General features: G+C 41.1%; 6 protein-coding genes and 5 long non-coding RNA genes across 39 annotated transcripts; 6 read left to right on the top strand and 5 right to left on the bottom strand.

Annotated features, from left to right (window-relative positions):
• Window positions 1-11,881: 11,881 nt before the first annotated feature.
• On the bottom strand, window positions 11,882-233,747 carry PTPRE (protein tyrosine phosphatase receptor type E). Of its 10 annotated transcripts, none has more exons than XM_039547441.1 (21): window positions 233,485-233,743; window positions 175,888-175,910; window positions 98,552-98,658; window positions 78,970-79,072; window positions 78,607-78,680; window positions 75,992-76,128; window positions 63,824-63,914; window positions 62,836-62,912; window positions 62,668-62,704; window positions 61,716-61,813; window positions 58,864-58,983; window positions 55,110-55,270; window positions 49,294-49,429; window positions 48,682-48,831; window positions 45,029-45,122; window positions 43,240-43,316; window positions 34,997-35,131; window positions 30,775-30,900; window positions 27,199-27,350; window positions 18,364-18,499; window positions 11,882-15,308 (listed from the first exon to the last, which is right to left on the bottom strand). In XM_039547441.1, the coding sequence occupies exons 1-21, from the start codon at window positions 233,584-233,586 to the stop codon at window positions 15,234-15,236; spliced, it is 2,211 nt and encodes a 736-aa protein (XP_039403375.1). In that variant the 5' UTR covers window positions 233,587-233,743; the 3' UTR covers window positions 11,882-15,233. The 10 variants fall into 10 exon arrangements, with proteins under 10 accessions (XP_039403375.1, XP_039403374.1, XP_039403376.1 ...); XM_039547440.1 differs by having other exon boundaries at window positions 55,110-55,273; window positions 233,485-233,741; XM_039547442.1 differs by lacking the exon at window positions 233,485-233,743 and adding an exon at window positions 233,150-233,179 and having other exon boundaries at window positions 55,110-55,273.
• On the top strand, window positions 86,620-89,144 carry LOC120409406. Its single transcript, XR_005601289.1, has 2 exons — window positions 86,620-86,896; window positions 88,214-89,144. It is a non-coding gene; the product is annotated as an uncharacterized LOC120409406 (long non-coding RNA).
• Window positions 233,748-247,641: 13,894 nt separating the features above from the next.
• CLRN3 (clarin 3) lies at window positions 247,642-264,293 on the top strand. Its single transcript, XM_039547451.1, has 3 exons — window positions 247,642-247,982; window positions 256,595-256,774; window positions 263,252-264,293. Exons 1-3 carry the CDS (start codon window positions 247,754-247,756, stop codon window positions 263,524-263,526), a joined length of 684 nt encoding a protein of 227 aa, XP_039403385.1. The 5' UTR covers window positions 247,642-247,753; the 3' UTR covers window positions 263,527-264,293.
• A 99,415-nt stretch (window positions 264,294-363,708) lies between these two features.
• Window positions 363,709-375,875, top strand: LOC120408997. Its single transcript, XR_005601043.1, has 3 exons — window positions 363,709-363,840; window positions 373,688-373,752; window positions 375,760-375,875. It is a non-coding gene; the product is annotated as an uncharacterized LOC120408997 (long non-coding RNA).
• On the bottom strand, window positions 372,021-375,208 carry LOC120408996. Of its 2 annotated transcripts, none has more exons than XR_005601041.1 (3): window positions 374,933-375,208; window positions 373,599-373,711; window positions 372,021-372,607 (listed from the first exon to the last, which is right to left on the bottom strand). It is a non-coding gene; the product is annotated as an uncharacterized LOC120408996 (long non-coding RNA). The 2 variants fall into 2 exon arrangements; XR_005601042.1 differs by lacking the exon at window positions 374,933-375,208 and adding an exon at window positions 374,639-374,681.
• An 811-nt stretch (window positions 375,876-376,686) lies between the features above and the next one.
• FOXI2 (forkhead box I2) lies at window positions 376,687-378,578 on the bottom strand. The gene is made up of 2 exons (XM_039546271.1): window positions 377,927-378,578; window positions 376,687-377,465 (listed from the first exon to the last, which is right to left on the bottom strand). The coding sequence occupies exons 1-2, from the start codon at window positions 378,525-378,527 to the stop codon at window positions 376,915-376,917; spliced, it is 1,152 nt and encodes a 383-aa protein (XP_039402205.1). The 5' UTR covers window positions 378,528-378,578; the 3' UTR covers window positions 376,687-376,914.
• A 91,271-nt stretch (window positions 378,579-469,849) lies between these two features.
• Window positions 469,850-529,854, bottom strand: NPS (neuropeptide S). 5 transcript variants are annotated; one of them, XM_039546422.1, is made up of 7 exons: window positions 529,716-529,854; window positions 525,793-525,886; window positions 524,099-524,158; window positions 521,740-521,896; window positions 514,958-515,097; window positions 479,452-479,533; window positions 475,748-476,993 (listed from the first exon to the last, which is right to left on the bottom strand). In XM_039546422.1, the coding sequence occupies exons 5-7, from the start codon at window positions 515,005-515,007 to the stop codon at window positions 476,817-476,819; spliced, it is 309 nt and encodes a 102-aa protein (XP_039402356.1). In that variant the 5' UTR covers window positions 515,008-515,097; window positions 521,740-521,896; window positions 524,099-524,158; window positions 525,793-525,886; window positions 529,716-529,854; the 3' UTR covers window positions 475,748-476,816. The 5 variants fall into 5 exon arrangements, with proteins under 5 accessions (XP_039402352.1, XP_039402353.1, XP_039402354.1 ...); XM_039546418.1 differs by lacking the exons at window positions 475,748-476,993; window positions 521,740-521,896; window positions 524,099-524,158 and adding exons at window positions 469,850-469,957; window positions 471,122-471,326; XM_039546419.1 differs by lacking the exons at window positions 475,748-476,993; window positions 524,099-524,158; window positions 525,793-525,886 and adding exons at window positions 469,850-469,957; window positions 471,122-471,326 and having other exon boundaries at window positions 529,716-529,847.
• LOC120409059 lies at window positions 506,007-510,975 on the top strand. 2 transcript variants are annotated; one of them, XR_005601083.1, is made up of 5 exons: window positions 506,063-506,111; window positions 506,608-506,660; window positions 507,790-507,938; window positions 508,295-508,363; window positions 508,759-510,975. It is a non-coding gene; the product is annotated as an uncharacterized LOC120409059 (long non-coding RNA). The 2 variants fall into 2 exon arrangements; XR_005601084.1 differs by lacking the exon at window positions 506,608-506,660 and having other exon boundaries at window positions 506,007-506,097.
• A 24,668-nt stretch (window positions 529,855-554,522) lies between the features above and the next one.
• On the bottom strand, window positions 554,523-1,076,467 carry DOCK1 (dedicator of cytokinesis 1). 4 transcript variants are annotated; one of them, XM_039480741.1, is made up of 52 exons: window positions 1,076,270-1,076,467; window positions 1,027,588-1,027,671; window positions 1,017,347-1,017,387; window positions 1,014,401-1,014,456; window positions 1,012,078-1,012,174; window positions 1,005,924-1,006,072; window positions 1,000,559-1,000,694; window positions 999,165-999,322; window positions 997,877-997,958; window positions 997,328-997,463; window positions 994,287-994,359; window positions 991,401-991,543; window positions 987,608-987,733; window positions 985,858-985,982; window positions 985,204-985,302; window positions 982,660-982,732; window positions 979,165-979,268; window positions 978,326-978,509; window positions 972,268-972,365; window positions 968,808-968,897; window positions 968,486-968,586; window positions 966,989-967,123; window positions 960,028-960,136; window positions 930,206-930,276; window positions 928,395-928,501; window positions 911,497-911,624; window positions 908,414-908,509; window positions 779,431-779,532; window positions 759,144-759,238; window positions 685,976-686,054; window positions 678,276-678,376; window positions 670,921-670,979; window positions 660,155-660,303; window positions 647,013-647,098; window positions 646,685-646,841; window positions 643,238-643,278; window positions 641,513-641,603; window positions 635,335-635,454; window positions 623,897-623,986; window positions 619,366-619,470; window positions 616,489-616,630; window positions 616,193-616,271; window positions 613,923-614,007; window positions 611,926-612,012; window positions 606,987-607,163; window positions 605,599-605,682; window positions 598,369-598,506; window positions 592,628-592,773; window positions 585,615-585,813; window positions 573,367-573,520; window positions 567,511-567,656; window positions 554,523-556,199 (listed from the first exon to the last, which is right to left on the bottom strand). In XM_039480741.1, exons 1-52 carry the CDS (start codon window positions 1,076,313-1,076,315, stop codon window positions 556,104-556,106), a joined length of 5,655 nt encoding a protein of 1,884 aa, XP_039336675.1. In that variant the 5' UTR covers window positions 1,076,316-1,076,467; the 3' UTR covers window positions 554,523-556,103. The 4 variants fall into 4 exon arrangements, with proteins under 4 accessions (XP_039336675.1, XP_039336676.1, XP_039336678.1 ...); XM_039480742.1 differs by having other exon boundaries at window positions 556,104-556,199; window positions 991,401-991,480; XM_039480744.1 differs by lacking the exons at window positions 554,523-556,199; window positions 567,511-567,656; window positions 573,367-573,520; ... (18 more) ...; window positions 678,276-678,376; window positions 685,976-686,054 and adding an exon at window positions 744,946-745,074 and having other exon boundaries at window positions 1,076,270-1,076,466.
• On the top strand, window positions 696,244-702,061 carry LOC120368570. The gene is made up of 4 exons (XR_005582648.1): window positions 696,244-696,349; window positions 697,177-697,260; window positions 700,389-700,563; window positions 701,736-702,061. It is a non-coding gene; the product is annotated as an uncharacterized LOC120368570 (long non-coding RNA).
• INSYN2A (inhibitory synaptic factor 2A) lies at window positions 827,877-902,218 on the top strand. 11 transcript variants are annotated; one of them, XM_039480750.1, is made up of 6 exons: window positions 827,877-828,471; window positions 849,189-850,386; window positions 872,994-873,027; window positions 877,101-877,154; window positions 878,923-878,994; window positions 900,411-900,537. In XM_039480750.1, exons 2-5 carry the CDS (start codon window positions 849,194-849,196, stop codon window positions 878,953-878,955), a joined length of 1,314 nt encoding a protein of 437 aa, XP_039336684.1. In that variant the 5' UTR covers window positions 827,877-828,471; window positions 849,189-849,193; the 3' UTR covers window positions 878,956-878,994; window positions 900,411-900,537. The 11 variants fall into 11 exon arrangements, with proteins under 11 accessions (XP_039336684.1, XP_039336685.1, XP_039336686.1 ...); XM_039480751.1 differs by lacking the exon at window positions 900,411-900,537 and adding an exon at window positions 890,918-891,050; XM_039480752.1 differs by lacking the exon at window positions 900,411-900,537 and adding an exon at window positions 883,186-883,252.
• Window positions 1,076,468-1,146,588: the final 70,121 nt, after the last annotated feature.

Below are 1,146,588 nucleotides of genomic sequence, written 5' to 3'. Positions count from 1 at the left end.
TATTAACATTTAGGAAAATACTTGAGTGAAATAGTATTATTGTCTATATGTCTCTTTGAGGGTTGTGGTAACCTGTATCTGAACTGCTTAATGGATAAATTACCCTGTGCTAATTGCCAGGATGTTTGAGAGAAGGAGAGTTAAGCCTATTGTTTTCTCAGGCCAAAAGGCTGATGGAAATGTATAAAAACCCTGGGACACGATCCTACTTCATCTCAGATCTGCTCTGGGTTTGAAGAAGGGGAAACCTTAAGCCATAATGATTGAGATCCTCAGTCACTGACTGGAGTCACCCTGAATATGGACATTAGACTATAACCTATAGACTAGCGGCCCCCAACCTTTTCGTCTGGCATCTGGTCGAGCAGCCACCGAAATGCCGCTGAATTTCGGCGGCAACGCCTCTCGACCGCCGGCCAGGACGCGGGCGCATTTAGATGCCCCCGTGGGCACCGCGTTGGGGACTGCTGCTATCTATTTATTCTTTCTTTTTCAACTTTTGGCAACTCTCCTCTATCTCTACTATATACCAATGAAATTCAATTCAGTCTATATGTATATTGTATATTTTTTTTTTTTTTTTTTTTTAATTATTTTTTTTTTTTTTTAATTAATTTTAGTTAATAAGAATATTGTGTAATGTTGTTAAGATCTAAGTTATAATTGACCTTACCTATGATGTGGCTGATCTTTTGGGACTGAAGAACCTTTTTTTTTTTTATATTGATTTATATTTTTCATCATCATATCATTATATGTGTGTCTGTGTGGAGTGAGGGCCTGGGGCTTTTAGGGGACTGTGGTGTTTGTGGTGCAGTGAGGTATGGTAGAAGCTGTTCTGTGCTGGCTTGGTAAAATCTAGTATTTGAATAACCACCAGCTTCTGGGGGTTATCTGCCCCCATTTTGTTTGCAGTTCACCCTAATTGAGTGACCTCAGCTGGCTCCCACGGGCAGCACTGTCACAGTAACCACCTTTTCTGCCAGGGTGACAAAGCCTGGCCTAGTCTGTTTGACTCAGCCCTGAGAAAGTGGGGTGTAACAAATGATATAGCACTGACATTTTGCTGCTGAAAGAGACCTGCTTGGGACAAACCAGAAAATAAATGGGGGTCCATGCAGGGGCATATATGCACATCAGACTGGGGCCCATATTTTTTTTAATGGTTTATATAGTTTGGCAAGTTTACTTCTGATAAGCTTTTTTTAAAAAAATATAAAATTGTGTTTCCATTCATAAATACGTATGACTGATTTTTGTGTGTGTTCTGTATGATTTTTAAGTGTAGGTTTTATCTTGCGTGTTTTTGGTTTAATGTGGTGTGTTATTTAAGGTATGTGTGACAAGTGACCTCTGTACCTGTATAAGTGCCAAAATGCCGTGCAAATTGACACAGCCATGTTTTTAAACCCAGAGAGCTAAAATTCATAACAGTAAATGTTGAATAAATTTCAGAAGACTTGACCATTCTGTCAAAACATGTAGTAAAGCCAGTCAGCTGAATGAGAGGACAATTTAGCATTATATTTTTAAAACCTATACCCACTCCTGTTAGAGTGGGAGGCCCCATTTTGGAAATATACCAAGGACAATATGGTGGTCTTGAGAGCTCCACACAGCTGAAATATTTTTACAGTGGAAAGCTTCTTAATCCTAGCCCTTCCCAGTTAGAGGAATTTCACAGGGTACTTGTAACAATAGTAGGTAAAAATGTTCAAACAGAATTGTGATTTTAACTTGATGGTGTGGCTTTATATAGAAATGGTTACTTGCTGTAACTGTGGGTTCTTCAAAATGTGATGCAGATGTGTATTCCACTTAGGTGTGTGTGTGCCCAGTGCAGTGTAGTCAGAGACTTTTGCTAGCAGTACCCACAGAGGGGCAGCACTTCCACCTTGTGGCTGTGGCCCCTTCCCTGGCTACATGAGGTGGTGCCGCCCTAACCCCTTCATTTCCTTTGCACAGAAAGCCCATGAGAGGAGACTCCGATGCAGAGGGAACGGAGAGTGGGTCATGGAATACTCGTCTGCATCACATCTCGAAGAATCACAGTCAGGGTTGATAAAAATCAGTGACTAGTCTTCCTGACTAGTGATTTAAATCATGATTTAAATCAAATTGATTTAAATAAAATCCACCCTGATCACAGTTACAGTAAATAGCAGTTTCTTCTTCTTTGAGTAGATGCAGATGTGTATTCCACTAAGGGACTCACAAGCCATACTCCATCCAGGGAGGTGGAGCTAGGAGTCTATTGAAATAAGAATTGCAGAACTGCTGTTCCCATGCCTGTGTCCGCTCTGGAAGTAAATTTTAGGTGATCATAAGGGATAGCAAACAGAACAAAGCAGATTACTGAGCAAATAAAACAAAACATGCGACCTAAGCTTAATTCACTAAAGAAACAGGTTACTAATAGTAATGTCACACCCTAAATGTTGTTTTAGGCAGGTTGCAGAGTTTCTGCAGCTTAGAGTTCCAGTTATTTCTCTTCATAGGCTAGACTCATGTCTCAGCCTGGACTCAGCCCTTGCTTTTCCCCAGCTTAGTTCCTTTGTTTCTTCAGATGCTTTTGTTACCCGGGGTTCTTTCAACCCAGAGCTCTTGGTAACTTTACTCTGTGCAAGGAGGTGTCAGGACATAAATCAGGGGAGACACGGCCATCTGACCGATAGATGGCTGGCACAAACAGGACAACACAAGAGTGCTTTCACTTAAAGCTAAACTTTACTAGTCTCAAGCACTTACACACGTCCGCAACAAGATTAGTAAGACACACCTAACCCTTGATAATTACCAAAGCTGAATGTGGCTTTCGAGTGATACAGCGGCAGCCCGTCTGCCTCTGGGGAACACAAGATGCATCCAGAGGTAGAGACCAGTCCCAAAGAGGCCCCAAACGAGTCCCCTTATTTATACATTAGTAACAGAATGACATGTCCCGTAAAGAAACCTTGTTAAGTAAGCAGTTTCAATGATCAAGCAAGAGGCTCCTTCTGATTATTGAATGACCAGGTTTGGGATTTTCCAGAACTTGCAGCCTTAAGACCTCAATAGACATTCCTGGGGCATATCCTACTCTTTTAAAATGCATGTATCAGCAACTTCAACATAATTCTTATCAGGGAGGACGCGGGGTCAAGCTGCCCTTTCGGTGGCACCCTAAACCCCCCTCCCCTCCTGCCTTGGTCAAGCTGAGACTTGCTTTTTACATCTTGCTGACTAGGCTGTCTTTAACAATAAGACATAGTGGTTTCAGGCACTTTACTGGTTTGCCAAAGTCTCCCCGTACACTTTCAGCAATCTTCCTTCTTAGGTGGGGAGGCAATGGAGAAAAGCCTTGATTGACTCACTTCCCAGACTTAAATAGGATTTACATAAGGCAGGAATCCTTTGTTTCCAGTGGAAAAATACCAGCAGTGTCCAAGGTGGGACGCCGTACCAGGTGACATCATCACATGATCTTGCAGTGTTAAAGCAACCATGAGACAAGGTTTATTTGTAACATCCACTGGAAAGAACTCCAGGAAGATGAGACATCAGCATCTTCAAAGACCCATTGTCTTTCCTCATGGCTCATCCAGGCTGATTGCTTACTGTCTGGTGAGCGTTTCCCAGATGTAACCACAGGTGTAATTGTTACATAGTCAATATTCCTAACTATCGATACAGAAATGATAATGTATACAACTAGGATAATCATATTTGGTAATTCATAACCTTTCCAATGATACCTCACATGACCCATCTTGCAGAAAACATACCTTATTTATGCCATATTCATATTATAACAATATGTTTATAAAGAATATGGGGTGCAGCATCACAATTATGTAGTCTATCGGTGTATATTTAAAATGCAAATATATACTTCGTTGCCCATTATATTCTAGTTGAGGGGAATCAGGCTCTGAATTTTTCTATGTGTAGATTACAAACTTGCAAAATCTTTTAAATTTGTTACTGATCATAAATGTAAACTTTTACATGTGACTCTTGCTCACTAAAGGTATAATACCAACAACCCTGAAAACAAAAATCCTTTAAGCATGTAACACGTTGCAGCAGTGAAAGCTTCTCCACACTCTGGGTGAAATCCTGAGGTCAATGGGAGTTTTGCCATTAACTTCATTGGAACCAGGATTTTGCCGTATGTATTTTAACAGTGACCTGAAGGCAGAGCCTGTAAGAGCGAGGAATATAGTTTCTGTGGCCCAATGAGCCCCTTTGCAAATCTGCCATTTGTGCTGGATTTAGCGATGTGGAGACTTGTACACTGGGAATGGGACTGAGACTACCAGACCAGTGAGCATTCATCGAAACGTCTAAACTTTCAGACCAAGTCTACGCTACAAAGTTTTGCTGGTGTACCCTCCATAATATTTGTGAAGGGAAGGGTGAAACATTCAGTGAGGCATGGACCACCGAGGTTCAAGTCCTGTAGAGAGGCAGCACAGGGCTTCAAGGATTTAGATGCCCTTGAGGGAAGAATTTGAGGCTGAAAAGCCACAATAATGTTTGCTGCCTGGCATGGGTGGCACATAATAATAATATGATTTGCAGTGCCTCTTTCTTTACTGGGTGTCTTCTGTCTTTCACTATCTGCTATAATAAAGACTTTTCAAGCCAAGAATTGTTTTATTGAAAAAAAAAAAACTTGACAGACAGACAGACACACACACATTTCATTAACACAGAGGAGGGCAGTGTGGGGTGGGGTGAACTGTACAGTCACAAGTTTGCTATGCCCATGTCTGGATTGTTGTTTAATAAATCTTGCTGCAGGGTGTGCATATACTGCATGGTGGGGGGGAATGCAGCAGGGGGGTGTGGTGGTGTGTAGGTCAGGGCTGGTTGGGGAAGGTGGTGGTGTGGTGCTGAGGTGGGGTGGGTGGAACAGGAAAGGTTGCACTCCACACCTGGCTGCAGCAAACAGGAAGGAGATTTTTAAATTTCCCGGGCATTTAAAGGGCGGGTCACCTGAGGCAAGAGCAGTAGAGTGCAAACGATGTGCAGAGTGGCTGAACAGGAATTCTGGGGGATGGCCTTTATTCCTGAGGACAGGGTAAGTGTCCATGGAGTCGCTGAGCAGCTGAGCAGCTGTGTCACCAGCACTCACTCACTCCCCCAACCCAACCGGATGGGTTTTCAGCGCCAGCACCAGGAGTGCAGCGAGTTGGCGCCCTGCAAGTGTGGTGTTGTGGGTGTGTAATGCAGTGTGCTGCTCCACCAGCGCTGCAACAAACTGTAAAGTGTAAGCCCTATGTCAGGTAGGAGTGTGAAAAATCATGCCCCGAACCAACATAGCTATTTCCACAACCCCCTATGTGTAGCTGCAGCTTAGACCAGTAACAGGGTCCTATCGCCTGTATAGTTTGTCATGTCAGGAAGTGGTTTAACTGTATCAGCAAAAGAGCTCCTTTTGCCCTCTATGCTGCAGCTTTACTGGGCAGTTTTGCAGGTATAACTATACTGGCAAAGCCTTTGTAGTGTAGACTAGACCTCAGTCATTACAAAGGTGGGCTGGATTCCAACTAGCAACACAAAGATGCAAAAAGGCTTTATATCCCATTACCTCCCCCCTGAGTCACCTAGTTCCCCAGAAAGCTAACCATCATAAAGCAAAGCTTGACATGAAAATAGGGAATGCAGTGACACCATAAAACTGAATTAACTGTATACTTCACTATGATCTTTAAGAATACTTTTACAAAAAACAAGTCTTTTCTTTTAAGGACTAGCTAGTGCTGGTATTCCTGGTGTAAGGAAAGCACAAGAAATTTTCTACATCTTACTCCCTCTTTGTGCAGCCCATGTAAGGGCCAGACAATTGCAGTCCCTGAGTGCTCACTCTACTCCCTGGGGAGCAGATAAGAGGTGGGACCACAGCCCTGCTCCCCTCCACACATGTCCATGGAGTGGGACTAGCAGAGGGAATAAACTGAACCCAATGAAGAGGTGTAACTACAGGTGTGCTAAAGTATTCCTCCCCAAGCTCCCATAGGTGAGAGAGATGCCACTCTGCCCCTTAGTAGCTGCTGTGTCTATATGGCATAATTTGTAAATTTCACACTTTTCTTCAACATATATAAATAGTTTGAAAGCTATATTCAAAACAGCAATGGCATAATAGTTGCTAATGCAATGTAAGTAATTCTAAAATTAACAATCAAGCAATATTTTATTATTTTTGAAAAGAACTTAGGCAAAGCTTTAATCTGCCTGAAAGTTGAATTGTTAATTCTCATGCTTTTTATAAAATGGCCCAGAAAATGCATAAAAATTGTCAAAAGAAAGCACTTATTAAAATGTCTAGAATTAAAACATAATCCTCTAGTATGTAAGGTGAAGAGCAGACACAGTGAACCTTAATTGCTTGGAAAAAAAAACTGCATTAAGCTGTTCTTGTATTAAGGAAGGTCTTACTTGGATTTGATATATATAATCACTTAGATATATACAGAATAAAGTTAACTTAAATTTACCATACTTTGCATTAAAGTAACAGCCTATTTTAATAGTTAATTTAAGAGCAATTGCATAATTAAGATTTGTACTTATTTCTGAATCAAGCTTCATATAGAATAAAAGCTACAGCACTCCCAACATTGGATAGAGAGATCAGCCCTAAACAAATGTAGGTACTGTATGTCATGCAATCTTTGTTCAGTTTATAATGTTCAGAAGTTGAATAATGTGCTTAAGTTTTCATGTTGCAAGCTTATGAAAAAATAACTTGTGCAAGACTATACTATATATGACAACATGAGATATTCTAGTATTTACTTGAAGAAGGATCTGCAAAAATAAACATAAGAATGGCCATACTGGGCCAGACCAATAGTCCATATAGCCCAGTGTCCTGTCTTCCAACAGTGGCCAATACCAGTTGCTTCAGAGAGAATGAACAGAAGATGGCAACTATTGAGTGAGCCATCTCATCATGCAGTCCCAACAACTGGCAGTCAGAAGCTGAGGGACACCCAGAGGAGTGGTTTTCAAACTGCAGTACATACTCTTAGGGGTATGTGAGCTCTCATCGTGGGTATGTGAGAAAAATCCTATAATGGCGGACAGCACATTTTATTTAGCAAGACTTGGCAATCTAATAGGCATATTATGACCCTATCTCAGATGGGGGCACATGGTAGACTATGTTATTTGGAAAGGGGTACACAGCCTAAAAAGTTGGAAAACCACTGACCCAGAGAATGAGATTGCATCCCTGACTATGTTAGCTAATAGCCATTTGATGCATATGACTGAACACCAACTCATGGAATTGCCTTTGCAGGTTCGGTACTCCTCTATCAGGTTCCCTGCATTAGTTAGCATTCTCTTTGAACTCCAGCAGAGACATAAGAAGTTTTTTTAAAGTAGTTTCTTTACTCACACCCCCCCCCCCCATGCTTCGGCAAGGGTGAAGTTATTTGGTATATGGCTGCTAGGGGATTAAAAAGTAATGTGTTAATATGTGAATTGCTGGAAATCTGGGGGGCATCTGGTGTGAGTCAGACAATATAGCTTATATTTTGCTTCCACTCGCCTAGAACCCGATTATACAAGGTGCTGAGCACACTCTTACTGAAGTCAGTGACAGCTGAGAATGCTTGGGACCTTGCAGAGTGAAACCCTTTTCAAAATATGAAAGAAAGGAAAGAAGCCTTGAGTTGAAGACCATCTCCAAGCACCTCCATATTGGTTAGTTTAAGAGGACAGAGATGAGGTGATCTCAAGTCTTTCTAGGCTGTGTGCAGCAGTCAGGGCTGGCTTCAGGCACTAGCTTATCAAGCAGGTGCTTGGGGCGGCCACTCCGGAGCGGGGCGGCACTTTCAAGTATTCGGTGGCAATTCGGCGGAGGGTCCCTCACTCCCGCTTGGAGCGAAGGACCTCCAGTTGAATTGCCGCAGATCACGATTGCGGCTTTTTTTTTTTTTTTTGTCTGCTTGGGGCAGCAAAACCCCTGGAGCCGGCCCTGGCAGCAGTATGAATGCTGGTTTTGGCAGGAATACCACAAATGGTAAGCAGGGTGTAGTGTTTAGCATCACATACTACAAACATATAGTAAGCATGATTCACTGCCCCCAAAGAGCTTCCTGCCTCTTCAAGAACCCACACAAAAAAGGAACCTGTCTATTCTTCCACAAATCTGTTTATCTTTGGATTCATGAAAATTGGCATCCTGACACATGCCAAAGGAATATGATCCAATTGCACAATATTTTTATTAGCTGAACCATAAATACTCAACATTGATAGCTTTAGTTTTAATATCATGTGAAAAAACAATATTAGTTTTGTACCTTGTAATATCACAACAGGAAATAGTAATATTTTCCAGAGGACCTTGTTCATGGATTTAATAAATGGTTGGACCAGATAAGTGTTTTCTTTTCTAGTCAAATTGTTGACCAGTGAACATATCTATTTAAATAAGCAGAGGCACCACTTCGCTCTCTCAACTTTTTGGTAGCACCTGTTCAGAAAATTAAGTGCTGACAGACATTTTGTTACAGTACTCTTTGAAAAAGTTCAATTGCTTTTCAAAATGTTCATTTTACAAAATTTTGTAATTCTAGTTTTAGAAAAGTTGGATAGTTCACTCAATTATATACCAGAGTGAATAAAATGAAGTATGCACATTTTGATTTCATTATTGATAGTGAGGGCAATTAGCAGTCAGAAAACAGATGAAAAAACGGAAAGAAAAAATTGTAACAATTTCATCTGTAGTGTACATGAAGGATGTGCACAAACAAAGTATTATTTGGAACTTAGTTCTGGAAGAATCAGAAAATTATCCCATATACAAGAGACCTTGCAAATATCCAGTGTGGCTGATCATTAGAGGTTAGTGTGGTTAAGCCCTGCAAATAATGCTGCACCAAGTCATCCTCTGCTTACCTTATTCTCCTCCTCTCATTTTAAACCAGAATAACTATTAATTACAGTGAAATTACTCCTGGTTTACACCAGTGTAAGTGGGAAAAGAATCAAACTCATTGGGTCAAGTCCAAAGAGAACTTTGATATGTTGAATGCTATAGTTCTGATTTCTGATAGCAAACTTCTGCTGGGGCTGATGCTTCTCCAGACCTTGTGAGATCCTGCCTCATGTGGGCTGCAAGAATAGAATCATAGAATCTCAGGGTTGGAAGCGATCTCAGGAGGTCATCTAGTCCAACCCCCTGCTCAAAGCAGGACCAATCCCCAACTAAATCATCCCAGCCAGGGCTTTATCAAGCCTGACCTTAAAAACCAATAAGGAAGGAGACTCCACCACCTCCCTAGGCAACTCATTCCACTGCTTCACCACCCTCCTAGTGAAAAAGTTTTTCCTAATATTCAACCTAAACCTTTCCCACTGCAACTTGAGACCATTACTCCTTGTTTTGTCATCCACTGAGAACAGCCTAGATCCATCCTCTTTGGAACCCCCTTTCAGGTTGTTGAAAGCAGCTATCAAATCCCCCCTCATTCTTCTCTTCTGCACACTAAATAATCCCAGTTCTCTCAGCCTCTCCTCAGAAGTCATGTGCTCCAGCCCCCTAATATTTTTTGTTGCCCTCCACTGGACTTTTTCCAATTTTTCCACATCCTTCTTGTAGTGTGGGCCCAAAACTGGACACAGAACTCCAGATGAGGCCTCACCAAGGCTGAATAGAGGGGAATGATCACATTCCTCGATCTGCTGGCAATGCTCCTACTTATACAGCCCAAAATGCTGTTAATCTTCTTGGCAACAAGGGCACACTCATATCCAGCTTCTCGTACACTGTAACTCCTAAGTCCTTTTCTGCAGAACTGCTACCTAGCCACTCGGTCCCTAGTCTTTAGCAGTGCATATGATTCTTTTATCTGCACTTGTCCTTGTTGAACCTCATCAGATTTCTTTTGGCCCAATCCTCTAATTTGTCTAGGTCCCTCTGTATCCTATCCCTACCCTCCAGTGTATCTACCACTCCCCGTCCGCAAACTTGCTGAGGGTGCAATCCACGCCATCCTCCAGACCATTAAAGAAGATATTGAACAAAACCGACTCTTGGGGCACTCCGCTTGATGCCAGCTGCCAACTAGACATGGAGTCATTGATCACTACCCCTTGAGCCCGATGATCTAGCCAGCTTTCTATCCACCGTATAGTCCATAGTTCTATCCACCTTATCGCCCTAATAGTGACAAGACAGCCTGCACTTTATTTACTTTCTTACATTTATACAATGTACTAATTATATAATGAATGATCCAGATTTTAGACCAATACCTAATTGCAACATTTAACAAGAAATCTTGTTTGTTAAGTCCCCTAAAATGTTTATCAGAATACCAACACTGTCCGAGCCCTGCAGGAAGAAAGACAAGGAATATGATTTTATTAGGCCACAACTTCAGCTCATCTGGGAACTATCCAGCAATAAGTCATACAGGTCAGGTCATCGTTCTTTCCTTAATCATTTCCACCTCTTTGGAGGAGCTCCCCCTCAACATCTGCAAAACAAAATCATTATTCTCCTTCAAAACCTTCCTCTTCTGTGATGTCTGCAAAAAAGTTGACTACAGCTAGGCTATTGGTGTTCTGAGACAGCAGCCTATCATGCTGACCTGTATTGTTTCATTGTTTCCTTGTGCTTTCCCTTGTGTCTGTATCCATCTGTTGTTCCTTGTCTTATACTTAGTTTGTAAGCTCCTTGGCGCAGGGAGTGTATTTTTGTTTTGTGTTTGTACAGTGTCTAGCACAATGGGGTCCTGGTCCCTGACTAGGAACCTAGGCACGATGGTAATAACAACTGGATGCTACAGAAATCTAACCTTAAGTATTAGCTAAATTTGGTGCTTTCAGTTGCAGTCCCATTGTGGTGTTTGAGCAACAGCTTTGAGAGTCTGCAGGAGGTTGGAAGGTTGGGCTTTCTCCTGGGAGAAACTAACAGGTTAAACAATTTGGTTGTACTCACTTTCAGCAAAAATACATGAAAATGTTAGTTTCAGCAGATACTGAAGGTTTCATGATCCTCAAGCCTCATAAGGAAAATTGTTTTTATTACTATTAAGAGTGATAATAAAATTATCATTATTTACAGAGATGTAGGGTCTAAAGAAGAGTAGTGGGGAAGTTTAGTGTTTCTGTGACATGGGTGAAGGTGGCTGTCCACATATCATGACCAAAGGGTATCTGGCATGTAAGTGGTTTTATATTTATAATTTTTCATATTCTGTGAGGTCATTGACTTAATCTGGCTGATGTTAAGTAGCATCCTTTCAGGTTAAGGCATAGGTTGGATATAAGGAAATATATTTTAAATTGTGCCAGATTAGTTTCCAAGTTTCCTCCTCCTGTGAGGTACCAAATTTTTCATTCCTTTTAACTACTGGTAATATTGGCTGAGAAGTGTGGGCATCCATCCACTTTGTAGATACATTTGTTGAGTAGGAGTTGGTATATTCAGGGGTCTACCTGAACATGGTTATAAGTGGAATAGAATTCTTTAGTCAAGAATATTGAGTGTAATCCTGGACTGACAAAAGTCAATCAGGCCAGGATTTTAGTCATTGAGATTATTTTGGGGGAGGACTATAATGGGACTATTCATATCAGTAAGAGCGACTTCACGGGACTATGCACAGTAGTAGAGGTTTGCAGGACTGGGCTCTAAATTGCAATACCAAGTTACTGAACTTTGTATGCATAGTACTTACTTTAGTCAGAATATTACTCTGAGTCTGCAAGAACTACATATTAAAAGTAATGGAAAATAATTCATCTAGGTAATGGATTTCTAACTCCTTTAGAATACTTAATATAAATGAGCACATAGCACAGGAATTAAATAAAGAGATTTAAAGAAAGAAAAACAGTCTGAAAATAAAAATGAAGCTTTGTTCTTGCATCAGAATGTATTAGATCTTGCAATTTGCATATACAAATAATTCAGCAACATTCACTGGCATTATAAACACAGCAAGATCAAATTATAAATGTAATAAAAGAAAATATCAATGATAGCTGAAACTGTACAATACGTACATACATTATAAAGATTTGACAAATTAAATACAATTTGTTACACAGAAAAGTTTCAGTAACTTTACTTTAAAAATGATACCAGGGAAATGAAAACATTTCAAAACATTGAAAACACAGGTGGTTAGGCTCATTTTAAAAGTTTAAAAAACTGATACATAAAAATACTTTAAAAAACACTGGTAATTACAGTATGCATTCTTTATTAAGGCCCCAATTCAGCAAAGCACTTAAGTGCATGTTTCAGCAGCACAAAAGCCAATGGTACTTCAGCACATGCTTAAGTGATTTGCTGAGTAGAGATAGACTTAAAGTATATATTTAAATACTTTAATGAATTGGGGCCTAATGTAACACATGAAAATAGACAGTAAAGTAAGTCACATAGTGACCAATAACGCATACGGACCAGAATTTACATTTTCTGATCCCTATTTGGCATTTTAATTCAATTACATGCAATACAAAAAAATTATAAAGAGATAATCCTATATATTTATTAGACTGTTGTATTAAGTACAACAAGCTTATTTGGCTAAAAAGAATTGGAAAACAAGCTTTCTAAATTATAATAAGAACATGTAATTGCTTAGCCATATTTCTCACTTCTGAAATATTTTTATGGGTACTTCTGTTACACCTTAGATGTCTTTATATTAAAGACAACAGGAATTTCTTGGCATTTTGGTTAATATTAATCATAGTTTTTGTTTAGTATCTGATACTTCCTGCATCAGGAGGCTAACTTGCTGCCTTGTCTTGCAGTCATTAATCAGACAGAGAGCTGAGTCCTAAACCTGCAAAAGGATCTGTTAGAGTGGACCCTTCTGAACACACGGAAGTCAATGTAACTGTGCTGGCATATAGGTCTGAATTGGCAGATCTCACTTCAGGATAATTTAAATTATCTAACAAGGTTGTCTCCCTCTCTAACGTGAGTTCTACTCCAGGAGGCAATTGTTAGGTAATATCAAGACAAATCTACCAAACATCTGAACACAGCCAGATCTTAAGGGCTGTCCAAGGAGCACTACAGAATAATGGGAAAATGTGAAACAAAATATGTAGGCTGATTACTAGGGGAAAAAAATCTCAACAGTGAAATCTACTTAGATCGTAGAATATATTCCCAAGAGAAACAGTGGAAGCATAACTGTTTGTATTTAAAACTAGACTGAGCCATCATTTGAGATTTATTGTTGGGAATAATTCTGTAATTACTGAGGGATGAAATTATTAAGCGTATCATCATCAAATTTAGTATCTTACTTACATGCTCCCTATGCTACAAATATTTATATTGACCACCTTAGTGTATTGGCTTTTTGTACCTGCATGTATTTGATGCCTTTTATTTTAATATATTTTCCATTTTCACACCATGCCAGAATTGAAAGCTTATTTAACATTCTTTTCTTTAGTCAAATACAGATTTTTGCATTTTGAATTAATCCATTAACCTCAAACTGTTTAGTCTTGCAACAAATTGTTTTAGTTGTTAAGTGCATAATTACTGTACAAATAAATATACAGCAGTGCAGTACTGGGAAGACAATAAGCAGTAAATGGCAGTGTTCAAAACTGTGCTTAAAGACTTTTAACCTGAACCATTTTCAGTTCACTATGTAATAAAAGGAGAGGTGTGAACACCTTTGTTACTCTTTGCATTAGTAAAAGAATAACTAATTTTTGTTTATTTCCAGATATCATAAAGGAACATGGGATAAATAGTGCAAGAACTAGAATGTTCTTGCTTATTTTTAAATAAGGCTTTTATGCTTGCATTCAAAAATCAACCAATTAAACAAGACAGAACTATTGCATATTAGATATTAATATACATTAAATATTTTCATATTTATTTGTGCTCATTAATTTATATAAGCTTTTTAAAGGATGAGAAAGATATTTTTTAAAATAGTCAACATTCAGAAGCCTCGTGTCTTTTGTACTTTCTGTCCCCCAAATCCTGTTTAGGTCTATGAAATATTTCATTATATATACACATGCAAACACATAGATACCCCTTTTTTATTAGGGAAAGATCTGCTTTTTAACTATGGAGACATTATTTTAAGAATATACATTTTAAAAGAGCTCTTTCCTATCAACAGTCTTTACTGTTGATACCAGTGGGATTTCAATATTAAAATGCTTTTTCAAAAAATTTAAGAAGTTTTTATATTCTAGTCAAGCAGAAAGTCTCAGTCTCTCTCTCTCTATTATACATATTATATCAAGCTCTGTGTCTGTTTGTGGCAACAGGAATAAAATCTCTTGCAATAGTTGACAGAAGCTCAGGTGCAGCAAAAATATTCTCAGCAGAATTTAATCTTCTGACATGCAAAAGATCTTCAAAACAGTGAAACTCACTCAAATTACAAAACTGTATTTCAGTAAGGAACACTTAAAATACATTAGATTTAATAAAAAAACAAAGTAAAATGAACTTTCAAGACTACATTTAAATCAAATAATTTATTAAACTCTGTATTTACACTGAATTATTTCTAACTGACAACTTATCTTGAAATAAAGCTGTACAATATACTGACTTTAAAAATCGTGGCTGTTAATGTTTGTTTTTAAGCTGTAGTTGGAGCATATGTTATTACACTCTGAGGGCCAGATTCTGACACCCTTACTCACACTAAATAGCACCTTATCTCATTGCCTTCAATGGGACTATTTGTAGAGTAAGGTGCTATTGAAGATGAGTAAGGGTATCAGAATCTGGCTCCTAATAAACATTACTACTCATGAAATCAATTGTGTGTTATTGACTTCAGTGAAAGAAAGGTCAGAGGCAAAATAATTTAGCTTTAAACATATTCGCTATGTATAATTATTTAATATAAAATAAAAAATAGCTTTGTAAAATGTAGGGGCTGCTAAACTTGGGAAATAAAATTAATATTGATAAATATTTTAATGTACTGGAAAATGCAAAGAGAGAAATGAAACCAAGATTTGGTAAAAAATGTATATAACATTCAACAACATATATAGTGATATTTTGTATATGAACATTTATTACAATTAAAAGATATTTCTATTTGAGTAATTTATAATTTTATACAGCAAAAGTGACTTTTAAAGCAAAACAGACAATATCATTTACAGTAGGAATTATCATAATGGAAAATATGGTATAAATTAACATGATTTACAAATATTTATACAGACTATTAAATTAAAAAATAAGGCAGGAAGTTTTATTTGAAATTAGCATAATCAGAATATATATCAATGAAATCTTGTACCACTCTGTAGCAGAATTCATACTGTTCCTAAAAAAATTAAAAAAAAGAGAAATTCAGATTTACTTTGATTGTACATTATGATTAAATTGGAATAATCAGATTTAGGTAAATCCATAAAGTGCAACATATTCTAAATTGGACAACAGCAAGTTTATGACAAAACAAATAATCTACCCCGTTGATGCTAATTTTTGTAGTTCTGCTCTTTGCACAAAAGGTTTTTATGCTCAATTTTATTAACTTGCAAGTTTCGTGGTCTTTATTAACTGATGCTATTTGTATGTAACTGAGCCTGATAGTAGCTTCAGGGAGGATGATGGAACTGGAACTGGGAGGTTGAAATAGAGGAGGTCCACAAGAGGCTCTCTCTCAAAACTTAGTAGACATCTATAATATGAAAGAACTTGCAAACTACTGAGCCCAATCCTGCTAAGTGCAAAGTACATTTTGGGAGGTGCAAAGCATCCTCAAGTCCCATTGATGTCAATATGAGCTCAATATGAACTCTGGGGTGATCAACATCTTCCAGAACTGGGTTCACAATGCCTTTCAAACAACCTCAAAGCACCTTACAAACTCTCTATGCATAGATATTATGATTATTAAACAATTATGTTGTAGTAGCACACAGAGGCCAAGTGCGGCCCTGTTGAATTCCTGCCCTAAAGAACTAAAAATAAGAATATTCTCTCTCATATTTATACTTACACACACACAGAAACCCATCCCAGTTACAAATGAAATGCACACCTCCCAATCGTAAATAAACGAGCCATACTGGGTCAGACCAAAGGTCCATCTAGCCCAGTATCCTGTCTTCCGACAGTGGCCAATGCCAGGTGCCCCAGAGGGAATGAACAGAACAGGTAATCATCAAGTGATCCCTCCCATCGCCCATTCCCAGCTTCTGGCAAACAAAATGAAATGCAGTCACTTCTGGGTAACAGTTATTTAACAGCATACAGCAACACTATATATTTTCTCCTTGCTCTCCCCAGTGATAACACTGACCTCACCTTCTTCCAAGGTCATAGACCCATAATACAGTGTTTCCCAAATTTTTGAAAGCTGAGTCCCACTCCAGAAAAATGAAACCAATCCTGCCTTGAAATGCTGCCATTTGTCACTAAAGACCTATCCATCTTATATTTATATATCTTCCACTATCCCCTATACTCAAAAACAAAACAGTGTAAAACTTTAGACCCTACAAGTCCATTCAGTCCTACTTCTTTTTCAGCTAATTGCTAAGAGAAACAAGTTTGTTTACATTTACAGGAGATACTGATGACCACTTCTTATTTACAGAGTCACCTGAAACTGAGAACAGGCATTCACATGGCACTTTTGTAGCCAGCTTTGCAAGGTATTTATGTGCCAGATATGCTAAACATTTATATGCCCCTTCATGCTTCGGCCACCATTCCAGATGACATGTTTCCATGCTGATGATGCTTGTTAAAAAAATAATGGGTTAATTAAATTTGTGACTGAACTCCTTGGGAGGAGAATTTTATGCCTCCTGTTCTGTTTTACCTGCATTCTGCCATATATATCATGTTATACAGTCTCAGATGATGACCCAGCACATATTCGTTTTAAGAACACTTTCACAGCAGATTTGACAAAACGCAAAGAAGGTACTAATGTGAGATTTCTATGGATAGATACAACTTTCAACCCAAGGTTTAAGAATCTGAAATGCCTTTCAAAATCTGAGAGTGACGAGGTGTGGAGAATGCTTTCAGATGTCTTAAAGAAGCAACACTCCAATGCGGAAACTACAGAACCTGAACCACCAAAAAAAGAAAATCAACCTTCTGCTGGTGGCATCTGACTCAGATGATAAAAATGAACATGTGTCGGTCCGCTCTGCTTTGGATCGTTATTGAGCAGAACCTGTCATCAGCATGAACGCATGTCTTCTTGAATGGTGGTTGAAGAATGAAGGGACATATGAATCTTTAGCGCATCTGGCACATTAATATCTTGCAATGACGGCTACAGCAGTGCCATGTGAACGCCTGTTCTCACTTTCAGGTAACGTTGTAAACAAGACGTGGGCAGCATTATCTCCTGCAAATTGTAACCAAACTTGATTGGCTGAACAAGAAGTAGGACTGAGTGGACTTCTAGGTTCTAAAGTTTTACGTTGTTTTATTTTTGAAAGCAGTTATTTTTTGTACATAATTCTACATTTGTAAGTTCAACTTTCATTATAAAGAGATTGCACTACAATACTTGTATTAGGTGCATTGAAATATACTATTTCTTTTGTTTTATACAGCGCAAATATTTGTAATAAAAAGTAAATATAAATATGTACACTTTGTATTCTGTGTTGTAATTGAAATCAATATTTGAAAATCTGGAAAACATCCACAAATATTTATATAAATGGTATTCTATTATTGTTTAATCATGATTATTTTTTTTAATTGCTGACAGCCCTAGTTTTGAGATTACTGTTTGTAAGGCACTTTGAGACTGTTGAATGGAAAGTGCTAGAAATGCAAGGTATTGCTATTATTTATTAAAGTTTGTAGCTCTCCAGGATTCTGTGCTTGATGTTTGTTGAAAAACTTTGTTAAATAAATATTCATAACTTTGTTAAATAAATATAACCTAAATTCTTCTAATGTTCCAAAGGCACTTCTCTGTGAAAACTAACTGCAAGTCAGTTAGATGTGTTTAAGCCATTTTTTAGATAAAATTATCAACATTTTATTTAAAAAAGAACTAATGTATGTCTTTTTTCCATGATCACAACTCAAGAATGTCCCCATGGATTAAAAAAAAAAAAATTTCATAATTCCCCTCCCCCAAACAAACAAACCAAAATCAGCAGTTCGCTAACAACCAACAGCAACTTTTACCCCAAAATTATTTTTTAGAAAGCCTATTACAAAATAAAATAGAAGTTTATAATGAAACACCTCTTTCAACATAAGTATATAGTTGTTAAAAGTAGTCCCATAATATATTTATTGCAGCTAGTAAAATGAGCCTTTGTTCTCTTCCCACCAGAACATTTAGAAAACTTAAATCATTAGACAAAGATTCTTATTGTTAAATATCATACCAGTGTTTGCACCATATGTGGCCTTTGCATTCTTAAGCTCTTCACAGCTTGAAATACATCTAAGAGCCCTTCAGCCTTTACTCGTTCCAGAACATTGCTGAGTGCTATGAATGTACCTGTTCTTCCAGCTCCAGCACTGCAAGACAAACATATTTCTTTTGCTTAACAAAATGTCAGGACATACCCATCCAAATTACAATAAAGAGCAACAAAGATACTTTACATAATAATTAATGCAGAATATTCAAGTACTGTTATTAGCAGACTAAAAGTCTCTTGCTTACTAAGTTTATTGCTGTCATATGCATGGCATAACTTTCCATGTTATAATCAAGAATTAATAAAAATTAATTCTCAACCAGGCCAGTTCTGATAAAGTCCTGAGGTCTCCTGCGAACACTTACATGCTTATTTATACAAGTGAAAAATTCCATAGAAATCAAATGCACTACGTGTGCATAAAATTAAGCACATGTATATAGTATGATTGTAGAACTGGGGCCATAGTCCTGTAGACTTGAAACATTTCTAATCTGTATTTGTCTCCAAACCAATTGAAATTTATGGTACTATCACTGTTATCTTTAAAGACTTGGGCAAATTCTTTGTTGCTTATGAAAGGGAAGACTTGTCAGTAACTGAATCATACTACATAGTACACCATCCCCAAACATTCCTGTCAATGAAACTAATTCCTGACCTACACTTTATTATCCTAGCTATGTGTCTCTCTTGATCAGTGATGGCTCATTGTTCCAAATTATGTGATATGATGGAATTGATCTGTATTGGTATTTTTTTCCTTCTTAACCACTTTTCTGTAAGCAGGTAAGACTTCATATTTGATTGTCCAACAAGAAAATGTGGTTGTCCCAGTTGTCAGGCTCTGGCCTTATTGCTGCTGCTGCTGTGACTGTCTAAAGGCTTTTCCCTACATTGTTTGTTTTGTTCTGGACTCCTTTACCAGGTTTCTCATTTTTATTTTCTTATTTTTAGTGTGTTTGACTCTCATTTCGTCTAATAGATTTAGCTTTATCCTCAATTTAATACAGACTAAAATGTTATGGCTGCTACCAAGTCTGTAGCTAAGAATCAGAACTGATACTCCATATTATATATTCAAATAAAAAGTACAATTCCTAAATCCTATTATGGATAAAATCCATCTAATTTGAAATCTAGCCCTGATCATGCAGAATAGCAATAGGTTAATATCTGCTGTTGCTGTTGAATGCACAAAGTGACTGTGTCCACTTTCTACCTTTACACTCGCATTTCCCTTGTTTTTCAAATTTCAGCAGCTGGTTAGATGTTTGCTGCCATTATTAGTGAAAATAAAATAGAGCGGAGCTCCTTTCACTGCCATTTGACTAATGACCATTTGACCAATGTCAAAAATGACTTTATATTTTGTCTCCTAATTTCACTATGGTTCAAAGTAACCAGTCACAACTAGTAGAGGCCAAGTAACAGTGATTAGGAACTGTGAAGCACACAGCCACAATGCGGGAATAGTCATAAAAACCTGGATGATTCTGGGAATCTGTGATGGAGCTAAATGAAAGACAGAAACATTTAATTCATGTCCCTAAACCAAGGATAACTACAAAATAATTCATTATGTTTGAATTTTTAACATATCTTAATCATTTATAAGCAAGATGAATTGTAATCACCATCAACGGTCATTGCTTTTACTTTATTTCCATCAAATAAGAAATCTTTCTGATAAGCAGGTCCTTTTGAAAAGATTAAGTACAAATGCATGTATCCTCAACTGGATACATTAAAGTTTAGTGGGAGGCAAAAGTGAACAGGTAAAATGTATTAGTTGTGCAATTCCCTATAGAAAACTACTTTTATCAGATTAAAAGCAGCTGCAAAATCTAAAAAGGTTCAGATTTATATGTAATTAGCCAATCCCTAGAGAAACTGTCTAAAAGGTTGGTGAATGACTCATTCTGGAATAGGTCCATAGCTGCAGGAAGATGAAAAAATGCTGCAAGAATATAATAACATGAAATACTTTGTAACAAGGCTTTGGAGCGGAGCCTGGAGCTGGAGTGCGGAGCAGCTCCGGAGCAGTGGAGCTGCAGGTTTTTGCCTGGAGCTGGAGCGGAGCCGGAGCACAGCTCCAAAGCCCTGCTTTGTAAACATGTACACAGAAATAGTTAAATATGCTACTCATTCCCTTATGTCTAAATGGGCAAAAAAAAAAAGAAGAATCCCCTTTTATTCTTCCCCATACCATCTGTCCTCCCACCCCCAACTTGAGAAACACTTTGGGCAAAACTCCACCACACCCACACATTTATCTCTAAAAAATAATTTAAGTGTGATTGCATGTAGGTTCAACTTCCCTTAGAAATGCAAGATAAAATATATATGTTGTATGGTTTACAGTACAGTACTCTCCCCTTCATATTTGTTCTTCCCTCTTTTCCTCAACAACGCTTTACTGAATCTAAAGAGGTTTAAAAGAAAAAATCTTTTAGGATGATGGCCTCTTTTAATTTGTTTCTTGAAGGATGGAAGAATCAAAGACAAATGAAAATCTGATGGGGCAAACTGATGTGGCTACAGAAATAATCCATTGCGGGGTGGGGGGGGGTCCTTAGACTCCACTACAGCCTAGAAGAGAATGGAGAACGCCACTGCAGGTGAGAAGAAATAAAGAAGAGAAAAACTCAGGCACCTATAGAGAGGAAGAGACTGAGAACAGAGGGCAGCTACAAAGACACTATGGAGGACAAAGAATTATAAAAACTGTCTCTAGGCAACACTCTTAGTAAAACCCTTAAATATTAAGTAGTTTGATATTTTTATGATCTGTTATAATTGTTGTGGTCAGCCCTTGACACTCTTAAATCTTCTGTAAATAGAAAGAGGAAAATAAATAGAAACCTGTGTTCTGAAAACTGGTAATATTTAATCTAGATAGAAACATGCAAATAATACAATTTCATTTGTTTTATTACATTATTGTTTTATTTAAATGTGGAGAGACACATTCATCCATACCTAACTCCATTAATTCACTGGGCTGGTAATGTATTTGGCCCAGTACGTTGGACATTGTATCCGAGGCAATGGGGAAGTTCCTTAACTTGCACTTCTTAGTTTAACGTGTGACATATTTAAACAGCTCAGCTGGATGTACATGAAGAAACATTTCACCTGATTACAGAATATTATACAAAATATACAGTAAGATTTTAAAAGTAATGGACATGTCCCTGTAACTGTTAGCCAGTGGCCAATACAGCAGTATTTCACTTTCTTGTTGGTATGATATGGACTATAAACAAAAAGCAACTAACAGAGTTTTTCAAAATAATCATGGCTTAAATTCTAAGATTCACACAGAGACAGAGTGAATGTGAATGCTGGAAATTCATGGTATATCTGAACAAGACACAACGGGCCAAATCCCGCACACCTCACTCTAGCAAAACACCCATTAACTTCAATGGGACTTGTACCTGAGCAAGGAGTGAAGGAACAGGCACCTCAATTCTCACTCAAGCAAAACTCCAAGGATATGGTCCAGGGATATGAGCAAATTCCAGCAGGAAATCTGGAATAATCTAGTAAAATGATGATACATTATTTGGATTTGTTTTAGATTTTCCAATGTTAATTGCAGTATCTTATAAGTGTGTGTGTTGCTATGTGTCTATTTGTGCCAGCTAAAGTCATTAAGCCCTTCTTCAAATACACATTTCAGCCCAAGGAGATTTAAGTGTATCAATGTTATTATTTTTTTTTAAATGTTATTTATAATTCTTGTCAAAGGAAAAATGTAATCATTCCAGATACATATAATACATTCATTTATGAGCTGTAGATAACAACAGGCCTTATTGTCCCCTATATGGGCTATTTGCCAAAAGATGTTTGATTCCCAAACTCAGAAGATCTGGAATACACACACACGCATGAACACACACACAACCATTTGCTCAACAGCCCTGTGAATCTGGACTAAGTTCTGACCCCTCTTCCAGTGTCCCTGGCAGTGACGCTGTGCTCTCAGAGGTTCTGCTACCATATCCATCCTTTGGAAGAGGCGTGTTCAATATTGTGGAAGGGAAAAGCAGGTGAATTAATGCTGATAAGATCTGCATTAACTTAGTTGCAAAAATCCCAAGGTATGAGAGAGCTTTCAACCACTGGTCTTGCTCCCTATGCAGCCATTTGAAGGAGCGTCTAGTAGGTCAGGGCTAAAAAAGGGAAATGATACTGTATGAGGTGGCACTAGATTTCGTCATGTTGATCTCTACGGCATTAATATTACCATGTAAGAAAATATATTCCAGTTTTTCCACAATTCTCACATTTCAAGTAGGATGTATTATTTTTTTAAAAGTAGGAATAAATGCTAATTAGTACAACCTCTTTACCCACATATATACACATACTAGAGATTGAAAAACAATTCACAGACTGCATCAAAAAAGAGGGGAAAAATCTGGGTTACGTTAAACTTCCTTACACAAAATTCTGAGATAAACAAAGTAACAAAACCATATCACGCCCTCCTCATTGTCAGGTTTCATATCATCAGAGCTCTCGAGAAATATTTTATTTAAGAGGATTCTGCCTCATCATACTCAGTGAAAATGTCTGTTTTTTTCCTTCTAAGATAATACATATTTTGGCCAGGGAAAGAATTGCTCCTGTGCACTGTGAGATGTTTCCTCCGTTGATAAGTTATTTATGAAATTGCAGAGAATATCATAACCTTGCCTCTCCTCACCTTTTAAACCATCGCTTCTTCCTCATCTGAGAGGCATTTTAAAACTGCAGATAAGGTAGGAAACATGACTTGGGGCCAAGGATTTTAGGTTTTCATTTTTTACTCCAGTCTAAACTTTAGACATTTCCCAGTAAATCTCCAGTTACTGCATCCCTCCCTTGTAACCAGAGATGCTGCTCTCAAGAACCAAAGTAGACAGTCAGCATTTGGGAGTTCCTCTTTTGCCCTTTTTGGAGGCACAACTAAAAAAGAAAAATCACTGTCTCATGTATGAACCACCAGCACCTTTCAGCTCTTCACTACTTTTCATTGCCCAGTTCTGTTTTTAAGAACTTGATTGTAATGTTTAATAAGTCATAGGCATGTTAAACAGATTTGCTCTAAGCAGTTTTTGTTTTAATTTGCAAGTACTCTAAATGACAAAATGATTTTGGTGATATATGAACCAGTAATGTGCCTATATTTTAAGGGATAAGGAAAGCCTATGTTTGTTGATAATAATTTGCATACAAATACAAACAGCTCACCCATGATTATTAGTGTCATGTTTCTCTGTCAGAAAAACGCATCACAGTGGATAGCCAAAACTTGCTTTAACAGTTGCTACATTAGACATTTAATTTTCTGTACGCAATATGATTTAAACAAAAAAATTAAACCAAATACTTGACTAAATGTATGCTACTGCAGGTCGCAGAGATTATAATCAAAAGTACACAGCTCAAAAATTAAATGAGAGTGCATTCTGCTTTACAGACATAACATTCATGGATAATAATGGCTAAATTAGATCCTTCTACTTAGAAGGTGAAAGCTGAACTTCCCACAAATAAAGACACTAAAATACATACTTAAGAGGGAAATCAAGCCAGGGGGCAGGTCTTCAGCTGGTATAAATTGGCATAGTTCCATTGACTTCAGTAGACAATTTATACCATCTGAGGATCTGCCCCATTGGCTTCCTTCCCCTACCTTAAGCATGTGGAAATCACTGCATACCTTGGGCAAGGAGCTTCTGCAATTGCAAGCTCATACTTGCACAGAAAATTCCTAAATTCCTAAAGGCTTAGCATTTAATCCTCAAAATATATGGGCTCACATTAACATACATCTTGGAAAATCAGCTGCTGGACTTGAAATGCACTAGGTGGTTTTTCAAGATTTGAATCTATGTGTATTTGAGAGAAGGTTCTAGTCATAAGTCTTAAGAATGTGGATGTGAGAATTTTCAAGTATAGCAGCTGATTTTCCAAAATATACTCTCATATGACTCTATGTAACTGAGAAGAGTAGAGAGTTCTAAGTCTTAAGGATTTTGGAATACTGTTTTTATTATTTTAGTGGTGTTTTGAAATAAACATATGTTAAAATTCAGGGAGAAATGTGGCCTACAACATTAACCTAATTCTTCAAAGCTTTTGTGGATCTGAGAGGATGGAAATATTAGATGTAATATGTGGTTCTAGTTCTTTGATTTCCAACATGTTGCATTAACCAAAGGAATACAGTTAGGCAAAAAGAGCTTTTCTCCCTTACTGATTGGCTAAAACTGTCCCATATTTTACCCGCTTTAAATAGCATTCAATGTCCTGACTTACTAACAGATTTCAAAAAGTAGTTGCTGGAATCCACTGTGAAACTGCAGAATCAGGCACTAAAACTGTTAGTGTCCATGAGTTCAGTTGGTACAGAGAAAATAAGCCTTTAGGGAAAATATGTGAAAATAACAAAGAACAAAACAAATCAGAAGCAAAAAGTAGGAGAGAGGAATTGCTTATTCTGTTAATTAATGTGCATAATCTTAGACCATGGCCTGAATGTCGACAGACTCAAGCTCCAAGACATTCAAATAAAGGGACTGTTAGCAAAAGTGTCACCACAGCTGTTTGTTCCAACGGTGCATGAGAACACAGATCTGTCAAGTAACCCAAACCCAAATCATAGGCTTCATGGATCAAGACCAGTACCTTTAATTGTTCCCAGAGCAAACTGAAAGTCAGTGCACACTTGAGAGAATAGGTGTAATATGCTCTCCATCACTAACTCATAGCTGATAAGTGGGCAGCTGCATTCTGCATTAGCTGTAGTTTCCAAATGGTCTTTGAGGGTAATTCCCTGTAGAGCACATTGCAACAACCAATTTGGAGGTCACAAGAGCTGAGATAACATTTCTGCAGAGAGGGAAATAATCAATTGCTTATTATCCAAAGGCAAATGGTTGCTGCCAAAATCCAAAGGCACTTCCAGTTTGCAGACCTCACTGAAAAAATAAAGACTGGCGTACCTCTACAAATAACAGTCACTGTCACCATCATACTGCAGATGCTAAGTGTCTCCCCTGCTGGAGACCACAGAGCGGTGCTGAAAACCTCAGGGTCAATACTATAAAAGGCTACAGTTAGATCTAAAAGAATCAGCATGGGAACTTGACCTCTGTCCATTTCTAAGGGATAATCAACCAATGAAATTAGTGCAGTTTGTGCACCACACCCAAGTCAACAGCCAGATTAAAAGGGGGTAATCTGAGGACTCCAGATGTCACCAGAGTTGTCCTCCCACAAACTGCTGAATAATCTTCCCCCAAAAGCAACAAAGAATCCTGTGGCACCTTATAGACTAACAGACGTTCTGCAGCATGAGCTTTCGTGGGTGAATACAAGATGTCTTGCATCTCTGAAAGTGGGTATTTCACCACTGCTCTCATGCTACGCTGTCTGTCTGTCTATAAGGGCCACAGATTCTTTTTTTTGATTTATTTACAGAGACACGGCTACCCCTCTGATACTTCCCCCAAAAGGGGAAATTAGAGACAGGTGATATTTATTATTTGTATCAAGGTAATGCCGGGGAGCACCAGTCACAGAGCAGACACAGAATAAAGACATGCCCTAAAGAGCTTACGTGCTAATTACAAACTGTTAAATTTCCTTCAACAGGTTTTAGAATAATGCCAAGTAATCAATAGTTGGTAAAGTCACCAGTGTCAAGAGATGTCAATGTTAAGCATGAGCTTAATAACCCCTCACTTGAGGAATATGGCAACTTCCCCTTCAGTGCCTCAGGAGCTCCAGTGATATCATCGTTTGTTAACAGTGGGCTTCAGTTTGTCTTGTTAAAGAGTACTTGACTCTTTGTGGGGGAGACGGCAGTAACCTTGGTAAGGACATGGACATAGAAAAGGGTTATCAGGGGAACTGAGTGTATTGTTATTTTGATTTTAAAAAAATATCTAAAATAGATAAAGGATTAAAAAAAATAATTTTTATTCTATTGGAATGAGGAACCCAAACAATAAAAAAAACACCCAAAACTAAAAACTGGCAAAAGTGAAAGTTTAAAACAAAAAAGAAACAGACTTTAAAACCCCCTGAAAAAGGACAGGGGTTTGAAGAAAATAAAATATCCAGGCAAAGGCAAATAATTTTTTTTAAATGAACTGGGCAGAAATTAAAGGGGAAGCAAATAAATGAAATGGAAAATGTCTGAGGACAAAAATACCTTTTAATTGCATCACATTCATTAAGCTGTACGCTAGCAATGTAAGAGTGTGATCTTATCACTGTTCTCCTTGTTCCTCCAACTCCTTCTCCTTCCTATTTGTTAAACTCACTTGTGTGCCTTAAAATTAGACTTCATGCAGGGACCACATTTTACTATATGTCTTGACAATGTATAGCACAATGGGATTCTGATCCTGATTGGGAGCTCTGGGTGCTATTGAAATATACATTGTTTTTAAATTTCACTGCAGTTGTACTTTCCCAATCACAAGACTAAATGAAGTTAAGGTGCAAGTGTGTATTCAAATGTTTTATTCCTCACATCGACACATATCTTCTCACCACTAGGGGAGCAAGGCTTGGGCTAATGGTTTGCATTGTTTACTAACTAATCCAGGAAGAAACAGAATTTTGGTTTTGTTTTGTTTTAAAAAGTACTGTCCAGTCCCTTGGAATAGAACATTGCCATGATAATCATCAAACCAGAAGAAAGGGCAGATGGAGAATGTTATGCAGATCATAAATAATAGGAATGATTACAAAATTTAAAAAAAGCAGAGAAGAAATAAGTCTTACCTGCAATGCACAGTAATTGGATGGTTTCCTGTCTGCTGCTGCTGTTTTTGGACAGCTGCAATGAGGTCAATCATTCCTTTTCCTTCAGCAGGAATTCCAATTTCAGGCCATCCATGAAAATGAAATTGTCGGACAAGTCTGCTCTGCTTCTCCTGATAATTCAAAAGTGCGGCAGGAACAGATTTAATATAGTTGTCAGTTTAAAATACAAGGACAGTTTTTTTTTCTTTTTTACTTTTAACATTTCTTATACAAAAATTTGTAACGTGATGATATAGGGGCCATTTTCAACCTGGTGCATGACAAATTAATCGTGCAGCTCAGGTAGTTCTATCTCTTAATGCCCTGTGTGGTATACTGAAAATTGACCCTATAATTTCCCCTTTGATTTCCACAACTGTTTCATCTAGCTATTTCTAAGGGCATATTGTAGAGACTATTAATTTCAAATATGAAAATCAATGGCTTAGGGTTTTCATCACTCTCAAGGCTGTATCCAAAATGTCAGTGAAAACATCAAGCTCACAAACTGAGGACCTTTTTGTAGTCTAAACCCTTTTATTCAGTTTTGTCCAACTTTATTTGTTATCTGAAAAATTAACCACCTTTGCCCCTAGAGATGTTGATTATTTAAGCATTCTTACAGAAAGGGCATAGATGGGTATTTATTTCATTACAGTTTTCTATTATGACTTCTCACCATTGCATGATTATTCCAAATATAATTACTATGAGCCAGGTCTGATGGAGTGCAACAAGGGCGCACAAGAAGGGGGAGCACGCAAAGTGCTGTCACAACTGCACACTCATAGATCTTGGTGTGAAAGAAGCAAGATAATGTAGGAAAAATACAGGGCAGTCAAAAACTGATAGTTCTGTAGAATTTTATAACCTCCTTGAGAATATTTGAACAATACACAGAGAAATATTATTCCATTACTCCAGAAATCACTATGAGAAGAATGAGTTCAGTATCTGCTGACTAAAATTTAGGGCTAGATTGTGCTTGGCTCCTGTCTGGATAGACTGTGTTGGCACATATGGAGAAGTTGGAAAGAGCTTCTTGCCTCTTTGACGCAGAGGCCAAACTCCATTGTTGTGCTTATGTTCCCCTGGGCACAAGGGCTATTCCTGGCTAACCAACAAGCCACCTCAAAAGATGGGGTTAGAACTGGCCAGGCTTGGGAAAATGTGGCCTCTGCACCCTCTTAGACCTTAACTACACTGAGATTTTTTATATATATATATATATATATATATATTTTTAACATTTCCCGCTGTTGCACTATTACTGGTATTACTCCATTGCTTGGGGGGAGGGATAGCTCAGTGGTTTGAGCATTGGCCTGCTAAACCCAGGGTTGTGAGTTCAATCCTTGAGGGGGCCACTGAAGGATCTGGGGCAAAAATTGGTCCTGCTAGTGAAGGCAGGGGGCTGGACTCAATGACCTTTCAAGGTCCCTTCCAGTTCTAGGAGATTGGCATATCTCCAATTATTAAACAATGGTGGGAGCTCAAATCATCCAACCTTCCTCAAAAGCAAATGTAGATGACTTATAGGTAAAAACAGCAACTCCTTCTCCATACTAGAATTTCCAAGGTTGCCACCACAGGTAGGTAGCAGTGCACCAGAGGGACATTTTGAGAAAAAGCTCAGTGCAGGCAAACCCGCCCTATTTGGCACACTGTTTTGTGCTATGAAGACTAGACCACTTAATCATATTTGTGCAAATGGTTTGTCCTGTCCTCCTTCTCAGCTGTGTGTGCAGTAGGATATTCTAGAATGCACTGCCTCAAATGTTGCTGCTGCTGCTTTGTGTGTTTGTTCTCTGGGTTCTCTATCCTCTGCACAGGCTTTATAGGATACTCATCCAGATGTACCCAGATTGCACTGACATTAACACTGTTAGGCAGCATGGTAGGTGGGGATGCAGAGCATGATAGTGATGGTGAAAGAGCTGCTGTGTGAACACAAACTGAATTGTGTTATTTGTGCTTCTAATGGTTTACAATATCACAGTCAGAAGTCAAAGCATGCCAGGAATGGATGTCTGTGTAGCAGGATACCTATAACAATCCCTTACTATACTTCATAAACTCATTGCTTTAGCTTAGTTCCTTCCGTCTCGTGCATGTGTGCGCACACATAAACTTTAGTCATAGTCAGATTCTAAACTTTTACTGCAGGAAAACTAAGAGTTTTCAAAAAACAACAATGCAGTCATTTGCCAAACAAATTATGACATTTCTAGTGATATTTATAACACTGTGATTTCCTAGGTCTTGAACCAAGGCCTGGGAGTCCCCAGACAGCCACTCAATGTCTGCTGAAATCTGGTGGGCTGAGAAGCTGGTACGACAATAGCCTCAGCCCAGGCACTATCCATGGGGACCCTGACTGGAGGATCACACTGCTCCACTGATTAGTTCAACTATGTTATTTAAGCCAGAAGCGGGCACAGGAAGAATGTCTGAGCAACAAGGTGATTTCCTGTTGTAGCTGCATAGGACCCTGCTTGCGCCTGCCTCTTGCACCAACCCTGTTCCTGATTCCTACTCTGCTTCTGGCTCCTGCCTCATCCCGTCTTTGCTCCTGTTCCCACCATACTCCTGCTCTGTGCTTGATCCTGGGGGGGGAAAGCTCAGTGGTTTGAGCACTGGCCTGCTAAATCCAGGGTTGTGAGTTCAATCCTTGAGGGGGCCACTTAGGGATCTGGGGAAAAAAATCAGTACTTGGTCCTGCTAGTGAAGGCAGGGGGCTGGACCTTTTAGGGTCCCTTCCAGTTCTATGAGATAAGTTTATCTCCGTATATTATCCTTGCCTCTCCTCCAGTTTCTGCCCTTGTGCCTTGCCTCCAATCATCAGTTAGCAGTCATGGCTCTCACCCAGCCTTCAACTTCTGACTCTGGTTTGACCTTTGGCTCAGGCATTTGATCTCTGACCCTCATCATCAATTCCTGGTTCTGACTCTGGCAACTAGCAGTTGACTCTTGTGCTGACCCTTGGCTTGTTCCCCAGTCTGGATTCCTGGTCTGACTACTAGGCCAGACCACCTACATCCTGGTCCATAACAACCACACAAGGTTCAAGAATGGCCCTGAGGGTATCACTCATTCGACTACAGGATCCTACTTGTCTGGAAATAGTTGATGGTGGGCAGAAGTATTTGTGTTATAAAGAGATTTCATTATAATTTAAAACATTTGGGCATATTTTCAGCAACATGTATGTGCATTTATTTTACTACAACTCTCAACAACTATAAAAAGAACTGCATTTTTGTTTAGCACAAAATAAAACCACTAGATTAAAAGAGGGAATGCTGAATTGGCCAGAATTTCCATTTGATTAATGTGATATGACTCCTTAAACAAACTGTTTTATAGATGTACTTTCTCTTAATTAATAAAAGGCTAGCTGACAGTTAGCTGATATAAAACACGCCTTATTTCTCACAAAACCTATGTAATGTATTGTCTTGGCTTACCACACAGACACAAATGCACAAGTTCATAAATCTATTATGGTTATAAATAATTAAAAGTGTAGAAAACACTATACTTTCAAGACAATACCTGATTGAATGTGATTATGAAGTCCCTTACGCTTATGGCATCCAAAAGACTGTCATTCTTTAGCTCTATATTTATCTCTCCATGAGTTACAGAGCCCTCTGATGGCCAGTACTGAAAACATTTTTCCTGCAAAATTGAAACAGAATAGTAAATGTTCCTTGCAACATTCTTCTGCTAAGCTCTAAGCTGTTGTGCACATCTTAGAAGGTCATGACCAGCATTTTAAACTTGTTCTTCAGAAGTTCTGCAGTTAAACGCCTAATCAGTGTCTAGCCTAGACCAGCTATTTTGTAAACTCCTTGCACTATTTAAGACAGTAGTAGTAAGTTAATTAGCACTTCAGGCTGTTAGAAAACAAGCCAATATACAAAATATAGGTGATAACTATGCTGGATTTGGGACAAAGGAAAAAGTAAAACAATTATTAGTGATGCTAATATATGAAGTACTGGTGGAAGTAAAAATGGGGGATTAATTCCCTCCCCCCAAAACTAAAGACAAACAAACCTGGGACTAAGTCCAAAAACCAATTCTTCAGATCAGTCATGCCATTGTGTGAGATACTATACAAAGGTTGCTTGTGCAACCATAATTCATCCCCCTTGTGCACATGCATTATGATAGTCTTTAACTACATTATCCCTTACTATTTTTTTCCATGGGACCTTTGCCTCATTCAATGCACAGGATGGATAGTGCTCAGGGAATAAAAGTTATTCAGTTTTTCTTTTTATCCTTATCATTCAGTGGGACCTCCTGCCTTATTAACTGCATGCTATCCAAACCCAAAACTGAATACATAATTATTCATTTCTTCTGTCTTCTCTAGGGCACTCATCACCACAATATCCAAGTGGCTCACTAAAATTAATGAATTTTATACCACATCTCCCCTGTGAGATAACAAAACATTATTTGCCTCATTTTACAGATGGAGAAAACTGAGACAAAAAAACCTTGCCAGTGGCACTCAGAGTTAGGATGGCTCCCAGCCCTGTACAGATTCCTCCAGACCACACTGCCTTATTACAAGAAATTTTGAGCATCCACATCAAGCATATACTTCATGTGCAGTTGTAAGTGTTCCACACTTTTGCAAAACAGGCCCATGTATGTCAAGTTCGACAACCAGAAAACGAACACACAACTAGTAGCCACCTGCCAAAATTGTGGCTTAAAATACTTGCTCGGCATTGCATTGGAAAACTATGGCAGAGGCAGGGATAGCAGTGAGTTCTCCTCTGTGGCAGTCACCTGCCTTAACTACAAGAGCATCCTTTTTCTTCCTGCAGTCTCCTGCCTTGTTTGCTACACACCTTCCAGTTTTGTACAGCAAACAAGGTAGAGATCCTACAAACAGCCTCATTCACTACATAACCCTGATTCATCCCCTGAGCACCGTTGTCCTGAAACAGGCAGGAGTCCATTTGAAACTACATGGTTTTACTATATGATCATGTAATTAAATGCATATGTACAAGAGGACCAAATTAAAAGCTTGCACAGACAATTGTAATTCTTGCATTACCTAACTTTGTTCTTGACTTTCCAAACTAAATAACATTCTTTTAATTTTTTGTATGTAGTTTCCTAGGCTTTTTTAAAAAGTAAAAAGGTAAAACCAAATTTCATTATGTACTACTGTAAAAGAAGGCTCCATCATGCACCATCCTCAGGGTTTGAACCCTGAACTTTCAGCACTGCAGCACAGCTTGTACTACAGGACTCCCTTCATTAGCTGATCAAAAGAAAAAAGAGTGTTATCCTAGAGGGGGAAGAGCCACTAGAGCGAGGGTTCAGGGTTACTAGGTGGAACCTGGCTCAGTTCTCGTCTCCCTCAATGAGGTGGGGGGAGCTGCTGTCCACATGGTCTCCAACAGGGATGGGTGGATAAGCCTTTGGGTCCATTTACTGGTGGGATGGGGAGAGGATTTGTCAGGGAAGCCTGGCCCAACTTTCCCCACAATCCACTACAGCTGTATAGCAGCAGCCAGAATGTTTACTTCTGGAGTTCCTATTATAGTGTCTATCTTGACTTTAGTAAGGCTTTTGATACTATCTCGCATGACCCTCTCAACAAACTAGGGAAATACAACCTAGATGGAGCTACTATAATGTGGATACATAACTGGTTGGAAAACTGTTCCCAGAAAGTAGTTATCAGTGGTTCACAGTCAAGCTGGAAGGGCATAATGAGTGGGGTCCCACAGGGATCAGTTCTGGGTCTGGTTCTAATCTATATCTTCATCAATGATTTAGATAATGGCATAGAGAGTACACTTATAAAGTTTGCGGATAATATCAAGCTAGGAAGAGTTGCAAGTGCTTTGGAGGATAGGATTAAAATGGAAAATTATCTGGACAAACTGGAGAAATGGTCTGAAGTAAATAGTCTGAAATTCAGTAAGGACAAATGCAGTGTACTCCACTTAAGAAGGAACAGTCAGTTGCATACATACAAAATGGGAAATGACTGCCTAGGAAAGAGTACTGCAGAAAAGGATCTGGGGATTATAGTGGATCACAACCTAAATATGAGTTAACAGTGTAACAGTGTTGCAAAAAAAGCACACATCACTCTGGGATATATTAGCAGGAGTGTTGTAAGCAAGACATGAGAATTCTTTCACTCAACTCCACGCTGATTAGACCTCAACTGGAGTATTGTGTCCAGTTCTGGGTGCCACATTTCAGGAAAGATGTGGACAATTGGAGAAAGTCCAGAGAAGAGCAACACAAATGATTAAAGGTCTAGAAAAAATGACCTATCAGGGAAGATTGAAAAAACTGGGTTTGTTTAGTCTGGAGAAGAGAAGACAGAGGAGATATGATAACAGTTTTCAAGCACATAAAAGGTTGTCACAAGGAGGAGGGAGAAAAATTGTTCTCCTAGACCTTTAAGGATAGGATAAGAAGCAATGGACTTAAATTGCAGAAAGGGTGGTTTAGGTTGAACATTAGATCAAACTTCCTGTCAGGGTAGTTAAGCACTGGAATAAATTGCCTAGGGAGGTTGTGAAATCTCTATCACTGGAGATTTTTAAGAGCAGGTTAGACAAACACCTGTCACGGATGGTCTAGATAATACTTAGTCCTGCCATGAGTGCAGGGGACTGGACTAGAGGACTTCTCTAGGCCCCTTCCAGTCCTACAATTCTGTGATTCTATGACGGTTTTGAATTTTGCTGAAATTTTGCTGACAATTCAAGCAACAGAAGTGGCAATGTTCCAAAGCATATATATCTCATCTAAACCTGAGTGGAATTTCATGAGACAAAGAAAAGGCACTTCTGTAGCCCAAGGTCTTCCCCCCTGCCATATATTAAATACCTGCTGCAAACAGTGGAAGAGTTAGCACTTCTCTAAAAGAGGCAGCCAGAATATTTTATAAGGAAGTGTTATGCAACCTAAATATAAGGGTGTGACGAAGTAGGGAATTTTCTTAAAGTTTTGTATGAATATTACGCGTGCCTCAGTTTCCCCTATGTGCTGCATGTTTAATCAGGTGGTGGGGAAGAGTGTTTATTGTTGCAGATGAGCAGGTGTGACACTGCCTAGCAGCCTGGACCCCTGACAACAGCCTGGACACTTTGGAACTTAGCAACTGGTGATCCAAAGGCCCTCCTCAACTTGGAAGCCAGCTGGTTTTGGCCAGTGGGAGAACAAAGGGCTGAAGAGAGCGAGCTCAGGTGATCTGTTTGCCCAGGAAAGAAGACAAAGGAGGGGCTTCTGGGAAGGTGATATAGTGTGGTCAGCAGAAAGGAGGATCGATTCTGGACTGGGGACAAAGAGAGGTCTGAGCCGACTTGGACTGGGGACAGACCCAGCTGGACTATGCTGTAACTTTCTATTCTTGAGGCTATCACAGAATCACCAGGGACATACAGAGCCAAGAAAGAGCACCAGACCGGTGATTCCATGGCATAGGATCACTACCGGCACTACATATAACAACAACAATAGTTTGTGCAATTCATTTTCATGAATTTTTAGTCCCCTGAATAAGACATTATATTACACTTGATGTCTATGAATGTAGCTGTAAGTTAAATGGACAAAATTTAGTGTGCACAAGCCCTTTGCTTGTAGGATGGTGAGCCCAGTGGGGCAAAGGGCACAGAATAATCAATGCAGGGAGATTCAAGGCAGGAAAGGAAAAAGGATGTATTAACAGAAAGAACTTGGACCTTATAATTACAAACTTTGCACAACTGAATTATACCTGCTCCCTTTCTTGAACTTCTGTAAGCATAACAATCGTGTGACATTTCCACTCCCACACCATTCGCCAGAAGTCTTCCACTGTATGAGGAAGTGGTCCTTGGGTTGCAATGAAATAATCCTTCTGGCGATAGCCCTTCACAGAAAGATAGAAGATAACTCATCACTGATACAGTTTTGAATACAGCAACTTTTCTTTTTCATATTTTAAATTCTGACCCACTCTTATCAGTATCTCCTAGTTATCTAGAAATACTGCATCATCATTTGTTCTGAAGCCTGAGTAACATTTATTAATACTTAGGGCCGGATTCTGTCACCTTCACTCATGTTAGTACTCCACAACTAGTCACACTGATTTCAGTGGGGCCACTTTCAGAGTAAGATAGTATTCACCATGAGTAAATGTGACAGAATCAAGCCCTAAATCACTGGTTTTCAAACGTTTGTACTGGTGACCCCTTTCATGCAGCAAGCCTCTGAGCGTGACCTCCCCCTTATAAATTAAAAATGGGGGAGTTTAATTTAATGGAAGCTTGGGGCTGTCAGCCCCACGGAACTGACAGCTCGCTACCCCCATGTAACCACCTTGTGACCCCCTAAGGGTTCCTGCCCTAAATAATTTGCTTTTCTAAAGATAATATAAAAACAATTTTAGTTAAACTGTATGCAACAAAACAAACCATTCTGTCAGCAAGAGAATTATATGCTATTTTGTCAAACAGAAACTCTCTGCATGGGCAAATATAGATTACATGGTACACAGAAACACATGTTCCAGTTTTCTTGTTGGAGTTTTCTAAATGCAATACATTGTTTAGTTTGGTTGTAAAAAATTGTTTTCACAGTTGAAAAGCACTCAGGTTAAAACAGTCTTGAAGAAAATTCCAAAACCTGAATGCAGAAGCAAATATACAAATGTGAAAAAGCCTTAGAAGACCGTTGATTGCTTTGTTATGCATATTTGCATATTATTACTGTATTTTAAGTAGTGATGACAGAACCCTATTATGGTACTTTATGTTCATTTCATTTTAAGCTGATCTTGTACAGTTATAGCCAAAATCTCAAAGGGGCTTCAAAACAGCTCCAAATTTGTGCCTGTGATCTCACACAATCATTATTGCCAGCAAAAACCCAAATTAAGGTATTATTAAAATTAATAATCACACATTTGATATAAATAAATAGACATTGTAGTTACTTTCTTCATGATCCCTGGAAAGTGGGAAACCTTAGAATCCATTTTTAAATATGAGTGAAAAAATATAAAAAGATCTTAAAATATGTTGAAATTACACAACTTTGAAAAACTATGCTTAAAATAGTTTAAACTAATACTGCATAAGCATTATGACAAAAACTTTCTGAAATCATTAAATGGCTTTTTGCCATGGCAAGTTAACATTGCTAGCACTGCAGAATGACTTGCCAGATTTGTAGTAACATCTGGAAAGCAATATCTTAAGACAGGCGGTTAGTACCCCTGGGTAGGATAACTTTTTTACCTCACTGTACATACTACTCATGACAAATTTGGAAGCTAACTATATATGAACTATATTAAAATGTATAAGGAAATAAAAACTCCCTTCAATTCTAAGACCACACTCACCTCTCCCTTCCTCTACCCCCTCCTCCAAAAGACCCTACTGCTTTCTTAATAAATGCTCATTTGCTTTTATTTCAGAAGAAGAACATCTGTGTTTGAAAAAGAAAGTAGAGGAAGCAAATTTAAATTAGGAATGTGATCAGCTACCTAAGTCGGCATTACACAGCCCCACCAGTTAGTTTAAATGTACCACTATTTCTGACTCAATTTTAATCATCTTACAACATTACTTTAAGAAATACACCATTAGAAAAAATATTGAGAGGAATAGCGAAGTCAAAGATTAATGAGGATGGAGACTTAATTCCCCTTGTCACTAGAGATGAATTCCTCCAAGTTAGGGTGGGTGCACATTGGTGGACAGAGTGGGGAATCTTGCATTTGAGTTGCAATGTGGGAAATCACTTGCTGCCTGTACTACACTGGTTATGTGGATGAATGGAGGACCTAAATCTCTAGAGCTGTCAGTTTGACACCTTTCAAGAGCATTAAATTAGCTAAAAATGTAATTGTGGAAAATTGTCAAAAATGTTTCAAATGTTTCATGTGCTTCTGTTGCATTAGTGTTTTAATAGAATTCTCTACATAGCTGGAAGGCAGAGAGAGTCTGCAAAGTAGAATAATCCCGTTAGAATGCCAAGTTAACATAGGCTGTTTCATGCTGCTAGTGAATATATCTAAAAGGTGGTAAAATAAAGCAGATATTGATATTCAGGAAGGACTATGATTAAATTTCACTATGAACTCTGTTTAAACCAGCAAGTTGAAATATTCTGTTTCATTATGTGAAGTCTATCTAAAAATGTTCTCATACTATTGCCAGGTGATACTGATTAAATAACATATTTGGGCCTCACCAAAAATATGGAAAAAGCAAATACTCATACTCATGAATATCTAAATGAAAAGCAATTTTTTTCATTATTGCTTTTATAGAACCATGTAACTATGAGGTCACATTTTCAGGATTGGTTTTTTTTTTTTCATATAGAGTATAGGGATAATCATGTTTAAAGCAATGTTAAATTGAGTGTTGTTCAAAGATAAAGTTAAAATGGGAGAGCACAGTTCCAAACTGGGCCACCAGGGAAGCTGTTCATTGTAGCTCCCATCCTGAAGACTAGCAGCGCCATTTTGGGAAAAACATGTTAAGTGGGAACAGGGAAGTTGGCTCTTGAAGGAAAAGTGAGGGAGCAATGAGCAGTGGCTGGGTACAGCTGGGACATTGGAGGGCAGAGCTTTACCCTTTACTGGATCAACTCTTGGAAAAGTCGGAGAAGCCCAATCCAAAAAGGACCAGGACAAAATAAGATAGGGGATAGTTCTGTATAGAGAAGACAGCCCTGCATAGGGAAGGTAAAGATGCAAGAGAAGTGGCTGTGAATGTTTCATTCATACTGCAGCAAAGTTTAGTTCAGCTTCTGAAACGAGTATTTATGTTCCGGTATATTCCTCCCATCTGTCCAGAGTGCAACACTTCCTTCATTTTAAATCACCGAGGACAAGTTTTAACAGGATGTAGCCAAAATGGCTTCAGGGCAAGTGAAGGCTTTAGATTTCCAAATAGACATTATTATATTTATTTCTATTTTTAAACACTTCGGAGGTGCTCAGGTACTATGCAGATAGGGGCCTTGTAAGTACCAGCTGGACAGACAAACTGACCTTCATAATGTAAATTGTAGCTTCTTTTTTTTTTTTTTTGCTAGTTTTCAACTCATTATAGTCATTTATATAAAACAAAGCACAAAAATATATTATTCTCCTTCTTAAACTGTATAACATAGGAAAACAAGGTACAGATGGTAAGTAAACAGTATAAGCCACAGCAGATGAGCCGTTACTTCCCTCAGACTGCCAGGCAGGACCAAAGGAGGAGAAGGAGCAGGGGAAGGAGGAGAAGGAGCCCCAATCTTCCTCATCAGGCCCTACGCAGTCAGCTCCCTGGCACCCCAGGTCATCAAATCACTCATTTTGACAAGACACTTGAGGTTGACATCGCAATCCCCTCTGCATTGGATCCAGCTGCCCCTTGTTCTCCAACCGTCTTTCCTATTTCCTGGATGCCTGGACCCATATCACCTTAGACCGCTGGGTTCTCAGTACGACAGAGCTAGGTTACACCAACTAATTCCTGTCCACACCAGCTTCTCATTCCCCCTTCTCACAAGTTCCTGTTGGAGCAAGATGGCCAATTCCTCCTTCGCGTGGGAGACACGGAAGAGGTTCACTTTCACGTTAGAGGAAAGGGGTTCTATTTCCACAACTTCCTAATTCTGAAAGCCAAAGGGAGTCTCACACCCATTCTAGACCTGCAACGTCACAACTGATATCTCAAGAACCTGACGTTCTGCATGGTTTCCTTGGCGTCCATCATTCTTTCACTGGATCCCAAGAATTGGTATGCTACCCTTGAGCTAAAGGGTGCTTACTTCACATTTCGATCTTTCCTAAGGTTTGTAGTGAACCCAAGGTCACTACCAGTTCATGGTTCTCCCATTCAGCCTGTCAGTCATCCTGTGGATTTTCACAAAGTGCATGTCAGTAGTAGTGGCCTTCCTCAGAAAAAAGGGATACCACGTATTCCCATACCTTGATGACTGGCAGGTCAAGGGCCGGTCTAGAGCTCAAGTGGAAGCGAACACCTGTCTCATTCAATCAACCTTCAATGCATTGGGCCTTCTGTTAAATGTCCAGAACTCCATCTTGATCCTGGTTCAAGGGATAGAGTTCACCTGGGCAGTGCTCAACTTGGTGTAAGCAAGGGCACTACTTCCAAACGACCGGTTCCTCTTGATTGCATCCCTGATAAGATCTCTCCAAGGTCATCGGATCAGGATTGCGAGAAAGTGCCTGAGTTTCCTGGTCACATGGTATCATGCACATACATAGTGCAACATGTGAGGCTACTACTCAGACCTCTGCAAGCCTAGCTAGCTACGGTCTACTCCCCATCTCGCCATCACCTGGACTCAGTGGTCATGGTTCTGGCCCAGGTGCTCAACTCACTCACATGGTATGCGGAGGGGTAACCTTCTCAAAACCCCAGCCATCCTTATCTCTGGTATGCAATGCATCGACCCTCAGAAGGGGAACCCACCTAGGGTCCATCAGAACTCAAGGTCTTTGGACTCAAGAAGAGCTTCCCCTGCACATCAATGTCAGGGAGTTCAGGGCAGTAGGTCTAATTTGCCAGGTCAAATCCATTTTTGATCCTCAAGGACAATATGACAGCTATGTTCTACATAAACAGACAGGGCAGGGCACATTCTCTCCCCATGTCAGGAAGCAATCTGCCTGTGGGAGCTCTGCATTGATCACTCCATCAATCTAGAGGCATCTTGCCTTCCTGGAACTCAGAACCAGTTAGCAGACCATCTCAGCATGTCTTTCTCCTTTCACCATGAGTGGTTTCTCTGTCCAGACATTGTGAGGGACATCTTCCAATAGTGGGGGATTCACCTCATAGACCTGTTTGCCACCCAAACCAACAGGAAATGCCACCAGTTCTGCTCCCTGAGAAGTCACAGTCACAGATGCGTTCCTGTTACTGTGGATAAGGCACCCGTACTATACATTTCCTCCTTTGCTGCTTATTCACAAGCTTATGATGAAGGTCAAATGGGACCAAGCATAGGTCATCGTCATAGCCTCAGCATGGCCCAGGCAACATTGGTTCTCCACCCCCCAGGCATGTTGGTGGAGACACCACTGCAGCTTCCCTTGCACCCAAACTTGATATTCCAGGATCCCAGTTGGCTGCTGCACCCAAACCATGTGTCTCTGACATGCTGGAAGCTCCATGGCTGAATCCGGAGGAGCAAGTTTGCTTGGAGCAAGTCTGTGAGGTCCTAATGGGCAGTAAAAAGCCATCCACCAGAGCTACCTACCTTGCAAAAATGGTTCTCCATCTGGTGTTTCCAACGACAAGTCCTGCCCCTGTAGTCATCCCTACAATTCATTCTAGACTACCTGCTTCTAAGACAACAAGGTCTAGCCCTTTCCTCAGTCAAGGTCCATTTAACAGCTATCCTGGCCTTCCATCTCAAGATCAATAATCGTTCTGTCTTTTCACACAACATGGTTGTCCAGTTTATCAAAGGTCTAGAAATGGTGTACATCCAGGTAAGGGATTCCACCCCTACATGGGACCTAAACCTTGTCCTGTCAAAACTCACCGGACCCTTGCTGTTACTCCTCTCCTGAAAAGTAGCCTTCCTGGTTGCCATCACTTTAGCCAGGTAGGTTTCTTAGATCCGAGCCCTCACTTTGAAATGCCCATACACAATCTTTTTCAAGGAGAAGGTCCAGTTGCAACCACACTCGTTCCTTTCAAAATCAGTCTCTTAATTCAATTGCAGTCAAGCAAGTTTTCTGCCAGTGTCCTACCCTAAGCCACATGCCAATAGAGAGGGACAACGCCTCCACTCGGACATTCGGTGTGGCTTGGCTTTCTACATACAATAATTAAACCATTCTGCAGATCCACTCAGCTGGCCATAGCAATAGCAGAAAGAATGAAAGATCTCTCCCCATTTTTGCACAGAGAATCTTGTCATGGATTATTTCATGTATCAGGGCATGTTATGATCTCCTGAACATCTCACCCCTGGCTAACCTAACAGCTCACTCTATGAGGTCTCAAGCCTTTTCTGCTGCATTTTTGGCACAAGTTTCAATTCAGGACACCTACAGTGCGGTAACTTGGTCATCAGTTCACCCATTCACAACACACTATGCCATTACACAATAGGCCAGCTTTGGCTGGGCTGTGTTATAGTCAGCCAGTCCTTAATTTCCGAACCCACCTCCAGTGCAACTGCTTGTGAGTCATATACATTGGAATGGACATATACAAGCATGGGTACTAACCTTTCTGTAATTGTTGTTCTTCGAGATGAGTTGCACATGTCCATTCCAAAACCCACCCTCAAGCCCCTCTCTCAGAGGTGGTTGCCAAGAAGAAACTGAAGGGGAGAGGGGTTGACAAGGCCCTTTATACTGGCACTATGAGTGTGCGACACCAGGGGGTGCTACAGTTGACCCAATGGATACCACTAGGGGAAAAAATTCTGGCCACTGTGCTCGAGTCCATTGGAATGGACATGTGCAACATATCTTGAAGAACAGTTACAGAAAGATTAACCGTTTTTTCTTGGGAATGGCACTGAAATGGTACGGTCATCCATTTCCTTAGTGCCCTGGACAAAGGCCAAATTCTCTTGGTGATTTATTTATATCTGTAAACTATCTTCAGTACTGCTGATATGACTGCAAGCCACAGTAGGAGTAGATAGAATTGCTTTAGAGAGATTCCACTCACTCCTTTCAGAGCATTCCCAGAATTTGATGCTGAATGGCTGCTCCTTCTTCCCTGAGGTTCTCAGTTATGGAGTCCTGCTGGGCTCATTCCGTCACCTCTTTTGTCTATGTGAAGCATGACCGTGCAGCAATATGGCTATAGTGCCATCAATATTCCAACAACAATCAACATTTTTTAAATTTGGGTACCTAAAGTTAGGCACTCAAGTCTAAGTATAGGCAACTAATTAAAAGTTGGCCTGGACTTGTAAAGGTGCTATGTATCTGCAGTTCACAATGGAGTGAGAAAGGGGGAAGCATTCTGAGGATTTGTCAGAGCCTAAGTGACCAATTCTATGTAACTTACACTGGTGAAAATCAGGAGGGGCTCCACTGATTTCAGTGGAGTTAAGCCAGTGTAAAAACAATGCAGGAGAAGAATCAGGTTCTATAACTGCTCCTTTCACTGAGGTTATCTGTCCACTTATTCCCAAGGTGATCCCTCATGGGCTCCTAAACATAGGTTGCATCCATGGCGAGAAACGCTGATGTACATCTGTGAGCAGGCAAAGGATGGTGCTCTTTTTCTCAGATGCTAGCTTTATTTTGGTCATCCACATCTTTGTAACCTGTAGGCTGGATTATTATAACACGCTCTACCTAGGTGGAACTAACCACTTGGATGTTGAAGACCACTTGGATGTTTCTGTTAGTGAAGAATTTGCTGGGGTGGGTCTTTGCTCATGGTTTGGTCTATGAACTCTCGTTGTGGTGTTTTCCCAATGTAATGCTGGTGTCATTTACCTCATGTTATTAAACATTTTCTGCTACACCGAGACTCTGTGCTTGCGAGAGGGGAAGTATTTCCTCTTTGAGGCACCCAGGGGTGTGTGTAAGACTTTCCCAGGTCACTGGGTGGGGGCTCAAGCTGATTTTGCGTTACCTTGTTGGGAGGGGACCCCTATGTACTGAACCCGGCCCTTGCTGCTATCAACTCAGCCTGGCAGAAGGGTTACAAAAATGTAAGTCAATAAGTTTTACTTCTGTTGTGAGTCTGTTTCACTGTTTGGCTCTTAGGCACTACAGTATTGTTGTATTTTGGGTTTCAGAGCATAAGAGAATGTTTAAATTACAAAAAACTGTTTTCTCAAATTGAAAACACCAAAGGAAAAAACAACTATCCCTATTTGCTCTTACAAGTCATCCCCTGAACACACACATCTTTTGTTTTTTGACAAAACATAAATGTTGCTCCTAAAGTCCCTTTAAAAACACTTCTATACCATAATAGTCAAATGTAAACAATTTAAGTATATAAAATATGTACTTACATCTATGAAGGAGGCATTGATGTAGTCTGTATATTCCTGACCTCTTTTCATTGAAAGAATCACTCTATTAAAGTCATCTAAAAACAAAAAAACCCTCCACATTATTAGTTTTCTTTTGCTGATCATAGATTAATTGCTTCCTTGTACTTTCACATATATAACAACAAAATTCCCTGTCTGAAAGAAAACAAGTGGCATGAGGCTTGGTCCTGTAAGTCAGTGGGACTGTTTAAATGAGTAAGAGTATGTGGAATCAGGTCTTACATTTAAATTGAATTCAGTGAATGAACTGAAAAGCACAGTCAGTATTCAGTAACATGATTTTTGTTTGCCAAACAGTAATTCCAAGCAAAATCTGAGAATTATATTTTCACATACAGATATTAGTTTTCATATACAAATTACATGGGTCTTATTGATGTACAGCGTCTAAGAAGTTATATAGCTAAATTATTTCAGTCAGTCCTGAATGATGTATGAATTTCACATATTTTAACCTGAAACTAAAACAGCAAAAAGCACAACTAACTGCAAGCAGACATACTAAATGTACAAACTATATGTCACTTCATAAGGCAGATCAAGAGGAGGAAAGGATCCCCCTCAGAAATGAAGGCCCCAACGAGAGGGGGAGGGGGCATTCCCCCCTCCCAGCACATAGGGACCAATTATAGAATCATAAAATATCAGGGTTGAAAGGGACTTCAGAAGATCATCTAGTCCAACCCCCTGCTCAAAGCAGGACCAATACCCAGACAGATTTTTACCTCAGTTCCCTAAATGGGCCCCTCAAGGATTGAACTCACAACCCTAGGTTTAGCAAGCCAATGCTCAAACCACTGAGCTATCCAGATAGGGTGCTCCCCCTCAGGGCTCCTACGGGTGCCATGGGGGGTGACGGGAACCCTTTTACCCTAAGTGAGTAGCTAGGGCAAACCCTGCCAGTGCGGGGCAACTAGCATTAAGGATTGGGGAGGCACACCAAGAATTAATTGAAGTTATGCATGCTGTTGCAGTAGAAGCTGTTTCAGCTGCAATGCAAGGGTTAAAGGTTGCTATAGGACAAGTGGAGCCAGACCAGGGGGATGAGTGACCTCTAGGACCCAGCAGGCAGAGCATGAGAATGGCAAGAAACACAATCACTGCTGGTGAGTGATGAGTCGGAGGGGTGAGTTGGAACTACACCAAGGGGTGGCTGAGGGGCAGGAGAATTCAAGGGAGAGAAGGTAATAGACATGGCTGGAGAGCACAGTGCTGCACACAGGGGAGAGCCTTGTAGCGAGGCTGGGGGAGGGGGAGGATGGTGGCTATGGGAACAGTGATTTTAACCACCTCTCTGTTAATGCTGCAGTTTGGGGATCTTGGCGCGGAAAGTGACATGACATGGGGGGAAAATGGCCTACTACTCTGGATAGAAGCAGGTATAACAGGGTTGGATGGGTCTGTGCTTTACAGTGCAAGGGTTTTCTTTTTCTTCTGAATAGGAATTTGTTTCTTTAATGTTTTATATATTTGCACACATCTATAGTGATACCTTAAAAATCAATAAATAGCCTGTAACTCTATACACGGTAAGTTCCACAGTCTTTTCTAAGAGTTAAATTCACAAATTAGTTTATTCAAATTGCAGCCCTAGCAGGGGCACCGACTGGTGAGCTCACTACAACACTGTTGTCTTCTTCTGGTAATGGTGTTTACTCATTAAGAAATCATTACAGCAGTGAAACAATTTGTCATATTTATAACTTTAAATACATATAAAAGATCTGTAAAAGATAGCTTGTCTTACATGGAATTATCTGGATGACTCTGGCTTTCTTCATATTCGCTGGCAGATTGCCAGTTCTCATGTTTTCCTTCATTATTCGAACATTTGTTAATTTCTACAGTGAACAACAACAAAACAACAGTTAGGATTTGATGTATTGCTGGATTAAACTGAAATACAATTGAGGGCATATGCTTTGTAGTTGGGTGTGAGAATACTGAATATCCCTCTGTTGATGGAAGGTCGCTACAGCCCTAGGATAGTCTTGACTTCTTGAGAATCAATATATAGTCCAAGACCATTAGGACAGTGGCAGCGAGGTGGCAAAGTTTGCAGATGACACTAAACTGCTCAAGATAGTTAACACCAAAGCAGACTGTGAAGAACTTAAAAAGATCTCACAAAACTAAGTGATTGGGCAACAAAATTGTAAATGAAATTTAATGTGGATAAATGTAAAGTAATGCGCATTGGAAAAAATAACCCCAACTATACACACACAATATGATGGGGGCTAATTTAGCTACAACTAATCAGGAATGAGATCTTGGAGTCATCATGGATAATTCTCTGAAGATGTCCACACAGTGTGCAGCGGCAGTCAAAAAAGCAAACTGGATGTTAGGAATCATTAAAAAAGGGATAGAGAATAAGACAGAGAATATTTTATTGCCTTTATATAAATCCATAGTACACCCACATCTTGAATACTGCATACAGATGTGATCTCCTCATCTCAAAAAAGATATACTGGCATTAGAAAAGGTTCAGAGAAGGGCAACTAAAATGATTAGGAGTTTGGGACGGGTCCCATATGAGGAGAAATTAAAGAGGCTAGGACTTTTCAGCTTGGAAAAGAGGAAACTAAGGGGGGATATGATAGAGGTATATAAAATCATGAGTGGTGTGGAGAAAGTGAATAAGGAAAAGTTATTTACTTGTTCCCATAATATAAGAACTAGGGGCCACCAAATTAAATTAATGGGCAGCAGGTTTAAAACAAATAACAGGAAGTTCTTCTTCACACAGCACACAGTCAACTTGTTGAACTCCTTGCCTCAGGAGGTTGTGAAGGCTAGGACTATAACAGCATTTAAAAGAGAACTAGATAAATTCATGGAGATTAAGTCCATTAATGGCTATTAGCCAGGATGGGTAAGGAATGGTGTCCCTAGCCTCTGTTTATCAGAGGGTGGAGATGGATGGCAGGAGAGAGATCACTTGATCATTACCTGTTAGGTTCACTCCCTCTGGGGCACCTGGCATTGGCCACTGTCAGAAGACAGGTTCCTGGGCTGGATGGACCTTTGGTCTGACCCAGAATAGCCATTCTTATGTTCTTATGAGAGTAGCAGATGTTGGGGTAATTTGCCTGGAATTACCCCAAATCTGAAATCTGGTTTACTTTTGCAAGTAAGTGTGACACATAGCCGATTTCTTACTGTGTAGTAACACTTTCTGTACCTCCTTGGAGCAGAATCTATGTGTTGGAACCATGAAGAAGCCAGGCCTTGAACTGGAGTATCCATAGGTTGGGGTGGACAGCGCGTCTTTCATTCTGTGAGAGGAGGTACGGGGTGGATTGCAGAGGGATCATTGGACATGTTGCCAGCAATGACAGGTAAGGGTACTATGTCTGTCTCGCCCAGGTGGGAGCAATCAGTATGACGTTTGCTCTCTCTCTCTCTTTTTATTTTTAAGAGGACTTTTCATAATAGAGGGAATGGGGGAAGGACATTGTGCCACAAAAGAAGGAGGGCATCCCCTGAAGAGTGTTGTCTAGGGCCTGCCCTGGAGCAGTAGCATGGACATTTCTTGGTTCAGGTAAGTGGTGAATAAGTCTATAGTCAGTGTCCCCCACTGTCTGAATATGTCGTATAGTACTGCTGGGTTCATCTCCCCTTCATGGTCGTGTGGGAATTTCCAGCTGACACTGTTCGCTGTCATGTTCTGTGCTCCTGGAAGGCAGGCTGCTGATATTGTAACATTGTGGGTAATGCACCAATTCCACAGCTTTAGCTCTTCTGCACAGAGGGAGGGAGCTCTGTCGGTGGTTGGACATACTGTGGTGGTTGAGGAACAGACAAAGGATATGAATGAAGGGGCCCGGGTTGGTAACGGGCACTATAAGGATCACGGGAGGAGTGATGGGAGATATCTTCTCCTGTTCACTATCCAATTCTTTACTAGAGAATGGAAGTATTTGACCAGTGGAGATTCCCATGTTCGAGATTTATTCTGCTCTTGGGCCCCGATACCGAGCAGGGGAGACTCTGGTATTTCAGATACCACAAGGTTTGAGTATCTGAACCTTTGCCGTGCTGTCATAGTCATTAACATTGGCAGTTGTCATTGCTGGATCGATGGCACTGAAGGGATCAGCAATCCAGGCCATACCAGGCACTCTAAGGCTGGATGGCATGCCACTGACAATGCCGAGACTAATGCCCACACTGGCAGCGTCTTCCTGGAGGCAGTGCGGTCCCTGTCCTCACCTTTCCCTGCGAGTACTATTGCTTTGATGCCTGTGCCCATCAGGTCTTTAGGCACATCAATAGTACCTGCCACACTGGATCCTCATGAGCTATGGGTACTGTGGCTCTATGGCTTTGGTGCCATTGGTACCGACGATTCTAAACGTGCCGGAAATCTTTTTCAGCTAGTCTGGGGCTCACTCTGGGAACTCATGGTTCTCTTTTTTGAAGCCTTACGTGAGGGGTCCACAGTTGTCTCCTCAACTCACAGTCCTGAGATGTCAAGGGCTATGGGGAAGATTCATGCTGCCAGGGTGACTCCTGGCACAGGTCCAGGGATGGTTGGAGAGCGGCCTCCATGAGGAGGAGTTTTAGTCTTAGTTTTCGGTCCTTCCAAGATCAGGACTTTACTTGCTGGCAAATTAAATTGCAGGGGAAATGTGACTTTCCCTGAGGCAACAGATACAGCAGGAATGTCCATCAGCTACTGGGAGGGCCTCTTTGCACAAGAGGCACCTCTTAAAACCTGGTGAACTAGGCATATCCCATGCAATCCCCAGACAAAGAGAAAAGTTTTCTTTTATTTTCTTTTTGTTTAGGGAAATAAAAAGAACTAGAGGCACTTTAAGACTAAGAAAAGGACTAACTAGATATTTGAATTCTAATAGAATTAATGATCTGATGAATGGACTGCTAACAGCTCCGTCTCTAGCCAGGGGCATTTGAGAAGGAACTAAGGGGGGTTTGTCCACACAACACTGGTTAGTCTTGTTGCAGAGCAGGATGGGGAACAGCGTGTGTGCGGACACTGATACCAAAGTTCTCCAATCAGCAGAGCAGGGACGCAAGCGCACCTACAGTGGAGTACCCATAGGGACACTACTCGAAGAAGTAGTAAACATTATTCAAGACCCACAGGGAGTAGGTCTGCTGACTAAGAAGGTGTCATTTTTAGAGGTCACTTTTCAGAGGAGAAACTCACTTTAAAGATGAGGGCACCACCACATTATAATATTCTCACTCCTGAGAATTCATACATGAAAAGCCTCCCTCATCTTTCCCATTACTGGAATAAAACAGAAATAACTGAGCTGCTTAGTTTTGACACTTTTTCAACCATGTCATACTTTTCTCTACAAACCATGTTGTCTGGTTGGCCTGATCCCTAAAATCTTGAAGCAAGCCCTCTTCTTTACTTACTTTAAATTCTTCCTCTACCCCTGTTTTGACAAGATGTGGTGTTGTGGTGTTCGATGCTTGAAGATGCTTTTCTAAGGAGGACACATCTAGTTCCGTGTCACCGTAGAGGTAGTATTCAAGTAAGGCTTGATAAATGAATGAATACTGCATCTGGAATGAATAAGCAACAAGCACACTAAACATAAAGCAATTAAATACAATTTGACAAAATCTGGCACATGCATTTTGCTATCGTGGTTTCCTATGTTTTAGGTTATTTTACTGATTAACAGAGTAAGACTGTGGCTGTAACAATGGCTTCCTATTAGATCATGCACATTCTGAACTACAGGGGGAACATGAATGGGAGGAGCACAGCAGTAGTCCCTCAAAATTTGATTTGGAAACTAGTCAGAAAGGACTGCATTGTCACAACCTTCCTTACCACCTATTCCCCCCCCACCCCCTCCCCCCATTACTCTCCAGCTTGCCCTACTCTCGCTGTGATTCCTGCTGTGGACGAATGAGGGGAGGAAGTTCTGGGACATTCACCAGTGTTTGAGAAACAAATGTATTCTTTGTTTCAAACATGATAAATGAACAAAATATCACAACAGATTTATGCTTACTTACATCAGTCTGAACCATCTGTGGGCGCTGATTACGGATTCTTGTAACAAACTCAAAAACATCAACTTTCTGTTCAGCATGCATCATATCTAGTATGGCATCAATCACTATAAATGTGCCTGTTCGACCCACGCCAGCGCTTAAAAAGAAGAGAGACGCATAAGTGAGCTATGAAGTCCAGATAGATTGCTGCAGTAAACCACAGCTGGCCCAAATTTTGTTTACATTTGACTGAAATCCACACTGGTGTTACATTTTGTAACAATTCACTTTTGATTTTAATAGTGATATTAGTAGAGCAGGTTGAAAAATTTTGAATTTCAATTTTTTTCAGAAAGCTTTCACAAAAACATATCCTTTTTTTGAGGAGCAGCAGAGCTGGTCGAAAAAATTATGATTTTTTAATTTCTTTTAAAAGGAAAAAAGGTACAATCTTTTTTCCAAAACGTTTCCCATTTTTCAACTAGATCTAGATATTAGATGTAAGATAAAGCATAACACATGCTAAATCTGATTATTGAATCTTTTTGGTTTACTAATACTGAAGTAACATGTTTTATGTCATACATCAGTTGGCAAATGTTAAGCCTTTTTTAAGTGCTAAGGTTTTCAACATGTACACGCAAAAATATTATTGTTTTTAACATGTCTTCCAGTTGCCACCAGAGGGAGCAAGATAATTACAAATGATACAATCATAGATGATTTTGAGCTCTTCCTTTCAAAGGAAAAGGGCATGGCATCCTGTGTTCGGCATTAACAACTTTCCTCTAATCCTCTGTTTGCTTATTTTACCCTGTGGCTATTAAAATGTCATAGTATCACCTTCTAAAAATGTAAAAATATTTCCCCCCCAACATACTCACAGATTCAATCCGACTTTCATCAAAGAAAAATTTAGTTTTAAAATAAAGTCAGAAATATAGACTTCATGAAATGAATGTTTAGTTCATAAGACACTGATGTGCAATTACGAGGAATCTAAAATATTCTTTGAGAATTTATGAACCATCCATGGCTCTCTTGAGAACTAGAAACTATATTTTGCTATTAATTATAGTATTTTCCACAGAAGTCATGTCACCATATTGCAAACACGCAAAGTTTTCTCACAGACATACTGAGCAAAGAGAACATAATTATTACCATGTATATGGTATGTGCACTTATATGTATATTTTTTTCTGTTGTCTGGTTCCTGAGTATTACAGTATATGGTAAGGGGTTGGAGTTCCTTTGATTTATTGTATTTTTAATTATGCCACATATAGTGTTCAAATAAGCACCTCTTATTATTTTCAAATCGGTTATATAATTTATTATATAAATTATATGGTTGATTATATATATTTTTAGACACACTCCTGCACATGCACACACGGAGTCCTTTTTTGTCTGAATAGAAATTCATGCTGCCCGAAAATCTTAATCCCTTAGCATGGTCTGATGTAAGTAAAGTAGAATGATTCACTTAATACTAATCGCAACCAATTCCACTTGTGGGAATGCTGAAATGACAAATTAAAACCAGCTGAGTTCCTCATTGATAATGACGTGTCACAAAACACATCCTTATAATAGAGAGACCAGTGCCCATAACCACCTTATGTCTGAAAGATTCCTCCACAAATAACATTTAATTTTCTGATTGGTATGGCCTTTCTTACTTGCCTTTTCATCACTTACCCTAGTTTGAAGGCTCTGATAGCTGCACCACACTGATCCTCTCTCCTTCATCGGTCCTTTCTCTTTCCCCTCCTACTCCTCTCCCACCCATCTCCTATCACCTTTACAGCGGTGAAAGTAACGTGGTACAGGCCAGTACTGGCCTGTACAGCTGACTTTAAAGCGCTGCCGTGGCAAAGGACCCTGCTTAAAGCACTGCCATGGCAGCGCTTTAATGTTGTTTCCCCACCCCCGCAGAGCCGCCAATTTTACTTTCACTCCTGTACCTTTACCACCAAATGGTTATTTACTGACAGAGCAGCTTCCACATTTATGACTAAGTTTACCTCTCCTACACCTCTGACTTCCTTCTATTAATATTTCAGCTCCACCTTTGGGCTCCCTCCACTTCTCACTCTCTCCTACTTCCTTGACTCAGAATTTACCAGACATTTTCTTGTTCTGACCTGTCTCAGAATTCCCCCTCTCTGAATATGGCTTGTTCATTTACAGTTTGCCTTTCCTCCATCCTGTCCATCAATCTTTGCTGTCAGCCCTCTGATTCCCTTGCTCCCTGATCTCTCTCCCCTCCGCAGACTCCATGAGCTCTATTTTCAGTGCTACCTTCTTTCTCTAATAATATTAACTCCTTCACTGCCCTCTCTCATAGAATCACAGAATATCAGGGTTGGAAGGGACCTCAGGAGGTCATCTAGTCCAACCCCCTGCTCAAAGCAGCACCAATTCCCAGACAGATTTTTGTCCCAGATCCCTAAATGGCCTCCTCAGAGATTGAACTCACAACCCTGGGTTTAGCAGGCCAATGCTCAAATCACTGAGCTATCCCTCTCTGCCCCAAGACTACTCCACTCTCTTTCCTCAGCTCTGTCATCTGTCTCTTTCAACATCTCCTCTCTGACTGACTTGTGTGTCAAACTCCTGCTGATTCTTGGACTCTTTCTGAAAGCTTTTTCTCAGCCCTTCCTCCTTAACTTCCTTCCCTGATTAGGAGAGTGGCATTTTAAAAAAATGCATGATATAATTTGTCAGAAACATTCCTTTTTTCCTCCCTTCTCCTTGTTCTGCCTGCTTCTCCTTCATTTCCTCTAAATGCTGATTTAGCTTAAAACTTTTTCAATATCATGTTTGTTCTGGTCAAGCACTTTGTGTTCAGCACTGTATGTTGTTTTTATAAAAGCCCACCGAGAAATACCGTGTTACTCATTATGGATGAGTTTCCCTTTCCTTTTTCCAACAATTCAATGGCATCATATCCTGGACTGAAAAGGAAATTAGATGCCATGATTTTCAGTCTACATTTTTCAAGCAGTATGAAAGTACCAAATTAGTCCAAAACACTGTGACTCATAATAGAGCTATTGCGGTGCACTTTGGATTTGGCCATTACATTTAGATATCTGCTTTTTTTTTTTAATTACTCTCAGTGCCTTGTGTGCATTTTGGTGCCAATTAGATTAAGAACAGAATTTCCTGCTGGTGAAGAATGAAGCATGGCCCTAATATTACTCTGTATAGAACATCTGGGCAAAGGAATATAAAAAATATGGCTCTCTCAAAAGGGGAAAATCATGAGAGACTACTAAAATCTTTTTCCTTCTAAATCTTAAAAAAAATTGTAATGTACATACAGTCGAGAACAGGATTTCTTACTAAGGGTATGACTACACTACGAAATTAGGTCGAATTTATAGAAGTCGGTTTTTTAGAAATCGGTTTTATACAGTCGATTGTGTGTGTCCCCACACAAAATGCTCTAAGCACATTAAGTCACAGTACCGAGGCTAGCGTCGACTTCCGGAGCGTTGCACTGTGGGTAGCTGTGAGTAGGTATCCCACAGTTCCCACAGTCTCCACTACCCATTGGGATTCTGGGTTGAGATCCCAATGCCTGATGGGGCAAAAACAGTGTCGCAGGTGGTTCTGGGTACATGTCATCAGGCCCCCCTCTCTCTCCCTCCCTCTGTGAAAGCAACAGCAGACAATCGTTTTGCGCCTTTTTTCCTGGGTTACCTGAGCAGATGTCATACCACAGCAAGCATGGAGCCCGCTCAGCTCAGCATCACCATATGTCTCCTGGGTGCTGGCAGACATGGAACTGCATTGCTACACAGCAGCAGCTCATTGCCTTTTGGCAGCAGATGGTGCATTATGATTGGTAGCCATCGTCGTCATATTCCTGGGTGCTCTTTTAGCTGACCTCGGTGAGATCGGTCAGGAGTGCCTGGGCAGACATGGGAGTGACTCAGCCAGGTCATTCCCATCTTCTGCCAAGCATCCAGGAGATGACGATGGCTAGCAGTCCTAGCAGATGGCTAGCAGTCCTACCGTCTTCTGGCAAGCAGCCAGGAGATGATGATGGCTTTCAGTTGTACTGCACCGTCTGCTGCCAGCCTAAGATGTAAAAGATAGATGGATCAAAACAAAAAATTGACCCAATTTGTTTTGTGAAATCAATGGCCTGCTAAACCCAGGGTTTTGAGTTCTCCTTGATGCAAAGCCACCCCTTTTGTTGATTTTAATTCCCTGCAAGCCATGTCGTCAGTCGCCTCTCCCTCCGTCAGAGCAATGGCAGACAATTGTTTCACGCAAAACCAGGCGAGGAGGCGATGGCAGTGTGGTGACAAGAGGGACATGGTCATAGACTTCTCACAAAGTACGGGCCGGGCAACGTGCCCCGGCAATGTGCACATCATGCTGATGCGCTCTGCATGAGCTCTGCAAACACGCTGGCCAAACAGGAAATGAAATTCAGAAGTTCGCGGGCCTTTTCCTGTCTACCTGGCCAGTGCATCTGAATTGAGAGCGCTGTCCAGAGCCGTCACAATGGAGTACTCTGGGATAGCTCTTGGAGGCCAATACCGTTGAACTGCGTCCACACTATCCCAAATTCGACCTGGCAAGGCTAATTTCAGTGCTAATCCCCTCATCAGAGGTGGCGTAAAGAAATCGATTTAAAGAGCCCTTTAAGTCAAAAAAAGGGCTTCGTTGTGTGGACAGGTCCAGGGTTAAATCGAGGTAATGCTGCTAAATTCAACCTAAAATCGTAATGTAGACCAGGCCTAAAACAGGTGTTTGTCTGATGAACAATGAACAAAAGGACGGCTGATGCCTGATAAAGGAATACATGCTGCCCCACATTGAAGAGTATGTTTTAAAGCCCATTGAGAATATTCATAAATGTCAAACATAAGCAACTGAAAACAAATCAACAGACCAAAAATAAAAAAAGTGATTTCCTTAAAAAAAAAAAAACCCACAAAGCCACTTATTTTATTCTTTTTATTCTAATCTTACGTAGATATATTGTTCCTGAGAAAAGACTATTTCTTGCTTGATGTCTAAAATACAGCAGTTCTGAATGTAAAAGTTGTAACATTTGTTTTGAACTTCTACAAAAACCTGATCTCTTTTTGTTCATTTTTATAACACATTTTCAACGGTTTATCATTAACCCCTTACTGGCAAGAGGCTCAAATGTTTGTACATGAATTGGAACACACTCTGTACATGTAGTAATGGGACATCTAGACTGCCAACATCATAGTGTTAAACAAATTATCTCAAGTACAAGTCTACAGGACAGCATATGGGCAAACTATAAGAGCAAACAACATTTCTACTGTGAGAAAACTGGGGGGATGTATTCTCTGAGGAGCATTCAATGGCAGAGTAAGCCCATTTGTTACAAATCTGGTTTTCTGACAGGGACTATGCTGATGTCACAGATTGCCTATCACTCTGGGAACAACAAACTGAAGTTTCAATATTAAAATGAGAGAAAAGACAGAATTTTTTTATTCATTCCTCTCCCTGGCTATGATGGAGCCTAAAATACTTTTAAAAGCAGCAAAGAGTCCTGTGGCACCTTATAGACTAACAGAAGTTTTGGAGCATGAGCTTTCGTGGGTGAATACCCACTTCGTCGGATGCATGCCACAGGACTCTTTGCTGCTTTTACAGATCCAGACTAACACGGCTACCCCTCTGATACTAAAATACCTTTGCAAGTTCTGACTTTTATGCAAACTATGGCATTTTCAATGAAGAGACAGAAAGGTAGTTTTGACCTACACAAAGCACTTTGCAAACCGTTCAAGCTCAAGAAGACAGAATAGTTTAGAGTGCGTACATACCTACAGTGAACCACAATTGGTCCAGCATGTGAAGGATTCAATGTTTTGACTTTTTTCAGAAACTTCAGCATCCCAATGGGTGTGAAAGGCACGCCAAAATCAGGCCAGCTGGTAAAATGGAGCTGTGTTACAAGCCTTGGAACTTTACAGCCATCATGAAGCTGCTAGAAACACACAAACAGACTGTGAGTGTGACATTTTATGTCCTATGTTAAGATTTGCAAACAGATTAGTTACCATAGGCTGACTAACCCATATCCTTGCCATTTAAATTTGAGTGGCACCAGGGTACTGTTCATGAGAAATGAGATTCACAATCTCTATTAACCCTGGGCCAAATCCTGAAGTCCTTCTTCACTTTTTACTCCATCCTGACTCTGACAAAAAACTCTCACTGGAGTTAGTCTCAGTAAGAACTTCAGGATTTATACCAGCAGGGGCAGCTCTAGGAATCCCGCCGCCCCAAGCAGGGTGGCGCGCTGCGGGGCGCGCTCTGGCAGTCGCCGGTCCCGCGGCTCCAGGGGACCTCTTGCAGACGTGCCTGCAGAGGTTCCGCTGGTCCCGCGGCTCCGGTGGAACATCTGCTGGCACGTCTGCGGGAGGTCCACCCGAGCCGCGGACCAGCGAACCCTCCGCAGTCATGCCTGCGGGAGGTCCACCCGAGCCGCGGGACCAGCGAACCTACCGCAGTCATGCCTGCGGGAGGTCCGCCGGAGCCGCCTGCCGCCCTGCCGGCAAAATGCCGCCCCAAGCGCGCGCTTGGCGTGCTGGGGTCTGGAGCCAGCCCTGTATACCACTGAGAGATGCAAGATGCCAAATTATCTATGAACTGCCTCATAACAACATATATAAGGATGGTCCATCATCAGACTCAGGATACCACACCACATGAAGCTGAGACTGCTCTAATACAATGAATCCTGTAAGTTTATATTTTATCTTTTCTCCTTTTATTTTTAATTTACATTTTCAGTGCTAACTATTAAAGGTACAGCCTTACCAGCCTCAGAGACCCACGTATTCTGTTTAAGCACAGAACAGGAGCAGCACAGGCAATGGCAATGAAAGCTCCACCAATGTTTTCCAATCATGATCTGGAGGAACCTCCTCTTGGGCTAAGACAGTAAATTCAGTCTCCATGCTCTGTCAGTCCTTGACCTCTTTCTCAGACCCCCAAGAAGGCTGCTAATTAGCACCAATTAATACAGGAAGACTTTTCTACTTTGAATTGGACAAAGACCACCAGTTTGTTTCATAAAGGCCACTCAGTCTCCATCACCTGGTGACCAAATGTTATCACCACTAATATGTTCCATAGTAAAATTGGAGATATGAATCTACACATGAAAGACACCAAATACCACTAGCCATCTAGACTCCCAGCTATTTCTAATCCAGATTAATTTTATAACTTTTTTTTTGCTATATTTTTCATACAGCTTCCTGCCGAGAGTTCTTTTTAAATAAGAGTCTTAGCAGCCTCTCTCATATGGCCCTTGTTACACTTAGACATGCCTGAATGGTATTCAGATTAGATTACTCCAGTGTACTTTATACAGGGACTGCTCAGAAGCTACAACTAGCGGTGAATGCAGCTGCCCATCTGATTAGCCATGAAAGCTGCCAGGAACATATTACATTATCAGTTTTCTGAAAGCTTCACTGACTCCCTATGCTCTTCCAAGTGACTCTGCTCTATTCAGCTGTCTGTAGTTTGGGTCCTGGCTACTACTACTAGTAGTAATAAATACATCTATGGTAGAACCCAAAGAGCTGCGTTCTGTACAAACATGCAAGAGAAACAATCCCTGTTCAGAAGGGTTTAGACCACCTGAGAAATTGCCCCTCTCCCCATGTGGCAACACACCAACTGCCATTAGCTGGGGAACTTCTGTTCACAGTCCTTAGAGCTGAATATCTGGCAGCTGCTGGTAGGGTACCCAGATACCCTACTTGCCCTCAAGAACCTTAACTGTTAGCTTTCAAGGCACAGTTAATACCAAACCACCTCTTTACTCAGGTTTTTAGGGTGATTATGGGCTTGGTAAATGATGTAATGGTGGATGAGAGTCTCCCACAGCTAATATTTTTCAGCAAGTTATGTATATTATTGTGACAGAGTGTGTGTGTCTCCTCCCTGTTTGACCCAGGAAGGTGATTAAACCCCTTCAATGGGCAGAAAGGAGGAAGCTAGTTTTGAAAAACTGCTTGAGCAGTCAGATCTAGAGAGAAGAGCTGGCAATTGTTCCCCGGTAAACATCCAGGATGTGGAACTGACAACTGCGGACAAGGTGGAAGGAAGTTGCCCTTTGTTTTGTTTTACTTGGATTTGTGGACAAGCTGCCACAGGACTTATTTTCCTCTGCCTGAGACTAAAATTTTTTTCTCCTTTTTTGAGACTTAATTTCAAGGGATTGTGACCTTCCTGCAGGGACGGCTGGTGGTCTGTTGCAGTTGCTTTTAATACTGTTTGATGGCCAGAGATGACGTGAAGGTGCTTTATAAATACATAAATAGTCCACTCAGTTCATTTTTGTTTTGCTGGGAAGCAAAAAGTCCCAATGAGAATGAGAACTGGAATGTAACAGGTAGAAGAGGAGAAGAATAAAACAATACTTAACATGGTAATTTTAAAAGATGCAACCTTGCTGCAATTCTAAGGCCTAGTCTAAATATTAATGTTTCACTGATTAAATTAAACTGGGTTTTTCACCATTTTAACTAAATCAGTTTTTTAAAACTGATCTTAAATTAGACAGGTGAAAATTCTTGCACAGACAAGGCCTTAATCCCTCTGAAAGCATGCTAAGCAAGCCACTAGTGCATTTAATGTATATAGTGAAGGTTATTCTTGGCAAAAGAAAAGATTACACAATTAGAATCTTTAAAAAAAATAAACTTAGTAAAACAGCAGTGTAGGACCAGAAGGAGGTGTGGGCAATTCAGGCCAGATTTTCTGGCCTGCACAGGCAGCGCAAAAGGAGGGAAGACTGACCACAACTCTGCAATTGAGGGTGCCTCACAGCATCAATGGAGAAGTCAATTTATGTGTTTCCCTTCACTGCACTCCCTGGTGCACGGGGCATGTCAAGAGAGGGAAGGAGGGGTGGCCAGAACACAATGTACTTCAGCTATCCCCAGATGATGTACAGTCCCCAACCAATGCTGGGGCCAAGCTATGGCAGAAAATCAGGGAGCTGTAACTCCCCCTCTCCTCTTTGCCTGGTTTGGCCCTTCATGTGGGCTGTGATAAGACCTCTTCCATCTCTAGATAATTTTAATATCTTTTACATTTTTAATTATTTGAAAACTTTCCCTAACTTCAAAAATATTTTTGCACAAAGGAGGGGAAACACACTCCCAAGTTCCTCCAAAATAACACATAATCAATCAGTGGAAAATACCTTCCAAGGGTGGTTACCTACTCAGAGGATCCAGTTTGACTGATCTCTCTTTAAACTTAAGTCCCATATAGCCCAAAAGCAGGCAAAGAAGGTTACAGATCCCACATTCTTCTATACAGCCATCAATATTTGCATAATTAATTCTCTTTTACTCCAACAACTCAAGTGGAAACTGATTCCATGAACTTACTGCTCCCTTAGTCTACATATATGTTTCAACTCAATTTTAGTTAAAAACTAAATTTCCAGTTAAATTCATTTTAAACAAAAGCCTGAACTTCTGTTATACTTCGCTTTAAAAAATAAAATAAAAACCAATCTTAAGGAATAGCAAGAGTGCTATTACTTACTGACTGTATACAAAACTTGCGAATGGTGTAGTCCACGAGAACGATAGTATCTTCCACAGAAACTCTGATATTTCCATAAGTCCAGCATCCTTGATCTGGCCAGTATTGATAACATTTATCCTATGCAAACATGCAGTAGATACATTTAGTATTTTTAAATATTGTGTGCCTACTTCCATTACTGATGGCATATAGCTATAAAATTATTTTAAAGTAATAAAATTAAACCTCTATGAATATTTAGAGTAAGGCTGTTGGTTAATCGCAGTTAACTCGCATGATTAACTTTATTATAATTAATCACGATTAATAGCAGTTTTAATCACACTGTTAAACAACAGAATGCCAATTGGAATGTATTAAATATTTTGGATGTTTTTCTACATTTGATACAAAATGATAAAAGAAATAGTATTTTTCAATTCACCTCATACAAGTACTGTAGTGCAATCTCTTTTTCGTAAAAGTGCAACTTACAAATGTAGATTTTTTTGTTACATAACTGCACTCAAAAACAAAACAATGTCAAACTTTAGAGCTTACAAGTCCACTCAGTCCTACTTCTTGTTCAGCCAATCACTTAGACAAACAAGTTTGTTTACATGTGCAGAAGACAATGCTGCCCGGTACAATGTCACCTGAAAGTGAGAACAGACATTCACATAGCACTGTTGTAGCTGATGTTGCAAGATATACGTGCCAGATGAGCTAAAGATTCATATGTCCCTTTATGCTTCAACCACCATTCCAGGAGACATGCGGACTTGTAGGCTCTAAAATTTGACATTGTTTTATTTTTGAATGCAATTTTTTGTGTGTGCATAATTTTACATTTGTAAATTCAACTTTCATGATAAAGAGATGATAAAGAGCACTACAGTACTTGTATAAAGTGAACTGAAAAATACTTTTTATTTTTACAGTGCATTTATAATAAAAAATAAATATAAATATGTACACTTTGTATTCTGTGTTGAAATTGAAATCAATATATATGAAAATGTGGAAAACATCCAAAAATATTTAAATAAATGGTATTCTATTACTGTTTAACAGCATGATTAATCGCATGATTAATCATGATTTAAAAAAATTAATCGCTTGACAGCCCTAATTTAGAGGATGTTTTGTTTTTAATCTAAACTAGGACATGATTTTAAAGTTTTGTGCTATGCTCTCAATGTTAGTTATCTGCATTATTACACAATTACACAACAAGAAATATATGGTTTGGATGGAGTCTTCACATGCTCCTTTGGAAGCCAGATCATGAGGAAGGAGGCTTTTGGTTTTTTTGTTTGTTTGTTTTGTTTCAATGACTGTTCCATCCTTTTATTTTGTTTATTTTTCTGATAGCATGCATTTACCTGACAGCTTTAACCCCCAACTCCAGATATAGGGCTGGTTAATAGATGAGAAAAGTCAGGTAACCTTGGGTGAGAGTCATCTGTTGCTCTCTAGCAGTAGGATAAAAGATAGCAATATGTCTCCTTCTGTGGAATAAGCATTTTACCAACCATTATGGCCTGATGAGTCTCCAATCTGTTCAAATGAGATCTGGTGACATTTGTGGGCACTAGCATTAGTATGTCAGGCCTTGGTATGAGTATGCTGTTTGACCATGCAGGAAGGCTGGTAATGTTAAGATTGCAGGAAAGGGAGAGGGCCTTGTATATGCAAACAGGGAGTACCTCCTTCATAGCTGTTAGGCGCAATCAGACTTAAATAGCTTTTCCTTATTCTGATAAAAATATATAACTGTAAAGAGCTGCTGTGAAAATTAATTAACACCACTAATGCACATTAACTATCTCAATGCTTATGATGTGTACCCTCACCCTCTAGAATAATTATCCTTTGATCTTAAGGAGGAATTGTTGGGAGTTATTTTGGAGTTTATCGACACTACTCTTTACCTGGCAGGAGAGGTCACTCTTCAGCAGAACACGGTACATTGTTCTCAGTAACTTGGCATATTGCTTTCACTGCACCCCCAGTTCACATTGCCTGAGGAATCCAAGCTCCAAACGTGCACTTTTGAGTGTTTGGAATGTTTAACTAACTAGCCCATGAGGATAAATAGGCATTTAAAAGAAAATTGCCCAAGAGCAAAATTTGTGATGGTGCATTGGTAGGGTTTTTTTTGTTTTTTTATCAGGCTTCTTATCATTTTTTTAAATCACTTCTGGTGAGTCAGCAGGGAAGTTAATTATGTAACAATCTTGAGGTCTTAAGTGTTACTCTACATAATTTCATTAAATTTTACTGTTCAACTTATACATAAGGAAGGATACATATGAAATAGGAACAGAGGGGAGGGGAGGAACAATCCAGAATGAGGGGATGGATGTGAGAACAGCAAACCACAGAGTTGTAATGCAGCCTTTCACAATAAAATAGGTTGTTTTCAGATTCGCCATATCCAACTGTAGTGATCACACTATGAATGTAATCATTCTTTTAACTGAAACCTTTTAAAAGAGAGTAATATCGATTCAACATTCATTCTTATTCTCAATCCAACCTATAAGGCCAGTCTCACATACATTGCAGCAGAAGCAAAAAAGGCCCTCATTTCAATTTGCCTTTGACTTAAAGTCTGACAGTGAGGCAGTGTAGCACATGATAAAAGATTCGTTATGAGGAAATTAGTCACCAGGGAATATTTATAAGCTTGAAATTTTGTAAGTTACAACTACATTTTTAGCAGAGACTTAAAACCTCAGAAAGGACTGGAAAAGGAAGTGGTGACAGCCATTAACAGTCAGATGCTAAGCAGTGCATTGCAGCCAGAGGCTACTTAATGTGGGGATTATTTCAGGCGGATCAAAACTGAAATAAAAGTTACTTACCTCTTTTCTTTCTTTCAAGTTTGTTAACATAACAATAATTGAAGATTTCTGCTCCCATATCATCCTCCAGAAATCATTAACTGTTTCTTGTTTAGGTCCTGCACATAGAATACAGTTCTATACTCAAGAGACATAAAGAAAACAAGCAATATCACAGTACACAAGAACATTTTTCTCTTCCACTCATGAGTTACCAGCTCATATCTCATGAAAATATACTGATTGTAAATGCCTCAGTTTTACAAATGCACTATATGTACATTGAAAATCACTTCTTTGAAGCACAGCTATATGAACTCTATCAATTTACAGAAAACATTTACTATGTTATACAATCACTGTAATCACTAAGTACTTCTTGAAACAATGGGGATTTTTGTATTTACTCTAGGATTGCTTGCAAGACCCAGCATGATAGCTCCAACTGGCATGACTGGAAGTTTGACCAGTTGTAATATATCATCATCAAATAGGCCTGCCCCAGTAGAGGCAGAAACTGAGTTGGGTGTATCTAGCTTCCGGATTGATTGGGTGGGGTTTGTGGACTCAGACTATTTCCAGCAGTAGGCTGGCATTTCAAACACAGTCCATGCTCCACAGCTCTTGGAGACATAAATGCATAATTAACTTCTCTGCTTGGGGAGCAGGCTTGTCCCACCTTTCTATGAGCAGCAGCTATCCCCCGCTCCCTCTAGATACACTATGTGCAGTAGGTCAGGCAATGGGCTCAGTTTAGTGTGTCTAACTTACAACTCTCACTTCAATGACCATGATTTAGCAGACCAACTTATTTATGCTTAGGAAGGAATTTTTGATCTTGTAACATATTAACCTTGATGTGGGCTGTGAGTTATTTTTAGAGTGTGTGTGGGGGGAGGGAGTGGGGGGATGAGTGGGAGGGTTGCATTCTGGTGCATGTAAGTACAAAAATGGAGACAGGAAAATACATTACCTTGAGCAGCTATAAATTTATTCTTTTCTTTGTAACCCTACAGAAATAAAATTTATGGCTAGTTAAAGAATGAAATGCCAAGATGTGCTGTAAGACAAATGTCTATTTGACATTTAGTTTACAATTAAAATTAGCAATCTGAATGAAAGTGAAAAACTATTAGCTTACATCTATGTATGAAGCGTTAATATAGTCTGAAGACTGAACTCCATCTATTTGGGTCAGAATGACTCTGGAATGATCATCTGAGAAGAAAGAAATTGTTATTAGAGGCTGTATGGTAGATAAAATTATATTATTAACATCAATCAGAAATTTTCCTCAAAATACAATGCCCTTTAACCAGTGATAGATCTGCACTTTTATGAACCATAGTATTTGCATTATTATTCCACCATCATTAAATACCATAAAAGACTGACTAATACAGTGTATATAACAGATATGTCATATGGGCCATATCATCCTGACCTTGCTGATGTAAAACTTATGGAAGATTTTGGTCCCTTACAGTCTTGTTTCACCAGAGCCTGCAAACAGTGACCTTGAAGACATGCTGCAAGGCTCATCTGTTTCAAAGGGAGTTTTAGGTGAATAGACAGGGAATAATTTGTTTAAGGTAGTTGTGAAGAGGTCTCTTTGAATTGTATTGTAATTGTACAGTGCACAGAGCTTTTGGATAGCAGGTTAACAAGCCTTCACTATAAAAACCCTGCTCCACCTCCATACTTATACTGGGTTACTGAGAATGCAATACTTTTTGCATAGTGTGCAAAGCATTTGTAATAGATAAGGTTTGTTAGATACTTCAGGCTTGGCCCATATACTCAAAGCTCTTTTCTTTTTTATTGCACAAATCTGAACTGAGTTTCAAGAGAACCGTCTTACATTTTGGGGTGATTCTAAGGATTCATATCAAACCCTCTGAAATTAAAGACAAATTTAATGGAAGGCAATTATTATCCAAAGAGACACCACTCCAAAAGAAGCTTACTTTGCAGCTGTGCGATTGGTAACATATAAATAGCATTTTTTTGGGTCAATTAATCAGCTTTACTCAGGTATACTCAGTGAATGCAGACATTACAGGCATGATGGGTGTAAGAGGCATCCAGACATTTGACTGATATTTAGAAAATAAACTGTAAAGTCTTACAAGGAAGGATGTTGGGATATCTGTTTTTCTCTCTGTTTTCTTCTTTATTTGCCATTTCAAATGTTCCTTGCATGCATCGGGCTGGCAATGACTACAACGAAAATGTGTAAAGTCAAGGAAATGCAAGAACATCCTGTAATAAATGTTAGCTGCACAGGACTTAAGAAAAGATGCGATAACACACAATGGCCTACATCTAAGATAAGTTATTTCTCAGTACACTGTAATACTTGAAAAAAAGCGATTTTTCCTCATCTTTCTAAAATAGCTCATAACCTTTCGATAACTCAGAACTTCAACACTACTTTTTAAATTATAGCTTTGAAGAACACTGTGACTTTTGCTATTTAAGAGAGCAAATAAATTATTGAAATTTAGGCTGCCACTGGAAAACACCATATCACATGATGACTCATTATGCTGTGACCCAGTCAGAAAGATGTGGGGCACCAGGGCTCTGACTTAGAAATTTGGTTGTATGGATCAAATTTGATCTTAATACATGAATACATTTGAATATTAGCAAAGAAGGTTAAAAAATGTTAAGAAAACTGAATTTCAAACATCCACTCCATTCAGTTCAGGGCCTGGGCAAGGGGGGATCCAAAGGTGAGTTTGTATCGCCTTTATGCCCTAAGCCTAGGGATGGCCTTGGGGGCTGCTGGCCCATTAGGTATCCAAAGTTTAACCAACCTGGTAGTAATCAGAAAAACCTGGGATTGTGAATAAACTCTTAGTCACATACTAAGTACCTGAAAATAAATGCTTTTGTCAGGACAATCAAAATGAGATTAATTAACAGGAAATTAACAGGAAAATATTATTATGTGAAGAAAAAAGGATAGGGAGAAGAGGAAGGAGACAGCAATAACTCCCTGACTAGAGAGAATGAGATGGAACCTGCTGGACTGCCTCCAAAACTGTGGAAGGGCATGTGAAAACACTCCCACCCCGCATGAACACCTGTGGGATTCGGGGGCGGAGGGGACGGAGAAAGGGATATTTGGATGTGGAGTTTTCATTCCAAATTTTTGTTTATTTGAGAGATTTTGCTGCTAGTCTGGACAGAGCCCAAGTGGGAGTAATTTAAAGGGCCAGCTGGGAGAAGCTGATTCAGGGTCACTGCCTGCTACAGGGCCCCTTTATGCTACCAGAATAGTATAAAATGGACTTAGTGTAAATGAGAATCAGGTTCACGATCTTTGCCTATGTCACAATCCTGACAATTTTTATGCCCTCTCACCACAGTCGCAGTAGTTCTACATTTCAGAACCACAGTCACTAATTCTGCTTTTTCCCACCCTTTTTTCAAGCTTTTTTTTTTTTTTCAGGAACTTGATCAAACGGAACATAATGTGAATCACTTAAGAGAAAGATGACAGAGTATCTATTTCAAGAAACATTCAATGCAGCACTCCCTGCCTGATTCTGGCAATGCATTATGTGGAATTCCCCCTTAAAAACACCGATGAAGCAGAGTTCTCAGGACTGAACAATGAATGAATTTAACGATGAATATAAATTGCTTTGGTGTTAATTTTCATCATGGAATAGCAGCATGTTTTTGTGTTTGGTTTCTGTACACTACTCACAAACTTATGAACATTTTATTTAAAAGGTCAAGAAAAAGTTAACTAGAACATTTTAAACATAAATAAAAGTAATTTATTTTGTTTTTGCATATAAACTTATTCCCTTATTTCCCTCTACAAATAAAGTCCACAAATTTTGAAGTCCCTAATTAACTGTTATGAAAATCATTCAAGAAGAACTTAAAATGTACAACAATAAAAAAGGACTTGCATTAATAAACACCAGAACATCTAACTTAATTACCAGTAAATATTTTCAATAAAGCACAAAATACTTACTTCCTCTTTAAACAGTGCTTTTCAACTTGAAAAGTGAGTCAAAATATTCTTGGACATCCTGTCCCACAATGCTGCATTTTCACTAAAAGAGCACATAAAAACAGTGCAATGGGCTGGATTGCCTCTTCCCACAGTAACCCCTTCTTTCCTCCCCCAGCCACACGGAAAATAGCGAAAGGAGAGAAAACCTCTGCAATGACTTCTTAAAGAATTCTTCTCTTATGAGACAAGATTTGGTCCTTCAGAACAAGGATCCCCCAGGATCGAAGGATGACAAGACCATGCGTGGGTATGTCTTCACTCAAATTATCTACACTCAAGTAACTCCTCTCAAGTTAGCCTACCTCAAGTGGGAGCAGCCATACTGAGAAACCACATTCAAGTTGCTGTGTCCATACTGGTACTGAACTGGTTTTTGTGTGGTGCTAAGACTTTTGGAGAACATATCCCATGGTTCTTAGTGCTGCAATAAGCTAAGCTGCTCTATGAATTCTTTCCCAATAAATTATGGGAAAACTTGTCTGTCCTTTTTGGGCAAACAGGGGGAACTTGGGAAGGCACTGGAGAACCAGTGGCAATTGAGTAGCACTAGACTGTATCCACATGAGAGAGTATTAGTTGTTGATGAGTTATGCTCATTCAAGCTTTAAGTTTAGCCTATATCCCCTCTTGAGTCAAATCAAGTTAAAAGCACCACCAGACACGAGTTAAGGGTTTGTATGTGTGGACAGGACTCAAATTAGGAGCAACACTCAAGTTATAATTTAAGTTAACATTGCATTTAAGACAACTCCTATGATGAGACCAAATGCTTTGTGTCTGCTCATTACTCCTGACAGCCCCTGTCTGCCTGGTAACATGTCTCCATTGGAACCATACTTCCAGAGTTTCCTGTGACCATAGGTGCCTTGCTATGTTGCCTAAAGGGGGGTGGGGGATTGAACTGTGAAGGAGCATTAATCTTTTCTACCTATCTCCACAAGGGGACACGGCGCATCTGTCCCCATTCAACATGCATGCCCCATGGTGCCTCTGTCCTGCCTAGTCCCCACACCCTTTTCCAATTCAGATCCTGAGGACTTAGAGGAATCCTGGAGAAGGCGGTTCTACCATGAAGACAGCTGAGTCCCCTCCCGCCATGCACTCACTCTCATATGAGATCCATCTGGAGGCCATGATCTCGCCCAACATGTTTACATTGTTTAAAAAGTCATTCTTTCTTCTCTTTGAGTTTGAATGGCACCTGAACCAAACCACAGTGAAATGTTTTACAGGAACTCCTCACTTAATGTTGTAGTTATGTTCCTGAAAAATGCGACTTTAAGTGAAACAATGTTAAGTGAATCCAATTTCCCCATAAGAATTAATGTAAATGAGGGGGTTAGGTTCCAGGGAAATTTTTTTCACCAGAAAAAATACTATATTTTATAATACAAATACATATATACACACACACATATCTCTATCTCGATATAACGCCGTCCTCAGGAGCCAAAAATTCTTACCATGTTTTAGGTGAAACTGCATTATATCAAACTTGCTTTGATCCGCCAGAGTGCGCAGTCCCCCGCCCCCACCAGAGCGCTGCTTTACCGTGTTATATCCGAATTCGCGTTATATCGTGTGGCATTATATCAGGGTAGAGGGGTGTGTGTGTGTGTGTGTGTGTATATATATACACACACACACACACACATACACACACACGGAGTATAAGTTTTAAACAAACAATTTAATACTGGTACACAGTGATGATGATTGTGAAGCTTGGTTGAGGTGGAGGAGTCAGAGGGTGGGATATTTCCCAGGGAATGCCTTCCTGCTAAGTGAACTAGCAATTGACGGAGCTCTCAAGGGTTAACTCTCACAACACTCTACAAGGCAGCAGGAAAGGCGGGAGGGAAGACAGAGACACACATCCTGTGCGTGAGAGAAAAAAAATGCGCATTTCCCCTTTAAGTAGCTGACCCCAGGCTTAAGTACACTGCTTTGTTAATTAAATCAGCTTGCTGAGACCTGAGATGGCAGCTACTGCCTAGAAGCTCCCTTCCTCCTTCGTGTCCCCCCCCCGCTCTATGGAAGATGGGGTAAGTGGGGTGCAGGAGCAGGGGGGAGGGAGAGACACCCTGACATTAGCCCCCCTTTTCTCCCCCTCCCCCCATACAGCAAGCAGGAGTCTCTGGGAGCAGCTCCAAGGCAGAGGACAGGAGCAGCACATGGCAGTGGGGGAAGGGACAGCTGCTGCATAGGGAACTTAGGGGAGTGGGGAGCTGATAGGGGGAGCTGATAGAGGGGCTGCTGGTCCACCCTGGTTCCAACCACCCACCAGCTAGCTGCAACGGGCTGCTCTTCCTGCAAGCAGTGGACAAAACAGGCAACGTTAGAAGGGAGCATTTCACAACTTTAAATGAGCATGTTCCCTAATTGATCAGCAACTTAACATCGAAATAACGTTAACCGGGACGACTTTAAGTGAGGAGTTCCTGTATAACTTTCAGAAAAGAATGCTTATACACTATAATGTTCAACATCTCCACTTTAATTATAACTGTATTTTTAGTGAGGCCTGATCCTGCCAACATTTATGCATGTGGCAAATCGCATTGAGTGTGCTTAGAAAAATAAAATGGGATAAAGAATACACATGCCAAACATATCTGCTCAGTCACTGCCCTCATGTCATACTCCTTCTCTCGTGCTCCATTTGTATTTTTGTCTGACTGTCATGTATTTACATGAGGAATCTCATTGGCTCCAATGGGACTACGGATATGCTTCAAATTAATCAGGGCCTTAAATCATAAATTCTCTGAGGCAGTAACCTGGTCCTCATACATGTCTGCAAAGCACCAAGCGCACTTTCTGCTATGTAAATAAATAAGGCACACTGGGGGCGGAGGTGTGTGTGCAAAAACCCAAGCAAACTAAATAACATATTTGTATTTGTATTTAATTATTTGCTGTGAAGAAAGGCGGCAGATGAATGCTGTTTTTTTCCACGTACAAACTGAAAAATGAAACACCTATAGGGCAGAATTCTGTTACTCACTTTCAAGATCCTACTTTCATTTCATTTATCTAGATTTACATTGAACATTAAAAAAAGGCCTATCAAAGGCTCCAGGTGCCTTTGCCGTGCCATCCTCATCCACTTCCTGCTCCCGATGACCAGTTTGCAACCCAGATCCACCAGACCCTGAACAATGTGGTTAGTTAAAACTACAGAATGGCCTCCCCTATCTCAAGGACTGTATTTATGTTCTGGAGGGACAACCTAAGCTTCAGATATTGAACCTATTGCAGGCCATTTTGGACAATTCAAGACCTGCAATCTGGGCTTGCGGAGCTTCTGGTGGACAGGCCTACAAGCTTACATGAAGAATTATATAAGGTCCTGCAACTGTACCCAGAAACCATGATCATCTCCTTCAGCCTCTAACCATGCCTCCGCAACCTTCATCTACTATATTAGTTGACTTTATTGTAGAACTGCCATGCTCCCAGGGACACACTGTAATCCTGGTTGTTGTCGTCCTCCTAACAACAATGGCACTCTTTAACCCGTACAATACTATTCCTATCACACGGGACATGGCTCAGCTCTTCTTGCAAAATGTCTTCTGCTACCATGGGTTAACAACAGGCATTGTTATCAGACTGGGGGTCTCAGTTTATCGCCTGACTCTAGCTGGAATTTCTCAGACTCTTTGGCATCGAATCCCTCTTCTCATCCACTTATCACTGGCATACTAATGGGCAAACAGAAAAGGCCAATCAAATCTTGAAGCAGTATCTTTACTGCCTTCTTTTGAGTTTCCACCAGGATGACTGGCTTCCCTTGCTACGCTATGCTGAATTCGCATGTAACAATGCAATCCACACCTTAAGACAACATATCCCATTGTTTGTAAACAATGGCTTTCAGACCCACTTCCAGCTAGACTTGCCCATGAGATCTCCAGTACTGACCACTGCGGATTCAGCTGCCCACCTATACCGGGTGCACTGGGAGCGCACAGAACACCTGCAGTCTGCCAAAAAAGCCTACAATCATCATATAGACCGGGCCAAATCTGGCTGTAGGAGATAAGGTCTGGCTCTCTGCCCAGAACCTTAAATCAAGCTGCCCATCTGCCAAACTAGACTGTTAATACCTGAATCCTTTCAAGATTATATAACAGGTGAACCCAGTGGCCTTCTGGTTACAGCTCCACAAATCCTTGAAGATCACCCATCTTTCACATCTCACTTTTAAAGCCCTATACTGAGAACTCATACCCAAACTGCTCCAATCCTCCACTGCCACCCATAACAGTCCATGGACAGGAGGAGTACTTGGTCCTCTGAGTCCTCAACTCTTGGAAAATTAAGGGAAGATTCTGGTACATGGTGGACTCGGAAGGATGCAGTCCGGATGAGTGGTCTTGGGAACCAGTACAGAATATCCACACCCTGGACCTGTTCTGAAAGTTTTGCTGGAGGTACCCCCTAGAAACCGGGCCCCGAGGCCACTAAGAGTTGTCCTTGAGGGCTTGCAGCAGAGTCAATTTGAAAGCGGGGCCTGCAGCAGAACCAGTCTCCAGGCAACCAAATTAGCATAACTGGCCTGTAGTAGGCTGCCTGATTGGGTATGCCACCTGATTGGTTGGAAAAATCAACAGACCGGCTCTTAATCCCAGCAGCAGTTCAGCGACTGTTTGAAGCATTCACCCATGGCTGCGACTGCTTCTGCTTATTCCCAGTCTTGCTCCCGCCTTGTTCCAACCCTACCCCGGCCTTGCCTCATTGCAGCCTCAGATTTGAAGCTTGGCTCTGACCAATGACTTCAACTCTGCTCCTACTCTGACCCTTGGCCTCTAATTCCAGCTCTGATCCTTAGCAGTTGGAACAGGAGCCAGGAATAGGAGCTAAGTATGACTCCTGCTCCAACCTCTAGGGACAACTGCTCACATCCTGGTCTCTGACAATACCAAGTGTAGAGCAAACAACTGATAGAATGTAATCCGCCTCTTCCATGCAAGCAGCTGCAAGCAGCAGTGTGGTTATTATAATGCTAAAAAGCCATCAAGAATACCTCATTGACCATTCTCCTCCATGTTTTAATATATTTCTTTGCATGTGAACCTACATAAATAGATCTCTGACCATGATGGTCAGACTCATTCAGTTTGCAAGCAGAAGTTCACATATTTAGAGAACACTGTAGAATACGAGCAAAGCAACACACATTTTAAAACAAAAATAGATTGCCAGGTTTCACCACTGACTATACCGGGGTTTTTAATTAGGAGAGTCAAAATTCACAAAAGTGCTAGTGCACTGGGATACAACTCTTCTTAAATTAACATTTAAAAAAAATGTTACTCAGGTAACCCTGTCATTTGATAGTGACTACATTGCACATGCAGCAGCAGTACAAACACATGTCAAACATAATCAAATCACCAACATAAAAAAAGTGCTGCCAATTCTGAAGCTCACTTAATACTGTTTTTCACTCCTAAGGGCACCACCTTATGCTATCTAAGGGCATGTCTACACTTGCCATTTAAAGTGGAAAAAGTCTCTTTTTTGGACAAAACCCGTGGGAACATCTACACTTATCAATGACTTTTTGCGGTGAAACTGAACCACATCCCTGAGAGTCATACTGCTCTTACTGGTGATGCTTTTGCAGTGATGTGCAAGTGAAGACATGTTCTTCTTGTTTACAGAGCTTTTAGCCTCCTGAGGATATCCCACAGTGCCTAGGTGACCACTCTGGCCAGCAGCTCTACTGCTCTGATGCCAGGTAAACAGATATCCACCCCCCACCCTGTATAGCCCCGGGAACTTTGAAATTCGCCTTCCTGTTTTCTTGGCAAGTGCTCACTGATCATCTGGCCAGGTGACAATGCCTGCTCCATGGAGCAAACGATCCCCTGCTTGGAGCAATGCAGAGCTACCGGAGCTGATCAGTGTTTGGGGAGAGGAGGCTGTGCAGGGACCCAAGATGCCCCAGGATCCCCCTCCCCCCGTGCCAAGGCCCATCGTCAAAATGGAGAGAGCCGCACTGTGGGATAGCTGCCCTCAGTGCACTGCTCTTATCAGCGATGGAAGTGCTGCTAATGTAAACACTCTCTGATGCCTGAGGAATTAAGTGAGTACACAAACCAGCTCTTTTCTTTTGCGGGTTCCCTATCACCGGTGAAACTTACAGTGGAAAAACTCTGCAAGTGTAGACATACCCTAATAATAGTTGCGTATTGGCCCAGTTGAGTCTGCATTTAATATACTATATACGGTTCTAAGCTGCTCAGTTCTGCCATGTGGTGTTGAGGGAAGTGAAAATGAATAATAAGTGGGTGTGGAATGGCCCCTGAAATTGCAGAAGCTTGGGAGTGGACCCAACATGGAATTCAGTAACTCCTCACTTCACGAAGTTCCTGAAAAATGCAACTAAATGAAACGATGTTAAGCAAATCCAATTTCCCCATAAAAATTAATGTAAATAGGGGGGTTAGGTTCCAGGGAATTTTTTTTTGGCAGACAAAAAGCATTATATACGTTTTAAACAATTTTTAAACAAGCAATTTAATACTACGCTGGGGGGAGTAGTGTGCATGTGCTGTGTGCTTACAAACATACTGTACATACAATACAGTACTGTAGTTGGGAGGTGCCCCTGCCTTACCCCACACAGGCACAGCCCATTGGCACTGCAGACAATGAGGCAGGCAAGGAGGCTGAAGGTGCTGCAGGTTCGGAAAAGCACATTACGCAGCAGCAGCAGCTTCCCCTACTCTGCAAGCACCAGGGGCTGGTGGGGGGCTCCTCAACCCTCAGCCTGCCCACTCCCTCCCTCCCCCCAGGCTCCCGTTCTTGACCTACCTCTTCTCCCCCCGCTACCTCCTCCCCCTTTACTTCCCACGCTGCATCCTCGATCCTCCCTACCCTCCCTTCTAAATGCCTCGCTCCTCCCCCCTCCCTCCTACCTGGGGCAGTCAGCTGGCTTGCGGTGTTTAGGGGACAGGAGGGAGTGGGGAGAAGAGAGGACTCGGAGTGCAGGCTCCCTCTCCCTCACCCCCGCCTCCTGCCTAGGGCAATCAGCTGGCTTGTGGCATTCAGGAGGCAGGGGAGGGAGGGGCAGACTGCACGCTGAGTCCTCGCTCCTCCCCTCTCCCTTCTGCCCCCAAAATGCCGCAAGCCAGCTGATTGCAGCAGTGGGGAGGGGAGGCGCTGATCTATGGGGTCTGCCGGCGGGCGGGAGGCACTGTGGGGAGGGAGGCTGCCAGCTGTGGAGAAAGCAGGCAGCCAAACAACGTAAGAGTGGAGCATTGCACAACTTTAAATGAGCATGTTCCCTAACTGATCAGCAACATAACAATGAAACAACGTTAACCGGGACGACTTAAAGTGAGGAGTTACTGGACTTCCCCCTACCTCCACAAAACCCATCTATACAGCCACCATACACCATACAACTGTCAATCTGGGGTAATGGGGAGTAAACACGCTGTCTTTCTGACAAAGCGAAATATTTCAGGAAAGCCTTCTTGCTCAGGCATCCAATTGAACCAGGGCTCCTCTGCCAATAATGCTGCTGAGAAGTGGGTTTACTGGAGAACTGCTGTTTGTAAGGAGGCACTCACACTCCTTACAAATGCCACGTAGATCTGAGCAGAACCCCAAAGAGCGGAGTTTCCCAAAGATCACTGAGCTATACTGGTTTAAAAGGCCTTGGCTCTCTTGTCCCCTGTGCCATAAGCTTCTCCCTACAGAGGGGAGACTGTCATTCTCAGAGGCTTGAATGCTGCGGAGCTTTCTATCTTCCTTCCCCTTCCTCTGGGGGAGGAGGGCATCAAGACCGAAGAGTTTAAGATCCCAGACTCTGATAAAATAAAACAGTTCAGTTTTTCCAAATGTGGTGCCTCGGTATCACAACACTAATTAGAATTTATAACTTTTTCAGTAAAACGGGTGCCTGTACTCTTTAGCATCAAGGAAGGGAGAGAAAGAGAGAGAGACACAGCTCAGTGGATTAGAGTTCTACTTTGAGACACTTCTGTGTTCAAACTCAGGAGAGAGCACAAATGAGAATCAATTTAGTTCTCCACCATAAGCTCTACTGGACATTTGTCCCCATGGCTGTACAATCCAACACATGTAGCAGTATCTCTAAGGACCAGAACTGAAATAACTGGGTGTTAAACATGAGTAATGAAGATCATTGGCAAGCTGTGTGGAGAAGCTTATGCTGTACTTGTGTAACACCGACAGATCCTGGTTGTCAGCAGACGGGACTGAACCTGAGCCTCTCCTTCATGAACTAAAAGCCAACTGGCTCTTAGCTAAGACTGTAGAGCAGACTCATTAATTGCTAAGTGGTCTCAGCGGTTTACAATGGCTCTGGTGTTGCCATGGTGCCAGGCCCACACTTGGAAGGGAGTTGTGGTTTGCACGCTGCTGTGTTCCGCTGGGGCCCTGGGACCTCCGCAGACAGCTGCACTACTAGTCCCAGAATGCTCTGCGCCATGTTGCCAGCTGCCCCAGCTGAAGTGGGTGGAGTGGACCAAAAAGAAAGCCCAAGCAAGGAAATGGTCTGGTGCAGGGAGAGGATTCCTGGCGCTAATCCCGCTGCACCCTCCCCTCCCCCTTGGGGCACGGGGTGGGAGCTCCTGGCTCCCCCAATCCGCAAATCTCCCCCATTTTCCTGGGCAGTGGGGAGCTGAAGGCAGCTGCGGTACTGTGACTCCTGGGTGGTGTGCAGCCCCCCAGCGACTGTGATGCCTGGAGGCTCCTGGGCACTGTCTCGACCCTGCAACTTCAGGGTGGCGGGTGGTTGTCTGTGTTCCCTGGGAGCAAGGGGGGGAGTGACAGCGGAGCTTGTCAGTGCTGGCTGCTGCGCCCCCTGCCAATGGGAATGCCCAGAAACTGCCCCCTGCAATCCAGGGAGGGGAGGGGGAGCAGCACGGTTTGGGGGGAAAGGGGCAGATGTGCGGCAATCAGGGAGCTGGTAATGACTCTGTGTGAGGGGTGTAGGAGAAGCAGGGGGGAGGGATAGCTCAGTGGTTTGAGCACTGGCCTGCTAAACCCAGGGTTGTGAGTTTAATCCTTGAGGGGGCCACTTAGGGATCTGGGGCAAAAATTGGTCCTGCTAGTATAAGCAGGGGGCTGGACTCGATGACCTTTCAAGGTCCCTTCCAGTTCTAGGAGATTGGTATTTCTCCAATTTTAAAAAAAAAAAAAGGTGTTAAGGTGGGGGTTGGTGTGGCCGGGGGCAGAGGAAGGGAGAGGAAAGTCTGAGTTGAAGGTGGGGGTTGGCTCATTGGGAGATAGTAGAAGGGAGGGAAGTGACAGCCCTGGGGGGGGAGTGTGGGGCAGTGGGCAGTAGCAGGGAGATTGAGGAGAGCCTTTCTTTGGGGGCTAGTTGTGTGGGGTGGGAACAGTAGGAGGGACGGGAAGGGGGGAGGAGAGACGAGGTGTGAAGGTTGGGGTAGGAGCTTGAGGCTGGATTGTGGTAGCATTTGTGGTAAAGTGTGTGTGTGTCTCCCAGTAGCCTTTCCTCCTTGCAAAAGATGGGAACCAGCAATTTTCCTCCCCACACTCTGCCCCAAAGTTTTGTAAACCTTGTACCAAAGTAGAAAATGCAGCTTTCAAAAAATGTATTTACGAAACATAACTCTGGGTAGAGGAGGCAGTGGTGAGAAGATGCAGGTGTGATATCACTGACTGCTACATCCGGGCTTAATATGGCTCATAAGTGTGCTAATTAAGCACTTGTGTTCAGGGCCCCAAGCAGGCCCTGAGTGTTTAAACAAAAAAGACAAAACTAACAAACAACTCCCCTCCACACAAACCAAATTCAGTGGTATTCTGGGTTCACTGATGTTAGTCCAGTTTGTTCTCTATGGGCTGAGTGGAGGTCTCTATCAAGTGTGGCTTCAAATATCTTATTTTGCTTTTGAATAAATGTTTTCATCCCCATCCTGGCAATACCACATTTACTATGTCATGCCAGGCCCACAATTGGAAGGGGGTCATCACAACCACATGGGGGCCCACAAATATGTTTGGCACCAGGCCCACAAAAGGTCAATCCTGCCCTGGACCGTCTCAGTGCCACTAGAGGGGAGAGAACATCACACTCAGAAGGTGTGTGGGTTACACTTGCGCAGCATTCCCCATGCTATAAGTGCCAATGTCACACACATTTAATTACAAAAACCCAACAACATTTTTTGGGTTCATATCCATTCTTGATTTCCTATGTCTCTTCCCTGTGATAAAAAATGACACAGAAAACAAGCAGACTTACATTAAATTCTTCCCGAAACCTTTTCCCATCATCTGCTGACCTTATCCGTATTTCTTCCTCCAGATGCTCCACTGGAATAGGAAAGTACTTCTTTGGGCCAGAGGGAGACCTGCTGAGCAGCATCACCCTTTGCTGTTCTGTCAAACCAGAGAAAATAAATGTCAAATGTATATTCAGAATGAGGGACAACTAGTTACATCTTTACCCCGATATAATGCGGTCCTCGGGAGCCAAAAAATCTCACCGCCTTATAGGTGAGACCGTGTTATATCAGGTTTGGGCCGGTACGCCGGACTGGACCGTCTTCTCTGGCGGTGATTTAAAGGGCCCGGTGCTCCAGCCACTGTGGGGAGCCCCGGGCCCTTTACATCACTGCCGGAGCTCCGGCAGTGGGGCTTGGGCGGGGAATTAAAGGGCCCGGGGCTCCCCGCAGCGGCCAGAGCCCCGGGCCCTTTAAATTACCACCTGAGCCTGGCTGCCAGAGCCCCGTTACGGATTTAAAGGGCCTGGTGCTCCAGCCGCTGTGGGGAGTCCTGGTCCCTTTAAATCACCGCCGGAGCTCTGGCAGCGGGACTCAGGTAGGGATTTAAAGGGCCCAGGGAGCCACATGAATTCAGTAATAATGCAGTAAAGCAGTGGGCTCAGGTGGAACTTTAAAGGGCCCGGGGCTTCCCGCTGCTTTACCACGTTATATCCGAATTCGTGTTATATCGGATCGCGTTCTATCGGGGTAGAGGTGTTTTCCATTAATCAAATGATGAGCCAATTAGTTTTGTGAAACATCTTGGAAAAAGGAACAGAATGCCTCTTACGAAATGTGAATCAAACTAGTGAGACAAGGTGGGTGAGGTAATATCTCTGACTGAGCCAACATCCTAAGACTGACACGGCTACAATTATACTACAGTCAAACTAATGACAGAGTTGATTTCCATAACAATATAGTAAAAAGCCGAGAGATTTCTCTGAACACCCCCTTGATTAAAACAATGCCCAGAAACTTATGCCTAGGTCCTAATGTTAATAATTAGAGTTTCTGACTTTACTTTGTAACAGAATAAAAATGTGATGAAACATCATATGGGGAGGCAATAGGATCTATCAGTTCCTCACACTCACTGGGAGATGTAGGGATTGAAGGGGAAATTTGTTTAAGATACTCAATTTAAGGAAAATAATTTGTAAATCTATTTTACAAATGGTTTTATTTCTCCAAAATAAGCCACACTTTGCCAGACACCAGAAATGCTGTAATATTTACAATAACTACAATTAGGTAAGTGTTTTGGTCTCAATAAACTGCTTTAAGAAGGTGGTAAATTCATGAGACTTGTTTGAAGCATTCCTATTGCATCTTTAACCAAAAGTATAGGAAGCATCAGTACTTTAAGGTGCTCCAGCATGTTTCTTTTACAGCAATTACCTCCCTATGGAATGATTTTGTGTAGCACCTGACACCCAGGAATTCCCTTGCACCAGCCAGCTAGATCTGCTAGCTTTATGACAATTGTGCACAGGTAGACTGGTTAGAAAATTAGATCCAGTATGCAAACATATTGCATTTTAAAACAACAGTGAAGTTGAAGAGTTTTGAAATCATGGTAGAGGAAGTTTCTGTGAGATTAGAAACTTTGTTTAAAAGAAAAACAAAACACTTCCCTAGAAACAGACAGTGACAACGCTACTTTCAACAATCATGCTGCCTAATACTTCATGTAGTAGCCATTCTACAGAGTAACAGCGTTCTGCTTGATGGCTAGTATATCTCAATACATTGGAAACATCAATGCTCTTTTAACTGATGTTAGGAAATTTAACACTGAACAGGAAGTTACACTCATTTGGTTTATATTTAGAACTGTGAAGTTTTTCAGTTTGCACGTAGTAACATGAAAGCCACAGAAAATGCAGGTAATTCTCCCTTGTGATTACTTTTTTTTTAAATTGTTTACTCCCTTGTCATTATGGCAAGAGTAATATATGGATGACCTATAATTCCCCAACAACTTTGCCATCTTTTAATCTTTATTGTGCTTGATGATCCAAATCTAAGTCTAATTTGCTATGCTCTTAATAAAAACATCTGAAAATCTATTGGTGAATATTTTCAATTTCTGGACTTCATCTTTTTTTAAAAATGCTATTCTCTTACAGTACCTTCCCACTCATCCACCTTTTACTTTTTAATCTAGTCACAGAGTTACAAAGTAGTTCTTCATACATATGTCTTTTTTCTTTTTTTAAACACAAATGTTTCTATCCTTTTTTCCTTCAGATGAAAACTGGTGCAGATAACTCAGCTGTCATGAGGAATCCTTCACTAACAAACCAGTTATGAGAATTGCCATGGAAAAACAAAATCTGGTAAAGTTACAACTTTAAGCTGCAAATTATTAAACAGAAAGGAGAAGGAAGAGAGAGGGAAGTTTTCTTCTTTGTTTTCTTTTAAATAAATAAAGCCAGCACTAAAATGATACAATAAAAAGATACAAGTACTCCTCAAAGTTTAAAGAATTGAATTCTTAACTTTCAAAATTAAAGTGTACACACACACACACACACACACACACACAGAGTAAAATCCATTCTAAAAAACAAAGCCAACATTTCATTACCTTGCTCTTCTAAGATTCCATTTGGCATCTTTTTGTCACTGGAGGTCACAACAGCTTTCCTATGTTTTCTGAACCTTAAATTGCACAAAACCAAATTAAATTTGAATAATTGCATTTAAAAGGTAACAAATACTCTTCCAGATTAACTTGTACAAACCATGTAATTCTGGAGAAACTCTTTCTGTTCATCTTCAGATGGTAATGATTAATGATAAAATACAACATGCGGCATCCTCCGCTACTCTAAACTGTGGTCTGAGACTTCAGTTACCGCATATATGTAGAACCGCTTTCATTTCCTTATTAGATCATATCAAAACATGACCAATCTAGTTTTGAGTGCAGCACTTAACAGCTCCCTACCTGAAAAAATAGCCAGCCAGAAGAATGAAAATGATGAACACAAGAAGCAGGATCAACATTGAAGTCAGTAGCTGCTGGTGTGAATTGTTCACTTCTGGAGGCTCTATAAATTAAAAATAATACCAAGAGTGACAGATTGTTGTGATGGAATTCTCAGTGTAGCAAAGATAAAATTGGACAAACATACCTAATACTTTCAAAAACGGATTTAAATACACTGTACAGTTTCCAAAAGGCCTACCTCTAGGGCCAAAGTTCCCATGGAACATAGATTTGGTGGCTGTGTGTGGTGTTTTGACTGTATCAATTTGTAAAAAATATCAACAATGCTTTTTAGTGAATAAATACAAAGCTGAAACCCACAATTAAGGGAACATGTTTTTAAAATCTGTGCTACCAACTGTCAGCTCTTGAATATGGTGAGCAAGATAATATCTTTTACTGGACCAGCTTCTGTTGGTGAGAGAGAGACAAGCTTTCAAGATATACAAAGCTCTTCGTCAGTTCTTGGACAGGTATTCTGAGTGTCACAGCTAAACAGAAGATCAAAAAGGTAGTTTAGCATATTTAGTTAGCACATATTCTAAAGAACCATTCAAGTTGAACTGGCCTGTTAAACACCCCTGTAGTCATAGGACAAAAATGGGGTTAGAGTGGTTACAGATTGTTGTAATGAGCTATAAATCCAGTATCTTAATTAAGGTCATGATTTTTATTATCAAGAGAAGTCATGAATTTTAGCTTCCAAGCTCATCTTCTGAAAATGTTGTGCAGGTTTCCATTGAGGATGAGGACTGGTAGGTCAGATATAGAGCGATCGCTTCATGAAAAGTGTTCTCCCACAGGTGATGTGATGTTTTTCGTCTTTTATCATTTTCCCGTGTGAGTTCATTCAAGAGCATAGCAACTGTTTGGTTTCACCCACATAACTGTTACTGGGGCACTTAGTGCACTGGATGAGGTATAACACATGTTGCGATAGGCATGTGTAGGATCTTGAAAGGCATGTTCTGGGGGGTGTTGATCATTGTAGCAGTGGAGATATGTCTGTAGGTTTTGCATGTTTCTTCATTACATTATACTTGGTGAGTATTTTCCTGAAGGGATATTAGAAAATTTTTATCTGATTAATGGACCTGTAAGAATATTATTACTTATGCTAAACTATCTGTTTGACCTTGTATTTAGTTGTGACATTCCAAGTACCTTTCCCAGACCTGAGGAAGAGCTCTATGTAGCTCAAAAGTCTCTCTCACCAGTAGAAGTTGGTCCAATAAAAGATATTACCTGACTCACCTTCTCTAATATCCTTACAACAACATTGCATAAGCTCTTTAATATGTCATTTATATTTGTGGGAGCAACTGAGAGAATTGCAAAGTTAATTACAAGAAGTGTGAAGACCTGGTGAACGAGAAAGCATAATCTCCCCTCCCGCCCTCCCCAGTATAAATTTACAAGGCTAAGATATTTGATGCAAGATTTTAGAATTATATTCAAAGGTTCCAGGCATTAGACTGACATATAATTTCTTGTTTGGCTGTTTTTGCAGGTGACTAGTTGCTGGTTTGTAATGCACCTAATGTGCAATGTACAGAGCACCAGATACAGGCGGAGGGGTGAGAATTCTAGTGAAGTCAATGAAGTTATGCCGATTTATACTAGTTGAGGATCTGGTCAAGAATATTTACTTTGCTCAACAGATGTAATACAGCACACGAGGTGCTCTTTTGGTACATATCTGGTACAAGCTACAATAGAACCTCAGAGTTATGAACACCAGGGTTACAAACTGATCAGTCAACCGTACACCTCGTTTGGAATTGGAGGTATGCAATCAGGCATCAGCAGAGACCAAAAAAAAAAAGGCAAATACTGTACAGTAGTAGTAAACTACTAGAAAAATAAGATAGTTAAGGGTTAATGTCTCTTTTACCTGTAAAGGGTTAAAAAGCTCAGTAAACCTGGCTGACACCTGACCAGAGGACCCATAAGGGGACAAGATACTTTCAAATCTTGGTGAAGGGAAGTCTTTTGTTTGTGCTCTTTGTTTGGGGGGTTGGTCCCTCTTAGTCCCAAGAGCGAACAGACATCAATCCAGGCTCTCCAAATCTTTCTGAATCACTCTCTCATGTTTCAAACTTGTAAGTAATAGCCAGGCAAGGCGTGTTAGTCTTATTTTTGTTTTCTCAACTTGTAAATGTTCCTTTTTTGCTGAGAGGATTTTACCTCTGTTTGCTGTAACTTTGAACCTAAGGCTAGAGGGGGTTCCTCTGGGCTATATGAATCTGATTACCCTGTAAAGTATTTTCCATCCTGATTTTACAGAGATAATTTTTACCTTTCTTTCTTTAATTAAAAGCTTTCTTTTTAAGAACCTGATTGATTCTTTCCCTTGTGTTAAGATCCAAGGGGATTGGATCTGGACTCTCCAGGAATTGGTGGGGAAAATTCTCCTTGTGTTAAGATCCAAGGGGATTGGATCTAGACTCACCAGGAATTGGTGGGGGAAGGGAGGGGGGATGGTTAAATTCTCCTTGTGTTAAGATCCAAGGGGTTGGATCGGTGTTCACCAGGAACTTGGTGAAAAAGCCTCTCAAGGCTGCCCAGGGAGGGGAAGGTTTTGGGGGCGGGGGACAGAAAGTGATCCAGACACTAAAATTTCTGGATGGTGGCAATGTTACCAGATCTAAGCTAGTAATTAAGCTTAGAAGTGTCCATGCAGGTCCCCACATCTGTACCCTAAAGTTCAGAGTGGGGGAGGAACCTTGACAAAAGGGAAAGCAGCATTTTTCTTCTGCATGGTCAAGTTTCAAAACTGCATTAAGTCAATGTGCAGTTGTAAACTTTTGAAAGAACCACCATAATGTTTTGTTCAGCGTTACAAACAACCTCCATTCCTGAGGTGTTGGTAACTCTGAGGTTCTACTGTACCTGGCATCAATTACACATATAGTTTTAGGGCTTATGCTGCTACTTGCCAATACTGAATACTGCAAAATGAAAGTTGATTTTAATATTGAATTTTTATTTCCTCTATTTCTTTGTGCTAGTAGTAACTTTTAATAGTAGTCCACAGTTTGACTTACAGTATCTCATGCTCTAGACAACCACGCGGTTCAAACAAAACCAAAAACTCCACCAGCCCTAGGCTTTAGCTGTGCTGCTTCCCCCCAGGGGGTAGAAAGTGAGGAGAATCCTATCCAACTCTCCTAATCCCACACAGCCAAAACCTCCTGAGGTCCCCGCAGTGGGGAGAAAAGAGAAACCATGTTCTAAAGGTAGAATTCTTCTCTTTTTGCAGGTACATCCTGTGCATACATGCACAGAGAAGAGCATAAGCCCCATGAGCCTTACTCCCAGTTTCCTGCTCTAAGTACTTCACAGTACTGCTTCACAGTACAAGCTGACTATGTTAGAGTGAGGATTATATAAAATGGAAGAGAAAAGAATAGACTGGGATAAGAAGAAAAGAAAATACAATATGGATGTAGAGAGAGGCTACATCACTGGGTAGATAAGGAATTGGGACAGAAAATAAGATTTAGGCATATATAATTTGAGGTAGAAAGCTATTCTAGGAAGGAATGACTCCATCAACATAATATTACAGAGAAACTGGTAGGCTAATGTGATATGGGAAATAAAGCATAAAAACGACATGTAAGATGAAAGAACAAGAAATGATAGGCAAGAAAAAAAAACATAAAACGTTTATTTTGTTAGGTTTCACGATCTCTATGTTGCAGCACGACCCAGATGGAGCATGCATCAGTCAGCCACTAATTCATAGCAACAATAGTGTTTTCTGCACAGTAATTAAGGCTTAGCAGAGAACAAACAAAACAATGAAATAACCAACTCTAGTTATGGAGGCCATCATATGCTTCCCCTCTTCAGACACTGGGAAATTCAGCTGGAGAGTACCGTGGAGGATGTCCCAACATGTGATATTTTATTTATAGGAGCACAAAAAGGACTGTCTACCCAAAGCACGATATGTACTGACACAAGTTACAAGAACAAAAAAATAAAAAATAGCAGCTTACCACCTCCCACAGCAAAAAAACAAACAAACAAAAAAAAACCTCCTCAAGGAATTCTCCCCCTGCCCCCAAGCAAAAAACTCCCCTCCCTGACACAGACATAACCCTTTCTTCTGGCACCACCCAACCCAATGGATGTGCCTTGCAGTATGCCTTCTTGGGCTAATTTGGACCACATCAGATAGCTGGTTTCAGAACTGAAGACCCTCATGGAGAGCCCTCTAGAGTCATCCCCCTTTTAAACTGAGGGGGATCCAACTCAAACCCCTCTGCTGTAGCAGTGTGACATGAGGAAAGAGGTGGTCTCTCAAGCAGCAGTGTCCCACACTATTTAGGGCTTTACAGCTCAAAAACACCATCTCAAATTCAGCCTGGAAATCATTAGGCAGCCAGAGCAGATCTCAGAGCTCAAGTGTCATGCACTGTCACCAGGAAGCACTGCTTAATAAGTAGGTTGCATTCTGCTCCACCTCAAGGTTCTGCATTGACTTAAGATGTAGTCCCATGTAGCAATATTAGGAAATACCACTGCTGAGAGATTTTCTGCCACAGGATGGTGATTGGTATATGTCAACCCTGCTTACATATCCTGATTTCAAGGGACAGAGCATGGCAAGGATGGCTTAAGCAGCTCTATGAGTGCCACATCACAGTCTTGTTTCTCTCCTGGCAACCTGATGTCAAAGAAGTTAGCTTGGAAACACAGAAGGCCCCTTCCTCTGTCCTCCATGACAGTCCCATGAATTTAAACAAAACAGTGATGTCAGACCAGCAGCCTTACAATATGTATGGGAGCTGCATGCAGGTATCACATGCTTTTTAAATGTTGATCACATTTATTATTTTGTATTTTCCCCAAAGTTTGGGCTGCTAATTTACTAAAAACATTCTGAAATTAAAGAGCAAGATTACTTTGCCCCAGACCTTTTATAAATTCAGAGGCCTGACAGTGGCCTTTAACCAGACAGCCATCTATATAGTAAGAGAAATTAAACACTTCAAGGGCAGACTGAATGATTGTAGCACCAAAGCTGCTACTTTAATCAGTGCTGCTGCAGGGAACTGAGACAGACAAGTACATGCAGAGGAAGCAAATTACTTTGACTGTAGATCCTCATTCTGGTCATTGCCATGGAAAGTTTTCAACCATTACACCACAAACAGATATAATAAACAGTGGTCCAGTAACCATGTAACTCTCTGCTTGGAATGGCAGCTTTAAAATCATAAACCCAGGGATTTTCCAGAAATGTGTTGAAATACCCAGTGTTCCACTTTGAGAAGAAATTAGGGCCATGACACTGGTTTTCCCCAAAGTTTGGGCCATGTGATTTTGCATCGCTTTGTCACTATTGCCACGTTTCCAGATGCCTGATTTGCTTTTTCTGGTGCTAGTGCTCCTTATCTTGTAATGTTCCCCCGGCTTCGTTCTGTTCCTAATTACAGTATGCTAATTAAAATCAAAACCAAACCAAACTAGGAACCAAAAGCAGCATACGTAACAATAAGTGTATCCTGGTGATCTTTCTTCCTCCTCCTCTGCCACACCTTGTCGTCATCCCTACCTGTTTTATGTTGAATGTAGAGCCTAGCAGGTGCAAGGGCTTGGTCCCGAAGATTCAGGCCCTTAGATTATAAACTCCTTGGGCAAGGATGTAATTCTGGCCAATGCAGCCCCTTCAGACCCAAGTAACCAGTATAAAAGGGCTAGAAAGCTGGTAGAATCAGCCCCAGGATAAGGAGATTCCCTGAGTGTCATGGACCTGGAAGAATGGTTCTACGGGGACTCCCTTGCAGTATAGGGCACAGCTGGGCTGTTACTGCACTCTGATTATTTTCAGCTTCTACAACAGCCCCACAGCGAGTGCTGTGAGCTTCCATGGTAATGGAGGCAGGTTAGTGTTGAGGAGGGTGCACCTTCCGATGGCCTTGTCTACACTGCCACTTTACAGCGCTGCAACGTTCTTGCTCAGGGATGTGAAAAACACCTCCCTCAGCACTGCAAGTTTCAGCGCTGTAAAGTGGCAGTGTAGACAGTGCACCAGCGCTGGGAGCTACTCCCCTCGCGAGGGTGGTTTTTTTTACAGCGCTGGGAGAGCTCTCTCCCAACACTGGTGCACACGAGTGCAGCACTGGTGCACACAAGTGCAGCAGCACTTTAACATTGCTAGTGTAGCTATACCCTCAGTGATACCAACCCAGTACTTGTTAAATAGAACTATTATGGGTTGGGTTAAATCTTTTTGAAACTCGGGGGTGGGTGGATATAAATCATTCTAAAGAGGCATTAAGCTCCTTTATGGAACCAGGCAGCTGAAACAACAGGGGACTCCAACTAGAACACAGGCACATGTCACAGCCCAAAACGAAAAGGCACGAGGCCTCTCAGCAACTTGAACCAGGTGGCAGAGGGGCTTCACTAGGTATTTTAGTAGAGAGCGGGTTGAGGAGGGGTGAGACAGGTGGGGAAAAGCACAAGCAGGAAAATCACCAGAAGGTTAGGAAACAGAAGGCAGCCACAAAAGCACTGGTAGTGTGACCCAGTGGTGAGCTGGAGCAGGTTCCCACAAGAACCGGTTTAGCAAGAACCGGTTGCTAAAATTAGACCTCCGTGGAGAACCGGTTGTTAAAGGGCCAGGGGCTCCGTGGCCGGACCGTCCTGTTGCTCCCAGGATTCCCAGCTGGGGAGGCTGAGGCTCCCCCAGCCCTTCCCCCGCTTCCCCCCAGCTGCAGCGTGCCCAGCCACCAGCACCAACTGGGCAGCTCTGCTGAGCTCTGGAGTCGTCCTGCTGCTTTGAGCTGCCGGCACGGTAAAGGGGGAGGGGGCTGCAAGCTCTAGGGCTGCCGGGGGGGGGCAAGTGGGGCAATTTGCCCCAGGCCCTGCAGGGGCCCCCAGCCCCACAAGTATGTGTCCCCCTGCCTGGGCCCCTCTCCCGTTCCCCCCCTTAAATCAGAACTTTTTATAGGGAACTGGTTGTTAAGATTTTGGCAGCTCATCACTGGTGTGACCCTAAGAAAAAGATAAGAGAGAAAGTTTTTGAGTTAAGTGTTGGCTGAAAGAAGCTGGGAGCTGGGAGCAAAGAAGCTGTCTCCTTTTGTTTGATTGTTACTGTGTTTTGAGAAAAAGGACTTTATACATTTTTTGTAAATAAACAGGATTGCATTATAGATACCAGACTCCGGCATCAATTTCTCCTGCTAGTGAACAACTCGCAGGACCCTGATATTTGGCTGATCACTCGGGTCAAAAAGGAGCAACAGTATTTTTCCCCTAACACACATTTATAAAACATACTATTTGTTTTAAATCCAAACACTGTAAATGACTTCTAACACAGGACAAAAATATAGAAAAGTCCTAAAATGAAATATTTGTGTTTTTTTAAGACCCAAATTTGTCTGTCTGCTGATATTAGCATTTTATTATTATACTGGTTTTTATCATGCCAGGAATTGGATAGTTTGTATAAGTATTACAGTTCAGTGCACTATTGTTTGTTATATTCATATTTTCTGTGACAGAATCAGGCCAGATGGCTACAGGAGAGTGATAGAAGGTAGATACATTAGCCCCAGATTATGCAGGTCCCTTTTCCCTGTGTAAAATAATAGGCTGTTCCAGAATAATCAGGATGTTGCTGGAACCAATTATGGCAGGCAGGCTAATTAGGACGCCTGGAGCCAATTAAAAAGCTACTAGAATCAATTAGGACAGGCAAGCTAATCAGGTCATCTGGTTTAAAAAGGATCTCACTTCAGTTAGTGAGGTGCATGTGAGGAGCTGGGAGCAAGAGGCCCACAAGGAGCTGAGAGTGAGAAGGTGTACTGCTGGAGGACTGAGGAGTGGAAGCATCATCAGATATCAGGAGGAAGGTCCTGTGGTAAGAATAAAGAAGGTGTTGGGCAGAGGCCATGGGGAAGTAGCCAGGGAGTTGTAGCTGTCACGCAGCTGTTACAGGAAACACTGTAGACAGCTGCGATCTACAGGGCCCTGGGCTGGAACCCAGAGTAGTGGGCGGGCCCGGGTTCCCTCCCATCCCCCCAACTCCCTATTTGATACAAGAGGAGTTGACCGGGACCATGGGTCCCACCAGAGGGGAAGGTCCCTGGCCCAGAGGCGGCTCCAGGCACCAGCGCAGCAAGCGTGTGCCTGGGGCGGCCTGCCGGTCGCTGTGAGGGTGACAATCAGGCAGCCTTCTGCGGGTGATCTGCCAGTCCCGTAGCTTCGGCGGCAGGTACAACGAAGGCGCGGGACCGGCAGATCACCCGCAGAAATGTCGCCGAATCCACGTGACCAGCGGACTGCCCACAGGCGTACTGCTGAAGGCCGCCTGACTGCCATGCTTGGGGCGGCAAAATACATAGAGCCGTCCCTGCCTTGGCCTGTCCCCCTGACCCACTAGGTGGGTCAGCAAAGACTGGGGGGGATCATTCTCCTCCCTTTCCCATGCTGACTAGTGCTGAGGTTAGCTGAGTGAACAGCAGGTTGGAGCCACTAGCAAAAGTGACCAAACTGAGGGCTGCTGTGAACCTCTGAGGCGAGCAAATGTGCCAATAAGCACAGGACCCACCAAGGCAGAGGAGGAACCGTGTCACATTTCCTGTAAACAAAAATATATAAGATGAGATCAATTAGATAGTATAATGTTGGCTGCTAACTGAGCTTGATAATTAAGTTAAAAGCTAATTCAAAAGCGAAGTTAAAAGCTAGTTCAAGCCAATTTCCTGTGTGTTGTAAAAAGCACTACAGATGCTTCCCTTCTGCTTGAATCCACTGTGTGACCACAATGAATGATTCAATAGGATGGACTCCTCCATGCATTAGCTCTGTTTTAGTGTGCTTATGTTTAAAAATGTATGATAGCTCAATAAAAATAGATCTTCAGCCCATATTCTGAGAATCACCTTGAGTGTAATGGAGACAGGCAAGCATGGTCAATGTGTACCTATGCTGCACACTGGAGCTCATTTACTTCATTCTCACACAGCAAGCTCTTCTTGTTTAAAAGCCATACAGCTACTCTATCTACTTGAGGTATGAGTGAACTTGTGAAGTAATAATTGTGACTATTGTGTGGAAAAAATATATGCCAATGGTGCAATCCGCAATGGCCCGAAATAACCCCTCTCAACCTACATTTGGCGGGGCAGGGGAATCAACAGTGTCATGGAAGTAACTTGTTTCTGCTTTTTTGCAGTGACTGACAGTAATGAGCAACACGCACACATATACATGAAACAAGTAGTCAAGCAGACTGAAAAATACTAAAATGAAAGGAAAAAACAGAGAAGGGACAAAGAAGAAGGAACAAGGAAAGAAACTGCAGCGAATTAAGATATCAAAACCCACTGAAGGATAACACAACAATATATGAAGTCTGTAGTAACTGAGGAAGAATGAAGAAACAAAAGAGACTTGTTCTGTGTTTGTAAAATGTCTAACAAAATGGGGTGCTGGTCTGTGGCTGGGCTCCTTGGCGCTGCTGCAATACAACTAAATAATATATTTGTTTAAAAACCTGGGTTTTAAAGAAGTATAAGTCTGAACGTGTGTTTCAGCAAGGAGTCCAAGACTCTCCTGCACTGTCTTGATAAATATTCAAGAACTTGTCTCAGCACCTCCTTTAATGATGCTGAATTTCTGACTGTGCCTCATTTTATTACATGAAAAGAGCAGGGTAGTAACTCAATGTAACTCAATCCATAGATGATGCCTAGATTGGTGTATTAGCACTGGAGAGAACTGATGGATAATTGTTGACTGCTTTAATATGAAAGACTGACCAGTGAAAAGGGCTTTGAAACCTATTCCATAGTGCATTTACATTACTTCCAACCTTCTATTTCTGTAGTAAGTGTCTACAGTACTGCACTTCAGAGGCGCAGCTGTAGCTGTGCTGCTGTAGAGTTTCTAGTGTAGACATACTCTTAAGACTGAGGAGCATTTCAATTATCATGGGTTACTGAGTTATTATTTCAATACTATAAACTATAAATATTGTATTTATTTGCTGAATTGTATTTGTTAGCATAAGTTTTAATCTACTGTGAAGGTGCCCAGAGCAATAGACAGACACTTATTAAATGTAATTCCAAATCAGTAAAATAAATAAAATATTAATTAGGTTAGTTTTGGCTTATTGGCATATTACTACATTTTTTGGGATGCTTTGTCTTCAGCAAATGAGAATGCTGACAGAACAGAATACCTATATTTTGTAAAATAGAGCACACACTTTAATATGGTTCTCTCTCTGACCAAGGACAAGAATGGCATTAGTCTTGTTGAGCAGTGGTTAATATAAATGTTATGTCTGCCTGTTTAACAAGTAGTCAGTGAACAATTTTTTTTTTTAATTACATCTCTGGAATACCGACATGCAGCAAAACTAGCACACACTTTTCATGGTGACTTTTGCATCCTTCATAAAATTTGAAAACATGCAGAAGGACAGTGGGATTAAATGGAATTGTTACTATCCTTCAGCTCCTTCTGTATGAATAATCTCTTCAAATGAAGAATATTTGGCACTGGAACAAGTAATCTTTATTTTTGGATTTAAAATGACTTATTGCACAGTTCAACGGCTATTGAAAGCCTGAGATAAGTGCATAATCCTATTAACTTGGGCTCTTTATACAGGAAAGCATTTTTGCCATATATGCATTTTTGTCTATCAGTCAATGTTCATTTTTTTCTATACATATGTACTTAATATATATTTAAATAATGAGGACTTTGGTACTTCTTAAAAATCCAATTTAGTTTCTACTACACATCTTGCTTGTATCATTTAAATTAAGATTTAATTAAAACACTGAATATGTGTTTTCTTTTATCCACATTTACTCAAAATTGGATTGAATTTAAGTGTGAAACTTTGAAGATGAACAGCGTCTCTTTGTACAAACTGACTTTTCCAATTTTATTAATATGTTTAAGAAGTGATACAAGTGTGTCAAGCCACTTCTCTTTCCCATTTTCCTTATTTAATTACTAGACTGTATTTCAGAAAGGCCGTTTGATTTCGCAGGTCTATGTTTGGATGCCCTAAAGCAAAAAGACCTGGTCCTAGAGCCCACATTTCCCCTATGATGGGGTGTGCCACTGGAGGGCAGGAATTAGCACAGGCAGGCATCTATCTTTTTTTTTCTGGAATCCACCCGGCTTTCATTTAAAACAAAAGACTAGTCACTAGCTGTTAAGATTGTGAAAAAAACCACTCAAAAATGTGATACAAGCAAAACCAATTGAATGATGTCTACCTGAGTTTTCAGACAGCCTGAAGGGACAGCGCTGAGACGTGAACTGCTGTATCCATTTCAGTGGGTACTAACATAGATACCAATAATAGTACTTTAAATGCCAACCTTGGTAACTTTTCACTCCTCATCAAAAGAGGTAAGATAGGAGAGGACAAATATCATGAAGATCTATGCCAGTATTCCTTAGAACTGGTAAAGTTTATAATCATCAGAGGAAGACTGATGTGGGGCTGGGACATGACAACCTCCCCTTCCTCTGCACATGCAGTGGGAACCCCAGGCAGGGCATGCCTGACTCTCAGCCTTTTCCACTTCACCGACCTGGAACCATAGGCATTCTTGATACTTGATTCTTAGCTTCCTCTGTGGGGGCTCTCTACTCTCATAGGAGAGTTGGACACCACAGCAGGACTGGCCTCTATACACATGAATGTACACTAGACTGGAGTAGGGAATTGGAGTGAAATCCTGGCCTCACTGAAATGAATGTATCAGAGGGGTAGCTGTGTTAGTCTGGATCTGTAAAAGCAGCAGAGTGTCCAGTGGCAGCTTATAGACTAACAGACATTTTGGAGCATGAGCTTTCGTGGGTGAATACCCACTTCGTCGTCATGCATCCGACAAAGTGGGTATTCACCCACAAAAGCTCATGCTCCAAAATGTCTGTTAGTCTATAAGGTGCCACAGGACACTCTGTTGCTTTTACTGAAATGAATGAGAGTTTTGCCACTGACTTCTATGAGGCTACGATTTCATCACAGGATTTTATATGTTCTGTAATGAGTCATGCGTACTTATAGAACTACATTAATAATAAATAACAGTAATCTGACAGGTCTTAATTAGTTTTGAAGACAGATCACTGGCAATAAATTAAAAGTTAATGTAACATTTGAAAGGTGTAATGTAACTGAGCAGATATCATTAAGCCAATGTGCTCTTTTGGTTTATACACCATGTTCTTAAGAAATAAAAGATTACTATTTTTATTTGTACAGTAACTCCTCACTTACCATTGTAGTTAGGTTCCTGAAAAAAGCAACTTTAAGTGAAACAATGTTAAGCGAATCCAATTTCCCCATAAAAATGAATGTAAATGGGGGAGGGTTAGGTTCCAGAGAAATTTTTTTTTTGCCATACAGTACAATACAGTACTATAGTTGGGAGATGCCCCTGCCTTACCCCACATAGGCACAGCCCATTGGCACTGCAGACAATGAGGCAGGCAAGGAGACTGAAGGTGCTGTAGGCTCGGAGAAGCACGTTGCGCAGCAGCAGTGGCAGCTTCCCCTACTCTGCAAGCACCAGGGGTGGGGGGGCTCAACCCTTGTGCCATGTCCTCACTCCTCTTCCCTCCCTCCTGCCTGTGGCAATCAGGTGGCTTGCAACATTCAGGGGGCAGGAGGGAGGGGGAGAAGTGAGGACTCGGCGCACAGGCTCCCCCCTCCCTCCCCTGCCTCCTGCCCGTGGCAATCAGCTGGCTTGCGGCATTCGGGAGGCAGGGGAGGGAGGGGGAGCCTGCGTGCCGAGTCCTCGCTCCGCCCCCCTCCCTCCTGAACGCCGCAAGCCAGCTGATTGCTGCGGGCGGGAGGAGGGGGAAGGCGCTGATCCGCGGGGTCAGCCGGCAGCTGGAGGCGCTGTGGGGAGAGGCATAGGAGAGCTGATGGGGGGCTGCCAGCTGTGGACAAAGCAGGCAGCCAAAAGATGTCATAGTGAAGCATTGTACAATTTTAAATGGAGCATGTTCTGTAACTGAGCAGGGATGTAAGATCAAAACAACGTTAAGCGAGAGGATGTTAAGTGGCTAGTTACTGTATTAGGGGCCCAATCAGATCTCAGTATCCCACTGTGCTACGATTGTAAACACTCATAATGAGAACACAGTCCCTGCTGCCAAGAGTTTCCAATCTAGCTACCTGATGAGGGACAGCAGATAGATACGACAAACTGATGTGGGGAGCACATGGTAACAGAGAGTCTATTATGATTTACTTATTTAAGCAATGGTAACAGAATGCAAACTGCCTGACAGACGTAACAGAATTAGTAATTAATGCTGGGGCAATATATATCGTTACAGTTGCACAAAAGGTCATTAGGTGCTTATAACTTTTTAATTCATTTACTTTTCTGGCTCAAATTTGTCATGCTTGTCCTCAGCCAAGGACAAAAGTTGAGACAAAATTGTTCAATGTTATGAAGAGATACTGAAAAAATGTTTCTTATTGCAGTAAAACTCACAGCTTTCCACATTTAACCTTGCTTCATCATTTTCCGACTTTTGAATGTTCCACTCTGCAAATGTAATTATTAATATAGTTTCTATATATGGAATGCTTTATTTTTCATGCAAATCGGTTACAATTTAATTAATTGCAGGTCAGGAAAGCAGAAAGCAAGCCAGAGTGCACCAGTGAAACTAGTCTCTTGTCTTGAAGTCCTTTTGAAATTACATCACCTAAGTACTTTCAATATCATTTCTGTATAGTTGTAGTACCAGAAGAAGCAGAATAGGAACTGAAAATAAACACTGGCGTGAGAGAATTTTTTAAAAAACCACCTTCCCTTATTTTCTCATCAAAAGATTCAAGATTTAGAGAGATTTCAACCTAATTTCATTTACAGCTTTGTTGCAATTACAAAATTACATCTAAGGTGAACTGGTTGTGAAACAAAGCTATGAGTTCATCTCACAGTGTGTTAGATTGTCACATTGTGAACCAATAACACAAGCTGAGATGCAACATCCTCATGTAATTCATTGTAATGTTGCAAAACCTCACATTTAAATAATGGAGAAGAAGAATCTCTAGTGTTCTGCAAACTGCTGGTGGAACACATGAAAGAAAACTGGGACAGATGTCAACATCAGAAGCTGGAGCAGGACTGATCTCACATACTTAATCCTACAGTGAATCTATCTAAGCATGTTTAAGCAAATGGAAAAGGAAAAATGTGTTCCTCTTTCAATCTAATCTTTGCTGCCTGGCATAACTGCAGCTTTTTGGTCTGTAAGATGATGTGCTGGTAGCGGAATAAATTTTTCTCCCCAAAAGGTCCACAATGTGCCAGGAAGGCCGTTGATGATGCTTGTGCCCTAGTTGATGCTTTCAGCCTCTATTTTTGGGAGCTGAGCTGGTGTGCCCCTGCTTGTCTTTTTTCATTGGCCGCAGAGACAACCAGCAAGCCCAGAGGTGGGTGGGTATGAGTCTTTGGCCGGGACAAAGTACTTCTTTTCAGCCCTTTGGGAGGTGGGAGGGATGGAAGATGGGGTTTGCCAGAGGGCCTTGGCAATTTTGAGGACCCGGTCATGCACTGGTAGTGCAACACGGGCTGGGTAGAGGCTGAGAGGATGCTGAACAAGGTGTCTGCCTGCTTGGCCGATTCCTCTACCTCTAGGCCCAAGTTCTTGGCCATTCGTCGAAGCAGGCCCTGTTGTTCTTTAAAGTCATGAGGCGGGCTGGCCCTCAAGGGTCCTGCAATGTTAGATGTTAGATGGGGTGGGATCTGAGTTACTACAGAGAATTCTTTCCTGGGTGTTTGGCTGGTGAGTCTTGCCCACATGCTCAGGGTTTAGCTGCTTGTCGTATTTGGGGTCGGGAAGGAATTTTCCTCCCGGGCAGATTGGCAGAGGCCCTGGGGTTTTTTTGCCTTCCTCTGTAGCGAGGGGCACGGGTTACTTGCTGGAGGATTTTCGTCACCTTGAAGTCTTTAAACCATGATTTGAGGACTTCAATAGCTCAGACATAGGTTAGGGGTTTATTACAGGAGTGGGTGGGTGAGATTCTGTGGCCTGCATTGTGCAGGAGGTCAGACTAGACTATCATAATGGTCCCTTCTGACCTTAAAGTCTATGACTCTATGACCGCCTCATCCAGGGATGAAGACGACGACTGTACCACCAGGAGAGGCCCCAGGGCATCGTCCCCTGTGAGGGAGGGAGGGAGGAAGGGTTTGGGGGTGGTTGCAGTCTCCTCTACCCTGACCTCCGAGCATGACTCATGCACCGTGCCCGGTGCCATCGGTGCTGCCACCTGTTGCTCCGAAGCAGCGGCAGATGAGAAGTGCGAAGGGAGCATCATCGTGACCAGCATGCCCCATGCACTCCAATAAAGCCTCTGCATTGGCCACTGGCCATGCTGCCAAGGCAGCACCATCAATGTCGATGCAGCCTCGGGAGTCCAATCGCGCTGGTGGAGTCTGGGCGAGGGGCTGAACTGTCCTTCCGAGATGGAGGCATCCCCTTCCGGTGACCATGGTGGGGCCATTGACGCTTGCATCTGCCTGCTGACTGTTGCCACCGGAGACCAGTTCCTGGAGTGAGAGGACTGGTGCTGGTATCGAGGGATCAGGCCCGGGGGAGGGAGAGAGGGGGACCGCAGTTGTGACAGGGAGCACTCCCACAGTGCAGGCGACTGAGATCTGTGCCAAGAGGATGACAGGTGGGAGGGCGAATGGTGCTAGCAATATAGAGACCGACGCCTCCCCTTAAGTGATCTGTGTCAAGATGGCCGAGACCACAATCATGGTGCCAGAGATCGAGGGCAAGCCCCAGAGGATCTGGGCTGCAATTCTGGAGATCTGCTGCATGGAGGAGAGCGCTGCCTTGTCTCGGGGGAACTCCACTTCCCTCTGAGGGATCTTAGTGGCTGGCTTGCCCTCGTGGGAAGCCTTTGCCGTTGCGGGTGGTGTGGGCAGAGGTCTCTGCTCTCTTGGCACTGGGGGAGCTTGGGAAGGAGTCAATGCCGCCATGAGTTTGGGTCTTCTACCGCTCCCGGGAGTCAGTGGTGAATTCTTTAAGGGGCTAAGGGCCCCGGCCAAGGAGGCACGTCCATGTGGCTCCGCAGTGGCGAGGCAGCCTGAACTGGGTCCTTTGCCTGATGTCTCATGGCCCTACTTGCTCAGTACCAGGGAGCCGTGCTTCTTTATTTTCTTTTTGGGCGATGGGGAGTGGTGCCGGGCAGAGTCCAGTGCTGGGGGTGCGCTGCGCACCAAGGCCGAGGTGCTAGGCGAGTCTTGGTGGCACAGATCGGAAGCCGGACGAAGGGAAGCCTCTCTGAGGAGAGCCCGCAAACAAATATCCCATTCTTCCTGAGTCCTGAATTCAAAATTTTTACAAATACACTTGTCCTTCACATGTGACTACCCCAAGCACTTGAGGCAGCTGCTGAGGGGGTCATTAACAGACATAGGCCTGTTACAGTCCACACAGATCTTAAAGCCGGGAGACCAGGGCATGCCCGGCCTGAGCGAAATCCCCTCTGGGACTCTAGCATTTCACTACTAACTACACTTAACAACTACTTAATGCTAACTACTATAAACAAAGTATTTACAAGACCCTAAGGCTCGAAGTCAGAAGAGATGAAGCCACTAGCCCTTGCTATTCAACAGGGGTGAAAGTACAGCAGTACGGGTCGGTACGGCATACTGGTACAAAGCACCCGCCAGTACCGGCCCATACCACTGACTTTAAAGAGCGGCTGCGGCAGCGCTTTAAGGACCCTGCTTAAAGTGCTGCCTCAGGAGTGCTTTAACATCGCTGTCCCTTTTGCGCCCCCCATCGGCGGCCCTGCCAGGTCCCTACTGGCAGGGCCGCCGACGGAGGGGAGCAAAAGGGGCAGCGACGACCTGGAAGGGCCACCGATGGAGGGGGCGCAAAAGGGGCAGCGACATTAAAGCAAAAGAAGTAGCTGCACCGGGGCTGCGATTTAAAAGAGCCCAGGGCTCTGGCTGCTGCAGTAGCGGCAGCTGGAGCCCCGGGCCGTTTAAATCACCACTGGAGCCGCAGGCAGCGCGGACCAAGCAGCGCAAATGAGCTGGCTGGGGGACGCTGACCCCAGCCCTGCCCCTTCTGCCCAAGGTCCCGCCCCGTCTGGGGGGTCCAGAGCTGGCCCCGTACCAGTAAGAGCTCCATTTAACTTTCACCCCTGCTATGCAAAGAAAGGCACTCTGACTAACCAACATGGGCGGTAAGAAGGGACTGAGAGGACGTAGGGCCTGATATACCGACACATGAGTGCGACACTCCAGGGGGTGCCACAGCTGGCCCTACAGATCACGTGCCAAAGGTTGCCGATCCCTGTTATAGAGTAATTCTGAAAATATCATGGATAGACAGCGTACCCAATGAAAAATACTAGAGATGGCTGTAACTCAGCAAACATTAGTTAGAGATCTTTTGAAAAGAAAGATTCAATTTGCAGGGCACATTTTATGAAGTTCAGCAAGGGCTGCATGTTTATAGGCACTGGAAGGAAAAGTTGATGGCAGGAGAACATGAAGCAGAAAAAGATGATCTTGGATGGATGATGTGGTATCCTGGGTCGAGCAAAAGGAGATTAGCAGAGGACTATATAGAATGGGCTACCATAGTTGTAAACCTCCAGTAATGGGGATTCCACATAAGAAGTAGTAATATATAATAAGCTATCTTGTTTTAAGACTGTCTAAAAATACAGCAGAGTAGACATTTTAAGTAAATAACTTGTGATCTTCTTAAATGGTGTGTACACAAAAACATCTTCACTCACTCATCACTTCCTTTTTTTTTTTTCATCAAAACGGATGAAGATCTATAAACCCCACCACCTCCAAATCTCAGCTGACACTTTGTTAATATAAGCAACCTTGTGTTGCTAATGCTGTCACCCTTGTCCTCTCTCCATTTATGTTCAACATCCATCTGTTGCATCTTCTTGCTATTTAGTACTCTGGGATCCAACAGAGTACTCTGAAATTTTAGGAATTAATATTTCTGAAAACATCAAAACAAACCGTTGTCAGCTACATAAACTAAAATGGATAAAGGAATCTTTAAAATATTTAGGAATAAGTATTGTAGACATTGCTTCTCAAACTTTTTTTTTTTTTTTTTTTTTTTTTTTACTGGCGACCCCTTTCACACAGCATACCCCTGGAGTGCTACCCCCTTGTTAATATCACTTTTCATAGCAGACTTACTAGCACAGACTTCACAGCAGACTTAGCTAGCTGGAAGGCATGTACTCACAACCCCATGTAATAACCTTTCCATCCTCTGAAGGGTCGTGACCCCCAGTTTAAGAACTGTATGTAGAGAAACAAAAACTTTTAAAGACAAATTATCTTCCACTGTGGAATAAGATAATAAAAGGCATGGAGAAATGGAATACATATGAAATTTCTTGGCTAGGTAGGGTAGCCTTGATAAAGATGAATTTCCTACCACAAGTACTATTTTTTTTCAGTGCATCTCTGTTGGTAACCCTGACATTACATTAACAACATGGCAGGATGCATATTAAAATACATATGGAAACATACAAGACAAAGGGTGAGTTCTCCAGTTTTGTAAAAGCCTGTTAAGTGGGATGGAGTAGCTTTTCCCTAATTCGGCTTATTATTAATTATTATTATTATTGTTATGCATCACAACTAAAATATGTGATCAATCGGGTTAACAAAGAATAGGCTTGGCAGAATTCAATTTTTTTTTATAATTTCAACAGATATCAACATTTATTTTAAAGTATATTTTAATTTTTATGCATTTAAATTTTCAGAGTTGTGCGAAATTATGAAGGGGTGACAGACAATGGGAGTGTCAGACAATAATTACTGAATGACAGCAGACATTGAGATTCAAAAGTTAAAGCTTTAACTGCTAAAACACAAATTGTCAAAATCACATGTCCAAATATATTTATTTTAGAAGGAAATTATTTAAGAGATTCATCTCATGACAAAATGCCAGCTTCTTAGAGCTCCCCAACCTGCTTACTTAATGCTCCAGTAAAGGATCTACATTTTAAACAGAATGACAAAATTAAGTTATTTTTTATTGTTAGCAGTATGACTTTGATTGCACATTATTGGAAAAATGTGACTTCTCTTCCTATGGAATTGTGGTATAGTAAAATATGGACTGTCCTTGTAATGGAAAAACTTTCATACCAAGTACATAATATACAAGAGAAGCTCCAGAAACAGGGTAGCTATTTAGTTTTTGGTCACCCTATTTAGTGTACACAGAGGAGCATGCCAACAAGCCAAAATATTTATCTCAGTTCTTTGAATATTAACCTGATCCTGAATAAGTAATCAGTAATGTACAATATACTATGTTGATATTTTATTGTAACTTTGTCTTAATAAAAAGTTACCAAACAAACAAACAAAAGTATGGGTGAGAGTGCATCAGTGGAGTTAGAGGGAACAGAGAAATATTCAGGATTTTGTGAGTATGAATCTTACCCGTTACTGACCCAAAGAATTAAATGCTTCCTTACTTGTTGTTGTGTTATTTGGTGGTGTGGTTCCATTGTGCGCTGAAGCTTCAACAAGTAGAAAACTAATACAAACAATCAAGAATGAATTGGACTGTTCCATCATGGATCTGTAAAGCAAAGAAAATATAGAAAAAAATTTAAAGGCAAATTATTAATTTTTTCCTCTTAAAACAGGGTAAAAAATCATTCATAATCTACAAAAGATTTAAAATATGTTTTATTCTCTCCTGCGTTCTTATTGTTTAATCTTAATCTACGATGGAAGAGAAAAAAGAAGCAAGCACATGTATTAATTAGAAATTCTTTAAAAATAATTCAACAAAAGATTTATTAGCTAGCATTCAGTATTACACAAGACCCTCGCTACCACAGAATCAGACGTGAAAAGCTACTGGAAAGTAATAAAAAACACATTTTGAGAACTGTAGTGGAGCGGTCACCCCACTTCGGTTAGGAAAGGTTAAAAGTAGCCAAGGGAGGCTGTTTGGGTAGTCAGCCACAGATGTGGTTGCACCCAATTAGGGCACAGCTGGCCCTGATAAAAGGACAGGCTGAGGGAGTGAGAGAAGACTCTTGCTCCAGCGGAGGAGCAGAGTGGACCAGTCTGCCTGGGAGAGCAAGCAGGATACCTGAGGCAGAGCAGAGCTGGGGAAAGGCAGGCAGAGCTGAGGAGCTCTGGCCTGGCAAGTCCCCAGCCTGAGGCCTTGCTAAAGGCCAGGGGAGGTACTAGGGCTGCAGGGAGGCAGCTGAGGCTGGAAAGGCAGCAGGTCCAAACCCCCTTGCCAATGACGAGTGGCCACTTCAGACTGCAGTCTGCCCCTGAGAGAAGGGGCAGCACCCCAAGGTAAGAGTGCCCACTGTGGTACAAGAACCTGTAAGCAAAGGATAGCAAAGATCTTCAGAATCTCAGCAGAGAAAAGCATAACAACAAGAACCAATGGCTGGCAGCTGAAGCTAGACTAACTAAAATAAGAAATAAAACACTCATTTTTAACAGTAGGGATGAATAACCCCTAGAACAAACTACGATGGAAACTGGTGGATTCTCCATCTCGTGATGGCTTCTAAACACTACTGGACATCTTTCTGGGTAGATATGCTTTAGTCAAAGAGCGATTGGACTCAATACATGGGTAACAGGCAAAAATTTAATAGTATGTGTTATACAAGAGGTCAAATTAGATGATCTAATGCAGTGGTTTTCAAACTTTTTTTCTGGCGACCCAGTTGAAGAAACTTGTTCATGCCCACGACCCAACAGAGCTGGGGATGAGGGATTTGGGTGTGGGAGGGGGCTCAGGGCTAGGGTACGGGGGTAAGGGCTGTGAGTTAGATCCGGGAATTTAAGGGTTCAGGCTGTGGGAGGGAGCTCTGGGCTGGGGAACGGGATTGGGCTGGAGGAGGGGGGTCAGGGCGGGGGGGTGCAGGCTCTGGGGTGGGGTCAAGGATGAGGAGTTTGGGGTAGAGCAGGGGGCTCCAGGGTTGGGGCATGGGCTTACTTCTGGCAGTTCCTGGTCAGTGGCGCAGCTGCGGTGCAGAGGCAGGTCCGGCTCCTAGGCGGAGGCACGCAAGCAGCTCCATGTGGCTCTTGCCCACAGGCACCATCCGCCCAGCCAGTGCTCGGGGCAGGGGCAACGCGCGGAGCCACGTGGCCCTCCTGCCTAGGAGCCGGACCTGCTGCTGCCCGCTTCCGGGGTGCAGCACACCCGGTAGAGACAGGTAGGGACTACGGTCCCTGGGTGCTGAGCAAGGTGACCCAGTGCCTTGCATTCTGCGACCCAGTACTCGGTTGTGACCCAAAGTTTGAAAACCACTGATCTAATGGTCCCTTCCGGCACTGATTCACAGAGTATAAACAACTGACCAAGCGTTACAATACCCCTACATTTTGTACTGGCCAGCTAAGCAAAGTGGTCAGTAAGTCAATGGATCTGTCTTCCCAAAGCCAATCTATCTGTCTAAGGATTTCCCCAATGTGGCAGAATCCTAGAGCAGTGCAGTGGGTACACCTCCTAACCCTTTATGTAAAGAGCATAGGCAGGAGTAAGGCAATGTGCCTGAGGCATCTCTGGTGCAGTGATTCACAGCTGCCAAATAGCCCTTTAGAGTTGTGGGTTGCTGGTACAACTCTGAGCAACCCAAAACAACCATCTTGGAACAGGTGGCTTCAGCTTCAAGTAACATCTTCTACAGGATGCAAACTTACACATACACTTTTACCCATAGTTATTTAAAATGGAGGCATTATCAAAGTGAAATGTTTTCTTGTCATTGTGAAGCCACAGGACTTTAAAAGAGTAAGAAGAACTACACTTGTACTGTTCAATTTACTGGTTATCTGCAAAACTGGTTGACATGTCTGTAAAAGTAATAGCTCCATTTGCTGAGACTTATGATATTAAGGTTCAAAATATTTTCCTTTTGAAGATGTACAGTTGTAAAATAACAGCTGAAATCTAGCAGCTTTAAAATAATTTAATTGAAGGCTTTCAAATAAAGAGAAGTTCAGATTTACTGGCTTCAGAAAAAAAAAATGTTTCCCAGTCAACTGGTGCATAAGAGATGGATAGGGATTAATGCTCCACTATCAGTTATGAAAACTTCCTGTCTCTCTGAAGATGAGAGACAAAGTCAGGAAAGGAACTTACTGGCGGAAGGGTATAAGTGCATAGCTCAGAGTCGAGGGCTATGACCCATAAATATTACATCAGCTGTGAGTGCTATCTGGACTTGGGAAAAAGCTTCAACCAAAACATTGTTAGAGTTAGGTAGAAGTTTTCTTACAGTTCCCTCTTCATTGATCATCTCAATAATTACAGGATAAAATGAAACTCCAGAATTATTCAATCATCAATCTTTCTTAAAATACATACTTAAAAAAGAACAACCCACACACAACTTCTCCCCTCCCTACAAACAGTAAAACATATATATTTACACAGGAAGATACGGCCCTATGGTGTATCTCTGCAACACGTCCTAAAGTTATTATGACAATAGTGAGGAATACTGCAAAACAACCACCCTGGAAGCCACATCATAATGATAATCACTAATGTCACAGAATTACAGAAAATACTATACAGTAGTGACTAAAATTTCAATAATCGGCAATGGAAAAATTCTAACAACTCTGTAATCGTTATAATTAATAACATGACATTAACCAACATCTGTGCTGAATGACCACTGTTGCAGTTCTCATGGCACCTAGAGACAAGCAATATTTACAACAATCCCATAAGCAGATAAATTCAGTATTCATGGCCGATTAGGAACAGCAGCTGATTCCCATTATCCCAGGAGTTTTTGTCATACTTTTCCTCTGACATTGCATTTGCAATGTGTTGCAATCAGCAATATTAGCAATGTTACTCAGCTGAGAAGAGGAATCAAAAGAGAAAAACATTTTGTTCCACTGAACTTTGAAGAAGACTTCAAGTGTAGCAACATTTTCATCAACTCGGGAAATACAAGTTGTCCATATACTTGTTCAGAAGAGGGCACTATATCTACAGTCTAGGACAAAGGTCTCAAATCACACACAAGCATACCAATATGCTCCAATATCATGTACACAGTGTTATGCTACATAGGCTCATTTTTATGAGTAATGCCTATTAAAAATTATGCAGTGATTCTCTGAAATGTTTAACTTCCAATGAAAGAGGTATAAAGAATTTTAGGTAAAGCCAATTAATTCAGTATTATGGCTTGTTACTTATTTAAATCAAAACACCATTCTGTTTTTTTTATTATGTGTTCAGTTTTGACACCTGTTTGTATTACTGCTTAGGATTTGCCAAAATAAATTGTAATTTCAAGATCGCCTTTCAGCAGCTCAGTGTGTCCACTGATATTATCTAACCTAAGATACCCAGATATCACTTCTCAGAATAGACTGAAAGATCTGTTTCTTTGCAACCTGCATGCTGCAATGTAAGTAGTCTGTTAGGGTAGGTCCATACTTACCGCATGGGTCGACGCGGAGAGTTCGACTTCTCGGAGTTCGAACTATTGCGTCTAATCAAGACGCGATAGTTCGAACTCCCCACGTGCTCCGGTCGACTCCGGAACTCCACCACCGCGAACGGCGGTGGCGGAGTTGACCTTGGAGCCGCGGAGTTCGACCCCGCAGCGTCTGGACAGGTAAGTCAGTCGAACTAAGGTAGTTCGACTTCAGCTACGCTATTCGCGTAGCTGAAGTCGCATACCTTAGTTCGACCCCCCCCCCCCGTAGTGTAGACCAGGCCTTACATACTATCTCTGCCAGCTCATACACTCTCCCCATGCAAAGGCAAAGGAGGGCCAAAATGTAGAAAACTGTGTGGCCCTGAAGCTGCTGGTTTCCTCTGCATTCCATGCCCTTCAGTGGGAATGATTTAGTAGCTCAGGGAAAAGACAGGTGGCAGGGCTTTCCTTTCTCCTGACATCCAGGGGAAAGTTTCACAGAGAACAACAGGGTTTATTAAGAGTTAATGCTGCCCTGACATCCCTGGTAGGACACAGTCAGCATTAACAACTCCCTTGGGAATTTTCCAGTGGATTTTCAGGGAGATGATACCACTGTCTTCATTCTAAACTTATGCAGAAGAGCATTCGGAGGTTATAGGAAGGGAGGCAGGACAATGAGTGGGATCAATTCCACTTCCTCTTGACAGATTTTTTGGGGTGTTTGATTCAGTTTTTTGTTCTTTCATTCCCTTCTATTGCTAAAATCAGGGAGTGGGATCCAACCTCCTCAAACCTTCGCTAATCATTAGAGGCCCCACCTAGCATCACTGGTGGGGGGGAGGAGAGGAATCAATCTAAGTTACGCAACTTCAGCTACGTGAATAACGTAGCTGAAATCGACGTACTTAGACCTACTCACCACGGTGTCGTCACTGCGGTCAGTCGACTGCTGCTGCTCCCCCGTCGATTCCGCCTGCACCTCCTGCGGCGGCGGAGTACAGGAGTTGACGGGAGAGCACTCAGGGATCGATTTATCGTGTCTAGATTAGACACAATAAATCAACCCCCGCTGGATCAATCGCTGCCCACCAATCTGGTAGGTAGTGTAGACATACCCTAGGGATCAACAGCAAAAACTCCAACTTCAGAGGAAAGACACACTGATTGTTATAATCATTACAAGTTCCTCTCTCCCAGTTATCACAAATTAGGTGCCAAAATTCTTAAACAACCAGCAGCGATATGAAATCTGCAAAGTTAAACTCCATCAAAACAACAATGAAGTGCTGCAGAAGAGTTCCTATATTGACAAGAAAAACATGCAACTGTGGTTACTAAAGAATGTTTTAATTAATGATTAATTCTTAGTTAGACAGAAGGATGGAAAAAATAACAGATGCTGCAAAAACAATCAATGCATTTCCACTATCTTATACAGAATTAAGGGAAAGATAAAACATGCATTGAATTTTGTCCTTGGGTATGAGACAGTAAGCCCACTGCACTATGATACAGTTTAAAACTTCATGTTTAAGAATAATCCAAGTTTATGCTTTTACAGTGTCAACATATAAAAAAATAATTACTAAACTTAGAAAAAACTCAATCAGCAAAAATACATTTTCTTCGTCTTGGGAATGAGAATTTAAGAAGGATAAATACAGTGAGATAACATGAGGCATAGAGGAAAGAAAAGGCTCAATCAGAAAGAAATCAGAACATGAGAAACATGGCAAATAAGCAAATAACAAAAATATATTTTTAAACCAAAGAATGTGAATGACTCCTTGATTAGAGCTATTGTATAAATGTGAATGCTAAAAAAACCTTTCCTTAGTCCTTGTATCCATTCCTAAAGGTTCTTGAGAACTTAATGGATTTGGTTGGAACAATAATTTTAAAAATAATAAAGCTATAAGTGTATGACAAAGCAGATAAAAAGGGTCATTAAGCATCATCTTACATTTTCTTTTCTCTCCTTCTACACGCTTGCTCATACCTCGTCTATAAATTCTTTGACTATGAGTATACTAAACATAGTGAGGATACATGCTTACTTTTTTGTGCCAATTTATCCTACAGTTTCAATACACTAACAGGTTCTTCATGAATACTGCTCTATTCTCTCATGGTCCATTCTTAGATTAGATCAGGGGTCCCCAACCTTTGTAGGTCCAGGGACCGGTTTCGTTTGCCGGACCCTCCGCAGGCATGCCTGCGGGAGGTCCAGGTGAGCCGCGGGACGAGCGCTCCCTCCGCAGTTGTGCCTGCGGGAGGTCCACTGGCTCCAGTGGAGCTTCCGCAGGCGTGCCTGCGGAAGCTCCAGCTGAGCCCCGGGAGCAGCGGACCTCCCGCAGGCACGACTGCGGAGGGAGCGCTCGTCCCGCGCCTCAGCTGGACCTCCCGCAGGCATGCCTGCGGAAGCTCCACTGGGTCGGTTCGCGGCCCGGTTTCTAAGAGGCCGCGGACCGGGGGTTGGGGACCCCTGGATTAGATAACTAATCACACAATGGCCTTTTACAAGATGGATAAGCATTACATTCACATGCTGCTTTCCTATGAGGACTCTGAATTAGATTTTGTCTTCTTTTGATCTGAAGGAGTAAGCAGCTGGTAGCACTGCTCTATATTATTTTGAAATATTCCTTTGACATTTAGCTTTCAGAAATTGGATTAACTAGGTCTAATTGGATGTCTACTTAAATTGAATCCTTTGATACCATCATACAATATATTCATCATGGTGAACATATTGCTGTTGATCATATGAAGATTTACATCCAGACTACATGAGGGCAAAACTTACATTGACTCAACTTGCCACACTTGCATCTTAATTTACCACTCCATATTGTCCTTTCTTGCTATGGAGATGAGTACTAGGATGAGGAGGACTTGCTGGAAGAAACAAGCAGTAACTACCCGATAAGGATATATATTAAGCCCATTGTTCTACACAGAAAAAACTTGGTAGATTATTGAAAATTCCTGCATTTAGTGCAATGAATACCCCAATGGAATTTGGTATTTATTTTGGATGTCATCCACTTCATAAAAAATAAATACATAAATAAAAATAAAAAATTAGGCTACATTACATTTATCATTACACATGGCCTACCCGAAATATAAATTTCAGCAGGTTAGCACTATAATGCAACATGATGCTAAAGTTAAAAACTCTACACATACAATAGGAGACATTAGCTTGGAAGAAGAACTTTCTGCAGTTCCTCAACTTGAAATGAAGCCAGGGATAAAGGTGGAGTCAGTAGGTAAGGGAGTCAGGGATAAAGGTGGAGTCATGCTGGAGCTTCCATGAGTGAATGGGATGAATTCTACAGTTGATAAACTTCTCTTTTACTTTACATGGTCAGTAAAGAAACCTTCTATCAATTGGAGCTTCAGCTGATCTGTTTTAGCACTTACAATGACTTCTCTTGAATACCTTTGAAAAGCAATTGACATCGGACACTGATAAAGGTGTTGGCAGGTTTTCAAAACATTTGATGAGAATAAGGAACAGCAAGAGTGCTTACATAAAGCATTGTATTTATAGCTGCACATGCCATGCCAAAGACCAGTTTGTACCCACTCTCCTGAGCACGATGGAAGGTAAAATTTCACTCTGTTAATCTTGGAGATTTCCGTTTCATAAAAGAAACCAAGAAATGGGGGAAAATAATTACACAGATTGTAGCAGACTTGGGAGGGCGGCAACTGAATTGTAGCAGACTTACTGTGAACTCAATGCTGTCTTAAAAGACACTTTTCATGGTAGGCTGGTGTACAAAGTGAGGCAATACAGAAATAGTGTGTATCTGAGCATGGTTTCACATGCCAGAAGCTGTGGAAATTAATGCAAGGAAATCCCAAGTGCTGAATTCATTTACAAAAAGTGCACAAGACAGCAGAATTTTCAAGATAAACCAAAGGTACTCAGGAATATTGCTCATGTGGCACGCTTGCTCAGTGAGAAGCAATGTATTGGTATAAAGGCCTGAAATGCTTTTTATTTATTTATTTGGAAACACAAAGATGAAGTCACCTGCAGGCAGAAGAACATGCCTGTAAGAGACTGGCACTGGCAAATGAGAAAAACAAGTAATGAAGGTATAGCAAGAAAAAAGGCTTTCCATTTCCTAAACTCAGAGCAAGACGACTAAAGAGAGAAGACACCTACCCTCATTATGTAATGGCTTTCCCATAGATCCAGGGGAAGGTGAGCTCCACTTTAAAGGACCTCCAGTTTGGCTGGAAGCAGATATAGGAAATGCATTAATGGTTGTATCAGGATGCAATACATTATAGTCTTTATAGAGCACATCAGGGTACACTCAGTCTTTTCCTGAATGTTGCAGAGTTGTTCTGTGGACATCCATAGGGTTCCTAGGGACTATGCTGGGGATTTGGGTGGTGTAGATTTAACGCCATGGAAAAAACAACATTCCCACTTTTTGTGCTGAAAAATGATTAGCCATCTCAACTGGGTCAGTGTCTTAAAAAGATTTAAAGTTTGCCAGCAATTGCCAGGAAAGCCACAGTTGAAAAGATCTAACTGGTGTGTTACTGAAACATACTTCTGTTTTCGATGAAGAACTGCATAGCAGGAAAAAATCACTGTGGAGCCAATCGTTACACAGTGTAGCCAACCAAAATCATGCAAGTGAAGCATAGCACGCAAAATCTTGATACAACCTAACAGAGGGTTAGTGTTAGAATTCACAAAGAGATGTGAAGTTTTTCAGAGCTCTGCTGAGTATTTGGCTCATGTGATTGTTCGCAATTGTCTTCACCTGGCACCAGCAAGCATCAAAGTGGATACTTCAGTTCCAAAAAACATGAGTCAGTTACATTATTTTCAAGGATTACTCATCAGGCTACAGAACTGAATGATCTTTGTGATCAGACAGATGAAGTATAAATACTGGGCTTGGGCACAGGCATGTTAAAGAGTTTTTTAAAAAGGCTAAGAATTCTTTGATAGCTGTTCTCATGCTGATCCTGATTTGGTATTTCAGTGGGCATGTGATGTGTCCCATAGGAAGGAAAAGACATAACTCACATTATACTGACAGAGGAGGAAAATCCAGTTGGCAAAGGGATACTAGACAAAGCAAAAATAAAAAATGAATAAATTGGATGGGAAGCAGTGGACATGAATATCTGACCTCCTGACAGATCAATCATCCACATCACCTTTGATGGCAACTGGGTGAAATCCTAGTCTTACTGAAGTTGTTAGGAATTTGGCCATTGATTTCCATGGTATAGAAAATTTCAACCTGTATCTGGTTTCCAGAAGAATATAAAAGTGAGATTCTATTTTTAACTGCCCTAGGATGGAGAGGTCACATTATATGGCAACACAGAGACTCGTATAGATTATTTTTGCCATTCAAGCATGGAAAGAATTTTCTAGCTAATATTTTTCGAGTTCAGTGAAGACTCGCCTGTGAAGGCTTCACAAGTAAGAAAAGAGGCAGATTAAATAGCTTTTCAATCTGGTACTGAATGTGAAAACAGCAGGAAAATGAGATTTTATGTAGTATTATTCCAGATGACTATAGCTATTGATTTCATAGAGCTGGCTGAAAATAATCCCAACACAAACAGCTCCCCACCCTGCACCCTTGCAGTATGTCAATGCATACTGGTAAACTTTCAGTGCACAGTAGCAAGGTCCACCTGACAGTTAGTGCACAGCACACTGGAGCACTGCAGATCTACACCCCAATTTGCCAGACTGCAGGTGTTTGTGTAGACATGGTCTGAATGTTTATTTGTCACACTCTGTCTTAGTGCATGTGATCATTATCCACCACAGAGACTGGCCCCAGATACTATGACAGATTACTACTAGTGAGCAGCCGAAGGACCTTTGCTGATGATCGTGGAGTATATGTAACCCACACACCTCCTAGGTAGGGTGTTCTGTCCCATGTACTGGCACTGAGACCACTTAGAGAGAGATATTAATGAGTGCTCTACAACCTTAGCCAACAGCCATATGGCTTTTAGCTCATGCAGTATAGGCTCATGCATTTAGTAGAGGCTCATGCATTTAGCTCCGGAGGTCCCAGGTTCAATCCTGCCCACTGACGACAAGGGTCTGTCAGCGTTACATATACATGACCATGGCTCAGCAAATATTACGGGGTCCTAGCTTTATTACTCATAACTTTTAAGATAACAGCTACTGATTTCATTTCCCACTGGGCAGTGCAAAGTAAGAGAGTATGATATAATTATTTATAAAATAGCATGGTTTTGGAAGGCCACCTCACTAATGCCAACACCGATTTTGGCTCCTCCACCGGCACCTGTTCCAGATGGAGACCCAATCCTGGATGCCTCTACTCAGGTCCGTTCGAAGTTCCCCGTGGCTGGGAACAGCAAACCGTGGCCACTGGGAGCTGCAGAGGGACGTGCAAATGTAAACAAATAGTCTGGCGAACCACCAGCAGATTAGCCTGATGGGCTGCAGGTTGCCCACCACTGGTCTAGATGAATTTACTATAAGGTGGGTGCACAACTAGTTGAGAAAGCATATTCAGAAAGTAGTTATCAATAGTTCACATTCAAGCTGGAAGGGCATATCAAATGGCATACCACAGGGATCTGTCCTGAGTCTGTGCATACCACCAAGCTTAGAGGGATTGCAAGTACTTTGGAGGACAAGATTACAATTCAAAATGTTCTTGACAAACTGGAGAAACTGTCTGAAATAAAGAGGGTGACATTCAATAAGGACAAATGCAAAGCACTACTTAGGAAAGAATGATCAATTGCACAAATACAAAATGGGAAATGACTGCCTAGGAAGGAGTACTGCAGAAAAAGATCTGGGGTTGTGGTGGGTCACAAATTAAATATAAATCAACAAGGTAATACAGTTGCAAAAAAAGTGACCATCAGTCAGGGATGTATTAGCAGGATTGTAGTAAGCAAGACATGAGAAGTAATTCTTCCACTCTTCTCAGCACTGATAAGGCCCCAACTGAAGTACTGTGTCCAATTCTGGGTGCCACACAAGGAAAGATTGAAAAATTGGATTTGTTTAATCTGCAGAAAAGGAGGCTGAGGGAAGGATATGATAACAGTCTTCAAGTACATAAACGGTTGTTATAAAGAGGAGGGTGATAAATTGTTCTCCTGAACCACTGATGACAGAAGAAGTAGGAATGGGCTTAAATTGCAGCAAGGGAGATTTAGGTTATACATTAGGAAAAACTTCATTGATGTAAGGGTAGTTAAGCAGAGGAACAAATTACATAAGGAGGTTGTTGAATCTGTTTTTGGAGGTTCTTAAGAACAGGTTAGACTAACACCTATCAGGGATGGTTCTAGATAATACTTAGTCCTGCCTTAGTGCAGGAGACTGGATTAGATGACCTGGTGAGGTCCCTTCCAGTGTTACACTTCTATGATTATATGTAAAGGAAAAATGCCAAAAGTTACTTTGTGGCCTGAGCTAGATTATATCATTGAAGAGAAAACAAAAGATTGTCCTTGGCATCAGAGTGCAAGAAATATGCCAGAACATACTCCTATACTTGTGGTCACATCTTGGCAATCCAAGGCAGCACATCCATGACAATATTGTTTGTCCTTTAAGAGGACATATTTCTTGGTAGTCACTGATTCTTACTCACTGGCCAGAGATTTATGTGATTACTTCTATCTACTATATGAAGTGCTAAATGGTTATGTTCTGCTGTAACAGCTAGTGATTCACAGGTGAATAGTCTATCTTAATAGTCCACCTTAAAAATTGTCTATGAAAGTAGCTGTCAAATCTGTAATTTCTGCAGAAAAACAAAGAAGGTATTGTTGCTCATCTGCAGCTGTTGCAGTTTTGTCTACATTTAAGTTCCAAACTGACCATCTGTAACATATCTGCTTTCCTACTCACAATTACCACATCAGTGGAGAGGAAAAGTCAAGAAATACCATCACTCTATGTGATGTTATCTGATAAAATATGACCATGCAGATCATTGTTGCTACCACTGTTATATAATTGCAACAAATCTTGTACAAAGTATGTCAAGTAAGGTTTCTATGGAAAGGTTATGATTTGCTGAATATGATTATGCATTTGCATGCATGTATCATTTTTGTATTTGAAGTTATGAGCATTGGGTCTATACCTATATTTCAAATATGTTTGCTCCTGGGGTAATGCCCACAAGGCATTTACCGTGCACATCCAGGAGAGACTATTCAAGTTAAGTGGCTCATCAAGGAACACTTAACTCACAGTGGACCACAGGAGACACCTATCGACACTTAATGGACTTTCCTGCTATGACTAAGCGAAATCATGCATGGACATATGACTGCCCACGTGACCCATCTTGCTACCTGTAATTTTCCACAGTGAGAACAATGGGTTTCCCTTCACTTGAGAGAAGTTATAAAAGGTGCTGAAAACATCTCCATTTTGCTTCTTTCCTGCTCAAATCTCTGGACTATGAACTTGTACTAACGGGAGCATTCTAACCAAAGGACTGAGGACCTCCCAATGGTTTGGAAGCAACCAGAGACTTAACAAGCCAACAGTTGATTCCATCACTGCTATAAGTGTAATCCAGGAAATCTGCCATTATTGTATGTATTTGATTCCTTTAACCAATTTTAACTCTCACCTTTCTTTCTTTCTTTTTATAAATAACCTTCAGATTTTAGATACTAAAGGATTGGCAACAGCGTGATTATTGGTTAAGATCTGAGTTACATAATGACCTGGGTAATGTGGCTGGTCCTTTGGGATCAGAAGAACCCTTTTGTTTGATTAAATTGGTTTTAAATAACCACTCATCTTTAAGTTTAGTGTCTGGGTGTTGAACTCAGGACTGGGATGCCCAAGAAAACTGCTTTTCTGACTTCTTGTTAGCGAGTGTGGTGAAACAGAAGTTTATTTTTGTTGCTGGTTTGGTATATCTTACGGGAGAATAAAGACCAGTTTTGGAGGGAGTCTGCCCTATTTCTCAGCAGTTTGTCTTGAATTTGGTATTCTCAGTTGTAACCCACAAAGGCACGGTGATACACTATAACAAATTTCACCTTAAAAGTGCATAGTATAATTATTAACAGAGCAATAAACAGTTTATCTACTTGCAAACTCTGTCACCTGTGCTCTTCCTATATTAGTGATCCCCCAAATTACAAGTGACAATTCAACAGTAATGAGTAATGACACCAAAATTCTATTACTAAATGAAATGACTATAACTCTATCAGACTAGTGATAAAATTAATCTCAATTATACATTTTTAATAGGTACCTCTCAGACAATTTTCACAAACACTTTTTAAAAAGTCCTGTTTTTAAATGTTGATAACTTATTAAGATATCAATATCCCACTTTTGATGCACAAATTAACAGTGCATAAAACAGACATGTTTGTTCTCAGGTGTGTAAGTGGATGCGTGCCCAAAACACAGGATGTAAGTTCCCAGTTTGAATCCCAAGACTGAAAACCGGGTCCACACTGTATACTGCCCTCTAGTGAAGGCTTCTTGGTCAAACCTATCCTAACAAATACACATGTGGAAACTATGTCTTCTGATAAATGGCATGAAGAAGGAGTAAAAAAGTTTGTCTCAAAGGTAATGAAAGTAAAGTGACCCAAAACCAGGGCTATCGGTAAGATAATTAAGCAAACAGACTCTGCTGTGCACTGTACTTAGTTCAAAGGAAGAAGTTAGACAAGATTTCTTTGCTACATAAACTATGAATTGAACCAAATGTTAGATAACAGACACATTTGTGATGATTGTGTGTTCAGAATGTCTTTACCTTCTGCATTTTAAAAAGCTATTATAAAAGTATGGTAGAGTGTAACATATCAAAAATAGTGTCTAGCTAAACCTCCTTGGGGAAGGAATAAAATTTTATTGCCTGCATTTTGACCTTTACCATTTGGCAATAAAGCCTGTGAAACAACTGTGCTTCATTAATTCTGTTGCCGGTAAAGGAAGTAAGGAGACACAAAATTTCAAAACCTAATAATGTAACACTTCATTGAGGTTTCAACATCCATTGTGAATTTTCTGGTGTCACTAAGTCTACTTCAGGGGAAAAAGGCAGAGCAAGCAAGCAACAGAAAGAAGCAAAATCTAAAGTAATGATTAACTCTGCTACCTAACATTTTCAGCATTAAAATGTTCAAAAATCATGAGTCAGGCCTCCAAAATCACAAGACCAGTTTAAAAATGAGCTTTTTAAAAAAAATATCATTTTTTATTTCTTCTCTTTAATTTCTGTTCTGTGACCCTTTGGGGACTACACTTGAATTATATTTTCCAGCTTTTCTCTGAAGCTATGTGGGCTAGAAACTTTCATTTAAAAAGAAAAAAGAAAAGAAAAGAGGCTTTAAGAAGACAGAAATATTAGGTAGGCACCATGACTTAACTGGCTAAAGCACCTGTCTAGTAAACAGGAGATCCTGGGTTCTACTCCCAGTGGTGCCTTGTTGTATGGCTCTTATTTGGGGGGAGGGAATAGCTCAGTGATTTGAGCATTGGCCTGTTAAAACCAGCATTGTGAGTTCAATCCCTCAGGGGGCCATTTGGAGAACTGGCATAAAAATCTGTCTGGAGATTGGTCCTGCTTGGAGCAGGGGGTTGGACTAGATGACCTCCTGAGGGCCCTTCCATCCCTAATATTCTATGATTACAACATTTGTGATAAACATCACAACAGTTCGGAAAACTCCATTTTTAAATTAAAGAGGCAAAATAATGTTAAAAATGTCAGGCAGACAGCCTCTTGCCCTGTCAAACTCAACACAATTTACAGAGCCAACAATGTAGAGGTGTTAGCAAAGAAATGAGAAAACGTGTGTCTGTGTGCGTGCGCACATTACAAAGTGGGTGAAAAAAACATGTGCCGTATGGATGTGAGAATTTTGCCAGGTCTTTGCCTTGCCAGTTGAAGGATCCCCAGGACATTTTATGAAGAGCAGTCAAATTAAGTGCCAACCACACACACTAAGCTCAATTCAAACACTGTCAGCATGCAACTGTGAGTGGGCAACACATCAAAAATGTGAGTAAACTGCTGCACCGCATGTGTAGTGCCAATAAACCAGGTAAGGAAAAGGGGCATTCCTTTATATATTAAAAGAAAATGTAAAGAGAGTTCTACGTTCAATAACAGTCTTCACTCAACAGTCATCTTTATGAGGCAAAAATCTCCAAAATCTAATAAAAACAATTAGGATATTGGGTTTTTTCACAAGGAGTAGGATTTCTCAGATGAAAAAAATGCAGTGATGTAGAATTAAGCTTTTGGTGAGTTCAGTATATGCTGAAGGAACATTTTTCTCATTTCTTTCTTCTAGGTGTCATAAAAAAGAAAAAAAAATGTCTGTTGAAAGAAACTAAAATTTATTACCCTGAGCTATTCAGAAGGACATTAATTTCTTCTTCAAGGAGCTTCATTTTACAACCCAACCCATTACAGAGATGTCAGACTTACTGTCGACTGATCCTCAAATTTAGCACTGTCCAAGTGACTTGCGTTGCAATAATTAGCTATGCATTTACTCAGCATAAGCAACCAGCAAACAAGCAACACTCTTTCAAGAGACCTCTTCATTTAAGAACTGTACCACAAATAAAAAGAAGTCAAGAGCTCAATTTGCTGCATGTGCATTCTTTGGAAGTCGATTGGAAATATTCTGGGGGCTGAATAATTTAATTCAGTCACAAAAGCATACATCGGTTTTAAAAAGACAGTGTGTACAACTGTCATTTTTTTCACATATAAACAAACAGTCTTGTTTTAAAAGTCCTCAGCAATACCGCAGGATAGGTTTAAAAAGGGATACATTGAAACAAAGGAAAAATCCATATTTAATGTAACTGTTCACTGAATTGCACCTAGCAGAAATGATTGCTTGATGTATGTAGCAACCTATGTAATAAAACGAGTTTCTGAAGGGTAGAAACAATATCAGATTAATTTTCACAAATTAGAGATAATCATTTTATATGTGAGGGATGAGTGAAGCAAAGCACCAAACTAAACTAATGAAAGGTGTTTTTTATTTGAGACCAGTCAAAGCTTAATGGGGTGTCTTTAAGGTACCACCGGAGTCCTTGTTCTTTTTGTGGATACAGACTAACAGGACTACCCCTGATACCTAATAATCCAGTTACCCTTTCCTTCACTGGAGGTTAGTCAAATGCTTAGCCTCACTTCTCTTTCTTTGCAAGGGGGCTAATGATGTAGGCAGAGTAATGCTTACTCTTCACAAATTAGGTAAATGCTACCCAGTTGGGGACTAATGGTTCCAGATTTGCCAGTGGCTACTTCTTGAGGTTATCATTTTCAGATATCAGTCATGGTACATGCGTTCAAGGATGGTGTACAGTACAGTAATAGGGCTATTTTTGAAATATGCACACTGTACTAAAAACACTGGTCTACAATTTTTGAGAAGTCGTCTGCTTCAGAGATAAAATGTGCTATTTATTATGTATTTTGATGTGCTGAATTCAAATATGACAATTAAAACAATTGATTGGCCACTGTTTCTAAGTTATTTAAGTTTTTACATTTTATGCCTATGTATATTGTGTAGATAGTAGAGTTTTAATCATAAATTGTAAACCTAGGTCTTTTCATGTGTTTATGGTTGCTTTACATGATAATATTTCACCTGTCCTGTTTATGTAACACTTTAAAAATCAGCAAAAGGGTTATATAACTGAAATTTATTATGAAACAAAAGGCAAAAAACTATTATGTACGTAGTAGTCCTATTCAGTGTCTACTCAGCGCTTCTTGGCTTGTCTCTTGTATTCATTAAATGGAGCATCTCTTGTCACTGTTCAGCAATAGTCTGCAAGCATTGATGAGCTCCATTTGCCCTGATAGCGTTTCTCCATTGTTGCAATGTCCTGGTGAAATTGCTCGCCATGCTCGTCACTCACTGCTCCATAGTTCGGTGGAAAAAAATCTAGATGAGAGTGCAAAAAATGTATCTTTAGTGACATGTTGCAACCAAGGCTTTTGTATGCCTTGAGGAGGTTTTCCACCAACAACCTGTAGTTGTCTGCCTTGTTGTTTCCGAGAAAATTTATTGCCACTAACTGGAAGGCTTTCCATGCCGTCTTTTCCTTGCCACGCAGCGCATGGTCAAATGCATCATCTCGAAGAAGTTCATGAATCTGAGGACCAACAAAGACACCTTCCTTTATCTTAGCTTCACTTAACCTTGGAAATTTTCCACGGAGGTACTTGAAAGCTGCTTGCATTTTGTCAATGGCCTTGACAAAGTTCTTCATCAGACCCAGCTTGATGTGTAAGGGTGGTAACAAAATCTTCCTTGATTCAACAAGTGGTGGATGCTGAACACTTTTCCTCCCAGGCTCCAATGACTGTCAGAGTGGCCAATCTTTCTTGATGTAGTGGGAATCTCTTGCACGACTATCTCATTCGCAGAGAAAACAGCAGTACTTTGTGTATCCAGTCTGCAGACCAAGCAAGAGAGCAACAACCTTCAAATCACCGCAAAGCTGCCACTGATGTTGGTCATAGTTTATGCACCTCAAAAGTTGTGTCATGTTGTCATAGGTTTCCTTCATATGGACTGCATGACCAACTGGAATTGATGGCAAAACATTGCCATTATGCAGTAAAACAAACAGCTTTAAGACTCGTCTTCGATGAATCAATGAACAGTCTCCACTCATCTGGATCGTGAACGATGTTGAGGGCTGCCATCACACCATCGATGTTGTTGCAGGCTACAAGATCACCTTCCATGAAGAAGAATGGGACAAGATCCTTTTGACGGTCACGGAACATAGAAACCCTATCACCACCTGCCAGGAGATTCCACTGCTGTAGTCTGGAGCCAACAGCTCTGCCTTACTCTTGAGTAGTTCCAAATCTCTGACAAGGTCATTCAGTTCACCTTGTGTTATGAGGTGTGGTTCAGAGGAGGAGGATGGGAGAAAATGTGGGTCCTGTGACACTGATGGTTCAGAATCAGAAGTTTCATCCTCTTCCTCTTCCTCGTCTGACTCAAGTGAGAATGATTCTGGTGCATCAGGAACCGGCAGTCCTTCTCCGTGGGGTACTGGGCGTATAGCTGATGGAATGTTTGGATAATGCACAGTCCACTTTTTCTTCTTTGACACACCTTTCCCAACTGGAGGCACCATGCAGAAGTAACAATTGCTGGTATGATCTGTTGGCTCTCTCCAAATCATTGGCACTGCAAAAGGCATAGATTTCCTTTTCCTGTTCAACCACTGGCGAAGATTTGTTGCACAAGTGTTGCAGCATATGTGTGGGGCCCACCTCTTGTCCTGATCTCCAATTTTGCAGCCAAAATAAAGGTGATAGGCTTTCTTAACCATAGTGGTTATACTGTGCTTTTGTGATGCAAAAGTCACTTCACCACAAACATAGCAGAAGTTATCTGCACTGTTCACACAAGTACGAGGCATCTCTGCTCACTTTGGCTAAATAGAAATGTGTTCCTTTGCAAAATCAAACACTGACAAATAAGAGAGCACGACACTGTATGATTTCTAGAGCTGATATAGGGCAATTTGTTCAGCAGAGTGATGTAAGCTTCGTTATGATTGCATCATCCATGACTTCTAGGAATAACATGATGCAATTCATATCATGTATGACGCAATACCAGCTTCAGATTGCATCATTCATTGTTTTGCCTAAAAAACAAGTATTGTCCAAACCCAGTCATAGATTTATTCATAGATCCAGTCAAAGATGTATTTTAGTCATTTCTGGTTTAAATTGAGATCCCTTCCCTTTATAACTCACTTATCCTCCGCTATTCCCAAGTCAAGGGTCGTATATACTGACCCAATAGCATAACTTGAAAACTAGAGCCAATCAACAATTTTAAGCATCATTTTTGTTCTCAGTGACCCAGAATTAGAAAAGTTTGACTACATTTATTTCAGAAGCATTTTTCCTGTAGAGCAGTGAAATAGGCATCAACTTGTTAGAGGGCTTTCCCTTCACCCTCCCACCCTCCCGCTGCCAAAAACAATGAGGAGTCCTTGTGGCACCTTAGAGACTAACAAAGACCAAACCATGCCTCACCCACATTTCTGTAATTCAACAAAAAACAGCATTGTTCCTGGGTTTCTTTTGATTGTACCCTGCTACTTTTAAAGATGATTTGGGCAAATAACAGAGTTGGAAAAAAATTAGATTGAGTCAAACAAAGTTTTGAAAAATCAGAATGTTTTGTTTTGATTTTGGACATTTTTAAATGTTTTTAAATTTAAAGAAATTTTGAAACAAAAAGTCATTTCAAACTAAAAAAATTAAAATGTTTTGTTTTAAAAAAAATTTCTAAACAATTTGACAAAATCAACATGAATTCACGAAACATTATGGTTTTCCCCAAATTTACATTTTTCACTGAAAAAAGTTTTATTCAAAAAAGTTTACCCAGTTCTACTTTTAAGGCCACCGCAGCTCTCATTTTGGAGCAATGAAATAGGGATTTAAAAAAATCTATCTATATATATCTATATCTATATCTATCTCCACGCAGTGAAGACCAAACCATGCATTAACAAGTTCATGTCACCAGCATGATATCCTGACTCAGTACATTTTGCTGTGTAGATGGGACTAACAACTCTAAAGCTATTTCCTTTTCCATGCCCATTTAAACCTGGGACTCTCTGCTAGGACTCCCAGTATGGGTGCTATTTGCAGCTGTATCTTATCTGAAGTATGCCTCTGAACTGAAGGAGTGAGATAAACAATTAGTGTTATGTGAGCCCTTGTCTACACTGTGGGGGGGAGATCGATCTAAGTTACACAACTTCAGCTAGGTGAATAACATAGCTGAAGTTGATACACTTAGATCTACTTACCGCGGTATGTCGACAGGAGACGCTCTCCCATCAACTCCCCTTGCGTTCTCGTTCAGGTGGAGTACAGGTATTGACGAGAGAGAGAGAGATCGGCAGTTGATTTAGCGGGTCTTCACTAGACCCGCTAAATCAACACCGATGCACCAATCACAGCACGTCAATCTCCCACTAAGTGTAGGTAAGCTCTAAGTCAACCCAAACAACCATACAATGATGACTACAGTAGGTACTGCTGACCTTAGGGCTTAGGCAGAATCAAACCAGTCAACAGAAGTGAAAGACTTCATATTCTATTACCAGTCTCATGAGCTAATCAGACACTTTTAAATAAGTATTCTTGGAAAGGTTAACAAATAGACTTTTTTCATGTAAGTTTCAACAAGAGAACATTACTTCCTCTTCAAGCTTCTACTAGTGCCTTTGGCACACATTTTAAGGGCTTCAGCTTTTGGATTGTACAATGAGATGAAAATCTGTTTGAAGGCAGTGAGGGAAAAAGAGCTTCATCATAAGCTTTTTGGCAGAACAGATATTTAAATTGCCTTAGCACAGCACTACTAACATCAAGGAGCTTCAGAATTTCATTTTTATCACACAACCTAGATATTTGGACATTCTAATTTACAGCCTGATTCCTCGGGGAATTTTTAAAGGTTGCGTGACAGGCACCTAGAGCAGAGGAAATTATATACAGATAATGAATTAAAACTTTAAGATGAAAGAAAAAGTTATAAATTATCACCTTCAACACTTACTGAACCAAGAACAAGTCACAGTAGTCTATAATAGCAACCAGTTACAACTCCTTTCCCCATTGTTAGTGATGGAAAATGAGCATCAGTGGGATTGCATAACCATGGACAAAGAAAGAATATAGCTAGCTCAGTATAAATGTTCCTCTGAAACTGAGGAAGTTGTTAGTAACTGCACCTGTATTCCCCCTCTGTGGTCCCCTAAGGACACTCACTTAAGGTCCCTGGCTCCCAGGTGTCATGTCTTTTGGGTAGAGATCCATCTCTCTCTCCTGCCAGACCAGGAGTTTTCAGGCTGCACAGCTCCCTGATTTACTCTGTGATATTCCCAGCAAGCCAGACTGCCTAAATGGACCAGCATCTGCACTTGGATTCCTCTCTAGAGGCTATGAACACAGTAATTGCCCACAGTTGCAAGTTACCTCACAGCTCCTTCCAACCGAGCACATTTATTTTTAAGATGAAAACATTACAGAGAAAATGTATTAAAAACGAGAAAAGAACCTACACACACGCGAAAAAGCTTACCAGAGGTTATCTCAACTACAACCTCAGGCTCTGGTAGGTGTCAGTCCTTCCAACCCTTCCACAAGGATTCTCTCTCTCACCCCCACCCTCTGCCCCCTCAACAAAAAGTCCTGACCATTTGTTGGTTCAGAAAAAAGGCCCCGAGTCAGTTTAGACTCAGACTATTTGTCCAGAAGTCCTTCCTTTGTCTACCGGTCTCTGGATACTCCAGTTTGAACTAGTATATATGAGCCTCGGTGGGGGTGAGGTGGAGGAGTTACAGCCTGGCTGAGTTGCCTTAATGACCACACACAGTTTTTAGTTCCTGAAGGAGCTTTGGTAGCCTTCTCCCATCAAGCAGAACACAATCATACACAAAACCATTCATTTAAAACAATGGACCCCAAAGACACCGCAATGCGTTGCAATCTCTGTCACATTTTACATACAATCCTGGCCCACAATAATACATAAACTTAATACAATAAGGTCTTCCAAGGAAATTGCAGGACATTGCCATATCTGCTAGCTGAGTATAAATGTCACCAATAACTGGTTAGTTTACCCCTTAGGGAAACAATATGCAATTTGTGATCCCACATGCACCTCTTGTGGAATTTCACACAGTTGATCAGGATTCATCTCACTCTGCCTGATGTCAAGCCCAGCAAGCAGAGCGTCAATAAGAGAAGCATAGCCCTGACTGCCCTAATACATCAGACAGCAGAGTGTTAGTATCCACATTGAGCAAACGGACCAGTGTCATCGGGATCCTTTCTTCACAACAGTAAGTACGGCAGAGAGACTGTATTGAACAGTGTTACATGGAGAAACAAAAACTTGTTCGTATTTTTGCACAACATTTCCCATTTTTATGCTGACTTTATTATTCTGATGTCTATGAAAGTAAAATGCCACTTTTGATTTAAAAATAAATATCAGCAGTGCAATACATTTTTGACCAGGACAGGAAAAATAGCCTTTTTAAAGGAGTGTGTGGATTTCCTGGAGGAGTTGAAGGACAGCTATAGGTGAAGTTTACTTCAGTGTTTGCCTTATTGAATGGTGGCAATCCTACTGCCACATATGTACCACACTGACCGTATGTCTGATGCCAAGGGCCCAGGAAGAGGGAGAACCTAGTCAATCACCCACTTAATCATCTTCCTAGTTTATCAAGTGACCTTTGAAAACTGCACGTGAACAGTGTGGAGCCAATGTGACTTAAGCTAATGAGAAAAAGGTGCTTTTATTCCTGAATAGGAGCGTCCACACGGGGGATTATACCAAAATAATTATTCTGGAAAGCTTGTTTCTCTCACCAGCAGAAGCTGGTTCAATAAACGATATTACCTTACTCCCTTCAGGGGTGAAAGTAACTTAAAGGACATACTGGTATGCTGGAGTCCTGAGTGGGGATGTGGCCTCAATTGGAAGAGGCAGGGCATTTCAAGATTTAAAGGCCCTGGGGCTCTGGCTGTGAGCTCCAGGGCCTTTAAATCACCCCGGTGCTTCTAGCTGCAGAGGCGGCTGGGAGTCCTGGGGCTCAGAGGCAAATTAAAGGGCTCCAGCTGCCGCAGAGCTCTGGGCCTGCATTGGCAGGAGCACTGGGCCCTTTAAATCCCCGCACGAGCCCAGCTGCAGGAGCCCCGGGAATCCGACAGCGATTTAAAGGGCCAGAGGCTCCTGCTGCTGCAGGGAGCCCTGGGCCCTTTAAAGCGCCGCTGGAACTCCAGCAGCCGGGCTTGGGTGACACTTTAAAGGGCCCGGGGCTCCGCGCAGGGGCTGGAGCACTGGGCCCTTTAAATCACCGCCCGAGCCTGGCTACCGGAACTCCAGCGGTGATTTAAAGGGCCTGAGGCTCCCCACAGCAGCTGGAGCCCTGGGCCCTTTAAATCACCGCGGGAGAAGCAGGTCCAGTCCGGCACGGCGTACCAGCTCTTGCCGGTACGCCATACCAGACAGTAGTGGCTTGCTTTCACATCTGTCTCCCTTGTCTCTCTATTCTGATAAACTTCCAAGTGTAGATAAATACTAAATTACCTTCCTTTAGGGTTTTAACTGGATATATTTAAAATTTTCACATTTTAAGTTAAATTGCTTTTCTTAAGCAATTAGCTTTATTATTAAGATCATATTTCATTTTTGTTGTCTCCATTGTTACAATGTCCATTTATTAAGAAAAATGCATCCCCTACAGAAACAGCCCACTAATAATATGCTGGATTTACCATCTGACAAAATCTGCTAAAAGCTGATTCTGGCTATGCAATTTTCACTCGTGTATATGCTATTATTATTGCTTGAAGAGCAAAAATATAAAACATTAAATCAAACCCTTGTTTCTTTCTTTGCTATTTAATAATTATTGGGTAAAGTCCGAATGAGTCAGTACTGAAAATAATTTATAGGAGATCACTAAAGAAGACTATGTCTATGAAAGTATGAAAGAGCATGTTTCACACAGTATCTTACCTGAACTCTTTTGTGTAACAAGTGCTAGGCCTTATTTTATGTCTACAATGACCGTCACTAAATCCAACTTTTATAAAGACGTATGATAGGATATTTTAAATGTACAGCACCTTATAGTGTTTGACAAAGTAATCGCATGCCACTCTACCATTCTGGACCCCAACCCTGCAATCATTTTCACACAGGTAGACCTTTGGTGCCAAGTGGAACCCCACTGACTTTAAATGAGTCTCCACGCAGGTGCAGGGGTCTGCCGATGAGGAGCTAACTTCAAATTAGGGCCTAAACAAAACTAATATTCATACTGCATCAGTGTACTGAAGTCTTCAAAGCTGTGACATCTCCCAAATCCTGAACTTTTCTGCCCTAATTTCTCTAACCAATCAAGCTTCAGGAACTTCTAATTCCATTGATTTATTGGTAAACTACAGAAAGCATCTTAGAACTAATTTGCTGAAGCAGATCATTTCCTAAAGACTGTAAACATGCTTGGCCTGCATCCAGTGCACTCTGAGTGATGTATAATTCCTAAAGTAGTTGCATTTTTATTCTGACCTTACAGCTTTTCCCATTCCTGCTTTAGATCTGAATTGCTGTGACAGACTATTCTAACTTCACCACCACTCTGTCTGTAACAAGGAAAAATTTCACAATGAGAGTCTGATTATCTACTTTTTTTTTCTTAAAGGAACAATTGACCAAAATCAAAATTTTTAATGATTTTGAGTGGCATTAACCCACTAACTGTAAATGCAGAATTTAAAGTCTGAAGGTTAAGTAGTTGAAATCTTAAGAAGCAGCTCATCATAACTGCAATGTTTCATCATTAAGCCCATTTGTATTTTTACTAAATTTTAAAACCATTACACTCCAACATGAGGTTTTCTACATCACCTCTATGCAATTCATACAATAGCCACTCTAAAGCTATGAACCCTTTGCTTTTTGCGTAATTATGCTTCCTTACCTTGTCAGATTTCATCAAAATACCATTTTTTCTTCTTAGTCTTGCTCTTGAGTGTAGAGTCTAGCTTATTTCCTTGGTGTAATGGCTGAGTGATAAAAATTCTCTCTCTCCATAGTCTGGATTCTGAGTATTGTGGATCAGCATTTTAATATGATATTTTTGAAGGGCTACCCAAATTCCACCTTTTTAGATATTCTTTTATTCCATGACAAGAACCCAGTTTCAAATTATAAAAAAAAATTGCAGTTATTTCCCATGTCTAATAGTTTTGATTTCAGAGTCTAAATCAGGCATGCAAGAACATGCATCCGTTTAAAAACTGAAATGGCCTACATGCAGGGGGAAAAAAAAAAAGAATTGTGAAACACCAAATTAGCACAGAATCTCTTAAAACAAATCTATACTCCTTTTCTCTCTTTAGTAGGGCCAATACCTAAATTTCAGTATCATAGTGAGTTATCAGCCATTGTAATAGAATACTTAGGGAAAAAATACGCATTGTAATATACTGTATCACTGAGATCTGCAAGCAAACATATAATCACACTTTAAATTTTGTGTGTGAATTTGGTAAAATCCCATAGCTCATTTTTGAGCACATAGAGCCCCCCTGAGTGAGTTAAGCAACATAATTTCAAATGAAAGCAAGTAAAAGCATTGGTTTTCTTTTTTAGCGTGGAATATTAAGTAAGATCTTCAAATCTTTTTTATACTTTCTGCCTTCTTATCATATGACTGTCACCTGTACTTACAAGAGCTGAATAAAATCCTAAATGTGAGCATGCTAATAAATAATACTTTGACCTTAATTTCTACCTTCCATCCGAAAATTTTAAAAAGCTATAGAAACAATGAATTCTAGATTTAACAAAACTGTGAACCAGAAAAACACGTTTTCCCCCATTTTATAAGTGAGTAGATTCAGTAACAACGAGATTGTGACTTGTCCAAAGTCACAAGGAAGTCTATGACTCAGTCAGTAATATAACTCAGTGGCTCTCAATCTTTCCAGACTACTGTACCCCCCTTCAGGAGTCTGATCTGTCTTGCGTACCCCCAAGTTTCACCTCACTTAAAAACCACTTGCTTACAAATCAGACATAAAAATAAAAAATTGTCACAGTACACTATTACTGAAAAATTGCTTACTTTCTCATTTTTACCATAAAATTATAAAATAAACCAAATAGAATATATATATTGTACTTAAATTTCAGTGTATAATATAGAGAGCAGTATAAAGAAGTCGAATTAAATTTTAGTTTGTGCTAATTTCACCACTGCATTTTATGTAGCCTTTTGTAAAACTAGGCAAATATCTAGATGAGTTGATGTACCCCTTGGAAGACATCTGTATACCCCCAAGGGTACTTGTACCCCTGGTTGAGAACCGGTGATGCATCTAATGGTTTATCACTCTGTTTTATGCCTTCACAACAGACCATGTTGTAATGCTGCAGACCTGTCATACTCAATGTTGTGAAAACACATTGAGTCAAAATGTACACAACTGGCTCCATCCTACTTAACTCATAAGAGTTATGTCTAGACACACTTATCCAAGAACAGAGTTTGACCCATTTTATTCTGAGTTGCGATTAATATATTTGGAAATTCATTATGGTGATGATGGAACAAAAAATGTGTACAACTCTAAATGTATTAGGTCTTGATTAGCTATTGACTGACACATGCTAGAGATACAATTTTTACATTCTGGTTTCACATCTAGTCATATACCGGGTTATTTTAATGAAGCTTTAAGTACACATTATCCTATACTCTTTAATCTAATTTTAGGTAAAGACCCCAACCCCGAGGAGCCTTAGGAGAGTCATCAGCGACCCCCACAGTGAGCCAACTAGGCCTGTCAGACTCAAATAGTCAAAGTAAAGTCTTCAGACAGCTAACTAGTCTATTGAACTTCAGAGACAGTCAGGAATGGTCCCCAAGGACTGGCCATCTAAGGCTAAGAGCTGGTGAAGAGTGTTCAGTGTGCATATAAGCTTGTGGGAATTGAGGGGGCATCCCAAACCTTACTGGAGATTCTCTGCTTCTGCAGACTTCAGGAAAAGGAGAATGGCTCCATCGTCTCCTCTTCCCTAAGCCCCCTTCACATCTACAACATGGAGGGAGAAGGGGGAAAGGGAGAGACAAAGAAATTTGTATTGGAGAAAAGTCAGCTTCTATTACATAAAGACAAAAGAAAAGAGGAACTAATGTTAGATAACAGTAAATATTCTTCAATGTGCCTTTTAAAAAGTGCTGTCTCCTGAAAACTTTTTTTTAAATCAGGCTTGATAAACACAACAGTTTCAAATTAATTTAGTTTTACAGTAGTTTTATTCCCATTTAACTATCACTTCTTCCCTCAGCTTTCTAGTAAAGCTAACGCAGCAGTAGAGGCTAGTACAAATACAGCTGTCTTCAGCACTGTATTCTATCAAGTATACCTCTCCTCCTTACACTAGCTAGTTTGCAACACTGACCGCACCGCGCCTAAAGTGGGGTGGATATGTTGTCCAGGCTTGCCGGAGGAAGGCAGCAGTGCTTTAAGATGGTAGGGGGGAACAAGGTCAGAAACTGCTGCAAGAAGTTGGTGTTGGTCAGCTTTGCAGCACTGACTCATCCCCCCTGTGAATGTAAGGGTGGAAAGCTTTAAAAGTGCAAGCTCTGGCATTGGACACCTCTTTCTCCACACAGCAAGCAAGGCAGCACCCACTCTCCATCCCCCTGAGGTGTGATTATCAGGTCGGGTTTGAACCTGCTGTGGGCATTGCACTAGTCAATCCTTTTAGGGAGGCAGGGAAGGTATTTTTACCTCACCACAATACTGGCTTTGGTGGAGTGGGGTTTTTTCCATCTTCCCCACAGCGGGTGTCAGGAAAGACCTATTATGGTAAGCACAAAAGGTGTGGTAGGCTATATGTCGCAACTTATTTGGTAAGTGTGGGGGCAGATGTCCAGTGCATAGGGAAGGCATCCAGTGACCAGATAAATGGCCTGGTAAAGACTTAAAAAGGAGGTGCTGGTTAAAGGAACAGAACAGGGGTGGGCTGGTTCAGGGCTCCCATGATTGGTATGGCAGGGAGCCAACCCCCCTTTCTTATAGCCCACCTTAACCCTCCTACAAGGGGGGTGGATGGTAAGGCCCCAGCAACAGATGTGCTAGAGGGACCTGGATGGAAAAAGAGGGGGAGTGGTGGAAGCCCCCCAGGTAATTATGGGATAAACATGGAGTTGCCTGCACTGTACACTTATCTGACAGGTAGTCTCAGACATCTAATAATAAAGTTGCAGCCTAATTAAATCCATATCAAGTGTCTCCTGTCCTCCTTTTGGTACAGCTAGACAACGGCTATAAAACAGCTAAACAAAGTCATGTCTCTGTTCATAATGGAGTAAGGAGATCACGAAAGAGCTCTTTTGTCACCTATTCTATGTCCTATATATGAATAGAGAAACTCACATCATAATGGTTCATTTTTCCTGCAGCTGAACTATATTGAACAAAATCTGATGTTCCTGAAGAATTAGAATTGATTTATTTCTAGCCAACAGAAGCAATTATTTTTACTGTCTTTTTTTATTTAAATGAGTTCTTAAAACTTCCACTCCCCTTCTATCCCTCCCCCACAGCCCACTATTATTCAGATGGCTACACCCAAAGAATTAATCTTGTGAGATGGCAATAAAGATTTTGAATATGATCTGGGTTATGCACAGATCTTAAAATGGCCTGAGTGAAATGCCTTTGCAGATCTACCCAAATTAAAGACTGTCCTCTAAGAAGGGTTACCAGGTGTCCAGTTTTCAACCAGAACACCCAGTTGAAAAGGGACCCCGGCGGCTCCAGTCAGCACTACTGACCTGCTGTGCCACCAGCTTTTAACTGCCTGGACTAGCAGGCTCCCTGCCCAGCTCCGTGCAGCTCCCGGGAAGCGGCCGACATGTCCCTCCAGCTCAGGGCACCACAGCCAATGGGAGCTTCAGGGGGCAGCACCTGCAGCCAGGGGCAGCGTGCGGAGCCCCCGTGGCCACCACTCCACCTCAGAGCTAGACATGCCAGCCACTTCCCGGGAGCCGCCTGATTTAAGCACCACCTGGAGCCCACACCCCAAACCCCATCCCGTGTCCCAACCCCCATCCCAACCCTGAGTCCCCCCCTGCACTCCAAACCCCCCCAGCCCAGGGCCTGCTTCTATACCCCAAACCCATCTCTGGCCCCACCCTAGAGCCCATACCCACAGCCAGAGCTCTCACACCCCCCACCCCTGCCCCAGCCCTGAGCCCCCTCCCACACCGAAACTCCCGCCCAGAGCCACATCTTCGCTCCTCCGCCTCCCTCCCCGAAAGTCCTAAGCGATGCTAAACAGCTGTTTGGCCAGGGGCACTTCCCAACCACAGTACAGTACTGTACAGTATATAATGTGTTTCGTCTGCCCCAAAAAATTTCCTTGGAACCTAACCCCCAGCATTTACATTAAATCTTATGGGAAATTTGGATTAGTTTAACATCGTTTCACTTAAAGTTGCATTTTTCAGGAACATAACTACAACTTTAAGTGAGGAGTTACTGTAATTGTGATGTGTTTTTAATTTCTCTTTAATTTCATTTTTCTTTTCATTTGTGACTGTTCAATCTTGAATAATGTTCATGTTTCAACACCAATCTAACATTGATACAAATGGTGGTAATAATAACTCTTTTAGTACATCATTTCATTGTGTTCTGCATTTTTATCAGCTAAAATAATTCAGTTAAGTAATTTGTTTTTGTAATGAAGCATAAATATCTAAAACTAACCCTATTTGAGAGTATAAGTATTACTTGTTTTTGTTTTAATAAATTAAAGCTTTAAAATATCTGACCATTCTGACATTATTTGACCAATATCTGACTAGTTAATTGACAGATTATTTTTGGACCAGTGAAATGTTGAACCTGATTCATGCTAACAGTCCATTAACTTCAATGGAACTACTCACAAGAGTAGTGATTTGTAGGATTTGGCCAGCCACCAAAAGAGATATTAATATTAATAATAAAATTCCTTTAGTGCTTTATTTTAAAATAATTTTTGATGCAGAGGTATTTAAATGCAAAAAACAGTCAAAATACATAGCTATATGCTGCTTCATATTAATTCTTCTGTATCCAGGTATATTAGCATTAGGAGTAATCAGAGACAGAAAATCAAATCCTATCAAAATATAAAAAGATACCACCGGATTATGGTCCTCAAATAAATGTTAATACTATATATGTACTGTTCCATGTTCTTTTTCAGTACTAGAACATTCACTTAACAGTGTACAGGTATTAGCATTCACTTATCAGCACTGTCCCGGGGTAGACAAGCCGCAGCCTGTGGACCAAATGTGGCTAACAGCATTCTATGATACATCCATAGACTGACCTCATATGTAATAGGGATGTGTGGCCCACAGACGGCATAGGTCTCAAAACACCTTACACTTGGACCTATAACAGATGACATCCACTCCATTTTATGTCAAGTATCTGTAGCTGTTTCTTGGCAAATTCACATTGTGGTCCCCATTTATGCAAAATGTGGACGTAGGTTTGCTTTACAGTTGAGAAATAGCATGGAAATACTATACAACTCTAGCCACTAGAAGAAAATCCAAAGTACTTATACTTAGGCTTGGCAGAATTTGATTTTTTAAAATATATAATTTTGACAGATATCAATGTTTATTTTGAAGCATTTTTTTCAATTTTTATCAATTTATTTTTTCACAATTACAGGAAATTATGGGAGTCAGACAATTATTTAATGACAGTAGATATTGAGATTCAAAAATTAAAGCTTTATGAATGGTTAAAACACAAAACATCACATCAAAATATACAAAATAAATAGCCTTAAAGCTGCAAATCATACCTGTTTTTACTATTCACCTCCTACTCCATTTATCACAAGCCTAATTTATTCACCAGATTTTGACTCAAGCTGTCAAGCAGCATTTTCCTTACTTTGCCTCTGTACATTTTTATTGTTATTGATGGAAATATATTTTCCTCAGTTGGTGTTTGTATGGTGAAATCAATGTTTACCAGCATTTACTTATACTTGACATACTGAAATATTTTCTTGAATCTCATATTCATATTGAAAGGCAGATGTACTAAATCAGACCATAAAGACATATATTTAATTTAATTAGCTATTTACTGAATCATGCATCTCCAAACAAAAAAACATCTATAACAAAGGCACTTTGAATTGGACAGAAATACCACCCGGTGAATTAAATATATAAGGAACAAACTGAAATTGATATACCAGATGTTGAACTTGATACATGGAATTGCCTGAAGGGCACCTGTTATGTGACTGGTGTTTTTATTACAATAAAGCAGCATTAATTACACAAGGACTGAAGAGTAACATCTGTTTCTGAATTTAGTCACCTATTGGGCATGCAGTAAGCATCAGATTCTCTCATTTATCTTTCTAAAAGACAAAGCTTTATTAGGGACAGAAAGAAGCTCTGGGACTTCCCTGTCACTAAAAAAATAAAACAGAAGTAAATACTATCAATGTGTATACACTGGCATGTTGTACCTTTTGTCATAGATTTTGATATTGCCCCATTTTACTAGACTTTTTTCACTGAGATGCTGTGGAATAATTCACCGAGTCAGGTGATGCATTTGCTTTTTGTAACTATATTTTTGATCCAAGAAGCAGCAACTTTAATAAATAAGAAGTTTTGATATCAGAAATTCAATTTTTTTTAGTCAGTGCATTGATCCCTGAGAGTGGATCTTTTTTCCCCCCACACAGATCCCCACTGACTTCAGTGGGAGTCAACCTGCATGGATCCAATTAGGCAACTGTTTCCAGGGGACCAACAATTCATTAGCTTTTCATACGAACAACATCACATCCTCAACGTATTATTTATCTGCACTGATCCCAAAATCAAATCTGCACTATATTAATTTATGCTAAACTATATGATATTAAACCAACAGATATGCCTCAGTCATAATAAATTATACTGAGGCCGATATGTACACTATGAGTCAATATTAAGCACAGTACTGGTTTATGCACATCACATCATCAGAATACTCCTGCATCACTTCCCAAAGTCCATAGTTAGGCCAGACTATAAATCATCATTAGAAAATAAGGGCCCAATCCTGCAACTTGTTTTGTGCAGGCAGCGCGCTTAGTCCAGGTGGAGCCGAACTGACAGTGAAGGCAAAGCATTCCCTCCAGTAACACCAAATTGCAGGGTCAGGGTCTAAAGCCACCATGTGAGTTTAGCTTGGTTACTCAAGACTCTGATCCTGCAGTTTGTGGCATGTGGGTAGACTGATGCGTCTGTGTGGGGCCTCATCAAAGTCAAAACTGAAATTATTCTGCTGTTCCTTCATGTTGGGGGTGAGGAAAGAGAGTGGCTGAAGTAAAATTTCTCTTGGAATCCCTACTTGACATTTAGTGGACCAGAGGCAGCTGCTCTCAAGGTTGCAGCTGGGCAGAGAACTGGAGTATTAACAGGCTAACAGTCCCCTGTTCTATTGTACTCAGTGGAATTTAGATGCAGCAGAGACTTTACCCCTCATATGCTATCTAGTGGCTGGAAGTTGAAGCTAGACAAATTCACACTAGAAATAAGGTACAAATTTTTAACAGTGAAGACAATTAACCACTAGAACAACTTACCTGAGAATGTGTGGTAAATTTTCCATCACTTGCAGGCTAAGTAAAGACAGTATTTTTTAAAAAAACAAAGATATATTATAGCTTGAAGATAAGCTATAGGTGTGATGCAGAAATTATTGGGTCAGATTCGTTGGCCTGCTTTATGCATGTCAGACCAAAGGATCATAACAGTCTCTTCTGGGCTTAAAGTTTATGAATCTATAAGCAAGCTCGAAAGCTCTGTTTTATAATATTCTTTTGCCTTTGGAAGTCTGAAGCAATTTCAAACCATCGAAAGGGAAAACTGAGAAGGTCTTTAAATTCACCTCGAATTTGGTGGGCTACAGCTAGGCTAAAATATCTGGTTTGCAACACCAAACTGATAGAAAACAGTCAGGTAGGAAACAAGTTATTTTACAGTCTTTGGAAGGCAGTCCTTTCTGAAACTCTTGCAATACACAAATTTACCAGTTCTGTGGTACTCTAAGGGATACTATTTGGGAGCTATTCCCACTCATTTTAGTAATCATCCTTCCAGAAACTTAAAACTCTTAAAGAATGGGGCACTTTTTGAGGAAGAGGGTTTGTTTTCTATGCGGTTCTATTTAAAATCTCTGCACAGCAGTCAGGATTATTAATGGTGGCTATAGGTCACAATGCCTTTTACCTAGTTGGGACAGTAATTTCCAAATTAGGATTGTTCCACAAAAAGAGTTTGTCAGCTATTTACTATTTTTCATAAACACTTAAGTGAAAAAGAAAGCAATAATAAAACCTATTCATACAGAAAATACTAAAAGGAAAAACAATTTACTTGAAAATCTTTGGAAGGCTACACTTTTATTAGTTTTTTAGCAAGTCATGCCAATTTGAATCATTTATAGCATTCAAAATGCAAAACACTGGATTTGTGTTTGTTTGTTCTTATGTATGTATAGCTCCAGAGAATTGCCTTAAAATTTTAAACACATTTATTGATCATTTTTAATAGAAAAAAAAGATCTGCCAGAAAACAGCCCTTAAATAATCTGTATGGATATCCAGTGGAAGCTGGAGAAGACATTTCCTCTAAGATGTTTGTCAGGAAGCCTAGATTTATCTTCTCATCTAGACCAACAATTTCTCTCTACTAATCTATAAAGTGTCCATGACAACTGCAGTTTTTAATACTGCCAATCACCAATTATGCTGACCTCAGCTAAAACCTACTGCAAACGATAACATTAATAGAGAAACAGTAGAGTTAAGTAAAGAAATGTTACAAAACTGTCTCATCTGTCTAATTCATGCCACCATATTGATTATATTTATTCATGTAGATTAATTCACAGGGATATATAATTTAAACACTCCAGACTGTTAGTAATTTTGTGTAAAACTACCAGTTTAAATGAGTAAAACAAGGAAAATTGCGAGTAAAGGAGGAAATGCTGATATAAATACACTGTTATTCCTGGATATTTGAGCTGAGATGGGGACAGCCACTCAAGGAGTGCAATGAGAGCAGGCACTGCCTATATTTCCCTAGCTGGCATAGAATACTGGAACTATTTCCTTGAATTTATTAATTTTGTTCAAACAGCCTTCGTTTTTGATAAGGGAAAGAACAAGTTATTAAAAAGGCTATTTTTTAAAAAAAATTCTCTCATGGAGATGTCAGCTGTGAGCATCGTTCTCTGATAGACTAGGATGAAATTCACTCATATGAGGGGGGCCCACAAAAGGGCTATGCAATACTTCAGTACCACTAAAGCCCTCAAAGTACAGTTTAAGTGGGACTTAAATAGTACACAGGCTTTTGTTTTTGCTCTTGGCACAGAGGCAAATTTCACCCAAACTGCATAAACAGCTTTTCTAGAGCATAGTTTATTTCTTTAAAGCCCTGATCCACCCTCTGTTGAAGTCAATGGAAGTCTTTCCATTAAGTTTGAAGGGATGCTGTCCAAGCTATACGTAAATCTAGTACTTATGAAAAGTTCTTGATTGATAACAGGACAGGAACAGAGAGGACATTGAGAACAGGAGGACCTCTTCTATTTAGCCTCAGAACAAAAGTGGCAACACAGTAGCAAACTTCCCCACCTTGCTGCAGCTAACGTGTTTGAACTTTGACCTATAATTGTCGATGGGTAGGAAGCAGTTCAGTCTTTATGTCCATTCAATCCTTTGCCTTCCTAGTGAGACTCGTAGACCCCATAGGTGCCAGCTATGTTTCTATGTGATGTGATCACTTGTCTGGTTTGGGCTGGATTGAGATCACCATACTCACATCACATACACCACTGAAGAGCAATCAGATAGTCTTATCAGCCTGGGCTTTCTTCAAACTAGTGACTGAAAGATGTATGGATTAGTAGAAGAAAACAAATCCATTAAACAGATCGCTGCTCCTCCTTTTCCACACAGTACAATATATGCTCATAGTGCACACAGAGACCAATATCGGCAACATTTTGTTGATTTACACATTTTCTCATATTTTAATGCTGATTAAAACAAAGCAACTCCTGAACTTACATACATTTAGTTTTTGACTATATCAGTAAAACCTGTGTGCAGTGGGACTGTGAAGTGGACAATCTAAAGGAAGTATGATACAGATATGAAAATAACTAACAAGAAAGAATTACAGTTTAGAAAAAATGCCATGTAGATGCACCCCATCTATTTTCCTCTGTCTGAATGCTATTAAAGGACACTGGCATTTATAACCATAAGCTGCCAGTATGTGATATACAGTAAACTGTAATGAATCTTCCATCAAGCTAAAAAAAGGAGAAAAGAGCTGTACACAATTTAGATGTACTTTTCTTTGCCTTGCTATGACTGTGCCAAGAGCATGTAATGGTTATACAAGACACAAAAGGTTTACATTAAAGACTACAATTTATGTTAAAAAAAATTACCACAGGTGGTACAAAGTACATTATTACCATTGACCATCTCAGAAATGCCTGAGTGCATTCACTCTTGAAAGAAAAAACCCTGATTACTTGAGCTAGTACATATTCATGGAGGTTAAGACAGGGATCCTTCAGTGGTTACAGTATTAGGTGTGCCTGCCTATGGTATCAATTGAGATATATTTCTACAGTGGATCTACTTTTTTACGTCAAATTCGAAATCACATTCATGCTCTATTTCAAGTAGCTGATTTAAGTATTGCTAGCGATCGCTTTCCAATAAGGATTTCATTGCCTGGAGGAACTAACATTCAGGGTCTCATAGGGTGAAACGGAGTATTAAGTAATTAGTCACTCTCTTCATTTTTAGTTGGAAAGAGTAGGATGCTGGATGTCGTCTACTCTTCTGAACTACCAACTGAGCTAAGGCTTGGTCTACACTAGGAATTTACATTGGTATAGCTACATCTCTCAGGGATTTGAAAAATACACCTTCCTGAAAGACAGAGCAGTACTGACCTAGCTCCCAGTGTATACAGCACTAGGTGGACAAAAGAATTGTTCTATCAACCTAACTACTGTCTCTTGGGGAGGTGGATTACCTATGTCGATGGGAGAAACCATTCCATCAGCATGGGTAGTGTCTACACTGAAGCACAACAGTGGCACAGCTGCAACAGTGTAGCTGTGCTGCTATAGCATTTTAAGTGTAGACACACCCTAACTGAGAAATTTTGGGGGTGAGTGAAGAGGAAGGAGAGAAATAGGTAATAATCCTGTTAATGTAATCATGCTGTCCACTTTCCTGATAACATTGTGCCCTTCCATGTAAGAAATCAGACTGAGCTCATCTGAAGATGCTCAGGTCAAAAAGTAAAATATACATTTGTAACAGTCTTCTGACACAGTTCTGCCCCACCCTCAACACATGATAGTACATCAAAAAGGCATGGAGCTAGGAGTGCTTATATTTCTGATTAATGATGTACCTGTTCCTCCTATAAGTGCTGACCTACCTGCTCCGATTTCTTTATCCTGCCTTGATCTCCTCCTGGTCTTTAATCAGGCCCACATCTCAAGTCTCCTACCTTTCTGAGCATGTTCTGTAGATCCAGTCTAAATTTTCTCTTCTGCACATCTCATCCAGTTACCTAATGGCTCTTCAGTTTCATTCTCTCGGTTTCCAGCGTTGTAAAGCATCTGTTTTCTGATGAACTATCCTTCCAGTTTTTCCTAGCGGCTGCCTCTGATACCGGAAGCTTCTCATTTCCTAATTTCCTGGTTTCATTCTCTTCTGACTAAATACTTCTGCTTTGACTTAGTAATTGATGTTGCCATATTATCAGGAAATAATAAAGCCACAAAAATACAGTTGGGCTGTAATCTTGCCAATATCCTTTCAGAGGTTGCTGTAAAAGTGTGCTGCTTATAGTAGGTCCAGACATTATACATATGTCCGGTCCATTTTCCAAGTGCAAGTAATTATTATACACAGAAGCAATAGGTGCAAAATCTACATGACAGTTAAATCTCTTCAAGTGTGGGAAATATATTATCATTTCTGCACGTGGCTGAATCTTATTCAGAAAAGTAGTGACATGTCTATCTTGGAATCATACGGATCCATGGGGTTAGAACCCAGGTCTGCCATGCAGAGCCACATCCAAGGAACACTGGGTAGAATAGGTGCTGCAGAAAATACCCACCCCAAGGACCAGAATGACAGACAGACTTCCTGCGAGTGTTTTCCACAATTTTTGATAACCCTCATCATGCTCGCTCAGCAGAAGCCGTGCTATGAAGGCTCCAGCAAGTGCAAGGTCCAGCTGTTTCATGTGCAGCCCAGTTCCTGCAACTCGCAGACGACGTTGAGTAGAACGAGGCAGCCCAACTGAACCAATTTCGGTGTGGACTTAGTGAGATAAAGGATGAACTAGCATGCATCAAGACCTTGAACAGCATGGATGCTTTTATTGACCTCTCTCTCTTTCCATATCAACAACTAGCTATGTGAGCAAAAGGAGGAGAGGAGTACCAACATGCTGCCACTTCGCCTACCCCCATGCCAAAAAACCTAGGACCCAGCCATGAACCAATGCAGGTTGATCTGGGCCACCAATGCTTAATCCTGGAGGAAGAGGAACAGCAACTGTGCAATAACGTATGCTTTTATTGCAGCGCGCCAGAACATGCCCTGACTTTTTGCCCCTCATGGACCTCAACAGCAAGGAATCAGGAAACAAGTGACCCCAGGCTATATGGATGGGGCACTCTGGGCACCACCAGGCCACTATCCTTTGGAACTAACCCCCAGAGCTTGAAGAAAACCTGATCCAGGACATACGGATCCTCCCCTTGCTTCCAAGTACAGATACAGTTATGTATCATATATGAGGCCCAAGCCGACAGCCCTCTCCCCCATTTAGCCCAGGCTCACAGTGGGCTGTGATCACTTCTGGGACTGCTGATAATTTCATAGATGCAGAAGCTGCTCAAGCACTACAAATCCTCCTCTGTTTAAAGCTACATCCGTTGTTGTAGAGACAATAGATGGGTCACTCCTGTCCTCGGGGCCAGTGCAACAGGAATCAGTACCCCAGAAGCCATATTCCAGGGTCATTGGCAATTGCTACAATTCAGTGTGATCCATTCTCCACACTTTTCCCTAATTCTCCATATCATCTGCCTGGAGCAAAACGACCTTGCATCTCTTGACAAGAGAAAAGGATCTGCTTCCCCTCTGAACACTGCTGAAAGATCCCAAACTCCTGCGACCAATCCAATAGCCTGAGTCTCCCTGATAAGTTTTGGGAATATGCAGGCATTTTTGAAGATTAAAATGCAGACATGCTACCGGTGCACCAGGACAGTGACTGCCCTATAGATCTGCAACCCAGGGCAAAGATCCCTCTCAGACAAATCTAGGCAGAAGTGGCAGCCCTTCTCATGTACATCCACGAAAACTTGGCCATAGGCTTAATCCAGCTTTCCACCTCCCCAGCTAGGACTCCAGTACTTTTGGTTAAGAAAAAGGATAGAATACTATGTTTCTGCATAGACTATCGGGCCCTAAACCAGGTGACAGTCTGAAACTGGTATCCCCTGCCCCAGTCATGGAGGTGCTAGATTGTGTCCAGTCCACCAGAATTTTCTCCAAACAGGACTTCCACAGGGCTTACAATCTAGTGTGCATTAGGGCAGAAGACAAATGGAAGATGTGCTGTAGGAACTTAGTAATGCCATTTGGTCTGATCAAAGCTCCTGTGACCTTTCAACACTTCATGAATGACATATTTAGAGACACCCTGGAACATTCTGTATCAAATGATTTCTTTGTATCAAAGACCAAAAAATATGTATTAATTCCATCTAGCAGTACTCAAAACCTAGTTATAATAGCTGTAATATAGTAAAACTCCTCTTTCAAATTCAAAACTAACCATTTCTATCCCTCCATCTCATAATGGCTGGTACCTGTTGCCTATCCCTAACACAAACAAATTAAACTATTCATGTAAAGTCTTGTTCTGACCCAAAAGGAGTTTCAGCAAATTATTCAGTGGCAAAAAAACAATATAAGGTGAGGAGGGTATCTGAAAGCTTTTCAAACAACAACAATTTCTGACTGAAGTTTAGACCTGGCACAGGATGACTGGCCATGAGATAATAAGATAGGATCAGTTCACCTGTGTCTGATCTGCACACCCTTCAAGTTAGGCCGGAGAGCAAGGGCATTTGGCATGAGTACCTTATGAGCAAAGGATCTTAATTGTGATGCTTAATCCCAGGTGTGGGGATAAAAGGACGATGAGAACTAGAAGCCCAGTAAGGGAATGGCAGACAAGCAAGGACATTCTTGTAGGAAGGGACCACAGGGAGCAGGCCACGCTCATGGGGGGAAGAGACCTCAGTACAAGCTAGAGACAAAGCCAGGGGCTGGGCTCCTGAAGGGGAAGCCCTGGAGCGAGGGTTAGGGAATTTTGTGGAGTTCTGCTGGAAGAAGGGGGCAGGCTGCTTAGTCTTATGAAAAATGGATCTGGAACAGCAGCCGAGACAACTGGACTTATTATTCACTAGATTTAGGGGCTGAGATGGCTGGACTTTGTGTTTTTTATTTTAATGCCCAACAGATGATGCATTATGATGGGAAAGAACTGAGTTTGTCCCCATAAAAAGAGAGAAAAGGAATAGTATTTTAATTTGTTATAGATTAATAAAACTTCATCATACTAACCTCATGTGTATGTTTTGAAATGCTTCTGGGAGAACAGGCACCACAGGTTAGGTGACTCCAGAGCCAATACTGCCCAGCAGAGGGTACTCCTGCACAGTTCTGGCCCCTGAAAAGACCCCAATCCTACTACTATGCACAGTGCTTCTATCTGCACAGACGCTGCTGCCTCCACAACTAGTGCTATACAAAAATGTGTAGAACCAGCCCTAGAAACAGGGCCGGCTCTGGCTTTTTTGCTGCCCAAGAAGAAAAAAAACCTGCAGGGCGGCCAGAGCCAGGGTGCAAACTTTCGGCTAGCGGGACTCCCTGCGCTGCAGACATGCCCTGGGCAGTGGAGTTCGCGCCCCAGCTAGCAGGGGGGAGGGGGAGGGAGAGAGAGAAGGAGGGCGGCCAGGGCTTCCTTCAGCCAGGGCGCTCACCACTCAGCCCCTACCGCTGCGCCGCCTGCCGAGAGGGCTCCGCGCCACTCCGGTCGACGGGGAGGGAAGGATGCGGGCTGTCGGGCTTGCTGCAGACCTGGCACCAGCTGGGGCAGACAGAGCGTGCAGCCGGCTCCCAGCAGAGCGCTCCCCTCCTCCCTGCCGCCGCCCCCTACAGGGCAGCCAAAGCAGTGAATAAGGAAAAAAAAAAAAAGGGCAGCCATGCCGCCCTAGGATTGGACGGAATGCCGCCCCTTAGAATCTGCCGCCCGAAGCACGAGCTTGCTTGGCTGGTGCCTGGAGCCAGCCCTGCCTAGAAAGGATGGAGACATCACAAGGCAGAAACTGCAGAGGCCCTAGCAGGGAGAGGCAGTTTACTGTCAAGCTAAAGGGAGAGGATTAAATATGAGGCTTATGGAAGAGGCAAAGTAAGTTGCTGGCAGACAAGACCAGGGAAGATAGTGAGTTTAAGTAGAAAAATACAGGCAAAATATATAAACATTCCCATTTAAATTGAAGTTAAAGTTGCATGCACATTTGTTAGTGTTTGGAATGTATAGTGCCTTTCAAAACATTACAGAAAGATTAAAAACAAGTTGGAAACCAAACCAACCCCGCCCTCCCCCCCACACACACACAACAAAAAAAACACAGTGGTAAGGTTGCAATTCACCAATGCTTGCAAAATCGAACATACTGCTGTGCATCTACATCTCTTCTACATAGGCCTTGGCTACACTGGCTCTGGTGAAAAAACACCGCCTTGAGCGCAGCAAGTTACAGCGCTGTAACGCGCCAGTGTAAACAGTGCCCCAGCACTGGAAGCGCGGCTCCCAGCGCTGTAAGCTAATCCTCACCGGGAGGTGGAGTACCTGCAGCGCTGGGAGAGCTCTCTCCCAGCGCTGGCGCCGTGACGACACTCGCACTTCAAAGCGCGGCAGCGCTGTACAGCTGCAAGTGTAGCCACACCCATAGTCTGAGGGCAACAAACTTGGCAGAATGTGTCTTCCCAGCCATGACAAATAGCGTGCCACACAAATTTTGTCCTCACATCTATGCAACCGCACTGACTTCAGAATTTGGCCCGTGTGATGCAAGCCAAGAAGTGTATTAGTAGGTTCAACTGTTTTGAAAGCATCCTTAGTCTTTCAGGGACAGTATTTATAAATTTTTTATAACCAGAAAGCCAGAAAACTAAGGCTTATGTTTTATTTTTTAAAAACCTCTCATCATTTTGTCTGAATTTCTCTTGAGTTTAGAAAAATATTTCATATATTCTCCTACTAAAAATGTTTCCCAGCCACTATCTGCCAAATCAAGTTATGCACCCAGCACCTCTTAGCCTTAACAGAAAAATTATATCTGAATTGTAACATCATAGAAAGACCCTCTTTGTATTACTGACTAAAGCTTGAACAACCAAAGTGAATTCTGTGCAACACCCAGTCCAATAGCATATTAGAATAGTACTTTAAACTAGCTCTTTACATTAATACTGATAATACTGATCCTGACTGATTCAAGGCATGTCAGAAATAATGGTACGGTTGTGACAAAATTCAGAAAATTCACAGTTAATACTGAATTTCATAATGAACTATGAAGAGTAAAGGAAGGAAGCTGAACAGGAAGGAAAGCTGTGTGAGTTAAGGACTTTTGTTGGTTTGTGTGACCTTAAATATTCTCTGAACACACACATGGCTTAGTACTAAAGCTTTCTATTATTTAACTTATTTATTACTATTATTTTAAAAAAACCTCCTTCATGGAACAGCTTGGCTCTCAGGTAAACACGTATTTAGGTCAATGATCTCTCCCTCTCCAAAATGGTATATGCCACCTACCCAAATAAAGGAACACTTCAAAATGGGAGGCTTTGGATCTCTTAGATAAATATGTAATTATGACAGACAACCAAAAATGTATTTATGTTGCTCTGGTTGCTTCACTAAATTTGTAGTTGATCAATTAGTTTCAAAAGTTAACCTAAGTTAATAAAAAAAAAATCCTGTAATCTAGGAATAGGCTTTCTGGTCAGCTGCGTACTTACATAAGATTTTCATGTCACTTGTGCTCATGAAATCTAATTCAGGAGTGAGAGAGGAAAGTGTTTTTGTGGCTTTGTGTACTGTAGAAGCCCAATCTATATATTATTTAACAAATTGTTAAGTGCAGAAAATATTTTTCATAAAATATACAAGGTTTGATAAGATTGCTGCAGGGTAATGTTCATAGCTACTGCCTGCTGAGGAGGCTTTGTGTTGTGAATACATACAATGCTGAAAATTCAGCTATACAACTCCTTCCTACAGCATGCTGATTTCTCTGTCATCTATTGCTTTCAAATACAGTTTCCTTACCTTAACTGTAGTCCTCCAATTCTTGCGTCATCCTCAATGACCTCTGAAAACAATCCCCCTCTGACCTCACTTCCTGTTAAGTTTCTCTGAGATATTTACTTCACATTGTAGTCGTCTTCTCTCTACATTGGTCAATCTCATTTCTAGACAAACGCGTCAATAAATTGGCTTTTTTCTCCTGTTTTCCTTTTCAAAATATCTAGCAACCAACCCATAACAGACTAATCAACTTTGGGGCCAAAAGCGGAGTTCCATGCTGTAAAGCCATATCCATTCAAGTACACTTATACAACAAGTCTTACTGCAGTTAAGTGCCAACCCTCGTGCTTACATAGGATTTGCCAATAGCTGACTCAGGCCAAATTGAGAATGAGGCCCATAACTGGTTTGTTCTAACAAAGTGCACAAAAAGTGCTGAAACGAGAAAACATCTACATTTAATTCCCATACAAGTGATTTCATATGTTGTAAAGCTTCAGCTTTATATAAAGTAAATACAAATAAACCTGATACTACTGCAATGTTAAGCTTGTTTTTGGTTATTTTAACCATGCAAGTGAAATAAAAATAAAAACCAGAAAGTGTTAATGTCAACATTCCCACAACATTACTGTAACTGAATTGCATATCTTGCATGCTCCACAGTACATTATTTCATGATATAAAAGAGTAAGCTATCAAGTTACATACTTATGGCAAAATTGAGACATTTAGACTTTGGCCCACATTGGGGTGGTGACCTTGGTGCAGAACTACACCAGCCAACAAGGAGTTCTAGGGAGGATTGTATCAGAAGGCATAATCTCTTCTTAACTTGTGTTCACAGGGCAGAAAGCAAGCTGCATCACTCCTGTGAATTACTACATCTTGCTCCCATCCCTTTCATCCCAGCCAGCTTTGCAAGCTAGTCTTCAGTGGGTAATGGGGTCATAGTCTTGCTTCCACCCCTTCTGACAATTTGCATACTTGTGGGTGCAAACAGGAAGCAGTCTCTCCCTGCACTTCCCAAGTGTAGAAATGATCTACCCCTTAAGAAGAAAGCCAGGAACAGAAATTAATAGAAGTGTGCCATGTAGCCAAGTTAATATTGCTGTTGAAACGTAAACATTTCTGTACCTTTTTTGTGATTTTAAATGTACAACACAACTGTGGCATTGAATCTTGTAACTGGTTTCAAAAAACCAAAGATTTGACTTGTGGAATTTATAAGATCCATGCTATAGAGCAGCAGCAGAGTTTATGGCTTATGAATGGCATAAATTTTACCCAGTGTGGGTTTCCAACCAGTAAAGGTTCAATTAAACACCTATGTACGCATGCACGGTACCTCTATTTTTAAGTGTGCTCCTGAAGATTTAAGGGATTTTCTATTACATGTGTTCAGTATGCAATTTCAAAGTCTTATATCTCAGAACAAATCAAATGCTACTTTTTCAAAACAAAGATATTAGATCACAATGAGGATTATTTAACCCATGCCAAATTTCCAATATTAGCCGTTTTTGCAATTGCCATGTTTAAATCTGTGGTTAAAATATGCTCTGGAGTTGAAATCAAGCCTGGAAAATTTTAACCTCAAAAGATTTTTTCTTATTGAAAGTCAGAAAGCTATAAAATAGAGCATTGTACTAGAAACTGTTTTGCAATCTTAACTGGAATAATAACTATAATGCAATTCCACTGTCAGATTTCTTTCCTTATGGCTTTCTCAACTTAATTCAACTAAATGCAATTTAGAAACATTTAAAGAGGTGCCTTTTTGACGATGTGTAAACCCATTAGGGTATGTCTATGCTGCAATTAAATACCTGCAGGTGGCCTGTTTCAGCTGACTCAAGTTCATACGGTTCAGGCTACAAGGCTGTTTAACTGAAGTGTAGACATTTGGGCTCAAGCTTGAGCCTGGGCTCTCGGACCCTCCCCCGTCATGGGGTCCGAATTGTTAATGAGAATCTGGCCCTTTGTATTCATAAGTTTTTGGCTTATCTCTGGTATAGTACAGGGGTCGGCAACCTTTCAGAAGTGATGTGCTGAGTCTTCATTTATTCACTCTAATTTAAGGTTTCGTGAGCCAGTCATACATTTTAATGTTTTTAGAAGGTCTCTTTCTATAAGTCTATAATATATAACTAAACTATTGTTGTATGTAAAGTAAATAAGATTTTTAAAATGTTTAAGAAGCTTCATTTAAAATTAAACTAAAATGCAGGGACCCGTGGCCAGGACCCGGGCAGAGAGAGTGCCACTGAAAATCAGCTTGCGTGCCGCCTTCGGCACTCATGCCATAGGTTGCCTACCCCTGTCCTAGGCACTAAAGTGCTAAAAAGCGATGGTCACATAATCATCACCCTATACCGGAAACCTACTGACTGCTATACTTACCTCCATGCCTCCAGCTTTCATCCAGTCCACATCACACAATCCATTGTCTACAGCCAAGCTCTAAGATACAACCGCATTTGCTCCAATCCCTCAGATGGAGACAAACACCTACAGAATCTCTATCAAGCATTCTTAAGATTGCAATACCAACCTGGTGAAGTGAAGAAACAGACTGACAGAGCCAGAAGGGTACTGAGAAGTCACCTAGTACAAGACAGGCCCAACAAAGAAAGTAACAGAATGCCACTAGCTGTCACCTACAGCCCCCAACTAAAACCTCTCTAGCGCATCACCAAAGATCTACAACCTATCCTGAAGGATGATCCCTCACTCTCACAGACCTTGGGAGACAGGCCAGTCCTTGCCTACAGACAGCCCCCCCCAACCTGAAGCAAATACTCACCAGCAACCACACACCATACAACAAAAACACTAACCCAGGAACCAAACCCTGCTACAAACCCCGGTGCCAACTCTGTCCACATATCTATTCAAAGGACACCATCATAGGACCTAACCACATCAGCCACACCATCTGGGGCTCGTTCACCTGCACATCAACCAATATGATATATGCCATCATGTGCCAGCAATGCCCCTCTGCCATGTACATTGGCCAAACTGGACAGTCTCTATGCAAAAGAATAAATGGACACAAATCTGACATCAGGAATAATAACATTCAAAAACCAGTAGGAGAACACTTCAATCTCTCTGGTCACTCAATAAACAAACCTCTAAGTGGAAATTCTTCAACAAAAAACCCTTCAAAAACAGACTCCAACGTGAAGCTGCAAACTGGAATTAATTTGCAAACTGGATACCATCAGATTAGGCCCGAATAAAGACTGGGAGTGGTTGGGTCATACAAAACCTAAACTTAATTTCCCCAATACTAATTTCTCTCTACTGGTACTCACACCTTCTTGTCAACTGTCTGAATGGGCCACCCTCTTACCACTTCAACATGGCCAGGGAGCAGAGCTATAGTTCCATATTAACACTTGGAAGCAGATCTAGCCTGTTAAAGGGGACAGTGTGACAGCAAGGCAATGTAATCTCTCTGCAGTGGCCAGCAGATCTAGTCAGACAGTGGGTCATACAGACTGCGCCCTTGCACAGGCCAGTAGTTCTGACATTACAACAAGAACTTTCCAAAAGCTCCAAGTAGAATTATTCACAATCCTATTTTTGCAAGTGCATTTGCAAAAACTACCTAAAAGCAAAGCTCAGTGGAAGGGAAGTTGATCTTTATCTGCAAATGAAGCAGTCTGAAAGTAACACTTAGCCATGGTGTGGAAACGAAATCTCTTTGACAATGATCATAGATCAATCTGTAGACTATACTAGTGGACCAAGTCTATTTGGTCAGACTTCCCCAGAAAAGTGATCTGAATATAAGGATACTTGAACATGTTTTTGCAAAGAATTAAAAAACAGGATATTTTCTTCATAACTATTTCGGCTAGACAGATACTTAAATCCTCACACAGTATAGTTTATATACATTCACAGATAAGTCATGAAGAAAATATCCTGATTATCAATTTTTTGGTAAACGTATGTCATAGGTTAATTGGATTCAGATAGTTTCTGAACACGTTAGTTCTTTTGAGGACAGAGCTGACAGCCTTACAGTAATGCCCAGTGCTCAATACTCACTTCTGGAAATGAGCATTTATACTTACAAATTTATTAATTATTTGTATTATGGTAGCATATGCCAGCCCCAGCTGAGATAAAGGCTCCATTGTGGTAGGCACTATGCAAACATATTGCAACAAACAACCCCCTACAAAAATCTAAATAGACAAGGCCGACAAAGAGTGGGAGAGAGGAATTATAGTCCCCACTTTACAGATGGGGAACTAAGGTACAGTGACATTAAGGGCCAGATTTGTAAAGGTATTTGAGATGTCTAAAGCAGATAGGTGCTTAGTGGGATTTTCAAAAGCGCCTAGGCACTTACACTCCCTAAGGCACCTTCTTTAGGCACCAACACACCTTTTAAAATCTGCCCTTAAGTGACTGAGGAGCCCAAGGTAACTCAGGAAGTGTGTGGCAGAGCCAGGAACTGAACCCAGATCTGAGTTGCTAGTCCAGAATCCCAACAAGACCATCCTTCCTCTCGACTTCCTGGAAGGTACCTGGGCTGAAAAAACAAACTGCTGAAAGGACTGACATACTAGTTATAAATTGAACAGTCCCAACAAAAGCTCTGCCTTGTTTAAAAATATATCTTAAAAGGGCTACATTCTCAAGCGTCCCTAAATTAAACACCACTAGCCATTACCAGTTGCATCCTATTGTGCTAACCTGTATGTCGTTTGCATTGCTGTTGTAGCTGGGTTGGTCCCAAGATATGAGACACACACAAGGTGGGTGAGGCAATATCTTTTATTGGACCAACTTCTGAGCTTCACAGAGCTCGAAAGACCTAAAGAAGAGCTCTGTGAAGCTTGCCTTTTCCACCAACAGAAGCTGGTCCAATAAAAGATATTACCTCGCCCACCTTGTCTCTCTACATAAGAAGTTTGGAATGTAAATTATAACTATTTCAATTAATAATGCAACATTTGCACTAAAAAGTTTTAGCTTTATTTCTTCATCTCTGATTCTAAAACAGACAAAATCCCGGACTTCTAACGTCTACTCATGTGTTACACTAACAGAATTAATGGAGATCTCTCTCTCTTTTACAAATCTAAAGTATATTTTTAATTTCAACAAAATATTGCAATAGTTATTTAAACTGGTCTGTACTTTACTTTCCCATTTCATTTACATTCTCTGCTCAATCTACAGCAACACTGTTCTCTCTCTCTCTCAGTTATTTGTAAGATATATTGTTTGAGAGTTTATTGTTTTCATTTTAAACCACAGATGTTTCTCTCATGATGAGTCTCTAAATGGCCAATTAAAAAGAACATGTCTCCCGAAGTATGGCTTGTGTTCAGCAAGACTTGATTTTTATTTTCTGTCAAGACATTTAGAAGGATTTAAAGATAAAGCAGTAATTAAAAAGAACAAAAAGGTAGTGTAAAGTCCATTGTTAACATTACATGACTATAGCTCACAACATCCCTCCCTTCATCTTCTTCACAAGGTTCTTTTTAATCTTTCAATCTATCAAAACTGTTCACAGGCTCATGCCACTTCACTCTTCTGGTCTCCATGACAGCCATGTGCCACTCATTCTGCTTCCTTCCCTGTCCCATCCAGAGCTCACTCCCTCTTCCCCTCGGCCACTGATCCACTGCTCTTCTAATTTCACCTTCAAACCTCTTTATACACTTTCCTGTAGTTTATGACTGTCTTTTTGAGAGCATGTACCATTAATGCTGTTCCAGTACAGTACCTTTCTATGAGAGAATTAATTGTTTAATCTTTACTTGTAATTCTCTCCCACAATGTAGTGTACTTCATCTTTCCAAGATGGAAGGATTTGGATACGTATAGCAGCAATTTTTCCCATTCATGAAACTGTCTGCATTTGGAGACATTTTATGATATGAGCACAGCATTGATTTTGCTTGTCCGGCAGGTTCATTATAGAACGCAGGGGCGGCTCTAGGCACCAGCAGCGCAGCACGCACTGCCTGGGGGCATTTTATTTTTTAGCCAGACGGTACTGCAGTCAGATGGGACCCCCTTACTCTTCTAGCATAGGACAAGTGTTACTATCAGAACCAGTATAGAGTCATAGCAGGAATAAGCAAACGTATGGGGAAAACTCAGTATAAAAGGATGGGTGCAGTTTTAGGATTCCACCTTTTTTCTATCATGGGGAAGTGACAATACTCTTGATTAATAGAAAATTCAGGTTGGACTAACTGGGGTAGCTCTGTTCCACAGTAGTAGTTGAATAGTTTAATCACAGTTGTTCTCAGTTTGTGGGTTGCAACACCAAAGGTGGCCATCAGCAGTTATTTGTTAAGGGGATGACAAGCCTAACTCAAAATCCTTTCTCCGATTTTGCAGAAACAGAATGAGCCATGCACATGTAACTGGACAGCCTGCAGCATCAAAGGTACTATTCCTGCTTGTGTCAACTGTAGCAATTGTGGTTGCATCTCCTGTGAAGAACACACAGGATTCTGGAGTGCATTTAAAGAGAGCTGTTGAGTGGTTGAACATGGGCTCCCGCAGAGAAAACTTGAGAACTCCCTGCTTTATCTTACAGCTTCCATTCATATCCTTAAAACTTTTGATGAAAAAAAATGGAGGAATTAAAAGAAATGTGGGAACATGAACTGTTTCAGCCTGAGTTCAAATGAAGTTAGTCACAGATAGTAGTTTTGTCAGCAAAACCCTAACCCAGATCTATATCTCCTGTATACTGCTGAATATGTACTTTCTTTATAAATAATCTTAGGATAGACAATTTCAAGCTCAACATAAAAATCTGTTACACATTCCTTATGGAAGAAAAGCTACATTTGAATCAATATCACGTTATATAATAGTATATAATACACAACTTTTCCGGATTGTATGCTGCTCTGGGGAAATTCGCTATATTATACACACATATATACGCCAATTACACATTAGTGGTCTATTTAATAAAGATCTCAAATACTGGCTAGCTAAATATATCATAAAAATTAAAAACAAACAAATATACATTTCTATTCATTAGGCAAGTTATGGCATTTATCTGCACAGACAACGTGTTTATGATACTTTTACAGTATATTTCTGGAAATACAGATGTATCTGACAGTCTAACTACTAATTGGATGCAAGTTTCAAGGGTTCATCAAATATCAAGTATCTTGATACTAAAAAAAACACATCATGATATTTACTTTAATGAAACTATAAATATATTGCCCAGATAGAAGTTCACAGTAACAACTTTTAATGAAACAAGGAGAAAAAACTCTAGTATCCCTTCTCATTTCAACCTTAATATTGTGCTATCAAATTCCAATTCAATGGCTAAGTCAGCTTTCATAAAATCAGATGTTTCACTGAAATGCTTCTTTTAATTTATAACAGCAAAACTGTTCAAACCAGCTGAATTATAGCATAGCATTTTACAAAATAAATCCTTCAATGTGTGAAAAATACAGAGTATCATAAAATAAAATGAAAGTATGTTTTACGTAAATCCATTAATATATACATGCCAAACGTTAATGTAAGTGTGGCACAAAGGCCAAATAAATAACAATGAAAGATGAAATGAAAGCCAGGAAAAATTGGTTTAATACCAAATAATAGTTTAAAATACACACAATGCTAATTATCCGAAATACTGAACAGCAAAATAGCCAGCACATTATTAAATCATTGCTGTAGGATACATTCATTCCCCTAGTATAAACATTACTTTAACTGATGGAATGTAACTGCAACCCTTTATCACTTGAATATTTTAAATCTTCATCTGTAAAGATACTCACATGGAAATGTAGCCTGATAAGTATTTAGATGATCAATTCATTCAAATCCATAACCACAGCATAAAATCTTAAAGCATCTGACCAGTCTATTGATGTGTGTTCAAAATATATATACAGATGTATCTCCTTCACAGTTTTCATTCTCTGGCTGTTGGCTCTCATGCTTTCTCATGCCTTCCCTCCCTCTCTCAACAGTAACCAAAGTTTAGTAGATAAAATTCAGCAGCAGGAAATAAAGTGAAAGAATCTCTTAATCTTCGATTGAACTAACTTAAAAAAAAAGACCTATCATTAACTGTGATTAAACAAAGTAAAGAAGAAATGAGATCAATAATAAATGCAGAGTAGAAATTAATGTAGCTAGTTATATCAATACAACCTTGTTGCTTGCAGACACAGTATGGAATCCCAGCTGTGTAATCAAACCCCTTCAGTATAATACAGGCTTGAAAAAAGAATCTTAGGGGAGCAGTACTGGAATTACTCTCAACCTCCTGAGATTCAAAGGCACAAATCAGTAAACTGAAGCAGCTGGAAGTAAGGTGATAAATGAATGACACAATATAAAAGTGGCATTATTCCTCTGAGTGCATAAACTTAGTTCCCACACCCCATACTTTTAAACAGTTATCTTTTGGCCAGGCTAGTTTCATTTTCAATTAATGTGAAGATTGCTTTAGAATGTTCACATTTCTTTACATTATTTTAAACCAGCAGGAACATGTAAAATAGAACTATTACTTTAAAGCACACTTGGGCTATTAAATGTGTTACCGTTTTCAGAAATATCGTGTAATTTCTTAACACCACAAAGTAAGGCATCAAATAATACATCTATGCAAAAGTAGGCATTGCTTCAGTTAGCACATCTCTTGTAATTACTTAAATGCATTTAAAACTTTTTTTAATTTTATAGTGAATAGTTTGAAAAAAGACAAAGTAAATCAGTTACCTAAGTAAATGACAAAAAACACCATATTCACTTTTTTGAATATAAAGATGCATATAGAGTAAACTGAAAACCAGAAAGCTAGCAAAAACAGCTCAAAATAAAATATAATAGCGTGGCTACATTTTCCAATATTTAAACAAACAAAATATAAATCCTACTTCCATATTTTAAATTAGGTACAGATTTTTTTAGTGGGGAGAGGAAGCATTATTATTATTTCATTTACTAAGGAATGCATCTTCCTCTAAAGAGCACAGCCAGAGAAGAACAGCACAGTATTTCTCTTGTCATTATTCAAGATATTTTCTATCTACGGCCTTGATCCTGTAAGCCTTCACACACAAGAAGTAGACCTTACTCACACAAGTACATCCATTAATTTCAATGGGACTACTCGAAGGATTCAGGACCCATAGCACAATCTGTTATTCAGCTTTCAGCCTTGCATCTAATAGCTCTGTAAATGTAGTTCACTCTATATTTGTCATTTATTTCTGGCATTTTTTAAAATTTATTTTTAACTGACCTACAACACAGTATTAGTTGCTTGTGAGTACCTTCCCAGAGGCTTTAGAAAAGTAGCAGCTCCAATTCATTTTTACTGATGAGGAATTTTGAAACAATCTAATAGTGCTATCATCACAGACTAATAATAATACTTGGCTGCAACAGAATTTGAGATCTCTAGTATTCCCAAAGGGTGCCATTATTTCCAATGGTTGCCATGGTGATGCTGCAGTATAGTTGCTGTGCGTGTTCTGCTGCTTCCCATTGCAGTCATATGAAAAACTTAAATCAACCCATTTGTTTCACATAGTACAGTTTCCTGAACAAATTGTATACACAACTATAATGTAAAACTTCATTAGTGAACCACACAATTCTGCCACATCACTGAGCTTAACATTACAGTATACTAATACATTATGCAAGTCCTTAAATTAGACATATTAAATGCCAGAGGCTATAATTCTAAACACAAGACAATTTAACCACCTCTCTGACCTTATGACCAACATTAATTAGAAATGTATCTCCACTATTGCTATGTGGTATATTAAAAACTATAGCTACATAGCTTTCCAAGGGCATCCCAGTTTAAACAGTGACTCTGAATTAGATTCTTCCATCTTTCAATTTCAAATCAGCAAGGCAAGGCAGCAGCTTGCCCCAAACTGCTTTCTAACAAGGCTCCTCTTTGCGGAACCATGTATCCTAGATATAACACAACCAAATACACAGATATGTCCTATTTGAGTATGTTGTCTATTTATTTTAGCAGTCACTACTGTAGAGTTTGAGGAGGAGGAGGAGGAGGAAGGAGAAAAACATTGGGTCTGCTGTGTTAAAACTCATTCAGTATTCTCTTTTTAAATGCTTTTAGCTTTGGGGCCCACACAGTTAGTTACAGGCTGCAAGTAGGACTACACACTCAAGCTTCTAAATTACTGAACTGTTACAAAGTCCTTTGCTAAAACATGCCCAACACAGACATCCAAAGAACAGCCTTTTAAATACTAACTTCTATATTTCTCTTCACTTCTAAAGGAATGAAAGATGGAAGAGAAATGAGTGGACATTAGTCTGATCTATTGACAAGTCTGTACACTTCTGAGTGGGAATATTAGATGGGAAAAGCAAACTGCATCTTATAAATCACAGATGCAGCAACATTTTCAGATCTTCATCAAAATAACTTTCTTCAAGTTACAGGAAGCAAATTCTTTCCTCAGACTGTGGGAAGACACTACTGTGCCTTTGCATTAACCCCTTCTCCAACACTCTCAAATACTTTGGACATAAATCACCTCTGTGATCACAGGGGATGGTGACATATTTCAAGGGACTTATTGTTTAACGTAAGTAGTTAACACATCTGTTCCATCTTGTATTTAGCAGGGACTCTATCAGTTAGTTTCCCAGACCTGAAGAAGAGTTGTGTGTAAACTTGAAAGCTTGTCGCTCTCATCAACTGAAGATAAACAGAAGGTCCAATAAAAGATATTACCTTTCTAATCCTTTAGTCATTCTCATGGCTCTTCTCTGAATCCTTATTTATCAACATCCTTCCTAAATTGGGCCCCAGATCTGGACATAACGTTGCAGCAGTAGTGGCACCGGTGCCAAATACAGAGGTAAAATAACCTCTCTACTCTTATTTAAGAATCCTCTATTTATGCATCCCAGGATTGCATTAGCTCTTTTGGCCACAGCATCACATTGGGAGCTCATATTCAACTGATTATTCACCAGGAACACCAAATCTTTTTCAAAGTCACTGCTTCCCAGTAAAGGGTACCCCATGGTGTAAGTATGGCCTACATTCTTTGTTCCCAGGTGTATACATTTACATGCAGCTATATTAAAATGTATATTGTTTACTTGTGCCCAGTTTACCAAGCGATATACAGATCATTCTGAACCAGTGACCTGTCCTCTTCATAATCTACCACTCCCTCAGTTTCTGTATCATCTGCAAACTTTATCAGTGATGCTTTTATATTTTCTTCCAGGTCACTGATAAAAATGTTCAATAGTGTAGGGCCTAGAACCAATCACTGTGGGACTCCACTGGGGAAACACCTGCTTCATGTTGACTCCCCATTCACAATTATATTTTGAGATTTATCAGTTAGCCAGTTTTTAATCCATTTAATGTGTTCTGTGTTAATTTTATATTGTTTTAGTTTTTTCAATCACGTTATGCAGTACCGGGTCAAATGACTTACAGTAGTTTACGTATATTAAGTCAACACTAAAACCTTTATCAAAAAAAATTGTAATCTCATCAAAAAAGATATCAAGTTAGGTTGACAGGCTCTATATTCCATAAACCCATGCTGATTTGCATTAGCTACATTACTCTCCTTTAGTTCTTTATTAATCAAGTTCCATATCAGCAATTCCATTATTTTGCCCAGGATCGATGTCAAGCTGACAGGCCTATAACTACCCAGGACATCCTGTTTATCTGTTTGAAAGAAAACTAATGTTGTAACAATATTTAAGTCTTCTCAAACTTCCCCAATGCTCGAAGACTTATTGAAAATCAACGTAAGATTCCAGTGAGTTTCTCAGTCAGTTCTTTTAAAAAACTCTTGGATTAGAGTTATCCAGACCTCCTGATTTCAAAGTGTCTTACTTTAATAGCATCTGTTTAACATCCTCCAAAGATACTAGTGGAATGGAAAGAGTGTTACCACCATATGATGAGACTATATCATCTGTTTTCCGCAAAAATATGGAACAGAAATATTTATTGAACATTTTTGCCTCTTCTGCATTATTATTGATAATGTTACTATTTCCATCTAGTAATGGACCAATACCTTTGTCAGGATTCTTTCTGTTCCTAACATTTTTAAAACACTCCTTCTTATTGTCCCTAATTCTACTGGCCATGGATTTCTCCTTATGTCTCTTTGCTTCCTTTATCTATTTTCTACAATTCATAACTTTTTGTTTATATTCATTACTATCAACTTTACCTTTCTTCTATTTGTTATATATATAGATTCCAGGGCTCTCTGCATAGTGCAGTCTCTGGGTGCCTTGGGCCATCAGCAGAAATCAGTTTGCTTGTGTTGAGGTTTTCAGTCAAAACCTCCACCCACCACAAACCAGGTGTCAACACAATTCACACCCTCTAAGCCATATCAACAACTTTGCAATTGCCTGGTTTCAGAAAAAGAGAAGCATTTTCACCTAGTACATTAGAAAAGACATTTTTGTCTTTCAAACAGTAGATGAGAACGAGATAAAGATTGTCTAAATTCCCCAAGTAAATAAATTGAATCATTTGTCCACTCAGAACCAGGTTAACTCATCACTGGGCCCCAAGGAAACACACAAATTTATAAGGGGAGGTTGCACTCATAGGTTTGCTGTATGAAAGGGGTCACCAATACAAAAGTTTGAGAAACACTGATGAAGTAGATTTGGGGGTCCCCTCTCTTTTCCAGGTGTTGTACCTTGTAATTGACAAGACGTATGCATCACAGCACCACGAATGGCCCTACCATCAGGCAAATAACTTACAGTCTGTGCTTTGCAACAGTAGTGGAATTCAATCCCCTGGCTTGAATACTCATAACCATGCTCCTCGGTTATATGCTTTTGCTTAGTGTTACTGGGCCCCCTACAGGTTCTTCCAGGCAAATGTCTACAACTTTTTAAGCCACTCACATAACAGGAGGACATATTGGATCAGGTTTTCTGCTCGAGGTCCATGGCTTTCCCAGGACTCCCACAGAGCACAGACAACATTCTGTTGTTGCTCCTATTGGCACATGGCTAATTCCCTTTTCATCTGCTGCTGTTGTTGCTGCTGGGCAGCGAGCTGTTACAGCAGCTGCTGCTGCAGGGTGGCTTGTTGCTGATGATTTTCAGTGACCCACTTTAACAGCCATTCTAAATCAATCTCTTGTGAGGGTCCTTACAACCCCAGAACCTCTCATGGTTTTTTCCCTTCTCAGGCTCCCTGTACGGTGACCCCTCCCCCACACCCAGAATCCCGCACACACCAAAACCCCCCAAACCCCACCCTGCTGAGCCTCACCCCATGCATCAAGAGCCCCCACCACACCTGGACCCCAAGTCCACTGAGCTCCAACCAGCTGCACCCTGACCTCCCCACAAAACCCCACTCCCCCAGGCTACCCCCCCAATGAGCCCTAACCACCTTCACCTGGACTCCCCTGCAAATTCCCATTCCCCATGCACCCAGAACCCTGCACTGAGACCCTGTGCATCCAGATTTCCACCTGCATCCAGACCCCTGCACCCAGATTGAGCCATACAGAACCCTAGTAATCTTGAGGGAATTCTGCCCCAAATTTTTTTTAAAAAATTTAATTTTGCAAAGTTTTGCATATTTTAATTGTCAAAATAACAGAGAAACACAGCAACAATATAATTACACCATTTTCAATTATTTTGGTAATTTATTTCAAAATACTTGTCAGTAAATAAAAAAATGGTATGAATATATTGTGTTATTTTGACAAAATATGCAGAATTTTAAAATATTGTGCACATAATATTTAATTTTTAGCGCAGAATTCCCTCATGAGTAAAAAGTGCCAAACTTATTATATTAGACATACAAGTCACCATTCCTCCCATCTCTTTGCCTCTTCCCTTTTTGCAATCCTGCTGGCCATGAAAGTACTTGTAAATATCAATACTCTACTTAGGAATAGGAAAAAACAAGTGGGCACTGTTGTAGTGCACCTGTATGCAGTTATACCACACCCTGCCCCAGGGTTCTAGGTTTGTTGCTGGAGGGATACCCAGCAGATGAGTTGGGAAATTTAAACAGTGTTGCAAATCTCATTTTTGAGAGATCAATAGCTTTATTTTTAGTTTCATCAGGAGCTTTGACATGAATTCTTCATTATATGCAAGTTTTTCCCCCCAATTATAAATATAAGCATGATTTCCTATTCCCTCAAGCTGCATTCTTTGTTCCTAGATGTATAACCTTGCATTTAGCTCAGGGATAGGCAAACTTTTTGGCCTGAGGCCCACATCTGGGTATGGAAATTGTATGGCGGGCCATGAATGCTCACGAAATTGGGGTTGGGTGTGGAAGGGGGCGTGGGCTCTGGGGTGGGGCCAGAAATGAGCAGTTCCGGGTGCAGGAGGGGGATCAGGGCTGGGGCAGCGGGTTGGAGTGTGGGGGGGAGATGAGGGCTGTACCTGGGGTGTGGGCTCTGGGGTACAGCCAGGGATGAGGGGTTTTGCATACAGGAGGGTGCTCCGGGCTGGGACCGAGGGATTAGGAGAGCAGGAGGGGGATCAGGCCTGGGTCAAGGGTTGGGCCGCGGAGGGGGGGGGTGAGGATTCTGGCTGGGGGGTGCAGACTCTGGGTTGGGGCTGGGGATGAGGGGTTTGGGTTGCAGAACGGGGCTCAGGGCTGGGGTGGGGGGTTGGAGCCCAGGAGGATTTCAGGGGTGCAGGCTCTGGGTGGTGCTTACCTCAAGCAGCTCTCAGATGCAGCAGCATGACACCCTCTAGCTTCTATGTCGAGGCACGGCTGGGCAGCTCTGTGTGCTGCCCCATCCGCAGACACCACACCAGCAGCTCCCATTGGCCAATGGGAGCTGCAGGGGCAGCATGCAGAGCCCCCAGCTGTCCCTACGTGTAGGCGCCAGAGGGGAGACATACCGCTGCTTCAGTGAGCCACGCAGACCGGGGCAAGCCCCCATCCCTGCTCCCCAGCTGGAGCGCTGGGGCATGGCAAGCCCCAGACCTCGCTATCCAGTGGGAGCTTCAGGGCTGGATTAAAACGGCTGATGGGCTGGATGTGGCCCACAGGCTGTAATCTGCCCACCCCTGATTTAGCTGTAGTCAAAGGCATCTTGTTCAAGTGAGCCCAGTTTAAAGAAATCCAGACCAGTCTATGCAACTGACCAATCCTTTAGATCAGAGGTTGGCAAACTACGGCCCTCGAGCTCCAGCCAGTATGCAAGGTTTGGGGCTTGCCCCGCTCCGGCACTCTAGCGGGGGAGCAGGGTCGGGGTCTTGCCCCACTCCCCATGGCTCCCGGAAGCAGCAGCAGCACTTCCCTACTCTGGCTCCTACCCATAGGGGCAGCCAGGGAACAGCAGCCAATGGGAGCTGCAGGGACAATGCCTGCACACAGGGCAGTGCGCAGAGCCGCCTGGCTGCACCTCCACATAGGACCTGGAGAGGGGACATGCCACTGTTTCTGGGAGCTGCTTGAAGTAAGCGCTGCCTGGAGCCTGACCCCCTCCTGTGCCCCAACCCCCTGCCCCAGCCCTGATCCCCCTCCCACCCTCCAAACACCTCGGTCCCAGCCCAGAGCACCCTCCTGCACCCCCCAACTCTTCATCCACAGCCCCACCCCAGATCCCACACCCGCAGCCGGAGCCCTCACACCCTCCTGCACGCCAACCCCCAATTTCATGAGCATTCATGGCCCGGCATACAATTTCCATACCGAGATGTGGCCCTCAGGACAAAAAGTTTGCTCACTCCTGCTTTAGATTTTACACAAATTGTTTCACATTTAGAGTGGGGACAAAAATCAAACTGAATTATAGCCTTGTATTCATCTTGGGGCCACACATTTTCAGGACAAATTTATTCTTTTCATTTATTAATAAAGGATACTAGATTGAACAAATCTTTCTTTAAAACTCCCCATCAACATTTCCTTAAGGATATGACACATACGTGTCTTAAGTTTGGCAAGATCTATTTAAAATCTTACAAGATACAAAGCAACAGAAAGACCCCTACAACCTCCATGCTTCATTTGAAACTCCTCCCCTTCATAATAATTACAAGTCATTCCACATTACCAGAACCATGCTGAGAATAAAATATTAGATTTTAAATCATTAGATTTTTAATGAAGCGCCTATCGTGTGCAGTTCCTTGCAGCAATATGTCAATGACATCAATTTGCCAGACAACAAACTGCACTACTTAAATGTAGCAGGCATACAAAGTGTAAGATGTAACACACAGCCTGAAAATTGTTGAAGAAAGCTACTCATTTCTGTCAAGTGCATTTTAAAAAACAGAGGTCGAATCAATTTAGCTCAAGGTGACTGCGAATGTACATATTGGTTATCGTCTGAATCCAGTACTGATGGGAGTGAACAGAATACAAACCAAGCATGATCAGGTTGTTGCATGGAAATATTTCTACTCTTACTGAGCTAACTACTACTTAATGTAATGCAACCTTTAAAACTGTGTATGACATCCAAAATTATTTAAACAGTATGCTTCACAAACAAGATAATATGGATGAACATTCATTACAGCATTATGTATGCTAGAGTGAGGAGTTTAAATGTTTATTAGTAGCAAAAGAATAGGAACTTAAGTTCATTTTGAGACCCTGGTATGACAGGTCTTAGGTAGTGTTTAAGGGTTCGATGGTAATGAACACTCCAAAGCAACATATTACTTCTGCTAGAGATGCAGCAAGGAAATCTCCTTGCATGGACTGTGTACTTCAAACTGTCCAGGGAGCCTCTCAAAACCCATTAGGGAATGGCTAAACTTTGCCTAGCTTCCTTCCCCTCGTATATCTTCCTCTGTCCCATGTGACAAAAACTGAAGGCTCACCTCAGGGAAGTGAGGTCCATCCAACTGTCTCCCCCATTTGTCTCCATTTCCCAAACTGATATTTCTACTACATTTTAATGTCTATTCTACACAAGAAGGAGAGTTATTTTAAAGGGCAAGAACTCAGGGGAAAGAGATCAGAATTCTACCTGAGATTTATATGCACTCACCATGAATAAAAGATAACAGGGGATAGTTTACAAAGGAAGCAAGTTAGTCAACCTAGAAATCAATGTACATGTAACCCTTCTGCCCCTCTGAATTGGCAGCAACACGTTCCAGGTTCAGTATCCAGGGGTTCTGTTTCAATAACGCAATGCAAAACCAGCTCGAGTCCCCACCCAGTGACCTGGGACAATTACATAGCACCCCACCGGGCACCTCTAGGAGGCAATACATCCCCTCTCGCAAGCACGGAATCAGAGTGTAGCAAAATCCTTTTAATAAAGGAGGGAAACAATGAGGCACTATGTTGGGGAAACATCACAAACAGGATTCATAACACAAACCATGAGCAAAAGACCCACCTCCAAGTAAGTTTGGCAATGTCCTTTTCCCCTCAGGGTCTTAAGTCCAAATCACCCCAAAGTCCAACAACCCAAAAGTCTCTGTCCCTGGTCAGTGCTGCCCCAGAGTTCAAAAGTTCATCTGCAGAGTTTTACCCCCCCAACCTGGGTGGAATTGGGGAGGGGGCACACACGGTGTTAAGGGGCACCTTACGTGGGCTGAGGCCGACTGCCCCGCCTCTCCGTGGAGGTCTGCTGCAGCCTTCACCACAAATGGCTCTGCTCCTCCAGCTGCTCCGCTCCTCCAGCTGTCCCCACAAACTGCTCTGCTCCACTCGCTGTTCCATGGGCCAGTCCAACTGTCCCACAAGCCGCTCCACTCCACCAGCTGCTCCGCTCCACCAGCCATCCCATGAATCACTCCAGCTGTCCCCGCAAACTGCTCAGCTCCACTCTGCTGGCCACTCCAACCGTACTGCAAACTGCTCTGCCAGCCACTTAGCAATATATCTTCAGGCTCCCCCACTAGTTAACACAGCACTCAGTGATCTCAGCTCAATAATTTTAGCTCTTTTAGTGGTTTCAGCTCTTAGCTATTTCAGCTTGTAGTAGGGGAGCCCCAGTGTCGGTACACCATTGGCCCAAAGTGAATTCAGCTCAGCAGCCTCTAGCTAGACTCCTAATGGAATCAAAATTAGCTCTGCTATTCAACAGTGGGGAGAGAGAAGGTGCAATTGGTGTGCCAGGTCCTCAAAAGGGGCCTATACCATCAGGTACACACACCTGTCCCCAACCTCTCTCAATTCACTGGGTTTTGGAACTCGTTCGTGTCCCTTGTCTAGCGAGTGCTACTTAGTTGATGGTGAGACCCTCTGTCATAAAAACAGTCTCATAGTCCTTTATTCACATAATCAGGGTAACACCACTTTATTCCTCCTACCGCAATAACTGATAAATTGGGGATCCCACAGCTGTCAAAGTGACCATTTGGGGCTGTCGTGGGCTCATGCTAGGCAGAGTGGGTGTGCCTATGCAAACAAGATCAGCCCCCTAAGTTCTTTTTCACACTCGCTATAATTCACCACCAGATGTCAGGGTAGAGTTCACCCTGACTCTGCTTACATACAGACAATAGAATGGATTGCACATACCAGTTGTGGGTTAGTATATTCTATATCATTGAATATAACCCCAAACACATACAATCTCAGGTCTAGTTGGCAAGCCTAGATAATGAGTTATTCATTCCCAAATGCTGAAGTTTGGCTTTTTCAAGACCATTTTCAAAATTTCTAGTATGGTGCCTCGCAATTGACATATATATACTCTTAGTTTGAGGCCAGGCTTTTTCAAAATCACAGCCTCACACTCCACAGGATCAGCAGAGATACAGATTCAATTGCTCACTGGGTGATATAACAATTAAACAGTTGTCTGTGGCTTATTACAAACACAGCATAGGTCCAAGCTCTTCCTTAAGACTGGAACAGGTGAAGCAAGGAAAACAGGTGAGGGGGCATAGAGTCCAGAGGCTGGACTGGGGAAAGATAAAGGAAGATAAGTGGAGGGGAGGTTCACGGAACTGTCATCCTTCTGAAAACTGACCAGCTTAACAACTGCACTATGTTCCTTGATAAGTTCCATCCTCCACTTTTTTTGGTTGTATTGCTCAGTTATACTGTGTTCCTTCTGTAATGTGTGGTAGTTTCATGTTGGGATTTATAAATACACAACCCAGGCTTGCTCCTCTCTATAGCTCAATTGAAGTGTTTGTATCAAAGCAACAGAAGCAAAAATGCATAAAGCTGTGCAACTTGTTTATCAGCTGCCAAGAGCATTATTTAACCCATGTTACTTAGTGACCCCTTTTGGAAATCCCTTATTTCTCAAGCCAACAAAACAAAAGCTACATGACAAATACTTGTTAGAAATTATGTAATTTCCCCCCACCTTTTACAATGCATTCAGCTGAGATGACATTTTAAATTTAGCATGCTAATTCTACATCCATAGCAAATGACTTTCTCAATTAGCTAATAATACTTTACAATATGTATTCAGTGACTACATGCAATTTAAAAAAAATTCCACTGGCACTAGAAATACACAAACAACTTTTTTTTTCTTTCAGGGGGCCAGAAGTGACCCAACAGGCAAAATACTCATTGCTGGACTTGAGAGACAGAAATTTTACTTTTGGCACTTGTGCGTTTAACTTACATTGAGTAAAAGTGAGCAAATCAGTCAGGAGGCCAGTGATGCAGCAACATGCTCAGAAGTGGGGGAGAAGAGAGAACTGCAAGCAAGTTTAAAATCAGAGATTAGGAATTCCCACTCCTTGCTTTCCATCCTTCTCCTAGCAAAAGTTCTTTCGATGGTAGCTGACAACAGTAAGAGAGCCTACAGCATTGGAGCATGCTAAGGAAACAGCATACTCCAAAATCCCTAGATTTAAAGAAAAAGAGAGCAGTACTTTGAAAGTCAGAGTGGTGGGTTTATTCAAGAGAACTGTCTCTTTTCTGTTTATTAGAAACAGGTATCTGGCTCTTCCCTGGCTGCTTTGCCCCATATATACTAGTCTCTTTCTCAGGACTCCACCCTCAGAGATGCTGCATAAGCTTCACTGACCTGCTGTACCTCTCTTTTCACAGACTGTGCTCCAGAAGCCTGAATCTCTATGGCCTCCATAAAGTAGTCATTGTATGCATTCTCAGCTCAGCTGGATTTCCTCTTTCCACTCCCAATGGCATTTTTAGCCTCTCTGCTTCATTTCCTGGCCTCACCCTTAGCTCCAACCGATCCTCACATCAAAAATGCTAATTAGGGCCCAATTTTCAAGATGTTGAGCAACTCCAAGTCAGCTCCTCTGAAGGTTAGGCCCTAAACTTTGAGAAAGGTTTGAAATTAAAGGTTCTCCTCCCACACCACTAAGTAGCAGTAGGAATTAACAGCTATATGAAGAGCATAAATCAATCTTATTTTGCACCAGAGTTCCCAGTATATGGAATGACCGACATGCCTGACACATTATTCTGTTTCTAAGTAGCTCAGTTTCTATTTTCCAACTCCACTTGCATTCTCAGCTCTAATGCTTGTTTTAGATTATCTATGGAGTCCACACAGTTGAGAAGACCTATTTATTGCAGCTGCCTGATGTTCAAAGTAATCTTAGGGCACGAAATTCAGTCTATAATAAAAATTAAGATTAAAATATGGCCAAGGAAACCTCTCAAGTGACTATTAAAGGGGGAGCCGGTAATAACTAACATTTTCCATTATTGTGATATATTCCCTGATAAACTCTCATTGTTATGACGTTTGGCAGGGAGAACACCTTCCAGTTACAGGAGTAATTCCATGAAATTATATCCTGCTTCTGCTGACAAAAATCACTACTGCTGTTAAAAATCACTATACCATCTTCTCTAGTTTGCTCAGGAATATTTTGGCAATATGGCAAAATAACACACAAACATTTAAAGTACTGCTCTCACACTGGTCAGAGTGGCAGGGGTCACGGGGTGACAGCAGAAGCTGCCATCACCGTGGTACTACGAACATGTGAGCACAGCCAGAAAAGCTTGGAGAGTGGCGGAGAGAGCTGGGCTCACGTGCTCCCCAGACACAGCACATGGCCCCAATGGGCCATTTCCTCCTCTGGCGGCTGCCTCCATGGATGACTCTGCCCAGCAACTAATGATGCTGTCTCCATGGCTGACTCTGCCTGCCGATTAGTGATGGTATCTCTGTCCCTCTCCCGCAGCAAAGGGGAGCTGCGGGGGGCAGCGCCTGCAGCAGACAGAGCTGGCAGCATGGTTCTCCTCTCCTCGGGTACTAATGGGGGAGGTTCTCCAGCTGCAGACGGCCCGCGGGCCGGGACTTTGAGACCCCTGATTTATATCATTGATATTACCACCAGGGGTGCCAGAAGAGGTGGGGGTCAGGAAGCCATGACACCATTACTTTTCACCAGCTGTAAGGGTGAGCAACAGGGGGAGAGGGTGGAGACAAGCGAGCAGGGTCGGGGGGCGGGAGGGAAGAGGCAATGCGGGAGCAGGGCCTCAGAGGAATGGGCAGAGCAGGGGCCGGGTCCAGAGGGAAGGGACAGGGCAGGGGCGTGGCCTCGGGGGGAAGGGGTGGATCCTTAGTTCCCCACTTTTAGGGTGCTTCCACAGCTCCTGATTTACCACTGTTATACAACTGCAACAAATCTTGTACAAAATATATCACATAAAATGTCAATGGAAAAGTTATAATTTGCTGAATATGATTATCCTCTTTATACGCATGTATCATCTTTGTATCTAAATATATGAATATAGGCCATGCATTAGTATCTTATATATGAGTTGTATTCCTGGGTAACACCCGCCAGATACAATTTACATTGGTGCCAGACAGCTGTGTATTGATGGCCCATCAAGGACACTTAACTTTCACAACGGGCCCTAGAAGAAACACATCCCACCCAGACAGCTCTTCCTGTGGACACCTCAGTTTCCAAGGGACCAGTGTCTGCCCCTGTAAGTCATCAAAACATGTAAGCACATGTGATATGCTCATGTGACCCTGGACTCCATCTTGGAACAGTAATTTTCCAGCTACCTGGTCTGAAAACTTTGTTCGAGACAGGCAAAGGATATTAAAAAAAGGCCCCTAAAACATCTCCATTTTGTCTTTATTTCCTGCTTAATTTCTCTGGACTTGCTTTCTAGCAAGGAAGCTTTGAACAAAGACTGATGACCCCCAATATGTTTGAGTAATTACAGGAAGAGGCTTTTGCAAGCTAACCGTTTATTCTATTACTGCTATGATCCTGATCTAGGCAGACTGAACACTTGTTTCTATATGATCTATTAACCATTTATAACTCTCTTCTTTTTAGTTACTAAAGGATTGGCAGTGGTGTGATTACTGAGGAGTATCTGATTTATATATTGACCTGGCTAAATGGCTGATCCCTTGGGATTAGAAGGACCCTATATTTGATTAAACTGGTTTTCAGTAACCACTCATCAGCGTCTAGTGTCTGGGTGGTGAGCCAAGGGCTGGGATGCCTAAGGAGACAGCATTTTTGGCTTCTTCTTAACCAGCGTGGTGAAAGAGAAGTTCACTTCTGTTACTGGTTTCGTGTAATCTAATGAGAGAATAACCACCAGTTTGGGGTGAGTCTGCCCTATTTCTCAGCAGTTTGTCCTGAATTTGGTATTCTCAGCTGTGACCTACTGAGACACGGTGACAAAAGGTTTATAATGAATTATAATTGTGGAATGGTCTACAATGTGCTGCTGCAAAAAGAGCTGTCACTGGCACTATCCAATTCAACCATAAACAGATTTTTTCTTTAATGCACATATACAACTGGATTTGTAATTTATGTACTAATTCACTTTGCAATCTTGTTTTACTTTGCCATGAAAATGAACATTGTAATTAGGAAATATTTGCCCAAACATGCACTGATTTAAAGCAACCTCATCGACGGGTTTGAGGATCATGTTGTTTGGCAAAGTACAGAGGATAACAAATATCTCATTTATTTTGTTTATTGTTTGGCTGATTGGGTTGAGTTTTGTTCTGTTCTTTATTATTTTTCAATGCTTTACAAGGACAAACTGGTGACAGTAAGGCTGAGTCTAGATTTATTTGTGTTACTTGTTCAGAGCAGCATGTGTGTTTTTAAACTCAGGGTATTTAATAGCCCCATTGTTTATTGCAGCTACAAAAATCAACAAATTCCATTGCAGAGAGAGATCCACAGCTAAATACAAGGTAGTACAGATTGTTTAGCATAAGCCGTTAATGCATATTTCAAGGGACCATTGGAGGTGAAGTGGCCTGTTAACACTCCTTCAGTCACATGAGTGAAAGGAAAGGGGGAGGGGGAAACAGCAATAGGAGGGTTGTTAGTGGGTTATAGATTGTTGTAATAAGTCATAACTCCAGTGTTTCTATGCAGTCCATTATTCTTAATCTCCAGCAAAGTTATGAAATTAAGCTCTCAGGCTCATTGTGCAGGTTTCCTTTGAGGATAAAGACTATGGGGACTTATCTGATAGGTCAGATACAGAGTGATTACTTGGTGAAAAGCATTCACCCACAGGTGATGTGGTGTTTTTGTCTTTAATCATTTTCCTGAGTGAGCTCATTCAAGAGCATTGTGACTGCATGGTTTCACCCACATAGTTATTGGGGCAGTGTCTGGATGAGGTACACCACATGTTGTGATAGGCACGTGTAAGATTCATGGATCTTGACAGGTGTGTTTGCGGGAGGTGTTGATCATTGTAACAGTGGAGATAATGTCTGCAGGGGTTGAAGCTGTTGGTCATTACATTATACTAAGTGAATATCTTCCTAAAGGGAAATTAGAAAAATTGTATCTGATTAATAGATCTGTAAGAATATAACAGAAACATGGGGGGGGGGGGATCTTGGCCACAAGCAGGTTTAACTAGTCTTAAAACCATCGTCTCTATGAAATCATTCACCAGCAGACTTTTCCATAACCCATAGAAATTCAATTTTGTAAAGGTTCTAAAAAAATAACGAATTTCCTTCTCCGAGCTCTGTCAAGTTGGGTTCCTAATTCAAAGAAAGCTTCCCTTTGCTAGGGGCTGGGGGGCAGGGAGAGAGAGAAAGAGAAAGAAAGATTAGTTCCAATCTATTCCAGGCATTCCCTAATATTATTTAAATAGGCTTTTCTGTAAAATGTAGCATGAAGAGAATACCTGATTCTCTGGTGTGGTGTCAAGGTTGATTGGCACCTGCTTGGGATGACCTACATGACAAACTTTTAGCTTATACATTCATGTGATGTAGCCAAACCCCTCCCCAAAATGAACAAAACAAACCCCTTGGTTTGACACTATGTCTACCCATAGTCTCTCTCGCCAAATGAAGTAGAACTGGCTGGGCTGGGGGTGAGGGGCTGCTGTGCACTACCAAGACAAGATAAGGAGAGTCATTTCTCATTGGCACTTCCCACCTTCTTGCATTTTGGTGCATTTGTCATCCTATTTTACTTCTTATTTGCTCCCTTTCATACCTTGCTCCAATGATGAGCAAAGGGGCCTAATTCTTAACAGCAACCTCTCAGATATGTTCAGTATTTTACAGAGCATTGCATCGATACCAATAATCATCAGTATCAAGAACTTCATTTTTATTTTTCCACAATTAAAAGTCTATACAAATATTTAACTCAAAAAAAGACTTCGGCGGTAAAGGGAGAATTTATCTATCTGAGTACCATCAAATACCACTACAGTCATTGGGAGAGGAGGGCGCTTAGCACATCATTGAGCCTTCTAGGAGTGATTTCCTGTTTCCTGGTGGGGTAACAAATTCAAAATACTTTTTAGATTTCCAGTTTGCTCTGTCTCAATGTGAATTATGGCACCAATTTACAAAGGAAGCTGACAAGAGATCTATTTCTGCCAGAGCCATCTGTTTCTACTTACTAAGCAACACAGACAAGAAAAACCTGTTTGTGTGCCACAACGCTCCCCAAAATACACACTTCAGTGAATTTAAGGCCTTGTCTACACTAAAGAGTTTGTTTGTTGACAAAAGGCTTTTGTCAGGGCCCGTGCAAGGATGTTTCGCGCCCTAGGCGAAACTTCCACCTTGCGCCTCCCCGCGGCAGCTCTCCGCCCTGAGGCACACCCTCCCACCCCCGCCTCAGCTCACCCCTGTGCCGTGCACGCCGTCGCTGCTTCACTTCTTCCGCCTCCCAGGCTTGCGGCACCAATCAGCTTAGGCGCCGCAAGCCTGGGAGGTGGGAGAAGTGAAGCAGCCATGGCGTGCTCAGGGAGGAGATGGGGTAGGGGTGAGCTGGGGCGGGGAATTCCCCTGCGTGCTGCCCCCTCCCCCCACTTGCTGCCCGCTGTGCTCCCCTGCCCCAGCTCCCTCCGCCTAAATGCCAGTGGCAACCAGGGCGGCCGAAGATCCAGCTGCTGCGGTCACTGCCGAAGAAAATGGTGCCCCCCAAATCCCAGCGCCCTAGGCGACCACCGAGGTCACCTAAATGGTTGCACCGGCCTCGGCTTTTGTCGAAAAAACTGTAACTGCATACACACTGCGATGCAACTTTCGGCAGCAAAAATGCCTTGTGGTTTTGTGTGTGTGTGTGTGTGTGTGTGTGTGTGTGTGTGTGTGTGTGTGTGTGTGTGTGTGTGTGTGTGTGTGTGTTTCTTGCGCAATAAAAGCAAAGTTTTTGAAGAGTAACTCATCTTTATTCATTTCCTACAAAACTGAGACAGCAAGCACTACCAATACATACACAGGCAGTTTAATCATTTGGTTACTGGAATGTAAGGCCCCAAATTTCACCATTGCTTCATGAAAACTACATGTAATGCAACACTGCAGCACCAATCACAGAGAATACATTACTGTACAGATTTCTGTGCAGCACAAGACAATCCCATTTTGGGTGTGCACTTGAGTACTGGGCAATCCCCCAGTTGAGTCTTCCACAAAGAGCTGATTTCAGTGCCTGTGTCCTTTTGCAGCTGGGTGTGGCCCTACCTGTGTGTGCGCGCTACAGGAGGCTTGAGGGCCGGGCACAACAGGACAGGGTGAGGGAGCCCAGGCTGGTAGAATGGGCGGGCTTAGTGGGACCCCATTATATCAAGTGGCACCCCGGAAAGTGAGGGGCAACTCTTCACACCATCCCTTCTCACAAAGATGCCAGAGTGCACAGCACACAAAGGCCATTTAAAAATGCCACGAAGGAAAGCTGGAAGCCCATGGAATGCTGGGACAGAACACATTTCATTGTGGGACATTGAGCCCGGTCCCAAGATACGCCGTGATCCACTCCGCCTTCCCACAAGACCTAGCGGCAGAAGGTGTTGAGGTGGACTGTGGGATAAGTACCCACAGTGCATTGCTCACACTGTCAAGGATAGTGCCCCAACTGTGGACACGGTCTGCTGACAAAGAGAGTGAGTGCGAAGATTCAATACCAATTTTTATTATAGCGCTTTTTGAGTGTCGACATGACTTTAGACAAAACTCTGTCTGTGTAGACAAGGCCTAAAACAAGTTTATCATCCAGACATTCAGTTATATTACATTTTGTTCTCTTGTCATTTCATATTTATGGATCAAGGGTGAAATTCATTCAGGTGTAGACAGCAACTGGAAGGCTCCTGATTACCACTTGAACCTCACTGTCTGAGTATATGGGGGAGGGGAACATGGACAGACCTGCTGTGCGGGTGAAGAGAGGAGGTCCTCTGGGCCCAGTTAGTGCTAAAGGAAATGTGGAGAGACCACTGGATCCATGACCGCATGATTTCAGTGTCTGAGAATCCCACACACAGTGTATGAAAGAGCTAAAGCTACTATTCCAATCCATGGGTCAGGGGACCACACACTGGGGCAGCAAGTTTTATCTTCACCAGTTTTTAATGCAGCTCGCCATGCAAAATTGAATTTCTCTGGCTTTGTACAGCCTAACTAGCAATAAACTGTAAAGGGGAATATTCATAATTTTTCATTAATAGAAAGATTTAGCAGTATCACTACAGATTTTCCCATATCAGAATGATTACATCTTCCTTTCACTTAGTCTGACATAACAAATGAGTCAGTAAGTATGAAGATCTAATTAAACAGTAATTTTTTAAAGAAAAAACGTAAAAGCTTCAGTTGAGCAGAGCTCCCCTAAGGCTGTTCTTTAGAGGACCATAAGCACTTCCTTTTAGATTTTTTCAGGTTCAGCAAAGCACTGCAACTTACATTAAATGATATTTTTAACTCCATTGCATGGGAAACTAAACAGTGGTCAAACTTGCTATATTTTCATAGTCTTTTCTGATGAAACAGATTAGCAATAGCATCAGGGAGCATCTTCAATATGAAAGTAATGTAATTTACATATGCATGGTTAGTAATATTGTAGGTAGAAAAAAGTTTTTTACATTTCATTTTATATTTCAAGCAGCAGGTTAGAGCAATACTTTGAACAACACAGCAGCAGCAATTCTCTAATACTGAGAATAATAATTAAAGCAATAAATATTTAAAATACCTTCTCAGGTCTCTATTTTCTTGTAGCACAAAACAAAACTACCTATTATCTGAAATCCTAGACCGTGATCCTACAAAGACTTATGCATATGATTAATAATAAGAAGGACTGGTCCCACTAACTTCAAAGGGACTAGTCGCGTGTTTAAAGTTATACATGTGTGTTAACCTTTGGAGGATAGGGCCTTAGAGAACCACTCTCTTGGATTTAGGTAATAGTTCCTTAAATTCTGAGATTTCTCACCCTTCCCTTCTCAATAGAATAATTCAAAAAATTTTAAATGGCACATAATTTGTAGTTTTACAATGAGTCCCCATTTTATATCTTCTATTGAGATCACTTCAGGGCTGTAGAAATACCTGACAGCTTAGTAAGTCATAGCAGTTTACTAAAAACATGCTTTGATGTAATAAAAAAAACCTAGGAAATAAGTTACTTCTATTACATATTAGAGACAGAATTTTATAAGTGTGTGCGTGCGCTTATGTATGTGCATATGTAGACACTTGGCTAAGTTAAACTAATGACTTCCTTTTTTCACTTATCTCTGCCATTCAGGATAGCAGTGATTGAGAACCAATGCAGCAGCATAGGACTCATTTTTTTCTATCAGCTGAAAGTAGTTTTCTGTCAAACTTATTTCAGAATACATTAGCCCAGTGCTGCTGACCAATTTTATAGAAGAAACTCAATGTCTTCCCACTCCCCACCACCCAATAAACTCATGGAACAGGTGCTGCTCCACCATCTGTCTGATATCATTGAAGACATCCTCCTAGTGGAGCAGGCAGGATTTCACCCAAAGAGGAACTGCTGTGACCAAGTAGCTTAGCTTACCAGCCACACTGAGGGACGATTCCAACATAAATTGAAGACAGGAACTGCCCTTGTTGATCTATCCTCAGCAACGACACTGCCTGGAGACAGGGCCTCCTCCTCAAGGTCTCCCGTGTTATTCACTGTCAGCAAACGATCTGCCTCCTGGTGGCAATGACTGGGGACCTCCGCTTTAAGGTACACCTTAATGGCCAGATCAGTAGACCAAAAACTCTTAACTCAGGCATCCCTGAGGGCTATGTCCTGGCCCCAGTACTTTTTAATCTATACACCGTAGATATATCAGCGATGGAGTCAAGGTAATTCATGTATGTGGATGATATTGCCCCGGCTGTTCAGCATACAAGCCTCCATACCATCAGCTGCACCCTAACTCAAGATCCTAGCACAATGGCTGATTATTTCCAATGCTGGAAACTTAGGCCTAATCCAAAAAAAACCCATGGTAACTGCTTCCCATCTGAATAAAATGGCTAATACCAAACATGATGTGCAGTTCTGTGGTGAGAGCATGAACCACAAAGCTAATCCAAAGTATCTTGGCGTAACACTGGACCAGAGTCTGACCTTTCGACAACATCTCGAGAACACCCATGATAAGGTCAGGTCTCATGTCACGCTTATCAGAAAATTGTCCGGAACATCATGGGGCTCCAGTCTACAGACTTTATGAACCGCAACAACTGCCTTGCTATATTCTGCAGCTGAATATTGTGCACCAGTATGGTCTCATAGCAGTCACACTAAACTTCTTGATGCTCAACTCAATGCTATGCACATAGTGTCAGGGACGCTCAAATCTACTCCAGTTGACTGGCTCCCAGTCCTCTCGCATCTAGCCTCTACAGATTAGAAGAACTGCTCAGATGGGCCTTTGGAAAGACATTCCTATCCAAGAGGTCTGAGACATTTCCTACAATTCACAAGCATGGAACTGAATTTCAAGGCTGATCCCCAATGTAAATATTCCTTATATCATTTAGGATCGTCTCCACTGAGATAAAAAACCCACAGCATGGAGTCTCAGAGCCCAGGTCAGCTGATTATACCACTCTGCTCATAGGGTCTCAGAGCTTGGGCTCTAACCCAAGCCCAAATATCTACACTTCAGTTTTATAGCCGGGAAGCCCACACCCTGTGAACCCAAGTCAGCTAACCTGGGCAAGCCATGGCTGCCGCCGTCGTTCTTTTATCACAGTGCAGATGTACCCTCAGTAAAATATATAGGGGAAGGGAAGAGTATGTTTTATACTTGAAAAGTTCCAGAAAATTTGTAACATTGTGCTAACAGAGTGTTTAAAAGCTTCCTTTTCTCTTCTGCACCTTCAGGAAAAATAAACCAGGAGCTCATCTCCAAGTTAGGGAAGTTACGATTCGATCTGGGGAAACAGATTTACTTTAAAGTGTCAGGATTGCTTTTGTAAACTGTTGCATATACTGAGAGAGTTAAAAGGCTTTCATACAGTGAGAAGACCAAATAAGCCCATCAGGTTTAAGAGAGCACAGAGGCAACTTAGTCATCTTCTGAATCATAAGCATGCCAGACTTTGAGGAGTTTCACATCTGGATTTGAATTTTGCATCTCAGGCTCATCAGTAATCCTGCTTCTTTGGAACTTTTTTGGAATATTTATCATATGGTTTGTCTAATGAAGGAGAACTTCCACTCTGTTTTAAGAGAGAGAGACACCACTCCAGAACATCTCTGGGTGGAACTGAAGTCAGCACATTTAGGAGAGTAAGGAAACAGCTTAGCAAGCAGCCATTGAAAAGGTGAAATTCTGGCCCTATTGAAGCTAATGGCAAAAATCCCATTGACTTTGATGAGGCCATGAAGATTTGTTTACGTGACAGTATGGATATGCTGAAACAAAAAAAAAACCCCAATAAATAAATAAAATTTGTTAGTCTCTAAGGTGCCACAAGGACTCCTTGTTGTTTTTGCTGATACAGACTAACACAGCTACCGCTCTGAAACCTGTCACCAATAAATTGTGCCTCTCCACTGTATATGTAGACACGATTTTCAGAGATGTCGTGAACCTGTACTTCCAACAGACTTCAAGAACACGCAGCACAGCAACATTCAGATAAAAAACAAACAATTACTTCAGTGGGAGTTATGAGTGCTCAGCACCTCTGGAAAAAAAAATACAGGTCAGACCCTGTATGTTTATAATGGACAGTTGTTTTTTAATTCTCCAAACCAGCTGAGTTTTCTTTGAGTGAATTGCCTTTGTGGTTTCCGTCTGAAAGCATCTCTCTTTTTTTATCCTGTGTGTCAGACAGTAGCTACCAGATCTGTCAAACTATCGTCTGTATATTTTGTATTTATGATTTTTTATGTGGTTTAAGTCATTCATCCAATGTTTAGTGAGAGTTATTTAGATACTAATATAGTCCTCATCACTATAGTTTCTGGGCAAATCAAGAGTTAAAGTAGTAACAAAAAGAAAAAAAAGGTATTCCTTCCCCCCCAATCCATGCGTTCTATTTGTACATTATTTAGACACATGCCTAGTCCAGATACAACTGTGCTGATATTCTATCCATTAGATCAGGGTTCAGCAACCTTTTAGAAGTGGTGTGCCAAGTCTTCATTTATTCACTCTGATTTAAGGTTTTGCGTGCCAGTCATACATTTTAACATTTTTAGAAGGTCTCTTTCTATAAGTCTATAATATATAACTAAACTATTGTATGTAAAGTAAATAAGGTTTTTAAAATGTTTAAGAAGCTTCATTTAAAATTACATTAAAATGCCAAGACCCCCAGACCAGTGGCCAGGACCTGGGCAGTGCGAGTGCCATTGAAAATCAGCTCACGTGCCGCCTTCGGCACGCATGCCATAGGTTGCCTACCCCTGCATTAGATTCATTTTACCACTGCTCACTAACTTTGCTATAGTTAACCTGTAGGCCAGTCTGTCTTTCATTGTATAGTGATTTCTCAGGCTTTTCACAGATATCACTAGTCGATTCTAGCTGAATTGAATAATTTCATACCAATATAAAAGTCATTTTTTCCTCGAGGCACTGGAAGAAAATTAAAATATTATTATCTAACATTATTATTTTAACAAATCCACAAAAGCAAGGCCAGTCAGTCAAGAAACTAGAGTAATGGATATGCATAGCCAGGTGCCATAACTATATGAGGTATGTTTTCAGCAGAACTCTTCTCTTTTTAGAGTTAAGTATTATCATCATAATCATCCTCAAGAACTACCATCAAGAACTACAATATTATGCTTGCTTATAATGCTAGAGTAAAAATAGTCTCCCTCTGTTAGTCAAGACTGCTTCCTGTCAAGGAGGTACTTGAAGAAGCATACAACTGCAACTGTCTTTGTTATCAGGCTATCAAATTCTGTCAAACTCAGAGCGTAAGACTGCTACTGGTAATGAAATGCAGTGTGAAAAAGTTGCCTAGCACAAGATTAAGACACAGCATGCAAGTGTGGTGGCAAAGGAGGGATTTAGGGATGGAGTATAAATTTATTTGGGAGGATGACTATTTAATGCTATCCACTTCCCTGCACCCAAAGAAAGTTATCTGGCAAAGTAAATAAGAAAAAAACTGGACTGCCAGCTTGATTTCAGTCTACTTCTATTTCTTCAATTTTCTTTGCCCACTTTGATTTATTTCATTGTCTTTTCAATTTTTGCTCTTCTAGTTCCAGAGCTGTAGTATATAGAGACTAATCTCAATCAAAATCAAAAGCCATTGCAGGCTATCAGATAGTACTATAACAACAAGTATGATCTAGATCAGTTGTTCCCAAACTTGGTTCATGGCTTGTTCAGGGTAAGCCCCTGGTGGGCCATGAGATGCTTTGTTTACCTGAGTGTCCGCAGGTATGGCCGCTCGCAGCAGCCAGTGGCCGCGGTTCACCATTCCCAGCTAACAGGAGCTGCGGGAAGCGGTGGCCCGGCCTGCACCGCGTCCTGCAGCTCCCATTCTCCTCCTCATCTCAAGGATAAGGGTTGAAAAGGCAAACATTGGTGAGAATTCTTTTTGTGGCGAGAAAAGTGTGCAAAGAAGGGTGGATAGATTTAAATCAAAGCAATTTAAATAATTTTAAATAATGATTTATATCAGCTAGCAGAAAAAATTAATTTAAATAATCATTTTAATTGGGTTTTGCATTTGTACTTTTCCTAAAGAAAAGTTGATTCTCATTGGTTGGTAACCATCAAAACATGATGATGTACAACTAAATATGGCCTTCACACAAAATTTGGTGCTTCTTTTTGCCAATCAGGAGGATACAATACATCAATGCACATTTATTGAAGAACTTACATAGCTTTACTTACATTTTTTTCAGATTTTTACATTTTTATTATATTAGGAAATGGTGACTGATGCATTTTGTATTTATATAGTTAATTTTTTTTACTTGCAATTTGTGTGAAGCTCTATTTGGATGGAAATTCAAATTCAATACACAAAAACAGCATTTTAAAGTTTATTTTATATTTATCATTACATAAACCATTTCCTTAAATGTGCTGGATACATAAGAAAAAAAGTTTATCAGAATATGTTCTTCATTTTTAATCGATTTATTAAACAAAGGAAGTATTGACTGTAGTTAGTGAATTGACTGGACTGTTTCCGGTCACCATGTCCTTCAAGATGTTAGAACTAGTAGATCTAGTCCTCTCAAACCTAGTTTTCATTCATAGATGGGAAGAGGAAAACAAGCTTTCCTACTTTTTCAATTACCAATTAGTTTCTTAACTTTGAATGAACTGATCATTGAACAAAACTATTTGAATAAACTGAAATAAAGAAAATGTTCCCTCTGCACCTGCAGAACAGACTACTGCTGTCAGAAGCTGGTTTAGCACATCAGCAAACTCTGGTTCCAGGTACTTCCACCAGTTCAGTGGTATGAATTTATTTAAAACTTGGCAGCTAACACATACTGTTTATATTAAATACAAACAATAATATTAAATGGTTATAAGTTCAGGCCTTAACATAGGCTGCCAAATTAAATTTTTAAAAAATAAACCTTTAATTTAAATAAAATAATCCAATTTAAATAAGAAAAAAACAGATTTTTTTTTAAAATCATCAATTTTTATCCAGCTTGGTGAAAAGCTACACTTCCACCCTGTCCCCTGATCCACTGGGAGAAGAGACAAACATTTGCAACATTCCCGCTTACGATTAGTAAAGAGTCAATTAGTAAGAAAAGAGTTGGTTGGAGACAAATGGTGCCCATCATGTTCAGACCATCTTTTGGAAGCCCACACAAAATATTAAAATACATATGTAGAAGTATGATGAGAAAGATTGCACACTTCAATTTTATGAAAGTACTAGAACAGGGGTTCATAGATTCATAGACTCTAGGACTGGAAGGGACCTCGAGAGGTCATCGAGTCCAGTCCCCTGCACTCATGGCAGGACCAAATACTGTCTAGACCATCCCTGATAGACATTTAAGAATTTATCTAATGTACTCTTAAATATCTCCAGAGATGGAGATTCCCTAGGCAGTTTATTCCAATGTTTAACCACCCTGACAGTTAGGAACTTTTTCTTAATATCCAACCTAAACCTCCCTTGCTGCAGTTTAAGCTCATTGCTTCTTGTTCTATCCTTAGAGGTTAAGATGAACAAGTTTTCTCCCACCTCCTTATGACACCCTTTTAGATACCTGAAAACTACTATCATGTCCCCTCTCAGTCTTCTCTTTTCCAAACTAAACAAACCCAATTCTTTCAGCCTTCCTTCATAGGGCATGTTCTCTAAACCTTTAATCATTCTTGTTGCTCTTCTCTGGACCCTCTCCAATTTCTCCACATCTTTCTTGAATTGGGGTGCCCAGAACTGGACACAATACTCCAGTTGAGGCCTAACCAGCGCAGAGTAGAGCGGAAGAATGACTTCTCGTGTCTGCTCACAACGCACCTGTTAATGCATCCCAGAATCACGTTTGCTTTTTTTGCAACAGCTTGTGGTCCACTATAACCCCTAGATCCCTTTCTGGGTTCGCAGACTTTTGTACTGGTGACCCCTTTCATATAGCAAGCCTCTGAGTGGAACCTCCCTTATACATTAAAACCGCTTTTTTATATATTTAACACCATTATAAATGCTGACGGCAAAGCAGGGTTTGGGTTGGAGGCTGACAGTTCATGAACCCCCCCTATGTAATAGCCCCTGAGGGGTCCCAACCCGCAGTTTGAGAACCCCTGTACTAGAACATGGCCAACAAGGGAATTGTGCTCACGCATTCTCTCACTCACTCTCTCTCTCTCTCACACACACACACAATTTAATTTTGACTTCCAAGTCTTTCAGAGAACAGGTCACACGTGAACTTGTCTCTCTCACCACAGAAGTTGATCCAATAAAAGATATTACCACACCCACCCTGTCAATCAAAAACCAAGTCAGTTATGATTAAAAGTCTCCTTTTCCGTAAGAATGAGACCATTTTTGCACAACACTATTATCAACTGACCCCTCCCAACAGGAATGCAATTACAATGAAGGCAGCACTGTTTTGCTGATATCAAGATCAAGAATACTTCATTTTCAGTAGTTTTCCCAACAGCAGCTCAATTTTAAGAAGCAATTACCATTAATGCAATTATCTGAGTGTGCTCCCTAATGGTTTTCAAATGTGTGTCACTGAGATAACGCAATACCTTCTTTAAAGTGACTACAAACTAATGAAAGTTAAGCATGCTGAAGATATGTTCTGAAGAATGCATTTAGTGAGTATTCAATAGTAAAGCAATAGTGGGCTCCGATATATAACTTAACAAAGAGTGTAACCCACATAGCAAAGTATAAGATTAAATATAACATGGGTGGCACTATAGCCTGGAGTTACTGATTTCATCCACAAGTTGAGTAATTTTTAATGCCAGTAGCATATGTGGTGTTCTCAGCCAGGTGTTGCAATATTAAATAAAGGAAAATAGAGTACTCACCTGAAGAAAGAAGCAGCTATACGCTGTAAGACAAGAAAACAAAGGGAGAGGTTAAAAAGTTGTCACTTGTTCTCCATTTTCAAAACTTTATTATTTTAGAATGACAGTAATGTAGAACTAGAAAGTTGTCCAACACAAGGCTCTATCTCTGATTTTAAAACTATGTCCCAAAACATCAGCTTATTTGTATTGTAGTAGTGTCAACAGCCAGCAATAGGGCCCCATTGTACAGAGCAATGAACAAACGTAGTAAAATACAGTCCCTGACCCACAGAGATTATAATATAAATTAAAAGAAGACTAACAAGTGGGTGTAGCAAACAGAGGGAAATGTGGGATGGAGGATGAGGATATCTGACTAGCTGTGTGTAAAAGGAGCAGAATCAATTATTTTTTATATATAAATAAGGAAAGAGATGAAACAATATCAGTAATACAGCCTACTTCATGCAAAATGCCTATTCTTAAAACATCTTTAGTTGCTAAAGAGCCAGTATCTGTCCTATGCATCCCCAGAGAAAACAAGTGTGTGCTGTATGGACATGGAGAGGAAGCTTCCAAATCTATGCCTCTGAATTATTTAGGTTTCTACATTACATATTTATACAGAGCAGGAACAAGATTTTGCCTGTAAATGTTTGTGACTTTCGCACACACAAATTCAGGATTAACTGGTTGCAGTCTGATTTCTCTGTATGCCAAGTAGTACCAATGAAGATGCCAAAAATGTCCATATAGTAAGAGGATTACATCTCTGACAGGCCCTTTTCTTCTTGTGAAGGAATGCTGAAAGGAGCAATTCATACAGCACCTGGCTCCAAGGGGTCTCAAACATACCCAGGGATCTCCTTTTTCATGTAACAGCAATACACAATCTAAAAGTTTCGTCTGTCTTCAATCAATTGAATACAGCTGGCACTGAACCCTCCTCTTCTCTGTAGCCTCTTTCAGTGCCTGGTTAAGGAGCTCTATGAAATACTTCTTGAACAACAGAGAAATTTGCCATAATCTAGTTCACATTCAAACTAACTGAGGTTAGAAAATAGAGCACAAAAAGGGGGCAGAAGGCAGAACAAAGAGGGAGATGAATCCGGAGCAACAGAAATGTTTGCCAGTTTATCAGAGCTACACTTTATCCATTCCTGGTGGGTGAATTAGAAGGTGCATAAGTAGTCTGCAGAATACTGCTTTATACAATCATTACTGTAGCTGATTTTATTGCACGTCAAAAAGAAATGGAAGTAACTACCGGTAATTCTATAATAATTCTGCATTATAAAGATTAACAGGCTACAAATCCTTCCAATAGCCCACTGAATTCAACAAACAATTATTTTTCCTGTACATTCTGCACAATACCATCCTGCCCTGTGCATTTGTCCTCCTTTCCTACTATGCTCTTAACTTCTGCCACCACACTAAACCCTTCAGCCATTATCCTCCAATTTGTGAATGTGACCTACCAGCATAAATAAGTTGGTTTTCCTACAGCAAAAAAGCTGTTATGCCTCATATGCATATAGTAGGTTTAACTATATATCTGGTCAAAATTTTTCAAATGAAATATTTGAATGCAATGTTGAAAATGGTCTTTATTCAAAAGCCAAAAATTTTAATTAAAGTTATGACTTCAGAAAAATAATTTTTTTTGCAAATAAACTTCCTTCCCCCAACTGTAATGATAGACAAGGTGGGTGAGGCAAAGTTTGATTGGGACACACTCTGTGTAACAGCTAAGTATTAATTAGTTTCATACAGGAAGTGGGTTAAGGCAAGTAAGTGTTTAAGACCTGCAGCATGTGTTTGCAAGCCTATAATACATTTAAATATTTATTAAAGAGAAACAAACTGAGCTAAAATAGGCCATGTACTGTACAGCACACTGTTTAGCAAAGGGTTACTAAGTACATGGATATGAAAGTCATGGTCCCATATTCTTCCCTTCTCTAAAGCAAGTGGGGGGGGGAAGAGTGGGAGGAATACCAGTAGCAACTAATCAGGAGAGCACAGGAGGAGCAGCAGCATGGTTTCCACGTCTCATCTCTTCAAAGAAGCCCCTCTGCCTACATCCCTGAAGTCACAGATTCTCAGAGGCACAGCGCAGAGCTTGAAGACCAGGGGCAAGGCTGGAGCAAAAAGGGTCCTTGAGCCATCTTTGCACCTTCCCAGTCCTGGGCTGCTCCGGGGACTGGAGAGCCCCAGAGTAAATTACACAACCCTGGGGTCCTGTCTAAATTAGAGCTGCCTTTTGGGCCACAGTGTTGCCGCTTTGTCTCATTCCCAAGACCCCTGCACTCAAGCCCTGTTCCCAGCACTCCCTATGCCAAGGCTGGTGAGGAGGCAGTATCACATGGGGGGGGGGGGTTGCATAGGCTGGGGGAGGCTTTGCCTCCCCATACAGCCAGATGTGGCCCTGCCCCCTATGCGCCTTCCCGTGCTCAGGAGGTGGGAAGGCTGGGGCCACGCCACCACCTGCCTTCTCCAGCTGGCGGTTCACACGTTGCCCATGTACAAGGGACCATTATGACAATTCTGTTTCACTTCCTACATAACACAGTTAATAGAACTTAACCCAGTTATTACTACATCACCAGTCCTCTACTTCCAGAGATTCCCCCCACCAAAGGTAATACAGTATTAAACTTGTCCACGTTATCTTCCATGGTTTCTTGCCTTCTATGGACATTCAAAGATCAGCAGTGAGTTTTCTAGGTATGTAAGGACATCTGGGGGCTTAGACACCCAGACTCCCCTCCACCCCCAATGCCCAGCAGGGATTTCCCTACACAGCCCCCCCGAATTTCTCCCAAACCCCCTCCCCCAGTTACATGCAGTGTTGCCAATTTAGTCAGCTGGAAATTTGAATTGAAACCGAAACATTAATACACACTTTAGAAACATATACAGTGTATGAGAAAATATTTGTACCTGAGAAAGCATAATGGGTTTGAAAAGTATGAACAAAGACTAGCTTCCTCATACAGTTGTTATTTATGACAATGTTGGCACATCTGTTTTGACTATATTGGCCTACCTAATCATTTCTAATTATTATTTGTAAGCAAGGTCTGAATGAGCTCTCCCCTGACAGGGGAGTGATGAGCCAAGGGTGGGTGAAAAGGCTTCAGGCCCAGACTGTATTTACATGAACACACCTACTCTGCCTAGGTATCCAGCAGACAAAGCTGTGCTACCCAATTTTGGCTGGTGTTGGGTTACAAATCACTTGAGTATTAAATGTGGGGGTCATGAAACGTTATCCTTATTGTATGAGTAAAAGGCAACAGAACTGTACTTAGTCTACCTGAATGAGGGTCTCTCCCTCAGTGCTTAATTTGTACTAGGGCTTGTCAATGCTGAGCCCGGGCACGTCTATGCTTGGCAGTTCGTAGCCCTGGGACCTCTGGGCTTGCCACATCAGTTATGAAAATAACAAGCTTGCTCGAGCCCCAGCACCTCTTTCATTACAGATTAAGCACTGGGCACCCTCAACTGAACTGCACTCCCTAAGCAGGAGGTTTGGCTGCCATATCCTAGTGAAACGAGAGGGGGTGGGGCACAGGTGATTTGCTTGGTGGAGTGGGCTCTGCCTAAGAGTCACAGGCACTATTTGACCTGCCCCTCTCTTCTGTTTAGAGATACTGCTGATTAGGCTCCATAGAGAGTCTTTTGGTTTGTTAAGTGACCTCTAGCGCTGAAATCACAGATAATCAGGTTTAAGTGCTTGGACATGCTGTGGGACAGTGTTTCTGTGGAAGAGACAGCCCAGACTGCACTAGCAGCGAGGTTCCCCCACTCAGAGCTGAAATAACTGAGAGCTGGATGACACCTCGAGAGACCAACTCACACAGGTCACAATGGCAGCAGAAGGTGATGGTGCATGGCCGTTGTGGACGGAGTAGTGGAATGAACAGTGGCACAACGAACAACAGTGGCCAGAGTATTTGTTTGTTGGACTATGTTTTAGTGACTTCACTCCAGAATACTGGATTTTTGACTGGGAAACAAATATATGTTTCCAAGTAGGCCAAGATTTTTAAAATGCATTATTTCCCAAGGTCGTTATCTCACATCATCATTATCTCAAGAGGTCATTATCTTGGGGAGTTTCTGTACTAAACTTTTTATTATAATTAATTTTTATGTAAGAATGGCCATATTGGGTCAGACCAATGGTCCATCTACCCCAGTGTCCTGTCTTCCAACAGTGGCCAATGCCAGGTGCTTCAGAGGGAATGAACAGAACAGAGAATCATCCAGTGAGCCATCCCATGTCGTTCACTCCCAGCTTCTGGCAAACAGAGGCTAGGACCACTCAGAGCATGGTGTTGTATCCCTACCCATCCTGGCTAATAGTCATTGATGGACCTAACCTCCATGAATTAACTTAGTTATTTTTTGAACCCTGTTATTATTTTGGCCTTCACAGCATCCCCGGCAAGATGTTCCACAAGTGACTGTGCATTGTGTGAAGAAATACTTCCTTTGGTTTGTTTTAAACTTGCTATCTATTAATTTCATTGGGTAACCCCATGTTCTTGTGTTAAGTGAACACTTCCTTATTCATTGCCTCCACACCAGTCAAGATTTTCTAGGCCTCTATCATATCATCTCTATCACATCACCTCTTAATCGTCTCTTTTCCAAGCTGAAAAGTCTTTTTAATTTTTCAGTCTTTTTAATTTCTTCTCCTAGGTAATCTGTACCATACCCCTAATCATTTTTGTTGCCCTTCTCTGTACCTTTCCCAATTCCAATATATCTTTCTTGAGATGGGGTGACCAGAACTGCATGCAGTATTCAAGATGTGAGCATATCATGGATTTATATAATAAAAGTGGCAGAGCTTGGTTTGCCAGACTGATCAGCCAAGCCAATACTGACAACCTACATGAAAAGGCTGCAAAATACCATGCCTCTGGACTGCATCAACATGCAGAAAAGCTTAAGCCAGTTGCTGTAAAATTCACTTTTAGAAGAACTTATTGAGGCTGTTAAGAATGCTGGAGACACAACTCAGTTTATGTGAACCAACATGGCTGTTGCATCATACTTTCTATTTAAGCAAGAGATGCCACACATTACAAACTGGAGGCCAGTGTTAAGTGCATTGTCACTTGTTCAGAACCAGTGTCCAACTTCAGGATAAACAAGACTGGCAAGTGCTTGCTATCTTTTGGCAAAAAAATTCAGCTGTCTGTCTAGAAGCATGCGGTGCAACAGTGAAAGACTCAGCAGCTGAAAAAGTGAAGAACTCTCTTACCACATTCAAAAAATGTGCATACATGGCTGATGAATGCACCAATGCAAATAGGCATCAAGTATTAAGTCATTGCGTATGTTATCTTGATGTCCGTGGTAGGCCAGTAGATGCATTCTAAATTGAGGTTATAGAAGACACATCAGCTGCATCTGTGACATCTTAGAAGAGTTAAATGCTTGTAAATTGAACCCCAAACAGATGGATGCTTGTGCATTTGATGGAGCTACAAACTTCTCTGGAAGACATAGTGGAGTACAAGCTTTGCTCACAGAAAAGTGTAATGCTAATCTCTCCTATACACACTACAGAGGCCATCTACTCTAGCCAGCGCTAGTACAAGCTACAGAATCTTCAAAAGACATTAAAAAGCCATAAATTTAATTGCTTTGTTATATTCTTTTTTCAGTAAGAGTCCAAAAGGACTGAACATCTTGGAAACAAATAGAAGATACACTGGGACTGAAGTTCAAATTAGTCCGCCCTGGGAAAACGTGCTGGCTTTCTCCTGAGCAGTTCTTGGCTGTTTAAAAATTACTGCAACAGTTACTACTGGCTTTGGAAAGTATCAGTTTTTACTATGGTGCCATACAGCCCACTTTCACCTTCATGGTCTCAACACTTGTCAGCCCTCAGCCCTCCTGTACAATCGAACTCTCCCTCTCCCCCCTCCCATCCCCATTTTCAATTCAATTTCAAGTGGGTAAAACACTGCTTCCCAGTATACAGAGATCAACCTTTCCCCCACTCATCTGAAAGATCTGAAGGAAACTATTAGCGTTTCCTGAGTCCTACACAGGTGTTTCCTGCTTGGGGATATGACATGACTTATGGTCAGTGAGATTACCATACTTTATAAGGGTGAAATTTATTCTAGTGCAAAGAACTAAAGGAGGCCCCATGCATCACTCCAACCCCAGTGAAGGCTTTAAGTGAAATTTAAGCCATACGCAAGTCTGTGTGGAGCCTCTTTCATTCTTAGCATTATTTAAGTTCCAATAAGAGATTTAGTATTTAAAGAGATAAATATTACCACCCTTAATGTTTTAATCTGCAAACACACAAACAAGACAACTATTTTGTATTTTAAAATCCAAAAATGTATAACAGGTAATTTCTTGAGATTAATACAAAAACTCTACTGACACACATTTCATTTTCTTCCCTAAAACATCTTACAAGAAACATTTATTAATTTAATGTATGATTAAAATTATTGAAGACTTAATCTTCTTTATTTTCTTACCACAAGACATTTTTAATGAATTAACATGTTAATTAGCACATTTCAAAAAAACTCCAAAAAAAAACAAAACAACCAGGTTTAGATATTCCTTAAGAGACAAACTGATCATCTTGGGTTATACTCACCAACTCTTGCCAACTTCAAAACTGACCACTCATTATACCAAAGCACTCTGTGAGCTTTGGGTCTTACATATCATGGTTTGACTGGTTAGGCACGTTGCCAGTAGAATGCTTTTTAAACAAAAACTAAGAAAATAAGAGTCAACCAGTTAAAAATATAATTATGAACATTTTGTGCCAAGCCAGTGGTCATTCACATATTTCAATCTGACCACTCGAATATGCACTAATTTTTCAATTTCTGAAAAAGTGATAATTATAAACTGTAATGATGATTTTGTGTATGATGATTTATCACTAAATATGGCATTTAATCTAATGTTTATACTCAGGCATTATTTTCCAACATTTCTTGAAAAATATGACATCAGTTTTTTCTAGCTGAAAATACACCATTAATTATTTTGTCATGTTTTCTTCTGATACTATTCAGTTACTGAAAATGACAAACATCTTTCTGGAAACAAATATATATACTGAGTTATGAGGCAAAAATTTTTTTTTAAAAGTTTAGGCCATGCATGAAGGTTTGAATCCTCTAAAGCTAAAATGAATGGCTAAGCAAAGCATATGAGGCATAACAGCTTTTTTGCTGTAGGAAAACCAACTTCTATCCCAACTCACTGAACAATTTCTAGTACAGTAAGTTTGCCTCAAAATGTTATTACATTATATAGAATTTATACATGCACAAAATATGTCTCAAAAATTATGAAATAGCCCATATGTACTGTTAAATAATGGAAACTTGTATTACATTTTAGCTATGAAAGTATTCTATCCTTACAAACTCAGACCATAAGAGATTTTGAAGGATTTCATGAGACTAAAACAATTACAAAGTATCAAAGAGCTATAACTTTTTCAAATGTTGTACCATAACTATAGTAACAGTGCATATTCAGCAATGCAGTCCGTATTAACTATGTAAGAAGTTCTCCTCTTAGTGTCCCTATTACACTCAGATGTTGATTCTCTTTGATAAATTATTCCAAGTATCACTATTTCCGTGTGGGTTTTTTTTGTTTTTTTTTTATTATTTTTTTTTATTCTGAGTTAATCATATCAAGTAGTATATACAAGTACAGTTTCCAGAAAAGTATTTTAGGTGAGCAGTAATACTGTATGGATGAATTATCATCAATGAGCAGAGAATGCAGAGCATTCAAAATACAATGAGGAATAGATCTCATGCAACATTGATTTCACTATTTACTGTTATAACACTCTACCAGCGGGCAATTCCATTTTGATTCCGGGTGGTTACAGAAATGATGAAAAAGAAATGTAATCAAATCGTATTTCTGAATGATCTCTTGGGACTCTGATCCTCTCTGATATACGCTGACCATGCTAAGTTTCACAGTTTCACTGTTTACCTCCCAGGCACTGGCAAAGCTGTTATTTTCTGTTAAGTCTAATAATCCATGACAGGATAAGAGTATGTCATGACCAATATTAAAGAGGAAAATAATCACCCTTTACCAAGGGCCCAAATCCACATTCCTTGTACAATTCACATTCTCACCAGGCTCAGTGGGTGGTTTGGGGTACGCAAAGAACACAACTGGGACCAAAACAACATCCAAACCTACCTCCACGTCCCTGGAAATCAGAAAAGAGAAATGCTCCAAGAGCCTCTGTCATGTTGGCAGGCCCTGCTTGTCTCTTACCTTTTGATCATTTGCTACTGATTCACAATAGAACAGATGCCGACAACTTAGATCAGATGCAGGCACATACCTGGTAATCAGCGCTGTGCCTGGAGTTAGTTTTATATGTTTGGGTACTGTTGACACTGCTTAACTCATTTACATATATCTTGATGACAGCTAATTTAAAGATTTTGGGACTGATTTTTTTTAAAATGTAGCCTAGACACAATTTTGGCTCATCCAAGCTTACATTTGTCCCTTCAAGGATACTGTCAAGCACTTTTTCCCCACCAGAAAGTTTATGATTTACATCTGCTGAGAAGGAATCGATGCCCAGTGTAAAGATTACAAGAAGCTGTTTGAAACCCTAAATATGCTTCAGACAAGTAATTATGGAGAATGAATTAGTTATCCACACAGTCATTAAGAAACCTCCACATTAGCATGAAATAAATGAAATCACTACCAGACAAAAAGGTCAGACTCCAAGGTCATAATAGAGGTAGCTGACTACCCTGTTAATTATCCTTAAACGATCCTCAAACGTTGGTTGCAAGCATCAGGGAATAGCTAGAGCTCCAGAATTCCAACTTGCATTCTCTTAGCTAGAAACTGAGACTTTCAAAATGAGTCATCCTGATCAAAATCATTAGTTTCACATTATAGCACTGAAACTACATTCTAATTTATTTAGCTTAACATCAAGGCAGAGTCACAAAGTGACTATTAAATTAGTATAATTTACGGGGGGGGGGGGGGACCTCCACAATTTCAGAGGAAAAAACCTGATCAACCACTTCACATCTAGGTACATTTCCCCCCTTTCATGTCTTCAAAGCATGATTTTAGCATCCTACCATCCAGAGGACAAAGTATTCTGCTCCTTGGAAAAACTTAAAACAAGGCATCATCTCTGTATGTGATGCAGCCACCTTTCCACTTCCATTTTGCCATGACTTCAAGGTTTGCCCATGTTACTACCGTTTACTGGATTCAGGAGATTTCCTACCACATAGCAATGACCCAAAGCATACATCTCCACTATACTGACGCACAGTGCTGTCCTATCACATGGCAGTATAAATCATTCTGTGTCATGCACAAATGCCGAGAACGATAGTTGATGTTGGTCTAGCAAGCTGATTTAATTTGGGCTCTTTGGAACTGGTGCAAGAAGCAACCACCTGAATCACAAAGACAACAACAATCTACACTGGCTTGTGAAAGAACTGGATTTGGTCATTGTAGCAGGTGGTCCCCTGCTCCTGCCCTGAAGGGGTTAAAACAGCCCAGGAGAGGGCTGTGGCTGGGGCAAGAAGCCTGGGCTGATTGGGGAAAGTAGGCTCATTGTGGCCATGCTCCAATCAGGCCCAGCTGGCCCCTATAAGAGGCTGTGAGCCAGAAGCCCAAAACAGTCTCTCTCTAGCTATAGAGGGAGATGGGTCTGGCTGCGGGGAGCTGGACATAAGGTACCTGAGTGAAGCAGGGCTGGGGAAAGGCAGAGGAGCTGGGGAGCTCTAGCCTGGAAAGCCCCAGGTTGCGGCCTAGCATTGGGCTAATAGGTACTGGGGGTTGCAGAGGCAGCCCAGGGGTAGGCCAAGGCAGCAGGTCCAAACCCTCCTTGCCAGTGATGAGTAGGCTGATACTGCAGTCTGCCCCAGAGTGTGGGGATAGACAATGACTGGCAGTAGCCATATACTGAGGCAAGGTGGGGACAGAGGGTGGGGGTTCCCCGGGGAGGGGAGACCCTGAGAGAATGGGGTTACTGCCAGGGGGCAGCACCCCATGTAAAAGGGCACCAGATCCAGGGAGGGACACGGGGGCCAGAGGACAGGTGGCTCACCAGCCTGCAGAGGGCGCTCCAGAGCTGGAACGAGCTAATTCCCAGGAGTCACAAGCAGGAGGTGCTGCAGGGGTGAGTCTGCTCGTCTACAGTCATTTTTCTAACATCTGTGCCTGAATGACACATACTGGATGCGGTACAGATGGCTAGCCAAGTCATCTGCAATATATAGTTGCTGTGGTTCTCACTTCAGATGCATAAACTGGAACACGAATTGTCATAACTAAAAAATTGCTCTCAGCATCCCTTCCTTTAGTTTTCTGGAACATCCTGCATAAAACAAAATCTCAGTCTAACATTTCATTCAGAGTCTCAGAGTGTTCTCTGGGAATAGGTAAGTTTTTGCTATAACGAATTTACAGAAGGATGGTGCCCACTATACACCATAAGAGGCTTGCAACTGGCTGTTTGGCTCAATCAAATGTCAGACAGCAGTAGATTGTAAGGCAAGAGTAGGTAAAAAGAATATATTAAAGGCTTTTTTGCTTTTAGGGATTTAAAACCTTACATAGCATGGGTGGGGCAACAAACCAGATCTGATATTTGTGACCTGTTAACACAGAACACTCTTAGTACCTATTCAGGGAAGGCTTCAGCCAGGGTCCATGGAACCTCACACAAGGGCCCCAATTTATTTCTCCTAGGACCCAGAAAGTTTAGATCCATGAAGGATGCCCAACAATCAGAGGGCTGTGCTCATCATAAGAGCTGGGAACCCCAAAAAACATAGCCAGAATAGGGATCCCGGAGAACCTGTGCACAGCTGCTTCTATGATATACCAATGCCTCAAAATGTTTTTCTCCTAGCTGAATCTGGTGTCCTTTGCTTTTAGATGTCCAGCTACAGTAGCTTTCTGTGAGGCTGACTGCCAGCACAGAGAAAATATTTGTACTCCACCCCATATGCCCATCTATTCAGCTCTATTGGCCAATCATGCTAGAAGAGGAAGGCGAGTTTGCCTGTGCTGGTGGGATTGGTACTCCTGCTCTGCCTGAGGACTTCTGATGGTGCCCAACATAAGGAGAAAGATTAGGGTTTAATTCACCTTAATGGCACCTTGGAAGAGGAGCGGGAGAACGCTCTACTGCCTGACTCACAGGCCTCGTGTTCCACTGCAACTTGAGGAATCAGGGTACCATGAGAGATGTCTAGACCATAAATTGGCCTGAGCAGATGTTAAGAAGGAAAACTAGGCAGAGAGAGTTTGGAATTGAAGTGGAGGGTCATTCGGTCCTCATTAGATAACTGAGCCATTCACTGACCCCATCTCCTTCCAAGCCAGACAGACTGACTTGGCTGATGTCTGCCCCAAAATGGTCACCTGGACAAGAAGGTCCTGCCACAGACTATACCAGGCATGATTCAAAGGAGCCACAGCACTTGGTCCACTCTCCTGGAGGTTGCTGCTGTAGCCCAGGGTGAAGCTACACTCCACTCAAGAGCTCTCTGAGCCATCATTAGTAACTGCATGCGAAATGGGAGACAGTATGGGCTGCAGGGGGGAAAAAAGGGCAGCACTGGGCATGAACATGAATTGTCTAGCAACAAGTAGGTGTGATGGGTTGGGTCACTGAAACCCCTTTGGGACTACCCCGAGCCTGTTTTCCCTGGCAGCTTGGGACTTCAGAACCCTGCCTAGTTGTGCCAGACACTCTAGTGTGCTACAAACAGAGACCCAGGTCTGAACCAGGTCCCCCAAAAGCTGCAGGCTTAACTGAAAACAGCTTAAGAAGTGTTCCTGTCTCCAGCTTCCATCCCGGGCACACCACATGATCCATTGTCTACAGCCAAGCACTGAGGTACAACCGTATCTGCTCTAACCCCTCAGACAGAGACCAACACCTACAAAATCTCCATCAAGCATTCTCAAAACTACAATATCCGCACAAGGAAATAAGGAAACAGATCAACAGAGCCAACGTGTACCCAGAAGCCTCCTACTGCAAGACAAACCCAAGAAAGAAACCAACAGGACTCCACTGGCCATCACATACAGTCCCCAGCTAAAACCCCTCCAACGCATCATCAGGGACCTACAACCCATCCTGGACAATGATCCCACACTTTCACAGGCCTTGGGTGGCAGGCCAGTCCTCGCCCACAGACAACCTGCCAACCTGAAGCATATTCTCACCAGTAACTGCACACTGCACCATAGTAACTCTAACTCAGGAACCAATCCATGCAACAAACCTCGATGCCAACTCTGCCCACATATCTACACCAGCGACACCATTACAGGACCTAACCAGATCAGCCACACCATCACCGGTTCATTCACCTGCACGTCCACCAATGTAATATACGCCATCATATGCCAGCAATGCCCCTCTGCTATGTACATCGGCCAAACTGGACAGTCTCTACGGAAAAGGATATATGGACACAAATTAGATATTAGGAATGGCAATATACAAAAACCTGTAGGAGAAGACTTCAACGTCCCTGGCCACACAATAGCAGATCTTAAGGTGGCCATCCTGCAGCAAAAAAACTTCAGGACCAGATTTCAAAGAGAAACTGCTGAGCTTCAGTTCATCTGCAAATTTGACACCATCAGCTCAGGATTAAACAAAGACTGTGAATGGCTTGCCAACTACAAAACCCGTTTCTCCTCTCTTGGTTTTCACACCTCAGCTGCTAGAAGAGAGCCTCATCCTCCCTGACTGAACTAACCTCGTTATCTCTAGCCTGCTTCTTGCTTGCTTATATATACCTGCCCCTGGAAATTTCCACTACATGCATCCAACGAAGTGGGTATTCACCCACGAAAGTTCATGCTCCAAAACGTCTGTTAGTCTATAAGTCCTCTTTGCTGCTTTTACAGATCCAGACTAACATAGCTACCCCTCTGATACTAGATACAAGAATGTTACATACATACAAATATGATGACCACACTCAGATTATAAGCTTTGTAATGATATCTTACAAGAGAACTTTTGCATGAAGCATATTCCAGTTACATTATATTCACACTCATTAACATTTTCATAAAATCATATAGAGTGCAACATCACAGTAGGGACAGAGCCTATCAGAGCAAAAGACAAAAGAAGCAGCAGACCAGTTTCAGGCTGAGGTATGATCCTCAGAGGAAGAGCTATGTATTTGGTGAAAGGCAAGGGAGTTGTGGGAATTGTAAGAAGCTAGCGTAAGCCAGTGTTGGGGCAGGGAACTGAGGTCAGTCCGTGAATGGTAGGCCAGGTCACTGTAACTGGCTGTTTCAGTCCATAAAAAGTTATGTCTAAGCCTAGCCTATGGGATAACCATCTAAATTCTAAACCAATACCGTGAATAGCTTTTATTAGTTACTCTATTATTATTAAGAACGTGCCTAGGGGCCCCTACTAGGGATAAGGGCCCTATTGGGCTATGCAGCGCACAGACACATAAAAAGATAGATTACAGATTCTTCGGGGAAGGGACTAAGTATAAAACAAGCGACAACAGACGTATACAGACAGACAGGGAAAGCACTAGGATTATTATGAAGTGTGCTCGGCACATCAGCCATTGTCAGATTTTGAGGCATCACGGCAGAGAGGAGTGTTAAGGAGGATGTAATGGGGTGGATATGAACTGCTGCTGAGCTGTCAAGTCAGGCCTGTGGACACAGTTTGAGCACCAATTTAACTAAGTCAAAATAGGGCACTCTTCATCCAAAATAAGAGTGTTCAAATCAGAAGGCGCGCCAAAAATGCAACCAATTTGGTTAAAATCAGCGCCCAAACAGCATGTAGACGTACCTGCAGTTTCAGAGCAAGAGGGGCTGGGGAAAGGAAAAGGGGCAAAGGATTTCTGTAAATCCAGGTTGGTCAGGATTTTTTCTTTGGCAAACTGACAAACCAAAACAGATTCGCATTGGAATCCCACTGTAATCTACCTCCCAAGTCAGCTGGGGTTTGGATATGTGCCCCCAGTTCTGTCATATTTACACTACAATCTCTATTCTTTCTTTAAAGCACCATTTTATATCTTGTACGCTAGTACTGTAGGCAATTTAATACTAGAAATTCTCATTAAAATTCAGATAGAAAGGATATTTTAATGTTATACATGAGGAAAAAAAATCTCAAATAATTCCAACTTTTTCCTCAAAGTCAACAAAATAATCTTATCTTCACTTGAACTGCTGAGCACAAGCACCTATTTTTCCCCAATTCACTGAGAAAGTTTTGTGAACTCATCATGAATACCTCCTCCACATAAATGAACACTGCTGTATTCATTTAGAAAACAAAAACAGTATTATAGGAAAATATGCTGCTCTCCATTCTGGTGCAATATCCTCCAACAAAAGTGTAATGTTAGAAATGGCATTCTGCTCAGCCTACCTAAAACAATCAAACTTTTTCCACTATAAAACAACAACTGTAATATATTAGTGTTTTGTTTTTTTCCCTTTTACACTGCAGCACTAAATTTTACAAGATATGATATGCTGTGCTATAAAATGAAGATATCTGAATAACTATTTTGTCTTTCTGTATTTTATTGTTCATTCCTTCACTGCCATGTACTAAAAATTATACATATACACAATTATATTTAAACAGAAAACACCTACCCCAAACAAGCCGTACTTTTATTACATCAGCCTGCATTATAGCTTCAAATAAAGACTATATAAAGATTTCAATTTAGGAGTGTCTGACCAGATGAACGTGAAAGGAAAGTTCATTTCAGGTCAACTTGATAGCTCAGCAGGTGGTACTTTATACTACCACAAAGAAATCAAAAAAAGAATCTGGGCATTGTAAAGATGCCTTTTCAGTATCCAGGATGAATCAGCATTCATTTTTCTTTTATCACCTTCTCCTGAATGTATGTCATGAAGATACGAAAGTCAACAAAGCATTGACATGTGTTTGAATTCATTTCTATTCTGCAAAATGCTTAAACAAATGTTTACAGTTCAGCATGTACTGACCTGGGCCTAGATGTGGAACTGAGAAATTCATAAAACTCCTTCTCCACTTTCTATAACCATACTTTTCAGTCCCTTCTTTGCGTTTGTACGAGAGGGGAAAAAAAAAAATCAATCAGTGTCTGGGATTACCCACTGCAAAAACTGAAATAATGAAAACTCTGTTTACATTGATTTTAAAATGCTAAGCTGTTAGATGCTAGGCAAAATTATCACTGCTTGATCTCCAACTAATCCTCAAAAATACACAGATGATTAACAGGATATCTGCTGTAACTGACAGCCTCAGATGTGATGATAATACAGGAGCAATGGCAGAAATGGGCCCTGGGAGGAATGAAAACCTATACAAAAGTAACATTCTTAGAGGCCAAAACTTTAAAAAGTTTAACTGGGTCATGTAAGGCAGTTGATGAATATAACACACCATTTCTTAGTACAAGGCTTCACTATGAACTGTCTGCAAACTGGATTTTTATAAAAAAATATGACTAACTTTAAAAACAGATCTTTTTACTCACTTATCTTAGTTCTTTCTTAGTTTAAGACTGTTTAGAGGGTGTTATTTTTTACAAGCCTTAAAGGCTTCCTTTTAAAAGATTTCCATTCTTACTTGGTATCTCCTGCTCTGCCTCTCACACTCAACATACAGTGAGAAAATAACGGGGGGGAAATGCAGTATAACTCTGATCTCTGAAGCACGGCTCAGGAAGCCTTAATCCAATATAAATGACAGGGAAAGTAAGTCTGGAGAAGAATAAAAGGACCACAGAGACCTGGAGGTCTATACGATAAAGGGGAAGGTGACAAACTGTATCACCTAAAATTGCATTAATTAGACAAGGCTGGGCAAAATCAATACTTGACTGGGAGACTTCCAAGGAAGTCGCAGTGCTGCTAGAAATGGAACTGAAAATTGAGTACATACCCCCACATATTCAGTATTGAATCAAATACCCCAGAATGGTGGCAAGTGGGCACTATGTTATCTTCCAGATGGGATGTAAAACTGAGCAATTTATGATATGCGGTTATTAAAAAACCCCATGGCACTGTTTGCCAGGTTAGGGGGCTCCAGGCCAATTGTCAGTTTGCATTATTTAAAACTTCTGCAACAAAATACAGTATTTTTCACCTTCTGTCAAGCTGGCCTAGCGTTGTAGTGTATTGTTAAAACATTTCAGTCCAGAGGTGGCTGCATATTCTGAATTTTAATATATGTACATCCTGAAAGTTCACACATGTAGCATTCCCTAGTCCTGATTTCCTTTCAAGTATAAATTTTACTGCAACGCTGATTATTAATGTATGTCATTAAACGTACAAGATGTGCAATGTGGTAGAGCTTCAAGACCAATTTTAATGTTATTGGCCTTGATTTCTCAACCTTCGCATTAAATTATGGCCAGCTTTTTTTTGTTTGTTTGTTTAAATGAATGCGATCACCTGCCAGAATTTTGGGTTGTAAAATCGTTTCCATTTTAACACACAGTTTTCACATGCTCAGAACTTTTAAAAATAGTCACCCTTTGGCCTGAAATTTTCTATGATTGGTTCCTGCCCAAAGATGAATTTTTAAATTTAAGTTCTTTTGTTAAGTTCTTTCTGCTGTCAGGAAGAATACAAAAATATACTTCCATTTAAGATCTGATTTGCAAGCACCATCTGAATATTAATGCATATAGATTTGGTGCATGCCTAACTTTGAAAATCTGGACAAAAATCTATGTGATAAGAGATTACTTTTCACACACACATGTAAGTAAGGTTGTTTAAAAACGCATTGTACGGGACTTGTAAAATACTATGGGATTACACTAGACTGTTCCAAAATATACACAAAAGCAGGCAAGAGCTGGGCTCATCCTTAACTTTCACATTTCCTGACTTAATTGTGAAACCTAAACACTGCATTAACATAGATTTCTGCATTACTTATATAATCAAACTGAGTTTGCAGAGTATCTTGGGAGCCTTCTGATGAAAGACTCTATATAAATGAGAGTCATTATAATTAAAAGTAAGTTAAAAGGCCTGCTAATCTGAGAAACAGTAGTAAAGCTAGAGGGACATGTTCATTTTTAAATGTAGATCCTTGACATTTTATCAGCAGTGGGGAGGGCTAGGAGGGATCTCCAATTATTATCTTTTTCCAGTGGAAGGTCAGAATCCTTGGATTTTCAGGCTTATTATGAACATTCAGTTCAGACACTGTGATCTAGTTTCTAAAAGGGGCCAATGCTCTTTTATCAGTAAATACTGAAGTTCAAATTAAACCCAACAGGGTTTATGCTGGATACTCATTGATTTCTAGGAATAAAACATTGGGTGAAATTACATATATTCACTAAAGGATAAGCACTATCAAAAATATGCAGGTCAGGAATATTTTTGTCTGAAAAAGCAATTTTCCTTTACATGTATTATTTATCTGTTTCATCTCTTGAATTCTCCCACATGGGGGAAGGAAGACTAAATTCTTAACCTTGAAAAAAAATCTCTAAAACTGAACAAAAGAGGGAGATGGCAAAATGCCTGTAGAACATTGCTTTGATTTTGACACACAGGAATAAAAGAAAAAAGGCAGCCAACTTTTTTAATCAAAACATCTTCCATCTCATGTGCAAATTGCAACAGCTGAGAAAGCATCCTACTCAATCTCCCAAAATTGGTATCAGCATGCTTTACGTAAATATTGGTTTACAAGGGATGTGTGTATACAGTAATCATCTTGGGGCTCTACTGGATTTACCACTTGTGTCACATGTTGGAGAAACAGCAATTCTGACATACATGCGGGGGGGGGAGAGTATAAAACAGGAATAGTTTTATGTCTCTAGTCACCTGAGACAGAAACATTTCTTTCTTTTTAAATAGACGTCAGAGTGATACAATTGTCATTAACAACCCACATTGTGCTCTGGAAGGGACAATATCTATTAAACAAGTTGACAGTGGAAGGTTTAATAGATGGTTCAATAAATTCTACATAAATTCTCATAGAATAGACATCTGGAGAATAACCCTGATTGCTCAATGAATTTCTGAAATGTTTAGGGCAATATTCTACATTCATTCTGAAAGGCTCACTGACTAACAATTTTTCCCCAAGCAATCAGATCAGTTTTTACATCTCAAACTAAAACAGCAAGACGTCTTTCAAAAATAAAGATGGGAAACCAAGAGATCAAAATGCTGTACCAAAAACAAGGTTGTCAGTGGGCAGCTATCAAATAATGTAGCTAAAGAAGCATGGATTGGGCAGTGCCACCATTCCATACGTTCTGTAAACACTGTCAGCTCTGGTACCTTGATACAACATAGATGTGTCCTTTCCTGTGCGCTTACAAAAACCACAAAAGCATAAATTTAGAACTCAAAACTGAGTTTCATGCTGAAAACCAATGCACTGTTACTATTCAATTCCTTTGGTTTACCTATGTGTTCTTCTTTCTTTTCAAATCAGTTTCCATGTTATTTTTAAGAAAATATCTCCAATTCTGATCTGACAATCTGAACAAAACTGCATAAAGTTATGGTGAACTTATTATTTTCAAAATTTTAATGAGAAGGAGCCACAGCCTAAGAAGACAGAAAAGGAAAACTTTATGCACTTAACAGTTTTTTTAAACATAGTTTCTCCTATGAAATGTATCACTCTGGGTGTTTATTACAGCTCTCTCTCTTTACAGGGACCTGATCAGAAAAATTGTCGAGGAAATAGTAACAGGGAATTTCTTTCTTCCTTCCTTGGGGAATGGTAAATAATGAAGAGGACAAGTCATCGATACAGAGTGATCTGGATTGCTTGATAAGCTATGCACAAGCAAATAATATGCATTTTAAAATAGTTAAATGTAAATGTGTGCATCTATGAACAAAGAGAGTAGACCATTCTTACACAGATCAGTATCTGGAAAACCAAAGAGACCCACCTTGGATGAGGCAGGGAGTCCTCCAGTGCCATGCTCAGCCAGCTGCAGAGGGGGTGCACCATGGAGTAGCTACACTCTTGTAATAGCATTGCTGTGTGAATGCATTGAACTGTTGTGAGTTCAATCCTTAAGGGATTATATCTTTAAGGGGCCATTTAGGGAACTGGGGTAAAAATCTGACTGGGGATTGGTCCTGCTTTGAGCAGGGGGTTGGACTAGATAACCTCCTGAGGTCCCTTCCAACCCTAATATTAAAAGGGGGAGGGATAGCTCAGTGGTTTGAGCATTGGCCTGCTAAACCCAGGGTTGTGAGTTCAATCCTTGAGGGGGCCATTTAGGGATCTGGGGCAAAATCAGTACTTGGTCCTGCTAGTGAAGGCAGGGGGCTGGACTTGATGACCTTTCAGGGTCCCTTCCAGTTCTATGAGATAGGTATATCTCCATATATTCATGCAACTGATCACCTTGCAACAGTAATACGGTCCAGTATGGACATTACCTAATTGTGAAGGCTTTATTTGGTTATGAACAAAATCTTAAAATTACCTCCAAAATTAGGTAATCAAGGGAAATTTAAAATCAAGAGAAATGAGTGGTACAATTGGCTTAATGCTGGCCTCCCACACTGATACTGATACTTATGATGCCTGAAAGCCTGTTGTCTTGTTAGATAGAAGACAAAAATATATTCAGAATGCTCACAGTAAGCAAGCTGGATAACCCAAAGGAAATGGACATACTACAGAAGAAAGCCTACTAATATCAGCAGCTAACAGTGTGAGGGTACACGCTGTTTCGTAGAGAAATAAAACAAAATCTAACACAGCAGAAATGTGAAGGAAGATATGTTCCAGCATTATACTGACACACCATAAAAAGAACATAAAAATAAGATAACTAGTATTTCTTTAAGATATCCATAATAAACATTTCAGTTGACAACACAAAAGGTGGAAAGAAGGCATGTCTGCCTGACACTGAAGGAAAGCACCTTTGTGCATAACCGAAAGGAAAGCCAATCAAGCACAACTCATCCATGCAAAATTATGACCTCTTAATGTTGCCAAGATCACTGAGATAGTAACCTGAGTTTGTATCCGAGGCAGCTTTACTTTTTGCACCCACAATTTAAAAGGTCAAAGTAAAGAATTTCAATAAACTTGCTGATTTCAGTCAACACTTTTCCCTTGATACAGTTTCTCTGCCTCATTTTCACCATATTCAATTCCACTTGCACAGTTATTGCCATTGAAATGTGCCAATAGTTATCTCACAGTGGCAGCTATTTCTTGTTCATATGACAAAGAAAATCTGAGGGTAACCGTTGGCAAAATTTCAGCTTTTAGTTACAGTTACTGTATTAAAATAAAACAAATTTCTCTGATATTTACATCATATTCTGCAAGACAGAAAATGTAACGTTTTTCCTTTTGAGCAAGTGAGCAGAATAGTTTGGGTATTTTGTTTTGTCCCTCCCCACCCCTTTTTTAAAATTTATTTAACCACAGCCAGTTAAAATCTGGTACAAAAGGTACATTTTGAGCTTTGTTTGAAAAGTACTAAAATATCTGAGAGAAAAAATATTGTAACAAAAAAAGAGTACCAAAAGCACAGACCGTTACTCAAACAGCAGTTGGCTAGTGTCATCTTAAGCTCTGCTCTGTTTCCAATAAAACAAATTTAGTACACGTGACATGGTATATTTTGTTGTAACAGCAAGGTATTAAATAATGTCCCTTCATTCAGTCAGGATTTTTGAAGAACGCCAGGATACATGTACAGGATTTTAGAAAGTATTACAGAATTAAATCTGAGCAACAAAAGAAGAGTTCTGGAGAATTTTTGTTTGCTTGTTTTAAAAACACTGGTAAATTAAGATCTTGGCACTGTACTGTGCATCACCAAGACCAATTAAAGTACATGTGGGCCCGGGGGATTTAAGAGGGGGATGTTAGCAATTAAATAAAGGTAAATGCAGGTCTAACATTGTATTTGAGAGGCTTAATTTCCTTTGCATGTTATGAATCCTTAATATATCTTCAGGAATTTGTACAGTCTTCAAAGGGAATGTCAGGTTAAATCATATTTTTAAATCTTACTTTCACTTTACCTTAGAGATGGACCAAATCATTCCCTTTCATACAAATTTGGAAGAGTGGCAGAAGGGAAGAGAGGAGAGAAATGTTCAGACTCAAATCGCTGGATTATAACCTGCTTTTATGGTTTTCGTTCTAGGTGAGATCCAGAACCAAGGGATCTATTCGCTATGTCCAGTTCAGCTGAAATGTGAACACAGATATTCCTGTTAAATTTGTCTCTGGATAGCAGAAAGCTCATGAGACTGCTGCCATTCAAGAGGGCATCACAGGTATGCCTACAATGCAGCTGGGAATATACCTCCCAGCCCAGGTAGATACACATGCATGCACTAGTTCTGCTTGAGCTAGCACACTAAAAATAGCAGTGCAGATGATGCAGCTCCGGCTCTCAAGCTCAAACCCCACCTGTATCCCCATCCCCCTGCCCGGTCTGAGCTCAGATGGCTAGCCCGAATCTCTGCCAGAGCCATTACATGCACAGTGCTATTTTTAGCATGCTAGCTTGAGTTTGAGTCAGGCTTGCTCCCAGCTGCAGCGAAGACATACCCAAAGAGAACAGCAAATCCTCACCTAAACCTCACTCAGATTTCAACACTGCCTCTTCATGCCATCTCTTATTTACTTTCTCTAAATATGTTATTTGCTAGTTTTTGCTTAACTTTTAGTTTGGACTATGAAAATAGTCAAGTCAATGTCATCTGCATTTAGATTCCATTTCTAGTGAACTTCATTTTCAGGTGCTCAGACACCAGCACAATGACCCTATGTTTGCAAAGTACAGGGTAAAAGTGTGTGGTTTTGTTTGATTTTAAGTCAGGTAAACATTTCTACTCTGTTTAGGTTTTGTAAATGTATGCGTCCAGGCTAATTCCCCACTCGGGCACTGCCAAAACAAATACACCAAATCTAAAAGGGACTTGGGTTACACAGACTCATCCCAACTGCCAAAGAGTTCATCAGAAACCTAGAGAGGATTAATAATTTCATCCATATTGGGGCAGTACCACAGTACACGTTAATCTTAAATTGATTTGAAATCAAATTCCTGAACACAGTTATCAGACTACCTGGGCAATATAGAGCATTCCAGTATGAAAATCATTTTTATTTGCATGCCAATAGCACCTACAGACCTCACACAAGTTTGGGGAACTGTATAAATAGATAATCCTTGCCCAAAGAGTTTCTAATCTAATTAGGCAAAAACAAGAAACAAATCAAGAATATAAAAGGAAAAGGTGCTGCAATTTTTTAAATAAAGCAACTGCCTCCCCATCAACTGCTGTCCATGTGCCCCAGCAATGAGTTTCACCTTACCTACCCCGATGTGACCTCATCCCATCCTCCCCACAAAACCAGAAACGAGGAGAAACAAAAAACAAAACATTTTAGTGCACATCTTACGTCTGATTATGTTGGTCCCAGGTCTAGCCCTGGTTAAACACTTTTTCATATGTTGAAAACTAACAGTTGAGTTGTAATTTAAGAAAAGTCCTTCAAATCTTGTGGATTCGAAACTAAACTTCTATTCAAAGAATGAACACACACTGCAAGTATTTACACATCACCATAGGGACCTAAAATCAATTTTAAAACACTTAAAAATAGTTAAAAAAAGGTTAAGCTTTATGGGTTGCCTGGGGAATTCTTAACTGAAGAACTTAACTGAAGTATACACTGCACACTTTACAACAGTGTGGCTGTGTCACTGCAGCCGTGCCCCTGTAAGATAAGCAGCGCACCTGCTCTGTGTCACTGGGAGAGATCTCCCGGCAACCAAATACAACTACATCCAATGAGTGGTGGCGGCTTCACCGACGGGGAGAGTGGCTCCCACGGACAAAGCGCTGACCACACCGGCGCTTTTCGCCATTACAACTTTTGTCATTCGGGAGGGTGGTTTTTTCACACCCCTTAGCGGAAAAGTTTTAGCGACAAAAGTTTAATGATCAAAGTGCAGGGTAGAAAAAGCCTAAATGATCATAATGGTCCCTTCTGGCCTTGAAATTTATCACACCCACTTTAAAAACAGAATGAAATGGCTAAGCAAGAAGGGGCTGTTATAGGAGTTAAAAGAAAGGGCACCCTCTACTGGCACATAGCAGTATGTAGCATTATTCATAAGTTAGTAGATTCAGTAAGTAGTAGAAGCAGTTGTAAGGCAACGCAAAGGTCTTTCTGATTGAAGAGCACTTAATATGGGCAAGGCTTTTTAACTAGCAAGCTAATCATATTTTCCTCCTTTACCTGTCTCTTACTTCTCCCTTCTGCACCAAGGATCACCCTGTGTGCAAGCAAACCCTTAATTCTGCAGTTGGTCCTCAGTCCAGCCAGTGATAGGAAACAGGAGGCCAACCGTTGGGTACAACTACCCGTGCAAAGGAGCCAGCATGCACAGCTACAAGAGCGGGGCACATTCTCCTGCTGCTGCTCCTCTTCCTCACCTCTTGAAATCCCATCTCTAATGTATGGGGAGAAGAAGGAAACCTGAGACTTTGATGTGGAACAACTCCTCCCTCTTATGCAGCACACAAAGATAATAGATTATACTACCTAATGCCTTTACATAACCATTAGTGAAAAAGCTATAGTAATGCATTTATTTAACCAACCCAAATAAGCTCATTAAACATTTATCAGCAAGTATTTTGAAACATTCACTTCTAATTGTGCATGTGTCACAGTTCAGGTCAACTGCACCTGTATTCCCCCTTATGGTCCAGCAAAGGCACCCACTCTAGGCTTCCAGCTCCTTGGACATTGCCTTTCTTGGGTGGAGATGTGTCTCTTTACATTCTGACCAGGATATTTCCAGGCTGAACAGTTCCTTGCCTTCACTGTGTTATTCCCAGCAAAGGACAGTCTGCCTAAGGCGGCCTGCTTCGCTTCTCTCCTCAGAGGCAGTTTACAATGTAATTGCCAAAGATTTAAGTTGCCACGCTGCTCTTTATAAGCAAGCACATTTTATTCTGAAGGTGGAAGCATTACAGAGAAAAAACATACTAAAAACAATAAAAGAATCTACACGAATGCTAATAAGCTTACCTGAAATCACCTCAACTGCAACCTGGGCTCTAGCAGGAGCAGAAGTCCTTGAACCTCCACCCAAGGGTTTTCCTGTGATTTCAAGTTTATCACACCCTTTGCTCCGAACAAGAGCCCTCATGAGTAAAAATATCACTCATTTATCCAGTTTGGCGCTTTGAAGAGACTGTGAATAGCTAAATCAGATAGAGAACAGGCCTCTGTGCAAAATGCAGTTTCAAAAGGACGGATTCAACGTGAGTCATTTGTATTCCCCTGAGTATTGTATTCCCCCACAAGTATTTCCTAGAAAATCCACTTTATGTGTATGGTCCCAAACAAATCCTTTGACGTTCCTAATATCTCCCAGAGATTGCATTAAATCCTACATTCCTTCTAACAAAGTTCTATACAATCCAACATTAGTACACACAAAAACATTTGCATTTTCAACACAATAGGCCCCAAAGATACTAAACTGTTTAATTTCATTCCAGTTTGTCCAGGATATTGTCATATCTGTTACAGCATATATTATTTATTTTTTTACTTTATTGCATTGTTCTAGTAACTATCTTCCTCCATATTTTTAGAATGCCTCTAAAGTCAAATTCCCTGGCAACAAAGATACTTATATTCACACTACTAATTTCATTTAAAAAAATAAGATATCATTACCTTGGATATAAGAACTATATTTCTATGGCACTGTGTTTGATTCATCAGCATTGGCAGGGCCAAAACAACAATTAAATCGTCTCATTTCAAAAAGTATACTACTACAAAGAACCTTGGGAAAAAATACTTCCAGATCATAACCCCCCACCCCCCTCTTTCAACTCATTTGTTTGTTAAAAACAGTCAATTTCCATGGAATCACAAATGAAGATAAAATAGGACTGCAAAACCAGGCAGCTGGAGGGGCTTGTACCACCACCTGCTTTTTGTATGACAGAAAGCATCTCCCCACACCTGCCCTGCTGTCGACAAAAATGGAGCAAATGGATGCTGAACGGTCATTTTTCTTAAGCTTTTTCTGCTTCTGACCGAGAGACGAATTCTAGTTTCTATGCAAAGTTAAAGATTGTTGTCAACCTCCTGAACCAGACAGTATGAATGGCTTCAGTGTCAAAGGCTATATTAGGAGAAAGCTGCAGGGCATCAAACAATGGTTATTTGTCATTTTTGCTGTCAGAGCCTGAGCAGTTAGCAAGCATCTACAAATGTGGTTTTAGCACCTGTGGTTTAAAAATATTGTCAAAATACAAACTCTCTTTTTCTATAAAACTCAAATCATTCAATTTTTGTTTTTAAAATATCTTATTAAGCCATCAGTTTCCAATAATACAGCTATTCAACAGAACTACACTGATTGGGAGAATCTCAGGGCATGATACAGAAAAAAAGTCGATGATTTTAAAATCATTTCACTCCAGCTTTATTTTTCTCTTAGTTTATGTCATCTCATCTGCAGAGCAGTTTATAACAGTAACACAACTACAATTTTGCTGGCATGCAAAGCAAGTTTGCATACATTGGTTCAGTGTATTATGCATTTATTTTCCATTGCTAGAAAGGAACATTATGAAAATGCATAAGGACCTCCCTTCAGCTGCAAAGATGTTACCATGGTGTTTCTAGCATGCTTTTTTTGGGTGGGAGGTGGGTGGGTGTGTTTTTAATTACCAAATTACATCTCAAAGCATCTTTCCTTATACAAGAATGTATATGTTAAGTTCCCTTTATTAATATGGACTTAATTAGAGTACTGCATAAATAATAGCACCACTTCAGAAAAGAATAATCCTTTCCCTCCTAACATCCAATTCTCTACTGCTAGGTTCGCAAAATGTTTTAATCTCCAAACTACTCGGAAGGTTTTATGAACTACAAGTGGTCCATAGACCACATTTTAGGTGCCATTGTCTCGTAGCAGGTTGTCTTCTCTTTGAGCTGTAGTACTTATATATATAAAAAAAGGTTCTCTTTAAGTTATCATTTGAGGACAGAAGTTCCTCCATATTTATCCCTTTGATACAATGTGATAGCCAATGAGAGCTGGTTACCAGCTGATGATGAAATATTGTGTTTCTAAATTCTAAAGCACCTGGGCCTACACTTCTGCCACCAAAATGCTCATTTGACATTGTTCTATTTTTATTCTAGTTTATGCTGTCAACACTTAAAGGTCTGCTTAACTTTCATCATGTGAGTAGTCCCACTGAGGACAAGCCCATAAGTGCTCAATCCCGGGTTCTCAGAGCTTCCAGGCTCCCTGCTGCAGAGCTGCAGAGCTGCAGAGCTGCAGAGCTGGGAGCTGAGCCGCAATTAGAGCCAGGGATCCCAGGTCTTTCTGGCTCTCACCTTAACCTGAAACCCCTACATCAAACCCAAGCTGTTACTGCAAAACATTTCGGCATCTTTGAATAGGCATTTTTGCCCATAGCAGAGTTTCACTGAAAAATTTCCAACCAGCTCTAGTTTTGACTACTATGCACTTTTAGGGCCAAATTCTGCCTGCAACCATAAGCATGTACGCAGTTATGCAGGTGTACTGTATTCTGGGGGAAGCATCTGGACTATTGTGTTGAAATAGGAAAACTTTCTACAATTACTTTTACCCTAAAACCCCATTAAATCTGCCTGATTTACTTTTACAATTATTTTTATTGGAACACCTGGTAAATTATTACCACAGTTGGACACACTGCTGATTTTCCATTGAAATATATTCGTGGTAGGAGTGATTCCCTAAGGCTTTCTACAGGAAAGCCTTCACTAACTTGTATTTGTTTTCAGGGTGGAAAATTTCTCTCCTGTAGTTATCTGCTGTATTCTGGGCCTCTACTGTGGCAGTGTATTAGCAGCTGTAACCTCTGTATCATCATGGCTGGCTACACGCCTAATTCAGAAGCTGATCAACTGCAATCAGGAGAACCTGCAATCAGTGGTGGATTAGCCACTGGGCCAACTGGGGGCCCCTGGAAAAACAGGTGCGCCCGACCAGCCTGGCACTCCTGCCACGGAGCAGGGTCAGGGCACGGCAGCGTCCCCTGCTCTGCCCTCCTGGCGCTCCAGCCGGGGAGCGGGGACTTCCCCCACTCTGCCTGCCCAGTGCTCCAGCCAGGGAGTGGGGTCAGGGGTTTGCCCCGCCCAGCGCTCCAGCTGGGGAGCAGGGGAAGTCCCTGCACCCTGACCCCACTCTCCTGCAGAAGCACCGGGGGGTGGGGGTTTGTGACTGCAAGTTGAAGGGGTAGGGAGGGGTCCCCACTTGCTCTGGCCCAAGGCCCCACAAACTCCTAATCCGCCTTCGTCTGCAATTGTATGTTCAAAGCACTTTTCAAACTCTGCTTAAAAAAACAAACAAAAAAAAGCCACTTGTTCACCTGCTGCTCACCACACCCATCCTTCTACTCCTTCGGCCCCTGGCCCTTACTATCTCTGTATCACTCACACACCATCTCTGAAAAGATCACAGCCTTCAATAACCCCTTCATATCTTGCTCCCTCCAGCTCTTTGCTCTCAGACAGACCAAACTAAAATCTCTGCCTGTCTCTCTGATATCTCCTTGTGCGTATCTAGCAGTCAGCTCCAGCTCATGGCAAAAACAGAGCTAAGTCTTCTCCCAAGCCTTCCCCACTATCTCCTTTCTCGATCACTGTGGCCAACACCACTATCCTGCACATGTCATTCAGGCTCATAACGTAGGTGTCATCTTCAGCTTGGACCACTCTCTAGGTCCTCACATCTGGGCAATGTCTACATCTTGCACATTCTTTCCACATCACACCTCTAAGATACAGCCTTTCCTATCCATCCACACAGTTAAAACTCACATCCAGGCTCTCATCATTTTGATTACTGCAACATCCTTCTTGCTTGCCTTGACAAATGCTAGTTTGCCCCATTCACATCCATTCAGGATGCTGCTGCAAAGATTCTGATCCTAGTCCATCGCTTTGACCATGTCATCCTCTGTTTGCATCCCACTACTAGCTCCCACTTCTCTATCACATCAAACATAGCTGCTTGTCTTCACTTTCATGAATCTTCATGGCTCTCATTCACCTGACTCTGACTGGCCCAGTATGCCAGCCTCTATTCACCCTCTTCTAAGTTTTCATACAAGCATCTTTGTGCTTTCTTCCATGCTGCCCCTGACGCTTGGGAGAAGCTCCCTAGAACATCTACAAAGCTACCTCGTTATTGTCCTTATAACTCTCCTTTTCCATGATGCGTACAAAAACAATTGTGAACAGCTGGGCTGCTGGAGTACTGAGACCATTGTCTATCACGCTGTCTCATTGTTTTCTTATATTCCACTGCCTATCTTGTCTGCATTCACCTGTTCCCTAGTCTTATACTTGGATTGTAAGCTCTTTCGGGCAGGGCAGCTTTTTATTCTATGTTTTTACAGCATCTAGCACAGTGGGGTCCTGCTCCAGGACCAGGGCTCCTAGGCACTATGGAAACACAAATAAATACTACTGGATGACCCAGAATCCCCCAAACACAATGAAAGAACATTTGTTTTAAAAAAAGTTTAATGTTGAGGATTTGAAACGGGTGGATACACATGTGCAAAGATATCATCTGTAACATTTCCCCCCATTTCTTATGAAAAAGATCATCAAGACCTCTGAAAGAGGGGTTGCAATAGTCTTAAAGTAAAATATTTATTCTGCAATACCTAAATATAACCTTCCTGAAACTCCCATTCTAGATTCAGAATACTATTCTGTTCCTTGAAGATATGTCTACACTGCAGTTAGACACCTGCTGCTAGCCCATGCCAGCTGACTCAGGCTCGTGGGGCCTTGTGCTGCAGGACTGTTTAATAGCAGTATAGGCTTCCAGTCCACACTGCAATTAAAAAGCCCCGCAGCCCCAGCCCAAGTCAACTGGTATGGGCCAGCCATGGGTTTTTAATTGCAGTGTAGACATACCTCTAGAGTCCCAAGTAAGCTGACCTTAGATCACAGAATATAAGAACACTTTACATTACACTAGAAAAAAGTATGAGGGACACTGTACACATTTCATGTACCCATCCGTTGTCAGAACTGGCACAATATTTTAAACTCATGAGAGTTGTGGTCTGATTTTCAGAGGTGCTGAACAACTGTGGGAGCTCAAGGTGCACAGCATGTTGGAAATTTAGGCCAATGGTATATGGCATCCAAAATCAACCTATGTGCTATACAGCCACAAACAATAGGATTCTGCTACAAAGAGCTTAATATATAAAGTAGTAGACAATCTATACACCAATGAGTGGGAAAGGATACAACCCAAATATATTTTCTTACAATTTTAGAACAACCTTTCCTAATTTTGTTCATTATTTTTATTCACACATTTAACGTACAATGCCTCACCTCCTGCTTATTTAATTCTTGTCTGTGTTCTAATTTTCGTTTTTAATTTAGCTCTGTTTTTCCCTATCATATAAATAAATAGCCCTTGCTTGTTGCCCCATATTTTCCTCTCTCCTGTCCTTTCTAATAATCACTGTCAGCAATAGAAAGATGAACTGGTTGGAGAGAACCAGTTCAAGAATTAATGATTCAATTTGTCCACATTAGCCATGGTGATTCAGTTTGACAACAGCTGCAGTCTCACCTGCAACCACACTGGGGCTGTTTTAAATTGTTTCAGCTGCAGTGCCCCCACTCTGAGAACATATCCCATATTTCCCAGCACAAATCCAAGAAGCATACATTAATCTTTCTTGTCCGAATATTTTAAATTACTATCACACTTATCTTCACCCTCCCTACCCATGCCCCAGGCTGAGTTCTGCGCACCATTGCTGTATCTTGTCACTATTTAGGGCAAGAACTGTTCTTATTTTATATCTATACTGCCTGTATAATGAGGCCCCAATCCTGAAAGGGGCCTTTGGACACAACTGCAATAGAAATAATAGCAACCTCAGAAGCCCACCGGAGAGAGCACTGGACTAGAACTGCAAAGACCTAGGTTCTATTCCCAGCTCTGCCGCTAGCCTAGACTTGCACAAGTCACTTTCCCTCTCTGCCTCAGTTTCCCCACCTGTCAAATAGGGATAATGATCCTTGCCTCCTTTGTAAAGGACTGAGATCTATAGATGAAAACCACTATGTAAGAGGTAGGTATTAATACTAGGGGCCCTGCTGGCCAAGCACATTGTATGTTTAACAACTTTACTTTGAGATGCATACACTAAAAATAATACATTAAAAAACTATTTTGGCCCTTATTTCAGAATATTTGGTTATAAATCAGAATTGATACTTTAGACTGGAGGATAGTGGGAAAGGGAGGGGAGAGTAGAACAAATGATTATTCTGGTGATTTTTTATAAGCGTGCCCTTAGTCATATAAAAGCTGTTTATAAAGTGGCCTTACTCCAAGATAACTTATTCCTATGAAGCTGGGAAACTCCAAGTCACTTAAATTACACTAATATTAAGATAGCAATACATCCATGCTCCTTGGAACTGGCTTTAATCATGTGAGATTATTCATAGAGAATTTGTTTCAGAGAAACAAATACAAGTGAATAAGTGAAATTAATATTGAAGTATGTAATAATAAGCCATGAACCTGATGAAAGCTAATGAACCTGTAAACCCAAGTATACTATATACACTTACATAATATAGTCTGAAAATAACCCCATAATCAGTTTTCCAGTCTGATTATAGCAAAAAAAATAAGCAGTTTGAATATGTATTTCATTTATATGTTAATTCAGCAGTGTTGTGTAAGAATACCTAATGAAACTGGGTGCAGAAAAAGTTCTAGGATCTGAATCTGCTCCCACTGAAGTCAGCAGCAATACTCCCCTTGATTTCAATAGGAGCCAGATCTGCCTCCAATGTAGAAAAGTAATATACTGCTATATTAAGAACACAACACACACACATTTCTCAGAAGAGATTGGTCATTTCAACTGTTGTATTTCTCCCACACATGCAAGAGTGATTTCTTTGTTGCCCCACAGAGAGAAGCAGAATGGTCAGGCCGCAGCGGTGGGAGCCAGGAATGTCTCAGTACCAATCTTGCGTCTAACACTTTCTCTGGGCTTGGCTACACTGGAGAGTTGCAGCGCTGGTGGTGGGTTTACAGCGCTGCAACTTACTCACCGTCCACACTTGCAAGGCACATACAGCGCTGCATCTCCCTGGCTGCAGTGCTGGCTGTACTCCTGCTCTGCCTCGGGTATAACTATTGCAGCGCTGGTGATGCAGCGCTGCTCCTCCAGTGTGGCCACCAAAAGCGCTGTAATTGGCCTCCAGAATTTTCCCATAATGCTTTTAACTAAAGAACTCTCTTTGCTTTGTTATGATGCCTCTCTGTTTTGTTGTGAACTCGGGGCTCCTGGAGCTGCTTATCTAAAAAACAAACACAGCTCCTGTTTGCTGTGAATGAGGCAGGCCGGGGGATGAATGTCTACAGCTAGTGTTTGCTTGAGGAGAGAAACAGCACGGCGGGGGGGGGGGGGGGGGGAGAAAGGGAGTCCCTCGGAGCAGCTGCTTATCTGGTCTGAAGGCTATTTGCATTTTTAAGAGTGAATGAGGGGTCGGGGAAATGGTCAGAATTTGCAAGGCAGGGAGTTGACACAGTGTCGGCTCCAAAAATCCACTCTCTCTCTCCCCCACGCTCCCTGTCACACTCCACCCCAACCCCCTCTTTTGAAAAGCACGTTGCAGCCACTTGAACGCTGGGATAGCTACCCATAATGCACCACTCCCAACACCGCTGCAAATGCTGCAAATGTGGCCACACTCCAGCGCTTTCCCTACACAGCTGTACGAAGACAGCTGTAACTCCCAGCACTGCACACCTGCAAGTGTAGCCAAGCCCTCAGTGGATGGGGGACCTTTGGAACTGGCACTTTACCTCTTTGAGGCTCAATTTCTCCCGTTGTTTAAATGGGGATATTTACTTAACAACTTTAGTGAGGAATCGCTAATCAGCAGGTGATCTATGCAGGATTTCCAGGATCAGGCTTGTTTGTAAAACACTTTGCAAGCGCAAACAGCTAGGCAAATATTATTGGCATCAAGAATATTGGAGTAGTAGCATTCTTTCAATGTTGCCAGGATAGCATGCAACTCAACAGCAGTTTTAGTGATACACATCCATTCAAAGCAACACAAAGATGTGGCACTATAGAAGACTAACAAACAGTTTTGCAGCATGAATATACACACCTTCTTCAGAGAGAAGAGATGCAACTTGCATCAATCGAAGAAGTGGGTATTCACCCACCACTGCTCATGCTGCAAAAATAGTCTTTAGTCTATAAGGTGCCACAGGATTCTTTTTTTACCAGACTAACAGCAGTTTTAGTGATACACATCCATTCAAATATCAGGTCATGGACAGATATTCTGCAACTAGCAGCAGACATTTTTTTTAACATACTCTAGTGCACCTGCTGTGTAGTGTAATTGAGGCTTCATTTAAAGACATAAGCATGACTAAACAAAAACCCTTGGAACTATGTCAGGCCTCTACTTATCATTCTGTAACTAGTGGTACAATGCTCCTTCTTCCATTTGTATCATTCGTGGGATCAGATCACCATCATTCATGGAGAACTATTCATATCTTTTATAATTAAACATGCAAGGCTGCAAAACGAGGAATTGAGTCCCCCAACTGATCAATATCAGGAACAGTCCATACACCCTGGGAAATACCGAATAGTATGTCTGAGTTACTGGCAGCTACAGAAAGACAGCTTAATAAGAGAATAAATAAGGTCTAATATGGATTGATCCAATCACTGACAAATGTATAGTTAGCAAGAGAAAGAAGCCAAGTCATATAAAAGTGGCTCAGCTAAATAAAATACTTCAGAGAAGTTGTGAGACAGGTAATACCAAAACAGGAATATTAAGAATGTTAACCAAGGAGTTGAGCAAGCATGTAATATCAGTGTTTAGAATCATAGAATAGAATCATAGAATATCAGGGTTGGAAGGGACCTCAGGAGATCATCTAGTCTAACCCGCTGCTCAAAAGCAGGACCAAACAAATAAAAATGGGTGAATATCAGTGCAGAAAATTAACTTTGCAGCCAAGGTAAATATTGGGATTAATATTGATGGGCGGGACCACAGGGAAAAAAAGCAACAAATCAAGAAAACTAAGAGAGTTTATGAAACCATTACATCTAATTCACATTACAAAAATAAAACTTTTCTTTTTTTAGAACAACTTCCTGTTGGTGTCTGATACTTCATGTAAAGGGCTTCAGTGTAAACAAGAAATGGAGCATAACTTCATCCTAAAAATCATAATCTCTCCTGTCACACAAGTGGCTGAAAGCCAGGAGAGAGCAAGGGAAAACAGGGCAAAGGGGAGAGGTAGAGCTAGAGGGTGGGAGATGTGCAGGGGAAGGATATGAACAAACAGGAAATAATCCTGCAATTGATACCCAACACTGCTCCATCAGATCCTAGACAATTAGACATAGATCTGCCAGCAGCAACCGCCAGTACCTCCTCCCTGCACATGTCACCTCTGCTCCCTGGGAATGCAGGGGGATGAAAGCAACCTGTTCCCAGCTCAGGTGCAGAAGAGCCGGGGTCAAAAGGAGACTCTGTCCAACAGAGGAAGCAGAGGAGGCTCTGTGCCCTGTCCAGGCGGTGCCCCTGTGCTCTGGGCTCCTGTCCAGGCGGTGCAGCATCTTTCTCTCCCAGCAGGAGAAGAAGTGGGATTATTACTTCATCTCCTCCCCTACCCTTTGGGGTAAGTTGTGCTCCCAAACACACAGTGGCTCTTCATGCCTTGCCTTTATGCACAGGGCCAAGGACAATCTAACTCTTCATAAAGCAAAGCAAAGCACGAGTGTCCTTCATTCAAAGAAGCTCGGAAGTCTTCTAGTACATAGTATGCAACATCAGCTCTTCCAGCAACTTCTCCCAACTTATTCAGCAATCAAATTACCTTTGGTTCTATTACGTATGACAACCCAATTTGTTCAAACTGAATTGGCTAATATAAACATATTCTTCCTCTCATGATTGCATTTCAAATCAACATTCCATAGGCAACTTACCTCTAAGTGAGAGTCTAATCAAAATTAAATGAAAGCACTCAGAGTAAAATATAGTTTGATAGAGCACCTTTCATACTGCAGGCATCTGAAAGTGCTTTCCATATTGTATTTATTATTTAAGCATTAGTACTGCAATGTATGCAGACAGAAGATGTTAAGCACCCAGCAATAGCTGACAGACAACACCTCACAGACAGAAAGAGAATGCTGGCCAAGCCACCAGGACTATTCTCTCTTTCTGAACACATCATATGGTCTTAACTTTACATCAAGACAGCCACCAGCAAGGAACAGAAGGGATCTTAAATTAACATTTTATCCAAAGGATGATATTTCTGGCAGTAAGAATCCCACTTACATACTGCCCCACTGGATTGTCAAAATTAGGTATGAATTCAAGTCCCAGTTTGGGATTTGAGTTCACAACCTTCTTGACCCTGGGACTAGAAAGCTTCAATTCAAGTCATTTGAAACTTAAACCCTGTCAAATGTTTATTTCTACTAAAAAATAAACCACATTTAGATAGCTGAAGTGGTTTTCAAAAAAGCATTTAATACTTTAATTATGTACAAGGCATAATGTTCACATGTGATTCGATTCACATATTAGATCGGTAAACAAGGATCCATTTGAAAGATCTGTCAACAACCACCTCTCCCAACTGAAAACTGAAGAACCCAGTTCATTTTTTCTACATTCTTTCATCATCTATAATTTGTAATACAAAGTTATTTTTCTGTAGCCTTTCTCGAAAAAGTTTAACACCCTCAGTTAATATCAGTGATGCACTTGCTCCTTTCATTTTTTATATTTTTCCCTGTGATTCAATTCTGCCTGTAATGACCCTAGAAGTCGTTTTTTTTTTAAATGGAATAAAGAGAACAATGTACTTTAGATCCTCATGTATGGCCAAAAGAACAGAGTGTAATTCAGGGGATGGTGCGCAGAGGTGGTGTAAAACTCTCCCTTCCATTGCTCTGATCCTGATGTTGCTCTGTGTTTGCCCTCCTCCCTGAGCTGGGCTAGAACAGCCTGAGGTCAACTCTAATTTACACCAACCTGTAACAGCCACAAGGGCCAACAACATTGCTTTAACCAATCCTCCTCTCCACAATGCTAGCTGCAGAGAGGAAGTGTAGTAGTCCAAGAATAGTCAATGCTAACATCCTGTCCTAATAGATTCGTGGCCATGGTTATGCACTGTTACATTAGATAGGATTTTTAAAATGTAGAGGGGCATAAACCTTCATGCTTCAAGGCATAAACTGATGGAGTTCTGCTTTCCCCATGGGCAGACTGTTCCATAAATGTCCACTCCAAGTTTTCTTGCAACTTCCTCTGAAGGATCTGGTAATACAGGCTGGACTGGATGGATCACTGATCTGATCTGACACACTATGGCAATTTCTGTGTCTTATCAGTGCAATGGGGCCAAAATACAACGTATACACACGCATTATCTAAGCAGGATCCAAGTGAGCCCTGAGTTTTCCTGCCCCAAACACTTAATGAAGTAAAAGTGAGGTAGACTGAGGGTTGAACAACAGAAGCTTCTTGCATATGACATCATTTGATGTCAAGGGAATGAGGATGAGAGGAGAGATAGGATGGAAGGAGCATGACAGTCTCCTTGAACATTAAAAATGTTACAAAAATCGGTCATATCAGCATTGAGTTTTGATAAAAAGTTATATACTACTTATAACTAAAAAAATAAACTCCATGTAATGCAATGGAAGTAAGTCCTCTCCTGGAAAGCTGATTCAAATGTTAACCACAATAACCTGTCATATATGCTGTTTCATCTTTGCATAAATTCTTAATTTAATGCTGACATTTAAAGTCACATCTACATTGTAATATGTATTGGGATAAGAGATCCTAACTGCAACAAGTAAATGTCCTGACAGAGTTAAAACATGGTTTGGTCTTCCAATCTAGAACCAACCTCAACTATATTCCTGAACCGTGTTATACCCAATACTATAGAAATTAGGATAGCTACAGCACTTGAAATTAGTTATATACATGCCGCTTACAAATGTTGACAATGCATTTTTAAGCGTTTGTATTTTATTTTTGTGACACAGATAAATTAGGCTGTTTAAACAGGTTAATAGACTCGGTCTCATTGCAGTAAAATGCACGTGTGCCTTGATTACTACTACTTTTGCAGCTACAGTAGACTATGAATACTTTGCATCCTAATATTTTATGTTAGGAAGTTCCAGTATGAAAAAATATGAAGAATTGGTCCCATAAAATTATTTTAAAACTACACCCGAGGTATAAGACATACTTCTCTGAAAAGCGTGGCAAAAAGCATGCATAGGTGCTAGAAAGCCCAAAAAAGGTTAGCAGGGATGAGGCAGAGCCACCACCACCCCCTTCTACACCAGCCCGGCCAGCAGGGCTGGAGCCTTTCAAAGTATGTTAAGCTCCCACCTTTACATGCTCTCTTCCAAAGAGATTTTAAGTTACCAAGAATCCACACGCCAACACATCCTATGGGGGTTCGGCCAGTAGATTAGTACCTGTCAGGGCTGGCTCTAGGTTTTTTGCCGCCCCAAACAAAACAAACAACAACAAAAAAGTTGGCTGCCCCCCAGCTCAGCCCTGGGCTCTCTCTCCCCCGCCACCCGCACCCCCTGTCACCCCAGCCCTGGGCTCTCTCTCCCCCTCCCCATCCACCGACCCTGAGGCCCCAGCGCTGGGCTCTCCACCCTACCCGCACCCTCTGCTGCCCCAGCCCTGGGCTTCCCCCACCAGTGATGACTCCGGCCGTTGTCCCCTCGCCTCCAGCCGGTCCAGCGCTGGCAGGGTCAGGGTAAGCAGCGGGGCTCCCGGGCCGCGCCTTGGCCCAGGGTCCCTCCAGCCAGGGCTCCTGCTTCCAGGTCCGGCCGGGACCCGGGAGGGCAGAACCAGGGGACCGGCCCAGCAGGGGGCTGAGGAGCCCCAGAGGGAGCGGAGCTCCGGAGAGCGGGACGCGGGCCCTGCACAGCTGCACCCTGCACTCTATAGCCCTGCTGCTGCTGCTGCTTCTGGCCGCCCTGCCGCAGTTCCTGGGCGGCTCAGGCCACTTCGCCCAGCCCCGGCTGTGGCGCTGGGGGGGCAGCCACCCTGCAGCACCTGCCGGAGGCTCCGTGCACCGTGTGGGGCGGCCCCCAGCCCAAGTGTCCCCCACTTGGAGCCTGCCCATTCCAGCCACAAGGTGCGGCACTGATTCCCCGCAGAGCGAACCGCAGCAGCCCCAGGGCGCCTCCTACGCAGACGCACTGCTGCTGCCAGGGCCGGCTCTAGGCTTTTGCCACCGGAAGCAAAAAAAAAGATGGCCAGAATGCTGCCCTTGAAAATGTGCGGCCCCACGCACGTGCTTCGTTTGCTGGTGCCTAGAGCCCGCCCTGGTAGCTGTGGTCTTGAGATGTGCCCTAGTTCAGGTTTTAATTTAGCTTTTCAAGACTGATCAGCACATGTGTAATTTAAAAGTAATTTGAAACAGCAAGCTAGGTAGTTTGACTTAAAATTAATGAGATTTTGACACTTGCAAACAAAATGGTAATGAAATCCATTTAAACTGATCTGCGATATTTAACAGGAAAAGCAAACCTAATTTTAGCATGGTTATACACAGCCTTTTCTTCTGCAGTATGAAAGCTGTTTTACCATGACCTTGCACTCGGTGACAATTCATAAACCAACTCAATAGTACAAGATTAGCAAAATGAAAGAGCATCAGAGAAATTCATGTTGCTCAGTAACAATTTAATATTTTAAGTGACAATATGCACGGTCATCACAAGAGCTAGATGCATCCTTTTGCTCTGTACAAACAGATGTTCAAAATGTAAATCTAGATTTAAAGAAACAGAAACATTTTAAATTTGTCCAGATGCTTGGAATTTGGATGCAGACAGTACTCATTGCTTGCTCAAATCAGAAGTATTCTAATAGCTGGAAAGAAGCTTGGCTTTGTAGCACAGGCAAATATATCAGATATATTATGGGCAGGGTTTAGGACTAGAAAGGCAAAGAAAGAAAGATGAACAGAGAGATAATGGGGAATGAAATTCAAACACTAGTAAAGAAATGAAAGGAAGTGAAGAAGATAGGATTTATTAAAAGGGAAAATAGTTTGGGGAAAAAGTAGGATGAGGCAGGAAATGATGGAACAATCAATACAGATGAAGTCTGTGGTGGAAGATTTTAAGGTTAAGTATTTATTTTTAAAAAACAGCTACAAGTTCTCAGGGTGAGTAATCTGGTTGAGAAAAAAATAAGTGTAAATTGTTAATAAAGAAATATGTAAAATAATAAATGTGTTAGGAAAGTTAGTGATATCCAAAACAATGGATACTAAATTCAAGCCTTTACCCCAAAAAATTTATATTAGAACACTGGAACTTGAAGATTTCAACTCAAGAAATTTAGGAATACAACAAAAACCTCAGCATTTAGCAGTAGCCTACAAATCAATATGATTTAAAGATTTTCAAAATAAATAAATTACCTAGTCATTTACTGCGACGATGAAGGATTGTTGTTTGTACTAAGTTTCTTTCTATGAATGTGAAGGAAGAATTAAAAATGTGCACTACCCTTCCAAGAAACAGATTAAAATGCACCTGGTGTAGTAAGAGAACTACAATGAAACCAAGAAAATACAGTTCTCTACACAAAGGCAAAAAATGACAAGAAAATGATTGATTTAAAACAACTCACTAGAAATAAGTCTTCAATTATGAACTCTCAAAATTGTCCAGACACTAGTTTTATCCTGATTCAACTCTTGAGTGCCATTCTAGTCATCCTATAGAATCACGAATGAGGCAATGTATTTTCAAAAGGAGATGAATGCCTTCTCCTATGGCAAACAAAACTAAGGGACCAGAGATCTGTGAAAACATGAGCGATAAACATCAGGAGCAAAGGAAAGCATTGTATGATACCATCTAATAAGCACCCAATGCCTAGATGAGAAGCACGTAGTGCAGATAAAATAACAAAAATATTGTTTGAGAGCATTTAGTAATAAACTTCTGGAGTGAAGTCACACTCACAGGACCATTTCTACACAAGATACCAACAGGCTTAGAAAAGTTGAGCCCTGTCCTCATGAAGATCCTTGGCTAGGACCACATGCTTATGAACAGATCTTGAGTCTCAAGGTCATCATTATCAGTACTTTGCTAGTTCAAAAGAACAGAAGAGGCAGGGAAAGGAGTGTGGAGAAGTGACATGACTTATGGTATGTGGGTCTGAGCTATAGCCCATTGAAGTCAGTGGAAACCTTTCCATTTTCCTAAGTGGGCTTTGGCTCAGACCCTGTATGACCACCCATAAAAACACACAATAATTTTCACCCTGGATTGATGCCCCAGGACTGCAATTCTAACACTGATAGATGTTCCCCATTTAGTCGGAGGAGGGGACTGTCCATATTTTTATACCACGTTCATCACCACAATGTCCAAGTATCCAAGCGACACTTTAAAAGAAGCATTTGTTAGAAGGGGGTTAGACTTTGGGCCTGTCAACTTTGACAGTATCCTGTTACAGGTAGGGGTGTGTGTGTGTGTGTGTGTGTGTGTGTGTGTGTGTGTGTGTGTGTGTGTGTGTGTGTGTGTGTGTGTGTGTGTGTGTGTGTGTGTGTCAGTCAAAGTCAGTGAGAGCAAGAGAGATTACTTTTTTATTTTTTACAAAAAACTGTTGACTAGTTTAGGTAACAAGGTGAAGAGCCATACTCTTTGCACACAAGTTTATACAATCTCTTTCATGCTCCAATCTGTATTCTGTTCCCACGGTCATCTAGACTCATTATTATTTCAGCACTCATTGAATAGGACACGTAATACACCTTATACACAATGTTAACCACTTAGATTATTTTCACAGTCCTTCAAATATAGTTTATTATAGTAGGTGTTTTATTGAATTACAATACATTTCTGTTTTTACCTCAGTTTTCTCTTTGGCCAGTGGCACCTGTAGTAAGAGGAGGCCCTGAGATATAAACCTTGGTATCAGAGGCCTGGTATGAGGCCTAAGGCCTGAACTAAAGTAATGGACAAGACTTTGCTAACATAAAGCAAAGTGAAGCTCTGAGCCAGAGGCAGGCCCTGCTCACAGAAGCTGCCAAGGAAAGGGCTGATGCTGCAAAAAGAGACATACTAAAAGGTACTGGACACCAGATATTAGAACATTCATATACTTGTACACTCCACACAGATAACAAGGAACAAGCTGACCCATCCCAATGACAGGGCCAAAAGGGTAATATGATGGTAGAGTTGTTTTGTTCGAACCAACATGTACAAGATGAGAGGCGGCACCTTACCACGTAGAGGGGTTGTACCTTGCTACGTAGAAGGGTTGCACCTCAATACATCAGGAGTGATGTGTAACTTGTTTGTACCTGTGTATAAGAATGCATCCCTGAGGCAGTGTCTTTGTCCAGCGTAGGGGGCAGTGGAAAGTCCCGCCACTGACTGAGCTGAGTCCATTCCAGGGAGCACACAAGTACTTGCTAGCTGCACCTTAGCAGCACCTTGGACTTCGTTTGCCAAGGAGCTGGAGACACTGTTTCTCTTCGACAATAAACCTGGCCGACGTGCCTTCGTACCTTACTAGAGTCCGTGGTCATTGGGGGTTCTCTCGGGGTCTGCTGTGTCAGCTATCTGTGCAGAGCTGGGGCAGCACACAGAGGGAACATACGCACGCAGCTGATTTATATCAACATTGAACAGAGCAGAGCACCACACCGGGAGCGTCTGACAACAGCATCTTGTAAAAAGGACAAATACCACAGAAATACAAGCACATCCCAGTTCTAAAAAAACAGAAAACCTGTAGTTTTGAGTTTTTGCCTGGAGAAATGAAGACCCTGCATGAGTGTGCAGATGCATATTTCATTCTGAAATATCCACTAGCATTTTCATACAATGACAGAAACTGAAGGTGGAAAAGACTTAGGGCTTCTCTACATGGAGCAGCAAGTGCTCTAGAGGATGTGATTTGTAAAGCACTAACACTTTGCCCTCTAACTGTCCCATGAAGACCTTGCTGGTGTGCTCTAAAAGGTACTTAGTTCACAGGACTATGGTAACGCAAACTATGTACATTTTAGACCAGCAGGAGCTATATGGGGCAGTCAGAGGGCAACACAGAGCACTCTACAAATCACGCCCCTCTAGAGTGCTTTGGCAGTGCCATGTAGACAAACCCCTATTAACTCACCCACTGTACTTTCCTGCCAAAGCAAGAGTCTCCTCAAAGGTATATATTTCAGTTTTGTCTGACAGTGTTAAATGTCACAAACAATGGAGTTTCCACCACTTGAAGACAATGCTAACAGACCCTTCTGTCAGGAAGTCTCCTGATATCTAGCTGATTTCCCCCATTATTAAATTTCATCCTTTTACCTCTACTTATACAAAGCTTCTTCTAAACAGCATTCTTCCCAGCAATGCTTGAGGTCTTCTTTTTCTGATCGCACTATCATCTGTTTTAGGACTTGAAAGGAGATGAGGTTAATCCATGACATTTGACATAGAAGGCCTTTTTTACTATGCTCTCTCTTTCTGCACACTGTCTGTAATAAAGAACAGTGCTACCAGTTAGTAACAGCCAAACCTGTACATCCTGATCAAGGTTTCTTAGTTTTAGGGATTCATGATTTTCCTATATAAAATAGTTATCTATTTCCAGACATGTTCAATATGCAAGCTGTTCTCATTTGTTTCTTTATGTAAGTTGTGCAAGAGATTTTCCATTGCTACCTTTTTACTTGCTAGTATCTCTCAATCCTACTGCTAACTTACAGTATTTATCAGAAATGCTTCCCAAGTTAAGTCTTTAGCACTAAAAGCATTAAAAGTGCTAGGTACTTTCCTTCTCCTAGGCAAGTCAGATTAGCATTAGGAACTTTTATCATAAGAAGAATCTGATCAGGAAGTTACAGATGATGGTACCAGCATATTTCCAAGAACCAATCATTGCAAGATGTGTGAACTGGAGACTTAGAGCCTGATTCTGTGAGGTGCGGAAGTTCCTCAACTCATATTAAGACCAAACAGTTGAGAACTCCGGAAGAACTTGGCCTCTCGTCAATCACTTGCTGAAGTTAATCACAGATTCTAGATCTGTTTCAAGGTGCTTCCAAAAATATGCCAGTATTGGCCAGATCATCAGCTCGTATAAATTGGCATAGCTCCACTGAAGTTAAGGATCAGGCCCGCTGCATTTTTTAAAGTATTTAAAAAGTTTAATTTTCCTTTTTTTTTCCTTCTTACATTCACTTACTGAAACTCCCCACAAAAATACTACTTCCTGTTCTAATGGGAGCTACACTACAGGTCCAAAAGCAGTATTAAGTTTAGGGCCCTACCAAATTCATAGTCCATTTTGGTAAATTTCATGGTCATAGGATTTTAAAAATCTTAAATTTCACAGTTTCAGATATTTAAATCTGAAATTTCATGGTGTTGTAACTGTGGGGGTCCTGACTCAAAAAGGGGTTGTAGGAGGAGTTGCTAGGCTATTGTGTGTGGGGGGGAAGGGTCACGGTATTGCTGTGCCTTCAGAGTGGCACAGCAATTGCCACTCTGAAGGCACAGCAACTGCTCACCATCAGCAGCAGTGCAGAAGTGAGAGTGACGTGGTATGGTATTGCCACCCTTACGTCTGTGCCACTGCCGCAGGTGGGTCAGACCCAGCCTCAGAAGAGGCCCATACAGAGGAAGAGGAAGTCCCATCCCTCCAAAGCCTGGCCAGGACTAGCAACTGGAGCCCAGTGAACAGGAGGAGCCCCAGCCAAGGCGCCCCCAGCCCTACTCCTTCCCAGTACTCAGAGGTTAAAGAGGCCCTGGGCTGGCTGTATGTGTGGGGCAGGTGGGGCGACCACAGTGCCCCCCGACTCCAGAGCCCACCCATATGGCTGGCCCTGCCCCGCCCCAAAAAGTGATGTCTCCCCATACCATGCCACCCTCACTTCTGTGCTTCTGCTGGATGCAGTGCTGCCTTCAGAGCTGGGTGCTGCCATTGCTCTCTGGCTGTCCAGCTCTGAAGGCAGCACTGCTGCCAGCAGCAGCACAGAAGTCAGGGTGGCAATACTGCGATCCTCCTACCAGGGGCGGCTCCAGGCTCCAGCACGTTAAGCGCGTGCTTGGGGCGGCATGCTGCGGGGGGCGCTCTGCCGGTCGCCTGGAGGGCGGCAGGCGGCTCCGGTGGACCTCTCGCAGCCGTGCCTGCAGAGGGTCCGCTGCTCCCGTGGCTCTGGTGGACCTGCCGCAGGCACGCCCTGCGGGAGGTCCACCAGAGCCGCGGGACCAGCAACCGGCAGAGCACCCCCCACGGTGTGCCACCGTGCTTGGGGCAGCGAAATAGCTAGAGCCGCCCCTGCCTCCAACAATAGCCAGCTTTTCCGGGGGGAAATCAGATTTCACTGTCCACAACGCATTTTTCACAGCCTTGAATTTGGTAAGGCCCTATTTATGTTGGTCAGATCTCATGCCTTTTTAAATCAACCAAAATGACACTAACTGGGTAACAACTTTAGTTGCTTTTGCTGTTTCCTATTTACTGTGTGTGGGGATTAACTGGTCCAGTGTGAATTTACTACACTCTGAAGGTCTGGAACGTTTTTGCACGGACAGGCCTGCCAAAGGAGTGGGGAGGGGGCAAAGAGTGCAATTGCCCAGGTGATTTTAAAAGGCCCAGGAGCCCCCGGCCACCACCACTGCTGCAATAGCGGCAGCTGGGAGCCCTGGGCCCTTTTAAATCTCCCAGGCAGGCCGCAGGGCTCCTAGGCAGGCACTGGGTGGCAGCCAGGCGGGCATGCAGAAGCCATGGCCGTGCCAGAAGTGTCCATTGACTGTTCTGCACTGGGGCCCGGAATTGCTGTCGGTTGGCCTGTGCATGGCAGGATTCAGAAGACTTAGTAGTGGCAAGTAGAACTGGGCTGGAGACTGAGGCCAACAAACAAAAAAGGGCACTAACCACACACAGAACCCAGTTCATCCCTGCACGGGTGCAAAGCCTGATTTGTGTGCTCCCATTCTGGGGGCTGCTGGAGGCTAGTTCAGCCATTGGTGCACATGGGCTGCCCTAGTTTACACCCCAAAGCCTATAGAGCAGGGGCGGCCAACCTGAGCCTGAGAAGGAGCCAGAATTTACCAATGTACATTACCAAAGAGCCACAGTAATACGTTAGCAGCCCCTCATCAGCCCCACCTCCCCCGCTTCCAGCGCCTCCCACGCACCAGCAGCCCTGCCGATCAGCACCTCCCCCTCTCTCCCCGCACCTCCCAGTCAGCTGTTTAGTGGTATGCAGGAGGTTCTGGGGGGAGAGGGAGAGGAGCAGGGGCATGGCAGGCTCAGGGGCAGGGCGCCGCCCGGAGAAGGGGGGGGGAAGTGGGGCAATTTGCCCCGGGGCCCTCACAAGTGTTTTTCGGGGCCCCTGGAGCGGGATCCTTCACTCGCTCCGGGGGCCCCGGAAAACTCTCGCGGGGCCTGGGCCCCCAGAGCTTCTTCCACTCCGGGTCTTCAGCAGCGGGGGGTCCTTCCCCGCCGCCGAATTACCACTGAAGCGGGACCTGCCGCCAAAGTGCCGGGTCTTTGGCGGTAATTCGGCGGCTAGGGTCTTCGGGGCACTTCGGCAGCGGGTCCTGGAGCGGAAGGACTCCCCGCCGCCAAAGACCCCAGGCCCCCTGAATCCTCTGGGCGGCCCTGCTCAGGGGAGGGGGCAGGGCCTGTGGCAGAGCCAGGGGTTGAGCAGTGAGGACCCCCTGGCACACTGGAAAGTTGGCACCTGTAGCTCCAGCCCCCGAATTGGTGTCTATACAAGGAGCCGCATATTAACTTCTGAAGAGTCCACGTGGCTCTGGAGCCACAGGTTGGCCACCCCTGCTATAGAGCAAAAGGTCAAGGCATAAGAACATCCTGGCTATAACATGCTTTGGAGTGTCCCCTACCCAAGGGACCCAGACAGTATGTCTATCCTGCAGCTGGAAGCAAGCCTGCCAGCCCAGGTAGACAAACGCATCAGTTCAGCTCAAGCCAGCATGCTAAAAACAGCAATGTGGCCATTGTGGCTCCGGCAGAGAGTTGAGCGAGCCATCCAAGCTCAGAGCCTGGGGTTCACCTCAGCTTGAGAACCCAAGCTGCGACCCTTGCCCCAACATCCACACAATTTTTATCATGCTGGCTCAAGCCAAGCTAGTGCAAGTCTGCTACTCTCAGATGCAGTGTAGCCATACTCCATGTCAGCAGGGCTGGCTGTGCACTTGGTGGAGAGGTCTCCTGCACCAAAGATATTTCCCAGGGTGGGGGCTTACAAATATTTTGCAACTCCTTAGCAGTGGCTCATTCATATGCAAAGGGATAGGTCACTGAAGAACTGGGCCTGCAGTTACTAGAGTTTTTAAAGTTCCACACACAACAATAATTCTTCCTGTGATTCATGATAATTGCTGTTACAAGCAGCTGAAAAACATTACTAGGTCAAATTTATCTCAGATTTTGGCTTTTCTTAATCTGCAAACATCTCTGAACATAAATACCTCATTAGGAGGTGGGGGACCAATAAATCTGTGGGACTAGGCCTGCTTTGTGTTTGGACAGTGCCAGCTCAGTGGTGCTCTGATCTTGATTGAGACCGTTGGGGCTACAGCAATGTAAATATAACAATTATTCTATGCCCCATTTACGCCCACTCCCAAATCAGAGATTGATTTTACACTTCTATACTAGGGTAACAGTCTCACTCACAACTGTTATTGGAGGGGGATAATCCATGTGCAGATGAGCACCAGAGAAGGCATGGAAAGGGGGAATGCTGGCTCCATGGCGTACTTTCCAATGTCCGGCAGAAGTTCCCCAATAAAGAATCTCAAAGATCCAGATCTGCTGGCTGAGACCCAGGGCTCAGGCAGGATACAATTAGTCTCTATGACATGCTACCCTGCCCCAAAGCACAGCATGCTGATGAACATTGATTGTGTCGCCCCATCAAGTGGAGTTCCGAGAGCAGCACAGTGCCTGCAGGTGTCATGCTCTAAAAGGCCCCGGACACGAACAAGAGTGACTGGTAGCAATAAAGCACATAGTGTCCACAGATGTCTTACACCTCTGACAGTTCCCCCAGACTTTTCAGTTAGGGCACTTTCTTATCCCTTCTGTAGAAGACAGAGAAGGTAAACTCAGAGACAGACACCCTGGCTTTTTTGCTCATGCTTGTTCAGACCACCAGCCTTTTGTAGTGCATTATCAATGGACTTATTCATTTATTAAAAGAAAAAACAAAAAAGGATAAGAAAACTGTACAATTGAAAGTCTGCAGCCAGTGTCAACCTCCTCTATTCTGCAAAAAGAAATCTCCAGAGACTCATTGTGCACTGAATACAAAGTATTTCGGTAGGCCAGATGATATCAACACTGAAATCATTACACCTTCGGGAAGTAAACTGAATTCAAAATAACACTGGATGTATGGCTTTAAAATACAGTCCAATACTGCAATAATAACCAAAAGGAAAAATAAATCCTGTTAAAGCGTATCTATTTTACAGCGGGTGAGCACACAATACTTCAATAAATTGCCTCTGCCAGCATTCTCCTAGTCCTCAGCCTGCACAGTATCATATTTTCACTCCAGTTTATACAAATATTAACATTTGTTACATATTCTCTAGAAGTATAGGTATAATTTTTTATCAACCAATGCCAGAAATGAAAATAGCCATATTTTTCAAACTATTGTTCCTTATTATACTATGGGGTGCACAATATACCTTGTGAATCAAACTGCACAGGGAATCCACAGCAACACACATTTCAGTAGGATTAGCATGCAGAAGGGCACAGGCAACAAGAGAGGGGGGAAAAGTGTAAAATAAGATTACATTTTTACACAAAGTATGCATGTAGCAAACGGGCCACTTCAGCCACATTTCAGTAAGCTTGAATTCTGCTGTGTCCAAGAGCACACAAGTTAAAACAATATTTGAACTATTATATAGGATGGCAAGTGATAGTTAGCAATTTGTAAAATTAGCATTCTATAAGTGATACCTATAGCTACACTCTACACAAAACACAAGATACAGTACTTTGTAATAACATATCCATTCAATTTATGATGCCTTGGATTATAGGGAACCAAACTGTATTTGAGTTTGTTTTCATTAGTGATGTTTCAAGAAATCGATAATAAAATGATTATCAAGAAACAAAGATCTGCTCACCACAAGCCACTAAAGTGAAAGCCTACACATTTAGCTACAATTGCCAATCAATCAAAAGATCCTCTGTACTCCAAGGCAATAACATGCAAGTGGATGCAATAGCCATATTCCCTGCAGGTCATATTTTACAATCTGTAGGGAGGCAATGTAGGCAAGCTGCATTGTACCAATATGCATTATATGTGAGCAGTAAATTAAAAAGTCTTCCAGCTTACATATGTTATATACCATGCCTGAGGACAAAGAATATTGCTTGGCATTGTTTTTGCTATATTATTCACAAATTAATTTGAAATATCTAATTTAAAATTATGTGCAATACTGCTCACATTTTAAAACTAAACACCACTTTAAAGAAACAATTCTGCTTATAAAGTACCACCCATTAAAAAGCAGCAGGATCTCTGAGGAATTTGTGGGATCTCCCGTATCTCCTAGTCCATCTTTAATAGGATACACACTGCATTCATGGTACTCCTGCAGATGTTCCTAGGATCTCCCCTCACATTTTAATGAATGCTACTATCTAATCATATTTTCTGTGCATCTCTTACCTGTGTTATTTCTTGTTAAAAGGATTTACATGAAAATTCCATCTTAGTTTCTCAAGTGTTCAGTTGCTCTTGCTGCTCACTCATTCTTTGGAGGTAATCCTTGCCCTCTGATGTGAATTAATTAAGGTCTCTTCAGCCTATCTATACTGATTTCCAGGTGGAAGTGCACATTGTCTGCCTACCTTGGGTGGAAAAAAGATGAGGCTGGGGTGTGGAAGAGTTATCAGTGCCTTATGCTCAGACCTATGTTCCCCTCAATCATTAAAATAATTTCATATCCAAGGACATGAGCAGCATTTGATTGCAACCGCATTCATTTTGTACAGTCATTTCACTGATAGCATCTGATTCATTTCTTTGTACAGCTTTTTTGGGATACCCTAAATTTTATTTAAATGCTGTCAACGCTGTTTAAGTTTTAAAATAGTTGCTGCAAAATAGATTACATCCTCACAAAGGATAACAAAAGAAACAGAGGAGTACTTTCAAAACAAAGATTCTGTTTTCAGGCAAAAATGTAGCAGTAGTACCTACAAACAAGTGGCGAAAATAAACAAGAGGATAAAATATAAAATATTTAGTGCATATGTGAAATCAAGCATCTCCCATAAAAGTTACTATTCTGTTTCGTCCCTTATATTTAAAAACAGCAATTATCTCTGGGATTTCCTAAAGAACTGTCCATCCTAATGCCGTGGTAACAAGGCCATAGGGTGGCCAGTTTCCTAGTCACATATATTGGCTATCAATATAAAGGGAAAAATAGGCATCCAATAGCATCTTTGAAGTGAAGTAAAGCAAAATCAACTTAAAAAAAAAATAGAAACCCCTTCCATAATAATAAACCCACAAATGGTAGTCAGTGTTCTACAGGCCATTTCTGAAAAACAGAACTAAAGACGCAAATCTGGTGCTGAAAGGAACAGTGGACTAATGCATTACTTAGCGTACCACCTCTGAAAACTTGAGTTAAAGTTTTCCTTTGTTCACTTGTCCTCAGTGACACTTTATTATACAGCTACAGTTAGATACAGCTACAGTTAGATACATACAATTATTTGTTAGGTATAACGGCCTGTCTACATTGGAAAGTTATATCAGTATAAAGGTAGGATGTGAATTTAAACCACTATAATTTTATCAGTGTAACTCTCCCGTATGGATACTCTTAGCGCAGTGCAAGAGTGCCTCTTTTCAGTTTACCTTATGTCACTTTGGAAGTGATTAAACTAAGCCAAAACACATTTTTATTCTGGAATAAGAGTCCCAAATGGGGGAATTATACCCATATAGCTAACCCTCAAGTGTAACAACAGTATAATTACACTGTTGTAACTGAACATTTTTCTAGTAGAAACAAGCCCTAAGATGCACCTATTGATGATCTCTACTACTCCTGACAACAAAATATGTAATTAAAAAGAGTTAAGCTTATGAATATTTCAATTAAGTCAAATTAAAACATTACTTTCTTTACAACAAAATCTAATGCTATTTTTTTTAAAATGTGTAGAATACCTGGAAACAAACAGTTCAGGGACCCAGCCTGTTCCTCACTATCACACAATCCATTTTCCACACTCAACAGCCTAAAATTTGCAATAAGAAACAAAATAGACACAAAGGTCAAAATAAATTACTAGATTATGAAGTGTGCCCCTTCAAGAGAAATATTAGGTTTGGTAATTTTTGAGTAATTTGTTACTTCATGTCTGTGTATATTTTTGAAAATTTTAGAAGACAACATTAATTTGGGGGAGAGTAGTGCAGCAGGGAACAGAATGGATTTCTTAATTGTTCATTTCCAGACATTCTAACATTTGTTTTTTCATGAGGATGTAAAATTTTTGTAAGGTGTTAGCTAGACTGAAACACATTTTCAACTTCCACTTCACAATGAGTTTTGTTTGTAAATCCGAGGACAGGAGTCCCCTGTGATTGCACCCAGCCACTGAATTTCATGTGTCCCTAAACCCCTTTTGGTCTGAGTAGCAACTGATCAATATTCTGATCTCAGTCTCTCAAGCACATTCCCAGGTATAGACCTCATGCCTGACACCCCTCTTGGGCAGCGGAGCCTTGCAGTCCAACCACCTAACCCCCATAATCAGTACCTCAGCTCTCCGAATGCTTCAATACGTCTCTCCTCCCAGACCCCTGCAACAGTCCACCTGGCAGTGGTTTTCTAACTGCACCTTTTAGGGACCACATGACAGAGAAGTGAGGAAACATGTATAGCAAAAGAATCTCTCTCACGCGCACGCGCACACACACACACACACACACCCTACCTTTAGACATACAAGAGAGTTAACATCAATGCAATCCCCTTCAGTCTGACCTCACCACCTCCTGACCTCTGGGTTTGGTCCAACTCCTTAGGCCAAGCAGCCCTTCTAGCCTTATTGATTCTGGAGATGGAATGGCCCTCCTCCACACAGAGAGCATTCCTCTTTGAAAAACAGCTTCTGTCCCCATTTCTGCCCATGGACTTTTACGGGGAAATTTTTCCAGACTCCAACCCCAACCCACCCTTCATCTACAGGGTAGAGATTGCTCAGGTCAACTGCCCTGCTGGCAGAAAACCCATTGTTGCACTAGAGTAGAACTATTTAATACTGATGGCCCTTGATTGCTCTGTCACAGCTTCCCACACTCTCCCTCCACTAGATGCCAAGTCCCTGCTACACAATGGATTCTTTTAAGCCAAGGGTTCCCAAACTTTTTTTTACCTGAGGCCCACCTGTGCAGCTGCAATAGACACTGCAGCCCACTGTTAACACTTCTTCAGGAAAATTATTAATTTGAATTATTACATATTAACTATATCACTGTAACTAAGCAATGTACCTTTCCTTTTCTTCATTTCAATGTAAACAATTATAATGACAGAAATCCCTAGCAATATGCACTGAAAGAAATGCTTCGAGAACTTTGAAACTAAACAGTTAATGGAGAATGCAGTTGCGCTGGCAGACCACCCATCACTGTCGCCGCCCACCTTTGGGCCATGGCCCACAATTTGGGAAGCCCTGCTCTAAGCCACAATGAAGGTTACGTTAAAAATAGAAGTTGAAATACAACATAGAGTTCACAAAACCAAAATGGAATTCATAATCTGACACAGACATCTCTCTCAGTACGTCATAAGGTGATCACATGCTATCTCCCCCCACACCCTTTGACTCATTCAGTGCACAAGATGGACTGGCCTCAGTGAATGAGGCAACTGTTAAATATTCCTTTTTATGTTCATTGTTCAATGTGTCTCATCTGCCACACACCATTCTACCTCTGTGCTGAATAAGAATTGTTTTTTCCCCCCACCCTTGGCCTGACCCTGGTTCTCATCACTGTAGCACGCCCATCTCAAAAATCTGAATGAATTTATTCTCTCAATACCCAGTCAGAGAGTACTACATCTGTACTACTGCTGATAGAACTAAGGAACAGAAAGACTGACAAGTCGAAGATCACACAGGAAGTCTGTGGCAGAGGCAGAAATAGAACCCAGATCTCCTAGGTACCAGACCTCTGCACTAATCACAGGACAATTCATCCTCCCCAGTAAATGCATAACTCATCCTCATCCACTGTTCACCATACACTTTGTGTTGCAAATGAGAAAAGCTTACCATTGACACTAGCATAATTTGGCACTACATAACTAGTGCAGTGAATAAGGCAGATAAGTATCAAATATCAGGGGGTAGTCGTGTTAGTCTGTATCCACAAAAACAACAAGGAGTCCAGTGGCACCTTAAAGACTAACAGATTTATTTGGGCATAAGCTTTTGCGGGTAAAAAAAAAAAACCCATCTGAAGAAGTGAGGTTTTTCACCCATGAAAGCTTGGGCATCTGAAGAAGTGAGGTTTTTTTACCCATGAAAGCTTGGGCATCTGAAGAAGTGAGGTTTTTTAACCCATGAAAGATTGTTGTTTTTGCAGATAAGTATGTGGTCCCTAAATCAATTTGCTGAACAAACTTGGCTCATTCACTGACGAACATGTGCATCATATGAGGCCAAGGTCCTACAGACCACAGGGCCAGAGTTTTATAGTTCAAACTGTTTCCAATTAATATTCATCCTCCTACAGGAAAAAAGAACAATAGCCACAAATCTCAGAATCCACACAAGCTGTTCCTCTGACACATCTAGGCCTGATTCTGCAATCAAATCTGCTGAGTACGAGGGTCAACCTTAGGGGCATCTGACTCCAAGATTACAGTTTAGTCATCAATCTACCGCAACACAGAAATATGGACTCAATTCAGGCCACATTTAGCATGGAAGAAAGGGAAGCAATAAAGACTACCAAACCCCATAGATTCCCTGAACAGAGTTGAGGGTTGTTTTTTTTCCTACTTCCAACAGCTTCAGCACCACTGCTGCAGCTCTGCACAAGAAGTTTCATGTTAGCAGCAGGTTCCACAATGTAAGCAGGAAGAGAAGAGGGGCAATAAAAAGGACACAGAGTAGGACAACTGCCAACTAAAATAGCAAGTAGGAAAACAAAGATGAACAGGAGTTCAAGCAGTTTTAACTGAGATCATAACTCAAGCCACACAGATGATGAAAGCCTTGACTTAAACAAACCAAAACCACACACTCACTGAAAATAAAAATAGTTGCCATCATCTTGCACCTGCACTTCACACGTTCAAGATAAATTACTGTAGTTCACTCATCTTAAAGTCATACTGAAGAAGATCTCTGTGTAGCTCAAAAGCTAGCCTCTCTCAACCACAGATGTTGTCCAATAAAAGATTTTACCTCACCCACCTTATCTCTCTAATATCCTGGAACCAACACACACAAAAAGAACACCGTAAACAACTAATATTTTCAGTTATATAAGGATCTGTTTTTAAAAAAGGTGTCCAGTGCATAGAAAATTAGAGAGAAAAAAGGACAATCTTTTTAATACATGAAGACCATTTAAAAGAGGATATGAAGTAGGTTCTCATACATGGGAGAACAACACTTTTACAGTTATAGAATAGAATGGGATACAGAGCTCAAAAGTCAATGGGGATATCACACAGGTGTGAAGTTAAGCACTTAATTAACTCCTTGGACCCTAACCAGATAACAGGATGATAAAGACAAAAGGAGGGAAGAGGATGCAGCAGGACTCTTACCCCTATTGCATTCCCCTCCCTTTTCATTTTGAAATCCTTTTCTATTTAATTCCCTCTCACCCATCCTTGTTTGGGACTCTCACGTTTCCCTTCCTATTCTGAACCATCTTAGCTCTGGCATCTTTGCTACTCCCCCACCGTGCCACTTCTTGCCCTACCTCACCTGTCATTCTTCTCCTGGCCCAAATGCCATTATGCTACTGTAGCATTACTCAGCAAAATGACAAAAACAACACTGGCTGCCCAGGAAGTCCTAAGAAAAATATCAACAGGAAAGAGGACTGTCCCACCCAGAATGGCCTTTCCACTGTTCAGTCTTTCCCACCATTGCTGGTCCAGCCCCTCCACTAGCAGAGGGAGGGAACAGGGGCTGCTGTACCTGGGAAGAAGTATATAAATGTCTTTCTTCCCCAATCTTAAAGTATCAGAACCTATAAGCTTTGATTTGTTATTCTTCCACCCAAACGTTAGAAAGACTTAATCAGTCACTTGTCAAAGAGAGCTCCCATCTATGCACATAAAAATGTACTGTGAAATGGCATTTCAATCTTCCAGCTGAACGTAATTAAACTAGCATCAGGAGTTAAGGTCAAGTTCCCCCATCTTAGTTTTGAGAAGCCACTAATTACAGTGCATATGGAAACTAAGATCTATTCAAATGATGTAGGGGTTTTTTATTACCCATTTTGTTCCCATTCTGTACTCCAGGTTTCCTCATAGCCTTAGAAATTATTTCTTAAAAACAGATTTGTCTCCTACATTAGTGCCATTTATTTAAGAACAGAACTTACATGAAAAAAATGTCCAAACTGTGGATCAGACAAAACAGAGAGTAACAACCTAAGGTCAAACCTATGCACGATGAACGACTAATCTATACAGTAAAGGAGCCAACACCTATTGGCATCTAAGAAATACATACTTTTTAAAAAGACACTTATCCAGATATATGACAAACAAAAATTACCATCCCACACCAGATTAGCTGTCCACTCTCGTGTAGTATCTTGTCTATTAAAGTCCAAAGAACCGGATAAAGTGTAAGAAACCCCATACTGGAAATTATTAGACGTGGTCAAAAATATTAGGTTTGGGGGGGAAAAGAAGATATTTATACACACAGAGAACATGAAAAGGTGCAAGTAGCCATACCAACTGTAATCAGGAGACGTGGACTGCTAAAACTGGATTTTTGGAGATGAAGAGCACTGTGTCAGTGTAACAGGCTGGCAGCCTTTGCCTGAAATCCCCATCCTGCTAGCAGAGGATGACCCTGCTGGAAAATGTGTGTTTTGCTGACTCTCTGTTGCAGGAAGCTCGGTTTACTCCAGCCACTTATAATGAGTGGAAGTGGCTCTCTTGAGAAAAAAGGAGTTGGGGTGTAGGCTGAGCAGTTTTTTAAGAGGAACACTGGGAGCAGCAATGTCTGGGAAATGGCTTGAGTTGCATTTTGGTAGTTTCATTTGGCATAAAATGAAAACTCAGGAAGGGGTTAAGTTTTGACCCACTACAAGTTGTGTGACCAAGGTATGGTGCAGGTTTGGGAAGCCACCTGCTTACAAGAAGTTGTTATGTTTTAAGCCTTGGAAGATTTCTTGAGCTCTGGATAAGCACAAGAAAAATCCAACTAAGTCAAATAAACATGAAAACAAAGCAAGATTGGGAACATATGAAAGAGAAAGAGGAAAAATGATTTTTTTAAAACCACGCTACCCCATCCAAGAAAGAACAGAAATTCGTATGCAGCAATTTTTACCACACACAGTGGGCTCAATACGCTGTTTAAAGACGGCATGTAACCCATGTGAGAAATCCTTTTCAGCAAAACCCTCATAAAAGCACAAAATAAATTAAAAATCCTCTTATCCTGTCTTTTCAAAGCAGAGACTTAGAAATGATCCCAAATAAAAGCCTCAGACCTAGTCAACTCTAAACTTTGGGGAAACTTGAAAACTGTATGTCAGTTTTGAAGCTCAGGCCTGTCACTACTGAAAAATACACATCAAAAGCTGTGGATTACCATAAACCTATCTAACAGGAGTGTTGTGACGCTTAATCAATGAATGTTTATTAAATGTTCTGAGATCCTTGAATGAAAGTTCCTATGTTGTTCATTCCCTGTGTACCTTAGAAACTCAGCTTGGCTAACAGTCCCCAGAATTGTACATCGGGGGCAGAGCTGGTGCTAAGCATAAGCAGACTAAGCAATTGCTTAGGGCCCCGAGCAGCTCAAAGGGGGCCCCGATTTGCTTTTATTAATTATGTGTTGGGGGGGGAGGGGAAATATTCCTACTTGGGGCTCCCACCTCTTAGCCTGAGCAGAGCATTCCCAGTAATGACTCCAGATACCACAATATCAGTTGCATTAGACTAGATGGACAGACAGCCTGTAGAATTTGCTGCCACATTGGTCTTGTGATTGTTCATCTTCAGGACACGCTTCAAAGACTGTTGATTCAACCAGGCTTTTTCTGAGGGAGAGGCATCAAGGCCGGCCTTTGGGGCAGGCCCAGGGCAGCATGGTCAGGGGGCACCATGCAGCAGCACAGAGGTGCACACTGCCGACTGGCAGGTGAGCGCCACACACTTGTAGAGCTGATGCATGGGGGGCGGAGGGGAAGCAGATTTCTCCCTGCTTCCTCCCAGCAGAAGAATGGGGGGGGGGGAGAAATGGTGACATTTCTCCCCTGCCCCCAATGTTCCTCACCACCCCTGTAGGGGGCTCTGATGGGGGAGCAAAGAGCAACACCAAGCGCTCCATGCATCCAAGTCACTTTCCAAACCTGGGTTGTGCTGTGAGGCGAGCATCAGGAACTGCTGCGCTGCTACCCTCCCCTTACGCAGCCCAGGGGTGCCAAAACACAAGGGTGCCATTTTCCCTAAAGTTGGTCCTGCGAGGCATTGTGGGAATTCAGGAAGCTCTTGATTTTCAACAGTCAGTACTTCCGTGGTATTTACTTCATTACAGATTTCAGTAACACACACACACACCACCACACAGACTAAAGAGCAGAAAGCATTCTACAGTGAATCATCTCTTCGCCCATCACTCCTACACCTTGAGTGTCTCAATTGCAGTAGCAAGTGCATTATTGTTCACCTGTGGAGAACAACACTGCAAAACAACCATTGTAAAAATAACAAACAACAAAATAATCTTATTTCATGAAGACCTAAGGCAAGAAATATGGTCAGAATGTACCTTACTGAGCAGTAATTTTATGATAGATTTTAGTGTTGCAGAGAGCCAGATACATAAGCCTTAGGGCAGAAGTGGCTGCATAAAAGATGCTCCTGATAAATATAAATCAAATCCATATTTTAAAACAGGGAGAGTTATTTACTCTCGTTCAGTTAAAACTGAGAGCATGGTTGGTAAGTGCTTATCAAACACCAATATTGAGTGCAGAAGGGAGCATAACGTGCATTTTATAAGTGACAACACATTTAGTTCTTATTTAAATGCCTGAAAGGCAACCAAATCATGCTAACCCTCATATTAGGACACACACCCCTAAATACTACACAGCACTCCCCACAAACACACATCTATTATGTATTATCTTCACAAAAGCCAGACTACTGCAAGAACAGGTAGCAGTATTGCACCACAAAGCTGCCTTCCATACATCACACCTATACCATTAAGCTAATGCCTGTGAAGTGCTTTATAAAATATTCACTATTTTACCTCAGAGCCAGCATCCAGGCTCTAAAAACTTACGGTGAAACCCTGGCTTCGCTTAACTGAAGTCCAGGGGAGTTTTGCCATGGATGTAAGCAGTGCCAGGATTTCACCCATAGGGTTTTAAACCTCCTTGGCCGGAGCAGGAACTTAAAAGGGAAAATGAAATGTATTCTTAAGGTACAATCGTTTGTCAGATGATGGCCCTTTTTCAGCTCTGGCCTCAGAACTGCAGATGAGCAGTAATGGCAATTTCCAATGGAAACAGCCGAGGCAGGGCGCTCGCTGGAGCACTCTGGGCGCAGGAGAACGCGGGGATTTCGGCGGAGCCTGCCGAAGGCTGAAGCAGGGCAAACACCCCGGCCGATTCCCTTGTTTCGGACTGGTCAAGCTGGCATCAGAGTTTCTCAAGGTTACTGCCAGGTAAGTGTCTCACTTCAGCTCACTGCCAGCATGTGTCTCTCTCACCTGCACCGGTCTCATTGGCTCCGCCACGGCACTGTTTGCCAGGGAACATGCAATCCCGCGCCGCACCCCGCGGGCAGCTGCGCCGAGCAAGCGGGCAGGGCAGCGCCAGCTCAGCCCGCTCTAGCACAGAGACCGTCTGCAGCACAGAGCTGGTGCTGCAGCCCCCAGTGGCCTGGGCGGCGGGTTCGGTGCCTGTGCCCCACCCCGGCTCCGGCTGGAGAAATGCACCACCAGGGCTGGCTCTGCCGAGGGTTGCAGCAGCAGCAGCAGCCCCATGCCCAGCTGGACGGGTGCGCCTCGCCCGGCCCCACTGCCTGGTACCCAGCTTCTCTTACCTCGGGGGGAATGCCCGGCTCGGCCCCGCCGCCGCCCGCAAGCAGAGGCAGCGGGCGCACGGCCGCCCCGGTCGGTGCAGCAGGCGGGGGACGCCCTGGCATTCACCCTGCCTGCCGGAGCAGCAAACCTCCGCCTCCGCCGTGCGCTCCGAAGCGGCAGCGGCAGCGTCAGCCGGGGAGCCGCCTGCTGCTCGCCCGAGGGATCGCAGCGCTGGCCGCCGGGGAATCCAGCCCTAGCGCTCCGGGAGAGGCTGCGCTGGGGCCAGCACCCGCGGGGACTGGAGCGGGCAGGGGGAAGGGAACAGCGGGGTGGCCTGGCTAATAAGGAAAAAAGCCGCCGGGGGCAGAGATTGGCGCGGAGGACAGCGCCGCTGGCAGGGGAGAGGGGGAATTAAGAGCTGGCAGGTGAGAGGGACTTGGGGTTAGGGACGAGCAGCCGGAAAGAAGTGAATTACACAGTCAGAATGATGGCAACAAAGGGCCGGATTTTAAAGCTGGCCTTCCCACTTGTGGGCAGAGTTTTGAACGGTTTGCACTAATGGTAGCATTTAGACACCTGGCTGCACCCACAGTCCAAATAGCTACACCATCATCCCCATATTGACTGGGAACATTTCACTTCAGGACGAAATGCAGAGATCAAATTTCTCAGTACTTTAAATGACTGCTTCATGGAGCAGCTGGTACGGGAACCCACAAGGGGAGAGGCAATTGTAGATTTGATCCTGAGTGGAGCGCAGGAGCTGGTCCAAGAGGTAACTATAACAGGCCTGCTTGGAAATAGTGGGTGGGAAGAACATCTCAACAGCCCAACACTGTGGCATTTAATTTCAAAAGGGGGAACTATACAAAAATGAGGGGGTTAGTTAGACAAAAGTTAAAAGGTACAGTGACTAAAGTGAAATCTCTGCAAGCTGCATGGGTGCTTTTTAAAGACACCATAATAGAGGCCCAACTTCAATGTATACCCCAAATTAAGAAACACAGTAAAAGAACTTAAAAAGAGCCACCGTGGCTTAACAACCATGTAAAAGAAGCAGTGAGAGATAAAAAGACTTCCTTTAAAAAGTGGAAGTCAAACACTACTGAGGCAAATAGAAAGGAGCATAAACACTGCCAAATTAAATGCAAGAGTGTAATAAGAAAAGCCAAAGAGGAGTTTGAAGAACGGCTAGCCAAAAACTCCAAAGGTAATAACAAAATGTTTTTTTAAGTACATCAGAAGCAGGAAGCCTGCTAAACAACCAGTGGGGCCCTTTGATGATCGGGATACAAAAGGAGCGCTTAAAGACAATAAAGTCATTGCAGAGAAACTAAATGGATTCTTTGCTTCAGTCTTCACGGCTGAGGATGTTAGGGAGATTCCCAAACCTGAGCCAGCTTTTGTAGGTGACAAATCTGAGGAACTGTCACAGATTGAAGTGTCACTAGAGGAGGTTTTGGAATTAATTGATAAACTCAACATTAACAAGTCACCAGGACCGGATGGCATTCACCCAAGTGTTCTGAAAGAACTCAAATGTGGAAGTTGCAGAACTATTAACTAAGGTTTGTTACCTGTCCTTTAAATCGGCTTCTGTACCCAATGACTGGAACTTAGCTAATGTAGCGCCAATATTTAAAAAGGGCTCTAGAGGTGATCCCGGCAATTACAGACCGGTAAGTCTAACGTCGGTACCAGGCAAATTAGTCAAAACGATAGTTAAGAATAAAATTGTCAGACCCATAGAAAAACATAAACTGTTGAGCAATAGTCAACATGGTTTCTGTAAAGGGAAATCGTGTCTTACTAATCTATTAGAGTTCTTTGAAGGGGTCAACAAACATGTGGACAAGGGAGATCCAGTGGACTTAGATTTCCAGAAAGCCTTTGACAAGGTCCCTCACCAAAGGCGCTTACGTAAATTAAGCTGTCATGGGATAAAAGGGAAGGTCCTTTCATGGATTGAGAACTGGTTAAAAGACAGGGAACAAAGGGTAGGAATTAATGGTAAATTCTCAGAATGGAGAGGGGTAACTAGTGGTGTTCCCCAAGGGTCAGTCCTCGGACCAATCCTGTTCAACTTATTCATAAATGGTCTGGAGAAAGGGGTAAACAGTGAGGTGGCAAAGTTTTCAGATGATACTAAACTGCTTAAGATAGTTAAGACCAAAGCAGACTGTGAAGAACTTCAAAAAGATCTCACAAAACTAAGTGATTGGGCAACAACATGGCAAATGAAATTTAATGTGGATAAATGTAAAGTAATGCACATTGGAAAAAATAACCCCAACTATACATACAATATGATGGGGGCTAATTTAGCTACGAGTCAGGAAAAAGATCTTGGAGTCATCATGGATAGTTCTCTGAAGATGTCCATGCAGTGTGCAGAGGTGGTCAAAAAAGCAAACAGGATGTTAGGAATCATTAAAAAGGGGATAGAGAATAAGACTGAGAATATATTATTGCCCTTATGTAAATCGATGGTACGCCCACATCTCAAATACTGCATACAGATGTGGTCTCCTCATCTCAAAAAAGATATACTGGCACTAGAAAAGGTTCAGAATAGGGCAACAAAAATGATTAGGGGTTTGGAGAGGGTCCCATATGAGGAAAGATTAAAGAGGCTAGGACTCGTCAGCTTGGAAAAGAGGAGTCTAAGGGGGGATATAATAGAGGCATATAAAATCATGATGTGATGTGGAGAAGGAAAAGTTATTTACTTATTCCCATAATACAAGAACTAGGGGTCACCAAATGAAATTAATAGGCAGAAGGTTTAAAACAAATAAAAGGAAGTTCTTCACGCAATGCACAGTCACTTTGTGAAACTCCTTACCTGAGGAGGTTGTGAAGGCTAGGACTATAACAGCATTTAAAAGAGAACTGGATAAATTCATGGTGGTGAAGTCCATAAATGGCTATTAGCCAGGATGGGTAAGGAATGGTGTCCCTAGCCTCTGTTTGTCAGAGGATGGAGATGGATGGCAGGAGAGAGATCACTTGATCATTGCCTGTTAGGTTCATTCCCTCTGGGGCACCTGGCATTGGTCACTATCGGTAGACAGGATACTGGGCTAGATGGACCTTTGGTCTGACCCGGTACGGCCGTTCTTATGTTCTTATTAAGCAGTTAGAATCAGGTTTAAAAAATTGTGTTCTAAGTCTTGCCTCCTAAAGTACCCTTGATTTGATGTATGGATTTACCCTTAGACCTGGCTACATTGCCCAGCCAGGAAGGTTTAGGCCTGATCCTACAGTTACAATAGGGTTGCCACTTCTGAGTTAAAAAAATAAAAACAGACATTCAGAACTGGGGTTAGCCCATACAACTGGACAACAGGCAGTGTGCAGAAGCCCCATACACATTTCCCCAGGACAACTATCTCAAAAAAGGAACAACCCTGCAAAGACCTGGACAGGTGGCAACCCTTGCAGGTATGTACTCTGTAGCTTAAAATCAAACCTTGAAACATGGGCAGGTTTAGTTTATGACAAGGTGACAAGAGGTTGGGAGGGAAAGTTCTTCACTTGAGGGGAGAAGAACACACATTTCTCTGGCAGGTTGATATTTTTTTCTGGCTTTGAAACTGTTCAGGTGTGTGGATTCTTAAAATAAGTCCTGGGCAGAGAAGGCAGGTGAGCTAACCAAAGATTCATTTATTATAACACATCTTCAAATGTAGGTGTCCAGTTATGTTTCTAGTCACCTATAATTTTAGGCAGCTAGATAATTGAATCACTTAATTCATATAACTTCCCTTTTGGTGTTATCTGCTTCCACTCTTGTGCTTGACTATATACTCTTCACAAGTATAGAATGTATCTTGGAACTACTGAGATATATATGCAATTAAACAAATCATGTTAGCAATACTTCTAACCCCAGTATTTTGCTCTCTGAGACCCTCCAGATGTACAGTTGATCTGGGGAAAAACAGCAGTGAGGCAGCCCTGAGAGGCTGAAGAAATCTAGAGTCAGCAATCAGAAAACCTAGAGAGGACTTCTAAATTAACTACTAAAGTATAGTAACATTCACAGTTTCTAGTCTGACATCCTACCAATGAAAGAAATCTTAGCTCTAGGGTATAGGACTGTGAAATAAATTTAGTTCTCCAGATAGCACTAATTTTCTTAATCATAAAGTAAAGGCTGAAGAAATAAAACTAACAGACTGAATTACTGATGCCACATCTGACGATATAAACTGAGAAGACTCCTTTTTACACTATGTGAGAAGATGTTTATAAATGTATTGTACATGCATACATAAATGCATTCAAAACCAAATTAGCAAAAAGCTATCAATATAATATTGTCCAATAAACTCAGAAAACTGAAAGGATGAAATGCTGTAGTAAAAATAAGATAAGCACCAATAGATGATCATATGATTAACCCAGTTCAGCACCAACATGCAGCCATTCTTTGTCCATCTCACAGTCCACTGGACATCTGTCTTTTCCTATCTGTCTATCACAAATCAAATGGATTCTCAGAATGTTGCCAAAGTGCTGACGTATCATCTTCCAATTTGCTTGAGGAACTACAAGACCACTGACAGATTTCTGTCGGGAACTGATATCTACATTTCTTGTTTCTCACTGTGGAAATAACATGAAAGGAGAAGTGGTGGAAACTTTCCCATGCATAATTGCAGCCTCTGCTTAAACGTTTTTATGAAAAATACTCTTGATTAGCTTTAAAATTATATAGAAACCCATAATAAGTAATAAAACGCAATGTTAAAGCACAGGTAACTTTTTGAAACAATTCAGCATGATAATTTATCCTTTCACATCTTAACAGCTAAAGTAAGATAGAATCCTATTTTTAACTGCTACACGGCCTGTTAGAACAAAAGAAAGCAATGCATGATTATAGCTTTGAGAAGAAAGGATTTTAAATAGGAGTGTCCATTGTCTCAATAGTGGACTTTAATAAGAATATTTATATAGCACCTTTCACTCAGAGAAAGCTCTCAAAGTACTTTACAAAGTTTACATACTTTTTCTGTTTTACTTAGAAATTAATATAATGTGTGATTTATGAGGTGGCACAAGGTATGGTGCACTTTACAGACATATTAGAAAACAAAGTGTAAACCTCGTGACAAATTTACAAAATCAGACATAGCACAATAGACAACAAAAACCTCACATGATTTGTTTAAGTGTACATGTATCTTAGTAGTTCCAAGATACCTTCTGTATTTTTAAAGAGTATATAGTCAAACACAAGAGCGGGAGCAAATAACACCAACATGGAAGTAATGTGAAATAAGTGATTTAGCTATATAGCTGGATGACAAATGTGTACCTAAAATTATAGGTGGCTAGAAACATAATTAGGCACCTACATATGAAGATATGTTGAGTCATGTCATAAATGAATCTTTGGTCAGCTCATCTGCCCTCTCTCTCCGGGGCTTATTCTAACACCCCAAAACCCCTGAACAACTTCAAAGCCATAACAAAATTAACTTGCCAGAGAATTGTGTGTCCTTCTCCCATCAAGTGAAGAACTCTCCCTCCCTACCTCTTATCACCTTGTCATAAACTAAACCTGACAATGTTTCAGGGCTAGCAAGATTCAATCCCTGGGTCCGTGCCAGCTTTCCTATACCTAAAAATCTGTAATTTTAATTTTAAATGATATTTTGGGGTAGAGAAAAGATACCTTTTTTAGAGGTTTTTATGGCTTGCTTTAAGATCTGTATAGTTGCATGCTGGTAACCAAGGCTTTCAAAGCTAAGGGATATGAAAAAAGTCCCAATATATTTTAAAAGTCAAAGGCATTCCCAAAATAGTGTTTCTAGTTAACTTATGTGGCATATACAGAATGCATGATGGTGTGGTTGTACTGTAAAGGTTTTAACAGCATTCTTATGGGATCACCTACATAAATCATTTGATACCATGCCAATAAAATCTTTGTAATCACACTAATGACATATATATACTATACCATGTATTCTCTAAATCCAAAACCCATATAAAACTATACACATATATGTACACATGCTGTAAATTCTCTTCCTTCAGATCCCTCCTTAAACAGTCGCTTCACCTGCCTCTAAAACGCAGCAATTTCAGAGCTATTCCTGCTAAACTTTGCAGGTATTACAGCATCTTTAACAATGGCTGATGATTAGGATCTCTGCTTAGGTCTCAATCTGCTTAGCTTGTGCCATGACTAGAACTAGGGCTATGATTTTGGCATGGAAATTTTTAGTAAATGTCATGGCAGAAGTTCAGGTAAAAACAGTAAGTCATAGAAAGGTCACCAAATAATATAGTTTTTGCTACATCAGTATACACAAGAGTATAGTAAGGGTGCTGAAAGTTGAGGCAGGCAGGGAGAGGAGTCTGAAGAGCAAGCCCACCCTGCAGTCACCCTTAGCTGCAGGGTCACAGCAGTGTGCCAGGTCGTAATGCCACTCTGCGTGGGGGCCTAATCAAATGTGTTTTTACAGCCATTTCCAAGATTGCTCAGAATTTATTCAAATTCACAATTTCTGTGATCACCATAATCTCCATGACAAAATCGTAGTCCTTACTAGAACGTATCTTGAGATCAAATATTATTGCAATACAACTTGGGAGAATATCAGTTCCCATCACAGGCTCTTTGAATGAGTTAACAGCAATATGTCTTCTGACTACCAATGGGCCAGGTCATTCTGTTATTCTTTTTTAAACATCTACCCATTTCAAAGTCTCATTAATAATGAGCATAATGTAATTCCCTTTTAGAAGTATGGTGATAAGTTGGACATTCAATTCCTTGTGACAGACATATGATAGATGTGCTGCTTCTTGTCCCCATATTTTCAGTTCTCAGAACTGTTCAAAGGTAGAAAGCATGAGACTTTTAGACAGAGTGGGGGGCGGCAATTTGCCCCAGGCCCTGGGCCCCACGAGCTCTGACCCGGCGGCGGTCTGGGTCTTCGGTGGTGGGGAGCCCTTCAGTGCTGCCGAAGACACGGAGCAACTGAAGGGCCCCCTGCTGCCGAAATGCCACCTAAGACCCAGACCGCCGCCAGGTGAGTACAAGCGCTGCAGCTCCCCTGCTTTGCCCCAGCCCCCCTGAATCCTCTGGGCAGCCCTCTTTTAGACTATGGAGCTAGTTTCATATCCTGTCTTATTCTGACAGATTTCACATGGGAACTAATAGCAGAAAAATTTGTTTCTCACCATGTAACTAATAAATCTTTTGAAACACTCATTAATGTCACTGCTGCCTCCTGTGTCACCTGGTTATTGGAGTAAACAAGCATCAATTTTCCTTTTTATCACAGTAGATAGCTTTTCCCCTTCCCTCCCTTGAATTAACTAGTGGTGCAAATAATGGGGCAAACTCATTCCTGATATAACTCCTTTAGATTCAGTGGACCAGAAATGAATTTAGCCCCGATAACTCCATGCTGGAGAGGTGAATCATCTAGCTACTGCCAATGACTTTATTGTGCTCACCACTTTTACGTATGTGTTTCAGTATATTCCAATAATTACAATGGCCGGTAATAGAAAAAATGTAATGTATTAAAATAATCCACAGGTGTCAGCTCTCATTTGTAAGACAGGAACTGAAAAGAGTGGATTTAAGAAGCATACACATTGGAGTTTATATTTTGCACTATATCAATTTCATCTTCAAGCATTCTCTTGTAGCTTCAAAAATTTGAAAGTTTTTTTTAAATGTACTCCTTCTAAAGAAATGATCCTCAGTGTGTGGCTCCTTGAGACGCTACATATAGCTCTCATGGAGTCCACATCTCATGCACAGGTCTGGTCTCAGGCAGACCAAGTGAAGATCACAAGGATGCTCCCCATGTCTCACACATAGGAGACAACTCAGGCAGCCTTGAGCAAACAAGCCAAAGCTGCTTGGAGCCTTTGAAGTCGCTTCACACAGAAACCAGAAAAAAATAAAAAAGAGATGAGAAACCTTGTTTTCCTCTCAGCAGTCAGGATGGGATTGGAAAATGGTATAAATGGTATTGTAGTGTAGTGTGTTGGCTTGAGGTTGCACTGTGATGATTTATTGGCATCAATATGATGAATTACCTCGCTATGATGCAAGGTCACAAAGCAAATATTTTAATGGTAGGTAAGGATTAGGGTTGTCAACTTTCTAATCACACAAAACCAAACACCCCCCAACCCCCACTCGCTCCAATCCCCCCACCCTCACTCACTTTCACCAGGCTAGGTCAAGGGGTTGGGTTGTGGGAGGGGGTGAGGGCTCTGGCTGAGGGTGCGGGCTCTGGTGAGGGGCCAGGTACTCAGGGCTAGGGCAGGGTATTAGGGCAGAGCGGGATGCAGGCTCTCGGAGGGGGAGGACTCCGGACTGGGGCTGTTGAGGTGCAGGAGAGGGTTCGGAGTGTGTGGTCCCAGCAGCGCTTACCGCAGCTCCTGGGAAGCAGCTGCAGGTCCCTGCAGTGCAGCCCCTAGGTGCATGGGCAGCCACGGAGGCTCCACAGACTGCCCTCGCACCCACAAGTGCTGCCCCTGCAGCTCCCATTCGTTGCAGTTCCCGGCCAACGGGAGCAGTGGAGCCAGTACTTGGGGCAGGGCAGTGCACGGAGCCTCCCTGGCCACCCATGAGTCTAGGGGCTGCAAGGACCTGGTGGCTGCTTCCGGGAGCCGCACAGAACTAGGGCAGGCAGGGGGCCTGCCTTAGCCCCAGGCACCCCTGCACCGCTGAATGGATCCCTTTTCGACTGGGCATTCCGGTCAAAAAACGGATGTCTGGCAACCCTAGTCAGGATGTCACTTCACCACATTGTGACTGTGTGTGACTCCAATCACTGACAAAGTGGCTCTACTGCTCTTTAAGGTCAAGGGTCAGTATACTAGACCCAGTGATGAGCTGCCAAAATCTTAACAACCGGTTCCCTATAAAAAGTTCTGATTTTAGGGGGGGAGCGGAGGAGGGTTTGGGGGCCCCTGCAGGGCCTGGGGCAAATTGCCCCACTTGCCCCCCCACTGCGGCCCCGGAGCTCACAGCCCCCTGCCCCCTTACCTTGCCGGCAGCCCAGAGCTCAGCTGAGCTGCCCAGCTGCTGGCCATGCTGCGGCTCTGCGGGGTGGGGCATGTGGGGGAGAGCCTGGGGGAGACATCCTCGTGGGGCCAGGGGCCCCTGCAGGGCCTGGGCCAATTGCCCCACTTCCCTTCCCTCCCCTCTGGCCAGCCCTGGAGCTTGCAGCAGCCCCTCCCCTTGCTGGGCTACTCAAAAAGTAGCAGCAGGAAGACTCCCGAGCTCAGCTGAGCTGCCCAGCTGGTGCCGGCGGCTGGCCACACTGCAGCTGGGGGGAAGCGGGGGAGGGGCCAGGGGAGCCTCAGCCTCCCCAGCTGGGAATCCTGGGAGCAACAGGATGGTCTGGCCCACAGACTGGAGTTCTTTGCCCACCCCCGGCCCTTTAACAACCGGTTCTCCACGGAGGTCTAATTTTAGCAACCGGTTCTTGGGAACCTGTGGGAACCGGCTCCAGCTCACCACTGACTAGACCCCTTCAGAATCCTTAGAGAGGAGATCAGTGTTGGAAAGCTAACTGAAAGAGGCAGGTATTAATGAGAAAGAGGGCTCTTCGTACATGGGGGAAAGGATGCTGTTCAAAATTCAAAAAGTAAACAAGTAATAAAGGGAATTCAGAAGATTTCACAAGTGACTGTCAAATCTGGGGCAGTGAGGGTCAAATTGGAGGCAATATTTTCTCCCCTAAGTATAGGAAGCTATTAAGACTCATCTGAAGTATTATATAGGTGTTCAGGTTGTACAGCTCTTTGCTTGTTATCTGGTAGTTTGCATTCTACAATGTAAGATTCTGGAAGAACTCCTAATATCTCTGGATAACATCCTAATAGGACATTATCATAGAATCATAGAAGATTAGGGTCGGAAGAGACCTCAGGAGGTTATCTAGTCCAATCCCCTGCTCAAAGCAGGACCAACACTAACTAAATCATCCCAGCCAAGGCCTTAAAAACCTCTAAGGATGAAGATACTACATAAGAACAGCCATACTGGGTCAGACCAAAGGTCCACCCAGCGCAGTATTCTGTCTACCAACAGCGGCCAATGCCAGGTGCCCCTGAGGGAGTGAACCTAATAGGTAATGATCAAGTGATCTCTCTCCTGCTGTCCATCTCCACCCTCTGACAAACAGAGGCTAGGGACACCATTCCTTACCCATCCTGGCTAATAGCCATTAATGGACTTAACCTCCATGAATTTGTCTAGTTCTCTTTTAAACCCTGTTATAGTCCTAGCCTTCACAACCTCCTCAGGTAAGGAGTTCCACAGGTTGACTCTGCACTGTGTGAAGAACTTCCTTTTATTTGTTTTAAACCTGCTGCCCATTAATTTCATTTGGTGGCCCCTAGTTCTTATGGGAACAAGTAAATACCTTCCTACGTAACCCATTCCAGTGCTTCACCACCCTCCTAGTGAAATAGTGTTTCCTAATATCCAACCTAGACCTCCCTCACTGCAATTTGAGACCATTGCTTCTTGTTCTGTCATCTGCTGAGAACAGTCTAGCTCCATCCTCTTTGGAACCCCGCTTCAGGTAACTGAAGGCTGCTATCAAATCCCCCCTCACTCTTCTCTTCTGCATAACCCCAGTTCCCACAGCCTCTCCTCATAAGTCATGTGCCCCAGCCCCGTAATCATTTTAGTTGCCCTTCGCTGGACTCTCTCCAATTTGTCTACATCCCTTCTGTAGTGGAGGGACCAAAACTGGACGCAATAGTCCAGGGGTGGCCTCACCACTGCCAAATAGAGGAGAATAATCACTTCCCTAGATCTGCTGGCAATTCTCTTATTAATAAAGCCCAATATGCCATTGGCCTTCTTGGCAACAATGGCACACTGCTGACTCATCTCTAGCTTCTCGTACAATGTAATCCCCAGGTCCTTTTCTGCACAACTGTTGCTTAGCCAGTCGGTCCCCAGCCTGTAGCGGTGCATAGGATTCTTCCTTCTTAAGTGCAGAACTTTTATGCACTGAACCTCTGGACCTGAAGACTCTCTGGTTGTCCTCCTCTGTAATCTAGAATTTAGTAGTGTTATTAACACCTTAAGAGTCTCTAAAGGTCAAGCCATTTTATTTCAATCAATATGTACTAACACACACAGAACTCTTATAGGAGTATAGCTTTATTGCAAGGTACATTTTGGATGAGGGCAGAGAATTCCTAATAATTTTCCAGTTTATTTTTCTCTGTCCCTGTCCCTACCAACTTACTTTTCTTTGCAAATCTAATAAGCTCATAAAGCCTGTGATGCTGAGTGAGCACATGCAGAAAACACAAAAATTCACCTCTCACGGGACAGCAGGGACATGAGAACCAATGTCCTCTAGCTGTTAAAACCAAAGCAGAATCCTGAGTACCAGATCTCATTCTTCCACTGAAAATCTGCTACCACATTCAGAATGTTGAAGCCAATTTGAAACTAGATTAGCCACTGAAATAGAGACACAGAAAGGAAGAAGTGATGCAGTTTGAACACCAAACAGAACTTTCAAATATTTGTTTTTTAAAAGCATCAGGAAAAATGAAAAAAGAGATAGGAGAAGGGAAGCATTGCGTGAAATACAAGCCAGCATTGTGAGTGATTATTTTTTGTGAAGAAAGGAAACCAATGTCTGAGCTAAACAATTGATAGAAATATGGAAACTCACACTGGGTTTTGACTGAAAAGATTCAAGGATGTTCTCTTGAAAGAAATTCATATAATATTTAAAATTATTTTTCCAATACTTGTTTGTTCTGTAAGAAAGATCAAAGCAATAGGAGGATAAAAATACCATAAATCCATTGCATATCAGCATAGGTATGAAGCTAATTGCATTATCACTGTCACCATATACAACCAGAGGAATTTCATTGTGCTCATTTCAAATCCCTCTCATAATGCCATTCTAAAAATAAAAACCCTCTGAATAAATTATTTCAGTAAATTTGAAGGTTTTACTGAGTTTAAAATTCTAATGTAATCTCCCAAATTGCTACAGAATTTACCAGCTTTTCTTTATCAGATTTTCCTCCCCCATTCTTAATATTTCTACCTTAGCCACAGACAGTCACTTCCTATAAGTGTATGTGGTATATTTTAGAATGAGTATGGTGCAATGTCAGTAATCCTGAGCCTTCAAGATTACAATTACATCCGGCGAGGTGCTGAGCCAACTCAGCTCCTATGGAAATCAATGGGAGTTCAGGGTTCTAGGCAATGTCACAGCCTGAATGATTAAATCATATGTATCCACCCAGAATAGACAAGACTTTCAGGAAGTCTTGCATTTGAAAATGAAGGAGCACAGAGGCCTTGAACCTGATGTATAGTACCTTAAGAATAGTGAATAAAGAAAACAGCAGTAAAGAAACCCAGCTAAACAACCTACCAACCAGAATGCTGAATCCTGTCAAACCAATATCAATAGTGAAATGTTTTGAAATAGTTTTTAACTATAATTGGCATTTCTGAAACTGCTAGTGTCACAGTTAGTCAACACTAAAACCCCCTCTTCTTCCGATTGTTAAAATAATATTACAAAGGGCAGGAATTGTTTTACAGTCACATGGCCTTGGGTTTATCCTCTCTTGAGTGCTCATGCTGCTGATAAACACAGATGATGTCATTTGTCTGGAAGACAGCTTTTACCAGTGTCATGATGCCTTGTGTGATATGGAGTAGAGTGGTAAATAAGTCCTCTATACTCTGGGTGCAACACACAGCATTTTTTATAAGGAGGAGAGGAAAATAAAACAGTAAATAGAGCAACAAATATACACGAAATAGTCTCACACACAAAATGGCTTTTGGATAAGCTAAAGAAAGCAGCCTAGAGTGTTCCTAACCCTTTCAGCATTGGTCCCATCTATAAGCTGAACTGTCCTTTGGTTTGGATAATTACCCAAAACAAAACAAACTCCAAGGGTGAAATCCTGATTCTATTGAAGTAAATTGTATTTTTGCTATTGACTTCATTGGGACCAGGATTTCAGCTCTAACACAGACACTAACCACAAACATTAGGTTTTAAATAAGAGAAATGGAACAAGAAAAGAAAAAACAGCTTCAGGGTGGCTACTCTTGGAACCTGTGCTGCACCATGTTAATCTTATTACTCAAAATTAAAAAGGAAAGTAGCAGGAGCATAGGGAAGAGTAAGGATAGAACACCTTTATTCCTTGGAGTGCTTTGGGGCATGAGGTATTTCAGGTTTTCCTGTGACAACCAGTAATAGGCTCAGAAATTTTATTTGCAAGTAAAAATGTTGTTTCATATTTGCCTATTTTACAGTAGATGTGGTTGTGCCCCAATTTGTGAATGAAAACTAATGTATTTAGTATCATATATTAGAAAATTAATGTATTTAAGACCTTCTCTCCCCCCACCACACACACACACATCCATAGTGAAAAAGTCTTACAGGACTTAACGGAGGAAACAAATAGGGTTCTTTAGTTGGAATTCTATTGATATTAATTTTAAAATGTTTTGAATTTAAGAGCTATAAATCTCTGCTGTAGAATTCTATAGATTCTCTTAAATTTTAAGACAAAGATTGTTATTCTTTATTAAATTCTGTAGGACTTTTCCATAAGGGACCTTTTTAACTCCAGATCAGGATAGTTGGGTTCTCTATAACCTACATCAAAATAAAATAGAGAAAAAAAGGATCTCCTTGTTAATATTTACTATTACAACATCAGGGTGTCAGAAGGTGTTTTGGATATGGACATAGGAGAACTATATTTCAAGATTACCGCTTCTCCTGTACCAGCTCAGAATGTTTTATGGGTTGAGTACAAATCTTCAAGAAAGCACTAATTTAAGATTTCTATGATCTCTTCATGAGCTAAAATATTTTACAGCCAGTATTTTTTAAGCTCTAGAAGATATCTGAGGAAATCTGATTTGAAAGACTAACTCTTGATTTGGTCTCATTTCACTTGGCAAAGCACAGCCAATAAGAAATCATTTGATGAAGAGACATAGTGGCAGATTCCTACTGTCCTTTGTTAGACTAGTATGGTTGTAACTATGGCAACATCTGTTCTCCAGACCAAAGTTCAGTTATTTTACAACTTTGTTACCACTGCTGTTAGTTCAAAGTTTACTGGCATAATTTTCTACCAGTACAAAACTAGGTCTACAATCTCTAACAGCAGGGAACAGTGTCTTTCAGCGTGGAGCTCTCATTAACAAGACTAAAGAAACAAGAAAAGTATAACCTGCACTACAAGAAAACACATCTGTCTGATAAAATGCCATCCAGAAGAAAAAAAATGATGTTTGCATCTGCCTGTTTTACTAGTATTTGGTCTTTTGTAATAGTCTGCCTTGTTCTTGCAAACAAAAACTGGGTCTCGAGTAATGTTAACTTTACCGAAGGAAATTCAAGTGCTATTATAACCGTCACATATGGGGTTTTTGAAGGTGTGTGTTCAAAGAAGGTGATTGGTGGACTTGAAACGCCAGCAAAAAATTTCCAAGGTAACTACTATAGTGAATATAAATAGATACTGTTATGTTTTCTTACCTTGATACATTTCATTTTAGCAGATACTATGAAGAGCAGTTCATGTCTTTTATTTGTTTATACTGTTTATACATATAATATTTTTATTGAAGACAAGAGTATTTACATACTAACATTATGGGACTTAGGAGAGTTGTAAAAACAAGAGAACAATAGTACAGCATATGATAGCAGCAACACATTTGCAAACAGAAAGCCGTTCACATTATCCAGGCTCTTGTTAGTTCATAGCTTTGTCTGTGGGAAGTATCAAGGTAAAAGGGAAACAGTTGTATTAAAAACAGCAAGTCTAAGTTTGAAAAAGCTTTTAGTCAATAGCAGAAAAGTAGTTACTGCTCATTTTATTATCATTTTTATTACAAATTATTTCAAACCTAAAAGATAATACAGTTGTTGCTGATTAGGAATGATATATTGTCTTTGTATTTATTGTGATTTATATAATGATTACCTATCCTAGCCTCTAGGTTTTTTCTTTTTTTCTCCAGATTATTAAGGTGAAATTCATGGTTTGCTATTTCAAAAAATTTATATAGAAAGTTTGTTACTTGCTCAACTCCCATTCACAAGATCACACCCTATGTGATTACTGACAGGGAAAAATCTAGAGCACTGGATATATACATACTAAATAAGTCTAGATAAATGAATACAAAAACTAAAGAGAGAAAAATGCCTGGAATAGACAATTATGTTTTACGTATTGTTTTTATATAAAACACGAAATACATACAGTGTTCTGACCAAAATGCTAGGTTTAAAACAGTAATTTTATTCTAAAACATGATTGTCACAAGTTTTATGTTAAATTGTTTAAATATTTTACAGCCTATCAATGCCAATATAAATATTTTGGCAAAATTTGTATAAATTGATTGTCATTTTAGTTAGGTATTGTGGGGGGAAATATTATTAATGGATAATATTCACGTGTAGCCTTTTCTTTTAAGGCTCCTTCCTTTTAACATGTAAATAATGGAGTCAGTCTGTTCAACATATAAACTAGTATTTTTAAAATCTTTTAAGTTTGCATGTTACTGTGGCTATCTAATGCTAGCAATTCCTTTTTGACTAACATCACACTATGGAATGTACCTGGCAATGTGAGCTTGACATACACACCTTTGATCGTGATGTTTCTTCATGAAACTACCAAAGGGTGCCTTTAAACATTCCACTTTGATAAACTATGACATGAGATTTCCAAAACAACTCAGGGAATTAGAATAAGTAGTGTTTTTCCACCCAGACACATATTAGACTTTACCACATCTAAAAATGTCCAATAGATGGGTCACAGCTGAACTCTACACTTATATACAAGTCTGATTTTTCTCTATCTTCAGTTCTTCATATTTATTCTCACTAGTAAATGTACCATAGGACAGGAGGAGGACAGGCAAAAGGCAGAAGAGAAAGCAGAAAAAGAGAGAGGTACCAAAAAAAAAAAAAAAAAAAAAAAGGAGAGAGAGAATACAGATAGGCTTGGCAGAATTCAATTTTTATGTTGTTATAATTTTGTTGGATAATTTGGATGTTTATTTTTAAGAATATTTTCAATGTTTGTCCATTATGTTTTCACAGTTGAGGGAAATTATTGGGGGTGTCAGGCAATTATTTAATTACAGTAGATGTTAAAATTCAAAAAGTTAAAGCTTTATACTGTTTGAACACATATTGTCAACATCACATGTCCAAATATACAAAGTAAATACCCTTAAATCAACCTCTAGCAAGTTCCTAACTAGTATTTTTCTTACTTTGCCTACATATATTTCAGTTATCGGTGGAAATATTTTTTCATCGGTTTGTGTATGTTTGGTAAATTGATGTTACTAAATTTACTGATAAAAATCTGATCCTTCCAAGTCTAGATATAGACAAGAAGAGGGGAAAATGAGGAAAGAGGGAAAAACAATGAAGGATGAAGTTTTACCTAGGGGAACCATGAAGAAAGATGCTATAAATATAAGACAAGCAAATATTAGACAAAATATGTTAGAAAAAGCAAAGTGGACATAGTAAAATGGAGCAGCATAAATAAGAGTCATAAGATCTCAGTTAGGCACCAATTCTGCTTAGGCTTACACACTTAACTTCATGCACTGTGAGTAGTTCTGTTGACATTGGTGGAAGCACTCTGCACAAAAGGTAGGCATGTAGGTAAGTGTTTGCAAGGATCAGGGCCTTACACTGGATTTTACACCAATGTTACTCCATTGACTTCAAATGAGCTATTGTGATGTACTTGTTTGAACAAGAGAAGAGAAGCAAGCCACAAAACCTATTAAAGTTGGGGAAGAATGGTTTAAAACAATTAGCGGACGATATATAGATTATAGATTATTCTATATATCATACTTTGTTCACGCATGAGTGATTTTTTTTGGTATTATTTTTCTGTTAGTTCATTTGAGAGTATAACAATGGTCTGGTTTCACCCACACCACATAGTTGTCAGTGCATTTGGTGCACTGGAGGCACACCATGTGTGATAGGCATGTGTAGAACCCGTGGATTTTGAAAGGTGTGTTGCAGGGAATGGGAGAAGAATACTGGTGATTGTAGAAGTGGAGATATGTCTGCAAATTTTGCATGTGTTGTTCTGGCAAGATCTGGTGCCGCTTTGAGGTCTATGGAGAAATTTCTTCTAATGATAAAGAGCTTGGGGAGATTGTGGTGGTGTTTGAAAGCAAGAAGAGATGGTTTGGGAAAGATTTTCTTTCAAGATGTGGTCCCCATCAAGTATGGATTGTAATTGCTTGATTATATCCCATATTGGTTCCAGTGTAGGGTGGCAGGTGAAGTTGTGGTGAAAAATCCATGAGGGAAGCTAGGTTGTCTGTCCAGAGGAAAAAAATATCATTAATGTATCTCAGTGTAATGGCGCCCGCCTAGCTCCTCCACAAAACTCAGTCAGAGACCACTCAAAGTGTATGTACCAGTGCTCTTTTAATCTTGTGCCAGTTCCCACCACCTGCTATATACACTGTCTTCAGGCCAACACCCTGGGGGACCGCTAGCTTCCCCAGCTAGCAGGGATCTAGAGCCACACGCTCCTCCCCTTCCTGTGTCCCCCCTTGCCAGCTTTATATGGCTGGCTGGCTGATTAGGCCCGCAGGTACCAATGCTCAAGTAATCAGAGCGTAGTCTCCGCTGCCAGCCTCAACTAATCTCCTTAATTGGAGCGGGGCTAACAGGGACCTGGCCAGGCTCCCCTGGCCAGCACCCTGTTACACTCAGGCATATAGTTGATTTCATAGTATATTTTTTTCAGAAATTCTTCCTCAAGGTGATCCAGGAAGAGACATTGGCATATTGAGGAGCCATCCTACTATCCAGGGCTGTTCCTATGGTTTGGACAAAGTCTTTATTGTTAAATGTGAAGTTGTTATGGGTGAAGATGAAATGGATGAGTTTGACAATGTGTTTGCCATGGATTTCTGAATGTTGTAAATTATCTTGTAGGTATTTGAGGCAGGCAGTGATTCCATCATGGTGCGGGATGTTGGTATATAAGAAGGTGACATCCATGGAGGCAAGGGTGGAGTTCTGGGGGAGGTTGTTAATGTTGCGGAGTTTCTGGAGGAAGTCAGTACTGTTTCAAAGGAAGCTGGCTCTTTGGGTGGTGAGTGGTTTGAGGATGAAGGAGAGTAACCAATGTGCAAACTAGTGCACATTGGAAAATATGATCCCAATTATGTGTACAAAACAATGAGGTCTAAATTAGTTATTACTACCCAAGAAAGAGATCTTGGAGTCATTGTGGATAGTTCTCTGAAAACATCTGCTCAATGTACAGCCGTAGTAAAAAAGCTAAAAAAATGTTAGGAACCACTAGGAAAGGGGTAGATAATAAGGCAAAAAGATTATAAAGCCACTGTGTAAATCCATTGGGAATACTGAATGCAGTGCTGGTCACTCCATCTGAAAAGAGATACATTAGAAATGTACAAGTTACAGAGAAGGGTAACAAAAATGATTCAGGGTATAAAACAGCTTCCATATGAGGAGAGATTAAAAAGACAGACTATTCAGCATGGAAGAGAGAAGACAGAGGGTGGGGGAGATATGATAGAAATCTGTGAAATCATGAATGGTGCAGAGACAGTGAATAAGGAAGTGTTATTGACCTCTTCATATAACACAAGAACTAGGTGATCACCTGACTAAACTAATAGGCATCTGGTTTAAAACAAACAAAAGGAAGTACTTCTTGACACAATGAACAGTCAACATGTGGAACTCATTGCCAGGGGATATTGTGAAGGCCAAAATTATAAATGGATCTAAAATAGACTTAGTAAATTCATGGAGAATAGGTCTATCAGTGACTATTAGCCAAAATGGTCAAGCAACCCAATGCTCTGGGTGTCCCTAGATCTCTGACTGCCAGTTGCTGGGACTGGACAACAAGATCTGGATCACTTGATGATTGCCCTATTCTGTTCATTCCCTTTGAAGTATCTGCCATCAGCCACTGTTGGAAGAAAGGATACTGGGCTATATGGGCATTTGGTCTGACCCTGTATGGCAATTCTTATGTTCTCTTGATTTCTAGGAGTCCTGATACTCCTTTGGTAAGAGTGGTGTAGCCAGATGTGATGGGTCTGCCTTGGTTTCCTTATCTGTGTATCTTGGGAAGCATGTAGAAGTTCCCTGGGATAAGTTCCGGAGGATGAGGTTGCAGACTTTTTCTTGGAGTTGTTTGGGGAAGGATTTGATGGTATCTTTAAATTCCTGTGTGGGATTTTCTTTGAATTCTTTATAGTAGGTGGTGTCAGAGAGTTGTCAATTGGCCTCGTTGATGTAGTCACTACGATTAAGGACTGCAATGGCTCCCCCTTTGCCTGATGGTTTGAGCACTATCTGGTTGGTTGGATTTTGGGGACTGTAGAGAGATTCTGGTGGATGAAATATTTGTTGGCAGTTTCACTGTTGATTTTTTTTCCTGAAGCAATTGGGGTAATGAGTCATTGTGCGGTTTTGTCCACTGGGAGGTGTCCAGTCAGATGATTCTTTTTTCTTATGACTGTAGATGGAGATGTGGTTCGTGTCACCTCTGTTGTGAAATAATTCCTTGAGGCAGAGTCGGCAGAAGAATTCTTCTGGTTCTCCACATGCTCAAATTCTGTGGTGGGGCAGAAGTTCAGTCCCTTGGAGAGCACAGACACTTCACTTCCGATAGGTTGATGATGTTGGGTGTCATAGAGAGTCCATATGCTGGCCCTGGTGTCATGGTTTTCCTAGAGGTAGTGGTCTGCTGGTTGAGGGGTTGTAGTTGGTTCCACTTTTTGTCTGTGTGTTGAATGAAAGTCATCAGGGGTTTTATTTGTTAGTTTTGGGTTTCCTCCAGGTAGGTTTACTGATTTTTTTCTTCCAGCGTGTGGGAGCATGGAATGATTGCTTGTTTGAGATGGCACCCTTGTGGAGTATATAAGGTGCAGGAGATGGCTCCTCAGTTTTTCTAAGGTCCTTTCGCAAAGCAGGTCAGCATATTTGGGGAAATAGATGTTGTTGTTCAGCTTGGCTTCCTTCTTCTTCATATTGTGAAGTTTTTATTTTAAATGGCAGAATTTGATATCTTCCATAGTTGTTTGCATTGTTGTAGTAGCTGAATTTGCATGGTTGTTGTGTTGAATTTCCAGCAACCATTTAAAATCTTTCCAAGCAAAGATTCCAACAACTTTAACGTGTCATTGATTTTATTATGTGCATCTTTAAATTATGAGACTAGCAATTTAAAAACTAAAAGGATTTTAAAATGCCCAAACTATTTGTCATCATTTAGCAACCAGGTAAAAGTGGAAATATGTCTAGCTTCAGAATCCTGAAAAATCATATTTTTTCAGAGTATAAAAAGGATGGTAATACAAACATGTACATAAAGAAAATGTGAAGGGAGAGGTATGCTTTTTCTTCGATAAGTTTTATAAAACATCTATTAGGAAGGGTTATGAACATATTTTTATATATACAGCACATCCCCTCACTAATAGCAAGCATCTCGTGCACTATGGATCTCTATGACATATTCTGCGCTGGTTTCTCTTGCAGAACTCCCATTGATCTCAATGCATGGTGTGTATGAAAAATGGAACGGGCAACATGCTATAAAGATCTGCAGCATGAATTAGAAAGGAGAATTTTGCCCTTGTAAGACTGTTCTTGGGATCTAAGGAATTTGCTGGCAACAGCACTGTGATTGTTTTTAAAGAGTTAGTTAATTAGCCTTACAAACAAACTAACAAAGACCTTTACAATGACAAACCTCCCTAGTTATTTATTTATTTACTCCACTGAAAGATATATTGGATTTTCTGTTTTACATTTTGGCAGTTAACAGTACAGAACACAAAAACTTGACCAAGGTAACAGCAGCCTACTAACAAGCTGCTAATGATTTATACTGGGTAATTCAAGTACTTTATACTTTCATGAGCTGGGCAGAATGAGCTGGCAAAAATTCAGAAGCTGTTAGTCACCTCAGAACATTTGTGTACCTACCAAAGTATAAGCAGAGTTTGTGTTTTGATTATTTACTTATGGCGGGGACATCGGAACAGTTCTATTCCGCTAATACTGGGTGGGAAGTGTTTTGTCAGTGGCTTGGCTTGTTTTCAGTCTGAAAGCAAACTTAGGCCATTTTAGGGCCATTTATTTTGCGGAGAAGTTGCAGGGTGGGGCGTGCATACATGCCAGCCTTGAACTAACTTTACTAAGAAACAGGAAGTGACATCATTAGAGGAAGTTTTATTATTTTTCCAGTACCCTACAAAAACTCTTGACAAGCACTTGAAAAGTAGTGATGCTAGAATTGACTTAATTGGTCATCAATTTTCATGCAGACAGATGTTCTGTGATGACTCATGGGGATGTATCACGTTGGTTAGATTATATTGTACTGTACTTTTAAAAAAAATAGTATATAATGTACATTTTTAAATGAATGTAGAACTTGTGAAAAGTGTCAAACTGGTAGCACTGGAGATTGAAGACACCAAGGGCAGTAGCCTAAACTGAAGTCAATGAGAGTTTGAGCATTTAATAGGGTCCTAGAGCCAATACAGTCCTAATATAGTCCATAACTTGACCTATCCTGTGGTAAAAATAAAATAAGCAAATAGATGTAGGAAAGGCCAGGTAGGGTTGTGGCCAAATGTCCATGGCCTTCGTGTGTGGAGTATTTTGCACTGTAAATGCACAGAGGGTTTCATTTAAATGTAGATTCATATTGATTATTTTCAATAAAATCTGCTTTTGCAGATTCCTTTTGCTGGTTCCACCTGCGAAGTATGAGATTTTATTCTAGCCTCCAACAAAATATTACAAACACTAAAAAGACAACCTATAACATATTACCTAAAACCATTTAAAAAAAATCCTATGCTGGATGGGACATGCTAATTAGTGTGTGTAAATACACTGCACCAGTATGCAGATATATTGTATCTGCTAACTTGGGATTGCAATTTACCTGCATAAGATCAATTGTTTGTGGTCTGGGAGTAGAGTGGCTCCAGACATACAAATCTCTATGATTAGTTAAACTTGAGTGAACAGGTTAAAGTAAGGTTGGCAGAGAAGAATGGACTGATCTTATCTGATACAGACCCAGACTTGTTTTGTGAAATAGACAAAAATTAGTAATAAAGCTATATGTATAATGAGGTCATAATAAAGCTGAGGTAGCACTTGCTTCACTTCAGCTTTGTGAAATGTCCACCTCCTGAGTCTTTTCCTATTTATTTCAAGCAGAATTACTTACATTTGTATACAGTTTACATAACAGGGTCTCATCTGCTGTTACATAGAACAAAGTTTCCAGAAATTGACTTATGGTATCCTCAGATCTCAAGAGTAACATGTAAAACAGGAGACAGCAGTTTCCTTTCCTGTTTATTTTCAATAACCTATTTTAAAAGAAACACAGTGGAGTGTTAATACTGTTATGATTTCTCTAGTTATAGACAGTAAACTCAATACACTACAATAATCTGTTGTATCCCAAGAAGGGGTGGAAATGAGTTTTTTCTGTGGATGCTGACTGACACAGTTCCTATTCGAATGATTGTTCTAATGTGGCTGGGGTTTTGTTGTTATACTAATTATGTGTAAAGGCACCTAGAGCCTTGTATAGGTGTCTTTTTAATATTATTTAAATCAAAATAAGTAAATAAATAAAATATCAAGGTACAATGTTACCCTATTCTCAATATAGACCTACTGTGACTGCACCTGGAATATTGTTTTCAGATCTGAGCATCTTATTACCAGAACGATGTTGACAAATTAGAAGGATTTTATGGAAGGGAGAAAAATAATAGACACAGCAATCTACACATATAAAGTAATAATGAAGGCCCAGTTCCTCAAATGTATCAAGGCCCAACTGCCCTAGGCTCAAGGCCTAACTGCATCCCAGATTTCCATTCACAAACAGATCTTTGGGACTTAGGTGGCTATAAGTATACGCTCACAATCAGTTTTGTATTTTGTGCAAAACTTGACTTTTATTAATAGCAAGTATTGGATCTGGTATTAACGCTGAGCTATCATATTTCAGTGACAGCGAAGCTGGAAAAGACAGAAATGAAAAGTTTGAACGTTGTGATTATCTTGCTCCTGGTTCTCAGTTTGCTTAGCTCCCTTATGAGTTCTGGATTTACATGCTGCAACACCATAACCAATCCCTACCAGACATTTTTGGGACCCATTGGAGTCTATACATGGAACTCCCTGAGTGGTAAGTATGTAATGGATGCTATTCTAATTAGGTAGCTAGATAAAGAAATTATATAATACATGCAGAGAGAGTGCCTGATTGTCATGTACATTAAGGCCCCTTAACACCACTCTGGCAAAGCAAAGAGAGTGTGTGTGTGTGTGTGTGTGTGTGTGTGAGAGAGAGAGAGAGAGAATGAGAATGTGCATGCATGCATCCATTATAGGACTTGATATTTACACATGCATGCATGCATACCAACCCATTTCTAAATGATTATATATATTTGTTCTATGTATATATAGGGTAGACTTCTAATCTCTAGCAAGGGCTATGGCACTTATCAGGAGTGACAGCAAGTCAGCATTATCTTCTCACTAGTAAGATGTAAGGACTGCATGTCTATGAACCAATGTGATATGGCCGTTAAAAAAGCTAATGCAGTTTTAGGATGCATCAGGCGAGGTATTTCCAGCAAAGATAAGGAGGTGTTAGTACCATTATATAAGGCACTGGTGAGACCTCATCTGGAATACTGTGTGCAGTTCTGGTCTCCCATGTTTAAGAAGGATGAATTCAAACTGGAACAGGTTCAGAGATGGGCTACTAGGATGATCTGAGGAATGGAAAACCTGTCTTATGAAAGGAGACTCAAAGAGGTTGGCTTGTTTAGCCTAACCAAAAGAAGGTTGAGAGGGGATATGATTGCTCTTTATAAATATATCAGAGGGATTAATATCAGGGAGGGAGAGGAATTATTTAAGCTTAGTACCAATGTGGACACAAGAACAAATGGATATAAACTGGACACTAGGAAGTTTAGACTTGATGAAGGTTTCTAACCATTAGAGGAGTGAAGTTCTGGAACAGCCTTCCAACGGGAGTAGTGGGCGCAAAAGACATATCTGGCTTTAAGACTAAGCTTGATAAGTTTATGGAGGGGATGGTATGATTGGATAGCCTAATTTTGGCAATTAATTTAGCAATTGATCTTTGATTATCAGCAGGTAAGTATGCCCAGTGGTCTGTGATGGGATGTTAGATGGGTTGGGATCCGAGTTACTATAGAGAAATCTTTCCTGGGTGCTGGCTGGTGAGTCTTGCCCACATGCTTAGGGTTTAACTCTAAGTCACAACGCAAACATATAAGCAAAACAGCTAAATGTGACAGGAAGTATTCAGCCTTGCTGTGGGCCTTATGGTCCTACTACACCCCGTCTCAAGAAATGGGAAGCTGTGAGGAGAAGATCAACAAAAATGGGTCCTCCAAACTTGCCTAGGGGGAATTCTTTGGAGCAGTCATTAAGAAACCACAGGGACCTGATTCTTGAATGGCTAGAGGGGGTGGCAACAGCTAGTCAGGGCCCTGCTGGTTCAGATACAAAGAAGCTGCCTGGCCTTAGCAGTTTAGTTCCTGGCTGGGACCAACGGAGTGAAGAAGGGTGCCCCTCTCTGGCCAAAAGAGCCTGACAATCAGACAGTGCTTATGGGTGGCTGAGCTTATACAGCTGGGATTGCAGAGAGAGAAGGACCTGAGGATGTTGGCCCTGAGATACGGCTGGAGATATAAGGGCCCAGTAGGAAGAGGCTCAGGGAAATAGCAGCAAAGGATTGAAGTAACCAGTACATGACTGCTGTGTATATGGTGCCTGGGTTTGGACTTGGAGTAGTGGGTGGGCTGGATTCCCCTACCAACCAGAAGTAAAGTGGTGTAAACCTAAGAAGGGGACAGGGCTTATTTACAAGTCTGAACACAGGGCTGAATTTAAAAGGGCTCAGAGCTGGGGCAGAGAGATTATTTATTGGACTCTAATACCTTGGAATGGGTTCATTTGTACTTTGTGACTTGGCCAGAGTGCCAAGCCATTAAAGATCCAACAAGGTCGGCTGGCAGCCTGCAAGGGCACCAGGGGCAAGAAAAGGACCAGTTGAAGGTACTCCAGAAGTGACTGCCCCTGTACACTAAAATTTAAAATCAAAAGAATGAAATGGGGAACTTAAGATGGTGGAAGTGTTGTGGTAAAACATGTTTCCTTCACTACGAGAAAAATGCTTTCACAAATCAAAATAAACTAAAACTATATAAAATATTTCCTAAGCTGAAAAATAAGCAGAGACTCCGTGAGATGGTAGATATCTGAACTCAAAGAGTCCCTAGAGGCATAACCCTTCATTCACCTGTTAGGCTTGCCTCTGGCTTCTTTAAATGTACATTGGTACTCTTCCGATCTTGCAGCTGTAATACGGGTGAGTGTGTGGGTTAATAGGGTTCTGCTTCCCCTAAAAGTAGATTCTGGACCTGGCAAATTTCTTGAAAAAATCTGTTTTATAGAGTATCTTACATTAGGTAGCTCATCCTTCAAAATAATTTCATGTGCAAAATAATTTCATGTCATTTTGGGTGCCTCTGTTCTTGGTTTACCTCCAGATAGGAGGTAGCGTAGGCTGGAATGGAATATTTCAAAAGCACTACAGATTTGGGGCCAAATCCTGAGCTGGTTTTAGACAGCATAACTCCATTGAAGTCAATGGAGTGCCACTAATTTAGATTTGCTGAGGATCTGACATTTTAAATGTAGTCATATTCAGGATAGGTTCCTTGAAGGTTCTTAATTTTCATATTAATTACCCCAAGTTCCAAAAACCCATTCTCAGGAAAAAAATAAAGAAAACCAACCTATCTTAAGGGAGCTTCAGCCCATTGTTTATGCACATGTGAGCATGTAGGGCCAGCCAGAGCAAGTTTAGCAAAGTCAGAGGAGATAGAAATGCAGAAGTAGTAATTCGGAAAGTACTCATTCTCAAGGACAAAATGTTATATTTTATATTTATGTTATAAGGTCGTAGAGCAGTTTTTAAACTAAGGGCTGGAGGAAAGCTGACAGGTGCGGAGAAGCACATGGTTCGGACATCCCTTAGGGGAAGATCTATTAATAGAGAATCTCTATGTCCTAGTGAGGAGGAGAGGATGGAAAATGATAAAATACAGGCAGTGTCTGGTCAGAAACAGTCAAATAAAAACAGTCCCATTCAGTTACATTGTGTAATGGCAGACAGCTAAAAGGAGATAAGTTTTTAACGTGCTTATATACCAATGCTAGAAGTCTAAATAATAAAATGGATGAACTAGAATGCCTCGTATTAAATGAGGATATTGATATAATAGGCATCACAGAAACTTGGTGGAATGAGGATAATCAATGGGATACAGTAATACCAGGATATAAAATATATCAGAAGGACAGAACAGGTCGTGCTGGTGGGGGAGTGGCATTATATGTGAAAGAAAGCATAGAATCAAATGAGGTAAAAATCGTATATGAATCAAACTATACCATAGAATCTTTATGGATAGAAATTCCATGCTCTAAGAAGAAGAATATAGTGGTAGGGATATATTACCGACCATCTGACCAGGATGGCGATAGTGACTGAAATGCTCAGGGAGATTAGAGAGGCTATTAAAATAAAAAAACTCAATAATAATAATAATAATAATAATAGGGGATTTCAATTATCCTCATATTGACTTGGTACATGTCACCTCAAGACAGGATGCAGAGATAAAGTTTCTTGACACCTTAAATGACTGCCTCTTGGAGCAGCTGGTCCTGGAACTCACCAGAGGAGATCTAGTCCTAAGTGGAGCACAGGATCTGGTCCAAGAGATTAATATAGCTGGACTGCTTGGTAATAATGACCATAATATAATTAAATTTAATATCCCTGTGGCAGGAAAACACCACAGTGGCCCAACACTGTAGCATTTAATGTCTGAAATGGGAACTACACAAAAATGAGGAGGTTAGTTAAACAGAAATTAAAAGGTACAGTGCCAAAAGTGAAATCTCTGCAAGCTGCGTGGAAAATTTTTAAAGACACCATAATAGAGGCTCAACTTAAACGTATACCCCAAATTAAAAAAAACATAGTAAGAGAACCCAAAAAGAGCCACTCTGGCTAAACAACAAAGTAAAAGAAGCAGTGAGAGGCAAAAAGGTATCCTTTAAAAAGTGGAAGTTAAATCCTAGTGAGGAAAATAGAAAGGAGCATAAACACTGGCAAATGAAGTGCAAAAATACAAATTAGGAAGGCTAAAAAAGAATTTTAGGAACAGTTAGCCAAAGACTCAAAAAGTAATAGCAATTTTTTTTAAGTACATCAGAAACAGGAAGCTTGCTAAACAACCAGTGGGGCCACTGGATGATCGAGGTGCTATAGGAGCACTCAAGTACGATAAGGCCATTGCGGCAAAACTAACTGAATTCTTTGCATCAGTCTTCATGGCTGAGGATGTGAGGGAGATTCCCAAAGCTGAGCCATTCCTTTTAGGTGACAGATCTGAGAAACTGTCCCAGATTGAGGTATCATTAGAGGAAGTTTTGGAACAAACTGATAAATTAAACAGCAATAAGTAACCAGGACCAGATGGTATTCACCCAAGAGTTCTGAAGGAACTCAAATGTGAAATTGCGGAACTACTAACTATAGTCTGTAACCTATCATTTAAATCAGCTTCTGTACCAGATGACTGGAGGATAGCTAATGTGATGCCAATTTTTAAAAAGGGCCAGAGTTGATCCCAGCAATTACAGGCCTGTAAGTCTGACTCCAGTACTGGGCAAGCTGGTTGAAACTATAATAAAGAACAATATTTTCAGATGTATAGATGAACATAATTTGTTGAGGAAGTGTCAATGTGGTTTTAGTAAAGGGAAATCATGCCTTGCCAATCTACTAGAATTCTTTGAGGGGGTCAACAAGCATGTGGACAAGGGGGATCCAGTGGATATAGTGTACTTAGATTTTCAGAAAGCTTTTGACAAGGTCCCTCACCAACGGCTCTTACGCAAAGTAAACTGCCATGGGATAAGAGGGAAGGTCATCTCATGGATTGGTAACTGGTTAAAAGATAGGAAACAAAGGGTAGGTATAAATGGTCAGTTTTCAGAATGGAGAGCGATAAATAGCGGTGTCCCCCGGGGGTCTGTTCTGGGACCAGTCCCATTCAACATATTCATAAATGATCTGGAAAAAGGGGTAAACAGTGAGGTGGCAAAATTTGCAGAGGATACAAAAATACTAAAGATAGTTAAGACCCAGGCAGTCTGCAAAGAGCTACAAAAGGATTTCTCAAAACTGGGTGACTGGGCAACAAAATGGCAGATGAAATTTAATGTTGATAAATGCAAAGTAATGCACATTGGAAAGCATAATCCCAACTATACATATAACATGATGGGATCTAAATTAGCTGTTACCACTCAAGAAAGAGATCTTGGAGTCATTGTGGATAGTTCTCTGAAAACATCCACTCAATGTGCAGTGGCAGTCAAAAAAGCAAACAGAATGCTGGGAATAATTAAGAAAGGGATAGATAATAGGACAGAAAATATCATGTTGCCTCTATATAAATCCATAGTACACCCACATCTTGAATACTGTGTTCAGATGTGGTCGCCTCATCTCAAAAAAGATATATTGGAATTGGAAAAGGTTCAGAAAAGGGTAACAAAAGTTATTAGGGGTATGGAATGGGTTCCATATGAGGAGAGATTAATAAGACTGGGACCTTTCATCTTGGAAAAGAGACAGCTAAGGGGAGATATGATTGAAGTCTATAAAATCAATACTGGTGTAGAGAAAGTAGATAATGAAGTGTTGTTTACTACTTCTCATAACACAAGAACTAGGGGTCACCAAATGAAATTAATAGGCAGCAGGTTTAAAACAAATAAAAGGAAATATTTCTTCACACAACGCACAGTCAACCTGTGGAACTCCTTGCCAGAGGATGTTGTGAAGGCCAAGACCATAACAGGGTTAAAAAAAAACAACTAGATAAATTCATGGAGGATAGGTCCATCAATGGCTATTTGCCAGAAGTTGGGAATGAGCGACAGGGGATGGATCACTTTATGATTACCTGTTCTGTTCATTCCCTCTGGGGCACCTGGTACTGGCCACTGTCGGAAGACAGGACACTGGGCTAGATGGACCTTTGGTCTGACCCAGTAGGGCCATTCTTATGTTCTTATATACTGCAATTGACAGTTCAGCTTTCTTAACTTTGGTAAGATCTCTATTATGTATAACATGCAAATGCCTATTGGTGTCAATAGGACTCCTGTATATGGGTCAAGTGGAGAATATACTATGCATACCTCGGCTGTGGATCCAACAGCACGACTTTCCCTTTAGATGGCTTTACTCCCACTGAAGTCAAGGGGAATCCTTCCATTAGCTTTAATAGGAGTTGAGTTGGACTCAGAGGTAGGTACACAAAACATTGCACACCAGTTGTCAGCTAGGGTACAGTAAATTCTTTAAATAGCTTACCAGAATATTTTATTTATAGGGAACTCTAGATTTTTCTTCCAATTGGTTGAAATGCCTAGAATGAAATAGATATTAGAACTGTTATATTTGCATAAGTGTACCCATATAATATCACTAATATCACAATGCTATTTGTAACATTGTATTCCTGTTTTCTAGGTATCTTTGTTCTTCTAACCATGATATTGTTTACAGCGAACGTAGAGGTAAACAAACTGTCTGCAGAGTTGGCTTTAAACTGTGTGTTTTCTTCAAGTCAATATAAAAACTCCACAAACAATTATGAATATTCATTCTGGCTCATGCTTCTTATCGTTCTTTTGAATGTTGCAACTATCATCATCATCATCTTCTATCACCGTGCAAGGTATTCCAAGAGGAAGGAACAGGAGAGACCCATTGAAAATGCACCAAAAGATGGTATTTTATTTTAGTGATACCAGTTCTTTCATTTAAAGGTGATGTGGAAGAAAATGGCACATTAATGTGGACAATCATGACTGATAATTTAAACTCCGAATGTATATTGTTGTTCACTTCAGTTGTTGTGCTGTATGCCTATCTTTAGTACTGATTGAATTCATCTTCATCATTTTAGATCTGTATTGCCATATCAAATTATTTATTGATAAGGGCATCCATGAAATGAAGTTATATAATGATCCCAGTGTGCACCATTTGTCTGAGGGCCCTTTAAGAATGAGCTTTGCATAGCTCACCTTCCTGACTCCTCCCCTGGGGGAGTCCCGATGTGAAGGTAAGATACAGCACAGTGAAGACCAGGACTTCTCAATGGATGGAACACAATCCAGAATTGAGTTTTGAGGGGATCCCCACTGCACTGCTACTGGCTGAGTGGGCAGCAGCAAAGTGTAATGGGCACTAGGGCACAGATTTGAAAAGTGCATGCAAGGAAACATTCCATCTTCCCGCTGCTGCTCCTTCAGTCCTACCCCATTCTGCATCCAAGCAAATCCTATTGCAGCCCTTCTCTCCCCATCCAGGCATCATTCAGCATAGCCAGTTTCCACCTCTTGCAGTCTGGCTTTTCTTGGCTGCAGAATGGCCCACTAGGGGCTGTTTAACTTGCAGTGAGGGCTGAACCAGCCCCAGGATCAGGGTGGCCTGAAGCAGGGGTCGGCAACCTTTCAGAAGTGGTGTGCTGAGTCTTCATTTAATCACTTTAATTTAATGTTTCGTGTGCCGGTAATACATTTTAATGTTTTTTAGAAGATCTCTATAAGTCTATATAACTAAGCTAGTGTTTTATTGTAAAATAAACAAGGTTTTCAAAATGTTTAAGAAGCTTCATTTAAAGTTAAATTAAAATGTTGATCTTACGCCGCCGGCCCGCTTAGCCGGATGCTGGTCTGGGGTTCTCTTCACCTAGGCCAGCAGTGGGCTGAGTGGGGCCAGCAGTGGGCTGAGTGGGGCCTGCGGCCGGGACCCCGGCTGGCAAGGGTCAGGCAGCCAGAACCCCAAACCGGCAGTAGGCTGTGCAGGGCTGGTGGCTGGGACCCCAGACCAGCAGCGGGCTGAGCGGCTCAGCCCACTGCTGCTCTGGGGTTCCATCCACTGGCTCCTGCCAGCTGGGATCCTGGCTGCCGGACCCGCTCAGCCTGCTGCTGGTCTGGGGTCCCGGCCCTGCCCACATACAGTGGGTACCTACCTTCTCCCTGGTTCTGGCCCATTCTCTTCCTCTCTCTGCACTGAGCTGAGGGTGGGAGTGCACTGAGCACAGGGCTGGGGGAGAAGAGTCTGGCCAGGAGCTAGAATGACGGAGGGGGCTCAGGGTTGAGGCAGGAGGTTTGGGTGTGCGGCACTTACCTGGGCAGCTCCCATTTAGTGCGAGGGGTGCAGGTGGGAATGTGTCGGGGTGGGGACAGGGCTGGCTCCAGGGTTTTTGCCGCCCCAAGCAGCAAAAAAAAAAAAAAGCTGCGATCGTGATCTGCACCTCTACTGCCGCCGCTTCAGTCTTCAGTGGCAATTCGGCGGCTGGTTCTTCACTCCAGAGGGACCGAGGGACTTGCCGCCAAAGAGCTGGATGTGCCGCCCTTCTCCGTTGGCTGCCCCAAGCACCTGCTTGCTGGGCTGGTGCCGGCCCTGGGTGGGGATGTGGGGAGTGCATGGGGGGCACAAGAGTCAGGGCAGAGGGCTGGGGGCATGTGAGGGGGGTGCAGGTGTCAGGGCGGGGGGACTGGGTATGTGTGGGGGTGCCAGAGTAAGGGCTGGGGTAGTTGGGGGTGGGGGGGTGAAGGAGTCAAGCAGAGGGCTGGGTGTGTATGAGGGGGGTACAGGGCTCAGGGCATGGGCCTGGGGGGGTGACCTAGGGTCATGGGGTGCTCATGGCAGGGGGCTGCATGGGATATGCCCCTATTCCACCACACACACCCCTTCCCCAAGGCCCTGCCCCCTCTTCTCTGCCTCCACCGGGAGCAGCGAGCACGCTGACTCTGCTCCTTCCCGACCCTCTCCCTCGCAAGGGCCATCAGCTGATCGGCCGGCAGGGAGGGGGAGGGAGAGGCGGAGGAGGAGCAGGAACCCAGCACACTACGGGAAGAGGCAGGGGAGCCGGCAGGACCAAGCTTCTGCCCATAGGCGTGCGCAGCACATTTCATTAGGGTGTGCACCCAGGGAGCCCTGCCCTAGCCCCGCCCCCATCCACTCCCTACTACTTCCTGCCCCCGACTGCCCCTCTCAGAACCCCCAACCCCCCCCCCACTCCTTGTCCCCGGGACCCCTGCCCCTAACTGCCCCCCAGGACCCCACCCCCTATCTAAGCCTCCCTGCTCCTTGTCCCATGACTGCCCCCCTAGGACCCTACCTGTCCCCTGACTGCCCCACCCTTATCCACACCCCTGCCCCCAGACACCCACCCGGGACTCCCATGCCTATCCAACCATTCTCCGCCCCCTGACAGGACCCCCAGAACTCCCGACCCATACAACCCTCCCCCTGCTCCCTGTCTGCTCCAACCCCTCTCCACACCCCTGTACTCTGAACTCATCAACCCCCCCAGCTCCTTGTCCCCTGACTATCCTCCAGAGACCCCCACCTTAACTGCCCCCGTGAGCCTCCTTGCTTCCTGTCCCTTGACTGCCCTGACCCCTATCCACCCCCAAAACAGACCCCAGGACTCCCATGCCCCTTCCAACCCCCTCTGCTCCCTGACTGCCCCCTCCAGAGACCCCCCGCCCCTAACTACCCTGCCCGGGATATCCCACCCCTATCCAACCCACCCTGCCCTCTGTCCCTTGACTGCCCCCACCCCTTATCCAACCCCCCTCCCCTGGACCCCTTACCATGAGGCTTCTAGCAGCATGTTCTGCTCTGCACAGAGCCAGACATGCTGCCCCGTGGGAGCGCACAGCCCCACCCCTCAGAGCACTGCACGTGCAGCAGCATGGCTCCAGGGGAAGGGGGGAAGGAGTGGGAGGGGCCGGCGGCTTACTGCACTCGGCCGGGCGCTCCGGCCCGGGAGCGCGGACCCTGCAGCTTGCCGCGCCGGTGCACACCTATGCTTCTGCCCCCTGCCCCCATGGGGGACGGGGAGGGGAGTGGAGGGAGAAGAGGGGGACCGGCCGGGCTAGGCAGGATTTTTAATGGCACACTGCTGCCTGCCGGGACTCTGGCAGGCAGCAGCGTGCCATTAAAAATCAGCTTGTGTGCCGTCTTTGGCACGTGTGCCATAGGTTGCCGACCCCTGGCCTAAAGGTACAAAGACCCTTTTCTCTGCCCTTTGAAGTTAGAGCTCAATCAGATGCAAAGACAGGCCCATTGTTTTGATTATGCACATAATTCCTGATTGGAAAGAGGTAGACTAATCCAGAAAACATAAGAAATCTTGAAGATTATAGGACAAAGTCACCAGGGCCTCAGTGCTTCGCCTTCCACTGCAATCAGTTGCCATTTCCCTTTTTTCTTTCATCTTTCACTTACTCTTTGAGCCCCATAGTAAATGATCCCTTCCACACTTAGACTTCACTGCTGCTCTTTGCCTCACCAGTCCTCCTTGGTTACTTTATTCTGGAGTATGGTCTCACTTCTTCTAGCGACTACACTCACAAAAGGCCATGCAGAGTAGCAAACAATATGAACACCGATGCAAAGTCAGTGCTATTGCGGAGTCTTGTTCCTGTCTGAAGTGGCTAAACACAGACATTGTGGTTTACATGGTGAGCATGTGCCAGAGGGACATTATGCAATCGTAAATGGGGAAGGAAATGGTCTGTTCAGCTAAGAGTGAGATGGTGGGTATCTACAAGTCAATTATTAACTGGTTGTTCACATCCACAAACATTTTTTAGGACCCCTGTTTTAGACTATATATAGACTTTTTTGATTAATACAGCTAGTGAAATGATACAGCTGCACCTTGTACAGGTGTGGTCCTCCTGTTTCCTGAAAATAAAATCATACTGCCCTTTTGCACTGACACGAGTCCCAGATAGTGGATATTTACAGGACAATATAAATGCCATAGCCAAAGCTCTCATTCATTACATGGAGCTGAATAATTAAAAGTATAATGCTGCTAACTAATAGAACAAAAACAAAGTATTCTGTAGTCTTTAAAGGGAGTTTTATTCTCTAACTTCCTAAGGTTCCTTTAGTATCTGCAGCTAGGCTGAGCTGACTCCTCCTCTTTAGGTGCTGCTAATTTTCACTTACTGTATTAACATCTTCCTCTGGGCAGGAAGGCAGACCCCATGGCATCCTGTAAGCTTATGCTTAATGCTCATGTTGCAGGGATGGGTGTTCACAGAGTGAAGTGATCAGCACCTTGCACTCTCTTGCCCCTCACCCCCAGCAGCTGGGAGACCTTTCCCAATGTACCAACTGTATCACAGAGTCTCCCTTTACCATACCTTATCAAACCTGATTTAAGATACATTCATTACATGGGAGGCATATCATGAAATACCACAGGGGCTATCAAAAAGAACACTTGAATGGATACAGGAGTTTTGCCAAGAATGTAACTTCTCAGAAGGTTGACTCCAACAAATAAAACCCCTTCTGCAGCTGTTCGTTATGTCAACAATTTTCAAGATTAAAGCGTAAAATCTCCAGTGTATTTTGCCAGATGAAGGTATAACCCCACTGCAGAAATCCTACATTAGAGCAGTTTATGTGGAGAAGATCAGTACAAAGTTAGGGTGGTATTCTGAAAAAAAGCTTGGGTCTTTTATCTTTGAGAGACTGAATAGGTGCATCAAAACAAGAGACCTTTCCAGTTTTCACTTTATGATAAAACCCTTGCATAGAACCACTTTTCATCACTGCAAACATTTCAGCCTAAGTGTCAGATACTTTGCACCCACAAGCTAAACAGGCACAAAGCCAAACATTTGCCAGTTTTGCTTCAGCTGCAAAATTTTTCACACAGCTTCAGCGAGCAACTGTTACAGCTTTGCTAAGCCAACATCCATCACACAGCATGACTAAACCTGCATCTGTCATTAGGTACGATAGAAACAAAGTCATTGTAATAGAGCATTTAGAGGACTTGTGTCTCCTCCTTTGAAAGTAAGAGGGTCAGCATTGTTTCAGTATTTGTAAAGCAACAGATCATTATCAGTAATGGAAAAACTGCAGACGATTCAGCAGTTTGCTTCTAATAAGCATCCTCAGTTCTGGGTCCTTACCTGAACCTCGTGGGTCTGTAAAATCAGGCTGAAAATCTCACAAGATCTCATCCTTTTTTTGTGATATTTACATGTTTTACTCCATTGATAATCTTTTGGATATACTGTGCAGACTGGCACCTACAGTCTACATTCACTACGTTTTGTGATAGGGTCAGGCCAGATGGCTACAGGAGAGTGTTCCTATTGAGAACTGGGACGTGAGCGGGCGCTACTCCTTGCTAAAAAGCCCCTCTCCCACCCTAGGGCGGAGCTGCTAAACCCAGAGCCCAACTGAGTTTGGGGGACAACAGAGGCAACAACAGGAACAGGCGTCGGGGTCAAACAAAGGGAACCAGAAGGGGACACCAAGCAGAGAACCCCAGACAGCGCCCACTGCTCCTCGAAGGCATCAAGGGAGCCAGCAGATGCCACCCAGAGGAACTCTGCCCGGATGTGTGAATGGACAGAAGATCTGAAATAGGCCCCACAGTCACAGGAGACCCCATCAGCCAACCTCCTTAGCCCTGGTCCCAAGGCCCACCGGGGATATCAGTTGGCGACTCCTTCATGGGACCCTTTGACCCCCGTTCCTGTTATTGTTTTAGCCAGGGCCAAGAGGAGGTTGACCAGGAGGTCCCGTGACTTTGTGGGGCCATGGATAGTGAGTGCATAAATAAAAAGGTGAGGGGAAAAGTGCAACCAAAACCTTAAAATATTTGTGAGGAGCCCGAATAGGGGCTGCAGCCTGGCACACTTCAAGTAAATGTGTGCCAGGGTTTCTCTCACGCCGCAAAAGGGGCAGGTGTCCAGCATAGGGGTAAACTGCACCAAGTACATGCCCGTGCTCACGGCCCCATGAAGGAGTCACCAACTGATATCCCCGGTGGGCCTCAGGGCCAGGGCTACAGGAGAGTGTTCCTATTGGGAACCAGGAAGTGGGCAGGCTACAGAAGAGTGCTGGAAGACAGATTAAGTAGATCCCTTTTCCCTGGGTAAGGTAACAATGGCAGTTCCAGAACAAGTAGGAACTTGCTGGAACCAATTAAGGCAGGCAGGCTAGTTAGGACACCTGGAGCCAATTAAGAAGAAACTGCTAGAATCAATTATGACAGGCTGGCTAATGAGTTAAAAAGGACCTCACTTTAGTTTGTAGCGTGCATGCGAGGAGCTGGGAGCAAGAGGCACTAGAAGCCGAGAGCGAGAAGGCATATTGCTGGAGGACTGAGGAGTACAAGCATTATCAGACACCAGGAGAAAGGTCCTGTGGTGAGGACAAAGAAGCTGTGGGGAGGAGGCCATGGGGAAGTAGCCCAGGGAGTTGTAGCTGTCGTGCAGCGGAACAAGGAGACACTCTAGACAGCTGCAGTCCACAGGGCCCTGGGCTGGAACCCGGAGGAGGAACTTTGTCACAGTTTACAGTAGCAGAAACCTAAGGCTAGATCCTGCAACTGGCTTCACATGGGCAGACTCCGGCATGAGGCCTCACTACAGTCAATAGGGCTCCACGTAGGCCCAAGAGCTTGTCCGCATGGAGTCTCAGGCAGGATTGGGGACTTAGACTAGGGGCCAATGGCAATTTTGCCATTGACTTCATGTGAATGAGTATTTGGCCCTGGAGCTGAACTTTAATCATGGTACTTATTTATTCACCTGGTTGAAATGTAGATCAAAATTATAATATTGCAGTAATCCAAATTTTAGCAGCAGGCAGTTAGGATTTTCCATACAAAGACAGACCATTTACTTTTTGTCTGAATGTTTTTAGATTATGGGGCACAAGAAAACAAGCATGAAAGAAAAGTAAAATTTCCCTTAGAGAGCACAGAGTTGGGGGGGAAATGGAAAACTGTTTGCATAAATTGTTGTGCCCCATTTTTCACTGAAAACATATTGATTGTAATTTTCCTGCCACTTCTAGTTGTAAGTTGCATAGCTACATACCACTGCAGACTAGGAAAATGCATCTGGTGGTAACAAAGAATTTACATGAAGCAACATTGATGTTAGTTACCAGGTAACTCTCATAGTTTCCAGTGCAATTGCTGTGAGTTTCATCACATTATTTCCATAGAACATAGTGCAGTGATGTTTTGTGGTAATAGTGCAATTAACGTACATCACAATGCTGAACCAAAGAAGCTAAGAAACTATCCAGGACAGGGACCATGACTTTCTCTTTGATACTGTGCTTAGTAAACCTTTAGGTGCTATAAAATAATCCATATCAGACAGTATTACACATACATGCCCATAAAAGAGCTTAATAAAAGGAATGCATCTATTCTGCAATAACATCTATTTCTACTACAGCAGTAAAGAGTCTGCCACAGGATGACCTTGCATTTAGCCTTTAGGATAGCAAAAAAATTGTTTTGGCTGTTGCCAACCAGCCAACCCTAAAAATGAATACAGCTGTATTCGGTACATTTATCCTCTTAATGAGAACAGATTCTGGCAGTTTTGCCTTAGGTGAAAAGGAAAAAGCTTGCACTGTCAGCTTGACATGCTACTGAAATAAAATCAAGTGTCCATCTTATCTGAAGACCAGAGTGAGTAATTTTGTAAATAAATGTGCAGCTCCTTTATCACTTGCCAACAGTTCAGCATAGCTTTCCACAATTAGTAATGTTTGGTCAGGTCAGAAGAGGGATCCAGTCTTGAGCTAGCCTAAAGATGAATTCCCTTGTAACTTTAAAGGTCATTTGGCTGATTATCACAGTGAGATCAGGAAGCATGCAAAGCATTGTTTGCACTGTAGCTTATCTCTGGAGAAAGCCTTAAGTATTATGCAGGAAGCTGACCTAGATTCTTCCTTCAAAGCTCCTGGTTTCTTTTACAATCTGGCACTGAATTCTGAAGTACACTGGGAATGCTCCAACAGAGTCAGGTAAAGTCAGACCACCTGCACCAGTTAAGCCTGTATCATAGCTGTGTTGGGCTAACACAGGTAGAATGGATCTCCTTTACAGGCTAGCCTGGAAAGATGTGATAGGTGCAGGCAAGGGGAGAGCTGATGGGATCCATGTTTAAGTGTATCCACTGGCCATAATTTCCTGCACAACTGGGGTGGAAGGGCTGCAGATTCCATCACATCCACCACCACAACCCCTTGGCACTCCACCCATGTAGAGCACGAATACCATAGGCTTTATGTGGGTAAAGTGGATTTCACACACATCAGAGGGATGTTTTTGTTGAATTACACATAAAAATGAATAATAGTCCATCTTCCTTGGGTTATTTACTCATATTAAACTGAATTTTTGTCTGCCAAACATTTTTAATTTGCAGCATACTGTGCATAGAATCAACAATGCATAGAATCATAGGACTGGAGGGGACCTTGAGAGGTCTTCTGGTTATTCCTGAGGGCATTCTGCGCCAGAAAATTAAAAGTTCTGCATTAGAAAATTAAACATTCTGCACACAATATTTTAAAATTCTGCAAATTTTATTTGTCAAATAAACGTAGAGGCTCCAGCATGGCATTGGGGAGCACAGGCCACTGGCTGCACGGAGGTGGGAAAGCACTGTGCAACTCCCCTCCCAGGACTCAGCAGTGAGGCTGCACCCAACCCTGACACAGCGCAAGGACCGGGCTTGCCCCAGAAACACCCCAGGGCCTGCCCCTCCATGCCAGGTGCACCAGGTGTGGGCAGGCAGGCTCAGCAAGGCAGGATTCAAGTGTGGAGGGGCTTAGTGTCAGGGGATCCAGGTGTGGGTTGAGTGTTCTGTGTGGGGCAATCTGGGGGCAGGCGGCTCAGTGGAGGATCATAGTGCAGGGGGAATCTAGATGCACAGGGCCTTGTTGGTGGGGAGGTTCTGGGTGTAACGGTAATGGAACTCTGCAGAGGGGTTGAGGTGCAGCTGGTTGGGGCTCAGTGAGGGGAGGATTCAGGTGCAGGTGGCTTGTCAGGGTGGTCCAGGTATGAGGAAGTGAAGCTCATCAAGGGGGTTTTGAGTGTGGGTGGAGGGTGAGGCTCAGCAGGAGGGTCTGGGTATGATGGGGTCTGGATGCACAGGGGTTGGGCAGATAGGGGAGCAGCTCCCTGTACAGGGAACCCTCCCGCTGCAGCTGAGGAGCAATAGATACAGGAAGTGTGTGTTCTGTGTGAGAGGTGGGGGATTAGCAGAGCTTCCTGCAGCTGGGGGAGGAATCTGGGGTTGGGTCCTCCCTAGCCCAGCTGGGACTAGCAACTGAGCCCGGCACAGGGCAAGAGCCACCAGCTGGGTCTTCCCCAGTCCCACCTCCTTCCCCACAATAATTTACCTCTCTGCTGGCTGCCCTGGGCACCCGAAACATACTGCTGGGGAGGGTCACTTGACCGCTCTTGTGGCTTCCCTGTCAAAGTCATTTTTCTGTAGGGAATCAAAGAAATCTGTGAGAGATAAATTCTGTGCATGCAGTCCCCCGCGCTCAAGACGGGGCCAAGTATTATCTAGGCCATCCCTGACAGGTGTTTGTGTAACCTGCTTTTAAAAACCACCAATGATGGCGATACCACAACATCCCTAGCCAATTTTCTCCGGTGCTTAACCACCTTGACAGTTAGGAAGTTTTTCCCAATGTCCAACCTAAACTGTCCTTGCTGCAATTTAAGGCCATTGCTCCTTATCCTATCCTCAGAGGTTAAGGATAACAATTTTTCTCTCTCCTTCTTGTAACAACCTTTTATGTACTTAAAAGTATGTCCCCTCTCTGGCTTCTTTCACCAGACTAAACAAACCCAATATTTTCAGTCTTCCCTCATAAGTCATGTTTCACAGTATTGCATAATGGATGTTGTCAGGGCCAGCTTGAGAGGACAGGTTTGTGGGTTTGGCACCCAGGAAACTGTTGAGACTTTCTGCACTGGGAACTGATGCCTCTCTTCTTTCTGAGCTAAGTCAGAGTGACTTGAACTGTTGAGGGGTAGAGACCGGAACTCCTAGTATCCTGCCCCACCAGCCCTTGACAACAACCACCAACCACCCTCTTTTTCCTGCCTAATATCCATCCCTGTATCCAAAACAGATGGTTAAACAAGTCAGCAAGATGTTTATACTAAAATGACCAGCATTGAAATAGTTAACAATACACATTTAAATTGACACAATTGAGTTTCAGATTCATCACTACACAGTAATAAATGGGGCAGCTCCAACCTCTCAGCACTATTGCTTCATGTTTTGTGCAGACTCAAGAAGGCAGCGGGGCTTCACTGTTTGTCACACATTTTGAAAGTTTTATTCACAACCATGAGGGTTTGTGACAGGCTTTATAAACCCCACACTAAGGCAAAGACAGAGGAAGGGGTGGTGCAGTACTGGGCCAAGGAGGCGGTGTCTCTCAGCCACCTCTGAGTGTGCTTCTGGGGGAAGACCAGAATCAATGGAGCTTCAGCAGCCCTGGGTGGGAGAGAAAAAAAAAGAAAAAGAGGCCATTTCCTGGAGGAGGACTGCTCTGCAGCAACAGGAGAGGAAGCTTGTACTGAGAGGACTTGACTGAGTCTCCCCTCCCGCCCCCCAGAGGGAGGGAGAACCATGGGCAAGGGCTTGAAGGCTGCAGGCATCAGCCTAGGCTGTGGAGGTCTGGAAGTAAAGACACAGTCCACTATGACCACACCCCAAACGGAGATGCAGTTGTGGTAGGAAGTGGTTCAGGGGAGGTGAGCAAGTGGGCCAGCCTAACTTAGGTCAGTACACGCTTTCGTTTTCAGTCCCTGAACTGAGACCTGGGGGAGAGGGAAGGGCCAGGGTCCCCCTTGCCCACCCCAGAGCTATTACCCAGCCCCAAGGAGGGCAGGGCTAGGGGTTACGTCAAGGCAGCCAGTCAAACTCAACTACATCCAGAGGGTGAACTAACAGAAAGGTTGGAGTTGAAGGTCCAGACCATTAGGCCTGTTGACTGCCAAAACCACAGGGCTATGAATATTTTGTTAAATGAATTATCATCTTCTACACAGTTCTGTGAGCCTGAGTGGATTGTGCAGAAAATGCTATGACTGCAGAATCCTTATCTATGGAGACAAAGATGATATCAGTAACTTAGATGCCTCATGAAACTTTCAGTTCTCTTAAACATTAACAGCTATAAAATGTATAAATATAAAAACACCCCAATGGGTAACAACAACTTAATATAGGGACATTGACTTCACAGCATAACAAGATCTCATTAATCTTATAATTACAGGGAAAAGACTACCATAGCTTTGCTGTTTTCCAGAGAGAGTGAGAGACTGTAGTATATAGTCAATAAAACCAATGCCTATTACCCAAGGACAACCATGCTAAAGAATGATCTAGCTCTCACCATCTAAAATTCTCTGCTGCTCGGAAAACTGCCAAGTATAATAATCAATTCTCAGAATAAACACAATTTCACTAACATGGTGGCTGTTTATGAACCATTTTAAAAGTGAAAAATTCTTATAAATAGTAATAGTGCTAGCATGCTGCGGATTTTGGAAGTTGTAGAGCTGGAAGAAAGAGATCCCATACAGCATACTACAGCAGGGCTGGAGGCAGGGATGTCTCCCTTGCAGCACTATAAAGGAAGAAAAGTACACAATAGTTTTCTCAATGGTGAAGAAACAGCAGGGCAGCGTTGTGTGCAATGTGGAGACTTTAGGGAGATAGTTTAGTCATTTGCTAATGACAAGATCAGCTGGTGTACTGTTGATCAGAGGCAAAGTGAGTAACTTTAACCCTCTCTCTAAATGTCCCTTTACATTGTGAAATCACTTTGATAGCCCCTTAAATATAGATCAGCCTAAAGAACTATGCAAAGATCTACAACAATGCCTTCACCTACTACTGCAGCAAGCTGTTTGCTCTTTTAATAAATTATGGTGACTATTAGCTAACTTATGGTCCTTTATTTAGCAATGTCACTTTTCACCAATCTCCTCTTGTGACTCATTCCCTGATTTGTACAAGACAGACAATCAGATCCATCAAAATGTGAATGTCCCTTAAATTGAGTAAGCTTGCAATCTTATTGCAAGTATCTTTGCCATTCATCATCCCACAGCTCATCTCCTCCCTAATGTTTATCACTCATGTTTAAAATTGTGTGTCATGTTTAAAGTTGAGCTTGTAAGTTCTGGTGAAAACATATGCTTGTGCACACAAAAAGACATAATATGCCAGGGGCTAACATTAACAGATCAATTTTAAAATTACTTTATGTAATTTTCACTGTGAACATCTTTTTTAAAAAAACCCAAGACTCTGATACAAGACTGTTACAATCTGATGCTGCAGGACTACTAGTATTCCTCAAGATGAGATACTCTACCAAGCTGACTGATATAATAGTGATGGACAACCCTGAAAGGGATCTCTCAGCTTATGGTGCCTGCTATCCTGGGCAACACCAGGGACCTCCAGTGCTAGATTCATGAGTTGCTACAGCTTGAGCTAAAGAGCCAGGTTCTCAAGCTGAGAGCTGTCACTGGATAAGGCATGAAGGCGGATGTGTAATGTGCACTGACCTGTAGGTTACATACTTCCTCTGGATAGACAAATCTCATCTTAAGCAGCTGCGGCCCTAAAAGTCCAAATCCCAGATGAGGCCCCATCTATGCAACATACCATGATCTGTAAGTTATGCAAGCAAGTTTCTTTGGGCAATAAGCCTCTTAAAGTGATCCCTTCAACCACTCTCCCAATGGCACCTTTGTTATGAGGAGGCTTCTCCATTGCTTCTGATGGCAGCAGTGCTCTGTGGTGACATCTTGACAATCTCATCCCTGCTGTCAAAGTTGCTGCATCTGCCACATGCATTATGGCATCACTGGGGTGCATTTTGGTGAAAACACTCCCAAGAAATACTTTCCAAAGGGTCAGACTGACTGTTAAGTCTGCAGTCTTCAGCCTGAATGTCACAACATTTGAAGTGTTGCCCTCAGATTGGAAGGGAATTGAGAGAGGGTGATACTGGGACTTTGGAAGCTTTATTGCCATAACAAAAACTCACTTAACACTAATTTATCCTAGTCCATACAACTTCCCTGGGCAGGGTTCTTGTCTCTATACAGAACTCTTGCTAATTTTGATTTGCCCTCAACCCCATTGGATTGGCTTGCCCAGACTAACAGTTTTCCAAATAAAGGGGGAAAGCACCCAGTTATCTCATTAGCCCTCATGTTTTCCCTATTCACTCTCAGACTTCCCAGAACAGTGTGGATGGGAGACACAGTGAACAGCTTCCTGCAGTGTTCCAGCTTGGAACTATATCTTGCATTTTAATGTTTTTTTCTTTTCAAGAAAATACCGGAGGTGCCTTCTACCAACACTTGCCCTGCTCTGACACCAGCATCACCCTTCTGCTGAGCAGTAGCAAATAGCCAAAGCCTTACAGGCTGGCTTTCCAGGGGAGGAGAAATCTGTGAAGGGGAGTTGTCATGGGGTTCACTCACCACTAGTGGCGCCTCCTCCTGGAAGTCCTGAGGATCAGCTCTACCAGGTGTTGCGCCCTCTCCTGGCAGCCTCTCCTGTCATCTTCTCGCTGTGTGGCTCCCCCTTATTCCAGGAACCACAAATTCCTTCTCATGATTCGGCCCTCCAGCCAGGTCACCATACATGTTCCCCCTTTTCAGGGTAGATATAACAAAGTCTTTCCAGGACTCCCAAGCAGTCTGCTGTCCTCTGCCACCTCCCCAGTGGCTGGTAGAGGAACCCAGGTCTGCCCAATAGTCTGGGTTCCAGCTTAGGGGCCCTCCAGTCAGCTGCCAAGGTCTGCACTCCTGTTCCTTGCTGCTACCCTTAAGCCTTCTCCTATCTTCCTGGTTTCCCCCCATCTCTGGATTTACCAGCTTCTGAACTCCCTCCACCCAGGGAGTGACTGCAGCCTACTTCCCTGAAGCCCTCTTCTGTTGCCAGCTGTCTGGTTTTTTACAGGCCCCACCTGTTCCTGTCCAGCTGATCCTGCTCCCAATTAGTTCCCTGCTCCCTGACTCCTCCTTCAGGTGTACCCTCCGGAGTTAATTGGCTTGCCTGGCCATCTTAACCCCTTTCAATCCTGTATGGGGTAGACACCCCATCACAGGAGTCAAGTGTATTCTAAGTGTAACTTGCTTTATTTATATATATGCTCCTGTCCTGGAACAGAGGTGCTCAAACAGCATGCAGGCAATCCCTTTTTCCAGGAATATCAGCCCAATGCCAATGCCTGATTACCGGGGAGAAACTCTGCCTCAGAACTTGACTCCAGAAGCCAAAGCAGAAAGCAGACTCCCCACCGCTTGCTCAGTTCCCTTTCCCGGGGTCATTGCCTTTACACATAACCTTGCATAATAAATACAGCCCTAAAAACAACACAGCAGGTATTCTCAAGACTAAACATTTTCTCAGATGCTTAAACATCCTTGGAAAACTATGTGCAACAGCACCACCTTGTGATGCCACAACAGCCAATTTGACATTGCTATTTGTCATTTAACACTGAAGTCAATGAAACTACTGATGTGCTTAAAGTTACATGCATGCTTAAGACTTAACTGTATCACAGCCCTAGAGACTAGACTTCATTGACACCTTTGAATGTTCCATCTGTACGTTCTTGAACTTTTAGATACACCTAGGAATTTACTTTTATGAGCAGAAGGACTTAGCTCATAGTGACAAATATTCATGTAAATGTAATTTCACTTAATTGTCTTGGGAAAAGAATTTTGTTCACTAGTGAGCTGTCTCTCTACTAGCTGCTTTAGACAGTGTGACTCCCGCCCCCATTCATTCTTTTAGGACCTACTTTCTAACCCCCTTGTATACAGATGGCTAGTTGTTTAGCAACCATTCACTTGTATTTGTCAGGCACTACTGCTTGCCCTTTAATTCTGTATATCTTAAAGAACAGCCATAACTACGAATTTTCCATTCCAACTGACTAAAGAATACAATGATCTCCAGCGTACCACAATAACTCTCATCACTGAGTAGATTCTAAAGCACCTAAGAGACAAATATTTTAGAAATTTTCCTGCAGGTGCATATGTACACTCAAACACACATTAATACCAGGAGTTAAAAACATCAGAGAGTTCAATACAAGACAAATTCAATTTTTACTGAAATACACATTGTGTTTATTTTCTTTCCTATCCACATTCCACTTAGTGGAGACATACATCTTATCTATAGTAGGTTGGAAGCTGGTGATGTTGATATCCTTTACTTGGACTTTTCATGATGGCCCTTCACATAGATCAGAGTCACTGAACATTTCTTTGTGCATCCAAATTGGAGAGTGACCTACTGTCTTGAATACAACATGGTATGTCAACAGGAGGTCTGTGATATTAAAATAGCATGATGGAACCATCTGTGGTGCATTGCTATGACAATATCTTATACAGGACCATAAATATACACCACACTGAACAATTGCATCTTCCTCTCCTAAACGTTTAACAGACACGGGTTGGTGCATTACAATATATCAAAATTCAGAACAGATTTTTGTTCTGTTAATATTATTTATTAATCCTTTCAAGCCTCAGCAATATGTTCAAATCTCCAGATCTGCTGGGACTCAGCAAAATAAGACAAATAACTGTCCTAACTCTCATATGTGAAGCATATTGCGTTTAAGGTATTTGCAAACATCAAAATGTATTTTTAAAGAGGAAAGGGGATTAAAATAAGAAAAATAAAATCCATTAAAACAGCTTATTTGAATGAATCTAAGGCATTTAGAATTATTTTTATTGTAAAATCATTATGGTCACAATTTAATATTATCTTTTATCAGACTTACATTCTCTAGAAAGATAAACTGAACTCTTGATGTCTTAAACTTCTTTGTAGTTGTTTGCATTGAAAACCATAAGAGGGCAGCATAATCCTTTTTGTCTTAACCATCTCTTTGAGAAAACTGCTTTGATCTGTATACATTACATGTAAGATAGTACATCAGCCTGTGTAATGTCCATTCACCATTTACAGTAACTTTCTTTCTTTGAATAAAGGAAAACAAATGAATGAACCTTTTGGCTTTATAACGCTATCTACTTGCATTAGATCATCATAGGCAGAGGCTCAGAGATATTGCAAGAGCACCAGGGTAGATTTATATACACCCTATGGAAATGGTTTTTGTCCAGTTTCTAATATAGAAAATACAATTACAAAACAACCAAGAAGCTGATGTACACAAAAATGAGATGTGTGTGTCTGTCGGGAGGAGGAATAAAAAGAGTACAGAGCCACTTAATGGAAGTTCATGGTGTGATTATGTAGGGCTGTTAATTAACTTTATTGATAGCTTGGAACTGAATGGTTAAAATGTAAAGTTATCTCATTTTCAGTCCCAATTTTCAGTGTATGGGAAGAATACAAGGTCAGTAGGATAGCAGGTTTTAATTGTATGCCACATAAGCTGCTTGATTAATGAAGTAACAGAAAGGATTCTACAAATAATAGTAGAAGTTCTCCGTAAGGGACAAAATTTTCCAAATGTTGTTTCTTCTTAACTCCTGGGGCCATACTATATGCAGAATGTGGGAAGGAGAGGAAATACATCCGTACCGATGTCTTGGGTTGTTGCACCAACACACAGAATTTTAAAGTACATATGATTTTCATGTTGAAAGGTCATATTCACACAAGTCTCGCTGCTGGGTCACAGCCCAGTTTTAACCAAGCAGAGTATCTGTTGGTAAGGAAAGCCATATTTTCTACTGCCTCTTAGAGTGGTTAAGAGGCTGTGTCAAAGAGTCCCTAAGTTTGTTGTGGATTTTTTCCCTGACCAGTTCAAGTGGTTACCTAAACAAATATTGGCTTTTATTATTTTCATTAATTTAACAATGATTTAATCATTCTAATCTCATTTGAGTGGTTACAGCACTAAAGGACAAATTTACTCACCTTACGTAGAACCTTAGGCTATGTCTGCACTAAAGACCTTACAGCTGTGCCGCTGCACAGTTTTCTGTGTAGCCACTCAATGCCAACAGAACAGACCTCTCCCATTGGCATAATTAAACCAGCCCCAACAAGCAGTGATAGCTATGTTAGCAGGAGAGCGTCTCCTGCTGACATAGCACTGTCCACAAAACAGAGGTTTTAATGGCAAAAGTGCCAGTGTAGACCTACCCTTACTCCTTGATTAGGAATAATATCAGTAAATCGATAGGTCTACTCTCAGAGTAACACACTACTAATTTCAGTAAGACTATCAGAAACAGGCCCAATCTATTTAAGGGAAGTGGTCAAACTGATGTTCCACTAACCAGAGCATTTTAACACTGTAGTTTCCCTTAAAAATAATAGACTACTTCCTTATACAAATTTTGTAAGTCCTTGCTTCATGTGTTCAAGGGGGAATTGAATTATCTCAGTCTGACTCTGCATCATCAGAACAGAGCTGCTGCTGGAAAATGTCTGTACAATGACAGCTTCCACTCAGAGACCATTCCCAGTGTGCTGGAGATGGTGACACACATCATGTCTAAAAAGTGTTCATCTCAGTGGGATTACTTGAGGAATAGGCACTACTCAGTGAGAGTATTGGTATCAGGATCTGACTCTAGGTATTTACTGAACTATGTAAAATATAATAATCAGTAACTCCAATATTCATTCAGTGTCCAAGTGATGGGAAAATCTTAAGATCTGTGTAAAATAGGAAAACACATCAATGGAAAGCAGTGGTGTTTGGTTTGCGTATAGCCACAAAGTAATTTCTTGTGCTAATGAGACCACCGAAGGATGTTGACATGTTTAGATAATATCCTAATTATAGCAGCTTCAAAGAATATCTTCCAATGCATATAATATAAATGCAAGCATTAAATTTACTAAGGGCTTCAGGGTTCATTTTAGACAAAGACAAATACAGTCAAATATACAGTTCCTGGTCTCTACGGAGAATTCCAATATATTATAGTAGAGATTCTATGGCAAAAGGAAAGAGAGAACACATTACATTAAATGTGCCAGGAAAGCATGGTTTCAGGTTTAAACACCCAAAGACCATTAGCAAATCTAGTGAGATCCCTAGATGCTCTGTTGCCAAGTGCTTCAATGGAAACACTATATTAACAGATGGTTTGTGAATATATCCGTTGAACACAAGAAAGTCTCAAAAAGATTGGGTAAAAAGGGTAAAGCTGTTGAGGAAAGCTTGGCAGGATCTAACATGAAGGTTAGCTTCAATAAGAATAACCCCAAACTATTTCATAATTCTACTAACTCCTCCAAATGTGATAGAAGTAGATTATAATTATCTTATATTTATATAGAGCCTTTTAGGGCCATCAGGAAAAGACTGGGAGACATCCCTGAATGATCAAAATGGTAGCTGCCTCTGGCATCAGTCTCAGCACAAATAAGCTGGAATAGACAACAGCCTGGAAGGCATCAGTGGCAGCCTGTGAAAGGAACAGATATTCTTCCAGTGCTAATAGGCCACAAGATAGTTAGGGATGGACAAAATTTCTCAGATGAAGCTTTTTCCCCGCTACCAAAAACACAGCTTTGGGTTGACTGAAACACCTTCCGAATTGGTGTCAAGTTTACCCAATTGTTTCAGTTGGGGGAGGGAGAGGGAAATACTAAAAAGACATTCCAAAAATCTAGATGTTTCATTTTGACATTTTTTAATTGAAACATTAATTTTTCATCCAAAATGACTGTTTCAGAATTTACTTCAATTTTTTTTTAATTTAACACAAAACAAAAAAACCCCCACACCTCTCTCAAAAATGAAATGTTTCATTGTGGGCCGAACAAAACATTTTGTGTGACCCGAAACAATTTTATTTATTTTTCTCAGTTTTCAGAATGGCTAGTGAGCTGAAAAAAATCAGTTATCCACACAGCTCTAAAGACAGTAGTGTCATATGACAAATGCAAGAGGAGTCAGGTCAGAGCTGACAAATTCAATACCTTGTTGCCAGTGAGTGTAAGTGAAACATTACAAGAAATGGTATCTAAATATCAAATGCACTTTCAGAGCAGGGAGGCTGGAACAATTTTTATAGTGGGGGGTGCTGAGAGCCACTGAACCAAACTGTAAAGCCTGTATATAATGGAAACCACTTCAAATCAGGGGATGCCGCAGCACTTCCTGCACTCCTAGGTCCAGCACCCGTGTTTCTGAGCGCAACTTGCCATTCAGCCACTCTCTTCAGAATTTGGAACTTTCCCTTGACATAGATTTTCATCACCAGGTGGAGCTAGATTAAGCCACCCTGAGAAAGGTGCCCTGTGGAGTCACACTGCCTCAGGAAGAGTTTAGAGTGCGAGGCGACCTAGAAAAATCTTAGGCCCTGTTTGCATTAAATGTACTTGTATCATTGTACAAAGTGGAGCTTATACTGCTAGACACACACTGGAGTAAGCTGCACCTGTGTAAATCCTATTTTGCAAGTCTGCAGCACATCTACATTAGGGATTTGCAAAAAAATATAGATTAAAAAATGGTCCATTTTGAACCCAGCAAAGTGAAAGCAACTCTGAAATTCAGAAAATTTTCAAGAACATCATTTTCTTGCATGTCTACCTCTCTGATAATACCATTAACAATTCTTTAGATGAGGAGGTAGAAAGCATAAATCTTGTTGTTACAACAATTTGACCTAGAATCTCTCTCAAAAATAGTTTATTCTAGTGCCAAAAAGATACTTGCTGCAATAGTATGTTTTAATTTATAATAGTCTCCCCCTCCCCACCAAAAATGAACACAAAGAGTACATTAAATATTTGGATATTATTTCTCCATTATCAGCCCCTTTGAAACAACTTACAAATGTTTCAGTGCAAATTCCATGCCACTGAATCATGCAAATCATTGTGCTCAGATCACCTCAGAGAGGATCTAGCTTTCATCTATTTTCCTGTACTGTTTGCTGTTAGAGATATTGTAACTGAATTTTGTGAAAAGTTAGGAATTGAGAGACCAGGCACTGTGACCTGGAAAGGCCTAGTTACTAGCCAGGCTATGGGACCCATAAAGTGTGCAGTTCTGAGCCCCTGGATTTTAGGACCCAAAAAATTTCGCTTAAATTTAGAACAAAAATGTAAGGGCCTGATTCTTGGATAGGATAAGCTGTTCTCTGAGCAGGAGCAAACACGGTGAGGACACAACTGGCTTTAGGGCACCTTTGTTTTCCCCTGAACCTTGGGGCATATGGGGGGTCAGTTTTGTCTGTCACGGCACCTAACTGGGGATTGCCAGAGTACAGTGGCACACTGGTCTCACCCCTCTTTTGCCTGGCTATGTCCTGTATGCTGTGATGGGGTTTTTCCTCTTAAACCAGTTCCATGCCACCCCAGGAGACCAGTTAGCCAGCTCTACAGGACTTTAACTCCTGGAACAGAGAATATGACTAAACTCTCCAGCCATTTTCATTGCAGAGAGAACTTTTATTCAAATGAATGAAAAGGAATTGCCACTTGTATTTCCTGGGGATCAGATGAATTCCAGGAAAAATAAAGGGTCAGGCAGAAAAGCACAATTGCCACCACAGGGCTGTGTACAAATTACATTATCTAGCCTTTAACAACTTCTACCTGCCTTTCTCCATGGGACTCATGGGCCAAAAGAGGATAACATCTATCTCACAGTCTTTACTAAACCTTGCAAATGTGAAGCTTTCATGACAGAGAGACTAAGGAGGTCCTTGGAGAAACTTTTAGCCATGGTGAGAGATGAAAATGTGGGAGGCCAAGAGAACAGACAGCATAGAAGGGGATAATGAAGAAAAAGAATACATGGGTGATAGTAAAGGATACAGCTGTGGCTGGCTCACTGCAGAGGGAGAGTCTACCCATGCTACAATCACTCCTTCATTTGCTCTGTAGACATACCTTTTATGTAAAGAGCTGGTGTCATAAACAGATAGTTCTGATGAACACCTGACCAGAGGATCAATCAAGGGACAGGATAATTTCAAAACTCTGTGGAGGGAAGGCTTTGTCTGTGTCCTTTGTTTGAATTGCCGTGCTCTCTTTGGATCTAAGAGAGGCCAGACATGTCTCCAAGTTCTCCTGGAGTATTTCCTACTATCCAGTATAGTGAGTATTAGAAAGGCGAATTAATCTTCTAATTAATTTCTGCATTTGCAATTGTGTGGTTGCTGGAGAAATATCTTTATTTCTGTTTGCTGTTACTTTGATTCTTCTGAGGAAGTGGGGGAGCCTTTGTGCATCCTGGTATGACAGAGATAGTGTACTTTCTTTCTTTCTTTTTAATAAAATCTTTTCTTTTTAGAACTTGATTGATTTCTTCCCTTGTTTGGATTTTCAGGGGAAGGGGAGGGGGGAAAAGTGAATCCCTCTTTGTTTTGATTCAAGGAGTTTGAATCAAGGTATCTCTCCCAAGGACAGAATCTGTGTTCCCCAGAGAATTTTTTGGGGGAGGGGAGTGTGTCAGACACTTAAAACTTGACTGGTGGGAATAAACCTATGACAGCTGGGCTAGCCTTTATTTTCTGAGTCTTTTGTTTTTGCACCAATCGCTTCACCCACAAGATCAGAATCATTGACATCGTCCACAATGTTTCTAGTGAGGCCCTGGGGGAAAAACTGAATTATCCTCTGACAGCAATCCAGGCAGATTGGTACAAAATTCACAATGCTTTGCCCTTTGGATGCAGGGAGAGCACTAAGCTGATCCCTAAAAAGATGCAAAGTAACAGAAAATCAGAACCAGAGTATTCAGATATGATGTACTCGATGGAAATACGATAAGCAGAAGAATGCATCAGCATCATGGAGGACAATTTTAGAAGGATGAGCAACTTGCTTGCATTGGCTTCATAGTTCATCTCAGAATAACTGAGTGGATGGTGTGTTGTTGTAGCCATGCCAGAATCAGGATATTAAAAGGTGGGTGAGGTAATATCTTGCATTGGACCAACGTCTAACGGGGAGAGAGACAAACTATTGAGCTTGCACAGAGCTCTTCTTCAGGTCTGGGAAACTTAATCAGAGTGTCATAGCTAAATACAAGGTGGAACAGATTAACACACATTGCAAGGGACCATTCAAGGTGAAGTGGCTCATTAACATCCCTCCAGTCACAGGGAGGAAAGAAAGTCGGGGCGGGGGAAGAGGAGGAGATTGTTAGTGAGTTATAGATTGTTGTAATAAACCATAAATCTGGTGTCTCTATTCAGTCCATGATTTTTAGTGTCTAGCAAAGTTATGAATTTAAGCGCCCAGGCTCATCTTTTGAAAGTGTTGTGCTGGTTTTCTTTGAGGCTGAGGATTGATAGGTCAGACATAAAGTGGTCTCTTTGTGAAGAGTGAGTGGATGGCTATATTCTAGAAGGTGAGGAGCTGGAATAATTCTACTTCCAGAAGAAAAAGGCCAGAAAGGCAACTAAATGTAAAAGAGATCACAATTTAAAAACTGAATAAAAAACAAGTCTAACTATAAAAATAAAGGGTCAGTTCCTCAGCTGGGATAAATCAGCATCACTTCTTTGACTTCAGTGAAACCATGCTCATTTACACCAAAGTAAATTAACTTGACTGAGGTATTCCCAGAACTCCCTAAACCAATCCTTGCTTGTAGATCAAAGGACAGATCTGCTACCCAGTGTCCAAATCAAATAGCTGATCTGGGTCCTGGGATAATTGGGGGGAGGAATTCTTTCCCACCTATCCTAGCCATGGAGCAGCTGAATAGCTGCTCAGCAATAGCCACTGAAGCCCTATATAATGCAAAACCTTACTAAGGCAGTTCAGCAACTAGTGAATGCAGGGCTTTTCACAGAGAAATTCAGTATTGTAAGGCATAGATATGTACAGCGTTTTAAAATTTTTTTTACTCTACTCAATTTTCCTTCTTTGTCCTTCATCATTTTCTTCTTCTGTGGGGATGAAGGTGGGGAATGAAACTATTGTTGCCTTCTCAGAGCATTGGAAAGTTTTTGGGGGGAAGGGAGAGAAGAAATGTAACCCATTGCAACTGATTTTTCTTTCAATATCATCACCAAATGGCCTGTACAGTTGCCATTGAGGCAGGAAAAGTTGCCTCATGGATGGTATGACAAAACCCTGGATAGCCGTGAGCTAGTCCTGCTTGCCTTCACAATATGGCTGGTGGTGGCGGGTTGTTTTTTTTTTTTGGGGGGGGGGGGGGGGGAAACAGGTTCTGACAGAACTCTGCTTTCCCTTTCAACAAAGTAAATACTAGTGCACACAAAGAAAACCCAACACACAGATTTCCTAAATATGCTCTAAAGCTTGACTTGTTTTGAATAATAGAGAAGGGAGTTGATTAAAGACATGGATTGTTTTTAAATAGAGTAGATATTGGGCCAATTTCTGGCTTTGGCCTATGCATACTTGATATGCCCCAAAAGCTACAGCCAGGGGAGGAACTGCAGGGCCCAGTTGTTGCGGCCCTATCACTTATATGCGACAGTCCATGTAGTTGATCTTCTAGTCTTCCATGAGGCAAGGTCCAAGACCCCTGGTTTTAGCAGGAGCTCAACCCTTTCCAATCCACCTACAGTCTTTAGGCACCCAAACGTACTTCAATTACAACGAGCAGGAAGCATCTGTTTGTGGTAATTGTGGAGGAACCCAGCGTACATCAGAATATATAAGAAAACAGCATTGTGGAAACAACATTAATTTGTGTGCTGATTTTTCAATATATATATTGCTCCACATGACTATTTACAGGAAAAATCAGGCATCTTAATTGAGTTGATTGAAGTACAGTTAATTTGGGAAGTAAATTTCAAATTTGAAATCATGTGCTCATATGAAAAACTGGATTCTGTGAGTTATATCCATCCAATCAAGGAACAGAAACTTCCCAAATAGAAATAGATATCTAATCCAAAAAGCTCAGATTTTGAATACTTGCAGTGGACTGCTACAACATGAGCTATGGACCAAGAATTATTCAGTGAATAATTTTAAATAATGAATCTATTTGAGAAACTTTTGATCAGTTAGCTGACAGAACATCAGTGGAATGCCTCAAGTAAATTAGTAGTTACAAGTTAGTCATCAGTCCAGCTGTAGTTAAATAAAGGGTGGGTTGTGAACTGGGATAACTCTATGCATGAAGACTGTTTATAGCCCTGAATTTGCAAGTTCATTGCCACGGGCAGCTCAGACCCATCCGCACAACCCAAAAGATCCAATCGCATTTATGAGCTTTCAGGATTGGTACCTAAAATAAAATTAGAGGTAGGCCACACTGGAAAATTTGGATCCGTGGATTCAGCCCATCTTAAGCAAGCATATCATGCATAACAATTAGCTCCCATCCTCACTTTTTTTTTCTTTTTAAAAAGTCCACCCATAACTTTGGAAAGCACTTTCCCCCCAGTTGTCTGATGCTATTATGTATCAAGACACTAATTTCTAGAGCAAAAGAGTTTAGGCCCAGATTTTTAAAGGTATTTAGACACTTCTGCATTCAGCATTGCAATACGAAGCTATTTGCATTTTCACAAGAGATTTAGGCACTTACGTGCCAAAATTCCATTGGCAGTCATCGAGATTTAATTTCAAAGCACCAAAATCACTTTTTAAAATGAGGCAGGTTACTAAATTAGTTAGGTGTGCAGCTGTTGAGAAAATAATCACTTGGCGTAGTCTAAAGATGATATTCCATCACATATACACCTTTAATTAGAACCCCACAGACAATGTTGTGCATATTTTTATTCTGTTTCAACACATAACCCTGTTACAAAGTTAATGTAAGAGCTGGTTAGAACAAGGCGGCTTTGCTGCTCTTGTACACACCACTGCTATGTCCATGAAACAGTCTCCCGAAAAGTTAGCCATTTATAACGAAATGATCCTCCAGAGACCAGAGTAACAGCAGTTGCAGGAACAAATTTCCTTTTCTCTCAGTGCATGGATTAAACACAATCAAGTATCTAACTTCAAAAAACAAACAAACAAAAAAAAACACACCCCACAACAACAACAACAACAGCAGCAGCTTCTTTCCATCAGCTCCATAGTCCCAGGAACAGCACTGCTACCCTGGCACAAATGGAAGGAATGAGGAATTAAAAGAATAGGAGACAGTTTTTAAGTGTTTCCCTGAAATACATTGTCAATTCTTCTTCATAAGAGTTGCTTTAAAACTTCCAATATGAGAGTGCTTCCAAATGAGAGAGACCTGATTTATCCACACTACAAACTGCATGAAATAAATAGAGCCTCTTTGAAAATATAGAAAATACTCTCACTGTATCTAATAATGACACCAGAATAGCTGGATAGATGACAATATGTTGCCTCAGCATTGATTCATAGCATGTGCACAGTGGAAATTACCACAAAGAGCAAATAAGCATGAAGAGGCCAGATTTTCAAAATCAGACACACGGTTATGAGTTCATGCCTAATTATACAGGGAACTGACTGGTGTGCGTGCATTAATGTAATTGTCCGATGTTGCTGAACATTGGGTATTTGCATGCATAGGTATGGCACACATCAATAATTTGCATGCTTGTATACAGGACCATCTAAGCCACAATATATTGAACAGCTATCTAGAAGCTCAGATTTCTACCCAGTTTATTATTGCAGCAACTTCTAGCTGCTTTTCTGAGTGTTTTTCCCAACACTCAATGAATTTCTAAAATATTACCACCTGTCAGCATTTCTAACACAGAAGGTAAAAAGATAATTAATGAACATCCTATCTTTCTTCACAGATTAGCTTCAATACCTTCCTGAGTTGAGGAAAAGAATTGCCGACTGATCCAAAACCATTGAAGAAAAAGGGAAAACTCTCATAGACTTGCATGGGCTTTGGGGGATCAGGCTCTTAATGAATTAACATGACAATGATGGGAATCTCTTCTTGTTTACCCTGTAAGCAAAAACTGAAGGGGATCAAAATATCTCACTAATCTCTTCTTCCTTTCCCCACCTTCATTTAAACAGAAGATAACATGGATTAGAAGGACCTGAAAGGTATTTTTGTTTTGTCCGTGAAGTTCTCTAGGACATTTTGAATCTCTTTGGGGACAAGAGGGAGGGGTAGGAGAATAATCTGTCAGTGCTTAACTAAACCTGGAACCTTAGTGTATACATCACAACATCATCTTCTAGATTGTAACATTTGACAGTTAGTTTAAACCTGTGAAGTGAACAAATGAAATAGATATTTAAAACAGTGATAAATGAATTGCTTAATTCCCAGCTAATTATACCATACTGCTATATTGCTAGCAAACAACGTAACAAGAATGCCAAATTAATTAATGAAACATTTAATCAAAATCTATTCATATAGTTGCCTATCCATTTTTGAAGCTAAATAATTATTACGTTTTAATTGCCTCAGTACTGGCTAAAAGAATTCTGGATTTGTTTATAGAGGTAATTAAACAGAGATGACAGAGATACAAAGAGATTAGGTATGTGTGTTTGGATCTAAGTATCGTCAAAGTTACAACTCAATGACCAGCTCCTTAGCAGAACATTGATGGCTGTTAGTCTTCAAATATGAATTCGGCAGCTGAATCAAAAGTCTCCTGAGAACAATTGTTTCTGTAACATTTCTGCTACCTGCCCCTAGAGCCCCCAGAGATACTAGCCTTGCCCAGTATCATAAATCTGAATAACCAAGATTTATCTATGCTTAACCTGAGGATCTGTAACTCTTGCCCCACCTCTTCTGGATGGATGTGATAATTAACTTATTTGTCCAATCCATCGTTTGACTGTAAGGTATTTCTATGAAGTACCTACCACACTTGTGGGCAATATTAATACATAAATAAAAATCTTTGAGGGAGGCAAAAGGGGGTAGGGATTTCAATCCTCCACATGCTCCTTTTTTGTGGATCTCCTGGGGGAGTTTCTGGCGCTATCCTCTCCCAATCACCTTCTGAAGTCTGCTAGTCAGACTATTGCTGCACAAATCCCATACTTTTTCTGAAAAATAGTAATCTTCACACAATACCACTCACATGGCAATAGAGAACCTTTACTGCCAGCTACAATACAAATCCCAAAAGCCCTTTGCAGTTTCCTACCACAGCTGAGAGATGGTGAAGTGGGATCACTAACAGGGAGAGGAGAGCCTGTGCGGAGAAGGGACGCAAGAGAGACCAGTGTGGTAAGGGAAGAATGCACATGGGACAGCTTCAAAATGTGGAAGATTGAATCTAACCCACAGGTTTGGATGTTGGGCCCAAATCAAGATTCTGAAATTGGGGGATATTCAGGACTTGATCTCATAAGTCAGGATCCATCTCTGAAAGAGATACTTAGATACAGAAACATGTATTCTAGACAAAGGATTCTCAGATTTTTGCACAATGTGGACCATATCTTAATGAAAAGGACACCCTCTTCCCCATTCTTGATTTTGTGGACCACCTCCCTCTCATCTGTGCCTTCTGGCAATCATCGCAATTGCTTCCATGGAAAAGTAGCATTAGGGAAATATTAAGTGTATTTTTAGCTTCTTTTAGTATAATTTACCAGCTGGAAACAATGAGGTGAGCCAGGATCATATGACCAAGCAACTCTCCATAGACCATTGGTGGATTCACCATCACTTGAAGTCTTTATATCAAATTGAGATATCTTTCTGATACAGATGCTCTAGCAAAACCAGAAGTTATGATCTTGATGCAGGAATTACTTGGTGAAATTCTATGATCTCTGTTAAAATTTATGAATTCAGAACAACAGTTTTGGAACTTCTCTGTTAGCCAATAAGCATGCATTCGATATCACTGAAAAGAGCAGGACGTGGCAGCCAAATTTATTAAGGGCAGCCTCACTTCCACATGCAGGTAAATGGTAGGGAAATGGTAGCCATCTTGCTGACTTCAGCCTATTTGACCATATTAAGAGATGGTGGCCATTTTGAATAAGGGAAATGTATGAGTTAGCAGCCTTTCAACATGTTTTCATGAGACAAGAAAGAAACACCCCACAATCACTGGAGTTATGATAAAATTGCAAGACTTGGCAATACAGGACTTGTCCCCTTGTCCACGGACTGCAATGTCATGGTCATCGTTTTAGTTAACATAACTCCTTAACGTTGTTTTCCAACTCACTTATTTCCTAGTATAGACAAGCCTTTAGACTCCACCCTGATGCACTCAGAACAGTTATAACAGGCTTTAGAGCAGTGGTGGGCCCATGGCCCACCAGCGAGATGGTGTTTACATTGACCGTCTGCAGGCACGGCTGTCCACCCAGCTCCCAGTGGCCAATGGGAGCTGCAGGAAGCAGTGCGGGCTGGCTGCCACTTCCCGCAGCTCCCGTTGGCCTGGAACGGCGAACCGCGGCCACTGGGAGCTGCGGGTGACCATGCCTGCGGACAGTCAATGTAAATGCTGTCTCATGGCCCACCAGCGGATTACCCTGACTGGCTATGTGTGGCACACGGGCTGCAAGTTGTCCACCACTGCTTTAGAGGGAACACTGTCTATTGCTCCCTCAGCTAAATGTAATATTGCTGCAACACAAGCTCAAGAGAAAGAGGTGAGTAAACAGGGATCTCAGTGAATCTCCTCCATCTAGATAATATATTACCCTAATTTTCTTTATGATTCCAGTTTATTATCACAACACAGGGAGAGAATATAGTAGCAACATATTTCCCAGTGCATCCAGTTTTCTGCGTCTCAGTTGTTTAGAGAGAATCTCTTTGGGATAGGAGTCTCTTCCTAGTCTGTCTATTGTACAGCATCAAGTACATAATCATCACTAAGTAAATATTGAACAGTGTCAGCGAGCTCTTGCTGTCTTTATGTTATTGCACATTATCTCAAATCCAATCTTGTTAACTGTTTTCATCTAGTGCAATGTAACCAATACGTGGCTGAACTAAACATTTTATCATCCAGACACCAACTTGTCTTTTTTATGGTTGTAGTCACTGGAAAAAAATACACTGTTTTTGAAGGATTTGGAGCACATTCACAACAGTTATAGAAAAGAGACTGAGGTGCTGCTCCTGGAGTAGCAAGAGACTGACAGACTGTTTTAAAATATATATAAATCAGGGCATGGTAAGCAAAGCCAAAACTTGCCAACACACTTTTCTTCACTGTGCTTTCCTAGACGTGCAGTCACAGGCTTGCTGTTTCTAGAGATGGAGTTACAGCACTACTGCAGTTCTACTACAGCAGGATGGCAGGTAGCAAAGCAGAAAACGTTTGCATAAATATATGCAAGCCACAGAAAATATCTTATTTTAGCAATTTCACAAACTCACAGCATTTGAGCTTTCCTGTGCCAGAACTGCCTTGAGCATTAGTCAGACATTGGTATTAGCATCTTTAAGGTTTTAAACCATAACATCAAGAAACTTGGTTTTTAGTATAATGATGTAGCTCCCCAAATACTAAACAAATGGCTGATATATACTGATTTCTTTGTATTTTAGGTTCCATATAGTACAGAATGAAATTCAGAAATTTTCTCCTCTAACCACCACCCTATAAGGAGCATATGGAGTTCTCCAGTTCGCTGGTAGGTAAATATGTACTGATGAGATGCATTTTTTAAAAAAACACATTATCTTCTCTCAGATGCAGTGCCAAATTCTGACATTGGTGACATGGGCCTAATTCCTCCAGACTACACACACACACACACACACACACAGCTATATGATAAATCCAAATGATTTTTGCCTGTGCTCCAAATGAATTAATTCATCAAAATCAAGTACAATAATTGTTGCCCTTGTTTATGCATAACAATATCATTAAAGGAGGTCTTCTAGCATCATGTATTCACATCAAAAGTTGCCTTATACAGCACTATATCAGGTTACCCTATGATAAATTGCTGTACCAAAGCAAGTTGCTGGAACTTAAGACATACAGTTTGCAGGCAGCCTCCTATAGGGGGTCATTTTAATCTAGAAGTTACATGTCACTCTGTTGATCAGATGACATTTATGGTCTAATTTAGAGTCATAGAATCATAGAAGATTAGGGTTGGAAGAGACCTCAGGAGGTCATGTAGTCCAACCCCATGCTCAAAGCAGGACCAACACCAATTAAATCATCCCAGCCAAGGCTCTGTCAAGCCAGGCCTTATAAACCTCTAAGGATGGAGTTTCCAACACCTCCCTAGGTAACCCATTCCACTGCTTCACCACCCTCCTAGTGAAATAGTGTTTCCTAATATCCAACCTAGACCTCCCCCACTGTAACTTGAGACCACTGCTCCTTGTTCTGTCATCAGCCACCACTGACCACAGCCGAGCTCCATCCTCTTTGGAACCCCCCCTCAGGTAGTTGAAGGCTGCTATCAAATCCCCCCTCACTCTTCTCTTCTGCAGACTAAACTAGCCCAGTTCCCTCAGCCTCTCCTCCTAAGTCATGTGCCCCAGACCCCTGATCATTTACCCCTGAGTCTCCTCATCAAGAATGTTTACTGACACTGAAGTTGTTTCAGAAAAGTAATGAGAGAATAAAAGCAGTCGGCATGTGGGATGCAAATGAATTCAGTATAAATATATTTTTTCAATCAAGTTATGCTGCCTTACTTTCAGCAATATCAGAAGAGAGAGGAATCTAAATATTTATTAAACAAATAATGGTTCTTAAAGTGCACCTACCATATCAGTCTTTAAAGAGCCAAGGAAAGAAAGAGATCTTTAAAGTATGAGTGAGCAATGTTTAATTAGTATGACCCTTAATCATGGCCTTAGTATATTTACTGTACATTCAAAGGTATTTTTTTTTCTTTTCTGAAAATATTTTTCTTGTTTTGAAGAATGTTTTAGTCCAGTTTGCTTTTTTCTCTCTAAGGGTAGGTCTATACTTACCTGCCGGGTTGACGCGTAGAGTTCGACTTCTCGGAGTTCGAACTATCGCGTCTAATCTAGATGCGATAGTTCGAACTCCGAACGCGCTCCTGTCGACTCCGGAACTCCACCACCGCGAACAGCGGTGACGGAGTCGACGGGGGAGCCGCAGACTTCGATCCCGCGGCGTCTGGACGGGTGAGTAGTTCGAACTAAGGTAGTTTGAGTTCAGCTACGGTATTCAGCTGAACTTCATGTCTTAGTTTCTCACACCCCCCTAGTGCAGGCAGGGCCTTTTGATTTTCAAATGCTATTTTCTTTTTTTTGGGGATCTTGTTACAGAGAGAGAAGAGAATAATTGACTTTTTTGAGCAAGCTAAAGGACAAATGTATATATTATGATATTACAGTTTGAAGGTTGCAGCTTTTGTTTCTTTTTTTCTTTTTCTTCTATCTATCTTTTACCTTTTTTATTCCCATAGTACCTATGCATCTTCCAGCAACACATTAAACACATTAAACAAAAATGATCAACATGTGTTTTGTCTTTTCTCTTTCTCTCAGACCATGTCTACACTACAGCCTACTCACTGTGTAGTACCTCTATGGAGTATGGACTCAGTCTCCCCTGGTAGTGTGGTGTTGTGTGGTGTGGTGTTTTATTATTTTTTTTTTTTTTTTTTTTTTTTTATTGTTTTTGTCCCAATATTTTCTAGTTATATTTTAGGATAGGATATTTTTAAAAAAAAAAATTTGACATTTGATATTTTTATCCCTATGATCCTGTTGCTTCTGCCCCCTTATGTAGGCATAAGGTAGCAGAGGCAGATAGTATTGGTAGGGCACACAGTGGGGAGCAGCTGCTATGTGGCATATCTTCTACTCTGCACTGATTGGCAGAAGTCCCCTTAAAACAAATTAAGCCATTGTAGAGTAAAACAAAAGAAACATCAAGTGAATTTATTAGTTTGTAAGATTTCCACAGTCTGTTCATGGATATTCAACAAACAGAAAAATAAGCTAACTTCATTGGGTCACATTATGTGTTATGAATTATTTGCTCTATTATGAGAACTGATATGTATGCCCTTTTGTTGTGAAATTTACAAATGGAGGGGCTGGGAGAAGAAAAGAAATTACATTTAAAAAACATGCATGTTAATAAATCTGGTGCCTGCTGTTTTTAGATGCATTGATTGTGAGGCTGTGCATAATGTTAAATCAGCTAAGTGAACAAACTTCTTAAATTACAAAATATTGTATACTTCATAGATCATTAATTACTGATGTATTGTGATTTGTGACATGCCACATTAACAACCATATAGCCATATCTTAAATCAACTTGAGGACAAGAAACCCAACAACCCACCCTCATCCGTCTTAATTTGCCTTTCACAAATGTAGGAGATGGGAGCAATAATTAGGGCTGCCATTTCACCATTCTAATCATTAAGTGATTAAAATCTTCATAGTTATACCCTTTGTCTCTTTATCTGGTTTCCCTTATTCTGATAGCTGTACCATTTTGGTCCTTTGACATTAGACTTGAAATAAAGATGATGCTTGTATCTTGAAACAATTTTTAAATCTGCTGGAGAAGAAATGTGGTCTTCCAAAAGTAATTATAGACCAAAGCAGTTACATCAGAAAAACTTCAAATGGAAGAGGGAGTGATGCAATGGAAAGAATACAACACAGAGTGGAAGCATTAAAAATTAATATTTACCAGCTACGTTAGCTAAATTTGCTATGTTATTTGCAGTCCTTTCCATTGTAAATATACAGGTGCTCCTATAAACCCAGAATAATGTGGCACTGCAAATAATGATTTTTAATAGCACCTTTTGTACTTTTATGGGATAAATATATTAAATGTCAAATATCCATAATTGCTAATTATGCAACGTGATTTATATCACTTAAGGCCAAGTTTTCAAATAGGTCTCTAAAATTATTCTCTGAAAAACTGGCGGGTGCACCAGTTTGGACACTGAACCCGCTACATTTGTACATGCAAATTGGATAATTATGCAGCTAATGAACCTTTTGTATGTGCAAATCTGTTTTGCATGTGTAGAAAGTTTCACAACAAGGTGTGTTATGAGGATTAATTTGTCTGTAGAATGCTCTGAAAATGTTAGATGAAGAATGCCATAAAGAACACATTTTTCTTATAGTGATAATATTTTGTAATTGGTAGCTACTATTTAATATTAAATTAAGAAATAATCCCCCTTCCCTTGGTCTCATCTATGTTCAAGATGATGTGCAAGGGTGGCTTTATTTCCCCAGGATGATGGTGATCATTTTGCCAAACTGTTGCCATGCAATGGATATAACAAACTCTGGGGATCCACTTCAGTCCAACAAGCAGGTTTTCTTCAGCCCCCGAGGCGGCCTTGCCAGGTCCCAATTGTCAGATGCTTTTCGGATCAATGATGGAGAATTTGCCTGAAGGGATCTTGCTTCCTCTAAATTCTTTTTGGAGGAAAGCATAGACTTTTATGCATTCCTTCATCGAAATGGCAGGCAAGTTCTACTTTGAAAAGCCAACAAATACAACAACTCAATTTGTCAGTGTCAGGCCCGGCCAGTGGTCTGTTTTGATCTAGCAATAAGAACTGTTCCAGCATTCAATGGAGACTAATATTAAAACTCTGCGTGCAGGAAATATTCTCTTTTAAATTAAAGTAAGATCAGTCTTCTAGAAAGTGGTATTTTAAATAGTAGGGTATCACAAAAATATGATACATAGTGCTTTATGCAGTGTTGTTGTAGTTGTATTGGCCCCAGGATATTAGAGAGCCAAGGTGGTTGAGGTCATATCTTTTATTGGACCAACTTCTTCTGGTGAAAGAGTAAAGCTTTCAAGCTTACACAGAGCTCTTCTTCGGGTCACCTTGTCTCTGTGATGTGCTTTATGCAGTTTAAATAGCAATTTATACAACAATTTTATGATCTCATATAGATGGTCCCCCACAATTTATATTTTCCCTTAAGGGAAATTTGTTCCCAACTCCAGGCAGTTAGAGATTGGCCTATGCTCATAGACTAAGGTCAGAAGGGACCATTATGATCATCTAGTCTGACCTCTTGCACAATGCAGGCCACAGAATCTCACCCATCCACTTCTATAACAAACCCCTAACCTATGTCTGAGTTATTGAAGTCCTCAAATTGTGGTTTGAAGACCTCAAACTGCAGAGAATCCTCCAGCAAGTGACCCATGCCCCATGCTGCAGAGGAAGGAGAAAAACCTCCAGGGCCTCTGCCAATTTGCCCTGGAGGAAAATTCCTTCCCAAACCCAAATATGGCAATCAGTTAAACCCTAAACATGTGGGCAAGACTCACCAGCCAGCACCCAGGAAAGAATTCTCTGTAGTAACTCAGATCCCAAACCATCCAGCATCCCATTACAGACCACTGGGCATACTTACCTGCTGATAATCAAAGATCAATTGCTAAATTAATTGCCTAAAGCATGTGGGTATATATGCCTTACAATTTTATCTTATCTAAATGTAACTTATCAAATATCCACCCATTATCCATATATTCAGTTCCTCACTGAATCCTACTAAGCTGTTGGTTTCAATCTCTCGAGACAAGGAGTTCAACAGGTTAATTATGGGTTTGTGTTTAAAAAGGGGGGTGGGTGGGAGGGAGTGTTAAGTAAACAAAGGCTGAGAGTTGGGTCCTAGAAACCTGACCTCTGCTCCAAATTTCACTATTTTTCAGGCCACTTGGATTCCTGGCACAATCCTTGGGAGACTTGTAACTTTGGCCTTTACAATCCATTTAAAATTGTGCTCTAGTAACAAAGCAACAACATCAGGACCATACCCAAGAAGTATGTGACTAATAGAGTCCATATTCTTAAGTGAAGTAAACCTGGAGAAGAGAATACCAAAGGAGGACCCAGTCTGAGAGGAACTGCTGGGGTCAATGGTACTTGCAATCTTGCTGAAGGAAGAGACTATAAACAGCAAGTTGCTGACCCTACTTGTAGTTCTGACCAAAATAGTGTTATTTTGAACTTCATCTTATAATTAAGTAGATACCAGTTCTTCCCCTCATTGAATAGCACAGAGGTGGGCAAACCACGGCCCGCAGGCCACACCCGGCCCATTGGCCTGTCCTGCCCAGCCCCTGAGCTCCCAGCCAAGGAGGCTAGCCCCCAGCCCCTCCCCCGCTCTAGCCTGCCACTCCTCCCGGGCAGCACGGGCAACGTGGCTGCGAGCTTCTGCTGCTCTGAGCAGCATGGTAAGGGGAGGGGCGGGGGAGGGAGGGTTGGATAAGGGGCAGGAGGTCGTGGGAGGCAGTCAGGGACAGGGAGCAGGGGACGGTTGGATGGGGTGGAGGTTCTGGGGGGGGGGCACGCAGTCAGGGGATGGAGAATCCTGGGAGGGGGGCTGTCTGGGGGAAGGGGTGTGGATAGGGGTCAGGGCAGTCATGGGACAGGGAGCAGGGGGGATGGATGGGTTGGGGGCCCTAAGGGGGGCAGTCAAGGGGTAGAAAGTGGGAGGGGGTGGAGGCCAGGCTGTTTGGGGAGGCACAGCCTTCCCTACCTGGCCCTCCATACAGTTTCTCAATGCCAACGTAGCCCTTGGGCCAAAAAGTTTGCCCACCCCTGGAATAGCATCTGACAGATACATCAAGAATAAAGTCCACATGAGTTATTGTATTTGAAAAATAGCTAAAGACAATTCAGTAAAATCGTGTTCATAATTCAGGTAAGATATTAACTGAGATGAGAGAGATCTGGTAAGCCGGTTGTTAATGAAAAGATTTTTGAAGGTATGAAGTTGTCTAAAGATCAGATCAGTCTATGCTTTTCTCCAAATCCCCATCTCTGGTGGGATTTTCAAAACTCCTTGGGAGCTGGGATTTTCAAAAGTGGCTAGGCATTTAACTCCCTTGACCTAGGCACCTTTGAAAATCCCACCAGAGGCCTACCTGCATCTTTAGGTGCACACATGCCTTTAAAAATCTAGCTTCAAAGGATTAATGAATTAGTTTATACATTATCTTTCAAAGTTTTGATCTACCCCATAATAATTATAATGCTAGGGTCCTGTGGACCTAGGTTTTGTCAGTTGATATTATTGACTAACATTCCTGGTTCATGAAAGGCATTTGTATAATTTTCATGAGTAGAGTTTTTGTTATGCTAGGAGTCCCCTTTACGAAAAAGGTGCACATATATGATTATGAGCCCTACACTCCACCGCTGAATCCTGGAAGATACCACTGGGCATAGTGTGCCCCAAGAAGCTTTAAAACTGGAATGGTTAATTCAAGACAGAGACTGAGGATGTTTTTACCTCAAAGGCTAAGTTGTAGCCAGTGGGCACATAGCGTTGATGTATCCAGTATAGAGGGTGAAAGAGAAAAAAAAATACTGAGGTCAGTGGAGTCTGGGGAAGAGGAGAAAGGGCAAAGGAAATTACAGAAGGGACCAGCCGCAAGGAAAAAAAATGTCATAAGGTCAAGATTCAGGGGTCATTGCAAGACATTTTTAATGATAAAGTACCATCTGCAAATTATGAATGAAGCATTTTAGCTATGTGTGCCAGCAGGCTGCAACAGGTATTCCAAGCTTTGTTAATGTGTGCACATTTTTTGCTTTGGTTTAACAAAGTCTCCCTCCCCTCAAATTGTATCTGATGAGATGTATCCAAGAGGAAAAAGCAGCGGAATTTTAGTCTAGAGGAAACTGCAAAAGACTCACAGTTATGAAGATCTCATGTTTCCCACACCAATTTTGGAAAAGTAAAGCCTCTAAGTTTTGCATGGGCAGTTCTAGTTCCGATTTGAATCTTATCTGAGATGCAAGGTGCATGTTGCACACACAATTAATTCAGCCAATGGAAGAGGATCTCTGTTACATGACAAAGTCTACTTGAAAATTGCAGCCACTGGCTGGCAGTCACAAAGGTCAGAGAGCTCACAGACAGAAAAACACTTTCATTCTCATTTCTTTTCAGACGAAACTTTCTGTAACAACTATAACTCGCCCTTCAAATGTTATTACTGTACATACAATTAAATGAAGATCCTATTTTATCCAAATCAAATAATTTCTCTGACTGAGGCTCAGTCTCCTTTTCTGAGACCTTTCATTCAAGCTTCTCAATAATTACTTGCTCATGCAGTAAGCACTGTCACGGGGCATGCTGTGGGATCCAAATATTAAATCATCTTCATTATATCATCAGACATCACTACAGAAACATTCAGACTTTGCAGCATAAGGTGACAGTGGCATTTCTTGACACCTTTCCTTTGTAAACGTTTTAACTGACTGAAGCAGCACACAGTTTTTGGTCTGACAAGTTGATCTGTCATATTGTTTTAAAATTCATTTGTAAAAATGGATCCAAACCCCAAATTTCTGAGCTCTGGGGATGAATCCACAGAAAATTTTTTTTTTACTTTTTAGTTCACTGAAAATGTAAAAAATAAAAAAAAATTGTTTTTGATTCATTCCATAACAATTCCTTCCAACACTCACCCCACTCCCAACTATTTCCAAGTTGCCAGTGAAATGAAAAATCCATTAACTGCCCAGCTCTCATCCAGATAAATTTCTGAATGTCTTTTATCTGTATAAAGGGCTGAAACAAAACCTTGGATCTAAATGTCCTCAAATTTTGAGCTATTTGAAATCTCTGTTTGGATATTATAACCTCAATCCATTTTTAGCTGTTTGTTATGGTCACACTTCATGAGGATTTAAACCTTTGTTACTGATCATGTAACTTCTAAATCATTCATGGTTCCCCTTCTGTTTTTCTTTTAGAAAAATATTTACAAATTAAAAAAAAGATAGATACCCAAGTACCATTTTGGTAAACAGTGAAGTAATTGGTGAACTGTTCATGAACAAATAATATTCCTTTAATATTTAACAGTTTATATACACCACATATTGGTTAGTGCTTTGAATAAGAAGCATGTAGATCAAATCTCAAACTTTAATCTCCAAGGTTTAGTTTGTGCAGACAAAATTCACCACATTTAGGTTTGGATTTTTTTTTTATTTAATGCTCCTGTTCATAATTTGAGTTAATTACTTGCAAAGCAAATTTGATTAATCAAAGCTATTTCCAGAACTATATGTTTCTTAAGGGATCTCAAGGTAGGTAGTACTCCAGTACTTTTACCAACAAGCATATTATACTGATCATGTTCTAATTATGCTAACAGATTTGAAATCCGATGTATATGGGTGTCCATCAGAAAACTTCTCCATGCTCCTGCAACTGATCACAAGTTATCTTATTCGGTTTCTCTCCCAAACCAATGGAGAAGCGATGTATGTTCTGTTTCATTCAGAGTACCAGCAATGCCACTCTGCCATCTACATTGGCCAAACTGGACAGTCTCTACTCAAAAGAATAAATGGACACAAATCTGACATCAGGAATCAAAAACCAGTAGGAGAACACTTCAACCTCTCTGGTCACTCAGTAACAGACTTAAAGGTAGCAATCTCGCAACAGAAAAGCTTCAAAACAGACTCCAAAGAGAAACTGCTGAACTTGAATTAATATGCAAACTAGATACCATCAATTTAGGCTTGAATAGAGACTGGGAATGGCTGAGCCATTACACACATTGAAACTATTTCCACACGTTAAGTATCCTCACACCTTCTCATCAAACTGTCTTAAATGGGCCATCTTGATTATCACTACCAAAGTTTTTTTTCCCCCTCATGCTGATAATTGCTCATCTTAATTAATTAGCCTCAGAGTTGGTAGGGCAACTCCCACCTTTTCATGTTCTCTGTATATATATATATATATATATATATATATATATATATATATATATATATATATATATATATATATATATATATATATATCTTCTTACTATATGTTCCATTCTATGCATCTGATGAAGTGGGCTGTAGCCCATGAAAGCTTATGCTCAAATAAAATTTTTAGTCTCTAAGGTGATACAAGTACTCTTGTTCTTTTTGATGCATGTTCTGTAGGTCCTCCACAACAAAAGCCAACAGAGTTGTGACAGGGAGTTGGTCTGCATATATATTATATATACACATACATATACATATACACACACACATACACATATTCACACACACACCCTCTCCCCCCCATGATCTGCAGTAGTGCTTATGCACATGCTCTTATGCAAATAATCCATAGCTATATTCTCAGCTGATATAACTCCCTTTGCCAGAAGAGGATTTAGTCAGGTGTTTTTGGCAGAAATGACCTCCATGTGTGCATAGCTGGAAGTTGTTGCAGTGCAGGGAGTTATTTGTTGGGATCCTGCTAGACAGAACAAGGGTGCACATTATTTTCAAAATTGTTAAAGGAAATTTGTTTTTCACAAGCTATCTTCTTATTGAAAACCCAGTTTCAGTAAATAAATTAAACAATTTCAATAAACGTTAATGAAAAACAGAGAATGGGTCCATTTTAAACTCTGCAAAATGAAAGCAACTTTGAAATTTTGGGCTACATCATGAACCTGTTTTTAAAAATCTATCACTAAATATTTGTTAGATGAAATCAAATACAGTTCACTATCCTGAAGAGACCAATTTGCATTTTAAAAATAGTTTGCTGCCCTGCAAAGCATTTATTTCAAGGTTGTAGCCTGAAGAATGCAAGGTTCATTAGCTGATCATTTTGCTGCAGAAAAATCAAATAGGTTACGTGAGCCATGTCACTCAAAAATGTGAAAGATCTCAAGTCTATCACAATTCACTGTAAATTACTGCTATTTGGCAACTAATCCACTTGGGCATCTGTCAAGACATAAAAAATTGGCAAGATTCAGTATGTTGGAATTTAATTACTAACAATGTAAACAAACTCTGGATGCATATTTTGAATGGGTGAATCCATTTTTATAATCAATTTTGTATCAGTGGACAGACAATACAATTTAAATTACCACTCTGATCAGCACAATATCAGCATATAAATAGCTTGACTTTGGGAATGACTCTGAAGTAATTTGTTTGTCAAGTGCATGAATTATGAAGACATGCTTTTTATCATCTTTCCAACCTGTTTCATATTTAATCAGCCATTTTCCACCCATTTTAAAAGAAACAAAAAATCACACATTTCTGGAGGAGATGAAAATCCTTATACACAATAAGAAACCCAAAACAAAACATTAACTAATAGTCACACCCAGTGCCTGAATGGCTCTCAGCTGTCCACTCATTGAAAGAGCTGTTTGATTTTTCCAGGATCACCACTGTAAACAGGTCAGACACAGCTCACATTAGAAACTGTAAAACAGCAGGACAGGACTGAAAGCATGCAAGATCTATTGCAGAAAAGAATAATGATGAAAGCTAATGGAATTCTCTAAATAGATCTGGTTATCCCCTTGACCCGTAGTGACCCTACCTAAGTACTAATTTCTGGAGTGCAACACCTTTAACACCTATCATTGTTTGTTAATTACAGTTTGGTACAGGATTACATTCCAGGGCAGGATGATGGTACAAAAAGGAATACACTTTAGTTATTTTGTTTAGTCCATCAGTCAAGCAAATTTGATTTCATAACCTCATATTAATAAACTCCCCAAAACCTTTCATTGCAATTATTTCAAAGTTATGGAGTAATAGCAGTGACATCCTGTTTCTCCAGTTAAGGTTCCAAAACCCATTCAATTCTAAACCTTATTTTTAATCTCTCTTTTCTGCAAGGACTTAAAAATTATATAGTTTCTGGCCAAGGATTGTCCAGAGCAGTCTCAGCCCAAATATAATTGATTTTTGAACAATTACAAGACTCCACCACATTTTGGTGCTGACAAAAGTGTACAGGATACTGCATTAAAATGGGCTTTTTTTTTTCCCTTTGCTCTGCTTTTGCAGGACTCAAAACCAGCTTGCTCCTAAAAGTTCAAATGTGACACACACAGTTAACAAGCAGATGTATATTGCATGTTTGAAAATATTTGGTTTAGAAAGATGCTATTAATGTTCAAATTGTTATTATTACTCAGTGCTTAAAATGTACTCCGCGTTATATAAAAGATTGAGGAAGATTTGGGGTGAACTCCTGGCCCCACTGAAGTCAATGGGAATTTTGCCATTGAATTCACTGAAGCCAGGATTTCACCCAGGGATTCTAGCCCAGTCACCTACAATCTACACTGAAGTCAATGGAAAGAATCCCATTGATTTCCCTCAGATTTGGATTGAGCTCGACATAAGGCAGATTACACAAACCAGATGCAGTTATGTAAAATATGATCCTGTCTCAACATTTTGCAGGTTTAAAAACATTGTATCCTTCTTCGGATTATTGTTAAAAAAAAAAAACTTTGTAGCGAGAAGTGTGGATTTGAATGAAGGGAGTGTGGCTAGTTGGTGTACTATCCTAAATTTATGGGTTCAACGTAGAAGACATTACAATGACAGTGAGAGACAGGTATATTTGGAGAGGTGATAAAGGCAGTACGAAAGGAGAGGGAAGGATAGGTTGTAGAGATGCTGTACAGAAAGAACATACAGGACTCTGTCTGCCTAAATATGAGTGAGAAGGAGAAATAGGTAGGGGAGGACAACACTGAGGTTACAGGGAGAAGATTGAAATAAGAACCTATATATCAACCATGACTGAGGAAAGAAAAAGAAGGGGGAAGATTCCATGACAAAAGAGGAGCAATTCTTTGTTTTTGCTCTATGGAGTTTCAGCTTGAACATCCAGAATGAAAAAATAAGACACATTCAGCCCCATTTCATACAACCACCTGCTTATCTTTAAGTGAGTCCCATTATCAATCAATGGGACTATACAGGATTTAAAATTAAAGCCTGGTTGTATCAAGGCCTCAGAAGATGGGAGCTGGAACAGATATGCTGGAAGGAGAAAGGTAGATTTTGGAGATGTCATTGGAGAGGTCCGGGTAGTGCATGTTACTTGTCAGAACCAGACCTGCAACTGTTTAGTTTCTTCAGTAATGGCTTCCCCTTGCCTCAGAAAATTTCTCTCTCTGAGGTGATCTTTCACTTCCTAGCTCTGCTAGTAGTCATTTCGCCCCTCTCCAACTGGATAAAACAAGCAATATTGCATGGGCGAGGTGGAGGCCCATTGTATAGAGGAGTTAAGAATTTACAGATTGCTCAACAATTCTTAAATATCTCTTTTCTTCTCTATTCATTTTATCGTGGCTGCACAGTGGTCTGCAGTTTCAAGACCTCCTTAAAAGTTCCACATTACCTTCCCCACTCCACGTTAATACATATTATAAGAAATCCCTGGCCAAGTAGGGGCATCATAATTGCTATTACTCTGTACATCTTGGCCATGCAGATGTTAAGAGTGTAAGGAGGGAAAAATCTTATCCTGTTGCTCCAAAAGTACAGGGCCCTATCACTTGAGCTATAGAAGAATCTCCATTAACTTTAAGCAACAGAAGGCCTATGACACACACATGACACAGTTGCCGAATAGAGAGTAGTGATATTTATACACTTATGGTTGCAGAGGGCTGAATTTGATCCAGTGCTCCATGTGGGTGAGCTTAACAGTTTGGGGGGTGGGGGTACTACTGTTTACAACTTTGTGGCTTGGAATTGTTTCAAATCTGTGGATGATTCCCTGTTTTTCAAGAAGGGGTTTTGTTCTGGTGGTTATATGTGAGATACTGTCTTCCTTCGTTTCTGCAAGGTTTGCTCAGATATTATTACAGGTGGTGAAGGAAGTGCAAAGCAGCCAGAAAGAGTAGTAGAAGAAATCAGGAAAATCAAGGAGAGAAAGAGGAGGGTGGGAAAAAGGGCATGGGGGGCAGAGGGAGGGGACATGGTCAGCAGAGAGCATTTGCCTGAGTATAAGGCAAAATCTTGTTTTAAAAACAAAGTTTTGTAAAGCTAGATTTTAAGGATTTATAGCCTACCTGAACCTAAGATTAGTTTCTCTATTTCTCTGTGTGTCTGAAAATGTTCTTATCCTCCGGTGCCAGGTATAAAATTGCATTGTCTGTAGAAACTGGTATTTCAAATCATGTGGGAAACATTTGGACAAATGCATTTCCTAACTGAAAAGAAAACATTTTAAGACCTGCAAGAATTTTGCCTCAGGAAATTTGCTCTTAATCTTCATGAGGACACCTCTCTCAGATACTTTTGAGCACTTTAAGCCCTACAAGAGGCCAAAGTAACTATTCCCAAGGTATTTAGTTTCTGTTCACAGATTTTTCAAATGATTATGTGACTTTAGAATGAAAAAGCTGCTCCTGTTGTTGTTAGACCGACAGATAATTGAAAGAGTGTACAAGAGATTGAACAAAGACACCGCCTTCTAGACCAACCTCTTCCTGCCCCCCATTCACCCTCCCCCAACACACACACACACACACACACACAGTATCTGTAAACCTAGTCACACCATCATCCAAATCTTTTCTTAATTTTTTAAAAAATAAATTCAATGGTCTCCAGATTTATTCTGTATTGAGACATGCCGGAGAGTACATTTTCGAGCAGCATGTGACAATAAGTGTATTAACAAAGCTGAGGTGTACTTAGACAAAAAAGCATTCCGGTCCATGACATGCAGCCTACAGCTACTCCCAAGTGCACTGAGCATCACAGCTGTTGTGATGGCATCTTCTTCTACTGCTACTCAACTCTTTAGCAGAGGTAGAGTACATGATTTCTCTATGCAGCTGGATACTGGAGATCAATATCAAGGAAGAGTAATTCAATGTAATTCATTGTGAAATGTACACAAATGGGGGCCAGACTGTGAACCACCTAATCCCATCAGTGAGCCGTAGTTATCCACACAACTAGTCCCACTGAAATCAATGGGACTTTTCATACGATCAGCTCATCAGAGGAAGAAACAGTTTCAGAATCTGTCCTGAGTAAATATTTTTTTCCAAAAACCGTCAACTTCATTTCTAATAAAGTTCCTGTCACGTACTGGCTGCAGAGTGCAGATGCACTGGGACACAGGACAGTAATATAAATGCCCTAGAGTCAAATAGAATAGGGAGACGTAATGGTCCAAAACAAACAAATACATTTGGTATTCTGGCAGGCCAGGTGTCAGCTTGTGCCAAAGTCCCCATGTCTCAACTGAACACTGAAATGCATATCTGGAATCAGTCTGGTTCACCTGGGTGCTATTTTTACCATACTAGGTATTATAAGAATGTGGTTACTATTTAGACCATGGGTCTCAAAGTCCCAGCCCGCAGACCATCGTCAATCCACGGAGGAGAGACGCACATAGACATGTTGCTGGCAATGTCTGCTGCAGGCACCACCCCCCTGCCCCTCAAAGCTCCTATTGGCTGGGGGAAAGGGACAGATACCATCACTAGTCATCAGGCAGAGTCAGCCATGGAGGCAGCATCATTAGTTGCTGGGCAGAGTCAGCCATGGAGGTAATGTCACTTTTTTCCCCACAATGAATATAAACAAGTCAAAATACCGAACACAACTATCTGATGCACACCTTGCTGCAATCCTGAAGATTTCAACTGCTCAGTCACTGAGGCCAAACATCGACAAACTGACGCGTTGCCAGGTGTCTGGCAAACACTAAAAACTCTCTGGCAGGCGAAGAATTGTATAAAGTTGTATGACAGTTTTATTATTTTTAAGAAATTCAAACTAAAAAATACAATATAAATGTTTTCTTTTCTGAACACCATCTTCAGTGACATTATTGGTCCGCTGGGAGGATTTGAGGACTGGCACTGGCCCTAAGGTAAATTGAGTTTGAGACCCCTGTTCTATGGCATTTAGGTGTTCCTTGGTGGTCTCTCATCTAAGATCTTGTGACAGCTGATAGGAACACTCGGTAAGGTGAGCTAGGAGCAGGCATGTCATTATTTCCTTTCTGTCTTAATAAAAATCATTTAAAGCAGATACCTGCAGTGATATTCTGGCCCCACTGAAGTCAATGGGAGTTTTGCTATTGACTTTAACAGGAGCAGGATTTCACATCCGTATATTACTATTATTTCTATTGTGGTAGTACCTAGCAGCCCCAACCATAGACCAGGATCCCATTTTACTAGGTGTTGTACAAACACAGAACAAGGAGACTGTCCCTGCCTCATTTTGATGCATGGGCATGTGTGTAATTTTAGGGACATAAAACTCCCTTGGGCATCACGTGCAGTTCATGTCAATGTCAGTAAGTGGCCCTTGGAATAGTTACTTGGCAAGTCTACACGCAATGAGTGAAGGACATATAGCATGGGTAAAATCCTGGCCCCACTGAAGCCAGTGACAAAAATACCATTGACTTCAATAGGGCCAGGATTTCACCCTGTAGATTCTGAATTATATTTCACTTGATTATAAGCATATATTTGATGACATTTACCACTTTAAAATATTGTATGGGAATAATTTCTTATGTCACATGAATGTTTTAAAAAAAAATTTAATTAAGAGAGAGTGCTTACTAGGTAAAATGAACACATGCATATATGAACACAAGTCAGCTAGGGCTTCATGTGTGTGCCTGAGATCAGAATTTGGACAATGAGGTCATGGACAAATTTAAAAAAAAATGAAATATTGGTTTATTCATCCAGTAGGAGTTCAGTGAGTAAAATAGTTCAAATTAATTAGGAAAAATAGCAAATTGCATCTTATTTTAATAAAAACTGATTTAAATCTACAATAATTTATTGTATTCTTCAGATTAAGCAAAATGCAGAACTTTAGTGAAACTAGTCACACGCTTAAAGTAGGTAGGGCGGAATCAGGGCCTATATTATTTATATAAACATGGGATGGCATTGGTGCAAAATGCTACATTATGAAAAGGAAAGAAAAAGTGTGCTTTGAGGACTCTCCCCGATATGTTTACAACATCCCTGGAAGCTGCCAGCAGAGGTCACAATCAGATTTCCCTATATCTCCCCTGAACTTCCCCATTCTCACCCCTCCCCATGGTCAATTTAGTCATTTTCCAACCCCATTTTCCATTTCCCCTGCCCCCATAAATTCTAACACCCCCTGTGTCACAATTCCTTTCCCAGTAGTCCTAACCTTTTTAGTGTTAGTAGTGAGAAAAATAACACTGGTACTCGCCTGCTATGAATGTCTTGCTATATGAAGAGAGATTCCATAATGGCGCAATAAAACTGGAGAGAGATGGGAAAAGGCTCAGGGTAACATAAACATGCCAGTCATGATAACATTACACATAGGAAGGAAGAAAACAAAAATAAAAGTGCACACGTTTCAATGTATTGGTTTTCAGTAGAGGTCTCATTGAGCTCACCGGGAATTTTGCCATTGATCTCAACTACAGTAGGATTTGACTTTAAGATCTTCATATATCCGTTGTATCCCAATCCATTTTGTTTGTCTTTGAGCCCAAGCAGAACAACAAATCCAACCACCCCTCGCCTTGTGTAAATGTGGATCTGACTGTTACAGCTGAGGTCCAGACCTGACATCTAGAGATGGATTTTCAAACATGTCTCATACTATCTCAATAAAGCTCTCCAAAAATAAATATGCCATAAAATTTACTGTGTGTTTGTTTTAAGTTAAGCACAAGTTAAACAAACAAACATAGGATGGAGTGTATGGAGCTGTTGTATCCATAATTCCCTTGAATAAAGATATCTCAGACTTCTTATTCTGAGTCTATACGGGTGGAGTGGGTCTACAATAAGTGTCAGAAATAACTAACTACATGCTGCTTAAACTTCTTGCCTCTTATTGATAGGAGAGTCTACTTTACATGAACTTGCTTGTTAAAAAAATAATTAAAAATGAATCTTTAAGGAACCTTCAATCTTCAGAGCTGGCTAGGTACACAGCAAGGAGCATGTTGAATCCTTTCCAAGGGAGGCGGAGCTGCCAATCTGGCACATGCTCCTCAGGAGCCACCATAAAGATTTTTTTTCAGGCTCAGCCAGGTTTATTCTTGAGAGCTATAGCTGCAAAGCTGCTCCTATGAACCCCTTCAAGCATGCCAGGGGGCTCCCAGAAGAGAATCGTGACCTTAGTTTATAGTGCAAATGCAGGGCTGCTGATCTTATTCAAATGCCTAAATTGTCTCTTTTATAAATTAAGTTCAGAAACTTTTAATAACTACTTAGGAGAAATGTAGGCTGCTCCCCACACCCAACAATTGAGTTCCTTTCTGCCATGCGCTGGAGATTTCCCCCCACCCCCTCAGCAACAGCTGGCCAGCATAAAGGCCGTATTATAGGATAATTAGCTGTAAATTGGCTTCCATAACAGTGAGATGGAGCTTCCACAGATGGAATAACCAATTGTCTAGTTATGTAGTTATTATGCAACATTCCAGTTAAAAAGTATTTCCTCAACTCTAAAGGCATTTGAAAAAATACTTAAAAATAAAGGCTATTTGATACTCTTAAGCCAGGAGGCACTATGTATTCGCCATAATGCAGACATTGCTCTAGTCACAAGACATGTGATGCAAAACTGCTTCCCTTTCCCTAATTTCTCCAGTAGCATATGCTTGAATTCTTTAGAAGGACTAAAAAGTATAGGGTAAAAGTAGCATAAATTTCGATAGCATACTTGCTTACCCATGGAATAGATCCATTACACATACTTCCTATGAGAATCAGAGGTAGTGCTAGCCCATTGAGAACCCTAAACAGGGATAGTGTCCCTGCCCCCTGCATATTAAAATAGGCAAGTTCTTTACTCCTCAGGGAATTGTGTGTCAAAAATTAAAAATTCTGCACACAGTATTTTAAAATTCTGCTAATTTTATTTGTCAATAAATAAATGTGGCTCCAGCATGGCAGTAGGGAGCACAGGCCACTGGCTGCACTGAGGTGGGAGATCACCCAGAAGCCCCCACCTCCCCCAGTACAGGGACTTGGCAGTGAGGCTGCACTTGACCCTGACAGAGTACGAGGGCTGGACCTGCCCCAGAAACACCCCGGGGCTCTGCCCCTCTGTGCCAGGCACACTAGGTGTGGGTAGGCAGGCTCAGCCCAGCAGGATCCAAGTGTGGTGGGACTTAGTGTGTGGGGGATCCAGGTGTAGGGTGAGACGTTTCTGTGTGGAGCAATCTGGGTGCAGGCACCTCAGTGGAAAGTCTAGGTGTGCGTGGGGGATCTGGGTGCACAGGGGCTCATTGGGGGGTTCCAGGTGCAGGGGGAATGGGACTCTGCCAGGGATCCAGGTGATGGTGGTTGGGCTTAGCAGGGAGGGGGGAGGAGGGGTCTGGGTGTGGGGAGATGGGGCTTGATGGGGTGGAGGTCCAGGTGCAGCTGGTTGGGGCTCAGTGAGGTGGGGGTCTGGGTGTGTGGGGCTTGTCGATGGTGTCCAGGTGAGGTGGTACTTGTCAGAGTGAGGGTTTGATGGTCCTGCTTAATGGAGGAGCCCCAGCTGCTGCCAAGGGGACACCGCAGGATGGGATCCTGCTTCCCCCCCCCCCCCCGGTTATCAGGGCCGGTGCAACCATTTAGGCGACCTAGGCGGTCGCCTAGGGCGCTAGGATTTGGGGGTGCCATTTTCTTCGGCAGCAACCGTGGTGGCCAGATCTTTGGCCGCCCCGGTCGCCACCAGCATTTAGGTGGAGGGAGCTGGGGCAGGGGAGTGCGGGGAGGGCCGCCTGCAGCAAGTAAGGGGGGGCGGCATGCAGGGGAACTCCCCGCCCCAGCTCACCCCTGCCCCGCCTCCTCCCTGAGCACGCCGTGGCTGCTTCACTTCTCCCGCCTCCCAGGCTTGCGGCACCTAAGCTGATTGGCGCCGCAAGTCTGGGAGGCGGGAGAAGTGAAGCAGCGACGGCGTGCTCAGGGTACTCGTGCGCGGAGCAGGGGTGAGCTGGGGCGGGGGGGCACCTCAGGGAGGCGGGGGGCAGCTGCCGCAGGGGAGGCGCCTCAGGGCAGGGGCGCGGAGGGGAGGCGCAAGGTGGAAGTTTCACCTAGGGCACAAAACATCCTTGCACCGGCCCTGCCGGTTATTCCCCTTTTTTCCCATCCCCCCTCCCCTATTCCCCTCTCCCGGCTCTATTCCACCCCTTCTTTCCCCCCCTCACGCCCCTCCCCTCACTTCCCCAGCCCCACCGCGGGAACTCGCTGTCCCACAAAAGCAGGCAGGCCACCAGCGCAGCTGGCGCTAGGACCCAGGAGGCTGCGCTCAGCTCCAGAGTCCGAGAGGAGACGCAGCCTCCAAGCTGGGGAGCTCTGCGTGTGCAGAAACGGGGGCGCAGTGGCACGTAACACCGTGTGCCCCCCCCATGCCTCGCCTCTGTTTGGGGGCAATTCCCCCCCCCCCCCCAAAAAAACCCCCTGCCCACAGGGTCGCCCCTCCGCGCGGCTTCCGTTTTCTGCAGGGAAAAGCAGAAAACGTGCGCGGGGGACGGAGGGTTTCTGCTGCGGGCAGGAGTAAGTCACTGCCATGCACGTGTGTTCACCCCCCGGCGGTGCTCAAGCCCAGGCCCCCTGCCCTGTCTCTGAGGCTGCTCCAGGCAAGCTGGGACAGACCCGCTGCCTGGGCCCTATCAATTCTGCACCCCCTCTCCCCATGGGCGGCAAAATCTAGGGGGCGGCCCTGCCGCAGTCGCCTGCGGCGGAGGGCCCCCCGGAGCCGCGACTGACTGGACCTGCCGCAGCAGGCATGACTGAGGCGGTGCGCTCGTGCGGGCTGGCTGGGACCTCCTCCAGGCATGCATGCGGGCTCGCAGCAGCGGCCGACCGCCGACCCGTCCGGAGCCGCGGAGCCAGAGGAGAGCCACGCCAGACCAGCGGGGCCCTCTGCTGTCATGCCCGCGGAGGTCCGGAGCTCCCCCGGCTCCCGGGGCGCTCGCGCGCATGCTTGGGGCGGGGCGGCTAAAAACGCCGCCCCGCCCCCCAGTAGATTTTATAATAAAAACAAATAGGGCCCCCCTTGAGCTGCTCGGGGCCTTGAGGGATTGCGTAGTCTGCTTACATCTAGCATCCTCTCCCCTGTAAATTCAGACTGAACCGTCAGGGTTTCTCGGCGAGGGCTTAATGTTTAAAAATGCGCTTCACTGCAAGAAATAAAGTGCCTGCAATTCAGTGCTGACAATATTGTACCAGCACGACACAGAGAAGTACAAGGTGTTCGTTGTCAGACAGACAGGGGCATAAAATGAACTGCTGTGAGGTCTTTCGCTATCCCTCAGTAGGAGCCTTCATAGTAAAGTACGATTTACCTCGCAGCTAGAGAATTCATGCTGCAGTTACAACTTCAGTAATGAGGTAGTGCACATAAGCCAGTCAATACCTTACTCTTCAGGATGCCAGACCCAACTGACAACATATAGGTAAGTTATGGAATTGACTTAAATGCCAGTAAATCTTCATCTCAATGCAGAGATTACACACATGACTTATGTTACATTAAAAAAAAATCCATATATGTCAAGATAGAAGTATAGGCTTTAGCAACAAGTTTAATGATAGTAGTACAAATTCATACTACATCCATAAATTCTACCATACTTCTCACTTAGGCCATAACAGTGATTTTTTTCTGTCCCTCCCAGCTTCCAGGTAATTTTTTCTATCTGTTCTTGATTTAGATAACCTTTATCTATTTTTAAAAGTTATTCTCTCCGCCGCCCCCCCCGCGTAGCTTGAAACAGTTTTGCACATCTCAGACATAGTACTATACATGGGACTGGCAGCTTGGTCTATTGTTAATTACTTAAAGTTAATTATTATGATCAGATGTGTGCGGGCTGAAAACCAGATACAGTTGTACAGCTGTAGAATTGTACAGGGCCGCCCAGAATGGGGCGGGGGGCAAGTGGGGCAATTTGCCCCAGGCCCCACAGGGGCCCCCATGAGAGTTTTTCAGGGCCCCTGGAGCGGGGTCCTTCACTTGCTCTGGGGGCCCCGGAGCCTCTGCCACTCCGGGTCTACGGCGGCAATTCGGCGGCAGGGGGAGGGAGGGTGTCCTTCTGCCCCGGGACCCGCAGCCAAAGTGCCTCAGCGGCAATTCGGTGGTGGGGGCCCTCTGCCACTGAAGACCCCAGGCTCCCTGAATCCTCTGGGCAGCCCTGGAATTGTACCACCAGCATAGGAAGGGCACATGTCATTCCATCAGTGTCTAATGAATCTTTTACAGGCAGCACACATCAGCTAAGTTTTGCTGGCCTGAAACAGTTCTGGGTCAATGCAGTAGTTTTAGTTTAGGGCTAAAGGGCAGTTTTACATTGTCCACGATCCCTAGTTTTACAATACTTTAACTGAGCAATGTTTGTGTTTTCTCATTTCTTTCATGAGCATAAGTAAATCCAGCTGAGGAAAAAAGAAGAAGGTCTTTCACCTCTAATGCGTTTGAAATCCTCAATGTGATGCCTCCTGGAAGCCATGTTTTTCAGACCAGGTAATGTAGAATATGGGAGCTGGAAATTCCAGCAGACTCATACTCTTCAATTCATGCTGTGTCCATTATGAACAGCATTAGTGTGGGTGACAATAGCACTTTTGAGACATCAGCATTTAAATTAAATTATCTTGTTCATATAAAAGGCAGAATTTTGCAATACAGGGGAAATAGAGGGAAAGTTTGGATGCAGACTTTTAAATGAAGCTTAACTTCAACTCATACAGTCTCTCATCATTTTATTTTAAATGTTACGCAGTATGTGAATGAATGGTAGGACTGGGTCTCAAAATTTGCACAAACAGGTCATATTGACATATGGCAATGTGTACTTTGCATATCAGTTCACATATGCAAATTAGCTACAGAAACAAAATTCTCAATTTTCAGTCTGGAAAACAACACAGCAGTAATTAGACATTCTCTGGACAAATTGGCCCCCAAAATGATGTTTTTAAAAGTAATCCTAAAAAGGTTTCCACAATTAGTTAAAAAAAATTCTAATGAAAATAGTGTTTAAAGCATTGTATTATATTTACAACCTGCTTTGATACCGACTTCCTGGAAAATTCAAACAAGCAAGATTATAGTTTGCAGGGTAAGGAAAGTCATTTATTTTACAAACAAATAGATTCATGTATGATAAGCTTGTAATTTCTGTTCTATGCATCTTGTTCAGTGCTAGATTAATTTACATATTATTGATCACTGGTACATTGATAGTACATCATACAACATGCAGGCTGTGGCCTACATGCCATAGGTCTTATATATGAAAGAGTACATTGCATATTCTACATTTTATGGAATTCTTCTAAAAGTTTTAATTTCTTCTGAGCAGTTACAAGGTAAACTCTCATATCCATCTCTTAGTGAGGAAAACCTGGGTTGATATGTTTCTTTACTAATATGTGGGAGCATGGGACTGTCAAACTTTCAATAGAAGATTAAGGATCGCTGGGTGAAGTCAATGGGCAGCATTTAATTTTTGGACTGCTTTCTAATGGTTAAGCAAAGATAACGGGGAAAAAAATAAAGCATAAGGGAAACATTTCATCAATAATTTTACCAAGCTTTTGGTAGAGCAAAGTGAGGCCCTGCACTTAACTTGATGACTTTTCTCTGCTTGTCTGTTCACAATGGGATAACTTTTGACTACCACCTTTGATTAATTCCAAAGTTTTGGGGAATGTTCTAGCCATCAATGGGCAGAACCCTATTGATTTGGGGAAAAATTGGAAGGGAGAACTAGGGGAGATAGAACCCCTGGCACACTTATCAGCTTTAAATAGGTTGGTAATGGTCTATAAAATTAAAAAACAGTTGACGGCAGCCATTCACACCTTCCAGCATAACTCCTTCCCATCTCAGCTCTGTCCATCCTCCCAATAATATTTAAAATGTTGATACCCTGAATGATTTATCTTCCATATAGAAAGGGAAAAAAATAATTTAACAAATTGTGGGCTGAGCAAAGAGATGCAAGGAACCTTGGGTGTGTGCAAGGAGCTTGACCAACAGAAACAATGCAATGTGCAACCCTCTAGCCATGAGTAGACTAAGACAGGAGAAGTCACAAAAGAAATGGAGGATACACGGAACCCCTGAAATATGGTGGAGAGAGGAATGGGGTGGGGGGAGGATAAGGGATGCTGGTAGGTGGAAGAGAAGGGAATGGGGGACACCCAGAATTCCTACTATTGAATGGGAAGGGTGCACACAGAGCCCCAGGGGCAGCTCCAGGCCCCAGCATGCCAAGCGTGTGCTTGGGGTGGCAAGCCACGGGGGACGCTCTGCCAGTGCCGTGAGGGCGGCAGGCAGGTTGCCTTTGGTGGCTTGCCTGCGGAGGGTCTGCTGGTCCCGCGGCTTCGGTGGACTCCCCGCAGGCACGCCTGCGGGTGGTCCGCCGAAGCCCCGGGACCAGCGGATCCTCCGCAGGCACGCCGCCGGAGGCAGCCTGCCTGCCGTGCTTGGGGCGGCAAAATCCCTAGAGCCGCCCCTGCAGAGCCCCTAGCACTCTGGAGAGGAATCTGGGAGACACTCAGTGTATGACTACACTGCAGCTGAGAGGTGTGATCTCAGTGCAGGTAGACAGACTTACGCTAGCTCAGCTTGTGTATTGAACAGCAATGGACATCCCTTGTTCCAACACAGACATAAACAATAGTTGTGCCGGAAGTATTTCTTTAAACTCTTCTGTTTTAATTAAGTTTGATTATCTGAGTGTCCCGAGGTCCACGACAGATCATGGCAAGGTGTAAAGTGATTACACTTTACCAGAAGCAGCTTTTCCAATTGTATTGGGGATGAGTGAACTGATTCAGAATAAATAAATAGTTAAAGGAGAACTTTCTTCTATGTCTCCTTGTGAGCTTTGTGTCTGAACTGTGTTGATTGTAAGCCCCGCCGAGACCTTTTCTTTATATTTGGTTTCTGTAAGTGGCAGCTAGCACATCTGCTTCCCTTTTCTGTTTCTAGTGTTCTGGCAGTACGCCTGAGAGGTGTCATGTACACGGCCCACCATTGTAGCAGGTCAGACTTCTGTACCGATTTGGACTGGCTACAGAGCTTCCTTCCCAGAAAGGTACAGTAGCTGCATTCATGAGAAGATCCTTTTCCTGTGCTGCCAGGAACGGCTGTTTTGAGCACAAGTAATGTGTCACACACTGCACCACCTAGTGGCAGAACTATATAATGCATTTTAGCATTCCATTCCAGTCTGTTCCCCCTGAAAGTCAGGTTTAAGCGATTTGGAAGAAAGTCCCCATTCTGGAACAAGAGTCACTGGATCTCACTGTTCTAGCACTTTCATTATTAAAAGCATTCGAATTTTGAAATCTCCATGATCCTTAGTGGTAAGTGATATCAAGAATCAGCCACTGCACTCTGAATATAAACGGCATTGTGCTTTCTGTGGTGTATACAAAACTGTTAAAATTACAAGCTATTACTCTAACCTGTAAGGGATTTCCTAGTCCTACTTGCGGGCTAGAAGATTCTGAAGGAAGCCATGTGAACTGGATCTTCAGTTCGCAGTCTGTAAAAAGCCAGCCTGGAGCAAGGAGGGATGAGTTGCCTCTCTCCGCCTTATATAGCTGCCTGTTTTGTCTCTCTGTTTTTGGTTCTTGTGTGTTAGGATTCTGGATTCTAAGACATGGAGTCATGTTACATTGCCATCTTCCTGAAAGAGTACTCTATAATTTTTTCTACGTGCATGCGGTGAACACAACACTTTCAAATATTGAAAGAAACAGAACAGTGAATCCTAGCTGAGGAATTTCTAGGTCCAGGGCTCGCTGTCCAGAACAGGAGAGCTGATCAGCCAGTCACCAGAGATGTTCACAACTCTGGGGAGGAGATATGGGTGGAAGAGCTGTCTTGCTAGCTGTCCCCTGAAAGTGAGAACATTGGTTAACTGACTGCCCTCTGAGGTGGGAGAAGGCCACTCAACTGTTCGCAGAAGCTAGACTGGGGACAGTGAACCTACTGCCGAGATCTTTGAAAACACTGGAGGAGGTAGGCAGTGGGCTGTCAAATTGCCCCCATGAAAATGAGTCGAGGCTCTAAGGGAGTCAGAAGGGGAAAGATGGGTCACAGACCTCAGGGCCTCCTATGAGGTAGGAGGGAGATGACTTCTGTTGGAAGGAAGCAATTGCATAGCAACAGGGGAGAGTCACACAGCTTCAGGTGGACTGAAGGGTCTCAGAACATTCAAATAAGCATTCAAATACTGGATACTTAGCCAAACTGAAACTCTGACCCTTTTGATACTGTTTATTATTTGTAAAAGCCCTGATAGCATGCTAAGTGCTCAGGCTTCATCAATATTTGGTATAAGAGGATACATTCAGGGTGAAAATTCAAAGTACCTTAATCAGAACTATTCATCGTAAAGCAGAGATCTGTTTTTCTTCCTTAGAAAGTTATGAGTATGGCAGAACACACTTTTTTTTTCACCCAAGAGAACAGTCATATTAACTTTTTCACCATATTATAAAGTCTGCAGAATTCTGATGCCTTGATCACAGTTAACAAGGGTGACCTTGGGTTCCCCATCACATTATTTAATCTGAATTATATTGACAGTAAATACAGTCTGGAGTTGTTTCAGCTGTTAGGTAGGGAGGGAAGACAGGTGTCTTGGTTTGATTCTTACTACTGTGAAATAATAGCAAAACAGATTTAATTGTCCAAATGTTTACAGTAAATTACCTGCTCTGGACAAAGATCTTCAGAACGTATACAAATGGTGGAATGTATATTTACTTGGAGATAGCAAGAGCACAATATAGTAGAACAGTTACAATTTCTTGTACCAGCTGTGGCTGGTAGGGACTGTGAGGGCTGTGGTAATACATTGCTGGAACCACCTTTTTACTGGTACCAAAAGTATTTATTGGGAATAAACAAGAGTAAACTCACCATTAGACCTGTGGCTCAACAGCTATTGTTGTTAAGATCATTCCCTCTCTTTGGACAAATATACACATGCAGGGAAGGGAAATGCCCGAAATGAAAGGAAAAAGTTTGTCTCACTGATGCTTGGTTTATTCATGTGGCTGTGGTACACAGACAGGTCTGTCACAAACCGGTGTTCTTTAACCTTTGGACCATCTCACTTCCCCAGCTGGGAATGACATCTAGCTGGAATGCTCTGGTCTCTTCCCACCAGAGCAAGACTGCTTATGCTATCTTAGCTTGTCATGCAGGTTAAGGCAAGGACATCATGGAGTTCAGTTAATTCCAAAGCTAGTCAAGCTTGGAATCAATTAAACAGAAGCCAGAAATAAGGGCCAGGAAAGACAATGTAAAATGAAGATGAACCGACACACAAGACGCTGGCTATGAGATATAAAAGACTCCTATTACTGAGATGTTGCTTTAGGATTCAGCTTATCTGATGCCAATGGCCTGCTGTCCTCACTGGCCTGTTTGTATCAGAGAATTTCCCCAGACTCTTGGAGGAGACGTTGAGCTGCCATAACATGAGGACGTGAGAACACTGCAGGGTCCAGAAAGACGCCCCCTGTGCCGCTCTCAAAAATATTTAGAATGAGCGTAGTCAGCCATCATTTTCCCACCTATCTGACACTCAAATCCAGTTTCTGGTGTCCCAAACATTTATTTCCATTTAAAGGTATTCTAAGCCCATCATTAGGCCAACTTGTGTCTTCACAGAAGTCTGCATAGATCATCTCTGTCTCAGATATCAGCCTAAACAAATTTACTTCATGCAATTCTGTAGACAATTGTGTGTGACAAGTTTACAAGTCAGGACAACTCACTGCCACCTTTGACCCACTTCAAGAACCTGAACATCATAGGCTTCAACACAACAGTAGTCCTCTTGATACCAATGTGAGTGTTCCCATCAGCAAACACTATAGTAAGGAATAAGCGTTTATTGAAATAGTCCTTTATCTTTCTCTTCATCTGAGTCCTTCACTGTTGAAACTCTTTGTAACTAAGGTTTACAGATGAAGGAATAAGAACATAAGAATGGCCATACTGGATTAGACCAATGGGTCCATCTAGCCCAGTGTCCTGTCTTCTGACAGTGGCTAATGCCAGATGCTTCAGAGGGAATGAAGAGAACAGGGCAATTATTGAGTGATCCATCCCCTGTTGTCCAGTCCCAGCTCCTGGGAGTTGGAGGTTTAGGGACTCCAGGAGCATGAGGTTGTGCTCCTGACCATTTGGCTAACTGCCATCGATGGCCCTATCCTCCATGAACTTTTCAAATTATTTTTTAAACCCACTTATACATTTGGCATTCACAACATCCCCTGGCAACAGTTTCCACAGGTTGACTATGCATTGTGTGAAGAAAAACTTCATTTTCTTTCTTTTAAACCAGCTGCCTATTAATTTCATTGGATAACCCCCGGTTTTTGTATTGTGTGAAAGGGTAAACAACACTTCCCTGTCCACTTTCTCCACACCATTCATGATTTTATAGACCTCTATCTTATCCCCCCTTGTTTAACTCTTTTCTAAGATGAACAGTCCCAGTCTTTTTAATCTTTCCTCATACAAAAGCTGGTCCATGCTCCTAATCATACAAGACATAGTTCTATTTTGTTTTTAAAACCTCAAACATATTGTGTTACAAATGAAAGATACAGAATGTGTGGTATTATGGTGTGGTATAAAGGTTATATCAGCATTTGTTTGGGATGACTCACTTAGGGCTTTACCATAATGCCAAATGAAGCCATTCCAAACTCAGACCATCATGTCTTCCTGGTGTGCATGTGCATGGATAATGTACAGTAATTTGTATTCAAGTCCTGATTGAGTAGTTGCTTTCTTGACTTGTTCAGTGCTCTACAGAACTCCTGTATCACTTGCCAATGATTGAGACAATACGTATAGATGGGAACAGAGAGAATAACACTGACCACATAAAAAAAGGATCACGTGAATATCTTTTAAAGCAGATGATTTGTATCAGTTTCTTAAGTGGGTAGAAAGAAACACCAAATCAGAGAGGAATCAAATAACTGTGGTGTCTAGGAAACATAGTTCAACAAAGGCTATACATAGCTTAACTACATCAGCCTAAGAGGCATCTCCAAATCCACCAATACACTGTATTATCTGAGCTCCTAAGGAAATTAAACAACACTGTTGAGATAACCGTAGCTAACATGGATTGGCATCTGGATCTTTGACAATCACCTGATAAGAGTGGAAAAAAAAAAAGGCAGTACAGCCAGCTAGGTATACATTTGTAAGGCTGGTATAAGAAAGAAATACATATAGACAAATATTTAATTTAGGATCTCCGTAAGTTTTTTCAAAAAAAGCAAAATTAAGTATTTTGAATGCAATGACACTACATGGCTAGCAAAAGAATTGTTACAAAATACCCAACTCATTTCAGGAACTGAATATTTCATGTTTTTGCATGGAGGAGAACCTTTAAAAAGTAAATACCTTGATTCAGATTTGCATAAAGCACCATTTTCTGTACTGTAAATGATGCTTTATAAGAGTCAGTAGGAAAATTTTATAGTTGAACAGATGATATGCCACTCTACTGAATAATTAATTTTAATAATCAATGTCATAGCAAGCACATGCAACACCAGTAGCATATGGCTAGTTATTTACAAAGAAAAACAAAATGCCTGTACTCTAAGTGGGACCCTTAATGACATTTTCTATGCGTGATTTGAGATTCAAGTCTTCATTTAATAATAATATGCAGTGCTTAGAAGGGCTTTTTAAAAATCCTTTTTTACAGCCAAGAATGACAAATTTTGATGTTTCTTCAAGTTGCTTTCAGTAAAATTTAAGTATGACATTTTATTTAGACAAAGGGAAAAAAATAATATTATAACTGTCATTGAGAGTCATGAAATAATGCTGGGGGATAATTTTAATCAAACATTTATCAGGAAAAACAGGTCTGGAGTTTTAAATCCTTTGATATAACCTGGAAATGAGGCAACCTGTCAAAGCAGTGTCTGAACATTTCTGATATGATATTTTTTAAAAGAGCCTGGGCTTTGCTGGAGGCTGTGTAGTAGATGGAGCACTATATCTTGATGGGGTTTTCTTTTTCTTACAGTACGATATGTGGTGTTGTATATCCTGAGGTATTAGATTCACAGTGACATTAAGTGGCATTTGTTCAGAATTTACTGTTTAAATATACTGACTTACAAACACTTTCTTGCAGTGTCATGAAGTGGCAAATATTAGTTTCTACTGATCCTGTCTCACTATTAATGTACTAAATGCAGTTTTGTACTTTAGAAGGTCTGCTTAGATGTATCCTGGGAACCAGAGAAAAACATTAGGCTAGATCAGTGGTTCTCAACCTATTTATCATCGTGGGCTGCATATGCAGCTCTGTGTGTGTTATGTTGGCTGCATCCACACAATATATGTACAACTTGTATGGCCTCGAGGATGTCACATGGGCCACAAGTAGCCCATGGACGGCGGGTTGAGAACCACTGGGCTAGATTCCCTTTTTGGTCAGGTCATATTACATCAGTAGGGTGGTGCAAAGGGACCTAAACAAGCAGCTGGAATCTGCAGCGTTGGAGATTTCCTCCAGTGTTGGAGTATCCCATCTGGAGCAGAGTCAATATAGCTAGCTCCTACTCCACCCCAGTGCAGCAGAGGGTTTGTAGGGAGAAGATGGGGTGTGGCTCTGTGCTCTGGGGTACACCACCTTGCATGTGTCATCTTGGAAGCTGTAGCCAGTGGGCATAGATTCAGAGGTGGATTAGGGGTTTGTGAGACCCTGAGCCAGAGGAATTGGGGATCCTTCCCCACCCCTTCTGCCTGCAGTTTCCCCATGCTGGAGAAATGGGGTTGGGGCACAAGGTTTCACCACCACGCTGGGTGCTCCTGCCAAGGAGCAGGGTTGGGTGAGGGGGGCTTCTCCTGCTCCCCACCAGGAGCCCTGGGTGGGTGGAGTAGGGCAAGACCCCATGTTTCAACCTGCTCCCCCGCAGGAGCACCAGGAGGGCAGGCGGAGTGGGTTGAGGCGCGGGAGCATCCATTTTTCCAGCCGTCCCCAGCAAGGCCCAGTGGCTAATCCACCACTGCATAGATTAAAGAAGCCTCATATTGGTGCTGGGCACATAGCATAAGATCTGGAAGTCAGAAATGGCTCCTTTGTGGCTGAGACTTGAGGTAATGGAGAGGGAGTGTGGTCCAATGGGCAGGGCACTGGACTGGGACTGAAAAGAATTAGGTTCTGCTTCTGTCTCTGACACTGACAGAGTGAACTTGGGCAACTGTTTGTGCCTCTGTTTCCCCTTCTACTCCCCCACCAACCCATCTTGTTTATTTAGCCTGTAAACTTTTTGGGGCAGTGGCTGTCTTACTATGTGGAATCTTGGCTTGGGGTCTCCATGCAACACTGATACAAATGTACTTTTGGATAATTATTTGTAATAAATTCAAACTGCATTGTAGATTGAGAGTTCCAAGTATCTAGAAAAAAAATATGAACAGTTTGCATATTACATTCCTCATGCAAACACTATACTTGCAAATTCCAAATGAGGCAACACATACTAGACATTCAGTAAGCTACATGCTTGTGCTTCTGCAAGTGGTTGTGTCAGATTTAAGCTCAGCAAAGATACATGAGGGTTTTTGAAATGTAAAAACTTACTACCCAGATATCAAATACATTCAGGAAAGCAATTTACCAAGCAAGCACTGAATTTCAGTGTGCTGAAATCATGTTTGCAAACTACTGACTACCTGTCACATTAATTGTTTTTAAGAAGTCCATGAAGCACAGGAATCAATAGTTGTTTGCTGAAGTGTCACTTCCATGCTGAAGGGGATTGCCACCCTGTGAAAGCCAGAGAATGATACAGGAATGCAATCTGGGTGGGTAGAAGATGAAACCATAAGGATCACAGTAGCTCAGTTTTACCTTTGCCTAAAAATCAGGAAGGCTCTTGATAAATATGGCAATGCATCCTCCCATATTTTTACTATTTCTGCCCCCCTGTTCATACATATGCCACTGACTAATTTCATATAAACATTTTTCTTTTTTCATTGGTCATGGTTGGGTTGAGCAAGTGTTTGTGAACAGAGTTTCTAGTGTAAATTCCCTGTTTCAAACAGCAAGGATTTTATAATCTTGCTGTTCCAGCAATACTGACTGATTACGAGGCAGTGCTCTGTGAAGCTTTCCAAGTGAGGCTCACAATGGACATATATATTATATGGAAACTCAAAACAGATTAGAACTGAAATAATGAGATATTTTATTCTGGTCCAGGTTCACATAGGAAACTAATTAGCCTCCAGCTTGAAAAGCTTCTTCACAGGCACGCCTAAACTGCTGGAGCATGCTCAGTACAGCCTTAGGGCTTCTAACATTATTGCCACCTGGTGGCCAAACAAAAATACCTACAGCATTACCACATACTGGGTGTGTGTGTATAAAGTTCAGGTGAGTTTTCTGGCCCTGAGTTTGTGTTCAAATCCCTTTCCAAATCCAGAAGGTAAGGTTCAAGTTTCTGAAATGTTCACCACCTTACATGATGCAGGATTAACAGCCATGTAGGATAGTATCAAGTTACCTAACCCCATATGACTTTTCACAGCAACAATGGGTAACTCAAAATGCACCAGTGAATAGTAGCTTCAGACTGTTTATTTATATCCTGATGCAGTGGAAGAAAAATCCATATCTAGTGGCACTGGTTAAAAGTTCATGGATGAACTGCTAGTTTTTTTATGCATGTCAACCTCAAACCAAGGTTGATTTTGAGCATGACAAGGCTTCCATGTCAAGGTAGGCTGGCAGATGGAGGTATGTGGTAGGCAATCTTGCTGATGTTCCCAAGGAACTGTAGAACTCACCTCTGACATGGAAGCTGACACTTGCTGCTTAACTAGTATCCCAGGGTGAAAGCATCTTCTCAGACAGTGTTTGAACAAGTTGAATAAAACAAAGGCTTCTCTACATACAGTTAAATCCATACAATTTTTGTATTTGTGTAGTTAAAACAATACACCCCCCCTACTGTAGATGTAGTTACACTAGTCTAACGGTGCTTGTACCAGTACAGCCTATTCCTGGGAATAAGCTATATACAGATATAACATCTTTATACCAGTTTAACTGTGACCATACTAGTAAAAAACAACATACCCTTAAACCATAATTGTTAAAGCAGTACAAAAACTGTGTCAATCAGTCTAAGACACTGTTTGAGTGAATGGAGTCACAAGATCATGGGTAGAGCCAGTCTAATCTTAGAATTTCCAATTTCTGCAGAAAATTCTGACATTTTGAGATGTTATTATTCCAAATTGGAACAAGATTTTATTAAAAAAAATCAGTTTCCCATAAAATGAAAATTTTGGGGAAAAAATTCTTTCAGGTCAATCAAAATGTTCAATTTCAATTAAATCAAATGAATCAATGAAATCAAATTTTTCACTACAGTTGATTTTTTAATTTCATGTTTTATGTATAATTTACAATATAAAATTTTAAAAATGAGAAGTTGCTTTGAAACAAAAATAAAAATCTGATATTCTAAAAGTGGAAATGGAATGTTTCAACCTATCAGAATGGCCCCCCTTTTTTAAAAGAACAAAATTGTTTAAAAAAAAAAATCAAGATTTTCCCATAGAGAGTTTTGTTTTTGCTGAAGTAGCATTTTCCAATGGAAAAAATGTTGTCAGAAAATTTTCAACCATCTTTAGTCATGGTGTTTAAGAACACATGCGAGTACCCTCGTTTCTATTTTTTCCTTTATTCTTAGAGATGCTGTACAGTATAAAGGATTGTGTTTAAACTCAAGGGAGTTCCAGCAACAGTTCATTTAAATGCTCCACACTCCACTATACAACCTCCTACCTGAGTTTGTGGGAAAGAGAAGATATAGGGAAGCTGATGGGCAATACCCATGTCCTAGCAGCATAAAGATAATAGAGTTTCTAAGGACATTTGCTCACATTTGAAATCTGATTTCATTCAAACATGCTTAAGTCCCTTTTGTCTGTCTTCTGTGAAAATTCGAACAAATGAATTGTACTCAGACAATTGCGCACAGAAAGTGAATTGTAGCTTTGCATGCTTAGGATATTTATACTTGAAACAGGATAAGACAGGGCATAATTATTGACACGGTATGGGGCTTTTAAAATCCATTGCAGAGCCCTGGCAAATAGGCAATTAAACCAGCCCACAAGGATTTGACTTCCTCAGTCATAACTAGGACTGTGCAGGAGCATGCAGGTTTTTTATATGTGACAAGATTAAATTAATTTTAAACTCTGCATCTATCCAGTGACTCTTACAGGAGCCTATTCCCACCCCCGAGGAATAAGGGCTCCCTGATAGCATATGTGGCCAAGGATGGAGAAAGTTTCATATTTTCTAAAATGTTCTTATCCAGTATATTTGCTACTCTCCAAGATTTCCAATGTCCAGTGGCTCTTTGAAGCCCTCTTCCCTAATAAGGATTTAGCCTTTTCCACTGAGGAGACAGAAACAATATCATATGATTTCTGTGATCAGTCACAACTAACCAATACAGCTTAAATTCGAAATCTCTCTCACACTGACCCATTTGTGATCAATCCTTAATTAAAACAAAACAAATCCTAGCCAAGAATTCACCACAATAAACACAATTTTGAATAAAGGGCATTCATGGAAGCAGAAAGAGAAGCTAAATTCACTAAGCAAATTCATTGGGAAATTACTTGCACTGGAATAGTCACATTGGGCATCTTCAACCTCTCACGGTATCCACCCTCATTCTGTCTCTCTGTTCTTCTTTCAGATAAGTAGCTTCTCTCGCTTCATACCAAGGGCCCAATTCTGTATTTGCCCCCACTGCATTCAGTGGGAGATAAGGGAGCTCAGCACTTCATAGATTCTAAGGCCAGAAGGGAACATTGTGACCATAAAGTAGGGGTGGCCAAACTGTGGCTTGCGAGCCACATGCGGCTCTTTTACAGTTAAAGTGTGGCTCACTGAGCCCCTCACGGCACCCCTAATTCTCCATCTACCAGACTGGGGGGGTGGTGGTGGAAAGGAAGAGCTCGGGATCTCTGCCTTGTGACCCTGCCAGCAGGTAGGGGATCTTGGAGGACAACTACTGCACAGGTGGGGTGCAAAATAAGCTTTATTAAGAAAAATGCAAAAACAGGGAAAATTCAATAGTGAGGGGTATGGGGTTTGTTAAGGTAGACAATTGGGGAGGGGTTTCTTTTAGTAAATAGTATAGGGGGGTTCAATAGCGGGGTACAATACAATGGGGTACAATACAGTTGGTAACCAATTAACACTGAAGTATAAATGTAACAGGTAGCTAACAATTTGTATGTAAAGGGTGTGTCAGAGCAGCATACAACCAACTAACAGTTATGGATAAAATATGTTAAATAGCAAACAATTTTAGGTAAAATGTGTCACAGTGGTGTAAATGTAGAATGTGAGGTGTATCAGAGAGAAAAAGTAACCAATGGGGTTTTATGCTAGACTTTAGCAATACAATTGAGGTTTGGCAGCAGTAGGAGCGGGGTGAACACGTGAGGGAAGGAATTAAAAGAGAGAGAGCATGAGGTGGAGCAGAGACCAAAGGGAGAGGCGCTGCGGAGGGAGATTTAAACTCAGGGAGACACAGAGAACAAACAGGCTGTAAGTTTAAGCTGCAAAGAGACTGGGAAAGCCCCGGGGGTGGGGGGGCACGGGGAAAACACAATTATACAGAACACAGCAAGGTCTTTATCTATGATCTAACTTAACCAAGACTACACAAATTAGCAAGTAACAAAACACAATACAACAATTCTCTAAGCCTAACTTACAGAGTACAATGCAAACAATTTTCTAAACCTAACTTAACCACAGCTATGCAAAATGAAATTACAACTTATCTAAACTAAAGGCTAAACCTAACCTAATGGGTGCACCTTATACTAGGGGTAGTTCCAGAGGGCAGAGTGGTGTGTGCCCAGCTCCAAGGGGGTGGGGGGGTTAAGGTGGTGGCTGCAGCAGTGGGAGCAGCGGCACAGGCTTATTTTTTAGCAGCAAAGGCGCTGCAGAGCAAGAAACAGATTACAGATACAGACCAAGGAGTTAGCTTGGGTCTGTCTGCTGGGGAAACAAGGCCAGCAGCTAGGACAGGGGGAGTTTGCAAGAGGGAGTTCTTACCAATCCCCAGGACAGCAGCAAGCACAGAGACAGGAACAGCAGTTTCAGCATCAGAGGACACAGAGAGGACTCGATTCGCTTACAATAATCAGAAGATCTCCAGGCACAAATTTGTTGTTCGTGGGAGGGGAGTTTAAAAATGGGGGTACGCTCAAAAACAAACAAGAGCGGGGAGAGGGCCCCCCAAAGACCCCTAGCTGATCAGACCAGGTGGCAAAGCAAGGACCTTCTCCGGGGGTCTGATCAGAAAATGTCTGGTTTTAAAGGCAAAGTCAGGCAGTTTCCCGCCAGTAACTCTGATTGGTTCCTTTTCATACAGGGGAGGAGAGAAGGCAGGGAAAAACTGCAGGTGAGCACAGAACATGTCTGGGCAAGTTCTGAGTCACAGGTATGACTCATATGCTTAACTATTTGGCCATTTTAGGTCTTGCATACCTGGGCAGAGCACCCTACACCAAGCCGGGTCTGAACAAAGAAGCTAGACAAAGGAGCAATGGCAGCCCCCAGCCCTGAGCAGAGCAATGGCTCCAGTCAGTCTGCACGAGCCATTCCCATGAGCAGGGCCAGGCTGTGACTTTGGTAGCAAGCAGTTTAATGGCCGGGGGGTGGGTGGGGAAGGAATCCAGCAGGGGGACAGCTGTAACAGACACCTTGCAGCAGGGTGGTGGGCTAGGGGCTTCTGTCCAGCAGGGTAGGAGGGTCTCGGTTCTTCAGCCCCATGGGGTGCACCTGCCGGGGCCCAGGGCTCCAGCAGGAGTGAGGCATGGCAGGTGCCTCCCACTGGGCAGAAGCCCCGAGCTCAGGCAGGAGCCCCCCGGCTCTCGAACTTCTGAAGATTGCCATATGCAGCTCAGAGGGTCAGTAAGTTTGACCACTCCTGCCATAAAGTCTGACCTCCTGCATAGCACAGGCCGTAGAACTTCCCCAAGATAATTCCTAAAGCAGATCTTTTAGAGAAACATCCATTCTTGATTTAAAAATTGCCCGTCATCATGGAGAATCCACCACAACCTTGGCAAATTGTTCCATTGGTTAACTGTTATCACCATTACAAAGTTATGCCTTATTTCCAGTCTGAATTTGTCCAGCTTCAACTTCCAGCCATTGGATCTTATCTTTCTCTGCTAGACTGAAGAGCCTGTTATTAAATATTTGTGCCCAGAGTGGATACTCATAGACTGTAATCAAGTCATTCATAGATCATTAGAATTGGAAGGGACCTCAAGAGATCATCTAGTCCAACCCCCTGCTCAAAGTAGGACCCATCCCTAACTAAATCCCCAAATGACCCCCCTCAAGGAGGGAACACACAACCCTGGGTTTAGCAGGCCAATGCTCAAACCACTGAGCTATCCACCTTCCCTTTGTTAAACTAAACAGAGTGATAGATTCAAGGAGCTTAATATCTAGGCATGTTTTCCTAATCATTTAATCATTCTTGGAGCTCGTCTCAGAACCCTCTCCAATTTATCAACATTCTTTTTGAATTGTGGGCACCAGAACTGGACACAGTATTCCAGCAGCAGTTGCACAAGTGCCAAATTCAGAGGTAAAATAAACCCTCTACTCCTATTCAATGCACCCCAGGATTGCATTAACACTTTTGGCTGCAGCATCACATTGGGAGCTCATGTTCACTTGATTATCCAGCTCAACTCCTAAACATTTTTTTAGAGTCCCCTATCCTGTAAACATGGCCTAAATTCTTTGTTCCCAGATGTATACATTTAACCATATGAAAATGCATATTGCTTGCTTGCACCCAGTTTGCCAAGCCATCTGGATTACTCTGAATCAGTGACCTGCCCTCTTCATTATTTACCACTCCCCCAGTTTGTGTGTCATCTGCAAACATTTTCCGGGACAATTTTATGTTTTCTTCCAGGTCATTGATAAAGACGTTAAAAAGAGTATTGCCAAGAACTGATCCCCACAGGATCTCTCTGGAAATAAACCTGCTTGATGATGGATTCCTGTTTACAGTTACATTTTGAGATACATCAATTGGGCAGTTTTCAATCTGTTTAATGTGTGCCATGTTAATTTTATATCATTCTAGTTTTTTAATCAAAATATTGTGCGGTACCAAGTCAAACACCATACAGAAGTCCAGGTATATTACATCAACACTATTATAATTATCAGCCAAAATTGTAATTAATCAATAAAAAGATAGTTTGACAGGTTCTGTTTTCAATTAATTACATTACCCTCGTTTAATTCCTTATTAATCAAGTCCTCTATCAGCCAGTCCATTATGTTGCCTGGTATCAATGTCAGGCTGACAGACCTATAATTAACCAGCTCATCCCATTTAACTTTTTTAGAAAATTGGTGCAACATTAGCTTTCTTACGATCGTCTGGAAATTCCCCAGTGCTCCAAGACTTATTGAAAAAGAATAATTGTCCAGCAAGCTCCTCAGCCAGCTTTTTTAAAACTCTTGGATGCAAGTTATCTGAACTTCCTGATTTAAGAGTGTCTAAATTTAGGAACTGCTGTTTAACAACCTTCTGAGATACTAGTGGAATGGAAAAAGTGTTATCACCATATGATTAGACTATATCATCTGTACCCCCACCCCAATACAGAACATAAACATTTACTGAACACTTCTGTCTTTTCTGCATTATTAGTTATAATTCTACCATTCCCATCTAGAAATGGACCAATAACACTGTCAGAAGTCTTTATGTTCCTAATGTATTTAGGAAACTCCTCACTTTCCTTAATTCTGTTGGCCATAGATTTCTCCTTCTCTTATAGAATCATAGAATATCAGTGTTGCAAGGGACCTCAGGAGGTCATCTAGTTCAACCCCCTGCTCAAAGCAGGACCAATCCCCAACTAAATCATCCCAGCCAGGGGTTTGTCAAGCTTGACCTTAAAAACCTCTAAAGAAGGAGATTCCACCACCTCCCTAGGTAACCCATTCCACTGCTTCACCACCCTCCTAGTGAAGTAGTGTTTCCTAATATCCAACCTAAACCTCCTCACTGCAACTTGAGACCATTACTCCTTGTTCTGTCATCTGCTACCACTGAGAACAGTCTAGATCCATCCTCTTTGGAACCCCCTTTCAGGTAGTTAAAAGCAGCTATCAAATCCACCCTCATTCTTCTCTTCTACAGACTAAACAATCCCAGTTCCCTCAGCCTCTTCATGTAAGTCACGTGCTCCAGCCCCCTAATCATTTTTGTTGCCCTCCACTGGACTCTTTCCAATTTTTCCACATCCTTCTTGTAGTACTGGACACAGTACTCCAGATGAGGCTTCACCAATGTCAAATAGAGGGGAATGATCACATCCCTCGATCTGCTGGCAGTGCCCCATCTTGTACAGCTCAAAATGCCATTAGCCTTCTTGGCAACAAGGGCACACTGTCGACTCATATCCAGCTTCTCGTCCACTGTAACCCCTAGGTCCTTTTCTGCAGAACTGCTGCCTAGCCATTTGGTCCCTAGTCTGTAGCAGTGCATGGGATTCTTCCGTCCTAAGTACAGGACTCTGCACTTGTCCTTGTTGAACCTCATCAGATTTCTTTTGGCTCAATCCTCTAATTTGTCTAATGTCTTTTTGCCCAATCCTCTAATGTATCCTATCCCTACCCTCCAGCGTATCTACCAATCCTCCCAGTTTAGTGTCATCTGCAAACTTGCTGAGGGTACAATCTACACCATCCTCCAGATCATTAATGACGATATCGAACAAAACCAGCCTGAGGACCAAGCCTTGGGGCACTCCACCTGATACAGGCTGCCAATTAGACATGGAGCCATTGATCACTCTTTGCTTCTCTTATACATTTTCTACAATTCCTAACTTCTGATTTTTATTCATTACTATCAACTTCTCTTTTCTTTCAATATATATATATTTTACAGCTTCTCTTTTCTTTCAATATATATATATTTTACAGCTGCTTTCACTTCCACTCTGAACCAGGTTGTTTTTTTAACCACCACAGCCTTCTTCTTCAGTTGTGGGGATTGTGGATTTTGGGGCATGTAGTAAGGTGTTCTTAAATGATTCCCAATTATCTTTTACATTTTTCTGATTAAGTTCTTCCTCCCAGCTGAATTGGCTTAATTATTTTCAGCTTTGTGAAATTGACCATATTAAAATACCAAGTATATATATTGCTGATCTGGACTTTATTCTGCTTGCACATTATAAATGTGATCACATCATGATCACTTGTGCCTAAGCGGCCATTAACTTTTAGGTCTGCAATTAGTTCATCTTTATCTGTTAGGACAAGGTCTAATATAAAATTCCTCTGAGTTGGCTGCAACACTTTTTGAGTTAAGAAATTGTCATTTATAATGTTGAGAAATTCCAAGGATGTTTCAGTAGTGGCAGCATGAGACCTCCAGCATATGTCACTCAAATTGAAGGTCTCCATGATCACAGTTTTCCCCCCCCTACACGTTACAGATAGGATGTCTGCCTCCTTATGACCCGTTCCCTAGTGTGATTTGGTGGTCTGTAACAGACACCAACTAGTACCCCATCTTGTGCTTTATCTGTTAGGACATGTAAATGTGTGGATCAAAGATAACTTGGAAGAAAATGATCAGTGATTTGAAACCGGTAATGCCATTTTTTTGACAGAGTACCGCCCCCCCTCTTTGAAACTATATCACTGTGCCTTGCCAAAAATGTATTTATTTTTAAATACAAAAACTAAAAAAAGTCTCTCACTTTTCTGTAAGCATCATACTGTCCATGGAAACTGCTCATTTCAGTTACAAAGCTGAAGAGACACAGATTTTGGTGGCACCTACTTGGAATTTTCACCTACTTAGGACAAAAATCACCCATTTTCTCATCTTAGAGGGCATTGGAATACTCAGCAAAATATTGGGACCCAGTTTCTTTAGAGCCTGTAAAATTAAAAGGCATGATACTTAGACTAGACTATCTTATATTTACCATGCAGTGCCTCTTTCCCTTTGTATGACTGGCTCAATATGTACACTACTTTACATGAGAGATGTTCTGAGTACTTCAAAATTATACAGTATCACACGATTTTTTTTTATCAATGGTCACATCATAATCCCAAGGAGCGTAACTGAATTTCTACATTATGTCATATGCTGCATAAAGCAGTAACTTTGGAAGAGTATCTGAAGGGAATTGCTGGATGTCCCATTAAGTGTTGACAAAACTTACAATGGCAGGGGCAGATGGACACTATAACCTATTAGGCCTTTTCCATTTCTGACTTGTATTATTCTGTGATTTACTTTCAAAGGTGCTGTAAGACAACATCTGAATACACTACATTTCATATCCACCTTTTACAATGCCACTTGAAGTAGTCATGAAGAACAATTGTTAATAAAGAAAATAAGCTAATATACGAAAATAAATTTATCACCTGAAGACTTTTCCTGTGAAAGTGGGATTTATTAAAGACAAAAGTTGGAAACCAATAAGCAACTTTATTTGCATAATAAGATCTGTAGCCTTTCAAAAAGCACAGTAAATCTCACCTTTGGCATCAAAGCCTGTGGGCATTATGTTACAACTGAAATGTATCAGTAAATAGTGGGTTGCTTTGCATGAGCAACTAACAACTAGCAATAAGAGGCAGCAACTAATTTCTCCTGACAATATGCAAATTGCACAATGAAGAATGCACCAGAAGTTTGTGTGCAGTACTTCATTTTATGTTTTGGTTGGTATAAATAGCTAATCCTTTACTTGCTCAAGAACAGGAAATCAGAGATGGGGGTCAAACCCAAACTGAATACCCCACACATTTTGGAGAAGATTGAATTTGGAGCCAAACTTCATTGCTCAACCCTATAGCTAAGTGGAAACCTCTTGCAACTCTCCACCCTCCAAAACACCCTCAAAGCTTATTGAAGTGAAGCCAGCAAAAGGATGGCTTAATAATTATTTGCATGTATCAAGTGCTGATTTCCCTCATTTCATTCAAATTTCTAATAGGAATAAATAAACAAGACAGTACTTGAAAGGAATATAATTTCTGGCTGCACTTTCACATAACAATACTGACTACTTATGCATTCAAAATGCTAAGGAAATTAAGCTAAATAAACTCTACCGTTATCGTTAAAAACAACTGAACAATGGTCTTTAAAAATATAATTTACTTAGAATCTTCTCAAAAATACACTTTAAAGTAAGAGAAAAGTAAAATATGGGCTCTATCCTTTGTCTTCAAAGCTGCTGTTTTAAAATAGTATCAAGGCAATTTCACATACCATGCAACAGTATTAGAATTTGACCCTTCACAAAGAAATGAATACTACATAGCTCAAACACCATTTTTGTTGTTTACCATAGCAGTGCAGATCAAGACATAAAGAACTCCTGGACAAGAGGCGATATAGTCCAACAGTCCAATCCCATACATAAATCAGTATCAATACATCTGTTTTGACAGGAAGCTGAGACAGTGAGACTCACAGGACTAGGAGAAGCAGGTTCTAATGCTACTTCTGCAGTATTGCCAACCCCAAATGTTCAAAATCATAAGCTGTACTCCCCAGAGTCCTAAGATTGACTTAATCATGAGATTTTAAGAAGACAACTTGTGTTTTTTTGTCATTGTGGCCTTTAGGGCTCACATTTTCAAACTTATCTCCACAAGCCTGAGGTTTATAATTATTTTTGGTGTGTGTGTTAATGAAAACACAGAGTCTCATGTAATCACATAACTCCAGGAGCTGGGTCTTCAGGAAAAGCACCAAATATCATGAACTCTTGCAATAAAATCCCAAGAGTTTGTAGTTCTACTTCTGATACTATTAAACATTCAGCGTCTTTAAACTAAGACCTAACATAATTTAAAAGCTTGTTTATCCTCTATTGGGAACAGTACCTTGCATTTTTAGGACAGACTTACTGATCCAATAGCTATTTCCCCTCTCTAACTACCATAAATCCAGAAAGCATTACACATAAAAGAAGAGATATTCAGTGAATAGGGTGAAACACACACTTAGCTTTGGCTTGAGAGAATTCCAGTGTAGGTAGTAGTAACGCAGTAGGGTGCTCTGCCATAAAACACATTAATCAGGTTGAAGTGATACTTCAGGCCTCCTTGTTCTTTGGCAGGTGAAAATCAATGACATTATGTGGGTGACAGTGTTCAGTGTGGAGATTTGATTGTCAAGAAGGAAACAGCTGACCTCATTTCTTCTCAGTACCTCTTACTGATTGATTAATAATGCCAGACTTGAAGGAGCATGTTTTTTCAGTGCTCTCCTTGCTTGTAACAAAAGCTGCTAGGATAGTCAGAAGGGGTGAAGTTGAGGGGAGTGGGAAATTCAGGGCAAAATGTAGTTCTTCAGGCTAGGAGATAGATTTTACCCACAAGTAGATCCTAAGGTTCCACACATTAGTTCAAAAACAAAACAAAAACAAACAAAAAACCCAAACTCTAAAATCAGGATTCTAGTTGATCATTCCACCTAAATAAAGGTGAAACATACAAGTATATGCTATACTGATGAATTCATTGCTACTGTGACTTTAAAGGGACACCATCAGCCTAAGTTTAGTCCAATATTTTATTTTTATAAAATGAATCAAAGATAAACATTTCTCTTAAATGTTTTTGGACAAAACATTGCCACATTCTGCCAGTGCTTGAGACCCAGAGAGTAAAAATTAATAGAAACTTACTGGAAACAAAAGAGAAATTGAGTACTCCATCTTCATGGCCCAAGCTGGCAGTAATGCACCAAACAAACAGAAAAATAGATTTTGAACATACTTTCATTTAAAATTACTTAAGATATTATTTATAGTGAAGAATTTTTTTTTAAATATTAACATGTCAGTGCCACTTTTAGTTTGCAATGTGTGCCACAGAGCTGTGGAAATGGTTTAAATAGTCATGACTGTGGAGTTAAATTTTTTTTTTAAGGGTAAATTTCTGCCATGGTGAATGTTGTATAACAATTTGTCCAGGCATCTCCTCCAGAAGGATTAAGCATGGCTTTTGTTTCCATAAATACTTCATACAAATCTGCTTTAATTTGCTCAGGATTAGTCTTATTACTGATGTCTGCTAATTATCTCTATTTTTATTTGCTTTTTTTTAACCCAGTTATTTTTAATATGCTGCAGTTATACAGCCTTTCCAGAAGCTATGTGAATGGATTTTTGCTTTACAGTATTTTATGATGGATTCACTCATGTCCTTCAATACTTGCAAGCCTTCTGCAGACTCGTTAACTATGTAGGGTGAAAAAAACTGCATGACATGCACCAGTGCTCAGCAGGCATTGAGGCCCCTGTTAGAGAACTTTAAGATGACATAAAGGCAAGGTTGATAATCACTGTTTGTGTCTCTTTGTTGTCTAAATTACTGGTCGCAGGTGCTATTAATATAATCCCATAGTGACACCTTGATTTAGAACCAATTAAAAGTATTTGAAGGGAAATGTTATGTGGCCTAATTATGTTTTTTAGACTGTAGCAACAATTTCAGTTTGTAAGGGTCTGACTTTTGCAGGAGTATTAATTATGCTTAAAAAGACTGCTTCTTTATTTAATGTAACTGTTTTAGGTTGTTTAATGGCAAGTGATTATGTGTTCAGTTAACAAGAAAGCAGTAAATCAGTGTGACATCTTTAATAAAAAAAAGTGTGTATGTGAAATAAATTATTTTGATTGATAGTTTCCTGTACTGTGTCTGTACTCTTCCCTCCCAATCTAATTTATAGTTTACCATGTATCACTTTTCCACTCAGGTGCCCATTTGGAGTAAAACAGTCAATCTTCTCTTGCATGCTACCTAGTATTATCCACACATGAACCATTGTTGGTCCTATTTTCTTCATTCAAGAAATGACAGATACTTCTTCACCTGCTCAGGAAACTGTTCTTAATCTGACATGATGCTCTTTGAAAAATGAAAGCTCAATGCACTGATGCAAGACTTCAAATACAATGCAGCCAAGCCGTGCTAAAATCTGAACTCCTCACAACTGACAACAGATGTAGGAAAAAGTCCTTTGTCCTTGAGGCATAGTTATTTATATTCTCAAGTTAGAAGGAAGCAAAGGGCAGAAAGAAGAGTTCATAATGGCAAATGAAAAGAAACATGATACTTCCTCTATGAAAAAAATTTATTTGTACACTTTCCCTCACTGTTTATAGTATGCTTCTCCTTGTACTTTGTCATGCTTTTCAGTAGCTCATTTTCATAACTTTGGAAATATCTTCTGCTTTCTTTTTCTTCCTTTCCCACTAACCACCCTTTTTCATGCCACTCCCTATACTTGGGACAGCTTTCCCATTAGTGTACACTGAGATCTAGCTATCACCTCTAAATCTCTTCCCAAATGCCCACCTCTTCTGCCAAGCCTATCATGATAACATCTACATGCTACTCTTTGGGCCTGATCCTCCTGCCCCCCCACTTGGAGATATGCCTGCAGAAAAAGTGGGGGATCAGATCCTTTGTCCCCATTTGTGCTTTTGGCCTAGTCTCACAAAACCATGCTCACAGGTGTAGTCCTTACTTAGGGCTTGTCTTCACTGCAAAGTTAAAATCATGTTATAACTTGAGTATTGCTCTTAATTCAAGTCCCATCCACACACAAAAATCTTTAACTTGAGTGTGCTGATGCTTTTAACTTGTGTTGGCTAGCCTGTCTGGGTAAAGGCTAAACCTCACCTGAGCACAATTTGTTAGCTGCTCACATGACCACTCTGTATTGTGACTGCAGGCTGGTTTCACTTGAGGCCACTAGTGGCACAGTGCCTTCCCACAATTCACTCCATGATCCTGGCAGGGCTAGACCAGTTTTGCCATAATTCCCTGGGAAAGAACTCAGGGTTCCTCAGTTCACTGTGAGGCGAAGAACCAAGGGATGCACCTGCAGAATTCCTAGTGCCACAGATGACGAGTGCAGCTTCAGGATGAACACAACAGCTCAAGTGTTATTTCAACTATTTCAAGTGTTATTTCAACTCTCACTAGGCTAACTCAGGAGAAGCAGGTTGTGTGTAGATGACTTGAGTCAACTCTAAAGTGAACACAAACCCCTACACAGCTAGTCATGTTGACTTCAGCAGAGAAAGTCTCACTGAATATCCCTTGAGAAAAAATTTGCAGAATAAAGATAACAGGTTGTCAATTCTTGAGTGGGGCAAGTGTTTCTCTTCTTTGTTTTGTGCTTAGTGTATACACGCTGCTCTGAAGTACCTTATCCAGTCATGGTGCTATAGAGTGAACAATCAGCACAAGCATGAAACAATAGTTTGACAATATTTTCTGCTCTTGAGTTCTACGTCTCCAGGGGTAATCAATTATTTTTTGTCAAGGTCCAAATTTCTTAGTCGAGATATTGTCAAGATCCAGACTGCAGAGAAAATAAATAAAAAGATGTCACGGTCCGTTCAAAAGCATCTGGCAGTCCAGATTTGGCTCATGGTCCATCTATTGACTACTCCTGTGCTTCTCTTTCTAAATGTATTTCCACCAGATTCTGAGCCTTTAGTTCTCAAGGGACTGTCCAGAATTCTAGACCAGGAGTCCAGTTCAGCCCCGACATGAGCTGGGGTGACCCTGTTTACTTCATTATCATTGCACTCATATCAAATCTTAAAATGCCTTAAAAATAAAACAGTTGATACACTCCAGCTCAGTAGATGACACTTGAGCAGTGTCCTTGCATTTAGTAAAAGGTGGGCTTTGTGACTGGGGTACGGTATGCCAGAACATTGTGGTTTTGAAATCAGATGATTAATTTAGTGTCCACAGGCCCCAGTCAGAACCAGAGCCAAATCTTGCTGCAAAGAAATGTTCCTACTGCCTTTGGACTTGTTCTGTAACAGATATATATTTAGCCGTTTATGGAGAATAAACTGAAAGGACTAATAAAGGTTGCTGGGCAATCTAAAGGGAAGTATTTTGCCAGAATTTTGAATTCAGTTAGATTTTATGCATACTCTAGGAACCAGTCATAATCAGTTGTAAGGCTTCATTCATGTCACATAACAATACACTGTTCATTGTCCATTCTCAAAAGAAAAATCTTATTTACATGTCTAAAACATCTTCACTGTAATGGATTTTTTATTGCTTTCTGAAGTATTCCAGCAGACAAAGGATGAGATTATTATTAGGGCGTCCTGCGAATGAAAGCATACCTGTTTTAATGCTGATCTTAAGCTTTTGTTCTTTCTGCTCGTCTCTGTCAACTACCTGAATAGTATGATAATGAGATTCTGTGTCTACCATGGCTTAATGTATGCACAGGAGTCTGCCTCCACCTTTCTTTTTTTGCAGGCCTGGGGCATAAATCAATGGCTCACCGCTAATGCATAGTACCCTCATCAGAATCTCTCCTCTCCCGGCTGCCTTACTTTATGTCCTGGAAAACTCACAGATCTTTTTGTCACCAATCATGGTAAAAATAATGTCTGTGGCCAAGCTTACATAAATGTGATTATTTTAAAGTTTAGGGGTTAAGGGCACTGCATACAGTCATAGCCCTTGAGCACCCAGCAACTTCCCTTCCTCACATTCATATTTCCCTTCCAGATTTGGGCAGTTTTCACATTCTCAGAAGATTGTATATTTTAAAATGGAGGGTCCCTTTGCATTACTGCCCTGTTTCTCCTACCTGCTCTTCCTCTGCCACCTAAGAGTCATGGAGGGCCCACCGGAGATGGAGCAAATATGATCCCACTGTGCAAGTTGAGCTTAAGATGCCAAGAGAGAGACAAGAGCCCACAGAGAGGGATTGGGAGTGAGGGCAGGCTGAGGCACAGGATTGCGAGCCAAGAGATCAATGTTCTATTCCTGGCTTTGCTGACAGACTTCCTCTGTGATCTAGTGCAAGTCACTTTGTCTGTAGCAGTGTTTGCACTGCTCAAAAAGATGGTGGGGGAGGTAAGGCGGTTTACAGTGAGATAAATAATATGCATTAGCTATCTTGCTGTAAAATCCTGGTGGAGCCAAGGCACAGGTAATTTTTACTATGATGTAGCTATAGCTAAGGGAGGTCAACACTATACTCCACCCCATCTATGGCTGATCTCACCTAGGCATTGTGTAGTAAGAACTCCGTGCAGCTTCTCCTCACTAGGATTTTACAGCAAGAAAACTAATGGACATTAGTTAGATCATTGTAAAAATAAAACCCATACCTTTACTGGAAGTGAAGACATAGCTTGCTACTAAGGCTATGTCTACACTGCGCACCTTACAGTGGCACAGCAGTAAGGTACCACTGTAAGGTACGCAGTGTAGCCACTCTTTGTCGGTGGAGAGAACTCTCCTGCCAACCAAATAAAACCACCCCCAAAGAGGGGGTCTGTAGGGTTCCGTTGTTGAAACTGATTGTGGTGTCCAGGAAGTTGATGCTAGTGTGAGAGTGTTCCAGACAGAGTTTAATGGATGAGTAGTGGCTGTTGAAGTTGTGGTGGAAATCTATAAGGGAGTGTAACAGCATGGCACCCATCTCCCATGAGCACCCCGCTTCTGGTCAGGTGTGTCTGCACTTCTCTCAGTTTATGGTGACCCGTTCTGGTGGAGCGCTCTGGCCGAGTCACTCAGTCTGTATGAAACACAACTCAGATAGACCCTTCCATTGGTATTAGTCCACCAAAGTCTTTAAGTTCACGTGCCCCCAGGACTTCCTCCCTGGAGACTTTTCACTTGTTCTGGTCTATCCTGCTCTCCAGCTGGGCCGCTTAACAGTTCAGATCCCCTTCTGGGGTTTTATCACTGTCCAACTGTAGGCCACTTTCCCAGTGGCCTATGGGGGGGACCTGGACCCACCCACTACTCCGGGTCCCAGCCAAGGGACTCTAAGAATAGCAGCCATGCAGTACTATGTCCCTTTAATTAAATTGCTTTCAGTTCCCTGGGCCACTTTCCTGCAGCTCCATGCTTCACCAGTGCTTCATCCTTACCAAGAGCTCTTCCTTGCTCCCCCAGTGCCTGCCAGCACTGAGCTGTTCATGGTGCTGCGCTTCCCTTCAGCCAGCCAGGATCACCATCTGCGCTTCCCTGACTCAAGCAAGGAACTGACTCTGGTCTGCACTGCAGCTCCTTTTATACTAGCCTGCAGCCCCTGCCTGCCAGCACTCCCCTGCCTAAGGGTTAGTGCTCTTGAGTGATTTGCCACAGCACCACGAACAGCTCAGTGCTGGAAGGGACTGATTGACTAGTCCCTGGCAGCCTCCCCTCCTGATTGGCTGATTGGTGCAGTCTCTCTAGCCGCTTGAGGACTTAGCTCCACTTCTTTCCTGGGATGGGTGTGGCAAGACCTCTAGTACTCCAGCCGGGGCCTCTGAGCATAATCCACCCCATCACAGGGAGTTTAAGCTGTCTGTCCAGAGGATGAAAATATCATCGATGTGTCTCAGATATATCATTGGCTTTGTGGTGCATTTGTCCAGAAATGTCTGTTCCCATGGTTTAGACAAAGTGTTTGTTGTTCAGTGTAAAATTCTTATGGGTGAGGATGAAATGGATGAATTTGGCAATGTGTTTGGGGTGGATATCTGAGGGTTGCCCATTGTCTTGTAAATATTTCAGGCAGGTAGCTATGCTGTCAAGTGAGGGATGTTGGTGTATAGGGAAGTGACATCCCTGGTGGTGAGAAGGGTGTTCTGAGGGAGGTTATTAATATTGTGAAGTTTGTGGAGGAAACATAGGCGCTGACTTCGCAGGTGCTCGAGGGCTGGAGCACCCACTGCAAAAAAATGGTGGGTGCTTAGTACTCACCGTCAGCATCTCATCAGCCCCTCCCCTCAGAGCCTCCCGCCCGTCAGCGGGCCCCATTGATCAGCGCCTCCCCTTCCCTCCTCACACCTTCTGCCCACTGTGAACAGCTGTTTCACAGTGTGCAGCAGGCTGGGGGGGGATGGGAGGAGCAAAGACACAGCATGCTTGGAACTGGCATACAGAAAAGGGTAGGAACTCCAATGTGTGGAATTGGGCAGGAAGAGGCAGGGCGGGGGTGGAGCGAGGGCAGGAAGAGGCAGGATGTGGGTGGAGCCTTGGGGGAAGGTGTGGAGTGGGACCGGGGCCTGGGTCAGAGCCAGGGGTTGAGCACCCCCTGGCACTTTGAAGAGTCCGCACCTATGGGAGGAAGTCAATTGTATCCTGGAGGAAGCTGGCCCCATGTGTGGTGAGTGGTTTGAGGATGGTTTCTATGAGTCCCAATATTCCTTTACCAAAAGTGTTGTGGCCAGATATAATGGCTCTGCCTGGGTTTCCTTGATTGGGTATCTTGGCAAGCATGTAGAAGATCCCTGGGGTGGTGTAGTAGGGGTGCAGTCATCCCTCCCCCTCTGGCTCAGAGGGAGGCCACACCGCTTCAGACCCCTCTGCACGTACTCCTGAAGGTGAGGGCAGCCTTGTCGCCCATCTCTCAGGTTTTCCTCGAGCTGGTCCTGAGAGGGGATGCTCCCCACCCACCCCTCACCCCAGGCCCTCTGGACCTTTTCATCAGGCCCATGTCTTGCGAGCCCCCTCCTGGCCTTCTCCCCTCCATAATCCAAGCTGGCTGTGCACCCTGCAGCCAGTTTGGTTTTGAACCGTGCCAAGGGAACAACTATACATGCTCATGCTCCACATGTTTCACTTCCTCACCCTCGTGTCCCACCCCGATACCAAGTGGCAGGACTATCTACCACCTGTACAGGTGAAGAACCTTGGTGGGCCAGCTCTATTCTACCCTGGTCTCACGGCCTGCTGGGGATGTGGGTTGACAGGGGTAGGGGAACGCAGGCCCTCCTGACTCCACTGCATTCCAGCCCAGGGCCCTAACAGTGGTGGGGTGTTCCAACACCAAGTCAGCAGGGGTCCTCCCACAATACACTGACCAGCTGTTAAGCCACAACACCATCAAACTAAACCCCTGAGCTACCTCCTAGCTGAGTTCCAGATCCGGTTCCGTGGTCTCTGGTTCCTCAGGGTATTTGGCCGCGGGCAGTCCCACCAGCTCCAGCTCCTCTTCAGCCTCGGGCATCTCCGAGTCCAGGCCTCCACTTGGCTTGGCAGCAGGGTTGGTGGGCAGCAGCAAGCAGGACACATCTGTCTCCTTCCCAGGCTTGGCCCCAACAGGCCTAGGGATTACTGGAGAGAGTGGTCCCTCCCTCTCTTGCTTGGAGGGAGGCCACACCACCTCACTAAAGGTGGGTTTGTGGGGGATGAGTTTGTAGAGTTTCTCTTGGAGTTGTTTGGGGAAGGATTTGATGATATCCTTAAGTTCCTGGTTAAACTGGTGGTGTGAAATCTTCTTTGAGTTCTTTATAGTAAATGGCATCATAAAGTTGTTGGTTGGCTTCGTTAATGTAGTCATCACAGTTGAGGACTAGAATGGTGCCCCTTTTGTCTACTGGTTTGATCACTATCTGGTGGTTAGAAGTCAGGGACTGTATGGCTGTCCTCTCAGCGGTGGAGAGATTATGGTAGATGTGATGTTTGTTAAGGATTTTCAAAGCCAATTTTTTTCCTGAAGCAATCAATGTAATGATCAAGAGTGTGATTTCATCTACTTTGTGGTGTCCAGTCAGATGATTCTTTTCTCTTATGATTGTTGGAGGGATATGGTAATTATCAAATAACAATTATCATCATTGTTATGAAATAATTTTTTGAGGCAGAGATGGTGGAAAAATTCTTCTATTACTCCAAATGTTGGTATGGAATCAGGTTCTGTGGTGGGTTAGAAATTCAATTCCTTAGAGAGTATAGATAATTCAGCTCCAGTGAGGGTAGTCTTAAATTGATCATGTTTGAGAGTCATGTGGTGGCCATGTGATGGGTACTGGTGCTATGGTTTCAAAAGACGAGTCTTTCGTAAGTTTGCTAGGCACTAAAAATCATGGACTGAACAGAGACACTGGGTTTATGGCTTATTACAACAATCTGTAACCCACTAATCCCTTCTTTTTGTCCTGTGACTGCAGAGGTGTTAATAGTCCACTCTGCCTTGAATGGTCCCTTACAATATGTGCTAACTACTTATGATAAACAATCTGTTCCACTTTCCGGTATTTTTCTGTGTGTGTGATTCTGGGAGTATCAAGCTCCGTGTGGCTTGAAAGCTTGTCTCTCACCAACAGAAGTTGGCCCAATAGAAGATATTACCACACCCACATAGGAATAACAACAACTGTACTGTACCTCACATTGATTTAATTAATCATAACTAGGAAAGTGACCTGTGATCCTGGAATAGAAGGTGCTATAGAATTTAAAGGTATCATCATTATTACACTGGATAATCCAATATTGGTTGTATATACAATAGTCCTCATTGCTCCTACTGTTTTGGTCCTGTGTTTTATTTGCCACAGTCTTGCTATCATCCATTCATATTTCCTCTCACATTCTTTCACTTTCCTGATGTATGCATTGCACTGTATATCTGTTATTTATTGGTTGCCTCTAAGATCAGAAATATCTAAGTGGGTTTGGATTTATATATGGTGCCACTAGGACACAAAAGATTAGAGTTGATGAAGAGCTTGGAGGTTAGTGGTAAAAAAAAAACCTCTTTCAGAATTATAGACAAATGTCATGGCTACCCAGAAAAATCAAGAAATCCTGATGGCCTTAATCTTTAGCTATCTCAACTTAATTTCTTTACCATGGTCAAACATGAGAAATACAATGTAAATTTTACATGTATTGCTTTATAACATGGAGGGTTTTAGGAAAGGTTTGGACATGCAATGGGATTGAGAGAGAAAGGAAGAAACTGGGACATAGTAAGAATAAGATTTGTAAATATAAACTCTCTTGGTTCTGTGCCTATCAAAAGAGAGGTAGAAATGTATAGCCTCATGCGGCAGTCCTTTCTCAGACAAAACTCCCCCATTTAAGAAAATAAAGGTGTTTGCTTGAGTGAGAACCAGATGTACAGGTGCAAAGAGAGAAAAACAAATATTTTACATTTCTTTTGATATTTTTCACATAAATTACTTACCATTTTTGACCAATCTTATGGTGACATTGTGGTCCTGATTAAGCCAATGGAAGTTCTGCCATTTACTTCAATGGGGCCAGGAGTTCAACCTTAGTATCTAGATTACAACTAACATTTTGTACGTCATTTACACTTCTTCAGCTCTGTATGGCTCGAAAGCTTGTCTCTTTCACCAACAGAAGTTGGTCCAATACAAGATACTATCTCATCAACCTTGTCTCTCTAATATCCTGGGACTGACAGCTACAACTATGCTGTACATAGTGGGTCATACACAGCTGCAGTCCCTGTACAATCTTTCTGGAACCCATTGGCTCAACTTAACCTTCAGCGCAAACTGGGCTACTCCTCACAGAGAGGCTTCTTCAGCACCTTTGTCCAGGAGCTCTCACGGAACGTCTGCCTTCCTCCTCAGACTCTCCCTGATAGAGCTGGGTTGCTCCCTTTTAAGCTTCCTCTCCAGTTGGAGCATGCTCTGCAGGTCTAGAGGGGCAGGACTACCTGGGCCCATTATTATTCTTGACCATCTTTGGGCTCATTGTGGGGTTTGTATACCCCATCACAGTGCTGTACCTGGGTCAAGGGACAATCATTGTGAATGGCTCCCTTAGTACTGTTTTATATGTTCTGTAGTTGTGTCCAAAGATTCAAAATAAGGGATGCAACAGAAATAGTTGTGGTACTTGAAGTAGTGTGAGATTAAATCCTATATCATGTATAAAATTTCCTATAACCTTAGCTGTGTGATTCAGCAGTTCTGATGCTGGTACTTACAATAATGAGATAACAGGTTTGTGAAGAATGGAGATAGATTTTGGTCATTTAACATTCTTGTGGTGGGAAGAACACCTCAGCAGCCCAAAACTGTGGCATTTAATTTCAGAAAGGGGAACTATGCAAAAATGCAGAGGTTAGTTAAATAGAAATTAAAAGGTACAGTGACTAGGGTGAATCCCTGCAAGCTGCATGGACACTTTTCAAAGACCCCATAATAGAGGCCCAATTAAATATATACCCCAAATTAAAAAACACAGTAAAAGAACTAAAAAAGAGCCACCGTGGCTTAACAACCATGTAAAAGAAGCAGTGAGAGATAAAAAGACTTCCTTTAAAAAGTGAAAGTCAAATCCTAGTGAGGTAAATAGAAAGGAGCATAAACACTGCCAAATTAAGTAAAATGTAAAAATGTAATAAGAAAAGCCAAAAAGGAGTTTGAAGAACCGCTAGACAAAAACTCAAAAGGTAATAACAAAATGTTTTTTAAGTACATCAGAAGCAGGAAGCCTGCTAAACAACCAGTGGGGCCCCAGATGATAGAGATAAAAAAGGAGCGCTTAAAGACGACAAAGTCATTGCAGAGAAACTAAATGAATTCTTTGCTTCAGTCTTCACGGCTGAGGATGTTAGGGAGATTCCCAAACCTGAGCCATCCTTTGTAGGTGACAGATCTGAGGAATTGTCACAGATTGAAGTGTCATTAGAGGAGGTTTTGGAATTAATTGATAAATTGAACAGTAACAAGTCACTGGGACCAGATGGCATTCACCCAAGGGTTCTGAAGGAACTCAAATATGAAATTGTGGAACTATTAACTATGGTTTGTAACCTGTCCTTTAAATCAGCTTCTGTACCCAATGACTGGAAGATAGCTAATGTAACGCCAATATTTTAAAAGGACTCTAGAGGTGATCCCGGCAATTACAGACTGGTAAGTCCAATGTCAGTACTGGGCAAATTAGTTGAAACAATAGTAAAGAATAAGATTGTCAGACACATGGAAGAGCATAAATTGTTGGGCAAAAGTCACCATGGTTTCTGTAAAGGGAAATTGTGTCTTACTAATCTGTTAGAGTTCTCTGAAGGGGTCAACAAACATGTGGACAAAGGGGATCAGTGGGGAATAGTGTAGATTATTTCCAGAAAAGCCTTTGGTTCCTTTCCACCAAAGGCTCTCGTAAATTAAAAGTTGTCATGAGGAAGATCCTTTCATGGATTGAGAACTGGTTAAAAGACAGGGAACAAAGGGTAGGAATAAAATGTAAATTCTCAGAATGGAGAGTGGTAACTAGTGGTGTTCCCCAAGGGTCAGTCCTAGGACCAATCCTATTCAACTTATTCATAAATGATCTGGAGAAAGGGGTAAACGGTGAGGTGGAAAAGTTTGCAGATGATACTAAACTGCTCAAGATAGTTAAGACCAAAGCAGACTGTGAAGAACTTCAAAAAGATCTCACAAAACTAAGTGATTGGGCAACAAAATGGCAAATTACATTTAATATGGATAAATGTAAAGTAATGCACATTGGAAAAAATAACCCCAACTATACGTACAATATGATGGGGGCTAATTTATCTACAACAAATCAGGAACGAGATCTTGGAGTCATCATGGATAATTCTCTGAAGACATCCATGCAGTGTGCAGTGTCAGTCAAAAAAGCAAACAGGATGTTAGGAATCATTAAAAAAGGGATAGAGAATAAGAGAGAGAATATCTTATTGCCCTTATATAGATCCATGGTATGCCCACATCTTGAATACTGCATACAGATGTGGTCTCCTCATCTCAAAAAAGATATACTGGCATTAGAAAAGGTTCAGAGATGGGCAACTAAAATGATTAGGAGTTTGGAATGGGTCCAATATGAGGAGAAATTAAAGAGGCTAGGACTTTTCAGCTTGGAAAAGAGGAGACTAAGGGGGGATATGATAGAGGTATATAAAATCGTGAGTGGTATGGAGAAAGTGAATAAGGAAAATGTATGTACTTGTTCCCATAATATAAGACCTAGAGGCCACCAAATGAAATTAATGGGCAGCAGGTTTAAAACAAAGAAAAAGGAAGTTCTTCTTCACACAGTGCAGAGTCAACCTGTGGAACTCCTTGCCTGAGGAGGTTGTGAAGGCTAGGACTATAACAGGGTTTAAAAGAGAACTAGATAAATTCATGGAGGTTAAGTCCATTAATGGCTATTAGCCAGGATGGGTAAGGAATGGTGTCCCTAGCCTCTGTTTGTCAGAGGATGGAGATGGATGGCAGGAGAGAGATCACTTGATCATTACCTGTTAGGTTCGCTCCCTCTGGGGCATCTGGCATTGGCCACTGTCAGTAGACAGGACACTGGGCTGGATGGACCTTTGCTCTGACCCAGTATGGCCATTCTTATGTTCTTATAACTGAGGTCTAGCTGGAGATCAATTCTGCTCTGTGTCTGCAGCAACACTAGAATAATCATCCTACTGTATATCAAAATGTAGCTTGAAGCTGTCTTCAGTAGACCTCTGTGTTTATGTTAGTTTAAGCAAGATTTGGCCCTCAGGCAGCTGATCAGGTTAGACATTCCTCTAACAACATAGCAGTAAACCTGCATATACATTTTGTAGGCCTACTTGTGTTTTAGCTCATTAAATAGAATTGCTCTCAATGATTAAAAGAAAATGAGCTGAATGCAATGTGAAGTGGGGTCCAATGGCTAGAAAAAAATTGGTCTGATTGTTTTAAACACACATGTTATTTATTTAACTACATAAAAGAGTAGCTGTTTTGTTGTCACATTGACTTTACGAGTGAAAAAAAATCATGCTGCTGAAAAAGACATTTTGCATGTAGTACTTATTTTTCCAGGTTTAAAATGTCTCTGTTCCTAAATTTCTTTCTGTATGTGGTTTCACTGCAATTTTAGTCTCTGTCTACTCTAGCACTTTTGTTGGCATAACTTATGTCGCTCAGGAGTGTGAAAAAAAAAAACACTCCTGAGCAACATAAGTTACACCGGAAGAAGTGCCGGTGTGGACAATGCTATGTTGGTGGGAGATGCTCACCCATCGACTTACCTACAGTTGTTCGTTGGGGATGGTTTAATTATGTCGATGGGAGAGCTCTCGCCTATCGGCATAGAGCGGCTATATAGGAGGTCTTACAGCAGCGTTGTAAGGTCTCTAGTGTACATTGGTACAACTGTGCCATTGTAAGGTCTCTAGTGTAAACATAGCCATAGACTCTTCCCTTTTCCCTCCCAGCTGATGTCTGAGGGGAGCATCCAGAGTACAGCAACTGTGTTTCACAAGGACACAAACTCAGAATCCACATAGCTCCAATAATATGGCCAACGAAAGATGTGGAAAGCTGGGGCTTAATTTTCTTTCCCCGTCTTCAGTTACATCAGGTCTAGTGATTAAATTATTAAAATACAAATCTTATGGCGAAGAGAACTTATATTGATGCTTAAGTCAATAAGGACATACTGTACTACCATGACAATGAAAATAGTGCAAAGTATTCAAGAATAAAAAAAAATACTACAGGCTGTTACACTGTATTGTTTGGAGTAGTAGTATGTAATCATATGTAACTAACAACTGTATCATAATGTATAGGCAGATTACCTATGAAAACTTCACTTCTTCATTTCCCAGTGTCTGAGTGCTTAACTGTGCAACCTGAAAGGTCTCTTAATACACATGCATACATATTAATATACTCACTAGCACACAGTGTGGAATGTGGCCCAAGTCCGAAGTCTACAAAGGTGTGTACAATGAGTTACTCTTCCAAAGATTCTTTAAGCTATTTATGGGGGAAAAAACATATAAGAAAGGCTGATATTTAGTTTAATTGCCACCGTAAACACAAAAAAAGTTCATTGTCCCGAATGATCTGACCTTTGAATTCTCTGATGTGTATTATCCACAAAAATAGCATGCAATCAGACCAATGGCAATTGCTGACAAAATGCAGGTAACTCTATGGAGCATCATTCCATCAAAAAATGTAGAGAGGATACTATCAAGAACAACATTTCTTTCAAAACTAGAAGCAGCAGCTTTGTTAAAAAAAAAGAATACCTTGAATGTCAAGACCTAGCAATGAATTCACTAAAAATATGATAAAAGAATGGCTGCCCTTTCAAAGGTTATCATTTAGTCATCCAGTTAGTATCTGTGTCATCTTCAGCTGTATACAAGGGGAATTGAGATTCCTATCACTCTGATGCTGTCCATCATAAAGATGTATTAAATTGTAGGAGCCGTGACATTTATAGGATGAGGTGCAGTCAAGGCTCTTGTCTCTGATTAAGCAGTAGGTACAATCTCCTGCTGAGATGAATCTTACTGATAAGATGCACAGTGGAGTTTCTTAAATAGCCATTGTAGGAAGTTCCTTTATCAAGAATATGTAAGTAAAAATTCCTGTCATTAGAAAAAAAGAGAAAGTAATGCATAAATCTCTTGTTTGTTAAAGAAAACAGATCAATGACCTCATTCTCATTATCTTTGTTGTATTAGAAAGACTCTTTGTTTTTCCTAGCTGCTTTTGAATTTGTGTAAGCAAAGAATTGCTAAAGAGGTTTATGCAATGCCAACAGATATTGAGAGGGTACAGTTTTGCATTAAATTGATGTTACCAACTGAGAACAAGTACGGAGCCATGGACTAAGTATTCTTCTAAATTTTCAGGGCCCACTCCCTGTGCTCTTACTAAAAAGGACTCAATTTTCAAATGGGTTGTAGCTCCAAACAGGGCTTTTGGACCTGTAAAAACAGCCACAGATTAAAATAGTGCCCACCCAGCAAATTCAAAGGACAATGCAGCTGGGAGTTGTGTCTGTTTGTTGTGTCTGTACATAGCACCTGGGTGAAGCATTCCCAGGAAAAATCACCCACCCTTGCATTTGTGAAGATACACTCTGAGACAAAAATGTGGGAGACAAACATGTGACACTTCAAAATGGGCCCACAGCACCTACCATTCACCCATTCATCTGTATTCTCTCAATACACCAGCCATTGTAAACACACACAGGCAGATCCTCAGCTGGTGTAGATGGTAACTGACTTCAGTGGAGCTAAACAATTGACACCACTGAAGATCTGTCCCATATGCTATTCAGCAAAAGTTATATACTATTCAAATCACTGTCAATATCCCCACAGCTCGTAGACAGGATGAAAAAAAGAGCAGGAGGAATAGGAGAAGACCCAGACACAAACTTCCCAGATACTAACCAGGCACCACAGGACTTCTATAATGTCCAGCTGAACCTCTGTGATCTGTCATACCTGTGAGGGGGAAGGGCAGTCCCAGATGCAGGAGTGACAAGGAATTTAGCACCTATCAATGACATACCAGGGCTCATAAGTCACTCTGCTTCTACCAGGTGCAGAGGGCAGTTTGGAGATGCCAATCCAAGGAGAAGGAGTTGTTAGGAGACATTTCCCCTAGAAATGGTTTAAGTCCTAAGAAAGTCAAGGCACACCACAACGTGTTTATTCAGTCCTGGATTCTGTAGAAAATAGTCACCAGAGTTAAGTGAAGAGTTAGTCTCTTTCCTAGGATTTTTCAGTATTTTGGAGCTTTCACCCAAATGAAAGTAAAATACATAAAACCATTAGAGATGTTTTATCTGAAGCAGTTACAAAAGGATTCTTAACAGACTACACCAATTTTATCCTATATTAAAATATTCCTGAAAGAGTAACATGTTCGATACACTCATAATTTAAAAACATAGGTGAGGTAATTTCCTTCAATGTTCTCTGTATATTTCAGAAGTATCCTAGTAATGGACTTTCAATAACAACACTGTTGGAGTCAAATCATGCTTCCCTTTCTCTCCTGTGCAGTCCCATTTAACATAATGGACTTGGGAAAGTGAGTCAAGAAAGAGTTGGCCTTTGGAAATATTTTGTATTCAAATAGCTCTGAAAACAATCTGGAAATGTAAAGAGCCCCTGGGGAATGGAAAGGTTAATTAACACTGTGTTAACTTCAGAACGTACTTCTAAACCCCCGGAGGTGCTGGTAAAACTCATTATTTCTTTATATAGGGGCATGGCTACACTTGCAGATGTAGAGCGCTGTGAGTTAAACCAGCCTTCGGAGAGCGCAGTAGGGAAAGCGCTCCAGTCTGTCCACACTGACAGCTGCTTGAGCACTGGCATGGCGACATTTGCGGCACTTGCAGCGGCACTGGGAGTGATGCATTATGGGCAGCTATCCCAGCATGCAAGTGACTGCAACATGCTTTTCAAATGGGGGGGTGGTGGAGTGTGACAGGGAGTGTGTTGTATATATGTGTGGGAGGGGAGGGAGGGATTTGGGGGGACAGAGAGTGTGTCAGCATGCTGTTTTGTAAGTTCAGAAGCAGCAGACCCCCCCTGTCCCCCGCCGCTCTCTTTCACACAGCATTCCACACTAATGGCTTGCATGCTGGCTGTCAGAAAAGGAGCTTTGAAAGGCCATTTCTGCATTCCTACAGGAGTTCAATACAATGACAAGAGTGGCCACTTGACTTAAGGGGATTATGGGACATTTCCAGAGGCCAATCAGAGCGCAGGAACCCAACACCTTGTTCACACTGACGCCGGTGCGTTGTAGTCAAGGCGCAGCAAATGTTATTCCTCTCACCAAGGTAGAATACCAGCAACGCTGTAGGTGTGGAGTCAGAGTGCTCTACATGCCTTGCCAGTGTGGACAGGGAGTGAGCTAGGGCGACCGGGGCTCCTTTATTGCACTGTAACTCGCAAGTGTAGCCAAGCCCTAAGTCAGGGGTAGAGTTGACTGTCCTCTTGAGACAACAAAGGTCCAGCTCCTCTTCCCATTAACTTCTCTGGCAGGCAGGAGGACCGGATCCTGTCTTATGTATGTACTCTATAGGGGTGATTTTTCTCTGTTTGCTTTGCTATTTCCAAATCAGCTGATCTTATTCCATTACATCATTAGTGATGGTGGATATTTTTTCTTTTGCAGTAACCATACCAATATGGAAAAATTTCATTTTAAATCTCCTTGCGATGGGGTCACCCTAGTATTTTAGCTACTAATTTAACATCTCAGAGCCCTTGGCTTATTGAATATTTCAGAATTGGATCTTTAGCAATATGTTTTCTGCTTCCAGTGCTCTATTTTTCTCATTCTTTCAGTTTCCAAACACCCATTTTATTCTCTTTGCTCCCAGGTCTCTAATTCTCAGATCCATTGACAACTACCAGAAATATCCTTTGGGTGAAATACTAACATTGAGGTTGCTTAACAAAGTTGCTTTGCCATGAAAGCTGTGACACAGAGGGTTGAAATCTCTATTGCAGCCAGTGGCTCTGTTGGGGATACAGCAACAAGGGAAATTCATTTAAGCAACCTTAGTGCTATCACTAAAATATAAATGCAATGCCAATGGAATATATCATGGATTCCAATTTCTTACAGCATATAATCTTGCCAAGCAAAGTGCAGTAAGAATGAATATAATCATGACCTGTATTTCTTTATAACATGAATTAATGAGCTTCTACTGTCATTTTCAGTGAGAAATATGGAGACTGTGTATTATTTTCAGGATCTCAGGAGTGTGAGAAAATATCAGAAGCATGAAATATCTCACCCCCTTAGCAAACCCTTTTTTTCGGTTATTTTACAGCCAGCAGGAGAAAACTCTTGTAACTTACTCTGAAAATTGATGACTACTGGTAAAAGATCTAGTAATGATTTGGGTCACTTTGAATTATGAAAGTCATCATTGTACTCTTTGCTCTGAAGTGTCTCAGAATATAGTGTTGTAAGTGTCAGACTGAATGATATGTAGTATATTTAGCTAACCTCTGACTCAGAACTTATATGTCTCTGATGATGAGAAGTGCAGATACTCAGTGGGGCATCCCTTATAGTACAGACACAGCACCAGATATTGGGGCAGTAATTCTGGAACTCTCTAAACATACTTTACTGAAAGCAAAGTTTATGTGAAAACCCACAGTTCAACTGTTTACTTCCTATCGCTACTGCATAATACATTAAAGTTCTCCCAAAGTATTGGGTGGGCACCATTCTAAAGCTAAATAATGTTTTTAAAAATGCCATGAAAAATATGGAATCATAGCAAACTTTTCCTCAAGTAACATTTTAATCTCAGAGGCCCATCATACACTCACAATAACCCCCCAAATGGAAGACTTCCTACTCCTCTGCTCACGCCATCAACACATCTCCTATGCTGGGGCCCTGAGTGGGTGGGGCCAAACATAGGGCCAGCTTTGCAGGGTCTATGCCTTTGGAGGATTTCCTTACACCCAGGAAATCATGAGCTGGATTTAATTTGGTGGTGGCTATCTTTAAACCCTTCAGTGCCCCAGCTAGTTCCCAACACCATAAATATGTAGTGAGTGGGTTTCACTGTTTAGTTTCCTAAAATATCTTTAAAATAATGTACTGTTATATGATTAGCAAGGAATGGGAAAACATTCTAGAAGGAAAAGGAAAAGATGATCTATTGAGAGGTCAAGAATTCATATGTAGATTGAGCTACATTGTCACTTCTAAGGAGGGTTGAGATTATCGCTACTGCTTCTGTAACTTCTGAGAATACACAACGGGCCTCAATCTCCATTAAAATCAACCTGGCACCTTACACAAGCCCTAGAACTTTCTTAAATGTTTTTAATTTCTTTCCTTTTCTTTTGGGTTAGTACTCTTGACCTGGTAATCTAACTGAGTATAGAGAGGATATTGCATTTTTTATTACTTCAAAATGATGGGACCCCTTAATAGTTCATTATCTTCTACCTGTAACCATTTAATTAGAAACTCATCCACGAGTGGGGAAGCTGAGAATTCTCTCATGAAACTGGCTAAAGACCCAACTAACATCAATATCCATCACAAGCATGTGCTCTTGCATGTATCAAACTTTCTTTTACAAGCCTTTTTTAAAGCTCTCTTTCTCTCATTTAAGTTACCAGGCAAGTGATTTCCCTGATTTATTGCTGAGATCTTAGATAAAAAATGATGTTGGTCTCTATTAAAAATGAAGCAACTAAAAACATATTCAGCCTCTTCATCACCAATTCACTGATAGTGAAATTAACCCCTCCAAAGACAAAGCCTTGTTTTTGACATTGTTTGGGGAATTCTGCAGGAAAAGCAGATGAAATTGATTCCTCCTTCTGCTAGTAGACTGCAGCACTCAGATCAGCCTTCCACAGCTGCTCCACCAGCCCATAGGCTGGAATAGTAGCTGTTGCTTCTTTTGCACATTTTTGGGATCTGTAACTGCTGACCCAGAAGCCCACCCCCAGTCCATGCAACAGCCCCTTCCATGTTTTCTTGTTTAAATATGTACAATATAACTTTGATACGGTTTGACCAAATGAGGACATGATAATCTACAAATGTCTGAAGGCTATAAACACCAAGGAAGGAGAGGAACTATATAGGTAGCACATGGTGGTATAACAAGGAGAAAAGATTGACAAGGTGTAATGTGTTCTATAAACTTTGATTAAAAAAACAGAATTTGCCCTGTGAGTAATTTACACTACATATGTGTGGGATGGAAGTTAATTGAAGTCTAAAACTTAATCTGCACTCAGACACTGGACTGGTTTAACTTAAATTGGTGTAAATTTTTTTGCTTTGACATTTTTATTTTGGTTTAAGAGGTTTTATCTGGTTTAATGTAATCCTTTTTTACCAGATTAAGACAGACACTTTCATTTGGGTTAACACACAAAATTTCATTAGTTTAATTTAGTTTGAAAGCACAACTTTAGTTAAACCAATACCAGTTTGTCGGTGGACAAGACCTAAAATAAGAGTCAAACCTAGCAGCTGGATAAAGCTGAAAGGTATGTTAAGCTGTACTGCAAATTTTAAAGCAGTGAAACTAAAATATAAGGAAAGCAGGCGTGAAGCACTTAAATTACAAACAAATCTATACTAAACTAAATTGACTTACTGAAGGTGCCTAGTTCAGCAGGAGTCAATATTTCCTTCATTTCCACCAAAAAGATGACTGCTGTTGGCCACTATTTCCCAGAGGGTGGCAGCATGATTCTCTCATATCATGCCGTGATTCCCATAGAAACTTTTTATGAGCAGCATTTGTGAAATTATGTAACTGATCTGATTTACGGTTGTAGAGAGCCATTAGACTCAGATATCAGATATACATTTCATCTCTTTTACAGTGGTGTGAAATGAAGAGGCCATTCTTCATTGAACAGCAAGGATTTGCCCTAGCTGTCATCAGACTGTAGAACTAAATATAACTGCCCCCTGAGATTAGGAATATGCCTGGTTTCACTAGAGCTGCACAAACAAATAAAAGTTTCATATGACTAAATTCAACATTCTATTTGTTCCATCATTTTCCCAGACAAAAAGTGTGTTTTTTTTAAATAAAAGGATTGTAGAATATACTCACAAAAATGAAAATTCAAGGCTTGTTTCCCTATAAAAACATCCTCAAGACAAAAATGCAAGTAAACACCATAAACAGTGTAATTTCATTTTGTGCTTATTGTCACAAACTCACAGTAGACCTGCAGAACCACAGGGGAAACTAATTGTGCTAACTATTCAGTGGCAGAGTTCAAAAGTTTACCAATGAAGTGTGAAACTTTAGCATTACTACATTGCTGCAAAATAAATAATTATATCATAGTGAGAAGATGACATTATTGGTGGTACTAACAAATAGACAGTAATAACAGCTAACAAACCCATTTATTTGATCCTGTCCTCTGTGGATTGTGATAAGGAAATGTTAACATCAGATTCTTGCTGTAGACAAAATTATATTTGCTCCATGCAAATGCACCTGGGTGAATAGGATTTATCTGCTTCAGGTGTTTACAGAAATATTGAGATGTGTAATTACTAACATTTTCTTTTACAATTGAATGCTGACTTTTTCAGCTAAATTGAAACTACATCTGACAATTGTAAAAGGATAACCTTTCACAAAAGGTGTATCTATTCCAAAACCTCCTAAACAGCTTACTTCTGGACTCCTGATCTATGATACAGCATTTCAAGGAAATCCCCAGCACAATGTCATTTGTAGAGTCAGAAGAGATGCAATAATTAAATGATTCAGAAAATACCATTTTTTAACTGTTAAATAATTGAACATTCTTCCCGTATGAAATGGGCATAATACTTTATATAAAAATATGGCTACGCATGCATTCCTCTTGCATTCCTCTAACAGACAGCATTTCTAATATGCTAGTGATTTGGACTACCATAACAACTCCATAAGAAAGTGTTAGTCTCAGAGCAAGTTATCATAATATCGCAATGCTATTCTGTTATCAAACTAGCTCAGTGCCACATAAGGGCAATGGGGCAAGTCACATGAATAGGCTGAAGGACAGAGCTCTTCTTGTATTGCTGAAAACAGACTTGTAAAGTGCTGCTGTCTCATCATGTCATATTAGCAAAAGCAGCAAATTCAGGTGGTTGATGACAGAAGTGAGTGTAGGCAACAGGTAGCATATTTCTGTATTTGTACTGTGCCTAGCACAATGGAGTCCTGGTCCATCACTACTGCTATGGTAATACAAAAAATAAATGATAAATAGTACAGAACCCCCAGATTTTTTTCCCATATGCAGCTGCATGAAAATATGACAGGCACACAAGGGCCTGACCATTTAACAGCATGCAGCATGGTGAGTATATGGGGACACTTTTCAAACCCTCTAGTCATGAGCAGTGGGTGGCCAGGTGTGGGGGGCCTCGGTGACTTTAGGAATAGGGTAGTAAAGACTACTGAACTTATTACACTCAGTGGTGATCCTGGTAGATTTCCAGCTTATGAGGGTACCAAAGGCCCACAAAAGGCAGCTGCTTGAGGGGGCTTGTGGTTGCTGAGGCCTGTATGCTGCTGACTTTGGCACAGTGATGGTTCCCCCAGAGTGGCGTTGGAAGATGTCCTGGCGTGGCGGAAGAAACAAGGTTCCTCTGCCTAGAAATGGCCAGATAAAGATAAAACACTACTGGCTTAAAAAGTTTGGTGGAATTGTCCCAGAGGACTGGAAAGCTGTTCAGGCCAAGATAAATGGGCCCCTCTGCAAGCGGCAGACAGCCTCTGTGGCTGCAGGATAGAGATGTAAGCCTGTCCAAGCCAAGCCCCATCAAGCTAACTGCACATTGTTTCTACCTCTTTCCTGACTCTAAGCACAGTAGGCAAGCTTTGGACTAGAAAATCTGACTTCTCTCAGTTTACAATTAATTTTCTGCAAAACCGTGTAGTTTGAATTATTAGCTAAATTAGCTGTTACCACTCAAGAAAAAGATCTTGGAGTCATTGTGGATAGTTCTCTGAAAACATCCACTCAATGTGCAGTGGCAGTCAAAAAAGTGAACAGAATGCTGGGAATAATTAAGAAGGGGATAGAAAATAGGACAGAAAATATCATGTTGCCTCTATATAAATCCATGGTACACCCACATCTTGAATACTGTGGGCAGATGTGGTCTTCCCATCTCAAAAAAGATATATTGGAATTCGAACAGGTTCAGAAAAGGGCAACAAAAATGATTAGGGGTATGGAACGGCTTCCGTATGAGGAGAGATTAATAAGACTGGGAGTTTTCAGCTTGGAAAAGAGACGGCTAAGGGGAGATATGATTGAGGTCTATAAAATCATGATTAGTGTAGCGAAAGTAGATAATGAAGTGTTCTTTACTACTTCTCATAACACAAGAACTAGGGGTCACCAAATGAAATAAATAGGCAGCAGGTTTAAAGCAAATAAAAGGAAGTATTTCTTCACACAACACACAGTCAACCTGTGGAACTCCTTGCCAGAGGATGTTGTGAAGGCCAAGACAATAACAGGGTTCAAAAAAGACCTAGATAAATTCATGGAGGATAGGTCCATCAATGGCTATTAGCCAGGATGGGCAGGAATGATGTCCCTAACCTCTGTTTGCCAGAAGCTGGGAATGAGCAACAGGGAATGGAGCACTTGATGATTACCCATTCTGTTCATTCCCTCTGAGGCACCTGGAACTGGCCATTGTCAGAAGACAGGATACTGGGCTAGATGGACCTTTGGTCTGACCCAGTAGGGCCATTCTTATGTTGAATACTTACTTATTGGCTTGTGTGTAGCATACAGTCACTGCCAGTGGGTTTTTTTTTCAGATGTATTTCATTTTATTTGATTACATTGCCTGAAAATGGGAATGCTTTTTGGCTTCTTTTTCAAATTTCCTTTCTGTTGGTTTTGCCTAGTATGGCATTGAGTGCCTCATAATAGCGGCAACTCTGGGGGGCAGCACAAGACTTCTTTTTGTCCTCCTTTGTTTTTTGATAAGCTCACCACAACTCCTTCCTCTTTGTCCAACATTGACACACACATCCCTGCTGTACCCCAGCTTCTGCATCTCCTTTACAATATCATTGTATATATCTTTATTCCAGTGGGAATTCCAAAGCTGTGCCAGCTCAGTTCCTTCCTCCACAGACCGAGGAAATCCAGGCCCTTTCTCCTAGACCAGGCAGCAGCAAGAGCTTTAGCTGGAGCTTTACCTGGAGCCATTTTGCCTCTATTCTTCTCCAGCCTCTAGACGATGAACTTATACAAATGGGAGCATTCTAATCAAAGAATTGAGGACCTTCCAATGATCTGGAAGCAGCTAGAGACTTGACTGAAGCCAGCAGTTTGTTCCATCATTGCTACAAGCCTGAACCAAAAACTTTGCAATTATTGTAGGTATTTGATTCCTTTAACCAATTTTAACTCTCACCTTTCTTTATTTCTATGAATAAACCTTTAGCTTTTAGACACTAAAGGATTGGCATCAGCGTGATTTTGGGGTAAGATCTAAGTTATACATTGACCTGGGTGTGTGGCTGGTCCTTTGGGATCAGAAGAACCTTTTATTTGAACAGATTGGTTTTAAAGAACCACTCATCTCTAAGTCTAGTGTTTTTGGTGGTAATACAAGGACTGGAATGCCTAAAGAAACTGCTTTTATGACTTCTTGTTAGCCAGTGTGGTGAAAGTTTACTTTTATTGCTGGTTTGGTATATCCTATGGGAGATTAGCCACCGGTCTTGGAGTGTATCTGCCCTATTTCTCAGCAGGTTGTTGTGAATTTGGCACTCTCAGTTGTGGCCCAAGAAGGCACAGTTACAAAAGGTTTATTTTTCTGAATGCTGTTTCTTTACCATGGTTCAGTACATTGGATATTAGGCAGGTAGCTGCTAGGAATGACACCTACTAGTAAATCTCTACTGCCTAGGATCAAATTTTACCCCTGAATGGGTAGCTTTTCTTTAAAAGAAAGAGAGAAATTGTAAAACCAAATCAGACCTTCCACTGTAGTCTGGCACCCTGCCTTGGCAGTGGTGAGTACTCAATGCCTTAAAGAAAATGAGAACATAACAGGCCAATGTTAAAAAAGCCTTGATTTTGCAAGGTGCTGAGGACTTTTGTGAGATGCTGAGTACCTTCAACTCCTACAGACTTCAATAAAAGTTGAAGGTGCTGAGCACCTTAAAGAACTGGGTAGTAAATCAGAAAGAATTATTTTGCCACACCCAATTGTGAGCTACGTGGGCACGGAATCTTGAAATTTAATTTTGGGTGATCTTATCTGCATCTTGAATTTGGTCTACATGGCAAGTTTTATGGCAGGAGGGGAAACAGAATAAAATGTATGTGGATCATTTTAACAGAAAATAATGAACAAACTAGTGCTGAGAAAAGTCTCTGATACTCACGACTTAATATAATATTGAAAGTATGGAAGCAATAAGAGATGTGCTTTTAAATATACAGGACCAAATTCATTCCTGTTGTAAGGAGGGACAACCTTTTTTTCATTTCAGCGGAGTTGCAAGCCCCTGACACAAGATCTGATTGTGGCCCTCAGTGCTGTATTATTGGAAGAGATTAATTAATGTTTTATTACCATTACTAAAATATTATAGACCTGGTCAGAACCCAGAAGTCTCATTCCCCAAGAAATTCCAAAAGTTTCATTTTTTTTTCATTTCAAATCAGAATGAAAAAAAAATCAAATTTCTCACAGAAGGAAATTCTGTTTTGACCTTATCAAAAGTTTAGTTTAACTAAGGTCATCACCATAGATCTGAGCACCTTCCAGTAGTGCATTAAGCAACATGGCTAACATTTGTCACGTGTATTTTCTCTCATCGTCTCCCAAGTGGGAGAAATGTGAGCAGAGAAGTGTTTTTGGGTTTTTTTATACACATATACATACACACACATTGCTATATGTTGGTTGGAGAAGGCAAAGTCAAATAAATGTGCCTTGCCGTTAGGATGGAAAGAAGGTGATGAGAGTTGCAATGGTCCTTAATTCCAGGGGAAGGCATTCCAGAGTCTTGGACTGGCCCTGAGAAACTTCCATTTGTAGCCCAGCTGAGCTTTACCATTATGGTAGAAAGTTCCATTGTGCTAAAAGAGTGAAGTCATCAAATATGGCTTTCATCCCAGACTTTTAATCAATATTTTAGCTATCCTGAGCCCAGGCCATGGAGCACTTTTACAATAAGGACCGAGACCTTGAACTTCATCCAATATTATATTGAAATCCAATGTAGAGAATGGAGGACAAAATTGATGTACTCACTGTAGCCAGGATTGTTGAGGATATATGTGTAGTGTTGTGTACCAACTGGAGTTTCCTAAGTGCTGATGGCTTTGTGGCCAAGTATATTGCCTTGCTTGCTCAGGAACAGAAGGTTTGACTCTGGGCAGTAGTTGGCTAAAACTGATGTAGCCAAAGAATAAAATAGAATTTTTGTTATAAATATATTTTTCTACTGTGTCTGTGTTTTAGCAAAAAAATAAAGATGAGCATAAAATTTTAAAAGTAAAATTATTGATGCTGAAAGCAAGAAGAAGAGCAAAAAAAAAAAATCCCAGACTCCAATCCTGCAAATTTCTTCATCCATCCAGAACCCCAGTTAAGTCAACAGGGCTATACAGTGTGCCCATGCACTGTGAATTATAGGATTGGGGCCTTATTTTTGTACATACAAACACTAGTCTAATTTCATGTTCTGTTCTAGATAGATCCTACAGTAGATTGTATAATTATTCTCAACCATGTAAATCCAAGTCTCACTCCCCTTACAGTCTCATTGGATCAGATTCTCATCTTCCTCTAACTGGTTTTACTTTCCATTGATTTAAGTGAATGTTACTCCTGATTTAGATTGGTGTGGGATCAGAATCAAGTCATACAATAAAACTACACATGTGAGTAAGGTGAGCAGCGTTTAGCCCATGTTGGGAATAATTCATAAAACAGCCCAGGGAGATGACTGGCATCAATATTCACTTAGGGCCTAACCCTGCTGCTTTTACTCGGGTTGTGCAGTGACTTAGGGTGTGTCTATTCTACAACGGCACAACCACGGTGCTCACTTAACTACATTTCTCTTGGGTGGGTGTGAATTTTTCATACCCCTAAGCAATGTAGCTAGATCAACCTAAGTTTTAGGCATAGACCAGGCCTTACTCTATGAGTATTCCTATTGGTTCCAGTTTTGGGACTAGTCCAATATGTCTGTTTTTTACAGAATAAGGTCCTGACTCAGGTCTGCATTTAAACAAGTGTACCCCTAAACATGTACTCAAGTCCAAGTGATTCAGTGGGACTTAAATTAAGTACATGCTGTCCTTAATAGGGATGCTTTCCTGAACAGAGGCTTAACACCAGGAGGCAGAATTTGACCCCTAAGATTACACGACAAATGTTAAAAGGTGGTGATTGCTGTGCTAAGCTCGCCTTCCTGAAACTATAGTTTTAAAACATGTTTTCTTGATCTGCTATCTTAACCCTCATGAGATGTTTAATTGTCTTATTACAGAAAGAGACCAGTGAAAAGGGAATTAAAGGAAAGGCACTGACTCCCTTAAGATTACACTGGAAACACAAAGGCCATGTCATTTTAAGAAGTCCGGAGTTTAAAATTGCTTGTTTGAATCTGAAACCTCTAATTAAAGTATTAAATCTACTCATTCTTAAAGTCATTTCCATCTCAATTGCAATCCAAACAAATCTGCCCCTAGGCTTATCATAGCAAAGAGGTTTCGGACCAAAAAACCAAGGTTACGTCAAACTGGACAGAGTTACTTTGTGTCAGGTGCTAAAGTTAATGTGTGCCTTAGGCAGATGAAGAGCATTAGCCCGTACAGCAATGAAACGTCAAAGGACATGTGATAAATTACCATGTATGACAATCAAATACAAGTCAAAGCCTATACATTGTGGCAAAAAGAGTAATACCTATGGAACACATTGTGCAATCAGTTCCTAAAGAGAATTCTCATTGAAGCTAATGGAGAGCTGTGCTTAATAATCAATTATAAAATATTGCTGTGTATAAATTTATATTATAAATGTAATATCTTTATATTGTATATATCTGTGTGTGCACATATTGCCCAATTATTGTAATACACACATACATTATCAAATATTTTTCTTTTCAAACTTTTCTCTTGTGATTCCCTCCCTCCCCCTTATATTCATATAATGACTATTCTTTATAAAGGTTTGTCAGAGACTGCACAAACGAACAAGTGAACTGGATGGAATTGTCAGTAATTCTGGACACTAAAACAATGCAAGTGTTACAAAGAAAAAGGAGTTTCGTTATCAGGCTTAGAGACAGGCAACCAAATCGTATGTACATTAATGCCCCTTTATACGGTTTTGGAAGTTTGAGGAGACCTAAAAGTGGATGCAAATTATATTCACTGTATTGGAAAGCAGCCTTCGTGTGAATGAGAATAAGGTCCAGCATATGTAATTATTATTATTATAGCAAATTTCATAACAATCTAGATATACTGTATTTAACTTCCATAAAGCTCCTTAATTTGCACAAGCAACGCAGATGTGAGCCTTATATATCAAGCTCTGTGTACCACATTCTGATGTGGCAAGCTGGAAATTTTGTGGCAGCTTCATTTAAATTTTAGAAATTGAGGTTTTAATGAATGAAATGAGAAAATGAAATAGTACAGTCATTAAAGATGCTCCAGTGTTATTTATTTTGATATTAAATCCAGCCTATTTTACATTATCCACACATTTTCAATATTTAATTATGCCAAACTGAAAATGCAGAACTACATCCTAGAAGTTGTCAGGAAGAAGTTGAAGATTATGACACTCAGTGGGTGGCAGATGTCGTATGACGTGGTTTAGGATTGTGGAATGAACAGATTAGTTGGATGCATGTGCTAAATGATCAGCAGTGAGGTAGTTAATGTTGACATTTAAACTGACATCTTTACATTTCAGTCTTAATCTATAGGAGATGTATTTTTAAAACATTTTGGCGAACATGTTTTAACTAAAACCAATGTAGACAAGGCAAATTGTATTTTAACATGTGTTAGCTGATCAATGTGAACAGTAGGCTTGCTCTCAGGCTTCACCTCAACCAGTTTGTGTTAAAATACAATCATGAAATTGCAGAACTGCTAACTATGGTATGTAACCTATAGCTGAAATCAGCCAGCGTGCCACATGACTGGAGGGTAGCTAATGCAAAGCCAATTTTTAAAAAAGGTTCTGGGGTAATCCTGGCAATTGCCAGTAAGTCTAAGGCCTGGTCTACACTACGCGTTTAAACCAGTTTTAGGAGCATTAAACCGATTTAACGCCACACCTGTCCACACTAAGAGGTCCTTTATATCGATATAAAGGGCTCTCTAAACCAGTTTCTGTACTCCTCCCTAACGAGAGGAGTAGCGCTAATATCGATATTACCATATCGGATTAGGGTTAGTGTGGCCGCAAATCGATGGTATTGGCCTCCGGGCGGTATCCCACAGTGCACCACTGACCACTCTGGACAGCAATCTGAACTTGGATGCAGTGGCCAGGTAGACAAGAAAAGCCCCGCGAACTTTTGAATATCATTTCCTGTTTGCCCAGCGTGGAGCTCCGATTAGCACGGGTGGCGATGCAGTCCGAAATCCAAATCCAAAAAGAGCTCCAGCATGGACCGTACGGATGTGATCGCTGTATGGGCAGGCAAATCTGTTCTATCAGAGCTCCGTTACAGAAGACGAAATTCCAAAGCATTTTTTAAAAATCGCCAGACAGAGGCCACAGCAGGGACTCAGCACGCTGCTGCGTGACAAACGTAACGGAAAGCCAAAGAATCAAATGGACACTCATGGAGGGAGGGAGGGGGGACTGAGGACTCAAGCTATCCCACAGTTCCTGCAGTCTCCGAAAAGCATTTGCATTCTTGGCTGAGCTCCCAATGCCTGTAGTGTCACACACATTGTCCGCGGTGGTTTAGGGCATAGCTCGTCAATTTACCCCCCTCACCCACCCCCAGAAGTAAAAGGGAAAAAAATCCTCTCTTGACTCTTTTAAATGTCACCCTATGTTTACTGAATGCTGCTGATAGATGCGATGCTGCAGCAGTCAATGGCAGCATCCTCGCCCCCCCCTCCTTGGTGGCTGATGGTACAATATGGCTGATATCCATCGTCATCATCAGTCTTGTGGCAGATGGTGCAGTACAATAGGACTGGTATCCGTCCTCATCATCAGCCCGTGAGTGCTCCTGGCTGGCCTCCGGTGAGGTCGGCTGGGGGCGCCTGGGTAAAAAACGCCTGATCATTCCCAGTAGATGGTAAAGAACGGCTGGTAACCATCTTCATCATAGCAACAGGGGGCTGAGCTCCATCAGCCCCCACCCTTCATGTGTAAAGAAAAGATTCTGTTCTGTCTGGACTATCATAGCAGCGGGATGCTGGGCTCCTCTCCCCCATACTGCTTAATGTCCTGTCTGGACTATCATAGCAGCTGGAGGCTCCCTTCCCCTCATTTTATCTCACTAACAAGTCACTGTTTCTTATTCCTGCATTCTTTATTACTTCATCACACAAATGGGGGACACTGCAATGGTAGACCAGGAAGGCTGGGGGAGGAGGGAATCAACAGGTGGGGTTGTTGCAGGGGCACCCCCTGTGAATGGCATACAGCTCATCATTTCTGCGGGATCTGACATGGAGTGGCTGTGCTCTCTGGTTCTCTGATACACTGGTTCTCTAGTACACTTGCCCCATATTCTAGGCAGGACTGAATCTATTTTTAGGTACCATAAAGGAGGGATTGATTCAGGGAGTCATTCCCATTTTTGTCTTTTGCGCCTCTGGCCGATCTCAGCCAGGGGCACCTATGACAGCAGCAGATGGTACAGCACAAAAAGACTGGTAACCGTCATCTCATTGCGTGATTTACAATGGCATGGTAGATGGTACAGAACGGCTGATAACCGTCTCTGCTATCATGAAAAAGCAAATAAATGCTGCTGTGTAGCGCTGCTGAATCGCCTCTGTCAGCAACATCTAGTACACATACGGTGACAGTGACAAAAGGCAAAACAGGCTCCGTGGTTGCCATGCTATGGCGTCTGCCAGGGCAATCCAGGGAAAAAAGGCACGAAATGATTGTCTGCCGTTGCTTTCCCAGAGGAAGGAGTGACTGACGATATTTACCCAGAACCACCCACGACAATGATTTTTGCCCCATCAGGCACTGGGATCTCAACCCAGAATTCCAAGGGGTGGGGGAGACTGCGGGAACTATGGGATAGCTATGGAATAGCTACCCACAATGCAATGCTCCAGAAATCGATGCTAGCCTTGGACCGTGGACACACACCGCCGAATTAATGTGCTTAGTGTGGCCGCGTGCACTCGATTTTATACAATCTGTTTTACTAAACCGGTTTATGTAAAATCGGAATAATCCCGTAGTGTAGACGTACCCTATCTTTAGTACCAGGCAAATTGCTTGAAACTATAGTAAAGAACAGAATCATCAAAGACACATAAATGAACACAGTATGTTGGGGAAGAGTCAACATGGCTTTTGTAAAGGGAAATCATGCCTCACCAATCTATTAGAATTCTTTGAGGGAGTCAACAAGCATGTGGACAAGGGTGATCCAGTCAATATATTGGATCTGGACTTTCAGAAAGCCTTTGACAAGGTCTCTCACCAAAGGCTCTTAAACAAAGTAAAGAGTCATGGGATAAGAGGGAAGGTCCTCTCATGGATCAGCAACTGGTTAAAAGATAGGAAACAAAGAGTAGGAATAAATGGTCCATTTTCACAATGGAGCAGAGGTGAAAGTAAGCCGGTACAGTCTGGTACGGCGTACCAGCAAGAGCCAGTACACCATGCCGGACTGGCTTCCCCAGACTGGTGATTTAAAGGGCCCAGGGCTCTTTGCAGCGGCCGGAGCCCCAGGCCCTTTAAATCACCTCCCGAGCCCCGCTGCTGGAGCCCCGGGATAGTGGTAGCAGGGCTCCGTTGGTGATTTAAAGGGCCCGGAGCTCTGCTGCAGTAGCAGCGTCTGGAGCCCCAGGCCCTTAAATCGCCCCGAGCCCAGGGGCTCCTAGCTGCCTCTGCAGCTGGTAGCTCTGGGGGTGATTTAAAGGCCCCAGGACTCCCAGCTGCAGTTGGAGCCCTTGGGCCTTTAAATCTTGATTTAAAGGGCCTAGGTATTTAAAGGCCCCGCTCTTCCAGCTGAGGCCCCGCCTCTTCCAATTGAGGCTACGCCCCTTGCTCAGGCCTCCAGCACACCAGTAAGTCCTTTAAGTTACTGTCACCCCTGCAATGGAGAGACATAAACAGAGGGGTTTCTGCAAGGATCTGTACTGGATCTGTACTGTGACATATTCATAAATGATTTGGAAAAGAGGGTGAATGGTGAGGTGACAAAATTTGCAGTTGATACAAAATTACTCAAGATAGTTAAGTCCAAAACTGACTGCGAAGAGTTACAAAGGGATCTCCCTAACCTGGATGACTGGGCAACAAAATGGCAGATGAAATTCAATGTTGATAAGTGCAATGTAATCATAGAATCATAGGACTAGAAGCAGTGGCGTAGCCAGGTTCTACCAGCAGGGGGAGCAAACATATAAAAAAAGGCGCCAAAGCAGCAAAGAAAAAAAAAGGAAAAAAAAGAAAAACCCCAAGTCTTGCCACTGAAGACTGAAGGACTTGTCGCTGAAGACCTGGAGCTAAAGGACCTGCCACCGAATTGCCACCAAAGACCAGGACTGCTGGGGCGAGTGTAATGTGTCATTTTTGGGGAATGTGCTCAGTGGGGAGTGGCTGCTCCCACGCTTTCCCTCTAGCTACGCTACTGACTAGAAGGGACCTCAAGAGGTCATCTAGTCCAGTCCCCGGCACTCATGGCAGGACTAACTATTATCTAGACCATTCCTGACAGGTGTTTGTCTTATCTTCTCTTACAAATCTCCAATGATGGCAATTCCACAACCTCCCCAGGCAATTTGTTCCAGTGCTTAACCACCCTGACAGTTAGGAAGTTTTTCCCTAAAGTCCAACCTAAACCTCTCTTGCTGCAATTTAAGTCTACTGCTTCTTGTCCTATCCTCAGAGGTTAAGAAGAACAATTTTTCTCCCTCCTTCTTCTAACAATCTTTTATGTACTTGAAAACTGTTATCATGTCCCCTCTCAGTCATCTCTTTTCCAGACTAAACAAACCCATTTTTTTCAATCTTCCCTCATAGGTCATGTCTTCTAGACCTTTAATCATTTTTGTTGCTCTTCTCTGGACTTTCTCCAATTTGTCCACATCTTTCCTGAAATGTGACGCCCAGAACTGGACACAATACTCCAGTTGAGGACTAATCAGCGCGGAGTAGAGCAGAATAATTACTTCTTGTGTCTTGCTTACAACACTCCTGCTAATACATCCCAGAATGATGTTCAATTTTTTTGCAGCAGTGGTACACTGTTGAATCATATTTAGCTTATGGTCCACTATGACCTCCAGATCCCTTTCCATAGTACTCCTTCCTAGGCAGTCATTTCCCATTTTGTATGTGTGCAACTGATTGTTCCTTTCTAAATGGAGTACTTTGCATTTGTCCTTATTGAATTTCATCCTATTTACTTCAGACCTTTACTCCAGTTTGTCCAGATCACTTTGAATTTTAATCCTATCCTCCAAAGCACTTCCAACCCCTCCCAGGTTTGTATTGTCTACAGACTTTATAAGTGTACTCTCTATGCCACTATTTAAATAATTGATGAAGATATTGAACAGAACTGGACCCAGAACTGATCCCTGTGGGACCCCACTCATTATGTCCTTCCAGCATGACTGTGAACCACTGATAACAGTTTTGCACCCACCTTATAGAAGCTCCATCTAGGTTGCATTTCCTTAGTTTGTTTATGCATATTGTTTATCATAGAATCATAGAATATTGGGGTTGGAAGGGATGGGGTTGGAAAGGTTGGAAGGGATGTCATCTAGTCCAACCCCCTGCTCAAAGCAGGACCAATTCTCAACTAAATCATCCCAGCGAGGGTTTTGTCAAGCCTGACGTTAAAAACCTCTAAGGAAGGAGATTCCACCACCTCCTTTTGCATTGTATAATGCATATTGGAAGAAATAATCCCAACTATACATACAAAATTATGGCTGTTTCCACTCAAAAAAGAGATTTTGGAGTATCCTGGATAGTTCTCCGAAAACATCTGCTCAATGTGTAGTCAAAAAAATCTAACAGAATGTTAGGAAACATTAGGAAAGGGATAGATAATAAAACAGCAAATATCATAATGCCACTATATAAATCCATGGTATGCCCACACCTTGAATACCATGTGCAGTTCTGGTTGTCTCACCTCAAAAAAGGTATATTAGGATTAACAAGAGTGCAAAGAAAGGGCAGAGACTAGGGATCTGGAACAGCATCCATATGAGAAGGAATTAAAAAGACTGGTACTGTTCATTTTAGAAAAGAGATGACTAAGAGGGGATATGATAGAGATCAATAAAATCATTAATGGTGTGGAGAAAGTGAACACACACAAAACACAAGAACTAGGTGGTCACCTGATGAAACTAATAGGCATCTGGTTTAAAACAAACAAACGGAAGTACTTCACACAATGCACAGTCAATCCATGGAACTCATTGCGAGGGATGTTGTGAAGGCCAAAAGTGTAACTGAGTTCAAAAAAGAATTAGATAAATTCATAGAGGTAGGTCCATCATTGGCTATTAGGCAACATAGTCAGGGATGCAACTCCATGCTCCTGGTGTCCTTAAACCTCCACCTGCCAGAAGCTGAGACTGGATGACAGGGGTGGGTCATTCAATAATTGCCCTGTTCTGTTAATTCCCACTAAAGCATTTGACACTGGCTGCTGTCAGAGACAGGATACTGGGTTACATGGACCATTGGTCTGACCCAGTATGGCCATTCTTATGTTCCTAATTTGCTCTGTCTACTCCGTTGTGTGAAAACAGAAAATAAAGCTAGCAAACAAATTTCATTTGCCACTGCCTGTTTGTATTTACAGTAACCACCTTCTGTTTATCCAAAAATCTAGTCAAGCACAGAGAATTATTCTATTTACTGTATCCTCTAGAGCTAAGACTAAAATGTATGGGCTCAAATTCAATAGATCTATTTAAAGACTAAGGTGGTTTGTGGTGCTGTTTTATTTGTTTTTGAAGAAAAGTAATTGCCTGTTTTTCAGTGTATTATAGATTATTTTAAGAGAGAAGAATTCTGTGGCAAAACCAAATATATTATTTAGAATTCATCATCCAGCTCTTCCATTTCTGTAAATGAATCCACCAGGCATTTTACAGGTCGGGTTTACATGCAGCTGAAATTAAGTTTATCCTTATGAGCCAGAGGTCATTCATTGCGTACTCTCCAAGCTCACTCAATGGCATTTCGTGAGGAGGAATAGTAACCAAATTATGCCTGGCTGTTGTCATGAGGAGGACTATTGTTCGCTTAACGAGACTTCCAAACTCCCTTGGCTTAGGATCTGAGGCTGGGTTCAAACCACAGTTCCAGAGTTAAATGTTAAAGCACGTTAGCTACTAATCCACCAGCTACAGTATCACTTAGCACTGCAAATGGTTGATCACTTTTTGCTTCCAAAGGAGAAGCATTTTGATTATCCTATAGCCTAATATCTGCTTGTATATAAAAGCAGTGCGCTGCTTTAGATGGATAGTGGTAGCTTTGGTATATTGTAATCTCAATGTTAGTATAATTGGTCCAGATTCACCAGTATGCCCTGGCTCAAATAAACCATAAACCTATTTTAACTAGCTTCTTGAATATTCTCCCTATATAAGAGACTCCTTGTGTGGTGTACGGAGCCTTCCCTACCCACTCCATGCTTGAATGAAAGGAAGTGTGATTGGGGTATGCCTATATTCAATTGTTCCCTACAATGGGCAGCTAGCACCAGATAAAACAGCTCTCAGATTGCTCTAATTTTCTCTGAGCAGTGAACCAGCTCCTGCACTGCCCTGGATCAGGGGCAGTGACATCAAGATGTCCTAAACCTACATTTGCCATCCCCCTAATCCTGCCCCAAGTGCAGCTTGGCTGGGCTGGAAGTTCTGGCTCATTGCCTTCAGATGTAGTGAGATGCTGTCGCTCAACAAAATATTTGTAGTTTGGCAATCCTGAAAGTCTCCAAGAAATAACTCTGCAACTAAGAATACTTCTGGGCTTCAATGGGCGTTTGGCCTGAGCAAAGACGGCAGGGACAGGCTCAGGTCTCTAACCACGGAGGGCAGGGATGCTATAGTCTTTTGTACTGCGCTGAACTCTTTCAAGTAGGAACCTGACAAACAGCAAGGCAATGTTTCACTCAGCTAGGCAGGGAAAAAACCCGTGGGTTGCTTATATACAGCCACATATATTTATACGTTTTCACTAAAATCAGCAGGTATACCGTTTGCCCCCCTGCTGACAGAATTCTTCCCGGAACAGATGTGTTTACTTAAAGGAATTACAACTTCACCGCATAGTTTAGACTGATTTGTATTTACAAATAAACTTTTCTCCCGATCTCTCGGAAATGATGCACACACAGAATTAGAACACGGTTTATAAATAGACAGATAGCTGGCTTTCCTACACATTTGACACACACTGAGTCCGCGAGAGCAAGATCAGGAAAAGGGATCCAGATTCTGCTCTCGCTGAAGTCAATGCCCAAACTCCTCCGGATTTTAGTGGATGAAGGATCAGACTCAGTGTCTAAGACAAACTGACATAGAAAGTCCATAGTCGAAAATGGCTAGACACCTATAGCGAAGTGGAATCTCCTATTCCAGTTTTGCTGAGTGTTTTCAGGGGGTTGTAAATGTTACTCTTTGCCTTGATGTAAGTTGCCCCAAGGTGAAAATACTTCACTCGGCCAATATAGCTGGATCCGGATCCTGCAGCAGAAGAAAATGTGGGTTGAGTGATATAATTTGTTTCCCAGCTCTGAGGTCACAGTGTCTTCAGTCTATCTCAGGGGGAGTTCTTTGGTTCTGCCAACACGTATTGTCTAGCGGCTGCTTGCACGGAACTTGTTTGTGGGACTCATGTCAATTTCACTTTACTCCTGACCGCAGATGGAAAGAATGCGTTCAATTATAAACCAATTATAAGGTGTTTTACTTTATTTACTTACTTCGATTTCAGCACGTCTCTTATAAAAAAAACACAAGCATTTATCTGGGGTAGGGTTGAGTTCCCCAAACCCCTTTCCATCTCCTGCCTTTTATTATCTGTGTTTAATTATAAATTAGGTGTTGTTTCTTTGTTCTTCCTAAGAAAACGCAATTTACTTTAATCCGTGTGTTTCAGAACCAAAAAGCAGATTTTATAGTTTAATGTCTCTCTCTTTATCCGTTTGCTGCAAGAAATTTAGCAACAGGAATTTATCACGCTACAAGTTTGTATCTCCACTTTATTCTGAAAATTAGTAATTTACTTACCGTATTCACCAGCATTTTATAAGCAAGCAACTAAAGTTAAACGTACTGCAAACAAATAACGTCAGTGTTACAGCCAATTGTTACTGTTTTGAAACGCTATGAAACAATATTTTGAACTGTTGTGTTTTATTCTGACCATGTAAAATAAATTTAGCGATTAGACGTGAAATATTGTTTTTAATTGACAGTGTTAGAAATAGAAATACAGGTAAAAATACAGGGATTATGTTTGCTCTATTTTAATAGCCAATCTTCGAAATAGCAATTTTTCTCATATGCAGTATTCGCAACTGCTCCATTAAATAAATGTTATTTACAAGTCTGCAGTTCGACACTGGTCAAATGCTACAGTTAAGTCTCATTCTAGGCCTGTTTTAGAGTTGGGTTCTCTTTTAAGACATCTGTCTAGCTAGAAAAAGCCTTACACATAAATCTTGCATATTTTAACTCTTTTCTGGAAACAAACACTCCAACATAGTCTTAAACTCTTAGGTTTAGTTGTAGTACTGTTTATGCTTGCTGCTTCGAAAACCAACACATTTTCCAGCATGATATCTTTCAACAAGTGAATCCAAGTTACATCAGTAATTTATCCAGCTTTTTCTTTTACCATACCTATATTTTTATCATGTGCCAGGGTGGAGGTGGAGCCTTCAAATTCATTTTAACAGATTATGTAATACATAATATTGTTTGTTATTCAGACTCAAGGACCTTCAAAGCACGATCTAACCAAAGAGGAAAAAGGCACCAGGCAGTAAGAAGTTAAGTGAGTAGTATTAGCCAAACCTATCTTGATTCCTATCAAATATTTAATAAAAAGTACAAACTTAACCTGAACTTTTGCCCAAACACTTCCCTCTCACTAATTAGAGCCATTGCTCTGAGCCAGCTTTATGTAATTGACAAGCAACCAAGTGATTTAGAAGTTTGAACTTTGGTAGCTAAAATCTGCAATGTCAGATTTAGCTTTTTAGTTGTTTAAAGTTTCTTATATTACATTATAAAAGTATTTATAACTTTGGAGTCTTTTCTCCAGTTAGCACTTAGAAAAGGACAAATTAGAACACGACCTTTAAAGCAATAACTATCATTCTCTTTTAATAAATCTCCCGCAAGTACTATCCCACATCAGACTGTTGCAGCACCAGGCATAGCTAGGAGAAAAGTTTGTTGGCGTTAGTTTTTGATATGACTACCCCGAATGGTAAACTAATACCCTGCAAGCTTCCCTGTCTCAGATAGCTTTATTTCTCAGTATTAAAATTAAATCAATGGAAGGGAGTTTTCTCTCCCCCCCCCCCCCCAACTGGCAATTAAGTTACAAAAGTCTATGCTTCTTAAGCAATGACTCCCAGGAAAAACCGTGATACAAGATCGAAGAACTTTGGAAGTCTCCATAGTTGAGGTGGGAGAACAGGGATTGTCCTCTAGATTTCTACCCCCCGCCACAGGAAAAAAAGAAAAAGAAAAAAAAAGATCGTTGAAGAGGTTAGCATTCAGGAAACCAGTAATTAAAGAGCTCCGCAGCAGGGATCCGGATTAATTTTGGACGCTCGATTAAATCTGAAATTCTTCATATAAATTATTGTCAGCTCCATGGGCTGACACAAAGATGATCTTTTGTGTTTGAAAAAATAAAAGAGTTTATTTACAAACGGTCCTGAAGATTGGACGCTCAACACGCGAACCTGCTGATAGTACCACAGTGTGAAAACAAGGGACCGGATTTTACGCCCTGTAAAACAAAATAAGGACTGCGGGCTCTGCTCACGGCTGGGTTTATTTCAACAATGGAGGCACAGCTTATGCCTCAGTCAGCCAGGCTCTATTTGAAGTTAAGCAGTCACTTAAAACGCGTTCTAACCGACACCAAATTACAAGTTCAGCTTTGAAATCTTTGTATATTTAAACCTCTGCAAGGTAGAAAGACAAGACACACTTCTAACCTGCTGAAATCCTAGCTGGGTCCAATTCTTTGAAGGCCAATATTTTAAATGCCAGTTCGTTGTAAGCCAGTGCTTACAGGATATTGGTGGGTTATTACGGTAGAGGGGAATGAACAACAAGTAGAATGAAGAAAAACACCTGGTGCTAAAGTATCAAAAATATTTTCACAGCGTAAGATGCGATTCTCTTTCTCCCCCTTTGGCACACCTGGAGTAGTCGGCTATTGTTCTAAAATATTATTTTGTCAAGCTAGGTATTAAGAGAGACTCAATTTACTTAACACAAATCCTTCCACTAGTGAAGTCTCCTTCTGACCTTCATACACATTGCAGGAGGTTGTACGTTTTCCTTGCTGCAGGGAAACTCTGCACAGCTGTAACTATCTTCCTAGCGCTTACAGCCATGGTAAACAATTTGGCAGTTAGACTCGCATTAGATCAAGAATGGTTCCTTGGCTCTGTGCTCCTTCAAGTCCACCGGCGCCTTGAGAGAGAGATTTAAGTGGAAGGAACATTACGTACTGTTGTTTTTTTAAATAAAGCAAACATTTCATGACTACAGTATAGTCAGAGGGCCGGATCCTCAGCTGGTATAAACTGGTTGTGGATCTGCCCCAATTCAGATGTATTTACAAGTCATTTTTTATGTTTGACAAATCAATTTCATGGCCGGTTCCCTGAATAAATGCCCAAGCTGAAGCAAAACCCCTCAGTAAAGACTGAATTAGAAATGGAGTTTTCCCATAGCCGCATTAAGGTGATATTTTTCTCCTTTTGGGGGGCCTTAACCCCCATTTTGTCTTTTCGAAAAATCGGTTTAATCTCAGGTATTCGACGTTTCGATTCCGAATGACCTTCCTACCAGACCTGAAAGTCTTTTCCAGCTCTTATTCGCACGAGCGTTTGTTTGATAGCAAAGCTGCTGCATCCCGGGACAGCGCGCTGAATTCCGCTCCATTCCCCCTTCATCCTAGCTGACCGAAAGCCTTTATCTGCTCAACAGGTTTCAGAACAAATGTTAACTTCGATGACAGCCACCAGACTTCCAAGATCAGTATCAGGCAATAATACGGTTTACTTGACATTGTAATAAAGCACTGGAGAACAACTTTGCAGTTAAATGGCTTCAATTCTGTGTTAAATTCCCAATGATAATTATTTGTAGTCATTATTTTAGTTTTAGAAGGCACCCGTTTGTTTAAACCAAACTCTGGTCATGCTGTTAAAGTCTGGAGAAGAATAAAATGGATACCATACATATAGTGTGTCCAATATCTCAATTATACTAAGCTTATAGGAGCCTCTTTTTGGTATTGCCAACATTAGCATTCGGGGACAGGTGCCCCTCAGACTAAAAAATACACAGTGTATGCAGAACAATGACAGTTTGCAACCCCGAAGTCATTTTCTAAACGGAAAAACCTGAAAGAAGAAATAAACCTCAGTGTCGTCTGTAAGGAAAAGCCATTTTAATTGTAAATATTAGATGGCAAAATGTTATAATTCCATAAAACTTAGAAAAGAAGAAAATAGTTTTGCATTACTTTAGAATTTAAAAAAAAACACGATTGGGGAGCTTTTTGTTACCTACAATTGCATAGATCAGCAACACATTACACTGGAATGTCAAGTCTAGGTGCTCTCATCTCTATTTTAAAAAAAGGTTTACTTTATTCTAACAGCTGTACAGAACCATTATAATATATATATATATATTACAAAAATATTCTCATCTTGTGTATTAGTGCATTTTGTTAAGGTCAGTCGTCTAGATCTGTATGCATAGTATCAATACTGTAAACAAACTACTGAATACGATTCTGGGTGTGAGGACACCTCAGTCTATAGACGTTTAATATACGTGTGTGTGTTCTAAGGCACAATAATTAACAGGAAACTGTTCTGAGTACCATGGTATATACAAACTTCTAGGCACAGAACATGGCTTCTGTGATTTGCACCGAAGTTATTTCACAGTCAATTCAAACTTCTGTCCCGTCCCTGCTATAGATCAGCTGATTGACGCTGAAGTTGTTAATGAGAGAGATGCTGAGCCCACTTTGCTGCCCGCTGGCACAGTAGTTCATTCTGGAGTGGGCCGGGGGACTCAGCTGGGAGTTCTGGGCAGTGCCGCTGCTGGGAGCGGAGCAGGAACTCAGAGCAGGCACATCTTGCCTTCCGTGTGCAAACTCTCCCGAGAGCTGCCTGCCGAGGCCGTGGTTCCCATTGACAATGGCCTGCATGTTGGAGGCAAAGCTGGAGAAACACGGGCTCCGTTCGAGCGCTGGCGTGGGGGAGGATCTGGGGCCGCTCCCGGAGCCGGGGGAGTTCTGCGGTGCAGGGGAGCCCAGGCCCATCGGGCTGGAGGAGTCTGGAGACTTCAAGGCACCGCCGCTCTTGTCTTCCGCTTTGCCAGGCACTCCTGGGGCGCCGGACCCGTGCGCGTCCGAGCGCCTTTTCCTCTTCCTTCGAAAATTGCCGTTGTCGAACATTTTCTCGCAGTTCGGGTCTAGCGTCCAGTAATTGCCTTTCCCTGTGGACAGATGAACAGCACATGGGCTCAGGGGACTAGGGCAGCGCTCGGCAAGGGCTTTGCCCCGCTACTCAATGCCTGACCGATGGTTTCCCAGGGCAGGGGAGCAGAAGGCTCCCAGCTTGTGTTCCCACCCCAGGGATGCAGGCGCCAGTCCCTGCCCCACGGCTACAGCCAGCTTCGCGGTGGTTCCCAGTCGGGTGCCAAGCCACGCGCCCCCCAACACAAGCCGGTGTTTCGCGTTTACAGCGAGCGTGCTAACGTAAGGCAGGCCCAGAGCTTAGCACCCGAACGCGTCTCTGCTTCCTCTTCAGTGCTTTCATTTTAGTCCCGGCTAAATAATACTGGGCCCGGGAGCCGGTCATTTGCAAATGCCAGCGGGGGTGTGACTTTAGTCCCTTGCTACACGGGACCTGTAGGCAACGTGCTCCCACTTAGGAGAAGCAGGGGGTTTTCCTTACCTGGATCGTCTTCATCCCTGGGGACTTTCTTAAAGCAGTCGTTCAGGGACAGGTTGTGCCGGATGGAGTTCTGCCAGCCAGCTTTGCTCTTCTTGTAAAAAGGGAAGTTTTCGGCCACGTACTGGTAAATCTGACTCAAGGTCAACTTCTTCTCCGGAGCGTTTTGGATGGCCATAGCGATCAGAGCCGAGTAGGAGTAGGGGGGCCTCACCATTTTAAAAAACTCCTGCTGGCTGGAAAGAGACAACCAGCTGAGATCTGCTCCTGCAAAGCCCGATGCAGGGGCCAGGAACTGTCTCTGGCTGGTCCCATAACCTGCGGGGATGAAAGAAGCCCCATTAGTCCCAGAGAGATAAGGAGACGAGTTGATGGCAGGTCCATTGATCCAGAGGTAGGGGTTCGCTGCTGGGGGGCTATAGTCGCTCAGCCCATAGCCTGCTGGATGAGCTGATGGCCTCTGTGGGTGGTGGTGATGGTGGTGCAGGTTTTGCGGGTACATTAGGTTGTCACAGTACACCGCCATATCCAGTAAATCCTGTGCATTGGGAGGCTGGAGGGGGGCCGACTGTGGATTTGCGGACTGCTGCCCCAAAGAGTTCATAATCCCCTGTGATCGGTGGAGTTTGAAGGACTGGAGCACAGATCATCAGCCCTGGATATCTCGGACTACTGAGCTCCCAGGCACTAGGGAAAGGCATTTAAATAATGGCCTGGGGTAGACTCAGGCTGCAGGCGACCTCAAACCAGAGAGCAAATAGCAGAAACGGGCTGGAGCAGGGGGCAGCACCGCCCATTCGCCACTCCACCTCCCTCCAACCAGCTGCCACACCTACCCTGGGCACAGCCTCTCCGCACCCTCTGAGCAACCCACACTACTATCACATGCACCTCACCACTTCCTCCTGCACCCCCGCTCAGACCATCCCGCCCTCCGCACAACCTCCATGCAACCCCACCCGCTCTCTGCACCGCCCCCTTCACAGCCTCCGTACCACCCTCCCCCGCGCTCTGCACAACCCATGTGCACCACCCATCCTCTGCACCGCCCCCTCCGACCAACTCACATAATACCCCATCCAATGCACAGATTCCCCCTGCACGCTCACATGCCTCGCAACCCTCCGCAGCACCTCTCCATACCCCCATCCTGCACCCTCTGCACGACCCAGATATGACCCCATCCTCTGCATTACCCCCACCCTCTAAAGAGACCCCTGAACTCAGCATCCCTTTGCACTACCCCGACACCCCTCTGCACACGACGTCGCCTTCTCCCTAGGGCAGCACCCTCCCCCCCCCCCGCCGTGCTCACAACCCCACCCTCTGCACAAGAGAACACAACCCGCCTTGCACCGCTCCAGCCCCACACAGCCCGCCCCCGTCCCGTGCCACCCGCTGCGCGCGCACACACACACACACACACACACACACACACACACTTCTGCCAGCCCCCCCCCCCCTCTCAGCCCGCCGGCACCCCAGGGCCTGCGCGACACGCACACACGGTGCGAAGCCGCCGCGCCAGCCAGCGATGCTCGCCCCAGACCGCTAACCCCAGCGGCCAGCTCCGCAGCAGGCGCACTGCCCCAGGGCAAGCCGCTCACCGGCGCCGCCGAGCCGCAGGGCTGCAGCTTCCCCGCCTCTCCTGCCCCGGAGCCTGCCGGATCCCCGGCCTGGGAACGCGCGCAGAGCTCTGCCCCTTCCCAGGGCGGCTCGGTCACAGCCGGAGCGGAGGCCGGCAGAGCGGAGCCGGGTTTGCAGGATGGCCATGCTCAAAGAAGACAGGCGGATGGCCGCGGGGAGAGGGCAAACGATAGCCCAGCCCGTTTGTACCTCAGACATCCTTGCTCTCGCCTTAGGCGCCAGCAGCAGGGACCATCACTTTATCGCCCAGGAGCAAACGCGGAGAAGCTGGCAGCCCACGTTGCTCAAGTTACTATCTCCCCTCTGAGTTCAGAGCTCCGGGGAGGAGGAGGAGATCAGGGCTACTGCAAACAGTCCGTGCTTTTCCTTCCCGCTTCCCTCCTCCCATCAAAACCGGAACAGCGGGACTCGGGGGTTCCCTGCCATTGCTATTCCACCCGCGTGTTGCCTGAAAGAGCTGCTGAAGTGCAGCTCTTGCTTATTCTCAACAATATGTGGATTTAAGCCAGAATATTAAATTTCCACATATTTCCTAATCATGTTTTCTAAACAAAGTGGGAAGGACACTGCCACCACCCTGTGGTTTTCAGCCAAGCAGAGGAGAAACAAACCTTCAAAGGAAATACAGTAGGGGCAGGTGCAATATAGCTCCAAGGACAGAGTTGCAAACTCAGGCACACAACTTGTGTATACACCTCACGTCCAAGAATGCAAACTGACTTCACCTATACAGATGCCCACATACATGGGAGACCAGGGGAGGGGCCAGTGCAAGCTAGAGACATGCGTGCTGCCATTGGCCTGATCCTACTCTCCTTGTGTACTCAAACTTCCCATTGCATGAAACCCCGAGGGCCACTCAAGCACATTAGTCCTGCAGATAGGAACTTCCTAGGAGCTCTGAAGATGATCAGATCACAGGGGGCATGAAGAGGTTGCACAGCTACTTGTCACAAGGGGACGGTGCCAATATGCATGAGTTTCCCACACTTAGCCTACTTCAGCGGGTCTTCACCTTGTTCTAAGCTGTGTGCAAAGACCGAGGAGGCTATCACAGCCCTACACTTTCCTGGTGCAACCTGTACTCAAATGTGAAATTGGAGAACTACTAACTGTAGTCTTACATGCCTCTGATGAAGTGGGTATTCACCCATGAAAGCTTATCCTCCAATCCATCTGTTAGTCTATAAGGTGCCACAGGACTCATTGTTGCTTTTTACAGATCCAGACTAACACGGCTACCCCTCTGATACTTAACTGTGGTCTGTAACCTATCATTTAAATCAACTTCTGAACCAAATGACTGGAGGATAGCTAATAAAAACATGGAGATATACCTATCTCATAGAACTGGAAGGGACCCTGAAAGGTCATTGAGTCCAGACCCCTGCCTATACTAGCAGGACCAAGTACTGATTTTTGCCCCAGATCCCCTCAAGGATTGAGCTCACAACCCCAGGTTTAGCAGGCCAAATCTCAAACCTACTGAGCTATCCCTCCCCCTGCTGCCAATTTTTTAAAAGGGCTCCAGAGGTGATCCTGGCAATTACAGGCCAGTAAGCCTGACTTCAGTGCCAGGCAAACTGTTTGAAACTATAGTAAAGAAAAAAATTGTCAGATACATACATGAACATAATTTGTTGGGGAAGAATCAACATGGTTTTTTAAAAGGAAACTCATGCCTCACAATCTACTTGAATTCTTTGAGGGGGTCTGCAAGCATGCGGACAAGGGGGATCCAGTGGATACAGTGTACTTAAATTTTCAGAAAGCCTTTGACAAGGTCCCTCACCAAAGGCTCTTAAGCAAAGTAAGTGGTAATGGAGAAGACCCTCTTCTGGATTGGTAACTGGTTAAAAGATAGGAAACAAAGGGTAGGAATAAATATCAGTTTTCAGAATGGAGAGAGGTAAATAGCAGTGTCCCCCAGTGGTCTGTACTGGGCCCAGTCCTATTCAACATATTCATAAATGATCTGTAAAAAGGGGTAAACAGTGAGGTGGCAAAATTCGAAGATGATACAAAACTAGTCAAGATAGTTAAGTCCCAGAAGAGCTACAAAAAGATCTCTCAAAACTGGGTGACTGAGCAACAAAATGGCAGATGAAATTAAATGTTGATAAATGCAAAGTAATGCACATTGGAAAATGTAATCCCAACTTTACATATAAAATGATGGGGTCTAACGTAGCTGTTACCACTCAAGAAAGAGATCTTGGAGTCATTGTGGATAGTTTTCTGAAAACGTCCACTCAATGTGCAGCAGCAGTCAAAAAAGTGAACAGAATTTTGGGAATCATTAAGAAAGAGACAGATAAGATAGAAAATATCATATTGCCTCTATATAAATCCATTATATGCCCACATCTTGAATACTGTGTGCAGATGTGGTTGCCCCATCTCAAAGATATATTGGAATTGGAAAAGGTTCAGAAAGGGCAACAAAAATGATTAGCGGAATGAAACAGCTGTCATAAGAACATAAGAATGGCCATACTGGGTTAGATCAAAGGTCCATCTAGCCCAGTATCCTGTCTTCCGACAGTGGCCAATGCCAGGTGCCCCAGAGAGAATGAACAGAACAAGTCATTAAGTGATCCATCTCGTCTCCCATTCCCAGCTTCTGGAAAACAGAGGCTAGGGCCATCATCCCTGTTCATCCTGGCTAATATCCTCCATGAACTTATCTAGTTCTTTTTTGAATGATGTTATAGTCTTGGCCTTCACAACATTCTCTGGCAAGGAGTTCCATGGGTTGACTGTACATTGTGTGAAAAAAGTCTTCCTTTTCTTTTAAATCTGCTGCCTATTAATTTCATTTGGTGACCCCCCTAGTTCTTGTGTTATGAGAATAGTAAATAACACTTCCTTAGTTACTTTCTCCACACCAGTCATGATTTTATAGACATCTATCATATCCCCCCTTAGTTGTCTCTTTTGCAAGCTGAAAACTCCCAGTCTTATTAATCGCCTCCTCCTATGAGTTTTAGATGAATAGTGTTTTCAGAACATAAGAATTCCCATATTAGTTCTGGGCACTAGTCCACCTAGTCTAGTATCCTTTGTCTGATATTGGTCAGTAATGGATGCTACAGAGATGTGAGAAATCTTTAGGGGATTGGTTTCTTTCCAGTGGAAGATAGACAGGGATGGTTTATGCCCTGAAGCATGGGGGTTTATATCCATTATATCTTTTTATTCTACCTAATGAAAATGTTGATGTTCTCCATGAAAAATCATACATTTCCCCCAAATGACCCCTTGCCCACTAAATGATGCCAGTTGAAATTATGCACTCACCTCTGAAAGATGGGGTGTCTCAGAAGGCAAAATTTAGTCCTTTGTTTTTGTTGTGACTGCAATGTGTGCCAAGTCCTGCCTTTGATAGGAACAATATCTATTAATATCAGTAGGAGGTATCACTAATAGCCACATGTTCACTGGATCTGGCATAATGTTGTGTATATGGAGGGGCATGGGTGGATTGGGACTTGCCCTTGCTCTGTTTCCCCCACCTGCACAGTGCCCAGCTCTGGGGCAATGCTGGTCCAAGATGCTGTGAAGATGGCTCCACAGCCTCTTGAAGTGTTGCTTGGATTGCCTACACATGACTTGACCGTGGAGTAGGAGGAATGGGGGTGGAGGTGGGGATCGGCGGGAGACAGGCTGAGGTAGGGTGACCAGACAGCAAGTGTGAAAAATTGGGATAGGGGGTGGGAGGGGAATAGGAAAAGACCCCAAAATTCAGGACTGTCCCTATAAAATTGGTTTATCTGGTCATCCTAGGCTGAGGATTGGGAGCTACCCTGGGATCGGGTAGTGGCTGTGGGGGGTGGGAAAAAGGCAGGGACTGAGGCAGCAAGGAGGGAGTTATTATTTCATTCACTCCCTAGGTTCCAACTGCGTCCTAGAAACCCTAAGATTTTGCTTCTATCATCCTCCAGGGGGTGATTCACCAGCAGCCACCTCATGACCCACTCTGGGTTATGCCTCATCAGTTTTCACTGAGGGCTAGTCTACACTTACCAGCTGGGTCGACGCCTTGAGTTCGACTTCTCGGAGTTCGAACTATCAAGTCTAATCTGGACACGATAGTTCAAACTCCGGAAGCGCAGCGGTCGACTCCGGTACTCCACCACTGCAAACGGCGGTGGCGGAGTTGACCTTGGAGCCGTGGACTTCGATTCTGTGGCGTCTGGATGGGTGAGTAGTTCGAACTAGGGTACTTTGAATTCAGCTATGCTATTCACGTAGCTGAATTTGCGTACCCTAGTTCGACCCCGCTTCTTAGTGTGGACCAGCCCTGAGGGGCTCTCCACCCTGAAACTTGCTTCCTTATCCTGGTTTGATAGAAGAACCTAGATCTGTTGACCTTCAAGATACTCTGCAAGGTCCATTTGTTTTCCTAAACTTTTGAGACAGCATTAGGGTTTAGGAGACTATATATATAGGTTTTGGGGTGAGACTTGATAGAATTTTGTGGTGGATAGTTTGTGGGTTGAAGCTAGGTGAAGTCAGGCTGACTCTGTGCTGGTTCACGTATTGTGAAATTATTTTACTGGAGGGGCACCTAGAGTATCTGGACAGATACATTTTAAAATTATAAATGGATTAATTCATGTCAGTAAGAAGGTGAGTGGACACAGAAGGCAATATATGTCCATAAAATTTGTCACATTTTTAAACTTACTGTATTCACATCAGAAAAGTAACAAGAGCTATGGCCTCCCCACTTCAGAGGAATTATTCTGGAGAGCAAACTGGCTCCAAATGTTATACTGTTAGATATATAATTGTAAGATAATTAACAAATATTTCATTACCTTCTGCTGATCAGTGGGCTAGAGATAACCAAACCTGAACAATTGTCTTTTTCTAAGTAGCAGTGAATATGCTGATAGATTATAATAATTTGGTTGAAAGGCTGGGTGTTTTATTCTGTGTTACAAAAGACAGATGGGTGTCAACTAAAAGTGCAAGGGATAGAAAATGTAATTTCCAGATGTGAACATGGTACATGCATGTCAGACCTACAGGCAGATTAGTCACTAAAATGAAAGGAAAGAAGATTGCTGCCACCTGCTGGAGTTCTGACTCATTGCATATTTTCAAAGCCAGACTCAGGGAGGACTAAGGGGCACTGAACACACTATAGATTTTGAAGCATAAATTCCTTGTGGGAAAAGACTTGATATCGAAGTTTTCAGTGCTGTTGTTGTTTAGCATTTCTTTTAATAAGCGTTGCAGTGCAGTTGGAATAGCTCATACTCCCCATCCAGTAGCAAAAAGCAGGTAATTTAAGTTACCAATAGGAAGGGGATTTGTGCTGTTTGGGAGACATGCTTTTTGCTACTGGGAGTGTTCAACTCTCACTGCATGTGATGTAGTGGCAGCCAGTCTGGGCACAGCATCAATGAGGATAAACACAGGGGTGGATTTTAAGCAGCAGTCCAGAACTTTCTTCAACTTAACATGGGTTACCCACACTATCATGCAGACTCCCCCATACCTGCTATTTGAAATGGCTCCAATGCAGGGGTTACAGGGCTCCCATCATATAACCCATAACTAGGGGTAGATACTCTTCAGCCTGCTCCTGGGACTCAACTCCATCATCTGAATCTCACGAGGGGAACAGAAGGTACTAAAGGATGTGGGGGGAAGGGGGAGAATCTTTGATCCACAAAGGCCAAAAAGTCTTCCCCTCTCCCATGAGTACAAGGCCTGTCAGCAAAACGCCAGGTCTTTTACCTGTGGGAACCAATCCTTTAAGTGGACTGGAAACCAGCCGTGAGTTGCGACATACTAACATCCTTATCAGGTACTTCTACCCTAACTGAGCCTCCAGAATGCTGCGAGGCAGGTAAAAAACTCTGGGGCCTGATGCCAATTTGGCCCCTATGGGAGGAAAAATTCCTTCCTGACTGACCCCAGAATGGGTGATCAGTCAGACCCGCAATATCCGCAAAACACAGCTCTGCAACTCCCAGTAGAGGGTGGAACTCCTGAAACAGAGCAAAGAGAGGCTCCACAGGGCCTGGGCCAGGGTTTAAATAGAAATCACACAATACCAGCAGATCTTTAGTTCTGGTATTTGGAGCCCAAATCTCCAGGGAACCACTCACATTTTAGCATTGTCAACTCTGCCATCAAACTCAGCCATAGGTCTTTAATCTGAGCCACATGCCTTATTCGAAATGTAATTAAATTCTGTTTCCTTGGCTCATCTCTACTTTTCTAATTAGTCTCTAATCCGCCAGAAAAAAATACTCAATGTTACTATTATGGAACTTGGCTCATTCTTCCCCTTTTCATGTTTTCTTAAATGAGGCTCCACATCAAGGGTTCACAAACTGGGGGGGGGAAAAGTGTCAGTAATATGATCACAGAACAGTAATCTTATCCTGGCTGTTGTAATGTTGGCAGCTCTGTGCTCAAAGTGGTTAAAATGTCATGGCAACTCAGTGACATAGTTTCTGACTCCACATCATGTGTTTAGTGATCAAATGCCAGATAGCTGACAGACATGTGCATATGCACAAGTAAACCCACAACTAAGATGTGGCAAATAGTGCACGTATAGTTTTACAATAGTAGTTTACCGTTGCAGTATCTCTTTTTCACTGCACATGCTGAAATCTGAACTCAGACAGATCACAATGTTTCTAAATCCTGTTCAAGTAGTGTGCATGAGTGCCCCTCCCACTTAAAATAATTTTTGTTTTCTTAATTGTGTGACTGTAATGCCATCTAGTGGAAATTGTACCATCTGAAAAGAGCCCACTTCAATAGCTAGAATCACACATTTTCCAGCATTACTTAATATACAGGAACAGTTAAGACCCAATTATATATATGTGGTATATTATTGACAGGGAGAGTTATGGAATAGAAACAAGACGCATCTGCCCTGCAACCTTTGCTAAATGGTACCATCTATTCCTTCCTGACATATTGTTACCAAGCTTAACATTTGTAAATGTGATGAAACAGAACTTTGTTAGAAGCGACTATACCATATAGCAGGAAAACAGACTACATCTCCAATTATGTTACAGATTTGGTCATGGATAGTGGAGTTCAGGATCAGGTGTTTGGATGATAGACTATTAAAATCTACTTTTGTCTCCCTTTCCCTAAAAATCATATTGCTTTATTTTATGAGAGCTTATGTTTGGAGATGAGCTTCTTCAGTGCCTTCAATATTTCTCCATTTCCTATAACATGTATGTGCTTTGTTATATTTGCTTTAAGGAGCTGTATTAGTAGAGTTCACATATATGAAAGGTATTGGGCCTGGTGGTCTGTAATTATTTTCTTGTATATTTCATAAAGGATTACAACACATATATGCAAAACAAAAAAAACAACCAAAACCCACCACCAAAACAAGTAGGTAATATATTTCATTGCAAGTAGGTAATATATTTCATTTCTTTTTGTGTTAAAGTGCCTAGATGTCACCTTGATTATACTTTAGGTGAATAAATAGATGACCATATGGAATAATCTGTCTGAAGCATTTCAAATGCAGTAAAGTATAGCTAGATAGACCCTGAAAGGCCATTTGTGTCTTCTATATTTATCTCATCTAGATGGGATAAATCGATCCCTGAATCGACGCCCGTACTCCACCTCAGCAGGAGGAGTAAGTGGAGTCGACGGGGGAGCCGCAGCCGTCGACTTGCCACCATGAGGATTCCCCCCCCCGCCCCCCCGCAGTGTGGACCAGCCCTAAGGTGCCACCGGACTCCTTGTTGTTTTTATGGATACAGACTAACACAGCTACCCCCTGTTACTGAGACCAGCATTCAAACAACAAATGGAAAATAGAGTACTAACATCCAAAGTGATCTGGACATGTATAAACACTGTATAGCACAGATTCAGTGTGTGTCCTACTGCCACAGGTTCAGCCAGTGTCTGAACTCAGAATACTGTGTTCAAAAATCAGCAAGAGAAAAGAAACTAACTCCAAAATTTTCCAGCCTACAGGACAAACATATCACAGCCCAACAATATTAAAGCTCCACATTTTTTCAAAGTTTCATAGGAAAACCTGTTAGTTATTCTGATATAATTATAGTTCCAATCTCTTGGTGAATGTCACTACCCTCACATACTTCATGTATATAGTTTATGCTATGGGAGATGTGGCTCATGAAAATCTTAGGCTTTTCTGACATACACCCGCCAGATTGCAGGACAGTATCACTTGGCTAAGGAGACGTGTACTCATGGTCTGAAGTAAAAGGCTTTGCTAACAGAGCAGCCTTGTTTGAAGACAACCTGTTTGCCAGCCATAGTGCCATGAAGAGCACTCTGAAGTCTCTAGCTGTTTGGTTCTCCTCTCATCCCAGTCTAGTTATGATCTCCTCTCTCAATTCAAATTACTGAGCTGGTTTCTCCTCTCACATCAGCTTTACAATAGTGCAACTCTGTAACTTCAATAGTGTTGGCAGTAAGTGACAGGAGAGTCAGGACTTTGGCATTCATTCCTTTAGCCATCTCAATGCCAGGGTGATCCTCTAGACACACAGGCTCATATTCCATCCCTCTTCCAGCTGGATAACATGCTGGAGAAGAGAAGTTGGAGCCAGAACTCTCCTAGGCCACTATAATTCTTGGCTGTAGTTTTGGCCCGTTGGTGTAAGTTTGAGCAGCTCTCTAAATTATGGCAGTGACCCCAATCATGCACACAGCTACCTCAGGTTCAGGACTCTGCAAAGGTGAGCTTTAAGCACCTCACCCTCTGACTTGAGCTGCACAGCCATCTGCCAGGATTTGGCCCACTGGCTCAGAACAATATTTCCACCCTTGACAGTCTTATTCCTAGATACTCTCTCCTTCAAATGAAGTAACTTACAAATTTCTCCCCTCATTCCACCCTCTTAAACTCTGTGGTGGTGCACTGTCTTTAGGAGTTTGGGAGTTTTGGGGAGTTTTTTGCTTAGGCATTGAAATGACCACCACAAAACTCTCAACTGACTCAGCAGCTAAAGGATACATGAAAGCATAAACAAAAATGGGAGGGGAGAAAAAGCAGCAGTAACTCTCTTAATAAGGAAATCTAAAACTGGAACCTCTCCATCTTCTTATGTCTGTAGAGAACTGTGTTAAAGATACAGAACTCAGCTAATTACAATATTATAATTAGCTGGGTGGCCTAACAGCCACAAAGAGACCATTTATTGCACAGCATCTGCTGCAGTAGCAGCAGATGCATCTCCAAGGGAAGAGATCGTGAGGTGCTGTTGCAATACATCATGCTTTGCACCTGAAAAGTGGATCAACTACCAGATGTTTCACATTTCAGCCAAGTACATTTAAAAAATACACGACCTTATTGTTTCATCAGCCTTTAGGGTATATTCTCAACTTGCTGCACAAGGCTTTTACCACACAGCTCTCACTAATGTTAATGGGAATTGTTCAGAGTGACTCTTCCACATCAGTTGCAAATATATGCCTTAGAGGTTTACAGGTCGAATGATATTTTAACCCAATTTTTAGGAAAAGTTTTGCAAGACAGTTGCTAATGTTCCAGTGGAAGATATACAAGAGAGATAAATGAGGAAGGCACAATGGTTAATTTGAATTACCCACGCTAGACTTTTTTCACTTATTCATATGAAATAAATGTTCAATGATACTGATTTGAGATTTCTTCAATAAATACACTTTTCCACCAAAATAAAATTAAGATTTTAAATAAAGTTATAGAAAGTAAAATAAAGATGCATAATAGAAAATAACACAAACTGAATGAATTTTAACTGGGAATGTTCAAAGTTATCAAAAACTAAAAACTAATGTAAGGCATAGTAATTCAAATATTATTACAGACAGGGGCAGCTCTAGGGATTTTGCCGCCCCAAGCACGGCAGGCAGGCTGCCTCCGGCGGTTTGCCTGCAGAGGGTCCGCTGGTCCTCCAAAGGTCCACTGAAGTCGCAGGACCAGTGGACCCTCTGCAGGCAAACCGCTGGAGGCAGCCTGCCTGCCGCCCTCGCGGTGCTGGCAGAGCCCCATCGCGGTTTGCCGCCTCAAGCACGCGGGCCTGGGGCCTGGAGCCGCCCCTGATTACAGAGTGGCAGTTTTACTTAACCGGCTGTTAGCTAAGGCTGTAGAGCAGACTCATTAACTCTCTCTAAGTGGTCTCGGTGCCACCAGATGGGACAGAACACCACATCCAGAAGGTGTGTGGGTTACACAAGTAATCCCACTAACTCTCTGTTATTTCAAAGAAGCCAGTAATGAAGGCGAATTATGATATTTAGCAATATTTAATCTATACACAGTACTCTATTAATTTTAGTATCTGACTTTGATGGTACAAACAATCCCTTTCCAGCAGGAAATGTTAAAAATGGCTTTGAAGTTTGACTTTTTCTGTGCAACCATTTGTGCCCCAACATAGTACAATTTGCATGCACACATGAATTTTGTATGCAAACAAAACAGATATATCCTATATGACATGAAAATATCATTTGCATGGGAAAATGATGCCATTTATTAGTACATGTGATTTTTCCTGCATATTTAAATGCAGATTCTTGAAGCCTACAACAAAATTTGGCTCTTAATATTTGAATCAATTGATCAATTTTCCTGCTTGCATGTATATCAGGAAACATTCTGATAGTGATTTTTTTTTCCCATTTAAAAATTTTAAAATCTCCAAAGCAGTCTTGGGATGGATTTTTCCCCACTGAAATGGCCTATAACTTTTAGACTATTTTAACAAAGACAAAAAAAGAAAAGAAAAAGCACTCTTCTGCCTCTTGCTTGAAGAAAACAATTGAAAAACAGAAGGCATGATTATGCCACTCTCTGTGCATGGATCTCAGTCCTCCCTTGTGAAAGGGGACTCTGCAGTTGCAGCCCTCCTTTCCTCAGAGGGTGCTCTGTTGTTCTGGAGATGGGGATGAGGTTGAGCGGAGGGCGAGCCTGGGAAGGAGTTTGTAGGGCTGACGCAAAGTAGCCATAAGGGTTGGAGAATGGCTCATTTGTTTTAAATATTTTATTTATACCTCTTTTAGTTATTAATATCTTTTATTAACTATAAATTGGATTATTGACCATACCCATTTTCTTACACCCTGGTAAGCAGCAAGACAGAGCATGCCAGATATACAGGCTGAGTCAAGGTTGTAGAACTGAGCGGTTATATTAATTATACACAGTAGTTCTGACTGTACTTTGTACAGTCTCATGTTAGGGATGGTGTACAGCAGCAGGCTGAGGGGCGCCAGAGGTAAGGTGAAGGCTCAGCTCCTCCCTGTTCCTGCCTGCCTCTTTGGGGCAGGGGGGTATGGTTCACCCCTGAGACTTCACAGAGGGAGCAATCCTTGTGTGGAACATGTAAGATGCAGGCAAGGTGCACAAAACTCCTTGTGCTCTCTGCACACCTATATAAGGGCCAATCAAAATGTGGCTATCATTACTATAAAGCCTGTATCCATAGTTATTTTTTCCATCAGTTTATTTGACATCTTTCTTCAATTATTTCAGTTGTTAATCTAATACATGCAGTAATTTGTTCCGTGTTTCTTAATCCTTCCATTTTTGTCATCCACATTTCTAGAGTGGGCATTTATTTTTGCAATCATAGCACTGACATACATTTATTAGCTGCAGGATTTTAAACAGTGTCTGTTTAACTTCAATACATCAGTACATCTCCCTAAAGCCATAAGAAATAGGAATTTGGGGGATAAATTGTTTCTTCAGAACACCGTGGTAGCTCCATAATTAACATCAAGTTAATGTGAAGAAAGCGCTAGATTTGTTTCTTGGTTTTAACCAAAATTTGTCTAATCCAAGGTTCCTAATTTTAGAAAGTTTAACTATGAGCAGTCAACAAAGGACAAAGCTCTGTAAAATGAATCATATTATTTCCACACATGTAAATGATTAAAGTTTTTTTATGAGGCAATATTATTAACTAGATCTCCTGGCCTATGGATAGTCCCTTGTAGTTTATCAGGTCTCAACATTAAATCAAGACTCCTAAAGTCAACAGACTCAAAGATTGTTTTACAAGGTTAAATAACAAGGGAATAATTTGCGTAAGAGCAAAATATGTGTTCAGCCAAGTATCTGTGACAGACTGCTAGAAGATGCCATAATTCTCAGACACTAGAGTGTCATCAAAGGAGGAAATGAGAAGAAAAATAATCCCTCTAGTGAGGTGAAGAGCTTTTTGGAAAAGCTTACTTGGATAATGCTGCTTCAGGGCAAAGAAAGAGCGCAAATGAATTGACACATCTCTGCCTCAAGGGAGCAGGTGAAACAACTTACTGAGCACTTCACTAACCTGTTGGAGACTCACATGATAAGCAACGGACATCTTTCACAAAGGGATGCAGCTATAGTGATGCAGATAGTGTCTCCAACAAAATGTAACTCTATCTTCCATATGTCACTATAATTGATGAAACATTAGGTCTTGAGACTGAGAGGTTTTTAACACTTTGCATAGTTCAAACACTCAGCCATTTTGTGTTACTGTTAGCCAGTGATGGGGTATGGATTTGTCACTTCTTGGACTACAAGGCACCACTTTTCAACTATTAATCACAGACAGAAGCTAGGCATCCAGAACCTTCATTAAAATGTAGGTGACAAAGCTTCATAACTCTTTCAACATACTGGTAAATTACCTCACTGTTCATAGCACTGTTTGCCTTAAGGGATTTTATTTCTCCTCTTTAAATAAGATCTTATTTAAAAACTGTGAAATTTATCAGATAATCTTATACCTAAGGCCAGTAGGATTTAGCTGCAAGAACAATGAATTAGTTACACTATAAAACATAATTCTATAGTAGGCATTATGGACAACAATGCCTGTAGCAACAAACATATTGAACCTTGCATAAAAATGCCTATCCACTTAAATTAGTGTTGTTAATGCTTCAGTAAGTAACATTCTCATTTCTAAATGTTAAAGGTTTAATTTTTGCTCAAGAAAACCAGGACATAAATGTTTAATTAAAAATGTTTGTGGGTTTAATCTATTTTTTTAACAATATTCCTGATGTTTACCAAAGACTTTCATATAAATGATTCTCTCTCTCTCTCTAGAAACTTCCATTAAATGATTCTGTTTATATATATAAAAACAGACTCCCTATGTGAAAGTGTGTAGACATACACACACAATGGCTGACCACTGCCTGACAACAGGAAGCAGAGGGGCCAATCCACCTGACACACTGACTGGCCTAGAACTCTCATGTTGGGAGAGAGCATATAAGCTTTTGTTGTTTTTCCTCTTTCTCTCCCCCATATGCAGATGTCAGAGCTTGATATCCAGGTTCTGTAACCAGAGAACAATGGGAGGCAAGGTGTAATAGAGCACCCTCCATATGTCGGGTTGGGCACTCTGCCACCACATCAGTTATTAGCTACATCACTGCTCCACAGTCACAGGATGAGGAGGAAACCATGCCAACCTAGTTTATGGTTGCGGCAGAAAACAGCCTGTTGAGCCTGGTCCAGGATCTATGATCAAGTGGGCAAGACTCCTGAATGTACTTGGTGCGTTAAACTTCCTTTTCCATGAGAACGGCCATACTGGGTCAGACCAATGGTCCATTTAGCCCAGTACATTGTCTCTGACAACTACGAGTGCCAGATGGTTCAGAGGGAACGAACAGAACAGGGAAATTTTGAGTGATGCATCAGCTGTTGTCCAGTTCCAGCTTCTGGCAGTTGGAGGTTTAGGGACACCAGGTGCATGGGATTGCATCCCTGACCATCTTGCCTAATAGCCATTAATGGACTGTCCTCCATGAACTTATCTAAATCTTTATTGAATCCAGTTATACTTTTGGCCTTCACAACATCCCATGGCAGTGAGTTCCACAGGTTGACTGTGCATTGGGTGAAGAAGTACTTCCATTTGTTTGTTTTAAAGCTGATGCCATCAGGAGTTATAGTGTATCACAAATTGAATTTGAGCCAACCAAGAGATGCAGTTGCAAAAAAGGCTAATATTTCGTTGTGTATTAATAGGAGTGTGGTATATAAGACATGGGAGATAATTGTTCAGCTCTACTTGGCATTGGTGAGGCCTCAACTGGAGAACCGTGTTCAGTTTCCAGAGCCACACTTTAGGATAGATGTGGAGAAATTGGAGATGTTCTCCTCTGGACTAACAAATTATGAAAGGTTTAGAAAACCTGACCTATGAGGAAAGGTTAAAAAAAACTGGTACATGTTTAGTCTTGAGGAAAGAAGACTGAATGGGGGACCTGGTAACCATCTTCAAATATGTTAAGGGCTGTTATAAAGAGGATGGTGATTAATTGTTCTCTGTGTCCACTGAAGGTAGGATAAGTAGTAATTGGCTTAATCTGCAGCAAGGAGATATAGGTTAGATATTAGGAGAAACTTTCTAACTGTAAGGCTAGTGAAGCACTGGAATAGGCTTCCAAAGGAGGTTGTGGAAAGCCCGTCACTGGAGATTAGAACAGGTTAAATAAACATCTGTCAAAGATGGTCTAGGTATACTTGGTCCTTCCTCAGGGTGTGGGGGCTGGGCTAGATGACCTCTCAAGGTCCCTTCCAGCCCTACACATCTATGAACCTAAGGCCTGGTCTACACTAGGACTTTAATTCGAATTTAGCAGCGTTAATTCGAATTAACCGCACACCCGTCCACACCAGGAAGCCATTTAATTCGACCTAGAGGGCTCTTTAGTTCGAATTCGGTACTCCACCCTGACGAGGGTAGTAGCGCTAAATTCGAGATGGCTATGTCGAATTAGGCTAGGTGTGGATGCAAATTGAACTTAGTAGCTCCGGGAGCTATCCCACACTGCACCACTCTGTTGACGCTCTGGACAGCAGTCCGAGCTTAGATGCTCTGACCAGCCACACAGGAAAAGTCCCGGGAAAATTTGAATTCCTTTTCCTGTCTGGACAGTTAGAATCTCATTTCGTGGTTGGACATCGGGGCGAGCTCAGCAGCACCGGCAGCAATGCAGAGCTCTCCAGCAGAGGAGTTCATGTAATCTCTGAATAGAAAGAGGGACCCAGCATAGACTGACCGGGAACTCTTGGATCTGATCGGTGTGTGGGGCGAGGAGTCTGTGCTTTCGGAGCTGCGCTCCAAAAAACGGAATGCAAAGACCTACGAGAAGGTCTCCAAAGCCATGAGAGACAGAGGATACAGCCGGGATGCAACGCAGCGCCGCGTGAAAATCAAGGACCCCAGACAAGGCTACCAAAAAATCAAAGCGGCAAACGGACGCTATGGAGCCTGCCACCATTGCCCCACCAGTGACCATGGACTCTAACGATGGGACAGTGTCGACGGCCAGTTCCTCGGCGATGTTCACGGACGGGGAAGATGAGGAAGGGTTTGTGGAGGACGAGGCAGGCGACAGCGCTTACAACGCTGGTTTCCCTGACAGCCAGGATCTCTTCATCACCCTCACGGAGAGCCCCTACCAACCCTCCCCGGCCGTTAACCCGGACCCTGAATCAGGGGAAGGATCACTCGGTAAGTGCTTTAAACATGTAAACTTTTATTCTTAATATAACAGGAATCTGAAGTATGTGAAAAGGAGGTCTCTATATATATGGGGATAAATCAGAAATCCTCCTGGGAGATCTCCACGAAGCTCTCCTAGAGGTAATCGAAAAGCCTCTGCAGGAGGTTCCTGGGGAGAGCTGCCTTATTGGGTGCTCCGTGGTAGCACACCTTTCCGTGCCAGGCTTTCATGAGGTACTCAGGGAGCATTGCCTCCCCGAGCACGGCTGCATAGGGCCCTGGTTTGTGCTGGCTTTCACGCAGCATGCGCTCTCTATCTCCTTCAGTGACCCTCCTCAGGGCGATCTCGCTTGGCGACTCCTGCATCTAATTAGGAAAATTACCGTAATGTTACGCCCGGTCCAAAGTATTTTAAAAAAATCTCCGGACAGACGGCGTAGCAGAGAGTCAGCACGCTGCTGCGTGACAAGCGTAACGGGAAGCCAAAGAATCAAATGGACGCTCATGGAGGGAAGGAGGGGGGGGGGCTGAGGACGCAAGCTATCCCACAGTTCCCGCTGTGTCCAAAAATAATTTGCATTCTTGGCTGAGCTTCAAATGCTTCTAGGGTCAAACACAGGGTCCGCGGTGGTTCAGGGCATAGCTTGTCAATGTACAGCCACCCCCCACCCCCAGAAGGAAAAGGGAAAGAAATCGTCTCTTGACTCTTGTAAATGTCACCCTATGTGTACTGAATGCTGCTGGTAGACGCGATGCTGCGGCACGCTACGGTAGCATCCTCGCCCCCCCTCCCCCGCCTCATGGGTGACTGATGGTGCAATACGACTGGTACCCGTCCTCATCATCAGCCTTGCGGTAGATGGTGTAGTGCAATAGGACTGCTACCTGTCCTCATCATCAGCCCATAAGTAGACGGCCTGCTAACCGTCTTCATCATAGCAACAGGGGGCTGAGCTCCATCAGCCCCCGCCCTTCATGTGTAAAGAAAAGATTCTGTAATGCCTGGACTATCATAGCAGCTGGAGGCTGCCTTACCCTCATTTCATTTCCCTAACAAGTCACTGTTTCTTATTCCTGCATTCCTTATTACTTCAGCATACAAATGGGGGGACACTACAACGGTAGCCCAGGAAGGCTGGAGGAGGAGGGAAGCAACAGGTAGGGTTGTTGCAGGGGCACCCCCTGTGAATGGCACGCAGCTCGTCATTCCTGTGGGATCTGACACAGAGCGGCTGTGCTCTGTAGTTCTCTGATACACTAAAACCCTAGTACAGTTGCCCCATATTCTAGGCGGGACTGTTTCTATTTTTAGATACCATAAAGGAGGGATTGACTAGGAGAGTCATTCCCAGTTTTGTCTTTTGCGCCCCCAGCCGATCTCGGCCAGGGGCACTTATGACAGCAGCAGAAGGTGTAGTGCAATAGGACAGCTACCCGTCATCACCTTGCCAATTTACATTGGCATGGTTGATGGTGCAGTATGGCTGACAACCATCTCTGCTGTCATGCAAAAGCAAATGAATACTGCTGTGTAGTGCTGCTGAATCGCCTCTGTCCGCGGCATCTAGTACACATACGGTGACAGTGACAAAAGGCAAAACAGGCTCCATGGTTGCCACGCTATGGCGTATGCCAGGGCAATCCAGGGAAAACGGGCTCGAAATGATTGTCTGGCATTGCTTTCCCGGAGGAAGGAATGACTGACTACATTTACCCAGAACCACCCGCGACAATGAAATTTGCACCATCAGGCACTGGGATCTCAACCCAGAAGTGCAAGGGTCGGGGGACACTGCGATGAGGTAGAACAGGGGCAGAGTTTATGCTTTCCGGATTGCCTGCTGAAGGAGTGCAGACGAGATAGGTGCTGTGCATGGTGTTGTTCACAGACACAGACTAGCTCTGTTCATTGTTCGCAGAAATGTATCTTTGCAAGGAATTCACTCCCTCTTTCCCATCACACAGCTTCGACTGTCTCCAGACCTGCAACAGCATCCCCCTCACAGAGGCTGGCAAAGATTAGGCGGCGAAAGATAAAGACACGGGACGAGATGATCGCTGAAGTTATGGGGTGCTCCCGAGCCGAGGCGGACCAGCAGAGCCAGTGGAGGGAGACCCTCTCTCAGCAGCAGCGCTCACACAGCGAACGGGAGGAGAGGTGGCGTGAGGAAGACAAGCAGGCGACTCAAACGCTGCTTGGACTAATGAGGGAGCAAACGGACACGCTCCGGCACCTTGTGGATGTTCTGCAGGACCGCAGCCAGGAGGACAGAGCCCCCCCGCAGTGTATCTGCAACCGCCCTCCCCCGCCACAAAGTCCCATACCTCCTGTCACCCAAAGTAACCAGAAGGAGTGGCGCCAGGGGCCGTGAAAACTGTCACTGCCAGCAGAGTGCTCAAGTACCCAAAAGCTCTTATACCCTAATTTTTGAGAATTCCTTCCCTTCCTGACTCACCGTAGCCCCAATCCCAGTTTCATCCCCTGACTGTCTGGTTAATTATTAAAAATACTTTGCTGTTAATTACTGTTTCCCCCATGCTTTTTTACACAACACTGCGTTTGAAGGGGTGGGTGGGGAAGGGGGTAGGGTATTGCATAGGACAGTCACCTTTACCAGGGTACAGACACGGGGGCAGGATCAGCAGCAGGTCACACACACAGTGCAGTCAGTAGGCATCCTGGTCGGTATGGGAGGTGGTTTGCAGGTTCTGTGTGGGTGGGGGGGGTACATGACTTTGTAGCGGGGGAGGGGGGTTACAGATCTCATGCAACGGTCCCTGTCCTGGACCACAGAGCCACGCAGCAGAGGAATCTGTATCCGTCCTCCCCCGCCGCAAGGCCACATAGCCCCCGCACACAGAGTCCCAAAAAGGAGGGATGGCAGGCTCTGGTGAAACAACCAGTCCGGCACTGCGGACCGCTCTGGGAGCAGGAGCCTGTCATTCCTCGAGTTTAGAGGCGGTCTTTACATCACCGCACACCCTACTCAGCACAGTCTGCGTGCCAGTTTCAACCCTTTAACGCAAAGTCATCAATAAAGAAACCTTTGTAAAGTCACAGTGGACCATCTGTTTTATTTTTAAATGTGTGTTGGAAGTGGGGGAAGCGGGGTGGACGGGGTATGTAACTGCAGATGCTAGTCAACAGTAACTTGGTAAAGAAACGGGCAGGTTCAGCTTCTCTGTAAAGAAACTGAACAGTCACAGGTCACGCTGCTCGCTGGTACTTGAAGAGTTGCTTGTCGCTGTGCAAGGCACCTGCACAGAGCTTCACGAGCCAGGGCATTAGCGGGTAGGCTGGGTCCCCGAGGATCACTATAGGCATCTGCACATCCCCAAGAGTTATTTTGTGGTCCGGGAAGAAACTACCTTCCTGCAGGCATCTAAACAGACGAGATTTCCTGAAAACACGCGCGTCATGAACCTTGTCCGGCCACCCGACGTTGATGTTGGTAAAACGTCCCCCATGGTCCACCAGTGCTCGCAGCACCATTGAAAATTAGCCCGATTTCTCAGCAGCTGACTGTGGAAGAGGTGGATGATAAAGTGCGAGGAGTTGACAACGGCCATAACTGCCGTGGGCTCCGTGCTCGCAGTGCTGTGGCGCCCACGCTGTCACTGAGCAGAAAAGTGCATGAACAGATTGCCCACCGGCGCTTTCGGGGAGGGCGTGATTGACAGTTCAATGATGACAGTTACCCAAAACCACCCTCGACACATTTTTTCCCCCAGCATGCATTGGGGGGAAATCCCAGAATTCCAATGGGCAGCGGGGAGTGTGGGAACTGTGGGATAGCTTCCCACAGTGCACCGCTTCCAAATTCGACGCTGGCCCCGTTACTGTGGACTCACACAATCGAATTAGTGTTTTTAGTGTGGATACACAAATTCGACTTCATAAGGTTGATTCCACAAATTCGACTTAAGTTGATTCGAAATAGTCTTGTAGTGTAGACATACCCTAAGTAACTTTTTATAATAGCGCAATAAACACTGATCATAGTTATATAGACAAAACCTGCACTGTGGCCCATGAATTTAATCTTGACAGCCCATTTACATTTAGTTCTGTGCCCAGGAACAGTTTCTCTGTAATCACTTACTCTATATCATTGCAGATAAGAATACACAGACTTTCAGACAGATTTTGGGCTGCAGCTGAGGAATACCTGGCATGGCTCACTAGGGAAGAGAAGAAATGCATTAAAGCCCATCTATTTGGCTCCAGCTATTTAAGGGAGCCCTGGCCACACTCCCTGCACTGGCTGTAGAGATGAGGAGGGCAAAGACACAACTACAGCTATACACCAAGCCAGTATTTTCCCACTCTGGACGAATCAGTGGCTGAGGAAGTTGCTTAAGGGCAGCTTTGTGAAGATGCAGTGGCCTCAATGTACCAAAAGATCTGGACCTTTGCAGACTGTAGTGTAAAATGCAGACTACTATAATTAAAAGTGATGGAAATTAAACACTTTGTACTGTGAAGAATGCTAGAAAGCACGATTTTGTTGCAAGGCCTAGAGGGAGGGTTTGCAGAGACCTACAGGGATTCAAGGGAGTCTGTACTAGGACCTGCAGGGACGAGTGTCACTTTTCAACGGTTTTCACTGCAAATTGCAACTAGAGGGAGATAATTAAAAATGTATGTTCAACAAAGATGGTTTTCAAGTGTCAGTTCTTTTACAATAGAATGGGACAAAATTTTTTGCTAACAGTTGTCTGTCCAAAAAATGCTGATTTGACACATTCTGTGGGAACATGTCCATTCCATTGAAAGTTTCAATGGAAAGCAGGCAGGTAGGATGGTTGGGTCAGCCAGTGGACAGGCAGACTGCCCAGCTCCCCGTGCTCCCCACTTTATGATATAAATGGCTCGTGCCACCTTCCTGGGCACATAGCTAGCTGGTTTCCTGGCTAGCTGGCTGCCCAGGATCAGAACAAAATAAAATATCAACAGCCTGAAATTTCCTGCAAAATAGGAATTCCCTTTTGACGACCAGTTCTATTTTAGAAGTACACAGAAATGCAAGCCCATCTGAATCCAAACACATCAAGCCAGATTCTCTGGTCTGTTAATGTTTATTTAAGACAAGCTGGTGTTACAAAGCCAACTTAACTGGCCGGTAGAGGATTCTTCTTGCACAGGGGAATCTTCCTGTGGTGTAGGACCACTCCAGTGACTTCTGTGGCAACCTCATTCCTATCTCCCAGCTACCAGTACAGCAGGTATAGCCATCCAACCCATTAGCCATAAAGTAATCTTTCTGACTTCCTGTGTGACCTTGGGCCAGTCACTTGGACGCTCTGTGCCTCAGTTTCCCACATGTAAAAATGGGTATAATAATACTTCCCTGCCTCACAGAAATTGTGAGGCTAAATACAATAAAGACTGTGAAACATTTTGAGATCTACTGATGAAATAGCACTATAAAAGGGCTAGGTATCATCATTTGAAAAACAAAATATCTTCAGCACCCCAGTATTAGTATTATTTCACCCTCTTCCAGTTGCTGCTGCTACATTCTGCCTCTGTCTAAAAGTTTGGTAGGGAAGTGGGATTTGATTTCTTAGGGAACAGACATCTTTGCCTTGCAGCTTACACAGTCATTTATATCTGAGCAAAGTGAAAGGAGAGTTCTGATAGGGTAGCATTTTGAACTTGCTTTGCACAAGTGTAAATGTCTATACAAGGTAATGGAGAATGAGGGTATGTCTACACTGCAATTAGACCCCTGCAGCTGGCCCATGCCAGCTGCCTCAGGCTCATGGGGCTTGGGCTAAAGAGCTGTTTAATTGCAGTGTAGACTTCAGGCTTAGGCTGCAACCTGAGCTCTGGGACCCTACCACTTCTCAGGATCCTAGACCCTGGGCTCCAGCCTGACCCTCAATGCATACATCACAATTAAACAGCTCCTTTGCCCGAGACCCATGAGTGTGGGCCAGCTGTGGGTTTTTAACTGCAGTGTAGACATATCCTGATGCACCTGAAGTTGAAATGTGCTGAATGGTGTATAAGAGATAAGGCAATCATCCTTGGTAAGGCAACCCAGATAAACTTTTGCAGTTTCCAGGAAAAAGCAAGAGCATGATGGGCATTCCTATGACTTTAAAATCCCTAGATGCTGATCCCCTTGAGCTGTGTGAAGCCAGGTGTAAATTAGATCAGCTCTGAGGCTGCTCTAACTTGCACCAGGGGCCAGATGGTTTCCTGACTGGCATCAGGATCAAGAGAATGCAAAAGTGGCATAAAGCCATCTTTTCCCCACTCCCTAGTGCTGTACCAAGTGCAGCTTGATTGAACAGGAGAATATGGGCAAGAATGTAGACACAATTATACTAATCAGTGGATTATAGCAGATATAACTGATAAGTTACAGGGGGGAAATGGTACCACTACTTTATAAAGCTTTAGAATTTTTTTAAGAAAGAAAATCTTATTTTAGAAAAATGATCATCTATAATACAAAGCCTACAGTCAATATTTTGCATTTCCACAGCTATAGACTTCTCTGCCAGATACTGGTCTTGCAAAACTGCACTGTACTAGGGTGAACACAGTAATACATTGTTAAGACTAATGTCTTGTCCTTTAACTGTTCATTACACTAAGTATTTCATAACTTCCAATTTCCCTATAAAGGAATAAAAATTAATCTAAATGCTTTCCAACTTTGTCTCTAGGCATCTCATTAGATATTTCAGCACTAAGAAAATATAATCCAATTTAACATGGCACTCTAATTTGATGCCTTTTGTAATTTGCAATTCCTTCTAAGATTTCTGTGATACAAAAATCAACTTGAAACTGTCTGCATTTGTTCAATGAGCACATGCATTCACTGTGAAAAAGATTAGATAGATATAGTAGTGTATTTTAGAATTATTCCTTTTAGACTATATTTTACAGTATAAGGAGATAGCTGGTAGCAAACTAAAAGATTGATTGTGCATTGAGGCATTTTTCAGAGGAAAAAAAGAGTCAAGGATGTTAGTGCCCAGAAAAATGTTTTTACATGAGGCAAAATACATTCCTCACCTTACAAAAAGCCCCGCTTCTTGCTCCCTAGGTCTTCACAGGCCTTTTGTTTTAGGACGGTACCGCTTCATTTTCCTCCTAGGAACAAAGTTAAATTATTTCCACCAATTCCATACTCCTAGTACATGTAAAAGAAAATTGTTATGCTGCATCACCAAATAATATTTTCCTCACAGGGACACTGTCAGAGGCTAATGTTGGGTACCTAAAACAGAAGCAGAGCAGGACTGTGATTCAGGAAATCAAAGTTCTATTCCTGGTTCTGCCACGCACTTCCTATATGACCTTTTGCAAGTCTTAGGGCCTGATTCAAAGGCCAATGAAGTCTTAGACTCCTATTGAATTTAATAGGCTTTGCATCAGGCCCTTAAGTTCCTTACGCTTCAGTTTTCCCATCTGTAAAATGATGGTACACTAACCTACCTCAGTGGTTTAATTTGATTATTGTTTTAAAGTCACTTCAAGATCTTGAACGGAAAGTGCTATAGAAGATCACTGTTATTGTTATTATTGTTATACTTATTATCATATTAAGCATAAACCTAAGCACATACATTTCTTTGAGGAACAAACCTTGAAACTGAAAGGAACTTTAAATGCCCAAAAGCTATTAAGAGTATTTTCTTTGGCCTTCATTTTGAGGGCAATGTCTCCTACACCAGTTTTTCACATCATTTCAGATATCTCAACATTTAACCAAGTAGAGTTCCACTTTCCATGTCACATATTTTTGCACCCAGACTAACACAAGTTAGAGATGTATAAAACAGTTTAATTTATAATTTCTGCTTTTCAATATTCCACTCCTCACCTCTTCCCAAAAGAAAAAAAAATAATTTAATGCTCATGAATAAGCTTTGATTCACATCCCTAGAGAATAAAGTTGTCTATGTGGCCAGAGAAGAGGCATAGCAGTGTAAACTTTCACATACAAAATAACATTAATTGTAAATATAAAGTTTTTCACAAGCAATCTTCTTCTCATAACATAATATATATTTAACCAATGGAAAATAGAGGGTTAAATTAATCCCTTGCGTAATTTCACAGAATCCAATGATGTTAGACCAGAAAAGTTCCAATGTGTTGATATGACATGAAAATAAAATACCACATGAATCAGTCAGTTATAGTTGATGTTCATAATAATGCTGCTGACATTAATTGGAAAATGTTGAGGTACTATATAGGATAGGGTTTGGCAACCTTTCAGAAGTGGTGTGCCGAGTCTTCATTTATTCACTCACATTTAAGATTTCGCGTGCCGGTAATACATTTTAATGTTTTTAGAAGGTCTCTTTCTATAAGTCTATAATATATAACTAAACTATTGTTGTATGTAAAGTAAATAAGGATTTTAAAATGTTTAAGAAGCTTCATTTAAAATTAAATTAAAATGCAGAGCCCCCCTGGACCGGTGGCCAGGACCCGGGCAGTGTGAGTGCCACTGAAAATCAGCTTGCGTGCCACCTTCGGCACGCGTGCCATAGGTTGCCTACCCCGATATATGATGTAGTGGAAACAGAAATAATGGATGAAAACAAGATTTGCTTCTTTGTATCTAGTTCTTTTTCTAACCAATGACCAAGGCAGATTAAAAACAGCCAAGTCACTGACATTAAGCAGCATTGCAAGTTTGTTACCATATTGGCAGAAAACCTATTTTAATACACCTCTGCTGTCCTCGGGAGCCAAAAAATCTTACCGCATTATAAGCGAAAACGCATTATATCGAACTTGCTTTGATCCACCGGAGTGCGCAGCCCCCCTCCCTCACCCCCCGAGTGCTGCTTTACCGCGTTATATCTGAATTCGTGTTGTATCGGGTCACGTTATATCGGGGTAGAGGTGTACTAGCATTCCTGAGTAGGGCTAGGAAAGCACCTTCCATTATGCTGTGTGCATTGGCTGACTTTATTTCCAATAAAAGTCATCCAACAGCCTGTAATTATACTGAATATCTTCCCGGAACCTTACTACCATACATGGTGCCATTTTTTGAGTTATATATCACCAGTGTGCCTTGCTCAGATTATTACACTAATATATCATTAAGAGAACAGCTTGCTTTTGTGATGAATTAGTATAATGCAGCTTGAGAGCCAGAGCTCACTTGGATAATGTATGATGCTCTCACTCAGATATATAAATATAATACTGTACATCATCAAAAGGCACCACTCTGCTGAGATATTCCTCAGAAAGTGGAGCAGCCTAAGGAAGAACAGGCCCAGGAGTTTATGATGGGGTGTTTCTTAGCAACCAATGTTTGAAACCACATCAAAATATAATTTGCATCCCTGTCAAGAGACACTAATATGATTAAACTTGATATAAATAGGAAATTCAGTAGTTGTAATTGAACCATGAGGTCAGATAAACTGCCCTGAAGGAAGTGTAACCTAGAAAAAAAAATTCAGAGGAAATTTCAAAGCAAGGTAGTAAATGAGATGTTTCATTCTTTTTAGCTTCCAGTGTGAAGTCAGGTTAAGGTATTAGTGAATAGGAGCTGTATCATTGGGCCCTATTTATAAGATGAACTGATATTCTTTGTCCTCTCCTGTGTTCCTGTCTAGGATCCAAAGACAGGTATGGTTAAGACCCAGATCTAAGGTGGGAAGGTGTTAACTGATGACTCATATGTACTCCTTTTCCCTGACACATGTTTAGCAGTGGTACTGCTGGAACTTTTATAGCCCTATGGAGGCAAGGGGCAGGGGTAAGAAGAATGGGTCTTAGACAGCTATGGCAGGGTAAACTGGAGTTTTCCCATTTCAAAGTGTATGTGTGGGTGGTGGGCAGGGGTACAATGAAGCCTAGCCTAAAATAGGCTGTGTTTGTGTATAGCTGCAGTTTCAGTGGTTTTTAGATCCTCTAAAGTCTTCATTACTTTTTTACTCCAGCATCTGAGAAATTGTTCTCCTGGCGGCTGAGGCTGCCATATGGCAGACTAGAATACATACAAGAGTTTAGCAATAGAGGCCTCACATATGTGAAAACTGCTTAAAAATGTAAAATCCCCTAATGGCTTAAATCCCTGTCTGTATCTTTCACAGGAGTGGAGAAAGCCTGGCCAGCATTTGTTCTGGTTTTGCAAATTGCTGAACTGTTTGTTTATGTTGTTTAAGATTTTTTAGTAAAGTTTAGTTTAGTTTTACTACCTTGTGTCCAGGCTAGGGTTGCCAACTGTCTAATTGCACAAGCCCAAACACCATTGCCCGTCCCCTTCCCCACCCCTTCCCAAAGGCCATGCCCCCTATCCTGTCCCTTCTCCAAGACACCGCCCCCGCTCACTCCAGCCCCACTCCCTCCCTCTGTCACTCGCTCTCCCCCACCTTCACTCACTTTGACCGGGCTGCCTGACTGCTGCCCTCGCAGGGACCGGCAGGGCACCCCCCACGGCTTGCTGCCCCAGGCACGCGCTTGGAGCGCTGGTGCCTGGAGCTGCTGCTGGGCTCCAGGCTGAGCCTGGGGCAGGGAGTTGGGGTAAATGAGGGGGTGCAAGCTCTGGGAGTGAGTTTGAGTGCAGGAGGAGGGTGGGAGGGATAGCTCAGTGGTTTGAGCATTGGCCTGCTAAACCCAGGCTTGTGAGTTCAATCCTTGAGGAGGCCACTTAGGGATCTGGGGCAAAAATTGGTCCTGCTAGTGAAGGCAGGGGGCTGGACTCAATGACCTTTCAAGGTCCCTTCCAGTTCTAGGAGATTGGTATATCTCCAATTATTACCTATTACCTTTTAGGGGTCTCAGGGCTAGGGCAGAGGGTGGCACTTACCTCAGGTGGCTCCCAAAAGTGATTGATACATCGATCTAGCAGGGGCTCCTAGGCAGGGGGCCAGGGGTCTCCGCACGCTGCCCCTGCCAACAGGCACCACCCCCGCAGCTCCCATTGGCCGCAGTTCCCTGGCCAATGGGAGCTGCGGAGTCGGCACATGTCCCTGCGGCCCTGGGGGGGAGGCAGGGGGTCTCAGTGCACTGCCCCTGCCCGCAGGCTCTGTCCTCGCAGTTCCCATTGGCCACAGTTCCCTGGCCAATGGGAGCTGCGGAGTCGGCACATGTCCCTGCGGCCCTGCGGGGGAGGCAGGGGGTCTCAGTGCGCTGCCCCTGCCCGCAGGCTCTGTCCTCGCAGTTCCCATTGGCCACAGTTCCTGGCCAATGGGAGCTGTGAAGTTGGCACTAGAGGCATGGGCAGCGCAGGGAGAACCCCTGCCCCGCCTCAGGAACTGTAGGTATGTGCCAGCCGCTTCCGGGAGCAGCGTGGGGCCAGGGAGCCTGCCTTAGCCCTCCTGTGCTGCCAGACTTTTAGCACCTAAAATCTCCCAGTTTGGCATCAGTAGCCTCTGAGAGATAGGGCCTGATTCCAGGAAACTCCCGGCAAACCCGGGAGGGTACACAACCCTAGTCCAAGCTTTTATTCACTGTATGTTCCAAAGAGCTAGGACCAGCTTAGTGATGCCTTTGTTCCTCTTGGGCCAGCCAGGAGTTTTGAAGAGAATAGGGCAGAGCTGAGTGACTTATTGGATGCTCTCAGACAGGTAAGGGAGAAGCAAAAGAAATTGAAATAGGGGCTAAGAAAGGCAGAGACAACAGGCAAGGAAGCCACCAAGCACTCTGGAACCCATTTCCAAAAAGTGTTGTGCTATGTCCAAACACGGACACTACATTCTGGGAACAAATTGGTGCTAACTGAAACTTTTAAAAATAATTTTTTAGACTTGGTTTTGGATTTTAGGAATGTTTTTTCTGTAATGTGGGAAGAGTCCTAGTGTGAACAAGGCCAAGCCAAGTTCAAAACCTGTAGAAACTCCTAACATTTTTGCCTTTCTGGCTGTATGTATGTTGGCCAGCCAAACCATGACACAAATGTACACCTCTCATCCACACACGGTGAACTCTAAGACTTATTGTTCTACTGTGTAACCCCAGCATACAATTAACACAAATTTATAACTAGCAACTAATTTTTTTGTAATGCAATCCTGGATGTATTCAAGGTTCTGCCATTTCCTAGTTATTTGTTAAAATGGGAAAGTGTATTTTTGCACATATGCATACAGCCAAAGATGGCAAAAAGGATTTTCCTCAAAACTGGCAAAAAAAACCAAAACAACAACAACCACCCACAAACAAACAAACCCATACACCTAAAAAAAAAAAAAGAGAGAAAATACAAAAGATGCCTTTGGGCAGAGCACATGTAATTTCAAACCTGAAGGAGAATTGTTTGTGAAAGTTATGGCTGAGCAAAAATAAGTCTAGATGAAACCATTTTACAACTTTAGCTACAGTGCTTGCTACCAAAAAAGTGCACCATGTTACAAGGACCCCTTACCTCCATTATGGTCCACTTCCTCCTTGTTACTCCAACAAAATGAAAACATCATTTTAAAACATCGCCTTCAAAAGCTATTTTGGACCAAAGCAAAATGACAGAAAAAACAGTAAATTAAGCAACGATCATCTATTTTTGATTTTTTGTTTTCCAGAAGCCCACTCAACTTCTCCATGGTCTTCCTGCTGTCCTCAGATGCTAGTACTGTATGCTATGCATCACATGGATGACATTCAAATTGACTGGTTGATAGGAAAGTGAAGAAGATTTACTAAATGTGTGTAGAAATAAACGTTATGCCTATTCTCCTCTCATCTGTTCTGTTGAGGTTATTATGCTGCACTGATCATTGTGTTATCTGAATGCATTACAGCGGTACAACATTAAGTGTTTTGGCTAGCATCTATCATGTGTGGCTGTTTCTCCTTTATGCTCCCCCAAGTTAAAATTTATGTGAGAATTCCCCCCCCCAATATATATATATTTATTTATAGTACTGTATGCATGTGCTTGTTACACACACACACATCGTGCACTGGAAACCCTCATGGCACAAAACTCTCATGACACAAAACTATAATTTGTTTATATTTGGCACCCTTACATATAGTCCACTTCATGTACATTTCAGGCAGATCTCAGCATGAGAATCCACTCCTCAGTGGCAGAATGTAAAGTGTGACTGTCTGCAGCTGTATATCTTCCTATAATCTCTCCTGAGCCTTGTTAGTGACACTTACGTTTACAAATCTGACCAGGGTAGTCAGCCAATATTTTCACTGAAGGGCTCTAAAGGCTGTGAGCTAACTAGCAAACAACTCCCTATACTTTAAAATGTAAGTCCTCTACAAATGGGAATAACAATGAGGAGTCCTTGTGGCACCTTAGAGACTAACAGATTTATTTGGGCATAAGCTTTTGTGGGCCAAAACCCACTTCATTAGATGCAAGGAGTGAAAAATATAGTAAGCAGTATATATATGAAAAGATGGGAGTTGCCTTAGCAAGTGGGGGGTCAATGCTAATGAGGCCATTTCAATTAAGGTGGAAGTGGCCTATTGAATTGGCCTCATTAGCACTGACCCCCCACTTGCTAAGGCAACTCCCATCTTTTCATATAATATATACACTGCTTACGGTATTTTTCACTCCATGCATCCGATGAAGTGGGTTTTTTACCCACGAAAGCTTATGCACAAATAAATTTGTTAGTCTCTAAGGTGCCACAAGTACCCCTCGTTGTTTTTGCTGATACAGACTGACACAGCTACCACTCTGACACAAAAGGGAATGTTTTTGTCTCTGAAATACTGAGCCGTGACAAGTTAATACTCACATTACCTTTCCTTCACAGACCAATACTGCAATCCCTGCTGAAGGTGCTCAGTGGCCCCTCCCTCAAGCCTCACTGTTCTGTCTCAGCCCTCCTGAATGATTACTTTGCACTATTGCTCCCTGCCCTTTTGTTTATTTGGCTCCTCTGTTTCATGCCTTTTGCTGTCAGTCACCCTCCAGTTTGGCTGGTTGTGCTTGCTGCTACTCCTGGCCTGGCCAGCTGTAATTCCTGCAGCAGAGTTGCCCTTCTGCTTGTTTGGCTCTGGTGCCTGAGGCTACCACTTAAATTAAACTCTTTCAATGCTGCAGCTCATGCCGAGTATTGACTCTAGTCCTGAGATTGATTGTTTAGTCTAAGTATTTAAAATAACCTTAGTCCCCTATCCTGTCCCAGATTCCTCTAACTGGGAGAAAGAGAAGGGGCTGTTGCTGTTTGCTGCCTGGGGCAGGCAGAAACCACAACACCCTGAACTAAAAAACCTGCCCCCCCACCCCCCACCTCCAGAGTGAAGGGAAAGAAGGAGCAGATGCACTTTGCTGCCTGGGGTGAGAAGAGAATTTCAGACACTTGGGAGTGTTGTGGATTATCTGCTTTAAAAAAAATCATTCAATATATGATGTAACTGTCAACATGTAGGCCTCTGTATTTGCGGGGAAGGGCATGCAGTGTATGGGAGAAGGAGGTTCTTTATTAAAGAACCACAAGAAAGGAGATAGAATTCAAGCCAAATACATTCTACTAAAAAAAGGGGAAATAGCTACAGGTTAAACTCCCTTCCTCACAAAAAATAGTCATGAGTTAAAGACCTCTACACAAAGTAAATTGATACGGATCAAAGGACAAAAGAGCAAGAAAGCATATCCAGCCTCTTGATTAGGGTTCTGAAGTGCTGCTGTAATCCAAAATACCAAAAATAAACAATACTAAAAATTCAAGGTAGTGGCATAATTATTAAAATAGACAGTAATAGCAGTAGGAAATAGTGGTTATTTCATGGCTTTAGCAAGAATCAGTTAGTGGGAGTTTATCTAGACCGAAATTTTCAGAAGACTGAGTGTGGTTTATGGGTTTAGTCTGTGCCTACAAAAATATGTGCTTGCAAATCTGACTGCCTTCATCTGAATTGTAGACACAAATCTTTGTAATTATGTATCAACCAACCTGATTTAGGGAGCAAACTGGGTAATCAGACATATACCTATTGAAATATATGTGCTCAATTTGTGGGGGCAAAAAGTGCAGGTGAGTGTTTTACATCCACCAATACTGAAGTTGCATTTTTCACATTAAAAATTACAGCTGTAAACAGGGAGGGTGGGCCTCAGCCTAGATAAAAATTTGCCTAAGTGTGGAAACACCTGCAGTTTTAAGAACCGAGTAACTAGAAATATAGACTATGTAGAGAAAATAACCCTAATGGAAAAGTCTTATAGAATTGAATATGGATCAAACCTGTAGTAGGGTTCATCATAAACCATCTGGAAACCTCTATCATGTAACCAGGGCCGGCGCTTCCATTAGGCGACCCTAGGCGGTCGCCTAGGGCGCCAGGATTTGGGGGGCGGCATTTTGTGCGCTCCCCATGGGGCGCACGGGAGCTTTCGGTTCCGCTCCCATCGCGTCGCCGAAGAAGGACCTTCTGCTGACGTGACGCGGAAAACAGCGGCAGGCAATTGAGCAGCTCAATGACTGCCACTGTCACCTGCGGCATTTCGGCGGAGGGTCCTTCTTTGGCGGCGCGCTGGGAGTGGAACCGGAAGCTCCCACGCGCCCCGTGGGGAGTGCACAAAATGCCGCCCCCCGAATTCTGCCTAGGGCGCCAGAAATCCTGGCGCCGCTCCTGCATGTAACGTAACAGAGAATGTCATCCTTTCTATGGGTTTATTTTTTTTTTACCATTCTATAACACTATATCCTAAGGGTATCATTTTCTATTAAAATCTATAGGATGATCCAATAAACTATAAAAAATTATTTAATTATTTAGTATTTGTATTACAGGGGTGCCCAGAGGCTTCATTCAAGACCCGGGCCCCAATGTGCTAGGTCCTGTACCAACACATAGTTAAGAGGAAGTCCTTGTCCAAAGAACTTGTAGTCTAAATAGACAAGGGCAATTTGAGAAGGGAAGTAGAGTAAGAATAGAAGTCACATATCCAGTTTAAGGATCACATTCTTTTTTTCAATTAAATTCTACAGGAGTTTTTACAATGAAGATTTTACACAAACTTTGGGTTAATACAATTTTCAGGACCAAAACTTAGTGCCTTGGAAAACATGGAGTTTCACAAGGGAAGTATGCAAAGACCTTTCCTTCTCCTTGACCTCTGCTCCTACACAGAGGGACACAGGGACTTGTATTGTTTACTTGTTAGCGATGTGCCATGGCAATGGAAACCTGGAGGATGAGGGAGAGCTGGGCAGGAAGCAGTTTTCCGATCCTGTTAAAATGTTTGAGGTTTCAGATTCCTTACCTGTTCCACATCTGGATGAAACCATGACACTTAACCAAGAATAGTCAGGTGTTAGGACATTCACCCAGATTGGGGGAAGATATGGCTTCAAGTTCTTCCTCTGAATCAGGCAGAGCAGGGTTTTGAACTGATTCAAAGCAGCGTAACGGAGCCTGGATTTACCCCAGCTACATAAGCACCCTAACCACCTGGCTATTATGGGGGTTTTGTGTTTCTCTCATTTTGGTCAGAAATTCTACCCAAGCCCAAAGAAGAGAACCTTGTCTGATGATGAAGTTTCATCAAAATAGATATATTCTAGTGAAAAGTTTTAGTTTTGATGAAGATTTTCCAATGAAAAAAATGTTTTTTCCAAAAGTTTCCAACAAGCTCTTGATGAAGGAGGTTAAACCATGTAATCTCAGGATTGTGTTTTGTCAATTTTGTCCCTGTTACAGTCTTATAAATAGTTTCTGAGCAGTGATTAGAACTTAGTTTATACAGTGTAATTATTTTGCATAATAAATCTTATTATATAGCTAATAAAAACAACTAGGATGTATATTTTGGCTAAAAGAGGTTGGGAGTTTATTAAAGTTATAAATTATGGATTTGACTAATGCAGGATAATAAGATTGAGCTATGTTGTGTATGCACTAGAGTAATCATTCTCCTATTTTTTCCTAATATTCTGTAGTTATTAGAAATTGTGCCCTATTAATCTTCTTTGAACTTCTTCCACAGCTTCTCAGAGCTATAAAAATGAATAACTTGCAGAGAATCCTAGTGCAACCGCGAGTCTCTCAGTGCAGCAGCAAGTTAAGTTACAAATTACAATCAATAAAGTAAACATCACGGTGAGAACATAACGATCCCCTCTCCTCTACTTACTAGGAAAAATACCCTCAAGCTAAAAGAAAGCAAACTCTTCCAGAGCAAGATAAACATCTAAAAATTACATTTACACCAGCATAATACTTCAAGTGTAAGTGCTTAAAGCAGAGTAAGGGATTTCAAGTCAAAATGTTTTTTAATAATAACTTACTATTTTACAGCCCCTTTCATGGAATAGATCCAAAAACCCTTTTAGAGATAATGGGCTAATTTCAGCCCAGCTTTCCCAGGCATAGACGCTTTTGGAGGCACCATGCACAGGAAAAATCTAACAAGGAAGAATTTTCAGCATCAGGAAGTGTATGGCTGACGGCAGTCAGGGGGACACGGGAACTAGTGTATTTAGGTGCTATGCAGGAAGGAGGGCATACAGTAGTAACTGGGGCTTGCATTGGCATGGCATGGCACTCACTTTGCCAATCAGCCCCGTGCCAACAAAAGAATGTTCCCAGCCATCTAACCCATACCTGGCTTTTCACCCATCCTTACACTGCATCCAGTGAGGGGCATGGATAAGCATTCATGTTGCACTACGCATCAGTACCCAGCCCAGGGAAGTTAATGATCCAACCAGTGGACCAAATTTAGTGATGAATACTTGTCACATGAGGTATGTTGCACGTACGCTAAGACGACGACGACTGCATCCAGTGGTATTCCAGAAAAAGCATGAAAACACAGGCTTTGCTGCATACACGGAAGGTAAGGTTCTCAGATCTGGCAGACTGAGATGGCTTAGGAGAACGGTCTACACAACAATGTCCTCTCAGTGCCCTCCCTCACCTGAACTGCTGTCCCGTGTGATGTCTTTGCTGGACTATGAACTCTTTGTGTTTGCGACTTACAGCTACTACATTACTTCCACAGCATTCCGTTCTGATTTATGAAAAGATATAGCTACAGCGGGTTCAATCCTGGGCATCAGCTCCAGCGGCTTTGCGCTGGTCAGGCAGTACAAAGAAGCTGGAAAGCTGGCCTAGAGGGATAGAAGAGGAACACAGAGGAATCCTCAGGTGGTACAAAGTCCATGTAGCTGACTATCCCCCTCCCAACTTGGAGTACAGTGAGTTGACAGAAAATAGCCCTTTGCCACATCCTCAACCATTTATAGCAAACTGTTAGCGTCTTTAAATTATGTAAGGGGTTGGTTTTGCCCTCAACTAGCTGAGGACCAAAAAGGTGGTTTAGAGTCACCTTCTTTCAGCACAGTGAGGACTGAGCCCAGTATATTGTTTTAAAGATAGGTTATTCTCAGTGAGGAATGAAAAAAAATATCAACAGATTGCAAGGCCTCTGTCATTCTCTGTCTATAAATATTATAGTTAAACATTCAGAATTGCATCTTGAAAATACAGTTGCTTCCACTACACATCATCATTCGGGTTTAAAATTAGGACATTTAGCACCAAAGCACACACCACTAGCCCTTGAGCTAAAAGAGTAATTCCCTTTAAGTTCCAGCAGTTGCCTGCCATCTTCTTTGTACTAATCAATTTACAGGTGTGTTTCATAAACATAGTGTTTATTACTCTGAGTGGTCCTGGTGATATCTGAGTAGTAATGTTATTTTCCCTAAAGGAGGTGACAATGTTGATTTTGAGGATTTAATAAACTTAAACATTTAAGTACACAGTCAGCTCTACAATCTTTTCCCAAACCATAGCAGAGTAGACAATTGAGAGATACAGTTAATGGTTTTTCAAAAGTGTACTGGTAAAATCCTGACCGATGGCCTTCTTGGAAAACACTACAAAAATATGGTATTAGATGGTATTCACTACCATACCCTGCAGCACTAATATGTAGTATAGTAGTCACCTATGATAATGGAGCTCCATCAGTCTTGCTGTTTTAGCTATGACTGTGTAGAGTATAAATTTAAATACTTAGGGGTTTGTAACTTGCTCATATAAATCACATCACTGTTAACCTTGGACTACAGTCTGAGTCTAGAAGTGATTTAATTTTCTTTACAAAACGTAATTCTTATCTGATTTTTTTAAAAAAAAATCTTATCTAAAGGGAAACTGTTGTAGGTTCAGTGTTGATCATTTTATTCTGCTTTTCTAAACAAAAGTTAAATAAAATCGTACAGGCCATTGACAGTAAGGCAAACTAGGTACATATGATATTTAAATAGGTAAATTATTAAATTTTAAAAATAGGCTACTGTGCATGCAAAGTAACTTTAAAAAAAGTCTTACTGTTCAAATCTCATTTTATATGCAATCTGGAGTAGTATTTGAGTGGCTCTGTATCATATCAATGATCTTACATTTACAAATAACTAGGCCCAATTCTGCTTTTGTGGTGGTACCTCAACTCAAAGCAGACTTCAACCTGGCAGATCCAGCCACCTGAAGATTCTTCCAGCATGGGTGAATCCTCCAGTGTCTTAAGGCTCCATCCTCCCTCAGTCCAGTTGCTAGGACTCCTAGTTGCTAGCACCTGGGCATGGCCAGTGTACCCCTGCATCTGGGGTATACACAGCTGTTGGAACACTTCCCCAGAGTCATTAGCAGCTGATGCACAATTTATTCTGGGGACCAAGCCAGCATTTGGGAGCCACCTGGATCTGGAGAAAGTTAAAATTGGCTTAGTACCACCTTTGTGCTTCCCACTTGCCCAGGTCTTGTGTAGAGCACACTAAGCTGGACAAGAGAATCTGGCCCAGTTGTGTTTAATGTAAACAGACAATGTACTTTCTATAACAACTTTGCATACAGTACATACTCATCCTGAACATAATCCAGATTAGTCATAGTCTTTACAGTACGTATTGTTTTGAACAGTCAGCAAGAGCTTATATGCAATAAAACTATTTTGGGGGAAATAGGGCATATGAGTGGCAGGAGGCTCTCAAGGCCACACTGAATTCAGCATTCTGAGTAAGGGCTCTGTATCTGTAGTCTACAGAATGTTACTGTTCACACTGAAAATGAAGAATTCGGAATATATGCTTATCAGCAGGCAATTAAAAAAGAGCATTTCCAGGTGTGTGGAATAGCAGCTTTTAAGTGCTACTAAAATTTTACCTGTAAGTAATAAACCATCTCTGCTTTCCTCACTTTAATGTGCTCTGTGTGAATGCCAAGTAGAAATATGTCACAAAAAGACAGAAACATGGGGGCTATAAAGAAAGGAGGCTTTTTGAGGGAAGGTGAATCATTCTCTCTCCATGATTGATATTGCAGTTCAAGGAACAACAAATAGGCCACCCTAAATTGTGGCATTTTTAGGACTCCATGAAGTTTCATGTCAAGCTAGCACAAGTGTTTTTAGTGCAGGTGTTTCTGTAAATATGAAATAGGGGGGAAATCCACAGAGGGTCAATGGGCAGACACACTTCTAATTGTGTGTGGAACTTTAGTGCTAATGCCACTAGGCTGTGCTATAATACAATAGCCACTGCCTGCAGGCAAGCGAAAGATTTTTTAATAAGCTTAACACCCTCTGTGCAAGCTTATTTAGATGTGTCTTGTGATGTTCCCACATTTATATTCAGCACATTTTAAATACTGTTGAAACAGCTCTCTTTTTATTGTAGGAAAGTGAAATGGGGGAGCAGACACTGGTGTGCAGCCGATTAAATCAGACATGCTTCTGAACCTTGCATTGCTCTACTTATTACTTGTTTTCTGTATTGTTTGGAACTATTCATGTTTTGCCTGGTCATTTGGGGCCCAATTTTATACCCTAACTTGTGATGGGTAGCTTCTTATATCATAGAATATACTGACTGGAGCCCATGGACCTAATCAGAGAGTAAGGGACTATTCAGTAAGGTGCCAGAATCAGGCCCCTTATTTACACTCCTTTTAAGATAAAGAGCCTAAGATTTTAAGATTCTAAGATAAAGTTTTGAAAACTGCATGCTTTGAATAAACAGGGGTCACCTTAAGAAAAGCAGAATTTTGTACTTATGGCTGTTCAAAGCAACAGCAAAGCTACACCACACTGCAAAGAACAGAAGCCTGATGAATGTGAAAGGCAAAAGGTTGTATAATCTGCTAATGCAAAATGACAAAGACATCATTAGGAATGAAGGTCAGTGGAATAATTTCTCTGACTGTAGTACAGCGAGGCTTGCCGATTTGATGAACAGCTGTAGGTGTTCTGATTGCCTTGGGATATTTTGGGAAAATGCTTCAGGGCAAATAAGCTCTTTTGAAACAAAATTTCAATTTTTAATGCCTTCCCACCTAGAGAAGCAGGGCTCAGGGCTATCAGCTACTAACAAGGGTCAGACAACGTTGCATACGTTTTTTTTAAAATTAATGTGAGACGGAAGGTTTTCAAGAACTGATCTGGACTCTCTGGATGAGACACAAGAAGCTTGGCACCAACTTCAAAGGAAGAGATAGGTGGCAAACTAACCACAGAATCACCCTGGCTGCAAACATGGAGCCTGAGTCTCTAGTGCCTGACACCTTGTGCCACCGTTTATACCTGTGTAAGAATGAGTGAATCATGTGTGTAAAGTGCAACCAACTCAAACTCACAGAATTTAACATCTACTTTGCACAAGTGCAAAGCACACAGGTGCACACATGGTGCAATGCCCTGGAGAATCAGGTTCCAAGACTCTAAAATCAGGTTGTACACAGATTATAATGGGTGGGGCAGATACACTGCCCTGATCCACTCCATTTGTGCTGTCTGGGTGGTGCAAACTATTTATATCTCCTAACTGGCATAGAGCTAGCATACCTGGCTCCTATGCCACTTGCTTCTTCAGCCTTATGTAGGGGATATTGGGTGGGGATGAACAGGGATCGGCAACCTTTGGCATGTGGCTCACAAGGGTAAGCACCCTGGCTGGTTGGGCCAGTTTGTTTACCTGCCGTGTCCGCAGGTTCAACCTATTGCGGCTCCCACTGGCCGCGGTTTGCCATCCCAGGCCAATGGGGGCTGCCAGAAGCGGCGGCCAGTACGTCCCTCGGCCTGCGCCACTTCCTGCAGCCCCCACTGGCCTGAAGCGGTGAACCACAGCCAGTTGGAGCCATGATCCGCTGAACCTGCAGACGCAGCAGGTAAACAAACGGGCCTGGCCCGCCAGGGTGCTTACCCTGGTGAGCCGTGTGCCAAAAGTTGCCAATCCCTGCCTTAGAATATGATCCTTTAGCTATCTCCAACTGGCAAACAAGTCATCTGGGAACCATTGCAGGCTGATGTATATTAGAGCAGCTAACTCTAGACTGCTCTAAACCTAAACAAAGGCTGGGGTGCAGCTGAGCCCTCCTGTTTGCTGCACTGAGTGCTTCTCAACAGAGAATTTACCCCAGAAAGACAAGTGCTTCTGGGGATGGAAAAATCATACCTGAAAGATCTCTAAATATGCTCTGAGAGATCATGGATCTGCATGATGGGAAAGAGAACTCATTGAATCATAGAAGATTGGGGTTGGAAAAGGCCTTACGAGGTCATCTAGTCCAATCCTCTGCTCAAAGCAGGACCAACACCAACTAAATCATCCCAGCCAGGTCTTTCTCAAGCTGGGCCTTAAAAATCTCTAAGGATGGATATTCCACCAACTCCCTAGGTAACCCATTCCAGTGTTTCACCACCCTCCTAGTGAAATAGTGCTTACTAATATCCAACCTAGACTTCCCTGCACTGCAACTTGAGACCATTGCTCCTTGTTCTGTCATCTGCCAACACTGAGAACAGCCAAGCTCTATCCTCCTTGGAAACCCCTTCAGGTAGTTGAAGGAAGCTAAGGGTAGGGCACTTAGAGCTAGGGTTAGGGTTCCTATGGGTAGGACATCCCACCCTAGGGTAAGGGTTCCTATGGGTACGGCACTTGGAGCTAGGGTTAGGGTTCCTATGGGTAGGACATCCCACCCTAGGGTAAGGCACTTGGAGCTAGGGTTAGGGTTCCTATGGGTCGGGCACTTGCAGCTAGGGTTCCTAAGGGTAGGGTGCCCGGAGCTAGGCTTGGGATTCCTAAGGGTAGGGCACCCGGAGCTAGTGTTAGGGTTCCTAAGGGTAGGAATTCCCGCCCTAGGGTTAGGGTTCCTATGGGTAGGGCGCTCCGCCCAAGGGTTAGGGTTCCTATGGGTAGGGCGCTCCGCCCAAGGGTTAGGGTTCCTATGGGTTGGGCACTTGGAGCTAGGGATAGGGTTCCTATGGGTAGGGCTTCCTACCCTAGGGTTACTGTTCCTAAGGGTAGGGCACATGGAGCTAGGGTTAGGGTTCCTAAGGTTAGGGCACTTGGAGCTAGGGTTAGGGTTCCTATGGGTACGGGGCCATACCCTAGGGTTAGCGTTCCTATGGGTAGGACGCCCTACCCTAGGGTCAGGGTTCCTATGGGTAGGACGCCCTACCCTAGGGTCAGGGTTCCTATGGGTAGGACGCCCTACCCTAGGGTCAGGGTTCCTATGGGTAGGACGCCCTACCCTAGGGTCAGGGTTCCTAAGGGTAGGGCACATGGAGCTAGGGTTAGGGTTCCTAAGAGTAGGGCTTCCCGCCCTAGGGTTTGGGTTCCTATGGGTAGGGCTTCCCGCCATACGCTTAGGGTTCCTAAAGGTAGGGTACTTGCAGCTAGGGTTAGGGTTCCTATGGGTAGGGTGCCCCGCCCTAGGGTTAGGGTTCCTGTGGGTTGGGCACTTGGAACTAGGGTTAGGGTTGCTATGGGTAGGGCGCCCCGCTCTAAAGTTAGAGTTCCTATGGGTAGGGCTTTCTGCCCTAGGGTTAGAGTTCCTATGGGTATGGAGCCCTGCCCCAGGGTTAGGGTTCCTTTTTGTAGGGCACTTTGAGCTAGGGTTAGGGTTCCTATGCTTAGGGTGCCCCGCCAAAGAGTTAAGGTTCCTATGGGTTGGGCACTTGGAACTAGGGATATGGTTCCTATGCGTAGGGCTTTCCGCCCTTGGGTTAGATTTCCTAAGCATAGGGCACTTGGAGCGAGGGATAGCATTCCTATGGGTAGGGACCCCTGCTGTAGGGTTAGGGTTCCTATGGGTAGGGCACTTGGAACTAGGGTTAGGGGTCCCATGGGTAGGGCGCCCCACCCTAGGGTTAGGGTTCCTATGGGTAGGGCTTTCCACACTAGGGTTAGGGTTCCTATGGGTAGGGACCCCTGCTGTAGGGTTAGGGTTCCTATGGGTAGGGCACTTGGAACTAGGCTTAGGGGTCCTATGGGTAGGGCGCCCCACCCTAGGGTTAGGGTTCCTATGGGTTGGGCACTTGGAGCTAGGGATAGGGTTCCTATGGGTAGGGCTTCCCGCCCTAGGGTTAGGATTCCTAAGGGTAGGGCACATGGAGCTAGGGTTAGGGTTGCTATGTGTAGGGCACATGGAGCTAGGGTTAGGGTTGCTATGTGTAGGGCACTTGGAGCTAGGGTTAGGGATCCTATGGGTAGGGAACTTGGAGCTAGGGTTAGGGTTCCTATGGGTAAGGCTTCCCGCTCTAGGGTTAGGGTTCCTATCGGTAGGGCACTTGGTGCTAGGGTTAGGGTTCCTATGGGTAGGGCGCCCCACGTTAGGGTTCCTATGGGTAGGGCTCTAGGAGGTAGGGTTAGGGTTTCTATGGGTAGGGAGCCATGCCCTAGGGTTAGGGTTCCTATGCGTAGAGCACTTGGAGCTAGGATTAGGGTTCCTATGGGCAGGGCTTCCCGCCCTAGGGTTAGGGCTCCTATGGGTAGGGCACATGGAGCTCGGGTTAGGGTTCTTATACGTAGGACAACCCACTCTAAGGTTAGGGTTCCTATGGGTAGGTCATGTGGAGCTATGGTTAGGGTTCCTATGAGTAGGGATTCCCACCCTAGGGTTGGGCTTTCTACAGGTAGGGCCCATGGTGCTAGGATTAGGGTTCCTATGGGTAGGGCAATGGATCTAGGGATAGTGTTCCTATGGGTTGGGCTTCCCGCCCTAGGGTTACGGATCCTAAGGGTAGGGCACTTGGAGCCAGGGTTAGGGATCCTATGGGTAGGGCTTCCCGCCCTAATGTTAGGTTTCCTAATGGTAGGGTACTTGGAGCTAGGGTTAGGTTTCCTTTGGGTAGGGCACATGGAGCTAGGGCAAGTATTCCTGAGGGTAGGGCATTTGGAGCAAGGGTTAGGGTTCCTATGAGTAGGGATTCTCACCCTAGGGTTAGGGTTCCTAAGGGTAGGGCACTTGGAGCTAGGGTTAGGGTTCCTAAGGGTAGTGCACTTGGAGCTAGGGTTAGGGTTCCTATGGGTAGGGCTTCCCGCCTTACGGTTAGGCTTCCTATGAGTAGGGTACTTGGAGCTAGGGTTAGGGTTCCTATGGGTAGGGCTTCCCGCGTTAGGGTTAGGGTTCCTATGGGTAGGGCATATGGAGCTAGGGTTAGTGTTCCTAAGGAAAGGGCGCCCCACCAAAGGGTTAGGGTTCCTATGGAGAGGGCACTTGGAGGTAGTTTTAGGGTTCCTATGGGTAGGTCTTCCAGCCCTAGGGTCAGGCTTTCTAACAGTAGGGCACTTCGAGCTAGGGTTAGGGTTCCTATGGGTAGGGAACTTGGAGCTAGGGTTAGGGTTCCTATGGGTAGGGCTTCCCGCCTTAGGGTTAGGGTTCCTATGAGCAGGGAACTTGGAGCTAGGATTAGGGTTCCTATGGGTAGGGCTTCCCGCCCTAGGGTAAGGGTTCCTGAGGGTAGGGCATTTGGAGCTAGGGTTAGGGTTTCTATGGGTAGAGCACTTGGAGCTAGGGTTAGGGTTCCTAAGGGTAGGGCTTCCCGCCCTAGGGTTAGGGTTTCTAAGGTTAGGGCACATCGTGCTAGGGCTAGGGTTCCTATGGGTAGGGCTTCCCGCCTTAGGGTTAGGGTTCCTAAGGGTAGGGCAGTTGGAGCTAGGGTTAGGGTTCCTATAGCTAGAGCTTCCCTCGCTAATGATAGGGTTCATAAGGGTAGCAAACTTGGAGTTAGGGTTAGGGTTCCTAAGGGTAGGGCTTCCCGCCCTAGGGTTAGGGTTTCTAAGGTTAGGGCACTTCGAACTAGGGTTAGGGTTCCTATTGGTAGGGCTTCCCGCCCTAATGTTAAGTTTCCTAAGGGTAGTGCACTTAGAGCGACGGTTAGGGTTCCTTTGGGTAGGGCGCCCTGCCCTAGAGTTAGGGTTCGTATGGTTAAGGCACTTGGAGCTGGGGTTAGGGTTCCTATGGTAGGGCTTCTTGCCCTAGGGTTAGGGTTCCTAAGGGTAGGGCAGTTGGAGCTAGGGTCAGGGTTCTTTTGGGTAGGACACTTGGAGCTAGGGTAAGGGTTCCTATGCGTAGGGCTTCTCTCCCTAGGGTTAGAGTTCCTAATGGTAGGGCACTGGAGCTAGGATTAGGGTTCCTATGGGTAGGACGCCACACATTAAGGTTAGGTTTCCTATGGGTAGGTCTTCCAGCCCTAGCATTAGGCTTTCTAATGGTAGGGCACTTTGAGATAGGGTTAGGGTTTCTATGGGTAGGGTGCCCCGCCTTAGGGTTAGGGTTCCTATGAGTAGGGTACTTGGAGCTAGGCTTAGGGTTCCTATAGGTAGAGCTTCCCTCGCTAATGTTAGGGTTCCTAAGTGTAGGGCACTTTGAGCTAGGGTTAGGTTCCTATAGGTAGGGCCCCCCACCCTAGGTATAGGGTTCCTAAGGGTAGGGCACTGGAGCGAGGATTAGGGTTCCTATGGGTAGGGAGCTTTTAGCTCAGGTTAGGCATTCTATGGCTAGGTCTTTCCGCCCTAGGGTTAGTGTACCTAAGGGTATGGCACTTGTAGATAGGGTTCTGTTTCTATGGGTAGGGCACCCTGCCATCGGATTAGGGTTCCTATGCGTATGGCTTCTCTCCCTAGGGTTCGAGTTCCTAAGGGTAGGACACTTGGATCTACGGTAAGGGTTCCTATGGGTAGGGTTTCCCGCCCTTGGGTTAGGGTTCCTAAGCGTAGGGCACTTGGAGCGAGGGATAGAGTTCCTATGGGTAGGATGCCACGCTCTAATTTTAGGTTTCCTATGTGTAGGGCTTCCCGCCCTAGGATTCGAGTTCCTAAGGGTAGGGCACTTGGAGGTAGGGTTATGGTTCCTATGGGTAGGTCTTCCAGCCCTAGGGTTATGCTTTCTAATGGTAGGGCAATTCGAGCTAGGGTTAGGGTTCCTATAGGTAGAGCTTCCCTCGCTAATGTTAGGGTTCCTAAGGGTAGGGAACTTGGAGCTAGGGTTAGGATTCCTATGGGTCAGGCACATGGAGCTATGGTAAGGGTTCCTGAGGGAGGTCAAATGGAGCTAGGGTTAGGGTTCCTATGAGTAGGGATTCCCACTCTAGGGTTAGGGTTTCTGAAGGTAGGGCACATGGTGCTTGGGTCAGGGTTCCTATGGGTAGGGCACTTGGAGTTAGGGTTGCTAAGGGTAGGGCTTTCCGCCCTAGGGTTAGGGTTCCTAAGGGTAGGGCAGTTGGAGCTAGGGTTAGAAATATTTTGGTTAGGGCTTTCTGCCTTATGGTTAGGGTTCCTATGGGTAGTGCACTTGGGGCTAGGGTTAACGTTCCTATGGGTAGGGTGTCCCACCCTAGGGTTAGGGTTCCTAAGGGTAGGGCTCTTGCAGCTAGGGTTAGGGTTCCTCTGGGTAGGGCTTCTCGCGCTAGGGTTAGGGCTCCTATGAGTAGGGTGCCCCACCCTAGGCTTAGGGTTCCTATGGGTAAGGCACCTGGAGCTACAGTTAGGGTTCCTATGGGTAGGGCTTCCCATCCTAGGGTTAGGGTTCCTATGGGTAGGTGTAAATGTCCACTGTTTGGGTTTGCCCCTCTCTGGGGCGGCTGAGAGCCAGGCCACCTCACTACACAAGTCCCGTGCACTGTTGTGTTAGCCCGGTGGGTCAGGAAAGGGCCAGGAGCTCAGGCCTTCAGTCAGGGGCTGAGCCAATAGTCTCATCTTGGAGGCCAAGGCCCTAGGTCGGGGCGGGGCAACAAACAATAGTTCAGGGCTCAGACCCTCAGGCAGGGGCTGAGCAAACAGTTCAGTAGCTTAAAAAGCCCAGGCTCCTAGCCCTGAGCGTCAGGGCGAGGGGGAGACTGCCACCCGTGAGTGGGCTGGCAGGGAGGATGCAGGCCCGCCCACTCCTCTGCGTCCCAGCCAGGGGCCCTAACAGCAGCAGGCAGCCTGCTGTGTCAGTGGGGATCCTGGCCACTGACATTGGCTCTGGGTGTGCTGCAGCCAGACTAGGGTCGGCTGCCCCCGGGCTACTTCTGACCTCTCCCTCTACCGGTACCTGTGTCTCAGCGGCGTCTTCCACAGCATCCCACACCATGGGCTCCTCGGGATATTGAGCGAGGGGTAAACTGGGCAGCTCCTCAGGGTCCCTTTGTACCGGTCGGCTTAGGGGCTCTTCCAGCGTCTGGTCGTCGTCCAGTCTCCGCAGGTATGGCCAGTCCTCAAGTTGGTTGCAGGTGGCAGGAGTCTCCCCAGCGGGAGCTAGGGCATCAGCGTCTGGCCTCTCCGGCAGCCAGGCTGCTCCTGAGCCCTGGGGCTGGGCTTTTATACTTCCTGCCCTGCGCTGTGACCTCTGAGGGGCGGGCGCAGGCTCCAGTGACTCCGCCCACTTTGGCATCTGTAAGGGCTCATCCCTCTCTGGGGCGGCTGGGAGCCAGGCCACCTCACTACAGTAGGGCACTTGGAGATAGGGTTAGGGTTCCTATGGGTAGGGCTTTCCGCCCTAGGGTTAGAGTTCCTAATGGTATGGCAGTTGGAGCTAGGGTTGGGGTTCCCATGGGTAGGGCGCCCTGCCCTAGGGTTAGGGTTCCTATGGATAGGGCACTTGGAGCTAGGGTTAGGGTTCCTATAGGTAGAGCTTCTCGCCCTAGGGTTAGGGTTCCGACGGATAGGGCACTTGGAGCTAGGGTTAGGGTTCCTATGGGTAGGGCACCCCGCCCTAGGGTTAGGATTCCTAAGCAGGGCCGGTTTTAGGCCAATTTCCCCGAATCGGGCTCCGCGCCCAGTGAGAATCTCTTCCCTGGCTAGAGGCTCCTTTTTAATTTTTTCTCACGTGGCGGCGCTCTGGGTCTTCGGCAGCACTTTGGTGGTGGGTCCTTCCGTGCTGCCGAAGATCTGGAGCGAGTGAAGGACCCCGCCGCTGAAGTGCCGCCGAAGACTCGGAGCACCTCCCGGTGAATACAAGCCCCACGTGTTTTTTTTAACGTGTTTTTTTTAAAATTATTTTTTGTCTTCCCTGCCGGGGCCCCGTCGAAACTGTTTGAATTGGGCCCCGCACTTCCTAAAGCCGGCCCTGGCTGCAATCACATTCCCCCTCACTCTTCTCTTCTGCAGACTAAACAAGCCCAGTTCCCTCAGCCTCTCTTCATAAGTCATGTGCTCCAGCCCCGATCCTTTTTGTTGCCCTCCGCTGGACTCTCTCCAATTTGTCCACATCCTTTCTGTAGTGGGGGTCCCAAAACTGGATGCAATACTCCAGATGTGGTCTCACTGGTGCCGAATAGAGGGTAATAATCACTTCCCTTGATCTGCTGTCAATGCTCCTACTAATGCAGCCCAGTATGCCGTTAGCCTTCTTGGCAACAATGGCACACTGCTGACTCACATACAGCTTCTCATCCACTGTAACCCCTAGGTCCTTTTCTGCAGAACTGCTGCTTAGCCAGTCGGTCCCCAGCCTGTAGCAGTGCATGGGATTCTTCCGCCCTAAGTGCTGGACTCTGCACTTGTCCTTGTTGAACCTCATCAGATTTATTTGGCCCAATCTTCTAATTTGGGCCAAAAGATTTATTTGGGCCTAATACTCCAATCCTCCCATCACATGGTCTGTCATACATATTGCTTCTGAATCTTCCCTTCTGTCTCTGGGAAGTTCCAACCAAGTCAGAGGGCCTTCAGTCATGCTCTCCCAAGAGGTTTGTTTGATATAGCTCTCCTTGGCACAGTGTTCAGTTAAACATCATTGAAGGGAAACAAAGGCCTTTCCATTCTTGCTAGAGCTTAAGCCGTACACTCAACCCTACTTTTTCTGGGGACTACAAACTATCTTATTCTTCAATAAATTCAATCCTGAATTAGTGAAGGCTGTTTTAAGCAGCTGAGTGTAATTTAAGTGTCTGCCATACAATAGGTATAGCTTATACCTTAGGACAAATGAAGCCACATTTTGTTTCCATTTTCATTTGGCATTTCCAGTTTCAAGGGGAAAACAACAAAATTAAAACAATATCCTGCCACTGCTCTGTCAATACTATATTTACTGTTTTATTAACACCCCCCTCACCCCCACACACACCATTTTTAGTGGTATATTTTGGGGCAGTCTATTGTTACAGCGTTGAAAAAACAGCAACATTTAAAAAATAGAGCTAGGACTAAGTGTACCAGGTGATTTAGTTATCTTAGGAACATTATGTTTGAGAGTTAGAACATTTCCATATCTATATACGTGTTATAATATTTTGAATTAGTTTAAGATGCTTCTGATGTACTTCTTTAGAGCCCATACAGTCTTATGTACACATTGGGGAAGAAAAAAAAAAAGAGTATTTATCTGTCCATTCACCTGAATATTTATAATGTGCTCATCGCTGTAACTCTAAAATGGGGACAAAGCTATGAAAATACAAGGCTGGCTTTTCTGAAACAGAGTATTATCAGTATGCCAGAGTATAAGAGGAAGTGAAAGCAATGTTCCCATGAGGTGCATGATAAGAGTTGTGCTCATAATGTATGCATCTCATGGTGCCTATGCACCTGTTACACATTTAGGTACATTTTTACAATGATAGTCAAACATCTATGCCTAGAAGATGAATAGCAAACATTTTTCAAACTGCACCTAACTTGATCTTGCCAAGTGCGCACATACACCTATCATGAATGCCAGCTCCAGATTGACACAAGCAAATGTGAACTTGCACATATAAGTGCCTGTATGAGAAAGTGATTATGTATACAGGAATAAACATATCAGTTACCCATTTTCCTGCTTATATTTGGATTGCTTGTATGAAAACTTCCCATGCACAACTTGGGAAGCCACTTTAGAAAAACTGCCCCCAAATCTTAAAAAAAGGTTTGTAAAATGCCCAGATAAGGACAATGAAGTGACCTTAGCATGTCAAAATGAGGTGGAATAGCAAGCCTTTTACAAAACACAGATGGATTGTGAGCCCCCTGGCATAAGTTATGATGTCTACCTTCCCCTTTCCTTGAAATCTTGCCTATACTCACTGGTTTCAAGACACCTTTGGAAGTTCAGGTGGAATATCAGCAGGTCCATCGGCACATCCATTCTGTAACTTTCAGATGGTCTTTTATACTTCCTTGACTGTCAATCAAAAATAATCCCTGGGTCTGCAGCCCTATGGTTTGCTAGGTCACGTAGCTCTGGATGGTCATCAGCAAGTGCATGGTTCTACACACCTTCAGAATGTGTTTTTAATCTGTCCAGGACTTTGCTGATGAACAGGGAGAAACATTTGGTTTTGTGATAGGAATGTTAAGACAGTTTATGACACCAGCTAAGCATGTGATAGCTCTGTAGGCAGAATGCAGATTGCTGTGCTTTAGGCTGTCCTCTGCTTCGCTGGCTAGGGAATTGATGTAGATCTCACGGCCACATTTTACCATGACCTGGAAAATGCCTTTCAGTTGTTTACATTCACGGATCTCTCTCTGCTTGATATATTAGTTAAAAGGCTGAAGCATCCAAACACCTCTTTAGAAAGCCAAGGTTTCTTGTGCAACCATCTGAAGCGGATTATTTCAGCCTGCTGCAGCATGATATAGCACTACATATACCACTCCAGATAATCTCTGTGTTGTCCAAAAGGGTTCTGAGATTACATATGTGATCTTCAGTGGCTTGTGTGCATTTCATGGCTTTAACAGGATCCATGGAAAGATGCTGGTGTTGTACTGGTGGTGGATGTCTGGCTTGTGAGCGGATGGAAGATGCTTTGAGAGCTGAGTAACAGCTAGTGTATGGTGTGCATTTCCTGCTGCCTCTGCATTGCTGATGACCCCCTGAAATATCACTATGGAGCAATTTCTGATGAGGATGTGGTCAGTTTCTTTCATGGCATGTTCATTGTTTGAAAAACAGGTCCAATGGTTATTGCAGTGTCCAGGAACCCATGACAGACAAGTCATCAGCAATACACAGTGTTGGAAGTTGAGTGGTTTTTTCATTTGGGAAGGCCAAACCACAGGGATCTATCAGGGTTTCATACCCAGTTTGATCACAGCCAGTCATAGCACTGAAGTCTCTGAGCACTAGCAGTGTGTCACATGGTGGAATAGACTGGATTTTTTCAGTTAGGTGGTGGTAAAATGTGTCCTTTTCCACAGGTGATACATCTTCTTTTGGTGCGTAGGCCACAAGGACAGATAAATGTCCATAATGGTGTTGAAGCTGAGCATAAAGTAAGCATGAGGATTAAGGTCTGTACCAGAGGTTGTCTAACAAGTGCCACACCTTGAGTACACTATGGATCACTGGAGTGGAGGAAGGTTGCTCCTTCTACAGTGACTTGATCACTTTTTGGCAGGTGGGCCTCTGTGATGCCAGTGATTATGAATCTGTAGTGGGTGAGCTCACTGCACCTCACAGCTATTTATTCAGCAGCATAGCACTTCCACTTTCCAAATAAGAGATCCATACAAAGCAGCTCCTCATGTGTCCCAGGCTGTGTAACATATAAATCACAGAGTCAGTAATTAATACCTCGCTCTGATGTAGCCTTTGTCATCAGTAAATCTCAAAAAGCTTTACAAAATAACCAAGATTTCATTCTCTCACCCATGGTATCTCTCTGTAGCGCATGCTTGATCTGTGAATTCTGTCAGATGAGATAAAAAAAATTTCCCCATATCACATGAGATGCTTTAAGATACCATTATTTTTACAAATAAGATGTTTGTGGAATAATTTCAGACATGTCAACATACCAGTGGGAGCAATTCCACTTTCTAAGGATTAATCTTTTTGCAAAACTAAGGCCAATTATAGTAAATTTTTTAAAATGATTTTGTAGTCACATCTCTCTGTCATCAAGAGACAGCTCTGATATGGAGGTTGTCAACTAGCACCTTCAATTTTTCACAGTTGCGACAGATTTGTATAGCTTCCACCCTCCTCTGGATATCAGTCCATCTGACAATATTTCTGAATAACTGGCTCTTTCTTCCTCTTCCTGGTTTGCCTGTGATCTTACCTGAGAGTATGGGTGCTGTTCTAGTCACTCTGCAATCAGCACGCAATATATCTGTGGATAGATGTTACTCTTTTACCTAGGGTCTCCAGTAATTATGCTCTTTTTATATTGATCCTTCTCAGCACCTCATTCATAGTTTTGGTTATCCCACCAATTGTGGTCACATACTGGAAAAATCATGGAGTAAACATCCACTCTGATTCAGCCAGTAACTGATCATTTCATATTATTTCTAGATCATTTATAACACTAAGGAAAATATTACTAATATTAGAATATTGCCAAACAATGTGTCAAATTGCCAATTACCATACCACCAACACAAACCCTTATACAGTAGGACACATTTGGATATATTTTCAGCAATGCAATAAATTCTGTGTATTATTAAATGGTCATAATTTAATTTTAGATTCACTAGCACATGTAATAGTAACATCGTGCAATTTGCACTCTCTCTCAAAGCACACATATAACTCATATTTCCATCTATCTGGGGCATTTTCTAATAACTTTTTAAAAAAAAAATCAGGAAATTGAGTACATTTACAGTGAAAAAATCATTTTGGCTTTTAACTGGCTATCTGTGCTTAGAATGCACAGCATGAAAACAATACTATGTTTGAGAAATTTCATTTGTGTACCTTTCTGGGAGACATTAAAGGGAAACATCACTTTGAGCAATAAAAGCCTTTGATATTTCAAATAGTTAATGTTGTGCAATAAACAGTAATGTACCACAAATGAAATAACTTCAAAGGATCCATAGAAGCCCTGCTTTATTACCTTTGAAATTATGAAAAAATAATGAATGCATATTGGAACCATTACTCACCATTAATGGAATCTTAAGACTTATAGCAATTTATTACTTTCTTAATGTACTCTAGTTATAAGATTCTAAGTGTCAAACAGATAATGAAGCTAAATAATTTGAATTAACATCTGTAGTACAATAGCAGCAGCTGGTTTTTCCTTGTACACAATAAATTCAAATCTCTGCTTTCAAGCAGGAATACTGCAGGATCTAGATAATTCATACACAAAAACTATGTTTAAGTAACTTTAGGGGTGTGATGCAAATCATCAAAAGCAAGCAGCATTTTGCATAGATATTGCAGCACATGTGATACATGTCATCATGCACTGGTATGGTGTGCTTATATGGGGCCTGTTTTGTTCAATATCTTCATTAATGATCTGGAGGATGGCGTGGACTGCACCCTCAGCAAGTTTGCAGATTACACTAAACTGGGAGGAATGGTAGATACACTGGAGGGTAGGGATAGGATACAGAGGGACCTAGGCAAATTAGAGGACTGGGCCAAAAAGTAATCTGGTGAGGTTCAACAAGCTCAAGTGCAGAGTCCTGCACTTAGGACGGAAGAATCCCATGCACTGCTACAGACTAGGGACCAAGTGGCTAGGCAGCAATTCTGCAGAGAAGGACCTAGGGTTACAGTGGACGAGAACCTGGATATGAGTCGACAGTGAGCCCTTGTTGCCAAGAAAGCTAATGGCATTTTGGGCTGTACAAGTAGGGGCATTGACAGCAGATCGAGGGACATGATCATTCCCCTCTATTTGACATTGGTGAGGCCTCATATGGAGTACTGTGTCCAGTTTTGGGCCCCACACTACAAGAAGGATGTGGAAAAATTGGAAAGAGTCCAGCACAGGGCAACAAAAATTATTAGGGGGCTGGAACATGAGTTATGAGGAGAGGCTGAGGGAACTGGGCTTGTTTAGTCTGCAAAAGAGAAGAGTGAGGGGGGATTTGATAGCAGCCTTCAACTACCTGAAGGGGGGTTCCAAAGAGAATGGAGCTTGGCTGTTCTCAGTGGTGGCAGATGACAGAACAAGGAGCAATAGTCTCAAGTTGCAGTGTGGGGAGGTCTAGGTTGGATATTAGGAAACACTATTTCACTAGGAGGTGAAGCACTGGAATGGGTTACCTAGGGAGCTGGTGAAATCTCCTTCTTTAGAGGTTTTTAAGGTCAAGCTTGACAAAGCCCTGGCTGGGATGATTTAGTTGGGGATTGGTCCTTCTTGGAGCAGGGGGTTGGACTAGATGAGCTACTGAGGTCCCTTCCAACCCCGATATTCTATGAGTCTATGAATTATGTATTTTTATTAATATGATTCTAAACTGAGTGTTGACAATAAGGTGGAATGGGTGTAATATCAATTTGCTTATTAGCTCCCATTCTTGAAGCCCCAGTGGTGCTGGAACTAGGGGGGCTGTCATACCCCCGACTTGAAGTAGTAACAACAAACACCAAATATAGGGGTTCCATCATCAGCACCTCCACTATAAAATTGGTCCACTACCCTTGTGAAGTCCCTTAATTAATTCCAGTTTCCAAGGTCAAATTACCTTCTTTTGACCATCATCCCTTTCCCTTTTGACATCATTTGACATTTCAGAAAAACTTGGCTTTTCACAAAAGTCCATCATCAATATATTCTAAAGTATTATTCCTGTGTGAAAAAACCCTTGCCTTACCTAAAGGGACATGGCCAATACCCTATGGCAAAAAAAGCCGCAGAGGTGTCAGTCTTAATTTTGAATTCCACTTTGTCTGTTGGTGTCAGCGTTAATGCTATGTAAACATAATTCTGTAGGCTAATTTGTTTGATGGCAATCTTTTGAAGATGAAAAATAATCCCTTAGAGACAAGAGTTGGCAGAATGATCCAACATGTAAAACAGAATAACCTTGATTATACAAATATCTGAAAAGCTATCATCCAAACCAAGTTCATGCCCACCAATACACTCACTATATTTAAAATTCACTGTTATCCAAAACTTTGATCATATAAACTTATTTAATGTCTCCCAAGATGTTTGGATAACAGAGATTATTAGAGTGGACACATTTGCTGATTTTTCTTTAAAAGGGCCCAATGGTGAACTTTTTACTCCTAATGATGAGCAGTTACTTTCCTGAGTAGCTTTATGACTCCAGTGAGACTAACTAAACACTGATGGGATCAAAGTGTTCACAATCTGGCCATGAGTGTATATTAGAAAAGGACAAATGTCCACATTTTAAAGAACACTCATAATTTTTGTTAATCGGCATCAGTGTTGGGTAATCTTGGGTGATAATTTTTGCAAGGATACAATATGCACAAAAATTAAATTGCTCCTGGAACAAAGTGAGTTTCTCTGGAATAGAGTTTGAGGTACACACAGAGTTGTGGAGGAAAGCTAGCACTGCTATTTCCTAAATTATACTTACTTTTTATATACATATTTCCAGCCCCTTTCTTAAGCACTAGAACTCACTAACTATAGGACATTACTATAAAAATACATATAGTGTGAAGTTCAGCCCTGGTGTAACTGGGCAACCCCCCCAAAAAATTAGCATGTCTTGAATATAGCCTACAAAGAGAATTTTAAAAGCAAGAATATTAATAGATAGATTTGATAGAGGCTATGTAAGAGCTATTATAGCCCTACAGCATATTTTCTAACATTGTAAAACTCAGGATAATACTTTTGTAGCCTATTATAACAACCTGTAAAAAGTATAATTACTTTTTAGAGGTTATATTGTAAAGCTGTACTTTGATTGTTATGGCATGATCTGTATTAAGACTTACTCAGTCATCCTTTCTATCATGTCAAAAGTTCTCCTACGATATGACATAACAGCTACAGTATAGTCCACAATGACAAACACAAGTGCCTAATAGGGAGATATCTCTTTAAGAGTTCTATGGGGGGAGGTAGGAATGAGTTGTGTCTGGGTCATTGTTGCTAAGCAGATCCACAATTAACACTCTACACTCAGAAGTTTTTGAAATGGGTGGGGTAGTTTTGAGTATTCTCAATAGGTTCCCAGGAGCTGGACTCACTCTGTGAAGGAAGCTGCTTTACAAAAGGCAATTTGCCCTGTGTGGGTTGGGAGAAGCTGAGCCCAGGAGCAGAAAGCAGGTGGTTTTCCCCTAACTCTGAAGCATTTTGCAACAGGTTAGTGATATCCTTAACCCTCCAACAGGGAAGCCCTGGGAGTGTTAACTACAGAAAGGGGAAATTGCAAGGGAAAACTAATTTTTTATTTCAATTGTATACTTGGAATGTTTGATTTTAGCCAAACTGTTTTAGTTAAATGGTCTCAACTAGTGTGATTCACTGACTTCTCTTATTTCAATGTGATGATGGGGAAAGAATCACTTATATTTTGCTATTCTCAGTTTCTATTTTTCTTGTAACAGGTTTTTTAAAATCTATATAATTAACTGAGTGGTTGGTTAAGTAGTTAGCTGACTAGTTAACTGAGTGATTTCAGCAGAGGAGGAGGAGGAAGTCTGCATGGATTCCAGCTGAAGATTTCTCCAAGCAAGTGGAGGAAAGATGTTGTTGCAGTGCTTTTGACTCAGCAGACTGTAGATTTTGGTGATCAAAAACCACCTGAACTCAACCTAAGCTTTTGGGAACTCTGAGTTACTTCTCACTGTATTTCTGTGGGGCCTGACCTGTTTAGATTAAATTTGTTCTCTGTGTTTATGCTTATGTATAACTGTGAAGATAATGCATGTGGCTTATAAAGTAGCCATGTTATGTTGTAAAAACTAAATTATTGTTTCATTATAAGATTATATAAAGTTGATACTTAAGAATTAAGTTAATTCCTTTTGTTCTTTTGGACTTGATTGTGGGGAGGTCACCGTGTGCAATCCATGCTGAAAATCCTCAATGACTGAATTCTGCATCTCCATATGCCTTTCTGTGGGAGTTGTTTTTAGGCACTAGGAGAAGGGCAGTGAAGTAAACTCTAGCCCACCCAAAGGTGACACTAGCATGCACGCTGCCTCCTTACGGCCCAAAGCAATTTACTCTCTGAAGGACTGACTGCAAGAGACAAAGTTCCAGAATGACAGAGCCAGAAATCTGCAAAGGAAATGATAGTGTAGTGTATTTAAACTACTAAAACCAAGTGGAAATCATGGGCATGATAAACCAAATACTACATTATAGAAACACAAAGACCATCCCTGCTATAGCTTGGGCCGGATCCTGGCACTCAATTCACCACTCTAATAAAAATGGCCAATAAACGTGAGCATCTGAGGAATCCCTGGGTGGTATACTACTGACATAATGGTCCCTACACCACTGCCTTGAAGCACCTGGCTTTGTGGGCATGACAGAAGTATTGCAGAGGTGGGGAGAGTATGGCTAGAGCACTACTGTATTTTGGCAGTCCCTGTCAGCAAAGTGCTGTTACCAGGTAGGTCACCCTGAGGATGTTCTCCCTTATGCCAGGGGCTGAAAGGCCCTCAGAATTGGTTAGGAAGGGGGATTAAGATTAGCTGAGAGTCACCTTTGCCTGCCTCCTCTCCCCAGGATTCTGAACCAGTGCAGCTTAGCTGGGCCCAAGGTTTGGGACCTGAACTGAAGCCATGTCCTCAAAAGTGTTCAATATAGATCAATGACAACCTTTGCATCACCCTTCCTGAGCTGCACTGTTCTCTTCAGTCATAGCCAAAGATCTGGGCCATTAATTGTATCTTGGATTTCAAAGCTCTTTTTACAAAAGTAACTCATTTCCAGTCATGAAAATCAAAGCATCTGAAAACCACTCACTTTTATAATTTAAAAATATTTCAATAAAACAGTCAATGGTATTTTTTCATATTTGGTAATTAAGTTAAATCTCAGCTGAGAGTCAGGCTTCAGCTTCAAGTGAAAATAAATGGCTGAGTTATAAAGCACTAAAAATAGGAATTCAAAATACAATCACTGACACAACCTTCATGTGGGCCCCTACAGTATTATAAAAGACATTTAGCAAACAACAAGGTAGCTAATGATGCAGTAAGCATTTTCATACAGCACTCAGAGACAATTCACCACACATAATTAGAGCATTACTAGAGGCATCAACTGTCTAGCATGCCTGAAAAACAAATGTCACCTGCTTCAAAATATGGTAGTAATTCTAGTTAGCTTATGTGCAAAGCTTTAACAGTCATAGGAAGAAAATAATACAAAAATATTATGCAAATGACATGGCTCACATCTTGTTTTGAAACATCACAGAAACTTGGAAGAGGTCTGTTTTTCAGTGTCATTTATTGAACTTTATAATAAGCTTTATAATAAAATGAAGGTACAAATGTTTTGGCCATCAAACAATGAGCAAATACTATAAAGTATATAATGTACTGGCTAACAGCCCTATTCATCTTATTGCAAAGGTTGAGTAGGTGTGAGGAATACAGAATAAGTTCCTAAATTAGTATGTGTATCCTGTCTGGGACAGAATGTCAGACCTGTTCAGCTGGTTAATGCTATGTCACCCTCTACTGGTGGATGACCAAGTATATGAACTTCACACTGCTATAGCTAATTGAGTTACAGAAGCCAGAATTGGAAAAGCCATATCAGGTCATCTCATTCATTTTCCTGGCATATACTCAAATTGCAAATTTTCAGTAAAAATTTCTTATACTGATTTTAAGCTAATATAAATCTGTGACATTTGTACAATTATATGCAGTACCAACACAAATTTATTAAAGTGCTATGATCAGCATAACGCTTTCACATAAACATTCACAGAAGTGACAAGAATACAGAAAGCCAGACTTGCATTAGTCATCTGGAACCAATGGTACCTCACAGTTAGACAATAAAACAACCAAAGAATAATGAGCAACTCTGATACAAATATACCTATATATATTTCCTTAATTTCCCCTAAGGGCTACATTGTGGTGTTGAGCCATAGTCCTCCATAGGGGAAAGTGTAGAGGTGCACTACTCAGTCAGAACTTCTAGAAACATTGTGTTTGAGGTGTGTCGTACTGTGCCACTTCTACACCCTCTAGAAGGTAACTGTTGTGCTCCAAGGAGACCGGCACCCCTTTGAAGAGACTATACCTTCTACAATAGGAACCAATCAGACATAGGCCTTGTCCTTCCTGAGCACAAGGAAAGTGATTATACCTGTGCAGAGGCTCACGGCTTTGTGTAGCCTTTCCCCTCATACCCATGCAGGGAAAGTGCAATAATACCTATAAGTGAGGATTCAGGACATTCATAACTTTACCCTCCTCACAGACTGTTTACTTATACTCAATTTCTTCAATTTCTAGTGAGCCCTTGGGACACTCCACTCCTGTCTTGAGGAACTAATCCATCATGACAATCAGGGTCCAAACACCCCCCAAGGGGAGAACAGGGGGCCTGAACCCCAAAGAATAAGCAGCTGAATCGACTGGTGGTATCCAATGTTATTGTGTATAAAATGTGTTGAGTAAGATCTTTTATGAAAGTTTGTAATGTTCTGAACTTGATGGTCATTATTGGATATGCATACAGACTGGTTATGAATCTCTGTATTTATGTATATAGAATACTATGCTTATGACCTGTACAATTTTAAATATACCTCACACCAGGGAAGAGCTCCTTCCAAGTCAGGCATTTATACAAAACCAGATGAACATAAGGATCCCTGGTACAACCCAGGAAAAGCAAAATGACAGACCATTACAGTTAATGGGAAGACATTGAGAGACCCCGGCTACCAAGTTGAGCAGGAGCTTCTCCCACTCTGAGTAACCATGAATCACCATATTTAAGAGAGTGAGAAAGGGGAGGAAAACTCCTGCAAACCCTTAAGAGAGAAGGGGTTTGAAATGAAGGCTATCCAGGCCAGAGGGACAATCTTGAGGGTGGGGTGCAGTCTGTGAACACTGGGTCCCCCATTAGGGCTATGGGACATGCTGGAAAACTGTTCAGAGGCAATAGAAAAGGTGGAGGTATTAGAAAAGGGAGTTTATCTACTATAGAAGTGTAAAGCCTGGTTGTGTCTTTATGTTTATTTTCTGCATAACTTGTAGGTGTTTGCTTTTCCTTACTGTTTCATCTTTGAAGCTGGGGTTATACAATTGAATAAACTTTATTTTTACTCCAAGCAGGTCTCTGGTGTGTGGACTGCGTATGCCAAAGTGAACTGATAATGGAGGATGGTTTTTCACACTTTGGGGGGTGATGAACCAAAAGTGGAAAAGTCTAAGTGTCTGGTAATTAAGAACTTGGGGAGCTGGATTTGTGGAGACTCGGGAGTGGAAGGGCTACAAGGAGTAACTAGGCTGGTGGAAGCCAGAGTGAGAATTTTATACTCATGGGCTGGCTACTGGTGTCAGGGCTCTGAGTCATAGCAGCATAACATTAAGGCACCTAAAGTTCCAAGGCAGGTGATGACAGAACCCCTTACTGGTGTAAGTGATCCCCAAAATGTCACAAACATCATTATGACACAAGTGGGGCTGGAGGGAAAAGCAAGGTTTGAGGGGAAACCAGGATTTGTTCTTAGTTTGACATAATTTCCTGTGTAAAAACTTCTTAACCACTCATATGTACCTTTCAGGAGCTCATCCAACTAATGAGGTGTAGGTGACTTCCGGGTACTCTTCTGGCTCTGTCAATCTGTTTTTTCATTTCAGCAGGTGGGTATTGTAGTTTTGAGAATGCTTGATAGAGATCTTGTAGGTGCCTGTCTCTGTCTGAGGGATTGGAGCAAATGCGGTTGTATCTTAGAGCTTGGCTGTAGACAATGGATCGTGTGGTGTGTCCTGGATGGACACTGGAGGCATGTAGGTAAGTATAGCGGTTAGTAGGTTTCCGGTATAGGGTGGTATTTATGTGACCATCACTTATTAGCATAGTAGTGTCCAGGAAATGGACCGCTTGTGTGGATTGGTCTAGGCTGAGGTTGATGGTGGGATGGAAATTGTTGAAATCATGGTGGAATTCCTCAAGGGCTTCATTCCATGGATCCAGATGAAGAAGATGTTAATGTAGCGCAAGTAGAGTAGGGGCGTTAGGGGACGAGAGTTAAGGAAGCGCTGTTCTAAGTCAGGCATAAAAATGTTGGCATACTGTGGGGGCATACAGATTGCCAGAGCCAGAAGAGTATCCAGAAGTCACCTATTACAAGACAGGCCCAACAAAGAAAACAGAACGCCACTGTCCGTCACCTTCAGCCCCCCCAACTAAAACCTCTCCAGTGCATCATCAAAGATCTACAACCTATCATGAAAGATGATCCCTCACTCACAGATCTTGGGAGACAGACCTGTCCTCGCTTACAGACAGCTCCCCAACCCGAAGCAAATACTCACCAGCAACCACACACCACAGAACAAAAACATTAACCCAGGAACCTATCCTTGCAACAAAGCCCGATGCCAACTCTATCCACATATCTGTTCAAGTGACATTATCATAGGACCTAATCACATCAGCCACGCCATTAGGGGCTCATTCACCTGCACATCTACCAATGTGATATATGCCAGCAATGCCCCTCTGCCATGTACATTGGCCAAACTGGACAGTCTCTAAGCAAAGGAATAAATGGACACAAATCTGACATCAGGAATCATAACGTTAAAAAACCAGTAAGAGAACACTTCAACCTCTCTGGCCACTCCAGTAACAGACCTAAAGGTGGCAATTTTGCAACAGAAAAGCTTCAAAAACAGACTCCAATGAGAAACTGCTGAACTTGAATTAATATGCAAATTAGACACTATCAATTTAGGCTTGAATAGAGACTGGGAATTGCTGAGCCATTACACACATTGAATCTACTTCCCCATGTTAAGTAGTCTCACACCTCTTGTCAAACTGTCTGCAATGGGTTATCTTTATCTCTACAAAAGTTTTTTCTCTTAATTAATTAGCCTCTTAGAGTTGGTAGGACAACTCCCACCTTTTCATGTTCTCTGTATGTGTGTGTGTGTGTGTGTGTATATCTCTCCTCACTATATGTTCCATTCTATTCATCCGATGAAGTGGGCTGTAGCCCACGAAACTTATGCTCAAATAAATGTGTTAGTCTCTAAGGTGCCACAAGTACTCCTGTTCTTTTTGCGGATACAGACTAACATGGCTGCTACTATGAAACCTGAATATTTGCTGTTTTCCTGTGTGTGGGCCTGAGTCAACTCACTCATTTGGAAAGTTTGTTCATCCAATGACTTTCCTTTCTTCCAGCTCAACAAGACTATTAAAGCCAAAGGCCCTGGATTCTAATGACTGTAACCAATCTGTGGCCATAAAGAACAGAAGCTAAATTTACTGGGTATGTCACACATGTGGCACCAGGGATAGAACACAGGAACAGTAAAGGGCCAGCTCTCATAAAATGGAGTTGTTCCATTGACTTCAAAGGACCTCTGCCAGTATACAGCTGCTCAGGGTCTGGCATTGATTCCAGAAATACAGATTTGATACCACTTCAGCTAAAGGAGAATTTATTTGATTAACTAGAGTAGCATATTTTCTAAAACAAGATTGGACTAATAGAGTTAGAGTTATTTGTGAATGGTATCAAGAAAAAATCTTTAGATTTCATAGATTTTACATTATTTTTCTGATCTCTCCTTAGCAAAAAGGTGAGAAGGGAGATATTACACCCTACAAGACATTTTTAGCAAAATGTACAACTAATTGTATTAAAGAAGGCTATGGTTTTCATTTACAAACACCTTCAACAAAAATAGAGTATACTGAAAAAACTGATAAGGGATTCTAGCTATTTTGTAGTGGGAATACTGGAAGAAGTGGGTTTATTAACAATGTAGCAAACTTGTGATTTGACTCAATATAATGGCAGTTTTCAAAGTATTTGAAATTATTTCACACAATTCAGTGAAAAGTCAATTGACTGTCAGAATATTTGTTTTGGAATTGAGAGAAATCCATTGTAAAATTAATAGTGGTCCTTTATTTGCAGACGGCTTTGTACTGCAGGACTTGCTAAACACTATCACCACTTTTACTGCTTACACTTAGTTGAAATTTGCTTGTGGTTATTAATATTCCCTAACTATTGAGAAATTCTTTGCCTTCTTTTTAAAAAGTTAACTAGTATTTCAGCAAAAACCCAACTTGCTATGTAGTTGATAACTACTGATGGGCTTGCTTAAAGCTTCTTATAAATCTATAAACATGCCAGCTTAGTTATATTTTTGTATGAGTAACCTTCACAAAAGCTTAATAACTTTGTGATATATGTAAACATTTTTAGAAGAAACTGGTTCATCTTTTATTCCATTAATTCATTTATCAAAGGGGAATAGGAACTATGAGTTTACTTACACCAACTCAAACAAAACATCCCAATCAAAAGTAATTTGGATGAAAAATCTGATATATAACAAATAAATATATCTAACAGGTTTTCTTGAAGGTGCTAAGGTGCTGTATGAGAAGTGACACTACTGAAAGAGACCATCCATGAGAGACAAATAAGGAAATATATAATGCCTGACTCAGTACAATTTTCATTTGTATAAGATGATGGTTCTAAATCTTACCCTCAAGTATCTGTTTGCATTTCACACAGTGTAAACATATCATACTCTGTGTAAAATTAAAAACACACTATCACTTGGGCTGAAAGGAAGTTAGAGTTCTGTAAACAAAACTGCATGTCATACATGGAAAATATTGTGCAAGCTGTATTGCCTTTAAAGGACCTGATCCAAAACTTACTAAAAATCAATGGACGGACTCTCATTGACTTCAATGGGCTTTGGTTCAGACCCAAAGAGCACAGTGGATATACTTAATGGGCCAGATCCATAGCTGCAGCCAGTGATTGCTCTGTGCATCTGGAAGGGGTTGGAGGAGGTGTAGAGCTGGCTAGATCACCAGCACAACACAGAGCAGCCTTTAGTCTACTCTAGCAAGTGCTGACTGCCACCCAGCCCAAAGGCTGGTTACTGCTCCTGGGAAACACTGGAGTACAAGAATTTGTGAACACTTCTTCCCCTAGCCACAATACTTGTTCTAGCCATAGGAGGTTAAGGATGGAACAGGAACTACTATGGTGGTGCTGCACCACCCAAAGTTCTCTGAAGCAAAGGAGGCTCCCCCTCCTCTGGCCAGTTAAACCAGCTTTAGGGCAAATCTGCTGCTGTGGAGTGCCACAGAGTTGCTCTTTTGGAGGATCTGGCCAATTTTGTCCAGCCAAAGACTGCAATCAATCTCATAAATACCCTGCTTCTTCCTTCAGACTGCATGAAAATTATAAGTGAAATTTAGTATTAGAATGTAGCTCAAAATAAATTATCGTAGAATACAGAGCTTTACAATTGGTTACTAAAGCTGTAGTTCAGAAGGTTGCAAAAAAAATAGTGGTACTATGGAAGTGTCACAATCTGGCCGCTACCATCTGCCAAAATAAAGCAATTTAATATAGCAATATACATAAGAGCACAATGCATACATATCCATATATATGAGCAAATCACACATACATTTTCAATTTAGTTTTGAGCCATTTAATATCCTCCATTAGAGTTAAACTAATTGAATTCAAATATTCCATTACATTTTTGTTGATAAGAAAATCTCTAATTGAATAATAAATTCAGGATCTCAAATGACCACTTGTACCACAGAAAAAGGCAGATTTGTAAATGCTTTTTTAAAATGTAAATTTCTTCACAAACACTTGAAACTTTAGCTTATGCCAGGTGTGATTTTTATAAACGAGACTCTGAACTGGATTGCTGAAGCTAAAGCCATATGTACCATAGTTGATGTGCATAGCTGTTTACAAGATCTGTCTCTTACACATCAGTAACTTTATTTATGTGAACCACCACAATGAAGTAAATTGGACTATTTACATGAGTAAATTAATCATGTGAATAAATGTTCACAGGCCTGGGTCCTAATTATGTAAAATATAATGCTATATACATGTTAAGTATTATTATGTTTCTGGAGATCAAAAATATCAAACTGTTGTACCAAGGTCCAAATGTGGGAACCTGAATAAGGGACACAATAAAACCTTCAGTACCTTCAACTTCAAAAGATGTGGAATTTCTCTAATAAAATTAACATTGAACCTAATCATGAAAGCGAGATAACACTCAATGTGTATGTGGTCTGGAGGTAAATGTGAACTGAAACAAAGGACAGTTAATCCTTACTAGTAATACAAGAGGCATGGTAAAAATAGCATTTGATCAACCAAATGGAATTGTAGGCTGTGAAGCCCAAATTACTCACATTTTAATATATATACATATATGAAAGTACAAATCTATATTAAATCTATATAATCTTATCATGTACACCACCTTTCCTCTTCCATTGCCTGTCCGATGTTACTGCCTTCCATTTGTAGAGCATGCTTTTATGTCTCTCTTGCTCTACCACCAGTTAGTCTTCAGTGATGGTTTTTCAAGTAGCCCAGTGCACCAACTCTGCAGCAATTTTTCCCCCTGCTGACCACAGACTCTTAGCATGGTCAGAAATGCTAGAGGATATTTACCATAAAGTTCAATGTTTTGCATATTTGAAACTTCCAGCTTCCTGCCTCCCTTAGTAGTACCTTACTTCTTCAGTAGCTTTATTGAAATTAATGGGGTTGTTCAAAAAAGTTGGCAGAATGTGGACCTAAATACTTTTAAATCCCATTAGCATGAGACCTGGTATATCCTAAGTTGCAGCCCAGAGCAAAATTTTTATAGCTGAGTTAAACCTATGGATTTTTAATGGGAATGTTGAACAGCAACATTTTGCTGTAATGGATATGAAGAACAGAACATACTAGGAGTTGGTAAGGTCAGTAAAAAAAATGGTTGTAATTTTCTCACGTTTAAGCTATTGTGCCCTATGTTACCTTATGACAAATCAGCTACCATGGAGGTCCAGTTTGTGCAAACTGCTCTTTAGGGAAGGGAGCATTTTAGTATTTCTTAATGAGATATTGGATCATTTGAGAAGTCTTATGTCCCAAGGAACAGAACAATTAATTTAATCTCATATAGTACAGGAGAAGGTTGCAGCACATGTTTATTTGTGTGGAATAATAAATCAAGAGAAGCCCAAAGCAGTATTTGTGGTCTGCTGCTTTGAAACTAGAACGCTTGCAGAGTAGTTGGGCTTATTTAATAATTTATCCCTATCTCTTGCTAAAACCAATATAATGAATTATTTTAAGTCTTGGTAATGTTAAAGTGTCAAATTGATTTGGTGTTATGAGGAAAAAGCGAGACAAAACCTGGTAGCCCATGTGGGGAGGGAGCACAGTTTGACCATTTTTCCCTAGGTAAAAATTCCTTTATCTGAAGAATTTGATGAGTTTTATTTTTTTACAGATATTTTCTCTAGTAGGCAATTAGTATGATACTGTATATACCTTTGAGTCTAGTTAAAGTATAATGTAAAGTTTATAGATCACATTCTTTCAGTATTAATAATTAAATACTTTTTGGCACAAACTGAAATTACTTTCAAGTTGAACTTCATATAGGACAGGATTCACTCCTCATGTACTGACTCAAGGAAAGCTCAGTCCTTAAAAATACTTATACTGCGGCTGATTCACCTCTCTTGTACACCAGTTGTATACCAGTTTAACTCCATTATCTTCAGTGGAGTTCCTCTTGATTTACACCAGTGCAAGGGTTTGATCCAATGTCCACTGAATTCAGTGGAAGTTTTTCCATTGACTACAATGGACAGTGGATTAGGCCTAATTAACTTTCATCCCAGGAGCTCAAAGTGTTTCTCAAATATTAAGAACAAAATCTGCTCTCCAATATAATACACAGCTCCCATCAATTTGTTCATGGATATCAAAGGGAAGAATTTGGTCCTAACTAAGCTGCCAGTCACCGGGGGGAGGAGGAGGAGGATAAAATGGACATTTATTTTAAGAACTGGTAAATTGAGTCTGATGTACAGAGAGGCTGTTATTTTCCTAGAGTTGCACAGCTAGCCATTGACCAATGGGTGCTCCGATTCTTATGCACTTGCTCGAAAGCACTTTTACAAGCAAGACACCAAATTATTTTAATCCCTCATCTCAGTGGTATTGAGTTTTCCTCTCAATGGGTTATATCCAAAGGACAGTTTCCATTGACTTCAGAGGCTTTGGAGCAGACCCTACGTAAATAGTAAGTTACGTTGCAGTTTATTGTCATGTTGACTTACTTCCCTCCCAAACAGTTTGGGCTAGATTGTATCGTGCCCATGATGGCATATGGGAATAAAGCAATTCTGCTAGAAACATATATTTTTCTGTTTGCTTAAACGACTAATGATATAAGTGGTTTAAAATATGAATCGTGAAATGTAAGCAGGAGTCAAATTAAGAGTGGAGGGAAATGCATTTTCTTATTGAAATTTATAAATAGAGACATTAGCTTAATATATATTCCTCCCCCAAAAGTCATTAACTTTGAGTTAAGTATGATAGATCTGCTAACCCATCAATGCAAACTGTATAAAACAAGGAAATCAGCAGTTAAGTTATTCAACACCTCAGCTACACTCCACTACATTGTTACATACCCATGTCTAAATGGTGACTGTGGTAGTGGAGTAGAGAAGCGGAGCTAGGAGCAGGGATGTAGGTGATGGGAGTTTAATGCGGGGTGGTGCTGTGGGGCAGGATATATATACAGGGTGACCAGATAGCAACTGTGAAAAAACAGGACAAGAGTGAGGGGTAATAGGTGCCTATATAAGAAAAAGTCCCCAAAAACAGGACTGTCCCTTTAAAAATGGGACATCTGGTCACCATAAATATATAGCAACATGTAAAGGAGTGAGCCTGAGCAGTGTTGTGGGGGCCTGGGAGACATTTGTGTGCTTTTGAGAGATGTGGAGATAAGGCACATCAGGGTTGTCTGCAGGCAACATGGGGAAAAGTGGAATGTTAGCTGGTAGTGCCTGGGGAGAAGTGGAGTGCCACTTGGTTCCCCCAATCAGGCCACCCATGCAGCAGGGCTCTCCACTGCCCCACGAACAACTGTGTGTTCACGAACAACTGTGTGTTTAATTTTAAAAGGCCAAACAGCCTATGTCTGAGATGTGATCAGAATGTCTGTGTGTATATGTGAGAAAGATGGTAGGAGGGAGTGACGTTTGTAGGATCTGTGGTTGTTTAGCTAGAGGAACCCAAAGGAATATGAAGAAAACAGGGCAAAATTTCAAAGTGGGGAGCATCTTCAAATGTTTCTACTGGAAATGTCAGTAACAATTACTCTGAAAATGTATACAGAAAATTAAAATTTCCCCTGAAGATTTGGTGAGCCAAATCTGGAAGCTAACTTCAGCATTTGAAGTGTGAATCAGATGACTTTTAGACCTAGTTTAAGTTGGAATCTTAACACAATGTTAACTATAGAGTTGGTACCAATGTCTCTTTAGGAAATAGTGGGGAATAAGAGGGTAAATTCATTAGATGTTCAGTTCAATTCTCTGGCAAGGAAAACTGACTCTTATAAAGAAGTAATGTATTTATCCATTGTGTCTCTGGATGTTTCTTATTATATTTTTGAAGGTCCTAAGGTATGGTGAAGAAAAGGAAAGACAGTAAAGGGAAAGCTCCTTTGAACTTATCAGTGGTAGTACATACCTTAGGGATGCCCTGCCAAATGTGATTTCTGGCTTCTCAGCTACAGCATCTGAGAGGAGTGGGATTGACAACAGTGATGTTTTTCAATCACCTCAGATCTCATGCAACAAGTAAAGGTGGATTAAATGAGGTCTATTGTAAATTAAAGGTAGGCTTTCCTGGATAAATGTTGTAAGTCAGTTAAAACATGTTGTACAATGTTGGAAGATGCAATTTTTCTTTATACTTTAAAAGTGGACAATTTCCATGACTCATTTTCATAAACTAAAATCTCCTGTGGAGTTTAGTGGGAATGCTATTGCACCTCTGGGTAAGACTCTAGAAAGGTGGGACGGGAAATGCAATTGTAGGTAGTAACTTAGACATGAGATAACAGACAAATTGAAGAGGAAAAATTAAAATCTGGACATTTAAAAATATGCAGTTTCTTAGGAGAAAACACACAACTCCCATCCCCACCTGAAGTATGGGGATACACATTTTTTGCTCATTTTGCTCCTATGGTAAAGGCACTTTTTTGAGCATCAAAATAGTACAGTGGCTGGGGCACTAGGATGGGATTCCAGAGAGTTGAGTTGTTTTGAGGTCTGCCACTGACCTTGAGCAAGTCACTTCCTTCTCTGTGCCTCTGTTTCCCTTACACTTTGTCATGTCTATTTAGATTGCAATCTATTCAAGGCAGGGACTGTGTTTCACTTTGTGTTTGTTCAGTGCCTTACACAAGGGGCCTAGAACTGGGTTGGGGCTCCTAGGTGCTACCATAATGCACAATAAGCAACTTCTTGCCAGATAAATTCAAAATAGAAAAACCTGTAGACCTGAGCAAAAGGACAGTATATTATGAGAATGGGCTGGTGAACGCTTAGCATATGTTAGTGACTGCCCTAGAAAGCATTGGCTCAGACCATGTTTTTGGGGATATATTCCTCATTGCTTTTATTTTCTCTTTTAGTAGAGAAATATTTGGTCTGTGCAAAAATAAGCTGTTTTGATGGTGAAAATATTTCTGTTCCTCAGACAGCATGGAATTAATGACAGTGATTTCTGCAGTAGGCTGCTTTGTGCAATGAGAGTTCTTAACATGTCATGCAGCACAGTCACACCTATGTAGTGAACAAAAGGGAAAATGTGCATGTGAAGACTCTCCAGGAGGAAGAGTAACTTTCTTAGACTCTGGCACCTCTTGAACCAATGGAAACTAACCTCCTGAAAGGAGCTTCATCCACTCCCACAAGATACTCCAGGTGACTTAAAAAAACCTATGGTCTATGACATTAAAGCCTAGCCTGCTGAGAGATCTAATGAAACCAGCATGGATATTGTCTGAATTCGTTGCCAGACTAAACCATACCTAAAACCAAACTTGAGGTTTATATAAGCAGGACCCATTGCAATACACTATTCCTCAGCCACAGGATGTGTCAGAGAACCCTGCCTTGATAGGGTTTGAAAAAATTATGTTTTTATTCCTCATGAAGGGAACTTTAAAAACCAGAATTGCTGTCTTCCCGAGTTTGCAGACAGCCTGAAAAAAATTGTTCCAAAAAGTCTCAATTGCTCCATTCATCTCAATGGATACTGAAAGATCAATATCACAATTCAAACACTGACTGAACTTTGTCACTACTGGTCATATTAGCAGAATATTAGACAGCTAATAGCATTTAGTCCACTATCCTAAACTGCCTCCGAGGACTCACCTGGTGGCAAAAACCACAAATTTACCCTGTTCAGCAGCCAGAACATCCAGCTGTCAACCCCATCCCACCTTATAACATCTATGATGCAATAATGCACTCATAACAGAACAAAAATCTGAGACACTCAAAAGCACAAATTATATTTAATATATCAAAAAATGACACAGCACCACTGTACTGGTTATACTATTCACAGCATAATCAATCATTTATGAACCCTGACGCTGCTCTGAGTTGCACTAGAGGCCGATTTGGCTTGGGAGATTGTAAAAATTGCATAAGAGCACCTTTGTTCCCTTCTGTGAGTGGAGCTCAGCTGGCCTCAAGGAGCTAGCCAAGAGCTGCTCTTTAACAGTGAAGTGTGTAACATATAATGCATCCACCACATTTTTTCATGTTCTTTTGTTTAGAACAGTAATGAATGGATGCAAATCTACAGTGCCATATAGTCTGAAAAGATATTCATTTAATGAAAATATCACTTTCAGCTGAGTTGTGGTTTTAAAAAATTACCCTGGTCGTACTCCCTTGTGTGTGAAATTCAAAGCCATTTGTTCACCAGCTGGTGGCAGTGTTCTCATTAGAAAAAGATAAGATTTCATTTTTCTCAAAACCTACTCTATCAGATATTAAAGTGGAAGCATCTTAGTTGCTAGGTTTCTCCCATGGAAATTCTAAGAACATCCTTATTAAAAATAAAAGTATTCATTCATTGCTGAGGAACTGTCTGCTTTTAATAGTTATATAATGCAAGGAAAGAAAAGACACGGCTTTGTTTCCTTTCAAGCTAGGGTGTTAATGCAGACTGAATGCTGATTTGTTAGAAGGAGCCTCTCTTTTCCTGCGTACATTAGTTTAGATTTTGAACAGAGATGTTAAGAACAAGATAAAAGCATGACAGATATAATATTGTTTTCTATCCAGTACTATGCATTGTGTTTTGAGAGAGCGCGAGAGAGCGCTTCTTGAAAAGGAGAGCATTGTAGCATTCTCTTCCCATCACCAAACATTTAACAATGTCATGTTCCTATCACTGTCCTGCCTCTTAAATACAACCAGATCCATAGCAATAGCTGGGGGGCAGGGAGAAGAGGGGGAGAAGCCTGAGCTATATTTATGCCATACACGAAAAAGCTATAAAATTACTCAGCAAATCACACACAAAATACAGACAATTCTGTCTGGAAATGGCATCCAAATGCCAGACTTGCTCTAAGGTACCAATACCACCAAGATAACCATGACTTATGTATTGACTTTCCATCCTGGAATTACACTGCACTCCTGCTGACAAATACTAAAAATACTAAGTGATAGGTGAAAGAGATGCTGACCTCTCTATTTGAGAAAAGCATCATACTCCTATTGTGAAGTATCAAATATATGATAGTCATGGCATCCGCACTACCTGATTTCTTCACAAATGTACCCAATATTGATGTCTATGTGTCAGACACACATACCTCTATGTCTGGGAATAAGGTCACATTATAAGGAAGAATTAAAGATACATGCACCATAACTATTAAACTGTATATAGTGACTTGGGCTTTGATCCTGCAAAGTACTTAAACACGTGTATATATAGCATATGAAGAGTGGGGAGGCAATGTGGTCTAATGCATAGGTTACTGCACCAGCATTCTGGAGACCTAACTTTTATGCCAAGCGCTGCCACCGATCTGCTTTGTGAACTTTGCAAAGTAAAACTTCATCTCTCTGTTTCTCCATTTCCCCTCACACTCTTTGTCTGCCTTGTCTGTTTAGATGGAAATGATTCAGGTTTGAGACTGCCTCTTACTATGTGCATGTACAGCACTTAACACAATGCGACCTTGATCTCAGCTAGATCCTTTAGATGTTACTGTAATACAAATAAACAACAAATATTTCCATTGACTTTCGGAGACCCACTTGAATGCTTAAAGTTAGACAGGTGCTTAAATGCTTTGTTGGATGGGAGCCTAAGTCTCCTTCCGATGAGGAGGAGATGGTCATTAGCTTTTGTGCTGGTTTTGCATTTGATTTGGCTTTCATGCTAGAATTCACCAGAAACTGAAATTCTTGTTCCATAGGAACTTCTGAAATTTATAAAATATTAAATAAATAAATCAATATAAAATAAATAAATACATTTCTGAAACAGAAAAATGAAATTTTGACATTTCTTGTAGACCAGGAGTTCCAACATTCCATTTTCAAAAAATCAAAACAGTATTTCATATTGACCTTTTCAAAGTATGTCTGAGGTTCCCCAAGCTACCCAGGCAAAGAGTCAGGCAGCTTGGGGAGTCTGGGCTTTCAGGTTGCTGAGGAGTCATGGGCCTGAGAGCTAGGACTCCTTGGGCTTCAGGCTCCCAGATCTCTTATAGCCCACCAGGCTGGCTGCCAAGGATCAAGACGAGTGAGCAGGTAGGAAACCGGGAAGGGTTTCTGATGAAAAAACAGATATTTTCTGACCAATTCTATTTGATTTCTTTTGGCCATTTCCAATGCTGGATAAGTGGATAACCTCTGTGTAAAGTATAAGCACTTATAATAATAATCTGCCTACAAAATCAAATTCTGTCATGAACCTCATTACATTATTCATTTCTAGAGTGAAGAAAATACTTTAAATAGTTTTCAGTGACTATATCACGGGTAGGCAACATGCAGCACGCAAGCTGATTTTCAGCAGCACTCACATTGCCCGGGTCGTGGCCACCGTTCCGGGCGGCTCTATATTTTAATTTAATTTTAAATGAAGCTTCTTAAACATTTTAAAAACCTTATTTAATTTACATACAACAATAGTTTAGTTATATATTATAGACTTATAGAAAGAGACCTTCTAAAAATGTTAAATGTATTACTGGCACCTGAAACCTTAAATTAGAGTGAATAAATGAAGACTCGGCACACCACTTCTGAAAGGTTGCCGACCCCTGGACTATATGCTCAAACTTTACATAAATTTGCTTCAGCCACCCTCATTTCCCTTTTATGTTCTCTTCCTATGTATATTCCTATAATCCAATTGGATGAGCAAGAGAGTTCAAAGTCACATGCAGGAGCATTTGTGGAAACCTGTAACAGGGCACACTCACCTCTCATGAGCGCTTCCTTGGCCGAGTGCGTGTCCCTGCACTCTCTCTCTCTCTGTTTATCCCTGCTCCAGAATAGATCAGTGCCCCAGAGCTCCTCCCTGGTGATAATGTTTTCACCTTCATGGGCTTACTGGCTGCAGCTCTCCAGCTGGGCCACTATAGTTCAGTTCCCTCTTTGGGGTGCCTCAATATCCAGGCCACTTCCTCCCAGTAGCTAATGGAGGGGTGGTATGGGACCCTGTCCCACCCACTATTCCATGTCCCAGCCCAGGGACCCTCTAGATAGCAGCCATCTGCTGTGTCCCTTTAAATATATCACATGGCTTCTCTAATTCCCTGGGCCACTTCCCCACAGCCCCACCATCTCACCCTTACCTCAGGGCCTTGTCTTAATGAAGTCCTAGCAACAAGCTCAGGGCTCCTTCTCGTTCTTCCTGGCTTCTGTAGCTCTGTTAGCCAGCTGCACACCATCCATGTTCCTGCAGCTCCAGTAAGAAACTGAACTCCCTCTGTCCCTGCAGCTCTTCTTATACTAGGCTGCTGTGCTCTGATTGGCTGTGTTCCAGACAGACACTCTAGGCAGCTTGGAGGACCCTCTCCAATGCCCTTTTTTGAGGCAGGGTGTGGCAGGGCCATGAAGCCTCTAGGAGGGGCCTCAGAGGGTCTGATCTACCCCATCACAAACCAAATTTCAAATTCACCAAAAAAGTATTTCTATGTGGATTCTGTGGCCCTGAATCCAATCAGGGAACCAAAATCATATCATATGAGTTATCTGACCACTCACAGCTAACCAATACAGCTTGAAATTTGCAGAGAGCTGTGTGCCAATTAATCAGTAAAGGTTTTAAAAACTGCAAATAATTGATAGAATAATTTTGAATAAACAAATGCATTTGATGTAATGATAATCTGCTTGTAAATATTCAGTGAACCGGAAACGAGGTCAAATTTGTTGCATTTGTTATTCATTGTGAATTATTCACTACTCTGTATTAATTTCAGTATTGCTAAATCCCCTTGTTTTCTCTATGGCTGTAACACTCCTTGCGTAGTCTTACTGCATCATAAAGATGGAGCAGATCAAGTACATCTTTTGGCTTTAACAATAGATATGTCTTTCTTAATCCATACACTGTAACCGTCTGCAACAGAATATACAATGGCTTTTATTTAGTGTCCACTTTTTCACCTAAATTGCAAACAAAAGTCTACAAATTCACACCTGCTTTTTCTCTCCTGAAGCATCTACTATAAGAAATACTGTACAAATAAATATATGGGATGACACCAATCTAATGGTGAACTTAAACTATCATTACCACAGTTACTTTAACTCTGTAACTGAAGACTTCTGAAAAGTAGTTGCTGACCTTCACTGTTTATGAGTGGCTGTCTGATTTTATTAAAGTTAGAGACTCTGTCATTGCTGAGGATTTGAAGTGAGGCATTCCTTAAGGATGAATCCTATCATGTAGTTCATCATATACTTGAGAATACTTTGTGACATCATTGCTACATGTTATCAGTATAAGAGGACACACAACAATGCATCTTTTGCTCCTCCTTCAGGTTCAGTCTCTACTCTAACGAAATATCTGGATGATATTGCCGGCTTGATGCATACAAGAAGAAGGGTCATGTAGATGGAATCATGAGAAGATTCTCTCTTCCTTCACAGCCCACTTACCGGAGAGTGCTCATCCAAATATACTAAGTCAGTTTAATAATTTTGGCATCATTCTGACCTCACTGGTTTTATGGAAATCCAAGTGCTAGATTCAAGAGTGTTTCATCCCATGGTGACCTTGAAACAGTGTGATGCCTGGCTACTGCAATTTCCCATTAGAAAAGCTTTTCCACCTTATACAGTTTGTTCAGAATGCAGCAGCACACTCAGTCTCAAGCCAGAGCTATCATGTTCATGTCACTCTTGCCCTACACTCTGGCCATTAAATGTCAGCTTGACTTTTCAATGCCACATTTGATTTTTAAACCCTTTAGTGGTGTAGGACCTACCTATGCTGAAATCCTCCTCAATGAATCTCTGCCTAAAAGGTACTCAGAGCCACCACTGCTTAAGAATGCCGCCATCACATCTTAAATGGGAATTAGGATATGGCCTAATACCCAGTTAGGGGAGATTTTCAAAAATGCTTTGGACAGTTAGAAGCATAACTCTCATTGGCTTCCAATAGGACTTATGCCCTGAATTCCCTTAGGTACTTTTGAAATCCCACCCTTCAGTCCAAAGTGTAGAACTTGCTCCCTTACTCAGTCTCTCCCTGCTTTTAAAAAAGTGTCTCAATACTATTTTATCCCAAAAATGCATTTTAGTCAGATGACTATTGGCCCGTATTTATTGCCTTCCATGCCCTTTCACTGCCTTTCGCTCCCTTTTTCCAGCCCCCTTTTACTGACTTTATATATTGATTTTACAGGGCAATCTTTTATGCTATTGCTTTTTCAAATACATTTTAACTTGTCTTTATTATGATGTGAAGCACCTTGAGCACTTTGCCAGGCTGGGGAAGAGGAGCAAAATGCTTTCTAAATAAAATTATGCTTTTTTTTTTTTTTATAAAACCCACCACAATTCTGCAAGTATATTCTCTGAAATATCACATTTGCATGATCTTTGTATAGCCAGAAGGGCATACAATTTAAAAAATGTAAAACATGTTAACTATTCACATTTGAATAGCCAACTCTAGAGGCTGCGTGATTTCCCAGCAGGAAATGGAGTGAGTTAATGCAATGCAGTTCTTTCCTGACATTGCAGGGTATTAAACTAGAGGTGGCTAAAGGTGACTGGTCTACAGCTATGATTTTTGTGATGACTTTTTTCCAATACCCACTTCAAGAAATGTTTTCAAATCTAAGGGAAAAAAAGAGGGGGAAAAAAGGTGTCAGAGCAAAAATGAACAAAGTTGCTTTAAAATGTGCAGAAAATGTATTTCTGAGTCAGAGACTAAAAATGTCTCATAGTCATAAAGCCATAAACCATCCATAATGCCATTTCAGCATTCAAAGGGGTAATATTCATATATCAAGGCTGAGGTGCTATTAGCTTCCAACTTTTTTAGGATGGCATTTATCTTTATGTCAAAAATAATTATGGAATACTAACCTGCATCAACTTCAACCTTACTCAATGGCCTTCATAATTTAAAGAGCTACATTCTCATTCATGAAAATAAGAAAAGGATAAAGTATGTGAGCAATACAGGTTTTAAGTTGCTGATAAAATTTTTAGTTGTAAGTATTCAGTACAAAACAAGTTACAAAACATATACATTGCTCAGGGTTCCCACTTCAGCCTTTTCTCTCTCCTGTTTTCTTCTCTATAAACCTTCTCTCTCACTACACTCCAGACATGTATCCCTTTCCATTAGTATTTGCATTACTGTAGCACTTAGGTGTCCAAGCTGAGTTCAGAGCCCCACTGTGTTAGGCACCATACAAACTCAGGCTATGTCCACATTTTCACACTTCCCTGGGTACTTGCCCATGTACTGCAGCCTGTGCCAAGTATCTATATATTCCGAGCAGGGAACATATAATTGCTGTGCACACATATACTCACATCCACACTACCCCTTTTCAGTATGTGATGGTAATGCTACCATTTCAGAGGGAGTATCCCAGAATCCAGGAGACACTCTGGGAACCACCTTGCTGTAAGTTGCTGGTACTGTGTGCTGCTTTCATGCATTTGATGATGGCAGCTCCTGCTTATCTGTCCCTTCTGCCAAACTGCATGGGAGACATGGAGCTGGTCCAGGAAGAAGAGGTTCTGCTCCTGCTTGCTGGACAGATGTTCATGCAGTACAGTACTGGATACTTGATGGAATCAGTCCCAAGAGATTTCAGCTAATGAAGACTTCTGACCCAGAGAGGGACTGAGAATCCACTTGGGTCCCATTAACTGATGTGTTGAGCATCAGGATCAAAATGATATGCCCGTCGGTGGACTGCTGCTTCTGGTCCCAGAGAATCAGCATGGTGTAGTGGGACCACATCATCTTGGAACTTTGTCATGATGATCAGTGGCTACAGAACTTCAGAATGAGGAAGCAGACCTTCTTTGACTTGTGCCAGGACCTTCTAGCACCAGACCACTTGATTTTGGAAACCCATGCCAGTGCAGAAATGGGTGGCTATTGCCCTTTGGAAGTTGGCAATGCCTAACAGCTATGGGTCATTTGCTAACAGTTTTGGGTTAGGAAGTCAGCTGTCAGAGTGGGGCGGCCGTGTACCAGTTTTCCAAGCTATCAATACTGTGATCTCCCCAGAGGTGGTTGCCACAACCCAAGTCCCTAAAATTATTGTGGGATTTCAGAGGATGAGGTTTCTCAACTGTGTGGGGGCCCTCAATGGAACACACTTCCCTGTACTTTGCTCACCTAAAGGGGCCAGTGAATATATGAACTGAAAAGGTTGCTATTCACTGGTTCTCCAGTGCTTAGTGGACCACAGGGGACAGTTCATGAACACTGGACACATGGGAAAGGTCCATGATGCCAGGTGCTTAGGAAGTCCTGGTTGAACCACAGAGGGGAAAAAAGGACTTTATTCCCCTGAAATGACATGATTATGCATGGCATTTCTGTGCCAACATTGATTTTGGTGGGCCCTGCACACTCACTCCTACCGGGGCTTATGAAGCCATACCCCAACATCGCTGACCCAGGGAAAAAGCAGATTAAAGTATGGACTGAGTAGTTCCAGAATGGTAGTGGAATTCACCTTTGAGCCTGTTGAAAGCCCATTGGTGATCCCTCCGGACCAGTGTGGATACCAATGTGGCCAATGCAGTTTGAATATTGTGGCATGCTGTGGTTTGCACAATGCATGTGAGGCTAAATGGGAACACTTCCACAGTGAGTAAGTACAGGCCAGATCTGATTTTTCAAAGCCTGTGCAGGCAAATGGATCCCACCCATGTGCATGCAGCTCCTGGGTCCTGGCTGGCCAGAACATTTCCTCATGCTTTGTGCTCATATATCATGGACCAGTAGGGAGCCACAAGTTTGTGCACAACCACCAGTAGCCTGATTATTTAATGGTTAATAATTGTATTGGTGCCATTTGACACTAATTTAATGAGCTTAGAGAAATAGTCCCAGAACCAAACACAACAGAGTTAAAACTAACAAGTTCAATATCTTGTAGGAAACCTTGGGGTGTACGGCAAAGACATTCACACTGAGGGCAAAGCAAAGCCGTAGCCACTTTTATTAACACAATCAGTAAAGACAAGAAAGCTCCAAACTACAGAAACAAATATCAGTAATATAGACTTGGGGATATCTTTGGTATCATTCCTTGCATATGTTCATATATGCACACGCTTCCTTGGGGAATCTGGTGGTAAAAGACAAAGGACCAGTCCTGTTCCTGGCATGCCAAATGAGTCCTATGGTCTAAACCCCAATGCCTGAAGGTCAGTGGTAGATAATCATAGGCCTGGAAGGGACCTCGAGAGCTCATCTAGTCCAGTTCCCTGCACTCATGGCAGGACTAAGTATTATCTAGACCATCCCTGACAGGTGTTTGTCCAACCTGCTCTTAAAAATCTCCAATGATGAAGATTTCACAACCTCCCTAGGCAATTTATTCCAGTGCTTAACCACCCTGACAGTTAGGAAGTTTTTCCTAAAGTCCAACCTAAACCTCCCTTGCTGCAATTGAAGCCCATTGCTTCTTGTCCTATCTTCAGAGGTTAAGAACAATTGTTCTCCCTCCTCTTTGTTATAATCTTTTATGTATTTGAAAACTGTTATGTCCCCTCTCAGTCTTCTCTTTTCCAGACTAAACAAACCCAACTTTTTCAATCTTCCCTCATAGGTCATGTTTTCTAGACCTTTAATCATTTTTGTTGATCTTTTCTGGACTTTCTCCAGTTTGTCCACATCTTTCCTGAAATGTGGTGCCCAGAACTGGACACAATACTCCAGCTGAGGCCTAATCAGTGCAGAGCAGAGTGGAAGAATTACTTCTTGTGTCTTTCTTAGAACTCTCCTGCTAATACATCCCAAAATGATGTTTGCTTTTTTGCAACAATGTTACACTGTTGACTCATATTTAGCTTGTGATCCACTATGACCCCCAGATCCCTTTCTGCAGTACTCCTTCCTAGGCAGTCATTTCCCATTTTGTAAATGTGCAACTGATTGTTCTTTCCTAAGTGGAAAGAAGTGCATTTGTCCTTCTTGAATTTCATCCTATTTACTTCAGACCATTTCTCCAGTTTGTCCAGATCATTTTGAATTATAACCCTATCCTCCAAAACTCTCCCAGTTTAGTATTGTCCGCAAACTTTATACGCGTACTCTCTATGCCATTTTCTAAATCAATGATAATGACAATGAAGAGCTGAAGGGTCAATGATGGAAGACTTGCCACACTGCTTACATGGTGGCCCGGCTTCTTATAGGAACCATCATTAATATTCATTCAGATGCCCAGCCTCCAATTTCCATATCTAACTTCCTCACTCTCATAACATTGGGGTGCTTTTAGCTCATTACCATATATATCCACTATTGCAAAAGCAAGTTCATGGTTAAACATCAGCCAATGATTTTATCCTAGAATATCCAAGCCTAGTATCAGTTCTATATTCCCGCAGTTTCCTAGTCTCATTATATATCAACACTTCTCTTAAGAAGCTATTTTGAGTTCCCCAAACTCTAGGATAACTGTTACACCATTTTATTTAGGCTAAGGGTCATCGGCCTATTAGCCATGTATGCTAACCCGTTTAAGCCAATGTGCTACTGTAGACGGGTTGGACTCACCCTTGCGGCGCCTCCTGCTGGTGACTCCGGGAATTAGCTCTGTCCAGTGCTGGAGCGCCCTCTGCAGGCCGGTGATCCGCCTGTCTTCTGGCCCCCGTGTCCCTCCCTGGACCCGGTGCCCTCTTACATGGGGTGCTGCCCCTGGCAGTAACCCCTTTCTCTCTGGGTCTCCCCTCCTTGGGGAACTCCTACCCTCTAGCCCCACCTTGCCTCAGTATTGGCTACTGCCAGTCATTGTCTAGCCCCACGCTCTGGGGCAGACTGCACTATCAGCCTACTCATCACAGGCAAAGGGGTTTGGACCTGCTGCTTTGGCCTACCGCTGGGCTGCCCTCTGCAACCCCCAGTACCTGTTGCCCTATGCTAGGCCGCAGCCTGGGGCTTTCTAGGCTGGAACTCCCCAGCTCCTCAGCCTTTCCCCAGCCCTGCTTCACTCAGGTATCCAGTCTTTAGCTCCTTGCAGCCAGGCCCATCTCCCTCTTCAGGCAGAGAGAGACTGACTGTGCTTCTAGCTTCCCTGGCCTTCTTATAAGGCGCTTGGCTCAGTTTGGGGCATGGCCCCAGCTGCAGCCACTTCCCCAATCAGCCCAGCCTAAAGCAGCAGCTCTCAAGCCCTGCCAGGCCACTTTTAAACCCCTCACAGCAGGAGCAGGGTCCACCCTGCTACAGTTACAGAATACAGGCCTGTAGGTTCCTTGCATTAGTGCTAATTAAAATAAAAGGCTAAGCTAGCTCTATGGGCTACAGGATACTTCACCTATCCCCACTTGTCCTGGCTTCTGCAGAGTGCCTCAGTGCAGGGAGAGGATAGACACCAGAGACTGGGAATGGTACAAAACATTTGAAATTACTACAGGGAGAATGAAATGCTCTGACTTTTCTCAGACAACCAAACAGTTCCCTTCTTATTCCCATGCCTAGGCAGGCTTGCACACAAGCCACCAAACACCCCACCTGCCTTCCGCACAACTCCCATTTAGAAGGGGCAGAAAAGATGGGAGAGAGCTGGAGGGGAAAGGGTTGGTGTTGGGTCTTAACACAAAGTGTCATGAAATTGTTCTTTCCCCGCCCAGGCCTTTTAAAAACTGCTCCTTCCCTCCTTCCATTTCCCTCCCTGTTTCATGCAGCCCAGGGAGTAGCATTGTCAGTACTGGCCAACAAACCCACAGACACAAAGGCATAGTGACTGCTCGTTAATAACCTGTTATAGCTTCCACTAAATGCTTTATAGCATCTCAGGGGATTTCAATAAAATCATCAATTTACAACTGTGTGTTCCTTCGGGACCATGTTGGGATGGAGTAGAGTTGTGAGGTAAAGGCAGGCAGCAGGCTGAGGCATGAACCACTGGAACAAGAGGGGATATTGTAAGGGACAGTGGTGGTCCATTGTAAAACTTACTAGGGTTGGATTCTGGTTCCTGCCATGGCTCTGGGTCTTCCTCTACCAGACTGGCAGAGCAAAGGTGCAGAATCACATGCTTTTCCTCCTAGGTGTCTCCCAGGGCTTCCTCCAAGGTCCCTGCTGCCTCGTCTCTCATTGGCATCCCTTTATATGATGAGGCCAGAGGGGCTTGGGAGGGGGGGTCATGAGTCACTTCAGGCTCCGTACTCATAGCCCCGGAATGATTGTTGGAGTCCTTCACCCAGAGGTGTTTCATGTGCTCCTAGCCTGGGACAGAAGTGCTTAAGTGTTTGTAGCAGAGTGCTATAATTTCTGGAAAGAGGATGGTGGTGGTCAGGGATCTTTATACCTTTGGGTAAGGATCAAGCAGCAAAGGGATCAATGCACTGTGGGAATGGCCTTGGAGGACAATTGATACCCATGACCTGGTACATGCCCCTTGCCCAGGTCCACACTTCACTATAGAATGGGTATGGACCATGACACAGCAGAGCCATGCACATACTCACATCTGTCTTGCATGCTAGCTTTCACGCACAAGACTGTCCTTTTGGATCGTGCTTCAATGCTTCAGATGTGGACACTAGGAGGGGTATGGCACAACAATGTACATATAACTGTGTACAGTCACAAGTGTAGACACACCTTCCCACTAAAAGACAGGCCCTATTCTGAATAGCCTACAGCTAAATAGGCAAGCAAAGAATAAGCTCTACAAATGAGAAACTGGGGCACAGAGCTATTAAGTGATTTGCCTAAGGCCACACAGGAAGCTTGTGATAATATTAGGAATTGACATGCTGAGTGCCAGTGCAGTGTCCTAACCACAAGACCATACTTCCAGGGTTTCCACGCTACATTAATAAATGTTGACTGTTTTAGGAGTGGTATCTCACTTAGTCAAGATACACTTAAATCTCACTGTCAGGTGTCACTCTGTCCTGTAATTTGTATGATTATCAATGTCATTTTAATAGAAAGGAAGTAAGACAAATTGATTGGAGTCCATAGAGGTAAAGCTTTTTATACTATTTGGCTCAGTATTTATTCAGAACATGCCCTAAGAACTGCAACTTTTCGTCTTTATTTCAGAGATACAGTGCCTTTGATTCTCTGCTGTTACATCTATCATGCAGGAAAAGTGACCCAATTTCTTTTTGTACATTATTCTATTTGCATAGAATAGATTCGGAGCTCAATTCTATAGCTCTGTAGAACTGATTTTATGCCAATGCAATGCCATGGCATAAAACTGCTGCCACAGAAGACAGAATCAGACCCTCTTTCTCCAGCATATGACTTGATTTGTTGTACATGTTGGGTGAGAGTCAGTTTTTCTTTGTTATTTTAAACTAGATTGTTTTTGGAAGGTCTGAGATTTTAAATGCAGCTCATAGAAAACAGCTTTCTAAACATTCTAACATAGGGGTACTCCCCAGACAGCAATTGATTCTATTTATCTTTAGTAGTTTTGCTTACCTAGTCACTCCCAAAAGCATTTATTTGTAGGAACCACTGCAACTGTCTACTTTTGTCTTTAACGAGGCATAAAGTAAAATATAAAATTACCCATGGGTCACCATTAAAAAGTCAGCATATACCAAGTTTCTGAAATACTATTGTTGTAAATGTTGGTAAATACTGACTTTTTAATGGTAACCAATATATGAGTCTTGTATAGTCCTAATGAGGAAGATTGCATTTTTTCCCTTCATGCTTTGTATAATGTATAATTCTTGTGAGTCAGAAGGAAATAGACTATTGGAATGGAACTTCTAAAGTACAGTAAAGTTGTGCTGTTGAAGGGGCAGATTCTGATATTCTTACTCAGGCGGAGTAGCATTTTACTCCTGGAATGGTTCCATTGACTTCATTGTGACTGTTCAAGGAGCAAGATGAGCAACTCAACTCAACATGAGTAAGGGTGTCACAGGCCCAAGAAATTAAACAATTAAAATGTCAGTTGGCCGTGCGTTCGGTCCAGGTGGCAAGCCTTGTGAGGCTTGTGAGGCTGGCTTTAATCTCTCCCTTTGTAAAAATCCTCAATTTTGGGCAAAACCTTGTTTCACCCCTTTAGCAGCTCTCATTAAAACCAAAAAAAGGTCCAGCAAATAAAAAAAGAAAAGTTCGTATGTACGGCACCGCCAACTACAAAAAAAGCACCCCATGGGGTAATTACAAAAAGGAAAGGGACCAAAGGGGGTGGGGAATAGTTAAAAAGCCCACCCTCCTTGCTAAATTAGTAATAAAACAAAGCCTATGCCCATTAAAAAACCAATTCAACAAAAAAGCAAAATCAAGCCCAGCCAAACAAAAAACAAAAAGATTAAAAAACAAATTAAAAGCCCTAAAAACATAAACATAAAAAATGTAAATCCCTAAAACAATACTTAGAGTAATACAATCTAAATTAATTAAAATGTCATTTTAAAAATAAAGAAATGATTTTAAAAATAAACAATGAACTCTGCAAAAACTGAAAAAAATTAAGGAATTAAACATTATAAAAATATTTTTAAAAAATTCTTAATTTCTTTGCAGCTATTCTAAAAAAAAGCCCTTTCCCCCAAAAAGTCTATAAATAATCCAAGCAAAAAAACTATCTAATAAAAATCATTTATCTATACACAATTCAATAATCAAATTTACTAAAATAACATCAAGCGGTTCTATTAAAACTTAACTGCCCCAAATATATAAAAAAATATAATCTATATACAGCTATATAAAAACAAAACAATATAAAAATATGCATTTCCCCCAAAACATATACAATATATATTATTTAAAAAAATTAAAAAAATTCAAACCTACCATGCTACTTGATTAAAATCTTATAATAGCTCCAAAAAAGCCATAACACTGCTCTACAGCCAAAATGCTTCTGAAATAAATGTAGTCAAACTTTACTAATTCTGGGTCACTGAGAACGAAAATGATGCTTAAAATTGTTGATCCTCCTCCTCTGAACCACACCTCATAACACAAGGTGAACTGAATGACCTTGTCAGGAATTTGGAACTACCCAAGAGTAAGGCAGAGCTGTTGGGCTCCAGACTACAGCAGTGGACTCTCCTGGCAGGTGATGTTAGGGTTTCCATGTTCCGTGACCATCAAAAGGATCTTGTCCCATTCTTCTTCATAGAAGGTGATCTTGTAGCCTGCAACAACATCGATGGTGTGATGGCAGCCCTCAACATCGTTCACGATCCAGATGAGTGGAGACTGTTCATTGATTCATCAAAGACGAGTCTTAAAGCTGTTTTATTGCATAATGGCAATGTTTTGCCATCAATTCCAGTTGGTCATGCAGTCCATATGAAGGAAACCTATGACAACATGAAACAACTTTTGAGGTGCATAAACTATGACCAACATCAGTGGCAGCTTTGTGGTGATTTGAAGGTTGTTGCTCTCTTGCTTGGTCTGCAGACTGGATACACAAAGTACTGCTGTTTTCTCTGCGAATGGGATAGTTGTGCAAGAGATTCCCACTACATCAAGAAAGATTGGCCACTCCGACAGTCATTGAAGCCTGGGAGGAAAAGTGTTCAGCATCCACCACTTGTTGAATCAAGGAAGATTTTGTTACCACCCTTACACATCAAGCTGGGTCTGATGAAGAACTTTGTCAAGGCCATTGACAAAACACAAGCAGCTTTCAAGTACCTCCGTGGAAAATTTCCAAGGTTAAGTGAAGCTAAGATAAAGGAAGGTGTCTTTGTTGGTCCTCAGATTCGTGAACATCTTCGAGATGATGCATTTGACCATGCACTGTGTGGCAAGGAAAAGACGGCATGGAAAGCCTTCCAGTTAGTGGCAATAAATTTTCTCAGAAACAACAAGGCAGACAACTACAGGTTGTTGGTGGAAAACCTCCTCAAGGCATACAAAAGTCTTGGTTGCAACATGTCACTAAAGATACATTTTTTGCACTCTCATCTAGATTTTTTTCCACCGAACTGCGGAACAGTGAGTGACGAGCACCGCGAGCGATTTCACCAGGACATTGCAACAATGGAGAAACGCTATCAGGGCAAATGGAGCCCATCCATGCTTGCAGACTATTGCTGGACAGTGACAAGAGATGCTCCATTTAATGAATACAAGAGACAAGCCAAGAAGCGCCGAGTAGACACTGAATAGGACTAAACTATGTACATAATAGTTTTTTGCCTTTTGTTTCATAATACATTTTAGTTAGATAACCCTTTTGCTGATTTTTAAAGTGTTACATAAACAGGACAGGTGAAATATTATCATGTAAAGCAACCATAAACACATGAAAAGACCTAGGTTTACAATTTATGATTAAAACTCTACTATCTACACAATATACATAGACATAAAATGTAAAAACTTAAATATCTTAGAAACAGTAGCCAATCAGGTGTTTTAATTCTCATATTTGAATTCAGCACATCAAAATACATAATAAATAGCACATTTTATCTCTGAAGCAGATGACTTCTCAAAAATTGTAGACCAGTGTAATAGGTTATGTTTTCCTTTTCAAATCACTATTTTAAACCCAGTTCTGAAGAGTATTAGCATATATAACAAAGATATAGACTGAAATTCTGACTTATCGAAGACAATGGCAAATGATTTAAGTGGGGCCAGGATTTTACCCATAACATAATGCCTATCATAGAATATCAAAAAAATTGTAATACAGTAGGACAAGTGGCATCCTTGTAATATATATAATCATACTGAACAATACCTATTCATGCATAAAGTCTGCATATCAATGAAGTAAATATTTTCCTAGTAGCATTTAATCATGTCAAGGGTAATAGTCCTCAATCATACGTGTACTACAGATTGCAGTAGCTATAAATGCACTATGGGATTATTGCCAAAATATTCAAACCATGAAAAAAAGAGTCAAAATTAGGGTATATATTAGGGTAAAATATTCAGATAGGTAAACACTGATTAAACCCCACCCCCTGTTTTTCCTTTTACTGGGTCTAATTCCAAATGGCTGTTGTCCATTGATCTACACTGAGTGGAAAGAGATACAGTATTTGAAGAATGTGCTGTGAGGAGAGAGATAACTTGTACTGTGTTATACACTTGATTTAATTCTGACAACTTAGTGGAGATAAATGCAGGTCACTTCATAACTAAAGTATATAAACAACACCTTAATTACTGATCAGGAGGAGCGATTTGCAGGGTTTGAATACTGACATATACAAATCAACATAGCACACTGCAGACAAAAGAGCAAAATACAAACGATTCCTAATGGTAGCTGAGAAATACTCATCCTGCAGAACTTCCACGTGTTTCTTTTCTCAGATTTGAATAATGTACTGTGCAATGATCTGACAATAGCACATCACACAGCATCCTGAGCTCAAAGCCACAGCTTTGCAGCAGAGGTTAGAGAGAGAGAGAGAGAGGGTGTTACAAAAATAGAGATCCTGGCTGGAATTTTTAAAAGTGCATAAATGACTTGGGAATACACACTCCATTGTCTTTCAATGGGAATTGTGCTGTGAAGTCACTTGCATCTACAGTGCAATAAAAGACCCGTGGTACAGCCATGGCTGGCCCAAGTCATCTGACTTGGATTCAGGCAATGGGGCTAAAAATTGCTGTGTAGATGTTTGGGCTCAGATGTGTGTTCTTATTCATCCTCTGGTTGAGGGAAGGACCCAAACAGGAACATGTGTATCCTGTAGATGACTGCATGGCAGTGCAGATGACGTTGACAGGAGGGTTTCGGCTTTCTGCAGCATGAGATGCTGCTCTGGGAAGGAAGTCTGCTGGAAAGAGATAGGGTCCATCTGATCAAGAAGGGGAAATGCACTGGCTCACCAACCTAGTGAGGAGGGCTTTAAACAATGTTCACAAGGGACAGGTGAAAAAATCCCACAGGTAAGGATGAAAAAGGTGACTTTAACATTTTGGGGAGAACTTGGAATATTACAATAGGGCCATAGAAGCAACAAGAAGGAAAACAGTGGTGGAATCTGTTCAACTTCTTAGATGTCTATACACAAATGCAAGGAGTAGGGGGAATAAACAGGAAAAACCAGAAGTATTAGTACATTAACTAAATTATGACTTAATTCATATCTCTGCAACTTGGTGGGATAAATCTCATGACAGGACTAGTGGCATAGAGAAATATAGCTTGTTCAGGAAAGACAGACAGGAACATAAGAACAGCCATACCGGGTCAGACCAAAGGCCATCTAGCCCATTATCCTGTCTTCTGACAGTGGCCAATGCCAAGTGCCCCAGAGGGAATGAACAGAAAAGGTAATCATTCCCAGCTTCTGGCAAACAGAGGCTTGGGACACCATCCCTGCCCATCTTAGCTAATAGCCATTGATGGACCTATCCTCCATGAACTTATCCAGTTCTTTTTTGAACTAGAAAAAAAGGAAAAAAGGGAGGTGTTGCATTACATCAAGAATATATACACTTGTTCTGAGGTCCAGAAGGAGGTGAGAAACCGTTAAAAGTTTCTATGTAAAGACAAGAGAGGAAAAATAGGGGTGACATTACAGTAGGGGGTCTACTATAGACCATCAAATCAGGAAAAGGAAGCGGATGAGGCATTGGTAGAACAAATTATGGAAATATCCAAAACACAAGATCTAGTAGTAATGGGGGACTTTAACTTCCCAAACATCTGTTGGAAAAACAATATGCCAAAACATAGAATTTCCAGTTAGTTCTTGGAATATATTGGGAACATATTTTTGTTTCAGAAAATGGAGAAAGTAACCATGGAGACAGCCATTTTAGACTTGATTCTGACCAACAGAGAGGAATTGGTTGGAACTTGGGAATCTGAAGGTATAAGGTAATGTGGGTGAAAGTGATCATGAAATGATAGATTTAATTATTCTAAGGAAAGGAAAAAATGAGCACAGCAGAATAAAGACAAAGAACTTTGAAAAATCAGACTTGAACAAACTCAGAGAACTTGTAGGTAAGGTCCCATGAGAAAATATCTAAGGGATAAAAAAGTTCAGGAGAGTTGTTTGTTTCTCACAGAGACAATACTAAAGGCATAACAGCAAACTATCCTGATGCAAAGGAAAGATAGAAAGAATAGTAGTAAGAGGCCAATACAGCTCCATTAGGAGTGCTTTAATTACCTTAAAAACAAAAAGGAACCTTACAAAATGTGGACACATGGATGAATTGCTAAGGAGGAATACCAAAGACTAGCACTAAGCATGAAGGGACAAAAATCAGAAAGGCTAAGACATAAAATCAGTTACAACTAGCAAGGTACATAAAAGGCAATAAGAAGAAGTTATTTAAATACAGTAGGAGCAAGCAAAAAATGAAGGAAAGTGTAGGTCCTCTACTTAGTGGGGAAAGAGAGCTAATAATGTATAACACCAAGAAGGCTCCAATGTTTAATGCCTACTTTGCTTCAGCCTCCACTAAAAAGGTTAATGATGACCAATTAATGCTACCAACACAATTAATGTTAACAACAAGAGGGAAGGAATGCAAGCCAAAATAGAGAAAGAACAGGTTAAAAATATTTTGATAAGTTAGACGTATTCAAGTTGTCAGGACATGATGAAATTCACCATAGGGTACTTATGTATCTAGCTGCAGCAATATCAAAACTGTTAGCAATTATCTTTGAGGACTCATGGAGGACAGGTGAGGTTCCATAGGACTGGAGAAGAGCAATAATAGTACCTATCGTCAAAAGGTGAACAAAGAGGAACCAGGAAATTATAGACCAGTCAGTCTAACTTCAATATTTGGAAAGATACTGGAACAAATTATTGAACAAACAATTTGTAAGCACCTAGAGGATAACAGGGTTATAAGGAATAGCCAGCATTGCTTTGTCAAGAAAAAATTGTGCCAAACCCACCTAATTTCCTTCTTTAACGGGATTGCTGGCCTAATGGATGTGATGAAGCAATAGATGTGATATATCTTCATTTTAGTAAGTTTTTTTGACACAGTCCCACATGACATTCTCATAAACAAACTATGGAAATGTGGTCTAGATTAAATTACTATAAGGTGAGTGCACAATTGGTTGAAAGACCTTACACAAAGAGTAGTTACCAATAGTTCACCATCAGACTGGGAGGGTGCATCTAGTGGGGTCCCACAAGCTTCAGTTCTGGGTCTGGTACTATTCAATATTTTTAATTAATGACTTAGATAATGGAGAAGAGAGTATGCTTATAAAATTTGAAGATGACACCAAACTGGGTAGGGTTGCAAGCACTTTAGAGGACAGGATTAGAATTCAAAATTACCTTGATAGATTGGCGAACTGGTCTGAAATCAAGGAGATGAAATTTAATAAAGACAAGTGCAAAGTATTTCACATAGGAAGGAAAAATCAATAGCACAAATACAAAATGGAGCATAATCGGCTAGGTGATAGTACTGCTAATCCACAACCAACAAAATTTGTGTGGAGCATCTATTGTTCTATTAGTTATTGAATTGATAATTGCAAATTGTTTTATGTGTTTGATCACTGCTCTTGTCTGTGCCAGTGTGTGTGTGTTTTAACTGATTCCTATCTGTGTGATTGGTGTGTCTGCCTATTTGGTGGTGGTGTGTGAGCAGTATAAAAGTGGATTATTACTGTGTTAGACACTGCTAAAAAGGATCTGGGGGTTATAGGGGATCATAACTGAATGAGAGTCAACAATGTCATGCAGTTATAAAAAAATAACTATCTTTCTTGAGTGTATTAACAGGAATGTCGTATATAAGACACAGGAAATAATTGTCCCACTTTGCTCAACACTGATGAAGCCTCAGATGGAGTACTTTGTCCAGTTCTGGGTGTCACACTTTAGGACAGATGTGGGCAAATTAGAGATAGTCCAGAGGAGAGCAACAAAAATGATAAACAGACCTATGAGGAAAGGTTAAAAAAACTGGACATATTTAGTCCTGAAAAAAAAAACCCTGAGGGGGACCTGATAGTCTTCAAATATGTTAAGTCCTCTTATATAGAGGACGGTGATCTTTTGTTCTCCATGTCCACTGGAGGTAGGATAAGAAGCAATGGGCTTAATCTGCAGCAAGAGAGAGAGACTTTTTTCCTAATAACTAACCTAACTATAAAGGTAGCTAAGCTCTCAAACAAACTTCAAGAGAGGTTGGAATCCTCATCACTGGAAATTTTGAAGCACAAGTTAGACAATCCGCGGTGGATGGTCTAGGTTTACTTGGTCCTGCCTCAGTGTAGGGGGATGGAGTAGATGACTTCTTGACATCCCTTTGAGCCCTACGTTTCTGTGATTCTTTGATAAAACTAGAACATCTGTAATTCTGCTGTAAGGGTGTCAGTCACAATCCAATATTGTTCTGCAGACATTGGCCATAAAATATTGTGATAGCCAACAGTTGGCACATCTTTTGATGCCAAGAGATGAAGTCCAGTCAATAATAAGCAATTGGATAGCTTGTCTCTTTGATTGACATGTTGGTTTTTTGTGTTGTATTGAATTCCAGCCAGTTCCAATTGCTGTCTAATTGTGTGAATGACTTAACACCCTAACTGACATGCCATGGTGTCTAGCACAACAATAATTTTACCACATTTTAAATGTGAAAATGAATTTAAAACTGTGAAACATGAAATGGAAGTGGCATTTCACAGGATACACTTTGCTAGGCATCACTGAGCAATAAAAAATATGCTTGTGACTGCGCTGCTCCTATGATCCAGGAAGTTAACAAGCTTCACATTGCCAGCAGAAAGGAATAATTTTCAGACCTGGCTAAAAGTAAAACGTAAAAAAAGCAGCATAATAAAATACATCACTTGTCATAACGCTCAGGAGCTGGAAAGCAGGCTTAACCAGAGAGATCCTCACAGGGCAGCCAGTTCTAGTGGGGTGACTAGACAAGGCCTCTAGCCTACAGAAAAATTATTTCAGGCAGAGGACATTTATTTGTGTTCAGAAATGTAGGGCGCATCTCTACAAAGTTTCACATACCTTCAAACTGGGAATACTTGATGATTTGGGATTGGACCCAATTACCCTGATGATGTGCCTATACATTTATCCACATTTGGCAAAGGTGCCATAATTGCTACTATTTTCCCCATATTTTATATATACATTGACACATTTAAGAATTTCATAAACTGAAAGATGAGTGTACATTATTGGATCATATAAACCAACATAGAAATAAGCCACTCCAGGGTTTACCTTATAGGCTATTGGTGCATTGAAAGTGAACCTTCAAGCAATCAAGTGCATCAATGGATTATGAAAACCCTGATTCAGAAAAGCATTTCTATTCAGGATTGCACTTAAGCACATGCTTAGGGGCTACTGAAGTCAATCAGACTTAAGCATGTATGTAAGGGGATCCCTGTAAACCTTGTACACACCCTGAACCCTCTACCAGTTGGCACCAAGGGGTCCCTGGGTCACAGGCACCCCAGTGTTATAAGACAGCAAATACTAGATAGAAGAATTTTAATTTGTTCAGTATATTATATTTTCCTTGTCAGCAAAATATATTCTCAGTTTATTCCTCCTCATTTAAACACACATCTTATAATAGGACAAAAAGGAATAGCTCAGTGGTTTGAGCATTAGCCTGCTAAACCCAGGGTTGTGAGTTCAATCCTTGAGAAGGCCACTTAGGGATCTGGGGCAAAAATTAGTCCTGCTAGTGAAGGCGGGGGCTGGACTCAATGACCTTTCAAGGTCCCTTCCAGTTCTAGGAGATTGGTATATCTCCAATTTTTACCTTACCTCTCCTGTTTTAGAAAAAAATGCAATGCCTAACCTGTAATATATTAGACATAAACTCTAAATATAGTGACGTATTTTGTCAGACCTATAAAAAGTGTACCTTTGAAACTTTTTTCTTTCCCAACACTATTTAAATGTGTAATTACACAACTCATCAGTGACGCATCACATAAACACTTCACTATTAGAAATGCTTTTCACAGTGAATCATTTAAGTGCTAGAACCCACAGTAAGTGAAATTTTGATTTACTTTATAATTCAGACTCTTAATAGTTGTGTTGGCTTCTTTCTGCACTATGATTTTTATCTGTATTTTATTATGGTAATGACAACAACTAATATGCTCTCTCACATCTGTCTTGTTCTTTCCTGAGGTCAAAATGATATTTAGAGCTAAATGTGGCAAGATATTTTTCCTTATTATGCTTAGAGTATTTTATTGTACTAAATTAACCATCTATATGCATCTAACAGGGTAGCTGGCCCATTAAATGAAACTGGGCTCAGCGCTCCTGTTCCAGTCTAGGTTCCTAGTACGTCGAATAAAGGGGGTGGGCAGCACCTGGGGGCTATAAAAGGCCTAGTGCCTGGGAAAGTCAGAGCAGACTGAGTCACTCAGGAGAAAGCCGGAAATGAGAACTGCTAGAGGCAGAAGGTGGCTCCTGGGAGAAAGTTGAAGTGAGGAGAGCAGCAAGAAGGGTTTGCTGGCTGGCATCCCCAAGCCAGAGAAATAGGGCCGTAGGGCTGAAGGCAGGAAGAGCAGCCACAGACAGAGATGTTTATTAATAAACTATGTTAACAGACTAAAGGAAAAGATGGCATAGAATTAGTGGGGACCCAAGAGGGAAACTGAAGTAAGGGGCTACTTGTAGGGTTGCCCCAAGGCCTTGAGGGAGCACCTGCAAATAATAGCAAATTAGGAGGTCTAAACAGGAAATAACTCATGTCTTTAATATATGCTTGGTAATCATAAAACTCTGGATCAGTATGTCATTACAATAACTAATTTTCAATCTTGCAGGTAAATAATGTGCCATTACATCAGGTTATCTTATTGTCTATGTGTCAATAAAGTGTGAAAAAAATATTAATTCCACCAACTGGCATCTGGCAGATTTCACTTGTTTATGTTTTATTGGATTTATTCTTTTCATTTAAAGCTAGTACTGAACATCAGCCTCCTAGTACCATGGCATTGCTCCACTTAGATATCTTTATTAGGGGACGTTGTAACACCAGACAACATTTAATAATATGCATAGTTCTTTGCAAAGAGATTATTACACTGATGGGGAGTCAAAATTTTAACAAGAAGTTTCCTCAAACATATTTTTCCTCAGCAAAGCTGGTTGGAAAGTGCGGCCTTTTCCCCCATCGAAAATGGCTGCCTCATCTTCCCATTCTTCTTTGTGGGCTGGGTTCTCAGGTCAGATTACATCCTGCATGATGCAGCAGTCTCCTGCTTTGCTGAGTCATCACAGTGCATCCTGGGAGTAGCCTGACCGCAGTGCATCCAGGGAGAGAGTGTCCTGCGGGGGAACCCAGCCTATAGAGAATGGAGACACAAGGCACCCACACTACAGTTCACACGAAGCACAGCAGTGCTATTTCTAAACTGAACATTTTTGGTTTTCTAGTGATGACAAAAAGTTGAAATTTTTCATGGAGAGCAAACACCTCACAAAAAATTTCTGTCGAAAAGCAGGTTGGACAAAAAATTTTTGAGCAGCCATTTTCCTGAGATACTGATTTGTGTGACATTCCATAGGTAAAACAGTCTTTCACCTTCCGTTCCATATTAATAGCTGTCAATTCCAAACTCTTCCACCCCATCCCTCAGAAAAAAACGTCAGTCCCATACTCTTGTACTCTACCTGCCATAAAACCCATCAGTCCCAGCAGAGCGTGCAGAGCACCATTTAAAGTATGGGGGGAGGGGCACAGATTCCCCCCCACACTGTGCCTGAGCCTCCTCTTCCCTTCTCAGGTGTCCCTCTACTAGCAACCTGACCCCTGGTCCATGACCATCCCCTCCCAGGAGCCTCAGCCCTACTGTCCTCTCTGGGAAGCTCCTGCCTTGCCCACCCCCACTCCTTACCTTACTCTGTCTCTCTTCCCAGCCAGTCTGCAGCACTGAGCGGAGCTGCCGCAGTTTCAGCTGTCAGCAGGTGAGGATGCAGCACACTGTGCAGGCAGAGCAGGACCCAGGTGCTGGCTGCAGCATGCTCCTGGCCATGGTGTGTGTGAGTGCTAGTTACAAGATTGCAACACAAGAGGCTGCATGTGTGTGCAGCAAAACCCCTGACAAACAACACACTTGCTCAGCAACTGACCAGAGTAGAAAAACTGGCCAGACTGGTCAAAACACAGCCAAGTAACAATCCTGTTTTCCATATTCCTCTTTGAAAGTGGGCAGGCCATGGCCAGGTGTCCTTACCCCAGCACACAGTCTATGAGTTTCAGACTTTAACCTCACCCCTCTGAAAAACCCCCATAAATCCAAGACTCTTCCTGCCCCCTTATCAGAAAAATTCATCAATTCCAGTCTCTTCCCTCCTCCCACCATATACCCATCAATTCAATTTATTTATTCCCTTAATTAATTTCTTACACTTATCCTGCCTATTTCATTAATCCCTTCATCTCCACCCCAAATTCCACCATGCTTTCCCCATTCCACCACCTCCTGGAAGCTTCCCTAGTTATCTACCTTCCTCACAGCAGCAATGGTGGCAGGCTGGCGGGCAACCTTTAGCCTCTACTGGCAGTGATGGTGGAAGCTGAGTCGTCCTGTGGCCTCTGGCTATGTGGTGGCTGGTCACATACGTAGCATGAACCTCTAGCGTAGGCAGGTTGGTAAATGGGCCTCCTTTGGTTCTTGAGGTGGATAGATCTTCTCCTATGGTCTTTTCTAGCTAGTGAGATAAGGGAAAGGTCTCACCTGGGCGTAGTGGATGGAGGGTTCAGGGGTACTATGATGCCAGCACTTTAAACCCTGGGCTGGGGTTCAGTAGGTAGGCCTCAGCTGTGGGAGGGACTAGCTGTGGTAGGCTGCAGTATCTTAGCCTTGTCTCCTCTCCAATGCTTTCTCATATGGTGTTGGAGCAACCAGAGAGTGGAATTCAGGGACTACATGATGTGTTTCCTTCAGTCCTTCCTACATTCATGTACACGTAGCAGCACTGGTGGCAATGCAGTTTTCCTGTGTCTTCAGCTGTGGCTGAAGCAATAGCAGATACCACCTACAGTTCAGCAGAGGCCTGAGTGAGCAGCAGCCACCTCAGTCCCATCCTCAAAGAAGACTGAAAACCGTACCAAGCAAAGCTGTTGGTAGTATTTTTGGACATGCCTTTGAAACACTTCTCACAAATACAACCTTTCCCTGTCCACCATGACCACATGATTGTGCACGAGGCCAGCTTACACATTTTGGGGGCAGTTAGTGAGAAGAGTCTTTGGGCTACACTTCAAATCTAACCGAATCCTTCTGTGTTCAAAGAATGTGTGTCTGGAGGCATGGGGAATCTCTTTGTGCCTCTCTCACCCACAAGCCTCCTGCTATATAAATGATACCCAGCTGCTTGTTCCTTTCAAACGTAGTGATCTGTTACATCGGTTTATGTCAATATATGTTTTCTGGGCTAACTTCTCAAGGAAAAGAATTAGCAAGGCTGAGATTCTCCTTCGTGGGGCTCCAGATTCACACAAGAGGTGGGTCTTGAGGTGATCTTATCTTTATGGCACACCCCAGAATAGCTTTTCTTGTCCTCCTGAGGAAGTCTTGTACATGGCAGTAGCCCAGGCCTGCAGTAGTTAGGGAGGCCATGATAAAATATTTGACGTACCATAATGTTGATGCAGTGTCTGCATGACAGCACCCCTGCAAATGCACAGACTGGCTCCCATGTATCATAGTAACCGGAGAAACCCACATATTAGTCCAGAATTCTTGAGTTACTTTGAGCGACGAGGTGGGTAAGGTAATATCTGTTACTGGACCAATTTTGCACATTCCTTTTATGTGCTGTGGCTCAAAGGCACTTATATATAGTTTGTGATTATAATTTTTTTTTATTATTAGCTGAAGTGGATTTTTGTTTGCAAATCTAACCTATGAAATTTACTAGCTTTTTGGGGTCAGTACCCCCATTTCCTAGCTGTTTATACAGCTCCTAGCATAATGGGCCCAAATGTAGTTGTGGTCTTAAAGTACTACTGCAATATAAACATTAAAGAGCAATAATAATAATTACACCTGAGGAGTGCTTCCACAGGCCATACTCCATTTTCAGGTTGAGATTTACAAGACTTTTAAAATACAGCTGTTTATCTGCCCAAAAATCATTTTGGAGTAAAATAAATTAAATACCCTCATAGGCCAGAGATTCTGCATACAGTATGTAAAGAGAGTAAATTTGACCTGACAGTGACTTTTTTAGAAGAGTGGATTATAGTATCCAGTAAAGAGAAAAGAATAATAATATGTATTTAAAGGCTTTTCAGATCCACCACCATAGGGTCTGAATGTCTTAATAAATTTATCTTCCCCCATACCCAAGGATGTAGGTCAATATTATTGTGCCCATTTTACAGGCGTGTAAACAGGCACACAATAAAAATCAGTGATACTGTTTGCCCAAGGTGACACTAGACGTCTGTAGCAGAGTTAGGAATAGAACTCACATCCTCTAAATCCCAGTCCAGTGCTTTATCTTAGAAGAAGACTATCCCTTCTCTTGCTTAGCACCTATGAATCCCTTTTCGTCTTCAAAGTACTGTAAAAATCAATTAAGCCTGACTGCAGATTTGAGATAGCTGGATAAATGTAATTACTTATTTTACAGATGAGGAAACTGAGAAGAAGTGAAGGGACTTATCTGAGACTACAGGGAGGGAGAGGAATTATTTCAGCTCAGTACTAATGTGGACACGAGAACAAATGGATATAAATTGGCAGTCGGGAAGTTTAGGCTTGAAATTAGACGATGGTTTCTAACCATCAGGGGAGTGAAATTCTGGAACAGCCTACCGAGGGAAACAGTGGGGGTGAAGGACCTCTCTGGCTTTAAGATTAAGGTTGATAAGTTTATGGAGGGAATGGTTTGATAGGATAACGTGATTTAGTCAATAGGTCAATAACGTGCCGCCACTGGTAATTAGTACCGAGGGTCAATGTTGGGATATTGAAAGTCTTTTTCCTGAGTGTCTGGCTGGAGAGTCTTGCCCACATGCTCGGGGTTCAGCTGATTGCCATATTTGGGGTTGGGAAGGAATTTTCCTCCAGGGTAGATTGGCGGTGGCCCTGGAGGTTTTTCGCCTTCCTCTGCAGCATGGAGCAGGGGTCGCTTGCTGGAGGATTATCTGCTACTTGAAGTCTTTAAATCAGGATTTGGGGACTTCAAAAGCTGAGTCAAGGGAGAGAATTATTTCAGGAGTGGGTGGGTCAGCTTTTGTGGCCTGCATCTTGCGGGAGGTCAGACTAGATGATCGTAATGGTCTCTTCTGATCTTAAGTTCTATGATTCTATGATTCTATGATACAGAAAGAGTCACTGTTAATAGCTGGGATAGATCTCAGGAATTCCTGGCTCCCTCTATTGTGCTCCAATCCCTAGATCACACCTGTCTCTCTCTAAATCTGGTTGTCCTCTCTCTCTCTCTCTCTCTCTCGTGTTTGCAAGAATAACTAATAAACAGTGGAAGTGAATGATATGTTTTGTCACGGAATAATGAAAAAGTATTGATGGCAATGTAATTTGTTTGTATAGTTTTATAATGCTATAGGCCAATATTTCTGCATCCTTCATTATGGGTATTTGTGCATTGAAAACGTAGCCCTATATATCATATTTTCAGGATAAGAAATCTCTTTATCAAGTGGACTATGACTGTATAGGCAAATGGAGCAAACATTAATTTTCTTAGCAGTGCCACCACCACAGTCTTACATCCTTATTTTCTGACAGAGGTCACTATGGTTACTCTATGTTCCTTCAAAAAAAAAATCTACCTTTAAAGCATAGAAAGGATTTTAGCATTCCTATAAAAGACAGCATCAGCAATGAGAGATTCGCGTGTGCAGTGAATGCAAGATCAGACAACAGATGGCAGAGCCACTTGTGTAATTCAGTTGGAGACCGGGCACTTTTCAGGCTTTATATCGCTCAGGCTTTATATTGTCCTTTACGTGAATACGGGGCAGAATGCCACTTAAAAGTGATTTAGGCACTGTGGAGCCTAAGTCTCATTGACTTTCAATGAGACATAAGCTCCTAAGTGATTAAGTGACTTTTGAAAGTGGGAAGTAGCTATCTAAGGCACTTAGAATTTGTGATTAGGCTTGGACAGACTAGATTTTTATGTTAACTGTTGGTAAACTTCAATTTCACCATACACACATAACCCAGTGAAAAAATATTTCTAATGATAATAATTGAAATGTACAGGTAGGCAAAGTAAGAAAAACGCTGCTTGAGAACTTATTATGGTTTAAGGATATATGCTTTGTATAATTTGACATGTTGATAATTTGTGTTTTAATGGTTATAAAGCTTTAACTTTATAAATCTCAATGTTCATTGACATTAAATAATTATTATCTAACCCAACCCCTTAATTTCCCACAACTGTGAACATTTAAAGCAATAAAAATTGGTGGGGGGAGATTAAAATCAAATTCTGCCAACCCTACTTATTATGCTGAACAGGGCAACACCTTTAAAAATCTGTGCATGTATCAGGGGTAGGTCTACACAGCAAAGAAATACCTGCAGGTGGCCTATGCCAACTGACTAGACTTGCAGGGCTTGGGTTGCAGGGCTGTTTCATTTCTGTGTAGACTTCTGGGTTCAAGCTGCAGCCCAAGCTCTGGGACCCTCCCACCTTGCAGGATCCTAGAGCCCAGGCTCCAGCCTGAGCCTAGATGTCTACACAGCAATGAAATAACCCTGCAGCCTGATCCCTTTGAGCCTAGTTGGCATGGGCCAGCTGCAGGTTTTTCTTTGCTGTGTAGACATACCCCTAATAGCTTCTAGAGATATCTCCAGACATGCTTTGGAGAAGTCCCATAGCTGTTCTAAAGTACACTAGGATCAATGCAGAATTGTCCCCAGAATCAGGGAGCAGCAACCAGTTACTTTGAACTTCCCCCACCCCCCTCAGCTGCAACCAGTAGGCAATGAGCACCGCTGAGCTGAGCACTTGTACCCAATATTTTCTTAACACTCAAACAATGATTAATTACAATGTTCCTTTTGTGACAGTTCAGACAAATAAACACTGTTCCCAGCCTAATAACACCATTTCATTTTTCATAATGTTAGAAATGAGATATGTGAAATGATCCATACATTGATTTATTAATAGATTTTTTGGAATTCAAAATGCATCTGAACAAATACACATTGCTACATTTTTAAGCCAACATTCAGAGTTTGTTACATCACTTTTCGAAGGAAATGGCCACAAGGTAAAATTCACACAAATAATGCAACTCAGCAGATGACCTTTCCAGCTGACAAAATCTACAATATTTTGAGAACAAACATCTAACCAGTTACTTTACAGCAAAGAAAAAACAAAACTGGACCACTGTTCGTTAGAGCACAACCATAACAGCAGAAAATAGGCAAGCCCTACATTTGGCAGATATCATCAGATGTTTGTTGCCTACATTAATTGATTAATTGAAGCAGAGGGACATGCACTGCTACAGTGACTGAGAATGATTTCCCAGGACACTCTTGAAAATGAAATGACATCTCAAGAGATTACTTCCTGCTGAAGTCATTTTAAATAACTATATTAAAAATAAATTAGAGTTTAAACATAGGGCCTGATTCTCTTTTTCACGAATGGCCCTTTATACCTGTAGAGCAGTGTAAAGATGTCTTAAATTACATTTTAAGACCCGCCTTATATTACCAGAGTGGTGTAAAGTGGTCCTCATGTAAATGATAATCAGGCTAATAAAATGAAGCTATGCCCTGCATTAACCATAAGGATATCTTTTAGACCAAAGATGAGTATATGTAGGATATAATGCTGCCATCCTAAAGACTTGTTGCATGTGTGCATGCTTTCAAAGCACAGAACTATTTTTGTGTTAATCAAGAGCAATCTGATTAAATCTATAGTTTTACAAATGGGGAATTAACCAGCCGAAAACATATTTATATCAATACAAAACGTTATGATATTGTAACTTTGAAAACAATGCCTATACTGAACAATTTAATCTGCTTCACTTGGCTTGCACTATTTGAAATACACATCTGTTTACATTATGAACATGCTGATACATTTGTCTCTTTTGCTTTTATAACAGAAATGCATTGCAAATTATTTTAAGCTCACAGTTAAATGTTAGATGCTAAAGTTGAGGGTACTTTCCTGAGCAGTTATTTATTAATTTGCTCTTTGAAAGGAAGTTTTTTTAATTCCTGATCCAACTCCATTGCGAAAGGACCTTTTAATGAAAGACTTCTCCGGGAAAGGTTTTAGAAAAGTCAATTCTTCACTCCTGTCCAGCTTGGCTAAGCAGCTATTCAGCAGGATGAGACAGTAATCAGATTTCCTGGACAGCTGGCAATTCAAATAAAAAGGATTATTGCTCAGAAGATTAAAAAAATATATATCACAGATCAGAAAAGCCATAATTATGGATTTGCACATTTGCTGGGACTTGCCCACTGTAAAAAGCAAAGCCCAAAGACAAAAAAGTCATTTACACTTAAAATGACAAGGATTATCGATTATTTGCTTTGGATTAAAAGTATCCAAATTGGATGTTTTTATAGCTTTTCTGAAAATGCAAGTGGTGTTTTACCTGTATAAAATTCTGATATTTCTATAGTTATATTTATGATCCGAAACATGTTATTTTCTATGTAGCACTACTGACGTTGTCTGTTATGGCAGGTGACAGTCACTTTTCTCTACAGTACAGTACACATTTGCCATTATAAAATAAGATTTTTCTATTAATAATTTAACAGCAATTTCACTACCGTTTACATGAAATCTATTTAGTTTAAAAGATAGATAACACCAGAAATGGAAACATCTGTAATGCACAGCAGCTTTGGGAGTTTCTCTTCCACTATTATAGTTACAGTCATGATTATATTTCTTAATACTGACAAAAATATTTTTTATTATTTGCATTTAAGTAGTCTGGTAGCTTTCTCTCTCTCTCCCCCTCCCCTTCTTTCTCTCACACATATACACACAGAGCTTTTACTGTATCTTACAATTATTAAAATGTATAAAATACATACTGAGGAAGCAATAATTAGCTATATTTTCTATCCTCTCATACAGTAGTTATATAAAGCCTTTCATCCTATTACACTAGCAGTCAATAGGGGGTATCTATTGTACTATATACATACCATATATGTCTATGTGTACGTATCTTCAGATGTTTCATTAATGTTTGAGAAGTCACTAAATATAAAGCCATGAGGTGAAAAATCTGGCTCCAAAGAAGTCAATGGCAAAACTCCCATGGAATATTAGTATTGATCTGATAATTATTTATAATAATACCATCTAATACTTAATAATATTCTCATTAATAGTCCTCTAAACATTTTACAAAAGATGGGTATTATTATTATGATTTGCCTAAGATTACCCAGCGAGTCTGAGGCAAATTCCCAGTAACACACCTCATCCACTGCATTACACAATCTCTCTGCTTATGGCTTTCTTACAAATGGATATGATCCATTTTTATTAAAAAAATAAACTCTTCAAAAAGCAAGCAAATTCCATCTCAAGATTTTAAGGACACCACTGCAACCCATACAAGGATTTGTACTAATGGATAACAAGGTCATCATTCTGTTAATCTTATTTGAAAGTGAAAGGCATTGGGCATATATTAAACAATTAAAAAGCATTTGACATACTATGTCATTGCCATAATGAGAGCTGAAATGAAATATGGCTAGTCAAATAGCTCATAATAGGTCTAAACAATATATGATCAAAGATGAAACAGGATTAAACAGTTACACAAATAAAACATACACACAAAAATCAGAAGACTGATTGATGAAGATTAATTCGAACTTCACATCAACATAAAAAGAAAACAGCCACACAAGTAGATACTATTTGTAGTGGAGATAGATTTCATTAATGAAAATCTGGTGATATAAAATACATGCCTGAAAGGGGAAAAAAAAGGAATCCCAACTAAGATTCCAGGAAATAATATTCTAGTTACAAATAAATACAACAAAATACTTTAAATAAAACTACTTCCTAACATGGAAATTGAACATTTAACTACTTAATTACTATTTGGAGCAAGACATCTAATTCAGAACATGTTTGCATAATCTTTCATGAGGTACTTTATATAACGTTTAATATTCTACTATAGTAATTTCTCCCATCCCAAACATCAAATATTGGCATGTACTACCTTTAAAATATCCTGTTTGCTTTTACTTTACAGAATTTTATTAAAATACATAGATACATAAAATGGAGAAAATATTACTGTTCATTCTATAGGCTGATGGGTTTTTCCCATCGGTTTCTTTTAACAAGACAACTCCACTACTGTTTAGGAGTTATCTTCAGCATACAGACCTATTAAGAATGCCTAACAGTTACAGAACTTTACAAATAATAACTAACAACACTATGTAGTAAATACATGTTGTTATTTCTATTTTACAGATGGGGAAGCTAATACAGGGAGACGAAATAGAGAGGAAGTCAATGTCAGAGCTCAGTGCTTCCCATTTTCTGTCCCATGGCTGAACCACTGCATACACTGCATCCCATGCACAAAAGCATAAACACTTCATGCCTAATAGATTATTTTAGAGAGAATCCTGTCTACCTTGCTAGCAACTAAAGCAAAAATTCTTCATAACAAGGAACATTTGATAGTAATATTTATTCTACACCTTTAACATAAAAACAAGTTTGATCAAATAGTATTTAAAAATAACTCAACTAAATTTAACTAAAATGTCTATTTAAACCAAATGAAGTAGATGATGTTCAAAGATTAGCTTACCGTAGAAGGGACAGTTGGGTAACACCCCCACAGGTGCATTGTTGAGATCCAAATAATTAAAATGAAGTTTAACCTGAACAGACTGCAAGGAAAAACTCAAATTAGTTTAATTTTTTTAAAAGGAAAACTTAATATATACATACATATACACCAATACAAACTGTCCAAAGATATAATATAAAGTGCAATATCTTTACCTGATCATTTTTTTTCTTTCAGCACTTACGTGCAATTATGCAGTTTTAGTGCCAAATTTCTCACATTTCCGATCAGTTCTTTCTTAGATGACCATTTTATACCAAGAGTTCAGGAGTGAAAATGTCAGCAAATCCTATTTCAGTTTGACTGACTGGTCCTTGGTTGGCCTTTTATTCTTTTTAAATGGGAAAATGGCAAGAACACTCTCTACTGCCATTATAAAACTACCAATTGACTTCATTAAATGTGTTGCCATTAAGATGTCCTTCAAGTGAGTATACTTCCAACCCGTATTATCATGGCACAAATGGTAAAAGGTCTCAAGATTCCACAAAAATTTATTTTAACAAGAGTTTCATCAATTACCGTATGCTATGTTAACCCTCTATATGTGTCATGCACACCTAGTAGCACACAAAAAGTAGCCAAAATGTAAATTCAGCTGCCGGCTCCTCAAAGCAGATTATAATTCATTGGGATACAAAATAATAAATATTTCCAAGGACTTTTTTATCTCGGCAAAAATCTGTTTAACTTCTGTCATGAATTGTATTTTTGTTTTATATGGTACATTCCCCTATTTGTTGTTCATTACCAGACTAAGGGGATAGAAAATATTTATATGAAATGAACAGACTTTCTTACAGCTAGAGGAAGCTGATGGGGCCAATGCCCTATTCACATGCATGATCTGGTCCTTTTAGAAAACCCACGCATTGCACCATGGAAGTCCCACCATTTTGTAGACTTTTCTGTGAATATTGTTTAGGCCTCATATGTATTGAGTTTTTAATGATGTTCAAACTTGAATTTAATACAATTCCTTCTAAAATGGCTTGATTGTTCAGTTTGACAAGGTCCAAGTGGAACTAGATTCATATTCAGAAACCATGAGCCTAACTGAAGTGCACCAAACTGATGTGCGGAGGAATACTAGTGTCTGTGTAAGTATAACATTTAATTTAGTCTTTATTTGGACTTCTTGGAATTATCATCTGGACACTATCTTACTCAACCTCAGCTTCATTAATTAAATTAATCTCTAGGCCTGTGCATGCAGTATCTGCTGATGTTATTGTTTATTTACTGATGGGAAGTTCCCATTAACTTTAATCTATCTATCAAACTTTTATCTAGCATTACTAGAACGTGGTTTCTGAAATTTAGCGCATCACTGTTTTGCTCTAAGTATTTTAGTTGGCATGATGTTTATTAGGGTGGATTGAACCTTGTGAAGTCTGAGAATTCACAGACTTCTCTGGATCTTTTGGGTTTCTAGTTTGAGAGCTTTTGTTTTCTGTAATTAAAATCTGTATTTATTCCTTGGATTATTCATTATAAACAATATTTTTAGGTAAAAGAAAGACTTACGTGTATAAAGAAAACCTCTCCCTCCAAACTTATGCTGGCACAATTGAGTACCCTATATTTGGTTTACCTAGTGCACAACAATGAAAAAAAAAAGGCTAGATTCTCTGAGTGATGCAAAGGGAACAGAGGAAAAATCATGAATAGATGCCATCTGAAATAAAAGTTCTCAGTCTTACAGTGAGTCATAAATGTGAAAAAGGACTCTTGGCCACCATTGCTACATGGGAATCCAGGACTAGCAAAGGATCCATAATTTGCAAACATCCTTGAAAGCTGAGCACAGCATTTCAAAAGCAGCAGCAGATAAAATCTCTACTAAACCACAGGTCTCTCTTTACTCACCAGTAACTCCTCTATTTTGTCCAAATAACATTTAATCCAATTTGTCTTTCTCTGTGCATGCACAGGTGTAGAAGAGAATGAATAATTCACAGGGACCAATTCGGTTGACAATTGTAATAATAGCTCTCAAAGCAATTTACAAAGATAAGTGTCATTTTCCCATTTTATAGTTCAGGAAACTGAGGCACAAAGTGAAGTGACTTGCCCAATGCCACCTGGCTAGCCAGTGGAGTTAGTTCCCTAGGCATTTATGAAAAATCCCAGCAAGATCCCTATCTGCATCTTCAGATGCTTAAATGCTTTTAAAAATCTGGACAATGGTCTTATTTTGTCTCCCTGATTGGGTTAGAATAATTCCTAAAGTCAGGTTTCCGGCGCAAATATTCATGTTTACAAATGTAAAATGTGATTGCTTTGCATATTCCTAAAATTCACTTTAAACATGCTTATATCACTGGAATATTCAGAGAAAGAAAACAAAAGATGGGTAAAAGCTGACAAAGTGAATTCAATTTTTTTCACCTGAGTGATACATTTAAGGATTTTCTCCCTTAGATATTCACTCGGTTTTAGTCATGTGGGCACCAATGGCACCGCTGCCCAAAATGTGGCAGGGTTCCCTTTTATGTTTCCTCACACACAGAAAAAGTGATTGGAGAGGGTGACCGAATGAGACCCTATGGAGAGGTTTGGGGGCAAATGAGCAGTTAGGAATTATGGCGAGATTGATCCAACCCTACATCCTTCGGAGCTATATACATGCAATGTCATGGGGCTTGGCTACACTTACAAGTTGCAGCGCTGGGAGTTACAGCGCTGGTCATGCAGCTGTGTAGGGCCAGCGCTGGAGTGTGGCCACACTGACAGCTACCAGCGCTGCAGTGTGGCCACACTTGCAGCACTTTCCAGCGCTGTATTGAGAGGTGCATTGTGGGCAGCTATCCCACAGAGCACCTCGTCCCATTTTGGCGCTGAGTATTGTGGGAAGGGGAAGGAAGTGTGCGGGTCATTCCGCTTCCTGTGTGCCAACGCCCCGTGGTGCATCGCTTCACATCCCAGCATTCACTCTTTCCGGCAACGTTTGGTGCCATTGTGTGTGTCTTTCTGTTTTACTCTCTGTGTGAATCGCGATTTCTGTGGCAAATGGAGCCCGAGCTGCTGAGGACTGTGCTGATGAGTGTTGCCAGCACAACACGTTTGGCAGTCGAGCTATTCCTTCAGCTCCAAAGTGACAGTGAGGAGTCTGACGATGATATCGATATCGATTCTCCTGCCGCGTGTGACACTAAAGTGCTTGTGGCATTCACGGAAATGCTCAGCACCGTTGAACGCCGCTTTTGGGCTCGGGAAACAAGCACTGACTGGTGGGATCACATCGTCATGGAAGTCTGGGATGACGAGCAGTGGCTGCAGAACTTTCGTATGAGAAAAGCCACTTTCATGGGACTGTGTGCTGAGCTCGCCCCCACTCTGCGGCGCAAGGACACAAGATTGAGAGCTGTCCTGACGGTGGAAAAGCGGGTGGCTATTGCAATCTGGAAGCTGGCAACTCCAGACAGCTACCGGTCGGTCGGGAACCAGTTTGGAGTGGGAAAGTCGACCGTTGGAATCGTTTTGATGCAAGTTTGCAAGGCAATTAATCGCATCCTGCTAAGAAAGACTGTGACTCTGGGGAGCGTGCAGGACATTGTGGATGGCTTTGCACAAATGGGTTTCCCTAACTGTGGAGGGGCGATAGATGGGACGCATATTCCTATTCTGCCCCCCCCCCCACCTGGCATCAGAGTACGTTAATCGTAAGGGGTATTTCTCTATGGTTCTCCAGGCGCTTGTGGATCACCGCGGGCGTTTCATTGACATTTACACAGGCTGTCCTGGAAAGGTGCATGATGCACGCATCTTTCGGAACAGTGGCCTGTTCAGGAAGATGCAGGCAGGGACTTTTTTCCCAGACAGGAAGATCACAGTAGGGGACGTCGAAATGCCCATTGTGATCCTTGGAGACCCCGCTTACCCGTTACTGCCTTGGCTCATGAAACCCTATACAGGGAAGCTTGACAGGAGCAAGGACCGGTTCAACTACAGGCTGAGCCGGTGCCGAATGACTGTGGAGTGTGCTTTTGGCCGTTTAAAGGCACGCTGGCGTTCCTTGTATGGGAAGCTAGACTTGGGGGAAAGCAGCATCCCCGCGGTTATATCCGCTTGCTGTACCCTCCATAATATTTGTGAAGGGAAGGGTGAAACATTCAGTCAGGCATGGACCACCGAGGTTCAAGTCCTGGAGGCTGAATATGCACAGCCAGAGAGCAGGGCTAATAGAGAGGCCCAGCACAGGGCTTCAAGGATTAGGGATGCCTTGAGGGAAGAATTTGAGGCTGAAAGCCAACAGTAATGTTTGCTGCCTTGCATGGGAGTGAATTGCACTGTTTACACTGTTATTCTGTTATCCCAAAAATGATTTGCAGTGCCTCTTTCTTTACTGGGCTAAGGTATCTTTCACTATCTGCTATAATAAAGACTGTTTTCAAAGCCAAGAATTGTTTTATTGAAAAGAAAAAAAACTTCCTTGACAGACAGACAGACACACAACATTTCATGAACACAAGAGGGCAGGGGTGTGGGTTGGTGAACTGTACAGTCACAAGTTTGCATATGTCCTGTCTGGAGTGCTGTTTAATGAATCCTGCACTTCAGGGTGCATATACTGCATGGTGATGGGGGTTGAGTGCAGAGGGTAAGGGTGGTGGTAGGTATCAGGGCTGGTTGGTGAACGTACAGGTGTTGGAGGCAGCTGGTGGTGGTAAGAACCTGGATGCTGGGGAAAGGTGGTTTGAGCTGACATTGGGGCACAAGGCAAAAAGCTTTGGGACGGGGGGGGCTGTGGGGCAGCACGGGACTGCTCTGCCTGCATGGCTACGATAGCCTGGAGAGAGTCCGCTTGGCGCGACAGGATCTCTAGCAGCTGGTTTGTGCTTTTCCTCTTTGCCACAGCGTTTCTACGCCAATGTCTCTGGCGGATCATGCTTTCCTTCTCTCTCCACTCCTTCAATTCCTTACTCTCTCTAGCAGAGTGATGAAGAACAGTTTTCAGCATGTCCTCTTTGCTCTTTCAGGGATTTTTTCTCAAATTTTGAAGCCTTTGTGCTGTGGAACATCTGCTCAGTCCAGTAGTCAAGGTCACTGTAGAAACCCAGAAATGACAACATTTAACAGGGGCAGCATTGTATCCACTATCTCCAGACATGAATTGTTACACTGAGGGAGTTCTCACTTTAGCATTCTTTTACCACACGCATAACACGACAGAAGCCACGAAATGGTGAGTGAGGGGTGCTTATAGAGGGAGAAATGGGGCTTGATTGATAGAGGGGAGCTGGTTGCTTCGGGTAATCTGGAGTGATAGAGGGGTTGAGTGAAGATGCAGCTGCAGGGGTGATCTTCACTATCTCCCTATCTCTTCACTAAAGAGTCTCCCAACATTTTTCACAGGAGTTAATCCTGGAAGATGTCTCCCTGCTACGAGTCACTAGGGAACAGCGGGAGGCTCTTTTAGAGCAATGTGGATTCCGCCCGGGACCCTATGCGGCGTGCCTGTGTTCAGAAATGGTCCCCCCACCACTGGCAGCACAGTGGCGCGGACGCGTCAGCGTGACTGGGACAAGGAACACAGTGGCTCTGCCTATAAACCTGCGCAGGCATATTGCCCACGCTCTGGATGAAACTTTTGCTGAGATAACTGAAGCAGATTACCGCGACGTGATAGACCACATCAACGGGCTATTCGACATCTACTAAAGTCTGGCATGCATGCAGCCATAACCCCCCTTCCTCTCCAGAAACATTTCCACCCAGAAAATAAAAGCCGCTTACCGGTAACCCGCTCCTCTGCTTGTCCTTCTGCAACTGCTGGCTGCTGCGATTGGGTACTTTCCTCCTGGCTTGAGAAGAGCTCCTGGCTGCATGCCTCCTGGAAATCTGGGGTGTCTTCCCCCATCCCAGGAGCTTCACTCGCGGTTTCCTCCTCCCCCGCCGCCGCCTCCGCCTCCTCCTCCTCCTCCTGTCCCCCAGCCTGCTCAGAAGTGTCCATCGTTGTCCTGGGATTGGCAGTGGGGTCACCCCCAAGTATCGCGTCCATCTTCCTGTAAAAACGGCAGGTGGTGGGGGCAGCTCCAGATCGGCGATTCCCCTCGCGGGCTTTGTAATAGGCACTCCGCAGCTCTTTAACTTTCACCCTGCATTGTAGTGTGTCCCGATCATGGCCCCTATCCAGCATGGACCTTGATACCTGCTCAAAGATATCATAATTCCTACGGCTGGAGCGCAGCTGTGCCTGCACAGATTCCTCCCCCCAAACACTGATGAGGTCCATCAGCTCGCCATTGCTCCATGCTGGGGCTCGTTTGCCGCGTGGAGGCATGGTCATCTGTAAAGATTAACTGATTGCACTCCACACACACCTGGCTGCAGCAAACAGGAAGGAGATTTTTAAAATTCCCGGGGCATTTAAAGGGCGGGTCACCTGAGGCAAGAGCAGTAGAGTGCAAACTGATGAGCAGAGTGGCTGAACAGGAATTCTGGGATAACTCCTTATTCCCTGGAGGACAATTAAAGCGCTGGTGAGTGTCCACACCTGCTGAGCAGCGCTGGATCACCAGCGCTGCACTCCTTATACCCCTGCCGGGATGGGTTTTCAGCCAGCACTGCAAACAGGGAGTTGCAGCGCTGGTTGTGCCCTGCAAGTGTGGACGGGGTGTAATTGCAGCGCTGGAAAGCCTCCACCAGCGCTGCAACTTGTAAGTGTAGCCAAGCCCATGAAGTTTACTTCTGTGGCCCTTTGAGACAAAGTCTGAAAACTTGCAATCGTATTAAACATCCTGAGCATTTTTTCTTAAAAGTAGGAGTTTGTCTAATGTCCTTGGCTGAAAATTTTCCCTCTCTTCACTGCCATGCACTATAGTACACCTAATTACCCACCCAGATGCTGTCCTCTATGTCAAGGCTTGCTGCAATCCAGTGGTCTAAAGAGATATGTTTGTAATTGCTGGTCACAAAACTCATAACTAACATAACATCCTGCTTTGTAAAGTACTTTGGAATCCTTCAGGGCCAAAGGGGTTATAGAAATATAAAATGAAAATATCCTGATTTAAAGACACTAGCAATCCCCTCAGTTATAAAGATTATTAAGTGAGCATGTGACTGTTTATATATTCAGCACTTACTGTCTTATTCATGGAGAAAAGCCTTTCATTTTAATTGAACATCAAGTCCTAACAGGTACAGCATGTCCAACTCCAAGAGATAATCAGATTATCTGGGTGTTTCTGTTACAGTCAAAATCAGTTTGGGTTTGGTTCTGCTTGAGTGAAATGTAGCATCAGTTTTCATCTTATCCACACTCGTTAGCCCAGTTTCAATATACATTAACCTTCACAGCCTATTCTGTGGAGAGATGGATGGTCTTGTGATTAAGGTTCAGGACATCAGGGTGCAATGCATAGCTCGGCCACAGACACCCCATGTGACTTTGGGCAAATCACTCAACTTCTCTGTGACACAGTTCCCTCATTTGTAAATAGGTCAGTCCGTAGGGTTGCCAACCTTCCAGGGTTGTCCTGGAGTCTCCAGGAATTAAAGGTTAATCTTTAATTAAAGCTAATGTCATGTGATGAAACCTCCAAGAATTTATCCAGCCAAAGTTGGCAACCCTAGTCCCTGGGTAACTCCTTTCCTGCCTGACCAGGATCTAGCATTCCCACCTCTATGCCCCACACATCCAGAAGCCTTCCCAGATGTAGGACCATACTATTTTCAGACTCCATAGGGGAGAAGGAATATCAGGACCCCAAAAGCCTGCTTACTCAGATGCCTGAGGCATGAACAGCCTGTGGGGACAAGGAGCCTCAGTGATATATGTCAGAGCAGCCAATTGCAGACCCCAGCCAGCCTACATATAGCTGGGTCTGCTCATACATATGAACTGAGATTGGACAGACACAGCTTTCTGGGGCATGAGAGGAAAGAAGCTGACTGCAGGGAGTCTGCTTCCAGCAACGGGAAGAGATGCAGCTCTGTTGCTCTTTGAAGGAGGAAGGCAAGGTGCACAGAGAACCCAGGGCTCACTGGTTTTAAGAAAGGTCACAGAGCCACTGAAAGGGAGCAATCAGTCAGCTTGGGGAACAGGGGTGGTTTCTGAAGGGGGCTTCACAGATATTTCCCTATTTGGCAAACCTGCTTAGGACTATCACTTCCTCCCTTATGCTCAGCCTTCTGACTTCTTTACCTCCTGTGTCTATCTCTGCATGTGAATACACTGGAATTTGTTACTGTTACTCTCTCACTGCCTTCTTTCTCACTCATACAACAAACTTGTTAAATGGCTACTAAAGAACTTCCATGCAATGGATGTGAGAAGGGAGACTCTTGAGGTTTCATGATGCACAAACGTTCCAGAACCCAAAACTCAGGACACCTCTGCCTGAAAATCAATTAAAAAAAAAACAAAATTTGTTTTTGAAAACCAGCACTATCTGTCCTCAAACTAGACAGGACTGAAGTTAAGAGTCTGAGGGCTAACATGTCTCATGTTCGTGTTATAAATGTTCACACTCAGACACCAAATCTTTCCTTGCCTTTGTTATTTAAGCTTAGCTCTTCTGCCAGGCTTCTGAAAAGTTTTCGAGTCTGATACATTTTATTAGTGTCTTTTTATATATTATATATATATATATATATATATATATATATATATATATATATATATATATATATATATATATATATATATATATATATATATATATGTCCCATAGCTTTTTTTCTACTTTGTACTCCTTAACTTTATAGTTCTTATTAGGTTTTTATTCATGAACAAATAAACACACAGCAATTGAAACATTATTTTGTGGAAGCCTCTACCATCTACAAGAGGATGTTATATCATCATTGATTTTGTCAATATATTCCAATGAATCTGGGCTACCTAATGAGAGGAGACTGAGAATAAAATTTTCCAAGAGCATAAATGATTTTGGATTTAGGCTACTAAGTGCCTTGATTTCAATGAGAGGTAGATCCCTGTATACTTTCGAAAATCTAAAAACATAACCTTTAAAAATCTGACCTTAAATCACTTTAGAAAATGGGAATTTGGCTCCTATGTCACTTAGGCACTTTGAAAATGTTACTTATGATCCTGGTCTGAAAGGCCTAAACCCACCTAACTAAAGTCATGTTAAGAGGACTTTGATACATGCTGGGAATCTTTGTTTTATTAATTATTAATTATTATTATTATTATGTGTGTTGCAGTAGCATCTGGAAGCCTCAGCTGAGATCAGGGCCTCATTGTGCCAGGCGTTGTACAAACAGAGTAAAGCCAGTTCTTGCCTAAAGACCTTACAGTCTTGAGAACTGGACTTTGTTGATCTGTTGTAAGGTTGATCTGTTGTAAGGTTGCGCCAATTATAAGCTAAGATTGTTTTAGTTATTGGGAATTGATGGAAAATCTGGTAAAGGACTCCAATGTTTTTCTGTGGACTGGAAAGTTATAAAAACCGAGGATTACTTTGAGGCAAATGGTTCACCTTGGCATTGAGTGTGAACCTGTCTCTTTTCCTGGCACTGAATGTGATCATGTCTCTTTTTTTTCCTCTGCTCTTTATTTTCTTGATCTCAGTTATGCTTTCAAGTGGCTTGCTAACTGTCTGCATTACTTCATTCCTCAATTTCTCAGGTATCACAATGTTCCCTAGATGATCCTGGACCTGGAGTATATCAACTTCTCTGATGTTGCCTTCACTGCTCTCTGGCCTTGGGAACAGGCCAAGCAGATTACTGGGCTTCACCTCCCAATCCAGCTGACCTGAGATGGACCAAGGAACTCCACTCATCAGATAAGAAAGTCATTTTATGTGCCTAAAATGACAGCAGCAAAAACCATCCCTATCTAATGGTAAAAGGATCATTCTTTCATGTTCCTTTGGTTCTTTTGTTTGGGTTTGTCTAGATTTGGTCTGGGACAATTGATTTAACAAAATGTGTAAGTAAGCCTTTGACATTTATTATAACTCAGTTAATATTCCCCCCACCCCACCACCACATCATACTGGTAAATCAAAAGAGTTACAACTGGTTTTGTAACTTGCATGCCAATATTTTTAATAAAAAGCTTTTGAACATCTTGCGCCATTGTTGAGAAATAAAGCTAGAAACTGTCAAAAGAACCTACCTAGCACTATCTATGTGTTCCATTAAATTAACACATAACAGATCAATAAACCATGACAATCTGGTGGCCTGTATAGGGGAAAAGAGATAAAAATGTTTTCCCCCTCAAGGATGGAATTGTTTTGCTCCTTGCTGTAAAATAACAACTGTATTTGAAACTTTCCTTGCTTGGTTTCAGGAATTTGGTAATCAGGAAACTGAAGAGACAGGATTGTTTGCTTTAAGATCATCGCATAGAGCAAAACTGAAACTAATCAAACTATCGCGGGCTGTAATTCTGATACTGACTCAGTGATAATGGAAATCCCAGGAAGATACAAAGGCTGCAAAAAAACAGAATTCAGAAGGCATCCGAGGGTTTATTCCTCCCTCCTGAGGTTATTGAAGATTTGCTCAGCTCTTGCTATTAGCAGAGCCTGTCAACTGAGCCAGACAGACAATAGGGCAGGTCTTCCAGAGTGGCACATAGGGGCTGCTAGACGGTGGCCATAAGCAGACCATTCAGGATTTCCTTGCCCTGCCACCATACTCCAACATTATCCCTTCTCCAGCTCTTCTAGCACAGAGCAAGTTTAGGGGTATGTTGCAGGGCAAGAGCTGACTAGGATCCAGCCATCCTTGGCCAGTGAGGAGCCTGCTACAAATACATGCAAGCCTTGTAACTGCTCTAATTTGTACTGAGAGGAGGGGGCTGAATCAGCCTCAGGACTGGGGGAGAAGATGATGCAAAGCCTAAGAATGCTAAGGATTAATCTCAGTGAATACAAAAGAATAGGGAGATAAATTAATATTAGAAAAAACGGTACACACGACACCTCAAAATCAAATCCAGATAGACAATCTGTGCAGCTGTAATAAAAAAAAGCATATCTTACACTTCTAGAGAGTGCCTCTTGTTTTTCCAGCTTGTCTTGTTCTCCTTCTATCATTTGGCTGAGCAGCATGACCGAGACTCCGCCTCCAGTCTCAGAATAAGTGTCAGTCCCCCTTAGGGTTACCAACCCTCCAGGATTGCCCTGGTGTCTCCAGGAATTAAAGAATGCTCTTTAATTAAAGATTATATCACATGATGAAACCTCCAGGAATACATCCAACCAAAACTGGCAACCCTGTAATCCCCCCTCCATCTCCTAGAATCTGCCCATTGTACCTTTTACTTTGATCTTCCCCCATGCAGGTATACAGAGGCACTATCTGAGGAGGATATGACAGTTCCACATTCAGAACTGTATTTGCTGATTTGGAAAAAAGGTTTTGCAGTCCTGTTTCTGCTGTAATCCTTTTTAAACTTAGAAAGTTCTCTGGAAGATGTAGCCACACAATTGTTGTCTCCTAGCTCACATGCATGTGTCCCAATCTGCAGAGTGAAGGTGTGCAGTTGGAAGAAATCCCATTTGGTATACTAATTAACCACCTTCCAAATGTTTACTGTCCCTAGTCTAAGGCCTGGTCTACACTAGGAGTTTATGTCGAATTTAGCAGCGTTAATTCAACTTAACCGTGCACCCGTCCACACCAGGAAGCTAATTAGTTCGACCTAGAGGGCTCTTTAGTTCAAATTCTGTACTCCTCCCCGACGAGGGGAGTAGCGCCAAATTCGACATGGCTATGTCGAATTAGGCTAGGTGTGGACGGAAATCGACCTTAGTAGCTCTGGGAGCTATCCCACAGTGCACCACTCTGTTGACGCTCTGGACAGCAGTCCGAGCTTGGATATTCTGACCAGCCACACAGGAAAAGCCCTGGGAAAATTTGAATTCCTTTTCCTGTCTGGCCAGTTTGAATCTCATTTCCTGGTTGGACATCGGGGCGAGCTCAGCAGCACCGGCAACGATGCAGAGCTCTCCAGCAGAGGAGTCCATGCAATCTCTGAATAGAAAGAGGGCCCCAGCATGGACTGACCGGGAAGTCTTGGATCTGATCGGTGTGTGGGGCGAGGAGTCTGTGCTTTCGGAGCTGGGCTCCAAAAAACAGAATGCAAAGACCTACGAGAAGGTCTCCAAAGCCATGAGAGACAGAGGATACAGCCGGGATGCAACGCAGTGCCGCGTGAAAATCAAAGACCTGAGACAAGGCTACCAGAAGACCAAAGCGGCAAACGGACGCTCCGGAGCCCAGCCCCAGACATGCCGCTTCTACGAGGCACTGCATGCCATTCTCAGTGGGTCTGCCACAACTGCCCCACCAGTGACCGTGGACTCCGACGATGGATAGTGTCGACGGCCTGTTCCTCAGCGATGTTCGCGGACGGGGAAGATGAGGAAGGGTTTGTGGAGGATGAGGCAGGTGACAGCGCTTACAACGCTGGTTTCCCCGACAGCCAGGATCTCTTCATCACCCTCACGGAGATCCCCTACCAACCATCCTCAGCAGTTACCCCGGACCCTGAATCGGGGAAGGATCAGTCGGTAAGTGCTTTAAACATGTAAACTTTTATTATTAATGTAACAGGAATCTGAACTATGTGAAAAGGAGGTTTATATATATGGGGATAGAACAGAAATCCTCCTGGGAGATCTCTACGAAGCTCTCCTGGAGGTAATCGAAAAGCCTCCGCAGGAGGTTCCTGGGGAGAGCTGCGTTATTGGGTGCTCTGTGGTAGCACACTTTTCTGCGCCAGGCTTTCATGAGGTATTCCGGGAGCATTGCCTCCACGAGCATGGCAGCATAGGCCCCTGGTTTGTGCTGGCTTTCACGCAGCATGCGCTCTCTATCTCCTTCAGTGACCCTCCTCAGGGTGATCTCGCTCGGCGACTCCTGCATCTAATTAGGGGAATTACTGTAATGTTACGCCTGGTCCAAAGTATTTTTAAAAAATCTCCAGACAGACGGCGTAGCAGAGACTCAGCACGCTGCTGCGTGACAAGCGTAACGGAAAGCCAAAGAATCAAATGGACGCTCATGGAGGGAGGGAGGGGGGACTGAGGACGCAAGCTATCCCACAGTTCCTGCAGTCTCCGAAAAGCATTTGCATTCTTGGCTGAGCTCCCAATAGCTGAACGGTCAAACACATTGTCCACGGTGGTTCAGGGCATAGCTCGTCAATGTACCCCCACCCCCCACCCCCAGAAGGAAAAGGAAAAAAAATCATCTCTTGACTCTTTTAAATGTCACCCTATGTGTACTGAATGCTGCTGGTAGACGCGATGCTGCGGCACTGTACTGTAGCATCCTCCCCCACCCCCGATGGTACAATACGACTGGTATCCGTCCTCATCATCAGCCTTGTGGCAGACGGTGTAGTGCACTAGGACTGCTATCCGTCCTCGTCATCAGCCCATAAGTAGACGGCCTGCTAACCATCTTCATCATAGCAACAGGGGGCTGAGCTCCATCAGCCCCTGCCCTTCATGTGTAAAGAAAAGATTCTGTACTGCCTGGACTATCATAGCAGCAGGATGCTGGTCTCCTCTCCCCCACACTGCTTAATGTCCTGTCTGGACTATCATAGCAGCTGGAGGCTGCCTTCCCCTCATTTCATTTCACTAACAAGTCACTGTTTCTTATTCCTGCGTTCTTTATTACTTCAGCACACAAATGGGGGGACACTACAACGGTAGCCCAGGAAGGCTGGGGGAGGAGGGAAGCAACAGGTGGGGTTGTTGCAGGGGCACCCCCTGTGAATGGCATGCAGCTCATCATTCCTGCATGATCTGACACGGAGCGGCTGTGCTCTCTAGTTCTCTGATACACTGCAACCCTAGTACACTTGCCCCATATTCCAGGCAGGACTGATTCTATTTTTAGATACCATAAAGGAGGGATTGAGTCATTCCCAGTTTTCTCTTTTGCGCCCCCGGCTGATCTCGGCCAGGGCCACCTATGACAGCAGCAGAAGGTATAGTGCAGTAGGACTGGTAACCATCATCACATTGCCAATTTACAATGGCATGGTAGATGGTACAATATGGCTGATAACCATCTCTGCTGTCATGCAAAAGCAAATGAATGCTGCTGTGTAGCGCTGCTGAATCGCCTCTGTCCGCGGCATCTAGTACACATACGGTGACAGTGACAAAAGGCAAAACAGGCTCCATGGTTGCCACGCTATGGCGTCTGCCAGGGTAATCCAGGGAAAACGGGCTCGAAATGATTGTCTGCCGTTGCTTTCCCGGAGGAAGGAATGACTGATGACATTTACCCAGAACCACCCGCGACAATGATTTTTGACCCATCGGGCACTGGGATCTCAACCCAGAATTCCAAGGGTCGGGGGAGACTGCGATGGGGTGGAACAAGGGCAGAGTTTATGCTTTCCGGATTGCCTGGAGCAGGAGTGCGCACGAGACAGGTGCTGTGCATGGTCTTGTTCACAGAGACAGACTAGACTGTGTTCATTGTTCGCAGAAATGTATCTTTGCAAGGAATTCACTCCCTTTTTCCCATCACACAGCTTCGACTGTCTCCAGACCTGCCACAGCATCCCCCTCACAGAGGCTGGCAAAGATTAGGCGGCGAAATAAAAAGACACGGGACGAGATGTTAGCTGAACTTATGGGCTGCTCCCGAGCCGAGGTGGACCAGCAGAGCCAGTGGAGGGAGACCCTCTCTCTGTACCAGCGCTCACACAGCGAACGGGAGGAGAGGTGGCGTGAGGAAGGCAAGCAGGCGTCTCAAACGCGGCTTGGACTAATGAGGGAGCAAACGGACACGCTCCGGCGCCTTGTGGATGTTCTGCAGGACCGCAGGCAGGAGGACAGAGCCCCCCTGCAGTGTATCTGCAACCACTCTCCCCCGCCACAAAGTCCCATACCCCCCTCACCCAAAATAACCAGAAGGAGGGGCGCCAGGGGCCGTGAAAACTGTCACTGCACCCCAGCAGAGTGCTCAAGTACCCAAAAGCTCTCATACCCTAAATTTTGAGAAGTCCTTCCCTTCCTGACTCACCCAAGCCCCAATCCCAGTTTCATCCCCTAACTGTCTAGTTAATTATTAAAAATACTTTGCTGTTAATTACTGTTTCCCTCATGTTTTTTTACAGAAGACTGTGTTTGAAGGGAGGGGTGGGGAAGGGGGTTGGTAATTGCATAGGACAGTCACCTTTACCAGGGTACAGACACTGGGGCAGGATCAGCAGCAGGTCACACACACAGTGCAGTCAGTAGGCACCCTGGTCGGTCTGGGAGGTGTTTTCCAGGTTCTGTGTGGGTGGGGGGGTACGTGACTTTGTAGTGGGGGAGGGCAGTTACAGATCTTATGCAGCGGTCCTTGTCCTGGACCACAGAGCCACGCAGCAGAGGAATCTGTATCCGTCCTCCTCTGCCACAAGGTCACATAGCCCCCGCACACAGAGTCCCAAAAAGGAGGGATGGCAGGCTCCGTTGAAACAACCAGTCCGGCACTGCGGACCGCTCTAGGAGCAGGAGCCTGTCATTCCTCGAGTTTAGAGGCGGTCTTTACATCACCGCACACCCTACCCAGCACAGTCTGCGTCCCAGTTTCAACCCTTTAACGCAAAGTCATTAATAAAGAAACCTTTGTTAAGTAACAATGGAACATGTATTTTATTTTTACACGTGTGTTGGAAGTGGGGGAAACGGGGTGAATGGGGTATGTAACTGCAGAGGATAGTCAACAGTAACTGGGTAAAGAAATAGGGGCAGGTTCAGCTTCTCTGTAAAGAAACTGAACAGTCACAGGTCACGCTGCTCGCTGAGGAACCTAGGTTTCAAAGCTTCCCGGATGCACAGCGCTTCCCGCTGGGCTCTTCTAATCGCACGGGTGTCAGGCTGAGCGTAATCAGCAGCCAGGCGATTTGCCTCAACCTCCCATCCCACCATAAAGGTCTCCCCCTTGCTCTCACAGAGATTGTGGAGCACACAGCAAGCTGCAATAACAATGGGGATATTGGTTTCGCTGAGATCCGAGCCAGTCAGTAAGCTTCGCCATCTCCCCTTGAGACGTCCGAAAGCACACTCCACCACCATTCTGCACTTGCTCAGCTGGTAGTTGAAGAGTTCCTTGTCAGTGTCCGAGGCGCCTGTATAGGGCTTCATGAGGCAGGGCATTAGCGGGTAGGCTGGGTCCCCGAGGATCACTATAGGCATCTGCACATCCCCAACAGTTATTTTGTGGTCTGGGAAGAAACTACCTTCCTGCAGGCGTCTAAACAGACCAGAGTTCCTGAAAACATGTGCGTCATGAACCTTGCCTGGCCACCCGACGTTGATGTTGGTAAAACGTCCCCTATGGTCCACCAGTGCTTGCAGCACCATTGAAAAGTAGCCCGATTTCTCAGCAGCTGACTGTGGAAGAGGTGGACGATAAGGTGCGAGGAGTTGACAACGGCCATAACTGCAGCAGGCTCCATGCTCACAGTGCTGTGGCGTCCGCGCTGTCACTGACCAGAAAAGTGCACGAACAGATTGCCCACAGGCGCTTTCAGGGAGGGAGGGCGGGAGTGACGGTTCAGTGATGACAGTTACCCAAAACCACCCTCGACACATTTTTTCCCCCAGCAGGCATTGGGGGCTCTACCCAGCATTCCAATGGGCAGCAGGGACTGCGGGAACTGTGGGATAGCTGCCCACAGTGCACCGCTTCCAAAGTTGATGCTTGCCCCGTTAGTGTGGACTCACAAAGTCGAATTAGTGTCCTTAGTGTGGATACACAAATTCGACTTCGTACGGTCGATTCCACAAATTCGACTTAAGTTGAATCGAACTACTCTTGTAGTGTAGACATACCCTAAGATGTTACATTGAAACCATCTCTTTAAAGATACAACTCCTATTTTTCAGTAATTCCACTATAACATTATTTCCACTTTATATCAAATAAACATTATTGACATGTAAAAGCTGATTTGATACAAGCCCTTATGTGCAGCTTTAACATACAAAATTCACAAAAAAGGAAGAAAACAAATGGGGGGGGGAAATCTTTGGTATTTAAGAAGAAGCATTTGCCAGTCCTTCCTCTCACTTCACAGTGACTTTTGTGTGTGTGTTTGCTTTGAATGGGCAGATTTCTAGGAGCCGGGAAGTGTGTAGCTGTAGTAAACAAGCAAAACCAAATGATGTTAGGATGCATAAGGAATAGGATAGAGAATAATATGGAAAAAATAAAAAGGTCATTAGTCAAGACAATGGCCTTCCTGCTGAGGATAGCTCATCTCAATTGATTGGCCTCTTACAGTTGGCATGGCTAGTTCCACCTTTTCATGTTCTCTGTATGTATAAATATCTTTTTTCTGTGTGCTCCATTTTATGCATCCAAAGAAGTGAGCTGTAGCCCATGAAAGCTTATGCTGAAATAAATTTGTTAGTCTCTAAAGTGCCACAAGTACTCCTGTTCTTTTTACGGATACAGACTAACACGGCTGCTACTCTGAAACCTTTTTAATACTGTGTACTATTCTAGTCACCCCAGTCTGAAAAAGGATGCAACACAGAATCTCACCCAGTGATCAGCTCAAGGTCTCATAACAAGTCAACTGCTGGAAGTAGAACCCAAGAGCTCTGGCTTCTATGCTATTTCTAAGCATTTCTGTGTGATAAGACTTGTGCAGGTGCATGTCACTCTGTCACAGTAAGGTGGCTTAAAGCCATAATCTGTTCCATGATGCCAGAAATAGAAATTAGCTGTAAAATCACATTTTGTGGATCCTGTCTTGGACTTATTCAAAAGGTGTCCTCAACAGCATCAGAGTCACAATCCTGTATTTTTAAAGTTTAAGTCATAATCTATAATTACGTTCTGTTTTCCCATTATAGTTCAAGCATATAGGAATAGCGTGGGCTCATATGGTGAATGTTTCCTCATACAGCTCTGACAATCCACATCACTGCCAATTATGCCAAACTGTGCAGTGGTTTTGAGCATGCTCCTGCTGAATGTCATCATCACCTATTGACTTCAGTCCTTAGTGCTACACAACATCTGGCTCTTTGTGAAATGCATAAACATCCACTGGGACCTCTGCTGAAATCACCAAGTGCATATCTGTAGCCCACTGCAAATGACGAGAATAACCCATTTTATGTAAGGCACGGGTGGAAAAAAATCATATTTATAAATAATCTTGAATTTTTAAGCAAATCTTCCAAAAAAGAATTTACATGGTGCCTAATGATAAAAGTTAAAGATTGTTGGAGACAAATTGTTTAGCATGCAAAAGCCCAAATGTGCAAATAATTTGAGAGCTTGTATTTAGAAAAATACAGCAGGCAAAAACTGCTCAACAAATTTAGGAGAAGAGTAATTAGCATATTTGCTATGCATATTTGCACACCAACATAAATTATGCATTCAGAAACTTCTCAGATAGGTAGCAACTTCCCTTAAAATCTAAGAAAAGATGTCAGTATCAGGCTAAAGACATCTGTCAAAGGTTAAATCTAATTTCAGTTTAGATGGAAGAGCTGCCCCAACTTAGAAAGTAGGATAAACATTTAGTGTCTGATGGAGCAGCAAGGATGAGTCCATACAAGAAAGAGAAAATGCAGCATAGCAAAGCCTTAAAAATCAATGTGGTGGGTAGCAGCGGGGACAAAAGGAAACTGAAGAAACATTGGAATGACTTAAGAAGAAGAGATCCCACTATAAAGAAACCAACAGAAGCAAATATGCCTGGTCTACTGGAGAGTAGCTTGGTTTAGGGAAAACTTTAACCCATCCTGAGTCAAGATTTTTTATGAACACAGTCATGTGTGTATTGTACTACACCATGCTCTCAGTTGCCCTGGTTCAAAGCCAGAGAAATGTCTTTGACTTCAATGGATTTACACCAAGGTAACAGAAGAGAATTAGGCCTATTATGTACAGGATACACTGTCTTAACAAGTGATTCACCTGTAACTTCATCATCACTGTCTGTCCCTATCCATTTTTATGTATAGTAAATATATTTCAGTTTCTTAACATACAGGCACATTTCAGTTTGTCCAGGCTTTTATGGGGCAGTAGGAGAATATAAAAGTAGACCAGCAGCTCTCTTAATCCCCACACTCCAAGAGCTCTCCTGGACAGGTGAGCAGGTGAGCAGCATGGGTTTTACATGTCAGTCAATGTGAAGACTAGAATTCTGACCTCCCCAGTGTGTGGCTGATCTCCAGGGCTGCTGGGAGAGTGCGCAAAGCCAGGATTTATGGCAGATGGTTATGGCCTGCAGGCCCCAGATAGTGGCTGTCATTTCTGTTTACTACTCTGGCATCATGTGGCCACAAGAACAGGTATTCGGCAAGGGTCCAGCCTGTTTCTTCTGTCTCCCATTTGACTTTTGAACTAAGGATGTCAAGACAAAGAACTATAATCTATAGCAGATGTCTCCTCACACTGTATTCCTTGCCACCAGAGAGGCATTATTCTCTCCTGGTCTTACTCCCCAATGCTTGCTCAGCCCTAGAACCAACCAGTCCACCACTCGTCTTCCGACAGTGGGGAATTGTTTTTCCTCTTGGGACATAGTTTCTCCTTTGGGTACTGGGTCTCACTCTTGCTTCTCAGCTTAGCTGTCTTGTTCTAATGCTTGGGTGACTTCCACTTGTGGCCCTCTGTAGTGGGATGGTCACCCCGTTCCATCCTGAAGGGGTTAAAGCAGCCCTGGAGAGGGCTGTGGGTGGAAAAAGCTGGGCTGATTGGAGAAGCCGCCACAGCTGTGGCCAGCTCAATCAGGGCCCAGCTGGCCCTATAAGAGGGCTGAGGGACAGAGACCGAAAAGAAACACTCTCTCTAGCTCCTTAGAGAGAGAGGGATCGGGCTGCCCGAGAAGCTGAGGAGGGTACCTAGGGTGGAGCAGTGCTGGGGAAGGGCAGAGGGAGCTGGGGAATGCCAGCCTAGCAAGACCCCAGGCTGCAGGCTTAGTTAAGGGCCCACAAAAGGGGTACTGGGGTTGCAGAGGGGCAGCCCAGATATAGGCAGAGGCAGCTGGTCCAACCCCCCCTTGCTGCTGATGAGTGGTTTATAGATTGTAGTCTGCCCCAGGAAGTGGGGGCTAGATGGTGACTGGCACTAGCCACTGAGGCAAGGTGGCCAGAAGCCTCCAGTGCAGTCCACCTCTCTACAGCCACTTACTACAGCTTATCCACAAACCAAACCACCAGTGTGTGTCCCAGAGCAATTTTCCAGTAGGGTTTCTAAAACCTCTCTAGAGCCCCATCCCAGCATCCTGTTCCTTCAGCGAAATGCTGAGGGAGTTTGCCAAGGAAATAATCAATTAGTGGGAATCAATGACTGGGTGTCTTTTGGGGGTGGAGGTAGTAGTGGTGACCATTTTTCTAAGGTATAAGTTAAATCTTCTGGCTAAAGAGTTGTCAGACCCAAGGAAGCTCACCTAGAATAAAGCTACCAAACTCAAATTGCTCTACTCTTTAAGGTACTCAGCTACCATAGTGTTATATAATGTAGTAATAGAAAGGCAAAGAAAGGTGGGACACAGACCACTCATTGTGACAGCCAGGCAGTCAACCACTATGTTGGGAGACAATCAATCCAACAGAAATCTGCAGATCTTTGGCTACTGAGAGGGTTAGTTAAGGTATGTCTACAGTATAGTGGCTCATTTATGGTGCTGCAGGTGTGTTGCTGTATCGCCATAGTGTGTCCGAAACCGATTGCGGTTCGATCAGCTTTGGTATTGGGAGAGGAAAAACCAGGCTGGACCAGAATTAAGTTTAAAGCCAAGTGGCTGCGTTTATTGGGGGGATAGTTACAACGTTGGCCGAGGAGGGGGGCAATTCTTAGCTGGGATGTTATTAAACAATACAAACACACCCAAAAATCATTAACAATACAAATCTATACTGCTCACTGCTTCACACTGAGTAGGCAGACACACCAGTTACACAAGGAGGAAATCGGGTTCGTCAGAGCGGTGCCCGGTGCAACACAGAAAAAGAGACCCACAGGCCACTGCCTCAACCGCCCTTGCTTTCACACTAAGGGATTTACCCAGAGTGTGGTGCGGCTGTGATTGTGCAGGTTCCACTCACACAGACCGCGGGGACAGAAACCCCTTGGTCAGCTAATCCTCAGTTGAAGACAGCACCTAGCACCAAGCACTCCACACAGAGACAGAGCAGTAACTCACACAACTTAAAACAGTTTACAATTAACTGTCTACTAAAACCCAGAAGAACTATACAAACTAAACAACTGTGCAATTATGAGCTCAATAATTCAATTCTCATATACTGTATACACACTTGGTACTGAGTTAGGGAGGGGGGAAAAAGAGGGGAAGCTAGGTAAACAAACTGTCAGAATTTAGAAAGCAAATATCGCACTCCAGGCGCAGCTGACCAGCAGAGCAGACACCAGAAGCATGACGAGCTGATGGAAATAGATCCAAAACGATAAATCCAAAGCGATAACGAATCCAAAATGACACAACACAAGCTAGCTATAATGGGAGGAGACCCTGGCTGAAAGGTTGATCAGGCCCTTCAGCTGACACGCGGATACTCCACAAAGATTTTGGGGGGGAACCTAGTTTTATTCGAAGGGTCTCACTCACTCGTGTCAGCATCTGATTGGTCCCTGGCTCCTACACCCTTCAGGCTCCGAACTGTTGTCCCCCACGCCAACAGGATCTGCACACGGCACACTGGCGTCTCTGCACAAGGCACTAGCCTGACCCCTAGATGACCAGGCCAAAAAGAGCGGGAAAATGCACACAGCACTAGAATGTTGCACACCGCACCTCAGGGTTGCACACGACACCACGGTGTTGCTGGGCAGAATTAGGTCTCTGCCCTCTCCTGTGGAACAAGAACCTGGTCCAAGATGGAGGCTGCCTTGTCCTTTTAGCAGAACAAGATGGCCGTGGACCGACAATTGGCCATACAGAGCCATAACTATGTATAGGGTTGCGACAAGTGTAGATGCTTCCTACATTGACAAAAAGGGGCTTTCCATTGATGTAGTTAATCACTTCTCCAACAGGTGGTAGCTAGGTTGATGGAAGAATTTCAGCCTATACCATGGATGATGTCAATCTAACTACAGTGCTCAGAGTGCAAAAATTTTGACAGCCCTGAGTGATGTAGCTAGGTTGATCTAATTTTTAAGTGTAGATCAGGCCTTAGAGCCAGTACTTAGAGCAGTGAGCAAGAGGAGGAAACTAGAGGGGGAAAACCAAGAAATTTATACTGAATGTCCCCATCTTTTACACACTGGATGAATAGGGCTTTATAACTGGGAAGGGATAAGGTGCTGGCAGTTTGGCAGGTTTTTAATTACAGCAATGTATCCCTGAAAGTGAAATGCAGATCAGCAGGCCCATCAGCTGGAGGTCCCCTCAATGTCCCAGGTAGAGCCACCTAGGACTAGGGGTGATGATGCAGGCAATGCCAACTAAGCAGTATGTAAGCTGTATCTTGATGTCCATAGTCCATTATTTAGACTACAAGTAAATGAAGGTTCATGTCCTCATAAATTTGATCATTTTGGATGCAGTGGAATTCAGCCCTCCTACAGATTAAAGATTGATTAGGGATTAATAGAGGCTGGTCACTAGAGAGCCCATATCCTCCATACAAGAGGAAGACGTTCCTGCATAAGTGACTGGCAACGTGGACTCTAGGAACCTGCACATCATTTGTGAGTGGGGAGGGAATTTGTGCAAGTCCCTTTTCCAAAACTCAGCTTGCAAGAACTAGTTTCCATTATGCCTGGCCAATGTGTCCCTTTAATTAGGTTTTTTTTTCCTACCGTGTCCACAGCAGATACTCTCGAACACTACCACCTCGCATCACCCAACCCATCAAAAACCTTTTGCCTAGAAATGGTCTTTACATGAGTGTCTTACTAAACTACAGAAAACCTGAGGGATGTTTTAAAGGGACCACTTCATACTCAAGCAAATTTCACAGTGTGTATACATGAATATTTTTAAATTATCGCCGGTAAAAAAGATAAAATCAAACCATTATTCTGCCTTGCTACAGCATTCAGCCAGGACAAAAAGCCCATAAGTAGGAGGGAGAGGGTGAGAGCAGGTGCTCCATATCTACACAGCTCTAGTCATCAGTTATCAGATGGTACCCTTTGTTAAGTTTATGACTGACAGCAAGGAGCTTTACTACTACTGCAAATGTCAGGCCCAGATCATTATTTGATGACTATCATTGCTGGCATAAAGGTCCTCATGTAGAATAAAGCTAATGTTGCTGTCGTACAATTCAGTGCCCAGCCTGACATGCCTTTTGTCTGAATGTAAGCTTTTGAACCTGGTTCCCCCGCCCCACAATAAAACGGCTCATCCAAGAATATCACATACCAAGGGACATCAGAGTTTTCAGCTTTCTCCCTTAAAAGCTATCATGCATCCCTCCACAGTTAATAATGGTAATTTAACACACTGACATGAGTATGTCTTTAGGGTGTTTCCTCTGGGACCGTTATTGTTTGGTCTCTTACATTAGTATCTAATCTGCTTTAATCTACTGCCTTTTTGGCCTTCTAAATTCCCATTTTAACTTTAAGGTCCCTAATCTGGATGAGGAGCCTTAATCTGGCTGAGGAAGACTAGACAGGACTCATTTTAGAGTCTATTAATTATTTTAGAGTCTATTAATGACACTCTTTAATCAGTAATAAGGATTACCAATAGTAAGAGGAAGTCATTTTCCCTGTGGACAGACTATCCTATAACTGCCTACAGCAGAGTTTCCTTTTATGTTCCACAGAGACAGCTAGTACTGACCATTTTGAAGACAGAATAGTCAATGGACCATTGTTCTGTACAAATATGGTGTGTTTATGTTCCTTGATAATGATAAGCAGATATTGCAAGGAATCAAGTGTAATCCTCCTCCCCCTCTTCCCAGCAGTCCTTTTCCCAGACCACCATGGTACAGAAAGCCAAAGCCATCCATTCAGTCCTCACTAGGATGTTTGTGTCCCTGCCTTTGCTCTTACCTTCAACTGGGAAGATGGATGAGAAAAAAAACCTGCACCCCCAACTCCTTCACTCTTGCTCCCAGAGCCCTGTAGTCACTGCTAATCTGTTTAGGATCCTACCTGGTAATATCATTAGTGGCCAAGTAGATAAGCAGCATAGGGTAGTGGTCAGAGAGATGAATGAGCCTCAGCAACCTTTCCATAACATCTTGTATGCGGGCTCCAGGCATGCAGCACACTTCTTTGGACACCATGTCAGGTTGTCAGATGGATGTTTCTGTCTCCCTCAGAAGGGAGTCCCAACCAAAGCACTCTATGTCTCCTCCTTTTTGGTGTGATGGTTGTGAGCCTCTCAGTCTTTGGAGCAGGTGGCTCCTCCTCCTCAGATGTCAGGGTGTGCTCCTCACACTTCTTGTTGCTAGAACGGCATACCAATTCTTGACCTCAATGGACAGGGAGCCTGGGTGGGGGCTCGAGAACTGTCTACTGCCCAAAGTGCCCAGTAGCCAGTTCTCCTCCTTCCTCTGGTGCCACTGTAGTCATCAGGCTAACATCCTCCATCCCATCTCCATGTGTATCCTGCTGATGAAGTACACGTGCTTCCAGAGGCCAGAGCCGGCTCCAGGGTTTTTGCTGCCCCAAGCAGCAAAAAAAAAAAAAAGATCCACGATGGCGATCTGCGGCACTACCGCTGCTGCTTCAGTCTTTGGCGGCTGGTCCTTCGCTCTGAGAGGGAGTGAGGTACCCGCGGCCGAATTGCCGCTGAAGAGCCGGATGTGCCGCCCCTCTCTGTTGGCCACCCCAAGCACCTGCTTGCTGGGCTGATGCCTGGAGCTGGCCCTGCCGGAGGCTACACAGATGAGCCCCCTCCTCTTGCAGCTCCCTTACCTGCTTCCTGAGGGACTCCATCATTACACATCTCTCACACTGGGTCTTTCACTTTGCCTGGCTTTCTGTGGAAGGGGCATGCAAGCTGCATCCCCAGTAAGTCAAGACTAGGACCTGGTTAGAAGCCTCCTGGATCAGGATATCTGGCTGGCCAAGGCCAGGGCCTTCATAGGTTCAGGCAGATGAAGAGCAATGCACCGTTTTCCTTTTCCATTTTCTTCCCATTATAGGTTCTTCCTTGTGTAGTACCTGCAAGTTAAGGAGGGGGCGGGGGAAGAGAATCTTTCTCCCTGCCTTTCTCTGCTGGGAAACTCAGCTGGCTAACTCCCTTAATCTCCCAGCACACCAAACACAGCAAACCAGCCCAGAGTCCTACCAAACTTCATGGCAAGTTCCCAGCACAGAAAAGTGTTCCTTTTTGTCCCCCAAAATTAATCAATGGCAATAAGACAGAAGTGGTCTAGAGATATGCACCAGATGGCTAACTCCCTTAGGCTCACCAGCCACATATCTTACTTCTTATGTAGTATTATTAAAATTTATATTGAGAACTGGATAATAATTGGGTAACCTATCTGTGGATACAGTGCACTTGGTACTAATTGGTTATATGCACACCTGCCTGCCTCATTTGGTTTACAGATGCTGCCCTCCATTTCTAATGTCTTCTTAGCTGCATACGCAGCATAGAATAATGGGGTCATAGCCTTAATCTCTCAGTGTTTGCCTAATTCCTTTGAACCTGAGCATTCCTATAGCCTTCATTCACTGCATTTCACCCATAAAATCACCCAAACCTCAGAGGGGAAAGTTCCGAGCCAGCTCACCAGATTTGCTCTCCCAACATCAACAAAAATGGGAAAGCATTCTGTACCAGCAAGAAAGGAATATGGGCAAAGCTGAGCTCCTGGACCCTATTACGTCTGAAGATATTACTGTTGCCTGGGAAACCACTCTCTTTGTATACATGAGATCACTAAAATATAGTCTATATGTTTATCTTTAGATATGAGTTTATCGCCTTGCCTATATGCTGTGTCGGGAGAAAAACCTGATATTGGATAAAATTTAGATTGCAACCTGCTAAAATTGATTAACTGTTTTGTGGTGTTAGAGGCATTTTCCTAATGTTAAATGCAATACAAACCGTTCAGTGTCCAATATCAAGAAATCTCATCTTCTGCTGTAAAGGTGGATTATTCTTAGAACCCTTCACATTCCAGGTTTAACTAGTGCTAGAAAGAAAAACCGTTCTCAAACCATCTGGTATATTATTAGCAGTTCAGTGAGCTCTATCAGGTGAGGCAGATAATCTGTAATCACAGGGAGTCAGGGTTATTTGAGGATTGGGATAATTTATTTAGTTTGGCTGGTTGTGAATGAAGATCAGAATCTTGTATGTTGGGGATTCTTTGTTTTTTAAAGGAACCACACAAGCCACTTTTAATATCAGCCAAATTACCATCAGGATCGTATTAAAAACAAAAGAAAAAAGAAAAATTAGAAACCATCACTGAACAGTCAGGCCATTTGTCTACATATTGTTTCCCATAACAACAAGCACAAGAGCATTTGCACCTAACTGAAAGTTTAGATTTTTGCAGCATGCTCAGCTTGTTCACTTCTCCTGAGTCATTCCATGGTGTCACAATGCAATATTCATGGCATCACATACATATCCCCATACCAAGTCTAGAATGAAGGATCTCTAAATAATTTAGAGATAGGAGCAGCAGGCAGAGAATAATACTACTGGCCAGATAAAAATATATGATAGTAAGCAATAAGAAGTAAGGAAATAAAGTTAGATGGGGTTTTATTAAAATACAATGAGCCGTATTCTGACCTTATACCTGTGTTTTCACATTCAATTGACTTCAGTGGGGATTGCACAAACTCGTCCTTGGGAACATGTCAGCTCTGGGTATTATGTCTAAATCCAAGGAGACTATGAGAGGAGGTTTAGAGAAGAAAGGGGAAGGAAATATAATAATGTGGTGCTGGAAAACTCTTTATATCTCTGGAGTTATCTTAAATAATTCAGTACAATCCTACTGCTTGCTTACTCAAATCACAAGACAACACTGTGCTTTCAAATTTTCTCTGTGTGTTATATTAATTTCAATGGACTAAATGGACCCAAAGAGGAAAAGGTGTTAACATGACCCTGTCACTGTCCAACATAAAATAGTGTTAAACAAAGGTTGTGATTTTGTATATGGAGGGCAGCTTGCTTAGTGCCATGGCAAACACACCATTAATTTTTTTATTAACCTTTTATTAAAGATACAGAAAAGAAAGGGGAGAAGTGTTGAAGCATTTGAAATAAGACGTATTAAGTAAGACTTTCATTTTAATGACTTCCCTTCTTCCATTTCTCTTAAGATGGAAAGAGTTTTTATAAAGAATCCTCCTCTCCTTGCACCCAACCCCATTTGGCAGTCTTTTAGATGGTATTAAAGATGGTAATAACTGTCCTTAGGGGTGGAGGAAGAGAAGAAGTTAGTTGAGCTGTGCTGGAGCAATTTTTGTTGCTGTTAAAATCCAATCCCATTTCCCAGAAAACAAAACAAAACACACACAAGAGAAAAGAACAGCAAAGATAGAAAATGCAACTTCTATCTTCACACTGCTGGAGAAACATAGGAACAGCACATGGTCTTATCCACCACTTTGAGACCTGGCAAACTTGTACCAGCATCAGGTTGTTTCAGCGATTGCTTTTATCTGACTCTCTGGTGACAGGCTTACAGCAGTGTTGTGAAATATACAGTATTGGCCAACTAAGTCAAACTCTTATTAGACAGAAGGAAAAAGGAGGATAGAAAAGTGAAGAACCCAGGTGTGTGTTGTGTGTGTGGGGGGGAAAGGGGCAGTAGGAGTCAGCCAAAGCAGGTGAAGGTGGTGATGTCACCTGGGTCCCTCTCTCTCTCCTGGTCTGGTCAGGATGATGAAGGCCTAATAGCATTACAGTACATCCTGGGTCCTAGAAGATGGTGAGGTTGGCAGCCATGATTGCAAAGCTCACTCTTTCCCTTTCTTTCAGTGAGAAATTTTTGTATTTCCTTCTCTCCTAATTTTCCCCTCAAAATATTTTTAGGACCCCCAAAAAGGGAATAATGGTGGAATAGCCCATCCCCGTATTATTTTGTCCACCAATTAGGCCTAATTTCTGACATACCACTTTTATTAATTGATTTCTAGTCCCACACTTCTCTTGTTTATCAGGCACGGTCGCAACCCAGTCCTTGAATTATACCAATAGACGTTTTTGTTTATACTAATTCAATCTGTCTCCCTTTTGTATCTTTCCCCATCATTTATGATAAGTTGTTGTGCAATTTAAGAACTTTCACTCGCTTATTATAGTTGAGCTCAGAATTTGGGTAAATTGTAGCCCCAGTTATTACAACAGTGTGATACAGGGCTCTTAAGCTGAAATACATCTTTATATCATCAACACTCTAGGTCACAAACTGGGACCCAAAGCTGTGTTTCCTACAGGAATGCCAAAACCTAGCCATGGACACTAAACTCCATTTTGTACTTCAAGATCCCAGCATATCAACTGCCAGAAAGTCTTTTTCTCTGGAAGATCCAACTCCTTCATCCAAGAAGTTAAGTAAGGGGAGAAGGAGTAGTGGGAGTAAAAACCATGTTACTAGGTCTTTTTAAAGTTCTGATTCTAATGGACAGGGCTGGTCTACTAATACAGCCAACAAAGAATCCATGATAACCTTAGGTGAGAATACATTGCACCCTATAAGTAGCTTAACTGTAGAATAAAAGCATACACATACCTCAGAGGTGTAAGGCAGCATTTGGGAGTGCTCCACTAGCACATTTTTTCTATTGTAAACAGGGCTCAATATCAGTGTTAAAGGAATTACTGGGATCATGCTGTTCGCACACATGGAAAATGGAGGCTAAGGTGCATATATAGCTAACTTGATACTTTTTTTTTTAATTTAAGGCACTTTGGTAAATGTTCCAGGGTTTCACCAGTAAAATCTACTGCTGCATCTGGTACACACCCTACAAGGTAATTTTCAGTATTTTAGATATGGTTCAGTATATCATTAAAATTATAAATACCCTTTTATCATGTCATTCATTGGAGTGTGAATTTCCACAGTTTATTATGCTCATACTACACATAAACATAATTACTTTACAGCAAGCTATAAATTCCACCTATTGGAGAACATAATTAGTTTCATTATTGTATGTTTAGTATAGTTTGTTCAAGTACAACAAAAATGTATAGCAATTCTTCTTTGTGAAAATATTATAAACAAATGGAGACAAGGTCTTTTATTTCTAACGCTGACCATTCATTGATAAAGTTTAAATAAATAAATTTCATTCAATAAGAAAAGCATCTATATACTTTGAAGAATGTAAAATTTAAGTATTGCTGATGTCTTTTTTCCTTAGGTCACAGTTGGTCAAATTCAGAGCTGGGGTAAGTGGAATTCAATTGCATTTGTGCCTACTGCTGGCTAGTGTTAAATTTGGTCCTATAACTATCATCGACTTTTTGGGTCCTTTTAAAATGTAGCCTCTTAAAGGGATTTTTACACTGTTTTGATTTAATTGTGGTTTTAATTATTCTAAGGTTCAGGTAAGGTGCTTAGAAATTAATTACCAGATTAGCCACTTTAGGAATAAAATGTTTCTTATTTCAGTTGACATCTGATGTTAGCATAAGAGATGATGTTGACAGACCAAGCACATTGTCCTAATCAGCTATCTCTTTGGGATAAAAGGCTAGCTCTTTGGGATAAAAATAAATAAAATTAAATTACTTTTTCATTTTTTTTTTACTGGTTTTAATACAAATTTCTGGTAGTTAGTGCTCACAAAAAATGCCAGACAATCAGACCAGTCAGCAGAGACAAATGAAGTTGCCCCAATCTCCACCACCTGCCTCAAACTTGGCTTGAAAGGATGACCTCTTGGGATTGATAGGGTAATTCAGTCTCCATGCTCAGTCAAATCTTTGGTCTTTCAGCAGAGACTGCCAATGAGGCTGTCAAATTAGTGCTTAGTGAGGTGGTGTTTTTGTGATGTGGCTGCCTCTCATATAAGTCAGCAAACCTATTTCATATAGGCTATCAAAGAGCCGCTATCAGCATGGGCTGGATTCAAACTAGCCACCTAGAGGTGAATGAATCAATATCCAATTACCAATTCCTGGAGACATCTAGTCCCTCTCTGCTAAGTTTGTTTTAAATAGGAACAAAATGCCAAGATATTACCATGAGACAAGAATGCCATCATTGCTCTTTAGCAGGCTTTTATATTTTTTGTTATATTTTATATTGTTTTACCTCATTTTAATATATCTAAACAGCCTACTACTATTGCTCACAGTCAAAATAGCTGGAGTGGCTGGAAGAAACGGAAGAGCAACTACAGTATTTCATGTGTTATTTTAAAATATAGCAATAGCATTGTGACAGGCTGAAGTAGCTCTACCTGAGCTCTGGCAGACTCCCCTTCAGGCAAGTGGTGAGACAGTCAGCCAGGCTCAGGAGTTCAGAGTTAAATCAGGAATTGCCATGATAACATGTCTGTGATACACAAGAGAGTGTGAGTGTTTGTCTAAGGAGGAGGCAGAAAACCACACCCATTAGTTTGAAGGGGTAGATTGTCTTGGAATCAGAGCTGGGCCTTTTCCTTTTGATTTCAACTTGAGAAGGCTTGAGGAGAATATGAGTGCCCCATCTGTGTAGGTGTCTGCTGACCCACTGCTTCTGCACCTAGTGGTTGATGAGGGAATCCCAACTATTCCCAGGGCCTCAGAAGTTCCATCCTGGGAGCTCTTACTCTGCTTCTGTTGGGCGGTGAAGCTGGAAAAAAGGGAGTTTCTGGAGCCTCTGCAAGGGGATGTCTCCAAGGATTACTGTATTGTAATAGCACTGATCAGAACTAAGGTTAGAAATGTTCTGTTTTAAAATAAGAGTAAACAACCAGCAAGCATGACTGATGCCCCTACCTATGGAACTCTTGATCAACGAGGTCAGGATGAACTCAAGGTGCATCAATTGTAAAGTACACTGCAAAGCCCATCTTTGTGGGAAAGCTTTCCCCTGTAACAATGGCTGAAGTCCCACTGAACTACATACATGAAGAAGGGAAGGGAGAAAAATAAAATCCCCCCGTATAAGAAACAGTTGGCAAAATTTAGGAGCAGTGGGAAAACTGAAGTCCTCTGTGGATAAAATGCAGGTGTTATTTTTTTTTATTTAGTGTCTATCATATTTATTGCAGTGATGGGTGCTTTCTAAGTGACTAACATAGGTAAATGCTTTGAGGGGGCTGAGAGGAGGAGATGTTTCTGCAGATAACACAATACAACAGTGTAGATAAAGCCAGTAATTCAAAACTGCCTGTTTATTTTGTATAAATACATGGATCTGAGTCATAATTTCATGTCCTGTACAGGTTCCTGCCCCCAAGCTTAGTCAGAGGGCGCCCTCCTTCTTATTTTAACTCTAGTAGTTTCTCCTACCATTTGGGCTGCTCCTCCTTTACTGCCAAAATGGGTTTGTGCCGATGGAGCAACTTTGCCATACCACTCCCACAGCTCCTCTTCCCTCCCTTCCCTGTTATACCTGCCCACCATCACCAAGGTAACATTCAGTTTCACCACCATTAAAAACAGGTACAGTTCAAAAGCTTCAGCCTAACATTCAGTTCCCTTCATTTGGAGCTTTCACCCTCCCTTTCCTATCCATCCAGCTGCTCAGTGATAACAGCGCCATCATAGCATCTTATCTCAAGATGTCACAAGTGCATTCTTGTTAAGTATTTCATGGATTATTGAAAGGACAGATGGTCTAAGTATGAACCTCCACAACAAGTTCAGCCTTGAAAGAGAGATGGGTTTTCTATAGCTTTGGCATTATATTGTGCAACTGCCACACCACAGGATCAGGAATTCAGATAGAACCTTTTAAATACGTGTGTTTAGACAGAGTAAATGTATATCTTCTCATCTGAACTGTTTTCTTTTTTTCTATATACTCACCTGAATGCAATGAACATAACCAGTACCATGGATAACTCCAGGCCTAGTGAGGCAGGTAAGGCAATTTAAAAGTAACAACTCTCTTCAATCAAAACAGGTGTTAAAAGGAGCAGAATTTAGAGGACAATGCCAATCACTATGGAAATCAAATTAAAATACATGCATAAACTTGCTTTTTTCCTTATATAACAGAAAAAAATTACAAGAAATAAGCATGTAAAATACACAGGTTTTCAGATATGAAGTGTGGTGTTATTGTACAGGTATTTGTTGCAATATTGTTGTACGCTGATACTGTAAGGCCCATGAACAGGTCTATCTATCTAAGATACTTATATGATCTCCATTACTGTAGCTAAGTGCCTCACAATCGGTAATGTATTTATCCTCACAACATTCATGTGAAGTAGGGAAGTACTATTAGCTTCATATTACAGATGGGGAACTGAGGCATAGAGACACTAAAGGTATGTCTACACTGTAATTACACACCCATTGCTGGCCCATGCCAACTGGCTTGGGCTAAGGAGCTGTTTAATTGTGGTGTAGACATTGGAGCCTAGGCTGGAGCCTGGGCTCTAGTACCCCGTGAGCAGGGCGGGTCCCAGAGCACAGGCTACAGCCTGCGCCCAAACATCTACATCTCAATTAACCATCCCCTTAGCCTGAGCCCTGCAAGACTGAGTCAGCTGGCACAGGCCATCTGTGGGTGTTTAATTGTAGTGTAGACATACCCTAAGTGGCTTGTCCAAGATCGCCCAGAAAATCCATAGCAGAGCAGCAAATGAACCCAGGTCTCTAGAGTCCCAGGCTAATGACTAGACCATCCTTCCTTTGACCTTTACTCACAGGTAGGGTAGATCTTTCTCCCTGTAAGGTCAGTGTCAAAATTTCCTTTGATTTCAATGGTGCAGAATTGTTTTACTCTGGAAAAGTATGCAAATTTTATTTATTCAGTATATAAATGAGAGATTACACATGCATATTTACTAACTGTGTTCAAAACTGTGTGCTAAATTATGCCAGGAATTTACACGGCCAGCAGCTTGCAAGGCTGTGCCATTAAAAACAATGCAAAGTACACTGAAAGCAAAATGAGAATAGTTCATGTATACTAATAATCCAGGAGGGCATGATCAGCATGGAGAATCTAATTAATGTCCTTGAATTTTTTAAGAGGGTTTAAGATATTGATAATGACAGTGCATACATAATCATTTATTTTGATTTTCAGAAAGACATTAATAGACTGTTCCTCATCACAGCATCTTGCGTAAGAAATGAGCTTGGGGGATGCAGCTTGGAACTTCAAAACTGATAAAGAGCTGGTTCATTACATAAAACAGATGTTATTTATCTATGTAGAGGACTAAGTGAAACTTGCCATGGATCCAGATCAGAGTAACAGTAAATATAAAGTGTGAATCAAGTGATATACCACAGGTTTCAGATCTCATTAATAAGTAGGATAAGTGGCCCATATGGCATTAATAAATACAAAGTGCAGTGAAAGCAGAGTTTAAAGCTAATTACATGACATACAAAATGAAGAAAACGGAAGTAAAATAAACCCCAAACTGATTTCTGGGGAAAAATCTCTCTGTGAAGAGTTTGACAGATTTCCTAATGTAGAACTTACACATTCCGGTTGATTGTATGTAACTGCTGCATCATTGAATGCCTCAGTGTCAAAGATCAAGGCAAGCTCTCCCCCATGGACACTCACCAGACTGCTGTGAGGGGATCAACATACTGAATCCACCTGTACTTTGGCATCCAGAATCCAGGCATTGCCCCTAGGTTGGGCTTTCTAGGCACACTCTCAGGTGCAGATCTTCTCTGTCTAGCACCCTGTGGGGTGTATGCACATGCCATCTCCTATTGAGGCGGACAATGGATGTGCTGACATTGCGGTTACAGTTAGGGTTGCCAGGTGTCTGGTTTTTGACTGGAACGCCCGGTCAAAAAGGGACCTTGGCGGCTCCAGTCGGCACCGCCTACCGGGCCGTTAAAAGTCCGGTTGGCGGTGCAGCGAGAGCCCATGAGTAAGGCCTGACCTAGTTCCATGTGGCTCCTGGAAGCAGCCGCCAGGTCCTTGTGGCCTCTAGGAGCTGGGGCGGCCAGGGAGGCTCTGTGCACTGCTCCCATCCAAAGTGCTGGCTCCGCAGCTCCCATTGGCCGGGAACCACGCAAAGCCTCCCTGGCCGCCTATGGGCTGCAGGATCCTGGTGGCTGCTTCCTGGGAGCCATGGTTAGTGCCGCCAGGTTACCATGAGACAGGAATCAACTTTTCATTGTTTTACTCATATGAGAAGGGGTAGCAGTACAACAAACAGAGGTAGAGTTGGTATCTGCTTTTCATTCCTCTGTAGGATTAGACAGGGGGCAAAGAGGTGGGGGAGAGCCCAGACAGAGTAGCTTGTTTATCTACATAGGGATATCCCTTGTATCCTCCTGAGAGATCTTGATGAAACTTTCTTGGAGATACTCTGCAATCCTTTCCTAAACCTGTGACTTTCCCAAAGGTTGCTAGGGATGGCTGCCTTATTTCTTCCTCCATGCCACTCCATGATGAATTCACTGTCACCATTGCAGTAAACAGACTAGTGACACATGAGCCCCAGAGGCTTCAGAATGCCAGTAGCAGCCGAGTGCTCTGTGCACTTGTAACCCTCAGGAGTGAGATATCAGCTAAAATCACCAATAGTCCCAATATTCAGTGCCATTACCCAATAAAGACCATTTTATTTTTTCATGACTATTGGTCCCGTGCCAGTATTTAGCCTTAGATGGAGTTTACCACCCGCTTTGGGCTGCATTCCCAAGCAACCCGACTCTGAGAAGACCTGGTCCCGGCGCGCCGGGGGCTACTACCAGCCTCACACTGTCCACGGGCTGTGCCTCGATCAGAAGGACTTGGGCCCCCGAGAGCAGCACCAGGGAGGTGGGTCTTCTGTACCCCACATTTCCCCGCCCCTCCCGCGCCTTGCTCCTGCCCCTGGCAGGCCATACTCACCATGGCTGGGGTTGGAGAGTGGTGCTGTGCAGGAGTAGTCCAAAGCTGAAGTGTTAATTAGCATGCCTTATTGAAAGCTTGTATGGGAATAAGAGAAGGGAGTTTTAAACTTATCTTTTCCTTTGCGTTGTGACTTTAAATCCAGTGCTATAGCTATCTGTTTTTATCAGCAGCTGCTTCTATTCTGCCCTTGATGTATTGCATTGCCTGTTTTTTGTTTTTTCTGGGTTTAGGAGAATAAAATTATCTATAGTAGTAGTGAAGAAAACCTGTGTTTATGTGCACGTAAGCCTACATAATTTATCTTTACTTATTGATTTTATGCAGCAAAATCACATCACAAAGAGAAGCTGGTAGAGGATGCTCTTCTAGTCATGGGAATGTGAAGGATCTGTTTTTATCTGAAGCAGTAGGGGAAATGTGTTGTCTCTTGGATGATAGACTCAGCAACCATGCAGTAATAACAAGGTCAACTGATTCAGGGCATGCAGCTGATTCATAATGAGTTGTCCAATAATGAGAAGCACAGAGCATAATTATTTGAAGCAATATTAGGATTTGGAACAGCATTTTGGGAAACTTACAATGATCCAAAGAAAGATGGGCTCTGCAAAGTGAAAGAGGCTCTCTCCATAGGTCTGGCTGAGGCAAATGAGGAAGATGTCTTCCTGTCAAGTTATCTCATTGCATCATTTCATTCTCCATTCTTGAAGTGGCCTGCTGGCTAGGTAAGCAATACAAGGTAGAAAGTTTTGGTTTGGTGGAACACTGGCTCATCTTTTATAGGGAAAACAGATTGTACAGTTTGGATTGCTCCATTTCAGTATAAGGGGAACCAATCATCTAGGGGACAGTCTGGCTAGACTAGTAAAGATGGCATTAAACTAATAACAAAAGGGAAGCATGAAAAGAGAGAACAAATGAGCACTCGTTTAGGACAAAATCAAGATGTTGAGCAAAAATGTAATCAAGAAACCAAAGGGCGTGAAGTGAAGAAATTCTTTTTAAATTGCCTATCCACCAATTTTAGGAGCCCGGGTAACAAACAAGAAGAGTTAGAATTGCTCATTTGAGAGCTATAATTCAATCTAGTTGGCAGTACTGAAACTTGGTGGGAAGATTCATATGGTTGGAATGTTAAAATCACTACTTTGACCTATTTAGAAATAGTATTACCTGTTTCTGAGTCACTGACAATTCAGAAGAAAATTATTTTGAATTCTTATGTGTAAATGTTCTAAAAGATAAACACAAGAGAGGGTAGTATTTGGTGTTTTTGCAGACCACCAAATCACACTACAGAACCCAGCAAGCTGCTCTTTAAGTACATATCTGTAACATATGGGGGGGGGAAGCTGAGTTATCATGGGGGACCTCAATTTGAGTGATGTATTCAAAAAAGTCTCATGCTGACAGGAGTACATTGTCTTTGGAATTTATAAAATTTATAGATGACTATTTTCTAACTCAAAAAGTGTTGCATCCATCATAGGGGAATTCTATATTAGTCCTCATCTTGACAGATAAAGGCTGGATTGCAGAAAAAAAATAGTGGTAGCGCATGCAGAAGAGATCATGATGTGATTATATTTGCTATGTACAAACAGAATAAAGACCAAACCAGTAATATACACACACACACACACACACACACACACACACACACACACACACACACACACAGTGCTTTAAAGGGGCCAGTTTCACAAAGTGGAAAACAATTATGGGTCATATCAGTTGGGTGAAAAAAGATGAATGATAATTGGGAACTGTTTAAGCACATTTTATTAGATGTCCAAAAAGAAGGTAACACTGACTAAAAAAAACAAAGTTGGCTTAGAAGTAAAGTGAAGGCAGATAGAAAAAAATAATAATGTACTGCCACCACCACCATATTAAAAAAACAGAAGAAAGGGGAAGCTGATAGTACTGAATATAAGTTAGAAACTAGAGAAAATTGATAAGGGAAGCACAAAAGGAGAACTCTATGGCCAGCATTGTTAAGGCTAATAAGGAATTATTTTAAGTAGATTAAGATTAAAAGTAATACCAACAATGTTATTGGTCCATTACTAAGTAGAAATGGTAGAATTGTCAATAACAATGCAGAAAGGGTAGAAGTAGTCAATAAATATTTCTGTTTTGTATTTGGGTTGAAGTTAGATACTGTAGTCATATCATATGATGATAATGAAATACTTTCCATTTCAACAGTAACTAAGGAGGATGTCAAACAGGAGCTACTAAATCTAGACATTTTAAAATCAGCATGGGAATAGTATCTGACAGTTTTAAAAAAAGAGCCCAAGGAGCTCCTTGGGCCATTAATGCTGATTTTCAATAAATTTTGGATTACTGGGGAAGTACCAGAGAACTAGAGAAAGCTAATATTGTGCCAATATTTTAAAAAGGTAAATGGGACAACCCAAGTAATTAAAGGCTTGTCAGTCTGACATTGATCCTGGGAAAAATATTGAAACAGTGGAGACAGGACTCAATTAATAAAATATTAAAGGAGGGTAGTATCATGAATACCAATCAACATGGATTTGTAGACAACAGATCATGTCTAACTTGATTTTTTTATGAGATTACAAATTTGGTTGATAAACAGTAATAGTGTTGATGTAATAGACTTTCATAAGGCACTTGACTTCCACACAAAATATTGATTAAGCAATTAGAATAATATTAAATCAACATAGCATTAAATGGATTAAAATCTGGCTAATTGGGAAGTCTCACAAATGCAACTGTAAAAGGAGAATCATCATTGGGTGAGTATATTTCTAGTGGGGTTCCACAGAGATTGGTTCTTTGCCCTATGGTATTTAACATTTTTATCAATGACCTGGAAAAGAACCCAGTATCATCATTGATAAAGTTTGCAGATGGTAGAAAGATTGAGGGAGTGGTAAATAAAGAGGACAGGTGACTGTTAGAGAGTGGTCTGGTTCATTTGATAAGCTGGGTGCAGGCAAACAGTATATGCTTTAAAAAGCTAAATATAAAGTTATATATTTAGGAACAAAGAATGTAGGCTATATTTACAGAGCGGGGAACTCTATCCTTGGAAGCTATGCCTGTGAAAAGAACTTGGGGCTCAAGGTGTGTAATCAGTTGAACATAAGCTCCAAGTGTAACACTGTGGCCAAAATGGCAAATTTGATCTTTGCATGTATAAATTGGGGAATATCAAGTATGAGTAGGGCCCTACCAAATCCACTGTCCATTCTGGTAATTTTCACAGGATTTTAAAAATAATAAAGTTCATTATTTCAGCTATTTAAATCTGAAATTACACGGTGTTATAATTAGAGGGATCCTGACCCGTAAAGAAGTTGTGGGGGTGGTCACAAGGTTATTATAGAAGGGGGGTTGTGGTTCTTTTACCCGTACTTCTGCACTGCTGCTTTCAGTGGCGCTGCCTTCAGAGCTGGGCACCTGGAGAGCGGTGGTTGCTGGCTGGGAGCAGAGCTCTAAAGGCAGAGCCACCGCCAGCAGCAGCGCAGAAGTAAGGATGGAATGGTATAGTACTGACACCTTTACTTCTGCGCTGCTGCCTGCGGAGCTGGGCCCTCAGTGAGCAGCTGCCACTCTCCAGCCGCCCAGCTCTGAAGGCAGAAACGCAGAAGTAAGGGTGGCATGGTATGGTATTGCCACTCTTACTTCTGTGCAGCTGCTGGCAGGGCTCTGACTTCAGAGCTGGGCGCTTGGTGAACAGCCGCCTCTCTCCAGCCACCCAGCTCTGAAGGCAGTGCAGAAGTAAGAGTAGCAATGCTATGACCCCCCTAAAATAACCTTGTAACCCCCCTGCAACTCTCTTTTGGATCAGGACCCCCCAATTTGAGAAACGCTGGTCTCTCCCATGAAATCTGTATAGTATAGGGTAAAAGCACACAAAAGATGAGATTTCATGGTCCATGATGCATTTTTCATTGCCTTGAATTTGGTAGAGCCCTAAGTATGAGTAAGGAGGTTATATCATTCTGTATATGTTACTGATGTGATCGCTGCTGGAATACTGTGTCTGGTTCTGGTGTCCATAATTCAAGAAGGATATTGAATTGGAGAGGGCTCAGGAAGAGCCACAAGAATGATTAAAGAATTGGAAAACATGCCTTTTAGAGAAAGACTTAAGGAGCACAATCTGCTTAATTTAACAAAGAGAAAATTAAAGGAGGACTTGATCACAGTCTCTAAGTACACCGCTACCTCGATATAACGCCACCCGATATAACATGAATTTGGATATAACACGGTAAAGCAGTGCTCTGGATCGGGGGGCAGGGCTGCACACTCCGGTGGATCAAAGCAAGTTCAGTATAACACGGTTTCACCTATAATGCGGTAAGATTTTTCGGCTCCCAAGGACAGCGTTCTATCGAGGTAGAGGTGTAGCTACATGGAGAACAAAAAATTGAAAATAGAGGGCTCATCTGTCTAGCAGACAAAGGTATAACAAAGCTCCAGTGGCTGAAAGTTGAAGCTAGACCAATCCAGACTGGAAATTAGGAGCAAACTTTTAACAGTGGGGATAATTTACTGTTGGAATACTTATCAAGGGTTGTGCTGGATTCTCCATCAATTGCCATTTTAAAAACAAGATTGGATAATTTCTAAAAATATATACTCTAGTTCAAACACAAGTTAATTCAGGTATGTTCTATGGCCTGTGTTATACAGGAGGTCAGACTAGATGTTCACAATAGTTCATTCTGGCCAGACAATCTATGAATCCTCATTAAAGAGAAATGAAATAGATTCTGTGTAGACAGTGAGATGGGCTTTCTTCCTCCTCCATCCCTACAGCTGTGCTCTTGATGCGCAATAAAATGTATTTTCTAAATCATCTTCTCAGTACACAAAGAATGACATTTTCAAAAGTGCACTGCATTGGCCAATCTCTGCTCCCATTAAACTCAATGATAAAACATACTTTCACTTCAATGGGAGCAGTTAATACAATGTTAAGTGCTTTTGAAAATGCCATCCAGAGAGTTCTTGGAAAAGCACAAATTCAACAAGATTAATAATACTTCTCTGATGGATTGAATTTACTGAGGGACAACGTATACTAAATTTTCAATTACTGAGGGACAATCTACACTCATTGCTATGTTGTTTTCCATAAGCTACTCTTAATATAACTTTTTTTTGAGTGATGTACCCGAATATTTGGATGCTAATATTTTAACTGTATTGTTAAATTTATTAACCTTAATTTGGCATATTGAAGATTATACACTACATGTATTTTATGACTTTTCAATCAAATTTTGTACTTTGGGATAATACCCAGATGTATAGACAATTTTCCCTTAACCTGTGTATTAGATAATTTTAACATTATGTAAGTGGTCATTTTAACATGTTATGTAAAGTGGTCATTTTTCCTCTGTTATTTGATCTATATGGCATAATTTCAAAAAATATCATTAAAATGGGGATCTTCAAATTTAGTTCAACTTTTTTATAATAAGTCTATTTTGCATTAATAATATATTTTAATAGCATACTTTTTTTTGGGGGGTGGCATATATACAGCTTTTAAACCACTTTGTTGCTTAATAGAAAAGAAAAACATCATGTGTGTATATTACTTGGCTATAGGTATAGATGTACATGTTTTTGTAAGTTATAACAAACATTGCCTTTCTTTCCCCTTTGCTTTTCTTCTGAAACGCATTATCTTTCTAATACTCTATGCCTGTAACACCAGATGTGCACGACTTTTAACATCTGGAGCACAGAAATGAGAGAACTAAATTCAGTCTCAAGCCTTAGGTTGAGCAGCACTTATTTAGTGGTCCATTGAAATCAATAGAACTACTTGTATAAATGCTATTCAGCATGAGCCAGGGTTGCAGACAGGGCCTAGGACAGAATATGATGTATAGGTTTGAGTTTCCTTACTTTAACTGATTTGTTGCAGCCTTACCACTTTTGCTCTAGAGTTTTAGAAAATATGAATTGCATGTCAGTTGTCAAATTACACAGCTTTGATATTTTTCAGTCATCCTCAGAATTTGGGACTAAACTTCCAGCCTGAAATTGGAAAATGCCCAGGGTTCTACTTCTAATGCCTTGTCTATACGAGGAAAACTCTGTGTCCAGACAGCTCTGTACCATTGCCATCAAGCCCTTCATCCATGTTCTCTTAACAGGATGACAGAGTTGGTGCTGTGGGAGCTGGACTTGTGGGTGGTCCCATCAGCATATGCCCAGGACCCAGGAGACCTGGCATGGGTAGAGGCTTGCCAAGCAATCTGTTTGGCATTCTCTTTTGCCTGGCTCAGCTGGGTCAAGAGCACTGGCCTGGTGGTCAGGGGTGGGTGGTAGGTGGGCTCCCTCCCACCCACATGCCATGCCATCTGGTGGGGTACAGGTACACTGCTCTAGCTGGGTATGTACCTTTCTGCCATCAATCCTTCCCCACTGGAGAATTGGATCGATCTTCTACAGGCCAGGGTGTTTGATGGGTTTCAGAACCCAGATGGGGCTGCTCTGGTGCCTTTCCCTTCAGCGGAGGGTACTAGCAATCAATTAGCTAGTCTGTCCATGCTCTGGCACTGGTTCAACACCCAGAGTCTGCTCCCATGGAACCTGGCCAGCCTCCAGAAGAAGGTCCTGGAGTTTTTATGGCTGGGGCTGCACTGGGTTTCTGGATTGTCCCGAAGGTGTCCTGATCCCCCTGTGGGGAGGGCAGACAGGGCCTGGTTGGCTTCAACAGCCAAGTCCATGCCTTCCACCTCCAGACCCTGCAGAGACTTCTATAGAGTCCGGCATGGAGTGTGTTGGCATATGCCTTCTGTGATGGTTGGACCCACCATCTGGGATGCCACCTGATGTGCTGGGGTCCCACTGAGCCCACCTGTTCCATCAGCCTGGGCTTCCTCCCCCTGTCCTTGCTGTGCCAGGCCCTCAAGCCTTCTCTGGCACATGCACACAGGTAAGGCCACACCCAGCTGCAGACACAGACTGAAATCAGCTCTATGTGGAAGGATTCAGCTTGGGTATTTGCCCAGCACTCACGTGCAAACCTCCTTTGGGGTGTAAACCCAAAATAATATTTTCTTGTGCTATATAGAGCTCTATATAGCATAAGCTCGTAAAAACCGCCCCCTCCCTCAATGTGGAGGGAGATATGCACCGCTTTTTGCGCCCCTCGCCTGCAGATACGAATTACACAAACTGGGTTTTGAAATAAACAAAAATCAGGTTTATTAACTACAAAAGGCAGATTTTAAGTGTTTATGAGGGATAGCAAACAGAACAAAACAGATTCCTGAGCAAATAAAACAAAACACGCAAACTACTAAGCTCAATATACTAAAGAAACAGGTTACAAATAGTAATTTCTCACCCTAAATGTTGTTTTAGGCAGGTTGCAGAGTTTCTGCAGCTTAGAGTTCCAGTTATTTCTCTTCACAGGCTAGACTCATGTCTCAGCCTGGACTCAGCCCTTGCCTTTCCCCAGCTTAGTTCTTTTGTTTCTTCAGGTACTTTCAGCAATCTTCCTTCTTAGGCAGGGAGGCAATAGAGAAGAGCCTAGATTACCTCACTTCCCAGCCTTAAATAGGATTTACATAAGGCAGGAATTCTTTGTTTCCAGTGGAAAAATATCAGCAGTGTCCAAGGTGGTACTCCATACCAGGTGACATCATCACATGACCTTGCAGTGTTAAAGCAACCATGAGACAAGGTTTATTTGTAAAGTCCACAGGAGGGAACTCCAGGAAGATGAGAGATCAGTATCTTTAAAAACCCATTCCATTGTCTTTCCTAATGGACCATTCAGGCTGATTGCTTACTGTGTACATTACCCAAAGTACACACACAGTTGTAATAATTACATAGTCAATATTCCTAACTTCAGATATAGAACTGATACATGCATATAAATTGGATAATCACATTCAGCAAATCATAACCTTTCTAATGATACCTGACATGACCCATCTTGCATAAAACATATCTTAGTTATGCCATATTCATATTATAACAATATTTTTATGAAGGATATTCCTCCATTGCCTCCATGGGCTCTGATATGACTGGATTATCTCCACCCAAGCGGTCTCCACTTAGACCTCTCTGAGATGCCGGTCTTTTGCCAGGACCTCCTCAGGACCTGGAAGCTAGTTTCAGTGATGAGGTTCATAGTGGCCACCGAGGGGGAGTACCTCCTAGCAGAATCCCTGCTCTACAATCCACACCTTAGTGTGAAGATGGTGGAGTCCCCTTTGGTGCACTAGAGGTTGATACTACCAGACTCAGAGACTTCCTGGACTACTATCAGAGAGACTGAGTGGACCCCGCGATGCTCAGCCAGCACATGGGGCTGCCCACCCTGTACATCCCTTGTCATGTGCTCCAGGAGGTGAGGGCAGCCTTGCCTTTTGCTTCTCTCACTTTCCTCAAGCAGATCTTGTGGAAGGGTGATCCCTCCCCACCCCTCACCCTCCAGAACTTATCATCAGCCCCTGCCCTGTGAGCCTCCCTAGCCACCCCAATATTCGGAGAACATCTATACATGCTCATGGCTTCACATCATATACTTCACTGCCTTGGTGTCCTACCCCGACACCAAGTGGTGGGAGCTGTTGCCACCAGAGGAGGGTGATGAACCCCACTGGGCCAATCTGTACTCCACTATGGTTTCACAGCTCACTGGAAATATTATTTGGTGGCTCCTCCACGGAGTCATGACCAGGGCCTGTACCTGGTGATGTTCATGAGACCTGTCCTTTTTGCAGCGAGTGAGACCCTGGCACAAATGTATGTAGAGTGTGTCAGGTTGCAGCCCCTCTTCTGGCTCCTCCAGAACTCCTTACTGAGGTTCTGGCTATATGTCTTCTCATTTATGAGCACCTCATCCCTGGCCTCACAAAGTAATTGGACCTCCTCATCAACCTCTTCCTGATGCTGGCCATCCATCACTCCAGGAGGAGGAAGCTGGACATGGGGAGTACACTGCGATTGTGAGGCCTCTTTCCATTCCCTTGTCTCTGGGCAGAGTTCCTCTTGCTGGCATCCACCAACTCCTTAGATGCCTTTGAGGAGCAGTAGGCAATGTGTGGGTTCTCTGCTTGATGTCCCCCCTCTGGCTGATTTTCAATCTTTGATGTCACTCCTGTCCCTGTTTTTTCATTTGCTGTCCAACTTACTCAGTTGCAGCCTGGGCCTAGTGCTTCCTCTCCCATAGCTGAGAGTATGGGCCTTAATCCACCTGTCCCAGTCCTGCAAGTAGTACTAGAAAAACTCTGACCCATAATTCACCACTGCTGCAGCTCCCCGATTCTCAGTGATAGCAATGATGGAAGCTGCGATGGAGACACTGTGCCTACAGCTTCTATCATCACTGGTGGAGCTGCACCAGTGGAAAGTTATGGGCCCCAATTTTACCACCAGACATGCAACGTGATTGCCAGGCTGATCAGTGGAAACTCCTAAAATGGATGATTAACATTTTAAGATATTAATAGAAACAACTGAGTCTAGCAGCCTTCATAGAGATAAGGAGGGATCTTCTCACTTGGAATTTTTATTTAAATACAAATATAATTAACAGTTTTTTCCATTTAATTTAATTTGTTTTATTATTAGTATTAATTGATTTCAGTTTGATGTACGTAAAGAAATAGAAAAACGTAAAGCCATCCTGGTAAGTAATGATGATCAACATTGAAAGAAAAATTAAAAGAGAGCACAGAGATGCATACTTGTTAGTTTTTCCACCTATCCTCTCATCTGAAAGGGATTATTTTCACTGTTGAGAGGATCTGTAACAAATTTATGAATGATTTTAACCTCAGCTAAAGTAACAACATCTTTTGGTGCAAGTATTTGAAAAAATTGTTCAAAGAATATTTTTTTTCTACAAGTACACCCCAAAACAGTTCCTATGAGACCAAATGTAGTCCTCTGAACTTGATAACAACAACAAGAGTTTTCAGTGTGGTGGATGTATTTAAAGCATTTAGAAGTCATCTTAATAGGTCATAAAGTAAAATAAGCTATTGTGATGTTATTCATGCCTATTGACCTATGAAAGTGAAAAAAATGATGTAACCAAATAAAAATAATTAAGGGAGAAAATTTTGGGGGAAGAGGGGTTGCTTAAAAAAAAACTTTACTCTCCAACTTAGAGTAAAAATTATTTCTAACCATTATATATCTTAATTCAGTTATTTTTTGCAACTGGAAAAACCCACCTCTGACATTCAGCAGAGGGTAAAAACACATCAATTACAAGCTGCTAAAAGAAAATGTATCAGTGAACTGCAAGCTGATTATATGGTACCCTTGGGCATTCTGACTGTCACAGAATTTCAAAACAAGATGTGAGAATCTAGGACAGTCTGTTGGTCACCATATCTTCTTAGTTATACTCTCTGTCTTTTAATTCGACATTAAATTACAACATTTCTATTATCAACTCACTCACTTTTGCTAAAGTGGTCTACAATTCCTAATACAGCACATAAGCTTTGACTAGCAATGAAAGGGGATGATGGGGATGAAATACAAAAGTAATAGCAGCATATGTTGTTAGATACAGGATAGACACAGTCTCTGAATGAAAGGGGTGTATGTGTGACTGTATATCTACACCCATTGTAAAAACAGCACATTGCATAACTAATGAAAATGCATAGGTTCATACAATACACATAGTCTTCCAAGATGCTGATTCCACAGATATTTGCATATTTAGTAGAATAATCCAATATTTAAATATAAAATGTACAGGTTTCACATATTAGGTGAAGTTTAGTGAAATGGCACCACAAACCTCATCGGCATAGTTTTTGTTAATGAATGGAATGCCTGCATAATGCATTCAAGCAAGAGCAGGATGTACTTTCAGTAGTGGTGCCACAACTGCAGTGCCCACTAAAGGATTATATATAGTACTTTACGAATTTTTTCAAAGTCTACTGTGCACAATGAACTTTCTATGTCAGCAGAAATTCAGCTAATCCTATAGCAAAGAGGGTGATTTCAAAAGGTAATTGATGTCTTTTTAACCTAGAACTGTCAGACTGTATTGAGAATAATGGCATCTGACAAGTCTAAAGTTAAAAGAGAAATTGTAAAATTGATCCACCTCAGGTTCTGAATGTCAACATTAAGTTAGCATTATACTTGTATTGGCATATTATTACAATATTTGCCTTTAAAGCTTGGAGTTAAAGTATGGAGGGAGTGTTTTCTAGTGCTTAGATAAGGGATGGGGTGTCTAGACAATTATATTTTTCCTATAACTCTGCCAGAATGGCTGATTCCCATTTTTTAATAGCAGCTACAATGCTGCTGATAAGAGTTTGATGCATTGGGAAGAGTTTGATCATCTACAATGATAAAAATCTAATCCACTTAAAAGAAAACCCTTTTAAATCTAAAATACACTCACCTTTTGCAGCCTTGTTGCTGTTACTGTGAGTCTCTGATCCCATGCAGAGAGGCTGAAGAGAGACCTATATGCAGAATTTGAAGGGCTTTTATGACTAAGAGAAATGAGAAAAGGCACAGAAAAAACTCAGTGAATTTGTTCAGAATTGAGAGACCATGTCAAGATCAAAGATTTGGATGCTCATGTTAAGGAAACTGAAAACGCTTCTTTCAGTTATGTTATTAATTCTGCCTATAATGATACATAACATGCTCTGTGATAGGGAAGATAATCTTGAGACCAAAGCCAGGATGATGAACCTGAACACAGAAGGAGCACAAGAGCAGTTAAGTAGGGAATATTGCCAGATTTTTTGGCAGTCTACACTAAACTGTTCCACCCTAAAGTTTTCCACTGTTGCAGTTCTGCTGACGATAGCAACAATGGGAGTTCTAGGGTATGAAAGGCACCAGCAGACACCAGTGTTTTAGCCACTGTGCTATACAGATCTACTCTGAGCAGAGCTAGGCGAAATGACAGTTCAAATTGAGCTTAAAATGCCAATGATGCCTTATTTTCACCAATATTTCCTGCACCAGCTACACTGCATGAGTGGTAGTGATAGTGGTACATTTTAAGGAACAAATGCTAACACACATAGGACTTCAAGAAACAGTTGGCTGAGATGACTACATCAGTTAGAGGGCTTAAAAGAGTTGTTATGGTCAATTTATGGTACAGAACTGCTACCAATTGAGGTTTCATTCACTACATTCCTGAGGTCTGTTTTCTTCAGATTTTTATTCCCTTTGGTGTGAAAAATTTAAGCAACATTTTCAAAAATGGGTGCTTGAAAATAGGTTCCTAAATCCATGTTTAGGTACTTAAAAAAGAGGCCTGGTTTTCAAAAGTTCTGAATATCCAGCAGCTCCATTAAAATACAGTGTAAAAATGTATCCTTTATACATATAATACTCAGACTTTATGCTTTGTATTATAAACCCATTCACTTTAAATAAATTAAATATTTAAGAAAATTATATAGCCAAAAAAGGACAAAGCTTATTAAAGCATAATGTAAGTATAACAGGTAAAATCCTAGCTTCAGTGAGGTCAATGGCAAACTCTCATTGACTTCAGTGAGGCCAGGATCTCACCCAGTGGTTCTTAGGCCCAGCTGTGCTCTATGTCCAGCAGGGTTGAAAGTGGGGTTCAAGGGCCAAATTTAAGTATTTGCTCCTTGGACGAAACTGGATTATGTGATATCCTGGGATCAAAACAACCACAATAACACTATTTTCAACTATGGATTATGTGATGTCAGATGTGACAGTTTAGGTACAGTCAAACCTCGCAATAACGTGCCCCACGATAACGCAAATTCAGATATAACGCAATCTTAAATTGGCACCCCTTTAAGGCTGTAATACTGTTCGCGTTTTGCCGGAATACTTTTTTTACGACATTTATAAATAAACCGCGTTCTTCTGGACTTACAGGATAAAGTGACTCATGGCCATTGCAGGCCCATTGCACTTAGTTCTCGGGTTGTACATGTGTGTGGTGTTTGCCTATCAACTTGTTATTAATTTCCTATATTTTTAAAAGTATTTTACCGTTATGGATACGCCAGTTCGCAAATGTAAGTTGTTTTCTGCCCAAGAGAAATTGTACGCCCTGAATCAACTAAAGAAGGGCAAACAACAAACTCAGCTTGCTAGAGATCTAGGAATTAGTGAGTCCACTCTGCAAGGGTGGAAAAAAGAAGAAGAAAAGCTCCGTAGCCTACCCTGCATTCTTGAAGAGGAAACTGGTTTACAGAGTAGAAAGGTCAAGTTTGCTAATGACGAAAGCCTAGATTCAGCCTTGTATCAATGGTTGGTTCAGGCTCGCTCAGAAGGAGTTCCCATTTCTGGCCCTATTCTGAAAGCTCAAGCAGAGAAATTTGATCACCTTATCAATGGAAATGAATCCAAATTTAAGGCGAGTAACGGCTGGCTGGACAGATTCAAGAAAAGGCACACTATAAGCCAAGTTCTTGTGTCTGGGGAAATCTGCTCAGCTGATAAAGAGGCTGCTCATTCCTACCTAATTGAGCTTAAAAAGTTGCTGGAGGAAGGTTGCTACACAGCCGATCAAGTTTACAACTGCGATGAGATTGGCTTATGCTTTAAAATGTTTCCTGATCACATCCTCGCAACCAGGACTGATAGTCACAAACGAGAAGGCTTTAAGCAGGGGAAGGACTGAGTCACTCTCTTGTTTTGTGTCAACAAGTCTGGCAGCCACAAAGTCAGACCTCTGATGATCGGAAAAGCGAGGTCTCCCAGATGTTTTCATCATGTTAATATGAAGGCCCTTCCCTTTGAATACACCAACAGCAAGAATGCATGGATGAATAGCTCCATATTTAAAGACTGGTTCCATAAAACTTTCATGCCAGCAGTTCGGGCTCATTTGTGAAACTCAAGCAGGAGGAAAAAGCTCTCCTCCTGCTGGATAATTTCTCTGCCCATCCCCCAGCGGAAAATCTTGTCAGTCATGATGGCAAGATTAAGGTCTCTTATCTCCCGAAGAACACTATGTCAGAAATCCAGACACTGGACCAAGGCATCATATCAGTATTTAAGCAAAACTATCATTGCGAAATGATGAAGCGGATGGTAGCGGATAACAACTCCTCCATCGACACATCATCGGCATCACTCAGCTTGAAAGAAGTCTGTCACCTTGGCAGGAAAGCCTGGGATGCTCTCTCTGCACTTTGCATTGAACGATGCTGGATACAGGGTCTTGGTCCAGCTTTTCCGACATCTACATATGATGATGGTAACTATGATGAGCCTGAATTTACAAGATTCATTGAAGACGATGTAAGTTTAGCCAAAGCACTCAGAGAATATGAGCACAGTCGTCATGATATCTTCAACTGGTTTTCAGCAGATGACATCTGCCCCATATATGAACACATCTCAGATGACGAAATTGTTGCAAATGTCAGCGGGAAGAATGAAGCTGCACCACCAGAGCCCAAAACCAGTGGCGCTAATGATGACGACGACGATGATGGCACCTCAACTGCCCCACCAAAAGTGTCCGAGGCAGTAAAGCACCTAGAAGCCAGTTTGAGGTGGCTGGAAACTCAAGACATGGACAGCATCAAAATCCTCCAACTCAGAAGCATACTTGACTTTGCTAGAAGCCAACTGTCCACGGCAAATAAGCAGACCACACTAGATAGCTTTTTTAAGAAGGGATAAAATTTAAAATTATGGAGTCATGCAACCAGATTGACTTTGCACTCTGCGCAATGATTAGTATAGTCGATTTCACATGTTTCTTTCATGTACAGTACATGTTACTACTGGTGTGTTTAAAACACGCTGGGATAACTGTTAGTTTTTTTACAAGACTTAAACTGACCGGCTTGAAATGGTAAATTTTTGTAACCCCACTATAAAACGACCCCGCATTTATCGTGATCGAATTTTTTGGACCCCAATTATCGCGTTATAGCGGGGTTTCACTTTACTCATTTCCATGATTTTCCCAAAAACTTGCCATATTTTGGCCTTTAATCTTTGCTTCCCAATATGATTAAGCACCTTCAAACACAGACCTGGAGAATTATTTGGTGGTTCTGTGGGCCACCAAGTTTATTTCCATCCTGGTCTAAACTAAAATTCTAGAGGGGAGAAGCTCATCATTTAACCCCCCCCCAAAATCACTCTTTTGTCTCTCCCGTTGCATGGGCTTTTGATTTAAACAGCATTGCAAAACCTATAGTAAATATAATTATTAATAATTATGCCTTGAGAATGGAAAATATTGCTTCAGCCAACTTAGCTATTGTTAAAACTAATAAATCTACTGTGTTTTATTTCTATGGTAGGAAAAACTGAGGAGAGGAAAGCCAAGCACTCACCTATTTCTAGATAATTTACCTGTGTTTGAGCTATAAAATAAATGTCTCTTGGATTTCTCTCTTCCATTGTAAAAGAGAATGATGGAGCAGCTGAAGGCACCTTTAGGCAAGAGCAGAACTGGCTAAGAACAAAATAGAACACATGCTAGCATTCTGGTTCCTGGAAAATTATGAAAGCATTCTGTAACTCCCAGTAACATATTGTGACATCTGTATATTCTAAACAGGGGGCTGTTAAGTAACAGTGGGTAGCAAAAAAACCCACCACCACCGGACTGGGAATTACTGTAGCCAGGTCTGCTGATCACATGAATTATTTTCCGATAGGAAAATCACATCTGTTATATATCTCAGGTTAAGATTTTATTTATTTTGCAGTATGTCCCCTCAAAGTCCTTCTCTCTTTTTTTAATTACCTGAAAAAGGGCATACTTACCCCACCTGAATCATTTAATGAGCACACTGTGTTATTTCAGACATTTGGATTTATTATTATGAACACAGGTCAGAAAAGTGCTACAAGATTAATAATATATCAATGCAGTACATTTTAAAAGAGCTGGTACTGAACTTGTGCCATGCAAAGAGGGACTTTTGCAATGTGATAAATTTTCATGTGTGGTGCAGTACTTAAGAGTACCTCTGTTTGTTTTGTTGCCTGTTTTTTCAGATGCCTGAATCTTGCACACTGTGAAAAGAGCCACCATTTCCTAAAAGAGCGTTTCTTTCTAGAAGTTTCAGTGTCTGCCCAGAAATAGAAAGAAATCCTGGTCTTATTGAAGTCAATGGGAGTTTTACTATTGACTAAATAGGGCCAAGATTGCATCTTTAGGAATGCCTTGCTGGTTCAGATGACTGCCATTTTGACTGTAGCAGATCCCCGATGATCAGTGATTTGCTTCAGAAAGTGGTCACCATTAAAAAGCCAATACTGTATTAGTTCTTCAGCAGGAGTAAGAACTTGACTTTTTAATTACAATTCAATTACATTAAAATTTTGATTAATTTCAAGATCAAATATAAAGTGACTATGTGTGACACTAAGAACCCTACCCCCATCAGGTTCTGTGTGTTACCAGAGACTTCATTTTCCATATATACGCATTGCTTAGTGAGTTCTAAGAAATCCATAGCATCCCATGGCCTGCAGGGCAGGTTGGAGGGCAGGGAGGTCTAGCTGATGTCCAAACAGCACCTGAAGTTTCATGTTGGCTTAGTGTGGTATTTATCTGTCCATTGTCTGTTTGCAGCTGAGTTAGCTTTGATTTCCAGGCAGATCTGACTTCAGAGTGTTGCCTGAGAACTATACTCAGAAGCCAATGGACAGATGGATCCCATAATTCCTGCAACTAGACCATGAAGAAACTTTAAGTTGCTTCTGGATAGCAGGTAGGATTCCAAGAGACAGTTTTTTAAAGAAATGGGATGGATATAGGAAGGCCCATTAGGCCTTGCTTGACCACCAGTAGGATGATCAGGAGTCCTTTTAAAATAGACGCCAAAACAGTTGTTATTGCTATTGTGAAACAAGATGCAGGATGGTTTGGGCTTCTGAAGGAAGATGGGAAACTTTGGAAGCTGAGAGTGGAGGTGGGTTGTCAGTCACTAGATGGGACGTTCATAGGAAATGGGCAATTTCCTTTGTCCCCGAAGAGCTTTGTTGCTAGAAAAGAGGACTAAATCCTCTAGTGTCTGTTCCCTGATGATCCCTTCTCTTAACACAGTCTAATGACGTCACATGTGGAACTGTGAACATCAGGGAAGCTGCAAAGATACCCACTTAAAAAAGAAAAGAAAGAAAGAAAGAAAGAAAAAGGCCTACATCACAATTTTGGGGCTTCACGCGCTTTTTTGCCAGCAAGGGTGTTTATGAATAAAATGTTATCCTTGGGAAAATGGAGGCAATGCAATTCTGCTATGTGCGAGAGCATGATAAACGGAACACATGGACATAGATTTTTAGGGAATCAAGGCAATCCAAGAAGTGAAACTATGCAGTTGCTGTGCAAGAATGGCTCATTAGAAACTAAAATATTGAGCCTTGGAGTAAATGCTTAATCTAAATACACTGCAGTATATTGTATAAGCTTGCTTACTTGTTTGATCTATTGCTGGTAATTTTCAAAATATTCATCAATATGCCCCATTCAGAGTGAGGACTCACCATTACACCATAAACCAGAAATAGAGGGAAGCTAGGATGGTGTCAGTTGCCATATAATTTTTCCTCTAGTGGATATTTGCTGAAATAAAAAAAACACTAGGCAGTTTGGTGAGGTGGCCAGTCTGGTGCTGAATGGATCCCTAAGATTTAACAGTAGTAGGGAAGGCTGTATATCAGACCTTGTAAAATATTCTAGGGTATTAAGCCATAACATTACTGCAAACTGTAGTATTTTAGACGATTACTGTAGAATATTATACTATTTTAATTTAAAGGGAGGATAATGGTTTATTGGCAGAGCTGTGACTGAAAGCATGCATAAAGCCAGCATACCATCTATCTTAGGTACTTATATGGCCCCAGCACCACAGTATCCGAGCAACTCCCAATCTGTAAATGTATTTATCCTCATAACACCTCTTTGAGGTATGGGAGTTCCACTATCCCCATTTTGCAGATGAAGAACTGAGGCACAGAGAGGCTAAGTGAATTGCCAACATCACATCCAGGAGTCTGAGGCAGAGCAGTGAACTGAACCCGGGCCTCCGGAGTCCAAGGCTAGGGCCCTAATCATTTTAAGAGCCTTTCTCTCCCACAGCCAATGCTTTTAAATCCTCAGTTGCACGAGCAAAAATTTCACCCAGAAATATGTTTTTACAACATTCCCCTGATTAAGTAAGGTGCGATATGCTAAATGAATGGAGATTCTGTACTGCTTTAAAATGTTTACACAACATTTGTATGTTGTGCTGTAATTTGGTGGTTACAGTGCATTCAGTGTACTATTCCTCTGCAGACTGGAGGGAGGGCGAGGAATAGAGGAAAAAAAGTATCTTCAATGCAAACATTTTTTAAAGGAAGAACTCCCACACAAGATTTTGTGGTCACTGGTCACTTCCAATTATGTTGCAACATCAGCTAACGTTTGTTGTCAGCCAGAAACAAAGAGCAATGCAGAAAAATAAGTTCGAAGCAGAGAAATTGTTTCTTCAGTACTATAATGGCCTACAGAAAAAGAAAACATTTCTGCTGAAGTTACATAATTATATGTTAGATAACCCTGTCAGAATCTCAGTGAAAGCATGGCAGTGCTGCTTTATTCCCATTAAAGATCAGTGCCCTACTATCAATTACCTGCCAACTTGAGGTCACACTGCTCTGGGGATATACTTTTCCTGTACTAAAATGGAGCAAACATTTTTACTGTAGTTCCTTTAAAATAATATTCTATGACTAGCGAACACAGGAGACAAAATCATTTTAACTAAATGTAATTGAGCACATATATAACATCAAGATGCACACTGGTTAGAAAGACACTGCTATTTTTGAATCACAAAGGCATTCTGCATCTCAGGCTGACAATACTATCTTTTGTAATTCTGATCACTATAAATGCAATTTTAAAGGATAAGCAACTCAATGGAAACTGGTTTAAAATAATTCTGCAGGGTTCTAATTTGATGATTTTCTGGAGGCCCATCTACTGAGCAGTGAATCCTGGATAATAGGTTGCTTTTGGCCTAACAACAGGCCTCATCCTTGAAGTTCAGATACTGATCCAAAAACATCCAAAATTCTATAGGGATTTGCTTTTATCCTTTATAGAGGTATCAGCCATGAACTTCCCATTTGGCTCGGAACTTACTTTGTCTGAGGTTTTGCTTTGGGGCCCATCTTTACGTCACAAAACGTTCAAGACCAGCAGGGTGAAATCCTGCATCATGGAATGGACCTTCCTGAGGTACCCTAACAATAATTACCCGAACTCGACCTTTCTGGTAAAGGTCCCAAACCATAAACTGCTGGGAGGTGAGAAGAAGAAATGAAGTAAGGTTACAACAAAGCAACAGTAGCACATTCTGTAACCTTCAAAAACTGACAGTCTTTGGAGGATAAGCCTGTGGGTGAGTGGGAAACTTCTCATTCCCAAAATGCAGCTGCAAGAATTTTAGTGGGACAGGCCAGTCTATGATACTGTGGGCCCCTATTCGAAAGGAAGATGTTCAAAGGCCCATCCTCACCATACCTATTGCACCCTTCCACCCAACACACACCTGCCAAAAGTCTGCTGGTGTGTGTGTGTGCATGCATTTTATATAAAATCGGGTAAACATGAAAGGAAGACAAGTGATGCAGAGATAGAACGGGTAGGAAAATCTCTCTGACATGGTATCTTACTACCCTGAAACACACCCATCACTGAAATGGAGAAAGAGGCTGAACAGGGAGGAGTGGCCATGAAGCAGTGAGAGAGCCGGAAGTATATTGGCAGCTATATTACTGGAACTGTCGGCTGTGTACAGGGCCTTGTGCAACCATACAGAAAGCATAGGTATGTCACGGTGGTTTATCCTTTTGGGCAATGATTTTTCTTTTCTCCTTTGTTGTGCTCTTTACACAATACATGGAATATGCTGGAACCACGAGGGCAGAGGAGAGTCCATATAACCCCATTTACTTACCACAGACAACATGCAAGGCCTAGCTACATATATGTATATTGCTGCTTTGGCAGGGTTCTGCTGGCTTCTGAAACATAGATGACAATGAGGGCTACTTCATGGCTCCAAAACTATTTAAAGTGATACTACTCAATTCTTATACACTACATACTTCTCCACCTGTAGAGTAAAAATGAAATTACGTATATATTGCACTCATTAAAGCTATTTAAATGGATTCTACCCAATTCCTGTACACAATGTCCTTCAGGGATTTGTATGGAAAAAACTCAAAATTTCTTGCTATCCCCTTTATTTATTTGGGATTTTTGAGATCCTCTTCCTGAAGGGGCAAATGTGGGCATTTTTAATAGGCTCCAGGGAGAAAAAAGTGCTTAATCATCTCTCTAGCTCTAGCGAACATTTCCAGTGGCATGTATGTATGTCATACAGATGGAGTTTGCATGAGATAGACTTGCTGTCTTCTTTATCTTACTGGTACAGCACACTGGTAGTCCTTCCTTCTCCAACTCCCCCCTGCTCCCAACCTTGTTCAGAACAGACACAAACCATTCCTCCAACCTTCTCCTAGTTAAAGGGTTGTTTTACCTTAAAGAAGCTATTGCAGCTCCTCTCTTCAGTTTTGATCCCCAAGGGGCCTGGATTTATGAAACAGACAGTCACTGTCTGCTAATGGGAATGCCTTAGGGCATGGCTACACTTGCAGATGTAGAGCACTTTGAGTTAAACCAGCCTTCACAGAGCGCAGTAGGGAAAGCACTGTAGTCTGTTCACACTGACAGCTGGCAGCGCACTGGCATGGCCACATTAGCAGCTCTTGCAAGGGCCACAGAGAGCAGTGCATTGTGGTAGCTATCCCAGCATGCAAGTGGCTTCAATGTGCTTTTCAAATGGGGGTGGGGTGGAGTGTGACAGGAGTGTGTAGTCTGTATGTTGGGGGGAGAGAGAGTGGGTTTTTTGGGGGGCTCAGAGCATGTTAGCATTCTGTCTTGTAAGTTCAGACAGCAGCAGACCACCCCCTCCCGCCCAGCCTCTCTCTCTCCCACACAGCATTCCACAGTAATGGTTGCTTTGTCTCAGAGCAGATAAGCAGCCGGCTGTCAGAAATGGAACTTTCAAAGGGCATATGCAAAACAATGACAAGAGTGGCCACTTGACTTAAGGTGATTATGTGACATTTCTGGCAGGGCCGGCTCCAGGCACCAGCAAAGGAAGCAGGTGCCTGGGGCGGCCAATAGAAAGGAGTCGGAGAGCTTTACGTGCCTTGCCAGTGTGGACAGATAGTGAACTAATTCACCCGGGGGATCCTTTAATGCGCTGTAACTCGCAAGTGTAGAGACAGAGGCCAGCTCAGCTGCAGCTAATTCAATGAGTTTTAGGTGTGGCATTTAGCAGCTAACTGGAACAATTGTATAACAAAACAAACATTCTCTTCAGGGCTCATTGCTGTTTAGCGCTTCAGAGAGGAAAGTCAAGTTAAAGAAAGGGTCCAGAATAAAAGACGGTTACTCACCTTTGTAACTGTTGTTCTTTGAGATGTGTTGCTCATATCCATTCCAGTTAGGTGTGCGCGCGCCGCGTGCACGTTCGTCAGAAGACATTTTACCCTAGCAACACTCGGTGGGTCGGCTGGGCGCCCCCTGGAGTGGCGCCACCATGGCACCGGATATATACCCCGGCCGACCCATCCACCCCTCAGTTCCTTCTTGCCGGCTACTCCGACAGTGGGGAAGGAGGGTGGGTTTGGAATGGATATGAGCAACACATCTCGAAGAACAACAGTTACAAAGGTGAGTAACTGTCTTTTCTTCTTCGAGTGCTTGCTCATATCCATTCCAGTTAGGTGATTCCCAAGCCTTACCTAGGTGGTGGGGTCGGAGAGAGATGTGGCGGAGTGCAGAACCGCCGAGCCAAAGGCTGCATCATCTCTAGACTGTTGGACCAGAGCATAGTGCGAAGCAAAGGTGTGGACTGATGACCATGTAGCTGCGCGACATATTTCCTGGATTGGTACATGGGCCAGGAAGGCGGCTGATGAGGCCTGCACTCTGGTAGAATGGGCGGTGAGATGTCCCGGAGGGATGTGAGCCAAGTCATAGCACGTGCGTATGCATGCCGTTAACCAAGAGGAGATCCTCTGTGAGGAGATGGGTAGACCTTTCATCCGGTTGGCCACTGCAACGAATAGTTGGGGGGACTTGCGGAACGGCCTTGTCCGATCAATATAAAAAGTGAGCGCCCTACGGACATCTAGGGAGTGTAGCTGCTGCTCCCGTGGGGATGAATGAGGCTTCGGGAAGAAAACTGGGACGAAGATGTCCTGATTGGTATGGAAGGCCGATATCACCTTCGAGAGGAATGCCGGATGTGGTCGCAACTGCACTTTGTCCTTGTGAAAAACAGTATACGGCGGGTCAACCGTAAGAGCCCGAAGTTCGGAGACCCTCCTAGCTGATGTAATGGCTACTAGGAAAACTGTCTTCCAGGACAGGTATAGTAGTGAGCAAGTGGCTAGTGGTTCAAACGGCGGGATCATAAGCCTGTTGAGGACTAGGTTGAGGTCCCAGGTAGGGGTAGGGTGGCATACGTGGGGGTAGAGGCGCTCGAGTCCCTTACGAAAACGAGTCGCTAAGGGGTGAGAAAAAACTGAGTGACCACTTTCCCCTGGGTGGAATGCGGAGATGGCCACCAAGTGCACCCGTAAGGAGGACAATGCCAAGCCCTGCTCCTTGAGGGACCAGAGGTAGTCCAAGATAGTAGGGATGGAGACCTCTGAAGGAGAAGCATTCCGCGCCTCACACCAGCAAGAGAAGCGCTTCCACTTGGCTAGATATGTGGATCGAGTGGAAGGTTTCCTGCTACTCAAGAGAATATGCTGTACCAGAGCGGAGCAGTGTAACTCTGATACGTCTAGCCATGCAGGAGCCATGCCGTGAGATGGAGGGCCTGCAGGTCCAGATGGCAGAGATTGCCGTGATCCTGGGTTATGAGGTCCAGGTGGAGTGGCAGAGTAATTGGGCTGGCTACGGAAAGGTCGAGCAGTGTGGTGTACCAGTGCTGTCTGGGCCACGGTGGCGCGATCAATATGAGATGCGCTTTGTCCTGGCGGAGTTTTAACAGGACTCTGTGAACCAAAGGGAATGGTGGGAAGGCATAGAGTAGTCGGTGCTTCCATGACATGAGGAACGCGTCCGATATCGATCCCAGTGAAAGACCCTGGAAGGAGGAGAACACTTGGCACTTCCTGTTCACGCGAGACGCAAACAGGTCTATGTGGGGAAAGCCGCACTTCTGGAAAATTGCATGAATAACGTCTGGTCTCAGCGACCATTCGTGACACAGGAAGGATCTGCTCAGTCGATCCGCTAGGGTGTTCCGAATCCCTGGGAGAAAGGATGCCACCAGGTCTATTGAGTGGGCTATGCAGAATTCCCAAAGCCAGATGGTCTCCTGACAAAGGGGGGAAAGATCGAGTCCCTCCCTGCTTGTTTATATAATACATGGCCATTGTGTTGTCTGTCAACACCGAGACACAACGGCCGTGCAGGTGGTTTTGGAATGTCTGGCACGCCAGGCGGACCGCTCTGAGCTCTCTGACATTGATGTGAAGCGCTAATTCCTGTGATGACCAAAGGCCCTGGGTGCGAAGGTGTCCAAGGTGAGCTCCCCATCCGAGGGACGACGCGTCTGTCGTCAGGGATAGTGAAGGTTGGTGCGGGTGGAATGGTAGCCCTGCACACACTTGGGATGGGGTTGGCCACCAGTCCAGGGAGCGTAGGGCACTCGGTGGAATGGTGAGTATTATGTCCAATGGGTCCCTGCCCGGACGATACACAGAATTCAGCCACGTTTGGAGGGGGCGAAGGCGGAGCCTGACGTATTTGGTCACATAAGTGCAGGCCACCATGTGACCTAGAAGACTGAGGCAGGTATGAACCGAGGTCGTGGGGAAGTTCTGCAGACCGTGTATGATTGCTGCCATTGCCTGGAATCGAGGCTGAGGTAGGTAGGCCTTGGATAGAGTGGAGTCCAGGGTAGCTCCTATGAAGTCTAGCCGCTGAGTGGGGACTAGAGTGGACTTTTCGGTATTGAGCATCAGGCCTAGACGTGTAAATAGGTCCCTGATGATGCCCACGTGCTGCTGGACTTGTGCCTCGGAGGGCCCCTTGATGAGCCAGTCATCCAGATAAGGGAACACGTGAATCCCCCGTCGGCGGAGGTGTGCGGCGACGATGGCCATGCACTTTGTGAACACTCCTGGGGCTGTGGAGAGGCCAAAGGGAAGGACCGCAAATTTGAAATGACGATGGCTGGCTACAAAACGAAAATACCTCCTGTGCGGAGGAAAAATGGCAATGTGAAAGTACGTGTCCTTCATATCAAGGGCAGCATACCAGTCTCCAGGATCCAAGGACGGGATAATGGTCCCCAGGGAGACCATCCGGAACTTCAACTTTGTCATGAACCTGTTGAGGCCCCGTAGGTCTAGGATAGGCCTGAGGCCCCCTTTTGACTTGGGGATCAGGAAGTAACGTGAGTAAAACCCCTTGTTCCTCTCCTCTGTTGGTACCTCCTCTATTGCTCCGATAGTGAGGAGTGACTGCACCTCTTGTAAGAGGAATTGCTCGTTAGAGGGGTCCCTAAAGAGCAACCGGGGTGGGGGGTGAAAAGGCGGGGTTGAAACAAATTGGAGGTGGTATCCCTGTTTCACGGTGCGTAGTACTCAGATGTCTGCAGTCAGTTGGGACCACGACGGGAGGAAGTAGGAAAGGCGGTTGGCGAAGGGAGGAAAAGGATCCTGTCCAGAAACTGGTACGCCGTCCCCGGGAGTACCTTCAAAAGGTAGACTTTGGACCCCCCGGAGGTTTTGAGGGACCATGGTTTTGGCCCGTCTGGGGTCCTGACTGGCGCCTACGCCCACCTTGACCACGTCGCCTAGAAAAATCTTGTCTGTTCCTAGGCACAAAGTACAGACGGTAAGGTTGGGGGCGGAAAGGCCTGCGTTGGGTCACGGGAGTATGCATGCCCAAAGTGCGTATGATCACCCTATTGTCTTTTAAGCTTTGGAGCCTGGGGTCCATCTTCTCTGAAAAAAGACCTTTCCCATCAAAGGGCAAGTCCTGGATCATATACTGCAACTCCGGTGGGAGGTTGGAGGATTGCAGCCAGGAGATGCGCCTCATGGTTATACTGGAGGCCAAAGTTCTGGCTGCTGAATCGGCCGCGTCTAAGGAGGCCTGAAGGGAGGTTCGAGCCACCTTCTTCCCTTCCTCCAGGAAAGCAGCAAATTCTTGGCGTGTGTCCTGTGGGAGTAGCTCTTGAAATCTGCCAAGCTCCGCCCAGGTGTTATGACTGTACCGGCTCAGTAGTGCCTGCTGGTTTGCTACCCGGAGTTGTAGGGCGCCTGCGGAGTATACCTTCCAACCAAGCAGGTCCATTCGCCTAGCCTCTTTAGACTTTGGGGCTGGTGCTTGCTGGGCGTGGCGCTCCCTCTCGTTGACTGATTGGACAACTAAAGAGGAGGGAGGAGGATGGACGTATAGGTATTCGTACCCCCCTAGAGGGTACCATCTATTTATGCTCAACACCTTTCGCCATAGGGAGGATGGAGGCGGGGGACTGCCATAAGGTGTTAGCATTAGCTTGGATTGTTTTGATAAATGGCAGAGTCACCCTGGTGGGAGTGTCTGCGGACAAAATGCTGACTACCGGGTCTTCCACCTCCGGTACCTCCTCCACCTGTAGATTCATATTTAGTGCGACCCTCCTGAGGTGGTCCTGATGGGCCCTTAGGTCAATCGGTGGTGGACCTGAGGAAGAGGACCCCACCACTGCCTCATCTGGAGAGGAAGAGGATGAAGCACCTGGGACGAGCGGGTCCTGTACAATGTCTGGGTCCTGAACCGGTTCCTGCCTGGGCGGTACCGGGGAATTCGGAGGGTGAGGTAGCGGGTCATCCATCTCAGTCGGAGGGGGACGGCTAACTGTGGCCTCAGGCGCACAGTGCTCCGAAGACGCAGCGTGAGCGGGAGGCAATGGAGCACCTTGGGCCTGATGGTATGCCCAAGGCATCCAAAAACCCCATTGTTGAGGGCCTTGATTTGGATGCCTGGCCTCTTGGAAGACCCCGGCGGGCACATCCAAATCACGCTCCTCAGTGTAATAGCTGTCCGCTCGGGACGACACCGATGTGTGTCTGGAGGGCCAAGGAGGAGCAGAGAAGCCTTGGGCAGATATGCCAACGGATCTTGTTCCCCTACGCACTGGGGATCGGTGCCGTGAAATGTCTTGGTAGCGAGATCGAGATCGGGACCTGCGACCGAGCTGGTGCCGGGAGGTCGACCGAGATCTCGAATTCTGGCGTCGTGAGTGGCTCCGGGAGGTACGGTGCCTGGAGCGGTACTGGGATCTGGAGCAGTGCCGGGAGTAGCGAGCCGGGGAACGAGAGAAAGACCGGTGCCGCGAGTCTGACCGGTGCCGTGTGACTGAATGGTGCCGGGACTGCGAGCGGCGTTGAGATCAGTGATGAGAGTGGGAGTGTCGTCGAGACCTGGAGCGTCCATGAGAACCGCAATCATGAGCGGTGCTGGTCTGCTGCGCTGACAGACGGTGGTCAAATCAAGGCTGGCTTGCCAATCGATTGGATCACCCTCACCGGAGGTGCCGTGGGTGGAGGCAATGCCAAGTCTGTCAGGGCGATCAGGTCTTTTGCCGCTGCGAACGCCTCTGGTGTGGATGGTATGGTGAGCTCTACTGCGGCCTGTGCCGGGGAGTCACCGGTGCCGGACTCGACGGCCTTTGCGGGACCGGAGTCGGCGGTGCCGGCCTAGTCGGTGCCGCGGCGGGTGTTGGCACCGGGCGGTCCGACCTAGGCGCACTCTCTGGCCTCAATGCGGGCGGTGCGGAGGCAGCAGCGGGCTTCGCTCTCTTTACCATCGGGGAGAGGGAGCGCCTCGGGCCCGATTTCGGTGCCGGCAATGTCCGGTGCCGAGAGGTCTTTGGTAGACTGGTACAGGCCGGTGCCAAGGAGGTACTTCTAGTCTCTGACTGGGCAGCGCTTGGTGCCGAAGATGGAGGGGTGAGAGCCACCTCCATGAGGAGCTGTCTAAGTCTTATGTTTTTAGTGCGTGGCTTGAAAGCTCTGGGGCACTTAGCAGTTAAGTGCGATTCCCCGAGGCACTTCAAACAGGAGTCGTGAGGATCTCCTGTTGGCATCGGCCTGTGGCAGGCCGAGCACGGTTTGAAACCCGGGGAGCCGGGCATGAGCTCCGGCACCGGGTGCGGGGAAGGGGCTAATCCCCGAACCCTCTAACTAATACTACTCTAACTATACTACTAAACAGTAAATATAACTATATAATATGTAAAAACTAACTATGTAAACAATAACAACGAGAAAAACTACGAGGAAGCTAGGGAAGTGGAGGTCAGCCAAGCCGTGCTCCACTGTTCCAACGACCGACACGGGCGGTAAGAAGGAACTGAGGGGTGGATGGGTCGGCTGGGGTATATATCCGGTGCCATGGTGGCGCCACTCCAGGGGGCGCCCAGCCGACCCACCGAGTGTTGCTAGGGTAAAGAGTCTTCCGACGAACGTGCACGTGGCGCGCGCACACCTAACTGGAATGGATATGAGCAAGCACTCGAAGAAGAACCTCAGGAGCAGAGGCTAGGGATGGAATGTAACAAAGAATCTGATGTAGAAAACCACTCTGGTTTTTTTTAATAAACACTTCATTTTACTCAAACCTGAACTTTTACAAAGTGCATCAGTCACTTTTATGTGAGCCCATGCCTTTCCCTCAGACCAGCAAGTTTAAGGTTACCAAACCTAATGGGCCTTTTTGGGGCCACCATGTGAAGGACTTTATCAACACCCTACAATCATTTTGCTTGCATTTACATCTGTGCCCTATTCAACCAAGTTGACAACCATCTTGTTCACTACTGTGGTAAATGAGATGAGAGAGGTACTAGAAATAAATGTCCTGAATATAGTGTGAGTGGAGGAAGTTGAGCACCTACCTAAGAAACAAGGAGGAGGAAAGAGGAAAGTTATAAGAAAGGCCATACTGGTTCAGACCAAAGGTCCATCTAGCCCAGTATCCCATCTTCCGACAATAGCCAATGCCAGGTGCCCCAGAGGGAATGAACCGGTGATCATCAAGTGATCCATTCCCTGTCGCTCATTCCCAGCTTCTGGTAAACAGAGGCTAGGGACACCATCCCTGTCCATCCTGTCTAATAGCTATTGATGGACCTATCCTCCATGAATTTATCTAGTACTTTTATGAACCATGTTATAGTCTTGGCCTTCACAACATCCTCTGGCAAGGAGTTCCACAGGTTGACTGTGCATTCTGTGAAGAAATACTTCCTTTTGTTTGTTTTAAACCTGGTGCCTATTAATTTTATTTGGTGACCTCTCGTTCTTGTATTATGAGGAGTAAATAACACTTTCTTATTTACTTTCTCCACACAGTCATGATTTTATAGACCTCAATCATATCTCCCCTTAGTCATCTTTTCCAAGCTGAAAAGTCCCAGTCTTATTAATCTCTCCTCACACAGAAGCCGTTCCATACCCCAAATCATTTTGTTGCCCTTTTCTGAACCTTTTCCAATTCCTATATATATATATATATACAGAGAGAGAGAGAGAGATGGCATGACCCCATCTGCACGCAGTATTCAGGATGTGGGCACATCATGGATTTATATAGAGGCAGTATGATATTGTCTGTGTCTATCCCTTTCTTAATGATTGCCAACATTCTGTTCACTTTTTTGGCTGCCACTACACATTGAATGGATGTTTTCAGAGAACTATCCACAATGACTCCAAGATCTCTTTCTTCAGTGGCAACAGCTAATTTAGACCCCATCATTTTATATGTTTTCCAATGTGAATTACTTTGCATTTATCAACACTGAATTTCATCTGCCAGTCACCCAGTTTTGAGAGATCCTTTTGTAGCTCTTCGCTATCTGTCTGAGGCTTAACTATCTTGAGCAGTTTTGTATCATCTGCAAATTTTGCCACTTCACTATTTACTCCTTTTTCCAGATCATTTATGAATATGTTGAATAGGACTGGGCTCAGTACAGACCACAGGGGGAAACCACTATTTACCTCTCTCCATTCTGAAAACTGACCATTTATTCCAACCCTTTGTTTTCTATCTTTTAACCAGTTACTGATCCATGAGAGGACCTTTCCTCTTATCCCATGGCAGCCTACTTTGCTTAAGAGCCTTTGGTAAGGGACCTTGTCAAAGGCTTTCTGAAAATCTAAGTACACTGTATCCACTGGATCCCCCTTGTCCGCATGCTTGTTGAACCCCTCAAAGAATTCTAGTAGATTGGTGAGGCATGATTTCCCTTTACAAAAACCATATTGACTCTTCCCCAACAAACTATGTTCATCTATGTATCTTACAATTTTGTTCTTTACTGTAGTTTCAACCAGGTTGCCCTATACTGAAGTCAGGCTTACTGTCCTATAATTGCCGGGATCACCTCTGGATCTCTTTTTAAAAATTGGCATCACATTAGCTATCTTCCAGTTAAGAGACACATATCCATGTCCAGCAGTGCTTGCTGATTTAGGGTACAATTCAGCAGCCCTGAAGCAGACAAAACTCTTGCTGACTTAAAGCACTGCAGGACTAGGCATTTTTATTGACATTTAAAAAATAACTATGATTTAGAATGAAATATTTTAAAGGGGGTTCAAATTCTAGTCTATTAGCCTTTGGAAAAGGTCAAGCAAAAGCTGGAACAATTCTAAAATTCACTTTGGAAGCAAGTGTATACATAATATAGAATAAGAAAATAAGAACATTTTTGCTACTCAACCATTGTCATATATATAAAAGGAAGTAATACTGTTTGGCATCAGTCTTGGCCAATCTGCATTCATTATTGACTTTTAAGGCAGACTTATAATTTGTACTAATTTATTATGTCCCTTTGTAATTTGCTGTAGGGTTTTCTTACTTTATATATAAACAATAAAGTTTTATTTAAAATAAAGCCAAAAATGAAGATGATAGACAGTATCTTACAGACCTTGACATCAATGGAAATTACATCTGACTGAGACTTGAGTAAAGACTGCACAATTTGCCCTATGTTTTCTATAACTAATGAGCAGAATGGTGATTTATTTTTAAAGAAATGGAAAGTAAATGGTATTGCAAAACCATTTTTGACATACCACAGAAGGAACAAAATAAGCTTTTATAGCAACTGTTTTATTGCCTAATATTACCAAAGTTTAGAATAACAATCACAGTGTAAGTGCTATGGGCATAAACTTACTACTAGCCTTGCAGTTTCATTATGTGAAGAGGTTGTTATATAATTTAATGGATACATTTACACTGAGTAAATCTTAAGAACGGGGGCTGCAGTTGGCTCTTAGTTATACCTGTGAACACTGACTTTGATGGCTTTGCATAGTTGTACTGTAACTGAGGAAAGACTTTATAGCCCACTGTGTTCTCTCTCTTCTTGCTTTTAAAGTTGACAGTTACAAAGCTTGTGAGATCAAGACTAAATTTGCCTCCAAATAAAGTAGAACTTCTAAAATTTATTTTTTTTAAAAGAAATACCCTATATTAGAACATGGATTCTACTCTTTACCCCTTCTTTCCTCTACCCCATTTTTTGTTTGTTTGTAAAGAACAATATTTTGCACAGAAACTGAGTCAGGAAGGACAGAAATATAACCAGTTTTTCAAAGACAGTCAGCTTTCACCACTGTTCATTTCCAGAATCCCCACGGAATAGGTATTGAAGAATGAAGATTCCCTCCGTGTTACTTTTTTTGATACAAGGTTCAAAAGTGCATTGGCTTTTTTGCTTAGTTAATATTTTTGCTAACATACTTGACCCTGTGTGTTGGGTAGGTCTTCTTGAGTGATTTGAGTTCTGGAAGACCCAAATGAAAGCACTCAACAATCCTCCACAAATCCTCTCGTCTCTGCAAGGATGATGAAGTTATTTATGAAAAGCTGACCTTTGAATCTCTTATTTACATTTTTCTAGCTATTTCCTCTTAAGATGGATTCATCAATAGGATACTGAAAGGAAGAGAAACTGTAACACACACACACTTGGGTACTACCACTCAGTAATAAATGCAAGTAAAGGTCATGAAGTATTCTAAGACCTTTATGAAAAACAGAAATCAACCTGGTTATAGATACATTTCATGACAGGCTGCTTTTTAATGCAAGTCTGTAGAATATAGTTACTGAGGGTTGTTGTTTTTTTGGTTGATTTTCCCCCATAGATTTTGAGCATGTGTAATCAAAAGTCAAATGAATGTATATAACACACATACAGTTTTCTCAGACACATTAATTACAGCTTAAATGAACTTTCCACATTTTGCAGTGACTTCTTTCCTCTGTAGAAGAGTACACTCCTCAAACCAGTGTTCATAATGTTAATTTAACTGTTAATAAGCATTTAAAAAAGTGTAAATAAAAATTGCATAATTTATGCAATATACTGAAGCTGGTTTTTTTTACCTTGTAAATTGTTTCACTTTTACATAGGATTTTTTGATTAATTGCAGCATGCACGTCATACTGCTTTGTAATAGTTTTTGGATACCCATTAATTTCCATTGGTTGTTTTATATTTTTATGTGCTTGTCTAAGTATTTTTTAGTTGGAACATATTTCACTGTTCAGTTTACTCAGTGCAACATTGAGACTTTGATCTGTCATTGTCTGCAGGAATGATAGAGAAGGAAAACTCAAATTAAGTTGTGATTATATAGTTCTGAATAAACATAAGAACAGTCACAAGAAAATACCCCCCCCCCCACGAATAAGTGTAAAATTTAAAACAAAAATCATAAATACTGCAGACAGGCCAAGCAGATAGATCAAGAGAAATGAACTCAGAAAGTCAACCCTGTAGTAATTCTCTTCCTACTCATAGGAAAAATAAAGATATTGCTTACCTGCTTTTTAAGGAGGAGTCACAATGATGACACCTCCTAGTCCTATGATGAAAATTGGCAAAAAGCCACAACTTTTTAACTGTAGCAAAGCAAACAAATGAACTATGGCATTTCCTCAAGCATCTGGTAAATACCGGTAATCCTTGCAGTCTGGAAATTCATAAGAAATCCACATGCCCATTCTTGATCATGTAATTGTGACTGTAGTCTTCAGACCCAAAGCTCTCCCACACAAGACCCACTTTATTTATGCCAGCCATCCATAGAGAAAATGGGTGGCAGGAAACTTGGCGGTCCTGACAAAGAAGCCCATTTATCTATCTATAGCTGGAGTTTGAAGAAGAATAATGGTTTCCCCTTTACTGTAACACTTCACCTGGATTTAGTATAAATTAACTACGTGCCTATTTGTCAGTGAGTATGGATCCACCAGAGAATTATCCAGAGTAATTACTGTAGGTTTTCACTGCTTACTGAGCACTAACAGTTTTCTGTATGCTATATGAACATATCAGGGGATTTGGGGCCTGAATCTGATCTTAGCTACACTGTTGTAAATCATGAGTAACACCACTGAAATCCATTGGATGACACTAGACTAACAAAGCCAGTGTAAGAAAGACAAGAATCTGGGTCATGGTCCCTATTTCCAGGGCCGCCCAGAGGGGGGGGCAAGAGGGGCAATTTTCCCCAGGCCCCAGCACGCCCCCCCCCCCCCCCTTCTTTTCTTTCCCTGCGCCCGGTTGAGCTCCCGCTCAGCGCAGCCGGCAGGTCCACCACGGAGCCCGGGAACCGGACCCTGCACGGCGCTCACACACGGCAGGTCAAGCGGCCGGACTGGGCCCACGGCCACGGCCGCCGCTCCACACACGGTCTCCCGGCGCCGCACCTGCCCGCGCGCATGCCCGAGCCAAATGCCGCCCGCCGCTTTCCAGCGGCTGGCCCTGTCTGGCGGGCCGAGCCTGGGGCCCCCCTCCACCCTGAGGCCCCCCCCCCCCCCCCCCCTGCCTATTTCAAGGAGTTTGTAATTTAATCCAGCCACACAGAGAACAGTTTAGATACATACAACACACTGGGTGCCTGTACAGCTTAACGTAGCAAAGCAATTCTGGTGCCTTGCAGAAGCTGCACTGTGATACCTTTCATGGCTGTGTGTGTTTTACACAGGGGTTGTAAGGAGTCATTTGGCAAATGAGCAGATGCCGGGCACGTGAAATATATGCAGCGAATAACTGAAGGTCTAGCTGGTGTTTAGTACTGACAGTCAGAGGGAGAAAATGCACACTAAGAAACATGGCCCAGAAGTACCAGTATGGGGGACAAGAGCAATAAAACCGACAAAGCCAGAGGGGTTTGTTAGTCACACTTACCCAACGCAATAGCAGGATCTTCCTTTGTTTGAAACAGTGTTCCTCAAACTTTTTTACTGGTGACCCCTTTCGCATAGCAAGCCTCTAAGTGTGACCCCCCCATATAAATTAAAAACACTTGTTTATATATTTAACACCATTATAAATGTTGGAGGCAAAGTGGGGTTTGGGGTGGAGACTGACAGCTCACGACCCCCCATGTAATAACCTCATGACCCCCGAGGGATCCTGACCCCCAGTTTGAGAACCCCTGGTTTAGAACATGCAACACCATTCATGGTGACTCACGAAAAAGCTGAGGCTTTTTTTGGGCTTCACCGTAGTTTTAGATATTAACTCTTCCAAAAAGCATATTTACTTTGGTAATGAAAAAAAAAAGAACCTGGGAGTCTTGAAGGATGGCAGAATTAATGCAACATTTTCTCAAACTACACAAAAGCCAACTGCCGCTGTGAGGACCCTGGAATACAGAAATTATTTTAGATTGTCAGATGATGTATTTTGTAGTCATTTTGAATGTTGCTTGAATATTTGTTTATTTCATTTGTAGTGTTTGCATTTGTGTTAACAGATGTTTTATGTAAGTAAGTATAGGAATGAGAAAGCACTGTCAGGGGTTTATGAGCAGAGCATGTTGATGCACTGAGAAATCTGCCTGAATCCCCACAGTGGGGAAGGACACAGCCTTCAGGAAATGCCATTAAAAAAAAAACGTAGAATGCAAATAATAAAAAAGTTATACTGCAAGAAAACAAAGCATCATCCCTGATTGCATAACACCACCACATCATGGTCAGAATATCCCCTGTCCAGTTCCCCAGAAAAACATAATGGGTATACTCACTGTGAAATCAAGCCCTTCTAATATCATCTCCCACACAATCTCTGTAAACTTGGGGTTGCAGATTGGGGCTTAGAGGTGACTCGAGATAATCTGTTTAGACTCCAACAACTATATAGCATAAGTGAATAAAGAACTGGAAGCAGGTTTGCAAAACAGAGTTTTATGTAGTCCCTAGCCATGCTGGGTCCCACTGGGTGATCTCTTAATGACTTGAGCCTGAGGAACCCATCAGTTCATCCAAAACCCACTCTGACTAAATTTGGGGCAAGTTCTTTAATTCAGCTTCTTTCATTAATTCTGGAGTTAAATACTGTATCACATGTCTGATAGAATACAAAGGAAGTTATATTTTCATTTTAGAAATTGGAAAAGAAATCTCCACAAAAAGCATTTCCCTTTCTGATGGACATATCTCATTTACAGTAATTATTCAAGTCTACAGTATATTCATGAGGAGTTTTTACAAAACCAGGAAAGAATTAAAACCATAATCAATGGTACTACTGCAAAATAGCTACTGTATTACTGTAGCTAGTTCCCATTTACTAAGAGGTTATTTATTCCCCAAACCACACTCTTCTGTATCACCAGAAAAAATGGCAATTGTAAGCCTGAAATTAAGTTTAAATCCATGAAAAATACAAAACTGGAATGAAAGGAAATTGAAATGTCAGAGCAACTGGACCTCGCAGCTATAATGCACTGTATTCATGCTGAAAGCTGAAGATAAAGAAAAAAAAACCCACCTTAAAATAGGCTTTTCAACACACACACACATTCACATCTAGCAAGCTTTCTCTTTGTGTATGTTCTGAATGGAGTACAATTTGTAGCACCTATCAGCAGAATATGGTCTGGATGTAAATTGAAAAATGCCTTATTTTTCTAATTCTACCAGACACTATCTTTCCCTAGCACAAAGTGGGCCAGCAGCATAGGTGCAAGAAAGCTGCACCTTCCACAGTCTAAGATTTGCCCTACTGCAAAGGAATGTCAAGGTAAGTTGTCCACTCTCCCTGTGAATTTGGCGTGGGGTGGAGGCTCCTGAGAAACCACCCCCTTCAGAGCTACCCTAGGAGGGTCCCACTCCCAACCATACCCATAGAATGTGTGGTTGTTACATGTGTAACACCCTTCATGTAATTTAAAGGTACAGAACAGAGTACAGCTAAATTGTTGGAGGTGTATATCAAATGGCACAATAAAAATGGGTAAACTACACAAAAGGAAAATTAATCGAATATCTGGTAAGCTGGGGGAACAGGGAATTTTACACGAGAATAAAAAATAGCCCAAAATACAAAATTAGGGCAAAGGGATTTTCATCAGTGACAAAGTGAATGAAGGGCAGGTGTAGTGTTTGTAACAGAGGAGGGAAGCCAAGGAAAATTTGGGAAAAAGCAAATGCTTCTTAATCCATATTTATAAACTGAATGAATTTTTGGTGCTATATAAGATATTAACAATAACAACGATATGAAATGCTGCAGAACACACACATAGTACATAATACAGTAGATGAAGGAAAAACAATTATGTCCCAAGGTCTCTGCCTGGAATAAAAAAATTTGTTTTGTCTTGTTTAATAGCACCCAATACACTGGTGTTTAAGCACTGTAGCACTTAAAACATAAGAGCATGACTCCCAGAATACCATATGTTTATTAAAACTTGTCCAAGCAGATTTAAGTACTGAATTGTAATCTTTATAAAACCTTTATTTATAGTTATTTCATCTGATTGCATCAAACACTTATATTAAGAATGAATGACTAATGTAACCATGGGAACTTTAGTTAAAAATAGTTGATCATGTATATTCATCATAACGGACAGCTTCCTTCAAAACTGTACTAAGTTTCTTGTGCAGTACAATCCCACCCAAGGCCATAAAGTTTTTGGGAAACATACATTGTATGAAGCAAAATATGGTGGAATCTTCTTCAACCTGATACTGAAATAGGCTAAGATGGAAAAACATCAATAAAACTTGCACCCAACCTAGATTTTGTTTTCAATCCTGCTCCTATTGAAGGCAATCCGTGTTTAATCATTACCTTTTATGGGAACAGGACAGGACCCCTAAGTTTCTCACTAACATCATCTACTACAAGCTCCTCCTTTGGCTCTCTCTACACAAATAGTCCACACAGACATACTGTGTACTTATATTATACATTATGAAGAATATTTCATGCATTAATGCAACACTGATTTTTCTTACTTTATTATTCTTATACATAGCATTTGTGACCTCACAATCATCAGAGGCATTTACAGTAGTTATAACTCAATCCTAAAAAATTGGTTATTATGGCTGAAAATTGGCTTGGAGTAACTCTTTGAAACAAATTTGATTAAAAATATTTCTGGCCTACTATTCATAGATTCCAAGACCAGATGGGACCGTTGTGATTATTTAGTCTGACCGCCTGTATAACACAGGCCATAAAATTTCCCCAAAATATTTCCTAGAACATATATTTTTTAAAAATATCGATTCTTGATTTAAAAATTGCCAGTGATGGAAAATCCACCATGACCCATGGCAAATTGTTTCAACAGTTACTCCGTGTTAAAAAATTATGCTTTTTTTGCCAATCTGAATTTGTCTAACTTCAATTTCCAGCCATTGTGTTATACTTTTCACTGCTAGATTGAAAAGCTAGGTTGAAATATTTGTTCCCCATGTAGGTACTTATAGATTCAAGTCACTCAATAACCTTCTCTTAAGAAGCTCAATCTATTTAGTTTAACAGAGTCAATTAATATAAGGCAAGTTTTCTAATCCATTAATCATTCTCATGGCTCTTCTCGGAACCCTCTTCAATTTATTAACATCCTTCTTGAATTGTGGAAACCAGAACTGGATCTATTATTCCAGCAGCAGAATCACCAATATCAACTACAGTGATAAAATACCCACTCCACTCCTGCTTGAGATTCCCCTGTTTATGCGTCTAAGGATTGTATTATTTTTTTTTGAGACAGCGTTGCACTGGGAGCTCACGTTCAGCTGATTATCCAACCCTCCATCAAAAAAAAAATCTTTTTCAGGGTCACTACTTTCTGAACTCGAAGGGAGCAGTCTCTGTTGGCATTGCTCAACCAGCCAACATCCAAATTTTCAGGTATAATGACTGGGGGGTCTGGGTTCAATATGACAGAAATACATACGTGAAAACTGCCCTTTATATCTCAAGGTAAATGACAAAGAAATAATAACTTACATTTCCTTGCTATACAGGAAATCCTTGAGAAAACATTCAATAACTAGAGACTGCGAGCTGTTCATTCAACATCATGAAGGTCATTCTTGGATTGCCTACGTTTTGGACTCCTACATGAATATTGCTTTGCTTTTGCAGATTCGTGTAACAAACCAATTACGGTATTATGACTCTTTTTTATTGAGTGTACACCAATGGCTGATTTTGCAGTCTTGGAGGATGCAATACTTCTTGTTGGTTTCAATAGCTGCTTGCAACTCAGGCTTATATGCACATAAAGTCTGAAATATTGGGTCCATGGAGGAACTAAGTTCCTTCATTTTAGACAAGGATGTTTTAATCTTTGTAGTTTAAGAGACAACAATCAAACTGCATGAGTGATGAACATGTTGTGATAAGCCATCACCCGATAATATCATTCTGCACTTATAAATATAGGGAACCAGCTAAATGTATCACTAGCTTTCGCGTATGAGTTGACTGTAGCTCACAGCAAAAATACCGGGGACCGCAGCCAGGCAGGAAAGGTGAAAAGATCGTCTTTGGAGCCTGATAGCTGGACCTGGCAAGAGCAGTAACCAACTGAACTCTAGAGTGTGACTAACAGTGACACCCTTTGGCAGGTCTTGTCTGCGAGGCCAAGAGGGCTGTCACCTATCCCAATAGTTTTAGGATCATCTTGGTTTTATTAGCGTGAGCCTGTATCTTGCAAAGAGAGCTTGAAGGATGCTCACAGGCCCTGAAATCAATTCTGGGGCCTGCAAAATGTCATTCTGCTCTTGATACTACAAAATGCTGCAATTTTTTTTTTAAATATAGTATCCTCACATTGCATTTGGATGTTCTGAGGCAACATCACTAGAGTGTGAAGCAAGAGTTTATCTTGCTGGAAAAATGACAATCCTACCAGTGTGATCAATGGGTAAGAAGGCTGTTGTTGGATTAGTTCCTGGGCTTGGTGCAATGTGGCTTGCCAGCAATAGCTGTGGTGAAGGGACGGATTCTTGGTGGCTGGGTTTTGTACAGTAACTCCCCACTTAATGTCCTCTCGCTTAATGTTGTTCCGATGTTATGTCCCTGCTAAATTACAGAACATGCTCATTTAAAGTTGTGCAATGCTCTGCTGTAATGTTGTTTGGCTGCCTGCTTTATCGATGGCTGGCAGCTCTCCTATCAGCTCCTCTATGCCCCCCGCAGCGCCTCTCACCCACTGGTGGACCCCACAGATCAGTGCCTTTCCCCTGCTCCCCTCGCCTCCTGCCCACGGCAATCAGCTGGATTGCCATGGGCAGGAGGCAGGGGAGGGAGAGGGGAGGCTGCACGCCGCATCCTCACTCCTCCCCCTCCCTCCCCTGCCTTCTGCCTGTGGCAATCAGCTGGTTTGTGGCATTCAGGAGGCTGGGTGGAGTGGGGAGGAGCGAGGACACGGCGTGCAGAGTAAAGGGGGAGGTGGTGGATGGGGGGAGAAGAGGCGGGTTAAGGGTGGAGGCTTGGGGGAAGGGGTGGAGTGGGCAGGATGAGGGTTGAGCCCCCCACCGCCCCCGGCAAAGTCAATGCCTGTGCTTGCACAGTAGGGGAAGCTGCCGCTGTGCAAAATGCTTCTCCGAGCCTACAGCACCTTCAACCTCCTTGCCTGCCTCATTGTCTGCAGTGCCAGTGGGCTGTGCCTGTGTGGGGTAAGGTGGGGGCACCTCCCAACTACAGTGCTGTATTGTATGTACAGTATGTTTGTAAATACACAGCACATGCCCTTCCCCCTTTATACCTTATTAAATTGCTTGTTTAAAATTGTTTAAAATGGATATAATGCCTTTTGTCTGGAACCTAACCCCTCCTATTTACATCCATTCTTATGGGGAAATTGGATTCGCTTAACATCATTTCGCTTAAAGTTGCATTTTTCAGGAACAAAACTACAACGTTAAGTGAGGAGTTACTGTACAAGTTACTAGAAAATGCTGGGTAATAAACACAGTGAGCAATCTGGGTCTCAAACTGAATCTAAGAGCCTGATTTTCAGGCTACACCAGTGTGTCTGTAAAACTGTGTGTACACATAAGAACACATGCAAGTGTTGCAAATGTTACTTGTTCTAAACATTCTTGCAGGACCAAATTCTAACATTCGCACAAAAGGTAGAATTTGCAAAAGCCATGTGCAAGTGTTTGTCCCTGCAAAAAGTATGCACAGGCCCATGTATGCAATTTCATGTGTGCATAAGTAGACTGTGTTAAGGTCCAGATGAAAATTTGGCCCTCTGAGGCCAGCTCTTAACTGAAATTAAGTGAAATTAAAATGACTGGAAAAATTACCACACACAATGAGATTTCAGCACAGTTACTTAAAACAAGAGCAGGAACAACAACAACAACAACAAAATCTTAAATTCAAAACTCTCTTCCTACAAACCATACTGCAATTTAAATTCTTCATTACCTAAAAAACCACTTTTCTGATTGACTGTAGCCTGGAATCCTTTTCTGCTTCAACCCTTTGGATCAAAGGTCATAGTAATAAAAAAATAGTAAACTGGAATTGAAGGACAACTTGTAACTTGTGTATAAGAAGTTCAGTTGTATGCAGAAATTTTGGTCAGGTGGCACGTTCTCCCTCTGTTGTAACAAGAAGTGCTTGGTTGTGATCCAAAGCTACATGGTGCTTAAAGGCAAAATAATTTGCATATTTATCTGACCAATCGAACTGATAAGGACTATCTGTATATTTAATGAAGTTGTTGCTTTACTGCTCCATAAGTCATATATCTGCCTTTTATTTTTATCTGGTTGGCAACAAGTAAGCATTAAAGCGCCATGTAAAACTAAGCTATTTTATGTGCTGTTTATACAACATTGGCTTTAAAATTGAAATAGGCTGTCAATTGCAATGTGAATGGCATATAAAAGATGCACCCTCATAGTGTTGAAATTCTTATTTATTTCAACACTACATATATGCATCATAAACATGTTATGTAACTATTATAAAACAATAGGGTAAGAATGTAGAATTTATCAGAGGCAGTTTCAAATTATTCTTGTTATAAATCTGCATTTCAGAAAATTAAAAGTACAGACATTTAATAAAGCAGCTCCTGAAATTAATAACACTTCCATAAAAAGGATGAAAAATATATAAAGTAAATACATTTATTTTCTTAGACAAACCTTTTTTTAAAAAATAATCCTTAATTTTTTGAGTCAGTGATGTATTTAAAACAATCTACTGTAAGATTATAAAGATTGTAGATAGTAAAAAATATATAGTGTGAGGGCAATAAAAAACACAGAGGAATAAAAAAAAAGAGTTACTTTCCTTTTCTTTTCCCTTATCATTGTCCAATATTTTCAGATGCCAAATTTTGGAAAAAAAAAAAAGTTAGCTATTTATACACTTCCAGCAGTTAAAATTAAAAACACATAAGGAATCATTTGCAGGTACAGTAAATCATTATTATATGAAAAGCAGGCAGCAAAAATTAAAAACATTCTAAGAACCATCATATATATAAACTTCTGTACAGAATGATGACACAGGGACAAAAAGATAACATTCAATTTGTCCTAATCCACCTAAAATATTACACAGTATAAAAAAAGCTCTTCCTGTTCTTATGTTCAACTGTTCGGTTGCAGAATCACATCAGGTCCCATATTTGTATACTTGGTTTCTTTTCCTATAAATTAGTGCCTGTTCAGTAGCTAAAAAGTTATCTTAATTTAAAATGGTATCTGACAGAAGGAGGAGCAGCCAACCACTAATGAAAGTTTTAAAAAAGCTCATCAGAAATCAGCTTATTTATAACACAGAGCAATTAAAAAAGCTACGGGAAAATCAGGTTTCTGAATGTGTAATGCACTGAACATGTTTGTTATTTGAAGCTATCATAATGCTGCTTCTTAGTATTGTTATTAGGCCCAATCCAATGCCCACTGAAATCAATGTGAGTATTCTCACTGACTTGCACAGGTGTTGGGATCAGGCCCATAGTGCCCAACTGTCATTTTTACACACCAGTATCCATTTCTATTTTCTGTTAAGTAGTTTGGTATGACAAAGCAAAATGTTCTGGAATAGGGAATAGTGTATTGTCAGTTGACAAATGCCCCCTTGCTTTGAAAATAGGTCGCAAGCTCCTCCCAAGAAATGGGTCACCATTATCCTGTGACAGCTTTATTCCAGTGGCATGATCTCTTTAGAAAACTGTTTTCATGTTACAAATGAGTTCCGTTCAGAGTTAGAATCATTTCACTAAACGTTAGACACTACTGGCGTGAATGAGGTAACTGTTATATACCTTAAAATATTCAGGGAAATGAAATATTACAGCTTCATCTTTGGAGAAATGCTTTCTTGTTCACTGGACAATCCCAGAGTCAACAGATGTTTGCTTTCGAGTAGTCTTTGGAGGAGGCGGTGGTGGAGTTTTGCTGGGTAATGGAGGTGGCAGGTGCTAGAAAAAATGAATTTTGAATAGAACATGTTACTGATGAACTGATTTTGATGAACTGGTTGATCATGTATGATTTCATATATTGCTGTGAATCTTTATCTGCTTTATTCCTGAAAACTTCCTCTCAAACTTTGCCATTATGAATACAGTTTTGCTTCTAGCTTTTCACTTACAACCTAATTTTTACTGCTGACAATAACAAGTCTCTCAAGAGTTATTGACTAACTATCTCAATATTACAGAAAAAGTCTACTGAAAGAACTTGTCAATTTTTATATGCCTATACTTTATATCATATTGATTATCAGCCTGTACTAATTGCTGTCGCCCCTAAACACTACATGGTTTAAAAAGTACATTGAATTACAGCTCTACTTCTTGTCTTTTCTTTTTTCTTTTCATATTTTATATTTTTAGAAAAAGCTCCACGCTAAAAAAGAAAAAGGAATAGATTAAACAGATTATAAATAGTTTTCATCTTATTTCTGGATATTTGATAATCTTCAACATTATTCAAAATAACATTCTGAGTTGATGAAAAACATTACAAAAATTATCCCTCTACATTATAGGAAATCATACAACAACGTAACAGGACTGTAGGTTTGCTTCAGAAGCGAATGGAAGCAAGTATTCCAATTGATCATGGAAGTCAAATGATTTATTTTCATAAAATTCAAGCTATATGTATGATGACAAAAATTCATATTGCTGAAAGAATACAAGGACATTGCAGGCTTGTTCATACACTGTTTACAGGCTAGATTTCAACAGCATGTTGGCTATGAAATCATTGCAGCTTTTCAATCACTGCATTGGAAGTTATACTGCAGTGTTACACCTGCTAAGTCTTGTTTTTCGGTTCATAACATCCTTCCCCTGCTGGTGAAGATAAAACCCACCTTTGCTTTTTTTGGTTTCTCTGCAATTTCCTTTTTTGCCATTTACACTCCTTAACCCATTCTTGTTATACTTCATTAGATTGCTATCCGACACACTTCCAAATAAATGGTTATAAAAACGTTAGCCACACACTAATACTTTAAATTACAATAACACTGTGAGTTTTCCAAGTTTCCTGATCACTGCCATGGGAACAATTCAAATGTTTGAAATAGCTTAGCCTTTTATTGCATGTACTGTACATGGAATCTTGATATTGGCGTTTCATTTCTACTTCGCATGGCTCCATTTATAGATTGTTTTAGTTACTGGAATTCATTGTAAATAAGACCTTATTTTTATTAGCGTCTTGGAAGGCCGTCCATAATTTCTAAATCATAGTTACACACTCATGCTATTATGAGAACATCATGGATAGACCATGTGAAATTACATTATTTGAAAAGAAGCCGAATGTTGTGATACAAAAACCTAGTGGTTCTGGATGACTCCCTGCCATTTCACATAATTCTCTCCATTCATTTCGAGCAGAGTAAGCCCTAGAGCTATGCTGGATATGTTTGCTCATATTGAAACATTTAATTTACTTATTAAGAGCCAGCAGAAATGTCAGGGAGTAGAGGAAAAGTACTTTTAAGGTAATTTAAGGTCCATTTCATGGCTACATTTGAAGACAGCAGCAAACAGAGTTAAACACAGGGCTTGAAATATTTACCAGCCCTCTATTAGCCATAGGCAGATACAAAAGATGAGGGAGGGGATTGGATTCCTACTGAAGCACTATTCTTGGATCCTAACTCAAGAGAAATGTCTTTCATATCAGTCTCTGCCTGGTAGGTGTCAAATTTGAAGCCTCATCTCCTCTTTCTGGCTGCTGGAGGAGAGGAGCGCTCTCTCTCTCTCAGCTATTCAGTGGTGATTGTGATGACGAAGTCTTTGTTGCTATAGTCCTGCCCAAGCCTCCTGACTGCAGCAAAGGGAGGTAGATAGCATTTCTCCCCTACACATACTCTCATATGAAAAGCAAATACTGACTCTTGCTACTCTCCTCTTCCATAACCTCTATCTTTGGGTCCTCATCCAACCATCTGCAGAGTGAATATGACACGTTTCTTGTTAGTTTTTGCTGACTTTTACAAAGTTCTGATAGCAATTGGGAAAGTAATCATAACTGGTAATTTTAATCTTCTGCTGGATCGGAAAGCTATGAACAGCAGCAAAGACAGTTGGGTTGTATCTACAGATGAGGGAAGATAACACTGCATGAGTTCCTATTTGTAAGGTTATATTTGCAGTCATAAAGGAAAGAAATCTTACAGAGATTGATAGTTTAGGCTCCACACTTACCATATGAAGGTGCCTACTCAATAGTAATTAGTCTATTTTTCCAAGACCTGATTAAGCATATCCCATAATGAGGAATTTCACATCCATAGTCCAGTTAAAATTTACAATATGTCTTTCCAGGGAATAGCCAGATTACCAAGGAAAGCTTTTATCCTATAAACAGCATTGCTGCATTAGTTATATGATTAATGAAAATAATGCTCAAAGCAACATTCATTTTCAGTGTTTGTCTAACAAACTATGTACAATTTGCTCCTGATTTACATTGAAATACAGTTCTCAGTGACCTCTGTATCAGAAGATCAAGTCAACATACTATTTAATATGAAAAATAGACAGGTAAAATTAGAATTTATTTTTGGTTAAAAGTGAAACTTTTTTTCAAAATTGGGATTTCTTTTATGTTGTGCTAGTAACTTTCAGTTTCTAAGTCTGATGGTCTGAAGCTTTAAGTTTATTTATTCCTATCTGGCCAAAATTTTTGAACGTAGGTGTCTAAAGTTAGCCTCTTGAAGCCGTACTTATGCACTTGAATAAAAGTGGCTTGATTATTAGAAGGATCTGCAGATCTCAGCACTTTTGAAAAACATGGCAGTTCTATTGAAGTATTTACATATGGATTTACGAACCTGATGTTAGGGATCCAGTTTTTAAAATTTTGGCCACATTAATCTACAGATATAAAGTGAACACTTAGTGGCCCAGACCATCAGAAAAACATTAAAAAAAACCCCCAAACCAAAAGATTTTAGTTTCCTACTAACATAATAAACTGCATATCCCTTCTGAAAAACTTTATGGAACATCACAAAAAAGTGACTTAATATTCCTTAGTATATTTTCCTCACAGGCATTTTAATTTCGTATTTGTCATTAAGCAAAACTACTTTAACTTTATTGATCACATAACTTACAAAGAGCCATTTTGAATTAAATTAACTTTAAACTGGCAGTAATTGGCAATTTTACAGATCAAAGTCCTTAATCAAACCAATGGGTTTTTTGTATTATCATCACTCATAGAAATCAAATGATCAATTATCATAAAATAGAGTTGAAGACCTAATAAGGAAGAGCATATATTGAAAACACAGTGAGGATGGGCTAAATATACTAGCCATAAACAACATGCATATTATGTGAAAGCGCTCACATTCTGCAAGTAAATTAGCCAGAAAAGAAATAACAGAGAGAGTTGGATAATTAATATAATTGAATTTACAAATTCCATTATAATGTGGGCTAAATTTAGCACTCATTCATTTACATAAGCTACCACTGAATATATTAGTAGAACATTTAATGATGCCAAGGCAGCAGTATTGAGAAATCAGCCAGACAAAACTTAACAGCCAATGAGAACTGGTACAAAAACAAATTTGGTCACCCAAGAGCTTACCAGTCTTTTCTTTTACTCATCTATAGTATGAATGGTGACATTCATACTCAATATGAAATTGGGAAAATGATCATTACACTCACAAAACTGATATCACCAGTACTCAAAACAATTCCACATAGAACATTTCTGAAATACAAGATCAAATTTCCCTTGCATTTACATTTAATTAAAGGTGCTCTGCAGAGTTCATGTTTATGTTTCAGTGGTAATAGTGAGTTCTTCAATTTTTGGAGATTGCTTTTCTTCCTGAGATAAAGATAGTGTCTGCCAGTGCACATTAGAACCTATTTTCGGCAGATTCCCTGACTCACGTGTATCTCAGGAGAAATGGGAACCTTATAAAAAGGCACATCTGGAAAATACAAGCATTTTGTCCTTTCCATTTCAAATATTAAATTGCTCCCAATTGTTTGGCTTTCCTCGCTACAAAAAAGTAATCAAATTTAAAAATCTCTCCTTTCTCCTCACTCTCTTGTAGAAATAGAGCACAAAACATTGTACACACAGAAAATAAGAATTAAAAAAGACAAAAAAATTCTTTCTTAATCTACAGAAAAGAAGAATATGATGAGTGAAGGGTTTTTGTTGCTCAGAAAGCAGTATAAAACACACAAACTGAATTCTACAATGAAACCTTGTGGCACCATACAAGAGATGAGTTCCTATATTCTTATTTTACTGGAGTTGAACAACAAGATATATGGTTAGCTTCCAAGATCTGATCAGGAATACTTGACTTTTCAGAATTAACTGATTTCACTTAATAAACCATAAATTGTGGGAGGTTTAGGTTGGATATTAGGAAAAACTTTTTCACTAGGAGGGTGGTGAAGCACTGGAATGGGTTACTTAGGGAGGAGGTGGAATCTCTTTCCTTAGAGTTTTTTAAGGTCAGGCTTGACAAAGTCCTGGCTGGGATGATTTAGTTGGGGATTGGTCCTACTTTGAGCAGGGGGCTGGACTAGATGACCTCCTGAGGTCCCTTCCAACCCTGATATTCTGATTCTATGAGCGAATGAAAAGTAATCAGGACATAAGCTACATAGTGTTGTGCAACAATTTTCCAGCACTGTTGTCTAAAATTCATTCTCTTTTACTATTATTTTTACAGTGGCACTGAGTCACACAATCTATAAACAGCAGCAAGTTTGTTATTTATCTATAGAAACAAATGACGTATGGCAAAAATTCGTCAGGATATAATACTCACATAATTAAAATGTGACAATGTGCCAAATCTTCAGCTGGTATAAGTCTGTATAGCTCCACTGATTTCAATTGAGCTACACCAATTTATACCAGTTGAATATTTGGCCCAATATCTGTAAGCCTGTTACGTTAAAAATACTATAGTGTACAGTGCTAATTTGGCCGGTGATGGTAGTGCTCATGGCCAGTGGTGGTAGTCATTAAGAAGAGTATCTTGTCTCTTTGTAGGTAAAAACACACAAAAAATAGTTATTTGCCTATACAGTTATTGTTGTTCTTTGAGATGCATCATACATGTATACAGTCTACTGCAGGTGTACATGCACCCAATCATGCACTCAAGTTGGAGACTTTTGCCTGCACGTGCCTTCACTATCCTCATGCGATGAGCCAAGAGTATAAAGGGGCATGATTGCTGCTTTCCTCTCCATTCCTTCGTACCACCAGAAGCTAATATTCTTAATAGCGGGGAAAGTGGGAGGGTCATAGAATATGCATAACATCTTGAAGAACAACAGTTACTGTATAGGTGATTGGATTTGGTTTTTTTTTCCTTTGAGTGATTGTGCACATATACATTCTACTGCAGGTGACTCACCAGCAGTTTCCTAATAGGTGGTGGAACTTTGATTTGGAGACTGCAACACTGACTTGATGAAGTTGGCATCATTTTGGGAAACTTGAGTGATAGCGTAGTGTCTGGAAAAGGCATGTATAGATGTCCATGTTGTTGTTTTGGAAATGTCCAGTACCGGAATGTTGCTCAAAAAACTGGTGAAGAGGAGTGAGCCATAATAGAGTGAGCCATTATCTTTGGTGGAGGAGAGACCTTAGCAAGATTGTAGCAAAACTTGAGGAAGACTGAAATCCAATGTGAAATATGCTGGGCTGTAACAGGTTGTCATTTGATCCTTTCAGCATAGCTTGCAAAGAGCCTAAGAGAGGATCTGTGTGGTCCAGGTAAAACTCCAAAGCCCTGCAAATATCCAAGATTTGAGTTTTTCTTCAGCCTAGGAAGAGAATACTGGGAGGGCAAATTGTCTCATTCAGGTGCAATGCTGATACCACCTTAGGGTGTGGCCTAAAACAGACCTTGTTTTTGTGAAAAAGTTATCTGATCCTCCTGCCTGAAGCTCTGAGAATCTCCTCACAGGGATAATCGCTATTAAGAATTCTGTTTTCATTGACAACAGCAACAGAGATGTTGTCATCAAAGGTTTAAAAGGGAGGACAGTACTATCGATCGAACAGGACAATACTAAATTTGGGTACCATGAAAGTACTAGACTAGACACAGGAAGGCACATGTTAATAAGTCCCTTTAAAAATCTGGAAACCAAGGGATGCAAAAAGATAGAAAACCCATCCAATGAAGGGTGTATGGCAGAGAGGATGCAAGGTGGACACTCTCTGACCTGGCAGAGAGACCAGAGGATTTCATATGCAGTAGATAGTAAAGTATATGTCTAATCTCTGTACAATCTGGAGATAAATGGTGAGATTCCACCCAGACCGAAAACCTTTTCCACTTCATTGCATATGTGGCTCTAGAGAAATCCTTTCTGCTGTCCACCAAAATGGTCTGGATATCTTGGGAGCAGAACGTCTCTTCATTGCTCAAACAGGAAGGTGAAGTTTATGGCTGTGAGGTGGCGAGACTGTGAGTTGGAACGTAGAGACATGACTTGGTCTTGAGACAGGAAAACCTCAACCAAGGGTAAGTCAACAAGTGGCCAAATTGAGAGTTGATTTAGGTCCATGAACCTATACTGTCTTGGCCAAGCAGGCACTACAAAGATTAAGCGTGTATTGTCATTCACCCTCAGAATGGAAGTGACTGGAGGGAATGCATACAGCAGATTTCTCCATCATGAGAGGAGAAAGCATCTGTCATGGAACCCAGGCTGTGACCTGCCCTGGAGCAGAATCTCTTGCATCTTTCATTCAGATTGGTTGCAAAAGAGGTCTATTACCAAGTATCCCCAAATTTGGAAGATCTGGTGCAGAATGTTTCTTCTTATTGACTACGCAGATGGTCTATGAAGTTCCTGCTGAGGGAATCCACATTAGTGTTCCTAACTCCTGGAAGGAAAAAGGCTTTTAGTGAGATATTGTTCTTTATACAAAAGCTCAACAAATGGATCGCTTCCTGGCACAGCTGATATGACCTTACACCTCCCTGCTTGTTCAGCTAAAGCATAGCTATGGTATTGTCTGTGAGAACTTGAACCGCTCGATCCCTGATGGTCGATCTCTCAGGCCCAATGAATAGCTCAGAGCTCTAGCACATTTATATAGAGTGAAATCTCCTGAGGATTCCGAAGTGTGTAAGCCTGAAGTTGACCCAGATAAGCCCCCCCGTCTTTGGTGGACATGTCTGTTACAACACTCATAGTTGGTTCCAGCAGAAAAGGAACCGCTTTGCATACGTTCTCAGGATCCAACCACCAATCCAGGGACTGAAGTAGTTGTGGAAGTATGCAAATCAGCATGTCCAGAGAACATCAGTTTGGAAGATGTACTGAGTGAAGCCAGGCCTGCAGACATCTGAGGTGAAACCTGGCATGCTGTCATACACATGGACGAAGCTGGATAGAGGAAGGTGACCTCCTCCTAGATTGAGATTCTGATGGAGATCTAGATGCTCTTGGAACAGTCCAAGATGCCTAATAAGGCCCAGGAGGGTATTCTAATATTTGTACTGTCCAGGGTGGTGGGTACCATACTGGAGACTCTTTGTAAGGATACTGTTCTTGTTCCCTGGTCCAGGTGTCCCTAGAGCATGACCTGTATTGAGAGCTGAAAGACCATGGAGGAAACATAGGTCTGTCATGGTCAGAGTCTGAAGAGGAGAAAATGTAGCTCTCCTAGTGAATGGAAGAGCAGCTCCAGATGGTGTTGGTGGAGGTTTTGGTACTGTCACTACCTGGTGGGGTCCTAAAGGTGGGAGGAGACAAGGTGGTTGGAAGGCAGAAGGCTAGAGCTGTGTTGACGATTGCATGGAAGATGCAGGAAGAACCAAGGGGACAATGAAGCAAATGACATTGATGGTGCCGATGCACTCAAGGCTAATGCAGTCAGTGCCAGACGATGTAGTACAAGAGAGTCTGGCAGAGAGAAACACAGAAGATCCTTTGCTACAATGAAAGCCTGTGCTATAGACAGCCCTGAAATTGGAGGCAAGCATTTCTTTGCCATACAGAAGGTATGAGCACATGTGTGCTAGTTCTTCACTTTCCTCTAGTTCTTTTCAAAAGCCAGGTGAAACAAATAGACCTTGTAGTGTGCCCTGAAAGTCAGCTATTCTGAGCTATTTCAGGCTAGGGGTGGAAGGACGTTCAAGAAATCCAGGGCTATTATGGAGACTGCTCTGCCAGCAGCCCATTTTGTTGAGATGGATGTAGCATCAGGGCCTCTGCAGTGAATCTCAGAGAGAAAGAGAATCTCTCAGGTAGACTAATGCAGGCCATTTAGGGCTTTACAAGTGAAAATGAACTCCTAGGGTCAGATCCTCGGCTGATGTAAATTGTCATACTTTATTGACTTCAGTGGAGCTATGACAACTTACAACTAAGGATCTCCCCCTAATACTTAACTCAACTTCCAGCTGAATCTTACCTGTTTTTTATGGCTAAATGAGGATAGCACACAGTGAAACCTTCTTATAATCATTTTCTTCACATCAGAGGAGTAAAATAATCTGCAATGCAACATACAAACATGCAAACTCTGGATTGCTACACTATAAACAGATTTTCACTATATCCAACAGATTCCAGTCTGAATGTTCTGATGCATCAGAATCTCAAAATGTCAAAATAAATGTTATCATCATCATTAACAAAGTTTGTTTTCGTTCTTTTATTATGCACCACTTCCTTCTTTGCCACACTCTTTGTCAAGTTTTTTATCTGCTGCTGGATTGATGGAAATCTTCTCATCAAAACTATTATCCTGTGAATAATAAGTACTATAACCAATATTTATAAATGTAAGTGCTCCTTTGTCTATTTTCTTTGAGTTTCCCTTTTGACTGTGAATGCTAAAGAGGCAGTTGATTTTGTATGCGAAGATGTACATGAACCTGTGAAGGAGCACAAAAGCCTAGAGGAATGCCTTGATGTAATAATAATCCTTGCAAGAGTCCTAGGATTCTTTTCATGTTCATATATATTATTAAGAATTTTTTGTAGCAGAACAAATCACACAATGCAAGAACGAATGTATATATATATGGATATACTAGTTAATATTTTTAAAATGACAATGAATAAGATAACAATCAAAACATTATAGTTAGAAGATTATTGAGATAAAAAGAATTAAGTAAAGTAGGTTAACAATGGATTCCAAATAATCTAAACGTAAAAAAAATAAAAATCTCAAGCACCATAAATGATTATTGGTAGCAGTTAGACCTAAAGTACTCAGAACGATATGGCCATTTCTTGATACATTTGTCATTGTACCCTTTTCTGTTCACTGAAGCTTTTTCATGTCTGACTTCAAGGCAACCAGTATTGTGCCAAGTACTTAATTTTAACACAGTGAGATCTTTCCCATTCTGTAATATCATTTTTAAAGCAATTGGGATAAGATTATCTACAGAACTTTTCAATGGTTTGTCCTTATTGATGCTAAGAATAGATAAGTTAAAACTAATCAGAATCAAGAATGTTAGTTATTTCATTTATGAAATACCATAGCCTGCAAACATAAACTGTGGGGGGTCAGTCATAAAAGTTATGAGAGCATATCTGCTCATCTTTTTCATGCCCTGCACCAGTCTTCACATTTTGCTTTTGATAATCTTACTGGGGTTCAAGTACAAAGTGAAATAAATGCAATCATTGCTATAAAATTGGAAGCCTTTCTTAAATTATATGAAATATAATCCCTCCAGCTTTGTGTCAAATCTGTTTTCAAATCTACCTCACAGACTTTGTCACTGTTCATTCACCCAGATTTTCTGCTCTTGAAGAGTTTATGAAGTCTAGATAAAGAGCCAAGCACTCAATTGTTGTCTTATAAAATTGCAGGAGCTTATTATCTAAGGATTTAGAACTTATTTTTGATTAACTTTTCAGGTTGTGTTCAAATCCCTCAGAAACTGGTTGTTAGGGATCAGGACATTTTGGCAAGTAGAGTAAAAGAGAGAAAACATTCTGGAGGACTGTAAAAATGTGTAAAACCTCACAAAGTCCCAATAAAGCATGGTATTATGATCTTCATTTTAAAAATAAGGAAACTGAAGCACAAAAGTTAAGTGAATTGTCCAAGATCACTCAGCAAGTCAGTGGCAAAGTCTCAGAATAGAACCCTTCTGACTCTCAGACCTGTGCTTTAGCTATTATGCATGTTTCTTTCCTGTTTGTACTTGAATAAATTCACTAGCACTTGTCCACAGAACTGATGATCATATTAAATTAGCTTTGCAGTTGAGGCACAAGACAAGGAATCAGAAAATCTGGGTTCTATTTCCAGAATTACCACAGACTTCATGCACGATCTTTGGCAAGTCACTCAGGGCCTGATTTTCAGAAGTGGAGGGTATGTACAACTCCAGTTGCTCAGTCCATCTGAAAAATCTGGCCTGTAGTGTCTCTGTAAACCATATTCTTCACCATTAAAAATGGGGAAATTTCCACCTAACTTTTCTTCCAGACTTGATCAACTTTCCATTAACTTTTTTTAAAACAAATTATTTGAAGGATACATTTCAGAATAATTTTGTTAGTTCAGACAAATCTGTGCATATCTCTGATAAGCTAACTGAAAAATTATCATTCTTACTAGGAATTTGCACAGGGGAACATTCCTGCATATGACTGTATCTCTCTTTTCTAAAAAGGTACATATTTCAAAGCCCAAATGATAGCCTTCTCCAAAAGTGCTGAAGATTTTTTGAAAATCAAATTATTTTTAATACCTGCAATATATTATAGTGGCTTTCGGGAAATAAGAAAGCTGAAAAAGTATCTGCCTCTGCCTGAATCTGAAAAATATGTTCATGATGAAAAATGTTTCAGGGATCTGCTCCTTTGAGGGGTAACTGTGCTTGCCTATATAGGAAATGACATAGAACTAAAACATGTAAAGCTGTCAGAAACATACTTTATTTCCTCTCCTGAAACAGAATTGTATAAGAGTATAAAAACTAATTTGCTGCTGCAACTACATCCTGTCACTTTAAGCTCCCTTGCTAACATATTTAACAGTGTTTTGCTTTATATTTAGTTTTCTCCACCAGAATGAATCTAACTTTACTTACAAGTCATTTAGAATGAGCTACCACATTTCTTCATGCCCTGATTAAGACACTGTTCTGTAGCAGTAGAAATCATTTGGATGCGTACGTCTGCTATCAGCATTACATAGAACTTCATGTTTTTCACCAGTATAATGTTGCAAATAAACTAGCAGAAAATCATTTGTACCTCTAAGACTTACCCTTTGATGTGCAGCGGGGGGTGTTGTAGGGCTAATCAATTCTTGATTTTCCATGAGATTTCCATAATCTGCCATGTTACCTTTGAGAGGCAGAGGAGGAGGAATGTCTGCCATTTCCAAACTAGAGATACCATTCAGCTCCAGATCTGTAAAATTAACATTTAAGTCTCTGGATCATTTAAATCAATCTTCAGATGAAGAAAGTTCCTTCAGGCATTAATACTATGGTAGAGATAGTGCCCATGCATCCATTTACCCACTCTTCATTTCACAGACTGTATAATTATTTGCTGCTCATGGAACAATAGCTTTTAAATTAAAAAAAGAAACTGCTGGAATCATGAAACTAAGGATCACTATGTCAGGCTAGGTCAACTTTTAAGTGTACAGTCTGTATCAACACTGACAAGGTCTCTCACTGTTTAATAAAAACGGAAATTGTACAACATTGTCACTTGTCTCAGATTTCACTCGCTGATATTCACAGATCATTTAAAACAAATAAAATTGTATCAGCTGTAACCTCTGTGTATATGCATTGTACAGTATTGAAAATGTGATGTGAGTAATTTTCCAAGGTATACACAGAATATAACAGAGCGGAGCTTTATTTACTTTTCTACTTTTAGAAATTTAGACTTTTAAAAATTAAATGCACTAAAGAAATCCATAATTAACCACAAATATCTATTGAAAATTTTCAAAATCCAGAGCACCATAAGAATGGCCATACTGGGTCAGACCAAATGTCCATCTAGCCCAGTCTCCTGTCTCCCGACAGTGGCCAATGCCAGCTGCCTCAGAGGGAATGAACAGAACAGGTAATTCCCATTCCCAGTTTCTGGCAATATTATATTATATTATATTATATTATATTATATTATATTATATTATATTATATCATATTATATCATATTATGTCATTAGTTGTTTACATAACTAACATTATAAACCAAGAGAATGTACAACCCATTTTCTTTTTTTTAATTTACTCACAGAAGGTGGGGAACAATCATTAACAGGGTGAAACTTAGCCCAGTGAAGAAGATCAGAACTAGGCCTATGAACCACTTAATTTCTAATTAAGTCTTGTTTTGAAGACCTAAGTGGTGTATAGGTCTTGTGCTGGTCCTCCTCACAGGGGTAAATTTCACCCACAGGAACATATTCAGCCATTCTTCCACAGGCAAATCTTCCACTGGTTTAAGCGAGAGCTCTGCCGGAAGAATGAGCACTGATAAGGCCCTTCGTATAATACATCATTTTGTTTATAAATTGGGGAAACCATTGTCACTTAAAGGTGGATTTTTTTTGAGTAGATGGAGGATTTGTTAACACTGATTCTTTTTTAATGCAGAGTATTTGGCAATATCTTATATTGTGTGTTTTTTCTGGTTTTCCTACCTTTCTATTTTCTTCACTAGTACAACTTTACCTTCAAGACAGTTGTATTGATTTATCACTGAAATCTCTTTGTCATTTCATCTCTATTTAGTCCATTCAGACTACATCAGCTAAAAGAACATCCCTCATCCATCACTTTCAAATTCTTCCAATGGCCTCTTCAGCTCGAAACTTGTCATTTCCTTCAAGGACCTGAGCAGTTCTATGGCTGCCTGCTTCACTGATCTCATTTCTGTCTACTTCCTCCTCAATGAATCCTGCCTCACTTCTCCCATTGTTTCCTTTTCTCTCATTCTCATCCTTCCTTTCATTCTGTTGCCTACACTTGGAACTCCCTTCCAGATCCAAAAGTAGCAGGCACCCCACCACCTCTTCTTACAGACCCCTCAAAACCCACTTATTCTTAAACACATCATCAGAATATAGCATTACAAAAAAAACATTAAAAAAAAAAGCTTCAAACAGGCTTCTCACATTGCCCACGTTTTATGTGTCTATTTAGAAATTTAAGCTCCTGACGGGAAAGACTGTCTCTTCGTGGTAAAAATCAAGTTTCATAACATTCATAAGCCATGTGTCTTCTTAACAACAAAATTTAATACAATACAATAGTAATACATTAAATAAAATGATACTTCACAGTGATTTAATGGAACATTTGGAGAACCTTGGCAGAAGTAAGATTTGTGTGTGTATGCAGTTTTGATAAGTGTCTGTTTTTTCTTTGGTTGATGTTTTTCCATATTTAGACTAGCTACATGCACATGTTTAACCCTAGGTTAACCCGTAGGCTTTACCCTAACTGTACTTTTTGAGAGAAACATTTAAACGCCTTCACATTTAATCGTATCATTCCAGAGAGAGTTAAAGAGTATTTTATTATGTCTAAATAAACATCTTAAAGTGGGAGATTTAGGCCTCTTTAATAGAGAAATATAAGTGTACTGAAGACTTCCCCTAGGTATATTAAATGATAGTATAGTACGTATTAAATATTAAATCATTGTATGCTATTGTGGATAAACCACTTAAAACTATCAAGAAGATAAAAGGTCAAAATGTTGATGTCAGTTAGAAAGGTGAAATTCCAGTGACTATAACAGAACTCAACCATTGTAACTGAGAGCAGAATTTTACTTGTAAAATGTAAATGTACACAACTGTAATCCCTGAGTTAGGGAGACAGAACTAACATATTCATACAATTTAAGTTTAAAAAACACTTTGCTTAATGAAGCACACACATATTTTTACTTAGATTAACATAAAAATAGCCTGGTTTATAATTTCAGTGCTGTCATAGAAGAGCTAATTCTTAAAAGGTGAGGAAAATGATCAAATTTTCTATTAAATACCAAATTGACTTTGATTAGAAAATGAAACTTTTGAGTAAACAGAGCACACATGTAGCCCTCAGTAAAATAGATGCCTTTGATGTTTACATTATTTTTAGTAGCTGTAATTGTATTTCAAACTCTTAATTCATTTGATTTTAATTTCTGGTCAAAGGAAATTATACAGGAATTTTTGGTAACGCATTTTAGTGTATTTGCTAAGAGTATGAGAAGACCTGGCTCTCTGTTTCTTTAGAGCCAAATCTATTTGTCCAGGCTCAGCCTGTAAATCTCAGATAGGCACTGGGGAGATCCATGGAAGAGGCAGAAAAGGAATCACTTCCTCAGACAAAGGAGCAGCAGAGGAGATGCGCTGTGGAGACTACTTCATTTTAATAGATGGACTAGCCTTGACAATTCCTAGTGGCCCCCAACCATGGCTGGAACTGCATTATAGTATATTTTATTCCAACCACATCCATGCTCCTCTTCCAAATAACTCTGTCCCCCTGTAGCACCTGAGTTACCACTGTGTTGGGGGTATGCACCTCTTACCTGGCCTCCCCAAAGCCTGGACCCACCTGTTCCATTGCCAGATAGCACTGCACACTTACAGAGAAGCAGCAGGATACGTCCCAAAGTGAAGGACTTTGATATATACAGTATTTGTAACACACTCTATTTTTCATTTAAAATCAAAGTTCAAATTTAGCCATGGACCAAGTCCAGCACTTCACTTAGCAGACCATTAACATATATAAAATAAGTATATGGTCTGAATGGGCAGTCACAAGTGTGTCCAAAAGTCACCTTACTGCAGCAAAAAGTTATTTAAACAAAACCACATAATTTCACTGCTATGATTTGGGGAGGAACTGTTTGCCTCAATATTGTATATACTTGTGATATCCTGCAGACAATGTACCCCCTACCAAGCTCCTCTTGGAACCCAAAAGCCTGAATTCATCTTGATTTCTGAACATTTAAGTGTAAATAAGTCTAATAATTTCTTTTTGCTACAACTGTGCAGGGTACTTTATCAGAGATGACAATCATCCAATGTTGTCTGTGTATCCCTTAACTTTATTTACTATATGCCATTAGGAACAATTCTCAACTGGCAGGGATCAACTAGATGACTTCAGTCTTTTTCATCTCCATCTTCTTTGATTCTGTGGAGCAGATTATCAATCTGTAGTTTTAATTCTCCTAGATAGTCAAGAAGCAAGCACTATTCTCATAGCTCAATATAAGATTAACTCTTTTTTAGCCAGCTTGCTTCACAAAAATTATTGTCCAGGAATTATTTAAAAATGTTAGAGCTATAATTCTTTGAATGATTAAGGTCAAGGCTCTGTGTACTCTGTAGCAAGCTGGACCTAAATAATGGAGCAAGGTCCTAGAGCCTGCAGCAATCTGGTAGAAACATTCTCAAAACTATGTGATAGCTTCAGATACATTTTTAAAATGGAGGTTTGCATTAAATATGAAAATGAATATATAATTAGCATAGTAGCCACTGTGAAATGTAATTCAGATTATGTTATGTTTCCAAATGTTCAGTTTTCAATATGCTAGATTGTCATTTTTGGATTTCAAAAATTTATACCTGTCAGAATTATTGTTTCAGGCTAGAAAATCAGGAAGGCAACATTTGATTTACACTTGGTTCACCTTTTTGAGGTTATCTTTCCAACCAGGAGGTCTAGAAACAATTAAAAAACCCAAACAAACAAGTCTCCCTCTCCCCCAGATTCTATAACACATTTTTGCTACACACAGTGAATTCTGTTGATACAGTTATGTGGAATACAGATGTCTTGGATTATGGTTTATAAATTTGCTGTGTGTCAACATTCTTTCCAATAAGTTTTGCTTATTTAAAAACAAAGCACTTTGAAATATCAAAGGAAATAAATAAAGCAAACGTGAACTTCCCAGATCTGTAATTCTTGCTCTCTGTAACAGAAGTTAGTCACTTGCATAAAAAATGACTTATTTTCTAAATGTTTCTTTACTAGTTTAGTGCCCAGTGAGATTTTTAGCTAAGTGTCAACAACAGGACACTTTGCAAGGCAATTTGTGGAAGCTAACTTTGTACACAAAATGGGAGTTATACTCCATCCAGTTATATAACAGGAGTTCTTGAAGACTGAAGCCAGTGTATGAAAGTTTACAGAAGAATTCACTGAGAGATGCAGGGAAAAGACAAGCTATTCTATGTCTACACACAAAAGGAAAGTCCATCTCAGGTACTAACTACAGTAGCTGGAGACTGTTCCTTCAACCTTTGTACTCTACAGAAGCCAGCACAGCATGAATCTTTAGGCACATATAAAACAACGATATTTTAAAAAATGACTTTGTGAAAAGGAGCAGAAAACTTACTTCTTTAAGCAATTTTTCTTGTTTTAGTAAAAAGTCAAAAATAGTTTTTGTCACTTGACAAAGACAACAGGTGTACCATAGCACAGGCCTAAGGAGTAAATTCCTTACTATAGCATGTATCTGCAACCTACATCTTATGGTCAGTAGCAGTAAAACTCAGAGAGAGAACTCGGAGCATGCTGGCGAGAATCTTTGGGAACAGATGTTGATGAAATATTTGACGATAACACTTATAAATCACCTGAAATGCTTTGCAGGATTAAGGCCTGCCTGTGTGTGTTAAAAAAAAAAAAGCGGTATTTTTCCTATGTATAGAGAGGTAGAGAGGATGGTATTAAATGAAAGTAACCAAAACTCCAGTCACTGAACTTTTTACACCAAATCTATAAAGAGACGTGACAAATACAGTCATGAGAGAGAGAGTCAGTTAACAATATTCCCATTATTTTAAATTAATTCTGATATTAAAACACGTGTAAGAAATGTAAACATGATCAAGTGATCAGGTCATAGAAATCATCATCTGTAATAATATAGCTTAAACAACCATATCTCTGCTAACTCCCAAAAATGCACTTATACCTGATGATGTGAACGTACACATTGGATTATCTCTGACCTAAGTGATTCAGTTGATTCTGAAACATTTCAGAGTAAGGGGGCTGAACTGTAATTCATTCTGCACAAAATATTTTAGGAAAACAAAGTTTCATTAAAAAAAAAAACTTACTGGACTGTAAATTGAAAGGAAGTTTGGTCCTTGGAGTGATTGGAGGTGGTGTTGACTGAGAAGCTGGAGATGACGGAGAGACAGAAAAACGTCTTTCACTTGCAATGACATTGATAACTTGGCTCTTTGGTCTTTGTGGTCTCAGTGGACTGATCTGCATTAGGACAAAAACATAAAAATGTGATGGTTTCACCATGATGTGTCACATAGCCTGAGCAGAAACACACATTATTACAGCACAGCAGGTTACACTGTAAAGAAAAGCACTTCTTATTGAGCTGTTGATCTTGTGATAAGTAAGACATTTCCCTAGATGTAGAATGTAATATTGCAATGATAAGATACATGTTTTAGATTTAATCAGTATTGTACTGAGGAAAATCATGGATTTCCCTTTTCCTGCACAGGTTTTTATGAACTAGAGCATGTAGTCTGGCAATTTTTAATTTTTTGTTCAGTGTTTGGAGTTATTCCTGGCCTTTTGTGACTATACTCTGATATTCAACAACTTCCATCATAGTAAAAAATCTGTTATAAACTAAAGAACACTTAAAAATCAAAAGTCAGGGATGCAGAACTGGTTGTTAAACATATTGTCTTTTCCTCACTCCAGCAGTCACACATGTATTGTTTTATTTAATGTATACTTTTAAAATGAAATTACAGTAAAAAAAATAGCCTGAAATCCTCGATGCTAGCAACAAATGCACTAAGACAGCCTAGTTGCCATCATGAAGCATAGTTAAGCTCAGTTTCATGCAAATAATTTTTTCTTTCAGAAAGTTTCTTCCATCCATCCACTGTCTTAGATGTTAAATTAGTCCTCTTTCCCCCAAACCCTCAAAATTGAATGCATCCAGGGTGTTTAGATATACACAATAGCCCCAGACTGATACATTGGCATACTTCCTTCAGTTCCATAACCTACACATCTCTCCTTAAAACCTGTGTCTTCCAGGATGTAGGGATTCCCTCAAGACCTTTTCCACTCAGCTTATCCAGAAAAAACTATACAGATTTCATGGGGGACACCAATGTTTCTCAAATTGGGGGTCCTGGCCCAAAAAGGAGTTGCACGGGGTCACAAGGTTATTTTAGGGGGATTGCAGTCAGGGATGGTTCCAGGCACCAGCGCAGCAAGCGTGAGCCTGGGGCAGCAAGCCGGGTGTGTGGGGAGGGCGACGTGCTGGTCGTTGTGAGGGCAGCAGTCAGGGAGCCTTCAGTGGTGTTTCTGCGGAGGTGCGGTGGGTACGACAAAGGTGCGGGACTGGCAGATCACCCGCAGAACTGTCGCCGAGAATCCGCGTGACCAGCGGACCTCCCACAGAAACGCTGCCAAAGGCCGCCTGACTGCCGTGCTTGGGGCGGCAAAAAACATAGAGACGCCCCTGATTGCAGTATTGCCACCCTTACTTCTGCACTGCCTTCAGAGCTGGGTGGTCAGAGAATGGCAGCTGTTGGGTGGGCGCCCAGCTCTGAAGGCAGCACCCTGCCAGCAGCAGCACAGAAGTAAGGGTGGCAATACCATACCATGCCACACTTACTTCTGCGCTGCTGCTGCTGCTGCTGGCAGTGGCTCTGCCTTTAGAGTTGGGCTCCCAGCCAGCAGCTGCTACTCTCCAGCTGCCCAACTCTGCAGGCAGCACCACTGCCAGTAGCAGCAGCGCAGAAGTAAGGACAGCAGTATCGCAACCTCCCCAACTTCTTTTTGGATCAAGACCCCTACAATGACAACACTGACATTTCAGATTTAAATAGCTGAAATAATGAAATTTATGATTTTTAAAATCCTATGAGTGTGAAATTGACCAAAATGGACTGCGAATTTCGTAGGGCCCTACTTATACAGCATGCTCTGTCTATGCATTGTCCACATTAGACCTATTCCTTAGCTGATCTCTACATTCCTAACTTATCTTGTCCATTGTTATTCTTCAAAGTAAATGGTTCCCTGGGAGCTCTCCCTCTTAGCTTGCTCAGACATTCTGTCTTTTTCAACCTCATGATCTATTTACCTCTGTGATGGGGTGAACTAGGCCCAGGGGCTCCCTGAGGGAGGTCTCAGGGTCCTTCCACACCCCGTCCCAGAGAGGAGCAGAAGAGAAGGCCTCCAAGCAGCCTCAAGTGGTTGTGGGGAAGTAGCCAATGAGGGAGGCTGCAGGGAGCAGCCAATCAGGGCCCAGCGGGCTCACATAAAAAGAGCTGTAGGGCTGGAGTCGTCAGTTGCTGCCTGGAGCTGGAGAAGAGACAACGGTGTTCCTGGCTGGCTGGCTGAAAGAGCTGCAGGACCACGGACAGCTCAGTGTTGGCAGGGACTGGGGGAGCAAGAGATAGCTCCTGGCTGGCTGCTGGGGCCGAGTAAGGACTGAGCCCAGGTTAGGCTGCAGGAAGACAGTGTCTCCAGGGAGGAAGCCCTGGGGGTACAGCCCCATAGCAGGGCTGGGACATGCTAAAGACTCTATACCCCAGAAGAGGTTTGTTCTGTTTCACATACAGACAGTGTGTTAAACTTGGCCAGAAGCTGAGTCACTGAAAACCTATCTGAGAAACCTACCAATAAGGGTCACCACAAATTGAGAGACTGCAGACACATGCACTCAACCAGCGTGTGCTCGTGAGAGGTGGGTGCCACCATAGTAGGATCTCCCTAATTCTTTCTTTCAAGGAATGAGGCCTCCTTCCAGGTGTTAATTACTCCTGTCAGGTCAGGCCTCAGCTGCAGAGGACTATCTTGTTCTTAGACTCATAGACTTTAAGGTCAGAAGGGGCCATCGTAATCATCTAGTCCAGTGGTTCTCAAACTGTGGGTTGGGACCCCAAAGTGGGTTGTGACCCCATTTTAATGAGGTTGCCAGGGGTGGCATTAGACTTGCTGGGGTGGAAGCCAAAATCTGTGCTCTACCACCTAGGGTTGAAGCCCAAGCCCAAGGGCTTCAGCCCTGGGTGGTGGGGCACAGGTTACAGGCTGGAGCCCTTGGGCTTTGGAGCCCCCCCCCCCCCGAGGTGGTGGGGCTCTGGCTTTGGCAGGGCTCAGGCAGGCTCAGGCTTTGGTCCCCCATCCTGGGTTCATGTAGTAATTTTTGTTGTCAAAGGGGGCCGCGATGCAATGAAGTTTGAGAACCCCTGATCTAGTCTGACCTTCTGCCATAATTGCAGGCCACAGAACCTCACTCATCCATGCCTGTAATAGACCCATAACCTCTGGCTGAGTTACTGATGTCCTCCAATTATGGTTTAGAGACTTCCTGTCAATAATCTCCCTTATCTGAACTGTTGTCTCAAATTTTATCTTGGTCTTTTTTGCCTATCTGAGGGTCTGAGAATAGAGCAAACAATCTCATATGTCAGTAACATTTGAGCTTAGTCCATGTCTATGTAAGAAAGTCACACATGTTTAACTAAAAGCATGATTTAAACTGATTTAGTTAAAACAGTGGGACAGTGTTGTTGACACTCTTATTTCACTATAACAGTGGCCTATTTTTGCCATATGGCCTACTTATCCTCTTTATCTGACTGGACCTTGATGGTGGCTACTACCTTCTTCCCCATGGTTTCAAACATGTCAGAGGGGGAGAATCTCTCCTGCTTCTCTTGTTCAAGTTTTTCATGATCCAAAGCCAAGCTCCTCTTCTTTGAGGGGTGATGAAATTCATGAAAGGAAATGGGAATCTTGATCACTTTTGTGCTATTCACCCCTTTAACTCTTCCAAACTATAGCTGGAAAGGAAGTGGAGGACAACATCCTTAAAACAGCTCAGTTCTTTCTTTTGGGAAGAATAGTTTCTAAGGCCTGGTCTACACTAGGACTTTAATTCGAATTTAGCAGCGTTAATTCGAATTAACCGCGCACCCGTCCACACCAGGAAGCCATTTAATTCGACCTAGAGGGCTCTTTAGTTTGAATTCGGTATTCCACCCCGACGAGGGGAGTAGCGCTAAATTCGACATGGCTATGTCGAATTAGGCTAGGTGTGGATGCAAATCGAACTTAGTAGCTCCGGGAGCTATCCCACACTGCACCACTCTGTTGACGCTCTGGACAGCAGTCCGAGCTCAGATGTTCTGATCAGCCATACAGGAAAAGCCCCGGGAAAATTTGAATTCCTTTTCCTGTCTGGCCAGTTTGAATCTCATTTCCTGTGTGGACGTCGTGGCAAGCTCAGCAGCACTGGCAGCGATGCAGAGCTCTCCAGCAGAGGAGTCCATGCAATCTCAGAGTAGAAAGAGGGCCCCAGCATGGACTGACCGGGAAGTCTTGGATCTGATCGCTGTGTGGGGCGATGAGTCTGTGCTTTTGGAGCTGCGCTCCAAAAAACGGAATGCAAAGACCTACGAGAAGGTCTCCAAAGCCATGGCACTCGGAGGATACAGCCGGGATGCAACGCAGTGCCGCGTGAAAATCAAGGACCTGAGACAAGGCTACCAAAAAATCAAAGCGGCAAACGGACGCTCCGGAGCCCAGCCCCAGACATGCCGCTTCTACGAGGCACTGCATGCCATTCTCGGTGGGTCTGCCACCACTGCCCCACCAGTGACCGTGGACTCTGAGGATGGGATAGTGTCGACGGGCAGTTCCTCGGCGATGTTCGCCGATGGGGAAGATGAGGAAGGGTTTGTGGAGGACGAGGCAGGCGACAGCGCTTACAATACTGCTTTCCCCGACAGCCAGGATCTCTTCATCACCCTCACAGAGATCCCCTACCAACCCTCCCCGGCCATTAACCCGGACTCTGAATCAGGGGAAGGATCAGTCAGTAAGTGCTATAAACATGTAAATATTTATTTTTTAAAAAACAGGAATAAAAACTATATGAAAAGAAGGTCAATGCATATAGGGATCGAACAGAAATCCTCTTGGGACAGTTCCATGAAGCTCTCGGAGAGGTACTCGAAAAGCCTCCGCAGGAGGTTCCTGGGGGGAGGTGCCTTATTGGGTGCTCCGTGGAAGCACACTCTTCCGCGCCAGGCCATCCTGAGGTATAGTGGGAGCATTGCCTCGACCAGCATGGCAGCATAGGGCCCTGGTCTGTGCAGGGATTCACGCAGCATGCACTCTCTGTCTCTCCTAGTGACCCGCCTCAGGGTGATCTCGCTCGGCGACTGCTGCATCTAATTAGGGGAATTACTTTAATGTTACTATTGTGAATGCTTGACTTTTCCTTTGCATAACAATGACCGTCGTTTAACAGCCATGTGGTGGAGGCTGCAGAGGAAAAGCATACAGGGATCTTTCCCGGGGACAGCTGCGAGGGGCTGGAACAGGATCAGACTTTATGCTTTCCAGATTGCCTGCAGCAGGAGGGCACTGCTATCCATTAACTGTTAAGCAGCCTAAAGTTTACGGCTTACCAGGCCTGGCTGCTACACGGATTCTGCTGTCCTGCCCCGCTTGTCCGATCTCCAGTGCAAGACCCCAGGCAATGAAAGCGAATGCCGAAAATTCGAACTTGTCCTGAGAGCACATCAGATTAGGTGCCCTGTATGGTCTTGTTCACAGAAACTGAGTAGACTGTGTTCAGTGTTCGCAAACATGTATCTTTGCAAGGAAATCACTTCCTTTTTCCCATCACACAGCTGCGGCTCTTTCCCGAACTGCCCGGCATCCCCTCACAGAGGCTGGCGCAGATTAGGCGGCGAAAGAAAAGACTCGGGACGAGATGTTCGCTGAACTGATGGCCTGCTCCAGAGCCGAGGCGGCCCAGCAGAGCCAGTGGAGGAGACCTCTCTCAGCAGCAGCGCTCACACAGCGAACGGGAGGACAGGTGGTGGCAGGAAGACCAGCAGGCGACTCAACGCTGCTTGGACTAATGAGGAGCATACGGACACGCTCCGGCGCCTTGTGGATGTTCTGCAGGACCACAGGCAGGAGCAGAGAGCCCCCCTGAACTGTATCTGCAACCGCCCTCCCCCGCCACAAAGTCCTGTCCCCCCCTCACCCAAAATCACAAGAAGGAGGGGTGCTAGGGGCCGTGAAAACTGTCACTCCACCCCAGCAGAGTGCTCATGTACCAAACAGCTCTCATTCCCTAAAGTATGAGAATTGCTTCCCTTCCTGGCTCACCCGATCCCAAATCCCAGTTTCATCCCCCAACTGTGTAGTTGAGTATTAAAAATAGTTTGCTGTTCATTACTGTTTCCGTCATGTTTCTTTGCAGAAGACTTTGTGTGAAGGGGGGGGAGGGGTTTGTTAATTGCATAGGACAGCCACCATTAACAGGGTACAGACATGGGGGCAGGATCAACAGCAGGTCACACACAGAGTGCAGTCACTAGACACCCGGGTCACTCTGTGAGGTGTCTGCTGCCCCAGGTCAGTCTGGGAGGTGTATGTTGTCCCAGGGTCCGAGCGCCTGGCATCCACAAATGGCAAGGCAGGCTGCCCTTACCATGCCCTTCCACCCTAGCCATGAACCTCTCCGATGCCCTGAGCCCCAGCCAGAGCCATCATCCCCCCACACCTACTCACCCTTCCCACACACCCCTCACCCCTTCCTGCAAACCCACCCCTTCCTGCACACCCTCCGGTAACCGTCCTCCCACCAGAGACCGCTGTAGGAGCAGGAGCCTGTCAGTCCTCGAGTGTAGAAGCGGTCTGTACATCACTGCACACCGTATCCACCACAGTCTGCGTCCCTGTTTGAACCCTTTAACGCGAATTCGTTAGTAAAGAAAACGTTGTGAATTAAAAATGTTCCGATAAATTTATTTTTAAACGTTTTTTGGAAGGGGGGAAACCTGGGGAACGGGGTATGTAACCGCTGAAAAAAGTGAATAGTAAGTGAAACGGGCAGGTTCAGCTTCTCTGTAAAGAGACTGGACAGTCATAGGTTACCCTGCTCTCTGAGGAACCTAGCTTTCAAAGCCTCCCGGATGCACAGCGCTTCCCGCTGGGCTCTTCTAATCGCACGGGTGTCTGGCTGAGCGTAATCAGCAGCCAGGCGATTTGCCTCAACCTCCCATCCCGCCATAAAGGTCTCCCCCTTGCTCTCACAGAGATTGTGGAGCACACAGCAAGCTGCAATAACAATGGGGATATTGGTTTCGCTGAGATCCGAGCGAGTCAGTAAGCTCCTCCATCTCCCCTTGAGACGTCCGAAAGCACACTCCACCACCATTCTGCACTTGCTCAGCCGGTAGTTGAAGAGCTCCTTGTCACTGTCCAGGGCGCCTGTATAGGGCTTCATAAGCCAGGGCATTAGCGGGTAGGCTGGGTCCCCGAGGATCACTGTAGGCATCTCCACATCCCCAACAGTTATTTTGTGGTCCGGGAAGAAACTACCTTCCTGCAGGCGTCTAAACAGACCAGAGTTCCTGAAAACACGCGCGTCATGAACCTTGCCCGGCCACCCGACGTAGATGTTGGTAAAACGTCCCCTATGGTCCACCAGTGCTTGCAGCACCATTGAAAAGTAGCCCTTTCGGTTAATATACTGGCTGGCCTGGTGGGACGGTCCCAGGATAGGGATGTGAGTGCCATCTATAGCCCCACCGCAGTTTGGGAATCCCATCGCGGCGAAGCCATCTATGATGACCTGGACGTTTCCCAGGGTCACTACCTTCGAGAGCAGTAGGTCAACGATTGTGTGGGCTACTTGCATCACAGCAACCCCCACGGTAGATTTGCCCACGCCAAAGTGGTTCGCTACTGACCGGTAGCTGTCTGGCGTTGCAAGTTTCCAGAGGGCTATGGCCACTCGCTTCTGCACAGTCAGGGCTGCTCGCATCCGGGTGTCCTGGCGCTTCAGGGCAGGGGCCAGCAAGTCACACAGTTCAAGGAAAGTGCCCTTATGCATCCTGAAGTTTCGCAGCCACTGTGATTCATCCCAGACCTGCAGCACTATGTGGTCCCACCAGTCCTTGCTTGTTTCCCGGGCCCAGAATCGCCGTCCCACAGCATGAACATGACCCATTGCCACCATGATCTCCGCGGCGCGGGATCCCGTGCTTTGTGAGAGGTCTGTGCCACTCTGACACTTCATGTCCTCACCGCGCTGCCGGAGCCTCCTCGCCCGATTTCTCAGCAGCTGACTGTGGAAGAGGTGGACGATAAGGTGCGAGGAGTTGACAACGGCCATAAGTGCAGCGATGATCGCAGCGGGCTCCATGCTTGCAGTGCTGTGGCGTCTGTGCTGTAACCGACCAGAGAAGGGCGCGAACAGATTTCCCGCCGGCGCTTTCAGGGAGGGAGGGCGTGATTGACGGTTCAATGACGACAGTTACCCAAAACCACCCTCGACACATTTTTCCCCCAGCAGGCATTGGGGGCTCTACCCAGCATTCCAATGGGCAGCGGGGACTGCGGGAACTGTGGGAAAGCTGCCCAGAATGCACCGCTTCCAATGTCGACGCTTGCCCCGTTAGTGTGGACTCACAAAGTCGAATTAGTGTCCTTAGTGTGGATACACAAATTCGAATTCATAAGGTCGAATCCACAAATTCGACCTAAGTTAAATCGAACTACTCTTGTAGTGTAGACATACCCTTAGAGAAAATGTCCTCGCCAAATTACAACTTCAGAACCAGGGATGGAACCTTGAAACTTCTCCCTTCCAACCCTGTAGAGGTGTCTCTGGAAGAGACTCAGCTGATGTGGAGGAAGCGGAAGTCCCAAACTCTGGGACCTTTTCTCTGACATTGTGAGGGTCCACAGGCTGGGAGCAATCATGGTAGAGCTCCCTTTCTGTGGCTCCTGAAAGGATCTGCTTCTACAGTGGCTAGGGCACTAGCCTGGGACTAAGGAGGCAGGTATTCAAATTCCTGTTCTGCTACAAGCTTCCACTCTGGGCTAGTCTCTCTGTGCCTCAGTTCCCTCTCTGTTAAATGGCAGGAAATAGTACCTGGCGGGAATGTTGTGAGGATAAATATATTAAAGATGTGAGGTACTCAGATACTACAATAATGAGAGCCAGGTAAGTACCTAACATACCTAGAGAGCCCCTCTTGGTCTTCAGCTTTCTCCATTTGACCTGCTCATCCTACAAGTGATAGAGAGAATGAGTTTGCCCTTAGGAGAGAGTGGGGAGACGGCTGATATCCCAAAATCAGCCTTAAAAGGTGTGGTTGCAGCTCTGCTTGTACCCCTGGAGACAAAGGAACAGGTACAAAGACAGGAGTGGTGTGGGGCAAGTGCTGGAGCCAGCTAGACAAGTCTGAACTGTCTCAAATATTTCTGAGTAGAGAGGTGCAGTCCAGTTGTTTCAGTGTGGAGGACAGCTCAGGATTCAGAAAGAATGATTAAGGCAGATAAATGACAGTGATGGCTATATTTGGCTATTTGCAAATATCATTCAGTGTATACACTGGCTCAGCTCCTTCTACAGTGTGTTTTCCTGTACTGCTAAATATATCTGGAAAATATGATTTGGCAAAGGAGAAACCATAAGTCCTTGCAAAATAACTGACCTTTTCTTGTAAGACAGAGCAGGTTAATGTCATTCTAAATGAAAACTGATTTCCCTTTCACCAGTGTAAGGAAAGCAAATACGGTGAAGTTAAGCCAACCCTTTTAGAAGATGGATAGGTTGATTCAATTAGCTAAATGGAGATCTGCTATCTGAAGACAGAAAATTCTGCTTGGAAGGATCTTAATATGAATAATTTAGTTGTCAAGAGTCCTCAATGTCAATACCAACATGTATCTGCACCACTGTGCAGCAAAGTGACGAGTACCACTAATTTGCTCAGGCTGTGCTCACTTTGAGAGACTTCTGGCTATTTCTCTGCAAAGGTGAGCAAAGATCTAGGCCACTTGTCTCAAATTATGTACCCTAATTAAAAGTTTAAATGCCTGTGTTCTCATGCAAGACTTCATCATATATAAAGTTTTCTTTCCCTCTTCCCATATTGACCTAACGTTTTTTATTCTTCTCATCTCTTTCCCTTTCTAATCTTTCTTCTCTCTCAATAAGTGCTCCCATTCTCAGTTTCTCTTTTACCTATTGTGTTAGGAAGGAGCTCTCTATTGGGTCTATAAACTCTTTACTTGACGTTTTGTGCTTGTGTTTATTTGCGTAATTGAAATGTCCCAACAGAGCTGGTCTGCCCACCCCATAATCCTCTTTCAATTCTCTGTCTCTTCAATGAGATAATCCTAATCAGACAGAAAAACAGGCAACTCCTTTTTGCAGTTTATTCCCTTTGCTATCTTTAATTTTGAGTTCTAATGTTTCTGCCCCATCCATTGTTAAAAATACTTTCCATATACCAATCATAATAAAAAAAAGGGAAATGTTTACTCTTAGTAGATGGTAGAACATGGAGTAGTGGCCTGAAGCTAAGAAAAGAAAAATGTGAGCAATATACTATATAAGGGGGAAAATGGAGGTTACTTGCCAGGAGTATTTCTGTTTTCTACACTTGCTGCCTCTATAGACACAGCAGGAGTTGCGTGTCTAGCCTCAAAATATTTTTGAACAGTAGCGGGCACTTAGGCCTGGTCTACACTAGAAAATTAAGCTGACTTAACTATGTCACTCAAGCGTGTGAAAAATCCACACCCCTCAGTGGCATAGTTAAGCTGACGTAGCCACCATCAGTGCAGCTATGCTGCTGTAGCTTTTAAAGTGTAGAGAAGCCCTTAGAGGGCATACACAATCACTCTGAGAATGAGAAATCTGGAGTGAATCTAAGTACCACCTTATCTTTGTGGAAAAGGATAAAAGTTGGGTCGGCTTTAAAGCACTGTATGTCTTAAACCTTCCTGGCAGAGGTGATGACAACTAAGACTGAAACATTCTGAGAGAGTGAATACAGGTTTTTTAATGAGTTCAAAGCTCCCTCCCAGAAGTTTGGTTAAATTCAAGTTCCAAGGTCCAGTAGGCTTTCAGGTAGAGGGCATCTGTTTCTTAGACCTTTTAAAATGTAAACATTCTGATCCTTTTCTCAGGGACATGGTAGATAGAAAAAGCAGATAAGTAAAAGTTAGTAGTTGCTAGGGATAGTTGAGATTTCAGAGTCAAGAGGAAGTCCAACATAATTGGAATTAGACAAGAAACAAGGTCAAGGTTCCTGTCTCCAGCAGAAACTTTTTCAAGTTCCATTTGACAGCATATCACCTCCTATTGAAAGGCATTCTGGACTCCAACAGGACTGCCTCAATCTCTGTAGACAAGCACAGGACATGCCTTAGAAGCACAGCATCCATGCTGCCACGTGAGATTATCTACTGGGACTACAGTTCTCGACTTGGGGAAGAGATTTGTAGACTAGAAGGCCAGAAGGAACCATTGTGATTGTCTAGTCCAGGGGTTCTCAAACTGGGGGTCGGGACGCCTCAGGGGATCACAACGTTATTACATGGGGGGTTGCGAGCTGTCAGGCTCCACACCAAACCCTGCTTTGCATCCAACATTTATAATGGTGTTAAATATATAAAAAAGTGTTTTTAATTTATAAAGGGGGTTGCACTCAGAGGCTTGCTATGCGAAAGGGGTCACCAGTACAAAAGTTTGAGAACCACTGGTCTAGTCTGACCTCTTGTATAGCGGAGGCTGGCCACAGGACTTCCCTGAATTAATTTATGTTTGAACTAAAGCATATCTTTTAGAAAAAGATAGTCAGTCTTGATTTAAAGATTTCCATTGACTGTGAATCTTGATCTCTGAAAAGGACCAGAAGCTCTGAGAATGAGGACTGCAATGTCTAGACCAGTGCAAGTATAACCAACCTGGATCTGTCCTCTCCAATATTCGGCAGTGCTCTTGGGATGAGAGGCCATGGAAGGAAGACATAAAAAATCCATTTCCCTCATTGTTAACTTAATAACAGAAACTGGGGTGATTATACATAGTGTTATTTTGACAAATTAACTATGCAGAATTTAAAATATGGTACATGGAATTTTTAATTTTTTTGGTGCAGAATATATCCACCAACTATATCTTGCAGAAGATAACTGAAACCACATGGAAGAACCATCAGAATCTCACATGACCAGCAACTAGAAGAATCCCTGCTATGAATGGTGCAACTGAATTTTCTTTAATTTTATCAACTATTGTATTTTTCAAAAGGCCACATATAAAAATCTTACAGAAAGTCTATACGAAATACCATTATTCTGTTCTTTTTGTTTAGTAAAATATCTACTTTTGGTACACTAATGAAAGTTTTAAAGAGTATACATTTTTTTTCTCAGAGTTATTTTAAGTCTAAAAACAAAATGAACTGTCAAAATGACCCTTCTGTATTGTAAAAAATGTCTGAGTTATTGCCCACAATTAAATAAAACTGTTTGTTAACATTACCGTTTCTGAAAGGATCACTGCTTCAGATTGTTGCAGAGAAATATCTGTAGATTTCAACTCTTTATCAAATATCTCTTGGTGTTTGCTGTTCCTTTTTTCCTTCTTCTTTTCCTTCTTATCTTTATCTAGGTCATCCTTGTCCAACTTATCTTGAGACTTAGAATGCATCTTTTTTGGCAGAAGAGGTTCAAGCACAAACCTGAAGGAAAATTTGGTTTATTTAGACCAATGAAATATTATTGTCAAACAACAACTTTTAATTTTCCAACTTCCCAACAACAGAATAATTTTAGTCCAGAGATCTTTTGTTAACCAAGTAAGGCTCATTATCACAACTGGGATAGAATATAATGACAAACTGTAATTGTCTCATGCTAAAATTTAATACAGAACTGTTAATGAACAGTACTGTGTACCTCCCAGTTCTGAGGTAAATTTACTATTAGATGGTCACACATACTGGATAAGCATCTCTCTGTGTGTTTATGTATCATCACATTTATAGATCACACCATCATCCACTACCCGTGTACAGTCTGCCTCATTCACTGCAAATCTTAGTAATTCACAAATGATCATAATGCAAATTGATGAAGTTCTACTTCATGAATATGCGTATGCCACACGTACACACAGGCAGTACTTGTACATAAATTTTACAGCAGTGGTTCTCAAACTAGGGCCGCCGCTTGTTCAGGGAAAGCCCTTGGTGGGCCGGGCCAGTTTGTTTACCTGCCATATCCGCAGGTTCGGCCGATCGCGGTTCCCACTGGCCATGGTTCGCCGCTCCAGGCCAATGAGGGTTGCGGGAAGGGTGGCCAGCACGTCCCTCAGCCTGCGCCGCTTCCCGCAGCCCCCATTTACCTGGAGCAGTGAACCGTGGCCAGTGGGAGCCGCGATCGGCTGAACCTGCTGACGTGGCAGGTAAACAAACCAGCCCGGCCCGCCAGGGGCTTTCCCTGAACAAGCAGCGGCCCTAGTTTGAAAACCACTACTTTACAGGATCATATACATATGCATACTGTGTATACATGTCCACAAAAAGGTACATTAACAGATTATTTTAAGGTTGCAAAGTCAAGCACTGAAAAGTTAGGAAATGCCAGAACTGATGTTGCACCTGCAACCTTAATTCGGCACCCCTGTGCATGTGCATTATGACAAGAGCCCCTAATTACACAATCACATACTATTTTCTCCGCAGGACTCCTGCCTCATTCAGTACTCAGGACAGACCTGCTCTGGGTACGAACTATGGTTATGCATGGATGGAGGCTGTTGTCTGTTTGCCCCCTGCTTCATTTTTTGCAGAAGTTGGAAAGTGTATAGTGACTAGAGCTGGAAGGAAAATGTCCAGTGCAATGGTTTTGAGGTTTGACTAACTGGTTCCCTGTCGGCTCGCCTTGAACCCAAAATGCCTGTTCTTAGTTCAGGTGCCCAAACCTGGACCCAGGACAACCCACAATAGCTCAGAGCTGCTGCAATTGCAGGGAAATTCTTGCTTTGCCCAAGGCTAGAGCATGCCCAGTACAGAAGGAATCTTTGGGAAATTTAGCTGCAGTCTAGCAAGTGTTTACTACACATGTGCAAAATGCGATTTTTCAAAGGCTTATAACTTGGCCAACTTGGGATGGGTGGATCTTCACAGGGACAGCAAAAGACTCACCTTCTTGCCAAATTTTTAGTCCCTGCTCCAAAGCATAGATGCATTAGAGATTGTCAAGGAAAAGGTCCCCGGATTTTTTTTTACATGGGCATAACAATGCATTTTTCCATAGTTTCGTTTTCAGGAATCTGAACTGTTTCAGCTGAAATCTTCCAAAGAAAATTCCACCTGAGGCAGACATCTGGCATGGAAAACTCAACCCATATGGGTTAAAGGTTGGCAAAGTTATAAGCAACTGAAAATACGGTTTATAATGGGAAGTGTCAGGCAGCCTTAATAATAAACAGTGCTACCAGCTGCATGTATAATAACATAATGCATAATATGTACGTATGTGATTAGATGTGTATGTGTATGTTATATGTATGATGTGTATGCATATATCTACAGATCATGATGTATGTGCATACACTGTACTATGAGGATAAGAGAGCAATTCCAAGCTTCTGATGCTATAAAAAAGATTGAAGGATAACAAGTTAGTGAAAGTCTTTAGATTCATTTTTTTACTGCCAATAACTAAGGGCAAGGTTGATTTCTGAATAGTAGATGAATTTTCATAACTGGAACGGTACAAACCTCAGGCATTTGGAAAACAGACATGTATTTTGAGTGTGTGAATATATGCAAGGCTGGTACCCTACTATCATAACCTCTCTTTGAAAAGATACAATTTTTACCCTTCACAGTTGACTATGTTTTGCTTCAACTGCACAGCAGAAGCCTTTAGGGTTTTAATGAACTTTTTAAATGAACTTTTAAAAGAAAATAATAAACAATTCAATATTTAAACATGTTTTTTAATTTTATTATTTAAATATGCCAAGCAAAACTCTAAGGAATATTCCAATGATTTTTTTCTGTTTTGAGTCCATTGGCTTAAATTTCCAGGAAATTAAAGATCTAAACATACTATGACTCCTTTGGGGCTAGTTTTTCCATGTATAATGTGCAGCGTAACAGGTAAATTTTCCTACAAAATTAGCTTAAAAAAGATAAATTTCAGACTAAAAATTATTTTGATATGTATTTGATCTTATGAAAGATGAAAAGAACACAACCTAGGTTAAACATTATATTAAAGAATTTATAAAAACAAATTAAAATTATCACATGGCAAAAGACAAACTGTGTGATACAAAGTCAATCTTCTTTATAAGAAAGCTTTCTTCAGAAGGAAGAAAACTATATACTGAGCTATGATGCCTGCATCTGTAGGCTCTGATCCTGCATTGAGATCACTAGTGACCTCTCACTCGTGGTCCTCTCAAGGACCTCTCACTGACCTTGTGAAATCCACTGATGTTATCTGAGGTTCAAAGGCTCAGGGTTGTGTACTAGAGGTTTCCAGTGTAGAATCAAGGATTATATTTGCATAATGGTAGGTGTGGTAGGTCTGCAGGGTCTTCCCGATGGCCTCAAAGGGCCTGGTACACCCCATCACAGTCACTGTGACAGTGACTGTGATGGGGTGTACCAGGCCCTTTGAGGCCATCGGGAAGACCCTGCAGTCCTACCACACCCTGCCACAGAAAAAAAGGCAATAGAGTGGGGTCATCCAAGCGGCCTAGAGAGGCTGAAGGGAAGGCTCCTATAAAAGGAGTTGCAGGGCCTGGACAGCTCAGTTGCTGGCTGAAGCCAGAGGAAGAAGTGCGATGTTCCTGGCTGGTTGAGGAAGCTGCAGCAGCTGGACAGAGCAGTTGTTGGCTGGGATGAGAAGTAGTGGAAGGCTGGGAGATTCTACGTACGGAGAATGGGAAGAAACCCTGCCTAAGAAGGGATAGGACTGTGAAGCTCTTCAAGCATAGAGGCCTAGGAGAGAGAGACTTGACAAGAAGGGCCAGAGGCTGTTATAAGCTCATGAGGTGAAGGGCCTGTGAGAAAGAACCCTGAGAGAACATGGAAGAGAGTGTTATGGAGTCTCTCAGCAAGGGGACTTGGGAGAGACCCTACTTAAACAGGGAACAGGCCAAGGACCCAAGAAGCTGATGAGACAGAGTGGTAAGCAGCCCAAGGAATGCAGCAGTAGACACTAGCGAAGGAAGCAGCAGGTGGCTACTAGTTGTAGGGTCTCTGGGTTAGGACCTGGAGTAGTGGGTAGGGCCAGATCCCTCCACCAGCCACAGGCTGAGTGGCAAAGGGCCGAGGAGGCAACTAGTTTTGTGCGAATCCCAAGAAGGGGGAAAATGCTCAAACAGGACCAGAGATGGGGCAGAGGACCTTGGGGTGGCGTGGGGGGGCTAAACATTTGTTGGACTGTGTTACCCCAGAAGGGGTTTATTTTCTATTTGTTTCACATATAGATTGAGTGTGACTCAGCCACAGGGCAGAGTCACTGAAAATCCATCTGAAAAGAGAAACTGCTGGTGGAGGGTACCACAAAAACAGAGTACAGGCATGCACCTGGCCAGCAGGAGGTGCTTGCAGGCCATATTTTTACAGTGACAAAGAAATACGCAATAAGTATTACAGGCAGGATTATTCATATTTACTATGTTACAGTATTTCCAAAGAATGGAAACTCAGAATACTAACATACGATAATATGTATCCGACGAAGTGGGTATTCACCCACGAAAGCTCATGCTCCAATACGTCTGTTAGTCTATAAGGTGCCACAGGACTCTTCGCTGCTGTATCTAAAAGGCGTCATGTAGGATATCACTGGAAAACTAACAACTCACTGATCATTAATAGTCTTGCATGACGTATGTACAGGGTGTGTACAAAAAGTTATGGATATGTGCTAGAATTATGTTCCTAAAATGCACAAGCCCAAGGTCCTAACTAAAAATCCATCACGGAAAGGAGAAAGATTGGTAAGAAATCTACCTTGTACCAAGGCTGTAGCTTATTTAGTTAAGTCTTAGCCACTAGGCAGAATATTTTCCTTTTATTTGCTCGTAACCATTTTGTCTTTATCCCTTGTACTTGAACTCACTTAAAACCTCTCTTTATTAATAAACTTGTTTTACTTTTAATCTAAACCAACCCAGTGTTGTGTTTGTATTGAGGTGAATGTTAAGTTCAGTTAAGGTAACAAGTTGCTGTGCTTCTGTCTCTTTAAAGGAGCAACAGATATTATTAAGTCTCAGTATTCCAGGAGAGGGCCGGACAGTTCAGGATAGATGGTTTTGGGGAAATTAGGGACTGGGGGCCTGTTGGGGTCACCCTGCAGTTAGTAACCAAGGATGGTCAAGATGAGGATGGGGCTGTTGTGTTGTAAGTAGGCTACTGGGGTCAGACTGCTGAACCAGGGTTGCACAGCACACAGACACTAGTGCATTTTGTATGCTTATTGGGAGTGTCCAGACAAGGAGCTACAGCACAGAGCATTTACGGCACTCAGGACAAGTGGTGATACAACTTCTCACGGGTCTGATTGCAACTCAGAAGATGACAGATGTACAGCCTGACAAAAGTGAGACAAAGGTCTTTGTGCATATTGAGCTATAGGTATGTTCAACCTTCCAAGGCACTATGAGCCTGAGTTAATGTCCATTAAAATAAATTGAAAAACTCCCATTAATTTCAGTGAGCCTTGGATCAGGCCCTATTGTGAGTTTCAAAACTAAGTTCTTTTTTCTGGTGATGAAGTGTATCCAGAAGGTTATCATGATATTTATTACAACTGCCTTGCTGCTTGGTTCACTGTGTCAGCTGAGCTGTGCTGAGCTGCAAAATGAGCCTTGTTGGTTTCACTTTTCTGTTCAGGCTCAATTGAATTCACACATACAGCTGACTTCAGGGGAAGGGGCAGGCCAACCTACATGACTATAAAAGAAAATTGTAACTTTAATTCTTTGTAATAGTTCCATGTGTAAAAAGCTCACACAAGGAAGATGACTTGCATTATAGAGCTTTCTTCTGAATTGCACAACCTCTATGAAGCAGGATTAAAAAGGAAACGGACTGGAGGAGGAGAACAAAGGAAAACTGTAATCCCAGACAAACTGTCTGCAACATGCGTACCCCGCCCCCACCTCAAACATAAAGCCTGCCAAATGGTATGTACAATGGCAGAGCTGGAGTAGAGGTGCAAAATGGAAAAAGCTGAAAGAGAGGCAAAATTGTAAAAAGCTTGAAGGGGGAGAGATAAGAACCAAATATGCAGAAATGGAAAAAGTAACGTGAGGCGTGAGAAACAAAGAGAATGACACTTTTACGATGGAAGCACACAGCCAGTTTCCCCACTAGCTTTGTATGGATATATAGTTTTCTTTTAAGTCATTTTCTGCCGATGAAGAGCAATCCTACTGCAAAGCTTCACTTTTTGGCAGCTAAACCCTGCCTTACTCCAATCTACACCTGGTGGACAAAGCATGAAGGGGCATATGAATGTTTAGCACATCTGGCACATAAATACCTTGCAATGCCAGCTACAAAAGTGCCATGTGAATGTCTGTTCTCACTTTCAGGTGACATTGTAAGTAAGAAGCAGGCAGCATTATCTCCTATAAATGTAAACAAACTTGTTTCTCTTAGCGATTGGCTGCACAAGAAGTAGGACTCAGTGGACTTGTAGGCTCTAAAGTTTAACGTTGTTTCGTTCTTGAGCGTAGTTATGTAACAAAAAAAATCTACATTTTTAAGTTGTGCTTTCATGATAAAGAGATTGCACTATAATACTCGTATGAGGTGAATTGAAAAATGCTATTTCTTTAATCATATTTATAGTGTAAATATTTGTAGTAAAACTAATAAAGTGAGCAGTGTACACTTTGTATTCTGTGTTGTAACTGAACACATTGATGTACTTGAAATCAATACATTTGAAAATGTAGAAAAACATCCAAAATGTTTAATAAATTTCAATTGGTATTGTATTGTTTAACAGTGCAATTTAAACTGCAATTAAAACCAGTGCAATTAAACGCAATTTAATTTTTTTGAGTTAATTCTGTCAGTTAACTGCGATCAATCAACAGCCCTAATAAAAATCAAATAGTGTATCTCGAAATCAGCATTGAGAAAAACAAGGTTCTTTTAAGAAATGATAGTATTTGTTAAAAAACAAAGCTTTCTTCTCAGTGGTAGAGATGTAAGTATCACTGCTGAAAGAATTTTCTAAAATGCCAAATTTCTAATAAGACCCATGTCTCCCCATGTGCATACCCAAAAATGCTTTCAGTATAGAAACAATTTGCTCAGAAGAAATGTACTTGAGTTTTAGTTGCTCATATTGGTAATTTTATAAAACAAAGAATTAAGATAACACATGCACTATACTATACATTTGTAATTAAAGAGATTTCTAGGTGCTGATGGCTTCTCACAACCCAGTAAGGATTTGCATGCTGAATCTTTCTCCACAATTACAAGCTCTTAATTGTTATACCTTACTTACCCATCAGAGCCAGGTCTGGAAGGGGTACTGTCCGATGATACTGATGATACTGATGCAACAGATAACGGTCTTGAAGATGAAGGCATTGTGAATGATCTAACCATAGACCTTGGCCGACTGCCTCGTCTATCATCCAAACTTGAGGGCTACAACAAAGAAAAATATGATCTTAGTCCTTTTAGAACACAACCTGAAATTAGTGAGTCATTATCATGTAATGCTGAATGGTTAAATGCTTCTTTTCCACTTAGAATTTTATGCTATTTCAGTTACAAATAATCTATAACAACACAGATACTGTTACTAGATATATTTAAGGAGAAAAAGCAAACAGTTAGGCCCTGATTCAGGAAAGTACTTAAGCATATGCTTAATTTTAAACACAGGTATGGCTCTGCAAGGCAGGGGACTATAACTCCTCCTCACCCACTGTACTTCCCATTCTTCTGGCCAGGTAAGGGGAAAGGCCCTGAACCAGGAAGTGGCTGGGCTGTGGTTGGAAGCAGTGGCTGCAGGGAAGCGAGGAGCTGAGGTCAGCTGAAGAAGTGGCCACATGGAAACAGGAAGCTGGAGAGAAGTTGAAAACAGGAACAATATGGAGAGCCACCTGTGGAAGAGGCTGTGACTGCCAGACAAGACCTGGGTGCAGGCTTGTGTGGGATTTATGGGGGAGCAGCAGTGGTTGGCAGGGAGCCATTGCAGAGGGGCCCCAATGATAGACACTAACTGAGCCTGGCTTGGAAATCTGTAAAGTCCTATTTGCTTTGACCAGAGACTGGACTGGTGAGGGCACCTCAGGCACTAGTAGGCCTGGAGAACCCCAATTCTCAATTGGCCTGCCCCCTAGGGACTGAAACATTTACCATTATTGCACACTTTGCACGGTAACTATTAAGCCTCCATTCCGAGGGTATTTGCAATCTTTCCCTTTCCTGCCACTTCCAGAAAAAATAACCTTTCCCTTAGCCATGTGTCTGAATGGTTACTGGGACTCACCAGGGCTACCAGCACCTACAATGCCTACAATGCCTTGAAGTACCTACAGTTTTCTCCGAGTTGGGGTGCACATGCATGCTACTGGTACCCTAGTGTACTCCAAGACTGAGTAACAGCAATAATGAGCCAAAGTTTTAAAAAACCACGAATATGATATGTTAACAGAACCACTTTCACAGAGTGAAATCTAGGTTGAGAAGGAAATATTTAAATGTTGTTTTTTATGCAGATGCTCTTTCATAGTTCTGAATATTTATACAAGCTTTGTTAGTCATTAATAACTGATATATGCATAAAATAATTGAACTCTTTCAGACAAAAATAAGAATCTCCTGCTGTTTAGTCACAGGTAGCTTTTCCACGCTGTCAACTACTGCTAAGTTGGCTTTGTACAAGAAAGACAGAAGTGATAAAATTCCATCAATTCTTAGTAGCGGATCAGAGTGACACTAGCAAGATAACACCAACTGGGTCTGACTTTCCAGTTGTCTCTTTGACAATGTTAATGTATATGACTGAAGCAAGTGACACATAAGTATAGTTAATGCCAATATCTCGTTTTTTCTTGGGAATAAATTACTATTTAGAGGCACAGTGCATCAAACATATCAAGCAGGGATTTAAGGACCATAAAAGGAAAAACATTTACAAGGACACTATCAAGGCTGGTAAGCTTCAGATATGATTTCTCTCTTCTCTAAATATGCCATTACCTTAAAAAATATCACCACTATAGAAGGATCTGAAAAGGAGTTTCTGAAGTCAGGGCTGTCATAGTCAAATTCATTAGCCCATTCTGCTCCCCTAGTGCACTGGCTCTCATGCCTCTCATCCCACAGACTCCGAGAATAGGATGTTTAGTCGGGGCAGAGAGTTGGTGTGTCTAGCGTGTGTTGTGTTCTTGCTATCTTCAGCTGGCATCTGTTCTCTTGGGGACTGTTGGCACCTGGCCCAGCATGCTCTAAGCTACATTGGCACTGATCAAAGAATCAGAGAGCTATAACCAGATCCCTGTTGTCCCACTCTACTGTGCCCAGTGGAAATCTGGCACAGCAAAGATTCTGACTTAGTGTGTTTAAAATACACAATCTAAGCACCTGTGTGATCCCCAGTAATAACAGAAATCGCAGTTACACAAGTGGCAATCTGGAGTAGCACCATCACTGGACATACAGTGCTGTACATCCATTGTAACTGCAATCAGAATTTGGTGCACTGAATCTTGGATATAATATGTTTAGATTACACATTCCATGAATTATGGTTTGTCTTTTTCATACAAGGGACATAATGTTAGGCTGCTCTTTCTAGCGGTGGAATCACCCTAGAATTAACCTTCAACAGACTTCTTTGCAAAATTTTCCTATTAGTGTTTCAATCGCTATTCACTAAGGACTAGATGGTGGCTAGCTCTTTCACGGGTTTGCACTGTGCAGTGGGGTGGGATTCATGAAACACATCTTGTGCTGCCTCTGGTAAGGGCTACCCAAAATCTCAGACCTGTTGGGAGCTCCTGTCTGATTTTATGGACCTTTAAGGTAGGATTAAAGTTCAAATATGGCATAGAGGGAGCCCTGTTTATTCTGTAATTCTGCAGCTCTGGAATTCACCCAATACTGCAGAATCATGCTCCAAATTCAGAATAATTACGGCTCTAGCCCTTATGGTTGCAGAGATAACCTTCAAAACATGAACCAAACGTAAACCACTGCAGAGACTTCTGTCTAAGTACGCAGACTGCCTGATATTATAACTCATATGACCGGCAGCCAGTCAGCAAAGGCCTGTGGAGAGCCAATCAGGGCAAAGAAAGAGGCAGCCAATCAGGGCCAGGCTGGGCCCTATATAAAGGCTGCCTAGCAAAGGAGAGGGCAGTCTCTCTCTGACTAGCAAGGGAGAAGGACTGGCTGCTGAGGTAAGACCTTGGACAGAGCAGTGGTGGGCCGGCTCAGAGGAGCAGAGAGAGGGGCTCCCACCTGTGACCTGCCAGCCTGCGGCCCCTGACTAGAAGGCCCGAGAAGGTGCAAGGGGCCAAAGGGGAAGTGGCCCAGGGAAGATAGTCGTACAAGGGGAGAGAAGGAGGGCAGAGAGAGGCTGCCACTAGAGGATCCCTGGGTCAGGACCCAGAGTAGTGGGTGGGCCTGGGTCCCCCACCTTTCCCCTTGCACTGCACCTGGCTGCGGAGGAGTGTGGCCAATACAGACTGCAACTTGCCCTAAGGTGAGGGGCTAGACATTGGGTTGTGGTTGGCCACTGAGGCAGGTGCAAGCCGAAGGACTGCCATTAGCCCCGGAAGGGGAGAGAACAAAGTTGGGCACAGCCGGAGGGCTGTGTCCAGAAGAGGACGCTGCAAGCCAGGGAGCAACGCGGGTCCCAGACAGCCCACCAGAGCAGGCAATGGGTGGGACACCACCTGCTGAGGGTGCTGCACAGCTAGGACTGAACTAATTCCCAGAGCAACCAGCAGGAGGTGCCAGCAGTGGAATCTGACATTTTTCCAAGCTCCACAGGAGTCAACATTTCACCATGGAATTTGCCATTCTGCTGCAGCCAGGCATTCAATATTTTGTTTTGTCTCCTTGCCCTTCCTTCTGATGGGGAGTTAGCTGGATTACCATGCATGCTTCCTACAGTATGCCACAGAACTAGGCAGGAAGCCAGAGTTGGAGTACAGATTGCAGCCAGGTAACTTGGGAACCAGAAGCATACACTGGCAAGCTGGACTGCCTGCAGAACAGTGTAGAAGCTAATGTTTCTTCAACTGGCAATTTTCCTTATTTTTAATGGTCTTGTTGATAGGAAATGCATTTGTGCAACCTTACAAATATACTGTTTTTTTGCGGGGGATTTTCTGAAAGTTTCAATTATTAGCATACATTTTCTCTTGCTTGAAATTATTCTTTACAATTTCTGGGAAAGTATTTACTCTCTTAAGCAATTTCTGATATTTGCTTTCTTGGAGACAAATCATATTTTGCTACATCTTATCAAATTGTTAAGTAGATTCTCCCTTAATTTCATTTTTCATGAGCTATTTGTGTGGTTACTACCGCTTGAAATCTAGTTAGCCATTTGGGACCAAGATAAACAATGCAGGTCAACATAAAGAAGTAGACAAAATCTGAGTTTATTCACTCACTGGTATAGATTCACTTATATTTCTGATAAATACTGAATACATTCATGTATTTATTTTGGGTTTTTTTTTTTAACAGTAAAGTGGATGTAAGTTTCATATGAGTCTTTCTTTTTCATTACAAATCTAACCAAGACTTACAACAAGGTTAAAGAATACTTATAACGGTGATGGAGGTTTTGATTCTGAGCCTGTCAATGCTACTAATATACAAGGCATAAGAGTTGGAACAGAAGCCTTCAACATACTTTCAGAACACAAATCCCAGCACAATCAGACCTAAGGTTAACGCTAACTCTTTACTTGTATGTTACTGAATTTTAAAAATGTATTTATAAAACATGTGCCTGCTTTGCATAATCTCCAAGTGCACTTATGGCTTTCAAAATACATTCTCAATTAAGAACCTACATGCAGGCTACAAGAGCCAGCACTTGAAACACTCCCTGCACTAAGCAGCAACACTCAGTCTTAAAGCAAAACAAAACCTCTCTATTAACTAACCCGCCTTTAATCAGCAAAGTTCAAAGTGTAAGGGAATTTCAAAATTTCTGGCTGCATCTTGAAGCTGAGGCAGAAGGGTGGCCAAAAATGATTGATTTGTTCATGTTGGGAGAGTGCAAATTACGGTACTGAGGACCATCCACAGAGAACAATCTACCCTTCTCTTCCCTCCACGCCCCGGTCTTCTGAAATACAGTTTGGAGTTATAGTAGCAGGAGATTTACAAGTAAAGTCAAGGATGCAGTTTGTACTTAAGAGCAGCAAGTCACTGCTGAGAATCTGCAGATACAGGACCCTGACTTATTGGAAAAAAAACATTTAAAACAGCCTGAGAACTAGCTTTGGAAGTGATGATACTCTGATATTCCTTGATATGAACCTTTGACTTCAAAGAACGAATGCTTCAAAGATGTCAGAACCTCCTAGAGATTGTAACCTATGTAAAAGATCCTTAAAACTTGAACACTTTGAGGGACTATCCAAAGGATAGATCCTGATATTTTAGGGTAAGTCTTTTATGCTGTGGAGTCATGTTGATGAGGGTTTTTGAATGTTTTTTAGGACATTTGGTCACTTCTCCTAAGCACTGACAATTTAAGTGAAGTCTTTAATTGGGTCTCATGCTCTAAACTACAATTGCTAGTCCAGAGATAAATTAACCAAGTAGACCTATTCATCTAGCATAGTTACAGACAAAGATACCTGTTGAAGCCACTGATATATAACTATGCTTCAGAAGACAACCTTCTGGATAGGCATATAGTACAGGACAAAAATCTAGAAACCAGACAGATATTATATTCTAATCTCAGGAGAGATACTCATTTGATGTGCAACACAAGCCAAGTCACTACACTTTTGTGCAGCTACCCACGTGGAACATTTTAGGGACATTAAGAGAAATAAACCTCTGTCTAAAAATGAGTTTAAAGCCACCAGTACCACAACACCAAAACAAAATGAAAAACCACATACTCCCTTAAGATTCTTAATCACCCTCTATTAAAACTGTTTTTTCTATATATTCATTTAATCACTGAAATGTGAATTACAGCAATTCTAAAAACAGATTCTTTTTTAAATGTCAGGTTTGGAGACAACTTACAATTGTTCTGATACCGTATTGCTTTTCCACTTTTTCTTTAAGCTGTTTAAAACAGGCCTCCATTCTCTCATGAAATGGCCTTAGTGCTTCAGTTACTTTCTCTCCATGAATTCGAATACCTTCTGCCAGGAATGGAATCTAAAGAAGACAATTAGATGACAATGAATTTTCTGGTCTTCTCTCTTGACAGGGAGTATAAAAAAAAATTGGAGATATACCAATCTCCTAGAACTGGAAGGGACCTTGAAAGGTCATTGAAGCCAGCCCCCTGCCTTTACTAGCAGGACCAGTTTTTGCCCCAGATCCCTAAGTGGCCTCCTCAAGGATTGAACTCACAACCCTGGGTTTAGCAGGCCAATGCTCAAACCACTGAGCTATCCCTCCCCCCTATGTAGAGCAAGGGGGACTCTACATATACTATAAGGCTTCTAAGAGGAATATGAGATTTTTATGGAATACTAGTAGCAACTAAAGCAGAACATGGTGATTTTTTGTACTATATATGATTTCATTTTCACTCTGTGTTGCGCATAGTAATTTAAAATTAATGTACACATAATTCTGCCCAGCAATTATAAGGTACAGCTAAAATGATCAGGTTGAACAAATATTTTATGTTTAAAAAACCCTCAAACATACTGCACTTTAAATAGGACTCAGAAGCTAGACCAGTGATACTCAGACCAGAGTGGTTCAGGAGCCAAATTAGTGATCAACATTACCCAAAAGAGCCACAGTAGTGTGAATTCATTGTTTCATTTACTATAGTACTACATATTCATATTTAAACAGTATGACAGGGGAAATATTTAGTTTTTATATATATAATTCTCACAGCAAAATGACTGACCAAGTATTATTATTTTATCATCTACAATTGGTTAATAACATATTAAAAGCATCCTGATTGGTTAATAATTAAATCGGTGTTTTAATATCATGTGCTGCAAAAAGCTGAAGGAGACACATTAAAGAGCCACTTGTGAGCCTGAGTCTGAGTATCACTGAGCTATACTATTAATATCAGTCCCACCAGATTTCATGGGAATAAACGGCAGAGAAAAACAATCTTCATATCTATTTCTGTTTAACACATGCTATTTGTGAAACCCTGGGTTATCATGAAAAAATATCTTAGATATTGTACATAACATAATTTTAAAGAAAACATACAGCTCTACATACAAAAATGACAATATTTTAAATCAATAATTGGTTTTCAATGATTTTTAGTAGAGAGTGAGGTTGGGGGGAGGGGAAGAATAAATTAAATTATTATTTTCAGTTATAAAAGAGAATTATCTGCAAGGCTGCTGTCACAAAATATCCGTGCCAACACAAGGTTATATAATTAGTTCATAGTGTGGAGGTGTAGCTGACCTTTTAAAATGTTTTAAGAGAGACAGCAACATAAAAGAATCTGATAGTAGGTCTATCTCATGTTTAAGAAAAATATTTCCTTTTCCAGATCAGCTCCAACCTACACAGTACTCTGGTTCTGAGTCAGATATTCTTTGCAGCAATCAAGCTAAGAGGTTTTCCCTTAATAATTCATAATTAAACTATAATACTGATTAAAAACAGATTTTTCTAATATGATGGATCAGCAATCTAAATGAGCAGACTTATTAGCAAGGAGGATAAGAAGTACACAATTAAATTACATGTGAACAAATTTAGGAAATCTTATCAAGATGAATCCATGAATAAAATGTATTTTGTGCCATTTAACAGCACACAGCTGTTGCTTCTCTTGGCACTCTTCAAAAAAATACAATATTTCTACTCTATCCACTTTTATTTATAATCCATATGGATTTGTACTCAGTAGCAAAAAATTAAACTTTCAAATGGTCTTGTTCCTAATTTTCTGTCTACAATAAATGAATCTCAGTTTCCATAGAGCCAAGTAAAGAGTGCATTGGCTCATTTGTTTTTCCTCGCTATAAGGGAATGGGAAGACATGGGCAACATATCTTAAAATTTATACATTTTTGCACCGGGGTACGTTGTTTGCAGTGCATATGTTGGTGGGGGAAGAGTTACAGCAAAGGTCTATTTCACTGATGTTTTGAAGGACTGTCAAGGAGCATCTAAAGGAAGAGATGGGCGCGCCTTTTTTTTTTTAAATAGATGTACAAATAAAACAATAAATGAGATAAATTAATGAGAGCTCTGCATCAGCTTGACCAATCCTGAGAACAATTAGGCTGGCAGAAAAGGGGATGTACAATGCCTCTGCAGCAGCTCTGCAGACAGGGAGATTGGAAGAGATCTTTGGCACCAACAGGACCATCCTCTTGTGCTGACATCTCCAATTTGGAGAAACCAGCCCGAATTGCTGTTTGGAGTAAGTGGCTTCTTTACAGCTGACTTGCCCCCAGCCAGAGAGAACCTCAGAGATCTGCTCCCAGCCCCACAAAATTGAGGAAGCTCAGCAGGACCTCCCTGGTGCCATCCCCAGGGGCCTGGAAGAACAGAGTTTGTTCCTTCTTCCTTTGGGAATTGAGCAGGATCCGCTGCAGCTCTTGAGGGGAAGCATCCTATTTCCTCACCTACATCCGTTTCCATGACTGCAGAGTCAAGCTGAGCACATAAATTCAGCTGGCTCTGTGCAGCAGAATTCAATAGGGCTAAACTCTCCCCTGTTATGACAGAGGTGTTAATGAAATGTATGTTATGAATTCTTGATATAAAAGTGTGATATGAAGTTCTGCACAGAAAGTTAAACAGAGGCCTGGCCCAAGGGACCTCAATAGGACTGGCTATAGCAACAGCAACTGGATGGTCGTTAAGAAGACTGTATGGGTTAAGCATTCTCTTTAGTTATGATGGAGACTAGCAGATGAGCAGGCTCCAGTGGACAATGGATATAGTCAAACCTGTGTGAAGTTCCTTGATATTCAAGAGCAAGAACAAGGAAGATTAGTGGCCAAGCCTGTCTGAACTAGTCCAGGTTAGTTTTGAGAACATGAGCACCATGCACCCAGAGCTTAATGACATTGGATTAAAGGGTTTGCTAAGCAAAATTCTCAGGGCAAAGACAGGGGAGAAGACCAGATACGCTTGAGAGCAAGGAAACAAGGAAGACAGAGCTGTTTCTTAGATGAACAGGGCTGAATTTAAGAACTTGATGATGTCTTAATTTGGGTTTCTGCTTTTCAAGGTAACCAGCACACAAAAAATGTATCCATATATTATTTATGCCATAATATATTTTTCCTTATCCTCTATTTTTAAAAGTTTATCATGGCTCTAGCTGCCCTTACTTCTTAATACCATGATGTACTACAGATAGGGGTTCTGGATTTTGGTTTAAACAGAAAGCTACCAGTAAAATCACACCAATTCTATTTTTTTAAATAATTGAGCACCTATGAAATGGAACATTTTACATGAAAGAGATTATTTTTTAATTTTTCATGTTGTATGCTGTAATTCACTTTCACCGGTATGGGAAGGGTACAGAAATAATTCTTTGTGCTCTGTCCTAGTCTTGGTGTGCTCTAAGTATAATGGCTAGAAGTTGAGTGAGTATTGCACTGAGATGAACTTCATTACTGTCATGTGCTGATGAAACAGTCTATTTCAGATCTAAACGATACTGTCAAATAAAACTACAGGATCTGATTTCTCTAGGAAGTGAAAAGGCACAAAATTAGACAAAAATAAACACCTAAAATGAATACAGTAGATTTAAAAACTAGAATATTAGCGGTTGAGCAGTGCAATCATTTCCCAGGAGAGAAATATCATGACATTTCATAGGATTTTCATGAATTTAAAACAATGTTCAAACACCCGAAGTTTGGATGTTTTTGAATTCTGTTGTGACTGTTTTACACAGTACTAATTTAGGGTAGTAGTTGGAAGTACACATTAACAGAAGGCACCAGACTACATGGAAGCACTGAAAAATAAAGTTCTCATCCACAATTTAAGTAAAGCATAGGTTGCAACACTGAATTTTCCCACACCTTGCTCCATCTCTCTGTACTTCCACCCTGTTCTGTAGGGGCCTCTCCAGAGAGTAGTGCCAATCTGCAGGCCAAATTTGAGACTGAGCCTAGAAAAGTGGTCACCAACCTGTAGATCATGATCAACTGGTTGATCCTGGAGACTCTCCCAGTTGATCACAATCTCCGGCCACTAAAAGTCTGGTCGTGTAGTGGGGAGGGGGGCAGGGGTTTCTGTGCACTGCTCCTGCCTGCAAGCACCACCCCCGCAGCTCCCATTGACTGGGAACAGGGAACTGCGGCCAATGGGAGCTGCAGAGGTGGTGCCTGCAGAGAGAGGCAGTGCATAGAGCCATGTGCCCACCCCCACAAGGGCTGCAGGGGCGCGTTGGCCCCTTCCAGGAGTGGCGTGGGTTTGGGGAAGGCAGGGAGCCTGCCTTAGTCTGGCTGCGCCGCCGCCAGGGAGCCACCCAAGGTAAGTACCACCCAGCGGGAGCCTGTACCCCAACCCCCCTCCCAGAGCCAGCACCCCATAACCCCTATTATACCCTGAACCCCCTCCTGAACCCCAACCCCATGCCCTAGCCCTGACCCCCCTCCCAGACCCAGCACCCCAGACCACCTCCTGTACCCCAACCCTCTGCCCCAGGCTCAGCCCAGAGCCCCCTCCTACACTCCGAACCCCTCGGCCCCAGCCCAGAGCCCGAACCCCAACCCCTGCCCCAGCCCGGTGAACGTGAGTGAGGGTGGGGAGACCGAGAGATGGAGGGAGGGGGGATGGAGTGAGGGGGGGTGGGGCCTCGGGGAAGGGGTGGGGGTAGATCCTGGGTTGCACTTTTTTGTGTGTAAATAGGTTGGAGACCACTGGCCTAGAAGGTGCCCAGGAACGAGGTCTTAAATCTCTGGCCTCTCTCTCAACAAAGATTACCCTTCAACTAAAGAGTATCAATTAAAGATTATTACCAATTACTTGTTTCTGGTGGTGTGCATGCATACAAGTTACTGCATAAGATGATTATCTTACTGCCAATACTTATATTTTAAAATAAGAATATACAATAAAAAATCATATTCTATTCCAAATACACGTTTTATTTTTCACTTGCCAAATAGAAGGCACTATCCCTACCCTGAAGAGGTTGTTTTCCAAAAGACAAATGAGACAAAGGGAAGGTGAAGGGGTGCAACAATACAAACAAAATAGTCACAGAGGTAACTGGCAACATTCAATATCATAATGCTTTATTAACACAATAATCTATATTGAGATATCAAATCTCTGAGCACCTATAATATGCTCAGTTGAGATACAGAAACCTATTTATTAGGAATTCGACTGAGACTGCCAACTTAATGTGTTTCATATTGGCCAACAGATACCAACTGCTGAGCTGGAGATGAAGTCAAAACAGTGATTTAATGGATAAAGGCTCTATACCGTATCTCTCTCCAGTCCCTTGAGCCATCTTGTTCCTTATGTGAAATACAGTTTAAGAGTTTTCTTTAACCTGCCACCTTTTCTATGAAGTTAGGCTATTTGATAAAGTTTTCAGAAATGTTTTAGGAATCATGAACACACTAATTTTATATCAGATAGTTTCAAAATTATTCCTTTTGCTTTTTGATTTTTATCACTTACTGGTGACAGTTTCAGAAAAATATTTGTATTAATCTCTTGTCTTTAAATTGCTTAGCTTCTATCACACTTGGTCTTAAACTAGTGACGAGACAGTTGTGTGCATTTTTAAACATGTTGACAAAACAAGACGTACAGATTTTAAATAATGCATTTTCCAGTGTTTATTCTTATTTTAATGTACATGTGTTGCCAGCAGGATGATCGTCTTTGGGGGTTCAAGTGTGTTCATGAGCACCAATACAATTCATTTTTAATATGGTCATTAGGGGTAATGACAGTTACTCTCTTGGGATCAAATTATTTTCCTCTCTAGAATCTGAAGTCCCTAAAATCCAATCTGCTGTAAAACCTTGCAATAGAACTTTTGCAGACCAAACTAGTGTTTGTTCTGCAATAGTTTTATGGCCTTCCAAGGATTTTTGAATTTTATATCTTTGGTTTATACTACATCTAAAATTGAATCCTTTAGAAATTTAAATTATTCCATTTATAATAAAGTCAGAATTGAATCAGGGTAAAAACATTTCTAGTCATATCTGTGGATTTTTATCATAAAATTATTCTGAGGCCAATGAAAAAAATATCAGAGTATAGCCTTACAACACAGCTAGAATGTGGTTTCCTGTTTTTCCTGAAATGCATTCTTTGGAAGACATAAATGAAGCTCTTCACAGAGGAAGGATGGTACTATGTTTAAGGGACAGGACTTGGAGATCTGGTTTCTATTTCTGGTTCACTACAAACATCTGTGACACCTCTTAAGTTGTTTAAAGTATGTTTCTTCTGTGAACAATGACTGTAAAAATGGCATTGTAGAGTTCCACCATACATTATATATTATGATATTTATGTATATATCGTCTGTGTGTATATATAGTAATATATATATATATAACAATTAAATATATGTATCTATCTACACACACACACACACACACACCGATTTTGTAAGGTGTGCTTGGAATGAGGCAAAGGCTTCGCAGAAACTCTTGCCTTCTATGCATTTTGTGTGTACATGACTTTAACTGACTATCTGTCATACACAGTATACAGTACTACAAGATGGTAAATATGCACATCTGTGGTTGTGGGAAAAAAATTGTTATATATATTATTTGGAGAAACAATAAGTGTTCATGTAAACAGACTACATTCTAAAGCATTTGCATAAAGGGACAGACTTATGGTTGAACATGTAACCTAGGCGTTTAAATTCTGAGTTCTTAAACTGTAGGGCCTTAGTACTCTTAATTTAGTTTTTATTGTAATTCTTTATTAATTTAGCACTATATTGCAAAAAAATTACAACTAAATTTACAACAGAATTGGCTAACACAATCATAAGATATTGAGTCATTTGAAAGTGAAACTGTATTTGTATCTCTAAACTGGTAACAGGAGAGACTATGTAATAAAAAAATGGGTTAATAATGTTAGTCACTTATGGGATTATCAAATGACAAACTATGTGAGATTTGAAAAGATGAACTTTAGCTCATGTTCCAAGACAGTCTAAATGCCACGGAAATGTATACACTAGGCTGAATGGTTTGATGCCTGAATTTTGTCACAAGTGACAGCAGGCTGCCTTTGTATGCCACTTGGCCCAGGCATGATTTGAATTAGACAGTTTACCTGCCATGCTATGAGGTCCTTTAGTTTTTCTATCTTTTCGTGATCTTCTGGATGCTCATGCATGTATTTTTCGGTAAAAAAAGCCTAATGAAAACAGAAAAGTACCAGTTATTTCAGAAAAGATTGAACATTTACTATCTAGGAAGGCTTTTAGTTATAGCAAAGGAAAATGAATCAAACCAAAAGATTTTGCTACAAAATATCAGTAATAACATGCCTACAAATACATAATTAAAAGCAATGAATGACAATTTAATAGTGCATGAGATCAGGATATCCATCCTTTTGGGGCAGGGGGAGGAATATTATCATATGCTGCTCAACACTGAACCCTATGGTCAAGCAAGAAGTACGGCTGAAGGGTTTTACTTAGTTCTTATGTCCTCCTCATCTACAACTATGCCCAAGTGCAATTTTGGGGGTCACTAGGAAGATTAGTTAAATTTTGAAGCCAATACATGTTGCAGCACAACATGATTTATGTTCCATAATACTATATATCAGTGTCCAGTGGTTTAAGTGTCTTATATAGGTAAACTAGGCCAGGGATGTTGGAGGCTGGAAGAGTTCTTCCGATAAGAGCTAAGAGAGTGCAAATAGGGTGACCAGATGTCCCGATTTTATAGGGACAGTCCCGATATTTGAGGCTTTGTCTTATGTAGGCTCCTATTACCCTCGTCCCGATTTTACACACTTGCTGTCTGGTCACCCTAAGTACAAACCACATGTCCCCATTAGTTATCTTACAAAAACATTGCCTATGTACAGCAGTTTGAATAGGCACTGATATAGTTTTTACATTTTCACCATTTTTATACTAAGCTCTCATGTGAATATATTTATCAGACTAGGTCTGTGATAAGCAGCTGAAGTCATTCAAATATATTTGGGATGGACTGTATATTAACTAATATATAATAATGATGCACTTTCACTAAGTTAATTCCAATTATCTTGAAGTCATAGATGTTAAGGCAGGAAGAGACTACTTGATCATCTAGTATGACCAGTTGTATAACACAAGCCACAGAATTTCACCCAGTAATACCTGCATCAGCTCCAATAAATTTCAGTTGAACTACAAGCATAAATTTTATAAAGTTATCAAATATTCATTTAAAGATTTCAAATGATGGAATCTACCACACTTCTTGGGAAATTGGTCCAATGGTTAATAACCCTCACTGTTAAAAATCCTTATAGTTGTTTCTCTTACTTCAACCCACAGAATTCCTTTATAAATATCACCCATTTATAATATACTTGAGATGTGGAAAATTTTAGCTTTCCAAAACTGACCTATAATGCATGTGTTTACTCATGCACCCGTAGACACCACACACACTTGATTAGATTCCATGACCAAACAAAGCTAATTTTGAACATACCTTTTCATAGTTTGTGAATCCTCCCATGACTGCAGGATCCACAATGCCATTAAGGAGCATAGAGAGGGGGTTAATAGGTAGGTCTGCATCATTCAAATGTTGTTGAACCATATTATTGATCTTATCATTTGTTAACTGCATAGTTTCTATTGCATTTTCCAGTGGACTGATTTCAACCTGAAAGAACAGCACAAAAATAAGTTTTAATTACTGGTCCAGTAGTCATGTACCAGACCACACTTGAATAGTTTGCTCCTCACAAAACCATCTCAATGATAACTAATAGATTTTAGAGTGAAAGAGGAATTTTAGTCAATAGCTGCAGGAAGGTGCCACTAGGCAAGATATATAGTGTCAATACTGCGGTAACTGATATGATATAAACAGATAAAAGGTTTACCATTTTTCACTCTTACAGCATAATTACTGCATAACCCAAGGCTCTCAGAAAGATCAAGCAAGTCTAAAACATTGGAATTACTTTGACAGAGCCTAAGTGAGCTTCTAGTGAGATACTGAGGAAAATTATGCCAAGACGACTTATAGACATGCAGCTCTTAGTGGGTACACAAGAGTGATCCAGTTACCATTATGGTAACAGCAGAGCCAGCATCTTGGACTGGATTGTCTGATGGAATTTGATGATGTGCTCTTCAGAAACTCAAATGTTAAAAAGGGAGAAGGTAGTTTTGCAGTAACTGTTTTGGTAGCCTCTCAGGAAGTTGTATTAAATATGTTGTAAAAAAGGCCATCATATTTGTCCAGCAGATATCATTGTCTTCATTCTATTTTGGATAATTAAACCAAAAAGATGCCGCCTTCTCATACAAAATGAGAAATGACTGCCTAGGAAGGAGTACTGCGAAAAGGGATCTGGGGGTCATAGTGGATCACAAGCTTAATATGAGTCAACGGTGTAACGCTGTTGCAAAAAAAGCAAAGATCATTCTGGGATATCTGTGGGGATATCTAATTCCCTGGATGACCAGTAGGAAGCACCGCGCCGGTGAGTCGTCGCTTCGCTACAGATGTATTAGCAGTATTGTAAGCAAGACACGAGAAGTAATTCTTCCGCTCTACTCCACACTGCTTAGACCTCAACTGGGGTATTGTGTCCAGTTCTGGGCGCCACATTTCAGGAAAGATATGGACAAATTGGAGAAAGTCCAGAGAAGAGCAACAAAAATGATAAAAGGTCTAGAAAACATGACCTACGAGGGAAGATTGAAAAAGTTGGGTTTGTTTAGTCTGAAAAAGAGAAGACTGAGAGGGGACATGATAACAGTTTTCAAGTACATAAAAAGTTGTCACAAGGAGGAGGGAGAAAAATTGTTGTTCTTAACTTCTGAAGCTAGGACAAGAAGCAATGGGCTTAAATTGCAGCAAGGGTGGTTTAGATTGGACATTAGGAAAAACTTCCTGTCAGAGTGGTTAAGCACTGGAATAAATTGCCTAAGGAGGTTGTGGAATATCCATCGTTGAGGATTTTTAAGAGCAGGTTGGACAAACTCCTGTCAGGGATGGTCTAGATAATACTTAGTCCTGCCATGAGTGCAGGGGACTGGACTAGATGACCTCTCGAGGTCCCTTCCAGTTCTATGATTCTATGCCATGGTCTAAAGTTATTACATTGTTTAAAGTAGGGGTCCTCAAACTCTTTAATAAGGTGAATTGGTTCTTAATAGAGAGATTGCATTGTATGCACCTCCTTCCTATTGAAATCATAGGGATCACCTCCCATCATTTGTGATCAGATAACATTCTTTTGGCAACTACAGCAGTTGGTTATGCCTAAAAGTAATATCTGGAAAATATTTAAAATATTGCTAAAATACATATTAATGTGATTTAACATTCTCTATGAAGAGAGCAAGCTCTCTACAGACCACCAGCAAGTCCTCTGAATACCCTAAGTGATCCACTCACCACATTTTGGAAGTCTCTCACTTAAAGAATGTTAAAGTTCTAGCCTATTTATCCAAAAAATGTTGTGGTAGGAATGGAAAAGGCGTGTGTGGGGGGTTAATTGGGGCCTGTTAGGAAAATGCAAGTGTGTAGCTGATTACACTCTAATTTACATAAACTCTGCATAAATGAAGCACTTCTAGCTAGCTATCAGTTGCTTAACATGCTTCTAAGAGCCACTTATAATCAAATTTCTTTAGTTGTCACTCTTACACCTGCTATCTGATTAAATCAAGTCTGTTTTAATTACAATTTTTTAAAGTGTGTTTTGAGCATTATTTTAGAATTCAAGGTTTCATGATAATTACTCTGTCTGTAACTGTTTGTGCACACAAACTTTTAAAATGAATACTGAACTTGTAAATCTGTTTCAGAGTAGCAGCCGTGTTAGTCTGTATCCGCAAAAAAAAAAAAAAAAAAAAAAAAAAAAAAAATTATTGGCATTAAACAGACTAAATTTATTATTACTTTTGCAGATGTAGGAAACAAGACAGCTCTTAGAGAATATAGAATGAAAACAGAACAGGAAATACATACATACACACAACATGAAATAATGATTAGGACCATGCTCAATACTTAATATAATACTCTCATACTCTCTGTGTATATATGCATACTTTGTTCTTGTCATCTTCTCTCTATGTATCCATATCTCCTGTCTGTGCTCATTATCTGTTGCTGCAAGAAGTTAGCTTTAGCTCACTTAGCTTTTTTTGTTTTTTTTTTTTTTTCTTTTTTTTTTTTTTTTTTGTAAATCTGTGTATTCAAACCAGAAACCTGATTTTAGAAGTTATGCTGATCCATTCATTACAAACACCAGTATATGATCTGTGAGTCCAATTAAAATTTCAAAGCTCAAATTTAAACAACCTGCTTGCAAACAATCTGCAGACCAAGAAGTATTAGTAAAAGTGAAGCAAATAATTTCAAACAACAAATTAAAGGAAATCATAAGCTGCTATTAGTTATTTACAAAAAGAAAAAATAAATTAATTTGTCTATTAAATTATTTAATCCTCTCTAGTCAATGATATGATGTGGCATCAACCCTTTATTTAAAATGGAATTTCCTAGTTCTATCAACAACTTATAAAATATTCAAAGGAGTTTAATTCATTGTGTTCTGTAATGTACCCAGAGTATTTATATCCAGAATTAAAATGTTGTGTTATAGAGGTACATACAAGATTTGCAATTTTGCTGCTAGAGTTTTACCTGATACAAATGTTTATGCAGCTAATAACTGCTTTTGTAGTAAATAGATCTAACATAGTCGGTCAAAAGTCATCCTTTGCTCTCCTCCAACATTAAGGTACTTTTGTTTCTGTTTCCTTTTTTCAACTGTGACTAATATAATCCTTGCTTACAAAAGGCATATAGAAAGCACTCCATTAGACAGATTCATGCACATTTCTATTAGATGCACAGAATTAAAAATGCACATGTACACAGTGGATGAAGTGGCCTGTCAGACCGTGTTCTTAACTCAGAAGGTGAAAGAATTTTCATCAGATATGCTAGGTTTTACAGAAAACAATTCTTGCAACAGGGAAGGAAAATGCTATCATCTCTATCAGAAGTATGTTGAAAATATAAAAATACAAAAAAAATTCAAAATGTTTTATTCAGTTGCCTAATACTGTCAAACATCACATTCATATTCTGTTACTATAGATACCATAGTCATTTTCTGCATTACTTTTGTTCATCTAAATACAACTGTCCAACCGAATTTCAATGGAGCAATAAAATGCTTTTAATTAACCATATGAAAATTGTTCTTTCCGTTTTTTTTTTAAAAGCCTCACAAGGAAGATTTAAAAACTGTAGCAAGTAACAATGTTTTCATTGCAACTTAAAAATTACAGCTAATTTAGTACGTAAGATATTTTATGGATATATTTTATGTAAACAGTTATGAACTAGAAAAAGGAGGTACACATTTGTTAAAAATCTTGGTGAAGATTTTAGGGCATATTTTAGCCAAGTTTAAAAAACAGAGAGAACTCAAACAACATTTAATCACTAATGATATTTACAACAGAAATTTAGTCAGCACAAGCAATTTAATTTAGTTGGTCTTCCCTTGGATAAATTACAGTTAAATTATCCAATTCCTACTTTTAAAAAGCAATACTTTTGTGGTCCTTACAAATTAGGGCCCTTGGCAGAATTTTTTTTATTTAAATAATTTGGCAGATAATATTATATTTAAGTATTTTTAAAATTCTTATCAGTTAACATTTTCATAATTGTGCAAAATCATTTGTTTAAAGCATTTTTCAATTTTTATTTATTTAAATTTTCACAGTAGTGGGAAATTATGGAGAGGTCAGACAATAGGAGGAATCAGACAATATTTACCGGCAGTAGATGTTGAGAATCAAAAAGTTAAAGGTTTGTAACTGCTAAAACACAAATTGTCAGCTTCACGTCAAAATGTACAAAATAAATATCCATAAATCAAACTCAAGTAAGATCTCAAGTATCATTTTTATTACTTTGCCTATCTGTATTTTTATTATTATTAAAACTGGAAATACTTGTTTGCTGATTTGTGTGTTTACGGTGAAATTGACACTTAATGATAAAAATCTAATCCTTCCAAGCCTACTTATACAGCAATGAACGAGTAATCCCTTTGATTTTAACGTGGCTACTTCCTGTGCTTAAAGGTAAGAAGTGCTGAAAAATCTTGCTGTATCAGGGCCTAGGGGTTCATATGATTCACCATTCATATTTTTGTACCAGTGATGGAAGAATACTGAGCATTCATCTTAGTCAATAAACAACAGTATTCCTGATGAGAAGAGAGGGTATGTAAATCCCCATTCCTTTAGCAGGTTACATATAGTTCCATTGATTAGACTTTGAGGTTAAGCAGAGTTATATACTGAATATGCATATATTCAGTAACTGGAAAAAAAAAGTTCTAAGTAGTCTCAGTAAATTCATCCTGATTTGTCCTTACCATGAAAACTGATTTGACTTCAAACCATCTTAAAATCCCTGGTAATTTATATGCTGTCACATAGATGGTTCTCTCAATCCACATATTCTGTAAATATAACATTAAAAAGGTTAGAAATAGCATGTTAGCAGATTGATAGCTTTTATCCTAACCAAAGATCTACAAATTCATTATCAGAAAGAAGAATGGCACCAGTATAGAAATTACAAAGCTAAAAAAAAAAATTGCAAATGGAATCTGTATGTGTATTTCAGGGCTATGTCTGTGGCGAGATTGGTTTCAATATGCTCACTAATGTGCTATTTAACAGTCAAACATTGGTCTTTTAACTAAAGGGTAACATTATGTAAAAGCTCCACCTGCTTCTGTTGAACTGTGATTTTCCAACTAATCTGTCTCTCATGTGAAAAGCACATTAGACAAAGTGGGATGACAGACTTCAGGAACAAATTTATCTGTCTACAGAAATCCTCCACTCCATTCTCTGACTGGACAATTTTAAATATAGCTGAAAACAAGTTTCCCAGGTGCAACCTTTAGGGTTCTCACATTAGTGCCTTAAAAAGTGCTTTACAGACTGTATCTTTCATCAAAAATCTCAGCGAGTTTAAGTGCAAGGAGAAGCAGCCTAATCTGAAAACTTCTTCAATTTTAAAAGAAAAGAAATTATTGTTTTAATTATTGCTCTCTCATGTCTGTAAATGTTAAAGTCATGATGAAAATGTTTCTTTACCTAATTTTGTTTTATCTGGCCCTGCCTCCCCATTTTAAATGGGGAATATATTGGCATGGCTGTCTTTTACTAGCCCCTAGCTCACTTAGGAGCCTACGTCCCATTGAAAGTCAATAGGATACAAGGGCCTGATTTTTAAAGGTATCAGGTACCAAGTGGGATTTTCAAAAGCAACCAGATGCCTAGAGTTAAGCACCTAGGTGCTTTTGAAAATCACATTAGGTGCCTACGTGCCTTTAAAAATCCGGCCCGAGCTCCTAAGGGTTTTAGTTATTTTAAATTTTTTTAAAATTGGAAATCAAGATGCATTGTACATTGTAGCACTTTATCTTGCCAAAACATCTTTGTTGGTTTTTGCACCAGCATCATCCATTGATGATGGGAGCATTTTCTTCCATCTCATCTGGGATCACTTTGATTAGCAGCCAAGTTTACTTTGAGTAGCAGAACAGCCAGCTGTGGCACAGGGCTTGTCAAGTGAATCAGGATAGGCTGGCCTGGTAGGGGGAAACTCTGAGTGCCTGCAATGACAATCTGGAGTTCTGCAACACTCTAGCCCCTCAAAGCACAGCAGATTAAAACTGGCTAGCTTGTATGGAGGCGTAAGACTGCAGCTCTGTATTCAGAGCAAATGGTGAAATGGACAATGAAACTGGGGAAGCTGTTCACAGTTCTCTGCTCTAGTAAACCAATTCCAGTCTATTCAAAGGCACAAGGAGCCTACTAGTCTAAAGAAAATTGAGATTTACAATTGAAAAATTATACATAAGTACAAAGTACTGTTAGTATTATTCTTCCTCCTATGCCATGAATAAGGTGGGAAGGGAAGGGGAAAGCACTTGATTTTGTGGTTCGTTGTAACCAACTTGATGGTCACAGGCTGTGATAAGAGAGAGAGCTTTATTGACCATATGGTGAACCATATGGCTTTGTAAAATATGTATTGCTGTAGCAAAGACTGATTTTTAAAGGATGCCTGGCTGAGATCCTTACGGTAAGACAACTTTCAGTGAAGGATGGTTACATTTTAAGGCCTGACAGTTTTGTATTTCTCCTGCAAAGTGGTCAAGTGTTCAACAGACTAAAGACAGCTTTGTTCATTTTTCTTCGTGCTATAAAACAGAATTCATGATACACGTACTTTTCATTGCACTCATAATAAATTCAGTCCCATTTTATTGCAGTTACAAAAATCAACCAGCCTACCACCAACAAACCAAAACATAACAGCTATCCTGCATTCACAAAAGAGAAAAAAAATTACCGCAAATTCATTATCTGGGTTTTTCTCTCCTTTTCGGACAGGCCGTGAATACTCAAATCTTTGGACCTCATTCACCCTATAGAAACTGAATTAAAAAAACCAAACAGATTGCATAACTGGAAACATTTTGTATTAACAACATGTTTAGTCATTAGATCATTTAAATAAAATACTGCTGAACCTCTCTGTTAACAAGGACGAAGAGTCGCAGTTTGCCCCAGGGCTCTGAGTCTGCAGGCATGTATGGATGCAGTGTAGTTGTAGCCGTGTCTGTCCCAAGATATTAGCGAGGTAATTGGACCAGCACAGATTGGTCCAATACAAAATAAGAACATTATGTTCTATCTTGTACTGGACCAACATCTGCTGGTGAGAGAGACAAGGTTTCGAGCCACACAGAGCTTTTCTTCAGGTCTGGGAAAGGAACTCCCAGCATCACAGCAAAATACAAAGTGGAACAGACTGTTTATTATAAGTAGTTAGCACATATTGTAAGGGACCATTCAAGGTAGAGTGGCCCATTAACACTTCTGCAGTCATAGGACAAAAAAAGTGGGTGTGATCAGGTGCCTGCCCCTCACCGGCAGAAAAGGGGTTAAAAGGAGCCCTAGGGAGAGTGCACTGGAGACAGCAAGGGCTGAAGGGAGCAACCAATAAGGGCCAATCAGGCCCATATAAAAAGGGGGCTGCAGGGCAGAGTTCAGTTCTTTGCTGGGAGCCCAGGGACGAAGGACTGTGTCTCTGGAGGGCTGAGAGAATTGCCAGCACCGAGGACAGAGCAGTGCTGCAAGCAGGAACCAAGGGAGCGACAGACAGTTCCTGGCTGGCTGCTGGGGTTTGCAGGCTGACTGGCTGAGGTCCTGGAGTGGAGCGTGCACACCAGTTAGAGTGGGTTACAAAATATTGTAGCAAGCGGTAAATCCATAATGAATGGATTTAGACACAAAAAATACTGGACTGAACAGAAACCCTGGATTTATTGCTTATTGCAACAATCTGTAACTCACTAATCCCCTTTTTATCTTACAACTGCAGAGGTGTGCAGTTGTTTTTAGTAACTACAAGGGTTCTTTACTTAGGGGCTAAAGGTAGTCTGCAAAGATTAAGGGCCAGGTCCTGGAAACTTTATCAATATTGGCTGAAGAGCTATAAGTAGCCAGGTAAAATGGAAAATTCAGCATTATAGTGTTTAAAATTCATACTTTACTTTTCTCCTTTCAGCTCTTGTCATGTCTGTGAATATAATGGTTGCTTGGTTCCTGCTTGGCTACAGTATCACATCATTCACTGGACTGTGATGTTGCAACTAACACAGTCCTCTACTTAGGCATGGAGCCAGCCCAAAGAAGTGAAGTAACTGCAGTAGAACCTCAGGCCTGGTCTACACTAAGGGGGGTGTGTGGTCAAACTAGGGTACGCAAGTTCAGCTACGCGAATAGCGTAGCTGTGAACTCGAAGTACCCTAGTTCGACCGACTTACCCGTCCAGACACGGCGGGGTCGAACTCCGCGGCTCCAAGGTTGACTCCGCCACCGCCGTTCGCGGTGGTGGAGTTCCGGAGTCGACCGGAGCGCGCGGGGAGTTCGAACTATCGCGTCTTGATTAGACGCGATAGTTCGAACTCCGAGAAGTCGAACTCACCGCCTCGACCAGCGCGGTGAGTATGGACCTGCCCTCAGAGTTACAAACTAACTAGTCAACCAAACACCTCACTTGGAACCAGAAGTATGCAATCAGGCAGCACCAGAGACCAAAATACCCCAAAACAAAACAAAATACGGTACAGTACTGTGTTAAACATAAACTACTAAAAAATAAAGGGAAAGCAGCATTTTTCTTTGGTACAGTAAAGCTTCAAAGCTGTATTAAGTCAATGTTCAGTTGTAAACTTTTGAAAGAACCATAGCACTTTGTTGAGAGTTACGAACATTTCAGAGTTATGAACAACCTCCATTCCCGAGGCGTTCATAACTCTGAGGTTCTACTGTCACTTTTATTATTATTTATATTTTGGTTTGTGGTACTGCCTAACAGTCCCAGTTACGGATCAGAACCCCATTGTGATATGAGCTTGGGCTCACCTCCTCAAGAGCTGTGTGTCTGTGTTATCTTCAATGGCTGCTTATTTTTAAACTTATTTTTAAACTCAAACACACACTATAACAACAAAGAAGAAGGATTACAGTTTACAAGGGTTTATGTTAATTTAAGTGCTGTATGCAGGCCATTCACCCAGATTGGTAAGAAGGTAGAAATAACGGAAAACTCACCTTACAATTTGCTCTGATACCGGCTTGTGAAATTTGGGTGGTAAATCAAGTTTTGGTTTTACAGTAAAACACTGAATATCTGAATTGACAGGTTAAGAATTGAAAAGAGACAGAGTTTAAATTATGCAGGAGAGATGGTTCAACTGAGAAATGTCTCTTGAAAATGGGCATAAAGACAGTAATATAGCAATAAAAACATAAAAAGTGCAGTGAACTACTGTGCAATTTTAGCAACACCACATTCTCAGTCTGATTAGATTACATGAGCATATGCATGTAGCAATTTCCAAGGATACACTGACCAGGGGAGTTTTTAATATCATCGCCTGGTGGAGATGTTGTCTTCATTTTTTCGGCATTTGGAAATTGGGTTAATAACCTTGCTTCAAAGTCTTCACGACGTTCATATTCCTTCCCCCGGTAAATGAACACTTTGTTCTGCAAACAAATTAAAGTGAAATTCATATAGTAATATTCACAGTAAATTCACAATAAAATAATATCCTAGTCCTCTGAAAGTGTATCTGGAGGATTCTTCAAATGCTACTAATTAGTGGCAGAAATATAAAACATCTAGTTTATAGCAGAATGACACACAACAAATTACAGGTATTGTGGTCAGAATTTAGCACAGCACTGAAGCATTAATTAATCCATAAAGCTTAAATTAATCCATATTCAGTAAAGCCATTAAGCGCATATTGAATTTCAAGCACAGGCTTAAATCCTATTGAAGTTAATTGAACTTCAGTATGTGTTTAAATAAGGGCCTATGGCAAATAATTAAGGCCTCAATTCAGGATAGCTCTTGAGCACCACTTAACTTTAAGTGCATAAGCCACCTTCCTGAATATCTGAAAAAATATTGGCCCAAATAATCTTCTCCATTGCACCCACAAATCATCCTCTGAAGTTAATGGTGTTTGCATGGTGTGTCAGAACAGAATTTACCTATTATGTCTACACATTTACAAAAACAATTCTGATGAAATGAGTACTCAAGGAATATCAGAGATTCTTGCTACATCTAGCAGGACAGTTCCATATAGTCTGTAGTTATAAAATGACATCTTTTCACATAATATCTCAACTCTAATGCACCAGCACTTCATATACATCCAAGGATGATATATCTAACTTAGCTTTTCTAAAAAGATTGAGATACTGTGGATTTCATTTTAGTTCTCTCAACAGGTTTCTAATAATATTTTACAGTTATCTGAAAATAATAACTTCTATATGATTATTTTAGTGCTAGGTCATTTCTACTTATTGCTTTGTGTCACTGAATGATGAAAATTAAGATAAATCTGTAAGATAAATCTGAGTTATGCATTCAACAAATACGCTTAATTCTAAAGATAAATATGTTTTATAAGAGGAAGCACATATGTTTATAGCACTAAAGCGATCAAGACACATTCAAATGAATTTTGATTGAAAGTAACAATCTAATCTGAAAATGTTTTATCTTATTATTCATCTCAGAAATAAGATTTGTAAAAAAATTATTAACAACCTAATAGAAAAACAATGATTTGTGGAGCATAATGCTAATAATTTCTATAATAGTCAATTAAGTTTGGTTCTGCAATGCTGCTCCTTGAAATTGACAAGAGCTGAAAAATATTTATCTCTATTTGAGAATAGAAATATGAAGATAGATACATTAAAAGTGAATCATTCATATAACTCAAAGACAAAACTGAAATACAGGGAAAATCTTGTACTGAGAACCTTCTCTGTCAGCAATGCACTTAATAGCCAAACATTACAGTTTTTATTGCTAATATATATATGACACACTGACCCTTGACAATTTTTGAAGCATAATAAACATGTTGCTACAATAACACAAAATTATTCAATTGTGAAGAAAAAGATCAGTCCAATATTAGGAAACCTAGGTTAACTCTCTATTCTTACTTTCCATTATATCCCTTTGAATATACAGATAACACAGTGCTTCAACTGGAAAATTGTGTGTTGTATTCTATGCACATTTCCTGAATGCAAATGTATTACTGGCTGAGATGCTGGAATGTGCGGATATACTGCTACTGTACTCAGATATTCAAGACAGCTTGCTGCCTCTTTTATGATTCCAGTAGAATCGTTTCCACAAAGTTGTATTTAACGGCTCTAAATCGTTGACAGATAACTCTGTCCGTAATGGGAAATATGCATTCTGTTGTATGTTAATGTACATGTGGCAAGATTAATAGTAAATCACAGACATACTCTCTGAGAAGTTACCAGCAACTTTATGGTACCTTCTGTTTTCTAGTTTTGAAGAATACTGTTATTCTCACCATTCCCTGTGTTTTGTCTTTCAGGAATTTTATAAAATGTTTATCCAATTATTTTCTGGGGAAGCAGTCAAGTTTGAGAATTGCAGATCAGCCGATGTCTCACAAGAACAGAATAAGCAAAATTAGCATTTACAACTACATAGACAAAGCACTAGAAAATGGTAAAGACAAATCCTGCACTTACCAGGTGTAAGGATCGCATGCCCTCGTGAGAGCTTATCATTTTCATAATTTATTATTCTAACAATTAGAATAGGAAATATCTGCCTGCTGTAATCCCCAATTAGCTAAGTATTATATTTTAATACAATAATTACAATGCAGCTACTTTCTATTCCTAAATCTTCTACAAATTTTTTGTTAAGAATATCTTTAATCTGCAAATGAACTATGACAAAATGTAAGTAAACATCACAGTATCACAAACAATTAGAAAATACTTTTATTAGATATCATTTTAAACTGTAACTATACAGTAGTTCAGACAAAAATAATCTATTAAACTTATCGGTCCTTCACAACCTTCTAATATTATACTAGTGAAAACCTGTTCTCTCTGACAATCATTATTTGCACTCTGTATTAAAGGAACAGTCAAAAGCAAGACAATTATTTAGATTTAAAACATGTTCATTTCCAATTATATGAAAACTTAAGATTTATAAAACACTAGATGTGCTGTAAAGAATAGCTCCTTTTACTACATTTCTGCTAAGTCATAAGTGAAAAGAAAATTGACATCTGTTTCGTATAACTACAAAAATATTCCTATTTACAAATCCTCTCCAGCATGAAAGGAAAAGCTGTACAAACCAAGTAATCTACCTGTAACTCATGAAAAAACAAAAAAAGAATATTTACCCGTAGAAATGTAGGGAATCCTTGGCCATAGTATCCAACAGCAAAGTAATCTGGTTTAGGTCTTATCACTTTCACAATGTTTTCATAGAACTGTGCTTGCTTTTTCTGTAAAGTAAACAGCAACAACACTATACTTGAAAGTTTCCTTCTAGATTTTACCTGAAGATGAGAATCCAGAGTAAGAGTTTTTCTGTTCAAATCATTCTCTATTAAATGTTTTTGTCTTTATTCATCTTTCGACCAGTTGTCTATTGATATCGAAAAATGCCAAACTATTTATCCTCCATATTCTTTCTGGTTAGGGTGAACTTGTGTTAATGGATACAGAACATGGACAGAATAAATACATACTTCCCCAAAGGAATTTTCCAAAGCACTTGAATTCTGACTTGCAACAACCCTGTTGTCCTACCCTCCGGAAATTTCTTGAGTAGACATGACCAAAAAGTACCAAATTCCATATTGGGCTCAGTGATATAGATTAAAGACTTCAAAGTTGAATCCTGGAAGCACTTGCTGCTGAAGCTAGCTGGTCTCATGGTCTGGCTCCCTTCCTTTTTTCCAGCTGCTAAATTGCATTAAAATATGCTAACATTATATAAATACGTTCCTAGCATTACTCTTCCATATGAACAATTGCTGTAGTTGCAACTGGAATGTTCTGCAATTGTGAAGGGGAGTGAAGGTGGTCAACAGGACTCTATTAAGATGCCATCCATAAAATTGAAAAGTTTGTGAACCCCATGACATAGACAAATGTGCCAGGGACTATTAGGCCTCTCCACGGATCTGTATTTGAACTCAGATTCTTATTTCTTTTAAAACCAGTAGTAAACTCAAATGATGAGAATGAGCTGTGAGGTAAGAGAACAGAATTTATAACTTTACAATATGTACTCATTAACATAATTTCAGTCTACAACATTTTGTTTGCGGATGTAGTGTGATTCTGGGGTAGCTTTATTACTGCAACCATATGGCAGAGAGCAATTGGTTTGTAAGACATCAACTTACCAAGTACAGCTCAGTTCATCTTTGGAAAAGTGAATTTTGCAACTGGCAGTAAAAATATCATTTTGCTAATGTCTTAAAGTCCAATGTTTAACATTTGAACAACAGCCTCTACATAGAAAGTATTCGGAGGTGCTGCATGATCCAGCTTTAAAAAGCCTCCCAGTAGATGAACATGGTAGGGACGCTACTTTCATGGTCTTATCTCTTCCTTAATTAAACATTAGGAATCTAAACCTCAGGATTGCCAAGCTGTGTCGGGTGCATAACCAAACTATGCTCGGTGGGGGGGCAAAAGTGGCTGCATGCTACCTTTATTCCCCTGTGAACCCTGCCATAAGTGAGAGCTGCCTAAGGAGAATAAGATCATGGGCCTGGTCTGGGAATTCTTGAAGCACAGTAGACGTGTCATCTTCTCTGAGGGCAGCAAGGTTGTGGGGCTGGGTATGTTGCCTCAGTGCCACCGGAGGGATCCTTAGCTGGTCACTTAGGCAACCTGTATCTTTCTATATATTTATCTAAGGTACTTCTGTGGTCCCCATTACCTTGGTATCTGAGCAACTCATAACCTTTTAATGTATATTTATACTCACACTGCTGTGAGGAAGGAACTGCTTTATCCCCATTGTAGAGAGGGGAAACTGAGTCAGAGAGAGGCTAAGTGACCTGCGTAAGTCCATGGTGGAGCAAAGACTTGAACTTGGGACTCCCAAGTCATAGGGTACCGTGCTAATCTCTGAACCATCCGTCCTTTACGTCTGCTTTGCACCACCAAAGCACTGCAGAACAATCTTAACAGGGCGGAGAATTAGCTCAGTTTTCACAGATGGTCAGCTACCACTAAAATCAATTTTAGACAGTGTGAGATACACAGTTGGATTGGTATAAACAAGAGAGACCAGCTAAATCTAAACCTGCCTTGCCAAGAAGAGGGCAAAGATACATTAGCTACAAGGATTGGAGAGCAGAAATATGAAGCCTATTAAAGTCCACGTTATGGGTACTCTTGTACTGAATGAGATCTAGCATGCCTCCTACTAAAGAGGATTTGTCTAAATCTCTCTTTGAAATCTAGACTGACAGCAGACTACTTGCAGCTGATTCACTGATTCAAATGATTTTGTAACTTCTAAAAAGTTTGTATTTGGGCTTTAAATTGGAGATGAAAATCTTATGCAATAACTTTTCCTGATAAAGTTATATGCATGTTTCCCTTTATGAATTTTTTTTATATATGAATACTTATAAATACTAAGCTATTACTTAAAAATTATGCTCTGGTTTCATCTGTATGATCCAATTTAAAGATTGACAGTAATTAGCCATCCAAGGGATGATAGAATCTATATACAGAATCATAGAAATAGGTTGCTAGTCATAGGGTCCCTGCTCTGGAACCCAGAAAAGCTGGCGGATCCAGATTCCTCTACCAGCCAGAGGGGAAGTGGCAAAGGACCTGGATAATTGGAACAGAAGACCATCTGAAAACAGTCTTCCAGTGATAGGGAACTGTATAGTGACCCTGGCCCAAGGGTCAAGTCACAAAGATGGAATACCCCAAGTCCCAAAGAGAGAGGGGCCACAGAGAAAGCACCCAACAGAATGGGGTGCCAGACAGGGCGGGAGCTAATTGTCACACCTAGCCACAATGAGGGACTCCTGCAGTGAGTGGAACCCCTTCACATTCACATAGACAACTGCTGCTCAACTGTCAGACTAGACTAGAACTGGTTTGCTGCTAGAACCTGTTCCACACATAATAAATGTAAGTAGCAGTAGAAGTGGCCTTCATATAGCTCTTGAGTCTAGAACTTTTCAATAGAGCTTTATCACTTTATATGACCATTTCCCTGGAGCTATCCTACCATCTCCACATGCATCTTCTAACCAGACAGACTCACAGGTGTAGTTAGAACAGTTAAATGGACATCAGACATGCAAGTTCTCTTAACCAGTTTGAGTTGAGGGATCACCATATGAGAGAAAATCATCTGTGGAATGGTTACAAAAAGTTATATATGCAAGAGTATATCACTTGGGCCATGCTCTATTCTTTGCTGGATATGATGCACAGAAGGAACATCTCATGGATCTGAACCCAGAAGCAGGCCAAGGATATAATATCAAGGCAAGCAACGAAGCCAAGAAACTGCATTCCCCAGGAAGAGAATGTAAAATCTGGACAGTTGATTTTACATTGATCAGTCTTTTTATGGATATGAACTATTCCTGAGGTCTGTACATAAATGGATTCCCTGATGGATGAGATTCCAAGAAGGAATCCTCAAGCTTTTCTTGGGATTCACAATGAGATCAAGAATTCAGAGCATGGCTACAGTCTGGAACACTTAATGGTATCTCCTGCAGTTATTGCTGCAGACCAGCCAGTTTTCAGGAAATTATTATCATTTAATAATTACAAAGATTTTTTTAAAAACTTTTTTTAAAAACTGGGATTTTTTTAAAAACTGGGATTGATGAGAAGCTGAATTAGAAAGTGCACATTCATGATTCAGGTTTTCTGAAGCAGAATTTAGGTACTGTTGCTGCTAAGGAGAAATCAACATATACCTCTAGAGGAATGGTGATTCACAACTTTTTGTAATGGATCAGTGCCTGCCTTTTTTTTTTTTTTAATATGGAGATATACCAATCTCATAGAACTGAAGGGGACCCTAAAAGGTCATTAAGTCCAGCCCCCTGCCTTCACTAGCAGGACTAAGTGCTGATTTTGCCCCAGATCCCTAAGTGGCCCCCTCAAGGACTAAACTCACAACCCTGGGTTTAGCAGGCCAACATGAAAATCACTGAGCTATCCCTCCCCCTGCCGTCTCTGCCCCAGTATCTTTTCAAGTCATGCCCGTGTGTGCCCAGTAATAATTAAAATGCCTGGCATTCCTTACTCAATTTTGAAACTAAACCAACACTTTAAGTGACTTTCTGAAGGCTAAATAGTAGGTCAGTGACAGAGATGAAAAAAATTCAATTTCCTGGTTTCCAGTCCTATACTCTGTTCAGTACACCTCATTACTACTAACAAGCTACAAGCTGCACAGTTATTGGTAAAGTTATTATATAGATGCCCTTTGAAATAACTGTATTTACATACAGTTTAAAACAATTTAAATAATTCTATCAAAGACTGAGCTCTCTCTATCTTTAATTGCTCCAAGAATGATAGGAAATTTTCATGTACACATCTTGCCAAGATACATCCATCTATTTTTTAAAAAAATCCAATATTTGCTTCTGACCACAAGCAAACTATAAACAGATTATCTTCGTTCCAACATAAAAAATAAACAGTTCCCACTTAAGTCACTTCCAAAGATGGTCATTTAATTAATCTGCCAGCCAACATCTGCCCCAAGAGGCCAAGTAAATCATTCTTCCCACTGGGCTAGTATATCCAAGGTAAGAGGAGTTTTCAATATTATTTTAAACACTTAAAAAGTGAAATTCCAGAGAAACTGTTTGATAATATTTATGTTAATTTAAACTGAATGGAAAATAAACCTACCAGCAGTTCACTGAGTTGTTCATAATCAAACATTTCATTTTCATACTGTTCTGCCAGTTCTTTGCCCAAGGCAATGGCCTCTTCCCACATCTGTTTAAAAAAAATGCAACTGAATCATATACCTTAGACAAACAATGAAATTGGATTAAAATAAATTTAAACAAAACATAGCAAAATACATTCTGATATGCCTGCAAACAACTGTGCATAAAATGTGACAAAATAAATATTTGTGGCAGCTTTTTTCATCATCCCAAGATTAAATAAAAATAAACACTCTTCTTACCAGCCAGGCCAGGTACCCAATGTGTGACCAACTCTTACAGTCTACTTGGAAATCCTAAAACTCAGAGTTTCTGATAGATTCTGGTAACTGTTTATAATCTACAAATCCATACTAGATAAAGCAGGCTACACTTGAGAGATACTTCTTTTGCTTTGTGTAAACATTCATTATATTTCTGTTGTCTCTTTTTTGTCTCCTTCAAACACGAAATTCAAGAGCCACACGAATTGACACAAAATAATTTAACAATAACTAGCAATATCCTTCATCTACTCAGAATACAGAGAATCTTAAAGAGGAATAGCAAGAATGTTTTAAAATGTGTATTTTTCATTTTTTACTAATGTACGTGGAAAGAATCATGTTTAAATTCCCATACCAAGAAATCCAAGAATCAAGCCTTACAACCTATCTTTATGGCTGAAACTTGGCTGGCATCTCACTTAATAAAATATGAGCATCAGAATGAGTTAGATACCAATTTGTTCCATATTACCCTTTATCTAAATTTTAAATCATTGTTACATTTCTCACCGAGCCACCTAATTTCCTTCTTGACATGTGCCACTCCCCTTCTTGCCATGCTGAAAGACACATGGCTACTGCTTCAAAAAGCATAAGCATAAAAATGGGGTAAAAGTGAAGGGGTAAGCACTTGCTTCCCTGTCACTGCCCAAAGACATCTGCCCAAAGAATTTGAGATGCAGCAACACAAGCTTCCTGAGCTGGCTGCTGAGAAGGCGTAAGAAGAAAGAGCACTCCTGGGGAGATCTGCATGCAGTGAAACCGATTCACAGACCTCTCCTACATGGACACCTGCTCACCTCGACTCTCAACTCTAATAGTGCTGACAGAATCTTGCCAGCCCTTCCCCCTTCTCACAGCACCTTTCTGTGGAAGAGAGCTGTCTCTTCTTCCCCACGTGAGAGCAGCCGTGGAAAGGGCTGAGGGACAGAAGAAAAGCTGGTGAAATTTATTCATCCAACAAGCTTCATCTAGAGGAGAAGCAGGTGGTTCTGGGGGAAGTGGTAGGTGTCAGTGGGCTGTGGATTTCATGGATCAAAGCCAATGGGCGGGTCTAACTGAATAGTTTCGCAAAACACATTCAAAAGTGAGCCAAGCCACCCAAAAATCATGAGATTGGCTTAAAAGTGATGAGATTAAAAAAAAATTGTAAATGTTAACTACATTTTGTTTGCCTTCTGGTTTGCCAGGGTACACTTAGGTCACATCTTCAAGCTTTTCTCCACAACCATAAGGGCTCAAAATTAATGTGTTTTTTTTCTTCATATAAAAGCTGAGGTACTCAGGTAATAACAGTATCCTGGGACCCGGGGCTTTAAGAACAGCACCAAAATGTCACAGGACTTACAATAAATCATGAGAGTTGGCAAAACTGAGTTTTTCTACAAATTATCCCAGAGGCTTTTTAGGCCAAAATGAGAGACCTGTGACATATTGGTATGAGCACCATGCTGGGAGCCCGTAGGCTCAGGCAGCCCATACAATTCTACCAGACAAAATTATTTGACAAACACTCTCTGCATGCATGTGTCCATCCAAATCCATTCCTTCTCTTCCCACAAAACAAATCTATTCCTTCTCACCTACTGACATCCATCCATCCATCCATCAATCAATCCATCTTTCCTTTTCTCTCCTCAACTTCCATTCTTGGTCTTCTCCCCTCACCACAAAAAAACATTCCTTTGCTCCCTACCCACCTCCTCCACAAAACAAACCCATCCCATCTTTTCTCCGCTATGCTCCTTTTATTTTTATGTAGGGCTTGGCAACTGGAGTAGGCAGGTGGGCTGCATGATAAACAAGACTGCTTCCAAGCTGCTATGGCGCTGAGCCAGATAGCTGGAAGGCAAGTGGATGCCTCAACCTGATAGGTCTCATCCTTCTACAAAGGCCTGTAGTAAGTACCTCTCAACCCCCTGCTTGTCATCCACCCTACCACATTCCAGAACCCTGGAGAGAAGCCTGCACAGCTTAGTGGCTGCTGGAGCTTGGAACAGAGGGCAGCAGTCAACAGCCTGTAGCCTGGAAGAAGAACCACTCTAGCAGCTGGGATGGGGAGGGAGGGAGAGGGAGAGGAAAGGAAAGAGGGAGCCAGAAGCTGGAGAGAGAAGTTGCTCTCTGTTGTGGGGGAAGAGATATAGTATGTCTACAGCTCCAAAGGGAAGCCAGTGCAGGAAAATAGGCTGGGGGCTAGTTGCAGGCAGAAAGGATACAGTGAACCTGGAGTCCCAGAGAGAAGCTGCTGTCAGAGTTGCAGAGGTGAAATGGATGAAATAATAACCCAGAATCCTCAAAAACTGCTGCTGGATTGGGGGAGGGACGGTAGTGGTGAGGGGATCTGAGGCCTTGAAAAGCAATTATAGACTCATAGACTTTAGCAATTGCTGCTGCTGGTTTGTGAGGGTTAGGAAACAAGGGGTTTAGAGCCCCAAAGACAAGCTCTGGACATCTAGGAAGGAGCAGGGCCTGAGTTGTGCTGGAATGTCCTGGAACGCCATTTTGGCACTTTTTTGAGGCGCCAAAGGCTGTTCTAGTACTTCTGGTTCTCTCACTTATAAGTGAGTTTCAGCATTTCTTTTTTCAGGAGTCTAGCACTATTACATAGAACAGAGACTGTGTCACCAATCTAATGTCTGCTGCCAGCTGCCTAGTCTGGGACTAATGGGAGCCAGGAATTCATGAGGTCTAAATTTGGTACATTCAGTTCTCTTTGTAATTTCAGAAATCAATTAACCACTTTGCCAAAGTTTCTACCTCTGCAAAATGGGGATCACAGCATACTCACCTGTTACACAAGGATGGAATGAATATTAGTTACTGTTTTTAAAGAGCTTTGAAGATGGAGAGTGCAATATAAATCCATGCTGTGCCCACACCTTGAATACTGTGTCCAGTTCCAGTCGCCCCATCTCAAAAAGGATACAGTGGAACTGGAAAAGGTTCAGACAAGGGTAAAAAAAGTGACCAAGGTAATAGAATGACTTCCATATGAGGAGAGACTGAAAGATTAGGGCTGTTCAGTTTAGAAAAGGGACAACTAAGGGTGATATGACAGAGCTCTATAGAATCATAAATGGTATAGAAAAAGTGAATAGAGAAGCGTTATTTATACATCACACAATACAAAAACCCAGGGTCACCCAATGAAATTAATAGGTAGCAGATTTAATACAAACAAGAGGAAGTACTTTTTTTACACAATGCACAATTCCCATGGCAATGAGTTCCACAGGTTATGCTGTGATGGCCAAAAGTATAACTGGGTTAAAAAAAACTGGACAAGTTCATGGGGGATAGGTCCATCAATGACTAGGATGTAACCCCATGTTAGGGTGACTCGAAACCTCTGACTACCAGAAGCCAGGAGTGGAAGACGGGATGGTTCTCTCCATAACTAGCCTGTTCTGTCCACTACCCCTGAAGCTCTGGTATGTGCCATTGTTGGAGACAGGATATTGGGCAAGATGGACCATGGTCTGACGCAGTATAGCAGCTCTTATATTCAATGGAATTATTAATTACTATTTTGAAAAGGAGGCATCTAGGCCTGATGAAAATTATATGACAATTGCTACAGTAGGAAACAGATTTTTTGCAAATGTAGGGCTTTACTTTCCAGTGCAAACTACATACATGAAACTAAATGGTGAAAGAAAAAGGTTTTAACTTTAAATAAAGTGTAATATGGCTACATTAATTGAGGAACAATTAGAAAAATCTTGCACTTTTTATGTTTTAGACTAAGTTTCTTCTGACTCATAGCAACAATATCCTGCAAATGTATATAAACCAAAACTAATATTTATTGTAGTGTGGTAAGTCAGCAAGTGTAGAATTCTTTTTAAAGCATTGAACCTTTCTTAATGTTTAATACTTCTTTACAGCTTCAGTCAGACATAACATCTTTTGAACAAGTCTGTTTCAAAGAAAATAGCCTTACCTTAATTTTCATCACCCTTTTTTTGTTTGGTTGCTCTAGACTTAACTAGTCAGTCTCCAAAACTGAAGTATCACTAGCTTCTGTTTTTGTGAAAATATTTTAGTGACAGATCTAAAGTGACAGATGATCTGTATCAAATAGTTTTCAAAAAAGTTCCGGTTTAAAATAAATGTAATTCTAAATAATTTTGGAATCACACCAACACTATAAAGAAGCACATTCAGTCCTTTTATTGAACTCTGCATCAGAACAATAATTCTAGCAGCACATTCCCAATCTACCTTCATAAAGGTGATATGGTCATTGGGCCAGATCCTCAGCTGGTGTAAACTGGCATAGCTCCTTTGACTGTGGTACTACTACGGACAGTTCCTGGGATAAAATTCTCTAGGATTGGAAACAAGTCATTCTCCGAGAGGCTCTTTGCCTGGAGAATTTGCTCTTTTTTTGGCAGCTCACCAGAGCTAGAGTCTGGTGGCCTTTTGGGCACAGAGATAGGCCTATTTAATTAACCAGGCTTTTGGAAAAATAATTACACAGCTATTATGAAGTGATCACTGACAGATGGATGTCCCTATTAAAATTAGACAGTAGCAGTATATTTGATGTTAGAGAATACTCTTAATTATAAATGCTTGATCTTAAAGATTTGATTAACCTAGATGTGACTACGATGGGCAACTTATGCAAAATAAACACAAATATGTAAAATCGCAGTTGGGGCCCATAGAAACAACTGCAATACAAATCACATTAATGATACTTTTATTAATAATAAATTATTGTTATAGCATGAGAGCTTAAACATAAATCCCAAAGTTCAATATGATATAGACTATAACAGAGATTCTCCTTTATATCTGCAGTCAAACAACCTCAGCCTTCTTCCATTCTGTTGAAAAAACAATTCACTTAACTACAATTGTACCTGAATGGGGAAAAAAAAATATCTCAGACACCACCACATTTTCTGATTTGAAATACTAAAACTACTTTAATAGCATCCTTAACTCCCCCTTCCCTCCGCCCACACTGGTGAAGTGTTAATGGGCCACTTCACCTTGAATGCTCCCTTAAAATATGTTAACTACTTATACTAAACAATTTGTTCCACCTTGTAAATTTCCCAGACCTGAACAAGAGCTCTGTATAAGTTTGAAAGCTTGTCTCTAAATCTAACAGAAGTTGGTCCAATAAAAGATATTACCTCACCCACCTTGTCTCTCTAATCATTTTTTGTAATACTAAAAATAAGTTTTGCTTAGTTTTCTTGTTAAAACTGTAACTGTGGGACAAAATTCTTTTAACTTCCTTCCTGTGTCTACACTGGTACCTTTCTGTGGAAGTAATTTGACCAAAAGGAAAAGACTTGCTGCTGGTCATAGGGACCTTCCTATAAATCCCACTATACCCCTACATGCTCAACTTTGACTCAGTGAGGAAATCCAATTGTCATATAGTGAGGGAGTAAGAAGAGGTTTTTACCTTCCAATCTGTGTGTTGCTGAGTGCCCTCAATTCCAGTGGCCCACAGTCAGTTAACAATGTGCCTTTTCCCCTCCTTTACTTTCTCAACAAGGATTGGGAGATCTACCATCATGGCAGGGAGAAGAAAATTTAAGCATAAAACTAATCCTTACCATTTTTCTAACATTGTGAGGGTTTTAGATATCCATCTTCAAGTAAAGTGTGCACCTAAAATCCACTGCAAACTCTCAAAAAATTCCCTTGTGTATACTACAGCTAATGTATATTGGATGAGGGCAGTATGGCTGTGACAAAAGATTCTGTTAACTGAAATCTATAAATATTCTTGAAGGTCAGTAATACCCAATCTGCTTCCTCACAGACTTCTTGCTTTGGAACTTTTCCCAGCTTTGCCTAGGACATGGTAAGTCTTTTAGAGAAATGAGCTGTAATGGGAAAGGGAGCTAGTATATAGTACTTGTTTGACGCATGATTCCTTAATGCAAGAAACAATTGATCTGGATAGTGTACAAGTGAGAATGGGTTCTGATTTTATTGGGAAAACGCCTCTCTTCTGTTGAAAGAACGAGGAAAAAAGTGTCCTCCTGAATTCAGTTGTGTGGCATATGCGGGACTCTGACTGCATCCTTTTATGGGAAAACCTTTGAGAATCTGAAAGGATATTCTTTTTTATCGAATAGCCTATAATTAAATTAATTGTAAAGTTTACATGAAATAGTCACAGCCTGAAAAGAGCTATGGGGTCTAGTTTCATATGCTTTAAAAGGTTCCTTGGCAATGGATATCAGTTATGATATTATTTAACTTCTGGCTGAGTTAACGATAAGTAAAAATATAATGTTCCAAGATAGGAATATTAGTTCACAATACTGCTAAATCTTAGGAGAGTCCTAACGACTGTACCTAAGTTCCAGAAGGTATTATAAAACTACTAAAAAAGCTTACATATGTAATGCAATGATAAAAATACATTCTTTGTCAGCTCTTAACACTGGCTTTAATGTGTGTCAAAAACACTGATGGAAAGGTGTCTAGAAACCCTCTAATAATAATACCTGACTAGATTCATTTCAAAAGAGTTCCAGCAGATGGTCTCACTCCATAGTCATCCTCCTCAATCTGTCAAGATAGTCAATCACCCCTTCTCCTCCTCTGCAGGTTTCTCTCCCTGAGCTTTAGTAATTCTGATGCCCTCTTTCTTCTTCTACCTCTCAACCCAGCATTTCCTCTTCATCTTCTCTTTAGTTATCCATTAGTGTGAACCAGGGTTTTGTCCTTAATCCCATCCTCTTCTACCGTCTCCTAAGGAAAATTCATCTGCTCATGCTGTATCAATCTTTGTAATATTGCAATTTAGCAAATTATGTAAAGGAAAATTTATTATATTATTGTAAAGAAACATTTAATACATACTTCTTCAGTAGAGTACAGAGGAATCTGTTCTTTTCAGTGATTGGAGATTATCTGCAGCAACTTTTACTAAACAGAAAGTTAATATAGCTCTCTTATAAATGGTTATCTTGAACACTACATATCTCTATCTGTCTACCCAAACTATTCTTGTGCAGTTTTGGATTGCTGACTGTCCTTCTGGTGTCTCCTCCCAGATTATCCTTCAGCTATGACAACCTCAAAAGAGTGAAAACTGAACTTCTCAATTTCCTTCAAAAGCTTTCTGCTCTCTTTTCCTTCTCCATATCCTTAGACTATTCCAAGTTCTTTCTAAATACTGTTGTTTTCTCCTCTTCATCACCTCTAAAGTCCTTCTGTCTTGCAACTTCCTCCTGTCTGGCCTCCATGCATCTAATTTCATTCCATCCCCTCAGTTTCAACAAAAAGATACTCCTACAATTAATCTTCTCTCCATCTGCTTTGACCATTTAAATCTCCTATTTGAATTTGTTCAGTGGTTTACTCTTATCTTTTGCATTATGTTCAATTCTTTGTAACGTATCACATTATTAAACTCGTCCCTAATGTATATAGTTCCTCTCACTTCTTCTTGCTGCCCTCCCACATGCCTTTGTTTACACAATCCTGCCTACTGAGCACCCTTGGAACACGGTGGCAGAATTCTCTGTTGCCCACCTTGGGAGAAGTCGTTGGAACCTGGCAGGGAGCTGAAGGTTAATTACTGCTGACTGGAGCAGATGTAGCCCATTAGATACTACACTATATGTAAGTAATAGCCTTTTGGAATCAGAATAGAGGGGCCTGGGACAGACAGGTAATAAGGGAAGTAATCTAGTCTTGAAGAAATGAAAAAGAATGGGGATGAGGCAGCGAAAGGAGGATGTATCCATCTAGTTATTGTTCACAGTAAGCACATCTTGCTTACTATTGCTTATGGTATGAAGAATATAAAATGTTTAGATGTATTTTCTTGAATATATTGTCATAGGCTAAAATTCATACAAGGCCTAGGAACCACTTAATTCCTATTTAAAGCCTTAAGTGTGACTTAAGCAGTGTACAGACCTTGAACTGGTCCTCTGCACAGGTATAAATTTCACAGAGAAAGGCTATCACGTGAGCTGCAACAGACGTTTGAGCTTTTTGCCATCACAAGATATTTAGTGTAAAATATCACTTATACTTTAATTATTGTGAATCCAGCAAAAGCATGATTTTTATCAAATCAATCAGCAGTGTGAATTTATTTATTGATTGCTCACTTCTGAGGCCAACATTTTTAATTTATGAAATAGTTGTGAAAAATGTTTATTGGTTTGTATATCATAGTATCCAGCTCTAACCTTAAATCATGTTAAAGAAGTTGTACATTTTACTAAAAAGGAATAGGAACAGGCATTCCACAGCTTCTGTTGAAAACGGTTGCAGAGACCACATAAATTGGGTTATAAAATCTATATTATTTTTACTAGTGCCTCTAGCCTATTTCTTGGCTTCAGTGGTTCTTTAACATTGACTAACATCAACTTCTCCACATGGACTACATTTTTCTTTTATTACCGCCATTCTATTTTCTACTCTCATCATGGTACACAGCTACATTTTCAGGAAAGTCCTTGGATTAAGAGCTTTATGGAAAATTACAAGACCTTAGCCAAACATTGTACTTCCAGACAATTCGGGGCAGATTCAGTGGCTAGGTTAGACTGACAAGATAAAACTGAACACAAGGCCATTTAGGGGGAAAACCAAAAGATGATAGCAAAAAGTACAAAACAAGTGAAGGATAATTATCTAGGAGAGGAAGAAAAAGATAGGAAACCTGGAGGAAATTGCATTTTACTTTGGAAAGGACAGAGATTAGAAGAATAATGGGAAGGTTAAGAAAAAACATCTTAGAAAGAAGAGACAGGGAGCAAAATACTATAATTATTTAGGATGGGGTAGGCAACCTATGGCATGCATGCCGAAGGCGGCACGTGAGCTCATTGTCAGTGGCACTCACACTGCCTGGGTCCTGGCCACTGGTCCAGGGGGCTCTGCATTTTAATTTAATATTAAATGAAGCTTCTTAAACATTTTAAAAACGTTATTTACTTTACATACAACAATAGTTTAGTTATATATTATAGACTTATAGAAAGAGACCTTCTAAAAATGTTAAAATGTATTACCGGCACGCGAAACCTTAAATTAGAGTGAATAAATGAAGACTTGGCACACCACTTCTGAAAGGCTGCCGACCCCTGATTTAGGAAAAATGGTAAGCATTCTAAAGAATAAAGGAGAACATCAACCAGTCAGAAAAAATAAAATGTTTGCAAGATGGAAGGTCAAATACAAGAAACAGGCAAATGTACTGGGGAATTTAAAAACTAAATTCCAAAATGTTAATCTTGTCTCAAACTACAAAAACAAAGACATGCAAAGTTAAAGTTGACATTCTGTTTTAGCCTGCTACACCATGCCTACGTACTATAGCCAATATGGTATTTAGTGCAGCCCTCCAGTATATTAAGAGAATATTTAATTCTGAATTTCTCTGGACTTGGATCCTAACTCTGAAGGTCTAAAAGCAGAACATTCTCCACTGAGGGGTAGCTTGTCTTTGGAATTTGCCTTACACATTAGTCCAAGATTGCACGAGTTTATTAACCTCAGGGCACACTGATATGGTTAACTATCCAAAAATAAGTGAAAGAGGCATAATATAGGCCGTTCAGCAGTTCTTAAACAAGCGGACATTTACTTCCCTCTCTCACTTCTGAACTATACAGTACAGTATGTTCAAATTATGTGGGGTTATTCATTCCAACAGTGTTCTCTCAAGCTTTAGCTGCCTGACTGTGTAATGCTGCACAGGATGAACGTTTGTAAACAGCAGGTATTTTTGCCTGCTGTTCATAAACAGCTCATTAGTTCTAAAAGTAGCAGAAATGGGCAAGTACGACTTTAAAGTAGCTTGGCTGTTTCACATGCAGCTGAGGAGAAAGGACATTATTGGTTTAATTTAAAGTTAAAATCCAGTGGCCTGATTTTCAGAAGTTCAGCTCCCATTGAGTCTGGGGGAATTGCAGGTGTTCAGTTATTGAGGAAATTAGGCCATTGAAAACAAAAATGTGTAATTTATTTAGGAACAAGGGTGAAACTATAACATGCAATAAAAAACAAACCCTTTCTACCAGCTGCCCCCAAAAATGTATCCTGCAAAGAAAATTAAAATATATTTTTGGTCATGCTTTGTATTAAGGTTCAATTTATTAATGGTTGATAGAGGGTTAATAAGTATTTAATAGAGGTTACAAGTATGTTATATACATGACTAGCATACCTTATCAATGGTTACTAGCACACCTGGAGGCTTATATAAGAATCTAGAAGATTAATCTTTTATTAAAATATATATCGTCATTTATTAACTATTTATAAAGGTAACTAATATAAAGTGATCATATTTGGCTTTTTCAGTGCATAGAATATAATGGAGTTTCATCCAAACCAATATGAAGCCATGGAAAATATGCTTGCATAGTGCTGAGCTGGCAGAACAACAATTCATTCTTATAAAAATTGACACTTATTTTTTGCACCATTTCTGTACAATAAACTGTGACATGTATACCTGGCACTTTCTGATGATGAGTCTGCCATCTCTATTATACATCTTTTTAAACATTTTGTGCAAGGAAGGCCCAACGAATGGTGTGCCACCAACTGTGTCTCCCCTCTCCTCCCTCCCCCCCGCCAACTTCAACAAACTGACAGACACACACACACAAATGAGCCAATGTCAAACCCATATTCATCCAGAGTAAAGCAGCAATTCCAATGAAATATTCCCTTCTGACCTCTCCCCTCCCTATTTCTTTAAGATACAAACCTGAGATTCATCCATCCTTCTAGATAATTAATTTAATTGTTACAAAGGGGGAAAAACCAAAGATAGCTAACAGACTGCATTAGCCACAATTGCCAATGAACCCTCTCAAAATAAGATGCTTCACTCCTCCCCACCCCCGGCACGTACACAATTATTTACCCTTTTCCTATTTACACTTCACACAGCATTTATAAAAGTACCATTGATTTTTTTTAAAGTATTATTATCTGTAAGTGGTAGCTGGCAGATTGTTTACATAAAACATTCCAAATTTACAATTTATAACAAGTTTAAAGCTCCTTGAAGGTCACTTGATGCAAGTTTACTACTTGGCATGCGTTTAGCGAGAGAGAGAGTGTAAGAGAGAAAAGCAGTGCAACATGCTTTTTTTTTTTTTTTTTTTACCTTGCCCTTGTCAAAGTAATGGATAATTTCTTGATACAGCTGATCTTTAAGTTGTCCTTGAGTAGTTGCCTGGTATCCATCTCGCTGAGTAAGATGTGCTGCACATGCCTCTTCTGACCACTAAACCAGATATGAGGAGTGAAAAAAAGGAAGGCAATAAAAGGTGATGTAACATATCAATGACATTGGGCTAATGCAAACGTTCAATCTTGGTTTATTTTTAAAAGTGTCATCAGGGCTGGCCCGATATTTAGAAGATTTTACAGCACCTATGATGCCGTATTTTGATTTCCAGGGCAGTGGAGTTACTTACCTGAACTATAGTAATTACAGGATGGTTTATATATCTCAGCATCAGCTAAGGGACAGGTCTTTGAGGTGGTTTTCTTTTCTCTTTGATAGAAGGGATTAGAGTGACCTGGCACTCTTGATCAACACAGTTGGCTGGATAAATAGCCATTATTAGTAGGTTTAGACTGAGAGAGAGCCTACAAAACTGGGTTATGTCAATATGAGTGGCCAGAACTGTATACAGAGAAGGTAAAGAGCTAACATTCTTGGAGAAAAATGACTGGAGAAAAAGGAAAAATAGCACACAAAAATATAAAGGCTGCCTGAAATTGGTGTGTGGGGGGATGTGGGGAGAGGGGATCTTGCCTTTTGTAACTTTCTAAACAATTTGACTCCATGACTATCTTCATTAAGGTTGAGAGGGTGTTTTCCCCCAATTGCTGGCTCAGTGAACAACAGACTGTCTCACACTTTGATACTGCCATACCTAGGCATGATACTTGCCATAGAACAAAAAAACAGTGCCAACTACCAGAGATGCGATGATAAGCCTGCACGACCCACAACCTGAAATGTCCTGTTACAAACACTGTCTTTAAAAAAATATAATTTATATACAGATGTGTTTTCAATAAGAACATTGGGGTATAGTGTTTTATGTGAAATATCCATCTGGGAGGTGGTAAGGGGGAGGGATAAGGTGAGACTTCAAGTAGATTAGAAAAATAAAATTCAAAGAACTGCTCATTGTCTGCTACAGAATGTAAAATTAGTGTTTTCTTGTTCCCAAAAGTAAAAGGTACAACTTTGGGACGAAAAGGAGTCCCTTGCAAGGACAGCAATTCATAGATGCATTCACAGAGTTTAAAGTCAGAAGGGACTAGGTCATCTAGTCAAAACACCTGTATATTACAAAATTTCACCTGTTACTCCTGCACTGAGCTCAATAACTTGTGTTTGACTAAAGCATACGTTCCAGAAAGACATCCAGTCTTGATTGGAAAGAATCAACAGACAGAGAATCCATGACTTCCCTTGATAATTTGTTCCAGTTGTTCATCACCCTCACTGTTAAAACTGTGTGCTTTATTTCTAATATGAATTTGTCTGGATTCAACATCCAGCTTCCATTGGTTCTTGTTATACCTTCCTCCACTAAATTAAAGAGCCCTTTGACACCCAGTATTTTCTCCCCCTGAAGGTACTTATGCACTGTAATCAAGTCACCTCTTAATCTTCTTTTTGATAAACAGATTTAGCTATTTAAGTGTGTCACTGCTCCTAGATTTATAATTTTGATTAGATTACCAAGCAATTAGATTTGATTAACAAGCGATTAGATTAGATTACCAAGTGATCCAGACCACTCTGTATGACAATCTATTTGTCTGGGCTAGAACAATTTTAGTATATACTCAATAGAATGAGTTTAATCAGAAACAAGTTGCATCTGGAAGGAAGAATAAATGTGTTTCCAAAGACCCAGTGATAATTTCAATTTTCAAGTCTCCACTGCTCAGCTACATGTCACATTTCTGTAAGTAGCCACTTTTTTTGTATGCAAAAGCCATATTGCTAAACTACACAAATTCCAAAGGAGTCTAAAATGCAATTACATTTTTCCATACACCAAGAGCTACTGTGTATTATTAGCTTGAACAACTTAATTTAGACCAAATGAAAATAACAAGAAAAAACATCTCCAGGAGAGAGAAAGTCTCCAGGAGAGTGTGTGTGTGTGTCCGTCCAGCTGTCCTATATATGGCGTGGAGTAATTCTAAGAACTAAATAGCTGCTCTCTCTGCACAGTGACATAGTTCTTACAGATTTAAAGGTGGGATTTTCAAAAGCACTCAGGGCTGACCTAAGTCTCATCCCATTAAAACCGATTTGTGTTTTACCATTAACTTCAATCTGATGACATTTATTCCCGTGCTGAGTGCCATTGAAAATCCCATCCTCAAGGTCCAGTGGAAAAAAACCTGAAGCTTTGAAGTTTAAAGTTACAAGCTCCACAGTAATGCAGAGACACTAAATGAACTGAAAAAGCAGTAAATAAACTTTAGAAATTTTGACATAATCCAACCATTCACTGAAGGATTTAGAAGAAAACATTTCTCAGGGGCAGGTTATCCCATAATGCCTACTGAAGGGTTTCTTTCACCTTCTTCTGAAGTATCTGGTCTTGACTACTATTAGAGACAATCTGTCAAACTAAATAGACCACTGGTCTCATCAAGTACTTTCCTATGGAAAGTAAAGTAGACTGTATACTCTTTAGGATGTGAAAATCACAACAGATCTGACTTATTTGCAAGCCAAAGCAAATGCTACTTTTATTTTTGCTATCTTCTATTGTCTTACATTGCGTAAATAGAAAACTGATTATATGATGGATATTTTATTTCAATGAATTAACAGTAGTAAATTAAAATACTCATCTGGTAACTGAAAATATTTTATGAGGGAGAATAAAAATATACTCCAAAGTGTAGTTAATTTAAATAGTTTAAACTAAAAATTGATGCCACACAAAAACATATTGATTAAAAAATTGCAAAATCTAATGAGTAAAAGACAGAGTGAAATTATCTTGCCCTCTGAACTCCATCATCTTCCTGGAAGATGCAGCACCTCAATAGAGGGAAATGTTTTATCTGTCTATCAGACTTGGTTGTGGAACATATGATCAAGCAAGTTATGACAATCTAGACATCATTTAATAACTCCAGTAAGAAAATATTATTCAGACTGTCAATCCCATTTAATTTCCCTAATGCGAATAACAGAGATCCTTGTGTCCACAAAATCAGCTAGTTATTCATTCAAATTTGTAATCAACCCCCCCAGGAAAATCCAGTGTGACTGAAGGTGTTAGAGCCATCTTCTCAAATCTTTATCTTCATAAGTTATGTCTCTGCATAGTATATTTCATTATGAAAGCAATAACTTATAAAAGCACTTTAGCATTAGCTTTATCCTTTAAGTGCCAGCTGAATATCATTGACATTTTCGTTTTTATATAATCACCAATCAAGTTTAAAATAAAGTTGAGTATATACCTTTGAAAATCTCTTCACACAATTCCACAAAAGTGTTCTGAACCACATTCAACCTTACAACTACAATTTTGGCACAATGTATTCACAATCCTGAGAGAAAAATAAGAAGGTGCCCAGGATAGCCTTTAAAAGTGTTTCAGTCAACACTTTCAATTGTGTCTTTCTAAATGCAAGTTTATTTATTCTTTATTCTAAACATTTTTCTCTGTGTTCCCCAGATTAAAACTACTAAAACTATTTAGTTGCAATTTATTAGCTAAAAATCCTTACAAAATTAGTTGCTGTTAGAAGGGCCGACTTCTTTCTTATAAAGGACCGCCCTATCTTTTATATATCCGCTAACTGGTAGGTTTTTGTCCTTTGGTAAATAGCTGTTGACGTGTCTTTTTTGGAGCGCTTTCCACTACAGGATACTGCACTACAAAATTGTAAAGGCTTTTAATTTATACATCTGTTAAAGTTCTAGGTACAAATACTGAGCTACATATTGTTTATAGCTCTATACATACACATATATACGTATTTACATAAATGCACACACTCTAAATTGATAAATTATATTGAATTACTTTTATCACAACAATGAAATATTATAGTGACAAATTACAAGAATGAAGCTACTTTGTACTCACAGTTGTCTGCTTAAGAGTGCAAATGTGGGTTTTATAAATGAAGCGCACAGACAAATTTTGCATGCAAAACTTAAGCATTAACCTTGCAAAATGCGCATTAACCTTTTGCTACTTTGCCTATCTGTCAATTCTTTGTTATCATTCTAGTTCACACAGGGAAGTTCCCATGACTATTTTGATTCCCACTTTTGGAAGCTGTGATTTCACTATACATACCTATTTTACCATAAACATTGTTTTCCATCAGTTACCTATACAGAATCCTCATTCTAAAAAAATATCTTCAGGGCTGGACAAAGTATTTTGCATGGAAACTTTTTTCATTGTAGAAAAATGACCTTTGTTCAAAACTGAAACTTTTCATGAAAAATGGTCAAAATTATTGACATTTTCAATTTTTTGCAAAAACTTTCATAATATTTTTATAATTTTTACCAATTTTTTATTGAAATGTTTATCAAAATTGTTATGGAAAAAATTAGTTTACCAATGACTGTCTTTGCTTAGAGTTTTCAATAAACAAAGTATTATGAAAATGAATGCAGTACAAGTTTTCATAAAAATATAATGGAAGATTTCACAGAAAATGAGTAATTTCAAACTCTGCTAAACAGAAATAACAAACAATTTCAAAATTTTTCACCAAATCATTTCCCCACTTTTACATGCTTTAATTATCATAATAAAATTAAAGTTTATAGAAGTACATGCTTTCTGGTACATGTGCTGCATAAACATCAGCTCAGTTATGCAGCTCTCACATACTGAAGACTAAATTCTGCTCTCAATAAGCATATGAAATTTGCACTAAAGTCTATGGGAAGAATGATCAAAAGAGTGAAGATCTTGACACACTGAAGTATATGCACTATCCAAACTCAAGCCCCAAATTTAATCCTTTCTTCTACCTTTCCATGTCTTATTTTTTGAGCTCCCTTCCAGTGACACAGGATCTAACCCTGCAAAGACTTATACCCGTGCTCAATTTTATAATGTGTGGGTAGCCCCATTGACTCCATATGCACGAAGTTAAGTACTGATGTAAGTTTTTGCACAATCAGGGCCATAAAGAGAAAAACAAAGATTTTAAAAAATCTGATCATTTCCAGTGTGAAGTTTAGTTTTCTACTTCTCCCCCTCTCTTTTAAAGCTAAAAATAAAAACTCATTGTCACTCATTAACATGGGTGGAGTAATAAAGTAAAAATGTGATTTCAAAATGGCATGCATACTGTTGAAGTGCAACTGGAATCTTCCTAGATGACAATTCAGGGAATAAAATAAACTGTTAATATATGCAGCAATATTTATGATGTAATGACGTAAGTAAGCCACTAGTTTTAGATAACAATATGTATAAAGTGAAGCGTTTAAGTGACATTACATTATGGCTTTATTACCCTGTCAATCAAAGCTATAAAAAGTTAGGTATTATTACCCGGAAATATTAAAATTCTGTATGTTTTATTAAGATGTTATATAATTAATTTAATTTATACTACTGGTCTATTTATTGACCTATTTCAGACTTTCCTTAAAGTACAGTGGTATCATTATATGAATTTAGATGCATTCGGTACATCATACCATTGAATTATCATAGACACTCCTTTAAAAAGACATGATCTTGGAAGGAGGACTACTGTTCATTTTTCCCCAATGTCTTGAAGCAAAGGACTAAGTTTAAGATCCTCCATAACAGTGCACTGAGCTTCCACTAGGCTCTTGGGCTGACCCATTTATTACTTTAGCACAGTTTTCTATGAAAAGCTGATTTGCAAGAATAAATGCTTAGATTCTTCCAAAGGTTACTAGCATTCCTATGCATTTAGCTAATTGTTAGCTTTTTTATTGATAGTTTATGCTATTTACTCTTAATTTTATTGCACTTTTACTGCTGATATTTTAGATCATCATCATCATCATCAGTAAGTCACATTGCTCTTCTACAAGACTGAGAGAACATGGATTCAATTTTCTCTAGGCTATATTCTAAGTTTAGAATAATATCTAATTATGGAACATATAGTAAATCACAATACAACTTTGAATTACTTCTTTTTTTTGAATAAGGCAATAATCATAATTTGTAAATGTGGATGTCCTAAAGCTCATATGAAAAAATAAACACAAAGCTACATACATCTGCAACAGCAAGATCTTCAAAATGCTAAATATATTTCAAGTACTCTACCTTAAGAAGCTTTGCATGCAGAAGTAATGTGTAGGCAGCTTCAGTGTAGTTATCACACTCTTTGTGCAGGTCACATAGCTTGTACAAATACCTATGGTAATAAAAGAGAGTCAATTCTTAAAATGTCTCAAAATAATTTGTGTTGAAGACTACAACAGCTAAATTCTATGTTCAAACAGTAAAACATATCTGGGATTTTTTAAAGCTCATATTTCTCTACTTCAGACAAATTTTTCGGATACAGCATGCCAAGAAAACCAACAGCAACATCAACAAAATATACTGGTATGTTTTAGAATGGCTATAAAACTGTAACTTGTTCTGATGTCCTGTTTTTTGGAGACAAGCGGAAAAAAAAAAGACAAGTAAAGAGTTTGATATAAAAGTGCAATTCTCTTTAAAGAGTAACACTAGCAACTTGCAGTCCTCACTTCATTTTCCCAAACCATTCCTGTCAGATAAAAAAATCAGACAGAATGATAGGAAAATAATATAAAATACTAATTATATGATAAAGAACAATAACTTTGCATTTCCATAATGCCTTTCTTCCAAAGAGCTGAAAATGCCTTGCAAATATTTATGAATTCAATCTCACATCACACCTGTGTGGTAGGTGGTATTATCCTAATCTTATAGATGGGGAAATAGACACAGGAGAACAATGCAATGGGCCCAGCATCATACATGATGTCTGTGGCAGAGCTAGCAAAGAACAAAGGTATTCTGACTTCTAGTCTTTTGCCTGAACCTCAAGACCAGCCTACATCTTGAGAAGAATTCTGTTTTGTTTTTCGAAGCAATTAACAATAAGTAGATTAATTGTGTACTTTAAAAATCAATTTAAATACAAGCTTCAGTGCCCATATTAAACTGAGCCAACAACTTCTGTTTACAGAAATATGATTTGATCCTGTTCCCATTGACTTCAATGGGTTCTGGATTGGCCTCATACAGATGTTGTATCAGACATATGCATGAATAATGCTCTTGAATGCACTTTCTTAGTCAGCAATTCATCCTTCTGTTGCAAGGCACAAATTTAGTTCTTTAAGACAAAAAGACAGGTACATTGACGAGAATTATGTTACTCTTTCTCCCGAGATGAGAATAAGTGGCTAAGAATGAATGCATAAAGGATATGCAAATACTCATAACACAGCAACGAGAGAATCTGTTTTATCACAACAGTACAGCAGATGGAGTATCTTAAATTGATGTAAAAATATGGGAGTAGCAACAAAGTTCACTAGAAAACTGCAATCAGAAGCTTTCTTGCAATGTTACCATTTTTAAAGTTACATAATAAAGGAAAATGTTATATGGGCTCCTGAAAGCTTTAAGCTTAAAATAAACATTTGACATATATTCATTAACGGTCTTTATTCCAGTGGATTTTTTAAGTTGGCAGAAAATAAAATTCAATTAGTTCCTTGCTTTTCTTTTGCCTAAATTTTCTTCTGTAGGTCATAATACCTTTAAGCATTTAAATGGTTATAATAATGAAAGTGAAGGTGATGCAGTAGGGTTAAAAAAAGTTTATGAGCCTAATTACTGATGCTTATTATTCTCTGTAAACTCAATCTGCTTATGCCTCGGTACAGGTATGTGCCTCTCATTTCTGCCATTTCCCCCCCTCCAAATCAGTAGCTTAGCAGACAATTCATTTTCTACAATTACAGGAAAGTGAGCTGGAAAAATATGTCAAAGGGCATGCTTACACACCTTATATACATTTCTTCTCTTTCAATTTCTTTGTAGAAATTCTGAAATATAAAATTATAATTCGGTTTTAAAGGCTTTGATTTCGCAGTGTGTCATGTACATAGAATATGTACTAAATTAAAAGTCATAAGTGCATAATTTCAACCTCAAAAACTGAAAAACGAAATTTGCCTCTGGTAGAGAAGCCTGTAAGCTATTTAACGATAAAATCTAAAACCATCATGATGTTTCATTGCATAACATTTTAGGGCTTACGTTTCACTGCAAAGGTTATGAATCAGAATCACAGTACTAGTAGAAATATACTTCGGGCATTTGCAAGTTACACAGCATTAATTGCTTTCAGTTAAAATTTGGTAATCTACAAAAACATAATTTTCAAGTAATTGTTGAACTATGAACTTTTTAAACTCTCAAACTTGAGTAATAAGTCATTCACTCTTGAATTCAAATATTTTCTTAAAAAATAGAAAGTTAAAATTGTTCCTTTTTTGGTTTTTATATACCACATCTCATCCTACTGCAGGAAATGCCTGAATGCCTCTGGCCTTGAGACAGACAGAGATAAAGTACTGCAAATACTGGAAATGTATGATATGAAACATTAGGAAAGATATTAAAGATGCTAAGATTTACCAATTTTTTTCCCCCTGCTGTCACGGGGAGACACTCGTCCTTTAAGAGGAACAAGGCTAGTGCACCTGTGACTAATTAGCTGCCTCTGAAACTGGGTTTAAAAGAAGGCATCTATCCCATATAAGTGGGGAGAGACTGAGAAGGAGTGATCGGAAAAAGGGCAGGTAAGGTAAGGCTGCCTGGGAGTGAAAGATTGACAGGCAAAATCTGCCAGAGACTAGGAGACTGTAGAACAGGGGTGGGCAAACTACGGCCTGTGGGCCAGATCGGGCCCACGAGCTGTTTTAAGCCGGCCTGCTAGCTCCGGCCGGGGAGCAGGAATCGGGAGCCACACCATGTGGCTTGGCCCTGCTCAGGTGCTCCATCCAGGGTGCTGGGTTGGGGACCACACCACGCAGCTCCCAGAAGTCATGACATGGCCCTCTTCTGGCTCCTACGTGCTCCAATGGCCCCCTCCGGTGCTCCAATGAGAGCTTCAGGTGCCGTACCTATGGATGGGGCAGTGTGCAGAGACGCCTGGCCACGCCTCTGCATAGGAGCTGGAGAAGGGACATGCCACTGCTTCCAGGAGCTGCTCGAGGTAAGCGCCGCTCGGACCGTGCCCCTGAGCCTCTCCCCATGACCCAACCCCCTGCCCCAGCTGTGATCCCCCTCCCACCCTCCGAACCCCTTGGTCCCAGCCCAGACCACCCTCCTACACCCCGAACTCCTCATCACCAGCCCCACCCCAGAGCCCGCACCCCCAGCCAGAGCCCTCACCCCCTCTTGCACCCCAACCACAATTTTGTGAGCATTCATGTGTCCCTTCTCTGGGTCCTACGTGGAGGCGCAGCCAGGTGGCTCTGCATGCTGCCTCATCCACAGGCACCGCCCCTGCAGCTCCCGTTGTAGCACTGGAGGGGGTCACTGGAGCATGGCCATGCCACAGAAGCTGCATGGTGCGACCCCTGAGCCAGTGCCCTGGCTGGAGCACCGGAATGGGGCTGAGCCGCGTGGTGTAGCCCCCAACCCCACTCCCCTGCGGGATCTAGCAGGCCAACTTAAAACAGCTCACGGGCCAGATCCGGCCCACAGTTTGCCCACTCCTGCTCTAGTAAGTACGAACTAAATTCAACCTGTGGCAAAGGGCAAGTGCAAGGCCTATGTCCTATTTAAGCCCTACTTTGAGGTTTTAAGAAGGAATTAAATGGTGAATTGACGTTAGGCTGGCCCTCTGTACAAGGATGAACTTCGCCCTAGGCGCACTAAGGATGAAAAGATTATGTTAAACCCAAAGGCTGAATACATCTTTAAAATGAGACCATGTCATCAAATATGATTTAAAATCTATGAGCCAAGTACTGCCCTGAGATGTTTGCATGCATCTCCCAATGACTTCAATGGGAGTGTTGTGTGGGAGTATCTGAGGGCAATTTGGCTCAATGACAATAAATCCCCCACAAAATTTACCGTATGCAAATATTTGAAATATTGAGATTGCATCCAGTATAATAAAAATTCAGCATCAGAAGACACTATTATAAAAATGTGTCTCTGTTTAGATGAATAAAGAGGAGTATGTTAACTGAAAGGCAAGATGTGCTTAGAGAGACACGCAAGTGCACATTTAGATTCCCACATAGCTGATATGACAAGTTTTACTATGAAGGATTCTTAGAGTTGACATTAAAGAAAAAACAACAAGCATACGGTACGAAGAAGGGAAGGAAAAATAAACCTCTTTCCTACTAGACTTTTCCAGTCTTGTTTTATATCTTCTTAAAAGCCACTGCTAATGCCTCTTTATTTTTGTAATTTGTTAGTTACCAATAGGCAGCCTCTTGTCACTCTAATTCTACTCAGAATGGCATGCTGCCTCTTCCACAAGCAATCTAAGAGTCATTCCTTGGATCACTGATCAGTGGCAACTTCAAGAGTTTTCTTCTCCTCAGATTATAAAGTGCTCAGTCTCTGCTGTACAGATACAAGAAAAGCAAACTCTAATGCAAATCCTCGTTTCTAAATTGACAGATCTGTATGCTGTGCCATTCTGTCACATGGGTGTGGCAACTGGGCCAAGTAATCCACCATCTGTGCAGTCTCCCTCATACAACCAATAAAATTGTTTCATGCAAATTAGCTTCAGAGTAAAGCTGGTAATTGGTTGAGTTACCTCTGATGTCATGAAAAGAAACCACTGGCCACTTGCAAAGCAAGGGACAGAGGCACTCCGACTGACCACCCCGGGTGGTAAGAAGGAACTGAGAGGGCACAGGGCTGATGGTGCCTGATATTCCGTGGCATGAGCACAGCACTCCAGGAGGTGCCACAGCCGGCCCTACGGATACCGCTAAGGCAAAAATCTCCAACAGCCAAGCACGTAGGCATGTGCACACCTACAAGGGAATCGACATGAGCAAGCACCCGAAGCAGAACCCGGTGATATTCTGAACCAAAAGAGCTCTCAACCATTCTTGGAGCTGCTTCCATCACTTCACACTGACTCAACAGATATTTTAGGCTTCCAAGTAACACACAGGTGACAATCCTGTATAGATGATGATGTGGTATATGGGTTGTACTGACAGGAGCTGAGGATGACTACATTACTCCCTTTCTAAATTCTCTCTTAAAAAAAATAAAATGAAAAAGTAAATGTGCCGAACAATATTTTTTAAGAACTCCCCTCTTTAAATCAGATTCATCAGCCTTATTTCTAACAGCTGGGTGAAAATCATAAGATCTTTCATTTAGAACAAACAGAAGCTTGCTATTAAAATTAAAAATTCAGTACCCATTCTAAATTTAGCCAACTCATTTCTTCTCACTCACCAGTACATTGACAGTGCAGCTCATGCGATTTTCTTTGTTTTCATCGTGCATTATAGTTCTGTAATCTAGCAGTCTTTCCATCAGACGGACAACAAGTTTGACAAAAGTTTCTCCATTTTTAGCAAGATATTTGTGTTTTCTGCAGTGCTCCAAGAGTCTGAAAAATAATTACACACTCCTTGTTAATCACACTCAAGAAGAGGTACTAGACTAAGGTGCAATTTTAAATATTTTGCACCATTAACAGATTTTAATTATTTCTGGGCTACAAAGTTCATTGTAGTCCAAAAATAGTCTGACATAAATCCCACTGCTAATCAACACTTACATTTTGTCAAATAACACTTTGTACTGTTCATCGCCTCTGCCTCCTTCCACTTCATGATCCAGTTTTGTGATGATCTCATTTTCAAACTGTAATAAACAGAGCAAGCATCAATAATCAGTATGGCAAATACTTCATTTTATTACTGTAGCATTAATGGCTCATAGATTGGTTGGATATCCCTGTGATATGTTTAACCACTGTTTTTAAGCCTGATTGACTTTAAAAGTCTGCAATCTCAGATATCCATTATGATCTGCTGCCCTACAAGGATGTTCATTTGAGGAAACCATTGGTCACGTTGTTAAATGAACCTTATATATATGCAATAGGGAAATCTAAATAAGGTGGCTGATGACAGGAAGGAGTGGGGGGAGGAAAGAGCATACAGAGTGGGACACACAATGTCACCTGCAGTGATTACAATAGCCACAAATACAACTCAACTGGATGAACATCCTAACATCTCTTTTTGGCTCACACTGTAACACACCTAATAGACCATTTCAATGTCATTCCTGAAGGGAAGAAAGTTCTTTTGAATGGGTTAAGATCAGTATTTGTATTTAAGAAGTAATAAGAATATACACTCAAAGGGATATTAACTATTTTAATATTGGATTGGATAGTTCCATGGATTTTTAATGTAGTACAAAGCCTTTTGCCTCCAGTTGCCATGCCATTTTGAATCTGGTCCAGGTCGGTAGTAAACTAAAGTTGCTACCACAGGATTGGTGACTGGCAGCCTACCATACATGGAATGAGTGACCTTGTCTTACACTATCTAGGGTACAGGTATTCACATCACAAATATATATTCTATTTAGTATCAGTTGGCGGAGAAGCCAGAATTGAATGGGCCCATGACACTGAACTACCCTATTACAGCTGGAGTTAGTCCCATTAGGTCAGAGTGGGAGCACATTGGTAGAGCAGTGTCTTGAAACTCACTCTCACTTGCTCATGCTGTACCTATTCTGTGGCTAAATGAAAGACTTCAGTCTCCAAGACTCTCCATCCAATATCTTTCACAAGAACTAAAATGTACTCAATTCTTTTAAATATAAAGAGATGTATTTTCCCCCCACACTTTGCATCTCTTTAACAATAGAGTAGACAATAATATTTTTCGATGAAAAAGAATCGTCTTCAGCCTGAGATTCTTAGTCTAACTTAAACTATCCATTCACCAACAACTTAATTCTCAGTTAAACCGTGGTTCATTTATGTCACTCTTGTAGCAAACAGGGGCCTTAAAGTGGGACTAAATTACATTTGCACCTACTTTAAGGCCTGTTTATACTGCCGGAGCAGCGTACAGGGGCCTTACCATAACTGAGAATTCAGTCCTAAGACTCTACTATTGCAGTGACATATATATTACAAATAACTAAGCAAACACAGATGCCTTTACCACAAGAGACAATAAAAATGAGACAAAAACAAGTATGACTTTAAACAAGTGTAAAATAGAGCTCACTTGCAAAAGATTTAGATAAAGTCTAAACTCTGGACAAATTTTCCTCATCGAATGTCCTACACCCAAAACATAGTGAATCTGCCACAAAGAAAAAATCCTTCCTACTCCCACATATAGAAATCAGGATAACTATTTGCATAAGGACAAAGATCAACTCACATCAACAGTAATCATCCAGTAGTTAAATAACTGCAACATGCACATTATCTGTCAGAGACCAATACAGGAAGGGCCAAATGATGTCAGTGCTTACCAAGGAAAAGCTATGGGAAGAGATGGTGAGAAGAAACATCCTGTAGTGGGCAAGGATGTGGATATGTGTGGCTGCCTTCCATTAGCAGCCTTTCATGGCCCCTCACACACCTGAAGCAACCATAATCAAGAGTGGTTTGGAAACACACCAGTCGCAGGACAGCAGAATTCACATACAAATCCTGGCCATTTGGCTGAATAGAATGTGTGGGAGAATCTGTCTTGCAGTCCTACAGATGGCAGGAATCCGTATCTGTGAACACCTTAGTAGCAACAAAGGAGATCTAAACATCCACTCTTTAGAGTCAAATTATTTGATTCAATCTCTTAACATCTTGATGTGCCTGCAGTAACTCTTCCAAAAGATCCTTAGCATTGTTTGTGTCTCCCCATCTGAGGCCCAGTCCCCCTTCAACTCCCAGTCCCAGGCTCGCTCTCCCAGGTTCCTTAACCCAATTTTCCTTCCCCGGTTTGGGTCCTGTTCCCTCTGCTTTCAAGTGAGGTGGCTTCATCCTCCATACTGCCTGGGAACAAGCAGGGGAAGCACTGAGAGCAGAGGAGAGCCAACCTCCCTGCTCTGTGTTTGATGGCTGGTACTGCAATGTGGCGAGCAGCAACAGTTAGAAACAGCAATTGCAAGGAAGTCCTGCTCAGCCCCTGAACCTCTAGAATGAAACATGCTCAGTGCAGACTGAATCTTGGTGATCATTTAGCTGCCAAACTCCCAACTGGTCACCACAGAGCATGTGTGAACTGAGATTTTCCAAAAGCTTATAACTTGGACAAATTTAGGCAACTTTTTAGGGAACAGCAAAAGGCACATCTCTGACTCCAGGGAAACTCCTCAACCAAACATCAAGCCCATGTTTCAAAGCACAGACACTCTAGTGCTTCTCATGGGCAAAATAATGGACGTTTCCCTAATATCATTCTCTGAATTGGCTGAATCATTTTTGCTGAAGCTTTAACAAACACACACACACACACAGCGTGAGGTAGACAGGCGGATCTGGAAAACTTCAGCCCAAATGTTTAAAGTTTGGTAAAGTTATAAGCAAGTGAAAACAGGGGTTTATAATTAGATGTCTCAGGCAACCTTAACTAGTGCCACTATAAATATACAGTATACGCAGTATTAAAAATCATCTGAGTATCCAAGATATAGTGCATACTACAACCATTTTAAATGCTTTGTTTGGCCAGATATTAAAAAAATGAAAAGCCCATAAAAACCAATTAAAACACAAGTTGTAGAGAATTTCAGATTTCCCCTTCTGTGCCCTAGCTGAAACAAAGTGACTCTTAATACATTGCAAGTATTATTTTGGAAATAAAATGAAAATGAGAAAAGGAATCCACCACTTCTAAAAAGCAAAAGCAAACTATGAAGCCCAATCCTGTAGTACAAAGATAAGTCCAATAATATTTAAACCACTAAGTAAAAAAAAAGTCACAAATGTCATGTTCTCTAATGAGGCACAAAAAAGAATGGTCTTTCCCCACCTATCTGAAGAAATGACACTTGCCGGCATCAGCTCTCTGGGTGCTTTACCTATTTGTTTGCAATCACTCATAAGAAGAGGAGGATTACACTTGACATACAGGATTTCTGACATTTTGTTGACATCAAGATTATTCAAATCACATTTCATCTAAATGCAAATTCCTGTAAGTTCTAGCTCCTTCTGTAGACCCTAACACTACGGTCTGGGTACCCAGCTATGGTGGCACATCCCTCTGATGCTCGCTTTAGGTTGTCTGAGTGGGCTGAACAATGCTGGTGTATACTAGGGTTATGGCAATCGCTGTGGGGAGTGGCGGAAGGGAATGATCGTGGAAGGGCTTGTTTCCTGGATCGTTGCTGTGGTATTTGGAAGGAAACTGACTGGTTTAGATCAAATACAAGGCACAGGCTGAGAGTACACTATTTAATATTACGTCCAGGTCTTTTCACAGAAGATCACGGTGTCAATAGCGGCCCTGGGTTCATGTTGATAAATTCAAGGCTTATAAAACTGTTGCCATAAATTTGTTGATTAAGGATGATGCCCTGGCATTGCCTATACTAACTATTCAGGGAGACTGTATCTGATGTTAGTCAAGTGTTCCTTGCAATGAAGATTTTTCACATTATTTTGCATTAAAATTGCTCAGATTCAGACTGTGCAGTCTGCGTCTAGACTGGTGGAACTGATTCTTAAGGGAACAAGTGCTGAGTCTGTAGTGTTTAAGTTCCAGTTGGTGATACTCATGGAGGTTGTATCTGGAAGTTTAGGGAATGTACTTGTTAGGACCTATGAGTTAGAGCCATATCCTTCCTCTCGTTTGTGAAAGCCAGCAGGGTGGTGTTGGGACCACTACTGGAGATTACTGTTAACTCTTCCTCAGAGGTAGTCAAGATGTCAGCTTCATTTTAAAATGGTTGCTAGATCTGAGTCAAGAAATCATCCCTTGATGTAGACTATCTACCCAATTATTTCCCTGCTTAGTCTGCCATTTTTGAGAAAGACTACCATGACATCTGAAGGGAGGATATGCCCGCAATATGTGGCATCATAGGTCTTTTTTAACACCATGAATCAATTTGTTTTTTGGCCTCAGAACAGTATGGAGAGACTACTCAGGTAGCACTGGTTTATGGCTTCCTTCTGCCAAAGGATGAAGATCAGATGCTAGTATTTTTTAGTACAATCAAACTGCCTTAAATATCATTAACTTTGTGAACTCACATTTGCCAAATGAGAATCTCAGATACGTGAAACTAGGAAATAAGTTCAAATAAAGAAACAAACAAGAGTTAAGTTTGTACTAAGGTTAGCATGAACCTTAATGAAAACTTCAAGTGGCTTCAGACCCTTCTTTCGTTATACCCCTACAACATCCATCTCCACAGATGGACCTAGGACCAATCACTTACCACAAGGTGATTTTGGTGTTCAGTGACCTTTACTACCTTACCCTTTTTCTTGATGTCACTGTGTGGGCCAATCAGTTGTCTTTCAAAGAAATCAGAAGAGAATGTTAAATGCCACTAATACTTCAGTCCTAGAAAACCCCTTATGATAAGCTACAGAACAAAGTCCTAGAGTCTTTTGGAAAGAGGGCTGAGTTTGTGAGGAGTGTACTCACCCATGTCACTGCAGCATTGTAAGTTCTTGGACAAGTCACAAACTTGTTGTGCCTCTGTTTGCTCATCTATAAGATGGGTATATTAAAACTTCCATATACACAGATGTGACGTCACTTGAAATTGTCCTGTTCTGTTCATTCCCTTTGAAGCATCTGGCATTGGCCATCATCAGAAGACAGGATACTGGGCTAGATGAACCACTGGTCTGACCCAGTATGGCCATTCTTATGTGATGTCTGACTAGCCATTGGATTATAGCTACATTATATCAATGTATATTCCAATTTCTGTGGATATGGGACAGATGTGCTGTGGTGTTCCAAGGGGCTCTTTTCTTAGACCATTACTTTTCAGTATTTATATGCACCTCTTAGCTTTAATATCATAACAAACTTGTTGGAACTTTCATGCTTACACCAATGACACTCAGCTACTGGATACTATGCTGGTCCTTCTTATTTCTGTTGCTCAGCGCTTTGGGGTATTTTTGTAGGGAAAATTAAGAAATTCTGTGGCGTATTATTTTACAGATAAAGAACCTTCTTTCCATATTATTTCATAAGAAGTATGGCAATCATTTTGAAAAAAAATAGGCAATAGTTATTTTTGACTAATTTCTTTTATTTTTTGTTAATGATTCTTTTCTCTCTTGGTGAATATGCTAATTCTACCTATTACGGCTGTTCAAGGTTAAAATGATCTTTTATACTATTATAATTCCAAATTTGGATTTTAATAAGGGTAATTTGAACCAGTATGGATTAAAGATGAGTCTTATCCAAACACCCATTAAACCTGGGGAATGCTGAGATCCTGACCCAAACTATGCAGCTAGTGCCCATATGTAGTTGTGATAAAATGAAAACCTCATTTGGGCCTTCATCCAAAACAACACAATAATTGCAAAAAGTTCTGTTAATGATTTTTTTAAAAAAGAGGTGGTGGTAATATTTGGATCTGACTCTGTTCTTCCTGGCTCGAGTGGAGAGAGGAAGCAGTGTCCAAATATTACTAAAAAAGGCTATTTTGTGGTATTTGGGGCCAGCTTGGGAATTAAAAAGCCTGTTTGACTCAGATTTCCAGGTCATTTTTGTGGATTTTTTGCAGGTTCCATTCCTACTGCCTTTATTCACATGACTCGGGGCTAAAGGGTTGGCCCTGTACTTTAGATGAACATTTACATTTTGTGTGATATTCTGTTCTCACTTGGACCCAAACTGAATCTTTTGTGGTATGCTCAGGGACATCACTGTAATACTCTGGATTTTTTTTTGGATCTGACTAAAGTTATTTAGGTGCTCAGAATGGAATAAAATTCTGCTACCAAGATCCTACCTGTACTATAGAGTCTTGTTCCAATATTTATTTTGAAAACTTTACACTAATTTCTTGCTGAAGCTTATATTGATTATCAAATCACTCTTTAACCTCTTAATATTATCAAACTGTCCAAGTCAATTAAATGAAATGGTGCTCCTTATATGCACCTGTGATTTATTGATGTGGAGCCCAGAGGTGAATCTAAGTTTAACATTTTGCTCATGACTTTGTAAAATGCCTTGAGATGTGGCTTCATGAAAGGTTCTCTACAAATTTACTGCTGCATTTATACAAATTTGTTTCTTTAGCTAGGAAGATCGGACTGTTAAATTGAAATTCAGATAGCTTACTAATAAATGTAAAATCGGATTTTATTCCTATTGATTTAGCAAGTCTCCTTCAGACATGCCAAACCTGTGAAAAAAACACAGAAATTGGGCTTGTTTTTGGCTTAACTGGCTTGTGAGTTGCTTGTTGGATAGTTTTTTGCTTGTAGCTTGTTTGGCTTGTAGCTTCTTTTTTTTGATCAGCTCCTGGCAAGCAGGGGTAATGGGTCGGGGGGCGAGTCAGGGGTGCACAGCGGGCCCACCACAGTCCCAGACTGCACACCGGGGGAATCTAGTCACATAGAGTGTTGGGGTTCTTAGCAATTGGCTTGTTTTGGCCTTTTTTTGAAATGGGATTAGATTGATTTTTGGTTTATTGTGAAAGTCGGGGTGCTGATTTATCACGTGAAAGTTGGCAACTGTGGGCTCCTTGTGCGTATATTTATTTTGTACACCAGACATTGGATAATTTATATAATCTTAAAATGGAAAGATGATAAGACAATATAGCTTTACTATAACACTATTATTTTAATGTCAAACTTTTAACGTGAGCCCAGGAATTGGAAAATTAATCCTCATTAGCAACGGGTGAACCACCAAAGGTTCAGAATACTGGTTCAACTAAGTACCCAAGGATTCTACTTGCTGAGGTCTGGTTTGGAAATCTCACATGATTAAGCTTTTCCTACAGAATTCTCTTTGGTGTAAACCTAGATGGAAAGTCCACACACATCAATATATTATGTTTGTTTCTGTTCTGACCCACACCAGAAAGCAAAGAAAGGTGCAAAGACATATAAAACAAAAAACAAAAAACTGAACTAGAGCCTCAAAAAGTTCTCTCTTTTGTTCGGTTCATGTTTTGAATAAAGCTATAAGTCTGTTTTTATTTTAATCCAGACCAGTTCATCCAACATTAATTACACTATTTTAACCCTTAGGAACTAGCTGGCTCCCCAGTGAAACAATTCTAATGGTCTCTTTTCTCAGTTGTTTGCAGGTCACATTGGGATGTTTACATGCAATTTCAGAGAGGATTTCTAGCAGCAGGTCTGGATGTGAGTCCTCTCTTGCACATTGTGCCAGCCCACCTCACTCCTCTGCTGATGGAAACCCTCACTGATCTTCAGAATGTATTCTCCAGTGTTCCTTCTCCCACCTCGCATCCCCCATTCTGAATATGATTCTCATTCTCTACTTTGGAGAGATAAGGCTGGAGTTAGAGAAGGTAGATCAAGGAGACAAGCAGAAGTGAGGTCAGAGGGGAAAGCAATGGGATGGGTCCAGGGAATGAGAGCTAAAGCTTTGTGTGTGCAAAGAGAGGCAAGAAAATTAATGGGAAGGGTCCAAGAAAGGTGAAACCAAAAGGAATCAGGTGGTGCAGTGAAGGTTGTAGACCAGTAGTGCCTAAACTTTTCATGGTATGGGCCACCTTTAGTAATATGGTCATCTCATGGACCACCTTCCCTCCTGCGCTACACATGACCTATCACCACTACCTGACTGGGATTGGGACTCTGATAGTCAAAGTGATTCTCCTCGCTATCTTTCTCTGGCTCTGACATTCCCTCTGGTCTTTGAAGTGTGGAGTGCACTGACGCAAGGGAGGAAGGGAAGGAAGCAGAAGAGAAAAGGAGGCAGCTTCTTCTATGGGGAAGCCTTAGTGGACCTTAGTGGCAATTCCATGTTCCTTGTTTTGTCGTGTGTCCTAGCTGGAGCTGCACACAAAAGATGAGAGAGGGGAGGTGGGCAGCATTACTTGTATGCCCAGATCTCCACATACCATGATTTGGGAACAAACATAGAGTTCATTAAAGACAGAGCACAATTTTACCGATCTTCTGTTCTTTCTCAAGGCTGCAAGTACAGTAAGAGTAAATACAGTCCTGCTGTCTAAGACTGTTTTCACCAGATAAGAACAATAGATACTGAAATAAAAGTAGATTTGGTGAGAGTTGCCTGTTAATAATATAGGCCACATGTTCTAGTATTAAAATTCTGTGAAAAATCTATATTCTTCCCACACATTATAGGTTTACACATTTGCTGGGGAAGTGGAGCCAATTTAAACCCTTGCTGATGTGACTAATAAGGTTAGATAATTGGATTTCTGGCAGATTAGTTAAACAGCAGCCAACCATTCAATTCTAAATTCTCTTTGCAAGCAAAGCAGAACAATAACTGGCAGTTGCATGTACATAATATAATGCAGCGCGCACACACACACACACACACACACACACACACAGAAAGCCTACCTAGGTACTGGTAATATTTCTTGAAAAAAGTATGACTACCTTTCTCACAACGCATAAATCTATTTTTGTTATTGGGAGCAGGCCACTCACCATAAACAGTAAACAGCAAACCAGCAATGGTCTGCATAACAAGACAGGAAAACCTCAGTCTGCTCAGCTTAAGAAAGCATCAGGGAGCTGGAGCTGGCTGCCTTCTTCTCCAGGCCAGAGTCAGCCCCAATACTGGCTTAAGGCCCTGAATGCACTCTGCACTAGTGGAATAGCGCCAAGGCAGTGCAGGGCTCTGCAACACCCAGGCAGCTTGGTGGAGAGGAAAAGAGGCAAAGGGTCTGGCTGCTGTGTAGCTGTACCAGTGAGAACTTCCTCTACCTCAAGGGAATTCTCTACTGGCCATATGCAATTGCCTTTTAGCCCCTTTGGGGTGCAATCTAATTAGAGGACTGACCCACTGAGTTGGATGTTGAACATGAAAGAATCTTTTTGATGAGGTATAAGATGGCATACATGTATGAAAGTTGAAGTTAGACAGGGGTATTTTAAAACTCATACTCACTGATTAAACAGTGTGGCTATGTCACATTCTATGCCAAATATAGTCTAAGGTCTTGCTTAAATGCTGGAGTTTAACACCAGTACAGAGATGCGAACACAGTGATGTGCCTTGCAAAGTATAGCTCTCTAGCACTCTAGTACTTATATGTGAAACTATGGATGGACAAATTTTCTGTTAGATATAAATATGCATTATATGTTATGATAATGTTGTATTCATAATGAAGCAAGCTGTTGTGACACAAGGATATAAATATATGGAATATTTCTATCTAAAATCCAAAACATCTGTGGTTTAAGCATGAGGCATAATTCTTCTCAAAAAGGGAAGGAAGTTTACACTAAATATTTAAGTTGTTCATCTATTAAAATCACCAGACTATTCTATGCAAAGAAATATAGGGCCATAAATTAAACTATAATGTCATCCTTATATAGTTCATGATCCATATAGTTACACAAATAAAAAAACAACAAGTAACAAAAGTAAGCATCTGACATGAGAATGTGTAAATGGTATCTCATTGAGCACTTCAGGTTTTTATTTAGTTACTTTTTATTATGGCAAAGTTACACACAACATTAACATACTACACCGTACGTTACTTATTACTGCAATAATAACAGAGATAAATATAAAAACTGATTATTGAAATTGAATTGAATCAAAAGTTCCTCTTTTATTGCAATGCAACTGAAAATTAATACAGCTAGTCATGTTTTATATGTTTAACTCATTCCTTGTAGACATTCATTTATTTTGGCTACAGATATGTTAGAAGCTCGTTATGAATATTAACTTATGAAAAATAAGTCCTGCACAGAATTAGATTAGTTCCCATCCAATGACCACCCTGCACCTTTAAGCAGGAGGCGGGGGGCATATTTGGCTGGCTGGCTGAGTGAAGGGAACAGTGCTTTATGGAGGGGCAAAGATGAAAACTGTTGCAAAAGGGGTCAGTGTGGTTGCTGACTCATCCCTAGGAATGCAGGGCTTAAAAGGGGCAGCCCTGGGCCTGAAGCCTCCCTTTTACACAGAGCAGTCTGAAACAGGATGAAAAAGAGGGGGCATTGGTAAAAGCCCTCCAGGGAATTACAGAATAAACATGGGGTTACCTGCACTGTTCACTTTTATCTGCCGGGTGGTCCCAGACATCTAATAATAAAGTTGCGGCCTGATTAAACCCATGTCAAATGTCTCCTGTCCTTCTTTCGGTATAGCCAGACAAGAAACACAAACCTCAATTTAAATGAACAATGGTTAAAAACAAACTTAGAGCTTCAGAATAGAGTTGGGCAAAAAAAGGATTTATGGTTTGCTGGAAATTCTCATAAGTCAGGTCAAACCAAAAATTTATTCTAATTTTTTTTTTTTTGTGAATCAGGAAGTTGAAAAAAAATAGCATCAGGTCAAATAAAATGTTTTCAAAATAAAAAAAAGGAAATTTCAAAACAAAAGTTTTTTCAAGTAAAAAATCAGAATATTTAATTTTAAAAATGAATTTTTTTTGTTTTTTTCTTTTAGTTTTTTCCTCCCAATTGAAAGAATTTAGCAAAATCAACACAAATTCATGAAATGTTTCAGTGTCGTCGCCACAGCTGCATTTTTTACCCAAAAAAGTTTTGGTCAAAAAATGTTGCCCATTTCAATTCAGAACACATTGTAAAATTCATAGGGATAGATCCCCAGCTGACATAAATTGGCATACCGCCACTGACTTCCATGAAGCTGTGCTGATTTACACCAGCTAAGTATCCAGGCCACAGGAATCTAAGTTCTTTTGCTCAATATTAAAAGTACTGCTAATCTTCACGTTTTCACACATATAAACAATACTTTGGTCTCAAAGATACTTGCCTGTAATGCACACTCACATATTTCCTATTTAAAATATGGTTTCAAAGAACAGATTGAAGGTACAAAGAGAGTGCTGTCAAGATATTTTTTGCTATCACTGCACTAATCTTTCAAACACTGAAGATGGCAGGCCAAGATTTCACATGGTTGCAGGAAGATTTCCACCTCTGCTCCAGAGGATAACATTTCAAAATGCTATTTACAGTACTCATATACAGTATATGAGACATTATTTTGACGTCAAAATCAAGGTAAAGACCATCATAATTATGAGAGAGACTAAAACAATACACTACACAGTTAATTTTGGCTTCCTATTTTCCTTTGTACTATGTTCAAAATTTCTTAATCTAATTTAGCTCAGTATGCAGCCTCTTTTTTTTGAGTGACAGTGCAGAATTAAAACATCTGCCTTTGTAGCATAAAGAAAGGTTTCACTTGCTTTGTGAAAAACAAGTTTCAACAAAAAAGAGTTAAAACCATTTATGCTGAACATATTACAGCCACTTAAAAGTTATAGAAAATGAACTTATCTGTAATTGTACCAAAGAGATGTAAAAACAAAATTTAGTATTTGTAACCAGGTTACAATTGTGCTTACACATTGTGATGCTTCCCCAGGGTATCCAGAGTCACAACCACCTGCCCTTAGTGGAGAAAGTCTTGTCTGTGCCTGCTGTGAATCAGCTCCCTGACTCCATCAGCTTTTGGCAACACAAGCACCACCTTCCAGTCCTTGCTATCTCTGTACAGGTTAGTGATAGGCACACACCAACTCCTGAGTCCTCATAGACTCTAAGGTCAGAAGGAACCATCTTGATCATCTTTCTAATCTGACCAACTCATTGCAGGTCACGGAACCTCACCCACCCACTCTTGTAACAGACTCCCTCACCTCTGGCTGAGTTACTGAAGTCCTCAAATCATGAATTAAAGACTTCAAGTTACAGAGAATCCACCATTTACACTAGGTTAAACCTGTGTGACCTGTGCTGCATGCTGCAGAGGAAAGCGAAAACCCCCAGGGTCTCTGCCAATCTGACCTGGGGGCAAATTCCTTCCTGACCCCAAGTGTCCCTCTGAAGCGCCCAGCCCCTTATCAACTGAACACTCACAAAACTCTCATATTCTCTGCTCCCAATGGATTAGTACTCACCAGATGACTAGATTCAGCTCAAGATCATCACACTGATTAACATTCAATACTCAAGATATATTTATAATGAAAACAGGAATACATTTATTATCAAAGAACAGACATTCAAATAATAGCAAGAATGAATACTGGAAACAAATGGTTACATGAAAAACAAAATTATAAGAAACTTTTTAGAGCCTAAACTTAACTCACAAGACATTATCCTGTCTCCTACAGATTAGCACACCCCAAAGTCCTTTTCCTAGAGTTTTCAACCAAGATGGCTGAGATCCTCCTTTCATAAAATCAAGTCCACTAGTAGCTTGTCTTCCAAAATGAAGGATGCCAAGTGTACCTCCATACCCTTAATTATTCCTTTAAAATTCATTGTCTTTACTCAGATAGGATAATCCCTATTGTTTTTGTGTTTTCCTGCAGTATATTCATTAGCTTTGTCTCAATATGACAATAGACTTCCATTGTAAGATACACAATACACATTCATCAACCAGGGGGATAAGTGTCTCCCACCTCCTGTCTGGAGAAGTCTTTCTCACTGCATGCTACCTCTGAGCAACCTGTGTTTATCTACAAGGACTTAAGAACATAGTTTTCAGTATACACACATAACTCCTTACACATTATCTCCACATATATTTCTTAATGGCCATAATGATCAGTGTGACACATGCTTTCTTAGAGATCTTACATGACCTCTTTTGGTGAACCCTGAGGATCACTGTAACGCTATGCATCTCTGTGCCTTTTACCAGTGGGCATCAAAAGGTCCTTGGATCACTAAAGTATTTGTAGCTAAACAATGCTTACCATTTGGAAGCTTCTGGTAGAATGAAACTCGCACTGCATCATGTCAAAGAATATTGGGATCGTAGCTTTCCGAAGCTCAGTTTCAGGAATCAGTGTCATTTCCAACATAGGCCCAACCATTTCTGGGATGAATTTGATTTTATGTTGACCTTTGGGGGGGAAAATGTACTTCAGAATTAATGAAAAGCCACCAACAGTGCTACAAGATTACCTTAAAAAATGCCGCAGAGAATAAGCTTTGAATATCCTGAGCATAAGAATGCATTTCTTGATTTTGGCCTCAATTTCTGAAGTGCAGTTTATGTCCTAATGTAAGTAACTAACCCTCAGAAAGAGACGTGAACTCTGTTCTTAAGGCTAACAGTAAAACTATTAAAGAACTGTTCAAGAGAGAACCAAACCAGAGCTTGCTATACTTCCATAAATCAAACAAATTCACACACATCCATATTACATATTAAGTACTTGAGTTACACATCATGCAAATAGAATGGAAGAGGGGGGGGGAAGCCTATTTTAAATTATTTAAAATTCCGTACGTGTCCCAGTGTTACAAAATGTAACACTCTATCAAAATGTCATTATGACTGCATACTTACAGCCTCAAGATATGAAACTACATCTAAGCCAGATCTAGATTATGTCTTCTTTCTTCCAGAGTTGGTTTGACTGGCTAATTTTATTTTACATTTTTCTTCCCAAATGGAAACTGTGCCTCCCCAAATTCTTCCCCCTCACAGATTCAGAAAGTAAGTCAATTCTTAACAATAACTTGAATACTTAGAAAAATTAGACCATTGAACTAAAAACATCTAGTTACTGTAAGCAGCATTGGCTAACAATAGAGATTATCTATTCAATGAATTATCTATTCTATAATATTAAGGAAGTAAGAATGGATATCGTGCACAGTAAATGAAATGCAAGACAGATTTGGGGGTGCTGGGTGGGCGAATATATAGAAGTCTTAGAAATATGATTGTATTCCAATCTCAGCAATAGATTTCCTGGTGTGACTCTGAAAAAAAATCACATAACCTCTCTAGGCCTTAGTTTCCACAGCTGTGAATTGGGGTAAATAATGATTACCTAATTTAGAGGAGTGTTGTGACACTTAATCTCTTAATATTTGTAAAGTGCTGTGAGATCCCTGTATGGAAGTTGCTAATAAGATCCAGTGTATTATAATACTGTATAATGCATGGAACACTAAAAAACATTAGTATATCCTATTGATTTTTAAATTAAATGTAATATCTATATGCAAGAAAAATGCACGGTATATTATGAATTCACCTAATCTGAAATTTCACACACATACAACCACGGAGCAGTATGTAATACAGTGTATTTATTAACATGCTTGTCCTCATAAGATTACTGTAGTAATCACTGAGATAGTATTCATATTCATTACCAATTTTAGTTGAGATTGCAATTAACATTAACATAAGATCATTTAATACATGAGGTGATCAGGAAGAAAATCCTTAGTAACAAGATAGCAACATTATAATCATTTTATTTTTTTCAACAAATACGTTGCTTTACTTGCTTTCTTGATTGAGAATTTTAATTGAAAGCAGCAATGGCAGAACTTTAGATATACCTGGAGGATGAAGGGATGATCACTAGCAGCCAGCATGGATTTGCTTAAAAACAAATCATGCCAAACCAGCTTGATTTACTACTTTGACAAGATAACGGGTTTGGTGAATAGGGAGAATGTAGTGGACATAATATACCTGGACTTTAGCAAGGCTTTTGAGACAGTCCCACATGACATTCTCATAAGCAAGCTGGAGAAATGCAGGCTAAGTAGAACTACTATTAACTGAATACATAATTGGTTAAACAAACACCAACAAAGAGTAACTATTAATGGAAGGATGTCAGATTGGAAGGAGGTTTCAAGTAGGGTTCCCACAGAGATCTGTTCTGGGGCTGGTATTATTTGACATCTTTATTAATGACCTGGATGTAGGAATAGAGAGCAGATTTGCACATGACACAAAGCTCTGGGGGGTTGCAAACACTTTGGAGGACAGAGCCAAAATTTAAAGTGATCTTGATAAATTGGAGAACTGGCTATAGACAACAAAATGAAATTCAACAAAGACAAATGTAAGGAGCTACACTTAGGCCTGGGCTACACTAGCAGGCGGGGTCGAACTAAGATACGCAACTTCAGCTACGCTATTCACGTAGCTGAAGTCGAAGTATCTTAGACTTACCTGGCCATCCTCACGGCGGTGAGTCGCCTAGCGCGGCTCCCCCGTTGACGCCGCTTACTCCTTCTGCCGAGGTGGAGTACGGGCATCGATTAGCGGATCGATTTATCGTGTCCAGATGAGACGCGATAAATTGATCCCCAATACATTGAACACTACCCACCGTTCTGGTGGGTAGTATAGATGTATCCTTAGGGAAGACACACCAAATGCACAAATACAGAATGGGAGATAATTGGCTCGAAAGCAGCACTGCTGAGAAAGATCTGGGAGTTGTGGTGGATCACAGCCTCAACATGAGTCAATGCAATGCGTGGTCGCAAAAAAAGGAAATGCAATTTTGGGTTGCATTAGCAGAGACATAGAAAGTCATAAGAGGTGATAGGACCTTTGTATTTGGCACTGGTTAGGCCTCAGCTGGAGTACTGTGTTCAATTTTGGTCACCACTGTTTAGAAAGGATGTAGAGAAACTGGAAAGGATTCAGAGGCGGGCGACAAAGACGGAATGAAAGCCATATGAGCAAAGGCTGAAGGAACTGGGTATGTTTAGTTTGGAAAAGAGGAGATTAAGGGTGGGGGAACATGTTAACAGTCTTCAAATACTTGAAAGACGGCTATAAAAAAGATCGAAAAAATGTTCTCTTTCCACAGAGGGCAGGACAAGAGGCAATGGGTTCAAAATTATAGCATAGCAGATTTAGATTATACCTCAGGAAAACTTTCTAACTGTAAGAACAGTAGGACAATAGAAGACACTGCCTAGGGAAGTCATGCAAGCTCTTTCATTGGAGGTTTTCAAAAAGAGGCTGGATAGCCATCTGTCTTGGATGGTGAAGACACAACAAATCCTGCATCTTGGCAGCGGGTTAGAGTAGATGATTCTATGATATAGCTAAAATCTTATTAGCATGTTTGCATGAGATCGGTTAGTGTTTGACAACACTGACCCTGCCAATGCTGAATGTTTTTGAGGAGAATGCAAGTAAAAGTTGTGAAGTTTTCTATTCTGTTCTTTTTTTTTTCAATGCTATTACCTTCAGCCTCTCAGGTGATAGTTTTCTTGTATCATGCCTGAAAAGTGTCAGAGCCAATATTTCAGAGAACAAATGATAGTGACAAAGTTATTTGTCAGACGCAACATCAATGTCATGAAGTTCTCTATCTGTCACAATGAGTTTTTCATTGCTCCAAGCTTAAAGATACATAGCAAAGAATAACTACTATCTTTTGAGGGCTAGATGTGAAAAATAGCAAATTTAAAAAATAATGCATTTAAAATTTTTGATTACTCTTCCTTTTCTGTAACAGAATATATTGTTTCTGCCCAAACAGAAAGTCACACAACATCTCAACTGAGTGACCAACAGCTACATATCTTGACTATGCAGCTTTGAGTCCAATCCTATGAGATGCTGAGCTCCTCATACAAAGTGCTGAGCATCTCATACAAAGTGCTGACATTTATGGGAGCTGTGGGCACACTCAGGACTTGCTCCACACCTCATACGTTCAGGTCCTATACAGGTATCAGCAAAATCTAGGGAAATTGCTGCTGTTAAGTATTCAGTCCTTTTGTTATTTAGAGTGTATTATATTCACACTAATCCTCTCTCACAGGCAATAATCAACAGAGTTTTTAAATCAATGAGGACAGGGGAGGTTTTCAGCAAGTGAAATAAAAGAGAAGAACATGGGGGGAAAGGGGAGTAAGAGTGATTAGCAAAAATATTAAAATTATTTGTATAATTTTGTATAATTTCATCTGCTATTTGAAGCCCGTTTAGCTCTTCACCTCATCTGCAGAGTATGTAGGTGGCTCCCACCAGAATTTACACTCTATGCTGCATGGAAAAACAAGTACAATAATCTGTAAGAACAGTGGAGTCAGCATGCTCCTGTTTTGCATGCTAAGCATATTGCCTCACGAATCAGAGCTACTGTACCCACCTGAGATTTAAGAGACAAACTAGATTCTTAAATACAGGGGAGTTGAAGAGGACCACAAAAAATCAGGATACAGCAAATGAAAATGTTAACTAATCCTCATCATTACCCCAAATCTACATTACACAAGGAAAAATAGATATTTTGGCTTGTCCAGTAAGATGTGAGCAAACTGTTCAAATGGAAGCAGGTTTAAGCCTCTTACTGACACCCTTCTACCCATAACTAAAATTATATACTATATGATGTATTTCAGTATGTCAGACATGTATAGAAATACACATGTGTATTTGCCATGACAACATGATCCAATGCACTGTTGTGCCACGATATAAAATGTTACAGACAAAATATACAAGGAAACAATCTTATTCTGGGACCCAACAGCATCTACTCCAGCTGTCTGTCACATACAAAGCATATCCCGAGATAAACAAGTGAACAATGAATTCACAGGTGTTTTTTTCTGAAGCGTGAGAGCTCCCATATACAGATTCAAAATGTGACCAGTTTGGAAGAAAATTTAAGACTCTTGTCTTTGGCAAGGTAATATAATGTGCAGCTGCTTTAAAACTATAGTGAAACAACATTTGTTGTTAAACAGCATGTAAATTTGTGCTTTATTTTGGCCTCTGCTTTGCTGTAGTATGCACTGCCTCTTTTAGAGTGCTTTCAGCGTAGTGCCTTATGATAGATAATAAATTAATTGTACCAAAAATAAGACATGGAAGATATTAGATAGTTATGTGTTTTTCCTCATCTCCACGGCTTACACTACATTTTAATTTGGGTCACAATATCATTGAATAATATTTTAATAATTTCATACCTCACTTGGGGTCAGATCTGAGCATGTATGACTAATTCAGAAAATGGTAAATATAATTACTTCTATTTGTGTTAGACTCAAAGTTCAGGTCCATTTTTGACCTTGACTTTCCCTCCAGCAAAATTAACATCTCTGTCAAGATACCTTTCTTGACATCAAGTATTGGGGTGAACTGCTGGACCTATATGTGACTAGCACACTGATGGGGAATGCAGAAATAGCAGTAATTTTGCTATATCCTAGGGAGTTTCAAGTTTGAAAAGTAGCCCTGTTTAGTTCAGATGTCAACATTAAAAATATTTTCATTATTTTTTTCCTCCATCAGCTTTATTGAGAGTGGGATCAAGGTCTAGTTTTCAAATAATTAGAATATCTTTAACATTTCATTATTCTTGACCCTCAAAACTGCATCACATGTGAACCAATGTCCAAGTCTTCCTACGTTTCAAATATGCTTTATTGTATCACTTTCTTCCAACCCTTGGTGTGTCACCTCTCTTCCTAGACCTTAGAGACAGATGTCTTCCTGTTCATTTCTATAGCATTATGGGACCCCTCTGTGATTGCAACCTTTGGGCACTACTGGATAGTGAGTAGTAATAATAATATATTTCAATTGTTAAGTTGTAATGTGATTTCATTCACCAGGTCAAGAGGCACAAGGAAACATTAGATACTTTGCAAAAATTTGAAAAAGGGGACATTAAAAAACCCTTTATATCTCAAAAAGCATTTAATTTATTCAAAAATGTTCAGAAGACAAACAGTCTGCTTGTCAGTAAAACTGAGTCCTAAAAATATTCTGAATGCTTGACACTTTTAAAAAATGACGAGGGGTTCAAAATGAGCCTTATAAATTGATTCCAACATTAATAATGTAAAGGCCATAAGAAGACAAACATATAGCTGCAGAGCCAGAGTTAGAGCCTTGGGCATGCAGATTCAGCAGACTGTAAGGCCTCTGTCACTTAAGCCAAAGGAACATATTTGCCAACACTAAAAAAAACCCCATTTAAGTTCTTTCAAAGCAGCAACTACACTATAGAATGCAACCTCTGCAACCTCAAAGGCAGTGTGGCTTTCTCTGGTTATGTGGGAAGGTGGTGTGGCTCCTTTAAGGGTTCCTTCAGATTGCTAGGGCTGGCCAGAGGGACTCAGATAAGCCATTGCCCCCTGCAGACAAAAGGTCGGGGCACTCTGCCACCAAGGGATTCAGAGTTGAACCCATTTTTTTGGGGGGGGGGTCTCCTGTGGGTATTGCCCTAGTTGCCTTTTTTGGGACAGAGAAGGAATTTTTTCCTCCCTGCTAGACTGGCCTGAGAACAGTGATTTTCTTTGCCTCCCCCACAACAGCTCCAGGAAATAGCTGAGCAGGTCAGGAGGTTCAATACAAGCTGTCACAACTTGACAGGTGATAGGTATTCAGTGCAGATACTCATTCCACAGTAAATAAACGAGAGCTGGTAGAGGAGACACCCTCCTTTGCCAGGAACTTAACCCTTATGCAAGGAGCGGGTGGTGGGATCCCAGCAATGGGCTGGGACCAGGTTTGGACAAGTGAGGAAGCAGTGATGACCTGCACTGTACGAGTTATTGCTCGATAGTTCCCTAATGAGTTAAGTTAATGAAGTTGTGGCCCATTTAAAGAGCACCTCTCACATCTTGTAATTTTCCCTGTGTGTCGGAGACAGTTTGCTCAAACATACATATGGTGCCTAAACCTGCTCCTACTAAAATCAATGGCAAAACCTCTCACTGATGGGAATAATGGGAACAAAAGAGGGTCTGTAACTACCACAGAAATCAGTGGGACTTGGATCAACCCCTGACCTACACACAACAGAAAACTGTTGACACCCTTGATTAAATTACAACCTATTATGTTTTATGCTTTTTCTCTAAATTTTTTTTTTTTTACTACTTCAAACTTTTTGGTTTAAGCCCCCAGCCTTTAAGTTTAGGGTGCTGTTCGCTCATGAGCCCCAGTGATCAAAGCTGTCACTGTGTCGTACAAGGGGAGAAATTCTCTCTCAGGTAGCCAGGACACAAATGGTATAATTAAATTACCTGTCTGGAGTTCTTTTTTATACAGACTCTTGAACAACCAAACAGGCTTCAACAAAGATTATACTCCTAGACTATTACAAATATTTGAATTGTGTTGAAATTTACATGATGCTGCTTTCTAGCACAAGAGGTTTTTTTTTTTTTTGCTATCTGTGTATTGACATGGACACCGCAATAGTAATATATGGTGAAAAGCTGGATATTTCTGGCATTCTTTAAGTAATTTTAAAAAAGCCCTGTGCCTTTGCCTTGTACCGATCTTCACCGAGGAATATGAAGTATGCCACAGTTGCTTTGCACCTGCTCTGGGCTACGGAGCTCCAAAGATATGAAGCCTTAATCACAATATTTGCAGTCATAAACTGACAAGATAAAATGGGAAATTTCCAGTCTGAACCTTGTCATTTATTTTTGGATATCAAAAGTCACAGCTACTTGGTTTCATCATATTTTTTGTACAATGATAGAATAACGTCATAAACTTGTTCAAGGACATGCAGAAATAATAACTTTTCACTTCTGATTTTGTTTCTGAGCTGTATGCAACAGTGATTTGACTATTCAGTGTAATAAACACTGTCAGACATAAAAGTATCAGTAATAACAGGAATCTGTTTATTACCAGTGGTAATTCAGTATTCTTAATCTTTGCTCTGAAATATATGCAAGTAATGCAGAGCCAGGGAATAAGCATTACCAGAATACTTTTTCCATCAGTAATAAGAGTGAGGTGGGATGAGGAAAGATTTCTCTTCAATGGAGGGTGCAAAGTGCTAGTTGGAATGGGATCGATTTTCTTACCTGATAGTTAATTTTCTCCTCCCCCTTTTGTTGGGGGAAAAAAACAACAGTTTGCCAAGTCACCTAACATGTGAAACTCCAGCATAAATTAATAATAATAGTGTGCTCATCTACACTATGTTGCAGCTAAGGATCAAGCAGAAATAATAAATAATCAGAGCCTCACAACAGCTCTGTGAGGCAGGTAAGTATTATAATACCCATTTTACAGGAGGCACAAAGCAATTGGGTGACATATCAAAGGTCACCCAGAGTCAGTGACAGGAGTAGATACTAAGAGTCCCAATTCACAGTCCCACTATCTTTATTTAAAAAGGGGGAGGGAAATGAGTCACAGAGCTATTGGCCTGCACTAATTTGAACATTTTAAAAGGGCTGTGCATGGTTGGTGCAAACATACATCTCAAAGGGAACATTTCATTCTGCCTTGAAATAACAATCAGATGGATGGACAATCTGGGCGCCCATAGGCTACACACAGGTAAAGGATGTGTGTATATAAAGATGTAGATTTTACCTTTAATTTTGTAAATTTCTGGGGACACACAGAGGTTTAAATATTGCCTCAGCAATAGATGCTGTAGAAATTGTAGAAATTAGTAAAATAAATAATAGATAAATAAATAGCCTTAAGGTTAGAACAGTGAAAGAAGATTTCGGTGAAAACTGACAGAGACTGACTTTGCTGACCTGACATAAGGGAAAGTAATATTGATTTTGCTATCTGTCTGTCAAGTCATATATTATTGTGTACTTTGCTTTATTTTGGTCTCCAGCCACTAATTCACTAAAGACACCTTTAATAAAAAGAGAATTCAGCTGTTCTCAAAAAGGCCTCTTTTTCCATCACTACATAGCCCTGCAACAGAGTGAATGGGAACACTTCCTCCATGTCACATAAATATGCACTCTTTCTTTCTTTATATATGCTGCACTATTTTTTAAAATGTCAGCAAAAGTGGTTTAGATATTTCTGAGAATGAAGTTAGTGTAAAATAGGTGTATTTTGCTAATTTAAAAAAATCTGATAATTTTCTGAACAGCTCTAGTGCCTCCAAAGTTTGGGCCAGGAACTTGTAATTTGGCAGGTCCTAGAGTCACAGTGATATCTTCTGCTTTGCCTGTGAAATTCCATCCAGCTATGGCTAACGTTATACCCAAGGAATATTACCATTTGTACATGCACAGCAGAGCTTGTACAATGTGCCTTAATTTTCTGAAAATTTCAAATGCGTTGTGCATGCTCCAGGCCCTGCTGACTGTCCTACGTCATTCTGAAGTAGCCACACAGAAAAAACAGTTACTGACCTGTTCTGTAACTGTTGTTCTTTGATATGTGTTGCACATGTCCATTCCACTTCAGCTGAATGTGGGCACAGTGCACCCTCTGCTGCCTCATACTGCTGCACAATGGTATAAAGGGTGGAGCCACTCTCAGTTCCTTCTTACCAGAGACACTGATATTGAAGGAAAGGAATGTGGTTCATGGGTCATTTTCATTGCACATGTCCATTCTACTTCAGATTGAATTTCTTGTGAGTCACTTGGAGGTGGGACTTGAGTCTATCTGAACAATGACTGAAGGACTATTTGTCCAAATTTGCTGTCTTTTCAGGAATGCTGAGAAATGGCACAATGAGTCACAAAGGTATGTACCAATGACCAAGTTGCAGCCTTACAAATGTCTAATATAGGCACTTGAGCCAGATAAGCTGCAGTAGTTGCTTGAGATTTAGTGGAGTGTGCTATCACTCTGGTTGGTGGGGTTATGTTGGCAGGAGGAAATCCATGACAAAATCCTCCGAGTGGAGATGGGAGGCCCTTCATCCTGTCTGCAACTGCATGTAAAACTAGGCAAATATCTAGATGAGTTGATGTACCCTCTAGAAGCACAGACACTAACTCCGTGGGTGCTCCAAGGTTGGAGCACCGACTTCATTGGCTGGAGCACCCACACAAAAAAATTGGCAGGTGCTTAGCACCCACTGGCAGCCAGTTCCCCTCTCCCCCCAGTGCTTCCTGCCTGCTGGCGGCCCCGCCAATCAACTTCTCCCCCTCCCTCCCAGCACCTCCCACCTGCTGCAGATCAGCTGAAAAGCTGGGGTGGGAGTGGAGGCTTGGGGGAAGGAGTGGAGTGGGGGTGAGGCCTGGGGCTGAGTGGGGATTGAGCACCCCCGGGGCAAGAAGGAAGCTGGCGCCTGTGTCTAGAACACATCGGCATAACTCTGGTTGAGAACCACTGCTCTAAGTAACATTAAATATCTAAAATAAATAAATAAATGAAACATATTGAAAATCTCTATTAACTATGCCAAGCGCACTATAACTATATACAAAAAATCTGAAAGGGAGAACACTTGGAAAGCAAGTGAACACAATCCCACTACCAATCATGGGAGGCTAGAAGGAACTGAGGCTGGTCGGGCAGCTTCACCCTTTATACCATCACACAGCAACATGAGCCTGTAGAGGACACATGAAACTCAACTTTATTGAGTTGTTGGTCACAGCCACAGAGAACTGAACTACCACTGTCAACTAGAATTGTTAGTCGGCAACTTTCATTCTGTCCCTTGTGCATATGAATTATGATATAGTCTCCAGTGACAGGATCATGTACACAGATGAGGATAAAACAATTATTGAACAGTTGCCATTAACTATCTTATGTGAGGCGAGAGTACTGTGGAAAAAATACTGTGTAATCATGTAATAAAAGACTTAATTAAGCTTGCATGGGAAACTTCAACTCTGGCATTACTTGAATTCTGAGTGCATGACTTTGCAACTATTCCATTATTTTAGGAAAGTTTTTTTTTAAAATGCTATGTAGTTTTAAATGAATATACACACAAAATGAGTGATCAAAACAAGAAGTGCTCTGACTACTCACCTAGGTTATACCACATGTCTCTGATCTCAAAACCAATTTGCCTCCTCATGTCACCATACCTAAAAAAAGAACACATTTCTTTATAAATGGCAGTAGGCAAAATGAATTGGATATGACAATTTGAGTAGCATTTAAAAATTCTTAAGATCCCTAAAATTCCAAAATACCAACTTATACTAATAATACATTTAGCACCATTCATTTAGTACTCTAAAACAGACAGTGGTTTAAGCCACCCAGAAGAAGCATGGTAGCACAGTCAGGAGCTCTGGTTCCCAGGCCTGGGTTTTAATCTCTACACTACTAGCTCTCCCTTGAAGGAAATATATTGCGATTTCTACAAAAGAGAGCACACAAATGAGTCACCTGTGGGAATCTCTCTTTGCCATATCTGCATATTACATAACTGTCCTTTGGGACCATGGGGGTGGTTGTGTAAATTAATGAGAGCATTTTCCGTTTTTCAGTCTCTAATGGTGGGAGAAGGCATACTGCACACCTTTACAGCCTAAAAGATATTTTATTTTTATACATATTCTTAGCATACATAGATTGTCCTAGCAAATGAAATGAGAAACATCACAACATCTTACACACTAACGTCACCAGCACAAAGCCACAATCATTTGGGATTTTTGGATTTGAAGTTTATGCTGGGAAGCAGTGATGTCCTGAAACGGGGCTGATGGCACTAACGCTTCATATCCCACCCCAATACTCACTACTTAGCAAACTATCATGGAGCCCCTCTACAGTAATGAAGATCGGGGCCTAATCCAGCTCCCAGAAATCAATGTAAAGCTTCCCACTGATTTTGATCGGGGCTGGATCAGGGCCTTAGTGAGTTCCTGGAATATATTTGCTTGGTGGAGCATACATTTTTTAAAACATTACTTTTCTCATATTAGCAAAATCACAACATTTGGTAACTGGCAAAGGTCTCCCTGATATTAGTGTGGGTTAAAGAGATTCTACTGTATTTTTAAAAATATCTGCTGCTATTTAACACACATAAAATCCCAGCTGAGTAGGAGTGATATTTGTTACACAAGTAAATAAAATCTTATGCTTCAAGACCCATGACTTTATTGGTTGCTGAGCAATTTCCTCTGTCATTTTATTGCCTAGACAAATCTAATTCTAATAAAATAATAATTTGTAAAACCATTATCACAGAGTTTTATAAATCAGCAAATTTTAATAACTAGTCTTGTCCAAGTCCTGGTCTATTTACTTTTATTCTCAGACATGAAGAATATGGTGAAAGTCTGTTGATCTCTTACATTTCCACCATAGTGCAGTGTATAGCACAGGTTGGTGGAAAAAGAAACCCTTATAAGGTTCTCACCTTATATGGGTGGGTGAACAATCTCATTCACAATCTCTTCCTCCGAGATTAAAATATAAGGCATTTCCAGTCCAACCACCTCCCAAATTCTCCCTGCTCTTTACTCCTTGAATCTCCTACTGTTTCATGGATGGATACAGGAAATTTACATGTCTATATGCACGCACACACCCAGATTTAATTTTGTGAATGTATAAACATTATATACATACAGAATTTATCATGCCAGTATTACCTCTACATACATGATGCATATGTACCTTATAAATGTGCATATATACACACACACACATATATACACAGACACTTTCACAATTTAAATAAATAAACAAAGACACAGAGAGACAAATATATAATGTGAAGGTGATATCCATATAACAACTTGGAAAGGTATGTGAAATTGCCTGGGTATGTGAGAATTAAATATAATTTACTATATGTCTATGACCATATTATCTACCTACTAAGCTAGCTGCCTGGGATTTATTCTAATATTCAATCCCCACTCTCGAAACAGCTTCAGACACATATATTAAAAGTAAAAAACAAAAAAACAAAAAATTACAAAATCCTCAGCCTGTCAGAGAAGCATTTTCTCCTCCTAAAGTTACCCTTGCCTGAGGCTTGGGATGTGTAATAGTCAGTCCTACACCAGTAATTACCTTTCTATACATAAAAATGTCATGATTTTGAATTCTCTTGTCTTACAGCCCTGTGGGGCCAGACACAGGAAGGCACCCAGCCTCCTCAGTGGGGTCAACACTCCCATCTAGCCCTGGAAGGGTATGAGATTATGGATTTTAAGGCTGTATCATTTCCAGGTTTTTTAAAAAAAAACCTCTCAGGTACATTTTAGAGATTTTTATAGCCCTGTAATTTGGACTCCAGGTTAATAACCTAGCTTTTCTCACACAGGGATATGACAAACAGTCCCAATAAAAACAAATTAAAACTCTGAGTTTACTACAGTAAAATAGCTGTAATGTATGTGGCACATAGAGAATACACAATAGTGTGGTATGAAGGTTTTATTAACATGAGTTTGTGGGTCATCTACATTACTCAGCTGTGACTCCACCTCTCATAACTAATATCAGCATCCCAAAACTCATGTCCATAAAATACCACCCTATCATATATTCTCTGTAGTGTATGTGTGCATACATAATTATACACACACACACACACACACACACACACACACACACAATGGTTCAGATTTCAAAGCTATCACATGGGGATCTGGATCTCCAATTTCCATTGATTTGACTAATGCCTGGTCTACACTGGTGGGGATCAATCTAAGATACGCAACTTCAGCTCCGAGAATACCATAGCTGAAGTCAATGAATCTTAGATCGACTTAGAATCACTTATTTTGCATCCTTGCGGCGCGGGATTGACGGCCGCCTCTCCCCCATCGACTTTGCTTCTGCCTCTCGCCAAGCTGGAGTTCAGCAGTTGACGGGAGAGTGATCGGGGATCGATTTATCATGTCTACACTACATGTGATAAATCGATCCCGGACAGATCGATCGCTACCCGCAGATCCGGCAGGTAGTGTAGATGTCCCCTAACTATCAGAGGGGTAGCCATGTTAGTTTGTATCCACAAAAACAAGGAGGAGTCTGGTGGCACCTTAAGGACTAACAGATTTATTTGGGCATAAGCTTTTGTGGGTAAAAACCCCACTTCTTCAGATGTATTGATTTTACTGCAAATTGGGTGTTCAAATCTCTTTGGAACCTTTGAAAACTTCAGCCTGTATAAAAAATGTAAACTACCCAGATTTTTTCAGACTGCAGTAAGGCAAATCTTGAGGCATGGTTATCTAAGCATAATTATCATGCTTCTTGGAATAAATAATGCTCAAATGGTGCTGGTGGCATGAGACACTACACTCCTCTGCTGTGATATGCTTGCCTATGCAGCTACAGCTGATCTCATTGGGTTCTTTGAGTGGTTTGTTAACATTTTGGGCTTTGAGAGATTTTGGGTGGAGAGAGGGATTGGCGGGGGTTTTAAATGCATCTGTCTGGTAGGTGGTTGAACATCATTATTTAGATACCTAATTGCTACAACTACATTCTTTCAGCGGCTACATAGTTTTCATGCCTTAGTACAACACTGTATAATACTAAGATTAAGAAAACAGACCTCTTAATACAGTAAAGCCCACCCTCTTATGACGCAAAGGATTTGCCTTCTGAAAATGGCCTCAAACATCTACCACACATGCAGCTTTCAATATTTAGGCAATGTGCTCACTAATGCTAACTTGTGGTCTTGGCAGAGATCCTATAGAGAGGAAATGTTTTTACAACATTCAGGAGATGGCTGTCACTGTAAGGCCAGATTTACACTACAAGACTTCTTCCTACAGAGCTATCACAGGGACAAAGGGGAGACAACAGGGAACACAAATCAATATCTTAGATGTCTGTATACACACAGTGATTACAAATGATGTTTTAATGGTCAAATAAAGCAAAAGTTCCAAAACAAGTGTCTTGAACATCATGGTGGGGTGAATTAGAGCTTGAACACCAATATCAAAGGTAAGGGCTCAGGCAGAGAGAGATGCATCCTGGAAGTGAATGGATGGCTGTGCAAATGGTGTTGTGAGGAGGATTTTGCCTTCATTGACCACAGGATCTTGTTCTGGGAAAAAGAACTGCTGAGTGTAGATGGGGTCCATCTATCGAGGAAGGGGAAGAGTATTTTTGGATACAGATTGGCTAATCTGCTGAGACAAGCTTTAAACTAGGTTCTGTGAGGGCAGGAAACAAAAGCCCATAGGTAAATCAAAAACACGGAGACCTGGGTGATGGGTCGAAATTTGGGAGGTGGGGAGGGGGGATCATAGGCAATTATAGCAGGGACAAAGGAGAGACAACAGGGAACATAGAGGGGAAATGAAATCTGTATCTTAGATGTCTGTATACTAATGCAAGAAGTATGGGGAATAAACAGAAAGAACTAGAAATACAAGTGAATAATCAAAACTACGACATAGTTGGAATCACAGAGACCTGTCAGGATAATACACATGACTGGAATACTGGTGTAGAAGGGTACAGCTTGTTCAGGAAGGACAGACAGGGGGAAAAAAGCGAGTAGGTGCTGTCTTGTGTATTAAAGATGCACACACTTGCATTGAAGTTGAGATGGAAACAGGAAGAGACTTGTACCACACATGCAGCTTTCAATATCTTGGTAAATATAAAAGGGGTAAAAAAAACCCAAGGGTGATGTCATGGAAGGGATCTACTGTAGACTACCTAACCAGGAAGAAGAGGTGGATGAGGCTTTTTTTTTTTAAAACAATTAACAAAATTATCCAAAGCACAGGACTTGGTGGTGATGGGGGACTTCAGCTACCCAGTCATCTGTTGGGAAAATAATACAACAGGTTACAGATTATCCAACAAGTTCTTGGAATGCATTGGAGACAACTTTTTATTTCAGAAGATGGAGAAAGTAACTAGGGGAGAGGTTGTTCTAGATCTTATTTTGACAAACAGGGAGGAACTGGTTGAGAATTTCAAGGTGGCAGGCAAGTTTCACCAAAAAAATTATTAGCAATTGGATGTCTAATACAGTGAATGTCAATGTAAATGGGGTACAATCCGAGGCTAAAATAGGGAAAGAACAAGTTAAAATTAGACAAGTTAGATGTCTTCAAGTCGGCAGAACTGGATGAAATACATCCTAGAATACTCAAGGAGCTGACTGACGAGATATCTGAGCCATTGGTGATTATCTTAGAAAACTCATAAAAGACAGGAGAGATTCCAGAGGACTGGAAGAGGGCAAATAGAGTGCCAATCCATAAAAAAGGGAATAAAGACAACCCAGAGAATTACAGACAAGTCACCTTAACTTAAGTACATAGAGAGAAAATGGAGCAAATAAACAATTAATTTGGAAACCCCTAGAAGATAATAAGGTGATAAGTAACAGTCACATGGATTTGTCAATAACAAATTATGTCAAACTAACCTAACGGCTTTCTTTGACAGGGCAACAAGCCTTCTGGAGGGGGGAAGTGGTAGATGTGGTATATCTTGACTTCATTAAGGTTTTTGATACTGTTTTGCATGATCTTCTCATAAACAAACTAGGGAAATATAGCCTAGATGGAGCTACTATAAGGTGGGTGCATAACTGGTTGGAAAACCATTCCCAGTCAAGCTGGTAAGGCGTATTGAGTGGGGTTCCACATGGATTGGTCTGCGTCCAGTTCTGATCAATATCGTCATCAGTGGATCACAAGCTAAATATGAGTCAACACTGTTGAAAAAAGCAAACAGCATTCTGGGATATATCAGCAGCAGTGTTGTAAGCAAGACACAAGAAGTAATTCTTCTGCTCTACTCCTTGCTGATATGGCCTCAGTTGGAACAGTGTATCCAGTTCTGGGCACCACATCTCAGGAAAGATGTGGACAAATCGGAGAGCAACAAAAATGACAAAAGGTCAAGAAAACATGACCTATGAAGACAGATGGAAAAAAATATGATTTAGATGCCAAGGAGGAGTAATTTAATCTTTCCTTTGGTTAAAATAAAGATTCAGCCTTAAAAATGTGAGCACATTTAATCCTAATGATGAACCTTACCTGTTGCCTCCCATACCACTTACGTCTGCCATCTGGTTGTAGCCTAAAAGGGCTCTGAGATTTGGGCCATGACATGATTTTGTGGAAATTTTGGGGTGAGGGCTGGTGCTGAGTGGGGGACTGTCGGGTAGGAGGGTCCCCCAACAGCAAGGCATTCAACTCTGGGCACCACTGGTTTCAAAGGCTGTGAAGCTGGCTCTGCAGGTCCTAGCAACAAAGGTTTACTTGCTTCAGCTGAGTACTGTGTGGGCAGAAGGACAGAGAATTACGAAAGGGCGGAGGTCTAGTTTGGCTGGGTTGGGGTGGAACATGGGGGGAAATTAGCAGAAAGTAGAGGGGGCTTGTGTAAATTGCTCTTTCCTTCCCCCTTCCCAGGTCTCTCACTGGATTTTTGCTGGGACTTTACCTCCCCTCACCTAGCCGTCCCAACCCACAAGGGGGTTCTTCATGAACCAATTAAAGAAATGCCCCATAGGTTGAGTAGCACTACTCTGAGCTATACTGCCTCTTATCATAACGCAGACATACTGCACTTCTTTGCTGTCAGGCAAAACTAACAGTGATACAAAAGACTACATAAGCACAAGGGTGCTGAAATAGATGTGGTGAGGGAACTATAATATTGAACTTTCTAGCATGTGTGCCATTAATGCTGTGTTTTGGTTGAAAATTTAAATAAATCCAGATTTTTTGCACTAATTTATTAAAAACATTTGGATATTGAAAGAGTCCACACACATTGTTTCAAAGCACTACATTGATTTTTATTGTCTCTAACTTACTTGCTCAGTGAAGGAAGGGCACACTATGCCCGAATTTAAAGAAATGGAGGCAGTAATACAGTGGGCAAATCCTCTGTGTTCCCAAATCTTTGCGTCTTCTCATTTTGACAGGTTTTATTTGCTGTGAAATTTAGAACTTCAATCCAGACAGTTCAAATTCCCTGTCCAGAGGTAGCAATGTAATCCCTTTTGACCAGGAAACCATACAAGTCTGCAGCTATGCAACAAAACATTCTTCCGGGGTATCACAGTGACACTGACTGTTTCACTGTAAAAGGCCTTTAGGAATTAGGCAATAAAGAATACAAGTGAAATGAGATTAGAATAAGCACAAACCTAAAGAGGATTTTAAAGAATCTACTTTTAGAATATGTTCATACTTCTGAAAGTCTTGACAATGAACGTACTGCAGCATATGCCATTTCAGACCTTGATTCACTGGTAGGAACATATGCTATATTTGATTCATAGTTTTAAAACCAACATTTCATTACATCACGATTACGTGTAAATTTGTATAGATTTATCTACGGAACCAAAGTAAAATTATGTTAATAATCCCTCAAGTTCTTGCCGATGGTTTTATATTGGGAATGGGACTTACTTGTTAAGTATTTTGGCTCTTTTAGCACTTGAAAAATTCTCCAGTTGTAGAGATTCTTGTGTAAGAAAAGCAACAGCCAGGTGGAAATAGTTGTTCCAAAGCTGAAAATCAGAGAGATGCCAAGAATAAATACTATTAAATCTCTTCTACACACCTACAAAACATCTTAAAATACATAATTTATGCACATAAATATTAATAGAAAAAACAGACATCACCTTCTTGAAGAGATCTTAGTCCATCTCCATACTGTTTATATTTTTAATGAAACAAAATGGTCCATTTACACAAAATCAAAGGCATTTTGATTATTCAAACACATGAAATATGAATACGAGCATGTGTATATGTTTTATATATATTTGACACACCCATAATTTCATGCATATATGAATGAGACTGTGTGTGTGTGTGAGTGTGTGTGTGTGTGTGTGAGAGAGAGAGAGAGAGAGAGAGAGATAGATTTAAGTTTACTGAATGTCTATTAAAGTCTGCTGAAGGACAGACAAGGTTGGCTGCTCCTTGTGCAATTATCTTTGGAAATACTTACAGGAAAACAAGTCTGGAAGGGACCTCCTGGGTCCTCGAGTCCAGTCCCCTGCTATCACAGGCAATCCCATCCCATCCCATCATCCCGTTCATAAATGTATCAAACTCCATCTTAAAATTAATTAGGTTGTTTGCTTCCATCACTACTGGAAAGCTGTTCCAGAACCTCACTCCTCTAATGATTAGAAAGCGTCTTCTAATTTACAGCTTAAACTTACTCATGATCAGTTTATACCCATTTGTTCTTGTGCCAATATTTTCCTTTATTTTAAATAATTCTCTCTCTCTGGTGTCCTCCCCGCTGCTCCGATGAACTTATGAAGAGCAATCATATCCTCTCTCTGCCTTCATTTTGCTAGGCTAAACAAGCCAAACTCTTTTAGCTCCTGTCCTAAGACAGATTCTCCATTCACCTGTTCATCCTAATCGCCCTTCTATGCCACTGTTCCAGTTTGAAGTAATCTTTCTTGAACTTGGGTGACCAGAACAGTACACAGTATTCCAAATGAGGTCTTATCAATGCCTTGTAAAATGGCATTAACACTCCCCTCTCTCTACTGGAAATACCCTGCCTCATTTGTCCTACGATCACATTTGCCTTTTTCATGGCTACATCACATTGGTGCCTCATAGTTATCCGATGATCAACTAATACATCCAGGTTCTTCTCCTCCTCTGGTATTTCTAACTGATGAGCCTCCAGCTTATAGCAGAATTTCTTGTTATCAGTCCCTAAATGCACGAACTTGCACTTTGTACTATTAAATTTCATCCCATTCCAATCCTCTAAGTCAGGCAGTTCTTCCTGTATAATATTCCTATCCTTCCCTGTATTGATTATGCCTCCCCACTTCATGTGATCAGCAAGTTTCATTAGCACACTCCTCCTTTTTGTGACAAGGTCATTAATGAAAGTGTTAAATATAATCAGTCCCAAGACTGATCCTTGAGGAACTCCATTAGTAACTATCAAAAGAAGTTTCCTATAATGAATCTCAACAAATCACAACACTGTAATAATGTTAACAGTCTCCAGCCCGCATTCCACTGTGTGTGGCTACCTCAAAACTTGGTTTCAGAGAACCATTGCCAGTGTTTGCTCCTATTGATACACTATCCACTGCAGACCTCAAAGCATTTTCCTATGTATTTTTTGAAGCACTCTGCATACTTACAGAGCTCTATAATAATAAAATAATTAAATAATAAATAAATAAAGTGCGTGCATTTATCTGATTAAAAACTAAATTTATATGCAAATTAGGTATGGCCCTCAAGCTCTTGGGAAGTTGCCAACAGGTCTCCCAGCGCTGCAAAGGTTATGCAAGATCAGTGTATTTATTTTCACGGTGGCAGACATAATGTACAGCTTACTTATTGGAAATATAATGTTTTCAATACTCTATAAAAATATTTAATCAATTTTTAAAAGTCTCTAGGTGACACGAACAAAATAAATTAGTTTGGTCTGGTATCTCTTATAGTATCTCCTAAACCAGAGCAAGGGAGAGGAGGGAAGGAGTCCAGTTATAGCTCACTAGTTCTCTGGGCTAGCTCCAGATTCAACATGACATTCAGCAGCCCCCAGGGTGCTCTAAGTGATGCCACTGGCATACGGTTTTTAATGGGTCCTATGCTAGTAGAGGATCAGGGCCGCCCAGAGGATTCAGGGGGCCTGGGGCAAAGCAGGGGAGCTGTGGCGCTTGTACTCACTCAGCAGCGGTCCGGGTCTTCGGCAGCATTTCAGCGGCGGAGGGGGGGGGGGGCTTTAGTTGCGCCGCGGCTTTGGCAGCACTGAAGGGCCCCCCGCCGCCGAAATACCGCCGAAGACCTGGACCGCCGTCGGGTGAGTACAGGCACCGCAGCTCCCCTGCTTTGCCTCCCTTCCCTCTTCCCCTCCCCCGGGCAGCCCTGTAGAGGATAGGCATAGATGAACTCTGCTCTGTCACACCCTCTACCTGCCTTCCCCATACCAGGAAGGATGGAGTGCTACAGGTGGGGGACCCAGCTGTGGCATGTTTGTGCCAGCAGCGAGTTCTCTGACAGCAGAGAGCTGCACATTGGTGACCAGATTATGGCCCTTTTGCACTGTTGCTGTAAAGAGAATCTGGCCCACCATGTTATACAGGCTTTGTTGACTGAACAGTGGAAATGATGGTTCCACACTGAGAAACCCTGCAACGGATCCTCAAACGTTTAAATCTTGAAGTGTTAGCTGATCTCAATTGTCAAGACAGAACAAAAGCAGAGAAGCAGTCTTTAAGATAGCCAGGCCCCAAATCACCGCAGAGCTCTACAGATCAATAGTTATATACTGAATTAAGTTGAAAAGAGTGGACTTGTTACTCCACACTAACTCCCTGCATGGACACTTTTACTGTGCACTAAAAGTTCCTTTGTGTGCATTAGCTTAATACACTTTGGAAATATACAAAGCTAAACCACCTCAGGGCACCCTTTGTGCACAGTAAGAGTGTCACATAGGGAGTTACTGTTGACTAGCTAGTGCACTCTAAATTCACACCCTAGCTTACTGAGCACTAACTTCCCCGTGTGTCTACATCCAAACCTCAAACTCAGGCAGACACTAGTAAAATTGAGAGACTTTACTGTCCGAGTCTGATGAAAAGGTAACTTAGGGTTGAGTATCTTCAGCATATTGATGGAAGAGCAAACCAAACTATCTCACCATATCTCCTAGTAATTTCACAGTAGCAGGAGGATGAATTCACAGAATCCTGCAGTATTCCTCATAGGAGAATTCTTGGAGAAGAGCTGGATCATCTCAGAGAAACTAATGGAGACACCCAATGTGCCACTGCCATCTATACCTACACGGGCTCACAGCCAAAACAATTCCTTGTGGTGAACACTCATAGGCAGATGAGAGATTTTAAAATAATCAGCAAGGACATTTTTCTATTGTTCTTTACCCAGAGATCATTTACCAACCAGACCAGGACTGTCTAGGACAGTCATGTCATAAATCAAATTGAAATAGGTCCAGGAAATCTGAGATCACTAGATAATACCAGAGCTACCGCACCACAACATCCTGAATAACACTTGTTTACATGAGAAAGTTGCATTGATTTTAACCTCAGGTGTAATTTTATATTAATGTAATGAACTGGGACAAAACAGTGCGTGGACACGCTTATTGTGTAATGAATGGTTTATCTTAAACAGATTCCTATACTATTTAAAATGAACTGAAATAAGGGTTGTTTAAACCAAAATAGGGGCATTCACACAGCCTTTTACTCCAGTTTAACTAAATTGGTTTAAAAAGTATACCGTAAGTTAAATAGGTGCAACTTTCTCATCTAGGCAAGGCCCAACTTTCCATCAAAATGGAACATGAGAGCAGGGCTGTAATGAGGACGATCATCAGTATCAAGACATGGCTTGATGGCCTCAATAATCACTTCTTTGAGATACCCTGGAATCTTGCCCTCAAAATTTGTTTACCTTCTTTTTCTAATAACAGATCCACTGTTTTTAGTACCTGAAAGGTGCATGGCTCCAATGAGTAGATTTCACTTGAAGTTCTTTAAATAGCTCTGGAAATTCAGTAGGTCAGGTTGACTGAAACTCCATGTTGTAGTTGTGCCTTCTCTCACACCCCACACATGCAAAACTGCCAACTGCAGAAGCAGCGAATTTGGCCCATATATGAGATTTGCCACAAATTAGGCAGAAATCTGCTCAGAGCAAGAAACACTTAACTCTGATTTCAACTACAGACAACCTAGATTCACCTTGCTGTTTACCACCCAGAACTGTTCTACTGACTGAGACTTCATAGATGCTAGGGTGGAGAAGAAGGAATTTTTCTTTGCCTACATTATGACAATGCCATAAGAATATAATGTGATAATTCAGAATAAAAGTATGATTTCCACTACGGACATGTTAGTCTCCTCTTTTCACCTTTCATCTGCTGCAATGTCATTTGTGACTTGTCTCCTTGCAACTAAACCTACCAAAATTAACTAAATGAAAATGAGTGTCACACATGGCAGGCCACGGCATTTCCAACACTGAACAGGATTTTTCCTGTTACTCAAAATAAGAAGCAGTCTTTCCGTCACACTGCTTCATGTGCTCACACAGCAGTTTTCCAGGCAAGGAGAAAGGCAGTGGAGTGAAACTGACTAGGACCACCTGGAAGAAATGATGTGTGAGTTCAACACAATCAGTGCTAATAAGAAAGGGACTGGGAAATACTCAGGCCTTTAAGGCTTTGTGATGATTTTGAGGAATAAGATATGGGGAAGGGTTCTGGGGCCCTTCACTTTCAAAAGAAAAAAGGACAATTTTAGCATTTGAGCCATTTCTTGTTGTAGGGAAGAGAAGACCACTGAGAAGGGAATTGGCAGAACAGATTTAACAAGCCAAGAAAAAAATGTACAATTCAAAAATAGAAGAAAACTAATTAATTAATAAAAAGGATTATAAAGAAATATCAAAGGTGATATTTCTTTATAATCCTTTTTATTAATTAATTAGTTTTCTTCTATTTTTGAATTGTACATTTTTTTCTTGGCTTGTTAAATCTGTTCTGCCAATTCCCTTCTCAGTGGTCTGCTCTTATAAAGAAATATCAAAAGTGAGCATGTGTGTTTGTATGTGTGCATGTATTGTATGTATATGAGAAAGAGCTAGGCAGACAACCTTAGGGAAGAACAAAATAGACTGCAGAGTCGAAAATAAGCAGGGGCAAAACAGAAAGAATCAGAAAGTAAAACATGTTGGAAAAGAAAAGATGGAAAACACAGAAACTGAATATTACCACATGACTTCTTGATTACTAAACTACAATGATACAAAATCAGTGCAGCACATATTACATGGATTCAAAACTAATGAAATTATATGTCTCAAGATGTAATTATAAATGGAGATCATCCTCAAGTGGCTGTATTTCTAGTGAGGTCCAACAGGGATCAGTTCTTTGCCCTATGCTATTTCACGTTTTTATTAATGGCCTGAAAGAAAACACATAATCATCACTGACAAAGTCTGCAGATGAGACAAAGATTGGGGGGAGTACTAAACAATGAAGAGGACGGGTCACGGACAAAGAGTGATCTGGATCACTGAGTAAGCTGAGCTCAAGCAAACAAAGTGTGTTTTAATATGATGAAATGTAAAGTCATAAATCTAGGATCAAGAAGGTAGGCCATCCTTACAGTTTGGGGGACTCTATCCTGGGAAGCACTGACTCAAACAGATTTGGGGGTCATGGTAGATAATCAGTTGAACATGAGCTCACAGTGCAACACTGGCCAAAAAGGGCTAATGCAATCCCTGGATATATAAATGGGTAATATAAAGTAGGAGTTGAAAGGTTATATATTACCCTATGTATTTGGCACTGGGGCAACCACTAATGGAATAGTGTGTCCCATTTCTGGTGTCCACGATTCAAGAAGGATGTTGATAAATTGGAAATGGTTCAAAGAAGAACCATGAGAACAATTAAAGGATTGGAAATCATGTATTTTAATGATTGAGGTCTTTTGGGTCTGTTTATTTTAACAAAGAGAAGGTTATGTGGTGACACAGCTTATAAGTACTGTACCTTCATGGGGAACAACAATTTGATAATGGACTCTTCAGTCTAGCAGACAAAAGTACACCAAGATCTACTTGAAAGAAGTTGGAGCTAGACAAATCCAGATTGGAAATAAACAGCAAATTTTTAAGTGAGGGTAATTAACCATTGGAACAACTTACCAAGAACTGTGGTGGATTTTCCATCACTTGCAATTTTTAAATCAAAACGGGCTGTTTTTCTAAACAGATATGTTCCAGTTCAAACACAAAGTAATTCAATTAAGTCATATGGCCTGTGTTGTACAGGAGGTCGGACTAGATGATCACAATCCCTTCGGGACTTGGTCAATGAATCTATGAATGATGTCTGATGCCATTTCTAAAGCAGTCCATTGTTTCCACAAATACACACCTAAATAGAAAGGAAGATGCAGCCTTGTGCCAAAGTCAGAGGGCCACCTAAATCTGAAAGTTTGCAGCCCTCAGATGACATTCTGGAGACCCAACAGGATACCTCTAAATCAGAATATAGCTTACAGTGCTTCCATCCTTAATTGAGGAATGCAACTACATCCCCAGTTTTTGAGCCCCTGGCCCGTGCTTCTCATACTCACCTGACAGTTTGACTCATTAAAATTGTTTATAATCTTCTCAAAAACTGAATTATTTTTAAATTTAATGGGATCCTGTTGTAATTTAAGTTTCAGATGGGCCTCAGTTGCAAAGTTTGCATCTGGATATTTAAACATACTCAAACCCCAGGACTGGTAGTTATGGTATAGCCATTATAGGCTTGTGCCTAATTCCCCAGCTCCTGGAATCATGTGATTAGATCAAAATAGCATCTTTTATTTTTGCAAGTAAGTTTCTTGCCCTCATGATTGGGAAGAAAAGCTTGAAATTTGCATGACTGATGCAGATATGTCTATCTGAGTCTGGAGACAGCCTGAAACAATGGCTCTAAAATGGTGACCTACTCCATGCACTTCAATGGAGTGTTAACTCCAAGACTGAGTTCTGAGTTAACTCCAAGTTCTGGGCTACCCCACCAACAAAACACCAGCAGAGAATGTTGTTCATGGCAGGAGGAAAGGGAGTGCTATGGCTTGGCCCAGCTGCTCAAACAGATACACCTCATCTGCTGGGGTAAGTAGCAAGAAGCCCTATGTGCTGCCACCCCTCCTTCTCCAGGGGTGAAAGGAATCTGCTGCCACCCCTACTTCTTCTGAGGGGAGGGGGAAGCTACCTCCCTTGTTCCCACTCCTAAAACCCTGGAATAATTTAATCTGGCTCTTAATCTCAGAAATCATTGCTATTCAAATCCAGGCTTTTGGCTCAACCTGGCTCGAGAGAGATGGGGGGACAGGCCATGACATTTGGATCTGGATGCCAGTTTCCTCAAAGTACAGAGGTGTTTGGGTTATTTGTTTAGTTCAGCATGTCACAGAAGACATTGTATAAATTCAGCGTTCACGCTCCAAGAAAGAGATGCATAACAACAAATAGAAAATCAAAACTATTGGTTTGTACCTGAAATTTATTAAAACATTAACATTAGTACCAAATATACTGTTTATATTTTCTCTTACCTGTAACTCAAAGTTGGCTTGGTCAAGAAATTTTTTGTTTAGCATATCTGCATACTGATTAATTGCTCGCAGGAAGACTCTGAAAGATCAAGAGAAAATTACATAATTACACACTTATACTTTGGCACCTTTGTAAGTTTGGCATCGCAATTAGATACAAATCTGAGACGATCTGGAAAGTGAAAGCTGTAGCAGTTATTTGAAAAGCAGTGTGATCTCACCACTGTTAAGCATACAGAATTATATGCAGACGTTCTCAAAATTAATCATGTAAATTAGCATATGCAGAATAAAAGAAACAGAAGCAAATGTTTTGGATAAAATCACTTCTCTTTAAAATACCACAAGATAATCAAGTGAACATTAAAAATTCATTTCATTAACAAAAAGTGCAAATTAATTACTTTTTAAAGTCCCAGTGTTTTAATGTTATATATTTAGCATTAAACTGTATCTTAACTATTAGTTCAGGCAAGACACATTTTAAACTAATTATCAACCATTCACCATCTTACTTATGGGCCAGTGGCCCAAAATACATACGTTGTGCTTGAGAAAAATGTTTTGAAGTTGTCTAGTCCTAGACTCTGCTTTAAAATGATAAATTAGGACCTGTATCAACTTACTACTTTTCTAAAACAAGAAACTTCTCAAGTAGTAGGTGGTGTTGAGAAGCTTTAAAAATAAAAAGCATTTAAGTAGAATAAGTATGTCTCTACATAGTCTTGGTGTCAAAGAATAAAACATATTATTCTTTAGCCTCTTGGTCTCTACTTTTGAGACAAGCATTATCTTCCATCTGTAAATTGCTTAATTGATGCTATTAGACTGTCAAGCTAAACCCTGGGTAAAGGAACATGTCCTTTGAGCAGACTGTACATACTGTAGATTTTATTACTTTTCAAGGCATGTGCAATAATCAAGACCAGTCACAATGCCTTTTTCTAATGGCCTCTCTCTTTTGCACAATAGCAATCTGTCAAGTAAAATCCACATTAGGATACAGATAATAAACTTAATTACCTTTTCTATATTTCAACAGCAAGCAACAGAAAATTTAAGACACTAAAGTTAGGGACACATGATGTATTGGCTGCTGGAAATATCTTTCACAGGAATTAAGAGTCTTACCTACATTTGAACAAAATGAAAGATCCCTTGTCTTTGCCACATCTCTCTCACAATTAAGGGAAACAATCCCCCAGTTGCACGTACACAGCAAGATAGGAAAGGAGTTTGTATATAGAGACTACCTGCTTGCATTTACTTAATTTCTTAAGACATTCGGATACCATTGTGATGAGCATGGTACAAATACCTATACCTATAGACAGACAGATACCTGCTGTAGCACTTAGAAATTTAAAGAAAAGGTATGACGGTGCATGGGCGGGAGCCTTATTACAGAGTCAATTATGCCTAAAAACTAGAGTGATAATCCATTTGCCTAATAATCTTTAATAATAGAATAAAGTGCAAAATTACTTTTGTTATTCTTCTTTGGTCTTACACTAAACTCTTCTTCTCCCCTTTTTATATGTACATATTTTGCAGTATTACCCTAGTATTTCTCAAAAAACAAACAAATATATGTATGTGCATCCCTAGCATGCACACATGCACTGGAGGGTTTGCACAAACATGTATGTCTGCATTAGCTATCTTTGTCAGCATATACATTTTGAGATCAATTTATTTAATGGATTTTACAAGTAGGATGAATTTAGTGTACATTGAAAAGAAAACCGGAGAGACACATAATATGTATTTAGATCTTACGGTGATTCAATTACTCTGATGTGATATATGCAAAGACTGATTACCTTTCCAAATAATTTAATTATGTTGCCTCAAGATATCGCCATAATGGATTCAATGTGATCCATCTAATTAAGCTTTGGAAGAATTTCAGGACTTTACAGACAAATATTTTCTTAAAAATTTAAGGTTCATATTTTACTCTATGCTGATTTTAGTACATAAAAATAATAATTAATGAACAAATTGACTACTGAAAAGCAACAAATTATTATATTATATACACACACACACTTGACTGTATATAAACTTTTAATTAGAAAGTTGTGATTTTGTATTATTGTTTGTGTATTGGAGCTGTAAGGATAAAAAATATTGTCTATAAAATATGTATTTATGAGTAAACTACCAAATGAATTAGGTGATGGGAAAGATCAAGGCCCCAATCCTACAAGTAACAATGTGCAAATGAACCCTATACTCATGAAGAGCCTCACTGAATTCAATATAACTTGCAGGATCAGGGCTCAAAAGAACAGCATAATCTATGTAGAAAACAGGTCTGTTTGCAAAGCACAATAATACACATAAATTACTTCCTACAGTTCATTCATACCAGAGTAAACATTCACTTATGGTGTCAGAACTATTTAACGTTAATCGGTAATCCTACTAGAAAAAAAGGGTTTTTCTGTTTGGAAGGTGCAACTTGTGTAGACACAGCCTTTTTGGTAAAACTATTTTATTATAAGTTATAATTCACACTTTAGTTCCCAACAGATGTCAAACCAGATAAAAATTGAAAGGAAAACACTTTAGAGGAAAAGCTTTTGTAGAGCTGTGTAGGAGGTTGCAAAGAAATGTTAAAACACCTTTGCTACATAAATCAACGGTCTGGACATTATCAGAGTGAGTTACGTGACATCAGTTACGTGAGTCCAAGCTCCACAATTCAGAACTGGATTGTGATTAATACTGTGTTGAGTGGAAGGGTGCAGTGGGGTTGAGTTCATATCTTGCAATTTAATTCACTCCATTATAGAAGCAAGATCACTTGCATGAGCTGAATATGGAGTATTTGGATCTGGATTCTTTATGCAGGCTGGTCTCTAACGATAATGTTACAAAAACAGCAAAGGCCTGAAATGCTGCTCTCTAACGTCAAAGACATCCTTGTGATCTCCAGGAGTTCAAGCTTTGCTCTTAACTCTGAACTTATTATTATTTCTAATTTGTATAGAGCTCAAAATGCATTAGGCATTTTAGACAGAAAAATAAGGCTAGGTCCTTCCTGGGCACATTACAATGAGCAGACAAAGAGGGGAACAATACAAGGCAGTGTGACCCATCAGTGGAATGGGGCACACTCCATGTAGTTCACATAGGGTAAAGCTATCCTGGAAGAAGTGTGTTTCAAGATGGACTAGAAGAAGAGGATGGAGCCACAGCAGAGAGGGTCAGGGAGAGCATCAGAGAAGCAGGCCAGAAGAAGTGAGTGAAGTGAGGACACAAAGGGGGAGTTCATCAGGTGGCCTGGTCAGAGGGAATGGTCCTGGATGGAAACAGATATGTGTGTGTGTGGGGTGAAGTGGCAAGGTAGTATAGCAGTGTAAACTTGTCCCGGTACGTGATGGGAAGCTAATGAAGGGACCAAAGGAGGACAAGGCAAGAACTTGAATATTTCCTTGCTTTTGTGGCTTTGACTATTACCTTCAGAATGTGAAAGGATTTTTTTTTTTCTGGTATGACTTTAAAAAAAAAGAAACAACAAAACTATTAACCCTGCCTCTCCCTCATCACTATGGACAAAGCTCTGGTAATCTGTAATTGAGATTAATGCAAACCACTCCCCTCTGTCTTTTCTCATTCTCATTCCTTTCCCATTTCAGCTGATCCAAAACACGTACAAAAGACCTTTCTTTATGACCCTGACTGACTTTCTGGCCTCTCTGAAATCAACTGGAGTTTTTCTATTAGCGTTAATGGACCAGGACTGCATCCCATGTCTCCGAATTATACTGATTCTCTTCACTGGCTCCAACTTTTCTTCTGCAGGACATTCAAGCGTGTCCTGTTCACAAATAATAGAATGGATTTATTTCAAACTTTTCAAAAATAAATCAGCTTTTGGATTGAGGGGAAAAAAAAGGAAACTTTTAAAAAAAACTTAGAAGCAAATGAAAATAGCGGCTATAATGAAATCAAGTTCCAACCTTAACCATACTGCTTGCTCCAGCCTGTCTCTTAGATACCACTCTTTGCTTTTTTGTAAAATTGTAAATGAGTTTACTTTTGTTTGCTGACAAACGTTTTTGTACACAAACACAAAAATGGCTGGCAGTAAACAAAAACGTTAAGTTTTAAGCTAAAAATAGGAAATTTAAGGTTACTTTTTCCATTAAGGTAGCAAATTTAAAATAAGAGACAAAATGTGAAAGTTAAGCTTCACACTATACGTAACTGTGTATCTTTATCAAATGTGGGTATACACAGACTTTATACATATATAAAATCATCTTGGCCAAAATACCAGCCAACTGAGAGAGAAGGAGGGAGAGAGAAGTAAATTTAGACCTGGTTGACCCACAGAGTTACACCAGTGTTATTTTTAATCAAGTTAGTTAAATTGGTACAACTTTGTGTTTAGACACACTTAAGTCTATTTAAACTTGGTTTATATTGGTCTAGCTTGCCCTAAGGGCAGCCAGTTGTAAAACAGTAACTGTGTCCACACAGAGGTCCCCTGTAATTAAACTGGAACAAGCTGCATGTAAGCAAGTACTGTACATAATTGAGACCTACTGCCCTTATATCTAGCATTTTGTTTTGTGTCCCATCTCCTGACCCCAAGTATTGACCAGCTCAAAATTGACTAATCTTCTTGCTGTCGTGTCTCAATTGGATTGTTTTAGCCTTTGATCCTGTTACCATCTTAACTTCTTTCTCCTCAGCCACCTCCTTATTTATTTATTAAAGTGTTGCCATTTTCTGCTATGCCAACACCCTTTTTGGAAGTAGGATTTCTTCGGCTGATGTCAGACAAAGCCCAGAGATCTTAGGATGCCTAACATGGAGTTGCAAAAGAGAGCTGCTGCAGCAACTATTAAAGGACTAGAGCTGTCTGGAAAATGACAATTCCATTTCAAGGCAACTTTCAAGATTTCAAAATTTGTTTTTGTTCCACATTGGAACAAAACCAAAACTTCTAGAGCATTCATTCATTAAATGGAATTGTGTCAAAATGTCTGTTTTTGGATCAAAACTGGAGCTCTTCGATTCAAGACGGAAATACTGACTGAACCTTTACTGTGGTATAGTTGAAGGTTGATGATGGCAGATATTTAGCATAAAGCTATTCCAGAATACAGTACTGCATAATGAAAAGCAATATCTGCATTGCAATAAAAGTAACATCCACCCTGAATAATTACAAGTTAATTGAGCAAAGGGGAAGTTAGAAAGGGGAATAATCAGAAACCAATTTAACTGCTATAGCCTCCTGGCACAATTAAAGTTACTAAAATGACATTTGTTACAATCAAGCCCACAGCACTTTCTAGCATGTCTGTTACTGACTGTTTGGTGCCAATAAAACACAAAATTTTTGATGATACATTATCTGATAAAAGGAGGAAAAGATCTAACTTTGAGTAGAAATACTGAAACCAAAGGTAAATTTTGTTTCTTATTAAACTTGGTATGGGTTAGAGGATAGTCAAATTCTGCCAAATATTTCTAGGTGTATTTTGGCTGACCATAAAATGAATTTGCTTCAGTCATACTCACATATGTGTTTGTTTTTCACAATGCATTCATCAATGCATGTGATACTTGCATGAATGCTCACAGAAAGTGAAAGTGTTCAAAACAGAAGTGATCTATTGCATAGGGTGGAATGCTATTTGGTACAGCAGGGTCACTGGGGGCCTTATTCACCATTGCATTACTTCTGTTTTACCTAGGTGTAAATCAATTTTGCAATAGACTTACATAAATATGGGTCATAAAATTGCAGTGGTATATTAGGATTGCATTCTCCAAAACCCCTGAAGACAGCCTTAGTAGAGAGGCAATTAAATAAGCCAGGCAAGGATCTGACCACAGATGTCACAGCTAGGACCATGAATACACATGCAATTACTTTGTGTGAATGTGATGTGGAAAATTAACTTGCAATTCTGCACCAAGACAGTGCTTTTTTACAGTAGTCTAACTCTTCTAGGACTGATGTCTCAGGTAGAGTCTGTGTGAGCTAGAAAGGAAAAAGTTAATAATTTTCTTAAAAAAAAAACCCTAATTCTGCTTTTCTGTTCTCCTCTCCATGGACTGCTATAGCTCCCTGAGAGCTTTAAAGCTTCACTGCCTTCTTCAAGTCCTTCTCCTGATTTTATGAGTTAAACTTATCCAATCAGGAATCAGAAACAATACAAATAATTATGTGATTTATGTGTCCCATTTCAGCTAACCAAAGAACTTTAAAAGCCCCAAAGAACTTGAAAATGAATTTGCCGCTTGATGCATGTGGAAAGACCCTTGCACCCATATATAGTTCCATGGATCCCAGTGGGATGCCTACGTGTATCAGAATGCAAAATCTGCTTAAAAGACAAAAATATAGATGAAGGATAGGTAAAAAGATGCAGCTTCCAAGCAAAGTGATTGGAGGTTTGGCACACAATTAATCTCTGTGTGGGTTTTTTTCTTTATTTAGTAATGTCATCCTTCTCTTCTTCCATTCTCTTTTACATTCATTCAGGGTGCCCTGACTTGCTTAATCACCAAGGTTTTAAAAAGTCCTTATTCTCTGCCTTCTCTTCACTCAGTCCCTTTTATCCCATGGGGGTTTGCACGAGTATAGGGGGAAAGAGTGTAAGTCACATAATGCTGTAAGAGTGTAAAACATCTAATTCACTCTGAGCAACACTCTCTGTCACACACGTCAAACCCACCAAAAATCCAACAAGTAATTGTGAAGAAAGGATGTATGTGAGCAAATCATAATCCTCATACAGACATTTCATAAAAATGACAAAGCTAATTCGTAGAGGACATTAGTCACTGCAGATTATTTAGTTAAATATAGTTTGGGATTCACAATTAAATTGGAAAGCCCAACATATTGCAGTATTTCTGATATTAAAACAATTTAAGCTGCAAATACTCCTCTCTCAATAAATGCGTTACCCAAAATGACAACACCTCTTCTAGATAGTGAAAAAAAGAGTGACAGATTCAATCACCAGAGCACAATTATCCAAATAACCATACATGGACTCAGCCATTTTATTATTTGGGTCTACTTGAGAATTCTGTGAATGAGAGGGAGTTTAAAGTCAGGTTACAAAAGGCACTGTTATGAGGTCACCAATTAAGTTAGATGGAAGGATAATGAATGCTTTATTTCAGCTGACCAACCTTCCAGTTCATCATCAACCTTTACCTTTTGAGCTTTGGCATCTTTGGAAGTCAGATGAAGGGCTGGTCTACACTGGGGGGGAGGAGGGGATGACGTGACTAACGTAGCTGAAGTTGACGTACTTAGATCTACTTACCGCAGTCTCTTCAGTGCGGTAAGTCGATGGGCTGATGCTCTCCTGTCGACTCTGCCTGTGCCTCTTGCCCTGGTGGAGTACCGGAGTCGATAGGAGAGCGCTCAGTGGTCTATTTATCGCGTCTAGACTAGATGCAATAAATCGACCCCTGCTGGATCAATCGCTGCCCATCGATCCAGCAGATAATGTAGACAAGTCCTAAGAGTCAGATACCTCCTTTCTTGGTACATTTGAGATGAAACTAGAGCAAAATAAATAAGAGTGACCAGAACCTCACTAAAGCATAGCATTCTCTTTTCCTTGAAAGGCTACAATCATATATAAATACAAGTAAAAACTATTGTTTTTAATCAGGGCTGCCCGGGGTGGCGGGGGGAGACGGACACACAAGTGGTGCAATTTGCCCCAGGCCCCGCAGGGGCCTCACGAGCCCTGGCCTGGCGGCGGTCCGGGTCTTTGGCGGCATTTCGGCAGCGGGGGCCCTTCAGTGCTGCCGAAGATGTGGAGTGACTGAAGGCCCCCCCCCACAGTCGAAATGCCCCCGAAGACCCGGACCACTGCTGGATGAGTACAAGCGCCGCAGCTCCCCCGCTTTGCCTCAGGCCCCCTGAATCCTCTGGGTGGCCCTGTTTTTAATTTCAATCATTTTTTTCTTTTCAGTAAGCTCAGAAATTCTAAAAATCAATAAAGTGTGAATAATTTAATCGACTTTATGAAGCACACTTAATTCTGAGCAACTTTTTACTTCACATATAAAAAGCTCTATTAAAACCCATATTTTAATATACTACTGTATAATGGTTTTATTCATGGCAATGTACACAGTACATTGATTCTCTGTTTACCTTGCCATCAACGTGGACAAAAGATGTAGTGATCTGATGCAGTATTAAATATTTACATGTTTTAGCAGTATCCAAGTTTTATGATAAAAAGTTGCTCACTGATATCTTTATTGTCATAGGTTGGAGAATGGGAAACCATGGAAAGTGGGACACCACATGGAGGTCTCTCTGCTGTTGTGGAAGCAATCACATGAGGGTTGTGTCAGTCCCCAGCACTCCCCAGAGCCAGAGAGACCATCATACCTATCACTTTGCTCTATCCCCCACCACCTGAATAACAGCAGCAGAGGAGATAGGAATTTCCAATTCCTCCAACTTTCCCCCCAGAAGGACCCAGCCTAGGCACCAAGCTAAGGGTTTGTCTACATACTTTTTTTATCCAGTTGTCTTTGTGTCAAAATTATAAGAGTTTACATTTTTAATAAGCATCCATTTGTATATGTTACAACTGGCATATTTGCAAATTGTTGAAGGTGGTTTTCTGCTGATAAATGCATGGGAATAAGCTATACCATTATAAACACCCGTATACTGGTATAACAGCATCCACACTATGGGGTTGTACTGCTTTTTAATCGGTTTCTAAACTGATACAGTTAAAGTGGTGCAAAAACCGTATGTAGACAAACCCTTAGCTTGGTGCCTAGGCTGGGTCCTTCTGGGTTGGTGGGGGGAAAGTTGGAGGAATTGGAAATTCCTATCTCCTCTGCTGCTGTTATTCAGGTGGTGGGGGATAGAGCAGAGTGATAAGTATGATGGTCCCTCTGGTTCTGGGGAGTGCTGGGGACTGACACAACCCTCATGTGATTGCACCACTTTAACTGTATCCGTTTAGAAACCGATTAAAAAGCAGTACAATCCCATAGTGCGGATGCTGTTATACCAGTATTCGGGTGTTTATAATGGTATAGTTTATTCCCATGCATTTATCAGCAGAAAACCACCTTCAACAATTTGCAAATATGCCAGTTGTAACATATACGAATGGATGCTTATTAAAAATGTAAACTTATAATTTTTACACAAAGACAACTGGACAAGGGACATCAAATCAAAGGCAGAATTTACTTGCTAAAAACCTAAAACAGGTTTCAGAACCTGGCTGTGGGTCTGTGAAACTGAGCTAGGGAAAATGTGAAAAATCATACATCTCTCTTCTGTTTAAAACTACCTTCCAGGAAGAGAATGCTATAACTGACTCACGCATTCCCTACGTAGATCTGACCCAAAGCCTAATGAAGTCAACGGAAATGAGCTTCAATAAGGCCTTCGGCATTCGAAGATTAGCATAGGGAATAGCGTAGCTGAAGATGACATATCTTATTTCGACTTACCTCCCGTCCTCATGGCGCAGACTGTGACCTGACATGCTAAATTTCACGCCAGAGAGAATTTTTCTGACTGAGTCATAAAAGCTTGGAAATAGGGTTTTATAATGGAAATGCGACTTTTAAAGAATTGTAAGCCAAGGCCATGATATTAGGAAACTGGGATCACTTTAAGGTGATACTGTAAGTTTGGCTTTCCAACATTTTTTCAACAAATGCATATTCTACAATACAAAGCTAAGCTTGTAGGCACAGGGCTCAAAGATGGCCCCATCCAGCTGTCAGGTGGGTGCCAGCTCAGACCTGGCCCCCCCACAACCTGACAGCCCAAATGTCAGCCAAGTGGTGGAGCTCAATTTCACAGCAGGGAGCCTAACAGCAGTGAAACTGACATTCTTGTCAGTTTCATGGCTACTGTTATTTCACTTTTCAGATCAGGTTCTGGCTGTCAGCCCATGGGGGGCTCACAGTTGGAACCCTCTGACCCCTGTTCTGATGTGGGGCTCACAGTTGGGAGCCCTGCACCGGGATTACAGTTTAGGCTGTCAGTCCTGGGGGAAAGGAGCATGCCCACTGTGAGTCCTGTTGCCAGAGCTGACAGCCCGGAGCTCCACTGTCACCACCTGGTGAGAGATGGAGGGTGGGGAGGAAGGACAAATATTTAGTTGGGAATTGGTCCTGCGTTGAGCAGGGGGCTGGACTAGGTGACCTTCTGAGGTCCCTTCCAACCCTGATATTCTATGATTCTATGACAGTTGGGCTTGGACTCTCCTCTCCCCCAGACCCTCACTGGGAGGCAGTAGTGGGGCTCCGGGTTGTCAGTGCCCGGGGGTTGGGGGGGGGAAAGGCTTCAGCTGTTAGCCCCTGTAGGGCTGACAGCCAACAGCCGATGTAAGTAACTACACTGACATAAGCACTATGTCTCTCTCACGGAGGTGGAGTTATTATGTTGGTGTAGGCTATGTCTGCACTGCGTACCCTACAGCGGCACAGCTGCCAACGAAATAAAACCTCCCCCAATGGGGAGTTCAGCTGTCTTATATTTCATAGCAACAGAGTAAAATAAAAGTAAGAAAAAGGTTGTGTACAATGTGCTGAGCTATATCAAAATGCAAAAGTCTGCTGGATATTCAGGTAGCTATATTTCAAGAAGATACTAAGAGTTGCTGAATTTGTGTTCTATCACACCTGTTAGAAATTATTACCATTCCAAAGGTTGCGTATTAAAGTACAATTCAGCTAGTTATTGCAGTGTTAGAATCAGTAAGGCAAAAGATGCTTTTTACTAGTGTCTTGCTTTGGGAGGAAACATTAAGTTCTAGAAAGAGACATAACTGAAAAAAAATGAATGAACTCATGCACATTGCAGGAATGTGAACTGTAGGCAAATTTCTCAACAACGCATAAGAGTTCTAACTAGGAACTTGGCAAGAAGTTTTCAAATACGTTGCCGTACCTCATAGACTATCCCCTCGGTTTTCTGCTGACAGTACAGTATTTTGTAACTTTAAAATTTCTGATGATACATAGACTTGAATAAATGTAAAGCTTACTCAAGATAATTATGGATAAATACAACACGTTTAATGAAATCATTTTTCCATGTCCCAAATTATTTGATATTTCCATCAATGTTACAATCAGCTGTTAAGGCAATTGCTGATGACTGAATAAAACATGTAATATAACTGGAAAAAGTCATTCTTTATTCTTTCAAGCATTCAAATAACTTGTCAGATGTCCATCATAAAGTGCTAATAAGGTGCAACAGAATAATCTGCAGATGAAGGAGGCGTCAAAAGGTCAGTTTAACACCACTTCAGTGTTGTTAGATATAAATTAGGTATGCCTCAGCAGCAATTTAATTCCCTGGAAAGGTCTCTTTCTCTCTCTGTTACCAAGACAGTAAAGCTAATCATGAAGTCAGATGGGCAAAAAGTTTCGCAGTGAAAGCTAGCTAAAAATAATTTTGTTCTCAGCCCCAGATCTTTGATGCAAACAGCAGGGAAATGAGGACAGAGAGTTTACTAAACTTAAACACACAGGAGGAGAGCTACCTGCCCATCACCCAGATTCTCTTATACCAGGCATTTAGGTGGTTCCAATACAGGGGTCCAGGGCTCCTACCAGACAACCCATAATGTGGGGTAGGCTCTCCTCAGCCTACTTCCCAGGACTCAGGCTGGAGGTGGGGGACAAAGGGTGCACAAGGGTAGGGACCTCGGCCCACAAGGTCTCATCATATCCCATGAGCCCAAGGCCCACCAGCAAAATCCCAGGCCTTTTATCGTTGGGTACCAATCATTTTATACTTTTAACCGCACTGGAAAGCAGCCACAGGGGCACCAGTGACGAGCTTGGTCACAGCCCACTCAGCAATGCTGCCTGGTATCACAACTCCTGCCCCATTCATTTCTTCACTTTCCGTAGCCATATGTCAGTGTCTCCATCTGAGAAATGTAGACAATCATCCCTGAAAAATGCAGGCCAATTATGACAGACAAACAGCCAGAGAGACACATACATACACAAAGAAATCCCCCCAAGTGGTATAAAGATTCAACCCTCAATATAATGGAAGAGAATGATACGATTGTTCAGACAAACATACAAACATACAAACAGATCTACTTTGTTGGTCTGAGAATGCTTGTTCTTTAAATGGATCACTAATGTTGGTAAAGTGGAAAACCTTACTGCAGCTTTAGATAAGCTTGTTTTGATCTAAACAGTGGCAGGTTGTCATATTTTAACATGAAACATTACATTTTTAAAAGGCACTGGTGTGTGTAGAGAGAGGAAGAGGAGACATGGGGGAGGAGGAAATACTGGTTAGCATGCAGAGAGCATTGGTTGCACATGGTTTAATTTGAACTGTTAATCCAGGGCTAACACCAGTGTTGGTGCTAGCCTGTAGCAAAGAGGCAGGACAGGCTACATTTCTTGGCAAGAATAAGTGCCATCTAGTCCAAGCTTCTGGCAGTCAGAGGTTTAGAGACACCCAGAGTATGGGCTTGTATCCCTGACCATCTTGGTTAATATACTACATGAACTGATCTAATTCTTTTTTTAATCCAGTTACACTTTTGGCCTTCACAACATCCCATGGCAATAAGTTCCACAAGTTGACTGTGTATTCTATGAAGAAGTACTTCCTTACGTTTGTTTTAAACCTGCTGCCTATTAATTTCATTGGGTGACCTCCGGTTCTTGTGTGACGTGAAGGAGTAAATAACATTTCCTTACCCACTTTCTCCACACCATTTATGATTTTACAGACCTCCATCATATCTCCCCTCAGCTGTGTCTTTTCCAAGCTCAACAGTCCCAGTCTTTTTAATCTCTCCTCATGTAAAAGCTGTTCCATATCCCCTAAGAATTGTTGTTGCCCTTCTCTCTACTTTTTTCCAATTCAAACATATCTTTCTTGAGACGGGACAATCAGAACTGCATGCAGTATTCAAGGTGTACCAGTGATTTATATAGTGGCATTATATTTTCTGCCTTATTATCTATCCCTTTCCTAATAGTTCCTAGCATTCTGTTTGCTTTTTTGACTGTCACTGCACATTGAGCAGATGTTTTCAGAGAACAATCCATGATGACTCCAAGATCTCTTTCTTGAGAGATAACAGCTATTTTAGGCCCCATCTTTTTATAGGTACATTACTTTACATTTATCAACAATGAATTTCATCTGCCATTTTGTTGCTCAGTTTTGTGAGATCCCCTTGTGGCTCTTTATAGTCAATTTTGGACTTAACTACCTTGAGAAATTTAGCATCGTCTGCAAACTTTGCCACTTCACTGTTTACCCCTTTTTCCAGATCATTTATGAATATGTTGAACAGCACTGGTCCTGGTACAAATCATTGGGGGTAAAGGACATCAAGCAATAGGGGATAGGTGGGAGTGGAGGGGAAGGGTGGGTAAAGGAAAGGACCTGTCTTGTGGGCAGGAGGGGTAGTTGTGGTAATGTTAGGGAGAAGGAAGTGTTTGAGCAGGGGGAATCAGGTTGCTGCAAGAGCTCAGAGTGCCTTTGAAGGTGGGGATGATGTAAGGTAAAAAGAGGGTTGAGAAACTAAGAAGCATTTACCAAAGACAAATGTACCCGTTTGTCCTCAGTGCTAAGGATCCTGAAGCCATACCCTATCAGAAACGTACAAATTGTGATGAATCTACATTTTGGGTGGGTTTTTTCCTATAAGTAATGTATTTTTATTTAAAAAAGGAGTTTGCAAGGAGCATAAAAGCTAAGTAATTGCTAATATTCCAATTTGAAGAACAGTTTTTTAAAAAATGTTTGGTTTTATCATCATATTAGCAATAATCACTCAAAATATCGCAACATGGAGAAAACAGAATGAAACTGTTTGCCAAGGAAAAGAAATACTTGTCACTGATTTTGTTAGTAGCATAATCCAATTTGTGTCCAGTGATTATTGTTTTTCTTTGTTGGATGTGAACCTCGGAATAGAAGGTAAAAGTATCTTATTGGGAAAAAAAGCTCAAGGTTGCATTCTAATTGTGGGCCTGACCCTGCAAACGCATACTACCAAGCGGACTTCTTTACTACCATAATATTTGGTAGCAAGTCTCTGGGCTTGGCAGTGAGCGTTTGCATATTTGGACCCTAATGAAACACCCATGGTTGGCCTGGGTGGCAGGACTACAAAATTGTAGCGTAGAAGTTCCGGCTCAGACTAGAGCCCAGACTCTGGGATCCTCCCCCTTTACTGCGTCTCAGAGACCGGGCTCCAGTGTGAGCCCAAACCTTTTCACTACAATATTAAAGCCTTACAGCCCAAACCTCACAAGCCCGAGTCAGCTGACCAGCACCAGCCATTGGTATTATATTGCAGTGTACATATATCCTAAGACTGCCCAATGTAATTGTGCCGTTTTGATAAAGAATTCCATTTTCAAGCAGGTGTTTGCCAGTTGAGTTCATCTCACATACCCCGTGATAAAATGATAGCTTAAGTCTTAATATTTGGAAGAATCATCTCCTCCCATGAGGAAACGAAGAGAAGCTTCAGATTTTTCATCTCCTTGTGTAAGATTTGAACTGAATCCTACTGCCAGTTAATCACTAGATATTTCAGGTGAGTAATTACCAGGTGCTACATCAAAGTTCTTCCTCTTGCATTTTCTCCTAGTATCTCAAATACTTCATATAACTTTGTTACTGCTCCCTTAATTTGAGATTAAGGAAATCAGCATTCCTTTGACAGGCAGATTCCTTGAGCAATCATTTCAATCGCTGATATTTATTTTACTTAGTTCAGAAAGGCTAAACAGTGTCTGAAGGGCCAAAATCCATGTGCTGTTATGTAAAAACCTGACTTTATACATTGTTTAAAGAAAAACACTTGCGTACTAGTTATATGTTACGTGTTAACCTGAAACCATGAGCAGAGACATTATGTAATCTTTGACTATTGCCTACTGTGCTTATCTTGTCTTACTGCTAGACCTATCGAGGGGCTCAGGACCACTCACCCCATCACTTCCCTCCGCCTAGGAAAAATCCATATAATCCTTTGTAATCAATTGATTGGCAGTGTCTCTGAGCCTAATAAGCAAAGTGACACTCTGCCAGCGCTGTGCATAATAAACCCACGTGCTTGAGCCTACATGGTGTCCATTTTGTTTCCTTCAGTTTCCCAGATAAAAATGATCTGTCCTATAGTTATAGGAGAGTGTAATGAAACTGATTAAATGAGAATATTTGTTTGTTATTTCACAGACCATTCTATATTTAAATGGAATTTTCCCAAAAGTTTAGACATGTTTCTGAGGCTCCAGATTTAGAAAGAACATCTTCCCTATTAAAAACGGTGTGTTCGTCAATTAGCTAACCGAAGGTAAAATCCTAGTGAAGACAAAGCAGTCTGTAGTTTTAGTTTGTCGATAGGTTGAGTTAAAGACTATAGGGGAGTTTAGCATTTATCGTGACCTGCTAACTCATGTGAAAACTACAAACTGCCTTGTCTTCACTAGGATTTTACCTCATGTTAGTTACCACATATTAGCTAAGTTGAATTATGAACACGCCTTTGTTTTAAGTGAAGACAAGCCCTTCGGGGTGATGTAATATATTTTGAAAGGGAAATAACTGGAGGGGGAATTTAGATGTCACTATATGAGTGTCCCCAATAGAGTTGTGAAAATTTGATTATGGGTATGTCACATTTGACTTTCATTTGGTTAAGTTGTTTAAATTAATTTTCTAGGCATTTATGCTGGAAGATATTAAATTCCATTCTCTTTCCAGATTTTGACTGTCATATCTGAAAATGTATACGGCACATAAGAACTGTTCTACAAAAGAAGAAACACATGCAAAAAAGATTTATCCCCAAAGCTTTCTAATCTCTCTCCAGAGCCTTCTGAAGTGCAAAGCTACAAAGTGCCAGCTGGTAACACAGTCGTTTTCTAGTGGACTGTGGGTTTCTTTGTTAAAGTTGAGAAAATATTGTCTCCAAATGGCAAGTTACTTGGATTGATAAATCTTACTGCTAAATCCAGTAGCATGAAACCTGATCCTGTAAGCTCTCTCATGCCGCACTCTTAAGGTTTCTCCTTTTATTGTTTATTGCTGCCCCCCAAATATAATATAAATTGATTAAAACAAACATTTTGAAAAGTATTGGAAATTACCTTGCTTCTGCAGTGTAGATATGATTTGCAAGAAACCATTTCTTGGAACACTTTGAGCTTGAAACTTTGCTCCAGGTGGCTGAGCTTGCAAGACTGTTATAAATGGTTGTAATGGTGGCTGCAACATCTTGGAATAAGTCTTAATCTTAGGTCCTACTAAACCACAGCCATCTAGAATGTTTTCTGTTAAATGTGGACATGAGGAAACAGCTTGTCAGCTGCACTGGTTCTCCTAATGCCATCCAACATGCAGCACCGTGCATTTGGAAATTACCCAAAAACTCCAACAGTGCTAGGAACTGTAAGATTGGGATTTCATAAATCCCACAATGCACTGACATCGAAGATGAAAGTCACACTAAGAGGAAGTGACAAAAACGTTGTATCAGAATCAGTTCTGCTCTGTGAATTACTCCTGGGGGAATTCTGTGCCAAAAAATTAAAAAGTCTGCACACAGTATTTTAAAATTCTGCAAATGTCAAAATAACACTACATAATCATGCCAGTTTCAATTATTTTGGTAATTTATTTCAAAATACCTGTCAGCAAGTATGTCTGTAACAATACAGACACACTCAAAAATTCCCCCAGGAATAGAGAGTTAGAGAAACCCCTATGACAACCCAGTTCCTGCTTCTCTGCCCCCTTCCCCCCAGAGCCCAGCTGGGGGGCCAGACACTCACACTCCCTTCCCCTCAGGGCCCAGCCACGGAGGCCCTCCTTGCCCAGATATCTGCCCCTTCCACCCTCCCAGAGCCCAGCCGTAGGGTTGCCAATTTTCTAATCACACAAAACTGAACACACTTACGCCACCCCCAGCCCCTTTTCTGAGGCCCCGCCCCTGCCCTGCCCCTTCTCCGAGGCCCTGCCCCCATTCACTCCATCCCTCCTCCCTCCACGGCTCGCTGTCCTCCACCCTTACTCACTTTCACCAGGTTGGGGAAGGGGGTTGGGGTGCAGGAAGGAGTAAGGGCGCTAGATGGGGGTGCAGGCTCCGGGGTGGTGCCAGAAATTAGGGGTTTAGGGTACAGGAGCAGGCTCTGGGCTGGAGGTTGGAGTGCAGGAGGGGATGTGGGCTCTGGGAGGGAGTTTCGGTGTAGAAAGGGCCCAGGGTTGGGGTAGGGGGTCGGAGTGTGGGAGGGAATATGGGGTGTGGGCTCCAGGAGGGGGCTCAGGGCTGGGGTAGGGGTGAGGGCGCTGGGAAGGGATTTGGGTGCAGGAGGGAGTTCCGACCTGGGACAAGGGGTTGGGTGCAGGAGGGTGTCCAGAGTGAGGGCTCCAGCTGGGCAGCGCCTGGTAAGCAGCGTAGTAGAGCTAAGGCAGGCTCCCCGCCTACCCTAGCTCCACATGGCTCCCGGAAGCCACCGGCATGTCCGGCTCCTAGGCAGAGAGGCCTGGGGGCTCTGCGCGCTGCCGACACCTGCAGACAGCGCCCCAGCAGCTCACATTGGCCACAGTTCCCACCCAATGGGAGCCATGAAGCCGGTGCTCAGGGCAGGGGCAGCGCGCAGAGCCCCCATGCCCCCTTGTGCCTAGGAGCCGGCCATGCCTACCGCTTCCAGGAGCCGCACAGAGCCAGGGAGCCTGCCTTAGCCCCGCTGACTGGACTTTTAGCGGCCCAGTCAGTGGTGCTGACCAGAGCTGCCAGGGTCCCTTTTCAACCAGGCATTCCAGTTGAAAACCAGATGCCTGGCAATCCTACCCAGCTGTGGGGGTCCCCAGCCCAGATACCTGCACCCCCTGTCCCCCACTCAGCCCAGACACTCACCCACTACCCCTCAGAGCTTGATGCTTGGTCCCAGGCTTGCACTGGGTTTCCTGCGCACCACCCGCTCCTTCTCTCAGGGCATATGGGGAACTTCAACTGCCAGGAACCCTCTAGCTCCTTTCCTCTTCCCCTGACAGTGTCTTCTACATGCAAGCTGGGCTCTGCTGGGTCCAGCAGCATTGCAGCCCATTTCTGTGGGGAAAAGGAAATTCTGCGCAAAAAACATTAATTTCTGCAAAATTCTGCATTGCGGAGTGGTGCTGAATTCCCACAGGAGTAAATGAAGGTACTAAACCACTGCAAGGACAAATGAGACAGCCAATAATTTCATGCAACCAATGACATTGGAGCAATGCATTTGCTTAGGATGACATTCGCCCTGGGAAAAGGGCCTGCACAAAGAGTATGCACCACTGAAGTCCCTTTTGACCCTTCGTGACCTGAATTTCACCCTCGATGGCCACATCTAGACAGCTGGTTTATAATGCCAAGTTACACTGTAGGTAGCTTCTGTATGAATATCGGTACTGATTTTAGGATATAAACCTTTATGTAATTTCCATATGTCTGAACCATCTGTTATCAGGAAGAAAAAAGAATCCACACTACTTATTTAGATTATTCTGCAAGGGATGTTCCAACCCTAAGAGCCAGAGCATGAAAAGGACAAAGCAAACCAGTCACTTAAACCATTCCATGGCTTGCAAGGTTCAAATGCTTATTGAAAACTGGGGTAGAAAACTAGCCAATCAGGAAAAGAGATTTGCTCTGGGATAATGAAGGACAGTGCGATCCAGAAAAGAGGTGAGCTTGCCTATCCAAGGAGACTCTTGCTTACCCTTGCCAGGACTCATAAGGTATGTCTACAGAGCATCTGGGAACGAGCCTCCCAGCCTTGGTTGACAGACTTGTGTTAGCAGGGCTTGCGTTAGCATGCTAAAAATAGCCTTGTAGACATAGCTTTGGCGTGGCGGCTCAGGCTGGCGTTCAGGCACTCAAGCTGGGAAGGTGGAGATGAGGCAACATCTACACAGCTATTTTTAGCACAGCAGTTTGAGTCTGTGGACCTGGGCTTGGAGGTTTATTCCCAGGTGGGGTATAGATATACCCAACGAGACAGCGAGGGATCACTGAAAAGGAGGCAATTTTTAGACTCCAAGGGGTTAAGAGATGAGTTTTTGCAGTTGCTCAAGATACAACCATATTTCTAAGAAAGTTTCTAATTCACTTAAAGATATTCTTCACTAATCAGCCTGAGATGTGTTTAGGGTTTTTTTTAACCTTTTATTTTATTATAGTCTCACTAATTTCCTCATATTAAACTGTTTTTAATTTATAAGACACTAAATTTGGATTATGGTGCTTGCTAATGGGCAGTATGTGGGGCAGGGGGATGTTCCCAAAGAAAGGGCACTGACTTCTCGCCTTAGGAAGCAAAAGCTGAATGGTGGCAGTGGTTAAGGATACGTTTATGTCACCGAGGACATGGAAGTCACAGAATCAGTGACTTCCAGAGACCTCCCTGACAATTTCTGCTTCAGCCCCAGGGGCAGCAGGACTCTGGAGCGGACAGCCAGTGGGGCCCTGGCAGGGTTCTGGTGACAGCAGCGACAAATGACAAAGGGCCCTCTGCAAAGTTCCAGGGAGAGGTTACAGACTCCTGATGGGACCCTCCTCAGGGTTCCAGCGATGGGTGACAGCCTCACAGGGGGTGGGCGGGCGAGCAGCTGGGGTGTCCCATTTTCTCTTTGGGAAATATGGTCATCCTGCAGCTCCCAGGCGCCATGGGTGGAGGGGGAGCCCCACAGCTCCCCGCTACCACGGTGGTGGGGGAAACCATGGAGCTGCAGCAGCAAAAGTCACAGACATGTCACGGCTTCCGTGAATTTTCGTTTATTGCCCAAGACCTATCCATGACTTTTACTAAACATAACCATGACAACAGCAAAGAGTCCTGTGGCACCTTATAGACTAACAGATGTTTTGCAGCATGAGCTTTCATGGGTGAATACCCACTTCTTCGGATGCAAGCAGTGGCACTGCTTGCATCCACTGCTTGCATCCGAAGAAGTGGGTATTCACCCACGAAAGCTCATGCTGCAAAACATCTGTTAGTCTATAAGGTGCCGCAGGACTCTTTGCTGCTTCTACAGAACCAGACTAACACGGCTACCCCTCTGATACTTATAACCATGACAAAATCTTAGCCTTAGCAATGGTCTGAACGTTTAGTTAAAAAGCATGGTTATAGCAGGGATAAGCATTCCCAAAAGTGTTACAAAGAGCTGACTATGGTTAGTTGGTATAAAGACCTACAGACCAGAAGGATGGAAAACTTAGTTATAGAATTCTATAAAGCAAACTGAATGACATCTCCCTGCAAAGAGCAACCACACACAATTAGCCAGATGAGAACCAAAATAATATAAATTTTGTTGCTCCTAGACAACTGTATCATGACTTCACAAGCAACCCAAACAAGAATTTATTTCATCCAACCACTTCATCAAGGCGTAAGCATCAATTTCATGTCAGAAGATACATTTCTGACTCTAGTGGCCTTGTCTTTGAACATTCCAAGCTTGTAGCAATTACAAACACCTGACATAGGAGGTCCAAGACTGGAGAGAGACAGACACATCATGTGAGGATGAAGAATTGATTTGAAGCAGCTGGATTTTCCCTGACTCAGTAATTAAGCTACTGTTACAACCCTACTCAAGTGCCAGGACCAACACGCTAGAAATAATTAGAGCATTTTGCAGTGACTAACAATAGGAGCCTCTTGGTGAACAGTGAGATCCTGATATTGCCAAGTAGTTTATGAAGGGCAGTGAAAACACTTCTCTCGGAGAGGATATTTATGCTTAAATAGAGAGGACTTGCCAGGATGTCCAAACTCATATGCACTGGACATTATGGAAAGTATGATGAAAATAAGAGGCTATTGGGAGGATTACACAATGCAACACCAGACTCTGACCAAGGTTTTCTATAAGCTAGATGACAACATATTTGGTGTCACTAGGTACAAGATTAGCAAATAAAAAGTTAGAAACAGAATGGCACATGTTGGTCTTAACATTTTAAATAACTTAAGTTTTCATGTTTTTAAATATGCTCTATAAAATGCTGCACTGAATGCCATAATGGGGATGCTAAAACTGAATACATGTACTGTTTTAGCTTCCCTGACTTTGTACCTGTCTAACTTGGAAAAATAATGCTTTTAAGAACTAAACATTTTTTAAAATGTCTTTGATACTTGCATTATTTTTGTGACAACTCACAACAGTGCTATCTTTACAAAATCTCAACTTGAAGATAAAGATTTCTTCACACCTTCAGGATCTTTTCCTATGTTCTAACTTTATTTTTAACAGTATCAAACACGTTGTTATTTAGGTAATTTAAAGGTTACCTAGGGGCAAATAGTCAAGTTTTTTTAAATCTACTTACCTTAATACTTAATCTGCTACATTACAACTGTGAAGCTAACAACAAAAGTCTACCTATGCATTTCTTATGCACCATACATAATAAGTTAAGGTGACAATGAGCCTAACAGGTTATGAAGTGATTAAATGAATAGTAAGCCCTAAACAGCAATCGTGCCACTCAAATATTACTGCTGTAATTCATGTATACTTACATTAATACAACATTTCTTCAGATTTGTATGTGATTGTAAACAAATAATAGTCTGATTAAACAAAAAACATTAAGTACTTAGAACTCCCTCAAATGTCACAAAAAAGATGACACAGGATTCAATAGAGGCCTCAAGTAATTACAGCTTTGAAAGTGTTTAGGATTCACTGAACCTCTCCTGAGAGAATTCCTTATTTCAGAAGGGCGAAGCACTGACAATTGGGGCCACAAACTTCTCTATCTTAGGGCTTGGCTACACTTGCAAGTTGCAGCACTGGTGGAGGCTTTCCAGCGCTGCAATTATTCTCCGTCCACACTTGCAAGGCACATCCAGCGCTGCAACTCCCTGGCTGCAGCGCTGGCTGTGCACCCGTTCGGGTTGGGGTATAAGGAATGCAGTGCTGGTGATCCAGCGCTGCTCATCAGGTGTGGACACACACCAGCGCTTTAATTGGCCTCCAGGGAATAAGGAGATATCCCATAATTCCTGTTCAGCCACTCTGCTCATCAGTTTGCACTCTACTGCTCTGGCCTCAGGTGACCCGCCCTTTCAGTGCCCCGGGAATTTTAAAAATCCCCTTCCTGTTTGCTGCAGCCAGGTGTGGAGTGCAATCAGTTAATCTTTCCAGGTGACCATGCCTCCACGCGGCAAACGAGCCCCAGCATGGAGCAATGGCGAGTTGCTGGACCTCATTAGTGTTTGGGGGGAGGAAGCTGTGCAGTCCCAGCTGCGCTCCAGCCGTAGGAATTATGATATCTTTGAGCAGGTATCAAGGTCCATGCTGGATAGGGGCCATGATCGGGACGCGCTGCAATGCAGGGTTAAAGTAAAGGAGCTGCGGAGTGCCTATTACAAAGCCCGCGAGGGGAACCGCCGGTCTGGCGCTGCCCCCACGACCTGCCGTTTTTACAGGGAGATGGACGCGATACTTGGGGGTGACCCCACTGCCAATCCGAGGACCACGATGGACACTTCTGAGCAGGGTGGGGGACAGGAGCAGCAGGAGGAGGAGGCGGCGGCGGCGGGGGGGGGGTGGAAACCGCGAGTGAAGCTACTGGGATGGGGGAAGACACCCCAGAGTCCCAGGAGGCATGCAGCCAGGAGCTCTTCTCAAGCCAGGAGGAAGGTAGCCAATCGCAGCAGCCAGCAGTTGCTGAAGGACAAACAGAGGAGTGAGTTACCGGTAAGCGGCTTTTATTTTCAGGGTGGAAATGTTTCGGGAGAGGAGGGGAGGTTAGGGCTGCATGCATGCATGCCTAGATGTGGAATAGCCCATTGATGTGGTCTATCACGTCGCGGTAATCGGCTGCAGTAATCTCCTCAAAAGTTTCAGCCAGAGCGTGGGCAATGTGCCTGCGCAGGTTTATAGGGAGAGCCACTGTGGTCCTTGTCCCAGTCAGGCTAACACGTCCGCGCCACTGTGCCGCGAGGGGTGGGGGGACCATTGCTGCACACAGGCAAGCTGCATAGGGGCCAGGGCGGAATCCGCATTGCTGTAGAAGACCTTCCCGCTCTTCCCTTGTGACCCTCAGCAGGGAGATATCTTCCAGGAGTAACTCCTGTGGAAAATGTTGGGAGACTGTTTAGTGCAGATCCCCCCTGTAGCTGCTTGCTGTCCCCAACGCACAGAAACCCCTGCACAGCCCTGAAGCAATCTCAGTACCCCTTACTCACCATTTCGTGTCTCCTGTTGTGTTATGTGTGGTCTTATTTGGTATGGGAAAAGAATGCTAAAGTGAACACTGAAAACTCCTTCAGTGTGTGGGAATTACTGCTTGGATGAGATAATTAACAATGATACCCTGTTAAATGTTGCCATTTTTGCCTTCAAGAAGTGACCTTGACTGCTGGACTGCCCAGAACTACCACAGCACAGAGACTACAAAATCTGAGGAAAAAGCTGCGAAAAACCAAGGAAGACATGCTGAAAACAGTTATTGATCACTCTGCTTGAGAGAGTAAACAGCTGCAAGAGTGGAGAGAAAGGGAAAGCAGGATCCGCCAGAGGGAAAGCAGGATCCGCCAGAGACATTGGCGGAGAAACACTGTGGCAAAGAGGAAAAGCACAGACCAGCTGCTAGGCATCCTGGCGCGCCAAGCAGACTCTCTCCAGGCACTCGTAGCCATGCAGGCAGAGCAGTCCCCCCTTCCCCTTCCCCTTCCCCAGCATCCAGGTTCTTACCACCACCAGCTGCCTCCAACACCTGTACGTTCACCAACCAGCCCTGAGAACTACGACCCTTACCCTCTGCACTCAACCCCCATCACCATGCAGTATATGCACCCTGAAGTGCAGCAGCCATTGCACAGCACTGCAAACAGGACATATGCAAACTTGTGACTTTACAGTTCACCAACCCACCCCCCTGCCCTAGGTTCCTGAAATGTTGTGTGTCTGTCAATGAAGTATTTTTCTTTTCAATAAAATAAATCTTGGCTTTGAAAACAGTCTTTATTATTGCAGATAGTGAAAGATACCTTATCCCAGTAAAGAAACAGTCACTGGAAATCATGTTAGGGATAATAGAATCCTAACAGTGTAACCACTGCACTTCACTCCCATGCAAGGCAGCAAACATTACTGTTGGCTTTCAGCCTCAAATTGTTCCCTCAAGGCATCCCTAATCCTTGTAGCCCTGTGCTGGGCCTCTCTAGTAGCCCTGCTCTCTGGCTGTGCAAATTCAGCCTCCAGGACTTGAACCTCGGTGGTCCATGCCTGACTGAATGTTTCACCCTTCCCTTCACAAATATTATGGAGGGTACAGCATGCGGATATAACCGCGGGGATGCTGCTTTCCCCCAAGTCTAGCTTCCCATACAGGGACCGCCAGCGGGCTTTTAAACGCCCAAAAGCACACTCCACAGTCATTCGGCACCGGCTCAGCCTGTAGTTGAACCGGTCCTTGCTCCTGTCAAGCTTCCCTGTATAGGGTTTCATGAGCCAAGGCAGTAACGGGTAAGCGGGGTCTCCAAGGATCACAATGGGCATTTCAACGTCCCCTACTGTGATCTTCCTATCTGGGAAATATGTCCCTGCCTGCATCTTCCTGAACAGGCCACTGTTCCGAAAGATGCGTGCATCATGCACCTTTCCAGGCCAGCCTGTGTAAATGTCAATGAAACGCCCACAGTGATCCACAAGCGCCTGGAGAACCATAGAGAAATACCCCTTCCGATTAACGTACTCTGATGCTAGGTGGGGGGGTGCCAGAAAAGGAATATGCGTCCCATCTATCGCCCCTCCAGTTAGGGAAACCCATTTGTGCAAAGCCATCCACAATGTCCTGCACGTTCCCCAGAGTCACGGTCCTTCTTAGCAGGATGCGATTAATTGCCCTGCAAACTTGCATCAACACGATTCCAACGGTCGACTTTCCCACTCCAAACTGGTTCCCGACCGACCGGTAGCTGTCTGGAGTTGCCAGCTTCCAGATTGCAATAGCCACCCGCTTTTCCACCGTCAAGGCAGCTCTCAATCTTGTGTCCTTGCGCCGCAGGGTGGGGGCGAGCTCAGCACACAGTCCCATGAAAGTGGCTTTTCTCATACGAAAGTTCTGCAGCCACTGCTCGTCATCCCAGACTTCCATGACGATGTGATCCCACCACTCAGTGCTTGTTTCCCGAGCCCAAAAGCAGCGTTCAACGGTGCGGAGCATTTCCGTGAATGCCACAAGCACTGTAGTGTCACACGCGGCAGGCGACTCGATATCATTGATATCATCGTCGGACTCCTCACTGTCACTTTGGAGCTGAAGGAATAGCTCAACTGCCAAACGTGTTGTGCTGACGACACTCATCATCACAGTCCTCAGCAGCTCGGGCTCCATTTCCCACAGAAATCGCGATTCACAGACAGAGAGTAAAAAACAGCAAGCGACTCACAATGGCGCCAAACGTGGCCGGAAAAACTGAATGCTGGGATGCGAAGCGATGCACCACGGGGCGTTGGGACAGGAAGCAGAATGACCCACACCCTTCCGTCCCCTTCCCACAACCCACAGCGCAAAAATGGGACGAGGTGCTCTGTGGGATAGCTGCCCACAATGCACCTCTCAATACAGCACTGCAAATGCTGCAAGTGTGGCCACACTGCAGCGCTGGTAGCTGTCAGTGTGGCCACACTCCAGCGCTGGCCCTGCACAGCTGGACGACCAGCGCTGCAAACTACCAGCGCTGCAACTTGCAAGTGTAGCCAAGCCCATAGAGTCCACTTCTACCTGACAAAGACCTACTCCCACCTCCCTCATATGCAGGGTGGAATTAATAAGCCACATATATGCCACGAGTCATCAGAAAACGAGCAGCAGCTCACTGCAGGGTTTCAACACTTATTAATAGGATGGGTCAACAGAAGATTCTTGCACTAATGCTAGTCAGAAAATATATTTTTCCCTCTGTGGAAAATTTCAGTTATATCGCACAGGGTACACCCTGGTTTCCGCTCTTGATGGTTGGATACAAGGCAACATAGGGTCCAGCTGGGATGCTCCGCTTGCAGAAGAATGGGGACAAGAAGCAACTCCAATGAGGCACCCAGGTTGGCATATCAAAAATCAAAACATTTCAGTTTTCAGACAAAACTAAAAAAATTGGTGGTCTGGGTGCTTAGTTTCTTGATAAAAAACAACAAAAATCCACAGAAAGCAGATACAAAAAATAGCTTAGTTGAAAACCCAATTATCCATTGAAAACTAATTTTGAGGGACAAATTTTAACTAGCCCTACTAGGCACCTTGTAAAATGGTATTTTGATAGTGTATTATAAATCCAGATATTTTTATTAGACAGTTTTTGACTGTTTCGAAAAGGAGGGCAGGATTGACCAGGTCTTCTAGTTCAGCGGTTCTCAACCAGGAGTCCGCAGCCCCCACTTTCAGGGGGGCCCTGTGGTTGAAACCTGGTGTGACAAGTGTTGGCGCTCCCCTGCAGGGCTGAAGCTGGGAGTGGCGTGGGGCTGAAGTGAGGTCCATGCTAACACACTGTTTGCAGGATAGTGGGACTTATAAAACTGATTAAAATTATGAAAAATTAATCACCCAAGTCTTACTGCATACTAAAATGTATGTATGCATGTGAAGGTTTGAACTAGTCACTGAATTTCATAGAATGTTTACAGATTCTTTATAAGAATAAGGATGCAAATTACACTGACTAAAGTAATAGCATGGGTGGCAACCAGGGGAAAGAAATGTGACATAGAATACATGAAGAGTAAGACATTTTTTACAAGTCTGAGAGTGATGTACAGGAAGCTGCATGCCAGCTATATCCCTAAAGCACAAAATGAAAATATATTTCTAGGTTCATTTTTATCTATCTATCTATCTATCTACCTACCTAATCTCTCAATCACTAGAAATTCCAAATATCTGCATAGCATAAATACAGACTGATTTGTAACAATGCCCAGGTTTTGCTGAGGGTACTTTTTCCATTCCATTAAAAATATTAAGTGACAACCCACTACAAAGTCAATTTACTGCGCTCAATTATTTTTCCATAGCACAGACAACTAATTTAATTGCACAAAACAGAACAAAAAGCCTGATTCCAAATCAAACCTACACATATCACCTCTGTAATACAGTATCATGAGTGCAATAAGCATTAAAATAGCAATACAGAAGTTTGTTGTTAATTTGTATACAAGTAATTTGTTATTAATTTGTATGCAACGTAGTGAGTAAGTCTCTTAAATTAGTCAAAAAAGTGAACATTATTCTGTGACAAGTTATTACTGGAAGATCATTTAGCTGTATAAATAAATGTGTTAATTTCTAAGTTGTTTTCAGTTGTGGTAAATATAGCTGTGTGTTTATGTTCAGAAAAAGGTTGCATTGTATCACACACAGTTGATAGGGCTTCAGTTTGCTTAATTCAGGATTACTTATTTAGACATTCAGGAAAGTGTAATCCACTTTCACTGACACATAGCCTTTGAATTTGGCCTGCTGAATCTAAGTGTAAGAAGTGTAACAGCCAGATTATACTTGGCCCTTTCCTGGGAGAACTGGTGGTTATGGTGGCTTTCATGTGTGGCTTGCACAAGGGCCAGCTACAATTAATTTCGCTCTGAGTGTTCAGAGCAGTATTGGCCTTCTCCCTCCATGTGCCTCTGGGGAGCACAGTGCCATCAAGGGTGAAGGGAGGGGTGGAAAAGAGATATGACCAGATCAAACCTACCAAAAGGCAGGTGCATACCCTTCTTGCATCATCATCATCATGTTCCCATTACACCTCTGGCATTTAGGACAGTGACGAAGCTCGTCCACTCCTGTCTATTTCTGGCAAGTCTTTCTATGGTTCGTCAGCTGTGCCCCAGGTTTTTCAGCTCGGCTTCCACAGCTCTTCGCCATGTTGTTTTCGGGCGGCCTCGTTTTCACTTGCCTTCAAGTGTCCATCTTATTGCTATTCTGGTGATGGAATCAGTTTCCATCCGAAGCACATGGCCAATCCATCTCCAACACCTTCTGGAAATGAGAGTGCTCATAACTTCTTGGCTGCAGTGTGTCAATAGATCTTGGTTTGAGATTGTTCTGGGCCAAAAGATATGAAGGATTTTTCTGAGGCAAGTTGTATGGAATGAAGACAGTTTGGACATGTCATACATTCTCATTCCCCAGCATTCTCAACTATAAAGTAGTGTTGAAAGTACACAGTTCTCATAAATCTTGAGTTTGATTTTGGTGTTGTATTTTGATGATTTCCAGACTATTTAAACCCGTGAAAGTGTTCCTAGTTCTATTGATTCTGTTCCAGATGTTCTGGCTTCTTCCACCGTCCTGACTGACGGTGCTGACCATGTATGTGAATGTTTCTACATTGGTGAGAACATGATCCTCTATCCCAGGGGTCGGCAACCTCTGGCATGAGGCTCGCCACGGTAAGCACCCTGGCGGGCCAGGCCAGTTTGTTTACCTGCCGCGTCGGCAGGTTTGGTGGACCACGGCTCCCACTGGCTGCGGTTCGCCGTCCCAGGCCAATGGGACGGGAAACTGCGGCCAGTGGGAGCTGCAGTCAGCCGAACCTGCCGACGTGGCAGGTAAAAAACTGGCCAAGCCCACCAGGGTGCTTACCCTGGTGTACCGCATGCCAGAGGATGCCGACCCCTGCTCTATCTGAACTGGTGATGGTGAGGCAATATTAAAGGTCATGATATCTGTCTTATTGAGGTTGATTTTCAGTCCAATTTGCTGGAGTCAAGTTGTTTTTGATTCTATATGGTGTTGGGTATGTGATAGGAGAGCAAGATCATCTGCAAAGTCCAGGTCTTCAAGGGATAAGAAGAATGACCGCTTAATGCCTCTTGGCGTGTCTTCTGTTGTATGCTGCATTACCCAGTCAATGGGAATGTTGAAGAGGATTGCAGACATGACACACCACTGAAGTACGCCTGTTTTGACTTCAAAATTGAGCTCACTGTGATCAACACTGCATGTAAAGTTGGAATAGAAGCTTTTGATTATGTTGATTATATGGGGAGGGATTCCATATGCCCGCAGAATGTGTCATAGGCTGGTCTTCCAAATTCTATCAAAAGCCTTCTCAAAAGTCTATGAAGTTTATGTAGAGTTGTCGTTGCCATTCTAAACATTGTTCTATTATGTTTCATAGAGTGAAGATCTGGTGTGTGCATCCATGCCCTTTCCGAAAACCGGCTTGCTCTTTTCTGAGAATGCTATCAACTGCCTCTGATTTACACTGGACTATGATCTTACACACTACCTTGCGTGGCACAGATAAAAGTGTGATACCACGCCTGTTATTACAATCACTGAGAGTTCCCTTCTTTGGTTTATTCACTATAACCCCATTGGTCTACTCATCTGGCACTTTTTTCCTTTCCCAGACTGATGTAAATAGAGGGGCCAGGATAGATGCCTGGATAGGTCAGGGAACCTTCTTGCATACCAGTGACCTTAAGGAGGATTTGTGTGTCCCTGAGGGTACGTCTACACTACCCGCCAGATCGGCGGGTAGCGATCAATCTATTGGGGATCGATTTATCGCGTGTAGTGTAGATGTGATAAATGGATCCCCGATCACTCTCCCATTGACTGCTGAACTCCAGCTTGGCGAGAGGCAGAAGCAAAGTCGACGGGGGAGTGGTGGCCGTCGATCCCGTGTCGCGAGGATGCAAAGTAAGTGATTCTAAGTCGATCTAAGATACGTTGACTTCAGCTATGCTATTCCCATAGCTGAAGTTGCGTATCTTAGATCTATTCCCCCCCGCAGTGTAGACCAGGCCTAAGACAAAAACCCTTTCTGAATTTTCCCCAGGCAGTGCAGCACTGCATTACCACAATCCAGAGTTGCACCTTAAAGGCACGAACTAATCTAAATTAGTATACAAGGGCAGATGAGATGAATGTAGCCAGAAGTGGAACAACAAACAGAAAGTTAAAGGTCACCCCTACTTGAATATATATATATATTTTTAGGTCCTCTTCATGTACATTACATCAATGCCTCTCCCTTAGATTTGCTACTGATGTATGAGGGAGCATCTGTAAGACTAAGGAAACATAAGTTACACTACCAAAAAAAATGACAACATGATTGGTAAGTTCACCTTCAGATGCCTTACTATTTTTCCCTCTAATAATATCAATGTGTTGGTTATGTGAGACAAGATCACACTGTGTACACAGTATATGTCTGCTCCAGCTACTCACATAAATAAAAAAGTATTTGAGAATTATTATTTGTGTTTTCTTGAGCCCTATTTGCTTGCTTCAGTTTGTTTGTAAAGAAAAATACATCAAAAATATTTTTAAAAACCCATTAGTCAACATTAACTAGTCTACTTTCTAAAGAACGGTAATTTACATATTTTGCCCTTTACATTTCAAGGCTATACTATAAATAGACATCACTGCTATGATAACCTCAAGACATTTGGGAGTTTCATGTCACAAATGGTCTCGTCAGCCAACTAAAACTGAAAAGCCAGGTGTTTGCAGAAACCATTTTAGTTATGAGCAAAGTTTCTCAATATAAATATTAGGTCCCAATCCTGAGCAGGTGTATGGGTTTGTCCTAGCACATCACAATTCAGGATATAGGCTTAAGTGAGTGAGGATGATTTGCGGCTGTGGAAATACCATGCTGCATTTCTTTGCAACATAAAACATTGTATCAGAGAGCTCATTTGCTCATCAGGGACCCCACTGAGAATCAAATGACTTTCCATCTTAAAGAGACCTGAGTTTTACTCTAGCTGAGTCAAAAGTTTGGCTTCACTACTTGATAAAGACAATCTGCCCTTAGGTGAAACTTGTAGATCACAGAAACCGAAACCTGGCAAACAACCATAGCATAAATTCATCCAGCTGTATATGAAACATGATGATGTACATCTGAAAGAGAAAATGTTTAAGCTTTTTATCCTTTGTTTAGTAATACAAAACACACAATAATCTCCATTTACCCACAGTAATTGAAAATCTAATCATTGGTACTGCCACTGAAAACAACACAGGTCTGTTTTTTGAACAAGTACAGTCCCCAGAACATGGGGATCTGTTTGACTAATTAAGCAAAGCTGTCTCTCCATGTTTCTTCATCCTCAGCTGAACTCAGTGTTTCCTTCTTTCATTTCAATGGGGGTTTATGGGTATTTAATAATAAATGTATTGTATGATGGACTGCTCAAATCTGGCAGGGTCAAGGCAGGTACAACACCTGCCTTCCAGGTGGTTTCTGAATTTAGGTCTAGTGAAAAATACTAAAATGACAATCCTAGCAATGTCCCCCATCTACAGAACAAGCACAGCCCACACTATCTTGGCAACATACATTAACTCCAAATTAGAGGGAAATTTTTAAAAATCCTTCTGACTGCTAGATGTTATCCCTCTAGTTAGGAGGGAATGTGAGTGGCAAGGCAGTGTGGGCTGCACTTGTGCTGATCTTCTTTGTAGATGGAGAATCTCTCTAAGACTGGCATTTTGGTACTTTCACCAGCCCTAAATTCAAAAGCCATCAGAATTTAGGAGGGATAACTGATATTCTGTACTGGCTCGTTAGCTGAGATTGCCAACAGCAATGCCACTTTTTTTTTTATTAGCAGATTACATTTTTTTTTTACTTGAGACATCTCCTTACATTGCATTCAAGGAAGTCTCTGTTTTCATTGGAAGTAACAGTGGTAAAAAGAAAAGGAACGGAGAAAAGAAAGGGGTGGGAGAAAGAGGAGCAAGGAAGAAAGGAGAGTGGAATGTGTTTCTCACCCCCACATCCCTTTTTATTTTATTTTTTAATTAAAAAGATTCAAAAGCCCCTTTTTTCAAGGAATCTATATATTAAGTTGGTCTTTCCACATATAGTTTTAACACAAGTTAGTAAGTCAAAGTAAAACCCTAGGCTCCCCCGAAGTCTTTACCTTGACCTGCTAACATGTAAAAAATCCAGCAGACTACCTTGTCTTCAGTTGGATTTTACTTTGTGTTATTACCAGGTCAGAGCACATATTTTTTCCTAGTGAAGCCACACCCTCTAAGGACAAGGCACATCTGCTGGCAGTAATATTGACTCAGAATTGTTAAACACAGATTGATTGGCTGAAAATAACCTTCAGCAGCTGTTAGAAAAGTGGTCTACAATTCACACTTTTGCTGTACATTGGAACTATCTGCAAAGCATAATATGTGAATGATGATGCTAGTGAAATAATAGTAAGTTGGAGTGTGTAAACACTACTTCATAAAATAACGAAATTCTTTCAAATAAAAACATATTGATCTATATGCTGCCGAACAATTGCTGCTTCTAAACATTTTTTTAAAGAAACAAAATTAGCATCTACCTTTCTTTCTTAAAATGTTCTTTTTGGAGCATGTGTGAATGCAATCTACTGAGAAAAACCCACATGATGAGATATCCTAAATAGAACATGACAGCTTGAGAGCTATCCCTTTCCTTGCCAACTACTCCTCTGTAACACAATATTCATAACAGGGAAAGAGTCAGATAAAGAGTGGCATTTATTGTGACACAGTAAGTGATGTGTTTATTTGTTCTGGATATTAAATGCATGAAGCCATCACATCAGAGTTCCATCTCTCTTGAATAGATAATTTTATATAATCTCTGTATACTAGTCTACATTTACAGTATATCTCACTATAATAAACCCAATCAAAACAATAAAACAAGCTTTAAAGCTAAAAAATAGACTTGGATAAAAGAACAGAAGATGCTTGACCTATATTATTTTATTTCAAATTAATTTTCCGCCATCCAGCTTTAGTAGTTCTTATTTTCCCCTCCTCTGAATAAGACCTAATAGGTGACAAATCAGTTTCCTAGTTTTGGGCATTAGGAGATTGTAGTGATATGTTCTGCTAACGCACTGTAGTTTATATCATTCTGTTTCACAACTGGGGCATTAGATAGTTTTAAATCAAAAGGCTGTCCCCTTTTCTGCTCTGTGGCCACTCCTGTGGCTTTGAAAATTGAGTATGAGAAATCATTCTTTATGGCAACCTCTGTAGCTCCAAGCAAAGCAATTTAGAGAACATTTTTACCACAGCAGTTTCTACATATTGCTTCTGTTACAAATTACTTTGCTTTGACAACAGTTACAAAATATGCTGTTTAAGTAATACAAATGGGTTATCAAATTACCATGATGTAAACAGATAGGAAAGTTGTTTCCTATCAACAAATCCATTATAAACTAGCAACATAACAGGAATATTTACTCAGCAGCTATTCATTCCTGCTAATTTGGCACAATGTTATTAGAGGTGAAGCTTTAAATGCAATTCACTCAAATATTTCAGTGTAATTTGCTAATGCAGTACGTGCTGCCTAATCCATCTTTTTCTATTAAAAAGGTGCAACAAACATCCGTGCTAACATCAAAAATCATTATTCAATTCTGATCAAGGTATTTATGTTCCAATTATAATTATTATTAATAAAAGTCCGAATAAACTTGACATTTAAGATATTTTTGGCATATTACGCACCTTCTCTATACTCCATGCTCTAAAAGCTGTAAGCTGTTAAAATGTTATTAGTTAATTAGGTTAATTTGCTCTTAAGAGTCCCTATAAACCTATATATTAGACATAATTATAACATTTTCATATAAATATAACTAATTTTCATAACAAACAGTCAAGGTTTTAAAACTGAGCTGAATGAAACTCAAGTACTTCACTACACAAAAGCTTTTGTTGCTTTATAACCTTGAATAATTTCTCCAGTTATTCAGTGAAAATAAGATGTATGCTCCTTTCAACTACAGTTAGGGCCTGTTGTTCATATGCACAACCACTACATAGGGAAGTGGCGCTGATTAGGGAAGAAGACAATAAACCTGAGTTCTATTCTGGACTATCACTGACTCACTGTGTGAACATAAGGAAATGGCTTCACTTCCCTGTGCTTTACCCATTTGTTTAAGGGCATAATGCCACACATCTTCCTAAAGTGCTTTGAGATCTGTGGATGAAAGCTTAAGTACAAAGTTTCAGAGTGGTAGCCATGTTAGTCTATATCAGCAAAACCAACGAGGAGTACTTGTGGCACCTTAGAGACTAACACATTTATTTAGGCATAATAAATAATGTGCTAAAACCCACTTAATCAGATGCATGGAGTGGAAAACACAGTGGGAAGATATGTACAGTACATGAAAAGATGGGAGTTGCCTTACTGAGTGGGGGGTCAGTTCTAACGAGACAATTCAATTAAAGTGGGCTATAATCAACAGGAGGAAAAATCACTTTTTTCATCACAAACAGTTGACAAGAAGGTGTGAGTAACAGTAGGAAACCCAAGGTCTAAGATACAACCGCATTTGCTCCAATCCCCTCAGAGACAAACACCTACATGATCTCTATCAAGCGTTTTAAAAACTACAATACCCACCTGCTGAAGTGAAGAAACAGATTGACAGAGCCAGAAGAGTACCTAGAAGTCACCTACTACAGGACAGGCCCACCAAAGAAAGTAACAGAATACAACTCCCATCTTTTCATGTGCTGTGTATATATATATCTTCCTACGGTATTTTCCACTCCATGCATCTGATGAAGTGGGTTTTAGCTCATGAAAGCTTATGCCCAAATAAATTTGTTAGTCTCTAAGGTGCCACAAGAACTCCTCACTGTTTTTGTAAGTACAAAGTGTAGCTATTATTCTTATTACATATGCATTTTCCACTCTGCAAAAAGAGAATAAAGTTATAGCCCTTTTAATAAAGGCAGCATTTTAGCAACATATCACTTGCACCTATTGCAGACACCAATTGTCAGCAATTGGCAATTTTCTTACCATAAGCAATGCCCAAGTGTGCACATGAGAGATTTGAGTATGTTTTGTAAATTATTATGATTTAGCAGATAAATATACACCATTAGTACTACTTAGTCTGTCTGAGAATAATTTTACTATATCAGGCAAATTATGCAAATATCACAGTGTACTTGTCATAGAGGAGTTATTTTATTCCTTTTCTTGAAAACAAATAAAGGAAAGTAAATATAGTTATATCAAGATGATTAAACCAGAAGCTAAAGAATTTACAGACTCAAATAAATGCAAAGTTAAGGTTGGTTCTTGGTTTTAAGTAAACAGATTTGTGTTTTGGTGAATGAAAGATGGAAAGTATATTTTAACTTAGAATTTATTGGATTAGTGAATTTTTTACGTTTATGAACATATTATTTCCCACTGTAATTGATATATAATAACAGACACAATTTTACCTCTGTCAAGGCCACTGGCATATTTTTAGATTCAAATTTATACAAAGCATAATAAAATATACGCTATGTATTACTCCCAGAATAGAAATGATAAGTTGTAGAAAACTGATCTTTGCTACTGCTCTTTCTCCCCTCCCACTTTATTTTTGGAAATGCATAACAATACTACAACTACAAACAAAAGGACCTGATTCTCATTTACACAAAGGCCTATTCACACTAGTCTCACAGTGTAAAGAGACTTTACAGTGAGTATAAACCTTGGAATAGTGTAAAATGACCTTACTGTAAATGAAAATCAGGACCAACAGAATTTTCTGAAAATTAAAATTTAACAGCTGTGATGCTACAATTTAATTTAGTGTGATTTATTAAGACTATATAATGCACCAAAATGCAATATGGTTTTGTGGAGATTTGAAACAAATTGCAGTTTTGTACATTACAAAATTCTGTGCTGTTATTTAACTACAAAAACAATGTGAAGGCGTGACAAACATGTTAAGAAAAATTCCTACTGGACAGATCCTTTCAAAGTATTCTACAACACCACGCCTGTTTGATATATCATACAGTACATGCTATTATACCAACACCTGTGCCCAAAGGACACCGTCCCTTCAATTTATGCACATTATTTTGAAACATCTCTAAGTGCTTCAGCACTTCCAGAAATGAATTGCACTTCATTTAGAAAAACAGTCTGTCTCCTTTATGTAAAATACTCTATTGCCCACATACATGTTCACCATTCAATTTCAATTAATTTTTTAAAAAATTGGTGTCTTGATGTACAAATGTTGTTCCTTCTACTGTAGATCTCATTTTTTAAACTATGTATTCAAACCCACTATGCCAATATAGACTTAGACCCTGATCCTAAAAAAATGTATACACACTTAGTGCGCTATATGTAACTTAGCACACTCTGAGTCTTGCCTGTGCTTGTTGTGGATCAACTCACTTAAATCACCAGCCTCTGGCAACACATGCACAGCCTTCGAGGACTCTGCAGGTCTCACTCTCTCTGTACAGGTTAACAATAAGTACACACCAAACACCAATTCCTCTGACCATCCCTCTGGAGTGCCCAGTTCCTGCTCCACTCAGCACTCACAAAAATCTCAGATTTGCTACTCCCAAAGGAATAGCACAACCCAACTTGCATGATTCAACTCAGGATCACCACTTAACTTAGCACACAGCACTTACATATATACAAGTGGAAAAAAAAAGAATACGCTTATCATCCAGAACAGAGATTCAAGTGGTAGTGAGAATATTGGAAACAAGTGGATACATATAAAACAAAATCATAACATGTTTTCTAAAGCCTAAACAAGGCATTCCCCTATCTTCTGCAAGATGGCTTGCCCCACGTGCTTTCCCCAGTATTTTCTACCAGTTTGGCTGAGATTTCTTCTCATAAGATCAAGCCTGCTGGCATCTTGTCCTCCCTGACTGCTGGTTCACTTTTTCCTGTAAATGTTCTCTCTCTAAAGATTTCCCAATCCTTCATTAGCATTCAGATCAGACTGTCTATGGATGCCCATTGAGAACCATACAACACTTAATTTACATGTAAACAGACAGATGGATAAACATTTCTTGCCTGAAAGAAAACCTGCTTTTCATCTTTCTGGTGACCAGCCACTAATCACAGATGTTAACACAATTTTCAGTATATAACGTCTTATACAACGTTCATACACATGTTTTGCAACGATTATGATGATGACCAGTGTGACACAGGCTTTCATTAAACACCTCACATGACATTATTTTGGTGAACCCAGGGGATCCCTGTGCCCCTCTGTATTCCTGTGCCCTCTGTCAGTTGGCATCCAGAGTTTCTTGGGTCACACACACCAAACAGAGTAGGCACACTGGCTTCAGGTGGGAACCATATGTGCTTAATTTAACACATTCCTAGTAGTCCCATTGTTTTACATGTTACATTATACTTCAGTGGGGAAACTGAGAATGCCTTAAATTAAGTAGGTGGATAAAAGTTGTATAAAAATTGTTTCCTTAGGTTTGCTCCCTACCTTTGAAATATTACTTTGGCAACTCTTCTACTTTCACATGTTGTATACAAGTCATACAAAATTAGTTATAAAAAAAGAGGAGATAAACATTTACACTAGCAAAGTTGTGCACAATATGGGGAAACAGATTAACTAGAGGCCGATTCTCTCTCTCTCTTTTTTTATATCCCATACATTTACTCTCTTATTCTGCATAGAATAAAATAGATGGTAACTGATACATTTTCTGTAGTGCACTAAAAAGCTCTAAGACCATAAAACTTCAAAAACTCTATGCTGCAACTTCTCTGATTTGGACAGGACTTCTACCACCTGAGGTCTGGCCCTCTTCCCTCTCAAATGATCAGTCACAGGCTATCTGAATATCAGGGTGACCTGTGAGGAGGAAGCTAAAATAAAGGACATTTATGAGCCACTGTGTCAATAGTCTAGGATAGAAGAACATTGACATTCCACCAAAACGGTCAGAAATTTCATTTTCCCCACAGCGGTGTGGTGTGCAAAAATGCCTGTGCACAGTAATTGTGCACTTTTGATAGTGTAGGCCTTCTCTTGGTTGGGGGTTTTGGTTTTTCTGTTTTGTTTTTTAAAATACATGAACGATCCTAGATAAAGTATCAATAAAAATACCTATGCCCAATATTTTTTCCTTTAAATCAATGGGTAACACTTTCTATGACTCTTCATACAGTTTAACAATGCTCAGCTTTGAGGCAGATCATCAACCTTTCCATTTCCTGGTCCCAGACAGCAATCTTAGCAGCCCGACAATTTATGTTCCAGTGAAAAAAAGGAAATGCTTAAGGGAACTGCTTTATAGGTTGACAGTGGTCAAAGAAATTGCTTGGTGCAGTCAAGGAGAACTGAAGGATGCTACAGTACATTTAGAAATCAAAGGAAACTCATATTAATTGAATTACAAAATGTACCATCTAAAAAAAATTGTCATTTTAGTAAACATGAGTTTTTACAAAGCATTTACAAAACAATGGACCCACAGATACTGATAAGAATCCTTAACAAATTAACATTTGACTTTTAAGCGAGCAACTAACCAAATGCTTCAAAAAAAGAAAAAAAAGATTAATTTTTAACTCCTAACAGATTTCTGTATTTTACAATTCTAGGAAAATCAGTGCATACTTTATTGATATTACTGTGAATACACAAAAGACTAAGAATACCATATAACTAGCAATATGCTCATGTCTTCTACAACATACAGTGCTTTGAACTGTTACAAAGAAATTAGACCACAATTCACAATGGGCCCAAATCCTGCTTTTACTGAAGTCAATTTTGCCTTTGTCTACAGAGGGAGCAGGATCAGGCCTAACGTGACATTCAAATCAGTTCTTTCTTAATAGTTAAAACATTAAGCTACAGGTAGGGTGCACATCAATGATATGCTTAGAGGGATTTTTCCCCTGTTTCTTTTCCCTTATGCCAAGACCCCAAAATGCCTCAGTGGCAGATTCTATACAGAGGGTGCAGAAATTATTAAATAATTTGATGCTGGGTGAATTTTGTGCAATTTACTTTTACAAGCCACTGAATTAGACTGTAGTTTCAGACACAGTGCATCGTAATTAAGAGAGTCGCTTCTAGCACTCTATTAAACATATATTTTTGTACACACATTTTATACAACATATTTTCCGCTACAGATGTGAATTTCAATGCAAAGTTTTTTCATATTAAAGCCTCAAGTTTCCAGTTAATGCAGTGTATTTACTAAAACAGCGTTAGAAAATAAGGTAAGGTCTGGCCTCTAGATGGTGCTTGTGTGAGTATCAATATATTAAAATACAAAAACCTGATTTTTAAAAATATTTGTTCTTTACCTGCCCTACAGTCCCTAGGTATTTTGAAAGGTCTCCAAAGACAGGGTGAGTTACTATTTTATTTTATATATATACACACACAGAATGAGATTATTCATTGTCCCAGAAAGAAAGACAAGACATCAAGACTGTGGCTTAAGTAGGCCACAACTTTATTAAGGAATGCATCTGGAAACAATCTGGCAATAACTCATGTAGTATATGTCATCCTCCCTTTGCAATCTGTACTCCCTGGTGGAGAGCCCCCACACCCCATTACAGCTGGTGGAGAGCTATTGGTATTCCCCAGCCCCATCGGCCTCCCCTCAGCCGAGGTTTAAGAGGGTGCGGAAGAGGGGGTTGTCTCCTCACACTCTCTGTCTCACACTCTCAGGACTCGACTGCTCCCATTTCATGGCTTGGCCCTTCAGCCAGGTGATGTGGTTAACCCTTCCAGGGAAATCATGTGCACATAAGTCTCGCCAGACCCTCTATCCCAGGAAGTCTTCTCTTTCTTTGCCCCTTTAACGGTACCACTTCTCCAATGGCTGGTAGGGGAACCCAGGCTCACCCTCTACACTGGGTTCCAGCAGTACTTAATTTGTGCCAGGGCTGAGCCCGAGCACCTGTAGGCTTGGCAGTTCATAGCCCTGGCACCTCTGGACTTGCTGCGTCAGTTATGACAGTAAAAAAATTGCTTCAGCCCCAGCATCTCTTTCATTACAAATTAAGCACTAAGCCCAGGGACCCTACAACAAGCAGTCCAAGGTCTGCACAGTCCTTAATTACTGCTGTATTCTTGGGCTACCTTCCTACTTTACCTTCTGTCACTCTGAGTGTGACTGTAGCTCCTCTTTCTGCAGCCCCCTTCTACTCTCAGCTAGGGGGCTTTATACAAGCCCCCCCTGTTCCTGTCTAGCTGAGAGCTAAATCCTTGCTCCCTGGCTCCTCCTCCAGGTGCAGCCTAGGCAGTTATCTGGTCCTTAACCCCTTCAGCCAGCTTAACACCTTCAGGCCTTGTACGGGGTGGACGCTCCATCACAATATCATATGCCACATTTCTCTTCCATGCATCTGTGTTTTAATTCATGTCATGTTCCACGTGTATCCAAGAGCAGAGAGCCAGGGTGCTCCTTGAGGCAATTTGTCCCTAAAACTCTTTACTATAATGGAAACAGACCTTCATGAATTACATTGCAGGAAGCTGGATTTACTTAAACTCCATTTCGGGAACATCATTTCTAAATAATCTTTTCTTAAAGAAAAATCAGTAATTTCAAACACCTCAGTGTAATCGAATCTTTTTAATGTTTACATTTCATCATCTTAAAAATAGAAGAATAGCATAGTACAAAAATCTAGCCTTACAATAAATAAAATAATTTAGGTTGGTTATGATTGCCAAGATATTGCTATAAATATCATATTCAATAAAGCTTTGTGAGGGAGATATCTCTCACCACTCCACTATCAGTTGGTAAAACACCATTTTCATAAATTCGTAGATTTTAAAGCCAGAAGGGACCATTATAATTATCTAGTCTTGCATAGTGCTATACTGTACATCATAACTTTGTTCGGTACCCTACAGTACTCTATACACACTATAATTGTATAACATACATAGTATGAATATTTGACATTGTTTACTTTGCTTGATAAACCTATTACAATACCTATATTAAAGAAAGACAACCACTGTATTTCACCTGTTTTAGTAAACCATATCGCATCAATAAGATGAAGTTCATCGACTAGTCCTTTGTCAGAAGGGGAGCTATGTCCAGATAAAATTTGTATGCCAGAACAAGAAGACCATCTTAGCAAAAATATATAAGTAAGATAGGATTACATATTTTACACGAGAGAGAACAGCATGCATAGCATTGTGAACTTTAGCCTGGATTTGATTAAGAATTTGTAAAGGAAAAAGTGAACGGGAGGTGGAGATGGTGGAGGGAAAACTTAAGGTGAAATCCTTGCTGAAGTAAATGGGAGTTTTGCCACTAACTTCAATGGGGAAAGGTTTTCACCCGTAATCTTCAGAGTAATCAAATTAAACAAAACCGCAGGTACCATAAGACATAAAGACAATTTAATGTGGTAATCTAACCAGAAAACAATGGAATTCAAACAAGCAAATGTGTTTTATTTCTCTTGATACATAATTCCATGGATTCGGTCCAGTATGTATTTCTGTTTTGTGTCCATGATATTCAGATCTTCCAGTATATACTCTAATTTTTTTTTAACAGATGTATGACACAAAGGCCCATTGGTGCCAGCTGGCAAAGGGCTCACTGTTCTTTACAAACAACTCCTGTCTCAGACCTGACAAACTCACTACTTTTAATACACTACTGTCATTGTATTTATCCATAAAGGATAGTATGTGACATCTCTGCTGAAAGCTTGTAACTTATCAATACTCGTAATCATTGCGAGATGTGTGTACAGGTGATATTTAAGGAGTACTGTAACGATATTGAAAATTATGACCCTATGCTTTTGGCATGAAAGTGAGTCACAAGGGGTAATATGACTCGCTGATGGTCCATTCAAGTGGGAAGGAGCTGTCACCCTTCTCTGGCTAGTCGATTATGTAATGTATTGCTCAACAGTCTACCAGGCAAAAAGAAAACACAGGAAAGTCTCCAGAAAACTCTCAAAGATAAACTATAAATCTTGAAACCAGCTGGCAGTGAAAAGGAATGAAAGGACAGTGAGAGGATGGCCTTATCTGTGAATGAACACAACAGACTAATTCAGTACATCACAGAGAAAGATGCTCTAGATCTATTCACAGAGTAGGCATCTTGATGAGCCGGACTGCTTCATGAAAGACTGAGTCCTAATTCCATAGAGCTAGTGAGCACTGCAAAAGACCTGAAGTCTCACTCCACTTGATTAGATAGGAAAGGTAACTATTCATAAGTATAGGCACTAGTTAACATTTTATGATTTTATTTTATATATAACCATTTGTTTCCATCACTCACACTTTTCTTAAATAAATTTCCTTTTGTTTTACTGTAATCAAACTCAAGTGCTGTATGTGATACTGAAGTGGTGATCTAAGGAAAAACTTGAAAACTGGAGTACAATGTTCCTTGGGGAACAGATGATCTGGGATTTCTGTGGGTATCTGGTGATCAGGGACTGAATATCCAGGGGAACTCTTTGGGTGTTGGGGTGCATCTGTTGTTAAGCAGAAGAGCAAAGGAAGGGCTGGTATAGCCCAGAGGAGAGTACTTAAGTGGCTGACAGGCTGATTGTGTTATGGAGCCGTCACAGACGAGACTCCCTTGTCCTGGAGGCAGGTGGCAAGAAAGTGCCCCGAGAAGCATCACAATAAGAACTTCTGTTCTCTTTTGGGAGATTCACACATAGGTGCTGGAACTAGAGATGCTGGGGGTGCGAGTGCAGCCGCACTCCCTGGCTTGAAGTAGTTTCCATTATATACAGGGTTTATAGTCTGGTTCAATGGCTCTCAGCACCCCCACTATACACATTGTTCCAGCGCCCCTGGATTCACATTGTTTTCCTGCTCACTGTATCCTTCATCTGAAACACAAGGGTTGACTATGAATTACATTTGTATCTCTTTGCATTATCCTGTTTGAGGCATCTCGAAGGTTCACTCTTTCCTTCTAAGACACATGGTTCCATGTGATATAAAAGCAACACTTATGTTTCTGAGATACATTCTAGACTATTCCTTTTTCTGAGGGATGGATACAGAATGGATTTCCTTGAAATGTGTCACTGGTGGCATTTTAGTTTTCTGCTACAAATGTCACAGTCCCTCTTTGGTTAATGCCTGTTTCAACAAGGCACTAAGAATCTCCTGAGAGGGGCAAAGGCCCTAAACTGCTACTCATGTTATTGTGAATTAAGGGTGAAGCACCTTGCAGGATCTCAACCAAGTGTCCAATGTTTATGCCAACCCACATAACCAACAGTCCTGCTTTTTTTCTTCTAGCAGTTCATATTACCAGCTATGAATCTGAGAAGTTCGAATTTCATTTTCCAATTGGATAAGTTAATCATACATGCTGGTACAAATTCTTCATGGGTAAAGCCTCATTTCACGTTGTCCAGTGTCTTCTTGGCAGGGACCAATAACATCTGGATTCAACAATACTTAGACCAGCAGATATGATGTGTGTTTATCACCCATATGCATGTGTAGTCATACAAAGAAGTATGTAACAATGCTTTTGTAAATAAGGGTACTTCAAAATTCAGAATCACTGCTGTGAATTGCCAGTTAACAATTTTCTTTTCTTCACACTCTGAGCTCTGTTCTTTCCATCACTCATTTTCATCTCGTGATTCCTTTAGGTCTTTATATTCTATATCTATCTGTTTATAAACTCAGACCTATTTATGAGCTGCATTTTGTTTCACTTCTGCACAGAATGGGAAATATTTGAGCTTTTCACTCTCTTAAATTTATCTAGTAAATAAATTATATTACTGGAAAAAGACAATTCTTTTAACATAAAAAAACCAATCTGAAATTCTGCCTTATGCTGAAATCAAGTCTTTTGAAAGGTAAGAGATACCATCTTCTTGCTCCACCCACAAGTGAATCAGGCTTCATTTTCATTCCCACAGGCCTCATTTTCAATCCCAAAACTCCCCATCTTCCAATTTCCTAACTGTTCTTCTCCCCAACAGTGTCCTATCTGCTGTCATCCAGCCAAGATACTCCAGCCACCATTTGCCCCACCTTTGAAGATCCATTGCTACTTCAACTCTGCGAGGGAAAGACCCACTGAACAGGATGCTAAATGATTTATTACAGAAATAGTAGGAAAAGCAGGAGATGACTGAGTCATCCAAAGCAAAGAAGGATAAGACTTAACTAACGGTGGCTATGATTGAGAGTGTCAAGAGCCGAGGTCAAAGAGGATGAAGACTGAGTAGAAGCCTTAAGAAAATGGTCATTAGTAACCTTGGTGAGAATACTTTCAATGGAGTGGAGAAGGTGCAGAAACAACTAGAGGGGATCCATGACTGAACTGGAGACAAACTTGAGACAACAGGTGTAAACTGTGCATTCAGTAAGGCTAGAGATGAAAAGAAGATGAGAAAGGGTGGGAGTTGAAGCAGCAAATGGAGCAAAGGCTGGATTTTTTGACTATGGGCAGAAACCAGAGCATGCTTTCACTTTGAGGGGGAATGGCCTGGAGATTGTGACTAAATCCCTGCCACTAAGGATTTTGCAAAATAAATCTGACCATTATGAGAATTGACATTTCATTTTTACTTAGGTATGTCTACACTGCCCACATTACAGCCCAGCTGCACTGTGACATGGGCAGTGTAGTCACGCTTTATTGCCGGGGGAGAGCTCTCCCGGTGATAAAAAATAACCACCCTGAACAAAGTGGTGGTAGCTTTATCGCCAGGAGCGTGGCTCCAGATGATAAAGCACGGTCTATACTGGCACTTTTCAGCACTAAAACTTTTGTCGCTCAGGGGTGTGTTTTTTCACACCCGGAACAACTAAAGATTTAGCACTGAAAGTGGCAATGTAGACACATCTTTATTTGCTACTTTCTTAAATTCATCCACAATGCACTGGGGCTCTCTCGAGCCTAGACAAACCAGGCAGAGAGCCATGCAAGATGGGAAAGATTCATGCTGTATCAACTTCCCTGGCCTTGCTATGAAAAAGCCCCCTGAAGCTTCTGTGGTTGAGCTGAGTAGAAAAGGCTGATTTGCAACCCTTGAAGAGGCATTAAATTAGTGATGAGAAGAAGAGCTCTTATTTAAATTAGAGCCCAACTGTTTCCTTTCACATCATTGTGAACACAACAAAAACAAGTTATGGGGGGAAAATCAGCAATGAATTTTGGTCTGCATCACTGCATATGCAGAGGTGTCAAATCAGTAACAGCCAAATCCAGCCTAGGTGTGAGCATATGAAACACACTGATTTTAACAGATTTATACCCGCTTATCCCTGCACTGAATTTGGCAGGGAAACGGGAGGCAATAATCCCTCACTATACAGCTCTGATGAGACTGCACCTGACTGATGGCATTCAGTTCTGAGCACTGCTGTAGCAGAAAGCTATGGACAAACTGAAAAGAAAAAAAAAGAAAAAAAAACACCACCTGTGGAATAGTCTCCTAAACAAAGTGGTGGGAGCTGCAGGTTTATTTAAACTAGACCAGGCAAACATTAAAAACATGTATTGTAGAGAAAAGGGTTTTTTGCTGTCAGGGGGATGGCCTGAATGTCCAAGCATGCCTTTCCCATCACTGATTCCTTTGATTCTATAAGGGAAAGTAAAATACCATTATACAGTAGCAGTGGTGAAAGAGTCTAGCATCCATTGTGCACCACCAATGTGCTGTGTTGTACAAAGAAAAGAGGGCAAATGAGTCCCACAGAATTTACAACCCAAATCGCAGAGGCAATACACTGGATGAGCAAATGGAGATCAAATCTCAAAATAATACAGATTCCCCCTAAGAACTACTACTTTTTTGAAGGAGTATCATTGTAGGGGTTTGTGGAAGAACTATACTGTCAGAGTGATTTGACTGAAGAGTAAGAACATGATTGATGGGCAAGGAGGAATGATGTCAAACATTTTGGGGGGTTCGGATACTCTTCACTTTTTTCCTCTTTTGTTTTTATTTAAATCTGATTCTGCCTCACTGGTACTGCCTCCGGCTGACAAACTACAAGAAAACCCAACACAGATCATATGGGAAAAGCCATGACGAGAGGGTTATTTGTAAGAGTGAAGCACTTCTTTCATATGTGTCCATGAGAAGAATATTTATTAACAATTTGTTGCTTCTCTGTGTAAAATAAACACCCAGCTGTACTTGGTTTTTTTTTGTTTTGTTTTATTATCTTTGTAAACAAAGTGTTGGAACATCATTCACTACCTTTCTTTATACTTCATCAGTCTTCAGACTAACATTATTAATACTTTTTGTATGCTTAACACATTGTGGACACCATTGGGAATACACATAAAATAATAATTACAATACTTCTGATCACTTGAACATGATGTGGGGAGGGAGTAGACATCCTGCTGACAAAATACCTGACCGACTGTAGGGGTACTTTGAGTCTGACAGGATATAAATAATACCACACAGAAATTGTTTTTATTTTCTGCTGCTACCACCAGACCCTCCTGCTACTACCAAAGAGGTATCCTGGAATGACCCCAGTGAGAACAGGATTGCCTGTTATGTGAGACAGCAGGTGAAGTAGTTTTGCTGTAGGGATAATGTAAGAAGTCTTTTCATACTTACAAAAACAGTAGCAAATAGAGACACACACAACCAGGAGGGAATGGCGACAAAGGGAGCAGATAAGTAAAGAGAAGGGAGAGTAGGTAGGATTCCCACATTCATCTTATGAGCACTACTCCATCTAATCTACATTTAATTCATCTTTGCAAGTGAAAAGTATGATAGGCATTCATCACTATGCATAACACCATCTGGTGGACTAAATTCTGAATGTTTTTGAGAATAAGTTAACTTGCAGCATGCTGCAATGAATGCTAATGTACAAGCATTAGCAAGGAACTTTTCATTGCCCTATACATTCTCTTGTAACTATAACTGTACCTTGAATACAAGTCTCTCAACAGAATTAAATTGGTTAATCGTTGACATTTTTTTGAAAAGTACTTTACGGCAATGTTAAGGATTTGGTCAGGACCCATAAGAGCAAGAAACTAAATTAAGTAAAAAATCAGGGCTGACAGGTATGCACTTGCCCAGAGCCCCTTGGTACATACTTAGGCAGGGAGCCCAGTCCGCTGTCTGTGCTACCCTGGCTACACTGCTTATTTTCAGGGCGCTAGCTTGAGCAGAGGAAGTGTGGGTGTATAGGCACAGTGTGTAGATGCATAGAGTACATCTACATTGGAGCAGGGGGTTGTGATTCCCAGCTTGTGTAGATGCATTCTGTGCATTTAAGTATTGCAGTCTCAGAATGTGATGCGTGTCTCATGTGTACTACAAATAATATTGAAGTACAATGTCATCATTTAAGGTAGAATTGTGAGCCCAGATTTTCCGTGCGACTTTCTATTCTAGTCTATATTGTTTCTTACCTCACCCTCCTCATTGTAGTGTGTGAGCACCTACTTTGGATTGTCATTGTTCATATTGGCTTTAAAAAGTACCTCAGTTGAGGGTTACAGCATTAAAGCTGAGAAGCAACAAGTAAGACCCTTCCTACCATCATCATCTTTCCTGAGATCATAGGCTCCCAAATTCAGAAACTAAGACTTGACCCTTCTGAGCTAGATTATCTAAAGCTTTTAGGAGGCAGTGGAGAAACAAGACTTGATAGTGGCTCTTCAGATCGGGGTTTTCAAGACACATTTTTTGGTGGCCTCAGAGTGATGGCTACAGAGTGGAGCCAGAAACCTTACTGCCCCGCGGCCAGAGCCTGAAGCCTCGCCACCCCACAGTCAGGGCCGCAGCCCAAAGCCTTGCCTCCCCACAGCCGGGGCCGGAGCCCAAAGCCTCCCCGCCCCATGGCTGAAGCATGAGGCCAGAACCTGAAGCCTCTTCGGCCCGTGGTCGGAGCCTGTGGCCAGAGCCTGAAGAGCCCCAATCCTGTGGCCAGAGCCGAAAGCCTGACTGCCCTGTGGCCGGAGCCAGAGCCCAAGCCCAAGCCCCACCGTCCCCAGGAAGGTGGGTCAGGAACTCACCAGCCACCTGCTCCTCCCTCTGCCAATGTGCCCACGTGTCTCTAGAGGTGGTGCAAGGAGCTGACCGTGCTGGCAGCCCCACCAACCAACACCAAGGTGGCACATCCAGGATCAATAGGGAAGAGAGGGGTTGCTGCTCTTCCACCCCCCCAAAATACTGCCCAGGAGGCTGTTGTGGCTGCAAGAAAAGCCACTGCTTTAGATCCTCTTTTAGAGCAATCACTTATTTCACTGCATTTCAATAGGTTACTGAAATTTTGAACAATCAAAACACAACACCCACAGAGGATGGATTTTAATGCTGCCCCACAGCTCAAAGTCTGGGATTTTGAAAAGATGTGAAGTGCAGGCAGACAAATGGGGATAGGGTAGGGTCAGATAAGGTAACAGTAAAGTTGTTTGCATAGGCTACTACTCTCAGTGGTCAGAATAGTGTTCACTAGCTTAATCACTGCCAGATGGCTGTGATTTGTAGGTAGTACAACAGAGGTAGCCTTCATACAGGGATTTAAAAGTGAAAATGTTGCTGGCTTTGTAAATTTTGCTGAAACATTCTTCCCAGGTCTAAGGCATTACATGAGAGAAAATGCAAAGGTGTTGGTAGCAAAAGTGGACAAGTGGATGATTGAAGCCAGTGTTACTAGCAGAGTGAAGGTGAGGGTCTTTATATTAGGGATGATTATCCTTTGGTGCATATATCATTAGTATTTGTACTAGAGCCTGGAGGTGCAGATTGACACTTTATTACACAAATTTAATTCACAAATAATTAAGTTATATCAGTAAGGAAAACAATGACATTTTATCATAGTGCATACAAATAATGATTAAAAATCCAGAAAAAAATTAATGTTGGAACCAATTCTTCCCTCAAGTACCCCAATCCAGCTCCTATCAACTTCACTGGGACCTGTATTAAAGTATATGAGGACAGTGAGTGGCTCCTTATGAATATCTGACAATATTAAAAATGAAAACACAAACGAGTTGCTATAATTTTGATAGTTTTTAAAAAATGTCTGTTCCAATATTTACGTGGCATCATGGAATTCTTTAGTTACTGGGTTATTAAAATGAGCTCTTTACTATCCATAATGGCTGATTTGAGGCTATTAAATGTGCTCATGTAACACTGTAAATATCAACTTCTAAAAATGTCAATGGTGACAGCAATTTAAATGCTACTTTTTTTTAAATGTAACATTCCATAATGATTTAGGGCAAAATAATGGAACGAATAATAGAGGACTTGATTAATAAATATTAAAGAGAAGATAATATAATTAATGTCAATCAATATATGTTTCTCGACAACATGTCTTTTTAAACTAACTTGATTTTTTTTTTATAAGATTTCAAGTTGGGTTGATAACGGTAGTAGTGTTGATGTAATATACTTAAGACTTCTGTAAGGCATTTGACTTGCTACTGCATGACATCTAGATTAATAAACTAGAATGATACAAAATCAACATGGCACTCATTAAATGGAATCAAAACTGGTTAAATGATATGTCTCAAAATGTAATTATAAATGGAGAATTGTCAAATTGTGATTCTAGTGGGGTCCCGCGGGGATCGCTTCTTGCTCCTGCACTATTTAGAATTTTTATTAATAACTTGGCAAAAAATGAAAATTGTTACTCAAAGTTTGCAGAGCACACAAAGATTGGGAGAGTGGTAAATAGTGAAGAGGACAGGTCGCCGATGCAGAGTGATCCGGATTGCTAGATAAGAGTTTCAATATAGCCAAGTATAAGGTCATATATCTAGGAACAAAGCACTTAGGCCACACTTACAAGATGGAGAACTCTATCCTGGGAAGCATTGACTTTGAAAAAAAACTTTGGGCTCATGGTAGACAAGCAGGTGACTGTGAGCTCCCAGTGCGATGCTGTCGCCAAAAGGGCTGAAGGAGGCTGGTCCCTTCTCAAGTGCCCTCTTGTGGCATGTCTGATGACAACCAGTCTCAGTTTCCCCTTCATTCATCCATAAAAAGGAGCATGGATAATCTCAGTGTCCAGTACAATGTCCCACCTTCAGGCATAATTTATTCATATACCATTGCAGTAATTCCTCAAAACTATTGTAGGAAAGCCATTCTCAAGTTATCACAGTAACACACAAACAGTCCAGTGGTTTTCCATTCCTCTCTCCAGGGACAGCACTTTCTTTTCACCCACTGTAGAGTTCACCTGCACTTGTCCCCTGTTCCTTTTGCCCAGGGCCCACTCTCCAGGCCTCCACATGAGAGTGACCAGTCTTATAACTCATCTACCACCTGCCTCAAGTCAAGTCTCCCATAACAGAACACCCTACAATGTTCCATTTCCAAGGCCTTCCCTGCCTGTGAGTCCAACCCCTGCTCAAGTAATGTCTCTTTGGGATCAATCCCTTGTTCCTGGTTCTACTGCAGCCCTGACCCTTGCTCATCCTCCTGCCTGAAAGTTCTACACCTGTGGATCCACCCTCCAACAACTCCTCTCTTGTTTCTGGGCTGAGTTACCCCTGACCAAGCTGGATCATTCCCTTTTTTTAAAAACCCAAGACCTTGGCAGTGTTCCCAACTTTGGACAGTTCCAGTCAACAGTTCTCTTCCAGCTTTCATCAGAACTCAGCTCTCTCTCCCAGGTCCCCGGTAGCTTTCTTCCAAGCATCTCATGCCAAGTCTCTGCTGCTCTACTGTCCCTGGGTCACTCTTTTCCTCCTCAGGCAGCTCTCACCTGCCCTTCCTGTGTCTTGCTTCTTTCAGGCTCTGACTCTCTCCCCCTCTGGGGCCCAGCTGCCCTCTTTCAATCCCAGCTGCGGATCAGCTAGCCAGTCACAGGTGCATTGGCCTCTTCCCTCTTAAAGAGCTAGCGTCACCCAGTGACAAAGACAAATGCAATCCTTGGATGTATAAACAGAGAAATATCAAGTAGGAGTAGGAAGGCGCTTATATTGGGCACCAATGAACTGCTACAGGAATACTGTGTCCAGTTCTGGTGTGGGTTTTGAAAAATTGGAGAGGGTTCAGAAAATTAAAGGATTGGAAAATATGCCTTATAGTGAAAGACTTAAGGAACTCAATCTATTCATTAGCTTATCAATGAGAAGCTTATCGGGTGATTTGATCACAGTCTATATGTACCTATATGAGAAACAGAAATTTCATAATGGGGGGCTCTTCAGCCTAGCAAACAAAAAATAAGATCCAGTGTCTGGAAGTTGAAGCTAGACAAATTCAGTCTAGAAGTAAGGCACATTTTTAACAGTGAGAGTAATTAGCCATTGGACCAATTTACCAAGGTTATTGATGAATTCTCCATTTCTAGAAATATTTTAATCAAGAATGGATGTTTTTCAAAAATATATGTTGTAGTTCAGGCACAACTTTTGGACCTGAAGCAAGAATTAATACAGGGAAGTCCTATGGTCTATGTTATGCAGGAGGTCAAACTAAAGGATCACAAAGGTCCCTTCTGGCCTTAAAATCTATGAATCTATTAATGTCAGGACCTACCTAATTTCTGATTTTGTATCTTTGTTCATTATTACTCTGGCAGTACTTTATGATGTTTACAACTTTACGGAGCATGCTTTGCAGAATACTTGCAGTACACTACAGTTTAAATGGCAAGGACTGAATCCTGGCTTTAATACCCAGCAAGGGGCTTACTTTTCACTTTGTTCATAAAGAATACTCTCCCTCACAAACCAAAGAAGTGCTACATATTTATAAAATTGACAGCTATTTTAAAAACAGACAGCCCAGAAAAAGAACTCTGTCATTAAGTTAAAACCTGGCATAGATATCAGGGAGACAGTTTTTATACTTACTAGACTTAGACAAAGGATTTTACAAGTCTTCATTTACTTCTGGGTTGCCCTCTTCTACCAATATGCTACACAGGGGAACAAATTCCTTTCATCTCCCATGAATTACTGGACTTAACTAAGAAAAGTACATTATAGCATCTTTAGGTCATGTCTACACAAGGACACTCAGGGAAGTGAAGGCAAATTACCTAAGGTGTGAAGTCAATGTGAGTAAGTTAAAATGCATTAAACGCCTATGTGGACGCTCTCATTCCAAAGTAAAGTGTTGTTCACTGTAACTTAATCCTCTTTCTAGGATTAACAGCACCCTGTCAATTTTCCGGTTCAAAATTTCTAGCTGCTCTCTAAGAGAGTTTTGTTTAGGTTCAGGTTGATAGGAGAGCCAGCTGCCAGGTTTTTAGAAGCAACATGATGTTTGTGAGCCACGAGGTACCATCACCTAGAATGGCTTAAAAATGTCCAAGGAATCTGCTTCTTTCTTTAGTTTGGGTACATCTACACTGCCAAAAAACCCTGCGGTAGTGAGTATCAGAACCTGGGTCAACTGACTCGGGTTCACGGGGCTTGCACTATGGGGCGAAAAACAGCAGTGTCTATGTTCCCACTTGGACTGGAGCTAGTTGACCCAGACTCAGACTCATTGATGAGGGTGAAGGGGAGGGTGGCAGGGTAGGTGTACCCTTTATCTACACAGTTCAATGTCCAAAGGATCTCAGTATCTCCTCAAAAAGGAAAAAAGCCCCAGAATTAGAGAAAATGGCTAAATCTAATGCAATATTAGGTATAAAAAAATAAAAACAGCACTGCTATGTTTGGCAAAACATTAGTACTTTTTATCAAAATGCCATTACATTGATAAAATGAAGAACAAAATGACATGATTGTTGTTATTGCTGATTATGCAATATTTATACTGGCTACTGACCATCTCCAGAAAAAGATCAGTAGCAAATAGTTCATGGAGCACATTTTGATATGAAATTTTTTCAGTCCAAACATTTAGACCAGTTCCAATCACTAAAGCACCATAAGCATTTACAAGGCCATACTGTCCTTTACAATAAGGCTCCTTTACACCACTCTGGCAATATAAAGGATTCTTAAAATTTTTACACCTGTTTTATACTCTTGGGGGAATTCACTAAGAACAACAGGAACAATTCACTAAGCAGGCAGGCTGCTACATTCTGCTCTGCCTGGGGGGACAGAGCCTGCCCCAAATCTACCTCTTCAGAAACACCCCAAAGCCCTGCCCCTCCATGCCGAGTGTGCCGCAATAGCGAGCAAGAGGGACAGAGTGTCTCTCTCTCTCTCTCTCTCACCTGCACGACTGCCCACCCCCCACCCCCAGCAGTGATTTATGTCTCTACCAGCTGCTCTGGGTGCCCAAACCAACCTGCCTGCACCGCCGGGGATGGGGCACATGACCGCTTTTACGGCTTCCTTTTGCTTCCCTGTCAGAAGTCATTTTTCTGCGGGGAAGCAAAGAAATCTGCGGGGGGGAGGGGGGCATGAATTCTGCACAAGTGCAGTGACGCAGAATTCCCCCAGGAGTAGCCCTAGTGAGTCACAGCCCTACTCTAGCTCCCTTGCTGATCATTCACCAGGCCATTGTGTTTTCCTGAGCCTGAGCAGAGTCTAGGCCCTGCCTTCAGCTCTAGGTTTCTATCACACTCTCAGGGTGCAGATTTTCTTTCAAGTACCCCCTTCTAAGAACTGAGACTTTATAGTCTAACTACCTAGATCCTCAGACTAGTGCCAACTCCCCTTCCCAGAGTTACAGCCTTGAGGGTACTCTTGTTTACCTCTTCAGAGACACATGATAGTTGAAGCAAACTGACCTAGGCTTTTCTATTTCTAAAACAAGTACTCTGTACTTTAAATTGTAAAAAAGAGATATGTAGATCTGGGTAAAACAATAATATCTATAGAACATTTCCTTCCCATCACTCTTGAGCATTCTTTGGGATTTGGTCAGAGTCCTCTAGGGCATCCAGAATCCTACTCCTGAAGCTTCTGGATTCTCCTCCAAATTATGGAATCTCTCTCTTTCACACCCCTGAAAGACATAGCTATACTGAAGTAAATTCTTAGGGTAGCCCAGGCCATAGATTCCCCAAATTGTTGCAATGTTGTATTGGTATTTCCAACACAAACTTTTAAAGGACCATAACTCAACCCTAGACTGTTGTGTAATATTTCTATGTGTTAATCAGCTTCCAGGTTTCATCCAATACCTGGCTAAAATAATTACATTTTGTTGTTTCTAAAACTCTGCTCCAGGATACAATAAAAACAAGAAGATATAGTTATGGGAGCAATGCCAGTCCTAAAGGCCACATTCTAGACAAGAAGTTCAACATTCAATAATCGGAGACTGTTTGCTAACCTGATGTATTCCTGAGTTCTAGACATACACAACCAGCCTCTCTGATTTAGTATGGGAAGGATAAACCTCAACGAGAGTATTCTAACTTTTCTTTTCTCCCCAGCTACATAAAACAGGTTTAAAACCTCCTGACTTAGTACCAGCCTCAGGAAAACCATTTGTTGGACTTCGCTGGTGCTGGTTCTTTTGTATTGGTCTGCAAAAAGGATGATAACTTTTTAAAAAATATTTCCAATCATTTTCATTCCCTGAGCAACAAAAAAGTACTCAGTATGGTGGCTTGCCAAAAGTATAGCACTGAAGGATCAAGAACATCACTTTGTTGCTGGAGGATATAGACATAGGAATATGAATATAAATACTTATATTTCCTATAGTGGTCACATGGACATAAGGAAAATGAGAAGAATTATCTTTTATTTTTCATGACCATGTCAAGGCCGGGTCATAGGCAGCCAGACCTAGTGGTCAGAGCCAGAGTCCACAGTCAGGTGTTGAGAGTCACCTGGGTTAGGATACTGGGAGATCACAAGCAGGAGATAAACTGGAGACCAGAACCACAATTCAGTAACCAGAGTCAGGCTGGGTTAGTATTCCACAGGGCCAGAGGCAGGAGACAAACCAGAGATCAGAACCACAAATCAGAGGTCAGGCACCAAGCCAGGTATGATGCCAGGAAGTTAAGGTGGGGGAGCAGAAGCAGGAAGCACAAGGTACATAGTCCAGAGCAGAGTGGTTCCCAGTTGTTCAGATAGTTTTCTGTTCCTGTTGCTGGCTTAAGTATGGCCACTAGGCCAACCAGCTGCTCTGGGACTCTACCAATAGGATGTCAGAGGAGGAGCCTCTAATTGGGGCTGGGCTTCATGGGTCTTGGATCAGCAGACTGCCAAGTGCAGGGTTGAATTGTGGCTGCACTTGTGGATCCGGGTTTGAGGCCCATGGGTCATGACAGACAGGCTTCATATATTCATTTACATTCGCCAATGTACTACAACTTTCCTTCAGAGAAAAACCTAACCTTAGGGGAAGTGCAAAGGTTTTTTGTTTGACTTTGCTGCTGGTTATGTGGTTTTTTTGAGAGGGAAGGATATCCTAGGGTATTTCATCACAGAGCAGAACTCAGATATACATCTCTCCTTTGTTAGGGCTCTTTCATTCAAGTGTCTTATACGAGTCCCTTTAAATAACAATACTTTCCTCTTACCTGAAATTCAGTAATACCTAATCTAGAAGCTTTTTTCAAGCAGAGAGGTAGAAATACAGTCCACAGACAACATTTTGCAGAAACAGTAAGTAAAATGTTTCCTCAAAATGGCAAGCAGCCTACAACACCATTTTTGTCTTTTTCATGTTTGAAGATACAAGAAAGGGAGATGAATAAAGAGACATTAAAGCCCTTGATGGCCAAAGCCAAAGAATCTACAGTCCAGTTTCAAAACTGGTTACAGAAATCTTAAATGCTTCTCTCAGCCTGTAACCTGCGACAAAGTCAGAACTACCACTTACACAGTACACTGAAGAATTTCTGGTATTTATGAATGTGGAAAAGGATAGTCAGATTCTTTGAAAAATAAGTGAGATGAATAAGGCTACATTTACAAATGTGAAAAAGCAAAATATCTGTCATCCACTAGGTATATTTTATAAACCTAGGTAAGAGCATTATTTTAAATTAAATTGCCAAAGGAAAAAAACACCATTTTAAATAAAATACAATATCCTCTGTTCAAAAATAGCTATCACATGATATAGCAGCTTTTTATGGCAATAAAAAGGAATGCCGCTAAAGTATTCTTTTTAATTTAACACCTCCAACTTGTTTAATTACCTACTTCACACTCTTGCTTTTATAAGAAACAAATATCCACACATTCTTGTTCCTAACACATACTGCATCAAAGAGAAAAATAATGAAACTTGGTATTTTGATATATGATGCTAACAACATTTCATTGGATTGCTTTTAATAAAGAGCCTGATCCTGCAAGTCTTACTCTCACAAGTAACAAAATGGGACAAGTCACCTGAATACTTGCACTATGGGGCACCAAAATTGTAATCATTACATGAAACAATGTATTTATGGAGGGCAGGGTCTTTTCCCCCCAATTATTTTGTTTTACAATGTTGCTGGGCACATTTATAATGTCAACTTTCTGTGTAACATTCATATTTTTGAAACAAGTTTTGTGCAAAACATTTTCATATCAGTATTTATTTAGAGCTAGATTTTGGTATGTAGCTAGTCCTTTGAAGTGGGCGCTGTTGAGCTGCACATCCCTAGGAGATCTCTGGGACTGACTTTGCCTCAGGATGCAAAATACCGCCTGGAGCAGGGGCAGCGCACATGGTAGAATGCTATCCCCTCTCTGCACTCTACCAGCTAGATGAATTGGTGAGGAAGGGACTGGCCCAAGTACTTGGTTCTACCCAAGCCGTTTGGAGAGATTTGCATTCCAAGAAGTGCATGGAGGGACCAGTCCCTGCTCTCCTGCAAGCATTGGGATTTCAATTGCCCTCGGCCTTTGTGTAAGGACGGGAACAGCCCCTATGGGTGCTCATCCTAAGAATAGCAAAGAATCCTGTGGCACCTTATAGACTAACAGACGTTTTGCAGCATGAGCTTTCGTGGATGAATGCCCACTTCGTCGGATGCCTAAGAATGTTAAGCTGGTCACCTCTGTGGCCTATTCAAACTTTACCTACCACATACATTTACATTTGCTACTTTTTATTTCAAGACCACCCTGCATCACACAATTATTTCATCCGCAGAAATATAAGAGTAAAGAGTAAGAACAGTTCAAATTAAATATAAATCAAGAAGGGAATATATAGTTACTTAGACAACAACTATCATTTGGAGCTTCCCAGTGTTCCCATAGTGAACTTCTTTCTAGAAAAAAATCACATTGGGTGAAACGCGTGTCAGTTGTTAACCTGAAGGTTGGGTCAGAGTTGATTCCCATGCCAACGGAATTGTCAGCTGTCCTGTTAAGCTAGCTTCCCAACCCCTTTATTCTGAATTGAGTGGTGGCCTGGGTCTGGTCCCTTATTTGTAAGATTAATGACAGCACCTGATAACTTCATATGACACAGGAGTGGATTTCTCTCATCTAAAGGAAAACACAGACGTGCAAGTGAGAAATGTGAGATTAGTAGGGATAGTTGTTGACAGGTTCAAGTGATGCAGAAGTCTAGGGCTTTGTCTTTGTTCAATTTTTTTTTCCTATTGCTTGTCCACAGTTATTTCTATATATAAAATTTTGAACTGCCACAGAAAACACTGTCAAAAAGGTTAAGTTTGTTTCCATGCTATGCCTTCTGGCACAAACCTATAACAGTAAGGAAATTAAGTGCTGCAAGATAAGAGACCTCCATGCACACAACAAGTCACCAACACCTCTTTAGTCACCATTCAAAACACCTCAGTCAGCTACAGCTTACTCCACAGCAAACTCACAACGTTAACTACCACAACCACATTTGTGTTCCTTCCACTCACAAACACCAACTTTCTTTGCATTAGTATTTTCACAACATGTTCGCTTGTGAAATATGTGCAGTAGAGAGAGGAGGGAGCCACACATATGGGGCAATATGCTATGAGCATCTCAGAGCTGAGCAAGAAATGGTCTGACTACATTTGCCTACCTGGAAGGAGGAAAGACTCATTATTTCAGCAACTTGAGAGCAAAGTTTTGTTAAAGTATCATATGGATGAAGAGCACAGGAACAGCCATAGGGATTCCCAACACCTGCGCAAATGGCAGCAAGAAGAGGGTGAAGAGTGCAAGTGGAGCCCCAGAGACACTCCTGCAGCGTCCTTCACAACTGCAAAACACCATGACATCAGGGTATTCAAGTCTCTGTTTGAACAAAGGATGTTCCGAGTGGGTTCTGGGAGACTCCCATCTCTATGTGGGCCAGCTTTCCATAAGGAAGAGGAGCCATTGGAGAACAAACTTTTTTTGGATTGTTTTTTAAGGGAAATAACACTGTTAGGAAGAGGGATCATTGGGGATTATTTAAACAGAATTAGGGGAAAACAGGAAGTGAGTTCAGGATCACTTTGGGGGTGGGCTGAGGCCAATGGAAAGTGTAAGTGAGCACGAAGGGTTATATAGTTACACAGAGAGTATCTGAAATTAAAATTTACAAGTGTTTACAGTAAGCCGATCCAATTTTGCACATAGCTAGCTTATGTCACTACATGACTGTTTAACTTTTACCCTCGTTTTTTCCACATAGCAAGATTGTCTGCTCTTCAGGCAAAGCCTGTTTGTTCAGCACTTAGCACAATGAGGCCCAGTTCTATCTGGGTCTTTTGGGCACTCCCATAATATAAATAATAATTGTAAGGCAATATACAACCCTAACTTTGGCTTCACCTGACTTCCGAGTGCTCAGTCTTTTCTTACTGTTGTAGGTCTTTTTAAAAATGAAGTATGTGTACATTCCAAATCATTTTATTTATTAGTGATGGACTAAGTGGACTAAGACTTAAGTGGCATCAGACCTAAGAGCATGAACACCTCCTAAATACGAAAGAAATGTTCATGTTCATTTCTAATTACTAAAGTGCTTTCTAACAATGAACTCTTGGGTATACGCCAACAAGGACACAAGAAAGGCAACAAGTTTGAAAAAGGTATTCTGGAAATACATGGATCTGATGGTGAAAAACAGGAACAAGAAAGTAAAAGAATCTGTTAAAATACTCACTGGAGAAGAGTGCTGTGTACAGTACTATAGGCATCGTTTATTTTTCTGATTACATTTATGATATTGGTTTTGTACATGTAACATATTACCGCCTACTCTGACATGGAGTATAGTATAAACAGATAAGCACGCATATGCTAATTTGGGAATCCTTCAAAACTAAAGACAGTAATCTCTACAAGCACAGTTTGCCAATTCTTGTGAAGATTGTGCTATTAGTCATTTTCATTTGCTGGCAGCATAGTAGGAAGCTTTCTGTTCTTCAGTGTAATACACTTGTTTCACCATTTCAGCAGCTGCTGGAAGAGAACAAAAGCCCTTCAGGGCACTCTCAAGGAATGTGGTGGTCCAGGCAGAGCAATTGGTCTGGCACTGGATACGAGGAGCCAAGCAAAGTGAAATTAAGCAAGAAGGCATAACAGGGTATATGTCACAGTAGGATATCACCTCACCTCAGGTGCATTATGGAGCATGAGTGCCTTTAAGATGACAGAAGTATGACAGCATTGTATGGATGACACATGCCCTGAAGTGCCTTAATGAAATATACATACTTTGCTTCATCTCAAATACATATACCATTAAAAAATGTGCGTTCACATTGTTACAGTTTGGATCTGTCTCTATTTTACACACAGCTATGAAGCTTAAAACTTTCACTTAAGAAGAAATGGTAGACCAGACTCTTAAACACACCCAACATTTTGTGTTTTAATAAAACTGAAATCAAATACAGCTAACTCAGCCGATGGATTTTCACTCAAACTCACAGGAAGTGAGACCCGAGCTTCAGGATTCCCTGCAGATGACCTGGTATTCCGTTGTGTAACATCCAAAGCAAACATTAGGGATGCACAATCTAGTTCTGAATCTAGGAAACAGAGGGAGCTCTGAGAATTAGAGAACATAAAGTTGGAAGTGAATCTTCCACAAAAGAAGCTATTTTTACCTAAATGTCATATGCTAAGGGCTCCTCTCACTTATAATAATATTAAACATAATGTGAATCAAACAGGGACAAAAATAAAGAAAAATATTTCAATCCTTCTACTCTACCTAGAATATCTGGGCTTCTTTTTCAGTTAGCCCATGTGTCAACCAAAAAAAATTGCATAAAGATGAATAACAAATGTGTTGGTTTGTCTTGTGCTACTTCCTCTGGTGCAACTAGTCACATATTATTTTAATATCAATATTTTCATACTGAAAAAAATAACATCTCCAAAAAAATAAATTTAATTTAATTTGATTTTTCAGTAATCATTCTGATGTCAATTAATTAGCTTTATCCATATAACGTAAGAGCACATGGAAAGCTTACTGGATACTCAAATAACATTTCAGATTTGTCCTATAGCTTTAAGAGAGACATTTCTGAATTTTCTTTCTAAAAATAGTTACGTTCTCAACTGAATACAGGGGTGCTGAAACAATTTTTATAGTGGAGGTACTGATGATGGAAACTGTCGCAATCCAATTCATAGTTATGGCTCTGTATGGCCAATTGTCGGTCCACGGCCATCTTGTCCTGCTAAAAGGGCAAGGCAGCCTCCATCTTGGACCAGATTCTTGTTGTGTAGATGAGAGCAAAAAAAAAAAAAAAAAAAACTAGTAGGGTGGAATCACCAAAACAAACACAGTTGTGCTCTCTTTTGTTTTTTTTTTTTTTGTTTGTTTTGTTGCTGGGCCAGGTCAGGCTAGTTCTATGTATGAAGGCCTGATTCTGCCCAGCAACCTGTTTTTTTTTCGGTCGTCTGGAGGGCTAGTTGGTTAGTCCTAAGTAGAGTACTAGTACTACCTTATACTCTGCTAGAGCCTTAGTTCTGCCCAGAGACTTTTTTTTTTGCTTTTTTTCAGTCAGGTTTTTTTCAGGTCAGTTTTGTTTACTCGTGTGTGCTGCCTGTGCCTGTGCAAAGCCTGTGCCGTGTGGTGACCCCACCTCGAGGAGGGAAGGGAGAGCCAATCAGGGAGTGAGACCCTCTATAAAAAAGGTTTCCCCCCCATTTGTGTGGCATCCGCATGTGTTAGCTGAAGGACCTGATCACTTCGTTGGGGGGGTCTCCTCCGGTAGTGCCACTGCGTGCATACGCGTTCGTTGGTCGTTTGTTTTCGTTTTGGACTCTGTCTCCTCGTCATGCTCTGTCTGTCTGGTCTGCTGTCTGTTCTGCTGGTCCTAGAGTGTTTTATTTTTTTTTTTTTGATTATTAGACAGTTTAGCCTCTTACTTTCCCCTCCCTAACCTGGTACCAAATATCTACTCAGGATTGTATTGTATTAGAATTGATTGCACAATTGTTTTGCTAGCTTATTATTGTTTTATTATATATTTTTTTTTTAATTTACAAATTGTTTTTGTTTTTTGTGTTGCTGTCTGTGTGTGTGCAGTGTGTGTGTGTGTGGTGTGTGAGCTGCCTCTACTTGGCTGTGGGTGGGGGACCAGTCCCCAGGGGTCTGAGTGAGTGGAATCTGCCCTGCTGTGCTGCCCAGCTGCACCTGCTCTCTGGCTCTGTGGGTGTGGTGGTGGTGGCAGTGGCCTGGCCTGGGCTCTTGTTTGCTGTTTTTGAGCTTGCACCAGCCTCCCCTGTGTCTATCTGGTGTTCTGTGTGTGTGTGATTGTGTGTGTGGTGTGGTGTGGTGTGTGGTGTGGTGGTGTATAAGTGGGGGGTGTTTGTGTGTTTTTTTGTGTCCCAGAGCAAAGTTACCCCCACCCCCAGCCCAAGTTCCCCCAGCCCCCTAAATAAACCCTATTTTAGTTTCTTCAGGTTGGCTTTCTGTTTTACCTGTCCTCTTCCTCACTTTCAAGACGAACCCCCAGCTAATTCAGACAGAAACCATGTATTTGGTGTTTCTTATTACTACTTCAAGCCAGGAGGTGCAGCAGCACCCCCAGCACCCTTAGTTCTAGCACCAGTGTATATATGGAAGTTTGAAAAAAAACCCAGCAGAAATATACAAAATGTTGTATTTAGTTTTATTTCACTTAGGATCCTGTTAAAAGACTCAGTGAACACAAGACTCTTTGGATGATGACTCAAAAAGTCATCTTGGAGAAGAACTCAAAGTAAAAATAACAGACGTATAATAATGTGATCTAATCTTACTTTTGCTGAATATATCTGTCCTGATTGAAGGTTAGTAGCTATTTTTAAGTTGACTCTGCATAACCAGTATGTCATATTTTTCTCATAAAATTATTTCTGAACTACAAAAAAAAATTAAGAATGGAGGGCAAATATTTCCTTGAAGATTCTTCTTGCTCTTCAATTTACAAACTGTGAGCTGGCTCTTAATTTGCTCATTATCATTTTGGCAGAATAAGCATTACAGAGCCAGTAGAATGTATTGAAGAAGGCAAACAGCAGTGCATACTGTTAGCACTGGAGCTCTCCCAGCAGTGAAGTCACAAGAACTACCATGTGAATTAAGAAAGGAGGGGGTTGCATGGGAAGTTCCCAGGACTGAACAATACTATAATCTTATAAACCTCTTTACAATTGTCATGTTTCAGAGGATGCATTTAGTATTAAAAATGTCTTGAAGAGATTGGATCTTCCATCACTCTTGGAGGAAGATAACCAGCTAATGAACGAACAAGTACATTTCCAGCTTCAACTCTTAGATTGTTCTGGTTAGTTAATGCTTTGCAAGAAGGCAAAAAACACCAGCCTGTGTGGATTAGAAATACAATCTGATTTTTATTTATTTATTTATTTATTTCATGTTATTTACTTGGTTTCAAACATTTTGGAAACTTTTATAAAGGATAGCAAGTTGGATCCTTGTTATGCATTTACTCATAGGTGCTGGAACTAAGGGTGCTGCCACACAACCTATCTTGAAGTGGTTTCCATTATACACTGGGTTCAATGGCTCTCAGAACCCCCACTATACAAATTGTTCCACCACCCCTGTCTTTACTACCAGAAAAGAAGAGAGATGCTTCTCAATGTCCAATATTCTTTTTAAATTCTGATTTCAAAATAATATCCAATTTATCAATTAAAAGTAATCCCATGGCATACAATAGGTTGAAATAGCTAAAAACAATACATGCACATTCAGAAAGCATTAATTACTAATGAATGGTGAAGCTATGCATATTAGTCTAATGATAGTGCTCTACACTGATATTTTTGAGGAACACAAATTTCTGAGACTTCCTCCATCAGACAGGAGTTAGTGGGCCCTGCCTCTTTCTCCATGTGTCCCCAAGCACCTGCCATTAAACCCCCCCCCAAAGCTTTCCAAAATACACGGTGGCACCAGTACTGTATAATAATTAAATTTGACAACTGCAAGTATTACAAAATTAGTTATCACCCTTATGTTTACCCACTAGAAGCAATGAAGCAAGAAACAAAGTAATATGGTCAGGATTAATCAGTAAAGCAATAATACTCTTTTTTTTTAAATCTCATCTGTACTGGCAAGCTCAACTTCACTGATTCAAGAGATCATTGTAGAACTTCTGTAGTAAATCAGAGAACTGGGAAACAGATAAGATGGAAAACAGATCCATTACACCTAATGGTTTCCTAGGGTGCCAAGAAAAGCACTTGTCCCTAAATACTCTCATACAATATCATTATCAATATGATACCAATGTTAAGCACAAACCAGCTCTAATACAGAATGGTTCAGATAAAATAACCCACCGTGTAAGATCTACTGTTTCTCTCTTACTGAGGAAATACATCCAACTGAAAAGAGCATTCTGTCAAAGTATTGTCCTGTGAGGTACAGGTACAGACTACAGAGTAAGAAAAATAATTGTATTTTAAAACATAACTGGAATGTTCCATTTAATTTAAGTTCTAGTTAATTTGACAGGTACTGTATCAAGTAAAAACATCCTGCAAGGCCTTTATTGAAAAGGTCAAAGCACTATACAACCAGCTTCAAAGGACAACAGAACTCCCTCCCATTTACAGAAACGTAGCCCTCTGATACTTAATGTAGCTTATCAATATCCGTTCATGCTTTGTATAATAAGAGAAAATCAAGGTTCTAATTCATTTTTGAAAAGTGTCTCCCAACTCACTTATGCCCTTCTGAAAATTATATCCTGATCTGTAAATAATCTGTAAATAATTAGAGTTTCTCCCTTTGAACATATGGAAAAAAATAACATTCAGGAAAAATATGGAATGGCCAACATTGATATGTCCTATCTCATTCTCACTTCAAAATGAATCCATACCTTTCAGTATGCACAGTCTCTTAACAGGACAGCCTTCGCAAAGGAGTAAACATAGTATGGTGTAAGACATATAACAAGACAGCAATACTGATATCACTTTCCTTTAGCCAAAGCTGCTCTACTGTCCAGACTCAAAACTAATCTAATAAGTATTACTACTTCACATCAACAGGTAGACTATATGTTGTAAATGAAATGTACCTCAGTTATCTATTTAAGCTTTCATGTTGTCTTTACATCCAGTTATCTCCTTGAATAGTGCATTACCAAAAATTCTTGGTAAAGTGGCTGCTAATTTTGAAGTCTCTCCCTTTTATAGCATGCATGCATGCGGTGCATGTATAAATAAATCAATACATCGGAAATTGCTTGTTGACTCTGAATTTCTGGCTGTTTCCTTTCCACACACCCTGCATGAAATGTCCACACACCCTGCATGAATTTCCACTACTCTGACAAATACCGATCCATCAATAACCAGTTCATGACTCAGACAGTCTTCCCTGACTCTTCCTATATGATTACAAAATATGATAGCTGAGATCTAGAAATCTAACTGAAACAGACAAAGCAGATCTCCCAAAAGATGAGAGTTAGAACTGAACTTTACACTGAAAACCAATTTGATACACTATATTAGAATTTGCAACTATTTATAATTTCAGAAGGTTGTTTTCATTCATTCATAGAAAACCAGATGTGTTCAAAACATTGCACAGCAAATGTTTACCAATAAAGCAAATGTTTAATATTTTAAAAGTTGTTTTCATTTGGCTTTGGGTTGTCAACAGGCATAATTCACTAAAGCAATTTAAGTGAGTACTGTACTATAAGTTTTAAGGTTAAGATAAGCTAGTTTTGTTCAGAATGAGACATTGTGTTGCAAAGTTTCCACAATGATGACAGATACACACATAGTAGACATTGCTCTCAAATTACATTACAGTTTGACAGATGCTGATATGACAACCGTGTAGTAACACACACCCTTTATTTCACTGACAGTTTCAAACAACCAAAATAAAGAAATATGTACAAACTATGCCTGCTACTACAAAATACCAGAGAACAAAATTAATTTCTGAAATGGGTGCATTTGTTGATGGTACTACTGTACACTGCTGTTGAACTGTATTTTTCAAGAGTATTTCTTTCCCTAGTTTGATTTCTTTTAGATGAGGAAGAGGACAGGAAGAAGGTAGGATAAAATGCAGACTGCACAGGAGACCTTGACAATGATCTTGGAGGTAATTTATTCATTCAGTTTTGTAGAATGTTTACAGATTTTTGGTTTTGTGTGTAAAATAGAGAGGACATCTGATTACATTTCTTATACAGATGAAGTACCATTTAACAACAAAATGAAGTATCAGTATGTTGAATGCTCCCCAAGATAAACAGACAGCTCTCAAGCTCTAGAGCAAGAGTTGTATATGTTTAGCAGACTCTTCTCTCTCTCTCTTATTTTTGTGGGGTTTTGTTTTTTAAACCAGAACAAAAAGCTCATGACCGTGCTGGACTGTCAGCAATGGGCAAATGAACAACTCCATTTATCTGCAGAACAGATACAGCACTGGCAGCTGCAGGGAAACTTTCTGCACATCATCTTGCCAATGTGACCTCACATACAGGAACAATGTGTAAGCATGAGAGGCTTCAAGTCTTCCTGATTCATTCCTATCTTTTTTCTCAGTGGTAAGACTGCCAACAGGGATACAATTGATTCCAACTGTGGTGGTGGTTTTCATGATGTGGACATCTGCCCACAAGAAGTAGGATTCACACCACCAAACTTATTTTACATGGGCAACTAAACCTCCAAGAGTATTGGTGTGGACCAAATTCTTAGTAGAGATGAATTTATCACAAGATCTGTCATCACAACTGGATGCCACCACTGCCAACAGAAAGTTCAAGGATTAAATGAGTACTGAGATTGAACTATCCTTTCATCTACAGAAATGGTCCTTCCCGGTCAGGGTTGTGATTTGTGTATAGACTAATGTAGGAAAACTGGCACTAGAAATGACAATACAATGCCTGTTTTGTGGAAAATGGACTTCAGTTTCTAGGGCTATCAGCTGTGCACTTATCACAAACACTGTAGATTAGATCACTAGCCTCTGACTTCTGGAGTGAAAAATCCAAGTTCAAATCTGTCCCAGAGCACAAGTGACTTCGGTGATCAAGGAACAAAAGGAAGTTTAATAGGCAGCACTTGTTTAAAACAAACAAAAGGAAGCACTTTTTAACAGGGCTTTGGAGTGGAGCCCGGAGCTGGAGCCCGGAGCAGCTCCGGAGCAGTGGAGCTGCAGGTTTTTGCCTGGAGCTGAAGAGGAGCCGGAGCACAGCTCCAAAGCCCTGCTTATTAACACAACACACAGTCTACCTGGAACTCGTTGCCAGGGGATGCTGTGAAGCCAAAACTAAAACTGGGTTAAAAAAAGAATTGGGCAAGTTCATGGAGGACAGGTTCATCAATGGCTATTAGCCAAGAATGGTCAGTGATGCAACCCCATGCTCTAGGTGCCCCTAGCCTCTGACTGCCAGAAGCAGGGAGTGGACGAGAGGGGATGGATCACTAGATAATTGCCCTGTTCTGTTCACTCCCTCCGAAGTACCAGGCATTGGCCACTGTGATAAGACAGGATAGTGGGTGAGAGGGACCATTGGTCTGTCTCAGTATAGCCATTTTTATGTTCTTATCTCCGAGTCCCCATTTCTGAACATCACAGGAAAGCCACCCAACAATTTGGCCTTATTCAATATAACTGGCAGTCGCTCTCAGGGAGTCTCGTGTCTGGAACCTAGAATTCACTGGTAGCGTACTGGAAGGAAGCTAGTACTACAATTGCTCTATAACCAACACTATGCCTACACTGGGGCTCACTCTAGTAATATTAGATCAGGGGTAGGCAACCTATGGCACAAGTGCCGAAGGCAGCACACGAGCTGATTTTCAGTGGCACTCACACTGCCCGGGCCCTGGCCACCAGTCCGGGGAGCTCTGCATTTTAATTTAATTTTAAATGAAGCTTCTTAAACATTTAAAGAACTTTATTTACTTTACATACAACAAGAGTTTAGTTATATATTATAGACTTATAGAAAGAGACCTTCTAAAAACATTAAAATGTATTACTGGCATGCGAGACCTTAAATTAGAGTGAATAAATGAAGACTCGGCACAGCACTTCTGAAAGGTTTCTGATCCCTGTATTAGATCCTCACTTGCATAACTACTACATTCTGTCAAAACATCCACATACATAAACCTTAAAATAAACATAACTTAAAAGCATCTATAGTATCTTAAATAGCATAATTCTATATCAACTTCTGATAAAAATGGCAGAATTTCAAGAAATGTTTTCTTTAAAGTTATTTTGGTTCATCTTTATTTTCTAAGCAATTTTAAAAGGAACATATTTAGTAACAAATGTTCAGTGCCAAGTGCAGAATTATCTGTCATATAAAGCAAGTGTCTTGCACAGAAACTTCCTCAGGTGAAAAGCTGACTACTGTAAACTTAGCTAGATACAATTCTAACTCAGTACAAGATCAAGAAATAGTTTTAAACTGGAAGATATCTAATAAAAGTATTATGAAGACATATGCTGAAGAAAAAAAATGGTAAGGCCCTGATCCTGCATGGACTTACGCATTGGCTTAACACACACTGAATAGCACTGCTGACTTCAGTGGGACTTCTCAGAGTACATAAAAATAAATCTTTGCAGGACTGTAGCCTAAATGGTTTAAAAAACCTGCAGTCTTCTGCTATTTGCAACCATTCCATCTCAGACCATGATTGCATCAGACTCAAATGCTAGGAACGATTGCCTCTGGTAACTGATTGGATGAGATCCCTTCAAGAAAAACAAAAGGTACTATTGTAATATTCTTCTTTTCTTAGTCAACAACCAACTTTGCTCTAAGCATGGTGTAGGTAAGCATCATGCTGTTGGGTGTTCTGCTTTTTGGCTAAAAGAAAGTCTGGACAACTTGGTCATTAGAAATCCCACACACAGAAGTAAAACATTTACTCTGATGTCCTTACCAGATTCCAAATGAGTAGCATTTCATTACAGATAGTGTGTCGTTACTGGGAAACTTTGCAGATGACACAAAGATTGGGGAAGTGGTAAACAATGAAGAGGACAGATCACCAATACAGATACTAATATAGTGCCCTCTGGATCGCGTGGTATGTGGGGCTGAAGCAAACATCTTAACTTGTACCTCTAGAAACAAAGAATGTAGGCCATACTTACAAGATTGGGGACACTATCCTGGGGAGCAGGGACTCTTTAAAGGACTTGTGGTCATGATTAGTAATCAGCTGAACATGAGCTCCCAGTGCAACGCTGTAGCCAGAAGATCTAAAATGATCCTTGGATGTATCAATAGGGGAATGTCAAGTAGGAGGAAAGAGGTTATACAACTTCCATATTTGGCACTGGAGTGACTACTATTGGAATACTGTGTCCCAATCTGGTGTCCACAATTCAAGAAAGATGAAGAGGCGTCAGAGAAGAGGCACACGAATGATAAAGATTGTAAAACATGTCTTATACTGAATAGACTCCAGGAGCTCAATCTGTTTAGCTAAACAAAGAGAAAGTTGAGGGGCTATATGATCACAATCTATACAAGTACCTATATGGGGAACAAAATTTTGATAGTGGGCTCTTCAATCCAGCAGACAAAGGTGTAACAAGATCCAGTGGCTGGAAGTTAACTAAACTTTATTAACTAAACTAAACTAAACTAGAAATAACTAAAAACTTTATTCTTGTGACTGTTGACAGATTTGACAGTTGGTGTCTGAAAGGGGTGTGGATGGAGGGTTGGTCCTTTCATCAAAGGGGCAGTGGCTATTGGTGTTTAGGGGAGAAATCATGCCCACTGACTCTTTGTTCCCCCTCTACTACAAACTGTTGAGGGGTTGGTGTCAGGGCCAATTGCAGCAGCTGTTTGGGGGAGGACAATCTTAATTTACAGTTGAGCTGGAGAGATGCAGTACCTGGTGGTGTCAGCAGAGATTGGGACCATGATGGCTAGACTGAGGTACTGGCATTGGGGGCTTCCTGGCTATCGGTACCATGTGCTGAGGCAAAGTGGCTACCATTGGTCTTGGAACTGGCTTCATGATCAATGGGTCAGCAACATGGAGGGCAATGTATGCACTCGGGCAAGACACTATCAGTCTGAGTAATCTGCTAAGGTGGTACTAAGAGGCTTAGGAGATCTTTTGCAGCTGCATAGGGTTCCAGGGTGGTTGGTACCAAAATAGACCTTTGCTCCATTATGATCAAGGGTGATGGTTCCAGTGTCTGCTCTAAGGAAGCAGCCAGCCTCAACTGTTCCAGCTCAGGAACCAGAGTCAACAGCTCTGTCCTGATCAAGCCACTAGGGAGTGATATTGAGGAGTAACAGCCAAAGGGTACACTCTACCTTCAGTACTGGAGTTAGCCTCTGCAGCCAAAGAGTCCCCCACCAAGGACTTCAACAATGTGAAGCCATCCATTTCTTTGGTTTTGAAGGCTGAGGGGGCTCTGAGCATTTATGTCTCTTCAAGGAGAGCTCTGACAAAGAGGAACACCTTTATCTGCTTTCTGGTAAGAACAGGGAGCACTTCAGGATTAAGAGGAACTCCCTCTAACTGATCAAGGATGATGGGAAAAGGCATTCTTCTCTTACCTTCTTGATTTGTGAAACCTTGGTGAAAGACAGAACGAAAAAGGAGGTTTGAGGACCCCAAAACAAGTGCCACTAACCAGCAAAAATCACTAGCCGCATGTTCACAGAGTAACAGCTGACAGCACACTCCGAACAATGACAGTATAAAGGAACAGAAGGGATACTGTGTGCCTGGGCACCAATAGAAAATAATTAATACTCAGGTATGGGTATGCACATATTTCTCTCTTTTTTTTCTTTTCTTTTTTAAATATTTAGGAAGTTTTAACATGTTTACTAAACCTTGCCATGTAAATATCAGGAACAAAACAATCATTACAACTCTTTTCTTTTGTTTAAAGAGACATTATACAGGAATATAGCCGTCAGATCTTTCTATTTAACAGGTTGTTACCATGTTACAGAGTGAACATCATTACAACACCTATGATATTTTTAGTGATTTTATTAAATTGAGTGAAACCTCTATAGCCACATATTTAACAGACCATGTATCGTCTATCAAATATTAATATTAAAAAAAAGATGGATTTTTTTGTTTTTTGTTTTGTTTTTTTGCAGGTGAATGTACTTTTTCTGAGTAAGGAATAAAAGGTAACCAAATACTAAGCATCTACCTGTCCTCTGTCTGTTTTGCTGGGTACATAATTAGTGTCTTAATTTTTCTAGAACCACAATCTCCCATATTTTTGAACCATTCCTCAATGGTTGGGCTATTTTTCTTTTTTCCATTGAGAGACTACAAATAGCCGAGAGGCTACTAGCAGATAAGAGATTAATTCTTGAGTTCTGCATATAGTTTTGTATACAGAATTATACAAGTAAAATGATTTTGAAGTAGGTACATTACTAAATTTCTAGATACAAATTTTCAAAAGTTCTCCTTAATTTTACCCAAATATTTGCAAGAGTTCTTCTTCATATATGCAATATTCATCTGTACACAAGGGTATTCCAATGTGCAAAATGGGTAATTGTGTTTCTAACTGTAAGATTTTCCATGCATGGAAACAGATGTGCTTGCAAATACTCTAGGCACAATTAAAATATGTCCTTTGAGAAGTTGCCCCATACTGCCAGATCACAACAGTATTAAAATTACTGAAATAAATTAATGAACTAGTACACATTTTTTTATTTTTATTTTTTTTAATAGTGGTGTGGCACTGTGTACTCAGATTCAATTTCTACTGATGACAGGAAGCAATTTCTGGCAGACAGATTTGTTACATATTACTGCATATTTTAGTGACTCTTTTCCAATAATAGGTTGAAAACAAACAAACTAGACCGGGGAAGATATTTTCAAAATATAGTTTTCTATTTTTGGAAGGCCCACCCTACTTTAGAAGTTAAAGAGTTCAATTAATTTCAGAAACACACACAAAGATGCACTTAATTAAAATGCTCACATTCCCATTAAATTTAGGTAAAGAAGTTTAACTTAGAGATGAACAAGTCTCTATACATCTTTCTCTGGATAACTGTCAATACAAACAAGCTTGTGGATACAACCTTCTTTTAGCCTGTACCTTCTTCAAATACTATCTCTAAAAGTATGGGAGTGATAGCACAGAAGACCCTAACATTGTGACAATACAGCTGACTTTTCTGCTTTTTCAGGAAGTAATGTCCAGTACAGGAAAATACACATAAGCCGCATTTTGTACATATCAGAAGATCAGGCAAGAATCAAAATACATCACCTACCTGCAGGCCTCTGCAGACTCCTGTCTCCAAAGTTATTCTAGTTCAGATACTGTCTTAATTTCATCTCTATACTAAGTTGTTGTAGACCTTTATTGAGTTGTACTGTATTAAAGTTACTTGCCATAGTCCAAGACTAAAATCATCATGCTTGAAAATACTGCTAAATTTGCTGAACCAGGCAGGAACTGTATGTTAAAAACCCTCACCTTCCTAAAAAAGGAAATTTTTTGCTACTGTATTTTCAAATTGGTAGCGCACAGACAAAAACAAAAAACAAAAACAAAACAAAAAAAACCAACCTCCAAACAAACATTCACAAGGCACTTGGCCCTGCCACTTGGGAAATTTGGGTTCAATTCCAGGACAAGTATTTCATTCGCAGCAGTGGCAGAATCCTGGGAAAGCATCACACTCGTCATTGTCAAGTTTGGGGAAAGAAGCATATCAGTCTCTTAATGGTAACTGCTGCATGACTAGTAAGTGGGGCCAATAGGCTGTAACTAGAACTCTTTCCAGTGCTGTCTCAATTCTTCTGAAAATGATGGTGCACCGAGAAAAATAGAGGGGGGAAGAGATATTTTCAGGATTTCAGCATGGGCTGTGGGATAACATATGCTGTGAAGGCTCCCATAGTGATCTCTGCATATTATAAATCTGCAGTAAAATCCTAAAAGTAGCTGGAGTTTATAAACGGGGCCCTTTTAAGACCTGAACAAAAAACCCAGTAGGTTTAAGTCCACATTATCAACTAATTTGAAAAAGTTATTTTATTCAAAACACAGTGTTTTTTGAGTTACAGCAGAACAAACATGTTTGACCATAGCCACTAAACACAAATTCAAGGATGGCTGAATTAATTTCAATCCAATTTATTACCCATAATAAAATTCATTCTTGAGACGAGTTGTCATATGCCAAGTTTCAAGATACAGTTGATTTTTATGGCAAAAGTATAGCCCCCATTTTATGGGTTAATAGGGTAAAAACTGACAACTTTATAGCCATGATAGCTAACAGTAAGCACAAGATATTTCTCCAGGCAACATGGAAACAAGATGCTTTTTTTTAAAACTTGCATCAAAGCGCACAAAAATGTGTGGGAGATATTTACTAAAATGGCAAATGCAAAATATTCCACTGAATCCTGTTAAATAATAATTAAATAATAAAAACCAGAGAAGCAGTGACAAAGCAAAAAAAACATGATTTGAAAGATTCGCAACCTGTCACTTCATTATCAAGTTGATGGGGACAGTTTTTAAATCCCTGCCCTTTCAATTAGGATGTATGAAAATGCATTATCTACATGTTAACAACATCAAAACACTCTCATGGCAGATGCTCAACCCTGCACAGTAGCCATTTATTTCTGAAATATGTGATGTACAAACACATGTATCCTGACTGGGATAGGATTGGAAATTCAATTAACCAATAATAATATTAAAAATATTGGTTTACTTTTCCTCTTCCACAATCTGTTCTAAAATTGTTGATGTATGTTTTTTTTAAAATGACATCCTCCCTTGACTTGTGATGGACCTGAAGAGGCAATGGTTTACTGCTTCTGTTTCAATAACAGGTCTACTGCAATCTCTAGAGCCAATTTTTCAAATAATTATTTGCATCACAGAAAAAAAAAATCTCTCTGCTGCATTGTGTGTGTGACTGTTTCCAAGCAACACTGTTGTTTCAGATCAAACATGAAATAGTCATCTCAGTAAAGGTTCAGCGCTTTTTCTCTGTACTTACTTATTCTGCATCATGTTCATTATAACCCAGTCGAAGGGATAGACATTCTTCCCAATGAGATTCTTGAACATGATGAATGTTTCCATCAGAAAGTCCTAAAATAAGAGGGAAAACATTTGAAAAAGGCCACTCTTTCAGATCAAATATGATACCATATGGCTAATGAAAACTCACTTGATTAATGACTAAATTCAAAAAGGTATCTCTTGCTTTGTTGAATAAAAAAAATACAAACTACTGTTCAGGTAAACTTTATATTAATTCTATGATAATTATATTATTTATCTCTTTCAGATGATATCTGTAACAAGTATAGGGTTTTTTTCTTTTTTTAAACTAAATCGTTCTATATTGTAATCAACCAATTTATTGTATAATTCCATGAAAAAGAACAAATGACAAAAAATTCATCAAATTGAAATTTTGCTGAAGGTGGTTCCAGCTCTCATTGATAAATATGTGGTTAAGGATAAGCATGAAGTCTTACAAAATGGACTTCAGAGTACATGACAGCATAACACACCAGTCAAAGAAGAACAGATATATAGAATTGAGATCTGTCAATCCTGTTTTGAATATAAATGTTAAAACAAACTATTTGTATATGTAAAAAGAGGGAAGAAGGAGGTTTTAAAAATATTTCCTACGTTAACCAAATAAGGATCCAATTATACAGAAGTATTCACTGGTGAGTAGGTGGATTCTCCAGCGTAGACTTGTTTTAAAAGTTATGCTCTGGTTTGAATTAGAATTAACTCCTATGCCTGTGTTATATGGGAGATCAGAGTAGATGATCATTTTAGGTTCCCTCTGAAAAGAGAAACAAATTGGTTCTGCAAGAGAAAAACTGATACTGCACAAAATAAGCTTGGTGGTGTAACCCAGTTGATTTTTGTATAGACATGAACAAACAAAAAGAACAGGAGTACTTGTGGCACCTTAGAGACTAACAAATTTATTTGAGCATAAGCTTTCGTGGGCTACAGCCCACTTCATCGGATGCATAGAATGGACCATATAGTGAGGAGATATATATACACATACAGAGAACATGAAAAGGTGGGAGTTGCCCAACCAACTCTAAGAGGCTAATTAATTAAAATGAATTATTGTCAGCAAAAAAACTTTTGTAGTGATAATCAAGATGGCCCATTTAAGACAGTTTGACAAGAAGCTGTGAGGATACTTAACATAGGGAAATAGATTCAATGTGTGCAATGGCTCAGCCATTCCCAGTCTCTATTTAAGCCTAAATTGACTGTATCTAGTTTTCGTATCAGTTCAAGTTCAGCAGTTTCTCTGAGTTTTTTTTGCTGACAACAGTTCATCTTAATCGATTAGCCTCTTAGAGTTGGTTGAGCAACTCCTTTTCATGTTCTCTGTATGTATATATCTCTCCTCACTATATGCTCCATTCTATGCATCCAGTGAAGTGGGCTGTAGCCCACGAAAGTTTATGCTCAAATAAATTTGTTAGTCTCTAAGGTACCACAAGTACTCCTGTTCTTTTTGCGGATACAGGCTAACACGGCTGCTACTCTGAAACCTGTCATGAACAAACAAGTCTCTGGAGAAAGAAACTTGTGCAATTTACATGTGCTGTGAAGCACCTAGCACAATTTGTGGTGCTGTAAAAATAATAACGCGTATTAACATGTAACACTTTACAGAGCATCAAAACCACAGAAAATATGCAGAGAGCCAGAAAAAGCTTATGCAACAGCTCCTCATCCCACAGAATGTACCAGCTAGTCCCGCTGAACTTTTTATTCTTGATACAATTGTCTCAGTTATTCTAGTCCAAGGCTATTTCCTGTGCTGGAGCTTACATGGAACCTTGTTCAACACCATTTCTTCAAAATGTCAGATTTCTCCAACACAGAAAAATGACACCCATCTGTCTTTTCATGCAAGACAGTATTCTCCCATTCGTCTGTCCATCCAAAGTCTTAATGAACTCCATGCTTCTTTGAGTTAATCTTTCATGCTCATTGTCCTTTTAAACATTTTAACACTGGTATGAGTCCCGGTATTGAATATACCCTGGGAATGTGTTATTGCTTTCCCTAGAATACTAGAAGAGGTGCATATTTCCAGGATATACATTTCTCCCTGATCAATATTATGAATACTGCTATTGACCAGCCAGGGAATTTCTCGCCTCCAAGAACCAAGGAGTTCCTATGCATGCTCAGCAGCTGTACAGTGAGATGGGAGTGAGAAAAAGGATAACTGGTTTAGAATGTCTCATGCAGCATTCTGCAGCAACCAAAGGAGGAAATATTTCACATATTTTTATCTGATGAATCGTAGTTAGGTGCAGCGGCTATACAGTCAAAGAGGCCCACAAAACATCAGATGGCACAGAATATGTATTTTAAAGAAACACCACTAGGTGAGTAAAACAGCTAATGGTAAAATTACTCTCCATAGCACATCAGTAAAAGAAGACATTCTGACATTAAAATAATTGACTTCCCAGACTTGCAGAGTTTGCAACTGCTAATAGTTAATATGAGATGCTACTGTTGCACAAGGCAAAATTCATTCCAGGCAAATACTTCACTAGCTCACTAAATGTGTTCTCAGTTTAGTGATCAAACTGCATACTTCACAGCTAGCTTTTCATATATAAGTTACAAATTTTTAATGATCATATTGCATATTTTGCTGACTGGAATCATGCAGTATTTCTTTCATTAAACTATGTTTTTACTACATGAAATGGTTGATTTCCTTGTTGATCCTGCTTCATAGCTTAATAACTGAGATGTCAGTGGGAGTTGTACTCATGTGAATGAGGGCAAATTTGGGCCCACAGAGTTTATCTTTCTGAATATTTTATGAATGCGGATACATACTTTCCTGGTTTCTTATAGCAGATTTCATTTTGTACTTTATTAGTTCTGCTGGATGCTTCAGCTGTGGAGTTTTTGCACACTTTGCTGATCAAGCTGCATGTGGTGGCAGATGAATTTTCATGCATTTTGCTGATCAACTTGCATACTTTACTGACCATGAAGGTGCTGTAATGTCTGATTTGTGCTAATTTGCTGATTCAGCCACGTATTTAATCTATTGACATTTACACTTTAATAATCCCATTTTCACAAAGGTACTTTAATAATCAGCACATAAAGTTTATTGAATAGAATTTATACCCTCTGAAGTTTACTTATTCATTATGTATTTATATCAGTGCTCTCTTGGCAGTTTAGATTCTATGCTTCATATATGAAAAGCAGTTGATTTTGTGCCAGGATAGCTTGCATTATGAGCAAAAATCTGGATTTTATTTGTAATCATCAGCTCGTGCTATGTTTCCTCGGCAACTTTTAAGGTAAGAAACTTTTAATGCTACTTTGAACCAATACAAACTGCTCTAATTGTAAAGTAAGTATACAGAATCAAATTGTAGGAGCAAACCGTGGAACTCTTCCTTCATAATAGCACAGCTTCTGCCTTCTGCCCACCTGAGAAATCAACTTGATATGTCACTGAGGACAAGAAAGGTCTGAAGCCCTCTTGGCTGCTGCACCAGTGAGCTTCACACTGGTGACAGAGAAGGGGCAACCAGCTGAGCTCCGAGACAGATGGGTTCCATTTGCAATCTTTCTGGTTTTTTAACTAAGGGAAAGGGAGAGGACGACGGACAGCGTGTAGACAGACAAATAGGACTTACAAAGAGATCAGGGTGAGGAAAGGGAATGGAGAGCCAGTTATTTTAGTTCTCCGTCTTTTAAAGACAGTGTTTAGCTGAGATTGGCATGAAAAAACAAAGAATGCAATTTTCCTTGTTTCAGCTGACTATCCAGCAAGCCCAATATACAAAGACCTCTAGAAAGGTGGATTATAGGATTTCTGAGTGAGAGTTTCTGAGCACAGAGAGAATAAAGGAGATAGGACATTGCCTGTCTGCTGTGTGATGGCCTCTTTCCCTGCCTCACCTGACTGTTCATGTCAGGCAAACTATGTTTTTTCATGAACACCGGAAAGAATGGGGCTGGGGCTGCCCTGCTGTATTCTCCCTTCTTCCCAATAAGCCTGACCCTTTGCCTTGTAGTTGGGTGCAGAACGGAGAAGAGAATGCCCCTTTCCATCCTTCAGGCCTCCAGACATCACACACCACGTTTCACAAGCTCTACTGTTCATATAGTTGTGATTTTCCAGGAGTTCTCCAATAAATCCCAAGGCTTAGTAAGATCATTTGAAGCTCTCTACAGAGCACATAAGAAACATGGGAACTCCATATAAAGAGGATTTTAGGGGACAAGCAACTCACTTGTAAAGCATCCCCTATGATAAGTGGATCCCTGCCTACCAGTGACATGTATTGGCATCCAGGCCTCCCCAGGGTACCACTATATAAAGCAGTTGGCAGGTGGACTCCACACAGCCCATTTATAGGGACAGGGGCACTTGAAGAGTAGGCAGATATGCTAGGGCTTTAGTAAGGGGGGATGTTTTCATTTAGCTTGCGACTTTTTTTTTTTTTTTTTTTAAAGAGTAAAATCTTCAAATTACTGTGGTTTTTCTGAAGTAGCAAGCAAAGTGGCGGTGAAAGCAAGCCAAAAAGCAATTGCTTTAAACTATAAAGCAGCCATGAAAGTAATCTCCCACACTCCCAGTAGTGCCAGTTCAAAATCTGACTTCAGATGAAATACTTAGTACAGTGGTTCTCAACCGGGGGGTCTGCAGTCCCCTGGGGGTCCATGACTCCTTTCAGGTGGTCTGCGTGGCCCCGCGTCTGAAACCCGGTGCCCCAAGCCCTGGCGCCCTCCGTGGGGCTAAAGCTCGGAGCGGCGCAGGGTTGAAGCCAGCAGACTCCCCGAAGCAGCCCGGGGCTGAAGCTGGCAGACCCAAAGTCCCATCTCCCCGCCATGGGCAGAAGCCCTGAGCCCATGGGCAGGGATCAAGGGTGTTGGCCCCCAAACTACAGTGTCTTACCCAGAGTGGGGCAGCTCCACCTCCCCTACTTCCTCCTCTCCCCAAGCCCTCCAGCCAGGTTGTGTGGGGCAGCTGCTCCTCTGCCTGCTGGTGCCATGGAGTGGACAGCTGTGGCATTCCCCCGCTGCTGCTGGTGCCAGGGGTTGTGGCTGCTCCTCAGCTCCCAGCCCTCTTTGACTGCTCACACAGCCAGTAAGAGCCACCTGGGAGGGCCAGCACAGTTCTCGGGGAGCAGCCACCGCAGGGAAGCCCTTCTGTCATGTAGCCCCTAACTATCCTTCTCCCTGAAACCTAAGCTACCCCCTACACCCACACACAGTCCCTAGCTCCTCCCTGCCTGAACCCAGAGCTACCCCCTCCCTGCCCACGCATTCCTTAGCTACCCCTTGCTTGCACGCTGATCTACTCCCCTCACTGCACACAGCTCCTAGCTACCCCTTGCCTGCACCCAGAGCTACACCCCTCACTGCACACAGCTCCTAGCTACCCCCTGCCTGCACTGAGCTACTCCGCTCACTGCACACAGCCTCTAGATACCCCCTGCCGGCACCCTGATCTACTCCCCTCACTGCACACAGCCTCTAGATATCCCCGGCCGGCACCCTAAGCTACCCCCTCCCTGCCCTCGCATTCCCTAGCTACCCCCTGCTTACAACCTGAGCTACCCCCTGCCTGTACACAGCCCCTAGCTACCCCCCTGCCTGCACCCTGAGCTACCCCTCTGCCTGTACACAGCCCCTAGCTACCCCCTGAGCTACTCCCCTCATTGCACACAGCCCCTAGCTACCCCCCTGCCTGTACACAGCCCCCAGCTACGCCCCTGCCTGCACCCTGAGCGGTTTTCAAACTTTTTGAGCTGAGTCCCCACTTTGAGTTATATGTTTTGGTTGCAGCCTCCCACAACCCAGATAGGTTGGGTTGTCTGCTTAGGTGAGTCTGGGGGTGGAGGTGGCGCTCCCTCTTTGGGCCCTGCCAGCCCTTGCCCCCCCAATAGAAGTTACATTATGCCTATACCCAAGGATCCCCCCCCAGCCCATAGCCCCGAATCCTCCTCCTGCCCCCACTGGGCCCTGGAGTTTTTATACATATTGGGGGAGGGCGGGGCTCAACAAGAAAAATGTTGAGAACCCCTAACTTAGTAGATAATTAAACTTCCTGGAATGGAAACATGAATCTTACATTGTGTTCTCCAGACATAATCTACATGAATCTTCACAAAATTTAATAGCCCTCCAAAACAGTGGGAAGCAGTTAGCAGCACCAGAAGTGCCTCTCAATCTCTTCGACCAGGGTCCCCAAGCAGAGACAGAAACAGGGGGAAGTGGAGGAGCACAGGACACAAATCAGGAGAGGTAGTTTGAGCTCAGTGTCTCTGAAGTTGAGGAGTTTCAAAAAGGGAGTGAATGACCATGTCAAAGACTGCATATATAATAGATCAAGATGAAGAAGTGCTGTGGCAACCTGACCAAGGGGAGGACTTCAGTGAGCAGAGGTTGTGAGCAGTGGATTTGGTGGAAAACTACTGATTATAGGCAAGTCGCATCTTAGGTGCATTTAACATGCGCGAATTCAGCTTTGCATGGTCGGCAAAAACAGGGAAAAAGAAAGAAAAATAACAATATAAAAACTGCATCTGTAGTGCGGGCAATTTCGCCCGCCATTCAACTCAATGAGTGTTTCACTAAACGTGGTTTTTGGAATGGAACCCCCGCGTAAGATGAGACTTGCCTGTACATTTATTTGTATAACAGCGAGCAGGATTCAGCTTCTCTCTTACTTATTTAAGAGAGAGCTGAAACAAGCAACCCAAACCAGTAGATTCAATGTTTGTAAAAAAGGTGGTGTTTTTTTTAATTAATATTCTAAACATAATGTTACTTTCATTTGAATCACATTTATTCTGAATGCTAGATTAGAGAACTTCACAAATTGATTATAAAGTATGTAAATACTAAAATATGTACATTGATGAGAAGTTACAGACTTTGTCGATGACTTTCAAGCCACTCTTTCATAGTTAGTCTACTAAGACTTTTTCAGGAACGGAGCAGCTGATTGTTAGTAGAGTGACCTGAAGGAATTTTAGGTAGCATTATTGGCTTATTCAGGTAAGTATCTCTGCTCAGATTTCCTGCTGGGCATGGCAAAATCATAGAGATGCTTCTGAACTTCATACTGAATAGATCCCAACAGCACCAACCCATAATGCAGAGGGGTATAAAACAAAAGCTGCTATGACTTAGGGCTTGTCTACACTTAAAACGCTGAAGTGGCGCAGCTGTGTTGCTGTAATGCTTCAGTGAAGACATTACCTATGCAGATAGGTGGAGTTTTCCCGTTGGTGCAGGTAATCTACCTGAGAGGCAGTAGCTAGGTTGATGGCAGAATTCTCCCATTGACCTAGTGCTTGTCTACACAGGGGTTAGATGGGTAAAGCTGCATCTCTGAGGTTGGGGATTTTTTACACCCCTGAGAGATGTAGCTATATTGAAATAAATTCTTAGTGTAGACCAGGAATTACTTCTCTATGAGCTCACGGATCTGTTTATGAAAGCTCTTCTGCTTATTCTTTTGGCAGAAAGTTTTTGAGATCCTGCTTCTTGGCGTAAGTGCTAAAGCTATGCTTATCAAATAGTCTGAATGTTAGCTGGTAGCTGACTGAAGGAAGAGGCTTTCAATGAATTGCACGTCAAAACTATACGGCCTCCTCACAAATCACAACTACATAGTTGTTTATTTCACATTTGTACATAGCCCCATAAGAGTGCATTGTATTATCAATATATATTCTTATATTAAATCATATTTATATATACTTCTGGCTATACAGAATTGTGTGTGTGTTTATTTTAAGTGCAAGTCTTTTCCTATGTTGTGTTTGTATCAAATAATGTACACTGTAGTGGCATGAGGTGTGTCAGGCTCTGGTTCCAGGAAGTCAGGCTTGACGGTTAGAGTGGTGGTCAAAGCCAGATGTAGGGTTGGGCCCAGGCTCAGGGCAGCGCTAAAACTGGGGTCCGGGGACAGGCCATGGGTCAGAGCCAGAGTCAGTAGACAAGACAAATCAGTATCATTGATGTAGTCGAGTCGTAGGCCAAAGGTTGAAACTGGATTGGAGTCAGTCCAAATGTCTGGAGGTCAGGAGGTGGATATAGGGCTGGAGCAGGTCAGTAACAGGGCTGGAGCAAGGTCAGATTAAGCATGGACAATGCTGGAGCACACTGGAGCAAGACTCGGGCAGGGGGGGGGGAAACTAGAGAACCAGATCAAGGGGTTGTGTGGCCTCGAGGAGTCTGCTGGCACAGACTAATCTGCAGCGCTGGCAGGGTCAATGAAATACCTGTGCCTGGGGGTCATCTGACCCAGGCCTTGATCAGGGAAAGGCCGCTGCAGCATGCCTGAGGGCTGAATCACTCAGTCTGTTGGGGGACTGAGTCAGTGCAGCTGAGTGAGCAGCCCTGGTCTGGCTGCGGGTTTGCCTCAAAAAATGACATTTCCTTTCCTCTCTTATGCGGTCCTGCCCCTCACTCTCCTACTCATCTTGCTTTCTTTCCTCATCTAATACCTTCCCATGCTCTCCCTCCCCTCCTTCTAATTTTTGCTTCCCTCTCTTTTGCCCCCTTCCCACATCCAGTGCTCCTTCCTCTCTCTGCTTCTTCCATCTGTCTGCTTTTAGCTGGGCTGTGCTGGGTTTCAGAGGAAAAGCTACTGCTGGCTATACCACATTCAGCTGTTTGGCTGTTATAGGGGTATAAAGGACAAATAGCTAAGCGCATACCACCTACATACAGCTGAGCAGAGCAGGACTGACAGCAGCAGCAGCTTCTCTTTTGAAGCCTTGCCATAAGCTAGCAAAAGGAAGGCAGTGGGGGAGGGGGGGTAAAGGTGAAGAAATTGGATAGATATGGATTAACAGATTTTACATATACACACACACACACAATATGTTTGCTTGATACACTTAAACATAATGCACTTAACACTGAAAAATAGACACTAACAATAGAAAATCAGCCTTTTAAAACTCTCTCCAAGGCATTCAGGATTTTACAGAAATTATATAGTCTCTAGCTGTATCATATCTAGTGAACACCTTTACAATGGAACTACTGTCTTTAGTGGATTATTATTTAATAAAGTATTGTTTAAAAAGTCTATAATAAAGCAAAGTATAAGGTCAATAATATATTCCAGGCTATGTATCAGTCAGCCAAAATATGCACGAATTGACTATGTAAAGGAAATGTATCCTTTGCCCTTGTTTACCTAGCAATGCATGACCTCCTATAATCATGAGCTTGGCGTGCTTGGCCTACTGACGGCAGTTTAAATCACTAAGATCTCCTGGGCGAAGTGAAAGGATATTATGAAAATAGCAACTCTCATAGCCAAATACTAACACAGAACCTTTTGCTAGCCTGAAAAAATGAAGGTGAGATCCCACCGCATTTAGAGTCTAACCACTGACAGCTAATATTTTCAAAGTTGTATAAAATGAATGCATGTTCCTCTCCTAATACATCCTCTTCATACAGATTCCCAAACTAGGGTGAATAATCTCTACCATCTTAGGCTCAAAGCAGAGAAGAGACTTGTTAGAACCTATTTTACACATCTTCTTTAGTAGAAAGACCTGAAATGTCCTTCATGCTAACATTATCTGGAACTAAAATTTCATCTTTGAATCCTCTTCCACTGTCACAGGCTCTGCCACATGTATATGTCTGTTGCAGAAACCCTAGGGCAATCTATATCTACAGCGTATGCTTGAAAGCATCTTTGTGAGTCAGATCCCTCTACTCTAGAACAGGAAAATATTCATTTTACAAATCCAAGATGTAAGAAGACTGACTAGTTCCTAAAGAAATGTCAGTTGGTTCTCATGCCTTCTATGTATTTACTATTGCAGTAGTTTGAGACATACTGTGGAAAAGGCAAAACAAGTTCCAGAGTGATTCAGTCAGCATCCTAAACCATGGATTGAGTGGAGTAATGTGCAAAGATGAGACTGAATGGCAATAATTAGAGCCCTAACAAATTCACTGTCCATTTTGGTCAATTTCACAGTCATAGGATTTTAAAAATTGTAAATTTCATAATTTCAGCAGTTTAAACCTGAAATGTCATGGTGTTGTAATTGTAGGTGTCCTGACCCAAAAAGGAGTTGTGGGAAGGGGTCGCAAGTTTATTGTAGGGGGGCGGGTTGCGGTAATGCTACTCTTACTTCTGCACTGCTGCTGGTGGCAGCACTCCCTTCAGGGCCGGGCAGCTGGAGAGCACCAGCTGCTGGCTGGGAGCCCAGCTAGGAAGGCAGAGTCGATGCCAGCAGCAGCGTGGTATTGCCACCCTTAAATCTGTACTGCAGCCTGCAGAGCTGGGCCCTCAGTCAGCAGCCACCACTCTCTGGCTGCCCAGTTCTGAAGGCAGCAGCACAGAAGTAAAGGTGACATGGTATTGCCACCCTTACTTCTGCACTCCTGCTGGTCACCACCTTCAGAGCTGTAGCAATAATGGACAATGTTAACTAATTATATGATGACCTCCCTGAACAAGCAAAGAGTGATAACCTCAAAGTGAAAGAATTTTGAACCACACTGAAGTAGTGCTGACTAATCTCAAACTGACAAGGAGAGAGAAGCTTGTCCCAGAGAGTTAAGTTTATGAATTTTGGGTGATGATGCATTAGCCATTTTTACAAAGAGCTGATAACTCAAGATATCATATAGCAAATTTGGCATCACTAGTTATTCCTAAATCAGAATAGTATAGTTTGTTATGGTCAAATCCTTAGTGCCTACAAGGCAGTCCTAAGCCAAGATGTGGCCTCTTCTCAACACCCTGAATAGTGTCAATGAAGAAAAAACAGTTTCTGTACAAAGAGCAAAATCCAAAATGTCATCTATTAAAAAAAACAAAAACCTTATTATGACAATACAGTATAAAACAAAACAAATTTAACCTTTTTTTAAAAAAGCAATAAAAAACTGTAACATAGATCTCATGGCATAGTAAGAATAACGGTTCTTAAATTATTGTTAGATTTACAATAATTACGGTGATGAAGTAAAACAAAACCATGGTCTAAAATCAACAAGATGAAATCCAACAAAGGTTGTCAGTGCAAAGTACTTCACTTAGGAAGGAAAAATCAAATGCACAGCTACAAAATGTGGAATAGCTGGCTAGGTGGTAGTACTGCTTAAAAAGATCTGGGAAGTTATAGTGGATCACAAAATGAATCTGAGCGAATCCAATCAACAATGCGATGCAGTTGCAAAGCAAGCTAATAGTCTGGGTTGTATTAACAGGAGTGCCATATGTAAGACATGATAATAGGGATAATAGTCTTCCTCTATTAGGCACTGGTGAGACTACAGCTGGAGTACTGGGTGCCACACTTTAGAAAATATATGGACAAACTGGAGAGAGTCCAGAGGAGAGCAACAAAAATGAAAAAAAGGTTTAGACATGACCTGACAGGAGGAAAGATTAAAAAAAACTGGGTATGTTTGGTCTTGAGAAAAGACGACTGAGTAGGGTCCTGATAACAGTCTTCAAATAGATTAAGGGCTATTATAAAGAGTGTAGGGATCAATTGTTCTCTGTCTCCACTGAAGAAGCAAGATATTAGTAAAAACTCTGTAACTATTAGAGTAGGTAAGCTCTAGAATAGGGCTCCAAGGGAGGTTGTGGAATCCCCATCATTGGAGGTTTTTAAGAACGGATTAGACCAGAGGTGGGCAAACTATGGCCCGCAGGCCACATCCGGCCCACGGAACCCTCCTGCCCAGCCCCTGAGCTACTGGCCCTGGAGGCTAGACCCCAGCCCCTCCCCTGCTGTCCCCCCTCTCCCACAGCCTCAGCTTGCCGCACCGCCGGCACAATGCTCTGGGCAGCTGGGCCCTGCAGCTGCAGAACCGTGGCCTGACCCAGTGCTCTGTGCTGCGCGGCGGTGTGGCTGGCTCCAGCCGGGCGGCACAGCTGCCTGTCCTGGTGCTCTGGGGAGCGCAGCTGTAGCACCACCAGCGCTCCAGGCAGCATGGTAAGGAGGCAGGGAGCGGGGAGGGGGTGGGGGGCTTGGATAGAGGGCAGGGGAGTTCAGGGTGGTGGTCAGGGGGTGGGGCAGACAGAGGGCGGGGAACAGGGGGGACAAATGCGGGCAGGGGTCCTGGGGGGGGGAGTCAGGAAGGAGAGGGGGATTGGATGGGACGGTTGGGGGCAGTCAGGGGCAGGAGGACAGGGAGCAGGGGGTAGTGGATGGGGCAAGAGTCCCAGGGGCTGTCAGGGGACAAGGAACCGGGAGGGGAAGGGGGATTGGAATGGGCAGGTGTCCTGGGGGGGAGGGCCGTGAGGGGGCAAGAAGCGGGGGGGGGGGTCAGATTGGGGGCGGGAGCCAGGCCACGCCTAGCTGTTTGGAGAGGCACAGCCTCCCCTGACTGGCCCCATACAATTTTGGAAATATGATGTGGCCCTCAGGCCAAAAAGTTTGCGCGCTCCCCCTCGCACCCCTGGGATTAGACAAACACCTGTCAGGGAGGGTCTAGGTTTATTTTGTCCTGCCTCAGCACAGCGGGTGGACTTGATGATTTCTCAAGGTCACTTCCAGCCCTACATTTCTATGATTCTGTGATGTGAAAATCTCACTTATGCTGAAGGAGAAAGTGACACGATATAGTATATGGCCAAATATCCTTGGGGAATTCTTCCTAATAAAAAGTTAAAATTCAGCTGTGAATGTACGTCACTGATGCCCCACACATGATTGGGAAGTGTGAATCCATAGATAGCTCTTATCTTTTGAAAATGCAAACATTCTACATCAAGTTAATCTTTGTTCCAGTTACATTCCTGTTTTGGGCTTAGGGCTACTGACCTGTACATATGTAGGGATATTAAAGAAGGTTTATATTAGACATGGTTTATATGAAAAATGATTTATTGTTAGAAATGATTTATTGTTGAATGATCCTTTATAACTGAAGGTTTATATTAGAAGTAAATGTGATTCCCAACATTTAGCCTCTAACCTGCAAGCCACCAGCTGTATCTGTGTGAAGCCTGCTCAAAGAAATACTTTGTATAAAACTTGTTAAACATTAATTAACTCTAAGTAAGCCAAAACAGTAGCTGTTATAGTATATAGATAGAGACCCCCCACCCTCTGTAAGTTTTCATCTCACTTTATTTTTGATTGTTAAAAGACAGGGAATCTCACATAAATTGGTAACACCTCAAAAGGTAAAGAGACAGTGAAATAGATGTGATTAAGATAGAGAATGTATGTGAATGAGTGCCTAGTTTAAATAATGAATGAATGGTTAGGGAGTTACCAGCCTGAAGAATTCAGTGTCCGCTGGAGAAGGTGTCAAGTGGGATCAATCAGATGACCCCTGGAAGGCAAACTGGAATCCACCCCACTACACCTCAAAGGAAGGAAAAAACAAACATCTGATAACATGGAGCCAGCCACCTGCTGATTGATTTAGCAGCAGCAGAATGAAGCAACTCTCATGAACTTAAATTCCTATAAAACTGGACTCTGAAGACTGAGGACTTTGAGTCTATGGTTCTGCTGCCAGCCTCCAGGAGCATCAGATGCATCTGACACAGACTCGGCTCCATCCTCATGACCAAGATATCTGGCCAGTAACTTGGCATGAGCAACGTCTAGGCTGGTAACTATAACACCTATACAGAACCTGAATGAATGATTGTGTGAATGAATGTGTGTGTGTGTGTGCGCGCGCGTGCGTATAAGAAATAAGTAGTGATAGAAATAAGTAGTAAAACAACGTCGTTTGCTTTTGTCTTTTGCTTTACTATTATATTTACAATAAATGTGGCATCTTTGCCTTATCCCTCTTAATAAGATCCTGCTGGTTTTTATTATATTGGTATAACACATACTCTCTACCTATGTTTGGTCACCAGAAAAATCAACTCTATAAACCAGATTTTCAGGAAGCAGGTGAAAGTGCTAGCATCACCCATTGCTAAATACCATCCTATTTTTTATTGCCCAAGTGATATGAGAAATCAAATAGTGAGCACAGTCCAATTTATGACAGGATGACTGGTTGGTGCCATATTCAGATAAGTCTGTCATGATTCTATGTAGTTTTTACTTCTTTGTCATTCAAATGAGATGACCACAAATCTCTAAGAATACTGGTGTATATGAGATATCCCAAGAGGGGACTAAAACCAGTTATAACAGTATCTATGGTTCTTTGGCAGTGTTACCTCTCCATGTTCACACCTGGAGATATGCCCCAGCTCTGAGGAGCTTCCATTACATTCTAGAAAGTCATACTCACTAGGGCTGCACAAACACCCTCTCATGACACTTAAAGTTCAAATTTGACACTACAAAAGGGCCATGCAGCCCAAACCATCTCACCTCATTACTGCAAGCAGAGATCAGGAGCACTCCTCTGAAGGACATCCTTTGGGCAGGTCTAAAAATGGATCTTGCCTTTCCTAACTCATCTTTTCATAGATTTTAAGGCCAGAAGGGACCTCTACGATCATCTAACTCTGACTTTTTGCATAACATAGGCCATAAAAATTTCATTCAACATCAAGTTGGATTGAGATAGAGTATGTATTTTAGAAAGATATCTGATTTTAATTTAAAGACTTCAAATGATGGAGCCTCAATCATACCCTGAGGTAAGCTGTTCTAATGATAAATCACCCTCACTTAAAAAGTTGTACATTATTTCTTGTCTGAATTTGTCTAGCTTTAACTTCCAGCTTCAGGACTTCATTATGCCTACATGTGTTAGATTAAAGAGCCATGTATTATCAGAAATTATTTCTGTATGTAGAAGCTTATGGACTGTGATGAAGTCACCTCTTCATCGTTTGTGACCTCCAAACTCCAAGGGGTGAGCACAAAAGCCCTGGCAGAAAGGCTAACAAAACCTTGGGTTAAAGAGCCTCAGGGCAGGACTCTATAAGCCTTCATCAGAAGGGTACGTGTTATAGGGGATTCTCTTTATATGAAATCTAACCCTTGATTTCAATATTCATTATTGTATGATGTATCTTAAAATGACATGGTGTTTTAAAAGAATAAATGATATTTCAGAGTTAGATGTCAAGAGGCACTCAAGAGTCTGTTCTGAACATAACCAATACAAATACTATTTTTAATAAAAACAGCTTAACTTTTCCCTCTTACTAACAAGCAGCATGACTGTTTTCCTTTGAACAGAAAGCTACACAATTTAAATAATAAAATACTACTAGCTATGTCAAAAAGGAAAAGTACTGATTTATTATTACACACTGAGTTACATACTGTAATTTCATGCTAGTAATTTGAACTGATAACTCTATTAGGTACTGTGCACATTAAAATACTAATCAGTTTATTCATTGTCATTACCATGCCATTAATTTGCTATTTTTTCTTTTCACCAGAGAATTACGATCCATTACCATTACACATCCAATTGTATAATTTATGTTCTAATGTTAATTTAACATATAATTATTTACCATTAACCTATTACACATTTAACATTTGTTACTATATTATCATATATATTACTCCTATGTAGCATAAATGATCATTTACAGAACAATCATATCACAACATTGTATGTATGAGGTCAAGACACAAGAGAGAAAAAAGAAAAAGAAGGGGATTGTTAGTGAGTAACGGAGCAGTGGTAAAAGCAGACTACTCACTAATTCTTCTAACTAGTGATTACAATTTGATGATTTAACAAACTTCAAAACAATAAGCGCTCTTTTTCCAAAAGGAGATCAAACTGGTCTACTAAACTGATTTTCAGACCTGCCGAGGAAGTGAAAAAAATAAAACAACAATAGGCGGATATTCATATCAAACTTTGACGAACCCTCATTAATGCATTAGAATAATCAAAGGTATGTAATACTTGTTCCTCTGATTCAAGATATCTGCTGTTTGTTGCTCAGAATTGCAATTTGGAGATCCTGTTGGATCCTAGATTGCTTCCTGGTGTCCTGTAGCAGCAGTAGACTAGAATGTTTTCCCATAATTGTTTGGCTAAGAGGCTGTGATTTTCTATTTTCTCTGAGAGGTGGAACTTGGATTATTGTAACACACTTTATTTGCAACTACATCTGAAGACCACTCAGAAACTCTAAGTAGCATAGAACAAGACTGCCCTGATAACTCAACAAAGCTCCTCAGAGGAAGCATTATGTTTTTGGATGGTCTGATGGTGCTGATCTTGATTTAGAAAACACTTTGTGTTTATAGGTGGGTCCTGAGATAACTGTAACTATGTATCATAGGTAAAACTGGCAAGCACTGAAGAGCTACCATTGTATAAAATTAGATAAAGAGAGGCTACTTACCTGTACTGTAACTGGATTTCACTGAAATGCTTTGTCCCTATGTGTGCCCCACCTCCCGGATGCGCATGCACTCTTGATGGGAGATTTTTAGTTAGTAGTGTTTGCAGGGTAGGAGAAAAATGCTCCAGATCTCTGGGTGGAATGTATTTTTTTTTTTTGCTGGCTCATTTACATGTGGATGGGATAGCAGTTGGAGTTTGCCACACTGTGCATACTTGGGTTAGCAGAGCATCGCTGATGGGCAAGTCAATCTTGCCCTGAGTAGGTGTATGAAGGATATCTAATAAGGAATGTTGGGCTTCTCCAGCAGGATTTGTAAGGTGCCTGCTACTCTTTTTATAAAGTCTTGAAAGGTCTTAAAATCATCAGGGGTAAGATAGTGGGGGGAGGCTTGTCAGTCTCATCTAGTAAGGAAGAGGACTTCTGGGAGGGTAGTGTTTCTTCCGGTTCCATTGGTTCCTACTCTGAGAGATTACCTATGAACTGAGCCTGAGGGAGTTGGTTGATGCTCCTGATGAGTCCTCTTTAGAAATGTTACCCTATACAAAAGATCATAATAGGAAGTCCCCAGGTTCCAGTAAACCCACTGTGGTGGGGCATAAAGGAAAGGGTCAGGATACCAAGGTTGTCCTTGCCAAGATAGCTGGGCGTGCTTCCTAGTAGCAGCTTCCCCTTCAATGTGAAACTCAAAATAGGGAGGTTGGAAGGTGGATTAACCTTGTACAGACACCTCGAACTCAGATGATGCATAATCCCCTGTATCCATGGGGGGCAAGGGCGCCAGTACCAGTGATCAAGTTGGTACCAGACCCCAGGAACAGACCTGTACTTGCACTAGTATCAAGATTAGAAAGGGCAGTGGGAGAGGCAGTATCAGAAAATGTTAAATCAGTACCAGCTGGAAATATTTCTCAGCACCTTCAAAGCGTCTCTATAGAGACTGTGTTGGTTTCGGAAGGCAGGTCACAGTCGAAGATGTAGCAGAGGGTAAGTAGGCTCTGAGAGGTGAGTTGGAACCAGTGGAGATTATGTCTCAATACCTCTCAACATTAGTGATTTGGGCTTTTCAAGGATTCCCAAGTCATTGTGAGAAAGGAGTCTAGATGGTATGGGGAACTATGCATGGGGCTTCTCTGGTGTCAGAACGCCAGGTGCTAGTGGAGACTGTTCCAAAGTGAGATCAGTGTGCCTTTCTCTTCTGGCTACGGAAGACGATACCAATGAGGATTTCATCGTGGCTCTGGATTTTGGAGACTAAGCCTGGTGCCAGGGTCACTCTAAACAGTTTTTTGGTATGTGACATGGTCTTCTTAGCTGGTACCATGACTGCAGTACCAGAGGGAGTGGGAACCTCAGCTGTACTCGTCCCATATTGGGACAAGCAGTGTCCTGAGATCTAGATCAAGAAGGTGACTTTTCCCTTTTCTTCTCCTGTTCTGGAGAAGGGGTCTTTTCTTTTTGGAGGGTCTGCGAAGCACCACAGAGCCCCCAGAGTCTTTGCTTACCTCTGAAGAGTAAGTGGTCAGTGGATCCGATGTACAGGGGGTGACTAGGAGATGCACACACATACAGTCTCAAGGAGCACTCCATAAGCAGAGTCTGTCCTCCCTCAATGTTTTGTATCTGCTTTTAAATCCTGAACAGATCTTACATTTGGTGGGGATGTGAGTCTCTCCCAGACGGCAGAGGCAGCTTGAATGTTCGTCACTGCATGGAAAAGACCTGTGGCAGATCTGACAGGGTTTGAAGCCCAGGGTCTTGAGCATAACGCACACTCACGGCCATGGATCGAGACCCGAGAAAACACAAAAGCCCCAGTTGATCAAACAAGCGAAAGGGGGAAACCTGTCTCTCCAAAAGCAACAACTGTGCTAAATAACAAGAAAAAACAAAAAACGTGGCTCTTTTACCCTTAAAGTGCGACTCACGGAGCCCCCCAGCCTCCTCCTTTCTCCACCTATTAGACTGGGGGTGGCTGGGGGGCGGGCTGAAGCCCCAAATCCTGGCCCCTTGCAGGTGTGCCCTGGCTCTCGTACTTCTGAAAATGGTTGTATGCAGCTTGGAGGGCCAGTAAGTATGGCCACCTATCACAGCATGAGGGTGCCTCGCCACTGCTGACAAAGATCTCCAATCAAGTGGGCACAGGTGAGCACACATCCTGAAAATGGATCAGTCAGAGGGAAAATGCTCAAAGAAGAATCAGACACATGTGCGACGCAGTAGGGAGCGGGGTGGATTGACCTGGGAATGTCTTTAGTTTTACTAGGACTGTCTGCATGGGGGATGGGAGAGCAGGGGATGACTTTAGGTGAGGGACAGTACCTGAGCCTGTAACCTGAGCCAGGAAGGGGGGTGGGGCAAGTCGACACCTTTGCCTGGGAAACTGGACAAAGGGAGAGGGGGAGAGAAGGAGAGGGAGAGAGCCTGCTGGATGGGTTTTTGGTTTCAGTTTTGGGCTGGCTGGGCAGAGGCAGGGAACCCCAAGTCTGGGGTCTAAGATCCTTGCCCCCCAGAGGGACCTGGCTGAGGGGTCCTGGTTGTACCTACAAGCCCTGCTTGGGACCATGTTCCTGTCGTCTAATAAACCTTCTGTTTTACTGGCTGGCTGAGAGTCATGGTGAATCACAGGAAGTGGGGGGTGCAGGGCCCTGACTCCCCCACACTCCGTGACAACATGTAACTATCAAGTAGCATGTTGTTATGCTGAGCTATTTCTTTTACTCTCTCTTTTTTCTTCTTAAAAAAAATTAAAACACACTAAAATGACTTATATTGCAGCAGGGATGAGTGAATTGTTATATCAAGAAAAGCACCAATATTGTTCCTGTCAAGCTACAATAAAACTTCAGGCAAGAATATTAAATTACACAATGTTGAGGTTGCCACAAATCAGGAAACCTGTTTTTTCTTTTTTGTATCTAACTCACTACGGTGAATAAAGAGACAAGGTGGGTGAGGTAATATCTTTTATTGGACCCAACTTCTGTTGGTGAGAGAGAGAAACTTTCCAGCCATACTCTTCTGGTCAGGGAAAAGGTAATCCCAGGATCACAGTAACATGAAGGTGGAACAGATTGTTTAGCATAAGTAGTTAGCACAAATTGTAAGAGATCATTCAAGGTAGAGTGGCCCATTAACACCTCTGAAGCCACTGCATTCAGTGAATAAAGTCTGTTCTGAAATTAAAATACATCCAAAAACTGCTTAAAATGCTCTATCATGGAAACCCATTGTTCCTAAGTAACAGAATTTGTAATATAACAGCAGATCAGAGCTCAGCTTTTCTGCTGCTTGATGGATCTCAGCCAATAAGTTTGGTTGCTACTTTGCCTTATTCACTTGCCACATGTCAAAGATAGTTCCAGGTCATTAGAGTTAGCTGCTTAGCAATAAATTCCTTTCTGTTATGCTCTAATTATGTTGTGTCATAGGTGGACTTAAAGAACGATTACAAACAAAAATTGATGAGCTTCAATCATTATTGCTGATTATTAAATGAGTGCATCTTTAAACTTAAAATGTTCTAGATAAAGCTTAAAAATGGCAGTTCTATAAATAAAATTAAAGTCAAGGTACAGAGAAAGTTGGATCATTTAGGGGATACAATTATTTATAAACAGAAGTGTAAAAATTCACTCATTAAGGAAACATCCTTTCATAAAATAGATCTTTAGGAATACCATGGCAGTGTTGTTTCCTAAGATTTAATTTGTGTTACCCATCCTAAATCCAATATTTTAGAAGCATGTTCATCAAATTTCAACATTGCTTGAGAGATCAATTACTTCATCATTTGGTATAATAATAAAGTTTCACATGCCATTTCTGGATTCAGAAGATGATGCTTCATTGATCCTGTTTTTATGTTAGGTCATATGAATCAAATACCTTTTTTTCAAATCTGTAATTGTATTTATCAAATACTAACAGAAACAGAAAGTAAGACAAATGCTATTTAGGGTAAAGATGCCAATGTTAAACTTACCACAACATCTGACCTCATCTTTCCAAAAGTCTTGATTAAATGAGCATAATGATAGTCTTCCATTTGCCTTAAAATGGCTGTCATGCTTGCAACGAAGTTCCCCTATTTAAAATAATAATGATAATAATGGTTTAACTGATGGAGCTAAACAGTACCCACTATCAAAACGTTGTGTCACTAGGCTCCAACAATTTCTTTTGGTATGTCAATAAAATGGACTAGTCAAAGAAAAACTTTATCATTAACATGTCATGAATGGAAAGAAATCCAAGGGTCCATGCACAGTCTGCTGCTAGTGAATTGGCACTCAAACATACCTAATATAGAAGTGCATGAAAATGTAAAATTTAAATGTATTTGTTTCATACTTGATCAGGCATTTCAGGCCTGATTTTGGACTATATTTTGATACAAAAACTATTTGGAGATATAAACCTTGTCTGCATTACAGACTTTAAAATCTAACAAACACATTACCAATTCTAGTATCCACATTTGGGCAAGTCAGTATAGTATGCAATGAAGACATCACTTTAAAAATCATTACAATGGATATTGCAAGAATGACCAGATTTATGAAAAAACACTATACTAACACCAAAAATATTGTCTGACACACCATGAAAAAGGTTTTGCAAGTGTTATTTTTTTAAAATCCCAATATTTAGATTTTCATGCACTGAAAATTCATAACCCCAAACTACATTCTGCTAAGAAAAAGCCTGACTAGTACTAGCATATATAGGGTATCATCAGTGACAGTTCTACTTGTTTAGTAAACTTATTCTAATATCCCCTGTTATGAATATGTTAAGCGGACTGCTCATGATCACATAGAACACAAACCTTTGGAATTATTCTTAATAAATCAACAAATAAGTCTGATTTTTAGGAAATTCTCAAAATTCAAAGGAAAGAGAATAAATAGGCAATGCTCTTGGATTTGTATACTCCCTTACACAACATTTCAAACTAATTTTTTTTTCTACTTCATGCATAGTGTGATATAAATTCAATTGGAGTGGTAACAGAACACATGAGAAAGTAGTTTTTGATCAAACACTTTCTTTCTAAGCAGGATGTTGATAAATTCTTGCCATTTAAGGCCTTCAGTACTTAGCACTTCAATCTCTTTGCTACATAAATCTCAAGTAACTGAGGTCAAATATCAGGCCATGAAAGAGGTTTGATTTGTGCATCTGTGTAATAATCTGTGTTAATCCTTCACACACTCACCCTGTCCCCAAACTTCCTAACATATGCAACTGACAGATTCCTTGCATTGGGTTTCTGCATATCCTTTCTCCAGGGCAGCAGACCTGGTACTTGTTCTTCTGTTTAGCTGGCTTTGTTTGTGTTGGAAGGCATGCCTTTTCCCTTACTAGTTTTTCTATACTACACAAATATAGATTAGAAATATTAAGAGGTGCAAAAGGTGTAAATAAGAAAAGGGAGTGGCCAGCTGACTGGGTGTTTTGCTATGTCAAAGACCTTTATGGTTACTCTCTCTTATCCATAGCAAGAGATGGGGATATAAAGTTATGCTAATAGGAAATTTACATAATAGGGGACCTTATTAATGGAAACAGGAAAGGAAATTGTTAATTGTCAAAAAAGACTATAGAATTTGTACATAAAGACACAGAAAAAGGGTTTGCTACTTAGAAGCCAAATCCAAATAATATTCAGTCCATCTCCCCTTAAGGGTCCGATATAATAATCAATGTGGTGGTTCTGAGCCACAAAGGCCATAGTTGGGAGTGGGGGAGAAGAGGGGAGAGTGTTTTGTTTTCTTAAACTGCCCAGTTAGGGCTAGATTCAAGATAACAGTAGATCTTACCTCCCCCACAAATTCCTGGTTCATATAAATTCAGGAAAGGTGAAGAAGAGAAAGGAGATTAGATAGAAAATCTCCTGTGTTTGACCATTTAAATATCTAATCTTTTAAAACTCCACTCTTTTGACCTTAGTCCTTCAAACACTTATGTACATGATTAATTTTACTCATGTAATTAAAGTTAAACATGTATATTATTTCTCTACTGAATCAGGACCTTAATGGTTAATTCATCAGTACACAGATGACTTTTTTTTTTTTTTTAAACATAGCATATTTTCTGTACCTGGTTAATAGCTTTGTTCACATAGTTATGCTAATCTCATTCTGTTTGTTTAGCAATTTAAATTATTATGAACAATGGCAACAACTGAGAGATGAATTTTGTACCAAGGGAACAGATAATGCTAACTTTGTATTTGAATGGAAGACTAACTTGGGAAAACAGTCAAACCTTATGGATTTAAACATGCACTTTTCAGATGCATAAGCATTTAGAAATGAAGTTCAGCTTATATTAATTTATCTTTTATATATATTTGTAGCCCCTTCCTCATTAAATGGCTAATTATTGAAGATTAATGTTTGTAAACATGAGCCCTCTCCTTCATATTCCAATACCTCTAGCTTTTGCCAAGAGATCATAATCCTCTCTTTGTAACAGCACAGTGTTTGTCTGTGGGAATTACTACGATCATGCTGATAAGCAAGAAAAGAAGATGAGTCATTGGAGAGAAAGATCATTACATAAAAATATCTTATTAATTAGCATGGTAAGAGTTAGACAAAATATATGGGAGGTTAATACTTTATACTTAAATGTTGTGTTTCCATATGAACCATAAACTTTTTCCTTTTTTTAAACTAATGTTTATTAGAGAAAGAAAAACACAGGAACAAACACACTGCATATGAACTCAGCATAACGCAAAGTAAAGAATGAAATATATCAAAGTGTTCACCCACGTCAGCAATGATCCATACGACTAGGGTATAGGCCTTTATCCAGCTAAGCACAATTTAAATAGCAATACAGATAAATCCATGGAAATCCGGAAATGTCTCCTTAAGGAATTAAAGTAACTCATCCATAGTATACACAAACAACACACAAATAAACAATATACCCAAAATGAAAAAAGCAAAAGTCCCACAAAATATTTTTAACACACAAAACCTCAAAGTCAAAAAGAGGAAATGGGATGCCTGATAACAGCTGACAATGTTAGATGGGACTACATTTCCACTAGGAAGGAACTAGGGTTCCCAACCCTCGAGGATTGTTATGGAGTCACCAGGAATGAAAGATTAATCTTTAATCAAAGATTATGTCATGTGATGAAACCTTCAGGATTATATCCAACCAAAATTGGCAACCCTAAGAGGAACACAGAGTCCCTTAGCCATCTAAAAATCCTTTCATCCATAAAGAACTTGTGTAGGGCAAAAACTAGATGCTCATAAAATGAATACAAGTGACAGTAATCGAATCATCTGAATGACACTCATTGTGTCAGACCATCTGACCAGTGTGTGTTTCCATTAGACCACTTTCTCCTGAATGCAGGGTCAAAGAGAGACAGAGGAGTTCATCTTTATCCTAATTCTGAGGGAGTGGGAGTTTTGGGGGGAGGGCTGGAGGAGGAAAGGGGCCTTTGCACTATTTCATCTTAAGTCTATTAACGCCATCTTAAAATATATATAAAGAAAACCATACAAGTTAAAAATACACTATAAAGTTTCATCCATTTCTATTTATTTTAAAACCCAAGGAGCATGTGTGTTCCAACTATATTTGACTATGCTGTTTGACCATCCCTATAAAATGCTTCAAATTGAAAAAAACTCATTAAACTTAGTTTCTCTTTTCATGTGTCTTCAGATTTAGTAATTTTAAGATTTTCTTTCATTTCCAGCCAGCACAATATGCTCTTAATTACAAAGCTGTCTAAAACTGTAAGTTTATAACAGACATAAGGTAGGTGAGGTAATATCTTTTATTGGTCCAAATTGTCCCTCTAATATCCTGGGACCAACATGGCTACAATACTACAAACATAATTTTCTAATAGTTAAGCTTCTTTCATATGGCCTATTAGCTATTTAGCAATAACTAGTAATATTAAATACTTGTCTTAAGTTGATTTCTTTAATGTTTAGTTGTATTCAGAAAATACTATAATCTCATATAGCAGATCACTCCAGGCAATACAAAGCAAAAAATCTAATTTTCTAAAAAATCAATTTCAATTTTACTGTAGGAGTAATTGCAAACCTATATTTATGTAACAAGTACAGCAAAGGGCGATATATGGGACTTACTGTTGCCCTTTGCAATTATTAGCTATTCATTCAGTGCCAAGGTTTTCACTGCAAGCCCTTCACACACCTTCATATTTACAAAGCAGGAAAACAAACATTATAAATGAATACTCACAAATGACTAATGTAATCACACCATACAATATAAGAAAAGTGTACTTCATGTATTTTTGTATGTTTCTTAATATAACTAATTTCTTTCTAGCACAAAATCGCTAGCCAGCAGAGCTGCTAACTTAATCCTTTTTTTCTTATCAATAAACCAGGTACACTGAGGCAAGAGAGAGTTTATGATTCCCAAAACAGTATTTTGTGATGTGCTATGTCTGCAACCACATCCTAATATAAGCAAGAGTAATTCACTCTTAATAAGCCCTCAGTGGCAAAGGATCAATAACTCAGCCCATTTAAAAAAAAATACTGTTGACTTCTTTTGATAAAGGATTCTGTTATTACTTGGATTACGTATTTTATTTGAAAGTGATTGTTGTCTTCTTTTTTTAGAATGCAATTCCAGTACCTAATTCATAACTTGTTAAAATTTCTATTTTTTTAAAATGAGAAAAAAAAAGGTGGATATTGCATATGGACTTAATGAATCAACAGAATGAAGCAAATATTACATTTTCTTTAAGAACTCGATATTCAAACTATTGTTAAAAGTGGAAATTCCATTTTAATTTAAAAACCTCTTCCCTTCACCAATGTCACTAGAAGATTGCAAAATGAAAGTCAATTTCCCAAGGGACACCAAGAGTTTTCTTTGCCTAAAGTACCAGGAGAAACATATGAAGTGGGAAACAAATAGGCCATTATGTGTATTGCATCTGTAAACTGGTGTCTCACATGAAGTTTATCCATCAACCTGGAACAGCTACCAAATCAGCTACTAAACTGGGTCCCACCCAAAGAGAGAGAAGCAGGATATTCTTTTAATTTTTTTCTTGTGCCAAGATACTCTGCTTTAAATAGCCTCTAGCCGTTCCCAGGAAAAACTCAAGCTGGAATCATTAAACTATTTATCTACAATGAGAAAACCTATTTGAAAGAAATGGAACAGAATGAAGGGATGCTCCATTATTATTACTACTTGTATTACAGTAGCTACCAAAGGCCCTGATTAGGTTTTAAAAATACATCTTATTTTCCTCAGACTCTCCCAAACATTTACCACTTGACTCAAACCACTATGATAAGTTTCTCTGTAAGTTATCATTTGGGCAGAAATCTATAAACAAATTAAAACATGAAACTAGAATTAAAGGGCCATATGAGTTTTAATTAAGGTGTTGTTACTATGATACTATTTTCTAATTGATGCTTTTATTTACATCTGTGCAAAATGAGTGAAAAGTCTCAATTTTTGGCATCCAAGTTGAGATACCTGGAAGGGGATTGATTTGAAGGCACTGCAAATCCCCTTTAAAGTTCAGTGTTCAAGTATCACATTTAACACCCAACAATCACTAGCCACTTTTGAAAACCTGGCCAGTATGTAAACCTGAATTAAAAGACAATTTGTCTATTCAATATAATGCTGATAAATAAGTTTACACATCATTTTACTTAAGCAAATAAAGTGGCAATCTAATATGGTATAAAGCAGAGGATCTCCAGCATTTTGCATTCTGTGGACTACTTTTTAAGAGAAACAATCTTTCATCTTCCTGCCTGCAACCCTTCTCCTGCTTGGCCTCAAAGTGCTTCATTTTGCATATTCCCAGGAAGGGGTCCAGTAACCGCTGTTTGAGAACCACTGGTGCAAAGTATGTGCTAAAACACATACAAAGAAATAGCAAGCTGTTTTTTGCAAGACAAATAATGCCATTTTTTGGTTAGCATGCACTATTCTGATTAATTTAATAAATGCATATATGGTATATATCACTAACTCATGATAAAAATACATTAGCGTGGATTTCAAGTAATAACAGATTCCTGTAATCATCCATCAAAATATGTTGCAACGGTTAAGCCAAAACTGCAAAATATGCCAGAAAGCAGGCACTGAAATCAATCTGCATGCACGTAATTCAGGTCCCTAGAAGCATAAAAACTCATTTCTGCTAACAGGCTTTTCATAGCATTTGAGAGACCATTATGCTCAAGTACTCTCCACTGGTCAGTGCGCAGTAGATTAGAATCAATGCTATTATTTTGTCATATCAGTGTCTGTGCAGCATTTAAAATGTTTTTGACAGAACTTCCCTCAGCTTCTAGTAGCAAGACATCAATCTATATTACAATATAATGGGGGATTGAGGTAAAAATACATATATGCTCTCATTATTAAAACATAGCTAGCTATCCCCAAAATATGAAATCTGAGAGTAAATTCAATAGCATCTTCAAAAGAAAAAGTATTTTAGGGAAACAGCAGCAGAATTTAAACAAGAACAAAATGTTAATATTTGTCATCTTTTTACTTGTTATATGCTGCTCTCCTATTCTTAGTGCCCAATCCTGCCATCCTTAATAAAAACAAATAGAATCAACACAACATTTGAGTTTCTCTCTATGAAATAAAGGTAGCAGCATTTACAAGAATTTAAATGACAACTGTGGTTTTTCTGTGGCTGCAGACATAATTATGAGAACACTTCTTCTCCTCACGTGATTGCCCATCCAGATCCAATAATGCTAAGTGTTCCAAAATTGTTTGAATTTACGTATCATTCTCCTTTACAATTTCCCTGGACAATATATGCTTTCTTTCTTTTGTATATTAACCTGAAACAGATGTCTCACCATTGGTTCTAAGGTAACAACCCTATCTGCCTCAATTAGAAAAAGCATATGAAGCAGTCAGGTTTCTGAAGACTGGTGGGGAAGGGGTTTATAGAGGAGTAATTCATTGATTCAGTGATGTATACACTCCATTTTGCAAAGACGACTCACAAATCCACATTTGGTCTGTGAGTGCTGGATCTCTGAGCTAGTTGAAATATGTTTAGAAAGAAAGCTCCTTATGTATCCTGGACTTCACACATCTAGCCTTATCCTCTGACCAGTAGACAATATTGCAGTATTTTACGTTTTGTGAAACAAAGTCAGCTGATTTTGTAAAAAGACAAATATATCATCTAACAAATGTATCATCTGATATACAACAAATATATAATCTGATATAACAATAAATTAAATATATTTTCATTTCCATATGTTGTGCTGTAGAAGATCGAGACTATATTTTTGGTGTTGGTGTCTGTCTATGTAGACTATAGTGACATTTATATCCTAGAAGCACATTTAAACAAATGTTAAATTAAGTGTTTTGTTCAAAGTTAAAATGGAAGGACCTTTGTGGGAACTATTCACTGTGGCTCTTAAATCAGGCAGACCAGCAGTGCCACTCTGGGAAGATTTTCCTAACTGAATAAAATAATAAAAAAGGATCATAAGAAGCAGCATTTATGGTAAATTGAAGCATCACTAGTAACAAGAGAACGTACATGGATCCAAACCAAAGAAAATGGTTGCAAAGACATATCACATATATGTTTCTCTGTTTCCTCATCTGTATTGTATGTATAGTGATACTTACCCTCTTTTGTAGAATGTGTTGAGATCCACAAATAAAAAGTGCTGTACAGGAGTTAAGTACTATTATGAGGAAAAAAATAGAATCCATAATTGGGAAAGATTTTAATTATCCATGTGTGTTCTTTTTTAAGGAGTGTCTAGGCCAACACGTTTTCAAACTAGTTTGCATGAAAACATGGCATTGTTATGAACTATTTATTAGAACTACTATAATTATGTTCTGTCTTAATGTTATTCACAGAGTCATAGTTTATAAGGCCAGAAGACATCACTGTGGTCATCTAGTCTGACCTTCCATATAGCACAGATCATTGGACTTCCCTTAATTCCTGTTTGAACTACAGCATATCTTTAAAAAAATAAATTACATCCCTGATTTAAAAATGGCCAGTGACAGAGAGTCCACCACAAACCTTAGTAAGTTGTTCCAATGGTTAATTACTGTCACTGTTAAAAATGTGCCCCCTTATTTCCAGCCGGAATGGGTATGCCTACGCGGCAGCTGAGAATGCGCCTCCCAGCTTGTTGGTTCAAGCTAGCGTGCAAAACTAGTTTGGACACAGACATAGGCAGTGGCTTGGGCTAGCCACCCGACCCCGAGTCCGTACTCTGACGGCTAGCCGGAGCCACTGCTCGTGCCACATCGTTCACACTGTTATTTATAGCACAAATCTGTCTACTCAAGCTGGGAGACACTCTCCCAGCTGCAGTGTGGCCATACCCAATTTGTCCAGCTTCAGCTTCTAGCTATTAGATCTCGATATACCTTTGTCTGCAAGATTGAAGAGCTCATAGTTAAAGTTTTGTTCCCCATATGTGTTCTTATAGACTGATCTAGTCAACCCTTACTCTACTCTTGGTTAAACTAAACAGACTGAGCTTCGGGAGACTATCACTATAAAGCATGTTTTCCAACCCTTTAAATCACTCTCAAAGCTCTTCTCTGAACCTCTCCAATTTATCAACATCCTTCTTGAATTGTGGACTCCAGAATGGGAACACAGTATTTCTATATTGGTCACACCACTGCCAAATACAGAGGGAGTATAACCTTCTTACTACTACTAAAATTTCCCCTATTTATACATTCAATGGTTGCATTAGTCCTTTTGGCCAAAGCTTCACACTGGAAGCTCTCAAGTTCAGCTGATTATCTACCACAACCCCTCAAGTTGTTTGCATTGCTTCCAAAGATAGAGTTTCCCCCATCCTGTAAATATAGTCTACCTTCTTTGTTCCTAAATGTATGTCTTTACATTTGGCCTTAGTAAAATGCTTGCCGTTTGCCAAAGCCCAGTTTGCCAAGTAATCCAGATCGCTTTGTACCTGTATCACCGATCTGTCCTATTTATTGTTTACCAGTGTCCCAATTTTTATATCATCTGCAAGCTTAATCAATAATAACGTTATATATTCATTGATGAAAATGTGAAATAGCACAGGACCAAGAACCAATCCTTCTGAGACTTCACTAGAAATCAAGTGGCTCTCTCTAGGATTCCCATTTACAGTTACATTTTTAGAACAATTAGTTAGGCAGCTTTTAACCCTCTCTCTCTCTGTGTAAAATATTAATTTTGTATTGTTCTAGTTTCTTAATCAAAATGTCATGTGGTACCCAGCCAAATGCCTTAAAGAAGTCTATTACATCAACACTATTACATTTATCCACCAAACTTGTAATCATCAAAAAACATGCAAGTTAGTTTGACAGGATCTATTTTTCATAAATGTATGTCGATGGGTTTTACCCTCCTTTAATTTTTTTATTAATCAAGGACTGTAACAACTGTTGTACTATTTTGCCAGAGATCAACATCAAAGGTGTTTAATGTAATTCTTGTTAAAATATGTTCCTAACCAACTTTATTTCTAGCACACCCAGAGTAAAGCTTCATTAATTTGTTATGACCTCACAGGTGTTCTGTTCATGGATGAACCATTTGAGTGTTAGCTGCCCATACAGCTTGAGCAATTACAACACCTACATTGCTTGATTCCACGGTTTGTGATGCAGCTGTCACAATTACCAACTATACCAAGTTTACGTGCATGAGATTAGGCATATCCAAGACATGAAAGAGGGCTGCTTATAGTATTTTAAGATCATGATGTCAGAATAGTGTTCAATTTCTGTATATTGTTATTAGTTGAAAGAACTGTTGTACAAAAGAAATTTACAATGGTAAAAAAAATACTCAGGTGTTTTAATTGCTAATGTACTGATAATCTGAATAAAGGCACGTAGCCTACGAAAAGAAACTGCAGCTTCTACTGCATTTCACAGCAGAAGACTTATCATTCAGAGGTCATTTCTGCTGGCAAGGACCAAAATCTATGACCACTTTCCACCTCATTTCCCTGACAGTCTGCTCCCATTTAGTCTGTCTGGGGAAAGAAAAACTGAGATTCCAATCCCTCCCCAACAAGTCAGATAAAGGTAAGGATACTCAACCAGCTCCACTCTCATCTGCCTACTGCTGTACAAGATCTGTGACTGGCTCTGATGCCTCCCCTTTGCCCACTGAGATCACGTTTCCAGTACAAGCTTCAGGCACACTTCTGCCTTGAACTGCAAGCAACAAACTTTATTTTCCCTTCTAAGAGACTGAGAATTATTTTGAACTGACATATGTCTCTGATTTGAGCATAACATGAATATTTTTCTATCTTGCTTCAACAGTTTACTGTCTATTAACCCTGCATCTTGATGTAAGTATATTTAGTGAACATTCTACTACTTGAAGAAACTAAAGAATACACATTTACTGCTTTAACCCTGTTGAAGTAATGCTGACCATAAAGCACGGAATTTCTAGGGTCAGACAGATGCCAAAACTTTGAAGTGTCACATTAGGAAAATAAGCAGTGAGTGCTAGGGAAGTGCACTGGTAGTCATGCGAAAGACAACATCTTTTTTTAAAATCTATCATCATAGATATGATACCTGACAATATTTGAGAGAAAAAGCAGTTTATGATTCTTACATAAACTGATAAATTATTCTCATTTTAACGACCTCGCTGATTATTTATTTATAAGTGTGTTGAGAAATGAATAGGTGCATGATGTAAATAGAAAGAATAAAATTACAAAGCATGTGTCTTCAGAACCACTCTACATAGACAAGAGGAGTGTGCACTATACAAAGCATGTGAGAAACAAATACAATGAGTCAGACCTTCTATTGCTGCAAATCAGCATAGCTCTACTGAAGCACATTTACACCACTGAGATTCAGGCCCATTATATCTAATTTACAGATTGAATCAATATTTATTTTTAAACAGATATAACACATTCAAGTTAAAAGCTGATTAGTATTTATACTGGTATGAATGCATTATAAAGGAGGAGTAAACAATACAACTGGTCCATTTACTGATTATTTTAGAGAGACATCCCACTTTGCCCAGGTGGACACAGAAAATCCCTAAATGCAGAGGAACCTCTGGTTCTGTACTGGGAGAGGACAGCAGTCCACAGAAAGCCATCCCCATAGTGCTGTGAGGGCAGGTTTTTAGAGGCCAGGCGATCAGCCATTATACAGATCCAGAAGCCTGAAACACCTGCCTTGGAAAGTCAACGTACAGCGGCTCCAGCTGCTGCTGCTGCAGCTGCAGCCTCATTGGTTATAGTACTGAGAGCACAATAATTTCACTTCTGCTCCATGCCCAACTGCTGAAACAGAAGAAAGAATTTCTTTCCCCAACCCCTTTTTATAAATCCATTAACCTGCTTTTTGTTTATGAGATGAATAAGAGCTGGGTTACACCATTTGACCCTTATGAATTGCACAATACAGCACCCATCTTAAATTATGTTACAAAACCGAGTCCCAGTAGTGACTTGAGCCATATTAAACAGCAGGCTCCATAGTTACATAGCTACATAGGCCAATTTTTTTTTAAATGAACGAGTGTATAAATTTAGGGTCCTAAATGTACATTTATGCACCTAAATACATGCCCTAATTTTTGTATCTACAGTAGAGTGGTGGAAAATGGAAAAACAATGTTGGGGGGGGGGAATTAAATTTCAAAGTTGTTTCCTTTTCCCAGGGATCAAAATGGAATAATTTTACATTTGGGGGGCTATTTTAATTGAACTTTTTTATGAAATCACTACTTGTATTTTTTCATTTCCCAAAAACCACTGCTCTCAATGAAATCCAGGTTTTTTGAAGAATAAAAGTTTCAAAAATGATTTTGCTGAAAATGTCCATGAAGTTTAAACAACAAATGTTGAGGAAATTTTTGATGTCAACATTTTTTCATGAACAGTTTCATTGTTGAAAAAAGCCTATTACAACAAAAACACTTTTCATATGAAAAATTCCAACCAGTGCTGAGAAGCTTGCTGTTCCTATTGAAATTACAGTCCTCAGCACCTTTGACAATCAGGCCATTTATTTAGGTAAGTAAATATGGACCATAGGGCCTAACTTGAGGTACTCATTTTAAAAAAATCTTGGAGGAAGTATTTGCTACTTAATGGGCAACCCAGAGAACAGCCCTGACAAAGCCTACTGTTGGAACTTGAGGGTTTGTTGTTGTTGTTTTTAACAGTCTAATTAATTATCTAATCACACTAATATCACATACATATTGATGAATAAGGCGGTAACAAACATACGAAAACTTTTCAAATTGTTGTTAAAGGAAAAAAATAGAAAACCTGATTACTGCCATGAAATTTTTCATGCATGTAAACCTTGATGTGAACTATGAGCTCCATCAAACTGGGATGAACTCCAGCATCCTTTTATTCAGTATTTAGGATTATTATAAAATGGTTGAAATACAAGGCCTTCACACCACTCAAGTCTCACATCAGGACATGCAGTGAGATATGGTCAGAGTGGCAGAACAGCAGGTACCATTTGCTTCCAACAGGAAAACAGAGGTATCTAAAACAACTACTACCTACTGTTTATGCTTTCACTCAGAAAGAGAAAAAATTCTTTGAGATCTTCATAAAATTGTATTGCTTACACATCCATTAAAAATACTGTATATTGTAGTCTCTTAAAGTTCAACTAGAATCCAATCCCGTGCTTGATCCAAAGCCCACTGATGTCAATGAGTGTCTTTTGACTGATTTTAATGACTGTGATTCAAACCCTGAGACCAGCAGTGAAATCTGAAATGTATTATGAAAAGAAAACCTACTGTATGTAAGCGACTTGTTAAAATTCTGACCACATTGCCTTTACACCTCTACCTCGATATAACGCGACCTGATATAACACGAACTCGAATATAATGTGGTAAAGCAGTGCTCCGGGGCGGCGGGGCTGTGCACTCCGGTGTATCAAAGCAAGTTCAATATAACGTGATTTCACCTATGACGTGGTGAGATTTTTTGGCTCCCAAGGACAGCGTTATATCAAGGTAGAGGTATATTTCTACCATTATATTCAGATCAAAGAGCAGCTACTTCAACCTGCCACAAATTGCATTTAACAATTTTACTTTGTTATTTGGAAAATGAGAGTAAATATACATTAGAAACTGCTAATAAGAAGATTGCAAATAATTAAAATCAAACCCATTAAAGTGAGTTTCAAACTTTTTAACCGAAATTCACATAAATCCTTGAAAATAGAGGGCAGGCAAACAAAGCTGCCACTAATTTTATTACAGGATTGAAAACAAGGAACTATAAAAAAAGATTTTCACAGACTACAAAACATACATATAAAAATGAATGAGTTATACATAAAAATATAGTGTTAGGTATAGCAGCCAGATGCAGGCCACCCCCAATTTGCTCTTTCAAGTGCAGTCTGCACAGTTTCCTGTTATGCTGTTATAAAGCTACAAGCAGCGGAAGCTCCCCAATGATGTTAGATACTTGCTTAAAGCTGCATTTCTCTATATTACCAATTGTATTCATGCTTATGAATACGTAATCAATGAATGTAAGGAATAAGTGAGAGAGTGTGAGTGACATCCAATGGCAATATAAAGACGCAAATATCGCCTTTTATGGAACCATGGTATTATCTTGGTGAAGGTATAAATCTCGAGACTAGTGGCCAGGTGGGTTACCAACAAGGAAATGTAACAACACACTAAACTCGGGACAGGACCAGAAGCAGTAGAGCCCTCCTGCGGATCCAAAGGGACTTCAGGGACTCTCGTCGCCTTGCGGCCAATCTCTGGACACCTGTCGGCTGGCCAGCCTCAGCCACCTGCAAAATCGAAACCAACATCTTCGCCTGCAGCCTGCCAGCATGAATTTGTTGTGTGTGTGAGTATAATTGCACAAATAAAGGATGCCAATAAATCAATCCTCAGTACTGCTCTAGTTCAACTTTCGTTTGTGGTTATTTCTTGGCTGGTTCCAAGAATGGGTAACAGGTACTTTGCAAAAGACAGAGCATTTTTACAAGCAATGTCCTCTGGGGATGCTAGTGCTTTCCTTATGTTTTTTTTGTTTTTTTTTGTTTGTTTTTTTTTGCTTTAAATACAGATTTAAAATAGTAATGACACAGTTATGTTTCTGGCAGTGAAAAATGTTTTCAAAGTTTGGGTGCATAAAAGATATTGACTACAGTAAAAGTGATAGCATATTCACAATTCTTGTCATTTCATTAGTAAGTCCTAGTCCTCTAAAATATAAAAGATGATTACTAATATTGGTTGGCACATTCCACTCTTGTAAAACTTACGATATGTAACGCTACAGAACTGCACCAGGTAGTTTAAGAGCATGGACTTTTGTGGTACAAATTACAAATTACACCAAAAAAAGTAATGAATGTTGATATGAAAACTGTTTTCCTGATGGCACATCCATTAAACTAAAGTGGCCCGTTTGCAAAATATAATAGTTATAATAGTGCTTTCTCATAAAACAACAGCATCTGTATAATGTTTAAAATAATTTTGTTTGTATCTTATAAAATATAGAATAGTTCCATTATAGTAATTTTCCTCACAGAAAGCTGAACGATCCTATTTGAAGATGACAATATATCTTTTTCCAAATAGCTACAGTTCATCATTTTGGACCTAATTCTGCAAGGCTCTGAGTGCTCCCAGAGCGGTGTTTAGTGCTCCCAGCTTAGAGTGGAAGACCCTCAGCAAGTGTTCAGCAGCTTGCAGACTCTGAACTTTTCAAAGTAATGAAAAACAGTAACCAATAATTTTTTTAAAATTGCTAAAAAATCCACAGATTAAATTTAATTCCAAACCATTTCACTTTTTGCTATCATTTACAAGAAATGGATGGCTTTGCTTTCTAATATGTACAAATGAAAATGTTCTGCATATTGTCAAGTTAAAACTAATCAACTGCTCAAAAATTTCAGATTGAGAAATGTTTGTGGTTTTACTCCAAGGCAGGATCAAAAAGGTCTCTGCCAAAAGCTGGGAATGGGAGACAGGGGATGGATCACTTGATCTGTTCATTCCCTCTGGGGGCACTTGGCATTGGTCACTATACAGAAGATAGGATACTGGGCTGGATGGACCTTTGGTCTGAGCCAGTATGGCTGTTCTTATGTTATGTTCTTATGAGAAGAGACCTGTTTTCAGTCAGAAATTATCTTAACTTTTGATTGAAAACAGAAAAAAGGCCAAACAGAAGAAAGGGGAGGTTGATAATGAAGAATAAAATCAGAAGCTCAGAATTACGGAAAATTGATATGGGAAGCAAAAGTACACAAGGAGAAATCCTATTATCCCTGACTCTGGTGGCTATAAGAATTTAAGTATATGAGGAACAAAAAGAATCCTGACAATATTATGCGTTCATTACCAGATAGAAACGGTAGAATTGTCAATAACAATGCAGAAAAGACAGAAATGTCAAATAAATATTTCTGTTCCATATTTGGGAAAAACCAGATGATGTCATCTCATATGATAATGCAGAGGTCGGGAACCTTTCAGAGTGGTGTGCCAAGTCTTCATTTATTCACTCTAATTTAAGGTTTCGGGTCCCAGTAATACATTTTAACGTTTTTAGAAGGTCTCTTTCTATAAGTCTATAATATATAACCAAACTATTATTGTATGTAAAGTAAATAAGGTTTTTTAAATGTTTAAGAAGCTTCATTTAAAATTAAATTAAAATGCAGAGTCCCCCGGCCTGGTGGCCAGGACCCTGGCAGTGTGAGTGCCACTGAAAATCAGCTCGTGTGCTGCCTTCGGCACGCATGCCATAGGTTGCCTATCCCTGTGATAATGAAACAACAGTAACTCAAAAGGATGTTAAACAGCAGCTTGTAAAGCTTGACACTTTTAAATCAGCAGGTCCACATCATTTGCACCCAAGAATTTTAAAAGAGCTGGCCACATAGCTCTCTAGACCATTATTGTTGATTTTCAGTAACTCTTGGAACACCACGGAGGTTCTAGAAAACTGGAAGAAAGCTACTGTTGTTCCAATATTTAAAAGGAGTTAACAGGATGACCTGGGTAATTATAGGTCTAGCAGCCTAATGTCAGTTCTGAGCAAAATAATGGAATAGCTAATATGGAACTCAAATATAGAATTAAAGGTGGGTAATACAATTAGTGACAAACAGTATGGGTTTACGGAAAATAAATACTATCAAACTAAATTATTCCATTCAATCCAGTATGGAACAAAAACAATTTTAAAACCTCAAAATGGAATTGTCATTCCCTGGACAGCTCTAATACTGACTTAGGCCCCGGTTCAACAAAGTACTGAGGCATATGCTCAAGTTCCATTGATTACAACAGGATTTAAGCATGGGTTTAGGCACTTTGCTGAATCAGGGCTCTAACCCTGAGACTAGCCCAGATCAGAGCCATTACATACTGGCAGTGTCTCTGGCCTCTAACATCTATCTTTAAACACTCAGCATAGCTGAGTGTAAATTCATTACATCTGAAGAGAGTGAGGGCAGGGGAGAGGAAGGTGGCCCTAAGTCACCTTTGCATTCCCCTGATTCTGGGCTGTCTTGGGGCTAGTTTGGACCTTGGTGTAATTTAGGAGTAGCCCAAGGAAATGTTGAGTACTTTGCCACACCACTTCTCTGCTCCACCTGTATAGGGAGCAGAAGGAAGAGCGGGTGGCCTATAGCTAGTTTTGCCAGCACTACATTCCCTGAAGTATCCTGCCAGGGAATCCTCAGCTGCCAATTCAGGTCAGTTTACTGTTAACATTGCACTGCTAAGGCAGCACAAATCTAGTGGAGTCAGGGATGACAATCTGACCCTAGATTCGCTGCTACAGTCTAAATCTAGAAATGCTTAGCAAACAGGAACGAAACTCACATGAACTGAGACTTGAGGTTGTCTTTATAAGACAAACAAAGTTTTACCAAGGCAGTTAATTTCTCTAGAAAGCTTTGCATAAATAAATTCTCTCCATCTAACAGGCTGCCCACTGTATATTCATGAAGTAAGTTCTTAGAAGACTGCTAAGGAGATTTTATGCATTTTATACATTTTCCGTCACATGAGAAGTATGATAGGTAAACAGACGACCTTGGGTTTGGGTGCAAAGAAATAAACAGGACGGGGAGTGACAGACTCGTGGTGGTCTGAATATAGGACTTGGAAACAGGAACTCCTAAATTCTAAACCTATGACACGACCTTTGTGGACCTGGCAAAGTCTCTTACCCTCTTTGCCTCAGATTCCCTATTGCTAAATACAGATGATAATACCTACCTCACATTAGGAGGATTAATTAATTATTATTGAACATGTATCTGAAGTACTTTGAATATGAAAGTCACAATGTAACTCAATTTTAACACTCAATCTTTACATTAATTGTATGGAAAACAAATTAGAACTTTCTCTAAAGCAAATAATATGGATAGAGCATATAGAACTCCCTGAACTACTACAGAGAATTTACAAAGATACTGAAAACTCATCCAAATGGAACAAAATATGCAATGCAGCTGAGGGACAGACACATACACAATTACTACAGTCAAGTGTCCTCTCTTTACATTGCTTTTCACTAATAGATGTACTGGATGTTCTTATTGTGTCTTTAAAATACCTGCTAAAAATGCAACTTTATTGTTGGCACATCATCTGAGACTGTAACAAGTAGGAGTGTCTGTTTGAACTAAATGGCATAGTGGGTTTTGTTTTTAACTCACTCTCTCTCTGTCACCTCCACTGAGATGCTGGGAAACTGGCCACGGACTCTGAAAACAGAAGACTAGATCTAGCAGTAATTTTGCATGTTGTTTTCCTCTGACTATAAGATTTGTTGCATAATCATCACAAAAGAAAAACATAAGAAAAAAGAGAAACAAGATAAGATCTCAGAGGTAGATCTTTCCCTTTCAGTAAAGTAGTTTTTTTCAGGGATGCAAGTGTCGGCGTGAAAGCAGAAAGTAGAGTAGCATAGTAATGCACTTGTATCTTTAATTAACTACATGATACTATTTTTTTTTGTGTGTCTGTTTGAAGTGAACATCAATCTGGGGCTTCAAGCTTATTTGAGACTTGCTGTACGTTTACAAAAAAATATGTCTACTACACTAATGGATTGTCAAACTGTGTACACGAACCTGGCATCATGATTAAGTAATGACAATTAATGGCTGTAAACAAGACAGGGAAAGTGAAACCTCTGCGGTCTAGTCCCACATGGCAAAATTCTACCTGTGGCTGAACACACTTGTGAACAGCAATGTTAGCTGACATAATCCTCAACACAGTTTAACCATCAGTGTAGATCAGCGTTGAGCATTGTGTCAATTAACTGAGATTAAACTCTTCTCAACCAGATAAAGAATTTGCCTAAATCTAAAATTTAGAGAATACCACAAACACCAAGATAAAATTATTTATTGTACACAAAACTAGCAAGTTAGTTAGGGTTACACTTCAGTAGCTCTAATGTTTGTGATGGCCTTCACATTTTATAAGTATTGTTTCTGTTGTAACCATATTATGTTCAGCATGATAAGTCACAGGGATGTTATGTTTTTTTTTAAATGAACCATGTCTTCAAATGAAAAGTGGAGATCCTTATTAATGAAGACAAAGTAATTATCTTTGGAAATTTTTACTTTTCAGGGAAGTGCTGTCTAAATAGTAGCTGATCAGATGAACAACTACAAAGGCATATGAATACTGTATCCTGCAAATGTTGTAGCCTACTTGGACCTCCAAACATTATTACATTTACACCTTTCAAAAGTGATCTTGCCATTATTTCAGAGTTCATCTCCTGGCAGATAAGGAAATATGCCAAGGAGGATTAAATATTTGAAAACTAGAAATATAAAGCAGAGATGAAAATGAAAATTATATTTATAATCTAGCATTTCTAGAAGTGCAATACATTTCACAAACATATAGCAAACAGAGTATACAAAAAACTTCATTCCTGAAGCTGCAGTAGAAATGTGTTAATGGATTTTAGTAATTAGCTATGGACTATCATAAAACTAAAATAAACCTTGCAAGGGTTTTAATCTGCTTATATTATATGGTTTAACACCATCAATAGCTTATCAGAAAACATAACAAAATACTTCCATTTATACAGAATTCCAAAATACAGATTTATAATACTTTTCTGCATTACATAGGATTACAACATTATGCACCACAAAGCCAAAGTGTTCCAGGATCTCACTCCTCAGAAGCATCCAGGAGGGCATGAAGGAGAGGAGGCATTTAGTAAGTGACAGGAATATGGCCAGTGGGTGCAGAGGCCACAAAATACATGCATGGGGAGGAAAGTGCAGGTGTCCCCTGCCCTAACTGCAATTTGGCAGGTGAAATAAGCATGGGATTACATACCTTCATGGCATGCTGTTAGCACCATCTTTTTACATAGGCGTATAAGGAGAAACCTGAGGTGGTGAGTTTCGTGAGGGAAGTCAGTCTCTGGAAAGGAAAGTTCTTTTTCATTGTAGGCTGAGATTCAGTTTTGTTAGGGGTTGGCTGCTAGTTACAACTTGAATTGCTATTTCAAAATTCTGTAAAAGGTTCCTACAGTACAAAAAAGAGCAGCTATTTCATATTTTTATATCAAAGTCAAAACAAACAATACTTAGGAATCCCATTATAGAGAATCAATATTTTTTCAAATCAATGTCTAAGAAAATTAATCCAATAGAAAATGCAGACATTATAGAAAGTACTTTGTTCATTTATTTTGACTTGTATAATTTAGTTTTAATTCACTGTTATAATGTTTCACAGTATGTTAGTAAATGATTTTTATTTATACAGAACTGCAGGTGATCATGGTACTTTACAGACTGATAGCATTACAAATCTGTATCTCAAGGATCTTATAATTTAAATTAGATTTGCCATAACAAAGGATGGCAAAAAAGACAATGAGAAGAGATAGGAATATTAGCTTCAGCAGAGGATCTGAGAGGAGAGCAGCATTAATGTGGCAGCTCCGTTCTCCTCTCTTCCCAGCAGTTTCCTTAGCACCATACTGTATTTCATCTCCTATGTGGCCATTTTACTCAGATGTTCCTCAGGACATATCTAAAACTAATGGCTGGGAGGAGGCTAGTATTAGTAACAACACTTCTCTAGCAATTTTCATCCGCAATTACAAAATGCTTTACAAACATCAGTGGATAAGCCTAATCTCCATTTCAGCAACAGAGAAACTGAGGCACAGAGAAGAAACTGACTTGCTCAAGGTCACTTAGTAAGTCAATCACAGATGTGGGATCAGAACCCAGATCTCCAGTCTGGTGCCCTATGTGCTGCAGCATGCTGACTGCATTGATTGGACCACCGTAACCTGACAACAAAAAACTGGATATAGATCCTATGGATGTTTGTAGCAGTAAAAGGAGCAGAGAGATCACCAAGGGCTCATTGACACTCTGAGGGGAATTCTGAACTGGCAAGTAATGATATTACTATTTGGTTTTGCATTTGGCACAAGGTCTGAATTTTTATATATTGAATCTGCAGCCTGGTTTACTTTCCAAAAAGTGACATATTAGGCTGAATTTGGGGACAAAGCAGAGCTTAAAATTTTACAGATACGTGCCTGTGGAATTTCCATTTGGAAAATTAACACCACAGTGTTCCTACTTAACTGTTTTCCTCAGGACAGTGCTGGAAACTACTTACATTTTTATTTTATTTTAAGCTGCTCTCTGTCTATAGTTACCTTCTAATGACACTGGACCAAATAATTGAGTCCTGATTTAACTAAATGGAAAGTGTCCTAGAGAGTAGCAATTTATTGAATGAATTCATTGCAGTTGAAACTGGGATGGATTTGGCCCAATGATTTATTTGTGGTGACATTTGGTGGTTTCTGCAAGAATGATATACTCTTTTCCTATAACAGTATCAATTACATTTGAATTTTATTTCTTATTAAACACAGAACTACTCAGAATACTAATAGAGATTACTTCAGACAGCCTATTACTGAACAAGGCATAGTTACAGGAAGAGCTTCAAAAGCTCACAGTGTATTTCAAAGAAAAGAATATGAGATAAATCTACAGTAATAAATATGGATAAAAATAGCTGAACATTTACACACTGGAAAAATAACTTCATTAAACCTTTTCCAAGTAGGTTAAGAAATCAGATGATCAAATATTTCAATACAGTATTTCCTAACACAAACTTTTCTAGGTGAAGTAATTTCTTTTAAAGTTTTCACATTCCAGACTAAAGGGAACAGCTAGTGTAACTGGACTTGGCAGAAGGTGTGGCTCAAATAAAAGACGCAAATTACTCCCCATAGGACAGATAGCGAGTCAGACCATTTAGTGGTAAGCCGGGAATTTTTGCTGAATTTGAACCTCATGCTCATTCCATGGCATCCTTGAAACAGTGCCTTAGAAAGCAAAGTCTGAGGGCTTGTCTACATGGCACAGTAAAGCACACGAGAGAGGTGTGATTTGTAGAGCGCTCTAACTGCCCATGTAGACCCTGCTGGTATGAACTTGATACCTTTTAGTTCACACCAGTAGGGTTTACACAGAGCGGTTGGCATGCAGCAGCTTACAGCTCTACAAAATCACACCCCTCTACTGCACTTTGCTGGTGCCATGTAGACAAGCCTTGAGCAACATAAACTTCCCAACAAATGTGCACTGCTGAGACAATAGCAACATGCATTTGCTCTGTTGCTGCACTACAAGGTTGAGGGAGCACGGCTCCGCTTAGTTAGGAGGAGGAGGAGGAAAGTAATGACTCAAGCAGCATGATCCCATGATAACCTATCACTTATTCTGTAAATGGACAAATAGGATAATGCAGACAATTGCTTCCTGGTTTCTTCATACTCCTTCAAGGTAAGAACACATAGTAAGTGATAACCCAGCCAATGGTAGTACACCCTGGTAGAAAACAGCTGTGTAGGCTGATAAGTAGGCAGGGGAGAGTGCAAGAAACATGCAAAAGTTTACAGATTTATAGAATTTAGCCAGGTGTTTCTGGTGACTCCCCGATCTCAATGCCACTGGCAGGCCACGTCCCCTATCTCCAATTCACTTTCATGTATCTTGCCTGGACAAAGGCACAACTATGTTTTATACGCATATTTTGTCCTGCTGCAAAAAGAAAGCTTATTACTATTATTATTAGACATTATTTTAAGGCGCCTTTATGATTTATTTTATGTATCTATATGTATTAAGAATTAGGCTCTTTATATTGTATATGCAGGTTTTTCATATTCATTTATTTCTGCATATCTTTCTGTTTAATGTAATAGTAGTAGTACGCATAAAATAAGATCTATAAGGAAGATTTTATGTTTTTAAATGACTGGTATAACTTTGGGGTATGTTCTGTGCCCATCAATGCAAAGGCATTATTAAAGTAATTTGTTAGTCTCAAATCCAGTAAAACAATTGTTTGTACTGAGGTCTCTCATCAGGTAGTCCTGCCTCAAGGTAAGAGAAAGGAATTGGGATTGCAGGTTCCACTACTTAGTGTCCTAGGGAGCCTGACTCAACAGAGTAGGTAGAAGAAATCATTCACACGGAGGGGTTTTTGTAACATTCCTTACATTAACATTTATTCCCCATCTGTAGTCTTTTTAAAAAGAAAGAAAAGAAAAGCATCCTAATATATAGTTTGTCTGGAATTAGTTTTCATATAGGAGTATATTTGCTGCTCTCTCTGGTGGCCAGTCACACATTTGTTTAATCTAATTTTCATGGTAACCCACATATTTACCCATATGAAACCTTTTCACCAGATGTTAAGATGACAACAAAGATGAGGGCAGATAAAAATTAAACAAATTCATTTTGTGCACCAGATCTTTAACTTGTGTACATTTTCATAGCTTAACTGAAGTTAATGGAGCTATGATAATTTACACCAGCTGAGAATCTATTTCTCTCAGGACATGTGGAATGAAAGCAGTGGTGGAGATGGGATAGAGACTTCTATTCTTGGACGTGTGTTACTTATAGCTTAGATTTTTCTTCTCAGATATACCCATGAGATTGCATTGAAAACTGTGGGACTGATTCTCCTCTCTCTCTCAAACCTAGATAACTCCACTGAACTTTAACGGAGTTGCTCCCAGTTTACAAATACATACATGTGGGGTGAATAAAGCCCAGCGTTTTTAGCTACTAAGCCCCTGGAGGGAAAACTAAAAGTAAAAACTGATGCATTTGTACCAAAGGATAAGTAGAAATGAAGACAGATTAGATGTTCTGGAGGAAAAAAAAACCATCCTAAAACTGTGAATAAAAGCACTCAACTTGCAAATGCTGAAATGGAAAAGTTTAAAGAATATCTCTGGGGCTTTAAATGTAATAAAATACTTTCTCTGCTGCAAAATGGAGACATTGAAAAACAAGGCTTAAAGTAAAAATGGAAGGGTTCAGTGAAGGACCTGAATTAAAGGGTTTCATTGTTGCAATATGTAAACTGTTGGAAACGAAGAGACACATTTTACGTTCAAATGCATGCACACAGTTCACACTGAGATCCCTACATGTCCAATGGCAATTGACCCTTGGTTTGGAACATTTGGTTCTCCATTAAAGGAAAAGGGTAAGTAGAAAATGCGTCTCTCATTACCATAGAAATCTCCAGAGCATGCATAAAAAGAATTAACGGCAAATTCCACACACTTCCACATTTTTATACCTCAGACTCACGTGAAAGGACTGTAATAAACTTTCATTGTTGTCCTAGCAGAGAAAGAGATTGCGTTCATTTTGAGAATCAAACAAACAAAAAAAATCGAGAAAAATAAATGGCATATAGTGTTACCAGATCTATCCCTTGCAAGTATGGACATGTGGAGAAGCCTTGTTATACTGAAAATGCTCTGTTCTCAAATCACAGCAGATGTGCTTATTTTATACCTAGCTAAACCCTGGGTTATTTAGAAAAGCTTTAATTATTTTATTGTTTGGATAATGCTAAAACTATTCTTGAAACAAATTCATAAGCCTCTCTAAGGAGAACAACCCAGAAAATTCAAATGGATATAAAAGGGTATTTTTGTTGTTGTTTCTTTGGCCAGATTTAAAATCATATGTTTGGATTTCATGGATTATGCATCTGGAAAAGAAAAAATATAGACGGGTACAGGAAAGAGTGTTTATTTATTTTCTCAGATAGTCGGATTTTGTATTTAAAAGTAGATTTAATGATTTCAAATTTTTAAAAAACAATAAACCTCCACCTTCTCTTCCTTTAAGTCTCTCCTGAAAAAAACACTTCAAGATGATTTATAAAGTCTTTCCAGTTTCTTCTAGGTGTGAACATTTGCATTCTTACCAACAGGGGAGTCAACAAGATGTAGGTTTAATAATAATAATACCTAGCTCTTATACGGCACTTTCCATTAGTACATCTCAAAAAACTTTACAATAGTCATAGAATCTCACGGTTGGAAGGGACCTCAGGAGGTCATGTAGTCTAACCCCCTGCTCAAAGCAGGACCAATCTCCAGACAGATTTTTGCTGCAGATCCCTAAATGGTCCCCCTCAAGGATTGAACTCACAACCCTGGGTTTAACCGGCCACTGCTCAAACCACTGAGCTATCCCTCACTACCATAATGCCCATTTTACAGATGGGGAAACCGAGGCACAGAGAGGTGACATGCCTTGCCCACGGTTACCTGGTAGAACTTGTGTCCTGAGTCCCAGTTTAGCACATTATCTACTAGGCCACATCACATCTATGCTTTCACCATAATAAAAATGACCCATTCTCAACATATAATAGTCTCAAAAAATAGCTATGCAATAATAATACCATGGAGAAACCAAAATGCCAATATACTTGATTCCTATACAAAACCATGCAGGTGTATTCAGAATATGGCACTTCAAGAATGAAGAATAAAGGAAGTAAAAATCCACAGAAGAGTACAAGTAACCACCCATGAAAAAGGGAAGGAAGCATTTCAAATACACTCTTGTTATTAGCCTTACAAAGATACAGTCAAGATTTTTTTTTAAAGTCTGCAGATTTTAATAACCTCCCATTAATATTTCCCCTTATTAGCCGGCTATATGCCAACCCCAAGTAACCCCCTGGTGGAGGGAATATGTTGGAGAGGTGGCTGGGAAGAAAGGGGTGTGCTAGAGTGCTGGTCAGCTGTGGAGATTCCCTGGTTGCAGAATAGCCCCAGCTGTTGCCAGCTACCAAAACTCAGTCCTGAAGATGCTCAAAATTGCACCCAGATCCAAACTGGTACTCCAGCTAGTCCCAGATCAGAGGAGCATAGAGGCACCTTCCCCGTCCGTCCCCTTCCTTTCAGCACCCACAGAACCTTAGAGGAGAACCCATTGCCCAGACCCAAAGATCAGGACTTCGGTTTCAGCATACAGGAAAATTAAACATAATCCTCTGAATGCCAAAAGTCCCTCAGCTTGATAGCCAAAATAAAGCAGTAAATCAGTCCCTGATGGTATATAAAGCAGACTGAGAGTTACCTATTGAGCAGGTAAATGTAAAGAGACTTTCTTAAAATAATACCTCAGAAAACACTACTTAGGTGAAGATATAAAGTTGTTTTCGGTCTTAGGGAAACAAATAAACCTACCAGGTCTTCATTATCTTTCCCTTGATAAATAATTGTCAGGTATATGGACAATTTCTGCACAAAGGCAGCCCAAATATTACCCATCAAGCCATTAACTTGTCAGTGGGAATTAATACTTTTACAATGTAAGCAAACTGATAAATATATACAAATAAAAGCAAAAAAGTCATTGCATCCACCTGAATTATTAAAACATTTTCAGTCCTCTATTAAATGGGAAAATGAATGTGCACAATTACCCTCTTTCTTTCCCATCACTGCTAGTTCAGCCTTTCTAGCCAGCAGTCCTCACCCAATATTTGCCAGACTCTTTTTGCGGATACAGACTAACACGACTGCTACTCTGAAACCTGTTACAGATTCAATTATTTTTAATTATAAAAATATATATATTTAGAGAGAAATCAACTCTCTCTACTAATGGGCTTGGGCCCAATTGCCCCTTCCTGGAGGCAATATAAAGGCCGAGGTTAAATGGAAGAAACTATATGCAGGTCTTACCACAAAGATTAAGACAATTGTTCTGTCAGAGGGAGGCACGCAGATCTGTCCCCTCAAAGCAGGACCTAGTCACAAGACCCAGAGAACCCTCAGAGAGGAGCCAGGCACTTCTATACAAAGGCTCTGTGGCTCCACATCAGCTCTGTGTCTGCTCCTGACTGAATGGCTCCCCTGGAGGGAAGCAGCAAAGTAATACAGCCTATTGCTGTACTACATTTCCAGGGACTGGCGTTGGGCATGCATTTAGCCTCATGCACAGTTGACTGGGAGAGTGGGGGAGAATGGAGAATATTGCCATGGAAGCCCTGCTTCTAAGCAGGAGGGGGTGATTAATGTGGGGATGATTCCTGGCCATGCGTTGATCCTGGGGACACAATCAAGCCCCTGTTGTTGTTCCTTTATTTGCTTGTTTTAAAGTGTATTTTTTCACCCATACAAGGCAATGAAATGACACGCTGACAGCCTTAAAAGGCAAGTTCTCAGCTGATCTTCAGAGCAGGTACAGCACAGTTTGCTGTAGAGCAAGTTTCTCTATATTTTCCAAATTCTGTGCATAACCTTTTTCTAAAGGAACCACTTCTAGGGGGAGAGGCCAGTTTAGTCAGTCATTGGTTTGTGTACTGGACCCGTCAACAAGGATATTTATTGACATGTACGTGGCAACTTATGAGAGGTCAATACCTATTTACTAGATACTGGACTAAGTCTATCAGCACCTTTCCCATAAGACATCAAATACCTATTGGATTATAAATTCCATTCACTATTTAGCTGGGTTAGATATGAAAAAATTATCTCTAGGCGAAAGGCAGAAGCTCTATTGTCCCACAAATGTTAAATGTCTTAAACCAGATCAAACCTGCACCAAGAATACTATTTTTCAAGAGGTCCCTTAGTGGTCCTTACTGAATCAACGAAGATGGTTTGTGTATAGAAAAAAATTGCTATTTATTGATTTTTTAAAATAACTACAAAACACAGTTACAATAAACACCATATCTCATACTTTAACTGATATGAAAAACAAAATAAAGCATAACAACAAATGCTGTATGCTTGTGATACCAGAAAAATTGCTAAATATTCCACTCCTTCTCACAGTACGCTTAAATAGATCTGAAATAAAAATCCAGTATTATCTGTCCAGTGTTGTCTTTTTACTGCCATCTTGACTAATAAGATATTCTCTCAAGGAAGTAAAAAGTGCAAAGAAAACTCCAAAAATACTGCTCCAATTCAATTAAAAAGAATACTACATAACTTTGGTCTCAGTAATTAAAGTCAATATTACAAATATGCTGAATAGTTAGACTGTTCCCTACTGACTCAAGCATGGGAACAGTATACCCTACTTTGGAAGCTCAGCATGCCAAAGGCCAAGAGCTTTCAAGTACAGTACAACCCTCAAGTCTTAGAAGTGAATCTTGACATAGCTGTTCATGAACAGATATTATGACAGCTAATTCAAACAGTGAAAGTGAAATGTCTATCTTACAATATATGGTAATTTTCCCATAGCACAGACATACATCAGGATAACTCTAGCACTGGATGTGGACAGAGATGAACACATATCCTCGAAGCATTATAAGACAATTATAAAACTTTATAAACAAGCTAGGAAACACAGATCCTTTCTGGGAGCAATTCAGTACAGTGTTATATAAACCATGGTCAATGCTGAATACAGATCTGCTGACTTTTAGGGTATATGATTTTTCTGCACATCCTGGAATTAACAGAACACAGAATTATCCAAGCGATCACTAAATTCTCTCTATACCCATCCTCCATTATATTCACAGTTGACTAAGGAAAACAAAACCTGTCTATATGCAATAAAATCTCCATTCTCCACCTCTGCATTCTTGGGCCCAACTGTGGCAATCAGAGTATTCTTGGATGCATCAGGGAATGTATGAGCCTGGACTTGACCCATTGATTCTATAGACTTAAAATTAAGGAGCCTTCTCAACTATAGCTAGAACATTTGGAGATAGATTTTTATTTTAAGGGACTTGTCATTGATCTGTATGGTGTTGTAGAAATATAATAAAAATAAATAAAATGTTAGTAATGCGACACTAAAGTACACATTATTTCTGGTCCACATTACTAGAAATAGACATATCTTTTTACTAGGTTAAAATTATATAACATGAGATATAACTGCCACAGACATCACACAGTGGAATGTGAAATATATTAGCTATCTCCTATGTTATATATTGGGAAAAACTGTGGTTACTACTGAGTTGTGACTGTTGGGAAATGTTGCCTTTAATAAGAACTTCTGTACTCAACTCCCAGCTTCACTTGATTACTCACTATAGTATCTGCAGAAATCCCAGAGGGTTCTAGCCAAAGGACTCCAAGTAATATACAAAAACAGCACTCTGAATTCTCAACAGATCCAATTTTTCTCCCAGTATGTAGCATTTCCTCTCACCGACTCCCAGTAAAATACTGTGTTGATTTTAAGTTCAAAGTGTTTGCTAAGGCCCCCTCTACCTTTCTGACCATATCACCTTTATTTCTCATCCCATTCGCAAAAATAAACTATTGTCAGTATTCAGACTTCTTCTCCACAATGCTGACTGAAGCCTCTTTGATTTCAACCATTTGCTAATTATGTTTTACAAATGAAGAATCTGCTGACAATTAATATTTAAAATGCTGAATTGCTCCCAGTTTAAAAATGTAAAGAAACCAAAGTATGATGATATTTTAAATAGTTTTTATAAAGTGTCCCGGAAATAATTTCTAAAAGATGGACATTTTCTATTGTACTATACTTTAAGCAACAAATATTCCCAGATTAATAATGGCTACAGTACATTTACTTGGGACATTACTGCGTTTCATAAAGTCCATGTTAGCCAGTTATATATACTGTTAGATTGTTGTCCCATATAACCTACCTTATTTTAATATTTTGTGCTTTATAATTTCCAGACTGATTGTTTTGCTATAGAAAAAAAACCTGTTATATTATTGAGCACTAATATGTAATTATGTATAACACATGGCAAAAAAAGGGAGTTAAGGCTGTGAATTTAAACATAGCTTTGGTATTTTGTGTTCTGTGAGTGCCTAACCTTGCATGATTTTGGTTTTGGCATATTTTATATCTATGTTTGAACCCTTTTTCCTCTTCAGTATTGTGGAAGTATGAAAAAAATTTCACCTAGAGTACCAGCACACCTAAGACTTTTCTTGTTATTTTCCTGTGCATCAAGTTGTATTCCTATGAGTGCTCCACTGTAGGTGTGCCTGCTGATCAGAGAACTTCAGTAGCAGTGTCCACTGGGCATGCAAATGCGCTGTCTCTCCTCTTGCTGTGCCACGAGGCTAGGCAGTGCATGCGAATTAACAGTCCTCAGTTCCTTCTTCACCACAGAGTCATAAGCGAGAACTCCAAAGTAGAGGGGAGGAGGGCGGGTAGCGGAACACCAATAGGGACTCGCATCTCGAAGAACCATCATTGCTGCACAAAGTGAGTAACAACTTCTTCTCCTCACTTTAGGTAGAGTCCCCAGTGATCACATAATGTTCTGCAAAGGTGTGGACTGATGCCCATGTCACCGCTCTGCAGATCTCTGAGATGGGAACAAACTTAAAGAAGGTGACTGAGGAGATTGATCTCATGGAATGTGTATCGAGTCCGGAGGGGGTCATATTACAAATTTGGTAGCACTGTCTGATGCAATCTGAGACCCACTTGGAGAGCCTTTGGGATGAAATGGCGGAATCCTTACATCTTTCTGCCATAGAGAGGAATAGCCTAGGGAACTTCCCAAAGGCTTTTGTCCTATCGAAGTAGAATGCAAGGGCTCTCCTAATGTCTAGGGTATGTAGTATGGCTTCCCTATTGTGTCAGTGAGGCTTGGGGTAAAAGGTGGGAAGGTGAATAGACTGATTCATGTGAAATGAGGAGATCACTTTAGGGATGCAACCTGAGTGCAACCTTATCTGGGAAGAACACTGTGTATGAAGGATGCACCATCAGAACTGCTATTTCCCCTATTCTTCTAGCTGAGGCAACTGCAATCAGGAAGATTGTTTTCATCAATAGGTAAGCTAGCAAACAGGTGGCCATATGTTCGAAAGGGGGCCTGCTCAGCCCTTTCAACACTAGAGTTAGGTCCCACAAGGGGGTAGGAAGCAGAGGCTGAGGGAAGAGGATTCTTATTCCCTTAAGGAAACTTTTAGTGGTTGGGTGCAACAGTATGGAGTACCCCTCTACGGGTTGGTGAAATGCTGTAATAGCTGCAAGGTGACTCCTGAGAGAGCTCAGAGATAACCCCAATTTTTTAAGGGTCAGGGCACATTCCAGAACATGGGGAAGAGTTGCTGACAGTGGAGAGATTTGTTGGGACATGCACCAAATCTGGAACCTGGACCATTTCTGCAGGTTAAGTGCATCATGTGAGGACTTTCTACTGTGCAGTAGAACCTCTTGCACTTCCTTTGAGCAGGAGCTGTCTAGATGCTGGAGCCATGCTCTGAGATGGGGGATCCCCAAGTTGGGATGTACAGTACACCCTTTGTCTTGAGAGAGAAGGTGTGGAGTGGCCAGAAGGGAGATCGGTGGGCTCATCATGAGTTGCATCACGTAAGGGTACCAGGTCTGTCGCAGCCATGTGGGAGCAATCAAAATTAAATAACCTCCTTATCTTTTGCTGCACCTTCAGCAGAAGAGAAAATGGAGGAAAGATATAAAGAAGGTCCTTTTCCCATAGGTGGAGGAGGGCATCAGTCAGAGAATGCTGTCCGATCGCCACCCTTGAACAGTGTCATAGACACTTCTTGTTCTGGTAATTGGCGAACAGATCTGTGTACGGTGCTCTGTACTTGAAATTTTGCACGTCTGGGAGGTAAGCCACAAGGTGCACCAGTTACATGGTTTCTTCACCTCCGTGCTTTGGGAGGATGATCTGGCCCCTCCTTGATGACTGATATAATACATGTAGGCTATATTATCTGTTGAGATTTTTATATGTGATCCTGTTATCAGCACCAGTTGCCGCTTCTGGATGATGGCCTTGAAGGAGTCCCAGGAGCTCTCTGGCAGTGAATCAGCAAAGTCATTCAACGTATTATAATTTGTGTAGTTGTACTTTGCCGTGAGTGCCTGGTAGTTGGCAATTTGAAACTTGAAAGGTGGCCGAGGAGTACACCTGGATCTATGAAAGCCTCGTTGATTGGGAGGGCAATTTTGGAAACAGATGAAGCATGGAGAATATAGATGAGATTGTGATGTGTCTCTTTATGGCATGTGGAGGGTGTCCACCACTCTTTTCTTAGGTGTTACCTCCTCCTCTGTCTCTCTCTCCTGGTCCTCTGTTTCTTGAGGTTCTGAGGCCCGCAATGTTGTAGCCAAGGGGGCCTTTCTGGAAAGCTCTTAGACAATGCTTGGCGCCCTTGAGGCAGACTCGCAGTGCACTGCTCAGGGGTCCCAGTATGGCCACTACAGTGGCATAGGGCCTGGTGGAGGTGCCTACAGGTGGCTGTACCAAGATGGTGGTGGTGTCATCTCGTGGAACGTTCCTGGATCCTGTTGATAGTGAGTCCCAAATGGAGCTTGGGAGGAGTACTGTGAAACTAGTTCCAGCTTGTTATCTGATCCCTCACTTGACATCGGAGGGGCATGGCATGATTGTGGTTGGCCATAGCTAGGTGCTGTGATCTCAGTACCAAGGGGAGGAGAGTCAGGTGGTACCAATATACTAAGGTCACCTTATGGAATTCCACTGGGATTGAGCATCCCGGCGTTGGCAGCAATGCCATGAGAAATGGGAACCTTGCTTGTACTGATCTTTCCAGTGCCGGGTGGGCCACTGTCACTGGTTGTACCGATGTCGACTCGTATACCAGGAGCATCTTGGGGCATTTGCCCTTACCTCTCTGTACCAAAGATTCAGTGCTTGTGCCCAAAGGGTCCGTGGGTATCAACGGTATCGGATACCAATAGTCGCTATGAGGTGTGGATGACAGATTACCTCGGTGCCAGTGGTGCCAAGGACACTGAATGAGATGGTGGTCACTTTCGACTATTCCTGGGCTCACTGAGGGGACTTCCCACTCTCTTTTGCGACTTGGGAGAAAAATCCCCAGACCGTTTCTTCGACCCACTATCGTTTGAAGTCAAAGGTTGAGGGAAAGATTCTCGCCCACCAGAGGGCTGGGGTCGAGAGCCACCTCCATAAAGATGATTTTCTCGTGGAGCTATCTGTCCTTGCGGGATCTTGGTCAGAGCTGCTGGCAGAGGGAATACTTTTGTTGGATGTGACCCTCACCGAGGCAGCAGATGCACTGGGATTGCTTATCCATGACCAGGATCACCTCGCTGAAAGTGTGACACTTCTTGAAGCCCAGAGAGCCATATCCTTGTCCAATGCAAGAATGAAGTCTTTTCTTTCTCTTTTTTTAAAAGTATAGCCATAGGAGTTAGAAGAAAAGCTAGAAGGTTTCTAAAACCTAAAATTTAACAAGTGAAAGGGAGAATTAACTATCAGCTAATGGACAGCTAAAGGCTCCATCTCTAGTCAGGAACCGCTGAGAAAGAACTAAGGATGGTAGCCTCGCACGCTGGCTAGCTTCGTGCAGAGCACAAGGAGAGATAGCGCATGTGCGGGCCCAACAGACACTGCTACCAAAATTCTCTGATCAGCAGTGCAGGAATGTATGCACACCTACAGCGCAGCACTCATAGGGACACTATTAGAAGGCGTTTAGGCTCCTAAATAGAACTGTCCTGATTTTGAAAGTGCTGACAACCTGCACATTCCACTGACTAGAGTACAAGGTTGGGTTGCTCAGCACTGCTGAAAATCAGGCCAATTCCATTGATGTGCCTACATATGATTTTGGAGTCTAACCTCAGCAAGTCAGGTCTGAGAATTTTGGCCAAATATCATGTTTAATTGTGATTTTTCTATCTTGTTCAAAATCAGCACATTGTCAGAAATAAGTTGATAAATTTGACTGACCTTCCACCATTTATATATAGTTTACTTTTACTGTTTCACTAATCTCACAAAACTACATATTGCATTCATCTTAGACTGGTCTAATTCACTTCACTCTTGGTTTGTTTTTCCTTTCAGAATCTTCTGCATTAGCACCAGGCTGTGGTGTGGGTTTCCAGCATTCTACGGGAATATGTAAAAATATGAAAACCCACTGTTATATAATATTTAAAAAATAAAAACCATCTATATTTATATTAGAATTTGAGATAATCCAAACATTTTATTAAAGAAAAGCTAAATTGGGGCTGTGAAGAGTGTATGAACTTTTATAAAGTTCAATAATTCTTAAACAGAAAACTCAACTCAATTTATCTCTCCAATTAAATCAAAGTTTTATGAAGGTATGCATAGGCGGCAGGTTTGTATAATTTTTGGTGGGCCCAAAATGGTGGTGACCCCCCGCTCCCGCCCTGTAAGCCGATATAAAATGAAGCTACAACGCGTCAGTGCCACAAGATTACAAGAGTCAATTAAAAGTGGAAAGTCAGAAGCAGCACTTGCCTACTTCAATATACAGTATTATATTTTGTTGCACCTGTTGTGATGAACTGGGAATGTTCTTAATATTTTCTCTGAATACTGTGTGGGTGCCTCAGTTTCCCCTGCAAGATGCCAACTGAAGGTGTTGGGGGCAAAGAGATCAGGTGGCCTCCCTGTCCGGAAGAGAGACAGAGGCCAGAGGAGGGAGTGTCAGTTTGGAGCTGGCTGGGGAAATGGGGAGAGACCCAGAACTTGGTTCTGGGCTCCCCACCCCCCAAGATGGACCTGACAGAGGGGTTCTGTTTTCTGTACCAACAAACTCTGTTTAAACTGTGTTCCCGTCATCTAATAAACCTTCTGTTTTACTGTCTGGCTGAGAGTCACATCTGACTGCAGAGTTGGGGTGCAGGGACCTCTGGTTGCCCCAGGACCAGCCTGGGCAGACTCGCTGTGGAAAGTGCATGATGTGGAAGGGCATGCTGAATGCTCCGAGGTCAGACCCAGGAAGGTGTAAGCTTCTTGCCCTGGAGACAGTCTGCTCCGAGAGAGGAGGCTCCCCCAGAGTCCTGACTGGCTTTGTATGGAGTTGTTCCAAAGCATCACAGCATCCCCTTCCACACCATGCACTTCCCAGAAGTCTGCACAGGCACTGACACTCCCTCCTCCGGCCTTTGTCTCTTTTCCAGGCATTAGGAGGCCACCCGATCTCTCTGTTCTCCAACACCTTCAGTTGGCACCTTGCAGGGGAAACTGATTTGGGAGAAATGAAGTAAAAGCTGCCCAAACCGAGCTTGAGCACTCCTGAATTTTGAGGTGTTCAAATCCAGAAGCCAGGTGCTGGGGGTGGGAGAGGGCTGTGGGCTCCATGGGGGAGCATGGCAGCAACTGTCTGGAGCTGCACAGAGCCAGACACGCTGGTCTGAGTGGCACAGTAAGTGGTTTGGGGGTTGGAGAAGGGGTTGGGGGTTCCGGGGGGCAGTCAAGGGACAAGGAGCAGGGGAGTTGGATGGGGCAGAGGTTGGGAGGGGCAGTCAGGGGACAGGCAGCAATTGGATAGGCATGGGAGTCCAGGAGGTTTATCAAGGGACAGGTAGGAGGGTCCTGGGGGGGAAGTTGGGTGGGGTCTCAGGAGGGGGCAGTTGGGGACCAGGGGAAGGGAGGTTTAGATTGGGGATGAGGTCCCACGGGGCAGGTAGGGGCAGGGGTCTGGGGAGGGGGCAATCGTGGGACAAGCACCAGTGATGATTACATAGGGTATGGGAGACCTGGGGGGCAGTTGGGGCAGGGGTCTGGGGAGGGGGCAATCAGCGGCCAGGGGCTGGGATTCAAAGGGCTCTGGGCTGCTGGCAGCCGCGGGGAGCCCAGAGCCTTTTAAATCCCAGCCGCGGCCGGGAATCAGAGGGCTCTGGGCTGCCCGCTGCGGCGGGGAGCCCAGAGCCCTTGAAATCTCAGCCGCAGCTGGGATTTAAAGGGCTCTGGGCTGCCTGAAACCGCGGGGAGTCCAGAGCCTTTTAAATCCCAGCCGCGGCTGAGATTTCAAGGGCTCTGGGCTCCCCACCGCAGCGGGCAGCCCAGAGCCCTCTGATTCCCGGTCGCAGCTGGGATTTAAAAGGCTCTGGGCTCCCTGTGGTTTCAGGCAGCCCAGAGCCCTCTGATTCCCGGCCGCGGCTGGGATTTCAAGGGCTCTGGGCTCCCCGCCCCTGTGGGCAGCCCAGAGCCCTCTGCCAAAAGAAATATGATGAGGTTCAACAAGGACAAGTGCAGAGTCCTGCACTTAGGACGGAAGAATCCCATGCTCTGCTACAGACTAGGGACCGAATGGCTGGGTAGCAGTTCTGCAGAAAAGGACCTAGGGGTTACGGTGGACGAAAAGCTGAATATGAGTCAACAGTGTGCCCTTGTTGCCAAGAAGGCTAATGGCATTTTGGGTTGTATAAGTAGGGGCATTTCCAGCAGATCAAGGGATGTGATCATTCCCCTCTACTCAGCACTGGTGAGGCCTCATTTGGAGTACTGTGTCCAGTTTTGGGCCCCACACTACAAGAAGGATGTGGATAAATTGGAGAGAGTCCAGCAGAGGGCAACAAAAATGATTAGGGGGCTGGAGCACATGACTTATGAGGAGAGGCTGAGGGAACTGGGATTGTTTAGTCTGCAGAAGAGAAGAATGAGGGGGGATTTGATAGCTGCTTTCAACTACCTGAAAGGGGGTTCCAAAGAGGATGGATCTAGACTGTTCTCAGTGGTAGAAGATGACAGAACAAGGAGTAATGGTCTCAAGTTGCAGAGGGGGAGGTTTAGGTTGGATATTAGGAAAAACTTTTTCACTAGTAGGGTGGTGAAGAACTGGAATGGGTTACCTAGGGAGGTAGTGGAATCTCCTTCCTTAGAGGTTTTTAAGGTCAGGCTTGACAAAGCCCTGGCTGGGATGATTTAGTTGGGTTTGGTCCTGCTTTGAGCAGGGGGTTGGACTAGATGACCTCCTGAGGTCCCTTCCAACCCTGAGATTCTATGATTCTATGATTCCCGGCCGCGGCTGGGATTTCAAGGGCTCTGGGCTCCCCGCCCCTGCGGGCAGCCCAGAGCCCTCTGACTCCCGGCCGCAGCTGAGATTTAAAGAGCTCTGGGCTCCCCGCCCCTGCGGGCAGCCCAGAGCCCAGAGCGGCTGCCGGAAACCCAGAGCAGGGGAGAAACCTAGCTCCAAATATTGCTGGAGCAGAGCCCCTGACTGTGAATATTCCTGGGGCTTAGCCCATATAAGTTGGAGCCCATGAAGGTATGGTGCCCTGCCAAAGGAGAAAGTGAGAAGCAGGTGAAAATATTCAGATTACTAACAAACAAACAAAATATGAAAAGTTATCAACATCTTAGAATGCGAAGATGGCAATGGGAACTCATTCCAGATTTCACATAGTGCATGAATCACAAACTATTTGTCTAAGTCTATGATGGACAATCTGCGGCCCATGAGGGTAATCCACTGGCGGCCACGAGACAGTTTGCTAACGTTGACCGTCCGCAGGCACGGTCCCCTGCAGCTCCTAGTGGCTGAGGTTCGCTGTTCCCAGCCGATGGGAGCTGCGGGAAGCGGCAGGCTGCAGGGATGTACTGGCCACTGCTTCCTGCAGCGCCCATTGGCCAGGAACGGCAAACCGCGGCCACTGGGAGCTGTGGGAGGCTGTGCCTGCAGATGGTCAATGTCAGCATAATGTCTCGCGGCCTGCTAGCGGATTACCCTCATGGGTCACGTGTGACCCACAGGCCGCAGCCTGCCCACCACTTCTCTAAGTGCAGTCAGAACCATAATCAGATATTTTCTTACAAGACACTATTTCTTCCTTTATCCTTAGAATAGCTTTAGATATATTCCTATGATTCTTAGAGGATGATGAAACTGACCAGACAACAAAAAATATCAACAAAGTTCACAAACCACCACCCTAAAACTAAGTTTCACAATACTCACAGCTTTTCAAGATATCTTAATAAAGTATGTTTTACATTTGCTCGTACTGAACAAATTGAACAAGGTGATTTATTATTCAGATGGGCACAAAAGATTTCTGAAATGCAAAGAGAAGGACTATAAAGGCACAAATCATCAGTAATGATGACAAGCTAAACTGCCTTTCAAATATGAACAAAATGCAGGCATTTAGGGTATCATATATCATGGTCTCACAGACCCTCATTTATTTTCTACCCATAGAGACTGCCTGATAATTTAACTGGTGCTGTATTTCACATCTGTTAAGAATCTCTTTATTAGGTAAGTGTTTCTTCAACTTGTATACAGAATAGAACATTCTTTCAGGATCTCAGCCATTTGAAATTGAAACAAATAAATCTGTGCATAAACCTTTTCAGTCAAGACAATTATTTCCTTCACAACCATATTTGCACATTTAAAATGATTTTTTGCAGCATTGGTGCCACACAGAAAACTAGGGATAATATGAAAAAACCCTGCCCTTCACACCCAGAAGATAAGGATTGCTCAATCCATATCAGTAACTAAAGCATTAACATTTACAGTGGTTTGTATTCCTAATGTGATGGTATTCAGCTGAACACAATCAGTTTTAGCTGGTGGGATTTGTTGTTTTACTGTTTTTTCAATGGTCCGTGCAAAGCAAAATTAACGTTAAGAACCAAATTCTACTCCGTTACACCAGTGTAAATACCTCCATGTTTACACTGACAGAACACAGCAGAATTTGGTCCTAAAAAAAACTTGATAGTCTTAAGTTAGCTGTTTAATTTATATATTTTACTGAACATTTATTGTACTATAGTTTTCCATTTATCATTATATAGTTTAATCTTATATTCTTAACAATAAGACATATGTTAAATTAATCTAAATTCCTAGTCCTGCAAATAAGACGTGCAGTGCAGATTTCAATTAAACCACTGCAACTCTCTGCAGAGTTAGGGCTTGGCTACACTTGAGAGTTGCAGCGCTGGGAGTTACAGCGCTGGTCGTACAGCTGTGTAGGGAAAGCGCTGGTGTGTGGCCACACTCACAGCTACCAGCGCTGCAGCATGGCCACATTTGCAGCGCTGTTGGGAGTGATGCATTATGGACAGCTATCCCAGCGTTCAAGTGGCAGCAACGTGCTTTTCAAAAGAGGGGGGGGGGGTGGAGTGTGACAGGGAGCGGGGGAAAGAGAGAGAGTGGATTTTTGGAGCCGACTCTGTGTATCAGCTCCCTCCCTTGCAAAATCAGAAAATTTTCCCCGACCCTTTACTCTTAACTGCAAACAGCCTGTAGACCAGATAAGCTCCAATGGACTCCCTTTCTCCCCCCTGTCCCCGCTGTTTCTATCCTCAAGCAAACACTCATCCCCCTGCCTGCCTCATTCACAGCAAGGTAGTGGGTTATCTCATTTGATTGTTCACAGTCAGTTACAGATTGATCACAGCAAACAGGAGCTGTGTTTGTTTTTTAGATAAGCAGCTTCCAGAGCCCCGAGTTCACAACAAAACAAAGAGAGGCAGCATAACAAAACAAAGAGAGTAATTTAGTTAAAAGCATTCTGGGATATCTCCTAATACCCTGGAGGCCAACAACAGTGCTGGTGTGTGGCCACACTTGACGAGCAGCGCTGCATCACCAGCGCTGCACTCGTTATACCCCAAGCAGACCAGGTGTACAGCCAGCACTGCAGCCAGGGAGTTGCAGCGCTGGATGTGCCTTGCAGGTGTGGACAGTTACTAAGTTGCAGCGCTGGAAAGCCTCCACCAGCGCTGCAACTCTCAACTGTAGCCAAGCCCTTAGAATCTACACCAGGACATCTACTTCAGAAATGGGAGCTTAGTGACTATAGCCCCAGTTCAGTAAGATACTGAAGGAAGTGCTTATTTTGAAGTATATCTATCTGTGGTACTTATACAACCCCCATTACCATAGTATCTGAATGCCGCACAACTTTATCTTGAAAACATCCCTGTGAAGAAGTGCTATTATCTCTATTTTAGAGATGGGGAACTGAAGCATGGAGAGAGTAAATGACTTGTCCAAGGTCATAAAGGAAGTCTGGTTGAGCAGAGAACTGAATCCAGGTCTCCCACATTCCAGACCAGTATCCTAACCATTGGACCATCCTTCCTCTCTATTGAGGTCAATGGGACTTCACCTGTTTTTTGAAACAAGGAATGTGCTTAACTACCTTGTAGAACCATGGCTGCTACAAGAGGCAAGCAATGTTTAGAGTCACCTTAGCTAGTCAAAACACATGATGATAAAGTTCAAGAACTGCACATGTAACATTTCTCCTTCTTGAGTCCAACTACAGGTAAATTGAGCCGATTTAGAAGGAAAGCTAAGCAACTATCACAGTGCAGAAACTCAAGTAATGACCTATTTAATTTCAGTGAAGATTCAGCAATATGAAAATAATTGCTTTTAGCAGAACATCTAATGATGGCGTTGGTCCCAAATGATTACACAAATGAACAGCTCACAGTTCACATCTGCATGTTTCAAATAAAACAAAACTCACTCTCTTTTCAACTAAATAAGGAGCAGCTAAGATTCTGATATCAAATCAGGCTAGTCCTAAACAATTATGTAGTCACAGTAATCTAGATTGCACATTTAATACTAGTAATTAAATTTGCTTAATAAAAATTACTTAAATTGTATCAAATGGCAAGCACAAAATTTTGAAGATTAGAAAAAGAACCACTAAGTTTTATTAACTTTTAGAAATAAAGGATAAGTCCTCTGCATATTGTTGTCATTTGATATGTTACAATTTAATTGAGATATAAATTGGAACACAAGATTGGCAATTTCAATCATAAAACACAAGGCAAGTATGACAAATGTTTAAGGCATAAAACATGACAAGAACATGTATTAGACAAACTGAACAAATATAGACTTGTGAAACTAATTTTTGGTGTCTCCACAATTTGTATTATGAGGCGAGCTTGACACATACTTCATAAAAAATGTTCACAAAATTTGACAAATTTCCCCCCTCACAAACTGTTCAGGAACTTTGATTTATATCAACTTGAAATTTTGTTTGCAGTGTAATTTTGAAAGGATTTTGAATTACGCAAGAACTAAGTTTACTCTCTATATTTGCTATTTATTATGCCCACTCTGACTGATCACCATAGTCACACAGTATTTTTTTTTTGATTGGATGAATATGTAATGTAATCAAATCGCTGAGCATTAGATTCTCTCAGAGAGGAGGTGGGGCCATTTTTGGAATTATACATAGCTTTGCTCTCAGGATTAAGGAATTAGAACGTCATAAATCTTTTCCCTTTGGGGCCACTTGAGTTAGGTCTTGCCACAGAGATCACACCCCAAAAAATCTGTCTATTGTAACATTATTGGTTAGATTACTTAAGAGGTAATTTTCTCTTTATACAGTCAGAATGTAATTGCATGTGGGATGCATGTGCATGGTCCAAGCTTTGAAGGGTGCTGCCAGATCATGTTCCAAGGCTCTAGTCGGGGTTTGGGGGCACTTACAGTTGCAAAGTGTGCAGTTACCTACTCTTGTCAGTCTGATTTAGCTCTTTTAGTACCAGAAACATTAATTCATTTTAAGATTTTGGCAATACAATCCTCACATCATACTGTGTCACTTTTAACCACAATACCAGGAGTCATGAGGTTATTACACGGGGGATCACAAGCTGTCAGCCTCCACCCCCAAATCCTCCTTCACCTCCAGCATTTAGAATAGCATTAAATATTTTAAAAAATGTTAATTTAGAAGTGGGACGAACCCCTTATATAAGAAAGGGGTTATCAATGCAAAAGTTTGAGAACCACTACACTATACACCTCTACCTTGATATAACGCTGTCCTTGGGAGCCAAAAAATCTTACCACGTTATAGGTGAAACCGTGTTACATTGAACTGGCTTTGATCCACCGGAGTGCGCAGCCCACCCCACCCCAGCACTGTTTTACCGCGTTATATCCAAATTCATGTTATATTGGGTGGCGTTATATCGAGGTAGTGGTGTACCCAATCCTATATACAGCAATAATTAATGGATCTACAAAATGCATGTACTCAATTAAATGGTTTTCAATTTTCTATAACCTGTCACCACTATTCATTACAGTCATTGTCACATGCACAATAATAAACAACAAAAGTTAGTGGGTTGCTTCACATAGCTGCGCTGCAGATCTCAGAAACTGGCATGTTCCTGAAGCAGGCAGAAGAGGATGCCTGTACCCTATAATTTTTTATAATTGGAGATATACCTATCTCCTAAAACTGGAAGGGACCTTGAAAGGTCATTGAGTCCAGCCCCCTGACTTCACTAGCAGGACCAAGTACTGATTTTTGCCTAAGATCCCTAAGTGGCCCCCTCAAGGATTGAACTCACAAAGCTGGGTTTAGCAGGCCAATGCTATCCCTCCCCCCTGTTCAGAATGAGAGGCTTGCTAGCCATTTGATAGAAAATGGAAATAACACTATTTGATCCACTTAAAGATTCTCTGCAACAAGTTGGCCTGTTGGTGTGCTGGATATGGCCACAAAGATGCAGGGAGATGGCCTAAATGTCTTGGTGTTATTGAGGTACTGTTGAAGCTCTGGGGGTTTCCAAAGTATGAAACTTTTTTTCTCCTGGTGTTAAATGTGGTTTTGAGAAGAAGCCTGGTAAGGTTTAAGTGGAATTCCAAGACTACCTTAGGAATGAACTTGGAATATGATCTGAGAACTACCTTGTCCCTAAGGACAGACATGTAAGACAGTCTGGGCACAGTGCATCTACTCTCTGTGCTGATGCAATATCCACAAAGAAGACCATCTTGATGGAAAAGTGCTGCACTGAGCATTCTGACCATGGTTCAAAAGGAGGTTCCACGAGGCAGACCTCTGACTGGAAAGCAAATATGAAGGAGGCCCTTGAGAAATGTGGAAAACACAAGGTCTTAAGAAGACCTACACCTCTACTGGAGCATGCCATACACATATCAGGTGGACCTTAACAGAGTTAAATGTTAGCGCTCTATGTTTCAGGAGCAGCATATAGTCCAAGATTTTCAGTATTAGGACCTGCACAGGGTCAATGTAATTTTGAGCTGTCTATATGGAGAATCTTCCATTTCAATGAATAAATTTTTCTGGTGGAAGGTTTCCTGCTTTGTATGAGAATTTCCTGAACTTGTAGGAAACAGTCTCTGTTTGTAATGCATAGCCAGCCAACATCCAGATCTTCAGTGGCAACGACTGTTGGTCTGGGTGCAGTATCTGACCTTGGTTCTGAGATGATATATCCAGGCAAGACATGGCATGTACGGAAGGAAGCCAGTAACAAATCTAACATCCAAAACTGGCCATACAGGGCTATTATAATCATGGAAGCCATGTCCTATCTGATCTTGGATACTATTCTGTGGATTAGGGGAATCAGTGGGAAAGCATATAGGAGCCTTCAAGACCACCAAAGGAGAAAGGCATCTGGCAGAGAGCCCAAGCTCACGCCTCCCCTGGCGCAGACATTCGAACACTTCATGTTGTCATCTGCAACAAACAAGTCTATGACAGGAATCCCCCACTGACAGAATATTCTAAAAGATGATGATTGAGCCTCATGGCTCATAACTTGCATGTTCTAGTGTAGAAAAATAAGCATAACAAGCATCTGCTCAATATATTCAATTCTCTAAGGCCAAAGGGACACCTGTGTCCATCCTTCAGGGGGATTGCAGGATGGACCAGCCTAACATCTGCCATGATAATTAGCCCTGTACAGGGAATCTGTATGGGGGAAGGAGCGGAGGAGGAAGGTCTGACTAACAGAATTCAGTCCAGATGGGTTGGATCAGTTTGTGGTAGTTGAATATAATAGATCAGAAGTTGTTCCGAAAACTTTGGAATGCTTCAAACACGGTTGCTGAGCAAAAAACTACTAGGTTGGACACTTGCCAGGTTCTGCCTTGCTGCTGCAAGTGGTAAGAGGGAAACTAGGAAGGATCGCAGCTGCCCCACACTTTGTGTCCTAGTATAGGAACACAAGGAGACATAGGACACCTGCATAACCCCAAAGGGTACTGCAATTAAAGAACAAAAATAAAATGTGGCCTTGTGCAAAAGCACATGTGCACTTGAAGTGGGATCCAATGTAACCCAAAGAACACATACTCAAAGAAAAGGAAAATTCACAAGCAAAAAGTTTTGTAAACACGGAGTTAACATGAAATTAACAAGGTTGCAGGCACTCATCAGTACTCTGTACCCCTATTACATTCCAGAACATGAATTCAGTTTCCAAAAAAGAAACTGCCAAATCAGGAAATGCTGATTTGAAATGTTCTTACAAGAACATTAGCATTACAGATAAAACATAACACAAACATTAGAAAATCAGGAAATGGGGAGTTAAGGTGACACATCCCTCACAACACAACCACCTTAACTCTGCCCTGCCAAGAACAACTCGGAACATCGTAGAACCTTATGCATCCCTAACAAAAGCTGCTATTTTGTCTATGGACTCTGAACTCTAAAGCAGAACCAGAGCTATGTGAATAACTGATTTTTTGTTTTGGTGGCTGAACTGAAGTTTTTATTAAAAAATTCAATTCAAGTGAAACTGTTTGACCTGAAACTAAACATTTTGTTTACATGTTTTTAAATCTCTTTAAAATGTTAAATTGCAGTAAAATTCTACAAAAAAATGCATTTCAAATAAAAAAATCATAACTGAGTGTTTCTGGTGGGGTTTCCCAACTGAAACAGTTCAGCAAATTTGACCGATGAGCCCAAATCTGTCAAAAAAGAAGAAAAAAAATGAACCCGAAAAACATTTTTGCACAAAAAATTTCGCCCACCTCTAATGAAGACTGATATCCATACATAACCCATCAACATGCTTGCAGATATATGAAGAGAAAAAAAGGGGAAAGACCCTGTGATTTTCCTGTCAGACTCCTCAGGGCAGAGTCAAGGTTGTCTGATCATTTTAGAGATAGGACAAAATAACAATGAAACTATCTGCTTTCTCAGTTAACATCAGAACTATTTGTATTTATCGCTCTCAAATATCATTGTGATTTTTGTTGTCGTTGCTGCATATCATTACACAACACTTGTACTCATTAATGTCTCCCCCAGGACAAAATATTTGCAAATGGAATGATGGGAGCGACCACATTTTTATTTTAACATGTATTTTGCAGCAATGAGGATTGCTTACTCTGTTGTCATGGACTTGTGATGTCACTTATACTCATGCAAAGGGAGGTTAAAATGCTCCTACTTTTATTTAGTAGCATTTTATACCCCTTTGTACTGGTGCTAATGACTACGCAATGTGCAGGGCAACAGAGAATCTGGTCCATGATCTGTAGTGGGAAATCCCTTCTTATTCCCATGAACTTTTTCAGAAAAGGGCAGTTGCTCCACAGGCTAGTAATGAGTAATACTTCTTAAGAGTACTCAGCACAGGGGGAACAGCCGCTAAATGTGATTGAGAGGAAGACAAGGATGCTGTTTCTAACTGCTACTTTTGTCAGACAGTTCTATAATTTCATCCGTGGGCTTTAGGTTATATGGCAATAATATTTTCCTTCAGCACCAAACATTACGTCTCTGTGATGCTGTTTGTGCAGTTCACATCTTATATTTGTGAAGAGGGCTTTGCTTCTATTATTGTTGGGGCAAATGCTGCTGTCACAAAGTTCTATAATTTAATTCATGGGCCTTAACTTATATAAAGATTTGATCATCATCTTATGTAATGTTGCCAATGCCTGTATGTAGAGCACACCTGAGCACAACTTTGCTTTGGTACACACAGAAACACAATGAGGAGAGATCCTGGTGAGGAACCAGACTGTCATCACTGAAAAAGAAAAATTAGAAGACATTTTGGACCATGGAAATTCTTCCCACCCATTTCTTTGGAAATTACACTGTGAAAAACCCTGTCAGACCACAAGCTTTCTTAGTGTTGCCATCTCTTAACAATGTCATCAAGGCACTAAATGTGAAAAGGTGCTGCAGCAGTGGACAGAAAATGCACAATAACATTTCCAGCCACTATCTCGGTACAACAGAAGTACATGCACCCAATCAGGAGGGTGTTTTCTACAGGGGCTTTTCCAGCACAATTCCTTGTATTAGTGCAGTATAAGGCGTGAAGGAAGGTGAGGGAATGAGCCAGTAATATGAAGAAATGAGACACTACAGTGTCACTGAGGAGGTGGCGAATCCTGCAAACAGGTTCCAGTTGTGGGACAATAGGCTAATAAGCAAATATCACATTGTGGAGAAGACGTGTCCTAAAACAGGAAGCTATACAGTATAGGAGATGGTGCTTAACGTGTGCTTCACCAAAACAAGCCACAGACACAGGAAATACTATTTCTAAAAAACAAGACAGGTCACTGAGGGGTGCACATTTTTAGTATCACCTAGGGGAATCTACCTCTCATTGGCTGCTTTCCCCACTTGCCTGCATCCTGAAGAAGAGCAGCCAATCAGGGTTGCTGCAAGAAAGAGACCGAGCTCTTCCCCCCCATTCCCCAGACATCATTCTCACAGGAAGGGAGGGGCAGGGAAAGGGGGGAGCAGAAGGAACCCAGAATCTCAGGACAGCCCTGCTCCCTACTCCCCTTCCTTCCTGTGAGTAAGGGTTGGTTCTGCTGCTGCTCTCCCTGCACCCCCTTTAATGCCCAACCTGGGAAGGGGCATAAGGGACCCCACTGAAACTGCTCCGCCCCCACCCCCCAGGCCTGAGAAAGGAGAATGAAAGAGCTCAGGAGGTGCAGCAGAGGTTGGAGGAGGCAGAACAGGTGACAGGGCAGAATTAATTGCTGGGCAAGGGTAGGCAGTTGTGGGGATGATGAATCGCCCGATTCCCCTCCCCGCACCCACCCATTTTCAGATCACTTTAAATATAATTGTTAAATACTGGAAAACTCAGCCCAAGGATCTGGGTTCCCAGGAGACAATACTCAGATCAGCTACCTTCTCAAGAATTCTGTCCTGCCTGCCAGACAGATTTAGTTAAACATCAGTAAATTCCAATGGGTGTGGCATGGCCAATCAGAAAATCTCTGTCCTCCTCTTTGAAATGCTGTTGGGGGCCCAGGGGAGAGGAGGTGAGGGATGGAAATTCTAGGAAAAGCAGCACAAGGTGGGGTTTTCCACATTGCTTTGCCAAACTACTTCAGTTCCAACCTAGACCAATGCTCCTTAGGGATCAGAAGCAAGTGAAAACCTGTGTGTTTATTCTGCATCTTGAACATTCTTTCCCAGCTAATAGCTTTGAGACAAACACTCCACCGAATTCCCAAATGCACCAACATCACCTACTTTGCAGTATATACCGGAAAAAAAATAAAGGAAGAATGGCTGTGATTTGATCCTAGTGATTCAGTAATTTCTCAATAATTCCACATATTGTTGCAATGCTTGCACATAAATTATACTGAATAAAAATGGATATCACTCCATGCATATGGTTTAACAAAAATTAAACAGATACCAAAAATTATAGATTAATTTAAAGTATAACTAAAAATAATATAATACATAACTAAAAATTTTCTATGATTTTCATTGTATTTTCTCATCAATCTAAAAAGATCAAAATATCCAAGCCACATTTTGTTTGTTTTCATTTCATTTACCTGCACTTCTAAATTTGCTATGCTTGTTTGGTCACGAGAAGCTTTCCAAGGTTGTTGATCTTTAGTTATATTTCACTTGTATATTTTGTTGTTTTCCTTGCTTGTACCCCCAGAACCACAGGTTGCTATTATATACGTTATTCCAGGGGTTCTCGACCTTTTTCTTTCTGATGCCCCCCCAACATGCTATTAAAAATTCCAGGACCCAGCAGGGAGGTCTTGGGGGTCCAGCTGTGAAGTGGGGAAGCCTCAGATTCAGGGCTTCAACCACTGGGGTGTGTGCCAGGCTTTAGCCCCATGAGGTGAGGGGGCTCTGGATTCTTGGCTTTAGCCCTGTGGGGTGGGGGGCTCTGGGCTTTAGCCCCATAGAGTGCTGGAACTAGGGGCTTCTGCCTGCGGGGCAGGGTTGCTTGGGGATCTGGGCTTTAACCCCATGAGTCACGGGGGCTCAGGAATTCTGCCTTGGGGAGCACCAAGGCTTCTGCCCCACAGGTGAGGAGACTCAGGATTTCTGCCCCAGGAGCTTGGGGCTTTGCACTCCAGGCACCAGCCCCATGGGGCAGAGGAGCTCCAGGCTTTAGCCACAGGGGGCAAGTGGGCGCGGGCTCAGAGCTCTGGGCATTTGTCCTATAGGTAGCCCCGTGGTGCCGGGGTGGGGGGGCTCAGGGCTTCTGCCTCTGTGGGGCAGGGGTCTTGGGCAGTGGTGAGCTGGAGCAGGTTCCCACAGGTTCCCAAGAAAATTAGACCTCCATGGAGAACCGGTTGTTAAAGGGCCAGGGGGTGGGCAAAGAACTCCAGTCCGGGGGCCGGACCATCCTGTTGCTCCCAGGATTCCCAGCTGGGGAGGCTGAGGCTCCCCCGGCCCTTCCCCTGTTTCCCCCCAGCTGCAGCATGGCCAGCTCAGCTGAGCTCAGGAGTCATCCTGCTGCCACTTTTTGAGCGGCCCGGCAAGGTGTGTCTGTGTGTGTGGGGGGGGTCCTGCTGCAAGCTCCAGGGCTGGCTGGAAGGGAGGGGGCAAGTGGGGCAATTGGCCCAGGCCCTGCAGGGGCCCCTGGCCCCATGGGTATGTCTCCCCCGGCCCTGGCCCCTCCTCCGTTCCCACCCTTAAATCAGAACTTTTTATAGGGAACTGGTTGTTAAGATTTTGGCAGCTCATCACTGGTCTTGGGGCTCCAGTCTTTAGCCCAGCAGGGCGGAGGGCTCCAAGCTTTAGCTGTGGGGTATCAGCACTCGGGGGCCCCTGCTCTGCAGCGCTGTGTTACACTATACTTGTGTATGCACTCACACAAAAGCCAAAAAGATGCTATTTCAACTCAACACACTAGTACAGTCTCTGGCGTTGTCTTGCAGCTTTGTTTACACCGAAAGAGTGACAGACTCATGGCTCAGATGTAGGCTAGTCATAAAGAAAATGTACATAAAATTCCAAAATATGTGAAGAAATTCTTCCTCTGTTAGACTATGATTCCCTCCTTGTGCGAATTAGAAGCCAGTGTCACGGCTCCTCCCCCCTCCTCCGTCACTGGACCCAGAATAATCACCAACCATTATTTTAAGATCTACACGTTAAACTCAACAAGTTCCTTGTCACAGCCCGTCCACATCAGAGTGAGTGAACACGAGAACTCTCCCTAGTGGAGAGCCGACGCCAGTGGCTGCTGCCTCTGCCTGCCTGCGAGACACACACACAGAGCTCTTCCTAGCACCACATCACACGCCACGCTCTCCCCCACCGCTCATGCATTTCCAAAAGTAGCAGGGAATTCAGCTTCATCAAATCATCTGCCTGCAAAGCCAGGAGCATTACAGAGATTGCTTCATCCTGACCAGAGCCGGAACCCAGCCTGGAAACGGTGTCTGCTGAAACGACTCGCCACTCCTCCCCCTCCTCTTCCCCCTGTTGGATTCGAGATCTCAGTGAAGACAATTGCAGTAAATGAGGACATTTCAGGAGTGCGTGGCTGCTGCCGCCGCTGCCTAGAGGCGAACGCTCTCTTGGTCACAGCTGAATAAATGTCAGTGTGATAGCTAAAGGGGTAGTGGTGATCAAGTCTCCGGAAAGCAAAAGAACATTTCCAGCCGGTCTATCTTGCAGCAGATGCTCTACACCCGTGGATCGTTTCCCTGCAAGCTTGCAGAAGTGAACGAAGAGAAATGCATCACAAAGGAATTGCACAGACTTTTAGTTATTTTTAAGGCAGCGTAAGGTAAGCTTTCCACTGCAATTAGACATGTTACCCTGAACTGTACTGCTACCCACAGATCTGGAGGGATCAGACAGTCTGCTTTGCCACCTCCCTGAGAGGGGATTCATGCAAATAGTGAGTTTCCAGGTTTTCATAATTAAACTTCTTAGTGAAAAGTGTAAAGCCGCTAAGCCTAAATGTTTGGGGAGGGGCTGTTATGCAATAGTATTTGGCTGCCTGGGAATAGGTATTGCGTCCTGTAACTTTCATGACAGATAAGGGGAGAAAAGGGTTGAGGAAATATCACTGTGCGTCCAAACCATTTCTTTGTTCTAGAAAAATACCACAGCTTCAGCTAATAAAACACCTTGCCAGGGGATTAGTAGTTAAAGAATTTTCAGAAGATGCACAAGGTGCTTCAGCCTTAGAGGATTGATTACAACTACCACGGCTTATTAACTTTTCTATTATAAAGCCCAAATAGAGCCCCAACAAAGAGATTATAATTATACCTACCTATAAAACATGGTAATGAGATTATTACCAAGCACATTTCCTTCCCAGTAACTTGCTGTAAAGTACTGGGGCAGGGGAACACACACCTTGCTCTGGCTTTGACGCTCCTAGCATTTTCTGAACTATTAGTATAGTTGGCAAACAGTGGCTCTCACCATTTAATGTTCCCAACCCCCTACCGCTTAACACATTTCAATTCGAGACGGCATGAAAATGTAGCAGACCAACAGGACAAAGGATAGTACAACATCAAGCACCAAAGTCAGAGACTGCCTCGGACCTAGCATCTTGCTGCTTCATGCAGAGGGGGTTCCGTCTTGCGTCTGTATCATTCGAATAAAAATCCTCTCCTGTGACCTCAGCGTCTCTATTTAATATAATACTACAGAGAGCTCCAATAATAAAGGGGGAACTCGGATTGTGGTTAGCCTGGATTTGCACGGGGTGGCGAACCATGACAAAATAGGGCATCTTTGCATTCTGCAAAGCAAGAAACAAATTCTCAGCTTGTGTCAATGTCTCCCAAGAGGTCTGTCCCAGTAGAACTGCGGCTCCTCTCTCTGCCAGGGGAGCCGGAATAGGCAGTGAAGCAGTTTAATTCGACCTTCTATGTCTAAACAGCTTAAATTCTGTGTAAGCATAACCGAGAGAAATTTAACTCATTAGGCTCTGGGATCTGGAAGTTTGAAAAAGATCCATTTTTTAAATCCCCACGATTATATTATTTTACACCTGATCACTGGAAGTCAGCAACAAAACAGACAACAGTAAAGGATCACATCAGTATTGGAGATTTATTTCCTTCCTTTCAGTGTTTCATTGTGGTTACCTTTCATATTTACTATCAGTGTCAGGGATGCTGTACCTATGAAGGTTAAAACCTAGATGCTGGGTGAAAAACTAACCAGTAAATTACATGCCGTAACCATTCCAATTTGTATCCTACACATTAAAATTAATGTAACATTAATTTCAAACCACAAAAATATGTCTGTAAAAATTCTCAGCATGGAGAATCATAAGCCTTATTTTACTCTTGGTGTTATACTGATTGTATTCCACCAATATGCTAATGTTTCACTTTCTTCACTACAACAGTATTATTCTCTGGCCAGATTGGCAATTAGAGTTTGAAAAGTTGTTTATTTTAGTATATCTTTTAAAAATATATGCAAGCAGCTCAAATAATGGAAACTGTCATCTGAATTTTAACTAGATATTACTAATTTAGCATCTAGAGGTTTACTCTCTATATGGATGACATTGTTAGTCATGCTGGTTCTATTAAAAGCAGATTATGAATATTTCTAATGCAGCTACTCACACTGAACAGTTTCTTAAATATAATTATGAGATACAGTTTTAATGCGCTTCTGCATTTAAAGGATATTAAATCATCTAATGAAGACTCAGGACTGCTGAAAGCTTACAGTACAGAAAATATTTTTATTTTAGTAATGACATCATTATGTCCTTGATGGGGAGAAAAAACTTATCACTGCCTTTTAAATTTTAACATGATTAACAACATAATTCTAACTTTTAATAAAACAGGACCCACTTTGCATCTGCGCCCCCCACCCCAACATATAGAAGAGTAGCCAGGTGACAACAAGCTGCCTGATAAAGAAAGTATTAGTTACTAATCTATGGGAACAACATTTAAACTGTTCAGCAATTGACATTCAATGCACAGGTCTGCTCATTAAGCAAGTACTTCACAGGATCATCTTTGTGGTTTGCAATTTAACTATTTCACTGACAGTGGCACCTTTCAGAACAGAATAATATATCATCTAACAAATTTGGAGAAAATAAGGAGATTAATTCTCACTGAAATTATTGTGTACAATGAAAACATGGCCAACAGAACCACAAGCCTCTGCACAAGTGACAAATCACAAAGCATGTGTACTCCTCTTAATACGCACCACAGTGGACAGAATTCTATTGGTCACCAAAACACACTGTCACGTCACTTGGAAATCCAAACTCAGCAACAGACTTTATGCATTTAATGTTGAGACACCAATCATTTTTTTGTATCAAAGGTATTATTCTTAGAATAAGATAAAAGCAAAGTTACACAATAGTAACATAAAGCTCTGATAGTGCCACTGTAGTGACCACTGAGATAATGAAAGTCAATGAAATCGATTAGCTTGCCAAAAATCTATGCTAAAACATAAGCAGAGCCCTGCAAAGCAACTGAGCTGTGAAATCTCAAGGCAATTCCTTGATAGGGACCAGTTAGCTTGGGTAATCATATACATTTTACAGACCTGAGGCAAATCACAGTAAATCTAAAAAAATGTAGAACGGAAAGACTCCCCAGACAAAATTTGCTTAATTATTTGTTAAGACTGTGTTATTTATTTCATGCCTTCTGATAACCACAATTTAGTTAACCAGCTGAAATCCCATTGAGACACTAAACAAAAACATGGATGCAGCAAACCTGTTTTATAGCACATAAGTCCTTTACATTTTATTGCATCCAATTTAGTACTGTTATTTCTTTTAGAGATTGAGATCACAGGCATATTTTAGAGTGAAATCCTGAAGTGGTGAATTCAGTGGGAGTTGAAGATACTAATCTCTCAGGAACTGGTCCTTCACGTTTTTTTTTGTAATTGGATAAAATACAGGACAACATGGCAACATACAAAGGTAGAACTAATCTGATATTCAAATACAAATATTTTTGTGAAGTCTTGAGATTCATTATTAATTACAGAATATAACCAGATGCATTTTTATTATAGTGGAACATCTCTACGTTGAAGTCAATTTACTGCAAATTTTACTACACTCAGAAAGAGAATAGAATCTCTACTGATCCCTTAATGCTTTCAAAAACAGTATTACTACTTTATGCATATGCATAGCACAAAGTCAGGGGGATCACTGGCTTAAAATCAGCTACTATTCAGTTATGCATATGAGCACAAATCTCAGACGAAGATAACTAGTTGTAAAAAACATTACAAAGACCTAAAAGCTCATTTTGCTGTCCTTCCTTGTGCATACTTTTCTCCTTGAGCTGCAGAGAGATATTGGGCCTGATTTTGCTGTCATACCAATTTTAAAACTAGGCCCACAGACTTCAATGCAATTAGTCCTTACTTACACCCAGTGTAAGTTAAAGGGAAGTCAGGATCATTTAATCAGTCAGAGATGGACAGAACCAAAACCCCAGGTCTGAATATTCCCACGTTTGGGGAAATTTAGATCCCAGATTTGTGGCTTGGGTCCCTTTCTAGTTATAATATAGACTTTCTTGATTGTTAAGAGTCCACAGAGGAAGTGGGAGAGAAGTGTGCATTCTCACTGGCAAATGCTAAACTATTAAATACAACACCAATTCCTAACTTTAAGCAATAGTATATGCCAATTCCAATGGCATCCTACATCAGCTGGTTTCGAAACCCACCCCAGATGAGACCAGAAACTGTATGAAATGTTTCATCAATGCTGTGAATATATGTGCACGTACACTGTACTATTTAAGGGCCTGATCCTGCAAATCCTTATTAACATGAGTAGTCCTGCTGAAGTTACCGAAACTCAGTAAAGGATGACAGAACCAGACCCTAATGTGCTCTCTGGAATAATATGGTCATTAATTTTGAATGTATTTACTTGCTTGGCTAAATGCAGATATATTTTTATAGGGAAGTTTCTATGGAAAAAATGTTAGACTCTTTAATCATTTACTCCTAAGTTTAAATGCATTAGACTAAGGATGTATTTGGTAAAATAAATAGCCTATGAGATGGGTAAGAAATAAACCTCAACCAAAAATATGCACCCATCCTTTTGTACTTCACGTCCAGAAGAGCTGCCATTCCAGTGAGACATCATAAAACATTCTACGTAAGGGCTGTGATACACCCAGACAAATAATTCCTTAGATTTTCTGCACAAACATTACCAAACGAGTTTACCATTTCTTACTTCTCTCCCTAAAATGAGCCTTCATTAAGCAATCTAAAAATCTGCACTTACACAACAGACCCAACAAAATCTCTAGGCAATTTTCCCACCTGATAAGAAAAAGTCCCACACAACCTATGTAGTGTCAAGATAAAACCCCTTCCTGGAGTTTGACATTATATACAAATTAACGTAAATACCAGCCCAAACCTTCTCCACAAGCTTGGCTCTCCCTAAGGTTTCTGCTTTAGATCAGCCTGACCCTTAAGTCTTTTCTGTGTCAGCCCCATGATTCCTCTTCTCAGGGGGGCACTTGCTCTAAGGTTTACTTCCTCCCTTTTTAATGGCCTTCCATCTGGATGGCCTTTTCTTTAGGTTTGATCTTGCTGGTAGGTGTTATGGGGTGGGGACAATATCATTCCATCAATCCCTTCTGCCACAGTCCACCCTATCACAAGATGGCTTTTCTGGCTCTAATTGTCTGTGTTTTTTAACTTTTTCTTTATCTGGTTTATCTTTCATTTTATCCATTATTATTATTTATTAGTTGTACTGTTGTAGCACCTAGAGGACCCCACTCCTACCTCGATTTTTACATCAGTGTCCACATCTGTAAAATGGGGATGGTGATACGTACCTCCCTTTGTAAAGCTTTTCAAGATCTACTGATGAAAAGAGCTAGGTGGTGGTGTTGTTTGGAAGGAAAAGAGGAAGCGGGAGGAGGAAGCTGATTTTGACTTTTTTCCTTCTTAAGGATCAGTGTAAATATCAGTCGTCAAGCTACAAAACCAGATGCTAAAAACTGATTTTAAAAAGATAGCCTAAGTGAAATCCACTTTCATGATCTGAAAGATAAGCGGGGGGAAATGTCAAAAAATAAAGTATGTGAACTATCCAAATTTCATGGTTATTCTTTCACCTCTCCATCCTCCCACATTTAAGACAATTAAGTGTACCAATCTGTAGAACTCTTACAGAAAGACATGCATCAGTGAACAAGCAGTTGACATCATGCATAGGCTACTGCTTGTATTATATGTTCTCCTCCTCTCCCTTTCATTTTCTTGTAACTTTTAGGAAGCCAACAGAGCTTATAAATCACTAATGAAAAAAAGTATGACCAAAGATTTGAAACAGACATTGCTAAGATATATGACAGTTAAAGACTTAAGCAAGCACATGGAAAATAAAATGCTACTTTTCCAATGTGTGTATATAAAAATTAATGTTCAAAGATGTAACACCACATTATTTTGGTGTCTCAAAACTTCAAAGTGTGTCTCAAGCATCTTTCAGTTTGATGTCAAATTGATCATTAAGAACAAACTTTTTCATTTCTGAAAAAAAAAAAATTACAGAGGTAATGACATCTGCACAGGTTTCACTCAACAAGCAGGCACTTCTGATGTTAAAATTCTTAGACAGCAAGCTTCAAAATCAAAACAACTAATCAGTAGTTCAATCATGTGAGACATCTGCCTTGAAACAAATCCTAATTGTATATTTTAAAGAAGTAAAACCTTTTGCTATTTAAAAAAAATAGTTATACTGTTTCTAACTAAATATAAACAGGCTCATAATGAAAACTCTAGAATTTCAGATCCAACTCTTGTGATTGACATCTAACTAAAATAGGTTGCACCAAAACGCCGGATTCTCAACTAACCCCAACTTTGGATCAATATCAATCTGGATCTAAACATTGCCATTCAGCACTCTCTCTCAAAAATCCCCATCATCACCTAGACCAGATAAGTATTTAAACAGAAAAGCATACCATAGAAATAATTCTGCGAACAGTATGACTTAATGCATCTTTTATCTGTAACTTCTCCAAGATAGAGAACTGCAGAAGCAAACCAGACGCTCCACATTAGAACGATCAGATATAAATATGGCTAAATATAGATCTCTCTCTATTTACCCATTAAACAGAAATGCGCTTATTTTACTTAATTCCATGAAAAGCACACAAGGTAGCTCTTAATACCACTAGGCCCCATCCGCACTGAGAACCATGTTAACATAACAGTGGGAGCAGAACTCCCATTGAATCGCTTTCTAACATGGTTTGGTTAGGCAGCATGGGAAGGGCCAAATAACGTTAAGAAAACAACTATTTGGGATTAGGTTCTTAGCTAATCTTGAACATTTAAAAAAAAAACCCAGCTTTTATCATGGTTTGGCTCATTCTATAATGGCTGGATTATTCATATTTATCTTAGTCACCCCCAGGAGCCTCAATCAGGATTGAAGCACCGTTATGTTAGCCATAATACAAACAAACTGGCCCAGATTTTAGAGGTATTTAGACATTGCTCCGCTCTTTTGAAAATGGGACTTAGCCATTTAAGTCACTTAGGCCTTGCAACACTAAGTGAAGCAGTGCCTAAATATCTTTAAAAATTTGGGCATGAGCTCTACCCAAATAACTAAAGAATCTAACGAGACAAATTACATGAAAGGTGTGGGTTGTATGGGGGACAGATATGAGAAAGAAGGCAGTCAAATAAATACAATATCTACATTGGTTATTTTCTTCCTGACATCGCACCACACATGAGTGAAGAGATTATGTGCAGAAGAGGGTAGTGATCTTATGAATCAGTTCAAGAAATTTTCTGTGCATAAAGGCCAGCATCAAAGAAAGTACAAAGATGTTTCTGTGAGAAGCTGACAAATGGATAGACAAGACTGGAACCATTGAGATCAAAATGCATAAGACAGTAGATCAGCAGGAACTGTGTGTGAATTCAATATGATTAACACACACTGCTCCATTCTGAGTGTAGACTAGGGCTAAATTACCTGCATTTTAAGTGAAACCTGTAAACTTTACATAGCTTTTTATAACTACACAACTAGTGACAAAAAGGTGTTCAAGACTTCAGTCACATTCCTAGATTCATATCTACCAGTGCTGTTTAAACACAAAAAGCCATATTAAAAATGACAAAAACTGTCTAATGTCTGACCTTGATACCTAGGGCTTTATTCAGGTCATTCCTATTAATGCATATGGGAGTTCTCAGCTAAAATCCTACACAGTTACGTAAGCAGAGCACAATTCAAGCCAACAAAAGGAGGAAATTCAGAGTTCTAAGACCTTTAATTAATTTTAATACATTTTTGTTATCCAAATCACATATACCCCATCTTAACACAGCCACTAGCTCATTCATTTCAACATCCTATTTGACGTTGTCTTTCATGTTCATAAAACCTGCAAGCAATTCCTGCTCTATGTCTACTCACTTCTGCACTTTATCTGCCAGTTTAGCTCTAGCCTCTGCTTTTACTCTCCACACAATCCTTCCCAATGTTGGTTCGAGAACCTTCTCCCCTGCAAATCATGTCAGCTGGAAAAAATCTTCCTGTGTGTCCCATTAACTGCCCATCTTAATTCAAATTTGATATGACAATATCAGATTCCTCTTGTCTATACCTGTGAATCATGCTCTCCCTTTGCTATTATTTACCTAAAAAGCATCTCCAGAAACAGCTTTTATCAAAGATCCTTCACAACAAAGATGTCCCGTAACGTTCTACTGTATTGTAATACACTTTGGTACAACAGCTAAAAAGTACCGATTTTTCTGTACCTATTTTGTTCTTTTCCATTTAGCTAACATTGATTTTTGTACTGTCTCTCCAGTGTGTTGCAGAAGCCAGTTTTGCTTACTTCTCTTTTTCTTGCAGTAGCATCACTAAGCAAGAATATGCACAGGACTTACAATGCTTTTTGTTAGTTAACAGCTACTGCAGAGCCAGCACAGGAAGCAGTTGAGGACAAAAACTGCTTATATACAAGTTTTTTTTTAAGTGAATATTGCTTTGCTTTTATTTTCTGGTGACTGGTAAAGTTTGGAATGCAGACAGAGATATCTACAATCCTGAAGTCATTCATCAAATAATAGTCTATTAAAGATGTGTTAGATTTGGGGCCTAAATTACCTGCCTGCGTTCTTTAGCACTATATCTATGCATGCTTATCTCATCACCTTACGTCTATTATTACAAATGGCTTTTGACCAGCAGCATATCGTACAATACATAGTGATAATCATTATCCAAACAGAATGAGGTGATGATATTTGGATGCCTTAACTCTGACACTGACCTCAGGAAGTCACCAATGCCTTTGTAACCTCCTAGCTGCAGTGGGCTCTAATGAAGGCTACCCTTGAAGAACAGTTCGAAGCTTCAGTAAAATGAGATGATCTGCTTGTTCAGTGGAAAAGTTTGGCCTTAGTGCATTACACGTGTGCTCAGTGTATTGCAGGGGCTTCCCATCAACTCCAAGGTGAAATGCAAGGTTTTGGGTTTTGTCTATGTGGGGGTTTGGATCTGGTTATCTTACTGACTGTCTTCCTACAACAGCTAAGATCAAACATCAGATGAGCCGTTCTTGCTGACAGACTCAAGACGTACACCCTCAAAACAAGGTCCCCATCTAGCTCTTTCTAGGGGTTTGTCAGATCTCAAGTCCACTGGCCTTCAGCACCTGGTTCGGACTCATCTTTACCAATAAGCTTTTGCTGTGTCTAAACAAAAGCATTGTCTTGTGGTAGTAGTTTGATGTTTTCATGATGTGTACCTATATTGAGGGTTATTATTGCTGCCTACTGTGAACAATTTAAAATTCATATTAAATAACAATACAACTTACAGGAGAGAAACTGATATAACATTTGAATTTTTTAACAAGTAGTCAAATCTGAGGTTCTTTTGACCTATCAAACGTAAATGGAGCCATTTGAGTTTCCAACGGCAACAACATGTTAATCAGAATTGTTATAATACGAGTATTAGATATAATTTTACAGACTGAATAACTACACAGATTACATTGCAGAAAATTCTGGTAAAATTTTACTGATAATTTCCATGTTATCAATAAGGTGCGTGCAGTGCACAGTAGAAAAATAAGCAAAACTTTTATTATTTTTCCACCAGTATCCTAAATCCCAGCAATGTTTGAGAGAATAACAACTCCATGAATAATATGAATTGACATGGAACTTCCTTTGACATTGTATTTGTTCCAATGTCAAGTAAATAGTTATTAATTTGGACCTCCGGGGTCTATTCACCTCTTGATGCAAATGCCTAACTCCTAGTATTAACACTGGTTACACTACCAGTAAGGGAAAATAAACCCATAGTATACAGAATTTGATCAAGATAAATAGGATTATATTTAATCATGTGCATATAATGCAGTATATAGGATGTAATAAAGAAGAAATATAAATTAAAGACTGTGGCAGTGTGCATAATATCTCTTTTTCAGTCTTACAGAAGAGAAGTTTAATAAAGTGTTTATCTAGCGGAATATTCTAAGGAATAGTTGCAAACTTTTATTTTTCAATATACTGCTGTTTTTGCTCCAGCACTGCTCTATCAAAGTATGCAAATGTCATTTTTTTTTGTGTGCATTCACCCCCAGAGCTAATCTTAACTATCTAAAAAGGCATAGTTTAATAAAAACAAGAGAAACTCTTACAGTAACATGTTCTTTTTTGTATGTGATGCAATTATTGTAAATGCTTTGCTACTCTACCAATAAGAAGAGAAGGCAATCAGAAGCTACAGCCTCTTATGTTATTCAGGAGGAAACCTTCACATTTTTAAGGCAATGAAGAAGCAGTCACATGAGTTTTCATAGGTTATCATAGTAACTATGGTGCTGAAACTCTGAACACATCAAATTTAGGGATTTTACTAGTAACTGTCTCAACAGTGCTCAATCTACAGTAGTTTAGAACACATTCAAAACAATATACGCCACAGCTATCGTCTACAGTAGGACAATAGCAATTTAAAAACAAAGTATCACCCTAGGCTCACAGTGGCACTGCTCTGATTTCTTGCAGTAATAACATGTATCAAGAGAGTAGAAGTACATGGCTAGAGCAATTTGCACTTACACCGGTGAAAAGAAGGATCCAAAAAGAATAATAATAAGGAATAACTTTGATAAACGATGAATAAGGAACCCCAACATATAGAGCAAAGTAGGAGTCTAAAATCAAATGCATGAGGTGTCCAAAACAGATTTCTTAAAAAGTTTAATTTGGCAGTTACTGTCATTGTTAGCTCCATTATTCTAGGTGAGAACTATAATAAAAAGTTAAGTGGTCCACACAACTGACACTTGTGTTGTCAGAGTTGTGATGTACACAACTCTGTATAACATCAACTGTGCTTTTTTGCTTTTTAACCACAAAAACTAAACATCTAAAAGCATTTGATTATGAGTAGAAATCAAACTATAGTAGTGTGCCTGCATTTTAAGACTCAATGAAAAAATGCATGTTACACAGGAAAAGGTTCTGCAAATAATTGGCAAAGATCATTAGTGTCAGCAAGGAAAATTTTCCAGAAGAGTTTTTTTTGCATACCAATAATCCTCAGTCCCATATTCAGGAGATGAGTCTCCTGATTTTTTAAAATTTTCTCATAGTAATAAAGACAGTTTACTAACAATTAAGTACCTGAAAAAATTCTAAATATGTTTACTGGAAGACCATAATGCATGAAATTGGGAGAAAAAATTATAGTATTTTGTAAGCAGAAATTCAAGGCACTTTAATAAGTGCAGTAGCCATGTGATATTTAGAATGAAGAGAGATTTTGGCTGCCATGTTGGATTCGTTCATAGAAAGTAAATCCATGTGGTTGCTTTAGAAGTTTTGTTTCAACTGCAAAAGCCTATTGTGCACTACATATTCTTACAAGAAAAACCATGGAGGAGGAGATAGGACACATAGATATTCATACATTTTGAAGTAAAACATGCTTTTCTCATTAAACCATGTGATATTATTTAGATGTATCAAACGCCACACAGGAGATTTCTTGGTAGAGGTGTGCCTTTGGTATATTAGTCTAAAGGCATCACATACCACTGATTCCATCTTCGCTTTCTTGTGATGAAAACAAGTCTTGTGCACATTGGTGAATTTCATCCTAGGCTATCAAATATAATCAGAATCCTTTGGTATGTGCATATAACCTTAAGAGTTGTTATTCATGTAGTCTTTCAATTCTGTGTGAAACTATTGAATTTTACATCTTAAGCTGTTATGGAAATACAAGATGAAGTTAAAATCTTTTATTAAACATACTTTTTGTAACAAAGTTTTACTTTACATATATGTTTCTACAGAGCAAAGACTATAAATCAATTTTAAATTAGAGTTTGGTGTCACTTTCAGACTACGAGATTGTTTTTTCTCTTCACTAACAAATCAATAGTTTATAAAACTGCAGTAATGTAATTTATGTTGTAACATAGGTGGGTGACTTCACTGAGCTTTGGATCAAGGCCCTGAACCTGAAAAGACTTATACACATGTTTAACTTTACATATTGACTTTAATGGGACTCATCAGGATGCATATATTTTTGCAGGACTGGGGCTCGAATCATATCAGATAGGACCCTTTGCTGCATTTGTAAATGCTAGTACTGGAAACTGGATGGTGAGAAATCTGGATTGTTAGCAAGGGATGACGAATAGTAGGGGGGAGAGAAGTACACAGTTTAATAAAATATGCCACAGAACACCTGAAACAATGTAAAAGTTAACAGCTACAGTGACTTTCCATAAAGAGTCTCAGTACTTTTGACATCACATTTTGATACAGTTTGATGGACTACTTCCATATTCAGACAGAAAGTGAAGTTCTTTTAGTCATAATCAACCTTAAACAAACAACAAAAACAAAGAAATCAAGGATTAGGGTTTAGCATCTAGAAAAATAAGCTCTGTGATCTCTTTAATATTTAACTTGGCAAATCATGTCAATCAGTTAATCTCTTTAAATGTAGCTACAGCACAAGAAGCTATAATGCAGTGTCTAATATGCACGTCTGCAAACTCTGAACTTCTGCAGTATTTATGCATATTGCTGAACTCCATCTCAGTAGTTTTTTAAGTTTCTGGAAGAGGGATCAGTTCATTCCATGTGGTACAGTCACTCATTTTATATAACTGAATGTTTATGTTACCTTTTGTCTTGTATCTCAAAAAACTCTACAGAGCTAAGTAATGTCAGCAGAATTACAGAGAAACAACATAGGCAAGGGAGTTAAGTTATATTTAGGCCCACCAAATTCTCAGACCATTTTGGTCAATTTCATGGTCACAGGATTTTAAAAATCGTAAATTTCATGATTTCAGCTATTTAAATCTGAAATGTCACCGTGTTGTCATTGTAGGGGTCCTGACCCAAAAAGGAGTCGTCAGGGGGATCGCAAGGTTATTGTAGTGGAGTTGCGGTATTGCTGTCCTTACTTCTGTAATGCTGCTGTCGGCAGCGCTGCCTTCAGAGCTGGGCGGCTCTAGAGCAGTGGCTGCTGGCCGGGAACCCAATTCTGAAAGTAGAGCCACCAGCAGCAGCGCAGAAGGATGGCATAGTATGGTATTGCCACCCTTACTTCTGCACTGCTGCTGGCGGGGCGCCACCTTCAGAGCTGGAGGCCCAGCCAACAGCCGCCGTTCTGCGGCCGCCCAGCTCTGAAGGCAGCACAGAAGTAAGGGTGGCAATACTGCAACCCTTCTAAAATAAATTTGCAACCCCTTCTCTCTCTCCACCCCACCCCCCACCCCGCAGTCCCCTTTGGGTCAGGACACCCAGTTTGAGAAACAGTGGCCTCCCCCATGAAATCTGTATAGTATAAAAGCCCACAGAAGACCAGATTTCACGGTCTGACACGCATTTTTCATGGCCGTGAATTTGATAGGGCCCTAGTTATATTACAGTTTCCCATATTCAATTGGCCTGTCCAGGGGCACAGATTTAGGAGCCCAATCTGGCAAGGGACCTGCTCCTGCTCCCACTGAAATCAATGTGAGTTTTGGCATTGACTTCTGTGGGAGCAGAGCAGGCCTGTGGGCCTCCCTCTCATAATAAGGAAAGTCTTATGCAAAACAGCACATGTACATTTCAAGTACAGATGAATGGTTTACCCCCAACTTTCCGTTAGGTTTTAGTCTGGATAGAAGTGCCTGGCTAAGTAGAGCACGTTTCTATTCCCTTGGTGAAAACACTACACATACAAAAAAAAAGTACAGTTAAAATCCTTAATAATTTTACTGTGCATCAACTGTTTTGTTGAGCATTCTGTCAGCAGATATGCATGTGCAATTCTCACTGAACACAACAGAAGTTAAATAAGGCAAAGAATTTGCAGTTACCCTTTTTGGTTGCAATCACCCCTAATCACAGATATCTAGAAAATTATTAGTTTAAGCTACTACTGGAAATAAAAGTCTCTCTAGCTGAATTACTCAGGCTAATGCAATTGGGAAAGGGAGATAGCCATTTTTTGAAGTATCAATTTACTGGCTATTAAAGCCACACTTAAAATTAACTGCATCACAGAATATACTACATCATTTATCTTATCTCCATTTTGTAGAATATTATCAGATTCCTTGGTACATCTGTATTAAGGACAATATTAATTCTGTCGATTACCTCTTTCCAAAATAACCTAATGTTCTGGCATTCCGAAAGTATATGGGACAAAGCAGTGGCTCAATTAATCTGGAAATTGAGTCAGGATTTTCAATCCAGAGGTGTCCTAACAAAACCTCACGCCAGTTCTTTTAAATCTATCACTTGCTAGCAGATTCTAATGCTAAATAGCAAAGTCACTAAAAAACTCAACATTCATATACTTAAGTTACTAGTAACTATTCTAGTAACTTTTCATTATGAGACTTTCACAGCTGAACACTGAGTTTTGTTTTTTGTTTTGTTTTTTTAAATTGTTTTTATCCTGGATGCCTGTGCCCTAAAACATGACCTTCTTTAAGGCATAATCATTCAGTGTTTGACAACTTAGTAAATGCAGCATATTCCATAGCTGATTAAATTTCATAGTTTAGTTTTTATCCAGTGGTGCAGCAGGTTACAGAAGTAAAAGCCCACAAAGGATTTATTTCATAAGTGTCTTCACTTAAATTTCCTGTAAGGGTCACTGGTTTAACAGATTGACAAGGAAAACTGGTTTCCCATAGTTTTGGGCATCTCAGTAACTGGCTACCTGACAGGTTTCAGAAAGTATTCATAAATGGGGAATCATCATCAAGCAAGTGTGTTTCTAGTGGAGTCCCTCAGGGATAAGTTCTTGGCCTATACTATTTAACATTTTTAATCCATGACTGAAAGAAAACAAAATCATTACTGATAAAGTTTGCAATGACACAATGCCTGGAGGAATGGTAAATAATAAGAGGACAGGTCACTGATACAGAGCAATGTGGATCACTTGGTGAGACAGATGCAAACAAACAATATACATTTCAATACAGCCAGATAAAAAGTCATATCTATGAATAAAGCATCACTAGGAAGCAGCGACTCTGAGAATCATGTGGGTGTCAGGGTAGATAACCAGTGGAACATGAGCGTCCAGCGAGACATTTGGGACCAGAAGGGCTAATGTAATATTTGGATGTATAAACAGGAATCTCAAGGAGGACTAGGGAGGATATTCTCTTTCTGTTTGGCTCTGGTGTGACCAATACAGAAACACTGTGTCCAATTTTGGGTTTCCCAATTCAAAAAGGATGTTGATAAATTGGTAGAAGTCAGAGAAGAGCCACTAGAATGATTAAAAGGATTGGAAAACATGCCTTATAGCAATAGACTCAAGGATCTCAATCTAGTTGTCTTAACTAAGAGAAAGTTAAGGCGTGACTTGGTAAGTGTATAAGTATCTAGGTACAAAAATTTGATAATAGGCTCTTCAATCTAGAAAGCAAAGGCGATGACAAGATCCAATGGCTGGAAGTTGAAGCTAGACAATTCAAACTGGAAATATGGCGTACATTTTAAAAAGTGAAGGTAATAAACTATTCCATTATGCTGGATTTTCCATCACTGGCCATTTTAAAATCAAGATTGGTTGTTTTTCTGAAAAGATATGCTCTAGTTCAAATAGGAATTAACTCAGGGAAGTTCTATGGCCTGTGTTATACAGGTGGTCAGAGTGGATGATTACAATTGTCCCCCTTAGTTTTATAATCTACAAATAAGCAATAGGAGGATAAAAATGTAATTGATTATACTAGCCTACATTTTTGACCTACTTCAATGAAGTCTATTTCAGGTTTGTCTGTTCTCTCCAAGTTGGCTGGTCTCCATATTGTATTTTACCAAGCTTTACATAACTTAACTACCAGCATTCTGAAAATCCATCTTTAGCTCAATTTTTTATTTTTGGTAGCTATGAAACAGATGGCATTCAGCATACAGAATCCATGTAACAGAAATAGGCACCAATCCAATGAAACAGTTATAGATGAATATGAATTAAAATAAAACTGAAAATAGCAAGTACAGGATACTAATATTTTGTCCCATAACAAAGATGGCTGACATTTTTGGATATTCTTTACTGCTAAAAGACTAACAGTCATGTGTGGCTCATTAATAAACTATTTGACCTGAGTCCCTACATGGTCCTCAGTAGAACGCACAAGGTGAAACAAATTGGAGTTTTTCCCATTGATTTCAGTGAGGTGAGATTTCACTCGAATCCCCGAGTTAGACTCAGACTTTAAGGCCAGCCAGAAGGGACCATCATGATCATGGCATGTTGCAGGCCACAGAACCTCACCCACCCACTCCTGTAATAGATCTCTAACCTCTGGCTGAATTGCTGAAGTCCTCACATCATGATTTAAAAACTTCAACTTACAGAGAATTCACCATTTACACTGATTTAAATCTGCAGATGGCCCATGCCTTGTGCTACAGAGGAAGGCAAAAGCCCCCAAGGTCTCTGTCAATCTGACACCCGGAAAAATTCCTTCCCGACCCCAAATATGGTGATCAGTTAGATCCTGAGCATGGGTGCAAGACCCAGCACCCAGACACCTGGGAAAATATTCTCTGTTATAACTCAGAGCCCTAACACTCCTAACTTACCCCTTTCCTAGCATTTGGCTTTATTGCTCACTCACTGCATGAAAAAAGAGAAAGAATCCTGTAGCACCTTATAGACTAACAGACGAATTGGAGCATAAGCTTTTGTGGGTGAATACCCACTTCATCAGACACATGGGCTGATGGATTTCCACTCCATACAGCTAAATGCAGTGCCTTGCATGGTGTCAAGTATCAGAGGGGTAGCCGTGTTAGTCTGGATCTGTAAAAAGTGACAAAGAGTGGCACCTTATAGACTAACAGAAGTATTGGAGCATAAGCATGAGTCTGACGAAGTGGGTATTCACTCACGAAAGCTCATGCTCCAATACATCTGTTAGTCTATAAGGTGCCACAGGACTCTTTGTCGCGTTTCACAGATCCAGACTAACACGGCTCCCCCTCTGATACTTGACACTGCATGAAACTCACCTATGTTTCTTCTCTAGGCTTGGCCGCCCCTAGTGTTTTCTTCCAGGACTTCCTCTACCCTAGTTCCGTTACCACTGCATAGAGGGCTACCGGTATCTTTTTATATTCAGGGTTGAGTTAAGAAGCTGGACCTTCCACAATGAATCAGCAAGAAATTCAGCAGCTTTATGCAGCATAATAGCATCTTTTAAAGTGATGTGTCAACAGATGAGCCTCTTACTATTTTAATTGTATTACAAGGCCTCATTATTTTAATATTGAGGCTGAAAAACTCAAACGTGGGCAGTAAAATCTTTTGTGATCATTTGAATTCTTTGATTCTGCTTCTCTCTCTCCCCCATACTCAGTTTGAACATTTTCCTTGCAGGCTCATGCAGAAAACATTTCCCTTTCTACAGTAACTCTACTTCACCCACAGCCACCTGGAGGTAATGGTAATAAATATAGATTAGACTAGACATAATATGCTTTGGCTTCTACAAAGTCTTACTTCAGGTGTTTGCTAATGATTGATTAGATCTACAGAATTTAGGGACACAATTCATTACAATTAATGGCAGCTGTGCATGAGATTTTCAGAAGCAGCTATGTGGTTAAGAAGCACAAGTTACTGAATTTCAATGGGATTTGTGCTCCTAAACCACTTTGCTGTTTTTGAAAATTCCATCCTATATCTAAATATCCTCAGTGGCTCTGAAAACATCAACCTTGGAACGATATTAAAATCCAACGAATGTTCCAGTATTGCACCTAGCTCATTGAACTGTTAAGTTTTGCTGCTTCTAAGTGTTAGGCTTTATCCCCACAGGGAGAAAAAGAGAGAGAGAGAGAGGATAGGATTTAGGGCACATCTAAACAACAAATGAAGGTGTGATTGTAGCCCAGGGAGGCACACCTGCACTAGTTTTAATGTAGCTAACATGGGTAAGAACAGTAGTAAAGACATGGAGGCACAAATTGCAGTTCAGGCTAGCTCAGGGGTCGGCAACGTTTCAGAAGTGGTGTGCCGAGTCTGCATTTGTTCACTCTAATTTAAGGTTTTGCGTGCCAGTCATACATTTCAACGTTTTTAGAAGATCTCTTTCTGTAAGTGTATAATATATAACTAAACTATCGTTGTATGTAAAGTAAATAAGGTTTTTAAAATGTTTAAGAAGCTTCATTTAAAATTAAATTAAAATGCAGAGCTCCCCGGACTGGTGGCCAGGACCCAGGCAGTGAGAGTGCCACTGAAAATCGGCACGCGTGCCATAGGTTGCCTACCCCTGGGTTAGCTGCTCCAGTACAAGCCCACTGGGGTCTCCTGGTCTGGACTCTGGTGCTAGTGCACTCTGAAGTCCATGCCACCATGTCTTCACCGCTATTATTACAGGGGTTAGCTAGATTAAAGCTACTGCAGGCATGCCCACCAGAGCTGCAATCATACCTTCATTTGCTGTGGAGACATCATACCTTAGAGAGGAGAAAGAAGAATCAGTATTCTGCCCTGTTCATAGGCAGCTGACAAACATATCTTCAGAGTGGTAAGGGGTAAAGAGTAGTGATCCAAAAACTAACAGCAGCAAAAAAAAAAAAAAAGCAAAAAGCAAACAAACAAGGGTTTAAAAAGGAATATGCCCTGAAAACAGACATTTCTGTATGTTCAATACGTTACCTGAATTCCAGCTGTTAACAGCTGAGAAAATACTAAATATTACAGATGACAAAAAGACAATTTCAAGTTAAGCCTGAAATTGTCAGTTAAGGCTCATATTTCCTTCTGTTGGTTAGGCAATGCAAGAGTATTAAATCAATATTAAGTGGTCTATTGCGTAATACCTCTTTGCAAGTGTGATGGACCCATGTCTCCGAAGGAACTCATGAAGACATCATCCATTATGATAAGTGGAAATGTGTGTTGTGGGCATTAGGGTACAGTTAAGAGGTATGACATAACTCGGCATTCCTTGGTAGCAAGGGTTTGCATTGAAGGATATCATACTTGAACATTGTTTTTTTCTTTCTGAAATCTAAGTATAAGATACCATCCTTTAATTACTATACTAAGCTAATATAAAGTTTTAGCTGGATTCTTTTCTTTACATTTTATCCTAATTATATGTATTTATATTTGAAAGGCTTTCATAATACTGAATTAGTACCATTGTAATCACGCAATGACAACATTTCTAGTGGTTTGAGAAGGTGGGTGGGAATAAGGACTCCTGGGTGCTATTCCAGCCTGCCATAAGGACTCTTGGAGTCACTTCTCAACTTTATCATTGGCTTGCTTTGTGACCTTGGGGAAGTCACTACCTCTGTTTCCCCATCTATACAATGGAAATAATAATATTTATCTTCCTAGGAGTGTAAGGAGGCTTTATTGATGTTTGTAAAGCATGTTGAGATTTACAGATAAAAGACACTATAAGTAGAAATCTTTCCATGGCAACAGACTGATATGCAGGATTATGACTTCACTGCAGGATCAAGCAAAAAAGATTGTGAGGGATAGAAATCTCATTCAAGTATAAATGCTTAAAAATGGCAGGGAATTCAATGAAAAAGGATTAGCCATGTAAACAGCTTTTTATATAAAACACTATTTTCCCCATGTTTGCCCCAGCTTGCAAGTCTTGCTGCAATACCCAGACACATTTTTTTTTAAACTTTTTATGAAACCTAAAAACATCAGTTCATTTATCATAACAGATTCTTACTGAATGTGGGGGGGAAGGATGGGAGGGACACGCCATCAACGAAAGACACTTTAACTGTTTGCTGGTGTAAATATACACAAATCCATTGACTTTGACTCTTAATTTATGCCAACAGTAAGAAATGTATTTTCTTACTTCAGCAATCATGTAAACTTTTCCATGCACATAAAACTGCTGTGAAGCAGCATAATAAATTCAGGTGTTACTCTAGTGTGGAATAATCAGCCAGCCACCTGTATCTTAGCTACACTTCGTAGTTCAACACAGGATGAAAACTGAATGCTCAAAACAGAGCTCCATATTTTACTATTTCTTTGAGAGAATTTCTCTGTTTTAACTGTCGGATATTGTAAACAATAATAGGCTTACTGTACAAAAAAGTTACTACAGAAAATATATATTTTTTTAAATGGTGATAACTGGTTTTCTGTCTTTAAGACTAAAAAAGTTCAGATGAGTCCATTGACACAGAAGCAGTAACAAGAATGCCCTCCACCATAATCATTCTACTTGCTTGCAAAAAACTATCAATATGTTGTAAAAATCTGGATGTCTTCTCAAGCAGAGCAACATGTTCCGAATATTTAATCTGTCCATATGATCTAACATACAAACAAAACCTATTAAGCTCTATACCCACTGCACAATTACTAATCCTTTCAAATGTTCTGATCTTAGATATGTGCATACACTTCTACCCTTGAACTACAAAAGCTGGATTTTATAGCCAGGGGATTTAAAGACAATTGTTCTTTAAATCTAATCAGAAATTAATTATGCAATGTTCAAAAAATTAGTAGAGCCAAAACTTAACTCAATTATAATAATGGGAGGACTATGCAGTATTCTTAGTACTTTAAAATTTCATGTCTCTTGCAAGAAAGAAGTGTCTTTCACAGAAACCCATCGCTGTTCATTGACAATCACCCTGCCCATAAGTGTTTTCAACTTTTTGATTGTATGAAGTGCTGATTATTATAAAATATTCAACAGAGAAATACACAATTCTCCCAAACGCAGTAAGGTATAAAAAAAAGGAAGTAAAACTTTTCAAGCTACCATGAGGATCTAGTTTTCCACACACAGCCTGTTTTTCACAAACATAAAGACTACTTAAAAATACAGGATATTTTCTAGAAGTTTATAATATTTGAATTAAGGAAACATTTCTGTTTTAATAAAAGACTTCTTAAACTGTTTTTAAATACAGGCATCATGGTGAGTAAGGAATCCAGCAAATGCTTACTCACAACCTCAGAAAGTGAAGTTGAGCCAGCAGCTTCCCTTGCTTTGGAGATGAAATATGCATTGGATCCCAATCGACAGATTAAGAAAAGAAACAAAGCCCTTCAGGTGAGATTTAAAGATATCTGCGAGGCCCAGAATGAACAAAGGGACAAACAACTATCTACAGTACAGCATGCAGACAAAAGAGAAACAAAGCCCATCTCTTATAAAGCAGCTTATCGTAAATATATGACAGTGCCCGCACGCAGGTCCATACCTAATGTTACTAAGAGCACAGGAGTTCAGACCTCACCAGATCTTAAAAAGTGTTACCAGACATTCCCTTTGGACCGCAAAAAAGGGAATATTATTAAAAGCGTCTCAGCTGTTGACACCTTTAAGAGTCAAAACAATGGATTTTTAATAGATATTAAGGATGAAGATAGTAAAAACTCAGGGGAGGCTGCTCATTGTAGCAAGGTCAGTGACCTAAAGACAGCAGAGTTTATTTCCCATACTCATGAACGCATGAATGCAGTAGATCAGCCTTCTAGTGACAACTGTTCAGAGGCATGTAAAAGCACTGATTTGCACAGCTGTACTAAAGAACCTCCTTCTCTTCAAAACTCAGCAGACTCTACTTCAGAAGAGCCTGATTACCAGCTGCACGATAATGCAAAACATGATACAGTGCCTCTGGATAATGAGGAATCTAATCAATCAGCACATGGGAAAGTGTTTAAGACGGAAGTAGCTACAATTTATTTACCTGCATCCAGTTCACATGCCACACAGCCTGACCCGCAAAACTCTGCAGCAGAGACTGAATGGTCACTAAGCCCAGCAACAGATGAGGAAAAAAAGAGAACTGTGCATCTTAATGGTCTGCAATCCCAGTCAGTAAATGCTCAGGCCTGCTCAACACAGGCACAGTGCCAATCAGCCGAATGTAATGAACAGACCCTTCAGATAAATGTTTCACCTATGGAAGAAAACCAGCCTTGTCAGACAGCAGTTGCTGTGAGTGAAGAATGCCAACAAATTGTGCCTCACACAGAAGTGGTAGACTTGAAAGCACAGCTTCAGATGATGGAGAATTTAATCAGCTCAAGCCAGGAAACCATAAAAGTGCTGTTGGGTGTCATTCAGGAGTTAGAAAAAGGCGAAGCTCATAGAGAAGGGTAAGTATAAACCAAACTGTTTTTAAAAGCTTTCTTAATATGTACTGTCATTTAAATTTGCCAATTTAATCTACACAAGAAGCATAAATCTTAAGTAAATTCCAGTACTGAACCAGTGTCATATTTTTCACATGTTCTAAATGTTTTTGCTTTAGAAATATGTCCTAGATTAACTACATAGCCATCTTTAAAAATAGGTCTTATTTATTTATATTCCTTAAATTGAATATTTAGTTGATTCATTTTTCTCGCTATATATATTTTTGTTAAGGAATTGAATCTATTAGTCTGAGGATTAGTGCCTGAAATGACATTGAAGCTATTTCACTTTTTCTAATATGCACATAAACTACCTTTCAGAATATGCATTATTCAGTATGCTTTTTATATCAACAATTTGTATGAACAATAATTCTCTGTATGGCACTAAAATTTAGAAGAAAAGCCTCATTCTATAATAGAAATATCTTTTAAGATTAAGGGATACTAATACAACTCTGAACAATCTCATTAACTGCATGAGAATCTTGATTGTTTTATTCTTTAAACTTCAGAGTTTTTAATCTTATTTGTATTACTTCAGATATTTAATATAAAGGAAATATTTGAATAACAAGTCTTCCACACAATGCTGATACTGTCCAAAATATGCAAAACTTTTCATCACAGCCAAAGGGAAAATTATTTTGTAATTATTTGTTTTCTTTCATAAGCTTACACATTTTCTACAAGTACTATTACTTTTGCATGAGTGATGCAAGTGATAGTTATTTAACCAGATACAGATAATTTAGTCTTTATCTGATAATTGCAACCCTTGGGTGCCTTTGGTGTCCCATATACATGATCTTCATTTAATACTATAAGGATTCATTGTCGTCATTTGCTAGTTTTTACTCAATGGCTGCATTTCAGAAGAAACACTTTTCTAACAGTTGCTCACACGTTTTTAAACCCTTCTATAATAGACAAGGTTTTAAATTTAACAACAAAAACAAACTCAGTTTTTCCCTCTCAAATAAACATTAGACCTTTTCCTTGTGTTTGGAGTAGATTGTATTCATCATCCAAACAGTAGACTTAAGAGTTACACTTTAATTTGTTTATTATTAAGGCACTAGAGAATGTTTTGTCAATCCTCAAATCTCTAAATATAATGCTTATAAATAATTTAAAAATCAACCAGTTTTCTGAACACATAACCGTTTTAATTTGTTTACAGATGGTTATATTATGTTCAGGATAGACTGATAGTGTTTGGCCTTTCAGACTTAGGAACTACTCTCTCAAGCAATAGTCGAAATAATTAACTCAAAGATGCCCTTTTTAATCTCCCCACCACCGTCAATTCTGCCCCATATTTCTCCTCACATAGATGGGTCCATTCAATGTACCCAGTATTAGGACTGTACCCAGTCCTATATCACTGATGAATCGCTTTCCTAAAACCACAACTCCTACCTCAATCGGTGAATGATCCCTTTTAAAGTTTTTCAACATGACAAAGCCCTTGTCCTGTATTTCCCCTAATCTAGAACAGTAAAAGTCTACCTTCAAAATAATACCCAAACCTAACAATATTAGCACTGAAAGACAAGATGGATGAGGTAATATATTTTGTTGAATCAACTTCTGTTGGTGAAAGAGACAAGCTTGTCACCAACCTAAGTTGGTCCAATACAATATATTACCTCACCCACCTTGTTTCTCTTGTATCCTAGAACAAATACATCTACAACATCACTGTAAACAATATTAGCATTGACTGTTACAGCCATCTTCCCCATATCTTGCAAACTGGTCAGAAAGCAAGCCCTTTTTTCACTCTGATCACCAAGATAGGAGGTATTAGAACTCCATTTTCTACAGGGATTATTTCCTGCCCCACCCCTCCACTTCCAACACGTCTCATCTGTGCTCAGATTGTTTAAAATAGGTGAACTGCAACAAGTTCAAAACAGTATGCACTTGGAGGCAAGGAAAAATTTAATACTTCTGGACAATTCAACACTGACTAATGTTAAAAGTTCCATTAGCATTTACATTCTAAACCCCCTTTGGTGTATGCTTGTATGCTGGCGATAACATATGGATATAAGATAACACACAGCTTTCCAGTCTAAATGCACTCTTTTTTTGGTCGAACAATAGTCAATATTTTAGTATCAATCTGAATTTAGAAAATGGCCTCAATTTTAAAGATTGGGGTACTTAATCCAACATGTGGACTGTTAACTAATGATGTTTGTCATTGTTTATAATAGCTGAAGAGTTTAATTTTTGAAAAAGTCCTATTGTATTTATATTGCATACTACAGTCATGCTAATACAATGATATATTAAGGAGTCATAAGACAGACCCCTTACAATATGAAATATAACTGGACACAGATCAGAGAATGTAAAATCTTTATTGTACCACGTAGTGTAATCTTTATTACGATGGCAAGATGGAGTGTAGGGCTGCCCTAACGTACACGAGCTGGCACTAGCCCTTGTGCGCCAGGCACATATCCCTGTGACAGTTTCTCAGGGTGCCCAGGACTGACAGTCACCCCACTGCCTCAGCAAGAGAGAGACTTGCTTGTGCTTAAATGGATGTCAGCTCTAGGGTGACTAGATAGCAAGTGTGAAAAATCGGGACGGGGTTGGGAGTATTAGGCACCTATATAAGACAAACCCCCAAATATTGGGACTGTCCCTATGAAATCTGTACATCTAGTCACCCTAGTCAGCTCCTTAACACCACCAGTCTGTTAGCCACCCAACCAATCTCCTCCGGGCTTTGCCAGCCCTTACTTTGCCTCGCAGGTAACAAGAAGTATACTCTAGCCTCAGAGCCTCTCTGAAAGTATCCCCTGTAGGATTCAGCTGCTATCACTGGACACCCTCAGAAGTTACCAGGTTCGCTGTCCCCAAGGGAACAACATACACACAGCTTGACCGAAACATTTCAGGATCAGCTCCTTTATAATATCACAGCCCTGAGATATAGTTATAGTGAATAGAATCATAACTTTAGTATTGGAAATAAGTATTTAAGAGATACTGAAAAAGGATAATGGAAACATCAATGGTCACATATAAAACAAAGTATAACAGGCTCCCTAAGAGGCTAAACTTAACTTTAACAGATTCTTACCTAAAGCAGTCTCCCAGCGTCCACCTTTCAAGAGTGCAAAAAGTGCTGTCCATTTTGCTCCCTCCGTGATGGATAAAGATGTGTCCTTTTTGCCTTCTGATATTCCCAAAGTTCATTGTTTTGCCTCCACAGTCGGAATACCCCTGTGTGATTTAGGGCAGTTCTGTGCTACAGGGGAAAATTGATCTAAGCGACGCAATTTGAGTTACATTAGTAGCGTAACTCAAGTCGACATAGCTCAGATTTACTTACCGCAAGGGCGACACTATGCTTTGTCGACGGGAGATGCTCTCCCGTTGACTCCCCTTACTCGTCTCGTTCCGGTACAGTACCAGAGTTGACGTGAGAGTGATCTGCGGTTGATTTAGCGGGTCTTCACTAGAGACAAGCCCTTAGTCTCCAGTGTCCTCCCAACTCCATATACTCCTTATGCAGATTTAGCTTTCATTGTGTTGGCTTACAGTCCTTAATTTACGTAACCAATAGCAAGACAACTTCCTTTGTCTGCCTCAAAGCTTGTTTGTAAACCCTGCCTTGATTTAGACATCTATTTAGTACATATACACAACTTCTGTACATACATCACACAACGATTATGAAGATCAGTATAGTCTTGGATTCATTTAAAATCCCACATGACATTCCTTATAGATAAATACTATGTCAGCAATGTGTTGGGTGCCATGAGTTTATAAGGCCTGTCGGGGCTCCTGTTACAGAACAGTGACCCCTCTGCCAGTTAGCATTGAGTGGTTCTTAGAGTCATAATCGCTACCTACTTAGAAATGCGGGTGTTGTGCAGGAGGTGGATACACCACCTCTATGCCAGCCTAGTTTCCCCCATTGCCCAGGGAATTCTCAGAATGCCAGATCTATCTGCTTGCCAGACTGTTTGCATCAACGGAGCAACACAAAAAAGAATCTGACCCTATGCATAGAGTAAGTCCATGCTCCATTGATTAGATTCCATAAGAGTAGCTAAGGGGTTCCCTTAGAAAATGTATACCTCATGAAGACCAATTGTATCTTAATCACTCTCTTCCCCAAAATACCCAACTCATGAATAAATAAATAAACCTTGCATTGTTCTAGGAATTTTCTTCCATAACTTCTTTTTTTCTACAGTGATCAAAAATGCACAGTTATTCATACTGTCCATCAGTCCTTTTTTATAATGCTAAAATACTCACTTTTTTTCAATATCTTGTTCTGAACTGATCCTGTCCTTGGTCACTTGGTATTATGAAAACAAAAAATATTCTTCTAGTTCTATGCCTATCGTAGCAGGCTCAACCATCTCTTCTGCCAAAATATCAACAATACTCAGCATTTCTACCACTTTATATTTTTTCATTTATTGAATAATGTACATACACTTGTGAAGAAAATATAGCTTATAAAAATAATTTATAATTAGTAGATAAGCACAAACAGCTTAATATTTGGTAGAATAAAAAGTTTTAACGTTTAATCAGACTTTCCTCCATTCAAGAAAGTCAGGGTCTTAAGTACTGTGGTAGTGCCATGGAATTAGTGCTCAGTGGAGTAATTTTCACTATTTTATAGGTCTTGAACTACTATTATGTACCACTCATCACTAAATATATCTGTGCCAGCAACAACTATATCAACATCTCCAGTGCTAGTGGCATCACCCTCTAGCTGACAAGCATCCCTGTTTACTTTTTAAGACTGTCATTTCTACATTCTCTCTACTCATATTTGTTCATACAGTACCAACATGCAGTAATACTTGACTACACTGAAAATACATTCTGAACAAGTGCTGCAAAGAGAGAAGCTGTAATACCTGACAGCAAGTAGAGGGCTCTGTTTGGCTCTTTCTGGTTTACATGCAGAAATCGTACATTGGTCGCAGTCCCTCCCCCAGTCCTGACATTTAGAGAAATAAAATCCGATGTCTCTATTGCCTCTGGACTGGGTGCCGATCCCTGTATGCTTTTCACAGAACATTAAAATTGGGCCATGAAGAAACACTTCTAGCCATACTGAAAGTCTGAGGTTTTATTTTTTTAAAAAGCATTAAAGACAGTTTTGACATATGAAATGTCTGAATGTTTTATAGGATTTTCCAGGGGAAATCAAAATTTGGTATGTTTAACCTGTGATCAAAGTTCAAAGAGGGAATTGTTTTAAAAAAACCACACAGAAGCTTTTTTATTATTATTAATGTATTTATTTAGATTATGGAAAATGGTGATGGGGATACAGTGAGCTAAAACTTAGGTTTAGACTTACAGGGTAAGTTAAAGCTGACAATGTATTATATATTGTGTAATCTTTATCAAAACTAAAGATACAAGATGCAGATTCAAAAAACCAAGAAACCACAAACTCCCTGCTGGCAGTTGAGGGAAGATATTTGGAATACCTCCCAGTGAGCTGTCATAATCAGGTAGTCAGTTATTGCTCATTTAAATGCAATGGATACACATTTTTTGAGCCAAATTCTCTGTTTTATTTGTACAACCTTAGTTATGCCAGTGAGTTTGCACAGGAGCCACTGAAAGCAGAATTCGAACTACTGTCCTAAAAACTGGTTAACTACAGTCCTGTGCATGGAATGTACGTTGAATATGCACTGCTTGAGCATTAGGAGGATTGCAGCATACTTAAGTGATTTGTTAAATTGTAGAACATCTGTGGCCAGTCCTTTGAAACTTCCAAGTATGACTAATGGCTATAAGCTAAGCCCTTTGTACTCTATAGCAAAGTAGACTGAAATTCTGTAGAAAGGATCTGATTTATGTGGCAGAGCTGTATGGGATTATATGGCAATGGCAATGAAAAATCCATCAGAGTAAAATTTTCAGAAGATTCTAAGCGACTTAAGACCTTAAATCCCATTGACTTACAATCTGGGACTGGATGACAGGGGATGAATCACTCAAATTGACCTGTTGTGTTCATTCCCTCTGAAAAGTCTGGCATCAACCACTGTCGAAGCCAGGATACTGGGCATGGTGGACCATTGGGTCTGACTCAGTAGGGCCATTCTTATGTTCTTAAGTCACTTAACTTTTGAAAAATTGTTGCCCTTTTCAGAGTATTTTTCAATAAACTTAAAATGCACCATAGTGAGACTATATAACTGTTATTTGTACTGAAAAGATCTGAAGCAGCTCCTAGGCTAACTTCAGCTGTTTGGAACTTGTAGAGCTAACTGAGTCTCAAAGTTTAAAATTCAGGATTCACACTTAATTCAAATGAATATGGGTGCTCATATTTATTACTGCTATTGTTTGGAATAGTATTTTCATGTCTGACTGGAATCAGTATAGAGAGAGCATGTGTGAGAGAGACGGACAGACAGATGGGGGGCAAGAGACATGTCCCATACAGTTCTAAGCTATTTGTAGTAGCAGCCTCTTCCTATCCTCACAAATACTGCAGCTACTGTTGATGCTGGTTGCCTCTACTCCTGCATTTCCTCCAAGAGAGCCACGGTCTCCACGCTTGGGAAGTTCCTAAGAACCACAAAAGCTAAACAACTTAGAACCAAAGTGTTTCCTCCTTACACAAAAATGGAAAAGCAAAGATCAAAGAGCCCATATAAATACACTCTATAAAAGAAGTTCGAGTGGGAACGGGGTGCTCACAGTGGCCTGTTCTCATTCTGGAAGGAGCTGCTTCTGCCTGCCTCCTGCTCTTCTCTTTTAAGGGAAGTTATAGCACAGAAGCAAGATCAGGAAATTCAATAAAATTACTGTGGGTGAGAGTTAGGCCAGGGAGGAAGGCAATATGGTGGATGGAAATGCTCACGACCAGAAGGCAGCTACATATTTGCAGATTTCTGCAATACAAACAGATTTTTATGATAACTAGAAACCGATAAATCACATAATTACATTATACACTGAATGTATTTAAATCTTAGCTTCTGTAACAGCAATCCTTTGGAAGACAAGAAGACAGTGACTGTACTTTACTTTCTGCTCTGTAGTCTCTACATTTGTTTGTTTGCTGATAGAATTAGTGACTTACTGAGACTGTCTCCTAAATTTTCAAACTAGTACTGCCATATTGCAGTGGATGCATTGTTTATAAATTATTCCTGAGTGCAGATGTATTAAGATGGCTTGGAACCTGTGATGGCTCACCCTTCTGAAGCAAAGACAGCAAATTTCCTTAGATATGTCTTCTTGTTCAAGGCAAACAATTCTACACAAGTTCGTGCATTGTTGAGACTTGCTCAGAGTGGCCTGCCGCTTCCTTGAATGTTTTTTTCCACTTACACTGCACCTTTTCACTGTCACCACCATATTTGCCCATCAAACATTTCCCTTCTCTTCTTGACACAGCTGTACTACTAGCAGGAGCAGTTGTGTTTTAATTTTCTAGGTTATCTCAAAAAACCCAGCATTTCTGCCTGTACTCCTCTTACCCTCCACACAAACACTCCTCTTTTGGGAACATCCAACATCTGAAGTTAATTGAACTCTGATTCTGAAAACTGTCAGTGTCTGAATTTCAGACGGCTTCTCCCACTCCTTGAAGCAGTAGTAATATTGGGACAAACACTGCATGCCTTCTTGCATGGGGTCACATTCTTACATGTGACACTTCCATAGTTTTACTCCCCTGTAGCACTTCTGTGGCTAATACTTTCTGTGGGAATAGGAAGGGAAAGATAAGGTCCACTGCTTTCTCTTCTCTGTGTGTGACCGTTTTCCTCATTCCAGCTCCACAGTGTCATCAGTGGCCCTCATGCTATTACCTCCAGCCAGGCCTATGAGAGCATTAAATGTTCATATAGGTGTCTCTTGGTAGGTGCCAGGTCCCAGCATAGCTACCACTCCTTTCCCCTTACACCTCTTCCATAATAAAAACCTAATGGACACAGAGCACAAGTGCTTCACATTGGTGACTGGGTAGACTTAGGATACACTACGTGCTTGGAATACAGACCTCATGACCTCCCCCATACTGGTTGTGCTGGCATAGACACACCTGTTCAAATGTCCCCTGCTTCCAGGTTAAAACTCAGAGTGAGGCATCTTCCCTCAATACGGCCTGAGAATTCTGAACAAGAGGAATCAGTGGGCCCCAAACTGAAGGTCTTGCTGTTAAACTCAAGATTGGTCATCAATAGATCCAACACCATTCAAGTTTTAATCACAGATTCACCCCACTTCTGGCCTGTATGTCCAAAACCAGGCTAGATGTCTCAACTAGATGTGTGAGGACACAACTAGCTCCAGATGGTTATCCTATGTTCAGATTAGCAGCCTATTTTTCATCCCAACTTCAAATACAAGTAAGGCATTATCTATGTAGGGGGAGCAGAGGGCAGAGCTTTCTCTCTGTAGAACCTGTAGCTGTGAAACAGATTTCCACTAGATGTGAACTGAACCCACGTCTTGTGACTTTCAGAACATGATGTGCGTTTTGTATTTTTTGGGCCAGTGTTTTCATAGCAATTGGATGTGATCATTCTATTCCTGTTGGATTAAATGTCTAGAGAGTGGAGAAAAGGGAGGACAACCTTTGTCTATTCACAGAGTATTCCTTATAATACCTTTTCAGAGAACCCAGATATTGTGACAGTTAAGGTTCCAGAAATACAATAACTGCCCTGCCATGTGTCTAATCAGAAAAATCAAAAGGCAATCTGAAAAAAAACAAAGAATGAATGCAGAATGAGGAGGCCATTAAAGTGGTTCAGCCATACAAAGCCACTGAAAAAGAAAACATCAGCAACATCCAACTTGAAGAAAAAAAACGAGTGGGAAAAATTTCAATAACTGAGTTTCAGAATCTTAATACTTACCTTTTTTCCTCAAAAAATGATGTTTGGATCCCAGAAAACACATCTTATTTTACTAATTCACTAATAGCTTGGCCGCACATACCATAGAAGCACAATTAGAATATCTTCTGTCAAAAATGGCCATTTAATTGGAATCAAACTTTCTATCTGGCCTTTCAGATGAGCCAAGATTTGAGGCATTCGAAGAAGAGATTCTGATGTACTTCTAGGGCTATTTAATATGATTGATTCTAAAGACAACTTGAAGTCCCATCATATTTTACCTTCCCTTCAGCAGGAACTCTGAAATGTGTCTGAGAGTAGGGTCCTTCAGCATGAAGAGACTTTGAAGCTAGGAGGACCATAGTGATATGGAAGTAACTGTGATCTGGATTCTCTGCTATTCATGACTAACTATATTTCCAGGGTCTTAGTCTTTAAAAGTTCCCACATTCCTTTGTAGCGCTGTAAAATGTTAACTAGCCTTCCTGATAAATCCATTCATATTAGTTGCCATAGATACTTTTTCCAGATGTGTCAAGTTGACCCTCCATTCCTCACACAGCCCTTCAAATTATGTACCTGCAAGGACAGATTTTCTACTAATCAATCATTTACAAAGGATACTATTTAGACAGTAAATTACCAATTTTCACCTTTAAATGAATAGAGTAATCCTATAATAAATTCATTTTGACTGTCAGTGGTAAAAGCCAGAGAGACAGGGCAGTGAGCCAGATATCCATCCAAACATACTAAAATGACATACGCAAAGCTTAAAAGGTATCCATATTTGAACTGGTATTGTTCTCAGAGAGATTAATCTATCTTTCCTATGAGATAACCATGACAGTTTTGTCTGAGCACCTCCCAAAACTATGAAGTACACAGAGATACATTCAACTCGTTCACCCCCATCAGAAAAAAATGGCCTTCACGAGTGTGGGCTGTTATTATGCAAAGGCTAGACCAAAGGGGTCAGTTTACCTTTGAAACTGCTGAGGGTTCAGCACTGATTCTGGAGCAAGTTCCAGATTTGCGAGTCAGTCAGCAATAAAACTTCTCCATGTTAGTCTTACTTTTGAGGTTGCAGTGGGCCATAACTATTGTGGGAGGTCATTGGGTGAAGTGGTTCTTATGTAAACTCAGTCCAGTTCTCCAGCTCAGGAGAGCTTTGAAGATGAAGACCAAAACCTTTACTTTGACCTGATTTTCAGTGGAGATCCTAATAAGGAGCAGAAAGCATGGTTGTGATGTGTTCTCAGTGGTTTACGTTGCTGAGCAGACAGGCTGCTGTGTTCTGAACCAACAGTTGACTTCAGCACTTTAATATCTAGATCCAGAGAATCATCATCATAAATATGTGGAACACTATGCAGTCTACTTATATGATGTAGATGGAAATAGTCTAAGACACACAATCTGGGTATCCAGGGGCAACAAAGAGTTGAGTTGGGTACAAAATCTTTGCATAGTTTTAACAATCTGATGGCTCTGTATGGAATCAATAGTGTACTGGGTGTGTCTGTCTCTTCCTCCTCCCTCATCATCGTCACAGCATCACGCTGTCTTTCCAAGATTCAGTTTCAGAGCCAGCTGCATTTCAGCTAGTTGCTGATCTCGGTCAGGCACTTTGATAGGTGGGAAATGGTGCTATTTGTGTTTGATATGATATAAGAGCTGGGCTTCATTTGTGGATTGTGCAACAATATTGATTATGCCAGCAATCTCCCAATGGATCTTTGGAGGACTCCACAGCTAAGAACCTTAGAGGCAGAGGAGCTGATGCCTATGTTCAACTGTATCAAAACTGGCAAAGCAGTCCAACAACATAAGTATGGCTATGCCGACTTTGTCCATAATCACAACTAAATCATCCCTCATTGCCACCGGCACCATCTCTGTTCCATGTCCTAGCCTGAAAACTGATCAGGAGAGGTCCAGGGATTAGAATATTCAAGCAAGATGGAGGCAACCCTTGGTGAGCTTCCTATTTCTAAGCAAACTACTTAAGAGGATACATAGTGGGTGTTAGTTAAAGAGAACAGTTGGCTCGAGCAATGGTTTAATTGCTGGTTGGGTTATGGGGTACTTTAGGATGGTAGATTTTCCTCCTCAAGAGAGTTGGCAACAGACTCATCTAATAGGTCTCAGACTCTTGCCTTGGGAAAGAGAATCAAGGCAGTTAGGGATCAGATTTACAGGTGGTGGCTAAGTTTTCTGCAGTGCCTCTTGTTGCATGAATGAGTTAGGTTGATAGCACTTTATTAGATGGATGGATGTCCATTGGTTCCTAGCATTCTGAAAGATATCTTGGATGCAAGTGATTTTCCACAAAAAGTAGGCTAATAATTCTTCATAAAAAATGCCAGGTTCTAAAATTGAACAGAGATATAACAAGGCAATTCACATTCCAGAATAGTTCAGCATGGCATGATTCAGCAGCTACTTGGGTGGAAGAGATGACATTGTTCACCATCCCCTCCAGATCAGTCTCACCATAATTCCTTGTGCCAGAGCCTATCTGTAACGGTTTCTGCTTTCTACCAAGATGCTCAAAGTTTTCTTCCTTCCACTTTATCTGTCACAAGTCACCAGAGAACCGGATGTGCACTACAGAAAAGTCTCACAAACTCTGCCATAAATTGAGTTCCCACAAATGGGAAAACAAAATTAAGACCTGAGAAGAGGTATTCAAGTTCAACACATCTGCACACACTAATAAAAAGTTCTATCCTTTGGGGGGAGGGATAGCTCAGCGGTTTGAGCATTGGCCTGCTAAACCCAGGGTTGTGAATTCAGTCCTTGAGGGGGCCACTTAGGGAACTGGGGTAAAAATCTCTGGGGATTGGTCCTGCTTTGAGCAGGGGGTTGGACTAGATGACTTCCTAAGGTCCCTTCCAACCCTGATAGTCTATATTTTTTTTCTTCCATAAATTTTTGGCCCTAACTACAGATACTATACATTTAGTAATGTTGCAGGTTACTCTTCCTAATGTATCTCCTTTATTTCATGATACTTTGAATATTTAGGATTTGAAATCAGGGGTTTTTTTTTGCATAGTGACTATTGGACCATACAATACTTTATTATTGTAAGCCAACATGTGATTATGAATCTCACATGCAGAAAAGGAGTATTTGAATGACATTTCAGTATAAAGTACATCTGAAAATATTATACAGTGTATAGATGGCTGGCGATTTCACTTTTGTTTTATATCTCTTTCCTCGACAGTTGTCAGAAAATAAGCATTTTAAAATGTTATACTTATTGATAATGTATTGAAAGTGGAACCATCTCAGCCAACCAGAGTCCAGGGTTTTCTATACAGTTACTGACCCATAAATATGTGGTTAATCCTGTTATGAAATTCACTACAGTATGATTGGTTGAGAGATTTTAATTTGCATAATAACTATCTGGTTATAAATCCCAGTACTCTGACTAAGGGCTATTAGCCACAATACCAAGAGCTGAATAATCACTGTACAGTTGAGAAACAATTCAACTAGGGGTCATAAGTGATAGGGAATTATGAAGGCAATAATCCACAAAGGCAGATTTGCATAAAGCAAACACATGATCCCAACTAATCCCAGATATTACACACTATAGAAATTCTTTTAAAATTTAGGTGGGGTTTTGCTGGGGGCGGACTGTAGGCAGAAATGGGAAGAAGGAATACAAGTATTCCTAAATGGCAAGGAGCAGCAGTGTGGGGGACACAGAGATATTAAAGAACAGGTTCGTAAGGGGGGTGGGCTACAGGGTCAGATGTTGGTTGGGAGCATATGTAGTGATGAGGTTCAGTGGTAAATCAGAGAAGAGATATATGACAGACTGCAGATGCTGAAAAGACAGAGTTCATTTTAGTGTAACAGCTTTGAGTATACTCTCCAATAATGTGGTTATAAGTGCTTTGCCGCAGAATTTATTAGTGCAGGATACAGTTATTACATCATGTTCCAGTAAAAGAGTATGCTTCTGCTAAAATTTAAATATTTATTAAAATATCTGGCACTTTTATTACCTTCCTTGATTTTATTTATGGGAAAATCAAGGCACAAAGTGATTTCATGAACATCATATGGTTCTTGACATATGGATTCTATGACTCGTCTGTCAGGGATATAACTCAAGACCCCTGATTCCCACTTTTGGTCTCTAACCACTAGATATGCTGCCTTATAAAAAAACGCCATGCGGAAATTAAAATAAAATTTTAATTCCTGACTAATCTCAGGGTAAACTACAAAATATAGTTATAATGGGAAAAAATACACTTGAAATTGTTATCCTGGACTTATTCAATACAAACAAACCTCAAAAAGGAGATTAGTCATCTAGTTGCAACTGTTAAAATGAAGTTTAACCACCACCACAAACTACTGACCTGGGAACAGTTTGAAAAAGCTCATCATTGAGCCACCATGTAATTCAATATTTTTGGACCCACTATTCATCATGAGCCAAATAAGTAATTTCAAGGTTAAAATCAACGTAGTATAAAGTTTGAGATGAAGGCCCCAGTAAGTAGGAGTACAAAATCTGCATTCTCATCATTCCCAAATTGTTTTGGAAGAGTGTGGTATTTCTGCATTTTTCATTTAAAACATCAATCCTTTTAGTGGGTTACTAAATTATAAAGCATGAAGAAACAGTTAAGAATATGTTCTCAATTATCACTGTACTAACAAAGCAATGCACATTAGTGTCTGGAAATGAAAACCCTGTGCTTGTACTTATGAATATAATGCAAGTACAGCACCAGTAAGGTTAGGTCCTCCCATGAATCTTTTGTCAGTACAATAATGAGAGTATGATTTTTGACCTTTTTATACCAGCACATACCACAGATGCAATTATACACCAACAAAAACACTTTTTTCATTCAGGGAACTGATATAAACTACACCACCAAAAGCAAATTTTTGCCAATAAGAGCTGTGTCTATACTTGGAGGATTTGCTATAAGAGTAATCTGACAAATTTACATATTTAATTTTCCTCCAGTAAGGAGAGTGGAGGAAGTAACTTAAATCATATGCTGAACTAAAATACAGTGTTAACTGTTTAATGCTTTTCCAGGAGCAAGAAAATGTATGAACTTGGTAAGTTACCAAGTTACAACCAGGATTTCCATTGTAAGGCCCCAAGCCTGTAAGACTTATTCATATGTTTAACTATACACATTGTGAGTAGTCCACTGTGAGTGGAACTAGTCACAGTGTGGAACTGCAAGCACATATTTAAGTCTCTGCAGGATCAGAGCCTAAATTTTTACTATACATTTGTACAGTAAGTCTAAGTTCTACAAACTTCCTCAATAGTGAGAAGCAGCCAAAATTGTCACATCAAAATCCCATTGCCCTCCTCAGAAACATATTTAACTAGTTTTTTATTTTTAATTTCAATCTTTAGAAAAAAATTCTCTATTTATCCCCCTTGCAGGTGGTTGTGTTTAGTTCATCACTCGGTGTATTACATCAGTACTATCTAAAGAGAACACTTACTGCACTAATGTGCAGTATAGTCACGTCTATGGAAATCATGCCACCAAGTAAAGATCAATATGAAGGATTCCCTAGTTTGTAATCGCTTCACTAAAAGATTATTAAAAAATAGGAAGGCTACTTGAACTCTTTTTACACATATACAAGGATACAGAGAATTAGACTCTGCTACACATCATCCAAACAGCAACTGAAGACATTAGAGAGAACATCTGGGCTTCAGTTTCTTAGCTCCATAGTCTCCCACTCAAATTAATCTAGCAAATGACAAGTCAAATGCAAGGAAGATTCTGTTATGCATTAAGACGAGGCTTTTTTGAAAAGCCTCAAGGCAGTTGGTAGCTCAACTCCAAATGAATTTCAGTGGGATTTTGGAGCTTAACTTCCTTAGGCTCCCTCAAAAAAAAATTGCAACCTGTTTTTTGTCACTAGTCTACAAGTCACAAAGATGTCTGTCCATGTCAATCCATTTATTTATTGTTTATTATTTGTATCATATTAGTGCCTAGATGCCCACACTAAGATCAAGGCCCCATTGTGCTAGGTGCTGTACAAGCATATTGAGACAGTTCCTGCTCCCAAAGAACATACAAACTAGACAAAGGATGGGAGCGGAAAAAGGCAGAGAGGTCAAGTGACTTGCCCAAGGCCAAACAGGAAGTTAAACCGATTCTGTTGCCAGCTCTGTCTCTCTCAATTCCCAGTCCAGGCTGTACCTTCTTTTGGAAAGGAAAGTCATCTAATGAGAGGCATATTCAAGAACAAGATTGCTAGCCAGCTTTTAAATCTCCCTATGGGTATTCACAAATGTCTCATGACTCGTTGTCTTAATCTTAGTAACAACCAGTATGCCATGGTCATCAGTGCATTTGCTTCCACATTTGACAATGAAGATGACAACAAGGAGCAGTTTTACAGTGCTCTTGATTCAATCTTGACTGACACAGCCAAGGAAGACCAGCTCATCTTCATGGACGACTTCAGTGCAAGAGTTGGGCGACACCCCGAACTCTGGAGAGGTACCACTGGAAAAGAAGGGTTGAGGAAAGTCAACTCTAATGGTATTCCCCTCATCAGCAAATGTATGGAGCATGATTTGTTTATCACAAATACCATCTTTGGAAACACCCAAGTTCCACACACTAGCATCTTCCTGACTATGTCATCATCAGAACCCGTGATTGTACTGATGTCCATATTACATGAATCACGAGTGGTACAGGTGACTGCTGGACAGACCATCATTTGGTCAGATCAATCATGCAGGTGGCTTGGACCAAAACACTGTAAACAACCTGTAAATCATGCTAGTCCTGAGACCCTTCATAATGCCTCATCGAGAGTCTCGTTGACCCATCTGACATCAATGATATCCAAACACAGTGGGAGGAGTTCAAGAGCATTATTCACAAGGCATGTGAGAGTCGACTGGATACTCCATTCACCGCCATCAGGATTGGTTTGATGAGAACAACAAGGAAATTCTAGCACTTATTCATAAGAAGAGAAGCACATTTTGCACCTGGAAAAATGAACTCTCTAACCAGCAAAAATGAGACTTATCAGCTTAAAGCTGTTGTTCAAAGAACATTATGTGACATCAAGAACCAGTGGGGGCAAACAAAGGCTGTGGAGATCCAGAGCTTCGCCAATCAGCCTGATATGAGACGTTTTGTTTTTGTTTTTTGTTTTGTTTTTAAAGCAACAAAAGACATCTATGGGCCAAGCTAAAGCAGCACAACCCCTCTGCGATCCCAGGACAGCTCCACCCTTCCTAATGACAATGTAGCCCTCAAGCTATGTTGGAAGAAGCACTTCAAGACTCTACTTAACCACGAATCTGAAGTCTCAGCTACCACCATTGAGTCCATTCCTCAGCATTCTGTAATAGAATCTCTTGCTTGCCCCACATCTCCTGAGGAAGTTTGGCATGACATCGTTCAGACTAGAAACAACAAGGCACCAGGCCCAGATAGCATCCCGTTGGAAGTCTTCAAAACTGGCGTAACAGCACTTGTGCAAAAACTTCATCAACTTCTTATTAGAATTTGGGTTAATGAAGAAAGTTCATCCGACCTAAAGAATTCCTAAAAATGGTCTCAATATTGGCAAGGGGACAAGTCAATGTGTGGGAATTACTGAGGCACTGCCTTCCTCTCCGACATGATTTTTGTTGCATGACCGATCCAAGAGCAGTGTAGAGAACACCACCAGCCATTGTTTATGGCATTTATTGACCTAAGGCCTTTGATTTCATTAATCATGCAGCATTATGGAAGGTGCTGTCTAGGTTCGGTTGTCCATTAAGTGCATTCATGTTCTCAGGCTATTTCATGATGGGATGACCGCCACCGTCTTCTGTAATGGGTTGGAGATGGACTCGTTCACCATCCATACTGGTGTTAAGCAGGGCTGTGTTAGCGGCCTAACCATTTCTTCCATCTATTTTGATGTGATCTTGATGCTTATTCGTGACCGCCTTTCTTTTGGGATTGGGATTGTGTATTGCATGGACAGCCAGCTCTTGAACCTACGGAATCTTCATTCTAAAACTAAAGTCACTAGGACTGTTATTACCGACCTTCACTATGCTGACAACTGTGCCATCCTTGTGCACAGCAAGGCTGACTTACAATCCACCCTAGATCTTTTCTTAGGTGCCTATCATAGCCTGGGATATGTTAGGGATAAGTCTCCCCCGTCTCCCACTAATTGTCAATGGTGATGAACTCCTGGAAAGCACTGAAAATTTCCCTTACCTTGGTAGCCACCTCTCCCAGACAGCCAATCTTGATGTGGAGATCGAACATTGGATCCTTTGTGCCAGCATATCCTTTGGAAAGTAGCTTCATCAGGTCTTTATTGACAGAGGTCTTCATATGGAAACTAAGATCCTGGTCTACAATGCTGTAGTCATCCCCACTCTTCTTTATGGGTGTGAGACATGAGTGACATACTGAACCCATCTTAAGCGTCTGCAGTGCTAGCACCAGCTCTGTCTTAGGAAGATTCTCCATATCAGATAGGAAGATTGTCACACTAATGCCAGCATTCTCTCTGCAGCTAACATCACCACTGTTGAGGTGAAGATTATGAAATATCAACATTGCTGGGCTGGCCATTGTGTGCAGATGGCTGATCCTCATCTTCCGAAGCAAGTCCTCTTTTTCTCAACTTAGTCATGGTAAGACCACCCACGGGGGAACAGAGGAAATGCTACAACACCACCTGAAAATATATTTTAAGAAGGGAGGCATTGACCACGAATTGGGAAGAGGTGGCTGGCAATAGACTGAAATGGTGTTGCATCATACATCAAGCCTCCTTCCATTCTGAAGAGAAATGCCTTGTTCAAGAGGCTGAGAAACAGCAGAGGAAGAAGGAAATTGTACAGAATCCCAGCCAACAGTTGTGCTCTGTCCAAGCAACCACCCATCATATATGTGGAAAAACCTGTCGAACACGGATTGGACTCCAGAGCCATCTTAAGTTTCACCAATGACACCTCCTCCCCCACCCCAATCTTCCCCGCAGACATCATCCTCATATTGAGTGATAGGCGATAATGACAATATACACACAACCGTCTTCTAGAATACTCACTGATCAGCACTTTCATTGTCATTCTTGTAGAACATGTCTCTGTCTCAGTACTCTGTGTTTTCATATTTACCTCACAGTGTGTAACACTCAAATCACTACTTTTCTGATGGCTTCTTAAGGAAAGCCATCAAGTAGCAGGGATTCTATCCAATTACCCAGAAGAAAATTTAAAGATAGTTTTCCTTCAGTGTATACATGGTGAACAATTTTTATTTCCAACTACAAACCAGGACATCTTTTTTAATAATGTCACTGGAAGGAAGGAAATGAAATTCAGAAAAGATTTTTTGCAACTGAAGGAATCAGAATGAAGTACAGGCAGGGGAGGATTTGTATTGGGAGCAGGTGATGGCAAATGTTTCTCTCTGCCTATTCCCTCCTTATCTCCTGCCCCCAACAATTTCTTCCAGCCTCTCCATCCAGTCTGTCTTCTTAGCAAGTTCTTCTTTCCCTTCCATTTCAAATGTATATGCATCCAGGTACCTCTTCAATAGACCATGCTGAACAACTTACTTGCCTGTCTTTCCATAGAACTAGGCACATGCTAAGGTAGAGTAGAGTGCTGTACATTCCAAATCCCCCAGGATTGTCTGAGACATTATTTGGAATGCTCTGACTCCACAACATTGCAGCACAAACAATATGTCAGCTAGGTTATCAAGGTGCACATCAAAAGGTCTGCATGGTACCAAGTAAGTTTTATCAAAGTAGTACAAAGTGGGATAGAGGCAGAGACAGAGTCACATCGGCAAGGTCAGGTAGCTGATGTTCACAGTCAATATGCTTCTCAATCCACACTTTTTTTAATTGAAAACAATTCAATTTTAGTTTCACTGTAATCTCCATAGGCTACTATATACTAAAGCACACTTACTCGCTTCATTCTGATGTGCTTTTACGCCCACTGAAAGGACAGTTGTATTGACAGACACTCAGCTGAGAAAAGTAGAGCTTGCCACCACTTTCATGGTTTGGGTTTGAGCCCAAAGTTTATCAAAGTCATTTTACAATACCTATATTCTTTATCCCTACACAAAATAAAATAATTTATCAAAATGAAAATGTTTTGTTCAAATTTTTTCCCAAAGAATTTTTTACTTGACTTGAAATGAAAGATTCTCCCCCACATACTTGCCCTCTTCCTTTTAAAAGGTTAAAAAGGAAAATAGATGGGGGGGATCGGAGAAAAAAGAATAAAGCCTTTTTTATTGTCAAAAACCAGATTTTTTCCATCAAAATAGGATAGCTTTTGTACAAAAGCTCCATTCCATTTTTCAAAACAATTTGCATAAAAAGGTTTCCCAGTTCTAATAAATTGTAATCTGTGATAAACAGCAACCCATTCAAACCTCAAATTAGCTGGCACGTTTATTTGTCAAAGTGCTCAGTACACTTAAACCATTTTGAAAAGAGAGAGGCTCTAACAAAAAAAATACAGAAAAGGAAAGTTATAAATAAGGCCCCAACAGTGATTAAATCAAATCCATCTTTGGAAATGTCTTAAGAAGCCCTTAAAATGGAAGGGAATGAGCTGAGTGTGACAAGCCAGCAGTGTTCACCTCAATCACTCCACCCTATAATCAGATGTTGATTCCACTTGGAAACAGCTAGGTGGGAGGAGGTGTCTGATTTTCTTACCAAGGGATATAATGGAGCTGGGAGGAAAAAAGATCTATGGTGTGGGCTGAGCAACTCAGAAAAAGAAACCAAGGAGCAGCTTAGCCTAAGGTCAGGGGCTTCAGCTAAACTTTAACTCCTGGAAGGGAAAGAGACTGGACTCCACTGAGTATGTGAACTGTGCTCATTGAAGTATTTGAGCAAGGCAACTTGTTGCACCAAGGACAAGAGAATTCCATGCCCCACTACAGCAAAAACATGATGCCTTGCTCATGTTTTTATGTAAGATGAGACAACAGGACTCTTAAAAGCCAAGTGACATCAAGCAGAAACCAACATTTCAAAATAATTATTCAGAATTTATGTCCATGGAAAACATTTCTTTTAGTCTCAAAATGAAACAAAGTTGACATTGCAAAATTTTAATCTGGAAATGTTGAAATATTTCATTTACAAAGTTTTGCTCAAACTCCGCCCCCCCCCCCCACAAGTCAACATTCCCAATCATATTTTGTGTTGTTGAAACGATTTGAAATGCTTAGACCAGTGGTTCCCAAACTTGTTCCACCGCTTGTGCAGGGAAAGCCCCTGGCGGGCTTGGCCGGTCTGTTTACCTGCCGCGTCCGTATGTTCGGCCGATCACAGCTTCCAGTGGCCACGGTTCGCTGCTCCAGGCCAATGGGAGCTTCTGGAAGCAGCGGCCAGCATGTCCCTCAGCCCGCGCTGCTTCCAGCAGCTCCCATTGGCCTGGAGCGGCGAACCACGGCCAGTGGGAGCTGCGATTGGCCAAACCTGCGCACGCGGCAGGTAAACAAACCAGCCCAGCCCGCCAGGGGCTTTCCCTGCACAAGCGGCAGAACAAGTTTTGTGAACCATTGGCTTAGAGCATTAAACCGTATTTCCCCACTGGGGTACATTGTCTCCTGGGAGCTGTCGTTTGAGACCCTGATGCCCAACTTACTTTCTTGGCTGATACTCTGATTCAGGTTGAACGAATCCTAAATCAAATATATTTTTTTTCATGTCAAATAGAAATTAATCAAACTTTTCCCTGTAGAAACTTCAATTTTATAGAACTGCATTTTCCGCTGGAAAATCATTGCAATAGAAAATTCCCAACCAGTTCTAATAATTAGTGAAGGATGGATGTTACTAGGTCTATAACCAAGACTCTTGTGAATTTGAGTCTTGGTATCTCAAACAACATTTCCCCACATTACATTTTTTTTTTAAAAGCAGCTGAATTTAACATTCTCTCTCTCTCTCTCTCACACACACACACACACACACACACACACACACACACACACACACACACACACACACACACACACACACACACAGAAAATACAGTCATTTGTATTCATGCCCACTGCACCCAGAACATGTTCATAAACTTCTATTTCCATGTATGTTTGTTAGGAAAAAAAGGTCGTCTTTAACAGCTCTATTTCTTAACAGGTTTGTATTTTAAAAAGGACCTCACTGCATATGATTTTACAAGGAAATTGTCAGTTAAGCACATCATCATCTTTTCCGGCCTGAAGGAGAATAGCAACAAGATGAATTCCATGCAATTTTCTGTTAAGTAGATGATTATATGGAAATGAGAAAGTGTGATCCCAGTGCCTCAAGGTGAACAAGATAGATATCCTTGCCAGAAAGAGTTTAACTTAGAAGAAATAATTGAACTTACATTGTTTCAACCATTCCAGAATCCTGTCTTAGCCAGCTAACAAACTACCTTAGAAATACCTAGGTCTTCCAATTTAAGAAAAAGCATGTGAATTTTAGAATCCTGCTGTAGTTACGAAGCAAATGCCACTTCCATTCTAAGTCTGTATTTTCCATAGCTTATGAAGAACAAACTATTTTTAATTTAACAATTAAAATGTCTCACAAATATGATCCTCATTAAAGAACATTGCTTTGCTAAGTGAGAGGAAAAATTGGTTGGTAAATAAAGTTAATTACAAAGAAAATCAACTGTGTATGTACTATTTTCCTTATAGATTTGAGTGCACAGAGTGTAATTACATTAATACATTCCAAGGCCAGAACGGACCACTATGATTATCTACTGTGACCTCCTGTATAACTCAGGCCATAGAACTGTCCCCAAAATTATTCCTAGAGCATCTTTTAGAAAACATCCAATCTTGATTTAAAAATAATCTGTGATGGAGAGTCCATCACAACCTCAGGGAGTTATTCCAATGGTTAATTATTCTCTTTGTTAAAATTGTACTCCTTATTTCCCATTTGATTTTGTCTAGATTCAACTTCCAGCCATTGAATCATGCTATCCCTTTCTCTGTGAGACTGAAGAGCCCAATATTAAATGTGTTCCCCATGTCTACACAGCAAAGAAAAACTTGTGGCTGGCCTGTGCCAGCCGACTCAGGCTCACAGGGCTCAGGCTGTGAGGCTGTTTCACTGGAGCCCAGGCTCTAGGACCCTGTGAGGTGGGACAGTCCCAGAGCTCAGGCTCCAGCCCCAGCCCAGAGATCTACACAGCAATGAAACAGCTCCACAGTCCAGGCTCCTCGAGCCTGAGTCGGCTGGCATAGGCCAGCTGCAGGTTTTTCTTTGTTGTGTAGACATACTCATAGATTGTAGTAAAGTCATCCCTTAACTTTCTCTTGTTAAACTAAATAGAATGAGCTCCTTGAGTCTATCACTATAAAGCATGTTTTCTAATCCTTTAGTCATTCTCTTGGCTCTTCTCTGAATCCTCTGAAATTTATCAACCTCTTTCTTGAATTGTGGATACCAGAACTGGACACAGTATTCCAGAAGCAGCGGCACCAGCATCAAATATAGGAGTAACATAACCTCTCTACTCCAACTCAAAAGTCACGTTTACACACTCAAAACTTACAATACACCTTTTGGCCATAGTGTCACACTGGGAACTCATGTACAGCTGATTATTCACAACCCCCAAATCTTTTTCAGAGTCACTGCTTCCCAGGATAGAGTCCTCCATCCTGTAAGTACGTTCTTTGTTCCTAGATGTATACATTTACCCATATTAAAATGCATATTGTTTGCTTGAGCCCAGCTTACCCAGCAATCCACATTGCTTTGTATCTGTTACCTGTACTCTTCACTATTTATCGCTTCCCCAATTTTTATCTCATCAGCCAACTTTATGATTATATGTTTCTTTCCAGGTCATTAATAAAAATGTTAAATAGTGTAGGGCCAAGAACTGATCCCTGCAAGACCCCACTAGACACACAGACATTTGATGATGATTCCCTGTTTACAGTTACATTTTGAGACCTATCAGTCAGTTTTTAATCCACTGAATGTGTGCCGTGCTAATTTTTATATCATTCTATTTTTTTAAATGAAAATGTCATGTGGTTCCAAGTCAAACACCTTACAGAAGTTTACTATATCAACATTATTGCCTTTATAAACTAAATTTATAATCTTATAAAAAAAGATGAGATGTTACTTTGACACGATCTATTTTCCATAAACCCATGTTGATTAGTATTCATTATATTACCCTCCTTTAATTCTTTATTAATCAAGTCCCATATCAGCCACTCAGTTATCCTGCCTGGGATCAATGTCAGAAGGACCAGACTACTATTACCAGGGTCATCCCACTTACCCTTTATTACTATTGGCTCACCTTTAGCTTTCTTCCTGTCTTCTGGAACGTCCCTGCTGTTCCACGACTTATTGAAAAAAATCAACATTAATGGTCCAACAAGCTCTTCCCCCAGCTTTTTTAAAAGCTTGGGTGCAAGGTATCCAGACCTGCTATTTAACATCCTCCTGAGCTGATAGTTAAGGCTAAGATTTTGTCACGGAAGCCATAGAATCCATGACTTCCAGAGAGCTATGTGACATTTTCCACTTCAGGACCAAGGCATTGGGGCTGGAGCTGTCAGCCAGAGGGAGCCCCATGCAGCTCCCAGCTACGTTGGGCAGGGAGGGGGACTCCGGAGCCTCAGCATTTTGTCACAGTTATTTTTAGTAAAAGTGAGGGACAGGCCACAGGCTTTCATGAATTTTTGTTTATTGCCTATGACCTGTCCATGACTTTCACTAAAAAGAACTGTAACAGAAGTTTAACCTTAATGATAGTGCAGTAGAAAGTGTGTTATATTATACGACTATATTTGTTTTTTCCCAAATACAAAAAAGAAAAACATTTATTGAACACTTCTTTCTTTTGATAATTCTACCCTTTCCATTTAGTAATGGACCAATACTAGTGTTAGGATTCTTTTTGTTCCTAAGTCACTTTAAAAAACTCCTTCTTATTGTCCTTAACTCTGCTGGCCATAGATTTCTCCCTGTGTCTTTTTGTTTCCCCTATCAATTTTCTACAGTTCTTAGCTTCTGATTTATATTTATTTTCAATGTTCCCTTTTTTCCATTTGTTAGGGTTTGGTTTTTTTTTAATAGCTGCCTTCATTTCCCCTCCAAACCAGGTTGGCTTTTTAACCAATACAGCCTTCTTCTTCCTCAGTTGTGGCTTTTTGGTCATTTAATAAAGAGTTCTTAAATAATTCCTAACTCATAATCACATTTTTTCTGCCTCCCAACCCCCACAGCAAGCTATAGGTAGAGTCACTAGAAATCCATGCTAAAAATCTCATGAGCATTCACCCATACTTCTGAAATCTTAAGAAAACTGCATGCTTCAATGTTGAGAAAACGAAGTTAATTCAACACAAAGCTTTATTTTAGCATGGATTTCTAGTGGCTCTGCCTGTAGCTTGCTGTAGGAGTTGGGAGTCATGGATATAGGGCAGAGAGAGAATACTGCCCTCCAAATATGGTATTAGAAACAGCTGAATTTTGGAAAGCAACTGATCTAAATATATAGCAGTTCATTAAGGTCTTTCCTTCAGCAGAAATACGGTACAGCTTAAAAAGCCACACAGCTGATTTAATTGTACTTCAGGCATATTAAGTAAAAATGTGTTCAAAACATGGAACTAAGTTTTGGCCAGGTATTTGGCAGCTTGGAGCAGGTTTCTATTACACACCACTCCTTCCCTGTCTTCCTTTCCCTTTGCCCCATAGCAAATCGTTAATCACTAGGCCAGAAACAGTGCATGCTATGTCTATGAAAATTATTTTTTGATTTTTGTAGTTAATCCATAATCCAACACTGAGTGCAAATAGCTGAAGCTCAAGATAGACAGATGCTTTGGTTGTCCTAGTTTAGAATTCTTTTCTCAAGTTGCACACAGATGGGAGCACTTGTTTACACTCAGGTTATACATTAAGATGGTAGCTTGGGTATTCAGAATGTGGAATTACCATCAGATTAATGCACATGTCCAGTGAAAATGTTAAAAAGTTAGCATTTTATTGTAAATGCTCTATGTCCCATTTAAATCCATATTCAGACAACAATGCCACATGCCTTCTGAACTAGATTACAACAGCTGGCACTTATGTGCTGTAGCCTTTATGGCCTTTATTGATTCATCAGTACATAATGTCAAATCTATAATAATGTTAAATATGTAATCCCTAGAGTGGAAGATTAAATCTGAATTCTTCAATAATGCTGGAAAAATCCTGTTTCACGCGGACCTTTAAGTGTTATGGGACTATTTGAAAGTTAGTGGCTTCTAAAATTCTCTTTAAAAGGAAAATTTACATGTCATTAGAGAAAGATACAAGGCCATCACACTGACAGACAACAAGATAGAACACAAGCAATTAATAAAACACAGTGGTTCCCCTGGAAAGTAATGCTGGCATAGTACATATAACTACCATATGAAGAAAGCAAAGTTTATGAAATGTGTGATGTTGTGACTAAATTTTGAACCTGGTGGATTAAAAGTTAACTTTAATAGGTTCTTGCAAGTATTACTGATGCAATTTAGTTAACACTTTAAGATAGCTCTTCTCCTTCACAGATCTCAAAAGTCCTTCAGAAAGGAGGATGCGTTAAGACCAATAGTCCCAGTTTACAGATAAAGAAACTGAGCCACAAAGCGGTTACAATTTGCCATATTATAATTATTTGTATTAGCATAGTGCCTAGGAGCCTTGTTCATGGACCTGGACCCCATTGTGCTAGGCACTGTAAGAACACAACAGAAAGACCATCCCTGCACCCAAAAGATTAGATTCTCAATAGTCCTACTTTAACTAATAATGGCAGAGAACAGAGGTCTCCCGACTCTCAGGTCTAGTCTCTACCTTCTAGATCACACTGATTTATTAGCCAAATCTAAATAAAAACATGGTTAATTTCTTTTGGACTGGAAAAAGTATCTTTTAAGCACTTCAGTCAATCCAGTGGACAAGCCCAGAGGCTATACAGAAGCAGGGGAGTAGTGACAGATTGGATAAGCTATTTAGAGGATGACTTCCAAAGAAATGGAAGAGTTAAACAGGCTCAGAGAGGAGAAAGCAAATGTCCATTTTGAGACTACATGCTGTGTGAATGTCTCTTGTGGAGCACCATGAATTCTCAAAAGGATCATTAAGAGTTGTGAATCCCTTAAGTAACATTTATTCTTCGTGTTAGAATTAGACCTATAGAGTAGCTTGAGTGATATGGCTATAGATGAGTATTTAATATCCTTTGGATTTTCTCTTTAATAACCTATTTGACATTAAAGCTCTAATTTAAGAAAACCAAAAGTCATTTCTATAGTTATGGGGGAGGTTTTTTTTTTTGAGAGTGTTGTTTTTAATTTGTCTGTCAGGGAAGTAGAGGAAAGGAGGTCTCTCTCCACAATGGGCATAACTGGAACCCTGGAAGGTGCAGAGAGGTTATAAAAGAATAAAGATTGACACTAAAATAATTTAATGGAGTTCCATTAATATTGGTCTTTTAAAATATTTTTGGGAGGATGGAAGGCACATAATGCAACCACCAAAATGACAGAATTTACTTAAAAGAATGCTAAGTACTTCAAATGATTACCTATAAGAAATAAACACTTATATTTCCCCATTTAATGTAACCAGATAGGAGTTTTGCAGGTAAACAGCCTGTATATTACATTGTAATTTTTTCAAGTTAGCTTGACTGCATCAATAATTAATGGTTTCTCTTTGTAAAAGTTTTATACAGTAACAGCCTTGTTATCCGGCATGTTGGGGAAATGGGAAGTGCTGGTAAGTAAAAACTTCGGGTTAACTAAGAGAGAGGGAGGTTGGGTGCAGGAGGGGGCTCAGGGCAGGGAATTGGAGCATGGGAGGAGGGTGTGGTGTGCTGGATCCAGGCGGAGCTCACCTCGGGCTAATTCCCGCAAGCGTGACATGTCCCTGCTGCTCCTAGGTGGAGGCGTGGCTAGGTAGCTCTGTGCGCTGCCTCCGCCTGCAGGCGCTGCCCCCGCAGCTCCCAGCTGGCAATGGGAGCTGCGGAGCCAGCACTCGGGATGGGGCAGGAGGAGAGGTATAGAGTCACCTAGCCACGCCTCTGCCTAGGAGCAGCAGCAGGGACATGTCACTGCTTGCGGGGAATGGCCCAAGGTGAGCGCTGCCCGGATCCGGCACCCTGCACTTCCTGCCGCGCCCCAACCCCCTGCCCTGAACCTCCTCCCACACTCACACTCACAGAGCCCACACCCCACACCTTCTCCCACACTCCGAACCCCTTGTGGCTGTTCCTCCACCTAGGAGCAGCAGGGACATTTAGCCACTTCCGGGGAGCCACGCAGAGCCAAGTAGGGAGCCTGCCAGCCCCACACCAACCGGACTATAAACCAGACTTGCAATGAAGATCAGAAATGCCGGTTTATAGATCTTTCTGACTGGTATAGTGCCGGATAATACAGCATTTACTGTAGTATGAATTCCATATCAACTAATATTTTATCATTCCTAGTATTACTAAGTAAAGGGAACAAAGTTGATTATTCTGGAAAACAGAGATATAGAAGATTTGAAAAGCAACACAAAATCCACTGACAGTTTATACTATTTTATGTCATATATATATATTTAACACATAAAACGTAGAGTTTTTCAAAAAATGTTTATGTAGCACAAAATACATAAATAGGCACCGAATAAAAACTTTTTTTCTATTTAAAAATCCATTATGCATGTAAGAAATTTTCCCATAAAGCAGAAGGCAATTATAAGAAACACACACAAAAAAGAAGACAGATATTCTACTTTTTCCATGAATTTCACAGATCCTCTTATAATATGATTGCTTCCTGGTATGAAAGGGACATTCAGAGAAGTCTGCCATGCATTTCACAACAATATTAGATGGAAGTTAGACACAGGGCAGGTACGGAAGGGAAACACCATGAAAGCTACCTTTTGCTGATTTTTGAGATCATCACCGTAACAAACCTTCAGTGCCCTCCTCCCCATACAGGCAAAATTCCAAAAGAAAATGTTACCATCTAAAATAGTACAAATTAATAGCTTACACAATTATTATAAAAGATTATACACGTGCAATGCTTGCTAGTGAAACCTCTGTGGTTTACTGAAATTTCTAAGGCGGCTGTACAGAAACGTAGTTAAAACACCATTGCTATGTCTTGTAATTGTACAGTAATGAGGCAATTTAAAATGATAACTCAGCATTTTGGTGGCTTTTACATAATTTGGTTTGCTCAGAGTTTTCTGTAGAAATGTTCATAGAAGTATAGCTGAACTGAATCATTACATTCCCTCCCTTAATGATTAAATAAAATTTCTTCATAATTTCCAAAATTCCCTCATCTTCATGTCGCAAACTTAAAAAAGCTGAAGAACACTAATTTTGGACAGTGTTATTTCCTATGGACGCTTAGATTTTTATAATCAACATTAAAATGGAAAAAACAAAACTAAAGCTTTGGTTACAATGAACAGCAATGATAGAGGGCACAAAAAGGATAAAACAACCACTTGTAATGATGTCATGTTCTTATCTTTGTAGGCTTTCATATCGGACTGGTCAAGACACAGCTAATTGTGACACATGCAGGAACAGTGCATGTATTATCTATAGGTAGGTTAAAAATTCTAATATTCCCACTTTTTACTGAGTGAAAGTAATGATTTTATCCACCAATGCAAGATCAAATGTTAGTCACTATTATAAATTGCTATTTCAACGAGAAGAAAGGAGAAATAAAAGACCAGGAAATTAATCTTTATTTCACTATAAAATTCAATGAATAAAATATTTTTAATATAAAAACTAAAATATGGGACATGCATATAGTCCATGAATTAAGCACGTTCTTTCCACCTCTGCTTTGCAAGTTTAACTGGCTGTTTTACGCAACACGCTATGACCTGGAGGGTTTTAGTGTAATTTTGCATCTTGCATCATTGTAAAGAAAACTTATACAATCTTACAGCACTACTCTTGTTCAGGAAAAATAACCAGAAGTCCTAGAGAAGACCCTGAATGTAGTGGAACAGGTGCAATTGCACTGCACTTGAGGAGGGAGCAGGAAGGGTTTCTGGCACCTACGTGCCACACAGCTAATCTTCATGGGAGGCTTCTCTGGAGCTGCCATAGAAAGAGCCATGGCAGCAGAGAGAATGGGATCTGGCCATTGGATATGAAGGCACCTATATTAGTGACCATTACCCCTCTGGAGTAGGGAGGGGAAGCTGCAGCATACTCTATTTACACAGGCTGTAAGGTCTACCTACAAAATTACTTCAGATCTTAAAATCAAACCAGTACAAAAAGAGAGTGGAGTTTCCACTACTCTCAGATATCAACCTAAGCATCACCTAAAATTAAACAAAGCAAACAAAAACTTTACCTAGTAGCAATCACTTGAAATATTATTTTTTCCAAACTGAAGCCCTTAATGGATTAATGCAAACATCATATTATTTATCAGGATTGCCATCACCAAAGAGTAGCAGTTAATGTTCCATGGAGATCATTAACAAGCAAACTTTCTGCAAAGAAGGCTATATGAAAGTCTACACGTTTCTGCACAAAATCTATTAAATTTGCATTGCAATGCATGTTTTATGTAGTTTTTCAGAAAAAAATCCTGCACTTCTAGTTGTTGCCACTTCAGATTGACTTCTAAAATGAATAATTCTATATTTAATGCATCATTTATGAACCTTTTGTGTAAGTATTACGATCATTCTTAACCATCATTTATTTCTTAGGTTTATTATTTACAAGTAAAACTGGATTAACAATGTACCCCCTCTGATGTCAAACTGTACCAAGCATTAATACTGCTGGGTTTCATTTTAATATTGCTGAGGGTATATAGTATTTTCTGTACTATGTGCTGCAGCAAAATATTTTAGAATAGCTTTTCATAGCTGTCATGCATTAGGATTGGGGAAGTAGTATTGGACAGAACTTATAGCACAGATCATAATCAGACAGACATGCACTACATGTGGAAAAATGACACTTCCATCAACAAGCATTCTGTACTACAGATCAAATACACAGAAGTCCGTATTAAAGCATAGGGGCTATATCTTGCTTGCCTAACTTAAATAGCACCACTAACTTCATTAGGATGAACCACGGCCTTCTGCATACACATGTGCGTGGTTAACAATGATGCCGTTCACATGCTTCAAGTTAAGCATTGGGTTATTTTCAGGATCACAACCAGTTTGAATAAAGTAAGCAGGATTTTGTAGCATCAGAGCAACTGATAGACAGTGACAACATTTGGCTATGAAATGAACAGATTTCTTTACCGGAGCCTTTAACATGAGATGAGAGTTCTGCAACAGCAAGAAAGTTTCCAAATCTATTGTAACACTAGATTTTTAATCACTAGAGAGAAATCAGTGTGCACAAGTTGTAAACATTCATTTCATACTACTTCAAAGAGAAGTTTTATGATGCTAAACGTTAAATTGTGGAAGATCATTTGAATTTACTGGATACATAGCTCAATTTCTGCAGACTATCATATCGCTTTGCTGAACAGCTTAAATCCAGTCTACTCTATAATGAAGTGCTCCAACAATCAATGAGTGTGACAGGGCTATGTCATGACTTTTATAAGGTGTTTTATACTGACAACCCAGTTATTGTCATCCCACTGCAGAGAAGGCTACACAAAACCATTGGATGTCTTCATGTATTGCAAGTAACATGAAAAACATTATGTCTCAGGATTAAATTATCAATCTATCAAGAACTCCTTTTCTGTCTCCTGTCGAGGAGATGCTTATGAAAATTATTTCAGGGATTCAGGGAACTGTGTTCACAAGAAAATGTGCAACAAGCCTATTAATTACGAGCTAGCTTTTTACACCCCTTACTCAGCCATGCAGGGAAATAATGACTCACACACCTCATTTCTCTACATAGTCCTGCTCAGACTGTGACACTGTGACCCACACACGGGGGGGAGGAACTGGGGCTATTTACTCAATGCTCCCTCCCTGCAAACAAGTAAATGAAAAGTGGACAGAGAGCAGATGTCCCCAACTTCACCTCCTCTGCTCAGCACCCACCTATGATCACAAACATGGAGACAGGAGGGTGGTGAGGATGTTGCTGTATGAAGTGGGGTAAAGCAAATTAGGTATTCCTCCTCTAAGCAAGTGGGGAAGAAGAGGAAAAAGTATAACAGACACAGCCACAATTTGCTCTCAGCTCAGCTCTGGAGGCTGGGCAGCTATGCACCTCCCCTTTCTCAAAGCAGATTGCAAAATTAAAATCTAGCCTTAAATGATAAAGAGCTCTGGTTTTGTTTTACCTGTTATAAAAATAAGAAAAATTAAGAGAACGGATACAATGTTTATTTCCAATAGACAGTTCCAGCCACTTGGTACTTCCATTTCACATGCAACTAAGAACCATAATCACATACATAATATAGTAGTGTAGGATAACTAATACTATTGCACACAATAGTTTAGCCAGTGTATTATCTACTAGAGTTAACAAGCTTCCAATCCTTCAGACAGAAAGGTTGTAGAAGCGGCATCTCTGATACAAGAAATATGGGACATTAAGATGTTTATGGAGCAAGGGTTTGAAGAACAAAATGACAGGTTAATTATCCTAGAAGTAGACTCCATATGTAAGGGCCTATGCAGCTCCCATTATAATAAATGGATGTCATTCTGCTAACTTCAGTGGGAGCTGTATCAGGACTAGATGTGCAAGTTTATCCTTCTACACTGCACATCTATCGTAAGTATCTATATTGCTGTACAATATACCGTAATAGTTTTACCATTGAAGTTAGCTAAGTCACACAGCCCCTCCCTTTCACTTTACACCCATTATATTTATTATAATTTATAGGAAATGAATATAGAAATTTACTTTAAAATGGTTCACTATAGGTGGTTCTGGTAACCCTATCTAAAGTGGCTTGATGCTTCCCATTATAAGACTCTGCTTTCAGTTGCTTATAAGTTTGCCTAATTTCAGTCACTTGGGATGAAATTTGTAATGACAGGCAGCTGTCTCAGATTAAAAGTTTCAGCAAAAATGCTTCACCTGTTTCAGAGAACAAGATTAGGGACAAATATGCTGGCTGTGCAAGAAGATTAGGAGGGGAAGACTGAGATCGAATGAGTAGCCCAAGGAAAAAAGGGGGAAGCAAAGTGGCTAGGCAAGGAGATTGAGATTTGGATCTGTTGAGAGGAGGGAAAAACAGGGACTCAGATAAAGAGCTGGTGGGGGGAAAAGGACTGAGATATAGGCAAGCTACAGGGGAATGGGAAAGAAGGGGTCAGCACTGGGTTGAGAAAAACAGGAGCAGGAGAGTCTGTGACCACTAGAGAACACTTCACCTCCCTGAACCTGGAATGGAATCCAGTATTCCTGAGTCTCACCATTCCTCTGTCAGCAAATATCTGGGAAATCCATTAGCAAAATATCTCATCCCCCTCTAGTGCTGATCCACAGAAAGGATGAAAACCTACTATTGCTATCACTTACTCAGTTAGCTCAAGTGGCAGTGGTTTGTGTGGTGGATCGAAAGTTTCCAACTCTGCTTATGAACCTCATAGGTGGCAATATGATTCCAGATAAGTTTGTTTTTTTTAAATCTAGAAAATTATGCACAAAACAGTATGTTCAAAGAACATTAAGGTAGCACACAAGGTAAAGCCAGGCACCCAGAAGACAGGAAATGCCAGAATTAAGTATGTGTGTATGTAATTTGCGCCCCCTTCAGTGTCTGTATTATGATAGTCTTTAATTACATGAACACATTTTCCCTCCCCACAGGACTCTTGCCTCATTCAGTGTACAGGATGATGTTCTGTGGATGGGTTATGCAGTGAAGGAGACTGTTGTCTGTGGGACATCTACTTCATTTGTTATAGAAGTTTGAAGTTTAGTGACTGAAATGGGAATACAGTAAGAAAAAGGTTAAGGCAGCTGATTGGAGAACTTGATTATATTCCTGCCTCTGCCACAGAGTTACTGTGCGTTGCTGGAACAAAATGTCCAAACATTTCACAGGTGGTCACTAATCGAGTGTTCCTTGTTTTCTTGGTGCCTGAGCTGAGCCCTTGGGATCCAATGTGTAGAGGTGATGAGCATTCACAGCTTCAACTGAAGTTAATGAAAGCTGTGCTTTGAACATATAAAATGCTAATGATTCTGAAAAATCAGGCCCTAGGTGGATCAATTTGGGCACCCAAAATTCATGTACACTTTTGACCACAATTCTTCTGTTCCTCCAATTGTAAAATGGTGATAATAGTCCCTCACTTCAGATGGTGTTGTGAAAATAAATTCATTAATATTTGTGAAGCACTCAGATGTTACACTGATATGTGCTATTAAAAAAACACGAAGAAATTAATAATTCGGTCTTCAGAGAAGGGTTTGCATCACTGTTGCCAACTTTCACGTGGTAAATAAGCATCCCGACATTTACAATAAACCAAAAATCAAGCTAATCCCATTTCAAAACATGGCCAAACAAGCCAATCCCTAAGGACCCCAACACTCTATATGACTAGATCCCCCTGGTGTGCAGTCTGGGACTGTGGTGGGCCCGCTGTGCACCCCCCGACTCTCTCCCCACTTTGCCCTGCTTGCCCCCCCTTGCTGAGAGCTGATCAAAAAAAAGAAGCAACAAGCTCCAAGCCAAACCAGCAACAAACTACAAGCCAAAAACTAGCCAACAAGCAACTCACAAGCCAATTAAGCCAAAAACAAGCCCAATTCCTGTTTTTCCCACCGCAGGTTTGACATGTCTGGTTTGCATAGTGTGCAATAAGTAAAGAATAGGGCTACATATAGAATAATGGGGATATGACAAAATATTTAAAAGCTGCTCATGCAACGAGTACCATACATCCAGGGCACTGAATGGAAAAAATAGTACATGATCTCGTAATTAAAGATAACCTCATAATGCATATGCACCAGGGGCACAAATTATGTTGTACAGAGAACCTTAAATTTAGGAACTGCCAGATTTAGAATACTTGACTTGACAACCTTTGTGTTCTCTTACCATAGTTTTTGTGTGTAATATAAGAGCAGGTTCAAGTTTAAACAGGTTAACTGTAGAAAATGTGTGAGTTTCTCAAATAGTGATCCCCTCTTTATTTTTAAACTGGTTTAAGTGAAGCAGAACAGCACTTTTACGGCAATGAGTCAGTTGCCCTGCTGACTATCCAACTGCATCCAGTAATGTCAAGTGCAGCATAACTGAGAAACTGGAATGTAGAAATGATTCATGTAATTAACTTTTTTTTGAAGATGACATTTTAAAAATATTAATGTGATCTAGCTCAATAGCTGAAGTCTAATTAAAGACCATCATGACGTGGAAGAAGATTAGAAATGATTCAGTACTTTCAGTTTTTATCTTTTTGTTGAATTTGTAGATTGTCAAAATATACTGAGTATTTTTGCAAACATTTTAAGTCTGCATTACTAATATGATATTTGCCAATATGCAGTTTACATTTGCCACAGAGATTGCTATCACTTTTGTAACTTTTTAGATGTTTCTTTTTTCCACACTGATAAGAGTGAATCGCTAATACTTTTGAAGTGGAAAAAGGAAAATATGAAAAAACTTAATTTTAAGTCACTTTTCCCCCTTTTAAATAAATAGATAACTGATAAATCATATGAGGAAAAGCTCTACTGTGCATTGAAAAGTTAAACACTTTTTGTAAGAGAGAATATATTTGATTTTTACCTTTTGAGTAAAGATAATAGCAGGGTGGGGTTTTTTTTTGAAATTCTATCATTATAATGTGGAGTTAGACCAAATTTTTATAGCAAAGTTTACCTGACAACACTTAGATATGTAGTCTTTTGTACATACAGGTTTTTATTATAAGCATCAGCTGGATAACACAGGCCATATCCTGCTAATATTCTCTATGCCAAATTCCAGTGAAAGTCAACTATATAATAATGAGAGGTCTCTGTTCCCTCAAAAATGCCACGCAAAAATAGACAGTGAACAGAGGTTTTCACTGGATACTCAGACTGTACTGGATCTTACAGGCACATACATTCCCACTAGTTACTACAAAGAGAATGGGAGGGCCCAAAATTGAAGTCTCTATAGAAATCGGTAGGGCAATAATACACATTTAAGATCAAAATCATCTTTTTCCCAAGCCCGAATTATTTTTGCTATTAGAAGTAAACTAAACAGTTTGGCAGGGATTAAAAACAATGACATACTACTGTCTACTTTCTCCCATTTCACAAGATAAGCAAACTTAACTATATCTCCCTATTTATAGCACGTGTCAATTCTACATTATCTTTAATGCAAGTGAAAAATTATCTTGTTAGACCTGGAGAGTGTAGGTAGATGGTTGTGCAAATATAACAAAGGGTTCTGCCACTGTAGTACCATTGTTCTGTCACAACACTTCTCATGAGTCAATTGTGCTAAATCATATAGAGGTTTTATGATGCAGACTACTAACCTACAGAGATTAGCCTACTTTATGCTTTAAATTCAAAGTCAAACTTCTATTAACAGAGAGCACCATCACCATAACCCGTAAAGAATCAATATGAAGCCCTTATTACATAGCAATAGACTAACATTTAGTTAAAAAAATACTATGGAATGACACTAAGTTCTAGACCACATATAGATAATGAAAGTAGTCAAAAATCCCAATTTTGGGTAGTAAAATAAACTTAACAATTCAAGCGTTCATTTTGCTTTATCAAATGTTCAAGTACATTAATATTAAGATCACAAAATATGAAATCACAAATACATCCTTTCAGAATTGGCTCTCTTTTACAAATGGAGGTATACCACTGAATTAGATTATAAAAACAAGAAAAAAATTAAATAGTGCACTATCAAGACAACTCAAATACTAAAGTCTAATGAAGTCTTATTGTTAAGAGAGATAATTGTATTGGTATGCAGAAATTGTGCCAATTCAATCATGTCCAATGCCCACTTGGAATAAAATCTTTGCAGCCTGTGTCATTCTGTGATTATCTCTTAGTGGAAGTACCTTTTCCATTCCTGCTTAAATTACTATCACTTGTGAATTTAAATTCTTTAAGACAATGAATCAACATGGGGAAAATTAGCCTTTTGTTTAATATTTTGTGCATTACTCTTAGGCATTTATCATGAATAATATGAAATTGGGAACATCCTAAACAATTCACAGTAGATTTCATATTGGTTAGAAAGGTCAGAAGTACTCTATATAGCCTATTCAGGGTTATTTTAGCTTCTGGAAAGATTCTTTTATCAATCAGATTAGTAGTCAATTTCTTCAGAGAAAAAAACCTGATTAAACCAGACTACAGAACTGTAGTTATTGAGAAATATTACTGAAAGCCACATCAACCAATAATTCAGACATTTTCTACTCCTATGAAATTTTAAAATTGTATTTGCTATTTTTAACAAGTTTCGTCCTTGGTATTAAAGTTCTTCTGATGTTGAGTTCTGACAAGTGAATTGAAAATAGATTATTCAAGTCTATGAAATTTAATCTTCTCAATACAACAGCAGCAAATGAAACAAGTTCATAGGTTAAAAATCACACTTGTCAGATGAAAGCTAATTAGATAGCAGAAAATCCTCACAGAACTAAGTTTCCTTTACCTATCAATGTCAGAAGTCTACAAAAAGGTCTATTAAATTAAAGTCAATATGGGATAGAGAAAATAAGAAAAAAGTAAGTAGATTATGGACAAAAAACTGCCAATATATATGCATAACCAACTGCATGTGCATCGCTTGTTTGTGAAGTATCAAACGTACTTGTAGTTTCAACAATAGTAATATTCAATTTAAAACTGTGTAATTTTAAAATTTTGATATCAATCTACTGGCCTATATTTTCAAAAGCAACTCGTCACTTTGGCCCCAAAGCTTCAAAGAACTTACACATGAGTAGTCCCATTGAGTCCAATTAATTAAAAAATATATTTTGGTAAGTTAGCAATAGCGGGGATGGGGTGGTGGATAAAGTGTAATGGTATTTCTTCTCTTCCTGTTCCAGTGGGACTACTTGTGCACATCAGTTAAGCAAGCATGTAAGCACTTGCAGGATCCAGGCCTTAATGTGTACTCATGTCACACATTAGGTAATAAAGTGAATATACAAAAGGCATTACTTTAGGCCTTAAGTATATTAGGAACTGACTGTAACCAAGCCACATGAGGTATTCTCAATAAATGTTTCAGTAATTACAAATATACCTACTGTTCCATTGCATGCTCCTGTGTGTACACACACATCCTTGTTTTTACCAAGTATATATGATTAAATTCATAGGGCTGATTAAAAAGATAAATAGTACTGGCTAATAGATAAAGTTAGGAACAAAAAGATTCTCCAAACAGTGTTGTCAATGCAGCTTGATCATGACTGCACTAAAGTCCTGGCTCTCCTAGTTATGCCCCACTCTTATACCACCTGCAGTACCAACTACAGTACAACAGGCCAAGTTGTGTAGTGATTTTATTAAATGTGTAAGAGACCGCCAAACTCCTTCATATACACAACGTCTCCTAGCCTCATCCTCCAAACTGTCACCAGACACTTTTACTTGTAAATAGTTGGAACAAGGCACACAAATAAAAATATTTGAAATCCAGTGGAAATCACTGGAATGATCCACCAGTTATCTCATTCTCCACATCAGGGAAATGCTTGGGTTTTTATTTTTTTAATTTAGTCAGATTAAATTAACAGGTATCCATTCTAAAATAATTCAACTCTGGACTTAAGCCAACAAAAACAAAAAATACTTGAGATAAACGTTGACAGTTGTGGCTAAGTATTCTACAGTTTCCTGATCAGTGCATAAACATTGCTATCTTATATGATAAAGTAAAGTAGGAAAGGAAAACATCCCTATTCAGGAGAATGGTTAAACACATACTTAGCTTTAAGCAAATGTAAGTGCTTTTTTAAATTAGATTGAGAGCAAATAACAATGCTAAATTATTTTGGTCAATTTATATTAATGTCTTCAACATTTAGTTTTGAGGTTTTCTTTTACATGCACACAAACAAAATGTAAGTGTTTTGGAAAGTATTTTGGGAATATTCTATTGAACATCACCATATACATTTATATTCTGATTTACAGAAGAATTGAGCACCTTCATTTCCCACTGAAAGGTAGGCTTATCACTTCATATTTATTTCCAGGGATGAAGTCAGTGGCAAAACCCCAAAAAAGCCCAAATTATCTTGAGCTGTGAACCAAAAAGAGACATAACCAAAAAACAGCAGAAAAACTGCTTAGGAAGTGATGTGGGAAAGCAGTTTTCAAATGCCTCTCAGTCTGTTTATTGGAGCATTCAATATATTGTTAAGGCTACTGAAGTTTAATAACTTGTTACACAGGTCACCTCTGAAGGGTAGTTCTGATCTGAGAAGAAACCATTTGAAAATGGCACTTTCATATTCAACAGATCTGCTCCTTTTACACACTGAATCTAAGGGTATGTCTACACTACCCGCTGGATCGGCAGGTAGCAATTGATCTATCGGGGATTGATTTATCGTGTGTAGCGTAGATGCAATAAATCAATCCCCAATCACTTTCCCGTCGACTGCTGAACTCCAGCAGTGCGAGAGGCAGAAGCAAAGTCGATGGGGGAGCCGCGGCCGTTGATCCAGCGCCGCGAGGACGCGAAGTAAGTAATTTTAATTCTCGTAGCTGAAGCTGTGTATCTTAGATTGATCCCCTCCCCCAGTGTAGACCAGGCCATATTCATTCACTTGAATGAGAAAAGTACATTTTTGCTACTCGTACCCATTAGTCCTGCAGAGCCAGCATAGCTATGGGTGAGCGGTATGCTAATTCTTCTTGTGCATTAGCAGAATAATCCCAATTACAGAGCCACTTACACCTGTGCAATCCCTCTGACAGCAATGGGATGCCCCAGGTGTAATGGAATGCCATAGTTGTAACAATTTTTTTAAATATCTTTTTGTTGTAAAGTGAGCACATTTCATATGCAGGCTATTGAGAAACAAACATGGAAATTCATACTTAAAAATAAATTATTTCAACTTTTGATAGCACCCATACCCTGCTCTAGACACCTTACAATAATTAAAATGAGTAATACTAACAGTATACTCACAATGCCATAATAGTTGGCCTTAATAATAACCACGCATCTAACTTCTCCTCATTGTCATCATTTCCACAGGCTAAAAAAATCTGGGTTCTGGGGCACCAAGGAAGGGACAAGAACCAGCATTCGGAGCCCTTCAGAAAAATACCTTCCCCTTCAGCCCCATTCTTACTTAACCAGAGATGCTGCTAAGTTAAGCATGTCTGCTGAGTGGAATTCCTATGGTACTGTACCAAATAAAAGAGACAATCTCTAGACTAGGTAGGGCCCTTAAACTCTATCCAGAAATTAACAGCCAGTGCAGACTACAGAGCGATAACTACATGAAGCTGTAAAGCAGGCAGGCTTGGCAGAATTCAATTTTTTTGTAATTTCAATGGGTACTATCAATGCTTATTTTTAACCATGTGTTCTATTTTTGGTTATTTAAGTTTTCATAGATGTGAAAAATTATGAAGAGGGTCAGACAATTATTTAATGACAGTAGACACAGATTCAAAAAGTTTAAGCTTTATAACCATTAACACAAATTTTCAATGTTGTACTTTAAAATATACAAAGTAAACAGCCGTAAAATCAAATGCTAATAAGTTCTCAAGCAGCATTTTCTTACTTTACCTATCTGTAAATTTCAATCATCAGGGGAAATATTTTTTCAGCAGTTTGTGGATATTAGGATGATACCAACATTTATCGATTTTTACTTACTTGTAAAAAATCTAATCTTTCCAAGCCTACAAGTAGGCCTGATTCTAATCTCACTAATATTAGTTTTACAAGTATAAGGAGGATACACGGATAACCTTTGTCAATGCATCAACCATGCCAGGAAACATAGTCATAAAAATGTAGTTCCTGAATAACACGGACGTTGCCACTCATGTTGCTCCACTAACTCTCCTAATGGCCTTACATACACATTGAACAGGAGGGACGAGAAACTAGAACTATACAGTACCCCAGTCTGAAAGAGCCATCACCCAAAGCCATCATCTGGGACCTCTCACAAATTACCCGTGATACTGCCATGCTTTCCTCCAGCACACTGCATCAGAATGAAGCCTCACAGACAGTATCGCGGAGACCAGAGGCATCTATTGGCATAGCATTTTTAATAAATCAGAATGTCAATGAGGGCAAAACTGTGGTAATATTATTTGGTTTTAGACATGATTTCTCAATTGTTACCTTATAAACAACCAACATGTTTCAATTTGTTACTATATTATTTCTTAGAGCAATGTATATTATGTAAGATTCTTAGATAAGGAGTAAATCCAAAAGAATTTCCAAGTTTGCTGCTAGTTCTCCTCCCACATACCATATGTTTGAAACTAGTGTTTATGACTCAACAGACTCTTTGGGTAATATATTGGTTTCATTTTACTGCAGATCTGGGTTAAAATGAGTGTGTACACTCATCCAGTTTCTTTTAAAAGTTAAAGACTCTTATTATGTTGCTGGAACTCCTCCTCCTCACAAACAAGATAAGAATCCTACTTGAAAAAAAGTGAAGAGAAAGAAGAGAAAGGGGGATCAGGAAGGAGGGAAACTAGTTTGACATGCAGTGAAAAATGAAAGGCTAGAATGGAGGCACTTTCTAGAGTAACCTTGCTGGGGAGTCACAAATCATGATGCTATCCCTGCTGATTGTTCATTGGAATTTTGGTATAAATATGTAGCTATATATCTGCTATTAAAGATAAATGTTATAGGTTAAAGGGACTGCTGCCTTATATTTCTTTATATTTAACATTTGTATGTAGTTATATTGGTGTGGGTAGCATTTTACAGAGACAAAGACAAGCTCCTTGCCTAAAGAGTTTATAATCTAAATTAGATACGACATGATACGGGGTGGGGGGCGAGGGGAAATATGTCAAGCGAAAGGGAGGAAGGCTAATTTACACAAACTACCATTATGACAGATGTATGCATTCACAAAGTATGCATTATATGATGCCAATTACAAACGCATGAGCATGCATGCACGCACAAAGTTAAAGGACGTTATTGGGCTTGCAAAGCAAAGCACTCAAAAGTTAGCAAATGCCAGCATTTCCTAACTTTTGAGAGCTTGACTTTTCAACTGAAATAATGTTCTTTTAATATTTGCTGGGGGGAAGGGAGGTTTATGAAGTTGTCATAATATAATGTAAATTATTAAGGCAACTACCTCTCATAATACCAATACCTGTAGAACCTTCATTTGGCGCTCTGAGCAGATGCATTATAAGACAGTCTTTAATTGCATGATCAAATAACATTTTTTCCCCACAGGACCGTTGCCTCATTCAGTGGATGATTCATATCGTATACTCATGGTTCAATGTGTGGCCCAATCCCTTCTTTATTGCACACTCTTCAAACCCTGCTCTGAAGACAGTATTATTAATTTCCTCATGGGCTTTTCTCTGGCACCCATCACTATAAAATCTGAGTGCTTCACAACAATTGATCTTCACAAAACACCTGTGAGAAGAGTGGGTATTATTATCCCCATTTTACAGATGGGGAAGTGAAGCACAGATAGATTAAGGTCAAAAGTATCTACTAATTTTGGATACCCAATGTGAGAAGCCTAGGACCTGATTTTTCACAGTGCCTAGCATTATACAGCATTTTATATAGAATCACAGAAATATACAGCTGGAAGGGACCTCAAGCACTGAGGCATGACCAAGTATACCATCCCTGACTGATGTTTGTTCAACCTGTTCTTAAAAATCTCCAATGACGGGGATTCCACAGCCTCCATTGGGAGCCTATTCCAGAGCTGAACTACCCTTGTACCTATTGGGTTCTGGGTCAGCTACCCTTGTAGTTAGAAAGATTTTCCTAATATATAGCCTAAATCTCCCTTGCTGCAGATTCAGCTGATTACTTCTCCTCCTACCTTCACTGGACTTTCTTACAGCGTGGTGCCCAGAACTGGACACAGTACTCTGGATGGGGCCTCATCAGTGCTGAGTAGAGTAGGATAATTACCTTCCAAGTCCTCCAGACAAGACTCCTGTTAATACACCCCAGAGGATATTAGCCTTTTTAGCAACTACATCATGTTGTGGACTCAGTCAATTTGCGATCCACTATAACCCCCAGATCCTTTTCTGCAATACGATTACCTAGCCAGTTAGTCCTTATTTTGTTGTTGTTCATTTGATTTTTTTTCTTCTTAAGTGTAGTACTTTGCACTTGTCTATACTGAATTCCATCCTGTTGATTTCAGGCCAATTCTCCAATCTGTCACAGATATTTTGAATTCTTTTAATCCTGTCCTCCAAAGTGCTTGCAACCCTTCCCTGCTTGTTGTCCTCCACAAATTTTACAAGTGGACTCTTCATTTCTTTCTCCAAGTCATAAATGAAAACACTGAATAGTACTGGACCCAGGATTGACCCTTGCTAGACCTCATCAGATACATCGTCCCCAATTTGACAGCAAACCACTGAGAACTGCTCTTTGAGCATGGTCTTTCAACCAGTTTTGCACCCACCTAATGGTAATTTCATCTAGACCTTACTTCTCTAGTTTGTGTATGAGAATGTCATGTGAGACTGTGTCAAAAGCCTTACTGAAAATCAAGATATATCATGTCTACTGCGTCCCTCTATCCAGTAAGCCAGTAACCCCGTTAAAGAAGAAAAATAGTTTGTTCTTGACAAATTGGCATTTGTTCTTGACAAATCCATGCTGGCTATTACTTAGAATCCTATTATCCCCTAGGTGCTTACAAATTGATTTTTTAATTTGTCCCAGTATCTATCTAGGTATCAACGTTAGGCTGACTGATCTATAATTCCTCAGGTCCTCTTTTTTCCCTTCTTAAAGAGAGAAGCTATGTTTTCCTTCTCCGGTCCTCTGAGGCCTTACCCATCTCCATGATTTCTCAAAGATAATCTGCTAGCGGTTCTGAAATTGTTTCAGTTAGTTCCTTAAGTACCCTACGATGAACTGCAACTTTAATACATTTAACGTTTCTAAATATTCTTTAACCTGTTTTTTGGCTTGCAATACTTCCCTTTTGTTGTTAACATTAATTATAATTATCTATGTTAAGCATCTGGTCACAATTTACCTTTTTAGTGTAAACAAACAAAATAGACATTAAGCACCTCAGTCTTCTTAGTGTAATCCATTATCAACTCTCCCTTCCTGCTAAGGACCTATGCTTTCCTTTGTAGTTCTCTTGCTCCTAATGTATTTATAGAACCTCTTCTTATTGCCTTTTATATCTCTTGCTAGGTATACCTCATTTTGTGCCTTAGCCTTTCTGCTTTTCCCCCTACGTACTTGGTGCTATTCTTTTGTACCCATCTTTAGCGATTTGTCCATGTTTCTACTTTTTGTAGGATTCTTTTCAATTTTCAGGTCATTACACTGTTCTGATGGAGCCATATTGGCCTCTTACTGTTCTTATCTTTCCTTCCCATCAGGACAGTTTGCTGGTTTGCCTTTAATATTGTCTGAGAAACTGTGAGCTCTCCTGAACAACTCCTGTTGTTCAAAGCGCAGCTCTGATTGACTTCAGTTGTACTGTGAGTGCCTAGCACTTCTGCAGATCAGACCCCAAGTGCCCATAAAATGAGAATTAGTTGCTGCCTATGAAAAGTTTGGTGTGGCTTGCCCAGCATCACACAGGAACTCTGTGACAAAGTCAGGGATAGAATCCAGTTTTCTGGGGCAGCATTCAACTGCCTTAAACATGAAACCATCCTTTCTTTCCCTTCAATCCCCTGCCTCAATCACTGCACAAGTTCCAACTTTTACAATAAATGTAGCAGGAGTTGACTACACAGCCTTGATTAACTCCCAGAGCAGGTCCATCCTGTGTACTTAATGAGGCAGTGGTCTTGTGGGGAAAAAAAAGAGCATGTGCTCATGTAATTCAAGACACATGCACAATGGAGGGGGAACCTTCATTTTGGGGTTTCCTACTTGACTGTGCACCTTTAATAATGTCCTAACAGAGGGATATGGGTGTATGTGTAATTTACTAGGTTTTTAAAACCAAGCTGAAAAATCAGAAATGCCATCATGTCAAGTCATATTGACACCCATCTGAGTCATTCTGCGATTTGAGCTAAAAGAGTAGCTGATAGCAGTAACAGGTTTTCATCCAACATGGACCAGCACTAGAAGGGGATGATATACACTGCCAAAGGGTTTCACAGATGAGTGGTGAGATTCAAAAATCATGAGTTCCACTACAGGCTCCAGAGAGGATTGTGCTCTAGTGGGCACAGACTGTTCTGCCTTTCCTTCCCTCCCACTACGTTCATTCCCCAACGACCTGTCACCCCATCACCCAGTCCTTTGGCCAGCCATTCCCAATCACCTCCCTACTCCCATGCCCAGTTTCTCCCCTCCCAGCTCCTCATTCAATCTTTCTCTTCCCCTTCCATTCCCCCGCCTCCATATGCCTGCCCCCTACCTATATACCCTGTCTCCACTGGGTTCCCACTCCTGGTCTTCTCAACCAGGTAGTCACAGCCTCCTTCTACCCCAATCCCCAGGTTCCTTCTCTTAGATACAAATACAAAGTCAGCCAGAGGCAGACCCCTGGCATGGAAAATTTCAGCCCAACTGGTTAAAAACTGTCAAAGATAGAAGCAACTGTAGGTTGTGTCAGGCAAACTTTATATTTAGGCAGTGCTACCATCCCTGTCTATAATATTTAGCATTGTCTCTCATTTCTGGTGAGATTTGTTATTTATTAATTTTTAGGCCAGCCTAATAAAAGCTAAAGCTACTTATTCTGCTTCCCTTTCACATGTTCAGTAATACCTCACTCAGAGCACGGATGCCAACAGTAAAACACACAAGTAAGGATGATGCAGCCATCACTTTTATTAAGCTTGTGCGGGTCATTGTGGGAGAGGCTGAGGAAAAAGAGGGGAAGATTCTGAAGGTGAATGAGACTGTGTGGCTGACAGGATCAAGGATAATTAAGGCACAGAGGACAGCCTGGGAGAAAAGAGGCATGAAGGTATGCAAGATTATCAGAGGGTAGAATTCAAGCAGAAGAGTGGTAACAGGTAACATCGAAGCATGGTCAAAGATCTGCAGCTCCCTGAAGACAAAGGCAAGGGGTTTCAATATGATATTGATGAAGATGAGGAAAATAAAGGGACTCGAGTGGGGATGATGTGGCCAGAGCAGCAGGAGATGACATTGGCAATGGTACTTTGGATACTCTAGAAGGGTGCAGTGTGGAAATCAGGTAAGATCAGAAAGAAGGTTGAAACAGTCTAGGTAAGAGATAAGTGTTTGGAAGTAGGGATAAAGGAGGAGGGATACATTGGGATATATTGTAGAGGAGGAAATGGCAATTTTTTAGCAATAGCCTAGATGTAACTAAAGCCAACCAAGCCCAGAATTTTGAAAGGCAAAGCAGGAGAAAACTACAATAATGGTACATCCACTATGTTAACATGATGGACAGGTCACAGAAAAAGAAGATTAAGGAAAAGCTGTTGGACTTGGCCAGAAAGAGGACGCAAGTGCAGGCTCAGTGGAGTGAGAGGCCAAGACTGAAGAGTCACAGACAGAGTTTGCTAATATGGAAGTCAAGGCAATGGGACAAGACAAACAAAAACAATGTCCCTGACATTCCTGTTTGTAAGCTTTCAAAATGTTATTTATTTTTTAAGCAGTACTTGTATACACAGCCAAACATTTTGAGGTCAACTGTAAACAGCTTACATTTTAGTCCGGCTTCTTTTAAAAGTACACTGACACGTCTGTATCAGCAGCATAATGCTCGTAACAGCTGAGCAAAGTGTACGGCCAAAGCAGCATTTACTGTAAGTAAACCTCAGTATTTAGAGCAGCTCCCATTAGCTGAAGTCTTGCATGTCTTAAAAATTTAAATGTTAGTTATTAGACTAGTTCAGAAATATTCAGTTAAAAATACTTGTATAAATTCATCAATACTCATGGCTTTCAAATTCTCATTTTCAATCTCTTAAGAACAGCATCCTAATTATACCATCACCAAAATACATATTATATAAAAATATAGCTGGACATATAAGCATGTGTGTAACTATCGATAAGCATAGCTATAGTTATCTAGATAGATAGATAACACGTGACCAGCTATATTTTACTGCATTATAAAAGACTTTGCATATTTTAACATTGTGAAACAAAAATGTATTAAGTCATTAATTTGCCATCAGACAAGTTATTTGCATGGAAGGTTACAGGAATAAAAGAAAATTCTAATTTAAATGCATTTATCTTTTGAGCCAACAAGCCATTCTCCTGTAAAACCTATACATTTATAAAAGGTGACAGGATATAAGTGTTAGTATTCTCTCACTCTCTTCAAAATAACACATTGTTATTTTGATGCCAACTGATAAAAACAGCCTGAGATGCAGTACAGATGGTTTTATGCAGTACAGAATAACAATAGTTTCTAACCCAAATATGCTTTTCCTCACAGGAATTAAAACCGCATAAGCTTTTATCTTGCAGTCAGTAAACATTTTGTAATAAAAACTGATTATAAAAAATTTGTTTAACAGGTTATAAATGATTTTAAGAATTATCTTTGAAGTCTAAAATCGACCTTAATTTTAAAAAAAGCTTTGCATTGGTGAACATAACAGAACATGATAAAAACATATTGGGCTAGGTGAAAAACATTTTTCCCCAGTTAGAGCTGAACTGCATATTTTATACATTTATTCAGGTAAGCTGATGCTAACATTGCAAGCCAAATTCTGCCCAGGTTTGCACCCCATCATAATGAACAGACCTGTAATGCAAAATTTGTTCTTTTTCTATGTAAGATATTTTTAATTGCCATGCTGATTTTTCCAGTTTTATTTTTGGAAATAAACACACAGCATGCACACACACTCAATGTATCCCAACCTTTTAACCAAACCACAGCTTTCTTTCTAGCTTTCTTTTGCTAGCAGTGCAGCTAAACTGCAAACAACAATTTGTCATCCACATAGTCTTGCCATTTTGTTAACAAGGAGCTGGATTATATTACTCTGTAATTACATGGTTCTGCAGTGAGATTACCCAATGTATCTGCTTAATAGATATTCAATATTCGGTCAGTCTGAAGCAACAGAATTTTTTTTTTATGTTACAATTTTTAACATGTCTTTCATACTGTTAGATTAATACTCAATATCCACTTTGAAGTGTCTCCATTCTTAGAAGTGTATTTACTTTTCTCTTATACTGGCAATCAGAAAGGCTATGTAAAGATTTCAAACTGACAGGAATGTCCATACTTATATTGAAGCCTAGAACACATTTAGACATTCTCCACAATTTAACAAACTAGGCCATTCTCCTGTGTTTATGATCCACATAAATGGATCCTCACACTGGTGCAGAGCCCACTGATTTCAAAGGGACGTCCTGCAGGTGGATTCTTGCGAGCTCTGACACCAGTTCCTCTTAGTAAGTCACTTAACCTCTCTGGTTTTCTTTTCCCATCTGTAAAATGAGGATAACATTTAGCTACCTCACAGGATTGTAGTGAGAAGCGCTCAATATCTGCAAAGTGCTACATAGGAGCTAAAATACACCAAAACCTTCCAATGGCTGGAGGCATAATGACTCCCAAACACCCAGCATATCTAAAAAAATTTCCCTAGAAACTCTTTAAAACATAACGTTAGGTATGAATCAACAAGGCTTTACATCTCATGCAGCTTGAGGTTGGGGAAGGAGTTGGGGTCTCCCGTTTTAGTATATGGTGGGTGGGTGGGTGTGTGTGTGTGTGTGTGTGTGTGTGTGTGTGTGTGTGTGTGTGTGTGTGTGTGTGTGTGTGTGTGTGAGAGACAGACAGAGAGAGAGAGAGAGAGAATGTTAAATTCAGCTGCTTTTTAAAAAAAAATTTAATGAGAGGAAAGGTTGCTTGAGATACCAAGACCCAAGTTCACAAGAATCTTGTTTATAAACCTAGTAACATTCATCCTTCTCTAATTATTAGAGCTGGTTGGGAATTTTCTATTGCAATGATTTTCCAGCGGAAAATGCAGTTCTACAAAATTGAAGTTTCTACAGGGAAAAGTTTGATTTTTTTTTCATGTCAAATAGAAATTAAATATTTGATTTAGGATCTGTTCAACCTGAATCAGAATATTTCATTCTGTCCCAAAAAAGAGACATGAAAGAAAGTCGGGCATCAGGGTTTCAAACTACAACTCCCAGGAGGCAGTGTACCTCAGTGGGAAAATGTGGTTTAATGCTCTAAGCTAGTGGTTCCCAAACTTGTTCTGCTGCTTGCACAGGGAAAGCCCCCTGGCAGGCCGGGCCGGTTTGTTTACCTGCCACGTGCACAGGTTCGGCCAATCGCGGTTCCCACTGGCCATTGTTCGCCGCTCCAGACCAATGGGAGCTTCTGGAAGCACCACAGGCCGAGGGACGTGCTGGCCACTGCTTCCAGTAGCTCCCATTGGCCATCAGTAAACCCCTTGCTATCTCTCAAATTCGTCCCTAAGCCTGACCCTGCCCTGTCCCCTAATTCTCTTTCCAAAATCCTGCTGTGCTCCCTAACACACAGAGTGAGGTGAGAAGGCCCACTGTCAACTTTCTCCACATACAGCTATATTACATGCATTTGAACAAGATCGTTTCTGCTTCATTCAGAGCTTTTGAGACTCTTATTTGGCATGGATTACTGTGCCAAATTCCCATTTTTATTCACCCTTTTGCTGCATCTTAAGATTGCATTTCTTTGTTTTTGCAAACTAAATTTGAAATGTTCTTTAGTGCTGTATGTTGATCCTAGGGCTATAAATTCATCTGCATCTTTTTTCTTAACTACAGGGCAGTCTGCAAGGTTGTCCACTCCACAAACTGCTTACAATTTAGGATGCATATTTTATGAGTTTAAATTTACTTTCAGGTGTTAGTTTTAAATTGTTGAATGAGTAATAGATTTTATAAATATAATAGATTATAAATAGATTTTTTTTACTATAATATGTGGCAAAAAGTACACCCTAGATCTACTGAAACAACTTTTTTCTTTAAATAAAAATGTGGATCTACAACAGATGTTTTGTCTTGCAATCAAAATAAAGACTCAGGCATGTTTTTGACTTGGAAGGGCTATTATTGGCAGTAGGTCAAGTGTACTTTAGATTATGCTGCCAGAAATATGGCCAAGTTCAGAGGCAATTAGTGTGTGCTAGGAAGCTTGAGCATCAAGGAACCTGAAGTCACTGTAACGTACATAGAAATAACACCCACCTGTGGAAAAAGATGCAAGGAGCTGCTCCCACACCTCACAAATCCCAAGAGATTTACACAGATCCCAAAATATCAAAGAGGAAGTATGTCCTTCTCCACCAGCTTTGGCCCCACTAGAACTATGCCACCAGTGGGTTGAGCCCTACTGATAGCTGAGTCTGAGATCCCTGGGAGGGTAATCTCCACATGAATTGGAATAAGGGTGGCAGGCCAATAGGGAAGTGTTTCCAGACTCCACGGATGAAATTGCCTAAGGAGGTTGTAGAATCTCCATCACTGGAATTTTTTAAGAGCAGGTTAGACAGACACCTGTCAGGGATGGTCTAGATAATACTTAGTCCTGCTATGAGTGCAGGGAACTGGACTAGATGACTTCTCGAGGTCCCTTCTAGTCGGATGATTATATGATCTGCCACATAGCAAGTTACTATGGAATCATCTCTGAACGTGGCCAGAATTCATATTTTTCTTTGTGGTACAAGGATTTTTTTTTTCCAAATTCACATTTGTTGGAGTTACAGAGATCTAGTTTATATTTCTTTTGTATATACTGTTAATACCTTTGCACTTGGATATCAGTGTTGGATGTTGTCTTAATTGAAATCATTATATCATAATAATTTAGCACTTAATTGCATTTTTTTCCCCTTAGTGTGGAGTTGGATTTTAAACAGCAGGAAGACAAACTACAGCCGGTTCTGAGAAAACTTCATCCTATTGAGGAAACTCAGGTTGCACCTTTGCCTTATTCTCAGGAGAGTTACTCCTCAACTCCCAAACAAAAATCCAAAACTGAATCAAAAAAGCATGGAAGATGGAAACTCTGGTTTCTTTAACTAAGTCCATTAGCTATGGAGTTTAAGGCCTTCTTTGAAACATATTTGGAATTCAGTTAATCATCTAAAAAGGGATCTTGGTAATTGATCAGTGTTATTAGCCACTGTTACTCTGGTTATTATGGGCAGCATTCAGTTCTCACCATATGTACCAAAAAGGCCTTTGTACCTATAAACTAATGTTCATGAGCAAGGCATTAAATCATACCTTGCCAACTTTTATTTGCAGTTCACCAATGTGGGATGTAAAATCAGAATTGAAATTTGTATAGACAAAGATGACAAGCAAAACTATGTTCCCACCACCACCACCCTCCTTAGATCTGCAAGTGTTACGTTTCAACCTGGTAAATGGCATCCTGCACACAGCTAAAATAACTATTTTTAAGCCTTTTTATGTTCTGTTTCATTTTAAACATTAATAAGGAAAAAATGCAAGCCTTGTGTTTGCAAAGATCTTCAATTTTACATTTAATTTTCCAAATAGGTGGGGGTCATGAGAAGTGCAATTTTTAGCACATAATATCCTGGAGAAAGCACAACTTTTCAAATGGTCCAAGACCATGAATAATCTCTATGATGTGACTATATATGTGTATTTGCCTTCATGTGCTGTAGAGTTAAACCAAGTTATTACATCTCAGCGTCATATTGACACCTCTAATTTAGTGTCATATTTATCACCGGACTTATGACATATTTACTGCTCATTTTAAAGGATGAGCAGCCAGAAACCACCCGAAGTCAGGACACACCTTTAATCGCTAAAAGTTGACAGGGTCGAAGCTATGGGACACTAAGCTTTCTTAGATCTCATTTTTATATTTTGGTACCCAAAGGCCAAAATGCTATATTCTGGCACAGAATATGAAAAAAATAATATGGATAATAGTAAAATGATAGATTGTTGGCAGTTGCCACACTTTAAATCCTTTTTGTAATTCAATCGTCAGAAAAACTGTACACTATTGTAGAGGGTGCTAGAAATTTCATAGTACGCATTATGCTTTATTACAAGAGTTCAGAAGGGCCTGGAAACTTTAATAGTTATTTATTTAGCTGAGCTTCTAAGATCAATTTCCAGACCAACATAATATCATTTATATTAAAGTAATATATTAACTGTACTATTCAATCACACTTAGGGGGGAAAGCTGTGAATCAAATTTCTTCTTAGATTTTTAAAAACAGTAACACTTTAAATCCACTATCAGTTATACACTGCAATCTTTTCCCTTTCCATATTAAGCACTGTCATTAAAAAACCCTAATCTAGGTGACCATCTGGAAAACTCTTGTAATGACAGGGATTGGGAATTTTGTTTCTTTTTTCTTTTAGTTAAATCATTTGAGTAGTGCACACTCACGTGACAAAAACTGGGATACAAGGTACTGGCTCTGCAATTTCATATCCCAAGGCAGCATTAAGATGTGAATTTTTCAGTCTTTAGATGCAGCAAAAAGGTGGAATAAATGAATCCCTAACAGAAGAGTCTGCACCTACTAAATAAACTTAGAGATGTTTATGTTCAACTCTTTTTCCCCCCTTACCTCAACATCAAATCCATTTTTAAGTACTATTAATTCTACAAAGATCCTGAAGCAAGCAGTGTGGTCTTTGTCTTCAAAGTAAACAGAAAGTTAATGTGAGTACATACAGTATATGTGAAACTGTTTATGTCCACTTCAAAACTATTTCAACTGGATGCTTTAATGAAAAACTCACCTTTGTAGTAAATGTCAAGAGGGCTACAAATCCTTGTACATAAGTAAACAGTATTCTAAAATATTTTTGTGAGAGATAAAGGATAAGAAAAGGTGTGCTATGAAGGAAGTGCAATTGTTTCATGTGGGAAAAAATGTTTCATGTATTTTTTACTGTTTTTAATTAATTAAAGTTATAAAACTGTTTACTAGATATCCCATCTTGTTTTAAAAATTCCAACTATTTCTAAGCATTACTTATATATATATAATTTATGTACTTATTTTTCCTAAACAGGACAATGTCTCGAATATGGGCATATGTAGAAAAAACACACACATTCAGTATTTTAAAACAGTGCTATACTTCAAAGTATAGTGTCACACTTACAAAGAAAATATCATACATGTCAAGTATATTTTTTAAAACACTGAGAAACATCTCACAAACGGGATTCTTTACAGATGGTTAATGCCAACTAATAAGACAGTCTTATTAAAAATCCATTCTAAATATTCTTGTGTGCAAGGACTCTGATGCAAAACTCTATAAATGTTTTTATGCTTGGTTATTGAGTCATACCCAAAACTAGTATTATACAGGCGTTCAGAATGAAAAAGAAGGATTCCTTGGTGAAATATTTAAGAGCTAAAAAAATGAGTTATCACTGAGTGTTCTCTACATGTCCAGACTATTTTCTTAAACAAGTTGCAGATTTTTAATTTTTTACATTTTTTTAAAAAGAAAAAGCTAACATGCATAGTAAATACATATTGTGTTGAACCATACCATACTATGTAATTTGTAATAAAATGTTTTTTCAAGTGTGTTAAACGCATCATATTGTATTACATTTAGGATCACACAGACTCGATTTAGATCTTGAGAGGAATATTTAATTCTTATAACTTTTAGCTACATATGGTATGTGACTGACCTAGAACTGTTTCCACCCTAATGTGATACATGTGATAAAAAGCAGGAACAACATTATGACAAAGGAAACATCACCACTATTACTGTAGCATATTATGTAATTTTGCTGCTAAATTCATTGGCAATATCATGCATTCTCAGACACTAAATTTACTATTTGCACTGCTTCCATAATATGCTTTAATTACTTTCTAATCAATAAATACTGCAGTGATTTTGCATTACTTACTGTTTTCATATTACATGGACAATGTTTTCTAAGTCTGCATAATTCCCATTAAGCAACAGTGACATTCCTATGCTTTGAAATTATTATTAGGAAACAATTCATGTAAGTACCACTTGTTTTCTTAAAATTAATCACTGTAAAATACTTTATAATCAGGGTAAAATGAAAAAAAATCATGATTAAAACTAAAAAACACAAGTACAAAGTGTTTGGTTTTTCTTGCTTCAGATAAGATGCTATGCAATGAACAAACAGAATAACTGGCTATGCATTCTTTACTTTCTTCAATGTTTTAATGCTACATTACATTTAAAAACTTAATAGATTATTTTTTCATAAGCATTTTGAAATCAAGCTGTTAAAATTGCATTAATCTAATGTAATAGCACACAGTACGTACTACTCTTAATTTCATGGCTGTGATTACCACCAATAATATAATGGTAGTATGTTTACAGCTCTGCTATACTAGGATGAAGCAGAAGGCCTGAAACATTTCTTAGCATTATTTCAGTATCAGTAAAGTACAACTGTAGCTGCTGGAAATATGCTGCCAATTTATGTAACTGAATGCAGTCTCGAGGTAAAACTTGGTATATTATATGTATATTCCATGTCCATTGCTCCATTCATGATGATATTCAATTCATACTTCAATGCACAAAAAGCTAGATAATAGTGATGGAACAAAGTCTTAATTTTTGCAATAGCTTGTAATGAGTAATTTGAAATGTGTATGAGAAAAAAAATTACATTGTACCACAAGTAAATACTATTTTTTACTTTGCAGTAACCAATGAAGAAAATAATATTGCAAACCTTCTGCCCAAGACTTTGGCACTCACTGTACCACATGATTCATAGAGTTAAAATTCCTCAAATTTTATAAGCAAAGATCCAAAATAGCAAATACTGAAAAGTCCATCTATTTATTTTCATTGAAGGAAACATATTGAGGAGGTGTTTTTGAGTAAAGTGTGGGTCTTCGTGATTTTTGGACTTATAATACTTCTCAAAAGTGCCTAGAAGAGAGCATCAGAAATTCTAAAATGTATTTACAGGACACTCACAGTTCTTTCCATTTATCATTTTTTTTTTTAAAGCAACCTGTTTTTCAGCACCAGAGAAGCTTAAAGATCCTGGTTCTGTCAAAGCAAAATCTTGCTGCAGCTATATACATTAAGCCTTTATTGGCTCTTCCATACTAAAATGAAATAAATAAATAATCTAGTGTGGACAGAATGACTACAGATAGCAGAAGAAACCAAAAAAGAAAGTGAGAGGAGACTGGAAGACTTGATGAAGACAGACACTGGAGACTGGGTGTAAGTGTACAGAGTCACTTGTGACAACGAAGGCCATGGGTTATCTTGCAAAAATCATGGTCCATATCATATTCCAGTAACTACTCATGACTCTCTTCACCTGAGCATCAAAGAGATAAACTGATAGAAATTGGTATTCGTTTTACCAACTAGCTAGTGAGCTTCATTCTCGGACTAGAAGGTTTCTGAAGGTTTTCAAACCCTGGTGAAGGCTGGGGAAAAAATGATCTGGAGATAAAACTAAACGATCAAAACAGATTTAGCTTTTATAGCAAAAACACATTTACGATAAAAATGGTTAAAAAAAAAACCCCAAGGGAGGGGTTTTTTTTTTGGGGGGGGGGGTCATGAGGTTTCCAGAGTCCCTGCAAATTTTAAATGTAACAAAGAAGAAAAAATTAAAATGTTCTGATCTCTAAAATTTGTTACTGTGCTCACATGTGGAATGTAAGTTTGTGACATATAGTACGTGTATCCCATGTTAGACATAGGTATCTGGGCCCATTATGTACAACAGAAGCATCTACTGTCAATACTTTTGTTGAATCAATTTAACAAATCAAGATTTTCAATCATATCCATAAGTTATAAGACAGAGAAAATAAGTCTTTTTGAATAGTCACAAATTCTCAAAAAAGCTGAAACCGAGACTTAGTATTAAATTATTTATAGTTTCATAACCAGACTCTTGAATTATATATTCTCTTGCAACAGCGAATATTTGCATGTTATATTAGTGCTTATCTACAAATTTCATGTCCTACTGATGCTCTTTGTCTTGTGATCAGAAAACACACTGTATTTAAAAAAATAACCATCATCAACATACCTTTACTCCCTCTGTTTCAAGGCAACTCCATTCTACCTTCAATAGTTGAATTCTGTTAAAATCCCCTGTTGACATCCAAAATGCTAGGCTCTCAAGTACAGACACAGACACATGCACATACTTTGGGGCATACTGCATACTTCTACACAGTTCAGAACTTGGAAACGTTTGTAAAGAGTATTATCTATACAAATTAAAGCACCAACAAAAGAACACCGTGTTGGATATTTATACATAAAAAGCACCCATTACAGTGCATCTAAGAATACCAAATAAAAAACCCACTGATCTCAAAACCAACTTATGAAAAGAATGTGTAATGCAAAACCAATGTTATCTGATTAACTTTTGTCGTATTGGGCCCAATCCTGCAAATCCTTGTTCAGACATGTAGTTCCATTGTATTCATCGGGGCTACTCAAGCAGAACCACTCAGGAGTGAATATTTGCAGAATCAAGATGTAAATTTGTATCATAATTAACATATTGTCTTCTTTTAAAGAAGAAGCAAGCATCATCAAAAATCTTCCAATAGCTTTGCAAATACATAATATGCAAATTCCATATTATTACCAGTGCAATAAATTTTAAATAAGAGGTGAAATATATAGTCATTTTTTCAAGGTGAAAAATGATTTAGATTCAACTACTACAACACCTGTATAGATATTTTATGTAAGAAATGAATGATATATGATTTGTGATACATTACTTTAAAAAAACGCCATCACCTAAACTATCCTTCTTTATGGTTCTTTGTCTAGAAAATGCTTTTTCTTCTATTTGTTCTGCTATGATCTATTCTCTAATCTAAATTCTAGTTGCAACTTTCAAGTCAAAAAAATTTAATGCATAAATCTCAATCTGATGCTGATCCAGGAAGGGTAAGGTTATGCATACTAAGTATTGGTTGCATTTCCATCTTACTACTTTATTGACACCACAAAAATGAATCATTATTGGTTGATTACCGAGAGATGCTTTTAGAAATGCACTGAATTTTAAATAGTAAGTGCCCTCTTAAAAATTCCTGATGCTGTCAGCATTCATTAAATAATTATAGTGTGTTCAGATGTAATGCTTTCAGGCTATGTTCATGTTCACAGTGTGCATTTTTAATACAATTGCGCTTAGTTAAAAATATATATATGCAAGACTTAAACTTGCAAATACATTTTGCTGCAGCTAAAAAAGAGGAAAAACTAACTATGGGTCTAACAACGTAATGCTTCAGAATATATCCTGTTCTGTTTTTGTATCTTTTCAAATATACAGACATCATCACAGTTTAGCAGAGGGGAAATAAAATTGAGGAATTTTGATAAATACATCTTTCTACAAACAATTTAACCCACAGAAAGAATAACAATATTTTGTCTGCATTCTACTGTCTACATATTTTATTATATACAAACACACACAATTCAGACCTAATGACTTTTTGTCTGCTTTCTCAATGTTAAGTTTTTCTTCCATAAGAATTATAGCTACTTTACTTACTCAAGGATTAATCCTTGTCATTTGGGGGCGGGGGTACAAAATCATTAACAGACAGCATGTTGTTGGAAGTGGGAAAGCAAGTGCCAAGATGATAGCTGGAGAGACAATTAGGAGTAAGAAAAGGTTTTTATCATTCTTAGGGATACAAACATCATTTCAGATGATGAAGAGTGGAGGACAGAGGGTGAGAGGATGGTGTCCAGGGGACGGACTGATGGCCCAGAAGGATGAAGGGAGATATCACAATGAGAGACTGGGGTAAAGGAATAATATGGAATTAGAGAAAGAGGAGAGAGTTAATTCAAAACATTCTCAATTTGGGAATTTTTTTAATGATGTAATACAGTACAGAGAAAGAAGAGGTAAGGGAAGAAGTTTTAAGAAGAGAGAGTCAAAGCCATTAAAGTGTGCAGATTGGTAGGAAACACCAAAGTAATTGTTCCAGAATGGTACAGAACTTTAAATGAATACCGTTCACGTAAAATGCAAGCTTTTACACCAGTTAAGTTCACTGTGTGCATATATGCTGCAAATAGTGACAAACATTTACAGATTTTTTTTAAGAAGTTAATAAAGGCCCATATCTTCAGCTGATACAAAGCACTGTAGCTCCACTGAAGCCAAACATCTGATGCAGAATATTTAAGTGGTCCAATAAACAAAATATTTTAAAAGGTAACAAACTTTGTTAAATATAATGTTGAGCAAAACTGAACAAAAGTTAAGCTCTTCTAATATTAAGTTATGTCAGTGCATTCTCAAATGGATAATCTTGGAATAACCATATTATTTCTCAGGACCTGCATGGGCACACACCAAAGTCTTTGTTTCAATATGAAAGTTGTAATTGCCAGGGCCATATTCCGCAATCCTTCACTTATTTAAATCAATATGGCTACGTGAGTCATTACCCCAATTGAACCACCAATAACGCGAATAGCTGTTGGCAGAATCAAGCCTCCAGTCCGATTTACATGTCAGCAACAAAAGTTTGTTTCATTTACACAACATTTTTAGCTAGTTAAAATCTTGTAATTGCAAAAAATAAAATTAGTTTTGGTTAAACATACCAAATTAAATTCATCATTTGATCACTGGCAATTTAAATAGGAACTCTCTCCTCCTAATATAAGCCACACAAAAATTATAATCCAAAACTCTACAGTTTACTGAACATACAAGAGAGTTACAGTAGGTTTTGACTGCTTTTTACCACCGGGGATTTAAATCCTATATTATGCGAGGTGCAAGAAGTTGTGATAAAAATACTTAAGTTTATGTCAAGAGACACTTACAATGAGCTCTGAATCGCGTCCCATGGAAATGACGGTTCTATTTACTGTCCTCAATAGCTTCTCCATGATTATCTGGACATGTCGCTGTGTTGGTCCCTGGAGAGAAAAGATAATCTAGTGGAAGCCATCACCAAAAGACAATCAATAAAACTCAAATATTGATGCTCGTTATTAAAATCCATCTATCCTGTTGAAATCAAATCAATTACAACTCCTCACAACTACTGCTCAACAAGATGAAAAACAGTCTTTGTTAAAAGCAAAGACTGCACAAAGAAAATAGACTTTTTATTACTGCCTGCTAAATAAAAAGCAAATCCTTGGGGGGGAAACACAATGTTTATGGCATTTGGTTAGTTCACAATTTAGTTTTCCAAAGACATTTTTTTCACCATTTAAAATCAAAGGTCTCTGATCAAAGTAAACATGGCATACACCTCTACCCCGATATAACGCTGTCCTCAGGAGCCAAAAAATCTTACTGCGTTATAGGTGAAACTGCATTATATCGAACTTGCTTTGATTTGCCGGAGTGCGCAGCCACGCCCCCCCCGCCCCCGCCCGGAGCGCTACTTTACCACGTTATAGCCGAATTCATGTTATATCACAGGGGTCGGCAACCTTTCAGAAGTGCTGTGCTGAGTCTTCATTTATTCACTCTAATTTAAGGTTTTGCGTGCCAATAATACATTTTAATGTTTTTAGAAGGTCTCTTTCTGTAAGTCTATAATATATAACTAAACTATTGTTGTATGTAAACTAAATAAGGTTTTTAAAACATTTAAGAAGCTTCATTTAAAATTAAATTAAAATGCAGAGTCCCCCAGACTGGTGGCCAGGGCAGTGTGAGTGCCACTGAAAAAATCAGCTCGTGTGCCGCCTTTGGCACCGGTGCCATCGGTTGCCTACCCCTGTTATATCAGGTCGCGTTATATTGGGGTAGAGGTGTACTTAATAACAGTGTATCAGATAAATTAAACAACTTAACTAAGGCCTTTCAAACTGATTCTCACTTATTTCATATATATTCTGGTTTTAGAGGTGATCTGCTAGGATTGTTTTTTTAAAGCATTAAAAGTGTGGTGTTGGTGTTGACTGTGAATGCCCTTTATGAACACATCAGGGATGAATGTCCCAACCTTGTAAGGGGAGGAAGCCCCACAAAGATTGAGGGTAGGGAAGTATCATACTAATATAGGGTACTTGCTTCCCCTACTCTCACAATGTAAACATGCTCCTTAAAAGTTACTTGCCTTCCCTTGCCCTAATGCAACTTTCTTTAGGGACTACTCTATGTTTGTCAACATTTGAATTGTTTTGCCAGACAATTCTCTGAATAGGATATGCTGCAGGCTGTTGCTGGACAGCTGTGCAAACCTTCTTGTGAAATGCTGCTGTTGTTTTTTAAATGAGTGAGAAAAATAACCCAAGGGTCACCAGTTGCATTTAACTTCCAGAGGCTCCCACTGGCCTAGGTGAAAAAAATATCCCTCATCTCCAGTACATGTATGTGCAACTACTCTTCTGCAGCACCCAAGCTTCTTGATGGTGACAAGCTGGGACTTTCCTACTCTGTGTCCCTTCTCACCTTCCTTTCCTCACAGCTCCTCCGTCTCCCTTTTCTGCCTGCATATAGGCATCAATCATCCGGCAGCTCAGCAGCCCTCTCTCACCCAAATGTTGGTTGTCTCTCTCAGTAACAGAAGCCAGCTCCTAATTCTGCCCTCCACCCCTCATGCAGACCCTCTCCACTGGGTTCAGCTCAGCAGGTGGTGGAGCTGAAAGCCAGTAAGTACAGCTTGCTGAAAGAGATGCAGACAGCAAAAAATGGGGAGGGGCTGCTGCGCCGTCAAGACAGAAACTCGTCTTTTTAATGTAATCTGCTTCCTGATGCCATGGAATCTGGGATTGTAGAAGAATGCAGTTACCAAGGACAGGTTTTAAAAAGTTAGAACTTGCCCTGGCCAAAGTGCAGGCAGCTATTCAGCTCCTGTATAGGAATCCAGACTCAGGCAGCAACCCTCTGGTCCAAAAACCTTTATCGCTGGCAAATAGCCAGAACAGATTATAGCTCCCCATCAAAGAAGAGAGATTTGCCTAGTTACTGTCTAGTCAATAAAAAATTGAGATCATGCAAATGACACACCCAAAACTGCAGAACAGAAAAAAGTTGTGCAGTTTTGCATGTATAATTGTACAGCAAATTTACATTCTGAATGGATAGGACTGTTCAACTTCCCGATAATACTCAGGCAGGAGGAAGCATTGTCAAGTTATTTAGTTATATCTTGAGAGAATTGGCTAGAGGGGGACTGTCTTATTTTACTGAGCTGTCTGAAGAGTAGCTTACTTCCCGCAAATTGTTTTTAAATGTCATAGATCACACGGGGATATTTCTGCACATTTAAATTCCTGACAAATTGTTCAGTCACACCATCACACCAGCATTTTGGATTTTCCCATAACTCGAACAAGTCCTGTTGCTAAGAAAGTCATTTAAAGCTACTCTTACAGTGAGAGACTTGTAAGAGACTATTTTTTCCTGTAGTGAAATTTTCTGCTACAAATTTCAAACAGCACACTCAGTTTTTATCCTCTTTAGTTGATGAACAACCACCAAAGGACCAAAATCTGGCCCAACAAACCAGCATCAATGCAATGAAGAGGTTGAAGAGTTCATGTTCCAAACTCATCAAACACTCCCCAACGTGGCAGGAGGTGCAAGTGCTGTGGAGGAAGGATGCTCAACTCCTGTGAGTATCTGACCAATATCTGGAGCGGTGTTATGGGATGAGCTCCAGAGGGAGCCATATTCCATTTCCTCTTGGCCAGAATAAAGGTTGTCATAAGTGAGAAACGTTGGGGCCAGAGAGCAACATGGTGAAAGAGTAAACATCAGACCACACCACCTCACCACTGACCACCACACCAGAGGAGGAGAAGAAAGAAAAAGAAAGCAAAAACTCAGAACAAAAATAAATGACAAAAACTAAGTCATTGCCAGCTTTACTTCATGATCACTCCGGTCACTCACAAGACGTGGTATTCTTAAGAGCTAATTGGTATGAACATCAGTTACTAACCACATCTTTCCTGTAAAGGACTTCCAGGATGTTACTAAGCAGTTGGCAGCAAGCCTCCAAGTCTTCCTGCCTTTCCAAATGATACTTCAACTGATCTGTCATCATTGGCAGCAAGATCTCCCTGCAGTCTGCATATAAAGATACAATGTTACAAGTATGTCTGACATAATTTCATAGTATACACACATATGTTGCAAACAGATCAAATATTTTAAACAAAACTTTCAGGAAAAAAAGTTAACTTCCTGGAAGACAGAAGGCCAGAGCAAATTTTGGGCAAAAGTTAAAAAACCAAAAAACCAGACAGTCATAAGCAAAGGCAAAGTACTCTGCTATAAAGAGGTCACAACTACACAGCAAAAAAAAATCCCTGCAGCAGTGAGTCTCAGAGCCCAGGTCAACTGAGTCAGTTGGCTCAGGCTTTGAGACTCACTGCCGCATGTCTTTTATTGCAGTGTAGACATTCCCTAGACAACCTGAAGTATAAAGATTGGTACACGCTTTGTCCCCAGGCTCCAATTCAGCAAGGTACTTAAGCATATGCATAACTTTAAACACATGACTACTCCTACTTATGATAACTACATGTATTTAAGCATTGTGATCATGTAAATGACACACCCACAACTGAGCACAGGGCACTGCATAACCGAGGAAAAAGGTATGCAGTTTTGCACCTGTAACTGTATAGCACCTTTACATTTTGAACGGATAGGACTGTTCAACTTCCCTATAATACTCAGGCAGAAGGAAGCACTATCAAGTAGGCATTGACACAATCCAGTGAACATGTGCCCTGCAAATTAGGCTGCAAATAGAGTGGAAAGTTTTTTCATTATGTTTTTGCCTTAAGGGGAAGAAGGATGTAGTCAAGAAGTAAGGACCTGTCCCGACTTGCCACAGAACCCTTAATTATGAGTTGGAGCAATGCAGTGATTTTTGTGGATGTCCCCACCCCAACTGAGAAGCAGGGATGGTGGTGGAGAGAAACAGTTCCTTCTTCCTCAGAAAGGAGCAAAGCTAGATGATTCTTGTCAGAGCTGAAAGAGCAACATGGGCCCTCGAGGTATTCGGGGGCGGGGGGAGAGAGAGGAACAGATAAGGAAGACACTACATTCCTTGAGGAGAATGCTGCTTCACACTAACTGGTTGTCACTTTTTCTGAATTTCCTTCCAGGACAAGTAATGATATTGGCCACAGAGAATATCACCGCACGAGGCAACATCAAGTCCTAATGTATCACAACATCACTCAACTATGTGATGATGCATACAAGCAGCCTGGTACTGAAATTCATGGGATTTTTTTCCAAACAACACTTCCTGCATATTAATCTTATCAGATGGCTGAAAATCCAGATAGTTTTGTGAAACATTTTACTCTCCTTTAGCCACGGACACACTTTCCAACCATCTCCTTCCAAAGCCCTCTCCCACCGCACACACCCAAAATTTAATTAATATTACATCCACCGCCTTTCTGGACAAACAGTGGAGGGATCTCTCAAAGCTCATTTGTGTTACACCTTGATCACCCCGAGAGACTACACATGTGCAGAAGCATAAGCTCCACTTTAATGGTTGAGCACAGTACCTCTATGTTACACAAGGGACTAGGTTATTAAAAAAAAAAAAAGATAGGCAGCATATTTTTCAGAAAATGTCACATTCACATGAAAAAGGTAAAGTAATATGGTTATGTTTTAATACTGTTTTAATTAATGGCATGGCTAATATTTTATAGTCTCACAAATAATGCATTAATTATTAGCAAGTACTTTCAATTAGCTTCAGACTTTTTGTTTCTAGCAAAGGAACAATATTCATCTTTACAGAGCTAATAGCAGAATCCCTTGAATGCAGTATTTCTGTTCATCTGATCCTTGGTCATTTAGCCTCTGGCATAAGGCTTCAAGGGAGAAGAATCACAGCTTGAGAGTTGAAATGTTTGCCTCAGGGCACAACTATTAGGCCTGCACTGTATGTCCACAGATAAATATTGTCATTATAGGGCTCTACGTACCTTACAGGTAAGTATTATCTATAGATTCATATTTTTAGAGACTAGAAAGCTCAGGGGATGGTCTACACTTGAAACGTTCATCAGGATAGCTACATCTCTCAAGAGTGTGAAAAATCCACACACCTTAAGAGATGTAGCTATGCCAACCTAACCTGGTGTATTGACAGCACCAGGTCAACGAAAGAATTCTTCTGTTGACTTAGCTACTGCCTTTCAGGGCAGTGAAGGGAGAACCCCTCCCGGTGCTGTAGTGAGTGTCTACACTAAAGCTCTACAGTGGCACAGTTGCAGCTGTGCTACGGTAGCATTTTAAGTGTAGACATAGCCTAAAAAGTTAACATAGCGTAACAGTGGCCCAAACTGCATTTTAAAAAGTACAAACAAAACCTTAAGGGGTCTATAATAAATTAATAAGATTTTGTGTTACCTACCAGACAAGAAAATGTATACATGCATAACAAACGTTAATAATATAGCACATTGAGAGAATCTTTTATTGTATCTGAAAGCAATGTATGTAATATGAAGTTGGACAAGACTCTTACACGGCAGGTAATGAATTATAAGTATTTAACCTAATAGTCTGCTGTGAGTTTTCAAGATACATGATCCTAAACCACATTCACTAAAGATTATGGCAATGAAAAAATGGGGATATGGGACATAGAAGAATATCTTGCCATCAGCTAAATAAGGAAAGTATTAGAAATGCTGCTAAGAAATACTCTTATAAATATTAATCCAAACTTTTATTTTCCTGTGAAGCTGTTTTGAGGTAATACATTGCAGATTTTTGGAAAATCTATCACACGGTGCAGCCTATCAAATCCATTATGGAGGAGGTTATACATACTCTCATAGGTCTGACTAAGTATGCTTTAATATGTTTAACTCCTAATAAGGAACAAAACAAATGGTTTCTTGAACACTAGCTGCTGTAATGTAGTCATAAGTAATTCAATAAGATTAAATTGTGAGGGACTTCATTTACCTCAGACTCAAAATAGGCAGGGTTTTTTTTTGTTTTTTTTTAAATAACCAGTTTGTGGAATACTGCTTTTAATTAAATGAGTAAAAGCAGGATTCTGACACATGGTTGGCAGGCACTATGGAGAAGTAACTGTACTAACTTCCAGAGCCGGCACTAGGCATAAGCAGACTAAGCAATTGCTTTGGGGCCCCGAGCAGCTCAAGGGGGGCCCCTATTAATTATTAGTATGTGTTTGGGGGAGGGGAACATTCCTGCTTAGAGTCCTCAATAAAGTAGCACCACTGCTACTAACTTCTCTTTGTGAAGCTTCTGGGTGCATCACTCAGTACCATTATAAAAGCCCTTAATTAGGGATTGCACATTTCATGTCCCTTTTAAATCCTACTACTAGAGAATGGTCACAGATCAATGTAGTATCTGCAAAGCATGTGGAAATCTAAAACTGCAGTTATATCAGCATTGAGTGGGTTGCCTGGAGCTGAGACTGATCAATAGAGAAGGTAAGCAAGCTGACTTTGAGAGACAAGGAAATTGATTTGTCATATTACTTCCATTTGAAATTATAAACCTCTATACTGAGGGCTGGCTCCTTTCAAGTAGTGAAGAGGACTTGACACAATTTCTCAGTCATAATTTCAGTGGATATCTGCTTTCCCAAGAACCAAACTGTGAGTAAATGAACGGTGTAGTTTGTAAATTTTGCAGGTTATATAACATGAAGATAAAACAAGGAGTCAAGGATGTCTCAGGTGCACCATCAATCAATATCAGTCTCTCTCACACACACACAAAAAGTTTGCACAGAAGATAACTCTGCTATTGGATTTGGCCTTAGCTTTATTTCAAAGGCTTCACTGAAAAAAAGTTATTCACTCCCATACTTGTACTTGTTTGGGACAGTAACATTAGTTAATTATAGTTATACTACTTGGAGATTTCCTACCCAGACATGATAGCTTTCACAGGCAAATAAAAGTACATTATAGTCACAGTCATCGCCATGAGATCTTTCGGGGACCTGCTGGTATCCTCTATTATGGGGGGGGCGGGGAAAACACTGCACAGAAAAAATTCTACAGTCTTAAGCTTATTTTCCAGCAGTCTGAAAGTAATAAATATCAGGAACTAAGAAAATGGAAGTTGTGATTATGATACATTGGGAAATATATATATATATAAAGCGTTTCACAGTAGTAGTAGCGTTTAGAGGGGGAGAGTAATTTTTGTGTCAATAAGCACTCCCACTTCCAGCACTCAAGGAGCAGACCTAATATTTGTGCTGGGAGGCAAAAGTCTTTACCTTTGGACTACAAATTCACCTCTGCTGATAGCATGCATCACAGCTAGAGCAGGTTGAAAAAATGTTTACAAAGGTTTTTTTCCTGTCAAAAAAATTGCTAATTTTTCAGGAAGGTTTCTCAGTTCCAGGATGGAACTAAACATTTTGAAAGGTCTCTGCTTCATTCTGTATTAGAATGAAAACAATTTTCAAAACCTCAAATTTTTCTCACAAAACCAAATTGATGTTTTCTAGCCAGCCCTAATTACAGGCAGTATGACCTAGAGGTTGCAATCCAAAGATAATTTCAGGCAAATTATTTTACAACCAGCACTACAATAATATGATGTACAAAGCAGGTGATGCCTTAAATGCATCCTTCCTACAAACCTGAATATTATTCTCAATATTTTATCATCTATATTTAAATTATCAGAAAGTACAGAATAGCAAAGGTTAATCTTTATCAAATTGCCTGTCACATGTACCTCCGAGCACTGATTAATGAGCAACCTTAATAAATCTATAGTCTACATCACTACTCTCCTGTTCAAAAGCCAGCTCTAAAGGTAGCTCATAAGTATGATACACAATGATTACAGACAACAATAATTCGACATCTGTTCTTCCCCTGCTGCACTGGTCTATCCTACAATGATTAATGTCAGGGTAACGTGCATTGAGAATAAAGTATTAATCTTTATAAGAGGACACTCAACAGGCATTATCGGCTTATGAATATCCAAGAAAAAATATTTCACCACAATACTGATATGGGAACTTTGTTACAGCAAACTGCATGAACATTAAGAAATTCATCAGTTTAAAACATTTATTTTTATGAACACCAAGTAGTGTGTTTAATTTTTTGTTTGGTCACATTAAACAAAATGATCCATAAAGTGACGTTAAATAACTTTGCTCCCATTATATAGAACTGAGATAAAGATTAACATTTTTATGAGAATTAAACAGTAAGAGCGCATCTAAATGGTCTATGCTTTCTATTAAACTTTTATGGACAAGCAATTTTCTAATAGAGAAATCACCTGATTTTTCAGCTAAAAACCCATAATTCAGTTGACACTTGGCTTTGTTTTACAAAAGAGCTCAAGCTACTGAAAAATAGTTGAAAATAGTTATACCATGACTAAGCAGATAAATCATTAGTATAAAACCAAATCTTGGAGTCTGAGTTGTATATTTTAGGTCATTAACAACATCCATAACAAAAATTAAATACATTTATAGTTTAAAGCATCCATTAGGTTATTGCAAAACCAGTGTATTCAAATACATATATATACACACATGCCCACTCCCTATGTAACTCAATGCAGCACCAGACCCTGCCAGAACAGATGCAAATCCTACAGGCTTATCACCACTGCTATGAAGATCAGTGCCCCACAAAACATACCTTTTCAAGATCCATGGTCCTACACATGCTATCATAACATGTGGTGTACTTCATCCAGTGCATCAAATGCCTCAACAACTATGTGGGTGAAACAAGACAAGCACTACGCTCTTGAATGAACTCTCAGAGAAAAATTATAAAAGACAAAAACATCCTATCACCTGTGGGTGAACACTTTTTTCACAAAGCGATCACTCCATATCTGGTCTTTCATTCCTCATCCTCAAAGGAAACCTACACAACATTTTCAAAGACAAGCCTAGGACCTTAAATTCATAACTCTCCTGGACACTAAAAAAACTATGGACTTAACAGAGATACTGCTTTTATGGCTTATTACAACAATTTGTAACAAACCCAGCTGCTAACTAATCTTTCTTTATCCTACGACTGCAGAGATGTTAATTGCACCCTTGGTCTCATACAACATGTATAAACCCCTTAAGCTTGACCATCAATACCACCTTGCATTTAGCTTGGACACTCTGGTTACCTTCCCCAGACCTGAGGAAGAGCTCTGTGAAGCTTGAAAGCTTGTCCCTTCCACCAACAGAAGTCAGTCCAATAAAGATATTTTCTCACCCACCTTGTCTCTTGCATTCTTAAAGTTAGGCATGTATCCAAGTACCTGGCTGAATCAGGATTTTAATTTCTAAATATCAAAACACTCAGTACTGTGCAGAATTAGACTTCAAAATGCTTTACAAAGTAAGAAAGTAGCATCCCAATTTTTAGAAATGAAAGCTGGGATTTTTAACGGAGCTGGGCACCTAATTCCCTTGAATTCCAAAGGGATTTGGGCACCTGACCCACTTAACTTTCTTTTGAAAATCTCTACAAATTCACAGAAATGTTAAGTATCTTGTTCAAGATACTGACTCCACATATTCTCATTCTCAGTCCCACACTTTATTCCTATTGACCACGCTGCTTCCAATATTAATATAGCTACAAACTGCATAAACCAAAAACAGAAATCCTCCAGAAAACCATAAAAAGGAGTGAAAAAGCATTAGCCTCTAGATTTTGAATAACTCTTGCAAATCAAACAGAACACACTTGGAACATCTATATAATACAATTCCAAGGCAATAATGTTTTGTCAAAGACTCTAATGAATTTCTCTAACAACATAACTGTGACCAAATGATCTTTTTAATGCCCTTACAGTAACTGTTCTGTCAAATCAGATTGAGGACAAATGAATGTAGAAACAATTTAAATATGGTTCTTTTGTGAGAGGAGAGAGAAGTTTGGGTATCATTTCCCAAGAGCTTTGTCCATGCCAAAGAAAGACCAAGATAATTAGTTGTTTGTTTCCCCTCAAGGGAAATCTAATTTATCTATCAAGCTTCAGAAAAATGAGGATATAAGTGAGGATATAAAACTAGGGGGACATCTAACAGACTAAAGTAGATGTACAAAGTAGCCTTTGGATGGAACTCAATGACTATGACCCTCACAAATTTATATAAATTGGTTTGGTTCTATTAGTAGGGGAATAATTTCCAGCAGTAAAAGAAAACAATTTTTTCTTCAAACAGTAGTGAATATTCATTGTCTTAAAGCTAGGAATGTGATGAATACCCAAAGCAGAATCTGTCTGTACAGAGTTCTATGTTATACTTGGAAGTTTATGTAGAAAATTTGGAAATGGTCACAGGCCTTGAAAAGTGTGGGTCTTGGAAGTCAACTGATAATTCCTCACCAACAAAGTTTCCCTGTTTGATGTTCCTTTGACTGATTAGTGTTTAAAATTAGCCAATCAACCTCTGTCCTTTTTGGTACAAGTTCTCCATTTTGAATCACTACTGTGGAAGCCAGTAAATAATTAACAAGGTTTTGAAGAGATCTTAATGAATGTTAGTTAGCATGAGTTAGGTTAACTGTGACCCTGGTGACGTGTGGGAAGAGATAATAATGTAAAGAGTGATGTGTGTGAAAGTTAGTTATTACGACCTGCAATGTGCAGTCTTGCAGTCTTGTTTTTCTAGTGAGATAGCAGGAAAGTATAAAACAAAAAAAAATGTTTTTTTTGTTTTTTATGTCTGTGCTTATTGCTAGAAATTGTCTGTAAAAGGTAGGCTTGCTGTTATTGTTTTTAGAGAGACCCCAGACCCTGTGTCTCCTCCTGCTGTCTCCTCCATGGTAATCCCTGAGAAATAATAAAGTATTTGATTTTGCTGCATCCAAACAAAAAGTGAGAACTGAGTTTTTCTTCGACACTACAGAAACAGAACAAGCAACGAAATTAAAGTATTGTATAGGAGTTTCCCTCCAAAGCAACAGGAATCCTGCTAAAAGTAATGTAGGTTCTATAAAGGGAAAGGAGTAATCTAGGACTTTCAGAGGGAACAAAATTCCTTATACAGAGAATATGGCACAGCAGTGGATAAAATAAGTAAATAAATTCACTGCTCCCATATGTCCTAAATCACCTATTCTGAAGAAACAGGCTGCAATACAAATGCAAAATCCTGTATCTTACTTGGATATACAGTATCACTGTAATCATGCAGATAATTTGGACTACCAAAGAACACATTCATGTTTATTAAGGAACCCAAGGTTGCCATAAAGAATAAAGACCATTCATTATGGTTCAGTATGTTTCCTCCAGAATTGTCAATAACTGATACTTCAGCTGCTTGGGGAGAAGGGGGAAATGTGTGGAGAAAATATCCCAAAGTCTTCTGAAATCCATGTATTCCAGGCATTCTGATTTATGAAGTTAGTTGGAAATACCACAAATAAAACCTGTCCTGTTCTCTAGTGGCATGTACTTTGATAGCATATTTTTCCTAATGGTCATGCTGTTATTTAGTAGTTATACACATTTTATAACCAGACTTTATGCATATGTCTAACACTACACATAAATGAACCCCAAACCATTAAAATGGTCTTCCAGAGAAGAGTACCCTCTCCCATCACCACATCCTCTCTTACCATCTGCTCAGTCTGTCACCCTCACCTTTCTTCACCATTCAATCAATCCCCTCACATTTCATAGCCTGCCCTCCAACACCACGCAAATACTGAAATGTGAAGTATTCACCACATGATTGATTTACTTTGACATCTCCACACCATTTCTGACCACCAGAAACCTCAAGGGCTTTGAAAGCTGCTTCTACTCCTCCCCATATGCCATTGGCTAAGGAGTCTGCTTTATTCCTCTTGCTGTTAGACACCAACATGAGGAGGTTATCACAGATGACCAGAAACATAACAGGAAAATGTCAAGTTACAGTTATTTCTTAGGGGCCTAGACAGCATGAAGATCCTGCTGAACTACTCTGCTAGTGCAATAGCTACGGCTTTGGCTGGTGCAGTTTCTGGCTTGTTCATGATACTGTTTTATCCAGCACTTCACCAACTGGAAAGCTCTATAAATCGGCATTTCTGATCTTCATTGAAATTCCATTTATAGTCCGGTTGGTACTGAAGGGGGTGTGGAGCGCAGGCTCTAGGAGGGAATTTGGGTGCAGGAGAGGGCTCAGGGCAGCCGGTTGAGGCACAGGACGGGATGCGGGGTGCCGGTTCTTGGCAGTACTCACCTTGGGAGGCTCCCCGCAAGCGGTGACCTGTCCCGTTTGCTCCTAGGTGGAAGCGCAGCAGGTGGCTCCGCACACTGCCCCTGCCTCAAGCGCTAGCTCTTCGGCTCTCTGTGGGCAGAGACAGTGCACAGAGTCATCTGCCGTGCCTCCGCCTAAGAGCAGCCGGGACAGGTCACCACTTGTGGGGAGCTGCCCGAGGTGAATGCCCCATGGATCCGGCACCCCACACCGCCTCACATGCTCCCCGCCCCCCCCCCCCGCACCCAAACTCCTTCCCTCTTAGTTAACTGGTATTTTTCACTTACCGGCACCCATCATTCTCCCAATATGCCAGATAAAACAGCTTTTACTGTAGCTTGTTCAACCTCATCTACTGAGGTTACTAAGCATTTAATGTCATAGTCCCAGGTGTGTAAACAGAGGATGGCTCTACCAGACCTCGTTCCATGCAGCTCTGCTGATACAGCTGTTCTGGATGCTGCTGGTGGAGTTTCTGACTCTCATTATCAATCTCATTAACCATCCAGTCTCTCCTGAAGTGTGAGACGACTTTACTCAGTACCTTTAACATAGATCATTGGTTCTAGAGGGTATACCACACTTATTTCAGTTTTAGGGACATGCAAGTACAATGTGATGTAAGAAGTTTTATGCATATGCTATCATGCTTCCTTGCTTTTACAAATTTATTTTAGCCCACAAAGTAACCTTAGAGTAAGTTTTTACCCTTTAATTTCCTTTGTACATAGTAGTGCATTTTACATTCATGTTGTTGCATTTTGACCCTTCTTCCTGTTTCTAGATCGTTTCTTATCTCTACTATATACATTCCTGCATTTATGTGCCAGAGTCATCTTATTATGAAAGATGCATGTAATTTATTTTATTAGCCATCTGCTAAATTTGCCTCCTAATACACTAAATGATCTGTGAACCATTGGGAGCTGTTATTCTCAGGCAGGCTTTCTGCATGTGAAAGCATATATACTGCTTCAGAATATCTGTGCATGTGTATACACTGGGTTTAACCAATCCATTTATTTAAAAAAATATCAAAACAGGAAAAGCAATTACTCCATACATTTAGGACTACATTTTTACAGTATGGTGCTATGAAGGTACATATAATTCAGATAACTACAGAACATTACTGGTGCAGAGGGTAACTTGTGCATTTTAAGGAGCAGCATCTATTGCACAGCCCTTTCAAAATGTTGGGTGTTAAGGACTAATGCACTCTGAAAAATCAGTTTTATACTCCTCTTACGAATAATTTTAAGAACTATTTCCCCAACAATTTTTTATCTAGCTCCTCTCCCCAATATTTTAGCAACAAAAGGATTTTTTCCAACATAATCACTAAATTCCTGAGAAATATAGGTTAAGAATGGAAAGTCATATAGCCCATGAAATGTACACTATAATCTTAAATAAAAATGTCAATGCATTTTTCTTTTCAATAGGACACAAACTTTTAAATTGAGTTTGGGGTGGGTTTTCTTTTGTGGAGGGGGTGTCGAGAGGAGTTGCCTTGCACACCTTGCAACGCTGAGGAAGCCTATTTATCAAAGTCGTACTACTCTATGTTCCAATCACTAAGTTCAGACTTCATTTAGTTTTTCAGTGTGTCATCTTTACCTACAAGTAAAATCGACACTAGATAAAAAAAGGACCACAGCCTTCCAGAAAGGTTCAAGTCCCTGTAACTTGTTACTTCTCTCACCTAAGTGGCTTCTTTTTATAATCATTTCAGACAAAGAAGGAATTATGTTTGTTAAATCTGTAAAATTGTTAGCCACAAAATAGATACATTAAAATACATACTGTCAGGTTTAATTTTCTTTAAAATCCTTAGCAGTATTACTAAAATTCCCTTAAATAATCAAGACTGACCATATTTTTTAAATTAAAAAATTATTTTTCTTCATCCAAACTGTAGTAGTTTCATATAAATTGGGCAGTGAAATTAGTCTGCTCTCTTTTATAGCCCATTTTACTTTATGGTCCATATATATACATATACACACACCAGAATAAGACAGTCTGCTTGCAAACACTTCAGGGAGACATTTAAATCCAAAAGTTATTTTTCACTGCTCAGTTATAGTTTCATAAATACAGCATTTATTACTATTAAGATTTGTAAAGCTTTTAAAAAAGAACCCATCAAATCTAAGGCCTGGTCTACACTAGGACTTTAATTCGAATTTAGCAGCGTTAATTCGAATTAACCGCGCACCCGTCCACACCAGGAAGCCATTTAATTTGACCTAGAGGGCTCTTTAGTTCGAATTCGGTACTCCACCCCGACGAGGGGAGTAGCGCTAAATTTGACATGGCTATGTCGAATTAGGCTAGGTGTGGATGCAAATCGAACTTAGTAGCTCCGGGAGCTATCCCACACTGCACCACTCTGTTGATGCTCTGGACAGCAGTCCGAGCTCAGATGTTCTGATCAGCCATACAGGAAAAGCCCTGGGAAAATTTGAATTCCTTTTCCTGTCTGGCCAATTTGAATCTCATTTCCTGTGTGGACGTCGTGGTGAGCTCAGCAGCACTGGCAGCGATGCAGAGCTCTCCAGCAGAGGAGTCCATGCAATCTCAGAGTAGAAAGAGGGCCCCAGCATGGACTGACTGGGAAGTCTTGGATCGGATCGCTGTGTGGGGCGATGAGTCTGTGCTTTCGGAGCTGCGCTCCAAAAAACGGAATGCAAAGACCTACGAGAAGGTCTCCAAAGCCATGGCACTCAGAGGATACAGCCGGGATGCAACGCAGTGCCGCATGAAAATCAAGGACCTGAGACAAGGCTACCAAAAAATCAAAGCGGCAAACGGACGCTCCGCCCAGCCCCAGACATGCCGCTTCTACGAGACACTGCATGCCATTCTCGGTGGGTCTGCCACCACTGCCCCACCAGTGACCGTGGACTCTGAGGATGGGATAATGTCGACGGGCAGTTCCTCGGCGATGTTCGCCGATGGGAAAGATGAGGAAGGGTTTGTGGAGGATGAGGCAGGCGACAGCGCTTACAATACTGCTTTCCCCGACAGCCAGGATCTCTTCATCATCCTCACAGAGATCCCCTACCAACCCTCCCCGGCCGTTAACCCGGACTCTGAATCAGGGGAAGGATCAGTCGGTAAGTGCTATAAACACGTAAACATTTATTTTTTAAAAAACAGGAATAAAAACTATATGAAAAGAAGGTCAATGCATATAGGGATCGAACAGAAATCCTCTTGGGACAGTTCCACGAAGCTCTCGGAGAGGTACTCGAAAAGCCTCCGCAGGAGGTTCCTGGGGAGAGGTGCCTTATTGGGTGCTCCGTGGAAGCACACTCTTCCGCGCCAGGCCATCCTGAGGTATAGTGGGAGCATTGCCTCGACCACCATGGCAGCATAGGGCCCTGGTCTGTGCAGGGATTCACGCAGCATGCGCTCTCTGTTTCTCCTGGTGACCCGCCTCAGGGTGATCTCGCTCGAGGACTGCTGCATCTAATTAGGGGAATTACTTTAATGTTACTATTGTGAATGCTTGACTTTTCCTTTGCATAACAATGACCGTCGTTTAACAGCCACGTGGTGGAGGCTGCAGAGGAAAAGCATACAGGGATCTTTCCTGGGGACAGCCGCGAGGGGCTGGAACAGGGTCAGACTTTATGCTTTCCAGATTGCCTGCAGCAGGAGGGCACTGCTATCCATTAACTGTTAAGCAGCCTAAAGTTTACGGCTTACCAGGCCTGGCTGCTACACGGATTCTGCTGTCCTGCCCCGCTTGTCCGATCTCCAGTGTAAGACCCCAGGCAATGAAAGCGAAAATTCGAACTTGTCCTGAGAGCACATGAGATTAGGTGCCCTGTATGGTCTTGTTCACAGAAACTGAGTAGACTGTGTTCAGTGTTCGCAAACATGTATCTTTGCAAGGAAATCACTTCCTTTTTCCCATCACACAGCTGCGGCTCTTTCCCGAACTGCCCCGGCATCCCCCTCACAGAGGCTGGCGCAGATTAGGTGGCGAAAGAAAGACTCGGGACGAGATGTTCGCTGAACTGATGGCCTGCTCCAGAGCCTAGGCGGCCCAGCAGAGCCAGTGGAGGGAGACCCTCTCTCAGCAGCAGCGCTCACACAGCGAACGGGAGGACAGGTGGTGGCAGGAAGACCAGCAGGCGACTCAAACGCTGCTTGGACTAATGAGGGAGCAAACGGACACGCTCCGGCGCCTTGTGGATGTTCTGCAGGACCGCAGGCAGGAGCAGAGAGCCCCCCTGAACTGTATCTGCAACCGCCCTCCCCCGCCACAAAGTCCTGTCCCCCCCTCACCCAAAATCACAAGAAGGAGGGGCGCTAGGGGCCGTGAAAACTGTCACTCCACCCCAGCAGAGCGCTCATGTACCAAACAGCTCTCATTCCCTAAAGTATGAGAATTGCTTGCCTTCCTGGCTCACCCGATCCCAAATCCCAGTTTCATCCCCCAACTGTGTAGTTGAGTATTAAAAATAGTTTGCTGTTCATTACTGTTTCTGTCATGTTTCTTTGCAGAAGACTTTGTGTGAAGGGGGGGGAGGGGTTTGTTAATTGCATAGGACAGCCACCATTAACAGAGTACAGACATGGGGGCAGGATCAACAGCAGGTCACACACAGAGTGCAGTCACTAGGCACCCGGGTCACTCTGCGAGGTGTCTGCTGTCCCAGGTCAGTCTGGGAGGTGTATGTTGTCCCAGGGTCCGAGCGCCTGGCATCCACAAATGGCAAGGCAGGCTGCCCTTACCATGCCCTTCCACCCTAGCCATGAACCTCTCCGATGCCCTGAGTCCCAGCCAGAGCCCTCATCCCCCCACACCTACTCACCCTTCCCACACACCCCTCACCCCTTCCTGCAAACCCACCCCTTCCTGCACACCCTCCTGTAACCGTCCTCCCCCCAGAGACCGCTGTAGGAGCAGGAGCCTGTCAGTCCTCGAGTGTAGAAGCGGCCTGTACATCACTGCACACCGTACCCACCACAGTCTGCGTCCCTGTTTGAACCCTTTAACGCGACTTCGTCAGTAAAGAAAACTTTGTGAATTAAAAATGTTCCAATAAATTTACTTTTAAACGTCTGTTGGAAGGGGGGAAACCTGGGGAACGGGGTATGTAACCGCTGAAAAAAGTGAATAGTAAGTGAAACAGGGGCAGGTTCAGCTTCTCTGTAAAGCAACTGGACAGTCATAGGTTACCCTGCTCTCTGAGGAACCTAGCTTTCAAAGCCTCCCGGATGCACAGCGCTTCCCGCTGGGCTCTTCTAATGGCACGGGTGTCTGGCTGAGCGTAATCAGCAGCCAGGCGATTTGCCTCAACCTCCCATCCCGCCATAAAGGTCTCCCCCTTGCTCTCACAGAGATTGTGGAGCACACAGCAAGCTGCAATAACAATGGGGATATTGGTTTCGCTGAGATCCGAGCGAGTCAGTAAGCTCCTCTATCTCCCCTTGAGACGTCCGAAAGCACACTCCACCACCATTCTGCACTTGCTCAGCCGGTAGTTGAAGAGCTCCTTGTCACTGTCCAGGGCGCCTGTATAGGGCTTCATGAGCCAGGGCATTAGCGGGTAGGCTGGGTCCCCGAGGATCACTGTAGGCATCTCCACATCCCCAACAGTTATTTTGTGGTCCGGGAAGAAACTACCTTCCTGCAGGCGACTAAACAGACCAGAGTTCCTGAAAACACGCGCGTCATGAACCTTGCCCGGCCACCCGACGTAGATGTTGGTAAACGTCCCTATGGTCCACCAGTGCTTGCAGCACCATTGAAAAGTAGCCCTTTCGGTTAATATACTGGCTGGCCTGGTGGGCCGGTCCCAGGATAGGGATGTGAGTGCCATCTATAGCCCCACCGCAGTTTGGGAATCCCATCGCGGCGAAGCCATCTATGACGACCTGGACGTTTCCCATGGTCACTACCTTTGAGAGCAGTAGGTCAACGATTGCGTGGGCTACTTGCATCACAGCAACCCCCCGGTAGATTTGCCCACGCCAAAGTGGTTCGCTACTGACCGGTAGCTGTCTGGCGTGGCAAGTTTCCAGAGGGCTATGGCCACTCGCTTCTGCACACTCAGGGCTGCTCGCATCCGGGTGTCCTGGCGCTTCAGGGCAGGGGCCAGCAAGTCACACAGTTCAAGGAAGTGCCCTTACGCATCCTGAAGTTTCGCAGCCACTGTGATTCATCCCAGACCTGCAGCACTATGCGGTCCCACCAGTCCATGCTTGTTTCCCGGGCCCAGAATCGCCGTCCCACAGCATGAACGTGACCCATTGCCACCATGATCTCCGCGCGATCCCGTGCTTTGAGAGGTCTGTGCCACTCTGACACTTCATGTCCTCACCGCGCTGCCGGAGCCTCCTCGCCCGATTTCTCAGCAGCTGACTGTGGAAGAGGTGGACGATAAGGTGCGAGGAGTTGACAACGGCCATAAGTGCAGCGATGATCGCAGCGGGCTCCATGCTCGCAGTGCTGTGGCGTCCGCGCTGTCACTGACCAGAAAAGTGCGCGAACAGATTTCCCGCCGGCGCTTTCAGGGAGAGAGGGCGGGAGTGACGGTTGAATGACGACAGTTACCCAAAACCACCCTCGACACATTTTTCCCCCAGCAGGCATTGGGGGCTCTACCCAGCATTCCAATGGGAAGCGGGGACTGCAGGAACTGTGGGATAGCTGTCCAGAATGCAACGCTTCCAATGTCGACGCTTGCCCCATTAGTGTGGACTCACAAAGTCGAATTAGTGTCCTTAGTGTGGATACACAAATTCGAATTCATAAGGTCGAATCCACAAATTCGACCTAAGTTAAATCGAACTACTCTTGTAGTGTAGACATACCCTAAATTTGGGGTCTAAATGGTTTAACAGCTTCCTTTTAAGCTATCCTGGTTAAATTCATTCACCCTACTTGATCACTACAAAACATCTAAATGAAGAGAAAGACTTCGCCTCTCTCCCCTCAGGCCCTTAGAACTTTGACAAAATTGAAGAGATTACTAGGAAGGGAGGAGAGGGCAACAGTTAATTGCTCACTGTGTTAACTTATCTCACCAGGAAACAACACTTTGGTCTACACTATAGCCATCTAGAAAGAAAGGCAATACTGTACCTCAAATGAAAAGCTAGATAATCCATAAAATAACCACTTGAACTGGTCTTACATTGGGCCACTAACTGCAAAGTGGAATGAAAATGTGGGTGCATGGTATAGTGTCAATGTATTTAATTTGTGGGAAGTATTTAAAAAATAAAACAGAAAGGTCGAGTTCTCTCTCTCAATTTCCTTGACACAAAATTCCATTACAGAAATGCGAAAGTGACAATTTCATATTTTAAAAATTACAATCCAAGCCAATTACACTGTGTTTAATGCTCTTTTAAATTACAAATTACAAGTTTTTGCCTTCATTTCTCCATGATCTACCACCTACACTAACTGTCAATTAGCATTTTCTTACATAGTCTAAATCTGCTTGTCCTTGTAGTGGAACAACTTTAATTGGTTGCAACCTCCACTACCTTCTGCAGTGAGGACAAAACTGACACTGACAGCGGTTTAGAGACAATGAATAATGTGACAATGTAATGATTTCCAGGGCTTTGCTTACCATGCTGCGTGAAGAGGTCACTGTGAACTATTTCGATCAAACAGTACAGCTTCTGAATTGTGAGCCGGCCCGCTGGAACATTTAGGATGAAATCTGTAAACAGCTTGCTATATAAAAATGGGCAATTAAGAAAAGGAATATGTTAATTTCTCAAAAATATATAAAAACAAATGTCTATAGCTAGAGAAGAAATTGACCAGTTAGTTCAGTAAACATTTTTTTGGGCGGGTGGAAGGGGGAGCTGAGGAAGACCAAGCCCTTTTCTACATAGTGAGGAGTTATAGAAAGGCAATTCAGTGTTCACAATTAGTTTAAATTATTTTGGCCAATATATTTATTTCTACTCTTCATTTTTCTCCCTCACGCCACTACAGATGAATAAGGCTCTACTCTTGTAGCAGCATACAGCTTCTCCATTTTTCATTTCGGCTTATGTATTTCAAAATCAAACTGAGGTGCAGAGGAAATGCACATAAGACAATTAAAACATAAATATGATTTACTATAAATGCAAAAGCCTGCTACTTAGGTAGGGGAAGAAGTATTATAGTAAGTATCCTTTATGTGAACAGCTTCGATTAGGGTAGGGACAGAACGGAGACTGACGCAGAAAAAAAATCGCAGGCTTTGGGACCAGAAGGGACCTGGTTGACAACCTGCATAACAGAGGTCATTGAACTTGATCCAGTAGTTCCTGCATCAAGCCCTATAACTTGTGGTTGAGCTAAGCATATCTTTTAGAAAGACATCCAATCTTGATTAAAATACTTAAAGTGATGGAAAATTTACAACATCCTTTAGTAAGATGGCCCAATGGCCAGTATTTCACTTTTGGACAGATTTTGCAATACTTTTTGCAACCATACATCTTTCAGAAATGGCTTAGTCTTGGAACTCTATACTCATGGCCCCAGGAGACCTAGTGGAAAAGGATATATAGAGGCATGCAGAATAGGTAAATGAAAAGTTATATTTTAGTTTCTGGGTGCAATGAAAAATTTCAGCAATAATTATGATTTTTTTTGTACAGAGTATTTCCAAACTGAAATTTGGTATTTGAATTATAACCTTCTCATTTTCCATCCTCCAAACATTTATTTTTTTAAAAATTAACTCTGAATTTTCACATTTTATTTTTAACAACACTTGGAGTGTTCTCTTAACTACCTCAATAAAATCACAGACTATACAATTAACGACAATGTAGTCTCTGTGCAATCAAAACATCTAAAATAGATTACTATAAAAAAAAACACATTAGCGGTGCTACAAACTCTTAGTTATTTGTTTTTAAACAAATTTTCCCCTTTACCTTTTTTGTAAAAGGGGTCCATGGAGAGATGACTGTTTTTGCTCTAGTAAAATTTCCACAAACAACTAGTGTGCATTGAACTAAAACAAAGCTATCATTATTCAAATCAACTGAGGTGCAGAGTGATGCATGAAACACATGAACTATGTCTGATATCACTCACGTGATTTACAATTTTTGGCATCTCATTAGATGATCTTTACTAGACAGGCTTGCAAATTTGTCAAGAAAAAATTATAAGCTTCCCTACCACACATTTTACTTTAAAATAAAAATATGTATGTATACTCCTGAAGATGGCTGAAGCAATGAATTTTGATCAAAGTGCAATATCACAGATGATTATAATTTCTTGTCCTAGGGATTCAACTTACCAAGATAGCAATAAAAATTCATATAAAATGTTGTGCATTAAATAATTATACACAAGTTCAAACACAAAAATGTAGATGTAGACAATAGGAAGTACACAGTACATTACTTTATTAACATTACTTACCTAAGTTCTTTTGGATCAAATACCAATTTCACATCATTGACAATAGTTGGCAAGTATTTAAGTGCAGCCCCCTAAAAATTAAAAACACAGCAATGACCTTAGTGTAAACACCAGTTTGACAGTTACCACAATTTAAAGTTACGATGCAGAGTTCACTGAAAGGGAGAGAAATTAAAAATAAGGGAGTTGTACAATATTACAAGATGGACCTATCTCATAGAGCTGGAAGGGACCCTGAAAGCTCATTGAGTCCAGCCCTCTGCCTTCTATAGCAGGACCAAGTACTGGTTTTGCTGCCCCAGCTCCTTTAGTGGCCCCCTCAAGGATTGAACTCACAATCCTGGGTTTAGCAGGCCAATGCTCAAACCACTGAGCTATCCCTCCCTCTCTCCCTCAATATAAACAGAAACTACTTGAATAGAAGAGGCAAATTCCTCTTATCACCATATGTTGGAATGGTTCCACCCAAGAGTAGGAACAGATTGAGAGACTTGCCAATGGAACAATAATGAAAAAAAATTAGGAACACTAAATGAAGTCCCGCAAACCTGTAGAAATCCAGAGGCATTATAAGACAAGTAAACTATATCAATTGGATCACCCCAGTCCACATGCTTGTTGATGTTATCAGACTATACCAAATGAAGGACAGAAGACACTTCATAGGGATTTAATCAGGACACAGCTTTATTATTAGATACCTGTGACTACCCATCAGATAGTAGTGTACAGTACACACAATTCCATATTCATTCAAATAACTACCAGGGGCTTCCACCAGCCCCCATCATAGAGTTAAGGTGGGCCATCAGAAAGAGGAGCTGGCTCCCTGCTGTACCAATCATAGGAGCCCTGAACTCCCCCAAGCAAGGTGCTGCCTTCCTTGATGTTTGGAGAAAGGGCTACTGAGCAAACTTGTCCCTTTTAAAGTGTGTCGCACTTACATTCCCAGGGGCATGAGTCAACGTTGTCCATGCTGACCCCCAGCCACCCCTTTTGCAGCAGCTTGACCTCCTTTTTCCCCCACCCACAAAGCACTGCTACCCTTACTCTGGCAAGCCCAGAGAACGTCTCCCATCCTGCACCCCCCCTTTCAGGTATGGTGCAGTCATCCTCAAAGAATTTTAATAGATTGATGAGGCATGATTTCCCGTTACAAAAGCTGTGTGACTCTTCCCCAACATATAGTATTCATGTGTGCGTCTGATAATTCTGTTCGTTACTACAGTTTCAACTAGTCTGCCTGGTACTGAAGTTAGGGCTAGCAGCCTGTAATTGACAGGATCGCCTCTGGAGTCTTTTTTTTTTAAATCGATTATTTACATGGATAAATAATAAGGAACATATTTATTTATTTTTTAGATCTGTATATCTCTTCTGCTGACTAACAGTAAAACGCAGAGGTGTGATTAGAAATGTCTTTGCAGAGACTGTGTTACTTCATTACAAACTCACATTTCCATGAAGGAGGTGGGTGGGAAAACAAAAATTCTGTGCCCTTTGCTAGCAAATAGTACTTTTTGTCCGCCTGTTTGTGTGTCTGCCATATGACCCTAACAGGGTCTAGGAGGGCCTCTGGTAGAGCTGGAAGAGTAGAGAATGTCCACCAGTTTTTGATGGGGTTCAGATACTTTATGGAGGACTTCAGCCGCTCTTTGGGCTAGGCGCTGGAATGATTTAAAGCCATCCACCAAGAAAGGCGGAGGGGGCATCACTGCCTTGTCAAGTGAGGATGGTGAAAGATGGACTGGAGGAATATCCTCTTTTTCTGATTTGGTTTCCATTCCTTCCCCCAATAGCTCAGGAGGGTCTGCCACCTTTGAAGCCGCTGCTAAAGGAGGGTGCCTGGTATGCCACGCTAGGGATCTGTGAGGCTTGTTGCCTCTGGGTTTGCCAGAGGTCTCAGTTTGGCCTCTGCGGGTAGGGAGATGGTGGCTGGAACTGTGGCTGCCCAAACCATGGACCAGGGTGGGGCTAGGACATGCAGTAGAAACCCAAGTCCTCTTGTTCACTATCTGAGTCCGACTGGACAAGATGACCTATCGATGTCTTTTCCAGTCTTAGATGATTACCAGCTTTACAGATAACTCTCCATGCTATCAGCATTCAAAACCAATAATAAATTACTTTTCATGCTAAAATGGGTTGAAACTTAAAAAAAATTGTACCCATCTACATTTAAGATTATTAGAGTTTTTTTAAAAGTTAAAAAACAGTGATATTAACACTATTTACCCAGAAAATTGTAACATTAATTTTTTGCAGCAATTTTCATCCATTTTTTTAATTTTTTTGGTAATGAACACATAAATTCCCAGAAAATGTAAAACAAAATAAAAACTGAAAACTAAGGGCCTTAATCATGAGACAATCATTAATTACATGATCACGCTTTTTCCACAGGGCCCATGTTTCCTTCGGTGTACAGAATGGATAGTGCTCTGGGAATGAATCAGGACAGTATAGTGAATAAGGCTGTGTTCTGTAGGACCACTGCGGCATTTGTTGCAAAAGTTGGAAGGTGTGTGTTGAATAAACCTCTGGTGAATAAACAATGGAGGAAGAGGAAGAATGAGCTCATAGTTAAGGCAGCTGAATGCCACCCTGGAGAACTCGATTCAATTCCCGCTTCTGCCAGAATTCCTACATGATGCGTAGCAAGTCACTTAAACCAAAACTTCACAGGTGGCCACTGTGTCTTCCTCATTTTCTGGGTACCCAACTTGAGATATCTGGGGGTTCAATTTGCAGAAGCACTCGCTGCTCCTACTGACATCAGTGGGAGCTCTGCTCTGAACATATGAAGTGCAATAAAATTCTAGGTACTCTGAAAAATGAGGCCTATGGCTTATCAAATTGAGCACCTAAAGTTACTTGGAACTTGATAATTTAGGCATTGATCTCTGTGCCTCAGTTCTCCATCTGCAAAATGTGGATAATGCCATCAGACCTCACAGTGTTGTAAAGATAAATCCATTAAGAATTAAGATACTACAATAAGAGCACTAGCCAACGAAGAAGTTAATTCTGTATTAAGTGAAGGGTTTGGTATGGTGTGGAGTAAATAATGCAAAGGAACACACACAATGAATGATGAGAAGAAGAAGAAACGAACAATTCCAATGAGCAACATCCATCCTGTACACTGAATGAGGCAGGGTTCTTTGGGGAAAAGAGTATATGATCATATATGCATACGCCACAAAGGGGCTGAATTAAGATTGCACAGGCAACCTTAATTTTGGCACTACCTAATCAAATGCTTGAATTGACGACTTTAATGCTCTTAAGATAGGTTTGTGCATATATTTATAATGAGTGTGTATATATACACATTTGTAATGTGCACACACAAAAATGCAATTTTAAAGTTAAAATTCAAAACAATAATTATTTGAGTTTTACAAAATTAATAAATTACTATAATTTTACTTTAAGATTGCCACATTATCAATAACTGGGGTGAGGCAAGAACCAAGAGATCTCAGCCAAATTATTCCAGAAACAATACTATAATAGGAAAGCTCGTTATAAACACATGATCATAGAAGTTAGATACAGAAAACGCTTATTAAGTCATCCAAGTCCATCACCCCATCAATGCAGGACTTAACTCTACAATGCATTTTCTAGTATTTTATCCAATTGATTTTCAGAGTCCCTATCAACAGGGCTTTCATCACCTCCACTAAGGCATTATTCCACATCTCACTAATAACTAGGACTGTCGATTATTAATATCTGCTTAGTCTTAGTTACACCCTCATATACATAATAATAAATTGTTTTTCCTTCTTGGTTTTTACACCATTCAAATATTTATAGATGTGCCCCTACGACAGCAATACACAGTTATTTTTAAATCTTTCTCAATAAGTCAACTGTGATAGTCTCTGATCATTTTTGTTGCTTTTCTCCAATCTCCCTCCATTATGCCAGTATATTTCTAGTGATGTAATGCCCAGGAAGGAACATAATATTCCAGATGCAGATGTAACACAGCCATTCAGAAAAGGAGAATTATCTCCCTTTGTCTTGGATCTTACTATTTATATGAAAAAAGATCTGCATTACTGAATAAGTTTAGCCCCTTAAAAAAATGTTTAGTGGCAAAAAAGAATCAGATCCCTACATCATTCTAAGAAATGCTGAGCACCTGCAGCTCACATTTAAGTCAACGGCACTTGCAGGTTCTCAAAATTAAATCAGAATAGACCATAAATCACTAGGCAGAGAAGTCCACATATTTATTTATGATCACAACTCTTTCCAACGCCAAGAGTCATGATGTCACAGATAAATTACACTACTAATACTCAAGCCAAATCTTTAAACAAAAACAAAAAAAGGAAAAATATTTGGTTTGTTATCTAATATCAATCAAATATTGTAATTGTCTTTGTAGCTAGAAATATGACTACTGATGATGATTAATATGTACTATTTTAGGGTAAAGTTCAGGGTACATTATCCAGTATAATTATTTTAATTAAATCCATTAGCATATCTTTATATAAGATTAGAAGGTCTATCAGTGATACAAAATAAGCTTTTTCTTGAATAATGTATGAAGCAATTATTAATTTACATATTTCTTAAGAAAATGCATATTAAACTGATTTCAGTTAGATGGCTGAACCGGAAATACACACAACTGAGAAAAACAACTTAAAAAAGGAGATGTTCCTTTCTCCAAATAGTTAAGAGCCATCTACTAAGGTTATTAGTTTTGTGGACTTGGCAACAGGACTAAACATGACAAGATGGATTCATTTTAGGAACACCTGTTAGTCTCCCTCCACCTCCACTCAAGAAACACTGGCATTGGTGTTTAATGGCACATCTGGCATCCAAATCTGGGTCACTCTACCAAGGACAAAAAACTTCCTTAGGCCTAGCTTGTGAAAAAGGTCACCATCCGGCTAGTAATGGTCTGATCCACATCCCCATCAGCCAATAAAAAGACACCTACTGGTGAACTCGATTTTAGGTCAGACCTCAAGGGAATAGCTTTGTGGCATGGAATCCTGAAAGTAAAGAAATAAGCATTATGATGTATGAGTTTGGCAATGTATTTATATTTTAATAACCAATGGTTCTACATATTGGAAAGGACTTTGTATATTTCTGAGAGCTGTAGTGTAAGTGGGACAAGATAGAAACAGTGGCAGATTTTTTCCCCCCAAATAATGAGGAGTTTAGCTGGCCATTCAGGTGGTAGGCCACTTCTTCCTGATGCCCCAGTGATTTCAAAGGGCCTTGTGGTCATCTTCATCTTCCAAGTCATGAGGGGGTTCCAGCATCTACTTCAGGGGTGTGGCAAAAGCGGTCCTATCCATACAGGGGCGGGAACACTCTGCCCACTCCACAGAGCAACAGGACTGTAAGGAATGCCCACTCCTGAGGGGACTCACTTTTTCCTGCTAGCAGATGTTCTCCCATGCCAGATACAGAGATGCCTCATAATTCCCAGTGTGGGAACCATATGGAATACCTGGGATTCCTGACAACTTGCTAAGGATTCAAATTTCTCTCTTCCTTGGGGGGAAATTAGCAAGGAACTCTGGGCTGAGGTTTTCTGAGAGTAACAGAACATGAACCCCACCCTGTTTTCCAACAGGCTCTGGATCTTTTGTGAAATTGTCACAAAACATATGCTGCTTTAAAGATTAGAGTCAAAACCCTCCTTTGCCTTTAAGTTTTGACTGAAGAAGTGATTCAGAGTATCAGAGGAGAGAGTAGGCTAGAAAGACTTCAGATTAGGCGGTCTCTAAAACAATCCAATTTGATCCCTGAACTTCACCATCTCACAGAAAACATCCTCCCACGAGCTATGAAATGGGGAAAGTATTTTGTTGCGGTGGGAAAAAAATCATTCCAGATAAAAGAACAGGCATATCAACTCTAATATATAGATAATGGCATCTACCTTCGCTCTTCATAGCAGGTTGTCTAATGTGCTAATGAAGAAAATGAGAACAGTATCGCAGTCAGCCCTGAGTAAAGCTCCGTCCACAGGACAATCCCCAGGCTGCTCTGTTGCGTCTCAATCCACTGGACCCATGTGCTTGAAGCTTCCCTTGATCTGAGCAGGCTCCAGCACTGTCTCTTTCCTTTTCCTCTCCAGAACATTTCCAGGGCTCATGCTGCCAGTCTGTTTTCCCTTCACAAAAATGGGACCAGGTGGCCCATATGCCAAGGGCCCAGAACCTGTGCTGACCCCTCATACTCTCCAGAAACTTTAGTACACCCTTCCCAAAACTCCAACTGTGTGGGCACTCCAGGCTTACAATTTAACTCTTCTGAGGCATGTAATACTGAAAGCAAACAGACAGACAGACTTTGCACAGAATTCTAAAATAAATTACTCATTACTTAGACTGCACAAGAAATACACAGATCTGTACGAAATAAAATACATCTATACTTGTTTCCCTGCCTCAGTTTCCTCACAATGTTGGAGACTTCTCTGGGGTGGCTAGGATCCTTTTCCTACAGCCCATGGCTTCTTCCCTTAATCATGGAGTTTCTCTCACTCTCTAGGTCAGCTAGTTTCCTTCTTCCTCAGCTGATCCTGCAGTTAAATCGGACACCCCACCACCACTATGAAAGCACACCAGCTTCTTCTTTTCTCTTGCACAAAGCATCCTGTGTGTCTCTTGAACGTATGTGTTCCACCAGTAATATCTGGTTTCTTTGTTCTGCAGATAGGGATTTTCCACTCACTAAAACTGAGCACCCTCCAGGGAAGATGGAGAAAACTGGCTGTCCTGACTTCAATCAACCATTGGTCCCAAGGTGTTTAAAATCAATAGGCAACCATTAAGGCTAACAACTGACCATTATCCCTGGTCCAGTAAATATGTTATACAGCTCCCGTGACCAAATGGAAGATTCCACATACAAGGCATTCTAGGATTCCACAATTTCATATCAACCAGAATTTATAAGATGTACCAGACAGATTCCTAAAATCATCACAGAAAATATGGTCATGTCTTAACATATCTAACTCAATTTTAGAACACAATTACAAGGTTATTGTGTTATATATTTTTTTGCATATGCCTGGAGTTACATAACATGTCACACTAATTTTTCACTAGGGAAAGGAAAATAATTCAGTCTCAAAATGTCCCTTTGGGCCTAATACATCTTGTTTACGGCTAGTTAGAGCTTTCTTATCATGTGGTCCACTAATTAGTCAAACCAGAATGGCTCCAAAGTAAGTTCCTTTTTGGCTCATACATTTATCTATCATGGAACTTCTAGGCTCTCAGGCAGAGGTTGGCTAGTGATCAAGTAACAATCTACATAATATAAAAACCTTTCCTTTAACAAGACATGCACATGGCATCAGAATTCTTGACAGTTCTAAATAGTGATATTTCCACTAAAACAAATAGATTAAGCAACTAGTGACAGATATAGAAAAATATAGAGAGAGAAAATCCCCTTCATAGAAAACTGGGAGAACTGCAAGTTCAGACAGGGACCAGCAATACTGGCCTAACCACGTACTGGCTGACCCAAGATCATCCTTGTAAAATTGCATCAAAGCAGTAATCTTAAAAAGAGTATATAATGAGCATCAACTTGCTGCCTGGCACATTTTGATAGCTGTCACTGCCCTGAAGCAAACTACTATCAATGTTCCAGCTTTAATTAAATAGACTTTAATTTGTTCCATGAAAAACCAATGAGAAATGCACAAGGACAACCATTTCAATGATTATTAAACACAGGCACTGAGTTATTGTCTTAACATCAGGAGAAGCAAAAAAGATTTAATGATTTTTCTCCTAGTGTTCTATCCATTACTGACAAAAAAATCAAAGACCATGTGGAAACACAGTTTGGAAATTAAATAACTAAAGGACAATTAGACTGATTTCAGATCAAATAATTTAAAAATTCCAAAGCCATCTTCTACTGCGTGGTTTTGAAGAGCTAGAAGACTCTATGCTTTATATAAAGCAAACACGACTATATTAATCACTAATGTTTATTACTCATAAATTCTACGAAACAAAGAGGGAGAGTCCTTTTGGTGCATACACTACATGCACAGAAAATCCACGAGAGAGAACATCATTTTCAATTCCCAGGCTGCCATTATGAAGCTTGTCCCAGAGGACTGTGGCGGATAGTTTATCTTAAAAATTTATGGAGCATTTATCACTGTAGTGTTTAGACATTAAAATGATATTACGAATTGCATAAGGACAGCCCAAACTAGAGTCTGCTCTTGCCAATCCTACATTCAACCACTAAAAAGGGTGTGTTTTCATCCCCACTTCTTCCTCCCATCTCTTCTCTCTCTGCTGAGTTTCCCAACTGCCCTTTCATGTTGTGCATAGAAAGGTTCACTTTGCCTTCATCTCCGGTCTTCCCAGTTGCTGTCTGGGGTCCACCCAAGTCCAAAAAGCCTTACAAATAAGCAGCAGTTGGTTCGCCACAGACTCAGGGAAATCAAAGCCAGGCTGGAGGAAAAAAAAATATCAGAGCATAGGACTGAAAGGGACCACCTGGTTCACCAAATCCAGTCTCCTATCACAAGAAATCCCATCATATATTTCCATTAATAAATTTATCAACCTCCATCTTAAAACTAGTTAAATTGCTTTCCCGCGCTGATCCTAGTGGGAGGCTGTTCCAGAACCTCACCCACAGATGTTTAGAAATCTTCTTTTAATTGCCAGTCCACATTTAATCATGGCCAGTTTATACCCATCTGTTCTTGGGCCAACATTTTTGTTTAAATAGTGTTTCTCCCTCTCTCATGTATTAAAGAGAGAGAGCAATCCTACCATCTCACAGCTTTTGTTTTGCTAGGCTCTACAAGCCAAACTTTTTTAGCTTCCTCAGGTAAAATAATCTCTCCTTTCCCTGATCACTCTAGTAGTCCTCCTTTGCACTTGTTCCAGTTTGAACTGGAAAACAGTGTCTCGTATTTCCACAGTCGTAAGTGGGAACTGGTGATGGGACCCCAAATGTTATTTCACACAAGGCTGCCCAAAACCTAGAACTGGCTGACCACTGCGTAGTTCAACATTTTCACTGTGATTTCTGTCAAATTCGTCTCATATGATGCTTTCAAATCTGGGGGGAAAAATAAGCTCACTTCTCAGCCCTGTAATCTGAAAGTTCAAAAGATAAGCACTTCCCAGCACGACTAAACTGTAAAACGATTTTGAAAATAAGTTTTTATTGACAACTGACATTTAGAACTAATTTCAAGTATATGTAAGAATGTATTCATGTAAGAAATATTTATCATCTGAAATTTCAGACTGCTGAGCTGAATAAGTGTTCGCAGAGTTCCTCCCTCCATTGGGCCAATTTATGATCAATTACTTCAACTTTGTGCCCCCAGTAGCAATGCATGGCTGCAAATAAGTGTAAAAATGGTCTTAACAGTAGAAAACCAGCAGAAATCAAGAGGGAACAGTATTGACAAAAAGGACAATTAATTTGAAAAGATATGAACTTTAGTGCAAAGAGAAAGTCAAACAGAATGCACAAGAAACTAATCTTAGAATAAAATCAATTCATGTACACTTCTGAAATGCAAATGCACAATTTTGTTTTACCCTGAACTACACACACACACTGAAATATACAGATGACTCTTAAGATATGACTGATACAAAGATGAAACAAACAACAAAAAATATTTATCACTAGTTAGCTAGAACGGGGTTCTAAAAACAATTCTCAATTTCAACACTGTACTAGAGTTGGGTAAATACTTCAAAACATTTGTACTAATGAAAAATACATGTGTTCAAATAAAATATTGAATCTGCTTTCATTGTGTGCATGTCATTTTTGTGTTTGCTTTCCATAAATAATCTGATGAATGAATTTACTGGCAGGAACATTCATGGAAAGAGAGCATTATAGAAAATGAGTTTTAAATTCAAATATCAGCTTCAGCAGCAGAAATATGGTCCAAAGAGATATGCTCATCTTACAGAATATGACCCAATTGTGCAGCCCACACACTAAGTTAAAGAAACTTTCATAAGAGGAGTATTTGTATTTTGTATTAACAAGACTGTAGTATTAAAATTAGTGTTTTATATAAGACACGGAAGGTAACTGTCCTGCTATACTCAGAGCTGCTGAAGACTCAAGTGGAGTACAATTCCAATTATGGGCCTCACATTTTAGGAAAGAGATGGATAAACTGGAGAGAGTCCAGAAGAGAGCAAAAAAAGTGGTAAAAAACATTTAGAAAACCTAACATATGAGGAAAGTTTAAAAAACTGGGCATATTTAGTCCTGGGAAAAGACGATGCCCGGGGAGGGGGCGGGGGGAAGGGTACAGGGGATGGACCTGATAGTCTTCAAATATGTTAAGGGCTGTTCTAAAGAAGATGTTGATCGATTGTTCTCCATGTCAGCTGAAGATAGGACAAGAAGTAATAGGCTTAATCTGCAACAAAGGAGATTTAGGTTAGATATTAGGGGAAACTTTTTAACTATAAGGGCAGCTAAGCTCTGAATCAGATTCCAAGGAAGGTTGTGGAATCCCCATCATTAGAGGTTTTTAAGAACAGGTTGGACAAACACCGGTCAGTGATGGTCTAGGTTTACTTGGCCCTGCCTTAGCACAGGGGACTGGACCTGGTGACTTCTTGAGGTCCCTTCCAGCTCTACATTTCTATGATTCTCTGAAATTTGTCAAATAATTTCAAATAATGAACAAAATATGAGAAACTCCTAAAATGATTCCTCAGCTCTCGTCCACTTACGCCCCTTCTCTACCTACGCTATCTTGATGACATCATCATCATCTGGACCCATGGGAAGGAGACTCTGGAAGAATTCCACCATGATTTCAACAGCTTCCGCCCCATCATCAACCTCAGCCTGGACCAATCTACATGGGAAGTCCACTTTCTAGACACCCCAGTAGAAATAAGTGATGGTCACGATAACACCATCCTATACCGAAAACCCACCAATTGCTATGCCTACCTTCATGCCTCCAGCTTCCATCTCGGACACACCACACGATCCATCATCTACAGCCAAGCGCTGAGGTACAATCACATTTGCTCCAACCCCTCAGACAGAGACGAACACCTACAAGATCTTCACCAAGCATTCTCAAAACTACGATACCCGCACGAGGAAATAAGGAAACAAATCAACAGAGCCAGATGTGTACGCAGAAGCCTCCTGCTGCAAGACAAGCCCAAGAAAGAAACCAACGGAACTCCACTGGCCATCACCTACAGTCCTCAGCTTAAACCTCTCCAATGCATCATCAGTGATCTACAACCCATCCTGGACAATGATCCCTCGCTTTCACAGACCTTGGGAGGCAGGCCAGTCCTCGCCCACAGACAACCCACCAACCTTAAGCATATTCTCACCAGCAACCACACACCGCACCATAGCAACTCTAACTCAGGAACCAATCCATGCAACAAACCTCAATGCAACTCCGTACACATATCTACACCAGCAACATCATCAGAGGACCTAACCAGATCAGCTACAACATCACCGGTTCATTCACCTGCACGTCCACCAATGTTATATACACCATCATGTGCCAGCAACACCCCTCTGCTATGTACATCGGCCAAACTGGCCAGTCCCTACGTAAAAGGATAAATGGACACAAGTCAGATATTAGGAATGGCAATATACAAAAACCTGTAGGAGAACACTTCAACCTTCCTGGCCACACAACAGCAGATTTTAAGGTAGTCGTCCTACAGCAAAAAAACTTCAGGACCAGACTTCAAAGAGAAACTGCTGAGCTTCAGTTCATTTGCAAATTTGACACCATCAGCTCAGGATTAAACAAAGACTGTGAATGGCTAGCCAACTACAAAAGCAGTTTCTCCTCCTTTGGTGTTCACACCTCAATTGCTAGAAGAGGGGCTCATCCTCCTTGATTGAACTAACCTTGTTATCTCCAGACTGATTCTGGCCTCCATATTTATACCTGCCTCTGGAAATTTCCATTACATGCGTCTGACGAAGTGGGTATTCTCCCACGAAAGCTTATGCTCCAATACATCTGGTAGTCTATAAGGTGCCACAGGACTCTTTGTTGCTTTTAACAGAGAGGAAGGACACTGTTAAATAATTTAGCTTCTCTGAACAGTATCAACTGAACTTGTACAACTCTTATGTGTCAATGCAACTGTGAAGAGTTTGCAGCTATTCCCTAGTTTTAACTATCTCAGGGTGTCAATCCTTTAGAACAAGATCACTGAACAAAGCTTACTATCTAGAAAAATACTGGTGTTACATTCAAGCTATGAAAAACACTACAGTAGCAAATAGAAACAGAACCAAGACTGAAATCGTAAATAGAAAAATTAACCATTATTAGTTTTCCATTAACGTACAATTGGAATTTAAAACTAAGCCACACAATGGAATTAGGAAATATTTTGACTTTTCCATAACATCTCAGGATTAACATTTAGGTTTTTAAATTTAGATGTCAAATATTTTGACAACCTCTAATATTCCCCCCATTTAAATGGCATACAAACCCTTTCAACTGCCTCTTATATTGTTCTTCTGCAGATTTTTGTAGGATTAGTTTAAATCCTTTAACCAGTAATAATAGAGATCCTCTGTTATTTTAAAGTATAAGCTCTTCAGAGAAGAGACTGTGTCTTTTTTCTTTATACTGTGACTTGTGCATTACCCCTCTAGAAACGAATAATACAAAAAATTAACAGTAAAGTAATAAATTCCGACTGAGGATGAGGGATGATCATGTCCTGTTATAATCCAGTGGCATCAACAGCAATTCAAAATAATCCCTTGGGGGATCTGCAATGTGATGTTAATGTCCTGATGTGAATAGCAATATTTCATCTTGCTAGTTTATTGAAATAGGTCAACAGGCAACATTGTAGGCATTGAGTAAAAAAGACGGTTACTCACCTGTAGTAACTGGTGTTCTTCGAGATGTGTTGCTCCTATCCATTCCATGTAGGTGTGCGCGCCACGCGCTTCTCCTCCGGAACATTTTACCTAGCAAAACCGGCGGGGGCTGGCCTGGAGTGGTGCCGCCATGGCGCCCGCCATACCCTCATATACGCGCCCGGCCCAGTTCCTTCTCAGCCTTCCTTCTTTCCGCTATTGGGAAGGAGAGGGAGGAGGAATGTCTAGGACATACAACAACACCAAACACCCAGACACTAGGTGAGTAAGTTCTTCTTTTCTTCTCTTCTTTGATTGCTTTATGCATTCCATGTTTCCATGGCCCAATTAGCTACTAGTGCGCGGGTCGGAAGCAGAGTGTGCAGAGAGGTGCGCAAGGCAGAAGGGCTGGTCGCTGCACACTGCTGTACCAGCGCTGATAGGAAGCGACGGTGTGGACGGAAGACCAGGTGGCCGCTGGCGTCCAACATGGGGGAATGGGCCAGCCAGGGGCAAGGCTGACACGGCGCGAGCCGCACAGCAGTCGGTGAGGGCGCATTGCAACACGCTAGATGCAGGTTATGCACGCCTCTTGCAGGATGATGTCACAGAGAGAAATCCGAGGAGAAAGGGAAACAGGCTCGCATGCCGCAAGCTGCAACGGCGGCCGAGGAAGGACTTAGGAAGGAGTCCGTCGATCGATGGCCCTAAAGCGATGTCCAGGTGTGGGAGTCAGGGTGTGGGAGGTGAGTTCCTGGGCTTTGGAAAGGGGAGGGAGAGAAGTGATTAAGGTGAAAGGAGATTAAGGTGAAAGGGAAAGGCCACCACCTGGGGTGAGCCGTTTGTCCCGTGGAAGGGTTGGTCCGGGGACCTGACGGGGAAGGCGGAGCTGTCAGGGACGGCTCGCGGAGCTGGATGGCCGGAGCGGAGGCGCCACGGAGGAGGCCCAGGAGGGTGAGATGGAGCAGGTGAGGGAAGGCAGGCACGTGGGCGGTCAGCTGATCAGAGCGGGTTGCAGTGTCACGGAGAAGCAGGCTGGAGCAGGCGCAGGTGGCGGGCGGTGGAGAGGGCGGGGGCAACGGGGTTGGGCGGGCACGGAAACCCATCTAATCGGGCAACCATGCGGTTGGGCCGCGCGCCGGCCGCCAGGCCAGCAGAGTGCGCCCTACCTCCCCGCTCGAGTACCAGGTGGGGAGGTAGTCGAGGACCGGCCTGGTGGTAGAGGAGGACCGCTAAGAGGGATCCAGAAAGGCACTAAGCACTTCCGGTAGAGCAAGGGGGGAGGCAGGGAGGGTTGTGGTGTAGAGAGGTAGAGCAAGCTTGCCTTGCTGCACCTAGACACAGGCGTCAGGAAACAGCTCAGGCTGTCTCTGGCCAACACTCAGAACCAGAGGGTAGGTCCCTGCAGGTCCGGCCGACCATAACTGGCCGAGGGGTGCCGAGAATGGAGAGGAGAGAAGGGGGGTGGGGGTATAGGAGGGGGAATCGAGGAGCAGGGCTGCAGGCGACTGCAGCAGGGGCCAGCAGGCTGAGCCTCAGGCTCGGGAGCGAACTCGGTGGGCGAGCGGGAGAGGAGTACTAGGGGGAGGTAGAGGGACATGAGAACGAGAGCGGAGAGGGAGAGGAGGCCAGGGGGGCAGCCGACCCTGGAGAGGGAGAGGGGGTCCTGGCTGGTACGAAAAGATGTGGCTGGCTCTCAGGTCACCTTTGGAAGGGGCGGAGGGGGACATCGGTGTGAGGACCACAGATGCGAAGGTGAAAGGATCGAAGGGTCCAGCACCTGGCGGGGAGGCCGAACTGACAGCTCCAGGCTGCCTGCAGGCAGAGCAGGGCCTCCTGCAACGCCCAGAGGAGCACGGGTCAGTGGAGAGGGAGCATGGCTTGCACAGGGCCCAGCCCACAGCTCCGGCCCCGATCGTGCCCGCCCTGTTGGCGCGTCGCCGTCTGTGTATCCGTGGAGTGCAGCGTGCCGGGTGTGCAAGAAAGGGCGAGTGAGAGAGAGCGCTGAGGGGAGAACTCCGGGGCGAGCTCAAGGCCCCGCTCCTGGGCCTGGGAGGACCCTGTGTCTGAGGGTCTGCCATGTCCCCCCCTCCCCCCAGCGGCCGGCCGGGGTCCCCGGGGCAACCCGAGGGGGCGAGCGGCGGGGCGAACACCAGGCAGACCCAGGGGGATGCAGAGACCATGAGCTGACCCCTGTGGGGTGAACGGTGCCCCCCCGTGACCACCATATGTGGAGGGTGGCGGTGCGGTACCGCCACCATAGGGTATCTGGATGGCGGTCACTCTGCATCGGCCACAAACAGCGCCCGCCGCGGCGCGCCCCAGGGACCCCAGGAGGGAGGGGGGGACGCGGGGAGGGGGCGGAAGCAGGGGCCTGGATGAGTGAGGAGGCAGGAGGCAGGCGAGGAGAGAGAGGGGGGCGCGAGGTTGAGGCCGCAGTCGCCGAGGCTGAGGCCACTGTGTGCTGCAGGTGCTCGAGGGACTGGGACTTCTGAGGTGCCAGAGAGGCGACTTCAGTAATTGGGACTTCTCCCGAGAGACCACTGAGCTGTCACCAGCTCTCAGAGGGTGCGCCGGATCAGCCAGTCAGACAGATATGGATTGGGCAGCGGCGACCACGAGGCTGGCCGCAGACCGGGCTTGGGGCTTGGTGGAGGATGACCGAGGCGAGCGCACCGCAAGCTGGTCGTGGGTGTCGTTGACAGAAGGTGAGGGCAGTGGCGGGCGTGGGCTGTGAAATCGGAAAATGAAGTATGATGAAGCGGTCTGAAGCGGCAAACCGGGCGAAGGATAAAGGGGAAGAGGAAGGAACCATCTGGGGTGATCCCCCAGGGAGCTTGCAGAGTATCTCTGGAGCTCCAGCGATCGAAGAGAAGGCCGCCACTTCCTCCCTTTGGGGAGGAGGAGATATCTATCTGTCTGGAGGTGCCCCTCCTGCAGGGAGGGGGAGGCGCTTTGATGAGGGCACGGACTGGCACTGTGTGAGGTGTGTGAGGACCAGAGTGGGTGGGAGGAGACGGGAAGGGGTGGAGAGGGAAAGGGAAGGGGTAGGGGAGGGCGGAATAAATGGTGGTGATGGACCGTGCTGAGGACCCTAGTGGGTAGGGAACCAAGCGGGCGAGAACGCGCCTGAAAGCAAAGAAAAGGAGGCGGAAAGCTGGGGGGGTGTGGGGGCGTCCGCCTCGGCCAAGGGAAGCGGCGGGAAAGGGCAAAGCCTGCGCCTGAGGCGCGGGGGCTTCTCCAGCCGCGCCGGCGGGGGCCGCGCTGAGCGCCCCCTGCGGCTGCGAAACGCCGAGGCGGCCCCTGCGCCGGCTGGCCTGGTTGAAGACGAACGAAACGGGGCGGGCCGGGCCGCGGCCGGCCTGCCGCGGCCCCGCCCAGTGGTTCCTACTGGGCAGGCTGCTGACGGAACTTTCGCAGTGCGTGGCCAGTCCGTCAAACTCAGCTCCTGGGTCACCTGTCCTGGAGGTGTTGAGTCCCAGAGGGGACTGGGGGAGAAGCCGAATGAAAACAGTCCCGTCGTGGTCAAACCCGAGGTCCTGGCGTCCCTCCGTCCCCTGCGCGGAGGGAGGCCGCTTGTGTCAGCAGGAGGTCGCCTTCTGCGGCAGCTCCGCCTGAGTCATTGCCTGGAGTCCTTTCGCGGAGGCCGGCAGATAGGAGCCTGAGGTCTCAAGAAGGCAGCATGATAGATAGACAGCGGAGTTGGAGACCTCTTGGCCGGGGAGTCGCGAAGTTTGGGGAGATACCCCCTGAGACCTCCTGCATCGGCGCATAACGGGGCCATCTGGTTGGCGCCGCGGCAATGATCGTGCCGCAATGAGCATGGCGTCACGCCTCCATGGAGTCCCGCGTGGGGACGGCCACAGGCGCAGGTTGTATCCCGGGGCGGGGGGAATATTTCCGGGGCAACGCGCGAAGGCGGGAGCAAGCGGGTGGAAGCAACTCTGCGCCGGGTGCGACGAAACGGAGCTGTGCGGATAACGGGGCGGGGGCCAGGGGGGCCTCCTCTCCATGGTGGCATTGTCTGATCATGGCGAGGCCTCCTTGGCCCTGGTCTGCCACCCCTCGGGCTCCCCACCCTTGGTAGCCTGGTGAGGCCCTCCTGGGGCCTCCTCCTGTCAATTCCTGAGGCTCCTTGGCGGGCCCCCCTGCTACTGCCTGCCTGGGCCCTCCTGGCGTGGCCTGGCCTGGCAGCCTGCTGGTGCCCACCCTACTGCCGATCTGGTGGCAGCTGGCGAGGGGGCCTACACACCCTGGGTGCGCTAGCTCGGCGCCGCGCAGGCGGCGGGCGGGGTGCCGGGGCCCCGGAGGCGGCCGACGCGGTGCCCCCCGGGGTGGGGTGGGCAGCCTAGGGAGGGTGGCCACCGGCGCAGGCCCCGGCCGCCCCCCACCCATGGGGTCCATGAGGGCGGGATGGAACTGGCCTGAGGGGGAGGAGGGGAAGGAACCCGGCTGGCGGGGGCACGCGCGAGCGCGTGAGTGGAGCCCGGGCGGTGCTCGAAGCCCGGAGGAGGGCCGGCCACGCTGGAGCGCGAGCTGGGGGGCGTCGGGGCCCCGGGTCGCGGCGACTCCGGCGCCGGGCGGAGCGGAGCGCCGCGCTCGCCGCGTCGGGTGGGAGGCGCTCGGCTGGGCCGGGCGCTGCGGCGCGGGGCGGTGCGGCGGCGTGGCGGTGCGGGGCGGAGCCGGCTGGGCGCGAGCTTCCGGGGCGGCGCGCGGGGGGCGACGGCGGCCGCCTGCGGAGGCGGTGCCGGCTGCGACGCGCGGGGATGACGCGGCCGCGACGCGAGCGCGACGGCGCGGTGCTGTGCCGGCGCCGCGCTGCGCTGCGCGGCGGCCGCGGCGGACCTGCTGCGCGAGGCCGGACCGGCGCGCCGGATCTGGCGCGCCGCGATGAGCGAGCGACGCGGCGACCGGATCTGCGCGCGCGGGACTGGGGACGAGGATGAATCGGAGCGGGCGCGAGATCGACCGCGCGCTGATGATCGCGAGCCGTGCGACGCGGCGATCCTCGGGGGCGCCGGGCGCCGGCGTGAGGGGATGCGGACGGGAGCCGACCGCGCTCGGGCCGAGGCCCCGCCGCGCCGCCGGGCACCTTGCGGGGCGCCCCGCTGAAGAGCCGGCGGCGCGCCGGAGCCCAGTCGGTGGGCACGTCGCTCCTCCTGCGGGCTGCCGGCGACGCGCTGTTCACGGGGGCCGCGCCCGCGCCGCTGCTGGGGCGCGGCGCCGTGAGCCTCGGGGCCCGGTGCGCGAGGCCGGCGGGCCGGGCTGGCGCGGCCGCCGCCTGCCGCCGGGCACGTCGCACGGCCCGGCCTGCGCCGCTCCGCTGGGCTAGCTTGCCTGCTCCGCGCGCGGGGCATGGCCGCTCGGCCTCGCCGCGAGGCTCCGAGCGCGAGCCGGAGCTGGCCGGCCGGTGCGGCGGGGAGCTGGCGCCAAGCTAGGGCGCCGAGTCGCCGCTGCTCTCCGAGGCAGGCGAGGATGGCCAGGCGCTGCTGGCTCCTAGGTTGGGCTCCCGAACGCCGGTGCAAGAGGCTCAAAGCCGCTAACCGCATGGGCCGCGGCTCATAGATACCTAAAGACTATGGTGCTAGGCCATAGGCAGAAGAACCGGTGCTCCGTACACTAGGGAGAAGAGTGGTCGCTGGCTAGCCTAACTACTGGAACAGGAACTCCACGGTAAACTACACAATACTACTACTAGCGCACTATAAGGGACTAGAGGGTAACTAACTCTAAACTATAACTACTGGAGGCGCCGATATCCTCGGCTAATAACAACAAGAACACTACTAACTACTAATCCTAGCAGAACTGGTGAGAGAGAGAACTTTCAGAAGCGCTTAAGAGATTTAGGAGAGTAAATCTAATTCACCTTCACTGGTACCTAACTCCTAAATCACTTGGATGCTTTTGAAAATTTTCAGCAAGAGTTGACTCTCAAAATCTACTCCATTACCAACCAAACCCTTCTTCCCACTCTCACCTAGATCAGCAGTTCTCAACCAGGGGTCCTAGACCCCTTGGGGGGGGGGGCACAAGCAGGTTTCAGGGGGTCTACCAAACAGGGCCAGCAATAGACTCACTGAGGTCCAGGACAGAAAACCAAAGCCCCATCACCCCGAGCCCTGCCAACCAGGCTTCAAGCTGCAACCTGAGCAGCTTAGCTTCGCGGGGCCCCCTGTGGCGTGGGGCCATGGGCAGTTGCTCTGCTTGTTACTCCCTAATGCCAGCCTGGCTTTTACATGCATATAAAACAGTTGTTGTGGCACGTATGGGCCGTGCAGTTTTTACAACATGTTAGGGAGGCCTCAGAAAGAAAAAGGTTGAGAACCCCTGACCTATATGACACTTTCTAATAGAATATTCAGAGGGCACTAGATAAAGTCAAAACTGAATAAAGGAAGATGATTATTAGGAGTTAAATGGGGCCTGATACAAGATTTCCATTGACTTCAATGGATTTAAGCATATGCTTAATGGAACTACTCATATGCTTACAAATTAAGCACACAGAATCATAGAATATCAGGGTTGGAAGGGACCTCAGGAGGTCATCTAGTCCAACCCCCCTGCTTACAGCAGGACCAATCCCCAACTAAACCATCCCAGACAGGGCTTTGTCAAGCCTGACCTTAAAAACCCTCTACAGAAGGAGATTCCACCACCTCCCTAGGTAACCCATTCCAGTGCTTCACCACCCTCCTAGTGAAATTTTTTTTCCTAATATCCAACCTAAATCTCCCTGACTGCAACTTGAGACCATTACTCCTTGTTCTGTCACATCTGCTACCACTGAGAACAGTCTAGATCCATCCTCTTTGGAACTCCCTTTCAGGTAGTTAAAAGCAGTTATCAAATCCCCCCTCATTCTTCTCTTCTGCAGACTAAACAATTCCAGTTCCCTCAGCCTCTCTTCATAAATCATGTGCTCTAGCCCCTTAATCATTTTTGTTGCCCTCCGCTGGACACTTTCCAATTTTTCCACATCCTTCTTGTAGTGCAGGGCCCAAAACTGGACAAAGTACTTCAGATGAGGCCTCACCAATGCCGAATAGAGGGGAACGATCACGTCCTTTGATCTGCTGGCAATGCTCCTACTTATACAGCCCAAAATGCTGTTAGCCTTCTTGGCAACAAGGGCACACTGTTGACCCATATCCAGCTTATCCACTGTTACGCCTAGGTCCTTTTCTGCAGAACTGCTGCCTAGCCACTCGGTCCCTAGTCTGTAGCAGTGCATTGGATTCTTCCATCCTAAGTGCAGGACTCTAGAAAGTCCTTACATGTGTAAGTACTTTGCTGGGTAGGGCTATAACTGCTGCCATTACAAAATCATTGTTGCATCTTTATTTGCTTATCATTCAGTAGCAATGGATGTTGCAGTATATGTTTAGTAACAATATAATTAAAAACAGGTTATGCCATCATGATATATCATGGAAAAAGGGGTAAATTAATACAATTCAAGAAAAAAAAATCTGGAACCCAGCTTGAATTAGTATTTCACACTGCAGCAGCATGATAACCAAAACAATTTGATGATCAGATTTGATGATTACTTTCAGATAAATCTGTTTTAACTATATTTTAATGCCGCTACAGAAAACAAAATTAACCATACCAACTTTGCTAAACAGGTTAGTAAATTTAGACACTAACGCCTTTAAGTTTAAGAAAATTGCACAAAACAAATTTGTAATATCAAGACAAATCCCAACTGATTCAGTTACAGTACTGCCAATGTCAAAAGATCAAAAACCATGTGTCAGACCCTCAAAATTCATGAGATTAGCCCCTCCCCCAAAATCAATTTTTTTTTTAAAGTCAAACCATATTTTGAACCTGCCAGTCTGTGTGAGATAATTTCAGATTGAAAAGTCAATCTTTAATACACACAGAAATTCACACCTGTCCCTGGCTGCTCAGATAGCAACTTCATTTACCATCTCCTCACCCCTAAAATACAGGAATTGCCATCTAATTTAATGTATTCTCTTCTCCCAGGTACAATATTTCTTTGTCTCCTGCTACCCAGGACTTCTTTACCCGGGATCCAACTGCACCATTTCCTCAACTCCCCACTCCCTCGCCTCTTGCTACCCTACCCGAGGGCTTCTCTTCTGCCCGGGTCCCAGCAGCACCACTAACCCAACTCTCCCCAACCCAGGACCCTCTCTGTCTGCTCTGATACCATATATGAAGGGCATGTGAGGCGAATCACACAGACCTCTGCCTAGCCCTGAAAAATAACAGGTTCAGAAGAGCTTCTTGCATCATTACAGCTCATCCTGCAGGCACCAAAATCCCATGTCTCACAATCAATTTGTGAGAGCTGGCAACAATGCAATACTGCCTTACCCTGGCTGCTCAGGGGGGCTCTCCTTCCCCGTCACCACCTCCAAGCTGAGGGAGCTGCCCCCCGATCACTGTCCTCTGATCCCCCCCCACCCTTCTACTTTCCCCCATATACCCGTATACCTCATTCCACTGCAACCCCTAAATCTGCCTTCTGCTCCCCCTAATACTCCACTCTCATTCATTCTCCCCACTCTACCTTTCAGTGTCTCTGCTAATCCTCACAGTTTCCATGTTCTGGTCTGTTCCGGAATCACAGAGTGGCAACCATTTTGCCTGTGGCTTCAGAGTCACTGAGAACAGTGGAAAGTGGCAGCCAACTCTACTAAGGCCAGACTCATTTCCACAGGCAGACAGACCATAAGGAAATGGCAGCCATCTTGTTGGCTTCAGCCCCACTGACAGTAGAAGGCCATTCATCACACTTTTATGAGACAGGTAAAAAACACCCCCAAAAAATCACTAGACCTGTGATAAAAATCTGAAGTGTTGGCAATACATCACTTATGAGTAAGATTATGTATCAAATCAAATTAAAAGGGATAATATGCTTAGGCAAGATAGAAAAGTGAATCTAAATTAGTTTAAGAAAAAATCCCATTTAAGTTACTCTATATAAATACTAACTTTTATAAAAGCTAAGCTGTGAACCTAACTTTTACTCTGTTAAAAAGGTGCAGCTGAAAATAGATCCCAACAATACCAGAAACATCATTACAATCTAAATTATTCCCAGATGCTGAAATAAAGAGTGCAAGGATATTAATTTCATAAAACGCCAAATAGTCTTCAGATACTGATACAACATCAGGAACAACTCCAAACAATTAAGCAGTTTATTAAATTCTTAAAATTAACATTTTTAATTAGAATTACTAACACACTTGTGCAGCACTGGGCCAAGGTTCAGATCCCTGTTCTCATAATCACAAAAACTACAGGTTTTAATTAGTCTAAAGAAAAGACCTATTTCCATACCAAAAAAACCTAAACACATATGAAAAAGAGGACTAGGAAGCACAAAAACAAAATGCTTCAATTCCAGAATTTTTAACACTGATAGAATATTACCATAATCATTAAGTGATCTCATTAGGAAGTAAGCACTGGCATACAGAATTAGAAATACAGATCTCTGATATATTTGCACTATTACTGTACATCTATTTAATTTGGATAATTTCAAACAATTACATTGTGATAAATGATTATTTTATACCACACAGGAAATAGGTGAGTACTTCACAGAAAATAAAGTTCCTACCCTAAATTGCTTGATGGGGTAGGAAATGACAAGAATAACAGAAATATATCTATGTGGTTATTCTGTTTAAAGCATTTGCACATCTTGGTAGTTCTGCAAAGTGTATCACAGATGTGAAATTTTTAAGGGGATGTGATTAAGTGACTGATCCACGGTCAATGAAAACATTAGTGGGGTTTTCATCAGACTGTAAACAAAGACAAAGAAGAGGAATCCCTTCTTAATGAACAAACTGATGACATTACCTTGTTGAAGCACTTCTAAACTATGGAAAAAGGTCATTAACTATGCCATAGTTTATTAACTAATAAAGACAATTAAATGAAAACAATATGGTCAAAAAAATCCAACCTTTGCTTTAAATAGTTTAAATTAACCAGGAATTGATAGTCATAGTTCTTAGCACATGCAATATGCAGGCTGAATTTCTTATATTGTATAGTTGCAAGAGGAAATTGCAAGTTATTTCTACAATCATCACGAACATCTCTGCATGTCATCCTTTGAGGCCTTTCAAGGCATTTAAAAATAAAATCATTTGAATAATCATTAAATCATTTCTCCAAACATTTTAAAAATTTACAAGATTTTGATAATGGTGAACAATTATTTCAAGGGTAGCCTACCTGAAACTATTAGTGGCAAAGACAGCGCTAGTCTTAATTTTTAAATTTCCATGATGAAAGAAAGCACTAGCCTCTTAATTTTTAAGTTTCCGATTTCAGTCCCTTCCCCATTAGAAAACTGTGTTTATTCTGAAAATTGCCATATTTGATGGTTAGGAACTATTTAGAAGTACTGGGAATTTTTTTGCCAATAACCTAGTGTGACAGAATATACTCCTGTATTCATACTCTACACACTACTGTAATAATCGTTGTGCAATGTATTCTTTACAAGGTATCATCTGAAAACGAAGTTTGCTGCTCAGTACTGTCCTGATAAAATATGTGTGGCAACATTATATGTGAAGGGGAATCTTACATTCCAAACCCCACAGCTCTGACCAAGCAGAAGTTGGCAATCAGGTCTGTCCTAAACAATGGAATGTGTGCTTGCCCTAATTTGCATTTAAGCAGTAAACAGAGTCATCAAGCAGGAAGGAAAACAAAGGAAGCTCAAACAGGTGGAAAAAAGACAACAGGGAAGATCCTTCCACACAGAGTATTTGTCTCCTAGTTCCCAGCTGGAAATGGTTTTTCAAGAGAAGGATAAACTATACAAAGAAGGAGCAGACACCCCCTCTCCCTCCTGCATTGCATCTAAGATGACAAAGGAAAAGAGCCATTGGACTCTCAGGGTGCAGGGTGGTCCTGACCTGAACAGTTTGGTCAGTAAACCTGCTGGAAGTATGTGGTGAGAAATTTCACTTGAATCTAATATAGTTCATTAAGTTAGGCACTATTAAGCGTTTTATCTTTATTTTTCTTGTAGGCATTTCTGACTTTTACGCCTCATTACCTGTATTCACTTAAAATCTCTCTGTAGTTAATACATTTGTTTAACTATTTTACCTAATCCAGTGTGTTTAAGTTGAAGTGTCCTGGCAACTCTATTTCAGATAATAAACTGGCACATTATTCTCTTAGAGGAACAATGGACTTAATATATTTGTACTGTCCAGGAGAGAGCTGTGCAGTACAGGACATACATTTCTGGGGTAAGATCTGGGACTGGTGGTAAATTGGAGTCACCCTGCTATATAACCAAGACTGATGACAGTCCTGGTGTAACTGTCAGGCTACACTTACACGCAGACACTCAGGGTGTGGCTTATGTGCTGGAAGGCTGTTTATGAGCAGTCCAGGAGCAAGCTACTTCGGCAAAGCATTGTAAGGTACCCAGGGTTGCAGGGTAGGGGTAACACAGCCCCCCCCACTAGTTTGGGTTGTGCCCTGGTATGTCACACCTAGTCATTACTGGTTGCCCTATATCTTGCATATGTCACTTCAAAAGACAGGCCCTGAGGAGGAATTTGGCTGGTTATGACTCCTCTAAACACAGTGTAGTTAAACCTCCTTGAAAACTCAGACATAAAATATGTTTGAAGAAAACTGGTTGCAACTAAGCAAATTTATAATCGTTGTTGTTTGTCCTTCCATAGGGACATCTGACTTATTTTGCCAACTGAAGAAAAATTCTCATCAGATACATAGATAGATATAAATTATATATTTCAGTACTACAATCTTAGCTCATACACCACAGTAAGTACTACCTCTTTCATCAGTAACCTAAAAACAATCCCTGCATTTATTTGTATTGATAAGAAGAGTTGGCCTCACTTTAAGATGCTGAGTAGGCACAACTCCAATCAATGTAACTGAAAATCAGGCCTACTATGTTGATGGTTTTTTTTGAGAGCAGTGTGATATTTACAAGAAGATCGACTTAATAGTTAAAGTTCTATAGGTGCTCGGCTTTTGTTTAAGGACATGCAATTGTCATTTAGCAACCTAAAATAAGATGCAAGATGGTCCAGTGGTTACGGTACTAGCCTAGATCCTGGGAGACCCAGGCTGAATCCCCTATTACATCACAGACTTCCTGTGAGACTTTGGGCAAGTCACTTAGCCTCTCTGCACTCAGCTCCCCATCTGTTAAAAATGGAGATAAATGGGACTTCCCTACCTCACAGAACCGTTGAGAGGATAAGTGCACACAGATTGTCAGAGGCTCAGATACTACAGTGATAGGGATCAGATTACTATCTTGGATGGATGTTTCACTTTGAGCTGGTGCCCTTTAGCATGCCCTTCTCTGGTGTTGTTTCCCTTAGCATTCCTGTAGCAGCACACCCTTCTCTGGGGCCGCCTCTCCTTCTATGTACTGTCTTAAGAGATTTTTATAGGTTCCAGACTCCTCTCACCGACAGCATACTTTCCTAAAGCTCACTACTTCTACCAGGCTCCCCTCTTCCCTCTATCATTGGGTGATGCCACCTGGACCACAGCGTAGTTATAATCCTGATTTAGATGAACACTTTCTATATCTTGCTTCCTTGTATACTCAGCCCCTGAAAGACCTTGAGTTTTTCCTTTCTCCTTGTGACAGTTTACTTTGTCACAACCAGCATTAATCTTCTGTATATATTCTATCACCAGTCCCCAAAGCAATCTAGACCACCTTGGTAAATGACCATTTCAGCATAATAGATCACCAAATGTAACAAGGTGTGAATAAAAAACCTTAACAATATAGTAGAACTGAAGCATGTTTTGTATTTGTACAAGTCCAATAATTATCTTTTTCTTTAAAATAATATAATGAAACGTTGCTCTACTCAGCGGATTTATCATAAATTGTTTGTAAACAAGTCACTTGATTTCCATGATTTTGACAAGTCTAAAGTGCTTATTTATGTTTCCAGATTTGGGGAATGTACGAAACACAGAGGACATTCCACTATGAAAATGTTATGCTGAAACCCCAGAATTTTACAAACTAATATTCTATCATATTAGCATAAAGCTACAATAAAGGATACATAAATGTTAGAGAATTATGTTGCATCATGGCACCCTTCTGCCTCTTGATATTAGACTAATATTAAACCGCAAAGCCAGTGTCTATAATGCATAAGCACTTCTTTACCAATATTAGAGCAAACAGAAAATGAGATGGAATATCCCCACTAAGTGGTTTAAAACCACTTCTGACAGCTTTTAAATAATGCAGTACATGAAAGATGGGGACTTTATTTATTTATTTTATTTTTGCTCATGATGCAGGCCTCTTGTGAAGACCGAACCATCCTTTCGGAAATACAAAAATGGGACTTAAGAATAAGAGTCAAAAAAGAGTCAGTAGCAAACACTGTAAAAACAAAATGATAGTTCTATGTAAACAAAAACAAAATCTTACAACAGAAGAAAATCCCAATTTCCAATCCATTCTTAGATTTATCCAACAAGGAACAGCAGAAGCAAAAAACCCAAATACCTGTCAAAGTAGCTGTTTTTAAAAGGGGATTCAACTTACTGTTTTGAATAAACAGTATTTGCTGAAACATCAAACTAAGTGTATTTTGCATAAATACAAGAGGAAAAAACACAGTTTAATCTGTATAGATTAACAAAAACCAGTTTGGTATCCTATAGAACAAAACACTCAATTTAATGTGTGTCTGTTTTCTAAATCATTCATTTGAAACTGCATCTCTAGTTGTGTAGTCAAGAAATTGAGTATATTGTTACTGAACATCCAGCATGTACAATTATGAAAGCTATTTATATGATGAAGTAGTAAAGCTGCTTTTACTAGATTTATTCATAATGTGATTTCAAGGTTACTTCTATCTCCCATGTATTCAACAGAAAATACAATACAGCTACATGAGTATTACCTTGGGCTGCGATCCTGTCAAACCCACAAGTTTAGCAAGATCAGGCCTACTCAGCATTTGTACACTATCACACAAGACAACTACATGATGCAGTGGCTCAAAATTATAGCATTCAGATTTTCTGTCTCCCACCTTAAAAACTAAAGAAAATGTTTCTTGTGGGATGAACCATAGTTTTTAATTTACCACAGTATTAAAGGAAGCTAATATGAAAGTGCAAAAGGAAACCTCAAAATTCCCTGTCACAGATCCACAGAAAATATATGGAGAGAAATTAACTTTTTTCAGGCAATGGATTGCAAAACAATCTCTGATGTGCATTAACAAAGTGACTGCATCTAAATATAATTTGTATTATGCTACCTCAAGAAATCAAGGTTACATCACTTAACATTATTTGGTGCCTAGGAGAAAGCATTTTCACTCATTCTTATTAGTTAACTTTGGTTTGACTTAACTAAATGTTTCAAATATAGCCTATTAAGTCAATAGTTGTACAAACTCAACTAATCAGTCTTGATCAGAATTATCTGTTCTCAAATCATATGCATTAATTGTTAAAAATCAAAATTTAAAAATATATGCAGCTTGAAAAATCCCTTTTTGTAAAATTAACTCCAAAGAGTTCCAGAAAGGTAACAACAAATCATCCACCCATGAGCTCTCACGATAAATATCTTTCTCAAGTAAATTTTTTGTATCAACAAATAAAAAAGTTAATTTAAAATATTCTGGGCCAGATCCTTGGCCCAGAACAGTATAAATTGGCAAGCCTGTGTAGCCCATAGGATTATTTTTCGAGCTATTATAGCATACTAATCCAGCCAGCAGTAGCAATTAATGTGTTTCTTTTTCTGAAATTAATCCATTTTATTCTTATATTTTATAAGTATTAATTCTTTGGAATCTAGGATGTGTTTCCTAATAATAAGTTTTGCTGAAATGCAAGAAGCCTACCAGCCTGTAAGATCCGGTAACATCACGTATGGATTGCTGTGTGACAGGGATGTCTCGGCCATGCCCATTTCTCTCTGTAAAGCTTGTAGTGCCAGCCCCTGGTAGCATGTCAGGTGCACCATGTCTGACATTAGAGCAGCAAAAAAAACAGGAGTACTTGTGGCACCTTAAAGACTAAAAAATTTATTTAAGCATGAGCTTTCGTGAGCTACAGCTCACTTCTTCGGATGCATAGAATGGAACACACAGACAGGGGATATTTATACATACAGAGAACATGAAAAGGTGGAAGTATGCATACCAACAGGCAGAGTCTAATCAATTGAGATGAGCTAGCGTTAGCAGGAAGAAAAAACTTTTTGAAGTGATAATTAAGATGGCCCATAGAGAAGGTGTGAGGAGAACTTAACATAGAATCTATTTCCCTATGTTAAGTTCACATCCCTGACCGACAAAAGTTTTACCAACAAAAGTGCCAGTGTAGATATAGCGTGAGGCTCTACAGCAGGGGTCTCAAACTCCCGGCCCACGAACCCACAAGCCTCCCCAATGCGGCCTGCGGGGCTCCAGCAGTTTGGGGGCCGGGTCTCTCCCTTGGCCCCACCTGCTACCCCTGAGCGCTTCCGCCTCAGGGGCCCCGGCAGCGCAGTGGAGCTGAGCTGCATCTGCCCGCTCACTCCAGTGGCTGCCGGCCCCTCCCTGTGGCCCAGGGGTGGGGCTGTGCCTCCGCGTGCTGCCCCCGCCCCGAGTGCCCCTGCGGCCAATGGGACGCTGCGCACGGAGGCCCCCCAGCCCACCCCACCTTGGAGCCCAAGGTAAGTGCCGCACTCCTCTCCCTTCCCAGAGCCTGCACCCCCACCCCCTCTCCATGTACCCCCAAACCCCCAAACTTCCTCCCACAGCCTGTGCCCCGTCCCCACACACCCACAGCCCCCAAACTCCCTCCCAGAGCCTGCACCCCCTCCCCACACTCCCACAGCCCCCAAAATCCCTCCCAGAGCCTGCACCCTCTTCCCCTTCCCACACATCCCCTCCCCCCCCCAAACTCCCTCCCAGAGCCTGCACCTCCTCCCCACACTCCCACAGCCCCCAAACTCCCTCCCAGAGCCTGCACCCCTTCCCACCCACACCCTCCCACCCCCAAACACCCACTCTCAGAGCCTGCACCACATCCCCACACACCCCCAGGCCCCAAACTCCCTCCCAGAGCCTGCACCCCAATCCTCTACCCCAGACCACCTCCCCGACCCAAACTCCGTCCCAGAGCCTTAGGCAGATGGGGTGGAGCAGAGTTTTTTGGGGGGCGGGTTCTGGGTGGCATGAGTGACACTGGCCCACTGGGAGAATTTGAGGACTGGCACTGGCCCTGAGGTAAATTGAGTTTGAGACCCCTGCTCTACAGCTTTAACACTTGGTGGGTCCCAATGTGCAATCCCCACCTTCCTGCAACACCATGCTCCTCCAGGGCCCTAGATACTCTTCTTCTGTACCTCACTCCTCCCAACTACCATGGATTCTTCCCATTGGCGACCCATCACTCATATGAGTAAGAGGAAAAGAGCAGTAACAAAATTACCTGTTGCAAATTCAGCACACTGTCCTCTGTTGAGCATCACTGTTCATCACAATGTAACAAAGTTATTTTATTAAGTACTCTTTTGGAAATCAGGATGAGACCTACATGAGGGGCGCATGATCCCACATCTGCCTACTGTGGGGTTCTTACACCTTCCCCTGGGGCATATGTGCCGCACTAGTATAAGATGCGGCTTGCATACATACATCAGGTATGTTTAAGTATACAGCTAGACAAACCTTTTACTAGAATGAATTAAGTATTAACTATGTTCAAAGTAAAATACACTATTGGCACACTATATAATTTCATGCTGTATCAACTGCATAATTATTGCTTCTCAATGCAATGAAACTATATTAAAGTCATGCTATCATATTATACAAATGCAAAGCCAAGACATTTTTCTTTGAAACACCTACCTTCACCATCACAGTTTGATCAGAGACACTACTCATCATCTCATTGATAGACTTAAATAGTTGAAGCAAGGATTCCATGAAGTCTGCTTCTCCTTTGTTTTCATAAAGTCTGAGAAACAAATAATTGCTTGTGTAATATAAGCATATGCCACAAGGGAAAAAACCCTGGAAATACTGTATAAAGCAATGGAAACTGTTCCCAAAGCAGTCATTTTTTGTTCAAATGACAACTGACAATGCCATGTATTACTCACGACATTTAAAATAAAAGGGGTTCTTAAATTCCACAACTTTTATCAATCAAGCAGGAGTGTTTTTCCACAGAATGGTATAGAACAAAAGCGTTAACCAAAAGGAAATTCATTGAAGTCACCGACTTAAAATGGATTATTACTAATTTAAAGCTTCCCCTGGTAAAACATCAAATAGGTGGAGATTTAACACTGAATCCTAAGTCACTGAGACACTATTAATCCAACTCATTATCACCGAACTCCACAAAGCTGCAAAATAATGAGCTACATTCACTCCTTCACTCAGCACAGGAGTAAGCAAGGAGGTGGGAAGAGCATGCCAGGAAGCCAGTTCCAGCTCACTGATTCTCAGGACCTCACCCAGCCTAACTTACAAGTGGTGCTAGTCATCTTTAAATTCTGCCACTGTCGTAAGGTTCTTAATAGACGCTACGCAAGGAGAATTACTGTGGCAACCCCCTTTCCACCACCAGCAAACCCGCTGCGTAAGAAGGGAGTTTGTATTAATTGACATGGAATATACAGGCTAAGTTAACATAACAGTTACTGTCTAAAACTCAACAGTGTTAAACAAGATTTGCTGTACACACAATTTAGCCTTCTTAGTATTATGGCAAACACACCATGAAACAGCCTTTTTATTGAAGACAAAGATAAAGAACTATTTGACAGGTAAAGTATTAAATAAGGCATTTATTTTAACAACATTCCTGGTTCCTTTTCTTTTTAAATGGAGAGAGTTTTCAGAACTCTTTTTAGAACTCCTTGTCAACAGTCTTTTAGATGGTATTAAAGATGTTAGTAATTGTTTTTTGGAGGAAAAAAGAAGCTAGTTGAGATGGGCTGGAGCTGTTGTGCTGCTGATAAAGTTTGATTTCATTTTCTTTTAGGTGGTGTTTGAGATTCAGCAGACATTATTTGGGTCTTTCTTTTTTTGGCCCAGTTTGGTCAGGACATTTTCAGGATGAGGAAAAAGAAGGTCTGGGGTCTTAAGAGATGGTGGGAGTGGTAACCACAATGATGAGGCTTGCTCCGATAGCCTCCCATCGTTTTTTATAAAATGTTGGGGGGGGGGTTAAGGACTTAAAAGGGAAGTGATGGGGGAATAGTCCATCCCCTTATTATTTTGTCTATTAATTAGGTTTAATATCTAACACACTAAATTTTGGTTTATTAATTTTTGGACTTGCTTTTTATTTATTCAGCATGACTTAAATAGAGTTTTTTAGTTATATTAGTAGGCTTTTTGGTTTGGACTAATTCAGGGGGTTTTTTGTTTTAATTTTTTGGTATTTATTAACATTTGTTGTTATAGATTTTTGTGATGGTTTATGAACTTCCATGTACTGTTTATAGATGAGTCTATAACTAGGGTAAATTTGTAGGCTTAACTATTGCAACAGAAGTAACTCACAGGGGCCATGCTGCAGAGCAGATACATCAGCAGAGCATTCCTCCAATGCCAGAGGATCTCTGTTGGTACTTGAGGCCAGATCACAACTTTTCTGTGCCACTTCAGTGGTGCAAAAAGGATGTAACCCAGCGAGAGAATTTGGTCCAATCTCTAAATATGGCAAAAAAGTGACTCAATTCCAGAATCTCCTTTCTATTTTAAATCAACATGGACTTTGCCTAGACTGTAGGGGAAGGGTGAGATGAGGAATGCTTCTGTCTACGTCTAAAAGGACAGTACCATTACCATGAACAAAGTTCCTGTAGAAACTTAAAACATATTGTTTGTTTTGTGAGAATATCCATATCTCACATTTAGCAGGGATGCAGTCAATAGACTTCTGAGAGCTCTTCCCATTTAATGAGCTTCAATTAAAGAAAGTATGATTAGACAGGTTTAATATATGCCAGAGAGGGAAACGATAGTTAAGGGTGCATGGTATATAGAAGACAGAAGGGCAGAAGGCCACGAAACCATAACATCCTTGTCAAGTCTAAACTGTGGTATTTATAAAAATGGGTGTGGGAAGTGCCCGAAATGTTTCCCATGCACTATACATTCAGTTTTCGATTGGCTATGGGCTTATTTGAGACATTTAGTCTCTGGCATCTCTCTCAATCTTGCTATATTCTATTTACACCAAGTGCTGAAGTGCCCCTTTGTTGTATGTCTCCACGATCTGTCACAGTAGATATCATAAGAACAGCCATACTGGTTCAGATCAAAGGTCCATCTAGCCCAGTATCCCGTCTTCCGACAGTGGTCAATGCCAGGTGCCCCAGAGGGAATGAACAGAACAGGTAATCATCAAGTGACCCATCCCCTGTCCCAGCTTCTGGCAAACAGAGGCTAGGGACACCATCCCAGCCCATCCTGGCTAATAGCAATTGATGGACCTATTTTCTATGAACTTATTTAGTTCTTTTTTGAACCCTGTTATAGTCTTGGCCTTAACAACATTCCCTGGCAAAGAGTTCCACAGGTTGACTGTGCGTTGTGTGAAGAAATACTTCCTTTTGTTTGCTTTAAACCTGTTGCCTATCAATATTTGTGCACTTCCCTTTTATTACCCTCTGCTTTACCCGTAGATTAAACTGAGTCAGAAGAGACACTTCTAACTTCAGCATATGGTTTTGCTTTTCTAGGGAAATGGGAGCGTTACAGGTTAGGCATTTTACACATTTAAACCTTAGTCTGATTTCTTCATACTTGAAAACATCACATAAGATTTATTTAAAACTCACTATGAAGAATCTATATTACAAATTCCAAATGAGGAACAGGGATTTATTTTTTTAAAAGTGGTGCATGAAAAAGAATATGATGTTCTTGCTACTTTACACTAAAAATTAATGTCTATTATTTCTAGCACAAAATGCATATTCCTTGGGAGCCATAAATACAAAATAAAAAGCTATTAAAGTAGTACACTAGGGAAAATGAAAAAAAAAAAAGGGAATTAAACTGTACTGTTTTGCTATGAGAACTTTGCTTCCTAACTAGAATTGCAGGCCATGCAGGACAGATTATTAAAATTATATTTTAGGAATAAACTAAGACATTGCAATGTTCCCCCAATAAAAGGAACTGTAAAGCTTGACAGTCAGTATCCATCAAGACATTTTATAGATACACGAAGCTGGTTAAGACAAGGGGAAAAAAATCATTGTGCTTTAGTAAGTCCTGAGCACCTGCAACTCCCAATGACTTCAGCTGGATCAGGGTTTATATAAGATTATAGCAATCTTGGCATATGGAGGGCATGAGTGTGTGTTTGTTATGCAGTACCAAACACAGTCAGCATGTTCAATAATAAATTATTTATTTCAGAAGTTATTATTTGTAATAAAAACGCCTTTTTAAAAAGCTTTTTCTTTAGAACAGAGACTACTTGCTTGTTAAGTGTTTCACACTAAAACAGTAGCACAGAGACCATTTCTGTTAAGGACAGCCCCTCATGCCATAATTTTAATAGTTCTAAATAATCACCACATATTAGCCAGGGTTTCAGCTTTAGAACAGAGAACCAATTGTTGTATCATTCCAATTTAGTAGCTTCTCTGATTAAACCCTTATCATTCAGACTTGCGATTTCCCAGTGCTAATGCATTTTGAATTAGTGCTTAGCACCAGGAAATCCAACGGCAAACACCAAGGGATCATTTTTTTCTGTAAATCTCATCTGCAGTGAGAGATAATTATTTTTTTTCTTGTAAAATGATTTGTAAGACCAGAAACAGAATAAGTGACAGTCAGTACCTTATAAATCTCACAGCAAGAATATTATCGAAAGAAATTACATTGCCTAATTTATAAAAAAAAAATTTGGTGATGTTGTTAACTTCAGAACTCTTCATAAATCCCTTGTAATAACCTTGTTACATCCTATAAGAAATATCAAAAGGGTTACATTAAAGGTTAAGACAAATACATAATAAACTTCTTATTTATAGGTTTGTATATTTGGTGTATGCAATTCCATGATAACTTTTAATTTGCTGGAAAATGACAGCTTTATTGGTGAATATTGACTTCAGGCATGGCAACAAATTTACCTATTCAAGTCACAGAAAATTAAACAAACTGGAACACAGCCTGCTAGAAAGGCTGAAACTCTTCACTCCCATATTAAAGTCACAGGAGTTTTTGCAAAGAAATCTCCTCAAGGATTTTCTCATGAAGAAGCTCCACATCATTCCGCTGGAGGAAGAGAGTGAAAAGGGTTTGCTACCCCCTGCGGGAAAACCCAGCCCCAAACCTCACAGATACCCTCAGTATCCGCAGGAGGCCATGGTCATCCACAGAGGCTCCCTCCAACTCCTTTGACCATGGGAGCTTATGGGAACCTCTTGGATAAGGGGGGTCTCTGTGAATATGCTAATGTTTTGTCACAAGTTGCATTAGATTTGAGGGGGGACATTTTGCATCCTCTCTTCCCTCCCTCCATGCAGGACTTGGAATGAGCATAAAGCCATCTGCAGGGTCCCAGGGAAGAGGACTACCCTAAAGAGGACCCAGAGTGGCATGCAGATCATTATATCAAAGTGATTTACATCATGATTTAAAATCATTATTTAAATCAATTTTAATCATGATTTAACATCAACAAAAACATCAACACTATATCTACACATACACATTTAAGTAATTATAGAGTTTTAAGTATGTTTATTCAGGTTCTTAATTTGTACTTTTTTATTGTGTTAGAAATGGTGAATGATGCATTTTTTATTGACTAGATTAACTTTTTAATCATGATTTACTGCTCAAGCTACATTTGGTTAGAAATTGGAATTCAATTAAAATGCACAGAAACAGCTTTTTAAATTTGTTTTTGATTAGTTAAATAAAACTACCTTAAATGTGCTAGATGCACAAGATGAAAAGTTTATCAAAGTTAGTTTTTAATACAAAACAAGTTAATATTTTAAACAAATCGCATATTATCTGCTAGGGAACTGACTTGATTGCATCTGGTCACCATGTCCTTCAAGATTTTAGAAAAAGTAGATCTCATCTCCTCACATCTCATTTTTATTCATAGATTGAAAGAGGAAATCAAGCTTTTCTGCTTTTTCCAACTCCTAATCAATCAATCAATTTCTCAACTTTGAATGAACCAGTCATTGAACTGAAATGAAAAAAATTCTCTCTCTGCATCTGGAGAAAAAGCCACTGCTATCAGAGTGGCATGTTAAACTCTGGTTCCAAGTGCTTAGCCAGTGACTTCCCCCAGTTCATTGGTTTGACTTTCTTTAAAACTTCAGCAGTAAACATACTGCTTGAATATTATTGTTTTTTATTTTATTTAAATGATTTTTAAAAATCATAGTAAGTTGAGGCCTTAACAAAGATTACCATAATTTCAAATAGGTTTTTTGAAAAGACAATGCATTTATTTTAATTTATTTTATTTTATTTTATTATACATGCATTGATTTTAATCAGCCCTTAATGATGTGGCCCAGAGAAAAGTTTCCTTCTGCCTCCCTTCAAAAGGCTGAGTATCTTCCAACCAGGTGAAAAAGTTACAGTAATCTGAGGCGAGGAACTAGCAAAAGTCAGTCCCAGACCAGTGATGGTTATTGAGCTGCATCCCATTAGTAGCAATATTTGATAATAATAATTATTATCTTGATGCCATTACCAATGAGAGTTTCACAGATTTCCAATGGCATGCACAGTATTCGTTTTGAGCTATTGGATCACAAAACCATGACACTATTATATATCACTGTGCTACCTGGGGTGATTGTTAGTTTTCACTTTTCTCTACCCTCTGTTTGTACAGGTTGATTAAAAACTAAGGAATCCTAGCCATGAGAATTAAAGAATTTAAATATTAATAAATTTAAGACACTCAAAATATTTCTAAAATAGTGTTCCTGGTAACATATGCAGAATTCATACTAATGTAGAATGGTTTAAAAGGTTGACTGGAATTGTTTGAGATGAGCAGCATAACTCGTTTGCCACTTGTAAGTAACACAGCCGTTCTAAACCCATGCTAATAAAGCTGTTACACCTCACTACATCATCAAATACTCTAATTACAGCAAGAGTAACTGGCACAGTTAAGGCTGCCTTCCCATGCTAACCTTCTGTTTTCAGACTCCTACAACATTCAGAAAGCTATGAGCAACAATGGAGGCACTTATGTGCCCTTTCTAAACTGAGGTATCACTCCCACTGTGAGGTCCATGCTTAAATATACCCACATATAGTCACCGTTTACGTTTGCAAGGCAGCTGAGAGAAGGATGCTGAATCACAGGTGTAGTTAGGGTTTGGTAGCTGGGAAGGGATTAAGGGGACAAGGGACAAGCTATAAAACCAGTAGCAGTGTGGCCATAAAATAAACGGTAGCAATATGTCCATAAAACCATCACACCTCACAAGGTTTTAGCACCTTCAATCTTATTCCTTCTGTCTAATGCCTAAGTTACATTTTCTTATACTTTGGGGATAAGCCAAATTTGTGCAGAGTAAACAAGTGCTTTATGAAGAAATAAATTATATTCTATTTACTGCACAATACTACTTACCTTTAACCAGCCAGTGCCCTTATGAAAAATGCTTTGTTTCATACCAGTCTACTAGTAGGCACAACATTTACAGTAAATACAAAAAAAGCCAGAACTCATCACAAACTTCTCTAATGTCAATTGTAATTTTTAAATAAAGAGAAAAATCATAGTTAAGAAAGGAAAAAATATGAACCCCAAGGTGTTTTCTTTTTAATTGTTAATACTTACTGATTGAACAATATTCTGGATCGTACGATAAATTTGAAGATGTATTCCAGAGCTTTCATGGCTTTAAAAAGTTGATCAGTTACACCAGGTTTCTCAGCATTATCCACGTAATTTCTTAAAACTTTAGTCAGCTTTCTATTAAAAAATAATACAGGTTACTTGTACTTTTTCCAATTAAGAATTTTGCTTCCTGAAGAATTTAACAATGTTAGCTACAGCTAGTGCAGATAACATGAAAGCATTTTATTATGTGAGAGTAAGGACTCTTCATTCAATTCTTGTCCTTACCAGTGACTAGCTATGACTCTGGGGAATTCCCTTAACCTCTCTGTTGCACACTTTACCTGCCTACAAAATGAGCACAACATCATGTATTTCATAGGAGAATTAGCAGGCTTAATATTTACAAAGTCCTTTGAATCTTGAGATGTTCAGGTGAAAGGCGCTATGCAAGTGCAAAGAATTATCATAAGTATTTGTGAGTAGATTTCTAAATTTAATTATACTATCTAAATTAATAGCCCCTGCAGGGTTGTATCTAGTATCCTTGCATATGGCTTTACTTTGCAGCAGTGACAAAATAGATCCTGTAAAACTTGCCTTTTCAAAATTATAGACAGTAGCAGTTGACATTAAAAAATGACTTCGTCTCCAACTTTGGGATTTTTAAAATTTTGTTTCTACGGACTAACAAAATTACCACTTCTATAGCCTCACTTTTCCTGACTGGAAATCACTTTTTAAACTGGAATATAGACAACTCCTAGTTTTAAAATCACCATCTTTAGATTTATTTTAAACATACAATAAGTGATATTTTTAAAACACATATAACCTACTGAAGCTAATAAAGACATAATTTTGTTCTTATCACTAAAGTGAACACACACTATGCATTTTCTTCCCACATAGATCATAAAGGTAAGTTGGCTGCCAAACTCCATTCTGAGGAAGAGAAAGTTGCCAAGCAAAGCTATCGATTACTGGTTTTGTATCCAACAAGAACAGTCTGAAGTTGCAAATAGCAAAAGAAAGTTGAGGGGGCTTGTTTTTGTTTTGTGTGGTTTTGTTTTTGCTTAAAGATGACAACGGTGTACACATAATAGAAGATAAGCAGAACACCAATTTTACACTGTAAGCAAGATGGATTTTAATTTTTTTAATATTTATTATTCCTTGCACAAGTATAATTGGCAGTTGTCATGTTTTATTTATTATACATTTCTCCATAAACATGTCTGAAATAGTTCAAATCACCATCTCATTAAAAGGAGGAACTCTGGGCTTCATGCCTCAGGATTGACAGCACTGTTACTATTAATTCAGATTTGAAAAAGGAAAGCAGGAATATCTCCTACTCAAAAACAAAAAAAACCCACGTTTCTTCGTGTTTATAGGCAAACATCTATTTAAATTATGCAAAAGGAAATGTGAACACCATCTGGAGATACTCTATACAACAATTTTTTCAGTAGAAAAATATTTTTCAAAACTTACGTGTAGGCTAAAGTAGCACTGAAATGTTTCTTAATGTAGGTTTCCAAGACAGGATTAAAATGCTGAAATTTTCTGTCAGCAATCAGTCCAATGATAAATACCTGTTAAATTAGTATAATTATTCCATTATCCACAAAATATTTGAATTTCTATATTCTCAGGAGCTAACCAGTTGAATCATTTCAAACGAGCCACAATAGCAACATACAGTCACAGACTGACCTTAGTTAAAAACAACAATCCTACTACACCAAAATTAAGTCTATAAATCAATATAATTTCCATTTTAGCCAAACACCTATGCACAAACAAGTCAACTTACCAAAGCATCAAACACTAGGGTGTCAAACGTCTCACTCTCTGAATTCTCCATCATGATGTTAAAAAGTGCATCCAGTGTATCTTGTAGGAACTGCAGGTAAATATTCAGTCACTATATTTTACAGGAAATTTGAGATTAAATTTCCCAAATTGATATTTTACATGGATCTCCACACTAATTTTTATTTTTACATTATGCAGAATATAAAAATAAAAAAGTTAGTTGGAAAATAGAAGAATTTTTTTCCACATTTTGTTTTTCAGTGAATATTTATAAAATTTAGTATTTATATATCAGAGTTGGCCAGAAAATGTATTACCACCCCACTCCACTCCCCCACCCCCCACCACACACACAGAGTACTTGAAGAGAAACCTTTACTTTTTATAGTGAATATACCAACAAAGTGTTTCAGAATTCAATCTTAACATACTGTTATTAAAAAGAATCATGCAATTTTTGAGACATGATCATGTATCTCAGTACAAAACACAAACAAGCAAGTCAGACTCATGCTAAATAAATCAAGTAGTACTCAGATGCTTTGAAATTATCTTGACATTAACAGAAAATACAACACAGCTATTTATGGCTCCATGAACTCACAGACCCACAGCAGTCAACTAATAGCATACATGCAGGCACTGGAAATACCACACACAACCTTCTTCTCCCCTCCTCCCCCCCAATAAAACCTACAGGCCTCTATCACTGTAACTGAGGAAGAATCTTCACTAGACAGTTGGCAGGACACCCTGATCTGCACAACATGAAAGTAAAAGCAGATTAGTAAAGGGGACTTGATTTAAGCACAATGGGAAAAAGCGCTCTATAACCATATAATTTAATATTCCCTCCTACCATAGGCTAATAGGGTTGGAGTTCTTCAGGTTGCATGATGCATTTAGTTTTACCAACCAATAAGTCTGTGTCTGGGCAATCTGTGTTACTAGATGGACAGAAAACAACAGCTCCTCCCAGGCAGACCAACATGTGAATGGATCACTGCTCAGATTCAGATTTTGGAGGGACATGTAGTTTTATGCAGCAAATGCCTTTTGTCTCCATTGAAACAGGTAGGCAATTTTCTCCTGTAGCTGGACTCCAGTTTAGGAGTGGAGTAAGCTATTTGTTTTGTCAAGAGATTTTATTGGGGTGGGGAGGGGGGTATCCTCCATCAACCAAAGGAGTAGAGTAATGATCAAAAGCTAACTTTATTTAGTATCCACTGTAATCCTCTGTTGGCCACCAATTTCCATCCCCAGGAATCTGTAAACACAATATGATGCTACTAAAATCTGGAGGCAAACAGCATAGAAGAGGAAGAGCTTGCAACATCATTTTCATATGGGCATGCTGCTTGGGGCAGAAATCAGCTTTTGACTTCACGTTTTAATTTTTAGTAGAACAATGTGTGTCTTGCAGTCGTATTCATTTAATTAGGGGAAACAACATGGCAGTTCACACTGGTATGTATTTAAACATTCACTTTTCAGTGGGAGTGAGTAAAGTTTTCCCGAGCATATGATGGTTTGATAGCATGGCTAAACTCCATTCAAAACAAAACAGAGAGATGAAAAAGTGCCATGACTGGATGTTTTTTGCACATGTGGGCATCACACACATTTGCTTTCATCTGTAGAACTCATGTTGTATGAGCAGTTTTGAACACATGCAATGAGGACTTCCAGTGATGGCTAGAAAGATTCCAGGCTGTCCAGGCGTACCCCAAGCAAATTACTAATAGCATCTTGCTGCAGATTGTGGCAGTGCTTTGGAGACTAGCAGGAGGACACATTAATTAGGGAGGGATGTCATGAATAAGGACTACTGCTCTGTACTATTGTGTCTATATATCATATATGGAGAACTCCATTACAATTAGAATCTCCATTGAAAGAAGACAGCATTCATTCTACCGGTACTACTGATGTAGGATGAGAGTCAAATGCCAAACAAGTCTCTTGTATGTTCACTACTAATGTGTGAACACTAGTACAATATGTAAAGATATTTTGATGGAGATTTATGAATCAATCATTTATTAACAGAACATTTAATATTCTTGACAAGTAGACATTATTAGAAATAACGTTATTGAAAAGTGGAAGTAGTTTAAAGGAAAACAAATGAGGGGAAGGGAAAGGAACAGTTAAACTAGAAATGAATAATAAATATGCAATATTATACAGACTAAACTACTAAGAAATTTTTCTCACACTTCAGAAACAGTCAGCAATGGTCTTTTAAACAAAGAACTAAGCTAAGGACCAGCGTATCAAATAAGAACTCTTCAGTCATGGGCAAAAATTTAATTGATGCATGTCCCTATTAATAATGGGAGCTTTTTGATGGACTTCAGTGAGGCTAAGATTTCACCTGCACTGCCTACAAAAGTGTATGCGGAGCGGTGGGGGAACAGCAGTGTGGTGGGAGGGGGAAGGGAGGTTCACCTAAATATCGTTTTAACTTTCAGTTGTGTCACATTCTGTTATTTTTTTGTAATCACTGAGCATGCAAGTATTTGCCTGCTGTATTCTCTCCAAGGTAATTTGGAGAACAATGAAGATTACCCATGATAACATTAGTTGGCAGTGAGCATCAGCACTGAGCTATGGCTATCAAGAAATATAAGCCAAAAATGTAATAAACAAGGCCACTCTGCAAAGTTCTGTGTAAGAGGATATATTTTCCTTAGTCAGTAAAGAACAATGGCTCTGGTCTCAGCTGTGTGAAATTTCCTTAAGATGAAGCATTCATTAGTGCTTTTTTACTTTATTTGAATTTTAATTTGGTTAATAGAAGCATAAAGGCCCTTAAGGTTCATCTACTCCTGATATATTACTTCTGCTGACATTATTGGATTCGATTTAGTACAATGTATCCAATAAAGTCTAAGCCTATTGTTTTCCACAAATAAACCTGTCTTTCTGTTGGTCTCTACAATCACTCAATGCCCTTATGGCCTTGGCAAGTGTAAATTATTTGGCCCAGCTACATCTTCAGCAGGAAACATAATTAAAAAAAATATTAGCACCACTTGCTGAAATGTGATACTTGCACTCCACATTCAAACATAATAAAATGCACTTAATATTTATTTAGAGAATTGAACTTTTGCTATGCATTTTATTATCTCACAATGATTGAGGCACTCTCCCTCAGCAATAATTTCAAGAAGTTTTGATTGTACTGTTTAAATAAAAATCCCTTTTGGCATTTAAACGTGCATATAAAAGCAAGTTTACTGCAGTATTCAAAATATCTATATTTTAAAAACCTGTGCTTTACATATCTGTATTTAAAAGTAGTTCCTTTACAGGGGTGTTGTGAGGACACATACATTAAAGATTGCAAGACACTCATATACTACATTAATGGGAGCCATATAAATACCTAAGATAGAGGACACAAAAATTAAAATATCAAATTCATTTTAAAAATTTAACTTGTTTGTTACCTTAACCACTTCACCACCATCAACTTTCATCAGCTGTCTCAAATTCTGCTGCAGCAAGTTTGTGTTAGATCGCCATTTCAAAAGCCCCAAGAGATCCACTAGAAGTGAGAAAAACATTCAATTATTATGTGCTGCAGGAGTTATGCTCTCATTCATATACCATGACTATATTCATAATAAATAAAAACTTCACTTCCAAGTTAGTCATTTTTATTGGCTGTTCACATATTTCACTACTGTATATCTGCATTGCTGAAATCTAGTACCATTATATTCCTACTTTCACGTGCATTTACTCTGAGAATGTCATCCATGGAAACTTAAGAAATTCAAAAATCAATATTAATTATGATAAGGATACCTTTGTGCTATAGCATACAGACTATGCTTTTTATTATGAAAGCACTGCTATTTTCAAAAAAGTGGATTACATTTGCTAAAGGTACTTTTAAAAAGGAGGCTGAGAAAAAGACAGTTACTCACCTTGGTAACTGTTGTTCTTCGAGATGTGTTGCGCACGTCCATTCCAATTAGGTGTGCGCACGCCGCATGCACGATCGTCGGAAGATTTTTACCCTAGCAACACTCGGTGGGTCGGCCGAGGCGCCCCCTGGAGTGGCGCCCTTATGGTGCCGGATATATACCCCAGTCGACCCAGCGCTCCCTCAGTTCCTTCTTGCCGGCTACTCTGACAGAGGGGAAGGAGGGAGGATTTGGAATGGATATGAGCAACACATCTCCAAGAACAACAACAGTTACAAAGGTGAGTAACCATCTTTTCTTCTTCGAGTGTTTGCTCATATCAATTCCAATTAGGTGACTCCCAAGCCTGACCGAGGCGGTGGGGTCAGAGTGAGACGTTGCAGAGTGGAGAACCACTGAGCCAAATGCCACATCACCCCTTGACTGTTGAGCAATCGCGTAGTGGGAAGCAAAGGTATGCACCGATGACCAGGTTACTGCCCTACATATCTCCCGTATGGGTACATGAGCCAGGAAGGCGGAAGAGGAAGCTTGAGCATGGCTGGAGTGGGCAGTAAGGTACGTAGTTGGGACACCCGCCAAGTCATAGAATGCACAGATGCAAGATGTGATCCAAGACGAGATGCGCTGGGCGGAGACCGGGAGGCCCTTCATCCGGTCTGGCACAGCTACGAACAGCTAGGTCGTTCTCCTAAAAGGTTTTGTTCGTTCGATGTAAAAGGCGAGGGCCCTGCAAACGTCTAGGGAGTGCAGCTGTTGTTCTCGTCAAGAAGCGTGCGGCTTCGGATAGAAGACCAAAAGGAAGATGTCTTGGTTGACTTGGAAGGCAGACACTGCCTTAGGAAGGAAGGCAGGGTGTGGTTGCAGCTCTACCTTGTCCTTATGAAACACTGTATACTGTGGGTCCGACGTAAGGGCTCTAAGCTCCGACACAGATCTCGCCAAGGTGATAGCGATGAGGAAAGCTGTTTTCCAGGAAAGGTACAGGAGTGAGCAAGTGGCCATCAGCTCAAAAGGGGCACCCAGGATTCTGGATAGGACCAGGTGGAGGTCCCACATAGGGGCTGGATGCTGAATTTGCAGGTACAGACATTCCAATCCCTTGAGGAACCTGCTGACAATGGGATTGGAGAAGACCGAGCACCCATTTTAGCCCGGGGGGAAGGCGAAAATCCCTGCTAGGTGTACTCTGATGTCCTTGAAACAGCAGGGCCTAGCAGTTTAATCCAAGAGATAGTCTAAGATGGTAGGCACTGGTGCCTCCAGAGGGGCAGCATTGCTCAGAGCACACCAGCAGGAGAAACGCTTCCACTTGGCCAAATACATGGACCTAGTAGAGGGTACAGTTTGGGAGGAGGATAGGAGGGAAGGAAAAGGCCACTAAAAAAATTTCAAAATAATGACAGCCTTTTGCTTGGGCTGTCCACTGGGGTGGAGTGGGCGGGTGCACGGAGCCTCCCCCAACGCGTTCTTACACGTCTGGGTGAGGAGGATACGGAACATGGTGAGGGTGGTTATACAGGGGCTGCAGCGGCACTCTGTGATCCTGCTGCCGTTCCTGAAGCTCCACCAGACGCCGGAGCATGTCAGTTTGATCACGCAGCAGCCCCAGTGTTGCATCATGCCTCCTCTTATCTTCCTGCCGCCACCTCTCATCTCGAGCGTCTCTCCTCTCCTCACGTTCACTAGCATCTTTCCTTTACTTTGATACCACGTCCTTCCACTCATTCAGATGAGCTCTTTCATTGCGGGTCACTTCCATGATTTCCGAGAACATTTCGTCTTGCGTCTTTTTTTTCACCGCCTTATCCGAGATAGCCTTCAGGACGGAGGAGGGAGGCTTGAAAAATTTGAAGCTGCAGGAGGGAGGGAAAAAAGGGAGAGAAGTATTTAAAAAGATACATTTTAAAGAACAATGGTTATACTCTTTCCTGATGAACAACACTATTCACCTTACATAGCACATGTGATTTCAGTACAAGGTCGCATTTTGCATCTTAATATTGAGTGCCTGCGGCTTTGGTATTAGAGATCACAGACGCAGGTCCAGGCAGCAGAATTCTGCTTGCATGCGGCCATGGTAAGCCATTGTCTTTCGGCTTCTGCAGCCTTCATATATCCAGCGCCCTCCTTTCCCAAATAGCAAGCAAAGGCCGCTGAGTGCTGCTTCTTTCTTGTTAACGTGCAGCACCAGAACCCCCCCCCCATCCAATTCTCTGGAATGATCGCTTTACCCCTCCCCCCCACCACGAGGCTGGTATCATGGAAGATCCCTGCTAGCCACCCCTCCCCCACCCCCCCTGCGAAAAACGCCAAACGCGAAAAAGCTCAGCGCCAATCCCCCCCCCCCCCCCCTAAGCTGGCTAACTTCAGGGAAGGATTTCTTTTCAGCCACAGGCAAACAGCCCAGTAGGAATGGCCATCTCTGTCCCCTTAATTAAATTCCCATATTTCAACCAGGTTACCATGAACGATATCACTCTCCTGAGGATAACACAGCGAGATAAAGAACGGATGTTGCTTGAATGCCAGCAAACACCGGGACCATACGCAGCTAGGCTTTGTCATGCAATGATACCAGATTACTTGCTACATGCATGGCGTGGTCAAGTGTCCTACCATGGAGGACGGAATAAGGCTGCGCTGCCCAGAAACCTTCTGCAAAGGCTTTTGGAGTACCTCCAGGAGAGCTTCATGGAGATGTCCCTGGAGGATTTCCGCTCCATCCCCAAACATGTTAACAGACTTTTCCAGTAACTGTACTGGCCGCGAATGCATCCCAAGTCCTCAGGGCAAATTAATCATTAAAAAATGCTTTCTTTTAAACCACGTTTTATATTTACAAAGGTACACTCACCAGAGGTCCCTTCCATGGCTTCATTGTCTGAGATAGTGGCTTGGGAAGGCTGGGAGGGTACTTCTGTCAGGCTGAGAAAAAACTCCTGGCTGTTGGGGAGAACGGAGTGCTGTGTGCTCTCTGCAAGCTCGTCCTCCTCTTCCTCCTCCTCATCTTCCCTGTCCGCAGAATCCTCAGGCAAGGCTAAGATTACCCTCACCTCGAAATCCATGGACGGGGTGGGGTAGTGGTGGCAGACACCCCTAGAATTGCATGCAGCTCAGCGTAGAAGCGGCATGTTTGCGGCCCTGCCCCGGACCTTCCGTTTGCTTCTTTGGTTTTCTGGTAGGCTTGTCTGAGCTCCTTAACTTTCACACGGCACTGTACTGAGTCCCTGATGTGGCCTCTCTCCATCATGGCCTTGGAAATTTTTTCAAATGTTTTTTCATTTTGTCTTTTGGAACGGAGTTCTGTTAGCACGGAATCCTCTCCCCATATAGCGATCAGATCCAGTACCTCCCTTGTGGTCCATGATGGAGCTCTTTTTCGATTCTCAGACTGCATAGTTACCTGTGCTGATGAGCTCTGCATGGTCACCTGTGCTGATCAGCTCTCCACACCGGGCAAGCAGGAAATGAAATTCAAAAGTTCGCGGGGCTTTTCCTGTCTACCTGGCCAGTGCATCCGACTCCAGATTATTGTCCAGAGCGGTCACAATGGTGCACTGTGGGATAGCTCCCGGAGGCCAATACCGTCAAATTGCGGCCACACTAACCCTAATCCAAAATGGCAATACCGATTTCAGCGCTACTCCCCTCGTCGGGGAGGAGTACAGATATAGGTATTAAGAGCCCTTTATATCGAAATAAAGGGCTTCGTTGTGTGGACGGGTGCAGGGTTAATTCGGTTTAACGCTGCTAAATTCAGTATAAACTCGTAGTGTAGACCAGGCCTAGGTCCCATTAACGTATTGACCAAACTTCTGAATACTACTAACATTAATTAGCAAACATATAAGAAAAACTGTAACAATAAATATTATTAATCACAAACTAAAATAATGTTTCCAGCAGTGCAACCCTCTATATTGGATTCTGTCAGCTACATTTTATGAAACTATAAAATTACTGTGTTATCATTAGGATGTTATCATATATTTGGGTTGCAATTCAAAAATTATTTCAGAATTATTGCTAAGTATCTCCTTATGCCATAATATTGGTTGACTGCAGTGAATCTTATGTGCTTTGAATATAAAACAACAGGAATATGTTTCAGAGATGTCACAAAGTACTGCAGTATAATTGTGAGGTGACTACGAAGTCATCTCAGACCTGTGATTTTTCTACTTGGATAGGAACTGAATAAAGAATATATTTACAGGACAATCTTAACGGTTGCTGGCAGTAACACATCACTCAGTATTGTACACTTTACACAATATGTGTATTTATAAGCACTTATGTAAAATACAAGTGAAAGAGGGGTACAGATGAACACAGTCATTAATGGTATTAAATCCATTGAAAGTTTTAATTAACCTGTGTCAATTCAATATTGAAGTATTCCAAAATACTATGTGTATGAACTGTCAATTAAGTTAAGCTATCTCAAAGGCACAGATCCAACTACATTTTTGAAAGTGAGGACAGAGAAATTACATACTGCAGAGGACTTGTGTTCATTAGGTTAGACCCCTCTAGGCTAGATTCCTTCTGGCCTCCAAAGTCTGGGATCCCACCATACATCACTAAAATAGCCAGCCTCCAAGTACTACCTGATCCCTCTCCCCCTGTTGACTCCTATAATGACTACCTCCTTTCCCAAGAGGACTCCATCACCCCTAGATGACCTCCCCTACCCCATATCCTGAATCCTATCCACTAATCTAGAAGCAAGGAAGGAGGCTGATCACTCCATGGGAACAGAGTGAAAACAAAAGAGCGGGCTGGAGAAGAGGGTCAGTTGCTTCAGTGACCCGTGAGCTGTACCAGTGACTATACCAGAGGCTGCCAAAGGAGCATGAAAAGCAGATCTGAGGCTGATGGGTTTAGAGGAGATACTATGATGCTAACCACATCCCTGCCACTCCATGCCCAATCCTTAAACTCTAGCCATGGGGCACTTTCTACAGAGAGGGTGAGGCTTGGCAACTTCCTCCTCCCTCCCACACCCTTCTATCCATCCCTGCTCTGGTCTCTGTGCCAGACATAAAAAGAGGGTGGAACTTGTCACTTGGCGAACCCTGCACACACAATGAAAATTATATAAGGCAGCCCACTGGGGACCATAGCCATTCCACCACCATCTTTACCAGCTCTTCTATACACAGAGGTACTTTGAAGGGATACTAGGAATGTGTTCCATCATCTTCTCCCACACACCTGTTTGCACCCATGCTAGAAACTAAAGTTTTAGATAAAGCCTATCGTGCCCTGTTTTACACCCACAAGGACCTTGGCTTAAATGGGCATGGAAATATTTTCTTATCCCTAGGCAGAGCTGGACTAAAGTGTATAGGCTGAGCAAGGTTTGGATGCTACACTGCCAATTCTCTTACTGTACTTGTGCTGTGTCTAGACAGGACTTCATTTGCCAGGGCTGTTGATCAAAACCCTTCACAAGCAGTATAAAATCCCCTAAATAAAAGAAAATAATACTACATTTCCTCCCCACTGATAAATGGGGGGAAGTTAAGGGGGCACATAGGGTGGAGAAACATTTCTTCTAACAACTCACCATTCTGAGTGAGTTTTGTTGAACAAACAAGAGTAGAAATCTGGAAAGAATCTTTGCTGATGGTGCAACTTCCAAGGTTTTGCATGCTCTTCCCAGTTGTGGCATGCCCTTTTTCTTCCAATTCTATTTTAGTGGATGGCAAGCTTAAGTATGTTGAGGCATCCTCCAACTTCTTTGCTTCTGCCTGCAAGATATTTTTTTAATCAAAACATAACATGAAAAATAATTAAAATAATAAAGAACAAAGTTATATAGTATATTCTCAAACAGGAATAAAGGTATTTATCCTAAATCTCTATGCAACCATTTACGGTCTATGTACTTTACGTTTGTTCTGGTTTTAGAGAAATTTCAGGTTAAAGTCTGTTTGTTCGTTTTTTTAAAAAGGCCTGAACAGCTCTAGCACCTACATGATTTGGAGCAGGAACGTGAAATTTCACATGGCCAAAGGCGTGCTTTTTTTGCTCTCCTATGAAAATCCATCCATATGCAGCCAAATTACAAGCCCTACAAAATCAACATTTCCACATGCACAGTACATCTTGCACTTGTTCAAGACTTGTCCCTCAATTTTCCGAATATCCCAATTGTACGGTACATGCTGCTGGGTCCTGCTGAGCCCTCTGGGCATCATTCTGAAAGAGCCATACAGAAATGAACCTCCATTACCTCCCATCCCTTTTACGTTTCCACTGCTTGACTCTGCTAACAATGTTCTTTTAATATAGTATTTTGCATGTACTTACAACTAGACCGATGTGTAATAGATTCCATAAAGTGAAGCTTTCACAGTAAACAAATCTGTGCAAGGACTGAAGCAAATATCTTTAAAATTATACCTTGTACACTATAAGATCATGCTCTCCATCCCTTAAAGTTGTTCCATCGTATCTCATCAGCTTCACAAATGCTAAAGCAAATATTTTCTCTGACTTATCTTTGGCTGTTAAAAAAATAAGACACATAGCATAGTTTAAGTAATTGATATTGACAGAGACACTCCTCCAATATCTCAAGGAAAGATAATTTTAAAATGGTCTGACAGTGATAAGGGTTCCCATATGCAGGAAAAGGGCTAGGAAATGTAATAAGGATGCAGTCTTAGAATAACAGAATATCTGGGTTGGAAGGGACCTCAGGAGGTCATCTAGTCCAACCCCCTGCTCAAAGCAGGACCAATCCCCAGACAGATTTTTGCCCCAGATCCCTAAATGGCCCCCTCAAGGATTGAACTCACAACGCTGGGTTTAGCAAGCCAATGCTCAAACCACTGAGCTATCCCTCCCCTCATGTAAGTCCTCTATATGCAAGACAAGCTAGATAGTAAAATAAAGATTTTCAAACTCAGGTGCCTAAAAACTGAACTCTTTGGAGCTGCTGGTCGCTCAGTAATTCTGAAAGTCAGGCTGCTTATGGATTTAAAAGCCTAAATTGAGGCACCAATGTTTTAAAATCTTGACCTACATTTTTATACAATTCCCCAAATTACTGTTTGACAGAGCAACAAGTCAGTATCTCTTATACCTGGAATGAAATGTTCTCAGCTATTTTATTACTACAACTTATTATTTGTATTACCGTTGCACCTAGGAGCCGTTGCACCTATGGCTCAGGACCAATTATGCTAGTCACTATCCCAACACAGAACAAAAAGACAGTCCTTGCCCCAAAGCAGCCCACACATAAGCATCCTTAATGAAAGCCTGCCACATAATTGCACTGCAGTACAGATGAGGAGGTCACTTACCTGCAACTGGAGGTTCTTCGAGATGCATGGTCCCTATTTGTATTCCCAATGCAGGTGTGCATGTGCACCATGAGTCGAAACCAGAAGGTTTTCAGCAGCAGCATCCGTTGACCATGTACGTGTCATATGTTGCCTCGTGTTCCAGGAGAGGTTATAAGAGGCCATGCGAGCTGACGCACCCTCCGTCACCCTCTTACTGCTGAATAGATCTGTGCACAGCACAGGGGATGGTGGATGGATATTGGAATACAAATAGAGACCACACATCTCAAAGAGCCTCCAGTTATAGATAAGTAACCTCTTCTTCTTTGAGTGAAGGTCCCTAAATGTATTCCAAACACGTTTGCGTATCAAGCAGTGGTCAGCTTGGAGGTGGGTGCCAGGTTGCAAAAGGTCTCACCGCCTGCAGGATGGCATGGCCCACAGTCACATCTTCGGCTGCCCCTTGGCCGATGGCATAACGGGCAGTGAAGGTATGTAGAGAGCGGCCAGGTTGCCACTCAGCAGATATTGTGCTAGTGGATGTCCACCGGGGGGCAGAGATGGTTGCTTACGCCCTCGTGGAGTGGACCGTAATTCTGCCGGGCGGGTGTGGCATTGGACTGCGCATAGCACTCTGTGATGCAAGTAGAGACCCACTTGGATAAAAGGCTGTGAGGAGAGGGCCAGGCTCCTCAACTGCTCTGCAGTGGCTATGAGAAGGTGTGGAGAGGCGCGGAAGGCACAGGTTCTGTCTAGGTAGAACGCGAGTGCACAGCAGATGACCAAGGAGTGCAGAGTCCTGTGCGTGGGAGTGGCATGCAGTTTAGGATGGAGGACCAGAAGATGGATAGACTGGCTGAGGTGGAACTCAGAGACTATTTTCGAGAGAAACTTAGGGTGAAGGTGTAATGAGACTTTGTCCTTATGAAAGACCATATATGTGGGGCGGGGGTCAGCCATCATGTCTTCCAAGTCTCTGACCTACCTGGCAGAAGTGATGGCCAGGAGGAAGATGACCTTCATGGGTAAGTGTGAGGGGAAACACATGGCCAGGGGCACGAAGGGAGGTCTGGTAAGGGCAGAGAGCACAAGATTGAGGTCCCACGGAGGGGTAGGTTTAAGGACCGGTAGGAAGCTGTTCATCAGCCCTTTCTGAAATCGGGCAGTGATAGGGTGAGTAAACACCAAGTATCTGTCCACCGGTGGGAGGAAGGCACGAAGAGCTGCCAGATGGTCCCAGACAGAGCTAAAGCCGAAGCCTGAGGTCTTAAGTTCTAAGAGGTAGTCCAGGATAAGGGGGACAAAGATGTCTTTGAGGGGGAGACCCTGGCATTGCACCCAGGACATGAAAAACTTCCACTTCGCCGCGTAGCAAACCTATGTGGAATCTCATCTGCTGTACATAAGTACATGTTGCACAGGTGTCAAGAAGGCATGGTCTACATGCGATCCCCATCCAAAAACGAGGCCGTCAGCTGAAGCAGGCCTGGGCTGCGATGTCGGACTCTGCCCTGGTCCTGGGTGAGAATGTCTGGAAGATCAGGGAGACAGATTGGGGGGGGGGGGGCTGAGAGTCTGAGTAGATACTAGGAGGACCATGGCTCGGTCATGGCAGATCTTGCACAGATTTTAGAGCAGAAGGGGGATGGAGGGAAAGGCATATCAGAGACCACCTTGCCATGGGACAAGCATCACCCTGGGAATTAAGGCCCCAGCATCCTTTGAACAGTAGAGGAGTAACTTGCAATTTTCACAAGTGGTGAAAAGGTCCTCGGCGAGGGGTGTCCTAAGCATGGCAGATGAAACAGAAAATGGGGTTGTGGAATGCCCACTCATGACTGAGGTACCAGGTCCAGCTAAGCGCGTCTGTCAGGGAGTTTTGTGCCCCGGGAGGTATGCCGCATGGAGTGTGACATATTATCCAAGACAATCATATATAATACCTATATAAAATGAACGCTATCACAGTCAAAGTAAATCCTTCTTCTATTACTAGAACAGTAATTGCTAACATATGGAAAATGCTTAGTAACAAGGCATCATTCTGGAGGGCTCAGAGTATCTCAACTGCTAATGATTTTAAAGGAAAATCAGTGGGAGTTGCAGGAAGGCAAATAGCTTGCACATCCAAACCATAATTTGAAAACCAACAGCAGGTCAGTATCAGAACCAGGATTAGAACCCAGGCCTAAACTGCCTTACGTACACAAGACCACAGTGTCTCTCAACCAAGTCAAATTCCCTGTCTCCATTTTCCTCATCTGAAATAGGTGGCTCCTCACCTCCTACTTACCTATCTATCTACCCATGCCCTCTTGCTTAAGGCAAAGCTGGCATTTGATTTATTTACTGGGTCTTTCATTTGGTGACTTAGGAAGAAGGAAGAGGGCATGAAGACTATCAGGAGAGGGAGAGGAAACAGAGGAAAAAAGACAAGCTGTACAGCACCTAGTACAATGGAGCTCCCAAGTGCTACGATAATAAATAAATAAATAGTAGCGGTAGTAGAAGTACCTCATCCACACACAAATAGCCAGAAACAATCTCTCCATTCAGGCACCAGGAATTGACGGAAGCAACAGGGAAACAAGACTGAAGTACTTACAGTCCTGTGATGATCTGTGACGGAATGTAAACCTTAAATGACTGCGGTTCACATCTTCAATAGGAATTGCCACCTTCACAAATTAAAACAGGAGAGAGAAATAAGAATCATAGATTATCAGGGTTGGAAGGGACCTCAGGAGATCATCTAGTCCAAACCCCTGCTCAAAGCAGGACCAATCCCCAGACAGATTTTTACCCCAGTTCCTCAAATAGCCCCCTCAAGAATTGAACTCACAACCCTAGGTTTAGCAGGCCAATGCTCAAACCACTGAGCTATCCCTCCCCCATGACTTCAGAGAGGTTCTTCAAATGTATTTTCTGCATTTTTAGAGAGAGTAATGTAATTTTAGCTTTCTTGCATTTCTAATAATTTGCTTGGCTCTTTCCAAATGAGGTATTTAAGGACCAGCATGACTTTTCCATGAAAGGCCTTTTTAAAGTCCATAGCTCCCTTGGAAGAAATCTCCACTCCCTCAGCCATTAGCAGGTTGGGAGAGAGCCACGCCTACTAAGTTCCCCATCACATGACCTTATGGGACAGGCAAGCTACACAAGGAACACCAAAACCCAGCGGCCCGCACCCCCACCAATATCTGAAGCAGACCCTTCTACACTCGTCAGGGCAGAGCCTTTACATAGAGCTTACGTAGCGCCCTTCAGTTCTATGGACATCTTCACATCATCAACAAGACATTGTATTCTTTACCCCTCAGATGTTGTCAGTTCCTCTCACATCCAGGGGTGGCTCTAGGCATTTTGCTGCCCCAAACACGGCAGGCAGGCTGCCTTCGGCGGCTTGCCTGCGGGAGGTCCCCGGTCTCGCGAATTCGGTGGCAGCCGACAGGAGGTCCGCTGAAACCGCGGGACCAGAGGACCCTCTGCAGGCATGCCGCCGAAGGCAGCCTGCCTGCCGCCCTCACGGCAACCGGCAGAGCACCCTCCACGGCTTGCCGCCCCAAGCACGGGCTTGGTGTGCTGGTGCCTGAAACCGCCCCTGCTCACATCAACTAATAAGACTCCTGACACGTACATTATAACTACATAACTCTCTAGACCAGTCTCTCTCTCTGATCCAGGTGGTTGCTACTGCTGCTGTCAACAACTGTCAATTCAGTTTAACTGCCTTGGTCTCACTGTACCACTTGTACTGATAGCCATTTTCTTGACCTCACCCCGCCCCCACCTTCACTCTCACAATGTCTTCTTCTCTTCACTATCTAAATATCCAGTGTACCCTAACCTTTTTTAATTATTATTAATAATAACAACAACAACACACCCTCAATCACCTCATTTGTACAGACACAAAGTTATATCATTAAAAACTTCAGCTTAAAATCAGTTCAAGTCAATCACACCAAGATACACAACACTAACCAACCATATGATCTTATGACTGTCTTACATTCCCTTACCCCAACCATTCAATTTTTTCACTGTAAAAGGCCACACACACTTAGGGTGATGCATTAAATAAATAATCTTTAAACAAAATCTAAAGTCTATATATTTCTCCCCTCGGTATTTAATTAGGGTAGTCCTATTTTCTTATGCATATTTAAATTTGGATTGCATGTTGCTGATCTACAAGTCTGCAATTCATTCTGCCTCACCACAACCATTTTCTGTGGGTACATCTATACTGCAAAAAAAAAAAAAACCAAGCAGTAGTGAGTTTCATAGCCCAGGTTAACTTACTTGGGCTCACAGGGCTCACTCTACAGGGCCAAAAATAGTTCCCACTCAGGCTGGAACTCAGGCTCTGAGACTCAGCAAGGCAGGGAGCATCTCAGAGCCTTGACCCCAGCCCAAGCAGGAACATCTACGCTGTGATTTTTAGTACTGTAGTTCAAGCCCCACAAGCCCAAGTCACTTGACCTTAGCTCGGAGACTCGCTGCTGGGGGGGCAGGGAGGGAGTCTGTGGGGGTGGAGTGTATATGCACTATTAATTCCCACAGCAGCTAACTCCTGGCTGCAACTGCAATGAGAAAGCTGTCTTTTATCGAAAGAATATCAAGAAAGAAAAAAAAATAGCCATGTCTCCTTTCAATTAACATTCTTTCCAGCAATAACAGCCAATGTGTGTCTGTAAGAAGACTACCCCAGCCTCATTTTTTATATTAAATCTTTGGCACCTAGCTTGGGAAGTTGTTACTATGGTGCTAATTTAGCATCATTCGCATAATGCATCAGTAAAACCAGCATCCCGATATACTAATGAGCAAGTCACTATAATATATGTTTACCATCATTTCTTTGTACTGTTGTTTACAAAAGAAAGTTATCTTAAACAGATGGTGGAATATCCCTGTCAAAATCTATTTTGACCACAAGGATGGAAGAGTAATTTACATTCAATTCAATGCCAATGTTCCTTAGCAACCTTGAATGGCTTTTGCTTAGCTGAGTCTTTTACCCTTCCTTCAACTGACCACATTAATTCCCTTTAATTTTGTTCTTAAAGATTTCTTATTAAAATCTATTCTCATTTTATTTTAAATTAACCCATTATGAGGAAAATTATTTTATCATCATCTGTACCTTGACAGTCTCAAACCAGCGAGGCTGTTTCACTTGGTAATAGATCACTGACTTGTATTCCGAAATAGCGTCATCACCAGCCCCAGGAAAAATCACACTCTTGAAAGACAAGGAATAAAAATATTTACCCACACATACATACCCATCTAATAGAGAACAAATAAATCAGCATTGTCATTCAATAATGAAAGAGAGGATCCAGTAGGTAGGTTAGAATAAAAGAGGTCTTATGCTTTAAGTGCATCACTAGTTAATTTCAATCAAAATTGCATGCAATGATTCCACAATATTTATTTACTTGTCACAAATAACAAACTAAAGTATTTATTCTTTGGTGTGAGAACTTGGGCTAGGCATTCTTACCAAAAAACAGGCCTTCAGATTTTGACAAATACACCTGTACTTCAATGTAACGCTGTCCTTGGGAGTCAAAAAATCTTACTGCGTTATAGGTGAAACCACGTTATATTGAACTTGCTTTGATCCACCAGAGTGCACAGCCCCGCCCCGCAGAGCACTGCTTTACTGCATTATATCCAAATTCGTGTTATATCAGGTGGCGTTATAGCGAGGTAGTGGTGTACCGAAGGTGATGGAAAAATGTGGGCAAATATACTGAAATATTTCAGAGATTACATTTTCCAATAGAAATACCTCCAATCTTTTGCCATCTTCATCATAAACAGATACTGTAACTTCTACATTCTTTGCTGTTGTTTTGCTGCCTTTGTCAAAATCTCCTTGAACTAATGTTACATAGATATCATTGCGAACGTCACCTGGCAGGACAAAAAAAATATTAAACTCACAATGTTCATATACAGTTCTGCATAAAACAATGAAGTATAAAACCATAATAAGAGTCTTTAAAGGAACATTTGTTAGGCAAAAGAATCTGCATCCTTAAATTTTAAACATACAGTACTGAGAAGTACCACTGACTAGTGTCTTACAAGAGTATCTTCACCTACAACCCATACTGAAGGCACTGTATTAACAAAGCATGACCAGTAGTAATGTTAATAGAACAGGTGTATTTAACCAGGTTTGGGCTGAGGCTGAGAAAACATACCCCCAAATCTTTCTTAGTAAGATTTTTGAAAACCCCAATCTACCACAGTAGTGGAGGTGAGAGTAGTGCAAGAAACTAAATAGAACAGAAAATAAATCCGATAATTGTAGTTATTTAAGATGACACATTACCATACTGTGAAATGTTTCAAGATGCTTTTATTTCCTTGGTTTTCCCTTTTCCAAACCTAATTTTAATTCATTTTGTGTGGACTAGAAAGGCAGAACTGCAGGTGATGTGATAATATTTTTTAATTTAAATTTTCCATGGATGAAAGTGTGTTTAATTGGATGCTTTATATATGGTACACTGTCTTACAAATATTCTTATTTAAAAGGTATCATGAAATGAGGGAAACACATGTGCATAGAGACAGGTAACTCTGGCTGACTGCCTGAGACTCAGGGTCTCTGTCTCATGATCACAATAGGTGTGGTCGACTGAGGCACTTAAGCGATATAGGGCTTATATACAAACATCTGGAAGCTACTGACAGCCCATGACTTAATGGAGGGTCCTGAACTCTGAAATTCTCTTTCAAGATGTCCAACAGAATCTAGAGCCTGTGGATCTTATGCGGGACAGTACAAGCTAAATCTTTTCCTCAGTCATTTGCTTGAGAAGGGGCAGGGACAGTCATTTTCATTTCAGGTATGTTCCTTTTCCTTCGTAAACAAGCAACAAATATCTGTTTTCAAAATTTTCTATATATGCCCAAGACACATGAAGAGGGCATCTTTAAAAAACAAAACAATTAAGTAATGCTTTTTTCTCACATTGGTCTTTTTAAAAAATCGTATTTCAAAACTTTCAGATATACAGACACATTTAACAGGTGACTTAAGAAATAATGCAAACATGTGGTATATATAAACAGTCACTAGAACCGTGTGAATACAATTAATCCATTATTGCATTTAAGTACATGAACTAAACATGTAGTTGTCCATTTATACATGTAGTTTAAGCCGCGCCTTTTGAAACTGTATGCTGTATATTGCTTCACAGCTTTACTGGTAACAAAGTAGTCAACACCACTCAGGTGTATGTGATTTGAAACAAACTAGATGCTCTACTATCTGAGTAGAGCTACTCAATGTCTATCATTTTGCGACCAAATTTTTAATGTAAAATTTTTGAGGCAGGAAGTACTTAATATAAACTGAAAAAAATAATTATGAACCAAAATATTAGTTATTTTTATAGATTTGATTCAGACAGTTATATTCTATTATCTATGGGAATGTATCAATTTACTGCTCTAAAAAGCGTGAACTTTAGCAGCGTGCCCCAATTTGCTCTTAGTATCCTAGTGCAATTATTGACACCTACCAGGCATAATAATCTCAGGAAACCCCATTTTCCGAGCCACAGCTGTGGACCTATCCACCAAGTGAGGAAACTCTTTCCTAATCTGATGAATATCTCCTGGAAGAAGTTTCAAAGTCACCCATAAACCTGAAGCATAAAATATAACTATTAGACATATTTTCCAATTTTTTAAAAACAAACAAAAAAAGAGTCTTATAAACTTCAAAAGACAATGCACATAAAAGTAACTAAGCCTTGCCCCCAAAACATTTACATTTTGCAACATTAGACTAGAAATAATTATTTAAGAAAAACTTTGAAACAGAACTACAACTATCACACCTGGAATGCACTGGGTACATCAGATTAGAACAGATTTTAAGGCAAACAATAAAAAAAACTATAGAAAAGCTGGAAATCCAGTGTGTGAGAGAGAGAGAGTGAGTGTGAGTGTGTTGGAGACATAGTGGATGTGGCTCATGTAGCCTACACAATACCTTGCAGGAGATTCCTAAAGGAGGATATAGCATTTTAGGCCACAATTCCACAATGCGTGCACAAGGGCAGGTAGACCCCTGTGCCCACACAAAGTCAATGGGGTTCTATGTAGGTGCAGCTCTGCCCACTCTTACACATGCAGACACACACAGTAGCAGATTTAGGGTCCTAGTTTATTTCTTCTCTGAGGAGTGTAATGCGATCCATTAGCAGTTTGTCTATTGCATGTTAATAGATGACAATGATAGAAAGGAATGTCCTCTTTTCACACAGGAGGATATATTTTGGTAAGCATGATGGCTGATTGGGTGGGATCAGATCATCTTTTTCAAGTCTAAGAAAACGGAATTTGAGGAAGGGCTTCAGTAAAACAAAACTTAAGTCCACCGTAGGAACAGTTTTTGCAGTACCAAACAACACGAGTATGGATTGGCAGAAAGATGTTGGAATCTTCAGTGCTTCATTGGGCACAGTGAAGATGGCACTGTGGAGCTGCTATAGCACCTTTTAAATAAATTCTGCACTGAACAAGATAAAATAAGTGCCACGGAGTATCCCAACTGTCCTCTAAACTGGAGAGCTAGTTCTTCTCAGGCTTGAATTCAGAAAATGGTTATTAAGCCATCAATAGCATTGGTCTGCAACTTACGCCTGCCCTCGGATTTTTCATAAATCTTCCAAATGAGACAGTAAAGGGTTTTATTCTTTTCATAGGAAAAGTACAAGGGGCAGCATTAGTTAGAATGGAAGATCTGAGAAAAAAGTATCAAGTATCTGAGGAAGATGTCCCCAACTCAGATACTCTTCCTCAATGCACATTATCTGGCTATGCCAGGAGGAGGACAGGAGACTCTGGATTCACTTTAATCAGGCTACAACTTTAGTCCTAAAAGTCTGGAAGTACCCAGCAGGTAAAATTTTACACTAAATGGTTATGGAATTACCTGTACATACCTGGGCGGCGGGGGGGGGGGGGGGCTGCTGTCAGTCCACTCCTTTACACAGCCTGGTTGCCAGGCAACCTGCTTCTGGGACCTCAGCACACATCTCCCTCCATCAAATGAGGGTTAAGGGTGACTATTGGGGGACAGGGGTTGACTCCCTGCCATAACAGTCACAGGAGACCCGAACAGCTCCCATATCCACTCCTTTAAAGAATACCTCCTTTAAATACTTTCCCATTTGATCTGATCACCATATCCACTCCCTAAGGAGTACCTGCACTGGACATCCGCCACAAGCTACCAATGAGTTGCATCATCATGGCCTAACCCTCCCCCATTTTGTTTGTTCCCCACACTCAGCTCCCAACCCACTGCAGAGAAGGCAAAAACCCCACTTGACTTGACCAATCTGGCCATCAGGAAATATTCCTTCCCAGCCCCCCAAGAAAGGCGTAACTGTCCTAATGCCCACAGCAGATCATGGCAAAACCTGGTATTTCAAGTACTTCCACGAGAGGTTCTTAAACAAAACCCATTCGCCTCTTTATATTGCTATTGTATAAAAAAGCTGCTCATCCTGGTTCAGGTTTTGTTTTTGAATAGGCTTTTATTTACATGGGGGCATAAACAGCATCCCCCAGACACACACGGGTCACCTGGTGGGAAGGATGGGTCAGTGTCCCCAACGCTAATCAGGCATGGAGCTGCCTGCCTCTGTAGCAGATAACTCTGGTTCTCTAACCCTGCAAGGGGCAACACGCTTCCTCTAACAAGCCAGACAAACGGCCCCCCTGCTTCCTGTGCTGTGAGATCATTTCTGCATTTCATTTATGGGAATAACCTAGGAAAGTGTAACTTGTACTGTATGTACTATTCTGAAAACTTCAACGATGCCTTTAAAATGTCAGCATTTGCTAACAAGCACCGTGCAATTACTTCCTGTGCTATGACACAGATGAGAACTGTGGAATCTCAGATACCAATGAGTGATAACTTGGTAAATGGACTCCTTAATGGTGGTCATTGCAATGAGGTATAAGAGTTAAATAAAAACAAAGGCAATTATAGAAGTGAAAGAAAAAGCAATATAATAAAATGGTATATCTATCAAGCAAATTTTATAAAAAAAATAAAGAACATTTGTAACAGAATAACAACACAATCAGCAACTTGTGCACTCGCAGCAAGTACTCTCCATCCACTTCTTTTTTATTTTTACAGATGAAGAATCCGAAAGTAAATTTAAAGTTACAATTTAGTAACTTGTAATAATATACCTCCCTACAAATATTGGCTGGAGTGGCAGTTCAAAATAGCAGAAAAAGCTTCTTAAACAAAACCCATTCGCCTCTTTATATTGCTATTGTATAAAAAAGCTGCAATTCTGTTATGCGTATATGAGTGATCAAAGTGTATTTTCTTTAAACCCTTTGCTCAGACACTTTATAAATAAAAGAAAAACAGTTCCAAGACGAAATTGGTAGACTGAGATTCTGCATTTACTTAAAAAGAACAGGAGTACTTGTGGCACCTTAGAGACTAACAAATTTATTTGAGCATAAGCTTTCGTTAGTCTCTAAGGTGCCACAAGTACTCCTGTTCTTTTTGCAGATACAGACTAACACGGCTGCTACTCTGAAACCTGTGTTTACTTACACAATGATGAGTTATTCCAAGACCAGAAAAAGAATGAATCAAGTATATAGCAATAGGGTTGGAATGCATTTAAATTTTTTAACTAGTACATCTCTTTTATATTTATATTCATGTCAGCAGAGAATACACTGAATTATCTGTTCAACCTATAGACAGTAATTAACAGTGTTGTTTATTTTGCAGCCCTCCTTTACCAACTCAAAACACAAGTTGGTATCAGTTCTGATGAGAGTAATTTCCTTGTCGTATAGACAGCAGACCAACTGCTTTGACTACAATTGCTAATAGGAAAAAATGAGAAAAATGGGGACGAGAGGACACTCTCCCCCGCCCCCTTGATGGACCCAGGGTGTGCCAGAGTTCAAAGGCATGAAAGCCAGTTCTTGAAGTCATTGCTTTCAATACACAAACATACAAGAATGGATAGGGCAGAAATACAGACCTATGTAAAAGTGGCCAAGCACTGCATAAGGACAGAAGACAATCTGTAGAATAACAATACTCCCAAAAAAGAAGCGGGGGAGGGGAGAGGGCACAGACTGAGAGGAAGAACCAGGGGCAGGGGGGGCGGAAACAGGACAGGTGTCTTTTCTGGTACCAAACAACAGCAAGCAAACAAAAAAAAAAAAGAATCCTCCAGTCCAAATTAAAATAGTCAGACGGTGTGAAGCAAGGATATATTTCGTATTCCAGTTTACATAAAGAACAGTACCTACCCTGACCCTTGTGGTTAACTTCTTTAGCAGCAATCACTTTGTTTATAACAGTCTGAAGGAAATCATTCTCCCCTGCCACCCTGGGTGAAAAACGGGATGATATGTTCAGCTGCTTGTGTCGAATGGCGTCATCCAATGCTAGCCTGGAGGATGCACATGACGACCAACACCAGGAAACAAAGGGTCACAGAAAACCAGAAGTCACAGTAACAAGGGAACACAAAAGATCATATCATAGTTGTGACGAAGAGTATTTATTAGTCAACGCAAGACAAAAGACAGGAAAGGTAACAAGAAAGACATAGGAAGATCATTAATCAGGAAAATGCTGACCTGCTAAAGAGAAGTCAAGCAATCCTATGTTACCCTTCCCAACGGGAACACGCATGTGTCAGGTCCCAATCTCACTTCCAATAAATATCATGTATAGTAGTAAAGAAGAACACTGATCTCCTGAGAGACCCGTGTTAAATACTGAAATCCAATTGGGATGATTTTGCAAAAATGTACAGTATGTTAATTCAGTGCAACCTTCAGGGTAGCGTCTACAATTGAATATATAAAGACGTAGTGTATATGGTTTGATGGAATTTACAGAAGAAAAAACTTTTACATTGAACAGAAATGGCTTAGTGCAAGAAAAACAGATAATCCATCATTTTGTTATACGAGGTGAAGAAAAGAAAATGTGAAAATTATAAATGAAATGCAACATTTACAAATGTCATTTAAGTACCCACACCAGTCTTGCCAAGTACTTCTGACAGCTGTTGTGTTGGTGGCCAGTGAATGAATACAAACAAACATACATATGAAAACAGAATTGCATGTAGCACAACAAAAGCACAGCATGAAATGAGTAAGAAAATATGCCTCTTATACACAGTGTTTAAGTCAACATTGGAAACAACGACAAAGCTATTCTTCATGTATTTGCACATTACTCATATTCTTGGTGTAGACTTTGAAGAATATTTTAATTTACTGAAGAAAAAACACAACAAAAACATATTGCACACCCTTTCCAAAAGCTGGTTTGACTATAAATAGACTATAAATCGGTTTTAATGGAGCAAAAACCCAAACATTCCATTAGCATCCACTTTCTTGATCCACAAAGATTCATTTTCTGTGCATACTTACACACTCACTAAAATAAAAGCTTGTCATTGTTTAAATACAATAAATAAATCTCACAAAGGCACTCTTCTTTAAAAGCGTCTACTTTCCTTGAACAATAGAATTGTTACTATTCTACAGACTATTATGTACACAAATTACACACAAATTCCATCGCTATCATGAAATACAAACAAGAAGCGGCTAGGACTAGAGTCATTAGGGACATAGTGCTAGTCATCTAATTTCTTTCTACTGATTCTGCAATCTCAAATTTTCTGTTAAGCTCCCCAAACATCCTTGCTAACTCTTGTACTTTTTAATAAGGCCTAGTTTCCAAATTGAAATTATTTGATGTTACGTTATTTTAGTCTATTGCTCTTTAGATTTATAAAAAAACAAACCTCATGAAATCTAGAAGTAGATTAAGTCAAAAAGGAACTCAGCTATATAAAAACAGCATTGTGGTCCACATTTCTTACAACAGTAAAGCTGAGACAAGATGGGAGAGGTAATATCTTTTATTGGACAAAACTTGTCTCTCACCAACTGAAGGTGGTCCAATAAAAGATATCACCTCACCCACCTTGTCTCTCATATCCTGGGACCAACACAACTACAACAACACTGGTAAAGCTGAGCATTCAGATTTTAATGGGGATGTACTTCATTTATCCCCACTACCCCTTCCTCACCTCATTTTATGATATTAAAATTGGAATCTTTAAAATCCCCACACATTTTAATTCCTTTGTTAATACTAAGCTCACACTTCTAAAAAGGACTATTTTTTTCTTTAAAAAGGAAGAAAACCTACCTACACACACACACACACACTCAGACTTATTCAACACACAAAAACAGATTAAGAAATTCAGAGTAAAATCTACATCTGACCTTTGACGGTACATTTCAGTGCTTTCTTTTAACCTTAAAAATATCTGGTAACACTGTATGAAGTCTCACATGGCATAGTGGTTCCTTTTATTTCACTTTCTCCTTTAAAAGCCTTGTGTTTTGTTTTTAGAGAATTTAGTACTTATGAAAGCTGCCAAACTGAGCGTCTAGTAGACCATGATCCCATTTATCCATAAAACACCACCCACAGCACAGGTAAAAGCAGTGCAACCTTCCCCTTGCTGCCACACCAAAATCCTTAACAGAGCTGAAAAACTAGTTATACGTATGAGGAGTTATTTCAGTTCCCGTGCCCATTCATTCTTTGGTTTCTCTGTCTTTAATTATCTGCCAATTAGTGCCAATTATGGTGGTGATTTAGTGACATGGACAGGAACCTGATACAACCAACTCATTTCATACAGGACACTTAACATCCATCAGATGGTAACAGCTTTTGGTCATTACCAACTTTGACTAGACTGGAACCAGTAACATATAAAAGAAAGAAGCTTAAAACATCTATCTTAAAAACCCTAGGCCCATCTAGTTAGTTCCAGGCTCCTTCACACACAAAAATGGAAAAGACATGTTTAAAGTTGAAGCTAAAAAAGCACTTAGAAATAGGTGAACTTTTTTTTTTTGGCACCACTATTCATTCCAAATAAATAAGTGAAGAACTAAGAAAGGGGAAAAATGCTTTTAAGACCTCGTGTTAAAATTCCAATCTGCAGCAAGTTTACAAACTTCAAAATATCTACATAACATTAGTGGACTGTAAGATCAATTTCAAAAGTTGACATTGAAAAGTGTTTTATCTTTAATCCTCCTTAAGTCCTCTGACAATGCTTTACATTATTTTATACTTACGGTTGAAATGGTATAAAGTGTTGTTTGTCCTCATCATCAACTTTCCCATTAATTATGTCAGTTACATCCATTACTGAAATAAAAAACAAAGCTACTGCTTTAATTTGTCAACAAAGAGGGAGGGAGGGCGGAGAAGGGGAACAAACAAACAATGTACTATAGACCCTTCATCTCTAATAAAAGAAATTAACAATGGCATGAAACCAGTATAGTTCTATACAGAATAGTTTCATGTTTCAAATACAAACTCAATTTTCACATCAGTGAAACAAATGGTACCCTCTAAAGCTACTAGTAGATGCAGATACAAGCTTTTGTTTGTCGCATGTACCATCATGTGACATTACTTTAAACTTCTGCTTACAAGAACAACCGAGAAGCTTATTGTTGCATGTGCCTCCAGGGATCTAAATCTCAATACAAATCACTTTATTAACCTAGGGCTTGGCCTGATGAAGAAAACTATTACTGAAGTTATTTCTTGCTTTGAAAAAGAGAGAGCGAGAGAGAATATATTTCAATAGCCATGAGATGTGGCATAGTCAGGTGCAAGGATGAATGGAGGTGGGAAAGGTCATACACTGCCTTTGAAATAATTCACCTCTGGAGCCTTCTATGATAGTGTTCAGATAATATTTCGTGAATATATAGAAACAAATCATGTCACTACTTTACAAATGATATCTGGAGAGAACAACATTAGGTTGGCTAGTAACACTGCCATATGCTCCTTGAACAGTACAATAAAATGAAAGATAGCCCACCAAAGTTCTTCTTTGTTGTGTCAAACAAAAGTTACATGGCCTTTATATCAAGATATTGTTTGATTTATATAGGAACTAGGAGATCATTGACATAATACTGGTGAACAGAGCCAGACACAACCAGCCATGGAATTCCACCCTTGAAAAGAACACGAACACACAGAGCAGTCATTGTCTTCAGATTCTATGTGCATTATTATCGTTACTCTCTGCTGGGAAGTTTATACCTGCTCAAGCTTTTGTGATTATGTTGCTCTGTAGTGGCTGGACCACAGAAGGGATATAAATTTACTTTAATTTGAATGGGGGAAAATTCCATATTAGTCTAAATGAACATGAGGAAATATTATATGTCTGAACATTTCTCTTAATTTGCTGTAAACTGCTGTACTGTATTTAAGAGTATAAGAGGGCATGGTAGAGCTTATTTGAATTTCAACATCTGAATTTCAAGATATGGTTACCTCAGCATTTGAAGAATTCCCTTTACTGTAGGGAATAATAAGGAACTTTTGGGGCTCGTCTATACAGGGAAGAGGACACCACTAGCTACTCCGGACTAACTGCCCATGTGGACACTTTTTGAGGCCTAAGCTAAAAAGCCCAAGGGCCCTCTTAAGACACGCCCAAGGAGCCCTAAGCTATTGTACACAAAGGCACTTGTAGTGCACAGAAAAAATGTCCACAGGGAGTTGGCACAGAGTAGCCAGTGTGCTTTAAATTCACACCTGAGCTTATTGCACACTAACTTCCCCATGTAGACAAGTCCTTAGATATCAAAAGCCACGAGAATTTTTTTTAAAAGATGACCTCCCTGGTGCATGTTTTAATGTCAATAAGAGCCCATTAAAAAAAACCTAAATTAATCAATGCTTAAATCTTCTCACTATGTATGCCATCTGAGCTAGAAGCCTACTTATTACACATATTTTGGAAAATATTATCTTAACATTCATCGTCCTTGCACAACTGTGTGTGTTAATAAAAAAATACCTTCCTTTTGCTTGTGTTTTTATTAAAGGCAAAGTATTTTTGTTTCTGAAAGTAATTACAAAGGGTCACAGAAACAGGACATATGATGAGTTCATGTAACTATGCAGTGAACAATTAAGTTATTTGTGTTTTCCACTTTATCTGAGCAATTTTATCATGTGATTTCTTTGAGCTTTCATCTCTCTGCACCTTACCCTTAATTCTGAGTATATGTCTTTTGTTCATAACCAGCTAACTCACTTATTCCTGAGTGACTTCAGAACCTCTAGCCCAGTTGATGCTCTGCCGTTTCAAACATTTAAAAGGTAGTATATTCTACAGGAAGAGAATTAATCTGATTTAAACTCTAAGCTATAGTGCACTTGTACATTTCCATTTAGGTTTTAAAATACCTGATGCTATACACAGAATCCTACAGAATCAAAGAACTGTAGGGCTGAAAGGGACCTCAAGAGGTCATCAAGTCCAGCCCCCTGCAATAACACAGGACCAAGTAAACCTAGACCATCCCTGGCAGGTGTGTGTCCAACATACTCTTAAAAACCACCAATGATGAGGATTCCACAACCTCCCTTGGAAGCTTATTCCAGAATTTAACTACCCTTATAGTTAGAAAAAAAATTCTAATATCTAACCTAAATCTCTCTTGCAAGATTAAATTACTTGTTGTCTTACCTTCAGTAGACATTGGTAACAATTGATCACTGTCCTCTTTCTAATAGCTGTTAACATATTTGACTTATCAGGTCTTCTTTTCTCAAGACTAAACATGTCCAGCTTTTTAAACCCTTCCGTTATAGGCCAGGTTTTCTAAACCTTTAATCATTTTTGTAGCTCTCCTCTGGACTCTCCCAACTTGTCCACATCTCTCCTAAAGTGCAGCGCCCAGAACTGGACACAGTACTCCAGCGGAGGGCTCACCAGTGTCTTACATACAACACTCCTGTTTATACTGCCCAGAACGATATTAGCCTTTTTTCAAAAATGCATCACATTCTTGATTCATATTCAATTTGTGATCCACCATACCCTTCAGATCTTTTTCCATAGTACTACCACCTAGCCAGTTATTCGCCATTTTGTAGTTGTGCTTTTGATTTTTCCTTCCTAAGTGAAATTACATCAAGTGTAACATATGTATCTAAGATACACATGAAAGATTTAGTAGCTTGTTTTTCCCCCTTACCAAAAAGCTGAAAAAAAATGGAATAATTATTCAATATTAAAATCGGCTCTTATTTACAGTGAATTCTGACTATGTAAAAACTAAGGAGAATAGATTACCTGCTACTCCAAAAGGTCGTCTTAGCCCAGAGGTTAGTTTTCTTGTGTTGTTGTCTCTTAGTTCCATTCTGCCAACTCTTACAATCTGACAGACAAAACTGATTTTCTCTCTTTTCAGGTCTTTGCTGCCAAGGTCCTAGAAATATTAATTTCCATACATTATAAGACTCTTATTCATTTCAGGTTTTACTTTAGTAGCCAGCAGAAAGACAAGTTGTTGTTCAGAATTTAGTCTTTTCACCTTTTAGCATTAGAATTTTCATAACAATATTTAAGCCATTAATTTTTACACAGAAGCCAAGGCGTCCAACTATTTTTGAACAGTTTAAATCTTTTTCACAATTGTCAGAGGTTCAACTTGGCCTTTACCCACATGAACCGCAGTGGTCAGAAATTGCATGAGAGTAATTAACAAGGAGTGACTTATAAGTTTCTCCAGGACCTAAATTCAAGTCTGCACAGGTAGTCTACTATCTGTTAACTCTTTAGCATTTTTCAAGATAGGAAACAAAGCACTTTAAACACTGCAAAAAACAAAAGCACACTTACAGTGAACACAGCTCGAAGATTATGTAACCTGTCTATGTCTTTAGGCAGCCCAGAACTTGACCATCGAACTAGATAGTTTTCACTGTAAGAACAAGGTTTTTTAAATATATATATAGATATGTATTGAGATATATATGTATGAGTTCAGATGTTACAAAATTAGGTTAAGTTCACATTAAACAACCTATTTTTCAGCACTGTGAGATTCTGTTCAGTGAAGTGATTATACTAAATAGCACCTTCTTACCCAATTGCTTGTTCCTTGTGTATAAACATTGCCATTTCTGTCATTTTACTGACTAAATTATATTTGGGGTTTTCTTGTTATTTTGGCAGGGGGGAGGGGGAGGGTTTAGTTTTGGTGTTTTACACCTGTTAATACAGGAGTAACAGTGCAGCTCTGGGACAAATGAGCTCTGTCGTTGGTCATGCATGAGCCAAAAGTAACCAGCTTGACTTTCAGTTCTCAGTTTGAGCTTGCATGGCAGGCAATTTGAAATACACACAAACCAACCATCTGATTTCCAGATCTAATCTGTTGAGTGAGACACAAATATGGCACCACATAACTGCATTTTTAAAGTCACTTTTTAGAACAGAACCATACTTCAAAATCTAAACCAAACATGCATCAACATTAACTTTAAGATGCCTACAGAAGTAATTTTATAATTCATTAGCCACATATGGATACTAATGATGAAGTTTTATGGGGGTCAAAAAGTAATATACTCTTTTGTCTCTTTAAACCTGATATCACAGGTGTGTTTCACTCCTATTACAATCATGGGAACATTTACCCAGTGGGCAGCTGCTATTGTGCTTTCTGCATGTACTATGAATAGAAGAGCAATTCTTCTTCAGCCTAGTAAAATGCAGTCCCTGTAAGAAAGCAGGGGATCCAGAACACTCACTCTCTCTGATGACTGCCAAGGCATCTGAACAGTGAATGAGCCAAGTCTTGTTCATGTGTCATTTACCTCTACACAGGTGGAACTAAAGACAATGAAATAAGGAACTCTACAAATTTCTAATGTACTGAAGCAAGGGAGACTAATCTGTTGCTGTTTTGAATAAAGCAGATGAAGTGCTGTATAATCCATGCTTCCCAGCTAACTTTCTGCTAAAGTTTACCCAGCAAACTGACCTTCCAAAAAGCCCTCTCCAATCTGCTATGACTCAACCAAAATTTAAAAAAAAACAAATACATTAAAAAAAAATTAAACCAAAATCCAGAGAGACACAAGATAAACAGGTATACATAGTGCAACAGACAGACGACACTAACCTGATAAACTTTGATTCTAGTGGGTCATACAGAGACATCAGGACTTCAGCATCTTCTCCTATTTTGCAGACTACATTTTTTAAATTTACAAATAAAGCAAACGAAGGTGTGGCAGCAAATTTGGCTTGTCTGTTAATATCAATGTTCTGCTTTTGAGACTGTAATTTGAGAGAGACAAAACAGCCACATTTAATCAGCACTAACAACTAAAATCACACTCTTAAATCATATCCTTAAATCTTACCCTTCCACTACGAAATGTTTACCTGAAACATTTAGGGCAAAAGAAAAGTGTGTCCCCTCCAGGGGGAAGAAGCCCCAGCCCTTGCCATTTTCTATACTGGCAATGGGAAGGGTGCTGAGATTTCTGGCAGGCTGCTCTACCTGGACCCTTCTTGGAGCTCTGTTTTGTATTAGTTTCTAGCTACCAAGGGGAAACGGACAGAATGGAGCAAAGGATCGAGCTTCAACTTTGTCTGCTGGAACAGACGAGCTTTCCTTCTGTCTCCACTCTTCTATTCTTTCCCGGACCTCCTACAGGCTGCAAGGAAAGAAGGGGGAGAAGACGGGACCGTTACTCTGCCCGTCTCCTAGTTTTTATTTTTTAGTCTCTCTCTGCAATGGATGACTTTAGGGCCTGCCTCTGTTGTTGCTGCTTCAAGCTTTCCCAAGAGCAACAAGATGACGACTGTAAACAGCACCACAACCTATCCAGAGCCTTGTTAATTACACTCTGCTCCTGCTTGGCACACCACTGAGTAGCAGCAGAGACAATGAAGACATCTGCATAAAAGCTCAGGAAGAGCAGATTTCACTGTTCACATTTGGACAGGTCTTTGGGAGAGAGAATTTAAAGAGAAAGAGTTTAAATTCTGCAAAAAATTTTGCTTTGCCTGCACATTTATCAGGGAACCTTTTTACTTGCCACAGATGATTCAACAAGTACATTTTTAAACTCAGCATACAGACCCCATATACAATCCTAATGAAAATGTTAACTGATCTGAAGCAGAACACTGTATCCTAAATTAAGCCTCAAGAAAAAGCACCATTAATATATACAATTTCATTAAATATGCATCTCCTCTCTCATGTCATCTTCGTAGTTCTCTCTCACAGTAATCCATCCATTATTTTATTGGCAAAATAATATATCAACATTTACACTTCTGAAGTATAGGAATCGTTTTTTTAAGAGGTGGGTAAGTTATGCAGCCCATATAAGATAAGCTACACAATGTATTTTTGATACTTTTGATCTTGAGAATGCTTCATGGACTAAAACAGAAGACTAAGCCAAAATCCTGTTTTAATTATATTTTATCATTATTTTTACATTAATTTACATGATTCTTAATTTAAAAAAGGTAACAGTTGGGGATAGTGCATCTTACCTTTTCTTCTAGTAGTCTTTCCTCAACTTGCTTGGAAGCTATTTCATGAGCTCTAAAAAGGCTGATTGTGCTGGTTTGTTCTGGATCTAAAATGTTGCCATCTTCATCCCTTACAACCAGATCCAAATCAAGAATCCTATGTAAAAAGTTACAGATTACTTATCATTATGCATAAAAGGCCTACACGAATTGCAGAATGTTGAATATGTAATCATGGATACCTGATTTATACAAAGAGAAAAATCTCTTTCTGCTCTGTCTCATTTGACATTCTGGACAAACAAAGTAAGTAGTATCACATACAAATTGGTTGTCAAATAAACGAGTTCTAGCTTCTTTTTAAAAAATCTTCCTGGGCAGGCAGTTCCATGTTCATTCAGAAATCCACAAATCCATAGAAGCAAAAGCTATGAGACCCAGCAAAGGAGATACTAAGAACTTTATCTTTCCTTAAGGCAGAGTCCAATTTTCTGTCAGTAAGGTCCAAGTGTCAAGGATTAGCCTCTTCAGAAAGATTTTTTTATCCCCATACACACAGTCTATCTTTTGGGAGAATCATCTGTTTTCCACTGTGCCAGCTCCAGAACTTGTCATAAAACCAAGGGACGAAGAAGATACAGTTTATATCCCTACAATTCTCTCTAACAATTTTGGCCAAGGCCTTGAGGAAGAGAAAAGGTCTTAATCTTCCAAATATCCTCAGATAATTACTCTTTCTTGTTCTCTTGTGAATTCTTGTTCTGGCAGTCCTTTCATCAGGAGTTTGCTAAAACCTAGAATCCTAGAAATCCCAATTGGGTGAATCCCAATCATCAGCACTGAAATGTCATACAAAGCCTGACTCTTCTGAGTAGGAAGAACATAGACAGGAGGTAGCAGTTTCTCCTTCTTCTCTTCTGCAGGGAAGACTCTGAACCATTTCTAGCTGGGTGCAGAAGCTGGAGGAGCCATGGATAAGGTTAGAGGAGAAGCCTCATGAGCATATGGAGCCCTGGAGTCCTTGACAGTGTGACACACCAAGGACAGGATCTCAGGATAAATCCCCTCTAGATAACGTTCGAGATTACCTGAAATAAAACACTACACCAGCTGAGGACCTTAAATTAAGGGCCTGAGAGTATCATTCCCATGAGAGGAGGAAACACAGGACTGTTGAGAAGTTGAGCATCCTCCAGTCTCAGTGCAAGAAACTCTTCAATGACTTGCCTTGAGTTAAAGGAGGAAGGGAGTGCTAAGTGGTGTGGTGTTCCAGGGTCTTTGTACAGAACGATCATCTAAAACTGTGCTCTGTCCCTAGGTTAGGAGAAAGGATTGGAGTGCTAAAATGTATAGGACTGCTGCTCAGAAAAGCTGGGGCAGAGGATGTGATGATTTGGGAATCTGTCTGTAGAATTTGTGAACAGAGTGAGATTACAAACTGTGTCTTTACCAGGCTGCAAACTCAATTTTGAATGTGCAACCTTTTGCCCTCTCTGCTGTTTGTTTGCCTCCATGTAGGGACGAAATTCCAAAGATTTGGGGCAAAAGAACAACAAAAGAGTTGTCGCAGTTATGTGCTCTCCCAGTGAAGGATAACAGCTCTTTACAAAAGCCGGGCTCCCAACCATGAGAACAGGATTAGCAGGGGATTAGGGTGACCAGACAGTAAATGTGAAAAATCGGGACATGGGGTGTGGGGAGGGGGTGGGTAGTAATAGGAGCCTATATAAGAAAAAGACCCAAAAATCAGGACTGTCCCTATAAAATCGGGACATCTGGTCACCCTACAGGTTTTTCTGGTCAACTGGGGAGATGAAGCTGGATGTCATCTGACAGAAGGGGCTGAAAGTTATCAATAGTGAAGAGCTGATGGGTCAGAGTCTTTTGTCTCCAGCAACTTAGCATTTAGAGGCTACATAAAGCAGGAAGCCCTCCCTTCTTTCCTGAGTCCAGAAGGGTTCCCCAGGGAAGGGGAGGTTACTTACCTTTGAGATGTGTTAGCCCTATGAATGCTGCACTTCAGATGTGTGCAAACCCTCAGGCTTTTGACCTGAGATTTTTGGTAGCAATGTGTGCAAGATCTGCGTCTGCGCCCTATACATCCTTGTGTTCTGATTCAAGGGCATATAGGGGAGGGTGGACCCATCGCCGCTCTGGTACCTTCTCAACTAGGCCATCCAGCCCAGGGAAGGACTGCAAAATAGAGGGGAAGGAGTACAAGTAGTGGTGCATTAATAGAAACAGAACATCTCAAAGAACTGCAGTTACTGTACAGGTAAGTAATCTCTCCTTGTTTGAATAATTGTTTCTATGGGTCCTTCACTGTAGACGAGTTCCAAGCAGCATCCAAACTTCTGGGGGTGGGGGCCAGGATGACCGATCTAGTAGAGATCGAAGAACAGCTGCACCAAAGGCTACATCTGTCCTTGAAGCATGCACAATAGCACAGTGCTGGGGGAAAGTTTGTGCAGCTGACAAAAAGAGCAAATGTGTTAGACCTGTACCTCTTCTGTGTGTAAACTGCTTTACAACTACTGCATGCCACAGATTCCACTGCAAACCAGAAAGTTCACACGTTTGAGGTGGAGTTCTGGGAGAAGATGTGCTTAAGTATGAGGGAATCTGAAGGGTCAGAACTGAGCCCAGAGGGGCTAGGCAGCAGGACAGCAGTTTCCAGATCTCAGGATGAGGTGCGGACAGGAGGTCTGCACCCAGAACGTCTGCACCCAGAACGTGTGCCAAGAGACCCAGAGATTAGAGAGGTGGCTGGATTCCATTCAGGCTTGAAAGGCTTACGCCATCCAGAGACACAGAGGCTTGGATTCCCTCCAACGTTGGAGGGTAGCCAGCAAGAGGGTGCCCAATTGAGTCTGTGACAGTCTTTGAAATACTGTTTGCCCTGGAGTGGAACATGAGTGCTAAAGACAGTGGGGTTGCCAGAGGACAGTTCAGGAAACCTTGCAATATGCATTGACTGGCTTCAGCTCCTAAGGAGAGCTACCTGGTGAGGAGCTGGACTCTCCGGTTGAAGCCTGAGATAAAGAGCAGGCACGGCATCCTCATCTGCCACTGCTGCCACAGGTGTGGACATGACACCCTCTTCTGCCTGCTGTGAGAGGGCAGAGACACTCCTAGCCTAGGTATGGAAGCAGAATGAGAGGATTTACAACAACTATGGCTACAGAAGCCTGCCACTGGAAATATTTGGCACATCGATTCAGCCAGTTGTCTGCTCTGTGAGGAGTCAAATGTTTCTGCCTGGAGCTCAGGAAAGCACAGGAGCCATCCTGTGTCTAGAACAGCGTAGCCGGGGGGTGGGGGGGGAGAGGGGGATGAGGAGGAAGGGAAATAAATCTAATACTCAGTGACTGATCATTCTGCCTTGAAACTATGAACAACAGAGTGGAAACCCACTGGTGCAGATTGTCAAATGAACAGGAGCAGAAACTACTTTGACTTTATCTTTTCATTTCTCTAACTTATGGGTAGGGTGACCAGCAGCAAATGTGAAAAATTGAGAGGGGGGGGTAATAAGACCCTATATAAGAACAGACCCAAAAATCAGAACTATCCCTATAAAATCCAGAGATCTGGTCACCCTACTTACAGGTGACATTTGTAAAAACATGTCAGTGACTAAGGAGTTGTTCCCAAGTGTTTCATTCTGTTTACAATCAGCTTTTCAACCCCAAAAAGAAACCTGTCAGCGATACACAATAAACTGATCCAGTCTCATAATCTCATATCTACCCATTTAAAAAACAAAAGTCCATAAATCCACAATGATAAAGTTTTTGATTATCACAACACAATAAAATTAATGCCCTGCCTTTATTTATATAAAAGCCCATTCAGATAATTACTTTCAGGAACACAATGGAAAAAGTAAGCAATACATGAAATCCAGAGAGTATATATTTAATGCATAATGAATATTTCTTATGTCTGGATATTAGAAATTGTCATTTTATTTCATTATACAGAAAACATGATATATGGCTACACTAAAAAGATACTGCACCCTTTTAAATGTGCATATTTACTCAAAAGTTCAAATTCAATTCTCTCCCCTACTCTACAGGGAATGTTTTGATCACTTAATTAGTCCATCAGAACATTATGAATAAAAGACACAGAACAAGATGTTCTATTGTGTTGAACACTGAGCATCTGGACGTTATTCAGAATAACTTTAACCAACTCCTTAACCAGATGGTAAAATACAGTAGCCAAACAAATAATATCAACAACATCTGGTTAACTGTCTACTGGAGTACAACAGATCGCATCTTGGATTATAAATGCTAAATGACTTACTGAATGGAGTTAGTGATTTTTTTTATCACTATTTTTGCTGAAAAAGTATATGAGCACAAGAACTGAAGAACCTGCAGTATTTAAGTAGCAAAGCACAAATAGCTGAATTCTCATGAGCTAATCATACTACAGTGGCAATTAAAGAAAGTTTGGATGATCAATCTTCCATCCCCAGGAGTTCAATAGCCTTATATTACCCCACCTTCTCATTATTGAGAATGCTACTTTGACCAGATTCCAATTTTGTGTATAAGCAAGGAAAGATTCCTTGCTTTCAATTAAAAAATAATGTCACAACTGAGTAGTATGACATTCCTCCTTACCATGGGATGATTTAATCTACAGCTAACTAGTTCAATTTTCAAACACAACATTCCTACCATCCAAATAGTTTTCAGGAGGCTTAACCTTAAATCAAAAGGCACCTCATCTAAGTTGCTGACATATCTGATGCATGTCCCATTGTAACATCTGTCATTAATTAGGTGCCATTTCTGGTTTTTATCCTCATCTTCTGGATGAATATAAATGCTTATGAAATCTAATCAACTTTTAAACAGTATAGCCATTAATACAAGCTAGATACTACACAAGCAGCAGCACAATGAGATACCCCACATTTCCCAGACAAATCCTCTAGCACTGCATGAGGGCATTAACAAGTTCAAAGTGCAAACAGCTGATGATACTAGAGAGGCAGCAACAGTTTATGTGGAATTGTCAAAGGTTTTTCAAAGTCAGGAACTTCTATATCTTTCATCTGACCTCAGAAAAAACAGTTTTAATCTGACATCAAACTGATGGTGTCACAAGGTTTATGAGTGACAGCTTAACAGAAAGATTCTAGTACACAAATTATAATTTGTACTGTATCAAAAATGCTTTTATATTGCAATTTTTCCCACTTTGCCGTACTCTAAGAAGATTGCTACTTAAAATACAAGTACAACTCCTTACAGAACTACTTTCTTCATACATATGTGGTGCCTTCGAACCGCTATATAATACAACAAGGCTGATTCTCCCCACCCACTCAAGAAGTGCACACTATGAAGTAGTCATCACAAACCTGTTTCCATAATCTATTTTGGCAGTCACTTTCTTTTTCAGTTCTTTGAGCTCATCTTGGGGTAGAGTTCCAGAGAGTATCTGTGATCTCCATTCAATAAGATCATATATCATGTGTCGTACACTGTGGAACATGTCTCTATTATCTTGCTGTTTGAAAATGAAATAAACAAGACTGTCAATGTTATTTTAAAAAGGTAAACAGAGCACATTTTAGAGTTTTTATATGGCAAATTAAAAACATGGGCCATGAGATTCAAGGGTTTTTCTAGGGGAGGTTACAGAACTGTTACCCTTACTTCTGTGCTGCTGCTAGCGGCAGCACTTCCTTCAGAGCTGGGCAGCTGGTGAGTGGAGGCTGCTGGCGAGGAGCCCAGCTCTGAAGGCAGAGCTGCCGCCAGCAGCAGCACAGAAGTAAGGGTGACATGGTATGGTATTGCCACCCTTACTTCTGCACTGCTACTGGCATGGTGCTGTCTTCAGAGCTGGGCGCCCAGCCAACAGCTGCTGCTCTACGGCCACCCAGATCTGAAGGAAGCACAAAAAGTACGGTGGCAATACCATGACCACCCCCCCACCCACTAAAATAACCTTGCAACCCCCTTGCAACTCCCTTTTTGGTCAAGACCCCCAATTTGAGAAATGCTGGTATCCCCTATGAAATCTGTAGAGTAAAAGCACACAAAAAGACCAGATTTATTGGGGGGGGGGGATGAGATTTCACAGTCCGTGACACATTTTTCATGGCCATGAATTTGGTAGGGCCCTAATTATATCCAGCTGAGAAACTACAGTAGCTATTAAGCAGATTACTTACCACAGTTGCCATTTGGCAGCAAACCAGGGTTAACCTCCCTATTCTTAAAAAAGAGACTATGATATATTTAAAAAGATAGAAGTAATCAGAACTAGGGTTGCCACCTGCCTGGGTTTTCCCAGAATTGTCCCTCTTTGATGCAGCTGTCCCGGGAAATCTGTAAGAGTTTTCAGTACACACTGTCAGCTGTCCAATTTTAGTTTTTTGGGCTCAGGATCATCCTGGATGTCTTGTTTTTTTTAATACCTCAGGGGGTGACAACCCTAGTCAGAACCTCAATTATATCTGATCTGAAAGACAGCACTTCCAACATCACAATGTCATGCAGTACATGCTAGGCCACTGGTTCAGTACTGATCCAAAAGGGAATTGCCAACATCTTCCTGCAGTCGAGATATTTCACTGAGGTCTCCCATGCAAGCCATGATCAGGCTCAATGCTATTTATCAGTCCCACAAGGACCAGCAGGGATAACTAAGTGCTCAAACTTAAGCTACAGTTCTTGGGTCCACCTTTTAAACAGAACGTTGAAAATTTGTTGTTTAATAGGCAGCAGGTTTAAAACAAATAAAAGGAAGTTCTTCTTCACACAGCGCACAGTCAACTTGTGGAACTCCTTACCTGAGGAGGTTGTGAAGGCTAGGACTATAACAGTGTTTAAAAGGGGACTGGATAAATTCATGGTGGCTAAGTCCATAAATAGCTATTAGCCAGGATGGGTAAGAATGATGTCCCTAGCCTCTGTTCGTCAGAGGATGGAGATAGATGGCAGGAGAGAGATCACTTGATCATTGCCTGTTAGGTTCACTCCCTCTGGGGCACCCGGCATTGGCCACTGTCGGTAGACAGATACAGGGCTAGATGGACCTTTGGTCTGACCCGGCACGGCCTTTCTTATGTTCTTATGTTCTTAGAAAAGAAAAAAAATGATCTGAGGGCTGGAGGAAATGAGACACTGCAAGAGCTCAATCTGTTTAGTTTATCAAAAAGAAGATGACTTAATTGCCGTGTATAAATACCTTCACGGTGAGAAAATACCAGGTACTAAAGGGCTCTTTAATCTAGTGGAGAAAGGCATAACAAAAACCAAAGGCTAGAAGTCAAAGCCAGACAAATTAAAATTACAATGAAGCACAATTTTTCTAACAGTGGGGGTGATTACAAGCTACCAAGAATAGTAGTAGATTCTCCATCCCTTACTGTCTTTGGATCAAGACTGGATGCCTTTCTGGAAGGTACACTTTAATCAAATAAATTTGAGAGCCGCTGGACTAGGCTCCCCTTCTTTGGGTCTGTAGTCGTTTATGCCCTCCCCTCAACCACCCCCAAGTACCTCTACTGCCACCCAGCTCTGAAGGCAGAGTGGAGAGCAGCGGTTGCTGGCTGGATGCCCAGCTCTGAAGGCAGCATCACACCAGCAGCAGCACAGAAGTAAGGGTGGCAATGTGAAAAGTGGTATTCGTCAATATCACTTTTCACAGCAGACTTAGCGCCCCACTGCCACTCTTACCTCTGCATTGCTTCTGCCACCCGGGGGCTGACAGCCAGAGCTCTGCCGCCTCCAGGTGAGGAATTCGGGGCGGGGGGGGGGGAAAGAGACCGAGCAGCAGGGCTCCAGCTGTCTCCTTTATCCCCACCTCCCGGGCATGCATGAGCCCCAGCCACACAAGGCTGACAGCCAGAGCTCTTCCAAAAACCCCAAACACACACAAAACCATGCACACAGCTCACACCTCCTTTGACATATTCCTGTGCCTTCCTTGGGAGGCCCGCCTCACAGTTTGAGAACCACTAACAAGTTTCTGGGGTCAATAAAAGCATAACTGGATGAAATGCAATAGTCTGTGTTATATAGAAGGTCAGACTAGATCAGGGGTTCTCAAACTGTGGGTCAGGACCCCAAAGTGGGGTCGCCATGGCTGGCTTAGATTTGCTGGGGCCCAGGGTCGAAGCCAAAACCAGAGGGCTTCAGTTCTGGGTAGCGGGACTCAGGTTACAGGCCCATGCCTGGGGGCCTTGGTCTTTGGTCCCACCCAGGGTGGGTGGGGGGCTTGGGCTTTGGCTGTGTGTGTCCCCGGGCAAGGGGGCTTGGCCAGGCTCAGGCTTCAGTCCCTCCTCCTGGGGTCGTGTAGTAATTTTTGTTGTCAGAAGGAGGTCACGCTGCAATGACATTTGAGAAGATCTGGACTAGATGATCTCATGGTTCTATCTGGTATTAAACTCTATAAATCTATAAACCACCATTTCATTCTACCTAGCTCCCCTTTGGGAAGGCCACCCATGGTCCATTCAGAGATTAATCAAATTTTGTTACGTAATGCAAGCATTATCTGTAAGACATGGACCACAAATGAATGGATCAGAATGTAGCATTTGACTCAATGTATCTATTCACTTTATAACCACAACAATGACTGTGGCATGTCGTTTCAATGAATTCCTGCCAAAGACAGCAGCATGCATTCCCTGTTCAATAAGGAGTTCTGAATTTAAGCAGCATGCAATATGATCAGGTACTTGCTTCTATAGAGAGGTTGTTCATATGTAAGAGATGCTATATATTTAATATCAGAATTGGTACTTCACATTTTAGGCACAATCCTTCAGTGGTTTAATTGGTATAAGAGAAGTATATGTGGGTAGGAAGGAGTTTCTGACAAACTTCCCCCTCCCAGGCCCCCCACTTCCAACCACCTAGGCTAAGTTTTGTGCAGCTCCATGTGCGTCAAAGTTGAGAAAGAATCGCTGATTTCCCCCTCTCAATGCTCCCAAGCAATGAAAGCAGGGGGTTGGCAGGACTCTGATCCCTACGTAATTTAGAAGTTTGGGAGGAAATAGGGAAGCCACTGGGATCAGAGTATAGAATGAGCTGTTTTAGGGGTTCAAGGAGAGAGTCTGGAAAGTTACTGGGGGTGTGAAGGAGACAGCCTGTAGGGGGCCTAGGGTCATTTCTCATTCTGTTCTTCCTAGTTATTCTTCCCAATTCAGCCTCTTTCATATTTTGTCCCTTCCAGGTCCTGTCCCACACATCCTTTTCTTGCACCAGAAAAGCATTTTTGCTCTAGTATCATGTCAAATTTCTACTTTATATTCACTTGCATCTGATATTCTCAATCTCTCTCTCTAGCCTCAACTGCATCATATTACATCTCATTCTCTGATTCACTTCCAACATAATTCATTTTTGTCTCCCCTTCCCTCTCCTTTCTGGGCCTCATCCAAAGCCCATAGAAGTCCATCAGAACATTTCCATTGACTGCAGTGGATTTTGCATCATTCACATCACCTTCCAAGTTTCTAGCTTCTTTTAAGTGTCCCTTTATGTGAAACATGCTCATTACCACACTCAAGTAGTAATTTATTTCCTTGTTATCTTCACTTTTCCCAAGTTATGTTCTCAAAATCTTATTTTTGCAGGATATTCACTTTACTTTTGCCACAAAAACAGAATTAACATAATATATATTTCATACAGCTGTTCGTGACATCTAGAAATTTTGCATCAAATAGCAAAGAACATACTTTGAAGTGGAAATTTCCCATTTTCTTTAAAGAAGATGGGTTTGCTAATCTTCCATTTGTAGTGACCTTAAACTAAGAGCACTGGGATGCTGCATCTCCTCTAACATGGTATTAGACTACAATAATACTGTTTACATTTCAGCCATATTTTTTTTTAAATCACTATATTTAAGCACAAGCTGACTGTCTGAAACTACCCAGATCATCACAAAATATTCATAGCTAATTCCAAGCTTGTAGTTTTTCAGTTAATCTGACAGACGATTAATGCTTATTGCTGTACATTTGTAAGATGCGACTATGTAATCAAAAACAAGCATGCATAGAACACAGCTGTTGAATTTTAAGAAGTTTTGTACGTGTCAGACAGAGATATTAACATATTGGTTTAATTAATGAGTACTAACTTTTCACTTAGAATTTATGCATAGGAAAATAATCAAAACTGAGAATTTAAAATCTGTGCTAACCAAACAAAGCAATTTAATTTGTCCATTGGTATTTTATATGCCAAAAAGGCCTATATTGATGCATTTTAAGGATATTTTAACCCCCACAAAAGTTAATCTCAGTTTTCTGAATTTGTCATAACAACCTTGAATCTTTCCCCATTAACTATAAATATTACAATAGGGATCTTTCATCACCTGATCACACAACAAGTACGTAACAAACAGCTAGATCCTATACTACTTTATAGTTCTATAGTTCCTTCAGTCTGAAGATTGCAAATAATTTAACAATGATTTAGCCTTGAAACATCCATTATGAGATATCAAACTATGGCACCTATTAAATAATAGAAAACAGCGCAGCTACTTTCCATTATTCCGGTGTCATAGTAACACTGTCCAGGATGAGGTAGCTACTGTATTAAGTTTCAAAATATGTTGTATTATATTACCCCTAGTATTGCAAAGCTATCTGGGCCAAAACTGGCCCTGAATCCAAACCATTTTTAAATTTAGGGAAAAGAGACTTCAAATTTGAATCCCTGATTCTAAATCTGTTCCTATTTTATAGGGTCCGACTCAGATTCCAACTCAGAATGGAGACTATTTTCTGATTCCTTTTTGAACATAGCTGAAATTTCATTTGAAGTCTCATGATGTGAAGTTTGGAGAGTTTGGTATGATCAAATCCTAACTCAACCCCTAGCCAGTAAACACTACTCATCTGCACTGTATATAATTATTATTATTATAAAATAATAATAATAATACATGAGTTGATATTAATTAGCACAGAATATCAATGAAAAGTCTGATAGGCCCAAACATTTCTCCTGACTTAAAAAAAAAAAATCTGATATGATCTAAACAAAAAAAATCTACAACACATAAAAAGCCAGCCCTCCAGGGTGACCTGCTCATATCATTACCTCTTGGTGCAGTGACTGAAATCACAGGCAGGCATGTTACTAAATCATGTTGCATCATTTCTCAGCTCTTACTGCATACCGTGGTCTCGTAAGAACACAAGACACTGCTATACCAAGACCTGCTCTGGAAGTCCCTGATCCTGCATATCATATCCACAGTTTTCAGAGCATGGCTCAGTATGGAGAGGTATGCCAAACACCTGAATCTCCAGGTTGCCTTGTCACAGAAGCCCCAAAATAGCTTTGTAAAATGGGTTTCAGAGTTACTTTGGGAGAGTAAGAGAAAAGAAAGAGTGGCCTTGGTTAAATAGACTCTATGTACCTTACATTCTACTATTCCTGATTTTTTAAATATCTGTCTTTTCTCCTACTTTCCATCCAAGTCATAAAGCCCAGAATAAATAGAGAAAAAAAAAATGAGCGTATTTTACTTACCACGTATAGCTGCCGCCATATTATGGACCACTCTCGTAGTGTTGTGGTAACTTCCTGAATCAGTGGGAGCTCACTGGGTATGACTGTTTCATGCTGTCTAAAGTTTGCAAAAACAATTTTTGGTAGAATAGTAAAATGGTTAATATAGTCCAATTTGTAGATGCGATTGGTTATTGCTAAGTTTCAAACCCAATTCCATGACAACAGGGTTCAAAAGAAAATATAAACATATTACAAGTTATACAGTATATCACTATATGCCAGAAGAAATGTGGCCTATTGCACAGAGCTCTGGACTGGGATTCAGGAGACCAGAGTTCCATTCTTGACTCTGCCACTGGCCTGCAGTGTGACCTTGCACAAATCTCACTTCACTTCTGTCCCTCAGTTTCCCCATCTATAAAATGGGGATAACAATATTGATCTACTGATGAAAAGCACTATGTGAGAGATAAGTATTATTTCCACAAATTTTAACATTCCATGTGTATCACACTAGTTACTTCTTTTGTAAAGTACTAATGTACTAATTTTGTAGGAACCGATTGGGGGAAAGCCAGTTATGTGGCATGTATGACACCATGCCATTATGATTGATCCTTTAAAGGTAATAAAAAAAGGTAATAATTGGAGATATACCAATCTCCTAGAACTGGAAGGGACCTTGAAAGGTCATTGAGTCCAGCCCCCTGCCTTCACTAGCAGGACCAAGTACTGATTTTGCCCTAGATCCCTAAGTGGCCCCCTCAAGGATTGAACTCACAACCCTGGGTTTAGCAGGCCAATGCTCAAACCTCTGAGCTATCCCTCCTCACAGGATAAATAATATCCTGATAAAAATAAAGCAAAATACTGTTTTAACACAGGAAAAACGTGTTTTCTAGGTCTTCACCACTGGTGTCTCTAGAGGACTATTTTAAAATAGTGCATCATCCAAGTATGGAACAGTTAGCTCTTCTAGCATGTCAAAAGTGCAGCACTTAGTGGCAGTTTTCTAATCAGCCAGGAAGATGCCATTATGCAGTAATCATATGATTAGTAGTTTTATCATTTACATATTTAAGAGGGTTAAAAAAAGATCAGGCAAAAAGGAGGAAATATTTTAATTCTTTGCACCAAAGTTCATATCTGGCTAGTCATTCATCAATTCCACTCAATATTACTTTTGTTTCACAAATATCTTTTTTAAATGATCTTCTATAACAGTATTATGACCTTTAATACACATGTACAGTAAACTTAGTAACAAAGTTCAAATTCATACATATCAATGTAGCACTGTTCCATTAGTATAAATTGCTTTTATATAATAGCTCAAAATGTCTGCAGGCAAGTGAACTCAGGACAGTGGAATGTACATAACAGCACAAAACTTGGCACTGGGATTCACCGATGGAGATGACAATCTTTTGTAGAAATGCTTCTCAGCAAGGGAACGAACGACAGATACCTTACCACGAGGAGCTAAGTTTACTTAGCTTATTCAAGAAAAGGTCAATAACTGACTTAAACATCATCTACAACAGTGTTTCCCAAACTTGGGACGCCACTTGTGTAGGGAAAGCCCCTGGCAGGCCGAGCCAGTTTGTTTACCTGCCCCATCCACATGTCCAGCCGACTGTGGCTCCCACTGGCTGCGGTTCGCTGCTCCAGGCCAGCGGGAGCTGCTGGAAGTGGCGCGGGCTGAGGGACCTACTGACCACTTCCAGCAGCTCCCATTGGCCTGGAGCAGTGAACCGTGGCCAGTGGGAGCTGTGATCGGCCAGACCCGCGAACGCGGCAGGTAAACAAACCGGCCTGTCCCGCCAGGGGCTTTCCCTGCACAAGCGGCGCCCCAAGTTTGGGAAACACTGATCTACAAGTTCCTACATAATGAGAATATATCTGCTCTTAGAGTCATCCTTAGCCTACTAGAGCAAGGCATAAGATCCAATGGCAGGAAACTGAAGTCAGAAACAATGAAACCGAAAATGAAACTCAACTGCTCAATAGTCAGGGTAATTATTAACCATGAGAGTAGATTATCAAGGAATGCGATAAACTCTCCATCATTTGGAGCATTTAAATCAAGACTAAAAGCTATCATGCTCAATGAAGTAATCAATGGATGAAAATCTATGGCTTGTGGTACACAGGAGGTCAGATATTTGTTCCTAATGGTTCCCTTCTCGCCTTTAAATCTATGAATCAATTTTGAAGTGTTCAGCACATCCTTTCATTAGCCAATAGGAAATGAGGTATTAGCCTATCTCATAAAAGCACACAGATTATATTTCCACAAATAGGAAATTTTATTCTTGTTAAACTTCAAGTCTCAACTCACCCTTTTCCTTCAACTATTGCTTCTTTAAGCTGAATATAGGAAGCAGGAAATATGCCCTTTGGGGGGGAAAAAGAGTTAGGTTTTTTTATATATATATATATAAAAGTAACCAGACATACATACGTTCAGACTAATTATTATCTAACAAATAGCTACACTCTGTTCTGCACAGAATTTTTCATATTCTATTCAATAGCATTAAATAGAAAGGCTATTTTATGAATGTCTCAGATCTGAATTTGATTAGGTATGTGTATTTTAAAACCGTTATGTCCCTAGCGTTATATATAATCTTTATAAAACTGCATTATACAGCAGAGGGAGCTCCTTAGTTAAAGTACAGTGACCTGGAAGGAGATGCACTTCCCCCTCTGCTCATGTATCTACTGCCTCAGGTTCCCCAACTCAGTTCCCAGAAGAATGTATATAGACTCATGGGCTAAATCACATCCCCTATCTAGGTCTGGTTCATTAACAAAAACAGTTCAACTCAACTCAACACAAATCTTCCCTTACAGACTTTATGGTTCCTTCCCAAACCCAGGCCCTGCTGCCTATCCTGTTTTTAAGTCTCTCCCAGCTGAGGTTTCTACTCCTGACCCTGGTCTTCCCTGTCTGCCGCAACAGACTCCCTGTTATAGGAACTACCACCTTAGGGCTGCACGTGACCTTTGGTTACCTGACTTGGCCACACAACAACACACACGCACACCCCCAACCTATTCTACCATCGCAAGGCATACACATTTCAATGAGGGATATCTCATAAGATTTCTGCTGGAAGTTTGCGGCTTGCCTGAAACAAATTCACTTTAAAAGTGAGTTGTTGCCTCCCTCCCCAATTACAGAGCCTAGAATTAGGACATAACTTTTAAAATCTAATTTGAAAGTTAACAAATACCCCTAAACCAGGATAAGATGATACCTTTCCCATAGCTCAGCTTTTAAAACTAGTGGTCAAGTATCTTGTCTTGACACACACACACAAAAAGGGTAGACATTTTGAGATTATAAACACACAAAATCTAAGCCAGGGGTCGGTAAGCACCCTGGCGGGCCGGGCCAGTTTGTTTAGCTGCCGCGTCGGCAGGTTCAGCCGATCACAGCTCCCACTGGCTGCGGTTCGCAGTCCCAGGCCAATGGGGGTGGCGAGAAGTAGCGCGGGATGTGCTGGCCGTGGCTTTCTGCTTCCCCCATTGGCCTGGGACGGCGAACCGTGGCCAGTGGGAGCCGCGATCGGCTGAACCTCCCGATACAGTAGATAAACAAACTGGCCCGGCCCGCCAGCGTGCTTACCCTGGCGAGCCTCATGCCAGAGGTTGCTGACTCCTGATCTAAGCTATGTTTCAGATCTTATTCAGTACCAATACTAATAAAGATGGATAGATTTTATTTTACCTCAGCAAGTTTTCCAGTTACCTAGACTAGCTCTCAAAGGTAGAAAAGCATAACTGAACCAAATTTTGTGCAAAAGCTGTAAAATTCTGTATTCACGCACACATTAACATTAACTTTTCATAGGTTGGTGCCACTTTAACATAACCCCCACACAAGTTAATTTAACTGAGGGATCCAAGTTACAGCCCTTGAGTGGTTAACTTTCTTTTTAACCTCCACCCCAATCCTTTGAATATGAACCACATTAGATACACAAGAGGGATGAGGGAAAAGGAATGAATAACATAGTTGAAGAACAGACTCAGAAAGGAGGAGAAAATGCCAAGTGCCAGAGGAACAACCAAGAGACACTTGTCAGAGGAGAGAGAGTCTCAGGAGGTCAAGGATGGGATGTGCAAGCAAGAAAAGGGTCAGTTGCAAAATCTAGACACAAGCCAAGAAAGCAAAGGAAACAGAATGCCCAAGGTATTGTAATAGGAAGAAGTTCTCTCTCTCTACTTAGCTCCAATCCTTAAGAAAACGGAGGGGTGGAAACGGAATGAGAAAGACTAAGAATATATAGGTATTAACACTGTCAGCATTCAGAAGCTTTTCTACAGGGAGCAATACAAATACAATCAAGATGCACTAGCATTAATTTAGGACAGGTGAGTCTCCACCACACCTACACCCAATTAAAAAAGGGTTCTGCAGGAATTCCCCATTTTAAATATAGGAAATCTCTCTCAAACCAATAAGATCTTTCAAAACAAAGGAAGTTTTAGGACTTGCTATATTTAGCGGCAGTCAGATTAATACAGCAGCACCTGGAATTATTTTCAGTCAACTTAAATACCCACTACTTAGAATTTAGTGAGGCACATTCTTGAAGTTTTACTTCAAATGAATTTAACATAGCACCCCAAAAGAAAAACAACAAAAAGGAATAGAAAAATCAAAAGGTTAGGAAATGGGAGAGGCCTACCACAGAATTCAATATGTAATTACTTTAGTTACTTTTAGACATGCAGAAGGCTATGCAAAAGAAAGGAGCTCAAAGTTCATTTCTGTATGCAAATATGTATTTCTAAACATTTTTATTTTAAAAAGGTAAAAATCAAGACTATAAATCTTTAATTCTGGTTAAGTACTATTATAAAATAACCCTCCCCCAAAAAATAAAACTAAAATGCAACATTATAGGCAATAGTTCAGCTGTTTCCTTTTTTGTTTTGGAATGTCTGCTGTCAACAGACATTTTATGCTCAGTTCAAGCCAACAAGGCAAAATTGCATTGCAGAAAGCAAGATTACTCCATCTTTCACAGAGAATGGCTGAACATCACAATGCTATCACTTTGCAAGATGCAACTGCATTTTATGAGTAATTCAGTATTTAACAGAACATGAAGCTAACATTAGCATAACAGATCAACTAGATTTTAAGTTATATAAAAGTTCTTAGTTGACTTTTTAACAAAGTTCCAATATAGAAATGAATCTGACATATGTTTATAACAAATATTTGTTACAAGAGAAAATGAATTTGAACTGGGAATAGAACACTTACCTTTTTTGATTTTTTTCTTAATGTGTAACCTCTGTACCAACCTAGAATAAAGTTATGAAAAGTTTATTAACACACTGCAACAGATTCTCCTTTGGAGTTGGATAATATCTTAGCTTTCTTTCTGTCCACAAAGATTTTCTCATTGTAGCTGAGTTTCAATTCTCCGTAAAATTGATAGCTTAATGTTCATCTTTACTTAAATTGGTATTTCCCAAATCACGCTAACCCATTTTAAGTGCACATACATTGAAAGTTTGCACTAGTTTAGCTAGTTTGCTTTAAAATTGATTTAGCTAAACCAACGGTAATTCTTTCATTTAGATCAGCCCTTTGTCATCACATCAGGGAACAATACCATGCAATTTAGGATGCTATTCACACATCACGAACAATAAATAGGCGAAGACCCAGATGAAGCAGATAGTTTGTGAACAAATTACTGGCTGAAATGTGTTTTCATAAAGCATCAGAACAACTTCAAGCAAACAATCAGAAAAATCAAAGTCTATGAATTATTCATGAACTGAAAAAAGGGTTACATGTGTTTGTTAATTTCTTCACAGGGTGGCCCCTGTGCACCCTGCCAGGGCATTGGTGCAGTAGAGTGTCAGAAGGAAGAGCCCTACCTACTGTTAGTTAAACCATGGACTCAGCAAGTCAGAAACTACAGAGCAGCACATTAACAATAACTGCTTAGGGGTCCAACAGCAACAGAAAATACAAAACCTATGATGACAAGTTCTGTAATGACTGAATGGATATTTAAATGGTGATGCTTTGGGGGATTTGTGTTTTACCTTTCAAAAGTAAAATTTATGTTGGTTCTCCAGATTTCTCAGTGTTAAAGGGCCTGAAGCCCTAGTTCAATGCCAGCCAGCAAGGAACCTGGCATCCCAGCTTTCCCCCCAAACAATTCTATTGTAGTGCAATCATTCCAATCCAATAAGACATTTCTCACCCTCACAGAGGCAGGTGGCATGCCAGGAAAATATGGAGGTAATCTCTCATTTATTGTGCCCCCAGTTCACTACACATCTGCAAGCAATCAGCATTACAGCTTTTATTGTTTCTGAGACCATTCTGTTTCTTTGTGACTGTTTAATTAAAAAATCCCACAATACAGTCATTCACTCCCAAAGAAGGTGCTGTGCCAGGCAGATCAGCAGGCATCTCTCGTGCACACTATCCCCAATTCAGTACAAACTGGCTTGCAAACCTGCCTTATGACTATTCTGTATTTCAGTTTATGTTCATATTGGTTCTCTCGCACCCTCTCACTCCTGCCTTGGAGAACCCACAGTAAAATGGTGCTGCTCTCCACAGTTTTATAAAGACAGTGGAGCGCAGCAAAAGATTTTGTTTGGATTTGTTACAAATCTACCTCACGGACTGTTCCAATAAGTCAGGGAGCTCATGCTTGCACAGCAGCCTGTCTGCAATTACTAGGCACAGTTGTCCCTCCTCTAAACCTATCTTCCCCATAGTTCAGCACATGGAAGATAGAAAAGTTAGCAGAGGGAAGGGTAGAGAAACAGACCACCACCACCAGTCAATCCCCCTCCCCAGATTTTGACTTCTCACCGAAGTATTGCCTCCTACTCCCATCTCTCGTATTGTCTGTGGCTAGTAAGTGTCACACCCTAGCTATTTGGGGTCTAGTAATATTTCCTAACCCTACGTAGGACTTATTTAGGCAAAGAACTACTCCTAAACAACAGGATTTGTTTACTACAGTTCACAGTCAATTTGGAAGTGATCAATAGAGGGTGACATGGTGTAGAGGTGATTGCAAACAAGCAATATAGGTCAAAGGGTGTATCGAAGTAGAACTAGGGTTGCCAACTAGGATTGTCCTGGAGTCTCAGGAATTAAAGATCAATCTTTAATTAAAGATTTTCCATGTGTTGAAACCTCCGGGAATATATCCAACCAAAACTGGCACCCCTAAGTAGAACATAAGATACTCATGTGACCTGACATGCATACCAGAATCTCCTTTTCCAAACAGGGCAGTAGGTGAGATAATTCATTGGCCAGATTATATCTAGGCAGCCTTCATTTGTGTCCCTTTACGTGTATGCAGGATAATCTTTAATTACTTGATCATATGCTATTTTTTTCCACAAGACCCCTGCCTCATTAAGTGCACAGAAAGGACTTGCTCTGGGGAATGAATCCAGGTTCTGTAATGAAAGAGACCGCTGTCTATAAGACTCCTGCTTCATTTGTTACAGAACTTTTAAGGTATGTAGTGAATGAGGCAGATGACTGTAGAAAGGGAAAGGATGGTCTCATGGATAACGCGATTTAATGCTGCCCTGGATAACTGGATTCAATCTCTACTTCTGCCACAGAGTTTTTATGTGATGCTGGGCAAGTCACATAAACCGAACATTTCACAGAGGGGTCACTAACTCTGTGTTCCTCATTTTCTGGGTTCTGAACTTGATACCCAGGGTCTGATTTGCTAAATTGCTGAGCACTCTCAGTTGCAACTGAAATCAAATGGAGTTGTGCTTTGAACATACATGCATGCCCACATCCCTACACACACAAATGCCGCCCACCCAGACGCTATCTATAGCATACTATATAATACTAAATACTCTGAAAAATCAGGTCCTAGTAATCTCAAATTGAGTATCCCAAGTAAAGGGACACTTCTGACCATACAATCTTTGTGCCTCAACTCCTGTTCTGTAAAATGGGGATAATACCGTCCTCTCACCTCATAGGAGTGTTCTCAATCTTAATATTTGTGAAACACACCGATTCTATAGTGATGAGCACCAGATAAAAGTTTATAAGGAAATAAATAATTCTGTCTTCAGAGCAGGGCTTCATTAGCATAACACGTGGGGCCACACGCTGACTGACGGTAAAACGAAATATTGAATGGCTGCCAATTAAGTGATCCTTGTCCATCCTGTACTCTGAATGAGACAGGGATTCTATGGAAAAAATAGTACATGACTGTGTAATTTAAGACTACTATTGCATATGCACAAGGGGGCCGGATTAAGCTTGCACTGGCAACATTAACTCTGGCATTTCCTAACTTCTGAGTGCTTGATTTTGCAACCTTAATATTATTTTTAATGTAGTTTACTTTGTGTGCAATTAGATTTAATTTAAGATGATACTTTGCTCAATTTAGAAACCTGGTTTGTTTTTTGTCTAAAGCTGTGATGGCAAACATTTACCGTCAAGTGGCTAAATGAAGACGACCATCCTAGAGAAATTACAAAATTTCCTCAATGGACTCTTTTACTGGCACTTTGTTTTAGGAAAGTATCAGTAATGGGAAAACTGGCCCAAGCCTCAAATGATTTCTGAGTTGACCTGGATTTTGAAAATCTTTTAATTATGTTGTGAACTATGCCTAAACTTTTTAGAATGTCCCATGACCAGTGTTGTAAGATTTAATTTATTTTTAGGTCTGCATCCAAAAGAATCCCAAATGAGAAAAACCTAACATGCACACACACTATATTTCAGCAGCCCACTCTGCAGAACATTAAATGATATACAATCCCAGTACTGTACTCTGTCATAAACAGTGCCTTCTCTTTGCTACACAGTCATCTAAATCAAGCAGGATAAATATCCCCTAAAAACTTGAAATGGCCATCACCATTACAGGTGAACATGAGGCAAGGCCCCCAAATCAGATTAAACCAGTGGTTCTCAGACTTTTGTACTGATGACCCCTTTCACATAGCAAGCACCTGAGTGCGACCCCCCCCCTATAAATTAAAAACACTTTTAACACCGTTATAAATGTTGGAGGCAAAGCGGGGTTTGGGGTGGAGACTGACAGCTCATGACCCCCCATGTAATAACCTCACGACCCCCTCAGGGGTCCTAAACCCCCAGTTTGAGAACACCTGGATTAAACTGATTAAGAGAGCCTTGTTTTGAAAGGCTGATATTCCAGCTGAATTCTGAAAAAGAAAATGCAAGTACTGCAATGTGGGATTTAAGGAAATACTTCTAAAGCTAGAATAAAGAGACCTGAAAATATCCTATATCTATTACTAGGATGTCCCTTTTATAGTGCTGCCTTCCAGAATTTTACAACAACAACAACATACTCAATGAAAAAAATATCAGGAATAAATTCCATGAAAGAACTGGTTTTGGAATTCCTCCCCCACCTAAATCAGTTCCTCTTGAGGCCTGAATGACCTCTGGAAAATATTAGGTCATGAAAGTTAGAGGATTTATACACATTTCTTTTCAACAGTCATTGGATTTAATGGATAAATTTCCACTGGCTGTTTGTTGGTTTGCCCATTACACCAGAGTGAGATTAGGTTAATAGGACTAGAACCAGATAAAATATAGATTAGAAAAGTGTCAGGTGTTTTGTTCTAGGAAATATTTCTTCAGACTACAGCCCTACTTTTCTCTTGTACCAGAAAAAATGCATGTAATTGCATAGGTTTGCTTTTTTATTATTATTATTCCATTAACATTCCAAATTACAAATGTGGGAGGGAATTTTCTAGTTGAAAAAAATGTCTCTATGCTTCTGCCTAAATACAAAAGCATTAAACTTGACTTTTGTAATTTGAGAAGATTAGTTATTCCCTCTGATTAAATTTTAAAATTTAGTCTAGTGCATTCCTGAACAGCCTGGCTTCCTTGAAGGGAAGAGAAATTAACTTCAATTTTGATGGTGAATTTGTGTTTCATGCTCTAAACCATGGCGCTTTTCTAAAAATTATAGCAGGGTACATGCTGTTTGAAGCAAACTTAATAGCCTTGAAAGGATGCTCATAGAAAATTAAGTGTAGGTTGACTTGAAGACACTGTTTGTTTTTTTAATTCCAAAGGAACATTTATATCTTGCTATAAACTACTTATCCAAGAAAAATATTCATTTTAAGCGATAAAGAAAAAGTCAAATATTATTTAAAATATAGGTGGAAAAAGTTAACAACATTTTAAATACCGTACAGGAACAAAAAGCAACTCTAGCAATCCAACCTAATATAGCCTAGCAAACTGATTTAAATTAGATACATACAAGTGGCTAATATAAAATAGTATCCATCAGTTCTGTCCTTCAAGTTAGCTTTTTATAGCGTCCCTATCTTAGTAGTAAGCCAATTTTACCTTCCCTACTCCCTTTCCCTAGAATATTGAGTGGGAAGGGCTGCAGAGATAAACCTCCAAAACAGATGGATGATCATCTTATTGTGGTGGAGAACAAAGATAAGTCAGTTTTAGAGCTACTTGTCCAAAACTCAGATTCAAAATTAGGATACTTGTAAATCTTTGCTGATGGCTGTTGAAATGAAATCTTCCTGGCAAGTTATTTACTATAAAAAATAATTAATTTTCACAGTAGGAAAGATATAGTATGGTTTTGTCAGCCCTGGTCTGGAAAGGAAACAGAGGAAAATATTCCAAAGCATGGAACAGTAGGCAGGAAAATGGCAACATTCACAACTTTTTTAACAATGTTAGATGCGTCTTCTTCTCTGTACCTTTTAGATGAAACCATGAGACAGAGATAGAATCTTCTGTCCCATAGTTAATACCCAGTGACCAATCTTATGGCAATGAGAATATGGTTAAGTGGAGAAAGCGGCTGTTTTAGCAGATCAATGAAGAACAAATCAAGGGAGGCTCCATCTTAAAACAACAACAACAAAAATCTAGTCCTTAAATGATTAATGCATCTGGTTATGAGGAAGATTTGCTTTCAAAAGGAGTAAATTTGGACATGGAGCTCCCACTAGCACCACAAAATCTTGTTTAAAAATGGGATCATTGTAACTCAAAATGAAGCATATTAATGGTAGCTTCAATAAATGGAATTATAATTTCTTGTGCTTGCTCCAAATTCTTCATTTGACTATCCTCAGCACCTTCACCCATCATATCATTTAAGGAGAAGAAGAAGAAATAATGCTGGACATGATTTTAAAACGGGGTGGGCAAACTTTCTGGCCTGAGGGCCAAATCTGGGTATGGAAATTGTATGGTGGGCCATGAATGGTCACAAAATTGGAGGTTAGGGTGCGCGAGAGCTCCAGCTGAGGGCTCTGGGGTGGGGCTGGGGACGAGCGGTTGGGGGGTGCAGGAGGGTACCCCACTCTGGGATCAAGGAGTTCAGAAAGCGGGAGGGGGATCAGGGCTGGGGCAGGAGGTTGGGGCACAGGAAGGGGTCAGGTTCTGGGCAGTGCTTACCTCAAGCAGCTCCCAGAAAGAGCGGCATATCCTCCCTCCAGCTCCTACACGGAGGTGCAGCCAGGCAGCTCTGCGTGCTGCCCTACCCGCAGGCACACACGAACACCCCCCCGCAGCTCCCATTGGCTGCAGTTCCCAACCAATGGGAGCTGCGGGGGCAGCATGCGGAGCCCCCTGGCTGCCCCTACGCATAGGAGCCAGAGAAGGGACATGCCGTTGCTTCCCGGAGCTATGCCGAGTGGGGCAAGACCCCGACCCTGCTCCTCGGCTAGAGTGCCGGAGTGGGGCAACCCCAGACCCCACTTCCTGGAGGGAGCTTGAGGGCCGGATGTGGCCCCCGGGCCATAGTTTGCCCACCCCTGTTTTAAAACAAGGTCTGTAAGCAACTGCATAGCTATTTTGTGTGCAATTACTGACTTGTATCCAAATGACCAATTCCTTTGGCATGCACAAATATCTGATTTGCATATGCCATTATGGATCTCTGCATGACTAACAAAAAGAAACATCAGACCAACAAATTGTAAAGCATGTCCTGGCACACATGATCAAAATATAGTACAGACTGAGGCACATTAGGATGAGAGTGATCGTCCTATAGATGACTGCAAAGTGTCATTACAGATGGTGCAAGTGAACCCTTTTAAATATTTTTCCCTCCTCAGGTCTGAATCTGTATTGCTAGACTGAAAAAGATCATGGAGACAGAAGCTGGAGAAAGAATGCAGCACAGATATTAGAAAACAAAAAAATAAAACCCAAGCCTAGGAAAGCTCTTAGGCAATATGCTTAAGTGAGGCCTAGACACCCAAGTGGCTGACACCTTATGAATGTGTATAGTATTTTATAATAATAAATTAGATATAAAGGGATCCATGCAATAATGTTTATTAAGAGTGCAAACGTGAAGACAGCAACAGCAAATTATAACATTCACATGTTCTAAGGGGGAATAGGAGTGGGGAGCCAAAGAGTTATATACACAAGATATTAATATCCTTAAGCATACAGTAGGATTCCAGAATAGTGTAATTTAGTCTGATGGATTAGTTTAAAAAAATCAAACAGAGATGATGATGGGCAATCACTCGTTACTCTGTATGATAATCTTCCTTGGGAGTTATGGGTCCTATTTCCCAATACAGAGGATGAGTAATGATCAAGCATGGTAGGAATCAGATCGGCCTTTAAAGAAATATTATTTTATTTGAACTTCTTTTTAAATAAACCCAGCCAGCACTGTTGAGGCCTAATAACCATGAGATGTGTGTGTGTGAAGGTCATTCTATTATCCGGTCTAGGGAAAAGTGAGTCATCTCAATTGTCCCATTTCATTTGAAGCATGCAGGAGGTTCAAAAAGTATAAAATTTTACACAGCTATTATAGACTGATGCTATCTGTGTCACAAGCCAAGCATCACTGTTATTCACATATTAGGAAAATTCATCCATTATCATAGAACTGGAAGGGACCTCGAGAGGTCATCTAGTCCAGTCCCCTGCACTCAAGACAGGACTAAGTATTATCTAGACCATCCCTGACAGGTGTTTGTCCAACCTGCTCTTAAAAATCCCCAATGATGGAGATTCCACCACCTCCCTAGCCAATTTATTCCAGTGCTTAAACACTCTGACAGTTAAGTTTTCCCTAATGTCCAACCTAAACCGCCCTTGCTACAATTTAAGCCCATTGCTTCTCATCCTCTCCTCAGAGGTTAAGAACAACAATTTTTCTCCCTCCTCCTTGTCACAACCTTTTATGTACTTGAAAACTGTTATCATGTCGCCCCTCACTCTTCTCTTCTCCAGACTAAACAAATCCAGTTTTTTCAATCTGCCCTCATGACCTTTCATCATTTTTGTTGCTCTTCTCTGGACTCTCTCCAATTTGTCCACATCTTTCCTGAAATGTGGCGCCTACAACTGGACACAATACTCCAGTTGAGGCCTAATCAGCATGGAATATAGCGGAAGAATTACTTCTTGTGTCTTGCTTACAATACTGCTGCTAATACATCCCAGAATGGTGTTTGCTTTTTTTGCATCATCGTTATACTGTTGACTCATATTTAGCTTGTGATCCACTATTCCCCACCCCCCAGATCCCTTTCCACAGTACTCCTGCCTAGTCAGTCATTTCCCATTTTGTATGTGTGCAACTGATTGTTCCTTCCTAAGTGGAGTAATTTGCATTTGTCCTTCTTGAATTTCATCCTATTTACTTCAGACCATTTCTCCAGTTTGTCCAAATCATTTTGAATTTTAATTCTATCCTCCAAAGAACTTGCAACCCCTCCCAGCTTGGTATCGTCCGCGAACTTTATAAGTGTACTCTCTATGCCATTATCTAAATTCACTGATGAAGATATTGAACAGAACAGGACTTCGAACCGATCCCTGTGGGACCCCACTCATTATGCCCTTCTAGCATGCTTGTGAACCACTGATAACTACTCTCTGGGAATGACTTTCCAACCAGTTATGCACCCACCTTATAGTATTTCCCTAGTTTGTTTATGAGAAGATCATGCGAGACAGTATCAAAAGCCTTACTAAAGTCAAGATATATCACATCTACTGCTTCCACCCCTATCCACAAGGCTTGTTACTCTGTCAAAGAAAGCTATCAGGTTGGTTTGAGACAATTTGTTCTTGACAAATCCATGCTGACTGTTACTTATCGCCTTATCTTCTAGGTGTTTGCAAACTGATTGCTTAATTATTTGCTCCATTATCTTTCCGGGTACAGAAGTTAAGCTGACTGGTCTGTAATTTCCCTGTGTTGTCGTTATTTCCCTTTACAAACATGGGCACTATGTATTATAATTATGCATAATTGTACAGCATTCAAATATTCCTGTTTACATGTATATTTAAAAGAAACATATAATAAAACTGCAAATATTTAAAGTACGGAGTATGCAGATTAATTTTCAGTGGACAGATTCCCTCTCTGCAGCTTTGACAGTATCAGGGGTCATTTACTGCTAGTGCAAACTGAATTCATTAGCAAGTTGCTAGCTGATGAACAGTTAGTATATTCATTGTATATGTAAACCAAATTAAGGTTAGTTGATCTAATTAGCAACTTTCCTATTTTAGTAGATCTAAATAATAAAAATCACCTTGAATCCAATTTCTAAAACAAACTTACCGCCAGTATTAATTTTTCTTCCCTAACAGATTCTTTGGCAGTGACAAGCAGAAATTTTAAACCCATGTACAAAGGCAAATCACATCCAAAATGCAGAAAGTTATCCTATTACTGTGATGATTTCTAATTTTCTAATACAAAAACCATCTAGATCACTGCTTCTCTTCTAAGACACATCATACAACTGACTGAATAAATGAGAAATCAAGGATCTGTGACCCAAAAAAAAAGGTTGTACTTAATCATTACTATCTGATCACTCAACAGCAGCAAAACTAAGAATTTTCCCTCATTCTCAAATTAAATATTTTTCAAGATAAATTATTATTTTATGGGAATCAGGGAGAAGAACTAATTGAAATTTATGTTGTATGTAATATTGCTACTGCTTCTCATCAAAATTAATATATCGCATTTTATTTATTTTTAAATGTTGACTGAATAAGTAGCATAGTAGCAAATGTATCTATTTTACAAAGAGATATGAATAATTTAAAGGGTAAATAACTTTCAAATTCAAATTAACACCATTAAGAAGCAGACAGGTCTTGTGCATTATCTGAGGATATCTAGAGAACATCTATCATTTCGCTAACCACTCAACAGATGTTACCATTGATCCATACAAATTAAGGGTGAGAGAACATTTATCTTGCACAGAAAAAGAAATTGTGCATTCCGAAAAAGGTATTCATTAGGTATTTTATCACCTGCCTCTTCATTTACATGTAGCACTTGTTATTTCTGTCCCCAATACAACATTTTATTAGTCATGAAAAAAATAGTAGTTCACCGTCTGCTAAAATAAAATATGTTATAATCACACACACAAGAGCAGTGTGACTGTATGAACAATAGTTTTGAATCAAATACGTGTTTTTCTTACCTTCATATGTTTCTAATATATGTACGGTGTCACCTATTTGTAAGGAAAGTTCATCTGCTCCCCTTGCATCATAATTATAGAAAGCTAGAAAGAGAGAATACTGTTATTAGCACACAGAAAAATAGCGCCACTTTCAAGTTATTGATTTTTATTCTACACATTTGAAAGTGACTTTACACCACAGTCAACCTCTTGACCCAATATTTTATATGGCTTTCTATATCTTCAGTACTATTCAGTACTAATCCACTACTTCTTCAAATCATATGACATACCAAAAAAAAAAAAGCCACAAGTCATCTTTTCACTCATTTAACATCACAAATTAGATAAAATTAGATAAAATATTTTTGCAATTATTTCACAGATTTGTTATTTGAACCAATACCTGTTACTGTAAATATAATTCCTGATTTGCTTTTTTTCATAAAAATATGTATATCCTGGAAAACAAACCTAACAAAGTATGTAAAAATACTTTGTGTTAACCTCATGAGGTTTTATAATTAACTATATTATTTTGTCCTTCACTGTCACCTTTATAACAGCTTTATTTAGATACACTTGTAAAATGTTTAGAAAGCTTGATTTATGAATTTTAAAACAAAGCACCTTAATACTACTAAAATACTAAAGGGCAATCTGTGTTTCAGGCCGCACACTAACAAACTACGCTTTTATTGCATCAATACTATATCCTAGAAACAAAAAACAGGATTAAATAATCGTGCGTGTAAATTAGGCACGTTCATTATTAGCAAAGGCTAGTTACGAAAAGCAGAGGGTATAAAATTTTGAGTTAAATACCTTAACCCTCACCTGATTTGCGAGAGAAGGCCAGTATCCCTGATTCTATTTTATTCTATTCAGGTTCTTACATTTCACCCATCACTGGTATCTGACAGCAGACCAATGTTGCCCTATAATTACCACTAATCCAGAAGATTTGTCGAACAATAAAAAGGAAACATTTATGTGCATACAATGAAATTTTTTTTTTAAATCTGCTCATATAAGCCCAACTTGGACATAAAACAATATTACCGGGAGTGTTTGTTTTCACAGAAATTTCCAGCAGTCCCAGATAATTGCACCTAACATGGCAGATTACAGTAAATGGTGAAGTGCAGTATCCAAGAATTCACTTGCTGTCAATGTTCAACTGACAACGTCTTTGATCACACAATGCATCATAAGCAGTAACGGACTGGCTGAATGGAGACTTAGTGCTCGGCAAACTGAAGTGTGAATCTACAGCGTTCTAGTTTGCTACACACTAAATGGCCATGCAGATCCTGCCACCATACACTAAAAGTTCCATAATGTGCTCATGGAACTTTTATTACATGGAAGCAAGGCAACACAACCACTTCAGTGCACAGCAAGCTACAGCACTGTACGTTCACACCACGGCTTGCCATGCACTAAATTAGTAGACATGTCCACGCTATATTCAGTGTAAACAGTTGACAGTAGTATAAAAATAAATGATACAAGGGGGAAAAAAGGGTTGGCTAGTGCAAAGGTTCTCTCGAACCATATTAGACTATAAATACATCTAAATATCTTCTGGTAATACGTTCATTTATTGCACCTCCTTGTGTATTGTAATCACTTTGACAAGTCAAGAACTGTCTGCATTTAAATATTAATTAACAAAATGGCATCAGAAACCTATACAATTCATTAGCATTCTTCTAAAAACTATGCTCTAGGAATTATTTTGGGGAAGTTCTACGGCCTGTGTCAATAGGAGGTCAGACAAGAGGGTCACAATGGTCCCTTCTGGCCTTCAAACGTACAAATGCCAGCAGCACAGAAAATCATGCAAAAAAATATAGATAGTTTGCAAAGAAATTCCATAAATATGAAGTGATAAAGATACACAAGTCATGTAAAGGTATCAATGTCAATTTAATGTCATTTTATTATAACTTGTGAACTCCAGCTAGTAGGCTGCTAAAGTCTCTGCCCAATAAAACACCAATGATCCCTGTACCTGTGCAAGTGTATACCCAGATTTATCTTACACAAAAATAGTACAAGCCATGCACCTACAGACCCTGATAAAAAAAAAAGTGTCCCTAAAATGAACACTGGAAGTTAACTGCTGTAAATTGCTACGGCCCAAGGGCACTGCTGAGCTTCACATGACTGCATGCATACATCTTTCATTCTCTGCTGGACCTCATTCCTGTCTGAGGAGTAATTTCAGAAAGATTAATTGTTTTGATCAGATGGACAGTGGCAAGATGTTCCAATGACAACTCAAAGAAAAAAAATTCAGAAACCCAATTAAGTAAAACATATGACTTTACATCAATTATTTAGAAACTACAGTAGGTTTTCTGAAGTGCTAGCTGACAAAAAGAGTGAAGTCTTTGAAGCTTTGGTTTTCTGAAATAAGATCACCTCCCGTTTTTGTTTTCTTAGCAAAACTTGAAATAAAATAGTTGAACCTTTGTTGTTTTGGGTCAAACTAGGGATTCCAACAAGAATACAGTTCAGACATCTGGCATCTCTGCAAATTCCACAGTAGTGTGATCTTGCAGAAAAATGCGTCCCATGCAACAGATATTGTTTCAAAAGTTATAGGAGGCCCAATAGCTACCAAACTGAATACAGCAACTTTGTCAAACGACACTGTTGCTCAACATGGTAACGTCATGACTGAGGATGTTTCAAGAACAATTGCTTTTAAAACTTATGTTAAAAATTCCCTCCTTAGCAATTCAAATAGATGTGACGCAACCTACATCACTGGTGAAGAACAGAGCCTAGGATATGAGAATTATGTATCTAATAGCTCCCTTCAGGAAGGCTTGCTATTTTATAAAGCTGTGCTAGGACACACAGAACAGAGGAAAGCTCATTCAAAACATTTCAGGAGGTAAAGATCTCTGTATGTGCTAGGATTACTGTATTGCAATCACATGGATTGTGCCATAGCAAAGACAGGTAAGAATAAAGCCTGGTCACACAGATCCAAAACACTGAACTTCATGCCTCCGGGCTTTGTTTCACACACTGCCAAGATCATGCTGTTAAGAAAATGTCTGAAAACCTGTGCCGAGTTATTGATGAAGCTGTTAAAACACAGAACTTTATTCAAGACTGAATGCTCAAGCTTTCTCACTGCTCTATTATAACTAAGATTCCCTTCAACAAAACCAGCAAATTTAAGGAATTTGATAATCATGATGAAATGACAAAGGCCAAACTCCTCATATGGCTTCACAGCCCTAGACTCCAAATATGAAAAGAGAGTTTGCTCCCCAAGGAGACAATCTGTTTACACTACCTTTTTACAGACTTCAGAGCTTGGCAGCATCACAAGGAAAGCCCTTAATCATATTTAAAAAAAATAAATGGGAATATCTCATTGGCATGAAGCTTATTGCTCAGTCTGTTTTCCTTAATCATTTCTGAAAGAACCATATCAAAACATGTTTTTCACGATAGTCAGCCATTTATCACCCTGTCTCTGTTAGCTTCCAGATACACTGTTTCAAGAAACAAGTCTAACTGTTGACAAGTTACAGTTCTTAATTACCCTTTGAGATTTTGATATATTCCTTTTTTTTTTTTTTTTAAGTTCCACTTTGATACATTCAGAGGAGCCCAACATGGGTTGCTTCTTCAGCTGACCCATTGGACATCTTTTGTTCTGTGAAAGGTAGACTTTAGAGTTAGCAAATGAAATGCCAATAACATATAAATGAATAACATAAAATATAAAACAAAGCAAATAAGGAACAGCAGATATGACACCTATTACAAGACTCTGAAGGAATACAGGATATTGTTTAAGATAACAAAATAAAACGTTTCGATAGAACTGTCACAAAAATGAATTACAGACTTTTACTGGAAACTAAGCACGTCAGCAGTATTTAACGTAAACTTTAGGGAACAGCGCAGTTCTACTGACATCAAAACCTGGCAATTCAATTAACCCTTAAATAAAATTTTCACTTTTTCATTAAAAACAGGAACCTCTGCTAAATATCTGAAGCGTGGCATTCTAAAAACATAACTGCTATTCGGCAAAAGTGTTCCATGAAAACACATTAACAAAAAAAATGTGAACAGTTCTGAACAGTGAAATGTTAACAATGAGCACGTCTTGTTTCCTAAACAGCAGACCAAGGGACACTATTTGATTATGAGCATCAGAAATTTTCCCGTTTACCTGTGTTACCACTTTGTACAGCCCAATGCCATATTTTTAAGGTGCCTAACGTTAGACACCTAAATTCATACTTAAAACTCCTAAGTGAAAGTGGCCTGATTTTCAGATCTGCTGAGCACTCGTAGGTCTCACTGAAATCAAAAGGATCTGTGGGTGCTCGGCATCTCTAAGATAAAGATGTCTTGATATTTTTCCCTTTGGAAGCTAAATAAGGATTTATGGGCTTAACCTTAGGCACCCAAGTCTAAAAATCTTTGGATCAAATGTTTTCCTTTACCCATCTAAATTAGAGACACATCCTGACTACCAATTTCTCAGGCATCTCAACTAAACAATGTTAATAGGACAAAAACTAAATGTGGGTAGGAATGAAAGACATTAAATCCATGTCTTCTCTCTCATGCAAGTGAAATCTCTGCTCACGAAAAGTGTCAACTGGCAGGCCTGTAAAATGAATTATTCTGTTTAGCTACTAATATTACAGAGGAAGAAGCAGTGCAATCTATCCCACCCTTCCCTGCCAATATGCTCAACTCAACCTGACAGGACCACCTCTAGTACTGAACACAGCTCTGCCTCCATTCTGATTCAGTTCTTGATCTCTCTGAGATAGAGAATGAGAGTGATAATTAGTGCTGACTGATTTGAACACTCATCTAATAGGCAGTCTACTGTGATGACCAACTACTTTCACAGAGGACACTGAAGAGTCATCAGATAGTAACTGTCCGGCACATCATCATTGATGTGGGCTGAATAAGGAGAAATGACCTATGAGTATTGTACAGAAAGGATTAAATTAAAAATCACTTTAAAAAAAAGCATGTGAAAATGTACCTGTGGCATGCGATTCAGCCAGGTTTTCTACTTGCAGTAGCGCTAACAGGGAATAAGATAAACATCTAAAATAACTGAAAAGAAAGTGTACCAAGCACTATGGTTATAAATCAAGAATTGGTAAAAGCACTCCATATAAGGAATCTAAAACACACTACAAAAGGATTTAAAAATGTACATTACAAAAGCTGCCAAGAGTCAAAAGATTCTCTTGCAGAACAGATACTTAATCTAAGTCAGTGGTTCTCAATCAGGGGTATGTGTACCCCTGGGGGTACTTAGAGGTCTTCCAGGGGGTACATCAACTCATCTAGGTATTTGCCTAGTTTTACACAGGCTACATAAAAAGCACTAGTGAAGTCAGTACAAACTAAAATTTCATACAATGACTTGTTTATACTGCTCTAAATACACCAAAATAGAAGCACAATATTTATATTCCAATTGATTTATTTTATAATTATATGGTAAAAATGAGAAAGTAATTTTTCAGTAATAGGTGTGCTGGGACACTTGTCTTTTGGTGTCCGAATTTGTAAGCAAGTAGTTTTTAAGTGAGGTGAAACTTGGGAATACACAAGACAAATCAGACTCCTACAAGGGGTACAGTAGTCTGGAAAGGTTGAGAACCACTGATCTGAGTGGCTGGACACACTCTGAGGGCAGATTTTTATGTACAGTAAGTGAAACAAGGCTGTTCCATTTACTATAATCATTAACATTTTATCCATTGTGCTAAGGTTATTTATTATGAGAAAAGACATAAAACTCTTCTGATTAACAAGATATGAGCCCAGGACATTTCAAAGTCACTTTGGGTCAAGGCCATCCTAAGGACTTGGCTGGGAAAAATATACAAAAGGAGTCAGGAGTGACATTAGAAATCCAATATTCAGGGGTGAGAAACAGGAAAATGAGCAATTCATGACCTCTAGCTCTAGGTACAAGAGCAGATAGCATCATTTTGATGAAGTGAGGGAAACAGAGCTTAACTCATAGGAAGAAACTTGATCTAAAAACCAGTTAATTAGCCCCTAAGCTTCCCACAAAAAGCTGGGGGGACAGCATTTGAAATATACAATCCTCACTCAGACCAACAAACCTTCAGGGAGTGTTGGCCAAGTGTAGACACAGGAGCACATGCCAACATTATGAGCCTGATCCAAAGCCCACTGAAGTCAAATAGAGGCATTACACTGAGTTCAACGCACACTGGATCCAGCCCTCTTATTTGCAGAATGCATCATATTCAACGCTGTACATTAAAAACACAAACGCACGCAAGCGCAGGGCAGAACAAATTATTTCCTGCCTAAGGATCTTGCAACCTAAACTGCACGCTTATTGGAAGTGTGTGATGTGGAACTGTGGTATACTAAAATATGGATTGTCTTTATAACGGACAAGCTTTACATCAAGAACGTACACAAGAGACATGCCAAAAAGAAGCCGGTATTAACAAATTTGGTCACCTTTTCCAGCATAATCAGAGGAAGAGGACTCACCAGGCAGCAAGCCAGAATCTTTTGTCAGGTTCATTACTATTACCTGATCTTTAATAAGTAATATACAATGTAGTATGTTAACATTTTACTGTAACTTGGCCTTAATAAAAAGTTTTAAAAAATAATTAACCTGATAAGCCAAGATTGGAAAGACCAATATCAAAGTAGTACTGGGCTTATGTTTCTGTTGGACTTAAAAAAAAAAATTAGAGGTGGAGACTATAATGGTCAGGTTGGTTAATTTCAATGGTAGGTTACTGCTGAAAGGTTTTGTGTAAGAAACGTACAAGGGATCTGACCAATTTTATGCTGCTTCCAAGGGAAGTCACCATTTAAAGTTTTAAAATCCTGAATGATAGCTTTAGAACTTTTACTCAAAAAAAGCTTTGTTCTGTATGCCCAATCGCCAGTGTAGCAGAGGGAAAGATTTTTTTTTTTTAAATTGTGACCACCTAGCTCTGAAGATAGTAACTTTGTAATTTCATCCTTCGCTCAATCTGTGGCTTTACAAGCCTTATGCTTTGCAGTCCTTTGTACAGGAGTTAAAGAATGCTACCTTACTCATGGACTGATCCACTTCAGTAGAGATTGGTAAATTCGGGACAGGAATCTTTGCTAAAATTAAATAGAAACTATAAAGTTTTAATATAGGTGAAGTGTCGGCAATGGGACACATGATTAACATTCTCTAAAACAGGATCTTGATACTTTAAATTTGTAAGAAGATTTTTCTCTTCCTGATGGACCTGAGCTTATGACATTGAGCCTTTGTAAGACCAGCAAGCCTCAAATCTGGCCCAGTAGAGCTGCCTAGCAGCACTTTCACACCGCCACCCAGCGGCAGCTCTAACCAGCTTGCACTCCATTATCCATGACCCACTGCAGACACAAACCACATGAAGTTCCACCTCCAGGGGTCCAACAGGCAGCAGCTTCCTGGCTCCTGATTAGCTCCCCATCCTGTATAAACCCAACGAACATTCCAGGAAGTGTCTAAGCAACAGCGCAGGTTTCCTGTAGCTGCCAGAACCATTCCTGCTCACAAATGTCTGGCTTCAACCTCACCTGGATTTGGACCTCACCTCCTGAGCCGGACCCTTAAACCAGACTCAGACTCTGATCCTTGGTATTTACCTCGGCCTGGAACTTGACTACAAACTCCTTTGCTATACTCAGCCTCAGGATTGATCCTGTTCTGACCCTTGGTCTTGACTGCCCTTATCAGGATACTGACAGTCTTTTCCATTTCAATTAATATTTCTCCTGTAGTTTACTTTTTCAAAAACACATTTTTCTATGCCTCTTCTAGCAGCAGAGACACACGCAGGTAAGGGAAGACTAAAAATTCAGGCAGACTTAATAAGAGAGGAACTGGAGCTCAAGGAGGAGCCCACTTCCCTAGCTAATAAGCACAATGATTCTCCCCAGATGTAGCAGCCACACAGCTAGCGGGGTAGGGTAGGATTGCTCCAAGAACTTGCTGCCCAAATGCCATCACAGCCAATAGAGTTAGACCCAGGTAGTCCTTGGCAGTGTGTATGAAGCACCAAGTGCCAAGTTGATACAGTTTATTCAAAGTTTCTTCTTGACCAACCCAATATGTGACAGCTTCTCTCATGGACTGGACACCAACCTTGCCTGAGCCTGGAAGCCTTTCTGAAAGGAACACAAGCTGGATGCTGTATGGTTCCAGGCAGAGAGGACTATTAGTCTTCGTATTCATGACAAGGATTAAGAGAGAATTATTATCTGAAGTCTGTGGCCTGAGCTAACTATCTAGAAGGCTAAAAATTGCTTTTCTAATTGTGTCTATAAACAAAGTTAACATGCAGAAAAGTACACCTCGAAAGCACACAACAGCACGTTATTAAAAAAATATAGAAATAAATATAAGGCCTTGTTTTCAAAGGTACTGAGCACCCATAGCTTTTATTGATGTCATCTGGAGGTTCAGGTGCTCAGCGCTTCTGCAGATAAGGCCTGTGTTTTCTAGAATGACCATATTATGAATATTCACAAATACTGACTTGCAGCAGATAGCCCATAGCCCATTTCCAGTGTACTACTAAATGTAATCCACTGCTGAAACTGAAGATAGCAAACTTATCAAAATAGGAACAGCACTTCATAATTTTAGAGTATACAATGATGAATAAGAAGAACTGCTGCTGTTCTTTAGATCTGCATTCAACAAGAACAAGTCCAGATGGATTTAGCAATTTTCCATTACCAAGTTGATATGGATCTGCCTGTGGGCTGAAGAGCATTCAGTGAATATGACAAACTACCCCAGTGGATCTGAGAGCTTCAGTTATATGATTTAATGAACCAAACAACTATGGGAAGGGAACAGTAAACAAAATGAACTAAAGTCTAAAGGACAGAGAATGCCCTCCAAGCATCTCTCATATTTGTGTGTTAATGGGTAAAATATATTATTCCATGTTTTTAAAAAGTCATTTCAATTGAAATGGCACTTCCTTTTCTTCATTAGTGCCTGTTTTCAGAAATGACGACACAGGTGACTCTATTCCAGCAAACCCCACCTTTTCCCCCACACCACCAGAAACCAGGCTTGAATAAGTACTGAAGTGTTAGAACCAAAAGATTAGCATGGGCAGAAAGAGACTACTTTCTGAACTCTGGGAGGAGAAAAAGGAACGAAACAACAAATTGGGTGCTACTGTAATTACACACACACAAAAATCAATTCTTTGTTAAAAAAACCCTATAAAATCACATCCATTAATATGTGCATAACAGAAAAATGAGACGTGCAACATGGAAGAATTGGAGCAAGGTGCATATGGGAAAAGGAACAAAAAACTGAAGTAACCAGTGAGAATCTCAGTATATACTGACAGGACTTTTCTCCCAACGGTTGAATGCAAAGGTATCTTAATATACCACAAAATGATAGGGTACTATATGTTCCCATGTTAGCTTTACACTTAAAAACCAACACCTATTTGTTTTTTAGCTCCAGGAAGACACAAATATATTTAACCACCATCACTCTTCCTTCGCAATGTCTTAAAGACAAGGCACAAAGGTTATGTTTACACAGCAAAGAAAAACCCTCAGCTGGCCTAGTCCAGCCAACTCGGGCTCATGGGGCTCAGGCTGCTGTGCAGACATACCCAAAAAATTTCTAACTTTATCTTTCCATAAAAGTCAAATACAACTGAAAGCAAGCAAGAATTGTACTACTACAGGTGATGGCTTTCGTACACACATTTGTACACCCACCATTCTGCTCATCATTCTCTTAATATTAGTGTTCACTTACACAAGCTTCGAAATAAAGTCTAGTGATAAAATATGTCCTGGAATAGAAAAGTTACTTCTACAGTGCACCCAATAAAGTGATCCTACTCATTATCCTGTGGTCAAGCAGACTCTGCAGATTTCCATGATCCTCAGCAGCTGCCTTTCAATAACTGAAGTCAGACAATTTGGCACATTTCTTCATCCAGGTTTAGGCTGGGATTTCCAAAAGAAGCCTAAGGGAGTTAGGCACCTAAATCACATTGAAATCCAACAGAATTAGGGCAGCTAGTTCCATTAGGTTCTTTTCAAAATTTAAGCCTTAAAAAATAAACCAGAAAAGAGGCAGGAAAAAGGAAGAGGCGATACTTATTTTCTAGTCAAGCTGTTTTCTTGTTCTCTCTGTATTTACTACACTAATAAGTCCGTGTCAACACAAGTTACATTGACAATCATAAACTGCTGAAATTACATCACTTGTGCACGTTCACACAACACTCCTTGGGTCGGTGGAGAGCATACACAGTTGGTGTTCTAGCACTGACAGAGGGAGCAGTGCCCCCTGGGTATCTATCCCACTGTGTAAATAATCACCTTCTTCCACTAAGAGTTCTGGGAATGGATCACATCATGATGTAGTTTTTTCCATCCAATAATTCCAAGGGCTTCCAACTGCGTTTCATGCTGGTTTTCAACTGCCACTGTTAACTTTGCGCCCGCCACCTCCACCTGAAAGCATGGATCCTGCACTGCTCACCAGTCTTGTGATAAGTGTTATGGACACAAATGCAGCTGATCCTCCAGTATTTCATGAGATGTAAAGCTGAACAGGAATCCGTGCTGCCTGCCTTGTTGTGTGCCATGGAAAGAAACAATTCAAGATTGATGTTGGCATTCATGGAGCAGCTGAATATGTTAGACCAGAGGTCGGCATCCTTTCAGAAGTGGTGTGCCAAGTCTTCATTTATTCACTCTAATTTAAGGTTTCACGTGCCAGTAATACCTTTTAACATTTTTAGAAGGTCTCTTTCTATAAGTCTATAATATGCAACTAAACTATTGTTGTATGTAAAGTAAATAAGGTTTTTAAAATGTTTAAGAAGCTTCATTTAAAATTAAATTAAAATGTAGAGCCCCCCTGACTAGCGGGCAGGACCCAGGCAGTGTGAGTGCCACTGAAAATCAGCTCACGTGCCACCTTCGGCATGCGTGCCATAGGTTGCCTACTCCTGTGTTAGACTGTCACTAGTGGGCTCAGGAAACAAGCATCAAGTGGTGGGTTAGCATTGTGATGCAGGTATGGGGGAGGATGAGCAGTGGCTATAGAACAAAGCCAGCTTCCTTGAAATGAGTGTGTAGCTTGCCCCTGTCCACAGTGCAAGGACACCAAAATGAGAGCTGCCCTAATGGTGGAAAAGCAAGTGGTGATAGCTACCAGTCAGTCACAAATCAGTTTGGAGTTGGGAAGTCTACCATGGGGGTTGTGGTAACCATTAATTGCCTCCTGGTATGAAGGACTGTAACTCTGAGCAATGTGCGGGAAATAGTGTACGTCTTTGCAGCAATGGGATTCCCTAACTGCAGCAGGGTGATAGCTTGCATGTATATCCCAATTTTGGCCCCAGACCATCTTGCAAAGGAGCGCATCAACAGACAGGACTGCTTCTGTATGGTACTGGAGGTGCTAGTGGATCACCAGGGTTGTTTCACTGACATCAATGTGGGGTAGTCAGGGAAGGTGCATGACACACGCATCTTCAGAAAAACTGGCCTGTATAGAAAGCTGCATGCAGGGACTTTCTCTCCAGACCAAAAGATTCCAATAGGGGATGTGGCAATGCCCATAGTGAACCTGGGAGACGCAGAGTCAGTATTATGTGTACACTCACAATCTTGCAAGCATGCAGCACGGCCAGAGCACTAAACATGGTGAGTTCGGCCCAGGAGGAAGGGGTGCAAGATGGGACAAAGGGTCTGGGCGGTTTCAGAAGAGGATCAGCACAAGTGCCTCGGGACACTATTCTGAATACTGGCACCATTGTCCATAGGCAGTGGGCAACTGAAGCTGAGGATCCACACTACTGAGGATAACTGAAGATGCAAGCGTGCATCTCCTGTATGCGCGCGGCTTTAGACCAGGTCCGTATGCTGCTCGCCTGTGTCCTGCTTTGGGTCTTCCAGAAGTACTTGCCAATTGATGCGGCAAAGTTTCCTACAATGGGGAAAGAAACAAGGCAGCTCTGCCAAGGAATCTTCGACAGAGGATTGCAGAGTATCTGCAGGAAAGTTTCCTAGAGATCTCTATAGAAAATTCCCAGGAAATCTCGGTGTGCATTAACAAACTCTTACACAGGGCCCCACCGCATAGCTGCATGGGAGAATACAAAGCAGATGCAATCAGTACCTAATATTGTTAATTTCAATTCTTTCTCCCACATGCACCATGCAGCAAAATAAAGGACACCTCTACCTCACGTAACCATGCACTATCAAAGAAAAATAAGTACTTACCAGAGCTCCCCTCTCCTACTTCAGGCACACCCGAGACGGACTTCTGGGACTGGCTAGACCCCTCCAAAGTAAAAAAGTTGTCCTGGCTCGCCACGCCACCAAACAAGCGTGTCTCCTGTCCCACATCCTCCTCCAACTCAACCTCTTCATGCCACAGAGGATGGCATGCCGGTCCTTGTAAAAACACCATGTTTTTGGTGCTACACCAGAGTGACAGTTGGCCTCCTTCCCTCCCTCTGGTACAGCTGCCTCACCTCCTTTATCTTAGCAAGGCACTGCTGAATGTCCCTTTCATGCCCCTTCTCATCCATGCCACAAGCAAACTGCTCATAGATGTCAACGTTCCTATGGCTGGATCAGAACTGCGACTGCACAGCCTCCTCTCCCCAAAGACGGAACAGATCCATCAACTCCGGTGTATGAAAGCCAGCATGGTCAGCTGGGAAGATGAGGTGTCCACCCTGAGCAAACAGGAAGTGGAATTTCAAAAATTCCAAGGGTTTTAAAGGGGACTGGGCACATGCCTATGTACATGGCTGCATAGCAGTAGAGTAAAAACTGCTTACCAGAACAATCATGATAGGCATTATGGGACACCTCCTGGAGGCCATTTAGGGCAACATAAGCAAGCTCAGTGTCTACACTGACACTGCATTGCTCTAACTATGCCACTCGTCAAGATGGTTTTATTATGTGGGCATAGCAAGAGAATTAAATCGATGGGAGGGGCATTATTATGTGTACATCTTCACTGTTTTGTTGATGAAACCTGACTTTTGTCAACAAAAACTATGTAGTGTAGACGAGGCCTAATTCATTAAGTATTTAGACAAGGAAAATCTCCTTTCTTTATTCCCTCCTGAAGCACAAATTGTTGGGACAGAGAGAAAGCTGAATGAGGGAAAGAAATTGCACTGGTGAGGGATGAGAAAAAAGTCTACACAAGAAGAAGGAATTCAGACAAGAGAGAAGGAAGCTGGAAAAAGAAGAGAAGTAAAACAAAGTGGATTGAAAAAGAGTTAGCATAAATACTGTTAAATTGCTAACAAAGGCAAATTAAGAGATTGTAGTAGTTAGAAGAAAACTCCTAGATCAAAGAATGTATTTAATAATTACATTTAATATTGGACTAAATATATGTTTGGGGATAATTTAGTTCCAATTATACAACATATCAAGATTGACAGACAGAATTCCCTGTACCCAAAACTTGTGGAGTTCATCTGGTGCAGTAATGGTAATTTTGAGATTAATTTTTAGAAGACATACCTTGACACTTAGACGGAAGCCAGTATATAAATTCAACGCATTCTTGTTTTTATCCCCAACCAAGACAAGAGACAGACAGGGGAGTACAAGGAAACAATGAGACCATACTGGTCAGCATGAAGCAGTGTTCTCAACCACACCAGTGGCCTGTTCTCAAGTGTTTTGCATGCATCACAGCCAAGAGAGTTTTGAGGAAGGGTTTTAAGGCGGATAATGAGTTAGCTTTGGGGCTGTTTATGGGCACAAGGGCAGCACAGGAGAAAGCACAAAAGTGCTTCTTTGAAAATTTAATGGAGGCTGGCATCATGGGCTGATCGGAGATATCAACACCTCCATAGCAAATGAGAGATGATAGGGAAGATGGGGATTGACCATGAATACAAGCAGCTTATGTTTGATGTAACAGAGAAGAGGGAGCCAGTCAAGCGATGCAAAGAGAGGAGTGATATGCTCATAGTGACAGGGTAGGAAAATGATTTCTGCAGCAGCATTCTGAATGGGACACAGTGAGAACATCCTTCACCAGGAAACCTTCCTCCCAATAAAAGCGGGACAGCACCTGTGATCTGCAAGTGCACTTGGGTAAAATTGGTTCACTAACACCGACTCTTATGAATTATGGCAATATATAACTAAGCCCTAAGCCGCATTGAACTATTATTCATACACTTCATATTGGGATATATTAAGGGCAGGAGGTGCAAAAGGAAAATTCTCAGCACCATATAAAGGGGAGAAATAAAAAAGTCTTTTCATCTTCCTGGATGTCAGCCATCAGTGTGAGGGTGAACCCAGTAACATAGATGCACTGTATTTTGTCACTATTAACTGAACTCAGGTCAGTTCACAATTCCTTCTCGGTCCTCCATGTATTTTACAATCTATGGTATTCTTAGGGGATGCGTTTCCTAGAGAAAGGAGGAGCCCTTAGAGGATAAGGATATCCCTCAATTCACAAGGAGAGATTAAGCACAGGGTCCTGCTCACCAGCATAGTAATAGTCTTATTTGTTGAATTCACAAACATGACAATCAGTATTTTTCCAGGAGGACTGGATTAAAAACCAACATTTTGGAGCAGAGCATAGGGGCTGTTTATCTGTCATTTTCCTCTATGACAGGAGAAATCTTTTTCCCTCTTTTTCCTAACAGAGTAGTAGACTGAGCTGAAAGACATGCTGGTAGACCTAGAAACCAGATTCTCAACTGAAACCAGGGGTATGGGTTGAATATTGCCTCTTCACCAAGGTGGTGTTGTGTCTTAGAAGGCTCTGCTCTGAACTAAGGTTTAGCAGGAACACTGTAAACAGAGATATCTGCAGAGACTACCTCTCTGTGCACCTTCCATCTTTTCTAGTGGCCTGGAGGCAGAGTAAGCCAGGAGATCATTTGTAACTGGTGCAGAACAAGCTCACAACCGGAGCTTGCAAGGTATTTCTGCACATAGTGCACCTGTAGCACATGGTGTTATTAAAATTTCATGCAATATAATCCCATACTGACATCAAAGTACAGTTGCACACTTAACCAACTTACAAATTGGCTAACACCTCTCTGCCTGAGAGAACCTAACTCTGCAGTCTACATGGGTGGAGGTCAGATGAGATCACATGGAACAAATATGATCTATATTATGTTACTATTCTACCAGTAGTACTGTAGAACTTCAGAGTTACGAACACCTCGGGAATGGAGGTTGTTAACTCTAAAATATTCGTAACTTTGAACAAAACGTTATGGTTGTTTTTTCAAAAGTTTACAACTGAACATTGACTTAATACAGCTTTGAAACTTTACTATGCAGAAGAAAAATGCTGCTTTCCCTTTATTTTTTTTAGTAGTTTACGTTTAACACAGTACTGTACTGTATTTGCTTTTTTTTTTTTTTTTAGTCTCTGCTGCTGCCTGATTGTGTATTTTCAGTTCCAAATGAGGTGTGTGGTTGACTGGTCAGTTTGTAACTCTGGGGTTCTACTATAATAGCAATCCAGCACCTCAAGAAAGAAATTTTAACACACTTCCATCACTTAATGACCCCTAGCTCACTGTTAAAAATGTGTTAGAGCGGTTATTTAACCATTAAGGATTAGGTGCACACAATAGTGGCCAAGGCCCAAAAATCAAAGGGCTGGGTCAGTACTGTGAATGTGCCAAAACTCACCATAACCATACAAAGCACAACTGAACTAAATAAAAAACTGTGTGTGTTTGAAACACACAACAGGTAACCGTACCAAACCAGCCAATGAACAGCAATCTTTGTAGGAAACCAAGATACTGCTCTATGTTAACATTATCACTTTGCCCAAAAAGAAAGAGATACTAACTGTAACTGTAGTTCTTCAAGATGTGGTGCAGATTCCACTTAGGTGTGTGTATGCCCAGTATCCCAGAGCCAGAGACTTTTGCCTAGCAGTACATATAGAGGGGAGGCGCTTGCTATATGAAGTGGTGCTGCCCCAACCCCCATCCATCTAGAGATGGTCTGTGCAGAGATTGCTTGCTCCTTCATGCAGTCCACATGTAACATGAACAGGTGAAGTGAAACACGAAACAGTTTAGTCCTGTCTAGATAAAAAGCTAGACGTTGCCTGACATCCACAGTATGAATGCTCTGTTCCTCTGAGGAAGAGTGCAGCTAGGGACAAGGACAGGTAAATACACCACCTGATTCAGATGAAACTGAGACCCCACTCTGGATAAAAACATTGGGTGTAGTCGCAGCATTACCCTGTCCTGGGAGAACTGAATGTAAGACAGCCCAGCTATGAGGGCCTGCAACTCATTTCCCCTTCTTCCTGAAGTGATGGCTATCAGGAACTTAGTTTTCTGAGAAAGGAGGGCAGCGGACACGATGCAGTGGCTCAAATGGAGGGTCCATCAGAACTGCCAGAAGCGTGTTTAGATCCCACAAGGGAACCAGTTCTCAGACTGGAGGATATAAGCAGAGAAGCCCCTTCAGAAATCTCATCACCATGGCATTGGAAAAAACTGACTTTCCTTGAATATGGGGATGGAATGCTGATATCACCACTAAATGCACTCTCACCAAACTGAGTGCAAGGCCCAGTGTCTGAAGATGTAGCAGGTACTCCAAGATGGATGGAAGCCTCTGTTGGTTGGGTCCTGTGGGCCAAGAACCACACTTTGGTAAGTAGGCTGACGTAGTGGAGAACTTCCTATCGTTGAGTAGGACTTGTTGGACAGCCACTGAGCACTGCTCCTCCTCTTCATTAAGCCATGAAACTGTCACGCCATAAGGTGCAAGGAGCTGATCGCAGGATGGAGGGTGAGGCCCTGATCCTGAGTGAGCAAATAAGGATGGAGAGGAAGTGGTATGGGAGGTTGAGCCAACAGAGCAAGGAGGTCTGGGAACCAGCACTGCCTCAACCATGCTGCAGCAATGAGGATGAGTTTGGCCCGATCTGCCTTGAGCTAGAGGCTGACCTGTGGAATGACTGGAATGGGGGGGAAGGTGTAGAGAAGGGCCAACTGCCAGCTACAGTGGAAGGTGTCGGAGAGGGAGCCCAGGCTGAGGGCCCTTGAGAGCCAAATACTAGAAACTTCCTGTTTTCCCTTATCACAAACAAGTTGATCGCAGAAATGCCCCACATCGCAAAGACGAGCCAGAGAACACTCTCCTTCAGGGACCATTTGTGGCTTAGAGAGAAAACACTGCTGAAATGGTCCACAAGACAATTTTGCACCCCCCAGCAAACTGATTGCTCTTGGAGTGAAGTCTTCAATGCAGATTTGCCACAGGTTGACTGCCTGAAAGTAGAGTACCCTGGAAAGCGTGCCCTCTTGCTTGTCCCCATAATACAACATGGTAGTACTGCCAGTGAATATGTGAACCACTGTGTGTCTGATGTAGTCTTGGAAGGCACAACATGCATTGTTGATGGCCCGAAATTCCAACACGCTGATATGGAGTGAGGCTTCCTGTTCCGACCCTGCACTCTCAATGAGTCCAGATGCACCCCCCAATCCAGAAGGGAAGTGTCATAACCACTGTCTTGGTAGGAGAGGGCTGAGCGAAGGGGACCCCTTGGCACACATTGCATAGGGACTCCCATCTAGGGAATATAGGACTGGTGGAGGGAGGTGAAACAACCCATCCAGAGGATGCAGGGCAGGGCAATAAATTGTCCTGAGCCACATATGAAGGGGATGAAGGTGCAATCTCGGCAACTAGACCACCTGCGTGCACACACAGACATGTGGCTCAAAAGACTGAGACACACAAGAAGTGTCATGGACAGCTGGGATTGCAGACTGAGACAGGGCTGTTGAATTGCCTAGGAGCGGTCAGTCAGCAGGAGAGTTCTTGACCTTGTGGGGTCTATCAGGATCCCAATTAACTCAATTTTTTGAGTGGGGGCCAAGGTTGCTTTGCTGTGTTTAACCTGAGTCCCAGATGGTCCAACAAATGCAATGTGGGGTAGACATGGGCAAGAACCCTCCCTCTGGAGCCACCCATCAGCAACAAGTCATCCAGGTATGAGAAGATGTGAATTCCCTTCCTCCTGAGATATGCCACAACCACCGCCAGGCATTTGGTGAAGATTCGGAGGGCAGAAGAGAAGCCAGATAGAAGAAAGTGTATGCTGAAAGTGGCATTCCCCTACCACAAAATATAGAAGCTTTCTATTGGCTCAGCACAATGGCCACACAAAAGTAAGTGCCCTTAAAGTCCAGAGCAGCAAATCAGTTGTTCTGAGACAGCGGGAGGGAGGGGGAGAAATAGCCAAGAGAGTGACCACACATAATCTCATGTACTTGTTAAATTTGTTGAGGCTGCGAAGGTCGAGAATAGGTCTCATCACATCCTTGGATTTCGGTATCAGGAAGTACTGGGAGTAAAAGCTGTGGCCCTGGTGGAACCTCCTCCACCACTCACAACTTCAACAAAGAGCGGACCTGCTCAATAAGCAGATTCTCGTGAGAGGAGTCCCTGAAGAGGGGCGAGGAAGGGGAATGGAAGGGGAATGGAAAGGGGGTGTGGATAGGAACTGGACTGCATAGCCCGATCTGACAGTGTCTAGACACTAGCTGTTGGAGGTAATCTAGTCCCAGGCATTGTAAAAGCAGGCCAGCCTGTCCCCAAAATGATGGGGAGGAGGAGCCAGAGAAGGGGGAGAAATGACTGGAGCAGTGCTCTGGACAAAATAGTCAAAATGGGCCCTTGGTCTGCTCCAAGGAAAGACATGAGGACTATCTAAAGCTTGAAGGACTTGCGGAAACCATTTTTTAAATTTCGATTTAGTAAAAGCACTCATCTGAAAACTCTAGGCTAGCACATTGACAGCTCTTGACACTCCAGCAAAAAGCCAGACTGCACGGATTCTGGTGCTGGACTGCAGCCTGATTTGGAAGGAGGGGGATCCAACCATTTGACACAATTAGCTGAAAGTGTCAATACCCCCCCACACACACACTGGGTGCAGTGTTATTGTTGGGCCTTAGCCCCAGCTAGCCGCTCTTTATAAGCCATTCACGGGATGAAACAACTGAACTCTTCCTCTCTGACACAGAAGCTTGGCAAGCTAGATAGCTGTAGTTCTAACACCAGTACACTTTTCAGTCTTCCCTTTCTGTGGCTGCACAAAATCCAGTGCCAAGGAAATCTGGCTTCATCAGTGTAAGGTCTTTGTAAAGAAGACAATTTTAGCTCCTTTAGATGATGGGAGATGCCTGAAACACCAGTCCCCTGCTTCTACAAGTTTCTCTCTTCCCATTTCAGCAGGTCTCTATTGCAGTGAATACAATTTTGCAAGAAGCATGGCTTTTCCTAAGTATTTCTATAGCAGTGCAGTAGTGAGTTTAATGTGCTAGCTATATTTTAATAGTCATTTCAATTGACTATAAAAATACAGCTCTGCATAATAAAGCTGCTACTGCACTACTGCAGAAATACTTAGCAAAAAAATGTCCCCTGCAAGACGCTATTCACTGCAATAGGGCAGGGCAAAAAGCCCAGAGCAAAAGTGGAAAAAGGGGTGGTGGCAAGAAATTTGTGTTTTCCTTCTGTCACAGTCTTTTTCCACCGGCAGAAAATCAACCAATTCCTATATTGATTTTTTCAGGAGGCCATGGTGTATTCATTTTTGTTTAAGTTCTTCAGAGATCAAACCTTATTACATTTATCTTTACTTGCAATCAGCTTACATACAGGCCCCAGTCCCTGAGGCTCCCAGGCTCCTGCAGCAAGAACTGCAGAGAAAGAGCAGAGATACATGCAGAAGTCAAATAGTCCCCCAGGAACTTACTCTCCTCTGTTAAGAACAACTGCCAAAGAGAAGAATTACTGCAAACAACTATAGCTTGTCCCACCAATATTTTCTCTCCTACACTGCAGTCAGCCAGCTTCATAAATATGAACTGTGTGGTTTGTTTCTGAGGTTTTTTATACACAGAAATTAATATAAGATTCAAATATGTAAGCAAGCCAAACAGTATTGCAGGCATAAAAGAGAAGAGCAGCATTTTGAAAAAAAACAGGGGGAAATTGTTTTACTCGAATCAATAAGAAGTCACATGACTTATGTAGCTTTCAGAATAGCAACAGAACAGACTCGGCTTGGAAGCGAACCCAAACAAAGAGCTACTGTATGCCTTAGTCAAGGTTTCAAAGCCCCACACTCTGGTAATCAATCTTTTTTTTTCTTACAATGGCATTACCCTATGGTGATCTTACAATTTTTCAGGGTCTCAAAAACTGTGTCTTCCCCATTTAGGGAAGCCCTTTGAACCAATATAAAATGATATGTCCATTCTGAAGGAAATGGAGAAGGGAAATTTAATTGGTACAGTATGTTTAGCAACTCAAATATAACTATTTCCAGCTTCCCCAACACTTAAGTGCAAGGTTAACCTATATTTACAGTTGTAACACCGATTTGATAATTTAATACAAACTAACTTATTCAACATATGATTTCTAACTGATCGTTCTAAGCCCTTTCTAGGCTAATCAAAATACATTTAATACAGGACTTTATAAAAAATGATAACTCTTGCGATGAATGCAAATATTATAACTTTCCTATAAATATTTACTGCTTGCTGTATTACTGGTAAACTGAATCCTACACTTTGCTCTCTGCTGTTAGACATATTTTAACATACTTAATAGGTCAAAGACCCATCAGAAGTGCTGTCCTTGCACCCTAAAGATGTAAAACATCCCTATTAAGCCAGATTAGCTCAAATAATATTCTGTACTATAAATTATTACTTGGTAAACATAATAATCGGAACAGAGTACTTAGAATGCTGTTGAAACTCATACATATTAATGTTAATATATTTAAACTGTCACTAGCCAAACAGTGATTTGCTAACTGCTTTCTACCTTTACATAACAGATCAGATAGCACGTTCAATAACAACATGCTATTTGTATACCAGTAAACACATCTGTGCTAATAAAAAAAAAAAAAAAAGATTACCAGACTAACCAACCACGGAACTAACATATTAATCACAGAAAGATCAAGAAGAAAAGATGGAGAGAGACTTCAGCAGTGAGAACTGGTGCAACCTTATGCAAGCTGCTGGAATCCCTACCAGGCTGCTGTCCCCGAGGCTCCATCTTTCATAACTATAGTGGCTAGGAGGGGGCTGATGTTTTGTCTACATGGGAAACTTGCTCTAGTTTCCATTAAATCTGAGGACATGCACACAAGTGTGTGGACACACTTCAATTTAACTTAAACCTCTTCCCAGTCAATAAAAGGGGGCTGCACCAGTTTAACCTCACACCTTAGCTAAACCAATGCAATTTCCCCATGTAGATAAGGCCCATGTAAACAAGGCCCATGTAAGCCCCATGCCTAAAGCTTCCTCTCCCCGCTGAATAGGAGACAGCACTCTTTTTCTGTTAACTCCTTCTAAAGCCTGTGAGGGATGTAAGGCAGCGGGAAGAGGGGAGTGGTCTCCACCACTTTAAACATTACACCAGCAAAAGAAACATTTTAGATTTTCTCCCTTTCTAGCCCTGCACAGTTTTTTCCACTCTCTTCCTCTTACTCTACCATGTGGTGTTGACCTCAGAGGGCAATGTCAGAATTAAGTGGCTGATATAGCTTTCCAGTAACATACTGAGACATAGGACCTGGTCAAATGCCCATTCAAGGCCTCCCATTGATAGATTAACTTCAGTGGGCATCAGGTCAGACCCATAGCATTCAGCCATACAGACCACATATTTTAACATTATGCCATTATGGGTATGGCTGTATTTTAGAAAACAGAGCATCCAAATGTATCTTCGAGCCACCAAACTAGGGCATGGGGAATGAAGTCTTTTTAATGGGTCACTGTTTGTTTCTTCACAATCAGGATCAATGTATTGTGAAACTGCAAATGCCGGATGGTTGGTTGTCCCTTTATATTTCTATACCATAGTCCTGATCCTTCTTTCCATCCTCTTTTCAGAGTGGTGTCTTCCCACTGTTGGCCTACTAAACAATGGGGGAGGGGGGGAGGGGAGAGTATTTCCTGCATGTGTGTCTTACAAAGACTGGTGGATGCTTAGCAACAGTTAATACACAATTGTATCTCAGATACTGCTATCTCCTATTCTAAGAACATGTTCCTAAGAGTAAATAACTCTCTAGTGTCTCTGATACAGCTGTGTAGTTACACTTAGTAAATGCTGACTTAAAGATAGCCACTGTGCCCCCACTAATTTTTACATCCAGTACAGAAAACTGCAATCATGCTTGAAGGAGAATGTCAAGCTCTTTCACTGAAACTGTGAACAAATCTTGTGCTGGACAAGCTCTAATTTTCACAAATCACCTTTTCTTTTCAATTCTTTTCTGTATCAAGAAAACCTCACTCATGTTCTATGCATTACACATAGAGCTTGACATCGTATGGTACTCAATTTGTTAAACACTCAATTCATTCTTCATCTTCAGTTTCTGAACTTCTATCTCAGGACAAGACTATTAAGGAATCAAAGGCAATGATAAGACAGACATCTACTGTTGATAATCGAAGTTTCTATGTCCTGAAAAAGCAGCTTACTTTTAATACATAAATCAGTGAGCTTATTTCATGTAATGATTAATGATGAATCATTATTTAACTTCAGGGACCTCATTTTCCTTTTCATTCTGCCTTCAGTTTTATACTTTACATGCGGTGCTGAGAAAAATAAAATAATATGTTATCTTCAAATGCAAAAAGTGGTTTTGCAACAGTGTATTATTTAAATTTAAAAAAAAAATAACAGGAGTACTTGTGGCACCTGAGTCTTAAAAGCCACAGAAAACAGCCAATAAGAAACTAAAAATTAAAAGTTCAAGAAACTTGAAAAGTGCTACACTGTCATTCTACAATGTTATGCTATAATTAACAAGTGGCACACTCTTGTTTTTATTTGTATTAAGGGAGCACTTAAAGAGGTCAATGGCAATACAACTGGGGTCTCCCTCACATTAGATATTGCATAGTAAGAGAGAGCCCATGCTCCAGAAAGTTTACAGCCTAAATAGAGCAGGCAGAAATGGATGGAAACTAACAAAATATATCCAAGAATGAAGTTCAGCTCTTACTTTGGGAATTTTTTTTTTAAGTTTTGTTTTTTAAAACCTAGCAAACCAGTGTCCTCCCTCTTATCTATTTATATGCTAACTAGCCCCAAATGCCCTCCAATCACCCTGCCCGCCCCAAATTCAGATTTCCAGACTAAAAAAAATTGATAAGACTTACAGCAAAAAAAATAAATCGGATAATTCAGTAGAAAGCTAGAGACGTCAAGTTTAAAAGACCTGTACCTTCTACAAATAACCTTAAGTCTGTCTCCACCACACTGCACGTTGTCCACATGACAATGATAATTTTTCCATCATCTCTTCTTTACCTTCTGTGTGCAACACGTAAAGTTGCACCCTCTCTAATTTGTTGTAGACAACCAGGCATTGTTTTGCTAGCTACCATTATCTATCCAGTGGGTGAGGTACACGTGGAAATTTGGTAGTAAATACGTATATTACACACACACACACACACACACACACACACAGACAGTAAGCGTTCTAGTGGTCTTTCTACTGTGACAAGAGAAGGGAAACATTTGTTCTAGTTCTTCTGACTTGACGGTATGTGAGGGTTTGTGCCTCTGGTTACAGGGTAATATGGTCTAGTGGCCAGAGTCCATAGAGTCGCCCTGGGTTGCAGGGCAATGCGGCCTAATGGCCGGAGTCCATAGAGTACCCTAGGTTGCAGGGCAGCACGGCCTAATGGCCAGGGTCTATCCCACTCCACCGGGCTCCGGCCTCCGGCCCTAACCGTGGCGTAGGAACTTGCTGCTGGCTCGGCAGGGGGGTCCCTACCGAAACACACTGAGACTTGCCGGAGGCAAGGTACCAGTCCGTCACATACACACCCCGGGTCATTTCCTTCCGGCTTAATTGTTGAGGTCTCCCACGAGTTTCTAAGTTCCCTGCGGGCCTCTGGGTTAGTCGCTTCCTCGGGTTCCTCCCATAGTAGGGCTTCGATCTGGCCTGGCGAGGCTTCAGTCCCCTGCACCTCCACGGGCGGTGGCTGGTCCTCCGCAGGAGGTTCCTGTTCAGGTCCTTCCCCTGCGGCCACCAGCCCAGACTGAGCTGGGCTCCCTCCATTTATACTCCCAGAGCACTTGGAGCATGCCCAGTACAGATGGGGCAGGACTTCCGCCATCAGTGCTACCGGCCTGACGCTGCTGGGGCTGGGGCTGCCCCGTCACACAGTATCAAAGAGGTTCAATGCAAGATAGCGGCTGCTGGGGAAATAACAGAGGTAATACGTGCACGGATTGTGGTCTCTTACCTGTAGCTAGAATGTTCGATGGATCAGGTACAAGTCTTGAGTTAGGATACAGCAGATAAGCAGGATATTAGGTGACAAACAGATGCTATGAGGTGACAAATCTGAGGAACTGTCCCAGACTGAAGTGTCATTAGAGGAGATTTTGGAACAAGTTGATAAACAATAATAAGTCACCAGGCTCAGATGGTATTTACCCAAGAGTTCTGAAGGAACTCCAATATGAAATGACATAACTACCAACTGTAGTCTGTAACCTATCATTTAAATCAGCTTTTGTACCAAATGCCTAGAGGATAGCTAATGTGATGCCAATTTTCAAAAAGGGATCTAGAGGTGATCCCAGCAATTACAGGCTGGTAAGCCTGACTTCAGTACCGGGCAAAGTAGCTGAAACTATAATAAAGAACAAAACATAATTTGTTGGGGAAGAGTCAACATGGTTTTTGTAAAGGGAAATCATGCCTCAACAATCTACTAGAATTCTTTGAGGGGATCAACAAGCATGTGAACAAAGGGGATCCAGTGGATATTGGGTACTTAGATTTTTTGAAAGCCTTTGACAAGGTCCCTCACCACAGGCTCTTAAGCAAAGTAGGCTGTCATGGGATAAGAGGAAAGATCCTCTTATGGATTGGTAACTGGTTAAAAGATGAGAAACAAAGGGTAGGAATAAATGATCAGTTTTCAGAATGGAGAGAGGTAAATAGTGGTGTCCCTCAGTGGTCTGTACTGGGACCAGTCCAATTCAACATATTCATAAATGATTTGGAAAAAGGAGTAAACCAGGGGTCGGCAACCTTTCAGAAGTGGTGTGCCAAGTCTTCATTTATTCACTCTAATTTAAGGTTTCGGGTCCCAGTTATACATTTTAACGATTTTAGAAGGTCTCTTTCTATAAGTCTATAATATATAACTAAACTATTGTTGTATGTAAAGTAAATAAGGTTTTTTAAAATATTTAAGAAGCTTCATTTAAAATTAAATTAAAATGCAGAGCCCCCCGGACCGGTGGCCAGGACCTAGGCAGTGTGAGTGCCACTGAAAATCAGCTCGTGTGCTGCCTTCGGCACCCGTGCCACAGGTTGCCTACCCCTGGAGTAAACAGTGAGGTGGCAAAATTTGCAGATGATACAAAATTACTTAAGTCCCAGGCAGACTGCGAAGAGCTACAAAAGGATCTCTCAAAACTGGGTGACTGGGCAACAAAATGGCAGATAAAATTCAATGTTGATAAATGCAAAGTAATGCATATGGGAAAACATAATCCTATCTATACATATACAACGATGGGATCTAAATTAGCTGTTACCACTCAAGAAAGATCTTGGAATCATTGTGGATAGTTCTCTGAAAACATCCACTCAATGCGCAGCAGCAGTCAAAAAAGCAAACAGAATGTTGGGAATCATTAAGAAGGGATAGATAAGAAGACAGAAAATATCATATTGCCTTTATATAAATCCATGGCACACCCACACCTGGGACACTGAGTGCAGATGTGGTCGCCCCATCTTAAAAAAAGATATATTGGAATTGGAAAAGGTTCAGAAAAGGGCAACAAAAATGATTAGGGGTATGGAACGGCTTCCATATGAGGAGAGATTAGTAAGACTGGGACTTTCCAGCTTGGAAAAGAGATGACTAAGAGGGGATATGATAGAGGTCTATAAAATCATGTCCGGTGTGGAGAAAGTAAATAAGGAAGTGTTATTTACTCCTTCTCATAACACAAAATCTAGGAGTCACCAAATAAAAATTAATAGGCAGCAGGTTTAAAACAAACAAAAGGAAGTATTTCTTCACACAATGCACAGTCAACCTATGGAACTCCTTGGTAGAGGATGTTGTGAAGGACAAGACTACTATAACAGGGTTTAAAAAAATAACTAGATAAATTCATGGAGGATAGGTCCATCAATGGCTATTAGCCATGATGGACACCATCCCTAGCCTCTGTTTGCCAGGAGTTGGGAACGGGTGACAGGGAATGGATCACTTGAGGATTACCTATTCTGTTCACTCCCTCTGGGGCACCTGGCATTGGCCACTGTCAGAAGACAGGATACTGGGCTAGTTGGATCTTTGGTCTGACCCAGTATGGCCGTTCTTGTTCTTATTGATGTAGCTCATAAAGACAGTATCAGAGCATATGCTTCAATATTATGACTTTTGCTTGCACATTAATGTGTCAAATGGAGGATGGTATAGTTGGGTATGGAAATAACAAAATTATAGAAGAAGCTGTGACATGCACAGATGGAATACAGGATGGGATGGTCAGGGACACAAAGAGGTAGAGCTAAGACTTCACAAACTTCCCCTAAATTTTAATAAGTTATGTTTTAGTAATTAATTGATCTCTCTTAATACTAACGCTATTTTATTCTTTTAATCTGAGATTTAGCTAATTTTTACCCCAAAAGTTATTTTTTTATAACTTTGTTTTTCTATTCTTTGTTCAACTATATTATGAGAACACCTAGAGGCCAGCGCCCCATTGTGGTAGACACAGTAAAACATGTAACAGGCTGTCCCTGACCAAACAGTTTACACTTTGATGTGCAAAAACTTTTTATAGCCCTTGCATGATGTCTTGGATCGCACAAGGACTGGACTCAAAGACCTTACAAATTCCCTGCAATATTTTAGATATTCAAGGGTCTCAGTGACCCTAGAAAAGCTTTTTCACATGGAAGCCATCTTCAGCTCCATGTGTCCTGGCCTGATCAAATATGGACTGTCAAGTTGTAAGCCTCACACAGTGCCATTGTGTGGACTTTACATACTCATTGTTCTCCTGGATTTAAAGAATTCAGACATTCAAAACTATCACACTTTGCAAAACAGTCAAAGGCATCAGCTTTTACTGAGGCCAAAACTTATCTGTTCTGGAAACTTTGGCTTGTTTTTTGAGATTAGGTGGCCAAAAAGAAAACAAAAAACAAACCTCCCGCCCCCATAACACACCCCAAATCACTGAGAAATTCAACAGGCCCCTTATAATTAAATACATTTCTTTTCAATATGCCTAATTTCTTCATCTCGTTACTTTCAAGAGACAGTTTCTGACAGAACACCATGCAGACACATGAAGTTTAGCATAAATTGAAAGTGAGTTTGGACAAAGTTAGCAGGGGCAAGTTTGTGCCTCGAAGACATGCTTTAAACAGAAACCTAGTGAAAACATTAGGTCATTGAGATACTATTAGCTCTTCATAAAGTACTAATCTAACACAGTAGAGAAGAAAATAATGTCAAGTATACTCAGAATTCACTGCCAAGCAAAGTCATTGTCTGTAGCCTAAACAAATAACTACTGTATTACATTATCAACATTTCATGCATGACTATAGCCAAGTATTCATAATCTGTCATCACTCTTTTAGTACTTGCATGCATATCAACTGCAGCAATGCTGCTACTCCGAAGAGTAACATACAGAAACTGCCCGATTGGACCAGACCATTTCATCTAGTCTAAAATCCTGTCAGTTTCCAACAGTACCAGATGTTTCAGAAGATGATGCAAGAAAGCCCTGATGGACAATGATGGAGTAGTCTCCACTATAATAAAGTCCATCAATGGACTTTGGCAGTTAGCGATTATTTCATGCCCTGAAAAAGGATTTATGTCCTTTTAGATGTTTTTAATGTAACTGTAGATCTTTACATTATCCATGCAAGTGTCTAATCCTGTTTTGAATCCTTCTACATTCTTGATCCCAATGACTCGTTAGAAGCACAAACTGACCAATTCACCTAACGATAAACAAACAGTTTATAACAATACAGTAAAAAGAAGAAATCTTTGGTTCCGTCAGAAGGTTTGGGTCCCCCCCCCCCACACACACACACACACTCAGACACTATGGAGATGACCACATTAGAAATGCCTTTAAATAAACTCTGTTGCCACCTTAGTTGAACTGGTATCTGAGCAGCTTCTCCATTTTCCCATTAGAACATTCCAAGAACTGAACATTCCGAACTACAGATCCTTATCATCTTCTTCTGTTTTAGTCCCTCTTAATGCTTAGCTGTGTCTCACAACCCATTTTACAGAGGTTAACACAGGCTGCTCTATTTGCAAGCAAAGCCCCAGTTGGCTGAAAGTTTCTTGATAATTTTTTGTACATATTTTTAAATCAAACTGATAATTTCTCAAGCAATATTTTCTTACATTGCCTGGCTGTACATTTTGATTATCACTGATGGAATTTTTTTTCACTGGTTTATATGTGTATGGTGAAATTGACATTTAACTACATTTCACATTACAAATCTAATCCTTCCAAACCTAATTACAAAAGCCACCTTTAATTACATGATCACACACTGATTATCAGATACAACTTACTGTTTTTCCCCTGTAATGTTAGATACAGTGCCTGAAAAATCCAGAGTACCATTTAGCTGCAAACTCCAAAGAGGTGTGCATGCATACACACACAATAACATAGCCAATTATTTTGTGTTGTATGCTTAAGTTTGCAGTATATAAGTACTGTTTCCTTTAGATTTTTATTATGCTTGGATTATCTGGCACACGGAGAACAGTCACATGAAACAAAATGCTCAAATATTATTCTAAAGCTGAAAAAATAAACTAAGGGCCAGTCCTTCAGTGAGCCCATACTGCACGGTGGGGCCAGAGAGAGAGTCACAACCCAACAAGACAACAGCCCCCATTTCAAGGGCTACCCTACTTTGTTAGGGAGGTCACCACTGCCTAATTCTCAGGCATTCACTGAAGGTACATCTTTTGTTCCACTTTCCACTGTTTCAAAATTCCACTCTTTGCCCCTGCTGATCTGGGTTTTTTTGGCCTGAAATATGACCACCTAATTAAAAATTATATTGTAATGAATACTCACAAGGGCAGTGTTTCTCAAACTATTTTACTGGTGACCCCTTTCGCATAGCAATCCTCTGAATGCGACCCCCCCTTGTAAATTAAAAACACTTGTTTATATATTTAACACTGTTATAAATGCTGGAGGCAAAGCGGGGTTTGGGGTGGAGGCTGACAGCTCGCGACCCCCCCATGTAATAACCTCTCGATCCCCTGAGGGGTCCCAACCCCCCGCTTGAGAACCCCTGCACAAAGGGGTACAGTTTAAGGTTGCAGACAACCTACACTATAATATTTCATAACTTACAGATGACTAACCGCACAGTCTTACTGTTCTCCTAACAAATCTTAATTTAATAGAATATTTTTGTAGCTTTTAGTATAGATTACAGTATTCCTTGAACATTTCAAATACTTACCTTTAAGATTTATATTTGTTTGGCACGATTTGTCTACTGGATTCACATGCATGACAGATTTCTCTTTCTTTCTGTCCAATAGATTTTTGAAAGTGTGCAACCTTTTGAGTTGCTCACCATCTGTCTGTTTAAGGTCCTATAAACACAAATATCATGAGCTACTTCCATCTGGCCCAGTATTTAGACATATTTTTGTTTCAAAGGCCACTAGAGGAATATTTCTTATATTACCAGCAATTTCCATTTCAGTTTACTTCTAATACACTGCCTTCTCCCCACGTTACTTTAAAAAAAAATCACAATGAAACAACTAAACAATTATTTAACTGATAATACACAACTACAGTACCCAACAGATTCACTTCTTACTGCCAGTTCTTCTTCTGCAGTCCCCTTGGACTGATCATATGACCTCTGTCACAGAGAGGCGAAAAGATGCACCGGGGTCAGAGTCATTGTACTAGGAGATAGAGCTTATCACAAGTGAGTGAGTACCTCAGCACCAGCAGCCTAACCTGGATTCCGATCAAGTATATCTTCAAAAATCAGAAGTTCCTTGGTTTCCACAGCATAAAATTATGAAGTGGTTAAGCAGAAAATGTCAAGCTGATATGGCAGCAGACGTAGTGATATCTGATACAAACAGCCACAGAAAATTAAGCCAAGGAGTAAAATCCCACCAATACTTATGCATTTTGCATCTAACTTGTGTTGGAGTCAGTAATAGATAGATTTTAGTCAAGAATGGTGTAAAATGCTCTAGAAGCTTACAGTTTTATTTTGGTACATATTTATATCCATACCAACCTATAACTGCTATATTTCACATGATTCTTTAATCATTGTTTTTAAGACATATTTAGGCTTTTAGTTAATCTAATAGCAACCTATTTTAAAAAAGAAACAATCCCTTTGGTCTACATTTTCCACGTAATAAAAGAAAAAAATGAGAGTCAAAACAGATTCTCAGACATCTTTGCTGTTCCAATGCCCTTTGGTCATATTAAACAATACAAGCTACTGAAACACATTTTGTGAAGTCCATGATGCAACAATATGACCAGTAGATTACAACAAAGCAGCAGGCCGATGAAATATTGTATAGAAAAAATGCAAGTGTCACAGCTGATAATTATTTTGGTTGTTGATCCATCTGTTTGCTTTTTCATATACATACAGATACATTACATATAATAGCTCTCAACAGCATTATCTTGGTTTTGTTACAAAAATACATAGTGGCAATGCACTTCAATAGATATTTTAAATTTTACTGCTAAAACTGAAATTCAGCAATTACTTCTTTTTATATGAAGTTTCTATGCTAAAACAAGAGTTTACTTAATGCAGTAATTGTATAAACATGGCAAAAATTATATTAGTTCAAAGGAAAATACATGAGATTGTTTTTACAACCCTAGTTTAAAAATTATTACTACAGGACCCAGATTCACCAAATTTTTAACAAGCACTGATTCAGGTAGAATATATTTGACTTTATACACCCCTCCAAGCCAGTATGATTCTAATATCTCTAGAGTTATTTTAGGCCTTCATTAGTCTTGTAAAAAGCAACTTTTTGTTGAGATACTTAAAAAAATAATCTTTGTACAAACAGCAAAGTAAGAACTAGAGCCAAAAAAAATCTTCAAATTAAAAAAATCCTTAACTTTTATGTTGTAAACATTGATGGAATAAAGATGAAGATAAAAGAGCCCTATTAGATTATCCAGTCCATCTTCCTGCCAAAGCAAGAGTATTCTGACAAACAGCAGCCCATAAATCCTGTACAGACTATGACTAGTTGCCGCTGAGCCTTATTCAAGGAGTCAGCATTATAACATGTAGAAGTACATAGATAAAACTGACAGACATCTTTAACGTAATAAATCTTTTAAATATGGATTAGAACTAGTTCATTTTCATTTCCATTCACTGCTATAAGTCATCTATCATTGATTCTTTAGATAAATTTAAACACACATATACAGGTATTTACAGAATCGATCCAGTAACAGACTCAAGGTTATGATAAGAAAAAGTGCATCTGATGGTCCACAGCTGATATTGGACAATGGGATCCATAACCACATTTACTTCAGCGAATAAATCTTGCAATGTTTGTTGCATTTAAGGTAGCAAGCAGAACAATAGTCCTTCCTGACAGAATTCATCCATTACATTCACTTCCCTTTTCCTACCAGCTTTTCCACACACCAGAGCAGATGCTCCAAAGGTACAGTATTATACCACAAATCCGTTAAATATATATAGCATACAGCCATACCACCTTGAATCATTACTGCATCAGCAGTTCTAACTTAAGAAAGTTTCGGCAAGATCAATATTTGAATAGGGAAACACCAAGATGCTACAGTAAGTGGTATTGGCAAGTCAGTACTCTTCCCTCTGAGTCAACAACACATCAAAATCCTAGCTGAGAACACTATTTTGCTACAGGTTTGGTCTTTTATATGAAATGTAAACCTGAAATTCTGATTACCAAATGACACATGGAACTTTTTGCAGAAGAAGCTGTATTAAACCAGGTAACCCAGCCAAATTCCAAATCCTAAACTATTCTGTAGAGTTGTCCAATGCTGTTAAAAAGATGTCATGTTTCACTCCCATGGGCAGATGAATATCAGTAGTAGATAAAGTGATCCACCTAGATAGTTTGTAAAGCTACATGTGATCCTTGAGGATGAAGGCTTTAAATAAAAATGTACAGTACTGCATAAAACTTTATAAGAACCTTTTAGGCTAACGGTGCATTTGAAATTCAGATATGGAACAGGGTCTTTTGCTGAAATAGCACAGCATAGTCACAATGCAATTATTTACACAGCAGGACAACCTCAATGAGATCTGCTATCACCACCAAAATGAAACTACACAGGAATGACTTGGATAAGAAGAAATAGGTGATGTAATCCCCTTAGAATTATCGGATCATGATTTAGAATCATAGAATATCAGGGTTGGAAGGGACCTCAGGTGATCATCTAGTCCAAATACCTGCTCAAAGCAGGACCAATCCCCAAATGGCTCTCACAAGGATTGAACTCACAACCCTGGGTTTAGCAGGCCAATGCTCAAACCAGATTTACTAGCCTCAGGAGCATCTAGCACAACGCTGGCACAAGAAAGGTGAATGGTCAAAACCTCTAAGCTCCCAATGCTGGAGCTAAGTAGCCAAAACATTTTGATTAAGAAATTAGCACTATACAAACTGATACAACACGTTAAAACTGGCTAATTAATAGATCTCAGAATGTAGTTGTTAATGGGGAATCATCAGTGAGCAGGGGTGATTTTAGGAGTATTCCATATGGATCAGATCTCAGCTCTATGCTACTCAGTAATTTTATCAATGATTAGTAAAAAAAATTGTATTCTATATAACACCATTGATCAAGTTTGCATATAGCACAAAGGTTGGCAGGTGGTAAACAATATTGAAGGTAAAATTACTGAGAGAGAGAGAGAGAGAGAGATCTGGACTGCTTAGTAAGCTGGGCATAATCAATCATATGTTTTTATACATTTAGGAACAAAAAGTGTCGGCAAATAATTCATATTTTCAGCTTGCGATACCTTACCTTCCAGTCACATGTTGCCAATAAGATTGTAGTTCTATAGTGGGCCCCCAGAACAAGTAAAGTACTAAAGAAAACAACCATTTTCAGACATTGAAAACAGGACTCCCATCAGAACTTATAGGTTAAAATATAAAATCAATAATACAATTAATATCTTCAGGACAGTACACTTGTATATATTTCTTTACTGTCTTTAGAGAAGAAAAGTTGATAAATTCTACAGCTGAAAATGCTGATATCGGCCATTGTCTACACAATGCTCAGTAATGCAATATAGGATTTCTTTCACTGGATAGAAAAAACGTGTGTTTAAGAATTAATTATACTCTTCAAACTTTTTAAGTTTGTTGCAACCCTAGACCTTTGCTCCAATTTCTGGCCTGGCCAATTGTCGGTCAGGTCAGTGCCGCGTGCAAAATGCAAGCATGTCGGGTGCAAATGCAAACGTGCTGAGTGCAAACCCCTGTTTACGTAGAGGGCTCCAGCCTGGAACCTGGAAGGCAAAGGAGCTGGGAACCAATCCGACGCTGGCACGAGTAAGGGACCCCAGATAAAACTGTATCCCGTGCCAAAATCAATAGGAGTCCCCATGTGTTAGCTGAGAGGCCTGATCATCCTATCAGCCAAGAGTCTCCTCCGGATTTTGCCGGCTCGTGTCAAAGCCACGTCCCACCAATCTGCCATGTATTTGGTGTCTATGCTGCTGGTCAGTTGCATCTGGAGTGTGGTATGTGGATTTTAAGTTTTTTATAGACACTTTGTCTTTGCCTAAGTTATCCCATTTTATACCCCCTTTACTCGGTATAAAGCAGTGTATGTTTTACTGTGATACTACCTCTGGCTAATTACTGTTACCTAGTATCTTCCCTTCCTTGTTTTCCCTGTTCCACTCAGTGTAAAATAGTAAGTAGTATGCATTTGTATTTTGACAGTATCTTAAGTTCATTTGTACCTTGACAATATTTCAGATGCGTTTGTATTTTGATAATATCTTAGGTGTGTTCGTACTTTAATAATATCCTGGTTAACAAATTACCCTCCCCTGGCCCAAGTTGTAACAACCCCCCCCATTTTTGTGTTAAAAATAAACACAGCTATTTAGATTTAAACCTCATTGTACTGCTTTCCGTTGCTCCTCTCCCATTAAAAGGCTACTCGAACCACATTTGTCTCAGACAAAGTTCTGCATTGATATAATTATTACTGGAACATTTTTTAAATCTAATTCCACAAGTGAACAGACATCCTATTATAGGAAAATCAAACTGTCCTCGTAACTAAACAACTCTATCATGAACTTTAAGTAATGCTAAAATAATTTGCAAGTCTTATCAGAGGACTAGCAATTCAATGGGAATGAAATTCTGCATTAATTCTGGCAAAACGCTCCATCTGTCTAACATTACACAAAGTATCGCTGCAAAACTGTAAACTGTACAGACAGAATAAATAAAAATAACTAAATTAATTTTACCTACCTAAATTTTATCTTCTCCCATGTGGGAACCTAATGCTCCATCAGCCTAGTACAGATGGTCTTTCTGCAATTTAGAAAGGTAATGGCAGGAAATCTGAAGCCCCTCTTTAGCAGACTCTTGATCTTTCGGTCTACAACATCCTGAAGGTCTCTGCTCTATCCATTCAGTTTAGGATCTACCTGTACTGGACGCAATCCTGGCTAAGATGAAGAAAGAAGAGTCAGTCTTGAGGATGGAAAAGAACTGAGGTGTTTATTTGTATAGCTTTTGAATGACTGTGCTGATGGACCCCTTCTTCTGGGGTCAAATCCACCACTGTCTCCAGAAATTCTAGCATAATGAGGACTGGTTGCCTTTCTTGCTTTGTTTAATCTTGAGAAGGTCCTGAGTTAAGGACAGCCACGAAGAAGAGTTCTGGCAATGGTAAGTAAGATCTGTCAACTCATCAACCTTATCTTTTAGGCCTCTGATGATGACTTGGAAAAAGAGTTGTAGACGCTGATCAACTCTTCAAATGAGGAAGGCTGTTGGACCTCTCTGCTCCTAATAGGTCTTCATTTCTTGTGATAAGTTCTGGGTGGGAACCAAGAAGATTTTGAGGAGACTGAGTGCTATTCAAGAAACTTGAGGGACCCAGGACAACTTGCAACCACCAGACCAGGGGGCCACTATGACCCTATTGCAGAAGACAAGCGGAGAGAAGAGGAATGACTGCAGTCTGGATCTCCTCTGAGGACTTAGACCCTGAAGCTGGGCCAAAACAGGTGGGAAGGGAAGGGTCTTCAGAGTCAAAAGGCTGCTTATATGTAAAGTCACCAGGAGTTTCAAGCCAGGTGAAAGACAGTGCTGTCACTTATGACAGAATGCCTGGCTGATCCCTTAGAAGAGCAATCAGGAGCAGAAGGGACTGAGAACCAAAAGATGTCTGAGCATCCAAAACTTTCTCCCTCCTCAACATGTAGGACACATGGAGCCAGCTACAGAAGAAGTCTAGAGAGGGGTGAGAGAAAAGTACCGTCCTGAGCATTTCCTTTCCTTTTAACTGGCCTGTTGCATTATCTTGTAGCTAAGCTCAGTTTCATTTGAAAGGAGCTAAACTGGATGTTGGGAATACCCACGAATCCAGGCCCTGCTTTAAACTGTCCAAAAAGCTCCTCGGACATCTGTGACCACTGCTCTTGCTCAGTGGGGGAGGGAGTCTAGGTGCTTGGAGCTCAGTGGCCACGCAGGACCCTTTCATAGGAGCATTTGGTCCCAATTCAACCACCAATTGTGCTAAAGCAAAGAATTCCTAAGTTCCCTTGAAATCCTATAGAATGACCCTCTCACTAGCAGTACTGCTGCTAAGCTGGAGGAAAAAAAAGGCAAAAACGTCTTTCTTGAAATGAGGATCCACAGACAAAGCCCTGAAAAAGGAAAAAGACTGTCTTTCATAGGCACAGATTACTGAGCATCATGTGGCTACAACACAAGTGTGCTAGCTGACAATCAACCTTTTGAAAATATGGTCAGGAGAATTTTTCCCCCTCTACTTCTGAGGCATGGAACAAAAGCAAAGGACTACTGGAGCTGATGGTACTCATTAGGGATGCAAAAGGTTAACCAGTCAACCAGTAAGTATTAGGCTTATCGTTAACCAACCTTAATCATTACCCCGGCAGCCCTGCACCGGGCCAGCTGGCCGGAGCAGCCCCAGCCATCTCAGCAGGACTCCATCCCCGGCAGATTCCAGACCCGCGCTACTCCACACCAGGCCAGCTAGAGGGACCTCTAGTACCCATAATGGAAAAGGTCTCTTCAGCATGAACCAGGACAGAGTGTTTTTAAACCAAAACAATTTTAATTATTGATATAAACCTTTTTTTTAAATCACTGATTTAAAATCAGACTGAGGCTTTGTAAAATTAATTTGAAAATTTCTGCTACTGCAACTTTAATCTAAAGTTTATAATGCACTTAAAAAACAGTATTTATAATTTAATTCAACTACTGGTATTAGATATTATACCAGTTCTTACAAAACTGTTATAGGCAAAAAACTAAAATATTGAAAATTCAGGCCCTAATCCTGCAAACACTGAAGCAGATATATAACTTTAAGCACATAAGCATGTTCTTGAAGTTAAGCAAGCACTACTGCATCACGGGCTCACATGATATTTTTTATTAAAAAAATCTTAGGCCCTGTCTTCATTAAGAAAAAAGATATGCTCTTAACTCAAGATAAAATCCTAAGGAAGACAAGGAAGTTTATAGTTTTCAAATACTGAAATATTATCAGCTTGCTAACTCACATGAAAATTAGAAACTGCCTTGTCATCCCTAGGATTTTTTACCTTGAGTTAGCTAACTCAGGTTGAAAACGCACCTTTTTTTCTAGTGAAAACACAAGCACCAATGGAGGAGTATAGCTTGGCTCAAATACTTAATCTTTCTCGACTTGTAGAAGTTCAAATGTTGAAAATGGTGTTGGTCACAAATATGGCATAGACTATTTGCTTTTCAATTTTGTGTGTTTGTTCTCACAGAAAGGATGTTAATGAAAGCCTGGACTTGCTTTTTTCCAGCACAAATAAGCATTCTAAGTGTGAAACTTATTGCTTTAAAAAACAAAAACAAAAAAAAAAAACCCTGTAAAATCTGAAATTCTACTAACAAGTGTGAAACTTAAAAAACAAATACAAAACATCCACTTCATCTATTTAAGACTATAAAATGGGGATAAAGTAAAGAACTAGCAATATGGAAATAAAAACACAATTTAAATAGAAAAAAAATTCCTAAGTCATGATTTTTATCTACCGTGATATGAAGCACTTTACATGTCAAATTATTTATACCACAAAAACAAGCCACACACTCTGGAATGGGGTCAGATTTGACAGGGAGATGGTCAGCATTGTACGTTGCCTGCATAGGACTGTATTTCCTATATTCAGAGAAACCAGTTGCCACTGTCACCCCAAGACCAAACAGAATCCCCCATAGAAGCCCCAGGAAAGATATACACAATGTAGTTCAACCACCAAGAAAGCATTTTATGCAGAGGCTAATTTAATAGATATTTTAAAACATTCCTTAAAACTCTCTCAAACATATCAGGTCTAACTCCATCAAAGAGACACTCGGATAAGTTTGTATACTATAATAAAGGGGAGGACATACATAATTGACAGCTTGGCACTGGAGAATCAGAAGCTATTGCTATTAATATTTATGAAAAATATATCACTGTATTACAATGGAAAATTCCCCTCTCTCGGCACTCAGGGACATCAGATACCAATCAAAAATATCAGAAGAAATCAGATTGCTTCCTTTAAAATGCCAGTCACATCTTTTATTAAACTAAGTTTGTAAGTACATTTGCCTTTTTTGTTTCTCTTTTTTAATTTAAGAGTGAATTATACGGTAACCATAGACAAACTCCTGAGAGGGGCTGAGCACGCCCCTTCAATGTGATTCACGAGAGCTCAGTTCCTTTCATGACTCATCCTAAGCAGAGGAAATTCTGAAATTTAATCATGATCACCTGATCCATAACACACTTTCATCAACGGAAAGATCCTCATTTGCTTCAAGAGGCTTGGAAGAGGCCTTATTTACTTGTTGGAATGTATTGTACAATTTTGCATAAAGCTATCAGGAATTAAACTATCAGTACTTTTTCCTCCTGCAGTCTCACAAAATAATTACATATATGAAAGGACTTAAAAAAAACAAGTATTTTTATTATTATTATTATTATTATTTAAACAGATAAACAGGTTTAGACTAATATCACAAGCCACATATACAATCATTATTTTAAAAATTTCTCTGGGAGCGCCTCTTAAGATACACATCTCATTTTCATGAGAGCGTCCCAAGAGAACAGCAGTAATGCAATGTTGCTTTAGCACAGCACAAACAATAAAAAGCAGGCCACTCAAGATAATCTAACAGAAAGCACAGTGAGCAGTTGCAATTTCAATAAGCTATTTAAACCAGGAAACTCCAAATTAAGCCTGGCACAATGTCCTTGACTCACCTCAGACATTACTAGCACACACAGAAACAGTAGCATGAGAAGGAAAATATCAGCCTTAAGATACCTAGGCTTCTATCCATATTGCATCTTTAACACTGAACACTTCATGTGTATTTTAGTATCTTTCACGGCTTTTGGCCAGGTTCCCCACCAGCAGAAGTTTAACAATCCTGTATGACCTGTCAGAGAACTAACCTGCATTTCTGGGAAGAGGGATTCACTGTAATACATTATGAACCTTTTCTTCTTGACGTAGTTCTCAAAAACCTTGAATGCAAAATCAACAGCTCTACAACTCAAAACTATGAGGCGAGTCCCCATATGCTGCCAGTCAAAGCCCTCCATATACTATCATAGGTGTCAGTCAAAGCCCCCAAACCTTATACTAACAATCTTTCTCCTTCTGTCTCTAATGGGAAGGTTTGACTCAGTAACGTGAGCTGGACTGCAGAGGTTCCCAAGCTTTTTGGAGGGCCCTGCTTTGTCAGCACCCACTCCCATGCTTTATCCTAACACCTATTTAGTAGGACTAATGCAAACACCCAACCATTCTCCCAGTTACCAAAAGCTTATGTATTGTGACCAAAAGTAGGCAATTAAAACCTTTTGATCACTCATACGATCAACTGCCTCATAGTCAGCTCCCTCCGTCTGTTACTAAAATGTTCCCACATACTCCTCATGACATACATCCCTGACCCAGTCAGCTGCTACAATTTACCACCCCCAAAATCTGTCTGAGGCCCATATTGTCTTGTTTCCTGCAGAACCTTGTAAAACCTCAGACCAGCCCCATCAGCAAGTTTAACAAGATGTCACCAGTAACTGGCAACTTGTGTCTTTTATCGGATAAAATGAGACTTAGTCATGTATGTGTACAAGACATAAGCCAATATGCTGCTCAGAGCCAACAACTAGTATCCCTTACCTCAAGTGGAAGCAATGCCCTGTATTTTTAGGGCCAAAGATAGAATTCTTTTACCAATGTCACATAAACATGGTATAACACAGAAGGCTAGTGATTGTACACAGACTTAGATCAAAAATACCATGCCAAGAAAATGATTTGGCATAATTTATTAGTCCAACAATTACAGAGCTAATGGATACCACCTGGTGAAACCCTACCTAGCTATAGGGTGTCGAGACAGCAAATGTAAAAAATCGGGATGGGGGTGGGGAGGTAATAGGAGCCTATATAAGGAAAAAGACTCAACTACTGGCACTGTCCCTATAAAATCGGGACATCTGGTCACCCTACCTAGCTATATGCTCACACCAGTACTTGGAATATGGCTTGCCACAGTCAGAGAACCTTCCTTCACCATCTTCTTGCTCCTCAAATTTATGAAAATGGCCAATTTATCCAAAGCCAAGAGCAGAGCAATAAGGGTGAGATTTTATGGAACCACAGCAGACAACAGCAGCAGAACTATCCATGCCTTTAAACTGTTAGCCATTCAGAGCAGCATGCCAAACAACAACCAGAGACATGAAAGGTAGTGCACTTTGAAGGTACAGATGCTTCCCGACTTATGCAAGCGTTCCGTTACACCTTGCGTAACTCAAATTTTCTGTAAGTCGGAAACATATACCTGATCATTACACACAAAAAAACCAAATCTATTTCTAGCTTAGGGAACTTTTTCCGTAAATGCGGATTTGCGTAAATCGGGTTTGCATAACCCAGGGAGCGTCTCTATAGGCACAGGATTGGGAGGTAAGAGGCCCTGTGCCTTGATCAAGATACTTCGTCTTTCCACCTGTTTCCCCCCATTTTACAAATGGGGATAATAATCCACCTTTCTCAGTACTATCAGGATTAAATATCTGCAGGGCCATGCCAGGTGTTCTGTGGCCCACAGCAGAAAATGTTTTCAGTTCCCCCACATACACCTTCAAAAGCACCAAAAAAAATTAAACATGAGGATTTGGCACTCCCGAATGAAGGCATCTAGGATAGCTGCCCTGCTCATCAGCTCCTAACACCAGCCCTGAATATCTGTATAGTGCTTTGAACACACACAATCACTGTACAAATTCTAAATATTAAATTTACCCATGGCTAAGGCAAAATAGATCACCAGCATGACTGGCACTGTCTCTGCACCTTATCCCAGTTTAAAGTCCAGCCAGAAAGGGTCCAGAATATTAGCAGAGGTCCGGTGTATTTGGAGAGTCTCTTCACTAGCTTTTCTATGAAGTATAAGTTGGGATCATAATAATATGTCCACACAGCACACTACCTCTAAGCTCTGACTCAGATTTAAGACCAAATCCTCAGCCCCCCATTCATCCACACAGAAATTGGCCTTACTCAGGCCAGGAACCCCTAGGGACTCAGGCCCGTGGACCATGCTAGGGGGATGCATCAGAATCCAAGTCCCACTGTGATGGTATTTTGCACTGTGGGTGCAACTCCAGTCTGAGTCACACCCAAATCTGGTGGAGAGTCCACCAATGCTATCCCATGATCCCCTGGGGCTGTTTCTCCCAGTCCTTCCATCTAGATACTTTCCAGGAACCAGAAGGAACCTCTTCGTTCAAATACAGCTCCTTGACATTTAACCCTTCATTTCTACATGGTCTGCTCAACTGGAAACACTGGCCAGCACTAACAAGTTATCCAGCATCAAACACATTGCTAGATGGCCAAAGAAATGCAACCAGATTCAGATAAACATCTTGGACACCTCGCACCAGAGGCTAGACTTTAGCAAGAACAAAAGAAATAATCACATCTACAAAGCTATATCCAAGAGGCTGACAGAAATGGGGATCAAGCAGGCAGCAGCGCTAAGCAGAGAGCAAATAAAGAGGCTGAAGACAGACTACTGCAAATTCAAAGAATCTAACAGCACCTCTGAGAACTCCCCATCTTACTGCCTTCTTTATGAGGAATTCGACCAGGCACTGTAACTGGTAGCAAGCACTGAGCCCACAGGGGTGGCACAGCAATCTGATGACCAAAGATGGCACATGTAAAATGCACCAAAAAGGCCAAGGAAAATAGCGGGACAAAGGACACCTAGAAATAGTTTGCCATGTCATCTATTTATATGCATCTTTTACTGATTGGCATTGAGTTTGGTTATTGTGTTGTATGTTTTGATGTCAGCTGGCCTGCTTTGCTGGTTTTCACATTGCTATGTAAATACATGTGTAAAATAAAGTTTTGAATTTGCATAAAAGACTATTATAAACAAGTTTTATTATATGTAATGTTAAAGGTGGCACAAACTTTAACAAATATTATCAGCCCATTCTCAAGAAATTTCATAATAAAAGTTTTAAAACTGTTATCACAGTAATCCATAAACTGTAAATTTAAGTACATGGCCAATATTTACAAAATGTATAACATCTCTTTACATTTCATGAAAGTGTTTACAAAATTCTTAATACACCTCTACCCCGATATAACGCAACCTGATAAAACATGAATTCGGATATAATGCGGTAAAGCAGTGCTTCAGAGGGGCGGGGCTGTGCACTCCAGCGGATCAAAGCAAGTTTGATATAACATGGTTTCACCTATAAGGCGGCAAGGTTTTTTGGCTCCCGAGGATAGTGTTATATCGGGGTAGAGGTGTACATAATACCAATGTTCTAAAAAAAACCCAAAGCTGCCTCACAACCATACACAGCACAACTTCAAATACCATTTCATTCCCCCTCACGCTTGGGACTGCACAAACCCATTATGCGGGCACATAAAGCATCCCTGATTTCTGTTAAACGTCTGGATCCAGCACCATTCATGACAAGTGCATTGTTTGGCTGCATTTACCAATTCAGAAATCCAGCATTATGTTGAGTCCACTCCTGGCAAAAAGGTTCACTCTTCTCCTTACAGACAATGTGCAGAATACAGCAGGACACAGTAATGCAGACTGCATTGACAACACGGTTTCCAAATGGCTCTGAAGGAAGCATCAACAGGATTTCAATCTGCCAAATGCACATTCTACCATCATCCTACAGCCACTGAGTGAGTAGATGAACCTTCTTTCGCTAGGTCTTCTGAAATCAGGGTACAGTTTCATAAGTCATGGATGGCAGCAGGGAATAAGAAGGGTCCCCTATAACAGTGGGGACAGTGAGTCCATTTGTAACAATGCCATTTGGTAGGAATAATATTCCTGCTTACTAAAGTCCTGATCTCTGGAACACCCTGGCATCATGTTCCTTACCAGTGTAGCCCACATTAGTGTCCATGAATCTGCCCATGTGATCAACCAGGCCCTGCATGTCGGAGCCCTCTGCAGTTTATGTACTCGTGTGCTCCTTGCGGTAAGCAAACTATAGGTGCATGAGTCCCATCAATGGCCCTGGCCCAGTTTGCAACACCTGTTCTCTCCAAGTCAGCAATTATTTCAAGAACATTGTAATGCCTACTACCTTTGGGTACATAGAATCCTGATCACAAACCTCTGCCACAACAAGCCCCACAGTTGATTTGCCAATTCCAAACTGGTTAGCCCTGTACCTGCAGCAGATGGTGGTAGTCAGCTTCCATATGGCTATAGTGATCCACTTCTGGACTGGACTGGTCTCCTTCATACAGATATTGTGGCACTGGAGGGTAGGGGCAAGCTGATCCTCCAAGAACATCTGCTCCTTCATGCAAAAGTTCTGATCATCCCAGGTCCACATAGTGATGTGATGCCATCAGTCTGGAGCCCTGCTCTAGAAACACCGATTCCACCAGGTTGGGATCCATGTTAGTGGCTCCAGCTGCTGGGAGCATGTGGTCACAAAAAGTCTCAGCTGGATGTGATGGTTGGTTAAAACCACCCAAAACACTTCTGGTCAACTCCAGCAGGACAGTCAGACAAGTTCTCCCACAACCCAATGAATCAGATGAGGACACTAGGAAGCCTGGGATACGATAGTATATGCCCAAAGAAAATGAAGTTCTGACTCAGATCTGCGTAGTGCAGCATGGACACACCAGCATGGTTGTGAGGCTCAGGTTTTAACACAGAGTGGATGCTGAAGTGCAGGCTTGGAAACACTGAATCTGCAGGCATGAGTCACACAGACTCAGATTTACTATATTTTGTAGATGTACCCTGAGTCTTCTAAGACAGCTCACCACACTTAGCTCCTCTTCTTGGCATGCATGAGGGGTGAGCTCAGACCAGGACAAAAGAGCACAAAAATTACAGTGCCTACATCCAGACTGAAGGAAAGTAAGTGTGTGGTGGACTGTGTAGGTGTGTATCATGATCATTTGGGATACCACCATAGCGGATAAGATAGACATGAAGTCTCTGGTCCCCTGTAAACCACTAACACTATTGTGTGCAGAATGCTGTATATCTACCTGGCTGGTCTGCCTATCTGCCTCTCCCTGGCCCTGCGAGTTTGCTGTATTTCAGTAGTGTTATATGTATACGTCTTTGTGAAATGGTTTGAGACGAGAGCCAAAATACAAAATTAAGATATTATATGTGGGGTGAGAGTGAGAGAAGATAACCTCATTAAACTGCAGGATTACTGATTATAATTGTGGTTTAAATTATGTTCTGTGTTAATCCAATAATGATGCTCAGTCTGCTAAGAGACAACACATTCCCCAACACCCATTCCTGGCCTGACCTCCTCCCGTATGAAGTGCTGTATTCCTGCAGGAAATGAAGCTGAGTCACACTTACAACTGCATTCTGTGATAATATTTATAAACTGCATTATAACGCCTTTCATTTAGAAGGAGCAATTGTAGTTTGTACGTGCATGAGATATTCAGGATGGTTTATAAATCCCACACCAAAAGATTAAGTTAATAGAGAGGAAACACCATTTCTGGGACATAATATCCTACTACAGTATCATACTGACACCATTACCCATCAGTACAGGTACGGAGAATAAATTATTGCGATACATATCAACATAGCTAGTAAGTTTCTGGAACTTGATATATTAAAAACACTAGTCACGTACAGAAGCATACAGCTCAAAGGAAATAAAACACTTTTCTGAGCTCCCATGACTACAACAGAAGTAATTTAAAAAAAAATGTAAGGGGTGTTATTAATCCTACCACTATTGATGGTGACTCCTGATTAAGAGTAGCACACATATGATAAAGGTGCAAGGGTTAAACATTAATTTAATATACATCACTAAGAGCCAACTGCAGTTGGATTAACAATCCCACGGATGAAGTGATAGATATTCCTGTTTTACCCTCAAATCGTCAGATCATATTGTTCTAGTCAATGTTATTAACAGCATTTTCCAAGACAGAGCATAGCAAGTAGTTAGACCGTTTAAAGGAATTTTTGCTTCTTTGATGGAAAGCGGCAACTGAATTAGAAAACTCAGAACAACTATACTTCATCCATCATTTTCCGCAATAATTCCATCAAGATCTCCCTGATGTCAGAGGCTACACCACATGGGTAGAAATAAAGAACACTCAACTAAGATTAGAAAGGAAATGGGGGGAGGGGGAGAGAGAGAGAGAGTGTGTGTGTGTTAAAAGAGGTGAAGAAGCAAAGGGAAGCTGTGAGAAGAAAGATGTTTCAAGACTCTTTTCACGTCTTAGATTTGTAATGTACTTAAAGTCAGTCAGTCGAGCCACTTTCATCAAAGAAATCTCAGTGGGAACACTATTACCAACCTTTTGACTAGCTGTCCTTGCATATAATTTTGACCAAAAAAAAAAAAGATGTTCATTTACATCATATTGATTTTTCTATAAACAGATGCATATTTAAATGGGAAGCTATTTCCTTTCTTTATGAAAATGTTCATTTAAACAGCATACTCCCATGAATCAAGATTATTTCTTACTGATACAGAATTGATATACACAAACGCTTTTTAAAACATTTCAGAAATTTTAGGTTTCCCAAAAAGAATAAATCTGGCAAGACCAGAATCCTCCTAGTTTAATATACAAAGACATGAAAAACACATGTAACCAAATTGAATATATTAATCATCCTTAGAAGGAAATTCAGTGATGCAGAAAAAAGGATATTTATCCTAAATCTGTTTTGAGAGCCAGATTTTAACAGTACAGTGCAGGCAAATGAAAATGTCTATGTTCACTTAGCATCAAATCTAATTTTCCTTCATAGCAACAATACATCTATTTTCAACTCCTACACCCTTGAAATTCATTAAAGAATTTCCATAATGTAGCTAGTGATCACCACTCACAGCTAATCTGGGGGGGGAGGAGCCCCAGGAAGCTGTTATACCAAATAAAAGCATGAGGTTTTTCTAAGATCTTATATTTAGAATTAAGAAATATATAGATACTGCACCAGTCTCCTACAGACTCTGAACCTATTTTTAAAGAGATAAAACACTGATTCAACACTAGTATATCAGCTAGTTCCAAAATACTTCTGTCTTTTATAAATATCAAAAGCATTATTATTTCAATTTTAATTCAGTGAAGTCGAGATCTCTAAAATGTGATAGTTTCCCACAATGGATATCCAGATTTACTTAAAGAACTTAATTTACACCTCTAATCTTTACCCTCTACTACACCGCATCCCCAAAGTAACCAAAAGACATTACTTTGGCTCCTGAAAAGCAAGCTCTCCAGATTCTTCATCTAATTTGTAGCCTCTTGGCAGTGGTCCTAGATCCCAGTATTCCAAAATCCAAGAGATGGAGCTTTAAATTCAAACTTTAATCTGCTTCCCAAGTAGCCCACTACATCACTGAACACCTCCATATTTACTAGATTTTACATATACTCAACCATTATGATTTTTCCAGTTAAACAGACAAGCATCTGTCTTTTAAACTTTCAGTTAACTGGATTTCACTATATACCATCAAAAACTGAATTAACTGTCTGCTTTATAATTAAACTTCCCAACTGCACCTTAGTGATACTGGAGAAGAGACAGAAAAACAGGATTACACATTGCTGTATTTGTGAAAGACCTTAAATAAAATCCACACGACTATAAATGAGTAGCTTTATAGAATCCCCTTCATTCATCCCATCATGCCTAAAACAGTTACAGAAGATACAGATGTGAATCTATATACAATGTGATCTGAAATATTTAGACACATTTGGGATGAGTTAATGATCCATTAGAAGCCTTAATTTTTTAATTTCCTTTTTTATTTTCCTTACAATTGAAGTTGTGTGTCTTACACATAAAACATCGCTCCATTTACTATCTAGGTAGTAAGGGTCTACTACTAAACCAGGGTCTAACACAAAGACGTGAAAATTTAAAAGTTATGTACTACCCACAACAAATCCCTGAATTTCACTATGCTCCTCCTAGTCCCAGAACTTCCTTCTCCATTACGTACAGTGGTTCTTAAATAAAAAGTAAATGAATACAAAAAAAAGGTTTAAGCACTGAACGAGACAAAATAAAATTCATTTTCACACTTGTAAGCAATATTTCTAAGAGAATCCACAAATTGAAAAAAAAATTCTCTCACATTAACATTTCCAAATGGAATACCAGAGTTTATATTTCCTTCCTCAAGAGAAACACTCTTACATATGCAAGTAAGATATAGTCTGCTCCCCTTCTACTCATAGCAAATGCTTTTGATGAAACGGTCCACCTTGAAATTCAGGAAGTTTCTGGTTATCTAAACATTCTGCCAAGATACTGACTTTACTATGGAGACGTTTGAATTAGCTGTAGTTCCTCTCTCTCATTTCAGAGGGACAGATGTGAAATTGAGAAATATCTAAAACCGTGTTTTCTGCAGAATAGAGTGCCCTTTTCTCCCTCTATCCCCAAACCTTACTTCTCTTAATGTAGAACAGTAAAGTTAGAGAGTGCTCAGTGCTGTCAAAAAGTTCATTTGTGCAGGGTAAGCACCACAATTCATGCACCGAACATTCATGAACGGTCTCCCAAGGGAAAGGAACTGAGTCAAGTAAACACTCTCAAAAATGTCTGGGATCAGTTCGGGAATTTTACATTTTATTCAACCCTTACCAGCAGAGAGCTATTCCAATAAATCTGAAATAAACTGTGTAACAATTGTGTCCCATTATCCTCATCTAAAATGGAGCAAAAAAAAGTGACAGGGCAATAACCCCTAACAGCCTTGTTTGCCGTGATCACTGAAATATATCCCATGTTTCCAAACCAGGCATTTAAGAAATTCAAAGCAGCAAACCCGTAATACACTGATGACAACACCTGCGCTCACAGTGCAGGAGTCAAGACCACTGCAAGTAGGCTGCATAAATAAAAGAAAACTTGATTCAGTGAACGAGAAATGGCTACAGAGAGGATCATCCTAGGTCAAAGACGACAAAAATCAAAACCACGCTTGCCCTGGGGAGGGACGGAACTTTAGATATCTTTTTAAGGAGGGTGGTAATAACGCCCAGCCAGCAACTTCCCACAGCGCTGTCCCGAGTTGCACCCTACCCAGGCGGCTAGGGGAAAAGGGCCCGCGGGACGTTACTTAGCAGCCAAGTGCCACGGCAGTGCAAGCCAATCCCGCGGAGGAAATGCGATGTCCAATGTGAGTTTCAGAAGAGAGGCAGCAGCGACGGCTGCTCCCCATTCCCACCCCCGCTACGCAAGGCCTTTAGGAGGGGATAGGCGCGCCTGCCTTCCACCTCCTCCCAGTTTAGTGCCAAGCAGCCACGAGCTCCGGCGCAGGGCAGCCCCATGGGCAGAGCTCGCCGGCCCGCCGCCCCCGCGGAGCTCGCCGCGGCGCAAATGCAGACGATAAGCAGCAGGCAAGGAAATCAAGGCAGAAAAGGCTGCAGCCCCCGGAGAGAGGCCGGGAGCAGGAAATGCTCCAGCCGGGGAGTTGTGCGGGCGCCGACTCTGGGCTTTCCCGGGAAAAGAACAAACTTGTGCAAAGTTTGAGTCCAAGCGAATAAAGCGCAACAAGCGGGGTCCCGGGGGAGCGGAGGAGAGGGCCTCACCCACGCCGTATTTCTCCTCCCTCTTGGTGGGCACCCAGCGAGTCATGGCGCTGGGGGAGGCTCTCCGCCCGTCAGGCGCTGGGCAGCCGCCGAACCGGGGTGGGATGCGGGGACTCCGCTCCTAAGCCGCCATTTTCCAGCCGCGGGACGGGAAAAGTTTGCTCCTGCGGATGGAGAAGTCATGTGGTGCGGGCGGAGTCAGCACTGGGAGTCCCAGCCCCCCTACAAGCCGGGCCGGGTGAGAGCGAGTGTGCGGCTCCCCAAGGGACTGGCAGAATGACCGCCCAGGCCACCTCACACCAGCCTGCCAGTGCTCCCCCTGCCCCAAGAAACCAGCCCCCCATTACTGCCCCTGTCCAAACCAGCCTCCACTGCTGTCCCTGCCCCAAGAAACCAGCCTGACATTGCTACCCTGCCCAAACCAACCTGCCATTGCTCCCCCAGCCCCAAGAAACCAGCCCCCCAGTACTGCCCCTGCCCAAAGCAACCTGCCATTGCTACCCCCATCCAAACCAACCTGCCATTGCTACCCCTGCCCCAAGAAACCAGCCCCCCATTACTGCCCCTGTCCAAACCAGCCTCCACTGCTGTCCCCGCCCCAAGAAACCAGCCCCCCAGTACTGCCCCTGTCCAAACCAGCCCCCACTGCTGTCCCCGCCCCAAGAAACCAGCCCCCCATTACTGCCCCTGTCCAAACCAGCCACCCATTACTGCCCCTGCCCCAAGAAACCAGCCCCCCATTGCTGCCCCTGCCCAAACCAACCTGCTCTCAGACAACCAAACCACTCTGCCCCTGCCCAAACCACTGTGTTACAAAGAAACCAGAAAAAAGAGAAGCTAGATCTACCTGAATATTGCCAAATTTTGCCCCCCTCCCCCCCATTAGTAGCATCTGTCACGGACTCACAGATCGTGCCCACTCTTGGCCCCGTGCGGTCCGTGGTGGGGTGCCCCTTTTAGCGAGGCAGCCCTTCTCCCAGGGGTCCACTCTTTCTCGGGTTAAGCCCCTCCACTTCCTGGAGCCACACCTCTCTGAGTCTTAGCACCCCTGTTTCTCATCCTGGGCCCTTGCTCTGATGCAACCCTGTTCTCTAGACCAGAGTGACTCTCATCTAGCGTAAGACAGGAGGGTTTATTCAGTGTTGAACAGAGCACAGGAAACTCTCAGGCCTGGCCTCCCTCAGCACAGTACATTCAAGTTTCCCCTGCATCCAGGCGGGCTCTGCCTGCTCCCCTCTCCAGCCCTGAGCCCCCCTGTTTCCCAGCTGTGCATTTGATATCACCAGCCCCAAGCCCTACCTCTATCCATTGTCGTCTCTCCAGGTAAACAGGGTCATAAACAGGGTCGCCTGGGCCTGCTCTCTTCTCTTCGCAGCCTATTGTCCTCCCACTGGCCAGAACCGCTGTGACTCCTGAGCTGGACCTCCAGGTCACCAGTTGCTGGGGTCTCCATTCTCCACGCCCGTGGTTGGGGTCCCAAGTTCCCTCGCCGGTCCTCTGTAACAACAAACTCCCTCTCCCATCACCTCATTAAACCCATAGCACCTAGGGAAACTGAGTCCCATCCCCTCTGCATGCAAACCATAGGAAAACCAAGAAAATCCCCCATAGGAAAAACAAGAAACTCCCACACTTTGTCACACCATCAGAAACTAAAAAAGCCTAGCTACTGTACCCCCAAACAATTTTTTTTTAAATCTGACTTCCCATTTCACTTGGAGAATGAGCACTGCGTAAGCCCACCACAGGTGTGTGCTGGTTCCAGACAAATGGTTCCGGCAATGGGAGCTTCAGGGGAGTTACCCGCAAGTGATGGCAGCGTGCGTAGCCCTCTGCCCCCCTCCAGGGGCTGCAGGGATGTAGTGCCGGCTGCTTCCGGGAGCAGCGCGGGGCCAGGGCAGGCAGGGAGCCTGCCCTAGCCTTGCTGTGCACCACTGCCACCTCAAAGCTGCTCAAGGTAAGCGGTGCCAGGCCAGAGCCCACACGCAGCACCTCACACCCCAACCCCCTGTCCTGAGCCCCCTCCCACACTCCACACCCCCTGCTCTGATCCCCCAACCCCCTGCTCAGAGCCCCCTTCTGGACCCCACACCCCTTGCCCTGAGCCCCTTCCTGCACACTGCACCCCCTCCCACACCCCCTCCTGCACCCCAACCCCCTGCCCCAGCCCTACATTCATGGCCCTGCATGCAATTTCTCCACCCAGATGTGGCCATCAGACCAAAAAGTTTGCCTACCCCTGTGGCACGGATAGAGAATAAGTATTGCCACTCCTGCTACACTGAATAATTTTGGGCTCTGATGTATCCTTGTGCACAAGTGTCACAAAGATCCATTGAAGGGGTGTGCTTGTGCACAAGGATGCAACAGGATTCAGAAATTTATGGTGCAGTAGAAGCAGTCTATTGGTGCCATGTAATTTGAGTGATGAGGGATGAACACTGGATGGATCTTGGCTTTTGGTTTGCTCAGGTACCAAAATGTTTTGGTGCAGCTGGAAGAGATAGATTTCATCTCTATTTAAGCATTCTAGGACTCGGAGACAGGTTTTTTTCATTTCTACTTGTGTGGGATCTGGTTTTTTACAGCACTCATGCTACAGCATTTGTTAGGGTCCAAACTGCTTTTGGTGCAGTAAGAATGGCTAGACTTCTCTATTTTGATGGTAGAGTTTGGTAAATAACTCGCCATATTTGTCCTTCCTAGGAAATCAAGCTATCCCCATCTGTCTCATCACCAGAGAAACTGAGCCCTTTTAAGGGTACATCTACACTGCAGCTGGGAGTGAGACAGACTTGTGCTTGCTCAGCTCAAGCTAATACACTAAAAATAACACTGTAGAATTGCAGTTCAGGTGACAGCTCAGGCTAGCCACCTGATCTCAGACCCACAGGTTCAGGTGAGCTTGAGATCCCAAACTGCTGCTCAAGCTGCAACATCTACACTGCTATTTTTAGTGTGCTGGTTTGAGCCAAGCTAGCCTGAGTCTGTCTATGTAGCTTGGGAAGATTGCTCCTAGTTGCAGTGTAGACATGCCCTCATTCTCCTGAGACAAGGTGGGTGAGTAGACAGCGAGCCTACACCCTATTCCTATGTTATTCCTACAAGCAACCCTCCTGTTCGCCTCTCATTCTCTATTCAAAGAAACTAGAGCAATTCTCTTTTCCCTCCAAAAAACAATTTTCCTCTGCCATACTGTTGTTCAAGCCAACTGCTATATCCTGTTTCTCCTGCCCCTAGGTTATTCTTTCTCTTTTCTTCACAGAGAAAAGAGGTGATAAGAAGATATTCTAGTACAGGGGTTGGCAACCTTTCAGAAGTGGTGTGCAGAGTCTTCATTTATTCACTCTAATGTAAGGTTTTGCGTGCCGGTAATACATTTTAATGTTTTTAGAAGATCTCTTTCTATAAGTCTATAATATATAATTAAACTATTGTTGTATGTAAAGTAAATAAGGTTTTTAAATGTTTAAGAAGCTTCATTTAAAATTAAAATGCAGAGCCCTGCTGGACCGGTAGTCAGGACCTGGTCAGTTTGAGTGCCACTGAAAATCAGCTTGCGTGCCGCCTTCAGCACGTGTGCCATAGGTTGCCTACCCCTGTTCTAGTATCTGAGACTGGCAATGTCTTTGCCAGCAGGCTGTCTGTGTCTGGGAGAGTTTCCTGGGAGTTATCCCTCTCTGTATGGATCTACTCTATGACTATAAAGACGAGATCGTAACTCCCAAACCCAAAGTTCTGGGGATTCTCTCAAAATTAGAGTATGTCTAGCGGATATTCTGTGTGGGGGGTGTTTCAGTTATGAGGGGGACAGGTGAACAGAGGAGCTGAGCTTCTCCACCCTCTTCTCCAAGTCCTAGTGCCCTCAGAAAACCTGAGAGGCAGCATATCTTTTGAAGTAAAGCAAAATTTTCTTATTGTTTTGCTTTACTAAGAAGAAAATGTGAAAAAAGTAGTGGAGAAAGTTAAAGGGATAAAATTTGGAAAGAAATTGAAAGGGGAAGGGCAAAATAAACTGGAAAATCTGAACCGCTATATTCTGCTACAAAAAAACCTGACAACCGTAGGACCCTGGTGCGCTGATGCCACTGCCTGTCATGCTGACCAGTACTGTCTCATTTCCTTGTACTTCCCCGTCTATCCCTCTGTATCCACCTGCTTTTGTTCTATACATAGATTGTAAGATCCTGGGGACAGGGACCATCTTTTTGTTCTGTGTTTGTACAGTACCTAGCACAACAGAGTCCAGCTCCTAGGGCAAGCATTCTCAAACTGGGGGTTGGGACCCCTTTGGGGGTTGTGAGGTTATTACGGGGGGGGTCGCGAGCTGTCAGCCTCCACCCCAAACCCCACTTTGCCTCCAGCATTTATAATGGTGTTAAATATATAAAAAAGTGTTTTTAATTTATAAGGGGGGTTGCACTCAGAGGCTTTCTATGAGAAAGGGGTCACCAGTACAAAAGTTTGAGAACCACTGTCCTAGGGGCTATGATAATACAAATAATAATAATAATAATAATACACTCAGGATAATTAAACCTAATGTTTTTAGGGTGAGACCTAATCCCTTTCAGGGGTCAGGAAGGAATCTTTACATTCAGTGCATTTTGTGTAGAGCCATCTCCTGAAGCATTATTGCCTACTGTTGGGGCATTGTTCCAGACTATATCAGTATCTGAGCCACACAGCAACCCATTCCCACCTAGTCTTTCCATACACCCTCCCACCTTCTTTGTGCCTTATTTCCCAATTCACAGGTATGCTGCAGCATAATATAGATTTCACCACCTAGAACATTGTCTGCCAAGGAGTAGACTGAGACCATGAATCTTATTGCTCTTTTAACTAAAGCAAGCCTTTAGAATTCAAAGGCCATTGCAACGTGTTGAACCACTGTACCCTTAGGCATTATTCCGTAGGGTGAGGAGATCAAAAGTGTTTCAACAGCAGTCTCGGCTCATTATCTTTCTCCTGCAGTATTGTGTAACTTTGATTTAAAGGGTTTAAGAGGGTTGTAAGATGAATCAAATCAAACTGAAATATTAAAACAAGTGTTCTTGTTCCATTTAGTGCTTCTTATCTTTGTTTTTCCATGCAAATGAAAGAACAAATAAAAAAGAAATGCAGCACATGTATTTATGTCTATGGATAAAAATTCTGCAATGCTATACAGTCTATAGGTTGTTCCTCTGATGCTTCTGTATTTGTGAAGGGAAGCTCCAGAAGAGGTTGGGATCTGAAGGCACTGTCACATGTTGGCTCACAGATCTTCAAAACTACTGATGTAATAGTCTTTTCTAGCATTTACAGTATAAATGCAAGTCTGAGATCCGATTTGCTTCTCTCTTATCCTGGGGTAAATCAGGAGCTACTCCACTGAAGTCACTGAAGGCATAAGGAATGAGTGTGGAGTACAGAATAGTGCCCTTAGATAAAGTTTAATTAACTGTGATTTGGTGGTGAAGCGGTCTAGCTTGGTGTATGCACTATTGCTTCACATCTAGGGTCCAACGTTCAAATCTGAAATTAAATTTGGTATCCTCAAATTAGGCTAGAACTGCACAGCTGTCTGATGAAAGCAGCATTGGCAGTGTTCATTCAGGTAGCAACTAAGGGCCAGATTATGCCTTCAGACTGACACATACAACTTAATTGGCATTGGCATATATATATGTATGTATTGGCTAACCGCAAGTACCTATCTGAGGCAGAATTAAGGCCTAAAATAGGAGGAATCAGATTCAGGAGAACTGGAAAAACTGAGGACATTTGTGCAACTCCTACCTGCACAATAAGCTAAACCCTTGTTCTATTGAAGCCAGTGTCTAAATTATCTTTAACTTCACTGAGAGCAGGATCTGGCTCATTTTCTAGTTATACAGCCAAAACTGTCCATTCATTATCTCTGTAAACACAAAATTCACATAATTAAAAAAATATTTTTAAAGACTCATATGAGGATTAATAAAATCAAGTACTAATTATGATCCAGATCCTACAACAGGATCAGCACAGGTAAACCCATACACACATACTGATCCCTGTTAACTTCAAGTGAGGCCTATATTGTCCATTGAGTACTGTCAAAACTTTCATTTTAGTGAAAGCCTGTTAAAAACAGGAAAAACCCAGTTTAAATTATGATAGCCAGCAAATACGATTCCTGCTGATTCACTGTGCAGAAATATTCCTCTGGTACTTTCTACAACAAGGGAAAAGTATGTAGTGAGACAAGACTATGAGACTGAAAGTATGAAAACGGTTTTTTTTTTTTTTTCCAGTAGTCAAATAATATTAGGTGTTCTTGGGAAGAAAAACAGTAATTTTCCATAAGAGTTTGAAATGTTCTAGTTGACAGATTTTCCATACGTGTACATAACATGTTTCCACATACTGTGTATATGGTATGTATTACTTACCAATCTAAGGCTCCATCCCACTGCTAAACAGTACATCATATGCAAAATTAAAAATTATCTTTAAAAAGTGAAATTAAAATGAGTTAAAAAATAAAACTCAAATCAGTGACATAAAAAGGGAATCAATAACAATGTCTGCACGTTTTAAAATATCATTACATCAGCTGTTTGGATCTCCAGGTTCTTATAAATGCACCACATAAATTAAGGGCCAACGCTCTAGCAGTAATATAACATCCATGTTAACATTAACTCCAACAGATCCGCATCACCACTGGCCACCAGTAATATTTGAAATTCTTGGCAGAGGGACTGGAGATATCTTTTTGAAAAGGAGGAATAGAAACAGATGTGTTAATCTGGGTCAAAAATCTGTAACAAATAAATAAGAGATACCATATAAATGTACCAATATAGTCAAGATATATATTACACTTACTGAATACAACTGCATAACGTGGATGCTTGTTCTGCTTCAGTTAAATGTCACAATTTTTGTATTAACTATTTCACTGTCTATGCCAGTAGGTGGATTCAATACTTGTGGACACATTAAATATGAAATGACTCTACCTGCATAGTGAAATCCCACTGAAGATATTGCCTCCGTGGAAGTGGCGTGGAAGGCCAGTAGATTCCTAGCTTTGCATAACTGTTTTGCTTTTTTACTTCTGATAAAGATATCCTGTTAGAAATTATATCGCTCCCAGACTAGATAAGAGCAATCAGTTTTTACTACTTGCAACTAATGACCTCTATGCACAATAATTCTTTGTTTCATTCTCTGATGAATGGCTACCACTGCAACCTTGTTTGGTTACAGACATGGTAAGAGATCTTCATACTTCATTAACACACTTTTTTCTTTTATATCTTAGTTTAAAAATATCATTGTCTTGATCCATATGCAGATATCAATTATATAAATATTCTGTTGCACAAAATTACTTTAACATTTAAGCCCAGTCTTGAAAACATTTATGCACATGCTTAATCTTGTGTGTGTGAGCAGTCCCACTGAAGTTAGAAGTTGAGGACCACTGGCAGCTGAACATGTTAGAGAAGCCTGTGGTCTGTTCTAGTCTCCATCAAGGATGAGCAGAGAGAAGCAAGGATACACAAATAACTTTCTGTTGGCTTCCTGTCTTGGCTTCATAGAGCCTAAGATTTGGCAAAGCAGAGAATATAGACCAGCATCTGGGGGTGACTATACTTCATACTCTTCCAAGCTGTGTCCTTGTATTTTGAATGCCTAGCCACTAATACATTACATTCATTTGAATAGTTTGTATTTCAGATTATCTGTATTCCACAACATTTTCTGAGTTGAAAAGCTTCCTCTTTTATCTTTGTAGGATAATTGTGTCTGTCCAGTAAATACATTTATGTGCTCTTCACCAACAGAATGTCATTTGGGGGCACTGTCATAACATGTACAAAAAGTGCCAAATGGGAGAGGGTAATAAAAATATTTGGAGGAACTGTCTGAATGACATGGTATTTTTAAAGGAGTAGAATCCATTCTGTGAAGTTTGTCTGCTAGAGTATAATGTGGTGTTTAATATCTTTTAAATTGGACCAAATAGAGGAACACATCTCATTTCATTCTATTGTTTCCCAGTCAATGTTTACTTCCTTCTTCCATTGAGTTTTGATATTTATTGATTATGAGAAGATTCTATAAATCTACAAAAGTGGATGATTTCTTTTTAAAGGTGAGAGGGTGAAATGAATTTAATTATTATGTATTATTTCTCTATTTAGCTTGCCCATATTTTACCATATTTAACCATATTTGGCCTGGTTGTATGTAATGAAAATAATTTTGTTGCATGGGTTCTATTCTTTTTGAAGTTGCTCAAGTTGTTTTAGATTATTATGGAAGTGATATAAATGAGGAGAGAAATGTGATGAGTTTGATGTCAAGTGTAACTGTTTGAAGGTATGGAGGTAGATATTACCACATCCGAGGTAGAAGCCAAACTCGAACAGCTTAATGGGACTAAATCGGGGGGCCCAGATAATCTTCATCCAAGAATATTAAAGGAACTGACACATGAAATTGCAAGCCCATTAGCAAGAATTTGTAATGAATCTGTAAAGTCAGCCTTCCAAGGGGAGCAGTGGGGTCAAAAGACATATCTGGCGTCAAGACTAAGCTTGATAAGTTTATGGAGGGGATGGTATGATGGGATAGCCTAATTTTGGCAATTAATTGATCTTTGACTATTAGCAGTAATTATGCCCAGTGGCCTGTGATGGGATGTTAGATGGGGTGGGAGCTGAGTTACTACAGAAAATTCTTTCCTGGGTGTCTGGCTGATGAGTCTTTCCCACATGCTCAGGGTTTAGCTGATCACCATATTTGGGGTCGGGAAGGAATTTTCTTCCAAGGCAGATTGGCAGAGGCCCTGGGTTTTTTTCACCTTCCTCTGTAGCGTGGGGCATGGGTCACTTGCTGGAGGATTCTCTGCACCTTGAAGTCTTTAAACTATGATTTGAGGACTTCAGTGGCCCAGACATAGGTTAGCGGTTTATTACAGGAGTGGGTGGGTGAGATTCTGTGGCCTGCGTTGTGCAGGAGGTCAGACTAGACGATCATCATAGTCCCTTCTGACCGTAAAGTCTATGAATCTATGAAGGTCTCCTAGTAATTAGGGTTTTCGTAAGAGTTTCCAGATGGAGGTTTCTTTGGAAGTGTGCATGCACTAGAGCCAGATTACCCAACTCTTGTGTCTTCTCATGTGTTCTAGGATACAGGTTTTTCCACTGGACTTTTATAGAGTTATTTAATGACAGAAAATCAGTGAGAGTCTCTTTGTTTCTACGTGTGGGGGAGCTGTGCACTTGATCATGCCAGAATGTGAGATGTTGCAGTTATGCTATAAGAAAGTAAAGTGGAAAATTATGAAGGGTTATGTCCCCCCGCATCTGCACAATTAGCATTATCTTTTTAGGGTATTGTAGCAGGGAGTGATTCAAGTACTCGCCAGGCCCAGCAGGACGGTTCACCTTCCAAGATCAGAAGTGTTTGGTCTGGTATGGCTGTGCAGGGGATGAACAGGTGAGCCTGCACTCCAATCACTTATATGCTAAGTAGTTCCCCAGGAGAAGCTGATTGGGGTAGTTATCTAATTAGGCTGGTGGACTGGATGGGATAAAGAGCCAAATAGCCCATCCACCCAAAGAGGCACAGGAAGGAAGTGCCAGGAGAAAGAAAGAAAAAGAAAGAACTGGACAGGGTTAGCTGAGCCTAATCACACAGAGGCCTCAGAGAAAGGAGACCTCTGTTCCCGTCAGGTCCCGAGGAGAGGGCTAAAAGCACTGTAGATATTGTAAATAGACTGTTGCACAGGGACTGTAGTGATATTGGTGGAGGGAACTTGAATGAAAGGTCACTAACTACACACCTGGTAGAGTTAGTACAGTTTCTGCAGGGGAGAAGATAGGAGTAGAGCCATGCCCTGTTACAGATATATATGGGGATTTTTATTGCTCCATAAAAGGGATGATATTGGAGGGGTTGTGTGTGTGTGTGTGTGTGTGTGTGTGTAGAGTTACTGGAGTAGAGACAAAAAGTAGTAACTTTGGAAAGAACTGTCACCTTAATGATGTTAACTTTGTCAATAAGTGTAATCAGAATGGCAGGCCACTTTTTTAATCATTAATAATTTTACCCAAGAGTGGAATGTAAAGTGGAAAGTGTATTTACCTTAATGTCAACTTTGTGAAAAAATATGTTGGATTGGGCAGGATTGTGGGAGCTGTGGTATCTAGGAAGTTACATTAACAATTTCTTGCACTTAGGGATACAAGTTAAAAGTTCACCAAATTCTGGGAGTAATCGTAACATTTCAGGCAGAGATGTTTAATGAATATGAGAATAAAGTGTTCTGGATTCTGAATCACAGGGAACGTAATTGTTCAAAGCTTACTCATGTCAATTGGACTTTAACCTTTACTTGAAATGAGTGGAAGTAAGGATTCTACAATCAGGCTCAAAACAGTTACATAAATTACTAGTATAATATACCTGAAAAGATAAAGAAACTCATCTTAACAGTCAGTCTTTTATTTGCAACATGATTCTCTTTGCACTAACATTAATGAGCCAACAGAATAGTATTTTATATTCTCTTATTTTAAGAGACATAATATTACCTGCTTTAAGTTATTGCTGACATATTTACAAGCATTGGATATTCTCGTTCAAAATCAAATAATAAATCCCATGTACATAGTTTGAGCAGAAACTCCCAAACAAGAACAAACAGAACAGAAAATATCTTCATAAAAGGTAGGGAAGTATCATGCAGGTATAAACAAGTACTTTGTTTTCAGAGGACCATCTGGTTTGCTGTGTAAATTCCAATTGACTCAGTATTTTTAAAAAGAATGAGCTAAATTTTTCAAACTTTAGCATAAAAGATGAAAAACATTTAAAGAGAATAGGTGAAGAGAGATTATTTGAACTATAATGTATGCAAGTAAAGTCATTACTCATTGCAAGCTAGATAATGATGAGTTAGAGGCTGACAAGCTCAAGATGAAAACATGCATTATCCTGTTAATAATACTTTGCACTTGTGTAGCACTTTACATTCTCAAAGCACTATACAAATATTAACTTTCCTTCATGAGAGAGAAAAGTATCATTATCTCCATTTACAACTGAGACACAGCAAAGCTAAGGACAACATTTTCAAAACAGGCAGGGCACCCAAAAGTTGAAGAATCCAAAGTCTGAGACTACTTTTTGAATACTTTTGCCTAAGTGACTTTCAAAAGGCCACACAATACATCCTTAGCAAAGGCAAAGTTAGTCTTTAGGAACTCCCCAATTCTATCCTCAGTTCTGTAGAACATGTTCAACTTACTCTTTTACTGTCACATGAGTTAGCATTGAGCAACCAAATGCTATAGCATCACCTGTTTACAAGAGTTTCAAGAGACAAGGGGCGTGAAGTGTTGTCTGTTCTGTTCCACATAGGTTTTTATACTGCGCCCATCATTGTAATATCTGAGCACCTTCCAGGAGCGCAGTAAGCCATGTGACTACACTTCTGTCATGTGGTATTTGTTCTCTCATCCTCTCCTCGGAAGGAAAAGTGTGTGCAGTGGAGTGCCTTGTTATGGAAGCATATCTATCTGTATAAACACACACACACACATTGCTATGTGTTTATATTCGAGGTAGGTAGGTCAAAAATGTGCCTTGTATTTGGTGTGGAAAGTGAAGAGGTTTGTGATAGTCCTTAGTTCATGGGGAGTTTATTCCACGGTCCAGTCCAGGAGAAAGTTCTGTCTCTTGCACAGATAAGTTTTGCTCTTCCTGTTGAGAGTTCCGTTGTGCCAGAGGATCGTAGTTGTTTACCACAGTCTTCATCCCAGAGCTTTAGATATCCTCGGCCCAGGCCAAGGAGTGCTTTGAAGATGAGCACTGAGAACTTGAACTCGATTTGATATTTTATGGGAAGCCATATAGAGTGCCACCAGGGCGAAGACTGGGAGTTGCGGGGAGGAGGGAGTCTTGGAGCTCCAGCCCTGGGGCAGAAAATTTCACAGAGGTCAATGGAAGTCATGGATTCTGTGACTTCCCTTATCTCCTTCATATAATTGTAGCCTTAGTGATTACGGCATGAATAACTGAAGCCAGATCTTCATCTATCAAGATGGGACAGAGTTTCCTAGCCAACTGGAGATGGCAGAAATCTTTACTCACGTATGCTGCTCTGTGAGAGCTCAGAGTGAGTGAGGAATCCAAGTACGCCTAGACTACGACTGAATTCTTATTATGCACAACGTGCCTCTGGTGTCACATGACCAGGATTCATCATTGATTTTGGTCCGCTGGTTGAATCATTAGCTTCCCCAGCCTGGGCCAGGTATTAACAGGGAGTATGACGTGAATGCTGATCCGTGCCCCCATGGACTGAATTGATCAATTATGAGTGTGTCTCTTCAGTCAATGGAGATTGCATCATGGCTACAAGCTCTCCAGAATACTTTACTGTGCCCACCAGCATCTGATCTGTCGTGTTCATGTTCAGTGCTTTCATTGGAATGATGAAAATGGTTTTGCAGGAACAAAGGGCCAGATTTACAAAGGGATTTAAGTGCCTAAACCCCAGTTTTAGGCACATAAATAATAGTTTTAGGCACCACTGGATTCCACAAAACTTCCACTCGGCTGCTGCTTAATCCTGTAGGCGCCTAAATTTTTTTGGTGCGAAAATTTTCACTGTAAAAGTTCCTTCGGTGCCTATGCTTCTGCCTCTGACCACATACACTGCTGCTTTGCTCTAGGCATCCGAATGCCTAGCATCCCCCTAATCCCAGAACCAGGGAAAGATAGATAGGTGCTTCTCCGCCTATCTTGCTTGTAGGGCTTGATCGACTAAGTGTGCCTGGAATATACCTAATGCCACACAAAAAGGCTTTAAACTTTAAACCAGTGATTGGGGTACTCAGGATGTGGAAGACCCCAGTTCACTGCCCCCCTCCATCTGATGAGAAGAAGTAATTTGAACAGGGATCTCCCATCTCTCTGCTGAATGTCCTCATAAATGGACTATGAGATAGTCTCATATGGGCCTCTCTCAATCTCGCTTATAAAAGTTGTTCCACTTTGATTGAATAATTAATGATAGTTGGGCCAGAGAAAGCATGAGAATCCCTCTCCAGTCAGGATATTCACCTGAGGCTGCAGAACCCCCACATTCAAATCCCTTCTTCTCATTAAGCACAGGGGGAAAATTGAACTAGGAGATCCCACATCCTGTGTGAGTACCTTAAGCAGTGGGCTAGAGGGAGGGCTTCTTCCACTAACTGGCCATTTTGTGTGGAGTTAGGCAGACACCTAACTCATTCTGACAAGAAATGACTTAGATAGATACCTAAACTGCCTGACTCCAGAAGAAGGGTTCCCAGCTGCAGATTGCAAGCTGAGATAGGCACTTTCCTGCAGCCTGCACTAAATGCCGAACTCCAGAGAAGGTTTAGGCATGCGCAGCAGGTGAAGCTTCCCCTTGGGGAGGCTAGTCCTCTGTCCTGCCTTTTCTGGCCAAGGCCATGCCCCCTGGCTTCTCTCAGTCGTCTGCCCCTGGCCTTGGCCAGGATAGTGGGGGGAAGCTGAGAGTTTGGTCCCTTCCCCACATGGTCCTGGTGGGAGTTGGGGCTAAGAGCTTGACCTCAGTTCAGATGGTGGCAGAGCTCTTGGCCTTGGCTGGAGCTCTGAGTCTGGAGCCCCGCCCCGTTCCACCCCTTCTACCCATGGCCCCACCTTGGTCCCACCCCATTCCACCCCTTCCCCCTCCTCTATTCCACCCCTTCCCCCAGTCCTGCCCCCGTTCCTCCCCCATTCCGCCTCTTCCCCTAGGATTGTCAGGCATCTGGTTTTTGACTGTAACACCCAATTGAAAAGGGACCCTGGTGGCTCCAGTTGGCACTGCCGACCAGGCAATTAAAAGTCCGGTCGGTGGCGCAGCAGGGGCCCAGGGCTAAGGCAGGCTCCCTCCCTGCCCTAACTCCGCATAGCTCCCGAAAGCATCTGCCAGGTCCCTGCAGCCCCTAGATGCATGGGTGGCTCGGGAGGCTCCGCGCACTGCCCCTGCCCCCAGGCCAGCTCTGCAGCTCCCATTGGCCGGGAACCATGACTAATGGGAGCTACGGGGGTGGCACCTCTGGGTGCATGGTAGCCCGCGAAGCCTTCCTGGCCGCCCATGTGTCTAGGGGCTGCAGGGACCTGGCGGCTGCTTCCTGGGAGCCACGGTAATCCCCACCCGGACCCCGCAGCTCCTCCCACACCCCAACTCCCTGTCCCATCCCAGAGTCCACTTATGCATCCAAACTCCTTCCCAGAGCCCAACACCCCAACCCCGTCTCTCAGCCCCTTCCTGCACCCCAAACCCCTCATCCCCAGCCCCGAGCCCACACCCCCAGCCAGAGCCCTCAACTTCCCCCATATCCCAACCCCCTGCCCCAGCACCCCAACCAGAGCCCACCCCCCTCCTGCACTCCAAGTCCCTCCGAGCCCCAGCCCGGAGTCCTCTCCCGCACCAAACTCCCTCCAGGAGCCTGCACCCGCCCCAACACACCAATCCCCTGCCTCAGCCCCCTCCTGACCCCCAAACCCTCATCCCCAGCCCATCCCAGAACCTGCAACCCCCAGCTGGAGTCCTCAACCCCCCCGCACCCCAACCAGCTGCCCCAGCTCGGAGCCCTCTCCCATACCCTTAACCACTTGTTTCTGGGCCCACCCGGAGCCTGCACCCCAACCCTGAGCCCTCTCCCACACCCCAAACCCCTCATCCCTGGCCTGCCAGTCTAAGGGGGCAGGACTAATTGTGGTCAGGTGACAGCCTGATAAACACCTGAGCCTCCTCAAAAGGCAGAGGACTCAGTTTGGAGGCGAAACAACAGGACACTTGTTGGGGTCTTGCAGAAAGTCCTGGTTTGGGGCTTTGAAGAGGCAGGTCTGGTTGAAACATAGACTAGAAGAGGCAGGTCTGGTTGAAAGATAGACTAGAGGGGCTGAGACTATGAGGGGACTTCAGGGAAGCACCCTGGGAGTTAGGGCTCTGTCCCAAAGCAGAGAGACTTAAAGGTAGCCCAGAGGATGAGCTAAAAAGGAACCTAAGTAGGGTGGTAGAATCTAAGTGGGGTTGCTAGAACCTTTTGTCTGAACTTTTGTTACTGTCGAAGAAGACTGAACTGTGAAAATCATCCAGCTGCAGGGCTGAGACATGTAAATGCCCAGGAGAGAAAGAAAACCCTAGGGAAGGGGAAACTGAGGAAAGCAGCACCTGCAATGCACTCCTCCAGCAGGTGAAGGTGTTATGTGGCAGCAGGTATACATAAATGCTGTTTTAAAAAGAGAAATTAAAATATACTTTACTAACTTTTCCTCAGTTTAGCCAATGCCCACCACCTAGCCCTGCCACAGCTGCTACCCGCCAGATACTCAGAATTTGGAGACTGGATGTCATAAATCAGGGATGAGTTACACCTGTGACCTCTCTCTCCCACCCCTATCTCTGGGAGTGCTCTTTCAAAGTGACAGGCCTTTATCTGCATTGTTCCCCAGAGTTTGCCCTACTTTAGACTCAGTTGCTAGGCTACAACACCTCTTGGTTACAGGGTGAGTGGTGCCCTAGACTCCCCTCCCCCAACCTTTGCAGCCCTTCTTGTGTGCATATCTCAGATGATAGATTTTGCTACCTTCACCTTTAGCTGCGGGGAGCCCTGTGGCTCTACCATTCTCAGACTAGATGCCACTGTGACAGTCCCCCCTATTTCCAACTGTTAATATGACAGCCCCAACTCTACTTGTAGGTACCTGTAAAAAACTTCCTTCCAGAAGTAGAGAGAAGGATTAAAACACTCCATATTCATCTGGTCTCATCTAAACTTTATCCTTTTCTTGAAAGTTTTGGTAGAGGAAAACTGGGCTAACCAGAAACTATCTCTGGGCTGGGAAAGACAGACTGTTCCCTTGTGGTTTTCTCTCTCAGTGTCTTTTGCCCACCCCCAAGCAGCTGCTGCTCATTCACATCCTTTTTCTCTCCAGGTTGGTATATTTAATTGTTTAGTGTCCATTTCATCCTAGACTCAGGTCTAGGCAAAACTAATACCTTTCCCATTGTTTCCTGTTAAGAACCCTTGGTATTTTGTCTGTGGTCCATTATCTTTTGTCATTGATTCATTTTCTGTTTGTCTTCCTTAAACAGCATCCTTTGATTTAATTCCATGCAGCCATAAAGCACTATATCAGGAGGATAAACTGAGGTACATATATTCTGCACACTGATGAATAATGCTGATATTCAAATATGGGAGTAATTAAATCATCCATTTTTACAGTGGCTCCAATTGAAAAAAAAAAGTTTGCCCCATGCAAAAGAGAAAATGGCATGGAAAGACATTTTATTTTTGAGCTTTTCTAACATAAAAGAAACCCATACAATGATAAGAGATAAAATAGTGCTATCTAGTAAACTTTGGTTGTCTCATTTCTCTTGGTATGTGAGGCTTGTAATGACTCTGTTAGGAAGAAGAATCCTTCAGAGAGTTAGTAATAAAGGTTATCTGCTAAGTGGGGAAAATAGGTACTGAGCTCCTTGAATTTGGTGAAGGTGGTCTACTTCTAAAAACATCTGTCTTAGGTACATATGTTAAAATATGCAGAGGGAAATAAAATAATCCAAAAAGGTATAGAGCATTGGAAGCAGCTGCATTCTCATTTTGGTGCACAGGGTCATGGATGCAGAAACAAGTGAAGGCTAGGGATCCATATGGCGATGGCAGAATTTTGTGTATGTCCCAGGTCAGATGCAGAGAAAATTTTCCACAGTGAGTACAGAGCTAGTTCCCATCTGTGCTGCTGCCAGCTGCCTGGCACTGTGTATTGTGACCCTTCTGATCAGAATAACAGAGCGCCTGATCCAGTTCCTATTAAAGTGAATTGAAAGGCTCCCATTGACTTCAATGGGAATTGGGTCAGACCCATAGTGCAGAGGCATAGTTAGTACTGCAAATAAAGCAGCATTAATGGATCCCCTTTTTGACAAGTAGGGAAGGGGGAACATGTTGCACAGAGTGTCTGTTCCCCAGCTCTTCCTCTTCCAGGATAATCACCTCTTTCTATGCAGCCTGTTGGCCATGTAGATTTACTTCAAGAAGGAAAGCAGTGAGTGACTAAAGAAGTAGGAATTAGGACAGCGTGTGTAACTTCCTCCTGCCTGCCTTCCCCTTCCCTCCCCCCCCAGCGCTGGTGTCTATGCCGTGTTTTCTCTTTGTCTTACTCCCCTGTGTACCACACAGTATGGGGAGCATAAGGGTCTTGGATACTGGCTTCTAGTTAGCTGGAACACTTTCTACTTGTCTAATTTTGAAAAATAAAATCCCTCCAAGTATTCCTTCTGTCATGTTGAAAAAAGGTCACTAGTTTTGAAGTGTATACGTGTAGCAGTACACTTAACTTGTTCAAATATATCTGGCCGGCTCATTATCAACTTCCTTTGTTTACTGAGAGTACATCTGCACCTTTAGCTTGCCAAGTAGCTGCAAGTGCTTTGGGAGCTAAAGGTTGTGAATTCAGTACCTCATGTTACAACTGTCATATGTTGCTGGCTGACAATTATATATGTGAGGTTATGGGCTATTACAAAGGCCATATATTATGGATGTGTCCAGGAACCCAGATTTTTCTAAAATGGCATTTACTCGGTATTCTAGATTTAAACAATGGGAGCTTTGCTTAAAAAATAGATCTTAATAGTTTCAACTTTGTCATCGAGCAACTTTGGTTTTTTTAACTTTTGGCTATTTTTAAAGTGCTTCTTGAACTATGAAGGAGTCTCTGTAATATGTTCACAATTTCACCTGAAAACTACTTCAAATAACATGTGGAGTTGATACTTACTGTACTAAATTTGAATACTGCATTCCTTCAGTATGGTCTATATTTGTGATTCTTTAGTTCTAAACCTATATGTTGCATGCAGGGTCTATCTGTTAGTTTCTTTCAGGCAGAAAGTATGATAATTTGAAGTGCCTGGAAGCTTTCTTGTTGAGGCTGATTAAGGTGTTACTAGCTGATGGCTGTTATGATGACCTATTGCCCTATTGTATGCGAAAGGAGTCATTATCTCTGTCCATTGCATGGTGGAGAGCACACATTATGAAAGTCATCATCAGAAATGGTATTGTTTTCGGCGGTCTGAGGGCAGAGGCCAAGAACTTGGATGACCATGAAGACTCAGCTATTTCAGCTTTCATGGTGACCCTTCTAGGAAAAGGTTAAGGCACTTTTATTGTGGGGTAATTCATACTGTTGTTGCCTGTGTTCAGTGAGCTTTGGGCCAAGGGCCAAAGTAAAATGAAGTCAGTGGAAAGACTGTCATTGACTTTAGTATGCTTTGGATGAGACCCTGCATAAATCAACTGAGCGCTGCATGGTGTCTAGTATCTTTCATAAGCACTAAACTCACTTTTTTACAAATATTGCTAGGTGTAAAAATTGCCATAGGCTATGTTGGCTCTATAATGGCTGTAATGTTATGTTTTTATCCATTCCTGTTCTTATATTCTTTAATAATGAATTGATCATTTTCCTTTTTTAATTTTTAATATATGGATGTACCTTTTCACTCTCATCAAAGCAAAGACAAAAAAATGGTAAGGCAGTTTTAAAAAGTTTAAATAGTTGCATGGTGCTGAGCTTTACATTTAAGCCAGGTGTGCATCTGTGCCATCATTTCCCTTTCTTTTTGAGGGATTTCTCTTCATTCCTTTTCGCTTTATTATCTTCTCTCTCAGTCCTCACTTCCTAGCAACTTCTCTACTTGTCATTGAGGGTGGGACCCAACTCACTTTGGTGCCTGTCATTTAATATTACCTAGATGAGTAAACCAGTGTCAGTCTTCTCAGCAGGTTGAGCTTATTGCTTCTGCAGAGCTGCCATGTCCTGCTGGACTAGGAATAAAAGATCAAGTTCATGATCCAAACTCAGTTCTCCTGCATGTAGCACAGATTAGATGCTGAGCTCACTGTGAATTGAAACAAATATTAATGCCTTAGACAGAATTGTTACAGAAGACAGAGATTGTCAAGTTTGACCCAGGATCAGAATGAAAGATGTTTCTTAAAACGGCTTCTCAAGTCAAGGCTACTCATGATCTGTAGTGACTTCAAAATACCTGCTATGAGACGGTCCAATTATGGCTGAAAGAGACCATCCTGCCTTGAAGGGCTTTACAGAGTTCCCCAGCACACAGAGTGCACCTACTGATCCACCCTCCAAAGGGGTACAGCATATTACAGAGGGGTATGCCTAGCCAGCTCTGATTGTCAGGATAGGAGAGTTTCCATAGCCCCGTTGCCTCCTTAATTCTTGCTAGCTGCTGACCACGCTGCTTGTCAATGCCAATATCACTTTAAAAAACAATTAATTAAACTTTAGAATTTGAGAGGTATATACTTGGGTATGCAAGTTTGTTGTTGTGTGATGGCACTCTTAATACTGTACAAATTTAAATTTCAGTTCAACAGAGTAAGATTTTTTCCCCTAAAAGCTGGTAATGTATTTGTGTGTTATACCTATCTGTCTTTGGGGTAGACAAGCAGACACAAGAATTGTCTTGTAAAATTGTAGTTTCTCTTTAACAAGCCACATTGACAGGCAATTATTCATGGAGGCTGTTCTGTGCTAAATGTTTTTTCATGCTGTGCATCCCTGTCTGTTGATTGCGGGAATGTGCTCCTGTGAATTATAATTATAAGTATATATGAACTGATATGTTTGAAATAACTTACTAGAACTTCTGCTTCTCTGTAATATTGATTATATTCTCCTGCATCATAGAGATATATGAACTCTGAAAAAGGGTATTTAAAAGAAAATTAATTCTTAGGAAACAGTTTATTGTAAAACAGATTCATTATATTCTTTCACTGGCATAAATTTTGGCATAAACTTTCAGAGTAAACTCCAAGTGGCCAAATTCTGCCCTGAAAAGTCAGTGGCATTACACAGATGTAACAGAGGGTGAAAATAGTCTCATTCTCCTCTCTCACTTATAAATCAGGAGGTTCCACAGAGGTTCTCACACAAAGAGTGAAATCCTGACCCTCTTGAGGTTAATGAGAGTTTTGGATTGAAGTCCTGGCCCCACTGAAGTCAAAGTGTTTTATCATTTACATTAAAATACTGTATTCTGAAGAGTTATGGTATGTCTGCTATAAGTCAGGCTTCCATATGAGAAGAGATTAGTAAGAGTGGGACTTTTCAGCTTTGAAAAGAGACAACTAAGGGGGGATATAATTGAGGTCTCTAAAATCATGTCCGGTGTGGAGAAAGTAAATAAGGAAGTGTTATTTACTCCTTCTCATAACACAAGAACTAGAGGTCACCAAATGAAAATTAATAGGCAGCAGGTTTAAAACAAACAAAAGGAAGTATTTCTTCACACAACGCACAGTCAACCTGTGGAACTCTTTGCCAGAGGATGTTGTGAAGGCCAAGACTATAAGAGGGTTCAAAAAAGAACTAGATAAATTCATGGAGGATAGGTCCATCAATGGCTCTTAGCCAAGATGGGAAGGGATGGTGTCCCTAACCTCTGTTTGCCAGAGGCTGGGAGTGGGCTGCAGGGGATGGATCACATGGTAGTTGCCTGTTCTGTTCATTCCTTCTGGGGCATCTGGCATTGGCCACTGCTGGAAGACAGGATACTGGACTAGATGGATCTTTGGTCTGACCCAGTATGGCCTTTATGTTTCTTATATATTAAAAATTGGTACTTGATACAGAGTGAGAAGCTCAAACTGCAAGAGTTAGATCTGGTTCTGGAAAATCTGAAGTGTTTGGCTCTAAAGGTTTGATTTGGACCATTGTGCCAGTGGTTAATCTTTGAATCTGAGTCTGGATTTATAACATCCCCAAAGCTGAGGGACATTTGGATCTGGAATTTTGTTTCAGATCCAAACTGATGTGCACTACAGTGGTAGATTAAGTTATCTTTGTATATTCAGTAGGTTCTATCACAACTTAAAGCAACACCTTGGAATTCTTTGCCATTGGAAGGCACTATATAATGTAAACTAATGGACCAGATTCACACCAATGGTCTTAGGGGGTGAAAACTGCTCCCACACTTTCCCCTGAAGACAGCTGTACCTGGCAGGAATTTACCCTTGTCAATCACTGCTGTCCCTTTGTTGGTAGGTTCGGCCAAGGAAAGATGCTCTAATGACATCTGGAACCCTGTCAGAGGAGGCATCCCTGGAGAAGAGCACATCTTTTGAATAGCCTACCCCCACCCTTTACTGGGTCAACCCCGCTCAGTTTATGGGCTGCATCTGCGAGTTCAGCAAAGCTAATTTATAAATTAAATTAACAAGGCAATGTGTACATAGTGACAGGAATGTACCATTTAAGAGAATTCCTTCCAAATCAATGATGCATGTCTGCTAAGAAGAGTGTGTGTGTGATAAATAATTTTGAAATGTAACCAACATGTGTAGTATTAATTATGTTTAATTTAGGAAAATGTTTACTCACGGAGAAACAACTGTTTTAGATCAGATTCTATGTTTATTTCCATAACAAGGCATAGAATTAAACATTTGCACTTTACAGCCATACTAAATTAGGTTAAAACATTTAAAAAAATGTAATTATGCTGTTTTGTTGTTAGTGTCAGCTTATCCTCTCAAGTACAAAAACAAACTGCATGATAAAGAAGCACAAGGAAAGCATGACAGTAAAAATATTATAAAATGCTTCTTACTTGCAGAAGAAAAGCTAAGTGCTGAAATGTCATTCTTCTTCAGTAAATATAGCTCTATAAAGTCATATAACAGACAGAAGTGGCCAAAAGGGGTACATCTCAACATTTTATTTAATTTAAAAACTAATCTTGCATTGATTTATAAAGAAGAAATCCTACCAGACAAAATTGTTTTTTTAAATGAATTATACAATTAGTGGATGAAGGGAATGGACTGCATGTAAAGTATCTACACTTCAGTAAAGCATTTGACATGGTGTTTCACAAAATCTTGCTTGACAAATGACTTCAAAATGGATTGGATACGAACACTATTACAAGGATTAGTAAATGATTTAAATAATGTAATAAGCAACCAGGGTGAAATCCTGGCCCGATTTTTGAAGGATTTTGCCCCAAGAAAGGAGTTGGGGTAGGTTTCTAGTAGGATGCAACAACAGTCAAACCTTGCTTTGTTTATATCATATGGAAAAAGGGATTAAGAGCACATTGTGGGTGCAATATAGCTTTATGACCCAGGCCAGGACAAGGGCTATTCACTCTGCATTGGACATAGTGACCACATAAAGTAATCTCTATGGGATGTGCCAGGGTAGCATCTACTAGTTTTCCACTAATTTTCTTTTTCTAATATGACTGAATCACTGCACTGTGTCTCAGCACAGGATCAACACTTGATGGGGAATCGGACCGCATGTGTTGAATGTCAGCTTTCCTTCTTAAAAAATTGCATAGTTTCTAAAGCTTCTGAGGCCATATAGAATTTGCATCTTGTGTTCCTCTTACTCATAGACTCATAGACTTTAAGGTCAGAAGGGACCATTATGATCATCTAGTCTGACCTCCTGCACAACGCAGGCCACAGAATCTCACCCACCCACTCCTGTATCAAACCCCTAACGTATGTCTGAGTTATTAAAGTCCTCAAATCGTGGTTTAAAAACCACAAGGTGCAGAGAATCCTCCAGCAAGTGACGAGCTTTAAGACGCTTGGTAGATACCCACAAAAGATCATTGTGATGATTATTTAGTTCGGTAGCAATCAGAGTGTGATGACTCCCCCTCAAGGAGTAACTATTCTGTCCGTGTGTATTGTATAACTAATGGCATTTACTTTCAAAACCCAGTGGCATGCCAGGAATTCAGAGAAGGGGGGGCATTTCAAGGGAATCAAGGAACTGCAAAAGGAGATTGGCTCCAAAACCTGCTTCTGGCTCACTTGTTCTTCCACCTTCGGGAATGCTGTCATTGATATAAGACTCTTACTATGTATGTCTGGTAATGTGTCACACTGCAGAAATAACACAAAACTTCTGATGATGTTGCATCATGAGATGGGAAGATACTGCACATCTTAGACAGATATACTTTTGATCTCATTGTTGGTGTACATCAGGAGTAACTCCTTTGAATCAGCCTCATTAGTATTTTAACTAGATCTTGTGAATAGTGATGAAGGTCATTCATCTATACAGCAAATTAAGCAGAATTGCCATATGACACCAAGTGAGATATATTGTTCTTCTTCAAGTGCTTGCTCATGTCCATTCCATTGGAGGTGTGTGTGCTCACCACATTCATTGGTGCTGGAAGTTTTTCCCTCAGTGGTATCTGTACGGGACGAGCTCTGGCGGAAGTCTGGGAGTGGGCGGTCTCCTACATCCCGTAAGGGGAAGGGGAAAGCTGGAAGTGAGCAAAGACCTATGTGGGGCAGCTCATCCTCTCTGGATCATAGCCAGCATCCACAGATCTGTTGAGCCCCCTCCGAGACCTGCCTGCCACCCCACAAAGCGGCAGTGCCGTCCACACTAGAGGCCTTCCAGGCTGTTAGGGACACATTGTTCCTTCCATGCTGCTGACACCTACCAGAGAGGTTGCCAGTTCTAGAGGCAAACCCGCCCTGTGGCCCTTCCAGCACTCCCCATCTCTGCAGCACTGCTTCCCAGCACCGCGACAGATGGCATCCTGACAGTGGTCTCCAGAGCAGCCCCACCAGCCCTCCGATACAAGCCATCTTACCTGCCAGAGTTCCCAGCTCCACTCCCCAGACTCTAGGCATCACTCTCCGGGACGCCAGCATTGATGGCCAGCTATCTAGCACAAACCTATCGAGGCGCGTCACCAGTCCCCAGAGATCCGGCACTAGTCCCCTGAGCGTCCGCATTGCTCTCTGGACTCACAGCATTGATCCCTTAAGTCATGACGCTGGTCCCTGGAGTCACATCACCTGTCTCCAGATCATCTAGACTGGTCTCCAGAGTCGAGACAAAGGTCTCCACACTCCCAGTCAACAGAGCGGCACCGTTCTCAGAGCGTGAGGCATCAATCGCCATGTTACCATTGCCAGTCTGCTGAGCACTGTCACCGGAGATGTGGCACCAAGCTCCACCATCCCGTCACTGGTCCCCAAGAGAAGAATACAGGGACAGTCAGCATGAAAATGGCAAGGAGGAGGCCGTAGTACAGGGCGGGTGCAAGGATGTTTCACGCCCTGGGCAAAACTTCCACCTTGCGCCCCCCCTCCCGAGCCCTGTGGCAGCTCTCCGCCCCCCCCGCCCTGAGGCACCCCCCCCCGCGGAAGCTCCCTCCCTCTGCCCTGAGGCACCCCCCCGCGGCAGCTCCCCCCGGCCCAGGGAGCCATGCAGCAGCTCCCCGCCCCAGCTCACCGCTGCTCCGCCTCCTCCCCGAGCACGCCGTTGCTGCTTCACTTCTCCCGCCACCCAGGCTTACGGCGCCAATCAGATGTTTGGTGCTGCAAGCCTGGGAGAGAGAGAAGCAGAGTGGGACAGCGTGCTCAGGGGAGGAGGCAGAGCAGAGGTGAGCTGGGGCGGGGAGCGGTTCCTCTGCGTGCCGCACCCCTCCTTACTTGCTGCAGGCGGCCCTCCCCATGCCCACCTGCCCCCAGGTCCCTCCGCCTAAATGCCGATGACGACTGGAGCAACCAAAGGTCCGGCCGTCGTGGTCACCGCCGAAGGACCCAAAATGCCACCCCCAAAATGCTAGTGCCCTAGGCGACCGCCTAGGTCGCCTAATGGGTTGCACCAGCCCTGCTGTAGTACCACTCTGGTCCCTGAGACAAGTTTCTTCCTCCTCAGGCTTGGAAAGTGAGGAGGGTGCATTGCCTGTTGGCCAAGGTCACCTGCCTGTGGCATCAGGATTTCCCCTGGTATCGACAGCAAGTGCATGGCCATAGAGCCAGTGTCTGGCTCCGTGACAGTTCCGGAACCCCTGGGAGTTCCCTCAGATGTCGGAGCATGTACACTGGTTGGTCTTGGGACATCTGAGAAATGGTCAGTGACAGTCTCCCGCCCACCTCCTGACTAAGAGGAGGAGTTGGAGCAGGGTGCCCAAGGTCAGCCAGCCTCAGCCAAGGCTCCCCCAGCAGGGTAAATGGAGTTGACAGACCACCTGTACTCACCTCCTCATCTTCACCTGATAAGGCAGTAGTGGGGCCTTCTCATGCGTTTTCCCAAGATGATGTGAAAGCTCATCGGAAGCTACTGAAAAGGGTGGCAACAAACCTGGGGCTAGAGGCTGAGAAGTTGTCAGAACCCTCTCACACCCTATTTGACATTCTGAGCGTGGCCCTCCCTTCTATGGTGGCCTTACCTATCCACCAGGGAGTGGTAAAGCTAATCAGGGCCTTGTGGCAAACTCCCTCCTCCCTGCCCCCCATCTCCTAGCAGACAGAGAGGAAATATTATGTCCTGGCCAAGGGCTTTGAATATCTTTATACCCATCCTGCCCCGAGCTCACTGGTTGTATCTGTGGCCAATGAGCACGACAGACAGGTTCGAACTCTAAGAACAAAGAGGCAAAGAGGCTCGATCTCTTTGGCAGAAAAATTTGTTCAACTGCCAGCCTCCAGTTGAGACTGGCCAATCACCATGCCCTGGTTGGTCGCTACAACTATAACATTTGGCACTCTATGGCCAACTTTGTGGACTTGCTGCCAGAGGACTCCAAGCAGGAGTTCCTGGCTGTTCTTGATGAGGGCAAGACAATGGTGAGGGCTGCCCTCCAAGCAGCCTCGGACGCAGTGAACACTTTGGCCATTTCCATGAGGAGCGTGTCTTGGCTGCAATCGTCCATGCTGTCAGTGGAAGTTCAGCAGTCAATCCAGGACCTCCCCTTCAATGGCCTGGAACTGTTCTTGGACGAAATAGACAGCAGATTACATGGCCTGAAAGATTCCAGGGCTACTTTGCGCTCCCTGGGCCTTTACACACCAGCGCCAGCAAGAGAGTGGTTCAAACCGCAGCAGACCCAGATATTCAGGAGTCAGACCCAGTTGGAGCCATTCTGCAAAAAGGGAAAGGGCTATAAGCACCGACCAGGCCAACCATCAGCATTTGTAGCTCACTCGAGCTCTACTCACCAGTAGCTGGGTAACAAACAGGCATTTTGAGATTGTGCTCGAGGGCGACCTCCCAGCCTGCATCCTGGATCTGACACCCCTTTTGTTTTCCAACCGTTTATTGCCCAAGCTGGGCTTGAACTTCAGTAACATCAGATCAGTGAGTGCTCAGCACTGTGGCAGGGGGGTATACCCTCCAGTTCCTTTCTATCCCTCCCTTCCACCCCATTCCTCTCAGGGACCCTTCTCATGAGCATCTGCTTGCTCATGAGTTGCAAGGCCTCCTGTGGGTGGGCGCTATAGAGGAAGTTCCACAGCATTTGAGAGGGAAAGGGTTTTATTCCTGCTATTATTTTTATTCCAAAGGCCAAGTGGGGGTCTACACCCCATCCTCGACCTGCAGAACTTCTACAAATATCTCAAGAATCTGAAGTTCCGCATGGTCTCCCTGGCCTCTAGCATCCTCTCCCTGACTGCAGGAGACTGGTGTGCTGCCCTTGATCTGAAAGATGCTTACTTTCATATTTCGATATTTCTCGGCCACAGAAGGTTTCTGTAATTCATAGGAACACCCACTACCAGTTCACAGTGCTCCCGTTCAGCCTACCGACTGTGCCCAAAGTGTTTACAAAGTGCATGTCTCGACGACTAACTCATCAAGGACTGCTCCAGAGAGCATGTCCAGTACCATATCACGATGCTGAGAGCCACCTGTCAAGCGCAGGGACTGTTGATAAATGAACAAAAATCAACATTGGCCCCAGTGCAGAGGATAGAGTTTATTAGAGCGGTCCTCGACTCTACCTGAGCCAGAGCATTCCTGCCAGAAGCCAGGTTTGGGGCAATGTCAGATCTGATTGCCCAAGTTACTGCCCACCGGCCAGCCTAGGTCTGTCTCAGGCTATTAGGGCACATGGCGGTATGCATTTGTAACCCTTCTGCCCCTCTGAGTTGGCAGCAACAAGGGCCGGGTTCAGTATCCAGGGGTTCCGTTTCAATAACACAATGCAAAAAAACGAACGAACCCACCCAGTGACCTGGTACAATTACCTACCCCCCCCCTCCCGGGCGCCTCTAGGGAGCAATCCCCCCCACAGCACAGACAGAGAGTCGTGTGAAAAAAAAATAATTAATAAAGGAGGAAACAATGGCATCACATTGGAGAGATACCACAAACAGGACTATACACAAACCATAAGCAAAAACCCCACACCCAAGTACATTTGGCACTGTCCTCTCCCTTAGGGTCTTAAGTCCAATCACCCCAAAGTCCAACAATCCAAGGGTCTCTGTCTCTGGTCAGTGCCACCCCAGAGTTCAAAAGTTTATCTGCAGAGTTTTACCCCCCCAGCCTGGGTGGAAATGGGGGCACACACAGGTGTTAGGGGGACACTATGTGGGCCAGGGCCCCCTGCCCCGCTTCTCCGAGTTCTTTCTGCTGTAGCCTTCACCACGACTCCTCCACACACCAGTGTGCCCGCTCCCTCCAGCCAACCCGTGAACCGCATCAGCCATCCACGCGAACCGTTCCACACTGCTCACTGTTCCACGGCTGCGCGCAACGTGCTGCAGACTGCTCTGCCTGCAGCTGTGCTCGATCTTCGATCTTCACGCGAACCGCTCCACACTGCTCACTGTTCCACGGGTGGCCGGCGCGTGCGTGCTGACTGCTCCGCCCTGCCAGCTGCTTTAGAGATCCCACTCAGTGATCTCAGCTCAGTAAGCTTAGCTCTTTAGTGATTTCAGCTTGTAGTAGAGGAGCCCCAGTGCCACCTTGGGCCAACGTGAATTCAGGTCAGCAGCCTCCAGATGGACTCCTAAAGGATTCAAAATTAGCTCTGCTCTTTAACAGTGGAGAGAGGAGGATGTGCAATTGGTGTTCCAGGCCCTCAAAAGGGGTCCATACCATCAGGTACACACACCAGCCCCCAGCCTCTCTCCCTTCACTGGGTTTTGGAACCCATGTCCCTTGTCTAGCAAGTACTATTTAATGTAGGTTGAGTCATTTCTGTCATAAAGCAGTCTCATAGTTCCTCATTCACATAATTAAGGTAACAGCCCTTTTTTTGTCCTTCCTGCCCCAATAACAAAGAAATTGGGGATTCCACAGTGTGAAAATAACCGTCCCATGCTGCTGTGTGTTATGCTAAGTGGAGTGGGTTTACCAATGCAAATGCACATTCCTAAAATTCCTCTGCCCACTCTTCATAATGTACCACCAGATGTCAGGGTAGTTCTCATCCTGACTCTGCTTACACATTTATATTGTCCAGCATGTGAGACTGCAGCTCAGACCCCTCCAGATGTGGCTGGCATCAGTCTAGTCCCCATCTAGACATCACCTGGACAAATTTCGAACAATCCCGCCATAGGAACTCAACTCCATGCAGTGGTGGTCCCACCTGGATCCGGTGTTGGAAGGGGTTCCATTTGTGAATCCACAACTCAGTGTCTCTGGAGTCAGATGCGTCCAACCTTGGTTGGGGAGCGCACCTCGGTACACTCAGAACCCAGGGGCTATGGTCTTGAGAGGAGCTGTCATTGCACATAAACGTCACAGAGCTCAGGGCCATCTGCCTGGCTTGCAAAGTGTTTCTTTACTATCTGTCTGGTCGTGTGGTGCAGGTGTTGACAGACAACTTGGCCTTCATGTTCTATGTCAACAGACAGGAAGCAGCTCAATCATCGGCCCTTTCTCAGAAAGCCCTTCGCCTGTGGGACTCCTGCATCCAGCACGCTATCCACCTGGAAGTCTCGCACCTCCCTGGCATCTGGAATATATATATATATATTTTTGCTGTGTAGACATACCCTAAGATCCCGTTTAAAAAAATCCTTTCTATGTCTTCTGTATTCATGGAGATATTTAAAACCCAAATATAGGAAGAATTTCTCTTCTGACTCTTTCTTTAATTGACAGCCATGTAACTATTAAGTCTTGTTTCTTGAACTTGTCACCTCAAGAAATAGAACTGATTTAACTTCTTAATGGATTGGCTCTTAGAGCTAATCCATGTTATCTGACATAAGTATTTGAAATGGTAACACCTTACAAAGACAGCATAAGTAGCATTATTTTCTGTTTCAGTTCATTTTTATTGGAGCTAGCATTGCAATGAAAGGTCTTATATCATACTTCCCACAGTATACAATTGGAATGATCAGAGTTTATAAGACTTAGAGAATATTGATAATTAGTTTTAGTTTATTAGATAAACCTTTTGCAAAGTTAAAATACAATTGTGAAATATTAGAAGATAAATGTATTTAGGTGTCATGGTAAAAATAAGTTTAGTGCATATCTCCCCAGTCATCTATCTGTAAAGAAACACTCCTTAAAATTCATTATTTGTCTTTCACAAATTCAAGATCTTAAAGATGCAACGTTTCAGAAGCAACTGGGAGATTTGCCCACCGTAATTCTGTATAAACAATATACTTTTGGGACTCAGTAAAATCCAACTAAAATCAATTATGCGTTGTTTTCTTTATCAGCACTGGAAATTATGATGTTGCTGAAGACCTACTTTCCATGAATTATCTAGGTGTGATTTTCCCAACTGAATGAGTATATGAAAACATAGTTTTAGTTCATTGATACTTACGTTTTATGGCCACACTTAGTTTTTGCAGATAGGTGTGTCAGCACCGATTCTGAAGACTTACATATTCTGCCCATACCACTTTGAGGGTGACGGGTGGAGATTTTGGTGCACTCACAGAGGACTAGGATTTTCAAATATAAAATGGGAAATTAATATTTTCATCATACACATAAGTTTTTTAATGTAAGACGATTGCTTGTAAGCCACATGTGGGAATGGACTTGGCATTATGCTATGTTTTGTACCTACAGTTTTGGAGAACTATAAAATTCCACCCATCCTGCATGGGAATTCCATTAAATAACATTGAGTTACTGTACAAAAGTCAAACCTTGCTTGGAAATTTAAGGTGTACCCTATCTTTAGGCTTGTTATGCAAAGTAAATTTTCATGGGCCATCTTCCCCACTGGCATTAGTGGGTGCAGCTCCATGGCATCTAGTTGTCCATTTGGACAATGGATGTAAACATTTTGTGTTAAGGACAACAACTTCATATTCAACATGTACTTATAACCATCAATTATAACAGAACTTTGTAAAATGGATTCACACATTGGAAGAAAATCGAATACAGTCAAGTCCTTTACATACAACTCTCTTCCCCACCTTACATGCTCTGGGCCAAATTCAGCATACAGAAACAACCCTGTCAGCTCCATGTCAAGTATACTAAAAGCTGGTCCAAAACTGTGTGAATGTGGTAAAACGGTATAATTTGCACAGACCTCGCATTCAGAAAGAAGAAAATTGGGTCCCCATATTTTATTTACATCCATCTGCTATTTTATTTTCTTTCCACACCCTTCTATCTACTGCCAAATTGCACCGTTTTTAGAGTTCCTTTTCACATTTTCTGACCACTTGCACATAACATGTAACTTGCATCATCATTTATATCACCATGGAACTTGGCCAAGAGACTTCCATGGGAATTCCACCCAGTTACTCAAGGCTTATCCCAGTCTGACTTTAACCCTCTCTCTCTTCCTTCCCAAGACAGGGAACATTATATAAAAAAATAGTTGCTTTGGGGACATAGTTGGAAGCAATTTAAATTAATCTATTGATTGTGATCTTGGCAGAGATTAGGACTCGAAGTGAGTAGATAGTCTTGGAAATTCTTTTAAATATTACTATCCTTGTTCATAAATATGCTGTCTATATTTCTATACTTATTTCTACAATTTCTAACTAATTCAGTTCAGTAGTAGGCATAGATCATGACCCTGATTCTGATCCTACGTGCACTTGTATTACATTAGTGTAACTTAATTCCAATGGTATTACTCTTCATTTATACTGGCGTAAAAAAGATTGGACTCAGACTTCCACATCTCCATCCTAAATAAGATTTTCTGCCTGCTCTTTCATCTTTTGAATGTCTTTGACTTTTTCTGAAGTAAAAGCATGTCTCACTGTTTCCTTACAACTCACTCCAAGATAACACTCATTAAATAATCATAGAGATGAAGGGCTGGCATCTAGTTCAGCCCATTGTGCTGAGGCAGGTCCCATGCCTTAACTTGTTCTTAAAAACGTCCACTGATGGGGATTCCACAGCTGCCCTGCGAAGCCTATTCCAGTGCTTAGGTGACCTATTGTGGAAAACTTTCTAATTATATCTAACCTAAATTTCCCCTGCTGCAGATTAAGTGGCGCTTCAGTAATCAAGGAAAACAATCACAATCCTCTCTATAACAGACCTTAACACATTTGAAGACTGTTATCAGGTCGCCACTCAATCTTTTCTCAGGACTAAGCATGCCCAATGTTTTTAACCTTTTATCTAACTCTTTTATCATTTTTGTAGCTCTATGCGCAGATCTCTCCAATTTGTTTACATCTTTTCTCAAGCTTGGTGCCCACAACTGGACACACTACTCCAAATGGGGCCTTACCAGTGCCAAGTAGAGTGGGACAATAACCTCCTGGTGTCTTACACAGGATACTCTGGTTAATGCACTCCAGAATGATAATAGCCTTTTTTCAACTGCATCATATTGTTGACTCATTCACTTGAAGATCCACTGTAAGCCACAGATCCTTTTCAGAAATATGACTGCCTAACCAATTATTCCCCAAGTCAGCTGCTTGATAACTGAAACATGTTAATGGTCGGGAATGAAAGCTGGTCAGTTCTAATTGCTCAGAGTACAGCACCACAGAAGGGAGCAATCAGGTGATACAGGGCTCTAAACATTTTGCACTAAATCCTCTCAATGTGGTAGAAATGATGGCTCAAAAAAAAAAAGCAGTAACCAGTAGGCCCCTACAAAGATGTGTATTCTTCTAAAAGGTTTGAATGCCTGCCTCACTAGGACTTTATCAAAGTTTGGGGGATGTTATAATCCAGCAGTAACCTATACTTGGCAGGAAAGATTAGGACTGGGGGGACTCCACTTTGTCTGTTTTTGACACTGTTAAAGCAGAGGTTGGGGTAGTTTGAACCTGCATGAAGTGAAGTGTTGATCAGCCATAGCCATGTGCCCTTAGCTACATACTTATTTAAATTTACCATACCTTATTTTCCATCTGCAAACTCCAGACTTGGTCCCTCGCCCTACACTTAGGTGTCTGGGTAGATTTCAGACTCTCATGCTTCTGAACGCTTGTACTGTGCAACTTACATCTTCTCAGCATGTACACCCCCAGGGCCAGACCCTGGACATCACTGTGTGCCATTTGCACCATGCTGGTGGAATAAAGGGGATAACCCTTATATAGGTGAATCCCTTGAGTGGCTTGAAACTGGCTCTACATCACCTGTTCCTGTGGAGAGCAGAGCAGCAAAAAGGAAGGAGGAGAGAGCTTGGCCAGAGCAGACTGCATACCTGCAATTGTAGGATGGAGGATCAACTTAAGGGAGACATTACTGCTTCCTCAAATTAGAGCAGCTTTACGCCTTTTGTAATTACTCTGGAGTCCAAACCAGTCTTGTCTGTCCTTAGGATGGGAGGAACCCACTCAGCCAGATCCAAAAATTAGGTCCTCAAACTGATTAGTTTACATGATATCTTTTTCAGTACCTAATGTAATTGCCTCAATGTTTGATACTGAAGTGGTAGAAGTGTTGTTACAGATGCGTATCTTGGGTTCTTAGGTCCTGAGTGAATGAACATCAATACTGAGCAATGCATTGTTACAGTCATGGGTAATTAGGTCTGGGGAGTTTCAGTATTTGCTAAAAAATGGAGATTGTGCACCTCTTCTAAAGAATTCCATGTTTCCCTTGAATCATTAAATACCATAATGAGATGTTGTGTACTATTAAGGTACATCTGACGAAAGTTACAATTTAACTAGTACTGAAACTTTAATGTTGGGTGCTTAATCCTCATTTACATATGGTGTACTCATGGCACACCCGAGAGAATGTTAGACATGAATTGCAGAGTTGCAGTGACAGGATAAGGAAAATAAAAAGCCTTAAATTGGGATTTGGAGAGTAGTTTTCATTTAGTCCTCAAGAGAAGGTCAGTTCTCAATCTGGTAAAAACAGAATATATTTCTGAGAGATTCTATTCAAATAGACAGAAAATATTTGGAATATAAAGAGCCTGTATTTGTCCAGGGTATTGCTGTTGACTTTTGATGAGAAATTTCCTCATTGATAGAACATGTTTTATAACTGTTTTTTGCACGTTTGGAGTAGTATGCAACTCTTCCTGCTGATCAGAGCCTTTTCCTCTCTAGTTATTTATCTTTAGCCTTTTTGATAAATTGGATTCTGCAGAGGAGCACTCATGGAGTTCTTATGTATTACTTACATGCATTTTAAAAACAATATAGCATATTAAAATTAATGGAAAAGTTAAATATGCACCAATCACTTGTACTAACAGGAATCTGCAAAATATATATTGGAGTCTGGTACATGTTTAGTATTTTTAATTCATTGTGTATGCCAATATGTTTTAAAATGCACAGTTATGCACTTAATTTTTGTATTAATTCAGTTTAATACATTTCAGACGTATTTCCCCATATAAGTTCAAGAGCAGTCAGTTTGTCTTACCTATCTAGTTCTACATCCATTCCTGCTGTCATTAACACTGATTTTATTATGATGTATCTATTGAGTTTTCTAGAGATTCTACTCATTTATATTGGTGCAGAATGAGAAGAGTCATCCAGAAAGGTAACAAAGATGCAGACCCACATCCTTCACTGTAAAGAAAGCATTCATTGTAGAAAACATGGTTTAGAAGTCTTCCTGTCATTCAGAGCAGTCCAACAAGATGTTACAATGTTCTGCTCTCTTTAATGAAATGAATCTCCTTTGTCCAACTAGGTTTTTCCTTTTTTATCATCCACAGGGTTAATATCTACAATTAATAATATACACTTTAGTTACTAGATACCATTAACAGACTTTGTAAGAATTAATCTTGCATTTAAATCTCTCTGGTCATACTAACAAATAATTTAGGACTAAATGAGTCTGAAGCCTTAAGTGTTTGATTGCATTGTAGTCTTATTTATACAACTCCATAGGTGTTTATGGTACTATACGAGGGATTCAGAGTCTAAGTTACTTAGCACAGCAAGATCTTTATGGAGATCATAGGAAACAGGAGGAGGTGTAGAAGTGTGAGGATAATACAGTAACGACACTTCATGAATTATGCTCATTGTTAGATTCTTGTCTTGTTAGTACCTTTTTCATTTATTAAATACTGGGGACAATGTCTGGAATGAAGGCCAGGGGGTGGGGGAGATCAGTGATGGAAAGTTAACCAAAAGATGTTTTGAACAGGATCTAAAAGAGGGGACATATGTGGTACACAGGTTTGTAGTGTGGACTTATAGCCAAAGCAGTTTTGTTTCCGTTCTGGATATTTCCTCAAAAGGTGATCCAGGTTTTCTTCCTACATTTATTAGTTAGTCTTCCATGAGGGTTTTCCATGTAATGTCTACTAGGTCAAAAAAAGACCTTAAACTTCACCCTGAAATAATTTTTTAGCCAGTGAAGTTCATGGAGACAAGATGAAGTGTGCTCCCTACAGAAAATACCAAGGTCCTCTATCTTCATCTTTTACCCATGATGTCATTTTTGTTTTTTCAAAACTCAAATAGTTACGTGTAATAAAAAAAGGATCCAAAACCAATCACAGTCAGGAATTAGTACCCTACATAAAATAATGTGCCTTTATGTGTTTGCATTTATTTCATACCTTGTTTACTCTATGTTCTTTTCCTTTTGTGATTCCCTTTTCTTTATAGTGTGTCTTCAGTGTCTCCTGTCTTCATTTCTTTACTTCATTATTTTTTCTTTTCACATTTCACTTTGATATTTCTTTCTTCATGTTACTTCCCATGTCTCTTCAAATACCAGTTCCTCTTTCTATTGTACATGTTTCACATATATTTTTCTGCATTTGTTTTTCTTTAAATGTTCTAAATTTTTGTGTTTTATTTCCTTCAGTTGTAATTATATGACTCAGTTGACTTGAATTCTGTCAATCTGTGAGATGATGTGAATGAATAGGTCATTTTTGCAAAATTTCTGACTCATGATAAAAAAAGTGTTTTTAATTAAATCCTGTACAGTGATGTATTCAGCACATCTTCATGAGTGTGCATAACATACATGTAAATGTTTCAGAGCCATTGTTAACCTAAAAAAATGCATAAGATGTCTCCTAGCAAAATATGGCATTTTTTCTCTACATGTAAAAATGTGAGTAACATTTTAGCCTATATCTTCAAAATGGTACAGTGGATTGCGTGTTTGGGAAACCTCCTTGATAACTTCCAGAGACTGCACAGCCTTATTCTATTTTTACTCAATCTATTTCATGTTTGATGGATTCTCTATTTTTTTTCAGACTTTCTATAACATTCCCATATCTCATTAGGAGACTCCCTTCTAGTAAGTACATCAAAAAATGCTTAATAAAAAGACTTTAGAATTCATTTGGAAATGCAAGAGTTATAATGTCAAAGTTTAAAGGAAACCTTTTGGGAGTGGAAGCTGAGATTCTTGCACAGTATTTCTTTTGTACACAGAAAGCTTTGAAAGAATCACTGGACTTGGTTCTTAAATACTTGTGACCACCAGCAAACAGTGAGGTTTCCCATTTCAAAGTGGTTAAAAACTGCTACATAGCTGTTTTTATTTAAAATGAAAAAATTCTATTATTGAGAACTTATTCTCAAGTGCTGTCTTTACTGAAATTGCTCAGAAATGACTCTTCTGATGAGATTTTACTGAGAACAAGATGGCAGTACTTTTTAACTACATAATCCTCACAAGGGAATAATGAGGCCTATCTTTCTGCTCATGGCAGGAGTTCCTAAATACAAAAGATCAGCTGCATAAATCATTATTGAAAAATAATCTTTCATCTTCAAGACATACTCACTAGTCAGCCAGACCTTCTACACTTGGTCTCCATGACTGTCTTGAAGTGCATAATTCACCAGCTTTGTTTAAAATATATATATAATAAAAAAGAGTGATGATGGGAACAGAGTGGTTCTCTGCTGCTCTTTGCTAGACACTAAAATTCCTGGACTGAATAGAGACACTGGATTTATGGCTTATTACAACAATCTGTAACCCACTATCCCTCCCTCCCTCAGCTTTTTCCTCTCCTTTCCCTGCTGTGACTGGAGAAATGGCCATTTCACCTTGAATGGTCATTGAAATATGTGTTAACTACTTATGCTAAACAATCTGTTCCACCTTGTATGTTTATTCTGCAACTAAACACTGGTGTCTGACCTATGCTAGCTGACTCAGGCTAAGGGGATGCCTAATTGAAATCAAGGTCATCCTTACTCATACGCAATGTATGCAGCTGTGTAGGGCACAAGGAAATTTGGGGCGCCAAATTGCCCCAGATTTCCTGGCATGCTACGCAGCTGCGTGCTGGTCCAGTGGCCAGTCCTACCCCCCCAGCTGGCTGAGCCCTCCAGGAAATCTGCACGCGCTCCCAAGGCCGGCTCCGGCCTCTTCCCCATAGCCCCTGCCTGTGCTCTGCCCTGCCTCTTCCCACCCCTGCTCCGCACCCACTCCACCCCTTCACCTGAGGACTGCAGCAGGGGTCGGGCCTGCCCTGCACTCACCGGGTGACGGTAAGTGGAGTGACCTGGCCCAAGCCCGGTCCACTCTGCTGGCTCCCAGCCATGCTGCTGGTGAGTGCTGGGGGGCAGTTTCCCTCTGCCCCCCAAGTCCCAAGGCTGGGAGCCAGGGGAGTAGAGTTGAGTGGGCTGGGGCTGGGTCGGTCCCCTTCCCGGCACCCCGTGAGTGCGGGGTCCGGCCTGTCCTGCATTCACTGGGTGGCAGGAAGGGGAGCAACCCACCCACGCCACTCTGCTGGGTTGTTCTGGGGGGGCGGTTTCCCCCTTACCTCCCAAGCCTGCTCCTGCCCTCTGCAGAGGCCTGGGGCCACCCCCCACCCCCACAGGGGTGGGGTGGGGGCTGCGTAGGGCACCAAAATGGTTAGGGACAGCCCTGAATGCAATGTAGACATTTGGATTTGGGCTGGAACCTGAGCTCTGGGACCCTCCCCCTCCCAGAGTACATTTCCTATACCTGAAGAAGAACTCTCTGTCACCTCGAAAGCTTGTTTCTCACCACTAAAAGTTGGTCCACTATAAGATATCTCACCCACCTTGTGTCTCTGCTTCTCTAGTACTCAAAGAAATGAGCTATGCAGAATATTTGTGCATGTTTTATAAAAGATCAAAATACACTATTTCATGAAGTATTTTAAGGAGTACTGTTTCTTGGGAATATTTTTGTTTAAAATGGGATCATGAGAGTGTATAACAGGGGTAGGCAACCTATGGCACACGTGCCGAAGGCGGCACGCGAGCTGATTTTCAGTGGCACTCACACTGCCCAGGTCCTGGCCATTAGTCCGGGGGGTGGCTCTGCATTTTAATTTAATTTTAAGTGAAGCTTCTTAAACATTTAAAAACCTTATTTACTTTACATACAACAATAGTTTAATTATATATTATAGACTTATAGAAAGAGACCTTCTAAAAACATTAAAATGTATTACCGGCACGCAAAAGCTTACATTTGAGTGAATAAATGAAGACTTGGCACACCACTTCTGAAAGGTTGCCAACCCCTGGTGTATAATAAAGTACCTAGCTCAGTATTTGTGTCTGCACTCACCTAATCCAAATACATCGTCACAGTATTTATGCATATAAACCTAAGAGTGCATGGGTGGCATGTGAACCGCCAGTTGGGGGAGGCTAGCCCCAAGTCCCTCCCATTCTTCCCCCCCCCCCAGCGCCCAGAATCCCCCATGGCAGCTGCCTGCCTCCCGCCCCAGAACACTGGGCGGCGTGGCCCTAGCCCCCATAGCCTCAGCCCCAGAGTGGCAGGTGGGTGGCATGGACTCAGTCCCGTAGCACCCGTGGCCCCAGCTTCAGCCCAGGCCATGGCACTGGAAGAGCTGCAGAGAGCGGGAAGCAGGAGGGGGCCTGAGCCCTGGGGTTGGAATGTGGGTGGGACCATGTCTGTCCGTTTGAGGAGGCTCCCCGTGGATACCCACTGCCCATGTGAGAGTGTAATTACATGCAGACTTCAGGCTTCCTTTTTAAAAATGTGACCCTTGCTGTTTGAATATTGTGTCTGTATCTAACAACCTCAAGGTCTTTAAACTCTCCCAGTGCTCAAACTGAGTGCAGCCAGCCTCAGGACAGCACATTTTTGGAATAGGTCCAATAATTCTTATATCTCTGATGGAGTATCTAGGCCAAAACCTCACTCCTGACTCAGTCTCTTCTAAGAGCTGAGGTCATGGACCGCTCTCTGGATCATCAGTCAGAGTTTATCCTGAATACAACCATATACATAAATCACCAATTTCAGCATGTTTGGAGATTTCCTTCATCTGTTACCTAGAGGCTTGTCTACACTTGCAGCGTTGCAGCACCAATGCAGCTATGGCGCAGTAGTGCTTAGTAAAGATTCTATCTATGCAGTTGGGAGAGTATCTCCCATTGCCATAGGTACTCCACCCCCCCCCCCCACCCTCAAGAGGCGGTAGCTATGTCGATGGGAGAAGCTCTCCTGTCATCATAGCACTGTCTACACCAGGGATTATGTCACTATAACTGCATTGCTCAGGGGTGTGAATATTCCACACCCCTGAGTGATGTAGTTTACTGACATAAGTTTGTAGTGTAGACCAGGGCTAAGATGTCAATATACAATCAAAAGGATCTCTACACTATATTTAATCATGTTCCTGATACACAATTTCCTGTGGCAAGCCCAGGCCAGTGAGTAAAGTGCACTCTAACTGTCTAAAGGGCCTTGGGGAAACTCACGTACAGAGAGAAGTGCTAGATCTGCAGGGGCTATGGATTGCCCACCCAAAAAGACATTTTTCTGAAGGCCTTGCTCATGGAGGCAGCCCTCAGACTGGCCTCAGAGCTGAGTTGCTCCGAATCAGCGCTGAGCACTTTGGCTTACGTGCGAAGTGCTCCACCGGCACCAAGCTCGTCCCAGCACTGTTCTCCCTCCCTGGTGCCAAGGAAGAAGCATAAGAAACAACGAGCTAAGAGAGGGCCCTCTCCGGTGCTGAAGAGGGACAAGTGGGGAATGACTAGTGCAGTGAAATCCATGCCGAGCCACTCATCCTCCCCAGAGCCACTGTTGGCTCCGGTGACTCCACCAAGAGCACCGAGACGAGTCCGGGACCTACCTCCGACACCCAGGAGTGGTCATGGGACCTCACGCCTGCAGCCCCCTTCAACTCCTGAGGCTTTCCTGGTGACAAAGGATCTGATGTCCATCCTAATCCCACCCGTTCCCAAGGATCCCTGCCAGCTAGGGCTACCAGGGATACAAGGGATCAAGGGGCGGTGAGCTGCATCACAGCACCGACCATCGCGGCACTTTCCAGAGGAAAACTCTCTTTGGTCCCGTTGCAATGGTCTCCGACCCATCATAGGTCACCAGTTCCCTGGCACCACCTGGAGGTGGAAGCAGGTACTACACCACCAGGTCTCTGCAGGAAGAATCCTCTTCAAAGTCCAAAGGGGAATCTTTCACCCTGCTGAAGAAGTACCGGTACATGACCTGTGCACCGGACTTCAATACTGGCCCTGCAGCTGGCACTTGGCCGTCTGGCCACTGGCAAACGCAATGGTAGTATTGGAACCTCTGGAGGCTTCCCCCAGTACTGGGGGCCTCTTCCCACCGTTCATACTTGGTGGTGTCCGAGAGGTTGTTATGCTTATAAGAAGCACACTGGATCTTTTTCAGGGGAAAAGGCAATACGCCGCATTTATTGAAAATACAACAATTAGCATATGAATTCAATCTCTCTCTCTCTCACATACACACACACATTGTCCCACCAGTCAATGTATAGTTACCAGTCCAGAGTCCAGATCAATCTAGTGGCCAGCTAGGTTGATCACGGGTAGGGAGTAGCTGGAGTCTGTCGGCTGTGACACGATGCTCCAGAGAAGTCTTGGCAGGATGAACCCAAAGTTTCATGGCAAGGCACCCTGTCTATATTTTTATTGTTATGCTGTAATTAATTTTTGTTTGAGTGCTTGTTTTCTTAATTTTTTATTTTATTTTATTTTGTTTTTATTAGATTTTTTAGGGAGTTATCCCATGCTGGTTTTGATCACAGCTATTTTGTTCCCATTGATAGGTGCCTGTTTTATTTTTAGAGTCATTAATCTACCCTCCTTTGACATTTCAATAGGGGTGTGTTGCAGCCTCCTGGTGCTCTTGCGTTTGTTTTTGGTTCTTCCCTAGAATATCTGGTTTGGTGATGGCCTTCACACTTATCTCTTAACACACACATTCCTCATTCACACACAAAACAGAACTGATTTACATAGAACATTTTGAACAGGAACATCAAGTTGCAATGCAAAAGAAAAACAATCATTGCATTCTTTTACTGCTAAACCTACAACAAAAGTGGTGACTCTAAAAGGTCTGTTACTGCCTTGAAATCAGCCCAGATACAGATTCTGGCTGATGCATCTCTACCAATGGCACATTAGGCCATTTCTTTCTGCTATTTAAAAAGGGTGGCTGGCAGGATTTGGTAAAATCACACATTAATATATTTAATACATGCTACATTATTATGCATGCTATTTTATTATTTTTATTCTTAATTCTAAATTATACAAAATACAAACATAGAATCCTACTACTACATGTCCCCCTTTTGACCCCTCAAGAACAATTCTTGAGTGGGTCATATTTTATACAACTGTTTTATAGTAATATACTGAAAGGCAATTTGAGCTTGGAATTGTAATTTAACAAACTTTTTTTTTGTTTAAAAGCACATACAACCAAGGCCAGCTCCAGCTTTTCTGCTGCCCCAAGCGGCAAAAAAGAAAAGAAAAGCCGATCGGTGGCACTTCGGCAGCAGCTCAATAATCACGCCACTTTATTTTTCGGTGGTAATTTGGCGGCAGGTCCTTCACTCCCTCTCTTCCTCATCAGCGGCACTTTGGCGTCAGCTCAAAAAGGAAGAGAGGGACTGAGGGACCCACTGCCGAATTCCCACCAAAGACCCGGAGGTGCCACCCCATACCGGACAGAGTGCCGCCCCTTTGTATTGGCTGCCCCAAGCACCTGCTTCCTTCACTGGTGCCTGGAGCCGGCCCTGCATACAACACATTTTTAGCAAGCAAACACAGGATAATATTAACACAACTAGTAATGGGTGAAACATAATAGACAATATGCCCTTAGAGGTTGGGGACTAGCCTGTAAAAATGTTGTACCAGTGATAGGCTGTAATTTTTTTTTTTTAATTTAGATTTAGCAATTTTTAGCATGTTGTTATTTGCATGTAATATTTGACTGACACGCTTTTTATATATTTTTTTGTGTTTGTTTTAAAAACTGAGTCACGTTTGTTTTTGACAACAGGTGATCAGTTAGAATGTGCCAGTTAAGGCCAAGGATAACAGAGAAATTAACTGGGGTGGCAGTTATAGTGCTTTGTGGTTTTTTTATTTTTGGTAAATAGTATGTGTGATTACTAGTATATAATATATGGACATTATATTTACATTTATTTACTAGGGGTTGGCTAATATCTGCATTTTTTTAAAAATATTGTTTTTAGGATGTAACACACAAATATTGTTTGTACAAAATACGTGTTAAATTTTTTTGTTTGTTTTATATATATATGTTTTTAATTATGTGGTTTTGCTGCATGGTTTTGTGGTGATAGGTAGGGACAAGCACACCCATTTTGTAGGGCTTTACTTTGTACACCCTTGGGTGTTTAATAATTTTTTTAAAAAATTTTTTTAGTCCACTGACTCATACCCTGGGATAGTCAAAAGGATTTTATGGTTAATTTTGGGAGCGGGCTTATTTTTTATGTTTGTTTTTATACATTGTTGGTGGGCAATTTTAATAATAATTTTATTTAATAACAAATTAGGCTTAACCATGCTGAAACATACTGCATTTATTTATGTTTGTTGGTGTTAAGCAAGGACCTCTTTTGTTGTTTTAAAAGATATGTTAATACCCGAAGATTTTTACCCAAAACATTTTGTGTTTAAGTGATGCTAAACCAAGAATTTGCATTTTAGTACATTTTATAGTTAAGGCAGTTTTATTTATTAATTTTATTTGTATTAAGTTTATAGTCATATTTGCTTGCTTGTGAATGAGACTATTTTGCAGTTGTAATAAGGAACTTAATCTATTTTAAAATATTTTTAGGTTTATAGTATTTATAATTTTTACTTTAAACCAATTTTGTATATGGTGTTTATTATATTTTGTTTTGTTTGGCTATTGGAGTGTTGATGTGTTTTTATTTAGGCCGTTATAATAGGAGGGGAGTAGCGTGAACATTTGGGTTTTAATTTGGACATGCTTAATTGAGTTTAATTTATACTAATTTTTATTTTTATTAATAGTGGATTTAATAAAAATTTTATTGGATTATTTTGAGTTATAAACAATTTTTTTATTTAACTGGGCTATTTTTTTGAATGCATAGTTTTTGGTTTAGGTTTTGATGCATGTGTTTGGGAACCATAGGCTTAATTTATTACTGGGTATTGGATAGTACCCCACAATAATTGTTAGTATTGTTTTGTTTTTATAGGCTTATTTTATTGATATGGTAATTGTGGGTAGCTGGAACTTTAGGTAGTATTTTGATAGGGACTTTTTATTTTAATGTATTTTTTAGTGGTTTGGTATTTTTGTGATGTTTATAAGGTGAATTTTAAGGAGGTTTGTTTTGTTTGTTTGTTTTTAGGCATATATATTGGTATTTTTTAAGGGTTTTAAGATTTGGCTAGTATTTTTATTATACCATTTTATGAGGATTACCGGATTATGGGTCGGAATTTATGATTGGTTGTCAGGGAATGAATTATTTTTTAAATATTGGTTTATAAGGAGGGCTGCATTTTTTTTTAATGATTGCTTTAATTATTTGGGCACTAAGAGTTTTGAGAAGCAGGTAAAGCTAGATTTTACACTGAAGTTTTATTTTTTGTGGATTAAAATTGTGGTGGTTAAGCAGCGCTTTGTGCTTAGGTTTTGGGATTTTTTTTAAACATTATTATTTATGTAAATAATTTAATTTGTGAAATATGTACTTATTTTGGGTTTTTTTTAATATGGTATATTAATTGTCAAAGCTGGTTTATTATGGAGTAAGGGCCTATTTATTTTGATTTTAGTGAGTGATTTTTATTTTACTGTATATGATTTTTTGTTTTGTTTTTTATAGAGCTGCCTTTGTGGGCCTTTGTTTTTGAATTTTGTTGTTTATGTGTTTGATGGCCTGATTAACCCTATACTGGAGGGTGGTTTTATTTTTTTCTGTAATTGTTTGAGCCATTGAAAAGAATTATGGTGGGTTATATTAGAGCCTTTTTTAAAAATTTTGTATTAGATAATTAGGATTAATTATTAGGCACATTGGATGTTACAACGGAATTTGAAAGGGTTGAATTTTTGGTTTTAGTTTAGTATTGCTGTGGATGGCAGCCAAAATTAGAGGCAGTTTATTTGGCCAGGTTTTTTGTGTGATTTACTATTTTTTGGAGCGCTTTTTTATTAGTGTGGTTTATGCACTCTACTTAGCCTGAGGACTGAGGCCAGTTTGGTATATGGAGCTTTTGTTTAATTTTTAAGGCTTGTATTATTGTAGTAAAGATTTTTTTTATAAAGGCTTTTTTATTGTTAGAATTTATTATTTTGGCGGTGCCATATTTACATACTACCTTATTAAAGAACTTTTTGGCTACTACCTTGGTGCTATTATATTAGTAGGAAATGCTTCCACCCATTTTGAAAAGGAATTAATTATTACCAATAAATATTGACTTTTTTTCCATTTTTTAATTTATTAATAAAATTAATTTGAACCCCATGCTACGCCCCAAGCATTTGTTGGTGCATTACGGGTTGCCAGTGTGGAGGATGAGCCTTTCACACCCATGTTTTAACATTTTTTATATATTTTTATTTTGCTACTTGTATTAGCTTTTGTAAAGTTATTTTTTTATGCATAAATTGATGGGCTGCATTAAGTAACTTCTGTTTTTTTATTTTTTGGGAATTTGGTTTCTTGTATATAGCTGTTTGTAGGGTTCCATTGCTGAAGCTGATCATGATGTTCAGGAAATTCATGCTAATGTGGGAGTGTTCCAGAGAGAATTTAATGGATGAATGGTAGTTGTTGAAGTTGTGGTGGAAATCTGAGGGTGTTTACGTCGTCTGTCCAGAGGATGAAAATATCATCAATGGATCTCAGGTATATCATTTAATTACTACTTATGCTAAATGATCTTGTATTTAGCTATTCCTTTCTTCTGTTTTTTGTTCAATAATCCTGCATCAGAACTGGTGCAAATTTTGGAACACTGGTTGTTCATAGATAGGAAGTAGTAGGATGGGCTAGATTAGTGTATTCATCAAGATTCATCTCCACAAACAGCATCGAGTATTTGCATTGGGTTTGTTATTGGTATATCACCCAGCAGAGAAGCTGCAGTTTAAACACAGCTGCAGCACTCTAATTTTAGTAGAGAGCTCTGATAAAAGGTTTTCAAGATCAGGAAGGTTTTTTTATATTGTTAGGGTAGTTTATATGTTGGGACTGCAAACCTTGTTATCATTAATAATGTCTTTTATATTATAGTATACATCTTATTTCATGTTCAAAATTAAATTAGCAGCCATCAGCACATCATAACTCCACAAGCATAAAGGATGGGCAAAAAAATAATAGAAAACTATTTCTGTGGGAAGTGGTAGTTTTCAAATAAAAATATGTGCTTAACTATCAGTTTCTATCACACCAGTTGGTCTTTGCTTTGAGGGATCTATTTAATTATCTTCTTTGTTTAAACCCTGCAGGGTGTAAATTCAAGCATATTTTAGGGAAGAATGCTCACAGAAAATCAAAACCTTTCTGGCAAGAACCCCATTCTGCTTTTATTTTTAATATACAGTGGTGCTATTTTCAGCACTATAGCTAAGGATCTGTGTCATTGTCCGTACTAAAACATCCATCTTCAGGGTTTATAGAGTGACTGTGAAAAATTTGTCCTATGGCAATGTCATGCAAGTGTTGTTTGGATTGAAAACTCCTTGGTGCATGTTCTATATGGTGCAAAGCACACTGTTGGCAGTCCACTAGTAATAAAACTAACAGAATACAACATTTTAACGAGTTAATATTAATTTTTCAGTACATTAAAAACACTCAAAGGTAAAGAGAAGTTAAAGGTAATTACGGCATAAGAAACTGAGACACAATGCAATCACACTAATTGTACTGAATATATATTGTATAAAGGGGATATTTATACAATGCATCCACGAACACACATAAAGGATCCAATCATCAGGCAAAGACTCTAGTTGACTTCAGTTTGACTCTTGTGCCTGAGTAAGGCAAGATCAGGCACAAAAGTACATTCAAATACTGCATTTCTTGTCTGTCATCATATGTCCCACTAATCATTATAAATACATGCAAACAGTACTTTGTCTTTGAGTAGGGATTTTTTAATAACTTTTAATTCAGTCTGCAAAGCAATTATAGAACTCTGTATTACAGTTAAAAAAGATGTGATGGGAATAAATATATCCAAGTCCCAAGAAACCCCCAGACAGTTTTACCAGAGTTGTCCAGCTAGGGCCAAAACCTACAAAACAATTTTCCTGGCAGTCTTTGGGAGAGCAAACAAGGCCAGCAAGAGTTAAATGGCTGAAGGCTGATTCAATAGGGGCTCATTAAACTAGAAGACCCTCTTCTGAGGAGTAGGAAAGGAGCAGTTGGTGGTGATCCTGGTCTTAATCTAAGGGGAAGAGTGCAAATGCCCTGACCTGACTGTTTGCAACCTTCACAGGAGGAACAAAGTAAAACCCAGCAAAGGGCACAACTTTGTGGCTTGTGTATTCTGTGAGCCACTAGGAAGCCCACCCAGGGTCATATTGTATTAATTTATCATTCTCTCAACTTGGTCATAAATCCCTGTATTTCCTTAAACAGCGGTCCTTGCCAGCTGAAAAATCATTTACTACTTAAGTACTATCTGTGTCCGTATTTTTTCTTGTTAATAGGGAAGTTTTTCTCCTGTATATTTGAAATGTTTTTGAACAGGTATAAGTCCCACTACTACTCTTATATGGGATAAATATCAGAGGAGTAGCCGTGTTAGTCTGTATCCACAAAAACAACAAGGAGTCCGGTGGCACCTTAAAGACTAACAGATTTATTTGGGCATAAGCTTTCGTGAGTAAAAAACCCCACTTCTTTATGACCGAATAAATCTGTTAGTCTTTAAGGTGCCACCGGACTCCTCGTTATTTTTATATGGGATAAGGTTAAATATATTTTTTACCAGGACTAAAACTGACTGGATATGTGTTTTGATGTTTTTGGCCATAACTTATTCCATTAGTTCCCCCCCCCCATATTCACCCAGCTCATGTAACTAGGGCAAGAGGTATGTAGTTGGGAGTGGAAGTGAATAATTCATCAATATAGTCATAATATAACTTCTCTGGTGAATTTCATGAATACTTTCAAATTAAATATTCAGTTTTTTGGGTCAATATTCAGTTCTAGATAGACTTTTCAAATGTATAAACATAATTATATTTTCAGCCACTGGCAGGCATCAGGAAAGGATTATTTTTCCCTCAATGTATTATGGGGTTATTTTTAGTCTCCTTCCTCTGAAGCATCAGGATGTCCAGGACGGGAGATGGGACACAAGGCAAGTTGGGCCAGGAATCTGAGGTGGCACTGAGCTTTCTCTCTCTCTCTCTCAGGTGTTTGACTGGCTGATTCGTGCTCACATGCTCAGGGTTTAACTGATTTGCCATATATGGGGTAAGGAAAGAATTTTCCCCTAGGTTAGATTGGCAATGACTGTTGGGACTTTCGCCTTTCTCTTCAGTGTGTGGGTGCAGGTCATGCGCCAGGATTATCTGATTAGATCTCACTTAATTATTTCCTTGCCATTGCAGGGGCTTCAAACATTATTGCACCTCGGAATTCCCTATTCTCTCCCTCTGGCATGTAATAATCTAGTCTCCTGTGGGTATCATTTACTTTTGTCTCATTTCCATTGCTGCATTTATTGTGCAAGTGCTCGGTGGTGTAGATGATATACAGGATATGATCTAATGGTCCTTTCTGGCCTTAAACTCCTGACTCTAACTAGGACTGCACATGTACTCACAATTACTTGATGTGAATGTGACAAATGGAAATCGAACGTATAGTCTGCTGGGACAGTCAATAAATCAGGATAATACATTTCTTTCTCCCTTAATCAGACAAATCTGGAGTCTACTTACATAGACAAGTCTAATATGAAAGGACAAGAAAAGACTTAAATCCCCCAATATTTTTAGGCCTGATTGTCTCCTATTAGGGCTCCTCCATAAAACTCTCCTTTCAGGAGGGAAGTCACATGTTCAGCACAATAGGAGAGAATTTCTTTGAAGCACAGACGGTTGTCCTGATCAATTGAGGGGAGAAGTGGCCAGACTCTAGCAGAAATGGAATTACAAAGATTCTATATGAGAATGTTGACCCAAAAGGAGAAAAGACAGGAATAAAACCATATTCTGGCATTTTCTTTCTTAAATGTCTTGGAATAAGAGACAAGATGACAAAAAAGCAGAATAGTGCTGGGAGAGGGAATTGTTCAAATATGAGCTAGTTCTAAGATTAAGTTCTGATGAAATATGAATGATTTCCCCACTAAATTCAAGTCCTCTAATGGAACAGAACTGCTGGCTACTGCTAACGGTACTGAATGCAATAGACTCCTAGAAAGGGCCACCAGATTGGAACAGACTGTTGGGGCATTGAGGGTTAATGGGGATGTTAGTGACCAGCTTCTAGTCAAAGGATCTATAGAACTTTAATCTTTCTTTTTTTTCCCTCTGTGAACTCATTCTAGTTTTTGGTTTGTTTGTTTGTTTGTTTTATTACTTGTAAGAAAGCAAAATCTTAACCTAGGCTAATGTCACCTATGCTAATCTCAGTGGAAAGGAATGAGTAATTGGCATATTAATGTAAATTCTTTGGAAGAGGGGAAAAACACTTACTTTGAGTTTTAACATTTTAAAAGTCATCCTTGTTGTTTCTCAATCTGATACTCAGTTGTTTTTTCCTAATTCTATATTTGCTGTTTCTTTTTGGGGATCAAGTTGAAAAGGGAAGAGGTTATCATAAATTTTAGAAATGCAGGGATCGAAGGGACCTCAAGAGGTCATCTAGTCCAGCCCCCTACACCTGAGGCAGAACCAATTATATCTAGACCATCCCAGAGCAATGTACAAAACATTCTATTTGCGAACGCCTGAAGGATGAAGGGATAATCATTAGCAGCTCACATGGATTTACTAAGAACAAGTCATACTAATCCATCTTGATTTCCTTCTTTGACTGGGTAACTTTGGTGGATACGGGGAATGCAGTTGACATAATATATCTGAACTTCAGCAAGGCTTTTTATACAACCCTCATGACATTCTCACTTAATACAGGCCAGAATACAAGCCTTGTTTTGCAACTGCATCACATTGTTGACTTATATTCATGGTGTGATCCACTGTTTTTCCCAGATCCTTTTCAGCAGTATTACTGCCTAACCAGTTATTCTCCATTTTGTATTTGTGCATTTGATTTTTCCATAAGAGTAGTTTTTTGCACTTGTCTTTTTTCAATTTCACCTGTTGATTAAAATTTCTCCAATCTATCAAGGTAATTTTGAACTCTAATCCTGTCCTCCAAAACCCTTGTAATCCCTCCCATCTTGGTGTCATCTGCAAATTTTATAATCCTACTCCCTACTCCATTATCCAAGTCATTCATGAAAGTATTGCGGAATCCTGGATGCAGGACAGGTCCCTGTGGGACCGCACTTGATATGCTCCTCCCCTCTTCCCCCAGTTAGACAGTGAACCATTGATAACTGCTCTTTGAATCAGTCTTTCAACCAGATATGCAACCACTTTATAATAATTTCATTCAGATCACATTCTCTAGTTTTGCTGATTAGAATACCATTGTGGTATGTTATCAGAAACCTTACCAAAATCAAGATAAATCAGGTCCATAGCTACCCCATATCCACTGGGCCAATGACCCTGAGAAAGAAGGAAATGAGGCCGGTTTGGTATAAATTGTTATTGATAAATCCATGTTGGCTATTACTTATCATCTTATTATTCTCTAGGTGTTTATAAATTGATTAATAATTTGTCCCAGAATCTTCCCAGCTGTCTAAATTAGGCTGACTGGTCTATAATTTCCTGAATCCTTTTTGTTCCTCTTTTTAAAGATAGGAATTGTTTGTCCTTCTCCAGTCTTCTGGGATCTCATCCAGCCACCGAGAGTTCTTGAAGATAATCGCTAACAGTTCTGAGATATCCTCTAGTGAATTTCATCAGGCCCTGCTGACTTGAATACATTTAACTAAATAGTTTTTAACCTGTTATTTCTCTATTTTGGCTTGTTACTTTCCCTTTGTTGTTAATATTGATTGTATTAAGCATCCAGTCACAACTGACTATTTTAGAGAAGACTGAACCATATTAATCATTAAAAAACTCAGCCTTTTTTATGTCATCTGTTCTCGCTTCTTCCCTGCTAAATAGTGGACCTACATTTTCCTTTGACTTTCTCCTAATGTATTTATAGAGTTATAAATTGCCTTCTTACTGTTTTTTATATCCTTTGCTAGCTATAACTCATTTTGTGCCTTAGTCTTCCTGATCCCTTTGTTTCCACATGCTTGTGCTGTTCTCTTAACATTCTTAACATTTGCCCATGTTTCCACTTTTTATAGGATTCCTTTTTGATTTTCAGGTCATTATAGAGTTCCTGATGCATCCATATTGGCCTCTTATTGTTATTCTAATTCCTTCTTATTGGGATAGTTTGCTGTTTTACCTTTAATATTGTTTCTTTGAGAAATTGCCAGCTATCCTGAACTCCTTTTTCCCTTAGATATTTCTTCCCAAGGGATCTTACCTGCCAGTTCTCTAAGTTTGTTGAAGTCTACTTCTTGTGAAATCCATCATCCTTATTCTGCTGCTCTCAATCCTAGCTTTCCTTGGAATCATGAAGTCATCATTTCATGATCACTTGGACCCAAGTTGCCTTAGGTTCACAACTAATTCATCCCTGAGGGTCAGAATCAAGTCTAAAATATCTGCCACTCTGGTTACTTCCTTCACCATCTGAAACAAGAACTTGTTCCCAGCACATTCTAAGAACTTATTGGACATCTTGTGTGTTTGCCATATTTTTCCCAGCAGATGTCTGGGTAGTTAAATTCTGCCATCACTACCAAGTCTTATGTTTTGGATATGTATTTGTTCTAGCTTGTGAACTAGAATCCAAATTTACAGCTCCAGAGATTTAATTTTAACTAATCTTTAAGTATCTGGAACTATATCTATCTAGCTAGATAGCTATCTAGGTCTGGTATTCCTTCCTCTCATGGAGTCCAATACAATGCCCATCGAAGTCATATGCCTCAATTAATGAAAGCATCTATATTCAGGACAGCTGAAACTAATTATGCCCCCCAATTTCTTGTTTAGAAAGCACTTCAGCACATGTTTAACTGTATATGCACAAGTCCTGTTAAATTTAAAGCAAAGTTTAAGTAAGGGATATGGTTATTCATATATTTAAGTGCTTTTCAGAATCAGGCCCATAATTAGTTTCTAGATAATAACTATTAAGACTCGTTTGGTGTCTGAACTGACCTGTGACTGTTACTTCAGAATTATAGAATTTAGAAATGGAAAATCTCTACTAGATTATCCATTCAATTTCCTTAAATACATGTTTAACTTAACTGTCTATGTCCATACAACACAGCTCCCAACATTTCCCTGGGAGACATCCTAATGAATCCCATTGTCAGGAAGTTTGTCCTGATATGCAGCCTAAATGTTCCCTTTCTTCATTAAATCCAATTACTCCTCATCACGTCCCTTGCTATCCTAAATAACTCATCTTCTATAACTGAACCTAATTACTGATTAATTAATTAGCTTTCAACAATGTAATGGTAACATTGGTATGTGAAGATTCATAAATATGTACCAAAGTTCTTGGGAATTCCAAAGGACTGAGGAATACAAATGAGGACACTTGTGCAGTTACACGGGGTATTTCAAGGTGTATATGGGGCCAGTAGGTAGGTTTGCAAAGAGTCACGGGTTCTGGTCTTTTCAGTATGCTGGTGAGTTCCATCTCTAGTGCATTCTCATCCAACTGACTAAACACTGTCAAACCCAATAACCACCCACACACCTAACTGAGATATATGATTTGGATGTAGGAAGTACCTTGACTGCTGGTATAGGCTGTGCTGTGGGGGGGGGGAACATAAGCAAAAAAGCTATGAGGTGAAGCTAAGCCACACAGAGCTACTGCTAAAAAGGCAGAGATTCCTTGATGAGAACAACATTGGAAGTTGTTCAAACTGCTCCTAGCAAAGGCTTAATACCATAATTGATGAGCACTCTCAGCAGAGAAAAATAATCCTCAGAAATGTGGAAAAATAAAGCTCCCAGTCAGAAAGCAGGAACACTTCACTGGCACTGGCACAAAGCAGCTGAGCTGGTGCTCACTTCCAGTCTCCAATACTGATGCCAACATTCTTCTTTAATCCTGCTGCCTTTTGTGGCATGGATAGGGCAGGCTCAGCAGTACCTTGGGCGCTGTAGGTATATGGCATATAAATTTGCACTGCCTAGAAATGTTTTACATTGACAACTTGAAGCTTTTAATTAGAGCATATTATTAGTTATGGATTATAAGGTCAGACAGTACCACTGTGATCTAGCCTGGCCTCATGCATAACATAGACCATAGTACTTAATTCTTTTTTGAACTAGAGCAGAATTCGGCTTGCAGGCAGCCATAGTAAGCCACAGTCTTTCAGCATCTTCAACCTTCATAACATGTGGGAATGGTTTCAAACGGCAGCACCCTCATTTCCCATACCAAGAACCAGTTGGGTTGGCCATTTAAAAAGAGGGGTTGTACTGGCTGCGAATGCATCCCAAGTCTTCAGGGCAAATTAATCGTTAAACACGCCTGCTTTTAAACCATGCATTACATTTACAAAGGTACACTCACCAGAGGTGCCTTCTCCGGTTTCATGGTCCGTGAACCCGGGTTGGGAGGGTATTGGCTCCAGGGTAATAAACAGTTCCTGGCTGTCGGGGAGAATGGTTTCTCCGCTTGCGTGCTATGTGCTATTCTCCTCCTCCTCCTCCTCCATCTCCTCATCCCCAAAATCCTCATCACTGTTGCGTGAGACTCCCACCTTGCAGGTGTCCACGGACAGGGGTGGGGTAGTGGTGGGCCCCCCCCCCCTAATATTGCATGCAGCTCATCGTAGAAGCGGCATGTCTGGGGCTCCGAACCAGAGCAGCCGTTTGCCTCTTTGGCAGGCTTGCCTGAGCTCCTTAATTTTCACGCGGCACTGCTGCGGGTCCTTGTTGTAGCCTCTGTCCATCATGCCCTTAGAGATTTTTTTCAAATATTTTGGCATTTCATCTTTTGGAACGGAGTTCTGATAGCATGGATTCATCTCCCCAAACAGTGAATAGATCCAGTACCTCCTGTTCAGTCCATGCTGGAGCTCTTTTGCATTCTGGGACTGCATGGTCACCTGTGCTGATGAGCTTGCCACGCTGGGCAAACAGGAAATGAAAGTCAAAAGTTCCCGGGGCTTTTTCCTGTCTACCTGGCCAGTGCATCTGAGTTGGAGCACTCTGGGATAGCTCCTGGTTGGAGCACAATGGAGCACTCTGGGATAGCTCCCGGAGGCCAATACCATCGAATTGTGTCCACATTACTCCAAATTCGACCTGGCGATGTTGATTTCAGTGCTACTCCCCTCATCGGGGAGGAGTACAGAAATCATTTTAAGAGCCCTTTAAGTTGACAAAAATGGCTTCATTGTGTGGATGGGTCCAGGGTTAAATCGATCTAACACTGCTAAATTCGACCTAAACTCATAGTGTAGACCAGGGCTAAGTGTGCTACATTAGGAACTAATACAGCATCTTAAACTTTTTTTTTAATGCATCCATTAGCTGAAATATTGTTCACAACATTTTGTCTAGTCCCTTGATTTTCTACCACCATACATTGCATTACTGAAATTTTATGTTACTTGAGATAAAACATCCTATTAATTTAAGGCATGACATTTTCTTCATAAACAGTTTTTGAAATGACTGGCAACAGAGCATCTCATTTACTTTAATACCATAAGGATTTTAATAGTTGTATACAACACTGAAAACGTACACTATAACATTTCTATCGGGAATGGACTTGATGCAGATGTACTAAGAATCTGTGCTGAATGCTTGCCTGATTTTTTTTTGAGAGAGAAATTCCACCTATTACGTTTACTTGCAACTCTTCTACTGTCCTGTTCTAAATGAGAATAATTGAAAGGGCCCAATTGGTAATTACTTAATTACAGGGGCGGCTCTAGACATTTCACCGCCCCAAGCACGGCGTCATGCCGCTGGTCCCGTGGCTCTGGTGGACCTCCTGCAGGCGTGCCTGCGGAGGGTCCGCTGGTCCCGCGGCTTTGGTGGAGCCGCGGGACCAGCGGACCCTCCGCAGGTACGCCTGCAGGTGGTCCACCAAAGCCGCGAGACCAGCGGACCCTCCGCAGGCATGCCGCCGAAGGCACCCTGCCTGCCGCCCTCCCAGCGACCGGCAGAGCGCCCCCCATGGCATGCCGCCCTAAGCACGTGCTTGGCATGCTGGGGTCTGGAGTCGCCCCTGCTTAATTAGTATTCCTTTATAGGGAGCCCTGAATGTGCTCAGCTGGCCACCAGAGTGCGGCTGGTGGAACTAAGGAGAATTCAGCTATGCCTCCAGAAAGACTCTCCAGCCATCCCTGTTCCCTATAGAAAGTATGGTGGTTTGACCACTCCACAGGCAGAGTATCTCTGATTACTGCTGCTTGGACCCAACAGCCCTCAGAGCATGGCTCTGGCTTTAAGTCACAATAAAGACCCTGGCATCCAGGCACTTTTTATAGCATGAAAACGTTTGCTAAATCTATGTGCAAAGCTCTTTTCAACTTCAATAGGAATTTCGCATGAGAAATAATAGTAAATTATGGCCCACAAACGGAGTGTGATGTGTGGTTTGTGGGGAACCATCATCAGATGTTCAAGGCCTGGCCTAGCTCCGTAGGTATTTCCAAAATACCACATCTGTTCCCTCTGGTTTTCTGTGTTAAGTTTCAAGTTCAGCAATAGAATAAATTCTCTAATACTATTATTCCATATAATAATGCAGAAATCTAAACAAAAAACTAAGTGGTCCATATGACTTCTTTGCTTGCATTTTAAGTCTTTAATCAAAAGAGGATTTCCCAAAATAGAAAGAGTGAATGGATGTGAGAATTGACAATTTTTATTTTAGAAAAAGAAAGCTACTTCAACTAGAAAGGAAGCAACCTCAGGGCAATCTCAACAGAGAAATTTCAATGTATCTTGTTCTGTGTACTCTCTCTCTAACATGACAGAAATGACCTAAGAAGGGGCATGGAGAGGTGCTTCAACTTAATCTATTTTAAAATAATTAATAATGCCTTTATATATGGCTGTGTTCGAGAAACAGCAAACTGCCTTTTATCTTTTATCAGTGAAAGGTTAACGTAAGTTTTGAGATCAAATAAATCTGGGTTAATGGCTGGATTTTCCTCTGTTTTTTCTGACACTTGTATAAATCAGAAATATGTTTGGAATGATGTACTAAACAATCACAAATTATCCAAAAATGAAGATGCTTTTGAGAATAAAGTTTGGGGGTTTTTTTGATTGGTGAAACCAAAAGACCTACCCAGTCCATTCCGTTGCTCTCCAACATTTGCAGTCTGCTTCTCTGGATGTGATTCCAGTTATGATATCGTCCTAAAATGTCTGTAAATCCCTCCATGCTACTTGCCATGGTCATTTGACTCTATCAAGCTCCACTGAAGCTTTATGCCACGTATCGATAACCTTGCTGAAAGGTTCTCAGGGATGTCCTAGCTATTTATTGCTTTCTTCTTATATTCAAACTGTGACAACATATTGTTCTTCTTCCTTGCAGTGGGATTAAGTCTTGCTTTGATATTTGTATGAGCTCCTTAGATACTTGTGACCTAATCGTACTCTACTTGTCCATCAGATTTCAGTAAGAATGAACATGTTTTAGCTCCTGAAGTTTATCCTTATAAGTGTGAACCTTGTTAATCCTCTTCCCTCATCATCTGAATGTCTCTTTATAAACAAGGCTACTAATAGTAATGAACAGCTTAACTACTTTTCAGTCTTCCTCATGTTCAGCAATCTTATGTTAAAAAGATGTTTCCCAGGGAAAAGGATGATAAAGATTTTTAATATTAACACAGTGAATTGTTAAGATCCATCTGGCCCCATCAATTCTTAAAGTCTAAAAGAAGGGCCTTCAGGCACAGAGAGGGGGAGGACAATGAAGAAAGAATAATTTCCCTAAGGGATGAGGGAGAGTTGAAAAAGTCTGAGTGGGGGGGGGGAGGAATTATTTTAATGATCTGTTAGCCATCCTTCTTTGTGATTGCATTGTGATGTTTAACAGTCTCTTCTCCTGCTGGGCACTAAAACCAAATTCCATCCTGCATCACTGTTGGGGGGGGGGGGGGTTTCCTCTTTTTAAACTTGTGTAAAAATGATGTGCAATGGCTTTAGTGCTAGCACCTCTTTTGTAAGAGTATGATGTTAACAGTAATGTCAAAACTAGAGTTGGTTAGAAAATAAAACTGCAAAAATGTTTCCCCCCTGCTTTTTAAAAATGTACAGCTTCTTAAGTTGTGGTCTTCTACTTTCAGATCACAGACTCCTTTTACCTACCATAACTCTTAATATGAGCACCTGAGACTCCCTGCAGAAGTGTGGGTTTCAACTACATCTGGATGTTTTTCAAAGTTTAAGGAATGGCAAGTTACTATGACAAATATTAGCAAAGAGCTATGCAGTTTCATTTTGAGCTCAGGCTCCCCACAGTCTGCCACACCAGTCCATCACACAAAGACGTGCCATGCAGACATTGGAGATAGAGGCAGAACATGAGTTAGCCTAAAACAGCACCCTCTGTGCCACACTTTGCCCTCTGTAATACCAGTGGAACCCCACTGAAATTGCAGATGATTCAGTCGGGTTCCGTAAGATTTTCAGTGGGATGAGGTAACTAATGAGAGCAGAAAGCCACTGACTTGGCCATTCAGAAAGGTTGCTCAACTTAAGATTCTTTAAAAACAAAAACCAACCACAACCAGTGACCACTTTCCTTTAACTGGTGGCTTCCAGCTTCAGCTGAAAGACATTTCAGTGATTTCTGTTGATATTGCTGCTAGAAACAGGGCCGGCTCCAGGTTTTTTGCCGCCCCAAGCAAAAAAAAAAAAAAAAAAAGCCAGAGTGCCACCCCTTGAGAAAGGCTGCCCCAAGCACATACTTGGAATGCTTGTGCCTAGAGCCGGCCTTGGTTAGAAAATACAGAAAGAAGGAACTAATATCACTTACCACTATGTATATGTCTACATTGAGTGCTTCTTTTGGTGGTGTGGAGAGTGCATACACAGGTAGTCCTCCATAGCATAGGTATAAATAAAGCCTAGTGTGAAGACACATCTGGAGAGCTACACACCACAACGTGGACGCAACCTGTGTTTCACTGCTTGTGTAGCTACATGTACCCTACCACCACTGGCAGTCGCATGTAATGTAGTTATAACCTGTGATTAGCTTTAGAGTTTTATTCATTATGTGCACTTTTAGCTATCCGCTTGTGCTAATGCACAAGTTATTGAAACTTTCTTCCCAATCACCTACTTTGAGATATTCATACAGAAATAGGATTTAAGTAAAGGATTTATTCATTGACCGTTGAAAAAAATACAGTAGGAGAATTTGAAAGCGACTCCGTCACAGATTTAACTTGGGTATAACAACATCCAAAGGTTTGCACGCTGGTCCCATGTTTGTGTGAAATATGTTGTGAGGATTGGTTTGTCTGAAAATATAACATAATTTTGTTTTAAGCTGCGGTGTCCCAGGACACTTTTTTAAAGGAATAATTTCTTAGTCTTCACTGAAGTATAAGAGAGCTTACATCCAGAATCAGCTAGGATTTGCATGAGTTACTTGCCCTTTTGCTTCAGGGCATGAGGTGCCAATTTATTTAGAGGGTCCTGTTGATTAGTCTGGATGCAGGAAACCAAAGAAAAGACAGCTAAAAGCTGGTGGCGGTGGGAAAGGAATACTACATAATTAGTACATCAGTGAGTAAATTATATTTATTTGTCTGATAATTTATGATTATTACATGATAGTTTCTCTTCATGCAGCCATTGCTTTTGGAAAGAATCTATTAGTTTAACATGCTGTTTCAATTATCCTATAACTGAATCTGCAGAAATAGCAGACATTTTAAAACAAGACAATCACATCTCCCATCAGTCAACTAGGTACTTAAGCCAAGCAAAAGGACCTAGAAAAGTGTTTTTTTTTAATTTTACTGCAGAGTTTTCATGCTAAATCACAGAAAAAATAATTTGGACTCCCCTCATGGGATTTTTTTTTAAAGAAGCTAGTGGATTTCATGCTTTCCCAATCTTTACCAGGGAAATGGAACACTTGTCAATTATTGATGAGATGTGGAATAAGGGAATTTGTATTTTCCATGTAAACCAATAGTGCATTGGCATATGGGGATAATTTTCCAAAATGAATTTTTGCTAATTTTGATGTGAGTAAGCTCTTCATTGCTGTTCATTCTAAAAGAAATAGTTAATAGCTTATAGAGGAAAAAATGATAGAGGGAAACTTTGATGTTAGATTCAGGAGCCAAAACTCCTTTAAGAGGGGATTCTCCCATGGGTCACAGGCCAGTGCGAGGGTCTCCTCACCACTTAAGTCTTACAGTGGTGATGCACAGGAGAGCCACTGGCAAAAGTGTCTCTGCACTAGCCCTGTATACAACAATGTAGAGAGCAGTGATTGAGTGTGCCAGGGCATGACATCCAAATAAATACACTTCACAGAGAGGGAAACTGGTTTTACTACTTGAGGTATTCCATGACTGGGAAGTAGTGGTAGGATTTGCCCCTAATTGAGTGAAACTAAGTGTGTTCTGCAGTTTATTTGAATGACACATTTTAAAGTCATAAATTATAAAGAAGGGACCATTGTGATCATTTAGTCTGCCCTCCTATATAACACAGGCCATGAGGCTTCCCTGAATTAATTCCTGTTTGAACTAGACTATGCAGGGCCAAACACATATAGCAGGGTCTCAGCTGGGGTACAGATGCCAAGCACTGGCTGACAGCCAAGTGCTTCTTGAGTCTGGCCCTGGAGAATGGGAAGCAGGAGGTGTTTTCCTATGCCAACTTCTCTCTCTTGCCCCTGTCATTCCATCATTGCGGTGCTGATGAAGTTTTGATTTGGTTCATCTAGTTTAGGAAGCTGAGGCTCTTCTGGATCACAAGCAGTGTGAGAAGAATACTCCCATCCTCATTTTGCAGATGAGGAACTGAACCAGAAAGAGAGGATAAGACTTGCAAAAATGCCCAGTCATTTTTGGATGCTTTGTATTTTTTTTGAGAGAGGGGTTGTTTGAGTGCCCACCTTACAACACCTTTAAGGGTCCTGATTGTCATAGGGCAGATGGTAAGCACCGTCTGCAAATCAAGTTATTTTATAGTATTTCAATTTGAGCACCCACATATCTTTAGCTATTTCTGAAAATCTTGGTCTAAAGTGACTTGCACAAAGTCACACAGGAAGTCCGAGTGCTAAGAATTTAACGTCGGTCACCCGTGCCTCACTCTGATGCCTCAATCACAAAAAACTTAATCGGTGATCTGAAAACTGGTTGGTGGGAATATCTCCGTCCCAGAATGCTTTTCCCTTTTGGAGAAGAGGGGCTAGAATAGAAGGAAATAGTGGGCCGGATCCTAAGGTGCCATGCAACCACTCTGTACCACCCACTGACGAAAACTGGCTGTGGTGCTGGCATAACCAGCTGCAGGAGTGTTACCCCAATACACCTACACCACCACCTTCCTTGCTACTAGCATAGGTGGCTTGACCAGAGCAAAGGGGGTATGGGTGGATTCCTAATCCACTGATCAGCCATTAGAGCATGTAGCAGGCTGTCATCTATGAACACATCCCCGCATGATATGGCGTGCTACGAGAGCCACCCGACCTCAGTTTCTTTCCTGAGTCTTCAATACCAACTCTCACAGCTTTCAACACATTCAATTACCAGCTTTCAGTTGCTGAAGTGACTTAGTCCTCCAGCAGAGTTATGTACAAGTCCTAACCTTCCAGGGCATTAGAGTCCGAAAAAACACACACATTTCAAGGGCTCTGCTCAGTTTCTCCCACTCTTTAACAGAGTACTGAACTGACTCTTACAGCTGTTCTTGAGGCCACCCCCAATCTTCTCCCCTAACTCAGGGGTTTCTGTGAAAAGTTAGCTGAGTTCTTCCACTCATTTAAACTCTTCATGACTTGTTATGAGCACAGGTGCTCCTCAGCCTATTACCTGATTTAGTCACCAGACCATTCAGCATCTCCTCCACCTGGGGGAAGGCTTGCTAGGTCTGTCACAGATGCAGCTGGGTTCAGGGCCCTCTTAAAATGGCCAGCTCACCCTGTGACAGAGATTTTGACAGCCACCATAAGGCTGTTCTGATTTCTATCTGGGTCTAGACCAGCAGCAACACAGTCTCAGGTTTGGGGGAATGTAAAAGTAGCAGTATCCCACCTTTTGCATCTTCTCTATCCTGAGTTTCACCAAGTACAGCTGGACCTAAAATCTGTTCCTAAATTTAGTCATCATTTGAACAAATAAATAGGGACAGCCTGCTTATTGTTATCACTCATTTTCACTTATGGCTCAAAGGCCAAATTCTACCTTCTTTGCATTTATACAACTTTAATTAGGGTTGCACAGGCATCTCCCGGGGCAGAATTTGGCCTAGGAAAAGCAGACAGCTCCATTTATGTGGATTCTTTTGAGAAAAAAGATCAAACAAGAAGAAAATGTATTAGCTTTTTCATTTCTCCTGAGCTTCCTTGAGTCTCCTTTGAGAGAGATAGGAGCTCTCCCAAAGATGCCACACTATATGAGAAAATGAGCCTCCTGCTTGAGAAACAATGATAGTGCACTCCCACTGGAAAGCTTCAGATGCGAAAGTTGCTAGGAGACACATATAGTCTAGGCATTTGAAAACAACAAGGGTCTTCCTTTCTTTGCTCTCTTTAGTATTTTGCATTGTGATATTTAACATAGTGATGTTTATATAGCAGTCACAGGCTGTCGCGTGCTATACAAACTACATGCAATAAACTCAATATTTTTTTCAGAGGTTCCCAGGCTACTGACTTACTCTTGTAAATGACAAGCAATTGTGCTACTCCATGTTTTCTTGGCTTCTCTTCGCTTTCTGAATACAAAGAAGAGGAGCAAGCAGCAGTGTATCTGTGAAGCAACACAGTGGACTCTACTGCAAAACGAGCTGTATTCATTAATATGTATTCCATGGTGATTTTGTATTTCATAAGCTTCTTTTTTATTTCTTCTCAAGCCCTCAGGAGATGGCAGATGTTTCCAAGTATCACATTGTGAGCAATGTCTCCCTTTACTGTGAAGATTTCTTCTCACTTCAGAGGATTAGGTGAGGAAGACCTTAGTTGTTTGTCAAATGCTTAGGTCAGATCTGTCCACTAGCGAAATGCAGCCAACACACCTGAAATTTCTGCCGTGGGAGAACAATTTAGAGCTTTTGCCCTTTCAAAAGTCTAAACTACTTATTAAAGCAGGCTACATATAAGTTTAGATCCCTTACATTTTAGGGAACACAGCTGATATACAGTAAAGAATCAGAAGCAGGACAGTTGCAGAACATCTCTGGTTATACATTTCTTTCATTTATATATTTATTTTTAAAGGAAATGGTACAAAATATTTTGGTAAATCAGAGCCACACATTTGTTTTCTAAAAAAATAATGTCTATCATGTAATGTCTCCAACTAGAGAAACATAACATATCAATACACTTTTTTTCCTGGCTGAATCTTGCCTACATTTGCAGTAAAACACCATAATATTTTCCCATATCTGAGAGGAAGAAAAGGAAATAGGGACACTAAAACCTGTTTTTTCCCCTACTATTAAGTTGTTATATGTTGGTATTCAGACTCTCAGATCTGATCTGTGACTTTTTTTCCTCCTGTTGGTTGCATTATTTTAATTTGTAATAGAAATTGCTCTCTTTTATATACTGCATAAGTGCATGGCAAAAACTTTGTGTAGACAGCTTTTTTGATAAATGACAAGAGTTAGTAGCAATAAACCCTACTTGGGGTAAAACAGCTGATCTTAAAATTATTTAAATGCAGATAAATATCTACCACCAGAGGGCACTAACATCCTAATGAACAAAAGCTGATGGGCAATGGCACCATATACTGTAGTATGTTTGCCATAGAATATCTGGGTTGGAAGGGACCTCATCTAGTCCAACCCTCTGCTCAAAGAAGGACCAATCACCAGACAGATTTTTACCCCAGTTCCCTAAATGGCCCCCTCAAGGATTGAGCTCACAACTCTAGGTTTAGTAGGTTAATGCTCAAACCACTGAGCTATCCTTCCCCTGCAACTGTTCTTGGGTAGTGACTTGTGTCAAGACACTTACATGATCTGTCATGAAGGCAAAAGCCTGCTGAGTAAAATTCAGAACCGTTAGTCACTTAATTTTACAGGATTCTTGCATGCTTTACTGGAGTATTGCACCTCAAAGGAAAAAGAGGTAGGCCTATGGCTTATTCATTCATCCATGATGGATGAGCATACAGGAGAGTGCGTATTTTTCCATGGTATACTCAATTGCTGTCTTAAGAACGCCTTGTGAAATGGGGATAAATAGTAGAATAACGTAGGCAATGCTTTGCCTATTGGGTATAATTAGTGCTAAGTTACTGACTACCTAATAATAATCAAGACTGGAGGCTAGTTAACTTATAGAGATACTTTGTTTACCTGCACTAGCAATCAGTGAAGGTAAAGCAGTGGTATAAGTAGTTCAGGAGATTTAAATAATGTAGAAGAAGACCACTGAACAAGTGTTAATTGTACAGTTCAGGTAAAAACAGATCTTGTTCATCTGGGCTTAAAATGCAACAAATGATTTTTTTTAAAGGACAGCAAACATGAGCAGTTTCATAAAGTGCTATTTGTTGTATTCTATTATGGAGTTTAAGAATAGCCTCTGATTAGGGGTCTCTTGTACATGGAGTGTCAAGTCTCTGCCAAACATTCTACCCTTTTGACATTTAAAATACTTCATTGCAAGACTATCAGAGGTTTAAAAGGACATGGTCAAGTTGTAGGGCCCTAGTATTCATTTACTTTACTTCAAAATTATTATTCCTTTCAAGCGTGAAGATGGGAATTCTGTCTTTTTAACTGAGCTTTCTTTCTGTGAAAAGAAAAGAGTCAGAATATAATATAACAATATGTGAAGGACAATATATAAAAATAAATTGTAAAGTATTTAGAAATGTTTTACAGAATCAGGCTGGTTATCTTTCAGACCCAGATAAAGTAACTTAGAAGCAGAAAGAGATGGAAACAGTTGTATAAAGAAGGCAGAGAGAGAGAGATTACTTTTAAGAGATGGATTGTGCACTTCTGCCTGTTGGCTGTTGTGCAGAAAAGGATTGCCCCAGCAGGTGCTCCAGGGGGCATTGTATCTGGCATGCAGGTGGAGGAACATAGCAGCTGTGCCAACCATAAGAAAGTGCAACATGTGCTCCTGATCAGGGTGTGTCATAGCCCTACCTCCTTCTTTGCCCTGCTGCCTCCCATGAGGTGAATAGTGGCACTAGCTTCATGCAGTTCTTGCACACAGGGGAACCCAACGACTGTAATTTGGCCTTGCTCACAGTCAAAAATGGGGTACACTCCTTGTTTACAGTTGCATTAGATTAAGATGCAACCTAGCCTTAAAACTATAGAGATGCAATTATTTCTGGAGGAAAGCTACAGAGACAGGAGAATAGAAGTAGGTATTGCTGGAGGAAGGGAAATATGAGGGAAATTTAGTATTGGACGTAGGCTAAACTGAACAGGGTAGCTTTAAGGTGAGACATGGACTCATAGAAGATTAGGGTTGGAAGAGACCTCAGGAGGTCATCTAGTCCAACCTCCTGATCAAAGCAGGACAAACCCCAACTAAATCATCCCACCCAGGTTTGTCAAGCCAGGCCTTAAAAATCTCTAAGGATGGACATTCCACCACCTCCCTAGGTACCCATTCCAGTGCTTTGCCACCCACCTAGTGAAATAGTTTTTCCTAATATCCAACCTAGACCTCCCCCACTGTAACTTGAAACCATTGCTCCTCGTTCTGTCATCTGCCACCACTGAGAACAGCCGAGTTCGATCCTCTTTGGAACCCCCCTTCAGGTAGTTGAAGGCTGCTATCAAATCCCTCCTCGCTCTCTTCTCTTCTGCAGACTAAATAAGCCCAGTTCCTTCAGCTGCTCCTCGTAAGTCATGTGCCCCAGCCCCCTAATCATTTTCATTGCCCTCCGCTGGACTCTCTCCAATTTTTCCACATCTTTTCTGTAGTAGGGGGCCCAAAACTGGACGCAATACTCCAGATATGACCTCACCAGTGCTGAGTAGAGGGGAATAATCACTTCCCTCGATCTGCTGGCAATGCTCCTACTAATGCAGCCCAATATGCCGTTAGCCTTCTTGGCAACAAGAGCACATGAAGAGAGGATGTGACTCAGTGGATCAGCATGTATGCCTATATGATCCAACTGAATTATTGAACACCAGTAGCCCCAAATCTATTTCTAGGTCTAGATTATTTAGCTAAAGCCTTTTCTTTTTTTCTGAGATGAATATTCCAATGTTTCAGAAACTCCCATTATAGTACTTTAAAAATCACAGTTTAAATAGCTGCCATTCCCATCATTTATTGTATAGTCCATAGCTTTTCACATATTGTGCATATGAGGAATAGTTGAAAATATAAACTATGTACTGTAAATGAAATTAAAACAGGATAGCTGCAATGGATTTCACAGCTGGCATGAGAAACTGCCATGGCACCCTTGAGAGAAGGTGAGGAACCTGAGTAATGCTACAGATCATTTGGCAATGGTTTTGTTTGCAGTTTCACAGAGGTTTGTACATTTGTATGTATGTAAGTTGGGTACATTGTTGCTGTGGATCTCCCACATGTGAGTAAGAAATTGAATTCTTACGCAGATGTGTGCCAACAGAACATAAGTATGAGGTTCACTGAGCATGCAATTATGTGTGAGATTCAATTATGAGCTTTTGAAGGCATCTTTTTCATTATGAGAAATACTTATATAATTTCTGCAGGATACACATTGCACCTTTCTCTCCTCGTTTAAACTAAAAGAAAAAGTACCGCCAGGACAAAAATTCCACTTGCCTTTGCCTCCCTCCACATGGATTCTTTTGTAAATGCAGAGTGGTATTCAAGAAAATTCCTGAAGCAGCAGGCTTATCATTTTCCTCTCTGTCCCCATGGCATACTTTCTTGACAGAACACACACTCATTCTATCATTTCATATCACCCCTGACACTTTCAAATCACACTTCACTCTGTGCATTTCAGAAAAACACATTCCACACTTGTTTTGACAGCAATTTATTTCCTTCCCTCTTTCAACAAACAGTCAATATCAAACATTACAGCCCACAACAGATGGAAAAGTCACAGTCACACTGAGATCACACATTGTCATGGATTGGCAGACTTTGTCCTATCACCCCAGAAGTCATGGAATGACTTAATAGCACAGTGTTTCAGCCTGGTTTTCCGCCTCCATCCAAGTTTTGGGAAGACTTTCAGAAAGTAGCTTTATGAGGTGATAGTTTAACTTTTGCCAGCTCCAGTTAAGCTAAGATTGAGTCAAATGGTCTCCAATGCTAGAGACTAGTTAATCAATTGGTGGAGTCCCCCATTAGCTGACTGGAGCCAAGAATCAAACTGGGATACTTGTCGTTCACTGCAAACAGCATTATCAGGTGAGCTGAAAATCCTGAACTTGAAGTGATCAAAATCCAGATTCAGTTCATAATTTTGCAAATAGTCATTGTCTCTACACATATTGACATTCTTCTACCTCCTCTTATTGGTCTGCAAGAAAATGTTTCCTAAAATAGATATGTAGGAGAGCTGCAAAATTCTGACCAGATTTAGATTCAAATTCCTCCAAAGTATGATCGAGTTTGGGCAAGGTTCCAATCTGGGCCATCTCACGTCCTCTTTAGAGTAATAAAATAATCTTTCTTCTCCCAAGCTTTATTTCTTTTCCCATTGTAAAGTATTGGTCCTACAAACTTTCCTATATAGAAATATAATGTTACTTTATTAAATCAAGTCTACTATCTTGATTAAAAACAGTTGAAGTGTCAGTAGAGGAGGTTTTGGAATTAATTGATAAACTCAACATTAACAAGTCACCGGGACCAGATGGCATTCACCCAAGAGTTCTGAAAGAACTCAAATGTGAAGTTGCGGAACTATTAACTAAGGTTTGTAACCTGTCCTTTAAATCGGCTTCGGTACCCAATGACTGGAAGTTAGCTAATGTAACGCCAATATTTAAAAAGGTCTCTAGGGGTGATCCCGGCAATTACAGACCGGTAAGTCTAACGTCGGTACCGGGCAAATTAGTTGAAACAATAGTAAAGAATAAAATTGTCAGACACATAGAAAAACATAAACTCTTGAGCAATAGTCAACATGGTTTCTGTAAAGGGAAATCGTGTCTTACTAATCTATTAGAGTTCTTTGAAGGGGTCAACAAACATGTGGGGGATCCGGTGGACATAGTGTACTTAGATTTCCAGAAAGCCTTTGACAAGGTCCCTCACCAAAGGCTCTTACGTAAATTAAGCTGTCATGGGATAAAAGGAAAGGTCCTTTCATGGATTGAGAACTGGTTAAAGGACAGGGAACAAAGGGTAGGAATTAATGGTAAATTCTCAGAATGGAGAGGGGTAACTAGTGGTGTTCCCCAAGGGTCAGTCCTAGGACCAATCCTATTCAATTTATTCATAAATGATCTGGAGAAAGGGGTAAACAGTGAGGTGGCAAAGTTTGCAGATGATACTAAACTACTCAAGATAGTTAAGACCAAAGCAGATTGTGAAGAACTTCAAAAAGATCTCACAAAACTAAGTGATTGGGCAACAAAATGGCAAATGAAATTTAATGTGGATAAATGTAAAGTAATGCACATTGGAAAAAATAACCCCAACTATACATACAACATGATGGGGGCTAATTTAGCTACAACGAGTCAGGAAAAAGATCTTGGAGTTATCGTGGATAGTTCTCTGAAGATGTCCACGCAGTGTGCAGAGAGCGGCAAAAGCAAACAGGATGTTAGGAATCATTGAAAAGGAGATAGAGAATAAGACTGAGAATATATTATTGCCCTTATATAAATCCATGGTCTCCTCACCTCAAAAAGATATTCTAGCACTAGAAAAGGTTCAGAAAAGAGCAACTAAAATGATTAGGGGTTTAGAGAAGGTCCCATATGAGGAAAGATTAAAGAGGCTAGGACTCTTCAGTTTGGAAAAGAGAAGACTAAGGGGGGACATGATAGAGGTATATAAAATCATGAGTGATGTTGAGAAAGTGGATAAGGAAAAGTTATTTACTTATTCACATAATACAAGAACTAGGGTCACCAAATGAAATTAATAGGCAGCAGGTTTAAAACAAATAAAAGGAAGTTCTTCTTCACGCAGCGCACAGTCAACTTGTGGAACTCCTTACCTGAGGAGGTTGTGAAGGCTAGGACTATAACAATGTTTAAAAGGGGACTGGATAAATTCATGGTGGCTAAGTCCATAAATGGCTATTAGCCAGGATGGGTAAGAATGGTGTCCCTAGCCTCTGTTCGTCAGAGGATGGAGATGGATGGCAGGAGAGAGATCATTTGATCATTGCCTGTTAGGTTCACTCCCTCAGGGGCACCTGGCATTGGCCACTGTCGGTAGACAGATACTGGGCTAGATGGACCTTTGGTCTGACCCGGTACGGCCTTTCTTATGTTCTTATGTTCTTATGTTCTTATTGAGATTCATAAAATTTTTAGATGGTTCCATAAAGGAAAAATGACAAAAGTTTTAAAAAGAGGCTTGGAAGGATTAGAATTTTATTGTTGGTAAACATCGATTTCAACATACCCACACACAAACCAATGAAAAAATATTTCCATTGATGATAATAGAAATTTACAGATAGATAAAATATGGAAAATCCTGCTTGAGAACTTTAAAGTTTGATTTAAGGATACTTTGTATATTTGGACATGAGATGTTGAGTATTTGTGTTTTAATGGTTAAGGTTTTAACTTCCTGAATCTGAGTCTCTGCTATCATTAAATAATTGTCTCAAAGGCCCCCCCCTACTTTCCCAGGACTGTGAAAACTGAAATCAATATTGATTTTTATTTTTAGGAATTTTTTTATTATCCGTCAAAACTATAAAAAAATAAAAATTGAATTCTGCCAAGCCTGTTTAAAAAGGACCTGACATAAGCTAGGTTACTATGACTGGAATAATGCAATTCCAACATCTTATTCTTTACAACAGTGTTGAAATGTGGAGGTATTTCCTTTTAGAAATTAGAACCTCCATAAGGAACTCTATAAGTTATGATAACCTTCTATAATAACTTTCATCCATATATTTCAGAGTGCTTTACAAAGTATCATTAGACTCATTTTACAGGTGGAAATCTAAGACATGGAGAAGTGAAGTGATTACTCCAAGATCAAGGGCAGCAGATGAAGCGATGGCAGGTCAGTTGGAAAGCCAGGAATAGAAACTAGGGGTGAAATCCTGGCTCCACTGAAGTCAGTGGAAGCATTGCCATTGACTTCAATGGGGCCAGTATTTCAGTGCAGGTCTCCTGACTCAGTCCAGTGACCTATCCACGAGACCATGTAGCTTTCCTTACACATAGCTTCCATCCTAAATATATCAGAGTGGCTGTGAATCCATTCATTTTTTGCAGATGTCAGCATTCTGATGTCCCATATCAGTTGCACTTCTAAGGATAAGATTCAGTGCTCAGATACTTTTTGAATAGTGTCTTCTATATGAACATTTGACAATCTCTTTTTTCATCTCTAACAATATTTTTTACAGTAGATGGAAACCTTCTCTGTCAAAGGTTTAATGAGTCACACTGATCATAAGTACAATTCACTCTGAATTAAGGTTTTGAAATCTCATTTAACTGTTAGCAAAACCATTTTTTAAGTTTCTTTGCTTCCTTTAAGATGTTTTATGAATGAATTATTCCACCAAGACCATTCTTAATTTAAAAAAATAATGACCTTCTAGCTGTTCATGTTCATAGTCACCTAGATCAACATGGTTCTTATTTTCATTTGTGCGGTTCTTAATTCAAAGTGTATTTTTGTTTTCATATATTAAAAATATAATTGGGAAGATGGATAAAGCTCTGGGTAGAGATTTGGGCCAACTTTGCAACTGGCATGAGTGGGTGAAACTCCATTATAATGAATCTGCCTACTGTTAGCATGAGGCCAATGCCATCAGAGCATGGAATGTTGTTTTTCTCATAATTTATTTTTAATATTTTAAATAGCAGCGCCACAGGTGTGCATGCTGATAAACTGGCAAATGCTTGTTCATTTGTCTCAGCTTCTGAAAATGTCCTCATCCAATGCTCAGAAAACATGTAAAATCTTTATAAAAATGCAGATAACAAAAAGGAGCCAGTTTCCCAGAAACCAGCACCCTGTTCGGTCTCCATAATTTAAAACTTAAGGGTAGATTTTCAGAAACACCCAGTGTTGGGTTGAACTTTTCTTCTACTGAAAACCTCACTCTCTTTCTCACCACCCTGGTTATCTACTTGCTCAGCCTGCAAAAGCCTGGGACAACATACGGGTCTTGGAGTATGACCTGAAAGTGAATCAGTTCAGGGTCTGATAGCTAATGAGAGAAATGAATTCTACATTCCAAGACTTTTCACTGAAAACCACCTGCCTCCAGTCCCGCATAATTAAATTGGGGGGCTGTTAATTCAGGTACCTCAGCTGATCTCAGTTACTGAAGTATCCTGCAGGGAGAGAGACAGGCTATGGAATAATCAAGACCCAAATCCCTGACCCAACAGCTAAAGTTAAACTGAAAACACAATGAAAGACAAACAGTCACAGAAAGGTGAGAGAAAAATATTGGGTGTTTAAGAGGCACATTTTCCCACAGACAAAGTTGCATTACAGATTTTTTTTCTCTAGTTACTCTATTAATTTTTATACATATTTGAATAAATATATAAATGAGTGAATCATCTTGAAGTGAAGGACTAGCATTGGTAGTCTTTGTGGAAGAACAGAATTTTAAGAAGAGATTTGAAGAAGAGGGTGATCTAGCCAGGGACTTCAGCTCATAGAGGACATGAGGCAACTAAACCACAACTCCCATGAGGCACCATGGCAGCATTTCCAAATCAAAATATTTAGGTTTTCAGCCAAAATATTTTGGCTGAAGGCTGTGTTTTTTTGGGTTTTTGTTGTTGTTTTTTTTTTGACAAAAAAGCAGATACTTCTTCATGAAAAATTCATTTAGTTGGAAACTCAATTTTCCATCCAAAAATAGTTTAGAAAGAATTTTTTTGACCAGCTTTAATTGCAAGTCTTCATAAATCTTACTTAAACTCTTAAATCCCACTTAAGCCTTACTTTAAATGGTACACAGTCCTCTTGCTGGCCTTCTGCATATGGGTGAATTTCACTCTCACAACACTGGGATCCAGTCAGGAGGTTGGGTTGAATACTGCACTTCTCTTGAAGCGCTAGAAGCTCACAGAAGGCTAAAAAGATTTCAGGGAAATAAATCCTAGTTAAAATGGGGAATTGAAAGGAAATTAGATATTCTATAATCAGAATTTCAGATTAACCAGTAACACTGAAACTTTTAAACAGGTACATAGTCCAAATGCTGCTTGCCTTAATGTCAATGGTAATCTCA

Source organism: Mauremys reevesii, linkage group 7 (genome assembly GCF_016161935.1).
Source record: "Mauremys reevesii isolate NIE-2019 linkage group 7, ASM1616193v1, whole genome shotgun sequence".
NCBI lineage: Eukaryota > Metazoa > Chordata > Testudines > Geoemydidae > Mauremys > Mauremys reevesii.
The sequence above is the reverse complement of the archived record's forward strand: the minus strand, read 5'-3'. Positions and strand labels throughout refer to the sequence as shown.

Bases quoted from the DNA above. Each gene is read 5' to 3' on its own strand.
- PTPRE (XM_039547440.1), bottom strand. From the start codon at position 233,586: ATGCCAGGGCGTCCCCCGCCTGCTGCACCGACCGGGGCGGCCGTGCGC. The intron at 79,073-98,551 runs GTAAGGAAGCAT...TTTAATTTATAG, and splicing joins ACCAAATAACACAACAACAA to AGCCTCCAGAAGTGAACAAT. The intron at 48,832-49,293 runs GTAAGTAAGCAT...TATTCATTCCAG, and splicing joins CACAGATGGTTCAGACTGAT to ATGCAGTATTCATTCATTTA.
- CLRN3 (XM_039547451.1), top strand. From the start codon at position 247,754: ATGCCATCCAGAAGAAAAAAAATGATGTTTGCATCTGCCTGTTTTACT. The intron at 247,983-256,594 runs GTAACTACTATA...ATCATATTTCAG, and splicing joins GCCAGCAAAAAATTTCCAAG to TGACAGCGAAGCTGGAAAAG. The intron at 256,775-263,251 runs GTAAGTATGTAA...CCTGTTTTCTAG, and splicing joins TACATGGAACTCCCTGAGTG to GTATCTTTGTTCTTCTAACC.
- FOXI2 (XM_039546271.1), bottom strand. From the start codon at position 378,527: ATGAACTCTTTGGGGCAGCAGTCCGCAAATCCACAGTCGGCCCCCCTC. The intron at 377,466-377,926 runs GTAAGGAAAACC...ATCTGTCCACAG, and splicing joins CAGGGATGAAGACGATCCAG to GGAAAGGCAATTACTGGACG.
- NPS (XM_039546418.1), bottom strand. From the start codon at position 515,007: ATGGAGAGAGCCTCTTTCACTTTGCAGAGCCCATCTTTCTTTGGATCA. The intron at 471,327-479,451 runs GTAAGCTAATCT...TTATCTCACTAG, and splicing joins ACCCAACTGTCCCTTCTACG to CTAGAAAAGACCATAGGAGA. The intron at 469,958-471,121 runs GTAGATAACTAG...CATTCTCTATAG, and splicing joins CCATTGCTGCTGTGAGGAAG to GCTGGGTTCCCCCGCAGGAC.
- INSYN2A (XM_039480745.1), top strand. From the start codon at position 849,194: ATGGTGAGTAAGGAATCCAGCAAATGCTTACTCACAACCTCAGAAAGT. The intron at 850,387-878,922 runs GTAAGTATAAAC...TTATCTTTGTAG, and splicing joins GGCGAAGCTCATAGAGAAGG to GCTTTCATATCGGACTGGTC. The intron at 878,995-900,410 runs GTAGGTTAAAAA...TTTTCCCCTTAG, and splicing joins AGTGCATGTATTATCTATAG to TGTGGAGTTGGATTTTAAAC.
- DOCK1 (XM_039480741.1), bottom strand. From the start codon at position 1,076,315: ATGACTCGCTGGGTGCCCACCAAGAGGGAGGAGAAATACGGCGTGG. The intron at 968,898-972,267 runs GTAACAAACAAG...ATTTACCTGCAG, and splicing joins ATGGTGGTGAAGTGGTTAAG to TTCCTACAAGATACACTGGA. The intron at 641,604-643,237 runs GTGTGTAAGCAT...TTATTACCATAG, and splicing joins AGAGAAGAAATGTATATAAG to GTATTTGTACAAGCTATGTG.